The 1,153,433-nt window shown below is 37.7% G+C and overlaps 62 protein-coding genes and 1 long non-coding RNA gene across 83 annotated transcripts; 36 read left to right on the top strand and 27 right to left on the bottom strand.

The window, feature by feature from the left end:
• The first annotated feature begins 21,109 nt into the window (after nt 1-21,109).
• LOC134667264 (uncharacterized) lies at nt 21,110-50,919 on the top strand. Its single transcript, XM_063524601.1, has 7 exons — nt 21,110-21,296; nt 28,526-28,640; nt 37,973-38,148; nt 46,938-47,111; nt 48,878-48,975; nt 50,048-50,149; nt 50,514-50,919. The coding sequence occupies exons 1-7, from the start codon at nt 21,282-21,284 to the stop codon at nt 50,878-50,880; spliced, it is 1,047 nt and encodes a 348-aa protein (XP_063380671.1). The 5' UTR covers nt 21,110-21,281; the 3' UTR covers nt 50,881-50,919.
• Nucleotides 23,155-25,071, top strand: LOC134667239 (dynein intermediate chain 3, ciliary-like). The gene has a single exon (XM_063524566.1). It carries the CDS (start codon nt 23,296-23,298, stop codon nt 25,033-25,035), a length of 1,740 nt encoding a protein of 579 aa, XP_063380636.1. The 5' UTR covers nt 23,155-23,295; the 3' UTR covers nt 25,036-25,071.
• Nucleotides 45,845-105,225, top strand: LOC134667257 (phosphatidylinositol N-acetylglucosaminyltransferase subunit Q). The gene is made up of 8 exons (XM_063524594.1): nt 45,845-45,850; nt 101,236-101,804; nt 102,008-102,133; nt 102,664-102,799; nt 103,125-103,269; nt 103,744-103,936; nt 104,165-104,279; nt 104,926-105,225. Exons 2-8 carry the CDS (start codon nt 101,253-101,255, stop codon nt 105,105-105,107), a joined length of 1,449 nt encoding a protein of 482 aa, XP_063380664.1. The 5' UTR covers nt 45,845-45,850; nt 101,236-101,252; the 3' UTR covers nt 105,108-105,225.
• On the top strand, nt 53,594-77,187 carry LOC134667240 (protein PHTF2). The gene is made up of 16 exons (XM_063524567.1): nt 53,594-53,731; nt 54,035-54,105; nt 55,011-55,091; nt 55,479-55,624; nt 57,304-57,509; nt 58,040-58,179; nt 63,477-63,617; nt 66,684-67,263; nt 68,734-68,849; nt 69,695-69,822; nt 72,967-73,145; nt 73,997-74,136; nt 74,807-75,035; nt 75,555-75,650; nt 76,041-76,283; nt 76,948-77,187. Exons 3-16 carry the CDS (start codon nt 55,072-55,074, stop codon nt 77,095-77,097), a joined length of 2,514 nt encoding a protein of 837 aa, XP_063380637.1. The 5' UTR covers nt 53,594-53,731; nt 54,035-54,105; nt 55,011-55,071; the 3' UTR covers nt 77,098-77,187.
• Nucleotides 92,218-100,873, bottom strand: LOC134667262 (putative RNA-binding protein Luc7-like 2). Its single transcript, XM_063524599.1, has 7 exons — nt 100,625-100,873; nt 100,181-100,275; nt 96,854-96,952; nt 96,334-96,552; nt 95,252-95,464; nt 94,623-94,900; nt 92,218-94,095 (listed from the first exon to the last, which is right to left on the bottom strand). The coding sequence occupies exons 1-7, from the start codon at nt 100,683-100,685 to the stop codon at nt 93,954-93,956; spliced, it is 1,107 nt and encodes a 368-aa protein (XP_063380669.1). The 5' UTR covers nt 100,686-100,873; the 3' UTR covers nt 92,218-93,953.
• An 86-nt stretch (nt 105,226-105,311) lies between the features above and the next one.
• On the bottom strand, nt 105,312-113,521 carry LOC134667261 (nuclear distribution protein nudE-like 1). The gene is made up of 7 exons (XM_063524598.1): nt 113,223-113,521; nt 112,850-113,003; nt 112,448-112,584; nt 111,858-111,994; nt 111,288-111,440; nt 110,039-110,121; nt 105,312-109,048 (listed from the first exon to the last, which is right to left on the bottom strand). The coding sequence occupies exons 1-7, from the start codon at nt 113,294-113,296 to the stop codon at nt 108,665-108,667; spliced, it is 1,122 nt and encodes a 373-aa protein (XP_063380668.1). The 5' UTR covers nt 113,297-113,521; the 3' UTR covers nt 105,312-108,664.
• Nucleotides 113,522-113,907: 386 nt separating this feature from the next.
• On the top strand, nt 113,908-127,859 carry LOC134667241 (uncharacterized). The gene is made up of 12 exons (XM_063524568.1): nt 113,908-114,367; nt 114,443-114,653; nt 114,977-115,100; nt 115,962-116,068; nt 118,297-118,494; nt 119,285-119,491; nt 120,114-120,577; nt 121,432-121,729; nt 124,396-124,635; nt 125,649-125,839; nt 126,570-126,699; nt 127,452-127,859. The coding sequence occupies exons 1-12, from the start codon at nt 114,162-114,164 to the stop codon at nt 127,752-127,754; spliced, it is 2,679 nt and encodes an 892-aa protein (XP_063380638.1). The 5' UTR covers nt 113,908-114,161; the 3' UTR covers nt 127,755-127,859.
• Nucleotides 127,860-128,519: 660 nt separating this feature from the next.
• LOC134667625 (carboxypeptidase B-like) lies at nt 128,520-133,264 on the bottom strand. The gene is made up of 8 exons (XM_063525049.1): nt 133,098-133,264; nt 132,384-132,613; nt 131,918-132,023; nt 131,567-131,778; nt 130,578-130,735; nt 130,169-130,288; nt 129,522-129,660; nt 128,520-128,744 (listed from the first exon to the last, which is right to left on the bottom strand). The coding sequence occupies exons 1-8, from the start codon at nt 133,187-133,189 to the stop codon at nt 128,635-128,637; spliced, it is 1,167 nt and encodes a 388-aa protein (XP_063381119.1). The 5' UTR covers nt 133,190-133,264; the 3' UTR covers nt 128,520-128,634.
• Nucleotides 133,265-133,549: 285 nt separating this feature from the next.
• On the top strand, nt 133,550-142,228 carry LOC134667754 (uncharacterized). The gene is made up of 12 exons (XM_063525172.1): nt 133,550-133,722; nt 133,801-134,124; nt 135,095-135,270; nt 135,580-136,224; nt 136,421-136,589; nt 137,052-137,215; nt 137,458-137,611; nt 138,083-138,234; nt 138,794-138,850; nt 139,464-139,548; nt 141,139-141,254; nt 141,718-142,228. The coding sequence occupies exons 1-12, from the start codon at nt 133,614-133,616 to the stop codon at nt 141,886-141,888; spliced, it is 2,322 nt and encodes a 773-aa protein (XP_063381242.1). The 5' UTR covers nt 133,550-133,613; the 3' UTR covers nt 141,889-142,228.
• Nucleotides 142,229-147,608: 5,380 nt separating this feature from the next.
• On the top strand, nt 147,609-150,124 carry LOC134667755 (uncharacterized). The gene is made up of 3 exons (XM_063525173.1): nt 147,609-147,865; nt 148,646-149,765; nt 150,057-150,124. Exons 2-3 carry the CDS (start codon nt 148,664-148,666, stop codon nt 150,122-150,124), a joined length of 1,170 nt encoding a protein of 389 aa, XP_063381243.1. The 5' UTR covers nt 147,609-147,865; nt 148,646-148,663.
• An 8,438-nt stretch (nt 150,125-158,562) lies between these two features.
• LOC134667250 (sodium-dependent nutrient amino acid transporter 1-like) lies at nt 158,563-176,292 on the top strand. Of its 2 annotated transcripts, none has more exons than XM_063524582.1 (14): nt 158,563-158,690; nt 166,511-166,666; nt 169,286-169,553; nt 169,951-170,170; nt 170,509-170,552; nt 171,106-171,253; nt 171,569-171,647; nt 172,327-172,430; nt 172,880-173,066; nt 173,407-173,583; nt 173,915-174,014; nt 174,933-175,100; nt 175,453-175,547; nt 176,028-176,292. In XM_063524582.1, exons 1-14 carry the CDS (start codon nt 158,688-158,690, stop codon nt 176,199-176,201), a joined length of 1,923 nt encoding a protein of 640 aa, XP_063380652.1. In that variant the 5' UTR covers nt 158,563-158,687; the 3' UTR covers nt 176,202-176,292. The 2 variants fall into 2 exon arrangements, with proteins under 2 accessions (XP_063380652.1, XP_063380651.1); XM_063524581.1 differs by having other exon boundaries at nt 158,610-158,702.
• Nucleotides 176,293-179,944: 3,652 nt separating this feature from the next.
• On the top strand, nt 179,945-190,487 carry LOC134667242 (sodium-dependent nutrient amino acid transporter 1-like). The gene is made up of 13 exons (XM_063524569.1): nt 179,945-180,040; nt 181,264-181,525; nt 181,717-181,933; nt 184,075-184,118; nt 184,230-184,377; nt 186,078-186,156; nt 186,580-186,683; nt 187,594-187,786; nt 188,385-188,561; nt 189,084-189,183; nt 189,262-189,441; nt 189,994-190,088; nt 190,314-190,487. The coding sequence occupies exons 2-13, from the start codon at nt 181,318-181,320 to the stop codon at nt 190,485-190,487; spliced, it is 1,719 nt and encodes a 572-aa protein (XP_063380639.1). The 5' UTR covers nt 179,945-180,040; nt 181,264-181,317.
• Nucleotides 190,488-191,005: 518 nt separating this feature from the next.
• Nucleotides 191,006-241,732, bottom strand: LOC134667280 (E3 ubiquitin-protein ligase RBBP6-like). The gene is made up of 17 exons (XM_063524619.1): nt 241,284-241,732; nt 240,711-240,942; nt 239,918-240,029; nt 239,452-239,579; nt 238,369-238,535; nt 237,648-237,738; nt 229,511-229,614; nt 228,974-229,039; nt 226,125-226,180; nt 225,676-225,747; nt 225,243-225,313; nt 224,641-224,769; nt 223,481-223,759; nt 221,795-221,884; nt 221,124-221,381; nt 215,942-216,010; nt 191,006-194,063 (listed from the first exon to the last, which is right to left on the bottom strand). The coding sequence occupies exons 1-17, from the start codon at nt 241,447-241,449 to the stop codon at nt 191,219-191,221; spliced, it is 4,935 nt and encodes a 1,644-aa protein (XP_063380689.1). The 5' UTR covers nt 241,450-241,732; the 3' UTR covers nt 191,006-191,218.
• Nucleotides 241,733-242,112: 380 nt separating this feature from the next.
• On the top strand, nt 242,113-256,543 carry LOC134667243 (eukaryotic peptide chain release factor GTP-binding subunit ERF3A). Of its 3 annotated transcripts, none has more exons than XM_063524570.1 (12): nt 242,113-242,488; nt 245,592-245,818; nt 246,846-246,960; nt 247,618-247,764; nt 248,118-248,263; nt 249,532-249,686; nt 250,454-250,571; nt 251,558-251,761; nt 252,904-253,062; nt 253,366-253,470; nt 254,087-254,255; nt 254,848-256,543. In XM_063524570.1, exons 1-12 carry the CDS (start codon nt 242,251-242,253, stop codon nt 254,889-254,891), a joined length of 1,827 nt encoding a protein of 608 aa, XP_063380640.1. In that variant the 5' UTR covers nt 242,113-242,250; the 3' UTR covers nt 254,892-256,543. The 3 variants fall into 3 exon arrangements, with proteins under 3 accessions (XP_063380640.1, XP_063380641.1, XP_063380642.1); XM_063524571.1 differs by having other exon boundaries at nt 242,114-242,488; nt 245,592-245,806; XM_063524572.1 differs by lacking the exon at nt 242,113-242,488 and adding an exon at nt 242,659-242,872.
• A 3,570-nt stretch (nt 256,544-260,113) lies between these two features.
• Nucleotides 260,114-262,031, bottom strand: LOC134667266 (DCN1-like protein 3). The gene is made up of 3 exons (XM_063524603.1): nt 261,791-262,031; nt 261,463-261,699; nt 260,114-261,245 (listed from the first exon to the last, which is right to left on the bottom strand). The coding sequence occupies exons 2-3, from the start codon at nt 261,533-261,535 to the stop codon at nt 260,335-260,337; spliced, it is 984 nt and encodes a 327-aa protein (XP_063380673.1). The 5' UTR covers nt 261,536-261,699; nt 261,791-262,031; the 3' UTR covers nt 260,114-260,334.
• A 764-nt stretch (nt 262,032-262,795) lies between these two features.
• Nucleotides 262,796-265,457, top strand: LOC134667271 (uncharacterized). Its single transcript, XM_063524610.1, has 3 exons — nt 262,796-263,143; nt 263,636-263,851; nt 264,268-265,457. Exons 1-3 carry the CDS (start codon nt 262,858-262,860, stop codon nt 264,405-264,407), a joined length of 642 nt encoding a protein of 213 aa, XP_063380680.1. The 5' UTR covers nt 262,796-262,857; the 3' UTR covers nt 264,408-265,457.
• On the bottom strand, nt 265,131-285,887 carry LOC134667255 (lysophospholipid acyltransferase 6). 3 transcript variants are annotated; one of them, XM_063524590.1, is made up of 12 exons: nt 285,706-285,885; nt 285,445-285,572; nt 284,112-284,251; nt 282,171-282,248; nt 279,170-279,261; nt 275,801-276,045; nt 271,563-271,689; nt 270,845-271,001; nt 270,202-270,265; nt 268,577-268,777; nt 268,010-268,161; nt 265,131-267,661 (listed from the first exon to the last, which is right to left on the bottom strand). In XM_063524590.1, the coding sequence occupies exons 2-12, from the start codon at nt 285,526-285,528 to the stop codon at nt 267,496-267,498; spliced, it is 1,506 nt and encodes a 501-aa protein (XP_063380660.1). In that variant the 5' UTR covers nt 285,529-285,572; nt 285,706-285,885; the 3' UTR covers nt 265,131-267,495. The 3 variants fall into 3 exon arrangements, with proteins under 3 accessions (XP_063380660.1, XP_063380659.1, XP_063380661.1); XM_063524589.1 differs by lacking the exon at nt 270,202-270,265 and having other exon boundaries at nt 270,781-271,001; XM_063524591.1 differs by lacking the exons at nt 270,202-270,265; nt 284,112-284,251 and having other exon boundaries at nt 270,781-271,001; nt 285,706-285,887.
• A 166-nt stretch (nt 285,888-286,053) lies between these two features.
• On the top strand, nt 286,054-288,331 carry LOC134667626 (26S proteasome non-ATPase regulatory subunit 10-like). Its single transcript, XM_063525051.1, has 5 exons — nt 286,054-286,149; nt 286,993-287,165; nt 287,258-287,503; nt 287,870-288,039; nt 288,165-288,331. The coding sequence occupies exons 2-5, from the start codon at nt 287,064-287,066 to the stop codon at nt 288,313-288,315; spliced, it is 669 nt and encodes a 222-aa protein (XP_063381121.1). The 5' UTR covers nt 286,054-286,149; nt 286,993-287,063; the 3' UTR covers nt 288,316-288,331.
• Nucleotides 288,332-288,916: 585 nt separating this feature from the next.
• LOC134667245 (diacylglycerol kinase epsilon) lies at nt 288,917-297,889 on the top strand. The gene is made up of 12 exons (XM_063524573.1): nt 288,917-289,233; nt 289,328-289,490; nt 289,894-290,009; nt 290,234-290,357; nt 290,662-290,735; nt 291,523-291,657; nt 293,190-293,329; nt 294,067-294,238; nt 295,285-295,453; nt 297,279-297,334; nt 297,439-297,528; nt 297,725-297,889. The coding sequence occupies exons 1-12, from the start codon at nt 289,036-289,038 to the stop codon at nt 297,845-297,847; spliced, it is 1,560 nt and encodes a 519-aa protein (XP_063380643.1). The 5' UTR covers nt 288,917-289,035; the 3' UTR covers nt 297,848-297,889.
• Nucleotides 297,890-302,007: 4,118 nt separating this feature from the next.
• On the bottom strand, nt 302,008-325,130 carry LOC134667267 (mitochondrial dicarboxylate carrier). Of its 2 annotated transcripts, none has more exons than XM_063524605.1 (6): nt 325,060-325,130; nt 307,260-307,432; nt 306,699-306,811; nt 305,943-306,082; nt 305,595-305,802; nt 302,008-305,093 (listed from the first exon to the last, which is right to left on the bottom strand). In XM_063524605.1, the coding sequence occupies exons 1-6, from the start codon at nt 325,113-325,115 to the stop codon at nt 304,854-304,856; spliced, it is 930 nt and encodes a 309-aa protein (XP_063380675.1). In that variant the 5' UTR covers nt 325,116-325,130; the 3' UTR covers nt 302,008-304,853. The 2 variants fall into 2 exon arrangements, with proteins under 2 accessions (XP_063380675.1, XP_063380676.1); XM_063524606.1 differs by lacking the exon at nt 325,060-325,130 and adding an exon at nt 307,695-307,843.
• LOC134667270 (uncharacterized) lies at nt 308,853-310,472 on the top strand. The gene is made up of 2 exons (XM_063524609.1): nt 308,853-309,017; nt 309,551-310,472. The coding sequence occupies exon 2, from the start codon at nt 309,556-309,558 to the stop codon at nt 310,297-310,299; it is 744 nt and encodes a 247-aa protein (XP_063380679.1). The 5' UTR covers nt 308,853-309,017; nt 309,551-309,555; the 3' UTR covers nt 310,300-310,472.
• LOC134667249 (kinesin-like protein KIF19) lies at nt 311,520-345,251 on the top strand. 3 transcript variants are annotated; one of them, XM_063524578.1, is made up of 14 exons: nt 311,520-311,954; nt 315,873-315,941; nt 322,569-322,679; nt 323,651-323,836; nt 332,697-332,938; nt 333,465-333,638; nt 334,018-334,183; nt 335,805-335,920; nt 336,804-337,091; nt 337,640-337,826; nt 339,382-339,595; nt 340,220-340,349; nt 341,569-341,691; nt 342,089-345,251. In XM_063524578.1, the coding sequence occupies exons 1-14, from the start codon at nt 311,883-311,885 to the stop codon at nt 342,174-342,176; spliced, it is 2,166 nt and encodes a 721-aa protein (XP_063380648.1). In that variant the 5' UTR covers nt 311,520-311,882; the 3' UTR covers nt 342,177-345,251. The 3 variants fall into 3 exon arrangements, with proteins under 3 accessions (XP_063380648.1, XP_063380650.1, XP_063380649.1); XM_063524580.1 differs by lacking the exons at nt 311,520-311,954; nt 315,873-315,941; nt 322,569-322,679; nt 323,651-323,836 and adding an exon at nt 324,296-324,408; XM_063524579.1 differs by lacking the exons at nt 311,520-311,954; nt 315,873-315,941; nt 322,569-322,679; nt 323,651-323,836 and adding an exon at nt 324,730-324,846.
• Nucleotides 345,252-345,706: 455 nt separating this feature from the next.
• On the bottom strand, nt 345,707-370,994 carry LOC134667256 (pH-sensitive chloride channel 2-like). 2 transcript variants are annotated; one of them, XM_063524593.1, is made up of 8 exons: nt 370,841-370,994; nt 354,294-354,492; nt 353,315-353,627; nt 352,751-352,906; nt 352,022-352,177; nt 351,273-351,438; nt 350,646-350,847; nt 345,707-347,469 (listed from the first exon to the last, which is right to left on the bottom strand). In XM_063524593.1, the coding sequence occupies exons 1-8, from the start codon at nt 370,918-370,920 to the stop codon at nt 347,245-347,247; spliced, it is 1,497 nt and encodes a 498-aa protein (XP_063380663.1). In that variant the 5' UTR covers nt 370,921-370,994; the 3' UTR covers nt 345,707-347,244. The 2 variants fall into 2 exon arrangements, with proteins under 2 accessions (XP_063380663.1, XP_063380662.1); XM_063524592.1 differs by having other exon boundaries at nt 352,745-352,906.
• Nucleotides 370,995-371,271: 277 nt separating this feature from the next.
• Nucleotides 371,272-373,917, bottom strand: LOC134667285 (transducin beta-like protein 3). Its single transcript, XM_063524624.1, has 2 exons — nt 373,795-373,917; nt 371,272-373,645 (listed from the first exon to the last, which is right to left on the bottom strand). Exons 1-2 carry the CDS (start codon nt 373,815-373,817, stop codon nt 371,287-371,289), a joined length of 2,382 nt encoding a protein of 793 aa, XP_063380694.1. The 5' UTR covers nt 373,818-373,917; the 3' UTR covers nt 371,272-371,286.
• A 957-nt stretch (nt 373,918-374,874) lies between these two features.
• Nucleotides 374,875-375,652, top strand: LOC134667287 (transmembrane protein 186). The gene is made up of 2 exons (XM_063524626.1): nt 374,875-375,227; nt 375,307-375,652. The coding sequence occupies exons 1-2, from the start codon at nt 374,936-374,938 to the stop codon at nt 375,600-375,602; spliced, it is 588 nt and encodes a 195-aa protein (XP_063380696.1). The 5' UTR covers nt 374,875-374,935; the 3' UTR covers nt 375,603-375,652.
• On the bottom strand, nt 375,638-385,420 carry LOC134667286 (dual specificity mitogen-activated protein kinase kinase 4-like). Its single transcript, XM_063524625.1, has 8 exons — nt 385,170-385,420; nt 384,867-385,059; nt 382,850-383,002; nt 382,093-382,237; nt 381,227-381,396; nt 379,003-379,132; nt 377,771-377,991; nt 375,638-377,023 (listed from the first exon to the last, which is right to left on the bottom strand). Exons 1-8 carry the CDS (start codon nt 385,201-385,203, stop codon nt 376,840-376,842), a joined length of 1,230 nt encoding a protein of 409 aa, XP_063380695.1. The 5' UTR covers nt 385,204-385,420; the 3' UTR covers nt 375,638-376,839.
• Nucleotides 385,421-386,203: 783 nt separating this feature from the next.
• LOC134667288 (DNA-directed RNA polymerase I subunit RPA43) lies at nt 386,204-387,967 on the bottom strand. The gene is made up of 4 exons (XM_063524627.1): nt 387,657-387,967; nt 387,370-387,561; nt 386,690-386,842; nt 386,204-386,610 (listed from the first exon to the last, which is right to left on the bottom strand). Exons 1-4 carry the CDS (start codon nt 387,833-387,835, stop codon nt 386,271-386,273), a joined length of 864 nt encoding a protein of 287 aa, XP_063380697.1. The 5' UTR covers nt 387,836-387,967; the 3' UTR covers nt 386,204-386,270.
• A 207-nt stretch (nt 387,968-388,174) lies between these two features.
• On the top strand, nt 388,175-389,975 carry LOC134667627 (small ribosomal subunit protein uS7m). Its single transcript, XM_063525052.1, has 4 exons — nt 388,175-388,349; nt 388,467-388,661; nt 389,072-389,306; nt 389,707-389,975. Exons 1-4 carry the CDS (start codon nt 388,282-388,284, stop codon nt 389,923-389,925), a joined length of 717 nt encoding a protein of 238 aa, XP_063381122.1. The 5' UTR covers nt 388,175-388,281; the 3' UTR covers nt 389,926-389,975.
• A 5,540-nt stretch (nt 389,976-395,515) lies between these two features.
• On the top strand, nt 395,516-432,556 carry LOC134667289 (phospholipid-transporting ATPase ABCA3-like). Of its 3 annotated transcripts, none has more exons than XM_063524631.1 (32): nt 395,516-395,892; nt 396,242-396,594; nt 396,739-396,912; nt 397,397-397,644; nt 398,301-398,411; nt 398,951-399,095; nt 400,300-400,473; nt 401,652-401,867; nt 407,347-407,432; nt 407,920-408,049; nt 408,787-409,016; nt 410,586-410,751; nt 411,054-411,287; nt 413,181-413,322; nt 414,074-414,180; nt 418,794-418,909; nt 419,371-419,474; nt 420,048-420,213; nt 420,955-421,170; nt 421,434-421,538; nt 422,101-422,272; nt 423,048-423,173; nt 424,567-424,690; nt 425,997-426,124; nt 427,298-427,422; nt 427,645-427,825; nt 428,535-428,696; nt 429,183-429,340; nt 430,148-430,270; nt 431,336-431,501; nt 431,846-431,966; nt 432,338-432,556. In XM_063524631.1, the coding sequence occupies exons 1-32, from the start codon at nt 395,654-395,656 to the stop codon at nt 432,525-432,527; spliced, it is 5,238 nt and encodes a 1,745-aa protein (XP_063380701.1). In that variant the 5' UTR covers nt 395,516-395,653; the 3' UTR covers nt 432,528-432,556. The 3 variants fall into 3 exon arrangements, with proteins under 3 accessions (XP_063380701.1, XP_063380699.1, XP_063380698.1); XM_063524629.1 differs by lacking the exon at nt 424,567-424,690 and adding an exon at nt 424,867-424,990; XM_063524628.1 differs by lacking the exon at nt 424,567-424,690 and adding an exon at nt 424,717-424,840 and having other exon boundaries at nt 432,338-432,555.
• A 4,497-nt stretch (nt 432,557-437,053) lies between these two features.
• Nucleotides 437,054-472,687, bottom strand: LOC134667307 (phospholipid-transporting ATPase ABCA1-like). Of its 3 annotated transcripts, XM_063524652.1 has the most exons (32): nt 472,458-472,687; nt 471,924-472,153; nt 470,920-471,179; nt 469,092-469,265; nt 466,932-467,176; nt 466,218-466,328; nt 465,198-465,339; nt 464,213-464,392; nt 460,387-460,599; nt 459,077-459,171; nt 458,327-458,459; nt 457,341-457,570; nt 456,991-457,156; nt 456,245-456,478; nt 455,515-455,656; nt 452,640-452,737; nt 452,038-452,429; nt 451,223-451,432; nt 450,781-450,885; nt 450,464-450,639; nt 449,673-449,794; nt 448,951-449,074; nt 446,607-446,728; nt 445,972-446,096; nt 445,223-445,363; nt 444,939-444,969; nt 444,522-444,683; nt 443,890-444,047; nt 443,158-443,254; nt 442,631-442,822; nt 442,362-442,464; nt 437,054-440,792 (listed from the first exon to the last, which is right to left on the bottom strand). In XM_063524652.1, exons 2-32 carry the CDS (start codon nt 472,133-472,135, stop codon nt 440,600-440,602), a joined length of 5,088 nt encoding a protein of 1,695 aa, XP_063380722.1. In that variant the 5' UTR covers nt 472,136-472,153; nt 472,458-472,687; the 3' UTR covers nt 437,054-440,599. The 3 variants fall into 3 exon arrangements, with proteins under 3 accessions (XP_063380722.1, XP_063380721.1, XP_063380720.1); XM_063524651.1 differs by lacking the exon at nt 444,939-444,969 and having other exon boundaries at nt 445,192-445,363; nt 449,673-449,798; nt 450,468-450,639; XM_063524650.1 differs by lacking the exon at nt 444,939-444,969 and having other exon boundaries at nt 445,192-445,363.
• Nucleotides 472,688-473,204: 517 nt separating this feature from the next.
• On the top strand, nt 473,205-831,291 carry LOC134667309 (ubiquitin carboxyl-terminal hydrolase 4). Of its 2 annotated transcripts, XR_010098622.1 has the most exons (15): nt 473,205-473,654; nt 473,748-473,939; nt 475,158-475,292; nt 479,400-479,534; nt 480,012-480,115; nt 481,328-481,448; nt 483,559-483,706; nt 484,244-484,390; nt 485,185-485,369; nt 485,806-485,912; nt 486,405-486,536; nt 486,813-486,908; nt 487,098-488,134; nt 488,871-489,026; nt 831,282-831,291. XR_010098622.1 is itself a non-coding variant. In XM_063524655.1 (14 exons), exons 1-14 carry the CDS (start codon nt 473,319-473,321, stop codon nt 488,909-488,911), a joined length of 2,916 nt encoding a protein of 971 aa, XP_063380725.1. In that variant the 5' UTR covers nt 473,205-473,318; the 3' UTR covers nt 488,912-490,532. The 2 variants fall into 2 exon arrangements, 1 of the variants encoding a protein (XP_063380725.1); XM_063524655.1 differs by lacking the exon at nt 831,282-831,291 and having other exon boundaries at nt 488,871-490,532.
• LOC134667323 (uncharacterized) lies at nt 481,886-483,466 on the bottom strand. Its single transcript, XR_010098625.1, has 2 exons — nt 482,965-483,466; nt 481,886-482,096 (listed from the first exon to the last, which is right to left on the bottom strand). It is a non-coding gene; the product is annotated as an uncharacterized LOC134667323 (long non-coding RNA).
• On the bottom strand, nt 491,860-503,526 carry LOC134667628 (uncharacterized). The gene is made up of 5 exons (XM_063525053.1): nt 503,315-503,526; nt 498,131-498,278; nt 496,437-496,630; nt 492,741-492,964; nt 491,860-492,143 (listed from the first exon to the last, which is right to left on the bottom strand). Exons 1-5 carry the CDS (start codon nt 503,515-503,517, stop codon nt 491,860-491,862), a joined length of 1,053 nt encoding a protein of 350 aa, XP_063381123.1. The 5' UTR covers nt 503,518-503,526.
• On the top strand, nt 507,248-553,403 carry LOC134667311 (protein yellow). Its single transcript, XM_063524657.1, has 8 exons — nt 507,248-507,382; nt 521,206-521,478; nt 531,008-531,205; nt 536,373-536,517; nt 548,742-548,928; nt 549,472-549,666; nt 552,188-552,320; nt 553,255-553,403. Exons 2-8 carry the CDS (start codon nt 521,209-521,211, stop codon nt 553,363-553,365), a joined length of 1,239 nt encoding a protein of 412 aa, XP_063380727.1. The 5' UTR covers nt 507,248-507,382; nt 521,206-521,208; the 3' UTR covers nt 553,366-553,403.
• LOC134667310 (protein yellow-like) lies at nt 575,372-582,336 on the top strand. The gene is made up of 7 exons (XM_063524656.1): nt 575,372-575,478; nt 576,723-576,980; nt 578,609-578,778; nt 579,955-580,119; nt 580,497-580,668; nt 581,128-581,309; nt 581,772-582,336. Exons 1-7 carry the CDS (start codon nt 575,415-575,417, stop codon nt 582,207-582,209), a joined length of 1,449 nt encoding a protein of 482 aa, XP_063380726.1. The 5' UTR covers nt 575,372-575,414; the 3' UTR covers nt 582,210-582,336.
• On the bottom strand, nt 582,482-583,912 carry LOC134667629 (ATP synthase subunit O, mitochondrial-like). Its single transcript, XM_063525054.1, has 3 exons — nt 583,746-583,912; nt 583,240-583,431; nt 582,482-582,927 (listed from the first exon to the last, which is right to left on the bottom strand). The coding sequence occupies exons 1-3, from the start codon at nt 583,813-583,815 to the stop codon at nt 582,584-582,586; spliced, it is 606 nt and encodes a 201-aa protein (XP_063381124.1). The 5' UTR covers nt 583,816-583,912; the 3' UTR covers nt 582,482-582,583.
• On the bottom strand, nt 584,580-591,801 carry LOC134667313 (UPF0764 protein C16orf89 homolog). Its single transcript, XM_063524659.1, has 6 exons — nt 591,451-591,801; nt 589,273-589,422; nt 587,040-587,192; nt 586,232-586,525; nt 585,020-585,186; nt 584,580-584,728 (listed from the first exon to the last, which is right to left on the bottom strand). The coding sequence occupies exons 1-6, from the start codon at nt 591,647-591,649 to the stop codon at nt 584,582-584,584; spliced, it is 1,110 nt and encodes a 369-aa protein (XP_063380729.1). The 5' UTR covers nt 591,650-591,801; the 3' UTR covers nt 584,580-584,581.
• Nucleotides 595,420-606,844, top strand: LOC134667290 (protein yellow-like). Its single transcript, XM_063524632.1, has 4 exons — nt 595,420-595,786; nt 603,619-603,790; nt 604,639-604,823; nt 604,975-606,844. The coding sequence occupies exons 1-4, from the start codon at nt 595,564-595,566 to the stop codon at nt 605,913-605,915; spliced, it is 1,521 nt and encodes a 506-aa protein (XP_063380702.1). The 5' UTR covers nt 595,420-595,563; the 3' UTR covers nt 605,916-606,844.
• On the top strand, nt 611,147-613,693 carry LOC134667291 (protein yellow-like). Its single transcript, XM_063524633.1, has 3 exons — nt 611,147-611,329; nt 611,969-612,147; nt 612,743-613,693. Exons 1-3 carry the CDS (start codon nt 611,148-611,150, stop codon nt 613,630-613,632), a joined length of 1,251 nt encoding a protein of 416 aa, XP_063380703.1. The 5' UTR covers nt 611,147; the 3' UTR covers nt 613,633-613,693.
• LOC134667630 (uncharacterized) lies at nt 615,174-620,671 on the bottom strand. Of its 2 annotated transcripts, none has more exons than XM_063525055.1 (5): nt 620,417-620,671; nt 619,364-619,510; nt 616,345-616,541; nt 615,672-615,830; nt 615,174-615,341 (listed from the first exon to the last, which is right to left on the bottom strand). In XM_063525055.1, exons 1-5 carry the CDS (start codon nt 620,540-620,542, stop codon nt 615,317-615,319), a joined length of 654 nt encoding a protein of 217 aa, XP_063381125.1. In that variant the 5' UTR covers nt 620,543-620,671; the 3' UTR covers nt 615,174-615,316. The 2 variants fall into 2 exon arrangements, with proteins under 2 accessions (XP_063381125.1, XP_063381126.1); XM_063525056.1 differs by lacking the exon at nt 615,174-615,341 and adding an exon at nt 615,348-615,485.
• LOC134667320 (uncharacterized) lies at nt 643,779-658,011 on the top strand. 2 transcript variants are annotated; one of them, XR_010098624.1, is made up of 5 exons: nt 643,779-643,994; nt 644,220-644,296; nt 649,833-649,995; nt 650,207-652,937; nt 657,929-658,011. XR_010098624.1 is itself a non-coding variant. In XM_063524666.1 (4 exons), exons 1-4 carry the CDS (start codon nt 643,820-643,822, stop codon nt 650,305-650,307), a joined length of 516 nt encoding a protein of 171 aa, XP_063380736.1. In that variant the 5' UTR covers nt 643,779-643,819; the 3' UTR covers nt 650,308-654,234. The 2 variants fall into 2 exon arrangements, 1 of the variants encoding a protein (XP_063380736.1); XM_063524666.1 differs by lacking the exon at nt 657,929-658,011 and having other exon boundaries at nt 650,207-654,234.
• LOC134667317 (L-xylulose reductase-like) lies at nt 659,028-664,670 on the top strand. The gene is made up of 5 exons (XM_063524662.1): nt 659,028-659,173; nt 660,061-660,313; nt 663,404-663,518; nt 663,978-664,180; nt 664,523-664,670. The coding sequence occupies exons 1-5, from the start codon at nt 659,122-659,124 to the stop codon at nt 664,632-664,634; spliced, it is 735 nt and encodes a 244-aa protein (XP_063380732.1). The 5' UTR covers nt 659,028-659,121; the 3' UTR covers nt 664,635-664,670.
• Nucleotides 670,470-673,244, top strand: LOC134667318 (D-erythrulose reductase-like). The gene is made up of 6 exons (XM_063524664.1): nt 670,470-670,660; nt 670,756-671,008; nt 671,417-671,531; nt 672,129-672,331; nt 672,752-672,936; nt 673,085-673,244. The coding sequence occupies exons 1-5, from the start codon at nt 670,609-670,611 to the stop codon at nt 672,861-672,863; spliced, it is 735 nt and encodes a 244-aa protein (XP_063380734.1). The 5' UTR covers nt 670,470-670,608; the 3' UTR covers nt 672,864-672,936; nt 673,085-673,244.
• On the top strand, nt 674,578-677,061 carry LOC134667631 (L-xylulose reductase-like). The gene is made up of 5 exons (XM_063525057.1): nt 674,578-674,667; nt 674,951-675,203; nt 675,512-675,626; nt 676,014-676,216; nt 676,912-677,061. The coding sequence occupies exons 1-5, from the start codon at nt 674,619-674,621 to the stop codon at nt 677,021-677,023; spliced, it is 732 nt and encodes a 243-aa protein (XP_063381127.1). The 5' UTR covers nt 674,578-674,618; the 3' UTR covers nt 677,024-677,061.
• LOC134667314 (casein kinase I) lies at nt 677,892-686,982 on the bottom strand. The gene is made up of 8 exons (XM_063524660.1): nt 686,620-686,982; nt 686,190-686,300; nt 685,527-685,719; nt 684,485-684,627; nt 683,867-684,069; nt 683,050-683,209; nt 681,923-682,003; nt 677,892-681,462 (listed from the first exon to the last, which is right to left on the bottom strand). Exons 1-8 carry the CDS (start codon nt 686,693-686,695, stop codon nt 681,404-681,406), a joined length of 1,026 nt encoding a protein of 341 aa, XP_063380730.1. The 5' UTR covers nt 686,696-686,982; the 3' UTR covers nt 677,892-681,403.
• On the bottom strand, nt 692,115-716,677 carry LOC134667319 (protein dimmed). Its single transcript, XM_063524665.1, has 5 exons — nt 716,439-716,677; nt 698,832-698,981; nt 693,327-693,547; nt 692,819-692,958; nt 692,115-692,661 (listed from the first exon to the last, which is right to left on the bottom strand). Exons 2-5 carry the CDS (start codon nt 698,971-698,973, stop codon nt 692,544-692,546), a joined length of 621 nt encoding a protein of 206 aa, XP_063380735.1. The 5' UTR covers nt 698,974-698,981; nt 716,439-716,677; the 3' UTR covers nt 692,115-692,543.
• Nucleotides 735,148-737,338, bottom strand: LOC134667316 (uncharacterized). The gene is made up of 5 exons (XM_063524661.1): nt 737,121-737,338; nt 736,897-737,024; nt 736,550-736,641; nt 736,043-736,253; nt 735,148-735,766 (listed from the first exon to the last, which is right to left on the bottom strand). The coding sequence occupies exons 1-5, from the start codon at nt 737,216-737,218 to the stop codon at nt 735,387-735,389; spliced, it is 909 nt and encodes a 302-aa protein (XP_063380731.1). The 5' UTR covers nt 737,219-737,338; the 3' UTR covers nt 735,148-735,386.
• Nucleotides 740,172-742,008, top strand: LOC134667292 (uncharacterized). Its single transcript, XM_063524634.1, has 4 exons — nt 740,172-740,543; nt 740,664-740,755; nt 740,965-741,175; nt 741,473-742,008. Exons 1-4 carry the CDS (start codon nt 740,450-740,452, stop codon nt 741,841-741,843), a joined length of 768 nt encoding a protein of 255 aa, XP_063380704.1. The 5' UTR covers nt 740,172-740,449; the 3' UTR covers nt 741,844-742,008.
• Nucleotides 743,536-746,055, bottom strand: LOC134667293 (Golgi to ER traffic protein 4 homolog). The gene is made up of 4 exons (XM_063524635.1): nt 745,796-746,055; nt 745,439-745,721; nt 744,663-744,973; nt 743,536-744,201 (listed from the first exon to the last, which is right to left on the bottom strand). Exons 1-4 carry the CDS (start codon nt 745,906-745,908, stop codon nt 743,955-743,957), a joined length of 954 nt encoding a protein of 317 aa, XP_063380705.1. The 5' UTR covers nt 745,909-746,055; the 3' UTR covers nt 743,536-743,954.
• On the top strand, nt 796,698-850,159 carry LOC134667321 (uncharacterized). 2 transcript variants are annotated; one of them, XM_063524667.1, is made up of 5 exons: nt 796,698-797,173; nt 823,006-823,140; nt 833,590-833,704; nt 846,191-846,306; nt 846,984-850,159. In XM_063524667.1, exons 2-5 carry the CDS (start codon nt 823,089-823,091, stop codon nt 847,103-847,105), a joined length of 405 nt encoding a protein of 134 aa, XP_063380737.1. In that variant the 5' UTR covers nt 796,698-797,173; nt 823,006-823,088; the 3' UTR covers nt 847,106-850,159. The 2 variants fall into 2 exon arrangements, with proteins under 2 accessions (XP_063380737.1, XP_063380738.1); XM_063524668.1 differs by having other exon boundaries at nt 846,209-846,306.
• A 74,278-nt stretch (nt 850,160-924,437) lies between these two features.
• LOC134667294 (nibrin) lies at nt 924,438-926,521 on the top strand. Its single transcript, XM_063524636.1, has one exon. The coding sequence runs from the start codon at nt 924,501-924,503 to the stop codon at nt 926,370-926,372; it is 1,872 nt and encodes a 623-aa protein (XP_063380706.1). The 5' UTR covers nt 924,438-924,500; the 3' UTR covers nt 926,373-926,521.
• On the bottom strand, nt 926,510-930,371 carry LOC134667295 (ribosomal L1 domain-containing protein CG13096-like). The gene is made up of 5 exons (XM_063524637.1): nt 929,913-930,371; nt 929,449-929,587; nt 928,451-928,877; nt 927,726-927,888; nt 926,510-926,635 (listed from the first exon to the last, which is right to left on the bottom strand). The coding sequence occupies exons 1-5, from the start codon at nt 930,284-930,286 to the stop codon at nt 926,545-926,547; spliced, it is 1,194 nt and encodes a 397-aa protein (XP_063380707.1). The 5' UTR covers nt 930,287-930,371; the 3' UTR covers nt 926,510-926,544.
• Nucleotides 930,372-930,748: 377 nt separating this feature from the next.
• LOC134667297 (intraflagellar transport protein 140 homolog) lies at nt 930,749-939,213 on the top strand. Of its 2 annotated transcripts, XM_063524638.1 has the most exons (11): nt 930,749-931,028; nt 931,102-932,322; nt 932,485-934,041; nt 935,353-935,527; nt 935,858-936,036; nt 936,617-936,802; nt 937,240-937,482; nt 938,015-938,087; nt 938,169-938,261; nt 938,444-938,560; nt 938,854-939,213. In XM_063524638.1, the coding sequence occupies exons 1-11, from the start codon at nt 930,882-930,884 to the stop codon at nt 938,946-938,948; spliced, it is 4,086 nt and encodes a 1,361-aa protein (XP_063380708.1). In that variant the 5' UTR covers nt 930,749-930,881; the 3' UTR covers nt 938,949-939,213. The 2 variants fall into 2 exon arrangements, with proteins under 2 accessions (XP_063380708.1, XP_063380709.1); XM_063524639.1 differs by lacking the exon at nt 932,485-934,041.
• Nucleotides 939,214-939,688: 475 nt separating this feature from the next.
• Nucleotides 939,689-949,115, top strand: LOC134667298 (translation factor GUF1 homolog, mitochondrial). 2 transcript variants are annotated; one of them, XM_063524640.1, is made up of 11 exons: nt 939,689-939,826; nt 939,921-940,107; nt 940,572-940,694; nt 941,078-941,591; nt 941,948-942,158; nt 944,261-944,392; nt 945,047-945,162; nt 945,530-945,762; nt 946,306-946,434; nt 946,524-946,607; nt 947,117-949,115. In XM_063524640.1, the coding sequence occupies exons 1-11, from the start codon at nt 939,756-939,758 to the stop codon at nt 947,240-947,242; spliced, it is 1,926 nt and encodes a 641-aa protein (XP_063380710.1). In that variant the 5' UTR covers nt 939,689-939,755; the 3' UTR covers nt 947,243-949,115. The 2 variants fall into 2 exon arrangements, with proteins under 2 accessions (XP_063380710.1, XP_063380711.1); XM_063524641.1 differs by lacking the exon at nt 945,530-945,762.
• A 132-nt stretch (nt 949,116-949,247) lies between these two features.
• On the bottom strand, nt 949,248-952,383 carry LOC134667299 (WD repeat domain phosphoinositide-interacting protein 3). The gene is made up of 6 exons (XM_063524643.1): nt 952,204-952,383; nt 951,836-952,117; nt 951,602-951,753; nt 951,228-951,431; nt 950,327-950,564; nt 949,248-949,813 (listed from the first exon to the last, which is right to left on the bottom strand). The coding sequence occupies exons 1-6, from the start codon at nt 952,268-952,270 to the stop codon at nt 949,710-949,712; spliced, it is 1,047 nt and encodes a 348-aa protein (XP_063380713.1). The 5' UTR covers nt 952,271-952,383; the 3' UTR covers nt 949,248-949,709.
• Nucleotides 952,384-952,844: 461 nt separating this feature from the next.
• Nucleotides 952,845-973,767, top strand: LOC134667312 (oocyte zinc finger protein XlCOF7.1-like). Of its 2 annotated transcripts, XR_010098623.1 has the most exons (9): nt 952,845-953,074; nt 953,152-953,278; nt 953,353-953,527; nt 953,610-953,827; nt 970,555-970,733; nt 971,214-971,409; nt 971,679-971,794; nt 972,179-972,359; nt 973,699-973,767. XR_010098623.1 is itself a non-coding variant. In XM_063524658.1 (8 exons), the coding sequence occupies exons 1-8, from the start codon at nt 952,974-952,976 to the stop codon at nt 972,276-972,278; spliced, it is 1,212 nt and encodes a 403-aa protein (XP_063380728.1). In that variant the 5' UTR covers nt 952,845-952,973; the 3' UTR covers nt 972,279-973,767. The 2 variants fall into 2 exon arrangements, 1 of the variants encoding a protein (XP_063380728.1); XM_063524658.1 differs by having other exon boundaries at nt 972,179-973,767.
• On the bottom strand, nt 973,762-974,489 carry LOC134667322 (ragulator complex protein LAMTOR2 homolog). The gene is made up of 2 exons (XM_063524669.1): nt 974,240-974,489; nt 973,762-974,159 (listed from the first exon to the last, which is right to left on the bottom strand). The coding sequence occupies exons 1-2, from the start codon at nt 974,305-974,307 to the stop codon at nt 973,850-973,852; spliced, it is 378 nt and encodes a 125-aa protein (XP_063380739.1). The 5' UTR covers nt 974,308-974,489; the 3' UTR covers nt 973,762-973,849.
• A 964-nt stretch (nt 974,490-975,453) lies between these two features.
• On the bottom strand, nt 975,454-977,818 carry LOC134667300 (protein SDA1 homolog). Its single transcript, XM_063524644.1, has one exon. It carries the CDS (start codon nt 977,703-977,705, stop codon nt 975,519-975,521), a length of 2,187 nt encoding a protein of 728 aa, XP_063380714.1. The 5' UTR covers nt 977,706-977,818; the 3' UTR covers nt 975,454-975,518.
• Nucleotides 977,819-978,087: 269 nt separating this feature from the next.
• On the top strand, nt 978,088-987,478 carry LOC134667301 (ER lumen protein-retaining receptor). Its single transcript, XM_063524645.1, has 5 exons — nt 978,088-978,258; nt 978,384-978,643; nt 980,994-981,140; nt 983,037-983,142; nt 985,684-987,478. Exons 1-5 carry the CDS (start codon nt 978,168-978,170, stop codon nt 985,716-985,718), a joined length of 639 nt encoding a protein of 212 aa, XP_063380715.1. The 5' UTR covers nt 978,088-978,167; the 3' UTR covers nt 985,719-987,478.
• A 191-nt stretch (nt 987,479-987,669) lies between these two features.
• Nucleotides 987,670-991,250, bottom strand: LOC134667302 (DNA polymerase subunit gamma-2, mitochondrial). Its single transcript, XM_063524646.1, has 6 exons — nt 990,855-991,250; nt 990,214-990,348; nt 989,284-989,440; nt 988,976-989,088; nt 988,057-988,161; nt 987,670-987,799 (listed from the first exon to the last, which is right to left on the bottom strand). The coding sequence occupies exons 1-6, from the start codon at nt 991,248-991,250 to the stop codon at nt 987,743-987,745; spliced, it is 963 nt and encodes a 320-aa protein (XP_063380716.1). The 3' UTR covers nt 987,670-987,742.
• On the bottom strand, nt 991,240-992,026 carry LOC134667303 (glutamyl-tRNA(Gln) amidotransferase subunit C, mitochondrial). Its single transcript, XM_063524647.1, has 2 exons — nt 991,616-992,026; nt 991,240-991,411 (listed from the first exon to the last, which is right to left on the bottom strand). Exons 1-2 carry the CDS (start codon nt 991,912-991,914, stop codon nt 991,240-991,242), a joined length of 471 nt encoding a protein of 156 aa, XP_063380717.1. The 5' UTR covers nt 991,915-992,026.
• Nucleotides 992,027-1,022,407: 30,381 nt separating this feature from the next.
• LOC134667304 (uncharacterized) lies at nt 1,022,408-1,025,389 on the top strand. Its single transcript, XM_063524648.1, has 2 exons — nt 1,022,408-1,022,536; nt 1,024,330-1,025,389. Exon 2 carries the CDS (start codon nt 1,024,429-1,024,431, stop codon nt 1,025,338-1,025,340), a length of 912 nt encoding a protein of 303 aa, XP_063380718.1. The 5' UTR covers nt 1,022,408-1,022,536; nt 1,024,330-1,024,428; the 3' UTR covers nt 1,025,341-1,025,389.
• An 83,342-nt stretch (nt 1,025,390-1,108,731) lies between these two features.
• On the top strand, nt 1,108,732-1,134,409 carry LOC134667308 (chaoptin). The gene is made up of 6 exons (XM_063524654.1): nt 1,108,732-1,109,010; nt 1,127,405-1,127,575; nt 1,128,515-1,128,659; nt 1,128,755-1,128,865; nt 1,128,948-1,131,940; nt 1,133,677-1,134,409. Exons 2-6 carry the CDS (start codon nt 1,127,407-1,127,409, stop codon nt 1,133,958-1,133,960), a joined length of 3,702 nt encoding a protein of 1,233 aa, XP_063380724.1. The 5' UTR covers nt 1,108,732-1,109,010; nt 1,127,405-1,127,406; the 3' UTR covers nt 1,133,961-1,134,409.
• The last annotated feature ends 19,024 nt before the right edge of the window (nt 1,134,410-1,153,433 follow it).

Genomic DNA, 1,153,433 nt, shown 5'->3' on the forward strand with positions numbered 1-1,153,433 from the left:
CTTTCCTTATGCGCACTGCCAAGGAATGGAATTCCTTGCCGGCGTCTATATTTCCGTGCTCTTATAACCCGGCAACCTTCAAATCAAGAGTGAACAGGCACCTTCTGGGCGAGCTCGCTCCATCGTAGGCCACGTCTACGGCTCGGCTAGTCTGTGGCCATGAGTAAACCCATGAATAATAAAAAAATAAAAAAAATAAAAAAAAAATATTAGTCTCACTCACATGCATTTGGCATCTGTAGTTGCCAGCTGTCACCCTTATTTTATAATAATAATAGAGGTTACTGAAAAATATCAATCATGTGACTGGTTAATACTTACCGTTTGAGAAGTGGGCCCCTGGAGGCTGATTCGGATTGTAATAAAAGTTATTAGTAACCGGTTATGAAACTTATGAATTTGATCTGCACGGATATGATGGTCGTGTTTGTTTACGTTGACATGATAATGAAAGTGTCCGTCTCATTCAATGATGTGATATTAAAAATGACATTTATTTCGTTACGCGATTTCGGGGTTTGTCCCATGGTAAAAGTTGCTCAGTATAATCCCAAAACATCCCTGGTAACGGGAACGCAGTTATTCTTTAGCCACCATGTATATCTTATTACAGAATAGACCCACTGGAATAAAACGTTCAGACGATGCTTATTGAATTGATTCAGGCTACAAAGGCCCAATTACGGGCACGATCTACAAGGTCAATTGGCAGGACGTTCTCTTGAATGGATGTAGCACTTAACACATAGGACTGCCTTTTCGAAAATTATGCACGGGTGACTATAAAGTTAGGTTAGATTGATTGGGTCAGTGGCTTTGTGATAAGAGTTGCGCGTATTAAAGTAACTAAACAAAAAACCGGGCAAGTGCGAGTCGGACTCGCGCACGAAGGGTTCCGCACCACAATGCAAAAAAAAAAAGCAAAAAAAACGGTCACCCATCCAAGTACTGACCCCGCCCGACGTTGCTTAACTTTGGTCAAAAATCACGTTTGTTGTATGGGAGCCCCATTTAAATCTTTATTTTATTCTGTTTTTAGTATTTGTTGTTATAGCGGCAACAGAAATACATAATCTGTGAAAATTTCAACTGTCTAGCTATCACGGTTCGTGAGATACAGCCTGGTGACAGACGGACGGACGGACGGACGGACGGACGGACGGACGGACGGACAGCGAAGTCTTAATAATAGGGTCCCGTTTTACCCTTTGGGTACGGAACCCTAAAAATAACATCAACCACTCTTCCGCTCTTCACTAATTGACATCGACACATCTAACAGTGTTTACATTGTGCAACATGGGGCGCAGGTTGAATATTGCAAACGAGAGTAAGTTAAATCGCGACGGCTTGCCGGAGCGATTTATAGAGTCGAGTTTGCAATATTATTACGCCCCGAGTTACACACAATGTTTTTCATCACACTTGCGATACAAACATTAAGTATAAAGACAAAAAACGGTTAATCATGGCACTAGAAACTTCATAACTCCCTAGAAAGAACGCTTTTTCTATAACTCCCGCTAAAAACCTGCGTGCAATTCCACATTTACTGAGCGAGTGTGATGAAAAACACATTCATCAGACATTGAGGTTTAGGGGGCAAAATTTACAAGTTCAAGAGTTCCTATATCGATTAACTGAACATTTCGATACCTACTTTTCCCATGTAAGTATAGGTACTAACCGAGTGATAGACTCCGATATCTACACAGTACATATAACTGAGAGCTTGTAACATAGCGGGGAAGGCAGGTAATATCCATAGAAACGTGACCACAAGTTAATATTTGATTTGTGAAAACTTTCATATACATATACTCTCCATGAAAATTACGTAGGTATACTTACATGGTACCTACAAAGCTACACCACAAAGTACGGCTTTAAGGATATTTCGTTGTTACGGTCTAATATGATAACAGTTTTTACACTTGCTTAGTGTTAAATTTAATTTAAAATATACTGAGGTTTTATCATATTTTTGCATCGCTGACTTTTAGCGAAAAGAAAATGCATAAGTATTTTTTACTTTTTAAAGGTGATGTAAAACCTTATGAGAAGAAAGGTGGTTGAACCACAATGTTTACGACTAAACAATTTTTCATTACGTTGTCTGGGTAGCTCAGAAATGCTCATGAAAATGTTTTACTTTGTTTACTTTAACCTCAACTAACCTTTTCGGTATTTCTGGCGATGATCGCCAGGAAAGCACTGAGGTAAGGAGCAGAAATGGTTTTTCTCGTAACTTTATTTGGCTTCGTTCGTTGAACTGAAGGTAGCTTACTTACTCGTACCGTATCGTACATACTGTGTATCGTGTTTCATAATAGGAAAGGATATGCGCCACGTTGACATATTATCATACAGGGTAATCCGAAAATACATTGGCAAAGAATGTTTACTGCTGCATTTGTAGTATTGTTAAAAATATTACAGACGTTTGTGTATCAGAGCTAAAGGAGGACATTTGGAGAATAATTTTATTGTTTTATATATAAGTAGATATTTAAAATTTAAAGCCCGAAAAAATCCTAAAAATTCTTGTAACTTATTTTTTGGTCATCCTGATAGTTGAGTGTGCTCAGAGCATAAAAAGGTCAACCACGGCGTTGCATGAACAAGAGATTTCCTTTGGCAGGATTGGTCCTTAGGACCCAAGGATGGATTAAAGTAACCCAACATGCGCCTAAAGTGATTAAATGAGCAATATTGTCGGATTCAATTTATGCTGCAAATTCACTTCGTGTCTTGTTGATGTAGTATATACGATGCTGATGTGCGAATATATGAATATACTTATTGGGATTTGCCCATACGGCCCAAAGTTCATGTTCCACTTTGTATGACAAACGAAATATGTAATGCAAATGCACCGCACTAGGTAGGTACTCAAACCACGAAATTAATCGCTTTTAATCCACATTAGCTACCTATGGTGGTTAAAAGCGAAACATTAATCTAGCTCTTTAATTAATTATGTTTTTGAAAATTTTATGTTTAGTTTAGTATATAATATTGTTATTATTAGCGTAAAGTCCTCCCTATTAAAATTATCTATTCCCTAAAGTCTGTTATTGTTTGTAGCTGTGTTTATAAATATTTTCCAAGTGGCTAATTGTCTATATCATAATAATAATAAAACCCAAACAACTCCGATTCAACAATTCTCGCAATCAATATCAACAAAGAAAACGCAATAACCAAGACTTCTGTAAATACCTAAACCTGTAAAATTTGTGCTTCACAATCGAAGGTGAAAATACAATAACTTGGCTTATTTCGTTTCATGTTGGCTTCAGATCGGTATATTATAAATAACTTTAGCTAGGTATTTAGTTACTGTAACGTAGGTACGTAGTTTGTGAACGTCAAACTAGTATGTAGTTACTTAGTTAGTCGGTATTTAATGCTGAATGGGTAAATCTAATATGTGTTAATTTTGTACACTGTTAAATGATACAATCAAAATAACAGTCCAATCGCCTCTTTTAATGACGTACTAATCCAATTGCATTTAATTAATCTAGTGATTGGATTCGCAATGATTTCGGATCGGATCGGATCGTGTCATCGTTTGCAAAATTAGACAACAATAATTTGTAATGATTATTCGTTAATCCAGCTTTGGTATTTACCATTTTATCCATTTGGATGTATGAAACTCTAGTAATCAGTTGAGTACTGGGACCTTAGTTCTACGGGGTTAAAAGGTGTATCTCCGACCTCCGTTGATCTTAAATGTGATGAAAATTAAAACTAGAGGATGTCGGCAAGAATCCATCTGGCTCATATTTGGAGGAACACAAGTAACACAAAAAATACCAGGCGATAGATAATGAAATTATTTATTACCACGCATTCCCTTATTAGGTTCCACAGAGAACAGAGTAGAGCGTGCAGGTCAACAGAACTGACTTTTCCGCGCCTCAGATAAGTGATATTCATAACAAATAGCATAATTCTCTGCAAGTAGACACGGCCGCAGCCACAAGGCCAGCCAGGTCAATTGGTAATCAACTCAAGGAACGATCTTTCCGACCGTTTTACGATAATGACCAATTAAGCCGGTTGATTCTTAACCACAATTAAACGCTTGCCTGCGTTTGGTCAACCCTTTAATGTTTGCTAATTGTTCTTAATTTAAAATATTGCACGCGATTTAGACACACTTGTTCTGAGTATAAATTGCAACAGAGTGTTAGGTGCTTTTTTTAAAAGTTTATTGTAGAAAAACTGGGTTCTGCCAAATGAAAACCGTCAGCCCGTTCAACTTTGTAAACGCCGGTCTGTATTTTATGAAACAAGTTAAGTAAAATACCTAAATGTAAATTATAAAGTGTTTATTTTCTTGTTGTTATAAATGAAATACTAATTATGTAAGTGTTAACTACAATCACAGGAAATAATGTTTTTGCAAACATTTGCACACGTCACGTTACAACTTCAAACTGGATAAGGAAAAGAAGAGGATTATCTCTTCTGGAGTTGAATATTTTTGCACTTATTAAAACAGTTATATGTAGGTATATGTGACGTTCCACGTGAAAAGGTACCTTATGAGGGTTTCTAGTTTCGGAGATATGAAATGTTTTGTAAAGAGGTGAAAAAATGCTCAATTTTTTTTTATTGTGTGATCTGAAACCTTAATGCGTAACGTTTGTTTACCTGTTTTTATTTTTGTTATAAGTTAGTTATAAGCCTAGTAATGTCGTCTCAGAGTTTAGTCGAAAAGGTACCTTATGGAAAAAAGATTGAAAATTCCCAAAAAAACTAGTCAATACGGGAAAAGAAGTTTGGTAGAGAACTGTATTAGCATTCTGCAAAACTAATTTGATAATTTCAGTTCTGGTTGGGGCGCCTAGCAAATATTATAACCGTACCTACATCGACCGACATTACAAATCCAAGTAGCCTGCTATTATACCAAAGTTACTCTCGTCAAGTCTTTCTTAACTAGAATAATCTTCATTTGGTTTGGTCGCATGCAATAAATCAGCCATTGGTTTGCTGAAAAATGCCAATACCCGACGCATTACCTTATGGAATATCTGAGGTCATTGAACCTCAATGCCGCTTGTCTTCAATGGCAACCAAAATATATTATTGATAAGAAATAGACTATTTATACCATCTTTACCCCAAAATATTATTAGTTTATCCTAACTGTTCCATCATCATCATGCCTCATCATGTAACTTAACCACAAGGTACCTTTTCATTACATACAAATTATTGGTCTTTTTTAAGATTATTATGACGAAGAACTAATTAAATTTGTGGCAGTTTAATGTAAATTAATATTTTCTATTCATAAAAGATAAACTTCAATGTGATTGATGTTTTGTAGTGATGTATTATTAGATTTATTTCCATAAGGTACCTTTTCGTAAATGTATGGAGCAAATACTGTAATTGTTATGTAAGTTTAAAGTGGCATAAGGGGTTAAATATAGTATTTAGTTGGGGTTTTAGGATTTATTTCATTTGAATGATAGAATTTCTTTCATATGTGCTCAGAAAAATTGGTTGTTTGTTACATTAAAAGTAAAAATATTCAATTTTCTGATTTTATATGAAAAAGTCAGAAAATACATTTTCACCTCTAAATCGGTATTGCTTTTTGCTTAAACTGTCTCTCAGTGTCGTTTTCTAATAGATACAATTTAAATCTTGAGAGCTCATTGCAATCAATCGTGAAAATGAAATAAAACTTTATTTTCAAGAGATTGGTTAGTATGCCCGCTGGGCTTGGATCAAAGCACACGTATCGCGAATTTAATTAAAATGACAGTTGATTTTGGCATTTATTTCGACATTAAGTCATATACATATACGAAAAAGTATACCAGTAGACAAATAGTATTTAAAAAATCAGGGTAAATAATTATCATCACATGGAGCTCGAGTCTCATCTTAGATTTGATTTGTTGGGGCATAATGGTTGAAAAACGCAGTAAACTATCTTAAAACAATACGATTCCAATATCATTTAAGTAATTTGCTCCTTGAAACCCGGCTTAGAATGAAAAAAGTTTGAAGACTCATACTTATTGATTGGAATTAATTTTCATTATGCTGGTATTAATATTGCATACCTATTTGACGTACTTTTGTACGTCAACGTCAATGAACTGTGATGACAATGTTGTGATCTTGTATTTATGTTAGAGAACTTTTGATCTTCAAATATTACCTATTAATACGGAACATTATGTAAATATTTCGTGTACTACTTGAAAATCGTGCAGTGGTACACCTATTTTGTTGCTGTGAGGTCCGTCTAAGATAGATGTATAATGCGGTTACGTGCTGTTCTGCAAACCTTCATGAAATCAAGAATAAATAAACGGCTATGGTCTAGCCTCAGCGAGTTTTTGCGGCTTGTGAGGCCGAGATATACATTATACATACTGGCCTACGAGGCTTACAGCCCAAAACCACTGCGGTGCCTGGTTTGTGATTGCCTATGTATCGAGTGTTATACTAATTTACTATAAAATAAAACAAAGTTTTTCGTTCAATGATATTCTGTGCATATTTAATTTTATACCTCGTCGATGACAAACAAGCATACGGCCCGTCTGATGATAAGCAATCTTCGTAGCCTTTGGATGCCTGCAACTCCATGCGCGTTGCCGAGTCTAACACTCCGCACCCCTCGTTGATAACTGGCAACCATACTCACCGGCAGGAAGGACACTATGAGTAGGGTCTAGTGCTAGTGTTATTTGGCTGCAGATTTCTGTAAGGTTGAGCTCTGCTCTAGATCTGGAATGACATCCGCTGTGCTGTGCCCTACCACACAAAGCGAGATGTCATTCTCAGTTCCCATTCCCATACCTCTCTTTGGACGTAGTTCAAGGACCATATATCTTAAATATGCCGATACCGATATGTCCATATATCTTAAATATTAACTATAGAGATTCAGAGTCTGAACATATAACCGTAAGTTTACCAAAAAAATGCCGTAATAGCTGTAGGTACAGTCAGATGCAGAGAGAAGGAATCCGCCAAAATGAAATTTCCACCCTGCCAGGACTTTATTTACTGATAAAGATAACGATATATTTATTTGCAAAAAATATAGTGATGAACATAGGTGGACAGAAATTTTGGATGCGTAGGGTAGAGCGGGGAGAAACGTAACACTATGTACTTTGACCTTAGTTTCTGGTTAACCATTATTATTTTGATGAGTTTAATGTAGTCATACTCGTATATAACGTCAGTGCATTTTCTGTACATTAACGTCTTGACTAACATTATAATTGTGTATTTTGTTTTAAAAAAATCGTCTTTTGTTACTAATGACCCCGTTGGCGTGCAGAAAGTAACACGTTGTGGGTCAAAAGTAACAAGACACAGTGGGCTGTAATTTAATATAATATGACATATCAAATCAAAATAAAAACCGGTCAAGTGTGAGTCGAACTCGCGTCCCAAGGGTTCAGTACTGCACACATTTTTGAACGAGCGAGCAAAGCGAAGTTCTTAAGTACATTCAACTATTTATTCAATTCGTCCACACACGGCTGGCTATCTTAGGATAGTTAGTTACCCATTTTTTTTTGTTCAAGTATTATGTTAAGCATAGTGCCTACATTTTTTTTCATTGTTAGGCGTATCTCTGTTAATTCAAGATAACAGGGCTATAACCGCGGCAATCGAAGTTCGCAAATTGCTGGCATTTCTCTCTGTCACTCTAATTACCTACGGTTTCATTGGTGTAAAAGAAAAATCCCCGCAATTTGCGAAATTCGATGGTCGCGATATACGGCAGTTCAGCCTTCTCACTTAGCTACTCGTACTTAAACCAATTATTTGTTCTGTTTGAGCACTAACCTCCTAAAGCTCATGCTTCGACCTTGCGTGGAGGTGCACCTCTCTCGGATGCTTCAGGCCTTCGGCCCAACGCAGAGCTTGGCCATCGACCTTCGCACTAGCTGTCCGCACCACGTTTCAGTTTCACGTAAACAATTGCGGCTGTGTCCCTAAAACAGCCCAACCGCGTTTTTTTTCTTAAGTCCGACTCACGCTGGACTCTAGATTTCTAATAGGTTTTCCTGTCATCTAGAGGTAGAAGATTGTGTATTTTTTTTCAAAATTTTAGACCCAATTTTATCGGAGATAAGAGGGAGGGGGGGACGGTCATTTTTTGCCTATTTTCTTAAATAACTTTTAAACTGTTTCATATAAAATTATAAAAAAAATATATAGATCCTCAAAATAAGCCCTTTTATTATGTAACACGATATGGTTTGCAAAACTTGGTTTTCTGATTTACTCATATTCCCCTTAAAATAGCCGCCTATACTTAAAATTCATTTGTTTATATATTACATGTCCGTCTTTGGGTAGCAGACTTCCATATGTATACCAAATTTCAACTTAATTGGTCCAGTAGTTTTGGAGCAAATTGGCTGTGACAAACGGATAGACAGACGCACGAGTGATCCTATAAGGGTTCCGTTTTTTCTTTTTGAGTTACGGAACCCGACTCTCGAGCCGCGAACATTTAGAAACCAGAAATTTATTTGCTAAAAACATTGTCCTTACAGAGGTATACAAATGGAATACGCAGTGATAAAAAGTGAAATAAACTGTGTGAATCGTGTTAAATGTAATGTTTTGTCATAAAGGCTGCTTTTTCTACAATCAATTGTTTTATTTCCTAATTATACGTATTTTTATACATGAAAGAAAAAAAAATTGGTATTATGAGATTTGATCAAGTCCAGCATAATTCACATAAATATAATGAAATTCATTGGTATACAATCAAATAAGCCATTTTATGCTGAATGCAATGATACATAATTAATAACATTCATACATATTTTTAAAGAAATGGTCATATTTCTAACACACGCCAAATTCGCGATGACCACCCATGGAGGCCACGCCACTAGACGTATATTTTTCTAAATTGGCCGCGCCACTCAACCTCAAGCCACCGTTAAATCTGAGGCGCCGCCATTCAACGGCTTGTTATGACTGTCCGTCCCCGGCTCCCCGCCACCATAGAGACTGGGAGCCAGACAATGCCACTCTAGGGGATATGCAAATATTCAGAAAATGTATGAATTTTAATACAACATAAACATCAAATAACTAAAAGTCAAAAAACGTACTTTAGATTCGAAAAATCACGTTGCGTCCTCTCACACAACCTAATAGCACGTGGCGACCGTTTCGACTGAATGCGCTATCACTTAATAGCAGCGGAGTGGTATTTTGTCTATTAGATAAACCTACAGAGCAATAGTTACTTTCCACCCGCAGTTACTTTTGTCCCCGCTCTCCCCTACATTTCACTTGAAGAAGCATGCAATTTTTTCTTAGTAGCTAGGTAGTATAACTAAATATATACAAACTGAAGCTAAGCTAAGGTAAGTTATATAATAATAACATCATCGGAATACACATATGATTTTAATGAAATTGTCATTGAATTGATTTGTGCCTTATCGAAAGCCCTATTGATTAGAGTAGTACCTAAATAACGTTTTTCATTTGACGACTTCTGTATTTATTCGGTTTATTTAGTTCGAGTATCTAATGAATTCGATTATTTAGTTAATTTACATTTAAGTACGTCACATGTGACATGAACAGACAAGGAGAGCAAGATAAAATATATTGTTTTGTCTTCCTTCTTTCAATGGAACTTTTTTAGAGTTTCTCTTCCTCAAAGGAGGCTAGTGGTTAAGACGAAACTCAAAATACTCTCATTTGCATCTTAAAAAAAACAGGATGGGTCACTGACCTGTCCCGGTAAAGTGAGGTAGTGTGCGTGACGCGTGCTTGTGTGTGAAATGGGGTAATTTGACAGAATCTGAAAATTTTCCCCGGGCATACCTCACCTTAAGTAACTACCTACGTCTCAGGTAGACGGGATGGCGGTGCATAGAATGTTAGTCAAGCGGCATGTCTTTGAAAAATTAAGGATTGACTACAAAAGGTTAGATAAAGATAAATAGGTACCTGTGACATTACTGATAGGAATTTAATAATAATAGTCAATTTAATTTGGCCTTTACTTTACGGGTTACTTAAAAACATCCAATGCCATTAACATTTTTTCATGCCCAGAATGAAACTGTATCTACTTATTTAGGAGCCACATACGAACTTTGAAAAGATCCCTTGGTTTGATATTGCATTGAGATTAATTATAATACCAATATTAAAGTCGGCGTACAATAAGAATTAAAGGTAATACATATAAATAAATTAAGGGTACCTTAAAAAACCCGTGGGTTGTACTGTACAGTACCTTAATACAACCTGCTGCATTCCATTCATAAGAATAGCGGATTAAAAGAAGGTACATTTATCCTAGTGCACTATGTTGTGAAATTAACTAGGTATTTAATAATTAGCCTCACGTCACGTCCTGCGGCCTCGGTTTATGTGGAATGGAAGTAAGTCACCCAGGAACTTCATTCCCGTTGCTAGCCAAGTTTATGTGTTATTGAAACTAAGATAGAGTTAGCCAAGAAAAGTCTGCAGCTATTTTGATAGCTCACGCAGTAAACGTCAAACTTCTATGAAATTATGAAGTATAAATAACACCTGCACTGCGTGGGCTATCAAGATCGCTGCAGACTTTTCTTGGTCTAACTTTAACCGTGTTTCCAGTGACGCAAAGTTTTGCCGTATTCCGAGATCTTAATTATTTTACTGTATCTTAGCTAGGGAATGCAAATCGGTTATTTTCGGTTATTTTTTGTATGGAAATAATCGGTTATTAACCGAAACCGCGGTTATTTCCATACAAAAAATAACCGATTTGCATTCCCTAATCTTAGCCAATACACTTAATGGTTGCCACTCGGTAATGCCTCCAAAAGTCCATAGTGACATAATCGCAAATCTTTATTCCATGATCGCAAACCCTTTCGTCCGTTCGTCTATTTGTCTCTCTATCGCTAGAATATGCAAGAGCGGCGGAGAGGCAGAAAATAAAATATCAATTTGCCATTTTAATGCCCTCGGATCACCTCGCTTCGTAAAAGTAAACCTCATAAGTAAAAGTAAATCGGTAGCATCTCTTGTGATTGTTAACCGAAAGTTAAGGCGAAGGGAATAACAGCATATCTGATTCCGCCTCGTCGTGACTGCGACATTACTACTGTCCCACATAGTAAGTAGAGACAGGTAATGATGAAGACTGTTGATCGTCTCACAAAGGCGCATTCCTAAGCGTGACAGTCCATATCCAACAACAGCTGCACTACTGTTACGTCGTTACTGTCATTCAATGTCTTGTCATTCATTTTACTATGGAAATTGACAATAACATCGACGTGTCGGAGTAGTAGTGCAGCTGCAGTCAGAAATGGAATGTTACCTTTATCATTGTGGAGAATGTCACGCACGCGTGACCACTTTTCAGAACCTTAAATTACGAGTATATTACATTGGATAACCAGGTCGAAATTTCACTTATATTTTCCGAATAGGTCAATACCGAGAATACGTTAAACAACGAGTTTTCGAATACTGTAACGTCATTTATAAGGGGGTGTAAAATCTCCTTTTTGTCATCTATCTGCTGAAAGAAACAGCGAAAAAACATACTTTTCTGTGTTTGTCACTCTCAGCAGAATGTGGCCAACAATATATTAATTATGGTTTGTGAACTGTCTGTAAGTAGGTATAGTTTAGTATAGGTTAAGTCATGACGCATTTAAATTCAGGGTGTTTCAACCGATCATCAAGAACTTACAGATAAGGAATGCAACTACCAGTCTTTATTATTTTCTTGTCTCTATTACTGCCCCACATAGTAAGCTTTTCCCTCTGCAAAACATTCACAATTGCACTTAAACGCTTAGTTTTACCGGCTTTAATGATACAGCCACATTTGTTCACTCGTTAAGGTGGTAAAAATAAAGTAAATGTTAACTTAATGGTAATGGTGACACCGTTTTAGTTTTATAGGTGTCTAACTTAGTTTCTCATTCCGCTATAAGGGGTGATTGAAATAAATAAATTATAGTTAATAAGTTTGTATACACCTAACTTCATGAAAAACGCCTAAGTTAAGACACGTTCATAATAAAATTCTTAGTAATGTTTTACAACATTGGTTTTACGTATCTTACAGATATGAACAAGTTTTTACAGGGTCTCAATTAGGGCAATGTTATAGGATAAAAAACAAAACACTTGATCAATACCTAAGTACATATTTTTTATCTGCAGAGGTGGACTGAACTAGTCACGAAGCGGGTGCAATAGGTATTAAGTGGAGCATCAGAGGCGTAGTCGACATAAGAAGGTTGGCGGGACAAGTTCTGATGAAGTCTCTGGACGTACCTGGCCTATATAACCGCGAACATCAAAGTTCGCAAATTGCGGGCATTTTTCTCTGTCACTCTAATTACGCCTTCATTGGAGTAAAAGAGAAAGATCCCCGCAATTTGCGAATTTCAGTTTTCGCGGTAGCCGCTCTGTACCTCAACAGCTGGCCAAAAGTTGTAAATCGGGAAGATATCTAATGTAGGAAGAGCTTCCCCCTATTTTGGTAAGAAATAGTAAGTTTAAAATAAAATTTATACTTATCGTAATTTATTTTATTGGGATTATGGCAAGGGTAAAACAGAAAAGTAAATGAACAGTAAACTATCTAGTGATGAAAAAAAAAAAAATTGGCGCAGCTAGTACATCTTGTCTTGCTTCTTTCGCATACCTAACTAATTGTTATTTTGGTGGTAATGACAGTTTTAATTAAATCTAATCAAATACCTACTTGTATTGTAAATAGATACGAATGTTAATTCAAAGTTATCAAGTATGGAGCTAGAATTAATTGTTCTTAACGCAAAAAACAACAGCCTGTAGTTTCAGATTTCTTCTACGTTAAAGACGTTAAAGTCCAATTTCGTTAAAAATTAAAACTTTCGTGAATTGCAAGACATCTTCTATATCTATACATATAATAAAGCTGTAGAGGGTCGAAAGTCTGTACATGGAAGATATTTGAAAAAAAGTTGGCTGGGGATACTTAGAATCGATAACAGAACACGTTCCAACAGTTTTTAGAATTTTTGTCTGTTTGTCTGTTTATCTGTTTATCTGTTTGTCTGTTTATTTGAACGCGCATCACGTGAAAACGGCTGAACGGATTTTGATGCAAACTTTAATAATCTGTCGAGAAATTCTCCGGCCAGGTTATAGGCTATAAAAATTCAACCCTTAAAAGAGGGGGTAGCCACAACCCTCGCTTGATTTAAGTTTGCCCCTGAATCTTATGGCGCTACTTAGGAAGGAGGGGCAAACTTTATTCAAATATGTGCTACCACTATTGAGTACCCCGGTAAACTAACAGATGGCGCTGAATTTAATACGTTGTGACAAGTTTAGATGAGGGGGTACGGACATCAACAAATTTAATTGAATAATTATGTCGAATTAATAATATACAACAAAATTAAACGACAGTAAATTAATTACCCCTCATTGCACAGTGTCATCTTTTTCACGACTACCCATAAAAAAGAGAGAGATATATTTATTTATCTGAGTTTCTTTATTACACCTTAACTTCTGAATGCCTTAACCTTAGCCCGAGTCGGATTACATGCATAGATTCGATTTCAACCCACTCTTTTGCGGTTCGGCGTTAGGTCTTAAGACTCCTCTTCACGTTGGGCCAACGCCAACGCCAACAAGGGACGCAGCCATGCGGTAGAATGAGATAGTAATATCACTTGCTCCTTTTAACGCATAAATGCGTCCTTCGTTGGCGTTGGCGTTGGCCCAACGTGAAGAGGAGCCTCTACGCGAGGCCTTCTGCCTTACGGCAAAGTTGATCTTCTGCCTTAATTACTGGGCGTGGATCCAAATCCAAGCTTCCTCTTTCGTAGCTGGGCCTACTGCCTTGCTCACACTTAAGTAAGTAAGTAAGTAAGTAAGTAAATATTCTTTATTCCACCAATAGTTAATCATACATCTTACATACATGTAAAATTACAAAGAAATTTTACACACTTAGCCAATTCAATTCACTTGGTCAATTCCAAGCTCTGCTTTCTTGCATTTTTTAGGCATGAAAACAACCTGGCTGAGACCCTTAAATATCGAGCCCTATGCGAAGCTAGGCTGATAGAAAACTGTCCCATCCCTTCTTTGTATGAAATCCTGGATTCGCGCCTGGTTGGGACTAAAAGTAAAATTGCGTTTTTTACATCGAATAACTTTCTAAGGTATGATAAAGGTGACATTCGGGTGGCGACTGCAGCAGCATTACTCTGTTGCAACGTTACTGCTGCGGTACTGTCAATTTTCGTCATAAAATGATGTGACTGATTTCCAATTTTTCCATACTAAAAGTTAAATAGTACAACTGTCTATCAAATTGCGTTTCTATATCGAAAAATTTTCGCGCTCGCTTCGCTCGCGTTTTGAATTACATTCTGACCTAACATATGATAAAGGTGACATTCAGGTGGCGACTGCAGCAGCATTAGGTACTCTGTTGCAACATTACTGCTGCGGCACTGTAAATTTTCGTGATAAAATGATGTGACTGATTTTCATTCTCAGCTGTAATGCGGCAATGAACTTCTCTCAATTTACCAAAAAAAAAATGTAATCTCAATGACCCTAGGGAGAGGGGGCACCATGGTCTAGAAATGCACGGCACTGCTTCGGACTTAACCCGACGTACGTGTCGCGCTGTACGCGTTCCAAAGCCGGGCGCCTTCGGCGCCCTCATACTAAAAGAATCTGGCATAGCCCGACAACTTGGCGCGCTGCACGCGGTTCAAAGCCAGACGACTTCGACTTTCTCATACTAAAAGAGACGTACGTGACACGCTGTATGGTTACCAAAGCCGGGCGCCCTCGGCGCCCTCATACTCAAAGAGTCGGGCGTAACGTACGCGTTTCAAAGCTGGGCGTCTTCTGCGCCCTCATACTAAAAGTTTCGGGCGTAGACAGACGTACGTAGCACGCTGTACGCGTTCCAAAGCTGGGCGCCTTCGGCGCCCTCATACTAAAAGTGTCGGGCGTAGACCGACGTACGTGATACGCTGTACGCATTCCAAAGCCGGGCGCCTCCCTCATACTCAAAGCGTCAGGCATAACGTACGCGTTTCAAAGCTGGGCATCTTCGGCGCCCTCATACTAAAAGAGTCGGGCGTAGACCGACGTACGTGACACGCTGTACGCTTGCCAAAGTTGGGCGCCGAAGGCACCCTCATACTCAAAGCGTCGGGCGTAACGTACGCGTTTCAAAGCTGGGCGTCTTCTGCGCCCTCATACTAAAAGTGTCGGGCGTAGACCGACGTACGTGACACGCTGTACGCTTGCCAAAGTTGGGAGCCGAAGGCACCCTCATACTCAAAGCGTGGCACGCTGTAAAGCGTACACGTGGCACGCTGTACGCGTTTCAAAGTCGGGCGCCTTCGGCGCCCTCATACTAAAAGTGTCGGGCGTAGACCGACGCACGTGGCGCGCTGAATGCGTTCCAAAGCCGGGCTCCTTCGGCGCCCTCATACTAAAAGAGTCGGGAATTGCCCAACGTATGTGGCGCACTGCACGCGGTCCAAAGCTAGGCGACTTCGAATTTCTCATACTAAAAGAGTCGGGCGTAGTCGGACTATTACAAATCGCACTCTAAAAAGTATGAAACAATAAAATAGAATTATTTTTAGAAATTATCATGCAGGAAATTATAAATGTTATAATTTTTAGGGTTCCGTACCTCAAAAGGAAAAAACGGAACCCTTATAGGATCACTCGTGCGTCTGTCTGTCCGTCCGTCTGTCACAGCCCATTTGCTCCGAAACTACTGGACCAATTAAGTTGAAATTTGGTACACATATGTAAGTCTGTGACCCAAAGACGAATATGTAACGTCAACAAATGAGTTTTAAACATAAGGGCTACTTTTGGGGGGTAAAAGATAGAATTTAAAAACAAAGTTTTGCAAACTATGTCGTGTTACATATCAAACGAAAGAGCTCATTGTGAGAATCTCAAATATATTTTTTTTATAAATTTACAATAAAAAATTTTGAAGTTAACCAAGAAATAAGACAAAAAATGACCATTCCCCCCCCCCCTCTATCTCCGAAACTACAGGGTCTAAAATTCTGAAAAAATTACTCATAATAGTCCTTTACCTAACGATGACAGGAAAACCTGTTAGAAATCTACAGTCAAGCGTGAGTCGGATTTAAGAATAAAAATGTGGTTTAGGTTTTTTAGGGACACAGCCGCAATGGTTTAAGTGAAACGTGATGTAGACAGCTATTTGCGAAGGCCCTAGGCCGATATCCGCATAAGGCCGAAGGCCCGAAGCGTCCCGAAGAGGCGTGCCATTCCGACTCACGCTTGAAGCTAACTTCAAGCATGAGTCGGAATGACGACAAAAAATGCGACTATAGTTAGACCGTAAAAAGTCTGCAGCGATTTTGATAGCCCACGCAGTGCAAGTGTCATATTAAACGTCAAACTTCTATGAAATTATGACGTATTAATAACACTTAGGTACACTGCGTGGGCTATCATATCCGCTGCAGACTTTTATTGGTGTGACTATAGGCTGTATCTGGCACACAGCCGCATTGGTACAAGTGTAGTACTGATTGATTAGGTTACTATTGTTACGTGTTTTAAAAAGCACTAAACAGGGTGGCCAAAAATTAACTAAGTGTATTCCCGTTGCCAACGTGCAACCCCGAAATTGCGAGAAAAAATTTGCCTGTTTCATACATTTTGGCTGGTCCGTTTTCTACGGGAGGATACATTTTTTTTCGCGATTTCGGGGTTGGGGTCCCATAGTAAAAGTTGTAAAGCTCAGTATAATCCGAAAACCTCCCCGGCTACGGGAATGCACTTATTTTTTGGCCACCCTGTAGGTATTATCTCTCTTCGGCCTTTTAAAACACTTGCGGAAGTTGTAGGAAGCGTGACTCGTCGGACGCTCCGAGCTATTAGCCCTAGGCGGAGCTCGGTCTTCAGTCTTCGCATTTGGACACCTTGTACTACTGTTCGGCATTTAACCTTCCTATCTAAGCTACTTTGCATAGTTGCAGAGATAATATAAGCCACCACGCCAGAAAACTTCATGTTACATCTGGTTTTTGATTGACCCATTCGGGTTTTTCAAGACGTTTCACTCACGTCACGTTTGATGTACAAAAAAAAATTGTTGAAAATTGTGTGATGTACGGAACCCTTGAAACGCGAGTCCGAACTCGCACTTGACCAGTTTTTTGAATAAAAAAATACAGCGTAACGTTATTTATTATTTTTTATATATTTAGCAGCTTACTGACACAAACCGAACTCCACGCGGGCGGAGCCGCGGGCACAGCTAGTTTGTAATATTACCTAAATAGACAATGATAGCATGCATACTTGGATCGCAGTGATTGCGCGACGCCATAAAAGAAAAATTAGGAAAATTAAGTATTATCCGTTTGCTTAATGATATTTTGTAACAATACTTGAGAGAGAGTTTATCGCGACAATCTAACGCTACGTCTTACGTAGGCGAACAACGCGCGAACGCGGCGCGGCGCGGCGCAGCGAAATCAATCCTTTGATGCCCATAGAAGTGTCCTACGTAAGCGATCTCGTTGCGTTCGCGCGTTGTTCGCCTACGTAAGACGTAGCGTAAACGGCATTATGTGGTGGGTAACATGCATTTTTATACTTGTTATGATTCGAAAGCAGTTAGATGCCCACTTTTTTTTATCATAGTAGGTAGGTTCCTACACATTTATTATAAGTAACACTTTTAAGTACTTAACTTTACTAAATATTCTGTTCTACTCTTGTTCATTTTATTTATTTATTTGTGGATAATATCTATATTATGTATCTACTCTCCTATTTTATCACTAGTGGCTCTATGAGCAGTACACCTTGCCAACCCCCATGGTTCTCCCACTTTGAAATATTTTCTAAACCAGTCTAAAAAAGATTTGACAAAAAAAATACTATAAAATTTAATTATCGAATCTGCTCTCCAATTTTCACGACAATCGGTTGAAAAAGGCGACCTGTACCATATGAGAATAATTATTGCCCATGGATGAAACGGAGACCTTCGCTTTCGCTCGCTAGATAGGGTAGAATTAAGCATAGGTAGATAGGTACTTACCTATTTATATATAAAGTTATGAACATGATTTTTCAAAATTATTGCGTCGACTAGTTTTCAAACATTCATCAAGTTATCGATTTGTTGATGTTTATGGTTTCGCGCAAACCTAACGAGTCAGAGACACAGTTCGCGGTACTACAACCTGGTACCTAGTTTGCTGTTCACAAACAAAAGCATGTCAAACAGTTTATGTTTGATCTCCACTTAACCATACTCGATACCAGACTCGAGTTCAAGTTAAATCCAGTACCCAAGCTACTTGCCCTTTAAAGGGGATCTAGAACGATTGGCGTTTACGCTATTGTCAACAAATCCCCAATACAAATGCGACGCTGCGTAGCGCAAGCGCCAAACATTCTAAGGCCCCTTTTTGTTCAGAACGACATAAATCGCCGTGTGCCTGCTACACTGCCACATCTCGAAAAACCGTTTTTTCGAGAAATCGCGTCTCAAAGTTTTGAGAGTATAGTTCAGGGTGTTTAATAGGATCTTACTCCTTTAGTTTTAGGTCTATGAATTTAAAATTTAGCTTTTTTTACTCGGAATGATATAACCTTCCTTATGACCACGCCACTTTTTAAAAGAAATGTATATTTTTTAAGACACAAGGCCCGAAAGACAGGTATTTAGAGTTGTGGCCGTATTGCAGAAACGTTTTTTAAAGATTTTGAGATGCGGCCAAATTTAAACACAAAATTATTGGATAAAGGTTACCATGCAAATATAAATAAAAACACCAAAATAGTTAAAATCCCTTTATTTTTACCCGACTACGGCAACGCAAAAGGAGGGTTATGATTTTGACCGGTATGTATGTGGGTATGTATGTATGTATGTATGTATGTATGTTCATTTGTTCCCTCATAACTTCTAAAGTACACATTATAATTTGACAAACGATATGTCATTCGAATTATCTTAATCGTCCGCTGGTTATAGGCTATATGAAGTCACAAAAAAATGAACAAGGCGTCCTCTAGAGGTCATAAAGTCACGAACGAAAAAAATAAAAATAAGTAATGATTACGTGATGTATAAAGAGCTCAGTTAGCACATTTCAAATATATAAATATTGTTAGCTTTTGCGACCGGCTTTGCTTGCATGCACCCGATGAAACAATTTATCGGGTAGGTAATTCGAACTACGAATCTACAAGCGCTCTGGATTCTATCCGCGTATTACCCGACTACGGCGATACAAGAAGGTATTTGCAAAATAAATTTGTTTGGCCGCTATAAACATAGTGTTTTTTTTAATAACCTGCAATATTTTATAACGTGAATAGGTATAGAAGTCCAGATCAGCCAAAATGTATGAAACAGCCGTACAAGAGACGTAGGAAGCTCGCTGTACGCGTTCCAAAGCCGGGCGCCTTCGGCGCCCTCATACTAGAGGAGTCGGGCGTAGCCTGACGTACGTGGCGCGCTGCAAGCAGTCCAAAGCCAGGCGACTTCGACTTTCTCATACTAAAAGTGTCGACATACGTGACACGCTGGACGCTTACCAAATCCGGGCAAATGCATGAAACAGCCGTACAAAAGACGTGCGGGCACGCTGTACGTGTTCCAAAGCCGGGCGCCTTCGGCGCCCTCATACTCAACGCGTCGGGTGTAGCCCGTCGTCGTACGAGGCGCACTGTATGCGTTCAAAGCCGGGCGCCTTGGGCGCTCTTATACTAAAAGAGTCGGGCGTAGCCCGACGTACGAAGCTCGCTGTACGCGTTCCAAAGCCGGGCGCCGAAGGCGCCCTCATACTAAAAGAGTCGGGCGTAGCCCGACGTACGAAGCTCGCTCTACGCGTTCCAAAGCCGGGCGCCTTTGGCGCCCTTATACTAAAAGAGTCAGGCGTAGCCCGACGTACAAGACACGCTCTACGCGTTCCAAAGCCGGGCGCCTTCGGCGCCCTCATAGTAATAGAGTCGGGCGTAGCCCGACGTAGGAGGCGCGCTGTACACGTTCCAAAGCTGGGCGCCGAAAGCGCCTCCATGCCAAAGGATAGCGCAGCCCGATATATGTGGTGCTCTGCGTGTATTTCTGTACCGGGGATGCCCTCGAAAAAGTAATATAAAGTGACTTCGAATAGGTAGTTAGTAACGAAGTCATGACCCCAAAATTAATTAAATAAAAAATAAGTTCAAAAACTAAAACCAGACTACTGCAAATCGCGCTCTAAAAGTATGAAACAAGATAGAATTCTTATCTGAAGTTATCAAACAGGAAATATTATAAATGTTATAATTTTTTTAATAAAAAAATACAACGTAATATGTATAATTTACTACATTATTTATATTTTTACAGAGATTCAGAGGATAGCTGTGGTCGTATGCCACTTTACCTTAAAGTTTATAATCGTGGCATACGACCATGCACGGCGATCCTTTGAATATCTCTGTAAATATATCAAAAATGTAATAGATTTTATTACGTTGTATTTTTTTATTAAAAAAATTATAACATTTATAATATTTCCTGTTTGATAACTTCAGATAAGAATTCTATCTTGTTTCATACTTTTTAGAGCGCGATTTGCAGTAGTCGGGTTTTAGTTTTTGAACTTATATCAACTTTGATAGGAACAAGATCACTGTACGCGATAATAATAATATGTGTAACTCAGCTAATTATTATTTTCTAGGACGCAACTCAAAAAATTCATTTAAAACGTGTGCTTTATAGCCACAACTCAAAAGTGGCTGTATTGCAGGGAATTGTCTGACAATTTATGGTCAAATGCATAAGGCCACTTGTGAGAAAAAGGCTCTTAAAGACCTTTTTTGCTATGGCTCTCGAAATAAGGTCGTAAATTGAACAATTTTGAATACGAATCTGCAATAATCCAGAAAATCAAAAATTTTGAATTGTGGCAGTATAGCAGGCACACGGCGAAATGTTTGTGAATTAAGTTAACTTCTCTTTCTACCGCACGGGCCGTGCAGTCCAGTCACCAACCAGTCGCTTGCGCCGGCGCGCGCGACACATGCCCGTTTGCCCGTGCGCGCGCAACTTTCCCGATTTCTAAACCTAAAACAATAGTGCCGTGTTGTTTACGATTATGACAGTTTTTGTGACATGTTGCTAATCGTGTAATGAGTGTGTCATGTGAGCGTGGATTGCGGATTCGCGAATTGCCACTGTTTACCTTTTTATGGTTAGGAACAAAGTAAGTTTTCGCTATTTTATGGGTTCGATGGCATTGCAATAGTGCAATATGCAGCACTGTGTATTTCATTGTTCGTAAGGTTACTATATTGTTGTCAAGTTATATAAGGAAAGTGTTTGGTTTAATTAAAATAACAATTTACCGGTTTGAATACTCATTATTCGCAAATTAGGAAAGACCTTATCAAGTTAATTAGTAGGTAGATATTTTAGGTACCTACCTACCTACTTTTACTCGGCCACGGCTTAAGTTATTCTATAGTCTGTATCTTTAGGTATTTAAAAGAAAGTAAACAAACAATTTGTAAATTTTCGGGTAGTTTTAAGATTTATTGGTTAACCAACCAAATACAAAACCGCTTGGATCAGTCACTGAACGACCTGACTTTAACCTACATTATTTGATCATGTAATGTTTTCATCTACCCTCAACTGGCTTGAGGAGCCATTTGAGGGTAGATTTTGTTTACTTTTATTTAAATACCTAAAGATACAGAGTATAGATGTCTATCTGTAAGCTCTTCACGCTTAAACCGATGAAATTTAAAGGTAGGTAGTTTCAAGACTTTCCAGCTCTAGGAAAGAAACAGAATAGCGTCGGCCTAAGTCGCAAACCTCGTAACTCAATTTCAAGGAAATTAGTAATTGATGCTACCTTGGACAACAATACTTATAGTCGCAAATCTCGTAACTCCCCCGGAGGAGTTACGAGGTTTGCGACTTAGTCGACGATAGGTATATCAATCATCATCATTAATCCCTTTCCACGCACACGAAGTCGCGGGCAGAAGCTAGTACTTAATACTTTATGTTAATATTAAAATATTCTATTCTAATTTTATTTATCTGGATCAATGATATCTTAATGTGCTAAATTAGGTTTATTTTATCTACTTAATAATATTTAAATAAGCATTTATCTAATTCGATTGATTAATAAATTAATTGAATAACTTAATCATATATCCAATAAAGCCTTTTCAGACCTTATCAACCAGTCAGCCATTTGAGCTAAATATCTTGGAGACCGAGCTTTGCTCGGAAAACATAGGTATGAAAAAACCAAAATGCGCGTTTACCCAGAGATAAAACTTACCTAGATCTATCTCCTTACCAAATTATATGAGTCGGTTCAGCAGGAATTAACATACTGACAGACAAAGAAACTTTCGCATTTTTAATACTTATCTTCTCTTATTATCTTCTTCCTTGTCGTAACCTCATGGCTGAGGGACGTGAGGATAGTGGACACTCTTCACCAGTAATCTTTAAGCCGCTCTGTTATGGGCCCAGTGCACGCTATTCTGCAATGTGGTGGCTACTCATTAATATGGATATACAATACCTATATCTGTAGATGCACAGACGAAGTGTAACCTACAGCGAATGTCAGTCCTCGCATATGTATGTGTTCTCAATGCATAATTAAATGTAGTGCGTAACAACATAATATAGGAGTATTGTTGCAAAGTTTCCTGGTGTTCTACAATACCGCAACAATTATAAACATACGTCACTAATTATGGTCTACGTTGCAATATAATATTAGTAGGTAAACCGTGGGACTCTGAATAATTTATCGGTGTGCAATACCTGTTACTTAAATTATTTTAAAGGCATAATCATGTTCATAAACATGGCTAAAAAATAATGTCTTTGCGTTAGATTAGTTAAAAATGTTAGGTACCTACCTACCACCTTCGCATAGACAATAGGAACAGGAACCTGGTATAGTACTGGCTTACGCATTATTAATTCCGATGTTTAATTGTACCTGTTGTTGAAGTTATTGTCATTGCCGCCATTATCAACCGAGGACACATATGGCAACTATGACGTGATGTGACGTCACTGCATTCAGTGTAAGAAAACTATTTCATGGCCTTGCTGAATTTATTATTAATCAATTCGTTTGACTTATGTAAGATCCGATTAAATGATTACAATTAAAATATTCAGGATTTAGTTCAGAATTATAAACTCCTGCGTAAGATTTCAATATGCCTTTCCGTTATTTCAAATCAAGTTATGAATACACGAAGAAAAGGAAGGATTTTGGACGGCAACCACTGTTCACGTCAGTTCCAGGACACTTGCTAGACTCGATTAACCCTGACAGAGTCCAGCAAAAGTTATACTGCCTTCGCAATCCCGTCCATGCATCCGTTCAGGCGACGCTCCCTCAATCCCACCATGATGCAAACACCCCGCAAGTTCTTTTTGAAGATCAAGGCATGAATCACACTGAAGGAGGCTGGCCACGTGAGGTGCATCCAGAACACGAGGAACTAGTATTACGACATTGCCGTCGCGTAACACACGAGGAAAACTATATCCATGCAGTTAACTCCCTGTCTAAACAGATGGTGCATTGCATTAACCAAAATAACGCTGTTAATTTATACGAATCATACTTTTCTGATATGCAGGCTCAAGAACCTGTGGAGACGTATCATATACGAGAGCAAAACGTTTTCAGAGACTCCTGGAAACGTCCAGTCTCTTGCATCTGCTGGACACACGAGCAAGAACCAAAACTAGCTGTCGCCTACGCTTATAAGCAATGGGCCTCAGATACAAAACCAGATGTTAAAACTGTTTGCTATATATGGAATATTTCAAACCAAACCACTCCCGAGCACGAAATAATACCAGATGTGCCCTGTTGTCAATTACTGTGCTCACCCGTTGATCCGCAAGTATTAGTAGGGGGGCTAAACAATGGAACTGTGAATGTCTTTGATATCCGCAGCGGCAAAATATCAGTTTCTAGCAGTTCCGTTTTCAATTCTCACTTTGCTCCGATTTCAGCCATGCGTTACACGACTTCAAGAACAAACACTGAATTCTTTACTGGCTCGCCAGATGGATGTTGCTATTGGTGGGACTTGCGAGATCTGTCAAAACCATTAGACAAGCTGATTATGACTATTAATTTGGCACCGGGGGCGCAACCGCAATCAACTACAGCAGAAGCCGTTAGTTCTTTAGACTTTAACGCCGGGCTCCCTACTAAGTTTCTCTGTGGAACCGACTCCGGTCTTGTCATAAGCGTGAATCGCATGGGTAGGTCACATGGAGAAATTATGGCAGCACTTTTTAAAGCTCATCTAGGAGCAGTTCGCACCGTCCAGCGAAGTCCTTGCACGGCGAGGATGTTTGTCACATGCGGGGACTACTCTGTCCAAGTGTGGAGTGAGGAGGTCCGATCAGCTCCCATAATAATAACCAAACCTTATCGCTACCAAGTTTCCGATGTTGCTTGGGCTCCTTTCAGATATTCCAGTTATACGTCCGTCTGCCAAGGAGGTTACATGTATTACTGGGACTTTCTACGAAAATATAAAGAGCCCGTAGCTTCATTAAAATTGTCGAAATATGGACTTACAAAGGTATCTCCACATGAAGGTGGCCACCTCATAGCAGCTGGGGACACCAATGGTTCTACTTATTTAACTACAATCCCCGAAAACATGGTTGTGCCGGGTAAAGATGACAAACATCTTATGGGTATATTGTATGAGAGAGAGACTAGGCGTGAACATAATTTAGAAGCTCGTCAAAGGGAAATCAATTTGAAACTAAAAATGCAAGAACAGCATGATCAGGCTACATCGTCACCGAAACCAGAAGATCAAGAGGATGAAGAGGCGGAGACGGTTGCTGAAGAAGAATACTTCAGAATTGTTAATGCAGAGTTAAGCAAGATGGAAGACGCGGCTACTGGCAGTTTACTGTAATATTGTACCTAATATTGCATTATATCAATATAAATATCATGCATTTCAATTAAAGTAGCCAATTTAACTTTAAAATAATATAATTATTATTAACTACTATACCTACTCAGAAATGCAAATCAAATTAAACAAGAGGTCCTGATGTAATAGTGCCGACCATTGAGTTTATTGAATTGTATGTATGTTGAACAATTTCACATCAGTAGATTTTAAAGTACTCAAAAATTAGGAACACAGTGGGGGTATTTTTTGTGGAGTTGCAGAAAGATATTCTATTCCTGGAATAATTAAAACTCGCCAGGAGTTACCTACCGTGATACATATGGGCCGCGTGGTAAAAAAAAAGATAAACAGACCATATGGGCTAAAAATATATACCTAGGTACTTAGCTGTTTTTAGGTGTTCAATATGTATGTTTAGAATTTTTTGTTGATACCAGTGCAGTATTAGCTTCGAATATTTTTGAAAGGATATCAAATATTAAGCCATTCTGTTGGTAATATTAGTGGTCAGGCAGGTCAGGTCTGTTAGCTATATCGCCTTAAAATAAATGTCTTGAAGCATTGAGTCACCTCTAAAGGGACTCGAAAACGTACAGTTAAGTAAACAAGTAAAATTATGATACGTTTGTATAAAGTTACCAGTCATCGACTCCCTTCCAAATAGTCTACAAGCAACATTCGACTGGGCTTAATTGTAGTTCGTGACATATCGGCAACATTATCATGGTGTGAAAAATAGCGATGTCACCGGAGAAATGTCAAGTTTGAAATTCAAAATGTATTGGTCATAGTCACATAAAGTTGGAGTGGAGATGCAAATTTCGTGATGTCATGTGACTTGTGATTAATAAATATATGAAATAGCATCCCTGGATCAAGGTTAAACTTACATTGGTCCCGGATATTTTGAGTGTCGAGAAGCCCGCATATATGTTTCCCGGCAGATCCGGCGAGCCGAGGCCCTTGACCGCCGATTTATACGACCACTCTCACCTGACCCGTCAAACTCCATATGACGCACCATTCATAACCTAAGTATAAAAGACGCGGAAGGGACGTGGGGGGTCCGCATTGAATGGTAGCGTAAATTGCTCGTGCCCACGGGTTGCGTGAATAGTACGTCACAAACGCGTTGCGGGCAACTTTCACCGGGCGTTACCTACTCCGTCGCATCGCGCGAGCGACCGTGTTTGCAGTAGCCCCGTTTCCATATTGCTTGTTCCTGGTTCGACGTGCGACACTTTATACTAGGCCATTATGAGTGTTAACAAAGGTTTAGCTTACCTATACAGTATAAGTACTTCAACTGGGTACCTACTTAAATATAAACGTATTAATGTTGTATTTTATTTTCGTTGATCGAAACAAACCGCGGACAGAACTTATTTATAGGTAGTGTAAGAAAACCGGAGATACGATAAGACTCTTGAAGTGATTCGCATCATATTTTATTTAGTAAAATTACTCATGGAAAAATACTCTTTCAAAACAGCTGTCGATTCAGTTAAACTACTTTCCTATAGATTATCTCTGGTTACAAGGTTAAGACGCGTGCCTATTGTATTTAAACACTTTGCCGACATCCGACTAAGAGCAAATTCCATTGTTATTATTTGAAATGTCAGAAGACTTATCTGAACATTTAGATGCCTGGGATTTTATGTCTTCTATAACCATCATTATTTTTATATTTGGCTTTTCCAGAATGCTTTTAACAGAGTACTGTTTTTTTAATTGGATTCTTTAATACCTTAAGGCGCTAAGATTTAGCTGACTACTTCAACTTAAGTTATTTAACTGCAAGCTGGGGTGACTAAGAAATCGTTTATGCTGTAGGTATGTATAGGTACTTAGTTTTATTACAATTACGGTTTCATTGAGTACGCTATGCCTTTCAAGTCACATCATAAATCAGTAATTTGTAACGAATATTGCATAAGTAGTGCATACTGCATTAGATTACCTAATATGTCATTAGAATGACTAACCGCAATGTCGTATGAGGACGAAAGCAAATTATCGCCTCGATAAAAATACAAAGCACACATTTATGTCGACCTCCGGTAAACGTACCACTTTAACTTCATGTGATGTCAATACAGTAGGCAATAAGATCCAATTAAAGATCGTCCTTATTGATACCCTCCTGAGTGGTTATTTTTGACTGATTATGTCATTTACTTGTATATCAACACACGAGCGATAGGTACGCTCGATAGCGGTCACATGAGACGTTTATCGAATGCCAATGTCAACTAATTTGCAAACCCGTCCGTACTGTTATAGACAGACCGTCTGACCCACATCAATAGGTACTATAATTGGCTAAAATCTCACTAAACTAGATGTCTTCATCATAAATTCCAATTTAATTGTGTCGCCAAACCTCTGTAAAAGTTGTAGTCGTTGTTGTGTAGAAGGCGTGGGTTAATTAATTATGATGATGATACATTGGATATATTTTAGTTTGCAACTTTGCACTGAGCGGAGAATTCTGCTACCAAAACCACAATTATTTTATTTATTTATTATTTAACCATGTGTTACAGCTTTATGAGTGTATTAAAAGGCATTAAAAGCTCTACTAAAACTGTCATAAGTAAATAATTAGTAGGCGCTTTTACGAGTACCAAGGTACAAACATTTAGACATTCAATTGCTTACCTGTACCTAGTATCTAGAAGTATTGGGATTTTGAACAAAAAGTTAAGTACCTACTATATACTAGTAACATTTTTACGTTAAACACCTGCCTATTTGAAAATGACATTAGCTTCCGCTTTTAACGAGTATATAATTAATTACCTACTCATTGTCATAAACTACCTAATCGGTACATAAATAACTGGCCTTCAAACAATTGAAACAAAAGCACAACGGACCTTTTAAAACAATAGAATACCTGTACAGAGAGTAAAACACTCTTATATCTTGTGAATTCCCACATGTGTCAAAATGCGAAATTCATTTGCTATGCATGTGCTACTTTTACGACCAACCCGTCGTAAACACGGCGTGTGAATATACCTCCTATCTCCTATCTATAGGTACAAGATCATTGGCATTTTGTGTGACGTGTAGCGTGTAATAACTTAATAACACTATCACGGGTGCTATACATGTTTAATGATTGTTCTTCAAAGTTATTCTCTTAATTAGACTTCATTTTTGAGTATACTTTGCTAGATACAAAGTACCTAGACTAATTATAATTAAGTAAATACTATACTAGATATAAAGGTAGCATGAATTTTATTGAATTTGTAACCCGACATAATTTGAAAATTCTTGCTGTAATATTTTTAAATAAACAGCATAATTAATTATACTGATTTTAATGCATGATTAATTACAATTATTCCAATATAAATGGTATTGAACACGTGGTTTAATATTCTCTGACACGGTCATCCTGACATTGTGCGTGTCCCTGTATAGATTTAATTTTTAAAAAATTATCTAATTTGTTTCGTGTATATTGTTCTAGTGTCGCAATGGACAGGTCGGTGCGATGAGATCGGCGCTGGCGCTGGCTCTGCTGGTGATGGCGACCGCGGCCGCTGCGCAACTGCCTCCTGCCGACGCACCCCTCAACGACACACGTGCGTGAGTTATATACACACAGAAAATAAAGTTCTTAAATTAGCAGTTAAAGCCCTCATACACAGAAAGCTCTATTAAACTCTAAGCTAAACCTAAGACGCATAACTTACACGCTTGTATCAAAAGAGATGTGTACAGCGTGTTTTTTAGGGTTCCGTACCCAAAGGGTAAAACGGGACCCTATTACTAAGTCTTCGCTGTCCGTCCGTCCGTCCGTCCATCCGTCCGTCCATCCGTCCGTCCGTCCGTCCGTCCGTCTGTCTGTCACCGGGCTGTATCTCACGAACCGTGATAGCTAGACAGTTGAAATTTTCACAGATGATGTATTTCTGTTGCCGCTATAACAACAAATACTAAAAACAGAATAAAATAAAGATTTAAATGGGGCTCCCATACAACAAACGTGATTTTTGACCAAAGTTAAGCAACGTCGCCACTCCCGACTCGGGAGTGGTCAGTACTTGGATGGGTGACCATTTTTTTTTTGCTTTTTTTTCGTTTTTTTTGCATTATGGTACGGAACCCTTCGTGCGCGAGTCCGACTCGCACTTGTTTTTTATAGGCGTAATTCACACGTAAACCTCGCTCGGTCGCGCTTCCGTTTTATGCTTTATATCGTTGTTTGATCTTTGCGTCAAAATCAATTATTCAGATAAAATAATTATTTTATCATAATTTTCTTTCGTGACGTCACTAACCGACTTCCAAATCTGAAAGAAGGAGGTTATCAATTCGGTTGTATGTTTTTTTTTTATTTTATTTTTTTATTTTTTTTTATGTTTGTTACTCCATAACTCCGTCATTACTGGACCGATTTTGAAAATTCTTTTTTTGATTGAATGTATATGCATACAGATTGGTCCCGTTTTTGTCAAAATCCAGTTCTGATGATGGAATCCATGAGGAATCGAGGGAACTCCTCAAATCTTAAAGGCATACACATAGTGATTTTTGGTTTTTTATCAACGAATCAAGCATATACATCCAAAAAAGTGACATTTGATGAAGTGGAACTGCTGATGATGATCAGAACGGAACTCTTCAACGACGCATAGTTCACGGTTGGCGATTTGTCCTCTTCGTTATGTTTGTTAAGCAAGTTAAGTTTTTAAGCCACATTTTTGTCAAGCTCGAGTTCTGATGATGGGATCCATGAAGAATCAAGGGAACTCCTCAAATCTTAAAGGCATGCGTATAGAGATTTTTGTATTTACATCAGAAAATCAAGCATTTTCATTAAAAACTGTTGCATTTGATGAAGTGGAACTGCTGATGATGATCAGAACAGAACTCTTCAACGACGCATAGTTCACGGTTGGCGATTTGTCCTCGTCGTTATGTTTGTTAAGCAAGTTAAGTTTTTAAGCCACATTTTTGTCAAGCTCGAGTTCTGATGATGGGATCCATGAGGAATCAAGGGAACTCCTCAAATCTTAAAGGCATGCGTATAGAGATTTTTGTATTTACATCAGAAAATCAAGCATTTTCATTAAAAACTGTTGCATTTGATGAAGTGGAACTGCTGATGATGATCAGAACAGAACTCTTAAACGACGCATAGTTCACGTTTGGTGATTTTTCCTTTTCGTTATGTTCGTTAAGCAAGTTAAGTTTTTAAGCCACATTTTTGTCAAGCTCGAGTTCTGATGATGGGATCCATAATAAACAACTATGATTACCTACCATAAAATTAATGTAGGTATAAAGTACGATGATGCCAATCTTACTAGCCCCTCCCGCTTAAACCCCCGTACACCGCACGGCATGCGCCATTAAGTGGGTTAGGTTAGGTTTGAACTGCGATCCTCACAGAACCGAACACGGATTAGGTTAGGTTAGAACTGCGAGCCTTACAGAAACGAAATGCTACTTGAAAAGTGGGTTTGATTAGGTTCGAACTGCGATCCGCACAGAACCGAACTGCTATCTGAGGAGTGGGTTAGTTTAGGCTAGAACTACGACCCTCATGGCTCCTCTTCACGATGGGCCAACGCCGGCCACTCCAAGGGACGCATTTATGCGTTAGAGGGAGCAAGTGATAGTGCATGGCTGCGTCCCGTGGAGTGGCCGGCGTTGCTAGTAAAAAAGTGGGTGGTTTTACCTCCTTTTCTACATAGTGTACCATCTACAATAATCTTTCATCGGCCCCCATGGAAGTCGGTTTTTTTTTCTTAAAAATTATTGTATGTAAAAATACCATGCGTCAAGGCGTAAAAACACTATTGTATCGCAATTAAATATGTACAATATGTACATATTAGCAAGCGTATCGTGGGCTCGTGGCATTGCATGTTTGTAATGTGCATGACGTTATCGGCTGACATGTTTTAATCGTGTGTTTCCTGCTTAAATCCAGAAATTTAGTCTAAAACAAAAAATGTGACATGTGACAATAACTTGTATTAAAGTGCATTGGGGTAATTTCGAAGGCCGGGTAATTTAGAAAATGGCAAATATGTATCTATAAAAATAGAAGCACTTCGTAATTTAGCAAGACTTACGCTACTGCAACGCTTACCACGTCATCTTGCGTACTGTTACTACAGTAGCACCTAGTTCCTACATTGATTATTACGAGTACCTTAAATAATTGCAGTTGAATGTCTCTCTGACGATTGACGACATAGGGTCGCGTAACAAGGAAATGCCCCTGTGGTTCTGCACGGCCGCGGCCCCTCTTTTTGGCACAAGCCCACACGCTGAACAATAGGGTATTTTCCTACTAGTCAAATCAGTTACTTTTCTAGAACTGTCAAAACGATTTGCTAATATGGAATTTATATGAAACATTACATCTTGACGTCACGGTCAACTCACCTACTTTTTATATTTCTATCAGATTTATTAAATAGAACTCGTGTTTAAAAATAACTTCTATCTGATGTGTTTTTCTAATAATTATCTGGTGCTGTATTTCATGCATGGTATAAAATAATAACTGTATACCTACTAATACTATATACCCTATTACCAATCCAATAAATCGAGCGTAAAGATAAAAACTCCACCATTGACGAATTACAATCGTGATATTCAAAAAGTCCTATCAACTTTATACCGTATCCTTGTGCATTCAATTTCAGATTAATCAACCAATCGCTATTCCACGACTAAAATACGTATATGTAGGTGTAAAGCTTAATTTTCTCCGATTATTAATACAGGTTTAATTAACATTAATGCAGTCCATCGAAATGTAATTCAAATTTGGGAGTTTCGTGGGCCGGCATAATGCGCTTACAATGAACACAATAGAATTACAATCTGATATCCGATCGAACCGGCTAATTACCCGGCGGCACCAATGCGTGAGCGCTTTCCTTTGGAAAGTAACTGAAACTGAGCACAGGAGATAGGTATTGTAATTTCAACATTAATTTTATTATTTTACATTCGATTAAAAAAAAGTTTTTGTGAAATCGAATGTGGTGGATCATTCAATGAAGTATTTTTCTCGTTGCCAAACACTTTTTTGTAAGGTTTGACTTTGTTCTGCTCAGTTTTATTCAATTATAATATTTTTAACCGACTTCAAAAAAGGAGGAGGTTATCAATTCGACCGTATGTTTATTTGTTTGTATAAAAGATCAATGAGCAATTTTTTGGCTCTTTTTACATTTACGCCATTGAGCACTTCCCTACCTACTTTTTTCAAAGGATAGGGAAGTCGTAAAGGTCTTAAAATTCGCTAGGATGTACGAAAAAACGTAGTCTGAAATTTAAGTTTTTTTCTAATAGTGCCATCAATAAATTGGTTAAATAAACTTAAACTTAACAAAGGAAAGGGTTATTAAGGGTTACATTTTACATATTCTTTTGTCATAATGTTTAATGGTTCTATAAAGGTTAAGTTTAAAAAAAAACTTGCAATCTAATTGACCACACTCTGATTATGCACTACACACAAATGCGTGCGCTTTCCCTTTGGAAAGTGATTGAACGACCGCACTGTTCTGCGATTTTAACACTAATTGATTAGTCAATCAGCTACTCAGTCTACAGTCCGTCAGTATGACTAGTCAGTCATCATGCAGTTGCAAACTGACGAGTCATTGGGTTAATTTGCAGTTATACTTCCCCTTATTATTGGTCAGTTCGCAAAAATAACTATGCTACAAGACCAAAAATAAGTAGGTATGTACGTATTTAGTAGTTAAATATAACAGTGCATGCATCGCTGTCAATCATTATTGGTGACGAGGGACGCATGACGTTACTATTACCAGGCGTGGTTCACTCCGCGATTTCGTCGCTTTGCTACAGGTAGCTAAAACTACATCCGTTCGACCCCAATTTTGGGGTTTGCCATAAGCCGCGCGTGGCGCTGTCGCCACCTAGCGGCCATATCTGTGCTGATCGTGACAGACGCGTTTTGTTAGAGAGTGAGTCTTCTGTACCTAGTACTATTATTTATTCTGTGCTATTACCTTGGTCCTGACACTGATACTTTTGCACTTACAGCACTCGCGTCTATAATACAGGGTGGCCAAAAAATTAGTGCATTCCCGTTGCCAGATGGAATTGGAGTTATAGTGAGCAACTTTTACTATGGGACCAACCCCGAAATCGCCAAAACAACTGTTTCATACATTTTGGCTTACCTGGTTCATTTTCTACGGGAGGGTTAATTTTTTCTTCACGATTCCGGGGTTGATCCCATAGTAAAAGTTGCTCAGTATAATAACAAAACCTCCCTGGCAACGGAAATGCACTTATTTTTTGGCCACCCTGCATAGGCCGAAGCCGTAATGCAGCATGCAGCTGCAGTTGCCATCCAAATGTCACCTTAGCTTTATGGATATATTAATGGCAACTGAAACTAGGAATAGATTTAATAAAATATCGATTCGGGAAATGAATTAGAGATTCACTAGATATGAAAAAGTAAAGATAGTGACGTTCCACGGCAAAAGGTACCTTAAGGCGGCTGGCGCTTACGTCGCATAGGGCCGCAATAATATTGGAGCGGCGTTAATACTAGCGTAAGCGCCAACCGCCATCAGGTACCTTTTTCCGTGGGACGTCATATATTTTTACCATATCGTATCTAGTTAATCTCTAATTCATTTCCTGAATCGCGCGGTATGTATTTACCTATCTAATCCACCAATATCGTGTTTCGTTATAAAACTATCTTCCCACGGGCCATTTTCTCCAAAATCACAGCAGCGGCTAGAAAAATTTAAATAACTGTCAATTTTGTTATATGGCAAAGTGTAGGTGTAGTGGAACTATGAAATTCAGAGTCGCCATTTCACCAAACACGATTGTCCATATTGCTGGCTTGGTCTAAACACGAAGCGAAAGCTCAAAATATGCTTGAGTTAACAAGAAATACAATTGTGTCTAAAAGTTAACAAGTAGGTAAATAGGTAGGTACATATTAAAAATAATCGCAAAGAAAGTAAACAAAATCATTTTAAAGATGTTGAATATTATCTTTTAAAGCAACGGAGTCAAGTTTCAAGTTATATAATAATCACGCATCGCATTCGCGTCTCGGACTACATACAGCAGGAAGAAAACAATGCTATATTAACATACGGACTGATACAATCGAACCTATTCATCTCCATAGTTTGTAAAAGAAAATGCACACTTTTCGACTCTGTCCTTTATTAAATAAGGGTCTAATTGTAAGTCAGTCATTACAGTACCTATTTACCACAAAATCCGTAACATAGGCGCTAATGCCTCTTGCAAAAAGTGAATAAATAATCGGCCAAGACTTAACGGCCTATGCTCATTCCAGAGTTCATTCGTCCACTACTATTTCAGAAAATTTTAAAGGCTTATACCCTTTTAGGATTTCACATTATTCTTTAATTTTACCTTATTTTGAAACCATGATTATGTACCTACTTATTTATATTTAAGTATACATTTTTTAACCGTTTGACTGGTGGGGCAGTCACTTATTATAGTTAGAGAAGAATTTGTGACTTTAAATTTGTTTTGCACAATGATTCCTGAATCGAAAAAGCCATTATATACTATATTTGAAACTCTATCGATCGTGGGATGAGAACTAGAAAATTCATGCCCATTTATATGTGTAAAAAGGTTTTTTTTGATAAGCGAATACCTATACCAAATCACAAGCTTATTTCTACTACTAATGGTCATTTAGCATGAGCTGCGGACCAATAGAAGAACAATACGAAACTGTAAAGAGTGTAAAGGTTCACTAAAACTCCCATTGACGCTATGCGCTGCATACCTACATTGTCACATGTATCCTAAACCTACCTAACATAGAACGTGAGGGCATCCATCCACGGTAAACCCAGGACTTATTTAGGTAGGTTCAGCTAATGCATAGGTATATAATTCGGCCAAAACATTCTTTGAATTCGTAATATGTAAGTATCTTTTCAACAAAAAAAATATTCACAACGCTACTGTCTCCCACTTACACCTACAAGAACCGAATGAGCGTCGACCGTGCATCGCCATGCATTCCATTACGCCCAAACATGCCACATTAGCATAGAAATATCGGCGCCGTACGAATGACAAATTGAAGAAATCAAATTAGGATTGAGTCCGATTCGGTTTAACCCAATATTTATTTAAGTATTGCTGGAATCCGGAGCATTGCAGACTTATGAGCATGACATTTGTAAAGCAATATGAGTGCATATATAACGAGACTAACGAACAAGTAACTTGGCATGACGGTTTTGAATTTTGCATGGTCAATCAATTTGTGATTTCGTGGAATGGAATTACTGACATGAGAATGCAGTTGCCTGTCTTGCGTACATATACAAGTATTTGTATAGATTAGGACTTACCTAAATAATTTTTTTTTATCTTTTTTAGAAATCGTTTATTTAAAAATGTTGAAGAAACAACGAAGACATCTAGAAAGTAATTTGTTATAAAAAATATAATGAATAACTGACCAAAAGAGGACTTGTATTTTTAATGTTCATAGAGGGTTGTTAACTTGTAAAAGCCTGCCTTTTGTTAGAATATCCACCCTATTTAAGTATTTACGATAGCACTCGAATATTCTTTAGGGACGTTATTAATGAGTTTCGAAATTTGGCACAAATATTTTTAACCTTCCTTTTTAAAACAAGATTAATGATTAAGGAAGTACGCAAGAGGATATTAAGGATAATTTCACAAAAATATCTGGTTTCGAATCTGTTTTATTGTGGTCGTAGCGATAAAATAACCTAGAATTATTGGGCTTATCTTTATCACTTATTTGATACTCTTACTTGATTATTAGAGTACCGTAGGGGGGTGAGTAGGGTCAAAACTGAAATTCAAACCTCGATAACATTTTATTTTTACATATGAAAACTATAAACGGTTACGGTTTATATAATAAGTGTTCCGGACGTATGTATTTTATTTAGTTTTTATTTTATTTTGGGTAGTTCCATTTCATAACTTTGACGATAAAGAGGAAAACCCACCTCACCCCGTAGTGCCTCGTATTTGGGGTGAGAGGGGTTTTCATACAAAGGTGATTTTGGAAGATTGTTGGATCGGTTTTTTTTTTTTATAATGCGTATTACTATAGCTCCATTTTAAATTGGAATACATTATTTTTGTAGCAGTAGCCTTAAAATCCGTTCTCACCCCCCTCTTAAACCTTCTTTCCCCATTCATAACCCACCTCTCCCCGCGAAACCTACTCACCCCGTTTTACGGTAGCTAAAGTAAGTAGGAGGACTTACTTAATAAAGGTCACAAACATTAACAAATCACAGCTGGCAAGATTAATTAACATAATTTACATTACAACCTTCGATTATAATATCGTTATCATATCAACCCACTGGGATACACTTATCAAAACATCGTAGTAGGAACGTAATAAAATATTAACTTGATTATGACATGTGGGCTAAAAATAGGGGAAATAATAATGATAATGGGGGGAGTAGCGGCAAATTAGTATAAGGTTAAGACTTCGACCACGCTAAGTTTGCACTTGGGGGTAACAATGTATCGCTGCTTGAGAAACATAGTGTCACTATACAAAATTATTTGTGCCTGCTGAAAATTCAACTTTTCAAATCCGGAACAACGTCACTATTTGAATGGTTCTTAATTTTGGACACTATGTTTCTCAAGGAGCGGTATGTACCTATCCTGTAGGAGTCCCATAGTAAACGTAACATTTGGCGTAGTGGGAGTCTATGAATTAGACAGCCGTGTTCCAGACGTTGCCCGTGGCATGTACTGTAGGTATATACTAGTGATGTACCGACTATTGATTTGGCCGACTAGCCGACTAGCCGACTAATCGGCGCTCGAATGGCCGATTAGTCGGCCGACTAGTCGGCTAGTCGGCCAGATCATTAGTTTCGTATAAGTTTAGGTGAAAAACAATAGTTTCGCTCCTTTTGTTGCGCTATTCATCATATTAGCTTGGCTAAAAGGTGTTCTCTACAGGTTCAAAGACCTATCACAAGAATCCTCGTTCAATTTCTGTCTATTGGTTGTTATCAAAATAAATAACATATAGTGGCGACATCTATATTGGTGATACACTTTACTGTGTCTATAATATCTATATATTGTATCTGTGGTTTTAAAAATAAATTAAGTCTGTCTGTTCTAAATCTCTTCAACGGTCGTTTCATTTAATAGGTTATGGGCCCAGCACGCTTCCACTGCGCTTAGCTTAGTTTAGTTGTTGCACTGTGTTTAGTTCTTTTATTTTACGATCCTGAGCAGACCGTCAGTACAGCTTGTAGGAGGCATTTCCATGGCTCTATTTCCCGTATGAAGTCGCCAGTTAAGAACCTATCCCCTGTGGTCAGCGTCTTCACGAGCAACGTCTAGCCCTCATGAGCCCTGTCTAAGTCTCTAAATTTTGCAATAACATTAATAGTTCCTCATGGCCCTACCATTTAAAAAAAAACAAAAACTGAATAACAATAAAAATAATTAACTGTCGAACTTGCACATGAAATTACACGAGAATCAGTTGAGATCGACCTGTAAAGGAAAACACCAGCCCACCAACATACGATAACGATCAAATGGTCAATTATTTATATGAACAAAAGTTTTCGTATGCATCCTGAATAGGTATTTTAGTAAAATAAACATAAAACATATGGTATTCTTTCACTAATAAAGTGCCGACTAATCGGCCATTTTTGCCGACTAGTCGCCGACTAATCGCCGACTACAAATGTGGCCGGATAGTCGGCTTTCCCGACTAGTCGGCGACTAGTCGGTACATCCCTAGTATATACCTACCTGTTAGTATAATGTCCGTCCGATTTTGAAGGAGCCCATAATCTTATTTCCCACGGTTACCGACTACTTATGCCTAACTTTAAAATCTTTGTTGCAGGCTGCGGCACAGAGTGTGTGAGGTGCGCAGCGGACGGTTGCATCAAATGCGCCCGGCTGCTGGTCTGGCCGGGCGCCACTTGTGCGCATACCTGTCCCGCCGGCTCACGCGAGGCCTGGGCGCATGATGACCACCTCATGGGCCGCGTCTGCTACCCCGCCAATACTTATAACGAGGTATGTATCAAATACGCCCGGCTGCTGGTCTGGCCGGGCGGCACTTGTGCGCATACCTGCCCCGCTGACTCACGCGAGGTCTGGGCGCATGATGACCACCTCATGGGCCGCGTCTGAGCCAATACTTATAATGAGGTATGTATCAAATGCGCCCGGCTGCAGAAATTAGACTCTTGCCGTGAACTACGCGCGACATTACATTGAAACCAACTCTACTCAAGTCACAATCTCACTAGTATAAGTGGTCTGAAGAACATCTAGGTCGTTGTCAAAGCCTGTTCGCACTAGGTCGTGACGCCGACATGTCCCGGTAAAAGCGTCGTGGCTTGTAACCATACTTTAATGACACTGTTAACACTACGCGCTGTGCAATGTAAGCATCGCGATTTAATTATACAAGGCACGAACCTTTCTGGTACAATGTGTTGTCACGAGCTAAGAGCTGGCTTAAGCTCAACTTTATAAAAGACACTTAAGTAATAAGACTGCCAACCTCAATATAAAGTCGCGTTCTTCACGTTACGGTGTATAAGGAATCTTCCGGTTAGGGACGTCTTGCCTTATTAGGACGTAGCTCGTAGGAGCCACGCTGCCGCCTTAAGAAAAAAAACCATAACTAACAAAAAGTAAGTTTCGAGAAAAAGCCAAAAAACTTTGCACTCCTGTTCAAATAGGTTAAATTCAAAGTACAAAGTTGAAACTTTTGTTAATGAACAAAGTAATTGTGTAGAATTTTTATGCGTTGTAAATTATTCGATTATCTATTTATTTAAATAAGTTATTTAGAAAAAATAGTTACTGCCTCGTGATATAAATAAAATAAAATATCTTTACTAACATTAAATGACATAAGTGTGTACTTATGGTTTTTGTGTTAGTTTTGCACTACGATGTCTAAGAAATAAAAACACAAGTACACAGTTGTGCTTATGTTACTGACCGATCTCGAAGCTGAAAAAGCACAATTAGGTACTTTATGTTTTTTTTGCTTAGTTAACGTTATCAAATTATGATTTATCTCGTTAAAGGAGTTTTTAAAAATACGATGAAGATTCAGAATTATTTATTTAAAAAAACAAATGAAATATTTTTAGAGATATTTGATTAGTAATGTAATATAAAACTAAAAAAATGCATAATTAGATTGCACTACCTAAGTACAAATGCTATTAGAAAACTGAAATAAGGTACAATTAAGTAGATTGTACTAAGTACTAGTCCTTAATTTATTGAGATGGTGCTGATGTTTGTGGCTAGACATGATTTTCTTGAATGTCACATCTGGCCATAAGAAGCAACCGTCTGCTCCTAGACGACTGCCGCATCGTTAGTAATCTGATAACCAAAACAAAAAAAAAACGCACCCACAGCCAAGAAGCAAGCACAAACAGCCTTTGCATTTAGAATAAAATATGGTTAGAATGAGAATGTTAGATACAGCTCAAACACTCAGAAAATTATCAATTTTATTCCATTATAACAAAACTTGCAATCATAAAAATAACAACAAAGCGATACTCATGAAACAAAGAATGAAAAATAAATAGTCGGGAAATGCCTGTTTCATGAACAAGCATGACATTGGGCGGTGTATCCCATACTAAAATTAAGCCATGTGCCAATGTAAAACTGTAAGTGTTATTTTGCAACATACATAAAGCTCGGTGGTGCCGGAGTGATCACACATAGGACCGAAACTTTAAGCCACGTTATTTTAAGCCATTGTACCTTAAATTCGTGGTTAGGGTTATAATATTATGTTTTAGTCTCAATAGACAAGTTACTTAACACCAATATACGAGTAAATAAAGAGATAATGTTAATTCCAGATACGCATAGATATACATGTGAATACGCGCGCCATGCCTTAACGTAGGTACCTACTAGAATGACCGCGACAAATATACCTAAATTTATTCAAAAATATAGGCAAAATCTGTAATACACGACGAGATGAGAAACGTAACATGGATATAAGTAAACTTACAAATATGTTTTGACACTTATTACAATCACGTATACACATTAACACTTCTAATATTTTTTGAAGTAGGCACACACAGGAGTAATTAATACGTGCGTCGTACGCGCCACCTCTTCCGAAGGAAAGTAACCAGGAGTGAACCGGCCAAAATCTGTCCTTATAGGGGACCGGAGGGGGACTACCTACTAGCCTGATAAAGCATAACTGACCACAACGTTTAATAAATAAAGCACAAGTTTACTTTTTTGCAACCGACACTAAGCAGAAAAAGCATAAGGAAGAGTCATACGAGATAGAAAAAACATAACGTGCAACTTATGTTTTTTCAGATTCCCAGAGTTATGATTAATAATTATTTTATGCTAACAAGACTGAACACTTCTGTCAACTTATGGGTTTTTTACATAGAAATTTTATAGAAAACCAATATTATGGTTTTTCTTCTTGTGAAATAATTGTTGGGCTCAAATTCAAGACAAAGGAAAAAAACACAAGTCGTCAATTTAGTACTTTTCTGTCTATGAATATATACTTATGCTTTTTCTTTCTCAAAAAGGCAGTAACTTTACCAAAATGGTGTGTAGTTATGCTTGTCTAAATCGTGACCTGTTAGGGATAAAGAAATAACTGCTAGATAGAAAAATCACATTTTTAGTGTTCCGTACAAAACTTTGTTTACGGAACACTTATGGGATCACTTCGGTCTTGCAAATCAGTTAAATACGTTTTTCTCAGAGACCGTTTGACATAGATACCTAAAATTTGGAACAGTTATAGCAATTACCACCACTCATATTGTGAATAAGTCAAAACTGCTTATTTCTTATTAAAGGGGGAAATTTAGGGGGTTGAGAGGGGTAGGCTGAAACTTTTTTCATTTGTAAGAATCGTGTGGGGTACCATTAGAAAGCTTGCAAAAAATTGAGTCGATGGACTGATTTTGACTTCATTTTAGACTGCAATAGTTTCGTCAAAAAATGCATTTAAAGTTGCAAGTTTTCATACAAAAATTTTCACCTCTGTCCTGGCGATTTTCGCGAAAACTATAGCTAACAGGCAGCTGACCAGTCAATACCCAACTTAAAGAAGCATGGAGACGGCGGGAAAATTATCAGCTTAACTTTATCTTTATTAGTTTTTCAACTGCAGCTTGACCTTTGGTTGCTTAGGGCTAGCTAACTGATGCTTACACTGGTCAATTCATATTAGGCGAGAAACATCCTTAGTTAAAACTTTGGCATTGAAATTTATGACTTATGTCTTTGACATAAAGTTTAATTCTGCTTGCTTATTTTTGTGGGATATTTAATTTTATCTTAATAGCCTACTATAAGTATGAGAGAGATCTACAAAATACGACCTTATTATATTGCAAATAAGTTTCAATTTCGAACGGGCTTTCCAAGCAATGGACTAGCATCTCAAAAATCTGAAAAATTCAAATTAAGAATTCCGTTCTTGACTGTCGTTGTGTCTTTTTTTCCACAATAGGACACATAGAGTTAGTAAGGCGTATAGAGATAATAAAGTCATTTAATATTTATGAACAGCTTTGGCCTTTTTATTGAGAGTATCTGATTCGTCGAAACAATATACACAATAAGTATTCCTTTTCATTAAGTACCATTACATTTCTGTATTAATTGTATAATTATAATATCTATTAATTATATTCAGTACTTATGTATATTTTTGAACGGATCGGTGAGCAACAAGATTCAGGGCTATAACCGCGAAAATAGAAGTTCGCAAATTGCGAGCATTTTTCTCTGTCACTCTAATTACGCCTTCATTGGAGTAAAAGAGAAAGATCCCCGCAAATTGCGAATTTCGGTTTACGCGGTAGCCCCTCAGTCCTGTTACGAGAAAATAATTTTGGAAGACATTAATAAATAGTACCTATATGACAGTTAAATATCACGGTTTTTTAGAAACAAAGGTAAAATTGACGAAATATTTAAAGTAAGCCGATCTTGTTTTTTAGCAGTTCTAAATAATATTAAAGTCTATATATATGGCATAGAACTAGAAACAAAATCAAATAAAAAATAATAATGAGTTCTAAATTCAAATTGAAGGAGTTATGTTACATTTTAAGGTATTATAGGCCAAGCGCGCACCACGATATAAATTTTTGCGACACGATTTTAGAATCGCGCTGTAATATATCGCAGAAAATTCACTGCGCGCACTGCGATGAAAATGAAAAAGTCGACCAGTCGCTTGTCATGAAACGTGTCTTTAATATGCGATTGCTGTATGACTGGTGATCCCCGTCTATTTCCATAATTAAATGGTCAACATCTAGCGTCTCATTTTGAGACTCCATTGGAGGTGCAGGTGCCGAGATGTTGGGGGAGAGCGAAATGCCGACTGAGGTCCGGCCGGGGTGCGATTTTATTATCATAGTGCGCGCGGGGCCATACAACTCCGCATGCTGCAATTCACTTTGCGACAATCGCGTCGCGAACAATTGCGGAAAAATGTGACAAATCACAATTTAAAAATCGCTGCGATTTTTTTGTCGCATATGCGCGCACTAACATATAAACACATACGTTGCATTTCTGCGACATAATTATCGCAGGACAAAAAGTCGTGGTGCGCGCTTGGCCTTACTCTAAATTATTATAATACATCAAGCATTCGCGAGATGCTCGACTTCGGTATTCAAACACAAAGCAATAGTACAAGAATCTAACTAAATGCAAAGGCCGAAGGAGCGATTCGAAGATCCGAAGCGTCCGACAGACGCGCGCCTCCCGTAACTTTTCCAAGTATTTTTAAGTACAAGTGTCTAAGTCGCAAAATCCAAAGGCTGAAGTCGCATTGGGCCGAAAGTCCGAAGCATCCAGGAGGTCAGTTCTAAACACAGGTAATTAATACAAGTGTCTAAATGCGAAGGCCGGAGGCCGAGCTCCGCGTAGGGCCGAAAGCCCGACGCCTGCAAGATGTCAGTGGTTAAACACAGAACTGACAGCCTGGACGCTTCGGGCCTTCGGCCCTACGCGGAGCTCGGCCTTCGGCCTTCGCATTTAGATACTTATACTATTGTTCTGTGTTTAAGTACTAACATCCTGGACGCTTCGGGCCTTCGGCCCTACGCGGAGCTCGGCCTTCGGCTTTCGCATTTAGACACTTGTACTATTGTTCTGTGTTAAAGCACTGACATCCTGGACGCTTCGGGCCTTCGGGCTACGCGGAGGTCGGCCTTTGGCCTTCATATTTAGACACTTGTACTATTGCTCTGTGCTAAAGCGATGACATTTATTTTGCTAAAGCTCGGCCTTCGGCCTTCGCACTTAGACACTTTGTACTATTGTTCTGTGTGTGTAGTTGATTCCGGTACCCTAAAAACAGGCAAACAACCTCTGTAAAATGTAACGATGCGAGCGGTACGGCTACCATCAGTTTGGCATTGACATAAACGCTACCGTGGGCGTGAACGTAATTTACTTTCTATGCATCTCGCTCGTACTGACATATTAGTGCGAAAGAGATATACCTATAGGAAGTAAATTACGTTCACGATATCGTTTATGTCAATGCCAAACTGATGGTAGCCGTACGGAACACTAAATGCCTCGAGCTATCTCGGACTTGGCCAAATTATTTTTCCTGATTTCGAGGGTGTCAATAACTCAATTTCGCAAAAATTGACACTTATGGTTTTTTTTCTTAAGGCGGCAGCACGCTGGACTTATCAAAGCCAAAATACGTTGTGATCATTTAACTGTATCACTGTGTTTTAACTCTCAAAAAGAACTTACTATGTACCCATATATGGGTACCATATGTGGTCAAAAAGTGGGAAAATATAAATGCGTAAGACTTACTCGTGGCACGGGAAATAAAATTACGAGTATTTATTTTGCCCGAGACATTAAGACATTAGGTCGTGTTATAAAGTTTTACACATGGTAAAAAAGCGTGGAAGCGGCCTCTATACTTTCTATAGTTAATAGTATAATAATTATAACAGAAATATGACTTTATAAGATTGAGTGTTTTAATGATTTACTGCTCTATGCCTATATGCATGACTCTCGAGAACGTGCTAGTAGAAAGGTATTACCTATGTGTTAAAGTATACAGAGCTCCTCTATGTTCAGTGTCGCTTTACATTTTTACCGAAAAAAGCCTTTAAGTATGATGGAATTTTCAGAATTACAGTATAGGACAAAATATAAATCACTATCAAACTTAGGACTGCTGACGCGATTCTATATATCGCTATGGTTGAAATCATGTCTTGCAAAAACAATTTGGCTAGCAAATATTCCTTACTGCTTCTCGCGTACTATGCATTTAGGCTGCTCTAAGTTCGAGTTAGATGACATTCTGCACTCTATCTGAGTAATAAGCAAACTTACTTCAAAAAAATTATAATTATAAAGATGATCTATGGAATTAAATCGAGCGCAAGTGATAATGATAAGCAACAGCAGGATCTTTATACCATAATGAGGTCAAATATAGAGCACAATCGCATGCAGTGTGAAGCAACATGATGAGCGACACAGATGAAGTAACTAAAGTAATCCAAGCGTGCGTTTCCGTGTTTACATTACACTTGTAATGTAACATCAATGAAGATTCACTCACTGTTTCGGGTAATACGACTTTCGAGTTACTTGAAGCAGCTCTCAGCGCGCTTGAATGGCACTTCTTTTCAATGGTGATTTAAATTGGTGTGACAACGAAGAGCTAGCGTCACTTTTTAGCACCAGTCGAAAGACAAAAACAGATGTTCTTTATCCTGTCTTTATCATCCGTCTCCATTATACGTCCGCTGGATGACACGAATGACGCGCAAACTTGACAACCGTAGCTAAAGTCTGTATCTTTAGGTATTTAAATAAAAGAAACAAACAATTTGTACATTTTCGGCTAGTTATAACATTTATTGGTTAGGTAACCGATCAATTACAAAACCGCCTGTATCAGTCGCTGAACGACCTGACTTTAACCTACCTACAATATTTGATCGTGTAATGTTTTTATCTACCCTCATCTGACTTAACGACCCATTTGAGGGTTGATTTTGTTTTTCTTTTATTTAAATACCTAAATAAAGATACAGAGTATAGTCTAAGAACACGCATTACTTAACACGACAGAGAGTGAACACTATCTTTGTCATTATCACGTCGATAACCTCATCCACCATAACCCCGCTAAATAACACATACGATACGATTTGACAACCGCATCAGTTAAGAGGATACGCTTCTGCGCCAGAGAGTGAAAGCAAAAAGCAACATTAGTTTTTTTAAACCTTCTGCAAGTTATCTACATAGCTAAGTGTCTATTCATGTGAGGCAAGTTGATGAGCGACACCGATGAAGTAACGAAAGTAATTCAAGCGTGTGCGTGCGGGTACTATAACATGTGTTTATAGACACACGCGAGCCACTTTCCACGTTTAACGCTTCCGTCTTGTTCGTGACACGGAACTGTATCATGGAAATTAGCAAATATGTACTTACTTACCTTGCCTACTTGCGTGTGCTAAGTGCGTACTGAACTATGACGGCGCCCTTCGTTTCATAAGATGTGAACTTTCGTGAATCTAAACTTTCAAACTATGTGCGACTGTTGTGTAATGGCCATTTCACTCGGACGATACTTGAAGAACTTATCTACCTAAGAGATTTTTGAGCTTGATCAATAAATTTCACAATAGGTCACTCGATTGCACACATTGTTACAGATATTGTATGTACCTATTGTGTCATTTATTTTATTCAATTGCATTTAAGTCATCTAGCAATCGTGGGTCGTGACAGCTGTGCTCAGGTTTGAAGATATTCTTTTATGCATCACTTAGCATTCTATGAATAAAATTAAATTTACGCATTCACATTGTGATCTCATATGATGACTCAAATTCCCTTCTGAGGTTGGTTAATTAAATACGGTGCGGGGTGCGGCGGTGCCGGGTTGTTTTTATAATAAATGTGCCCTCTTAGTATGTTACTTATATTTAGTATGTAAATTGTATCTTCTGTTGGTGATCCTAATAAATAAACAAATAAATAAACAAATAAACAAATAAACAAATTAGCAAAGATATTAAACACCGTGCTATCTTACAGCTATAATAACTTACATTTAATACCTTAGTTAGATAATCAAACATTAGTACGGTCTTGACAATGCTAGTCTACTTTTTACATATAAAAACATAGTCCTATCTCACCTATTGCAACATAACAGGCGCGTTAAACACTATAGATAAGACTTCGTCTTTAAAACTTTCTCATAGATAAGCGCGAGACGAGAGTAAGGGCTGATTTAGACGGCGCGCGAGCTCGCATGCGATTTTAGCTACATTGCGGACTGTTGGTTACGTCCAATTCAACTCGCCAATCAAAAACCGCAATGTAATGAAACTCGCATGCGAGTTCGCACTCCGTCTAAATCAGCCATTATGGATGTAATGTGCAGCGAGCGATAAATACAAATATTTAGACTTCGCAACATACGAATAATTCATGTGGTACCTATGAAAGGCGATAATGATTTTGGTTCAAAATAAACGTCTGGTTTGGGTAATCCCCTTATCCGCAACAATATTTTAAATTTAAGTATATAGGTACATAATTCAATTTCAGACATTTCAGTTACCGTATGGGTCCAAGACGATAAGACTTGTGACGGCTAGCTTGAAGTTAGTATGTATTAGGTAGATGGATAAATAGGTAGGTACTAGCGCCCTGCAAAGTTTAATTCTACTAAAAAAATCACACGTTTTTTATTTTTTTTAAAGGTTTTGTTGACACTTAATACGTTTTTTTTGCAGGTGTTAGTTGGCGGCGCGTGTGGTGTAGTTGTCTGCGTGCTGCTAGTCGTCGCCGGCGCGACGTACGCGCGTTGCCGGAGCGGCGCACGGGCGCGCTCGCAACCGCTGCCTCAACCTGGGCTAGACGACGACACGCGGCTTAGAGAGTTCCACAAACAGCTGGACTGCTTGCGAGTAAGTACCCTCATGAAGGCACGAGTGATTATAGTTGAGTGTTGCTAGTAATGCTAGTCGTCGCCGGCGCGACGTACGCGCGTTGCCGGAGCGGCGCACGGGTGCGCTCGCAACCGCTACCACAACCTGGGCTGGACGACGACACGCGGCTTAGAGAGTTCCACAAACTGCTGGACTGCTTGCGAGTAAGTACCCTCATGAGGCACGAGTAGTTGTAGTAGTTGTAGTAGTTGCGTATTGCTAGTAATGCTAGTCGTCGCGATGTATGCGCGCGCTCGTAAACCCTGAGGGAGTTCCACAAACAGATGAACCGCTTGAAAGTAGGTAACCTTCATTCTGCTGACCGGATAACTAGTGGCAGTGGAGCGAAAAATGTTAGTTCTTCCTTTTTTTTTAATTCGGTAGATACTACTTGCCACTAATAACTCCACAAGGACAGCTACGGAGCTCGTAGGCTTTAAAACTGCAGTTCTTTTTATCTAGGCATTAATTCGTAAACATTAAATTAATTTGTTTTTGTATCCTACTTACCTGCTTCACACCTGACTGTTGGTTTCGTTAGCAGTAAATATGATAATCTGATGTTTTCCGGTAGTTCCAAATTTTCACGGTGCCTTGTCATGGTTTACGTGTCCGTTACTTTTCTCGCCAGTCTCAAAGTTAACGACCGATTAGATTACTGGATACATAAAACCTCTTACTTTACAAGTTTAATCGTTAAATCTCGCATTTACAGTACTCGCAGTCTACTCAACAGGAACTGTATATATGCATTAGCTAAGGTAGAGTAACTGTTCGATGTTACTTCACTAAGTGACATTGATAAAGTATCTAACAAGTATCTAACAAAGAAAGGTGCGGATGTGTCTGGTTAGCATTGGATTTGACACGTCGTCTGTTCAAGCAGTTCCTATTGACAAAGATAATACTAAAAGGCACCGGGAAATGAGTACTAGTCTAACATTACCTGCAATAGAACGTTTATGTCATTGCGTAGATCTATGTGTGTGATTAGCGTACCTATTAGTACCAGGTACTTAGTATAATCATAGTACATATATAATATACATACATACATACTTACATGATATCCATGTTGTAAGTAACTAGGGACTTAGAATAAATTCTCAGTAAATTGGTTAGGAAACCTAAACAAACCATTCCTCCATGCATCTTCTAAAGAATACTATACGGGTATCAGACTGTTTTTCTAATGTAGATACTCAAAGTACTCAAAGTTTATTTAAATCAATGTTTGTTTTCGATTCGGGTGAAACGGTAGGGAGACTTCTGTGTAATTTATCTATGCCTAATTGTTAACAAGGTATAGGTAAATATTCCTTAACGTTTTAGTAAATGTAAATTCCATAAGATTCCATAGCATAATGTACTTGCAATCTCGGCGTTGTTAGAAACGATTACGATGCCAGATACGGTAAAAGAATGTCGGTAAAGCGTGCATAACATTGAGCTTGTGCCTTACTTGTAGGTAATTCATTATGCAACGTTATATTATGTCTATGTTTTTTATCTGCGCTACTGAATCAGTAGGAAACATTTTTTAAACATTTCTTATACTTGCTTTAACTTCTCATTAGTCACGATTCATAACTTTAAAATATACCTATTATTGTATAAGATGAAAGCAATTAAGTAGTAAGTACCCGCATCATCAAGCTTCAATGACAAACTTGTACAAAATGTACAAATTCCAATAATATTAATTACTCTGTTTTATTTATTAATGTTTTTCTTTTGTTTTGCAGCCACACGCCTACACGTTGCTAGCAATATTAAATCACACGCGGCACCAGGTCCGAGAACTGTACCAGCTAGGCAACAACGATGCCGCAATGGCTTACAGGTAATTACCTCATTAATTGCTTTGATTATTACGTCTAAATATCACATTAAAATAGTTTCCGATGCCACTCTCGAACACACGTTACAGAAATAAATTACCTATTATAAAATCGCGATCTTTCACGACCAAAGCAAAGTTCTATGGGTACTGCCCGTCACGCATAACAGCCAATGGAAGTTTGAATTTGAATCTTATTGCACGGGAATACGGTTGACAATTATGAGTTTGAAATGGCTGAGGGCTGCTATGTTAGGTGGAGCGAAGACTCTACGGCGAATAACGAAAGTCGAATTGTCTATATTTGCCTCTCTATCGCTCAAATATCCGTCGAGCATCCACCATACAACAAATTGATTCAAAGCAAGTAGTTCACTCCTTTGAAGTCTATCTATAGTAAAGGCATAATGTCAGTAAGGGTTAGCGTTACGACTTTTACTGGAGCTTTGTATCCAAGATTTGGACTTTTCCTTACTTCTTATCTTTTTATTTAACTTTAAGCTTTATTACCACACAGTAAGGTTGCTTTTTAATTCGTGTTTGAGAAGATTACCGGGTTTAAGTTATAAAAAGTTCTAAAGTAAACAATAAAATTCTTTTAACGCAGTGAATTTACGCCCTAATGGGTTTTTATATGTTTACACTAGGAAGTTAACAGTTTATTACACCGGTTATATTTTGGTAGGTTAAAACATGGTTAAAACAATACCTATATTACCTATGTACATCACATAATATTGGCAGAGTTGGCCCCGACGGTTTCTACAAGCGCCATGGTAAGCGAACACTGAAGCTTATGAGCGACTATATAGGTGACACATGCCTGATGGTGTGCAAAGTGCGGGTAAAGGTGGGGGTAATTTGCACGGCGAGGGGTAAAATCACAACTTTCATAAGTACCCAGTATTTGACAGATTTCAATTGTCAGATAATGAATGTGTCCTATTACTCGCCACGCTAGGTTAGCTAACAATGATTAGGAAACAAAACGAAGTGGTTTACGACTATGAGGATGCACTGAAATCTAGATTAAAGCTTGTTTTTTTGTTGTGTCTAAAATAAGGACTTGTTACAGTTGCGTGATGAGCGACCTGGCGAAGCTGCTTATTTTGTTGAACAAGCAGCAAGTGCCCGTGGTGCCGGAGGAGTGGCCACGGCTCGCCAGCTGGGCTGAAAGGTACTCCTTATTTCTTATAAAATTAAGCACAATAACCTAATAAGGTATATTAGTTTTTTTTTAATTCTTTCAATATGTTATTTCAAGTCGGGAAGAACAGCCTACATTTAGGTCTTCTTTCAGAAATTGTAAATCGGGTATGATCAACTTCAAACAAATGTTAAAACTCGCAATTTGTAAGTTCTTTGTTTTCTTTTTGTAGTTAACTGGTTAAGTTTATCAATAGATTTGAGAAGGAAACTATTAGATACTCCAATGATTAGCGGCTTCAACATTTTAGGCTTATAATTAAAGACCAGATCATTAAATAGTTTACCCTACGTATAACCATCCAGATATTAGTTTGATGTGTTTGAATTTTCAGAATACTAAAACGCTACAGCCGCAACCCGCTGCCTCCGCAGTCGCAAGAGCATCAACTAGTGAATTTCCTCTCGCCCCCACCGAGCCAAAGCTCCGACTCCGAGATCACTCAGCAATCCTTCTCTACTTTTAAGCCCCCCTCATACTCTCCAACGTCATACGACAGCACTTTGGATAAAGAGTTAGAGAGCCAATGGACGGACGTCCGGCCGCCTAGCTACTCCCAAATAGAGAAAGAGAAAGAAACAATAGTCCTCTCCGATCCTTGGGAGAGGAGACCGATTGTTAGAAGAGAGAGTGTGTGGCTTGAAGACGAGCTGTTTGAAATGACAAGAAGACCACAGGACGAACTGACCACAGAACTATAACAAAGAATAGAATAGGAATAAGTAGCATTTCTTCCAACATTCCAATGTTTTCAATAACCTACATGACTATTTTAGGTATAAGTGAAACATACATGTATACAACGTGTAACAAAAATAACTGACAGTTAACACTAAGATCTCTTTTGTTATAACCGAATTCCGAAATGTATATAATTATCATACCTGTGCTAACTCGGGGCACGTATACACTTATGTGACGGTAAGTATAAAGCCCCCTCCTGACTATGTGCGTGAATCGCGGGCGAAGCCGCGAACGCGAGTGTGGAGTCGATTTCGCTGTCTGCGAAAATCGACGCCACACTTGCGTTCGCGGTTTCGCGCCGCGATTCGCGCACGTGTGTGGAGGGGGCTTAATATTAAAGATTTTTTACCTTAACAGGCTCGATATTAGACATGATATTGAACCTGTTTACAGTATTACAGGGTTTCCTATAAGCAAATGCATAAATATACGTCAATAAACTTTAACAGGTAATTAAACATCAATTTAGTATTCGTGCCCCGAGTTAGCACAGGTGTGATGATTACCTAAACCTATTTGTCTACGATATTCATTTTATGAGTAGGTACATTCAATAGAGTTTATTCCAATGGTTTCATAATTAGGTGTCGGATTTGTTTTTATACATTTTAGATGTAACGCCTAGTTATATTGTTTTTACTTTGGTTTATATATATTCGTATGTTTTTCTATCTTAATAATTCTAGTCAATACGTAACTTTACACTAATTACCTATGTAGCATTTCTTACTTCACATTGGGAAAAAAAAACTACATTGTCAGTTGTTACCGTTACACGCATGTTACACGGACCGTTAAAAAAATGTGTTTCGAGATCCAATTTTGGATCGCAACACAAATATTGAACTTACGAATTAGATAATCTAGGTCAAAAAAAATCCAACAACGAATTAGGTAATCAAAGTAACACTAAAGCAGACACGAAAAATTTATTTCAGACAATTTTTGGTTTTATACCTGTTATGAACTAACCAAGTTTATCGTCGATCGAATTTCTATTATATCCGCTTAGTTAGAATCTTTTGAAGATGAAGATGGCCCAGTCGCTATGAAAGAGTTTTTGACATAAGATTATCTTCAGTAGGTACGTTACAAGTGTGCTAGTGAAAACAGAACGGCTACCTTCAAAGTTTGAAATCTAACAAGGAAGGGTACCCAACTGTCCGACTCCGATTTGATTTATTTTGATATATGTTATAGAGTAGTCTAAAATAACGGACACGTATTTTTTTTAGCTGCCCAAACTCAACCTGTTAGGAGAATATGGCCTTCAAAGTACTGAAAATTTACCAAACATAATTTCTATGAAAAACTTTTTTCAAAAAAATTTATAATTAATTACTGGTTTCGTTATATGTTGGAGAACATGAATAAAGAATGGGGACGTGTTTTGTCATTTCACCACAAACTCATTTTTTATATTATACGTGTCCGTTATTTTAGACTACTCTATAACATATATCAAAATAAATCAAATCGGAGTCGGACAGTTGGGTACCCTTCCTTGTAAGAAAGTCTGTGTTCCTCTCTATCGATCTAACAAATTGCAATAATCGATTAAGAGGAAAGCAGATATTTAGCAAATATTTTAATTTCGATATTCACGGTAGCCCAAAAAAAAGTTGTAACTTTCACCCAAAACCATTTTCTAAGCTTGACCCAAGTCTTTGAAGTACAAAAAAATCCAACTTTTTGCAACGTTAATTTAGAAAATTTGTGTATAGTTATCATATTGTAGTAACTAAATATTATTTTTATAAGTAATTAGTGCTTATTGATGTATAGTTTATTAGTTTTATTACTTTAATACAATATACCGTGTCGTACCTGTAACTTATCGAAATGAATAAAAGAATAAAGTTGACGGAATAACCTTTTATTTGTATTTTATTTAAACTCGACCAATTAACATGTAGATTAGTACCTACCTACATTTTGTACGGCACTCGTTGCGCGAATAGCTTAGTTTTCACACTTAATAATTATATAATTAATTTCATATGTACTTTGAATGAGTGGGGACACTACTATGCCACCGACTTACAAATAAAACAAAGTTGTTCTTGTTCTTGCTTAAGTCTACAACTACAAATAGTACACTATACAATGCTGCGGAAACTTGAAATCTGAGGTCCTATCGCAAAATACGAAAATCTAAATTTCTGTGTCTGCTCGATAAAGAGATTCGTTTTTCGCGGTAGAACCTCTGACGCCTACTGCCCACAGTGGCGCACGCCCACGTCACGTGTTTAAGAACAAACGCCGATCTTCGATTTTGTGAATATCGAGGTAAATACTAAAATCTACTACTACAGCGCAGTTTGTGCTAAAATTGCTAGAATGGACAACATTTCGATTATCGCGGTAGACCCTCGCCCTCAGTAATTAAGAAAATAAAATGAAATTTATAGTTTGGCAAGCCATTTCCGTCGGCGAAACAACACGGCAAATTTAATGTAGGCGAGAAGGGTCGTCCACTCATAATAATAGCACACCCATAGAAACTTTGAATTTCGCGCCTTTTTTCAACTGTGGGTTTGCCAGAGTAAAAAAGTCTCGTCAACAATGTATTCGAGACACATCAAAAGCCGTCAAATGAATGGATAACAAAGAGAACTAACAACACGCCATTGACAGTTTCCTGATCTGTCAGTGTAGTGTCAGTGTCAGATTCATTCAACTCAGTTTGTGTAGGTGTATTGTATTGTCAAGTTTATTGCAAGTGCAGTGTTTTATTTTCTGCGAAATTGCTGATAAAACTGCAATAACAATGCGGCAAAACATAACATAATGATACGGGCAGTGCAGGTGAATAACTCTTACAATAACATATCGCTATGAAAGTGTATTAGTGATAAAAAATGTTTTTCGTAAGCCTTTGATCTACACAAGCACAATGACCGAACATAACGGTTATTTTATTATACACATTGTAGAGCAGGCTATATATAAAACAAATTTATTTTTATGTGACCTTAAGCGATATTTTGCGTATAACCTTGAACTTTTTGTAATGCCATATAAATTTCAATGGACTACTTATACGAAACCACTTACCGCTGGCTAGGGCCAGTGAAATCATGTTATAAATTTTAAATCTTCCGGTTTCAGTTATCGCATTGAACCGGCTGCTGAGTGTGGGAAAGTTTCTCAGATAAACTGCCATCACAATAAGCCAAATGGTGAGCAATGTTCCTGTAATCATAACTATGGTTTTATTATGTTTTATTTGCCGAATATGATTCGATCTCTTCATGCGCATTGGAAGTACATGAGTGCCTAAGCTTCTTACTATGTCCCTGTGTGAATGTCCTGTGTTAAAATATTTAATTTAGTTCTTATGTTGGAGCCTATTTCATGAAAGCTTGATAAAAGAGGGATTCATACTAATAAAGGGCTATAGTTCGTTTTTTTTAGCATTACAAATAAGGTAAACTATCTTGATGTGTCTTTTAATTGAAAAACACATTTTAAAAATAAGTTACGGCAAATATGTAACAATTATGAATCTAATACAATCATTTATATTCTTCTGATTTCATAAGCAATAGTTACTGATTTATAAAAAGCCTTTTTCAATTAATAGACATGTCAAAATCGCTTACCTTCTTGCAAGTTCTTTCTAATGCTAAAAAAATGAACTATAGTAAGTTACACACAATGGGCTCCTGAATCTATCTGTAAGTAAGGTGTATTCGGGTAATACCGAATCTTGGATAATTCCGAAATTCTGATGAAAATCACCCTTAATTCCATCATAATAAAAGTCTCTTTTCGGAATTATCCGACAGTTTTCGCCATTCGGTATTACCCGAGTAAACCTTAATGAAATTTTACAAGTGAATTGGTGAATATGTTATAGTGTTTTAGTCATCTAAAAGTAACTAGAAACTATATTTTTACTGTACATAGTAAAAGAACCAAGCTTAAAATTTGTTGAATTCAATTAAGATCATTGCGGCCAAATCCATTTGCAGAAAATTTCATACACATGGTTATTTTCAAATTTTTGTACAACCATCAGTCACAAATGACGGTGTATTATTGGTATTGGATATAATGGTATATTATATTATTTTTATTTCAGCTTTCAAACTTAACTGAAGTTAAATTATTGGCTACAACAAACTTCATACATTCTGATAATCATGATGCAACTGGCGGCTTGGTAAGTATCAGGACAATTTGTAGAACACTTTAATACATAAGCTATTCTGTTACCACTTTAATACATAAGCTATTGTAGTTAATATTTGCCTAGTTGTGTACAAGAACTTGCACTTCACTATTCTTCCGAAATAAAAAAACTAAAACACCTTAGTTTGAACAAAAAAAAATTATGCTTTGTATATACTTCTAGCCACAAATAATAAAATAAATCATTTATTTTTTCGTGATAAAATTACATATTCTTTAACTTGAAATGGGCTTGCCTCAGCATGAAAATTAAAAATTAAGTTCAAAATTAACTATCTTCATACCCAGCGATGCATAAAAACAAAAGCACAACAGTGCAATTGCCTATCCATGACTTCTTAGACATAATATTGTACAGGTATCAGAAGAAGATCAGCTCGTACGACAAGGAAGAATGGGAGACGATGGTGGAACAGCTGCTGATGCGCGGCACGTACCGCCGCCGCATCGTCGACTTCTCCTCGCACTCGCGCTCGTACCTCATTGACGTGGACCTGGTCAGAGGTAACACCCGCATAGATCAGACAAGGAATGGGAGACGATGGTGGAACAGCTGCTGATGCGCGGCACATACAGCCGCCGCATCGTCGACTTCTCCTCGCACTCGCGCTCGTACCTCATTGATGTGGACCTGGTCAGAGGTAACACCAGCACAGATCAGACAAGCAATGGGAGACGATGGTGGAACAGCTGCTGATGCGCGGCACGTACCGCCGCCGCATCGTCGACTTCTCCTCGCACTCGCGCTCGTACCTCATTGACGTGAACCTGGTCAAAGGTAACACCCGCATAGATCAGACAAGGCATGGGAGACGATGGTGGAACAGCTGCTGATGTGCGGCACGTACCGCCGCCGCATCGTCGACTTCTCCTCGCACTCGCGCTCATACCTCATTGATGTGGACCTGGTCAGAGGTAACACCAGCACAGATCAGACAAGCAATGGGAGACGATGGTGGAACAGCTGCTGATGCGCGGCACGCACCGCCGCCGCATCGTCGACTTCTCCTCGCACTCGCGCTCATACCTCATTGATGTGGACCTGGTCAGAGGTAACACCAGCACAGATCAGACAAGCAATGGGAGATGATGGTGGAACAGCTGTTGATGCTCGGCACGTACCGCCGCCGCATCGTCGACTTCTCCTCGCACTCGCGCTCATATCTCATTGATGTGGACCTGGTCAGAGGTAACACCAGCACAGATCAGACAAGCAATGGGAGACGATGGTGGAACAGCTGCTGATGCGCGGCACGTACCGCCGCCGCATCGTCGACTTCTCCTCGCACTCGCGCTCATACCTCATTGATGTGGACCTGGTCAGAGGTAACATGAGCACAGATCAGACAAGCAATGGGAGATGATGGTGGAACAGCTGTTGATGCGCGGCACGTACCGCCGCCGCATCGTCGACTTCTCCTCGCACTCGCGCTCATATCTCATTGATGTGGACCTGGTCAGAGGTAACACCAGCACAGATCAGACAAGCAATGGGAGACGATGGTGGAACAGCTGCTGATGCGCGGCACGTACCGCCGCCGCATCGTCGACTTCTCCTCGCACTCGCGCTCGTACCTCATTGATGTGGACCTGGTCAGAGGTAACACCAGCACAGATCAGACAAGCAATGGGAGACGATGGTGGAACAGCTGCTGATGCGCGGCACGTACCGCCGCCGCATCGTCGACTTCTCGCACTCGCGCTCGTACCTCATTGACGTGGACCTGGTCAGAGGTAACACCAGCACAGATCAGACAAGCAATGGGAGACGATGGTGGAACAACTGCTGATGCGCGGCACGTACCGCCGCCGCATCGTCGTCTTCTCCTCGCACTCGCGCTTGTACCTCATTGATGTGGTCAGAGGTAACATCAGATTAGCTCGACAAGGAAATAAAAAAAATACAATGTTTGTAAGAGTTTCTTGAGGACTTGAATCTGCTTCAATACGTAATATTAATACGTATAAACGGGGCAGGGTGCAGGAATAGGATCTATTATTGTTTCATATCGATGTTTCTTGTAGAAAACCGAACCCACTTTAAAACGCATAACTTATCATGATAATCATGTTAGTAAAGCATTTGCGCTTTGAAAGTCATAACTTTTAAATATTCATGAATATTAGAAATATGTATTTCCATATTTTGCATATAATATTGTCATTGGTTGTGTTTACCGCAGGGTCATCATTCCCCAAAGCAAAGCCGACTCTATCCATGCGCCGGGTAGTATGGTTCGCACTCGCCCGCCTTCTCTTCCTACCGGCGTTATACGCGTGGTGGGCGCAGCAGACGTCGCCGAGCTGTGCTCGCGTGCTGCTCGCGCTGTGGACCGTGCAGCTTGCCAACATTGTGCTGTACTTCATGGCGCCCACGGACACTGTCGACGTAAGACTCTCTTCCTGCTCTGTACCTACGCGTAACGCAGCAGAAGTTACTTTATTACTCATTTATGATAAACAATAAAAAGAACTATCCATCCACGAATACTACATGACTTGAGCTATAATTTATGAATCAATATTAATGATATGATAGCCAGCGTGGCTATCATACAATTATATGTCATTGTTTTTTACGTGAAGCCATGTTAACGCGTGAATTATGATAGCCATAATTAAAGATAGCATGTTTATTGATTCATTTACAACACCGTATTCCATATAAAGTAACCAAGTAGTAAGGGTATGGGCCAAGTATGGGCTGATATACGATAAGCACACTTACACCAACTCTTGTTTTGTTTCCTTTTAATTAATTATATATTAATACATGAATATAATTTTTACTACTACGCGTACATGAGCCAATTTCGGTAAAATCATTATGTAAAACTTATGTACCTAACTATTAATTATGAAAATCTCAAAAAATCTGGAATATCTGTAAAATGTATTTATATGTAAAGTTTTTTACAGCCCAACTGCTGGATGGTGCCGGCTGGCCTCATGGTGGTCCTGAGCATCGTGCACTCGCAGATCGTGAGCACCACCGAGATGGAGCTCGCGCGCGTCCACCCGCGCGCCACGTACCGCCGCAAGCTGCCGCGATACTTCCGGTACTAATCTGAGTATACCGTTCGGTCTCATGGTCTAGAGCTTCACTCGCAGATCGTGAGCACCACCTAGATGGAGCTGAAGCTAAAGCAAGTTGCCGCGATACTTCCGGTATGTACTAATCTAACTGAGTATACCGTTCGGTCTCATGGTCTAGAGCTTCACTCGCAGATCGTGAGCACCACCTAGATCAGTGGTTCTTAACCTTTTCAGGCCGGTCACCCCTATGACTAACTAGGGAACCTGATTTTACCCCTCCTCCCAATGGTAATAAAAAATAAAACGTGTACGTTTGTTGTATTGTTATATTAGGTTAGCTTATTACCCCCGTAAAATACCAGTTTTACCCCCACGGGGGTAATTACCCCTAGGTTAAGAACCACTGACCTAGATGGAGCTGGAGCTAAAGCAAGTTGCCGCGATACTTCCGGTAGGTACTAATCTAACTGAGTATACCGTTCGGTCTCATGGTCTAGAGCTTCACTCGCAGATCGTGAGCACCACCTAGATGGAGCTGGAGCTATAGCGAGCTGCCGCGATACTACAGGTACTAACCTAACTGCTGGTGCCATACGGCGTCATGGTCCTGAGCTACACTCGCTGATCGTGAGCACCACCGAAACAGGATATGCGCGCGTCCGCCCGCGCGCCACGTACCGTCACGCTGCCTCGATACTTTCGCTAGACCAATATAAGTATACACCCTAGATACGAACCCCATAAATGGGCACCAAAACTGAAAAAGACTCCCAAATATTCGAAAGTTTATTCCGACGTCCGAATGTGCTTGAATATTTTTATTCGAGACCTAAATTGTTCGGAAGATCCATACTAACTGACCAACAGTGGATGGATATACGAATTACGTTAATCGTGTGGCCGATGATACTCAATACCCACTTAAATCGTATGATAAACGATGCTGAACATAATTGTATCTTTTTTTGTTTATGCTCTTATTTCTCTGGTGACACTCGTAAAATGGCGGCCTATAGTTCGTTTTTTATTATTATTATTAAACGGTTTTATTTAGCTTGACCCCGTATCTTCTTTGTATATATCTACATATATATATATATGTGCTTCAAATCTTGCAATCGATTTTTCGACCACTTCTACTCAACCGATTTCGATGAAATTTGGCATCCGTATCAAGTCCCGGTGACAATGACTTTTTATAATATTTTCAACCCTGGACCTTAAACCCTGATGCTGCAGAAACACTGCTTACCATAACCGAGAGTATTACAGACTTGCTAGTTTTTTAACTATATTATTGTTGCTATGAAACAAATCCTTAGTGACTTATTACTGACTTCCAACTCTTCAGTTCTGATGCTGCACGGTTACTGCCTGCCTTAACCACCAGGATTGATACAGTTCTGATACTAGAATAGGATTTTAAGTATTAGGCAGGGGCACTTGCATTTAATAATGGCCTCCAACTCCTCGATCGTGATGATGCAACATTACTGCCTGCCATAACCGACAGGTTGGAGAATGTGTCAATTTTAAAGTAGTGCTCTATGTTTTAGGAAGAGGCATTTACGTTTAATATTGTCCTCCCAAGTCATCAGTTCTGATGCTGCAGGGTTACTGCCTGCCTTAACCACCAAGATTAATAAAGTTCTGATTTCATAGTAGGATTTAAAGTATTGGACAGGGGCACTTGCATTTAATAATGACCTCCAACTCCTCGATCCTGGTGATGCAAGGTTACTGCCTGCCATAACCGACAGGTTGGCGAATGTGTCACTTTTAAAGTAGTGTGCTCATTGTTTTGGGTAGAGGCATTTGTGCTTCATATTGTCCTCCCAACTCATCAGTTCTGTCTGATGCTGCAGGGTTACTGCCTGCCTGCCTTAGCATTTAAAAATGACCTCCAACTCCTCAGTCCTGATGATGCAAGGTGTGGCCAGCCCACACTATAGGTATAGCTTGGAAAATATGCGAAGTCCCAAGTAGGTAATCATTTTAGTATGAGGGCGCTTCGAGCCTTCGACCTTACGCGGTGCTCGGCTTTTGGCCTTCGCATTTAGACATGAGCACTAACCTGCCGGACGCTTCGGGCCTTCGGCCCTACGCGGTGCTCGGCCTTCGGCCTTCGCAATTAAGACACTTAACCATTGTTCTCTGTTCGAACCTGCCGGACGTTTCGGGCCTACGGCCCTACGCGGAGCTCGGCCTTCGGCCTTCGCAATTAAAACACTTAGCCATTGTTCTCTGTTCGAGCACTAACCTGCCGGGAGCTTCGGGCCTACGGCCCTACGCGGAGCTCGGCCTTCGGCCTTCGCACTCAAGACACTTGAATCATTGTTCTCCGTTCGAGCACTAACCTGCCGGGCGCTTCGGGCCTACGGCCCTACGCGGAGCTCGGCCTTCGGCCTTCGCAATTAAGACACTTGAACCAATGTTCTCTGTTCGAGCACTAACCTGCCGGACGCTTCGGGCCTACGGCCCTACGCGGAGCTCGGCCTTCTGCCTTCGCAATTGCGACACTTGAACCATTGTTCTCTGTTCGAGCACTAACCTGCCGGACGCTTCGGGCCTTCGGCCCTACGCGGAGCTCGGCCTTCGGCCTTCGCACTCAAGACACTTGAACCATTGTTCTCCGTTCGAGCACTAACCTGCCGGGCGCTTCGGGCCTACGGCCCTACGCGGAGCTCGGCCTTCGGCCTTCGCAATTAAGACACTTGAACCATTGTTCTCTATTTGAGCACTAACACTAACCTGCCGGAGGCTTCGGGCCTTCGGCCCTACGCGGAGTTCGGCCTTCGGGCTTCGCAATCAAGACACTCGAAACATTGTTCTCTGTTCGAGCACTAACCTGCTGGGCGCTTCGGCCTTCGCAATTAAGACACTTGAACCATTGTTCTCTGTTCGAGCACTAACCTGCCGGGCGCTACGGGCCTACGGCCCTACGCGTAGCTCGGCCTTCGGCCTTCGCAATTAAGACACTTGAACCATTGTTCTCTGTTCGAGCACTAACGTGCCGGACGCTACGGGCCTACGGCCCTACGCGGAGCTCGGCCTTCGGCCTTCGCAATTAAGACACTTGAACCATTGTTCTCTGTTCGAGCACTAACCTGCTGGACGCTTCGGGCCTTCGGCCCTACGCGGAGCTCGGCCTTCGGCCTCCGCAATTAAGACACTTGAACCATTGTTCTCTGTTCGAGCATTAACCTGCCGGAAGCTTCGGGCCTTCGGCCCTACGTGGAGCTGGCCTTCGGCCTTCGCAATTAAGACACTTAACCATTGTTCTCTGTTCGAACCTGCCGGACGCTTCGGGCCTTCGGCTCTACGCGGAGCGTGGCCTTCGGCCTTCGCAATTAAGACACTTGAACCATTGTTCTCTGTTCGAGCACTAACCTGCCGGACGCTTCGGGCCTACGGCCCTACGCGGAGCTCGGTCTTCGGCCTTCGCAATTAAGATACTTGAACCATTGTTCTCTGTTCGAGCATTAACCTGCTGGACGCTTCGGGCCTTCGGCCCTACGCGGAGCTCGGCCTTCGGCCTTCGCAATTAAGACACTTGAACCATTGTTCTCTGTTCGAGCATTAACCTGCCGGACGCTTCGGGCCTTCGGCCCTACGTGGAGCTCGGCCTACGGCCTTCGCAATTAAGACACTTAACCATTGTTCTCTGTTCGAACCTGCCGGACGCTTCGGGCCTTCGGCTCTACGCGGAGCTTGGCCTTCTGCCTTCGCAATTAAGACACTTGAACCATTGTTCTCTGTTCGAGCATTAACCTGCTGGACGCTTCGGGCCTTCGGCCCTACGCGGAGCTCGGCCTTCGGCCTTCGCAATTAAGACACTTGAACCATTGTTCTCTGTTCGAGCATTAACCTGCCGGACGCTTCGGGCCTTCGGCCCTACGTGGAGCTCGGCCTACGGCCTTCGCAATTAAGACACTTAACCATTGTTCTCTGTTCGAACCTGCCGGACGCTTCGGGCCTTCGGCTCTACGCGGAGCTTGGCCTTCTGCCTTCGCAATTAAGACACTTGAACTATTGTTCTCTGTTCGAGCACTAACCTGCCGGACGCTTCGGGCCTACGGCCCTACGCGGAGCTCGGCCTTCGACCTTCGCAATTAAGACACTTGAACCATTGTTCTCTGTTCGAGCACTAACCTGCCGGACGCTTCGGGCTCTCAACTAAAAACTTAAAAATAAAATTAAGGTAAAAAAGTTTTAAGTTAAACGGTTTTATTTTAATCAAATGTGTACCAAAAACTAGAAAATAAAAATTATTATACTAATCGGAGTTCTATATATGTACTACCTATGTTTCTTTTCTGGGCAGTATTCATGCCAGACGTGTAGCAAAATGTAGTTTTCTCGAGTCTGATTCTAAACGCCACTTTTCGACACTATGTCAGTGGATTAAGTATTAATCGGATTTTTTTCTCAGACTAAAATAAAAACGTGGGGCGTTAGTATTTAAAAATGTTGAGTAAGATCTATAAAAGTAAAAATATACAATGAAATGTGGACCTTTCTGAGCTAGGTATGACGTAGAAAAAGGTAAAATTGTGTTATAATGATTTCTAGTTATGTTTACTAATATTTATTTTCCAAATATATGAATGTATTATATTTCCCAACGTATTTTGTTGAGTAAGATCTATAAAAGTAAAAATATACAATGAAATGTGGACCTTTCTGAGCTAGGTATGACGTAGAAAAAGGTAAAATTGTGTTATAATGATTTCTAGTTATGTTTACTAATATTTATTTTCCAAATATATGAATGTATTATATTTCCCAACGTATTTTATTCCAACGCCCCACGTTTTTATTTTAGTCTGAGAAAAAAATCCGATTAATACTTAATCCACTGACATAGTGTCGAAAAGTGGCGTTTAGAATCAGACTCGAGAAAACTACATTTTGCTACACGTCTGGCATGAATACTGCCCAGAAAAGAAACATAGGTAGTACATATATAGAACTCCGATTAGTATAATAATTTTTATTTTCTAGTTTTTGGTACACATTTGATTAAAATAAAACCGTTTAACTTAAAACTTTTTTACCTTAATTTTATTTTTAAGTTTTTTTAGCATTAGAAATAAATCCACAGAAGCAAGCGTGCAGTTATTATCAGGCTCTTTAATTGTTCATAATTATTGAATTATCTAATGTAACATGGCCAATACATATAATTACCGCTAAAAGTGCTGGATTTGGAACCACACGCTTACTTCTGCGAAGTTCTTTCTAATGCTAAAAAAACGGACTATAAATGCTTGTTTGACATTGAAGTATATTTACAAGTGTATATTACATTACATTGTAGGAGAGCGCGTTCGGAGTGCGACGGCGGCAGCGCGGGCGGGTCAGGGGAGAGCGGCGCCACGTCCACGCAGAGCAAGCCGGCCAAGCCGCCCAAGTACCGGCGCCGCCAGTCCCGCGCCGACCTCTCCAGCACGGTACTGAGGTATGTAGCTGGACGCAGTACCGTTAGCGCGGGCGGGTCAGGGGAGAGCGGCGCCACGTCCACGCAGAGCAAGCTGGCCAAGCCGCCCAAGTACCGGCGCCGCCAGTCCCGCGCCGACCTCTCCAGCACGGTACTGAGGTATGTAGCTGGACGCAGTACCGTTAGCGCGGGCGGGTCAGGGGAGAGCGGCGCCACGTCCACGCAGAGCAAGCCGGCCAAGCCGCCCAAGTACCGGCGCCGCCAGTCCCGCGCCGACCTCTCCAGCACGGTACTGAGGTATGTAGCTGGACGCAGTACCGTTAGCGCGGGCGGGTCAGGGGAGAGCGGCGCCACGTCCACGCAGAGCAAGCCGGCCAAGCCGCCCAAGTACCGGCGCCGCCAGTCCCGCGCCGACCTCTCCAGCACGGTACTGAGGTATGTAGCTGGACGCAGTACCGTTAGCGCGGGCGGGTCAGGGGAGAGCGGCGCCACGTCCACGCAGAGCAAGCCGGCCAAGCCGCCCAAGTACCGGCGCCGCCAGTCCCGCGCCGACCTCTCCAGCGCGGTACTGAGGTATGTAGCTGGACGCAGTACCGTTAGCGCGGGCGGGTCAGGGGAGAGCGGCGCCACGTCCACGCAGAGCAAGCCGGCCAAGCCGCCCAAGTACCGGCGCCGCCAGTCCCGCGCCGACCTCTCCAGCACGGTACTGAGGTATGTAGCTGGACGCAGTACCGTTAGCGCGGGCGGGTCAGGGGAGAGCGGCGCCACGTCCACGCAGAGCAAGCCGGCCAAGCCGCCCAAGTACCGGCGCCGCCAGTCCCGCGCCGACCTCTCCAGCACGGTACTGAGGTATGTAGCTGGACGCAGTACCGTTAGCGCGGGCGGGTCAGGGGAGAGCGGCGCCACGTCCACGCAGAGCAAGCCGGCCAAGCCGCCCAAGTACCGGCGCCGCCAGTCCCGCGCCGACCTCTCCAGCACGGTACTGAGGTATGTAGCTGGACGCAGTACCGTTAGCGCGGGCGGGTCAGGGGAGAGCGGCGCCACGTCCACGCAGAGCAAGCCGGCCAAGCCGCCCAAGTACCGGCGCCGCCAGTCCCGCGCCGACCTCTCCAGCACGGTACTGAGGTATGTAGCTGGACGCAGTACCGTTAGCGCGGGCGGGTCAGGGGAGAGCGGCGCCACGTCCACGCAGAGCAAGCTGGCCAAGCCGCCCAAGTACCGGCGCCGCCAGTCCCGCGCCGACCTCTCCAGCACGGTACTGAGGTATGTAGCTGGACGCAGTACCGTTAGCGCGGGCGGGTCAGGGGAGAGCGGCGCCACGTCCACGCAGAGCAAGCCGGCCAAGCCGCCCAAGTACCGGCGCCGCCAGTCCCGCGCCGACCTCTCCAGCACGGTACTGAGGTATGTAGCTGGACGCAGTACCGTTAGCGCGGGCGGGTCAGGGGAGAGCGGCGCCACGTCCACGCAGAGCAAGCCGGCCAAGCCGCCCAAGTACCGGCGCCGCCAGTCCCGCGCCGACCTCTCCAGCACGGTACTGAGGTATGTAGCTGGACGCAGTACCGTTAGCGCGGGCGGGTCAGGGGAGAGCGGCGCCACGTCCACGCAGAGCAAGCCGGCCAAGCCGCCCAAGTACCGGCGCCGCCAGTCCCGCGCCGACCTCTCCAGCACGGTACTGAGGTATGTAGCTGGACGCAGTACCGTTAGCGCGGGCGGGTCAGGGGAGAGCGGCGCCACGTCCACGCAGAGCAAGCCGGCCAAGCCGCCCAAGTACCGGCGCCGCCAGTCCCGCGCCGACCTCTCCAGCACGGTACTGAGGTATGTAGCTGGACGCAGTACCGTTAGCGCGGGCGGGTCAGGGGAGAGCGGCGCCACGTCCACGCAGAGCAAGCCGGCCAAGCCGCCCAAGTACCGGCGCCGCCAGTCCCGCGCCGACCTCTCCAGCACGGTACTGAGGTATGTAGCTGGACGCAGTACCGTCTTTACCAGGGATGTTGCGAATATTCGCATTCGCATCCGCATTATTTTCAACATCCGCATCCGCATAAAAACGATGTGGAGCATCCGCATCGATTTTACGTTTTTTAAATACCAAATCTTGACATCCGCATCCGCGCAGCATGTGCATCCGCAACATACCTGATCTTTACCATAAAGGATAAGGGCACACGGGGCCCGTGCCCAGGGCCCCCATCCTCAGGGGGCCTCAGGGACAGACAGTAACAGTATATTTGATTACTCATAATAAATAGATCATATCCATTTGACCGTCCGACGATATCATAGTATCCGAAAAAATATGCTCTTAACCGTCCGCGGGAACCTTACTATCCAAAGGGGTGGAAGAAAGATTTGATTTCATAGCCATCTAACGGAATATTTCGGCATTATTTACTCATTCTCTTGATGCGACAACGTAGCCTAACTCTAAAAAAATTTAGATGGCAGTGTAGTTCTAATTTTTGTAGAAAGTTGTGAATGCGCTGCGCGGGGCGTGCGTCGCTAAAAAACCCCGGACGGTTGACAGGAAAACAGTCTCGCGAGCCGGACGGTTAAGTGGATAGTAGAAAAATGTTAGTTGAATTTGCTTTCTTCACTTTTTGTGCCCAAGGGCCCCAGCATAGTTTAAGACGGCCCTGGCTGGATGACACTGAATTGTTGTAAGGAATAATTTAAACATTTACTGGATGTTCTCTTACTAGTCCCAAGCTGCAACTTAGGTAAATTTTGTCTCTAGTCAAAAACATCTTGCACAACACCAGTGGCGGCGCGTCCATAAAAGCCGATTCCCACCGGCTTGCCTGTTTTTAGACGTTTGAGCAGAGTTGTAAAGGAAATATGTTAGACAAATTAGCCCCGGCTTGCCTATGGATATGTTTGACGCGCCGCCACTGCACAACACACATCTTAACCTTTTACCAGGCTAAGGGATATATATTTCCCACATAGGCACTTCAAACATGTGTTCTATTTTCGATGAGTAAGATTGACATTCGATTGTCATTTTTGAACTGTCAGCCTGGTAAAGGGTTAACGTTATACATAGGTAGGTACTCGTAAACTCGCTTAAAACTTATTTCTATATTGCAGACAACGTAAAAACAAAGAACTGACGAAGGAAAACCTCATCAAAAACATGGAACCTATAGTCAAAAAAGCCATGAAAGCCAAAGATTCCGACGACGAAGATTACATGGCGTGGTCAAAACCTGACGTCTCCACACCCATAGTCACATTCACCCCACCGCCGGACGAAGTGGCCCAACCCTCGTTCTCTTACAAGAATGTATTAACTAAGAAAAGGCTCGAAAGTTTCAATGTGCAGGGCCACATGAACCTAGCAAGAGCCATGTTTGCCGAAGGTGACGACGGCTTCGAAAGCCTGAACGGATATTACTCCAACGGCAGCGACGACCGACCAAAGGAAAAACTAGTCAACGAACAAAAACCAGTGATCGAACCAAGTATTAAACCAGTTCCTAATCTACTTAGAAATCTTGAAAGGCTGAAGAAGGAAGACGATGAGAAATCGGAGAAGAGTCTAGAGTCTGATGGGTCCGCGCCGGCTCCGGAGGGCAAGAGGGTCGGGGTGCGGTTCAAGAAGTGGGCCGCGGACACTATACCGAGGGAGACTAGCGACGAGGAGTATCCTATTAAGAAGAAAAATAAGGTAGGAATCGATACTGTTGTGATGATCATTTGTACTCGCAGCCAACAGATGCCTAAAGCAGCGGTCGGCAACCTGCGCGGGCCGCATGCGGCTCGTGAACCTGTCACTTACGGCCCGAGTGCCGCCTTGGCTATTTTGTATGTAATAGTCACAAACGACAATGTCTCATAAAGTCATATTAACAAAGTACTGCCCGCGTCACCTCCGTTAACTACTATGTGGCCATTGGCTGCTAAAAGGTTGCCGACCGCTGGTCTAAAGTAATCATAATCATTTATTTGTCGTAATCATAATCATGGTTACATGGTTTACGACAAATAAATTATTATGGTTATTTGAGTTTACGAAATTTTTACATCTATTGATTCTGGGAGTCTGTAATACAAGTTTGTGGATAAATTATCTAATTACGTTTTTTATTTGTGATTTTATAAAGTTTGCTTTATATTATCCAAAAGTATTAACATCCTTATTTTTATCATAATAGGCGATAGATGGCATCAATTTTCAGCCTAAGAATCCAGGTAGCTATATAGTATATATACAGGTAAATTCACGGAAAGTGGCGCGAATGGAATGAACAAATAAAACAAATATCATCTAACATCGTGTGCCCTGTCATATCAACCTGTAATTATGTCACACACATTTTCATTATCCCACATTCATTTTTATTAAGTAATTTATTTGATTAATTCTTGCCTGTTTTTGTGAATCTACCTGTATTTTATTGACAGCATGATTCATTCACCACATTGGTGTATATTATATAACAGTCATTTTTCCATTATTTACATTCTGACAAGATTAAAAAAAGGGCTTATCTTTGTTGCACAAATACTAATAAAATCCCAGGTACACTACATTACTTAGCAAGAGTTTTTTTTAAACAATAATATCACCCACATCCTTCTTTATACGTTTATATAAAAAATACTACCTGCAATCAGTGTAACAACAACAGTGTAACTTATTAATGCAATCAGTGTAACAATAATTTAGAACAATTGTAAATAAACTACGATATTTAAAAAAATATTATATAGTTTTCTACATTACTCTACAGTAATCTACATTAATTTGTGTCACTACTGTCACTAGGTACATCTAAGGTACCTGCGCCAAAGACGGCATATCATAATTTTTATTTTTCTGGTGTTTAATATTAACATGCAGTTTTGTCTATTGTACTATGGAACATGGCCGCAAAATTTGAACCCAACACTTATAAAAGTATGAAATTTTGGAAGTAGGCAAGGTTAAGAATCGGGCTTTCTTTGGTGCAGGCCGCGTAGCCAAGATGCCAATCGCTTACGCTCCGTAGCGATCGAAACGCAACTGTCACTGTCGCGCTAATACGGATGAGTGATAGAGATACATAATCCTTTTCGTTGTTGAAGCGATAGCGATTGTAACCTTGGCTAGGCCGGCTGGTACCTTATTGGTAATGCAATCATTCGTTTTGTGTAGAAATTAGAGAATTACCAGTCATCGTCGTCCGACGGCGAATGCTCGGCGTCGGCGCCCTCCATCGCACTGCCGTCGCACCATACCATGTCGGACTGGGTTGGCCAAACTACTAACAGTAAGCATTTACCACTACATTAACATACTGCAGTCTGTTTTGTGTAGAAGTTAGAGAATTACCAGTCATCGTCGTCCGACGGCGAGTGCTCGGCGTCGACGCCCTCCATCGCACTGCCGTCGCACCATACCATGTCGGACTGGGTTGGCCAAACTACTAACAGTAAGCATTTACCACTACATTAACACTGCAGTCTGTTTTGTGTAGAAATTAGAGAATTACCAGTCATCGTCGTCCGACGGCGAATGCTCGGCGTCGGCGCCCTCCATCGCACTGCCGTCGCACCATACCATGTCGGACTGGGTTGGCCAAACTACTAACAGTAAGCATTTACCACTACATTCACATACTGCAGTCTGTTTTGTGTGGCCTGTCAGTTATACGCAAAATTCGACAGCACCGAACAACTGACAGGCTGATATCGTCCGGCGAACTGGTAATCAGTGGGCCCCTATAACTTTGATTTGGCGACCGCCCCGACAACGGCGACCAACGACCCAGTGTGATTGCACCCTAACTCACTTAGAACCATTTACCATACTACTCGTAGTATTACGTATTACTACTTAGTCTAAAATTGTGTTAAAGCCAATAAATTACATAAACTAAAAATCCCATGCTAATTATTATAAAAGTGTACCTAGTCGGTATAGATATCGCACTGTATAAAGAGCACACACACAAAAACTCATAATGTATCAAAAAGACAAAACTGTCAAGTCCATTTAATAAAATTTAGAATTCGTCTCTCCATTATGTTTTTACTTGTAATTCCATTGATGAATTATACACAACATTATAAATAACATTACAACAGCATAATTCGGCGACTATCAAACTCGAGCTATATCTTTTGTCAGGTGAGGAAAGCAGCTATGGATCTCAATCGGAGGGCGCCCATTCGGACGTGGGGTTCCACTGTGCCGATAGCTCGTGGGACCCCTTTGCTCTACTTGACCCTACTAGTGATACAGGTATGACTTATAAAACCAGAGATAGGGTTCCTAACTTCTACAGGCACAATGGAGGATTCGATTTGTGTATCACTTAGTACCTTGTCACACTTAAAGCTGCTAGGGATCTTATAATATTGTCACTGTGACAGGCTACAAATCCTGACCGTACTTTTTTCTATAGTTTTTAGTTCATTTCCAAGATATTTACCGATTTCCAAAATCGGTAAATATCTCTTTCTATAAAAGTCCACAACTACCTACAGAGATTATTACAATTCGGCAAATACGGATGGAACATTTTTAGAGACTGAGCTGAAAGGATAGTGTTATCTAAGTGATCTACAATCGAGTTTTTAAAAAAGTAAAGCTGGATTAAAAAGTAAAACAAAATCATTAAAATGAAACAGGGATGTTGCGGATGCAGATTTTTTGACATCCGCGGATGCGGATGCGGATATTTAAAGCCTCACATCCGCATGCGGATGTCAAGATTTGGCACTTAAAAAATATCAAATATTACAATTTATGGCATTTTTTTTAAAGAAACGTTTCGTATTTGAGCAAGAATATAGGTGCGTTTTATTTAATAAACAGTAACTTGGCCGACTTTTCGGGATCTAGACGATTTTGTTATATATAATGACGAAATTACCTAGCACTTACGCCGCCGGCGCCGCCGCCGCTAATACGTTCCTATTACCGATTTGGTCGACATCCGCATCACGCGGATGCTCCGCATCGATTTTATGCGGATGCAGATGCGGATGTTGAAAATAATGCAGATGTTCCGCGGATGCGGATGCGAATATTCGCAACATCCCTGAAATGAAATATTTTATATCAGTGACAAAACTACCACTTTAAAGTTATTTACATTTTAAATTGACACATGTCACTTTATATTCGATGCTCGGATCTACTTGGTACAGCGAAGGCATATACAAGGAAACCGCCTTTGGGAACATTGCCATTCAAATTCTCGGCACAAATTAGCACACATACACAATTACGCCTACATTTAAATAAGACGATACGTTTACAGAGCCTGTAATCGAAGCTGGTAAACGGAATAATAGTCATCTCTATTACACAAATGTACATAGCTAAGTGTAGATGAAATGCATATAACGTCAATAACTACCAATCAGCGACATTAATCCGCTAATAACCTTCTTGCTGTACGTACTGGCCGTTGAGAGTCCGCGGTTCATATTTGATGAGAATATGACTTGGACAGGGATAGGTTTATGCAATACATTGAAGAACCAATAATTCACGTATAATAATTTAATGCAATTAAAAGATAACTAGTTAAAATTTAAAAAAATAACAGACTAACTCAACATAAGTAAAATATTCATTGTTGTATAAATGTATTCCGCTATTATAAGTATTTTTTACAGCTTGGTATATTTTATTATCAATCTGTATGGCAGAGCGAAGTCACGTTCAGGTATAGTCTGTCAGTTTTTCTAAGATCAAGATCAAGTATAGTAAATCTATGGCGAGCTTGATCTTAGAAATCGGACAGGCTATTCAGCCTGCAAAATTTACATTGGTACACGAATCGGGTCAAAAATTTTTGAACAGGCGGAGACACGATAAAGGCTCATCCCCACTTTCAGTTCCAATGGAAATATTTTATATATATATAACCGGTCAAGCAAGATTGTCAGTAGAAAAAGGCGCAAAATTAAAATTTTGTATGGGACCATAACCGTCGCGCGCTTACATTTTCTAAATTTGGCGCTCTTTTCTGCTGACGAAAATGGCTTGAGAGAGTACCTGGTCGTAGCATATAGTCGTGACAGCAGAGGGTGGCTTCAAATGATCAACATATTCATAATGTGTGTATTTGATAAACTAATTCATTGAAAGAGTGACAGAAAAAACATATTTACATATAGGAGACCGGGTATATTTATCTCATGGGTACAAATCGGTAAAGCAGTTTTATTAAGCTGCGTAAAGTCGTGAACCCTTTTTCTGACAAGTGCAAATCTTCATCTTTGAAATGAATAGATCATATTCTAGATCGTGTCAGGCATCCAATCAATTTCATGTCTTTCTAATTGGACAGCTTTTGTCCATAGTTCTCTGCGAATAGGATCTTAAGGGAATCTAAATGGAACGTAACATAACAAATACTAGAATAACAATACGAAATTTACTATGAAGTATTTGAACAAATTAAATTATTTTCCAGGAAATATTTTAATTTGTTTTTATCAAGTAGAAACACTACTATATATTATTTCAGTTTATAATACGAAATTTGATAATTAGGTAATTTGAAATAACTAGGTAGTTTTTATACCTCCATCCCATGAAAGAAAAAATAATGATATAAGTAAATATGTAAGAAGGAATTTATTACAATATGTAGGATACCTAAATCAAACTAAGTTAATAAAATTGTCTACTTCATTTAGCATAACATCATCCCTATTATCCTCGTAATTTAAAAAGTCGTATGTTATTATGAAAGTAGTATGCAGGTGTTACGTTTTAGCTTAGCACGGTAATATTGAAAAAATGTCGTCATATTTATTCCAAATTTTAGTGAATTTATCTGTTTACTTACATGTGAAAAGTGATTCCAATGGCTTTGGTATGAGCAGAGTAACTTCTGCACCACTTCCAGACACATGAAGCCATTTTTAGTTATAAAAAAACGTTGTTTTTATAAACCAATTTAGCCATTTGTCACTGACTGTCAACTCGGTCGAACTGAGGTTGCCAATCGAGCAGTTTGTAAGTACCGCCTATCGCGGGGTAGTTTACGTTGGGTCATAATTGAGCGGACAGAATGTTTCCTTGTATATTCGTTCACTGACTTGGTAGGGTTGAAGGAGAATAAGAATACAATTATACAATTACAATCTGCTACATGCAGATTTTTGCACTGATGTTTAACAAACTGTATCTCACAAACAGTTTGAAATATTAACCTGATTAATAATTGAATAATTAAGTATGTAACCTAAACAATTCCCCGTTTGCATAAAAGTCCTTCGATCTGTTCTACCCTATATGAAACTTACTGATCACAAATTTCGGATTCCTCTTTTCCAGTTTCCCAATCCAAAACTTTAAACTTGAAAATAAATTATCTAAAAATGTATACCTTTATGTTTATGTGTACCTTTATGTTTTGTGCAGTGAAATGCACTATGTGGGAGCGCGGCTCAACATTGCGCGCAGAGCTGTCCGCTGTGGACATCAGCTGGTACGTGGTGGCGCGGGCCGAGCGCGCCATGGCGGCCGACGGCGGCCTGTGGGCCGGCCTGCTCATGGCCGCCAGCGTGGCGCTCGTGGCGCCCGCCGCCAGGCTCATACAGGTATCCGTCACTTTTCTTTTGTATTAACCTATGTGTGTGTCCCACTGCTGGACAAAGCCCTCTCCTCTCCCTTTCCAGTCCTCCCTGTGCTGAGCAAGATCCCGCCAATCCCGCTGAAATGCATCCAGGTCGTCCCACCATCTCTTTCTCGGTCATCTATCACATCGCCTGAAAATTTCTAAGTCTGACTTTATTGCGACGCGATATCGGACCTGCAAAGGGAATCAAAATGCGATACTAAATTTATAACTTTAAAGTGTTTTATGGCTGGAAAATTGGGAATGTTAGACCCCTGAAGTTGAATTCTTATGATTGGCAGCCAAGCGAACTTCACCTTTAACCTAAACACTTTGAACTTTAAGCGTTCACTGAGTTACGCGACTGTATAGTTAGTTAACCTTTTGACCGCCACAAACGACTGTCGATGTCATCGGAAAGTCTTGCCAAAAGCGCCAACGACTAGCACAGCCGTCAGTTTTGCCAATACAGACTTACGCGGGACTCTGTAAAGTTTCCATTTCACTTAAATAATCGCAATAGCCTGGCGTCCGGAGCATGGCATATTAATTCGCCGTCTGGAGTTCAAAGGGTTGATTGTCAGTATAGCAGCACAGGTATTAATCGACAAAGCGTTAAGTTGAAAACATCAGTCACATATATGTTACTGTAAAAGCCCGAAGTACGGCAAAACCTAGGATTTACTGGTAAAATCTAGGGTTTACTGATGCCGATCGGTAAAAGCCCGAAATGTTAAATCTTACTAGTTTATTTCGGGCGTTTACCTACACCGATATGGTAAATCCTAGTATATTTAAATACAGGCAAAGCCATCAAATTTATTTTGTATGCAGGTTGCCATAGAACAAGACACCAGAAGTGAGGAGGAGCTGCAATCGCTGTCGCTACTGACTTACATTCCCTCGTTGATCTGCAACTACAGTCAGGGGTCCCTGATCTCAACGTTAAATGGTGCTTTTGGTGATAATATATGGTAAGTGTGTCTTCCACTAAATTGTATGTTGGATTGAAAATGCACTTAAATTCAAATGTTTGACGTTTTACATGTAGATTAAAACAAGTCGGTTCGATAAAAAAAAACCGGACAAGTGCGAGTCGGACTCCCCCACCGATGGTTCCGGACTTTTTAGTACCTATTTGTTGTTATAGCGGCAACAGAAAAATACATCATCTGTGAAAATTTCAAATGTCTATCACGGTTCATGTGATACAGCCTGATGACAGACAGGCGGACAGACGGACAGTGGAATCTTAGTAATAGGGTCCCATTTTTACCCTTTGGGCACGGAACCCTAAAAACTAAGCATAAAATTTTAAGCTCTTAATCAACACAAAATAAGGGAGCGTTTACATTAACGTCTTGAAATTCTCGAGTATTCAAAATAACTATGAAGGCAACTTTTTAATTTTATGCACTCAAAAGATTGTTTAAATTTCTTAATAGCGTGCAGTTTTAAGTAATATTAACATGCTTTTATTTTAATGGAATATAACTTTTATGCACATTATTTAGTACAGGTGCTGTAGACCTACAGCAAATAATGAACTGTTCTTTATTTAACCTTCAAAACGGTGGCATATTTCTCACTGTTACGTGGAATTATTTAACAATATGGTTCCTTAAAATTAGACCTTATTTCTAGGGAAATAACGACGAATATAATATCATGCGCACTCCGCTTTTCGCTCAGCGGTCTCGTATTTTTCCTACTGGCCGTGGCAGAGAGGGCCTTCAAGCAGCGGTTTCTCTATGCGAAACTATTCTCGCATTTGACTTCGGCGAGACGGGCGAGGAAGAGCGAGTTGCCACATTTTAGACTGAATACCGTGAGGAATATCAAGACTTGGCTCTCCACTCGGTCATATTTACGGGTATGTTCAAACTTATATAATATATAGAGGTACCCATTTGAACCTTACTAACCTTAACCCTCGAGTTAGACTAACCTAAGTTGGCAGAGATTTTGATAGTCTAGACTGTGCAAGTGTTATTTAAACGTCATAGAAGTTTGGTTTAACTCTAGCCAACGCTTGACTCTGATAGCTCTGCTGGCCTAGCCAAGGTTACAATCGCTTTCGCTTCGACAACGAAAAGCATCATGTCTCTCTATCACTCTTCCATATTAGTGCGACAGTGACAGTTGAGTTTCGATCGCTAGGGAGCGTAAGCGATCGGCATCTTGGCTACGCGGCCTGAGCCTTCGCTCGCTCCTGTGCTACAAGCGCCGCGACAGAATCTCGCCCGCGAAATAGACTGCACGTCCTTTTCTAGCTGTATTAATTAGAGAGAGACGGGTAGTCTACCCCGCGGGGCTCCTGTGCTAAGCCTGCTGAATGGGTCGTTTTATACTTTCTTTGTGTAATCTTGAATCTATTATTCCTTGTTCGCAGCGCCGCGGGCCGCAGCGTTCGGTGGACGTGATCGTGTCGGCTGCCTTCATGCTCACAATAATATTGCTTGCCTGCGTCAGCGCTCATCTGCTCAGGGTAAGGATCAGAATAAGCGCCACTTCGTGTGTGTACACCTAGTTACAGAACAGATTTAGGGTGGCTTTAAAATATGTATTAGCACCTTTTTATGAATAGCCGGCCTGTCCTGTCCAAGATGTTCCATCCATTTATAATTGACAAAAAAACGAGTTAGAGGGATCAAATTGTATGTTCATAGAGGTCACTATTTTAGGCGAACTACTATGGTTATAAGTGGTCAAGCAAATCTTGTCAGTAGAAAAAGGCGCGAAATTCAGATTTTCTATGAGAAGATATCCTTTCGCGCCTACATTTTTCAAATATGCCGCCTTTTTCTACTGACAAGATCTGCTTGACCCATAAAATACGCATAATAATTTTATGGGTGCTTGATATTTTCATTTTCAGGACTCCATAACTCTCGAATCGAGCTGGCTCCTCGAAGCTCTCGTGTGGAGCAGCTGCCTCGGCATCTACCTCCTCCGCCTCCTAACCCTGGGCAGCAACGTGAACCGCAAGTACCGCGGCTGCCTGTCCGCCATACTGACGGAACAGATCAACCTGCACCTGGCCATCGAGCAGCGCCCGGAGAGCAAGGAGCAGCTCACGGTCGCCAACAACGTGCTCAAACTGGCCGCCGACTTGCTCAAGGTATTGTACTAGTCTGTAGCTCGGCAGCAACCTGCTGACGCTGGGCAGCAACGTGAACCTAAAGTACCACACCCTTACCCCCTTATTCATAAACGTTTACTAAAGTTGACAAGCCGATAATAATCGTTTGTCCCTTTCCGACGGATTGGTATGATGGAAAGGGACAAACGATTATTATCAGCTTGTCAACTTTAGTAAGTAACGTTTATGAATAAGGGAGTTAATGTTTATCAACATAGAAAAGGAAGGTATAATCGTTCCCCGAGTCCGAAGAATATGACGCTGTACAACGCCACAGCAACTGAATTGTCAAAGGTCAACTTTTGGCAACCAGAGTTACCGCATAATTTACGGAGCAGTACAGCGCCATTTACATTAGCAAATCGAAATGCATATTTTACCAAACTGCCAAACTTTCCTGCAGTTTGGCAGAAGAAAAAACTGTACAAATAGGGTTTATTTCGCCTGAATAAATGTTTTTTTTACAATCAATGGATCTTTGTTAAGCCTATAAAGGCTTATATTCCCTCTGCCTTATAAAAGGCAGAGGGAATATATTTCCCATCTGATTTTGAACTTTATTGCAAAGTAATAGGGTTCAATTTTGCAATTTCTGACACCCTTATGCCTTATAAAAGGGCTAATAGTAATGTCTTTGTTCCAGGAACTGGATTCGCCATTCAAGATATCCGGAATATGTGCCAATCATTACTTATACACTATAACAAAGGTAGTCATACTGTCTGCCCTCTCTGGGGTGTTATCGGAAATGCTGGGCTTCAAGTTAAAACTACACAAAATCAAAATCAAATAATATAATTGAAATATTTTACTGTTGTGAAATGCACGTTGTTCAAAGTAGGTCACAAGAAAAATATATTAACTAAGCTAGTAATTTTCTTATCAGGGTTATTTACAATTCTAGTTGATGTGTGTAGTTACAATATCAAACCGCTGCCTGCTTTTTAGAAGGTTTATAGCGAATTACAAACAACTTTCGAATACATATTATCTAGCGAGAACTTAAGGCTTCTACAAACGTTACAAATGGCATGCGCTTTTAGGTTGCTGGTTAAGTGGGAGCAACGAATTCAATCGGTCGACCAAATTCAGCAATGTATTGCAAAAATGCGATTAACGTGATGTTTTGTCAAACCAAGCCATAGATGGAGCATTTATAACGACTCGCGCCACCGATCAGTTAAGAAGTTCTACCGCGAAACCCGAAAATCGAATTTTTGCCACCGATCAGTTGAGAAGGTCTACCGCGAAACTCGAAAATCGAATTTTTGTTATCTGTCTCGCTATCCAGCGATAGAGAGGCAGATAAAGAAATTTCGATTTTAGCAGTAGGCACTCAGACACGTATAAATTCTAGGTAGAAACTATGCGCGTGAAAAAGAGTATTGATACATAAATTCAATTTCATGCCTTAACCCTTCGTATGCTTAGAGACCTTGGAGGATATAACCAACGGAGACGCCATGTCTAAAATTTTCGGTACAAAATAGTCTGCCGTTTATTGCCGGGGAGGGGCACATCAAATGTATAGGTACGTCATGTCAGATAAACGTCAGTCCATACATATGGTTGACATGTGGTTGACATGTGGTTGACCATTGGCCGCCTATTTTCGACAGAGGGGAACGCCTGTTAATGGCGGCTCCATTGTTAATTACTCCGAGTTAGAGACGGATCCGTGAGTGAGAATTTAATCTATTGTTTTAAATATCAAGGTCACTTTTTCAACGATCAAATTTGACAGGCCGCTTACGAGGGGTCAAATGTCACTCAAAAATGTAGAAAGAATCTGTGGAAGATTCACTGTGCTTTATTATCTTGTGTCTAATATAATTACTATTCAACTAGGGAATGCAAATCGGTTATTTTTTGTATGGAAATAACCGCGGTTTCGGTTAAAAACCGATTATTTCCATACACAAAATAACCGATTTGCATTCCCTATATTCAACGTGTATGTATTGTAGCAAAAATAGTTAGTGCACAAAATTGTTGCATACAGTTCAGTGTTCCTCCCTTTTTGCTGTTCAATGTTCATCAATGTGCAGTCTATAGCAAATGTCTAGATAACAAGAAATAGTTTTAAGTGACCCATTAGCTTTAAGTTAAAAATCAATATTTCACATTATAAAAATTAACCTTTTGAACGCCAAACATCAATCATCCATTTGCCGTGCCACTGACGCCACGGGGGTAAAATTTAGTTGTTTACTAGTATCAGCTAGTATTGTATGATCTGCGGTTTTGTGAATAAATAATGCTAACCTACAAAGTGGGGTGTTTTTCAGTAGATTTTTATAAAAAAAACGATCGACGTCTAATGCCGTCTTTGGCGTCGTTGTCACGATTTTGCGCTGACGTCAATTGCTGTCTGTGGCGTTCGAAAGGTTAATCTACAGCAGAAGCAGTCATGAAAGGAAAAATCTTATAGAAGCATAATAGCTGAAAAATAACTTGATATTTCACTATAGTTTTGACACAAAATAGATAAGTACAGAAGTCAATCACATGTATGTACTTTACTTTTCATACCTACGCTCGGCGGTCGCTCTAGGGTTGCGATTGTTGCGAACTATGACTTATGCACAAAAAACTATCGTGGTAGTGGCACTCGTATCTATCGTATCGTATCTCGTATTTAGTTGTTTGATTTATTGTTGAGGATGAAACGGGAAGAATGGAAATATAAATTAATAATAACATTAATAACTCAAATAGGTATTTTAATTTTAATGTCATTTTTATATTACAAATTTGCCACAGAAAATATCTTGCGATGATTCCGAGATTGGCGAAATACACGATTATTATATTTTTAAGTGTAATAAATTCGCATTATCATGTACAATGTAATAAATTCGCATACGCATTCTCTCTGAAACCACTGGTAGCTTAAAAAAACGACAATTCACCGTTTAATGTTGAATTTAAACAACCGTCCACTGTACAGTTATAATAACTTTTTGTTTTGTTTCTCCATTATTGCACAAAAAAGTTCACAGACGCGTGTCTCAAGCGGATGGCACTCGCGCTCGCACTGGTCCCAACTGGTCCGAGATATCGTGTCCGTGAGCAGTGTCTATGTGTGCGTTGCTCGAGCGCGCTTTGTATGTAGGTTGATTTCTGTACCTATCTGTTTTGTGGTTTTGATCTCAATTTACCACTATGATTATGTCGACTTGAGTTAATATTGATATCGAAAACCTGTGTAACCTCTGCCTTATTATAATAATAAATTTTGGGTTTATCTAGGTTTTTGAACTAAATATCATTGTAATTCCGACTTTTCCGCCATTAGTTATCTGGGTACTACAATTAACAAAAGACGTTATTAATAAATGAAAGCTATACTAGTTTGTCGGTTGTCATATGTCGCTACGAAAGATTTTGGAAGTCACCCTTATTGCCAACTGACAATTTTTTTTATTATGAATGGGCTTACTCATGGCCACAGACTAGCCGAGGCGTAGACGTGGCCTATGGATCTTTTGCCTGATAACCTCCCAAATATTATCTTGGGAGCACCGTTAGGTTTTCTCGGTAACACGTGGCGAAAATGTCCATTTTCTTAATTAGTAGATGTAGGATTGTAGGTGTGTTACTCGTAGTAGTTTCTTGTTACAATGTGAAAATTGTGATATTTCTATGGACTGGGTTAAGATGGGGCAGATGTGGGATGAAAAAAAATCCGTGAAAATCCCATTTGTAGCAACAAGTTGGTAGTGAGAGGTGATAAATATCAGGGATAAGAATGTATCTTTCATGAAATCTATGTTTACTATTATGCTTGATGTAAAGTTTAATAAAGTAGTCTTGTCTTTTTTGGTTATACGTAGTAGGTGTTCAATGTTCAAGTCAAAAGACAGTTTTATTGGAGAATAAATAAAAATAATGCAACATCATGTGTTTTAGAAGTGGGCTAGGTACTCTTTTCTATCAGGTAACCTGTTTTGTTGACAACCGTTGTCATGCCAACAAAATCACAGCAACCATTTAAATGCAGTAGGTTGTTCGTTTTGAATTGTTCCTAGTTTATGTATAGTTAAATAATTAGTTAATTACACTTAAATATTGCTATTCTATTTTCATACGGATCAAATTTTGTAAACAAATCAAATCAAGCGAAGTCGCATGGAATAGCTATTCGCTTGGCATTTTGTAAGATTCTCACGTTCATTTCAATTTGCAAGGATAGTAAGTACCTAAGTAAATTAATGGTTTTCCAAGCATAGCACGATTCGCCGTATCAATTTAATTTTAACCTAAGCAATCATATTTATGGTTCAAAATAGATTGGTCTTTCGTGAAATGTGACTTGTCTTCAAATTAATCACCATAAAACTATCAACGGATTTTTCATGGTGGAGAATCTGCGCCTCGTTAAATAACTAGGCGCAGATTCTCCTTCCATGAAAAATCCGTTGATAATTTCAAATATTGCATTGATATGAGCACACTAAAATTGCAACGTACGCAGTCATAAAAAAAATTGAAATGTCAGTAGATTTTTGAGTCTGATCCGATTGGCCTCGGTTTACTAGGTATATTTGGATTTGTTGAGGAAACCTTCTAGATACTACCTGGAAAAGGGTTAACAAACTCTTGCCAAACTCCCTGAGTTCACCTTTTAAAGACTTTTCGTGTAGTGGCAGTTTTCTGGCACGACGGTAATTTCTTATGAAGATGAGTTCTACTTAACTCGACTAATTTAGGTACCTAATAGTACCTACGTATCAAAACATATATAGGTATGTGTCCAGTCTAGCTAGATCAATCACGGTTATGTCGGACACAACACGAGCGTAGTAGGTGAGGGTCCTACGACCCTTGCCGTAGGTAGGTAGTGGGTACTACTACTAGATATTTGCTCGTCAGGGATGAATGCTTAGTCCTGTATCTCACGTATCTGTATACAACGAGCAAAATATGTTAATTCCCTAACGACAATCGGTCAACCATATATTGTCTAATATGTCTGGCATAAACGTGATGTTGCAAATGTAAACATTTCTCAGTGATCTTTCACAATCATTGTACTTATAGCTGCATAGGTGCTTATTATTTTGTCTGTAGCAGCACATGAATGTGTAAAAAAAAGAACTTTTTAAATGTAGTATGACGATAATCTAGCTAGAGTAAGTTGCATGAAATGCGAAAATAAATAAATTTTATCCCCCTACTCACAATTTTTTTATTTATCATCAAGTTGTGCAATTAAACATTTAAGAAACAAATTAGACTGAAATTTAAAACCTACAGTGTCTTCTTCTTCTTCTTCTTCGGGCGCGCGCGAGACGGCCACATTACAGCTATCTCTTACATTACACAGCGCATACAGCACTTTAGTGTAGGGTTGCCATAAGTGTGGGGGCTCAGACCGGGATATTTAAAGAAAACCGGCCAAGTGCGAGTCGGACTCGCCTTCCAAGGGTTCCGTACATTACACAATTTTCAACAATGTATATTTTGATGTGAAACGTGAGTGAAATGTTTAAAAAAGACCCGTATGGGACGATAAAAAACTAAGTAATAAGTCCGAAGCACGCTTGACTGCATATTTCTAATAGGTTTTTCTGTCATGTATAGGTAAGGAACTATTTAGTTTTTTTTTTTAATTTTAGTAGTTTTGGAGATAAAGAGGGAAGTGGTAATTTTTTGTCTATTTAATTAAACTACTTCTAAACTATTAATCTTAAAATTATTAATAAAATATATTTGAAATTCCCACAGCTCTATCACTTGATATATAACACCATATAGTTTGCAAAACTTTGTTTATTAACTGTCTCATTTAGTCCCAATAAGTGCCCCCTATGTTTAAAATTCATTTTATTTACGTTACATGTCCGTCTTCGGGTTATAGATTGACATAATATATGTGTACCAAATGTCAACTTAACTGTCACAAACAATGTAAGTACCTAAATGAAAACGCGAGCGAAGCGAGCGCGAAATTTTTTCGAGATAATAGTAGGTAAATTTTTAGGATTTCGTACTTCAAAAGGAAAAAAACAGAGCCCATATAGGATCACTTTGTTGACCGTCCGGCCGTCTGTCTGTCTCAATGTCCCCTACTAAATAACTATGATTTATAAACCGGGACAATTAGCTTATGGGCCGGGACACCGGGACATCATGCTTCAAACCAGGACATGTCCCGGCGTACCGGGACGTATGGCAACCCTACTCTAGTGATTCTAGGGCGTCTCGGATCCGTATCGGCGATCGATCTATTTATTACGCGTTGCGTTTTGTCACCTTTATGTGAAAGATTTTTTGTTAGTTCTTATAAATTATAAAATAATGTAATTATGTAATATGTATGTAAGTTTCGCAGGTAGATAATTGCCTATGGAGCTTCCCGATATGGCGAGTATTCTATAACAATGCGTACATTTTGCTCGCTTTGGTTTTGTCTCCGTAAAGTAGTTCGTTTATAGCCATTTTTTTTAAATAGGTCAATCAAGTTAAAGTCACCAATAGTCCGTAAAAAAGCGATTACTCACCAGCACTAATACATTATCAGAATATTGCCATAACGAAACTATTATTTACACTTTTCACAATTTAATTTAACTAGTAGTTCGCCCCGAACTGTGAACTCGCGGTTCGCCAAAAAGATCAATTGAATGCAGTGCTACTTAGTCCGAGATGGGCATTTCTTAATGTATTCCTGATTCCACGATTACTTGAAATTACTTTGTAAACTTTTATGACATAGTGCATGGCAGCCATTTTGGAATTCAAAAAGGTCATCATTTTCGAAATCGAGGCCCCCTAAAACCTATAAAACGACATCCATGACGACTTTTATGACATAGTGCATGGTCGCCATGTTGGATTCCAAAATGGTCATCATTTTCGAAATTTGCGCCCCCTAAAACCTATAAAACGACATATATGACGACTTTTATAACATAGTGCATAACCGCCATTCTGGAATCGAAAATGGTCATCATTTCCGAAATCTGCGCCCCCCAAAACCTATAAAACGCCATCCATGACGACTTTTATGACATAGTGCATGGCCGCCATTTTGGAATCCAAAATGGTCATCATTTTCGAAATCGGGGCCCCCTGAAACCTATATAACGACATCCATGACGATTTTTATGACATAGTGCATGGCCGCCATGTTGGATTTCAAAATAATCATCATTTTCGAAATCTGCGCCCCCAAAACCTAAAAAACGACATCCATAAGGATTTTTATGACATAGTGCATGGCCGCCATCTCGGATTCCAAAATGGTCATCGTTTTCGAAATCTGCGCCTCCCAAAACCTATAAAACGACATCCATGACGACTTTTATGACATAGTGCATGGCCGCCATGTTGGATTCCAAAATGGTCATAATTTTCGAAATCTGCGACCCCTAAAACCTATAAAACGACATCCATGACGACTTTTATGACATAGTGCATGGCCGCCATTTTGGAATCCAAAATGGTCATCATTTTCGATATCTGCGCCCCCCAATTAAAACCTAAAAAACGACATCCATGACGATTTTTATGACATAGTGCATGGCCGCCATCTTGGATTCCAAAATGGTCATCGTTTTCGAAATCTGCGCCTCCCAAAACCTATAAAACGACATCCATGACGACTTTTATGACATAGTGCATGGCCGCCATCTCGGATTCCAAAATGGTCATAATTTTCGAAATCTGCGACCCCTAAAACCTATAAAACGACATCCATGACGACTTTTATGACATAGTGCATGGCCGCCATTTTGGAATCCAAAATGGTCATCATTTTCGATATCTGCGCCCCCCAATGAAAACCTAAAAAACGACATCCATGACGATTTTTATGACATAGTGCATGGCCGCCATCTTGGATTCCAAAATGGTCATCGTTTTCGAAATCTGCGCCCCCAAAACCTATAAAACGACACCCATGACGACTTTTACGACATAGTGCATGGCCGCCATCTTGGATTCCAAAATGGTCATCATTTTCGAAATCTGCGCCCCCTAAAGCCTATAAAACGACATCCATGACGACTTTTATGACATAGTGCATGGCCGCCATCTTGAATTCCAAAATAGTCATCATTTTTGAAAAAAATCTAAAATTAAAAAGACAATATTATAAATGTGTAACAAACCGAGCACTTTCATTTGATACCTAACTCGACCATACTTTCGTTGAATAAAAGTGACCAGAATAGCTTTTACCTCTCACAAATGGCTTTTTAGCATTTTAAGCTCTTCTAGCTCAATAACCTCTTGTTCGAGCCTGCTCAAAATTTAATGACTAAAATATAATGCCCTCAACTACACGTTTACCCAATTTAATTTAAATTAGAACGAATTTACTTAAGTTCTTGAGTATCAAACTATCTTCTGACAGTTCAGCTTAAAAACATCGAAATGCCGGGACGTGCCGCTAGCCAGCCGCGTGATCCAAGTCGAATGTAAGAACTTCGCTTCGCTTCGCTCGCTCGTTCGACTATACTCGTATTTGCAATTTAGTTCAATCAATCTTTATTAGGGATGTACCGACTACCGACTAGTCGCCGACTAGTCGGGAAAGCCGACTATCCGGCCACATTTGTAGTCGGCGATTAGTCGGCGACTAGTCGGCAAAAATGGCCGATTAGTCGGCACTTTATTAGTGAAAGAAAAACGGAAAGAAAGAAACCAACAGTCAATATTTACCATATGTTTTATGTCTATTTTACCAAAATACCTATTCAAGATGTGAAAACTTTTTTCATATAAGTAATTGACCGTTTAATCGTTATCGTATGGTGGTGGGCTGGTGTTTTCCTCTACAGGTCGATCTCAACTGATTCTCGTGTAATTTCATGGCCAAGTTCTATACTTAAAGGATTTTATTATAATTCAGTTTTTTTTTTGTAATTGTGGAGCCATAACCATGGGGAACTATTAATTTTATTGTAAAATTTAGAGACATATAAACAGGCCATGTTGCTCGTAAAGACGCTGACCACAGGGAATAGGTTCTTAACTGGCGACTACGTACGAGAAATAGAGCCTTGGAAATACCTCCTACAAGTTGTACCTGCTCAGGATCGCAAAATAAAAAAAAGACAGAAATTGAACGAGGATTCTTGTGATAGGTCTTTGAACCTGTAGAGAACACCTTTTAGCCAAGCTAATATATGAATAGCGCAACCAAAAGAGCAAAACTATTGTTTTTCACCTGAACTTATACGAAAGTAATGATCTGGCCGACTAGCCGACTAGTCGGCCGACTAATCGGCCATTCGAGCGCCGATTAGTCGGCTAGTCGGCCAAATCAATAGTCGGCACATCACTAATCTTTATAAACAACTCGAATTTCTACAGTCAGTCTCGATATGCACTAATTCACAATTAAATTAAAGGATAAACAAGTATTAACTCGTACTTAGTTTGCCGCGAACCGCGAAAGTCAAGCAAACTATCAAACATTTCACAACAATAATAATAAACGGTTTTCTTTTCGTCAAATTCAAAATCGCAAATAAATTACTCCATTTGACCGCGTCCTTCTTGTATTATAAGAAAACATTTTAAGCTCTACGCGGACGCATTAGAGTTTTAAATCTATTGCAGAAAATCATATTCGTAAAAATATTAGTGAGTGACAACTTAAACCGCGGCGATCGGCCGAGCGGACCTATTAGTAGAAGAGCCGGCCGCAAATTTTCTAACCGACTTGATACCACGATGAAATGCACAATGGTTTCCCATAAAAATGATGCTAAGTCCGAATTCGATAGTCTGCCACGGCGGAACTTGCCGAAAGTACGAAAAAGAAGGCCACTTCCGGTGCCAAAAAAGGGGGTTGATTTAACCCATCTGATACCGAAATAATAATTATGGCAGCAGTTAGAAATTTACATGTAGACCCATAAAAGCGAAGTCTGCCAGTATTTTTTTTGCCGGAAGTGCTTGGCAGACGCTCTCAAAGGTGGCCACCGGGACCCCTAATTTAACCCATCTGATACCACCATGAAACCAATTCCAGTCGGTAGGTATGAACCCTCATGTCAGGAATATATAAGTCTGCCAAGGCTTTTCCTGCCGAAACACCTTGACAGACGGGATTATGTGAGCTAGGTAACCATCGGTTACCGTACACTAACCCATCTGATACCACCATGAAACCAATTCCAGTCGGTAGGTATGAACCCCCATTTTAGGAATATATAAGTCTGCCAAGGTTTTTCCTGCCGAAACACCTTGGCAGACGAGATTATAAGCAAGATGACCATAGGTTGCCGTACACTAACCCATCTGATACCACGATGAAACCAGTTCCAGTCGGTAGGTATGGACTATCATTTCAGGAATATATAAGTCTGCCAGGGCTTTTCCTGCCGAAACACCTTGGCAAACAAGATTATGTTAGCAAGGTGTACATCAGTTACCCTACATCAACCCATCTGATACCACCATGAAACCAATTCCAGTCGGTAGGTATGAACCCCCATTTCAGGAATATATAAGTCTGCCAAGGCTTTTCCTGCCGAAACACCTTGGCAGACGAGATTATAAGCAAGATGACCATCGGTTACCGTACACTAACCCATCTGATACCACGATGAAATCAAGTCCAGTCGGTAGGTATGAACCCTCATTTCAGGAATATGTAAGTCTGCCAGGGAATTTCCTGCCGAAACACCTTGGCAGACGAGATTATGTTAGCAAGGTGTACATCAGTTACCCTACATTTACCTATCTGATACCTTGTTTAACAAGTCCAGTCTGCCAAGTCAAGTCTTCTAACGCCTTGGCAGACTTATATATTCTTGAAATGCGAGTTCATACCTATCGACTGGAATTGGTTTCATGTAACTGATGTACATCTTGCTAACACAATCTCGTCTGCCAAGGTGTTTCGGCAGGAAAGGCCTTGGCAGACTTATATATTCCTGAAATGAGGGTTTATACCTACCGACTGGAATTGGTTTCATGGCGGTATCAGATGGGTTAGTGTACGGTAACCGATGGCCATCTTGCTTATAATCTCGTCTGCTAAGGTGTTTCGGCAGGAAAAACCTTGGCAGACTTATATATTCCTCAAATGGCGGTTCATAACTACCGACTGGAATTGGTTTCATGGTGGTATCAGATGGGTTAGTGTACGGTAACCGATGGTCATCTTGCTTATAATCTCGTCTGCTAAGGTGTTTCGGCAAGAAAAGCCTTGGCAGACTTATATATTCCTGAAATGGGGGTTCATACCTACCGACTGGAATTGGTTTCATGGTGGTATCAGATGGGTTGATGTAGGGTAACTGATGTACACCTTGCTAACATAATCTCGTCTGCCAAGGTGTTTCGGCAGGAAAAGCCCTGGCAGACTTATATATTCCTGAAATGAGGGTGCATACCTACCGACACCGACTGGAATTGGTTTCATGGTGGTATCAGATGGGTTAGTGTACGGTAACCGATGATCATCTTGCTTATAATCTCGTCTGCCAAGGTGTTTCGGCAGGAAAAGCCTTGGCAGACTTATATATTCCTGACATGAGGGTTCATACCTACCGACTGGAATTGGTTTCATGGTGGTATCAGATGGGTTAAATTAGGGGTCCCGGTGGCCACCTTTGAGAGCGTCTGCCAAGCACTTCCGGCAAAAAAAATACTGGCAGACTTCGCTTTTATGTGTCTACATATAAATTTCTAACTGCTGCCATAACTATTATTTCGGTATCAGATGGGTTAAATCAACCCCCTTTTTTGGCACCGGAAGTGGCCTTCTTTTTCGTACTTTCGGCAAGTTCCGCCGTGGCAGACTATCGAATTCGGACTTAGCATCACTTTTATGGGAAACCATTGTGCATTTCATCGTGGTATCAAGTCGGTTAGAAAATTTGCGGCCCGCTCTTCTACTATATCCGAATGGTTCCGAAGATAGCCGAAAGCATCGCAGAGCGAGAGCGAGCGAGCACTGAGTGCGAGTGCGAGCGAGATAACAAAGCAATGATGGCATGGCGAACAAACATGACACTATCACAAGTGACATTACACATTGCGCGCTCCGTGCGTAGACTTGAACTGACCGTTCATATCGGCGAGTCAATGTATTTGGAATTGAATCCATTTCGCGCGCTTCGGCCGGTCGTTGACGCTCGCGCGCTCGGTGCAGCTCGCGTGATGTTTGAAGTACTGGTTGATTTCGCAGAGAGATACGTAATGCCATATTACGTGTTCGAGATATTATCTCATTTGTGATATTACGAGCATTACTTACACATGTCTACCGCGTAGCCTACCGTTTTCCCGCTTTGTAGACAAAAGCACCTACGAAGAGACAACGTGTTAAGTTTGCAGCAGTACCGTAAAATGGTCCTACTTTACTCCAAAATTGGCTTCACTTTCAGGAAATTTTGAATATTTTTTAAACTGTTCATTATTTAAATATTTACACAAATTGAATATGAAGAAGAACATTTCATGTGACATATTTTATCGGTAAATCGACTTTATGAAATGTTGTTTTATATAAAACGAATCTCTGAATAAAGGGCACAAGATACCCATTGTTGGGGGTATTTTTGCTCCTACCTATAGTTCACTCAGGGGTGTTAAGTTACCCCATTGTGCGCCAAATTAATAGGTCCCGCCAAGAAAAGTTGATTATTTTTATGATTAAAGTAGCAATTCAAAAAATATATACAATTTCGTTTATCTGAGTATATAAAAAATAATATAGAAAAAAAGCGCTGGCGGCCTAGTTTTTCGGAACTTGAATGTACGAAATATCATTTGATATTTGCCAGTCGCTTTTCGGTGAAGGAAAACATCGTGAGGAAACCGGGCTAATCCCGATAAGGCCTAGTTTCCCCTCTGGGTTGGAAGGTCAGATGGCAATCGCTTTCGTAAAAACTAGTGCCTACGTCAAATCATGGGATTAGTTGTCAAGCGGACCCCAGGCCAGGCTCCCATGAGCCGTGGCAAAATGCCGGGATAACGCCAGGAAGAAGATAAAAAATAATATAGATATGTTTGGATATATTGAACGTTAAGTTTTTTTTTTAATAGGAGCAAAGTAGGACCATTTTACGGTCGTAATCGAAATTTGACCACAACTTTATTGTTAGGGCTATTGTCGATAATTTGCAGAGCACATAGCTATGTATTTCTGAGATACGTAACAGATGTCTGCGACAAAATGATTTTTTTTTCTTAAGGCGCTCTTATACTTGAGTTTTACGTTTCCGAGGGGGTGAAGCAGACGAGTGGTAGAACAGGCGGGCGGGCGCCCCAAGCGCCCCGCCGCACCATTCCCGCGCAGCACGCCTACATCCTTATTCTGGCGCCATCGGTATTCTGAATATTCTGATTTGTCAGTTCCGGGATTTTTTCCGGCAATTAATATCGAATAAGGTTTATTGGCAAATTCGTATTTTAATGAGTACTTAATGAAATTATATACAATATGAGAGTATACCCCGACAAACTAAGAACCTAATCAAATTATACCACAATTAAATTGCAATTATAGGTTGCACTTCGGGGAGTGTGCCCAAGAGCTACACGAGCTCATTCCACCGTCCCCATTCTACCATCGGACTTTTAGACGCACGGCCGGTTTCCATCCTTACTTGGTAGATATTCCACCAATTCGCACGAAGCGCTTTGCTTCTACTTTCCTTATGCGCACTGCCAAGGAATGGAATTCCTTGCCGGCGTCTATATTTCCGTGTTCTTATAATCCGGCAACCTTCAAATCAAGAGTGAACAGGCACCTTCTGGGCGAGCTCGCTCCATCGTAGGCCACGTCTACGTCTCGGCTAGTCTGTGGCCATGAGTAAGCCCATTCATAATAAAAAAAAAACCCTTATTATGAGACAGAAATTAGTACTTACCTTAAAAATATAATAGAGTTAGACCAAGAAAATTCTGCAACGATTTTGATTGCACACGCAGTGCAAGTGCTATTTTGAACGACAAACCTTTATGAAATTATGATTAACACTTGCACTGCGTGTGCAAACCAAATCGTCGCAGACTTGGTCTAATTCTAGAAGTCAATTTCGGGCAAGTAGGTATTGAAAATAAGGAAGAATACTGTAGTTCGTTTTTTTTAGCATTAGAAAGTACTTGAAAGAAGGTAAGCGATCTTGACATGTCTTTTAATTGAAAAGCGCTTTTTAAAAATCAGTAACTATTACTTATGAAAGCTTATTTTATATATTAGGACTTTTATTTTATATAAAATCAATCAACATTTGGCATGATGTGTCACATCCCCGTAGCTGCAGGCGTCCATAGGCTATGGTGAATGCGGGTCGTTTGCTAGCTTGCCACCAGTGTGGTATATAAAAACAGCATTTTTTGGAATAAATTTCCATATAGCACGGTACGGACTTGGCGGAAATAAGGTAGAAGTACTAGTGCTCAACGCTGCACTAGTATTCGACACGGGCACTTTATGTCAAAGTGACAAGAATTAAATTTGAATACAGAAAGATCGTCGCCGTTAAAATTTAATCTATATTACTTTGACATAAAGTATAGTGTGTAGCTTTCAAATAGAGCTCAACGGCTAATCCTATTGTCTATTGTCAAGTAAAACCGCACGTGCTACTTACCTGCAAAAATTATTTTGCCTTAATTATTTTATTTGGCACCTGAGCCCGGGCTAGGCCAACGTTCAAAAACCAGTGTAGGTGCGCTCTCCGATAACGCGTCTTTGTTACGCATCTCGATGACACATTTTAGACTGGTTCTGCAGTCTTAAGTACGTATTTTTTATCAGGTGGTTGTGGCACGTAGCACGAGCGGTTTTACTTATCAATAGACAATAGGATTAGCCGTCGAGCTCTATTTGAAAGCTACACACTATACCCATGTCGAATACTAGTGCAGCGTCGATCACTAGTACTTCTACCTTACCTAATATTAAACACAAAACCATTTTAGGCATTTTTCGACCACTTCCCTTAAAACGCATGTAGGTAACTCGGAAACTAAAAGCGGTGAAATGGTTACCACCATACACTAAACACTCCCACATAGGTATTTGAATCCCGTACACAGATGTTTAAAAATGATTCAATTTGATTAATTTAATAGCCTTTAATAAAATATGTTTACACAATTTATCAATCGTGACTGAATTCCGGATTGGTTAGATGGGTGTGTGCCTTTGCTTCCCAAGTTGTTATAAAATGACAATATGACGGGCGAATGTCTGAAATGTCACAGTAATTAAGAATTATTTTGCTTTTCTTGCTGCTTTTGTTGAAAAACATTGTGTGTATAACATATTTGCATATTTATACAGTGGTTATCCATTTTATCAAATGTCCACTAAACTAGCATAGGTCCGACGCTGGCAGTGGCCACGGGCGTACTGGCGCGGGGAATGGGCGCAAGGTATTGCCGCGTAGGGTGTAATTTAGTAGGCAAAAGTTGAATTCATAAAATTATGAATGAAAGGATTAACGTATCGATAAAAAGACCAGCAATAACGAAGATTTACTTAAAAGCTATCGAATGAGGTAAGTTTCATATCCATTTTCGTCGTAGTACTTCTAAAATATGGATCAAAAGACAGCTTTAAGCATGTTTTCAACGTAAGATTATATCGAGAAAATAATGAGCCGTTGTGTTTCTGACAAGCAATAACGTAGTTCAAGGACTAAAGTTATACATACTAGAAAATAATGCATGAAATCCTTGTAAAAGTCTGTAAATATGGTTACAAAACAGCGCATTTTACTACACACCGCGCCTTAACTGTCCACCTTAGGTATGTATTAACACTTTCAGTGCCACGCCTCATTTGTCATTTACAATACAAAATTAAGACAGAAATCGTGTTCTTCGTAGTGAAGTGGCGATTTTATATCATGTCCAATAATTAGAACTGACCGTACGATTCAGTTCTCACCATAAAAGCAAACATGGGTGTAATCAACTAAATTAAACTCAATTTAATAGGTAAAAATTTATTAAATCAACGAGTGCAGAGCAGAAATCTTTGTACAAATTGCTACCTACTCCCGATCCGATTTTAACACAAACATGTGAGCTGATTCATAAAACCTTTTACACTTACTTATTGGTAAACCTATTACAAATAAAAGTTTTGTATGAAATACTAACAAAACATTAAACAAAAATAGTGCGTGTCCTTATTGCTTTATTTCATTTTTGCTATATTTTCTATTTTTAAAACAAAACAACTAACCTAAACATTAATTACACTAAAGTCCCTAGTCTTTAAGCAGTCGCGCAAGAACCGGCTTCGAATGTTTTACATCAAATTAAATTAACCTTTTAAACACCGTAGTCTGATATTTAAGACATACCATATCGAGCTCATTTTGCCGCAGTCTGATAAACTCTAATTTTAAGCGGTTAAAGGGTTAACAAAGACGGAAATAGTTTGATGTGACGAAACTGAACCTGCTAAAACCTAAGAGTTATCCAACATTTTTTCGCACTAGACGGCAATACTGAAGGTCAAGAGGCTACCCACGGATAATTTTAGACCCGGAGTGTTACATTTTGCTGATTGATCCTTATCACCGAGCAGCGAGACAGGTGATCTCAGGAGACTAGAGAACACTATCCGAAAGAGAGTATTAAACCAGAGGACTGTCACACACAAGCCAGTTATTTTCGCAAATGTGACGTTCCACGGAAAAGGTACATTATGGCGGTCGGCGTTTACGTCACGTAGCACCGCATTAGTCTTGGAGCGTCGTTAATAATAGAGTAAACGCTAACCGCCATGAGGTACCTTTATCCGTGGAACGTCACATATTGTTGTTCGTCACGTCATTATTGTCAAAATCAAAACGAGATGCAATCCTTTAGTTTGACTTCTCTTTCGGTCACACTTTTTAGCCATAGTATTTACTCCGGAATAAATATACCTACGTGCCTACCGCGTACATATAAAAATCAGGTTTCGATGTTCGCGGTAGGCGCCTAGGCACTGGCTACAGCGTAAATTTTTCAAAAAACCCTAATTTGTTAATTGGAAATAAAAAAAGTCCTTTAAGTTTTGTCGCGTAGTTATTCGAAAAAAAACTGTTAATTAATTCATTCTAATCACCATGACAGCACTTGAGAAAACTACTTTTACACATCTCAGACAAATGAGTGAATCTTACTCCTGTAAACCATAAAAAATGGAATAATTTCTTTAAAAATCATTTACAATCCTTTTCGTCATCCAACCCACTATTTATTAAATCTACTCTACTTTTTTCTTCCCAATGTGATTTTGACGCATTCATTACATTCATCATTATTTTCATTATTCAACAAAAGTAATGAAGCAAATAAAACAAGCTTGAACAATCATAGACAGCTGAGCAACCAACTAGCTAATGCAACTAAATAAGATAAAGGCATGTTGCTAGGTGCGCTCATCTGATATTTTTTCTGTGATTTCTATAATACTCCAGTTGCCCCTAGTATATGTTGTTTTCAAGTAAAAGGTACCACATTGTCGCTTGCCATATGGACGCCCTGACAAGTTATTCGTATATACAAGCAAATTTCGTCTTTATGATACCTTTCTCTTGAAAACTTCACAAATAATCACTAGTATTCTTTCAATTCATAGGTTAAAATCAAACAGGTCACCTTCAGGTTAAAGATTCGTATGGCGCGTCAATAATATTCTCCCGTATTGAATATCCTAGGAACGTGGTGCTAGTCCCGCCGGTGGTCGCGCGACGACGACAGATGCGAGCGGCTGCGGCGCGAGTCGCGCTCGCGGTTGCGGTCGCGATCGCGGTCGCGCGACCGCTCCCGGGAACCTTCCCGCTTGCTTTTGCTGCGTGATCGACTCCTCCTGTTAATAAAGTGTCACTTAGTAGTCTCAGAAGTAATACGAGAACTTAAGATACTTTCCTCAATGTACGACATTGTGACTTGACAGTCAGAAATTTTTAGGTTCCAGAACGTTTATATTGAAAACAAAATCATAGTACTCTTTTTATTTTTATGCAGGTAGGGAAAAATCAAGAAAATGTACGCGTTCGTTTTATTTAAAAGGCATTCCGCGACGGTCTGCCCTCTCGCAATGCCACTGAGACCCACCCACAGCCTAGTATATCTACTAGTATTGATGAAACGAAACTTCGAAAGCAAGTCGATTAGGTTTGTTCAAACTTTTGCTTCCGTTACATCGACTGCGAAACTTTGTCTCACTCTGGATTATCTGTCTACCGCTCTTAGTAATGCTGATAAACCACAAAGGTCTGTGGAGTCCTTTACCGTTGCAATCCATGATTGATTAGATAGCATCATAATGCTGCATTTCAGCACGGTAGCAGCCTGTATGACCTTGATTATCACGAAACGATAGTGTTGACTTACTTGCGCTCTCGGTCCCGCTCGCCTCGCTCCCGCTCGCCTCGCTCCCGCTCGGCCCGCTCGCGCTCGCGCTCGCGGTCGCGGTCGCGGTCGCCGCGCTCGCGCTTGTCGTCCTTGCGGTCGCGGTCGCGGTCGTCGCGGCGCTCGCGCGCGGTCTCGCGGTGGCGGCGCGCGCGGCGGTCGAGCTCGCGGCCGCCGACGTAGTGGCGCCGCCCGCCCCCGCCCCCGCCGCGCTCGCGCTCCGACGCGCCGCGCTCTTCCCGCCGCGTATCTACGTTTTTCTAAAAAAAAACACGATTTACAGGATGTTTTCTCATATTCACAAAAAAAATTAAGCCGCCGGAAATTTAAAAATTTGTCGTACTCGTAAATCGAGGAATTTATTTCGGCGCCTATGATTCCAGTTAGTTCAAATAGAGTGTGCGTTGAAGGCCGTTTGGAAGGTATTCCTCCTTGTGGCTTAATATAGAAAATTAAACTTAACATTCACACTCCACGCAATAGACAGGGAACTTCTACTCGCTCTGTTTCATTTTAACGATCCCTATTTTGTCCTCTAGTTAGAAAGACAAACTTAAAAACACATGCATTTATATACCTACGAATGACTGACATGCTGTCTTTTTACTTACCTTCAAATCAGCAAGCTTCTCACGAATAGTGATAAATCCGAGATGCAATTTTCCTCCAAAATGATCGGCGAGCCGTCTGTCGTTGTCGTGTATGCCGAGATAGGCGGAGCACACCTCGCAGACGCGCAACTTCTGTTGCTGGTAGGACGACGCCGGCATCGAGTTGCGGTATTCCTGTTCCGCGACTGCTTTCTTTTTACGCAATTCGTCTATCTGTAATTTCACGAAATTATTAGTATAGATAGACCCACTACTTCTAATGATTCTTCTTTTCTATGCCGCATGTAGGTTACTACTGGTATTTCTGTTTTCTTTTGTATTGTCTTCTTTTATTGAGGTGTGCAATAAAGAGTATTTGTATTGTATTGTATTGTATGGTTTTATGGTTTACCGAAAAATCAAAACATATTCTAAATACTTAATCAAGTTGTACATTACATTTGAAGAAGACTAAAGTCCAATCAAATTTGAAAATTCAATCAGAATGCCCATTTGAACCCCAGGCGGCGAAGGAATTTGCCGGACCTCGGACGCCAGGCGATCGCCATTATTCAAGCGACATTGAACTTTATGGAATCCCGCGTAAATCCCTATTGCATTGCATTCGCGAAGCTGACGGCTGTAGCCGTCGTTGGCGTTCTTGGCAAGATTTTCCGATGACGGCCACAGCCGTCTGCGGCTGTCGAAAGGTTGAAATTCTATTGACACATAATTGGCCAATAAATCTTACTATGGAAGAGGGTTAGGTTAGATCAATGTAAGAGTATTATTTTTATAAATTACGGTTACCAGCGTTTCAATGTCAGGCAGAGAAATCACGTCATAGTAGTTACGATTACTCGATTAGTGACTATGAATTAATGAGGTCAGTCTATAGTAATACCTTCTCATTTACGCCCATATGGGCGACATAGAAGATATGAATTATGATATCATTATTCATAAATTATCGCATGCAAAAATAATTGTACACAGATAATAAAACGATTTCTCTCAAAATTAAACTGTTAATTTTAAAGTTAGTATTTTGATTAGTTTAAAAACCATACAAATATTTACGATAACAGCACAGTAAGCCACACCTCTCCCATCAGTTTGACGCTCTCTTCCACCATACCCTCCTCTCCCAGCGCCTCGGCCCTCGCCAGTTTCTGACCGATCTGCTCAGCGAGCTCATGGACAGAGTTAGCTTTCTCGGTCACTTCCGCGGACAGTTCCTCTTGGGTTTCGGCCAGGCGCTGCTTGGCGGCGTTAGTCCGACGGTCACAGTCCGCTATGAATGCCTCTAAGTGCTCCGTTGCCTTTATGAGTACGGAAAACGGATTAGAAAATCATGGAAAAACATTTTTGAGTAGATATCCGTTTTTATGTCATATATATAAATGTCAATGTAGGTACGTACTTTTTATATTTGTACTCACATAACTGTACCGCGATCTTTTAACTTGCGAGTGTAGAATGTGGTATAATTGACTATATTCTTCTAAAAGTATATGGAAATGATTTTGACACAACCATTTTATCAATTTGGTTAGTTATTTCAGAAATGATAATTAAAATATAAGACTAAGTTTATTTTCTGTAAATTAAGCTAGTACTTACGTCAATGTCGTAGAAATAATCTTTGGTCTTTGACGCTAACTCATAATCCGCCCGCAGCGCCAGATCATGTATTTTTGGACACTCACCTAGATCCATTCGCTGCAAACGAAACAAGTCAACCCACGTAAATAAATTAATTCAATAATATGATCATCCCGGTTATAGAGGGCACATTGAATATTTCAAATAATTACCTATAATCACATACAATAATCAATATAGAGATCTAAAGTTTAGCCCCCTTATTCATAAAACTTTACGAGCCTGAATAAAATTAGTCAAACTATGTTTCATCCCTTTCTTAGAAATACATTAAGTCAAAATGACAGATAAAGACAAACGATTCACAGCTCACAGGTAATTCAGACTTGTAATGCGTTCATGAATAACGTCATAGATCCTGTACTCAAATGTTTACAAAAACAATATATTTCACTACACTGGTTGACACCTAGTGTCCTACAGTTGTAATAGTACATTACGATACAAGTGCGGAAAATTTCTTTTTCGCACGTGTATTGTACAACGTTTTACAGTACATAAGGACCTTTGAATATTTGACATAGGCACGTATTGTCCTTAATCCGGTGGTAAAGTAACACCATATGTACTGTAAAAATATTTTTCTGTATAGTGTCAAACAATGTAGTCATATAAGTGGCCATGTATTTAGGTACATCTTTTTCCAAAAGCGACAAATTCTATGGCAGTATTCAATCACCATAACAGTATAAAAAAAAACAAATACCGAAACTTCGCAACGTGCGAGGAAGTAATATGAGTGTGATGCACACCCTCCCAATGGCGCCCCACAATCAATGGAATTGAAGTATTAATTAAGATGAAGTTGTCAGTCAGATATAATTTTAATCAATTTTTTTTTATACAAAGGGTTAATGGTATACAAAAAATAATTGGAAAAAGATGCCCACTGCAATTACATATTCACCGAGAAACAATTGACTTAAGTCAGATAGACCAAGTAGAATACTGTCAATCTCAAATGAGCTTGATAGTTCTTAAGAGTTTGATGCAGCTTAAATATTGAAAATATTAATTAGTATTTATTATGATTTTATTTCAACAAAAGTGTAGGACTTATTCTCAGTGAATACATATTTTATGGTCAAAATCATAAACAACATATCAAGATTGTCACTGGATATTAAAAAAAAAAGAAAAATACAAACACCCACTGCCAGTCAGAGGGATTCCGTCAAATCATTATTTTATTATAAACCATAGACAAAATAGTATCAATATGCACTAAAGAAAAATACAAAATATGTAAGCCAAGATTTTTAAAGCTAAAGATAATTGCATATGATGCAATTAACAATTACTCCAGTCATTCCAGACTATGGCACCCAAGAGCACCATCTACTTTAGCTATAGTCTGTCAAGCAAAGTATGTCAGTAGCAATCTTCAGCAAAGTGAAGGGCAACACTCAAAGAGCAGTATCACGCTAAGAAAAGCAGCAATGTACATCAAACCAAAACATATAATTATCATAACCTTGAGTTTTGCATTATTTACGATTAACGAGCATGATTGTACATTGTAGGCACATTGACTTTACTTAAGTTCATGCACAATCTTATTAATAGGGTTAGACCAAGAAAAGTCTGCAGCGATTTTGATAGCCCACGCAGTGCAAGTGTTATTTTAAACGTCAAACTTCTATGAAATTATGACGCATAAATAATTCTTGCACTGCATTGGCGATCAAAATCGCTGCAGACATTTCTTGGTCTAACTCTATATTGCTATTAAATGGTGACAACACAAATTTCTTTTGAAATAGCATTGATCCAGAATGTAAACAATGTAAACAAATGATGATGGCTGTCATTCACGATTCACATTCCACTAGTATAGTGGTAAAACACAGATGACACGCGATTTTGGAATTAATCGAAAACAGTGTTGCTAGCCCGTGATTTTTCAAATTTGCCGCCTTTTGCTACTGACAAGATTTGCTTGACCAAGTATATTGTCCGTTTTAGGTTTGATACAAAAACCACTGGCAGTGAATGTAAAATTTTTACATGACATAGAAAACCCCTCCAGCACATTTTATAAACCATTTGATAAGTTATTGTTGGAATAAAATACATACAATCCACACCATCAGCTCGCGCCTGGCACACCCGACGGAAAATGACAAATATTATGTACTTACAAATCATAGTGGAAACACCCAGCCATTACAACTTAGATCCTAATTTGATGACTAAACTGATTGAATATATAAATATTATATTTTAACACTGCTGATATCAAGATATATTAGATTCATTACATTGTTATTGTAAAAGTATAAAAAAGGAAAATTTACATAAAATAGAACAATGTAGGAAAATTACGTGATTAATTTAATTCTTTTTTTGTAGGGTAACCTAGCTGTCCATTTTACATTTAAAATATTTTAATGACAATTTTAGAGGTTTTTTCATGCAACCATATGTTTTCTTTTTCTAGCCATGTATATAGCTCAGTACGTACCCAATGTAGTTAGAATATCACCAAATTGCTCTCACCCGGCTTTACAATTTGTTCCTAAAATTTTACATGTACTCACCAAAGCAGCATATGAACCGTTGAATTTTAATCAATTTTATATAAAGCCCGGGAGACTTATTAAATTAAACCTTCTTAGCAGTAAGTGTACAATCAGCTAACTATAAATGTTTATACGTACATCTTGGTACTTACAGAACAGCCTAACTCATACAATCTATCCCTCATCTGTTAAGTATTGTGATGAGCAATAAAGACTAGTGTTGGGCATTTTCTGAAAAGCATATTTCACCACAGTTAATGCCACTCCAATAGATGTTTCCAGAGGTACTACAGAATCATGGCAACAGACGAAATAGGAAGGGATGAAACTTGGCAGTATACACATTGGGATGATTGAAACAAATACTACATAATAGTAAATAATACAAGCTGGCCAGTCAACGGAGTCAATAAAAAAGCAGCTAAAATATATACTCATCCCTTTCTTTGGACTGATAATGGTAAGGAATGCGACCAGATAAGTCTCATAGCTGTTTTCTAGTGACTAAGTTGGTTAACTCAACTATAATAACACCACAAAATTGTGTCTACATCGCATAAATAATCCCATTGCATATTAAAATAGAACACTTCAATCCCATACAGCTATTACATCCTGAATTCCTGAATTATCTTTAGCTTGGGAAACAAAATAATAAAACATGTAATAATGAAATTAATTAACATAATCTTGTGACAATATCAGAGATTCAGTATGTGCAGCTTTCCCTTGGAACACAAAAATAGCATATTATAAAACTTACCGTTGAAGATAGAATTTCATGTGGGCAACATTGTAGTAAAAATGATTTGCACACAGAATCATCAAAAAACTTGACCCCATGCCTGTCAGCTTCACCTGGAAGTAATGAAAATTCAGTGGAGTTAACATAGTCAATTACAAATAAATGGAGATACATAATATCAGCAGTCTGCAAACTACGGCTGAAGCCTGCTGATCTGGCCCTCGAAGAGAAAGCAAACGCTTGAGCATGGTGCATAAATATACAACTTACTGCTCCACGGTATACAGTACGACAAACCATCCGAATGCAAATGCTCAACGCGGCTTCAGCATTCCGCCGAGGCCGGCTGGATGAGGCCGACATACTAGTACTACGAACTCCCGAAATAACAAATAAATTAAATTGCTGTGCTAGTCAGACTAAGTATAACTATTACTTAACAATTAAAACGAATATAATTACCATTGCGAGCTGTGCCCATCAATTGATCCAACATCGCCCTCATTTGCTCGTGTGCAGACATTCTGAATGCTTGTTGCGGTATGAGCTATTCAAAAGTGTGAACTAGACTATAAAGTCTAGTGAGTTACGAGGCGCTCCTCTAAATGAAATCGTCAGGCTTTTCACGATTATAACTTATTATTTATAATTTTAAAAACATCCTCGCAATACAGCCAAATTAATATTGAATAGTTAAACAAGATGGCGAAACGCGACGTCACATCAACACAGATAAAACTAAAATAGGGATGTAACCCAGCAACAGAACATGGCAGTGTCGAGTTTAGCAGCGTATAGCTTGGCGAAAAAGTATTCTAAATAACGCTACGTATGTAATTTCTGTGTTTTCTGTAGAGTCCATTAGGTTTTTTTTTTCAATGGCAATATTAGTTTTCTGTCACTGTCATATTCATATATACGTCAAGTCCACTGTCAAGTCGAGTCGACAAACATTTGTAAACAACCATGAAACAACCAAAGAATTATAATTAAAAATATCTAAAATAAAGTAGAATAATTAATTATAATTTAAATATAGTGAACGACGAGTCTTACTTGCTGGTTAGTTACAGATAACTATGTGACAACAATGTTACAAAGAACTGTACGAATATTTCTTCCAGCATTTCTGTCGAATCTGAAAGATACCATTTATCTTAAAGGTTATTATAGTGTTTCGGAGAATACCGTTGTAGTTTATTTTGTGGAATATTCTAACATAGAGTGGAAGTATAGTGGAAATCAGGAAGATGTTATTTACGGATTCTGGAACCTAACAAAAAAAGAGAAGAATCTAGACATTTTAAAAAACATTATTGTTTTTACTTATCAAAGTCATGCTCCGATAAAACACATTACAATACATGGGCGCCCAATGGACTTTACAAATAACTGTATATTGATGCTGTATGAATACGATAAAATTAAACACACAGAAATTAAGTTTCAATCAAATGAAGAGTTAATGCATCTACAAAGTTTGATACAAAAACATAGGAATCAAATTGAAATCTATGAGGAATTATATGAGCCACTTTTTGTTCCTCCCTTTTGGTTGTCATACTCCATGGTTGGCCAGCATGTTTGTAATTATTTCAATTTGGCTCACTGGTTCCTGATTAGTGTATGTAGAAACAAAAAGGTAAACAACGTTCTGAAATCTAAATATAATTATAAAAAGCAGTAACCCCTATCCCACATCACAGAAAAAATACATAGATTTCAAAGTTATTTGAACTTTATCTTAAAATAATATTCTAAGGTTAAATTATAAAGTATGGGATAGGAAGAGTTAACATCATCATTTTTTAAATGTTGGTATGTTTTTTCATTATGTTGTTTCAGATATCAATAAAACAAGGCAATCTCGTATTAGCAGTCCTTGTTGATATTCTTCTAGGGTATCTTGCCCTCCAATTTGTTATGATAAATGAAAAAGAACTTAGTGACATGTTGATGAACATGCTTGAGGTATGTACAAACAGCGACACTCCTAACTGTACATCGATGGACCTTATTACAAAAGGCATAAGGCCCACCAATGTACAGTTAACAATGTGGGTGATGGTACCCATATAAATATTTTAGGTTTACTTACACTATGTATGTTAGACATTATAACTGCAGATATGTCCTATGTGACAAAATATCAATATAATTTGACAAAGGAACCTGCAATCTAAATGTTCGGGTCATTCCCACTGGCCACCACCAAGTTGTTACCAGTGGTAACAAATGAGATTTTTTCCTGACCTATCCCCAGTAGTAACTTGAGATTTTTTTCCAGTAGTTACCACAACTCAATTTGATGGTAAAGAAGATAATTCTCTAAGATGAAAAAAATAATTCTCATATATTAAATACCACTAGTAACAATTTGGTGGTAACTAGTGGGAATAGCACAATTTTTCAAAACTTGGACCCACTCCTATTCTGGCTAACAGAGAAGTCTGTGTATTGTTTAATAACAAAATTTACTTATGTGAGAAATTGTGTTTCAGAACTTAGTCAACTCCTTGTACACATTATTAAAATGGTTGATGGGTGCTCCTGCAGGTCTAAAATTAAACACTGCATTCAATAAAATGCTTGGAAAGTATTTCTCGTACCATATACAACTTTGGTGGCTATTTCTAGGTAAGCTAATCAATTCATTCTACTAGTAAGGCAAGTGTGCCGTTTATGGTTACAGGCAACACCATTGGCGACATCCATATAGTTGCGAGTATGATTTTTGACTGTTATGAGTTGACCATGATATATATGAAGGTAAGATTATCAGTTCAATGGAAGGTCTTTTCTTCATATATTATTATATGGGCCAATTTATTTTACTCTGACTACATTCTGGTAGGGAATGTCAAATGTTATTTTTTCGTTTGTAGAACTCCTAAATGACCTTACTCTGCATTCTGCATGTGAATTATTGAAAAGTATAACAAAGATTTCTCTTTTTTTTCAGAGGTGACAGGTGAAAAACTGGAAGTCATATTACAGTTATTTCACTATATTGGATATGCTGGGATTACGTTTCAAGCTGCTATAATTTCAGATATGCTATGCATAGCAACATTTCATTCATACTGTATCTATGTATATGCTGCAAGGTAATAAAAAATAACAATTTACAGATGTAGTGTACCTATAATTGTTTTCCATCGTATATTCTCGGAAACGTTCGTAATTGTCATGCTACTTCAGTCAACCTCAGTACTTTTTGGGCTAATGACTGAAATAGCAAGACACGTTCGTACGTTCCCGTGAAAATACGCAGGAAAATAATTATGCACTACATCTGTACCATTTTGTACGTAGGTGTAGGTACTATGTGTATTTTGAACTAAAATTATATTTGGATGGGTTTTATTAAAAACTTATATCATCGCCCACACTGTTAACTGTAGGTTACATTGGTGAACCTTATGTCTTTTGTAATAAGGTCCAGTGATGTACAGTTTGGAGTGTTGCTTGCATGGCTTTAAGATGGACAAAGTTAGCTAGTTCACTGTAGGGAACAAACAAATTACTACTTTATGTCTTTTGGAAAAGGTTGAAAATCTATTGTTACCATTTTTCCACAGGCTTTTCAACATACAAGTATCTGGACTCATTGCTTTATTGAGGTTATTTGTTGGCCGCAAATATAACCCTCTCCGAGGTGGCATAGATTCCTGTGAATACACTAATCAAGAGCTATTTGTTGGAACAGTTGCGTTTACCATACTGTTGCTTTTGTTGCCAACTACTGCTATGTATTATGCTGTGTTTACACTGGTATGTATAACAGCTGTGAAATTATAAATAAATCATTTAAGTATTATGAAATATGACCATATTGTTCGGTCTTCTTCCCCCTTTCTCTATAATATTGTTCTCCTGCGTTTTCTCTGGTTAGAATCATAATTACTTCTCACAGCAACACAATTGGTGAACCTTATTCCATTGCAATACGGTTCATGAGCAGTTATTTGTCCTGTATAATGGTACTTACTATTATTCCAGTTCCGGCTGCTGTCATTGGTGCTGCAACATGCCCTTGCCAAATTAATTTACTTGATGCATACACTGTCAATTTACGTAGTCGCACTGTGGCTTACTAACTCATCTAAAGTAGCGGGTGAGTGTAATATGGTCAAATTATTATTAAGCGGGTTCACACATCGAGGAAAATGCCTCGCAAGGCACTTTGGCCTGTGTAGACGTGCCTGGGCCGCATTGCCTCGGGCGAGGCACGTCTCCACCGACCGAGCTGCTTCGCGCGGTAATTTCCTCGCGAGGCAGCTCGTTCTGTGGGGACCCGCCAATTTACGCATTATCGAACAGGTTTTTTCAGAAATGCTGTAATTTTTAGTCAACCAATCGTGTGGTTAGCTGCCAAGCGGCCCTAGGCTCCTATGATCCGTGGCGAAAAAGCCAGGATAACGCGAGGAAGACGCTGAATCGTGGCAGTAACAGCCGACAGGAAGGATCTCTGGTACTTTGCTACAAGCACAGGCCGCGTAGCCAACCTGCCAATCGCTAACGCTCCGTAGCGATCGAAACGCAACTGTCACTGTCGCACTTATAAGGAAGAGTGATAGAGAGAAACAAAGCGTTTCGTTGTAGAAGCGATAGCGATTGTCACCTTGGCTAAGCCGGCAGTTCGCTCGCAAGCCGTACCTTACTTTAAACCCGTCCTGTTTAAAAACAGCAAAATTTCCTCTTCCTACGATACCTACACCTCGCCAGGGTTGATAATGTAAAATATTTATATTTTTTTACAGGTAATATTCTGTTGGAGGTGGTTAGGAATGAAGACTCTTCACCAATGATACTCAAACTTAAGCTGTTTAAGAAATCGATACACGATTTAGTGAAAAGTTTTACACCTCCTGTTGAAGTTCCCAAGCAAATAGAATGGACCAATTTATTTTCGAATTTGTTGATGGGAAACCAAATCATTTGATTGTTATTATTAATTATTAAACTAGTTGTACTGTACTTATTGAAGATGTAAATTTGTAACATAACAAACCGTTCAAATATCGCTCTTACGATTTTATATAGTAAGAAGATACAATGCTGTAAAGGTGTAAAAAAAAGTTTCAAATAATTTCAACTGTATGTACATATAAGAAAGGAAGAATAAATACAAATTAAAAACAATCTCAAGTTTTGACTTATGGTTTAATATTGTTCAATATTAAATTGCGCACAAAATAACTGTTTCACCTCCATCACATGGAATAAATGCTTGAAAATTTAACAAAACATCAGAACTAAGTATCTGGTTGTAAGAATAATTCTCTCTTCACGCCTAGAGCATTAGGGCCACCCCACATCTGGCGTTTTTCGAGCGTCGGCGTCCACAATTCTATGGCCGACGTCGACGCAACGTCGACGCAGCGTCGACGCAACTGCGCAGCGACGTCATTTTCCATAGCGCTGGACCGACGCCGACGCTCGAAAGACGCCAGATGTGGGGGGGGCCTTAGCAACAACGTGTTACAGAGTCTGTAATACAGACAGCTACGATGTAAGTCAAAGATAAGTGAATAATTAAGACTGCTAAACATTTCAAAAAGTTATGCCTTCTTAATATGTCGTCAACATCACTTTAGGAAGTCTCTTTCCCATTAATTTTGTACAACGTTTTGGCCTTCGCTTGTAAATTGTATTATTACGACATCTAAAACTTAAAGCTTAAATAGATGAAGTTATAATTTTATAACAGGAGCGACGGTCAAACACCATAATTACGCAATTATATAGGACTGAGAGCTTGTTAAAGTAAAGCCTATAATGAACAATTCATTTTAGAAAATCTTTACGATTTAGAAGTCTTCATTATTTACTTTCCCTTTTTAACTCAATAGAATCTACTTAACACTTGTGACAACAGGCGTGGCAATAAGAAAGCGTGGAAACTAATACATTTACAGTAAATTCATATCATTAGATATCATTACCACACAAATTTAAAAAAAAACTAGTTGTTTCTATTAGAGCTAAAGAGAGAGGCTAAATCTCTTGTCATATAAATGAAATCTATACTGAAGTAGTACAATAAGGCAAGACTATGTGTAACAAGAGTATATGCTTTATTTTATCTATCATTTAATATAAACTTGATCATTTCATCAGTTAATAGTGTGAGCACAAATGACGATGTCTTACAACAGTAATTATATCTATTAGAAATTATTTTATTGCTATAATCGAAACTGAGGAACATTGTTGTTTGTTAGAAAGGCTGCTTATAGATTACTGAACGACAGACATACCATGCTTACAAAATGGAGTATGGGGGTCGAAATGGATTAACAATGAAGATGACCAATAATTATAGAAATTAAATATTAAAAATATGTATAATATATATTATTTTAGATGACAATGGTTAATTACGATGTTAAATAAAATACGTCTTGTCGACATTGAATGCCCATTCGTTATTTTATAATAAGAGTCAGGAAATTAATGATTGAAGATTTTGTTAAAAACAAACACGTAAGTATATGGGTATATTAAGTTAACATTTTCTGTAAACTGCCAATATTGTCTACTTATTTTTGTTATATCTGCATCTATTAGTTCTTTTATTTATTTTATCCATTTACGAAAACAACTAAGATATCAAAATCAGTCCGGTGAGTATTCAGTACAGATGTAGTGCATAATTGCTTTCCTTCGTATTTTCACGGAAACGTACAACGTACGTACTCTTTCAGTCAGTCTCGGTTTAAAAAGTACTGAGGTTGACTGAAAGCAAGCCAAATACGAACGTTTCCTAGAAACTACGAAGGAAAACAATTATGTACTACATCTGTATTAGATTCTACAGATTTGTTTGTATATTCCAGAAATTAATTTAATTAATATTATATTTTTTTTAACAATTTCATATGAATTCTAATTATTTACATAAATTATCACTTCAAAATATTTTGTCCACCAATTTAAGCTAGCGATAGCTTACACGCGCGCAGGCAGATAACCATATCAAGATTTGATTCGGGCGCCAATGCAATATACTTCATTAATAAAGAATACATATATCTGATAGAATTAACGATTTTATTATATTACAGTAAATTAAATTATATTTTTATTTATATCGTTCAGATCTTAGACGGACGGCACACTTTTTTACAAGTACTTAAATGATGGTCCATTATAGACACTATGTGGTCGTGAAGTCCTCAAACTCATAATCCAAAGGTATCTACAGATCTACAGAAGCCTTTGTGTGCCGCAAATAACGTGTTTTTTACGCCGGTGGGTAGGCCAAAATTAGATAATTAGTACTACATTTACCATTCCTTACAATATCTTCATTTTTCATCACAGTTTATAGCAAATTATAGGAAAAGTGATGTTAATTCTAGTACACAAGTTAGTTTATATTTAAGTATGAAGCAGATTTAAAGCTTCTTTGATATTACTTTTCTTAAGTGCTTAACTCAGACAATTTTACGAAAATATACATCCAATCTACATTATTTTACTTGTGTACCAATATCACACTAAGTGCTAAGTCTGCAACTAAGTTTTGCAGTGCAGTGGCGATGAGTTGCCGATGACAAACAGCGTATTAGTTCTTGAGTACACACCTGTAGTCCTTATTCACATCTGAGCTTGAATTTGGTGAATGCTCTTTAGGTCTAACCGTACCACGACACGATGCTAACTTTGATTCCAAAGCCTACAATGAAGAAAAGTACAATATATGAATGATACTAATATTAGTAGGTGATGGGAAATAATGTGCTGTTAAAGCCTTCACCGTGTCTAATTACGCACACAAAAAAATATTACTGGGGAAATATAACTCAATACATAGTATAATAAATTCACGTGTAAATCATGCATCTAAAAATATCATTTTCAATAATGAAAAACAGTACATTATTATACATCATGTTATGTACACTGCAATTAAGTAAACACCGTAATCTAAGTAAGTTATATCCAACAGATTTTAATCATTTATTCCCGACCATGTTGAGATGCTAAAATATCACATTGGATACAGGATTTAGATGTAGAAAATATCTGAACCTATTTAATAATTGTTGTGCTAAACTCGATAACTACAATCATTTTTTATCGAATTAAAACTTGACTAGTTCAATCTAAAGGATCGCTTTTCGTATCACAGAAAAGTATGATTGCCAGTTATGGTCCTATTTTTTTGCTTTATGGTCAAAGGAATACGTGGTTACATTCTGTCTAGTCAAGTTTACAAGATTACGGCTACAAACTCCTACTAACAACAACTATGAACTGAAAGATTAAAGCATAAAATTACCAAACACAATGTTGGTATATTTGTGTGCTACTGCCCTGTAAACCACCTTAGCTTTGAGGAATATAAATATATAGGAAAAAACTATAATCAGAACTATATCAACAATTTTTCCATCTATTTAATATTCTTAGAAGCGGAGGTGACCCTTGTGGGTGGTATTAAACAGGTATTTGTGTACGAGCCACTAGACAATTCACTACTACAGGTATATGTTATCGTGCTAAAGTCTGCTTTGGATTCGCTCTTGGTTGTCCTTTCCGAATAGAACCGAAGCTCAACAGATTTTCAAGCCCCTCCCTGGACCTCACAGCGAAAGATCGTCTTAATTTCCCATTCTCCCCCACGCCGGGCCTAGAAAATCCTTCCTCTGAGGATCTGTGCTTTAACTGGTGTTTTTGTGTTATTGGATCAGGTCCAGAAGATTGACGTATGAACACTTTAGGGTTTCTATATTCTATGGAAGCGTCTATGCTGTTATCGGTGTTATCACAGGCATGGGAGAACTCGGTTGACTTGGCGGCTTCACTCAAGTCTGGAGGTTGAGCGTCACACGAGCATTTGATCTTACCACATTCACGGCAAAGAAACCTTTCAAGCTGGAAGCAATAAATATCATGCACACTACATACAATTTAAGCACAACTAAAATTAACATGCAAATGCAAATATTGTTTCATAATGTGTACATACATTTCTACTTGGTGCTTTGTGAACCTAACATTAACTATATAACACTATTTATTGGTTTTTGTTCTAATGCACAGATAATATTTGTAAAATTATTGTGTATAAAACAATGTGATATATACATTTTTATTTAAAAGTATCAGTATATATTATGTAACTAGTCTATTCCATTGGAATCTTAAATAATATGAGAAAACACCTGACTTATTTGTTCAACCAATTATATATAAACACGTGTTTTGTATTTACTTTTAGAATGAAATAGACTTGAGATACAATGAAATGAATTAGCCCTCATGTAACTTTATTTAGTTGTCTGCTGTGTGATGACACAAAATAAATAAGTAAATAAAATATCAACAATAAATAACAACAATAATAATATAATAGTAGTTTCTGGGCGAGCTCGCTCCATCGTAGGCCACGTCTACGCCTCGGCTAATCTGTGGCCATGAGGCCCATGAGTAAGCCCATTCATAATAAAAAAAAAAAAATAGTAATTAGTCGACCTTAAAGATTGTGTTGTAGACAGTTGAAATACTTACTAATGCAGTTGAATTTAAATAAATAAGCAAAATAAAGTGCAATTATAACAATGTTTTTATTTGGTGTTATACAATATATACATATAACAATATCAAAATATAATGTGACAATAACTCCATTAAAAGATAAAATATATAACATATATATACATAAAATAATGATTTACATATATTAATATAATATCACATATTTTCATAAGTTACATCATTTATGTTATTCTTCGCAAAGATTACTTTACTTAAAAACTTAAAGTAATTTCAAAATGTTTCACTGAAGTATTGAAAAGTAACTAGCACCACAACAACAGCTAAGAAAGCTTTAACTAATGTTTGGATAATTTGGTTATTACTTACCCCAACTTTACGGAGCAAATCACCCACAATGTTGATAGCGGATACTCTGGCTGACGGTGTCATGGCATTACCATTGATTTCGCCTGTAAAATACATGTCCTTAGAGTTTAGAACTATAAAACAATAACTATGATAAAAATAAATGATGGGTTTTCGAAAGAACGAAAATAATAATAATAGTGCTCATGATTAGCTCCCATTTAGTGAAATGAATGTATGGAATTGTGAATGTAAATTACTAATTGTTATGTCTAAATAACACAATAATAAAATTAATAACAGCTTGTGGCGAGCTGTTGGGGAGTAACGACCCCACGGACCCGAGTGCTCCCGAGAGTCAGTCAGGGTCTCCGTCTCCGGCGTGTCTTCGTCGGTCGGAGTGGACCCCAAGGGGACCCGCAGGACTCTCAGCTCTGGCTTGCCTTCATTGGCCGTCCAGAGAGGAGTCGCTAGAGCTATATGCTCCAGGGGTGGAAGTGAAAGATGCATAAGACGCGAGTTGGCACAGTGGCTGTTAACAGTCACTGGGTAGAAAGCGGCGCACACCTCTCGACACCCCTGAACCGCTCACACCGATGTTGCTCCTGGTCGTCTTCGCGACGGCAGTTTCAGGGGCCCATCTAGTCAGCGGCGAGTCACCGCCTGCCTCGATAACGTGTGTTAGCATTGTTATGGCAGGTGTCCGAACTCTTTACAATAGCCCAGTCTCATTGTCCACCCAAACTTCAATCCATAGACCGGTATACTATTCACTTTTGCTACAATAGTCCCAATGCCTGCTGAGACCGGTTCATGGGTGTCTATTGTTGCACCTGTGAACGGGTTCCAGCAGGCGTTCTACATGACATTAAAGCTCTCCAAGGGGCCTCTACGTGTTGGATCTGTGTCCCCACGCAAGCCTATAAAAAAACCGGGATTATAGGCCCGTGATATCGAAGGAAATTAATAAATTATATTCATATTATAAAAACCCTAGCCTAAGAAAAATGATGAATAAAAAAGAAAAAATAAGTACATTTGGCAGTTACAATCCTATTTTTGGTGCTAAGTAACTTTTGTTATTATGATCTTTTAATTGAATGGTCAAATAAAAAAATAGGACCACCTAAACTAAATAATGGAATATAGTTCATGTCATTCACAATGACGCGCAGATTTCTCAAATCTAACCTTTAATAACATGATAATACGAGTCGAGGCACGCGTCCTTGTGAATGACACGATCTATCAGTAAAATTTCACAAATTACGTTTTTGTGGTGAAGGTAAAACTGTTTGGGTTTCTGTTTCCACTGCTCTGGAGGAAGTGTGGTGCCCATTGACCATTGCATTTTCATTTGTACTATCATCTTCCTTTCTGTGCATTGGGAGTTTTTCTACTACTTTCAGTTCCTGCTTCAGATCTGAAAATGCACAATAATAAGTATTTCAGTATATTTGTTTTCAAAATGAAGATATAATTCAATATTAGAAATTATAAAACTATTCTCAAAAACCGATTTGGACCATTGGCCTCTTGGAGTAACTTTATTTAAATGAAAATCAACCTTATTTCAGTCTTAGTATGGTTCACTAGGGTTATGAACTTGTGGTAGTATTTAGTATAATTAGAACCTTTCATAAACTAAATAAAATGGCATTTTTTTTATTTCATTGCTTTTTCAAACATGAGGATAAATCTTTAGAAATAGCTTTTAGAGAAACTTAAGTTGAGATAAATACATAAATATTCTGATGTATACAAATACAGAACCTGATTATTTTTATATAAATAGTGACAATAATTCAGATGGTAAGTTAAAATAAATATAGTTACATACCTCTAGCTTCATCTGTAGCTCGTTGTAATCTCACTTTTAGTGTTTCTATTTCATCAACTTCACTTTCTAAAACAGCATTTCTTTCATATGCCTGATTTAACAATGCCTCTATGCAAGACACTGATTCAGAGACAACCCTGTAATCATTGTGAAATAAATTACTATGTGTATGTGTAATATGAATAAAATAAATGAGTGAATAAACTTTTAAGTGTCACTCATTGCCATGTTCAGGCTTAGAGAATATAACCAACAGAGTGGTCATTAACAGGTGTTCCCCTCTGTCGTAAATAGGCAGCCAATGGTCAACGACATGTCAACCACATGTATGGACTGATGTTTATCTGACATGGCTATGTTTACGTTACATATACATTTGATGTGCCCTGCTGAGAACTGCTGTACTATACACTCACAGAATTATGAAGGGGATACTATGATTTTCTGTATTTTTTTACCAGTTGTAATTTAGTATATTTATAGTATTATCTTTAAATTAGTCAACAGGACACTTTATGTGATATAGGTATCAAGACTAGTTCCAAAGCACTGCAAATACCTACTGTTATTTTGAAAAATCTAGGTCATACCTTTGCCCTCTTTCCAAATCATCATTTTTTTGCTCCAACTCTCTGATGTATTCAGCTTTTTTGTCCTGTTCTATTTTGAGTGATTGCACTTCATTTTCCAATGCATTTGTTTCATGTTGACTTCTTTCTAATTTATTCTAAAATGTCAATGCACATATGAAAAACAATGAAACCATAACAAAACACCTTTAGATTGAAAAATACACTAATTGAAACTATATGAAACCAGTGGTTTACTTTTGTAAACAATAGATGCAAAAAAAAATATTTTACCTTATTTGTTTACTGTACTTATTGTGCTATTGTGTCAATGATAGACCCCGCAAAGTATGACTTAAGTATAATAACAATGTGGGTGTGAGTCATCGTCATCATTATACACTATGACAGGTTATGACCTACCTTAAGTGATTCTATTTCATTTTTTAGCCGCTGATTTTGATGTTCTAGATCTCTGTTCTGTTTCTCAACTTGTAAAAGTGAAGCTTCAAGTTCTTTTTCCAACTGTGCTGAATTTTCCGTGTACTCATCCAATTCTTGTTGCATATCAATTGCCCTTGAAATAGAACAAAGTTAAGACACCAATGAAATTATACAGGCATGGAGTTTATATTATTGCGTTAAAGGTTAGTTACAATATACCTAAACAAATACGGAAGTTAATGCAAGGGTAAAAAGATATGGGGGTTTGTGATGTTCTTGTCCTAGTTCATTTATTATTTACAAGTGGCGAAAGTACTATGTCGAAGTTGATTACAATCATAAGCAAACTTACTTTTGCTCATAGTGTTTAGCTTGTTTCTTCCAGTATTCCACAGTATCTGATTCTGAATGTCGCGGAGGTTCCATGTTTTCTACGTTCCAAAAAATACTCAAGGATAAACCTTTATCATAACAAAAGTATGTTATGGGATTTACACCACACTCATGTAGCCAATATTTACCGAAATATGTACTATTTTAAAATGAGTATCTAAATAAAATACTAAATTGTTTCTAAGACTGTTAGAAGCCGTTAAAACGCAAAATGTGACACAGTTTTTGCTCATCCAAAAACAAGTAAAATGCCAATTGCAACAAGATGGCGCTTGGCAAAATATTGCCAGTATTAAAAAAAATACATAGGTACAGTGCGTTCAAAAAATATTTCACCACGAGATTACAAATAAATAAAATACAATACTCACTTTGCATTGAATAGTATGCTTTATATTTTCGTTCCAATTCACGCTAAAGAGTATTATTTTAGCGATACTCAAGTTTCTCTTGGAATAAACAGGTACTAGCAATGTAATTTACTGATAAATTGTCAACTTAAATTGATTTAGTGGTAATGATAACGATTTTAATTAGTTTTACCAATTTATTCACCAATAATAATATTATGGATCTATGTTAATTATTAACGTAGATCCGACCGTATCTTAAGAGGTTGACGTGTACTTGTCATTGTCAAATGATTGGCTGACTTGACCTGTTATCAAAATAATATGAAATTGTTCTCTTTTTATAATGAAATAAATTAGGTTGGAAAACAATATATGAAGAAGTATATGATCAACGGAATCTGTGAATGCTTATTATGATTTCCCAGTTCAATCGTATTTCCTTTTGCTTTGAACGGTTACCTTTTAACAAGGAGCAATTGCAATGCAAATATTATACTGCTTTTCAAGTTTAGGTTCTTACTTATTTGTTTTTGAATGACGTGTAAATGTTTCCGACGGTAGACACTGAAGAAAACATTGTCCAAGTAGCACCGCAGAGTAACACATCTAGTCCATCCAAACATGCCCAAAGAGCAGATAGTTCTGAAGGGTCCAAACGGCATAATAATAAAGAATCAGTCACAATGTTGATTAAAGAAATGGTATTTTTCGCCGCTTTAGCGTTAACGACATATGGTGCTCTTCATAATTCGTAAGTGTTATTCTTTGTTTATATATATTTTATGTTTATTCATTGGACATTGTTTTAATATCACCGTATTTACAGGCCTTCTAAGATATCAAAGCATCCCAAAGCTACAAAGTTCTTCAGTTCGGATTCACTAGTAACAGATTGGCATAAAGGGCAGCTAACTAATGCCCATGCCACAATTAACAATGTGGACTTGTCCTTTGTCATGTACTATGCTCCTTGGGATGCGGAGTCTCAGTATGTTAGGGGGCAGTTTGAAGAGGCTGCAATGGTATTAAGTGATCGCGTAAGTATTCATTTATATGTGTATTTTAAGGACTGTAATTTGGTGACATTATTTTACATGCTTTATCAAAATTGGACTTAGTTGTGTACAGTCACCGGCAATGTTACTGTTCAAAGGCCGCAAAAATATGTACCACACTCCTCTACAAATATATTTGATATTTTTGTGGCCTTCATTGTGTAACATATTATTGCAGGTGACTGTACACAACTAAGTCCAATTTTGATAAACTTTCTTAGGAAGATATGTATTTTTTTAGATTCATGTACTTATATAGTTTAGCTGGTTTGGTATTATTATAATGAATCAATCATAATTTACAGGTGCACTTCTCAGCCATCAACTGCTGGAATCCGGGGAGTGAATGTAGGCTGCAGCACAACAAAATTCCATCATGGCCAATTTTGATTGCCTACACTAGTACTTCGAGAGGTGTTCTTTATAAAGGTTTAATATTAACTATTTTTTTTTAATATGTCTATAACTATAGATGGTCAAGTAAATCTTGTCAGTAGACAAAGGCGGCAAATTTAAAAAATGTAGGCGCGAAGGGTTATCGTTCCATAGAAAATTTGAAATTCGCACCTTTTTCTACTGACAAGATTTGCTTGACCAAGTATAATAATGTTTTACATACAATGATAAATAAAAAACGTCTCTCCTGCTCCTTTAAATTAAAATCATGAGAGTCACATTTTTTGAGTATACCTAAAGGTCCGTAGGTTGACAAACTTTGATGTAATGTTGCCATTGTAAGTCTATATTATTAAGACATTTTGTAAGCCATTCATTTTGATTTCATCTGTAAGTGTAATTGTAAACTAAATAATACACAATGGGTTATGCAGGCTAGCATAAAAAAAAATATTTTCAATATTTGTAAATCACTGGCTGTTTTATTAGAAGGAAAGACAGCATAACATTGCATATAACTTACTCATTGTATTATTTAATTATAGTACGTGGGACGGATGTTTGTTATATATTTGGATGTTTGGCAATTATGAATAAATACTTACTACTTACTCATTATTCTAACTTGACTAATTAAAGTATTAATTATTAAATATATGTCCAATGAGCATCCTGTAAAATAGCCAGATCCGCACAGAGCGATCATACGCGCGAGGCATTTTCTTCGCGCACAAAACGGCCAGTAGACGTGCCTCGCACGCGCCGCGCCACCTCGGCCGAGGCACATCTACACTGGCCGCTTTGAGCGCGAGGAAATTGCTTCGCGCGTATACTCCCTCTGTGTGGACCCGGCTAAATGAAATACAGTAGCTAGTATAAACATTATTGTTGCAGGTCCAAGAGATGCTCAGAGTATGGTTAGGTTCCTGGAATTAGTAATGAAACCTTTAGAGAGGATCTCAACAACTGAGGATCTTGTTCAACTGTTGTCTATCTGTGATGTAAGTGATCATTCATTCAGATTATAAATTGAAAGAGTATTGAAAAAAAACAATTGATGTGTCATACTCATACTGTATGATAAACTGATACTGATACATATACTAATTATTATTGAGTTAAGATGATAAGAGATAAAGTCTTGACAAAATAATCTGTTACTATATAGACCTTACTGTTAAGGCAATAAAACTCAAATTTAAATGACAGTTTTCCTAATAAGAAATTTACGAAAATTCTATTTTACATTTTGGTACAGACAACGCTATCAGAGGACCTACCGCGAACTTCGATATTTCTTTGTCTGCCTGTCTCTATTACTCTTACATATTCAAGCGATAGAGTGGCAAATATTCAAACATCCGTAAGGCAAATCCGCTACTGACAATGTCAGAGGGCATACCGGGTATGCCCTCTGACATTGTCAGTAGCGGATTTGCCCTAAGACCCTGTAGTCCAGGGCTTAGGGTGGCAAAAAATTAGGGGCGGCAAATTGTGACAAAAAATTCGCTGATAACACGAAATAACTTAAAATGTCGTCAATATGATGGGTGCTACGTTAACCTCCTGCCTACCAGAGGTACTTTTTTTGGAATATCTTTTTGAAATATTCAGAAAACATTTCTTAGGGTTAGAGATGTCTAGGAAAAATGCAGAAAAAAATCTCCCGTTTTTCCTACTAGTTTTTCCTTACGTCCTTTACAAAGGACATCAGTGCCCAATTAAGTTGTCCTGTGCAAAGGACATAACACTTTGATGACCATTAAAAGTAAAAAAACTGAGGTATTATAAAGAATAATAATACGAAAAATTTAGAAACAAATAAAAGTTATATTAAAAATGTAAAATTTTAAAAAAAGAGGCACATTTCTTCGAAATCCTCCTCCTGCCTACATTCTTCCTTTGCAAGGGACATAAGAAATAAAAAAATGCTGTGGAGTATTTCTCAATGGTAACCCTAATGCATTCCTTGTAACTCATTATACAACTGTCAAAGTTTATAGAACAAAATAGAAATGTCAATGTCAAGCTGTCATTTTTCAAAAATGGCGACGGCAAGTGGACGCGCCGGCCTGCGCCCGCGCAAAGGTAAGTCTGATCGTGATTAATCTCGTTTTTTAATAACAATTATCTCGTAAGACGTGTAATTTATCGATAATTAAATTATATATTTACGTATTAGACAGTTATTTTCTTTAACTATTCAAAATATTTTGTGATACCATGTTGAAATGTATGTATGTCCTTTGCAGAGTACAAATGTAGGCAATTGAGTTTAAGAAATTGAGACTATATATGTACTTTGCACAGGACATTAACAAAGGAGGGTATATTTTTTATTTATTGACCGTTGTTTTCAGCGTTAGCAGACATAGATATCGAGGACGATCCTATGTTTCTCCCATCAGAAATGGTAAGAACGGCCAGTACAGACTGAGTTACTCAGTATTCAGACTGAGTCTGGATACTGGCCGTTCTTACCATTTCTGATGGGAGAAACATAGGGTCGTCGTCTGAATCATCTCCCGAGAAGTCAAATTGTGAGTCATTTTAGGACGTCCTCGATATCTATGTCTGCTAACGCTGAAAACAACGGTTAATAAATAAAAAATATACCCTCCTTTGTTAATGTCCTGTGCAAAGTACATATATAGTCTCAATTTCTTAAACTCAATTGCCTACATTTGTACTCTGCAAAGGACATACATACATTTCAACATGGTATCACAAAATATTTTGAATAGTTAAAGAAAATAACTGTCTAATACGTAAATATATCATTTAATTATCGATAAATTATACGTCTTACGAGATAATTGTTATTAAAAAACGAGATTAATCACGATTAGACTTACCTTTGCGCGGGCGCAGGCCGGCGCGTCCACTTGCAGTCGCCATTTTTGAAAAATGACAGCTTGACATTGACATTTCTATTTTTTTCTATAAACTTTGACAGTAGTATAATGAGTTACAAGGAATGCATTAGGGTTACCATTGAGAAATACTCCACAGCATTTTTTTATTTCTTATGTCCTTTCCAAAGGAAGGATGTAGGCAGGAGGTTAAGGGCGGCTACAGGGCCTAGGGCGGAAAAGACTGCAAATCCGCCACAGGACATTGTCCTGTTCATTTTATGCTTAGTTCTGAAAATCAAGCACCTGCATCGCGGTGTCGATAAACGCAATGACACTCCATATGATAAAAAAATGTTATTTCCAAATGTTTTCAGGCTGTAGCTGTAGGATATACGCCAATAACCGATACCTCGCGCCACTACAACACTTGGTACCACGCCGCCGTTAAAATACGGGAGTTTGACTTTATCGGCGAGGTCTGCTTTGGGGTTGTGACATCCGAGGATCTGGCGGTTGATCTCGGAGTTAACAGTGTGCCAAGTGCTAGGCTGATGTTATGGAACGATACAAAGGTATGGCACTAACATTTGATATATGGAGTAGTTTATTTATATATTTATTTGTATGTGATCGATGCGACAAGAAGTGCCGATCGGCCATTGGTCTATACAGTTATCGCAGTCGATGTGGGCTGTAGACTACCTCCTCAAAATACTTTCTTCAGTCGCTGCAACTATCATCTGCAAAGATGCTGTGGCCAATGATGATGATGAATAAATAAATAAATCAGCAATATCTACAATATTCATAATATTCGGTTTCCTCCCAAACACACTTATGTGCAGGAAAACTGTATTGTTTACATTACAATGGCTTATTTGAGTACCTAATTAATGAAGTTAACGAAGTTTACTGGATCGCGTTTTAAAACTTCAATTTAAGCTATAAAAATCAGATCCTCTAATGAGATCTTGCATTAATGACATTAGATTGTCAACTCTGTTTAGTGGCAATTCGTGAGCCTTATTACAGAGACTTAAGGTCCACACATGATCAGTTAAGTGTTCCTGTTTAAACATACGATAAACTTTAATTCAAACTTTGTTCAGTTACTAGGCGGAACCACACAGAACGAGCGGTCTCGCAAGGAAAATGCCTCGCGAAGCAGCTCGGTCTGTGTAGACGTGCCTCAAGCACTCAAGGCCGCATTACCGCGGGCGAACCACGTCTCAACCGACTGAGCTGCTTCGCGCGGCAATTTCCTCGCGAGGTATCTCGTTCTGTGTGAATGTGAACGCTATTGGGTTAGCTCCCCTCTATACAAATGTTAGTATTTTTAATGTTTATACGTTTTAAAAACAGGAATATGTACTGGACGAGAGTGAAAACACCTGGAACGAATCTTCCCTAATCAACTGGGTGTTAGAGAATTTCTCGCAGCCCGTGGGGAGAATCGTGCCTATGTGGAGAAAAGCCTTCACCTTCGAGAGATACGTGGACGGCAGCCCGCTGCTCATACTCTTTACTCCACTTAACCCGTTGTATGAACAACTGCCATCTTATTCATTGGTAAGAACATGTTTTTACGCAATTAGAAATAAATTAATATTTTTGGTTTATATCAGCAGTAACTTATGTATGAAAAAATAGCTTAAGCATAGGTAATAAAGGTGGAAAATAATTTGTTTCGATTTAATATAGTTGCAGGTGAAAATGTAACATGTGTAAAAACCTTAGGTACGACGTTCCTCAACTAATGGCTCCTCTACACGATGGGCCAGCGCCAGCCACTCCAAGGGACGCAGCCATACGGTAGAATGAGATAGCAATATCACTTGCTCCCTCTAACGCATAAATGTGTCCCTTGGAGTAGCCGGCGCTGGGCCATCGTGTAGAGGAGCCATAAACTATATTTACAGTAGGTACATATGGTGCTACTTTACCGCCCTAGTGCAGTTATTAGTACCTACTATACGTGCCTATGATGAATTTAAAAAGCCATATGCATGCCATATGTAGTGTAAAAACACAGTACACGTGCGAATTTCTTACTTTTCGCACAAGTATCGTAATTACAGCTCGAGAGATCCACAATCCTCTCGATATCTTTTACACAACCGTTAAATAAAACACAAATTATAACTCAAAAGGAACAAGTGTGTAACCTAATACAAAAACTGTATGTTTTTAGCTAAGGGAAGTAGCGATGGAATATTATAACTGCAAACACAACGACACTCTAAACTGGACCTCCGAGCTCGTAAAACTTCAACAAGTCCAACGCCTCATGTACCAACAAAAGGATTTCCTCAAATACTGCGAAAACCACAAATTCAAAACACCCTCAAGGAAAACTAATCCCTTATACAGGAAAGAAGTGGTATCCCACAACAATAAGTATCCTTGGAACAACAATACCCAACAACAGAAAAACCAGAAAGGGGGAATGTTCAACCACTTGTTTAAAGGAGGTTTTGATATATCTAAAGTTGTGGGCAGTGATGAGAAGTCTTACCTTATGTCTACGCTAGGCTTGGTGGAGGAATGTTCGGCGCCTGTAATGCCGGCGGAGAAGAGCTCCTATGATAGTTACGAGCAGTGCCAGTTTACGGAAAAAGAGAAACTCGAAAATGAACCCGTATTGGAAGAGGAAGAGTAAGTTTCTAACACCACACTTTCATGTAACTAATGAATACTATAACGATTTTAAAACTTAAAAGTTATGTGTTACATTTATGTACTTTAAAAAGCATATCGCTTACACCCCACACTAGCGCCTCATGAGTGTGAGCGTCTGGTTGCGCAACGTTGGCGTAATTGCGCAGAGACGACTTTTTCCATAGCGCTGACTAGACGCCGACGCTCAATAGTTGCTAGTGTGGGGTGGCCCTTAAATCTAGTTAAAAGTTCGCAGACAAAAGGTTATCAGTAAGGTCGATTTCCCCGACCCCGGCTCGTACCAATGAGTTTTTAGGAACTTATGTACGAAATATCAGTTGATATTTACCAGTCGCTTTTCGGTGAAGGAAAACATCGTGAGGAAACCTGCATACATCTGCGAAGAAATTCAAAGTTGTATGTGAAGTCCCCAATCCGCATTGGGCTAGCGTGGGGACTATAGCCCAAGCCCTCTCGCGCTCGAGAGGAGGCCTGTGCACAGCAGTGGGACGTATATTGGCTGAGATGATGATGATGAAGGTCGATTTCTAATTGAATATTTATGCTCGTAAAACCCACCATAGAAAGTTTTCCTATTTTTAATTTGAACCTTGTTCCATAAGTAAATTGGAACGAATTTCGTTTGTTTTAAAAAGCAATGAAACAAAAAAAAATGCTACTTTATTTGGTCCATGAAAGGTTCAAATTAGGTTGCACGAATATGTACATTGTAATGTACATTTAGTCTCAGGAGGTTAAGGCAATACTATTTTATCGTCTTCTGATATTTGGCTATGAAGATCACATTTTAATAACAGCACACTTGAAAAATATGTATAAAATAATTACAGATTGAGAACCACAATGCTACCGTTCGAAGACGACCCGCTGTCCCCCGAAAACCTCATCCAAGATAACGTCCAACATTTCTGCAAACTCATGAGATTCGCCAACACGTGGGGCCCACCGGTGCACCCACAGCGGGTGACCACCAATGTTTCGCACATACACGGTCTCGCGTGTGCTCAGAACTCTAGTCTGAACATGTTAGCGGTTGATAGCGTGAGGAATCATCACTTTGCGGAGTTCCTTGGGATAGACATAACTAGCAAGAAGGATAAAACGGCGGTTGTCATATTAGACAGCAAGGTAGGTTCTAATTTTAAAACTAACACGGACTTAATCGCGTAAATCTTAGGTTTATTTATGGCCTGATGTTTCGAACGTGACGTTACGTTCGTGGTCACAGGCAGACTGGCTAGGAATTGTGTCAACATCTTCTTGCTGCGCGGGTTTTGCGAACTACCCACACTTGATCTTGTACGCTAGGGTTATCACTTTGCCTACACACAACACTCACGACGTCCGATGGTATGTGATGGGATGTTTAAATCAGTATAAGGCAGGTTCTATTTATGTAAAGGCGATTAATGTTTATTGTGATGCGTTACTACTTACTACTTAACTACTTTATTTATAAGCGTTCAGTTCGCAATTTTATTTTAAATGAAACCTTAATATCTGGGGGACCGAGCTTTGCTCAAACAGAAGTACATATTTGAAAAAATTAAAGTATTTTTCAGAAAAATATTTTAATTTGTTTTTATCAAGTAGAAACACTACTATATAAATTATTAACTGAAATCAATGTCATATAAGTACTAAGAAAAAAACTCACTTGCTCACTTTTTCACTTGGTCACTTTTTCTTAGTATATGATATTTATTTCAGTTCAAAAAAGCGTGTTTTCTCAGAGATAAGACCTAGCTGGATCAATTTATCGCCCCCGAAAACTCCCATATAGCAAATTTCATCGAAATCGTTAAAGCCGTTTCTGAGATCCATAATATATATAAAATTATAAATAAACAGGAATTGCTCGTTTAAAGAAGATAGATATTCGAAGCAGTACCTAAAAATATGCAATTTTCATACTTACAGGTAAATTCGTAATTGCTTTTGTTCAGGCATGCAATAGAAATAATTGACTCATAGTCTGAACAATTGGATTCGTGTTATTGTTTTACAAACCTGCGCATAGCTTCGTTTTATGACGCTTGTGGTTAGGGAGGCGAGGTAGCTAAATGGCGTAATTCAACGGCGCCGTCGAGACCTATCAAAATCGAAAGATAAAATAATTTCGAAAAGAAAAGCTCGTATGGCAAAAACCATTTTAGCGGTGGGTTTGGCGTGTACGGTTTTTCAAAAATGTTAAAAAAAACAGTTACTTGGGCATTCTCGAGCGCGTCAGATATTCATACTACGTATGCCCCGAGTGCCTCTGATAACAACGGTATACTAATCTGCCGGTTTGCGTGGTGGGGGTAGGCATATAAAGTAGTCAAAAATGCAAAAAAAAAAAATTTACTCGGGCGCGTCTGATTTTCGGAAGGGGTGTTAAGTAGGCCCCAAGGAAGCTTCCTTTAAAAAAACTGACGATTTCGGCGTGACGATAAGTTACGATGAATTTTTGAAAATGCAAAAAAAAAAAGTTTTTTTGAAATACTCGAGCGCGTCAGATTTTCATAGGGGAGGTTTATCTCGGTATCCTGAAAGCATATTTTTTTAATCTGACAAAAATGTTGGTGGGTTCTCTTAATCTGACCGATTTTATGATGCTTCAAGTCAAAAAGTTTTAACTTTGGACAAAAATGTAAAGAGACCTTTTTTGTGTAAAATAAAATTACCTTTTTTGTTTATTTAAACTTTTTTTTTGTAAAATGTATCGTTCGCGACTTAATATGCCGCAACGCGTTCTTAGGAAGACGAAATGGCTCCTCCACACTTCCGGTCATGCGGAAACCGGCAGATTTTGTATTTTTAGTAAGTTTTAGATTATATTCTTCAAAATAAAAAATAAAAAAATCGCGCTCGAGAATACCGGATTAACGTTTTTTTTTTACAAGTTCGCGACCCTATAACTCGGCGGCGTCAAGGACTTATCGTCAGATTAGTTAAATTTAGTCTTTAAACACTAAAATCAACCCCCAATATCTTAATCTGACGCGCTCGAGTATTTCAGACTATCCATTTTTTTTTACTAATCTGATCGTCTATCCTAGGCGCGCGTCACTACATATAGAGCTAAATACTTTACAAGGTTGTTCTATTAGGTCTAAGGTATCTCTCATATCTTAAACTGCCACGCTCGAGTATTGCAAAAAATTCCCCTATTCGCCTCCCTAACTTATCGACATATGTTTATAGATTTTCCTTATATTGGCGCACTAAGGTCATTCCGCGCTTTTGTTTTATTTTTTAATAAATAGTGAAAAACATTGATAAAAATGTATGCCAATGTTGATAAAACAGCACGATATTCAACCGTATACCTACCGTATGGTTTGCCGCCAGATACTTAATGCAAAATTACAAAGTTTTCAATTAAAAAAAAAAACTTGCAATGATTTTACGAAATAGATTTATCTAAGGCTTACGGCACTTACGGCTGCAAGACCCTTACACTTAAGCGCATTGAAAACGGATCACTTTTTAAGTACCTAATAATATATATTCATATTCGATGGCAAGTTGGTCTGAGGGTGGACTCTAAAGCCAATTGAATATGAACACTCATAGAGTTTGAGGTCCTTTTGATAAATAATTGGCAATGGAAGAAGAAAAAGTAGGCACCATAAAATCTTGTCCAGTCAACTGCTTCTGCACCTTATTCACTGTACCTAAAATTATTTTTTGACAGAAACTTATTGAACACTCAACACTCCTTCGTATTTACTACTTTTAAATTCTATCAATATTTTAGCTTCCACTTCATTAGGGGACATATACTAAAAAATCCTAATAACATTTTGCAGCACGAAAGCCAGTACCTGTTGTCAGAAGAATACTCAGCCAAATCCCTAAGAGATTTCATCCACAACTTCACCCACAAGAGATTGAAGCGTTCCCTCCGTACATTGGTGGACGATGCGGACCGCACTCACTATTTCGGGTCGGATGGCGAAGTGGAACAGATGGGCATAGATGAGCATACTGTACATGTGGTGGAGCTTACTACGCATAGTTTCAGGCGGCTTGTGAGGAAACCGGAGATGGTGAGTTTATGCCTCGTTCAGATATCAAATACCTAAGAGATTTTATTGATTTTGGTAGTTTACTGTGTGACGAGTCAAAGGAAAACAACCTATATGTGCTGTGCTTATTGACTAACGAGAATTATTAATAACATGCTAGTCATATATCTCGATAGTGCTAGTTCTTGTGCGAAGAATTATCAACCTTATTACCAAGAGTATTGCACTTTTCAATACGCAAAAACTTTATTTCATTTCAAAAGACAGTAACCTTTTCTTATTGTCTTTTACAATGAAATAAAGTTTTTGCGTATTGAAAAGTGCAATACTCTGTTATATAGACCTTATAAAATAAAGTCCCCCGCCGCGTCTGTCTGTTCGCGACTGAACGGATTTTCATGCGGTTTTCACCTATCAATTCTTGAAGAAGGTTTAGGTGTATAATTTGCTAACCCGTGCGAAGTCGGGGCGGGTCGCTAGTTCCTCTATACAGTATGTAACTGAACGAAAAGCAATTACTCAAACCCGTTAATGTTTAGGTCATACTAAGCAACTTTTACTATGGGACCAACCAGGTGGGGCGGCGCGGGTGGTCCGCCTCGGGTGTCACTCATTTTGGGGTGACACCCACAATTTCCGCACCGGGTGCCACCCATGCTAGCTACGCCACTGGGACCAACCCCGAAATCGCGAACAAAAAATTGGCTCTCCCATTGGAAATTTCAACAGCAGACCAGCAAAATGTATGAAACATCCATTTTATTCCGCGTTTTCGGGGTTGGTCCCATAGTAAAAGTTGCTCAGTATGACTTAAACATTAACGGGTTTTTTTATTATTATGAATGGGCTTACTCATGGCCACAGACTAGCCGAGGCGTAGACGTGGCCTACGATAGCGAGCTCGCCCAGAAGGTGCTTGTCCACTCTTGATTTGAAGGTTGCGGGGGAGGGGGGGAAGGTTTAGTAATTGCTTTTCGTTCGGTTACATACTGTACTTGTTGATTACAGGTCACAATGTAATGTTAATGTTACAGTTAACGATAGTGGCGGTATGCGGCGGGCTCTGCAGCGCGTCAACGACACGCGCGGCGCTGGAGGCGGCGCGGCTGCTGGCGGCGTGCGGCGTGCCGGCGCGGGCCGCGCGGCTCGACGCGCTACGCCACGACCTGGCCTGGCACTACACCGCCGTCACATACCCCTCCATCTTCGTCTTCTCCCCGCACAGGTAATAATGAGGTTAATGAGCCGCATAAACACCACCTATCTTATTAGCTGAGGCCACAGAATAAATAATAGTACTAGGTACAGAAGACTCACTCTCTAACAAAACGCGTCTGTTACGATCAGCACAGATATGGCCGCTAGGTGGCGACAGCGCCACGCGCGGCTTATGGCTTGCCACCAAAATTGGTGTGTAACGGGTGTACTTGTAGCTACCTGTTGCAAAGCGACGAAATCGCGGAACTGTATCTCCGTGACCGCCATCCAGAAAATATAATCCCCCTGAAAATATGTAAATCTTCCCTCTTCTAGTACTCGAAAACCCTGTCCATCTGTTGCATTACTTGCATTGTAACATAACTGACATCTGGATTTCCAAAACTTCATTTGCAAAAAAGATAAAGATAGTAATATGAGCCCGGTTAACCGTTTGGTTTGCGGAGGCAGCGTGTATGGTTTATTCGCGCGAAGTATTATGCCATGTTTAACTTTTAAAACAGCATGCGTGAACTGTAAGAGCCGCACCTATAGGCTTAGCAAATAATTGACGCGATAGTATCTCGCCGCGAGACCCCCCCAACCCGTCCCCCCTACCGTACCCGTCCTTTTCCAACTATATAAATTAAAGAGGGACGGGTAGTTTATCTCGCGGCGAGATACCTAGCTCGGCTGCTTATAGGCGTTAATTTGTTCGAGTCACAATGTGTGTGTAACAGTGGACTGTTTTCCTACAGCGAGGAGGGTGAGATGAGGTACCCGCCGACGGCGCGCGTGTCCGGTAGCGGACTGTTGGCACTGGCTCTGCGCGGGTTGCGTGCGCCGCAGCGCATGCGCGTGCGGCTTGCACTCTGCGCAAGACACCAGGTACTAAACATTTGAACATTACTGTCGATTAAAATTGTAATATGTTCAATTTCATCCTTATTCTATTCATAAACTAATTTACGACGAAACAGGAGCTGAGTTTTAAATATTTTAGGTAAATATACCCGTCTCGCTAACGGAAGCGGCTCCTAAAACTAGTGCGATAAGGACAAGGCGAAAAATCCTGCGTAAAAATCTCAAACATCGAGGTTTCGTAGTTTCGTACTCGACTGTTTCCTCCTCCAAAACTTAACCAAATTTGGAAACCTAAATGATTATGAAATTATTTGTGTCGGACCGTTTTGCTTTTTTGGCTAATTGATATCAGTTTTGAATACTACGCCTCTCATTGCGGCATAGTCAATGAGGCCAATTTGGCCATTTTTGAAGGGCTCTGGCGCCTTAAAAAACTAAAATATCAAAAAAAAGTAAAACGGTCCGACACAGATATTGACAATATTAATCTGTATTGAAAAAATCATTGCTCTAGCATCAAAACCCACGGAGGAAACAGTCGAGTACGTTTGTATGGAGAAATGACCACTCCTGTTAAGTCACGTATTTTTGTCACTCGCGCCGCAGTTAACGTTGCGCCAGTTAGTTGGGTGAGTATAACTCACGGCAGTTTAAATTAGACTAATTATATCCCTCTAGTCCTTTTTCATTATTATACATTGACCCGTGGCTCTCCGTAACATCTACATTACGAATAGGGAGCTACCTATGTATCTTCAATGATTTTTTGTTTTCAGTCCACGAAAGAAAAGAAGACTTGCCTGAGAGATATAAGAGAACACATCACAACAGTTATCGGCAGAAACCTAAAATATTGGCGCAGGACGGAAAACCGAGAGCTAAGAGACGCACTCTTGAAAAGACTACAATACCTTCACAGAGTGTCTTTAGAACTAAGCCTACTCCACACGACTGACCTGGGAAATGACCAAAAGGAACAGTCATTACTGGACTCACTTAGTAACTTGTCTAAACACTGGGACAATGACGTATCGATGTTAAGAAAAAATGTTGCATCGTCGCAGAAATTAACTAGTTGATATTAGATTTATTTTGTATATATATTATTGTACAGTTAACGATTTGTATCTATGTTGTTTATTTATAGTGACTGAAAGAGCTGAATAATAATGTTACGATAAAAAGTTGTATTTTTTTATATGGTGAATAGTTTTTTATATGGTCAATATTGAATCTTGCCTGATTGTTCTTGTTACTCAAAAATTATTAACTTCTGTGGGAACTTAGAATATTTCAGGCGCTAATGAGTTAATGTTGCTTTATGATTCGCGCCTAAAAGTTTCTACTAAAACTGCAATTTTAACACACTTAACAATAGTGGCAACTAATATCGTACTATTAATACTAATATACTATAGTGTTTCTTGAGCTGTAGACCTCTCAAACCCTCTTGGCTACGCCATTTTTATAAGATTCCAAAAACTGAATGGAAAGAATAATCCATATAGGTAATTATAGAACCTTCTCTTGCTCTGTTTTGTTCAAGCTGAATAGGAGACATTCGATCCGCTCGATCTATTGTATAGCGGGGAATAACTTTCTACAGGTTTAAATTGATTATCATAATCATGAAAAAAACCGGACAAGTGCGAGTCGGACTCGGCCACCGAGAGTTCCGTACTTTTTAGTATTTGTTATACCTGTGAAAATCATCTAAAAATTTCTAATCTAGCCATGGTTCCATGAGATACAGCCTGGTGACAGACAGGACGGACCGTGGAGTCTTAGTAATAGGGTCCCGTTTTTACCCTTTGTGTACGGAACCCTAAATAAGAACACATAAAGAAACGACAGTATGATTTATTATATTTACGTTGTATATTTAATTACGTTTGAAAGCTCAGTTCTAGCCTCTTGTTGTCTTGTTTCAAAAACTCTTTATAATACCAGGATTTTAGTCTAGAACTCTACATCAACGCCGAAGAAGGTGAGCGTGTTTAGTTTAGTGCTCCTGCGCCAGCCGCGGACCAGGCTCAGGATTGCCGACGTCGACTTGTCCACGTAGGCTTCTGTGGAAACAGCAATGACAACGCATGTTATAATGTTACGCAGCGTACTATGTAGGCGAACAACACGCGAACGCGAAGCGATGCGGCGCGGGGTAAATCAATCCTTTGATGCCTATAGATGTGTCCTAGGTGGGCGATCTCGTTGCGAACGCGAACGCCTTGGGCCCGCCGCGCCGCGCTTTGCGCGCGTTCGCTTACGTAAGACGCAGCGTTAAGGGGCCCACTGATTGCCAGTTCGCCGGCAATCACACTTTAAACTCTCGCGTTTTGTACACATTTGTTGGGACGTCAGTCTTTCCGTGACAACAGCTGGTGCAACTCAGCTGAAACGTCGGAATTAAAGGTAAAAACAATGAAATCATATCGCGATATCAGCCTGTCAGTTCTGTAAATAAAAGGAGGACCTTTTTACGTGGGTTAAGGGTTAAATAAGAAAATTAACCTTTATAGCCCTTAACTCTTGTGTATGTCTACAGGAAAGAACGTAACACAGTGATCTGTTTGACCCTTAAACGCAAAATTTGACAGCTCCGAACAACTGACAGGCTGATATCGTCCGGCGAACTAATCTGTGGGCCCCTTTAGCGCTTGTAATGAGCAATGCCTATTGTAGCAAAACGAGTGCGTTATTGAAATGAAACTTTTCAGTGTTTTACGATATGCCTAGGAATTTTGACGACATGTCAGATTTAACGATCAGCCGCCGCATATCTTGAATTGTGAATTATATGGCGCCCAACGTGGGGCCATAGAGAAAACTGAACACAATAAACTTACTGAGGTCGTTTATATCTTCATAGTCTGGAAACTTCTTGTGATAAGGCTTGAGTAAGTACACTAGATCGGTCCCCACCACGCCACACAGGTAATCTATCACTGAACCCGCCACACGTCCGTCGTTGCTACTTTGGTGCACCTGGTTACAACATCGCAAAGTTGGTTAGAAATATTTCGTCGCATCTGAGTAAGAGCATTATAGAATAGGAATAAACTTAGCAATAGAGCACGCAGCTACGCAGTTTCCAATAAACAATGTTTTGAAGTTAGTCGTTGCCATAACCGGCACTGACATTTTATTATACTATAGGTAAGTACATAAAATACGCTTTAAGCTGCTTTTGATCTTGTCCGGTTTTTACCTACGATTTTATTTTTGTTTTTCTTGCAATTGAAATGTACCTAAGTAGAGCAGATTTTTATATATTGAATCATAAAAATACCTAAGTATTTATCCACGACTTGCCTCAGAGAAAATGGGTTATCTACTGCTTTGTTGTACAATCTACAATTTCGGTATTAAATTGTATCCTTTGATATAGCTTTATAATATGGCGCCCAACGTGGGGCCATCGAGAAAACTGGCATTAAAATACATAGAACAATTACTTAACGATTGAAATTAAAACATTATCCCAATATACGACCTCATATACTCTTCCATCAGGCTGACGCGATAACCTGGCTGCATATTCTCCGATATCTTGCAAAGTGTAATGGTTGCTTGGCATCCGTAGCGAATACCGCCAAGGATATACCATGAACTCCTAGAAATGAAAAGGCATTCTCTGAATTTTGAATATCTAAGTACCTGAAGATACTTCTGCTTCTTCTAGCTATACGCTAAGCGGACAAAATTATCAAGTAGCTTTTGAGGGCTTTCAAATATTTTTGTCCATTAACATCTTGTTCTCAGACACCATTTTTGTGTCTACGAGTAAATAGAATTTCCACATTCTTTTTCAAATTTCGAATTTCAAACCGCGTGTAGGAACCGGGTTGTCCATTAAGCATTGAAATGAAATATAAATGAAATATTTCGAAATATGTACCAACCTTCTTTGGGGCAAAACTTGCGTGTAAATGTACAGCAAGCTGAATGTTTTCACCAAGTTTATCTACATATTTCCGTATAGCGCGTGCTTCGTTTGTAGAGAATGGCCGAACGCCTGGAAACCATTGCGAGCAACGACCGGGAGGTTTGCTGACATCATCTGAATGTTTAAAAATGCACATATATAAGTATACTATTTATACATTTGCAAGAAGTTATATCTATGTCGGCGGCCGATTGTAATATCCGCCAGATCATGAGATTTCTAGGCATATCGTAAATGTAAAAATTAACATCTCGTTCCCTGAGTCGACGAAGCCCCGGCCCCGTCCTATTTCTGGACAGTTGTGCATCTGAAGCGACCTAACGAACCTATCCTACCTATTGCTTTAATTTGACTACCGTCAAAACATTACGGAACATTACGATCTGGCGGATATTACGAACGACCGCCGACATCTATTCTATATCAACTCACAACACAACACAACACAAGCTTTCTTGAGCTTACCGTGGAGCTCAGTCAATTTGTGTAAAAATGTCCTGTAATATTTATTTATTTATTTATTTATCAACTTTAAATTTAACCATGACAATCGTGCGCTGTATGAGACGAGGTCGGGCAAGAAGAACGCCGAAGAATGAGGAACACTTGTTTGGAATACTCATACCTCTTGTTATCCAGGTAACACGAAATACGAAAGTTGATGTGTGATACAGAAGATCAGATTCAAATTAGGATGTTTATTATCTAATCAATTTAAAAATGATAATATTGATATTATGATATGATATTATTTAATTATGATAAGATTGAAAATAGGATCCTCTGACTACATTGAATCCGCCTACCGCAAAAACCAAAACTCCTGATAAAATCAAAATTTCGTTATCTGCCGCCGAGAGAGGTTAATAACGAAATTTCAATTTTCATTTTTGCGGCAAACCCTCAGCACAAGCACCTACAAGCAATGTTGCAATGCTATCTCACCTTGCCAATGAAATGCGAAATTTCGATTGATATTAGTGCCAAAACATGTGTCCGATCCCTCTCCGGTGTCCACATTCTTGTGCCATTCGTCTGCGCGGCTCTTGGCTCTGGCTGTTAGATTAACAGCCCATTCGGTAGCGTTTAGAGGCGGCAGATGGCGTTGGCTTTGCGTGAAATGTATACCATCGGGATTTGCCATTGGGATTAAATACCTAGAGAGAAACGACAAGTGACTTGGTTAATACTTATGTAACATTGTTCGATAATTTAGCGAATCAATTAATTGCGTACATCTGCATTAGGAGGCTACAGATACCTACTTAGATATAGGTATGTAGGGGTAAATCTTACCAATCGTAGTCATTGAAGAAGGGTGTCTGATAATTAGTATCGTACAGAAGCTTTTCCGCTAGCTCAAGAACTGCATTTGGTGCTCCCCATGCCATTCCATTTAGTGCTAGAATTTACATAATCGAATATATTGGTAAGCAATTATATATGCTTACCTATATATTCGATAAAACAACAAACAAATTTTTTACAAATTGTTTTAAGTTATTGTGAACTATGATTCCCGCCATACCCCGCGGATACTTTATTAAGTATCTATATACATAAAAAAGATATATTACAAAATAAAAATTTGTAATCATAGTTCACAATAACTTAAAACAATTTGTGTATAGTATGTGATAGTATGAATAAATAATCTGTTGTAAAGTTAAGATAATTATGCTTGCAGTAATCCAAAACGCCAATTTTACGGCGCCCTTCGGCGTTTAACACAGGAGAGTATGTTCTAGGTGTGATTACGTACCAGCTATAACAAGAATTCCAGGTTTACTGCTCTGTCTATCACTTTGCAACTCCAAAGCGACCAGGCTGCGATTCTGAGTTGTTTTTGGTTGAAGGTGCAGCAGGCGAGACACGTCCGGCGCCTCACGGACCATGCGCTCGGCCGCTAACACTACATCGCTGCTATCGAGGTATTTCTTGTATTTGAGCTCTGGTCCAATGCGCCTTATCATGCGCATTTTTGCTCCTGATCTATATTCATTGGCAATAATTTATTGCTTTATCCTACATAAGTAAGACCTTGAGCAGCTAATTTCAAACCCCATTTTAGAATTTGACATTATAAAATCACAATTTCCTTTTTTAGAGACTTGACTGTACTTAGGTGTAAAAGAACGGTAGGTACAATCAACTGTAAAAATATGGGTACAGTCAGCAGTAGAAGTTGCTAAGCGGCCCAGGTGTTCAAAATTACCTTGACACGCTCTTACTCTTAATAATAAAGTCGCGTCAAGATCATTTTGAACACCTGAACTGCTTAGCAACTTCTGATGCTGACTGTACCTATAGCCAACTTATTCACCAATATGTCCCATAGTTCTTAATTCGCTGACATAAGAGCTATAGGACATATTTTTGAGATTATTTGTGCACCCATATTTTTTCACTGTACTTTAAACTTTTAAGTATATAAGTATTACTAAAAATGAACCATTATCAATACTAAATCGATCACCTTTTGAAATTACGTGGCGGAAACAATAACATATACATAGCACCAAGGAAATACAGTATTGTAATTTGGTAAAGTTTGAACTGCAAACGCATGGCTATAAAAGTAAAGAGGAAACTAAAAATATAACTTATTTTCGTAAGAACACAAACTTCACAACGAAAGTCAAAAAATAACTTCAAACATGCTTCAAACAGATTTCGCTCAGATTTCCTGTCAAGTGCAAAAAATAGGTAGAAAATAAACTTCTTTGGTACGTCATTTTTTTAAACCAAGGTAAAAGTCAGTAAAATAATTATTTTATGAGAAGAGAACGAAAGTCCTCCTCTGCTCTGTAACTAAATATTGTAACACATATTCTTGCAGAATATGTTGAACGTATCCAAAGAGTAATATTAAATATAATAGGTAAATGTATCACTGGCGGCATCAGAAAAAGTGATTACCTATAAAAGAAGAAAACGTAATTGTCTAAACTTGTATTGATAGATGTCAAGGGATGATGGATAGAATTTTATCATGAAATTACACATATTTTTGATAGTTTTAGATTTTACACAGATATGTGTCAGCATACAAACCAATATCAGCATTCAAGACCAATATGATCCAATGGATCATGTAACGTGTAAGTACTCGTACATTTATCTAGATAATTTTCAATGAAAAATGCAGGATACCTAATGTTTACCTTATTGTTTTGTAGTACTACGCGGTAAAAGACAATTGCCAGAGTACACGAGGTGGCAGTCGAATTTAGTGACGTCGAAGCGAGAGTTCATCGTAAAAGTAGATGACGAAGTCTTCAGTCCAACTTATTCCACTCCGGTCGTCGGTATTAATATACAGCCGGGGACCAAGGCAGGGGAACGGATAATAATCGGTGGAGCCATTGTACCGCCAGTGCCGACGTCAGGAGCGTCAGACTTTGATACGACACCCGTTGAATACACCCGGTTTGTTCCCCCGACCACTGTCAGGACAACGGGAGACAACGATATCATATATCCCCCAATAAAAGAAGTTCAAGGTAATTACTTTAATTAACAATTACAAAAATGTTAACCTACCTTACCTTTAATTAATTAATTAACTAAAACATTAAATTAAGTATAATTAAATAAAGCTCTTTGTGGTCGTGGCGCTTTTGGATGATAATTCGTTAAGGTTTTTTGTCGGGCTTTGTTTGGGTGCTAATATAGTTGTATTAGTTGTTCTTTGTGGTTGGGGGATTCTCAGTGTAGCAACTGTCTCTCCTGTCGGGGAGCGCTGATCGTATGTCACACCGGCCTGAATGATGTACCTAATTCCACGTACCGGCGGCATCACAGTTACCTAAATATGTACCTACTGATGTGCTGTCAGAAAGTTTCCAACCTCGCAAAATCTGCACATCGGAAACTTCTCATATTTTTGTAAGGGAATAGAATATTTTTATTTCCAAATTGAAAGTTTGGAAATAAAAATATTTTCTACTTATATTCGAATTCATAATTTGTCCACCTGCTTCCTACAGAACCTAACGTAACAATTGTAAACTTATACTAACTTAAACTACAGATAGTATCAATCTCACTAGAGCTTAGTAAAGCTTATTTTCTGTATTTTACTGCGTAATTTCAGCATCACGTTGATTTATATTTTGTACTTAGGATAAAAAAAACATATGTAAGCAACACCTGTTACATGCATGCCGTGTTTGCCTGTAATTGGGTGAATACTTAAACAATCTTATTTTAAAACTTTTCATTTATAAGTATTTTTTTAAAGCAACTGTTCGCAAACCTTTAAATAACAATTTCACCCAGACGAAGTCGCCGGCACAAGCTAGTGCCTGATACAAGTATGTTACAAAATATATTGGTATCACGATAATTTTATAATATTTTAAACTTTCGCGTTTTGAATACATATTAACTCAATAATTATAGGTAATTGAATATAATTCGCGTTAGACCCGTCTATAATGTGAGTTAACACGATAATTTTGTTGATTACAGGACACGTACGCCCACCATTTCCTTTGCAAAAACATTCTAACAGGGATGAAAGTCCTCCAGCTGGTCCACATTTCATAACTAGAACTCCAGCTCTTGCTCAACAGTTCGCACCAATCACTCCTGTTGCTTTCTATCCAAGACTGACATCACTGGCACCACCGGTTACTCCACCTAGTGTAAATACCACAATTACTTAGAACCAACCTTCATTTACGGTCATATTTTGCAGCGATACTCTCATGGATATCCTTCAATGCAATTATTTTGCAACACACACAATAATAGTTATTATTATATTACAAACAATATTACTTACTAATTTACTTACTAATACTATAGGCATCGAATCAGCAGATTCAGACTGTAGTGCTTCTTGTATCCTATTGCTGTGTCGCTGCAAAATGATGTCGTGTGCATTTTTCTCGTCATAAAATTTTATATCAGTTGAAATTTTACATGACTGACTAGTTATAATGATGTAATAGGTAACGAAAAGGATTCTTCAATTTACTCCTTCACGAGCTCTGCCTTCGACGGATATTGATCATACGCGAACAAGCTTGGATGTGCAAGATTTTAATATGTTACAGTCTGATGATGCAAGAGAATTAAAAGCTTTTCTATCACCTTTAGCAAGGTATGAAATACAAACTGATACAAAGGCGACTCCAACAAATTCACCAGAATTTGTTACCAATGTTCTCGCTTTAACTGACGAAACAGAAAATATTCCCACGCGGCAGACGACGGATCTCGATATGGATAATTATCATATTACGTTGTATAACGATGATGATAGTGAAGTTGATGACGGTAAAAATAAAACAGAAGATTTACCAGAAGATGACGCACAAATAGATAAACAAGCAAATAGAGTTGTGGATACGGAGTCGGATGAAGAAATTGACAGTCTTGATATTGATTTGAAGTATAATAATAGAAGAACTGAGGTTACAGAGTCTACAACAGTCTGTCAGTCTACTGACAGTATTTCTAGTGTCACTCAGATATCGCCTACCATCCCACTAAAATTGAAAACAATAAAGGCTCGAGCGGCCAAAACGCAATCCACGTGCAGTTTGCTAAATTATAGGCCATTGAGATTTAATTCGCCTCAAACACTTCCAGAGGTATGTGCACTTTTAAAATGGTAGATTACCTATTAGTGTTTGGGCCGATATGGGACATAGCTGGCACAATCTTGAATTGAATAAACATTGTTTTACATTGAGGCAGCATCAAGGTACTCCTTAAAAAATACTGAGGATACCGTTCAAAACTAAACTATTAGGTATCCAAGGTAAACTGAATCGATTTTTGTTACAGATAGTACGGCAGTTAAAGCAATGGGAAGCGAAAAGCCCCATAGTAAAGTTGATTGATATAACTGCAAATAATTTAACCACCATGGATAATCCGATATACATGATGATAGTAGACGACCCAAGCAGCGGTCAGGTCGCATCAGCCAAGGAAATCGTAATGATAGTTGCAGGTACAGCCCAACTGCTTAATTAGGTTTAAACTTTAATTCGATGTGATAACCTTATGGTAATTCTCTTCACATGTCAGTCTAAGAGGATGTCTAACATAAGTTCATCTCTTCTTATCCACTTGTCTTTGTAACAATCAATCTGCCAATTCACTGTAGGTAACATTTAAGAGTGTAAGGTATGAAGAAAAATAGCAGTTTTATCAAAAAATTGGAAAGAGCATGTTTGAGGGCCTCCTCCCGTCTCGTCCTGAGGGTTCCTCACAACTAAAAAGTATAAGAATTAACCATTTTTAAGGTCAGGTCTTCTGGTCCTCGCATATTGACTGACTTTGACAGAATATCAGAAAACATCAGAAAGTGTGACTTTCACGCTTTCATAAATGCGAGTAGGTATAACGCCTCCAAAATATAAACCGATGAGGAGATTGGCATTCGGATTAGATTGTTGAATTTTTTTGGCAGGTATTCAAGGTCGGGACCACCATGCTGTGTCAGCAGCCATGTACCTCCTGTATCAGCTGATTGATCATACTGACACTCAAATCGACTTGCTCAAAAAATTCAGACTTTGGATCATCCCTGTGTTCAACCCGGATGGATATGACTACTCCATGACGTTTACGCAAGTATGTATTTCAGATGAATCCTGAATTAAGCACACATTTGTTCCCCTCCTCCAGTTCCTGATTTTTTAATCCACATTTTTATTTTGAAAATTTAAATAAAATTGAATAAGGTTTTCCTATCCGTATAAGTAAGTATATCGATTACGTTATCAATTACATATGTACATAGTTATCTCAGTTAGTAACACAATCTAATCACTAATTAACATTGAAACACTAATTAACATGATTAAATTACTCAGCGTCGTGAATGGAAGAAGAATCTTCAACAATCTTGGGAGGTGTGCGGTGGGCGCAGATCGTGCAAGGCCTGCGAGTCGCATGGTTTTCGATGCATCGTGCAGCCTTGTTATGGCGTGAATCTTGACCGCAACTTTGAATACCAATGGATATCAGGTTTATGCCTGCTGTTAATTTGCCTGTACATTCCATACATTAAAATCTACATATCTTAGCAGCGTATCTTTCATCTTTACCGCACCAAAGAACCATATTATATATTACATACCTATATTTTACGTACTAATCTAATAGACACCTTCAAAAGGCGTGTAAAAGACGTATTTGTATTATCATCAATAATCATTATCTTTATGATTTACATATATGTATATCTTATATCTAATTTATAAAGAACGGCCTCACGTGTATTAAGAAGATAGTGTAGTTTTTCTTCTTTAAAGGAACTGATAATAATTGTTATCTATTTAATCCTGATACTTTTATCGTATTTTATATCTACCTGCCTACTTATACCTACTGTCTAAAGAAGTGTATTATTTTAGGGTCCATGTTTGTGTATTTTTAAGCTCGTATTTTATAAACGAGCTTCCCTATTTATGTTTTGATTATGAATTTTGTGCATAGCGGAGGAGCTTCGCGCAGAGCACCCGTGCGGAGACCTGTATGCGGGGCCGCGACAACTCAGCGAGCGAGAGACACGTGCCCTCACCACCTTCCTTCACGAGCAGAAGATGCCTATATCCATGTTCATTGCCTTCAAGGAGGGCGACGTACTAGTTAGCACATCTATATCTTATACCATTATTTATAGTTTGACTGCGGAACTGAAGTTGAAAACAGCGATATAGTTTAAATCCCGGGGAAGGACATATGAGTCGCTTAACTTCAAACTCGGGTAAATCCATCTGTCAGATTATGCGTTTTTGGTATTAAGAAAACGTAATAGGGTAGATATTTGCTGAGAGGGTCCAATGGATTTACCCGAGTTTGAAGTTAAGCGACACATATATAGAATAGTTTATATGTTGGGGAGGCCTTACTACATTTTGTAAAATTTATGCAAGAAATAAAAGGTTTTTTTTATTTTATATTTTTATAATTTCGGATCATCCCTAAAGAGGGTGAGAAAGGGGGTTGAAATGTGAAAATTAATGAATTACCTATTAATTGGTGTAAGCAATAAAGCATATATTATGCTTAAAATTTTTGCCATTACATTTTATCCAGGCGCTATACTTACTCTAAGTAAGCTCGCAGTAAGCTGAGCGCGGCTTGTATAAAAACCCAATAAATGTGTAAGGCTGTAATGATTTAAGAACCCATCTTTCATTTCAGGGAGTCATGTATCCTTATTCGCACACGAGAAAGAAGCGTGCCTTCGATGCTAATTATGTAAGAATGCTTGTCACATACATTATTTAGAGTTAAAAGCCTAGGTAGGTAAACTATCAAGTAATCCTCCCTTTTTTAAATGCCTCTAGGCTTCCAAAGAAATTAACCTTCTGAAGATGAACGACATGTTGTCTTAACGGTGGGGTAAGGTCCATTTATCCAACTTGTTTGTGTTGTATCAGGTGCCCCAAAATATTGCCTCTTTTGATCTCAATCTTCATTAGAAATTAATCTACGCACTAACACAAACGAAAATGGAACGCACGAACAGAATTCGCACGCTGCCGTGCGTATATTGCGTGTGTATTTCAAGCCTTCAGTAGAACGCGGAACTCTTGTGGTGGACTTGTGACCACCAAATCGAATTGGTGCTAACTACTGGGATTTTTTTCCCAGTAGTTACCAGTGGTAAAAGATAGGAAAAAAATCCCAGTAATTACCACTGGTAACAACTCGGTGGTAACTAGTGAGAATAACCCCTAGTCGCTATTCGGCTCTAACCGTTTTAAAAATTGCTCCTCTGCATAAGTTCACAGTTTTATTCCCGTTCTTTAGTTACGTTAACCGGTTTTTTTAAAGTTTTTATTATATTTACTGTCTGTGTGCACAACAGAGAAAGAGGGCGTCTCGGGCGGCTGCGGCTGCCTTCGGTATCAGCGGCCGTCCGTACGTCGCCGGACAAACTTCAGAATTCCTACGTAAGGATGCATGTATATTATATTATTTCCATAATATTATATTACAGTACTCGTAGTCTGTATTTCCATTTTCATCAGTTCATTATTACAATGTACGTATGTGTACTCATAGATCTGAAAAGTGAATAAATGCATTTAACGAAAATTAAGATAGAGAAGTAAGAAATATAATTATTTACCTACACGAGCTGAAAAAGTTCATCAGTTTCATCATAGCATCTATGATTCTGTCATATATTTACACTAGTTAGAGGTAAGTAGGTAAGTCATACTATTTAGGTAGGGCAAACCTTGGCCATTCGGGGATACGTAGTTATTCGGTGATAGTCAGTTTTATTGTCTTTTAGCCGAGTTACCCGGTAATTTTATTGCTTAAAACAATGTTTAAGAGATACCATGGATGTGACTAATGTGGTGTAATATGGTTTTAAGTAATATAATTACCAGGTAACGCGGATAAAACACATTAAAACTGACTATCACCGGATAACCAAGTATCACCGAATAGCCAAGGTTTGCCCTACTTAGAGTACAATACAATGCAATGTTACTCTTCAAAGACCGCAAAAATGTGTGACACACTCTTATGGCTCTACAAATAAGATCGTATCAGATATTTTTGCGGCCTTAAGTTGCATGTTATTGCAAGTGACTGTACCTACTACGTTGTTGCGACTATTTGCTTTAGTGATTCACGAAGTCAAAACTACCCACATCATCTGTTGTAGCCAGATCGTATAATTGGCCATTTTATGATCTGTCCGGAATTGTTATGCTACGATAATAGGCGCATAATTAGACGGATAGGATTAGGTTTGATCAGATGATTTAGGTTGTTTGGAACTGTTCCATGCGTGGTTTTCCAGTAGTAACAATACGTGATTGACACTCAAAAATCTTTCAAGTCAATTAAGCGGTGCAGCTCTCGAACAATGCGTCTCCCGTCCGTCAAGTCTGAAAACTTTCTGAGTTCCTATATTAGAGGAGGCCCTTCCTTCGCCCGCAAACATATCTGTTTCAGAGGAGAGTCACAAGAACATAACCGCTGCAGCTATGCTCTTATTTTAAAACGACATGCTGAACGGGGGCGGGCACTTCGATTGTATGAGGGTGACTTTTTGACGGCGGGTTCTTATAACTGTGGTATGTGGTGGCAAGAAAGAATTTCTATCGTCCTTGGTGGTGGTTAAAATCGTGGGTTAAAATCTCGGTTGTGCTGCATAGAAGGGCTGCCATCTCTAAATTCGCCGAACCCGGACATAGACTAAAAAAACCCGGACATTTGGCGTAAATCGCATTTTTCCGGACGTGTATTTATGCGGTTTTTACCTACTTTGTATACAATAATGCCGGTAAATAATTAAATTCAATAAGGTGTTTCCTCAAAGGGTTTTCCCCGTACACTTTTTGATAACCCCCCCGGACGGCTCGCGGACGGTCTCCAAATTAGGACAAATCTGGAGAAACCCAGACGAACGGCAGCCCTATATAGAGCAGAAAAACCATTTCTCGAAATACAAAAGGATGACTAAGATTCCTTATCATACACAGACAAGAGGTTAATCTACGTACTTAAATCTTTTATTACAGCGCTGTACGCTGGCGGGATTGAAGACTGGATCGACGGCCACTTAGGCATTGACAATACCTACACCATCATGATGTTCCGAGCCACTGACTCCCACAACTCGAAACTAATGTCGGAAGTGAGTTATTATGCGCACATTTTGTGTAATCATAATGACGATACGAGTAAATGGTTGCTTATGCGTAGGTATTGCTTATTATGCATTTAACACATTCACTGTCCCAATCTGAATTGTCAACCTTACGGCTCTGTAATAGAGGCTTCTCATGACCTATACACGAGGCACGGACAGTGAACGTGTTAAGTCAAATATCGCTTTAAAACTACTAAATTGTATTGTAAAAAGTGGGTACGGAACGTAGTGAACTTACTCGTACATACGTACATCTATGTTAGTTGTTATAAGCAGGTGTAGTCATAGTTGTGTTCTTTGTCAAAACAAACTCTAAAAACCTAGTCTAAAAGTACTTAGATCGTTCAAGTATAGGTACTGTAAGTACTATACAGTTATCGAAACCCAATATTGTCAATAACTCAAATATAAAACGATTGCTCTTTATAATTTTTCCCTCGTTTAACAGCACGTCGTTCACGAAGCGTATGCAGCGATGGACACTCTACTATTGGAGAACAACATGGGACCAATGGAAATTAAAGCACTTAACCCGGCCTCCCCTACCCTGTCAGGCGCCGAGAACATTTTCCCAAACCTTTTCATTCTTTCTGCTGCAATACTCATCTTTAACAGTTGAACCAAAGGTAGACTGATAGAAGACATGCCTCAAGTTACAGAGGAGTTTAGGGGATCAGAAATATAAGGGACTGCAAGGTTAACTCCAAGTGAAAGTTTCATATCCCTGTTTCATTTAGCTAGAATGTAAAAGGATAAATGTTTTCTCGGTAAGTAAACATCCAATTACCACAATGACAAACTTATAAGGGTATGTGCCCACAGTGCCCACATGATGAACGACTTAACCAATGATGCAGTGGCATTCGTGCAGGCTTGATTGGCATTTCGGAAATGACGAAATATGGCATAAAAATAATGATTTGTTATTAAAACAACTCGTTTTTTTATTTATTTATATGGACGATATATGTTATACCTTTTTATACATGAAATCTACAAAGATTAATCTTATTTCTAATCTAAACTATCGCACGCGCATCGCTGTTTCTTTGGAGTATAAACTGGTTTATGAGATTTGTTATAATTTTATAGCTAAAACTATTATTTGTACTTAATTTGTCTAATAAAACTTTTTGTCTTATGACTTTTTGTATTATGTACAGTCAGCAGCAGATATACCTGAGCGGGCAAGGTGTCCAAGAAAACATATACAGTTCAATCGTCACAAAAATAAGGACATCTAAGATGTCATTTTCACGTAGGCTTTCAGTTCGTCACAAATATCTTAACTTCTGAGTTTTTCTTTAACACATACACCCTTATTTAATCACAATGACAATAACGGTTAAAAAGTCAGTGGTAACTAAGCAATCAAATTCAAGCTGCTGTCATTAATACCTACACGCACTGCCAATCACGTACGTCAGCAGCCAGGGTGCCACCAGTTGCTAAGCAGTTGTTATTTCAATGGTAACTAAGCATCAACATTTTATCTGTTTAACTTTAAAATAAATACTGTAGCACTACGAATTGACACCTCCTTTCTTAAAGAAGTATTTTATCGTTAAGTGTCAAACTTATACAATAAATAAGTAGGTTCTACTAGAATGATCGGTTTTTTTATTTTAACTGTCATATGCAGCTGTTCTTCCAAACCGTTGATCATATTATATACCTATGTTAATATATTTATTTAGCCCACTTATTGTAGTAAAATATACTATACAGGGTGGCCCATTTAGATCGGCCAGTATGGGAAAATCTGATACTATACGATATACACCGATCTCTTCTTAGGAATCATGTCATCGATTTTAGTAACACGAAAAACTGCATTCATACATTAAAAAAAATGTGTACTCAGCTCGGGAATCGAACCCCGAACGTTTTGAAAAATAAAACTAAGACTATTTCTATTTAGATATCGATTGTGCAGGTCTTAAGCAATAAATGTTACTATGAAACATGATGTCTGAAATTAATAAAATGCATTGTTTTCATATCCTTTAATTTAATTTAGTCAGTTTTCGAAGAGACCAGCATTTTTAGGGTTCCGTACCCAAAGGGTAAAACGGGACCCTATTACTAAGACTCTGCTGTCCGTCCGTCTGTCCATCGACATCCGTCCGTCCGTCCGTCTGTCACCAGGCTGTATCTCAGGAACCGCGATAGCTAGACAGTTCAAATTTTCACAAATGATGTATTTCTGTTGACGCTATTATAAGTAACAAGAAATACTAAAAACAGAATAAAATAAAGATTTAAGTGGGGCTCCCATACAACAAACGTGATTTTTGAGTAGTAAATATCAAATGGCATTCCGCACAGGAGTAATCTAAGTAACGCCCACTGCGGGTTCAAACCTACAACGTCCTGATAGAAAGTCGTACATACGCTACGTGTGACATTATCTTCAAAAATTATATAAACTAATGCGAAATTAACATAAAACCAGAAGACACAAATTAATAATAGAAATGAGATCCAAAAAAAAAATGCTGTAATCTCTAGGTGCGTACGACTGAGATTTGAACCCGCGGTCTCTGCTTTGAAAAGCAAACGCCTGTTACTGAGACCACGACGTGCCTTGACAATTGGCTCTAAATTCGGCTTCAGTTAGCTTTTGCTATGTGTCATTCGTCTTGACGATTCTGTTAAAAGAAATAGTTTGCAGTAAGTTGACCGAGAGGCTCCTGTCAAATGGTTGAAGGGCAAAACGTGAGATAGATGTATGTGATGACAAGACTGTACTGCTTTCGATGATTGTCAAAACGCTTTACCTGAAATTAGCATGGCTATCTTTTATTCAATATTCGACCATACCTGTATGCTTTAAAGTCTATTTTTCCATATTGTTCAGATATATTTGACACGTTGACCGCTTAGATACCATTGGTTTTTTGACAGCTAAGGTATCAATGACTTGTTGTAAGTGTAGAAATTAATGAATAGCGACTGTTAACATATTTGTGACACGTTGAGCGCTCACAAGTAAATACTACCATGACAGTCAACAACTTTTTGACAGTTTAAACGTTTACCTGTCTTTGAGCACCTGGAGTGTATAGCGACTTCTGCTGCTGACTGTATATCAGTGTTATTTTATTGTCTCCATTGTCTTTGTCTAGGTACTATAATTACGAAGTGTTGTAATTTATATACGTGCCTTATGATTGAAATAACACAGACAAACATAAGTAATCAATAAAACGAAATAAATGTCATATATATAAGTACCAGTGGCGGCGCGTCCATAAAAGCCGATTCCCACCGGCTTGCCTGGTTTTGGACGTTTGAGCAGAGTTGTAAAGAAAATATGTAAGCCAAATTAGTCCCGGCTTGCCTATGGATATGTTTGACGCGCCGCCACTGATAAGTACGAAGAAAAAAAATTACCGCAGCCCGATTCGAACTTTAAGATACGTCAGTTAATAGATCTGAAGAAACGACACATTTGACACTGACATTTATCTAATCCATATCGTTTCTAGATCTATTAATTGAATCTTAACGTTCGAATCGGGCTGTAGGCCTCCAGTGTCCAGCTGAATGAGTTTGAATGAGCAGTGAAAGAGTCTAAATTTCTGATAAATCAGCTCGTGTGAGGCTCGATCGCCAGCATTGTGCATTGGCAATGAAGGTGGTGTCACATGCGAACGAACGTTTTTCTGTTAACATATTGTACGTAACGTATCTCGCCACCAGGAAAACTACAGGTAGGTACAAACTTACTTAAGTATGTATAAAAAGGTAGGTAGTTTTTTATGTTATTAGGGTTTTTTGATTATCTATTTATAGGTATATATGTAGGAGGTATTGGTATTACCACAGGGGGCCTGTGTCGCGGACTTCCGCGATGCATATATTACAAACGGCAACACATAACAACAACTTCTATATTGTCTATGGTAAGCAAACCACACTTCCTTTTTTCGCTCGTATGAAACTTGCGAGTTAGTTTGTGAACTTATGATTGATTCATTAAATAAAAGTCCTTAATATAAAGTGGTTTGTATAAAGTGGTACGTGTGCTGGACGCCAGCTTCGTACAGCGAGACCATCGTCTTTCAAAGCTAAGTATATGTATTTAAAAGAGGACTGGTTAGTCCCATGCACATATTTTCATATATTTATTTATATAGCTGTGTTACTGGCAGAGGGTGTGCTTGCATATGTTCAGGACAGGTCGGAGATGCGTCTGCCGGCTTGTGCCTAGCCTCATATAGAAAATGGTCTAGAAGCACCAATAGGCTTGGGGTGTGCTTGCATATGTTCAGGACAGGTCGGAGATGCGTCTGCCGGCTTGTGCCTAGCCTCATATAGAAAATGGTCTAGAAGCACCAATAGGCGTGGGGTGCTTAGTTGCGACTAAGCACCAATATCCCTTCACGAGGGACAAGTACACCCCCAACTAATGCCAATATATAGATGTATCTGGTTGAGGCCAGGATACATATACGTTGTGGATCTGAATGGTTTGCGACTAGCGCGGCTAGGCATGCGAACACTTCTTAAGTGTGCCAAGGGATCGATATAGATGTATCTGGTTGCGACTGGGATACATATATATACCTTTAGGGCTGTGGATCCGACTGGTTGCGGCTGGCGCGGCTAGGTTGCGACACAGATAGAACTGTGTGCCTTCAGATCCGTATATAGATGTGACTGGTTGCGACCAGGTCACAGCACCCCTTATCTGGTGCAAAGGTTTAACTTATGAGACTTTCTGAGACATATAGAATTGTGACTATCTTATGCAGACTTGCATACCTATATATATGTATATTTGAGTCCTGCGGGACAATGTGGTATCTTACTATGAATATGAATTTCTGGCTATCTATCCCTACATATACCTACATGTTACAATGTTCTGCATTTGCCTTGAGATATTATATATGTGTTATAATGTGATATAGGCTAGGGATAATTTAGTGACCCATGGTCATAAATATATTTTCAACACAGGTGGTGGCATATGAGCAAGTTAGAGCTGGCAGCTACGCTTGGAGCTCATGAACGGGGAGAAATACTCCATACTCAGCATTATAATAAGGTATGAACCACATTATCCATAGATTAACTGACCTCTCTCCTAATAATATAAGCGAAGTAGAAATGAGTTCTTTAAGATGCAAGTATACATGTTAAGTTGATAGTAGACTCATATTTCATTTAATAAGGTCTTAGAACCTTAAGTAACTTGAATTCAGGCAATCAATTTATCTTAGCATTTTGTATCAACGTCGGTACAAAAATTGGTGGAAGAGTGTCTTGGATTTTGATTCAAACCCACATAAATTCTGAAGAGGTCAAAGGTCACCCTGTGGATAGTGTTGTTCATACAGTGCTGCCACTGCCACCTATAATTGACATATCGTACATTTAGATGTTTGTATATTGCTAAACGATTTTGAACTTTACAGGATGAATATTGCGTTTGAAAGTTATACCGAATTATTTCGCGAAAGTCATATTTACGATATCACGACTTTGAATATTATGTGATAAATAAATTACGAATTTATGACCCAAAATTAAATACGACTTGATGATTCAATTTCTCGCGCCATTTTTTCATATGTGTGGCGCCGGCTTGGCGCCAGCGTATTTCCGTCATAGAAGTAGCATCCTATAGAAATGGTGTGCGCGTGCCTCCGTGAGGGACGAAACATACGCAATGCGACAATATTAAAAACACGTTTTAACATTCCTGACAATATACCAAAAACAATCTACGTAATTCGGTCATTTGGCCACTCCCGTGTCTTCTCTATGTTATTATACCTCTATGATTCCCGTAGTTCGTTCATTTTCGCAAGATGGCGGAACAAGTTCAAGAACTGTAGAAAGTTTTAACGAGTGTTTTGTTATTTGATTGTTGTGCAGTGTTTTGTTAATAAAAGTGAAAATAACAAAGGTGAGTACATTGTGATTGTGTGAAATTTTGAGGAAGTGAATTAATCGAGAACGTGACAGGTAAAAACCTATGCGGTATAGGATCCACTTTGAATCATCGATTTTAATTATCGATCTATATAATTTCGTTTTATGTGAATTAAACAAAGCCTGTACAAGGATTATTAGGCATCCTGTGTGATTGTGAGCGAATACACTATTATAACAAAGAAATAGTCACGCAATTACTTCGTTACAAGAAGTAACGCCATTACGACGCGTAAATAAATAAAAACGTGAGTGCTTACCCACGGGATCATAGATACAGTGATAATTTACGTAATAATTAGATATTTAAGTGATCTTACTTGAAAGAAATATGACTTATTTCTATGCGACTTGACATGTTGCTATTAATACTATTTAAAAAATGCGTAAGCACTAATTCGTATACTTGAGAGGAATTAGGTACTTATATCGTTGGGTCAGAGGCTATATATACTCAGAATAATTGTTTGTTGCACTTGAGTACGAAACCCAACTAATATATTGTTATGAAATAGGAATTTCAAGAAATACAGCGTAGTCGGCGTACGAACTGACAATTTTCGAGTCGAGCGTGAAACCAAGGCGTCTCTACGCCAAGCTACTTCTCTGCATGAGGAGGAGGATAAATATTCTTAGACCAAAGTCACAAGGTACGTAAACTCGATTAATATAACGTTAACTTGGTATACAGCCTCATAATATTGTGTATTATTACTGTCAAATTGCATTCTTCAGAAGTTGAATAATTTACTCAAAAGGTTAACCTTATACAGTGTTTACATCTCTAAGAAATAGATGGCGCTTGCAACATATGCAACATATGACAATAAGTACTAAATATTGTTCTACAGTGATGATGAAATAATAGAGTGATATTCAAATAATAATTACATATTATTATGATAAATACTTGGTGATATGAAGTCTGTGTTTTAAACATATGGAATATGTCAGATAAATTGCACATTTGGTGGGGTAAATACTGAATGTTAGTATGCATGTACAGATACCCATACAAACAGTACAGACATGTACTGTAAGTAGGAACTACACTTAGTTGATAATGAGAACAAGTTGTATACTTGAATAATGCCATAGTGTGTGGTGTGTATGAAACTCTAATATAATTATAAATGATTTTGGGGTATTCCATGAGTAATTTGAGAATGTTTAATACACATGATGCTATGTTCATCATCATCATCATCATCATGTTAGTCCTGTTGTACTATTTGTACTTATTAGAAAGTTGAATTCATTTTGAATAATATTCATATATCAACTACTTGCATATACATTTTATCTGTCATATGATGACATTCCTGTTGGTACAGTGATTCACACTCGGTGGAAATATGAAAATTTGTATAAAGTACTTGACAACATTATTGAGTTCTGTTGTTATAACTTGTTTAAAAATACATTTCCAGAGTGAGAGTGAGAACACTATGGAAGTTATCCTGCTGAATCGCCTGTCCACATTTGCCACAAACATCAAAGAGCATCAAGTAAAAGCATCAGAGCTATGTGCGTGTCGTCCATGGGGAAAAGATCAGCTAGAGCAAGCTGCTATTATCGCCTCCAAACTACAATCTATACTGGGAAGATTCCAAAGTGATCTCTATCAGTACTTCAACCTGTCCAAGGATCCTAACGCCGATGAGATTTCAAATGTAACTGCGATACAGCTAGACGGTGATGAAGTCTTAGCTGAACTTAATGCAAGAATTCAAGCCGATAAGGATACAAGACAAGTCAAATCCGATCCTACAAAAAATAGGAGCAAGTTACCAGAGTTAGATTTAATATCTTTTCATGGTGACGTTCTAGAATGGACTCAATTCTGGGACCAATTCAGTTCCAACATTGATCAAAGGAATATACAAGATGTTGATAAGCTACTCTACCTTAAAGCATCGTTAAAGGGTGAAGCCAAAACCATAATCGATGGTTTAGAAACCACGAATGACAATTATAAGATTGCCATAGATACTCTGAGAGAGAGATATGGCAACAGAGTGCAGATTGTTGATGCCCACTATTCTTCCTTATATAAGATTAAGAAGGCCACAAAGCCAGAAGATTGCAGAAAGACATTAGATGAACTCGAGAGACATCTAAGAGTCTTACAGTCCCTAGGAGAGGATACAAATCAAAACCATTTAAGATTTCTTTTCATGGAAAAGTTTCCTGAAGACATCATTTATGAAATGAAACTAAAATTGAAGATTGAATCCATTGAGGAAATAAGAAAACAACTAAACGCTATCATATCAGCAAAAGAAGATGCCAAGAGGATAAGCGTTGAGACTAAAGGTATGGAAACAACCTTTACCACTAAGACTTTACACATAAGGGATAAACATCCGAAGAAACCCACCGGTGATAAGAGAATCAAACATAGAGTTACAAAAATGAGAGGAAAACCAAATAAATTTAGACAAAATACATCAACCTTTTCAAATACATTCCCGCCTAAGAAAAGGAAATATGAGGCTAATAGTGTATCGAACAACGCACAAGCATCTGCTAAACGGAAGAAATTGGAATGTAGGTTTTGTCAAGGGGATCATTACGATGACGTTTGCCCGAAATTTAAGACCTTGGCTGAAAGGAAGGGTAAAATACCTAACCGTTGCTACATTTGTCTGAAACCCGGCCATAGACAAAATGAATGTAGAATAACACACATCTGTTATCACTGTGGTGAAAGGAATCAGCATAATAGAGCATTGTGCCCTAAGAAATTGCTCCAAGCAACAGAGACATCATCGTCACAAGATTCCTGTGCCTGAAAGATATGTCTAAACTAGCTATAGAAGAGAATCTTATACATTACAGATTTATACGTGTACCCTTTGCAATCATATCTGAACATCACTTATTCAGTACCAATGATGAATGTTTAAAGAGTCTAGCCAGCGACATCTATGTACATAATATCTGACAGGATCGAATGGAGTCAAAAAAGCGATGAGTCTATACAAAGACAGTAAAATAATATAGATTCCAACTCTAAAGAGCTTAAATATGTAGATGAACATTACAGATGCTAGTACAGATAAAACTGTAATACTCTTGATTTAAAATGGGACTTAGAAAAGGACATGATTTGCCTAAGGATAAAAACACTTGTATGCTTATACAAAGAGAGGTGTTCTGAAGACTTTAAGCAAGTTCATCGCATATGCCTACCTAAGAACATAGCGAATAGCCAAGACGGCCAACTTCACTGTTTCATAGATTCGTCTATGTCAGCGTATGCAGCCGTAGTATATTTACTTCAAGGAGACAAGATGAACTTCGTTATTGGCAAGTCAAGATTAATACCCATAAAAGATCAAGATAATCTGAAGATTCCTAAATTGGTACCATTAGGACTTAGGTATCAGACTAATCCAATATGTCATGAAACATCTACAGATATAGAAGGAACCAAGAAAATAAGAACTTGACTGTAAGATATGTTTTGTCTGAATACAACTCAGCTGATGTAGCAACCAGGCAGACTAATTCGACAGAAGATTTCCAATGATACCTCAGCGGCCCAGAATTTCTGACAGGAGATTCTCACAATTGGCCATGCCAACTTGCCAACCCGCAAGAGATGTTACTCTTCGAGCGGGGGAGGGTCTGTCGAACAACATCATACAGAAAGTTGGATTGAACTGAGACGGAAAAATCAGCTTAATAAGAATATTGGCTTGAGCAAGACGCATAAGTATCAGAAGGAAACCGGACAAGTCTGTTCAGAAACATAGGCAAGTGAGGATAACAGAATAAGCTCAGAAGTACAAAAAATAAGAAGTATATAGAGACACTTTACCCGGATGAAGTTGAGGGTAAGGAGACACATCTTACTCGCTATCTAAGATTGTTCAAAGATGTCGACAGAATCCTTAGATGTAGCGGTCGTTTGAACGAAACTTACAGAAACATCTGCTTGACGATAATCAATTACTGACTATCATCAAAGAAGTGGAAAGTGTCATGAACACAAGACCCTTGACTTGTATGAGTACTGGTTTGGAACATGTATTGAAACCAGCCGATTTCTTAACACCAGGAAGATGTCTCGAACTCCAGATGTCAGTGAGTAAGGCACCAGTTACAGCCACTGCAACTAAACAACAGCTCATAGAAAGATGAAGACGAGGTGAGACTATCATGAAGGAATACAGAGACATATTCATGGATCAGTACTCGTGGAAGTCTAAGGAAATGTTACAAGCATTCAAATAAACTACTAAGAATCAGATCTCACGATGAACCATGTGTTGATGACAGTACATTTACAAGGTCTATAATGCAGTTGTACCCTTTAGGTCACCGATCTGAAGTCGAGTCGTTCAACAAGTGAGAGAATGGTAGTTGAGGAAGATTCGGACTTACCAGTGGTACAAAAGGAAGATTATTCCAATATTCAACCGGAGGGGAACATAGTTGAGACTAATAATATGGACAGTATGGACACAGACGCAGCACATAGCATAAACACAAGAAAAGAAAACGAGGACGTTATTAACGAAATCATAGATACGGCAGATGATCTTGTTAACGAGAATAATGAAAGGCAAAAAAGGACGGCGGCGATCCAGGCAATGAAGAGAATTCAGGAATGGACTCGCCATTTAATGTCGACACTTACTACGTCACAATAGCTCGCGTCGGCGGGTATGTCGCGGACTTCCGCGATGCATATATTACAAACGGCAACACATAACAACAACTTCTATATTGTCTATGGTAAGCAAACCACACTTCCTTTTTTCGCTCGTATGAAACTTGCGAGTTAGTTTGTGAACTTATGATTGATTCATTAAATAAAAGTCCTTAATATAAAGTGGTTTGTATAAAGTGGTACGTGTGCTGGACGCCAGCTTCGTACAGCGAGACCATCGTCTTTCAAAGCTAAGTATATGTATTTAAAAGAGGACTGGTTAGTCCCATGCACATATTTTCATATATTTATTTATATAGCTGTGTTACTGGCAGAGGGTGTGCTTGCATATGTTCAGGACAGGTCGGAGATGCGTCTGCCGGCTTGTGCCTAGCCTCATATAGAAAATGGTCTAGAAGCACCAATAGGCTTGGGGTGTGCTTGCATATGTTCAGGACAGGTCGGAGATGCGTCTGCCGGCTTGTGCCTAGCCTCATATAGAAAATGGTCTAGAAGCACCAATAGGCGTGGGGTGCTTAGTTGCGACTAAGCACCAATATCCCTTCACGAGGGACAAGTACACCCCCAACTAATGCCAATATATAGATGTATCTGGTTGAGGCCAGGATACATATACGTTGTGGATCTGAATGGTTTGCGACTAGCGCGGCTAGGCATGCGAACACTTCTTAAGTGTGCCAAGGGATCGATATAGATGTATCTGGTTGCGACTGGGATACATATATATACCTTTAGGGCTGTGGATCCGACTGGTTGCGGCTGGCGCGGCTAGGTTGCGACACAGATAGAACTGTGTGCCTTCAGATCCGTATATAGATGTGACTGGTTGCGACCAGGTCACAGCACCCCTTATCTGGTGCAAAGGTTTAACTTATGAGACTTTCTGAGACATATAGAATTGTGACTATCTTATGCAGACTTGCATACCTATATATATGTATATTTGAGTCCTGCGGGACAATGTGGTATCTTACTATGAATATGAATTTCTGGCTATCTATCCCTACATATACCTACATGTTACAATGTTCTGCATTTGCCTTGAGATATTATATATGTGTTATAATGTGATATAGGCTAGGGATAATTTAGTGACCCATGGTCATAAATATATTTTCAACACAGGTGGTGGCATATGAGCAAGTTAGAGCTGGCAGCTACGCTTGGAGCTCATGAACGGGGAGAAATACTCCATACTCAGCATTATAATAAGGTATGAACCACATTATCCATAGATTAACTGACCTCTCTCCTAATAATATAAGCGAAGTAGAAATGAGTTCTTTAAGATGCAAGTATACATGTTAAGTTGATAGTAGACTCATATTTCATTTAATAAGGTCTTAGAACCTTAAGTAACTTGAATTCAGGCAATCAATTTATCTTAGCATTTTGTATCAACGTCGGTACAGCCTGCTATAATTAGGACATAGATGACTTAACGCTTTGCGCTGTACCACAGAATAAGTAATAGTATTATCATACAGAACGGACACGCACCGCCCCGCCCCGACTCGGATTACCTCGCCCCGCGACTGAGTTCTGACGGACTCCTGACATACTCTCAGTTCGGCTAGCAACGCCGCGGCGCGATGACGCAACGTTCATAATGCCGGTGTATTGTGCGATGTATGGTTGTTTTTCAAATTCACGAAATAAAGAACATTTATTTTTATTATACATATATTAAAAAGTAGCGTTTTGTAATTATTTATATTTAGTCCACGCTAATCGTGTATCGACATGACATTTTTGGTAATTTATTGCCGCACCATACTTCACGTAATATTTTACGGCCTTTACGGGTTACGGGTGAGTTCGCATATACGTTCAAATAATATTAGCCGTCACAGATCACAGCTAATATTATTTTCTAATAGAACAGTTTATTATAGCAAGGATCTAGGAGAAAATACCATCTTGTAAATTATGTTTGTTTCTTTAATTTTAGGAATAAAAATGTTTGATATTTACGTTTAGAGTACAACGATAACGCTCCGTGAATTCAAAAACATGTAAATAGTAGCCCTAACGCTACGTCTTACGTAGGCGAACAACGCGCGAACGCGGCGCGGCGCGGCGCGGCGAAAGCGGCCGCCGCCGCGCCGCGCCGCGCCGCGCCGCCTGACATTCGCGTGCAAATCGCGCCGCACCGCGTTCGCAACGAGATCGCTTACGTAGGACACTTCTATGGGCATCAAAGGATTGATTTCGCCGCGCCGCGCCGCGCCGCGTTCGCGCGTTGTTCGCCTATGTAAGACGTAGCGTAACGCTACGTCTTACGTAGGCGAACAACGCGCGAACGCGGCGCGGCGCGGCGAAAGCGGCCGCCGCCGCGCCGCGCCGCGCCGCGCCGCCTGACATTCGCGTGCAAATCGCGCCGCACCGCGTTCGCAACGAGATCGCTTACGTAGGACACTTCTATGGGCATCAAAGGATTGATTTCGCCGCGCCGCGCCGCGCCGCGTTCGCGCGTTGTTCGCCTACGTAAGACGTAGCGTAAGCCACTTACTCACACAATGACGCGCGTACAGACGTGCCGTTCACACATATACACGCAAACGAGTTTTGATGTATGGCGTGTCCGCCCTGTGGCTGTACCCCGACACTTGCAAGAATGATCAAAAGTGTAATCGATAAAGTTATTTATTTAAGCAGTCGTACATTTACCTATTTCTATTAAAATTAAGATGAGGTACAGTCAAGGAATTTAAATTCCAGGGTTGCCAGTACATAAATCTTGATTATACGATCCTGTGCCCGCAATTATACGAAATTCGATTGCATTATACGAGTACAAAAAAAAAACTATTATTTTAAATCGATTTTTTAACAACTGGTGAATTTCGGTTTTCACGGTAAGCCCCCAAATTGCGGGGATCTTTCTCTTTTACTCCAATGACAGCGTAATAAGAGTGACAGAGAAAGATGCCCGCAATTTCCGAACTTGGATTTTCGCGGTTATAGTCCACGTTAGTCTACTGCGAACCACGTTCAACGTGTTGCCTCCCTGTCACACTTACGTACGTATTTACAAGTGCGACAGAGAGGCAAGACGTCGAACGTGGTTCGCGGTAGGCCCTCTGATTGGCACACTGTTTTTTGAAGCATTGACAGTAGTTTGACATCGGTGTTTTTTTTGTATCCAATTATACCGATTGACCAACTATACGACATGTATACGAAAATAATTTAATTATACGAATTTCGTAGCCTATTATACGATCTGGCAGCCCTGTTAAATTCCGACCCATTTCGTACTTTGTCACAGTGACAATCAATATGAAAGCCGCTAGAGACCTCATACGGTTGTCACTGTGACAAAGTACGAAATGGGTCGGAATTTAAATTCCTTGACTGTACATAGAAAGTAGGTACAATATGCTTAAAATATTTCGCTGAAATTATTGAAGGCACCATCCTGTCGGGCAGGGAAATTACCTACTTACTCGTTTCTAAGTAGGTTCAACGCTTATTATTTGTTAATAGTACCTGCCTACACCTATCTACCACGCACACTTGCAATACTTGCATAGCGCAGTTAGGTAAATAATAAGTTGGTGGACAAAACAAATTAGTAAAATAGGTGTATTTGAAATGATAAGAACATTATATTAAGTATAGGCATACAACGGAGAGTATTAGTGTTGAGATCCTATAGGAAATTTTGGACGATTTTGGGGAAAATATCTTTATCCTCCACTATAGGTATCCAATATATCAACGGGTGTAGGTGTTATTGCCATTTTTTGCTAACTTAAAAATAACAGGAAAACACACAAACAACCTTTTCATCGCATGATATTATTTTATAAGGTATATTTGGGTACCTAATTATTCAAAAATATATAACGCGCTTGAGAGCGAGCCATTATGATGTGTGATTATTATCGCGAACATTACATTTAATTACAGTGAATACGCCGCGAGTGCACACGTATGTTTGCTTCAGATTGCACGTCTAATTAGCGAAACTGAAGCAAGGCTTGTGTAAAGCGCGCAATCTAAATTTACTACAATACAGCAAACAAGTATGCGCACTCGCGGTCCGCATTTAAAATCACATATTGAGACAAAAAAATTAATGGTCCAGTGTGACATACTTACTCGTATTATTGAAGATATTTGCTGGCCACACGAAGCTGACCAACTTGGTCTTTTGATCTGAATGTAAAAAAACCGGGCAAGTGCGAGTCGGACTCGCGTACGAAGGGGGAACCCATACCATAATGCAAAAAAAGGCAAAAAAAAAACGGTCACCCATCCAAGTTCTGACCCCGCCCGAAGGTGCTTCGGTCAAAAATCACGTTTGTTGTATGGGAGCCCCACTTAAATCTTTATTTTATTCTGTTTTTAGTATTTGTTGTTATAGCGGCAACAGAAATACATCATCTGTGAAAATTTCAACTGTCTATAGTCCGTTTTTTTAGCATTAGAAATAAGGTAAACAATCTTGATGTGTCTTTTAATTGAAAAACACATTTTAAAAATAAGTTACGGCAAATATGTAACAATTATGAATCTAATACGATTATTTATATTCTTCTGCTTTCATAAGTAATCGTTTTTGATTTTTAAAAAGCGTTTTTCAATTAAAAGACATGTTAAGATCGCTTACCTTCTTGCAAGTTCTTTCTAATGCTAAAAAAACGAACTATAGCTATCATGGTTCGTGAGATACAGCCAGGGCTACCGCCAATACCGAAAATCGTCAATTGCGGGGATTTTTCTCTGTCACTCTAATTACGCCTTCATTGGAGTAAAAGAGAAAGATCCCCGCAATTTGCGAATTTCGGTTTTCGCGGTAGCCGCTCTGGTGAAAGACGGACGGACGGACGGACGGACGGACAGCAGAGTCTTAGTAATAGGGTCCCGTTTTACCCTTTGGGTACGGAACCCTAAGGGCCCCCCAACATCTGGCGTCTTTCGAGCGTCGGCGTCGGTCCAGCGCTATGGAAAATGACGTCGCTGCGCAGTTGCGTCGACGCTGCGTTGACGTTGCGTAGACGTCGGCCATAGAATTGTAGACGCCGACGCTCGAAAGACGCCAGATGTGGGGGGGGGGGGGGGGGGGCTAAAAAGTGTTAAAGATGGTCATACTAAAAAATGCAATGGTCACTTTAAGGCCCCAAAGTATTTCACGATTTTCACATCTATTATGATTTTTTTTAATCCCCGAGAGAAAACAAACTTGTCTCGGGGCCCTCTATGATATTTGGTCGAGCACCCTCCACCTATCACACATCGTTTAAAAGTTGCCATACAAACAAATACTACACGCGATTACATAAAGAATATTGACCAGGTTCGAATCCCGGTTATGTGTGATAGATATATAAAAAAAATTAATGCCATTATTATTAAATCTAAAATCGAAGCCATGGTTCCCAAGAACAGATATCGCTATCTCTTATAGTTTCTGACTTCTCCATACTGACCCATTTAGATTGATCACCCTGTATAATATATAATGTGATTCGCTAGATCCTCCTGAGTCACTGACGCCTTTCAGAGGCATTTTGTGGAAATCGTATTTTGAATTAAAATGGAATACAAGAATAAATTAAACAATGAAGAATTAAAAAAGAAAGTTCGTCTCGATGACTCCGGAAAGTCGGGAACTTAGGAGGACACAGGTTGTTTTTAGGGTTCCGTACCCAAAGGGTAAAACGGGACCCTATTACTAAGACTTCGCTTTCCGTCCGTCCGTCCGTCCGTCTGTCACCAGGCTGTATCTCACGAACCGTGACAGCTAGACAGTTGAAATTTTCACAGATGATGTATTTCTGTTGCCGCTATAACAACAAATACTAAAAACAGAATAAAATAAAGATTTAAATGGGGCTCCCATACAACAAACGTGATTTTTGACCAAAGTTAAGCAACGTCGGGAGTGGTCAGTACTTGGATGGGTAACCGTTTTTTTTTTGCTTCTTTTTGTTTTTTTTTTTGCATTATGGTACGGAACCTTTCGTGCGCGGTCCGACTCGCACTTGCCCGGTTTTTTTTCACCCGTCAAACTCATAAAGAACAACTTTCACCACGATCCTCGGTTGGTCTTAACCAACCCCGAAATCGTAAAACAAATGGCCCCATAGTAAACATGCCGCGAACCCGACACAAGTGCAGACGATTCAACGCAGCCAAGCCGTTCTTTTGTCAAACTACTTAAATTAGTTTTAAATAAAGTTGTATGAAATATATTATAGTATTTGTAACATAAATAACATGGGCCTTGTAGCCTGATTCAAATAAAAGAAGTTAAATTTATAACGGAGCATCGCTAATGCCCGCCTTCCACTGCGCAGTAGGTAAATATTTTTTCTCAATGTATTTTTGGGTGAAACTGTAGAGTTAAAATAACACTCTGTAGGTATATGTTGTTGTTTAAAATCTTCAAGACACTGAAAACCGCTCCTTGCCCTTATTTTTCAGATTAGATTACCTCAAGTCAATACACATTACACTTTATGTGTGTACTTAACTAATACATACAAAATGTGTCATCCCCATCAGTTACCTTGGTGAGACAAGGGTGTTCTTCAATTATTCACTTTATAAACAAATCAAAGGCACCTTGTTGCAACTTGAATGCGTCAACGCGGGTGATTAGTCCGAGCGGTATTCGGATAGATTATAGAAGCCATCCTTCAATGCTTGCCGCTCGATATATTTATATAAAACTGAGAAGGACCTCGCGCACGAATTCATTTGCGTCCGACAGGCGCGCGTTGCATTTGCTCGCAAAAAAATAAAAAATAAATTGCTAAAAAAAGTGACAGTGAATCACAATGGTGAGAAGTTGTGTATGTTAAACGTGTTGTGTCTCCATGTTTGTGCTTTGGAACCAGTTGCAGGCGTGTTATGGTGTGGTGGTGGCCATTGTTTACAAACAATTTTTGTTATACTTAAGCATTATTAGGTCATCATTAAGTTTACCATATTTCTAGTTAAACTGATACTGGATGTGAGTAAGATAAAGTAGGTGCATATGTAATAGAAATCTTGCCATTTCGGGGAAAAATTAGGGTATTTTTTAGAAAGTTTTGTAGTTTACTTGACTGAGCATAAGATTCTGAAAGATCGAAGTCTTTAACTCAGAACCTATAGGTACTTGATTAGTTTTAAGGCTATCGTTAAAAATTTAGATAAATTACCTACAAATATCTTTAAATAGGTAACTGATAAGTTTTGTATCCGACTAGCAGTAGTCAAAAATGTCCTTCCCATTGGTTCTGTTCTGTCATCTCTGAAAATAGGAAATCCTTGAAAAAATTATTCGTAAAAAAATTATTTGCTCCATAAAAACCAGTAAATACCCATTTCAAATATGAAATCAGGTATTTTACCATATAATTAATTTCGTGCTGGTTTATCACTTATAGGTACGACACCGGGTGTAATAATCGATAGATAATCATTATTATTTTGATTAGATTCCGTATTATCTCGTGCATTCCACGTGATGTGGTGCGCCACGATTTAATTTGGTAGACGTACTTACCTACTGTGGCAATAATAATAAGAACGTGACTGTATTTTTCCTTCCGTAACGTTAAACCTGGCATTAGTCGTTTTATATCTATCGATTAACTGGATTAACTACCTATATGTAAGCATTTTGTTACTTATTATTTTTGTAGCTGTAGTCAGTTTATATTAAATTAATTAAATTTATTGCATGTTATGGTCCTCATTCATCAGTTCCACTTTACCAAATGGAGCATTCCACGGGCTGTCCCGTACAAACGCATTTTATTTCCTGTGTTGCGACTTTTTTCTCGGCATTTAAAGCAGGCGATTATTTTTCTGTGCATATTTTTGACCATTTGTCATAGAAAAGGAAACTCCTTTACTTTTAAATCTTCAGAAACTTCGCGTTTGTACGGGACAACGGTAGACAATTTGATGGAATGCTCCAAATGATGCTTTCTGACAGTAAATTCACGAGTTACTAAAAACACCTTGTTCATTAAGAATAGGTATTCCTTCAATTTCTCGAGGATCTAATAATCAGATCTTGAGGTGATGACAACGAAAAATAACTTTCTTAAACGGTCCCGTCTTCGGGAAATCAAGGACATACCTATACCTATAGGTACATAAAAAAGAAACAAAAGATGTCGACGAATGGATGTTATTGGACGACTTCCTCCTTGAAAATAATTAATAACTATACTTTGTCTTACAAATTACCAGTGTACCTGCATAATATTTAACCTCTACCTCTTGGGGTTCAATGTCCTAATACTAGTACAAATTACCTCCAATGAAATATAAATCTTAATGAAATGGAATAGAGTTTTACTTTTATTTCGTTTCGTTCGATTTTAAAACAAAACAAATTCAACTCTATTTTCTAATACCGTTGATTCAAATTCGATTGCCAATTTTCCTTGTATGGTGGGCCGCTAGAGGCTATAGATTGGTACATATAATAATTATATACCTCCTTCAGATATACAGATGTAGTTCATAATTGTTTTCCTTCGTATGTTCACGGAAACGTGCGAACGTGTCTTGCTATTTCAGTCAGTCTCGGTACAAAAAGCACAGGTTGACTGAAGTAGCATGACAAATACGAACGTTTCCGAGATACTACGATGGAAAACAATTATGCACTGCACCTGTAACGCTATACAATACTAAATGACCATATGATAACGTAGGCCGGTAAATACTAACCATAACTTCTTCAACGCGAAGTAATTAGGTTCCTACTGAACTTCCTCTATCGTAGTTCACACGCTGTTTGAATGGAGGTTTATAATAATTACTAAGGCATAAGCAAGTATGTAGATATCTTTATCTCCCACCCATATTCCTAGTTGTTGTTTTTCAGCCGAATTGTTTATGAAGTGTTTGACTCTTGTTACTTACTTTGCCTAATTATTAAGGCGTTTACCTATTACTTACAAGTTTGTTTGTTGAGCTGTGTTAATTCCGTATTAAGAATCGACTTCCTTACGTAGCTACATGTATAGTCCGTGTTTTTTAGCATTAGAAAGAACTTGGCAGAAGTAAGCTTGTGGTTCCAAATCCGGCACTTTTAGCGGTAATAATTTGAAGTAAATTATGTCTATTGACCATGCTACATTAGATAATTCAATAATTATTAATAATTAAAGAGCCTGATAAAAACTACACGCTTGCTTCTGTGGAGTTCTTTCTACTGCTAAAAAAAACGAACTATAGGTATTGTCTTCTTGTTTAGCTAGACATGTTTTTCAAGTCAATTAAGTTAGCAAAACTAAACGATAGATTCATGAAAACTTGCAGCATTGCTGCGTTATGCTAATGAACACGATTTTACGTTTTTAGTAGGATTATCTTATCAGATTCTTGTATCAAATATTCAGGCATAATCCTAATTATCTTTTGATATATGATTAGGTAATTAGAACGTTAATAATTAGTAATCAATCAATGACACAGTGAGCCGATCTGATGACGGAGACAGGAGGTGGTCATGGGAACTCTGTGATAAAACACGTAAATTAATTGTGTTTGGGTTAGTTGGAATTTTCTTGATGTAAACAGTAAAACCCCTAACTGTACATCGGTGGACCTTATTACAAAAGGCATAAGGTCCACCGATGTACAGTTAATATGTGGGCGATGGTACTAGTTGCCTGTTGAGTTGAAAGAAAAGTATAGTCAGCGATAAAAGCTTGTACCTAAACCCAAATTATTGACAAAAACTTATTGTATTGATAGGTACTACTGAGCTGCGGCAAACTTGAAACTATTACCAAAATAAATTATCTCTTGTTAGCGTCGCAAATAGCGATGCAAATGCATTTTGTACGCATTCAGAGAATCTAGGAATATTATTTTCTACGACTTACTAAATATATAGTTTGTCAAAGGACGACTATCTCATTTCAATCATAGACAGAGAGAATCATTATATCTTTGTCTTACACTAGTACTAGCACCCAAAAGATAAGGATGAATAGTTATAGTTTTCCTGGTTCTTACTGACTGACAAATTGGTTTGACCAACTATACCTATATATTTACTCCTACTCGTTGCTTTACACCTTTACACTAACACTTTTTTTATTGTCCGGTGTGTTTTGTTTCACGTACCTACTAACCAATCCAATATTTGTCATGTTGATGATATCTTTGTTTGCGATGTTTCCCAAGAAAAAATATTGCAGTGCTCTCGACAAACCTTTATTTTACAGTTTAGTAATGTTATTAACACACCAATTTGATAAAGAAGGAAAGAAAACCAAACAGCATTCACATACAAAGCACACACAGCAGTTTCGATGACCCTACAGTTCGTTTTTTAGGTTCCGTACCCAAAAGGTAAAACGGGACCCTATTACTAATCCTTCGCTGTCCGTCCGTCCGTCTGTCTGTCACCAGGCTGTATCTCACGAACCGTGATAGCTAGACAGTTGAAATTTTCACAGATGATGCATTTCTGTTGCCGCTATAACAACAAATACTAAAAACAGAATAAAATAAAGATTTAAATGGGGCTCCCATACAACAAACGTGATTTTTGACCAAAGTTAAGCAACGTCGGGCGTGGTCAGTACTTGGATGGGTGACCGTTTTTTTTTTTCCTTTTTTTTCATTATGGTACGGAACCCTTCGTGCGCGAGTCCGACTCGTACTTGCCCGGTTTTTTTTAGCATTAGAAAGAACTTGCAAGAAGGTAAGCGATCTTGACATGTCTATTAATTGAAAAACGCTTTTTAAAATTCAAAAACTATTACTTATGAAAGCAGAAGAATATAAATGATCGTGTTAGATTCATAATTGTTACACATTTGCCGTAACTTATTTTTAAAATGTGTTTTTCAATTAAAAGACACATCAAGATTGTTTACCTAATTTCTAATGCTAAAAAAACGAACTGTAGGACAAAAACCGCATATTAAGGACACAAACATTCTTCACAAGATTCTCAAGCCTCGCTCCGCTTGGCTATTATGACTTTCCGTATACTGCTTCAGACGCGTATTCCGTATACTGCAATTTCATGTAATGTAAAATGTAATGATGCGTTTGGAGAGCTCGTGACGTGAGGTTGCCAAATTGTTTTTTTTTAACTTACTGCCTCATGTCATGTCACACGCCGTCATCAAAACAAGTTGAAATTGCCTGTAGGAAGCAGTAAATATTATTCAATTTATTCATCAATAGCGTTCTTTATTATCACCTTTGTAATCCTCATATCTTATTTAAACAATTCTAGTTGAGTGATAAGTTTGCCTCGGATATTGGGTGCAATAAAATAAGTCGGAACAGTAATCCTAGAGGGAAAAAAACGAAACGATTTAAGGAACCAGAAAGGACTTAATGATTAGTAAAAAAAAAGATATTTTAAACGCAATACAGGGGTACCTATACCACTCCTACGAGTACCAGTGACGGCCATCCATAAAACTCTATTCCCAACGGGTTTTCTAATTGACAGACAGTTGATAATTTTTTCTACTGTTCACGAATAATAGGAGAACCAAATTAGATTTGTTTTGGCTAAAAATATTTTTGACGCGCCCCGCTTCTGGTCCTATCAGCCACCATGACACCACCACACATTTCTCCCGCACCTTTTGCGAAGCGATCTTCCCTATGAAATTCCTAAGTAGCCCTTTGGGGGTTACGGATTACAAGTTGCATAGCTTATGTATAGGTATATAAACTGCGGACATAGATATAATTTATCTATACATATAATAAACATCGGAGCGATAACCTGCATAGTACTTTTGCAATTTCCTTGTCTCATGCAACTTACTGAATACATCGCGAGCGTTAAACCATCGGCCTTTGTTTAAACGACCTTCTGCTACCCAGCAAACATTTTAAGTATTTTTTCCTAGGCTCGAAGAAGATTTTTCCAATTTAAGTGAAAATGACGTCCTAAGTCACCAATTATTTTACGTATTGTACACTTTTACTTCCAAGTCAAAATATAGGGATAATAAAACGTAAATTTCACTTCATAAATACACCATGAAGTCAGGGACTTAGGGGTTGAAAATAAGGCAAAATATTAGGTAAAATTAACCTTAAACCCTGACCAATAGGTCAAATCTACTAATAAGGTATTTTAGGTGTATTTGCGACGTAATTATTACTTATACGGGGACTATGAAGTCACGGACTTAATGGTTGAAAATAAGTCCTATTACTAGGTAAAATTAACTTCGTACCCTGACCAATAGGTCAAATATACTAATAAGGCCTTTTAGGTGTATATGCGACGTAATTATTTCTTATACGGAGACCATGAAGTCAGGGACTTTATGGTTGAAAATCTGTCGAAATATTAGGTAATATTAACTTCGAACCCTGACCAATAGGTCAAATGTACTAATAAGGCATTTTAGGTGTATATGCGACGTAATTATTTCTTATACGGGGACCATGAAGTCAGGGACTTAATGGTTGAAAATAAGTCGAAATATTAGGTAAAATTAACTGCAAAGTCTGACCAATAGGTCAAATGTACTAATAAGACATTTTAGGTGTATTTGCGACGTAATTATTTCTTATACGGAGACCTTTAGGTCGTCGATTTTATGTCGATTTAGCTACTAATTTTAGGTAAATGTTACTTAAAATAGATACCAAATTGCGACCATATAGTTAAAATCACTTGTAAAGTACTATCAATACCATAAGGTTGTGCCGCCATTTTCTTTCATTATAACGAGATGCTAAATATGAAATTGCATAACTTAAGTTGTTATATCTTGAATGGTGCCATCGCACGGTACTTCATTGTGCTAATATTCAAAATAAAACAATATTTTTGATCAAGTCAATACACTCACACACACAAATATTCAATTACAACACTCAATTACAAGCAAATATATGCATTTTGATTTTATAAAATGTTGAAAACTTAAATATTTCAAAAGCCCATCGATAGTTTTGTATGTAAACCTAACATACTGCACGAAAAAATTTTCTGTGCACTAGATTTCATCGTTCTTCATCAGCGTAATCGGCCTAAATTATTTTAAATGACTTAGTGGCCGCCATTATCATTGCACAACTTAAAGTTGTTTTCTTGTTAGACATTTTGTTTCTGAGTGAAAAGAATATATAAGCGTAAAATGTTTGTGTCTCTTTTTCTCTTCATCGCGTCTCATCTAAATATTGCCTCGCAGAGTAATTATATGGATAAAAATATGTCGCCATCACGTCTAAAGGTGGTAAAGAATACCAAATTAGTACATTTTCACTACGCGGCACGTCGTGGCGACGTCGAATCCACATCGGAAACATGACCTAGTGTTGACCTAATGGTTGTAATCACTAATTTACCGTCAATAAATACGTCGCCGGCACGTGCGTTTTTTCCCCATTTATGTCGCCGGCACGTGCCCACGACGTCGATTCGACGTGCCTCATTTTGGTCTCCTAAATTGTGCGACCTAAAATAGGTGCCTTTTTCGGAATATCGACCAAAAATGTTTGCTGGGTATACTTTGCGTACAAGGTTCCAATTATAAAGATACAAGATCACGGTTATCGACGCACTAATAATATATTTAAGAACTATATTAGACTTGTTTTAATGTGGTAACGTGACATTGAATTGGTACCTTTCATAGTTTTATGAGAAATATCGACAAAGTGTCAAATTTTGCTGCCTTTCAGGATAATTAGGTAGTGTACCTACATAACTCAATAACAAAAAGTACCTAATAGGAAATATAATATTGCCAGAGTAAATAGCATCAAGACAATAGCAACAAGTTTACTCGTACTTATTTATGAGCAAGACTTGGGTATGCAAATTTAAGTCATAAATAGTAAATAATAACAATAATAGCAGTAGTAGTAAAAATCTTGAAAAAAAATATTGATTCACATTTGAAGAGCCTTCTAAATTAAATCGACCTGATAATTAACTTATTTGTTTTGCCGAAATGCCCAATTAGCCAAACTAGAGATTAAATGCAAAATAAATGTGTATTTTGGTAAAGTGGTCTTGCAATAATGTATATTGAACGAGTTGACATCATAATGACCCTTTATTGAATACCTAAATACTTACACCCACATGTTGCATTGAATTAATTCGAATTGCCAAATTCTCACATGACCGCACAAGTATTTCGCAATAGATCTTCTCATAGATGGAGTGCGCAAAAAAAATCTAGTCGCCTTTCTATTATGGCCATGAATAACGTGGAATCAAACTTTATTAGTCTACCTATAATTAAAATAATTTTATGTAATAAATACGTATGGAACCGGTACATTGCGAATACATTAATACATTTAATTACAAATACTTACCTACCTACATAAAACAATATGTAATTTGGAATCTACTCACTGTGAAAGCTACGCTATGCAATGAAAATATAGTAAGGCCAATATTAAAGCTTATTAATTTGGACACAAAAAAGTAGGTACGTTCATGTACATATCTTTTTGGAAAAATAATCCTCCAAAAAAAACATTTGACCAAGCGATATTTTCTTTCGCCATTTTTCTGCTTTCAGTTATTTTACCAAATAAAAATCAAAATGCCGGCCGTGAGAGGTCACCGTAAATGATACCAAAATGTTTACTTATTCTGCTGCTTAAGTTATTTAACGGATTTCAATGGTTTTTTTTTCAGAGCAAAGAGCAAGACAATGCCGCCTTCGACGCATTTCCAGAGGGTCCCCCTCGTGGCCTCCCGCCCCCTGGGCCCCCTCCTCCGGGGGGGCCTCCTGGGCCTCCGCCGTCATTCAAACCACCACCCCCACCTCTAGAAGTTAACGATGAAAAGAAAGTACGTGTGTGTTTGTTTTTTACAAGGATGTCTCTGAATGTGCTTTTATTTTGAGATATTACCGAGTTAAAATGCAAAGAAGTAAGCTCAAGAAAGCTTGTGTTGTGAAGTACCTAGGTACTCAAATAACCCAGGGCCATCGGTTTCATAGGGACGGTCGCTACCGACTAGGCTAAGAGGCCGTTAAATAATTGCCCTTTACGCGGATTCGAACCCAGGGCCATCGGCCTGCAGCCCTCCGCGACTGATTGCTCGGCGTGGACCAATTCAATGGCAACCTGGCATCCCTTCGGATAGTTTCAATTGTTAATTTACTACTATGTTACAATTAAAAACAAAAAAAAACACAACAATAGAAAATAGATACTTATGATTTTTTTTTTATATGTGTTTCCTGTTATCGGAAAAGATATAGGTACTATTATCTAGTGTAAATAGTAGTTAGTAAACATAAAGTAGGTACTTAGTTAATACAAGATTATATTCAATTTTAATGACGTAGGTATATCTATTATATGGTGTCATTGTACGTTATCTATACAGGGTGATTCAGGAGACATGAGCAGGACTAACACTGCGCATTTCGTAAATTATAAGCAATTGTTTCGTATCAGTATTAGTGAGTTTAACGTTAATTTTGTAGTCGTGTTAAAAAAAAAGTTATTAATTTATTTACGACATGCATGGTCACCCTAAAATTAGAATACCAAACTGTGTCAAATTGAATGCCATCACTGTCATCACGGTCTGGTTACTTTAGAAAACTCGTATCTCACCAAGTTTGACAGTTCATTTTCTTTGTAATCAAAATGCTGTCATTACGGTAAAAGAGGTTTTATGTTTATTAATTAGGTTTTGTAGGGTGACCAAGATTGTAGAAAATTAAATTTGCCCTCAACAAAAAGTTAAAAAATAGCAAAAAGTGTGGTTGTTTCACCTAAATACTACGGTGATCGATCAATTATCAGTTACTGAGTGTGTAGGATTAGTCCTGCTCACGTCTCATGAATCACCCTGTATACACGATATCATCCTTAAATTATTTAGATACGAGTAAAACTATAGATACCTAAGTACAAGTATGATTATTTAATTAAAGTCCGATACCTATTATTTCAAGATCGCTAAACGCGTATTTCATAGAATCTCGGATACCTACTCTTTAGAAACCACCCTTGCAAACTAGCGTACGTATGATTCGGTCAAGTTGTGTTCTATGTACGGGGAAGATAAATAAATTATAGCCAGCATTCACATTTTTTTCCTATATTGTATACTTTCGCCAAAAAATTAAAAAAAACTGTCAACCGGGACATATTTCAAGCTAAAAGGGGGGGTTGTGTCAGGGGGAGGGGATGGGACACTAGTGTGCGTAAAGCACCATACCCAAAGGTATCAATCATACTACATTCATTGAATGCTGGCTATAATTTGTTTTAAAAAACAAACAATTTGACCGAATTCTGATGAGCTTCCTCAATTACTACTACTTAATCATCTCGAATTTAAACTTGGCAGAAATACCCCATTCAAACAACAACAAAAATAGATCCCGTCGAAAAAAGGCTGTACTCTACTCCTCATTTATTTCTACCAATGAATAAAAAAATATATGAGTGACTTAATTTAACAAACGATTATCTATTAAAAACGATAACAAAAATTGAATGTACTTTTAAAACAAAATACGTACTAAGTAAGTACCTAAACCAGACTACGCGCAAGAGATCGTTTTTAATTTTCATTAAATACTTAAGTCTTGTTAATTTTTCGATCCATTTCAAATACAAATAAAATGGTATAATATTGGATATTAAGTTGACCCGTGTTCTTTAAAATCAGATTTCTAATAGTTCTACACAATTTAGTAAATATTGACCACCGCTATAATATGCCCTTTCGTTTGCCATTTTTAGATTTTTTATTATCACTCTTATCAGATATATACAAGTTAGGAGCGAAAACCAAATTATGTTGGTCAAGCAGATCTTGTCAGTAAAAAAAGGCGGCAAATTTGAAAAATGTAGGCGCGAAGGGATATCGTCTCATAGAAAATTTGAATTTCGCGCCTTTTTCTACTGACAAGATTTGCTTGACCATCTATAAATACAATCTTTTAAAAGCTTCGTAACTCTTAATAGTTCGTCGCCCGAAAGTCGGTGGAAAACAGCGAAATGCTAATTTTTGAAATACGAGCGATCGAAATTTGGAATCTAGTGCTACATATTAACCACTAGATTTAAATTCTATTAGTAGAATTTAAGTCCCTAGTATTGCAGATATTATTTAACGAAATACACGAAACCGAGTGGTAGAAATTCAAAAATTGGCCCCATGGTTAATATAAAAATATTTTCTATAGGCGGTCGTCCCGTTTTGTCTTAATAAATTGGCTATTTTTTTCGATTATTAAAACGTAGGTAATTTTGTTTAATGGGGCTTTGATTTTTTGAGCTGAAAACGCCTTTTGAATGTCTATTTTCTGTCTACCCATAATTTTTTATTTAAAATTTAAACCTATTACAAAGGTTCTACTTCTAACGCTCCTGATAAGTGCTAAATATTTAGTCGCTTTGCGGCCTCTTATTCCTATAAGTATCTGGATATATATCATTTCAGGAGGACCCAGAAGCAAATGCGCCCCAGCGAGCAACATGGGGAAACCAGATCGAATTCCTCATGTCCTGTATAGCCACATCAGTGGGCCTTGGCAACGTATGGCGGTTCCCCTTCGTGGCGTACAATAACGGCGGTGGTGCCTTCCTCATACCTTACATTGTAGTACTTTTCATAATTGGTAAACCCATGTACTACCTTGAATGTGCTATGGGCCAGTTTAGTACAAGAAATTCTGTGAAGATTTGGGCACTGTCGCCTGCAATGAAAGGTTTGTAATTCTAATAGTATCTATGCTTGAGTATTTAAAGAAGTACTTATAATATAAACTATATATATACTACTATATACTAACTATGTAATTTGAAAACGTTGAATCGTAATAAGGATAAACAAATGAAGAAAACAAGACCGAAGTGATCCCATAAGTGTTCCGTAAACAAAGTTTTGTACGGAACACTAAAAAATGTTAAGAAAAGCATATGGTTTTGTGGCAATGTGAACCTGATGGAGTCAAAAAGTTGAAAAGAATGATTCTTTCTTATATATATGAAAATTAAAAATGTAGCAACAGCATCATATTATACTTAGTCAATTATTGGTCATTATCATATCATAGACTTTCCTGACAGATTCAGTTAACTGAGGTAACTAATTTTATATTCCAGGAACGGGCTACGCACAGGCCCTGGGCACGAGCCTCATCTTGTCGTACTACGTGTCGATCATCGCCCTGTGCCTGTACTACCTGGTGTTCAGCTTCCAAGCCACCCTGCCGTGGGCGGTCTGCGACGAGACCTGGACAGACGTGCTGTGCGTGCCATCCGGACACACCGGTGATGGCGTCCATGTTGAAAACGGCACGAGCAGTGCCGAGCTATTCTTTTTGTAAGTTTTTTCTAGATGTTTTAACTTAAGTTTTTTTTTTATAATTACTTATCAAATACTAATAAAAAAATATTGAATGAGTTCTGTATCTCTTTTGTGTTTTGTAGTAGAAAAATACTAAATAAATAACTCTTATAAGCTTGCTTTTAATATAGTTTATATGTATTTAAAGGGGCCCACTGATTAACAGTCCGCCGGACGGTATCGGCCTCTCAGTTAGAACAAAATTTTGGAGGTCCGTACAACTGACAGACCGATACCGGCCGGCGGACTGTTAATCAGTGGGCCCCTTTAAGGACATTCTGTATATTAAATTAGCTGTTAATTTCCTTTTACAGGAGGACAGTGATTCAGCAGAAGGACACCCTTGCTGGTGGTCTTGGTTAGTATATGAATTGGCAACAAAATAAGTACTTATTTTATTTAACAAAGTTATTGTTAGGTGTTATGTCCTTAATCCATCTATTATTATTAAAAGAGCTTACTAAAATTACGTTTTAATTACCAATTATGGAGAGAATGGGATTAAAGACTCTTATCTCCGCGAGGACTGATTAGATTTTTGTAATTCCTATTTACCTATCTAGGTACCTAAAAAACCTATCTGGTATATCTATACCAGAATAAGATAGATTTCTTTATATTGATATTTTTAGAAATAGTAATATTCTAAATTATTTTATTATATTCTAAATTAAAGACAAACACAGACGAGTAAATTATTGGTCTGATGTACACAATATTAATTACTGTGGGATCAAACGTTAAGCCTAGCTAACGCGCTCGTATACTTTGTATCGGGTCTTTCGGTCCAGTGCCACAGTGAATTAGTTAACCATAAGTCCTTGCAACAGAATTTAATTTGAAAATAACCAAGACGGGATCAGGCTGTGATGGGATTCTTTAAACTAATTTGAAGTTGAATGTGGTTGCAGGCCTCCCGATCTGGTACCTAGTGCTGTTCCTGCTGCTGTCCTGGGTGATCATCTTCCTGATCGTCGCACGAGGAGTCAAGAGCTCCGGCAAGGCCGCTTACTTCCTCGCCATCTTCCCCTACATCGTCATGGTGATTCTGTTGATTAGGTACCAACTACTTTTTACGTGAAAGTTATACTGGATATTTTATGGGTGGATTTTCAGTGCGATATTTAGTTGTCATATGCGTGTTATTACTAAACCGGGGCGGTTACAAAGGTAATGCGCACAAGTATTTTTATTAATTTTGCATATAGTTAAAAATACAGCGAGGCATATTACTAGAGGTACAATTAACGCTGTGTACACAATACAAGATGCTAAGAAAATATGTTGGTGGTGGTGTTTGATAAAGGTATTTTTTATTTAGCATTTTACGATAGCATTTATTATTAAATTAAAAGCAATTTATATAATTTTCAGTACCTGCACCTTGGATGGAGCCGGAACGGGAATTTTGTTCTTCTTGACTCCCCAGTGGGATAAACTCATCGAGCTTAATGTAAGTTACAACCCCTACTATTTATCTAAAGTTTACTGTGTCAGCTATCCATTATATCCAAACAAAACAGTAGGAAGAAATCTGAAACTATTCAATAAAATGCAGTATTAAAAGGAAAATTGGTTAGGTACCTATCTCCACCATACAAACATATCCCCATTTTCCTGTATGGGTAAATTCGCCTGCTAACCTAAACTATGAAAAAAGTTGAAAGTGCCTAATACAGGCAACCGAAGATAAGTCATTGTAATTATATTACAGTAAGATTATTCTATAGGAGTGTCCCACTGCTGGGCAAAAACCTCCTCCTTTCCCGCCAATAGGCTAATAAAAAAAAAAAGATTATTCTAAGTTAGCACGCAACATTTTGCCAATGACTACTGCGGCCTATAAGGTACAAAACCATAAGTGTCCAATTTTGGCAACAGGTTTTCATTACCAGTGCTGTCCACTACACCTCATACCTAGCGCCTATTTCACCAACTTGACAATTGACACCTGACACCGACAATACCCTGTACATTTCTTAGTCGGTTTTAAGTAGGTACCTAACAATGGCACATAGCGTCAAGTCAATGTTTGCTTGTCGGACGTTTCTGGTACGATTTTTAAGTGTTAGTGTCAGGTGTCAATTGGCAGCGTGGTGCAATAGGCGCCTGATAGTGTGTTTGATTTCTAGGTCTGGTACGCAGCCGTAACGCAGGTGTTCTTCTCTCTCTCTGTGTGCACAGGATGTATGATTATGTTCTCTTCATACAACGGCTTCAGACAAAACGTTTACAGGTAAGTGCAATTGCACGACTAGTTTAAGACAGTTCAACATTGCTTACTGTGTTATACTGTCCAAAATTGGTGACAACTCCAAGAGAATTATCATTGTTATTGTCTTCTTCTAATGCTATTTACCTATAATATGATGTTACTGTAAATTTTGTATTGACTTGCAAAAGAGCCCTTAAGAAATTGATTTTTTTATTGTGATTTTTTGTCAATCTTAAAAATGAGTCAACTTAACTTCAAACTCGGGTAAATCCATCTATCAGATTATACGATTTTGGTATTAAGAATAGGTAAAAGAGCCATTAGGGTACAATATTTGCTGAGAGGGTCGAATGGATTTACCTTAGTTCGAAGTTAAGCGACATTTTAATATCATCATCATGATGAGCACAAAATTAATAGCAATAATTACGACCATAAGACAAAGTTTTAAGCTTCATCATCTTCAACAGAGACGCCATGATCGTTACAACCCTGGACACCTTCACGAGTCTGCTGTCGGGTATCACGATCTTCGGCATCCTGGGGAACCTGGCGTATGTGCTGGGCCGCGAAGTGAACGATGTGGTTGGTGATGGCGGCACTGGCCTGGCGTTCATATCCTACCCCGACGCTATCGCGAAAACACCCCTGCCTCAGGTACAATAGAAAAAATGTTTGACGTGAATGGTGAATACGTATTTTTGCGTGCAGGGAAGCGATCCAGAAAAACTAATGAAGCGCCGCCGCCATTTTGAATTAGTTTTCAAATTTTCTCCTCAACGGTTGTACAGTCACGTGCAATAGAATGTTACTCTTCTGACTAATGGCTCTACAAAATAAGTTCCTGTCAGATATTTTTGCGGCCTTCGTTGTGTGATATATTATTGCAAGTGACTGTACTCGTTCAAATAAAATATATACCTACCTACTGCTAATAATAGCGTACCTTCTCGTAAATATCCAGAATAAATACAAACTAATGTTATGTAATTTGCAGTTGTTCTCCGTACTGTTCTTCCTGATGATGGCGGTACTTGGCGTGGGCTCGGCCGTGGCCATGCTGTCGGCCGTCAACACGGTGCTGCTGGACACCTTCCCGCGCGTGCCCACCATCATCATCTCCGCATGCTGCTGCACGGCCGGCTTCGCCGTCGGCCTCATCTACGTCACCCCTGTAAGTTGCGTTTGCGTTGCGTAATTGGCGTAGGCACTGGTTTTTACGAAAGTGACTGCCAAGTGCCATCTGACCTTCCAACCCAGAGGGGAAACTAAGCCTTATTGGGATTAGTCCGATTTCCTCACGATGTTTACCTTCACCGAAAAGCAACTGGTAAATATCAAATGATATTTCGTACATAAGTTTTCCGAAAACTCATTGGTACGAAACGGGGTTTGAACCTCCCACGACCTCCGGATTGAAAGTCACATGCTCTTACCGCTAGGCCACCAGCGCTTATTTTGTTGTTTCAAGACTTGCAAGAGTTTCATAAGATAATTATTTTCAGGGCGGTCAATGGGTGTTGGAGCTTATAGATCACTTTGGCGGAACGTTCTTGATATTGTTCACTGGTATTGTTGAAGTCGTCGGAATTATCTGGCTGTACGGTAAGTACCTACTGTTTCAACGTTATCGTTTAACTCCTAATTACTAATTAATTAAGTTTACTACTAATTACTTATTAGGCACCTACTTTTATGGCAGCTTTACGACGACGCAGTGAATTAAATAAGTACGTGTGCACCAATCAGCGCGCAGGGTCGTATCAAATCCATATCAAATGTATTACAGATTTTAAAATCAGAATAATGCTTTGGGTCATTGGGTCATGCGCAATGGGCAATGCGGTGTAGCAGAGAGTACCTAATCGTTGTCAGGTTTTTATCATATTTTATCATTATACGTGTCGGATGTGCGGTGCGTGTAAAGTAAAGTGATGATAATGACGTAAACATAGGTACTAGCGACTCACCCCGGGCGCCTCAGCTTCGCACGGGTTTCACAAAACTTTAAAAAAAATATACTTAGGTACACTACACTTATACACCTTCCTAAAAAATCACTCTATTGATAGGTGAAAACCTCGGTAGCTTTTGAGTTTATCGCGAACATACATACAAACACACAGACAGACGCGGTGGGGGACTTTTTTTATACAAGGTGACGGGGAAGGTAAGGTAGGAGGAAACGGATTTTGCGTATATTGAATTCTTCCCAACGGTTCGAAATTTCGGGATGAACTCAATATACGCGATATGATCCGTTTGAATAGTTTTATTTTATGGTAGATTGCTCATTTTCTATCAATTTATCAAAAATGTTATAATATTCAAAATCAAAATCAAATCAAATATCATTTACTATCAGACAACTAAGGCCCATAGATACATACCTTACAAACTAACATACATACAATAGTAAAATCTTACAAGCTAAAAATTATTTCGGCAACACAGCGGTTTTCAGTCAAAACGACATGTTACGTTTGAGTTTCACCTGACACTAACCCAATTTGTATTCCACAGGTCTAGAGAACGTGTGCCTGGACATCGAGTTCATGTTGGGACTCAAGACCGGCTTCTACTGGCGGTGGTGTTGGGGCATCCTTACTCCTGCCATGATGATCGTGGTCTTTATATACGCCTTAGTTAATAATACTTTTGGCGGCGCGGCCTTCCCGGATGTTGCGATTAGTAAGTTCACTGTTGTTAATTTCCGTAATAAGTTTATTAATTCTCTATGTATGGCCTATACAGTGACGTATAGATATCTATGGACTGGCCTTACGGGCAATAAGAATGGAGCAGGAATGCAGTACAGCGGTGTGACACCGCTGCAACGCGATTGGTTGATGAGTTAGCATCACGCGCGCGATCGGTTCGTGAATTCGTGAATGACACCGCTGTACTACTTAGTACCATTTTTCGTTAAGGGTTAAGGCCCGTCCTTAGATATTATACGTCAATGGGCCTATAGTAATCGCACACGTGTTAATATTTACGAGGCAATACAATAAATAACAATTTTTACTGTCATTTTTTTCAGCAATGGGATATGTCATTCTTTTCATCGGCATTGCACTGGTACCCCTCTTCATCGGTACAACAATGTACAAGTACAGAACTGGAAACTTTATTAAGGTACGTAGAGTTAGACACACACACTTATTAAGGAGATTTAAAAAGGCAACAATATATATTTCCTTAAATATGCATAATTGGTCTACAATCGGCTGCAAGTAGGTACATATAATAGATTAGAATGACTAGCAACCTACTCAATATATTAGAATTATTTAGGTATATCAAACAGATTATGAAAAACTGACAGACAAAATTATGGCATTGTAAATGATCCCTTTACGTTACGGTAAAACCGCTTATCTTTTTACATATTTCGGATCCTCTCTAGATACGCTGCTTTACCATAACAGGGCAGCCTTGAGGCCCATGTCTACTTACAGAATAAATTGCGTTCCTCTCTATCGTTCTTGCTCAATTAGAACGATAGAGGGACATGTAACGAATGTTCTATGTTCGCAATTAGTTAAAAGAAAATAACAGTCGGCAACAAAATATTATATAGAAAATGAAATTGACAAAAACATTTTCCATTTACAGACGGTCAAAGTAGCCTTTACCAAAAAGCCATCATGGGGCCCCAGCGACAAGGCCACGAGGCAGGAGTGGGCCCTCTTCAGGGCAGAGGCCAAAGAAGCGAGGAAGAAACGCACCACGAGCAAGGTCAAACACATAGGCCTCAGCTTAATAGGCGCCTACAGAAGAGGAGTTTAACTTTAAAATTAATGTACTTATAGTTCATAATTTATTTATTGTACATATTTTCAAAGACAATGACAAATTAAATATACGAGTTTTGATATTATTACGTTATGATTACCTACCTGTCCTTTAGCGTCTAATCTTAGATGTGAATTTTTAGACTAGTAGTAAATTAATTTTGTGCCAAACAGAAACGTCTGCAAACGATGCTTTAGCTTAGAAACAAATTGTGACGTCCCACGGGTAAAAGTACCTTATGGCGATTGGCGCTTACGCTATTATTAACGCCAATATTATTGCGGCGCAATGTGACGTAAGCGCCAGCCGCCATAAGGTACCTTTTACCGTGGAACGTCACAATTAAAAGTGGATAAATTCACTTCATATATTTTTATATCATTTTGACCCATTAAATATGAAACGGTGTCGTCATGCCATCTAGCCGAGAATAGGCCAAAGGTGTGTGCGCCATCTATGCGAGAATGACTTTTTCTTGATTTCTGAGGCATTTTTTCTTAGACTTTATTCATCTTAAAATACGAAGTTACATATGTCTTTGCTAATAGTTAATAATAAAATATCTGGGATACCGATTCCTAACAATTAAAAATCCTCGATTTCCAGAGATAATACCTAGAGCAGCTACAATTTTTAACCCCCTAAAACCCCGATATAGCTGATATAGCACATCGAAATCGTTACAGCCGTTTCCGAGATCCCCGAAATATACACCTACACCCTACACATCCTGTACAAGAATTGCTCGTTTAAAATTATAAGATTTATAAGACTATCCAGTTGATAGAAACCATTTTTGGAAAATCGAATTGAGTTTGGAATTCGACTCTGAGGTTTGAACGATATGGCTGGTGGTCGCTAGTCAGATCATGAAATGGCAGTTTTAAATGTTACGCCTAATAGGAATTTAATGATCTGACGGATTTTACGATCGAACCCCGACATCTACACTGATGTGATTGTTTATCTGCAGACACCCAATCAATTATTATCATAATTATATTAATTACGTTAATAATCCCTAGAATAATCTGCGATATTTAGGACCTGAATTGTAATAATAATTGCGCTGTCATCGTTAATGAGGTCATGTGCACCTTCATAGTTAATGAAAACATAACGATCACTTGAACAAAACGTGATAGAGATACTCGTACCTACCTATGCCAATGACTACTGAGACCGAAAGCAATAAAAGTGTCTCGCATTGCCTACCTAAGTTGTGGAGCAAGAGAGCCAGACATCATACAGAATCCAAAGATGAGCCTAATGATGTTGTTAATTATTGTTTATCACCAATAATGATGATTATTTTCCAGATGACAATTAAGTAGGAAAAAACATTTTTGCATACAATGGACCCTACTCAATGTGACGTCTTGTCGCTTTCCATACAGCGTATGTCAAAAGTCATAGGGTAGCCATAATTACTTAGTATAACATTAATTTTACTTGAAAAATAAGAATAATTAAAGTAATTATCTTTTAATCAAATACTACCATATGATAATGTGGAGCAAATAAACATTTCTATTTCATTTACAGAGTCGGAAAAAGTGGTTCTGGATCACGACCCAGAAATCACCCTGTATATGTACAGTCATCAGCAATAGTATCTTACACAACTAGGGCCGCAAAAATATATGACGCGCTCTTATTGATAATAAACGGACTTATGGATACTATCCATACCTCTTTCCATCCCGCTTTGTCCTGGGAATGGTGGGCCTCGATACTTTGGAGCTCAGACGAAAACTAATGTTAATGGTGCATTACCATTCTCTGGTCCATGGCGGGATCGACAATCCCACTGTTTTGGGCCGGGTGGGTCTAGCAGTTCCCCCGCCGAGCTTCCGTTTGGAAGGTGCGAGTACTGGCGGCGCGCGCCCCGCGCGGCGTTGCCGGCGCCTCCTGGCGACCCCTGAGACACGCACTGTGCATGCCGCAAACGCGCCCACCGCCCGAGCCATCTCTCTAATAAATAATATACTCACCCAGGTCCCGGATGCCGACTTATTCTCTGACAGGTTGGGGAAATTTATCATTGCCACCATGTCTGCTCTAAACCTTACCGAACTTGGTAGTTAATATAAAAATATTTACCTTTGTTTAAGGCTATGCCACTATTTGTATTTGTTTTCCTATCTGCTTCCTAATTCTATTTGTTTTGTTTTCACTGTATTTGAGTTTTTACTTCTTTGAATTTATAATTTGTTAATGTGTCTTATCTTCTATTTTACCGTGTAAGCGAATTGGTAAACTACTGTAAGCTTATATGAGAGAAATAAATGGTATTGTATTGTATTGTATTGTATTGTATTGTATTGCGCTCCAAACAAGAACGTGTCACATATTTTTGCGGCCCTAGTTGTGTAAGATACTATTGCTGATGACTGTACGTATGTATGTTATATGTTACAGATTTTATATTAATTTCAAGGAAAATCATCAACTCTAATAAATTAATGTGAAATATGTCGCATGGACTTTTAAGACATTTATTGAAAAACAGTGCCTAAAAGTTAAAGTGGAGGCCGCTATTCGAAAGCCGCTAAATTATCTATATCGAATGAGGCTTATTTATTACTTATTACTTTTTGATCCGACTACGGGTTTTTAAAGACATTTCATTCACGTTCCACATAAAAAATATACATTGTTAAAAATTGAGTAATGTACGGAACCCTTGGAACGCGAGTCCGGCTCGCACTTGACCGGTTTTACATATCAGATAAGGCAAGTTGGTTGACGTAGTTAGATTAATTTATAAGTTAATATCAATACTGATTGCTTTAGATACCTATATATATCCAGTATCTAAAATACCTGTATTTTCACATAACTGAATGTTGAACATGTTTCGCACGCGACTGTTCTCAAAACTTTAGCTATCTAAATATATCTCTTGATATCTAAAAATCGTAAGATAACGACAGCCATAAATATGTTGAAAATTTCTTGAAAAGTTCTCACTCAAACGACGCGCGTGCGTTGCGTGCAGCGTCGCTCAATATTTATTTATAATAATGGTGATTATACATTAATTAATATAAGAGGAGTGGCTTATAATAAGAGCGAATGATATAAAAATTCAACTGTTTTTAAGACAACTCATTTAAGTGGAGTTTATGGATCAATAAAGGAATAAAGGAATTGTAAAATAACCGTGACACCGTAATAAACAAAGTACATGTTGTGACATAGTTCCCAGTGATACCCCAAGCCCAATAGCTGAAACTGTGTATGTTTCGACATCGTGATATCATGATAAACTTGATAAAATTTCACTGGATTAAAGCATTTTCCATCATTTTTAGCTTTACAGGGTAACTGCGGATATTCATCTTGATAGTAATTATTTAAATTCGCTCACGTTACCGACCACATCCTTTATAATTACTTATTTAATTGTTTTTATTTTTACTATTCATTCATATTAATGTTATTGTGACTGATATTTAGGACCCTAGCACAGGAAATGCGCCCGAGGGGGGTCAATCCAATGCTGCTTTTGATGGTTCGCTTGAAAATACAAATAACGAAGAATCATCGGTGGACGTATCGAATGGAGTCAATGTTGTAAGTACACTTTTATTGTGCGTGTTCGTTCATTGATCTAAATAATAAAAAAATAGCTACAAGGCAGTGTTGAGCAAAAATTTAAATTCAAAATCAACTTTAGTGTAGCTTTTGGTAAAAATCTTCTAATTAATTCCTTTCGTTTATTTCAGATACCGACAATTAATGTCGTTGAAGATGTGCCATATTCCGAGAATGGTAAACGACCATCAGCACCAGAAAAAGTAAACATTGTATCCCTTGAATCAGATACGGTCAGTACCTGCGTCTTAAGACCAACATAGACAGACAAAGCACCACCTAAACTTTGAAACATCTTCAAATGTAGAGCTCCACTTCAAAACTTTTTCATATTATGAAAAAAGGGTTGATAATTTCGTAGTTAACTAGGAACCCTTACCTATAATTTCGCCATGTCCGTCTATTAGTCCGCGGCTTTGCTCGGTGGTCGTTAGAGCTAGAGGCTGTAATTAGAGATGCACCGGTTATTCGGTTACTATCCGGCCATGATTTTAATATCCGGCCGGATACCGGATAGTGACCTACTATCCAGCCGGATACCGGATAGTAAAGTTGCTTGATTTCGGAGTAAACTAATTGGATTTAAAAATCAGTCTTGATCAAAATCATAATTGTTTATTATTTTAAAACAATTTAAACATTCCACTGACTTGCACGCGCGCTCATTTCGAACCTAGAAATGTGTCCGCGCGAACGTTCACTAGGAAACAAGTCAAACCTGCAGAATGCGCAATTGCGCACCTGTAAAACCAAAATGTAGGTATAGTTCCGCTGGCCGAATATTCGGCGGCCGGATACCGGATATTCGGCCGATGGTCAGGTCGTATATCCGGTATCCGGCCAACAACCATCCGTTGCATCTCTAGAATTTGCTGCTTCGACGGGGCTGAGATATTGGATCAATTATTTCATCAGTCACGTCAAATAATGGGATTTTGTTTTAGTAGACAATTATTTACCTACATTTTGCCATTACTCGAAATTATATGTTAGGTTCGAAATTATATGTTAGGTCCAGGTCATCGACTTACTTATTTTACTTAGTTATAGCTATGTTATTTGTTAAGTATTGATTTACGATCAAGCATAAAAAAGCTTGCTTGCGAAATCATTCGTTTACTTATCTTTCCTGTTACTTCATTATTGAGTGTTTTTGTTATCAAATTGCGGTCACTAGACATTATTTTATATCTAATTTGAACAATGCTCCCGAAAAGGTTACCACAGTTGGTATTTTTATATAGACAGGTACAAGGTACCTATTTGTGCATACTTGACCACATAAGACGGCTTATACAAAAAAAAAATTAAACCATTTGTAACCCACCCCACTTTTAACATTTTTCTATAATTAATACTTAACGTAAAACGATCGACGTCGACGAACGACGAAACGATCAACAACTACTTGGTTAAATTATTGAATATCCCATTTAAGTAATTCATTTATTTACAGAAAGAAGACCGAAAACAAAATCGACCAAAATGGGACAACGCCATAGAGTTCCTGATGTCCTGCATAGCCACGTCCGTGGGCCTCGGCAACGTCTGGCGGTTTCCCTTCGTCGCGTACCAAAACGGCGGGGGAGCCTTCCTCATCCCCTATATCATAGTGCTTTTAGTTATAGGAAAACCTATGTACTATCTGGAAACAGTACTTGGACAATTCAGCAGCAGTAACTGTGTAAAAATATGGGCTCTTTCGCCGGCCATGAAAGGTAAAGTGTTACAGATAACCACCGATAACAATATAATTTTTACAAGCATTAATAGGGGGCAATTTATGCCATAAAAATAAGACACGAAATTGATATCAGATCTCGTGCTCGTGCGACCTTTTAACTGCCGTCATTTATTTGCCAAAAATGTTTTTTTTTTTAACTAAGTATGTATTCGTCTATAATTTTAGGTACCGGCTACGCGCAAGCCTTAGGAGCCGGTTATGTACTTTCCTACTACGTGTCCATCATCGCGCTATGTCTTTATTATTTGGTGATGAGTTTCCAATCAACGCTACCCTGGGCCGTGTGCCGGGAGGAGTGGGATAACTGCGTGCCTTCGGGAGAGTCCGTCAATGCAAGCCAATTAGAAGGAAATGCAGTCAGCAGCGCTGAATTATACTTCACGTGAGTTTAATACTAAGTACCTAAGGTGGTGGAACTGGTGCTCGACCCAGTCCCAGTACATGTCGTCTTGAAAGTCATTTTCAATAGAGGTGACAGCAGAGTGTCATCTATTGGGCATTAGCATGTCCAGTGGCGGATTTCCCATAAGGCACAGTAGGCCCGGGCCTAGGGCGGCGAGATATTAGGGGCGGCAAATTGTGACAAAAATTTCGCTGATGACAACAAAAAATAACTCAAAATTAGGCCAGCCAACGAATTCCCAAAAAATGTACCTATAGTGGGAAATGTTTGAAACACAATTTTTGACTTTGTACCTAACTTTATTTGGACTATCTAATATAGGAGGTGAACATATCAAAAGTCCCCGACCGTAGGCCTTGAGGCGGGGGAAGAGAGAGGTTTGAAGGTCACATTTTTCAGTTTTTCGCTTGTATCTCGGAAACTATGCGTTCTAACGACATTATCTTTATACAAAATGAAAGTTGGTTAAATTTGCTACAAGCTACAATTTATTATTAACTAACAGAGGCATCTCTTCTCTCCTGCCATGCTCAGGACCTCTTCGTTCGTCTTCCTTTCTGTCCAGCTAATCCTTATAGCATCCTCCGCCAACACCATATTTCAAAGGCTTCCAATCGCTCTCTGTCCCATTGTGTTAGCGTCCACGTCTCACATGCATACTCGTATAAAGCGATGCTCCAGATATACACCTTATCTAAGCGTTTTTTAACATTCTTCGAGATGTGTGCTTTGAGCAGGTGTTTTTTGCTATTGAATGCTTTTTTAGCCATTGCAATCCTCTGCTTGTTGTCCGCCGTGCATCTGCAGTCATTGGTAATAATACTTCCCAGGTATTTATATTGTTAAACTATATCGTGTTACATATAAAATTAAAGAGCTCATTGTAGGAATCTCAAATATTTTTTTTATGATTTTAGGATAAATAGTTATTCAAGAAAATAGGCAAAAAAATGTTTTTCTTATGTTTCTTTTTTACATTTTTTGAATGTTTTTGTAGGTACATAAAAAGTCAATGTTATTGGTAAAACTGTTACTTAAAATGAATAAGTATTTGCTTATTTTTTTTCGTAAAACCTATGTTCCTATGATCATGTCACAAAGACGTACAGTTTCTGAGATATAATAAGCGAAAAACCGAAAAATTGGACCTTCAAACCAAACCCCCCTACTTTTGATATGTTTACCTCCTAACGAGTCCAAAAAAGTTACTAAGTAAAAAATGTGTCCCAAGCATTTCCCTCTATAATATATCTTTTCGTTGCCTGGTCTAAATGTAGTCAATATGATGGGTGCTGACGCTGAGAAAGGGGCGGCTACAAGGCTTGGGGCCTAGGGCGGCAAAGACTGCAAATCCGCCACTGAGCATGTCGAGCACTAGTACCACCAGTGGTGGTCCACCACCTTACCTACTACAAGACTTTGAGATGACTTTTCTATGATGTTTGGTATCTGGTCATACATACTCGTAATTACATCAGTATATATTATACACAATAAATAAGTGTATTAAGGGTTTTCTTTTTACGCAGATCGCGATTATGTTGCTGATAGTTGTCCACAAAGAAATAAAAATACTTACGTTAAATATCGCATTAATCTATAGATTTTTACGACCAAGCATTAGTAAATCGATAAATATTAACATATCCTGATAATAGCAAGGTTAATCTATAGTATATCTAATTTGATTGCGCTCTTCATAACAAACGTGAATCGTAAATCTATGGTAATAAATAACTACAACAAACTCAACAAAACAAGCAATTTTCAATACTAATCCTGGTGATTAACATTAATTTACAAAAACATGAAAGTTTCTTGAAACAACCTATGAGCCTCGTTTGAACTTTAACCGAAGGGCAGTTCTACTGATCCTGTTCTTCTGCGCGAAAATGGTTTTAGGAAACCTCGCCTGACTTTTTAATTAAGGACTATTTTACAGATTTAGGAAATAAATTACAGTCAGCGACAATATCGTCTATATTATTATAATTTTTGCCAATAGATTCCATTTCTATTCAATATCAATTTTACCTACTCTAAGTATCCAACGGTTGAAAATGTCTTAATAGTTATTATGTTGTTAATTCTACATTTGAGAATCTCCCATTTTCTTACAGACACACGGTACTCCGTCAATCAGATGGCATCCACGACGGAATTGGTTAGTACTAATATCCTATTTGGGATTAAAATGAATTTTTACAATTAAATATATACCTATCATAATTTTGATATTCTATGGTTTAGTAACATAATATGCAATTACCTACAGGGTTGCCGATTTGGGATTTAACGATATGCCTGCTGGTGTCATGGATTATCATCTTCTTTATTGTGGCTCGAGGAGTCAAGAGTTCGGGCAAGGCTGCTTATTTCCTGGCTCTCTTCCCCTATGTCGTGCTCTTTATTCTGCTTATCAGGTATGAAACCCATAACTAAGCATTTTATCCAAATCCACAAACCCAAATATTTAGGCACTTAATTATTGCATCCACTATTAAATTTAGTTAACACTATTTATTTTAGAATATTATGTTTTTTGTGTTTTAATCTTGGATCTAGTCATTCTTTATTTTTTGTATTTTATGCATCCTACTGCATTTATTTGTATTTTATACATTCTACTGCATTTTCTGCAATTTTGAAACATGCCGATTTTTCCCCGAAATTACTCGTAGTCTGTTAGAGATTCTGAAAGCGGTGAAAAATAAAGATACTACTCCTACCATGTGATACCCTCATTATATTCGTCATGATGTCTAGAAAAATGTATTCGAAGCGTGTATTAGCACACAAAAAATATCAAAAGTTATAAACAAAAAAAGGGAGGAAAAAGTAGTTATTTTTTATTTCCTCAATATCTATTAATATTTAAGAAACCAAAATGAATATTATAAAAGAGGAGGATATTTCCAATCAAACATTCCATACTTGCAGAACTATATCTCCATAATTTATGCTTTTTATCCAACGCTGAACACAGCCCTCCGCGCCTCATTTTCGAGAAACGCGCGCGGCGTGAAAAAACGATTACGTAACATTAAATATAATTTTAAAGGTATTAAATATTCAGTTGAAAAATTAAAAAAAAATGGTGCATTTAAAACGTGTCAACACATGTAATACTTGAGTAGAAATTTATCTTAAAGTTATTTTTTCAACAAGTTAGGCAATTGTTAATGAACAAAATTTTCTCGCTTTTCCTTCTTTATTGAAAACGAAAAAAAATTTATTAATAATTATTGTAAAATTTTCTCACTCTCTAGAACTCTTCTCGTATACATGCTTAATCAGATCACATTATAAAAGTTTTCCTAAAGCTAATACTTTGATTAAAATAAGTTTTAGAATAACATAGAAAATTGACGAAAAACGAAAAATCAAGGTAAAATTGTAAAATATAAAACAATATTATAACCAAACTATTATTTTTTTCAAAACTTTTATAACGCGATCTTATTGAACATGTATATGAGAAGGGCTCTAGAAAGCGACATAATTTTACGATAGTTATTTATAATTTTTTTGTCGTTTTCAATAAAAAAGGAAGTTTAAGAAAATTTTGCTAATTAACAATTGCCTAACTTGTTGAAAAAATAACTTTAAGATAAATTTCTACAAGTATTACATGTGTTGACATGTTTTAAATACACCATATTTTTATTAAATTTAAAAAAAAATATTTAATAACTTTAAAATTATATTAAATGCTACGTAACCGCTTTTTCACGCCGCGCGCGTTTCTCGAAAATGAGGCGCAGAGGGCTGTGTTCAGCGTTGAATAAAAAGTATAAATAATGGAGATACAGTTCTGTAAGTATGGAATATTTGATTGGAAATATCCTCCTCTTTTATAATATTCATTTTGGTTTCTTAAATATTAATACTTTTTGAGATATTCGGGAAATAAAAAATAACTACTTTTTCCTCCCTTTTTTGTTTATAACTTTTGATATTTTTTGTGTGCTAATACACGCTTCGAATACATTTTTCTAGACATCATGACCAATCTAATGAGGTATCACACGTATTTTTAGGAGTAGTATCTTTATTTTTTACCGTTTTCAGGATCTCAAACAGACTATCGATGGCATGATAATAATTAATCCCCGTTTTACAGGGCTGTAACTCTTCCTGGTGCTGGAAAAGGCATTATGTTCTTTATAACACCCGAGTGGGGGAAAATTCTAAGATTAGAGGTTAGTAAAATAAATCCAAACATCTGGGTTTTTATGGATGCAATGAATAAATGATTATGATTATGGCAAAAAAAAATTCAAGGGTTTATTGCATTAAACGGCAATAGAAAATTTTCTAAACTTTAAACGGCTTAAACCATTTGAGATTGACATTCGTTTCTAGTCATTCGAACCCTAATTCTCATTGTAAAGATGTGTTTTTGTTTTAAGTAAGATGGCAAGTATGACATAGGGATTTTTTTATAAAGAAGAAATATTAAAACGAATATAATAAGTAAATAGATAAATATATTTGGACTCGTCAGGGGAAAGAGTTGTTAGTTAAGTAGGTATATATTTTGGAAGAAATCTTTTCTCACTATTTTCATGTTGTGTATGATGCTACACGTACAATTCTTTTTCTGAATTAAATTCTATATACAGGTGTGGTATGCTGCCGTGACCCAAGTATTCTTCTCGCTCTCTGTGTGTTCTGGTGCTCTCATCATGTTTGCTTCTTACAACGGGTTCAGATCAAACGTTTACAGGTAAATTAATACAAGAAAAATTTGATGTTCTTGGACTTATCATTATCAACGATGTTATCGAGATAACACCAAATCGGTATGGGTACGGGTGGTAATCCAGATAGGGGGCCCCCTCTTTCTCTATGGATTACAATATATACATTCTGGATCTTGTAATCGCCGCAGACGAGAAAGTCTCGGTAGCTCAGTTGGAAGGTAGCAGGATAGTATCATGAAGTCGGATAACGTGTGACGCCCGTAACTTTTTTCTTCATTTCAAAAATGTTGACCATATCCTTAACACATTCATTGCCACTAAGTGCTACGGGTTACGCTCGTAGCGCGTAGCCACGGTTTCGCCGTATGTAACGCGTAGTCGCTACGAATAGTGTACCCGACAGTCGGTTTTTTGGCGCTGAATGTGTTAAGAGGCAAGGGGACGGCCGCTTCTCCATACAAACGTAACCCCATTTCCCTCTCTGATTGAAATTATGAAAAATATAATTTGATGTTTATAGTTACTAACCATAGCCTCTACGTTTGACTTTATCGATTTTTTTAGTATAGTTGAAGCGAAAAACACATTTCATACATGCTCCAATACTTAATTAAAATATCGAAAAAAAAAACAATCGAAGGGCATAGGTTTGTTTGATATAAGTACAACAAATTGTGTCAAAATATTTTTAATAATATTTAAAAAGATACTAAAGGGAGAAATTTAATAAAATTATTCAATTTTACATAGGCAATTTTTAATAATGTTAATATTATGAGAGGAAAATAAGGACGACGTTCGCGTTTGTACGAATAATCGCTTTCAGAATCAGAATCAGATCATTTATTTGCTTATCACATATAAATTTCGCGTGGGTCCTCCATTTTCGTCTTAAAGGTAACCTTTATTTCATAACATCGTTTTGTCTTTCAGAGATTCCATGATCGTAACTACGTTGGATACGTTCACAAGTTTAATATCGGGTATAACAATCTTCGGTGTCCTCGGCAACTTGGCTTACGAATTGGGTTACGATAATGTGGAAGACGTTGTCGGTAGCGGCGGAACCAGCCTTGCCTTCATTTCGTACCCTGATGCCATCGCCAAGTCACCGTTTGTACCACAGGTAATTTTTAATAGAGTTAGACCAAGAAAAGCCTGCAGCGATTTTGATAGCCGACGCGGTGCAAGTGTTATTAATAAGTCATAATTTCATAGAAGTTTTGACGTTTAAAACGCCTTTAAATTTACTTTTATATTGCATGTAGTTTAGTTTGATAGATTCAAAGAGCATAAACGCCAAAGCTTCCCTTGACGATGCAAAGTTTCCTATTCTCGTAGCGCTACGGCGTAGCCAATTTTCCCGGTTCGTAGCGAAAACGCCTCGATGTACCTACACGAAATCACTCGCGTAGTTTTATATAGTTAAAATAGGCTGTTGTTGTTAATATGAAGGTACAATTTGTCAATTTGATATAACATCGAAGATATAATTTTAGCTTTTATGGGGTCTCCAAAACCCTTACTGAAGCTACTCCCTTTTTACCTTTCTTATTATTATGTTTTATGATTGCACGTTTTTTTTGTGCTACTTCTGTCAATAAAGATACTTTGCGAGTAACTCTATCATCTAGAGCCAGCAAACTCCTGTATTATACCTATAACATGTTTTAATCTAGTTTATAATTATTTGATAAAGTACTTAATTATAAATTGCTTGGCAGCTGTTCGCGGTTCTGTTCTTCCTGATGATGGCCGTGCTCGGCATCGGGTCTGGCGTCGCTCTGCTTTCCACGCTGAACACCGTGCTGCTGGACGCCTTCCCGAGAGTGCCCACTATTTACATGGCCTGCGGCGCGTGCACCGCCGGGTTCCTCGTTGGACTCGTATATGTGACGCCGGTAAGATTATTGATCCACTCATCATATCAGCCTTTTATCGCCCATGAGCATTGGCCTGTCCTCGAGTACGCCACTTATCCCGGTCCCGAGCCAATCTCATCCAGAAGTGACCTCTTGATCCACTATACTAGCACTACCAGAACTTAAGGCAGAGGGAATATATGATGCTTTCCATCGCAAAAGGGTCCTTATGCTCCAAGTGCAATAAGGACTTTTTTATCTGAAATTCCAACAGAAATTGATTTTGAAAAGTTAAGTTTTTTAAATTGATTTTGAAAAGTTAAGTGTTAGGTTCTATTTTGTAAAATTTCTGACACCCTTGCCCGGGTCAAAGTCGTCGTAAAGTTGGCTTCATAATAGTCATAAAATATATATAGAGTTAGACCAAGAAAAGCGATTTTGATAGCCCTCGCAGTGTACTTATGCGTCTCGATGATACTCAAATTGAAACAAACGAGAAATGTCTAAAATGAGTAAGTAGTCTCGAATTTCCAGATTTACAAATTAGTTTCTTGATTTCAGGGTGGACAATACGTTCTTGAGATTGTCGATTATTACGGAGGAACGTTTATGCGACTCTTCGCTGCCATTGCGGAAACCATTGCTGTCTTTTGGATTTATGGTAATTTCGTTTATTACCTATTTAATTTTTTTGTTGCTTTAATCAATTAGCCCGAAATCATCAAAATTGTGTTTTCAGGTCTGGAGAACCTTTGCATCGACATTGAATTCATGTTGGGTATTAAGACTGGCTGGTATTGGCGCATATGCTGGTCTATCGTAACCCCGGTTGTGATGATCACTGTCTTCATGTACGCGATGGTGACCACTGAGGCTCTTGTCTTTGGAGGCACATACGTATACCCGAGGGCTGCTTATAGTACGTATGAGTATCTTAATAATTGTAATTTTGTTCGTAACATTTGCAGTTATATGCCTATGTTACATTTGCTGTTACAAATATAGGATGACTACCGCGAAAATTGAAATTCAAACGACGTCTAAATATTTGTATATTTATCGCTATAGCAATATTAGTGATAGAGACGCAGAAAGACGAATTTCGACGGACAACGTTTGCCCCAGGGAATTAAGTTCATTTATTAACCCATTCAGCGCTACTCGCGACACATTCTCGTTTTGCTTCTACGAAGCATTTTCGCTGCATACCAGGATCCCATGTTATCGGCTATGACCGTAGCTAAGCGCCGGTGAATGTGTTAATATTAATACACAGTATACCTGTATTTACAGTTTGCCTGCAGGTATGAGTCTGTAATAGGGAATACAAAACCCGGGCCGGGCAGGTTGGAAAGCCGGGTAACGAGTTACCGCTGGCAGAGCTATACCTTAGTATAGTAGGGGCAGATGTAGATAATATTGATACTAACTTAAAAGGCGAATAGTGACTAAACTTTTGTTTCATTTACAGTTGCTGGTAACATGCTGCAATACGTAGGAATGGCGCTGATCCCTATCTTTATTGTAGCCTCTTTATGGAAGTACACATCTCGTACATTTACTGAGGTTGGTATTAATAAGAACATAAATTATGATTAAAGCATAGGTAAACACAACAGCCGATGGACAGGCCGAATATCCGGTAGGTATCCGGTATCCGGCCAAACAACTATTCGTTGCATCTCTATATACATATATACAATACATACTTTTTATAGGCCTTTCGAGTGCTAGATTAGATTTTTTTTCCATTTTCTTGGGGATTCTAATACCAGTTTTTTTTTTATACAGACTGCGAAGCGCGCGTTCAAGAAGAAGCCCAATTATGGTCCATCGGAACCGGATCTGCGTGAAGACTGGCGGCAGTTCAGCCTGCAGGCCAAGCGCGATCGCGAGTCCGTCAACAACAACTGGTTACAGCGTATCGGGCGAAGCCTCGTAGGAGGACACAGGAAGAATAAATAAAGCCTAAACTAGGGGTCGGCAAACTTGAGAAGAAGTATGCATATAGCCAGTTTTAGGAACCGAAAAGTTAAAGAGGATAGACAAACGATGATTTTAGTAGTCTAAGAACTCTGAAGTGATAATATTTTTCTTGAAACCGCGGTTTGCCGACCCCAGACCTAATTTAAACGTTTATAATGATATCTCATTGTATTAAATTTAATAAATTATATAACTTATTTGTAAACCGTTGTTTAATTTAAGGCCAAGGGGCCTAGCCAAATCGAAACGCTTATGTCTATCACTCGTCCATATTAGTGCAACAGAAAGACATTAGCGTTTCGGCTATGCAAGTGTACACGCTGGTAGAGCCTTATCAAATAAAATTAAACTGTTGATTCACTCCAAAATGGAGTTAATTAGAATACCGGTGTGAGGTATTGAGAAAATTACTTAATTTAAACCCAAGAATGCACACTTGAAATTAAAGTATTTATGAAAAAAAAACTCGGTGTACCTATAGGAAATAAAACAACACATTTGATACCACCAGAATATGTTTATTTTTAAATAATTAGTTTATTACATTTTATAACTATGAAGTGCATTTATGCAGTACCTACTGTAGAAATTGTAAAGGTAATGTTCCGATAAAAATCCTAATTATTGGGAACGAAATAAAAGGAACATAATATTAAAATTACGCTTTACCGATACGTAAGTAAATATGACTAATTCCGTCAAATGAGGACTTACTTATGTTTAGATTTTTTCTTCTTCTTACTAGACTTCTTCTTATGCTTACGTTTCTTTTTCTTCTTCTTGTGGTCATCAGAATCGGAGTCAGAATCGCTATCGCTGTCGCTAGCGGCTCGTTTCTTCTTTTTCTTGCTACTACGCTTCTTTTTCTTCTTACGTTTACGAGTATCCGAAGAGGATGACGACGATGTATCAGAGTCACTTGAGGATTCACTTTCGGTATCAGGTTTCTTTTTAACGTTAGCTAAATCTAATTTGATTGTTTCTTCTTCTAGTTTAGGTTTCTTAACTTCGCTGGTTACCGTTTGTGACATCGACCGCTCGCGCTTTTTACCGACAGCATCGTCTTTTCCTTCATGATCAGATTCTACTGTCTCGTCGTAATCAGGTTCAAAGTGTGCTTCGTCCAAGGTGGACTTCTTTCTCTCTCGTTCAGCAGTCGCTTTTACGGCACTTGACATACCTTTATCTAGACTGCGAGAATCGACACCTGGTTCAGACTTTATCTTTTTAGACTCCCTTCCACCTTTATCTATGTCTTTTCGTTTTTTATCGCGATTTGGACTACGGCTTGAAAATTTCTCTTGCAACCCCCTGGCGTCCGCTATCAAACGAGGCTTCTCCCCTTTTGATTCTATTCTGCTGACTGAATCTGGTTTTTTACTTCTATCTCTATCAACAGTTACTCTACGATACGGTTGTTCCTTCTTAGGTGTTTTAGACCGAGATTTTACTCGCTCTACTGTACTATGCACAACACGCGGTTCTCTCGATCTACGAACGTCATCCACTTTACCACCTAATCGTTCTTTTACGGACAATCTAGGAGGAGGAGTTTTAGATGTTCTCTTCTTGGTTTTATCATTTATTTCAATAGATCTATGTTCGGGATCTGCTACCGGAACCGTAATTTGAATATTATTCAAGGAACCTTTCGCCTGTGCGGCATCGTCATACAGTTTGGCTCTATCGCTGCTTATTTTTTTTATTTCGATTGGTCTGAGGGAATGAATTGCCTTAGCAAATATGGCATTTTCAGCACGCTTCAGTACTTCTGAAGTTACTTTACCCGAATCCTCCTCATCAGGTGAGGTTATTTCACCCGGTTCTTTCTTTTCAGTATTGTCATCATCAACTTCCCATTTTGATAGCTCGGGTAGAGGCGCCAACATTTCCTTTTCGGTTGTGCCTTCTATATCTGCTTTCAAATCTAATTCATCTGCAGTAATTTGTAATTCAATTCCATCAAAAGGCTCTTCTTTGGGTCCGGGAACAACGTTACTCTCAATTATTTCCTCTTTGACGCCTTCATTATCTTCAGTTTTAACGTAATTTTGTATTATTTCTTTATCTATTGCTTCTGCAGGTTCATCGCCATATAAATCATTTTGAGGTTCGTCTTTTAGCACTCCCTTTGGAGATTCAGGTTTTTCATTTATATTGTTTTCACCAAGTTCATTGTTTATCATGGTTTCATCAGGAACATTATCACTTTCCACTTTATTCTGCTCGCCTACGGTGTCATCTTTATTTTTAGATTTTTCAACTTCGTCTTCCTCTTTTTCTTCCTTGTCGTCTTTTTTAACGATATCCTTGTCCTTTTTATCCTTTTTCTCTCGTTTTTTCTTTTTGTCTGTATCTTTTTCTTTCTCTTTTTCTCTCTTCTTTTTCTTTCTTTCCTTATCCCTCAATTTCTTTTCCTTCTCTTTATGCTCTTTGGCTCTTTCGGAAGACGTTTTATCCCGAAGTCTATCTTCTTTCTTATCTCGCTTTCCATCACGGTCTCGATCACGAGAGCGACCTCTGGATTCGCTTCGCCGCTTATCGCGTGTGTCACGATTACGTTTGGGTGACCCACGAACTTTTTTCTCAGGTGTAGCTCTTTCATGCTCACGTTCTCTCTCTTTTTCATATTCTCGGTTCCTTTCGTGATCACGGGGTCTATCACTACGAGGCCGTTCTTCACGAGGTCGGTCTTCACGGAGCCTGTCTCTTTTCTCCATATCACGCGATCTTTCGGCAGGATCCCTAACATCCCCAAAGCGTTCCCTATCGCGACCTTCAGGGTCCCTGTGTCTATCCTGCTCAAAGTTTGGATTACGTCTTGAAGGGCCTCTGTTACGAACCCCAGGTCTACAACCAGGACGCATTTCTCTTCCCGGATTGTTTTCATCTCTAAAGCCGTCGCGGAAAGCTGGATCGTGGTAATTTGCAGGAGGTGGTTCTCTTGGGTCAACACTCGGCGGCCTGAACGGTACAGGACCTTCACGAAAACCATGAGGTGGGTTGTCTCGAAAACCACCATCCCTAAATGGAGCATTCCTAAAGTTTTCTCTAAAGGGCGCTGGCGGTCCTCCTCTAAAACCGGGATCACGATATGGTGGGCCCGGGCCCACTTCACGGAAGGGCTGTCCGTCTCTATACGGCATCGGGCCTTGGTCACGGTACGGCCCGGGGCCTCTATAGTTATCACGGAATCGAGGTGGGTCGCCTACGTGAACAGGAATTTCGTTTTGCGCAGGCGGCATCGGCATATCCCTGTACCCTGGGGGACCTTCTACAAAAGGTGCTCTATAAGGATCCCGATAATTAGATGGCGGCATCCTCTCACGATCAATTGGTCCAGGTGGGGCATAAGGTGGTTTTTCGAATGGTGAAGGCTCAAATCCAGGCACTGGAGGTTCAAGTCCAGGAGGAATGTCTTCAAAGGGCGGTCCGTCATATCGACCGCGATACCCGGGAGGCGGCTCCTGAATAGGAATACTCGATAATGGTGGAATAGGTTTTGGCCCCATGTTAGGGTACATCGGCGGTGGGCCATTGTTTCTTGGTCCATATCTGAGAAAAAATAAGACATATATTAGATGAAAACCATAAAATGCAGTGTTTTTTTAAAACTCCATTAACTTCGAGGTATGGCTAAGTACATTTAAAGAATCTAAATTGCAAAGTGCTCAAAAAAACATAAAATGTAGTTAAATATAGCACATAGCGTTGTTATAACGGGCATTATATTTAACTCAACTAAACAATTGAAAACTTTGACATATCTATATCATTTCCAACATCGATCGTCTGAGATAGTACTTCCGTTTAGTAGAAATGTACACATACTAAACACCAATCAATATGTAAACAGGCCCTAAGGCACGTGTACACGCTTGTAGGGGCCTTTATGAGGAAATAATTACCTATTGATTATCTCCAAAATGGAGCTAATTAGAATACCGGTGTCTTTGAGAAAGTTATTTCATTTAAGCTCAGTAATGCACCCTTGATATTAATGGAGTTTTGAAATAAACACGGTGTACCTATATAAAATACGACGACCTCTCATCAATGATTTTCAAATAGCTTTGTTCGTCACTAATCAACGAATGAAAATTGCCTCACGAATCAAACCTAGTTATCTAAATGATATACTGCTAATGTGTGTGTGTTAATGTTATATTTATATCTTGACTGAAATTCGCGAGACTTCGTAGAATTCTCACCACAGAATACCTCGTAGCAATGCGTTCCATACCATGCCTTGAAAGGGTTGACGCCAGCCTTTATTCTTGATAAAAAATGGTCAGTTGAAATTTAGCTACAAGCTTACAGTGAGTTGCACCACGCACAATTAACGACCTGATCAACTTTATAATAAAGACATAGAGACACTTCTCTACATATTTTAAATTACACACAAACATTACATATTTGCAAATTTTAACTCACTACGATGACACAGACCGACGGATTGGTGCAACTGGCCTATGGGGTAGAAATGCAACTAATCGTAGACGGCAACCCGCTATAAAATAACCAGAGATCCCTATTAAAAATGACGAGATGCCGCGTGTTGCCAGTTATAACCATAACAGTTAGCATCAAGTGTAGGTACCTAGCGGATGAGACTATGCGTGACCAATAACTCCACAAAAAAAGATACCTAGTAAAATACCTAATTGGAAGTAATTTAGCGAAAATGATCCATCCTTAAAAATTCATCTTTTTTTTACATAAAGTTAAAATTCTATTGACAGGTTTTTGTGGATTCTTTCCCCTGAATGACGTCCAATTAGCGGGCAGCAGACACTTTTGGCGCGTTGTTCTATCCGCTACTTTATATGCTGACTATTGCTGACTCGTACAGCGAGCGGCGAGACACTTACCAGTTCTGCAAAAGCCTGAAAAATCGTATTAAACACCTGCTTTGCGACTATCGTATGATATATTAATCGTAAGCTAGTTTTTACCTGACTCCGGCAAATCAAAGGGGTATATAGTATAATGTTCATCTGATCCCTCATAACTTCTAATTATTCATCGCATGAATAAGTGAAGAGTTCTGTGCAATAATCGCACGATGATTTTACCGGATACGATGTCATGCGGTTTTTCATCGGCAACCACACGAGAAATGTGTCACATGTCATTATGGTTTTTAATATTTTTTTCCCTTACGCGAAACACTGAAATTAAAATGAAAAAGCTTTTATTGGTTAAAATATTGTGTACATCAAATTATGGTAGGAATCTCCAACTAAGTAAAATTATACTTGTGGCAGGAGACAACACTGTACTTAAACAATAAGTTTTTTTTCAAGTAGATACTTTATATTTTACCTTTTATCCCTTTGTCGACGTGATTGATACGTAGTACGTAACTACGTACCTACCTAGACCCAGTTTTGATTTCTAGCATTGATATACACTGAGCTAGGCCGCGGAAGGACGAACAGACACTCGCAGTATTGAAGTAAAAACATGCATACCTAATTTGGTTGAGAGCCTCGGTAGCGTTGATATAAACGGACACGTGGGTGATGGACTTCGCAAGACGGAAGGTTCTGCTTCATTAGCTATAGCCATCTGACTGACAGACAAACGACGAAGCCACTCTCCTTGATTCGCAGCTAAAGAGGGCCTTTTAATTTAATTTGTATTGCTGTCCTTCTTGGCGCATTCCCAGTTGAAAAAGAGAAGCCAGGGATACATCGGTAAATTCCAAGAATTAGCGCTGGTACTAGTTTTTATTATGAGAGCGAATCCCATCTCATATTCCCACCTACCTAATAGAGGAGAAACTAGGCATTATTGGGATTAGTCTGGTTTCCTTGCAATTTAAAAGAAATTAGAGAATTATAATTAAGCAATAAATTCAATTCTACCATAGTTATAAAATTAACCTACCGGAAAAAGAAATGAGATCTATATGGGTGCAAGTAGTGGGTTCGCTTGGGATGTTGGGATGTACTTAAAGTTCAGGATTTGACTTGGCTAGTTTTTACGTACAGTCACGTATATTGGACCAGGTATATTAACCATTTTTCCTTCGGTGTAATCCTATCTGGAAAGGGGATATGTTTATTTTCACCACACCAGCTTGGAAAGGCTTACTTTGCACTTGCATTTTATTCACATGTGAGGCAAAGTAATCAAATGCAAATTTTGAGTTGTTTTCTTATGTTTGCTGGTAGAATTGACTTTTAAATGATGACTTTGGATGATAAATATTTAATAACATTCATTTGGATTTGATTTTGTTTGATATTTTACATTTAATATTTGCTTCGGGTTGGTGGGGTGAAAAATTGTGTGTTTCACTCGGGGGCAAATTTTGTTTACCTAACCCTCGTGCTTTAAAACCCTCGCTACGCTCAAGATTAAATTTTTCGAACCACTCGGGTATCAATGTTAGCACGAGCGATTCCGTACATTAAGTCCGACTCACGCTTGACTGGACATTTCTAATAGGTTTTCCTGTCATTTATAACTTTTATAAGTAGAGAACTAGTTTGTATATTTTATTCAAACAACTTCTAACCTATTTACTATAAAATTATTTAAAAAAAATATTTGAAATTTTCAAAATAATTCTTTCATTTGATATACATATGACATACACTATGTATGACACTTAATTCGTCCAGTAGTTTCCCAGAAAATAGTCTGTGACAGACAGACAGACAGACGCAAGAGTGATCCTATAAGGGTACAATTTTTTCCTTTTGAGGTACGGAACCTAAAAAAATATGTTGTATTACTTGTGTTTTATTAAAATACTAGCTGTGCCCGCGGCTCCGCCCGCGTGGAATTCGGTCTGTGTCAGTAAGCGGCTTATTTCTAAGCCTAATTTCTCTCCCTCTCCCCTGAAGGCGGAACTTGAAGTAAAGTTGACAGATGGATATGCTAGAGGACTGTAGTCCAGATAAAACATTTTACAATTAGGTACCACTAAATAAAACTACACTCCAAAATCAATAGTTTTTTTCGCCCTTATTCAAATTTTACACGTGATTTAAACGACAGAGTAGTAGATGTACCTATATCGGACGATACAGTAAGGAATAGGCGCGCGAGCGAAAGCGAAGCGGCCTGCCTGGCTGGAGCGCCACTCACCGTGGTCTTCTTCAGACTCCTGAGGAAGACCGCGTGCCCCTTGTAACCCCAATGCGTTGCGAGACTTTCGCGAATGATTCTATTTTTTTCGGGAAGGCATGGTAATGCGTATAAAATGCGAGTCCCAAATCGTTTCACTCCGCAAACGACCAGTGCCGGATTAAGATATTTTGATGCCCTAAGCATTTCTAGACCATGGTGCCCCCTCTCCCTCGGGTCATCGAGATTACATTGAATTTTTTTGGTAAATTGAGTGACGTTAATTGCTGCATTACAGCTGAGAATGGAAATCAGTCACATAATTTGATCACGAAAATTGACAGTGCTGCAGCAGTAACGTTGCAACAGAGTAATGCTGTTGCAGTCGGTATATCTTAGAAAGTGATTGAAATCGCGAGCGAAGCGAGCGCGAAAATTTTTCGATAAAAAAAAAACGCAATTTGACTTAGAAAGTTATTGAAAACGCGAGCGAAGCGAGCGCGAAAAATGTTCGATTTAAAAACGCAATTTGATAGACAGTTCCTTTTTAATTTTTTAGTATGGAAATCAGTCACAAAATATTATCACAAAAATTGACAGTGCTGCAGCAGTAACGTTGCATCAGAGTAATGCTGCTGCAGTTGTCATATCTGAGAAAGTTATTAATAACGCGAGCGAAGCGAGCGCGAAAATTTTTCGATATAAAAACGCAATTTGATAGACAGTTGTACATTTCTACTTTTAGTATGGAAATCAGTCACATAATTTTATCACGAAAATTGACAGTGCTGCAGCAGTAACGTTGCATCAGATTAATGCTGCTGCAGTTGTCATATCTGAGAAAGTTATTAATAACGCGAGCGAAGCGAGCGCGAAAATTTTTCGATATAAAAACGCAATTTGATAGACAGTTGTACATTTCCACTTTTAGTATGGAAATCAGTCACATAATTTTATCACGAAAATTGACAGTGCTGCAACAGTAACGTTGCATCAGAGTAATGCTGCTGTTGTCGCCATATCTTAGAAAGTGATTATAAACGCGAGCGAAGCGAGCGCGAAAATTTTTCGATATAAAAACGCAATTTGATAGATAGTAGTACATTTTTACTTTTAGTATGGGAATCAGTCACAGCATTTTATCACGAAAATCGACAGTGCTGCAGCAGTAACGTTGCAACAGAGTAGTACTGCTGTATTCGCCATATCTTAGAAAGTGATGTTAAACGCGAGCGAAGCGAGCGCGAAAATTTTTCGATATAAAAACGCAATTTGATAGATAGTTGTACATTTTTACTTTTAGTATGGAAATCAGTCACATCATTATATCACGAAAATCGACAGTGCTACAGCAGTAACGTTTAACAGAGTAATGCTGCTGCAGTCGCCACCCGAATGTCACTTTTATCATATCTTATAATGTTATTATAAACGCGAGCGAAGCGAGCGCAAAAATGTATCGATATAAAAAACGCAATTTGATAGGCAGTTGTACATTAGTTTTTACTTTTAGTCCCAACCAGGCGCGTATCCAGGATTTATTACAGAGAAGGGACGGGACAGTTTTCTATCAGCCTAGCTTCGCATAGGGCTCGACATTTAAGGGTGTCAGCGAGGTTGTTTTCATACAGAAAAGATGCAAGAAAGCAGAGCTTGGACTTGGAATTGACCAAGTGAATGGAATTGGTGAAGTGTGAGCAAGGCAGAAGGCCCAGCTTCGAAAGAGGAAAGCATGGATTTGGATCCACGCCCAAGTGTAATTAAGGCAGAAGATTAACTTTGCCATAAGGCAGAAGACCTCGCATAAGACCGAACTGCAAAAGAGTGGCTTGAAATCGAATCTATGCATGTAATCACGACTCTTCTACTGCTCGCTCTGTGGCTTCACTTGAAAGCGCTTCTTTATAGGATGCTTTTAGTTTTCGGCTTTCACGGGGCCCCTTATAACACTTTGACAGTTAGGTCTCAGGATCGCGGCTAAGGAGCAACTCGGGTTGGCCGACAAATCTGGCGTGCAAGAGAGCAAATTTCACTATAATATCGGTAACCTTTGTCGAAAAAATCCGCTGGCCGCAAGCCCGAAAGCAAGATTTTTTTCCATGACTTTAAGGGCCTCCGCGTAAGGTCAAATCGAAAGCCTACGTTGGAGATGTTCTTACGTACCCTCACTCTCTTACTTGATCCCTACGGCCCTTCGCTATTAGATGGGTACACACGTATAAAAGTTTCATGTAGGTACCTACTCCACGACGACTGCAATGCTGATGCAGCCTTCTCTTTTTTGTCTACAGTTTTGGTGCCCTAAGCAAGTGCTTATTTTGCTTAAAAGGGTTAATCCGGCACTGCAAATGACGGAGGTCAATGTTTTTTTTCTCAAAGTACCCACCTTCGTGGTCATTACTATTAAGTGCTTAAAGTAGGCGATACGTATGAATATAGATTTGATATGGGTGCGATATAATTACGATTAGGTATAATTCATGACGGAGAAAATTAATAATTTTAAATAACTATGCAATTACACGCGTGTTGATATGTGTGTTTATTTTACCACTACTTACGTAACTATGTAAACTCATTTTTAGTTTTCTTGTTTACTTAATGTTTACTCACTTCCCCAAAAGATGGCACTGTGCAATGAGGGGCAATTAATTTACTGTCGTTTAATTTTGTTGTATTATTAATTTATTAAATCAACATAATTATTCAATTATTTTTGCTGATATATCCGTACCCCCTTTCTAAACTTAGACTTAATTTGGCAAGATCTTTCCGCGGTGGCTTCAAGTTCAGCGCCATCTGTTTGTTCAGTTAGGGTACTCAATAGTGGCAGCACATATCTGAAAAGAGTTTGCCCCTCCTTCCTAAGTAGCGCCATAAGATTCAGGGGCAAACTTAAGTCAATCGAATGTTGTGGCTACCCCCCCTTTTAGGGGTTAAATTTTTATAGCCTATAACCTGGCCGGGGATTTTCTCGACAGATTAATGAAGTTTTCATAAAAATCCGTTCAGCCGTTTTCACGTGATGCGCGTTCAAATAAACAGACAAACAGATAAACAGATAAACAGATAAACAGACAAAAATTCTAAAAACTGTTGGAACGTGTTCTGTTATCGATTCTAAGTATCCCCAGCCAACTTTTTTTCAAATATCTTCCATGTACAGACTTTCGACCGTCTTCAGCTTTATTATATGTATAGATACCTATGTTTTGTTTTCTTGCATGATCTCTACGTGGCTCAACCCAGAAACTTCCAGTATTAGCCTCGTATTCATTGTGGAAAAGGGACACAAAGAAATGTAATATCTTAAATTCAATATTCTCGAATGGTAAGTACATAAAGCTTCTGTAAATAATGGATTACTCATTATTATCTGATGAAACTATCGACTAACAGCCGTATTCGAACAATGAGATACGTCAAATGCTAGATATTGAAACGATATTAATTAGATATGTCAGTGTCAAACATTGACGTTTCTTCAAACAAAAACGTCACTTTTGACACTTGTTTGACACTGACATATCTAATCCATATCGTTTCAATATCTTGTATTTGACGTATCTCATTGTTCGAATATGGCTGTATATCATGCCTAACCGGCAATTATATTACATATATAACAATATAACTATAGATAGGTCATACTCGTACATAAGGAGCACAAAAAATAATTCCATATTCATTTCTATACCCACGAAGAAATGTGTTAGTTTTGATTACTTTTCGAATTCCGTTTATCTTTGTCATACCGTAAAATGGGGTGAGTAGGGACAGAACTGACATTCACACCTCGATAACAGTTTATTTTTACATGTGGCAAACTGATTTTTAAACATAATAAATGTTCCAGTCGTTTGAATTTTAGTATTTTATTTTTAGTCTTATGATTTTAGTCTTATGATTTTGTGCAGTTCGATTTCATAACTTCAAAGATAAACACGAAATAGTAGGAAATCCCAGCTCACCCCGTAGTTGGGGTGAGGAGGGATTTCCTAAGGTGAGTTTTGAAAATTGTTGGATCGACACTTTGGGATTATGAACATTATAATCACACATCGGTAACTCGCGGCATTTAGGTAGCACTTAAAAGATTAGTGATGAGACACATTTTCTAAAAGAGTCTATGGAGATCGTATTTAAAATTGAAAAGGCACTTTCATTACTGAGACTGCACCACAAAGGTAAATTTGTTTATCAAAAGCTGAAAATAGTGTTATCAAATAATCCAGGATATCTTACAACAAAAAATATCAATAACTTATTACAAAATAAAGAAGTTGAAATCAAAGAGAATTATCAATAAAAATATGCTACAACTTTACAAAAAAAATGCTTTTTTTTACCCATTACGTCAGTGGAGGTTGAAAGATCGTTTTCTTACACAAAGTGGATTTTTTCAAGTAGAAGACGTAGGCTGACTTGTGAAAATTTAGAACAAATATTAATTGTTTATCACGAATGTCATATATTAAACGATTAATATTCCTTTTTTTAGTGGTTTCTTTTTCTCGACTCGTATAGGAAGAACATTGTCACATCACTAGTCTGTCAGAAACTGTCAAGTGCTACCTAAGTGCTACGAGTTACCGATGTGTAATTATAATAGCTTAATTATAATAGCTAGCCTGTAAAAACCAACTCACCCCTCTGTCATCCCTCCTCACCCCATTCATAACCCAACTGCCCTCATAATCCCTACTCACCCCATTTTACGGTACTCGTTGTTAAACATGAAGCTTATCTCTTCCCTTTTGGTGAGCGGGAGCTCGTTACCATGTGCAGATTTCTCGCTTGCCCAGGCGCGACTAAAGGCAACTTGTACAATTCGTCACAAAGTAGCTTCAATTTTGGAACGCCTATAACATATCTTGAGTTATAATAAATCATTGCTAGCCGGACGATGACGTCGTATGGTGTCGTTTCTTCGAGAGCAATAATGTTACAATCACAAAGCTACATCAATCACAATAAGTAGTCTATAGGCAAATTAAACAAAAGTCCTCTCCTTCACGATTTTCGTCGACATCTCTTCTAAATACCTAAAACTGGTATGGATGTGTTCCTCGTGGTCTCTAGAATACGAATTGACCGGTTTTAGTTTATGGAGGGGGGGACGTGTCGAAAAAAAGGGGGGGAAAGTGGGCGGCCGACCAGCATTGATATTTGTTCACATCTTGAGTCCTATTACTGGAATCAGTTATGTAACGCTGCCATACATGACCCAAAAATTTTTTATTAAGCTATGAGCTTCATCACATCTGATATTTGAGTAATTCTAAGCATTTCTAGCCTTGGGGTACAAAGACGGCCGCCACCCGTCATCTTTAAAAAAAATCTATTCTGATCCTGGTGGGTACTTGGGCAAGTTTGGTATCATTTTCGTATAAACCAAAGACGTAGAATTCATTGCTGATATTTGTTTTTTTCAGTTTCATAGTAATTTTACAAGAAAAACGTAAAAAGGTGAAAAATTTGGTTGGAGATTTTTGCTACGCGGAGCCGAAACTACGAAAGATAGAAAGTTGAAATTTGCACACTAGATTACATTTATAAAGTGTACAAGAGATAAGAAGCGATTTTGGGAAATTCAACCCCTAAGGGGGTTAAAAAGGGGATGAAAGTTTGTATGGGGTTCAAGTTTTATTTTAAGCTAGGAATTTGAAACTTCGTAAAACGATATATTATAAACATACAAGAAAACTAATTTCAGCGTTTTTGAAAATTCATCCCCTAAGGTGGTGAAAAAGGGGTTGAAAGTTTGTATGGATATCAAAAAATTTTTCGAACGCGGGACTTGAATCTTTGTATTTGGGGATATTATTAAAAGACAGGAAAAGTAATTTCAGCGTTTTGTAAAATTCATCCCCTAACAGGGTTAAAAAGAGGTTGAAAGTTTGAATCCATTACAAATCCGAGTAGACACACATTTCTTATTGCCTCCCAGGCTTGAAATGTTTAGAATTACTCAAGGAACATATATGATTAAGCTCATAGCTTAATAAAAAATTTTTGGGTCAACTTTATAACTGCCTCCGCTATATGGGACCGATCGGTTCATGTAAGGTGTCGTCTGAAAGAGTATTAAACGTGCTATTATTGTTTCATAATAACCGTAGTCATAACTGTAGTCGTTTACAAAATATTTTAAAATATTTCATTTTTTACCGTGCATGGATGGCATAACTACTGACAAAACATGCGTCTAACTCAATAAATTATAACTTTACCGCAATTAATGTTATTACAAAATATACGAGAAATTTCATTAGCTTTCCAAAAACATATGTTTTATTGGTGTATGATATTATATAACCAAGTAATGATGTATTTTGTTCAGCATGGGTCACTACGCACCATCACGTAAATGGCGAGCGACCGACCTCAACTGTTCATTATTTCTCGGGTTCTATTTTACTGATCAATTGGTGATGGATAAGGACTGTATCGTTTATTATAAATACAACTTTACTTAGCCGTTTTTTCTGGTATTATGTTTTTATTAAAAAATTACACATATAGTTTAATTAGTGCTTTAATAATAAGTAACATTTCGTCCTGGGAGATCACGTAAAGCATATGGTTTGGACAATATTTACCCAATCCTCCCGAGTAACTACAACGATTTCGGACAAATACTACAAGAAAATTTACGGTTTGCGAACAAGATAAGTATTACACAAAAAAAATCGTACTATGTAAACAGCAATTACATATGATTCGTAAAGCGAAACATCTGGGCATAGTCTAATCATTTCTTTTAGTTGGAAAAAAAGTTTTGGATCTGTGCTTGGTGGCCTTTTTGAAAATATGGCATGTTACTTACGACAACCCCGACTTTGGTATACAATATAACAATCATGGAGCGTTTCTATCGACCTGTTCTAGCCATGGTTCAACGCCATGAATGTCCGTTAGGCTTTGGATTTCGGTAGATTCTTTTAGCTGTTTCCGTCATTTCCCTGGCGTCAGAAATTGACGGGAATCCAAAATGTTGCATAAAAAGTCGTTTTCATGTAAAGATAAAATACACCACATTTATTCTGTGGATGTTCAATTGAGCAATCATGAAAAGGACACTTAGATGGCATATTTTGGCAGCATATTAACCTTTTGTTTCTTTAAATCGTACTAAGGAATCGGTGAAATAGTCTCAAATTAAGCTCGATAGGCTTGTCCGAATTACATTTGCTAGAAGGTATTAAAATCATCATAAAGTCCCTAAAATAAAATAAATGTAAAACATTCTTATATCAGATATGTCTTAAAAATACCCCCAGATTATACCTTAAGAACATAGTAATACAAAATAATACACACGTCAACAGTTAGACCAGGTTTTATCTGTATTTATAATAAACGATACAGTCCTTACCATTAGAAAGAATCTTAAACGTACTATAATTGGTTTTCAATAACCGTAGTTATAATTATAGTCATTAACAAAATAATTGAAGATATATGATTTTTACCGTGTATGGACATAAGTACTGGTAAAACATGCTTCTAACTCAATAGACTATAACATTACCGCAATAAATGTTTTCAAAATATACGGGAAATTTTATGAGCTATCCAAAAATATAAGTTTTATTGCTGTATAATTTTGTATAACTAAGTAATCATGAATTTTGTTCAGCATGGGTACTGTGCACCGTCACGTAAATGGAGCCCGGCCATCGTTGAGTTTTCATTATATTACCGGTGCTATTTCTGTGAATACTCGATTGTTTGAAATCTGAGGCCCAAAATTAACTAACCTATATTGCCTAAGAGGTTTGTTTAGTGACTGAAATAATTTGAGAAAGAGATAATGTAGTAAATATAGCGTGAATTTTTTAGAATATAATCAACAATTTTTTTATTAACATTTCAAAAATATTGTTTAGTTACCGTACAACTATAAACATATATGTATGCCAGGACCAATTTCGCCAAGCAAGCAAGCAACACACACGGCGCGACGAGCGCCTGATAGACCAGCAGCGTTCTATTATTGTTTGACAGTACATTTTGTAATGTAGGTATCCAAAATGTGAGGTTCTGTTATAAAATATCGATATAAATTATGGTTTGTTTGTTTTGTCTTTTATCACAGGAAATTTAAGTAGGTATGTTTTGACAAAAGCCCAGTTCTAGGTTCATAACTTCGTTAAGTTCGTAGCTTTCGTGAGTGCAAGACCACTGCATATATTTAAAGTACTTAATATCTGTGTTGTTATTGGACTCACGTCTACACGTATTTAAAACGTTTTCAAACCCACTCCGTAGTTAATAATTTAAAATCACCTTGAGATCTGAGGCTTATGGCGTTTTAAAGGGATATTAGTCGCCTCACGCTCCAAGATGCAAAATAAGTGACTACTATTTGAGTAGCAGCGTAGGTCCACATAGGTGATAGTTTCAGCTTTAGATGTTAAATTAGCATTTATGGTCAACATTTGTAATAGCCACTCAAGAAGGTAATTGTACATTATTTTCCTTTGCTACTTTCGTTGCATTTTTGTAAGCTAACAATCTGATAACTTGAAGTAAAATCTAATGGCGAGGAAATAAAAACAAGTAATTATTTTAGTGCATTGATGCCGCCGTTATCTGCGGATTTATTATGGCGAAATTAATTATACTGTCAACAACTAGGTACAAATATATTATTAAAACAAAATTTTAAAGGGCCTCAAATTCTTTGCAAATTTATCTTAGCGCAATATATTTTTATTTGTGGTCTACCACATTTAATTTTAGAAACAGTGAACAATCACTATCTGTGAAGTCCGGTTTTAAGTACTTATAGTAATAGTAAATTAGGTCAATATTGAGTAAAATATCTATATTTATTTACTATTTTATTTTACGGTCTAATTTATAGTTTTTGCTTACCTATTGATTCATTGGCGTTTGGCATTAGCTAGCTTATAAGTATAGCTTATAAGTATGACTCTATTGACAGTTATGAGATTAGAGAGTACTACGGTATTTAAATAACGCTCGTCTGTAACTACATGATCTTCGATCTATAAATAGCGACTCATTACTTCTCTGTTCGACTGTAAGTCAGACAAGAGAGTTAAGTAGCGATTGCGATATAAAAAGCTATAAGTAGAAGACTATCACACGTTTAGAACCTTCAGTGCAAAATGCAGATTATTACTCATATAGATGTTAAGGTTGTTCAATTCACTTTGAGCTATAAGCTATAACACTAGCAGCTTAACATGCATTATAGCGCCCAAAACAGAATCTTTAGATGAACCTTTTAAACACTTTTATGTCACCAGAGCCTGTAAAGTGTAAACTAAGACTAAATATATAGCTTTTCTAGAGCCAGGCTATGTCTTTTAGTAAGAAACTAGGTGCTAAGTGTCGCCTAATTGTTTGTTGGGATTTATATGATGGTGCGCAGTGACCCATGCTGAACAAAATTCATTATTACTTGGTTATAAAATACCATACACCAATATAACTTATGTTTTTGGAAAACTTATGAAATGTCTCGTATATTTTGTAATTACATTAATTGCGGTAAAGTTATAATTTATTGAGTTAGAAGCATGTTTTAGCAGTACTCATGTGCATGCACGGTCAAAAATCATGTTTTCAATTATTTTGAAAATGACTAAAGTTATGACTACAGTTATTGAAAATAGTACGTTTAATATTTTTTCAAATGGTATCTATCACCAACTGATCAATAAAATAGAACCCGAGAAACAATGATAAGTTGACGCCGGCCGCCCGCCATTTACGTGACAGCGCTTAGTGACCCATGCTGAACAAAATTCGTAATTACTTGGTTATATAATATCATCATCATCATATATGTAAGAGTATGACTCTTGTCGGTGGAGCAATTTCCATGTTTGGCGGTCCTCCGCCTTCTCTTTGACAGCCCGATACGACACGACGTTGATCTTTTCCTTTATTTGATCCATGTACGCTCTCCTTGGCCTTCCCCTCTTCCTGTTTGCTTCAACTTTCCCTTCTATGACATTTTTGATGAATTCGTCGTGTCGTATCAGGTGCCCAAGCATCCTTCCTCTTCTATTGTCTATAGTTCTTAACAAACTCCTCCTCTCTCCTACTATGCGTAAAACCTCTTCGTTAGTTTTCTTTTCAGTCCAACTGATCTTTGCCATTCGACGCCAGCACCACATCTCGAAAGCCTCCAGCCTCTTCCTATCACGTTGCGTCATTGTCCACGTTATATAATATCATACACCAATAAAACTTATATTATTGGAAAGCTAATTAAATTTCACGTCTATTTTGCAAGAATATTATTGGAGTAAAGAAATAATTTATTGAGTTAGACGCATATTTTATCATCCATGCACGGTAAAAAAATCATATATCTTCAAATATTTTGTAAATTACTATAGTTATGACTACAGCTATGAGAAACCAATTATAGTACGTTTAATAACCTTTTAAATGGTGTCTATCACCAATTGATCAATAAAGAATAGGAGAAATAATTAAAAGTTGTCGTCGGTCGCCCGCCATTTACGTGACGCTGCGTAGTGACCCATGCTGAATAAAATTCGTTATTACTTGGTTATATAATATCATACACCAATAAAACTTATGTTTTTGGTAAGCTAATGAAATGCCTCGTATATTTTGTAATAAAAAAATTGCGATATAGTTGTAATTTATTAAGTTAGACGCATGTTTTGTCAGTACTTATGCCATCCATGCACGGTACAAAATCAAATATTTTCAAATATTTTGTAAACGAATACAGTTATGACTACAGTTATTATGAAACAATAATAGCACGTTTAATAGTCTTTCAAACGCCATCTCACACGAGCCAATCGGTCCCATAGAACTCAAGATGTGAACAAAATTCAATGATGGTCGGCCGCCATCTTTGCCCCCCTTTTTTTCAACCCATCCCCCCCTCCATTAACTAAAACCGGTCAATTCGTATTCTAGAGATCACGAGGAACACATCCATACCAGTTTTAGGTATTTAGAAGAGATGTCGACGACTTTTTTTCAAACAGGCCGATTTCCTATAGACTAAAGCTTGGAATCCCAGGGTTTGACATCCACCATGCGCGTTGTCGACCATTTTAAAGCCTTATTTAATAAAAAGTAATGAGTTTCGTTGGAAAATTCTAACAATAATTAACGATCTATAAATATAACAATAATACTATATACAAATAAACCTTATATTCTAACTTAACAATAAGCAATACAAATGAAACTCAAGCTTCGAAATGTAAATAGTTTATTATGTTTTCATCACAGTGAATAATATCACAATCATGTAAGCAGTTCATACTATCGTGTATTTACAAAAATATTTATCACACAAGATATAACATGCAAGCTACCATAACGCGCTTACAACAGGCAAAAGGACTCGGCAAGATTTTAAAGCCTCCCGAGATCTAAACTATAAGGTCTGGATATTCGATAATTAAATGACTACCTAACGCAAGCTTTTCAAAATCCATACTACTTCTTCACGTTTAAACCGCTGAACCGATTTAGTTAAATTTGGCATAGAGATAGTTTGAGTCCCGGGGAAGGACACAGGATAGTTTTTTGTTGGGAATCATCCCTATAGTGAATAGGGGGGTAGAATTCAGAGCGAGTTAATGAATTGCTTGATAATAGGGAACAGGGAATATTAGGCAAAGCTCTGCGTAGGTGGCACTAGTTGTACACATACAATAAACAAACATAAATGACACATCATGCGTCACTACGCTCACTACGTCAATCACATGGCCTACCGTGAAACACGACAATCGAGGGTTCGATTTCTGCCTCTTTATCACTCTCGCATATTAGAGCTATAAAGAGACGGATAGCTAAATTTCGATTTTCACGTTTACCGGTAGGCCCTTGTTGACAAACCGCCTTGATGTATCAATGTCATATTTTATTGTCTGTGAAAACTTGTCAAAAAACAGTTTAAGGCACAGTATGTATAAGTTAGTCTATGAATTTACTGAGTCGGTAGTGCTGCACTCTGGCGGCAGAACACTGCAGTAATATCCCCTATTGATGTAAGCATTTAAGCTTATGCTCAAATTGATTGATTGCTATTACACTTTATTCAGGCGTTATACTTACTCTAGTTGCCGTTACTGATTCCAGGCAGACGGAGTCGCGGCCAAACCTAGTATTTAATAAGCAGAGAAAGTAATCTTGCATAACGCATGTCGATATTTAATTTAAGCGTCGGCGACGTCTGATGTTAATAAATCTTTAACTTTAGGTAGTAAGTCAAGTTTGGTATCATTCTACGGTTATTGTTTCCCATACAAACTTCCACCTCCCTTTTCACATTTTTAAGGGATGATTTATGAGATAAAAACAATCCTATGTTCTTCCCCGGGACTGCTCGCAATATTGTATTGAGATGACAGCGGTCACAGTTCCCAAGCTATTTGAAAAGTACTAATAAATCAATAATATACATAGTATATTACAAAGATAATAGTCATTTGAAACCTGACACTGCAATGAGGCCAGGTGTAATACAATAAACAGAATGCGGGCGTAAAGCACATAATTATAGGTACACACATTTCCGTCCGTCATATTACACTCTGCCTCACGGAAATCACACACCTTCGTATGCTGCGAGCGATTTTGAGCGAATATAGCTCTTAGTGAAATAGTTTTGCCTTATTCAATTTGACACCATTTAAAAGCTTATTGAATAACCTTTAATCTGATGTCTCTTTTGTTTACGTGTTTCAGTAATTGTGAAGATTGCCGGCCTATGAAAGAATCGCTTGCGCCCGAAGGTTTGCGATTTCCGTGAGGCTGAGTGTATTATTGAAAGCCTAATTATTTTACAGTTCCAGAATTTAATTTAATTATTAATACATCAATAAAATGTAGTGCTTAGATTAAAATATCACAACAGTATAATACACTAACGCCCTTATTCATAAATAAACGCGCCACAAACCTCTCAATTAGCTAATAATCGTTTGTCTTTACCTGTCATTTTGACTTATGTATTTATAAGAAAGGGATAAAACATAGGCCCGTAAAGTTTTATGAATAAGAGAAATATTCAATAACGCAAATATAGCCAGAAAGAAAACAAATACACATAGGTATAACCTCGAGCCGCACACACGTCAAATAAACTTGCCATGATAAAGGCAATTTTGATTAGTCAAAATAAAAATTCAAGATCGAATGGAATATGAGACCTTTTTATAAGTCTCTTGGCGGCAAGAAGATATCAGGTTAGGGTGGTATCCCACCTGTCCAATGTCAGCGCGTGTCACTATCTCATTAAAGCGAAATGTGAGACGCAACACACATTGGACAAAAAAAAACAACGGGTTGCACTCCGGGAATGCCGACAGAAGTGAAAACTCAATGTCTGCAGCACTATGTATAATTGACCCATCCTCCTTTCTATTGAAAAACTTTAGTTCCGAAATTGCTGGCCAGTGAGCTTAGTAAATTTGTAGCGTTGTTTAAAATTCGAATAGAAATTGTAAAGTTACCTTGCAGACCTCGCATCTAAATATTTTTGGTCATGATATTTTGAGTTTTATTCACCAGTACTAGAGTTCACTTTTATTAGCGATTTCATCAAGATGTAACTTTATTGAATTATATTTGAGTGGTATAAAGTTAGAATGTAACTGTGAGATCCTCGTATTTCAGCCCGTTCAAGATTAGAACATTGACCTTTATTGCTTAATATAAAAGTCCAGTTTTAAATAATTGACCTGATTATACGTTATGACACTTATGACTAAAGTTCTTTGGTGAATAACATTGTCCGTGACACATGACGTCAGCGTTACGTTACGCGTTACGCTGAATCGAGTTTATTATTTTTCCCTACCTCAAAAAGTGCTCAGCGCCGCTAAAGAAGTTTTCACTTCAAAATTTTTTGTAGGTGGAATACCACCCTTACCGCAATATTTTAGGTAACTCTACGGTTACTCGTACCACCAGTTTGACACTTACATATTTGCTAGCGTGTGCGTAACTTACTTTCTATGCATCTCGCTCATACTCGCATATTAGTGCAAGGGAGATACATAGAAATGTCAGTTTGACACTGCTAAGGCAGTCGTGGTAAGGCTACTGAATTATTGACTGATATTTTCGATCGTGTAAAATAGTATAACATCATGCTCGCTACAGCTTACTCGCTATTTTACAGTTTTTTTGACATATCATTGTAATTTCGAGTGAGCTGGGATATAAGCTGGTTTCTAAATGTCTATCTAAACTATTACATATTTTTATATAGATGAAAGGGGACGACCGCTTCTCCATAGAAACGTAGTCCCTTATTTTCCTCTCTGGATATTAAGATTATGGAAAATATTTTTACACAATTTGAAGTATATTTTTTAAATTTTTTGATTACCTATTGTAAAAATTAGGAGATATAACAGTATTCATATATTTTTTAAATGTTCCTAACTCTTATAATAATAAATAATAAAAAACAAATGTAGAGGTATAGAGTTAGACTTAGATAAGTCTGCAATAATTTTGATAGCATACGCAGTAGAAGTGTTATTTATAAGTCATAACTTAATAAAAGTTTGACGTTTAAAATAACACTTGCACTGCGTGTTTTATCAAAATCGTTGCAGACATTTCTTGGTTTAAACTTTAGTGTAGTCGGCAACAAATTGTGTCAGAATATTTTAACACATATTTAAGTCGATATACATGAAAACACTCAGTGGGACGTAGATAAGTAGTAATAACAAAACAAAAAAGGTAGGTACTCAAATTAAAATAAATTTAAATATTAAAATGGTACATGTCCAGGGATGGAGGTTGTAAAGTGTAGTTCAATTGGAATGGCAAATAATGTAAACAAACCATTTTACCTTCATTTCTTAGTAATCTTGCACTTTTTGTGGGCAACAATGATGTAATCAACAGTTAATATAAATAAATCTGTTATTTATATCAATTACTAGTTAAAAATATGGGGCATTATCTATGAAAAGGGACCTCATTGTCGATAGCGCTTACTTCGCACAGCGTCGCGTCGCGGGGCATTGTATTTATATTGGAGCATTACACTGATTTAAACTTTCACGATTATTTAATATTATGAAACTACACAACGGGACTTAATCGCGTATTTAAGTTTTAAGATTTACCTCCGACGTTTCGAGGACGGCGTTGTCCCCGTGGTCTCGGAGAAGACTGGCTCAAGTTGACATCAACATCTTCTAGCCGCGCGAGTTTTTCGAACTACCCACACTTGGTCTTGTTTATCAGTTTGAACGTTTTGCGCACTAGGGATGTCACTCTGTCGACACACAACACTAACCAGATTCGATTTATCGATTGTCGATATTCGTTTCCGCTTACATTTACTAATGACTGGATTCCATGTGGATGAGATCTTAAAATCCTCGTCCCGATTAAAATTGCAATGTTTTTTTATTTCAATCGCTTCCCGCACTTTTCTAATGTAGAAATTAAAAACGCGATTAAGTCCCGTTGTGTAGTTTCACATGGACAATAACGTCCCTTTTTATAGATAACGTCACATATATGTTAATTATTAATATTTCAATGAAAACAACCATCGTGAAACTTTTAGGTTATACGTCAAATGCTAACAAAATCTGACATATTTGTTAATTAGACATTTCTATTGAACTCAACTTTAAAAGTTCCATTGAGACAGAAATAACCGATACCTGTATGGGTCATTCCTATCGCAACTATTAATTAACTTACATTAAACCAAATTAAAATAATAACGAGTATAAAATAATAATTCTAAGAATTAACAACAGGTACAACGTCTTATTAAATCCATTTCATACAATGAATAAGTACCCGTTTCATGATCAGTTTGTAAGTTTTAATACGTGGGCCATACGCCATACTGAAAGTTTCTAGTTTCTGATATATGAGAAGACTTATTTTTTCTAAGGACTGTATCGTTTATTATAAATACAGATAAAACCTGGTCTAACTGTTGACGTGTGTATTATTTTGTATTACTATGTTCTTAAGGTATAATCTGGGGGTATTTTTAAGACATATCTGATATAAGAATGTTTTACATTTATTTTATTTTAGGGACTTTATGATGATTTTAATACCTTCTAGCAAATGTAATTCGGACAAGCCTATCGAGCTTAATTTGAGACTATTTCACCGATTCCTTAGTACGATTTAAAGAAACAAAAGGTTAATATGCTGCCAAAATATGCCATCTAAGTGTCCTTTTCATGATTGCTCAATTGAACATCCACAGAATAAATGTGGTGTATTTTATCTTTACATGAAAACGACTTTTTATGCAACATTTTGGATTCCCGTCAATTTCTGACGCCAGGGAAATGACGGAAACAGCTAAAAGAATCTACCGAAATCCAAAGCCTAACGGACATTCATGGCGTTGAACCATGGCTAGAACAGGTCGATAGAAACGCTCCATGATGGTTATATTGTATACCAAAGTCGGGGTTGTCGTAAGTAACATGCCATATTTTCAAAAAGGCCACCAAGCACAGATCCAAAACTTTTTTTCCAACTAAAAGAAATGATTAGACTATGCCCAGATGTTTCGCTTTACGAATCATATGTAATTGCTGTTTACATAGTACGATTTTTTTTGTGTAATACTTATCTTGTTCGCAAACCGTAAATTTTCTTGTAGTATTTGTCCGAAATCGTTGTAGTTACTCGGGAGGATTGGGTAAATATTGTCCAAACCATATGCTTTACGTGATCTCCCAGGACGAAATGTTACTTATTATTAAAGCACTAATTAAACTATATGTGTAATTTTTTAATAAAAACATAATACCAGAAAAAACGGCTAAGTAAAGTTGTATTTATAATAAACGATACAGTCCTTAAGTGGCCAGTCTAGGAATTTTCAGGATGCCCTAAGTAGTAGGGTTTAGTCTCGATCTAATAACCCTTTTCCAGGCCGCATCAATCTACAAGGTTTTCCCGAAAAATCCAAATATATTCCAATTAATCCAGCTTTGATGATTCATTTGAAGACAAGACAAATTTCCCAAAAGTGCAATCTAATTTGAATCTTAAATCGGAATGCTAAAATTGAAATTCTAGTGGCGCGTATGTGGTCGATAAATCGTACTATATAATATTTTAAACTTTCGCGTTTTGAATACATATTAACTCACATTAATACATTGACATTGATTGATTGACATTTTGCTGGGACAATCAGTCAGCCGCGACCACGACCAGTGAAACCTGTGTCGAAACGTCGGTAAATAAAGGTAATTGAATATAATTCGCGTTAGACCCGTCTATAATGTGAGTTAAATCGTAGTATGCCTGGAGCAGGTTTAAGAGGCCCACCCCTTCACAATTTACAAACTTTCAATGAAACTGTTTCCTGGTACAGTAAATGGTATCGTCTTGGGTCGTCCCATTCGTTTTTCGTCAAGTTCTTAAATTAGTCCTATTCTGCTTTCGTCACTCATTCTACATTGAAAGCCACCGACGATTGTGACGAATATAGAATGAGTGACGAAAGCAGAATAGGACTAATTTAGGAACTTGACGAAAAACGAATGGGACGACCCAAGACGATACCCAGTAAATCCCCCTAAATTCACAACGTAACTTACTTACTGTCACTTAGCGATTATATAAAATTTAATTGTGTCGATGAAAAAGTAGCAATTATCAATTAACTCCTTAAATCTCACTAACATGATATAAACTATATATATGGAGCCACAATTAGCTTCAAAATTTAACACAAATATGTTTTTTATATTATTCAAGCTAAAACAAGCGCCAACTCGGTATGGTTCCTTTATTCAATTCATTTATGCGCTTTATGACATCACACAACTTTTTTCTTATTTTATTTTATATTAAGATTAGAAAATTACAAACTTTTGTAACATGCATCACAGCAGAAAATATCACAGATTGAAACAAGGATACATATTCTTATACGATAATGTACAATGTAATGTTATAGTAAAACTTAGCATTAACAGTCTTATGTCTTATATCAAAACGTTTTAATAAAACAAGTCGCTCGCCTTCCGTAGACACCCGTAGATAGTGTTGATCGCTGAAATACGTCGCGCTGCAAATCTGCATCTCCGCTCATACATGCTCGTCGTGATGCTCGCCTTTTAAATCAATAGTGGTATACGGGATTCGCTGTTTGTAGTAGATTTGTGAAGAAAATCAACGCTTAAATTAGCTTGACGTCAGTTGTCCGAAACAAAACGCAAGCCTACGCACTTCGCGAACACAGGTTCAATCCGCAGGGCAATTTCATTACGTTATATAGTATACACAGTTTGATATAGGACGGTAAAGGGCGCATGTCGAGACTATCTAGACTTTTACAATCGTACCTGGGTCCGTACGGCGGCTCAACGTTTCGGCGCGGCGGCGACAGCAGCTCGTCGTATAATCCGGGATACCTAGAAAAAATAACTAAAATTAATATGTGAAATTCAATGGTACTAAGCTAGCAAAGCGTGCGGCGTCCAAGCCAGTGGCCGTGGATTCCGGTCCTGGCTTACCGGAGTTTTTCGGAATCGGAACTTAAATACTAAACCGTATTATTTCAAGTTTGCCATTTAGCTTTACTATAGATAAAGAAAACATAGTGCAGAAACGGGAAGCATCGTAACAAGTACTAGTTTTCCCACTGGATAGGGACAGTTCGAATCTAACGAATAATTAAAGTGATTTCATAGAAAAACCCAGATCATAGTGTTTGCAAATTTTTCAGATAATATTGCCAAGCAGATCCGGGCCTTAGGATGTAACCTAAACGCGCATTAGCCCGGGTATTAACCCGACCTGTCAGTAGAAAAAGGCGCGAAATTCAAATTTTATATGGGTTAACTTTGCACGCCTACATTTTTAGGGTTCCGTACCGCAAAAACGGAACCCTTATAGGATCACTCGTGCATCTGTCTGTCTGTCCGTCTGTCACAGCCTATTTTCTCGAAAACCACTGGACCAATTAAGTTGAAATTTGGTACACATATGTAAATTAGTGACCCAAAGATGGACTTTTTTATAATTTTAAAATACATAGGATCGAAGTTATTTAACCCTTTGACCGCCGTTGGCATGTATACAAGACAACGATAGAACGATACACTGGCGCCGCTGTCTTGTATACAAGACACAAATTCAACCGCTCGGTAAATGTGAAAAAACATCAATTGTAGTATTTTTTTACACTCGTGTTAATGTTTTAGGTCTTTGATTTTTTAAATAATTGCATTTAAAGCAGATAAATAAATCCATTCTTTTATAATAAGGCAATCAAAAAAATTGCTCCAGTTTTCAACGTTTTTCATGTTCCTCGTCGCCGTTGTCTTGTATACAAGACAGCTAGGGATGGGAATGTTAACTCGATATGAGAATATTAGAGATGCAACGGATAGTTTGGCCGGATACTGGATATTCGGCCTGACCATCGGCCGAATATCCGGTATCCGGCCGCCGAATATCGGCCAGCAGAGCTGCACCTACATTTCGGTTTTTCAGGTGCGCATTCGGCAGTTTTGACCTGTTTCTAAGTGAACGTTCGCGCGGACACATTTCTAGGTTCGAAATGAGTGCGCGTGCAAGTCAGTTGAATCTCTAAATTGTTTTAAAATAATAAACAAGTACGATTATGACCGTGACTGTTTCTTAAATCCAATTTGTTTGCTCCGAAATCAAGCAATGGTACTATCCGGTATTCGGCCGGATAGTATGGCACTATCCTGTATCCGGCCGGATATTAAAATACTGGCCGGATAGGGCGGATACCGGATAGTAACCGAATATCCGGTGCATCTCTAGAGAATATTCAAAATAAATATCAAGTGGCCAATCTGGTTTTATTTAAGCATTTGAACACCTGTTAAATGCCAATTGGTGATAACTAGTAACTAGAATACGTTAAACGAGAGAGAGACAGGCATAACTATAGCTGGAGTTCAGGGAACTTGTTCAGCTGTCCATAGTAGAGTCAGACAAATAAATCTGTCCTTGTGGTCTATTTGCAGAACAAATGATTCATTTTGAGATGATAGTGTAGTGGGGAGTGATACCTTGCAGTGACCGCTTCGCACAAGAATGGTACCTACAGGCGGACGCTCGGACTAGTCAGTGTCGCCTAACTATGAGAATGTTATGTATTTGAAAATTTTGAAATTGACGAAAAATTATTATGGTAATACGGACGGACGGTACGTACGGGTGTAATACGGGAACTGACAAGCTCTTCTAAGGAACATGTCGAATGTGAAACATGCATTCCCGAACATTTCTGATCCCCACCCTTTTCCAATATTATTGTTCTTCACTCATTGACAATTCAACCCACGTGTCATTTTCCCCAATGCAGTTCCGGTACATTTATATTATCGACACACGATGCGCGGCTCTAACCATACGCTTATAAAGTTTACGTACCGACAAGCGCTTACGCCGTTGACCTAGAGACTATTATTACTTAATCCGCGCGGAAACGGTCCTTGTCGGTCTGCACTGCGGGCAGTCCATGCGCGCCGTTGTCATGTATACAAGACTTCTCGTAGAGCCTAGTGCGGTGATATTAAGTCATGAATCGATATTGTTTAGCGGTTGTTTTTAATGATAAAGACCTTTATTTTTAACATTGTCGTGTGTAAAAAATAGGTTAATTTTTGGCATTCTCGAAATAAATTAAAGTTGGTTAAGAACAAAGCCAAATTGAGAAGATTTTTACCATAAATTGTAAATATCGATATCACATTTTGCAATCCCTAAACTTTTTATTAGTTGTTTACTTAGAATTTACTCTGGCGTGTGAGTGAGCGTCTTTGCGGACTAGGTCCGGCGGCCAAAAGGTTAAGAAAATAGCCGAAAAATGACCACCCCCCCCCCCCCCCTTTATCTCCGAAACTACTGGGTCTAAAATTTTGAAAAAAAAACACAAACGTAGTTTTTTACCTATAGATGACAGGAAAACCTGTTAGAAATGTGCAGTCAAGCGTGAGTCCGGACTTATGTACGGAACCCTAGAAACGCTGGTCCGACTCGCACTTGACCGGTTTTTTATTCAATTTCTACTGACCAGCACCTCTAGCACATCTTGCATCCGCGACTTAGACCGCGACTCGAGTCGCCATTTCCGCGGCTGTCAAATCTGTCGATTTCCATAGCATAACTTGTACCCGCGACTGCAACAGCCGCGTAGAGAACTCAAAGTCGCGGCGCGACTCGTCAGTGTTACCCGGCGAAATCAAAGTCTAAACAAATCGATATTTGCAAGTGGCAACACTGAATCGGAAACCAGGGATGCGCTAAATCATTCGTTCTTTGGTGGTAAAAAATCTAGTTTTTTGTCGATGGTTAAGTTTTTTCTGTCAAAGTCAAGGAACTTTCAAATTTTGTCAACATTTAATTACGGGAAAAAATATGAAAAAATGTAAGTAATAGAGCCTTATATACTTAATATTGATAATATTCCTTAAAATATATATTGTTTAAAAATTTCTGTTTAATAAACCTTTAAAATAAAATATTTTTGTTCTCATATTCCTGTTGTAAATAGTGTTTTTTTTTTCAGAATAAGTTCAGCATTATCCTAGACACGATTGATATCCCGGCACCCAAAGGAAAATATTATTAACAGGAACGTGCCAACAGGACCCGAAGTGGAGATTCAGGAAAAGAAACACACTAGGCAAGCTTGTAGGTTTCAAACGCCGAGCTGTCCCCTTTTCTAAATTAACTAAGATGTGAGAAGCGCTTTAGCTTTAAGAACACCACCGAGGAAGTGAACTATTAATAATGACTCTAATGGTTATAGCGTACCTATCTAAGCTGCCACAGTAACTCTCAAATAAGTTTCATATAGTTTTTCTTGTGCCAATAATGGATGGCATGTGTGTGTACTGTGTACCTAACTGTTTATGATTTGACAAATTGATATGAAAAGCTTATTTCATAGTCCTTGATGAAGTCATGACCATATTTTATTGTCTTGTTTACAAACCAATTTTCTTTCCAGGGTGATATTTAATTGTCCTACGCCGCATGTCGAAGAAAAAGGAAGAGAGAAAATACTTTTCAAGGGTAATAAAGAAGATTCTTACAATTTCTCTATAGCGGTTCTAGATGTTAATATACATATATTAGGTTTAATAATAAGAAGTCGAATATTGCAAGAATATATAAGGCAAAGCAATATACTATTAATTTAAATATTGTTTTTTTTCTCTCCTGTATATTTACCTGAAAAGAAACAAAAATAAAGTAGGTAGGTAAGTACCTAGAACTCCTAGAAGCCATTATTAATTAGCTCCCCAAGGCCCACTTCATACCTAATGTTGACAGCAACATATCATAGCATGATCGTATCAGGCCCTGTCAAACATGAAGTGAAACATCTAGAACACGGGTATGTTTTAGAGGAGTTTCAATATGGTAGACCATATGATAACCGTACCTATGCTACCTACGCAGACTATGACATGAACGTAATGACTCCTTCAAAATATTGTTGGTCGGCTCGGTCCAGTCACGTCACGGTATGGTGTTGGCAGGGGACGGAATGGTTTAGTGGGAGTTGACTGATATTTCATACAAAGCATGATTTTGAGCCGGACATGATCCTGTTATAGCCACGTATTACATCATTCTGTTACAGTACGATGCAGCGGGCACAGGCCACATGTAGGTATGTTTTGTTGAAGTCGAGGAAGGTTGCAACCGGTACCTAAATAGTAAGAGATTGTTGAAATTAGACATCTAACCGTGATCCTAAATATTACTACTAAGACTATGGCTTACTTACTAAGTCGGATTGTTTGTTTTGAACATTTGTACCTACCCACCTCATCGGCTTCATTTATGTACAAGCAAAGCGGCCTCCGTTGTTAGGTTGATGAAAGTTTGGTGTAAGGAAGTCATAGGATTACTTTTACAAACTTACAAACCTGAATTGAAATTTAAAAATCCTCCATATGTACCTAATTACTTAATTGAGTACCTACAAGCTAGCTGTTTGAAATTAAAGTTGTAAACATGATGGGTGTGTTGTGGTACTTGTAGGTATCACCGTGCATAATCGATATAAGAGTGCGTAAAGCGCATTTAGTGATTGTTCCATACTTCCTTATTCCTTAGGGCAATAAGTAATTATACAAATTATATTATTGCATAATATATCAAACTTGTTTTTAAGTTATAATTATCATGAGTTTAGTTAAAAAAGTACAAGCAAACCACCCGCGAGAGCGAGTCGCGTTATAAAGTCGCGTAGACTTCGACTCGCGGATTGACATAAAGACGAGAGAATATTTTGTCTCTAAATAGGCAGTTGTGCTACGGATTTTAGTTCAAAGTCGCGATCGTTGTCATTTTCTGACAGTGACACCTGATCGCGAGTTTGTCGCGGCTCTCGCGCGTGAGTTGTGCTGCCAACACGCGACAAGCCGCCAAGGCGCGCCGATCTGTCACTTCTCACGCCTGTCGCGGCCAGTTGTGCTAGAGGTGCAGGTCGCTGTATCAGAGTATAACTTAAAATAACGCAGTATTTACCGATGAGGCGACATCGCTCTAGGCGGCGGCGATCGCATCGCCGACCTACGAGGCGAGCGCATCGGAGAACGCAGGGGTGAGCGGTGCGGCGAACGGTGCGGCGAGCGGAGCGGGGTGCGGTGCGGCGATCGAGGCGGCGAACGGAGCGGCGACCGCGGCGGGGAGCGCAGCGGCGAGCGGGGCGGCGACCGCAGCGGCGAGCGCAGTGGTGAGCGGTACCGGAGTGGAGAGCGGTGTCGGCGACGAGGGGAGGGCGACCTGGGCCACAAAAGCGAGTTTTGATAAACGCTCCAACAGTGACAAATGTTACGGTACGTACTCACCTTGTTCTAAATGTTTCTGTATTAAATATTTCTCATCATGATCACAACTACTAAATGGAACTTACTCAAACAAGGGGGTCATAAATAATGGGCGGACGACGGATGCAATATACGTCAAAATCATGTCAAACGATATACGTAATTAAAATTGGTTTAAATAAGACAACATGATTTTGACGTATATTGCATCCGTCGTCCGCCCATTAGTCATAAATAATTCTTTGGTAAACTCAGCTTATAGTGATTTATCGTTCATATCATTGTGACAACCGCGCAAACCTGCTCTAGACTTGTTCATCTCTTGGCAATCAATAGACAAGTGGCGCCAGATAGCAGGTGTAAGCTTACCTCGTCAGGGACAGAGACCGGTCGCGGGTGCGGCGCCGGCGCGGCGACCACGGCGAGCGGCGCAGGCGGCCGCGCGAGATGGAGCGCGACCTGGACGATACAAATTCATATACTTCACACTCACATCTAATGACCTTACTGATAGGGTATAGCGTTTTAGTTACATTAATTTATCCCCTCGAGTATAGTTGGAATTTTCGAGGATTTCTTGAGGTAGACCCTTAATCTGTTAAACAAAAAGTAGTGGTTACTACTGCTACTGCTAATTACCAATTTTACCATTCTATTTTTATATAGGTATGTAGTTGAAATTTATGAGCAGCCCATTCGGAGCTAACACGTTTTGTTATCTATCTCCAAAAAAAACGATCTGAATGCGGGTGAGTGTTTGATCTCCGAATGAGCTGTTAAATGAATTCGAACCTTAATATTATCACGATAGTTGCTTTTTATACGAGATTGTTTTGTTGGCACGTGCCGAAGACGGCTCTACATAAAAGAAACAAAGGCTTTTGTTTAACAGATTAGGGCCTGAATCGAAAAAAATCATCTCAGAAAATTCCTACTATACCGTGGACGCGATATCGAGTCGGTAGAAAAGTTACCTGGGATTTAAGGCCTTTATACATCTTACTTAATTCAGTCGTGCCAACTAGCATCCTCAAAGTAGTGCAGTCAGATTACATATACTTTTAAGAATGCTTATTTGCTAAAACACGGTTAGGCATCACATAATACAAAGTAGGTAATTTAGGATTCTGAATTAAGTAAGGTGTATCAAGGCGCTTTAGAAGTTTTTGACATTTCAAAGTGCTGATGGGTCTCGAGGGATTAATATTCGCAAAATAATCCGACTAGTTCCACTACGAAGATGCAAGCGAGCATTAAAAATATAATGCGGATAAAAGGAACATAACGTAAACATGAATGCGACAAAAATGAAATTTTTTATTCATGCGATTAAGTTTTAGAAAATAAGTAGTGTTACATTGTGAGAGAGATATTAACCTTCAAAAAACTGTAAAAATATATAACAGATTGCTAAATTTTTAGCTTTACTAATGATACATTTTGAACCCATAAGACCTCAGGTACCTTCTTCAACTAACCATTTTGAAAATAACCCGTTTTTTACCAAAGTGAAAACAGACAAAGTATGCTCTTGATTGAGATCTTTCAAATACTTATTAGAAAACAAAATAAATAAACTCAAACACAGATATTCGCGTTACGTGCAACCTATTAGATAAGTATATTTGTCTACTACAAAAAAAGTACCGCCCTCATATCTACCTATAACACAAATGGGAATTAGAGGAATGACTTAACATATGGGATAGAGCAGGCAAAAAAGATACTAGCTAGCGGAACCACCACAATTTACATTATAAACGTGTATGTACATGTACAACATGCAAGAATATGCTGCCGGAATAAAGGCCTCGACATATTAGTGAATTTATCTGGAGAGGTTAAAGAACTAACGATGATACACAAGCAGACTACAGGATGATAGGACCACGGGGACACGAACGACCGAGGCTGAAGCGCAAAGCATGCGGTCGCGAACAACCCGCCACCACCCGCGGCTGTTCCTTCACGGGCTCCGACGGCGAAGTATCCGCGACAAGCATACGGCCACGTCGGGTCTACGATCATGCAGAGGCGGCGGCACACGGCACGCACCTAGAGTACCGATGGCGGCTGGGCGGGCGCACCCGGGGGCTGCGCGGGCTGCGCGGGCTGCGCGGGCTGCGGGGGCTGCGCGGGCTGCGCTCGCGCGGCGGCGGCGAGGCGCTGGGCGGGCGGCGGCGCGGCGGCGGCGGGGAGGCGCTGGGGGGGCGGCGGCGCGGCGGCGGCGGGGAGCCGCTGGGCGGACGCCGCCGCGAGTTCTCGCGCCGCGCCGCCCGCATCTCCTTCTCGCGGATCATCCGGTTGAACGCCTCGAGCGGGTCCTCGCCGTGCCTACAGAACAAAACGACGTCAGCGCCTTCGCTCTCCTCGCGGGTCGACGGCCCTCGGGTCGCCCTGATTTTTACGGGTGGCCTTTGATTCTTTATTTTTTTAATAGAAACGCGTGGCAATCTTTTGTTCTGTGGGCTCGCGGTCGAGTCGATGACCCGCGGGGAAAACTCGATTAAAAAGGGTGGGGAGGGAAGAGAAAATCGACGTGTCGTACTTGCGAATCAAATATTCGGGAAGTCAAATATAATTTCGATGCTCAAAAAATATTGATGGGTTTGAAATAATGAACGGTATCGCTAATTAAACTGTCAATATAATTTATCACGAACGTAACATAAATTATCTAAGGAATCTTTCATCTAATTTTAAAAGCAGAAAAGTTATGCTTATAATGGCATAAAGTTCATCGGCAATTCGATCGATAGTACGTATTATCGGATTAATACTTACTGTCAAAATAAACACCATTATTAAATGAAATACAGCATAATTCACACCTAACGAGTTAACTGGTGATGGTGAGTATCAAGCTTTTAAAAAGAGATTACCGACTATGCTGATATATCGAGGTTTCGGATTACCTTCAACCGGGGAGCATAGGAATGGCGGGGCGAATAGGGATATAAACCGGGAACAACATTTACTTGATAATTTCTTAAAAACTACACACATAAATTGTATCATGCATAATTTAGTACTATTCTTAATCGCATAATACATTTGTGTGGGTCGTTTTTCAGAAATTATCAGATAAAGGTCATTCCCGATTCGTAACCCTATTCACTCCGTCATCCCTATTTCCCCGGCGGGCGGGGCACGGTCGTTCAGATTGAGCTCGCAGGTGTGAATCAGACTGTGATACGTCGGCTTGTGATAGTTACCCGTTAGGCTCGTCCTTGATGCCGGGCGGCGGCGGCTGGTAGGGCTCGGGCGGGAAGCGCTCGTAGGGCGGCCCCGCCCCCGGCCCGCGGCGCCCCGCCCCGCGCCCGCCGCCGCGCAAGTACCCCGGGCTACACAATATCACACTCATTAGTTAACGAATACGTCAACTGACGCGCGCCGCTCCAGCCCGATATTCATTTTAACTATCTAAACTACTACAATCCAATACTGACACGTGGTTATATTAACTTCACTAGTAATAAACGATGTAGGTACCGCCAACCGGGGTGAATGTATCCTTAAGACTCTTAGATTGAAAATAATATTAGATTCTGTATGATATAATTTGGTGGGTTATGATACAGTTATTAAGAAATTGACAGGTAAATCACATTTTAAGTTTTGCCCCTATTCACCCCGGCCATCCCTATTCACCCCGGTTGACGATACTTCATAAAATATAACAAGTGGATTTTAACCCACCTGCTACTAATAGCCGCACCGTTTTAAAACTTTGCAAGTATATCAAACAGCACTTTGCAAAAAATATATACTTTCCCTAGTTGTATAGATAACACTTTGGAACCAAAACAACACTCACTCGTTAAATCTGTGACCCGGTGGCGGCACCCCTGGAACGAACGGTGGTGGCGCACCGCGATTAAAAGATCCCTGCAACAACATAAACGTTTAACCATGGTGTTATTAACCTTTAATATTATCCTACTTTTAATTTGAACCTTGTAGTATAGAAAATTAGGATGAATTTTATTTGTTTGGAAAGAAATGCTACTTTATTGTGTGGTTTATGAAAGGTTCCAATAAGATTGAAAGAATGTATAAATTGTAATGCATACATTTGGGCCTTATGAGATGAGGTTAAAGTAAAATAGAAAATAAATCCGAAGAAACCTAAATACCTATTATTTTTAGAGACGCATTTTGACGCAAAATCAGAATCCATCATTGTCTTTAAAATGTGTTCTCTTGTAAATACTTGATTTCACGAAATATTAAGTTATTCATAGATTTACCTGAGATGCCATGGGATCCCTTCCTTCATCAATAGTGGGCGTGCTAGCACGCTGCTCGTCAACTCGGGGTACCTAGTCAAAGCAATACTAATTTAGCACACATTAGAATCTGTGAATCACTGGTACAATACAAAACATTACTAAACCAACAATGAGGACCGCCCTAAATGGCGTTATTCATAAACGCGTTACTGTCCTGAGTTTGCTATGAATCGGTTGTCTTTATCTGTCATTTTGACTTATGTATATGTAAGAAAGAGATAAAACAATTTAAATCAGGCCCGTAAAGGGGGTTAGTGTGGAAATCAGCCCTTTAAATAAATATTTTTAGTATATAACACACAACAATTTCACAAAAGAATCATGAGGTAAACGACTATAGTGATTTAGGAGCTGATATTGCAAATGCAACAAAAAGAAAATTAACCTGTCAAATCAGTGATACTTACATTCATTGGCATGTTGGGAGGTTCATCCATGCCAGGAGGTTTCAATCCTGGCGGTCCTGAAGCAACAGAGATATTGAGTTAAATAAAATCGCCTGTTTTAGATTATGGATTGAAAACAGCGTTGATTTTTCATTAGTTTTTATAGACAACACTAAAGGTTTGTTAAGAGATTGATTTATGATTACTGTTTGCCTGTTTAGTTTTTTTATTTTTATTTTGTCCTCATAGCTAACTATTACAATACTGGAAACGGGAAAGACCAACCCTTAGTTATTATACTTATTATAATTGCATTGAAAAACTTCCCAGTTTTATTTGTTCGGAAGATATGAGGATATTTCTTCCCATCTGCATCGCAATATACTCATAAAGCAATGTTTTTGGCTATATAATTGTGAGAAAAAGGTCATAAAAACTGCTTTAAGCAGAGAAATATCTAAAATTTTACTAAAAAAAGAGTTTTCAATATTCTATGTCAGCTGGCCGGTTCATATTTATTATAAATTATAAGAAACTGGATCATTCCAAAAAATCTCAATTTAAAACAAGGACACACAAGCACACAATAGTCATATGCCTAGCTGTTTTCCACCTGTCCAATTTCTTGGTTCAATGCCATTGCGTCTCACTTTCTCATTAAGCAAAATGGGAGACGCAAATACACATTGGACTAAAAAATTGGACAGGTGGAATTACACACTAAGATAAAAAACGTATTTAAACAAGATCAAGACAAATGAAACATTCGACGTAATATGCTATAAAACAAATGATATTCAGTGTAACTCGAGAGCTCCCGCCGAGTGGACACTTGACACTTTGAACAGACAGGGCGGTCGGTCGGCAGTACCGTGTCTTTTGCGCGGCCTTGGGGCGTCGTCGGGGCGGCGCGTGCGGCGGTGCGTGTAGCGCGGCGGCACCAGCACGGTGATGTTGTCCGAGGAGCCGTCCGACGAGTGCCCGCACACATCTACCACATGTTACAGCTAGTCAGGCGCGTGTGCACCGTGCTTAACGGCGTGCGTTGAAGACGCACCAAATTCCATTTTGAAAATATGTGTATAGTTGAAATTTTTTAGGAGGACCAAAGTACCGAATGGAACTGGTGTGTTAATGGAGCATATTTGCAAATATAGCTCCGTTTGTATAGAGATAGGTACAAGTAAGAATATATGAAGTTGATAGGCACCATAAAACTCAATTGCATAACATAAGGATTTCGACCTCTTGCTTAAATTCCGAAATCATATAAATAAACATGTCAGTGCAAATAAAATCGCCTCACACGGGACTATTTTAACGCAATATTGCGGCCATTATCCAAACAGAGCCCACGAACGCCCATCACTCATAAATTCACATGCTAATTGCGTTAATATATAAGTATACCTATGTAACATGATTTTATCTATTGCAATTTATCAATTTTGCGCCTGTTTACATCATTATTTATCGACTTTTAACGGTAAGATCAAATAAAAATTATCAACTATATCAATAATTTGCGTTCCAATTTAAACCTGTAAATGACTGGTAGAATGTCATTACAGCTCTGGTTTCGTGCGTATCATTAATTATTAAAATTTACGTGCAAATTTATACATGTATTTTAACGTGCACCGATAACCCTCCTGCCGTAACATGCGACAAACCATTCTAACTAACTAAAACTAACTAAAAAGAGATTGTAATGAGTTAGAAACCTGCCCAAATTTAAGTTCAAACGGGATACTTACAACAGTTACAACGGAGCAATATTTCCAATAATCCAAAAATTTGATTATTTCTAAAAAATATTTAAGTGACCGGCAATAGTGACGATTAACTGCCGCCACATTGTGATTCCGTTTTTAAACTCCGTATATTAGCGATGTTGTTAAAATATTAATTCGTCGGCGTAGTTTGCAACCGGGCATTAAGTATTTATTAAATTAATTATATTTTAATCGTCATCGTCGACGACGCCCCGCCTGATGAAACCTACGTTGCGGGTTGCGGATTTGATTATATTTCAGGTATATGACTTAGATTATCAACCTAATAAATAGCAAGTGGCCAGTACTTACGATATTGCTTGCATAATCAATAAGTTACTAACAATAACAGACAGTTTTACATATGCCTGAAAGTGAGTTTATTTAGTAGCACGTGTATCACTACAATGTGTCTGCTAATTCTACAGTGTAAGTCCCAGCCAAATATCTAATACCTATTCATAGAAAAATAACACTAATTAAAATTATTTCATCCGTTAGCGAACTACGATGTCACAGACCAGCGGTCGGCAACCTGCGGCCCGCGGGCCGCATGCGGCTCGTGAACCTGTCACTTGCGGCCCGAGAGCCGCCTTGGCTATTTTGTAATAGTGACAAACGACAATGTCTCATAAAGTCATAGATATTAACAAAGTACGGCCCGCGTCACCTCCGTTAACTACTATGTGGCCCTTGGCTGCTAAAAGGTTGCCGACTGCAGTCATAGACAAATATACAACATACATTAAACTATGTAATTACATTTTATGTTTGTAAAAATGCTCACACGATTCAAATTGAATAAACCCATAAACCATTGCCTTGCATCATTAGGTAATAAAACTACCCAAACAAAAGATACTTTGTCGATTGTGGATAGTGAAAAATTTGTATTTATAACCGGTCAAACAAATTTGTCAGTAGAAAAGGCGCGAAATTCACCATTCAACCCTTCGCGCCTACATTTTTTTTATATTTGTCGCTCTTTTCTACTGACGGAAATGGGTTGACAGAGTATAGATCTTAATGCAAGTCCATACAAGAATGGCTGACAAGTATCTTTTGGCAGGGTACTCGTTAAATGTGCATGCTTACCGTTGTTGGCCAGCGGCGGCGGGCCGTTCAGGGGTTGCTGCATTGGCACCACCGGTGGTGGTTGTTCTGTGGACATTTCGTATTTTTATAAAAGTTTGATACTAGAATATAATCTTTCTCTAATAATTTCTTAGGGGTTATTTTACTTAAATAATTGGGTGTATAAAATATTTATATAGTACAGTCACCTGCAATAATATCATACTCTTTAAAGGCTGCAAAATTGTGTAACACACTCTAATGGCTCTACAAATAGGATGGTGTCAGATATTTTTGCGGCCTTCGTAATGTAACATATTATTGAAGGTGACTGTACAACGAATCAGTATTATAGGAAAAACAAATTTTATCAAGCAGAGACGTCTGCGAGCGATACTACAATTTGTTATATATATTAAAGGAAAAATAGAAAAAATCGAGTCCTGCCGCACTTGTACATTTTTCATATTCCTTTAATAGAAAAATGTATTGCATTACCTGGCCTAAGGGAACTTCAGAAAGTGAGGAGTGAGTGAGGTTAGGGAGTGAGGTAAATACCTAAATTGGGTAGGACGGGCGGCGGTGCCTGGGCCGGGCGGTGCGGCGCGCGCCGGCTGTAGCCCGTCTGGTTCCGGAACGCCGACACCGAGTTGCGCAAAAACCTAAAACATATGACGCAATTTATAACGATTTTCTATGTAGGATCATAGCGCTAAATCGCTAATTTTCCCACAGACCTAACCTACCTTGCGCATAAATTTGAACTTATTTCAATCCTTAACAGATTCAATGCCGAAAACCCGACTATCGGATATTTTATGATTTCGTTCCCAGGCCGAATGACCGGGTAGTCGGGATCGTGGTAATACTGCTTTGTATGACGAAATTGTTGTGGCCTGGCGCAGACGTCTTGTTTGGCTGGGTGGCAATGAATGTGTTAAGCAATATAAATTATGAAATGTTGTGTCTTAGGTAAATATTACAGTTTCTGTCTGTGGCGTAAAGCCAGTGGACTGTAGTTTTTTAAGTTAGTTTATTCGACACTATACTGCTTTATCTGATGGTAGAAGGGCTTACCGGTATTTGTGGTCAAAGCTGGCAGAGGCCTCTGCGGGTGGATTGCTCGCTGGTGGCTTCCTCGTTATTTCAAGGCACTGCACACTGTTTTCTGGTATATTTCGCGAATTCAGATATTCTTTCTGTTACGATGTTTTGATGACACTGACACCGTTAGTTGTTACTTTTTAGACCATTGCGAATGTGTCGCCGGCCAGTAGCCTCGCTACCTCAAATAAATCAGTATAGCAGTAGGTTGAATACTAAACACCCCCCACCGAAAGCACTATGTGGCTTTCTCATAATATGAAAAAAGAGAGAACAGAACTTGCGCATGTATAGGCGCGAAAATAAAATAAAATATATGCAATTAATGCGATAAAACGAAGGGGATTTAGTGAGTATAAGGCAGAGGACACAGTTTATTAACAGGTCTCAAAAAGGAATTGTTAGCTCTTGTGCGCAGAGTAACCTTGCGCACAATGCCGTCTAAACCGGGATGTTTTTGTTGGACAATTGCAAGTGGCCAACTGCAAGGAGAAACTCGGTCGTCCTTGACCAACACTAAGTCTCCTACATTAATATTGGGAGGCGAGGTGAACCATTTTGACCTTTGCTGTAAGGTATGTAAATAATCTTGGCTCCATTTCTTCCAAAACAGTTGAGAGCAATTTTGCAAATATTGCCAACGTGATAGATGATTTACAGGTACAGACTGCAAATCATACTCTGGTACAGCTGTCAGACTCTTGCCTATCAAGAAGTGTCCAGGAGTTAGGACATTAAACTCATGAGGATTATCACTAGCTGGCAGAGCGCATAATGGCCGTGAATTCATTATGGCTTCAATTTTACAGAAAATTGTTGTCAGCTCCTCAAAAGTCAAGGCTTTGTCACCGACAGCACGCACAAGATGGTATTTCGCAATGCGAACGCAACTCTCCCATAAACCACCCATGTGAGGGGCGCTAGGAGGATTGAACTGCCAGTTAATCAAGCGCTGAGCGCAGCCGTTAAAAATATCCTGTTGAGTGCTCTTGTCAGACATGAATTTCTGAACATCAGCAAGATAAACTGAAATAAATGTCATATACTAAGAAAAAAAAAAAATAAACATAAAAATAAATAAAATAAATATATAATAAATTTAATTTTCCTGGAAAATAATTTAATTTGTTCAAATACTTCATTGTATTCATGGCAGCGCCATCTCTCTCGCTAGCTTGGTATCATCATGGGAATGATCCAGCTAGAAAGGTTCGAACCATACTGTTCTACCTTAGAGATGGCTAGGGGGCGCCACAAGCCTTCAGTATAAAGTGCATATACTTGGAAAATTTGACTAATGTCTCTGTGACCCGGTGGCCGAGTGGCTCAGGCACCTGCCGCGATAGCAGAGGACGCTGGTTCGATTCCAGCCTGGGGCACTGGAGGCCTTGGTCACTTTTTCTTAGTATATGACATTTATTTCAGTTTATAATTTATATAGTAGTGTTTCTACTTGATAAAAAACAAATTAAAATATTTCCTGGAAAATAATTTAATTTGTTCAAATACTTCATTGTATTCATGGCAGCGCCATCTCTCTCGCTAGCTTGGTATCATCATGGGAATGATCCAGCTAGAAAGGTTCGAACCATACTGTTCTACCTTAGAGATGGCTAGGGGGCGCCACAAGCCTTCAGTATAAAGTGCATATACTTGGAAAATTTGACTAATGTCTCTGTGACCCGGTGGCCGAGTGGCTCAGGCACCTGCCGCGATAGCAGAGGACGCTGGTTCGATTCCAGCCTGGGGCACTGGAGGCCTTGGTCACTTTTTCTTAGTATATGACATTTATTTCAGTTTATAATTTATATAGTAGTGTTTCTACTTGATAAAAAACAAATTAAAATATTTCCTGGAAAATAATTTAATTTGTTCAAATACTTCATTGTATTCATGGCAGCGCCATCTCTCTCGCTAGCTTGGTATCATCATGGGAATGATCCAGCTAGAAAGGTTCGAACCATACTGTTCTACCTTAGAGATGGCTAGGGGGCGCCACAAGCCTTCAGTATAAAGTGCATATACTTGGAAAATTTGACTAATGTCTCTGTGACCCGGTGGCCGAGTGGCTCAGGCACCTGCCGCGATAGCAGAGGACGCTGGTTCGATTCCAGCCTGGGGCACTGGAGGCCTTGGTCACTTTTTCTTAGTATATGACATTTATTTCAGTTTATAATTTATATAGTAGTGTTTCTACTTGATAAAAAACAAATTAAAATATTTCCTGGAAAATAATTTAATTTGTTCAAATACTTCATTGTATCAGCAAGATGTTTACTGGCTGCTGTGAAATTCGTCCCGCAATCGGAATAAAAGCATGCCGAAAGACCGCGACGGGATACGAATCTGTCTAGAGTAGCCAAAAAGCAATCGGCAGATAGAGAGGAGAGCGTTTCCAAATGCACGGCTTTAGTTGAAAAGCAAACGAAGACCGCTAAATAAGCCTTCTCTATCTTCGCATTGCGCCGTAAGCTTTCCTTTATATAAAAGGGTCCGGCCAGGTCCACACCTACATGCTCAAACACCTTATTAGGTAACAGACGAGTTGATGGAAGGTCACCCATTTTAGGCTGCAGCAGAGTGGGTCTACATTTGTAGCAGCTCTTGCACTTTGAATGAATGGAACGAATTAGGCTACGAGCCGACAAGATCCAATATCTCTGGTTGAGAATATTCTGCAAGGTCTGCGGACCTGTGTGTAAATATTTCTTATGAAAATATTCCACCAAGAGCTTTGTAAACCTACTTTGCTTCGGCAACAATATAGGATGCTTCGCATTGTAAGGCAAGTCAGAGTGCGGGATACGACCCCCCACCCTGAGGAAGCCTCGATCGTCAAGAAAGGGTGCAAGCTTCCTTAACGAAGGGATGTACGTTACGCCCTTTTTCAAAGTTTCAATTTGCTCTTTGAAATAAGCTGCTTGTACTAATTTGATCAAGCAATCATGGGCTTGATTCAAGTCTTTAGTCGTTAAAACTTGGTCGCAAATCGAAACGTCACCACGGAATCGTCGCAGTAAACGTAAGATCCAGGCGATGCTTCTTTGCATTCTAGAATAAGAAGAGAACTGGTTGCAAACACGATCAACGAATTCCAGTTTACCTTCTTCTCCCGTTTGTTGAGATAGTAAATTAAATGTATTTGTATTTAATTTCATCTCTGGGATTTGTGTTTCACATTTGTTTATGAAAGTGGAAACAGGCCAATTCTCACAATCGTCATACATCCAGGCAGGCCCTTCAAACCACTGAGAGCTACCAGCCATGAACTGCGACGGAGAAACACCTCGCGAGGCGACGTCTGCCATGTTGTTTTCGCTGTTCACATGACGCCACGCATGAGGAGGTATTGATTCTGTTATTTGTGTAACACGGTTACAAACAAATGTTTTTAATTTATAAGCATCAGTTTGTAGCCACGCCAAGACAATAGACGAATCTGTCAAAGCTGTGATTTTTGTCACATTAACCCGAATTAAGCATTCACAGGCGTACTTCATTAGTTTTGCAAGAAGTGCTGCGGCCATAAGTTCCATTTTCGGGATAGTCTGAACTTTGACAGGTGCTACCTTTGACCTTGCCATCAACAATCTGCACTTAACGTTAGACTGATGTCGTGAGATGACGTAGATGCAGGCGGCGTACCCACGAGAAGACGCGTCGCTAAATCCAACAAGTTCGCATTCAGTTACATTTGGAAGCAAGATATGCCGTTGAATCTGCAACTCGGATAGTCGGGGTAGTTCGTCAATGAACGTCAACCACTGCTCGCATACATCTTGAGGAAGCGGATCATCCCAACCGAGACCCACCTTCCAAAGGTCCTGAAGAATGCACTTTGCAACAAATGTGCATGGAGCAATGTATCCAACAGGATCATAAATTGACGCAAGAGTCTTCAGTACAGATCGCTTAGTATTGACGGTATCTTGTTTGTTCAATGAGAAGCTGAACGCGTCAAACATCGGAGACCATTTCAAGCCTAAAAGCTTAATTGAAACGTCATCCCTGTCCTTCTGAAAAGTGACAGTAGTTTCACGATGTTCGGCCGGGACGCGCTCAAACAACTGTTCAGAGTTGCTCGACCATTTCTTAAGCACAAGTCCTCCGCACTGTAGCATATTAATCAACTCGTCCTGTAATGCACATGCCTGAGAGAAGGTGGCGCATGACCACAGGATATCATCCATATAGATGCCTTGACGTACAACTTCAGCAGCAGAAGGGAAACGTTCGCCTTCATCACTGGCTAATTGTAGTAAAGTGCGTATGGCCAGAAATGGACTCGAACTCACGCCATATGTGATTGTTTTCAACTCATAGACTTTTATCGGCTCGTCAACTGACGACCGATATAAAATATGTTGATATTTTCGGTCAGATTCGCGCACAAGGATTGCACGATACATTTTGCAAATATCACTTGCGAAACAGTATTCGAATAATCGAAAATTTGTTATAATGGCTCCTATATCACGGTATAGGTTTGGTCCCGTCAACTGGGTGTCGTTAAGAGAGACGTTTGTAGACGTTTTCGCACTAGCATCAAAGACTACGCGCAACGGCGTAGATGTGCTGCTTGGCCTTAAAATACTGTGATGTGGTACAAGATATTTGCTCGGCTCGCTACCAGTATACAATTCCATGTGGTCTAGTTTCTCATACTCCAACATGAAGTCATTGTAAGCTTGCTGCAGCACTGGTGAGCGCGCGAGTTTACGCTCTGTTGCCAGCAGTCGTCGCTCGGCAGCAGCGCGAGAGTCTCCGAGTATCGGCGCATCAGGAACAAAAGGCAGCGGCACGATATACCTCCCCCCCTCATCACGGGAGTGATCACGCACGTAAATATTTTCAGCCAACTGATCTTGTGGGCTGAGTACAGGTTTGCACGGCAATTCCTCTACTTCCCAGAAGTCACGCAGCGTTTTGTCCAAAGTCTTCTCTAAAGAAATCGTCAAATGGAAACTCTGTGTTGGTGTTTCGGTGTCGTTACTGTCGTTGTATAATCTTCCGCTAACGACGTACCCAAAAATGGTTTCAATAACCTTTGGAATGTTCGGCTTGACAGTAGTAGGCTTGTCCATAATCAATTCGGACACGACGCCATTGTCCAGTAGAATATCCACCGATGACTTCTCGAAAAACAACGGGTCAGCCAATTCAAAATTCTTGTATTCTTCCACAACTTCTGGCGGAAACGAAACATTTGGCATTTCAGATGACACTTTCTCCACGACGACCATCTCCACCTGGAAACTCGGAACGTCCGATTTACACGGCTTCAAGTCGCACGTCACCATGCCAAAGTTTTTGACAAGTTCACCTCCAAGTCCTGATACTGTGTAAGGACATTTGTTGCGAGGTAAGCCCAAACGTTGAGCACAATTCAAAGTAATAAATGAGCTTTGCGCTCCAGAATCAAGAACAGCACGGCAGTTCTGATGTTGTCCGGTGATGTCAACCACTAGAGTCCTCGTAGTCCCCAACACTACACCGTAAGAACCTGAATTTTCACTCACGGAGTGAAGATTCTCAGTTCCAGTTGGAGCGAGCGTCACACTCACGGAGCGCGGCGGCGAAGGCCCCGCTGCATGCACGGCAGCGCGGGGCGTCTGCAGGGTCGGCACGGCCGGAGCCTGCAGAACACTTGCATCCCGATGTAGCAAATAATGATGAGGCTGAGAGCAAACTCCACAAGTCATATTGCTCTTACAACTTGACGCTTCGTGACCACTTTTCAAACAGTTGCTGCATATCTTCAAGGCGTTGACACGGTCAATCCTATCTTGAATCAACAGTTTACGAAACTGTTCGCAACGATAAATCAGATGATTTGAGTTGCAATGCACGCAAGTCAGTTTGTTTTGGTACGAATTATTTTGAGTATCATTATTACGCGAAACAGTTAATCCAACCTTTTGCGAAGACGAGGTCGCGTTCGAATATTTGAAACTGGCAGGTTTATGACTCGGTTGTGTGAAGTTGACAGGTGACTTCACTTTGACTTGTGGATTGTTTATAGTCCGGGAGCTAGTACTAGGAAAAGTATGTTCCAACACTTTTATTTGTTTGTTCACAAAATTTATTAATTCCGCGAAAGTCGGTAATTCATTTTGATCGCGGCTTTCTTCAAACAATTTCCGAGAATGACTGTCTAGCCCGCGAAGTGCCAGATGGCAGAATAGATAGTCGTCCAAGTTCTCAATCTGCAAGGCGTGAATAGCTTTCAAGGAATGGTCAAAAGTCTCCACGAATGAGGTTAAATTCGCTGCACTGTCTTTTGTCAAAGGTGAAAAATTCAGCATTTTATCCAGATACCTGCCGGTCAACGCTCTGACATCTTGGTACTTATCAAGTAAGCTTTTCCAAACTACAGGATAGTTGTAAGACGTGATCGGAAGACTTGATAATATTCAGTGCTGGGCCTTTGACACAAGACAGCAGATAATGAAATTTATCTATGTTCTCGAACTTGCGATTGTGAACCAAAGACACAAATGTATCATGAAATGTGGCCCAATTCTCCACCTGACCATCAAATTCAAACAAAGTCAGCTTCGGTAAATGTGGCCTAGCGAAACAATCATCCTTGGTTTCAGTGAAATTATTTTTGGTTGGCTCCTGGACTATACGGTTGCAGTTCAAAGCTACCTTTTTACAAGCAAAATATAAATCGTCGAAACTTTCTAACGAGCTTGTTGAAGGTTTAGCTTTGGGGTTTGCCTGCATCTCCAGCATGATAATCTCCATGACAATTTTTTCGAAGTCGCAACGTGCGTCATCGAGTTCCGAAAACTGTACCATGTAATCTTGCACCGAGTCTAGACTATCCAATTTAACAGTTTTGGATACATCATAAGCCTTTTGTAATTTGTTAAACAAATATTCTTTTTTGAGTGTCAACGTATTTATTTGCAATAACAATTGCACCTCGCCTTCCGCCATTGTTTGTCACGGACAAAAATGTATGACGAATTGGATATTTTATTGAAATAGATATCAGTAAAACCGTAGAAATAAATAGGAAACAGCGAGATAATATGCGGATACGATCCGCAAGGGAAAATTCAACGGTTAGCCTATAGAAGTATAGAAGATAGGATTTGGGGAAAAAATAAATCTGGGAGGGTTCAAAATATGGGAAATTTTTAGAATCGGCTCGGAGGCCAGAAAATGTGGCGTAAAGCCAGTGGACTGTAGTTTTTTAAGTTAGTTTATTCGACACTATACTGCTTTATCTGATGGTAGAAGGGCTTACCGGTATTTGTGGTCAAAGCTGGCAGAGGCCTCTGCGGGTGGATTGCTCGCTGGTGGCTTCCTCGTTATTTCAAGGCACTGCACACTGTTTTCTGGTATATTTCGCGAATTCAGATATTCTTTCTGTTACGATGTTTTGATGACACTGACACCGTTAGTTGTTACTTTTTAGACCATTGCGAATGTGTCGCCGGCCAGTAGCCTCGCTACCTCAAATAAATCAGTATAGCAGTAGGTTGAATACTAAACACTGTCACTCCTAAAACTAAGAAAAATCTATAAAATAATTTTCCTAAAACAGTAAAATATAATGTCGAGTTAAATATCTTGTTACCTATTCGGAATTAATGTTGTGGGTGCGATCTCCTTTTCGCGACAATCTGGGCACTCATGGTCCTCAGACTCCAATAATGCTCCTCGTATGCCTGTGATCAAAAGTTATAGGATCAGAATATATTAGTGATAATGTCACCCATCATCTTTACAATGTCGGACTGACTTAAAACGAAATTTTCTAAGCCCCGTAAGGATGACCCTTATTTGACGTATTTCAGAAATTAATAACCCTAAATCGATTTCTTTTATCCCAAAACAACCTGAAAATTAATTTCATGTCATTGTAACTGTAGCCAGTGCAGACTTTCATGCGATTCTCCCATACAATGTATGAAAATGACCAAAATAATTTGACCGTCTCTAAGCTCTTTCGTTGCTTTTAGCTCTTGCGTTTCTACACATAGTTCACTTGTCGAACAGAAGTGAAACTCTTCCTTTCTGTGTCTAAGTGACGTACGCATACAAAAATCTGATTTCATGCCCTAAGACGGTCTTCCCTACAATAAATTATATATGTCGGTCTTCGCCATATTGACGTTTATAGTTAAAGTAGGTTGGCCGTCAATCAAGTTTTAATTTTACAAATCAGTTGCCCTTAGCTTTCTAAGCCAACACTTGTCCCCAAACAACAGAGTTAAGCAGTAGACTAGTGTGAGTATACTCTATGTTAGTATACTCGCACTCGTCACAGAAGGAGTATAGTCTATGTTAGTACTCACACTCGTCACAGAAGGAGTTCCCGCAGCAGGGGATCATGACGGCGTCGGTGAGCAGGTCGCGGCACAGGCTGCAGATGAGCTCGTCGGGGATGGCGGGCTCGGGTGCGGCGGCCGCGTTGGCCGCCACCTCCGCGCCGCCCGCGCTCTCCGACGCCAGGTACGCCTCACTGCAAGTTAAATAACAACTTACTTCTAGTTATAAGTACTAGATTGTATCACTAGAATAGAATCCTGAGCATAGGGAATATGCACAATCCAATACCTTTAAATGAGCAATTCTTTTTTTTTTCATTTTTTTTAATAAGGGGTTTTGTCACACAGTGACGATGTCACCCCCGTAATGAGATCTATTACTTATTTATATATATTGGGGATCTCGCAAACGGCTCTAACCATTTCGATGAAATTTGTATATGGGTATTTTCGGGGCCGAAAAATAGATCTCGCTAGGTTTCATCTCTGGGAAAACGCGAATTTTTGTTGCGAGTAAAATTCATTGTAGTGCACAATCGCCCTAATTATACTAAGGCGTAAAAGTCATAAAACTGAGTTGGCTTAGGTCCATCAACCTACGTCGCAATACACAATGAGAAACGCGAATTTATGGACAACTGGAAGGCCGTATTCATAAAGCGTTATGGTGCTTGCCTCTAGCCAGTAATAAAAATATAAAATAGAATGCAGTACAATATACTAACACATGCTTTGTATAGAATTAGTAGCATTATCAGTATCTTTCTTGAACATGGTTATAACTTCAGTTACAACTAACTAGATAATTAATAAACCATAAAATCTTGCAATTTGTATCAATATGAACTATTATGAGTAAAGGTATTTAATCCCGGAATACATTGGGGTCATAAAGAACAGTCATTAATTTTTTTTTTTTCATTAATGTAAATTTTGATAGAAATTTGAAACTTATCAGACATGACATTATCTAATATTAATGTACAAATATGTAATAAGGAAATTGGTATCTAAACACTGATCACATGAATTGAGACATGCTCTATCAATCTTGGTAGATCAAGCCAATCTATACATTACGCAATCTAACAATGTTGAAGCAATACTTACTGGTCCACGGCAGGTACAGCAAAGGTTCCACTTGGGGTCATCATGGCTCCTGGTGCTTTAGGTCCGTCAACTGGGACCATAAAACTACGAGGAATTCCTGTACTTCTTCTTATCTCTATTGGGTCAGTCTGAAAAAAGGTTATAATATTAAATGATTTCCTTGTCCTATATACCAGATGATCCTGGTCCCATACCATAAGTTTCTAGTTCCTATTCTGAATATTCTTACCTGCGAATTTTGTTAGAAAATATTTACCTACCTAATGCTAACTTGTATAGTAAGTAAATGGCACATGATGTAATGGGCTGATAACTACCATGAAACCCAAGGAAACATTACCATGACAAGAAATTGGCAAAAATTAATTAACACAGAGTGAGCATATGCGCGAGGTAATTGCCAATGCCTTAGATATTGTCAATGTGACTTTAAATTACTATCAGTCTTGATTAAATTTTAACTTACTGAATTAGCTATAGGGCAATCCTTGATCCAATGTCCATGTTTCTGACACTTGTAACAAACATAATTTGATGGCACTACACCTCTTTGATTTTGTCCTCTAATTTTTTGATAACTGAAAATTTTAAAAAGGTTAATGATAATGACACATTCAATTGGTAATTGAAAAAGCTTGATTTTTTAAGAAATAAAAAGAACTACATTCTGATCAGGGTTGATGCTGGTGAAATTGGTTGTTTAATACCAGTAAAAAGCCTAGCCCTATGTCCTTAACTTGATACTAGCATAACTAGCAAGATAGTTGACAATTATAATTACCCTACATTGCTTTAACTCATTCTTCTTTTCTTGTTTACCCATGATACCCATGACATAAAACAGAAAACCCATGCATAATGCAATAAAACAAACATACTAATATACTGTGCAATATGATTCATAAGAGCTGGTGTGAGATTTGTACTGAAATATCAAATCCCCATTATTGAGGTATCAACCAAACCTCACTAAATAATTACTACCACAGAGCCATAGCGAACCATACTAGTACCAAAACAAGGTTGATTTTTATTGAATTATTTTTTTGCAATTAGTGAGCTTTTGTCGTCACCTAACAATATACAAACCACATCAGCTTTCAGCAATCCAACCTGTTACATATTATGAGAGTACCCTACTAACTACTCAAGAGAACATGCAAATGCTTTCAAGCTACACCTGTACATGATGAGAATTATACTGAGGAACTGGAGCTCACAACCAGAGAATATTGAAAGAAAATCCTTTTTAGCCTTACTTGCTAGGGTCGTAGTCAAAAGTGGACTGAGAAATCATAGCATTTATCTTATCCTGTTCGCTACCTTCCATGCGAGACAGATCAGCCAGCCCTTTGTTAACAGAGACATCTTTGTGCAATGCCGCATTGTTGTTAGAGCCTTCCCACTGTTTCTTAGGTTGCTGGGACAGTGGTACTCGGGCCACTAGGAGTGATGTGTTTTTAGGAATTAAAGTACCGTCATCACTGTACACTGTGAATAAAAAAAAAGGAGTCTAGTAATATAAGCATACTCAATGGCTGCCCAACATGTTTACTACCATTACTTGCATCAAATTTTACATCATGAGATAAAATTATTAAGAATAGAATGTACAATGAGACATACAGTAAAATTTTGTTTTCTAAAACTAGCCATTTCTGTAATAGAAAATAGTGTAAAAAACTTACAAATAGAGAAATTTAGGGGAAAAGGATCACAAACATGGTAGACAGTTTTAAGAACACTTAAGCCATAATAAGCCAAATCATGCACTGCTACTACCAATAGGTTTCTACCAAGGAGACTAAAATATATGTTTTTTAATTACTCACCTTCCTTAGTCTGAGCATTAGTTATCTGCAGATCAAAGTCAGATGTCTTTCCAATCCTTTTCTGCTGGGAAATAGCAGCTTTCAAATCTCCTACTGATATATGCAGACCATCGAATGTGACCGTGTCATAATCTAGGGCACTTTTAAACTTATAGTGCACAGACATATCCGAAGATGGACGTAAGCCAATTTGTTACTATCATGTCAAATAGTTTGAATTTGCTTATATTCTATATAAAACTGCTTGCTGATTACTAACCTAAACTAAACCTACGTTAGAGACAAAAGTTTATAAATCTGTCACGTATTTACTAAATTAAATATAAACTTCAAGATTAGCTTAATTATGTCATGGAATTATATTTAGTTTCCTGAACAAACCATCACAATCACATTGAACAAACGCTATCGACGCTTGCAAACGCAAACTGTGATCGGCAATATCTCCGCCATTTTAACTTTTAATTTTTTTTTCTACCAATGTTGAGGTCCGTTTCGTACTAATGTAATAACTTACCTACTTAACTGTAATTGGGAAAGTATAAACCGCCCAAGTGTCATGGTTCGGACCGATATGCAGAACATTCTATGATCGTGTGTAAACGGTTTTACTGTCTACTTCACCTTATTTATTGTACTTGGCAATTTTAGCACCGGATGTAATATATCAAATAAAGTTCATTTTATATTTTATAAGTATCCTAATATACTTTGTATATCAATAATTTAAATACAGGCTTGAAAAAGATTTAATAATACAACTATTTGTAATATTTGGATATAATTCTATACGAAATTTATTTGTTTTGTGTATATATGTAATATAACATTTTTGGCAAATTGCCATGAACTTCCGGTCTGAGATAAAGACACACGCGGATCTATCGAGAAAAGAACGCGAATAATTATAAAAATAACTAGAAAAGAAAGACTTATTTAATAACTTTACACTGTCTGATTAATAAAAATGTCCAATATCGGTGCTCCGGACTCTTGGGAAAATCAAGCCGATGTCATAGGTGAACAAGGTGCAAAAGATTCCAATGATGTGTCTACAAAATTTTCCACGTTGAATGTAAATGCCGTGGAGTTCGTGCCTTCTTTTTGTATGCCTTCTCAGGCAAACGAAACCTCCGAATCCCCCTCATCACCACAAAAATCTGAAAGCGGTTCTACGAATTCTGCAGATAGTCCCGTCCTGAACGGTAAGTCGGTTGTCTTGTCATTTTAGCTATCTGCATTGAAGCATTAGAACTAATTATAACATAGTTTGCTGAGTATAATGATCTAATTTTCTAAAAAACGCACGTAATTAATTCATGACACTACATTTCCAAAACGTAAACTCTGAATGCAGTATATATTTTTTTTACAAATCCAGTTTTAACGGGTTATGTCGAGACACGCGGCGCCTATCCTATACCTACTTTTGAGTTCGCAACTTTCACCTAAGATTTAATTCTTCTACATTGAAATTAGCGTGAATTATCAGTTCTGCCCACTAGTGCGAGCCAATAAACACTATGCTGACGTAGATAACGACCATTCTTTGATAAGAACTCTTGAAATGCAAGATTCACGCAACATACGTAAGTAAAAGCTTTCTTTTTGACGAATAAATTTGCTTCAATGTGCTTATGTATCAGTATTAATGTGTAAATAAACTCAGTATATGCAATATAAATCACTAATCAGACAAAGGTAACCTTTCTTTACCTTTGCATATGTCATTTGGCCTACCTAATAAGGTTATGATTCACAATTTGTGAATAGTAATAGTATATCAAGTTTTACTTATATTAATCATCATTAAAATATTTTATAACTAGTTCACTATATGAAAATCATTATGTGGAGGCACCGATAACCTTGATGTTTTTTGATGGATAGATCTGTAAATGTTTGTTCAGTGTGATGTCAACTCTCGACTGCTTGAAATTTTCTTTTTCGTTTCAACCGCTTACAATCCAATTCCCTCTAAACGAAGGCACGAACCCAATCTTCGGATATTTAATCATGTTTATTTACTCAACTGGAACATTTTTACATATTCAGTTTATCATGTCTGGTTTTCTATTTGCTGTGATCATTAGTTTATAATGTGCATGTAAGTTTGTAATTGTGTTATTCTAAGTGAGTCCATTGATTAGTTAGAGGTTTGTCCTGTTACAATAGTGTGAGGAAATACATCTTGCATGTTTTTAAAAGTGCTAAATACTTTCGGTACCGGGTGCCCTGTTTCCAATACAAAATGAACACACATACATGTTCTTGGCGGTGGATGTGTTAAAGGCTATCCTTAGATTTGTCACTTGGGCACACTTAGAAGGCATTTGTATGTATAGTTTTTTTATCTTACTAAAGTTTGGAATGAGTGGTTTAATTAGAATTAAACTCAATTTTTTTTTTAAGTATGAATTTTTAAGAATTTTATTGAATGCAAAAAGATTTATATTTGTGTGTACCTGGAATACTCAATCCAATAGGAATTGACTCATACTTAATCAATATTCCTATGAATCACTCATGTTAATGTATGTAGGTACCTACCTACTTCATCAATTTATTCTCTCTTATGCTATACAGACAATGTTTTTTATTTTTTGAAAAACCTATGGGACTAACGTCTAACCCAAAATGATAAGTACTTAAGTGGTTTTTAAAACAAGGATAGCATACATGATTCATAGATTTCTCATTTCCATGAACTATAATCTCAGAAATCAGGCATCATCTTGCATCCCTTAATATGAAAACTACTAATAGTTTAGAGATGGTCTCCATAGATTTGATTCTTAAATAAATTGATCCTGCATCTTTAGTCTTTATTATCTGTTATAAGGGTTACAAATATCGGAAAATCCTGAAACAGCACTATTGTATTCTCTACTGGAAATGCCATTATTTTCAGTGTGCAATATAGAAATGTGCAAAATCCAACTTAAATCTAGAGTTGTATAGATTTACGTCCACCTTGTCATATACATTATGTACAGTCAAGGAATTTATATTCCGACCCATTTCGTACTTTGTCACAGTGACAATCAATATGAAAGCCGCTAGAGACCTCATACAGTTGTCACTGTGACAAAGTACGAAATGGGTCGGAATTTAAATTCCTTGACTGTACTATCTACTATACCAGTGATCATTGCTCAGTTATTGTTTTCCTGGCAACAATTTTAGCAAATAACTTCCCAGTATTTTTAATAGTATAATTTGTATATGTATACTTATGTTTGTACGGAAGTAAGAAATTAGAAGTACACATATGTACTGCTAATTTATATGTAGTTTTTATATGTATTTATTTATATGTATATTTATTTATATATTTCGGGGATCTCGGAAACGGCTCTAACGATTTCAATGAAATTTGCTATGTGGGGGTTTTCTTGGACAATAAATCGATCTAGCTAGGTGTTATCTCTGGGAAAACGCGCATTTTTTAGTTTTTACGAGCCCCGATGCACATGTTTTCGTCTAGTGAGACCATTTTTTGCGGTTCTCGCGTTTGTTCAAAAATAATGTTTTTGTTTAAAAATTACTAATATTTAATGCTTATACTAATGTAATTTAATTTTATATGGTAATACTCTACAATAACTAATCCAAATACAAGAAATACCGTTTGTACTGAATGGAAAAAAATAATGGTTCTTTATTTTTTTATTGACGGGTAGGATTACAACATATGTGAAAAGGGCTATACTAGGGAAAGCAATAGGGCTCTGCCAATGTACTGACAATTTTGTTTCAAGCCCATGCATGCAGCAGTGCTGTAGGAGAGGACAATATGATTTGGACAACGTTTTTGAAAAGTCTTTTTTTTCAGCAATAAAAGGCTCATGCAATTTTATTATACGATCAAAATAAACTACATTAAACATTGCTATTATGGTTCCCATTACTGGGTCATTTATGTTCATGTGTAAAATTTATTAAAATAAACAAAATTGTTGCGTGAAACTAGACGAAATAATTTGCATCGGGGCTCGTATATGTTTTCCGAGCAAAGCTCGGTCTCTCAGATATTATAGAGTGAATTGACTATCTAGTCACAATTCCTTAGGACTGTCATACTTAAGAAAGTAATTCAAAATTGAGCTGTATTTCTTCAGAATCAGAAGCACTTAAAATGCTGTTAGAATCAGTAGTGTTTGTGATTTTGAATGCAACGCTCAATTGTGCTCTATCGCCAGTATCGGCTGAATAACGAATGTATTGACAAGTGCAAGATGTGAAGAAAGTTAGTTTCAGTTAATACATTAGATCCCTCCGGGGCGCTCAAGCTTGTTGTCGCCGCAGGTTGCGGAGACGGCGGCGGCGACAGCGGCGACGGCGCGTCGGCCTCGCCGCGCGTGGAGGAGCCGCCGCCCGTGCCGCCCGCCGCCGCGGCCGCCGCGCCGCCCGTGCCGCCCGACGTGTCGCCCACCGTCGACAGCTGGGAGGCCGAGGCCGACGACGCGCTGCTCACGCCAGAAGACAACAACGAACCCGATGAAGAAGAGATCGAGCAACAGGTTCAAAACACTGTAATTGGCATGATTCTTTTTTTGCGTTATCTGATCTAGCATGAGATTAGAATGGGTTAATTAACTTTTTTCTTATGCTTCTTAGCTTATAATATGTCTTACCACTAAACTTTTTTAGTAAATTTATTGGGTATAATAACATGTAAGGCATAAGTTTAAAGTCAAGAAGGCAATAAATAAATCAGTCACCTAGGCAATAAAGAAGTCTGCCTCCTGACTGACAAGTAAACACAGGAAAACGTTGGTTAACCATGACACAGTCTGACCAGCCAGCATTGGAGATTAACCAAAAATTAATCGCATTTAGCTTAAAGTACTATTATAAAAAAAGTTGTAGTAGGCTAGTTGGCCTGATATTTTTTTAAATAATAGTTGATTCGTTTTAATTTTGCTTTGTGCATGAAAAGTATTTAATTGTTGATTAGAATCTACTAAAACATGTGAAATTAGAATTGGTTCATATTAAACTCAAGAATATTAATCATAACAATCAGAAAGAGCATGGATTGATATGGTTATTGTGGTTTGTATGTGAATATGTATAATTGTAGTTACTTGATCTAGCATGTAGTCACATTAGCACAATAACTCAAATGAATTACTTGTTTTGAGAGAATTCAATTGCTTATATGATTATGAGTTATGACTAGTTACTAATAATATTTATAGCTTATCAACATGTTTATTGTGAACATTATATCTATTTGTTTTAGTTAAATCTGCTTGTGGGTGATTTGTTACTGGTTGTTTGTATATTTTTTTATATTCCCTGCTTTAAAGTTTTATCGCATAAAAATTAGAGCATTCACACATGTACATAAAGTAAAAAACTAATTTCATTTGGTACATATTAAACTGTTTGGGCTACAGAGTGTGACAAAAAAAGTAGACACTCCTACAAACACTCAAAGAATATGTTTGTATAGGTATTGATCGGTTAAAAATCAGATACATTATCTTGCAATTAGTAATACAATTTTAATGCAAATCATAATACTTTATTGAAATTTTATTCTTGTTACCTCAGGAAAATGATGAATTAGGCGAGTTGGCAAAGAAAGTACCCAAGAAGAAACCCCCCAGAGTGGAAGACACCCGGAGCAAGAAGGAACATGTCAATGTTGTGTTCATCGGCCATGTCGGTAAGACCACTTCACATTAAATACTTTAATTGTGTAACTCAAAGCTCGTAAGAGCCAAGCCAATTTTTACACTTTTGTATTTGGAGCTTTCTTTTATTTCTATAAGAGTTCATAACTCGAATTATATTGTACTTGTACAAGTACGCGGGGACTTACGAGGATAACATAAGGATGTAACTCAAAACGTCATCGACATCAGTCTTGGGCAAAGTGCTTAGTGGACAAGCATGGTGACAACGCACGACAAAAAATATGAACTTGTGGGGGCCCAAATTTTTATATTGACTTGTTTGTATCAGACTTTGATACAAGGTTATCAAACAAATAATGAGGCCACAGCCGCACACTTTGGCAACATTAGAGGCCTAGTTTGCACATATACTCCATGTAATTAAGAATTTAGAAACCTGGAAACTACACTGAAACTGTGTCTGTAAAAAGTGAAGCCAGTATGTAACTATCTGTATCCACATTGTAATTATCTTTCTTATTAGCCGGGTCCACACAGAGCGAGCATACGTGCGGGGGAATTTCCTAGAAACTACCAACAACCATGATGCATTTTTAAAATACAACTATTTGCTCCACTGGCGTTATGATGGTATGTTTGATTTACATATGTAAGCTTTATATAATGTATTTAACTTGTGTTTCTAGATGCTGGTAAATCGACAATCGGCGGTCAAATTATGTCCTTAACGGGCATGGTGGATAAAAGAACTCTGGACAAATACGAAAGAGAAGCGCGAGAGAAGTCCCGAGAGTCGTGGTACCTTTCGTGGGCGCTCGACACCAACCAAGAAGGTATGCTGCAACTATTATTTTTATACTGTTATCCATTGCAAATCCTTTCATTTACCTTCCGACAAAGAAGTGATCGTAATAACATTTATCAAATTAATTACATAAAAGTCACGATCGTAAAAGTTTAAATCGATCTTTTACAAATTATATCTTCTTTTACTTTTAGGCCAATAAGTTACTGATGGGGTATTCCCACTAGTTACCACAAAGTTGTTACAAGTGCAGTGGTAACTACTGGGAATTTTCTCCCACCTTTTAGCACTGGTAACAACTTGGTGGTAACTAGTAGGAATAACCCTTTTAGCTATTTTATTAAATTGAGAATACATTACTTACAAATTTGTTTTGTGCAGAACGCGACAAGGGCAAAACCGTGGAGGTGGGGAGAGCATACTTCGAGACTGAGAAGAAGCATTTCACGATCCTTGACGCCCCGGGGCACAAGAGCTTTGTGCCCAACATGATCGGTGGCGCGGCGCAGGCCGATTTAGCCGTGCTGGTACGTATTTTACATATCATAGTAAGGTGAAATCCGTCTGCAAGGAATTCCGTTTACGAGCGCATTTTTCAAACTGTAGTACGCCTGTTCACTTCGTCAATAAAGAAGCGCTGGCTTTTATAGTTCGTTTTTTTTAGCATTAGAAAGAACTTGCAAGAAGGTAAGCTTAAGGAAAGATCTTGACATGGTTTTTAATTGAAAAATGCTTTTTAAAAACCAAAAACTATTACTTATGCAAGCAGAAGAACATAAAGATCGTATTAAATTCATAATAGTTACATATTTGCCGTAACTTATTTTTAAAATGTGTTTTTCAATTAAAAGACACATCAAGATTGTTTACCTTTTTTCTAATGCTAAATAAACGAGGTATAGTACTAGCAGTAATTAGAGATGTCAGTAAAAAAAGGAATATCCCGCAAACGAACTTGGCCACATTGAGTAATAGATTACTCAATGTTAAATTACTATTAGATTACTATAATAATTATAGGGAAAGTTTGTGGAGTCATGAGCTGCTGTCACTTTTTATTGGCGCGAAGTAGTGTTAAGTTTAAGTTACCAATTGTGACCAAACAATACTAGTCTCCTTAACGCCCTGTGGTGTATACTTCCTGATACCCATGAAAGTTCCTGTGTGAATCAAATAAAACCATTAGTATCTTATTAAATTAGGCCATTATCATGCATTATAAATGCGAATGGCTTCAATCGGTCAATTTCAATTTCGAATCAACCGCTGGCCACAATGAATCCTTCCATGCCCTAACTAATTATATTCGCGTAGCTGAAACAATAAAAAAACACACGCAGGTGGAGCCGCGGGCACAGTTTTTACCCGCTCTATTTTAGATACTAAACCTTAATTAAAATGTATGCAATTATAAAATTTACTTCAGTTTATGCCGTTATGGTGGTTAAATGTTATGATATCTCATAATTATAATGAGCTTTTAATAGTACTTGTCGATAAGCGCACGCGACATGTCCATGAGTGTGGTGAATACAGTGCATTATTAAAAAGTTACCGTTTTAATACGTACCATTGTATTTATGTGCAACTTATAATAGAAATTACGGTTTTTTTCATTTGAATGTTTATTTCAATATATAGCGGCTTTCCCTTAATATATTCTGGTAAAATAATAGCCGCGACATCGTCGGTACTCTGTATTTCGCTAAGACCCCCACGTCACAGGCTCAGCCTACTGCCTCTCCTGTAATATTAATTGTAGAAATAAATATATTTTGTTTTTTTTTTTTTTCAGGTAATTTCAGCGCGTAAAGGTGAATTTGAGACTGGTTTCGACAGAGGAGGGCAAACTCGTGAGCACGCTATGTTGGCCAAGACTGCCGGTGTGAAGCATTTAGTAGCTCTTGTTAACAAAATGGATGATCCTACTGTCAACTGGGATGAGAAGAGGTATGTATTGATAGCATTTACCTCATAAGGCTCAATGTACATTATAATGTACAGTCAGCCAAGGAAGTGGTCTACCACTTTTCGACTCTATTATCTGATTGATAGAGTCGAAAAGTGGTAGACCACTTTCTTGACTGACCGTACATATTCATTGCAATCTAATCAGAACCTTTCCTGAACCAAATAAAGTAGCATTTCTTTTGTTTCATTGCTTTTTCAAAGGAACGAAATTCATCCTAATTTACTTGTACAACAAGGTTCAAATTAAAAATGTTCTATGGTGGGCCTTACGAGTTGCGAGGTTGATTACAAACAGAGCCCCATTTCATAAAATAGAGAACAATAATAATCGTATAATGAGTGTGTTGACATGGCAACATACATGGGTGTTTAGCAAAACTTTCCTTGCGTCACGCTGTCCTTCTCGCGAATCGAGCCAAGATGTGCAAGCCGTGCTGGTCTCATAATTGATCGCTAAGTCTCCACACAGTTCCTTGTCTTCTGTCAAGACTAAGATTTACTGGTATCATTGCCAATGAGGACTATTAAGGTTCCGTCACACAGGCGCATTACCCGGCCGGGGCGTGAGCGTGTTAGCGGTGCGCCCCGCTCACGCCCTGCCCGGAAAACGCGCCTGTGTGACGAAGCATTTAGACAATATACTCTTGTAGATTTCACAATAAAATTAAAACTTGAGTTAACACGTATCTCCCAAATTTCAACTAATTACTTTCTTATTATTCACCAACTCCTATCTTTTATTACAGATACAATGAATGTCGAGACAAAATCATGCCTTACCTCAAAAAGCTGGGATTCAACCCAGCTAAGGACCTCTCCTTCCTACCTGTGTCCGGCCAAACTGGACAAGGCTTATTGGAAAGAGTAAGTGCCTAAGATTTGCAGTAAATACTCATACTTCTTCCCCAAGTATGAAATTCAGAAGATATGGCATTTTAAGTTTTTATAATTATGGTGCAATCAAATTATATACAGGGTGTTTGGTACATCGTTTGCCAAATTAAAACGGCAAATAGGTTGACTACTGGTTGAGTCATTTGCTATCTTCCCAGGCCTAGAAATTTTTAATTTTGCGCACATTATTTTTTTCAGTTATATGGCAGTTTTTCGTAAATTTAAAATTTTTACTTTAGCAGTAGTAAAAAAAACATGGCCAATTATTTTTTTCTAGACATGAGCAGATAGCAGAGGACTCAACCTATCTGCCGTTTTAATTTGGCAAACGATGTGCCAAACACCCTGTATAAGAGGGTCCACACATCTGTAGAGAGGTGGTTCGTTTTGTGTGAACCAACCTTATCGTGTGACAAAGCGCCACTAGCACCATCCCACTAACCCGGGATTAACCCGTTAAACCGTTAACCCAGTATCAAATTGTACTGGTAACCATGGTAACCACAGGTTAGTGGGGTGATGCAAGGGGTGCTAAGAGTCTTATCCTCTTCCGCCCATACGTCAAACCTTGCCAAGCAAAATGAAATTTTATTTTGTCAACACAAAGTTCAAATTAGAATGGAACAGGAGACCTTTTTATAGGTCTCTGGGCGGCTAGAGGTTAAATGAAAGAGTAAGATTATGTAATTATTCTAAAAATGTTGTAAGGGTCGGCAACGCGCATGTAACACCTCTGGAGTTGTGGGCGTAGGCTACGGAATCTGCTCACTATTAGGCGGACCGTATGCTTGTTTACCTTTGCGACCGATGTAGTATTAAAAAAATGTATTTTAATTATTAATATTAATATAAGGATGTGGGTTTGAGTCCCATGTTGGTGAGAGTTGATCATCGCTGATTTTTTCATTGTGATGACATCTGTATTTACAATTTATAAACTGTAATTTGTTATCCAGGTATCGGAAGACATCTGCCCCTGGTACCGCGGGCCGTCGTTCATCCAGCTGATCGACGAGCTGCCGTCGCTCAACCGCAAGATGGACGGGCCCTTCATCATGCCCGTCGTCGACAAGTACAAGGACATGGGCACCGTGCTCATGGGCAAGGTGGAGGCGGGGACCACGAGAAAGGGCAGCATCCTTTTCCTCATGCCCAATAGGGTGAGTTCTCTCATTCGAATTTAAACTGTTGTGAGACATACTAGAGTCTGTGCGGAAAGAGAAGAGTCGTGGAATATATGGGGCCCCATACATTCCACGACTCTTCTCTTTCCGAACAAACTCTAACATTGAATAAGTTTACGGTTTAGACTCACTTGTTTTTAGTCACTCGCGCGACATGTTTCGGAGAACCTAGGTCTCCTTTCTCAAGCACTAACAGTGCGAGCAGCGTTCACGACGGCCGTGTATCGCGCACAAACAAGTGAGTCTAAACCGTAAAATTATTCAAAGTTCTCTCATTATTATGTCGGCTGTACACACTCGTCGAGACACAGACAAGACATCCTCTAGACGGACCTTAAAGCAATTATTTCATGAAACCGATGCTGCCAAAAAAAAGCGGAGGACGAGGTGACCGAGTCGCGTGCCGTGATTGGTCCGTTCAAAGACACTTGATCGAAAATGGAGTAAAACTACCGTATATTTGTGGTACCGCGACTATACTTAGTCTGGAGGATGTCTTGTCTGTGTGTTGAGAGCTTCTGCACCGCTCCGATCCAATCGGAGAAGCGCGAGTCGAGACACTTGACGAGATAAAATAAATAAGTTTCTTAATCGAAAAAACATATTTTGCAGTTATATATGAAAATAGAGAGTTCAGCGTTTAGTACGCGCAGAGCATAATAGAAATAATAATGCTTGTTTAACCTCTAGCCGCCCAGAGACCTATAAAAAAGGTCTCTTGTTCCATTCTAATTTCAACTTTGTGTTGACAAAATAGAATTTCATTTTGCTTGGCAAGGTTTCACGTATGGGCGGCTAGAGGTTATAAAATTTAAGCCAACACAATCGACCTTAATTTACTATTTAACGTCAATTAGTATTTGTCCAAATTTGTCTTTACATGGAAACACTAACAATCTATTGTTTTCCACCCATGACATCATCACGGAAACCGACCGGTTTTTGTTTTACCTAGCAATAGATTGTACAAATGTGCCATTTTCAACCAAAAAGGGTACTTATTGCCAGTTGTCAATAAGGCGCTATTTCCATAAAGCTTCAATTTGAAATCTAGCTTATCGACACCCGACAATGCGGTACCTTTGTTGAAAACGTGACAACTAAGCATTTTTTGACAGGTGCAAGTGAATGTTGATCAGCTGTGGTCTGACGACATTGAGGTTACATCCATTGGGCCTGGCGAGAACGTGAAAGTCAAGCTAAAAGGCATTGAAGAAGAAGATGTGTCTCCTGGTTTCGTGCTCTGCGACATCGCGGAACCCATTACTACTGGAAGAGTAAGTTATTATTACTAGAAACATAAATGGAACCTGACTAATGTAAGTCAAGTTCCATGAAAATGACAGTTCACACACACTGAGGTATGTTTACCTCGGACCGCCAAGAGTTACAGTCCAATAACAACCTACAAAGCTCACGATTATGCATAGCGCTCAAAGTGTTTAGTAATTTTTATTTCAAATTTAATCCTATTTCAGACTGTTGTGCATTCAGTATAATTTTATGGAACTATTTAACTACATTCTGTTACCTTGAGTAATAAACTGAATAAATAAATATTAAAATGTGTTTATTTGCAGGTGTTTGATGCTCAAGTTGTGATTTTGGAGCATAAGTCGATCATTTGCGCGGGATATTCGGCTGTCATGCACATACATTGCGCCGCCGAAGAGGTTACTGTGAAGGTAAGAGAAGGAGAACAGAATATGCTCTATGGGTTATTCTCTCTAATTATCACCAAGTTGTGGTAACACCTGAGAATTTTAATTCTCACCTGTTCCCAGTGTAGTTCAAAATAATGTATCAGAGTATGCATCAAAATTATCTACCATTCTCTAATAGTTTAACTCAAAGAGTTATGCCTCTTATGTAGGACAATTATAGTGTAATAGGTACTTTTGAACGCGAACTATAAAGATATATCCTTATTAAGAAAAGTATTCAAGGAAGGCCGATACTTGTAGCCCTTTGTTTCATCTCATCACCCACTTGTAACTGAGAATAAAAATCCCACCATTTACCACTAAAGGGAGTGGTAAAGTACTGGGTTATTTTTCTCAGAGAAATGAAAATAATAATACTGAGGTTGGCTGAAGTAGCATGACAAATATGAACGTTTCCGAGAAAATACGAAGGAAAACAATTACGCACTACATCTGTACTGTAAAGTGTAAACATTATAAAGGCCAAGCTGCTCAAAAATATCTAAACACTTTCTAAAGCCGTGTTCAGACATCTCTGACCAACTTGCCTGCTAAATGTGATGGCAACAGTAGTAAATGGATTTGTGTGTGTGTGCAGGCACTAATCTGTCTGGTGGATAAGAAGACAGGGGAGAAGTCGAAGACGCGGCCGCGCTTCGTGAAGCAGGACCAAGTGGCCATCATGAGGATAGAGTGCGCCGGCATCATATGCTTAGAACCATTCAAGAAGTTTGCTCAAATGGGCAGGTTCACATTAAGAGACGAGAGTAAGTTTTAATCTCCTTTTCCACTATTTTACTACTTTTTATGGTACCCGTACCCGTAAAAACGGGATCCTATTACTAAGACAATCCGTCTGGCTGTCAGCAGGCTGTGTCTCATGAACGGTGATAGCTGGACAGTTGAAATTTTCACAGATTATGTATTTCTGTTGCCGCTATATCAACAAATACTAAAAAGTACGAAATCCTTGGTGGACGAGTCTGACTCGCACTTGTCCGTCCGGCTTTATATTTTTTTTGGTTTCATGCTGAAGAATCCTCTTCCGAATAGGCTAGTTTCCTGTGGGAAAGTTAAATTTTTATTGTAATGTAATGAATAAAAGACTAAAATACACATATATTGCCATGTGCAGGCGGTCAATGCCACTGTGTGAGCGGGAAAGCAGTATAATTACGCGCGTGCAATAGAGATAGGAAATGCGCGTCATGTACGAAACTCTTCGTGCTTAGCGTCCATACTTTAGCTTGATAGTAATTGCAAAACTATACCGCTATAATTGCTGGCTTGTGAGTCGTTACAAAACTAGCCTAGAATTGTTAATATTATTCCTTGTCTAATTATGATTTTTCTTTTCAGATAAAACTATTGCTATCGGTAAAGTCCTAAAAGTGATTGAGTAAACTGGCACTATGATTTGTAATTTAGCTAGGATAGGCCTTTCCAAAACCTATATTATCAGAGAAAACATGTAATATGTAATCCTGAATTTTGGGATCTGTATCATGTGAGAGCTCGAGTGGTATATTGCTTCAATACGTTGTAATGTTCACGTCTAACTTTTATTTTCTTAATATTGATAGAACAGCTAGTCCTCAGAAAAGAAAATATTTTAACAGCCACTGCCATCAAGTGAAAATTCGTATCTCCACATGACAGCACCATGTTATATATTCAACGTGCTAATTTTATTTTCACATGGCTCTAAAGGTATTGACGCTTTGTAAATCGTTTGATGCCTCCAAAATATGCCTAGCCGTTTGAATTTTACTACTTTTAAAATGTAATGTCTTATTTTATGAGACACCGCGTAGTATTATGTATTCGCGGATAGTCAAGATAGCATTAACGAAGCATTACGTAGATCGTTTTGCCCTCTGTATCGTCATGTGAACGTAAATAAACGGATACCTTTTATTATGATGGTAACAATAAGTTATGGAATTTATCTTGAGACAGTGATTATTTATTTTATTTAGGCAAGCCGTGAATTAATACTCTTAATATACAAGAATTAATATAACTAAATTATATTCTGCTTAGTTTGAAACAAATTTGGTTAATACTAATTGACATCGCTTCGGATTGCCTTAATTATCGTAAGAGGAGTCAAACTTCTATAGTGAACCGGTGAGCGAAATGTCAAACAATGAAATGCTTATTTATCACATTCTCATCATAAACTGCTGTTCCCAAGTGAACCTGCGAGACTATGAACCCGGTGAAACCATTCATAAAGTAAGGGTTCTATGGGAAGGATCATCGACTTAGTTCTAGTAAAAGGTAGCCGGCTGTAAGCATTTCCTCTCTATAAATATTTAATTTGAAATGGTGTTACTTTTTACTGTTTTAAGAGTTCGTGTCTGATGATCACCATAACTTTTTGTTTATTAGGTACGCTCACATGTTCATTTTATACACATAATATTTATACTATTGTAGTGTAACGTATCACTTTGAAAGTAAATAATTTTAATTGGTTTGCCGTAGGACACGCACATAAAGTTATTCAGTTTCGCTTGTACTGGGGTGTCAGTTTTACTTTTTTTATAAGTCCAGACTTACTCCGCGTTTCCTGGATCACGTGTTAATTATAATATCCGCAATACTTTATCATATTATGGTAATAGATAATAATTTATTGCTCTAAGTGACCAATATCCGGGCGGAGCCCCGCTGCCTCCGAGGCGGCGCGGGGTCGCCGACTCGCCGCTCCTCCAGTAGGAACGCAGAGAGTACTTACTCGTATATGCGGTCGTGCAAACAGAGGTGGTTCGTTTTATTTTCAAGAAAATATACATGTAAAGGCTCAGCGCCCGAGTTGTTAAAGTAATGTATATTATGGATTTATAAAGTTTTCAGCTTTTTTAATATAATCAGGTTAATGATTAATATCTAGGGGCGTTTGTATATTATTATCAATATTTTGTGTATATCAGTGGACAACACTCGGCGCGCGCCGCCCCCGCCGGCGCCGGGGCGGCGCGCGCCGACACCGAGCGACACTGGCAGGCTGCGACTATATTATTTTGTTTAAATAAAATTTTATTAAGAATTACGTGTTTTATTATGAACTGTCATTTGTTATCGACGACGATAAAGAATATAAATCCTTTTCACATCACCTATTCAGAAAAGGCTTTTCTTCCTGCTAGGAGGGATCTAAGTAGCACTTTTCTGTTCTAAGTAGGGCATGCAGTACCGGTCCCGGTACCAAGAATTTCATTTCCCGGTTCTGGGCAGGGCCGGAACCGGGATTCCCGGTTCTTCCCGGTTCTCAAGGCATCTTTTGATTACTTTTAAGAAATTGTTTCTGTTAGCGTACAATCTTTATGAATGACTTATTTTCATATAAATAATTGCATAAGAATTAATAAGTGACTTATTTTACTATAAACAAAGACTTAATTGGCGTTCCTATTTTACGAAATTAACCGGCACACATTGCCTCCGCCTGGGCCGAGCCACACGGCCGTAGCGTAGTCGATGCACTATTCATATAGCCGTCATCGGCACGGCCTGCCTGCACGAATGCCTACTTTACTAGGTTAGTTTGTCGGGTTATTTGGGTCCCCCGTTTCATAGCACCGTAACCTTTTGGCCGCCGGACCTAGTCCGCAAAGACGCTCACTCACACGCCAGAGCAAATTTTAAGTAAACAACTAATAAAAAGTTTAGGGATTGCAAATAGTGATATCGATATTTACAATATTATGGTAAAAATCTTTTTAATTTAGCTTTGTTCTTATCCTGTTTTAATTTCATTCCAAATTGCCAAAATTAAACATATGTTGTACACCCGAAAATGTTTAAAATATAGGGATTTAACATAAAAAACAACCACTAAACAATGTCGATTCAAGACGTGATATCGCCGCACTAGGCTGTACGAGAAGTCTTTTATACAAGACAACGGCGCCCATGGACTGCCCGCAATGCAGACCGACAAGGACTGTTTCCGCGCGGATCAAGTAGTAATAGTCTCTAGGTCAACGGCGTAAGCGCTTGTCGGTACGTAAACTTTATTGGCGTAACGTTAAAGCTGCGCATCATGTGTCGATAAAGTCAATATACCGGAACTGTTTTAGTGAAAATTACACGTGGGTTGAATTTTTAATGAGTGAAGATATTATTCCGGAATTAGAATCTATCATTATAATTTCAGTTTGGTTTACATTAATCTATAGGTAAACTCTTATCAAAAAAACGTTCAACGACTTGTTACAAAAAAATTACACATTAACTTCAATGTTATAACAATAAAAGTAAAGTCTGATAAACAGGTATGTCCCTGTACCACACTTGTGCGAAGCGGTCGCTGCGGTGTATCCCTTCCCACTAAGCTATAAAATAACATCAATTATTTTTTTTATTTATCTCTTCTGCAATTAAATAGTCCACAATCTACAATGGCAAATTTACTTGTCTGACTCTACTTTATAGAGCTAAAGAAGCTACCTGAACTTTAAATATAGTTATGCCTATCTGACTCTCGTTCTACGTATTCTAGTAAGTAGTTACCTACTATTCGTTGAAAAAAATTGGCGATTAACAAGTGTTCAAATACTTAGATAAAAACATATTTCTGACTTTATATTTACGTTAAAAATTCCCATATCGAGTTAACATTCCCATCCCTAGCTGTCTTTTATACAAGACAACGGCGACGAGGAACATGAAAAATGTTGAAAATTGGAGCAATTTTTTTAAATGCCTTATTATAAAATAAGGGATTTATGTAGCGGCTTAAAAAGCAAATAAATGAAAAAACAAAGACCTTAAATATGAACACGAGTGTAAATGAAATTGCAATTGTTATTATTTTCACATTAACTCAGTGGTTGAATTTGTGTCTTGTATACAAGACGACGGCGCCAGCGTATCGTTCTATCGTTGTCTTCTATACCGGACAACGGCGGTCATGTTATACAATGTCCCGAGCTAAAGTACTAAAACATTACTACTATTGAAATGGGAATAAATGGTCATATGATGAGAACCGGGAAGTACCGGTACCGGTTCTTCTGACACCATAAAATTCCCGGGAATATGAGAACCGGGAATTCCCGGGAGCATGCCCTAGTTCTAAGACACTATACTTTTATCTTAAGTAATATTTTTAAACAATAATTTCCTCATAGTTGCTTTAAAAAGTGTGTGACAAGCTTTAAAAATGTGTCACATGGTAGCAATATTATTTTCACCTTCAGCGTTACTCCTCGAATCCCTCACTACGCTCACGATCCTATTTAGGATTGACATTGACTGACACTGGCATTGGACAGGTGGTATACCACCCTAACATAAATGTCCCATTTTATCCTCGGACCAACAAATTGCCTCGAATTTGGCGGTCAAAAACTTAAATTAGCAGTGTCGCGGCAGACGGCAGACTTGCCATTGCATTGCTCGCTGGGCAGTTATACCGACTTATGCCAGAGCAAAAAGCAGAGAGTCCACAGCGGCGGAAATCTCGTTATCTGCCAATATCACTCTTGCATACATCTACAACTTATACGAGCGATAGGGACATACATCTTGGACAGGGTCTCCAAACTTTTTTACCTGAGGGCCATATTGCGCCTCAGAATTTTCGCGCGGGCCACCGTCGGCGCCGAGAGGAGGGGGGGAGGGGGGCTGAACACCTGGAGCCTGGCTGACTGGTCGGATTGGAACGCTTCCCGGGCCGGGGTTTGGAGAGCCCTGATCTAGGACTTAGGGGGGCAGATAACAAAATTTCGTTTATCGCCGTTAGCCCTCAGATATTCTTAATAACGCGTCAAACAATTGGGTATGACTACCTGATAATCTAAAAAGGAAAAACTTAATTTGTATTTAAATATTTTTTACTTCATACACTAACTAAAATATTAAAGATGGAATTTCTGCAGCAAGTCAATAATTACTTACAGGGACCTTTTTGCTACCTCATGCCAGGAAATTTGTTTGTGCAACGATTTATCTGGTAACATTCAATGGCGTCAGAACTGAATAAAATGCAAGTAATAAAGACTCTGCAAGCAATGTGGAGCTACATCTGAAGCTACAATGAGTTAGGGCCCCCCCCACATCTAGCGTCTTCGAGCGTCGGCGTCTACAACTCTTATGGCCGCTGCTCGACGCAACTGCGCAGCGACGTCATTTTCCATACCGCTGACCAGAGGGCCTACCGCGAACCACGTTCGACGTGTTGCCTCTTCGTCGCACTTGTAAATTCGTACGCAAGTGTGACAGGAAGGCAAGACGCCGAACGTGGTTCGCGGTAGGCCCTCAGACGCCGACGCTCGAAAGACGCTAGATGTGGGGGGGGGGGCTTAGGGACTAAGGTCAGAATATTTACAGTTTTTGGCTATTTCCATCAAATAATAAAATTCCAAGCTGGAATGTCGTATCTTTACAAAACTTTTACACTATGTAATTGGAAATCAACCAAAACTATTATTTAAAAATATAGCAATATATTTACAAATAATGTATTTTTTTTATAGCCAGGTACCGAAATAAAAGAGATGCATAATATTTGATACAAAAACTTTGCAGTTGACTGATCACTAGATACCTTATAATTTCCAGGAATTGGTTCTAATTAAATTTATAATAAATTAATGCATATAGAGCCATAATAACCTCATATGTTTATAACTCTCGAATAAAAAATTATCTCTTTTTAATATAAAAACAAAAGACATTCTGAAAATACATCAGTGATTTACTACAGATCCAAACCGCATGATAATAATCCATTCACAAAAATTTATGTATTAACCAATACAGGATATATCAGTCTCTTCAATATCAATAATCTTTTATTAAGTACTTATACTATATTTTGGCAAATGTAGGAATTCAATCCTGTATTTTGATGTCATTCTTTGTGACATTTTGATTAACTTGATCATTTTCATGTTCTACAAAGTCATCAAAGAGACTTGGCCAAGCCTCTGTGTCATCATAGCTGCTGAGATCATCACCCACAAATTCACAAAAGTTCAAGAACATGTACCATGTATCCTTGGGGATTCCTCTGATGTGAGCGTTCTTTTCTAAATAACTTAGCCAACGATCAAGTATGGGAGGCTCGTTGTTCGTGAAAACTAACCTCCAGAGCAAAATAGCTATATCTGATGGTAATATTCTTTGACCAGTGCTCACATCCAACCCAAATTTAAATGTAAATCTATACAAGTCTTTGAACTGCTCAGATTCTCTATTCAGCTCGCTTATTACCTCATTCAATTTATGTTGTATGCCTTTAATGGAGTCCGTCTTCATATTCTTTAAGCCTTGTATGAATTCTGTTTTTGTGAACCTACACATTTGACTAGCATTTAATTTCCAAGCAAGTACAAGGACCTTAAAATCATCTGGATTCAATTGTAAGTCATTACAAAGATTTTCAATGCCTTCTGCAAGGATGGCTTCTTCCAATGAGTCCTTGTATTGATCAAACAACTGATTTATCTTACATTCTGAGACACGAGGTTCACTTGACGCCAGTGAGGACATGGTTCTCGGAATGGATGGTAACTTTTGGTAGAAAGGTTTAGGAACCTTGTCAGTATATGACTTCTGTGAGTTTACCATTTCTGTTGCACATGTTTCTCCAAAGGTATTTAATATGTTATCATTATTCATGTTACTAGCATAGCGGCAATTGTTCACAGTGTTGTCATTGTCAGGCAGTAGTGGCACTTCTTGTAGATAATCTGTAATAGTAACAGCAGGCACCTGGCGGGAAGCTACAATCTCTGTCATATCTGCAATGTAAAACACAAAAGTTTTTAGAAAAGGATCTAATGTTGTAATGTACGAGCAAAATAGATTAAAAGTGTACATACAAAAATGTATGCCGATTGATAGCTTGGCTGACTCTACATGGATAAAATTTGTTACGCAATTTGATTTCATATTACATTCTATTTCCAGGGATAATCATATCAATTTAAACTAGTAAGCAAGAGAAAGAGTATTTACCATCTTTATTTCTATGGGAGGCTGTGACATCAGCATTAGCTTGATTTTCGAAACAGCTGAGACAATGGCCCATTGGACAATTTGTGGAATAGTTTCTTTACAGACATAAAACACTCATTGAAGTCACGAACGGTCCAAGTACACTTACGAAATTTTGTATCAAGAATACTATAAAACATAATGACAATCCGACTCGTGAAGTGTTTTCGACAAAAACCTGAAGTTATGTTAATATACCTAAAAGAAACAAAAAAAGAAGAATTAGAACTTGGACTAGGCCAAACATGTAAAATGTAAATCAAATGTAATGTAAGATTAAAATACTTACCCGTATTATAACACGGATTCATTCCTTTAGTATGTCGAATGACATGACATACACCAAAACATTGTCATCGGATTGGAAATAATAGTCCAATCCACTCTAATAAACTTGAGCCTTTAGAACACAAATTAGTAATGGTTGTAGCCCAAACTAGCGATTATTCTCCTCATTATTGGGCTAACATTCATGAAAATAGTTATATATATTTTCACAAAGTTATCAATGCAGGTGGCAACAACTAGACTTCTAGTGGCAGTGGCGCCCTCCCTCGCTTTTCGTAAAGTAAAAACCTATTTGAGATTAGTTTTTAAACGTCAAAACATAAGGCCGAAAAATAAAAGAATTATAGACGGTCAAGCAAATCTTGTCAGTAGAAAAAGGCGCGAAATTCAAATTTTCTATGAGATGATATCCCTTCGCGCCTACAATTTTCAAATTTGCCGCCTTTTTCTACTGACAAGATCTGGTTGACCAAGTATATCTATTGCCCGGTTTACACTTTATTAGTCGTTGAGGTAAGTAGAGGCTCTTAATGGCCTCTCCAGACGTCACGATAATCGCATGCGATTTAGGATACCTTCTTAAGGCGCATGGCACACTACATCCGATTTTTGAGCGAGACAATGCTATGTGCGTATTTTATCAACATTCAATTGTATAGTTAGAGAAAAGACTTCAATTCATCTCATCAAATGCCGTAGTAATGTAAAAATACTTGGTCAAGCAGATCTTGTCAGTAGAAAAAGGCGGCAAATTTGAAAAATGTAGGCGCGAAGGCGATATCGTCCCATAGAAAATTTGAATTTCGCGCCTTTTTTTACTGACAAGATTTGCTTGACCAGCTATATGTTGCAAATCGCATGCGATAGTTATTAGGTGACAGATGCCATTTGTTGCAAGGTCTATAGAAGTCTTAAGTTAATGCGCAAAAATACATCTCCGATTTGTCAAGAAGGAAAAAAAAAAACTTTTGAAATTTTGAACCAAATAGTCGGTTAGTAAGTCTATCATAAATTATTGTTTGTTGTCCCATTTCTTATTTGTAAAAGAGCAGCTTAGAATTTGTAAACATGAGTGTAATCGACGAAACATGGGACTTCAAAATAGATACGAAACAATTAGATAAAAAGTTATTCTGTGAATTCCAATCTGATGTGAGAAATTTATCTAAACAAATTGAGAACCAGTTAGATGGTTTCCAAACACAGAACCTAAATTACTCTGGAAGTTCATCGAAGAACAGTGACGACGAATTAAGGATGATAATTGAAAAAAACAAACAACTGGTACACGATATTAAATCTAAAGTTGAAGAATACGAGCAACAACAGGTGAAATACAGCAAATTTAAGTCAGGTTTGTATTTTAGTTACAAATATGAAATATGTATCTTGAGAGATCTTCGGTATAATTTTCTTTGCTTGCTGTGACCCATATACGGGGCACGGACAGTGAACCTATTAAAAAATCACACACATACAGTAAAGCTTGCCCTAACTAATCTATAAGTTGTATGTAACCAGCTAACTCCATTGCAATATCGCTCACGTGATTTCATAGAAAATATATGAAAATGAAAGACTCCTGAGCAAACACCGAAGTTTGCAAATTGCAGGGATCTTTCTCTGGCATTCTTTACACCTTATTTGGGGTAAAAGAGAGAGATGCCAGCAATTTGTGAATTTCGGTGTTCACGGTGGCCCCTCTGGGAGTAAAGGCTTTTGACAGGTTGTTTTATAGAGGTCTAACTCTTAAGTTTGCCAGTAAACAAATGTTCTTGAAGGTTTTTATTTTAATTCTACCTTTTGCTGACCTGATATCAATTTGATGATTTACTTTATATTTCAGAGCAAAAATTACTTGCAAAAGAAATCAAGGATACCCATGAAGCATTTTTAATGGCAAAAAAGTATTACAAGAAGTTTTTAAAAATTTACTTCACCATTGAATCAAGGAATGATGGGAAAGATGGGATATTTCTACAGTTCTTCACTGAAGCAAAGAAAGAATCCAAAGGAAATTCAGTTTATTTGTTGAGGGACTCAAAAACAAAACATTATGAAGGTGAGGTCACTTTTCTATGGCAATAAAATTCATCTTTCAATTCAAACTTGGATCTTAGACCCATGAAGGGTTAACTCTTTGTTGCTTTCACAGTACACCAATCTTATGTAAAGAAGTGTACATACAACCAATTGACGCTTGTCACCACTCGTCACCCTAGGGAGTACAATTGAGCACACCAGTTTGTTTGGCTGGAGTAGAAATTTTACATAATTATCGTCAGTCTAACCTCGTAACTCCCCCCTCGTAACTCCTCCGGGGGAGTTACGAGGTTTGCGACTATAAGTATTGTTGTCCAAGGTAGCAATTACAAATTTCCTTGAAATGGAGTTACGAGGTTTGCGACTTAGGCCCCGACGATATGATATCACTAACCCAAAGCTATTTCCGATTATTTACTTGAAACAACATTTCAGTGTTGGAGATAACACCAGGGCAAGAGATTTGTAAAGAAGTTCAACAGAAACTTCAAGCTACGAATGATGTGCCCGGTGCTCTTTGCTACATCAGACGACATTTCATGAAAATAAAGAAAGGAAAAAAGGTAGACTCATAGAAATCACTACATTAATATATTTTTATACACACTGAGTACCCAAATGTTACTTTGTAATCTTTTCTCACGCTATTTTGACTCGTATTAGACTATTAGCAACAAATATTCACTCCTTCAGAATATTCAAATATTCAGTCCTTGGATCCAAGAAGTAAAAGTATTATATCTATCTTTTGCCTAGATGACAACAGGTAGAACTCGAAAATAATGCAAATACGTTTATATATTGAAAAATATTCGTTTATTTATTAGGTATCAACAAACATGAACTACATGAAGAGATAAAATAAATATTGATTCATATTTTTAACTCAATTAGCTGCAGCTTGCTTTGTAACATTGTATAATATATTAAAATTCACCACTGATTCCTTAGGGTGGTATTCCACCAGTCCAATGTTATTGCGTATCACTGTGTCATTAAGCAAAATGTGAGACAAAATACACATTGGAGAAAGATATTGAACAAATGGAATACCACCCTTAGATATAAGGAGAGGTTGGACACTAGAACCCCTCAAGAAAGACAGATATAACATCTTTGTTTTGCAACATGACATGGACTATTCTGTGTGTTCAGTTTCAGCTATGGCACAGATTGTAATTCTTTACGGCTATATTTTGTAAATAAATGAATACTTGCATATTAATATATATTTTACTTTTTTAACATGAGATTTTCCCAACTGAAGTAGTATAAACATTAGAAAACATATCAAGTCAAAGTATATAAAATATTATTTAATATGGGTAACAATATTTGGCTCACATTTTAATTGCTAATTTGTGTCATCGTATATTATTATGTGCCTTGTTTATCATTCAATAGATAATTTGTTAAAATTAAGCCTTAGATCTATGTAAGCTATGAAAGAACTCGAAAATTTATTTAAACTGATAAAAAAAATACTGAAAGTGAAACCAGTTATACCGACATTTACGTAAATCATGTTTAAAAGCAATATAAATAATTATGTTTAATGGAATTATAATAATAGTTGGCCCCGATACAATACTGGTATAACAAAGTATTTATAAGAAATTCACACTGATATAACGGTCAAATCAAAAGCAAAATAATTACTTGATACCTTCGAGCCTTCTACCTAAATATGTTACCAGAGCTTGCAAAACTTACGCTCGAAAAATTACCATCTCTGTTAGTCGAATAAAAAACATATATATCTACGCAGTTTCAAATTACACAACCCTCTGTACGTATTGATATTGACAAAACTAATAAACTTTCTTCACGTATTCATGACAACATTCACACATTACAATTCACATAGTTTTTTTATATAAAAAGCTTTTTAAACAGTGATTAGTAAACTATTCTAGAATTTAGTCAACTTAACTAAGAGCTTACTAGTAACACCATGGTTAACTTTATGAAAAATCTAACCTGTCAGGCGGTATGATGTGATGTGATGAGTTAAATGAATCACTTCATTTATAATGTATTCTTATTTCTACTAGATACAAAAGAAGTTATCATTGTCACAGGCACTCAAGTCAATGAATTGGATTTGTCTTAAACTTTAGTATTTTGAATTCAGAAACTTAAATTAATGAATGTGTAACCAATATTTCCATTTCCTTCGGAATTGTATATTAAATTAACCCTGACAGGTATGAGTCATAAATATGAATAAAATATAGTAGTAGTAGTAGTCCTAAACGTACATTACTTGTTAAATTAAAACTTACAATAAATGTTGTATAAAATATCAACACGCATAACTTTAACAATGTAGATACCCTTTGTTCGTTTATATTATACTAGGAATACAGTCTAAAGAATAATATTTACGTGAATAAATGAACATAATACTGTTTAACCGGTTGAATGTTAATAATATGTAAACTTGTAAAGCATAGCCAACAAGATGAGACTTAAAGACAATCAAAAATAAAATTAAGGACAGTAGTTTATCTCAGTAAACAGTAACAGTAATAACAAATTCACGCTCAAGTTCAAATATAGGATGCCTAGTACTACTGTGAAATGTAAATTGTGCAAGTAACAAGAAGACGTGTGGCGGACTCAATAAAAACGGTTTTAAGAAAAACAATATTAACAGGAATTAAGTATACTTGTTTAATATTAATGAATAAACAGAGTGATGGGAAAAATACTTCGACAGAAACAAAAGGACACGTCGTTAGGGTAAAACAAGGAGGTGTAAATTCTAACCCCCTTATTCATAAACGCGCTATAAACCTTAGCTAATAATCGTGTCTTTATCTGTCATTTTGACTTTATGTACTCGTAAAGCCTCGTCTTCATATCGCGCGGCAAACCATACACTGCCAAAGCCAATGTTCGATGGTTTGCCGCGCGATATGGAGACGGGGCTTAAGAAAGGAATAAAACATAAATTAACTTTTTGAAGCTTGTATAGTTTTGTACATAAGGGGTACAGTGTACAGTACAAGTCTTTTGGCGCGGTCTGTGTCCTCCAAGCTAAACTCACCAAGGAGTATAAGCCAACAACAAACCGTGCCGAAAGGAGTCAAAACAAAATATATTATCTCAACTTGCTGGCTGTACTACTAGTAAAACAATATATAAGTAAATGCAATATTTGAGTCTGGACGAACGTATTATTAGTTAATACTTCAAATAAATACATAACTTAATGAATTTAATGATACAAAAATAGGCAATAAAATATGTCCCACATCATAAAGTTATAACAAACAAAAACTTTAATCCAGCCAGTGTTTATAATAAGCCCAAAATGTCTACATATTATCAAAAATATATTTAACAACAGAATATTACTGACTATAAATTTCGGAGCTGTCACCTCATAGAAATTTTGTAACTAATATGTTCTGGTTAGGTAAGTGAAACAACTGCCACTTGGTTATAAAAATTATATGTAATACTGTTTCATCAACTTCAGGCAATGGAAGTGGATGTTTCGCTTATCTGACCGTAAAAATAAATAAAAATTAAATATGTCATTAATAAGATCAACTTTCATAAACTGGAAGCTATATTGTCAGTCAAAATATTGGGAGACTCTTTACAATTTTTAATTTAACTTTAAATATAAAAATAGACACCATTATTGTACGTTTAATTTATTTTTAGTTTACCATTAGTATCTCCATTAGGCTCGTGCGTTTCTTTACTGGAGTTGGAAGGTTTTTGTGAAATCTCGGAGTTTACTGGAGAGGTGCGTGATCGTTCAGGAATAAGCAGTGCGCCGAGGGCAATAAAATGCAGGGAATAATACAGTTTCCTGAAAAAAACAATATAATAAGTGTAAGTACCTACGTACAAATGTGTCTGTGACAATCCATATACCTACTCGTAAATCAATTTTTCTCAAATATGCAAGGAAATCATTAAATTATGCGTCTAGTCTATGTTTTATACTTTAAGGCATTTTAGGAAAAGTCGTATTGAATAAGACTTTATAAGGCAGAGGGAATATATTTCCCACCTGGCTTTGAACTTTAAGGGGCCCACTGGCCTGTCAGTTGTTCGGAACTGTCAAAATTTTGATCTAACTAACAGGCCGATACCGCCGGCGGACTGTTAATCAGTGGGCCCCTTAAGTCGTAGAATAGTATGTACTTGTACATACCCATAAAAAGCCAAACTCGGCGCCAGGTGGAGCAGCACGAACGGCACGGTGGCGTACGTCATCGCTACACGCGTCGTCACGAACGTCAGCAAGTCATAGAATAGTTTCTTCGGCCGGCTATCCATGAACAACGGGCGCGCCACTGATCGAATCTGAAAGCACAAAAATATATGTTTACCCTTATCAGGACGAGGCAAGTTTGTTTCGTATCTATATCTTAAGTACGATTGGCGCCACGGCGTTAAAAGGTGGCCCTTATTAAAATTGGAAAAACAGGATTCTTAAGGGATAACTTGGGCGTTGTGTTTATTTTTCTGTTTGTTAAGAGTTTTTTAGAAGTATATTTAAATTGGCAAGTTTATGTATAAAATGGTGTAGAATATAACTCAGTAGCGCTGCTCGAATCGTAGCATTTCATAAGTAAAATTGCTCTTATGTGTGGTGACCTCATGCTCTTTGCAAACACTTCATAATGCGTAGTCTGTGGCCTCAACGCATTCCCTGCCAGGGGGCGTGGCCTAGCAACAAACTCGTATGACGGTGAACGCACACGTGCGTGGGGGTTACCTTCCTAGCGGCCACGGTGAAGAGTCCGCCGGCGAGGAAGGTGAGGTAGTAGCCGGGGTGGAAGCCGTGCCACACGGCCGACAGCGCGTACACGCGCGCCGTGCGCCACGCCGCGCCGCCGCGCGAGTACGCCACGCAGCGCAGCCACGCGTTCGTGTTCTTGTTCCAGCTTGCGATGGCGGTGCGGAAGTTTTGGGCGAACTGAAATCATTAAATGTCTATTAACCTTTTCGACGCCGTGTCAAACACAAAAGCTATCACTCGGACGCCACGTCACCGAAGTGTCAAAACTGAACTTTATGCATATGAACGTAGGTCTATGTTGCTCTGTGGTCTGTGACCGATTAATCGGTCTTTGGCGTTGGACCTGCGGTGCGGATATATAGGTCATTGGCGTCCAAAAGGTTAATAATGCCATTATCCCATTTTCAACTCATAGATAATCGATACTCCAGCGCCCTGCCATCTGAGCCAACAAGACCTCATCCCTCATATTTGGCCAGCAAATCTTTCCACCATATTATGGGTCAAGGAGTATGGAGTATCGATGCAGAAACCGTGAGTTCAAGTCTTACCCAAGACAATTTTTTCTACTTTTAAATTTATTCTAAGCTTAATGGTATCGTTCGCAGACGTTTCTGCATGTTAAAAATTAAAAATTCATAGATAATAATATTGAATTTAATAAAAGATTATGACAAAGGCTCCTACGACATGGAAAATTCAAAATAGATGCAAAGAATTCTACGTAATTCGCAACGAGTCCGCACAAGTAGGTAAGTCATCATCATTCTAGCGATGTCCGCCAACACTAAGGTGTATCAAAACCTTACACCACCACAACGACCAACAACATATATATGTACTTAATTTCCCTTGGACAACGGATAAGTAGGTACCCAAGTAAATCTATAAATACGGTTTTTTTTTCTGATGTAAACCGGTGGGTTTTGTTCACATACAATAGATACCTGTATCTATTGTTTAAGTAACACTAACTACCTAACATAAATACTACATTACATTAAGGTTAATAAACTTCAGCATTCTAATGAAATTCGCTGACCTTGGCAAAAAAATGTCTGAAGTCTGTTATTGACTTATTGCAGATTGTCTGTATTATGTTATTTATTTATGCTTCAGTGTAAATGTAAACCTTTGACACCGTTGGTTTATGTACAAAATGATTTGCATTCATAAATACCAACACATTAAACATTTAAAGATATAAGTACCTATATAAATAGCAACTGACATGGTTTTTTTAGCATTGTGTCATTACACCATTGAAATTTCCAAAGTATAAGCTAGTAGGTACTTAGGTAGCCATTGCTGCCAATAATGACTGAAAGACTATTATTATGTATATTGTTTTCTTAAACAATACAAATAGACACATGCCTAATTTGTGAAGCGTATAACAAACTAAATAGTCTTGAAACACTGAACTACACAACTATTGTTGGATAATGAAACCCATTTGGGCGTGCCGTCACTCGTAAGTACCTATTGAAGTCCATCCCACAATTATCACAGATGGAATTGGAGATACATTTTAAATACAATATAATTGTAAACCTTACTCCACTATAATAAGGTCCATTATAAACCAGCCCAATGCTTACCTCAAATCCAAACACGTCTATGTTAGACATCTTGTCCCACTTAGGCGTGCCGTCGCTCTCGTAGCTATTGGAGCCCATCCCACAATTTTACAGATGGCATCGAAGATGGGAGATGGACAGATGGTGATACATTTTAGATACAATATAATTGTACACCTTACCCTACTGTAAAAAAGTATATTATAAAGCAGCCCAAAGCTTACCTCAAATCCAAAAATGTCTATGTTAGACATCTTGTCCCACTTAGGCGTGCCGTCGCTCTCGTAGCCATTGAAGCCCATCCCACAATTTTACAGATGGGATCGAAGATGGGAGATGGTGATACATTTTAGATACAATATAATTGTATACCTTACCCTACTGTAATAGTCTATTATAAAGCAGCACAAAGCTTACCTCAAATCCAAACACGTCTATGTTAGACATCTTGTCCCACTTAGGCGTGCAGTCGCTCTCGTAGCCATTGAAGCCCATCCCACAATTTTACAGATGGGAGATGGTGATACATTTTAGATACAATATAATTGTATACCTTACCCTACTGTAATAAAGTCTATAATAAAGCAGCACAAAGCTTACCTCAAATCCAAACACGTCTATGTTAGACATCTTGTCCCACTTAGGCGTGCCGTCGCTCTCGTACCCATTGAAGCCCATCCCGCAGTTATTACAGATGGCCTCGGAGAGCAGCCACGCGTGGTAGTACTTGCAGCGGACCACGAGGGTCGAGAGGTACGCGTACCAGAGGAGGTACACCGCCGACCAGGAGCGGGACACCTCGGATGTGGGGTCGGTTAGCTCTGAAATAAAGATGAGTTAAGCCTTTATAAGGCAGAGGGAATATATTTACCACCTGATTTTGAACTTTATTACAAAATGATAGGGTTCATTTTGCATAATTTCTGGCACCCTTATGCCTTATAAAGGGCCAATGAGGTTGTCAAGTGAGCGAAATGTGTCCGAAAGTGAACGTTGTATTTGATACGACGGTCCTGGTATTAGAAAATATGCAAATAGAAGCACCAATAGGAACGTATGCACGAATGGTATCTTGTTCTAGCATAGCACAACAGAACTGTGGGCTAACTCTCTGAGCTTTACACATTCAGTGACGAAAACCCGACTATCGGGTATTTTATGATTTCGTTCCCAGGCCGGATGACCCGATAGTCGGGATTAACTGGCTGGCTGATATCGTCCAGCGAACTGGTAATCAGTGGGCCCCTTAAGGTTAAATAGTAGAGTGGTGATCTGTGAGTAGAGTCCTAGAAGGCCCTCTATTTTATTCAATTTAGAATCTTTCAGACAAATCAAAACTGTATTTACTACTAGTTATTTTTATAATTTATCGAGGAATTAACCTTCGAGCACCGCTAATGGATATTTCTTCGCCAAAGTCAAGTACAACAGCGCAGCCGCAATGGAGCCCATCAGTTTGTACATCACCGCTCTCCTAGGTGACGGTTCGTTAGCAGACGTGCTTTGTTTCTGAAAATTAATAAACACATTAAGGTTAAGTTCAATTTAGTGGCCAAATATATAATAATATGGACGTATATATAATAATAAGTAAATATATAATAATAAGTAAATAATATGGACGTACAACATAAAACGGTATCTTTCGTATCATTTAATTGTAAGTCGATTAAACGATCGGTCCAACATGTACGAGACATCTGCAAAACTGTTGATCTCATAGCGCTACAGGAAACTTGGCTATTACAACATGATTTAAATTTCATACATGAAATTCATGACGACTTCGGTTGCTATGCCATTTCGTCTGTGGACTCAACAGCCGGTGTACTTCATGGGAGGCCATACGGCGGGCTCGCGCTAATGTGGAGGAAATCGGTTTTCAAAAACGTGTGCGTAGTGGACTGTGGTAGTGACAGAATCATTGCGGTGCGTGTTCAAATCGAGGATAACGCGTTTCTGGCCTTTAGTGTTTATATGCCGTATGACAGTAACAAAAGTGAGGACCTAATGAATTTCACGAACTGTCTGGGAATAATTAGTGCTGTTATTAATGACAGTGAAGTGGAGAACGCGTTTATCTTAGGTGATTATAATGCACACCCGAATTCACGGTTTGGTCAAGAACTCGATAATTTTTGTAGGGATGAACAATGGGAATGCGCTGATGTTAAATTCTTAGGTGGTCAACCCGATACATACACGTACTTGTGCGAGGCGAGTGGCGCGCGCCGGTGGCTCGACCACTGCGTGACTACCTCTGCGGCGTGCCAACTGATTAAGTGTGTGCGTGTGGACAACGACGTGTGCTGGTCGGATCACTTTCCGCTATATATTGTACTTGACATGACTGTTATGATCACAAAACTTAACCAATACCCTTCTAATGATCTAAGTAAAGTACTTTGGAACAACAAAAGTAAAGAGCAGTCGTATAAGTATACAGAAACGTGTTATTATCAATTTAAAAATGTAATTTCTCCTGGTCATTGTATTGCCTGTGATATTAGCATAAGTAATAATTTAAATAATTATAAGTTAATATTAGATGGTAGATATAATGAGATAGTGAGGACTTTACAGAATGCAGCCGTTCGTACCTGCCACCGCCGTTCTCAACCCGGTTCAACAAGGAGGAGTCAGGTCGCCGGGTGGAATCATCATGTCAGGGAATCTCATGAGATAGCTAAAATGCATTATAAATGTTGGGCGGTAGCTGGCAACCCTAGTTCCGGCGTTTATTACGAAAATATGCGAAGCAGCCGTAAAGTGTTTAAAAATAAATTAAAATGGTGCCAGAAGAATGAGGAACAAATAAAAATGAATATTTTAACTTTAAATCGCGCGAATAATAATTTCTCAAAATTTTGGAAAGCGACAAAGGCTCTTAATAGTAAACAAGGGCTGCCAGCGTCAGTCAACAATGTGAGTGAACCCAAGCAGATAGCGGATATGTTCGCCTCTCATTTCAAGGTTACGCCCTTGACCGTGGAAGGTGTGCCCCCGTCGGAGCTTTCGGTCCCGGTGATCCCTCACGACAATAAGCTCGTTTTTACAATAAGAGATATCGCCAATGTAGTAAAAAATATGAAGCGTGGGAAGTCCCCGGGGCACGATGGACTTAGCGTGGAGCACATCTTCTACGGTAGTGACGAGCTATATCGTGTCCTAGCAGATTTTTTCAATGCATGCCTAGCCCATTGTTACCTTCCTCCTGACATGATGAAAACAATAGTTGTCCCTATTGTTAAGAATAAAACCGGCGACCTGTCTAGTCTTAACAACTACAGGCCTATCTCTCTGGCTACGATAATCGGCAAAGTGCTCGAGAGGCTGTTACAGCCCGAATTGACCAGGAATCTTAAAATTGATCAGGCACAGTTTGGTTTTCGCCCAGGACTTTCAACAGATTCTGCAATATTAGGTCTGAAGTACACAGTGAATCACTATGTCAAAAGGGAGACGTCAGTGTACGCGTGCTTTTTAGATCTCAGCCGCGCTTTTGACTTAGTCAACTATGATTTGCTGTGGAAAAAGCTTTTTACGTCTGGAACACCTCCCGAGGTTGTAGGTCTGTTGAGGTTCTGGTACGAGAACCAAACTAACAATGTAAAATGGGGTGACACACAGTCTAACGACTACAGGCTAGACTGTGGAGTACGCCAAGGTGGGTTGACATCTCCGGACCTATTCAATCTATATGTCAACGACCTTATCGGGGAGCTGAGAGGCTCTAACGTCGGTTGCCATATTGGTAACGTATGTGTTAACAATCTGAGCTACGCAGACGATATGGTGCTTCTCAGCCCCTCGATAAACGGTCTTGTAAAGCTACTTAAGATCTGCGAACAGTATGCCGGTACGCATGGCCTGAAATATAACGTGCTTAAGACGGAAATGCTCGTTTTTAGGTCAGGGAAGGGTCCGGAGGTGATACCTACGGTGTGTATGAGTGGTGCGCCAATTCGGGTTGTAACGAGATTCAAGTACTTGGGACATATCCTGAACGAGTACTTGAAAGATGACGCCGATATGGAGAGGGAGCGCAGGGCTCTCGCGGTTCGGTGCAACATGTTGGCTCGACGCTTTGCGCGTTGCTCGAGTGAGGTAAAGGTGACCCTGTTCAAAGCCTTTTGCCAATGTTTTTATACTTGTCAGCTTTGGAATAGGTACACCAGGCACTCCTTCAACGCGCTAAGGGTTCAGTACAACAACGCCTTTCGTATTTTGTTGAAATTACCGCGTTTCTGCAGTGCGAAGGGTATGTTTGCGGACGCGAGAGTCCCTGACTTCTTCGCCATTCTGAGAGCCAGGTCGGCTGCCTTCCGGGCGAGACTGCTAGCCTCTGACAATGAAATTCTGTCACTAGTAGCTAAAGACTACAGTGACGAATTTAACAAACATTGGCGAAAACTGCACCGGTCTGAGAACGGACACCTTTAGTGCAAAAGTTTGTAAATGTTTTATTTCATTGTTTTAGGTTGTAAGTTTTACCATTATTTTATTTTTTACTGTATTTTATATTTACTTTTACACCTTTTATTATATTGTATTGTATTAATTTTTTTGGGTTTCTTGCCTGCCAAATAAAGAATTTATTATTATTATTATTTGTGTCTCCTTTTGGATTTCACGGGCCTATAAATCCCGGTCTTTTGATAGGCTTGCGTGGGGATATAGATCCAACACGTAGAGGCCCCTTGGAGAGCTTTAATGTCATGTAGAACGCCTGCTGGAACCCGTTCACAGGTGCAACAATAGACACCCATGAACCGGTCTCAGCAGGCATTGGGACTATTGTAGAAAAAGAGAACAGTATACCGGTCTATGGATTGAAGTTTGGGTGGACTATGAGACTGGGTTATTACAAAGACGTACGGACACCTGCCATAACAATGTTTACACAAGTTATCGAGGCAGGCGGTGACTTGCCGCTAACTAGATGGGCCCCTGAAACTGCCGTCGCGAAGACGACCAGGAGCAACATCGGTGTGAGCGGCTCAGGGGTGTCGAGAGGTGTGCGCCGCTTTCTACCCAGTGGCTGTTAACAGCCACTGTGCCAACTCGCGTCTTATGCATCTTTCACTTCCACCCCTGGAGCATATAGCTCTAACGACTCCTCTCTGGACGGCCAATGAAGGCAAGCCAGAGCTGAGAGTCCTGCGGGTCCCCTTGGGGTCCACTCCGACCGACGAAGACACGCCGGAGACGGAGACCCTGACCGACTCTCGGGAGCACTCGGGTCCGTGGGGTCGTTACTCCCCAACAGCTCGCCACAAGCTGCCCTGCGGGCTTATTATTATTATTATTATAAATATCGAAAAAGACAAAACGGTTTATCTTAATCAAGTTATTTTTGTGCAAAGTAAAAGGTGCAACTTGCAAGCATAATGCATTTAAATATTATTTTCAATATAGTGGGGCCCAAGTCAATGTGCAGGTAAAGTCGTATAGTTATCAAATTTTTTTCGCTCTACCTGCATGTTGATTTTGGTCCTTAATTTATTCTATAGATGACTCAAAGTCAGAAAGTGACCTTTTTGATAGCTCCCAATTTGACTCCTAAGGGGCGGGCAACATTAATTAAAAGTAATATACTAATAAAAAATAATGTAGATACCTCGTCAATTCGAGCGCCTTCTATGAAGTTGATGTAATCAGTATAGAACACTACTGGCCCACACATCAACGTTTGGAAGGCGAGTGTAAAGGCGAAGTACTCGAGGGGAGACGGAATCTTGTCAATTTTCGGTGCGAGTGAAGACTCGGGACTCTTCGTGTTAGAGTTGATTTCATTCTGGGTTAGATTGTCTTGTATCGAGTAGGCCAGGGAAGTAACTCTCTGTGTGATCACCATCAAAGGCCCTGTAAAAAATGATTGCTTTAAAATCTAGTCTTTGGAGATAATCAGCATAAAATAAGTTGTGACAGCAGTAAAAGTGATCAAATATATTGCAAGACACCTATATTACCATAGGAATAATAAAGTGCTGCGATAACTAGATACGTTTTTAACGTAAACCCTGAAAGCTAATATCTGACACCTACTCGACTACCTATATAGCAAAACCAAATAACGACTTGGTTGAATTATTTAGTTATGCTAAGGTTTTATTTCCTAAGTACTAATAATATAATCATGCGAAGTTATATAAATAACTTAAATAAGTAAAAAATTTTTGTGATGAATTGTAGAGAACCGGAAAAAAACCGGCGGATGGGATAGTCAATCATAAAGGCATTTTTTTAAATCGTTCCATATTTCTAATAAACGGAGGACAGTTTATAAACTCTCGTCATTAATGACATCTTGCATTCTTCGCCGGCTTATCGTGCATTAATAGGTCTTTGTGTTTTGTTTAACGGCGACGGCCATAAGCGAGTTCAATGTCATTACAAGTCGTTGACAGGATACTCCGTACTATAGGTAGACATGTACTACCGTATTCATCACGTTGAATATTAGTGGAGATTTGTGATTAATGTCCAAGTATGGTGTGGCTCACTCCGCGATTTCGTCGCTTTGCAACAGGTAGCTAAAAGGACATCCGTTCCACACCAATTTTGGTTAGCTATAGCCGCGCGTGGCGCTGTCGCCACCTAGCGGCCATATCTGTCCTGATCGTGACAGACGCGTTTTGTTAGAGAGTGAGTCTTCTGTACCTAGTACTATTATTTATTCTGTGCTCGCGGCGACGACGAGTTGCAGTCGCCGCGAGCACTCGAGCCTGAGGAAGGACCCCCGACGAGACCGAAACATGTCGCCGATAGCGACTAAAAAATTCAAGTAAGTGAAACCGTTGTCGTATAAACATTTTAAATTATGTCTCACGAAAGTTTAATATCGAGGTGTATAATTTGTTAATTTGTTAACCAGGGCGGGTCGCTATTTATTAATATAAATTGTAATGAGATAACAATTAGAGACGAGGTCAAGACCATTTAAGGTCATGTAAACATGTTTTTGAAACTGTTCTTAACTATGTATACAAGTATTACAAGAGCATGCGAATCAAACAAGTTTATGTTAATAAAAAAACATTAATATACCTATTACCTAATGCATATAAAAGAACAATGAAATGAATTATCTTCTTAACTTCAGTAGGTACGTAAAGTACGTTAGGTATTTAATAAAACAGATTTTCCTTTAACTAAAAGTACATAACTTTATTCATCTAGATATTCTTTTTCAATCGATTGACAATGAACTAGATTAGAAATAAAATAATTATTATAAGTAAAAAGCCTCGATCTGATTGTTTGCTACTAGAAGTAGGTAGGTACGGAAAGACTAGCAGAAACATTTGTTTATGCCATTCATGTTCGTTATAAGTACATTTATTAATTGTATACGGGAAAACGACCGATCATTCCACGTGCGTCCGCATTTACAAACCTGTTCTTATGGAAATTAAAAATATTCCAAAAATGTAGTTTTAAAGCCTGCGCAAACCGGCGGAACGCAGCGCAGATCACTTTAAAAATCCCAATGTATTTTCTTCCCTATTTCAATTTCCTTCAGGTATAAAAATGCTTCGAGACCGACCTCGGAGCATCACGGAGGATGTTACTCCGCGGCATCGAGGAGCACGCCAGAGGATACCGCGGCGGTAGGCGGCGGCATGCCGCGTCATCGCGCGGTATGCGCCGAGGCCTCCCGAGTGAGCCGGAGTAGCGCCGGGACGACGGGGGAGAACTCGTGCAAACTAGTCACTAATCCCTTGTGATAGAGTACACGCGGCGGCCGAAGTGCTCCCTGGAGCGCCGACCGCCAGCGCCGGGCTGTGCGGGCGCTCGCGGTATGTGGGGGGATTTTACCTCGCCGGTGTGCGCTGCGCGGCGTAAATGCTCCTCGGTGATCTGCGCTGCGCTCCGCCGGTTTGCGCTGGCCTTTAGAGACGGCCGTGGGCTCTTATAGAGTGAAATGGTGTAGAATTCAACTCAATAGTTTACGGTGGAGTAATTTACAAGTGAAATTGCACCTGCCTAGGTATGTGTGTGATGTGATACGCTCTTCGTAAGCGCTTCATAATGTTTAGTCTGTCTATTAGATAGCACATTGAAGAACCTACAGAGTGACATTGTTTAAGTTTTAAATTTTAAACATGACCTACATGACAACTACAATTATGATTCGTTTCAATAATATTAAAAGAAACGAAACCACTAACATTAAAAATGTGGAAGATCGCTTGTGACTTTATCGCTCGAATAATGTTGCAAATAAATATGGAGATTCACGATCTAAGATTTTCAAATATAACGACGTATTGTGGTGACAAAACCGGACCAATCCCAACAAGGCTTCTGGGTTGGAAGGTCAGATTGCAGTCGCTTTCGTAAAAACTAGTGCCTACGTCAATTCTCGGGATTAGTTACCAAGCGCACCCCAGGCTCCCATGAGCCGTGGCAAAAAGCCGGGATAACGCGAAGATGATGACATTAATGACCTACTTAGGTACATTAAATTTGTGATCAATCCCTGGGCCTTCAATTGGTCTAATTCCCTCATAGAAAGAACGATGTCCGAATTAGAACCGCAATATACCAGTTTCATGCAACTGAGAATGGCACCCGTGATAGTAGCAAAACGAAATCGGAGAGGAAATATTAGCGTTCCGTCGCTGTGTCATGCACTTTTGTCTGTATTGAGCAAAGCAAAAAAATTCAAATAGCGCAACTCGATAAGAAAATATGAAGTGAATTTCGGCATTTATTTACACTGTCCCTTGTAAGCAATTAAAGGTACGTTACGAGTACTTTTACACATGAACACAGACCCAGGGACAAAACGAATACATGTGTGGCTTTTTCAAGCATCGTAGTCAAGTGTCAGTTGTCAATAAGGCGAGGCGGTTTTTTGTCTGTCATATATAATGACTCTTAACGAAAACCGGCATGTAGTAAAAACGTAATTCGAAAACGTGTGTTATTCAAAGGTGGCATATCTGCTTTAGTATTATTTTATGTGTGACGTATTAGATACCTGTTATGTCCAGTGTGTAGTCAGCCGAATGGTAAATCTGTCGATGTAAGTGTATACAAGACAGATAAAATATCGACGCCGCCAGAATAACACTGAAACAAAATCATTCTATGAAATATATGGAAGTACATATTTTAATCATCAATGTGCTTAAAACTTTGTGAATAGTAAAGCCGAAAAAGAAAAAGATCCTAAATCTCTGCCTATTATTTTATAGAAAGACGTGCATTTCTGGAGCGGCAGACAAAGTGATCTTATCTAGACATCACTTGCAGTGCAAGTTTATATATCGCGCTGGTACAGTCAGCAACAAACAGATAGCGACGGTCACAGTGGTGAAACATATCGGGACACATCCTTATTTTATATTAAAACCTGACCAGTAATATACATGGTGGAAAAAAAATATGGGCCTTAGAGGAAAAGTGCCTCAAAACCTTAAGTTTTTTTACTTAACGGACCATTCTTTTATTTTTAAAAAGAAACAAAATTGCATTCGAAGTATTTTTTTAATCGCATGGCTAGTGGCTACTGTACATACATACATTGGTGCGATCGAGAAGTGTTAATTTGAAAAGTTGGAGTGCCGCTGCTAGACAGTAGGATAACTACTAATTGCGAAGTTGCATCGATGAGTCGGTTGAATGACGTAGGTACTCTTACCTAATGTAAGTAATGAACCTATGTATTAGTCACCGCTAGCCTCATCTTGTTTGTGGCTGGCGCGAGTACATTATTGCCTGAGCCAGGAGTGTCTCACTCCGCGATTTCGTCGCTTTGCTACAGGTAGCTAAAAGTACATCCGTTCGGCCCCAATTTTGGGGTTTGCCATAAGCCGCGCGTGGCGCTGTCGCCACCTAGCGGCCATATCTGTGCTGATCGTAACAGACGTCGTTTTGTTAGACAGTGAGTCTTCTGTACTTAGTACTATTATTTATTCTGTGCCTGAGCTGATTTCAGACGGCCTAGCATGAGTTGCGTTCTCGCCCAACGAAACATCAAGCACGACTTCGCGCGCGAGAACTCAACTTATGCTAGACTGCAGAACGGTTTAGTAGTTCAAATTGCGCAAACAGTTTAAAAGTCGACGGCATGCGATAATTTATGGAAAGGGAAACTAATTCTGTTATTGATAATTTGATTTCGTAGCGCTGGTTAACGTTAACGCCCATCTTAATTATAAAATTGACGTTCGGGCGGTATTTTCTATTCTGAATATTATTTTAGCATAATACAATAGAAAGATTGACACAACATAACTCGTAAATGGCGACGAATAATACATGTTATGTTTTTGTTGGGGAGCCCAAGAGATTTTCGTAGTTACTCGAGCGCCTCAGATTAAGATATGAGTGATATCTTGCTAATACCAGTAATAGCCCGTAGTTTAACCACTTTTAGCCGTCTATGTTGATCCGTTGGTTGGTGGAGGGTTCAAAAAATCGGTTAGCAGATTGTGGGTTTGGTCATTAGTCCAAATTAATGCTAAATGGACTAAAACGACCAAATCCACAATCTGGGCCCAGTTTTATAAAGTTACAAGTTACAGGTTACAAGAGTACAGGCTACAGGCACCTGTAATGCACTGTGTACGGCTACAGGTGTTTTATAAATACACATAGATAATTACAGTTGTAAAGCACCACGGTCAATCTCGATTACATGTGAAATTTACAGGTGCGAAGAACATCACTATTTAAAAAAAATGTCTGTCATAGAATTCATAGATACTCTGTGCTCTACTAAATGCTGTGTTATTGTTTGCTGTTAAGTATTGGAAAAATGGCCAGAAATGAAGGAGAAATCGAGTGGTTGAGAGCGGTGTTTGATGCCAAGGATATACTATTCGGGCCATTTTCAGATTCAGATTAAGTTAGATTTAATGAAATATTTACCTAATAAGTAAATAAGTACTGTTTCACATTACAATGTATCGTTTCGGTAGTGGCTCAAAGATAAGTACGCTGTGTATCGAAAATTATGAATAGTACACTTTACCATAATGTGAATGCACTATACTTAAATAAAGAGACGAATGCTAATAAATCAACGACAAATATCGGCACCAATCCCTTTCCGTTTCCTAGTAGATAAAATAAAACGAATCATCAATAAAATCAATATCAAACATATTGTCACTTCATTTCCTATTTACTATATATTTCAGATACATTAACAAAAACTGATAATAAGAAAACGAATAACTTTAATTAAACTTAAGAATTACGAGCAAAAGAGCGAATCAGACACACTACAAGTAGCTGCTGTTGTGCTGTTACAGGACTCAAGACGTATGTCAGTTTTTGTTACAAGTTTACCAATCTACACTTGTAATTTACAATATTTTTATAAAACGCTTGTTCGATTATGAGTTTAAAACTATTAATCTCCCATATTTTCGTCTATGGTTGAGCTACAGGCACTTGTACCTGTAACCTGTAAAATTGTAACACGGTACTTTTATAAAACGCAAATTGTAAAAAACGGAGGAAGTGTTGCCAGTAAACGCCTGTAAACTTGTAACTTGTAACTTTATAAAACTGGGCCCTGGTTAACGATTTTTTTAACCCTCCTCGAGTCTAGGTCTCTGTCCCTACGAGTCTAGGACGCTTGAGTTACTAAACTTTTAGCATCGTCGGCTCTCTAAGCTATTAGTATCTAAATCGTATTTCTTTTTTTCTACAGGGTGTGTCTGACCATGGGGCTTTAAATCCAGGGCTCGATTCTGCTCGCTAAACTGAGCTACTTTTATTATGGCACCAACCCCGAAATTCCGATTTTTTTTTTTACTTTTTTTATACATTTTGGCTGATTCTATGTCGAGGTTTTCTATGGAAAAGCCTAAAATTTTTCCCCGATTTTAGGGGTGGTCCCATAGTAAAAGTAGCTCAGTTTAGCGAGTAAAATCAAGCCCTGGATTTAAATCCCCATGGTCAGACACACCATGTATACAATAGAAATTTAGGTATACATATGTATTAGGCAGGCAGTAGGTACTTACTTTCCAACGAGATGATGTGGCATTGTCTTCAACAATGAGTAACTTAGCATAGCCAGAACCGATAAATGTATTGATTGCCTGAAAACATGTTCACATATTATTTCCTGAAAATATACCAGCAACCCTGATTCATATGACTTTTACAAATTACGGGAATAATTTGAAGCGTTATCTATAGCTTTACTAGTTGATCTACTATAGTGATATTAAGCATACTTACAAGGAAGGGTACCCAACTGTCCGACTCCGATTTGATTTATTTTGATATATGTTATAGTCTAAAATAACGGACACGTATTTTTTTTTAGCTGCCCAAACTCAACCTGTTAGGAGAAAATGGCCTTCAAAGTACTGAAAATTGACCAAACCTTCTAATTTCTATGAAAAACTTTTTTCAAAAAAATTGATAATTAATTACTGGTTTCGTTATATGTTGGAGAACATGAATAAAGAATGGGGACGTGTTTTGTCATTTCACCACAAAATCATTTTTTATATAAAATATATATATTTTTATATAAAAAATGAGTTTACCAGTAATTAATTATCAATTTATTTGAAAAAAGTTTTTCATAGAAATTAGGTTTGGTCAATTTTCAGTACTTTGAAGGCCATTTTCTCCTAACAGGTTGAGTTTGGGCAGCTAAAAAAAATACGTGTCCGTTATTTTAAACTACTCTATAACATATATCAAAATAAATCAAATCGGAGTCGGACAGTTGGGTACCCTTCCTTGTTAGATAAGGGGCTCTTACGGAAGATAATAGACGCACAGACTCTTAATTACGAAGAAGCTAAACTCTCATTTTTCCAGATAAAAAAAAAACTTAGACCCTGACCTATCAGTAAACATCTTTAATGCAATGAAGGTGAAAAACGGTTGGCAAAATATCGGAACCTAAATCGCATAAAACAAGTAGAGCGGAAATAATTTACACCGGCTGAAACTAATGTAGCAGACAAAGAATACACTCTCTCCTCGTCAACATCAGGCAAACTAGGTACCTAAAAACTGGCCAAACCATGTGTGGAAACTGCTTTAACTGTCCCTAATACTACATTGTTTGTTGACAGCAGCGCTAAACACCCGCTTGGCCCGTCATTATACAACCAGTTACAAGCAAGCAACACGAGCCAGATATGAAGTTTCGCTTCTTTGTAATTAAGTCTCGCGATTATGCAAGGACTTTTCAGTCATGACAATAGTTTATGTTATGGCTAATGGTAGCTATAATAGTATGTAGTCTTTCAGGTATTATACTAACAAACTGACTATAAATAAAATAATTGTCTGTGTTTTTCTAAAAGAAGACCGATTAAGGTAAACCCTGAAAATCACGACATGAGTGTAGTTTTCCCATAATTTTCTGAAAACAAAATACATATTTTTAAGTATTGTGTGACCATTTTTCAGAATTTACCTTAATAGCCGGGTCCACACAGAGACCAGAGGGCCTACCGCGAACCACGTTCGACGTGTTGCGTCTCTGTCGCCCTTGTAAATTCGTACGTAAGTGTGACAGGGAGACAACACATCGAACGTGGTTCGCGGTATGCTCTCAGAGTAGACGTACCTCGGCCGAGTCGGCGTGCGCGAGGCACGTCTACACTGGCCGTTTTGTGCGCGAGGAAATTGCTTGGCGCGTATGCTCGCTCTGTGTGGACCCGGCTATGTTAAGTCAGGCAATAAAGATTAAAAAGCAAATAAGATGACTATATAATAACGTTACATTATTAGGGCCCCCCCACATCTGGCGTCTTTCGAGCGTCGGCGTCTACAATTCTATGGCCGACGTCGACGCAACGTCGACGCAGCGTCGATCCAACTGCGCAGCGACGTCATTTTCCATAGCGCTGGACCGACGCCGACAGACGCCGACGCTCGAAAGACGCCAGATGTGGGGGGGGCCCTTAACGTAGATCAAAAAATATGAAACTTACTTCCCAAAGCAAAAATATCCCATTATCAGACCTATAGTAAGGCACACAGAATGACGAAATTCTGGCGAAGCAAGCTTCAATGGTTTCCGAAACAGTCTGGCCAGGCATAGTGCAGCTATTTGTGCGATCAAAAAATTAACCTAATGGAAGGAAAATATGATGTTACTGAAAATATGATGGAACTAATAAAGTGCTATTGTGAAATAATAAATAAAAGCTAAATTTAATATGGCTATCTTGTTACCTAAGGAGATGCGGAAAAACTCAACTCAATAGACCTATTCAAGCACTGTAATATGATAAATTAAGTGTAGGTATAAGCTGGCGTCTTGGCCGTACCATAGTGTGAAACGTATTGTACACCAATTAGAGTTAATATAACCTTTGGCAGCAGCAAGAATGAAGTAGGATACAATAGCTCAACGCGGCATAGATACAAAACATGTAGGTACCTATGCTTTAGTCAAATTTATTGCCAAAAATAAAGTGCATTCCATAACACCAGTCACACGATGCCTTAAAATACCGTCAACCGGGGTGAATAGGGATGGCTGGGGTGAAACTTAAGATTTCATTTAAGTGACAATTTCTTAAAAAATACTTACACAACTTGTGAGAAATTGTCAGGTAATTTTAATAAGAAGACTTCTGAGACATGGGATAGGTACATAATATATTAAAAATATTGTACTTTCTGTATTTTTAGTCTGCGTCTGTCCGTCACCGTCAACGCGAGCTCCTTGATACGGAGTGAAAGATGTCGAGCATTTTTCGACTTAATAACGTGAGTGACCCATTCGAAATATATTTAATAAACTAAACCAAATTATACACTTTAACCATCCTCAAGAATCACTCTATTGATTGAAAATCTGTTGAGTAGTATTTGTGTTTATCAGGAACATACAAACAAACAAACAGACAGATACGGCGGGGGCCTCTTCAATAAGGGATGGAAATTTGTAAGTGGTACAAGTTTTATTTTATTTTATGTTCAAATAACTTGCGGTTTGTGGGTAATATTGTAGGTTGTTAATAATTATTAAGGCCCCAGTACACAATGGGCCATTCCAAGGGACGCATTTATGCGTTAGAGGGAGCAAGTGATATTGCTATCTCATTCTACCGCATGGCTGCGTCCCTTGGAGTGGCCGGCAATGGCCCATTGTGTACTGGGGCCTTTACAATTATTGGTGTATGGTTTTTCCATGAATGTAGGCAATTATGCGAACAAAACACGGGTCAATGAATGAAACCTACACTATTCTACATTTAAAAAATCAAGACTAATATCACTACATAACCGAACTATTTACTATAACTTTATACTTACAAGATCCAATGGCAAGCCAATTTTACTAGCAAATCCCGTAAATAGTTTACTGCCGTCATAATAATCGAGATACAGACCAGTCATCTTTGTAAACAGCTAAAATAAAACTATTACTTTCACTGTTGTACCTGAAACCAAACAAAACAATGATTCATTCATAGTGAAAACTGTGTCATCTGCACTAAAATAATTCATTAATCTAGACATATCTAACACAATATTTCTAAAGCAATTGTTTTCAAACATAAAAATTATTCGTACCAGATTAACTTAAACGATAATAAATATATGAAGTATTCTTCAGTATCCACTTTTCACATTTCACAATAATCGTCGATCGACTTCGACGACTATTACTAAACTAGGCCAAACATAAATTTAATGAAATACAACTTGATTTACGTCTATCTCGTCTTGCTGGATGCTATACCTATACAATGTAGTAGACAGCTTGTGTTGAACTGTTGACCGTCAAAATGGTTTTTTTTTTTAGAATTTTGAGCCACTAAACACGGTCTTCAGCCAAGTACAGAAAATTCTAGACGTAATTGTCAGCTTCTAAATGAATAACTCAAACAGTTTCATATAATTTTGTCAACTCAACTATGACAACCATATGACATGACAACGCATGACTATCAAAAATTGAATTGAATAAACAAATAGATTAGATTGATGATACGAATAAGCTATAAACCCTAGTAATACAGTGAAACCTGGTTAAGTGGGACCTGGATAAGTGAGAAACCTCTATAGCTGGGACTCATGGTGCGGTCCCGACACTTTAGCACTGAATTACCTCTGTTACTGAGAAAAAACGAACCTCTATAACTGAGATTCGTTGTTGTGATTTTATAGTCACATTTACCTCTATAATTGAGACAGAGAGTGTATTTTACCTCTTTTACTGAGACTATATTTATAAGATTACATTTTCCTAATTGTTTTTTAGAATTTTATTCTGTATTGACTTCTGTATCTGAGATAACGTCAATCTATGACCTCTCTAACTTGGTCTTCATTGAACAATTTCCGTATTCTTACTAACTCTTAGTTTATCCACAAATTACGCATTTGCCTAATTGTGTCTAAACAACTTCAAGTTTGATTTAGTTAATTTATGTAAGTAGTTAAAACTATCGAAACGAAAGCTGAAATTTTGTTAAGTAACACGAAAAAATAAATTTTCATTTATTAAATTTCTAATACGCAATGAAGTCCGTATCAAATTTAATTTAATTTTGAAATATCTATCCTATGGAGAATCATTCAAAATAAATTCAAAGAAATATTTAAACAGACTTAAAAAATATTTAGGGACAAGGATTATTTTACCTTACTTATTTTTAAAGATAATTACGAAATACCTTATTAACCACCTCTATAACTGAAATATACTCTATTCTCACCTCTATTAATTGAACCCTCTGTAAATGAGACAGAAATTAATTTGTACCTGGCTAACTGGGAGCCTGTGTAAGTGGAAAACCTCTTTAAGTGAGACAAATTTGCTAGTCCCTTGAGATCCCACTTATCCAGGTTTCACTGTATCTATGCGAATAAGTAGTTAATACTCAAAACCACCACCAAAAATACTTGGTAATTCTAATATTCATACAATGTCGATTGGATCAGTGTACGAAACCGCTTACAAAGGTGATTTCAATCAAGTTAAAGTTAAAATTGATCAAGATGGAACCTTAATAACAACTTCGGATTCGGTAATTATTAAATAGCTTTCAAATGAGTTACGTAAATACAGATTTTGGGTTTTGGCTTAACTAAATGAAATGGCTGATAATTTGTTTTACAGAATAATCGCCTCCTCATTCATTGGGCAGCTCTTGGTGGAAATGAGAATTTGGTTGATTTTATAATACGCTCAGGAAGCCCTATTGATCCAGTGGATGACACTAGCTCTACTCCTCTGATACTAGCGGCGTCAGCGGGAAAGTTTGAGGTTGTTCAACTACTTATTGGTCAAAAAGCCAATGTCAATCATAAGACAAGCCGGGGTCAGACTTCATTACACTATGCTTGTTCTAAGGGCCATAAAGATGTAAGTATATGATCAAGATCATAAGTAGCTTTAGAATAGAAACAACATCAACATTGGACACTCAAGGATTTTTTTTTAAAACCGGACTAATAATATGATGAGTATGATGACAAATACAGATAATGCGTAGAAATTGATAAAAACTATAAGCTAGACTAATAGTACTTACTGTTCATCTACAATTTAAATGCTTAGATATGGGAGGTAATCCACTTATTCAATTTCTTTGTCCAATATGAATTTGCATCTCACATTTTGCTTAGTGATAGAGTGAGATGTGAGACGCAATGCACATTGGACCAAGATATCGGATAGATAGGTGGAACCCCAACCTAAGTGCTAAAAATTAAAGCATTATTTTTCCAGATAGCAAAGTTGCTGTTAGAAGCGGGAGCCAATGTAAATGAGGCAGATGTGTTGCATGCTACTCCCCTTCATAGAGCAGCATCTCTGGGCAGGAACAACATAGTTGAGCTGCTGTTAAGTCAACCAGGAATAAAAGTAGATCTTGAAGATTCTACTGGCTGCACACCTTTGTAAGTAATTTAGTCAAAACAGTACTGTCAAATCAAAACATTTGCTTTTACAAAGTCAGTAAAAATAGATACCTAATCACTTATCTTACTTTGAATGTAACCAATATTTATGATTTTTTTTTCAGACATTTAGCATGTGAAGAAGACAGAGAATCAGCTGCAATAATGTTGGTTAAGGCAGGAGCTGCTTTAGATATTATGAATAAGGAAAAGAAAACCCCACTCGACCTTTGTTCAGTTAAGCTGAGACATTCTTTAATGTCTCTTGTGGAATAAAACTTTTTTTTAAGAATCTTGTTTTTTTCTGGACTTTTGTAGCATAACAGGAGTAACACCTGCAGTCAATACCCAGGTTGTAAATAAAATGTGCAATGACATAGCCATTTTTAATATGTTTGAGTCTCATTGGAGATACTTTATGTAAAACAACAACACTTCTTAATAATAAACCCCTTACCTCGTTAATTGATGAGCTTAAAATGACTACCATCTAAAACTTGATGATGCTCAACTGTAAGACGTGAGACATCTATATGGTCACGTTTTTTAAATAACTATGAAAGTTATCAATTATTTTGGTTTGATTCATATTAGTTTAATCGTTTTTGTTAGATAGAAAATTGACATGACACGTTCAACTTTCAAATTACGCGCCAGCCAAAACTCTAGGACGGGAGTTTAAAACCATATTTGGAACAGCGTTTGAGCTGTCAAATTGAGAATGAATTGAGATATGTTCAGTAGCATCTAGTAACGTTCTAATTGTTAAAATTATGACATATGAATCAATGAACACTGTGACATAACTCAACGGTGTAAGGTTTATATTCTAATAGTTGAAATTTGTTACTAACTAGCTAAATGCGCAACGCGCAGCGACAAGAAAACAATATTTTCATGTCGTTACTTTTGTGATTGATTGATTTTCGGGCTTTCTCTCCCAAAATTTAATTATAAATATTATTTATGTTCGTGTAGAAGTTAAAAATCGTTGTTATGGAAACGTTACACATTTTAAATGACGTTATATTCAATTATTATTTTTTAATTGGTGGTTTATTCTTGAGTTATTTGGTTTACCGAATACTTCACGCACTTTTTGGTGATAATAATTACTTACAAACCAAATATAGGTCTCGGGGTCATACGTGGAGAAGCATACAATGTAACAAGTCCATTCCTTATAACATTTATGTAAGAGATATCTATTTCATACAATATTTTATATTTTCTACATGTTTTTTTTTGTTAAAGTTTCATGTCTTTACTTTTTGTTTCGATGTTGTAGTGTACCGTATGTGGTAAGTTGATGCTGCCTCTAATAGGTCTCTTCTGTGAGTGCTGCGGTGTGAGCGCGTGCAAGAGATGTCGCCGCGTTGTTGATAAAAAGTTTAGGTGTAAACAATTTACTTGGCCAGTTGACAAACAGTTCCACCATCATTGGGTTCACAGTAAGTAAATCCAAATAGTTTTATAGCATAAGCTTGTGTTTAGTTTGCTATTTTTGTGGTAAATAATAAGAATAAGAATAAGAAATGTTTATTAGCACAAAAAAATAACAACTTAAAACATAGGTACCTAAATAACAAAATAAAAGAATGAAACATATCCTTAAAACTTTATTTTATTCAATTTGGCATTGATTCCTTAATTTAAACATAATATTACAGTAGAGTCCGGTTATAACGACGCCCAAGGGACCGCTGATATTACATCATACTAACCGGACGTCGTACTAAATAAACTATCAATTTTAATTTTTTTTTTTAAATATTTACATCATTTTGTATTTATTAATACATATATCAAAAGTTCAATACTCATTGATCTTCATATAACCTAAAGTTTTTGCAGTTGGTAATAGCAGAGCAGAGCATTCCGACAACAATGAAGACACAATCCGGAAATATTATTGCTGCTGGTGCCAAAGGACAAAGCTATGCCATGATAGTGTTTTCAATGACTCCGAGGTTTGATTTATTTTTTGCAATATATGAATAAATATTTCATGTTAGATAATCAAGGAGTATTTTTACTTCTGGGCATGTCTATTGATAGCTATTCATTCTTGATGTCTGTATAGAGCTTTAATTTAGGTATTGCTTGAGCAAGGTTTCTCTGTGTACTTTCAGTATATCATTGTATCAATTTGTATTGATGTATATACAAATTAACATGATTTTATTTGTTCTAGCAATGTGATTTCCAGAAGTATCGTAACATAATGATTCCACCAACTTGTGTGCTAGTTGAGAATGGAGTAGTAACTAGCGTAAAGCCACCTTCATTTCCAGATTGGGAGCCACTCTTCATTTTTGGTACTTTTCATTATCTTGTTATGCATCCTACTTGCCTGATTTTCTTCTCCCTAAAATATTTTTCATATTTTAACTTAGGTGCAGAATTTTCTTTTCATTACATTTATTATGTGCTGACCTCTCATATTAAAATATTTTTTGTTATTATATGTAAAGAAAACCAATTCTATAGAAAGAGGTTGTTACTCTATCTAAAACTGTTTGACTATCCCTTTATTTCAGGCAGTTTATTGACTACATAATTATGTTCAGTGTTCATATTTTTAATTGTATGATTAGAACTGACACTGAATTATAATTACAGCTAATCGTAAATCCGGAAGCAATAGAAGTGATGAAGTGCTATCACTTTTTAGAGGGCTATTGAATCCCATTCAGGTAATTATAAATTGAAATCAAAACAATTAATAGTGTCCAAGTCATTTCGCAACATTGTGATTGAAAAGTATTTTGATTTCAAATTAAAATGCATGAAAGCATTTGTGTAATGTGGATAAAAGAAATGCTAATCATCTATTGTTCAAGCAGGTGAACTGATAGGTATTGTACAGACCAAATAAACTGAGTTTGGCTTCTACATGTCAGTCTTTATGGCATTAACACTAGGTTTAATTTTGCGTGGCCTATATCAGCAGTTTGTTTATTATATTATACCTACAGTATTTATTACACCTATCATAACTGAATGAGGCTATACTATCAACTTTATTAAATTACTACCATTAAAGTACACTAAGTACAGCATTAAATCTAATTAGGTGTCGACTATGGTGGTAGGGTACCATCATAGTCAACACCTAATTAGACTTAGTGCTGGTACCTACATTGTACACATGCACTCTTGTGGCGCTTGGTTGTAGGTACTGATGCAGCTATGACCCTTCACCTCTTGATCGCCACCGCCTGCTTTACCTGCTTGAGTTATAGTAATGGTACAGTTTAAATTTTAAAATGTACCCTTCTGATAAAGTGTAGGTACTGTTCCTAGTTTTACAGAGTGTTTCGTCCAAATAGATTGGTGAGGGAATATCAAAAAACTGTAATAACATATACGGAAATTTCTTCTTAGGAGTTACGAGGCCGGTTTAGTAATATTCTGCTAGATCTAGGCCATGGGTCGGCAAACGGGTTTATTTTGTATGGTTTGCTCTTTTTCTTAAATCAGGTGGTGGACATGGCCGAGACAGCGCCGGAGAGCGTGGTGCGGTGGATGCCGCCACGAGCGCGAGTCCTCGTGGCCGGCGGCGACGGCACCGTCGCCTGGGCGCTCAACGTGCTGAACGAGGCGCCACATGTCAAGGTGAGGAACATCAATGTAGTGGAACTGGTAGAAAGATCAGACATGGCCGAGACAGCGCCGGAGAGCGTGGTGCGGTGGATGCCGCCACGAACGCGAGTCCTCGTGGCCGGCGGCGACGGCACCGTCGCCTGGGCGCTCAACGTGCTGAACGAGGCGCCACATGTCAAGGTGAGGGACATCAATGTAGTGGAACTAGTAGAAAGATCAGACATGGCCGAGACAGCGCCGGAGAGCGTGGTGCGGTGGATGCCGCCACGAGCGCGAGTCCTCGTGGCCGGCGGCGACGGCACCGTCGCCTGGGCGCTCAACGTGCTGAACGAGGCGCCACATGTCAAGGTGAGGAACATCAATGTAGTGGAACTAGTAGAAAGATCAGACATGGCCGAGACAGCGCCGGAGAGCGTGGTGCGGTGGATGCCGCCACGAACGCGAGTCCTCGTGGCCGGTGGCGACGGCACCGTCGCCTGGGCGCTCAACGTGCTGAACGAGGCGCCACATGTCAAGGTGAGGAACATCAATGTAGTGGAACTAGTAGAAAGATCAGACATGGCCGAGACAGCGCCGGAGAGCGTGGTGCGGTGGATGCCGCCACGAGCGCGAGTCTTCGTGGCAGGCGGCGACGGCACCGTCGCCTGGGCGCTCAACGTGCTGAACGAGGCGCCACATGTCAAGGTGAGGAACATCAATGTAGTGGAACTGGTAGAAAGATCAGACATGGTCGAGACAGCGCCGGGGAGCGTGGTGCGGTGGATGCCGCCACGAGCGCGAGTCCTCGTGGCCGGCGGCGACGGCACCGTCGCCTGGGCGCTCAACGTGCTGAACGAGGCGCCACATGTCAAGGTGAGGAACATCAATGTAGTGGAACTAGTAGAAAGATCAGACATGGCCGAGACAGCGCCGGAGAGCGTGGTGCGGTGGATGCCGCCACGAGCGCGAGTCCTCGTGGCCGGCGGCGACGGCACCGTCGCCTGGGCGCTCAACGTGCTGAACGAGGCGCCACATGTCAAGGTGAGGAACATCAATGTAGTGGAACTGGTAGAAAGATCAGACATGGCTGAGATGGCGCTGGAGGACTAGGTGTAGAAGAGACTGTAATATGGCAATGAGCCACTTCATCTGTGACATAAACGCATATGGCTTGTGTCAGCGCAACCTAACGTGTAATATATAGGCAGATTTTTAGAGAATACTTATACGTTCTAGTATAAGAACACAAGGTGTTTAACTACATACCCCCTAACCCTCCTCGAAACAATATAACAAGATCACTCTTGTTTTTTAAGAGGTCGCCATTCTCTCGAATCTGGCGTAAGTAGTTAATTATTTATGTGTTCGGGACGAGACCCATCTTACTAGAGTCATAGGAATGTGAAACTTCCAAACTCTAATTTAATTCAAGAGCGTCCACGGTCGCGAGCACAGACAGCACGGTGGTTGCTGGTTTGCTCTGGCTCGCGTATTTTCGTGATTCTATAAACTTTATGTTGTTCCTTCTCCAATGTGTATGTTTTTATATAGTAATCTTCTTTCAGGCATCAGTGGCAATATTGCCAATGGGCACCGGCAACGACCTCTCCCGGGTGCTGGGTTGGGGCGCCGGTCTCGCCTCGCATTTAGACGCGCAGGCGATCATCGAAGACATGCAACAAGCTGAAGAACAGCTCCTAGACAGGTAACATCAGAAATCATTATAGGTATCATATTAGGTGCATAATTACTGTGACATAAATAAAAGTAGAATTTGCACCCATTGCTGTAGGTACTTTTATCATCATCATTGGCCACATCACCTGTTTATGGGGTCCGGCATCGCCGTTAGTGGCTATAAAGTCCTATAGGGGCTGGCCATAAGTTACGTCATCGATTTTTGACCCCCCCCCCTAAAATCATCCAAAAATCATGCTTCGAATGATCCCGTTTCCTCCTACGTAATGCTACCATCATCCGATGTCCAGACCCCCCCCCCCACCCTATTTGAAATGACGTAATTTATGAATAGCCCCATAGCAGCGCGGCATTTCTTGCCACAACGAAATTACGGCCACACTAGAACGCTTAGATCCCAATTTTATAGTCGTCAGTAATCGAAAAAAAAATCAATGCGGTGTAGATTTTTTTATTTGGCTACGAATTTGTATTTGGAGGTCTCTCGACCTGTTATAAATGTGGTATAGCTCTTAAACTGTTGAGGATTGGAGCGTTTATGTGACTATTGCCGTAATAAAAATAATAATAAGTTAGGTTTTTTATAATGTGTTTATATGTATTTTTTATTGTTTTGTAAGTGTTTTTATATTTTACTTTTATATTCATATTATAAAAACCTAGCCTAAGAAGAATGATGAATAAAAAAAAAACTAGCGCCGTTAAAAATAAAGGAAAGCCAAACAAGATCTTTTTCCTACCCAGGTGGAAGATCACAATAAAACCAACACGCGGACGCTTACGCAGCCGTGGCCGCGAGCGCGTCATGTACGCATACAACTACGCGAGCATCGGTGTGGACGCGCAGGTCGCGCTGGACTTCCATCGCGCGCGCTCGCAGTTCCTCTACAGATACGGCAGCCGGATGCTCAACTACGTGAGTATGTCACACGGTACCTGCGAACATCAGTGTGGACGCTATGTTCGTGTTCGATTTTTACCGCGCGTTCTCTTTAGATACGGTAGCCGTCGTCGGTCACACGATACCTGCAAACATCGGTGTGGATGCTAAGATGCTTGTTCGTGTTCGATTTTCACGGCGCGTTCTCTTTAGATACGGTAGCCGCCGGTCACTCGATAAAACCGTTACATTACTGATAAAATGTTACATTCATATGCATGACTTTTTGTTTTGACATACATACAGTTTAAAATTCAAGCTATTGAAGGTAAAGTTTAGTTCTTATCCTAAACTAACAATAAGCTAAGACATTTAAAAAATGATTAAATATGAGCCTTGTGGATTGAAATAAATAAATGGTATTTTTATAAACTACGTCCAAATAAACGTAGAAACTCCTTTATCTTCAAATATTAGCTCGTACAGCCGACTCCTTATGACAGGGTCGCCATGTGATGTGGGAGTGTTTGTAAAATAAGGCAGCTAAATAGCTAATAGTAGGTTACTTAAACAGGTCTATTCACAAAAGCTGACATGAATGGAACGAATGAGTGAATGAAATTATTTATGTGATCACAATTAAAGTTTCGTTCATTCCATTCGTGACAGCTGTAGTGAATCAACCTGCACCTATAGGCACGATACAAGGATGCCACACATATGTATCGCCATAGAAGTAGCATCCTATAGAAATGGTATACGCGTGCCTCCTTGAGGGACAAAACATACGCAAAGCGACAATATTAAAAACACGTTTTAACATTCCTGACAATATACCAAAAACAATCTACGTAATTCGGTCGGGTTAATTGTTGCCCACCATAAACCATACAACATTTTTGGTGGGGAACAAACAAAAAGTGAGACTGTGACAAGGACATGCAATAATATCGAATAATACCGCTTTCTCTGCTACTCCTACTGAAAGTTCCATAAGTGCATCTCGTTCGGTCATTTGGTCCCTCCCCCATGTCCTCTCTATATTATTGTACTTCTATGTGTATCGCACTGTTGTTTGACAGATGGCGTACGTGTTAATGGGCGCCGGGCGCGCGATAGACAGCAGGTGCGAGGGGCTGGAGCGGCGCCTGCGTGTGTGCGTGGACGCGCGCGACCCCATCCCTCTGCCGCCCATACAGGCGCTCGTGGTGCTCAACATCCCCTCCTGGGGCGCCGGCGTGCAGCTCTGGAGTGAGACTAACATTATCAGCTTTACTATAACTTTATAAAAACTCTTTCGAGAACTACGAATAATCAGATACTTGTCTAAATTAATTTGAATATGCCTATTTTCAATCCAATTACAGTAGGTACTTAAACACAAATGAAAATGAGTTTTGAAAAACACAAATGATACAATTGGCTGCTTACGGCGATTTCCGAACACGGGTGACCGTCTATGAACTATTTTTTTTATTATTATTATTTGTTTGTCCTTTCCATATCTCGGGACCATGGGATCCCGGACCTTTGGGAGGCGTGCGTGGGGCCGAAGCCAACAGCGCAGAGGCCCTTTAAGACAGTTTACTCTAAAAGCAAGGGATACACATGGCGGATACCATCCCCGAGCGCAAAATATGATACATCCGGAGATGGTCTCCGCCAGGTGCAAAGACTATTGCAGTGCAGCACTTTTGTGCTGCGATGGGAACTAAGGTCATGGGCTATTGATATGCAAGTTGGATGGACTGGATAATGGGTTATGGGAGGAGACTAGCGGACACCTGCCGTGACAATCAGTCTCAAAATTGTGTAAGACAGGTGGTGACTCGCCTACTCATTTAGTGGGCCCTACAACGGCCGCACGCACAGTGCGACAATAGGGCAACACTTCGGAGCGGCTGTAAGGTTGTCGAGAGGTGAGTCTGCGGTAGCCAGATCCCGGTGATCCGTTCAGCAGGCCGCCGGCGTTATGACATTTTACACTTCCAACCTGGAGCATAGGTCCCGCTCTTGCGACTCCACTCTGGCCGGCCAATCAAGGGAAGCACAGAGGCGAGGGCCAGATGACAGGGCCCTCTGAAATAGGGGTCCGCGGTGTCGCCACTCACCGTCAGCTCGCCACAAGATGCCCCCGCGGGGTTATTATTATTATTATTAAGTGTCGTTTGAAAGAAACTGCACCTTAGCTAATAGTTTACGTCAAATCGATGACATGTAAACTTGAACACATTCACTACCAGCGTGAGCTACGCGCTACGAGTGTAGCCGATAATACGATTTTTCCTGTTTATAGCGAAAAGTGCCTACGAACCGAGAACCAGCCTGGCGGGTCGCTGGCAGTGAATATGTTAATGATCTATTGCCCATGTACAGTCAGCAGCAGAAGTTGCTAAGCGGGGGAGGTGTTCAAAATGATCTTGACGCGGCTATAGTGTTTAGAGAATAAGAGCGTTTCAAGGTAATTCTGAACACCGCCTTAGCAACTTCTGCTGCTGACTGTACAACGATTGACAAACGTCACATACACGGTGTAACATGAGGAAACCGAATAATTTTAACCACGCATATCTGAGGTCAAAAGAAGTAAAAAATGTAATATGAGTTTAGGTCAATTTCGCCAAAAAAAAATATTTTTTTTTTGTTTTCTTTTTTCAATGTATTTGTACATAAAAAAAAAATTTTTTGGTAAACTTGTCACTTAAAATTGCTTTTTACATTTTTTTTTCGTAGAACCTACTTTTTGCAAAGTGTTACTTGTCACTTTTTGACATCTATCAATAAGGATATTTAGACTACGTCCCATAGCAGCAACATCACCATCAAAAAGGCCTTTTACACTATGTAACAATAAAAACTTGTTTTATTTTTTATTAATAATATCTCTGAAACTAGGCGAATTTCAAAAAAATTTATAGGACATTTTTGTCTCTAAATATGATCAGGAATACGCTGTTAAAATTATTCGGTTTACTCATGTTACACCGTGTATAATAGGTAGTGTGCATATATGCATTCAGCTGTTTTTCTTTTATATTCTGCTTCTGAATGTAATATTTTGTAATTTTGTTTGCAGATATGGGGAATGAAGGAGATGTGGAAGAACAAAGTATTAGCGATGGAAAACTTGAGGTAAGTTTTTGGATTATATTTACACACAGCAATTTTCTTATTTTTTATTTATTTATAATCTGGAATTCAAACTGCAAATAAAATTGAATCAAATATTTTTACAGGTTGTTGGCATATCGTCGTCATTCCACATAGCGAGGCTGCAATGCGGGTTGGCGGAGCCCTATCGCTTTGCGCAAGCTTCGCAAATAAAGGTAAGAAGACATTAGACAATTTGTAAAAAATGCCAAGAGCACCTACTACTCAATAATTTTATAGGGAGCGTGCTTGGTCTGTAAATGTCAAGATTAAGTTTTCGATTTAGGCCACAAGATGGCAGACCTTATACCTATATTTCTTTGGCAGCTCCTATATGTATGCCCCTGGCAATATAATGAGGAATTGTTGCAGATCGAGCTGGAGGGATGTTGCGCGATGCAGGTGGACGGCGAGCCGTGGGTGCAGCGCTCCGCCACCGTGCTGGTGGAGCCGGCCGGGCAGTGCCGCGTGCTGCGCAAGCCGCAAACCGAGTAGACTGCGCGCAAAGGCTCCTCTACACGATGAGCCAGCGCCGGCCACTCCAAGTGACGCAGCCATGCGGTAGAATGAGATAGCAATATCACTTGCTCCCTCTAACGCATAAATGCGTCCCTTGGAGTGGCCGGCGTTGGCCCATCGTGTGGAGGAGCCACAACATGTATAGCTCGGCCAACTGCGGCGAGAGGAAGAAGCGACTAACCTAGTAAGACCCAAGCCGATTTTGAATTTGGAACTTTCTATTATTTATATAAGGCCCACTTACACCATTCCACTAACCCGGGGTTAATCGGTTAAACCGTTAATCAAGTGTCAAATTGTACTGGTAACCATGGTAACTCCATGATTTAACCAGTTAACCCTGGGTTAGTGAATGGTGCAAGTGGCCCTAAGAGTTCATAACTCGAATTTAATTTGTATTTGTACGTATAGCGGAAGCAGTTATAAAGTTGACCCAAATTTTTTTTATTAAGCTATGAGCTTCATCACATATGTTCCTTGAGTAATTCTAAGCATTTCAAGCCTGGGAGGCAATAAGAAATGTGTGTCTACTCGGATTTGTAATGGATTCAAACTTTCAACCCCTTTTTATCCCTGTTAGGGGATGAATTTTACAAAACGCTGAAATTACTTTTCCTGTCTTTTAATAATATCCCCAAATACAAAGATTCAAGTACCGCGTTCGAAATTTTTTTTGATATCCATACAAACTTTCAACCCCTTTTTCACCACCTTAGGGGATGAATTTTCAAAAACGCTGAAATTAGTTTTCTTGTATTTTAATAATATATTGTTTTACGAAGTTTCAAATTCCTAGCTTAAAATAAAATATGAACCCCATACAAACTTTCATCCCCTTTTTAACCCCCTTAGGGGTTGAATTTCTCAAAATCGCTTCTTATCTCTTGTACACTTTATAAATGTAATCTAATGTGCAAATTTCAACTTTCTATCTTTTGTAGTTTCGGCTCCGCGTAGCAAAAATCTCCAACCAAATTTTTCACCTTTTTACGTTTTTCTTGTAAAATTACTATGAAACTGAAAAAAACAAATATCAGCAATGAATTCTACGTCTTTGGTTTATACGAAAATGATACCAAACTTGCCCTAGTACCCACCAGGATCAGAATAGATCTTTTTAAAAGATGACGGGTGGCGGCCGTCTTTGTACCCCACCCTTCCCCCCACCCCAGGGTAGAAATGCTTAGAATTACTCATATATCAGATGTGATGAAAATATCTCATAGCTTAATAAAAATTTTTTGGGTCATGTATGGCAGCGTTACATAACTGATTCCAGTACTTAGTACAAGTACGCGGGGTCTTACGAGGATAACATAAGGATGTAACTCAAAACGTTATCGACATCAACCTTGGGCAAAGTTCTTAGTGGAGTGGAGTGGAGTGGTTAGTGGTGGTTTGTATTTGTACGTACAAGTACGCGGGTTCTTACGAGGATAACATAAGGATGTAACTCAAAACGTTATCGACATCAACCTTGGGCAAAGTTCTTAGTGGAGTGGAGTGGAGTGGTTAGTGGTGGTTTGTATTTGTACGTACAAGTACGCGGGTTCTTACGAGGATAACATAAGGATGTAACTCAAAACGTTATCGACATCAACCTTGGGCAAAGTTCTTAGTGGAGTGGAGTGGAGTGGTTAGTGGTGGTTTGTATTTGTACGTACAAGTACGCGGGTTCTTACGAGGATAACATAAGGATGTAACTCAAAACGTTATCGACATCAACCTTGGGCAAAGTTCTTAGTGGAGTGGAGTGGAGTGGTTAGTGGTGGTTTGTATTTGTACGTACAAGTACGCGGGTTCTTACGAGGATAACATAAGGATGTAACTCAAAACGTTATCGACATCAACCTTGGGCAAAGTTCTTAGTGGAGTGGAGTGGAGTGGTTAGTGGTGGTTTGTATTTGTACGTACAAGTACGCGGGTTCTTACGAGGATAACATAAGGATGTAACTCAAAACGTTATCGACATCAACCTTGGGCAAAGTTCTTAGTGGAGTGGAGTGGAGTGGTTAGTGGTGGTTTGTATTTGTACGTACAAGTACGCGGGGTCTTACGAGGATAACATAAGGATGTAACTCAAAACGTTATCGACATCAACCTTGGGCAAAGTGCTTAGTGGAGTGGAGTGGAGTGGTTAGTGGTGGTTTGTATTTGTACGTACAAGTACGCGGGGTCTTACGAGGCTAGAATAGAAGGCTAGTTTCTGAAAAGTTGACATGTAAACTATTTTGGACAGGTCAAATTTTATGGCTATTTGCTATTCCTGAAACGGTGATTTATAGCGGCTGGCACTTTTGCCGGTTGAGATGGCGAGTCATGGTCTGACACTTTTGAAAACTTAATGTCAAACAGTACCTAACTAATTATACTTTCGATGTGTAAATTTAACTTATGATAAACGTAACGAGTGATATGTCTTGGCAGCCAAATTATTTAGGGTTCCATAGCAAACATGATAAAAACTGAACCCTTTAAATGTCGTAATGTGCTCTCTGTCTATATGCCATAGGCATTTAATAACATTTATATTTTGTTATTAGATAACTATTTAAAGGTAATTTTAAAACACTAGGTCGTTAATGTTAATTAGGTAAGGTGCCTTCGGAAAAGAATTGAGTGATCTTATTTTCGGGCATCTTAGGTGCCAATGTAGATGCACTCATGATACAAATATACACATACCGTCGTGTGAGGCTACCTGGGACACAGATTATATAAAAACCGGGCAAGTGCGAGTCGGACTCGCGCACGAAGGGTTCCGTACCATAAAGCAAAAAAAAAAACGGAAAAAATGCAAAAAGAAAACGGTCACCCATCCAAGTACTGACCACGCCCGACGTTGCTTAACTTTGGTCAAAAATCACGTTTGCTGTATGGGAGCCCCACTTAAATCTTTATTTTATTGTTTTTAATATTTGTTGTTATAGCGGCAACAGAAATACATCATCTGTGAAAATTTCAACTGTCTAGCTATCACGGTTCGTGAGATACAGCCTGGTGACAGACAGACGGACGGATGGACGGACGGACGGACAGCGAAGTCTTAGTAATAGGGTCCCGTTTTACCCTTTGGGTACGGAACCCTAATAGTTCTTACACTGGGACCTTAGGTAATATAAAAACTGTTCCCAATATTTCAATACCTTTGAAATCGAATCTTTTCACTCCCATAATTCCAAATAGACCCAGAGATCCCCATGTGCCCCACTCGCGGTATAACTACATTACATAATTATAATGTAAATGCACAACATATTTTATAGATAACTTTAAAGTTGGGTACATTAATGGTATTAAAATAAGCAGCGCCTTGTAGTTAACATTTTGTTTTCATGGGATATATTTGCAAGTGATTTTAACTTTTGTATGAATTTTATGAGGTATGGTTCACTCGCAAAGTGACGAAAAATGACTTAAAGACTATTACGGGTAGTTGATTAGTGACCAACAGGTTACCAATGGGTATTGACTTTTTTACTCTGTAATATTAATGTCTGCTATATAATTTTCTAGTTACAGTTACAATCATATGTTGAGGAATGATTGTTGTTAAAATAATATTTCTAGAATATGAATATCGTTTTGAATATAATGTGATGTGTCTTATAATGATGTTTTATTGACTTAAGCATTTCTACTGGTAATATCTGAATTTTTTAATTTTTTTTTTTAAATTATGAATGGGCTTACTCATGGCCACAGACTACAGGCGTAGACGTGGCCTACGATGGAGCGAGCTCGCCCAGAAGGTGCCTGTTCACTCTTGATTTACCAAAGCTTTTGTATGTTGACTTAGTAGGGTAGGTGTGAAGGGCGCCATATCATCACGATGTTAAACGAAATTCATCGTTGTGCCATCGCAGGCAGATTGTAATTATACTAAACTGATCCTTGAATAATTTTACGCTTTAGACTCACTTGTTTGCTTGTGCTTGAGAAAGGAGAACTAGGCTCTCCGAAACATGTCGCGCGAGTGACTAAAAACAAGTGAGTCTAAACCGTAAAATTATTCAATGTTAGTATGTCTCACAAAGCTGTTGTGAGACATAAATTCGATTAAACTGATCCTGATGACATAGCTGGAATTCTTCAGAACTCGGAAGCGATTAAATTACAGTTTAGAAATGAAATACTTTTATGATCATTACACATATATTTCAACATATATCAGCTAAACTTTTTAAGTTTTCAGTAACAACAGACAATGGAATCAAAATATTCTTACGACTTAATAATATTATTCTTAGATGTGTTTTTATAAAACAACTTCAAAATAAATGTATACCAACATGATAACAAAAATAAGTTACAAACATTCGACATAAACATGATTAACTAACATAAAAATATTTAGGCACTTACAAGTATGAAATGACCTGCAGGAATGAACTTGAATCCCTATTACTTTTAATGTATCACCATAACCCATTTGTTTTGCGTCAATGTTTTTATTATCTGATAAGATTGTAGGCCTGGGTCATTCGGCACATTTTGTACCTATGTACCTTATTGCGTCTCGTGGTTTTCAGTTTACCTACACTATTATAAGATAATAAAAAATATAACGCAAAAATTTGTTACAGTCTGTGCGGAAGAGAAGAATCGTGAAATGTGTGTGTTCTGATACATTCTGACTTTTCTCTGTCCACACAGACTATGTGGTAACATGAGTAACTCAAAACTAACGTCAAACTAATAAAATGCCTAAGTCATGTGCACGAAAACTAATCAAAATGTGTCACTGTGCAAATAATTACAGACCGTGACGATTGATTCTATAGATTATTTCCTTTTGCGACTGCACACATTTTAGTGAACTAAATAAAACACACATACAACTTTTATAATAGTGGTTAGCACTAGTCTCTCACGCAAAATAGCCAATCGTAGAGTTGCAGAAGCCTGTCCGTGTTTGTTAACAATAGTCGTTAGCAACTCTTAATTTAAATTTTGGAAATTAGCCAAAAAATAAACCCATACCCTAACCCTAATCTAGGAACCTTATATTGGTAACGGAATTTAAGAAGCGATTCTGTATGTACCTACCTAATATAGAGTTAGACCAAGCTAAGTTAGCAGCGATTTTGATAGCACAGACTGTACAAGTGTTATTTTAAAAGTCAAACTTGTATCTCACATCTATACTATTATAGGTTATAGGTAACCCTACAAAATACGGTAAAACTGGCAACAAGTTGTTGTGCAACACAAACACAGTGTAGACTAAACAATAGAAAATCAATTTTCGTTATCACGAGGGCCATTTTTAGAAAAGTAAATATCGCAAATGAACGGGTTTATACTGCAGTTTTCCCCCGTTTGACAGAGCTGTAGGTAACTTCGTGCGTTTGGTATAGTTCGAACTAAGTACCCTAGCAAAGTGACGTTCTTTAAGTAATACATTACATGGGTATATAGTATAACATACATTATTGTTGTGATTAGAGATGCAACGGATAGTTGATTGGCCGGATACCGGATATTCGGCCCGCGGAACTATAGGTACCTACATTTCGGTTTTCCAGGTGCGCATTTTGCATGTTTGACCTGTTTCCTAGTAAACGTTCGCGCGGACTCATTTCTAGGTACGAAATGTGTGCGCGTGCAAGTCAGTGGAATGATTAAATTTTAATTGTTTCAAAATAATAAACAGGTACGACTATGACCGTGTCTGTTTCTTAAATCCAATAGGTTTAGTCCGAAATCAAGCAATGTTGCTATCCGGTATCCGGCCATAGTAGGTCACTATCCGGTATCCGACCGGATAGTAAAATAATGGCCGGATAGTAACCGGATATCCGGTGCATCTCTAGTTGTGATATATATTATATAGCATCTTATAGAGTTATTATTCACAAGGGCTACCATAAGTAAAATTATACAATTTCCTTATAAATAAATATCTCTTTTTATAACTGCTAACTTTGACTAAAACATAAAGGCAGGATATTTGCGACATAGATTGGCAGGTACCGCCGTCCACATTGTTAACTGACAGTCAGCCTTATTCCAAAGACATAAGGTCTACTTATGGTCAGTTAACAGTGTTATTTGTATAAAGTATAGATAGTTTATGTACGGCTACCGGCAGGATATATTAGAGATATATTAAACACTTGTGATGGATGACACTTGTATGGAAGTAACTAAACGGGCATAACTCGTCCGTGTTTATTTATCTTGTATATATGTAAGGTAAAGGTATATAAAAATAATATAGGCGATTTATAAGTGAATAGTATGTTTTAGTGTAGGTACTTATGCTGAAATAAATAAAATAGAAACATTTGAATTATCCTTAAAATACTTACCTAATTGTACATTCGATTTATAGGTACATATGTTGTTACATGGTAAGCATTATCATAAAAATAAAGTATTTGGTTCGATTTTGAGCAAATATGGGTACGTCGGGAAGACTAGCTAAAAAAGTAAGAAAAAGAACTAGGTAAGTACGGAATAAATAAATAGGTATGAATAAATAGATTAACTGGAAACAATCTGGCTACTTACTTTAGTTTGAACTTTAAAATAGGTACTTTTTTCTCGATTCGTTCGTTCATAAGTTACGGTTTCTATTTTCTATTGAAACTCGGATACAATAGTTTACCCTTACCCATCATTAAAAATAGTCTGTTTTATTTTTATTTTTCATGTCTCTAAATGCTTCTAAAATGTATCTACAAGATCTAGGAATAACAGCCTGTAGTCTTGGAAGTTTCAACTGTAAATATTTAGAAATGCAGTTTATCTTTGCCGTAATATTTCAGAGGAGTTCTAATGTTCACTTTTTATTGTGAAATCGTACCCATGTGGCACTATCGCAGCCATCACATATGCAATGTTTTATTGAAAAATTCAGGAACCTATATCAAAACACCAATGCATTTCAACATATTCGTCCACAGTTGACTCTATCAAAAGGATCTCCCGGACCAGACTGTAAAATTGTCTACGTCTCAACATTTACTAATTAAACCTAATTCCCTTTGACAAAACCAAAGTTTATTCTAAGCTGTTCTAAGAACACGAATGTCAGAATGGTGTGAGGCGCGAGTCGCGCAAACGCTGGAATGTACCCTTTATAGAACGCTATGGGTCCCTCCTTGGCCGTGTTAGCTATGAGGCTTAACAGACCTTTCACTTCTCCGTGTTTCGCGTTCATTGCCCTTGTTTTGAGCACGTCGACCGGCTGTGTTAGCGTTGTTGCTATACCACCCTGAAATGTAAACATAACACATGTAACAAGTTTATTTCAGACTGCGAGATTACGTTATCGTTTCTTATCTAAAATGTATGCAAATGTAGTAGTAGAATATTGAAGAATGTTACTAATTTGATGATGTTTTAGAATTTATAAAGACTAAAGTTTTTATTCAAGCTGTTTAGTATATTAAAAAAATATCTTTTACAAGGATACACAACAAAATAAAGAGGTAGATATCGGCGTTATTCGAAAAATAGACTAAGTTGATGATTCGTCCTCTAGATTACAATCAGTAATAAAAACCTCAGGTTCAAATTTTTCCTCACTCCTCAGGACCAGAAATTAGTGCAAAAAAGTGTAACCGCTAATTAACAATAAATATTAGTAATTAATAAATATTAGTTATTAGTATTAGTTAATTATTAGTAGATCGCGTTGTTGGCCTCATAGATTATGTAACTAGGTACGTATTATATAACGTAATTACGACAGAATACGCGCGAATATACTTACAGCGCAAAGACTGGATGTGACATGCGTGACGACATTGTCCCCGAAGTACGGAGTGGAGAGAAGCAATTGTTTGATCTGGTCGTAGAAGGAGAGCTGGCCGATGGTCATCAGCACTGCTCGGCTGCAGTTCATGCTGGCGCCGGCCCACAGCTGCATCACTCCCTCTTTCCGGACCACGGAATACATCCCGTGGAACACATTTTTGTAACTGTAAAAAAGTAGGATGTTTCATAGTTTCAGTCTGTATCGTTAATGGATTATAAAGGCCATACTACTGTTACAAACAGCAACTAATTAAGACGAGAAGACAAACATATTACTTACGTAAAATTTAGATGAATTACTTACTTTCGTCTATTATCCTTAGGCAGTTTGACGTCATTTTGCATGCGAACGTTGACTAAATCGGCGGGATTTCCTACAAGACCTCCCGCCAATCCTCCCAGCCCAGCTAGGAATGCAGACATGTAGAAAGGTAACGCACTGCCCTGAAACATAAGCGTCATTCAATATTTGTCAATTATGTAAACTTAGTCTGACGATTTGGGAGTGGCCCCGAACTGCTAATCCCTGCAAAAAACGGTCTTAATTATTCTAATTGGCGCGGGCTAGTCCAACGCTCAAAAAACCAGCGTAGGTGCGCTCTCCGATAACGCGCCTTTGTTACGCATCTGGATGACACGGTTTTACTTAACAATAAACAAACAGATCGTAAGACTATACCTACTACTTGCATGCAATGACACAGGAGGTGAACCTAGAAGACTATTATAGCAAAATAAGATTTACAAATGGTTTATTAATAGTATTATGGACAGTAGATATAGGCACCTGCAATTATGTATTTCGTTGAGGCGCGCATAAATATATGACATGCTCTTATAGCTCTACAAAAAAGTAGGTGTCATGGTTCAAGATGCTTATTCAGCATAATCTTAGCTTATAGCACAATTTCATAATTTGTCCCGGCTTTTTGCTATGGCTCATAGGAGCAACTAATTTAAATTATAATATATTAATTGGCTTAGGCACTAGTTATTACGATTTTTATATAGCTTTATAATTAAAATGAATAATCATTCATCAGACAATAAAATAACTTACATCTTTTGATGCAAAGTACTGTTTAGAAACTTCATATATTCCAAAACGGGCCGAGGAGTAACTAAGCTGGCGTGTGATTGAGGCTGATATGCCGGAGTATAGGCCCATAATACCTGTAAACAAATGAAATAGATTTGTAGTACATTTAATTAATTGTGGACTTCAGTGATCAATGGGTTTGGTTCGTTTGGTGGTAACTACTGGGAATATGTTTTACCAGTTTACCACTGGTAATGGCTCCTTTACACGATGGGCCAACGCCGGTCACTCCAAGGGATGCAGCCATGCGGTAGAATGAGATAGCAATATCACTTGCTCCCTCTAACGAGTCTAACGCATAAAGGCGTTACTGACATTAAGTCAATAGCCAAATTCACATATCTGAGTTTTTCTAGGGCTTAAAAATTTATCTAATACCTACTCATTTCTATATATTTTTCTAATTTTATCTTTGCTTTTATTAAAAATTGTTATTTAATGAGTTGTACAAAAGGTCATGTATTGGCTGACCTGATATCAAACCATGAGATTAGAGTGGTTAAATAGACTAAAGGAACTTACCTTGTTTCTTTAAAACATTTCCAGTGAGTTTGAGTAAGGAATCTGATTTCCCTTTTTGTGTTTGCATTTGTACTTTGAGCAAGTCCAGCGGGTGAGTGATGCTGGCTGCCCCCGCTGAAGCCAAACCTCCGAAATACCATCGTGAAACTTTGACTGGGTCTGGAGACATTATTCTAAAAAAATATTTAAAGGTATCATGTTTCATATTCTTCGAGGTCATTATTAAGACAATAACTTAAAAAAATGTGCAAATTTTAATTACTATCTAAGGAATTCAATATTTGTGCCAATTGCTGGAGATAGAGTGGCTTATGCTTCCTGGGCCATGTCGGTGCTCATTCATTTCGGTGTATATTCAATGAAACCAAATTAATTGCCAACATAATTATTTAATTCAGGGCAAAACTGAAAGCGGCAAACGCGTGCTACACTTACATTTGAATTTCTTATCAGGCAAACAAGCGCGCGAGTATCATACGGATTTATGGCTAATGTTCCGATTCAGGGCAGTCTTGATGATGAGTTGTGTAATGTTTTATTTTTCACTTCCATATCTTTAGCCACATAATTAATTCGATAAATACTATAACTAAAATGCAGGAAAGCGTGCAGAGCCGAGTGGATTATCACATTATCAACTGACCTGACATTGAGTTGACATTGACAGTGACAGTTTGACAGTCACATGTCATGCGCACAGCTGTTCAAGGGTAGTAGGATGTCTACTGTCGCTGTTCACGCTTTCCTGATTATCAGTAAGTGCGAAAGAGAAGTCAAAGATCATGTGACCTTCCTCCTTGACCTAGGCCTTTGACCTAGGCTATGGCACGGTTAAAGGGCTCCATACACATTACAACAATGATCGCATGTTATATTAATTCGATACAACCACCACAGCCCTGATTAGATCAGACAATTTAATCAGATTAGCGTAAAATTGTTCCCGTCTGGGTAGGGTTGCCAGATGGTCGGGATTTGGCGTGATTCTCCCAATTTTTAGCATGTGTTCCCGATTCCCGACAAAATGTAAACTGTCCCGAAAAACAGCTTCACGTTTTAAAACAATAATTTCATGCTCCGAACTGTCTTCGAGCGAGCGAGCTGACGTAGTGCCAATAATGTAAAATATCGTTGTTTTTAATACAATTACTTTAATTTGAATGTTTTTTTCCCGACTTAAGTCACAAAATCCCGAAAAATTTCTCTTGTTTCCCGATAATAGCGTCTTTCGATCTGGCAACCGTACGTCTGGGCCAGGCTTAGTCAACAATGTTTCCTAAATCGCGCCGTTTGTAAAGCCCAAAGCACGAGTGAATTGGGCCGGCCGCGGCCCATAGGCCGGCCTTGCACATGACAGTGACGTGACAGACTGACAGCTCCATCTTGTTCTAGTTATTTTGTTCAGAAACCATAATATTAACATGTAAAAACGTATTTGAAAATAACCATCTCGGCGTTTTAATTTACAATAGTCTGCACCAAGTTTGATTAAACTCTTTTTAATGAAAATTGAATTAGTAATTATAACTATCAATTCATTTCACACTGTTTTGTAATATTTTCAATTACTATCATATTACCTACATTCTCAGTTTCAACTTTTGAACATACCTAACCTGAAATATATTGACCAAAATCAAAATAAGAGATTTAATTAATTATTTTAGATTGTAGCTGAAAAGTAGAGTTTTATAAGTTCTTTTATACTTTCCTAAGATTGCGACAGGCTTTTATTACTTATTTCCTGATTTAATCATAGTAAGTACTCACAAGTTAAACATCCAAATTACGATTTCAAAATCGAACACGATTCACATTCTATAGATATATATATATAATAATCCAGTATCACAATTAATTATAAGTCACACTATTCACCTTATTTATCAATGTACCGTTTATATATTTCCCGCAAGAAATCCCAGAATTTCGTTCTGTACTCGATATCCAATTGGGAATTATTGAAATCTAATTAGAAGTTCAACCGCATATCAACACGTTTCCATGGCTATTTAAAGAATGAAATTGTGCTTTAAATATTCAAATCGTCCGATATACATTTATCACAAATAGCAAAACACTTAGCTAACAAAACTTCAATTTCGCGACATTATGTTCCAGTACAAATTTAGAGACTGCTGTACGACGAGGTCGCGAGCGCGAGTTACGAATGAATAACATCCGCAGGCGCGTACCTTATCGTTGACAGTAATAATTACGTTAAATAGTGTTACATATATCTTTAAGGGTTATATCTGTTTATGTAATATTTGTTTATATAATTGTTGCAGAAAGAATGGCATCAGATATTATATCAAGTCTCCAGCTGGATAAGAATACGACCAACAGAGTGCTTGTTGCTAAGGAAATCAATGGGTGTGATAGTTCATTTATTACTAGCTGCATACTTGGTCACTGCATTAAAAATAAACAGGCCGTCCTGTTCATAGCTACTCATAATTCTCTTCTCCATTATCAAAATGTAGGACTAAAAATGAATTATAACTTACAAAGGCACATAGATGCTGGCCTTGTACATTTTTTAAAACTAGACGAGGAACTTGTTAACCTTTTGATGGCCAATGAAGAAAAATCACTAGAAAATATATTTTCTTCTATAAATCAAATTGTACAAAATTTGAAGCTGAATAACAATGTAGTCCATATTATTTTGGATGGCGTTTCTCATTTGTTTGACATGCAGTACAGTCTTAGAGATGTCAACAAGTTTTGCAATCAATTAATACATTTAAACAGAGGTAGCATAGCTTCATTTGTTTTATTTCACTGTAATGTAGCACATGAAGATGACGTGACTCATGTAATGGCGAATCTCCTTTGCCACACAGCCCATACAATTCTGGAAGTCAGGAACCTCGTATCAGGCTTGAGTGCTGATGTGTCTGGACACTTAACCATTAAGTATCCAGGACACAAGTTTGAAGATGAACACATGAACACAATTGACATGAAGCCTTCTCGGTATTTATTCAAACTGTTTGACAGAGGTGTTAAACTGTTTGCTCCGGGCACTGTATAACAAGTTAGTTAACCTCGAGTCTACTGCCCAAGGGAAAACATGACAGAAGGTAATTGCTATTATTATGTTTATTAGCAGTAGATTGCAGGTTTATTGAAGCTCAGACCATTCCAAAATCAATGTGTGGAAAATTATTAATGTCATGTTTATAAATAAATTTTGTATAATGTTGATATATGCGTTTAATTCTCACATGTAAATATTATTAGGTAACCTATCCATAAAATCTTATTAATACAGATCATTAATATTTGAAATTATAAAGATATGTTGGTTGGTAAGAAAAGTAGCATAGTCTTAAATAATAATTACACTTAATTTATCTGGTTTTAGCACACAATAAAATAATAGTGTTTTAGTTCAGTAAATGCAATCTTTATCTGGTTTCCACTGCGTATGACGCATGCTGAGCGCACGTAGCGTTACATACGGCATTCACTTGCTACGGGTTACGGCGTAGCATTTCGTAGCACAGCTCTCAGTATTGTGGTGGTTTCCTGGTTTCTAGCAATGGAGTGCATGGTAAAGCCATTCATGGCTCCTCTACACGATGGGCCAGCGCCGGTTACTCCAAGGAACGCAGCCATGCGGTAGAATGAGATAGCAATATCGCTTGGCCTATCGTGTAGAGGAGCCATCAGCGCTAATCACGATACATTGTCGTTACGCCTCTACGAAACATTTAAATACCAGATAAACTGTTCCAGGGTACGACTTGGCGTGTGACTTGGTTAAAATTAAAGTAGAAGAGGAAGACCTTTTACGATACGCTAAATCCTATTTTAGTTCTAGAATTAAACTAAACTATAGAATAAAACTTAGTAATTTGGTCCGTATTTTTTACTATTTTTAAAACACGCCTACGAGTTGTATTATAACAGCTACTATATTTTGTTCCGCAAGATAAAATAACAAGGCATATGGTATTGAAACCATCTGTAAATATGTATGAATAAATGTTGGCTTATCTGATATTCCTAGCGTAAGTCAGGTTTTGTATCAAAAGAACCAGTACAAGTGTGCCTTCGATTATGCATAGTTGTTTCGAATATAGAGTTCAATCGTATACTCGTTAAACGTAATACAAGCGTTTGCTGCTGACGGAACTAACCGCCCAAATTAGGGGTTGAGAGACGAAATCTTCCGAAGCTGACAGTCAAGTCAGTAGTTGTAGTGGTTTTATCGTTACCTACTTGAAATGACAGAAGAAACAACGGAGATGACTAGAAGCTGACTGTAGGATCAAAATCGGGAGGCAATTAGAGAGGGCCACCGTGCGCATGAAATTTTTATTTGTGGTGTTAGCTGTTACCCAGCAACCGCCCTAAACGAAGGCTATATTTTGAAGCACCGCCAGTCCACGTGAGGTCGCGGGGCGCAGACCGCGCGCCACAATTATCATGTCAAATTGGTTCCAATTTAATTCGTTACGTGTCAACGTAATACGTTACATTTGAAAGATGATTGATGATGTCTTAATAAAATATTTTGAAAGGATCGTTAAGTGTGTAAACTGTTAGTAGGCGAGTGCGAGTGTAGTGCGGTGGCCGGGAGTGACCAGGAGTGGAACAACAGGTGATGCCATGACGCAGACCAACGTGACGACGCCGGAGAGCCGCGGCGGGGTGCCCACCGCCACTGAGGAGAAGCTGATGGTGAGAGCAGTTTTAATCACTTCTTCCTCGCGTTATCCCGGGATTTTGCCACGGCTCATGGGAGTCTGGGGTCCGCTTAGCAGCTAATCCCAAGACTTGAAGTAGGCACTTGTTTTTACGAAAGCGACTGCAATCTTACCTTCCAACCCCGAGGGGAAACTAGGTATTATTGGGATTAGTCCGGTTTCCTCACGACGTTATTCTTCACCGAAAAGCGACTAGTATAGCCTGAACACCTATAATGGATGGCAAATGGAATAGCCTAAATACTTATAATAGCGGTTATCGTGCCTTAAAATAAGGTTTAAGGCAACTAACTATTAACACTGACACTGTACTAAGTATATCTAGTAGATATTATCTACATTATAATATATAATATGCAAACACATTCTAAACAAACAGCTGTCATCATTCCACGGTGTGACCGATCAACTCAATTGCATTGTCAGTAAAGACCACGACAAAGTCATATACATTCTCCATCTGTGGTGGCCTGGTTACCCTAATAGGAAAAAATCGGGCAAGTGCGAGTCGGACTCGCGCACGAAGGGTTCCGTACCATGATGCAAAAAAAAAAACAAAAAAAAACGGTCACCCATCCAAGTACTGACCACTCCCGACGTTGCTTAACTTTGGTCAAAAATCACGTTTGTTGTATGGGAGCCCCATTTTAATCTTTATTTTATTTTGTTTTTAGTATTTGTTGTTATAGCGGCAACAGAAATACATCATCTGTGAAAATTTCAACTGTCTAGCTATCACGGTTCGTGAGATACAGCCTGGTGACAGACAGCTGGACGGACGGACGGACGGACGGACGGAGAGACGGACGGACGGACGGACAGCGAAGTCTTAGTAATAGGGTCCCGTTTTACCCTTTGGGTACGGAACCCTAAAAATTGAAGCTGCTGTGCTATTGGTACTTGGTACCTATCCGTCCGTATACCAGTTTTTCACCTAATAATGTACATAGGTATTAACAACTGTAGAATATATAAGAACCTACATTCATATATGTAGAGGGATGTTCTACTTATTAGAGAAAGAGTCGAATAGAAGGATACAGCTGGGCTGGGCAGCATATGGGAAGCTGCGTCGAGTCTTCACGTCATCAATCTCACAGAGTCTGAAGACAAAAGTCTTCAATCAGTGCGTCCTACCCGTGATGATGACATACGGAGCCGTAACGTGGACACTCTCGGTAGGACTGGTCCATAAATTCAAAGTCGCTCAGCGAGCTATGGAAAGGGCTATATGCTCGGAGTCTCTCTGAGGGTTCGTATTCGAAATGAAGTCATCCGTCAGAGAACTAAAGTCGTCGACATAGCCCACCGGATTAGCAAGCTGAAGTGGCAGTGGGCCGGTCATATTAGCCGTAGAACCGATAATCGTTGTGGTAGACGAGTTCTCGAGTGGAGACCGCGCATCGGCAAACGTAGCGTAGGACGCCCTCAGACTAGATGGAGCGATGACCTTCGCAAGGCGGCTGGCAAGAGCTGGATCAGAGTTGCCGCAAATCGTGCTCAATGGCGTGCAATAGGAGAGGCCTATGTCCAGCAGTGGACGAGAGTAGGCTGATGATGATGATGATGATGAATGCTGATGATGATGATGCTCTACTTATAATCGAGTAAGACAGAATGTTCGGTTAGTTAAAACGTCCGACTTAGATAACTCTGCACAAACTTTAATGTGACAAAGTGTGGGCCTCTATGAACGTCATATTTTCAAAGGATCCCTTTAAATATGACGTGTATGGTGACACTGCCACACTCTGTCACTGCAGATCCTGTGAAGAATTAGATTGGTTAAACTCTAAGTAATAGCAGTAGAGTCAGGTTCTTTAATTTGTTTGCCTTCATGTTACATACACCCACTGAAGCCTCAAAAACCCTTGGATGTTCTGGTAAACATTCTATATTGGGAATATGTTTGATAAAAGCGACAAAAGAGGTGATAAGTAAGTGATAACTGATAAAAATCAAGTGAGCCAAATGACCTCATCCATTAGCAACCGTTGCAAAAGCAAGAGGACTTTTTCTACGAATTAGTATAAAGAGTATTATTAGTAGGGTTGCCAACTTTTTTTTTGGTGGAATATAGTATTTTCCAGAATAAGGCATCAAAAATATAGTACATTTAAAAAAAATAGAAAAATATTTAACTTTTAGATAAAAAACTAAACATGAGTGTACTAATATAGGTACGTTTAATCGGAAATATAGTATTTTAGCGTACTATATATTTTTCCAAAAGTATATAGTACAGAGAGCCAAAATATAGTACAATACTATATAATATAGTACGGTTGGCAACCCTAATTATTAGGTACTTTACCTATTTCAAATAATCTACTGTAAATCACGTCTACGCTGTAAGACGATGTGGATTAATACCTATTCTGTAGGCACACACCCATTCTTTATTTTCTGAACTAATTAATTGCCTACATATATAAATAGGTACTCGTATACACATACAATACAACATACGTATGACTTCACTGTCAAGTCAAGAGATCACGATAAGTAAATGGTCATGTTGTTTGATGTTACATAATAACATGACCATACATATAATAATTATTATCAAGAATGAATACCTACATAGATGTCATATCAATATTATGTGTATTTTTATGGTATTATATTTATGGAATACTATCATGTCCATGCCATCCATGGAATACCAGTTGTAGCTGGCTATTTCTTGATCTCAAATGGCCGAACAGATATAATATCTGAGTGGTTTTGATGTAAGTACCGTCAACCAGGGTGAATAGAGGTAGCGGGGTGAGTAGAGATAAAATCTAGAAATAATATTTATCCAATAATTTCTTGAAAACTATATACTTACCCTAGCGCTAGACCTGACACCACGGTTTTCCTGGTTTGTAGCGAAAATGCTTATAGTAGGTATAGGCAATAATGCCAATTATAGTTGCAATAGAGGTGCCTACTTAAGTGCATTGGTTCTAACTATAGGACGGTATCAACAACTGTTTGTTTTCACCTACAATTTATAATTAGCTTTGACCTCCCGTTGTTGCAATAAAACTTTGAGTGCCGCTACGTAAACTGTACCTACACATTTTGCTGCTATAAGGTCAATGTCGCTAATTCCGTCATAGGGACTATTCCGTCCACGAGCGTATATTCGTTTGATTTTCAATCGTAAGAAAAAACCATTTGCTTTTGATTGCTGAAACTAAGAGCAATCGCTGCTTTATCGATGAAATTATCAATGTTTTTCGTTGTTCGAGAATAACTTTAGTGGAGTAACGGTGGTGGAATAACGTCTCTGGAGGAGAGAAGCAGCAAATAGGGCTGCTTGGAGGAGATTTGGAGAGGCGTATGCCCAACAGTGGGCGCATACTCGCTGAGGAAGAAGAAGAAGAACGTTAGTGGACGGAATAGACTCTAACTATGAAGAAATTACCCATATTGACCTTGTGTAGTTCTTGACAAAGTTCAGTACCTAACCCCGGATACACACATTAACTATAAATCGTAGCGATTAAACTGTGTAGTCCGATTTTCGCAGTTTTATCTACCGTGTGTATGATAAATCGTTACGATAATCGACAACGATTTGTCATAAACACAGTAGATAAAACTGCCCAAATCGGACTGCACAGATTAATCGCTACGATTTACAGTTACGTGTGTAGCCGGCATAAGTACATTCAATAAAACCTTCACAAACGGCAGGCAAAAAGATGATCACATACTGAAGAGTGTCAACTTACAATCACTCCTTCATCATCCATCATTGACGATACTGTTAACTGATCTATATCCTTATTACAACGACATAAGGTCTACCAGTGGTCATATTTATGTGTCGCTGTCACTGCATTCTTGTAAGATAAAGTTCCGCCCTAGTTATCAGATAACTAACGACCTTGACCTGCAGGTGGCGGTACGCGTGCGACCGCTGCGCCCAGATGAAGGTCCCCGCATCGTTCACGTGGTCAGCGATAAGGTAAACTTAGTTCCTTTTATATTTGACTTTAAACCTTATTATTTCGGAGTTAAGACGCTTTTAGCAAGTAATCGGTGGGCCATGACAGTGTATGATCCAAGTTTGAACTGTTCGAAATGCATTCATTTCACACCATGACGAATTGAAAGATTTTTTTACTTTTCCCGACCATGTGTGCAATGTTGATTTTGTCAGCTGTTAGTAAATAATACGCATTAAATCCTATTAATACAAACAAAAAAACAATGCATTCTGAAACATGCATCTATGTTTGTCTGTTTGACCGATAGCCGATAGTTAACCTTAGGTATCTGCTCACGTAACGGCTTAAAGTTATGTAAGAGAAGTTTCTAAGTCAAAACTATTATCAGGGGTGCGAATCTCCTGACTTCGGCCAAACTCGGCTCCGCTCGGCTCAGCATTGCTCCGAGCAATTTTTAGGGTTGGCACCACTTGACTCTTCCTTTTGCGTGCACGACCACAGATAAGATAATCACTTGAATTTTGACAACCCAAATAGCCGAAAGGGATAGTGTCATGTATTAAAAAGGGATAGCATGATTCGATCCTGAACCGCTGTCAAACTTCGGTTTTGTAGGAAGCTTCCTTTCTGTACGGTAGTACTATTATTTATTCTGTGCTATTATATACCATTTACTGACTTGACTACATACTCGTATTTGAGCATGCTAAGTCTGAAGTATGTACATAGCTATACCTATACTAATGAAAATGCACGCCAGAGGCACTGCATGTGTTGGCAGCTTGCGTCACGCCATTGATTGTAGGTATATCTATACCTCTAGCTACAGGTTTGGCCACAAATAGTAGAATTAATGACAATTACTTATAAGTTATAAAGCTAAGAGTAAGTAATTAGTGGAATAATGGGTACTTTATCATCTTATTTCTACTTGAGTAAATAAAGAGCACAATATAGGTGTAGGTAAACCTTTATTTTCGCGTGCTAATTAAGTATAATTATTTAGATGTTATTGTTATACAATTATGATAAGTGACGTGTACCTAATTGGCACAGTCGAAATTATAAAAAAAACCTATACTAAAAAAAATGGAAATCTTTAGAAATAAGACTGTAAGTAATAATACGTTAATAGTAGTGTAATTAGGTACCTACTTAAACATTAATTTATGGCTATGTCTTAAAATTGGTAAGTAGTAGATTCAGATTTAAATTATCTCCAGAACGGTTTCCTGTGGTTTTCAGTTTACTGAAAAGGATCTGTGATACATCAGCGATGCGCCTTAGATAGATTTTATTTACCTACCGGATGGCGCTCTTATAATTTTTAGTCGGTGGAATTTAAAATGGAGAATTACTTAAATTAGTAGGTAGGTATACCACCGCGGGCACCGCGTTAAATAGTCGCTAACAATTATAATTTGACCCAGTCACGTAATAATCGTTGATGGCCAGAGACCAAGGTCGCATGTTTTAAAGCAATAAGATAAATGTAATTTCGTTGTTTGTCTCGCTTTCTAACAAATATGGTTGTGAGTGTGAGGTTAGGACGAGTTAAAAGGATTCCAGCAAACATTTTAAGTATTTTTTCCTAGGCTCGGAGAAGATTTTACCAATTTAAGTAAAAATTACGTCCTAAGTCACCAATTATTTTACGTATTGTACACTTTTACTTCCAAGTCAAAATATAGGGACAATAAAACGTAAATTTCACTTCATAAATACACCTTGAAGTCAGGGACTTAGGGGTTGAAAATAAGGCGAAATATTAGGTAAAATTAACCTTAAACCCTGACCAATAGGTCAAATCTACTAATAAGGTATTTTAGGTGTATTTGCGACGTAATTATTACTTATACGGGGACTATGAAGTCACGGACTTAATGGTTGAAAATAAGTCGAATTACTAGGTAAAATTAACTTCGTACCCTGACCAATAGGTCAATTTTACTAATAAGGCATTTTAGGTGTATATGCGACGTAATTATTTCTTATACGGAGACCATGAAGTCAGGGACTTAATGGTTGAAAATCAGTCGAAATATTAGGTAAAATTAACTTCGAACCCTGACCAATAGGTCAAATGTACTAATAAGGCATGTTAGGTGTATATGCGACGTAATTATTTCTTATACGGGGACCATGAAGTCAGGGACTTAATGGTTGAAAAAAAGTCGAAATATTAGGTAAAATTAACTGCAAAGTTTGACCAATAGGTCAAATGTACTAATAAGATATTATAGGTGTATTTGCGACGTCATTATTTCTTTTACGGAGACCTTTAGGTCGTCGATTTTATGTCGATTTAGCTACTAATTTTAGGTAAATGTTACTTAAAATAGATACCAAATTGCGACCATATAGTTAAAATCACTTGTAAAGTACTATCAATACCATGAGGTTGTGCCGCCATTTTCTTTCATTATAACGAGATGCTTAATATTAAATTGCATAATTTAAGTTGTTATATCTTGAATGGTGCCATCGCACGGTACTTCATTGTGCTAATATTCAAAATAAAACAATATTTTTGATCGAGTCAATATACTCACACACATAAATATTCAATTACAACACTCAATTACAAGCAAATATATGCATTTTGATTTTATAAAATGTTGAAAACTTAAATATTTCAAAAGCCCATCGATAGTTTTGTATGTAAACCTAACATACTGCACGAAAAAATTTTCTGTGCACTACATTTCATCGTTCTTCATCTGCGTAATCGGCCTAAATTATTATTTTACATAACTTAGTGGCCGCCATTATCATTGCACAACTTAAAGTTGTTTTCTTGTTAGACATTTTGTTTCTGAGTGAAAAGAATATATAAGCGTAATGTTTGTGTCTCTTTTTCTCTTCATCGCGTCTCATCTAAATATTGCCTCGCAGAGTAATCATATGGATAAAAATATGTCACCATCACGTCTAAAGGTGGTAAAGATTACCAAATTAGTACATTTCAACTACGCGGCACGTCGTGGCGACGTCGAATCGACGTCGGAAACATGACCTAATGTTGACCTAATGGTTGTAATCACTAATTTACCGTCAATAAATACGTCGCCGGCACGTGCGTTTTTTCCCCATTTATGTCGACTCGACGTGCCCACGACGTCGATTCGACGTGCCTCATCTTGGTCCCCTAAATTGTGCAACCTAAAATAGGTGCCTTTTTCGGAATATTGACCAAAAATGTTTGCTGGGATAGTATATGATTGATAGTAGTCGTTGCAACTACTGTAATATAAAATATACCTACGTAAATAATGAACCAAACTTAATTTATTTATGTATATTTACATGCACATTTACATACAAAAGGCCCCTTGTTTGGAATTTCACGCTGATGACACTTGTAGGTATACGAATATGGGTTTAAGTATTATAATTCAGTCCAATGTCTTTATTGAACAGTATCTTTTGTCCACTGTCTCTTTTAAAATAAAGTATTGCTATTAATAAAGTCTAGGGGCATATCGTATAGTTATTTACCTTTAAACAAGCAATTCTTTTATATACCTATATATACTCGTATATATATATTCGGGGGATCCTGGGAACGGCTCTAACGATTACGATGAAATTTGCGGTTCCGATGGGGGTTTTCGGAGGCGATAAATCGATCTGGCTAGGTCTTATCTCTGTATCTCTGGGAAAACGCGCATTTTTGAGTTTTAATATGTTTTCCGAGCAAAGCTCGGTCTCCCTGATATTTCATAATATAATGAAAACAAAGAAAGCTCGGAGATTGATACGAACTTATGTTTTAAAATAATCACACATCTTTTGCTCCAGCGAAATGTTAATCAAGTTTGAAATATGTATGTATACCTATGTATTTAGTAGGTATTACCTGCCTATAAAAGGTACCTAGCGTTTAACATCATAAAACCTCTAGTTATTCAGACCAACCGCCCGATACAGCAGAACTCCAATCAAACCTAAAATGGCATTGACTATTCTAGGACCGTATTCGATTTTTACAACATTGTAACATGGTACACCGGCGTTCAAAAGTGCATAGAGATGTTTCAACCGTAAGGCATTACGGTCGACATCTATCCATGCACTTTTGAACGCCACTGTACAGGACAGGCAATGTCATGGGTCATGGGGCCTATTACGATTAGTTGTGGTGACAGTGATGTTATCCATCCCCTCTATGCTCACATCTCATAAATTTATAAAGTTGTACTGTACCTACTTATTTATATCACTATATAGGGCATAGTGTTCTGACAACATGACTAGTCGAATTACCCTCTAGTCCGATGTCACCGGAGAAATTATTATTAGTGTTAGTAATGTTATATCACAGCCATGTCACTAGCTGTCAAAATCGAAGTCGAATACCTTGACACGTGTGAATGCAGCACGGTACGTGTGACTTAAAATTGATGAAACGTTTACGAACACAAGCCAAGGGATGTTCAGAAACGAAAATTCGAGATAAATATAATATCAATTCGATATCTGTGACTTGCTTATGCTTGTACGAGAGTTATGTCTGTTCGAATCAATGCGTTTTAAATATAATTTTATCACACGGGATTCCAGAATAAGGCCGCTGTAATTACTGCGGAGTGCAATAGGTAGAACATTAAAATTCCATTTGATTTAATCGTACTGCACTGCGTGATTCAATTTTACTTGAATGATGCTCAGGCAAAATGTTTATCTAGGTTCCGACCGAGGTGAATGTTAGAATATCAAAGGGCATAACTAACAAATATCTAGTTTAACGAATCAATACTTATTATTTCATATACCATAAAAATTCCTAAGTATTTCCGTTTTTGCGTATACCTACATCAAGGGACACCAAGCTTAAAACGGGGATATGTCCCGGTCATGAATCTAGTATTAAACTGGATTGGGCATGAGTGGTGGGGATAACTGACAGAACGGGATAGTCTTATGTATCTTTCAGTAGGAGTAGCAGCGAAAGCGCTATTATTGTTTGTCCTTGTCACAGTCTCACATTTTATTTGTTCCCCACCTTTTTTTTAGTATTGATACTGGTGGGCAACAAATGAATTCGACCAATCACAGTGTCGCATTTGCGTATGTTTTGTCCCTCACGGAGGCACGCGTATACCACTTCTATAGGATGCTACTTCTATGGTCCCGGTGTACGGGGACGTATATGGCCTATGGTTCGTTTTTTTTAGCATTAGAAAGAACTTGCAAGAAGGTAAGGGATCTTAACATGTCTTTTAATTGAAAAACGCTTTTTAAAAATCAAAAACGATTACTTATGAAAGCAGAAGAATAAAATGATCGTATTAGATTCATAATTGTTACATATTTGCCGTAACTTATTTTTAAAATGTGTTTTTCAATTAAAAGACACATCACGATTGTTTACCTTATTTCTAATGCTAACAAAAACGAACTATAGTGACTAGGTCAATCACAGTTTTGTTTTAGTGACGTTAAGTCCATGTCTCTTAAGGGCTGATTTCCATGGCGCGCGAACTCGCATGCAATTTTAGTTACATTGTGGACTACGAGGGTTGCACTGAAAATGTCGGGAATAGAGAATACTGTCGCATCTAGACAGTCAATCTTTATTTTAATGCATACTTAATCTCAAACTGACCACGCATATAAATTTTCTTTTGAAAGTAATCATTCTGTAATGCACACGGCTCATAATCCCAAAGTCCTTTTTGTATGGCGATTTTGGAGCCTTAGTGGTTTTGTATGAAATTCGTGGAGTAGCCAACGGAATTGAAGTTTTTTTTACATATATATATATATATAATATTTTTTTACTGTTGTCATATGAATATTTAGGAATGTCGAAATCTGCCGATATGCAACTTTTTTGGCAGTCTTTTTAATTAACAGCACAAATGCGATTTTAATTTTTGACGTCGCTTTGGAATGACATGCTTCTTTAAGATCATCTATGGGATAAAATGAAAGTGACTTTCATATTTAATTTTAACCGCAAACGAGCGTACGATGAACTCTAGTTCATAAAAAAATAACAGAAGCCCATTGTAACTTTTATTTGTTCGCTGAGGGCATATTGAAAACCGTTTAAAAATTTGATCGGAAAAATCACTTTGCCAAAAATTCAAATAATGTTCGACATACAATTTTCAAATTGCCAGTAATTCTTAAATACAAATGACAACCAAATGAAATATACCTTAAAAGTTTTATAAAGAGTTACATTTTTATAAATTATATGCCTCTTTCTATTATGTTATTTCTAAGTGTCCCATTCCCGAATATTTCAGTGCGACCCTCGTATTTTACGGTTACGTCCAATTCAACCGACCAATCAAAACCCGCAATGTAATGAAACTCGCATGCGAGTTCTCGCATCGTCTAAAGGGCCCTTAGGTCAATTAATATACGTATAACCTTAGAGGATATAACCAACGGAGACGCCATGTCTAAAATTTTCGGTACAAAATAGTCTGCCGTTTTTTGCGGGGAAGGGGCACATCAAATGTACCTATAGGTACGTTATGTCAGATAAACGTCAGTCCATACATATGGTTGACATGTGGTTGACCATTGGCCGCCTATTTTCGACAGAGGGGAACGCCTGTTAATGGCGGCTCCATTTTTAATTACTCCGAGCGTATAACATAAGTTAATCTTGGTCGTACTGTGAACAGATGTTGGTGTTGGAAGAGGAGTCGGACAGCCGGCGAGATGTGCTCCGCCAACGACGAGTCAACGACAAGCATTACGTCTACGACAGGGTTTTCAATGAAGATAGCACACAAGTAAGTCATAACTAACATTCATGGGCCCACTTGAACCATTCCACTAACCCGGGGTTAACCGGTTAAACCTGGAGTTACCATGGTTACCAGTACAATTTGACACTGGGTCAACGGTTTAACCGGTTAAACCCGAGTTAGTGGAATGCTGAAAGGGGGCCATGGTAGTTTAGTAGTAGCAAAGATGTCTTGATTGTGGAAGAGGTGTAAAGTCTAAGAAAAATCGTGCCATTGAGTTCAAAGCCGACGTAGATAGCACAATACGGATCCACATGTTTTGTGGTAACTGAATTGTCAAACGTCAGTTTTTGTCACTCAGAGATACCGCACAATAATGTACTGAATCATACAGCGACATCTACTTGAGCTGTCAAATTCGAGGCATGATCTTTTCTTAGTTATTCTAGTCAAGAGTTAGTCTTCACAACGTATTATTATTAAGCACTACTTTGGTAGCAGGAACTTCAGTACAAAATAACTTTATAAATACACGTTTACCTTCCACGGTTTGTACCTACAATAAAGCACATAGCACATACTTTTTTGAACCTCTTACTAATAGTTGTAGTACATGCAGTGTCGGACACTATTAGTAGGAGTAGGAGTAATCACTTTATTGTACACAACACCTACTCGTACCTCATATTGATTTGTAGGTACCTCATATTGATTTCGAAACAACAAAATATGGGCGGGTACTATATTTGAATCCTTTTATTATATTATTAGCCATCATCAATCACAATAATCGTTTTAGATTGGCTAACGTGGCTACGTTATCGAGGAATTGTTAAAGATCAGTTCATATATAGAATGTTATAAATTATAGATGTTAAGGTGGTAGGTACCTATTACTATTTTATTTAGCCTGAATCTCAAAAACTGAAATATTTGAATACAATAGGATTCCTTTGTCAGATTATTCATGTAACTTTAAGTATTTACATAGATTCTTACACATGGTTCGTTTTCAGGAGGAAGTGTACGAGGCAGTATGCGCGCCACTAGTAGGCGGCGCGTTGCAAGGGTTCGCGGGTGCAGTGTTCGCGTACGGCGCGACTGGCGCAGGCAAGACACACACCATGACGGGGCTCATGTCGCGCGCACTGGCGCACCTCTTCACCAGCATTGCTGAGAGCGACCAGCCCTCGGCCTACGAGGTTCGTACACTAGTTCACGAGCAGTGTTCGCGTACGGCGCGACTGGCGCGTGCAACACGCACACCATGACGGGGCTCATGTCGCGCGCCCTGGCGCACCTCTTCACCAGCATTGCTGAGAGCGACCAGCCCTCGGCCTACGAGATTCGTACACTAGTTCACGAGCAGTGTTCGCGTACGGCGCGACCGGCGCGGGCAAGACGCACACTATGACCGGGCTCATGTCGCGCGCACTGGCGCACCTCTTCACCAGCATTGCTGAGAGCGACCAGCCCTCGGCCTACGAGGTTCGTACACTAGTTCACGAGCAGTGTCCGCGTACGGCGCGACCGGCGCGGGCAAGACACACACCATGACGGGGCTCAAGTCGCGCGCACTGGCGCACCTCTTCACCAGCATTGCTGAGAGCGACCAGCCCTCGGCCTACGAGGTTCGTACACTAGTTCACGAGCAGTGTTCGCGTACGGCGCGACCGGCGCGGGCAAGACACACACCATGACGGGGCTCAAGTCGCGCGCACCGGTGCACCTCTTCACCAGCATTGCTGAGAGCGACCAGCCCTCGGCCTACGAGGTTCGTACATTAGTTCACGAGCAGTGTTCGCGTACGGCGGGACCGGCGCGGGCAAGACACACACAATGACCGTTATGACCGGGCTCATGTCGCGCGCACTGGCGCACCTCTTCACCAGCATAGCGGAGAGCGACCAGCCCTCGGCCTACGAGGTTCGTACACTAGTTCACGAGCAGTGTTCGCGTACGGCACGACCAGCGCGGGCAAGACGCACACCATGACCGTGCTCATGTCGCGCGCCCTGGCGCACCTCTTCACCAGCATAGCGGAGAGCGACCAGCCCGTGGCCTAAGAGGTTCGTACACTAGTTCACGAGCAGTGTTCGCGTACGGCACGACCAGCGCGGGCAAGACGCACACCATGACCGTGCTCATGTCGCGCGCCCTGGCGCACCTCTTCACCAGCATAGCGGAGAGCGACCAGCCCTCGGCCTACGAGGTTCGTACACTAGTTCACGAGCAGAGTTCGCGTACGGCACGACCGGCCGTTTAAGGTTATCACTCACCAGTTAAAACTAATGATCAGTTGATCACAAATTGCCGATTTCCGATCATCTACAAACAAATATTCTGGCAGTACCTAATTAAGTGCTTTTTAGTAGAGTTATGTCGAGTTGAATTAATAATAACATGCAAAATTGCAAGCACTTACCGGTCTTTCACATTGGCTGCATTAACCGACTTTGTTACACGATTTACCCAGTACATGCTCGCATGTGACAATAGATTACGCGACCGAACAATTTGCATTACTCATTTAGTCAGACCATAATTACTAAAACACACCACTGAAATACAGGGGCAGTATTCCCATTGATAACCGAGGTATAAATTCTATCAATATGTCATAGCATAGTTGTTACGGATCTCGAGGTCATAGTTATATTGGTTCATTCTATAGGCCGCGTTGTGACGGCAATGGAAATATCATAAATCCGCTGTGCCAAATAAAAAAGCACGTAAAAGCTTAGGAAAGCGTGAATACATGTGCCTTTTCAACATAACGGCTTGCCATAGTATCTTATACCAAACGCAACATTTGCCTCAAGCGTGCCATTATAAGTGTGAACTCTGATAACGGATTGTTGTTATATAAATAAAAGGTACTCTTATACTGGTTTCATCCGACGAACAGGGGCAGTATAACCATCCAAGGTCTGCGTGACGGTGTCCTAATAATAGCGAGTTACCGCGTGCCGTGTCGTGCATAATGTATGATGATTTAGTGCGGTGTATACCTATGATGCATCATTTTTACGATGCGAGCGAATGCAGTTGCAGTCACGATACTTTGTTGTGATGGATATTTCGGGATTGAAAATTAATTTTAGCTTACTGTCGAGGAAAGGGAATGCCCCTTTTTTGCCTTTTTTAAGGAAGTTTGGTTACACGTGTCGACATGCTGTATGTTTTATGTGAGTAGTATTTTATGTAGTATTTGGCACGCTCTGTAGCCAAAATGGCATGACGGATGAGCTTCCGGCATTTGAATGAGAACATATACCTATCTAACAAAATTTTACAAAAACCGCATAACTACTATACTATTACTTTTTTTTTCAAAAATAAGGGGTTTTAAAATATGCAATATTTATTCCTGAACTATTATTGGCCTTGATATATTAAAATTATCTATAGAATACCTTTCGTTCCCACCTATAGTTGTCGCTGCCGCCGTCGCAAGTCGCTCAATGTCGTGGCAGAGCCGTAACCGATGTTAAATCAATATTAATTTAGTGCAAGGTGAAAATTAACCGTTAATGATGCGCCTCAAACACAATCATAGTGGAACGACCTTGTATTAAAACGCCTTTTCGCTTAAGAAACTCCCATTGTACTGGTTTAATCTAACAATATGTTCTTTAACAGGATATTAGGTGAATAGAAAAGGTTTTCTGCCGCCTTTCATTAGTGCGAACGGGATACTTCGCCGAGGTCGTTCACTGACAAGTGAAAAGCGAGGTTCTTTTATTCGGCTCGCACCTAACGCTATTTCAATGGAATAAGTGACCCAAGTGTCAAGTCAACGTGGACTGTACTGTTTGCAAGCAAATTGTTGCTTTACCATTCATACCGAAATTGTATGTTTATTCATTTTAGCAATTCGCCACTTGTCAAAGTTGTAATGCTATAATAATAAATACAATTCAATTACAATTTTTATTGTTTTGTAAGTGTTTTTATATTTTACTTTTATATTCATATTATAAAAATACCTAACCTAAGACGATAAATAAATAAAGAGAAAATACAATTCATAGCTTGGCGAGTGTATGGCCTATGTGCAAGAAGCGTAATTATAGCGGATAAATATTGTTTTAGTGAGTATGAAACAATAAGAGGTGTAAACAAGTAAATCTTAATTCGTTCAGTTTTTTGTTTGATACTTCAGACAAAAAAGTTAACAGCAATTCAAGAAACGTGTTTTTATTTAACTAATGCAATGAATATTATTTAATATGTGATACTTGTGTCATTATATTTCCTATTAGGCACCGGTCCCACCGCGAGCTAGTAAGCTATGAGCTATCGGCTATAAACACGAAAAAAAGATAAGCACTCCCGTGTAAATAAAAGAGACACGGCGATATTTATAGCTCACCGCTGGGCGACTAACTATAAATATCGTCGTGTCTCTTTTATTTACACGGGAGTGCTTATCTTTTGTTCGTGTTTATAGCCGATAGCTCATAGCTTACTAGCTCGCGGTGGGACCAGTGCCTTAAGTAGGTAACTATAAAAGGCAGAGTTTCTATACAGTGGTCTCGTAAAAGTTTTAATTGATTTAAAAAACGTTTTATGTAAGAATGTACTTGTACAGAAACAGGTCGGTTTACTTACACTACACCTTGGAATCGTTGCCGTAAATTTTAATGGTAATAAACACTGTGATATAATAAATTATTCGAAAAGTAAGCGTGGCTTATGCTAATGTAACGATGAACCTTGACCGACCGGATGTTATGCTAATACACAATTTCTAGCATAAACGGGCCCAATACAGGCCGGTAATGAAAAATGCAGGCCAAACAAGGTGTTGCGATTATTTTATACATGAACGTATAATTTCCTTGCTTTTACTCCTGTTAACGTTTAAGTGTGCTCATTATAACTACTTTCACGTCAATTTAGATCCACTTATGCAGTAATAAATTCTTTACAAAATAATATTCTTGTGAGAATGTAAAGAAAAAACAGTTTTTATTTATGGGTTGTGCATGTCTTTGTATTATATGTATAGGTACCTCCTTATATATACTTCCTCCTTATATATCAAACGGTACGTATAACTGCCTTTTTACTCTACCTACTTATTAGTAAAAATCCCCTTAGCTGCTTCGCCAAGATGCCAATCGTTTGCGCTACTTGGCACTACGAACAATGAAACGTTATCTTTCTCTCTGTGTGGTAATCCACCTGTCCAATTTTTTGACCCAAAGTGTATATGCGTCTCAACTCTCACATTTTTCCTAATAAGAAAGTGATATGCAATGGACATGGGACAAAGAAATTAAATAGGTGGAATACCATCTTTAGGCACTAATAGGTATGTAAAATTGACAGACACAGAAAGCGTTTCGCTGTCGTAGCGCAAACGAATAGCATCTTGGCTAGGCCTCCATAGCTTCAACAGTATCGATATATCGCTTATCTAAAACTACATAGGAAGTGAGCTTTTTAAATGGTGTCGTTAAACTCAAACTATACCTACAGCAACGCGTTTAATTGTAAACGTGTCGTCGAGTCCTTATAATTTGGTGAGAGTGGCGTTAGCACGTATATGTAGATGGTTATTATTGAAGGGTGTCTGTGGTTTCGTGGGGGTGGTGCTACCATTAGTGGCGGCATGCCATGCCCCCCGCAAGGTCATTGCCGACGGCCCGACTGATTGACATCGGGATAGCCATTAAACCCATCTGAGGATTGCCGACGGTTTATAAACAAATTTCGATCGGTGGAAATATTATTTCAGTGGGGTTTCGTTTTGGTTGTTATTTTATTGAAATTTGTATGTAAGGAAAGGCAAACATTGTGGAGTGTGGCGTTTACCTAAGGCAAAATAAGCAATGTTGGAGCAGTAGGTACTCATTATGAGTATGACAAACAAAAATGCTGGATTTTATTTTGTAATATTTTCATAGAGATGTTTTACGTGGGCGAGGGGCGAGCAACTGTCTTGTTCGGTCGACAACCCAGGTCAAAAACTTGTCGTCCGTGGGACCTCATCTACTTAGATAATTGGATTCTATATTCAGGGCACTTAGAATTAGAAAGATAGTATTTGGAAAGCCACTGTTGCGTAATTACCACCATCGAGGATCAAATTCTATAAAAAGTAAACATAATGGTTTTCATTTGTGATTTTCTTATCGTCTAGAAAACCTATGTCGGACACTGTCAGAAATAATATCTTATGTCTAATAACCACAAACTTTTCCAACGTTTTACAAGGAGTTCTTTTGTAATTAGACTTTCAATGCGTAGGTATGGTATGTATGACCCACTAGCGGAGTCATGCGTCTACGCACAATATGCGGTCGCCGCGGTCGGTCGGAAAACAATGCTACGGCCTACGCCGTAGCACTACGCACACGGACAAATATTTAGTTGCGTATCAACTTGATCTCATAATTTGTATTCTCAAAAACAGTAAGATAAAATACAATTTATTTTAAATTAATTTACCTATAGGGTTTTTCGTATGTAGGCGCAAAGCTTTGCGGGAGTGGTAGCTAAGGTATTTTTTAACATTTTTAGCCATATACAGCTTAGACAAAATTTATCAAAAAACCTAGAAATTCGTGTGACGTAATTAATGGATGATCCCTAAATTGAGTTATAATTAATTGTTACCTACGTTTATTCACTTTGAATATTGTACTGTTTTTGTGTAAAGTTGCTTCGACAGCAGTTTATTCGCTGACGTCACACCGTTGAAAGCTGAAAGCATGTTCTATAAAATATTCAACGCTATCGCTGTAAGACGACGGCATTTATTAACCTTTAGGCCTGGCACGCCAACGGCGTGAAGACATAATCACTGACGCAGCTCAATTGGTTTTAAATTGGTAACATAGCATAACTGTTGGATTCGATCGGTGTACCTAATCTGCCTTAACCCTCCGTTAGTTCCTCGGCCATTACTGGGGAGTACTCTCTCTTCAATCGGTCCCTCATAGCTGAGGATCGTGACTCCGTTTGATTCCGTCAACTAGTTGTATTTTTAGTTCCTCCGCTATTTGGTCCGACCATCGTTTGGGACTTCTACCCCTAGGCCTTTTCCCCTCTATTTTACCGGTCACGATAAGGCGTTCCAAATTGCTGGTATCCCTGCGTGCAACATGGCCAAAGTACCGCAATATTCGTTGCAAGCAGGTTGTGGATAGACGTTGAGTCTTTTACTGGGGAGTACAATATCATGATTTTATAAAAACACTGGGCACTATAGATAGGAGATAGCCGAATCAGTATGTTGTTGACGTGGGTATTATAGGCTTGTTATTGCCGTGTGCAAGCATTCGAGTTTAATTTAAACTCCAAAACCCTGTGGCCATGTGTGCCCTAGTAAGGCCTCACTTATATTGGTTCTCTAAGGCGAAAACGATCAAATATGTTATTGTTATTAGCCATTAAATCTTCAGCCATGTTACTGGAGTCAGTTATGTAACGCTGCCATACATGACCCAAACATTTTTTATTAAGCTATGAGCTTCATCACATCTGATATTTGAGTAATTCTAAGCATTTCTAGCCTAGGGTGGGGGGGAGGGTGGGGTACAAAGACGGCCGCCACCCGTCATCTTTAAAAAAAATCTATTCTGATCTTGGTGGATACTAGGGCAAGTTTGGTATCATTTTCGTATAAACCAAAGACGTAGAATTCATTGCTGATATTTGTTTTTTTTCAGTTTCATAGTAATTTTACAAGAAAAACGTAAAAAGGTGAAAAATTTGGTTGGAGATTTTTGCTACCCGGAGCCGAAACTACAAATGATAGAAAGTTGAAATTTGCACACTAGATTACATTTATAAAGTGTACAAGAGATAAGAAGCGATTTTGAGAAATTCAACCCCTAAGGGGGTTAAAAAGGGGATGAAAGTTTGTATGGGGTTCAAGTTTTATTTTAAGCTAGGAATTAGAAACTTCGTAAAACGATATATTATTAAAATAAAAGAAAACTAATTTCAGCGTTTTTGAAAATTCATCCCCTAAGGTGGTGAAAAAGGGGTTGAAAGTTTGTATGGATATCAAAAAATTTTTCGAACGCGGGACTTGAATCTTTGTATTTGGGGATATTATTAAAAGACAGGAAAAGTAATTTCAGCGTTTTGTAAAATTCATCCCCTAACAGGGTTAAAAAGGGGTTGAAAGTTTGAATCCATTACAAATCCGAGTAGACACACATTTCTTATTGCCTCCCAGGCTTGAAATGCTTAGAATTACTCAAGGAACATATGTGATGAAGCTCATAGCTTAATAAAAAAAATTTGGGTCAACTTTATAACTGCTTCCGCTATGTCTATAATTTTCGGTACAAAATAGTCTGCCGTTTTTTGCGGGGGAGGGGCACATCAAATGTATACGTAACGTCAACATATTAGCCATGTCAGATAAACGTCAGTCAATACATCTGTTTGACATGTGGTTGACCATTGGTCGCCTTTTTTCTTTTAACTGAATAATGAATGTGTCAACCTATGTAATTTATTAACGTAAGAAAAGGTCACAGGGTTATTAACTTCTGCGCTTAAAACCGGAAGTAGTTGTAGGATTACCGATTTAATATTTAAAAGAAAATACCTACTCATGAAAACAAGGTCAATCCAGTGTTGTTTCAACAACTACCAAATTATGTACGTGATAACGAGGAATTTTCTGCTCACATTGACATGTAGGTATTACATTAAAATTCATGTTAGGATTATTTAACACTGGAAATGCTTACTAGTTAAATAAAACGATTTAAACCGCCTTTTACCCAGTTATCGGAGTGCCGCTTTCAGCTCTCTTGACGTACATACTTAGATATCTTTTTAATTAATGGCTGATTGGGCACTATAGATAGGAGATAACGTAGGCAGTATGTTGTTTACGTGGATAGACTTGTTATTGCCGTTTGCATGCATTCCAGTTTAATTTGAACTCCAAACCCTGTGGCCAACTGTGCCCTAGTGAGGCCTCACTTATATTGGTTCTCTAAGGCGAAAGCTCGATAAAAAATGTTATTACTCGTAGCAGCACAGGCATTTGTGATGCGATAAGGTGACCTCACGGACATCTGATAACAAATCGCTTCGCTGCACCATCGCCCTCTTTTGGTACCTATTTAAAATCATGCCCAGCTAAACTACCTACTTACAATTGTAAATTTTCTACGCTAACAGGCTAAACACACGATAGCTTTAGACGTCTAGAAACATTAAAACTACGCATAATAAATAAGAGAGAGGTGGGTACGCTTGTCTGTGATTAGAATGACACCCCATAATAACAATAACCTACGTCACAATCCCGTCAATTGTAGTCTAGGTATTCAGAATTTAGATATCGCCTAACTACTTTTATGACCTATGACAAAGAACGAATGACTCACGAATCTTGAATGCTATGTCAACACCTACGAGCCCCTATGAGACTTCGAAGTATTAAACAAAACAAACGTAGAAAGTTCTTTCGCGAATGCGAGGACGGTGAGTCATAGTAATGGCTGTTTTTCGTTACCGATGGAACTCATTGAATATTCATAGATTCTGGTAACGTGTTTCAAATGGATGTTTACTTTGAGCTGAAGCGGAATCAATATAGGGTGGCTGCTATGTACCTACATATGTACAAAATTGCCGAGTAATGAATAATGGCTAGTTAATGACTTACCTATCGTTTTCAAATTAATCTTCCCGCCTTAACGAGTGTTTGCGGCAGTTCTTTAGCTTTTCATTGTTTGAAGTTCTTTTGAACCGCTTTGAATTTAGAATTATTCAGTCGTCTGTACTTCTTATAACATCTTTCCCTTGATATGTATAGCTACTATGATTGCGTTTTTAGCCGGAAGCAATATACAGTACGTTTATACGTTTAAAAGGTACGTAGAGTCGGACCAAGAAAAGTCTGCAGAGAGTTTGACAGCACACGCAGTGCAAGTGTTAATTATACGTCATAATTTCATAGAAGTTTGACGTTTAAAATAACACCTTGATCTAATTCTAGTGATTAAAGAAAAAAAAGTAATGTGTCCATGCAATTTAGCAGCTCGCTATGCCAGTCCCAACAGTACGAATCAATTACAGGTAAAGATGTCATACATCGAGATTTACAACGAGAACATTCGTGACCTGCTGAACCCCGGGGCGGGGCCGCTGGAACTGCGCGACGAGGGCGGCAGCGGCGCGCCCGTGGTGGCGGGCCTGAGCGAGGTCCGCGCCACTAGCGCCGGACACGTCGCCGAACTCCTAGCGCGCGGCGATCGCGCACGCACGGCTGAGGCCACGCACGCCAATGACCATTCTTCCCGAGGACATGCGCTTCTTAGGTAACTTTACATGTTTTCTCATTATCCTCTCTATCCGCTCCTCTACACGATGGGCCAACGCCAGCCACTCCAAGGGACGCAGCCATGCGGTAGAATGAGATAGCAATATTACTTGCTCCTTCTAACGCATAAATGCCTCCCTTGGAGTGGCCGGCGTTGGCCCATCGTGTAGAGGAGCTTTTAGATATCGTGACGAAGGCAGCGGCGCGCCCGTATATAGTGGCGGTGCTGGGTGAGGTGCGCGCTACCAGCGTCAGATTGGTCGCCGAACTGCTAGCGCAGGACAGACCGTCGAGCCCTCTTTCCTGCTTCATTGGTTACTGTTTCAGAGCCCTTCCTAATACGTAGCGCACATGATAGACGCGGTAATTGTAGAATTTTGGTGACTAGATTTTACGGCGATACAGATACCCTACAACACGTTTTCATTCAAGGGTCTACATGGTTTTAGAATTTTTAGCAAAACGTTACATTACTATAAAGCCAAGTGTTAAGATAATTATTTATTTTATTTTTAATATTCCAGTGTTACAGTGAGTAGTGCCGTGTCAAACGGCGTGCAGCGCGGCCGCCTGTTCCTGATCGACCTGGCGGGCTCCGAGCGCGCCGGGCTGCGAGCGCGGCGTCTTGAAGGCGCGCATATCAACCGGTCGCTGCTGGCGCTTGGCAACTGCATCATGGCGTTATCGGGCGGAGCCAGGTAAGATTGAGCCTTGATGGTCTACCGATAGCCATCGCGAACCTTGCCAGGGTCCTATATCTTGCATATGTGGTATGCAAATAGGTAGAGATCTCTATCTATAGGTAGACGTTTCGGACAGATGGGCGAAGAAAAATAAAAGGTTCTCTCTCCGTGGACATGGAGCTAAATATTCCGCCCGAAAAGTCGGAGGCAGATAAAAATACATATAACGGCTCGGCCACGACATTACGCGACTGGCGACGGTGGCAGCGACAACCATAGGAGAGAACGAACCAATGGTTATCGCTGCCGTCGTCGCAAGTCGCTCAATGTCGTGGGCGAGCTGTCATTGTCTAAAGATATCACGTCGTTATGACCTTCACCGTTTTGTTTACAGATATGTGAACTACCGTGACTCGAAGCTGACGCGGCTGTTACGCGAGGTGCTAGGCGGGCGCTGCCGCACCGCCATGGTGGCGCATGTTGCCCCCGGCGGCGCGCACCGCGAGACCACGCGCTCGACGCTACATTACGCGCAGCGCGCCTCCTCCATCACAAACAGGGTACGTGAAGTACTGCCAGGTCACGCCACGTGGCGCATGTTGCCCCCGACTACACGTATCGCGAGACCACGCGTTCAAAAGTGTAATGGCTCCTCTACACGATGGGCCAACGCCGGCCACTCCAAGGGACGCATTTATGCGTTAGAGGGAGAAAGTGATATTTCTATCTCATTCTACTACATGGCTGCGTCCCTTGGAGTGGCCGGCGTTGGCCCATCGTGTAGAGGTGTCATAATACGCGCGGCGCGCTTCCTCTAAAAGTAGGGTATTAATTAGTGAAAACGCTCTCAACTCTGCACTATGCGCAACGTAGAATAAACAAAAAGATGAGATTGACCTTATAGGTATCGTTGTGACGATACGGATGAAACATTCAAACACAGGGAGTTCGGACTTGTTTTTCAGGAGGCTTTAAAAAAAAAACTGAATTACGCTCTCCAGTCGCAGTCAATATTTATAATTTTAAAGCATTTTCTATTCTTCGCCTATTCCTTACTTTAGTATGACACGTCTTGACACGAATCCTACACGTACCTAAGTAAGACTTTTAAATTGGACGCCCTCAATTTTTCCTTGACGTACTGTAAGTTGGTCTTGAAAATAAAACCAAGGGCCCTTTGGCCCCTTTCTGTTTTATACTTTGCCCCATTTTTGTGTCAACTTAAGTAGGTAGGTCATCTATAGTTGTTTCAAGGTTTGTTAACCTTGCAAAATCCATCTACGAGTATACCTATTCTATTGTGGCTGTACCACGTACTACACAGTGAAGTGACTAAGTAAAAGCGCTAAGTCATCAATTCTGAGCGAATTCGTGATAGTTATGCTATAGGTACCTAGTTATATCTACATGTAATTGAATAAGGCTATTGACCGCTCAGTTTGTGGTAGGAAACCTATTTGGGCACGATAATTTAGTCGGAAGGAAGTCTTGAAGTTATTTAGTCTTGTGGTTAGCAGTATGTAGGATGCATCGCGGTCGTTAAATAGATAGAGAATTTAACGGTACCTTTGAACAGGTTCAAATACTTTAAATGTAGTGTTAAATTATCAAGGACAAAAAATACCTATAAAAAATCAATTATCGCGTTCGTGCGTGTTCAAATTATTTTGTTCATTAGTAAGTACAGCTTATCGGCAGATTGATTTCTTTAAATAATTTCCTTATGGAAAGGAATCATCCATGCATGTCAAATGTATACGAGTGATACGACTCTATTTTCAAGGCGTTACAAAAGCGTGGCCAAAATTGTTGAGCCACGTAACGTACATGTATTTAATTCGTTCGTTCGTTACTTCTGAATATTTTTTTGTTCATTTATTTATTATTTTGATATTTATCTATCAAAACTACAGTAGGTACCTACTAACAGCAACACACTATTTTCTTTGGAATAAGATTCTAGAATTATCATTTAATGTTGTAGACACTTTTGCGCAATAAGTAACAAAACTAAGAAATCTACAGAGGTTAAATTATTAAACCTATGTGGTCGTACGAACACTTTCTGCTGAAACGGACAGAGAATAGAAAGAAGAAGACGAGGAGAAGATGGCAGAAAGTGTCTGGCGAATAGGTATTTTGGAGCTTTCATGTGTTTTTGAAGTTTAGTTTTTTTTGCAGATTGAAAGAGAGTTGGTAGCGACGCCGATGCACCTGTCCCAGTACCGGACCGTCATCAACGACCTGCGCGATGAGATCGCCAGGCTGAAGCTCAAGATGAGAGATGACCGCTCAAGGTAAGTGCCACGGAATGAAAAAGAACTTAAAAATTATCTTATTCGCTACCTGGAAAGAGGCTCACTTTTCCTGCCTAGATTGGAATAGGCAGGCTAGACAGGCAAAACATTGTGTCGGTTTATACTGAGTTACAGCAATCAGTACAGTGTTCCTGTGTTATACCTATTGCATTTTTATTCATTTTTACTCCTTTAACAAATGACGTAGAAAAGAGTCTTCCGCGTGTAGACGTTACAGGCGTTCAAAAAATCGACCCCTTGGAGTCGATAGGGATTGTCGATGATTAGGTGGATCGACCTTACGTTAACCCTTATAGGCTTATCTAAATACGTATCATAAAAAAGTGGTAAGGAAAGCGAAAGACTGTTTAGAAATTACTCAAAAGAAGCCTGTAAATAGAAAGAAATTCTAGTTGACGCGGTTTCAATTAAGCGGGTCATTATATAAATATGACAGTACCTAATCCTCTCTTAATTCTTATTTTAATTGGTCGTAATTGTTCAGAATATACGCACGAAAGCGGCCTGTCAAATTTGATAATTGAAAAAGTGGCCTTGACATTTAAAACAATAGATTTAAATTCACACCCACGGATCCGTGGTCGCGCGGACGGATACGAGGGGTTGTACAAGTACACTTATTACGCTACACTTCATACAAGTACACTACACGTATAATACCTGTCCAAATAGCTAGAGTCAGACAAAGAAGAAGACGTAGAAACTAACTCTGCATGGCATTGCAAAGCCGAAGTGTGGTCATGTCATAATTATTGTCAAATTTCTAATGTCATTATAAACACTCCCTCATTTTGTTCTGTTCAAGTCCATGCAATGTTGGCTTACACGAACTCTATATGTAATTGAATTTTCATTTAACCAGCACAAGAACAATAGAAGAACAGCAGCAGATGGCCGCAGAAGTGTCCCAACAGGAGACTGAAGAAAGCGCCGCCCACCTGAAGTCCCTCCGCGAAGCCATCGTCTCCACGTTCAAGCAGCAGATGCGGCTGCGGCGGCGCCTCATGGAGCTGGACAGCCATCTTCTGGGGCTAGCGCTGGACGCGGAGAGACAGCATGCCGCGATATCGCACTGGGAGGCGCGGTTCAACCGCCTTTACAAGCCCATTAACATGCCCAGCTCAAGGCTCAGCACACATCAGAGTTACAGGTACATATCTCTATTGACTAGGCCATAGTGTTCATATTCCAGCGGCAGATGTGACTTTAGTGGCGATTCAGTTGGACAGCCATCTACGAAGGCTGGCGTTAGACGAAGTCCAACCGTCTTTACAAGCTCATTAGCATATATCGGGGTTTTCGGTGCGGGAATGGTTACGTGTATTTATAACTTTGTTTATTGTAAAATACACGAAACCATTGTATATTGTTGTGTTTGTTTGTTTATTCCAAACTATAAATTAAACGTAGGTAGTAAGGTCCAAATGTGCTTAGAAATGTTAAATTAATATCGTTTTTTAGTTTTTACCTATTATTTGGCTAGAGTAAAACATTACCGCATCGAAAACCCCGATGTATACTCATTAGGTTTTACAGAATGTACAGAGCAACATAGACCTACATGCATATGCATAAAGTTCAATTTCAGTTTTGACACTTCGGTGACATGGCATCCGCGTGACAGCTTTTGTGTTTGACACGGCGTCGAAAAGGTTAATGTGAAACAAATCTGAGCAATGATTTCCACGTGTATTCCAGAGGCGGCACGGGCTCTAGTGCCAGCAGCACGGCGGGCAACGAGCGCGCGGAGGCCGAGGTGGCGGTGGAGCAGGCGTGGGCGGAGCTGGCGGCCGTGGAGCGCGAGCAGGAGACGGCGCGCAACGAGCGCGCGCGCGTCGAGCGCCAGCTCGAGCAAGTGCGGCTACGAGGAGCACAACTCGAACAGGTACCGACTCTATATTAGGTATTCGACTCCTCTTATGAAACGCGCAGAAGGCGACCGACTACTGTGCAGTAGCAGGCCGTATGAACTCTTCCAACAGAGTCACAGTCACGTCACAGACTAATGGAGCGCGCACGAGACGTGCGTATCGTCAGTTCGTCTAAGTCGGGCATTATCGTCAACTGGAACAAAATTGCAGCTATGTGGCGGGTGGCGGGCAACTTAGATACAGAGTGCAAACGCGCATGTGAGCTGTTGCCTCTGACGTGGTATTTAAAAACGTGCAACTGTAGGTACAGGTGTTAAGGACTGTATCGTTTATTATAAATACAACTTTACTTAGCCGTTTTTTCTGGTATTATGTTTTTATTAAAAAATTACACATATAGTTTAATTAGTGCTTTAATAATAAGTAACATTTCGTCCTGGGAGATCACGTAAAGCATATGGTTTGGACAATATTTACCCAATCCTCCCGAGTAACTACAACGATTTCGGACAAATACTACAAGAAAATTTACGGTTTGCGAACAAGATAAGTATTACACAAAAAAAATCGTACTATGTAAACAGCAATTACATATGATTCGTAAAGCGAAACATCTGGGCATAGTCTAATCATTTCTTTTAGTTGGAAAAAAAGTTTTGGATCTGTGCTTGGTGGCCTTTTTGAAAATATGGCATGTTACTTACGACAACCCCGACTTTGGTATACAATATAACCATCATGGAGCGTTTCTATCGACCTGTTCTAGCCATGGTTCAACGCCATGAATGTCCGTTAGGCTTTGGATTTCGGTAGATTCTTTTAGCTGTTTCCGTCATTTCCCTGGCGTCAGAAATTGACGGGAATCCAAAATGTTGCATAAAAAGTCGTTTTCATGTAAAGATAAAATACACCACATTTATTCTGTGGATGTTCAATTGAGCAATCATGAAAAGGACACTTAGATGGCATATTTTGGCAGCATATTAAGCTTTTGTTTCTTTAAATCGTACTAAGGAATCGGTGAAATAGTCTCAAATTAAGCTCGATAGGCTTGTCCGAATTACATTTGCTAGAAGGTATTAAAATCATCATAAAGTCCCTAAAATAAAATAAATGTAAAACATTCTTATATCAGATATGTCTTAAAAATACCCCCAGATTATACCTTAAGAACATAGTAATACAAAATAATACACACGTCAACAGTTAGACCAGGTTTTATCTGTATTTATAATAAACGATACAGTCCTTAATATAGGGCCACTGGCACCATCCCACTAACCCGGGGTTAAGCGGTTAAGCACCACTTGCACCATCCCATTAAACCGAGGTTAACCAGTTAAACCGTTAACCCAGTGTCAAATTGTACTGGTAACCATGGAAACTCCAGATTTAACCGGTTAACCCCGGGTTAGTGGAATGGTGTAAGTGACCCTAAACCGTTAACTCAGTGTCAAACTTTACTGGTAACCATGGTAACTCCAGGTTTAACGGATTATAACCACGGGTTATTGGAATGGTGCAAGTGACGTTTAGTGTCGTTGAATAACATAAACCTTTGTTTGTCAGGAGCTGCCCGCGCGCATCAGCAGCGGTCCGGAGCGCGAAGTGCTAGCGCTCGTGTGCCGCGTGCACGAGCTGGAGGCCGACAAGCTCGCGCTGCAGGGCGAGCGCGCCGCGCGGGCCCACGAGCTGAGGAGGAGGGACCTCGCGCTGCAGAGGAGGGACGCGCAGCGGAGACTCTCCGACGAGATCATCACGCGCCAGCGGCGGGCGCTTGAAGGTATCGTGCGATAGACAACCTCATGTTACAATTAGGCCGCGCGGGCCCATGAACGGAGGAGAAGTGACCTAACGTTGCAGAGAAGAGATGCACAGCGGACTGTCCGATGCTTAGAGAATATAACCAAACGGAGTGGTCATTAACAGGCGTTCCCCTCTTTCGAAAATAGGCGGCCAATGGTCAACCTCATGTCATGATGTCAACCAATGTATGGACTGACGTTTATCTGACATGACGTACCTATACATTTGATGGGCCCCTCCCCCGCAGAAAACGGTAGACTATTTTATACCAAAAATTATAGACATAGCGTCTCCGTTGGTTATATCCTCTAAGGTCCGATGAGATCAACAGGGTCACCAATTGGCGGACCGCGGTCCGCATCCGGACCGCCGACCTATTTTATTTTTTGCTTATTTAATAAACTCAAGGACGGAGAAACGGACCGCGATGGTCATTTTATTTTAAGAACCGAGCCCCTGAAGAAACTAATTGGTGACTCGTGTACTAGTACAACATTGTAGTTTTTGTAAATCCTTAATATGTAAGAGATGATTGATGAGAAATGACAACTTTTATTTTGTCCAACTATGTACCTACACTTACTCTTCATATTATTTACAGAGATGGGTATAGCGGTCGCACCAGAGTTGGCGCAATTGTACGAGCTGTACCAGCAAGAAATCCACGCCTCCACCTACACGGAAAGCAATGATGTCTACGCGCAGCACCGGTTGCCGCCTATCTCTACTAGGTGAGCCACTAGTACCTACCTAGTAGCCTAGTAGTCACTTATTTGTTCTACAGTGGTTCAAACTGTACAGAGATGGGTAAAGCAAAGCTCATAGAGCTGTGACCCGTAGAATGGTATACCATATAAAAGTTATACGTGCACCAGCTTCAACTACACAAAGGCCTGTACGCGTAGCACCGTGTCCGGGGTGCCAACACCTCCATTTTATGAATATGCTGTAGCGAGTCAACTGTTTTAACTATTCACTAAAAAAAGGCCTGTACGCGTAGCACCGTGTCCGGAGTGCCAACACCTCCATTATGTGAATATGGTGTAGCGAGTCAACTGTTTTAACTATTCACTAAAAAAACCCTATTTTACAACAGTTTTTCTTCTGTCAAACTGCAGGGCAGTTTGTTGGCAGAGGGAACTCCCGGCCTTAAACATAGATGGGTAGACTGCCATACTACTACTTACTAGGACTCCCTGAAAAGCCCATATGGTGGAGATATATGCTGTGTTGGGTGGCGTGTTGGTAGCTTCGATAGAAGAGCACTGGGTGAGAGATCCAGTGGTCGTGAGTTCAAGTCCCATCCAAGACAGTACATTTTTCCACTTTTAATTTACTTCTAAGTTTTACTCGCTTACGACCGTTACGACTTTTGAACTAGCTGAGTACTGAGTAATAATAGTTATAGGCCGCCCGTATTGAAAGCGAGGACCTACAACTATAATAATAGTTTAAAAAAAAAGGTGAGTACTCAGTGACTTTTAATTTTTTGTCATTATAAAATAGCAGTGATACACAACGAATATGTTCAATAGTCGACGTTGAGTAACGTTGTAATAATATGAGTACAGGCACCCAATATTGTAGGTGACCCCTTCCAGTCTGAAGCAGGAACCAAACGCCAAAGCTAGGATCTAATTACAGCTTTGAACCACTGTCAGGCTAAACAATTTATGAACCGAACGCAGCGTGCTTTTGGAGGTTTTCGTATTTGTGTGTACAAAACAGGTAGGTATTATGTAATACAATATATAACATTAACAGTTTTTGAACCCAATAACATTGATTCTAAAATATCCACATATTTAGATTAGCACGTGCCTACTTGTACGTATTTTTTTATTTGTCAGGTGGAGGTAATCTTCGCTGGATACTGCCGGCCCGGTATCCGGCAGCATGCCCGTATTTATCCGTCCGTGGTTTCGCTTGTAACTTGGTGTTTGTTGCCAGCATGTCCGAGCTGGCGTGGTCGGAGAGCTCGTCGGGCTCGAGCTCGGGCTCGGGCGCGCTGCCGGCGCCCGACCACCGCCTGCCGCGCCTCGTGCCCACGCCCAGACCCAGGACCAGGTACAGGTACGTTGTCTAATGTGTTGGCCCATAACCTGATGTTTTTTCGAATCTGGAAATTATACGCCTTGTCGTTCTCCTTTAAGCCACTCAAAGATTAATTGCAAGAGATGCCTCTAAAGGCATTAGTTCGCCTTTGTACTAGCTATCTCCTCAAAAAAGTGTTCTGTTACTACTTATATCGTGTACAGCCACCTGCAATATTATGTTACATAACCAAAGCCGCAAAAATATCTGACACGATCTTATTTGTAGAGCCATAAGAGCGTGTCACATATTTTTGCGGCCTTCGAAGAGTAAACATATTATTGCAGGTGACTGTACCTACAGACACTACTTCTTTTTTACTTTTGACTAACTAATGCCACCACATGGCCTAATGATTATGACTGTGTGTCCCCAGTCAAGCGAGTGCGGTGACCATGAAGCGGTACTCCAGCGACGATAGTCTAGTGATGGTGGCTCCCCGCGCCGCGGACGCTGCGCCCTGACTCTTCCAGCAATTTCTACGGATTTCAGTGTTCAAGTTCCGAGACAACATACATGTGGTATGGCAAATAATTCGATTATATCGATCCATTAATCGATTTTATCGATACCAATGTTAAAAATCATCACGCCTCAACACAAATATTAGGCGATTTTTGAGATGCTCGATATTTTTTTTGAGATATGAACAAGCGAGCGAGCATGAATATTGTATTTATTGGGCGTTATCTGCCAATTGCAGTGAGGGTTTTCCGACAGGGTTTCTCGCACTAGGTGGCAAATGTTCGGTTATGAACCGACGGAGATAGTAGTAATAATTTATGCAGGCGGTTAAAAGAGGCGGTAAAATAAAGTCCAGGGTTAAAGTAACTGTAAAATCCGAAGTTTAAAATTAGGTTACTTAATATGTCTAGGTACCTGTTAATAAACTCGTGTGCTTTATTAAAAAAGCTGGAAATGTTCGAAATAAATAAATTTCATACTTTGGATTTTGCAGAAGTGCTTCTGCAATCCTGGATCAAAGCTCCTGAAACCCTCTTTATTTTCGATGTGTAGATCGAATTGTATTTTATTTCCGTCCATGTGTATCGTGATTATCGTGAATGTGTATGTGATATATGTATAAGATCGGAAGTTATTAGTAAATGTTCTGTACAGAATTAGCTGCGTGACAGCGTGATAATGATAGTGTCTGTGTCTTTTAATCACATGGGGTTAAAACCTCACGTTTATTTTATCACGTGGACAACGTCATTTATCATGCGCCTGTTTGGTTTATTATACTGTTAATTTAAAATATTTAATTACTATTTAACTTTGCAAACAGTCGTGCTCCTGTTGGCAAATATTTAATTGCGTCAGCCGAAATGTGTCAGTTGCCTACTCAAATATTTTATATTCTTAATCTGTATTAATTTCGGGGGAATTAATTTCTATTTGTATAGTAATGCTGTGACTCACTACTGTCTTCTTAAAAACATTTACCTACTTAATACCCTCGTTACACGTAATGAGTATAGCCTCCTAATGCCCACCCATACAAATGAAAAATTCAGAATTTGCCATTGAGATTTGAACCTTTAGTCCAGGGAATAGAGTTGATTTTGGATTTGTTTGAAAATTGAACGAAACAAAACAAATGCGACTCTGTTCCAATTGAATATGATTTAAGTTCATCGAACTGAATAAGTATCTACTATAGGTAGGACCTTGGGCCTTAGGAGACTCACACACACAGAGTCTCACTCTGAGACTCGAGGGACACCCACTGGCAATACTTGAGGGCCCACCGCGGAAACTGAAACACATTTGTGCGATAGAGAGGCAGACAACGAATTTTCGTTTTTCGCAATAGTTTGGAATTTAGTAATGAAAAGGAACTACTGGAGCGACCAAACGCTCTAAATGCGTTTTCGGATATTGAACTATTCCAATATAATATTGCCAAAATCTTAGATGGGTTTACGTTTATACCTAACTCTTAGGGCTCATTATCCACATTGCTTACTAATGATAATAAGTCCAATAGAATATATATCATTCGAGAAATGGGCCTCAGGCACTGTGACTAAACCCTATATCACACTTCAATCCAACGTCGCACGTAATAAAGCGGAAAGTCCTTTTTTAATCCCAGAATTTAGGGAAATTAACGACGTAACGGGTAATCGTATTTTGTAGTTCGTAGGTTTCAAATAAGAGCCCTAGCTAATCCTATTGTCTATTGTTAAGCAAAACCGCTCGTGCCACGTGCCACCACCACCTGCATAAAAACCTGCGTACTTCGGTTACTGAGTGCCGGCGAGTCGAACGCTACAGAAACAGTCTAAAATGTGTCATCGAGATGCGTAACAAAGGCGCGTTATCGGAGAGCGCAACTACACTGGTTTTTTGAGCGTTGGACTAGCCTGCGCTCAGGTGCCAAATAGAATAAGTATGACCCTTTTTTGCAGGTAAGTAGCACGTGCGGTTTTACTTAACAATAGACAATAGGATTAGCCGTCGGGCTCAGTTACGAAGCTACGAACTATACTTAGGGTGACCCGCCAGTATCTAGCCACCTATTAGTAACTGGCTAGCTAGCTAGTATACGGTGGCTAGTTATTGAAGGCATAGCCAGTTATGGAAACCTTATACTAAAATGAATTCTGTAAAGGTATAGGTTAATAGAATTCAATTTAAAGTTTAGGGTGAACAGTTATTGGCCGGGGGCCAGTTACTGGCGAATTACCCTTTTTGATCTGTGCCACCTGGTTGTACTCGTTATATGTAACAATCAAGGAATTATACATATTATAATAGTTTATTAACTAATACCTTGATGTACATACGAATATGTATATGTTAAATACTTAACTAAACCCCCCCTATTATGTGTGTCTGAGGTATAGACTAGGAATCCTCTAGACCGAGTTTAGAGCAATTATTTCATGCAACCGATGATGCCAAAAATGCGGGGGTGCGCGGGACGAGGTGAGCGAAGTCTCGTGCCGTGATTGGTCCGTTCAAAGACACGGACGTCACACAAAGGTGGCAGAGGGGGTAGCGCGACTATGCTCAGTCTGGAGGATGTTTTGTCTGTGGTCTTAGGTGAATATTACCTGTTTGTAAAATATTGTAAGATTTGCAGAATGAGTATTTCTTTTGGTAATTGGCACTTGAATTTGTAGTCTATAACGAAGGAAATATGGTTGAATTTCTTTTGTTTTGAGTTCGAAAGAAATAAAAGACGTGCGTTCCTGTTAAAATTAAAAAAAAAATGGAATTACATCGATGTCACCTGTAAATAATATATTACTCTTTAAAAGGCCGCAAAAATATGTGACACGCTCTTATAGCTCTACAAATAAGATCATGTTAGATATTTTTGCGGCCTTCGTTGTGTAATATGTACCGCAGGTGGCCGTACCATGGGTAGGACACGCCTCAGGAGGATAATGCGTTTTTTTGGGAACTGTACATATCTACAAGTAAGAACTGTAAGGGGGGGGGGGGTTACTTAAGGGGCTCTACCTCTACATTTCTTCCATGCATTACACATTATAAGCTGTAGTAGGTATTTGCGTTACCAAGTTATTTCTATTTATTTGTCGAGTACGTAGGTACGTCCGTGTTTTGCCGGATTTATTTTAATAAATGTGGTTTAAATGTATGTTGTAGTATTTATTTTCATGTACTGATTAAAAAACGACACATCCCGCCAGGACTAGGCCCTGTAGGCCTAGCACATGATTGGTGCGACAGTATCTCGCAGGATATTAGACTACCCTTCTTTTTCTATGTTAATTAAAGAGGGACGCGTAGTCTATCTCGCCGTGAGATACTGTTGTGCCAATCATATGCTAGTCGCACTGTTATCGCCTGTAACAATTATCAACCATGATACGAAAGACGGACAGCTATACCATCATATCCCTTTTTTACCCAACTGCGCGACGCAAAGGAGGGTAATGTGTTTATCATTTGGTTTGTAATAAGTCATAGGCCATGCAGAATCTAATCTGTAGCAGTTCAAATAGAGTGAATAGTGTAGTATATTAATAATTAATTTTATTAAAATAGCTTACGTTAACTATATTACAAATGACAAAATATAATTGCTATAAATGACTATCTAAAGATCACAATATTACCAACTACTTACGCCTATGTCATTGACTGGGTAAACAATAATCTCAATCATAATACGTATAAATCGGACTTAGAATATAAACATATATTAATAATAAATAACCGTAGTAAAATATTTAATGTCAGGGGAAAAAGAAACGCTCCAAATATAATCGTGTAGGTAAATAGACACTGACAGTTACAAATACAGACAGGTAAATGGTCTAAACTAGTCATTTCTGTTAAAATGCGTTTTTATTTTTATCGTCTGCTTTACTTGTCGTATATAACGATATTGGAATGAATTCTATGAAGATTGATTAAAATTAAAATATTAACTCAGTGACAATTATTTAGAATCCTTCTGCTAGTGCAGAAGTGTGTTTCTCTTACCCCATACATAAACTATGCTTCTCTTGTACTTTAATACATCTAACATTTTTATAAATACTTACTTAATTCTTTTAAATATAATAAAAAAAATGGTTTAGTAAGATATACACGGGGTAACTTTTTAACAACTTCACAAATTTTGATAATAACATTATAATGACATCTTTTATTGGTCTGTGTAAAATCGTCCTATATTTTTCAATAGTAGGTAGGTTAAAGCGAGAACGTTTAAAATGTTACCGTTTCCGCGATATAATATAACCACAACTACCACAAGTACGTGTTAGGTATGTTTTTTAAATATAACTAAATTAATTAACCTAATCTACTGGGCAAGGGTTCTAAATTTGTGAAACATAAGGAACAACAAATCTTTGGGTATAAATTATATGGCCATAACATTATCATTTAAGTCCTTCGATACAATTTTTCTTGTAGTATCTTATTTTTTTATAGTTTTATAGTAAACAATCTAACAGCAGAGAATATAAAAAGTTGCAACTTTAATAACAGAGTCCTAAGCCCATACAACCGTTACAAGTAGGTAAGACTTTTATCTCACGACTTTCTTTATTTTATAGACTTCACAACTTAGGAACCAGTAGGCACATATATAAAACTCTGCGTGTTGGGTAAAATGTTCTTGTCTACATTTTAGGCTTATTGATTCGGATTTACGCTTACTGATGCCTTCATTAATACAAATGACGTTCATTCATATCACGATATCATTACACAAAATGTTCTTCCCGAAAACACTGATTTCGATTTACGTTAATTACCTATTAAACGATAAACGGTACCCGTGCTATTCCTGCATTCAGAAATCGGATGTATTGGGGTACTTTTCATTTTTCTGCCCTGTGTCAAGACTAGATGTAGAACTATCGCGAGATAGCTCGGTTGATATTTTGTCGTGTCCATATTCGAGTTGCAACCCGTTTCTTATCTATTAAAAACAGTTTGTCACCATCGTGTGACACTCACAAGCAAGTATTAAATCAGTAAACGCGAAAATCGGTTGTGCCGATAACAGGGCAGTTCCTCCAACCTCCAGCTTTTCCTAATTTAAAGGCAATACACGAACGTCCAATAAAGAATATTGAAGGCCAAGAAGAGCAAGGGGAAGAGGACCCGCGACCGCTTGTCGATCCACGTGGCGATCTCCTGCGGGGTCATGGTGGTCCAGGTGTGTTTGGGCTCGTCGGAGCCGTCGCTGGGCGGCGCGCCGCCCGTCAGCTCGTCGTAGCTCTGCGTTGTGATCGTTGGCAAGTTCAGGGCGGAGGGGAAACTCTGCAGAGGGGGGAAATGTTGAGTTAGTTGGGCACACAGTAGGTGTAGTTGGATATTTAAGGTGCCCGAATTGTAGGCCACCTTTAAACATTCCGACGTACATAATTACGAAATAGGTAGCTGTTTTACAAATTTACTTGTCTACTAACTGTGTAATAACCAGACATCGTAAATCTTATAGCATTTTTTGTGCAGCGGAGTGGTGTTAACGGAATTGGTATGGATAATTCCAACTGAAATGATAAATTAAGGTTAATATTAACGCAATTAACGCTAATTAATCATTAGGGTTAAACTTGTTTATACCAATCCGTTAACACCACTCCGCTGCACCGAAAATGCTATAAAATTTACGATATCCGGTAATAACCTCTACTTAGCAGTACACCATATAAGGAAAATTAGCAGTCGAATTTGAATCATTGGTATTAGATATTAGAAAATAGAGGAATTTGTTTTGCTTTTAAATCGAACGAAACTAAATTGACAATGATGGGATCCTTATTCCAGGGGTCGGACCCAGTGGCGTAGCTAGCATGGGTGGCACCCGGTGCGGTAATTGTGGGTGTCACCCCAAAATTCAATCAAAATTCTAAAATAAATTTAAAAAGAGTAATTGTAATTTATGTTAAATAGCTCAGGATTTACTCCATCGCTTTAATTTTACATGATTTTACGAATTTTTATAGATGGCACTACTGATGTTCACGCTCGGGTGTCACCCCTAAATGGGTGACACCCGGGGCGGACCGCCCCCGCCCCCCCCCCCCCACTAGCTACGCCACTGGTCGGATCAGATATAGATATTATATGTTAGCTTAATCGTTTGTGAACAACTATCGGTACTTTGTGTACTGATTTATTAGATCTAAACGGCTTAAGGCCGAGCCACACCGGCTGCGTGTGTAGCACGTTGCGTGGCGTGCGCTGCGTGACGTGCGCAGCACCCCTGTCACACCGGGTGACGCGCACGTCACGCAGCGCACGCCACGCAATTAACGTGCTGCACACGCCACGCAGGCGCACGCTGCAGCTCAGTCATGCGTGCAGTAAAATAAAATACTCCTGCGACAGTACCTACATCATGTTATTATAACTCCCGTTGCAAATGGAAGCTGCTCACCTAATGCCGCCATTGCAATTAGAAGAAAAAAATGTCTCATATTTGAATCGAGATAGTTGAGAGTACATAATCCAACAAAAATTTATTACATTAAAACAATTATAAGTACATAGGCAAAGGGGTTAGGTAATACATATGTGGGTAGGGTAGAAAAGTGGTTTCAATCGATGTGTGGAAGGGCGGCACCGTCATCGAACCCAAGCCACCTGGCGGTCAATATTGTTCACCGACGCAAACTAGTTCACAATACAACAACCTTGTTTTCCAATAGTATCGTTAATACCTAAAATCGATTCTTTCCCACAGGCCAAATTTTTTTTTTTTAAGACGTATTTGTGGTAATCTTTGTGCTATATTGTAAATATACATTCATATTAAGGAAAGATTTTAATTAGTTTTTCTTTTATCACTGAATCCGTATTAAAAACCAGCACGCGCACCGGCCGAGTTGTAAATAAATACAAGTGAGCTGCGCGTGTACACGCACAGCACCTATGCAGCACCGAGCTGTGCGTGTCCGAACCTGCTCGGTTCGCCCTCTCATAGGGAACGCAGTTAAACACAACGTCATCACTGCACGCAACGAAGCGACGTTGCCGCTCCGCTGCGTGGACGCGTGCACACAGCACGCAGCCGGTTTGTCTCGTCGGAGCTGCGTTGCGTGCAAGTCACGCGTACGCGCACGTCACGCACACGTCACGCAAGCGGTGTGTCCTCTCTTATGAGTTTTCATATTCTACAACGCAGCGGGACGCGTACGTGCACGCGCACGTCACGCACACGCATCCGGTGTGGCCTGGCCTTAGCTATGCAGAGAAACATTGCATAATGTCCCCATTAACCCCACCTGACCTTATGTTATTAAAATGTAGCTATCAGAACTTTCCTGTTCGGTTTTACCTATTACAAAAAACACCAACGGTGCAAACCTTGAACCACAACAACATTTACAATCAAGTAATTAGCTAAACTAATTAACGAGACTGAATCCATTTCTTCAAAAACTATTGCGTTTTTTGTCTATCGTACCTATTTGTTTTGTATGTATGGAATTGAACGGAATTCTTTATGCACGCGACAAAATCATCCATCGTATAAAGTAGGTACTTAAGTACTTACTTTAAGAGCTATTACTGGGTCAAACTAAATCTACAGGTCTGAATGAAATGTACTTCACCTTGCTTAATCTTAACTCCAGTGACGCGTGAAAATGGACAAAAAATATGATTAGACTCAATCGATTCCGTACCATCAGTCAGCATTTGTATTCGCATTGACTATAGTTTAAAACAAATTTAAAAAATTTCTATTTAATCAATTTTTAGGGTTCCGTACCTCAAAGGGAAAAACGGAACCCTTATAGGACCACTCGTGTTTCTGTCTGTCTGTCCGTCGTCACAGCCTATTTTCTCGGAAAATACTGGACCAATTAAGTTGAAATTTGGTACACGTATGTAAATTAGTGACCCAAAGACGGACATGTAACGTAAATAAATGAATTTTAAACTCGGGTGCCTTTTTTGGGGGGTAAATGAGAAAGAAGGGCAAACTATATCATGTTATACGTCAAATGAAAGAGCTCATTTTGAGAATTGCAAATATTTTTAATATATAGATTAGAAGTTATTTAAGAAAATAGCCAAAAAAATTACCATCTTCCCTCCCTTTATCTCCGAGGGTCAAAAATTTTGAAAAAAAGACACAAAATAGTTCTTTACCTATAGAGAGTATATAGATGACAGGAAAACCAAATTTGTAGTCAAGCGTGAGTCGGACTTAATGTACGGAACCCTTGGAACGCGAGTCCGACTCGCACTTGTTTTTGTCAGTCGGGGCAACTGCTGCCACCCGAGACGCAGCCGTAAATAAAGGGTTTGAGACTTATTACACCGCGACCAAACTTCGTCCTTCATGCACAGTGATGTAGTTATTGTCTGGGCTCGCCGGGTCGAAGATAGTCTGCCGTTGGAGTGACAAGGAAGAGCGCAACCTGATAATTTGGCCATAACTGACTACAGCATGGTAAAGAATTAAAGATCTTAGTTGTACTTACATGTACAGTGAGGTAGTTATTGAAGCCAGGGCCCGCGGGGTCGGCGCTGGTCTCCCGCTGCAGCGAGGAGCAGGAGCGCGACTTGGTGAGCTGCGGCGAGGACTCCTGCAGCTCTTTCTGCAGCTCTTTCCGAGCCAGCCGGGGCGTTAGCGTGCTCTTCAGAATGTATTTACTGTTCACTTTCTTCAAGTTAACTACTTTCCTGTTAAACGAATATGATATTAAATACACGTAGGTTAGGTTTACATAATTACAGCCTGACAAGATTCTTTTTGGCCCTGGGATATTGACGCTACAAACGGCTAGTCTAATAAAATCCCATCAAAACTTAACTGATGTAAAAAAAATGCAAGTATTGCAACGCAATTTTTTTACTACAAAAAGGTTTTGAGGTGTAATGTTAAACCAAGTCGCTTTTGGCAGCATCGGGGAGCGTCCATAAAACGATCGATTTGCACCGAATTTTAAAACTGTATCAATATTAAACATCTTTATTTTTATTATAGTTTAAAAAGTTGAAAAAGTAACATCTCCGTAAAAGCTCAAAATATAGGAATGTTAACTGTCCAAAACAATAAGAAAATTGAAAAATTATTTAAAACTGGGATACATTTTAAGGATACTTACTTTCTTCGCCAAATAGTGTTGACAAATGCAAACTCCACTAGAGCCGAGAAGATGAAACCGATGCAGCCGAGGAACCAAATTTCACTAGCCTTGATGTAGGACACCTTTGGCAGCGTTTTGGCCTGGGACGAGGCCAGCGTAATGAACGACAACATCGTGCTTGTGCCTGGAAATTATAACAATACCATTTATAGATATATAGAACTAAACCCATAAAAGTTACAGATTATAAGGCCTACTTGCTACATTCCACTACCCCGGGATTAACTGGTTAAACCTGGAGTTACCATGGTAGTAAAATTTGACACTGTGTTATCGGTTAAACTGTTTAATCTCGGGTTAGTGCCGTTAGTGGGATGGTGCAAGTGGGCCTAAGATATAAGACGTGTAAACAACGAAATAAATTCATAACCGTTGGGAATATAACTAAACTTTGGTTTAAAAATATAAAATTTGCATAAGTACCTAGGTACATAAGTTTTGGAGATGGAGGAAAGTCAAACTGTGTGACTCATCACAGGTGGAAGATGAATAAAATAATAAAACAATGCTTATGTAGCTTAAAGTAAAATATTAAACAATACTAGGCATAATTATTAAGCATTTTTCATCGGATCCTAATGACCCTACCCTATACTTTTCCATTTTTTGTCCTTTAAAATTAAATTATAAGACCCTACATATATTGTTTTTCATACAAACTTTGTTATTCTAGTATTGTCTCGTAATAGTTATTTATGATGCTTTACCTAATGTTATCCTAGGAGCCGATGCGTCAGCCTGCAACCAGAAGGTGACCCAAGACATGGCGACGATCATCATGGAGGGGATGAAGTAATCCATGAGGTAGTAGCCCACTTCTCGACCCAGTTTAAACGTGAACTTCAGGGCACTGTAGTTCCCGGCTAAAAATTCAAGAGACTGTTAGGAACAAATTTAAGTATCTGGAGTATTTATCATAAAAGCTGAAGGTGTCGTTCATAACCTGTACGATTGATGATTATTCTGCCTACTTGTAAACACATATGGTATTTATATGGTATGGATTATCACTATTATCACTCGGATTCGACTTCACGGTGTCAGTAGTATCATAGATACTCGATGGAAGAGGGCAAGGAAAATTATAGCCTTAGTACTTAGGTAGGACATAGTTGCTTTAAGGATGACCCAAGTTTAAGGTATCTAATTAATTAACCCTTTTGCTGGTTAAAATTTACACTAAATGTAACAAGTGACAGTATCGTATTAAGTATCGGTAAACTCGGTCTTGGTTTTCCATTCGATATTGAGTCCCAGGTTTTGTGTAATGAAAACGGAAAACTATATTCTTGAGTATATCAAACACATACTTCTGTGAAGGTACTCGACTACTCTTCATAGCATGTGTAGGCAGGTATCATCAGCTAGGCGTAACAACACCCCGTATAGTAAATAGTAAAGACGCCACAAACATAAATAAAGGACATTACATCTACCTCCCCCCAGCCGCATATTTACAATATCGCCTCGAACGACCGATTCATTGGTCCAGTAGTCAATGAGCGAGTACTCCGTGAGATGCAGTTCAGACGAGAGGTGCACGGGGTTGTCTCTTTCCCACATGATGCGCAAACTAGATGCGTTGTATTTCCCTGAAAATATAATAGCAAGCAATAATGCGAGTCACTACGTCCCTAGACAATCAATCAAATGTGTCATTAAATACAACATTAATATTCCTAAGTAGGTACCTAGTGACCACATGTCTGGGTAAGTTTTCCTTATTATGTAACAGGTATTTAGGTATCTACTTGGTAGTTAGGTACCTAGATACTTATAATAATTATAAGTAAATACCTCGTAGTTTTATTAAATTCAACTTTCATAGATAGTGTACTTTTTTAGTAGGTGTGCCATCATACAAAAGCTGTAGGTAAATTGTTTTTAAGCTCTTACTTCTTACTATAGTACCTCCTGTATGGGCCATACTAAAATGTTAGGTAAGATTTATATTTTTTTTGTCTATAGTAAATATATACTACTGGATACTCGATACTCACAGCTTTCGAGATTCATCGAACAAGTTTGGTCGTCAAACGGGAACTTCTGCAGGTTCATCCAGCAATAGAGTACGGCTTGCATGCGTCTGCTGAACAGGACCTCCCCATCAGGTGCTATGGAGATGAGCACATCCTTGCTGTCCGTCCCCATGAGGCTGGAGGACTGCTCGTTGGACATGTACAGGTGGGGGACCCATATACGCTGCCGTAGATCGTTTTCGCCGATGATTCTGGTGCGCTCAGGTGAGTAAAGGGCGTAGGCAAGCCGAGCATCGGTCCATCTTAGTTGCAGGAGGAAATGCAATTTGAAGTTCTGAAAAAGATTTTTCGCTATTATACCTATAAATGTTTATAGGTAGGTATAGGTATGCGTATGTAGGTAGGTATGTGTCATACTCGTAGTCACTAATACCTAGAATTAGGTATGTAGGTAGGTAGGTAGGGTAGGACGCACATGTCGCACAGTATGCCTGGCTCGTTCTCGACACGTCTTATGTGCTTAATTATTATGTCTCTGCCAGAATGGTACCAAATATCTGGTGGAATAGCTATTTTCGAGTATTTTATGGACCTTGAATTTCTTTAAGTGCAGGGGCTAACTAGATGCGGTACCTATGTACATTTAATTCGGTCGTTACCTAATAAGTACCAACCAAAGTCATCTGGGCTAAGTGAGGCAGACACAGGAACTACGACTGCAAGTATGAATAACTCGTACATAGATAGACAGACAATTGCAGTAATGATTTTTGGACTCTGGTGCTACATACCACATCATGCGCCTCCATGGGCTGGATAGACAGTAGCTGCCGTGCATGTAAACCACATCGCGCGGTAGGCGTCACGTAGATGAGCAGTAGCAGACGGTCGTAGCAGCATTCGTGCGCTTGTCGCGGCAGGAACCAAGACTGCGACTAGCTTGTAGGTAGACAGGACGAAACAATCTTATGAACGGTTTAGTGACTCTGGCGCTACATACCAAATCATGCGCCTCAGCGGGCTGGATGAAGTAGACGTAGGCGCTGGCGTGCACGTACACGACGTCGGTAGGCGTCTGGTATGTGGGCAGCAGCAGGCGGTCGTAGCGGCACTCGTGTGCCAGCCGCGACAGGAACTCTGACTGTGTGTAACTGTCGCCGTTTTCCAGCGATGGGCATTCCACCGGCGCCGGCGCCGGGCTGCAATACAAAATATCACGACCTTAGTTAGTAGTCTGGGCTGATAAAGTAAAATAGAGGCGTGTATGCTTTTGAGTTTTGATTGTCCAAAAATACAATGAGTAATGGTACGAACATATCGGCTGCTTAAAAACACTAGGTATTTACTTTCATTTTGTCAATCCCTCGTTTTTGCTAAAAAAAATCTAGGTTTAGTTATAAGACTTATACCTAAGGTAAATGCCCAAATTCTCGACATGTTAATCCATACCAACATATGTCATAGGCTTTAAAGGATATGTGCTGGGACAGTGACAAGCACTCGGACGTCTAAAGTTATAGTTTAGTTCACATTAACGCCATAAGTTCACTGCAAAATGCATCATCTTTATCGCTTAGGCTTGTGACTATGACTAAGGAAACTCCAGACGGCCCAGACCGCACATTAAATGAGTAGGTACGGAAAAGCACTGTCTGTGAGACACTAAAAGGTCCTTAAGTCTATCTTTCCAGTTACCCATCGTAAGTCATTAATAAATTAAAACAAGCACTTTAAGTAAGTCATACATTTAATTGTCTGGCGGGGTTATTTTTCCACTGGAAAATTATGAGGAAATACTCATTGCAGGTTCGTTGGTATAGGTAGGTATAACTATAATATATTTATAAAATATAATCACTTTTCCTTTAAGTAAACTTGAATGTAATAAATAATCTGTAGCTACATGTGTGTTCCTTTGGCTTTCCATCTCTTATTAATTTGGAATACTCTGTATAGATAGCTGTTGGATCTCCAAAATATAAATAAAATAAAATAAATAAAATAATAGAAGTTGTCCCTACATATCCTCGCAATATTAATCTCGCAAAATAGTGCAGGTACCTAATTAAATAAACATCCTGCATGTAAAAACCGGTCTACGCACATTATTTTAGCATTGTTACGAGTATTCCTTAACAACGTACCTAAATGCCCCACTGTCCCAATAGTTGTCACCTTCAATCTTATTTTCAAGCCCTGGATGTGACAAACTATGCACTGGAATATATTCGGCTGTCAAATACGATAAGACGTTTACCTTATACCGTTACCTTACAGGTAAAAAATAACATTGTGTTTATGAATTCGTTGGTTGAGCAATTCGGATTACACAGAAATCCCTGCGTGCATATTATACTTGGTGTTACTCATATTTACCTATTTATCTAAGTACGAAGCATACGCTTTATCACGAATGTACACGGTTGCAGAGATTTGACTAACAAATAGATACTTAGCATTTATAATGTTACAGTAAGGTTTGCATGAACACGTTTTTCACGCTATTATGATCATTTTAGTGTATCGCAATATTGCATTTAAAAGATGGTTTAGGTTTATGGCCCATAATTTTTCTTAACAACCATTAAGTTCTCAAATCGTGGGTATTCCAGTGCTGGATTCTGTCCCAATAGTTGCTAACTTTAAAGCCTGAGGTGACAACGGCCTGTCAACTATTAGAACTAGGTTGTCAAACGCTAGGATAGTCAACGACCGCTTCTCGATACAAACGTAGTCATTTTTCTCCCTGGATGTTGACATTATGGGAAATATTTTTAAGTCGTTTGACTTTTTTCGATTCTTTATTTTTACAAGAGCTAAGAGCGAAAACGAAAAGCAAATTCTATAAGTACAAATATTTCAAAGCTCCTAACTCTTATTATAATTAACGAAAAAAAAAACGAGCGAGCAACGAGATAACTGATTTTCTACAATGAGAGAAATAATTTTTCACCACACCAGCTCGGAAAGAATTGCTTTGCACTTCAAAAACGAATAGCAAAGTTGCATTTTATCCACATGTGAGGCAAAGTAATCAAATGCAAATTTTGAGTTGTTTTCTTATGTTTGCTGGTAGAATTGACTTTTAAATGATGATTTTGGATGATAAATATTTAATAACATTCATTTGGATTTGATTTTGTTTGATATTTTACATTTAATATTTGCTTCGGGTTGGTGTGGTGAAAAATCATGTGTTTCACTCGGGGGCAAATTTTGTTTAACCCTCGTGCTTTGAAACCTCGCAACGCTCAAGATTCCATTTTTCGAACCACTCGCTACGCTCGTGGTTCAATTTTGGAATCTTTCGCTTGCTCGGGTATCAATATTAGCACGAGCGGTTAAACAACAACTTTGCCCCCTTGTAAAACAAATAACTATTCTACAATGTTATATGGGTTCAGATTATGGGCCCATAACCTGGAGAGGAAACTGTTTGTATGGAGAAACGGTCGACCCCTTTCAGGCTTTCAGGCCTTTCAGGTAGGGCGTGAGCGTTTTACATATAAAACACTCACGCACCGCCCGGAAAACGCGCCTGTGTGACGGAACCTTTAATCTGAAAGTGAGGCCCTCTGAGCTATGTTATTTGCTGATAGGTAGGTAATATCGGTGCCTGGCTAATATGGATTCGTGGTGCACAAGGTCGCGGTGGGAGCCGCTGACGACAAAAATGCTAATATTTACTTTGGCTGATAACATTATGAACCAATTCGCTAAGATTTGCTTTAAGATTAAGCCTAAGCCGCCCGCTACGTACACATTAGAGAGGTAGTGTGCTGTACTTACACCATTGTACAAACTTACTTTCTGCTTTTACAAGCTCATATTTAATTTGTATTGCAATTAAGTAGGTCGCATGCGGGATATTTTTTACCAACTTTAGTGGTTGAATTAGCTGTTGGGGGCTATTCATAAATTACGTCATTTCAAATTAGGGGGGGGGGGGGGTCTGGGCATCGGATGATGGTAGCATGACGTAGGAGGAAACGGGGTCATTCGAAGCATGATTTTCGGATGATTTTAGGGGGGGGGGGGGGGGGTCCAAAATCGTCAAAAAACGATGACTTAATTTATGGACAGCCCCTTGGTTAAAATCTTATAATTTAATCGCATTTAGTATAGCGAAGACAATATAAAGGATGTCATTATACAGCACATAATTCTTTCAAATATCCCATTCAATTGATATACTTAGGGCATACTGATAATTCCTGGACTAGCCACTTAGAAAAAATAAGTCTTCTCATATATCAGAATCGAAAAACTTTCAGTATGGCCCACGTAACAATAAATTCTTAAGGCGACCCAAATACTTTACCTACTGAATACTTATTTTTCTTCATATGGTCAGAACTTACATTTTAGGGATATCTTACTACCGTTCAAAGTAGGTAGGTAACAATTCACATCACATGACGTGTACATATCATTATAGCAAAAGCCATTTCAAATAAATAATCTGATTAAGTTTTTCGCTAAGAGAGATTCAGAGCAAATATAATTGTGGTACACGGTATACTTAGTTGCGTCATTATAATAACTCTATCCTTTATTATTTAATGTCTACGTTGTATTATTTATTCAAGACAACTGACGCATAATTTTATTTGCATTATGAACCACTAATATGACTAATGAATGTTATGTAAGCAGCAACATTAAGCTACTTTCTTGATCTCTTAACATACCTCAGACCAGAGATCCTAAAATTAATAAAACCCAGATGTATTCAATTCGGATTAATAAACGCAAAGCAAAGAATAGATAAGACTCGCGCTGAAAGTTTTAAGTTCAGTTTAAAGAACACCATTGTTTGCGGTCGCGCCGGCAAATACCACCACAAAGAGGTTTTATCATATCTAGGTAGACGATTAAACTCATACATAATATATTAGAAATAGTGTTTGGATTGGGATTGCTAAACCAGGGTTTATGTGAGTTTATCTAGTTTGTTTAGCCGCAGCTACTCGCTGCGGAGGTAGATGGACTAACCGACAAAGGCCATTATATAGGTAGGTAAAAGTAAAGTGAGTGTCACGAAGAAACAACCAAATTAACTGGGAACTTTTTGTTACCTTGGTAAAAATAATTCCGTAAGTACCTACGTAAAAGCTGTCCGTACCTAGATATTATGTATTGAATACTACTTACTGATAAAGGTTTTAGGGTTTAGGCTTGTTAAAAAAAATTAAAACTTCTGCAGCCGCGGTAATGGGGGTTTAAATGGTAATCATAACAAGCTGTAAATGACAAATGGTTTCAAATCAACAAGTTCGTTAAAAAAAGTACCACGTTATTACAGATTATTGCCAAAATAATTACATGTTTGTGTAAACAATTCAGAAAACTTAATGTGTCACGCTATGTCACGTGTTTTTGTTGGTCAGAGGTAGGTAAGTAGTTAAGTTTCAGTACCTACCACTAAATTACCTTCTCGCTAAGACCTCCAATACATAATTATACGAGGAACATAACTCCAATACATAACAATACATAATTATACGGGAGCATTCCGGAAAACAATTTATATTTTTATTAAATTATTATCAAATCAATGCTAAATTAAAAACCTTGGAATTTGTTTGGTAAGTGGGGAATGGACGTTAGCTATGGGTAATATTCACGTGATAGCTTTTTCTTCATGCATTCCCTTGATATTGACGTGAAATTTAATCTCGCACTTAGATTATTAATATTAGACATTAACTAATTAAAAAATAAAGATTCGAAAATGGAGCAGAAATACTTTGGCAAAAGTTCCAACAGAAAAGGAACGGTGGACTCAAATTATACACACCGGGACACTCTGTATATGTTGTTGTAATGTTAATAAATCATTTAAACTATTCTCTGATTATATTCATGGTTTGTACACTTTAAGTAACACGTACCTATCTTACAATCCTATTAGATGCTGAATGACATGTTCTCTAGGACGCTCCGGATTTACATAGGTAAAGTTTATTTTTTAATTCGGTAAAAAAATTAACTTTAAACGACAGAAAATTCGGCGTGCCCTTCCTTCAATAAATCAACCACGGATAACGTTGGTGTTTGGCAGAGATAGCTAGGTTATCTTTCCGCTCCTATAAACCATGGTTATCATAAATATTGGTACTGTCGCCACGATTAATTACCTACGCAGCCTCCGCTCTTCGGAGCACCTTGACACTATTCAATATCATAGAGCCACACATTGAACATGCGTTTAGTCCTAAAGATTTTGCATATCGATTCTGAGCTCGGTTTATTATATGCAATGACAAAGCCTGTCACGCCAAAACTGTCCTACAAAATCTTGTATACTTTGGTACATTTTCTAGTGAGTTGTGCGCACCGAATATTCGAGTACCTAGATAGGCAAGTATTATTAGCTTTTTGTAACTCAGTGGCAAAAGGTCATACTCGATATTCTCAATTGGTCGTGTACAGTTAGAGTTAAATTTAGCAAAGAATATCACAACTCAAGTTTATCGCTAATAAGCGATAATATGGATGATCCACAACACAACCAACACCGCAACGGCAGTCACGCACGACTACACGCAGACAAACTAATTAAGAGTTGCTATTATAAATAAGTTTCAGGACATGTCTATTGAGTAATTATCGGTAACTAAACAGAGTTCTAATTCAGTATCCACGATAATCGTGAGAATCTTACAAGAACTCTGGTCCGATATACATAGAATTAAGTATCCGGCTGAAATAAATAGGGATATAAATCGACGAGTCCTCATAGATCCCATCAAATATTCACCAAATTGACCACGGCCAAGCCAAGGCTTAGGCATAAGTAATGTACAATACATAAGACAAGGCAGATCAAGGCAGGAATATTTTAGTCGGTTGCGTCTCGTAATTATTATACAACCCTTTAAAATCGCTTAAATAAGCTTTGAATATTGGTCTTGCAATACGTCAACAGTTACCTAACATTAAAACAAAAGTTGCAGATCGGTGTGCAGCGACAATTTAGCATATTTTATTTATTTACCTCCTCTGCAAGGTCTTAAGGATGTATGGTGAGGAAATCAGTTTGGAAATGAAGTGTTAAGTTAAACATTCATGTAAATCATGTACATATATGATGTATATCCAGGGAAACGACTGTGATAATTGAACGTTGACGAATATAAATGGACTTTATTAAAATGACATAAAGTGCGAGATAGATTGAAATTTGATCTACGTTGTTTAAAGGTCGATAAGACTCTCTCTTCATTTATATTGTCCATCGTATGAGCTAATAGCTAGTACAATGAGGTCCAGCTACATATGTAACATGCACTTAACTATTCTATGCGACATATAATGAGGTTACATTCAGATTGCGACTGGAGCAGGTACCTTGGGCGATGACGAGGCAGCTTTTGTTATTTATTGCCTATTGGAGTGAGAAATGTGTTTAATTTCAACTAAAGCATTATCTCTAGGGCTTGTGATAAATTGTTAGATGTAGAACGCTTTAGAACGCTTGGTCTAAGATTTGGGTCACCACGTGAAAGTAAGTAGGGCACAACGGAATACCTTATTAACTTTCCTATATTTGGTGCAGTTCTACGGGATACAAACTTAGGATGCTATAATAGCACTACTATTGCCGGAAGAATATATACCTATCTCATATCTCACAACCATTTTAATGCTGGAGTTGCTAGAGCAGATAGGGTACTGTGTACGCTCAACTTAAGATCAGCAGAAGCTTAGAAAGGTGCCAGTAAAAATGGTCAAATCTTAAATGGCCATTACCTATTATAATTTCTAAAAATTCTGGGCAAAAATAAATACTTGAATCATGCATCATTTAAGGGTTTAAAGTAAAAACTAACGGATCTTAAGGTTAAGTTATACTGGTAGTAGGTATGATAAGCGTATATGTTAAGACAGGAGAACGTTTTGTGAATTACATAGCTTGGCATAGTGCGCGCATGTATCTGCATCAGAATGGCCGCCACGACGGCCTGTCAATATTGCCACAATATTGTCTTCCGATCGACAAGCCTAATGATGCAGTTACTTCATAGTCATCACAACAATATCTAATAACCGTCGGCCACTATCATTGAAATTAGTCAAGTTTAGTGTTGAATATTCATACTTACTAATATCTACATAGTTATTTTTCCGTCCTCGTGGTAATTGCGAATTTTTGTTTCTAGGATTTAGCTTTTAATGGGCTTCTAAATGATTTCGCGAAACATTTATAGCATTTTTATTTTGGTGTCACGACCAAAAAGTAAACTGCAAGGCAAACTAGCTGTAAAGACAGGGGTGGCTTCAATAGATAATAAGTAGGTACATACATTAAATATTTAAAACAATTAAGTACCTTGGTATAATGATTATGTCCCAAGAAATCATTTTCTCAAAACACAATGGCGTATGTTCTGGTAGGCGATGATGTAGTTAGGATTATTGCAATAGTTTTGCGTCTAATTAATTAACTGAGCAAGATTAATGTCATTGTGGCACTATGCCTTAAGTGGCATTGAACAAATAACACACTCGCTGAGCATTTACCCTGCCGATTTTATGGGAAACTTTCGAAACAAACATGTAGTTTTAACCGACTTCATTTTTATTGTCAATCTCAATGTCAATTAATCCATTAATTTCATAAACTAGTAATTGATTCGAGCGTTACATTTTAAATCTGCCTTAAAACCAGAGGCATAAAGTGTCATTTGTATAAGAAGTTAAAATAGCGACGCGAGATTATAAAATTAGTTAGTAAAAGTAGCATGAAAAACTTCTGCACATAGAACGTTCTGTCGCTACATATTGCTACCTTTATAAAGCTCTTTATTTATTTAAACTTTATTGCACAAAAGAAAACTTATCGTACAAAAGGCGGACTTATTGCCAAAAAGCATTCTCTATGTCCGGTTCGGTCCATGGGGCCTAATTCCCCGAATGTCTAGTCGAGTTACGTCAATTCCCCGGCCGAATGTCTATACGGAGGACATACCTAAGGAGCAATTTTAGTCTCAATTTTTCACAGGTACAATCACCAGCAATAATATGTTACACAACGAAGGCCGCAAACATATCTGACACGATGTTATTCGCAGTACCTACAATAAGAGCGCGTCACATATTTTTGCGGCCTTAATTGTGTAACATATTATTGCTGGTAGGTACCTAGATGTGGTTAGGGAAGTAATGAATAGATTTGGTGGCATTAATTGCGATGCTGCAGCCTTCGGCGCGGTCGGTGTGATGTCATGTGACTTTGGCGCATGCGCCCGAGGGCTCGCGAGTGTTGCAAGTGATAGCACGATTCGCGCGGTTTACGTTTCGTCAACCAAAGGCAGGACTATGCATCGTTGATACTTCCAACCCACGAGGAGAATTTTTATATAAAAAAAATACACCTCTTGCACTTGCAACCATTGGAACACCATTTTTTCTTTAATATCAAAAATTGTCATATAGCTTGGAGCCGTTTCTGCTTCATATAAAATTAATAGAGAGAATGTTCGAAAATAGATTTTGTTTTCATGCTGTATAAATTAGCACCTTTAGTGGGGGCGTCATTTCATTTCGAAGAGTCGAATAGTTATCGGTACCATCAAATGTAAAAATAATCCCGCGAACTCGTTCAGCGTCATAAATCTCCCTAAATAGATACATAAAATGTACAAATGGTGGACTTAATACCAAATAAGATTCTCTACCAAACAACCAAATTAATAAGGGCTAACTAAACATAGTCGGTAAATATGGTGCTAAGTAATAATGGGAAAATATCCATTTAGAACATTAATTACCATATTATAAATGATATCAAATATCAATTTGAAAGCACGACACAAAAGCGTTTGACGTTAGCGAGTCACATGCACCTTACGTGACCGTGCTCCGACCTACCACCTGTGTGATTTGGTTAAGGCTAGGTGGTATAATAGCCCATAATTACTGGTATTATAAAACGTATCGGCATCGGCATTGCGTTAATGGGTAAGCTTACTTGGTAGGGGAGTTACAACAATGTGTGCATACACTGCTTTAAATGTAGAGAAAACAGGTGGTTTTGTACGGATATTTCAATATAAAGTGTTCCATTTTCATTACCCGTGTATGTACTACTTACATAGGCATAAACCATTTACCTAATCTGATTACCATTTACATATTTCATGCTTGCTAATAATGTGGTGGTAAAATTACACGTATATAAACTACCACAATAACGCTGTAGAGCTATTACCTATTAAAAGCTAGTCTGATAACCAAGTCGTTCGTCAAGGGTTGGCCGAAGAAACTTCAACTTAGTAATGAAATACTGCTGCCATATCTACTTATAGTTTGAGTTACTACTCACTGAAACTTTCAATCAATCCTAAAGGGACAGTCGGCAACAATAACGTATATCAAAATATATTTTACTTACAATGGAGAATACAATAGTCAAATTATTTGATTATTTGTCTAATTATACCTACATGGACTCTTCATCATTGTAGAATTCCCTAAATAATAATGATACATTGTCGAGAGCGCCGGCTACAATACGCTTTTACGGGACTCCCCCATTATTACGTTTAGTTTGTTGGATCAAGTAATTCACCGCTTCACTTACTTATAAATAAATAATAAATAAATAAATAAATATTATAGGACATTCTTACACAGACTGACTAAGTCCCACAGTAAGCTCAAGAAGGCTTGTGTTGTGGGTACTCAGACAACGATATATATATATAATATACAAATACATAGAAAACACCCATGACTCAGGAACAAATATCTGTATCATCATACAAATAAATGCCCTTACTGGGATTCGAACCCAGGACCATCGGCTTCGCAGGCAGGGTCACTACCCACTAGGCCAGACCGGTCTCAGACTTATGTTTCTAAAATCTCCTCTAGTCGAGCAAAGGCCTAAATATAGGACCTTCCATTCCATTGTATTTTAAATCTTTCTCAGACAAGTCTAAATTGTATTTGTGGTAGATAGGAAGTAAGTACTTAAACAGAGTTAATAATATAGGTGTTGTAGTAGTCAGTGAGCGGTCTTCTTATCGCCGCATTAGTTAGTTCCGATAAGGAAATACAGGGAAGTTCCTAGCACTAATCACTCCGTTAGGTAGATCATAAAACTCATGCACAGTATAACTTGATCACGCGATCCGTAACAACTGTGTGTAACCAGAGATCACGTTTAAACCCACAGACTGAGTAGGTAACTGAATTCAGCGTTTGGAACAGCCCAAGCATTTATCTTGAAGCATTGAAGAGCATGTCCGGATCTTGCGGCGGTCGCTAATATGCGGTCACGGCGAATTAGCAGACCGTGTCGTACCACACAAGCGGGGGGTTTTATCAGGACGGATAATTGCTGAAAAATCGGATTATGGCTTTACTTACGTAAAAATGATGTAAGCTGCAGCTAGACTAGCTCTTGCGCGCTTTACTACTTGTAAATCATATTTTGCTACGAATAGGTACTCGTACATAGTACAATTCGATACGACTATAACTATATCGTGGTAGACCCGTCCTAAATGTGTACAAAACGCGAGATTTGAACGTTATTGATTTCGTATTTTTTTTTTGATATTTTTTAATTTCATAAGGGGGACAATTTTGGATCGTTTAAGTTCAACAATTTATAAACTTATTTGAAACTTCAATGATATATGTCATCAGCAGAAGGAAAGCGGTTTTATGTGGTAGTGTAAAGAACCATGTCCAGCAGCCGACGTCACGGCATTGATATATCATCATTATGATATGAAAGTTCACGGCGATAACGACCACATTTTTCGCAGCGCCCATAGACACCACGACGCTTAAAAACGTAATTAAGAGATTAGCTGACCTGACAAAAGATAATCTGTTGAGTCGAGTACGAGTGTACAAATTAATCCTAGGATAAGATGCCTCAAATTGTACGTATATACACATGTAAGTACTAGTGCTTGTGTTACAATCTCTTCGTAAGAGAGATGAGATGTTAACGTAGTAACGTACCTAAGCAATGGTACCTATTTTGGGACAAAAAAGTGGAGGTTTTTAATAAACGGAAATAAACGTTACAAATGGAGTTATTTTAAATGAGTGAGTAAATTAATTAGTTTGGATGGGGACGTTAAGTGGCGGTTGCAACGAACGATCTCGTAGGGTATTTGGTATTGGTATGATAACCATTCTATTTTAGCGAAAGACAAATTATAAGCAGTGATCGTACATTTTCCAGCATTTTTGGATTATTTGGTGCAGCAGATTTGTGTTAAAGGAATTGGTAAAGATAATTTCAACTGAAATGGTTAATTAAGGTTAATATTAACGTAATTAATCATTAGGGTTGAAATTATTTATACCAATTCCGTTAACACCACTCCGCTGCACCAAAAATGCTGGAAAATGTACGATCATTGATTATAAGTACTTACATATCTGACGGCGGTTGTTGCGAGTGGCTATCTAAAGGATGTCGCGTTCAGTACCGATCAAACGAATACCAGTGATAGAGGACCTTAGAGCTGCCGGTGCCAATTTGAATTTCGGAGAAATCATCATCAAAGTTTGGCTCATAGGTACATTGATAACCATGAATAATGTTCAGTCAAATCTGGTTAATTAGCAGACATCGTAACTTTTATGGCATTTTTGGTGCAGCGGAGTGGTGTTAACGGAATTGGTATAGATAATTCCAACTAAAGGTACGTAATTAACGTAATAAATCATTAGGGCCCCCCCACATCTGGCGTCTTTCGAGCGTCGGCGTCTGTCGGCGTCGGTCCAGCGCTATGGAAAATGACGTCGCTGCGCAGTTGCGTCGACGCTGCGTTGACGTTGCGTCGACGTCGGCCATAGAATTGTAGACGCCGACGCTCGAAAGACGCCAGATGTGGGGGGGGCCTTATACCAACTCCGTTAACATCACTCCGCTGCATCGAAAATGCCATAAAATTTACGATATCTGGTAATTAACCAGATTTGACTGAACATTATTCTGATGGTTATCAATGTACCTATGGTTAATTAGGTACATATAGATTTTAGTCTTCTGACCATTATTTTATAAAGGCATAGGTATTCGACACGCTCATACTTTCTAATCATGTTACAAAATTATCGTTAGCACGTTTTCAGTAAGAACATATGATCGATGATTTCTCTGAAACCATAAATTTTTACTGATTACACATTAGAGTCAAATCTGTAGCTCTACAGGTCCTCTATCATTTCATTGGCTTTCATTTGTTTCAAACTGAAAGCAACACCGTGTCTAATTTAAGTCGATGATATTGTAAACAGTGGATAATAAAGTGACGTTATGTTATCAATGATAATGAAAAGGCGGTATCACACCTACATTGTACTTTATTACACAATCTGGTGGTTTGATGGCCAAAATACCTTTAAAAATAGGAAAAAAATCAAATTGCTTTATTAAATATTTTGATTTGTATTTGCTGTTGATTATTTTTCTCCATTGGCCTCGAACTGTCGTTTCCCACGCCGCTTCATAGAATTCGGTAGAAAGGTAGCTTTAGTCAGAGCATCTGATTAGCGGAGGTTCTCTTGCTTTCCACTTTTCATTGCAAACTACGACCAATATTTTAAAAGCCAAGGAAATTAATTAACCGATATCTACAGATTGTGGGCATATTGGAGGTTGCGTATGTGTATGCTGACTATGCTGGCAGATCAGTAGGTAAGTACCTACCTAATCCTTACGACGAGACATATGCGACATATGTAATAGTTTTGTATAAATTGTATAATATAAAGTAGGGTTTATATTTTTGCGATGCCGTCTGTTGTTTTGTTACTTTCAACATTTCATTCACCACGTAAACTAGAGTTTTGACTATCAGATTTCAGTCTCTGGTCAACTCTTAAGTTCTTCTACTAGGGCAGACATGTATTTAATGCCAAGCTGTGAAAGTATCGGCACGCCACGTCGGCAAGGGTTAGCTTATTATCTAAGGGCAAGTACGGTAATACCATCAGTTACACTTTCTACCTAATACTTATATACCCTTCCAGTATCCCATTTCACCCATTTGTCTGTACTGTTGTCTCTCTCTGGCAAATATTGTCTACATTAAAACTACGTAATAATAATTATCTTGTTGATTATGACCATTTCTCGTGACCACTCGATCACGCTCATGTAATGGCAAGTACAATAGGACAGTAGAATGCGATCGGTACGGCGCGCGTCACGAATGGCTACTTTTCTTTAGTGCAGCGCAAAAAGCGCGACGCCCCGAAGGCTGTTGCTTACTTCATACAATTATTGGAATGCTGATTTATTCGAAACAAATGTGTTTCGTTTAATAACGATGTCCTTAATTAATTATAATAAAAAAATCCGCCTTACTTTTATTAGTGCTTAACTAGACAAAATGCGCGAAGGTCCTACTTACAACTTTGTGATTTTCCTGAGCATCCCATTACCATAACTACTTAGATACCTAGCTGCTTACTTAGGTGCTATATAATCATGTCTCTTCATAATCTGCTAAAACCTATTTATAGGTGCAGAGTAACCTATATACCTACGTAAAATTTGGACAACGTTTAGAAATAGATACTTACCTAATAAATAAATATTAGGGGACAATCTTTCACAAAACGTAAAAAAATATCGAACCTGAATACCTATCATATTGTTAGTTTAAGCCTCTGTACCGAGTACTTATATATTATATTTCAATCAATCTGTTAAGTTTATAAAAGTTTCAAGAGTATTGAATTATTTCTTTAAATGATATTATGGTGTTGAGAAGATTAACGCCGCAAAACTGTACGAGTATGTAGTTTCTGCAGTACATATTTCCTATCCCTATCCCTACGGCGAAAACCTATGGTAGCGCAACGCTTTGAGTTATGAGTCGAAGCTCTGTTTATAATATCTGTACGTCCTCTTCTCACTTAATTTTTAATTAAATTTATAATATCTCCGTAATTAATCGAGATTGTCATTTTATTATTTTTTAACGTATTGCATTAAAAGATACAATGACTTAAAAGGAATCGCAAGGAGAGCAAGATTAAATGGGCAGACACCGCCCGACGGTTAAGTGTAAGCATAGGTCACATGTGTATAAAATGCTTCTTCTACTACAAATACTGTCTATACACCGTGTTTTTATTGAATTCCGTTAACTTCGGGGTATGGTTAAGTACGTTTAAGAGAACTAAATGGCATAGTCAATTATCAAAAAAAAATTTTTTTTTTTTGCTTTTTTTGACAAAAAAATTAAGTTTAAAAAGTAATTAAATGTAGCATAAATCGTTGTTGTAACACGGGCATTACATTTAACTCAACCAAACAATTGAAATCTGTGACATATCAATGTCATTTCGAACATCGATCGACTGAGATTGTACTTAAGTTTAGTAGCAAATGCATGAACTCATTCTAAACACTAATCAATATGTAAACCGGCCCCAAGGCAAGTGTACACGCTTGTAGAGGCCTTATAGGAAAAAAAAATTATTGATTATCTCCAAAATGGAGTTAATTAGAATATCGGTGTCTTTGAGAAAGTTACTTGATTTAAGCTCAGAAATGCACCCCTGAAATTAACGGAAATGAAAAAAAACACGTTGTATATATGTTTCAAATGAGGTTCTGTGAAAACTTTTTTGTTTGTGCACAATCATCAACCATTTATTAGGCACTCATCTACTCTATACATATAGGATTCTAATTAGCCCAAGGTGGGTGAGATCGCGTTGATATTACCTACCTATAGATACGAGTATGGTCCAGTGACCAACGGGATAGGAGACTATGTGAGGATATTGCACCAATCTTTTTTTTGCAGCTAAATAACTGCGAACGGGTTACTAATCAGCCTTATCTTTAATGAATAGGTACAGTCAGCTGCTGAAGAGAGGCCTTATGAAATGATGGATAGTAGAAAAACCGAAAAATCTGGGGACGCTAATATTAGATAGACATTTCTATCCATACAGTTGCCTCACCAGAGTTACGTGCAGATCAGATCATCAAATGATCGGAGTACCCAGGTAGATATCGTCGAGTAGCTACTTCTACTACTGATTATACGGTAAACCATTGATTTTATTGTCGCTACATGTAACAGAGTTTATTCTTGGTACCGCTCTGCATCACAAAGGCTAAATGTTATCTGCCGGCGCATGTAGTCTCCTGAGACAGTGATTAATTTTGATAAATAAGGATATTAGTCACGCTCGTAAATGTATTGAAGTTACGTTATTCTAATTGAGATAGATAGGTTTCTTCAACGAGCATTTACCTCATGTGGGCTCAAGGAATAAGATACTGATACTTCCTGGTAGGTGCGATATAGAGGAAAATAAAAGCGCGAAGTAATTTAAATAAATTGAAATTTAAAAAAGCCTTCGTCCAAAAAATGTGTAATAAATCAAAACCCATTTATCCGTTTGGGAAAACCTCGATGCTACATTTGTACATACCTACCACTTATTTTTTAACAGTCGTTTTCATACAAAACTGATCCGGGATTACCTACTCAAGTTTAAATAGTGTAGCCCATTGCCGGGTATCAAACTGAAGGTGTCAAGACAACGAAATAAAATAATTGCTTTAGTTACCTATTATTAATATTGCATTGCATCTGCCTAAGTTTATTACGAGAGACAAATCCAACTTTTGAGAGCCGAATCGATTTTTTCTTCCTACTTAATTTGACATTAACCGGAGTCTCTTCACAAATCGTTTTGTAATCATCTGTACCTATGCTGGTTCCTAACCTAGCATAATGTGGTCCACAGGTTGCCACCACTACTTATTCAAGAAGACTGACTTATATACTGGTTAGCCTACAGCACAGATTCGGTTAGGTCTGTCAAATGCGCCCAGGTAAGGGCGCCTATACTGCCCATTGTTATACCGTCAATGATTGACTTCGGTATCAATTAAATTTCGTGTCATGTTCCGCGGACGTGTATATTACTCTTTAAGTTTTATTACCGATACAGATGTTATTTTTATCTGCAGAATTTCTAAATTTCCCATTATCTTTGTGTAATTTGTACGTGATTTTAGAGCATGAGATAAAATAAGCCTTCCACTAGAATTGACTACAATATTGCCATTAAAATGCGACAATATTTATTTGAATTTTCTATTTAATCACAATAATTTTCGGTTGAAAACCTTATGCATAAATTCTTAAATTAGTAGAACAAGTAGGTAATAGGTTGTTACATACATATATAAATACTTATTATATAACTTATTTCATTTTTCATGTAATTGCGCCTGCGTTTATAACTAATTGTAATGTTAATACGAGTATATTATCAAAATATAGAATTTCGATTTTAAACTGTATCAATTTATCATTTATTTAATTGCACGGGATGCATTTCCTATGATTATGCGACGCTGAAGAATTACAGAATGTGTTTAGATTTTGAGAAATAATACATACCGTATATTACAATAAAATTGTTAAGTAGTATTGAATAAAATAAAATAATGCTGTACTTACCCTATAAGCACTTACGAAAAGCAAAGTTAAAAATTGAAGTCGGTTAAAAATACACGAAAAAGAAACTTACATTGCCGGTTTCTGGGCATCAGCATGTTTACATATAGTAAATAACAATATTAAAATAGTTCTTGCATTCATGTTGGACATGAGAGTGGAACGCGTCGCGCTTGCGCGAGCCGACCGCTGCGCGAGATTGTCTTGCCACTACTGTTTGAATCTTAATCAATCGAACCTCCGCCGGCAAAGGCTGCATTGCGCTCGCGCACATTTTGCCGCATACGAGCTTTTACCGCTCGGTTTGAACGATCATTTCTACAGCGCGATGAGCATGTGATCACGTGTTTTTGATAACTCGTTGTGTTCTTTTTGAAACGAAATTAGCCGCTTCCTTTGCCCACAACGCATTGTATTTATATATTTTTTTAATGTTTCGTACTTGGACCAGGAATTTAGTATGGTTTGGAGGTTAATATTCGGAATTCGAAAAAAAGCTTCAAGTTAAGTATGTTCAATTTAATTATCTTTAATAGCATGTGGTTGCATACAATTGACAGTGTAGGTGATAAAGTTGAGGTCTTGTAATAAATTTGTTAACCGTTCAAAATGTCTTTCACTGTATGGTAATGCTCCTTCAATAAAGCTAGCCAGGGCAGGCATTTTCAAATTTCCTGATATTATCTCTGGGGCTAAAATATTAAAGACCAACTGGGCTGCATGGCAGGTCTTGTTGTTAGTGTTCCACTCAGATGCAAATCTCAGCAAAGTCTCTTTCTGTGTGTGGTTGATTTCCTTCAGTGTCTCATAAAGTTTGTCATTTCCGGTCTTCAAAACCTCATTTACAATTTTTAAGACTTGGAAAGGTCTTTCCATTCTTAATGCCAATTTCAAAGCCTTAATGAGCTTTTTGTCATGAAGTAGATTTGCCAACTCCTGTTCTTGCAAAATCATTTCTTCTCTCTCTTTAGCCATCTTTTCTCTTCTTTCTGAAGTAACATCAAGGAATTTAATTAATTTAGAATCTGAGCCACCAGTTACTATTGTTGACTCATCCTTACTGAGAGCCATGGCCCAAATTTTCCCATCATGTATATCAGAGGACATCTTACATTCTGAAGATTTAATATTCCACAATTTCAAGAGACCATCTGCTCCACTAGATATTATCTGTTGACCTTTAGACAAAAATTCTATTTTAAGGACAGAGCTTTCATGGCCTTCAAATGTTTTCAAGCAACTCAAATCTGCTATAGACCACAGTTTTACAGTAGCATCAGCTGATGATGTGAGCACTACCTGGTCGACAGGAGAGAATCTAGTGCACCACACTCCTCTCCTGTGACCCTTCAACACTCCTAATAAACTTAAATCATTGGTCCAAAGTTTAGCAGTTTTGTCCTGTGAACCTGTGGCAATCATTTTATCATTTGGTGAAACTGTGACACAGTTGATATCCATTTGATGAGCCAGCTCAGTGTGGCTTGACTTAAGTTTATGTCCTGCAGATTCTATGTCTTTAGGCACTGTCCAAACCTTCAGGCAATTATCTTGACCAACTGAGGTGAAAAAATCATTTGAAATTTGAGATGTGAACACAGATCCTACAGATGCTGTATGCCTTGCTCCAACTCCTAGACATATGATTTCATAGTTTTCAGTTTGGAGCCAAATTCTAACAGCATTGTCTTTACCTGATGATACAAACATTTCAGGTGTAGTTGGAAATTTGGCTAAAGCTAAAACTATGTCTGTGTGCCCTTTTATAATGTGGCAGTTCATTGATTCTAAATCATAGTATTTTAGATCAGGACTGTTTGTAGCGACAACTAGGTGCCCTTCATTTTTTCCAACCAAAATTACATCCAATATTTCATCAGTGAATCCAACCAACTGCTTCATGCAGTCAAATGTTTCCAGTTCATGGAGAATGATATTATGGTCCACTGTGACCACAGATAACATGTTTCTTGCCTGATTGAACAACAGATGAGTAACGGCCAAGCCACCCTCCTCTTGTGCAGGTGACACTAGGCTGTTGGTTTGTTCATATATGATGCGGCTTGTTTGCACATTCCATACTTTTACAATGCCTTTTTCACCGGCGCAAGCAATAAAAATACCTTCAGTTTCCAGTTTCTTGTTAAAATTTGGCACCTTAAAGGTAGGGGGAAGCAGCACCATGGCTTCAATGCTCTCATAAACTGGCACAGTCCTCAATGCCTTACTCTCATCTAAGTTCCAGAGGATTAAAACCCTGTCTCTACCAGCACTGATCATATGCTGACCATCTGGTGTGAATTGTAAGGAAGTGATCTTACTGAAATGTCCGGAATAAACAACATGTTCCTTACCTGTGTTAGAGTTCCAAGATCTGATCTTAGTGTCATCAGCAGCACCAATAATAAGTTGTTTGGATGTGTCTGGGTGATATTCTAAAACACTAAAGACGCCCATGGCTCCTCTGAGGCTGCTTGTACATGTGTGGTGATCTAGGTCCCATACCCTAATGTTACCATCAGAGCCGCCTGAGGCAATGCTGGAATCAGTGGAATCAAAGGCGAGCCTGGCAACAGGACCTTTATGCCCTGATCTCCACATCTTCATTTGTTTACCAGTGTGCCTATCCCACAATTTCATCAACCCACTTTTATGTGCAGTAACAACCGCATCATTGTTATGTGATAGTTTAAATGTGTATATGGGGTCACCTTCTGTTTCCTCATCTGACTCTCCAATGACCAGGACTTGTGAACATGTATTGACATCAATCACTTGAATCACGTCGCTGCATAAACAGAGTAGATGCGACCCATCAATGGTCCAGGAAATGTCTCCTCCAGTGTAGAAAGCTGTATATTCTGCTTTTTTCTCATACCTGCAATAGAGGAGAAATAATACATAGTACTCACATGAAGTTACACATATTAAAGTTAGAAGTAAAACATTTTATTATGTCCAGCTAAGGTTATGTTGATTCAACACAATGTGAATGTTGGTAGAAAGAACAAAGCCTGTAATACTTACACTTCTTTGAGTATCAGCGACATTTTGTGTTAAGACGTATTACTCTGTTAATAGATTACCACGGTTTTTATTTAATTAAATCTTCAAAAGAACACTGAATCCGAAATCCGACCCATGTGTGTGTTGACAAATGAAATGTCATTGCCAAGTTGACGTTTTACGATTCCACAGATAACTAAATACATATACAGTAAAAAGCTCTTTACTTGTTAAAGCCGCCGGAAGACGCTGGATGCGGGTGGCTTCCAACCGGTACGAATGGAGGTCCAAGGGGGAGGCCTATGTTCAGCAGTGGACGTCTTATGGCTGAGATGATGATGATGATGATGAAAAAGCTCTTTACACTACACAACTTTCTAGATACAGCTTTTTTTCTAGTAGGTTGAAACACTCTTAAGCACCCTCCAGACTATGCGAAAATCAAAATTGCAGGCTCTGATTGATATAAATCTGTAATAAACTGATAAGTCTCTTCATTGCTCCACAATAATGACATTTTGGGCTATTAACACTTAATCAAGCGGTCAAAAATTCAAGAAACTAAACAAACAATGGCGACTGTGTGAACACCACGGTACGCCACGATTCCTTTACTTTGAAGTGTGCCAAAAAACCGACAACTCCCCGATTGCTCACCACGGCTGACAACTGACGGCAGTCGTTTGCCATTGCATACCATAGCCCCCTGTACACAATGGCTAGGGTGTGGCATGGCCCATCCTTCACCACTGTGTACTGGGGCCTTTACTCGCTCTCACTTATGGGTACGGCGGTGCGGCACACCAAGCAAGATTGCGGTGCGGTAGTCTGTTATGGCTTTTAGGGACGCAGCTATACGGTGGAATGAGATATCTCATTCTGGCAATATCGCTTGCTCTCTCTAACCTAACGCATAACTGCGTCCCTGACTTGCCATATTATACTGCAAACAGATATCTCTTTCTCGCTCTCATTGCTCTTACTTATGGGTGCGACGCGGTCCGGTCCGCAAGGTCGCGGGTCGCGATGCGGTGCGATAGTGACTTTTATGATGGCAAAAAGCAGCATTGTTTTGGACCGTACCTCTCAATAGATTGACAGCCGACATTATTTTTAGGTTAAGTTGAGAATCTTATGTAAACACAACTAAAACAACTTTAAAATGCGTATTGGTACTTCTTTTGTAAAAAATATTTTATCACATAACTCCACATGGATCGCGATCCGTAATCCATGGCTAATCAGATCTTGTTCCGCAAAAGTCAGCCACGACCATGACCGCACAGAAAAATTTGAAACCGTATTTTCATTTCCATTTGTTCGACATATAGCTACATTAAACAGGATGAAATTCTATCATATAATTGGCACTTCTTTAGCCATACCAGGCTGTGGCTTATTGGAGACTCTTAGTGTTTTACCTGAATATTCTTTCCTTGCAGCTGCATACATAGGCAAGCAAATTTAATTAAAAATACTGAGGCAAGTCTAGTAGCTACATTCCAAATGTTATAAACAATTCTCTGCTTATAGGTGTTACTGGCGCAATCCTATTTTCTATGGCAAGTTTACCACTGAATAATACAATTGGATTTCTGTACATCAGTGAAGATAATAAACTGATTAAAATATCATCAGTGGATTTCTGGGGCCGAAGAAGAGATAGAATAGTGTCTGCAGATGAATGGATACCACTTCTTGACATGAAACAAAAAACAATGGATGCAATTTATCTTTCACCTCAACTTACTGATGGTACCAAGTATAAGCTGTTTATAAAATTCGGGAAAGTCCTTAATTCTACAAAAATGGGACAGGTTATAGAATAAGCTTGAATTAAAGTATATTAGAATTAAAGACAAACTTTGTAAAATACTAATTTATTTCATTAATTATCTATTCAATTCAATCTATACCATACATAATACAATAGTAATGAGACCCAAAACAAATACATTTGAGATATTGTTTAATAAGTAGATTAGTGAAGTATTATTGCAGTTAATAATTGAAGTGTTTTGCTGCCATAAATGAATGCACTGAAATGAATTACATGCCATCACTCACTTTCATTATTATTATCGGTCTGTATATACAAATTTATAAAATTACCTACATATTGTATGCCCTAAGTCTAAAACCAGTATTTCATTTCATTAGCCAAAGAAACTAATTTCAAGCAATTCACACACACAGATACAACTTTTTACATCCATATTAAGGTATTAAACCAGGTTCTCAATGAAGCCAAGTCGGCACTGTGTCTAGACACTGTAAATTCATGAAGCTGACTGATAACAACTGATGATGATCTAAAACTTTAATTATTATAAAATGATTTACTATATAAAAGTACATACACAAGACAGCATAGAATAGATAATAAATATTTACATGCCATTTGATAAAATATATAATAAAAGTGGAGAACCTGGATTGGTTACAGAACCATACTAAATGTTCTTCAAAATATTTCTGTGAACTTCGTGGTAAAGATTACATATTTAAGTTAAGAATTTTGACTACTTGAACTAACATAATGAGAACTATCCCATTCTCAGGAACATTATCCATTTTGTACGATAAACATTCATGACTAATGTTTTCCATGTAAAATGGGGAATGTTCCAAAGAACAGCACAACTCTAAACATAATTATTAATATACTATAGATCTTTCCTTTCACATGGAAAGATAATCAATGAAATGCAAATGTGCCCTAAGTAAGGACAACTCAAATATGGCCATGAAAGGTAAGCCAGTCACTGAGAATCAATGACATTTAATATTAATTGGTGATAAAATGTGATCCACTCCGACTGCATAATTGTTACAAACGTGTAAGGCTACTAACAGACGTGAAGGAGTAAGTTTGCAAGTGAGATATTGTGAACAATTGAATGGGTTGTAAGCCTGGATCAACCAATTTTTTTTGGCTGTTTTCTTGCAGCATTCACTGTCAGCACTGGTTCATGATCTGATCGACGCCAACTAGAGCCAGATTTAGACAGACATAGACATCATGTTTGACCATCAGCCCTGACCATAGACACTGATGTGAACACTTTAGTCTAGCCAGGCCTGTGCAGGCTGGTCGGTGGTAAAGGGGCTGACTCCGTTCCGCTCCATGGCGTCCAGCACTTCACAGACATGCGCTGCTACATCTGCCCGGCTCTGGTCTATGCCTTTGATGAAGGGGTGTTCCAACAGCCTGTTGTATTTTGGACGCTGATTTTCTTCTTTGATGAGGCTGCAATTAAAAATAATGTTCAAATTACTAATAGATAAAATTTTAAATAAATCATCTGAAATTTTAAAGTTGGATACTTGTAAATTTTGTTGACATGAAACGAAATCTTGAAGTCAAAATCTGAAGAAGTCACCTTAATATTTTTTTCTGAAACTTGAACAGGTTTCTTAGGATTCATTGCGTTAACGAAGTATGTAAGTTAATGTTACTTAGGGGTCATCCATTAATTACGTCACACAAATTTCTAGGTTTTTTACCCCTCCCCCCCTCCTTGTCACATTTGGTCACATTTGGAAACCCCTCCCCCCTAGTGTGACGTCACATTTTTTCTATGAAATGCCAAATCGAATTAAGTAAGTAGTACCTAAGTATTATTAATATTTTATCAAAATATTTTTGACGATATAAATATTAGTAATTTTATAACCCAAAACTGCTTAGGACAGAAAATTAAACGAATAAAAACGATTATCGTTTTAAAAACTTGTTATTTAAATGTACAGCGAATAAAATAATTTACTTAAAAAAAATTTCGGTTACTGATGAAGTTAAAATGACGTCACAAAGTTTGTGCCTCCCCCCTCCCCCATGTCACAATATGTCACATTTTCTTGACCCCCTCCCACCCCCTAAACGTGTGATGTAATTAATGGATGAGCCCTTAAATGGAATATGAGACTAGATGTAAGTTAATCAATTATGGTCGTCACTGTAGTCAGAGCGTTTTACCGCAAGCAGAGAACTCACCAAGTGTTGACGAAATTGACGAAGTTGTTGGAGAAGGCGTTGTTGGCGTTGGTGAGGCGCGGCGGGTCGCCCTGCACCACCTGCTGCAGCTGCTCGAAAACGGAGCCCCAGCGCGGGTAGGGGAAGGCGCCGGTGGCTACCTCCATGAGCGTGATGCCGAGAGACCACACGTCTGAGCGCACGTCGTAGCCGCGCGCGCGCCCCGGGTCGATACGCTCCGGCTGCAATCACAGAATAAATAATGGTACTAGGTACAGAAGACTCACTCTCTAACAAAACGCGTCTGTTATAGCCGGTTTAGATTGGCGGCTCGTGGCTCGTCTCGCGGCGTTTCTCGTGGCTCGCCTCGAGCGCGTAAGCTCGTCGAGCTAATGACTACACTCTCGCCTCGTGGCTCGTAAGATCATCGAGCTAATATATTTTAAACAATAACGTCACGGCATAAGGTTTATAACCGAATGACAAGCCGAACGCGAGTGTGAACGCAAGCGCGCGTCCCGCGCGAGCCCCGTTCACGAGCTAAATTCCCAATAAACCGCTCCTCCACGCGAGCCCGGCGAGGAAAGGGAAAAGAAGACCTAGGCTCTCCGAAACATGTCGCGCGAGTGACTAAAAACAAGTGAGTCTTTCAGGTAGGTTACTACTCATTAGTTACCAGTCTCAAGGTGTTCATAGAACTCAATTCCCACTGGGTTGTCTAACATGACATTTGAGAACCTTATTGGCCCTTTGCCTTATTGACCGGTTGACTTTTTGACGTGCCCCATGAGTATATTTGACGACATCAAGTCATCTCTCATTCAAAAAGCCTAAAAACTAGATCGAAATCGTTTTATAACTTGGGACGCTAAATTTATATAACATACTAGCTTTTGCCCGCGACTTCGTCTGCGTGGAATTAGTGACAGCAGCTAAAGTAGGTATAGCACCTGGATGATGTTAATAGCAATCATTCAACTCGCGCATTGCTTACTTCAATTATTAGGCAATTCAATAACTCTCAATTCCACCCTCCTTTGCACTCTCTTCTAACTATCCAAAAAACTATCCTTTGTCCTTCCCCGAGACTCAAACTATCTCTATGCCAATTTTCAACTAAATCGGTTCCGCGGCTTAAGCGTGAAGAGGTAACTGACAGACACACTTTCGCCCTTATAATATTACTAATATAATATAGTATGGATTAGTATGGATGTTTTTGTCAAATAAAAATACAATAGAACAGTACTCACCGCCATGTACGGCCGGCACCCGGCGTCCCGAGTCCGTGCTATGGAGTCCACCAGCTTGCCCGAAATACCGAAGTCACATAACTTAATATTGCCCCTTCTGTCCAGCAGGATGTTTGATGGCTTCACATCCCTGTCACAAGTACACAATATAAAATAAACATCACACAACATCATCATCATACGATTTTATTAATATGTGTTTAAAAACACTAATGGATTAACGAACTTTTTAACCAGCTACAGCAATTTTAATTTTATATTTAGCAGTTTATGTAGAAGTGTGGGTGGGTGGATATGTTCGTGGTATATGAAATGGCCTTCAATATTCAAAAAGGAGTCAAACAAGGAGATCCGTTGTCGCCGAAACTGTTTACCAGCACACTAGAACAAGTCTTTCGGAAGCTCGTCCCGAGTTGGGGTGATAGGGGCCTTGTCGTCGGAAATAGAAGACTAACTAATCTTCGATTTGCCGACGACATCGTTCTATTCTCCTCGACTGCTTCCGAGCTACGATCGATGCTTCAAGACCTCAGCAATGCAAGCCTCGAGGTTGGACTTCGGATGAACATGTCGAAGACCAAGCTAATGACAAATAGCACCCCACGTAGGATTGAGATAAACGGAGAATCGGTTGCATATGTCCAGGAGTACATTTACTTGGGCCAACTAGTTTCCTTCCAGGCGCGACAAGAGAAGGAAGTCGAAAGACGGACTGAAAACGCCTGGAGGAGCTATTGGTCCATGAAACATCTAATGAAGGGCGATCTCCCCTTGTCACTTAAGCGGAGACTCATGGACATGTGCATACTTCCAATTCTCACCTACGGTGCACAAACTTGGTCTTTGACGGCGTGTCAGAGGTCCAAACTAGGGGTTTGCCAGCGAGCTATGGAGCGCAGCATATTAGGTGTTAAATTAATGGATCGTATCCGCAACACCACGCTGCGCTCCAGAACACAAATAGTCGACGTAGCTCGGAAAGCGGCCAAGCTAAAGTGGGACTGGGCTGGTCATGTCTGCCGAATGCCGAGTGAGCTGTGGGCCAAGATCGCCACAGAGTGGCAGCCCAGATCAAAACGAGGATTTGGCAGACCACGTCGGCGATGGCGAGACGAGTTAGACTCCTTTTTAAAGGAATGGCCAGAGACTGCACAGGATCGGGAAGACTGGAAAAAGTGGGGGGAGGCCTTTGCCCAGCAGTGGGACATTATAGGCTCCCAATAATAATAATAATAACCCCGCGGGGGCAGCTTGTGGCGAGCTGACGGTGAGTGGCGACACCGCGGACCCCTATTCCAGAGGGCTCTGTCATCTGGCCCTCGCCTCTGTGCTTGCCTAGATTGGCCGGCCAGAGTGGAGTCGCAAGAGCGGGACCTATGCTCCAGGTTGGAAGTGTAAAATGTCATAACGCCGGCGGCCCTTGAACGGATTACCGGGATCTGGCTACCGCAGACTCACCTCTCGACAACCTCACAGCCGCTCCAAAGTGTTGCCCTGTTGTCGCACTGTGCGTGCGGCCATTGCGGGGCCCACTCAATGAGTTGGCGAGTCACCACCTGTCTTATACAATTTTGAGACTGATTGTCACGGCAGGTGTCCGCTAGCCTCTCCCATAGCCCATTATCCAGTCCATCCAACTTTCAAATCTATAGCCCATGACCTTAGTTCCCATCGCAGCACAAAAGTGCTGCACTGCAATAGTCTTTGCACCTGGCGGGGACCATCTCCGGATGTATCACATTGTGCGTTCGGGGATGGTATCCGCCACGTGTATCCCTTGCTTTTAGATTAAAGTGTCTTAAAGGGCCTCTGCGCTGTTGGCTTCGGCCCCACGTACGCCTCCCAAAGGTCCGGGACCCCATGGTCCCGAGATATGGAAAAGACATACAAATAATAATAATATGAAATGGCGCCATCTATGCAAACTTTGGACAATTGCCAACCCCATTGCTTCGTGGTTCAGATGATATAGGCGAAATATTTGAACTGAATTACAGTAAGAAATAGGTTCTATATGAGAAAAAAAAACTCGTTCTAGATTCTATTTATTGTCTCCTGGCTAATGAGCTAAGAGACAATAGTGAGGTTCTCAGAAAAAATACCTTTATAAAATTCATTCCTTTCACGTACTTAAGCTAATTATGGCAGTACCTACAGTTAATCCCTACTTACGCGAGAATATCACAAAAAAAAAATGTATATACAAAATATTCGGTTTACTTACCTATGAATAATTTTTAGCTTCTCTTTTAAATAATTTAAAGCTTTCACGGTAGCCAGGGTTATCTTAGCTATAATGGTTTCTGGTATTCGAGTCTGCATCCGCTCACATATAAACTTATAATATTTATCTAAAGAGGTGTCCATCAGCTCCATACAAATCCAACAGTCACCCTGAAATATTTGTAAAACGGTAAATAAAAAACTTATGGTGTATTTCGGAATTCCGAAAATGGTCCATAATATTAGGAAACACCCAAATACGCCTTATCATAAATCTCTCAGGATCATACATAGGGTTGTAATCTTGACAAAATATACGTAAAAAACAAAGAAACGAGCGTTCGACAAATAATCGTTCGTATTTATTTACTTCAGTCAACTTTTGTAACGAAAGGAAACTGACTGAAATAGCAAGACACGTTCATACGTTTCCGTGAAATTACGATGGAAAATATTTATGCACTACATCTGTACCTCGTTTTTCATCATTAGAAAAGACTACACGATCATGAAGTGTTTTTTATTGAAATACGCTTTAAAAAAATTGCAACTATTACTTATGAAACCAAAAGAATGTAAATGAACATACTAATAGATGCTATATAATTGTTAGGTACATATTTGCTGTGAATTATATTTCTAAAGTTAGTTTTAATTACACGTTGTCAATTTGTGACGTTATCTATGAAAAGGCTTACGCCATTATTAACGATGCGTCGATGTAAATACAATGCCACGCGACGCTGTGCGGCGTAAGCGCCATCGACAATAAGGTCCCTTTTTATAGATAAAGCCCCATTTTGCTAATACCAAATAAAACGAGGAGTATAAGTAATGAGTAATGAATTAGATAATGAGTATAATAACCTCTTTGAACAGCGCTCCATAGAACTGCACGATATATACACAGTCATTGCTCTTCATGACCACCTCCAGGTCCATCAGCAGCTGCTTCTGTTCCTTCTCGTCCACGGTGGAGCGGATGCGTTTCACAGCCATCACACGGTTAGTTCTGTTTACAATAATTCATTCATTAAGTGGCAGGAACCCCTCAATTATACCATTTAAATATGAAATTTGATTAATTAAAATAAAATCTCTCAACAACTTAAAAAACCCGACCAAGTGCGAGCCGGACTCAAAAACGGCAAAAAAAACACGTTTGTTGTACGGGAGCCCCACTTAAATATATATTATATTCTGTTTTTAGTATTTGTTGTTACAGCAGCAACAGAAATACATCATCTGTGAAAAATTAAACTGTCTTTCACGGTTCATGAGATACAGTCTGGTGACAGACAGATGGACAGTGTAGTCTTAGTAATAGGGTCCCATTTTTACACTTTGGGTACGGAATCCTAATAATGACGTATGCCACTCGAAGGATTAAGCAGTTGAAGTTTTACAAGACGAAGCAGTTTAGTTTAACTGCCATTTTGCCTAGTTGGTACTGACACTGCCATAAAACTGGTGATCTTGAGAATCTTGGGATTGAATCCCAGTAAGGGCAGTTATTCATAGAATATGTTCTTTAGTTATGACTTTTGTAATATTTTGTTCTTTAGTGCAATTCTAATCGTAAATTTAAACAGACATTTATTAACATGAATCTAGTTATACTCACTTCCTATGAACCATCTTATTTACAGCTCCAAAGGCACCTCGTCCAATTTCTCCCAGATCAATCAGATCATCAGCGGTAAAATCATAAATTTCTGTTGCGGACAGTTGCAGCTTACCCGACGATTGCATGGACGGATAAATCCTGCATCTATCCCTGCACATAAAATCTCACATGATATATTATAAACATATGTGTGCTGACTCGCTAACTTGGGGCATGAACATGAAAGTGATATTTATTATTAAAGTTTATTTGAGATATGAATATAAATGATATCAAATAGTATATTGAATTTAAGATATGAAGAACAAAGTAGCCAGGTTCACACAGAGCGAGAATACGCGCGAGGCAATTTCCTCGCGCATCAACGGTGTAGACTTGCCTCGGCCGAGATGGCGCGCGCGAGGCAAGTCTACACTGGCCGTTTTGTGCCTGAGGAAATAGACACCCGCGTATGCTCGCTCTGCTAATCTAAGGCTAATCATGAATTCTAAAACTGTGCCAAACCTGGGGGTGAGGTAAGTTTTATACCTCCAGAGACTCAATTACCTCCTGAGTCTTACTCATATTTGCTTGTATTAACTGTTTGCTTGAAAATATTTAAAAATATGGGTAAAATCAGTTTCCAGAATAAGTGAGAGGAGTAACAACATTGACAAGTTAAGAATCTCTGACCTAACCGTAAACAGACTTGGCACACCTTTTTAAATAACTTGGTACACTAGAAAATACGAATATTTACATCACCTTAAAAACTGTATATCTTTTGATATCTTTAAAACAAGCAGACCATGTTTCCTAACAATATGGTAGCTACCCTGTCTGTGAGTTTGAATTCTGGCAAGGACTATTTATTTATGTGATGTAATTGCATGTTAAAGTTTTCTTTTGTGATTTGTAAAGTTTTCTTTATTTATTTAACCATGTTAGGTGTAACTATTCAAAATACAAACAAAACCAGAACCTGGTTATTTGGCACCTGGATAAATGGAAAACCTTTACATGGTGTGTCTGACCATGGGGCTTTAAATCCAGGGCTTGATTTTACTCGCTAAACTGAGCTACTTTTACTATGGGATCAACCCTAAAATCGGGGATTTTTTTTTTGGCTTTTCCATAGAAAACTTCGACATCTGATCAGCCAAAATGAATGAAATTGTAAAAGAAACTTTCGGGATTTTGGGGTTGGTGCCATAAGTAGCTCAGTTTAGCGAGTAGAATCGAGCCCTGGATTTAAAGCCCCATGGTCAGACACACCCTGTATAATTGCAACCAAACGTCCGGTCCCGGTCCCTTGAGACCAAACCTCCGTAAACCAGTTATTTTCACCTCCATAAAAGAAATTTGTCAGAACGCAACCTCTATTATTGAAAACCTCTGTAATTGAAACAACGATTTTTTGAACCTCATTAATTGGCATGACCTGCTTAAATGAAAAACCTGGTTAGTTGACAAAAAATGGCCGGTCCCTTGAGATTGCAACTATCCAGGCTTCACTGTAATGTTGGTGTCTCTGGAATGGAACATTACAGGAGCCAAATGGATTTAGGAGAATTTTCCACAAGTTAAACTAATAAGAACTGGGTTTTATAATTATTTTTTTATCAGGGTTCTATTAGCATTACTAACAACTACCCTTGTAGCTTTATAAACTTTCAAGTAGTTGATATAAAATGGTGAAACCAAAGATTTAATGCCAATCATTTTCAAATGTAATAGGGATAACATTCATACTAAAACTAGGAAACATTACAAGTACAGTATTTATGAGTATAATGAATTGCTATAGTCCGTTTTTTTAGCATTAGAAAGAACTTGGCAGAAGTAAGCTTGTGGTTCCAAATCCGGCACTTTTAGTGGTAATAATTTAAAGTAAATTATATGTATTGACCATGCTACATTAGATAATTCAATAATTATTAACAATTAAAGAGCCTGATAAAAACTGCACGCTTGCTTCTGTGGAGTTCTTTCTAATGCTAAAAAAACGAACTATAGTTGAGTGGGGCACAGTTACCTTGTGTTTTCAGGCAACACATCTCTGATGGTGCGCGCCGGTATGCGAGGTCTCGGTGCCGCGGCGGAGTTCGCGAAACGCACGAAAGCTGCATCATCTCCCGAGGGCCCGCCGATTTGAAGATCCAAAATTTTGCGTTTTTCAGTACTGAATAGATTCAAATCAGGTTTCGGCATACTAGGTCTGCTGGGTCCTGAAATATTAACAACGTGCACTTTCTTACACAATTTAATAACAATATCGCGATTTTGTAAACAATTGATCTAGAACATATGGGATTTGCCGGAATATCTTATTTTATACCTTGGTTTGATGACACTTCACCATTCTTCGACATTTTAATGGATGTGATTGTAACGTTTTCACTATTCTTTGGTGTATGTAACGAATCCCCAACTCTCCATTTGAAGATATGAATATTGAAACGGGTCAAGTTTTCATAATGAACAACATGAATCTGTTTTGTTCAATTTATGCATCGTATTTATCGACAACAGCAAAGTGACACGGAGAAACGTACTTTTGCCGTCGTTTGACAGGTATATATCTGTGTTACCAGCATGATAAGTATGCTGCGCGACTATTCAGTGTTGCTATGCTTAAGCGCTTCACACACCTCGTGTTCGTATAGTCTGTCATCCATTTCCGTGAGTAGTAAAAAAGTGGCATATAGCTGGTCAAGCAAATCTTGTCAGTAAAAAAAGGCGCGAAATCCAAATTTTCTATAGGACGATATCCTTTCGCGCCTACATTTTTCAAATTTGCCGCCTTTTTCTACTGACAAGATCTGCTTGACCAAGTATATTTAAAAAGTGTATTCTAGCGCGAATTACGTGCCTTTTTCTACTGACAAAGTTGTTTCTTAAGCCATAGCAAAGAATACATAATGCGTTCATAGTAGAATGTTTATGTTATGTTCTAAAATAATGTGATGAACTGATGAGCGCTATTGCAGCCCTCGAAATCAAACATAACAGAATATTATTATTGGAGTGGATTCAAGCCACTCCAATAATAATCACACACATTTAACACCCTCCATCATAGCATGGTACGTCTTCTAACACATTCACCTAATTATATCAAGGAAAGAGAAGCAATTAGTGGAATTCTGCGTTCTGCAATACGATATCTAAGGTCCTCCTCTCCTCTGATCTCTGATTCTGAAGCGAAATTCATAGCTGGTAGTGTAGGTACCTATACCTATATGGAACCTGGGCTAAAAAAAGAAACGTCCTTCTGGTAAATAAGTATTTTATTAAATTTACATTCAGTATTCCAATATACTTAAAATCAGCTATAGGCTAGCTTGAATTCTTCTGTTAAAAAAAACAGTATTGTTCTAGTAAATAATATACTTAAAATGTTGTACAATAAGTCAAAGTCTATAAATTATTATTGAATTCAAGATTCTCGCTTTTGTTTTTTTGATGGTCTTGGCACCGAACTGGTTGCATCGGAGTCTGATGTTTTGCTCAGTTTCTTTATGTTCTTTTTTGATGTACTGCCATTTACACCACTTTTTTCTTTAGATACTTGAGCTGTACTTTTAGACTGGTTTTTGCCAACAGGACTTGGTTTGTCAAGCTTTGGCAGGCTCACTGTTGGTGACTGTCTGCCATCTCCACTTCGTTTCTGATAGAATGGTTTAATTTTATCAAAGTTTACATAATCCACAGTTACTGGTTCCACTTGATTTGTTTCAAACATCTCATCATCTTCATCTGGACCAAGTTTGACCCACCTGCGGGAAAAAATACATTAGTTTAAAACATCACTTTGTCAGTGTGTGTATATAAAAATTGACCAAAAGCTCTTATTACCTTGCATCTAGCTCACCCCTAATGTAAGGCAAAGCTCCATAGAGATCCAATACAACCACCCGGAATAACACTACTTGTCCCTCTTGGACCACTGATCCGATCCATTCATTGCCAGGCTCCTCAGTTGGCCGGGGAATCACCACATTGAATACACTAAAAATCATAAATTTGTTAAGACTTTCAATTTCAATAATTAACTCCAGAAATCTGTTGTTGTCCAAATTTTAAGTGCCAAATATTAATTTATTTTTACTAGTGACACTTATTTTAAGTGACAGACCACTGATGCTAAGCAAATGGTTCTAATTTGTGGTTGCCTTTATTTTGGGGCATGTGCGTGTAAATTAATAGTTCTGACAGGGGTGTGAAATTCCTGAATTCAGCCGAACTTGGCTCAGCATTGCTCTGAGCAATTATTAGGGTTGGCACCACTTGACTTCCTTTTGCGTGAACAACCACAGATAAGATAATCACTGAATTTTGACAACCCTAAATAGCCGAAAGGGATAGTGCCATATATTAGAAGGGGCTAGCATGATTCGACCCTGAACCGCTGTCAAACTTCAGTTTTATAGGAAGTTTCCTTTCTGTACGGTAGTACACAAGAGAATCTTCTGCAATGATTTTTACTTCTAGCTGATTTAGTGACACAATAGAATTAGTACATTGTTAGAACTTACCGATGTACAAGAATGCCCAGATGGGTATGGCTCTTTTTGTTTACCAGTCCTTTTAAGGTGGCACCCACATATGGTTGAAATATGAAGTAGTCTGCTTGTACTTGGAACATAATGTCTGAGCCATCGTTGCGTATTGCGCCCACATTGGTTAATACTCTTAAATTTTTGTAGCTAAGTAAAATGCCGTTTAACCTGCAACAATAACAATATTCTACGTATAGTGATTGGCTCAAGCCTAAAATAAAAATAGTATTTCAAAATATTCAAATCTTATGTGAAATACATACTCTTTGTCAAATTTCCCGATTTTGTAATCCAACAGGTTTTTTATTGATTCCTGGAGATTACTGAGACACCAAGGCTGCAGTGCAAGGTTTTGTGTAACTTTTTTTTCCACAACACAGGAGTTCTTATCATTGGCTAATTTTCTTAATTCCTTGAGGTTGAATTTTATAATAGTTGACATGTTGAAAACGCATAAGTGTTTTTTTTTGTGAATTAGTGGTTTATTACCTAAATGTATATCAAACAATTGTATGAAATGTGAAATTTACAATTTTCGACATTGCACGCGATCACATTTTGTTTTCATGTCAAATAGTCTTTTTAAAAGGCGTATTTGCACTAGACGTAGGAGCGATGGTAAACAGCCAAATAAAAAGCGCTCTTCATATACTTGGCACTTGGCATCTACCTGAATATGGACAACACTACACTAGACGTATATAAAAAAATCACATTTTAGTTTATGGCATATTATGGCAGAAAGACAAAGAAGACAACAGTCAATGTCACTTGGGTTTTTTAGGTTATGTTGTTTTATTGAAAAGCATAAGTAACCATAAAAATATCAATATATTATGCAAATAATCAAAGCTTAAATAATTAAACTAGAAATATTTTTTTGCAACTATGAATAACGTAACCAACAAGTTATTATTGATAAATAAATTTGTTATACATTCACCCTGTTTGCTGCGGTAAGATAGCTGAAAATAACCAGATATAATTTTATCCCATTTTCTTGGGGTCGGCACCAGATATAATTATTTTAATAAAACGTTAGTAATATATTGTCAATGTTTTTCGGGTTACAGAGCGAGCTCCGTGCTTCAAAACCGAAGTTATTCCCGGCCAACAAGTTTCCCAGACTACTTCCAAAATCCCATATTTAGGAAGGAAGATCAGGCAAGGCTTATAGAGAGTGGGGAGTTTGCCAAAATCACTGCAGCGCCTGTGAAACCACCAGGATCGCATGAAACCTCATCTGTTTACCATGATCCACTAGTTAAGTATGTAATTCTTTGTACACAGGGTTTATCATTTTCTCAATCACAGTACATCAAACATTATAATTTCGTGCTCATTTTATAAGTCATGTTTGAAAACATGATAGTATCACCATATTAATTATCAACCACTTTGTTCCACAGGTTAAGGTAACTTATGGAGGTTGGTGCTTACACAATTATTAACAACACTCCAATGCTAATGCGGTCAAGTTGTAAGCGCCGACCATCATAAAGTACCTTTTCCTGTAGAACATCACATTTATCTACTGTTCGTATATGAGTGTCGTGCCATGGAATGCCAAAGTCAAAAGAGAGAGGCAGATAACGATATTTCGTGTTTCGCCATAGGCCCTCAGTATTTGCTAGATACTGAGGGTATTATTATATCCCTTGTTATTTTAAAATTCCAGCAAAGTTATTAATCATGTAATGGAAATGGGCAAGAAGAAGCTGGCTCGCAGTCTAGTTGAACAGGCCTTTGAAAATATAAAGAGGATGCAAATTGAAAGATACCACCTGGCTACCACACCTGAAGCAAAAGCCAAAATTGAGTTGAGTCCAAAAGCAATCTTATATAAAGCCATTGAAAATGCAAAGCCATTGTTGTTACTGTCACCAATCAAGAGAGGAGGCATTACTTATCAGGTAAACATTTGTAACATTATTTTATTAATAATTGAACCAGATTGATTTAGAAGCTAGATAAGTGCTATGCTTGTATACATTTCTAATTATGCCTCTGCCGACTGGCAAGCGGGCACCCAAAACATTTAATAGAGAAAAAGGGAAGAGCAAACAAACAGCATTAATAAGGGTGCCACAACAAAAAGGCTATAATAAATAAACTAGATAAGTTGTGATATTGTATTTCAGAGATCACTGTGACCAATGGATGTGGTCTCAGGTGATCTCTGTGTGGATCAGCCTAAGTAGACTTGCCCTAATTCTTATTTCAAAACATTTAATATACTTCCTTTTTTGTTAAAATAAAAATGCGTAAAAAATATTGAAAAAAGGCCCAAATTAACTTCTATTGGTGTTCCAGGTTCCCGGTCCCATAACAGAGAAGAGATCCCTGTTCCTAGCAATAAAATGGCTGCTCGAAGCCACCAATGAGAAAGAGAGAACAGTTCACTTCCCCCAGGCATTTGCTTGGGAATTGCTGGACGCTGCGAACAACACAGGCAAGGTTGTGAAGAGAAAACAAGACTTGCACCGGCAGTGCGAGGCCAACCGCGCGTACGCTCACTACAGGTGGCAGTGAACCTTTTATGTTGTAGTTTAAACTTGGTATCAATAATATATATGTAGATATTAATAATTGCTTTAATTCAGCCTGGCACATCAAAACCTTACATAATTTTTTTTTCTCGTCTTTTATCATTCTCTCTCTTTTAAAGAGATATTTTAAGGATTCCATTCTAAATACCCAAAGAATGCCAGTGGATCAAAAAGTAGGTAGCCATACATAATGTATACATTCAGACTAATACAACACCTACACAACACCTACGAAAATTCATTATAGTATTTTTCAGACACGAAGGGTGTAGTGTCATGAGTCATCTCCATACAATTTATACCATGTTATAAGTATTATATAACAGCGTGAAATGTCGCAAAATTGTACTAAGATGACATTTGTCAGCGTGCCCTTCCGGAAAAAAGGCTGTAGATTTAAATCAAATGGACGCCAATAGTGCCCAATAGGTGCAATAGCACCTATGCTATTGTCGCGGGTGCATACATTATGTGGTAACTCCGGGACGTTTATCAATCTAGTGACCGCAAAACTTATGTGGACCCACGCCATCTATTTTTTTTTACGCCATCTATATCAGCTGTCAAACTATGAGTCACAATGTTTTCTTAAACTTAACTTCGCGTCTCATCGTGAGGAAACCTGCATACATCTGCGAAGAAATTCAAAGGTGTATGTGAAGTCCCCAATCCGCATTGGGCTAGCGTGGGGACTATAGCCCAAGCCCTCTCGCGCTCGAGAGGAGGCCTGTGCCCAGCAGTGGGACGTATATAGGCTGAGATGATGATGATGAACTTCGCGTCTACTAAGTATCAATAACTCTTTGTATAACATATATGAAGAGTGGAAATAATCGGCCAAGTGTGAGTCGGACTCTCGCCCCGGTTCGGAACACCACACAATTTTACACAATAAGAAGTTTTAATTTAAATTTTTATATTCATACAATGTCAATCACAATGAAAGAAATAACGATGATCCCTTGGCCAACGTGGGCTTCGAACCCATATCTTTGGATGGAACGCGTTGGACCGGCTATCCAAAGATGTGGGTTCGAATCCCACGTCGGCCAGAGTTGATCATCAACAGTTTTCAATGAGTCACGGTTAGTTTCACTACACTTATATCGGCCGGGATATGGACTGTGATCACCTTTTGTATTGTTTTCGAGATCCCGATATTTCGTTTCGACGCAGTTACACGCATTTTGTTCACAGGTTACCCGTCCGGTCCATATCCCGGTCGACAAAAAGTAAACTATATAATAAAGTATTTCCGACACTAAAATAAAAACCCATATACAGGGTGGCTTAAAAATAACAGCATTCCCGTTGCCAACGAGGTTTAGGGATAATACTGAGTAACTTTTAGTATGGGATCAACCCCTAAATCGTAAAACCTCCTTGGCAACGGGTATTTTTTAGTCACCGTGCATAGTAACAGTAACAACATTACAACTAAATCATGTCACTTTAATATAAATTTCAAATATCATTTCAATTACAATTAAAATAAATAACAACTAGTAGTAGTAGTAGTAAACTCTTTATTGTACAAAAAGACATTATAAATAACATACAATTAGTAAGAAGTACAAAGGCGAACTTATCCCTTTGAGGGATCTCTTCCAGTTAACCTTTGAGTAGATGAGAGAGAGTGAAAAGAGGGTCAACTAATAATAATACTGGCCGCGTAGCCAAGATGCCAATCGCTTACGCTCCGTAGCGATCGAAACGCAACTGTCACTGTCGCGCTAATATGGAAGAGTGATAGAGAGACATAATGCTTTTCGTTGTCGAAGCGATAGCGATTGTAACCTTGGCTAGGGCGGCTGATGAGATGACTCAACGTTATCGTCTGTATATCCTACCTATATTCTTAGACTTAGACTAAGAGATCTAACGTTTGCTGATTCATTCGAAAGAAAGATAAATTATCGGTGACTCACATAAGTCACATACATAATACATATGTGTCCTTCCTTACTTTGAGATAAATGCATATCTGAAAATTTGAATGATTTGGTAAAAGTAGCTATCTCTAGTATCTGTACTCACACTTAATATAGGTTACGATTGACAGGTAGTTTTAGTACAATACAGTTTCAACCTTATGTCAAACGCAATAAAGTCGTTATTTCCAACACCTTCTATAATATGATAATTGATGTAAGTACGAATCGGTAGGTCAAATCTATAAAAAACATCAGTCACTACTAAACTATTAATCCTTTTCCAGGGCAGACCTAGCGACCACATACTCGTCAATAGAATTTTAACCTTAGGAATTCGATATAAAGTTCATATTCGATTCGAAAGATCGGGAAAAGTTACTTATCATTAAATGAATCATCAAAGCTGCATACATTTTAATATACATATTTGTATTTTTTGGAAAAGCCTTGTAGTTTGGTGCGGGCTGGAAAAGGGTTAAGCAAAGGTTGTAATGTTGATTGACTTAGACAAAGTAGCACTATGACTCTCGCGTCAAATGGGACCCTATGACTTCCTTCAAGTCTCTTTTGGTTGGGCGTAATAAATAAATCCCCACTTGTAGGTGAGATACACTAAGGCCCACTTGCACCATCCTACAAAACCGGGGTTAAGCGATTAAACTGTTAACCCAGTGTCAAATTGTATTGGTAATCAATAATCATGGTAATTCCAGGTTTAACCTGTTAACCCCGGGTTAGTGGGATGGTGCAAGTGGCCCTAAAACATATTTTTAGAATTATACATATCCATGCCAAATTGCAGCTTTCTAACGATCATGAAGCAAAGCCTTGGACAGACAGGAGAGACAGACATGGCTCAACTATAAGGGTTCCTAACTTCCTATTTGACTACGGAACCCTAAAAATGTATTTCCGCCTTAAGGGCAACGTAATCAGATAAAATGCAATGATTATCAACGCGAACACTTTATTTAAACAATATCGTTATATTACTCGTTGTATACGTTTACCTATACTAGAGAACAGGCTAATTCCAACTCACAATGTGACATCAAAATGATATCTGAATTGTGTCAGTCGCACGTCCGTTTCGCTCGCGCCAACATATGTACGGACTAGTAGAAACAGCAAGACTCCTAACTGTACATCGGTGGACCTTATTGAGAGTTTCTTTTTTTTTGTGACCTTTTTTGCTACTTTTGTGTTTTTTCTACTTTCATGAGCTTTTTCGATCCTAATGGGATAAAAAAATGGCCCAGATTTTTTTTATCGTGCTACCATTTCCCCATATACTTTGTATGGCGGTAACAAAGAAAAATTTTAAAAATGTATGGATATTTTAGGACACCTTTTTTCTCCTATAAGGATGAAAAGGGCTCGCGATCCTGACTAGAAATAACACAAAAGTGGCAAAAAAGGTCACAATATATAAAAATGGCAAAAATTAAAAGAAACGCTATATTACAAAAGGAATAAAGTCCATCGATGTACAGTGTGGGCGATGATACGCGCGAAATGCACGCGCAACTGACATAATTCAGATATCGTTTTGATGTCACAATGTAAGTTTGAATTCGCCTTAAGTAATGGTTATACACAATTGCTCGTAAAGGTAAATAGTTCTGCTTACTTTAGAATTTGCAATGGAGTTGTTACCTACTTTATTTGTATTCAGTCCACTAAGGTGTCTTCTAGTATTTAGATATTTCAGTTTGATTATACCGAAGGGCATTTATTTGCGACGATGTTTAATCACACCTAAAGGTAGATAACGGGTGAATATTTGAAATAATCGTCATCGACACTAATCAGTGGCTTATCACTGCGGGTATCAACGAAGCTACGAATAGTCGTATCCTAGCCATTGTTCACTTCGTGTTTACTGGCGGACCATCTTGTTATTTATTTATTTTAGGTACTAAAATTCCTGAAGACGAATCAATTTGTTTCAAGTGTTGAATTTTATAGTGTAATCCAAAAGTGCAACCGAACCAAAAATAGTGATTTATTGTTAGTGTGTTCCCTTTACCAGGTAAGAGCTTTTTGTATACGCTTTATGATCTACAGGACAATTATTCGATTTGTTTACATACTTATATAAAAGTATATATGTAATGCTATATTAGTATGTACTTGGTGATATTGTCTATTTACTACTATCTAGTATCTACTTAGATTGAGTACTTCAACTTCTAAAATTGTGATTCATTCTAATATTTAGGCACAATGTCGAATAGAGCCCCTAATATTATAATACTTAAAACATACTTAATAATACTTTAATAGTTATTTCTATTACAAGGGGGCAAAATTTTTAGTTAACCCCTGTGCTTAATTGATAGGTACCCGTGCAACCGAAAAATTCCCAATATGGACCACGAGACTAGTGAGTGGTTCGAAAAGTGGAATCTTGAGCGTTGCGAGGATTTCATTTACTACAATCCGACCAGCGATTGAACCTAGTCTCATCTGAGGAAAACTGAAAAGCTAAGTTGGACCTTAATGGTTCACTGAAGCGTAATAGGTATTATGCATCCCAGCTGATCGTAGGTATTTTTCAAGAAATACCTACAAACATACCTTTGTACATAAAATTTTTATTTTTGTTTTGTTTTTGTCCATTTTATGTAAACCTGTTTATGTGCAATAAAGTGACATACATACCTACATAATACATACATCGAGAGTGAATTTTACTCCTTAGCTGTTGAACGATCATATTTTTAGATACAGTCGCCATCAGATACAGCGGAGCTGCCTAAAACAGTCGACGTCAAACACACACACTTTACACTTTTCGCCTTAGTTATTACATGGGAGTTGCATAGGAGTAAGTTGCATAAGTGTAAACATATCTTTGACGTCGGCTGTATCCACATCAAAGGCATAAGATAAAAGAGATAAGAGTGTATTGATTTTTGATAATAAAACAATAGTTATAGTAGCGGACAAAATCTAACATAATGCTAATTGTAACTGCAGGCAATTATAAGAAGATTCTTAAAATTAGACTGCATCATGCAAACGAATATTCTATCATCATGACCACCCTATAATTATTATTATGTATGTATTATGTATATATTTCTGTATGCCTTATTGTAGTCTAATCTACTCTCAAATCGGGTTAGGGACTCAAAATATGCCTGCATACAATGAATTGAATGAATGCATATATGTATTATAATAAGTCGCAATAGAATACCTTTCCTTTTTTCGTAAAATAATCTGTTTAAAAAAAATCGAAGTCGGGTCAAAGTTTTACGAATCGTTGAAGAACTGCCATATGCCTGGATTCAGTTATAAGGATAGTGTAGCAAACTCTTAGCAAACTAGTTGTCTAGTTCGTTGTTCTAATTTTCATATAATATACCATTTTCCGGGGCTAGCACTCCGTCTAATACTTCTTATGCCTAAATTCACTTCGTGGTTCGTGAGTGACTGTGTGTTCAGTTCAATTTAGCTGTGTGGTGATGGCATTAAACGTGAAACCTATTTGCCACCTCAAATTATGACAGTTAATTTTTAAAATAATCAAGTGTCTAAATTTCGTAGTAGTAGTCAAAGAGCATAATTATAATGTAGTAGTCGGTGCCTAATAAGTACCTAGGTATAAAAAAAAAACCGAATAATAACAAATGGGGAGAAAAAAATTACCTCATCTCTTTATTTGGGCGAAAATCACTTCACATAAAGAGGGCTCCTGAAGCGGCGCGGCTGCGCCTTGATTCGTTCATAATCCGACTGTTATCGTTTGCTGATGTTACCTAGTGAGCAATGAAGGGACGGGACAAACCGCGCGTCACCGGCGCCGGTACAAAGTTCCGACTGCTGATGTGGAAGAACTTCCTGCAGCAGTGGCGGCACCGCGTCCAGACCTGCGTGGAGGTCCTACTGCCCGTGTTGACACTGGCGCTGGTACTCATCCTGCGCGCGGAGATCGAACCCACGGTAGAAAACGTTATGACCTACCCGGCGTTACCTGCGCACACATTGAATTATTCGTTTAACGTTCTGTAAGTATTCGTTGAAATATTTAATTATACTTAGAGTAAAATCAATCTTAAAATAAACGCAATCTTTCTTTAAAGGTAGAAAAAAAAATTAGATCAGGGATTCTATACTAGTTGGCTCTGGATTACAAATCCTACTTTTCACTAAATAGTCAACACATTGTATTACCTAAGCGTAACCGATTATCTGAGGGGCGTTGGTTTTAGAATTAATCAAAATTATACATATAATATTGTTAATTAGCGTTCAGTCTATAAATGCAATAATTTTATATTAAGTACGTTTCATATTATTACGGATACTATTTAACTTCTCTAAACAAAACATCACAACTACAACTTTTATTTTCAGCGCAGGCATGAATTTCAGTCAGTTGTCCATCGCATACTCGCCTGAGAGCCCTGTACTCGAAAGAGTAATGAGAAGGGCGACTGGTAAATTAATAACTCGAAACCTACAAGGCCTGATACAGATGATACTAGATCAATACCCGGACTATGCTGACATGATACCTCCCGATCTAGAATTACCGGATTTATCAGAAATTCCTATAAATGGAACACTTATTACTGAGATTATTGATAGAATCGTCGGTTTAAGAGTGCATGCTTATAATAGCAGCGAGAGTTTGAGAAGCCTGTATTCTTCAGAAGAAGTAACAAGGCATGTTATAGCAGGGGTCGAGTTCGATGATGAGCTTACTGGTTCGTAAACTTGTTCAAAAGATAGTTCTGATATTAAGATATTATATACATTACTTTTGGCAATGAAACTAAACATCTCTACAAAATTATTATAAATATTCATCATCTAACCTACGTACTCGTAAACCTAACAATTTTTCGCAGGCGCCACCCAGCTCAGCAGTAACTTGCGATATTCCCTGAGATTCCCGGAAAGACCGAGGCAGTTTGCATTTTACTCGCGAGGGTCACAATCGTGGCAGACCGACTTGACGTTTCCAGCTTTTCAAATTCCCGGCCCGAGGAACCCGTATTCTTGGGAAGGTGGCAATGCTCCAGGTAATGTACAGTATTTCATTTATCTCCGGTCGATAAAAGACAGACGGGAAAAATAAAAACTTAAAAAAAAAACAGAATTCAAGAAATGCATTAGGAACTTACGTTTAAGTATGCGCTAGATACTGAGATGTCTAGACAGCTAGTAGCCCCTATCTAAAATAATTAATAATAATGATAAATTATAAACAGCCTTTATTTACGACTACTATTAAGAACTTACATTTACTTAGATTTTTTTTGTTATTATTGTTGCATTAAGTAAACATTAGGTGAAGCCTATGCCCCAGAGGCGGCTAAGTAAGTCTTTATAAAAATAACTACATATTTGACCGCAAATAACTAATTCCCCGGCTTCGGCAGTGGTTGTAATGTTACAGTTCTTAATAAAATTGGTAGGTAGGAAGACTAGGAAGTGAAGTCGATGCCATTGAACTATTTACGTATCTTATCAGATAAGTCTAACCATATTTTTATTATCTTTCAGGATACGTAAACGAAATGTTCATAGCGATTCAGCATTTAATATCGATGGAGCTTGTAGCTGAAGTAACTGAACAAGACTATTCCAACTTCAGCGTGGCTATCCAGAGATATCCCCACCCTCCTTACGTGCTGGATCTGGCCGTGGAAGCCTTGCAGTTCCTGATGCCGATGTTCATAATGATCAGCTTTAGCTACACCGCTGTAAACATCGTTCGGGCCGTTACAGTTGAAAAAGAACTGCAACTTAAGGTAAAGCTTTAATGAAACCTGTAAACTGACTAAGTTCCGTAAGGCCGTGAAATATGTATATGTCGGCGGCCGATCGTAAGATCAGGCATATCGTGAAATGTGAAAATCTTTGATTCGTTCCCTGAGCCGACGGAGACCCGCTACGCGGGCTCCTATTTCTGGGCAGTTTGCCCTTCGGACATCTGAAGCAATCTAACGAACCTATCCTACCTATATCTTGAATTAATGTGACTATCATCAAAACATTACACAGGAACATTACGATCTGCCTGATCTTACGATCGGCCGCCGACATATATAAGTAACTTACAACGTAAGTATTCACATAAACGAAAAATCATCTCGTCTTGTTTTTGTAGATGTAAATTTTCAATCCATTACCTACAAACATAAATTCGTTTTTAGGAAACCTAATTCATAGAATACTAAACTAAATAGATATTTACCTACTAATACGATACCTATATATATACTTATATAGTGTAGGTATTAATCTAGCAACCTGTATAAAATATTATTGTCGAAAACAGCTCGGAGGATTTCATTATGACGAGGACGTTTGATTAATTATTTTTGCAATTTTTGTCGCTCACTGAGATACTTATATTTTTATAGTAGGTATATAAAGTTCAATTGCGGCATTTTATATATTTTAGGAAACGATGAAGATTATGGGGCTTCCTACTTGGTTACACTGGACAGCGTGGTTTTTTAAACAATTTATTTTTCTCCTGATCATAGCGATTCTAGTTGTGATTCTAGTTAAGGTGAGAAAATGTAAAAAGGTTAAAATGTGTCATAAAAAGAAATATAATATATAAAGTGTAGCTTAATAGGAGGCATATTCTGATTGTAATAACAGGTTATGTATTTGATCTGGATATGATTATATCTGTAAAACATCCAATAATTACAATCAGAATACGCCTCCTGTACGGTACGTGCTTAAATGGCTTTTGGGATAATAATTAACCCTTTAAAGACGTAGCTTTGCTACGAAGTGCTACGGCGTAGCCCGTAGCAGGTCAAACCCGTATGAACCGGAAAATTGTGCTTTATGCTTGAGTACCTATCAGCATGCTTATGTGCCATAATAAGGGTGGTATTCCACCTATCCAATTTCTTTGTCCAATGTGTATTGCGTCTCGCATTTTGCTTTAATGAGAGAGTGAGACGCATTGACATTGGACAAAGACATTGGACAGGTGGAATACCACCCTAAGTGTAATTGTCATAATGATTTTCAATATTATGATATGGGTTAAGCCTGGCATTATGTCTAATATTAATATCCTAAAATTTTTAGATAAACTGGTTTACGAACGAAGAGGGTTTTAGCGATTATGCTGTGTTTACCAACACGCCATGGTCAGTGCTTCTCTTCTTCTTACTAATGTACTTTGCCTGCACGATATTCTTTTGTTTTATGGTCAGCGGTTTCTTCTCTAAAGGTAAGTTTATTTGGATAGAACTACTTAGATTTGCTATACTATTGCGAAAGTGTAGTGAAGCTTTCTTGTATTGTTTCGGCACTAATATGTTTTTTTTGTTCGAAAAGACATGGAGTGTGTAAAGTTTAACATACTTGTTTTATTTTATCGTTATAATCGCATCTACCTACATATAAATATTATATTAAGACGCAATTTCGCGTAATACCCGGATATAATAGGTTTAAACACAATCATGATGTTAATCTTACTGCAATATAATACTAATTCAATTGATATTACTCTACTTACAACGTGTCTGCTGAAATATTAGATACCTACTATTTTATTTATATGTTAACGTTGTATCAGGTATTAGTTATTTACGATAGAAGATACGATATATTACATAAAATACGAATTACCTATTCGCACGTGTATCGTACAACGTTTTACAGTACATATGGCTCTTTACATTTTGGACCTAGTTACGTAATATGCTTATTATAGCACAAGCGTCGTAATGGAGCACTATATGTATTGTACTGTAATAGTACGTTACGATACAATTGCGAAAAGTAGGAATTCGCAACGAGTGGCGATAAATTGAAACACGACCGAAGGGGGTGTTATAAATCGACACGAGTTGCGAATTACCTTTTTGCACGTGTATTGGACAACGTTTTACAGTACATATCGTCGGGTGACAAGCAAAAGTCACTAACACCATTGAAATTATTGGACAATAAACCGTGTTACAAGTGTAATAAAGTTGCATTGTTACTTTAATTTTTTGATAGTATTTAGTGATTTTTGCTTGTCACCCGACGATATGGCCCTTTAAATTTTCGACATATGCACGTATTGTGCCAATTACCACACTAGGGCAGTATTTAGGACAGTACATACAAGCCTAAGTCGAAAATTTGAAGGGTCATATGTACCTACTTTAAACGTGGTACAATTACACGTGCGAAAAGGTAATTCGCAACTAACACTCCCTTCGGTCGTGTTTCAATTTATCGCCACTCGTTGCGAACTTCCTACTTTTCGCACCTGTATCGTAACTAATTACTATTACGATACCTATTTTAAACTTTCGCGTTTTGAACACATTAACTCACATTATAGACGGGTCTAACACGGGCCGGGACGGGTCGGGTATAATTCGCGTTAGACCCGTCTATAATGTGAGTTAATATTACGATACCTGTTGTAATTTTAGGTAGCACAGCAGCCTTATTCACTGGAGTGATCTGGTTCCTGACGTACATACCGGCTTTTGTGCTGCTGATGGATGTCCAGGTCTCGTCGGCCGTGCAAGCGCTCTTCTGCCTCAGCATCAACACCGCCATGGCGTTTGGATTCCAGCTTATACTTGCTAAAGAGAATGCTGGAGGTGTGTATCTTTATACCTTTTAAGGCCTGTGCACACCGGCTGCGTGTGCGTGACGTGCACGTGCGCGTGCGGCGTTGCAGTATACAGATCCTTGTGAGATGGCACACCGCCTGCGTGACGTGTGCGTGTGCGGCTCCAACATTTTAGCGCACGCACACGCGCACGTCACGCACACGCAAGCCGGTGTGGCTCGGCCTTTAAACGAGCAACTCTTGTATATGTTTATGTATATACATTTATTTATATGTATATTTCGGCGATCAGCGGAAACGGCTCTAACGATTTTGATGAAATTTGCTATATGGAGGTTTTCGGGGGCGGAAAATCGATCTAGCTAGGTTTTATCTCTGGGAAACGTTCAATATAGGGGGTGGCGCTTTACAATAAATAAGGGGCGGCTGGTTTTTTATGCTAATACCTAGAGGAAAAATGCTCTTGTTAAATTAAAGTTTCTGAGTTTGAAAGCCCACCAGTTCATTGTCATATGCTTACTTACTTGAAAAAACCACGAAGTTTTCGGATTTATTCCATAAGCGTCCGTAGAAGAAACTGTGTATTATTGTCTAACAGCTCTTGAAGATTATACGGATAAGTATTACATTTGACGCTCCACTATTGCCTCTCAGATCCAGTAGGTATATACCTATCTATTTTTTCTCTCTTATATGTATTTTTAGTATGAATTTGTAATAGGAAACCATTAGTGAAGTAAATATCTACAGTAACTACATGGTATCGATACGATCTATTACAATATTAAATTATAAAACAAAGGTATCTTTGGCGCTGTTTTTGTAATAGCGCCTTTAAGACCTGATTACCTATCATTCGACCGATAACCCAGAAAAAAACGGGATGTCAACAAATAACAATTTACCTATCAATAATTGCTAAAAATTAGTTATAAATATTAACTGACTACTATTTCTAACTTTCTATTGCTCAATAACAATTTAAAACCTACCTACCTATACCTAGTTTAGTACTTAGGATAAAAAAACATATGTCAGCAATATCTTTTACAAGCATGCCGTGTTTGCCTGTAATTGGGTGAATACTCTAGCAATATTATTTTACAACTTGTTATTTATAAGTATTTTTTGTATTGCACCTGTTGGCGAACCTAATAAATAAATAAATTATTAAAACATTACGGCCCTCCAAATTTGTTTTTCTAGGTATGCAATGGGGCCAATTCTGGGAAGTGACCGATCTGGATTCAAATCGTTTCATGTTCGGAACCGTGGTGGTAATGCTGGCCATCGACTGCGTGCTGTACATGCTGATTGCCCTCTACTTGGAGCAGGTGCTGCCCGGGCCACACTCGGCTCCTAAGCCCTGGTATTTTCTGTTCCAGAAAAACTTTTGGATGCCAAATAGAAAAATTACGGCAGGTGGGTTTTAGGTTTTAAGAAAACCTGGACAACAGAGGGTTTCAGTACCTAGTTACTACATTAATCAGGGCTGATTTAGACGGCGCGCGAACTCGCATGCGATTTTAGTTACATTGCGGACTGTTGATTACGTCCAATTCAACCGACCAATCAAAACCCGCGCCAAAAAAATTGCGCGCGGACAGCGAAGCGAACGGACGTGTTGATCGCCTAGCCGACGCGAGTTGCTTAATTAGATAGTGCGTTATCGTTTTGTTTATTTTACGTTGCGGTGCAATATTACATTAAACTTCGCTGTTTCGATGAACTTGGACCTACTCGGGGGGCTTGTAAGCCCCCCAGGACATAATAATTACGAACAGTCGTGATCATAGTGGAACAAAAACAATGATAACAGTAGTTGAAAAAAATATAAGTGAATCAAGTGAAATGGACACGGACAGTGCGATGGAATCGTCTCGCGAATTAGTGCAGAAAAATATAAAAATAAATATAATAGACATTCAAAAATTCAACGCTGGCGAACTAATTTGTTGGCACTGCGATGTCATAATCAAATTAGAACATAAACTCAGGTGGGAAAAAGGTAACCAGACCGTCACGGGTCGTATACGGTGCACCGCTTGTAAGAATTCTACCTGCTACAAATGTGTTATCGAATTCGATTGCCAAACAACACCCGAAGGCGAGTACAAACAGACCTTAACCACAGCCAAAATAATCACTTACGATTATTATATGTGCATCACTAAAGATATGAAATGCAAGGAGTGTAAAAAGGTAAACAAGCGCCGTATTATACCTCTTGTCGGCCTAAAAAATATAGAATGGTTCCTATGCGAATGCGGGATAAATCAAGTACAGGAAGTGACGAGTATTGCCCTAAATACCGGTACTCAAAATACTCGTAAAAATAAGAAAAGCGGTCGCAAAACAGACTCCGATAATACAAATGTACCCTCAGTGCATTATCATTCACGCACTAGCCAAGACGGCAACGAAGGTAGATCGCAAAACATCACATACCAAGCGGGTGGAAGCAGGTTAGATGTTATTCCTAAAACTGAACGGCCCGTGGTAGCAAACGCGGCAACCAGCCAAGCAGACATGAACCAGCCAAACAAAGTTACCAGGAGCGCATACGTCGTAGGCGATAGCAGCCGCGCGCGCAGCGTCACGCGTAGCAACGCTACGCCGGGTGCGACCCACGTCACTCGTAGCAGCGCTACGCCGACCACGGCCCGTAGTAGGTCGCCCGCTATCTCGAACGCATCGACTACGCGGCCACTCGGCGGCATATCAATAACAACTAGCAATAGATTTGAGTCACTGCCCGCTCAATCTAGTGATCAGATGAATAACAGAGGGTCGCGCTCGCCTCCACAGAAAAAGCAGCGCATTAATAAAAGAAGCAGAGAAGAGAGTGAACTTTCGATGTTCACAAATACTCCTAAAGAAAGCCCTCATATTCCCAAAATCAGAATCACGAATCCTCAAGGCCTATACGAGGGTGAGAAATTAAAGAAGTTACGAGAATGTGCGAAAATAAATGACACCCCGTACAATTTCTCAAAAAATAGAAAGGAATTAAGATTTTACCCTAAGTCAAACAAATCCCGGCAAAATTTAATAGAAACTCTGGATAGTTTTGAAGGAATTACCTACATCGCTCCGAGACCACCTGCAGATAGAGAGGGCAACGTGTTAATAGTAATTAGAAATGAAACATATGGAGAAACAGAACAAGAACAGATCGAAGAAATGGAAAGATGCATCGATATTAAGCCATCTAAAATAACAAAGATGAATAAGGACGGCAACCTCCATCTCGTGGTCTTTCGTTCTAAGCAGGGTGGCAAAACATTTACGACCACTGAAATAATTGACAGAATGAAATCAACCTCAGAAAGATTCTTTGGAGCCCCGAAAATTTATGCAGAACCATTTCGAAAAAATACGAATAGAATAGCACAGTGCAAAAAGTGTTATAAATTCGATCACACAAAACAATCATGTCACGGACCGCAACTGTCACCGAGAATGCAAATTACAATTGAAGGGCGAGAAGTGACAGTATGTCGGGCGTGTCGACAAGAGAGTGACCACGGAGCTAATAACGTTATTTGCCCCGTCTTCAAAAACGAGTTAGATAAAAATGCGGCGAGATTACAAAAACAGGCAGAAAATGAAGCAAGGAAGATTGAACGAGTTGCTAATAGTTACACCCGTCCTGGAATTTCGTTCGCTGATAGGGCCAATGCATCCGCACCACTACCTAGACAGGAATCAATAAGGGAGACTGTATCGGCAGAAATTACTCCACCAGTTCAGCAGAGCCAGCCAGTTCAACAACTCAACTTACCCAACGGAGGAACAGGCAGACTAATCATGACACAAGAAGACGCAATGAAACTAGCGCAATGTATATACGCTTTCTTCAATGGCCGTTAAGTCACAATTAAAAAAACTTAGAATTTTACATGTAAACGCTCAAGGTTTACGAAATAAGTTCACAGAATTAAAAACGTTAGTGGACAAACACTTGCCTCACATCATCATCATTAATGAGTGCAAAGTGGACTTTGACAAAGTAAAATTTGACATCCGAAACTACGATAAACTGACGCACAGCAGAGCGACACATCTGGGCACAGTGATGTATATCGCCAGAGGACTTAGATGGACTCAAACAGCGCTCACACCGGGATGGGAAGAAGAAGAAGGAATGATCGAGGGTATAGCGATCAAGTTAGTCTACAATCATCGATCCGGAGAGTACTTAAAAATAAAAGGGGTCTACTTTCCAATCCCAGACCAACACCTAGCTAGAGAGGAACTCGAAGATACAATCATGGACGAACCTGCACTCATAATAGGAGACCTAAACTTACGAATGAGACAGCTTGGGCACTCTAGGGACGCTGGCCTGGGCACCCTTTTGAAAAGACTACAACAAGAAGGAGTCTGTGAACTAAAACACACAGGCCTACCATCACGTCCAGCAAACCAAGGTACTAATATTCTTGACGCTGCTATTGTCACGCACGAACTCCAACAAGTAGATGACTTCAAAATGACACAAATAGCGTCAATCGGTTCAGACCATCTTCCTTGGATACTGGATACCAAACTTAACGTTGACCGTGAGGTAAAACTTACAAGAAATATGAAAAGGTTACTGGAAAGCGTAGAGATGAGGAATGCTTATAAGTCTACATTGTGTGAAAAAACGTCCGACCTGTTTCTAATAACTGACGACGCATCATGTGACAAATATATAGAAAGTCTAGAAAAGGCCATTACTGAAACCTTGGATATACATGCACCTCTCAAAGAACACAAAAGAAGAGACTTCCTCCCAGACGAAATAAACAAGTTGATCGACCTACGTAACCGAGCAAAGATACGAGCCTGGAAGAAAAGAAACCACGCCAACCCAGAAATATCTCGAATCGCGCGTTCAGAGTATAACAGACTTAAAAATCAAACAAAAGAGGCCCTCACGAACCTCATCGAAAACAGTTGGTTGAAAGCTCTCGAAGATCCAACGGATAGTAGGGCAAAGATGTGGAAAATCCAGAAAAGTATGAAAGCTCCAAACATGAAACTTCCTAACATTGAAGGATGCACATCTGAAGGGGAAATAATAAATGCGCTAGTGGACGCGGCAATAGTGAAAGAAGCTTATATTAATCCAACTGACGAGGGCTCAGAGAAGTTCACCCCTTTTGAACCGCTAGACAGGACGTCTAATAGAGAAATACGTCTTGAATTAAGAAAATTTAAGAACAAGAAAGCCCCGGGACCAGACCAAATCCGTGCGGATGCGCTAAAAATTGGAGGAGATGTCTTTCTTGAAGCATTTAGACCGATAGCAGATTACGTCCTGACGACGGGTTACTTCCCAAGACGATGGAAGGTCGGTGAATGTATCTTCTTGCATAAACCAGGCAAAAATCACAAAGAAGCTAGCTCCTATAGACCAATCACGTTACTTAATATAATGGGTAAATTATGTGAAAGACTAATTCTCTCAAGGCTGCAAGCCACAGTTGACAAATTGCAACCGCCATTCCAACATGGCTTTACTAGATTTAGAGGAACCGCTACTCAGATTCTCCGCACTGGTAGAATAATAACGGATGCTTTGGCAGATGGGGAGAGCGTATCGATGATAAGCACGGACCTAAGTAAGGCGTTCGATTCTATTAACCATAAAGGCCTAATCAAGAAACTTCAAAATGCCGATGTACCTATCAACATCATTAAAATAATAGAAAATTACCTGGAAGACCGATCGCTCATAGGGAAATTTAGGACTATCCATGGAGAAGTGAAGAGGATACCTCACGGGGTGCCCCAAGGATCGATCCTCGGTCCCGTCATTTTCAACCTGTTTGTTCACGACATATGGGATACTCACGACAGAATACGAGGTCTCAAGCTATCCCAATACGCCGATGACCTATGTATTTTAAATAGAGCAAATAACCCCGACCACGCTACCATGAGAGCGGAATGGGCAGCCGAAACTATTGTGAATTATTACGAAAGATGGGGCCTTAAATGCAATGTAGAAAAAACAGAATGCATCCTGTTTACAAAAAAGAAGAAATTTAAGCCGACAGTTAAAATAAAAAAACAGACATTCACATACAAAAAAGAAATAAAATATCTAGGAGTCATCTTCGATAAGAGCCTCAAAATGAGTCCACACACAGACAAAGTAGTCAAGAAATTAAAACAGGTAAGAGGTGCCCTGGGATCCATCATCGGCTTCCACGCCAAGACAGATCTTGAGGTCAAACTAGCCGTAATTCAAGCCTGCATCCTTCCCATCATGGACTATGGAGTGGTACAGTTATTATCCAGATACAGTAACTCGAACCTCCAAAAAATCGAGAGGCAATATAGAATGGCGCTGAAGAGTGCAGGTCAATTCCCTAGACGTCTACCCACAGAGACGCTCTGGGAAATGACAGATCTAGAAGCATGGCACCTCCGAGCCGCCGACCTGAATTACAAAATGCTGGCCAAAATCGCATCGCTGGGAATAGAAGACCTGGACACACCTGGAGACGCTTACCTGGCGCACGGAGAATTTAACCCACTGCTAAAAAACAAAAGAATCGGTGAAATAGAGTATACTATTAATAAAGACATGAGACGTTGGCCTCCCGGGGCGGCGGCTCCTCGTCCTCTTAGAATAAAATAAAATATAAAATTGTAACATATGACGCACAAAATATTAACATCTTCAACTCATCACTTGTGACATGACACCTTCAGCTTACACAGATCTTTTTAGACATAAGTTAGCTGACACAATCCTGCGGGAACTGAAAGATGTAAACACTAACAGGCAATAAACGATTTCTGATTCTGATTCTGATTCAATCAAAACCCGCAATGGTATGAAACTCGCATGCGAGTTCTCGCATCGTCTAAATCGGCCCTAAACTTTGATACTTCATTTCAGTTGACGGTTCAGTCGATTATAACGATAGTCCAAACATTATAATGGAAAAGGTTTGCGACGAGCACACCATCGGAGTCAAAATGACGGTAAGTATGCTATTTCCATGAACACGATAATACAGTCGGCAGCAGAAGTTGCTAAGCGGGCCCGGTGTTCAAAATTACCTTGACACACTCTTATTTTCTTAACAATTTTTTTTTTTTTTTTTTTTATTATGAATGGGCTTACTCATGGCCACAGACTAGCCGAGGCGTAGACGTGGCCTACGATGAAGCGAGCTCGCCCAGAAGGTGCCTGTTCACTCTTGATTTGAAGGTTGCCGGGTTATAAGAACACGGAAATATAGACGCCGGCAGGGAATTCCATTCCTTGGCAGTTCGCATAAGGAAAGTAGAAGCAAAGCGCTTCGTGCGAATTGGTGGAATATTTACCATGTAAGGAATATTTACCAGGTAAAGTCGAGTCAACATCATTTTGAACACCTCGCTCGCTTAGCAACTTCTGCTGCTGACTGTACCTACAGATTCTTCTTTCTGTGTACTAATACAGATAATATTATTTGTTATTTTACAGAATTTAACGAAAGTTTACGGGAAGAACGTGGCTGTAAATAATTTGTGTCTGGACATATATGATGGACAAATCACAGTTTTACTTGGACACAATGGCGCCGGAAAATCCACTACTATTTCTATGCTAACGGGTTTGTGTACTATTTTGAATACCTTGCCATTATTTTCATAACAGATAGGTTAAGTACGAGTGCATCGCGACGGTATCATGCGCGCGAGATAGACTACCTGACCTACTCGTTTTTTTTTCAAACTTTTAATTAGAAAAGAATGGGTAATTCATATCGCACTAGATACCATATATATAACATCATACTCACTACCTATTGTCGTGGCCCACTCGTGCTACACACAGGATTAGAATTTTAATCAGACGCTGTAATTACTCTTATCTTTACTAATAAAATATTATTTCTTGAATATAAATAAGCTCGATGACTTTCATTTCATCGTTCCTATAATTGATAATCATGATTAAACGCTAAAAAAGGTAGGTACGTCATATAGTTGGTGTCATTCACGATGTCGCGCAGATTTGTGAAATATAACCTTTAATTACATGACAATACGAGTCAAGGCTTGGATCTATACTCGTCTACGTTTAATTTCGGAGATATAAGTTTAATTATTAGTCGAACATTCAAGATCACCGGATAAACCAATAAGGGTCGGTTGCACCAAACCGTCTTGACACCTTTAAAGGTTTCGCAAAATTTTATTGTATGGGAATTTTCATAGTCTGTTGAGGTGTGGTTGGTGCAACTGGCCCTAAGTGATGTACCTATTCACAATCGTAATACAAATCTGAGATCCTTTTATTTAATCAATTTATTTGAGACCGTAAACTGACGACTTTACCAATTTTCAGGCAACACAGAAGTAACAAGCGGATCAGTGTGGGTGGCGGGCTACGACATCTCCCAGCAAACAGAGGCAGCCCGCGCCAACCTCGGCTTCTGTCCCCAGCATAACGTACTGTTCAACGAACTGACGGTCAGGGAACACCTAGAATTCTTCGGCAGATTGAAGGGTTTCACGGGCCAAGACCTCCTGGAGGATATCGATACGTTGATTTCAAAGTTAGAGTTGGATGAGAAGGTTGGTAATCTTACCCCTAAATGGAGCATTCCATGAAATTGTCTACCGTTGTCCCGTACAAACGCGAAGTTTCTGAAGATTTAAAGGTATAAGAGATTCCTTTTCTATGACAAATGGTCAAAAATATGCACAGAAAAATAATCGCCTGCTTTAAATGCCAAGAAAAAAGTCGCAACACAGGAAATAAAATGCGTTTGTACGGGACAGCCCGTGGAATGCTCCAAATGCGATATTAAATTTAGGCCACCCTAAACGTTTTATTGTTATTTTAAATGAAATAACGCGCCAAAAGTATCTGCCAGACTGCCACCGTGGATAACTTATCCAAGTAAACCTAAATCTCTACAGTTCGCGTTCCCAAGTATTTTCTACATGTAGAGACAATATATATTTTTGTAGAGTTTCGTAATATCTGACGGTGACGCGTAGTCTGATCCGCTACTTTTGATGCCAACTGTACGCGAATGTGGCGCTTGTAAAAAGGTTACTCTAAAGATCAATCAATTAATCAAGCTTCTCATCAATGTATTATTAATGTATCATAACCAGAGCTCGGCGGGGGTGAGCTGTTTTTAGAGTTTGCACAATATGGACATGCCTTGTCATTCGATGGTATATGTGGTGTAATTTAATAACTAAATAAATTGTTTTATTTAGGCTACCTTTCCGCTACGATCTTTACGTCGCCATTAAAACAAATGAATTTTATAGCAAGCTTTTTTAGTAAACCTCTTCAAATAATATGTATATCCATCCATATGCTACTATTAAAGTTGATTTGTACATAAGGCATTGTCATTTTAGTTTAATTATAATTAATAAAGTTTTACTTTAATATTTCTTTCTAAGGTGTATCTATATTAATATCTACACTTGACATAAGTGACGTCAAAATGGCTCACCCCTGCCGAGCTCTGATCATAACAAGGTTTCCTAGTCATCATTATCGTCGATTCGCAAATAATTGATAACAGTGCAAGACGTACAATTAAAATTAGCTTATCTCTTAAATCAGCTTAATAGCTTCCGTGTGTGGAGTGTGTTGTTGAAAAACAGCGACACGTTCTTTGTCATTTCATGTCACAAATAGCCGGTAAAATAATATAATGCAGAGTGTTTGATTGAGATGCCCTGGGACCGAAACCGAAACCGAACCGAACCGGGACTTTGGGATTGAAACCGAATGCAATTTGGGAAATTCTGATAGGAAATTTTTAACTGCCCTAAATTTACGGTTAAATAAATAAATAAATATTGGGGACATCTTACACAGATCAACCTAGCCCCAAACTAAGCAAAGCTTGTATTATGGGTGCTAGGCGACGATATACATACTTATATAGATAAATACATACTTATACATAGAAAACACCCATGACTCAGGAACAAATATTAGTGTTCATCACACAAATAAATGCCCTTACTGGGATTCGAACCCGGGACCATCGGCTTCGCATGCAGTGTCACTACCCACTAGGCCAGACCGGTCGTCAAACTTACCAAACCACCAAAGATTTGTTATAACTCTAATAACTGGCCATTAGTATACCTTGTATGATTTTGTTACAGCGTGATTACCAGTCGGCTGGACTCTCCGGAGGACAGAAGCGGAGACTATCGGTTGGTATAGCCCTCAGTGGAGCCCCACGGGTGGTGCTGCTCGATGAACCCACCTCCGGCATGGACCCAGCGTCTCGGCGTGCCCTCTGGGATCTACTACAAAAGGAGAAAATGGGTCAGTCGCCAGAGTTAGCCTCGACATAGTGTTCTATTCTACCCCCCTTATTCATTAACGCGCTACAAACCTCAGTTAGCTAATAATCGTTGGTTCTTATCTGTTATTTTGACTTATGTACATATTTGTAAGAAAGGGATCAAACATAATGTAACGAAATCAGGCCCGTAAAGTTATAAATACGGGGATACATGTTTAATCATAACTCTACATGTTTATTATCATATTTACGTCTAACTGCTGAGTAATGACAAAGAATCGATTATATGATTATTAAATTAATTAAATGTTTCTTTCAAAAGGGCGGTCCATGATCCTCACGACTCATTTTATGGACGAAGCCGACATACTTGGAGATAGAGTCGCTATAATGTCGAGCGGGCGTCTACAATGCGTTGGCTCGCCATACTTCCTCAAAAGTCACTATGGAGTGGGCTACACGCTGGTGGTTGTCAAAAGAGAAGGCTTCCAACTTGAATCTTGTACGGAGATCATCGGGCGACATATACCGGGAATAACCATTAAGGAAGATAGAGGTAGATTTTCAACGTTGATAGTTCTTGTGCACTTATGGATAAGATAAAATGTAGATAATCAAGTTTTGTTTGGGTGCAAAAGAGTTGCGGCCTTGAGGCTGATATATTCATTTGACAGCATAATAGCTTCTGTTCAATACTTCGTCTGCTAGAAAGATGATTTTTCGTGACAAAACCTATTCTATGGGTTTTCCTGGGATTTAACATGACGCTTAAATCAGTAAAGCGGTAATATTTAACATACTTTCTGATAAAATTATCTAATGTGAATGGCCCGAGCTCATTAACAACTGTTTGGTGCCAATGGACTTGTCTATAAAATGTATGGTTGTACTTTATATCAAATGATAAATCTATTTTATCTGATGTACAACTAACTATATATGTACTTATTACTTATAAGCGTTATCGATAACAAGTTTGTAAATAGGCCTGCTGTATCAATCAAACAACAGCGTAATCTCTTAAAGGCTTGCTACACGGTCGCCGACAAGCCTACTAACCGTCTGACCCTGGTCTGTCCTTGGTATGTGGGTCCGTCTGAGTTGGCTGGCTAGACGGTGGCAGACCACAGTGTGTTCAGAACTCGCGGACGGACAACACGTATTGCAAGCGCACAAAATGGCCCCTAACCTTGCGGATTGCATTTTGTTTTTCTTCCTTGACTTCTGGGGCGGCAAAACTTATTGGCGGGGCGCCAAATTTCATAATCTACTCATACTAGTGCAATGACAAAAAAATAAGTTTTTGGCAAAAATGTCATTTTTGGTACAAGCTTTTATCGCTGAATGTACTTTTCTTTCCACAGGCAACTAATTAAATACTCGTCGAGACAATTCTAAAAACCCCAAACACAATTAGGTCGCGTTGTTCTATCACAGGGTTCCTATGGCCACCTCCTGTCTCCATCATCAGATCAGCTATATGGTACCATAATAATGCATTGTCACCCGATTTATATATGTATGCAAATGTTCAGCTCCATCGGAAACTAGAAAGTAGGTCTAATTTAACTTGCAAGATTTGACCCGTACAAACATATTTACATACTTACATTAGGTATATTGCAAGTTAATAAAAAGCTTGTAAAAAAAGAAAAGGGTATACGAATGAAACGCTGGCTCAAAAAACGACATTTGTTGAGTCATTTCAACTTGATGAATTTGCTGGACTACGCTACGGGGCCATACATAACTTTCTGAGAATGAAGAGAAAAGTATTTGATGAATTTTTAGAAATGCTACTGAGTACCCATGGCATGGCTATAACCACACGAGCGCACACGGCGCGTCCTCCAAGCGAAATGGCCTAGTGCGGTCGGCGACGGGCGGCTACACGGTTCCGGACCGACCGCTCAGACCGCGGTCGCTGGCGCGCGCTCGCATGCCAAGGGCGTCCGGAGGTCAAACGAAATTTTGTTGGTAACAACTGTCTACACGGTCCGGGACAGACCAAGGCCACGCGGTTTGGGGGCTTGTCGGCGACCGTGTAGCAGGCCTTTTACACCTGTGGGTAGATCAATAAGTACTTAAAGTACTAGGTAAATATGTTTATAACATGCCTAAAAAAACGAGGTATGCGTCCAAAGTTAAAACGGCCGTTTTCGTTTTGAGTTCCTAGATCGACGAAACCAGCAACATAAAAACTGGTTTGATGTATTCAAAAGGTACTTAAATACACAATACAGTACGTAGCGGCCTCCTTTTTTCGATATCTTTCGTTAAATTTAAATAATTACGATTATTTAGCTGTGGCGCTAGTGTGCACGTTGAAGGGCTCTTAACGTGGGTAAAACAGTTCTAACCTATTAAGTAAGTACATACCTACCCACTAAATACCCAAGATTGGCAACTTTTGGGTAAATATATACCTTATAAACTACTCTTGTTTCAGGGACCGAAGTGACATACGCTTTAACTAACGACCAGTCGCATTTCTTTGAAGCAATGCTCAACGATTTGGAAGCGAACGTCGATACGGTTAAATTTAAAAACTATGGTCTCACAGCTACTACCCTCGAAGATGTTTTTATGTCGTAAGTATAATTACGTACCTACTTGTACTTGGTAACTTGCAATTAAGGTAGTAAGGATGCATTCTTTTACTTAAGAGCCAACAGGAGTGGTCATTTCTCCATACAAACGTACTCCTCGTTTTCCTCCGTAGGTTTTGAAGCTAGAGCAATGATTTTTCAACACAGATTAATATTGTCAATATCTGTGTCGGACCGTTTTGCTTTTTTTGATATTTTTGTTTTTTAAGGCGCTAGAGCCCTTCAAAAACGGCCAAAATGGCCTAATTGACTATGCCGCAATGAGAGGCGTGGCATTCAAAACTGATATCAATTAGCCAAAAATGCAAAACGGTCCGACACAGATAATTTCATAATCATTTAGATTTCCAAATTTGGTTACGATTTTTTAAGTTTTGGAGGAGGAAACAGAGGAGTACGAAACCTCGATTTTTGAGATTTTTACGCAGGATTTTTCGCCTTGTCCTTATCGCACTACTTTTAGGTGCCGCTTCCGTTAGCGAGACGGGTATATTTACCTAAAATATTTAAAACTCAGCTCCTGTTTCGTCTTAATAACAATGACACTGCACAATTAAGCACACAAAAACTTCCCTTTCCAGTTTGCCTTGATCAATTTCTGGGTAAGTCCCGACCTGCCTAATTTATTGAATAGTATTCTTGTTTATTATTAGAAAATACCTGAGAATTTCCGGAGAAGGAAGATAGGATTGTTCCTTACATCTTGAAAATAATATTTGCTTTCTTTATACAGAGTCGGCTCGGATGTGGCTCCCACCGCTTTTGACGATGTGGAAACTAATACGTCTGGATTAACTGACGATCTTATAGCGGACATGGATATATTATCAATGGATCAAAGTAAGAAACAGAACAAAATGATACCTTAATAATTAGGCTTGTGAAACATATAAGTAGACTTCACTTCTTTCCACAATTTTTTTTACCCCCGTAACCTCTTGAGTATAATCCCTCCCGCGTATAATTTCTGCTTATTCCACAATCCATATACCGCACTTTTGAATTCAGTAACTAGATATAAAGAATTATAATTCAAATCAATACAAATGCATCTGGGTCTCAGGAGAGATGATTTCCGTGATGATAACTACCTATTCTATGTACTGTGTATCTCCTTACCAATCATAGGGCCAGTTGCACCAACCACATTTGACAGACTGATCAACGTCAGCCGGGGCGCCCCGGAGCTTTACTATGAAACTTATGGAAAGTTTCATTCGCTTTACTATGAAACTTTCCATACATAAAAATTTTGCGAACTCTTTAAGAGGGCGTCGAGGAGGGTAAATTTTCAGATTCTGTCAAATTACCCCATTTCACACACAAACGCAGCTCACACACACTACCTCAATTTACTGGGACAGGTCAGTGACCCCTAATGTTTTTTTAAAGGTGCTGTTTCGAGTTTAGTGTTAACTACGGACCTTCTTTGAGGAATTTAAACTGTCAAAGCTTTCCTTTGTGAGAAGACAGAGAAAAATCACTTTTTATATATAGCTTTCCTTGTTTGTTCATGTCATGTCATAGGTATGTGACCATAGATATAAACTATGGATGAGCGCATGCATATGAATTGCCCGTTGCGATCTTCATGTCAGCAAAAAAGCGCCATCTGTTACACACTGCGTACAACTACGTGAGCTCGACTCTCGCGATAACTTTGTACGGGCGTACAAGGCTTGTTAAGTTTATTCGCGGTTTATATCAGAAGAGCGTCGATTAAGTTTATGGTTAATCAAAATTATTTGTTGTATTTGTTGGCGTTGTTTGATATCCGTATTATCCGTGTCGTCGACACTGACGCTCCTTCTTACCTCTCAAGACCCGTGACATCTGTACTAAAATCAGCTGAAGACGAAAAACAGAGAAAATATTCCACGGCCTGTGAAATGCGACATGCAACTTTCACACCACTTGTAACATCTGTTGACAGCGTCTATGCACCCCAAATGTCCTCCGTTATAAAACATATGGCAGAAACCATATCTCAACGTTGGAACCGATCTCTAAGTACTGTACTGGGCTGGCTGAGATGCAGGATCAGTAACGCCGTTATACGTGCCACCACCATGTGCATCCGAGGCACACGCCACCGGTTTAAGTCCCCCGCCTGGTGGCTTGGGTTCGACGACGGTGCCGCCCTTCCACACATCGACTGAAACCCCTTTTCTACCCTACCTACATATGTCTTAACCTAACCCTTTGCCTATGTATTACTTATGATTCTCGTAATAAATGCTTTAGTTAACATATTTATTGTATTAAAATGGGCGAACTTATCCTTATAAGTTTCCGTTCTTCTACGTTATTTCGTGATGTCATTATCGTCTCAGGTGGCAATGCAATATTTTAAACATTCGCGCAGTGCGGTGTGCCGCCCTGTGTAAGCCGGCTCTGTCAAGGTCGACAAGTTGGCCGAGCTACTAGCTACAGCAGTACAGTTCGATAAGTACCTCCCGAGCTTTCGCGAGTAAAATGCGGCGAACAACTATTTCTGTTAGTTTCTTGCTTGCAAAACAGGTAGAGTAAAAAAGAAGGAAACAGCAATACAAACTAACTATTTTGGCTCAGTGATCCAAAGAGAATCTTGGCCTCCGAAACGAGAGCGTGCCACCTGTCCACAAATATGATGCAAAAATATAAGTAGGTAATGGAAAGTATTAAATACAGCGATGTGAATTAATCGGTGTTTGAAAATGCGCGCTTTGTTTCTAGCGCTCACCTGTTAATTTTTTTTGAGTTTTACCTACAGTTAATTAAAAACTTTAACCTGACAAGAATTAATATACTAGGTACCTAAGTCAACGAATAAAACAATAACAAATACTTGATCTTGTTATTTCGAATGTTTTTAATTATTATGTAAAAGAAACGGGAACAAACTCTGTAAGACAGACAATAGGTACTTTAATTTCGGTAATTATATCCGGTAGGTAATCAACTAATCATATTTAAGTAAATTTACCTATACAAATCACGCAGTATGCATTTCTACTTCATAATAACTTCCAAAGAGAAATGACGTCCTTACAAGGTTAATGCATTAGCGCTATGACGTACGAGCGAACATTAGTTGCTCGTGAGAATGAAATAAAATTATCGTTTAAAATTGGTTTTAAGCAATAAATAAACCTAATTGGAAATTACTTACCGATGATATGAGATCCCATTTTTTTTCTTATACTTCCTATAATGGTTTTTGCACCCTTTTACAACGCAATAAGGCATTTTTGTGTTATGCTGCGTGACAACTTTCTACTGCGCAATTCGCCACACGACTGAGCGCCGGGGTGTGATAAATGCAAATATCACACCCATGTAGCGGCCCCCTTTTTAGTGCTCGTTAGCCGCGTCCTTACGAAGTAATATATATGTCCATGTATGTGACGTATTAGGTAATTAATTATTTTCGTTGTTGACTTTTATTTGTATTAAGATAGGTACAAACGGCGATGCTCTTAACTGTCCATCGGTGGACCTTATGCCTTTTGTAATAAGGTTTACGAACTGTCAGTTAACAGTGTGGTCATGGGCGATGGTATGCGGTTTGTTAACATAGTCCGAATTTACCTACTCGAAAAAAGTGGACTATATCTAAAATGATCCCCTCATTAGTTATAGGGCTTGTAATATTTTTTTACAACTAAAGACGCGTATTATATTTCACTTATAACTTAATTGATAATAAGGCTTTAAAAACCTCTAATAAAATTCAGGTACTACATATGTACTACATTTATACTTTTGTAAGTCAGTAAGTGATGCTTATCGGGAAATCAAAGAACTCATAATTACCTATATAAAAATAATTAAATTTACCATTTCGTCTCACGTTCAATAAGGCCCGGGGCCGGGCCTTGTCACCCGCACAGACAGAGGGCCTTTTTAGCCCAAGTACAAGTTCAAGAATAACAGAGAATATAGTAAGTATAATTTAGTTTATTTATCTCAATTATACAATTTTCACACAGGTAAAATGTACATACATTTCAGCTTGTAGGTACTTATCATATAACGATATCATATAAGACCTCATAAATACCTATAAATAAACGTTCACTGAAAAAACTTTAAGGCATTTCTGATAAGTAATTATTTTTCGTTACTGAGTTATCGTTTTGCACCGAATATCAATGAAATAAAAGCACGTTGTTATTTGATAGATACATTTATATAAACATCGTCACATGAAACCAATATAGGTACTCGTAAACCATACCACTGCGATGGAAATATCGTTCTTTCAACTGATAATATAGCCACAAAAACTCGCTGAGACTGCAGGTCGAGTCTTGGTTTCAATTTCTTGATGATATATCATTGAATTAACTTTCAAAGCACGTGATAGCTCTCAGAATAGCAACAAAACTGGTTGAAACTAAAAATTTTATTGCTGATATTATGTGAACAACATTGCTTCGTCTTCATAAATAAAATTTTAATAATTTATATTGTTTACGTTAAAATGTGAAGAAATTTGTTGATAAATTGTCTATCTAGTATATTGACATTATGTCATATATGTTTTTAAAATGACGTAATATGAATGCCAGCACAATGAAAATTTATTCCAATAAGATAAAACAAATCTTCAAACTTTTTTAATTTTTAGTGAATTAGGAAGAAACTAATTACACTGATTTGGTTGTGTTCGTATATATTTTAAATAATTTGTTATATTTTTAAAGTATTATGACTTATGAATAAAAACAAATCAAAATTTTAATGACTCTGGATCTCCGTGTGACATTATTCATTTACCCTATTTATTTTGAACACAGTTTTTCACTGGTATCATCATTCGTATACGGACATGAATTTCTGTCAATATATATGACAAATTGAAATGTCAATTTGGAAAAAGCATGTACGCGTCCGCTTCCAACGGCCCACAGCGGGCATCTGAGGAGAAGGAGAATTTGACAGATATGGCGGATGTATGGAAATTTTACGAAAGTTTACGTTTAAGATTGAATTTCTCTGTAGCCTTTAAGAGGAAAAATAGGAAAAGCCTGATTCGTTGTAGTCTAGTTATCTGGCTTTCGAAATCACTCAATTTTGTAGCATGAGCATCGATTTTTTTATACAAATTTTACTAAACGCTGACACTCGTTCATCACGTTTTAGGTACAACTTTGCATGAGTGTATTTATTATATTGTAAAAGATTTCAAATTTTCAAGGGTGATTCGTTGTAAACACACTCTTTGGGATAATAATGATATTTATTATAATTTTTTTTATCAAGCGATGTGGACGCTAGCGACTAAACGGTGACTGCCTTTTTCGCTGATTTTGCACGACGCAGTCTTAACGATACGAACAGTTTGGTGCAACCGAACCTAAATCGATTCAGGAGAATGGATTCACGCTTCTCCGCGCGTGTGTACGCGCGGAGAAGCGCGAAGAACAGACAGAGTTAGGATGTATAATGAAATCAACAATGTTTTTCAGTGGACAAACAACAGGACATGCTAAGTGGGTGTCGGCTCTGGGTGCAGCACGTCTGGGCCGTCTGGTATAAGCTGTGGCTGGTGTGGTCGCGTTCGTGGATGCTGCTACTGATGCAGGTACGGAAACAACTAGATTTTGTTAACCTTACACGACTAAATTAAGCAAATATATTCTCAACGGTGCCTACACATGATGCCAGTCGTTATCGCTCCGTAGCGGACGAAACGCAACTATCTCTGTCGTACTAATATGGCCTTTCATAGATAACTATCTCTGTCGCACTAATATAAGAGAGAGATAACTACGCAACAGAGCCAGAGGGCGTACCGCGACCCGCGTTCGACGTGTTTCCTCTCTGTCGCACTTGTAAATTCGTACGTAAGAGTGACAGGGAAACAACACGTCGAGCGTGGTTCACGGTAGGCCCCCTGTAGTCCAGGCTTTCTTCATGAACCACAGGAATTGTGCATTGTTGCTAGTCTTCGGTATTTTTTTTACTAATTCTCCCGTGTTGTTCCCTTTTGCGCCCCATTAATTTTAAAGCACGTTAAGAAACGCATTACCTATTAATTTGCAGGTGCTAGTGCCATTGCTCATGATCAACATGACGCTTGGGATTCTCCAGTGGGTCATGTCGGTGCAGCCAACGGTAATACAAAGGGCGCTGACGCTTGCACAAGGGTAAGACACGATTATTATAACCTTACTAGAATTAACTCTTTGTGGTAATTAAATGTAATCAACTCAAACCACATTAATAAAGTCGATGCATGCTTAGGTAAAGTTGATAAATCTTCTATATTATAAGTAAACGGGCGCTTTTATGCTTTACCGTGGTCGTCTACGACACTAGACACGTTTATTATAACTTATACAGGGTCATTTTTGAACCGTTAACTATATTGTGCGAGGTGATTAGGTAGGTCATACTGAACAACTTTTACTATGGGCCAGTATGGGCCCAACTCGACTGACAATCGACATCCACTCGACCAAAATGTATGAAACGGTCAAAAAATTTTTTGTGATTTGGGAGTTGGGCCCATAGAAAAAGTTGTCCAGTATGGCCTACCTAATCAGCTAATCACCTCGCACAATACGGCTAACGGTCCAAAAATGACTCTAAGGTATACTTTACTTCTCGCTAACCTATTCCTTTTTTTTACATTTTTTTTCGCTTTTTTTTATTTCAGTCTCTTCCTTTTACTCAATGTGATTATTAATTTTTGTTTACTGATTTGTTATCATTTACAGCTTCGTAGAAACTGAAACGGTACTCTCTTACAATGGCACTTCGCAAAACTCGATTGGTGCACTCGCCAAGGCCGCGTACGAGTACATGTTCAGTTCGAGTGATATTGAAACTATGAAGATTACAGTCGTGGAGAATGAGGCCGTCGATGACTACTACTTGTATAGGGTAAATTTGATGAACCATTTAACTAATATTTATCGTCGCCATGGCTGCTGGGCTAGCATAAGAAAACTACCAAGTACCGCTGATAACAAACTTTGGTAGGTACTTAAGGTTCCGTCACACAGGCGCGTTTTCCGGGCGGGGCGTGAGCGTTTTATATGTAAAGGCGGCGCGCCACGCTCACGCGCCCGCTAAACGCGCCTGTGTGACGGAGCCTTTAGTATAAAACCTCCATAAGACGTCAGTTGCGGATACCAATATTAACAGTGTGCAAACTTAAGTGCAATCCTATGGCCCAACCTACTTCGGTTCGGGTGTTGTTGTTAATTATATGCGGAATTCCTAAACTACGCCAACTTTTAGTTGTTAGCTTGCTATACTGCAAAACGTAATTCAAGACCAAAAAAAGTAAGACAATGTTGGCATTGCAATAACTTGTTTGTAAAATAGTAAATTACTTTTGAAAATTAATCACGCTAAGATAATTTATTTATTAGTAACTTTACTCCTACGATTTAAAAAAGTACTTTTATTTACTTATTTTTACATAAATACAAGACGTGCTAGTAAAAAAATGGCAACATTATTACTTTTTTTGGTTTTGAATTGCGTTTTGCAGTTTAGTCAACATATCCTCCATCGACATCCACCCCTATGCTGATGCGTGCTATTGCTATGTCAATACGTATATTAATCCTCTCCTTTCAAAGTATTAAGATAAATAATTTATAGACCATTTTGTAGACTAATGAGCCCTCGCAAATGGCGTTTCTCCGAAGCCGAATGCTGATAGGAGCGACGTTCGACGAAGACTCAGCCACGGCTTGGTTCAGTAATTTCGGGTACCACGATGTGGCAATCTCGCTGAGTGCCGTGCACCAGGCTCTGCTCAAGGCCTGGGACCCCAACGCCACTCTCAGTGTGTTCAACTACCCGCTTGAAGTTAATTATGTGGATCAGGTAAACTCTTTATCTTTTCAGCTTTATCCATGATGCTTTTTACAGCTTGGCAAAAAAGAGTAGAAATTAAAAAGTGGCAACACTGTAGTGTCGTCCCTTTCAAACCAATATATATAAGAAAACGGGACGACACTACAGTGTTGCCACTTTTAATTCCTACTCTTTTTTGCCAAGCTGTAGTTGCCCCCTTTCATGTATGTATATGGGCAATTTGGGTGCCACAGTTGAAAATTGTGGGCAACTTAAAATTGATTTTTTTTCAGAGCAACATGCAATCCTACGTTGCATATCTTTCCATGCAACTTTCATCGGGCATAGCAAGCAGTCTTGCCATCGTGAGCGCAGTTTTCGTTATGTTCTATATCAAGGTAAGTGTCGACATTTAGCAACAATAATATTAAAGCTATTTACATTTATTTCAAAAGAAATCTGATGATTTGATGGTCTAATATCACTCAATTATGTACCTACCTAATGCAGCGTACGCGAATGGATATACCTAAGTATCATATCAAAGATTTCAGTACGTTATTAACCCGTGGAGCGCCCTACTGTCACATGTGTGCTGGTAACTAGTATAGAAGTTCCATACTACGGTAATTTTGGGGCGCTCCATGGATTAACGTTATGTATTGGTATGTATTATTATTTATTAGATACCCAAAATACTAATCGGATATTAACTGTATATTTTAATCACCTACCTATTACCATTTATACAGTGACAGATTTGCAGTCTAGGCCCAAGGCCCTGTAGCCGCCCGTTTCTCAGCACCCATCATATTGACTACATTTTGAGTTATTTCTTGTTATCATCGGCGAATGTTTTGTCGCCCCTAATATCTTGCCGCTCTAGGCCCGGGCCTGCTTGGCCTTAGGGCAAATACGCCACTGCATTTATGTTATTTATCATAGTTTTTTTACTAATAGGAACGCATTCTTCGAGCTAAGCTCCTTCAAAAGGCCGCTGGCATCCAGCCGGTCGTCATGTGGGGCAGCGCCGCGGTGTTCGACTGGGCCTGGTTCTGCATCATCTCTGTGACAATCGTCGTTTCGTGTGTAGCCTTCCAGGTTATTGGTCTCAGCACGGTTTCAGAATTAGGTAGGTTAATGGTTGATTGCAATAAAAAATAAACCAAGTATCATGGTGACAGGTCACAATCGGAACAAATTAATTTAACATAAGATAAAAACATAGGCGACATAAGTATACCCCCACTGGCTTTTAATTGTAAAAGAGCTGAAATTCCAATGTCTTTGTAAAATAAACATTCAACCTTTGTATCCTTCGTAAATATGTTACGTCTATAGACCAGCCGCTTAAATGAGTCCTCGCCTGCGCGGTACGCGGGCGACGGGGTAGGACGACAGTAACTACAATCGCATGCGAGTTCGCGCGCCGTTTAAATCAGCCCTACGACTGGCGGGGATTCGGGGAAGGTGCGGGCGCCGTACGCCTGCCGCTCGCACCTTCCCCGCCACCCGTAGTCGTCCTACCCCGTCGCCCCCGTACCGCGCGGGCGAGGACTCTTTTAAACGGTCGCTCTATAGCACTCAATTGATGATAATCGAATTTAAACTGTTGTGAGACATACTAACATTGAACAATTTTACTGTTTAGACTCACTTGCTTTTAGTCACTCTCGCACATGTTTCGGAGAGCATGCACTAACAGTGCGAGCAGCGTTCACGACGGCCGTGTATCGCGTACTGCGGCTCGCCTCGTCGCAAGCTGCGCACTGTTAGTGCTTGAGAAAGGAGCTAGAGCTAGGCTCTCCGAAACATGTGCGCGAGTGACTAAAAACAAGTGAGTCTAAACAGTAAAATTATTCAAAATTGATGATAAATATGTAATATAATTTATTTAAAATTGCCAGGTCGGATGTACCTAGTTCTCATGGTGTACGGCGCCGCCATGCTACCGCTGCACTATCTAATGTCGTTCCTGTTCAGCGGGCCGGCGATGGGTTTCGTCGCCGTGTTCTTCATTAACGTTCTATTGGGTAAGTTACTTACTTACTTACTTACTCTTCTGGCGCAGCGACCCAAAGTGTGTCTTGGCCTCCAACACGACTGCTCGCCGCTGATCCCGGTCCTGTGCCGTTTCTCGCCAGTTCTCAACCCGGAGCTCGCGCAGATCAGCGTCCACCACATCCGCCCATCGATACCTAGGTCTATTGGGTAAGTGCAATGTGCTATTGTCACAGAATAAATAATAGTACTAGGTACAGAAGACTCATTCTCTAACAAAACGCGTGTTATCAGCACAGGCCGCGTAGCCAAGATGCCAATCGCTTACGCTCCGTAGCGATCGAAACGCAACTGTCACTGTCGCACTTATATGGAAGAGTGATAGAGAGATGTAAAGCTTTTCGTTGTCGAAGCGATAGCGATTGCAACCTTGCCTAGGCCGGCTGTGCCGTTTCTCGCCAGTTCTCAACCCGGAGCTCGCGCAGATCAGCTTCCACTACATCCGCCCATCGATACCTAGGTCTATAGGGTAAGTGCAATGTGCTATTGTCACAGAATAAATAATAGTACTAGGGACAGAAGACTCATTCTCTAACAAAACGCGTGTTACGATCAGGACAGATATGGCCGCTAGGTGGCGACAGCGCCACGCGCGGCTTATGGCTATAGCCACCAAAACTGGTGTGGAACGGATGTACTTGACCTGTTGCAAAGCCACGGAATCGCGGAGTGAGCCACGCCTGCTATTGTTTGGTCGGACGCATTGGGCAATGGCCCGAATGGGTCTGGCTATGCCAGATTTGACAACGGAACGAAACATCGTAATCGTAAAATTCAATATATTAAATTCATGAGTAGGTAATTTATGTACAACATGGCTCCCAGCTTCACCTGCCACAAATGCGGTCGCAAATGCCGGTCCCGCATTGGCTTATACAGCCACGAGAGACGTTGTTCCTCGCTTACAGACGCTGCATAAATCATCTGTCAAGATGCTAAACGCCTGAATGATGGTAGAAAAACCAAATGCACAAATACCAATTGACAAGGACAAACTAAATATATGGCTGAGTTTTTGTTGCTTGACAATAAATTAGGTACCTATTTCAATTGGTATGCTTTACTCGGTCAAGCAAATCATGTCAGTAGGAAAAACCGCGAATCAAATTTCTATGGGACGATAAACCTACGCGCCTACATTTTTTAAATTTGCCGCCTTTTTCTACTGACAAGATTTGCTTGACCAACTATATATCTGCATCTGTAGGCCTTGCACATGATTGGCGCGACAGTATCTCGCGGCGAGATAGACTACCCGTCTTTTTCTAACTATGTTAAGGGGGACGGGTAGTCTATATCGCGCTGGCTCGGCAGGCTGCATTGCCTTTTCCTCGATATGTAATACAGTTTGGGGTGTAATTTCAGGTCAAATGGGTCCGCAGATCGTGGAAGCACTGCTCTCTCCGCAGCTGGACACGGAGCACGTGGCGGTGATCCTCGACTACGTACTGCAGATATTCCCGCTCTACAGTCTCGTCAGATCCGTCTCGTGAGTATGACAGGAGCCTGTTTCAGGTCAGATGGGTCCACAGATTGTGGAAGCACTGCTCTCTCCGCAGCTGGACACGGAGCACGTGGCGCAGATCCTCGACTACGTACTGCAGATATTCCCGCTCTACAGTCTCGTCAGATCCGTCACGTGAGTATGTCAGGAGCCTGTTTTAGGTCAGATGGGTCCACAGATCGTGGAAGCACTGCTCTCTCCGCAGCTGGACACGGAGCACGTGGCGCAGATCCTCGACTACGTACTGCAGATATTCCCGCTCTACAGTCTCGTCAGATCCGTCTCGTGAGTATGACAGGAGCCTGTTTTCTGGTCAGATGGGTCCGCAGATCCTGGAGACGCTGCTATTCTTCAGTTACACAAAGAGCACGTGGCGGTGATCCTCGACTACGTATTGGAGATATTCCCGCTCTACAGTCTCGTCAGATCCGTCTCGTGAGTATGACAGGAGCCTGTTTCAGGTCAGATGGGTCCGCAGATCCTGGAGACGCTGCTACTCTTCAGTTAGACAAAGAGCACGTGGTGATCCTCGACTACGTACTGCAGATCTTCTTGCTTTAGTCTCGTCAGATCCATCACGTGAGTATGACAAGCCTGTTCCAGGTCAGACGGATCTACAGATCCTAGAGACGTTGCTCTCTCCGCAGTTACAAATTCGCGGAGAATACATACTACTGATGTTCCCGCTCTTCGTTACGTAACATTCATCATGTGTGAGTTTTGTTGAATCAGTTAGATGGGTCACATCTTCGTGGTGGGTCGAAATTTATCCGTAAATGCCCTCTAAACATAAGATACATGTAGCGAAGAATCTCGGCTACTCAATAGTCTAATGTCTCATGAGTATGAGGGGTCTTAGTGACCCAGTAAAAAAAGCGAGACCTCTTGATTCTTTAGCTCGAAAATACACGGAGTTTGTGCGTATCATGCTCTGCCTGTAAAAGGCGCGAGCCAACCGCAGTAAATTTAGACCCATGAAGCGTGTAATTGGGTACTTTCCTATACTTCAAATAAATTATTTCACACCATGCAGGAAATAAAGCACCAGATAATTATTAAAAAAACATAGATAGCAGTTATTTTTAAACATAATTTATATTTAATAAATCGGATGGAAGTATAAAAAGTAGGCGAGTTGACTGTGACGTCACTACACAAGTTTTCATATAAATTCCTTAGTAGCAAATCGTTTTGACAGTTCTAAAAAAGGAGCTGATTTGACTAGTAGGAAAGTAGCCAATTCCTTGTAGGGGATTGTAAACTATAGTCTAAACAGTAAACATTGTTTCAGATTTCTAAGCCACGTAGGCTTGACGGAATGGTCGTGCTTGCAAGCGTGTGATTACCTATCGGCCGTCTTGCCTATCGGCGAGTGCTCCATGCAGACCATGTGCGATTATAACTACACTGCTTGCTGCGGTAAGTACTTATACTCGCATAGTACAGTCACCTGCAATATTATGTTACAAATCAAATGCCATAAAAATATCTGACACAAGTATTTGTAGAGCCATAAGAGCGTGTTTGTTTCGGCGGCCTTCGAAGAGTAACATATTACGAGTATTGCAGGTGACTGTACTTATATATTTATTATATTTATTTTTTATATATACATATTTTTTATATAAAAAATGAATTTGTGGTGAAATGACAAAACACGTCCCCATTCTTTATTCATGTTCTCCAACATATAACGAAACCAGTAATAAATTATAAATTTTTTTGAAAAAAGTTTTTCATAGAAATTAGAAGGTTTGGTCAATTTTCAGTACTTTGAAGGCCATTTACTCCTAACAGGTTGAGTTTGGGCAGCTAAAAAAAAAATACGTGTCCGTTATTTTAGACTACTCTATAACATATATCAAAATAAATCAAATCGGAGTCGGACAGTTGGGTACCCTTCCTTGTTAGTAGCTATTACGCTTTGCAAGAAAGAAGCGATAGCCACTGACGGACACGAACTATATTAAGGTCAAGTCGATTTGTAATAAAATTTGTTCTCTCGTCGACGTCGAAAAATCGACATCTCTCGCATTCACTCCCATTTGCGCACCTATTTTAGATTTTCGTACATTAGTACCTTGTGGTTTATTGATTTCACTCGGGCGCTGTTGTCAGTCATCACTTCATCAGTGCGGAATCGGCGTTAATGAATAGCGTCGGTCAGTGTGTGTGACATCACTCACCTCCATTTCTTCTTCTTCCTCGCGTTGTCCCGGCATCGGCATTTTGCCACAGCTCATGGGAGCCTGATGGGGTCCGCTTGACAACTAATCCCGAGAATTGGCATAGGCACTAGTTTTTACGAAAGCAACTGCCATCTGACCTTCCAACCCAGAGGGTCTACTAGGCCTTACGAGTATTGGGATTAGTCCGGTTTCCTCACAATGTTTTCCTTCACTGAAAAGCGGCTGGTAAATATCAAAGTTCCGAATAACGCATTGGTACGAGCCGGGGTTTGAACCCGCGACCTCCGGATTGCAAGTCGCACGCTCTTACCTCTAGGGCAACAGCGCGTCACTCACCTCCATTTATTAACCTGTTAGTTTTGCCAGCTACACGTACAAGTTCCTATGTATAAAATTATTGCAGTACGCGACGACCCGTTTTTCGAGTGGGAAGAGCCCGGCATTCTGCGCTACCTGACTTGCATGTTGGTCTCCGGCGTGGTCTTCTGGACCGTGCTCATGTTTATTGAGTACGATGTATACCACAAGGTAATAATGTCTGAGGGCCTACCGCGAACCACGTTCGACGTGTTGCCTCCCAATCACACTTACGTATGAATTCACAAGTGCGACAGAGAGACAATACGTCGAACGTGGTTCGCGGTAGGCCCTCAGAATATGTTTATCGCACAATAAATAAGAAATTTGTCATTGATGCCGAAAATTATGTTTTAAATTATGAAACCTTAATACCTAAATAATTTCCTGCAGATCTTTAACTGGACGAAAACCCCACCGCCTCTCGACGAAAGCTCCATAGACCCCGACGTTGTTGCCGAGATGAAACACGTCGAGCAAATCAGCAAGTGTAACTTAGCACAGCAGAGCCTCGTGGCGAAGGGCCTATCGAAATACTACGGGAAGCATCTGGCTGTCAATCAGGTTTCGTTCAGTAAGTGAGACCACTACTTTTTGTTGATGTGCACTATACCGCCGCATATTCAGTTGTAATTCTCTCTCTTTTGACGACCGGTCTGGCCTAGTGGGTAGTGACCCTGCCTGCGAAGCCGATGGTCCTGGGTTCGAATCCCAGTAAGGGCATTTATTTGTATGATGATACAGATATTTGTTCCTGAGTCATGGGTGTTTTCTATGTATTTAAGTATTTGTATATTATATATATCGTTGTCTGAGTACCCACAATACAAGCCTTCTTGAGCTTACTGTGGGACTTAGTCAATCTGTGTAAGAATGTCCTATAATATTTATTTATTTATTTATTTAATATTTATTTATCTCTCTCTCTCTCTTTAGCCTTTTTCTACCCTTCGGGTGCAGGCCTCCTTCATTTTACGCCATTCATCACGGTTCTGTGCAACCTGGAGTCACTTCTTCCTCGCAGTCCTTTTGATGTCGTCGCGTCGTCCCAACGCATCTTGGGTCTACTTTGAGGACGCTCTTCCCCCCATGGTCGCCACTCGAGTAGTCGTTTTCTCCACGAATCGGTCTTTCGTGCTATGACCAGCCCATTTCCACTTCAAATTGGCTACGCGTTTTACAACATCCGTGATCTTGGTCTCTTGCTCAGTTGTATTATGTACCTAAAAAGATAGCTATTTAATTTCATATATATAATCCTCCAAAGTACAATTTGTTTGCAGCGGTGGCAGATGGGGAAGTATTTGGTCTCCTGGGGGTGAACGGCGCTGGCAAGACCACTACCTTCAAAATGCTGATGGGCGACGAAACTATTTCCAGTGGAGACGCCTTCGTCAGTGGCTACTCTGTAAAAACAGATATCAATTCTGTACATGAGAATATTGGTGAGTTCTGGATTGTATCTATGCCTAAATAAGCAATCTCTTGCGTTTACTTATTTTTCGAGAGATGGCGCCATACCTTTAGCCTACTCTCGACTAGATGGCGCTACTTTTAAACATTTTATAAATTTAACACATATCAGTGAAAAAATATGGATCAAAGTCAAATGGAGTTCTAAGTGTTACGAGTAATCATTTGTGTCGAAAGATGGCAGTAAATGTAAAAGTACTGACTACATAATTTACTTTGACAATATCCCTCTAGTCTAAATTCTCTTAGGTAAGTATAGTATTTCGGTCAACTCATCAAACTGGACAAGCTTACATTGAAAAGGTCTAGGAATGCTTCTGTTAATCGGAATGGAATAGACATTTAGTTTAGCAAATTCAATCATCAAGTTTTTTTTTACTAAAAAAAAATATTTTTAATACAATGCGGCGATCCGAGTACCTACTGTTGTGGCACTAATTGGTTAACGTTTGGTTTAGGGTACTGCCCGCAGTTCGACGCCGTTTTCGGCGAGCTGACGGGCCGGGAGACCCTGCGACTGTTCACCATGCTCCGCGGGCTGCCGACCCAGTACGCCTCGATGCGCGCAGACCTGCTCGCGGACTCGCTTGGCTTCACCAAACACCTGGATAAGAGGGTAAGGAACCTTTACTCAATGTTACTGTTGCTGTTACTGATTGTTGTGGTTGTTGTTGTTGTGGTTGTTGTTGTGTGTGTTGTTGTTATGTGTTAATGTGTGTGTTTGTTGTTTACTCAATGCGACGTGGTGTCCAGCAGGCCGCCAGACACTACGACTGTTCACTACCACAGAATAAATAATGGTATTGCCGTACAGAAAGGAAACTTCCTACAAAATTGAAGTTTGACAGCGGTTCAGGGTCGAATAATGCTGTTCCTCTCTAATACATGGCACTATCTCTTTCGGCTATTTAGGGTTGTCAAAATTCAAGCCATTATTTGTGGTCGTGCACACAAAGGGACGTTCAGTCGTCAACCCTAATAATTGCTCGGAGCAATGCTGAGCCGAGCGGAGCCGAGTTTGGCCGAAGTCAGGAGTTTCGCATCCCTGTCACTACTCTGCGGGGGCTGTAGATCCGAGGAAGTACACCTACAAGTGAGTATGAAATCATAGTTACGTTGGAGCCGAGTTCACTGCTACCTACTCTTAAGTGCGGTTCTGTGATGGGACGTGAAATGCTGCGGGCGATATCTCTCTTTTTGCGAATATGTCATAAAAATCATATTTAGGGAAAATGAGGAGTCGCAGTCACCGTGTGGCTCAGTCGTTCGACATCCGATACGTACTTAGGTGGTGGGATCGCTTTCAGACTCGCATCTAGAGCCCGATTCCTCGAAGAGGAAGCTTGAGCCCAGCAGTGGGAAGTATGTATGCTTCGTACGTACGATTTCGGATTAATGTTAATCATAACGTACTTAATTGCAGGTGGAGCAATACTCGGGAGGCAATAAGCGGAAGCTTAGCACGGCTATAGCGTTGCTTGGATTCACACGGCTTGTATTCGTCGACGAGCCTACGACGGGAGTGGACCCTGCAGCTAAGCGACAGGTTAGTTATAGTTATTTGTTTTACAAAGGGGCAAAGTTGTTGTATTGTGAAAAATTCCGAAATCAGACCACGCGGGAGATGGGTTCGAAAAGTGGAATCTAATTAATTTAGCTACCGAGGGAAGCTGAAAACCAACGAGGAAAATACTCACTGTAAAACATACAAGTCAAATATTTATCATTCAAAATCATCACAAAGTCACTTCTGCTAGCCAATACGAGGTCAATCAAAATTTGCAACTAATTGCTAACCACTAGGGATGTAACGATACCGATACCGATACGATATATCGGCCGATATAATCGGCAGACCGATATATCGGCATCACCGATTTAAATTCAGCCGATAGTACAGTTTGAAAAGCGTGCGAAACGAATGACGCTGCTAATAATTTGAATACACTTTGTTTCCATAACAAATAACCCTCCTTTTGCGTTGCCGTAGTCGGGTAAAAACTACATAAAGTAAACTATAATTACTGATTTGGATTTACTTTTGCATTGATTGCTTGGTGGTTACCTAAATAAATGTTTTCTTTGATTTTTATTTGGCATTTATCTTTATTAGTTTTACAGTTTTTCACACTTCACAAAATCGAGTGTCTAATTAATATATTGTATGCTTTATGCATAATAAGTATATAATTCATTATTTGTTATGTCTATTAGCTAACTAATGTGCCATTGATATCGGTATCTGTATCGGTATCGCCGATTATTTACTTCAATAATCGGTATCGGTATCGTATCGGCAAAGTCATGTATCGTATCGTTACATCCCTACTAACCACTATTGTGGATAAAGTGCAACATTCTCATCAGATTTTTAAAATAAAGAAATTAGCGAGCTAGTGTAGGGAAAACATATTATATTTTGGGTTAACTTTGTAAGGCCCACTTGCACCATTCCACTAACCCTTACAATTTGACACTAGATTAACGATTTAACCGCTTAAGCCCGGGTTAGTGGGGCGGTGCAAGTGGACCTTAGAGATACTTTTAAATAAGTTCTAAATTTACTCGTACCTACTTACGTTTTTCACCTGTGGTTTCTCTGGTCGGGCAGGTATGGCGCGCCATTCGCGGCGCGCGGCGCGCGGGGCGCGGCGTGGTGCTGACGTCACACAGCATGGAGGAGTGCGAGGCGCTCTGCTCGCGGCTCACCATCATGGTCAACGGCAACTTCCAGTGTCTCGGCACGCCGCAGCATTTGAAGAACAAGTTCTCTGAAGGTAAATGTGATTGGCTGGATCGACATTCCATAACAGCGCCATCTATCAGTTAGAGCTGAACGTTGTATATTGCGTTATAGTTTCTTGTAACCCAATAGGGAGCGTGCATGAACTGTAGGCGGTAGCACAGGAGCCCCTTGTTACAAAGCGTGGCTACAAGATTGCAGAACCTACAATGCACAAGAAAACGTACGTGAACTGTAGAGGGCACCATTTGCTTTAGCGTGAAGTGTTAATGTACAGTTTATGTTTTCTATTCAGGCCACAAGATGGCAGTGGCAGGCCCTCCAACGTGCATGAGTCCAAATATTGTATTTTCTTCTTTATTTTTGTCACTTTTACAGGATTCACATTAACGATAAAAATGAAATTGGACGAGGAAAGTACGGATTCGATAGCTGGCGCGCGCGGTATTGCTGCCGTAAAACGTTACGTAGAGACCAATTTCACCACTCCCAAGCTAATGTAAGTATTACAATTATTCCGCCATGCACCTGGAATTTTATTTTTGACTACAGTCTTTTATTCAAAAATCAATGTTTTTTTTATTTAAACTAAACTGAATGATCTGGGACAAGACCAAAAAAAGTAAGACAATGTTGCCACTTTTTACTAGCCCGCCTTTTATTTATGTAAAAATAAGTAAATAAAACTACTTTTTTTTAAATCGTAGGAGTAAAATTACCAATAAATAAATTATCTTAGCGTGTTTATTTATAAAAAAGGAATTTACTATTTAACAAACAATTTATTGCAGTGGCAACATTGTCATACATTTTTCTGTTTTGAACTACGATTTTCAGGCTGAACTAAACTTTAATTTACCTGTTTTATAGGGAAGAGTACCAGGGCCTACTAACTTACTACCTGCCAGACAGAAGCGTTGCCTGGTCCAAAATGTTCGGCACAATGGAACGTTGCCGGCGAGACCACGACGTGGAGGACTACACCATCTCACAAACCACGTTGGAACAAATATTCCTGCAGTTCACAAAGTACCAGAGAGAAATGTCAGATAGGTTATAGTATTAAGTTGGCAACACAGACAAAACATCCTCCAGATTGATCATAGTCGCACTACCCCCCTCTGCCACGCATACGGTAATTTTACTCCATGTTCGAGTCGAAAGTGTCTTTGTGTGACGTCCGTGTCTTTGAACGGACCAATCACGGCACGGGACTTCGCTCACCTCGTCTCGCGCATCCCCGCATTTTTGCCGCATCATCGGTTGCATGAAATAGTTGCTCTAAACTAAACTCGGTCTAGAGGATTCCTAGTCTATGGTTGGCAATGTCTTCGTATCTCCAATGCCGTAATAGAATATTTTCTCTTTTTTAACGTACAGTCACCTGCAATAGTATGTTACTCTTCGAAGGCCGCAAAAATATGTGACACGCTCTTATGGCTCTACAAATAAGATCGTGTCAGATATTTATGCGGCCTTTGTTATGTAACATTAATGCAGGTGACTGTACCTAGAGTCAGAGTCAGGCTACGCTAAGTTTTATGCTGAGATATGTAATTATGCATTTGAACATTTTTAACTACCAAGTCGGTGGAAACTTCGCGTGGTCGGAGTCTACTACTTATTTGGGAAAATCTGATATGACTTCCCCCTGTATATCAAAGAGAGAAGATTCCTGCATTTAGTATATAAAGTAGTTAATCGATTGTGTTCATAGATTACAATTTTAGAAGTAAGGTAGAGAAGATACGCTTTCCATATAGATTTGCCTGTATCTATAACAGGTGGGTCAATGTACGAAAATCTATTGCGCATAATTATATTTCTGTCAAGCTCGCGTGTAAAAGAGATAGCAACGGGCGGGTCTAGCGGGCCTGTCTAGGCTAGGGGAAAGCGTCTCTTCTTTAATGCTAACATCAACAGTCTATTCGTTTTTCGTCATGTTCTTAAATTAGTCCTATTCTGCTTTCGTCACTCATACTACATTCGTCACAAACGTCGGTGACTTTCAATGTAGAATGAGTGACGAAAGCAGAATAGGACTAATTTAAGAACTTGACGAAAAACGAATGGGACGACCCAAGACGATACCAAACTGACCACCAGCAGGCGTGGCTCACTCCGCGATTTCGTCGCTTTGCTACAGGTACCTAAAAGTACATCCATTCCACCCCAATTTTGAGGAAAGCCATAGCCGCGCGTGGCGCTGTCGCCACCTAGGGGTAGATATGAGCGCCGCGTCGGCGCGCCGCCGCCGCCGACGAATTTTTCGCGCCGCCGCCGCCGACGCTGCGCTATCGGCGTGGCATCGGCGTGACCTTGTTAGATACTACTACTTTCAGAATCAGATTTTATCTAGTTTAGATCTTTGACGGCGCCACTCTGAATAGCTTATAGACATTGAAAAGGTAGTTTAGGTCCATATAATTCAAAAATATCGAACGATACGATAGGTAAATTCAAACTTTTCTGTCTGGTAACCGCGCTACTAGTCTTAGGACAACGAAATTTCAAATTTTGCCAGCTGGTTAGGTAATCCGTCATTCACCGCGAAATTAACCATTGCAAGCATGGTTGAATGTGTAAAAAGGGGTTAACTTTAGATATTAAGCGTTTTCACGTCCAAAGGAAGGGCGTCGGAAACGGAAACGGCTCTCATTTAAACTTGGCCATTGTTCAAATTTCAAACTTTGCTCTCTCGAAGCTCAATCTTTGGCCTCGCATCGCTCGCATGGAAGTATGCCGCTATCTGAACAGGCAAGTTTTCGGCTCTGTTTGGAGCTCAACTTTCAGCATTGCTTTTAAAATGTTTGGTCATTGGTTTTTGTCCGATCTTGGCCCCACTGCAGCACGGCCTTTGGCCTCGCACGAATGCGCCCGCATCTCCAAGTTTTTAACATTATGGCCTCGGTCTTTATTGACCTTCGAACTTGCTTACACTGGACCCCTAGTTCAATTCTAAGCTCTGCTCTCTTACAGCTTGGTCTTCGGCCTTGCACAGAAGCGCACGGCGCTCCAGGCATTCGGGCCAAGCTCACAATTGGCGTTCGATTCTAAGCAGCAGCTCAGCCTCTGGCCTCGCATGCTCGCATGGGAAGGCGTCGGAATCAGGTCTTCGGTGTTAGGTGGAGCTCGGCCTCGAGCCTCACCTTTAGATATAAGTCGGTTTTGTTGGGTTGATTTAGGTTAACGACAAAGCTTGATTTTCCTCACTACGGCTCTTTAGAATATCGACAAGACGTTTTCCTGATGATACAGTCAATCCGCTACTGTTTAGTTAGCACAAAAGATAAGGGCCTCGCAAAGATCTTCCGGCCAGGGCCTCACCAAGATTAAGACCGGCTCTGATGCAGCGCGATACCGTTTATGCGAGTTTTTATACTAAATAAAACTATTTTAGTACGTTTATTCAATAAATTACCCTTGAAATTGAAAAACGCATCTATTTTATAACTTTCTTACAGCAAAAACATGTTTTTTCGGTAAAATTTCTGTTTGAATTATTTTTTCATTAATCAAAGGTGTGTCAAGGCCACGCCGCCGATTCGCCGCCGCCGCCGACCGATTTTGACCGGCGCGCCGCCGCCGGCTAAATGCCTATCGGCGCTCATATCTACCTAGGGGCCATATCTGTGCTGATCGTAACAGACGCGTTTTGTTAGAGTGAGTCTTCTGTACCTAGTAATATTATTATTCTGTGCCACCAGTGAACCTTATCGCTTTGCAATACGGTTTACGAATCGTCCTTATGTGAACGATGGTTGTTGCTTAGATAGAGTCCGTCTAAGGTCGTAAGCTAACTCTGCACCGGCTGAAGTGCCACTGTATAGGGTCATTGCGCTTGTTTTCGTCCACTTGACGAAATTTTAATATAAACCTTCATTGCTGCACACATTTGGACTTATTCCAATCCTTAATATCTAAACAATTTATCTACCTACAGTAGCAAATTAAAAATAAAATTTATTATTTTCTTATCCGTCAACTGGACGGAACGGCACTGGACGGTAAACTGACGCAATAAACCTATAGGGAAAAGCAATGTCGATCTTGAAATCGGAAATCGAACGATAAATCTGATTTGAGATAGTATGTTTCGAGATCTCGAGCGTCAGACGTTGGAGATCGAGATTAATCTCGACGAAATCGAGATTTGTCAAAGTAGGTTAGGTAGGTTAAAAATGAAATATTTGATAAATTCTTTAGAATACGCGCTAATCTTGGTTCGATTTTGCTTTCCTAACTGTAATCGACATATTTTCATAGGAATATGACATTAATTGTTGCACTTCCACACTCTAGTCCGCGCAGAGTTAGCTTAGTCCGCTCTAGACTTTTAGCCAAATGTAATGTAAATATTTTATAGCGCTAATTTTAGAAAATTGAATTGCTAGATGACAGTCATGTATTTTTTTTGTCGTCAATGCTGCTAACAGGCCGTGGCAAGTTGACATGTGGCAAACAACATTTGTTGTCTATACTAGTCTGTTGGCCAAAATATATTGGATTAAGTAGGTATTATTTATAATGTTAGGTAGATTTTATATGTTGTATCATGATTCATGACATTTATACATCCATAAGATTTAGATTTCTATTTATGCAATAAAAGAATATTGTATTAAAATATAAATATGTATTTTATTTTACATCTATCACTACACACAAAGATAATACAAAATACATTCACGACGGTGTACATAAAACTACCACTGAGAGTACTAGGTTATAGACTAACAGACGGCGGGACGTTTCGACGATCCGACGTGTGCAAACTTATATGTTATGGATGCTTATTACATATTATCTCTGTCTAACATATAGCTGCTTTCCTGTCGGTCCGTCGGAACGTCTGATCGTTGTTAGTACTAGTAGAACACGTTAAAGCCACGTCAAAAGATCGATTAAATAATGAATACTGTAATGTAATGTCTTTAACACACTGTATTGCCTATCGTTATAGACTTACGTCTACTATACTATATAAAAAAAGATGAAAGTGCAAATATATGTGCAATTTTTAGGCTAAAGGTAAGTTGTCTGTTATAGAAATGTTATAACCGATATAATAAATAATAATCGTATAGTCGGTTAATAATAGCCGACAATACCTTTCTGATTGTTAAATTTATATAACACGTACCTTTTTTAGCCGGAAAAGCGAAGGGTGTGATAAAAAAAAATACTGTACATACATATGGTGCTACTTTACAGCCCTAGGGCGGGATTAAGGACAATACGTCCCTTCGGTCGTGTCGCCACTCGTTGCGAATTTACTACTTTTTGCACTTCTAATGTAAACTAATGTACTATTTTTTTTTCATCTGGTCGTAAGATCAATTATTTCATCATAATATGACAAATTTATCTAATTAACAAATGTAAATTGATACTACTAGCGATGCTGTTCCGCCAAATAAAAATATACCTAAGTATAGGTATGGTTAAATAAATAAATATTAAAGTAACCAATTATAAAATTAAGGAACATTGATTAATTATGGCTAAAACATGGCAGTATCTAAAACAAAATTTCTTAATTCATTTTCACAGATCACATTGTACTTAAGTAAATCACATTATGAATTATTTATTTTGTTTAAAGAAATAGAAACTGGATATTAGATTTCAAATAAGAGAAGTGGCCTCATAACTTAAATAATTAAGAAAATACACGGCGACATATGTCTATTTCATAGACCTTAATGTTTCTGCATAATTACTATAAATTAAAATTTGGTCATCAAATCAGGTCGTTTACATCAAAAAAGTTGGTAATCAAAAGTAAGTACTAATTTTAAATATAAATTAATTCACATTTATTATAATTTATATCTAAAACTATTATCTACATTTTAAGTACTGTAACAGGCATATTTTAGGTAAACGCCCAAAGTAGAATATCACATGTATTACAAAATGTTCTGCTAGAAAGGTCAGACTTAAAATTTGGTTACATACCCTAATGATTTTTAATATTGTAGAAAAACCTATGCGCCATTTTTTTCTCGGGCTCTTCCGAGGTCATAAAATAAATATCAAACTATAACTAAGTAGTAAAAACCGAGCCCAAACTCCAATATAGTTAAGTTACATTAAGTCTATTGTTGTGAAGAAAGGATGCGTCCACTTTTAGCAAATACATCACTCTCTCAATATTTGGTGTATATTGAAGTTTGTGCTCAGGCCATATGTGTCGCTTAACTTCAAACTCGGGTAAATCCATTGGACCCTCTCAGCAAATATCTACCCTATTACGTTTTCTTAATACCAAAATCGCATAATCTGACAGATGGATTTACCCGAGTTTGAAGTTAAGCGACTCATATAGTATATTCGTAGGACATAATTATATTACGTATTTGGACATCAAAAATATTTCTTAATGTAATTGTAAAATATAACAATCATAATTTTCATCACAATAAATCACACGTGTACTCGTAGCGTAGTTTAAGTGAATCTTATAATTTAAAAAGTAAGATCATCACGAGAGATTCTAAAATTAAGTTCTAAACAAAGAGAGGGATTAAATAATAAAGTCTGCTAATCAATATAAAAACTTTGCTTCCCGTTGTACATAAAGTTTATTTAGAAGCATTTTGCTTTCCACTTTTATTATGACGACATGTAACAAGAGTTTAGGGATTCGCTCTGTGCATAACTGTGGCGCCGCCCTCAGGGTAAAGGAAACTTAAGCTATCTTACATTTTGCAGCTGACAAACATGCAGTATCAGTATATTATGTCATCTCAAAAAACGTTTTTTTTTTTATACCGGGCGTTGTTGTTATTTGTATTTCCCCCACCACGTAACTCGACCGTAGCAATAAAAATATACATATAATATATTTCTTTTCGAAAAATTTACTCTTCGAGGTTTTGTTTTACTAACTAAGTATATAATTTTTTAAGCGTTATATTTTGTTGATCATTGTATATGAATTTTATCTAACCATTTTCCAGGCCGCACCAATCTACTAGGTTTTCCCAATATATATATATATATATATTCCAATTAATCCAGCTTTGATGATTCATCTGAAGACAAGTCACATTTCCCGAAAGCGCAATCTAATCGGAATGCTAAAGCTGAAATTCTATTGAAAGAAAGAAAGAAAGTAAATACATTTATTTACGTCAACCAACCAACCTATTGAGGCGTATGTGGTTGATAAATCGTACATGGACAAGGGTTAACAAAATTAAAGTGGCGCCATCTACATTGAAGAGGAACGCATTTTTGACTAGATTGGCAGTGTTTATTATCTATCGTCTCTGGTATGTTTTAAGAACACTGGTAAGGCATTATAAAACACAGCAACGATAACGGTATGATCGTCTAAACACTCACAAACATTTATACAAGTACACATATAAATTACCTACCTATAGATGTTACCTTAAAAATCCGTTTTTAGTGAAAACACGTTTTCCCTAGTTAAAACTAGTTTTCCGTAAACTCGTCAGTGAAAACGAAACTAATATTTACCAAGGCATTTTGCAAAAGCTAGTTTTGACTGAAAAAACCCCAGTTAAAATTAGTATTCACCGATCCCTTACAGAAAACTAGACTTTTAACTAGTTTACGGAAAACATGTTTCAACGAGGGAAAACGTGTTTTTACTAAAAACGGGTTATTACGGTAACATGAATACTGAATAAATACCCATTGTAAAGTTTTAACCCTAGCTTGTACCTATAAGGCGAGATGAGATTCACTCAGGTCGTATTGTGGTATTTTCGACCGATTGTTTACTGAGCGATACCTATTTATGAGTAGGTATGTTTTCATATACCTAACCAGTTAGGCAACTACTCGTAGTAAAGTCTACATTATTATAAAAGGTATGCTCGATTCGATAAACTCATCAACGTCATCTTAAGCAGCCATTTCAAATTTAAGTACATTTAATAGGTAACTCGAAACGAAGCAATCAATACATATCGTTTCCTTTGTATAACATCTTAATTCTTAACCTATGTTTGTAAGGGCCACTTGCACCATCCCACTAACCCGGGGTTAACCGGTTAAATCTGGAGTTACCATGGTTACCAGTACAATTTGACATTGGGTTAACTTCTTAACGAGTTAACCCCGGGTTAGCGGGATGGTGCAAGTGGCCCTAAGTATGTTATGTTTAAATCACTTTATATAACCAACTTTGTTTTCAACTTTGCATGCAAAAGTTGGTCATATACATTAGTATTATCGAGGTAAGTATACAGTTTTCGGCAAGATTTGAGGTTTTACCCGTAACATACATGAACCAGTATAGTAAGTAATTAAGTATCGCACGTCAAACTTCGTAGGTAAGTATAGTTCGTTTTTTTTAGCATTAGAAAGAACTTGCAAGAAGGTAAGCGATCTTGACATGTCTTTTAATTGAAAAACGCTTTTTAAAAATCAATAACTATTACTCATGAAAGCAGATGAATATAAATGATCGTATTAGATTCATAATTGTTACATATTTGCCGTAACTTATTTTTAAAATGTGTTATTCAGTTAAAAGACACATCAAGATTGTTTACCTTATTTCTAATGCTAAAAAAACGAACTAGAATAAAGTACAATAATTGTACGCGAACAGCTAGATTCATTCACCAAGTTTGGACGCTTATATAAGAAATAAGTAGGTTAACAATTAGAGCAAAATAACGTTAGACAGGTTAGATACCAGGTACTGTTCGACGCTATATATCAAGTGAGACCTAATGTTACATGTTAATGCTTGACAACTATAACCACGTAATGTACGATGGTGCAAATTCAGATATAGTAATAATTAATAGCGTAGGCCTCGCTATTCATTATTACGCTTCACTTTATGCATTTTTTATTTCCGTACGGTCGAACGGTACGGTAACAGAATTTCTTAACCCTTAAACCATTTGACATTCCTTTCTAGTCCGTCGATTTCGAACCGTAAGTAATTATTATTTTATTTTATTAAACTAACGGGTCTTGTGTACAAAACGCTTGCTTAAGTTTAAAACGTAAATTTTATTTTAGAGATGCATTTTTGTTGTAAGTATGATGGCAAGTACCTTGCCATTATGAACTTAAGGGTTAATCATTTGCCTGTTGTACTCAAAAAAAGACTTTTAACTTCAAATACATAAGCTGTCCTTACCCGCCCTTGTATTTGGGATTGGACTCTGCCCTAGTGAACCTGAGGAACACCTGTTCTAGCGAGGTCTGCGTGACGGAGTAGTCCTCGATGGGGAGCTGCGAGCGAAGCCCCTCCATCACGTGGAACACCTGCCACCACGGCAGCCCCGGCTCTTTGATGTAGTACGTGTTGATGCCTAGGTACGATTCTCTGTAAACACGAAAGATTAAAATGTAATTTATTGTCTGGCCAACAACTTTTGTAGTAATACTGCCCTGCTTAAGCCTATGAGGGTTTCCGTGATCGAGTTTTTCACTAGATGACAGCACCGTGGCTAGAGGTCTAGCTGTCACAATCATAGACATAGGATTCGCTCACGCTTGACAGACAGCTTAAGTGTGCGAAAAGGAAGCCATCACTTATATGAACATCCCATGAGTGCGAAAGAGTCAGACTGCCAATGAGAAAACGTAACCACTTTTGAGTTTGACGACGGCCGCGGACGGCCAAGAGCGTATCACGGTAATTTTCAAATTGAAAAATATACACGGATTAGGACGAAAAGTATTAAATAAAGTAATTCAGTGAAGATGGTGTCTTGTAGTGTGCCGGATTGCAGTGTCACAGGTCCAAATAATCCAAGCAAATACTCATTTCAGAGGATTTATGATATTCCGAGCGAAATTTTCATAGCGATATTTTGTCAAATTAACAGCGTAAAAAGTGTAAGAAGCCGGTTTATACAGTTCATTATAAGTTTTTCTTCCGTTCCGTGCTAATATTTTATCATATTAGTCAATAATTTAGAATATTTTGTGTAAAAACATAAACTGTTAGTTTACGCTAGGGCTTGACAAAATGTTCATATGACAGTATCGATAACTTGTCGGTATATTAATAGCTATACTATGTAATTATTTCTTCACAAGACATCATTAAGATATTATCTTTTATAACCGACTTCAAATAATAACGATTGTTATACTTTTTTGAAAGTGTTCATGTTTGGCGTGTCATGATAACTTCACTTTCCAACACAGTAAGAGTTACATTAAGATAAGTCTGCAACGATTTTTATGGCAAACGCAGTGCAAGTGTTATTTACACGTCATAATGTCATAGAATTTTAGTGTTTAAAATAACACATTTGAAAAAGTAGTCGATAAAGCAATCAAACATCGACAGATTATTAATATGTTTTAACATGACATCACTATTTTTGATCTCACATAGACAATTTACGCACACACTTGCATTTCATTTTTGGTCGCACTTTTGAAGATTGACAGTTGTTCTTTGTCATCTAAATTCTATGGTCACAATCCACCAATCTCAATATTGGTGGATTTTGACAGTAGCTGTCAAAAAGACCTCTCGTCACGGTGCTGCCATCTAGTGAAAATGTCAATCGCGGAAACCCATATTAGCGGCATCTCAAGTGAATATGGAATACAAAATGTTCCGAAAATTCTTTATCAAAAAAATGTTTTTTCTTTGAGTGACCGCCATGTGGCTTAGAGAGGGCAGAATAGTAGAATAAAAAAAGCTGTACCCTACTCGTTTCTTTTGGGTTATAATACTAGCTGTTTAGGGTAGAAAAATGCGTTATGATTCTCTGACAAGCGAGTCTTGCCAAACTATAAGTGAAAATTGAACTAGTATGGCGCAGTATGAATATGAATCATATCAAAAGTTAACAGTCGGCGAGCAAGAAATTGGGACTTAAATTTACTTTACTAGCATTGTTATCGTTTCATAAGACTAGGATATAATACTCACACAAGAGTTATATCGTTGAAACGTTCTAATATTACGAAATTGATGTTTTCCAAGTCGGCGTTCCTTTGTTGCCCAGCTTGACACTTCACCACGAGTGTGTACCCTGGTAAAAAAACCTAAGTTATAATATAATACTTATAAGAGACTCGCTTTTTTATTGTGATATCTGGACTAATCTGCTCTTGCCATCCACCATTTCTCTTATAGACAAATCGTTAGAGACACACCAAATGTAAACCTTAACAACAACTCAATAAAGTCTATTTTACCTTGCGAAAACTTGCTCTTAAGATGCTGCAGTGATCCCAAGCAGTGCAGACCGCCGTTGACCATGACAGTGAGCCGCGAACAGAGCGCCTCGCACTCCTCCATGCTGTGCGACGTCAGCACCACGCTGCGCCCGGACCCCACCGCTGCGCTGATGGACGACCATACTAGGCGTTTGGAGGCTGGGTCCATGCCTAGAAATAATAGTTAATCTCAATAAATTCTAAAGCCAGTGAAAAAACGATCTTAAGGTTTTAAATTTAGAATCCAATTTTGATTTTCATTACTGACCAGATATCAAGACCGTAGGAACTCGGCAAGCAAGGGCTTAAAGCAAAAGCGGCTACTACATGTCTAGTCATTGAACGAATTGATAAATTCAAAATGCATTTTACGTCTCACAGTGTCATATTACTAATAATAACTTGGGAATAAAACGCATGTAACTCACATTTTTGGATTGCATTTTAAAGAAAGAAACGAATATTTTTTTACTAATGTTGAGATAAAATAATACTATCGAGCTTACCTGTTGTTGGTTCGTCTAAGAAGAGAAGCTGTGAATCGCCCATAAGTGCAACTGCAGTGCTGATCTTTCTTTTTGTGCCTCCACTGCACTGGTATACCTGACAAGGTGTAATTCTGGATTATTATAATGGCGCAGAAAATTAGAGATTTAAGACAAGCACATAAATACAATTATTAAAACTGGTTGCACTACCATGTGGGATAAAATAGGTAGTTATTTTCACCACACCAACTGGTAAAGGCTCTTTTGATTGTTCAAAAAATCATAAGAAAGTTGCATTTTATTCACATGTGAGGCAAAGTAATCAAATGCAAATTTTGTGTTGTTTCCTTATGTTGGCTAGTAGAATTGACTTTTAAATGATGATTTTGAATTATAGATATTGGATAACGTTCATTTGGATCTTATTTTAATAGTTTCTCATAAGCATCTGTCACTCATAAGCATGTGTGTGCAGCCGTTTGCCCCTATCCGCCAATCTGTCATTTTGACATTTCTGTTTGTTAGAAACATACAAAATTTAAAAGAGGTTTGTAAGAGGTTGCTACGTTTTATGTATAAGGGGGTACGTCTTTAACCCCCTTATTCATAAACGTTTACTCAAGTTGACAAACCTATAATAATTGTTTGTCCCTTTCCATCATACCAATACGTCGGAAAGGCACAAACGATTATTATCTGCTTGTTAAGTTTAGTAAACGTTTATGAATAAGGGGGTAAGTATATACAAACCTGTTTATCGTAATGTTTGGCGAACCCCAGCGCGTTGGCGAGCTGCCACGCGCGGTCGGAGCCGAGCCTCGTGGGGATCCCGCGGAGGAGACAGAATATTTGCAAGTTTTCGCGCGCGGTCAGGTTGTCGAGCAGCGCGTCGAACTGAGGGCAGTATGCTAGGAAATAAAACATTGTGTTATTAAGGCCTTCTTGTACCATTCCACTAACCCGGGGTTAACCGGTTAAACCTGGAGTTACCATGGATACCAGTACAGTTTGTCCACTGGGTTAACGGTTTAACCGGTTAACCCCAGCTAGGTTAGTGGAATAGTGCAAATGGCCCTAAGGGAGTCAACTGAAAACCTCGAAAATGACTCCTATGACGATCAATAGAAAAAACAAAATAAAAATTAAATAATTAAAGGAGATAATAATTAATATTCATTTTATAATACCTACACTGCAATAAAGACCATAAAAATTTTGAAAAATGCTATGTTACCCCAGAGAAAATTACTCGGACATCGCGGGTGATCATTGTTTTCACAGTGTGAAGACAGTGGCTAATGACTCAAACAATCAAACAATTCTTCGGAGTACTATTCAATGTCTACCTTACTGCACAGCCGTATAGTAACATCGAGAAGTACCTATCTGTCTGTAGACTTGTTGCAACTGCGTCTTGATGGATAGCCCGAGCACGAAGGCGTCTCCGCTGGATATTCTGACGTCGCCGGTGAGCATTCGGAACGTGGTGGTTTTGCCAGCGCCGTTGTTCCCGAGTAGCCCGAAGCATTCTGCTTTGTGTACGGCTGAATTACAAAAACAGAATAAGTGATACTATTAAATACAGATATACATAGAATATACATATTTTATGCGACGCGGATGTATATTATATCAATCATTGATTTATTTTTTGTAATGGATTGAACCGGTTGATTTTGAAATTACATCTTAAATTGTCAATCGTATCTGACAGATATCTGTGAGCGTAATCAAGAACCAGAGCCAATGCTATCTATATTTCAAGTATTTTTGCGATGGATCTTTGCTCAGTCACCCACAAAGGCAGAGCCTATTGACGGCGAGGATGTCGCCGTAATATTTATCGAGATCTCTGCAGATGAGACTGTCCCGACCCGAGATAGGAAAGTGAATGTACGCCCGCTCTTACTACACGTTCTGTCTATAATACGTACTTTGTCCGTAATATTTAGTGAGCTATCTGCAGATAAGATTGTCGCGGCTCGACATGGGAGACTGAACGTACACCCGTTCGAACTTGACGTCATACTTAAGTTCGTGGCATATACTCACAAAGGCAAAGCCTATTGACGGCGAGGAAATGGCCGTAATATTTAGTGAGGTCTCTGCAGATGAGACTATCCCGGCCGGAGATGGGAGAGTGAACGTACGACCGCTCGCGCTTGACGTCTTCGTCCTCATTTTCGTCGGGCGGCGGCGGTGGCGGGCTCGTCTTGTAGAATACCTACAATCAATGGAATAAATTATAGATTAACGCCCTTATTCATAAAACTTTACGGGCCTGATTTAGTTAATTTATCCCTTTCTTACAAATACATAATTCAATATGACAGATAGAGACCAACGATTATTAGCTAATTGAGGTTTGTAGCGCGTTTATGAATAAGGGGGTTTTTAGTTGGTCCCATACACCAGACACCGCATTATGAAGAGTCTACGAATACTCACGTTCAACTAAAATAGGGACTTTCATTTAGTCAAGTATTTCGCGTTACCGTTATTTTATACTACAATAATCGTTGTTTAAATCTTGAAAACTTATATCTATTAAAAACATCTTGGAAATTGAGCATGCGACATTTCTTAATGTGGACAAGAAAACATCTAGATAATAAGAATAGCTATTTTTCCATTCATAGTAATAAGTGGTAAGCGGTGTGAGCCACACATATTGTAGACATTATAGTAATTAATTTAATAAGAATTATTTGTAGAGGCTGTTTGTTTACCTAAATAAATTCAAACAAAAAATTATCGGCTTCGGTTTGATTAACCATGACATCGTTGACAAACTCCAGCTTCGCTGTTTGCGAAAATAATGTACCTACTGACCTTGTTCATAACTTCGTATTCCTTGAGAAGCATAATGGTGAAGACGAGCACCCCCACGAAGGCCATCATGAACAGATATCGACCGATTCCGGGCTCCGCCCAGTCCAAAAATGGATCGTCTTCAACTGAAAACAACCGATATAATATTATACCTTTATAGGGTTCCGTACTCGAAGGGTAAAAACGGAACCCTATTACGAAGACTCCTCTGTCCATCTGTCACCAGGCTGTATCTCATGAACCGTGATAGCTAGACAGTTGAAATTTTCACAGATGATGTATTTATTTTGCCGCTATAACAACAAATACTAAAAATATAATAAAATAAATATGTAAGTGGGGCTCCCATACAATAAACGTGATTTTTTGGGGTCTTTTGCCCTTCGTGCGCGAGTCCGACGCGCACTTGGCGGGTTTTCATTTTTATTTCTTCTCGCCACATAATTAGACAGATAAAGACAGTACTCTACTGCGTCCAGGAATAGTTGTAGCTGAGTTAAACCTCATTCGAGTCTCAAAGACTTGACGCTTCTGTAGCAGTAAAAAAATTCAGAATCTGCTGACGCCCTATTGGTACTATTTTAAGGAGCTCAAAGGGTAAAGGTATAGGCCAGGGCTTCTTCAAAAGAACTTACTACAACACACGGTGATATTCAACTTGCTGCATAAGGTGTGTCTCGTGCAGTTGTCTATGTTCACGAATTGGTCGCAGAGCGCGTCGCACGCCGTCTGCGCGAACCCTGACATGCTCATGTCCCTGGAAATCAAACAAACTTTACAGCTTGGCAAAAAAGAGTACAAATTAAAAAGTGGCAACACTGTAGTGTCGTCCCGTTTTTAACTGACTTCCAAATCTCAAAGAAGGAGGTTATCAATTCGGTTGTATGTTTTTTTTTATTTTTTTATTTTTTTTTATGTTTGTTACTCCATAACTCCGTCATTACTGGACCGATTTTGAAAATTCTTTTTTTGATTGAATGTATATGCATACAGATTGGTCCCGTTTTTGTCAATACCCAGTTCTGATGATGGGATCCATGAGGAATCGAGGGAACTCCTCAAATCTTAAAGGCATACACATAGTGATTTTTGGTTTTTTATCAACGAATCAAGCATATACATCCAAAAAAGTGACATTTGATGAAGTGGAACTGCTGATGATGATCAGAACGGAACTCTTCAACGACGCATAGTTCACGGTTGGCGATTTGTCCTCTTCGTTATGTTTGTTAAGCAAGTTAAGTTTTTAAGCCACATTTTTGTCAAGCTCGAGTTCTGATGATGGGATCCATGAGGAATCAAGGGAACTCCTCAAATCTTAAAGGCATGCGTATAGAGATTTTTGTATTCACATCAGAAAATCAAGCATTTTCATTAAAAACTGTCGCATTTGATGAAGTGGAACTGCTGATGATGATCAGAACAGAACTCTTCAACGACGCATAGTTCACGTTTGGCGATTTTTCCTCTTCGTTATGTTCGTTAAGCAAGTTAAGTTTTTAAGCCACACTTTTGTCAAGCTCGAGTTCTGATGATGGGATCCATAAGGAATCGAGGGAACTCCTCAAATCTTTAAGGCATACGTATAGAATTTTCTGTATTTTCATCATAAAATCAAGCATTTACATTAAAAACTGTCGCATTTGATGAAGTGGAACTGCTGATGGTGACCAGAACAGAACTCTTCAACGACGCATGGTACACGTCTGGTGATAACGAATTTCGATTTTGACTTGGACTGGGACCCGGACTCGGACTCATACCCGGACCCGGACCTGGACTCGGATCCAGATTCGGACCCGGACTCGGACCCGGAGTCGGATCCTGACTCGGAACCGGACCCGGATCCGGTCTGGGATCCGGACACGGACACGGACCCGGCCTCGGACCCGGACTCGGACCCAGACTCGGACCCGGACTCGGACCCGGACTCGGACCTGGACTCGGACCCGGGCTCGGACCCGGACTCGGACTCGGACCCGGACTCGGACCCGGACCTTGGCCCGGAAAACCACTATGATACCTTAACTAAATAAACCACTATGATTACCTACCATAAAATGTAGGTATAAAGTATGATGATGCCAATCTTACTACCCCTCCCGCTTAAACCCCCGTACACCGCACCGCATGCGCCATTAAGTGGGTTAGGTTAGGTTTGAACTGCGATCCTCACAGAACCGAACAAGGGTTAGGTTAGGTTGAAACTGCGAGCCTTACAGAAACGGAATGCTACTTGAAAAGTGGGTTTGATTAGGTTCGAACTGCGATCCTCACAGAACCGAACTGCTATCTGAGAAGTGGGTTAGGTTAGGCTAGAACTACGACCCTTATGGCTCCTCTACACGATGGGCCAACGCCGGCCACTCCAAGGGACGCATTTATGCGTTAGAGGGAGCAAGTAATATTGCTATCTCATTCTACCGCAAGGCTGCGTCCCTTGGAGTGGCCGGCGTTGGCCCATCCTGTAGAGGAGCCATTACAGAAGCGAAATGCTAGTAGAAAAGTGGGTGGTTTTACCTTCGTTTCTACATATCTATTTTCTATATATCTATAATAAGCTTTCACCGGCCCCCAAAGAAGTCGGTTTTTTTTTCTTAAAAATTATCTTATATAAATTGGTTTGAAAGGGACGACACTCCAGTGTTGCCGCTTTTTAATTTCTACTCTTTTTTGCCAAGCTGTAATGCAAGCAACACAAAAAAAATGTAGCCATACGAGATACCTAACGCACCATGTAGTGAATTGTTTGATTAAAATAATACCATTGAAGTTAATTGTTATGCAAAAGATTACACAAGATTAAGCTAGTGACCACCATTTCGAATATTGTGATTTATGGTCGGATTGCGTGCGATCTCTAAATACGAAGTCCTGATCGGAACTAAAAAAACTCTAATTTATTGGATAACCTAAAGCCCTTCTTTTCAGCTTAAAAAAAAACAAACACCAGAAACGCTGAAGATAAAAAACGCTTACCTCAAGCTTCTACATAAGCAGTAAATTGGCAACACGGAGAATATCCAATCAAACAAGTTTGCATAGAACGGGCTCCCCACTTCTGGCAGTCTCAGCACCTCCGTTATGAGGAAAGGCATACATCCTGAAATAAGCGTTTTGATTAAGCATAAAGTAATTTAAGGTAAAAGCAACGAAATTATATCGCGGCAGACCCGTTTGTGTAATTAAATATAAGCATAAAGGTTTGACTGGGGTTGGAGAGGGCGGTCATAGTTAGATAAGGCGATGAAGTATGGCTAATTTTAATGTAATTTGCTAATTTGACTCTGCTATGTAGTCGGTCGCCTCGCCACTGCTTTGATATGCCATACACTAAGTGCCAGTTGCACCAACCACATTTAACAGACAGATCAACGTGAGCCGGCGCGCCCCGGCGCTTTACTATGAAACTTTCCATACATAAAAATGTATCGAACTCTTTAACGATACAAACAGTTTGGTGCAACCGGCCCTAAGTGCCGCCAGTTGCACCATCCGCACTTGACAGACTGATCAACATCACCCGGCGCGTCGCGGCAGTTTATTATGAAATTTTCCATACAATAAAATTTTAACAATGAGAAACAGTTTAGTGCAACCTAAGGCGAATATCATTTAGAGGAAACAAACTAATGGATGCTGTCAAAAACTTATTTATATTTAAAATAAAGTACGGGGTTTAAAAAATATGAAATATTTACCCGTGAATACATTAAAGAAGCACATTTTTGAAAACCCCGTAGCGGCCGCGTCGAAGCAGAAAGACGCTGCAAAGTGTACAGGTATAATTCCCAGCGAAAATACCACGAGAACTAACAGCACTCTTCCTGCAATTAGAGAATAAATAAAACAATAAAAAAATGCCAATATCAAACATTTATAACATAGGTTTTTATAGAAACATTTCTAATTATAATAGCAAACTTACATTGTCGAAACTTGACTATGCCATTGATCGCAACTATCGGAGGAAGTAATATGTATTGATGTTGAAGTATTCTGTGTAACTATAACCAACAACACCAATAGGTATATTGGTAGTAGGGTCGGAGTGGTATGCAAATAAAATATCCACATAAAGATATATTTTCCACACCGCAGCTTAGCGAAGTGCGATTTAGAAACAGAAGTACTAAACAAAGAAGAAATACGTACGAGGAATGTGTGATGCGCTGGAAAAGGCAAGATTACTTATCACTTGCCTATTTAGTTCAACTGGCGCAAAAAGAATAACCTCCTGGTAGGACGCCAGAGTGATGATGATTGAAGATGGATGGTACAGTCATCAGCAATAGTATCTTACACAACTAGGGCCGCAAAAATATGTGACACGTTCTTATTTGGAGCGCAATAAGAGCGCGTCATATATTTTTGCGGCCCTAGTTGTGTAAGATACTATTGCTGATGACTGTACGAGTAAGTAGCCATATTCATACATATCAGACGATGTTTAGATCCTCTTCATATTTCAAAAGACTACCAATCATATCACTTGCCTAATTCCTGTGGCGTGGATAGCGTAACCTCCTGGAAGCACGCCAGAGTGATGATGATGGTGAGATGGATGGTCAGTAGCCATATCCACTCCCATGCCAAAGCGCAGAACCACAGCACGGCCGGCCGCACGCCCGAGACGCGCTGGAGGAGCTTCGCACCGCTTATGCGCTCCTGGTATTTCAGAATATTTAATAAGTATTTCTATCAGCATAGACTGGCTAATATTTAATGTGCTCGCATATATTACGTGATAAAAACTAGATAAAACACATAAGTTTACTTATTTTGCTAGATTTAGGAGGTGTGTATTACCTTAATCACAAAGAGCACCAGAAACGATGCAACGAACGCCATACAAAATCCCATATTGAATGCAAATTGAAAACCCATAGTCCCACCAGTGGCCATCACTCTCAGCTGCAACAATAACAATAGGAAACTTTAATACACAGCCGGAACCCGAACTCTGTGTTTACGAAGACCGTGTCGGTCGTTGGGATGGAAAGTTTCATAGTTCTCTTCTGAGTGATGAATTGATAATGAGTCAGTCAATTGTAGTTTGTGCAACAGGCCTATATTTGATTTTATAGCTGGTGAAGCAAATCTTGTCAGTAGAAAAAGGCGGCAAATTTAAAAAATGTAGGCGCGAAGGGTCATTGTCCCATAGAAAATTTGAATTTCGCGCCTTTTTCTACTAACAAGATTTGCTTGACCAACTATATTTCCTCAAATTGCGAGTGGCATCTAAACTTACAAGATTCTCAATGCTATACGGTAACGGATGGTTGACGATTTTCAAAGAGCTCCCGGGTAGAGCAGCACGCATCATGGCATCATCCACGTGTGCGAGCGAGATGGCCGAGTCGTGGTACCCGTAGTTGCTGAACCAGCAAGTGATGGAATCGGGCTCGAACGTTGCGCCTATGACGTTCTCGTAGTGAACGCGCTCGGGGTCCTCTCTACTCTGAAAAACGGTAACCCTTAAACTTTTACAATTTTATTACGCGCAAAAAATACAACTTTTCTCTTATGGCACGCGGCCAAGATTCCAATCGCTTACGCTCCGTAACGATCGAAACGCAACTGTCACTGTCGCGCTAATATGGAAGAGTGATAGAGAGACATAGTGCTTTTCGTTGTCGAAGCGATAGCGATTGTAGCCTTGGCTAGGCCGGCTGTTCTCTAAAGTGTCATTCTATGGAACTTGTTAACTATGTAAACAAACCGCCATATTGAAATTGTCTCTGAATGATGAATTTACTAGTGACTTTTGTTTACATAGTTAGCAAGTTCCATAGAATGACACTTTAGATAGAGTTGATATACCTATTACATATAGGTATGTAAGTAGAGTTAAACTAATCTTAAAATGCACATCGATCCATATATCAATGTTTTTACGCTGACATATAGGTAAGTGTATCAATTAGTGGAGTGTAGGATACGCGATGAGGTCACATTTGTATTATTTCATTCGAATCTTCCTTACAATTTGGATCTAGATTGAATAGGATTGTAATGGCGCGTGCATTTTAAGAATAGTTTAACTGTAACAATAAGAAGACGTACCAGCTTTAGATAGTAACGTCCCATATCCATCGTTGCGATGTCATTATACGACATGCCAGGGTACTTCGATCGCTTGAAGTAATCTTTGTACGCGTTCAGAATTTTTTGGCCCATACTATCAGCTTCCATTTTAGAACTGTACGATATCAGAGTCTGCGTTTTCTTAAACCCACTCTCCAAACTAAGCGTCAAAGGAGGCAAAGAACGAATAAAGTTCCAGGACCTCGCAATAACTACTGATAGACATATGTTGATGATTGGTGATATAATTTGTATGAACATTACAAGTTTATTCCTGGTCGAATTGTATGCTAGCTTAAGAAACATGGCCTTTATGTGGTTTTTGAGCAATTTGAATCCTCTTTCTTTCTGTATCGGTTCTGTATCTAAATCTGAAATAATGAGTCACAGTTCAAGTTATTTCACCCACTAAAGCCCCATTTAGACAATTCAATTTGCATGCAAATTTTCGTTACATTGCGGTATTTGGTCAATCGCATTGCAGGCAAGTTCTTGAGCCGTCTGAATGGGGCTTAGTAATAATTAAAAGTACATGCCAATAAGTAAGAGCACTGAGAATACGAGTGACTTTGCAAACTTACTGTTTTGATAATGTTTGTCCATAGGTACTATAGCGTGGTCATTATGCACGTTCTTGAGATCAATAGATGAATTTCCATCCGTTTTTTCCGCTCCCACTCTGGAGTTATTTAAATAAATTAGTATTAGAACTCAAGGAAAATTGGAAAAACTCAATGTCTCGCAAGTGAGAGTGAGTTTTTCCACTTCTCCTTTATTCTAAGAATTATGATATCAAGCAGAAATGTCTCCATACGAATGCATACATTTCTGCTTAACTTAATGAGTAGGTATTCTTTTAATAAGTGATACAAGGTTGCACATTGTAACTAAGTACATATATACGGGTTTAATTTTTAATAATTTTTTCATCACGCTTTATCGAAAAAAATCTTATTTCATGCAGGTGTACTAAAGGACAAAGGCCTATATTGTTCCCACGGGAGTTATGGATTGAGAATATAAAAGCGATAACTCCCTAGGGAGTTAGGTATAGCTTTTTTAATTATGTCACTATTTCATATGAAACAAGTAGTGTATAATATAATATTAAAAGTAAATAATTAGAGCAATTTAATAGCCGTTTATGTATAATATTTTTTAAACATTTTTCAATCGTGGCTTAATAATAATGCCGGTTGGATTTGTGCCTTCACTGCCTTTGATGTCTAACCTGTCAAAGACTGACAATATGGCGGACGAATGATGGTAATGTCACCGTATTTAAGAATTATGTATTTCGCTTAAAATTTAGTTTTTTCTACGCAAGTGTTATAAAAAATATTGTGTGAACTCCGGGGGTAAGAATATTGCAAACTCGGTTCTTTAACCTTTTGGCCGCCGGACCTAGTCCGCAAAGACGCTCACTCACACGCCAGAGTAAATTTTAAGTAAACAACTAATAAAAAGTTTAGGGATTGCAAATTGTGATATCGATATTTACAATTTATGGTAAAAATCTTCTCAATTTGGCTTTGTTCTTAACCAACTTTAATTTATTTCGAGAATGCCAAAAATTAACATATTTTTTACACACGACAATGTTAAAAATAAAGGTCTTTATCATTAAAAACAACCACTAAACAATATCGATTCATGACGTAATATCACCGCACTAGGCTCTACGAGAAGTCTTGTATACATGACAACGGCGCGCATGGACTGCCCGCAGTGCAGACCGACAAGGACCGTTTCCGCGCGGATTAAGTAATAATAGTCTCTAGATCAACGGCGTAAGCGCTTGTCGGTACATAAACTTTATAAGCGTTAGGTTAGAGCCGCGCATCGTGTGTCGATAATATAAATGTATCGGAGCTGCATTGGGGAAAATGACACGTGGGTTGAATTGTCAATGAGTGAAGAACAATAATATTGGAAAGGGTGGGGATCAGAAATGTTCGGGAATGCATGTTTCACATTCGACATGTTCCTTAGAAGAGATTGTCAGTTCCCGTATTACACTCTCCCTACCATAATAATTTTTCGTCATATTCAAATACATAGGTAACATTCTCATAGTTAGGCGACACTGACTAGTCCGAGCGTCCGCCTGTAGGTACCATTCTTGTGCGAAGCGGTCACTGCAGGGTATCACTCCCCACTATACTGCAAAACGTAATTCAAGACCAAAAAAAGTACGACAATGTTGCCATTGCAATAATTTGTTTGTAAAATAGTAAATTCCTTTTGATAAATAATCACGCTCAGATAATTTATTCCTTAGTAATTTTACTCCTACTATTTAATATAGTACTTTTATTTATTTATTTGTACATAAATACAAGACGCGCTAGTAAAAAGTGGCAACATTTCTTACTTTTTTTGGTCTTGAATTACGTTTTGTAGTATACACTATCATCTTAAAATGAATCATTTGTTCTGCAAATAGACCACAAGGACAGATTTACTTGTCTGACTCTACTATGGACAGCTGAACAAGTTCCCTGAACTCCAGCTACAGTTATGCCTGTCTCTCTCTCGTTTAACGTATTCTAGTTACTAGTTATCACCAATTGGCATTTAACAGGTGTTCAAATGCTTAAATAAAACCAGATTGGCCACTTGATATTTAATTTGAATATTCTCTAGAGAAGCAGCGGATATTCGGTTACTATCCGGTATCCGGCCTATCCGGCCAGTATTTTAATATCCGGCCGGATACCGGATAGTGCCCTATTATCCGGTCGGATATCGGATAGTGCCCTATTATCCGGCCGGATACCGGATAGTACCATTGCTTGATTTCGGAGTAAACAAATTGGATTTAAGAAACAGTCACGGTCATAATCGTACTTGTTTATTATTTTAAAACAATTTAGAGATTCCACTGACTTCGAACTCATTTCGAACCTAGAAATGTGTCCGCGCGAACGTTCACTTAGAAACAGGTCAAAACTGCAGAATGCGCACCTGAATAACCGAAATGTAGGTGCAGCTCCGCTGACCGAATATTCGGCGGCCGGATACCAGATATTCGGCCGATGGTCAGGCCGAATATCCGGTATCCGGCCAAACAACTATCCGTTGCACCTCTAATATTCTCATATCGAGTTAACATTCCCATCCCTAGCTGTCTTGTATACAAGACAACGGCGACGAGGAACATGAAAAACGTTGAAAACTGGGGCAATTTTTTTGATTGCCTTATTATAAAAGAATGGATTTATTTATCTGCTTTGAATGCAATTATTTTAAAAATCAAAGACCTAAAACATTAACACGAGTGTAAAAAATACTACAATTGATGTTTTTTCACATTTACCGAGCGGTTGAATTTGTGTCTTGTATACAAGACAGCGGCGCCAGTGTATCGTTCTATCGTTGTCTTGTATACATGCCAACGGCGGTCAAAGGGTTAATTTCCGGAATAAAAACCCTCGTCTCCAAAATTTCACTTACTTCATAAAAACTTCTTCAAGGCTGGTGACCGAAAGACCGTAGCTCGAAACTTGCAAAGCCTCTCTTCTCTCCTCAAATTGTTTCAGCATTTCAGGGAACTTGCTAACATTTTCGTTTGGTAGGATATACGTTAATTCGGAACCTGAAATGTTTACATGATACCTATAATTAAAAATATTACAAGAAATCGACCGAATCATTGTAAATTTAAGATTATAATCGGTCTTTATTAGAGGCCTGCAAATTTCTGTGCATATTTATATGTCTAATTTTGATAACAGTACCTGAACGTAAAATGAAGCTTAGGTACCTAAATTAAATAACATGATTACGCATTCTACAGAAAAAATGTATAGTCACTTTGATTAGCTGAGTCTATACTGACTCGGCACTAGATCTCAAGGCCACGTGTGTTAGAGAGGAGTTAGGGTTCATTTAGACGATGCGAGAACTCGCATGCGAGTTTCATTCATTACATTGCGGGTTTAGATCGGCCGGTTGAATTGGTCGTAACTAACTGTCCGCAATGTAACTAAAATCGCACGCAAGCTCGTCCGCCGTCAAAAATAGCCCACTCTATTGTATAGAACGACTGTATTTCACATGTTACAAAGTAAAGCAAAGAAATAGATAAATCTGTTACCAGATAATAATTATTATAGAATAATCATAATAATACAATATTAAAACTAGAAATTAAATAAAAATACAAACTATAAAATATACTTACCTATGTTAGAGTTTTCCTTAATATCCGGTATATACTGTTTGAAGAAACTCGTCACATTGTCGACGTTGCAGTTCTCGGCCTTCACAATGGTGAGTTTGTAGCCGATGCCGTAATGTTTCTTCAGGAAGTATGGCGTGCCGTTGCACTGTAGTTTACCACCGGCCATGATGGCGATACGGTCGCCGAGGACGTCCGCCTCGTCCATGAAATGCGTTGTGAGGATTATGGTGCGACCTTTTAGAAGAAAAAAAAATATAATTGAGTTGATTAGAACGCATACAGTAGCTGTGTACCGGAGTTTTGTACAAACAGCAACACTCCTAACTGTATTTATATCGGTGGACTTTATTACAAAAGGCATAAGGTCTACCGATAGACAGTGTTTACTAAGTGTGGGCGATGGTATGTATAAGAAAGGTTATTTGGAACAAGTCTAAAAATAGAAATCGGGACAAATCCTCTAGTAGATGTTTGTTTAAAAGTACGCTTTATGTAGCTAGGACTTACTATTGACTAGTTTCTAGTCACCAGGATATAGGTATTTCAGGGTGAAAATGCCTTTCTGACTATAGAGAACAATCGAAAATGACTATCCCATGTGTAAACGAAGCCATACATGGTACTTAAAATGTCCAACTCTATTGACTCCCATTAAAGTTCAAATTTAAACAAATCATTGTAATTTCAGTAAAGGGTAACTATAGTAAGTTTTACATTTCCCAAATGACCTATAGGATAATACTGACCTTTCTTTTCTTTGAGCAAGAGGTCCCATAATCCCCGCCTGGCGGCCGGGTCGAGGCCCGAAGTGGGCTCGTCTAATAGGACAACCCGAGACTTCCCGCACATGGCGGCCCCGACTGAGAGTCGACGTTTCTGTCCGCCTGATAGATTACTTGATAATGTGTCTTTCTGTTGAAAAACAATTTATTTAGTTTGAATTTACAGTTCATGACGCAAAATCATCGAGTAACCGTCATTCACTTGCGCAATATTCTTAAACTTTATTTTAATTTAGTATGTATGTATTTAGTATGTAGTTTCGAGAACGCAACTTGTCCACATATTTAAGTACAAATCTTATGTTAAAACCTACCTTGTCTTCTAACTCCAACAGCTTAACAAAATGATCAACTTCGCTATTTAACTGTCTAGCCGACACTCCTTTTAACCGGGAGTAGAATATGAGGTGTTCTTTGACCGTGAGGTCCGGAAAGAGCACGTTGTGTTGTGGACAGATGCCGAGCGACTTGCGCGCCTGCTCTGTCTCTGTGACGATGTTGAAGCCGCTTACTGTGGCCGTCCCTGACGTTGGTGGCACGGTACCTGTTCGTACATTTAGAGATTAATATCTGGGAGACCGAGCTTTGCTCGGAAAACATAATATAGACACTCAAAAATACGCGTTTCCCAGAGATAAGACATAGCTAGATCGATTTTGTGCCCCCGGAAACGATATGGGCATAAAGGATTTTATGCCCATATACTAAATATCATCGAAATCGTTAGAGCCGTTTCCGAGATCCCCGAAATATATATATAAAGAAATAAATATACAAGAATTTTTGTTTAAAGGTATAAGATTAAAATGCGTCTGAAATGTCTGGATCTGGCGAATGCGCCGTACAAACGCCAACAGTTTTTGAGGATTAGGAGACCTTTACTCGTTGCAATAAAGATTACGAAAGATCATTTAATTTGTCGACGATTATAAATAATGGTAGGCGACTAAAAACACGTTATTTGACTTGTCTTCAAATGAATCATTAAAGCTGGATTAATTGGAATATATTTGGATTTTTCGGGAAAACCTGTAGATTGGTGCGGCCTGGAAAGGGGTTAAATAAATAATAAGTCCATCTTAAGGCCACTTGTACCATTCACTAACCCGGGTATAACCGGTTAAACCTAGAGTTACCATACCATAGTATAATTTGACACTGGGTTAACGGTGTAACCGGTTAACCCCGGGTTAGTCGGATGGTGCAAGTGGCGCTTATACTCGTACTTTGTTCCTTGGTGTTTGTTGTTAGTATACTTGAATTGTTTGTATAGTGTGAAGAGATTTTATTATTTACCTACCTGTCAGCATAGATATGGTTGTTGTTTTCCCAGCTCCATTATGTCCTAATAATACAGTGATTTCATTTTCGTATATTCGCAAATTTAAATTGTCTACTGCTTTTTTTCGTCCTCTAAAAATTTTTGTAAGGTTCTGAAAGTAAAAATAAAATCACTTGAATAAATTGACTCTTTGATTCTGTGAAGGTTAATTTGAATTGCATAAATGCATAGAAGTTATTTATTTTTTGTTAAGAAGATTCCTCGTAAAATATATTAGCATTTCTTTCATTTACATTTCTAAGTGTTTATTATTCAAAATAATTTTAACTCTCATGATATATTTCGATTATAATACAATCCGCAATAAAACAGTGAATCATATCGTATCATGGTTTTCTACTATAATACTGTAAATCAGTGTCTCTTGAAGTCTTGGTATATTAAAAAAAACAGCCAAGTGCGAGTCGGACTCGCCCATCGAGGGTGCCGTGCTTTTTAGTATTGGTTGTTATAGTGGCAACAGAAATACATCTGTGAAAATTTCTTGCTATCACGGTTCATGCGATACAGCCTGGTGACAGACACACGGACGGACAGCGGAGTATTAGTAATAGGGTCCCGTTTTTACCCTTTGGGTCCAACTGAACCCTAAAAATGCTTAATATTTAGATGTTCTCTATATAATGCTAATGTGCCAAACGTATCTTTGCAGTGATATATGTTTATTCAGATTAAAAAAAATGGAAAATCAACATTCGGATCACTCACCTTAATATTAACTGTGGGTACTGCATCAGGTTCTTCGTCGTGAACCACTTTCAACAACGCGTTCTTATATTCCGCATCTGAATTATTAGCAAGATCTGAAAAAAATAATATTTTCATGACATATTTGTTATAGATAGACGATAATTAATACTACAAACGTATTATTAAATCATTTTCATTGTCAATGCTGAGCGATTTTTCCATAAAGCAAGATGGACTTGATGTGATGTATTTACAAGCTACACTAGCGACCCGCCCCGGCTGCGCACGGGCGCAATTTGTTACAACAACAAACAGACAGACGCGGCGGGGGACTTTGTTAAGGTGTAGTAATGTGACAAAATAAAGAAAAAATTACTACGGCTTATTACATGTAATTCTTAACTTTATAGATAGCCACACACACACACACGCACATCATTCGGCGTTGCCCTCTACACTCTTTCTCTGGCTCTCCGGAAGATCTGTTCAAGTTAACATCCGACGCAATCTCGTGGATCGGGTCCCTGAATGTGGACTTATAATTATAGTTATGTAGCTATCTATTGTAAAAATGTTTATGTATATGCGCCATACGATTAAATAAATTAAATAAATAGATAGCCATTACCGCTAAATTTCGAAACTGAACATATAAAAGTTTTTCGTACATTCATTAGATACTGTTTAGTAATGAATATCTAACGCAATTTATGAACAAACGGTTTGACACACGCTTCGGTATTCAATGTCACACCACGACATTGATATTTGATTTATTATTGAAACAATAAATCATGAACTTGAAGAGGGTCACTTTTGTGTAAAATAGTCTGTCTTTTACAATAGCCAGGTACAAATAAATCTCGTAGGTGGATTCCTCTCACACAGATAAAAATAGTGGATATAAGAAATTCAAATTTAAAATGATGCTGGAAGTTTCATATACAGTCAGCTGCAGTGAAAAGGTACCCCCCTCACCCCTGCATAGAAGTTTGTTGCAAAGGTGCTAAGCGAATAGTATTGCAGACTGTACGCGACTGTTGATGTATATGGCTTTCTATGCTTCAATACCTATAACTGAGGCGGGGGCAGATGTAAGTTCTTCCTTTCTAGCCATATTTCTATGTAAAACAGTAAAACTTTTACACACTATAAATAATAGTACCAGGTACAGAAGACTCGCTCTCTAACAAAACGCGTCTGTTACGATCAGGACAGATATGGCCGCTAGGTGGCGACAGCGCCTCGCGCGGCTTATTGCTAGCCACCAAAATTGGTGCGGAACGGATGTACTTTTAGCTACCTACACACTACAAAAATGGACTTACCTGCAACTTTGATTTTATTTGGCACCCAAAAACTTTTCGTAAAAGGAAAATACCACGGCATGGGCACTCCATATCTCCCCGGTATTATTTTCTCCATGTACATAGCAATCAGCATGTACAATATTGTGTCCAGGACTAACATTATGGCCACATGGCCAGGCATGAAATCGTCGTGGTAAGATACGGGTTTGAAGAATTCGTGCCACTGTAAACCTGGATAAATAAATAAGAATATGTTAATATTATGTACACAGTAAAACAGACGGAAAGAGGTATTAACTATAACAAAAAAAAATCGTCAATATAACTCTTTGCTAAAGGGAAAAACTGAAATAAGTTATGAAAATCTATACTTATCACACAACATGATAACAACAACATGTGTCGCTATTGGCGAAACATGTCGCCAAAAAATTCAAGTGAGTGAAACCGTTGTCGTATAAACAATTTAAAATATGTCTCACGAAAGTTTAATATCGACTTATCACACAAATAGAGAAAAATATGTAGGTAGTTGAAATTTCGCGTAAATTCCATTAGCTCCGTACACAGACAGACAGAGGGGTACATTCATATATAAGTAGAACTATAGGTAGGTACGTAATAGTAGGTAACGCATATATGTATGCAAACGCGTCATAATTAATTACCTTCATCCTTAGTTACAGTCGGGGTCAATTAAATACCTGTTAAGTATAATAACAGCCTATTCGTAGAAGTTATGTAATATGTATATCCTATGATCACATTTTATCGACTCGCGATGCGATAGGTAATTATTTTTAAAACCTATCGTATGATGTGTCACACGATAAAGTTTGTCTAAAATAAGTTTCTGACAACATATACATTTTTAAATAATTAAAAAGCAGCTACCTACACTTTAAAGGTGCTTTCTCAGAAAATAAAGTGCTTGAGACAAGCCGACAGACATGACAAAACTACAAAGGTTCCGTGTTTGCCATTTTTACAAACCAAACGATAACAACCAAAGGTTTGGTCATATGTTGTTAGTATGAATTTTTGAAATTTGCGTCTTCATACGACGATTCTTAGTAAATAATCGTAAAGTAACGTTATTCTAAACACAGCAATTTACTAAGTTGCCAAGTAACAAGGCAACAACAAAAACGCGAAGCAAGGCCGTACAGTATTTAGACATAAATCGTTGACTTGAAGATGATCCGACTGTCAGGCCAATTCCAACGTACACTGACGTCACTGACATATATACACCGTGTTGATTTCAATTATTTGGTTGAGTTAAATGTAATGCCCGTGTTACAACAACGCTATATTATGCTACATTTAATTACTTTTTAAACGTAATTTTTTTTTTCCAAAAACGCAAAAAAAATTTTTTTTTTTAATCAACTATGCCATTTAGTTCTCTTAAACGTAGGTACTTAACCATACGCCGAAGTTAGCGGAATTCAATAAAAACACGGTGTATAATGTCATTAAGTTATTGTGCATTTATCCCGTAGGTACTTGTCCGTAAATGTATTGGCGCGAATGAGACGTACGAACAGTAAATAACATCATGAAGATATCATTCTGATGTCACTATCCGTTCGCCGTTCGGTGTATTTTTGTCTATATGTTACGCGTGTCACAATTAATAGGCTCACTCGATTGAATGTCATAAACCTAAAGAAAACGTGACAAAGCACTCCATTGAGCCTATTATGTCCATAGCATATGTTTAGTGATTAACTCCTGCCTAATTAATTATCTTACTCAAAGTCAATTCATAAAAAAAAAAATTGACATTTTATTGTTTTACTGATTTTTTAAACTAACAATGACTTGCATTTTTCCATTTATTATATTATCAAATAATTGTCTCACTTAATTTGCAGTGAAATAAACCTTTAAAAAGAGCAAACTAACATAAACAATTCCCCATACTTGGCCCCTGAATTGAAATAGCTATTAGATGTTCAGCATTCACAATAAAATAACTAATTAATTCCATTTGTGATCCATCGAATGTGGGCGTATCAAAGAATGACATACAACATCAGATAGTGGTATCAACTCATCGTTATTGAGCGGTTCGCAAGCCAAACAGTTTATGATTGTAGAAGAGATTGTCTATGATCAAACAATGCCGCCTACTTTGACAGCTGAAGTAGATGGCGGCTGTTAACCAGGGTTATTACTAGCGATCGTCGAGCAAGTCGCCGAATCTACTTAAAAACTGCGCATATTTGATGAAGGGATGTTGCAAATATTCGCATCCGCATCCGCGGAACTTATGCATTATTTTGAAAATCCGCATCCGCATAAAATCGATGCCGAGCTTAATGCGGATGCAGATGTCGAACCTGTCGGTACAGGGACGTCTTAGGGGCGGCGTAAGTGCTAGGTAATATCGTCATTACCTATAACGAAATCATCTAGATCCAGAAAAGTCGGCCACGTTACTGTTTATTCAAATATAACGCACCTAAATTCTTGCTCAAATAGGTACTATATGTTTCGTTTTTTTAAAATAAAAATTTTAAAATGTAATTTTTAACGTTTTTTTAAGTAGCTAATCTTGACATCCACATCCGCATCCACATCCGCGGATGTGAGCCTTTAAATATCCGCATCCGCGGATGTCAAAAAATCTGCATCCGCAACATCCCTGATTTGATGTCCTGCTCGAGTCTATCAGCTAGCTATCAGCACCTTAAGTAAAGCCCCAGTTATAAGTTACGACTATACTTGGAGGGTCGAGTGGAACGCTCGCCCGTGCTTAGTATTTAACCATGAGAATTCAGGCCAGATGGACTTCGGTCATGGAGTAATTATGCCTATTAAGCGGCAACGACTATAAGTGTAAATCAGACCTTATTGCAATGAAATAAGGTTGATTGTGGCGAAGTTTGTACATACGCATCACATGTTGTTGGGGCGGTGGGAAAATGCAAATAGCTGCGTATTTATTATGAAACATACCTACAATTATTAATATCAGCCCTTCGGGCTATCACCTATTTGGCTTATTTATGTGAGCGAATTTTATCTAATATTCGATATTACCATATAGGTACTTAAATTTTATGTAGACAGTCTAAGCCTACAGCGTCATAAATAGACGTCTACGATGACGTGTAGCTTTGTAGTATAGACAAGTAATAATCAGTATATGTATGCATGTATGAGGCCAAGGGAGTTCAAGAATAATTCACAAATGTCATGGACAATAATCAAATGTTAACTTGTAACCAACGAAAATTCAATAATATGTAAGTCCTACTAAGGTACAGTCATCAGCAGAAGCAACTAAGAGCAAATATGCACACGCTCTTGCTTCTGTTGCTGCAACAGTAAAGTATTTTTATGCCGTTTTGAATGTTCTGCTGCTGACTGTACCTACCTACTAGATATACTCAGACAAAAAAAGAGTAGAAATTCAAAGGGGCAATACTATATTATCTTTCAAATCAATCTATATAAGAAAAGGGACGACACTACAGTGTTGCGACTTTATTAATTTCTACTCTTTTTGTCAGAATAGGTATACACGGTGGCTAAAAAAAACTGCATTCCCGTAGCCGTAGCCAGGGAGGTTTTGGGATTATACTGAGCAAATTTTTCCATGGGACCAACTTCGAAATCGCGAAAAAAATTTACCATCCTATAGAAAATGGATCAGCCAAATTGAATGAAGCAGCCAAATTGAATGAAACAGCCAAATTATTTTTCGCGATTTCGGGGTTGGTGTCATAGTAAAAGTTGCTCAGTATCCCAAAACATTCCTGGCAACGGGAATGCGGTTATTATTTTTAGCCACCTTGTATATAAAGGTCGGTTTTACATAGCGATACATTACCTCTTGAAGTGCCCTCACAAGTAACGAGCATCTGAAAGGCGAACCCCATCGCCGCATTCGAAATTAAACTTAGCATCATCTTTTTAGACCAGTGTACATCCTCGTAAATGATTTGCGTCAGCATATACACCGAGTATGTGGTAAACCAAGCCAGTCCCATGAATGACGCGGCGGTATTCGCTGCAACAGAATGACTTGTATAATGATTGATTGGACTAATGAGCGGCCATAAAGAAAAGTACAAGGTCCATCGATTTAGTAATTAATCTACGAACATCTGTGGGAGTTGAGGTATTTCTAGGTGTCTGTGTTTTAAGTTCGCAGGTTGGTAGGTATGGGTAATAACACTAATAACGACAACAATATGACCGACAATATGACGAACCAAATGAATTTTAAAAATTTGCTTAGATATTTTTATGCTTTTGTGTATCATATGTATGTATGATACTATCATATGTATTTAGTTAAATTGGGTTTCAAAATTAAAGCGAATGTAGGTTATTTTAGTCTACTTTATTAACTGCTTCATTTGCTATATGCCAGCATAACAATTTGGAATCAATCAATAAAAATACAATTCCTGTGTCTCGGTAGGTACAGTCACCTGCAATAATATGTTACTCTTCGAAGGCCGCAAAAATATGTGACACGCTCTTATGGCTCTACAAATAAGATCGTGTAAGATATTTTTGCGGTCTACGTTGTGTATTATAGTATTGCCGGTGACTGTACACCGCAACTATGTATTTGCAAAATAAGTACTATCCAAGTAAACACATACGACACGAAAGTTAGCTGATTTCTAACTGTCCCCGTCCCATCCCGTATACTTTTTAGGGTTCCGTATTTATTTTAAAAAGAATGACTTGTTTGCGTTAAGAGGTCGACTGGCAATGTAACTTCAGTCATTCTTACATGTATCTTTTGCTCTGGGTGTTTTGTTTTACTTATGTGTGAATAAGTAAATTAAAGTGCATTTTACCTCTAGTGAAGAACACGCTGATCATAAAAGAAAATGCTAATGAAGCGATGACGAATAGCACCATGAAAAAGAAAAGCACCGACCAAGGCGTGAACGTGAGCACCGAGTATCTGACTCCAGTTTCGGTGGAGTTAAATGGTATCTAGAAACACAACATAATTGTAATATTACAAATTATTTAAATAAATTGATTGTGCATCATGTAGGCATCCGTGCGACGCGGATATTTTGACGAACGTAAAAAAAAACATTAAAAAAGCACGCAATTGTGAAGCAGAAAAACGCGCAGGTTGCGTGAGCGAGCCATATGCTCAAATATCCATACACGGTGGGAAGAAGTTGATAACTCGAGATATTCTATTGAAGAAATTTGAACTTAAAATTACGTAAGGTTCCAATTTCTTCAATTTTTTTCGCCACTTATCATCTTCTTCCCACCTTGTACCTACGTATTTAATGCATAGTTAGTTAACCTAACCATAGCAACTCCAAGGTTAACCGGTTAACCCCGGGTTAGTGGAATGGTGCAAGTGGGCCTAAGCCTGCAAGTAACTGGAGCAAATAAAGGAGCGTGCTAGATAATACACCTGCCACGAGAATCGTATTTCGCAAATTGCGGGCATCTTTCTCTGCCACTCTTATTACACCTTCATTGGAGTAAAAGAGAAAGATGCCCGTAATTTGCGAATTTCTGTTTTCGCGGTAGGCCCCCTGATGCCTTGTAAGCGGCAATCCGCGGTAGAAAGCTCACAATTTTTTAACACATTCACCGCTTAGCTACGGTCGTAGCCGTTAACGGTTTCCCGTTATGTAGCGAAAATGCTTCGTAGAGGCGAAACGACAACGTGTATTAGCGCTGAACAGGTTAACAAATTTAGTTTTAACGGCTTTTTGGCTTGCTCCTCATTTTTCAGTGTATTATTAAAAGCTTAAACTAGCTTGGCCACCATATACATGTATTTATTTTTTAAATATTATAACGCAATATCCGAGTCGCACTGAACTAACTCTAGAATTTACCTTTAATAAAATCACCATAAGAATAACGGAAATGAGAACGAATGAGAATTGCTTGATGAACCATGCCAGCCAATGCAGCCAGGACGGCAAGCCCATTATTGTCATTGTTTCCTGAATCAAAAACATATTCAAAGTTTAAAATTTATAACTAAAGTGCAGGGGGTAATTTAAACTAATCGAAATATCTTCCATGTTTTACAATTTTTACATTATTAACTAGAGTGCCATATAATTGTCCAGAAAGCGAAAAAGATGTGTTGTGTGTGATTCTGGTTAATAGTGTAAAACATGGAAGATATTTCGATTTGTTTCAATTATCCACTGGACCTTACCTTGTTTAGCTACTTTAATGTTAACCTAAGTTAACTTAGTTTATAAAAAGCATAACAATCCTTTGCTAAAAATATCACAGCAGTAAAGTAGTAGGCTTTACATTGAAGTGGTTATATCAATACTTGCCAAGTTCGCGTTTTAAATCGCGTGCAAGAAAAATCCCAGCTTTCTAATTATCAGAAAATTGCAAGATGAGATAACATGTTGAATAAATAAAGGCCAACGCACACTAGCTGCGTGCGCGCAGACAGGCACTTACGCTAAAATGGTGCAAGCCGTGCACGCAAGCGGTGTGCCGTCTCTCATAAGGATCTGTATATTACAACGCACATGTCTACGCACACGCAACCGGTGTGCACAGGCCTTAACCTTGCGACTTACCTTTAATTGCAGCTCCTTTTCCGAAGTCACAACTCTAACAGTATTTACAAATGTATACGCGAAGCACAGCATTATTATCATGGAGATAAACTTCTCGAGCGCGATCAACAGCTGGTCATCTCTGTAGGCTAACTGAGGGAATCGCTGCAGTAATACTTTAGTGTTCAAGGACTTTCCCAACTTTTCTTTTATAACGGCCTGTGACACTGCGTGTTGGACTGCTAGGAACATCTCTAGGGAATAGCCTGTTGAAAAGTTTATATGGTTTAGTTGTTGACATAACGAAACACGCGAGTGTAGGGCTTGGTATTCAAATGTAAACTTTATGGCTCCTCTACACGATGGGACAACGCCGGCCACTCCAAGGGACGCAGCCATGCGGTAGAATGAGATAGCAATGTCACTTGCTCCCTCTAACACATAAATGCGTCCCTTGGTGTGGCCGGCGTTGGCCCATCGTGTAGAGGAGTCATTATAGTTATACCTACATATGATGATGATGATGATGATCATCATCATCATCATCATCATCATCATCATCATCATCATCATCATCATCATCACCTACATATAGTGTGGACTAATATATCAATTAGGTTCACATTATTATTAAGTACGTATATGTACTACGGATTATAAATTCATACAACGCTATGTTTTCCTGCCTAGTGTTACGTCAAGTATGGGGTTCCTATGGGATATGTATGCATTGACACCAAGTCAGTGCAAACTTATGTTGCTTAAACTTACGTTGTAATCGTAATCTATGATATTTTTTTCCAAATTGTCGAACGACAAGACGACATTACATAACGTAGTTGTAGGTATAATTATAACAGTAAACAACCTTGAAACTAGTAAGGGAGAGTGGGGTATTTCGGAACACCAAAGGTATACCTAATGTATTTTTACAACTTTATTAAACAAAGGACAGTAAAAGAAGTAGAAGCATAATATTTTCGTTATCTTCTATCATCATATCTTCTATATACAATATACCTTTCATACAATCAGTTTAGGCCCTATGTGATCTCAAGTTAAAAACAGAATAGGAAAAGTGATAGGTACTCATTTTTAGTATTATATGGTTTGCTTAGTTTGGGGCTAGGTTGATCTGTGTAACATGTCCCCAATATTTATTTACTACCTACTTCAGGTAATTACGAGCAAAGAATATTATATTACCTATTACATTCTTAAGTATTCTTTGCTTCCTAATTGTGTCCCTTGTATCACTAATTGAACCATGAAAAAAACAGACAGTGAAAAGTAAAAATAAATGATTGATTTTTCGTTTTCAACAAATCTTATGTGATTTTAAAGTTTTTTTGTTTGTATGTATATGTATATTTATTAACAAAACTTATACAAACTATTATTAAAATTACGTATAAGTTTTTTTACATAATATACTAAATACGCAGATAACCACAGAAATGGCGGCAAAATGCTTCAATTTGTGACATCTACGTTTATGATAGTAATTACCCCACTTTCCCCTAAGCGTAACTTGATCGCTTTAATAAGATACAGGTATTTAGGACAGCGCTAGACGGGAAGGTTATATGTTAAAGGTATTTTAATATCCAGTAGATGCGTGAATAATCCCAACCTTATTTAATTCATAACTTTAGCATAAAAAAGAGACAGAAAAATTGCTCCGAGACCTTAGTCTTGAGCGACCGATTTGAGTTTCCATCCCGGAATATCTTAAGAAAAGTTAAAAGTTAATAAATTCATAACTCCAAAACTACGAAAAATCGGCTAACATACATGTATAGCCCACGATGTGAGAAATCCAAAAATTTTTTTGGATGTCAAGATTGGACTACCCTGTACGAATCGAAAAAGCCCGACTCAGCCCGAGATTATCTAGATCAGGGGTCTCCAAACTTTTTTACCTGAGGGCCATATTGCGCCTCAGAATTTTCGCGCGGGCCACCGTCGGCGCCGAGAGGCGAGGGGGGTGTATCTGGTTGCTGCTGTTAGGGCTGAACACCTGGAGCCTGGCTTCGCGGGTCGAGTTTTGGAGAGCCCTGATCTAGATAAAACTAACTAATTCATCGCGGATCTAGTTTCGATAGTTGTAACGGACTTCGCATAGAGAAGACCTGATTGAGTCACGCCTGAGAGAAAAACCTATGATTTAAAACAAAATACCTGGTGTTTTTCCGCCATATTTGTCGTCAGGGTCTCGCGGGCCAGGTTTTGTGATCAAAGGGAACAAGAGATTCGTCCTCCAACTGAGCCTTATAGGGTTGTCGACCATCGGCGTCCTCATCGTGGCGGGGAATCGAATCGTGATCACGACATTCTCGGGCCATTTAGTGGCGTCTGAAAGATACAGTTTCATTTAATGTATTTATATTTTTATAAATTTAAATGAGGCAGTAAGGCCCATATTACAAATACCTTACAGACTAACGTACATATATTATACCTTACAGACGTACGTACATATATATTTTATGAACTTATAACTAAACTCTATTTAAGGGGCTCCCCCTTGCTAATGACCTTCGATCTGAATCCCTTAGTTTTCTAATGTTTTTTGTAGCTTATCATATTAACAGCAACGGCTTTAAGCAATATAGTATCCCATATTTACTTTAAAGTTCATTGTCTTCGAGATATTTCGCATCAAATTTGAACAATTTTAGGCTAAAAAACTGGTTTTCTGGCCATAACTTTTGTGTTAATTAGTTTAAAATTAAAACCTTGGACACTATTTTCGAGACTTCAAAGACGAACCCAAATATGTAGATTTCGTACACGTAAGATCCTTCACTGCAAACTAGATACGAAAAAAGTGTTTTTTTAGACAATGTTTAAAAAAATCATAAAAAATAAGTATTAATTTTTTTCAAAATCTGGTGGACAAAACCGGAGATAAAAGATTGAAGAACCGATAACCGTTGGTCTTATAATTATATCTGTAGGTAGTGCAAAAAAAGGAGATACGATTCAAAACTTGTCAAAAATCGATGAAAACTTCGGGTAGCCCCTTGCGACAAAACGGCGTGGCTCCGTTACATCGGCTGCTCTTGTGTCGGAATTATATTAATGCTGATTTGAGTCTGTTATAGCTGGTTGCATGCTAGGGTCCCTTGTTGCATTACTGCGTCCCATTAAAATCATTGTGAACCAATTTTAATGGGACGCAGTAATGCAGCAGTGGAATATTTACACAATAAAATGTAATTGAAATGAATGACTATTGTTTTTGACTTAAGGTCTATAATTTAGTGACAAACGCTTGTGGGTTGGAACGTTTGTGCATAACTCCGTCCAATTTCTTTATCAGGTCGTATTGTTTGAGGCTAATGACCGTTTTGATGCTTTATTCTATGCTAGAACAAAAAGTTGAAAATGGTTGTCTTTATGACAATTCCGGTTTGTATTACGTGTAGAGTGACCGAGTGGAGCGTAGCGTTTCTTGCATGTGTGTTAAGTATATACTTATGTCAATTCGCAAGTCACGTAAAGCTGTGTCCACATTTACACCATTTTGCCTTATCGGTCGTGTATCGTGATCGTTACTGGAGACGCAACAACGCTTAGGATGATCACGATTTTTTTGCGTCCACATTAACAATTACGAATCGAATCGTAATTTACGATACTCGTCGGTGCTACGCGACGGAGATACGGTACGGCAAAATGACATAAATGTGGATTTTAGATAGCAAATTCCTACTAATTCTCATAGTACCTACATACTATATGTGGGTAGTTTTTCTCGTCAGTGTTTCCAGGCGTGTTGCCAGATCTGTATAACAGGTTTTATCATACATCGTAAAGCATCAAAAAGTTTTTGTACCAAAAATTAAAAGTGGAAAACTTTAGTCTCGGTATTTACACCATTTTGATTTTGAGAAATGGATTAAGTTCTACCAATTTAGGAAAACTGTGTTGTATAATAAAAGTAGATAGAACTAAACATAAAAGTGAATAAAAAAAATACAAAAGCAAATGTGTGTAAACTTACTGGCCATGCTATCCTCAAATTGTACTCCAGTGAGAATAGATTTCATTGCATTTGGCTGCGTTAAGGCTATCTCCATACTTTTAGCATCCTTAAATCCCTTGGGTTCTGGCAGCATTTTAGGGTCAAACAGGAGGGCAAGTATACCACTAAGGTTCTCCATCGCTACAAATTCCAGGGCATCTTTTAGTGCTTTCCTTGGTAATGCGCCTTCAGGTGAGAATGCTAGGGTCCCTTGTTGTTTTACTGTTGTGATATTACCACTGGGGAAAGATAATTTAACTGTAACTTTAAAAAAAGGGATGTACAGTGGCATTCAAAAGTGCATGGATAGATGCCAACCGTAATGTCTTAATATTATGGTTGAAACATCTCCATGCACTCTTGAATGCCAGTGTACATATATCTTGTTTTTACTACTTGCAAACTACATGTGAAAAGGTAAGAGATTGTTCAGAGTAACATTGATTTTATATTAAGAGTTCAGAGATTGTACAGATTAATATGTATGAATGATTAAATTCAACATTATCTTGACTTTATACAGGGTGTGTTAAGATAAAGAGTAACGCTCTCAGTTAATAATAAACAAATTCCAGATAATTTCTATAAATTTTATTTTAAATCTAATAATGTTATTGGAAATACTCCAATAACATTAAAATACTAGTTATTGCTTTTAAAGTAGGAGAGCATTGAAACCATCTGCCAATTCTCAACTACTTACTAATAATTAACCTAGATTGCTATTTAAATGGTTTGTTTATTATTTAGTTAAAAATGTATTAAATGTGGCTTTCCATATTAAAAAGTACCTTATGCAGTTACCATAAGGTTTATTTTATAATGGAAAGCCACAAAATAAGGACCTCTCAAACTATAGCAAAATAATCAGTCACTAAGATAGTATACAAAATATAAATACTCTTTTGTTATTATCATTGAGTACAACATTAATTAGTATCTACTAGTATTAATATAATATATTATTTTCTCAGAATACTTACATTTCTCTTCCACTAGCATTATAATACATTGGTTGAAATGGTGGATAAGAAATTTCCGGTTTTTCTTTAGGATCCACGAGACATCTTATTAAAATTAAAAATAGTGAAAATATCACAGGTGAAGCAATTTCAAACAATGTTTGAAATTTATGTCTCTTCTGTAGGAGAAAGTTCTTCCATACCAAAAGTTTTAATTTTTGAAATGACCCCATCACATCCAATTTCTGTGCCTTAAAAAAAGTGGAATATATTATAAAAATTAATTCAAATAATTTTGGTGTAACATCTTGTTTCAATATGGTTTACAAGAACATTGCTATGTTCACTCACGTAAAAATATAAATAATCTAGTCTGGTCTATAGAGCTAGTAAAAAGTAGCACAACAAATATACCTATTATTATACATCCTTGAAAAATATAGGAGTTAATTATCAGATAAAAAATTGTAATTTGCCAAGTTACTGAATAAATTTAGTAGTTGTGGCGGTAGTAATTATAGACTACAACAATACCCCAATACTGTATTCACTTACCTCTCAAATTAATAAATATAAATTCATATTGAGATTTACCTACACTACGGATTCTGTACGAAAATGTTTTCTTTGCTGAATATTCATTTTAATAACACACATGCACGCACTTGATCATCGCAACCTCACAATTAAACCGCACTACGCGTGTACCTCACTGCACTTACGTACTAACTAATCTAGCAATTTTCCGCAGTTTAATTTTCCTTCTCATGTTCCACTTCCGCCACTCCCATGACATCACACAACTAGCTCGACATTGACAGTGACAGTGACACTGTCATTTGCAGATGACAGCCGAGGGTGTTTACTGCAAAAATCGAAAAATGAATTTTGCTGTCTCGCTCAAAATTTGCAAGAGTGATAGAGAGACAGATAAAAAAATAGATTTCGATTTTTGCGGTAGATCCTCTGTTTTAACTATCTAAAGCCCCCCATTAACACTCCTACATTGCAGTCCTGCTCGCATAGAGGACAAACATTATAGAGGACTTACCGGGGAAATAACAAATAACAAATTTTCGAGTTTTGCAGTAAACCCTCGATATTAAAGCAATAACACAATACGGCACCCCACCGACCTTGCTGCGACGCACCTATAAGTGAGAGCGAGAAAGAGATATCTTTCTATCTTATAGGGACGCGCCAAGGCGATGCGGTGCGGTAGTCTGTTAGAGCTTAATTTAATCTGTGGATAATATACTCAACCATTCACTCATCCGTTCCTTTCCATTCGTATCATTCGATCTAATCAAAATGGCGCTTATGTCAGTGACATATCTATTGCAATGCAATGTTTTATAATCAGATTTCTTTTTATTATAGCCTTTTCAAGTATAATTATAGAATAAAACAGTGATTATGTCGACTAATAATTTGTCATCAGTTCTAAAATCATGTTCGGAGAGTGAATTAATTAACGAAGTGGCGGATAATAACATGACACCAAAACAGGTGGAAGGATCCCGACTGAAGAGGACCTTTACGTTGCCTCGCAATCCTTTTGGTACCACTAAACCAGGTTCCAGCAAAAGTAAGAGCAACGATAGCGACAATAAGCAAGTGAGTGCCAGCTCCACAATCGCAGAACCCACGAAGGACGACGGTGTAATTGAGAGGAAGTTGTTTAGAAGGCCATCATGGAAACGATTTCTGAACAAAATAGCGCAACATATGAGCACCGTTAATGTGTCCGGGGTAAGAAGTTTTAATGAGTTATTGAGCGTTATTGCGAAAATATTGATTTCATTATTTATTGACTTAAAATATTGATATGATGATTGCTAACAGGTAAAATCAGCTCCAGCAGTCTTGAATGGTGAGAGAGTTCCGTGCAGCGGTGACCCTCCATGGCCCCCAGGCTCCACTCCAGCTGCTACAGGCATCAAAAACCATGGCAACACTTGTTATATGAACGCTGTATTGCAGTGCCTTTCACATACTGATGTTATTGCAGAATATTTTGTGCTAGATCATTACAAGGTAACTAAAGATTGTGCCTATTGATCTCTACGAGAAACAATGCAGATTATTAGATTAGCTCAGCAATTTTTTTTTCAATTCATAACATTTGGACCTCATATTCTTATTAGAATATTATTAGACCATCTATTGTACCCACATACATATGTTGTACATATGTTCATATGTTGTAGGGTTTGCTGAAGCATTAAATGTTCTTGTTGCCAATGCTAGTGTACTTTTTACTACTGTGTAATGCTGGCTTAAGCTTTGGTGGGATATAAGTGTTCAACCAGTGCTCAACCCAACCGGATTTTACTATGTTAAATATGTGTGGCCCCTATTTGTCCCTCAACATGTTAATACTTGGGAATGCTCCTGGTACTGAGTTTGTATATCGAGAACCGGGGATTCCCGGTTCCAGTGCTGGGTTTGTATAGAAAACCAGTACCGGGAGCACTCCCTAGTTAATACGATATACAGTGAATAAGCAAGAGAATAAATAAGCAAGGCTTGGCAATGCATGTGTAATTCCACTGGATTTGCAAGAGCCCATAGGTGGTGGTCGCCTAACAAAGCTGTGAATGTATTTAAAAAAAAACCATGATAAATTATTTTTCCAGTTTTAAATTTGGTTATATACAATTCAGGTGAATTTACATTGTAGCTTTGTCTTGTATGACAGATTTTAAAAGCTATAACAGAATACTATCCGTTTTTGTGGCAATTTTGACGACCGGTCTGGCCTAGTGGGTAGTGACCCTGCCTGCGAAGCCGATGGTCCTGGGTTCGAATCCCAGTAAGGGCATTCATTTTTGTGATGAACACTAAAATTTGTTCCGGAGTCATGGGTGTTTTCTATGTATATAAGTATGTATTTATCTATATAAGTATGTATATCGTCGCCTAGCACCCATAGTACAAGCTTTGCTTAGTTTGGGGCTGGGTTGATCTGTGTAAGATGTCCACCAATATTTATTTTTATTTATTTATTTATATTCCTACAGTATTTGTTACCTAGAACTCTAAAATGATCTATGCCACCCGAAGGACTAATCAACATAAATAACAAAGGCTGATTTGCATCTCATAATGGATGTGGTCTATCTATAATGTAAATTCATATAGATTAGTCTAGAATAATTTATAAATGTTATTTACTATTTTGAAATAAATTAATCTAAATCTTCTCTTGACTATTTTTAATACTTAATACTGATTTTTTTAATTTGCTTTCAGGTAGACTTACAAAAGAGGAATAAAATTAACTCAAAAAAATATGGCACAAGAGGGGAAGTAACGGAACAACTAGCAACTCTCCTCAAAGCTCTCTGGGCTTGCAGATACACACCTGACATGAGTACTGCATTCAAGGTGAGTTGTCAGTCATTTATTGTCATTAAAACACATTTTATTAATTAACACTTTGAAGGACACTATGCCTATAGTAAGCTTAACGCATTCACTGCCAGGGGGCGTGGCCTAGGAACAAACTTGTATGACGGTGAATGCACATGTGCATCGGGGGCAGTGAATGTGTTAACAACTCTTAATTGAAAATACATCAATATTACTGTGTATATTAGCAAATGGCTTGCTTGTTTGGCTCCCTATTGACTCATAATACTATGTCAACCTTCAAGGCAGGGAGAAACTGAGCCCATGTACGCAACATATGCATTGTATTCTGACAATTTGAATGATGAAATTTCTATCTGGAACAGTGGAGTTTATGCTGATAAAAGATATAAATGAATGCTAATGGTGATCTAGTTAAATCAAATAAAGGCATTTAAATTCCTGTTAATTACCTTAACGGTAATATACAGTTTGTCAAACAATGAGTCATTGTGGTAAATGACACTATCAGAGATAGTGGTCATGTTATCATGGCGAATGGACATAAAATAATAATGTTTTAAATTGTGTTTGGCCATGGATATTCACATTATTATTAACAACTTCAATTGCAAATGATGTCAACGATCATTAAAATCCAGCCTCCAGGCCAATAAAACGTTATTACTTACGTTAGGGCTTGTGCACAAATCACGCGAGGTTCGATAGGGGGTAGGGGTCACGAAAAACTCGCGACAGATCACGTTGGGGGGGGGGGGGGGTATAAGGAGACCTCGCATGTATTTTTCTTCAGTTATGGGGAGGGAGGGGTCAAAAAGTAGCCAAAAACACCTCGCGTGATTTGTGCACAACCCCTTATGTAACAAAATCTCTATATGATTTAAATTCAATATGCAGCGGATTTGAATATGATTGTGGAAGCTCTTCATTAAGGTTTTGTGTAAATTGGATGAAATATGACAATGATTATTTACACTTGTCGGAAGCTGGGTGGGGTGGATTGCTAGTGTAGGTATATAATTAAAAACCGACCAAGTGAGAGTCGGACTCGCTCACGAAGGGTTCCGTACCATTACGCAAAAAAAACACATTTGTTGTATGGGAGCCCCACTTAAATATTTATTTTATTCTGTTTTTAGTATTTATTGTTTTACATCAACTGTGAAAATTTCAACTGTCTAGCATCGCGGTTGATGAGATAAAGTCTGGTGACAGACAGATGGACAGTGGAATCTTAGTAATAACCACGGAAGAAAGAATGAGCGCGCCGCGCTCGGACGGGAAACGGCATGTGCCTGGATTAGTATGAGAACCTATGTCGCCAAAACGCTGTCACAAAAATTGGCCATATTTTCTTATTTCGAAAGGAATTATGAGCCCTTGCCCATCACAGTAATTTGAACTTTACAGTCAAAAAAATTATGTCAAAATTGCACTACGATTTTTATTTTTTGTAATAATACACAAATCATTGACAAATTGTCATTTATGCTCTATCCCTTTTACACTTGCATGGTTTTTCCAAGAATGAATGCGATAGGATAAAATATTCGACTGTGAGGTTGACACATGCGATAAAGTCCATTCCAATAGAACTTGCAAACTTTGTCAACAAAGCACGTAACTTTGTTTTGTCACTGTTTCTCCTTGAATTTTCACATAATCTCATCAAACACCATTGAAACACATACACTATACACTATTAAAGCGGTCGTTACCGTAAAATACAACAATATATAACTGTATCTTGGATATTTCATTAAAAGTTTAAAATGGTTTCATAAGTTAGGTTAGTAGGCCCTGATGTAATGACGTTTTTGTTTCTTTTACATTCTACAATTGTCTATGATGGGTAGTGTTGTGACTAAAGTTGGTGATATACTCGTAAAGCCGCTACACACTACGCGACTCACGGTCTGTACCTGCCAACGCGGTTATATACACTACGCGGTAGTTTGACAATTTTAAATTTCAATAAATATGTAAACTCAGATTAATCGTTTTAATTCCTTTTTTTTAAATAACCTTTTCCATTCTTTCGCACCATTTTTAAACATTATTATTAAACTACGGAAAATTATAACTGGTAGTTTTGGACTGTTCATAAATAAAAATCTACCCTACATTTGACAAAATAATGACTGTTGAATGATTGACGGTTTCAATATTATTTTACTCGTTCACTGTTTTTCTTGGCATGTACGCGTATCTTACTTCTTTGTTATTGAATTTAAGAGATATCTGTTTCTCGCTCTCACTTATGGATGCGACGCACCAAGTTCGTGATGCAGTGCGATAGTGTGTTACGGCCTTAAGTAAAGGATTAAGTAAGACTCTTGCCCATCACTAGCAAATTCATCATTCAGAGACAATTTCAATATGGCGGTTTGTTTACATACATTGCAAGTTCTATTGGAATGGACTTTAGGGATGTGCATGATTCGGTGTGATATCGATAAACGCTTATTAATTATCAATGTACACGTAAACTATTCAGTTTTTTTATACATATGTATTACTTTATTTTCGACGATTAGGTACTTACCTACTTACTTTTTAATAAAAAAAATCTCGTATTGAAAGTAATCACGCCACCAACCACGCATATAACTGTAAGCGAGTAGGTATATAATAAAAACTGTTAGAGTCTGTGCGGAAAGAGAAGAGTCGTGGAATGTATGGGGCCCAATACATTCCACGACTCTTCTCTTTCCGCACAGACTCTACTCTTTAGCACACCCCAGAACAATATTGCTTTGTAATGACGCGAAATAATAACCTGCTAGCCAATTAGTGCTAACCCGTTGTGTACTTATAGTTTTTTTTTAATTAAATCAAATTTCTTACCTTCTCACCGCGATGCGTGTGTGCGTGCGTGAAAAATACGCGAGATGCGTATTTTTTACCTGCAATTAATATTCTCACTAGATGCGTGCGTAATAAATACGCAAGTAAGTGTAAGTGTAGTTAATAAGTGTTCACAATATTTATTAACTGGCACGTTATTATTTTAAGGCAAAATAAAGCAATAATGTTGTGTCATACATCAATATGAATCTCCGATATAAGCTCGTATGCAAGATTATTAAAAAATGGTAATTATAAATAATGGAAATACTAACAATATTTTTTGCACTTAGACGGTTATCAACTTATCGCAATAATGCGGATAGAAATGCCGCTCTGATATACGAGCGAGATAGCACTATGCACGTTTTTACTGGAGCATGGTGTGTACTCGCATCCAATGTGAAGAACGCTTCAATATTTGTGCAAGCTTGTGGAGCGGGCTTTAGACTGGCCAGCAAATACCCGGCAGTAAGATTATGAGACAGCTTAAAACTGACACCTTACCTACTCGTATTTAATAGAGAAAATTGACAAATATGTATGGATACTAGATACTATACTATAAGAAAAACTTAAAATCAAATAATCCATTGAATTGGAATAAATAAGTAAGAACATATTTTGTACCTACATAATATAAAATGTGCATAAGCGACGACTTTTTTGATATGATCATCCAGAGGCAAAACAAAAATAAATTATTAAGAACATGTATGAACATAAACAAACCGAACTGTGTATATTTATACGAACATCGACATCGATAACTTTTTTGATATGGTCCTCGCACTGTGGTCGAATAGCGCACCCGTACATGACTTTTACGCTAAGTAGATATCAACCTTATCTCATTTACATAAATCTGATTTTTGTACTAAACAATCCAAAAATCCTTGCGGAAACCGAAAATGTAAAAAACATGTAAAAAAAATATTGAAATATTACATAAAATAATACTTACCGATGATATGAAATGCCTCCATATCTAATATTTTTTGTCCCGCTAGTGTTTTTACACTCCAAAATGGAGCAGCACGGCATATTCGTAATTATTTCTAATTTTTACTGGAATCGTTTTCACATCTGACATGTCTAAAGCGCCATGCTGAACTGTCACACGACTGACAATAGTCTGTGCTGAAAGTGTATGCAGCTAACCATAATCTTGCCACACGCTATAGACATACGTTTCACTTCTATTACTTCTTTGTTTTGTGGTAATAACCCTAATTTAGTTATAATATATGAAAAAAGTTTTTTGTTTTTTGACAGGGTGCAGTGGAGAGGCATGGCATGCAGTACAGAGGGAACAGCCAGCATGACGCGCAAGAGTTTCTTTTTTGGTTGCTTGATAAGGTCCATGAAGATTTAAACACTGCCACTAAAAAGAAATATAAAACCATTAAGGTAACACCAACCATAATGTATTACTTTTGTATGATTTTATTAACATTGTCAGTAACATACATAATGAAAAAAAAACTAGCCAGTTTTTTACACAGAAGAGTACAGTCAGCATCAATAGTAGTGTATGAAACATCAAGCCAAAAGTATCTGGCATCCTTGATTACTTTTCCACTTTTCCATACAATTAACTAACAAATAGTAAACCTTAGTAAATTAACTAACAAAGTGTCAACGTTTTCGTAGCGCTACGCTCGTAGCCGATCCCAGTGTTTTCCCGCTTTGTAGATTAAACCGACCACGAACAGAAATCGCCGAGCGGTTCCCGGCATTCAATATGTTCAGAGTGTTGCTGTTAAGTGTTAAGTAGTTCACCTTATAAAACCAAAAACTCGGACAAGAATTGAAGTAGAAAATTGAAAGTAACTGTATCCATCACCTGCTTAGCTGATGTTTTAATGTTTTTGTTGTATGTTCCAGAACACATGCGGTAAACCTGACGAGGTGGTTGCCGCGGAAACCTTAGCTAATCACGCTAGAAGAAATAGTTCATTTGTCCAGGCAGTATTTCAAGCTCAATACCGGTAATATTCCTATTATACAATATGGTAAAATGGTACTTTTAATTACGGGACTATTTATGTAATAAAACCGACCAAGTGCGAGTTGGACTCGCGCACGAAGGGTTCCGTACTATTACGCAAAAAAATCACGCTTGTTGTATGGGATTTGTACTTTATTTTATTTTGTTTATAGTATTTGTTGTTATAGCGGCAACCGAACCGAACCGAACTGTCTAGGTATCACTATCACGGTTTATGAGTTACTGCCTGGTGACAGACAGACGGACAGCGGAGTCTTAGTAATGGGGTCCCATTTTTACCCATTGGGTACGGAACCTTAAAAATGAACGTAGAATTATGCTGTTTTTGCATGAATAAAGTTGAATGTAGTTTATGAGAGATCGCCATTTTCAATAATAACCAGTAAAAATAAAGTTTATGTATGCCCCGCCACTAATGTGTTAAAAAGCTAAATAAAAGCCATCCATATGATGCCCGCGTATAATAGTACTATAAATAGCATTAGTGAGATAAAGATCAAGGCCACTACAATCTGACACAGATGAGTCATAGCAATAATTTATAAACATGGTTTTAACCCACAAAATGGATACGGTATAATAGGGTGAATGACTTTTTGTAAGTTTTTGTTATTTTACTTTTGCAAATATCTCCGAAACGGTCGGCAGTTTAGAATACGGATTTTATAACCCCATCATTTGGATGCGATGTCGTGTCTAACGCACTAGATGGCATTGTAATCAATCAATCCTTTTTCCTTGGTTATTAGTGCTCTGACAATAAGGCTGTTTGACCAATTAATTGCTCTTTTGTACAGGGTGGCTAAAAAATAAGTGCATTCCCATTTCCAGGGAAGTTTTGGGATTATACTAGGCAACTTTTACTATGGGACCAACCTCGAAATCGTGAAAAAAATTATATAGTATAATCCCAAAACCTCCCTGGCAACGGGAATGCACCTATTTTTTAGTCACCCTGTATATTTCGTGTTTCTACGATGATAAATAATGATACGATGATAAGAAGATTTTAAGATTCGATATATCTAACGAAACCCGAAACGTAATGATATCTTACTTCTGCAGCATTTTAATCCTGTGAAATCGCCATACAGCGGGGTAACGCTGCTAGTGTGATGAGGACCTGTAAAAAGGATATATGTATACATAAAGTAAAACAGTGAAGTCATATTTGTGTGAAATGTGTTGACAGGTCGGCATTGACGTGCGCGAAGTGTGAGCGGACATCGTGTACATTCGACCCTTTCCATTGCGTGAGCGTACAGCTACCGCCCAGGCCGGCCGCTGCACAAATCTCTCCCTTACCTGTTAATGTGAGTATATGACAACATTCAGTATCTAATATTTTCCAATGTTTGTGTGGCAAACTGGCGACTACAAAAAAGAAATGATGGTCCAGTTGTTAGTTTATTTTTATATGGAGTAGTCGTGTAAATTGCTTGAATGCATTTTTCAGAGGTTAAGCGCATTATTATTTTTTAATTATAACATTTAAACAATCGTACTTTTACGATAAAAAATATTTATTCAATTGGTTTAAACTAAGTTGAATTGTTTTTTTTTATTAACAATACATAAGCGGTGGGTACTTTCTTATAGCGGGATTACTCACCACAGGGTACTACAATATTTATTATTAACGCTTTGACTATTTCATGACTTAACCCTTTACCAGGCCCCGAAGAACCAGCGTGTCTTAATACGTACTTTATATGCTGTTGCAACCGTATTGAACGCCTTGTAAAAAATGTATTTATGAAAGTCGGAGATCTTCCTCTAAACCAGAAATAAAAATGTGGGTTACGGTTATCCCATCGCCTGTCTAAGTAATGAACTGTCATACTAGATTTTGTCTTATTATATTCTTGATCAGGCCAAGGGATATATTCCACCCACATCTTATATCGGTTATAATAGTCAAGGTTTAACTCCAAATCTCCTACGAACCATTATATCAATCACTGAAAACATTATTTTATGATCTTCATTCATGGCACGCTTCAAAATCCAATAATATATCTTTAGCAGCCATTTAAATCCACTTGACCAGTGATGTTAGTGGTTTGTTTACAAATTCGAACACTTTACTGAATTTAAGAAAAACACAAGCAGATATATAGAACCATTTTTTGTTATTTTCATGATTTTAATGATTGTAAGGTAATATAATCATATATTTTGCTAAATACTCCTGCGTCCTTGTGATATGACTAGAATTAGGATGTGGGATGACTCTATCCCATTGCCTGGCTAGAATTTGCCTGTGTGGGAACTATTCTTCCCATGACCCGATTAGATTTTGGGGCTCTTTGGTTTTTGTTATTTATTTTTAAGTATACAGGCTGTATCAAAAATACGAGTAGGTACCTAATTCGTTTAAGGGCATTCTCGGTACGTATTTATTTTTTGTAAGTATAATAAAATAACTACCGATAATATATCCTGAGGGACGGTACGGTCGACATTTGTCGGGTATGTCGCCGTCTTATATATTATTACTAGCGACCCGCCCCCGCTTCGCACGGGTGCAATGCTGATACTAAATACTTATACATATACATATAAACCTTCCTCTTGAATCACTCTATCTATTAAAGAAAACCGCATCAAAATCCGTTGCGTAGTTTCAAAGATTTAAGCATACAAAGGGACATAGGGACAGAGAAAGCGACTTTGTTTTATACTATGTAGTGATGTATCTACATTATCTACTTAAATAACTATTCAATTATTCAATTTTATGATACTATCTACAAGAAGAAATTCTTCAGGGAAAGCCTTTAAAAGGAGATTTTATAGCTAGGTACATGAATTCGCTCTAGGTTGAACACAAAAACTGTTTTATTACTTACGTGAGTTTTTATGACATGACAAGACAATTTACCGGGCCATGGGAAAAATAGCTCCCACACAGTTAAACTCTAATAAGGCCATGGGATAATGTCAACCCACATCCTAATTCTGGTCATACACAATAATGCATGAATATTTAGCAATGTTTACGATTACATTTGCTTTCAACACTCAAAATCTACAAAATATCAAAAAATTGTTCGATCTATGTACTTCTGTTTCATAGAAATTATGGAAAGTGTTCGAATTTCTCCGTAGTTTGCTGAAATTAGCGTTCAAGTGAATTGAAATGGCTGCCAAAGATATATTACGCAATTTAGAAGCGTGTTGTGAATGAAGATCATAAAATAATATTTTCAGGGATTGACAAAATATTTTGTAGGTGGTTTGGAGTTAAAACCTGACTACGGTAACCGATATAAGATGTGGGTGGAATATTTCCCTTGGCCTGGTAAAGGGTTAAAAAATATTTGAAATCTAGTAATACACTTGGTACGTATATTTATTATGTTATATACATACCTACATGTTATGTATATACGAGTTTAAATGTTTATTGTTTATTGCCAGGTTGTATATGTGAACCAACAACCCCGCCAAGTCCGCATCGGCGTTGAGCTGAAACCCAACTCCACAATGGAAGACCTGCGAACAACCCTACATACGGACACTGGCATCGAACGTGACAACATCATTTTGGCCGAAATTAATGAAACTGGTATGATAATTCTTTTTTTTTTCAAGTCTTTGCGTTTATTCTCAATGTTTCAATACATAAATATAGTTCTCCTTGTCGTATCCGACTACGGCGACCTCTACAAATTTCTCTGATGAGCTAAAATACATGTAGGTAGTCATTAGATATGTCAAATCCATAGAACGAAGCCACATACCCCAGACTATTTGTGTTTCTGGCCATTGGGTTGCGTTTTTAAAACTTAGGTATTAGAGGCAACATTCTTAAACTACTGTAGGTACTGGTCGCGGTCACACGACTTGATCTCGAGTAAAATGCTTAGAATGAATTCGTTTCACGCCGATTCTGGCGACGGAGCTTGGAGGGGTATTTCGTGGTTTTCAAGTTACATATTGAAAGACCACATATTGGCCTATGCCCAGCAGTGGGACGTATATAGGCTAAAATTATTATTATTATATTGACAGAAGCCGCATCGCAGCGTGGTTTTTTTTAAGATGTGGAAATCTGCCGTTCTGTATAAGTCTCTTGTATTACGTCCATTGTTTGTTCCCGCAGGCTGGTGCGTGGCCCGCGCCGGGTGGGAGCCGGCGGGGCTGGACTTCGGCGCGCTGTACTGCATGGAGGCGCCGCCGCTGCTGCAGACGCCCACCACGCCCTATCTGCTCATCCTCTGGGTCAACCTACTAGACGGGGAGCGTTTTGGTAACGAATCACATTTGTATAGTCAGATGTTGCTTTGTAAATACCGTCAATCGAAGTGAATAGGGAAAAAACAGGGAACATTTACCTGATAATTTCTTAAAAACTACCCATACTAATTGTATCATCTACGATTTAATATTAGATGTCTCATTTAGACGGCACGCGAACTTACATGCGATTTTAATTACATTGCAGACCATTGAGGTTATATCGACTCAGTCGACCGATCAACATAAGGCTTAATAAATGTAATGAAACTCGCATGCGATTTCTCGCACCGTCTAAATGAGCCTTTATTTTGAATCGCATGCCTGTTCATGCTCGCAGTTGTAAGATACGAGTATAGCTCATGTTTCTGGTTGTAAGTTTGCTATTAAATTCTCGATGTATTTTGGATGGCGCGGCGAGAAATCTATATTTGTGACTGTTGGGCTAGCTACTGGAGAGAAATGATGTGGACTGTATCACTTATGTAAAAATATATTAAAAACTATAAACGACCGTTACTATAAAAGAGAGCGCGGCGCGTACGGTGTATCGCGAACGAGACGGGACGGGCGCGAGCCGTCGTGTGCCGCGGTTGCGGAGAGAATGCATGCGCGGTGCGAGGCGCGCGGGCGCGGCCGCGGATGGATGACCGGTTCTGCTCCGAGCGTCCAGGACTCATGATGATGCGCTGATGATATCGGCACCAGTGACTACTAAACCGCTCAGTTAGCGACTAATAAATGTAAATTTCTGTTGCATATTCAGTATCGCTCGCTTCGTATAATATAGTGTCGTATCGCTCTTAGGATCGCCGTACGCGATGCAAGTGCCGCGCGAGACGTCGTACGTGGACCTGCAGAAGCTGCTGCTGAAGGAGATGAGCGCGGTGGTGGCGGAGCTGGTGCTGGAGGGCGCGCAGGCCGCCGACATCTTCCGCGCGCGCATCGCCGAGCCGCACCGGCCCCGCGACCCCGCCTACCTGCAGCCCGAGGTATACCAGTGTTGCTCTCACAGTATGCTCGGTCGAACGCGTCTCGGCTGAGAAACACTCCGAATAGCTTGTGGCTCGACGTTTTCTTGCGCAGCAATCAAGACTCGGAACTGGTTTTTTCTTCTACGTTTGTTTTCGTTCTTTGGTTTATTATTATTTTATTTTTAAATGAAAGGACTTACTAAATGATTCAGTCCTACGTATAGAGCATAAAATAATTAAAAATATTGGGTTAAAAAAACCGGTTATAGCGAGACAATGATGCGCGACTTAACAACCAGTCTGGAGCCAGCTAGTTCATCTTCGAAAATGCGTCTAATTGCCACCACGGTCATTGGACATGTTATACATATAGATTGGAAGCAAAAAGACACGCAAACATTCTTAAAAAAACTATTATCTAAATATAGAGTCTAAAGCGAATGTTTCATTTCAGCTTCCCCATCCTTTGTTCGCTCTGGATGTAGAGCAGGCGCTATGCGCGCACGACAAGCACCCGCACCTCCGACTCGAGCTGCTATGGGACCCAGCGCACAGAGACAGGTTCGCGGCTTGTTTATACTTCAATTAAGACTCCATTTCCATTAATACAAGGTAGAGATTGCAACATGCGAAAAACAACGGGAAATGAGACACGGAATGTCCTTTAAGCGCCACTTGCACCATCCCCACTAACCCGGGGTTAACCAGTTAAACCGTTAACCCAGTTGCATATTGTACTGGTACCCATGGTAACTCCAGGTTTAACCGGTTAACCCCGGGTTAGTGAATTGGTGCAAGTGGCCCTAAGAAAAACAATGGTGCCTTTAGGGGTGAATTTATTTGCGATAGCTCAGATTCGTGTTTTACAAATTGTTACGCAACGACTGAGGAAAAACGCATTCACCCAATGCCGACGAGCAGGCGACGATAAATCATACTGCAATGTGCAGTAAAGTTTTTCACTATCATATACCCCGAGATTTATTGTTGATGATGATTAAATTCTCCGAAAATAAATCTTCCTCCATTGTCTTAAAGTTGTTTTTCTCACAGCATAATCCGGGACCCACTGGAGGCGTGCGAGGTGCACGTGTCGGCGCACGGCTCGGCGGCGCCGCTCACGCTGCACGCCTGCCTCGCGCACTACACGCGCGCAGAGCAGCTGGCCCAGGAGGACGCTTGGCGGTGAGTTACAAAAAAAACTATAGTAAAGCAAAGAAAGTGCCCGGCCACACTGGTGATATGCGAGCGAGTTAAAAGCGAGGCGAGCGCGCAGCGAGTATTGGGATGGGAGAGAAACCGTTTCGTGTTCGCGGCGATATCGTTGCACGCTTGCGGTGAACACGCTGCACGCTCGCCTCGCTTTCTACTCGTTCGCAAATCGCTAGTGTGCCCGCGCCCTTAACACTACGTTATCAGCGACCTTACAGTAAACTCATTATGATTCCTTTTTTGTTGCAGATGCCCCCAGTGCCAGAGGTATATGCCGGTCGTTAAAACGCTCGGCCTGTGGTCGCTGCCGGATATCTTGGTCATTCATCTCAAACGGTTTCGGCAGTAAGTAACCACTTAACCAGTGTAGAACATTATTTGATAAGAATCTGTTTGCCGCGAATGTTGTTTTAAGCGGCTTTACTATACTATGATAATTATTCGAGATAAAACCTCAAAACTATGAAATAATACCAGTTCAAATTCTGTTCTCATTTCCTGAACCGGCAATGAATGTTGAATCGTTTGTCCCAGGCAAGCCAAGTGTCGAACGAGTACAAAGTTGACGACAATGGTGGAGTTTCCCCTGAGCGACCTGGACATGACGCCGCACCTGGCGCCGCGCGGCGACGGCGCGCACGCGCACGCGCACGCGCACTCGCACTCGGCCGGCCACTCGCGCTCCCCGCGCCGGCGCGCCTCGCGGCCCGGCCCCACCCACAACACCTACGACCTGTACGCCGTCTGCTACCACCACGGCGACGACCTCGAGACCGGCCACTACACCGCCGCCTGCCGCAACCCCTACGACGGCCGCTGGTACAAGTTCGACGACTCGCGCGTCACGCCCGTCGACGACGACAACGCCCCCGGCGAGCTCGTCAACAACACCGCCTACATGCTCTTCTACAGGCGGAAGAGGCCCGCCGTCGCTCCCGCGCACGCCGCGGACGACGCGGGCCACTGGGCGCTCCGGATGCCGAAATACGTGAAACGACCGAGCGAAACTCTCAACGAGATCGCCGAGGTGAAGGACGAAGTCGCCGAGGACGCTAAGATCGAAGCTCCCGGCGACGAGCCCGAGTCCGAGTCGGAGATCACCCCGCCGACGCGCAGCCCCTCGGCGCGGAGCGTCGCCAGCCTGCCCGACGACGGCGTCGCGGAGACCCGCCCGGCCGACCCCGCGCCCGTCGTACATAACACCGCTATTATCCAATCCCCGACTCTGCAGCGGCCGCTAATAGTCGAGGTGAACGGCAACCGACCGACCGGCGGCCCGAGCGAGTGCGACAACGAATCTAGCGCGTCCCTCGAACCGTACATCCATAAAGACGTGCACATAAATCCGAAGATGACCCCCGTGGACACTCGGCGGCCGCGCTCCGTGGACTACCCGCCGCGCGGGGCGACCCGCGACGCCAACCGCAACTACGACAGCTCGCCGCTGGTGGCCAGCATCAACGGCGTGGAGTACCACCCCACCACCGAGGACCTAGTGCTCACCATGTTCCAGGACTCCAAGTACATCGTTCCGCGCCACGCCAACATCGCGGGGGAATCTCATAGAACAGGTTAGTATTTAGAAATTAAAGCTGATATGTTCCTTTCTAAAATTTTAGATCTCGTGAAACGGTATATGATACGTCGCATAGCCCCTTTGTGACCAAAGCTGAAAGTGATAATTGTGATAAAGAAGAATTTCGTAGAACTGTAAAATCATAGAATTGTAAACCATGTAGTATGACGATGATGTCTAATATTTGTGTCATATTGACACCATATGAATGATTGAATATTTTGTTTACTTCAGATTTTTTGAATCCATATTCTTGTTAGTAAACTTCTGAAAACAATAGTAAACAGTTAAATTCACTATTGTGTTGAAAAACAATTCAAGACAGTCAATTGTTTTGAAAAGTTGGGCAAAGTTGTTGTTTAACCTCTCGTACTAATTGATACCCGAGCAAGCGAAAGATTCCAAAATTGAACCACGAGAGTAGCAAGTGGTTCGATAAGTGGAATCTTGAGAGTCGCGAGGATTTCAAGGCACAGGATACACAAATTTTGCGCCCTTTACCAGCTGGTGTGGTGAAAATACAATTGATTATATAAAATACGTGTAGTCTGCAGAGTAGAAAACTTAATTTTGATTGCACATGACCTACTGATTTATATACTGATTTATTATAATATGTAATATCATTCATATATGTGTACACATCAATATTTTTACCCGAATATTTCAATACCCGTAGTGTATTAAATTTCATTACTCGATTTTGAACTGTAATTTTGGCATTCTTCCAGGTGAAAAGTCTTCCGTTTGGAAAACTCGAATATCCACATGAGAGCAACAGGTACCATTGAAGGGTCAAATGCGGTCCTACCCATTATTTATTTCCTATTTAACCATAGATCTGATTGTTTTTTGTAGTTGACAGTTAATTTATTACGTTTTATAGAGTTTGCAGTGAGAATATGTAACGCGACTATCAGAATTTTGATTATTTACGAACTACTCTGCAGCAAAGTTTGTACATTAAATCTCGTCATAAATGGTATACTCTATTAGTAGATTCCGGACTACTTTACAACAGTTCACTAAATCAAGTTAAGCTCATATTTTGCCAAATAACACATTTTGCTGCGGAGTGCTTTGTGGTCCATTTAACGAAACTACAATTAGACCAGAAAGACCTGTCTAAAACCCTGGTGTTGGTCAAACGACCACTTGTTTTTTTCTAAGTGCGTGATAAACGCTTTAATGTTGCCAATTGAGGCTAGAAAGATCATGTAGATTCGTGAAACGGACCAATGAACTTTTATATTTAATTTTTGAACATGGATTTTTACTATTTGGAAACTTTAATTCGTTAATTGATTCATGCCAAAGATTGGTTACTAAGAGCCGCATAATATTGGACCAGTTTCGTAAATTAAATAACGTAAAGCATTGTTGTGGTGTAGTGTCGTGTATGGACTGTAGTTAACAGTATAATACCGTAGTTAGCGGCCGATATTATCAAATTTTCATAACAAATACCACACTAGTGCCTTGGCCCTTGGGATGTTGTGATTTTAAAAATATAAAACACCATATTTGCTGATTTACAATAGGTATGTACGTAGTAAGAGTTATATTTGTAAAACGGTCGTTGTTGCACAAGACGCGTACTATCCAAGTGATATAATACTGGAATTGCAGCTGATTTCGGTTGGGTAATGGGAATATTATTTGGCTAGCAGCCTCCACCGGGAACGACTTGCAAGGTATCATGTGATTTTATGAATAATTATAATTTATTTACGAAATATTGTATATATTGGCTTTTATACTTTGTTTCTACAGATCACAAATTTCTTACTGAGTAAAAAAATGTAAATACTGAAAATAATATTTTCATATTTGCACATAGATTAGATTATGTAAGCTGCACTTGATTGTGAAGGTTTTGTTTATAATTTATGTTGAAATTGATTTATTTAAAAGACATTGTTATAAGCGTAAAAGTATCAGACTAAATGGCCTAAACGGTACCTGTGATCATTTTGTCAGGGATGCATCGTGATTCATTAAAAAAAAAGAAACATTAATGTATTTTGTCCCAATACTCTGGAAAGTTACTCTTGCTGTGTAAGGCTGGCTCTCATTATTAAATATTATAGTTTTATTTTAAATAATTCGAAGATAGACGACCAGTGTCATAAACATATGCATATTTAAGGTTGGTTATACAATAGCAGCTATTGACATTAGGAATTGTTTGATCAGATCTGCATTATAATAAATTACAAGGTAAATATATAAACATCACATACATACATAAAACTTGAAGATGCTTTAATTCTCAATCCATGCGATGGTCGTACAATCTCCGAATGTGTATTGTGTTATTTGTTTTAATTTGAAAATGTTTATTTTACTTTCACAACGTTATTTAAAATATAAGTGTTATGTACCTACACGAATATCTGGTTTCGTTATTTCCAAATCCTCTCCATATAAATAAAAACCAAAACTTAGTTACCATAGGTTAGTAAAATAGTTTAATCGATATCTGTTAGACCATTAACCTTACGGTCTACTATAATAAATTTATCAACCTTACGTAATCTACTCACTAAAGATACAACATATGTAATGCATATATTATGTACCCGAGGTAGGTTCATACCGGTCATCCTCAATCCGGGTCACGCACGCATCTTTAATGGTAGGTCAATTTTGAGTATTTTTCCGAACTGGCCGCGTAGCCAAGTGTCCAATCGCTTACGCTCCGTAGCGATCGAAACGCAACTGTCACTGTCGCGCTAATATGGAAGAGTGATAGAGAGACATAATGCTTTTCGTTGTCGAAGCGATAGCGATTGTAACCTTGGCTAGGCCGGCTGACTTCGTATAGAAATGGCGATAACTGTAACAATAAATATACATGCTCTGCGTAATAGAATACTAGTGCAGAGCTTAATTAGTTACATGTACAGAAGATGGCTAAAACCACGGCTTATAAAAAACCGGGCAAGTTGCGGGCGAGTCGGACTCGCGCACGAAGGGTTCCGTACCATAATGCAAAAAAAGGCAAAAAAAAACGGTCTCCCATTCAAAAATCACGTTTGTTGTATGGGAGCGCCACTTAAATCTTTATTTTATTCTGTTTTTAATGTTTGTTGTTATAGCGGCAACAGAAATACATCATCTGTGAAAATTTCAACTGTCTAGCTATCTCGGTTCGTGAGATACAGCCTGGTGACAGACGGACGGACGGACGGACAGACGGACAGACGAACGGACAGACGGACAGACGAACGGACGGACAGCAGAGTCTTAGTAATAGGGTCCCGTTTTACCCTTCGGGTACGGAACCCTAAAAATATATTTTAGTATGCCAATGCCATCCGCTCACATAGCCGCATTTATCCAAACATTTGTATTGGATCTAATATAAAAATCCTACATACTTCTTCGGTGTCTAAATTTGCCAACCGAAATGGCTAAGAAGTGTGTTGGACTCGGAGGTAACTTTTGTTGACGTGAAATCACGTCCGCAGGATTGAAACTGCGAACGTGAAAATAATGGAATCATAAAAAATCGATAACAGATATATTGTTGGCATGAAATAGTAATCTTTGAAATGATTTTCCTGAACCGAGGTAGGTATGAGTCGGAGCTTCCGAGAGTGGATAAGCTGGGATCTAGCTAACCTTGCCGAACTTACCAAGAAATAAAACTAGCTATGTGCAGCGACTATAATTTATTTACGATCAATGTCGTAAACAAGTCGTCAAGTAATATCGTCACAATTGACCTATAAAAGAGATTCTTTGATATGCCGGCGAATTACTATTAATTACATCACCGTAGTTAGAGTCTAGTATTAGGAGCGAATGTTTCAAAGGGTCCGCAAAGACCGAGGTAGGTACGAGCCTGGGCCCAGGAGAATGAATGCTGATGAGTCGGGACATGTTGTAGCCATCGCGAACGTCCCACGAGAGCACGTCGGCGCCGTCGGCGTAGCGGAGGTAGATGTGGTGTGTGTCGGAACCGAGAAGGAATACTGGTCGGGTGTGCTCGCCGAATGCTGGAAATAAAAAGAAGTACAGGTATGGTTCTTTTAGTTTCGACATGGACGAATAAAACAAGTAGGTATACAAAATCGCGTTTGTCCAATATTGGTCTCAGTTCTATCCATTTTGTGTAGACATTGTCAGCCCTGCCCTCTTTTATTCGTCCATGGGTTCGTTAAGTCGTCAGGCAGGTAAGATCTGAAGGGATTCGCACATCAATTTATTGTTGGCAAGATATAGGTACCTAATAATTATTTAATTAAAATGATAGCTATGAGTACATACAACATAGTTATAATGAGGCAATCATTCAAGTCACATAGCTGCTTCGAGTGCGTCAATGGAAGTTTATCCAATGCAAGGTAAAGTTAGTGGTAACTGAGTTGCCTCTGTTTGTACATACCTATAAGTATTGGTGTTGCCTGTTTGTATCATAAATCATAATTCGATACCGGAGGTCAGGTATGTAATTGGTGTGCTAACCGCACAACATTATCAGAATTAATGTTACGATTATGACGGAAATCCAGTGTGTTTACAAGAATGAGCTGAACCACGTAATAAAAATGTTTTAAATAACCGTGCTTTGGGTAACTTTTGACCCTACTTACCTCGAAGTGGTAAAGCAGAATTCCGTCTCCTTAACGCAGCACATTCGATTTCTATTAACCCCGGCTGGTGTGCCCTCACTGCCATGAGCACATTGTGGGCGGGGCCGCGTTTCCCGAGCGTGATCTGTAAGCCCGAGCTCGGGGCACTAAACAAGACGGTCCACTCGGTACTGGATGTGGCGTCGCGAACGAGAATCGCTCCTCGAGCTGCGTCAGAAATGTATCTGTAAGCAAAGAAATTAAGCCTCACATCTTTAGCAATTCTAATAATTATAAGACACCTTCTTATGGCATAATTTTACATTCGAATCCAACTTCGTTAGAGCAAATTATCTAAGTAAGTATAAGTAGTTAATCTGGCATTGAATCGCTTTGGACAACCTACATATTTAAATATCTTCCTGACACATAGAAAAGTCGATCCAATAATGCTTATAATTACAAGGGTTTGCAGACCTGTTTAGGTTCTTAGATCGCGCAAGAATTATCATATATTTTATGGGTGTAAAGGACTGGCCGTATTAAATCGTTCTTAATTTATGGACCAATTTATTTATTCTGTCTCTAGCTAAAAAAACGTTTGATGTTTGATACAATCGTTAGAAATGAGACTGATCGATGTCGTTTTCAATTTTGAAATTACGCTGTCAACTTGAGTAGGTGCTTGCGTAGAAGTAAGTACATAGATTGATTCCCAAGAAGAACTTAAGTAAAACTTCCCGTACCAAGGTGACTTACCTAGTTTTAACTAGCCTTCAACTATATTAAGTGTACCTACTTGTCGAGCTAAAGATTTATTACTTTTAATTGATAGTATTGATACACAAATTTAAACATTTTGCAATATTATAGTGTAAGACTAATTTGTCTTGCGACCTTAGCAAGTTTATCCGTATGTAAATTGCATAAAACCAGTTAATGGTCATGTCTATATTTAACTGTACTGAGCGATATCGATCTGCAGTGAACAGATATTGACTTTGTGAAGGCTTGCAGTTTGAAATGTGTATTATGCGCCTTTTATGACAAAATTTTTTTGGTAATAATTTATATTTTATTTTTTAAGCATGTGCTCTTGCGCAGTTATGTAAAACTAGTAAGTAAAATAGGAGAGCTACCTATTTTACTTATGACGTGACAGTAGCAGATGGGATGCGGCCGCCAAGCGGCATTGATACGCACGTACCTATTAATTTCCATATGCTTACAAGTTTCATAAGAGTGACATTCCATTTCCAACTGCAGCTGCAATACTGTTCATTTTACTATGGAAATTGACAATGACAGCGACGCGTTTCCATAGTAAAATGAACAGTATTGCAGCTGCAGTTAGAAATGGAATGTCACTCTAACACGGCAGTTTCCAGGAAGGACGTTAATGTGTAAATATTTAAGTCAGGTGATTTTATTCGGCAAGTATTAAATGTATCACAATTCACATGGTGTAGGTACACAACCAGTCTCGATTACGCAAGTAATCGTTATCGGCGCCTCCGTCCGCACTTCTTTGGTAATGTTTCCTTCGCATAATTGATGCGCTCAATGTGTAGTTTTTACAGTAAGTATTCAAATTCTTGCATATATTACAATGAAACTAAATAACTAGTAATATTTACTTGTAGATAGTTGTTAGTTCGGTGCTCTTTTAGTAGTTTGTGTAGGTGCGTAGGTAGGTTTGTGTAGGACGGAACCCTTCGTGCGCGAGTCCGACTCGCTCTTGGACGGTTTTTTTAAACTACTATAGTAGTATACCCTATAATGGACGTGGAACCAGTAATGGGACAAGAAAACATAATTCCTCTAAAATAAGTATCTAAAAGTAGTTTATAAACACTGGCTGTATACACCGTGTTTTTTTGATTTCCGTTAATTTCAAGGGTGCATTCCTGAGCTTAAATCAAGTAACTTTCTCAAAGACACCGATATTCTAATTAACTCCATTTCGGAGATAATCAATAATTTATTTTTTTCCTATAAGGCCTCTACAAGCGTGTACACTTGCCTTAGGGCTGGTTTACATATTGATTAGTGTTTAGAATGAGTTCATACATTTGCTACTAAACTTAAGTACAATCTCGGTCGATCGATGTTCGAAATGACATTGATATATCAAAGATTTCAATTGTTTGGTTGAGTTAAATGTAATGCCCGTGTTATAACAACGCTATATGCTACATTTAATTACTTTTTAAACTTAATTTTTTTGAAAAAAAAAAAAAATTTTTTTTTAAATTAACTATGCCATTTAGTTATCTTAAATGTACTTAACCATACCCCGAAGTTAACGGAATTCAATAAAAACACGGTGTTTTATCATAAATAAGAGTACTAGAGCTGTTTCCGTTTGAAGTTTCATTAAATTTGGTTGTTTTTTAAGAAATTGGCGTCGACCCAAAAGTTGTCGTGCCACTGAAAAAAATACCACTACGAATTCTTAACAACTTCGCTAAGAGAAGTGAGTTAATTTATTAAATTTTAATTAATTAATACTTGATGAAAACTAAATTGTGTTTTGTTAATTGCATTTACCATGAGATAAGGTATACAACACACTATGTTGTGACTCCACAGATGTAAAAAAAATAGTGGTATTTGGCCCAATCCCATTATAGGAGCTGTAAAACTGCGTGTCTCCTATGATGGGACAATTGACAGAATGATGTTTGCCATGCCATAATTTCATGTTTAAACAATACAGAAGTAAAATGTAGTTACGAAATATGTCGTTTTTCCAAACTTTTATTTAACTTGCCCTGTTAGTTAGTGTGGGTCCAATCTTGGTAGCTGAATTTGAGCCACTTTTCGATTTCCGATTCAGTTGAAATTTTGTGTAAGTACGTAATTAAGTATGCAAATCGGATGATAATGCAATATTATGATAACATGGACCTGATCTGATGATGGAGACAGGAGGTGGCCATGGGAACTTTATCGCAATAAACCCTAACTAATTGTGTTTGGGTATATTAGAATTGTCTCGATGGATCTAATACAATAATAATTGGCTGTGGAAAGAGAAATACATTCAGCGATAAAAGCTTTTACCAAAAATTGATTTTTTTTGCCGTAACTTATTCCCCATTTCAATATTTTATACTGATAGAGCTATGTCCATTATAGGGGGCCCATTACTGGACCACGTACATTACCGGGGGCCCATTACTGGAGCTTTGGTGTCCATGACTGGAGAAAAAAAGCATAGTTTTAATTTGTTAAATATGTGGAAACTAATTGCAGTATCTTTGATACAATACGCCTAAAACATGAAAGACAGATAGGACTTTCATCTTTTAACACGCTAAGCGGTAGACCATTTACATGTATAAGGGAAATATCATAAATACTCCAAATTTCCTCTTAAATGTCCCATGACTGGTGCTGTTACTATAAATCCTTTTTCTGGCAATTCCATAATTATAGTGCAACAATATAACCTGGACCGAGTAAATCTCAATGGCCAAAGTTACCCTCCAAGGCTAAAGACCGACTTTACGGTAGGTTATTATCATCTATATTCCTTGAGAATAGTAAGATCTTTGTTTTCTTCATACCAAGACTGAATAGCTTAAATATTATAACTGAACCATTTAACCATATATTTTTCCCTTTTTGCCATCGTTTCTTCCCATAAGGTGAGACTTGGTTCAAACGCTCGTCAGTGTTAAAAATAATAGGTAGATGATTTTTAATACTCACACAAAAGGTTTCCCACCTAACCCATAATCGACGGCCACGTTCTGTAGCAGCGAGGAGGGTTCCGCTGTCGTCAGGTCGAGGAGTTTGGTCACCGTACGGAGCAGCGTGCTTATTACCACCACCTTGGGCTTGCACGTGCAGCGCGGCGCTTCGAGCGTGTCAATTATGCCACTGTCCAGTATCCAGAGATTACCCTGCAATATTAACACATATAATTATGTACATGTACATTCTGGTTTAACGATGCTTTTGAATCAAAATATTATGTAATTGTGATTTATCTCTAATAAAAAAATATTAATTTTAAAGAAATTCAATATTATATTAGGCTACAAAAAGTTTGCAAGGTGTGTAAATCCAAATTCGAGAGAGAGATTAGGTACCTCTAACTGTTTCTCAGTGGCGTGCAGTGGAGATAAGACTTAAATCGGGCTCTAGAAGAGTCATTCTTGAAGGAATGTAACGCAAACTATAAAAATCGGCAACTTTTTTTTTGGTCATTTTGTATGGACTGCCTACCCTAGTGCCTACCTTTTTTTGTATGCACTGCACGCCACTGCTGTTTCTAGTCTAACTAATTTGTCTCACAATATCACTCGTCGAATTCAACTCTGATTGGCAATGTTAGGGAAGCTCTACTTACGTAATACCTACGAGTACATATCCGCCGCGATTCGGGAAATGAATTAGAGATTCACTAGATATGAAATAGTAAAGATATTATTATCTTTACTACGAGTATATCGTATTTAGTTAATCTCTAATTCATTTCCCGAATCGCGTCGATAATCTCGTGCAAGATACCGCAGTTTCAAGTTTAAGGAACTGTGTGTGGCGTAGCATAGGTTAGATATCTATTAAGTTATTTGATAGCGACTAGGTGTTATCACAAGTTGTCGAAGGTTTATTTATAATAAAATTCTTAGGTAACGCTAAATCTTACAGCGATTGACTAACTCCAGTTTTATGTTTGTACCATTTATTTAACGATTCAATTAATATTCTATGCCTGATTAAACGAGTATATAAAAAGGCTATATTTTGTTTTTGTATGCAACGGATTCAGACAGGGCAATCATAACAAATTTATCGTCTGTAACGTAACATACTTACCGTCGGTAAGTAATTGTCTTAAAATAAACTATTATTATTTATAACAAACCTCTCCAACAAATCATGCAACCAACAAACCCAACAAACTGGGTGATTAAACTGATTAAATAAGAGCCTTTCAAAAAATATTTATTGTACTTACCTATTACACCTAAATCAAATATGATTCGTAAAGCATCAAGCCAATACCTGAGCGATAAAAAAACAGCATGCATAATAGCGTTTTTTCGTTTATTGCGGGTTAAGTTGCTTTCGGTTAAGTCCTTAATAGTGTTTTTTTTCGGTTAAGTCCTTACTATGGGTCCTATCCGAGGAGTAAAAAGGATAAGATTTTACTCATATAAGTAAAATAATACAGTAAGTATACCTACAGGTGTTAGATGATAAGGTTAAAAAAACAACGTATAAGGGCCAGTTGCACCAATCACATTTGACAGATTGATCAACGTCAGCCGGCGCGCCCCGGCGCTTTACTATGAAACTTTCCATACATAAAAATTTAGCGAACTCTTTAACGATACGAACAGTTTGGTGCAACCGACCCTAAGTAGTATGATGGTAATATAATGTTTTAGTCTTACAATATAGTCCAGATGGTAGTCGACGGCGTTCTGTATGCTGCTGCAGTCAGCTATGGTGTGCGCTGGTAGGCTCGGGAAAGGCTCCAATGCTGGACCCTGGCGCCCAGACACCAACAACCATACCGTGGCTAGCACACCGCGCTTCATTCTGTGAAAAAAATAAGTAAGTTAATTTCTTACCCCCTTATTCATAAACGTCTACTAAAGATGACAAGCCGATAATAATCGTTTGTCCCTTTCCATTATACCAATACGTCGGAAAGACCTTAATATTGCGGGTTCGAACCCCGTTTCTTGGAGCTTATGCCCGATATACCTATCGTTTAATATTTATCCATTGCTTTAAGGTCCCAAAGCGTCCTGGGTTGGAAGATCGCATGGCATGTCGCCACAACCAAAACTAATACCTTGCGTCAATTCTTGAGATTAGAATGCCAAGTGGATACGCCGCCTTTTGGATGCAACTCTTTATATTTGTACGACTCAGGAATCAAACTCACGAACTCCTTATTTGCGAGTTGTACCTACTGTAGGTACTTGAATAATACGCCCATGCACCTACTGCTAAAAACTAAGTAGGTATTACAAGTTACAAGCGATTGTACTGAAATACTTAAGATTTTTTTCCTTAAATTGTACCTACTATTTTTTTAAATATGAACCATCAAAAATAATCATTGGATTTTCGGTCTACAGTCTAGTCATAGCAATTCATACGATGCCTATGCAACAAAATCGGTAATTAATCACACTGCCTGTAGCCTTGTCTGCACTTGAATTTATAACTTGTTTCAGCCACAACTGGTCTTTTGCATTATTGTGTAAGACTTGTTTTTTAGATCCTTTCAATATTGTATATTTAACTTCTAGTCCTTAATTGTATCACAAGAAATAAAGGAGGTTTAGGAAAGGAACTGCGAGGTGAATGGGCATTGGGCATACTAAACTAGTTTATATTGGTCCAACCGATCCTGAAATCGCGACCTAAAAATTACTGACCCATAGGACTTATTCAATCAATATGGACATATGAAACAACCCCCTTTTTGTGCTGTGATGTTCTAGTGGCAATTTTTTAAAAACTTTAATGTCTCCTTTTTTGGTGTTTCAGCCCAACGTGCGTCAGCGTCATCGCGACGGAGATATTTAACTAAAATTCTCAGAAGGGGCTGAGCTGGTACTTCTCTTAACAGTAAATAATTATGAAATGTTTTTGCCCGACCGCTATTCGTACTGCCCCATCGGACTATTTGTTATTATAATTGATTAATACATCAAACCATTTTGATTTATTGACGTACCGGTATCACGTGTAAGGGTCAATTTCTGAACACGTTTTTTTTTCTGTCCGTGATGAAAATCGCGGGTTAGCATCAGATAATACTTACCATTTTTTTTTTACATAAAGAAGCCACACTTTCACACCGGGTTCCATATGAATTCACTGATTAATTGGTTTTTAGAGTACACTTAAAAATACCTAAAGGCTCAAATTACTACTCCCGTGCCCTGTCCGGAATCTACTTTTGAGCATAATGAAAAATCCTACGAAAAATTCTACGTTAGTATCACTAATTTAGTGTCAAATACTTAAACTAGATGATATTTACTATCACTGAGCACATACACTATTAACTTCATTGTGGTAAATAACTCGTGATCGAAGTTTAAATTTTGTCCGAGCGCGCGAGTAAAATTTCGTCGGCAAAACTCAAAGGGCTCTGACAGCCGACGTCTGTATCTGAACCGCCTCGTGTCCCGCCTCACCTGTACTGGCAGTATTCGGCTGTTTCTCAAAGCAAGCGGATGTACGTCAAGCTGCGGCGTGTTCGAGCAAATCGCATAAGTATTTCGGAATCCGGGTGGGCGACAATTTTTTTCTAATTTCGATGCCCCTTATAAATTTTATTTCCCACATAGCTTTTCAATAACAATTGTCATATTTAGGAGCCCTTTATGTATCTTTATGTAAGCGATAACATAACAGTTTGGTTAAACACGATTTAAATTTTTGACGAATTTTTTTATTACAAATTCTAATTTCTGTGCCCTAATTCCCATGGAATATTTACTAAAACAGCTGATTAAGTGGCACGGGAATTAGAAAGTATTACATTTATTGTCAACAAATTTTTAATTGGGGGCACTGTAAGTTAATTGGCAATGTTTACGTCATATTATTATTACATATATATATATTGGCATTGAATATATATTATATGTAATAATAATATGACGTATGTCTTTCTATTTTACATTTAAGGAAATCTCAAAGAATGCACAAAAATTTATGAACGGTTTTTTAGTATAAGTACTATAGTACATACTTACAGGGTGGACCCGAATAACCCAGGCAATTTTAATACGTAAGGTAAGGTGGGGTAAGACGACACTGGGGTAAGACTTGTATGGAACCCTCGTACTGTTAGTCTTGCGCCACCTTATCTCATTCATTGATCATATTATAACATTAAAATATTATATAAACATAAAACAATTTTTGAATTATTATATATTATAATACCCGTACCTACGGTTACATGAAACAAAATGAATCAAATTTACAATGTTTTTTTTGTAAATTTGACAGCTGACAGCGTAAGCCGTATAAAGTTTAAATATCTGGGAGACTGAGCTTTGCTCGGAAAACATATACCTACCTAAAAACTCAAAATTGCGCCTTTTTCCAGAGACACCTAGCTAGATCGATTTTTCATCCCAGAAAACGCCCATATATGATCAAATTTCATCGAAATCGTTAGAGCTGTTTCCGAGATCCCCGAAATATATACAAGAATTGCTCGTTTAATAGATTAGTTGTTATAAATTAGCATAATAAATAACATTTAATTTGAGCATGTAGTCTAAAAATTAATACACTTTAAAATCCCTTAGTTTTGTCACTGGCACAATCACTCTCAATCAATATTATTTTAAGGTACTTCTAGCATACCCAAAAGTTCCAAATTTGAAACGTAATTAGGTTTTAGCTTTTTAAGCCAATAAAAATCTAATAATACTGCAATATTAGTCACGTTCTAAACATAACTGCATAATTAAGTTTGTAATCCTATAGAAATATATGCGATAACAACGTTACCTTTTAGTTCTTACAACCCTTTACCTACGGGTGTCAACCAGAGTTGCCAGTAAGGCAACACCGCTGCAGTACGGGTGTCAACTATAGTTGATCGAAGTAATGGTCGTGTTCAACATTTTTTTTAAACAAAACGAGACCTTGTGGCTTGGTAATAGCGGTCACATTATGCACTGTGATTAGTATAGATACAAAGAAAAAAATACCATAATATTTCGGTAGATGGCTCTGACATAAACATAATTTTAAAATTACCGCTTTTTTGTTGGCAACTGGAGTTGACACCCGTACTGCAGATGTGCTAATAATTGAATTCAATATGGCGGACAATAGTGTTGTTTTCACATTTCATCGACTTGTTGTCGATATGAGAGTACGGCGTGGGAGTGTTTGGAGTGTTATTTTTAGTGTTTTTTTACCGTTTTTGGTTAAAATATTGGAATTTAACATGTTATGAAATCATTATTAGGTATTATTGTTCCTAATAATAATTTCACCACAATCATAACGTGTTAAATTTCAGTTTTACATTTACTAGGTTATCGATATATCGACAAATGTGTCGATAGATGCACATCACTATTTTCCATTAGTGGCAAATTGTTTTCGTGCAACGTTTTTTGTGATTGATATTTATGCATTATTTTCATAATTATCGTTATTTAAGTGTTTATTTGTGTTTAGTATATTATAAACTAATGTTCTTAAACGTAAACTTGTGAAATCCACGAGTAGTAACTTAAAAATCTTCAATTTTTTAGTGACTGGTATATTGCTAGATAGCAGAAAAAATAGTGAATATTATTACTCCAAGTGATTATTTATTGATAAAACACATTATACTTATTGTGTGTGTGAAGTTTCAAGTGTGTAGCTGTAATACTTCAAAAGTTACAAGTAAGTGAAATTATGCCTAACCGCTGACTCTCGCCAAAACATGCCCGTATTGGGCGGTGACGGAGCGATTTAATAGCCCGTAGGTAAAGGGTTAGTAGGGAAAGTAAAGGTACACTACGATGGACAATGTGAGTATGAATAAAGATGTATATGATATGTATATACATAGTATCAGTATGGTTTGGGTATGATTACCCGAAAAGAAGGACAGCCTACAAAAAAAGATGGGATCCTATCAAAAAGAATTCATGTAAAAAGATGCAAATCTCGCAACGCAGTTCTTCTACTCTACTACAAAAAAGTATTGGGATGTAATGTGAAACCAAGTCGGTTATTTTAGTCAATGCCAGGGGGTATTTTGTTAGCAAGTTTTTTTCAGGAAGATTATGATATTTTTGACAAAATACTTAACCAACCTACACTTTGAAGATTTTCCCGCAGGGCAGGGACACCCGGTATACCTATGTGTAAAGTAAGGCGGGATAAGACTAACTTAGTTTATTTTGATCGGGGCAAGACTAACAGTATGAGGATTCCATACAAGTGATAGTCTTACCCCGGTGATAGTCTTACCCCACCTTACCTCATATGTGTTCAAACAATTTTTTGGGTTATTAATTTATGAAGGCAGCATATTCGATTTCTTCAGATTAACTTACACAATAACTTCTTCTCACTGTGCCCCTATTTATTTTACTAAGAAAGAGAGATTAGTTGCCATTAAAATAAAGGAAAGGATTAGTCAAATACGTTTTTAGTGTAACATACTTTCGTAGATTTGTCGATTGAAACTAAAATTACAGAAGGTAAATATGTCCGATGCCACTTCAGTATGGTTGCAGTATATTATTGTAGATTAAAATATACATAAATAATAGTTTTAAGTACCAAAATAAGTTAAGAAAGCAATTCCCGTGCCGTGTTCTAATTTCCGTCCTAGTAAAATCTAATTTCCATGGACACACTAATTCCCGTGCTCTGACCAAAATTTTAAATTTAAATAACTTTTATAGTTTTATGAATATTTTTATCCCATAAGAAAATTAATATTTATTATATTTTTTATCAAATTCTCAGCATATTTTATTTTGTGTAATGTTGGTATTTCAAAATTCCATGGGAATTAGACAAAAATGCTCGTTTGGTGAAATTGACCCGTAAATACTTATTGAAAAAACTAGATCACTTACCTAGGAGTCATTACGTATACGTCGTCGTTAAACGACACAGCTTTTGTTGCAATCACATTTTCTTTTACATACTGCCCACTTCCGGTGAAAAGGTTCAAGGCGTGTTCACATTCGACGTGCATAGGCCCTCCGTACCATGCCACATTATTAGGATGCGCAAGAGCATAACAGAAAAATGGTATATTTATCAGTAAATAATACATTGTGTTCGATTTTAACACAATGATGGTAATGTAATTGGAAGTAAAATTTGGTATAACACTTAATTCTAAAAATTAACACTAAGCTCGGTCGTACTTAGAAATATTGCACTGCATAAACCTTGTTATACAAGGTGTTATAATTATAATGCTTGTTTAGTAAAAACCGGAGTTCAATAGAAATGTTAAATAATGTAAACACTTAATACTTATGACAGATTTTGTTAGCATTTGACTTGTAAGGTGTATTTGGGTAATTCCGAAAGAAAAAAAACACTAAAAATGTGGCGGAAAATTCGGAAAATGGACTCTTATTACAACGGAACATTTACACCTTAACCTAATTTTTTACAATGGTTGTTTTCACTGAAATAGGTATTAAAGAAAGATATTCATATATGTAAATAAAATATTTACTTGCCTAAATTACCTGTTCATAAGATCATGGGCTTTGACGAAAAGTGCGAAATGTCCTGGCTGAATGTTATTTTTTTAAACAGTCGATATATACATTTTTTAAATACATATGTATAGCCTTTGGTACAGGGATATAAATATAACGGATGTGGTTTTATCGGAACCGAATGCGGAACCAGATGTTTTCAATTTAGTTTTTCTAAACCAGAAACAGAATTGGAATCGAAAACGGAACCGGAACCAGAATCGGAGCCTGAGTCAGTACTGTCAGTAGGTACATACATATACATTACACCACACAATACATACGAATAGATATGTTTAATTTAATAACACGAATAAAATAAAACAACTAATTAGTTGCTGTACTATACTGTACGTGGCAAGCTTAGTATACCTTGTGCACAATTCTGTTCATCACAATTCAAAATCAATGAAATTCATTTGAAAAACGTTTTAGAAATCCTGACGAAATAATATACAGTCGGCAAGCAGAAGGGCCTACCGCAACCACCGAAGTTCGCAAATTGCGGGCCTTTTCTCTGTTACTCTAATTACGCCTTAATGGGAGTAATAGAGAAAGATGCCCACAATTTGAGAACTTCGGTGTTCGCGGTGGGCAATCTGGGCATAAGTATTTTTCATTGTATTACTTTACTAATCGGGGTACCTAGAAGTACCTACTTTGGTTTAATTGATCCATTCATCTTCCTTGCGCATTCTGCCACAGCTCATGAGAGCCTGGGGTTCCCTTGGAAACTTATCCCGAGAATTGGCGTAGGCACTAGTTTTTACGAAAGCAATTGCCGTCTTACCTTCCAACCCAGAGGGTAAACTAGACCTTATTGAGATTAGTCCGGTTTCCTCACGATGTTTTCCTTCACGGAAAAGCGACTGGTAAATGTCAAATGATATTTCGTACATAAGTTCCAAAAAACACATTGGTAAGAGCCGGGGTTTGAACTAGCAATGCACGCACGAGAACTTTCCAAAGTTGCGAAACTTTCCACATGAGAATTTCTCGGTAACTTCTGAGAATGTTCTCGAGAACGAGAATTTATTTATTTATCGTTGTTTATACCATGAATATTCACGATAGTTTAGGTGTAGTCCTTACCCCCAGAAAATTCCGACTTTTGGTCGTCCGCTTCCGGTCAGAAAAATGTATGACGGCCCGGCCAAACGGTCAGACTTAGGTGGGGGGTGCTCGACCAAATGTCATAGAGGGACCCTGGCAGTTTTTGACGCCGCCATTTTTTTTCAATATGGCCGACTTTTTATTTAACTTTTTTAATTTTGTCCTAGCGCGCTGAAATTTTGGTCACGGCATCTCGGGGTCTCCTAGATACCTATGAAAAATTTTTTTTTGGAAAAATGCTATAATTGAGGGAAAACTGGCCATTTTTATTTTGTATGACAACTTTTAAACGGTGCGTGATAGGTGGGGGGTGCTTGACCAAATGTCATAGAGGGCCCCGAGACAAAAACAAACTGCATTAAAAAAAATCAAATTGGCCGACTTTTTTTTTAAAATTTTTCAAGTTGGTCCGAGCGCGCTGAGATTTGGCATGGCGGGAGATAGAGGCCTCTAGATTCTAATGAAACAAAAAAATTTTTTTTGGAAAAAATTGTCGAAAGTCGAAATGTTCTCTGAAATACAGTGAGAATTTAAGCAATTTATTGGTAAAGTTATCACATCAACAAAATAGCTAACTGTAATATATGCATAATAACATTTAGTTTTAAGTTATGCCTATTTAAACTTTATTTCAAGTATATTCTCTTGTTTAAACAATAATTTCCATGTTGCAGGAATGTTCTGAGAACATTCTCGAGAACGTTTTCCGCTTTTTGGGAATGTTCTGCAATTTGTACATTGCTAGTTTGAACCCGTGACCTCCGAATTGTAAAATAATTATTGCTTTTACCAATAAATGTAAAAAATAAAATGAATGTCGCACGCTCTTACGCTAGGCCACCAGCACTTCTTTGGTTTAATTGATATTGTGTTTTAATGAGTATGCAAACTTGCACAGGCAATTTTGTAATCGGAGTAACATAATAGGTATCATTGCAAGTTGCCCAAGTAAATGGATCAGTGGACGAAATAAAGGATCAGAATACCGTTTCGGTCTGGTTGTTTCAGGAACACGAGCTCTTCCGACATCGGGGCTCGGCTCACATTTCCTCTCGGCGGGTCCCACCATTCAATATAACATTGAGAACAAAAACCGATCATTGTGAATGGCTGGGAATGGCATCTGACTATTTACAACGCTCAAGTGCCGTTTCACAGGTAAACCAGTATAAGTGTGATTTTTCACTGAGAGTTGATGCTGGTTTTGAGGTAGAGTTGGATATACTAGGGGCAATCTCATTAATGGAATCAAAATAGTTTGTGAATTATACCTATAGCTGATCGAGTGGCCTAGCGCCTGGGTAAATTATGGTATCGCTGCGAACTAGGTAGGTATACCTAATGCAAAAAGCTGTGTTTACGCGTAGATCGTTACTTAATAAGTAAAGCTACTCTCAATATGCCAGCTACCGTGGGATTGCTTGATGTACTGATTAATTGCGTTATTTATTATTCAATGACATTCTTATTGATAGTCAATTAAGCATTAGATATAGTTAATTATGGGTACAGGCATCGTAATAGGTATATTCTGTTAAGGATTGCAGTGCATGTCTTGAATTTACCCATGTTTGGAAGAATACCTATAATATGTGTTTAAATATTTTCGAAATAACCAAAGACGAATTAATTACCTTACTTAAATGGAAACATCCTGTTATGTAGGTACCTAAGAAAATAATTATCGATCTCCGAATTCGCAATTTATAGTATACATTCATTAGATTTCAGAGCCCCTTTGTGGAATTTAACCGTTTTGGATGGATTTATAACTGACCCTCGTATGTATGTGTGTTCGTCTAATAACATAATCAATGTAAAGAAATAATTGTCACAAAGTCGCCCTCAAGGTATCAAATCAAAAGCCCTGGTGGAATGCGGGCCATTACTGACGTACGTAGTAACTGACCTACGCGCCGAATATGTACCTAGTTATGCTTGTCTAATTAACTTTTTAAGAAGCATGTCGAAAAGGCGCCCTTGTCAAAATCAAAAGGCGACCTTGAGACCGAAGTTCCGCACCGACTCGTGAGGTATCTATGTATTGGGGCCACGCACCTTGATAATAAGGCGTCGTTTGGCGTAATAATCGAGTCACGGTTGTTGTTGGTGCCACGCCTCCGGGATCGACATCGACCACTTTTACTTTTAAGAGGGGCGAGTGTTCTGTAGCGTAGTGTTTTGTTCTTCCAGTAGAGTTTGTCTGCGCCGTGGTACGTAACGTACGTCGGCTGCTGAGTGCTCGGTTTCGCGCGATATTCGATATTGGATCAATCTGACCGGTGACCGTTGCCGCGTGCTCGTCGATTACAGGTAGGCAATTTATCTGATTAGTTGATAACAGGTTAATTTACTGTGAACTTAGGTCAGAATTAGGATCTCCTCGTAATTAATTATTATTACAATCTGGATTTATTTGCAGATTTTTAACAATGGAATGAGTTAACATTTTAAGTTAACAACTTAAGAAAGATTAAAAGAAAAATTAAAAGCTAAGAATTATGTAATTAATTTTTTGTGGCTTTTGCAATAAAGTTTAAATAAATAAATTAATGAGTGTATCTACTGATATCGAATATAAATTAATCGATGTTAAGCATATACCAGACAGGTAGGGGAGTTTTAATAGAAAAGGAAAAGGCGTCAGTTCATCAACTTATTTCACATTTTCAGAGAATATAATTATATTTTCACCACACCAGCTCCGAAAGGCTTATTTTGCGCTTCAAAAACTGATAGCAAAGTTGCATTTTATTCACATGTGAGGCAAAGTAATCAAATGCAAATTTTGAGTTGTTATCTTATGTTTTATGTTTCCTGGTTGAATTGACTTTTAAATGATGATTTGGGATGATACATACATTAATAACATTCATTTGGATTTGATTTGGTTTGATTGTGTTTGATATTTTACATTTAATATTTGCTTCGGGTTGGTGTGGTGAAAAATTTGTGTTTCACTCGGGGGCAAATTTTGTTTAACCCTCGAGCTTTGAAACCCTCGCAGCGCTCAAGATTCCATTTCTCGATCCCCTCGCTACGCTCGTGGTTCAATTATGGAATCTTTCGCCTGCTCGGGTATCAATACGAGCGGGTACGAGCGGTAAAACAACAACTAAATAATATAATTGGTTTATTTTTGGATTTCATACGTTGAAAATTTTCAAAGTGGTTGAGCACCCCCTTGTAGTTGAGATAAAGTTACAAAACTTGGTGTACCTTATCAGCATAATAAGATTAATAAATGTAACCAAATAAGGGGGTGCCGCTTCTTCTAGCTAGAGTTTGAATTTTTCCCATACAAAAGTGAACCACCCTAAAGTACGTAAGAAGGACGGCCTGTATGCATTAATAAGAGATTTTTACCTTGTTGCCACAAATGGATTTTTTTACAAAAAATATATTTTATGCAATAGTATATTTTTCATTAAATAACAAAAAAATGAGGTTGACGCTATTTCACAAGTATTAAAAAAAAAATTAAAAAATTAAAAAAATATTTTTAAGCCTTTATAAACAAGTTACAATCTTGTTTTTTTTTTTGAAAATGAACTACCATTAGGTGCTTGTAACATCCAAATTTCAAAACAATAGAACCACTAGTTTAGCTACAAAAAAATAAAAACGATTTAAAAAAAAATATTTTTTTTGCCAAACCAAGGGGATTCTAGGGTTGAAATTTGGTAAAACGATATCTTATAATATGACAAATAAACGCGCCTAAGAAAGGTATACATTTCAGCCAGGGGCAGTTTCACTATGGGATTGCGGCTAGATCCTTTAAAACAAATAATCACCATATTAATTCTAATAGGTATTCTATAGGATGTAGGTAATGTGGAGGCCCAACGGAGCCGACATGTCCCGTTTGATAAAGGTTCCTTTTAAAATATGTACGTAGATTAAAGAAAATAAGGTATTCTTTAGGAAGTTACTACGATAACGCTAAGATTAAGATTAAGACTTATGAAAGCCGTTTTGAAATAATAGGTGCTGTTTATCATTTTATTACAAACATTTCTTATCGGCAGTTATCAAACACCCGAAAATTATAGAAACCTAATTCCATAAAGCCGCAATGCTAAAATAAGCCAAAACGTCTTGATCTTATCTAATGAAAGAGCGATACTGCAAAGTGGTACTGTTGGCACTGCACCATACTTAGGTATGGCACAGGATACTTTGTTTAAAAGGCTTCACTACGGCTAGGTAGTACATACTTGCTAGGACTTACTTTCTAGGCTTGATTACTATAAACCTGAAAACGGCAAATTGTTCTTTTAATAGTTGGCCACTGTATACGAGTACAACCTAATAATGATTAAGAAGTTTTTTTCTATTTTAACTAAGAATGCCTAATTACTTTCATTTATATGACATGTTTTTTTCTATCAAGAAAATTAACCTTAACATAAGTTATCAGTGCATAAACATATCGACGAAAAGGTCTTAGATTTGGTTTACCTCTATAAATTCATTGTTTTTGTTCTAGCTCAAACACGAGTTGCCTTCAATTCTGACAGGTTTTGTTAGTAAACATTAAATTACTGTTAATTGGAGAATTCTGATCGCGCCGTCGTAAACAATAGTGCATTGTCTGATGGCTTTACTTGTTATTAGTTTACTAATATGCGGCCGCAACCACAATTGGCCTGATGACAAATTCTGAAATCCCTTTTATTATTGTCGGTACACTTGTACTGGTTCCGAAAAACACAATATTTCAGCTATACTCATAAGATTTAACATAAATAATTGATTTTTTTTGTATTTACTTAGTTTAAACCTCGCGCGAAAACGCCTCGCAAGCCATTTGTGACGTCATTAATTAGTTGGTGGAAGGGTGATTAGACATTGTTTACATAGGTACTTACAGATACGAATTTTCCCTTGAATCCGAATGATATTGTAAATTCAGCACCATATATTATGATTAGGAATGATAAATACATTACAAACATTAATCACAATAACTCATTTTATACAAAAACTCTCACTAAAATTTAAGATGAATTATTTAGATACGTGCAAATTCTGAGTGAAAATCACCAAGCGCCGGTTTTACTTTTTAATTTTTTCTGGTTACGACAGACAACATGGCAATGATAGTTCCATTTAGCCAAATAATTAAAAAAGGTTTTTGGTTAAATATTTATTTAATAACAAATAAATATTTACTTTACATCGTGTAATAATATTTTCTGGACGTAATAAATGTTTAGTGGCGAAATAACATTTTTTTTGAACCTCCAAACCCTTTGGTGAGGATGTATGAATTACGGTCAATGAGGTTGTCTATGCTGCTCTAAGAAATACGTCATGGATTGATGACGTACCTCCTTATGTCGCTTCTGATTGGCGTTTCAGTCAAAATGGCTGATTGGAGAATTTTGCACTTTTATTTTATTGAATAAATTAATAATCCTAATGTTTATACTGAGATTGGGCCATTTTTTAGAACCATATTAACATATAGTGCGTCAAGCAAATCTTGTCAGTAGCAATGTAAAGCAAACTAAAGTAGGGCAACACTCAAAGAGTAGTATTGCGCTAAGAAAAGCAGCAATGTAATTGTACAATGTACATCGAACCAAAACTTTTTTTTCCGCTGAGCGCGCCCTGTTACGTACGTCAATTCAAATTGTCACTCGTGGATTCTCTATTGAAAATGTTTGAAATTGTTATTAAATGGTATGGACGGACAATTTAAAAGCGGTGTGTGGTGAATTTGAAGATCTCAAAATAAAATTAGATGTGGAATATGCTGTTAAACAAGAATGTAATGAATAAAATCATTGCTTCAGCAGATAGATGTCCTATTGGATTTTAATATTTTATTAGATTTATCAGTTGGAACTGTAGGCAATGTAGGCACCTTATCTTTGATTAAGCACAATTTAATTTAATATATTGGTATTAAATTTAATGGTGACACAGCAGAAATATCTCTTGAAATAGAATCGATTCAGAATGTAAACAAAGATGATGGCTGTCATTCGCGATCCACATTCCACAGATAAAACGTAGATGACACGCGATTTTCGAATTATTCGAACACAGTGTTGCTAACCCGCGATTTTTCAAATTTGCCGCCGTTTGCTACTGACAAGATTTGCTTGACCCAGTATACAGGGTGATTCATGAGACGTGAGCAGGACTAATCCTGCACACTCAGTAACTGGTAATTGATCGATCACCGTCGTATTTAGGTGAAACAACCACACTTTTTCCTATTTTTCATCTTTTTGGTGAGGGCAAATTTAATTCTCTACAATCATGGTCACCCTACAAGACCTAATTAATAAACATAAAACCTTTTTTACGAAGAAAATAAAATGTCAAACCTGAGTGAGATACGAGTTTTCAAAAGTAACCAGACCGTTATGACAGTGATGACATTCAATTTGACACAGAATATCGGTAGTTTAGTATTCTAATGTTAGGGTGACCATCCATGTCGTAAATAAATTAATAACTTTTTATTTCAACACGACTAGAAAATTAACGTTAACCTCACTAATACTGATAGGAAACAGTTGCTTATAATTTACGAAATGCGCAGTGTTACTCCTGCTCACGTCTCCTGAATCACCCTGTATATGTTTCTTTTAAACTATTATTTCCATGATTCTTTGTTACTGTCATCAGGCCAATACTCGAACACCACAGAGAGGAAGCTACTGAAGATAATACTTACAGAGGAGTTGCATTAAAACCTTCAAAAAATCTTGATGAGATACATCATATTGCAAGTGATGTCAAATCAATAAATAATATTATTCAGTATGAGACTTGATGAAGGAGAACATAAATCTGTGAAGAATTAAAAAAGCAAAAATTATAAAGGTTTCTATTTAGCCCTTTGAAAGCCAAGGAACTTTAAATGTGCCATGAGTCGTAGAGCATAACATCATGAAACTCAAGAAAGCTTAGTAAGTGTTATGTTATGGCGTTTGGCCACTGTGAGTAACCTTCATGCTTTCAAGTAACCATATAAAGATAGCTAATTCGGATTCAGACAACGCTGGTGCGTTATAGCACTTACAGCTGAAGTATTGTCGCACGACATTACTGTCAACTGTATTGCTGCAAAGCAGCCTGAATCCAAATGGCTTGTATATGTGCTGGCTTATACGAATACTGTTTTCGTTCGTTTGTACTTGTTTTCATTTCATTTGTTCATTCAGTTTTATAGCAGAGATATTTTTATTGTATACATATAATTCGATTGAAGGGGAGTAATCGGTGGACGTGAAAATAGCGACTGTTTTAAATTGACTGTCTTTTGAATCAGCCAGGTAGTATAGTGTCTTTATTGTACACACTATACGTAAAAGAAGGAAATAACCGTAATTGAGTCAAAGATGGAGAATTTGAAATAATTCAACCTAGCAACTATAATTTAAACGCACCGTAACAGTGAGAGTTCAACAGTGCAAATCCGTAGGATATTATCGTGTTCCTATTATAAATACAAATGATTTTATTAACATGAATAACATGAATGATTAAACTGATTAACAATCATTATAGGAACTGGTTACATAAAACAATAGAAGGTAGGCACTGTATAGTGCCACTAGGTACTAGGCTACATATAAAGAAAAATGGGCTGATTTTAAAAGTAATGAGTTGGTAGACTAAAAAATGTAGTTAAGGGCCCATAACTTTGTTTTAAGTTATTGGGTTCGATAGTGTTACAAAAATAAGGCATGTAATGCTTTACAGGCTACCTAAGGCAGTTGTTCATGTATTATGCATCAAAAAATCGGCCTCTAGTGCAACACTCATGAATCTCAATGTACGTCAAGTCTGCAAAGTTGACTGCATGTTTGAAACAAAATTTTAGCTGGACGTGTCTGTATCGTATCGTGCCCGGTCGTGATGCCTCATTAGCGATCCTACATCAGGTTACTAGTGGTAATGTACTTAATTAAGTTTTGAATCGATAAATCAATGCCAGGCTATCAACCAGAATATCTGTATCAAATATCAGTTATGCATTAAGCAGCTTTTTCTTACACCAGCGTGACGCTCTACCTACTTCAAACAATAATAATTAGGTATTGTTTTTGAGTCATCAACTCATCACTCATCAACTAATAATAAGTATAACTTGGTATAACTAACCAAAGACTTAACTAAAGTGTCATTCTATGGAACTTGCTAACTATGTAAACAAACCGCAATGTTGAAATTGTCACTGAATGACGAATTCAATATGGCGGTTTGTTTACATACCTAGTTAGCAAGTTCTATAGAATTACACTTTATGAAAATGTTGGATACGCCAAGACAAATTTACATAGATTCACAAAGTTAATGTATTAACTAATTTTAACTCAAATAAAAAAACAAAATCACGCTCTTTCAGTGAACCTTTGGCATTCATCATGTATGTTAAAGTTAGAAGACTTACAAGTGTTCAAATAGGTAATTAATTGCATATAATACCTTATAGAGATAGGTACTAAAAGACACATACTTAATCAGTTTGTCATTAACAATTCTCATGCATAGAATCGCCTATTGTTATTCACCCGTTGTTTCCAAAACTTACCTATTTCTTACTACATCGCATTCCAAGATAATGTCTATTGCATAGGGCTATTGAATTTAACAAGGGATAATTATGAGTTAGGTCATGATAGTGTCAGTAGGAGACTTGCGGAGTGTGAGAAGCTAATTATAGGGTCACATAGTTGAACCGAGAACTGTATCCAATTCGGTCGAAATTAGAACTTTTAAAATAATTTATTGATACCTTTATTTCATATGTTGGTCGTCATGTATCCACACCACTTATTATCAGCTTATTGTGGGACTAGGTAGATCTGTGTAGGATAAAGCCGTATATATCATATTTATTTATTTATACTCGCTCGTTTCAATAGATTAGTATATATAATTTATACATCTACTCTATTTAATGAGAACTTGCGTTTTGGCGAGTATTCTGTTGTTAACCTCATTGAATTTACCATAGGTATCGATAGCGGTGTCACTGAGTGCCGAGAAAATATTTTTTTTATACCGCGTAACGTCGCCGTGATATCGCAAAATTTTGCATCCGCTTATGCCATTTCAAACCTATTAAAATTATATTGATAAACCAAAAAAACTTATAACACTTGAACTATCATCTCACTTTCGAAAACAAATGAGACGATAAAAATACCGTAAATTATGAATTTATGATTATGACAGAGTTGAAAATTGCTCGCTTTAGCACATGGTGAGGTCAATAGTAGGTAGGTGAGTCAAAATTAATTTAATTAAATCGATATGTCTACCATTCGATAATTCCACATGGACAAGCTGTTAAATAATATGGAGATCAATCAACTATCTAACAATCTTGTCTGCACGCAAAACAAACAATTAACCTCAATAAGGCTGTGTGTGAAGTTATGTGAAGCTACTTAAGATACTAAACCTACTTAGGTGTATTGTGTAGACATGTTTTATACAATATACATAACTACATATAAATATTACTTTACATACCTATGTATAAATATCCCTACATCATATCATCATATATTCTTCAACCCAAAACCGGTACAACCCAAAACTACTACTACAGATACTACTACTACATACTATAACTACGAACTACAACTAGACAACTCGAGCAAGATCTTACAAATGATTGTAGAACATGTCGCTAAAACTCGATAGACATCAAGATAAAAATATATATCGTAAAGTTAGATCGTTTCTCGTTACCGCTTAAAGTAAGGCGTGCGTACTTTACCACATCAACAATTGAGTAGTAAGATCAAATCTAAAGTACCTCTTAGGACGTTATTACCGAGCCGTGCCGCGACTAATGACGGGTGTGTTTACAAATTATATACCTATGTAACTGCACGTATACTAAGTGGTGACTATTTTTGCATTTCCACTTGTTGCGCGTTGAAGTCTTTTATGTGACGAGTGTGTTACGGCGAATTATAAGCTAAACTCAAACTTATTCTGATATGTTTAATTTACGGAATTATTTGTTAGAAATCCATTTTTATGTATGGGTATGCCCATTATTCACGTAGCGTTACGAGTATCAAAAGTTTGCGTGACTGACTGATGTGATATGATAATGTAGTACCTACGGGAAAATTAAAGGTTTCTGTAAAATGGGTAGTGGCGTTTTAACACATTCACTGCCCCCGACGCACATGTGCGTTCACCGCCATACAAGTTTGTTCCTAGGCCACGCCCCCTGGCAGTGAATGCGTTAATAATTGCTAATGCCAAAATATAATATAGCCAAACGACTATAATATGGACTGACGTCAATTAAAACAATTTAAAAATCGCGTGCAAACTCACAAAAAATATTATTGGTTTGTTCTTTAATATTCGTTTTTTTTTTCAATATTGTAACTGTAATGTATTTTTTTATTAAATTACAATTAATATATAAGATTGTTGTAATGCTATATCATATATTACTGTATCAATTAATTGAGGTTATCAGTTACGCATGTATTGTCTGAATGATAAGAAGTAGATTACCTTCGCCGTGCGTTGTTTTGTTTTTATGCAACCGAATATCTGGACAAAACAACTTTTAAAAATGTAAAGGTCAGGTTATCTGTGATAAATGCCCTTTCACGAACTGCTATTATAATCGAAAAAGTGCAAGATAATATACAGACTAAAGTCCTACAGGGCTGCCTAAAATCACGGAACTAGTATTAACACAGAAATAAATATTCTAAATATTATTAAGAACAGGAATTATGCATTTTTTGGTCCTACACGTAGACACCTAAGTGGTTTAAAGAGGAGTAGAAATAAACTGTATTTTTTTCCAAAAAAGGAGATTGGCTTTATATATACATCCTTGTATTTTGCCACTATTATAAAGTTTACGTATGCCGCAACGATCCGCATCACATCATGGCATCGTGGTAAACAATAAACATCTTGCAGTCGTGCGACTCGCATTTTTCCAGTACTCGTAAATGCGGTTAACTTTCGGTTTAATTGACAAGCTAATGCCAGCTTGTGTTGATTTGATGAGGTTACCGTTACCGTAACGTGTTTCCGTTGTTGTTACCATACGGAAGCTATAAATCCACCAAAGGATGTCTGCATGCTCTTACGTTACCTTACAACTCGTCCTTAGTATCTATTACGCGGTTTTATTTTTTTGTTGTAATGACAGTGAATCTAATGTACTCTAAGTAAACATACATACGTATTCATTTCCGCTACCTAACTCCTGTTGACAAAAGTTAACAGCTTGTGTGGATAACTAATCATTTCAACACATATGTTAATAGAAAAAAACATACAACCGAATTGATAACCTCCTTCTTTGAGATTTGGAAGTCGGTTAAAAATGAGAAAGTATATACCCTTATTACCCTTTTATGCGGATAAACGGGATAAAGATTTATGACTAAGAGTAAGTATATGTAATGATGTTTAAAGCGTGGTAGAAACCATTAGAGTCAACGTTCGTTATTTTAGTAAATAATAATATAAGTAGACATCAAACATATGTAACGACAGCCAATGAGCCTGTAAACAAATGTTCCCTGTCTATTATGATGAAGTACATTAGATAAGTATATGGCACAAATTATGATCGATAGCGCTGAAGGTGTTAGCTTGTCAATTGTCATTGTCACTAAGCACAACTTATTCTTAAGCAATCAGTGTCAAACATAACTAGCAGAGTCGTCTATGGTAATATATATTATATTGTGCTATTGTTTCATATCCGCGACAAGGCCAATTTGGGTAGATATAAATTTAACCTTCTTTGTGATTGTTACAGTTATTTTCGCAATATGATAGGTACAAATTGTTCTTAAAATACCTAAGATATATTTTGTTCTCAAAAGATATAATTACTTATGTATTAAGTATATCCAGTAAAGCTTTATAGAAATAAATTTGCATATGTACCTATTGGTCGAAAGTACAAAGTTTTTTAATATGTGATTGCTGTTCGTTTTTACTTAATTTTCAACTTTAATAGAGATGATAAGTTTGTTCACTTCTAAAAAATGAGCACTTGGTTCTACAAACCTGTAAAACAGGTAATGTGTGTCAACGGTGTTTACTATTTCGTCATTACGCAACGGACAATTAAATCAATCTTATTACCATAAATGAAGATTATTATGATTTGCAAGGAAGATGTTTCTTTAGTCTCATCATGTGCGCACGCACGTTACATAAAGGTCCGAGTACGCGACCAGTTTCTCTCTTTACGACCTTGCTTGCGTGTGATCCCACAAGACGTTATTATGGAAATATGTACATAGTTGTAAACAATAATGAATTGAAATGCGTGCCCTAATTCTGCGTACGTGGTATGCTGGGATTCTGCAAAACGCGACGTTATCTGATATGAGTTGACATTACCCACGGTTTATTAAGTGGGTTGCAGTTGTGAAAGGACATTTTATATTTCAAAGGACAAGCACTAGTGGATTCACATACACTACACGTGAATATTATTCTCCATCAAGCATCCTATATTATAATTGAATGCATGAATTGAATCCTATATTAGTTCATTCTTCTTTTAGATTTCATCAAATAAATTGATATTATTGAACTAGTGATCTTATAATTTACTAGATTATTTATCTAATTTTAGTGCCTGTCATTTAATCTGTTATGCTTCAATTGAGGCATATTGGTAGTTGTTTATAAATAGTTATCGTGGATTTGCAAGTTTATGGAATGTAGTAAGCGAAAGGCAAAATGCGGAAATGATATTTACGAGTAGGTATAATACCTGGGCAGTTTTAGTAGTTACGAAGGCTGATATAGCGCATGTCAACAGTATTCGTTCTTGTAACTAACTAGGTATAATTTGAAACATCTTTGTTCAAAAACTTTTAAAAAAAATGTTAAATTGCATTCTCAGCATAAAATTATTGGTAATTTGGTAAGACAGGTAGCAAACAAATGTTAACGCTATAAAAGTTTTCTTTGCGATCGCGGATGTGTTGAAACACATCAATCAATATTATGAGACATTAACATTATACATATAATCATGCGATCTCAAATCCCAAAACGTAACGAGAGCACGTGGGAAAATCTTCCTTTAAAGTGTTTAAAGTTGAAGTTGAAGAAGAATTCTTATTAGGTACATTTGCAGTTTTGAATGCTTCAGGTTTAGTTTCACTAGACGTATATCGACCTGCGGCGCGATTCGGGAAGTAAATAAGAGAGTAACTAGATACGATATAGTAAAGATATGTGACGTCCTACGAGTAAAGGTACCTTATTGGGGGTTGGCGCTTACGCTATGATTAACGCCGCTCCAATATTATTGCGGCGCTTTGCGACGTAAGCACCGGCCGCCATAGGGTACCTTTTTCCATGGAACGTCACATATCTTCACTATTTCATATCTAGTCAGTAGTTTATTTCTCGAATTGCGGCGCCAGCCGCCATAATGTACCTTTTGCAGTGGAACGTCACATATCTTTACTATTTCTTATCTGTGAATCACTAATTCATTTCCCGAATCGAGCCGCTGGATAACGGATCGGACGGGATCATGGGTAACAAGCGTGAACAAGATGCATAATGTAACTGCGTCGAATTACGGGTGCTCGAAAACATAAAGGTAACCACGGTTCATATCCCGATCGATATAAGTCTAGGTACATTTGTTCATTAATCTTGTTTATAAAATGGGAAAAGTAGACATTTCATCTGTATAAATATTTACCTACACGTGTGTTTAATGTATATTACAGTGCAAACTTCGCTAAGCTTCATACCATACTTTAATTGGGTAATTTGTTTCCAAATATATAGGTATTAGTTGTTAACGAGGGCTGTATAGTAAAATAAACAACATAGTTATTCATAAACTATAATTCAGTCATATTTTTTGATATTAATAGTTAATCATACAATACAACTCAACCTCTTTACCTCTGTATTTCGAGAGGCGATAAAATAATATAGGTAATATTACTGAATATAACAGTCGTAGGTACTGGTCCTGTGCTCTTTGAATAAAGGTATGTACAGGCTTGCTTAACCTGACGTCAACGACGTCAACCTAGTTGGAGTTGTCACTGTCGACAGACAAATTGCCCATTCTTCTTGTACTTAGATACTTAATGCTCTCTGTTCAGCACAATAACGGCTTTAAAAAGATTCTATGAATGAGCAAGAACATGTCGTGTTGAGTTCAATCTAATTCATTTCTGCTTAGGTTGTCACACAGGGAAATATCATAAAGTTTAGGTAGCTTATTTTTTTAAGACGTTATAGTGCTATAAAGTTTAAATATGATAACATACAAATAAAACCCTGTTTGCTAACTAGATATGAGGCCGCAATTTGCTACTACATAATTGTGCAAAAAATTATAGCAGTATTATTAATAATTTTCTCTCTTGTTGTATATAGTTGTTAGAGTTTAGTTTTAATTTTAATGTTTAAATTAAATTGTCTTGTTAAAATATAATCTTAACCCCTCTATGAATAGATGAAAATCGCGAACATACATACTTAAATAAACACAAACAGAAGAAGAGACGCGGCGGGGGCCTTTGTTTTATTTATAAGATGCAGTGATGTAATAATAGTAAAAGCCGAGACCAGGAAATCACAGTTGGTCAAAACACTCAAAACGTAATACCTACATATACCTACATATACCTAGATATTTCCATACTTATTAAAGTGCGTGCGTGGTTTGGAGATTAAGTTTACAAGAATGACAAAAAGTCAGATAACCTGTTTAAAAGTAGGCACATTTTTATTGTAACTAAAAATAAGTTGGTTAAATTGGTTCAACTCAATATTTTTTTTACTGATTACAAATGAGGTTGAGTAACTTCCTTTTTTGTAGTGTTACATAGATTAGTATAATTATAATTATGTGACGTTTTTAAGCAAAATACTACTTTGTTGCTTACGATAAGGACGAAATTTGCTTGTTTACATTGCTTGATACGACTAACCTGTCAGATTGTCCTAATAGCAAGCGACAATGTGGTACCTTTTTCTTGAAAACGACACATATGTAGTTTTTGTATACCATTCCAGTCGTTGAAGTTACAATACTGGCAAACTATATAACATCAGCAACATCTAGAGCCTTTTAGATTAGTTTGCGATCTATTACCATAATAAGAGGAATCTAATGACTTATTGAGATCTGTGTCATCTGTGTCTTCGTCGCGCTCATTATGATATTAATTTTTAACGCACTTCCGGTTTCTAACTTTTGTGGCCTGTGATATATGAATAACAGGTTTGTTTTACTTATGTAACCACCAACCACGTTGGTGCGTACGACACATTTTGGGAGCACTGCCATGTGATTGATCGTTAGAAAACGAAAATGAATATATAATCGAGTTGTAGGATTGTTAGTTACGCCTATCTACACAATAGTTTTACGTAAGATATAAAGATATACAGTGCGATATGTTGAATTATAAAAGTTTATAATTAAATATTGATAAATAAAAATGTCTTCACTGCTAACAACGCCTGAATTTTTATTAGACTTATTCCAAGATTCGTAGCTCGTAGCCTCCATGGTGACATATTAATTTAAAAAATAATTGTAATAAATATTAATCATTTGCACATTCATAAGTTACATGTTGTTGGTCTGACAGCTTAAAGTTTTTACGCCTTTAATTTCAAATTGATTTGATAGTAGGTACATAATTTTGTTTTATTTGAAACATTAGGATTATTAGTTGCTTAATCAATAAAATGTACAAAATAAATGACATACAATTTTTTCATAATTATTATCTAATATTTAAGCGGCATTCGTCTTTTCACATTTGGAATCTGAATTCTGATATTTGAGAAATATTAGTACAGATGTAGTGCATACTTATTTTACATCATATTTTCATGGAAACGTACGAACGTAGCTTGCTATTTTTGTCAGTCTCGGTACAAAAAGTACTGATGTTGTCTGGCATGACAAATACGAACGTTCCGAGAAAGTACGATGGAAAACAATCCGATTCAAAAATAACTACAACACATACTTGCTTACTATGCATTATAGCATCTCGTGGTCGGTCGGAAGTGTTCTTGAACTATGAGTAAAAGTCGGTCGTGAGGCGCGGCTGGGTCAATGCCGAAAAACTTATATAATCTTTTGTTTTCAGAATATGGGGTACCACGTGCTGCTGCTATGCGCGTGGCTGGGCTCAGCCAGCGCTATACTGGAAGTCGTGAACCAGTGGAACGTGATGCAGTTTGATTTCCCGCCGGATCCGGTGCTGCTAGAGAAGTTCCAGCCGGAGAACACAGTGGCCACGGGATTGGAGATCGGATGGGACAGAATCTACTTGGGTATACCGCGATTGCGCGCCGGCGTACCTGCCACGCTTGCCTGGATTCCGCGGAGCTTGCCGTCTGGTGTCAGTCCCGTCCTTCAGGTAAATAAAAGTTTTTGTTTTAAATTGGGCCTAAATAAAAAGAGAATTATTGTAACTACTTTACATTGCTAATCGGTGATCGCGTTTGTGATAAATTTTATAGTATTGGCCATTTTATTAGCCAGTTCGTTTGTTAGAATAATTGATTCTAAACCTTGAAGTAGGAATGGATACGGAATAAAAAAGTTATCATTTATCTGGAATAAACTATGCTAATAGGGAAACAAAATCTTTTTTTTAGATTATTTCTGTATTTTAAATTTTTAATACGTTTCTGACTTTGAAGTTTAAGGTGACAGTCCATTTCCAACGACAGCTGCATTACTGTTCATTTTACTATGGAAATTGACAATAACAGCGACGCGTTCAGTACTAGTAGTGCAGCTGCAGTCAGAAATGGAATGTTACCATTATGCTATGTGAGTGAATATACTCCTAACAAGGAAAAGTCTACAGCTACCTAAGATATTTAAAATTTAAATGCTATGTTGAAACATTAGAAACTCAACACGGAGCTACATTTAGCAGCGAAATGCTTAGATTAAATTAAAGGTTGTGATTTTTTTTTGTATAATTTCACAATTTACGTAAAATTAGGAAGTTCATATAAGTACTCGCGTACATTTATCAGATAAACATAGGAGAGAGATAAATATAGTAGATAATATTATATCAAATGTATTAGGGCAAGTTAATGAGAGTCATTTCAATTCCAGTGCTATAGTTCGTTTTTTTTAGCATTAGAAAGAACTCCGCAGAAGAAACCGTGCAGTTTTTATCAGGCTCGTTTATTGTTAATAATGATTGAATTATCTAATGTAGCATGGTCAATACATATAATTTACTTCAAATTGTTACCGCTAAAAGTGCCAGATTTAGAACCACTAGCGAACTTCTGCGAAGTTCTTTCTAATGCTAAAATAAACGGACTATAGTAGCGAAAAATACACGTTCAAGTCTTATTTAGTAGCTAAATGTCTGACTTTAAGGAAATTGACTAAAATTAACATATTAAATATGCTAATTTTGTTATTGTTTTTTTAAAGAACAGTAGAGATATACAATAACGCACAGACCATATGTACTGCAATATGTACATATTGCCGTACTCCTATAGTTATTTGAAAACTTTGTCAGGTAAGGTATACCTAATATTGTATATACACTTAGTTGTTTTTAAGGTTAATATAGATTAGATACCACAGGCGCTTGTTCGTTAACTTCGTTCGTTAGCTATGACAATATAATGTTTAATGTTGACTATGTATATTGAGGCATATCAATTTGTCGTAGCATAAAACCAATGGCGAGGCGTGCACACAGCGCTATCGCGAAAACGGTCGAATTACAACAGCTCCAGATTGCTCAACTTACCTACAAGCCTGACGCACGCTTAAGGTCCGTTTGTGTTCAACTGGTTGGCACTGAACTGCGGGGACCCTATTACACATTTAAACACCAGTTACATCGCAAGTTTTAAACTAAGTCTATATGAGACTTGTCATATTGTCCATTTGAATATAAATAAATTTCGAACGCCCAGTTAACCAAAAGTTATTTTATAAAAGCCATGTTACGAGTTATATGTAAGTAAAGTCGAATTTACCTTACTTCCAGAATTCGTTTGGATACCTCACTGATAAGAAGTTCGCTGGCTAAACTGGCACCTCGAGCGGCTTGAATTGAAGTGTGCTCAAGAACTCAACTTTAGAATTCCATTGCCGTTTGTGTTCAACTGGTTTGCACTGAACTGCGGGGACCCTATTACACATTGTTTTTAAACACCAGTTACATCGCAAGTTTTAAACTAAGTCTATATGAGACTTGTCATATTGTCCATTTGAATATAAATAAATTTCGAACGCCCAGTTAACCAAAAGTTATTTCATAAAAGCCATGTTACAAGTTATAAGTAAGTAAAGTCGAATTTACCTTACCTCCAGAATTCGTTTGGATACCTCACTGATAAGAAGTTCGCTGGCTAAACTGGCACCTCGAGCGGCTTGAATTGAAGTGTGCTTAAGAACTCAACTTTAGAATTCCATTGCCATGTTAGGACAAAGTTAGCGTAAATGATTGACTATTTGAAGTACCTATAAGTGCCAATTTAGTAATTTCCTGTTACAGTTGGACAGGATTACTTATAAAATGCCAACCTAGTATTAAATGCCATTTGTGAAGTGTTTAATTCTAATCGTGCTCTTAAAGGTCGGGAGTTTAAATGTCGTCTATCTAATGGCGCATAATGCCCCGTAGGAAATCTTAGTACTACCTATCATATTTAGTTTTCAAACGATTGTAGCAATTGTAAGTATAGTCGACCTCAAAGATATGTTTAAATATTTCGCCTTATTACTCACAAAGGAGTAATGCGCAAAAGTATACCTAGATATTTTTATTGTTTGGTACTTCTCACTTAACTATATATATTTATATAAATTTTGCTCGACCTGGCAGGGGCATTCCGTTCCCCCAGATTTTCAAACTGTTGGCGTCGCAAATATTTGCATTCTATCAAAACTAAAGTAAATACCTAATGTAATGTGACACTAAGTACGTTGCTGCAAGGAAGTAAATGTTAAAGGACACTTTTTACAACACCTTTATGAACGCCAGTGATTGTTTTCCTCGCAATTGCACTGATGCCCTCTTTTCGAATGCGGTCTACCTTCGTTTACTTACAAATTGGATGGACCAAGCAATCTTACATGTTTAAAGTTGTAACATCCACAATGTGCTCGTGTATTGCTCGCGTTTCTTGTGAAAGCTCTAACAAACGGCGATTTCACTGTTACGCAATTTATTTACAGTCGAGCCTGCATGTACAAGTTGCTATAGTTTACCTACTCAGGAAAAGCTATTTAAAGGATCCGATACGGCAGAGTCGTGATACGGCCTTGGCAGAACGGTCTCGCGAGTCAGGCCATGGCATTCTCAATTGAAATATGTATCGAGTTACTGTCAAGTGCCCGCTCCACTCTCTTATTTTGACACAGTCAATGTTCGTACATTCATTGTTAATTTTTTGCACGGTCATTTTATTGGCTTATATTTAGCGGTGTGAATACAACAGGTTGAGTATCCATTTGAGATCGAAATTTAGTAGCACTTTCGTGCCTGCTCATTCATTAACATTGTACTTATATCGTATGGCTAGTACTAGGTATGTTTACTAATTTAGAAATTTCTGCATAAAAATCGATCAATAATATAGCACTACTACGGCAGTTTAAAGTTTTAAAGCGTTACAAAAAAAACTCTGCTGATATGTTACTTATGACCGCGATCATTAATTAGTTATTCGGTAACACAGCTGATCGTGACCCATTGTGTTACGCTAACACGATCGTGTGCAGTTAATTGGAATTTAATTAGTCTAATCTGATATTCATATTTTTACTAGTAGGTACTTAATATCTACCGCTTTCATGGGTGAAAACGATTAATCATGCTCGTTGAACTAATGACCATGAAGCATTTACATGAAACTTGAATCCTAACATAGGGTTACAGCCAAATGTTGAATCTTATAACACATTTTTTTTGGTTATTAGATTTGTTCAAACAATTTGTTATAAGTAAGTGGACACAAAAAATGGACATCATATTAATTAATTACATATTTCTAAGTTAAGAACTTTTTAAAGCAATTTTCCGATCAAAAGTAGTTTCGTAAGAAATTTGTATCTGTAGGTGCCTACCTAGTTCTTGTTAATTCCTAATATTATCTAGTTATCCAAATAGCATCTTCCTTCATATCATAACAAATAATATTCTTATAAAATGTGATTCGCATTAACTTAAAAGTACGGGAAAACCCACTCATTGTTTTATTTTGCCTTTCTGCTGCTTTGTATGCAGACTTCGAACGATGCACTACGGGCGATATTTTCTAATGCGTTCACATCGTAAGGTTTTCAAGGACATCCACTATCAAAATAAATAAATACGTACCTTACCTACCTTTGTTATTTTTTGATGATTGATTTCTAAATGTTTGCGGTACCTAATTGTAAAGGACCCAATAAAATTGTTATTTACGAAAATGGGACTAATCGGGTACTTATAATTCAGTTTTAAAATTACCTCCGACGTTTCTAGGACGGCTTTGTATTCCGTGGTTGATATCCACATCTATTTATCGAGTGCTTCGAATTACCCGCACTTGTCTTTTTTATCAACTTGAACGTTTTGCACACTAAGGGATGTCACTCGGTCGACATTCGGTCGGTATTCATTTTCTCATTAATTGCATTCCATGTGAATGAGATCTTCAAGAGAGGAAAATGGAGACTATTAGGTACGATTGGGTGGAGAGGCGGCGTCCTATTTCCTCTTAAAATGTTGCCTATCTTGAGGGTTTTGCTGTAAAGGCTCATTTTAAATACACCCGCACTCGTCATCATCATTACCCAGCTACTATAATTGTCACGCTCTAGTAACACACGAAGTGCTAATTACGTCGCGGATACACCTTAATCAGTTTTGACATCAAAAATAGACCCATTTGCAAACCTATATTTTAAATAGTCTATCACGTAAAGTAGGTTAATGAATTGGTTCAGAGCACGAAAATAAGGTTATTTTTAATAGGTAGATAGGTACAGTCGCGATCAGATATATCGGAGCGGCCAGGGTGCTCACAAATATCTGAACACGCCTCTATTGTCAAGGCGTTAGAGTGCGTGCGTGAACACCTTGGCCGCTCCGATATATTTGATGGCGACTGTACGTTCGGGTTATCGGGGATTAACCATAAACATTCAGTAGGTACCTAAATAATTAAACTATACTGGTCCGCACTAGAAATAATGAAAGTAACGTTCTTTTTTAGCGTTGTATACAAAAAGTTTTAAATTATTTACAACATGCATGGTTATTGGTTACCCTTTTTTACGTTAGGGAAATGCGTTTACGTATACCACCTGGCCCGGGGGAACCAGGCGGCGTAGCACGGTCGCGTTTTTATCCCTTGTCACCATGCCTGTCACGTTCTAACAAGTATGTGAGTGCGAAGGGGACGCGCATAGTGATAGTCGATAAAAATGGCACCGTGCTGCGCCCGCAGGAGCGATGACGGACTAACCAGTAATAGGACTACCGTCTAAAACCACCAACGAATGCCAACTCCGCCTTGTAGAGAGCGCTGCAGGATCACTATCAGCATACGACTGCGTACATGCATGGTTACCCTACAATTAGAGAGTACTTCCAACAAATATAATTATTAGAAAAATGGTAGCTTCTTGGGCCTTTGCCAAAGTCAGTTAGAGGTAGAGAATACAAATAATACACCATTAGGTACTTACTGTTTAATCGACTAATCGTCCACGATTACCTTGATAATCCATCGTCCAAAATTATCAAAAAATACCTCGCTTCTTTATTGCTCACTGCGATTGAAAAGAAAATCGACCGCGTGAAATTAGGGGGTAATTAAGCTGGTCAAGTGCGCGGATTATCCCTCCTCATGTCCGTACGTTACAAGATACATTGTAATGTTCTTCACTGCCTATATGTCGGCACAGAACATTACGTAGCACGATAAACGGGGGCAATGGAGCGAAAAATACGCCTTAACTGTCGAAACGATCATGGTAACTAATATAGGTAAACATCACTCAAATGTTCGAGTAAAACAGTCGTGAGTCATACTAACATTAAATTGATTTTACGGTTTAACTCGCGTATTTTTTAGTCACTCGCGCGACATGTTCCGGTGACCACAACGGCCTGATTCGAACTTTAAGATACGTCAATTACCTAATAGATTTAGAAAAGATATATATTGGGTATATCAGTGTCAAATGTGACCTTTCTTTAAACAAAAACGTCACTTTTGTCACTGACACATCTAATCCATATCGATTCTAGATCTATTCCTTGACGTATCTTTAAGTTCGAATCGGGCAGCCTATGGCTCCATTTTCAAGCATTAATCGTGCTGAACACCTGTTCGTATCTATAGTTCGTTTTTTTAGCATTAGGAAAAAGCTAAACAATCTCGACGTGTCTTTTTATTGAAAAACACTTTTGTAAAATAAGTCACAGCAAATATGCAACAATTTTGGATCATATATGATTATTTACATTCTTTTGGTTTCATAAGTATGTAATAGTAATTGAATTTTAAAAAGCGTTTTTCAATTAAAAGACCCCTCAAAATTGGGTCTATAATGCCACGCGCTGCGTACTGTCGTACCTCAAATAAGTTATAGCTGACAGGAACTATCACAAGTTGAAAGAGTTAAATAGAGTCAAGATTTATAGTATACTAATTAAGACTTTATATCTACTAGATTAGTATATAAATAGCTTATTATAGTATTTTTCACATAGCTCGGGGACGGTAACAGCTAACCTAACCTAACCTATACATATCATCTCAATATATGTTTTGCGTTTCAGGTTGGCTAGGTTTCTTCAAGAGGTTCTTAGTTGCTTATGTAAAACATTATGTGTTCATTGTTTATTAGGGTTTTATAATTACCAACAAAAATACTTTTTGCAACGTCTAAATCAGTTCAATAACTAGACCGTTCGTTGATTATCATCTATTAGGTTCACGGCATCACAGGAAGGATGTGAACCGTTACATTTACCTATTTAGGTATTTACAAAGCAAACTTGAGATTACAATACATAAGTATATGTAAGTAGCATAATTATACAGGATGATTCAGGAGACGTGAGCAAGAGCAATCCTGCGTATTGACTTGATAATAAGCTACTGTTTGGTACCTACCGCAAAAAAAAAAACCGTTAAAACCGATATTTCGTTATCTAATTGCCTCTTTATCGCTCGTGCATCTTTTCGAAGAAATAATAATTTATTGGCTTAGAATTTTAGACCACCGTACTGTATACGAGTATTTACTTGAGGTTCCAGCAGCTTGTTTCTGAATCTAACTAATTTGTTTTTTAACATTGGCCTGGATGCGAGTCCTTTAAGCCAAACCTACGAAAAAAGTAATTGTTTTTCTCAGACATCATCGTTTCAATGTTGCAGGTGCGCAATAATGTTTTGATCGTTGTATTGCTTTTTACATTCATGTGAACCTTTTTCTTGAACGGCGGTGGGGAAAGGAATGGCAATCTCGTATCCTTATCCATATCTAATTAATTACCTACTAGTCCGGAAATCCTTTAAATTTCGTATTTTTTGCAGTTAACAGGATATTATAGCATTGATCAATACAAATCGAGATATTGCATTTATTACTATTTACATATTTCATTTGTTAGCCGGCCGGTTGGAAGCGGTGGTGGCCGAGTGGATATGACGTTTGACTTTCAATCCGGAGGTCGCGGGTTCAAATCCTGGCTCATACCAAAGAATTTTTAGATAATGTACGAAATATCATTTGATATTTACTAATAGCTTTTCGGTGAAGGAAAACATCGTGAGGAAAGAAAATGTGAACTCCCCATCTGCATTGAACTGGCGTGGGGACTATAGCCCAAGCTCTCTCGCGCATGAGAGGTGACCTGTGCCCAGCAGTGGGACGTATATAATCGAAACGGGACGAAATCGGGGCGAATATAGGCTATTATTTGTTTGTTCATATCTTAAGTAAGTAGGTACCTATGTAATTATGCCGGACAGCTGAGTAGGTATAAATAAATAAATAAATATTATAGGACATACACGAATTGACTAAGCCCCACGGTAAGCTCAAGAAGGCTTGTGTTGTGGATACTCAGACAACGATATATATAATATATATACATTATGAACAGAGTTCGGACTATTAAAAAAACGAGGAATTAGCATTTATATATAAATACTTAAATACATAGAAAACAACCATGACTCAGGAACAAATATCTGTATCATAATACAAATAAATGCCCTTACCAGGATTCGAACCCGGGACCATCGGTTTCATAGGCAGGGTCACTGCCCACTAGGCCAGACCGGTCGTCAAGTCAAGTATTGTTTCATGCATGCATTAACTAATGCTGCACTTAATTAAATATAATAAAACCAACGCAGAAATTATTTACTATTGTACAAAGATCCGCAGCTGCTCAACTGAAAAGTCAACCGACATGGAGGTCACATGCGAAGAGATAGCCAAAGGCAACTAATAACATATTAACGACGCACTTGGAAATTATGTTACAACATACTATGTAGGTAATCTATTTTTCTCAAACATGCAATGAAATATTGATGTTATATGTTCCTTATAATAGGCTGCGAAGTATGACGTTTCAGGTGCGGCTAGGACAAAAGGTCTTTAATGGAATTTCATACACATCTTGCAGGCCTAGGCCGGCAAAGTCCTCTTTTTTAATTTTCATTTCACATATATTTGTGACACAGCATCGTGGCATTCATCCATTAAAAAAAACTAGAGGCAGTATTTGCTTTATGGTTCGTAATGACACTCAGCCACTACGCCTATAAAAAAAAAAACAAAAAACAATGTTTGCTATAATTTGCAGTTTTATTTGTATAAAATCAACATAAACTTAATAATACATTCTATAATTTTATAATTTTAAATTATAAATTTAACTACACAAATAAAAACATTTAAAATATTTCATCTAAATGTTAGCGGTAAAAAGGTCTACTCAAACACGCGTAGTTATTTTTTTTAAATTGATATGGAGGTAAAGTTGAAAAATATTCATTCTGTTTTATTGGATTTATGGTGCGTTGTTGATTTTTTGACTTTAATATGAGTTCCAACGAAATAATGAAATTAATATTAATTGTAATCGTAGGTGTTGGAACTGGCAGCGTAAGCAGAATTGATTTTAAATAAGTTGCTGCCTCTGCCGCCAAGTCAAAGACGAAGTATGTATATGGTTGCTTATGGCAATTTTATTATTTGAGAAACTAAGAAAAATGGCTTACAGTTTATTAGAAACAGTTTTGTGACATATTTTAAATGAATGTAACTACAAATTCGTCAACACTGTGGAAATTATACTTATTTACTCCATACATAAATCAACGATGTATGTGAAACATGATATCAACATGAAAGACTATGTAAACCTTTGTGACGAAAACGACAGTGAGACGGATACAAGGCGAAAAAATCAAAGATACATGAAAATATACGGGTAGTAAAAATACACGACTCGTGTAAAACATACGCGTGATAATGATATAGGTACGTGTTGGTTATATTTTGGGTGTAGTTTACTTTTAGTTTTTTCTATAAATAAAACTTGGGTTTCGTGGATTTTTTATTTTATTTATTTCATTGCATGTTTGAGAAAAGCACTATACATACCTCGGCGGGAAATGGGGTTGCCCGCGCTCAGACCTATCCGGCCTCGCTTCGCTCGGCCGTCTATATGTCTTCGGCCGGCAACCCCTTTCGTCCCGGCCTCTGTAGTAATGTACTATTTTACGCACTACCGTACCGTGCAAATAATGCGCCGATATCTTGTGAATGTTGATTTAATTATCATTTATAGGCACTATAAAAAGGTGACATCTTAAGTTATTTTTATACCGTATAATTTCATATTATTTTAAACCTTTAACAGACTTTTCCATCCTCAGGCCTACCCTGACTGGTCATGGCACACGGCCGGCCGCGGCGACATCAACTGCACCGGGCTGGTGTCCGTATACCGCATCAGGGCCGACCGCTGCAACCGTCTCTGGGTCCTGGACGCCGGCGTCGTCACCAGCCTCGACGACTTCCGCCGCGTCTGCCCCCCCAAGATACTCATCTTCGACATGGCTACCGACCGCCTGGTGAGTTTACATCTATAGGCCTACCCTGACTGGTCATGGCACACGGCCGGCCGCGGCGACATCAACTGCACCGGACTGGTGTCCGTATACCGCATCAGGGCCGACCGCTGCAACCGTCTCTGGGTCCTGGACGCCGGCGTCGTCACCAGCCTCGATGACTTCCGCCGCGTCTGCCCCCCCAAGATACTCATCTTCGACATGGCTACCGACCGCCTGGTGAGTTTACGCAATGCGTTTGATAACAATGAACCAGTTATTTTGGAGGGCGTTTTTAGAAAGCTGCGAAATTACTGTGGTTTCCTTGTGGTGAACCTACACGGTGTTTTGCTGGTTTCCGATAAGTTCGACATGTCTTAGCCATGTTAATACATTTTAATGGTTTTATCTTAAAAGTCTTTAAAAATACCTACCTACTAGAACTGATCTGTCACACTTGCCTAATTAGAAGGTAGGTAGTCCAATAAAGGTAATAAACATTTCCGTGGCTTAACTATCTGTCGCTACAAATTATGTAAGAAAGGCTACTAACTATTTTCTGACACGACGCGATGTTATCAAAAAAAACACGCCAGCCAACATGTTGCACCTCTGTCTATCTCGATCAAGATCAAATGCGATTTTAGTACTGCCAAGGTCGGCGCACTCGTTTCAATCGTTCGCACTGTTAAAGGCCTGCTACACGGTCGCCGACAAGCCCCCAAACCGCGTGGCCTTGGTCTGTCCCGGACCGTGTAGACGGTTGTTACCAACAAAATTTGACCAAAACTGTCCAAGGACAGACCAAGGTCAGACGGTTAGAAGGCTTGTCGGCGACCGTGTAGCAAGCCTTTTACGCATCACGCACAGTAGCGTCATAGCTCTACTTTAATGGTCATTAAGTTTTAGTATTGCTTTATTATACTATCTATTGTATAGGCCAACATACTTACATATTTAATTAAATTGTACGCTAAAATTTGTTTGTTCGGGTCAGAGATGAGTAAAAAATAGTTCAGACTGTTAATAGCTTAAATTGCACTTAGCCTCCACATAAGATGTGACATTGTCGGGCCAATTAAAACATATTGTAGGTTGTGGATAAGATTTTTTTCTAATTGATGATGATTGATTATGTTGAAACGAAAATTGCAGTACTATCTTTCATTAAACATGTCAAGAACATAAAACGCGCAGAACGGTAAATAAAACGTATCAAAAATACTTCACACTTTCTCTTAAATGTTTCATGATTGGTGCCGTTACCACGAGTACACTCTATTCGTTCTTAACGATATAATAATATGTATATGTAACTAGATATATCACGACGAAATCTTCAACAAATTTCCTACAATATGCATTAGGTATCCATGTAAGTAACGTGCAGTTTCTTCTTCAAAATATTTCAATTAAGTTCTAAAATTCATTATATCTTACACACAAATCTTATACATAGATATGTATAAAATAAAATCAATAAAATAATATATAATAAAGTAGTTTTTATTATTTGCTCCTCTCTGGCTCCGGTGGATACCTTATAAACTATAGGTTTTTTATGAATTATATTATGTGTGTTTCCATTTAATTGGGTAGGCTATTTAGCGTAATATACAATGCGATATCACTTACGTTGTAATTTGGCAAAAAGGAATGGTTAGTTCGTGACTAGACAATTCCGTCTTGTGGCGAGATTAATTTTGACCGTGATTCATATAATTGCATAAACAGTTTATCATTAATTTGATCTGTAAAGGAGTGTTATGAGGTTCTGAAAGTGCTCTATATTTAAAACAATGCAATGTCTTTGGTCCTTTGTAACATGTCACCAATGTAACATTTGTAACCACGAAATTGCGGTTTTGTACACGATTTAGATGTCAGTAATTAGGTAAGTAGGAAATTATTATTAGTAAAACGTAATAAATATGCCATCATCAAAAAAATAAAATAAAAATCGCGACCGATTACTTACCTATGTTACAGTTTATGTCTGTCCAGCCAGACTAAAATAACCAGGCAATTTTTATTATATTATTTATTAGTTAATGTATATAAATTCTAGATTGTAAAGACATAATACGATACAAGGAGTGGAATACTTAAAAGGGATTGCTGTAAATTTATAATAAAGCCCAGGTGAAAGGCACCACTTGCGACGTAGAAATCCTGTTACTATGTATCTATGTATTATCTATTAATCATTCATTGTCTAACGACTTCTGGTAAGAGTGAACCTAAAAACAGGAAAAGGAAACATCGTGACTCCAACTGTTGCAATGGACACGGTAAAAGATAATATCGTGTTTGAATATCTTAGGTAGTACCACTGTATATATATTGTATGTAAATAAATTATAATATATACCTCTTTGGTCAAATAACTATTATTTATTTGTACCTACCTACAATAAAACAATTTTTCTATTTTGCACTGCTCTTGCCTTGAAATGTCAGGTGTAAAATATTGCCTGGCTCATTAATACTAATTAAATTATTCAAACGACTTTATTATAGTACTTAAACATGGAATTTCTTATGCATATCTTTAAGCTGATATTTAATGTTAACTAACGTCCTAGTGTTGTTGTCTGAAAATACACATGTGGTCGTTATTGTTAATAGAATTACCTACACAATTTTGGGAACAAATTAACTAAGTATTTTTGATTTATATTTTTTAGTGGCCTCTCTACTATAATTATATAAACTGTAAACTCAAATACCAAATACTCAAATAAATAAGTATCATTTATTATTTATTATCAGACAACTAAGGCCCATTGATACATACCTTACAAACTTACATAAATACATACATACAACATCAACAACAAAAATCTTAAAAGCTAAAAACTATTTGGGCGACACGATTATCTTATAAGTACGTTAGTTATTTTGCTACTGAATTGTTTATTGCGCAATTTCTTCAATGCTTATAAGTAGATCATAATCATTCGTGACTTCGCCATTGAATCGCGTGGACTCCTCAACTTCAAACAATTGAATGGTACCAAAACCTAAGGTCAGTTGATGGCAGATTGTTTCAATGGCACTGACATTGCTCCGTAATAATTTGGCACGAGTACATATTTTTAGTCGATTCACACTATTTAACTTGTGGGTATCATGACCTGGAACAGCGGTACAGAAAGATAACGACATAAAAAAGCATAAGAAGTATGTCTTCTCTAAAATTGTGTACCTACAACTACTCTAAAAAATTGCTCTTTTCTTGTGGATGAATTAGCCCCATAATGGAACCATGTGAAATTAATACATATAGTGTAGGTAAATAAATATTTATTATTCAATTAACGTTATAAATAGATACCATAATTTGATCTATTCACAAAATGTTACCATTTCACAACCAATTGTGTAATTGTGACAATGTTCAATAAATCCTGTGTTTTAATTTCCTTGGCCGTATCAACATGGATAGAATCTGATGAAGGTGATTTTTGAACTATTTGAAGGTGATCCTGATCGCAATGCCTATCACGCGTGGCGCCGCCGCCGGCGCTCATTCCTAATCATTATTTATTGTGAGTGAGTAATATAAAGAGCAGGACTGGAAATTCATAATTAAGTATGTTTAAGTTGTCAGAAAGTATACGCGCAATCTATTAATTGCCTATCCTTAAATATCCCAAAGCTTTCCAATTATTTATGATATTATGATCAAAAATGCTTTAAAAGTAATTTTGTTCAGCTAAACGTGTTAAATTCCTGCTCTACAATCACTTTATTTTCGATATGTATCGTTCATTTGATTAAAAAAATCACTTAACTTAATACTGACACAGTTTTGAATCTTTTCGTTTGTTTGTAAGTACTTATATAATTCTGCAGTGAAAACTAATTACCTGAGTATCTATTAACGTTAGTAAAATAAGAGAAGTCTGTGTTTAAAAAGCTACTTATGTACACCTTACCGCACTAATTGAATTAATTTACAATCATATGTATGTATAATATACGCAGCAAGAACAAAGCCATTCGCTACTTATTCATTGGCTAAAATAAAAACTAGTATCTTTAATTAAAATACGGATGTAAAAATGAGTTGACTGAAAGTGCTGGTCACTCGTACGTCCCACGATCGACAGCTCACGGTCGTCGAGGTCGTTTTCTCATTATGTGCAGGGCGTGGCGCTGGACCGTATTGCAACGACCGATACCCGTGATTACACGTTCGGCCTATTGTGCCTGCATTGATTGAGCCCTGTGCCCAACAGACGATTAGTGGCTTTGGAGTTACAACAGGTGCAGGTATTGGAAAATAATTGTGGTTTATACCAACACCAATGACAACAACAATATTTGACTATTCAAGCTATATTACAAGATACCCCTACGGGCCCGAAACATGTCGCCAATAGCGACTAAAAATTCAAGTGAGTGAAACCGATGTCGTATAAACAATTACAAGATATGTACAAGTATAAAAAATACCATATCAGTGTTATCTATTACAGCTGCCATATACTTATCTGTCTACTGTGTCTACTTCTATTTACTACTGAGTAAAGGCCTGGTCACTGCAGCCTGGTGGTATTCCATCTGTCAAATATATTTGTCCATTGTGTATTGCGTCTCACGTTTTGCTGCTTTAATGACAGGGTCAGACGCAATGACTTTGGATAAAGAGATTGGACAGGTGGAATACCACCCTTATGGTCTGGTTAATGTTATTTATTTGCCCAGTAAACGTGGTGATCTGCTTTACTGACCTTTAAAATCATAATTCCATGGAAAAACATTAATTGGTGTAAATATAGATTTACACCAATTAATGTCTATGATTATACCAACCTCGCATGTTTATTATTTCATTGTTCGTACATAATCTAGGTATCTTAATAAATACAATAATTCCAGTCTTAGAAGCACGTTCATTCCTTTATGTTCATTTAGGAATAAAATAATATGAGAGGAAATAGTAGCACATCATCATCATCACATCATATCAGCCCTTTATCGCCCACTGCTGAGCATAGGCCTATCTTATAGTACGCCACTTGTCTCGGTCCTGAGCTAATCTCATCCAGAAGTGACCCACAATTTTCCGGATGTCGTCGGGAATAAAATAGTAGCACATCCACGTTTTGTAAATGTGAATATACCGGGCAATATTTTCCTTTATTTACGATTAGTTTCTAAATTGCTGATTTATCGGTTCCAGGTGCGAAGTGTGTACTTCCCCCGTGAGCTGCTGCGGCCAAGCTCCTTGCTGACCAACCTCGTGCTCGACGAGACCCGCTCCAGCGCTCGCCTTGCCTCCAACTGCGATAACATCTTCGCCTACATCAGTGACACTGTCGCGCCAGGTATGTTGTCCTTGTCGTAATGTATATCTTCGTCCTTTTCATAAGGTATTGACCAAGCTCCATGACCCGCTGACAAACCCACCCCAGCGCTCGCCAAGGCACCAACTGCTATAAAAGCTTCACCTATCATAGTGACACTGTCGCGCCAGGTATTTTGTCCTTTTCCTAATGTATAGTTTAGTCCTCTTCGTAAGGTGACCAAGCTCCATGACCCGCTGACAAACCCGCTCCAGCGTTCGCCTAGGCACCAAATGCTATAAGTAAAAGCTCCACCTATCATAGTCATACAGTTGCGCAAGGTATGTTATCCTAGTCGAATGTAGATTGTAGAGCTTCATCGCTCCTTGCTGCCTAACCTGGTGCCTCGTTGCCCAACTGCGTTATCTTTGAAAACAGATGAGCTATAGTACTAGATATCATGTAAACAAATATACTGGGTGTTACAGACTATCGGGCTTTAAATCCAGGGCTCGATTCTACTCGCTAAACTGAGCTACTTTTATTATGGCACCAACCCCGAAATCCCGAAAATTTTTTTTACTTTTTCATACATTTTGGGCTGATCAGATGTCGACGTTTTCTATGGAAAAGCAAAAAAAAAAATCCCCGAATTTAGGGTTGGTCCCATAGTAAAAGTAGCTCAGTTTAGCAAGTAAAATCAAGCCCTGGAATTAAAGCCCCATGGTCAGACACATACTGTAGATTGACAAACAACTTTTTGGCATTTTCGTGATTTGATAGAATTAAACTAGGTACACATCAAAGATACTCTATCATCATCATCGGTACCTAATAATTGAACCTTCTCTTAGTCCGTGGCCGGCAATCTAGTCAATGCTTGAAACCTTAATTGTCCCTGCTTGTAACTTTGTTTTATCACGATAGTTAATAGTCGAAAATCCTTAAGCGCCTGTCATTTAACAGAGTATTAAAAATCGTCATTGTGCTTTTGCGTATTTGATTTTAAGTTCTGACCAAACTAGAAAACCTTTAGAACTGCAACAAAAAAGCAACGGATCTGTATTAACCACTGTAGGTATAGTAAAATAGACCATAAAACTTTATTTACTTACTGAAAATCATCATGACATGTACCATGATCACAAGTGATTAATAACAAACGATAAACCAATTCATGTTAAGGTTAACGTTTATATGCGTGCCATAAGCAATAATCTCGATAATTTAAAGTTAATTATAGATTAAAGTTTCAATAATAATTTATTTCTCAAATATCGATTACTTAAAGTTCAATTTATGATCGTTAAGTCGTCGTTCATAATTAATCCGTAATTGGACTATTATTATTTATATAGTATGACTTCTATGTCACGCTTGTCTCTGATGTAACTTTACTGATATTTCTCTATGGATCTAACAACGTATAATGAGTTCTCACAGTAATAATGGGGGTACCTAGTACCTATTCGTGTCACCTGAGGTGTTGCAACTATTGTACAGGTATCAAGCAAACGATATCATTAAAGATTAGAGTTGCTGCATGCTCAGAATCTAAAGTTGCACTTTATGTCAGGCGTGGCTCACTCCGCGATTTCGTCGCTTTGCTACAGGTAGCTAAAAGTACATCCGTTCCACACCAATTTTGGTGGCTAGCCATAAGCCGCGCGTGGCGCTGTCGCCACCTAGCGGCCATATCTGTCCTGATCGTAACTGACGCGCTTTGTTAGAGAGTGAGTCTTCTGTACTTAGTACTATTATTTATTCTGTGCTTATGTAAACTAGCGTACTATAATTAGCATAGGAAAATGATCTCTCTAAATATAGTCTGGCAAACCCAATTTGTCAGAAAATAAGAAAAAAAACTATGTGTATTCATCATCTATGTTTAAAAATGTTGAAATGAGCCTATGGCCAAACTATATGTTCATAGTAGGTTAGGTTAGTCAGATGATTTAGTCGGTCTTTCATAATTGTACTTCATTAATTGACATAAATCATAAAAAGTCGTGATGATGATAAAATTTTTTTTTTCGGAATTAAAAAAACAGACACTGATGAGATCTGTGTGATATGATGTGTATGGAGTCAGCATGCGTTTGTTGCATACCACAAAACCTTAACTAGTAATTTAGAGTAATTAGTTAATTACCTACCTACCTACGAGTCCACATGTTTGAAATTCGTAAATAAGTAAATACTAATCCAGATAACAACGTGTCAGTTTAGACACTTATTAAGTCTTATTGTCTCATAAGATATCACTAAAATAGATCGAATTTGTCCATTGGTGCGGCTATATCTACGGTAGTCACGAAATTGTTCGCCACAGTATGAGTATGATAATCAGAACGTCGACTTTCTATAAAGGTAAGGTGTAGCGGGGTACATTTATAAGTAGGGCTAGGGTTCTGTTTCTGTTACACATTTGAAAACTATACGTACAGTCGCTATCAGATATATCGGAGCGGCCGAAGTGCTCAAAAATATCTGAACACGCACTCTAGCGCCCTGACAACAGAGGCGTGTTCAGATATTCGTGAGCGCCTTGGCCGCTCCGATAAATCTGATGGCGACTATACCTCTCGCGTCGAATGATGGTCCCTATAATGTCCCTATTAAGTACAGTTAATTTTTATATAGAGTCGGTAGCTGGTTAGTAAAATGTTTGTAACTAGAACTACACAATTATTGGAAGTTAAGCAATAAATTTAGCAATGTAACATTTAAGTAATAAAAAAAGTTAAGTAATATTTTATTTTTCAATTTTTCAAGCCCAACCAAGAGATACACATACTTGAAGAACTATCATATAGGGACCATCATTCGACACAAAAGTATGTACAAGGCTTTCCCACATTGATTGTATGTGTTTTTTTAAGGAAGGAACTCTAAAAACAACGGTAAGACGCCAATGATTTAGTTCGTGTCACAAATTGTTTGTTTCCATACATTTAAACTGGTTTATTTGACAACAAAATACTAGTACTGTCTGTTTATACGAGTACTGTGTAACTCGGGAAGCAATAAGAGGTTCACGAGGCCACGGCTCGCGATCAAATCATTTTGATTTCTATCGACACCGATTGAAAAACGTATCGGTATTATGGAGACAGGCGTAAGTAGATAGCAAAATAAGAATGATCGAGGATTTATTATTTTATTTGCATGACACTGGTGTTGATCTTAATTGCAACAAAGATTCACTAATAATATTATCTTCGATTTATCCACCGCTGCCGCTGTTTCAATTATTGGTACATAAATACATTAGGTACCTATAGGAGAAGATGAAAGATTTTTTGTAAGTCGATTCGATTAATTACATAAGTAGGTACAAGGTTTTGAAGCACTTCGGGCTTTTACAGTAACATATGTATACATTTAAATTGGTAAACCTCATATTGTGATAGGTCTGGTGGAGTATGTTTTTACAATTATACTGACATATTAAATACATCATTAGCGCTAGCTAATGAAGTTACAACTCGACACCTACAAGCTACCTACTACGTATTACTAGATCTTAGTAATAGCTCAATAGTGGGACCGGATTTTTGCACTAAAAGTTTTGATAATTCTAAAGTTGAAAAAGTGATACTTATCTGATATAGTACATATTTTTAAGCATATATGCTATATATGATGAAAAGTTAGAACGAGCGTTAGATATAAATTAGGTATTTATATATTTTTAGTAATGATTTTTTAATATTGAATTAAAGTGCAATGTTTAAGTTCCATTGTTTATAATATGTATGACGCTTTATAATGTAAAATTATTAGAAATTTTTTTAACGTGCTTCTTTGTCAAACTACAATTAGCTTATTATTTTGTCGATATTGAATTAAAGTTTAATATCCACAACAACATATCTAAATTTATAAGTTAATAGGCAAGCTAGAAGAATAAGATATATGCTTTAGAATTAATATACGTTTTTTGTCCTATAAGATCTAATATTGAATTAGAGTCTGTAAAAATAAGTCTATTACTATAAAATAATATACGCAGCCATATTATGGAAAGTAAGAAATTTCTGTGTGTAGCTTGCATTGTAATAGTAAAATCTAGTTAAAAAGGCGCGAAATTCATACATACGCCGCGCTGGTCCGTCAGTCGCCGGCGCGGCGCTCGAGAGCCTATCATAGCCTACCTATACCTCGCCCCTCGCCCCACCTCCCGCTCAGTAACACTGTCTGTCTTTTCTTATCATTCATTTGTTTGTTTACCGTGCACATATATAAATTAGATGCGGACATTACGTGAAATTAAAATATCTTATTAAGTAAAAATACCTACAGCTGGTCAATCAGATCATGTCAGTAGAAAGAGGCGGCAAATTTGAAAAATGTAGGTGCGAAGGGATATCGTTCCATAGAAAATTTGAATTTCGCGCCTTTTTTTAGTGACAAGATTTGCTTGACCAGCTAGCTATATTTCATTATCTTGACTAATATTGTAATAAAAATGTACAAGATATTCACAACTATTTTTTACTATACATAGTTTGTCAAAGGACTGTCTCATTTCAAACATAGACAGGGAGAATCATCATACTATCTTTGACTTACACTAGTACTAGCACCCAAAAGAAAAGGATGAATATAGTTTTTTGTTTTTATTTACTGACAAATTGGTTTGACCAACTATACCTATTTCTGGTTCCTATTGTCATGTCCTGTCCTATTCAACGTCAATATCATAATATGTATATTATAAACCAACTGATCAATATTACACGGTATACATCCTGAATATACAATAAGGTAAGTGGCCTCACTTACCTTATTGTATATTCCGTGTGGGCCGTATATGCCTATATACAGCCCACCTTAAATTAAAATGGTTTTTTTTTAATAAACAGGATATGAAGTATGAATAACTCACTCAAATAGGTTTCTCATTTATTTAAGTTTCTTCATTATACCAAAATAGTTATAAAAATATTACGATACTCTTGGAAAATATACCTTTTATAAAAGTCCTATTATGGGCCTTATTGGACACTACCAGTGTATTACTTAATCCCGCAAAAAATAATCATTTTGACAGTAGGTAATAACAGATTTTATTGTTTTTAACTTAAGACTTATACATATACAAATAACAATATTTGATACTTCATAACAGGAGGATTTATTTATAATAAGTGAAAATAATTATTTTGGGTCTTAATAACTAAAGATATAAAAATTGTCTAGTTTACGCGAAAATAGTAGGTATAATATGTAACTAAACATAAATCTTTATTAGTTACAGTAGTCTCATCTTTTAACATCTGGGGGCACGGCAGTGCCCCCGTCAAGACGAGAAAAGCGCAAGGGCACTATCTACCTTTTCTCGAAGCGCTTCGTCGTTTTTTGGAACCCTCATAACTTGGGGTTGGATTATACCAGATAAACAAAGTTCTCGGACTTATTAAGCATATCAATTGCATAGCTCTTATACTTTAGATTTTATTCATATCTAAAAACTTCGATTTCGTCACTGACTCACTCACTTGATGATCATCAATACCGGGTACTTCCTGAAGTCCTCTAAGAAGCTGAAATTTGGTATGTAAGATAGTTTTAGTACACAAACAACAAATAAATTAAAAAAAAAATTATCCCTAAGGGGATGAAGATGGGGTTTAATTTTGTATGGGAAATCAATAATCGCTGAACCGATTTAGTTGAAATTTGGTATGTAGATAGGTATTGTCATGGGGAAGGATATAGAATAGATTTCAACCTCAAAGTTTACCCTTACGGGGTGAAGGCAGATTTCAACCCCAAAGTTTACCCTTACGGGGTGAAGGGTTATATGGGGAATCAGTAAGAAGTACATTGTGTAACAGATGCCCCCAGATACTTATTTCAGGATTTTTAATAGTAAATCACCCCCAACCCTTTAAATTAGGGGATGGAAGATTGTCATAAACAACTTACAAAAAGAAGTGAAATCCCATCAAAAACATTTTGATGTACAATGTTGCCCAAACGAAACCATAAGGCTCGCACTGTCAAAAAGTTATCAGATCTCTTGCCAAGCTTCTAACTCTACAAGCCCTCTAACTTTACTAGCTCTACACCAAAAGTGTGTGGCTTGGCCGTTTCGTTTCTACAAGAACTATTGTATGTAAGTATAATACAAAAACCGCCCAAATGCGAGTCGCACTGGCGTTCCAAGGGTTCTGTACATTACACAATTTTTAACAATATATTTTTTTAAGAGAAAAGTGAGTAGTCTTTAAAAAACCCGTAGGTATCGGAAAACTAGGTACTTAAGTCCGACTCACGCTTGACTGCACATTTCTAATAGGTTTTCCTGTCATCTATAGGAAGAGAGCTAATATGTGTATTTTTTTCATAATTTTAGACCCAGTAGTTTCGGAGATAAGGGGGGAGGGGGGAATGGTCATTTTTTGCGTATTTTCTTAAATAACTTCTAAACTATTTATTTTAAAATTATGAAAAAATATATCTGAGATTCTTACAATGAGCCCCTTCGTTTGATATATATATATATATATATATATTTAATTTATTGAACAATAAGCTAAATAAAGTACATTATTATTACAAGACCCATCGTGGGCAAAACCTTGAGGAGGTTTGTATGCCGATGGGGAGTTCGAGAAAATAACATGACAATATACATATCTATCTTATACTAATTAAAATTCTAACAAAATTCTCTTATATTAATTCATATTCTAATTCTCTTATATTAATTATAACAAGATATAGTTTTTTTTTCTTCTATTTATCATTCATCTCAAAAGTGACCCCTTTATTTGAATTTCTATTATTTACTTTACGTGTATGTCCTTGGGCTAGAGACTTACATGTGTATACCAAATTTCAACTTATTGGTGCAGTAGTTGCGGAGCAAATAGGCTGTGACAGACGGACAGCCAGACACACGAGTGATCCTATAAGGGTTCAGTATTTTTCCTTTTGAGGTACGGAACCCTAAAAATAATGAATTTAATAAATTTTTCACCTTATGCCCATGTGGCGGTAGCGAAACAGCCAAGCCACATATTTTGACTAAGGTGTAGAGTTAGTGAAGTTAGGGCTTGTAGAGTTTGAAGCTTGGCTCGACAAGAGATCTGACAACTTTTTGACAGTGCGAGTCTTATGGTTTCGTCTTAGCAACAAAATTTACATGAAAATGTGTTTGGTGGGATATTTTTTTACAGTAAAAATATTTATTCGTAACAGTAAGTATTATCTCTTAACATAATTTTTACAGTACATCTGGTGCTACATTACGACCGGTGCTATAATAAGCACGTTAAAACACTCCCTTTGACCGTGTTTTAAAATTCGTCACTCGTTGCAAAATATCTATTTTTCGCAATTCTATCGTAAAAGAAAAGAAAACTAACGAAGAGGTTTTACGCATACGAGGGCCGCACTGAAAGTTTTGCGTAACTTTTGAATAAAATCATTTATAACCATAATAATACATTTATTGCTTCTCAAAATGTTTCCCTTTACATTCTATGCACATATTCACTCGCTCAGACCATTTTTGGAAGCATGAGGCCCAATCACTTGACTGCATGTTTTCGACGTGGTGATGAAACGTAGTAACTGCCTTATCCGGGGTCTTAAATGTCAAACCCCAAATTAAATCCTTAATTTTGGGAAATAGATAGAAGTCACAGGGTGCAATGTCTGGATTATAATCCGTATAAGAGACATTTTCCACGTTTTCGTAATTAAAAAATGTTTTTGCCTTTATTGCGGTATCGGTGGACGCATTATTATGACGCAGGAGGATGCGGCTTCTCGGTCGTCTCTCGCGGTCTTTTTCAATGACTGCGGGCACACAAATGGTAGTGTACTAGTGTAGTATTTAACGTTCTTTTATTATTTAAAAGTACGGTACAAAAAAGTCGCGTTTAAAAAAAACAGACGATCAAAATGTTTGGCAACGCTTTTGGCTTGTTGAACTTCTATGGGCCTCCTGTCACCTTCGAAAGACCCATTGACTGGACTAATGCCTTTTTTCCGGATCGTAGCAGTAAATCCAGATTTCATCTCCTCTAACGATGTTATATACAGCATTTGAACTTTCTTGCTTGTACTTACGCAGCATTTCTCGGCACCAGTCAAAAAGTACCTGTTTTTGGACTGAAGTTAATTCGTGAGGAATCCAAAGACAACAAGGCTTCCCGACTTTTAAATATTCTTGTAAAATCTTTTGTATTTGTCTCATACCTATCCCTAATTGTCCTCAAATTTCGTCATAGGTGATTCGTGGGTTTTCTTCAATGAGTCGTCTCACAGTAGCCACGTTTCCTTGAATGATCGCCGTGGACGGTCGACCTTCACGAAAATCATTATCTAGAATAATACTGTCTCTACTAAATTCACCATACCAACGCCTCACGATGCTCAGATGTGGTGCTTCAATCCCAAAAGCATTTTGAAGGCAAGCACTACACTCTTGCGGAGTAAGCGAACTTTTAAAATCATAACAAAATCATAGCTCTAAAAATATTTTCGCGTTAAAGCCACGTTCAACGCACTGACTTACTTTGACAAGCCATTAAAAACAAAAGACGATCGATTTGTCGCCAACATTTGTCACATTCCATAATCAAAAGCCTGTATTTTTTTTAAATATACAATTCAATTCAATTTAATTCATAATTCATAATAATTCATAATTCAGTGGCCAGTAGTGCAAAACATTCAGTGTGGCCTATGTAGTAGGAGAGAGGAGGAGTTTGTTAAGAACTATAGACAATAGAAGAGGAAGGATGCTTGGGCACCTGATACGACACGACGAATTTATCAAAAATATCATAGAAGGGAAAGTTGAAGCAAACAGGAAGAGGGGAAGACCAAGGAGAGCGTACATGGATCAAATAAAGGAAAAGATCAAAGTCGTGTCGTATCGGGCTGTCAAAGAGAAGGCGGAGGACCGCCAAACATGGAATTTGCTCCACCGACAAGAGTCATACTCTTAAATATATGATGATGATCGTAAATACCTACCTATGTATTAACAAAAAAAAGTCACTTGTAATTAGTTACTGCCTTTAAAAAGTATAAGTGCCTCAATGTTATTAGACTTTTTGATTCTTTAAAACGTCTTTAGGTCAATAAAGCAAGTGAAAAATTATTAGAGTTAGACCAAGAAAAGTCTGCAGCAATTTTGACAGCCCACGCAGTGCAAGTGTTATTTATAAGTCATAATTTCATAGAAGTTTCTTCAAATCGACCTTATTATTAAGAAAATTATCTTAAAATATTTTAATCTAATATTTCATCTCATACGTTCAATAAGGCCCGGGACTAGACCTTTTTACCTGCACTGACAGTGGGCCTTCTTAGCAACAAGTACAAATTCAGAATAATTGGGAATAATAGGGAGCAACTGCTATTTTTGAATGCTGGGCCTTGTTACCCGCCGGGCCTTATATGCCTGCACCTCATCTACCTTATCCTCTAGCGGCCCACCATAGAAGGAAAATTGGCAATCGAATTTGAATCAACGGTATTAGAAAATAGAGTTGAATTTGTTTTGTTTTAAAATCGAACGAAACAAAAAAAAAGAAACTCTATTCCATTTCATTAAGATTTAAATTTCATTGGAGGTAATTTGTACTAGTATTAGGACATTGAACCTCAAGAGGTTATTTATTTGTTTTACAAGGGGAAAAGTTGTTGATTAACCGCTCGTGCTAATATTGATACCCAAACAAGCGAAACATTTTTTTTTATTAAATAGGAGGCAAACGAGCAGACGGATCATCTGGTGGTTAGCGATTACCGCCGCCCATGGACACCCGCAACACCAGAAGGGTTGCAAGCGCGTTGCCGACCTTTAAGATGGGGGTCTTTGAAGGTTTGAAGGTCGTATCGGACAGTTCATTCCACAGTTTGGCTGTTCGAGGCATTCACAAATTCAAACATTCTAAAATTGAACCACGAGCGTAGTTAGTGGTTCGTAAAGTTGAACCTTGAGCGTAGTGAAGGTTTCAAGGGACGAAGGTTAAATAAAATTTTCACCACATCAGCTCGTAAAGGCCCTCTTGATTGTTCGTAACGGATAAGAAAAGTGGCATTTAATTTGATGCAAATTTTGAGTTGTTACCGTAGGTAAATTGGATCAGTTGGTTGATAATATTGACTTTAAAATGATAAATATTGAATAACGTCAGTTTTAAATTGATTTTATGATAAAGTAAATATTATCGGAGATGATCGCTCTTAAAAAATATATGTCGCTAGTCATTTATAACCTAAAAGCGCCAAATTACGCAAAATTATATTGAAATGACACCTGTGTATTGAATTTGAAGAATACTTTAACAAGGGTAGTTATCTGTATGACAATGCACCTAAAATAATTTTCAAATGTATCTATTATTTCTGTACTTAACACGATAACGAATTCTACGTAAACGAAACCGCGGGCAATCCCTAGTACATATAGAAATAAATAAGGGAAGGTAAGTTTCCATTAGTGTACTGTGTAAAATAACTATTTACCATTGATAATAATTTTATAAACGCTTTGCGTATTTTTAAGGGCACCGCGCTAACCGCTAGCCCGCGACCGTCGATCGCTGCCTCCTGCCACGGCGCACAGCGCGGCGCGCGCAAACGCCGCGCGTTTGAAATGTTACTTAATATAAGCTCGGAATGCATACTTACGTATCAGTATTTAGTGTCGCCGTGATTTTATATTTCTAATCTTTTGTGTGAGAAGTAAGATCTTTATTATGACCGTGTAATATTAACTCTACAAACTTTAATTCAATATTGGCTATACTGCTTAACGAGAAATCAATATCTAGACAAGCACATTGTCTACATTTCTAACTTTTTACATGTATACTAAGTTGATAGATAATATCGTAATTTTGCAATATCAGCTACTCTAATTCTGTATTTTCATAATAATTCCTGTTTTTACGTTCACCAGAAAGCAGCTGTTCCAGATTTCTAAAAACCGAATAGTGTGAATAAATTAAAGTGTTATTGAATATGTTAAAGTTTTTTGTAACTTTAATTTTATATTTACATAGTTATTTAGCAAAAATTAAAAATTTAAATATGGCCGAACGCTCCACCTAAAATTTTCTAACTTTTTACATGAATGTTATTTAACATGCTTACAATAACATATCAAAAAAGAAAAAACTTTAATGTTATCAAAACCCATTTTTGTTCCACCGCTGGTCTATAAGTAAATCAATGATATATCTGTCAATATGCACCATTATATAGACACATAATATATGTCATGAGTCAACTGCGCAAATTCCGTTGTGTTTTTTATTGATCATGAATTCAAGTTCAATAAAAAACATATACACATACATTCACCGTTCATTCATTTGTGTACATTCGTCAGTGGTTTCATGTGAAATTTGCCAATTTGCATAGGTACCTTAATTTGCTAACGGCAAATAAAATTAATACGTGTTTTCAAGAAATGCTGTGCGGGAAATTCGTCACGGTATCGTATTGAAATTCTGGAAAAAACAAACTGTTTAGATCACCGAAATTAATAAATGGGGCAAGTGTTGAAAGGTTTAGAGAGCTGAATCAATATTAACTTCGTTCCATGGTAGATATGAATGAATGTCTCGCCCAAGGGTAAACGTGCTTTGTATTAGGTATCTACTCGTTACTTGCCTACGTGACTGGCGTACCTATACGAGTAGGTACCTCCTGAGGTGCTTTTCTTGCTTTGTATAGCCTCGCTTCTACCGGCATATACAGTTTAAAAGCACTGATAGTGTGCCATTAAAAAAATCAGGTGTGAAGCAGATAGGAACTGTTGTCATTTAACTGCACCGGTATAATTGCGCTCACTCACAATAAACGACATTGTCCCGTAAGGTGAAATCTAATTTACCTATTTGGTGCTGGGTATTCGTTTCAAAGTTAGCGAAGTAAAGTAAAAATGTTAGGTATCTTTTAATATTAAAGAATCCAAATTCATTATGCTGTATGTATGTATGCATAAGGACTAGGAATACCTACCCAAATGAGGATTAGTAAAGTGAGATTTATTCAGCTTATGTAGTAATAAGTACAGTCACCTGCAATAATATGTTACTCTTCGAAGGCCGCAAAAAAATGTGACACGCTCTTATGGCTCAACAAATAAGATCGTGTCAGATATTTTTGCGGCCTTCGTCGTGTAACATATTATTGCAGGTGACTGTACCTATCCAACGCCTAACGCGATAATACCTAATTTCAATTTTGTGCCAGACTGTCATATTTATTATTCCTATTTCTAGGTATTATCGTGTACGACGGACACCGAGACAACGCATGGCGCGTGACCCACGCCTCCATGTACCCCGACCCTGACATGGGGGAGTACGACATCAACGGGGAGCGGTTTACGTTGATGGACGGGATTGTCGGCCTGGCGCACTCGCCGGCTCAGGGCCTGCTCTATTATCAGCCGTTGGCCACTGACAGGTGAATATGCATTTTTGCTCTGGGCTAAGACGTAGTGACACTTGCCTTCATGTACCCTGACCTTACCATGATGTCCTTATTGCGATTCAGTTTAGGTCCTACACAAGATCATGGTAAGGCCCCTGAACAAGACGTCGATTTTGACTTCAACGACGTCACATTCAAGGGCACGATGTTTAACGGCGAGCATATTACTATTATCTTTACATACTCTTACCAGCCATTGGCTGTCGTCAATCTGGTTTTAATCTCGTAAAGTATCCTATCTATGGCAAATAGCATCACAGTTCACTATGAGCATCACGGATTAGGATAAATGGAAACTACCTAACACTGCCAGTCTATCCTACAAAACAACACAAACAGCAAGTAGGTACAAAATAACAAACAAAACACACGCACAAACTATAGAAGTTCATGCACGTTTAAAAATAGCAATAATCGCATAGAAACAACTTACTCTTATACCAGTTAAACTATTAGACCAAAGAGAATTGTGTGATTATATTTGCCAATATCAAATTTTGAACTATTACGTTCCAGACTATTCAGCGTGTCGACCGCAGTTCTGGCGGCAGGCCCCCCCGCCGAGGGCACCGACCTGCCCGTGAACCTCGTCGGCCGCAAGTCCTCGCAAGGGCTCGGCATCGCCGTCGACCCTCGCGACGACACGATCATATTCAGCCCCATCGTCGAGACGGCCATCGCTGCTTGGAATCCCATCAGCAACTCGCATAGGTTAGTACAGATACATACTTATCGACACTACTTTCAAGAAAACTCGTATCTTGTTCTGTCAATCTGCCTATGGGATGTATACAGAGTTACTCCCTTTAAATTTGAGTAGTACCTAGTGAGATACGAGATTTTGTCAAAGCAGTGCCGATATTTCTATAGGATTTCTATTGGTATCCCTTGTTTCAAAAACACTACATAGATATATACCTATATTTCGAAAATGTCAAATAACAGAAACAGAATTTTCCGTGATACCCGAATTCTCACACCTTGCCGAATTATTAGTACACCAACTTGAAGCTAGATAAAATGAGAATAATTAAGTATTTTGAGAACGAGAGACTCATGTGGCCCATGTGGGTTACTTGCAAATATGGTTCTAAGTACCTTACCTTAACACAATTAGGTAATTAACATTGAAGCCAATATCTCAAGTAGAACACTAACCGAGAATTTATAGGTATTGCCTTCATACTGTGAGCCCTGTACTTAAGTCATTAGAATGCACGAATGTGGTCAACCGGTTTTATTACCATTATTAAGATTTTAGTACTATTTCATGATCAGACTTGCTTGAATAATTATATTGAAGATATTGTACTTGCTGTAAAGTCAATCAATGAACGTAATTAATTCCAATCTTTATCTTATATAGCGTTAGTTCCAAGTATATTAGGCACTGGTCCCACCGCGACCTAGTAAGCTATGAGTTATCGGCTATAGACACGAACATAATTTTTAAGAAAAAAAAACCGACTTCCATGGGGGCCGATGAAAGATTATTATAGATGGTACACTATGTAGAAAAGGAGGTAAAACCACCCACTTTTCTACTAGCATTTCGCTTCTGTATAATGGCTCCTCTACAGGATGGGCCAACGCCGCCCACTCCAAGGGACGCAGCCATGCGGTAAAATGAGATAGCAATATCCCTCTAACGCATGTCCGGGTCCGTGTCCGGGTCCGAGACCGGGTCCGAGTCCGGATCCGAGTCCGGGTCCGAGTCTGATTCCGAGTCCGGGTCCGAATCCGGATCCGAGTCCAGGTCCGGGTCCGAACCGGATCCGGGTCCGAACCGGATCCGGGTATGAGTCCGAGTCCGGGTCCCAGTCCAAGTCAAAATCGAAATTCGTTATCACCAAACGTGTACCATGCGTCATTGAAGAGTTCTGTTCTGGTCATCATCAGCAGTTCCACTTCATCAAATGCGACAGTTTTTAATGTAAATGCTTGATTTTATGATGAAAATACAAAAAAATCTATACGTATGCCTTTAATATTTGAGGAGTTCCCTCGATTCCTTATGGATCCCATCATCAGAACTCGAGCTTGACAAAAATGTGGCTTAAAAACTTAACTTGCTTAACGAACATAACGAAAAGGAAAAATCGCCAAACGTGAACTATGCGTCGTTTAAGAGTTCTGTTCTGATCATCATCAGCAGTTCCACTTCATCAAATGCAACAGTTTTTAATGAAAATGCTTGATTTTCTGATGTAAATACAAAAATCTCTATACGCATGCCTTTAAGATTTGAGGAGTTCCCTTGATTCCTCATGGATCCCATCATCAGAACTCGAGCTTGACAAAAATGTGGCTTAAAAACTTAACTTGCTTAACAAACATAACGACGAGGACAAATCGCTAACCGTGAACTATGCGTCGTTGAAGAGTTCTGTTCTGATCATCATCAGCAGTTCCACTTCATCAAATGCAACAGTTTTTAATGAAAATGCTTGATTTTCTGATGTAAATACAAAAATCTCTATACGCATGCCTTTAAGATTTGAGGAGTTCCCTTGATTCCTCATGGATCCCATCATCAGAACTCGAGCTTGACAAAAATGTGGCTTAAAAACTTAACTTGCTTAACAAACATAACGACGAGGACAAATCGCCAACCGTGAACTATGCGTCATTAAAGAGTTCCGTTCTGATCATCATCAGCAGTTCCACTTCATCAATTGTCACTTTTTTGGGTGTATATGCTTGATTTGTTGGTAAAAACCCAAAAATCACTATATGTATGCCTTTAAGATTTGAGGAGTTCCCTCGATTCCTCATGGATCCCATCATCAGAACTGGGTTTTGACAAAAACGGGACCAATCTGTATGCATATACATTCAATCAAAAAAAGAATTTTCAAAATCGATCTAGTAATGACGGAGATATGGAGTAACAAACATAAAAAAAAATAAAAAAAAAAATAAAAAAAAACATACAACCGAATTGATAACCTCCTTCTTTGAGATTTGGAAGTCGGTTAAAAAGATAAGCACTCCCGTGTAAATAAAAGAGACACGGCGATATTTATAGTTACTCGCCCAGCGGTGAGCTATAAATATTGCCGTGTCTCTTTTATTTACACGGGAGTGCTTATCTTTTGTTCGTGTCTATAGCCGATAACTCATAGCTTACTAGCTCGCGGTGGGACCAGTGCCTTACATTAAGACTTACAGTGGTTTCTAGTTTTAAAGGTTATTGTTAGATTATTTAATTAATAAGTAAATAATATTATAGAGTGCTCGCTCAAGACCCGGAGAAGCTGCAATTCTGCGCGGAAGTGCGATGGGCTGAGCGCGACAACGGCGCCGTGTGGGCCCTCTCCACGCGCTTCCACAAGTACTTCAAGAGACAAGTCAACAAACACGAGGTACCATCCGCTATATTCTCTATTATTCTATTATCTAAGTTTGTAAAGAGAAGCGGTCTTCTCCTTTCCTCTTAACAATGTTCTGATATGTAAAACGGAAAACTCAACCCGGCCATCGGGAAACCATCGGCTCTAGCGGTCGGCCCGGCAACCTTATAGATCTAATGAACGCTTAAGGGCCACTCCACACTGGCATCTTTCGAGCGTCAGCATCTAGTCAGCGCTATGGATAAAGGCGTCGCTGCGCAGTATCGCCAACGTTGCGTCAAGCAGCAGCTATAGAGTTGGTTAGACGCCGACGCTTGAAAGACGCTAGAGTGGGGTAGCACTTAAATTTTATTTTCGTTCATCAACGTCAGTTACGAGAATCAATGTAGAAACTGACTTATCACATTAATAATTACAGTAACTTGAACTTAACATCATTAGCTAAAGCTAACTAAATAAATTTAGTTTACTGTGGGTTTAGGTCGAATTGTGTAAAATAGATATTAGCATATTATCATATATTGATATTACGCATATTAAACTGAACTAATTTATTTGCTGTAGGTCACTGGTCAAAGTTATAATAACATGTCAAGGCGTAACTGTCATTAACAAATGAGCTAAAATTATCTTTATCAATGAGACAAATATGTTATTTTAGAATAATCATTCTATAACCACATCACATAGGTACTAACTAAAACTAACATTTTAAGAAATGGTTCAGTAGATTGAATAAGTTACCTGATGCAACTCAAAGTTTTCGTGAGAAAGGTTTCGTAATTGAAATATATAAGTATAGTAGTTAGTATGCAACACAAAGCTCGACGCTGTCGCGAATCACTGTTATCTAATTAACTTTATTTTTGCCTTACGACTACTTAATTTATAGGTAAATGCCCGGCACAGGAGATTCCCAGTTTTATCTGCATTCCTTCTCTTTCAGATACACATACGTATCGTTCGCATCGTGGAAGGGGTTTACCCTTCATTGCAGCCGCACGTCCTGCGCCGCTCCGCTCGGCGTCACAGAAACTCGAACGTTACGCTGCACTAATAACGATCCCAACTAAATATGTACTAAATTATTTCGTTACTGCACACAGCAGGATAGTCATTGGCAACATAAAGTACCTAGTGGTACATTTCGAGCCCATATACCTACATAGCAAGGGATGAATGTTTAACTACAACAGCGGTATCATGATATACTTTGCTGTATGATATTTATAGGCGGAAAGAAAACAACAAATCTACACCGAAATTAACAAATTTACGTTTAATTTAATTAATGTACCGTCGGCCTAAGTCGCAAACCTCGTAACTCCATTTTAAGGAAATTAGTAATTGATACCTTGGACAACAATACTTAAAGTCGCAAACCTCGTAACTTCCCCGGAGGAGTTACGAGGTTTGCGACTTAGGCCGACGACGTCCTATTGCAGATACCTAAATAAGGAAGCGTTATAATTTCATCGCGAAAAATTGGCCGTCAAAAGTCAAAACAAATGAAAATATTGAGAAAGAGCTCAACCCAAAGTATTTTAGATAACATAGCGATGAATGACATAACCTTTTTAGGGCTTAGTACAAGAGTGAAAATTGGGTACTTTCCTATACTTAAAATAAATTATTTCACACCGTGCACGAAATAAAGCACCAGATAACTTTTAGAAAAACATAGATAGCAGTTATTTTTAAACATAATTTATATTTATTAAATCAAATGGAAGTATAAAAAGTAGGTACGTTGACTGTGACGTCACTACACTAGTTTTCATATGAATTCCATATTAGCAAATAGTTTTGACAGTTCTAAAAAAGAAGCTGATTTGACTAGTAGGAAAGTAGCCAATTGAATTGTATGTATGTGTATGACAGGTGGAGGAATTTAAGAATATTACTGATATTAATTTGTCCACTTGTCATATTATTAAAAAAAAGAAACGGTTCCATTCCATACCATGATTACTTTATTGGTCAAAGATAAGCAATACCACCAGTACGTAGTTAATTTTTTCCCACAGAGGCTTTTTGACATAGGTAGCAGGCCATTGAAATATTTTGACTGGACTGGAACATTTCACCTTGGATTATATACGGCCCGCCTGTTTTTTTAAATATGGACAATACGATTTTTAAATATGGACAACCGATTCTCCCAAACAAATTACGAAGTCCCATTTTCCTCGCTGCATGGGTATATTATTATAGAAAATATTTTAAAATGTATATTTAACTCTATGGCCTTTGCTTGTTTTTTTCGGTTTTTTTTAATTATAAAAACGGTTACGAGCTCTTAAAAACTGTACGAAATGTTGTGTTCTGCTTCTCTTAAAAAATCGAAAAAGAAAATCAAACCCTTTCGTTTGATACACACGTTCATAAATAGGTACAAAGTAAAGTTAGTAAACATAATTTTTTTTAAGTACCTAATATTTGTATGTAAATATAGAGGAAAATGGGGACTACGTTTTTATTGAGAACTGGTCGTCTTCTTTCCTCTTAATAGTAACAAAATTCTCTATGTGAAAGCCCCTCGAACATTGGATCTTTTTTGGATTTGTGAGTGAGTGCTAATCGAAAATACTCAAAATTAAAAAAAAGTTTCAAATAAAATCATGATTTTACAAGCATTTCACAATGACTTTCAAGGTCATTGGAAACAGCCGACCCTTATTTAATGCAAGCAGGAACGTAACAAATAAATGGGCCAGTTTATTCGACATAAATACTAGCCCAACAAATAAGCAAATAAGGGCTACCATTGACATAGATATCTAGGGACTGGCTTTACGGGCAATAATAATGAGGCATGATAGGAGCCAGTAAGGCGGTGTGAAACCGCTACAACGCGATTGGTTGATGACTTCGCATCACGCGCGCGATTGGTTGACGAGTTCGCATTACGCGCGCTACTGGTTACAACTAGTTGCGTTAGACTGCACGATTGGCTATAATTCGTGAGTAACACTGCTGAACTAGTACCATTTTTAGTGCCCCATTAGCCCGTCCTTAGATATTATACGTCAATGAGGGCTACTTATTTGGAACGATTTCAATGGTCTATTAAGGAATTCATTCGTTTGATAATATCTGATTAGACTTAATCCTGATTTGATTTGTTTCAGAATATTGTGAGACATATGTAAAATATGGCATTTTTTTTACTTAAGTATGTTTTTGTATGGCAGCTTACATCACAGTGTCGCGATTGACAGTAAAATGTTAATTATATTATGTTAAATATACATACAATGTATTTATATCGAATCATATCGAAAACGAAAAGTGATCATCTTAAATTTAAATAGGTTCGATGAATGATTAATGAAAATCAGTATTTATTGTCACAGACTCACAGTTATAAGTGTTACCTTATATAATGATACCTACAACATCGAATTTAAAATAGAGCTCCCGATACACGTGTTACACGCTGACACGGGTACCCGTGTTCTTAAGCCCGCCGGGCTTAAGAACCTGAACTACACGAACCCGCCCGGATTCGGAAACGTTTACACGGGTACCCGTGTACACGGGTACACGGGTACACGGATACACGAAATAACGGATCTTATTTACCCGCCGGTTCGACCCTTCACACTCGTGTAGCGGAGATTCGTGCTATGAAGACATACGATTGAATATGTGGGAGGTTAGGAAGATTCATTACCTACTTTGCAGTTTTACTGGATTGATTGGTGATGTCAATAATAGGTAGGTAAGTGCACTTTGTTTTAATAATCATAAGATTAAAATTAACATATCTTAGTAACCGTTGACCTCATTGATATGTATTTAATTTTCTTCATTGATGTAGTTTTTTAATAATTAAAGTAAACTTAAATGATTATCTAATAAAAAAAGTAGATAGTTATGCTTACTGAAACTACAACGAACGGAATATGTTATATTTTCCTTTAGCAAAATCGAATTTTGCTCGCTGTTTTTAGGGTTCCATACCCAAAGGATAAAACGGGACTCTATTATTAAGACTCTGCTGTCCGTCCGTCCGTCCGTCCGTCCGTCTGTCACCAGGCTGTATCTCACGAACCGTGATAGCTAGACAGTTGAAATTTTCCCAGATGATGTATTTCTGTTGCCGCTATAACAAATACTAAACACAGAGTAAAATAGAGATTTAAGTGGGGCTCCCATACAACAAACGTGAGTTTTGACCGAAGTTAAGCAACGTCGGGCGAAGTCAGTACTTGGATGGGTGACCGTTTTTTTTGCCTTTTTTTTGCATTATGGTACGGAACCCTTCGTGCGCGAGTCCGACTCGCACTTGCCCGGTTTTATTAAGTAGCATAGTACCCTTGTTCGAGCTGCTGAGGTGAAAATCAATTAAATTGGTACAACACATATCAATCACATTGAACATCCGATGAAATAAAACTGCTAAACAATCGGAGCTCCTGAACCTGAACCTTTGTTTTATTTAAAACTTTATACATTACTTCAATCTCCGCTACACGCCAAGGACAGGTTAGGCCCGCGTGTATTTAAGGTCCGTTTCGACGTGTACACGGGTACACGGGTACCCGGATACACGGATCTTAATTACACGTGTACCCGACTACACGTGCAGAACGGGTCAGAAAACCGTGTACGTGTAGTTCGGAAACGGGTACCGAACACGTGTACACGAAACCCGGACACGACCGCGAGCCCTAATTTAAAACTCATGCCTCATCACCATTTCAAACTAGTTACCTACGGTTACTAGTTAGTTAGTTATTTAACTTTATTTATAGTCGATAAGAGTGACATTCCATTTCCAACTGCAGCTGCAATACTGTTCATTTTACTATGGAAACGCGTCGCTGTCATTGTCAATTTCCATAGTAAAATGAACAGTATAGCAGCTGCAGTTGGAAATGGAATGTCGCTTTAAGTCTTAGAACTAAGTTTTCCAGTGTCATTTTTTACTCTATTAGGTACCTTATTATATAATCGACATTCACATTTTTCATAATATATTGTTTAAATATGTGTTTTGTAATAATATCCTTAGTTTTTGAACTTACTTCTTGAATGTTTAGTGATAAATTCAACTTGTAGGGTTTGGAACTTTTGGAAGGATATCACGTGATGGTGCAAGGTAAACGAATGCCGGGTACACACGTAACTATAAATCGTAGCGATTAATCTGTGCAGTCCGATTTGCGCAGTTTTATCTACCGTGTGTATAACAAATCGTTGTCGATTATCGTAACGATTTGTCATACACACGGTAGATAAAACTGCGCAAATCGGACTGCACAGATTAATCGCTACGATTTATAGTTACGTGTGTAGCCGGGGGAAGTTAACCTTAGCCACCAGTAGCGCCTAGTCTATCTTATTTATATCTTATATGTTTTCGCTTTCATCATACTTTAGTCAATAAGAAATAATGAAGTAACTACTCATACGATATTGTTTAAAAATACAAATCCTTGTATAGGCAATAAAACGTGCAGACAGTGAAGATGGGCAGAGAATTTTGTGCCATTCATAATCTATTAAATTGGAATAAATGTAGTGCAACTTACTTACATTAAATCAATTATTTTTTATTAAATAACATTCACTTACATTTTAAAGTTATATAAAAAAAAAACTTCTTTTTCTTTTCATAGTACCTAACTATTATTTAAATATTTTAAACCATGTATCTAATTGTTGTAAATATCCATTCCCAATTTCTGGTAGGGTAAACTATACTAATAAAATAAAATAAACCTACCCTCCAATAATTGGCTTTTTCAATGCAAACTAAAGGTACCTAACTTCCGTTGAAAAAAACATTCACTGAAAAGGTTAGCGGGTAATTTACCCCATCTTTATCGTAAGTATAACTTTACCACCGATATCTGGGCCATAACCGCGAAAATCGAAGTTCGCAAATTGCGGGCATTTTTCTCTGTCACTCTAATTACGCCTTCATTGGAGTAAAAGAGAAAGATCCCCGCAATTTGCGGTTTTCGCGGTAACCCCTCTGCACTGTTTGCAAGCTGCGATGTGATTGATATTAACAATCAATCTATTACCTACGAAAAGCGGGGTGCCTTTTGAGAAAAAATAAGTCTATTTTCAAATAAATAAATGAAAACAATATTTAAAATTGTCTTAAGCCTGATTTTTTTCTTAGCTACTCCAGCTATTAAGGAAATCGAATAGAATCTATTCGAATTAATTTTTGGTATGGTCCACTAAAATTAATCGGTAATATGACATGTTTTAAACCCTGGGTTACGGTATATGATGCATCATAATGTATTTCCTTACAGCTTCTGCTTAATATTACCATTTTTGTAAATAAAATAGTGATTGAAATCATACAAATTGTTTCTTTTAGAAATTGTATATCCTACTTTGTATCCCTGAAACACAGAGTAGGTTGGTTAAGCAATACCAACATACTATTACTATAAATAAATTAAAAAAAACCGGGCAAGTGCGAGTCGGACTCGCGCACGAAGGGTTCCGTACCATAAAGCAAAAAAAAAAAACGGAAAAAAATGCAAAAAGAAAACGGTCACCCATCCAAGTACTGACCACGCCCGACGTTGCTTAACTTTGGTCAAAAATCACGTTTGCTGTATGGGAGCCCCACTTAAATCTTTATTTTATTCTGTTTTTAGTATTTGTTGTTATAGCGGCAACAGAAATACATCATCTGTGAAAATTTCAACTGTCTAGCTATAACGGTTCGTGAGATACAGCCTGGTGACAGACAGACGGACAGACGGACGGACAGCGAAGTCTTAGTAATAGGGTCCCGTTTTACCCTTTGGGTACGGAACCCTAAAAATGGTGTGTACGGTATTCGCGGAGCGCAATCCGACACGCACTTGGCTGTTTTTTATAGTTGTCAGCTTTGTTGACTTTAAAAACTACCTTCGTCATGCCGATTTTGACAAATGACTAGTATAAATCAGTCACTGGAACAGCTGACAATACCCGATGTTGCTGCCAATTCGTACTGCCATTACCTACGTGAGAAAATGGCACTCAATAATAAAATCATGAATGTATTTCAGACGCTCAGAATCTTTTTCAGGGACTAAAAAAAGACTATTTGAAACCACAGGGGGCCTAGGCTGGCTTATTCCTAGGCCAAAGAATAGGCATATTCATTCATCGTGGGAATGTAGCCAGCCTCATGGGCACCCTTCCGTAGGGGACAGATCTGGGTCTGGGGGACCTAAGATAGGTGGGTAAGTTTAATAGATTTGTTAGTTTTAATTTATTTAATTTATACTTAATTTTAATAATAGTTTATAAGTTTTGTTATTGTATAAATCTTAATTTTCCAGACAATTTTGTTATTTTAAACGTATTCACTTTCACTTCAGGTCCGTTCCACAGTGAGCTCGTCTGTAGTTACAGTAGTCCTTTTAATTGAACTCGTTTGTACAGATGGCAAGACGAAGTTACATTTAAGCCAGTTTGGATAAGACAGCCACTCGGCAAGCGCTGGGAATCATTTCTAGCTCAGGGTCTCGCTTCCTGTGTGATTGATGCACGACTTACCTACCCGCATTTTTTGCTGACGTGCCGTATGGGTCGGGAAAATACGTTTCCCAATTGTGGAAGGCTAAGTAAACCATTAATAATTAGACAATTTAGACATGGCTGGTAACGTAAGTATTAAGGCGTAATCGTAGGGCTTTCCAAAAGCCTATTTAAACGGCGTACCGACCACAAGGTAGTAAGAGTCACTTACTTAAAAGAAAAAAAGGTGTGAAAAATCGAAATTTACGTAAGTAAATTGAAATAGGCTCGATGTTTATGTTACGACTTACCCAAAGCGTTAAGTAAAAGGAACCTTAAGTTAAGTTCATTTAGATACATATTTACTAATTCAACCAGCCGCAGCCCTGTCAACGTTTATTTTGCAGGGTGCATTGACACGAATGAGTTTTAAGTCTTATCTAAGCTTCATTTACATTGATGTACCGGACGATTAATTTATATCACAAAAACAGCACCAAACAAATGTTGCGGTTTGGTGGTTACGATTAGGTACCTAACGATTAGGTAACATTACCGATTTTAATTACAGTAAACTCCCGTCTGCTTGTGACAAAAGGGTCAATTTTCAAATAGGCATTTTTTGCTGTCCCACGGATAAAACTCGGAGTCCATAGGACTAAAAGACTGGGTATGTATATATTTTCATTCAGTGTATTATAAGCTTTAAAAATCATGCACAACTGTACCTAAAATATTCTTTGTTCCTGACAAAATCGCATTTGAAGTTCCAAAAACGGCGAAATTTGCCGTTTTTCGCGTGTCCCAGTGGCGGCATCGCGCAATAAAAAATATCATAACTTTGGATGTAGGCAACGTACTATAAACAACTTTGTATTTCTATAAAGAGCATTTTCTAGAGAATCATATTGATAAATTTATGCGTTATTTAATAAAACAAGGGAAGCCTTTTTATCGCTGTCCCGCGCGGCACCTATTTTGTTATGACTTAAATATACCCCCTATAATCTTCTTTGTCTATTGAATAACGGTTAGATTAAATTTACAACGCAATAGTGCGGTTAGTTGGGCATCGATTGACATCAAATGTAGACCCGGAAACAGTTTAATTTATTTAAAAACATAAAAATCTCTTTCGATATATTTTGGTACGACTACAATGACATTTGTATGGACGCTTAATACGTTGGTACATAGTTGGAATAAAAATGTTTATTTTATAATAATAGTTGCAAATATTGTGTTAAAATATATAGTAAAATAAATAAGTGAATCGGTTGTATTGTGTAGGAAATATCGCTAAAAAATATTATTGGCGACATGTCGCGACATTTGTATGGCGACATTTATACGGCTATTTTGACCGTATAAATGTCGATTGTGGCATACAAATGTCGACATAGTGCCATACAGATGTCGAGAAGGTGTTATACAAATGTCGTCAGGGTCTTATAAATGCAACAAAAATAATAAATAGTGGCATATACATGTTGATACTGCCATATAATGTCGAAAAAATGCCTTATACATGTCAAATGCGCCTTACAAATGGCTAAATAGTGTCATACAAATGTCGATCTTTAAACGTCCATATCTAGCTAACTATAAAAAGTACAGAGGTGCCTCCTACAGTATATTTTTTGTTGTTAAGAACCCTTCCTAAAACGATGATTATAAATCAGATTTTTCAAAAATAAAAAATTGCCATACAAATGTCGAGAAAACACCCTCTTCAAAAATTGACCCAATACATATTGTTTATCTAGGTTATTCGCACAACCTTGCTTTTGCCAAGGTTCGATAAAGGGAATAGGGCATTGGGGAATTTCTACATGACGAATAGCAGTTAGATGACGCACGCACTGCAAGTGTATGAACAAATGAGTATCTTCGCGGCAAATTAATCCTTAGTGAAACGAGGAAAATTGCGTCATGTCATGTCATTAGAAACGAGTTTGATGAGCAAAGTACATAGCTATGTACTCATAATAAACCAGGTAACTTGACTTTGAACACCTTGTGGCTGATATAATAATATTAAAACATAATTTTATCGGGTTTATCGCGAATTCATTTTACCTTTATTTTCGGCGTTTCGACGCAAGTTACACTGTGGTCGCGGATAACTGATATCCAGTACCAGCAAAATATCAAAATAGAGATTTGTGTAGCTACCCTACCCGACAAAAAGTTAGTGAAAAGGTTGAGGTTAGACATCACAAATCTCTCTAATTAAATCTTTGTTTTGATATTTTGCTGGGGCATCATTTATCCACGTCCGTGACCAGTGTAGCGTCGAAACTTTGGAAATATAATAAAGGAAACAAAATTAACTCGCGATAGACCCGGTAAAATTACCTACATATAAGTAATATAGGTAAGGTAAACGTACACGTAAACGTACGCTCGACGCGGTCCCGTACATGTCATCTTGAAACTTAGAGACGTACCAAAAAATGTCTGCTGCGGATTTGATAGCCCACGCAGTGCAAGTGTCATTTATACGTCATAATTTCATATAAGTCTGACGTTTAAAATAACACTTTCACTGGACTGCGTGGACTATCAAATCCGCTGCAGACTATTCTTGGTCAGACCAAGAATCTAGTCATTTTCAATAAAGGTGACAGCAAGGTGTCATCTATTGGGCATTAGCATGTCGAGCACTACTACCGTTTACCCTTAATGATCATGCACGAGGAACCAATACCATTTCAAACTGAATCCAAATAAGTACGTCAAAAAGGCAGTGTTGACCCCATAGGTTGACCCCTTATAAAATTGCCAGTCGGATTAAATGCTAATGGGAATTTGTGGTTTCATAAGGCCCACATCCGGTCATTGTCGACGCACTTGATCGACTCGGCGGAGACCCAGCCGATCAGTTAGTGGACACCCGTGGCACATAACATTGCTATTGCATGCCAATATTGAGTTATCTGTTTTGAAACGTGTGAAAAACTTTAGTGTTGTGGCCAAGTTTTGGAATTAGGCTATCGTGAGTGGAGCGTATCCTTTAGGACCGATCGAGAGAGCGCTACAACCAAGCTACAACTGTGAATTTCCTGACCGCCTTGATTCTAATACTGAGCAAAAATTTAAATAATTTATGGAGTGGTCCCTAATCACATAAAAAGGTCATGAACCTAGCTGCTTTAGCAGATATATACTTTTTACTCTTGCAACTCTACAAATAGGACCAAGATTATTAGATCCTAAGTATAGGACAAGACATGACCTAATTGGAATTGTGATTATGGTACTGACTCTAAATAATGACAAAATAAAGTGTTTGAACCAAGTTTGAATAAAATTACAATTGTAAACTTCAGTAGGTACACACGTTCAGTTCGGTATCGGTACACATGGATATATGATAAAAAACGTGTTTTACAAATTGTCGATTAAAATGCAAATTTTGATAAGAAACTCAAGTCTATTTTATAAATGCAAAGGTTAAATATTATTTTTAGGAGCCACTTAACGTTGCAGTTGCAGTAACGTTGCAACAGAGTAATGTTGCTGCAGTCGCCACCCGAATGTCACCTTTATCATACCTTAGAAAGTTATTGAAAACGCGAGCGAAGCGAGCGCGAAAAATTTTCGATATAAAAACGCAATTTTACTTTTAGTCCCAACCAGGCGCGAATCTAGGATTTCATACAGAGAAGGGATGGGACAGTTTTCTATCAGGCTAGCTTCGCATAGGGCTCGATATTTAAGGGTCTTAGCGAGGTTGTTTTCATGCATAAAATATGCAAGAAAGCAGAGCTTGGAATTGAATTGGCGAAGTGTGAGCAAGGCAGTAGGCCCAGCTGCGAAAGAGAAAAGCTTGGATTTGGATCCACGCCCAAGTGTAATGAAAGCAGAAGATCAACTTTGCCGTAGGGCAGAAGGCCTCGCATAAGACCTAACGCCGAACCGCAAAAGAGTGGGTTGAAATCGAATCTATGCATGTAATCACGACTCTTCTACTGCTACCGATTGTTTCCCAAAGAATTACGCGCCATTATTTTTGCAAATTAGCTTTTGGACAGCTAAAAAAAAATCGTGTGGTAAAAACGATGTCTGTCCCTAATTTTAAAATTTGTTCACCTTTTTCAACCTGGCATTTTGGTGCCCCCCCCCTGAACGTGATGCCCTAAGCACGTGCTTGTTTTGCTTATTGGTTACAAAGTCTTTATTAATTCAACCACTAAAGTCGACGAGTACAAAAAACTTTAAGCTAACTCTCAATTTAACATTTTTTTAAACATTATTTTTAATTTGACCTTACAATTACTCGTAAGTAGGTAAGACCGTTAAATATTTAAAATGATTATCTTATCAGAAAATTATCACCAATTACTCTAAGTAATCCGGCACTGAGGGCCTACCGCGAACCACGTTCGACGTGTTGCCTCTGTATGACACTTACGTATGAAATCACTAGTGCGACAGAGAGGCAGCAAGTGGAACGTGGTTCGCGGTAGGCCCTCTGTTAACAATGTATTTTTTATGTGAAACGTGAGTGAAATCTCTTTAAAAAATCCGTAGGGGTCGGATCAAAAACTGTAATTAAGTCCGACTCACGCTTGACTGTACATTTCTAATAGGTTTTCATGTCATCTATAGGTATAGACCTATTTTATGTATTTTTTTCAAAATTTTAGACCTAATAGTTTCGGAGATAAAGGGGGGGGAATTGTAATTTTTTGCCTATTTTCTTGAATAACTTCTAAACTTTATTAGAAAATTATAAAAAAATATATTTGAGATCCTTACAATAAGCTCTTTCATTTGATATGTAACATGAATCATGATATAGTTTTAAAAAAAAAATATTTTTTTATTTTTTCATTTACCCCCCAAAAGTGGCTCCCATGTTTAAAATTCATTTGTTTACGTTACATGTCCGTATTTGGGTCACAAACTTACATATGTGTACCAAGTTTCAACTTGATTGGTCCAGTAGTTCCGGAGAAAATCGGCTGTGACAGACGGACAGACAGACAGACAGACAGACGCAAGAGTGATCCTATAAGGGTTCCGTTTTTTCCTTTTGAGGTACGGAACCCTAAAAATGAATAATATTCGTTACGAGTACTAAACGCTCCACCTGCATAATATAAATATAGTATTTTATGCAACCGTTGTTTAAGAGAGGTCAAAAAAGGCGAGTGGCGTTAATAATAAAGACGCCACGAGTATTTTTTGACTCAGTTAAACAACGTTGCATACAATACTTTTTCTACGACCAAGCACTTACTTTGAAATAGAATTGAAAATTTAACAAATCTTTTTAATTCAAGAAGTAGCAAAAATAGAGGGTACGGGCGGGAAAAGAATGAATGAATGAAATAAAAAAAAGACATGTCTATGGTTCACTTATTTGTCAGAGATGACATTTAAAATAAGGTTGGCAACACTGTATTTCATTCAATATTTTTTAAGTGGTCATTGCACGAAGTATCGTAAAATCGCCAAAAAGATACTGCGTGTATGCACAAATTCTTTTTTGGGGAATAGACTAAAGACTTGTCTTGACAACTATAAGGTAGGGTTTTAAAGGTGTGTGCACGACCCTTTAAGTGACAAATAAAAGTACGGGAGTAGAAAAAATGTATTGTTGTTGATCCGTCCGTTACGCTAAATAAATCGAGAATGATAAGAGGATGGTGCCGGGTTTCACAAGCAGTGTGACCGCGAGGCTCCGAGCGGCCACGCGCAGTACCAACGCTGCCAAAAATATTACTCCCTCGGACTTGTGTCAGCAAAAATTTGCCACGATTCGAATAGAATTCTAAGGAATCTTCTTTGTTAAAGGTATGTTTTTTTTGTATTAAACAACATCTTAAATGTGACATGTTGCCTATATGTAGGTACATTTACGATGTAGAAACGAATTAGTTACTTAATTTAATGTTTGATCAAAACCGGTAATACAGTTGTGAGAATGATTACGTTTTTAAAATAGATTGCTAAATGTAGCCGCCTAGTAGAAAAACTTATTTACAATTTACCGCTCGTTCAACTAAAAATGACCAAATTGTTTCACACTCTGCATTTTATTCAGGTAGTCTGATATATGTCATAGCGTTATCCGCTTTGCCAAAAAAAATTATTGAGATTCTCACGGCGACCCCTTCCATTTGATGACAAAAATTATAGTTTGCAATTTTTTTTTCTAATTTACCTCCCAAAAGGGCCCTAAGTTTAAAATTGTATGTTAATTTTTATTTAAATATTTACGTTAGACGTCCATCTTTTGAGCAAACTTCAACTCAATAGCTTCAGTAATTTCGGAGCAAATAAGTATCTGAGATTGACGGACGGACAAATAGATAGACAGACAGATACACTAGTGAGCCTATAAGCTATTGGTAAATTTTAGTCCAAAAGCCTGAAACTTCTGTTAGGTATCGTAAGAAGGTACTTATAGACACAGATATTGTAATATCTTAATAATATAGCGTTCCTACGTCGTCTTGTACAAGTCGTTAATAAAACACTAAAACAAAACAGGAAGTAGGTAATCATTTGCAGATATTAACTAACGACTTAACTATTTCGGTTGCCATTAGTTTAAGATTAACCAGAATGGGATCGTGAAGCATTCAAAGGCAATATTTATAATTAAAAGTAATAAAAAAATTTGGGCTGTATTCAAATACAAATTTATTTAGGCTGGAGAAACAAAAATGTAGTTTAAACGAGTACTTACCTGCTCAGAGCGTGTTCATATTGTCTGATCCAATATCAGTTATAAAGGATAGCATTATAGGTATAATGTATAAAGGTTGACGCTAGACCGGGCCGGGGCTAGGGCCGGAGCTTCTGGCGCTTCGTTTTCTATGGAAAGCACCACGTTATCATCGATCAGCCGTCATAGAAAATGTCGTGTCGGACGCCTCGGCCCGGGCACGGCCCGGCCTAGCGTGAGTCTTGCGTGAGTCATTTTAACTATTATATCTATAGGTCTTTTTGTCTAATTAAGAAATATTTATTTCTAATAACAACATTAACGCAGAAATATTCATATCCAAGAGCATTCTTTAACAGCCGTTAGACCCATTGAGGACATCCGATATCGGATTGTCACCTCGTCAGCTGTTGGACAGATAATATTTGTTTGTGTGCGTATGTGTACATAGGCATACTAATGTTTGTTGACACACACACACACAGTACGTGACACACAGTCACACACGCACAGTAGTGCGTGACTGCTGAAGCTGGCGGCAACAGCAACACTCCTAGCTGTACATCGGTGGACCTTATTACAAAAGGCATAAGGCCAGTTAACACTGTGGGCGATGGCACACCCCGCGACGGATCGCGGGGTGTGTGTACTACAGTAACTAAAACTCGAATTGGCCTGATAGTCATTAGTCGGAACTAATGATACTGTAGTATTTTTATGCGTCAGAATAGTCATGCAGAACGATATCGTTGCCGGAAATCCCTATCCAAGCCTATCCATGAGATAATTGTTTATTTTGTTTATATCACTCTCTGAACAAATCGCTCCTTGAGAAACATAATAGTGTCACTATACAAAATGATTTGTGCCTGAAAATTCATCTTTTCAAAAATGGAACAACGTCACTATATATTTGAATGGTTCTTAATTTTGTATAGTGACACTATGCTTCTCAAGGAGCAAAATGTTGGTCAGTTTGAGTTGAGGATCACAGCCCACAGTAAAAATTTTTGCTCGTATTACAGGACACACCCGGTAGGTATATATATTTATGTTACATTTGCTCTTATTTTTTATGCAGTAGATACTAATTATTTAACTTACTAAGAATTTTCAGCAATGAAAGTAAAGTCGCTTTTATAAATGTACTGCAATATACTCGTAAAGGGACCGCAAAGTTACCTAGTGCGTTACGCAGAACACTGATAAAACGAAGGTTTTTTTCTAGTAGGTAGCATGAGTGTCCTAAACTACACGAGTGTTAATAGTAATACTAATGTATGAGTAAACTTGAGTCAATTTTGCGTCATTTTTAGTACGAAATTTTGCTTTTAAAATTGTGTCTTATAAGCTTTAAGTCTTAAAATTTTATAGCATCTTTGGTCAAGATAATTCCAACTTAAATGCTAAATTAAGGTTAATATTAACGTAATTAACACTACGGTTGAGTCATTACTGTCATTAGGGTTGAAATTGTTTATACCAGGGGTGGGCAAAGTACGGCCCGCGGACCAGGTCCGGTCCGTGAAAGGGTTTTATCTGGCCCGCCGCCGGTCATTTGAAAAAAAGGTATTATATGGCCAGCAATATAATAGAAATACATTTTTGCTGTTAATCTGGCCCTCCTCTGAAATTCCTCCAAGTTTTGGCCCCTCATGAAGAAAGTTTGCCCACCACTGGTTTATACCATTCCATTAACGCCACTCCGCTGCACCGAAAATGCTTTAAAATTTACTACATAATCAATTAAACAGATATCCTTCCGAAGCACGCCATAAATTTCAGTTACTTTTACTAATTACATTCTATTAGGGATTAATAATAGGTGAAAGTCTAATTATAGTCGGCCTTGCAATTTTTTGTAAGAAGTGACTGAACGCGGATCTCGCGGATTTCCATACCTTCGTTCTCTTTTTAGAAAGCCCTATAACAGATCGACTTTTTACCACTAAATGCTCCGATAAGCATAATTGATTAGTTGCAAAGTAATCTTCTTTTTATGGATTTCGATTTGCATAGGCCAGTAACTTTCTTGTGTCTTTCTTTTTTTAACGTTGTGGAAAACTTTCTAGATCTTAGAGACAGATCAAAAAGGGGTAAAAACAAACTGCTACTTGAATAGTTGTCTCCTAATAATTTTATTTTTAATTTACCGTCAGTGGCCCCTGTTTTTGTAGGAAACTCACGGCATTTAAATAAGGTTGAAGATATACGAGTAAGTATATGGCTTTGTTAATGCATGTTTAGGAATAGTTTTGCAACGCATAAAGTGCAAATATGATAGAAGTAATAGGGACGTAATAAGAGATATTTGTTTTTACATAAGTACCTATTAAATATGTATTACAAACACATTATTTCAGTGCTACGTTTTAGTAAAGCCGAAAGGAGGCTTATTAGTCTGATTTTTTTATCGATATAAATGAGGTAGGTGTGAATGTGGGATATATCTCACGATAATACAGTAAGTATTTAAACGATTGAATAAATTGAATAGCTGATGCGGCTGTTATGCGTTGTTATGTTATGTTATAACATAATATGCGTTATGGGCAGTATTCAGGTAACTCGCAAAATAAACTATGCTAAGAGAGGAGAATCCGGAATAAAAGATAAACAACCTGCATCTGACTGACCTTTTATGTTTCCTATTATTACATACCTAAGTACAACTTCAAATTATATTTTTGCTAATACCTAAATATATAAAAAATGGAAATGTTGACAAGTATGATAATGGATGTATGTATTTAAATTGTATTATGACGTGATGTTACGGGGATGCGGTTTTAAATATAATTGCCAGTCACGATTGGTCTGTTCACGATGTAAACCACGGGTTGTAAATATAATTGATTTGTAATTATTGTTAGGATCACAGGCGAACGGACTATAAACAAGTACCTACCTATACATACATACAACACAATACATATAGTATAGTACCTAGATTATGCATACATAGTCTTATTGTAAAGTCTGTTCGGAAAGAGAATAGTCGTGGAATGTATGGGGCCCAATACAACAACAACAAGATTATAATAATAGCAGACTAAATAATATATACCTACTATTCCATTAAGTACCTATTATTTTTTTATATTTTTAAGTTAAGTTCCTACTCTTTCTGCTCTCTGATAATAAGCAAGAGTTAATAAATTGCTGAAGCAGGAGGTCGCAGGTTCGAAGCCCGATAAGGGCATTCATTAGGGCGTTTAGTCGTATATAAAGTGTTACTAAAGTTCACGTTTATAAGATACCTACATAATGTAGTTAGTTTGTTAGCCTAGCTAGGTCGATCTGTGTTAAAAAAACTCGTTTCCGCAAATTCACTTCAATTGGACAGTTTAAAATTCAAATATGTCTTATGAAAGCGCGTGGGAAAGTTCCATTCTTACTGGAATTCCAATATTTTCTAACCCGTGTCGTTGCTCAGTTGAGATTCGTGTGTGTGATGCTGTTATGTCAAACAGAGATCAATTTGTATAAACAATATTCAGTTCGAATAAAGCCCCAAGTTCAATGGCAATGAAATCATAGCGCAATGAGTGCATATGTGCCCATTTAACTGCCTTTTAAAAACAGGGTCATCAAACTTGCATGGTCATGATCAGCGCCGAACACGGCGAAGGTCAATGTCAGCTTATCTCGAGTAATCATTGGTCGTTTGCAGTTTATTAAATTATTAGACTTGATTCATGTTATTGTTCATCTGTCATTGTTTGCCAGCTCAAGTCACGCACAGCTAAAGTCACAAAAAGCAGCGAGATGGTGGATTTGAAAATCAGGTATTTTTTGAAGTGGCTGAGGAAAGGCGTAGTAAGTACAAGTACTTATAGTTAGTGGCCAAAAAAATGGTAGTCCTTAATTTGAATCCTGAGACTAGCCCAGGACCGGGATAAGTAGCGTACAGTCAGCAGCAGATATACCTGAGCGGGCAAGGTGTCCAAGAAAACATATACACTTCAATCGTCACAAAAATAAAGACATCTAAGATGTCATTTTCACATAGGCTTTCAGTTCGTCACAAATACCTTAACTTCTGAGTTTTCTTTAACACATACACCCTTATTTAATCACAATGACAATAACGGTTAAAAAGTCAGTGGTAACTAAGCAATCATATTCAAGCTGCTGTCATTAATACCTACACGCACTGCCAATCACGTACGTCAGCAGCCAGGGTGCCACCAGTTGCTAAGCAGTTGTTATTTCGATGGTAACTAAGCATCAACATTTTATCTGTTTAACTTTAAAATAAATACTGTAGCACTACGAATTGACACCTCCTTTCTTAAAGAAGTATTTTATCGTTAAGTGTCAAACTTATACAATAAATAAGTAGGTTCTACTAGAATGATCGGTTTTTTTTATTTTAACTGTCATATGCAGCTGTTCTTCCAAACCGTTGATCATATTATATACCTATGTTAATATATATATTTTACTACAATAAGTAGGCTACCACTTATTGTAGTAAAATATACTATACAGGGTGGCCCATTTAGATCGGCCAGTATGGGAAAATCTGATACTATACGATATACACCGATCCCTTCTTAGGAATCATGTCATCGATTTTAGTAACACGAAAAACTGCATTCATACATTTATAAAAATGTGTACTCAGCTCGGGAATCGAACCCCGAACGTTTTGAAAAATAAAACTAAGATTATTTCTATTTAGATATCGATTGTGTAGGTCTTAAGCAATAAATGTTACTATGAAACATGATGTCTGAAATTAATAAAATGCATTGTTTTCATATCCTTTAATTTAATTTAGTCAGTTTTCGAAGAGACCAGCATTTTTAGGGTTCCGTACCCAAAGGGTAAAACGGAACCCTATTACTAAGACTCTGCTGTCCGTCCGTCTGTCCATCCATCCGTCCGTCTGTCACCAGGCTGTATCTCAGGAACCGTGATAGCTAGACAGTTCAAATTTTCACAAATGATGTATTTCTGTTGACGCTATTATAAGTAACAAGAAATACTAAAAACAGAATAAAATAAAGATTTAAGTGGGGCTCCCATACAACAAACGTGATTTTTGAGTAGTAAATATCAAATGGCATTCCGCACAGGAGTAATCTAAGTAACGCCCACTGCGGGTTCAAATCTACAACGTCCTGATAGAAAGTCGTACATACGCTACATGTGACATTATCTTCAAAAATTATATAAACTAATGCGAAATTAACATAAAACCAGAAGACACAAATTAATAATAGAAATGAAACCCAAAAAAAAACAAAAAGCTGTAATCTCTAGGTGCGTACGACTGAGATTTGAACCCGCGGTCTCTGCTTTGAAAAGCAAACGCCTGTTACTGAGACCACGACGTGCCTTGACAATTGGCTCTAAATTCGGCTTCAGTTAGCTTTTGCTAGCATTCGTCTTGACGATTCTGTTAAAAGAAATAGTTTGCAGTAAGTTGACCGAGAGGCTCCTGTCAAATGGTTGAAGGGCAAAACGTGAGATAGATGTATGTGATGACAAGACTGTACTGCTTTCGATGATTGTCAAAGCGCTTTACCTGAAATTAGCATGGCTATCTTTTATTCAATATTCGACCATACTTGTATGCTTTAAAGTCTATTTTTCCATATTGTTCAGATATATTTGACACGTTGACCGCTTAGATACCATTGGTTTTTTGACAGCTAAAGTATCAATGACTTGTTGTAAGTGTAGAAATTAATGAATAGCGACTGTTAACATATTTGTGACACGTTGAGCGCTCACAAGTAAATACTACCATGACAGTCAACAACTTTTTGACAGTTTAAACGTTTACCTCTCTTTGAGCACCTGGAGTGTATAGCGACTTCTGCTGCTGACTGTACACGAAGAGAGGCTTATGCTCAGCAGTGGGCGACAAAAGGCTAGAATGATGATGATGAATGATTTTTACTTAACTAATCCGGAGGGAAACAAAGATAGTAAATTAACGTAAAGATGATAATACTAATAATTTAATAATCAAATATTTAAAATCAGGTATTTCAAACAGACATTAACAGACAAAATAAGTTATTATTTGAAATACGCCGCCTTTATTGACTTTGTGTTTATTTAAATAAGGTAAATAACCCATGTGTAACCATATGTCAATAACAAAAAGTTAAACAATAAAGTAATGAGTTACTTATGTTTAAATAGAGAAGGAAACTCTTCTTTACTGGTTTTGCTGTAACATAGGAAGTTGTAATCCTCGGATTGTTTCACAATATCTTTGACAACATTTTCCTCCCATTGAAAATGCGTAGCCCTAAAGGACAATAGTTTCAGTCTTTCGTTGCCTCTGCTAGTGCTTATCTGTTTTTTCTTGGTGATTTTTGCTTTAAGTGTGTTTTACGACTATGTCGTGCCGAAAGACATTTGTTAACTTGGTCGCTTCTTTATTTGGTCGTTCATTATCCTATTTATCCTGTGAAGAGTGTTAATGATAAAATAATCGGCACCTCACGCCATGTACCTATTGTTTTTGTGCTTCAATTAGAGCTCGGAGACTATAAATACTTAAGCGTATAATACCTGTAGTCAAGTTTATTTACGGATCATTATAATAGGCATATCAATAAAAAATACCAAGTTGCGTAGTGTTTCAAGTGGAGTTCAGACGGGATGACCAAATCGACTGATTTAACAGAATGAAAATGGCGTCAATCTCCAATTTAATCCATAGATTTATGATGGTGACATTTGAGCCCTCTTCATAAAAAATGCCCCCAAACGAAAATACTAGGCGTCACAAATTGGTATTCGTGCGTCCACCGGTCCACACCTCCATTTTATCGGTAATATTTGTCATAATCGGCGGTCGAAATCGGTCAGCCAAATTTTATTGGCGTTTTCGTCCGCACGGCCAATTTAATCAGATTTGATCGGATAATTTAATCAGATTGGCGAAAAATTGTTCCGTCTAGTCATTTTACAATAGTAGCAGATACACGACCAAATTTTTTTCGTATTTACCGGTAACTCAGGTTTTTTATCGTACAGTAATTAAATACACGTTTAAGTAGGTGTAGTTCTTATTGCTGCTCTTAACAACCGTATATTAGGTATCGGCAACAACAGTTACGGCAGTTAATAATATATACTATACTAATCTATGAGTTACAGGATCCAATAAGGGGCCTTATTCGACAGGCGAAAACTGTCATGTAACTCATGTACGTGTACGTGCACGTCCCTAGTGCCAATTATCTCAACACTTCACCACACGTCAACAGGGATACCCTCAAGCTGGTTTATTATACAACTATAGTTCGTTTTTTTAGCATTAGAAAGAAGTTGAAAGAAGGTAAGCGATCTTGACATGTCTTTCAATTGAAAAACGCTTTTTAAAAATCAATATATATCTATTACTTATGAAAGCAGAAGAATATAAATGATCGTATTAGATTAATAATTGTTCCTTATTTGTAACTAACCTATTTTATAAATGTGTTTTTCAATTAAAAGACACATCAAAATTGTTTACCTTCTTTCTATAGGTAATGCTAAAAAAAAGAACTATAGTAGGATGTAGTTTTCACTCAGGGATTAATTTGACTTGACAAAATTATAAAAGATGACCTTGCTCGAGGGAATGTACAGAAAAAATAAACAGATCACCATGAAAAATCAGTTTTTAATGGAGATAATCTCCATCGCGCGTCCGCTGCGTCAAAATATGACCAGTTAATGTTACCGATTTGTGCATTATATTTTGATGACCATTCATTGTAGATAACTTACCTAAGTACAGAAAATACGTAATTTATTCAGAATATCGTCAAACAATTGGCCAATGATTTTATTTATTTTAGTTTAGACTTCTCTGTGATAGATAGGTTATTTAGTAAACTGTAGCCGGTAAGATGTCAGTAGGTACTTAACAAGTTTATATTGATATAGATCTAACTTATTTTACTTCCACAACTGATTTTGACAATTTGATATTGACTTTCCGGCCCACATACAAACACCCTATACCTATATCATTCGAGAAATACCTACTTAAACCCTCTCTTTTTCGTCTATCGGGTTAAAATGATGTCATTATCGAACACACGCTATCCCTTTACGTCGCGACCCACGATCTCAACCCAGAATATTTTTGTCTTTAACATGTACCTGTAGGTAATTTACATACTAAAGCGATAAATATGGTCAGGTACCGCTAGTAAATATTGGGCCAGAGTAAAACACACATGTATAAGTGCAGAAAGGAACTCGATTGGTTTAGTCTTTCATTGGTGTCCGTACCGATCAATGTTCTCCATGTTTTTTTAACAAGTTTTAGTTATTTTTCTAAGTTTGTCCTCATATCTAACAGTTATCAATTATTATATCATCTGGTTTAATATGTAATTTAATATTCGTTTCTCATAATAAGTTACGTGGCTTATATTACAGTTTATTACTTTACATAAGGCGTGGAAAAATTATTAATTCAAATATAATCTCACTCAAGGCATATTAAAACGAGAAAATTTACTATTTAATATGGTAAAGCCATCTCAATTTAAAACATGGTAAACATATATGGTATCCACGAACGTTGTACCCGATTGCTTACTGGCTTTAGATTCTAAGAAGTGTTTACCTTCGGCACTTATGTGATCTAATTCCCAGCAAATTTTTGATTGTTATTTTTTTTTTTATATGCGGCGTATTAAATTTAATTTGTAATGCTTATGCGACCTAAATATTTACACTTGGACGTATGCAAGGTATGTGTTTGACATATGGGTATAAAGCTGTTGCTCAGGAGATTTCCGTTACTTCTGATATGCTGCCAACTGCCACAGGCGCGCGACTAAACATAATTATACTTTAGTTAGGAATCACGGCGAACAAAAACCCATAGTGCTAAAAAAAATTTGAAAAAAATTAAGGACTACCTCTAGTGACGTTAAAAACTTTTAAAACTTGTGTGTTAACGATAAATGATGGTGTTGGCGGTGGAGGATCAACAAGCCCGGTTTTGTGGAACGCTGCTCAGCCAATATGGTAATAGATTATTTATTGTTAATTGTTAGCAATTAGCATCGCAAACGCGTAGTTTTATTTTTAAGAAATTTACTGTATTATCAGTCGTTATGTATGGTAACTTGATGGATTTTAAACTCTTGCACTGACATTGCACTTTATGTAAATTACTAGGTATAATTACCTACTGAAAAATTTTCCTCAATCATGGTATTTATCAAGAACTAATCATCGTATAACAATTGGTTATCAGGTACTAATTGTTTCTATGACACTGAGAAAGTACATTTAAGACAATAATATCTTTGATTCTATTGTTAACCCTTTTTCAGGCCGCATCAATCTAGAAGGTTTTCCGAAAATAAAATTGTTTATGTTTATAGTAAATAAATATTAAATGAGTCACATTTTGCGAAAGTTCAGGGGCCAAATTCGACATGTACAACTGTCAGATTTCGCATCCACATCAAATCAACAGTTGATTTTATTGCATACCGAGTGTTGATTCCATCAACGGTGGATAATATCATTTGGTACAACCAAAACTCAACTCTAAACTAAGGGTGGTTCGGTTTGGTTTGCTTGTCACCCTAACTGTGGATTGTTAATGTCAAATTTTGACATTGTACGTATTCGAGAACTTATGATTGTTCCCACATCAACGGGAGATCAACACGATACGTCAAACGTCGCTTGTCGAATAGAGGTCCAGTTTATTTTGAACCTTACATCGAAGTCTGAGGTTGAAATTCTATTGACACGCGTATGGTCGATAAATCCTACTATGCCTGAAAAAGGGTTATCAGCTCTGTATTTAAAAAAATAATTAGAATTAGTAATTCCTATTATTTTTCTATTTTGCGAATTTTTACTTTTAGTCTTATAATAATTATAAGAGTAATTGTTAAATTTAATTTGGATATTAAAAATAAAATTTATAGAATAACCAAAACCAAATGTCCGCAATGCAGGCTACGTCATGTGAATTGTCTCTAATTACTTGACTTAATTTTAAATTCCTACTGTTTGAATCTTTTCGTTATACTCGTACGTTTCCAGGAATTCAAATTTATTGTATTTATTACTGAATATTAATAAAACTTTCATTAACGATCTAACGTTTAAATCACGTCTGAAAATATCGATACGGACAAAGTGCCAAAAATATGTATACACGACCTTATTACCCATATATATATTAAGGTTTTTTCAGACGTGACTTCAGTCGTGGTTTTAGACATAAACAAATTATTTCCTCTCCCCAGACCCAGCCCTACTAGACGTGTTCAAATTAGAAATGGCGTACGGCATCGAGCGGTTCTTCTTCCTGTCGTACTGCCTGGCGTGCTGCTGGCCGCAGCTGCAGGTGGCGGGGCAGGCGCGTGGGCTCCGCACGGTGCGCCAGTGGGCCGAGCTGGACTTCCAGTTCCCCTCCGAGGCCGTGCGCTCGGCCGCGCTGAACGACCGGTATTATGTACCTGGAAACTCGGTGCCTATTGATGTCGACGTGCAGCATAGACGAGGTGGGTAGTTTAGGAAGTATTTACGAGTAGTAGGTACCTACTTAGTAGTTCATTTCATGGGTGCTTTATATTCATAGGTGCATATTGTATTTGCAATGTGTAGGTAGAGCACATTATTACAGTAACGAGAATCATGAGGAAAGAATGAGATGAAGATCTAACATTACGCAGAAAAACGTATTTATTTATGGGCGCTTAAAAACATTTTTTACCGCATGTGTAATTGTTCAAATAGTTACGTTATTTATTAGGTAGTAGATATTACAATCCAACTATACAATATAGGTACCTACTTTCTAATGCAACTTGCAAACCTCACTAAATTATGGGTATCCTTTTTTTTTCTTTTTTTGCGAAAATAATGAATATTCTGGCCATTTCTTTGCAATATTCAATTTATAGGGTACATTAATTAAAATATATATTAATTAGGTATATACGGTATATTGCGTGCCTATGCAGGTTGCCGATTGCGCTTACATATACCGGGTGTGGCCTGTAATATGAGCAAAAAATTAAAGTATACGCTGTACTCCTCATACTGACCAACATTTGTACAGCAACTTAATAACTTGTCATTTGATTTTTAATACACTTTAAAGTTTATTCTAAGACGCAATGTATTGCGAATTTTGTTGTTTAACGCATGACAAGTAACGTCAATCACAATGATATGGCATGGCGATGGCGTCCATTGAAAATAATATTTATTTTGTATGAAAAATGGGGAGTCTAAATACTTCATAATTTTTAAAAGTTGTTGAACAAAAGTGTTACCGTTTGAGGAGTACATTCTATGTTTTAATTTTTTGCTCCTGTTACAGGCCACACCCGGTATATATATGTTACCTAAGTTATAATTACTGTACGCAAGCGGACAAATTAATGAGTAATATAGAAATCTTTGTAAAAACATTGAATATTCTTTATTTTTGTACAGAACTTTCACCACACCATCGCGAGGAAAATACTAAGTGTAAAGTTGTAAACATTACAAATGAATACAATATTACTTAAATATATAGGTACCATCCAAAGTCGAAATAAGGAAACAACTCAAAATTTCCATCTACATAAATAACCACTCATGTCGATAAAATGCAACTTTTGCATCGGGTTTTAATCAAGAGAGCCCTTACAAGCTGGAGTGGTGAAAAATAAATGAAACAAACAATATTATGCTTCGAATTTCATTAACGTGGCTGTATTGCTGGTTAAATTGATTATAAATATTAACTTTTAGTAATACCTTTGTATATATCTTGTTTGTAAAAAAATGATTCGACCACTATTTAATATTAACTCTTAATAACTTTGGGATCAACTATGTAAATTTCTATCCTCTGTTCATATGTTAATATTAATTTATTTACATAGATGACATCACAGATATGTTGAGTTTTTCTGAGATATCACTTTAATCTCATTGAAAATGCGTACGAACAGGTTAAAATACCAAGGATTTTTTTCTTGTGTTGTTGTATTCGCCTCTTTCTAAATTGCGGGTCCCATTGGTTTACCTAATGTGATAAACATTATCATATAATATAAATAGATAATTATTATAATTACTCATAAAGACTACAATCCCCTGGAAATTTTTCATTTATAACATATTTTGTTGACAGGGAATTTGCAATCGCGCATTTTCGTGACCGTTCCACGTTTCGACGAAGGACGGCCGATGACACTGGGCACAGTGGACGAGAACGCGCGCATTTACCCGTACCCTGACTACACCTGGCATGACAACCAGGGGCACAACTGCGATGGCATGACCTCCGTCTTCAGAGTAGCTGTGAGTACCTAGTACCTTGATCCTTGTATAGTTTGTGCAATCATTCACATACTTTCGTTTTGATAGGTACCGCGTTTCGAATTGAGCTTTTCGAGTTGATGGTGGTCTCGCGATTCACGATTGGCGGAATGTTTTAATTGTAGCCGTCCCATGTGTCTTAAGTTAATAATTAATTGTAATTAATAATTTCAAATATATATGCAATGAAATAGATATCGTAAAGGTACAACTATAAAAATTGTGTAACCATGAGTCATAATTTTATAGATAGGTAATACTTTTATTTGAATACTACATTATTCAAATAGGTACTTAGAAATACTAATTCGGTGTGTTTGCGGTTGACACTTGTTATGTGCAATTCAAAGTCGAGGTATTTATACCTATAACTATTACCAGTTATTAATCCATTAACATAAGTCATAATATTGTACACTTTATCATTAAGCGTACTTTGCATGCCCCGAATAACACTTGATAATAGTTCGTTGTTCAATTACTTAAGTCAATACTTAGTAAACGGAACTACGTGTGAGCCTTTTAAGGCAGGATTATTTGAGCCATTAAGGTAGGTTTAAACAACATTGCGTTCGGTTGCGTATGCGCAATAGCATAGCGCGGACAACTGGGCATGGATGATGTGTAACAAATCACATTCGTTCCTGACACAGACTATTTTGCAATTGGCAAATATATTTTTTTACGTTTTGGCCTTTATTTCCTCAATTTGAAAGTAGGTAGTAAGTAAGCGAACACTTTCTTAGTTGTAAATTTTGCTCGTTTTATGACATAACATTTTGTATGCTGACTTTACGATACAGTCAGCAAATAGATAGTGACGGCCAAATATATCGTAACACACCTTTGCTAGGCACTAGGTATAGAAATAAAGGGTGTGTACCGATATATTTGGCCATGCACTTTCGCCGTCACTATCCATTTAATGCTGACTGCACTTTTTTTAAATTTCATAATAATATTAGGTTATTATTTAAAAATATATATAACTATAGATATGTATATGGCCTAGCGCCTGAGACCTAAAGGCAAAAATTATACAGATAGGTCTTAAGACTAGCTCATCACTTATTTATCCTTCTGTTTCACTTGTACGCATTTTTTTTAAATTGTAAACAGTTCATTTACAAAATGTTACTAGTAGCATATTTGTTACAGATCGATGAGTGCAACCGGCTTTGGGTGATGGACACAGGCAAGATCAAGGAAACCCAGGTCTGCCCGCCACAACTGCTGGCCTTCGACCTGAGCAACGACAATCTGATCTACCGGCACAGAGTCAATGCCTCAAACTATGTGGCGTCTTCACTGTTTATTACACCAGTAAGTACTTTCAGGCTGTGGTCATGAATGTCGGTAAGCTGTCAGCTAATGACCTTTATTATGTAGTGACTTTTATTTTATATTCTCGGCCTACGTAGTTTAAGAATCGTAAGGTGATCAGTTTTTCGTTTACCTACTTATCATTTAGTAAAAACACAACACGTTGTGAAAACAAATCGATGGCGCTTACGCCATTATTAACGATGCTCCGATATAAATACAATGCTGCGCACCGCTGTGCGTCGAAAGCGCCATTGACATTAAGATCCCTTTTCATAGATAATGCCCCAAATATTTTATGCAAATATCCTTAAATGACTTTTGAAATATAGGCCGATACTTAGTATGTTACTTTAACAATTGCTCTCCTTTTCCAGGTGGTAGACATCCGCAAGTCCAGTCCCGAGGACTGCGCGGACACGTTCGTGTATGTGGCCGACGTGACCGGCTTCGGCATACTGGTCGTAGATGTGGCGCGTGACAACTCCTGGCGCGTCACGCATCGGCTCATGTTCCCCTTCCCCTCGCGCGGCAGCTTCACTATCGATGGTACTGTTCTCTGGTTACTCCAGGTGACTGGACAGTCCTTTGGACCTTGGACATGCTTGTGGACATCACATATTAGGCGTCAGCGCGTCATGCACCGGCTCATGCCTCATGCCTCACGCTCATCTCATGCCTTATGGAAAGGGGGGCCACACATTTTAATTAGATATCACGGTCGAAGCCTTGACTCTCTTTTATTCTCTCCACGATATGCGTGCCGGTGATGATAGTGGAAACTATCCACGGCAGCATCTGCCGCATCTTACCAGTTTTCCTGCTTCAATATTATATTTATTACACGACAAAATTCACTGACGAGCCTAGGCGGTTTCCTCTGGAGGCCACATAATACTTACGCAGGGCAATAAAGAAAGCAAAAAAAACAACTACTAATTGTTTGATCATTAACCTCGACCCGTTTGCACAAATACTTAACTTATATTTTCCTACCATTGTTTCCAGGTGAGAGTTTCGAACTGATGGATGGCGTGCTGGGGATGGCGTTGTCGCCGTGGCGACGCGGGCGCGATCGCTACCTGTACTTCCATGCGCTCGCCTCCACTACTGAGAATGTAGTCAGGACCGGCGTGCTGCGCAATGAGTCCTTCATAGGAAACCACAACGCCGACCCCCGCTCCATTAATGTGAGTTCTGGAATGAATAACTAGAATTATGCTGAAAGGTTGATGTTTTGTACAAGGCGATTATTATATTGTTAAGGTACAGTCAGCACCAATAGTGGAAGATAGATAGAACAACGCTTCAAATGTACCTGCCATCCTATACCTCTATATGACAATTGAATTCAATTGTATACTCTGTTAACCACGAATGTTAAAACAAACAGGCACACCGCTTTATTGTGTCCCGTCAAGTTCGGAGAAAAAGCCGTGCGACATTACAGTTCGCATATTTACATACCTATTATTGTTAACAGTTAAACGTGTCGGTGCCGAGTTGTTTTGGGTAAATGAGTCATTGACCTATTCAACAGAGTACGACAGTACCTACTGCTAATTACTTGTTGATTAGAATCCATACCGGTTTTTAAACTATTTTGGAATGTGAATGTATATACCTACCTAAAGGAATTGATAAATTTGCAGGTTTTCCCGGAGGAACGCACGTCACAGTCAGCAGCCGAGGCTATGGACCGTGACGGCATCCTCTTCTTCGGGCTCATGGAGCCTCCAAGCATATGGTGCTGGAACTCCGCCACCGAATATACTCCACGAAACTTCCACCAAATCGCCATTGACAGAGAAACGCTACAGTTCGCCAGTGGCATGAAAATTGTTAACAATCTAAAAGGCGATCAAGAACTCTGGATCTTGACTTCCAGCTTCCAAAGAGTAATGACAGGATCTCTCAACTCTAGAAGAGTAAACTTTAGAATTCATGCCCAAAGTGTTTCTCGGCTTCTAGAAGGTTCCGCATGCAGGAATCCCCCAAAGGATCAGCACCATGGTTACCATGCGAATCTTATTACGCCGACGGGTTACAGACGTATTACTCCCAGATATGGCGTTGTATCACATCTTTAGAAATTAGTGCATTTTATGAACATTTGCTCAATACTATAATGTGGTACAACTGGCCATATAGGGGCGATCATTTTTAAACTTGTTTTATAACTATTTAAATAAATTATTAATGACAATAACAAAATAAGGCATTTTGTTTAAATAAACACATAATTCGCACACAAATGTAGATTAACACCACATTGCAACATAGATCTAGGAAGGATCACATAATTTAGGCACCTAACTACTTACCAATAACACACTTTGACCCCCAGTGGAAAAAAGCATTATAACAAATTTCAGTTTGTACGTAATATTAATAATATCATGATGAATAGTATATGCAAAGAATTATTTACGTACAGTTTTTTTCACAGGTGTAGAAATAAAAATTAGACAGATTGCTTCAGTATATCGGTATACATCTGAATTTTCCTAGAAATGCTCATATCTATATGCTTGTCCTCCACACCCACTATCATCCCTCCTATTATCGAGGGATCCACCTTCTCCGTGAGCTCGATCTTCTTGTCTCCCTTGACGAATTTCTTAAGGGCATCCATGAGGGACTGTCGGGATCCATCATCGAGGGGCGTGGCGGTGATAACCTCACAGAGGGCCTTGTTGTTGTGCGCGACCATTACCATCAGAAACATTGTTATCATGCGCTTTAGTTTTCTGAGTCGTCCGTTTTCGGCGACCAATCCTAGGAAGTTAGCTGCGGTGTCAGGCATACCTAATAAAACGTTGACACGCATTATACATATACTTCATTATTATTTTGTGGTATGAAATGAAAATTTCCTAGTCATATTCTGTTCCTGTTAATAGTGTACAGTAAGCTGCAGGGTTAAGACCCCCTGCAAACAAATTTCTATGCTATCATAAACTTAAGGTGCTTATTGCCTTAATGGATTAGCAAATTTGTTGGGTTAAACCATTTAACTTATTTTTTAGTTTGATCTGTCTATTTTTACCAATCAGTTTTTTAACCCTAACATCTAACATTTACAAGCGCCTGAGTAAGAGTTATAGCAATACGACGTACCAACTTGTTTAGCTGCCTCTTGCAGGAACTTAGCTTTTTGAACGCGCGATACCACACTAGTTTCAAGAAAATCAACCATCTTAGGGTTGGAGAGCTCCTTTTCCAGGATCCTCAAATGCTTATCCACTTCCTCTAGTTGACCCTTTTGGCTGGCTGCGCTGTACAACGCAGTGACATATCGCCCTTCTACCCCTGCATAGTTAAATCATCGTGAGGAAGGTACTTAATTTTCTACCTACTTAATTTTCTAGAGATACAAGTTGATTTTTCAATGACTGGTCATTATTGGCCTGTGGAATAATGTGGATGTCGCTCTTACTAGATGTCTTTTGCAATGGGGTCAACCCGGCATACAGTGTCGCGAATACTTTCGAAACTGTCTATTCGAACCAATTTAGATGATATTTGGTATGGACATAGTTTGAATCCATAGGATAGATTTATCAATCAGTTTTTTAATCATATACAATAATACATAATATATAAATAAGCATGAGAGCACGTACCAAAAACTTGAATTGGCGGTCTTTTTACTTGGCCTACTGAGCACATATTCCTTACAAATAATCGCAGCATTGTAGGTAAGTATTCAATTTAAAGTCTTATTAAATTACTTAGAGTTAGAAATCACTTGGTATTTTAATTATATATGAGCTTTGCATCATTAAATGAAAAGTGAGTGACGTCCAACATGACGTTGTCCACATGAGCAAATAGTTCAAATTTTTTTCATGTAGGTTTATTATGAATGACAAAAAACGCGAATTGACCAAGAAAAGTGTGCAGCGATTTTTATAGCCCACGCAGTACATTTGTTATTTTAAAGTAAAACATTCTATGAAATTATGACGCATAAATAACACTTGCACTGGGTTGGCAAGGAGTTGGCTATCAAAATCGCTGCAGACTTTTCTTGGTCTAACTCTAAAAAAATCGTAAATAAACAAATTAATTAAATTATCTAATAAAAAATACAAACTTATTTAAATATGTTTAAGCACAAATTTTCACAAATATCGGTTGAGAATTGCGACCTGTAGAGGAGAACATCCGCACATAACGAAAGCATTTTCGTCCAAGCTGTAATTTTGCTGTTGTATTTTTTTGTTATAAAAGCGTTTCCGGTGATGCCATCGATTAACTTTTAATTGTGATAAACAATTCAACGCACTAAATATATTTTTTTTATTATAATTTTAACAAGAGACGTTCTTAAAAATAAACATAATTTATTTGTTTCCAAACTATGCAGAACACATTACACAATGACAATATTGATCTTTTAGATATTGTGATGTTCGCTCGAGATGTGAATGAGAGTCATATATCTAATTAGTGAGTGTTATTCCAATACATCGTACTGGAAAGCCTGATCCGTTTCAAGTAAGGCTCGTATGTAAACCACCAAGGAGCCAAGCGCCATGGCGGATGTTAGCGAGTTGCAGGGACCACCTTCCGATACTGCCGCCTTCTTCACACGGTACTCCTCCTGCGAAAATTTTAAAGAGTTGTAAACTAAACTAATGCCTTGTTTAAACAATTACTAGATTCACGAATGCATAGATGTCTTAAGTGTGATCTTAGATCATTTAGTAACTGGAGACGCCTTGGCTGTCATTTTCTGTACAAAACAGTCTGCCGATTTTTGCGGGGGAGGGGCACGTCAAATGTATGGCTATTTGATGATTCGTACGTAACGTACAAATAGCCATGTTAGATAAAGAGTGGTAAGCTCTTAAAGGCGACTCCTGTTATTAAATGTTCTAAGGCTAAGACCTACCTCACGCTCTTTTTGGGCTGGCGGAGCCGCGGTCACGAAGCCCGTAAGTCTCATGAAGGGCCGGCGATCGTCCGAGTAGCAGCCTTTCGGCTCTTGCCAGGATATGATCTTGTTCATCCAGCGGGGCTTGATAAACTCCCCGTAACCATGGTGTGCGCAGTACATTACTGGAACCGGTATTTACGTTTACTCACATAGGTAATATATTTACCCCCTTATTCATAAAACTTTACGGGCCTGATTGTGTTAAATTATCTTTTATCCTTTTCTTACAAATACATAAGTCAAAATGACTGATAAGGACAAACGATTATTATCTAATTGAGGTTTGTAGTGCGTTTATGAATAAGGGTGTTAGACTATAGAAGTCCTATAGACTCGTATAAGAGCTTTATATTATAACATAATTCAGCCAGAGCTGAAACAGTACTTAATATGAGTAAACAGGTAGGTAAAATAGTTAAATAAAATTTTCAGGAAGGAAATTTTTGAATAATGATACTTTGGTGGACCTCACATAACAGTTTCAGTCTCGTTAGATAAAATTGAAATTGTCAACATAATACTCATATTGCATCCATCGACTCTCGTTTTCCAATATTTTAAGCAATAGGAGTTTAAAATGTCATAGTCCTAAACCTTTTTCTTAGGCCCTCTTGTTTTGATGATAACGCTTGTTTATGTGATCGTATTATATATTCTTTGTACAGTCGACGTCAAAGATATGTTTACACTTTTACACCTTATTCCTTTGTAAGAAGGCGAAAAGTGTAAACATATCTTTGACGTCGACTGTACTGTTCGTGTTCAGTGACGGTTAATAATTAAATATTCTGCACGTTCTACATTTGAGCCACTTTTCGGAGTATTTGGTAATGGTAAGTCAGCTGAAATTACTTGTAACATTATAGTAGTGGTTTTATGCAATGATACACATCGGTCTTCATCGAGTGCGTATCATCAAATTACACTATTTACTGAGTGAATGTTTGTTGCAATCTGCCATTCAAGAAGACTCATAAAACGCGATTACAATCAACTGTACTGTAAGTAATTAATTATTTCGTCTAAATACTTACCTTACTTCAATCATAGTATCAAGGATGAAATAAGTAGGTAGGTACTATTACTATTTTTTCCCTAATAAAGGCCTTATTATTTAGACGATGTTTGGAAACCATCATTGTTAAATAATGAGGCGCAGAAACTTACCTTGCTGCATGAAAATAGTCCTAGTCCCCGCTGGATGGTCCCAAGCCTCTAGCGACTTCGTCTCCTTGTAAATCTGTATGCACAGTTTGTATATCTGTGCGTTAAGATCCACTCCGTCCATACAGTCGAAGAGGCGGGCGAGCGTGGCCGCGCGGAGGCGGCTGGTCTGCTGGAAGGCCAGGCCGGCTCCCTTCATGATTTGCTGGCTGCATTCGGGGGACAGTTCACAGGATCCGTCGGACTGCGTCGTTTGTGTCTCCATGGCTGATACTAGAAGCTGCATTGTGCACGCATCTGAAATTTAAGGGAGAATAAGGCATCTTCATGTACCTAGCTAACGTCGTCGATAAAGATGAAGTTGAGAATCTAAATACGCATGTTAATCGAATTATCCGTTACATTTCAAATCACACACAGTGTGGTCTTACACGTCACGTTATTGCAGCGCATTTACTCGAAAGGATAGGAGACATCCGTCACTTATGTTAAAACAATATGCACACACTGCAAGTTGCAGCTAGAGCAGCGGTTCTCATAATTTTTTGGTGACGGAACCCTTTCGGCAAGCGAAATATTTGACGGAACCCCAAATTAAAAATTTTCGTTCATCACTGTGGACCAGATGTACCTATAGAAGAGCTGGTTTTTTTCTTATTATTACAAGTATATTTTCGCGGAACCCCAACAGAGGATTTGCGGAACCCTAGGGTTCCGCGGAACATACTTTGAGAATGACTGAGCTAGAGTGTAGTCTGTCTTTAAAACCCTAAAATTTCCATATCAACTTCATCCCAAAAAAACACCTCACCTGCGGCTTTTCTTCCTGGCATTTTAGTCCTGGCTTCCTGCACGTACTGCTCGAAGTCGAACCGATAAGGCTTCTGGGTGCCCATCGTGCCGAGGGTTATCGGCTCCATGATGCTCGATAGTACGTCCAAGTTCTCGAATATGGCCTTGGCCACTAAAACATTAATTAATCCAAAATATTTTTATCTCGAAAAGAAACACTATTACTATTCTTCTATTCTACTATTCTTACTCTACTACTACTACTACCTACTACTCTTACTCTTCTTACTATTTTTATTTTAGCAGTAGTCAACATTGAGCCCTTATAACACGTCTATCTGTCTGTTTGAACTCAGACAACCTTACTACCCTTAGTACTAGAAAGCGACAAAAAGCTAAATATTTCGTTTATCTGACTACTCTCTGAAAATCTCCTGAATCTCTCAATGCCCAATACTAAATTAACATAATAGTAGTACTGTCTGAAAATTCTACAAGTAAAAACTGAGAGCACTATAAAAATGTTGGTAAAATATCGAAGATATAAGTGTCTTATTTACTGAAGGACTTTCCTTCAAAGGCCTTGCCACATTTTTTGCTTGACATGTACTTACTTTGCGAAATTTTACCTACAACATTGCAACTTTCATTATTTGAAGGTTACCTTATTAATTATTGAAATAGGTCTATAAGTCAATACTTATAGACCTATTTCAATATCAGATACAATTATCTATTATGTTCTGCATGTATGATTCTATATTGCAACATTTACAACAGTGAGTTCTCATGCCCTATTCAAGTCATCTACTTATAGAGTCACGACTCTACCAATTGTACCAAATAAGGCTCGTTTACCTCCTTAGTGCGAAATCTTTGTCTTAATAAGATTAAGTATTATTTCTTTCAAGTGCTTTGAAGAGAAGTTTAATTGCACATTGCATTGAATGCGTGATATTACGCAAATCGATTTCATAAGTATCTACCTATGCATTTTTGATTGATGATCAAAATTTGCAGACCGGTGAATGTATCATTTTGGTTTCAAGTACTCACTACCTTGAGGCCTAAATTGGATATAAATACTTAAGTCAATGGATAACTTACTTAACTTTAAATTTGGACGTGATGATATTCTTATCAATGCCTAAAATATATTTAAATCTTATTAAATCTCTGGTGCGCGGGTGCAGTTTAGGTGATGGTAGAAAATTGAAATAAATTAAACTATTTCAACATTTTTGTCATGCTTACGTGACAAGACTGAGATAGGCAAACAACGGAAGGTCTGACAAAAAAATACTTAAAGAGAAATTCGCCAATTCGTAAGTATATGCTTTTATATTCACGCTAAACCAAAGAAATAACAAAAATACTAGCTGTGACCAAAACCAGAAATCGAGAGTAGTTTCAGTAGTTTTCGCTTAACATCATGCTTGAAAATATCCTAGTTAACCTAACCGCAACATTATATGCATTTATCCACGATAGCAAGAGTATCCTAGCCGGATACTTTTACGTGTTCTGCTTACAAATGAGACCAAAAACAACTAAGAATACTTTCATTGTAAACGCATGGAGAAATTAAGTCTATTTGTGATGTCGGTTGCCGGAATTTTTAATATCATATTACGTACTTCGATTGTTGGGCAAACGAACGTGCGTTAAGTTTTTAATCTCGACACGAGTTTCGCAACCCAGTTGCAAAAAAAACTAAGTCTGTATAATGATATTAGCACTAACTAATTTAATATGCGTCGTTACATCTTCACAGCGACGGAAGATATAAATTATTTAGAATCAATGTTGCAACACGTTCGAATAACATTCATTCAGGTTGATTCAGGCCTCCAAAAGGCGTCTTTATCGCTATATAAGTAAATACAATTTCAGTGCAGTCACAGATTTTAGTCATTTAGGTTTTACTTTACATTGGAAATTTCATACCGTTAGTAACAACCAAATTAGCTTGAATTCGATAAGTAGATGGATTAACAATTAAAGTCTGAGACCGAACCTATGATTTGATTTCTCCAAGTGACACGAATTATTCTTAAATCCGGTGTATTCCCATTTGTACCGGCCTGGCACAGTTGGGAATAGATGCATTCATAAGTATGATTCCCATCTGTCTCCGCCTCATGTATGGCGGCAGTCACGTGGGGCGGAGACAAATGTGAAATATATACCTTCAAATCATACTTAAATGAACAAATAAGCTTAATAAAACTGATAACGATTAGATAACTCACCATATTCATAATCCTTACTGCGATAGGCCAGTTTCGTGATATCAGTATTGTTACGTATGCGATCCATCTTCCTCGTTAGATTCTGCAGATTCTCCTTCAATTTTGGAGGCACGGACTTATCCAGTTCATTAATTGTGTACTCCAATTGACCTACGTTAATACTTAAATTATATTACTTTCGATAAAAATTTACTTACTTGGTAACAATAACCAGTTGGGGCGGGTCTGGCATTACATAATTAAAATCTCAGGGATATTTATTTTTATCGCAAAATCATTATTGATATGAAAGTAAATTAACAAGTGAACTACCTTCAAGTGCTTGATTACTTACTTGTTGAAAAATCGTGCTTCATTTATGTGACCAACAGGAGAAAACTTGTTACAAAGAAATCATAAAAACTACGAAGAGAAAAATAAACAGTTACAAAGACGAGTGAATTTGCATCGCTTTGTCGTTGTCGGGCCGTTATAATAAGTCATACATTTCACGCTTGACTGTGCTAGCATTGGCATTTGGCATCAACGTCACGCTAATTCGTTAGGAGCGTGCAAGGCCTGTTCACTTCCTAAGAAAGTTATGTCCCCAAATAATTGCGCATGTGTGCGCCTGAACCTTCTATGTGTGCGTTGGCCTCCGAGAAAAAGTTGCGAGTAATAAAAATAAAAACATTTTTCTACAGCAACATTGCTCCCAACTCTGATTTAAATTATCACGAATTTTATACATAATTAATCATAAAACGGGACTTAAAACGCTTTAAACTTAATTACACGCGATTAAGTTTTATAATGAATATTTGCTTCCAACTGTCTTTATCAATGTTCATAAAATATATGGAGGGTAGGTACGTCTCCCCACCATAATAAAAAAATATATTTGTCAATGACTCTGTCCAACTGCTGTGGTTAAAGTTCATAACGAAAATTGTATTTATTAAATCTTTAAATAATAAATACAACGTAGCGGTACAACCACTTAAGACGTACCTACATAGATTACAGCAATGCACATAGAAAATGTGCTAAATGCGGAGCAACGGCTGTTGAAGCAGCCAGAGTGGAATTTATACAGCTTTAGTGGGTTCAGAAGGAACCGAGTCATAACGCATCTGGAAAGCGTATTAATTAACCGTGAAGAAATGTATGAATACAAGTTGGAAATCTGTGTAAAATGCCGTGTGTAAAGTGTAGTGTATCTGTGTGTAAAGTGTAATAGGTAGGCATGCCTAATGTTATTTGTATAATACTGAAAACTTTGTGAATGCGCTTTATTAATGTCTATTTTTTATTAAGTTGCCAGTTTTCAGTGTATATTTCTATAAGTAAAACATTTTTTTAATAAATAATACAATATTGTAAATATAAACATGCCTTTTATTTAAATCAATTGATAATACCACAAACAAGGGTTTATTTGCATCTTTTATATATTTCGTGATATGAAGATAACAAATATGTTTATTAACAGAATTACTTATTCTACCCGCCAGGCTAAACCGGTTGTCAACTTTAGTGTTTGGTACACAACGAAGGCGCTACTAGTATAAACGTATAAACGTTTGGGGACATTTTTTTGTATGGAGTTATCGTTCTTCTCCTAGTGAATATTATATTCTTTGGGAGCGTGTTTTGGTGACCGATGCAAAATAATAATTTGGTTTTGGTTTGGTCTGGTTTTAGTCGGGGAACCCAAGAGAGGATTCTGCGGAGTAACTAAAGCATCTTATTTTAAGATATGAGTGATATCTTTGCGACCTCTGGAGATCTACCTTAACCACTTTTATGTTGGCCGTTTATGTGGTGGGTCGATTGGTGGGGAGTTCGAAAACAGATTTTCACATTGTAACCGCCAGGTTAACAAAATGAGTACCTACAAATAATTGTCAGAGAGTAATAACACAAGTAATAGCGCATTTACTTAAATTGGACCAAAAGGACCAAATCCACAACGACATTTTAACGGACGACTTTTATAACTGCCATGAAGGGCACCCACCAACATAGACGGCTATAAGTGGTGGTAGCAACTAGCAAGATATCACTCATAACTTAATCTGACTCGCTGGAGTAGCTACAAAAAATCCCTCCTTGGGCTCTCCTACTATAATGAACGTAATAGAGCTACATACCTATTTATCAATCTTCTTATTTTATATTTCAAACGAAATAGCTTACCTCTTGCCAAGCCCAGAGATATATACCACTCCGGATCCTTCGAGGGCTTCTTCTCATAATACTCCAATAATTTATCCAGCGTTATAGAAATTCTATACACTTTAGGCACATTGTAGATGAAATCTTGCGTATCGAAGTATGGGTAAATACCCAAAGCTGTTTTCAAAGATACGAAGAGGGCGATGTATTTAACTAGCATATTGGTAGGGTACTGACGTTTGGTGCGGAATAATCTGCATTGTTAACACATAGAGCCACACGGAGACCATTGATTGGGTGGACCCGATACGTCAGCCCTATAAATTGGAAACTAGGTCGTTAGCGTTGAATAAATTGTAGCGTAGAAGTATAGGTACTACATATAGGTAACTGCATATAATCTATCTTTAGGTTTTTGTTAATTGTGGGTCTGTAAGCTGAAGACCTCGCTTAGAACATGTCAAAGTGAAAAATACTTAATTAATTGAGATTATCACAGTTGGTATTAAGTGTGTTGGTGTTAAGTGATGTTGGTGTTAAGTGATGTTGGTGCCACTTTCGGCATTTTGAAAAATTTTCAAAAACTGGATCAACAATAAAAATATTTAATCATAGTACTGTCACAACATTTTACGAGATTCGGTTGAGAATTGAGACCTATAGAGGAGAACATCCGTCCAGACATACGAAAGCAGTTTGCCCCAGTCAAACAAAACGGAGACCATCGCTAACGCTTCGGTCAAGTACTTGCATTATTCTTATCCAAAGTAGTAGGTACAGTCAGCAGCAGATATACCTGAGCGGGCAAGGTGTCCAAGAAAACATATACACTTCAATCGTCACAAAAATAAAGACATCTAAGATGTCATTTTCACATAGGCTTTCAGTTCGTCACAAATACCTTAACTTCTGAGTTTTCTTTAACACATACACCCTTATTTAATCACAATGACAATAACGGTTAAAAAGTCAGTGGTAACTAAGCAATCATATTCAAGCTGCTGTCATTAATACCTACACGCACTGCCAATCACGTACGTCAGCAGCCAGGGTGCCACCAGTTGCTAAGCAGTTGTTATTTCGATGGTAACTAAGCATCAACATTTTATCTGTTTAACTTTAAAATAAATACTGTAGCACTACGAATTGACACCTCCTTTCTTAAAGAAGTATTTTATCGTTAAGTGTCAAACTTATACAATAAATAAGTAGGTTCTACTAGAATGATCGGTTTTTTTTATTTTAACTGTCATATGCAGCTGTTCTTCCAAACCGTTGATCATATTATATACCTATGTTAATATATATATTTTACTACAATAAGTAGGCTACCACTTATTGTAGTAAAATATACTATACAGGGTGGCCCATTTAGATCGGCCAGTATGGGAAAATCTGATACTATACGATATACACCGATCCCTTCTTAGGAATCATGTCATCGATTTTAGTAACACGAAAAACTGCATTCATACATTTATAAAAATGTGTACTCAGCTCGGGAATCGAACCCCGAACGTTTTGAAAAATAAAACTAAGATTATTTCTATTTAGATATCGATTGTGTAGGTCTTAAGCAATAAATGTTACTATGAAACATGATGTCTGAAATTAATAAAATGCATTGTTTTCATATCCTTTAATTTAATTTAGTCAGTTTTCGAAGAGACCAGCATTTTTAGGGTTCCGTACCCAAAGGGTAAAACGGGACCCTATTACTAAGACTCTGCTGTCCGTCCGTCTGTCCATCCATCCGTCCGTCTGTCACCAGGCTGTATCTCAGGAACCGTGATAGCTAGACAGTTCAAATTTTCACAAATGATGTATTTCTGTTGACGCTGTTATAAGTAACAAGAAATACTAAAAACAGAATAAAATAAAGATTTAAGTGGGGCTCCCATACAACAAACGTGATTTTTGAGTAGTAAATATCAAATGGCATTCCGCACAGGAGTAATCTAAGTAACGCCCACTGCGGGTTCAAATCTACAACGTCCTGATAGAAAGTCGTACATACGCTACATGTGACATTATCTTCAAAAATTATATAAACTAATGCGAAATTAACATAAAACCAGAAGACACAAATTAATAATAGAAATGAAACCCAAAAAAAAACAAAAAGCTGTAATCTCTAGGTGCGTACGACTGAGATTTGAACCCGCGGTCTCTGCTTTGAAAAGCAAACGCCTGTTACTGAGACCACGACGTGCCTTGACAATTGGCTCTAAATTCGGCTTCAGTTAGCTTTTGCTAGCATTCGTCTTGACGATTCTGTTAAAAGAAATAGTTTGCAGTAAGTTGACCGAGAGGCTCCTGTCAAATGGTTGAAGGGCAAAACGTGAGATAGATGTATGTGATGACAAGACTGTACTGCTTTCGATGATTGTCAAAGCGCTTTACCTGAAATTAGCATGGCTATCTTTTATTCAATATTCGACCATACTTGTATGCTTTAAAGTCTATTTTTCCATATTGTTCAGATATATTTGACACGTTGACCGCTTAGATACCATTGGTTTTTTGACAGCTAAAGTATCAATGACTTGTTGTAAGTGTAGAAATTAATGAATAGCGACTGTTAACATATTTGTGACACGTTGAGCGCTCACAAGTAAATACTACCATGACAGTCAACAACTTTTTGACAGTTTAAACGTTTACCTCTCTTTGAGCACCTGGAGTGTATAGCGACTTCTGCTGCTGACTGTACCTTTAGATAAGAATAATGCAGCAACCTATAGAATTAGAACATAACTATGAATTGTCTATGCCTATACATAAATGGTGAAAGTTTGTTTATGAATTACGTTAGTAACCATACTTCAATAAAATGTATTGTTATGGAATGTTATGGCCAGAACTATTAGGTAGAACGTGGTCAATTGGTGTAAGTTTACGCAATAATCTTTGGGCCTATAATGATAATAACGGTACCATTAACCTGAATGAGGTGACGTGATTTCCTATATTTTCCTCGCATCATTACCGCCTGTACTCATTTAACTAATAAAGGGCGAGGAAAGATAAATAACAAATAAAATAAACAAATGTAACTAACAAAACAACTCGAAATGAATAATAAGTAAATAATATATACATTACTACCTGTTACTACTTAACAATTACAATCAACATGATAGTAAAAACTCAGCAACTCAACATTAAATCTAAATAACAGAGACAAAAGATAATTAGAAGATCAAATATATAAAAACGTCAGTTAATAAAATCAAAAAGCAAAACATACTTAGGTATATGCAAACAAAGTCTCGGATCATGTTTAAGGATTAGCGAAGGCAAGTAAAATACTGTTCATCACACTTGCTTGAAAAAGACCTTATTTCATGCAGGTGTACTAAAGGGAAAAGGCCCATAATTGTTCCCGCGGGAAATATGGATTGGGAAAAATAAGCTATAAATCCCTATAGAGCCCTGTTAGTACAAAAACTAAGTACCTAATAGGTTTTATAATCGTAAATCCAAATAAATTACTAAGATGCGTACCTAATTATTTTTAACGTACCTACCTATTTCGGGACGCATTAAAATACCTAGCTGAGTTTTTAAGCCCGTGTCTGTTGTAATATAAATAAATAAATAATAAATAAATAAATATTATAGGACATTCTTACACAGATTGACTAAGTCCCACGGTAAGCTCAAGAAGGCTTGTGTTGTGGGTACCCAGACAACGATATATATATAATATACAAATACTTAAATACATAGAAAACACCCATGACTCAGGAACAAATATCTGTATCACCATACAAATAAATGCCCTTACTGGGATTCGAACCCAGGACCATCGGCTTCGCAGGCAGGGTCACTACCCACTAGGCCAGACCGGTCGTCAAAAATATAACATTGTAACATTAGGTAACCAAATGATTTCAATTAATTTAAACTCGTCCTTCAAAATTAATGCGATGCTCTGTCAATATCATGTGTGATGAAAGTTTAAGATGCGCTTACAAGAGGGGCTGGGGTTTTGCAGCGGTGCCCGCAAGTTTCACCCGCACACAACCCGCGCGCAGCCACTCGCGCTGACGCGCTCAGAAACCGCACTCTGCTGGCAATGAAAAACCAACCGAAGACAGCCACTAATGTTCTCAATATGTGTTTGTAACTATGGCAGTTTCACAACAGTGGTTTATACAATGGTCACCCCCGTCCATGATACTTGCGGACATCACTAGTCAGTATAACAATGTGAACGAACGATTTAACACTTTTAACCATGATAGAACCAAGTGGGAAGTGAACAGTGTTGATGATGATAGTCAAACTAAACCCGTGTATGAACCTGAAGAAAGTGACTATGGATATGATATCGAGGATAAAGTTAGAAATGGTAAGCAAACCCTGTTAACAAACATTTTAAATTAAGAAATAATATCATATATATGAAATATGAAGTAACCGACTGCTACCAGGCTACCACACATAATATTTTATTATTTTTATGTACCTTTTCTTCTTTAATAAGATTTTTAAATACCTAATTTACCTGCTATGTTAAATCATCATAATTCTATTAGGTAATACTTGTAGATTCCAGAGTCAATTGTAGACTTGAACACAGGGCAACAAGATAATAATCTTAAGTTTTTTTTTAAATAATTACTCGAATTACATAAGTTGAAGGATTTAAATGAAATGAATTGAGTAACACGAGAAGAAAAATAGATTGAACCTCGTGGATGAAGGCACAGCAAACTAATGACGACCGGTCTGGCTTAGTGGGTAGTGACCCTGCCTGCGAAGCCGATGGTCCTGGGTTCGAATCCCAGTAAGGGCATTTATTTGTGTGATGAACACTAATATTTGTTCCTGAGTCATGGGTGTTATCTATGTATATAAGTGTGTATTTATCTATATAAGTATGTATATCGTCGCCTAGCACCCATAGTACAAGCTTTGCCTAGTTTGGGGCTAGGTTAGGGTTGCCATAAGTGTGGGGGCTCAGACTGGGACATTTAACGAAAACCGGCCAAGTGCGAGTTGGACTCGCCTTCCAAGGGTTCCGTACATTACACAATTTTCAACAATGTATATTTTGATGTGAAATGTTTAAAAAAGACCCGTAAGGGACGATCAAAAACTAAGTAATAAGTCCGACGCACGCTTGACTGCATATTTCTAATAGGTTTTTCTGTCATCTATAGGTAAGGAACTATTTAGTTTTTTTTTTAATTTTAGTAGTTTCAGAGATAAAGAGGGGAAGTGGTAATTTTTTGTCTATTTACTTAAATTACTTCTAAACTATTAATCTTAAAATTATTAATAAAATATATTTGAGTTTCCCACAGCTCTATCACTTGATATACACCAACACCATATAACACCATATAGTTTGCAAAACTTTGTTTATTAAGTGTCTCATTAGTCATTTACCCCCCAATAAGTGCCCCCTATGTTTAAAATTCATTTTATTTACGTTACATGTCCGTCTTCGGGTTATAGATTGACATAATATATGTGTACCAAATTTCAACTTGACTGTCACAAATAATGTAGGTACCGAAATGAAAACGCGAGCGAAGCGAGCGCGAAATTTTTTCGAGATAATAGTAGGTAGATTTTTAGGATTTCGTACTTCAAAAGGAAAAAAAACGGAGCCCAAATAGGATCACTTTGTTGACCGTCCGGCCGTCTGTCTGTCTCAATGCCCCCTACTAAATAAGTATGATTTATAAACCGGGACAATTTGCTTATGGGCCGGGACACCGGGACATCATGCTTCAAACCAGGACATGTCCCGGCGTACCGGGACGTATGGCAACCCTAGGCTAGGTTGATCTGTGTAAGATGTCCCCAGATATTTATTTATTTATTTAATGGCTCCTCTACACGATGGGCCAGCGCCGGCCACTCCAAGGGATGCAGCCATGCGGTAGAATGAGACAGCAATATCACTTGCTCCTTCTAACGCATAAATGCGTCCCTTGGAGTGGCCGGCGTTGGCCCATCGTGTAGAAGAGCCATAAAACTCAGTTACGGCTCGGCCACGACATTGAGCGACTTGCGACGGCGGCAGCAATAATCATAGGTTAGAGCGAGACACAGCGATCGGACCTTTCTTTCCCCTGTGGTTGTCGCTGCCGCCGTCGCAAGTCGCTCAATGTCGTGGCGGAGCCGTCATGGCTACTAATTTGGGTATTGCATCTCCGATAGTACTATTATTTATTCTGTCTCCGAGCTTTTTGAAGGTGCTTATTTTATAGTCTTGGCCAAACTTAAAGCATTCATTAAAGTTCTATGAAATCTTCACGCTTTCGCACTTGTAACTAAAAATTACACAAATAATAAAGTTACTACAAATCAATTTAAAACAGTTAAAAGTACTTAAATCGAAATAGTAATCTGTGTGGTTTATTATAGGTATTTGAGTTACAATTTCCAATGACAAAAAGTCGAATGGTTTAATGATAAGGCAGTTAGCACGTATAAAATATATTAATGAAGGCAAGGCGAGCAATACCTAACTGGCTCTTGTGCAATTTCAGTATGGGCCATGTGAGTGCCGGTGAAAGTAGCCGATAAAACGTTCAACAGCACTGCCATACTCGATATCAGAAATAACCATTTAATACCATTACAACAATGACACTTAGCAGTTGTTACTTTTGCTCAAATTTAATCAACGATCAACGTCATTGGGGTTCCGTAGCATAATGATCTTAAGCTTGTTTTTTTTTACAAACTGGTTTGGTTCGTTCAGGCTCAAGTAAACTCCTGAACAATAAAAGCGGTTCACTTTGAAAATATAATGTAGGCATAAATTACCCCTTATTCAAAGTTACCCCAGTGCACCTTAGTAAAAACAGATTGATTGTAAAACAGCCGATTTCTCCTCTTGCAGAACGTGTACACGGTTTTTACTAAGACGGGAAGATTTTGCGACAAAACTCAAAAACGTCTTAGAGGGTCTAAGTTCTCTTATAAGTTTTCATTGAAAGTCTTTATAAATAAGCTTACCATGCTTAATGATTAATTTTTTATATTTTTGGGACACACGGTATTCAATTTTTTGTTCCTTTCGGATCAATTATTTCCGAAAATATTTAAATGTGGTTTTAAAATATGGTTTTTGAAGACACCGAATATTAATTTAAAAAGACTTATCAACGATACGCCAGACCGTATGGTTTAATTAAAAAGAAATCCCAATTATTTTTCTACTTTTTATTTCACCACTTTCCCGGCGTGATTGATTTATAAATATACCCATACAAAATTGCAGCATTCTAGCACTAACGGTCAGTGAGCTAAGCGGCGAATGGACAGACAGACCGACAGATGGACATGGAGAAACTATAAGCTTTCCTAGTAGACTACGGAACCCTATAAAAAAGGTCAAGTTTCCCATTGACATATTTCCATTTAAGTTACCATAAAACAAATGAACATTTTAAAACTATTCATAACATTTATACTTCTTTTTTTGGATTAAATTATACAATTAGTTTACTAATGTTATAATAAGAATAATATTTGTTATGTTATGGAACATTGAAGTACCTACCTATTAGATTATACGGAAACGATAAATGTTTATTATAATTATAATATTCCCGCGACAGCACCTTCTAAATCAATCCGATCTGCGTTACGTGAAAAGCTGAATACTAATACCGGGTTAAATCAGAATGACGTATGAGCGAATAAACTTGTAGCAATTTTAGCTCTTTTATTTCTAGCACGGTAGTGTCGACTAACAAACTTGTTTGCGATATGTTGAAGTTTTTATCTTCCCACCCATAAGGTCTATTCTAGCATGATTCACTACAGCGATAGTTGGTCCGTCATGGTGTGCTTGGCGCGTGCACAACCGATCTCCTCTGGCAAGGGCCATTATCACTAAGCTATAAGTGCCATGAAGCACCACGCTATTTACATAAACAAAAACTGTGTAAAACTAAAGCAGGTCAAGATCGAGTCGTATTTTACAGGGGAGGGTCCAAACAAATTTAGAAACAGGTTAATTTGAGATAACACAATGGATTAACCTTTTGAATTGTCATATATGTGTCGTTTAGTTGTTTCTGTTGTTGTTATTCAATGAACCTATAAATTATTCGAATAAGTAAATACCTATCAACTACTTACTCTTTATTATGTATGTATATCACATAACTAGTCAGATGTAGTCTAGTTGTAAGTACGTAGCGTTACATAATTTATTATTGTGTTAGGACACTAACAGTGAACGCTGGTACACTAAACATTAAACGTAAACGTAAATGTAAACGTTGTAATATTTGTTTTGATATATTTATAGCGGTAATGGTTTTTCAAATTAACTCTCAAAGAGTGGAGTATAGTATATAGAAGTTACATTTTAAAAGTTTTATTGATCGCTCGACTAACCGTAAAACATAACCCTGAATTTATTTTTCCCTTGTCAAAGTCTACTTTAACCTAGAATATTTAAGTACTTACCAACTTACTAAATTACTTACTAAATTTGCAGATGACATTTAATAATAGGATGCACTAGTTAACGCCACTTGCACCGTCCCACTAACCCGGGGTTTAGCGATTATAATGGTAAACCAGTGTCGAATCTTATAGGTAACCATGGTATCCCCAGGTTTAACCGGCTAACCATGGGTTAGTGGGATAGTTGAAGTGGCCCGAGTCTTAAAACACCTAACCTTTCCCGAAACTTGTAAAACTTAATTAAAAACCGCATTACTAGTCTCGTGAAACTAATAATTTATTATTATTATCTATACGTTGTTTTTGTCGTTTTTTAATATTAATACAAACAGTTTGTTACCTACGGTACTTAGTAGATGACAGTAAAAAGTAAAATCTTTCAACATTCATTTACTACTAATTGGGACGATTCTAACAAACCCAAACTCAACTCCAGGTTGCCTTGTTTCATCGCCTGGTTCATAAGTAAGTACGGTATCTTCAGTCCCTATTATCAAATTCTTTTGTTTTATAATCTAGGTACCTGAGATGGTTCATGACACGATCACGAAGGATGCCAGAGGATTGCCAAATAAATATTTAAAACGTGTTTTATTTAACATTTACCGTCCATTGGATTTATAGAAATTAGTTATTCCTATACAGAACGTTCCCAAGAAATATCTCGAAAATTTCTCGAGAACAAAGAGAAGTTGGCCTTTAGAATCGTCTGATTGGTTCGAATACCTTACGCATATGTATTAATCACTTACTGTAATAAACTGAAAAAATATGAAATTTGATATTGTTTTGTTTATATGTACCTACTTTCTCAGAAATTTCCGATCAAGTGAACTTTCTCGAGAATCGTTGAGAATTTTCAGGGCAAGAAATTCTCGAACGAGAAATTTCTCTCCGGCACATCACTATACATAACTAACTAACAGTTCAAATAGAATAAAACAGCTTCTAATAAATTGCTACAGCTGTATAAACATTAAATAAAACCGGGCAAGTGCGAGTCGGACTCGCGCACGAAGGGTTCCGTACCATAAAGCAAAAAAAAAAAAGCAAAAAAAAACGGTCACCCATCCAAGTACTGACCACTTCCGACGTTGCTTAACTTTGGTCAAAAATCACGTTTGTTGTATGGGAGCCTCATTTAAATCTCTATTTTATTCTCTTTTTTTTGTATTTGTTGTTATAGCGGCAACAGAAATACATCATCTGTGAAAATTTCAACTGTCTAGCTATCACGGTTCGTGAGATACAGCCTGGTGACAGACGGACGGACGGACGGACGGACGGACGGACGGACAGCGAAGTCTTAGTAATAGGGTCCCGTTTTACCCTTTGGGTACGGAACCCTAAAAAAAGAACACACAGCAACATTACATACACGTTCTGAAACGCTGAGGCATAATTGATGAGGTTGTTAATTACAGTCAAATTACACAATTTAAACAGTTATTATGCGGTAGTATAAGGATCTCTAGAAAGTGTTGATCATCGATTGTAATTAGCGAAGCCAGCCTACCGTCAAGCAAGACAGCGTAGTGTCCGCTCTCCATTCACCTGTAAAAGTAAACTTGATAAATTAATCATTCACTTATCATCAAATACAATGATATACCTATTATTCTAATTAATCTATTTTAAAGCGTAAACATGACAAAATTTCAAAAATAGAAAAATTACCAGAATACAAAATGTCGGATAATCTCATAAATTCTTAAGGGAAGCTATTTCCTGTTTCGAAAGTAGAAAATTTATTTATTTTTCCCTTACTCTATGCAATTCAATGATTATAATATTGTTGACTAAAAGTTATTGTTAGGTATTTTACTAACTAACGTTTTATACACAGTTATTTAACTAGCAATAAAAAGTATAGTGTAGGAAAACATTTTATATATTTATCAGTTATCTCTTACGTACTAAATCCGGGCCACTGCACAATTCGAATAGAATATACAGACTACGGGCCTCTATTCGACATGTTTCACAAATCCACATCTAATCCATTAGGTATACTGAGTAACATGCTATTCACATGACAGTTTTTACATAATGTACATTTGGCTTAAATTTTCCAGATAAAGTACATTTAAGTAAAGAACTGTCTAAAAAGATGAACGAGTCCACCATAACACGAGCCCTATGAACAAATACCTAATCAAGAGACCTAGTGCAATGTTATTATTCACGCAATGATTCACATTGCGCTATTGTTTTTTAACTACATTGATTGTACGATCGATACTACATACAATATTCGAACTAATACAGGGTGACCTTAGGCATTGGACAAACCCTGAAATCCCACGTAGGGTTACTTCTCAGAAATGCTCTAACGGTAATATTTTTTTAATTAGAACAAAAGAGACAATAATAAATTACCAAATAAAGTTATTTCCAATAATCGACAACAAACATACTGTGTACCTACATGGGCAGTGCTTTTGACAATTTGTTTGATAATGTGCGGCAATGATGGTATTTGTCAAAAGTCAGAATCTTTTAATAAAAAAGATACTTAATTAAAACGGTCGAAGAAGGTTTCATACTATTTATTACCTCAGGAGCTACTAACACATAGATAGAGGTTGCTCCAAAGTAAAAAATCGTAATTTGTCTTCGTAACCGCTACACTGATTGTTATGATACTTTGTATACCTACTGATTCTAAATACCCTAATGCATATGTACATTTCGGCGCTGTCCAGTGGCTAGGAGGGACACCCTGTATATATAAAACATGGCACTATTAATGTTAAGTTTATAATCACCTTGTGGCGGTGGGCATTGCGACTGGATATCTAGTCTGCTCTGGAGTCACATAATATATGGTTTATCAATGTCGTACGGGTAAGCTTAACCCGATCCTGATATTGATCCTTTATTGGTCGTAAATAAATTTAATTTATTTTAATTTTTCATATTAACTGCAGGTTTTTAACTTTTTATTTAATAAAAAGAGAATATTTATGAGATATTTGTATATTATGTTACAAGGTTCGAAGTCTCTTTTAGATGGCTACATTAAATGAAATAATAACACTTATCAAAGATAATTTAATATTGTTAAGTAAGTACATGCGGCAGAGACAAATTTCCTATACATCTTCTGCCACAGAATATATAATAGTACTACCGTACAGAAAGGAAACTTCCTACAAACCCGAAGTTTGACAGCGATTCAGGGTCGAATCATGCTATTTCCTTTATAATATATGACACTATCCCTTACTGACTATTTAGCCCCCATTCGCACGACAGCTTTTTCAACGCGCGTTAAAAAAGCATTTGAATCTGTCCGCACTCTAAATTCGATTTAACGACCAAGGCTTAAAGTCGAAAATCCAAAAACGCTCTCGTGTGAATACATACATGGTTATCCATTTGTGCCATTCAAACGCGTTTTTAACGCGCGTTGAAAAAGCTGCCGTGCGAACGGGGCCTTAGGGTTGTCAAAATTCAAGTGATTATTTTATCTGTGGTCGCGCACGCAAAAGGAAGTCAAGTGGTGCCAACCCTAATAAATTATAATATGCCTTTCAGTTTAAAGACTTTCCCCCTTATTTTTAAACGTTTACTAAAGTTGACAAGCCGATAATATACGTTTGTCCCTTTCCAACGTATTGGTATAATGGAAAGGGATAAAAAAATATTATCGGCTTGATAACTTTAGTAAACGTTTATGAATAAGGGGGCTAGAAGAATAAATAGCACGGAAACCTAAAGTTAATTGATAAGTTTCAGGAGCGACACATGCCGCCGGGCTGACGTTGTGGCTCACGATGCTGGGCCTTGCGCGCGCGCAGAGCATCCCGGCAGACTTCGACACACCGCCCTTTAGCACTCTCTACAAGTGGAAGCGTGTCGACTTCGAATTCCCGTCTGAGATGCACCGGCAACATGCAATCGCTACTGGGTAATCTTCATTTTATTCACGCCAGTAAATAGCTACTCCGTCCAAGAGTGAAACTAGAAATAATACCTGTACAAATAAAAAAAAATAGTACGTGAAGGTATTAGAGTACCGTTCCAGCAAAAAACTTCATAAATTCATAAGAAACAATTTGTAATTTAATGTTCATGTTGTATGTACCTACAGAAATCGCAGATGCAAAACAAGTGTTACATGGTTACATGCAAAATTAGTTTTATGGATAATTTAAATTTAATGTTTACTTTCATGGTATGATAAAACCTTCTCTTGTGTGGTAACTCTAATAAAGCCATAACTTAAGTGCAATTTATATTCATATGCGAAGATGTTTGTCTGTATAATTGAAACTAAATTATCCATCTCAGCCATTCTGGAAAATCAGAGACCCATTATTCTAATTCATGTTATAAACACCATCATGAGTCTTTATTGTACCTTAAATCTGCTCTAACTAGTAATTAAATATTGCAACTTAAATTTGTATGACCCACTTACCCACTGGGGGGTATTAAATAGATGGATTGACGGTGTATTTATTAATCATCATGTTTTGACATTTCTCCGAAACCTCATTCGCAAAAAAATAGAAAAGGAAAACTATTACAATGCATTACTTGGATTGTCAGTATCTATAAATATTATACCTTACTATCAATCATCACGTCTTGGTACTTTTATTACAGTCTAGTGACTAACATAACAATTAACTACCCCTCCATATGATTTACAGTGTGTCCTTTTTTTTCAGCGGCAAATCTGCGTACACACACTTTCCTATATTTCTTAGTATTAAAGATTACAATATTAAAATTTAAACTTTTTTATCCTAGCAAATACATCCCCGCGAATGTACTACCCCTGGGCCTCGAGGTGTACGGGTCTCGGGTGTGGGTGACGCTACCGTCCTGGCGGCGCGGCGTGCCGGCCACGCTGGCGACCGTTCCGCGCCTTGGCGGCGTCACCTCCCCGCTCCTCAGGCCTTATCCAGACTGGTCTTTCCACAGAGCATTTGCCAGTAAGTGAATCAGAGATATTATATAAAGAACTATTCACCACACCCGTTCGTAAAGACTCCGTTTAATCTTATATCGCATTTTAGCCACTTTCTTAGCTTCGTTTCGGTATTATACTTATTGACATTTAACCATGGTCTTTTTTTGTTACAGATGAATCTAAAAGCTGTAGAGGGTTGACATCAGTATTTCGAATGAACGTGGATGCCTGCGGGCGACTCTGGGTTCTAGATTCCGGTCAAATTGACTCTCAAGACAGCCCGAAGCAGTTATGTCCTCCGAGTATAGTCGTCTTTGACTTGAGAACAGACACACTCATCGCTAGATACAAAATTCCAAAAAAATATGTGCTACAAGACTCACTCTTCTCTAACATTATCGTGGACACTCGCACTAAAGACTGCTCGGATCTACACGTCTACATAGCAGATACTTGGCGGTTCGGACTCCTAGTGTTCAGACAAAGTGATGCTGCTTTTTGGAGATTCTCTAATCCTATTTTTTATCCCGACCCACTCGCCTCCAACTACACACTTCACGGCCTCAATTTTCATTGGGCAGATGGCATTTTTGGGCTAGCGCTGTCACCTTTGGATTCTTCTGGTAACCGACTGTTATTTTTCCATGCCATGTCGAGCTATAGAGAATTCATCGTATCCACAGCGGTTTTACGGCAGAGCGTGCGGGTTAATGATAGTTGGTCGGATTTTTATCTATTCGGCGAGAGCAGAGGTCTATCTGGACAGTCATCGGCTTCTGCTATAGACAGGCGTGGCGTCATGTTCTACGGTTTGGTCTCCCGAGATACTATAGGCTGTTGGGATACTAATAAGCCTTATAACAAAATGTCGATGGGGGTGGTGGCTGAGAACACAGAGACACTTATATTTCCTAATGATATAAAAGTTGACCAAGAGGAGCAGCAAAGAGTTTGGGTGATATCGAATCGGCTGCCAATGTTTCAAGCGGGTCCTTTGAATCCTTACGACTACAATTATCGTATTCTGTATGCCGACACAATAGAAGCGACAAAGCGAACTGTCTGCAATCCCGACGTGCAGTTTCCTGCGCTCAGCTATAGAGCGTTAAATTAAATTCCCATATAGCCAATAAAATAGCATTGATTTGTCGGTAGTATCTTGATAGATTAAAATTGTATTAAAGAAAACACTACAATGACAATGTTTTTAAACAATATTAAGGAATGCAATATTTTTTGGATTTTGCTATATAGGTATTTATTCTTATTTCATTCTTAAAGTAGATTCTGTAATAGCTTAATAATTATGTGATTGTGATTTACGTATTTTCAGCTTAGATATTTGATACGTTGGTCAAACCTTTACCTTTATATTTTTTTGGTTGAATTTGTTGTATCACGCACACTTTCTTATTATATATCGCAATTATACAGCTCGACCGAGATCCACAATTTAATAGCTCGTACACGTGCGAAATATTAAATTATATAAATGGATCTCTACTTATCCAGGTTCTCTTTATCCAGATTTAACTGTATAAGTATTATTAATAATAAATGTGAACACTATAGACAATACGTTACAAAAACAATTTAAATGATCTTTTTAATAAGAACATGACAAATGAACAACGCCTATCTTACGCATTTCTTGCTTTTGCTTGTAGAAATAAACAGGCGTTATAAATTTTCTATTGGCTGTAGATTGTTTTGATCGCAATAGTTAATTAAATTAATAACAACAATCGTAGCAATAAAAATACTAGTGGCTCTGTGAGCTGTAGACCTCGCGAGCATATCTTATTGGGCACGATGACAATATAGTAAATAAAAAAAAAACAATACGAAAAGTATAAAAAAATACAAAAAGTTATATCCCAGCATATAATTATTAATTACTATACAGGGATACTTATACTGGGGATCGAACCCAGACCTTCTGTGCAAACAAAAAAAGCGAACGTTTGCAAAATACGCCATGATGGTTCTTACTTAAAGTGACGAAATTTAGCTACTCATTCTCAAGTAAAAACTATAAGTATATCTTAATACCTCCAAAACCAGCGAAATAAATTTTCTGAATTTTTGGCCATTTAATCTGTAAACGTGATAGGGAAAGGCTGGAGGCTTTTGAGATGTGGTGCTGGCGTCGATTGGCAAAGGTCAGCTGGACGGAGAAGAAAACAAACGAAGAGGTTTTACGCATGGTAGGAGAGAAGAGGAGTTTGTTGAGAACCATAGAAAACAGAAGAGGGAAGATGCTTGGTCACCTGCTACGACACGACGAATTTATCAAAAATATCATTGAAGGGAAAGTTGAGGCAACAAGACGGAGGGGGAGACCAAGGAGAACGTACATAGATCAAGTAAAGGAAAAGCTCAACGTCGTGTCGTATCAGGCTGTCAAGGAGAAGGCAGAGGACCGACATACATGGAAATCGCTCCACCGACAAGAGTCTAACTCTTAAATGAATGATGAATCTGTAAACATGTCTCAAAAAGAATACACTCTTATGATACCGATACAACTATTTGTTTAAGAGCAAGCTGTCACAACTTTTCCATTTTAAAAAAATTCCAAAAACCGGCTCGACAAAAAAAAATATCGAATCATAGAATTCGATTACAAAATTTCACGAGAATCGGTTAAGAATTGCGACCTGTAGAGGAGAACATCCGGACATACAAAAGCAAAATGCCGGAGTCAAAACGTAGACCTACGCTACGCTTCGGTCAATAAATTTAACAAAAACCTAATTGTATAAACCTATTTTTGAATAACATATCAGGGTTTTTACCTCGCACCACTAAAATCTATTTGATGTTGCATTTTTTATCCGTAGGTTTTTAAGTTTTAATATGTTTGTATATTTCTTTCTTTGTTTTTATCAATAAAGTATTTAAGCTTAAAAAAATTTGCTCATGTATTATTATGCTACAAATAATTAAAATAAAATGACAACATTAATAAATTAATAAACTAGTCTACTTTGTATTATTGTTGAAAATAAAAATTACTCTCTCCGTAGCACCTACATATTAACTAACGGCGCGATTCGGGAAATGAATTAGAGATTCACTAGATATGAAATAGTAAAGAAATGTGACGTTCCATGGCAAAAGGTACCTTATGGCCGTAATAATATTAGAGCGACGTTAATATTAGCGTAAGCGCCAACCGCCATAGGGTACCTTTTGCCGTGGAACGTCACATATCGTTACTATTTCATATCTAGTGAATGTCTAATTCATTTCCCGAATCGCGCCGTTAGGCCTAGTTTACCAAACTAGTTATTTATGAGGTACACTTGTGCAATATTAGTGATTAGTATAGTGTTTCAGCATGAATTGGTTTATTATTATTTGAATCAGATTCCACCATTGGCCTTTGGGTCTATTGCAGACGATTTATAGTGTAACACCGGAGTGACAAATGACCTCTCCACGGACATTACACCGCCTGGGACGCATTTACGAGTAAGGAAACGCAGGGGTGCCCAGCACCTGCATTAATTAAGTACTCTCCCGGCTTCACTGTCTTAAACCACAGGAAAGACGAGCCAATACGTGTGGAGGCAGGTCGGCTGCAGTAATCTGCCGCTTATTTCAGGTTGGACCCTACTCGCGCCTTACGGTAACTCCATCAGTTTTAATTTTGAAGTATCCTTCTCCTAAATCGATTGCAAGCCAATGATGTGGGTATTTAAGTTATCATTGGCATTTTGTAACGATTTTCATCTTGGCTAGGCCCCCAGGCCAAGTGGCTTATTGGATTGAATTTGCTGGGGGCTAAAAATGAGAACTCTAAGATTCAACTCTTCCAAGATATGAAAAAACAGCCAAATGAAACAAGTCATACACAACTAGTTCATCCAAAATATTAACTCTGTACCGTAATGTTTCAGGTGGCACTTTCACTCTGTCACTGCAAAGTAACTTGCTACAACTGTAATACTTTTTTTCTTTATTTTTTTTAATAAAATATTTTGAAGGATAGACTATTCTTCGTTATCATCATTAACGTGTTAAATAGGCAAGTATCGTAACTTTTTTTTACACACCGGCACCTTATTAGGCAGGCCTTAGAAGTGGCTGATCTACGTGTGTTAAATATCCACCCGCCGGCTATACATTCGGGTGGCCGTGGCTGTAGCATTCATAAAGGAGCCGCACCACCTGATGGATAGACGTGTGCTACCAATTCCCTTGAGGATATAAATAACAAGGTAAGAATCATACACGCAAAGTGAAAACTAGTACAGTACCTACCTAATATGAACTAAGTATGTTTACTTAAACATATTATTACTTTAAATGACAGAAACACGAAATAATGATAAATTAACATACATACTAACATATTTACTAAAGTACTGTGCTTATTAATTAAAATTATGGTAGCAGATCAATAAAATTAATATTTTTTCAGCAATAATAGGGTAAATTATGTTGAGTGTGTATAATAATATGCAAATTTGTTGTTATAATTCTTGTTTACGTAATGAATGTGTTACGAAGAGAATAAAGAAAAGTCTTTGGGTATGATATTAATGTTATTATAAAGTTTTTTAGTGGTTTAACTCAAAATATTTTCAAAAAGCACACAATGTTTTTTATTTTTATTTGCCTACAATAGAGCCGATACGTACCATAGTAACTACAAACACCTACAACATGTTAGCTATTGAATTAAGTTATTAATTTAAAAAAAAGGAAATCTTTAAATATGTAGGTAATTATACATAACATAAGTTATAGGTACGTAGAACATAGTGACATGTTTTTGAAATATTTATATGTTTGGTTTCAATTTGTATATTTGTAACTTGTAACCTTGCTACTGACACTTTTTGTTGCGGTAAGTTTATGACGTTTAAATCACAACTCGAAATGACCACAAAATTCAGATCAGTATTTAATTAAGTCAATGGTCAATGTTGCGATATCAACAAGAAATACGATCGACTTATTGGGCGAAGTTCTCGCACTTTAGCCAATATTAATACTTTAGTACAAGATGATTATTTTTTCTGTCATAACATATGCTTAAGTGCATCGTTCGTGCTACCTGAGCTACTACGATTGACCTGCCAGTGTCCACCAGTCGTCCTTTTGCTGAAGGACATTCTTATTATGTATAATGTACCTACGGAATTTGTTATTTATGTATTTAGATGTGGAAGGTTAATCACATGAAAGGTGATTCATAATTAGTTTAAATCTGAGGAAACCTGAAGCTAACTTAAGGCCTTCATTAGCTGTGCCTATAGAGGTCATAAAACTTCCCATCTATAATCTGTATGGGGGAATTAAACACTGTGTATGCCTGTTTGTTAAATAGTAATTTAACATTATGGTATACCTTTTAGCCACTTATGGTATACCTTAAGTTTCTATTAGTTGAAATAATCATCTTGGCGCACGTAGCTAATTATCTTTCGCTTGCGGCTATAAGAAATTAGGTAGGTAGAGATTACGGTAAGTAGTGTAACTACTTGTAGCACTGTATGAAGTTTTACAAATAGGTACAAACATTATATAGAATAACTTAAAGATAACGTAAGAAATATATCGTCGGGTGACAAGCAAAAGTCACTAACTAACGCCATTGAAATTATTGGACAATAAACCGTGTTACAAGTGTAATAAAGTGCATTGTTACTTTAATTTTTTGATAGTTCTTAGTGACTTTTGCTTATCACCCGACGTAGGGAAAAATTTAGTTATTAATTTTCTCAACTCAAAGAATGTGTATCCTCAGACTATATACTCAGGATATGAAAAAAATACATTTAACTATTTTGTTGTTCGAAAGAAAGCGACTTAATGCTATAGGGCAGCGGTCGGCAACCTTTTAGCAGCCAAGGGCCACATAGTAGTTAACGGAGTTGACGCGGGCCGTACTTTGTTAATATTTATGACTGTATGAGACATTGTCGTTTGTCACTATTACATACAAAATAGCCAAGGCGGCTCTCGGGCCCCAAGTGACAGGTTCACGAGCCGCATGCGGCCCGCGGGCCGCAGGTTGCCGACCGCTGCAGTGCTATAGGGCATTATCTAGCAGCTGCTGTACTCCAAAGGTCATCCGACATCTGACATTGGGTCGTCCACAAACGGTGACATACAGATACCTATCTTACGACTTAAATTTATACTTGGGACTTTTGGTGTCACAGACAGAGTACCTAAAACAAATAGGTGTATTATAATAGGTACCTAATAAACGCGTGCAAGAGCCAAACAAGTTTTAATTTGTTTTTGTTTTTTTTTATCGCCAAATGAGATTAGAAGACAAATAGTACCGATATCTAAAAAATTAAAAGGTTACTAATTGTGATTTCAGATGCAAAAAGGCACGCTACTGCTGGTCGGAGTACTAGCAGGTGTGGCGGGCAGTGGCTATGCCAGTGACGACAGTTACTCTGCCCACCGGAAGGCCAAGGGTATAGGCACCCTTTTCCGCTGGAAGCAAATCGACTTCGAATATGAAAATTTACAGACAAGACAAGCTGCTATCGATAGTGGGTGAGTACAGTCAGAAGCATAAACTAAATAAGAAAAAAAATGGCAATTACAAATGTGTACAGGCAACAAAAAGCGAATACAGTGTTCAGTGTTCAGTGTGCATCACAAAATGTCCAACTCAGCAAACTGCTAGCTGTGAAACCAGCGCTAGTATATTCTGTGTAGGGCCCATTCAGAGATCCCACGTATGATAACACTGTGGATAACACTTAAAGATGCATATCGTTGGCTCATTGGATGGGTGACATTTGGAAAATCGCGAGGCACTGCTGTATGAGACAGGCTCAGGACCGCGATAAGTGGAGAACACGAAGAGCGGCATATATTTAGCAGTGGGTGACAGGAGGCTAAAATGATGATGATGATATTGATGATCGTATGAAGGTACGAGACCCTTCATTATGCGTAGCCCGACACGCACTTGGCTGGTTCGCACATTAATATACTTTACTTTTACCCACTGTATTGTAACCGCTTACCTAACCGCTGCAATGGCACCTAATTTACTTCTTGATCAACGAATTTGATTTCCATACATTCCGCAGCGATATGTATCCGCTCGAACAAAGACTAAGCCGATTACTTACGCAATATACACATAACCAAACTAGTTCTTGACGTATGACATACATTTTCTAGGCGGTTCAATCAAACGAACGTAATAACCCTGGGCGTGGAACGGTGGAAGGACCGCGTGTTCGTCAGCACGCCAGCGTGGAAGAAGGGCGTGCCAGTGACGCTCTCAGCCGTCCCCATCGCGGGCTCTAATGAGTCGCCGCTTTTGAAACCTTACCCCAGCTGGGACTGGCATAATGCGGGTATGTAATCTAGCCTAGGTAATATTTATTGGCCATTGATTGTCTTAAGTATTGGGTTGCACCGCACCGAAGGCCTTATGGAATATCACAATTGCCGACTCTACAATTAAATAAAACAGGTATATTACACATTAAAAACAATTAGATTAATTAGTAATTTATAGTAATTAATTAGGTATGAATGTATGCATACCGCTATGAAAGAAAATGATCGGATCGCATTTTCTGAATAATTTTATGTTAAAATAGAGGGCAGTTAAAGACAAGTATATTCATTGTAAATGTATTTTTTTAGCTTAAATAAAATACAGATTTCAATTAAAAACCACATGCACGTATTTTACATTGAGCGTATTTAAATCACCTAAATATATTTTAATATGTAAATATTGGCCAAGAAGTTGCAAACAACCTAAACCTGTATTTCCGTTTTTTAGTGTTCCGTACAAAACTTTGTTTACGGAACACTTATGGGATCACTTCGGTCTTGCAAATCAGTTAATTTTTTATCGAGGAGTGTAATTGTAATAAAACAATATACATGCTCGGTGATAGAATTACAGCATTTAACAATTTATTTTACTTTTTGTTTTAGAAAACTGTACTGGATTCACGTCCGTATTCCGAATGGCCGTCGATCATTGCGGCATCATGTGGGTGCTAGACGCCGGACAAGTTGAAGGTTTTGAAACTCCTCGCCAGATCTGCCCCCCGACAATATTCGCCATTGATCTTGAAACCGATACCGTGCTAGCGCGTTACCCAATTCCAGAAGAATATGTACTCCAGGACTCCTTGATCACTAATATAGTGGTTGACTCCAGGGACCCTCTCTGTAGAGATCTCCACTTGTACATCGCTGATGCACGGCGGTATGGGCTTATCGTATTCAGAAGCTCTGATGAATCATTCTGGAGATTTAGCCACTACACTTTTTATCCGGAACCATTATTGTCCAATTACACTTTACATGGAGTAAATTTCCAATGGTCCGATGGCCTTTTTGGGATGTCCTTAGGCAAACTACATCAAGGAGATAGACCTCTATATTACCATGCAATGTCTAGTTCTTTGGAGTTCGTTGTGATGACATCGGTAATACGTGATCCCTCGCGTGTTAGTAACTCAGTGGATGAATTTAAACTTTTAGGTGAAAGCCGAGGCCCAATAGGGCAAGTCTCGGCATCTGTCATCGATCGCAATGGCGTCATGATCTTTAACCTTGTTTCTCAGGACAGTATAGGTTGTTGGGATACTCGTAAACCATACGAAGACGCCAACCTTGGAGTTGTGGCCCAAAGCAGTAGCACGTTAGTGTTTCCTAATGACTTGCGTATAGATCATGAAGTGCCGCAAATGGCCTGGATAATAACAAACAAACTGCCAATGTATCAATTTAATTTGATAAACCCGAACGAATATAACTTTAGAGTCTTGTATTTAGATCCGGTCAAAGCTGTAGAACATACTATTTGTCAGCCGTAGACAGAATTTGGCATTACTGTTAGGAAAACATTGTTAATAATAAAAAGTGTGAATTTTCTTGGGTTCATAGTTTTACTGTTTACCTAGCTAACTATTTTCCTTTATTAAGTACTACAGTGAAACCTGGATAAGTGAGACTTCAAGGGACGAGCAGATTTGTCTCACTTAAAGAGGTATTTCACTTACCCAGGTTCTCAGTTAGCCAGGTACAAATAAATTTCTGTCTCATTTATAGAGGGTCCCATTAATAGAGGTGAGAATAGAGGATATATCTCAGTTATAGAGGTGGTAAGATAAGGTATTTTGTAATTATGTTTAAATGTTGAGGTAAAATAATCCTTGTCCCTAAATATTTTTTAAGTCTGTTTAAATATTTATTTCAATTTATTTTGAATGATTTTCCAAAGGATAGATTTTTGCAATTAAATTTGATACTGACTTCATTGTGTCTTAGAAATTTATTAAATGAAAATTTGTTTATTCTTGTTACTTATAAAGATTTCAGCTTTCGTTTCGATAGTTTTGAAAACTATATAAAGTAACTAAATGAAACTTGAAGTCGTTAAGACACTATTAAGCAAATGCGGATTTGTGGATAGACTAAGAGTTAGTAAGAATACGGAAATAGATCAATAAAGTCCAAGTTAGAGAGGTCATAGATTGACGTTATCTCCGATACAGAGGTAATTCGTATAAAATTATAAAAAAAAAAACAATTAGGAAAATATAGTCTTATAAATATAGTCTCAGTAAAAGAGGTAAAATACACTCTCTGTCTCAATTATAGAGGTAAATGTGACCATAAAATCACAACAACTAATCCCAGTTATAGAGGTTCGTTTTTTCTCACTAACAGAGGTAATTCAGTGCTAAAGTGTAGGGACCGCGCCATGAGTCCCAGCTATAGAGGTTTCTCACTTATCCAGGTCCCACTTAACCAGGTTTCACTGTATTACCTTTTTCGGCCTCACTATTTTTATGTGAGGAACTTGGATACTGCACTGAATCCTCATTTATTAGACTGTTTTGTCTAGAAGACATATATTCTGCTGATTGTGACTGCATTTTAGTAATAAGGGCACTCAAATCGTTCTTCGATTCAACTGATAAATCATTTTTAGGTCTGATACTGTCGTGTGATTTTATTTTCACTACTTTTTCGCCAAGATTTAATCTAGATTCCTGTTTTAATTTTTGTTCTTGATAACTTATGGCATGCTTTTCTTTCTCCATATTTTCAAGACTAGACATTCGTACACTATTTATTGCCTTTTCTTTCATTAATATGGTATTTTTTTTACTAACAACAGCAATTGGAAGCTGCTCGGAAGTGTCAGTCAATTTACTATTAATGGAACTTTGAACCGTTCTGATCGAATCAAAATTTCGGAGTGTTTGATAATCAGACGAGCCCTTCATAAATATTTGTGGATACAGTCTTAAATAGGAAGCCGTATTTTCTTTACTACTTCCAACTAATGGTGGATTGTCATCAGTTTCATTAGTCAGAGCGGGGCAAGTTTCAAAATGGAGGTTGGCGTTTGACGATGAAACAAGAAGTTGGTGTGACTCAAATAGATCTATTCCTTCGTACTTTGTTTTCCTTAAATACGCGCTTATTCTCAATAACATCAGTACCAATTGCTCTGTAATGCGATCCGCGTTGCGAGGCACCGTTATTTCGTTACCAAAGTAATCTTCGTAAGTTCCTGTAATTGATGAACAGTTGATATTGTCAATACTGCTAGCAATATCTGTACTAGCAGCATCAGTCTTTTTATCTGGATCATCAATTGTTTCCGACGAAGTGTTTGGCACATCAATAGTTACACGAGAAGGAAGCGCCGGTGGATCTGGAAGTTGTGGCCTTTCTAAGTACCTGTATTGCAAAAATGAAAGAACAAATAAAAAATTCGCGGATCGCGTAGGTATCAGTAATCCGTATAATTATAAAATACATTCTGTCTCGTAAATTGCAGTCGATTTATTGTTTACCTAAACTTCACAATTGAGTAGTATTCATTTATGATTTTACTCACCAGTTAGATAATAATCGTCTCCGTAGCTGCGCTTCGCCTAGTAAAGATTTAGTACGCCGTCGTCGTATAGCGAGCTCGAGGCCGTAGTCAAAATCATTCGCTGGCACAGCTTTAGGGAACTTTTGAAACACTGATGCCACTTTCAAAGTCTTATAGTAACTAAAACAATGGAGTTTTATGAGATTTTGCTACTAAGTATTTAGGTACTATTTTTCCCGGTAAGGGAATTATTTGTTTGATGATACAAATATTTTATAATTATTTGTTCCTGAGCCAATGATTATCATCGGTTTTCATGCATGTTTTTTGAATCCATACCATTTTTAGTAGCACACAGAGATTTAAGTCGATATTCGAGTTAAGTCGATATCGTGATATCGAGCCTTGAACCTCTACATCAGCGGTCGGCAACCTTTTAGCAGCCAAGGGCCACATACCTAGCAGCTAACGAAGTGGACGCGGGCCGCACTTTGTTAGTATTTATGACTTTATCAGACATTGTCGTTTGTCAATATTACATACAAAATAGCCAGGGAGGCTCGCGGGCCACGAGTGAGAGGTTCGCGGGCCGCATGCGGCCCGCGGGGTAGCTGGTTGCCGACCGCTGCTCTACATCTTAACGTTGATCAGTTGATAATAATAAAAATTGAAGTGGTTTTACTCAGCAACTTACTTCAGAACAAGCATCCACATATAGACTGAAGGCATGATGGAGGCAATCTTGACGATGACGAACTTGACGCAGGGCGGGCGGGCGGCGCCCACCAGCACGCACGTGCCCAGCCCCAGAGCGAGGCTCAGCAGTTCGCACAGCAGTTTCCTGATCGCCGCCATCAGTAACCATGGCAATACTAAAGTAGGGCGCTCCTCCTGCAGCAAACGGGGTTATTAGAGCTATCCTTTCGCCATTATGAAATTAGATACCTACCTAAAAAAAGCTGACAGAATTACTAATTCGAAAATGTTAGATATTAGTCAATCAACGATGTCCCAAACTACATATTACATACTAATTATGTATATTAAAACCGCATTTCTTCAAACAATTTTTTACATTTTCACTGTAATGTCATTTTAAAGTTATAGACGTAAAGTAAGTAAAAGTAAAAAATCTATATATATAAATGCAAGTGTCCTGACTGACTGACTGACTGATTCATCAACGCAGAGCCGAAACTACAAAAGCCAGAAAGTTGAAATTTGCACACCAGATTGCATTTATAAAGTGTACAAGAGATAAGAAGCGATTTTGAGAAATTCAACCCCTAAGGGGGTTAAAAAGGGGATGAAAGTTTGTATGGGGTTAAAGTTTTCTTTTAAGCTAGGAATTTGAAACTTCGTAAATAGATATATTATTAAAATACAAGAAACTAATTTCAGCGTTTTTGAAAATTCATCCCCTAAGGTGGTGAAAAAGGGGTTGAAAGTTTGTATGGATATCAAAAAATTTTTCAAGTGGTGGACTTGAATCTTTGTATTTAGGGATATTATTAGAAGACAGGAAAAGTAATTTCAGCGTTTTGTAAAATTCATTCCCTACCAGGGTTAAAAAGGGGTTGAAAATATTAATCCATTACAAATGCTTTGAAACTTCGTAGAAAGGCATAATAGCCGATTACAAAAAAAAGTGATTGCAACGTTTTTGGAAATTCAACCCCTAAGGGGGTTAAAAAGGGGATGAAAGTTCGTCTTCGGGTGCAAATTTTATTTTAAGTTAGGAACTTGAAACTTCGTAATAAAGTATCAGATTCAAATACAAGAAAACCAATTTCAGCGTTTTAGAAAATTCATCCCCCAAGGTGGTGAAAAAGGGGTTGAAAGTTTGTATGGATATCAAAAAATTTTTCGAGCGCGGGACTTGAATCTTTGTATTTGGGGATACTATTAAAAGACAATAATAGTAAATTCTGCGTTTTGTAAAATTCATCCCCTAACAGGGTTAAAAAAGGGGATGAAAGTTTGTATGGGGTTAAAGTTTTCTTTTGAGCTACGAATTTGAAACTTCGTTAAAAGATATATTATTAAAATACAAGAAAACTAATTCCAGAGTTTTTGAAAATTCAACCCCTAAGGTGGTGAAAAAGGGGTTGAAAGTTTGAATCCATTACAAATGGTTTTGAAACTTCTTAGAAAGGCATAATAGCCGATTACAAAAAAAAGTGATTGCAACGTTTTTGGAAATTCAACCCCTAAGGGGGTTATAAAGGGGATGAAAGTTCGTCTTCAGGTGCAAATTTTATTTGAAGCTAGGAACTTGAAACTTTGTAAAAAGGTATTATATTGAAATACAAGAAAACTAATTTCAGCGTCTTTGAAAATTCATCCCTATGGTGGTGAAAACGGGGTTGAAAGTTTGTATGGATATCATGCATTTTTTCGAGCGCGGGATTTGAATCTTTGTATTTGGGGATATTATTAGAAGACAATAAAAGTGATTTCAGCGATTTGTAAAATTCATCCCCTAACAGGGTTAAAATGGGGTTCAAAGTTTGAATCCATTACAAATGCTTTGAAACTTCTTAGAAAGACATAATAGCCGATTACAAAAAAAAGTAATTGCAACGTTTTTTGGAAATTCAATCCCTAAGGGGGCTAAAAAGGGGATGAAAATTCGTCTTGGGGTGTAAATTTAATTTTAAGCTAGGAACTTTAACTTTTTGGAAAAAAAGGTAATAAAATAAATTAAAAAACATGAAAACTAATTCAAGCATTTTTGAAAATCATCCCCCAAGGTGGTGAGAAAGGGGTTGAAAGTTTGTATGGAGATCAGATATTTTGTGAGTGCGGAATGCGGAACTTGAATCTTTGTATAAGGGTAGGTATTACCTATTATGAGAATACAATAAAAGTAATTTCAGCAACCAACATCAAAATCCACGTGACTTAAAACTTCATACAACTTGCTAAAAAAGTAAAGTACTTAATTTCAACATTGCTTGGATATGAAAATTATAGGTACTAAAGATGTAAAATGTTGAAGATAAGATTCCACGCGGACGAAGACGCGGGCAGCAGCTATAATAAATATAATACAACCAATACGAAATACCTACTGTCAAAGCATCTGGGTAGGTACTCGTATATAGATGGTCAAGCAAATCTTGTCAGTAGAATAAGGAGCGAAATTAAAATTTTCTATGAGAAGATATCCCTTCGCGCCTACATTTTTCAAATTTGCCGCCTTTTTGTACTAACAAGAACTGCTTGACCAGCTATACCTAATTAATAAAGTTGTCAAAGCGGGTATCACAATTATTTTACATGAAGCAGGATGTATAATTAATTAGCCAGCAGGCAAAGTTCTTACTTGTAATTGTAACATATCTTATGGTACCTACTCATTATTTTATAGTTTTTTTTTGTTATTTGTTGTTGCTCTTATCATATAGGTTTTTTCTAAAAAAAATGTTCCTAAAACGATATCAGTACGAAAACGTATTTAAAAATATAAACGTGTATTTTTAAAGACTTCTAACTACATCTATACTCTACATGTAGAGATAAAATGGGGCATTATCTATGAAAAGGGACCTTATTGTCGATGGCGCTTACGCCGCACAGCGTTGCGCGGCATTGAAATTATATCGGAGCATTGCTAATAATGGCGTAAGCACCATCGACAATAAGGTCCCTTTTCATAGATAACGTCACAAATAGGCAAACCTACAACGTTTAATATTTAGATTACGTACCAGAAAAGCAGGGTATAGCAAGACGATATACGTGGCAAGGTAAATGTAGACGGTGAAGCACTGCACCAACATGATGCCGGATATCATGGTGCGCAGCACTCTTTGCACCGGCATAGATATTTCTGCTGGCATGTTCATCTGCCATACCTAAAACAAACATTTTAGTTAGCTTTTATTTATGATCTCGCAGCTTTGAAAACTAGCGCCAGTATGAAGCATGAGACACATACACACACACACACATACACATACACACACACACACATATATACACACACACACATATATATATATACACACACACACACACACACACATATATACACACACACACATATATATATATATACACACACACACACACACACACACACGCACGCACGCACGCACGCACGCACGCACGCACGCACGCGCACGCGCACGCGCACGTGCACGTACACGCACATGGACACGCACACGCACAAGCGCACGCATACGCACACACACGCACGCACGCACGCACACGATATCGAGATAATTAGATTAATTAGATAAGTAGGTATCTCGCTCTATAGCAGTGTTTTTCAAACTCGTACCTACGAACAAAATGTTTCGATTATGTATTGTTTCAAGGCTGGCAGAGGCTTTGCGCCCCCCAGGGGGTCGGAACCCACGCTTTGTAAAACACTACTCTATAGGTATTGCTGATGTAGTCTGCCGCGTCTCTACTTTAACACTTTCATTGTTAAGCGCCCCATTTCCAATACAAAATTAAAACACCTAGCATAATCTTGGTAGTGAATATGTTAAAGCGTCTTAGTTTTTTTTTAAATCTTTATTTAACGAGCTTAGTCTAAAAGACGATACCGCTCAATAGTACACATCAAAAAATGTTCTTACAATACAATTAAAAGCTAAACAATTAATTCTTTTCGTCTTCGGGTGTTGCCATCACCATACTGTACAAAGCTCTCGCTTCCCTTGATTGAGGGAAAGCAAGCGTCTTAGTTGAACTCCCAACTCTCCACGTGTTATTATATGAACCTTATTCCTTTCTTTAAGTGATACACTTACCTGTTTCAAATTAGCGTTAACCTTAAACAAAGTTGCATCGAAAATGGTTCGCAGGAGACCAAGGATTGTCCACAGACACACCTCGGACTGCACGTTCATGCCCACGTAGGATAGAATATTTACCATGGTACTAAATCAAGAATATATGTAGTACTTGTTAGTACATCTGAGAAAGATGGTAAATTAGGTGCAAGTGGAATTATTTGACCATTTCTATTTTAATACAACAGTGACAACAAATTAGACATACATGGTTTGACTTTTGACTGACGTTGATACAGATAAGATATGCTAAAACTGTCCTAAGGTTTTGTTTAAAGAGAAAAGTAAGTATAAGGTTTTGTTTTTTAATCTCAGAGGTCTCATATATATACCTATTATACTACTCTTTGCTCAGAGGGCCTAGGGCAAAGAGTAGTATAATATGCCTAGGGCAAGCCTAGAGCAAAGAGTAGTATAATATATAGATAGGACAGCCTAGGGCGAGGCAGATGCCGAATTTCGATTTTCGTGAACAACAATTCGGGCAGCACCACAGAATAAATAATAGTACTAGGTACAGAAAACTCACTCTCTAAAAAACGCGTCTGTTACGATCAGCACAGATATGGCCGCTAGGTGGCGACAGCGCCACGCGCGGCTTATGGCAAACCCCAAAATTGGGGCCGAACGGATGAACTTTTAGCTAGCTAAGCGACGAAATCGCGGAGTGAGCCACGCCTGGCAGCACACGCAGTACAGTTCCGCATAAATAATCTCTCTCTCTCTCTCTCTCTCTCTATAGTTTCAGTTTTTTTGGAAATTCATCCCAACCACATGAAAAATATCTGCGGTTTCGAAACGGTTTCGAGAATTCAATTGAAAATAAATACTTTTTGACTTGATACTATGCAGAAAGACAAAGTGACACACAAATGTCACAGTTATCAAATTATTAACCGAACTGTTAGGCTACAAATATAATGACCACCAAAAAATACTTTGGTACCCTAAATAAAAAAATCAAGCTTACCAAAAAAAATTACTGAACACCAAAAAAATAAGGCCTAAAAATACAAAAGTACCACCGTTTTAATTACGACTGCCCTTCAATTTGTATTCAAATACCAAATATATTGAATGACCACCAAAAATCATTAATGATCACCAAATCTTGAAGACCAAATTAATGCAATATTTTCACCTAATTAAACCACTATGATTACCAAAAAATGTATACATATTACCAAATAAAGTAAACTGATGCCAAAATTACTAGACCCTCCCGCTCAACCCCCCGTACCCCGCAACGCATACCTACCTAGCATTTCGTTATGCTACTAGAAAAGTAAGTTAAACTGCTATCAGTTAAGTGGGTTAGATTAGGTTAGCACTGCGACCCTTACAGAAACGAAATGGTACTATAAAAGTAGGTTAGGTTAGGTTTGAACTGCGACCTTAAAGAAACGAAATGCTACTATAAAAGTGGGTTAGGTTAGGTTAGAACTGCGATCCTCACAGAACCGAAATGCTACTAGAAAAGTGGGTTAGGTTAGGTTTGAACTGCGACCCTTACAGAAAAGAAATGCTACTGGAAAAGTGGGTTAGGTTAGGTTTGAACTGCGACTCATACAGAAAATAAATGCTACTAGAAAAGTAGGTTAGGTTAGGTTTGAACTGCGACCCTTACAGAAAAGGAATGCTATCAGAAAAGTGGGTTAGGTTAGGTTTGAATTGCGACCCTTACAGAAACCAAGTGCTACTAGAAAAATGGGTTAGGATAGGTTTGAACTGCGACCCTTACAGAAAAGAAATGCTACTGGCAAAAGGCGACGAGGTGGATTAATTAATTTTATAGTATTATATTAAATATTTTCATTTTAATAAAAATGTGGTTAATTACTATTTGGTGGTCATTTACTGCAGGACACCATCGCAAGCGCAGACTTCTGGCCGAAGGGTGTGGTGTTTCGGCGGTACCGGGGCAACCTGCCGAATCCTACACCAAGTCAGACAACGCAACGGAGCCACGCTGTTACGTAGTCGCCCAAATCTAATGTTTAATTTGTCTTTGGTTTTTATTTGTTTCTTTGTACTTATTGTATTTTATTTTGTAGTTTCACAGTGCCTTGGTTTTACTGTAATGCTGTGTTACTTATTTGACTAATAATAAATAATAAATAAATAAATAAATTTACTATTTTTGGGTTTACAATGATTATTTTGGAGTAATTTGCTTTAATAGGATAGCAAGATTTAAAAATTTGGTTATAATTTTACATTAAAATGGTGTTCTAATTTTGGTGGTCATTTACTATTTTTGGGTTTACAATGAATATTTTTGTGTCATTTTCTTTAATAGGATAGCAAGATATAATAATTTGGATATCGTTTCACATTATAATGGGGTTTGAAATTTGGTAATCATTTACTATTTTTGGGTTAATAATGATTAGTTTGGTGTTATTTTCTTTAAAAGGATAGTAAAATGTAATAAAATTGGTAATCATTTCACATTAAAATGGTGTTATAATTTTGGTGATCATTCATTATTTTAGGGTGGTAAAATATATTTTTTTGGTATTAAATTTTACTAAATCTGGTGATCAGTTAAATAGCAGCCGAACTGTTATTCCCTTCAGCACAATTTTTAAGCAGAATTACAAGGATCAATGTATAAAAATCCTCGCGGCAAAAACTAGTGAGGCAAAAAAATTCTTAATGACAAAAGAAAATGCATTTTGCATTCCATAATACACTCCTGGATCCCGGTTAAATAGAGAGTTATGTTATGGTGCGATTTACTTAACTTATTTGTAATGGTTTCACGGTTACCTCTAAAGGTTTTGATTAGCTTATTAACGGCTTTGACATTGAGGATGTGGCATTATGTATTACACGATCATAAAGACAACTACAACATTTAACCCACAACTGTTGCAGTAGCGTAACTCACATATTCAGAGAATGAATAGCATGAGGGTTATGTCAGCATAATCGTCATCGCATGCGTCAGTGAACAGCAGGCCCGCGAGCAGATTGCCGCATGTACCTAGTGAGTTGTTGACGGTTCTCGCCTCGCCTCAAACAGTCGACACACGATCTTTGGCGGGACTACACTGCGCGTTTCCTTCCAACTTTTCCCGGGTCTTTTATTCAGTGTTGCGAACTATTTTCTCGTTAGCTTATTCAATGTTAATGTATCAGGAAGTGATAAAACAAGTGTCGTAAAGTGTCACCATCGTGGTCACCATACATCAAGAAGTGTATAAGTTTTTAACAACTCGGAAGTATCGGTAAGCTATTAATTATGCATACCTAGTTTAGATAAGCATGATCTTATTTACATTCATCTTGTTGTTACAGCGAGGCCTTGATTTAGTTAGAGAATACATTTGTGTTGCGTCCTTACCTTGGAAGGCATGAGCAGTAGATTATTTATATTTTAATTATTTTAAAGACGCGGCTTCTTGGCGCGCGCAGGTACGCGTATCCGAGAATAACACCGTAAATTATCTAAAGAATATAAAAAGGGTAATAAAGAAACAAAGTTATGACCATCATAAGGAAATTTATGCAATAACTATCCAAACCATATCGAGCGTCTGCTTTTAAATCCCAAGCTTCTGGTTCGTTGCGTTTGTAAATAAATCAAGGCACGTGGCTTGGTTATCAGTTTTTAAGGCAAAAGTTACTTCTTTGAGTGAATAAACCTGCAAATATTTTTTTCTTTATTAACAACCGATAAAGTAATTAATGGCTTTTTCGACTGGCAACTTCACGAAGTTTACAGGAGCAAAAAATCACCTTTCGCGCCGAGGTACACAAACGCGAGACGCTGAGCGCTAGAATCTATTTTTGCGACATCCGCCTCGTTATTAACCGTAGCATTGACACAAATGCGAGGGGAAATATTTTTAAACGGTATTGGACAGAAAACATGAGTTGTGCCGTTGTGTGGGCAACTGGGCAGTGGGCAGCGTCGGCGTCCCGAACTTGGTAAACAACGGCCTACACTGCTTTGCACCTTAATCTCACTTGCCGTACAAGGTCTTATAGTGTCTTAATAGGTACTTCCTTACTAAAGTTATGAATTCCATTTCTGTAAGTTACACTACCTACTTGGATAACATCTTATTAAAAAAAACTGAACACTCCATTTTTAGCATGGTGTAAGTACCTAAAACAACTCAAGTTTTTTTATGAGGTGTTTTACCTAAAACGTCGCAGTCGTGAAAAGCATTATATGGTCCTATTATAAAACGTTCAGATAACCTATAACGGTTCACCGGAAACACTTGTGCCAACACAAGCGAAAGAAATCCCCGAAAAAGTATCGCGACTATCGCGAGAGAAGGAATGCTAACATCCGTGAAGCCGGTGTTTCGACAGGCGGCAAAAAACAATAAAGCAAAAACTAAGACAACTTAAAACAATCATTTAGCTTATGAAGTCGTTTTTTGCTACTAACCTTTTTGCTGTGTTGTGAACTAAAAACAAAGAAAAGGATAAAAGGAATTAAGATTTGAAAGTACATACTTAGGTATACCTAGGTACGCAATTTTCTTCACCGTAAATTTAATATTTGCCCTTATAAATACGGTAGAATCTCTTATATAAATATGTATGAAGTAGAGTCAAAATTAGACGTTATTGTCCGCTTAATTATTTGTACAAATTGATGACGAAGTGTTTCGATATTTTGATGATATTTTTGGTTATTTGGTAAAAGGAGTAGCCACTCCCATACCACCCTTTAAAATGTAGAAACACGTCGTTAAAAATGAGTCCAAAGAAATGAGGTGTTTGAAATGCCCAACATTATATTGAGCCAATATTAAAGGAAATCCGTGGAACACGGTTTTTGATCAAATACAGCAAAGTAAATGCCAGCATAGTAGCACCATCTAAAACTCGCGATAGAAAACATTTCAAGTTCTAAACAAGTGCTTTACGGTACTAATTGGTCATATCAACAGCGGTACAGTAGCAGGCGCGCCTGACATTCTTGATGCCTGTGAGAATATGTGGCCTTGCCTGGGTTCCCGACTCTCCTTACTTGGAGTCTCTTCATAAGGCAATGTAAACACTTAGAACACAGTTCATCTACGCTTTCTAAGTATCGACCCAGAAATATGTGTACATTAAATAGTTTCCCTTAGGTAAGTAAGTATATGGTTTCGTTTATACCTTATGGTGCTCCTACATTAACTGTTATAAAATGTTATATCACACGATGTTATACATTTTATAACAGTCAATGTGGCAGCACCATAACAGTACACAGCTATTGAAACTAGCGATCAGGTTCGTACTTTTTATATATAACTGCTGTATTTGTCAAATGTATATTTGACAGAAGAAAATAGTTCTGGAGGAATATTTGTTTTATAAGGTTATGGGCCTAGCAGAACAATTAATCAACATTTTTTGTTGAGCACACAAGTCATTGGCCCACTGTTTAATTAGCGGTGTATTTGGTGCAAAGGTGAAACGACTGCGCTTCTGTTAGGTTGCTCCATCTTTGTGGCCCCTGTTTAGACTCTCATTAACGCAGTTATTAACGGCCTAAAAGAAGAAAAAAGGAGGTTGGGAAATACGGTCGGCTATTATTACATAGTCGCTGAACACTACAAGGAACGAATATATTGTCTAATTTTGTTAACACGAAACACTACAAAAAGTATTTAGTTCCAGAACTGAAAAAAACTGCAAATGCTGCACACAGAAATACGTTTTAAAATCTTTACCTAACAAAATGGTGCTAATGTAAAATGCAATAGCTGTGACATTAGTATTAGGTAACAAAATCTAAGCAAGAATTTCGGACCGAATTCCAGAAAATTATGTTTCCATCTTTTCTTTAAACTATGGGTATTTTATCTATAACATAACCGACCGTTATTTTATACCATAGGTATGGATACCAGAATTACTGCTTAACAAAGCTTGTTCTGTGCGTGGCCTGTGAGCACGGTCCTGTGACCGACCGCAGCTCTGAGTCACGTGGGTATTGGGTTGCACTCCGCAGTCGCTCAAGATGATGTCATCGACTTATTCAATCGATCTTAAGTCTAGCCGCAATCTGGATCATTTTGACCCTATGATCCGACTGATAAATATAAATTCTGGTTACCTACACTTTACAAAACTTGAAAAATATAAAACTGGAAACCTTACTTATTATACCTATAATATTCGAGCGGTAAAAATATAGTTCAACATTTATACAAATTTAAGTGCCAATGTTCTTGGTTGTTTTTCGTTGTTTATCAAGTTATCAGAGGCAATATGTAGGACTGTAGGTATACGACGATTCAGAATATACGTGTAAGTCTGTAAGATGTGATTTTAAATATTTGAAATTCCACATAGCGCAATATTAATTATGTTTAGTTTATCTATACTTACCGTAATAAAGTTTATACCTACCTAGAAGTGAAGGTTAAAGATGACTTAAAAGGCTGGTTCACCTCGATTGCTTTCCGCAGGTTAACATTGAAGTTCATGACCATAAATAGGTATGTAGTTGTGGGAAAACATGTTTTTCGCAGAACTGACATGTCATCTCCGTTGTCAATGCAGCGACTTAAATCATTCACAACCACAACACAAGGGTTTAATGAGTCAAAATATCAATTGCCTCTCTCCACGAGTATGACCGTAGGTAAATGTACCTATATAATTATTTTTTATTTGTGATAATTTAGTTTTTCCATATTTAATACTTAATAAATAAATGTAGGTACAAAGTATTTGAACCCTTGCATATCAAGTCACGTCTCGCTTCAAAGTAGACCGTGAAACAATACAAAGAGCGCTCTGGACATATTGACATAAAACCAGTTTTATATCTGTTGGCTTAGCCTCAACGTGTATTGTTTACTAATTCAGATACATCTACACACATGTACCTTAATTCTTATGGACTGTTGCATGATTGTACCGAAAGACACGATGTAACGGTGACGTCATTCTACCGATTTAGCAAGTTCTCTTAGTAGCGCGTAACCTTGTAGAAATGTACAAGAACTGAACATTACATGTTTATTCGGACGGAGTGTGTCACCGATCAAAACAATCAAGGGCAAATGAGTTCACAGAATGTCTAGAAATAAAGAATAAGAATTTGTTACGCCGGCCGGTAAATACAACTAGAGCAGAGATAAACGCGGGCGAAGCGAACAAGGTTGCTAGAGGTAATTAGTTAATGGCAATGACTCTCATCTGTCCTCGTCTACAGATGTGTGATGTAATGTCATCCATAAACATTAAGAATTCCGAATGTACCTAATTCGAAATATACATCCCCATATGTAGGTATAGGTATATCATGGGTGACATTACATCACATTATGTATATGTATGCTAATATGGTAATATGTTTAATACACACTTGCTGCGCTAACATATTGCTTGGTAGGCTAGCCACGAAAGATAACTTGACATTCCCAATATAAATATGTAATTATAAAGAAGATAGAAGAGTTACAATACCTACAAACGTTTTTGATGTAGGTGCCTATTTTCAAAATAAGTGATTGTTTTTATTCGTTTGTTTTGGCAATCATCACCTTACGCTAAGATGATTTTAAAACAAGAGAATGTTACGTAGAAAATATCAATATCAAGATTCATGTTTTTGTATTTGGGTAGAAAAATACCGTGACTAAACCAATTAAAACAATGACAACATTGACAACATGAATAAAACAACTCCCTATTAAGGTAATTAATATTTTGATGCAATAATTATTCTGTTTGAGTCATAAAATTATTGCTACATGTATAACATAAACATCACTAATTCGAAGTCGAAATTACTCATAATCAAAACTTACAGGTTTATAAATATGTATCATTAGTAACTTATTGTAAAATAAATTTAGTGTATTATAAATACATATAATGTTATTGTAAAATAATAGCATTCGATTATAGTAGTTAGAGCCGAAAAGAGCACGTTATCGAATCATCTAAGTCTGGCTGGTGTGAACTGAGAAATATCAGAGCGGTGTGGGCGTGGTGAACGAGTGCACCGCATCTGGTAGCACGTTTATGTGGGCATCCTAGTCCACTCAACAAAGTGTTTGACCTTGAAAAAAACTAACTTTTGTGATTTATAATTTATGTGTAATATTTATGCCATTAACATCAGAAATGTTAAATATGGAATCTGCACATTTGGCAAATGGCAATTATATTGCTTTATATTTATGTCTTAAATCCTATACACTCTTACACAGAGGTCATTATAAACGCATATGAATTCTACCAGACGTTCAATAAAAATTAATTCCCTTTCAAAGACAAACAAAATTAAAAAGGAGTCATTTTAAAACAGTTGAATATATATATTACGAGTATTTAACGCAGTTATCTATCACATAGATGCGGATGCGCGTCCAATTTAAAGATCAGCTTTCTAACTTTAAATCTCAGATAATAGGCTTGAAAACTTACCCTGCCCTTTTCTTCTATTTGTTGAACAAGAAAGCATCCGTTGACTGGAGTAAACCCCTTTGATGTGGGTTCTCTGTGAGCGGAATGCGCTCAATTGCATACAGATGGTCCCGAACCCCGCGATACCCTGCGCTTGCGCTTACGCCATCAATTTAGTCAATTGCAGCATTAACTGATTGGACGCGATTGTTTGATTACGCCCAAACATATTAGATAAATCACGATTGAAGTTCATAAACAATGCAGGAGCATTGATATAAGGTACTTTTAATAATGAATGAAGACTAAAGAATGATAAAGTTAGACCAAGAAAAAGTTATGATTATGACGTATCAATAACACTTGCACTGCGTGGGCTATCGAAATCGCTGCAGTATTTTCTTGGTCTATCTCCACTCGGTATACTAAATTAGTTATTCTAGCAGCTCTACAGAAGTAAGTAAAAACAAGAACATTTAAATTTACGCAGTTGACTCTATTTCAATAAAATTATCAGTTAACCTAATTTACCGGACCGAAATACAGTTGACCTTCGTTTTGACGGTGGCGACCGTATTATATAGTTGTTATAGTAGGTACGCGGGGCTTTCTGCGTGCCAACTGCTAGCACTGTCACTGGCACTGTCGAGGTTACTACCGTTGTTGCTCTCGCAATTTACCAAGACCAACAGGCGAATGGAACAAACGATGAATGAGTGGAACTGGTCGAGTTAAAAAATGTTTTAAAATGCTGTTAACCTTTAGACTTCTAGAAAAGCGATGGTTAAAAAAAAACGTTTTTATCCAATTTAGATAACGATTAGTGATATCCACGAAGTTCTACTGAGTATATTTGTGGTGTGCAGCTGTTTTTTAGAGATCGCTTTGAGATTTTAATTTATGATAATTTACAGTAGGATAGAATCAGTTAAGTATCACATACACTCACCATTATGACATGGTTGCCATTCGAAGGTCAGTAAAATTAAATTACCAGAATGAGAATATTATATCAGAATGTCAATGACTCCTAAAACTACCGATATTTTTGTATCTCTGCAGAGTGGGTTTTAAGTTTAGAAGGCAACAGGTGATGCCATATAATAAAAAAACCTTAATGACGAAGTGAGATAGGAGTTCAATTGGTCTTATTAGGAGCAGCTTTATATATTTAAACATTGAGCGAAGGGTGAAAATACTATTTATTAGATTGGAATTATATTTTCAGCGGGGAACACAGGCTTTATTTTAAATTACTATAATTAGCATATAATATTTGTCAAAGCAAGATTTAACAATATGTGCATGTGCAAGAATTCTCCGTCGGTTAAGAGCCTCGTTAAAGAAGGTTATAAAGATATGGAGTTTTATGTTTACAGTACGATAAGTTTAATCGAAATGCAGTCTAACTTAGAGGTCTTGGAAGGAAAATATTTTTAATACGTTGTGATTTTTTTAGTCTAAACGACTGCAACTGAAATTTAACTGTATTTAGACATTCAGATATTTTAGTGCGTTAGCAAAAAGGATTACAAATGATTGTATTTACATAAATACAATCCCACTACACAAGCTTTATTGAGCTTACCTTGGGACTTAGTCAATTTCTGTAGTTCATAAGTTATTTATTTGTCTTTCTACTGAAATAAACTTTTTTATTTCTGTAATAATGTCTTATAATATTTATTTATTTAAATCATTATTATACTATATATCTGGAACATGATGGCAAATCATATAGGTAGGTATCTATAATTCATCTTATGTTTATATTATAATATCCACATCAAATATTTAAGATTTAAAATTTCAGTCAAATACTCTCTACATCTACAAACCGGAGATAGGCACGTCTTCAACATAACAGTTAAAATAACAGAATGAAAACAAAGACTGCTCTTGCTCTCTGCGCAGTGACATCTGCTTCGGCCATCACATGTGACGCAACTTTGCGGTGGCACACACAAGTTACAAGCACACAGTGCGCCCTAAGTAGTCCCTTGACAAGTTAACAATTATTTTAGTACTAAGATACATATATCAGTAGAAAATTCTAATGATCAAAAATGGGTTATTCGTGGATGGTCTAGAACGCAAAATGACTAGTGTAATATTTCGTCTATATCGCAATTCGTCTACATCGCAAACGGTTTAAAACGCAAAATGCCCACATTATTTTTTCCGTTTTATCTTAACTACTTTATTTTCACATATTTCCTCATTTAAAAGGCAATAAAGCTTAATTCAATGCCAAGGAAAAGGAAGAGACAATACATATCGAGAATAATATTTTCATTTAATTTAAATTAAAAAAAGCGCATTTAGGACACTGTAATTTGTGAATCACTTATTCAACATACCCTATGTTTTTTTTTTGCCCTGATAGAGGTAGGTACTTTACTATGTTACTATGCTGGTTACTAGAACTTTTGAGGGTGACTTGTTGACATCGAGGTATAATGCATATCTAACACCGGCCAATTAAAGGAAGGAAATGAACTGTCAATTAACATGAAATTAAATTAAAATTAACTAAAACTTAATTTATTGACTGGTAACTAAGACCCTTACCTCTAGATACCTTACAAAATAACATACATGAAATAATAAAATTGTTAAAATCTCTTACTAAACGAGTCTCTTATTAAATTGCTCGCCTACTGGTTTTTCTCGTCTACAGTCGTGTGCGGCGACGGCTTATCCGACTGCTCGATATGGTAGCTTGCTCTGTGATTTATTATCTTTGTCATTATGGGATATGACCGCCGGTAATAAAATATGAATTATTACACACAATCTTATTATGTTTTACTTACCTAGTAATATAATAAACTAGAAAGCTAAGTTATTAAAGATCAAGCGATATAATTTCACTATGTACCTACAGCCGCATACGGGTGGAAACAAGAGGAAAATATTTTCCTAGATTCTGGGCACTTAAACTTAGTTATTTATTAGACTTTGTGATTGGTCATAAAAATTTAATAACTCAATAATCCCTTAAATTTTTTGAAGTAGGTACATAATTGTATTCAAATGTGGAGTATACAAAGAATTGTGTTTTTTAATAAAGAGTTGTATACAATTTTATCAATGTGTATATAATCGTGTATTCGTTTATAAAGGTCACAAGTACAAATTAATTATATTGAAATCATACGAGTAAGTAGATTTAATATTAAATGAATATCTCTGAAACAATTCCTCATTTCGGACACCATTGTCATTACTAATAATTAACATTGGCTATCTCAAACATAATCAAAGCCTGAAAGGTTAAGGCCATGCCATACAAAAGGCGAGAAATTTGCAAGACAAAGTAAAAGCTTCACCAAATTGGCTAGGTCGGGAAATGTCTAGGTGTGTCCTTTACTGGCCGTGGGGCTGTAATTCCCAGAACTTGCAGAAATCGAGTCTACTGTATTGTGAAGACATAAATAGACATATATATTATATAGTCATTCCTCAAGCACCACATTAGTGTAGACGACGAAATTAGACATTAAACTTTTTACACCAAGAGGCTTATTCGACCATTAAAAGTCTCAACTTGATTTGCAACTGTAAGTAGGTATTGTAAGTGTATTGCGTGCACATCTGTATGTAAGTACTAAGTACCTACAAGAGAGATGCCCTGCAAAGATAAATAAGCGGGGCTCCAGTAAGTTTCACAGGTGAATCGATACCTATTGATATGTGACAGGTACTCAGTTGATATTTTAGTGACATTTTCGAAGTGGTTAAGTATATTGGTTTAGTTAAAACTACACCTACATGTAACTGATGAGAATAATAGGCTGTAAAAGCAGGTAGCCGAGCTAATGGGGCCATACCGAACTGGGTCAGGCCAATGCCAAACGGAGCAAACTGTAAAGGGTGGAACAACACTGGTTCGCTAATGGTGATCAGTGTTTACCTATTTCTATCTTAATGGCTGGGCGTGGGTACGGGCGATATCAATTAGTATTTTCATACAGGCAGTACCAAGTAGATAGATAATATATAGGTACATAAACTATGTACAAATCGTAGATGCGTACTCTGAAATTTCAGAAGTTAGGTACTTGATTTAAGCTTAGGAATGCACCCTTGAAATTAACGGAAATAAAAAAAAACACGGTGTATAACCATATTTTAAGTGGATAGAGTAATGTAACAAAGTTCTTCAAAAGAGGTCGTGGTTAAGTTAAAGAACATATGTTGTTATACTGTAGGTATAGTCTTCTAGTTTATCTCATCGAATTTTAATTTCAGTCGTTACTAACATTGCTATTATTTTCATCATAAAATTTTAGATTAAAATTAATTTGCTGCTAATCATAAATCACAGTGAATGCAAATAAGGATATATATATATATAATGTATTTTTTTTCTAAGTTTCGATTTGTATTGCCTAACTATGGCAAGCGTTATTTCATATAATTTCCCAGATCCGTTTTAGTATAACCTAATTATTATAGCTTCGCGTTCCTTCTCGCGCTTATTTCGCAACAAATCAATGCGCAATTTATTGGCTTTCCTTGCTCCAGAATTAGACCACGTTAGCCAATATGTACCGCCCCAATTAGAAGCCGACCCGCTTTTTGAAACGTTGGGAAACGTTACATTACGGCAAGTTTGATGGATCTCATTAGATAGACATCTAAAGAGGAAGCGGTATTACCTCTCATTAGTTGCTAGTCAGGTTAAAATACCTAATGAATAACGATCAAGTAAATGTTCTGCTGTTTTCCAATACCTAAACAAGCAGTCGGTTTTAAGTTATTTTTTACACGATATTTATTTTTAAATTAATGGAAACATCAATTTGCTGTGAAAAACATTCATACGTATCTTTCATGTAACCATAAGTACATAACATAATATAGTCTTTGACCTGTGTGACTGTGCTTTTTTTATTATAATAAATATATTACCACAGAATAAATAATAGTACTAGGTACAGAAGACTCACTCTCTAACAAAACGCGTCTGTCACGATCAGCACAGATATGGCCGCTAGGTGGCGACAGCGCCACGCGAGGCTTATGGCAAACCCCAAAATTGGGGTCGAACGGATGAGCTTTTAGCTACCTGTAGCAAAGCGACGAAATCGCGGAGTGAGCCGCGCCTGATATTACACTGAATGATTAGTGATTACCTAGATGCAAATACCTACTATATAAGTAGGTACCTATCTACAATATTCCAGTTATTATCGGTACCTCATGTTCGCACAATTCATTTTTTCTTGCATGATATTTATTTCACACTAGCTGTGCCCGCGGCTCCGCCCGCGTGGAGTTCGGTTTGTGTCAGTAAGCTGCTAAATATATAAAAAATAATAAATAACGTTACGCTGTATTTTTTTATTCAAAAAACTGGTCAAGTGCGAGTTCGGACTCGCGTTTCAAGGGTTCCGTACATCACACAATTTTCAACAATTTTTTTTTTTTACATCAAACGTGACGTGAGTGAAACGTCTTGAAAAACCCGAATGGGTCAATCAAAAACCAGATGTAACATGAAGTTTTCTGGCGTGGTGGCTTATATTATCTCTGCAACTATGCAAAGTAGCTTAGATAGGAAGGTTAAATGCCGAACAGTAGTACAAGGTGTCCAAATGCGAAGACTGAAGACCGAGCTCCGCCTAGGGCTAATAGCTCGGAGCGTCCGACGAGTCACGCTTCCTACAACTTCCGCAAGTGTTTTAAAAGGCCGAAGAGAGATAATACCTACAGGGTGGCCAAAAAATAAGTGCATTCCCGTAGCCGGGGAGGTTTTCGGATTATACTGAGCTTTACAACTTTTACTATGGGACCCCAACCCCGAAATCGCGAAAAAAAATGTATCCTCCCGTAGAAAACGGACCAGCCAAAATGTATGAAACAGGCAAATTTTTTCTCGCAATTTCGGGGTTGCACGTTGGCAACGGGAATACACTTAGTTAATTTTTGGCCACCCTGTTTAGTGCTTTTTAAAACACGTAACAATAGTAACCTAATCAATCAGTACTACACTTGTACCAATGCGGCTGTGTGCCAGATACAGCCTATAGTCACACCAATAAAAGTCTGCAGCGGATATGATAGCCCACGCAGTGTACCTAAGTGTTATTAATACGTCATAATTTCATAGAAGTTTGACGTTTAATATGACACTTGCACTGCGTGGGCTATCAAAATCGCTGCAGACTTTTTACGGTCTAACTATAGTCGCATTTTTTGTCGTCATTCCGACTCATGCTTGAAGTTAGCTTCAAGCGTGAGTCGGAATGGCACGCCTCTTCGGGACGCTTCGGGCCTTCGGCCTTATGCGGATATCGGCCTAGGGCCTTCGCAAATAGCTGTCTACATCACGTTTCACTTAAACCATTGCGGCTGTGTCCCTAAAAAACCTAAACCACATTTTTATTCTTAAATCCGACTCACGCTTGACTGTAGATTTCTAACAGGTTTTCCTGTCATCGTTAGGTAAAGGACTATTATGAGTAATTTTTTCAGAATTTTAGACCCTGTAATTTCGGAGATAGAGGGGGGGGAATGGTCATTTTTTTGTCTTATTTCTTGGTTAACTTCAAAATTTTTTATTGTAAATTTATAAAAAAAATATATTTGAGATTCTCACAATGAGCTCTTTCGTTTGATATGTAACACGACATAGTTTGCAAAACTTTGTTTTTAAATTCTATCTTTTACCCCCCAAAAGTAGCCCTTATGTTTAAAACTCATTTGTTGACGTTACATATTCGTCTTTGGGTCACAGACTTACATATGTGTACCAAATTTCAACTTAATTGGTCCAGTAGTTTCGGAGCAAATGGGCTGTGACAGACGGACGGACAGACAGACGCACGAGTGATCCTATAAGGGTTCCGTTTTTTCCTTTTGAGGTACGGAACCCTAAAAATTATAACATTTATAATTTCCTGCATGATAATTTCTAAAAATAATTCTATTTTATTGTTTCATACTTTTTAGAGTGCGATTTGTAATAGTCCGACTACGCCCGACTCTTTTAGTATGAGAAATTCGAAGTCGCCTAGCTTTGGACCGCGTGCAGTGCGCCACATACGTTGGGCAATTCCCGACTCTTTTAGTATGAGGGCGCCGAAGGAGCCCGGCTTTGGAACGCATTCAGCGCGCCACGTGCGTCGGTCTACGCCCGACACTTTTAGTATGAGGGCGCCGGAGGCGCCCGACTTTGAAACGCGTACAGCGTGCCACGTGTACGCTTTACAGCGTGCCACGCTTTGAGTATGAGGGTGCCTTCGGCTCCCAACTTTGGCAAGCGTACAGCGTGTCACGTACGTCGGTCTACGCCCGACACTTTTAGTATGAGGGCGCAGAAGACGCCCAGCTTTGAAACGCGTACGTTACGCCCGACGCTTTGAGTATGAGGGTGCCTTCGGCGCCCAACTTTGGCAAGCGTACAGCGTGTCACGTACGTCGGTCTACGCCCGACTCTTTTAGTATGAGGGCGCCGAAGATGCCCAGCTTTGAAACGCGTACGTTATGCCTGACGCTTTGAGTATGAGGGAGGCGCCCGGCTTTGGAATGCGTACAGCGTATCACGTACGTCGGTCTACGCCCGACACTTTTAGTATGAGGGCGCCGAAGGCGCCCAGCTTTGGAACGCGTACAGCGTGCTACGTACGTCTGTCTACGCCCGAAACTTTTAGTATGAGGGCGCAGAAGACGCCCAGCTTTGAAACGCGTACGTTACGCCCGACTCTTTGAGTATGAGGGCGCCGAGGGCGCCCGGCTTTGGTAACCATACAGCGTGTCACGTACGTCTCTTTTAGTATGAGAAAGTCGAAGTCGTCTGGCTTTGAACCGCGTGCAGCGCGCCAAGTTGTCGGGCTATGCCAGATTCTTTTAGTATGAGGGCGCCGAAGGCGCCCGGCTTTGGAACGCGTACAGCGCGACACGTACGTCGGGTTAAGTCCGAAGCAGTGCCGTGCATTTCTAGACCATGGTGCCCCCTCTCCCTAGGGTCATTGAGATTACATTTTTTTTTTGGTAAATTGAGAGAAGTTCATTGCCGCATTACAGCTGAGAATGAAAATCAGTCACATCATTTTATCACGAAAATTTACAGTGCCGCAGCAGTAATGTTGCAACAGAGTACCTAATGCTGCTGCAGTCGCCACCTGAATGTCACCTTTATCATATGTTAGGTCAGAATGTAATTCAAAACGCGAGCGAAGCGAGCGCGAAAATTTTTCGATATAGAAACGCAATTTGATAGACAGTTGTACTATTTAACTTTTAGTATGGAAAAATTGGAAATCAGTCACATCATTTTATGACGAAAATTGACAGTACCGCAGCAGTAACGTTGCAACAGAGTAATGCTGCTGCAGTCGCCACCCGAATGTCACCTTTATCATACCTTAGAAAGTTATTCGATGTAAAAAACGCAATTTTACTTTTAGTCCCAACCAGGCGCGAATCCAGGATTTCATACAAAGAAGGGATGGGACAGTTTTCTATCAGCCTAGCTTCGCATAGGGCTCGATATTTAAGGGTCTCAGCCAGGTTGTTTTCATGCCTAAAAAATGCAAGAAAGCAGAGCTTGGAATTGACCAAGTGAATTGAATTGGCTAAGTGTGTAAAATTTCTTTGTAATTTTACATGTATGTAAGATGTATGATTAACTATTGGTGGAATAAAGAATATTTACTTACTTACTTACTTACTTACTTAAGTGTGAGCAAGGCAGTAGGCCCAGCTACGAAAGAGGAAGCTTGGATTTGGATCCACGCCCAGTAATTAAGGCAGAAGATCAACTTTGCCGTAAGGCAGAAGGCCTCGCGTAGAGGCTCCTCTTCACGTTGGGCCAACGCCAACGCCAACGAAGGACGCATTTATGCGTTAAAAGGAGCAAATGATATTACTATCTCATTCTACCGCATGGCTGCGTCCCTTGTTGGCGTTGGCGTTGGCCCAACGTGAAGAGGAGTCTTAAGACCTAACGCCGAACCGCAAAAGAGTGGGTTGAAATCGAATCTATGCATGTAATCCGACTCGGGCTAAGGTTAAGGCATTCAGAAGTTAAGGTGTAATAAAGAAACTCAGATAAATAAATATATCTCTCTCTTTTTTATGGGTAGTCGTGAAAAAGATGACACTGTGCAATGAGGGGTAATTAATTTACTGTCGTTTAATTTTGTTGTATATTATTAATTCGACATAATTATTCAATTAAATTTGTTGATGTCCGTACCCCCTCATCTAAACTTGTCACAACGTATTAAATTCAGCGCCATCTGTTAGTTTACCGGGGTACTCAATAGTGGTAGCACATATTTGAATAAAGTTTGCCCCTCCTTCCTAAGTAGCGCCATAAGATTCAGGGGCAAACTTAAATCAAGCGAGGGTTGTGGCTACCCCCTCTTTTAAGGGTTGAATTTTTATAGCCTATAACCTGGCCGGAGAATTTCTCGACAGATTATTAAAGTTTGCATCAAAATCCGTTCAGCCGTTTTCACGTGATGCGCGTTCAAATAAACAGACAAACAGATAAACAGATAAACAGACAAACAGACAAAAATTCTAAAAACTGTTGGAACGTGTTCTGTTATCGATTCTAAGTATCCCCAGCCAACTTTTTTTCAAATATCTTCCATGTACAGACTTTCGACCCTCTACAGCTTTATTATATGTATAGACTAGCTGTGCCCGCGGCTCCGCCCGCGTGGAGTTCGGTTTGTGTCAGTAAGCTGCTAAATATATAAAAAATAATAAATAACGTTACGCTGTATTTTTTTATTCAAAAAACTGGTCAAGTGCGAGTTCGGACTCGCGTTTCAAGGGTTCCGTACATCACACAATTTTCAACAATTTTTTTTTTTTACATCAAACGTGACGTGAGTGAAACGTCTTGAAAAACCCGAATGGGTCAATCAAAAACCAGATGTAACATGAAGTTTTCTGGCGTGGTGGCTTATATTATCTCTGCAACTATGCAAAGTAGCTTAGATAGGAAGGTTAAATGCCGAACAGTAGTACAAGGTGTCCAAATGCGAAGACTGAAGACCGAGCTCCGCCTAGGGCTAATAGCTCGGAGCGTCCGACGAGTCACGCTTCCTACAACTTCCGCAAGTGTTTTAAAAGGCCGAAGAGAGATAATACCTACAGGGTGGCCAAAAAATAAGTGCATTCCCGTAGCCGGGGAGGTTTTCGGATTATACTGAGCTTTACAACTTTTACTATGGGACCCCAACCCCGAAATCGCGAAAAAAAATGTATCCTCCCGTAGAAAACGGACCAGCCAAAATGTATGAAACAGGCAAATTTTTTCTCGCAATTTCGGGGTTGCACGTTGGCAACGGGAATACACTTAGTTAATTTTTGGCCACCCTGTTTAGTGCTTTTTAAAACACGTAACAATAGTAACCTAATCAATCAGTACTACACTTGTACCAATGCGGCTGTGTGCCAGATACAGCCTATAGTCACACCAATAAAAGTCTGCAGCGGATATGATAGCCCACGCAGTGTACCTAAGTGTTATTAATACGTCATAATTTCATAGAAGTTTGACGTTTAATATGACACTTGCACTGCGTGGGCTATCAAAATCGCTGCAGACTTTTTACGGTCTAACTATAGTCGCATTTTTTGTCGTCATTCCGACTCATGCTTGAAGTTAGCTTCAAGCGTGAGTCGGAATGGCACGCCTCTTCGGGACGCTTCGGGCCTTCGGCCTTATGCGGATATCGGCCTAGGGCCTTCGCAAATAGCTGTCTACATCACGTTTCACTTAAACCATTGCGGCTGTGTCCCTAAAAAACCTAAACCACATTTTTATTCTTAAATCCGACTCACGCTTGACTGTAGATTTCTAACAGGTTTTCCTGTCATCGTTAGGTAAAGGACTATTATGAGTAATTTTTTCAGAATTTTAGACCCTGTAATTTCGGAGATAGAGGGGGGGGAATGGTCATTTTTTTGTCTTATTTCTTGGTTAACTTCAAAATTTTTTATTGTAAATTTATAAAAAAAATATATTTGAGATTCTCACAATGAGCTCTTTCGTTTGATATGTAACACGACATAGTTTGCAAAACTTTGTTTTTAAATTCTATCTTTTACCCCCCAAAAGTAGCCCTTATGTTTAAAACTCATTTGTTGACGTTACATATTCGTCTTTGGGTCACAGACTTACATATGTGTACCAAATTTCAACTTAATTGGTCCAGTAGTTTCGGAGCAAATGGGCTGTGACAGACGGACGGACAGACAGACGCACGAGTGATCCTATAAGGGTTCCGTTTTTTCCTTTTGAGGTACGGAACCCTAAAAATTATAACATTTATAATTTCCTGCATGATAATTTCTAAAAATAATTCTATTTTATTGTTTCATACTTTTTAGAGTGCGATTTGTAATAGTCCGACTACGCCCGACTCTTTTAGTATGAGAAATTCGAAGTCGCCTAGCTTTGGACCGCGTGCAGTGCGCCACATACGTTGGGCAATTCCCGACTCTTTTAGTATGAGGGCGCCGAAGGAGCCCGGCTTTGGAACGCATTCAGCGCGCCACGTGCGTCGGTCTACGCCCGACACTTTTAGTATGAGGGCGCCGAAGGCGCCCGACTTTGAAACGCGTACAGCGTGCCACGTGTACGCTTTACAGCGTGCCACGCTTTGAGTATGAGGGTGCCTTCGGCTCCCAACTTTGGCAAGCGTACAGCGTGTCACGTACGTCGGTCTACGCCCGACACTTTTAGTATGAGGGCGCAGAAGACGCCCAGCTTTGAAACGCGTACGTTACGCCCGACGCTTTGAGTATGAGGGTGCCTTCGGCGCCCAACTTTGGCAAGCGTACAGCGTGTCACGTACGTCGGTCTACGCCCGACTCTTTTAGTATGAGGGCGCCGAAGATGCCCAGCTTTGAAACGCGTACGTTATGCCTGACGCTTTGAGTATGAGGGAGGCGCCCGGCTTTGGAATGCGTACAGCGTATCACGTACGTCGGTCTACGCCCGACACTTTTAGTATGAGGGCGCCGAAGGCGCCCAGCTTTGGAACGCGTACAGCGTGCTACGTACGTCTGTCTACGCCCGAAACTTTTAGTATGAGGGCGCAGAAGACGCCCAGCTTTGAAACGCGTACGTTACGCCCGACTCTTTGAGTATGAGGGCGCCGAGGGCGCCCGGCTTTGGTAACCATACAGCGTGTCACGTACGTCTCTTTTAGTATGAGAAAGTCGAAGTCGTCTGGCTTTGAACCGCGTGCAGCGCGCCAAGTTGTCGGGCTATGCCAGATTCTTTTAGTATGAGGGCGCCGAAGGCGCCCGGCTTTGGAACGCGTACAGCGCGACACGTACGTCGGGTTAAGTCCGAAGCAGTGCCGTGCATTTCTAGACCATGGTGCCCCCTCTCCCTAGGGTCATTGAGATTACATTTTTTTTTTGGTAAATTGAGAGAAGTTCATTGCCGCATTACAGCTGAGAATGAAAATCAGTCACATCATTTTATCACGAAAATTTACAGTGCCGCAGCAGTAATGTTGCAACAGAGTACCTAATGCTGCTGCAGTCGCCACCTGAATGTCACCTTTATCATATGTTAGGTCAGAATGTAATTCAAAACGCGAGCGAAGCGAGCGCGAAAATTTTTCGATATAGAAACGCAATTTGATAGACAGTTGTACTATTTAACTTTTAGTATGGAAAAATTGGAAATCAGTCACATCATTTTATGACGAAAATTGACAGTACCGCAGCAGTAACGTTGCAACAGAGTAATGCTGCTGCAGTCGCCACCCGAATGTCACCTTTATCATACCTTAGAAAGTTATTCGATGTAAAAAACGCAATTTTACTTTTAGTCCCAACCAGGCGCGAATCCAGGATTTCATACAAAGAAGGGATGGGACAGTTTTCTATCAGCCTAGCTTCGCATAGGGCTCGATATTTAAGGGTCTCAGCCAGGTTGTTTTCATGCCTAAAAAATGCAAGAAAGCAGAGCTTGGAATTGACCAAGTGAATTGAATTGGCTAAGTGTGTAAAATTTCTTTGTAATTTTACATGTATGTAAGATGTATGATTAACTATTGGTGGAATAAAGAATATTTACTTACTTACTTACTTACTTACTTAAGTGTGAGCAAGGCAGTAGGCCCAGCTACGAAAGAGGAAGCTTGGATTTGGATCCACGCCCAGTAATTAAGGCAGAAGATCAACTTTGCCGTAAGGCAGAAGGCCTCGCGTAGAGGCTCCTCTTCACGTTGGGCCAACGCCAACGCCAACGAAGGACGCATTTATGCGTTAAAAGGAGCAAATGATATTACTATCTCATTCTACCGCATGGCTGCGTCCCTTGTTGGCGTTGGCGTTGGCCCAACGTGAAGAGGAGTCTTAAGACCTAACGCCGAACCGCAAAAGAGTGGGTTGAAATCGAATCTATGCATGTAATCCGACTCGGGCTAAGGTTAAGGCATTCAGAAGTTAAGGTGTAATAAAGAAACTCAGATAAATAAATATATCTCTCTCTTTTTTATGGGTAGTCGTGAAAAAGATGACACTGTGCAATGAGGGGTAATTAATTTACTGTCGTTTAATTTTGTTGTATATTATTAATTCGACATAATTATTCAATTAAATTTGTTGATGTCCGTACCCCCTCATCTAAACTTGTCACAACGTATTAAATTCAGCGCCATCTGTTAGTTTACCGGGGTACTCAATAGTGGTAGCACATATTTGAATAAAGTTTGCCCCTCCTTCCTAAGTAGCGCCATAAGATTCAGGGGCAAACTTAAATCAAGCGAGGGTTGTGGCTACCCCCTCTTTTAAGGGTTGAATTTTTATAGCCTATAACCTGGCCGGAGAATTTCTCGACAGATTATTAAAGTTTGCATCAAAATCCGTTCAGCCGTTTTCACGTGATGCGCGTTCAAATAAACAGACAAACAGATAAACAGATAAACAGATAAACAGACAAACAGACAAAAATTCTAAAAACTGTTGGAACGTGTTCTGTTATCGATTCTAAGTATCCCCAGCCAACTTTTTTTCAAATATCTTCCATGTACAGACTTTCGACCCTCTACAGCTTTATTATATGTATAGATAGATAATATGATAGTTTTACTCGTATTATGTACCGTCAGATAGATAAATTTACACCATTAGCAAACGAGTCAGACAAGGTGACGTACCCGTTTTAGATGCTATCAAAATATTTGGAGCCCACATGATCGCATGTTTTTTTTAGTGCGGAAGACGAATCGTGCCGCCCACTCCTCGTGATCGTTTAATACTAATATTATAACTCCGAAGGCATAGATTTACATTATACATCAATAGAAAATTGTTATCTTGTCTCATTGTGTAAGTATTTCTTAAAAATCTGGAACTATTAAAGTCAAATGATAAAGCTTATTATCTTCATCGTTTCTTCGTTGTAAAAATCATCATACTTGGATCAGCAGAAGAGCGTCCACTGCTAGACAAAAACCTTGACCAGATCATTGTTCGATGCTTTTTCACTCTACGTTTAATGGGACTTTGTTGCCTTGCCAATCATATTTTTAACCCCTGACGCAAAAGGGGGGTGTTATATTATATGTTTGACGCCAATGTATCTAAGTCTGTCTGTTTGTGGCATCGTAGCTCTCCAACGGAAACCAATTTTGATGCAGTTTTTTATAGATCAATTAATAGAAATCGTTCCAGCAGTTTAAAAAGTACCTACCCATCAGTCCTTTTCCTAAATGATGTAAGGCAGTATTGGCATAAAATGTATTTATTTGCCGCAATAGCGTATGGGGTTTTTATATTTTTTTTTTACAATTATTAAACATAATTTTTTTTTCTGTTGCTCTACAGATGCCAATTTCAATAAATATAATGTGAACTCCATTGTCGAAATAGCACATTAAGGTTAGTAAAAAAGAATCGCTAAATTATTTATTAACCATATATTTTCTTTTTCCAGCGGTATTGCGGCACTAAACGTTTGCTGGCAGAACACGTTGAAACAAAAGAAAGATGAAACGGTTATCGAGATGCTGTTGCTGCTGCAACGTGCGCGACGGGTCCATCACGGTGGGCGTGCTGGGCATCCTGCTCTCCATTGCAACCATCATCTTCATCTGGCTGGCCCCGAGCCACCTTGTCTCCTTCAAATCCTACTTCTTTGAGGAACAGGATAAACAGTACAGTAGTAAGTCGTCTGTAGTCATCTCAATTCAAATTAACCTTGGAACCTTTAACTGGCATATATTGACTTAGGTAGGCCGTCCACTCCGTGTCTTGGCTAGTTTAGCCTACCTCTGTGGGTGCGTCGTAGGTACATGGCCTACCCAGCCCAACTTATTTTTTATTTTGACACCAATGTCTACGACGTTAAAATAACACTTAACACTCATTATGTTATTTTCTTTTACAGTTTCAAAAATCATTATGACCATCAGTTTATGCTTCACGATACTGATATGCAGTGCCCTCATCATAGCAATCAAAAAGGTTGGTAATTCGAAATTTTTTAACCATAAGAGCAAACACGCCGCTATTTATTACACTAATTTCTTCGAGGTCGTTTCTCAAAAAGTTGGCACCGCCACCTGTAAATAGGTTTATGTTAGAACTTTTTTTTCGTTATGTACTATTTTTATATATATAAAAAATTAATACATATTTAGAGAGACTTTTTACACAGAGCCCTAATACTTTGAAAAAGATTTAATAAATATTGATTACAAAAAAAAAATATTGTAACTACGTTTATCCGTTAACCTGCCGTGTCCCAACGCGAGGTACTGATGTTCCGAGCTATGAAAACCACACAAAATATTAACTTAATTTAACGGCATTACCGTATTTTATTAACATATATCCTTAACTTTTAAAGTATTACTATCGCATAACAATATTATACTTATATTTTAAGTTATTCGGCTTCAAAGTTTGTCCAAGGCAATTCTTAACAGTCACCTGGCGCGTCACGTTCACGACGATTGTATAACCCCCACCGCACCTTTCCCGTCTCACTCCGCACGAGCTGAAGCCGTCACTCATCAGCTATCACCTGGTAGGACGAAGACGTGGTTATTGTGCTTCGCAAATAAAACACAAACGACAAAGTATCGGAAATTGGAGTTTGTAATGGGTAAGTACTCTTTATCCTGGAGTCGATATCTTGCTAATTAAGTAACCTATCGCATTACTATCAAGATATGTAACGTAAACTATAGTTTAGTTTTATATGCCTAAGTATGGAGTTCATCAAGCTAATACATTTTGTGTATTCGCGATATAACTGCCATTTTCCCCATCACCTGCATATCGTCCACCTGGCTAAAACTGCCAGGTGGATGAGATTTTGCGGCAGGTTAATGTCACTGATACCACAACTAATACTCGTAACTATATAATTATATAGCGGTTATATCGCTTTTGTGTGTTAATTTAGGAATAAAAACTATCCTGTCTGTTAAAGCTGCATATTATTGAAATTTTTGTACTTTTGTCTTAAGTCTCGTTAACCTGTCCAAAAAAGTCAGGTGAATGATGCAATGGCAGGTGAACGAAGCGTCATTCACCTGCCATATGACAGGTGATCGATAATTATTTAAAATCCACGTTACATATACTCAAACTAGATTTGTGACGTCCCACGGGAAAAGGTACCTTATGAGGGTTTTTAGTTTTAGACATATATTAAAATGTTTTGTAAAAAGTATAAGTATATGCAGATTAGTCCCGTTCTTGTCAAAACCCCGTTCTGATGATGGGATCTAAGAAGAATCGAGGGAACTCCTCAAATCTTTAAAGGCATACATATTGTGATTTTTGTGTTTTTATTTACAAATCAAGCATATACTTTCACAAAAGTGACATTGGATGAAGTGGAACTGCTGATGAAGATCAGAACGGAACTCTTCAACGACGCATAGTTCACGTTTGGCGATTTGTCCTCTTCGTTATGTTTGTTAAGCAAGATAAGTTTATAAGCTGCATTTTTGTCAATCTCGAGTTCTGATGATGGGACCCATGAGGAATCGAGGGAACTCCTCAAATCTTAAAGGCATGCGTATAGTGACTTTTGGATTTTCATCAGAAAATCAAGCATTTTCATTAAAAACTGTCGCATTTGATGAAGTGGAACTGCTGATGATGATTAGAACAGAACTCTTCAACGATGCATAGTACACGTTTGGCGATTTAGATTTTGACTTGGATTGGGACTGGGGCTGGGACTCGGACCCAGACTCGGGCCCGGACTCGGACCCGGATTGTGACTCGGACCCGGACCTAGACTCAAACCCGGAGTCGGACCTGGACCTGGATCCCGGCTCTTATCTGAACCTGAACCCGGACCTAACCTGACCTGACCTTGCACCAAACCTGAGTTCCACTAGGTACTGCGAGGGTTCAACATCAGCTCTATCTTGGGTACTGCGCTCCCAAGTGCTCATCAAGACGTGTCGAATGACCAAAACAGCATGTGTCTATGTTGCATCAAACCTGAGTTCCAGTAGGTACTGCGAGGGTTCAGCATCAGCTCTATCTTGGGTACTGCTTTCCCAAGTGCTCATCAAGACGTGTCGAATGACCAAAACAGCGTGTGTCTATGTTGCACCAAACCTGAGTTCCACCAGGTACTGCAAGGGTTCAGCATCAGCTCTATCTTAGTAACCACTTTTCCAAGTGTTCATCAAGACGTGTTGGATGACCAAAACAGCGTGTGTCTATGTTGCACCAAACCTGAGTTCCACTAGGTACTGCGAGGGTTCAGCATCAGCTCTATCTTGGGTACTGCTTTCCCAAGTGCTCATCAAGACGTGTCGAATGACCAAAACAGCGTGTGTCTATGTTGCACCAAACCTGAGTTCCACTAGGTACTGCGAGGGTTCAGCATCAGCTCTATCTTAGTAACCACTTTTCCAAGTGTTCATCAAGACGTGTTGGATGACCAAAACAGCGTGTGTCTATGTTGCACCAAACCTGAGTTCCACTAGGTGCTGCGAGGGTTCAGCATCAGCTCTATCTTGGGTACTGCTCTCCCAAGTCCTCATCAAGACGTGTCGAATGACCAAAACAGCGTGTGTCTATGTTGCACCAAACCTGAGTTCCACTAGGTACTGCGAGGGTTCAGCATCAGCTCTATCTTGGGTACTGCTCTCCCAAGTCCTCATCAAGACGTGTCGAATGACCAAAACAGCGTGTGTCTATGTTGCACCAAACCTGAGTTCCACTAGGTACTGCGAGGGTTCAGCATCAGCTCTATCTTGGGTACTGCCCTCCCAAGTCCTTATCAAGACGTGTCGACTGACCAAAACAGCGTGTGTCTATGTTGCATCAAACCTGAGTTCCAGTAGGTACTGCGAGGGCTCAGCATCAGCTCTATCTTGGGTACTGCTTTCCCAAGTCCTCATCAAGACGTGTCGAATGACCAAAACAGCGTGTGTCTATGTTGCACCAAACCTGAGTTCCACTAGGTACTGCGAGGGTTCAGCATCAGCTCTATCTTAGTAACCACTTTTCCAAGTGTTCATCAAGACGTGTTGGATGACCAAAACAGCGTGTGTCTATGTTGCACCAAACCTGAGTTCCACTAGGTGCTGCGAGGGTTCAGCATCAGCTCTATCTTGGGTACTGCTCTCCCAAGTCCTCATCAAGACGTGTCGAATGACCAAAACAGCGTGTGTCTATGTTGCACCAAACCTGAGTTCCACTAGGTACTGCGAGGGTTCAGCATCAGCTCTATCTTGGGTACTGCTCTCCCAAGTCCTCATCAAGACGTGTCGAATGACCAAAACAGCGTGTGTCTATGTTGCACCAAACCTGAGTTCCACTAGGTACTGCGAGGGTTCAGCATCAGCTCTATCTTGGGTACTGCCCTCCCAAGTCCTTATCAAGACGTGTCGACTGACCAAAACAGCGTGTGTCTATGTTGCATCAAACCTGAGTTCCAGTAGGTACTGCGAGGGCTCAGCATCAGCTCTATCTTGGGTACTGCACTTCCAAGTGCTCATCAAGACGTGTTGGATGACCAAAACAGCGTGTGTCTATGTTGCACCAAACCTGAGTTCCACTAGGTACTGCCAGGGTGAATAGACAGCAAGATTGAATGTTTACTTATTCACAGAAACTTGTTGTTAAATTGGGAATCGAATCGAAGGTGAGTCAGAATCCAAAATTTTAATCATCGTGGTGGACAATAAGTTCCCTTTTTATCGAAGATGACACATTTTTCGATTATTTTTAGAAGGCATTGAAATGATGTGGTGGACAGGTGGATGACACTCATTACAGGTGAATGATGACAAGAAACCAGGTTAACGGCAACGTACACAGGTTAATGACGCCTCTCGATAACCTGTCAATATTTTCATTGGAATTTGTACTTATTTCTCGATAACCTGGAGACAAAATATCTTTCACCTGCCCTTGATATCATTCACCTGAATTGCAAACGCCTATATCTTCTAAACTAATTGAAGGAATTGCTTCCCTTCCACATTTTCTAATAGTTTAAGTTGCCTTTTAACGAACCCAATAAAAAAAAATGCGAAAATGCAAAATTTTTGAAAAACATAAATTTTAACCTGGCGGTGCCAACTTTTTGAGAAACGACCTCGAGCGGTTATGTCATTATCACATAGTGTGATAGTGACTAATGGAATTCCGTTAGTATTATTTTTAGTGTAACATTAATGAAAATGAACACTGATTACACACACCTTAAAATATAGACAATTGGTCGACGAACGTAATAAATGAACAAAATTTCGTGTTTATGCTGTTACGGTATGTGTGTAGTATGTTATGGTGGGCGTATATATTATAAGTAATTAGATTTAATTATTAAATGTATCTGGTGACTATACGAATAGTTGTTTTAATCCTTTTAGATTTTTTAGTCAGTCTTTAGTCTAAACTGTAATAATGCATAAACATATTTGATTCTTTATTAATCTTGTAATTTTTCTTACCAACACAACACGCTACCTACTCTTAAAGAGATCTAATTCGGTGAGTAAGCAATAAAGAACCTACAAGCGGCTCAAACTGAAGGTCTCTGTACGGAATCATCTGCATGATTTAGTTTGTTGTTATCCTAAATTCCGACAAGTAGTATAATTAGGTACTCATGTTAAGCCCCCTCCAGACTATGCGCGTGAAACGCGGGCGAAGCCGCGAACGCGAGTGTGGAGTCGATTTCGCTGTCTGCGAAAATCGACGCCACACTTACGTTCGCGGCTTCGCGCCGCGATTCGCGCACGAGTGTGGAGGAGGCTTTAGAGTGACACAGTGAGTGGAACAATACGGAGGAGCCAAAAAGGTTATATTATTACTGTAAACAGTGAAAATAGCAGCCGCTGTGCTTGATTGATATTAAGTACAGTATATAATATACGTATAATAAATCTTCCGTAATATTCCACTATAAAGATCTTCGTTAGCGCATTCACAAATTTATAAGCAATTGCTGACCACTAGAAGATAATACCATTTTCAACGCATACATTTCTAATTGAATGCAGAATTTGTTTTTGTATTTAAAGTCATTTATGAAAGTAGTCGTCATTCAACTAAATCCACAGATTATTAAAAGTGATACTCTGGAAACCAACTTTTGTGAGTAAAAATGCAATATTAAAAATTAACTGTGAAAGATCGATTATTCGTGCCTATATTTTTCAAATTTACCACCTAAAGCTGGCCAGAGTATAATAAGCATGGCAACTCGCATCTTAGCAGTCTAGCTAGAGCTACATATACATTGTAAGTGGATCAAATCGTTACAGTTTTGATGAAGTATTTAAAAATCTGTGCGCCATCGCATGTTTCTCTCCTTTTTTACGAGACAACCGGTCTTAATAATTTACCTCTAGATATTTTTTTTTTCATTGTCATCACATCATTGATGTACCCACCTCCATAATATTATTTTATTAAAAAAAACATCAATATTGATTTTTTGCCTGCGTCTGAATATCTAGAATTTACATTTGTTTCTTGTACTATAAAATTAATATAACTTTTTACTTTCCAGCGGCGTTCATGGCTGATGCTCCCGTTTGTGGTACTGGGTCTGGTGCTGGCCATTGGGCTGCTCATCAGCATTCTACACACATCCATAGTGCTTTACACGGACGATAAAGAGGATTACACCATCTTAGCCACCTGCATACTAGTGGGCGGCCTGATCTATCTAAGTAAGGCTCTATTTTTCTCTCCCCCTCTCTTGCTACCTGCATGGTTAAAAGTCTACCCCAACTTAATAAGAAAAATGCACCGGAGTTCCTTAATTACCTACCTTAACAACCTTCCCACATTAGGTATTACATAACTGATTACATATGATAAACTCTATTCTGTCGATTTTTATTAGGTACTCATAACATAAATGTTTTTTTTTCTTTACAGTTCTTTATTTGTACCTGTGGGTTGTGGTATTCAGCCATTACCTGGACACACGTGACGAGGAAGAACGAGGACGGTACAGCAAGAGCCCATACAGACGATAGAAACGAACAACGACCCCTTGATGTTACAAGACTAAAATAATTTAAGGCGCCTAACACCTCCAGTGACCTAGTCACATTGAACGGGCTGCTGAGCAGTAATAGAGCTCTGTTAAAGTGCTCACACTATATAATACATACAGCCGAGAGAACATAGTTATACAGCAATCAGAGACTGGAGGGCCTAACGTGAACCCCGAAATTCGAAAATTGCGAGCATATTTCTCTGTCACTCTAAGTAATTAAGCCTTAACTGGAGGAAAGGAGAAAATTATAGTTACAGTTATAGCCCAGACTTCAGATAGGCACATCTGCGAAACGCTGTGAAATGTATAAAGTATATTTCAAGACTAATTACCTCTAGTCGCGGCGCTGCCGCGTACCTTTTTTTACTTTTTAATCTGCCAGAATCTAGCCCCGTTCGCACCTATATGGAGACTGCATTTGAACGTGTTTTAAAAACAAAATATACGTACGTACATTCAAAAAGGTTGGACTTGGAAGTCTCATACGTTTGGTCAACCAACGAACCACCAACTTTTTCAGATGTTCTGATTCATAAGACAAGATTAATCTGATTGATACAGCTTCATGTACTATATATTGGGTATATAAAATGTATGTTTGAATGTGTCATATTAGGTATATGCTTATATGACTGAATAACTATAGCCCTTAAGTACTTACTTAATTATGGTCCAGTTTTTAACGTTAATTCTTAATGAGCCTTTATGATCTGTAAGGTCATGAAAACATTTTTCGAATAAAATAAAATAAAATAAAAATGATTTGTACTCGATACATATAATTTGGAGCTTAGATAGGTACACTAATCCTCTTTCTATATTATATAGGTACTCAACATAATTATCTCAACAATATTAAAATACACATAAATATTTTACTGGAACTTGAATTTGGACTGTACCTGTAAGCGGTGGACTAAAGTTACCTGATTTTCCGGTAAACATTTGTAATAATTATAACTATCAAATAAGATTACTTACCGAAAAACTTTTAACTCCTCCACTCGAATGGCTCTTTAGGATACAACTTTGGAAACGCTAAAATACTAAAAAATTATATTAGTGCAAAAAACCACGAAATATAAACATATATACAAATACGTGTAAGATTTTTAGACTAGAATAAGACTGTTAGTTCTATTCATGCCTAAAAAACTAAATAAATGTAACTTGACTTTAAAATTTAGACGCACCAGAACTGTAAGTTTTTTTATATAGGTAAGATGTGTCAGTAACATAACAGTAAGTATATATGTGACGTCCCACAGGTAAAGGTACCAACGCCGTTCCAATATTATTGCGGCGCTATGTGACGTAAGCGCCAGCCGCCATAAGGTACCTTTTTCCGTGGAACGTCACATATATGGTAAAGAGTTGGATGAGTTTACCGATCGATGGCTGTTATGCGTGGGCAAAGACAAAATATACTTACTTATTTCTGTATGGGGGGCGTTGGGCTGTAAGGTAACACAGTTATCAAAAAGTGCCTTATTGTAGCATAAGAGCAAAGTTGAATATTTAACAGATTTACTCAACTAAGTCAGTACTTGTACGAGATGTACCTATATATATTGGGTATGTCAGGCATACCATGTGTAAAATATGAATAAATATGTGGTGGGGACATTAAAAGCAACGACATGTTTAGATGTTGACATAGACATAGTTACGCTCGGGCACATGTACTGAAACATGTCCAGTAGGACATGTACGTATGAATCGTAAATCAGTCCTCGCAGTATAAATATCGTCATCCTTGAATTTCTACGAAAAAAAAATTACATCCTTTGTGGAGTAGATATAATTAATTGATTATATTTAGTTGTTGCAAAAACTTTACCTTTTAAAAACAGTATCGTCTTAGGTCATCCCATTCGTTTTTCGTCGAATTATTAAATTAGTCATATTCTGCTTTCGTCACCCATTCTACATTCGTCACAATCGTCGGTGGCTTTCACTGTAAAATGCGTGACGAAAGCAGAATAGGCCTAATTTAAGAACTTGGCGAAAAACGAATGGGACGACCCAAGACGATACCTTAAAAACGCAAATAAAAATACTCATCACTCATCATAGATCTGTTATTTGATGTAACTAAGGTACATATATTATAAGAATTGAATGCTACATTCAATAGAAGTTACAATACAATCACACATAGTTTGCATTTCGTTTGACTTCTTATTGTAGTCAATTATTTTAACGGATGATGGAATATACCTACTGAAGCGAATTACTGTTTTGCGAGTAAGTGAAAATAATGTTAAATGACTGACAGTCCATACTCTAGTTAGTATTTGTAAAATGATATTAAACTGACGTGTTTGTTTTTTTTTTATATTATTTAAAGAGTAAGAGAGAGTCTACTACGAGTATCATGATCATAATGTGCAACACATACGTATGTTTAACGCACAAATAGTCGTCGTTTTATACTTATATAGTATGTAGGTATAAATAAACTGGAAATATTTAAAAAAGTTCTATGAACTTTGATTTACGATGTTTTAATTATGATCTGGGTATATATATAACATCGTTCATTTTTACAGAATATTATAAATACCTAAGTAGGATCTACATAACACCTAATTTTTATTTCTAAATGTTCGGAATATAAGGAGCACACGGGAAGCAGACGAGGGACTAGCCGAGATTACGAATGAGCAACACCAAGTTATGATATGAGTCTGTATTAATCGTAGTAAATTAACACACAACTATATCTAGTTTTATATGATTGAAAACATTACATTAAAAGAGGTTTGTAAAAGTTATAAAGGCTGAGTAAAACATAAAATAATTAAAATAAATGGGACGACACAATCTTACAACCGCATTGGGCTGAGGGCAGCGACAAAGAGGAAACCACAGATACAAAATCTTTTTACACCTAATGTACGGCATAGATTACACAATCTTTAACACGCCTCCTTATGCTGTACATTGGATAATCTTACAACATGATAGAATATTGAATAAGTATACTGAACAACATGAAATCTAACTAGTACTGTGACTCTAAAACATAACAAGTAACAACAGCTATGGATGCGAGTTTTCAGTTATGCATTTTAGTTTCAAACCTTTTACAAATTTTAGATGCTTTTGCACACACAATGGTTTTGTAAGCACATCGGCTATCATTTCATCAGTACACAAGTATTTAACACTAATATTCCCTTCATGTATCAAATCTTTAACAAAATGGTACCGCAAGTCTATATGTTTAGTTTTTCTATGGGAATACTCCTTGACTAACAACAATTTCTGTGCACTTTGATTGTCATTGAATACATTGACATTAAATTGTTTATCAATAATTTCCGACAAGAAATTCTTAATAAAACATATGTCCTTGCAAACATCAGAAATACAAAGAAACTCACTTTCTGTACTAGAAAGAGCGACACATCGCTGTTTTCTGGCTTCCCAGTTGATGACACAATTACCAAGTTTAACTACAAAACCAGTATACGACTTGCGGTCAGTTATGTCATTAGCCCAATCAGCGTCCGCAAAAGCGTTTATTTCAAAGTTCTTATCTTTTTCGAAATAAAGGCCATAATTGATAGTACCGGCTAAGTACCTTAATACCCGCTTTGCAGTCCGCCAATGGCTTTCATCAAAACATGTACTGAATTGACTTAACTGGCTACACGCGTATGAAATGTCTGGGCGAGTACAAACGGACAAAAACATAAGCGAGCCTAGTAGTTGCCTATACTGATAAACATTGTCATCTAAATGCTTGTTGGACTTTTCTAATTTATAATTTACAGGTAATGGAGTTGACACTGGTTTACACTCAGACATGTTGTAGCGCTCAAGCAGCCTCTTAATATAATCATGCTGATCTAGAACAGTTACATTATTGTACTTAGTAACATTCATGCCTAAACAATTTTTTAAAGTACCAAGATGGCGTATTTCAAAGTGCTGTTTTAGCAATGATGTAACTGTCTCGATACAATTATTGTGAAAAACATAAAAATCATCTACAAATAAGGCTATAATTATGTACTCCGTCTCATTTTTCTTAACATACACACATGGTTCGCATTTACTTTGCAAGAATCCGTTTTTAGCAAGCAATGTGTGTATTTTAATGTTCCACATCCGGCTTGCTTGTTTCAAGCCATATATACATTTTTTAAGCAAACATACCTTATTATTATTCGATTGGAAACCAGTTGGCTGCTCCATGTAGATTTTTTCAGTTAACTCACCATTTAGAAAAGCTGTGGTGACGTCAATATGGTCCATGCACAGATCCAACTGATTTGCAATTGCAAATAAAATTCTTAGGGTGGAATGCCTAACCACAGGCGAATAAGTATCCGAGTAATCTATTCCTTCTTTTTGACTATACCCACATGCAACAAGTCTTGCTTTATACCTATTTAAATTACCTGTGGAGTCGTATTTTTTCTTAAAAACCCATTTGTTTTTCACAATATTAACATTCTTTGGACGATCTACCAACTCCCACACATTATTTTTGACCATCGAGCCCAACTCAACCTCCATGGCACCATACCACTCGTCTTTTTCAGGTGAATTCATGGCGTCGCGGAAAGTAAGTGGCTCTTGCGATGAACTTGCTGTAGCCATCAGAGAATCAATATGGAAATCATTATACCTTTCAGGAAATATACCTCGCGTACTCCGCACTGGCCTAGAGTTGGTTGGAACAGCAGACTCTTCTACTTCCGCCAACATTGGCTCGTAATCTGAAGATGCAGAGGGTTGCAGTGGTGAGGTGACAGGGCTAGACAGCACCACAGCCTCGCCGCTATCCTCAGTGGCGTCTTCAGTTGTGCGATACAGCTCAGACAGGGGTGATTGCACTGGTGTGCTTGCCGCCTTCTCTGAAACAGTTATAGAGTCCCGATTAGGTGAATTATAATTTACATGATCCTCATGGCTGTTTAGAGGGTTAAGATTATTATCACAATCATTATTACCTACACTAATATCACAGTTATTGTTTAAAATATTATTGCAGCAAGTATTATTCCCTCTATTATCATTTTTTAAATTATCATTAATTAAATTATCAAAAATAATAAAATTTGCTCTTTTCGCCTCAGCATTTGCATGTAATAGATTGCTTCCTATAAATTTGTCCTCAAGGAACACAACACTTCTAGAATAAATAACCCTTTTAGGGTTAACTGGATCTATTAAGCGATATCCCTTGCACGTTTCACCATATCCTACAAAAATATGCTGTTTTGCCTTAGCATCCAGCTTGCGTCTCTTTTGATTAGGCACATGAGAGTATGCTACACAGCCAAAAACACGTAAATGACTAAGATCTAACTTATCAGATCCGGTCCATTCGCATTCAGGAATTCCACCCGATAATGCACTGGTAGGCGACCTATTTTTTAAATAAATGGCCGTCATAACAGCCTCGCCCCAGTAGCGATCAGGTAACTGAGAATCCTGTAACATAGCTCGAGCTTTTTCAAAAATCGTACGATTTGCTCTCTCACTGACACCATTTTGAGAAGGAGAATAAGGACAAGTAGTTTGGTGAATTATTCCTGCCTTTTTAAGGTAATCGGACAAAGTTTTATTGCAATATTCAGTACCCTGGTCAGTACGTAATACTTTAATACGCAATCCAGTTTGATTTTCTACTAAGGTTTTAAAATTAACAAAATGAGAACTCACCTCAGACTTGTTCTTCAGTAGATAGCCAAAGGTGCGTCTTGACTTGTCGTCGGTGAATGTCAGCAAATACCGAGCTCCGCCCCAGCTGGGTACATGAACCGGTCCGGCGATGTCACTATGCACCAGGTCCAGAAGGTTAGCAGCACGCCCCGCACTTGACCGCGGAAACGATGTTTCACACATCTTCCCGGTAAGGCAGGCGATGCACTGTGCAGGAATGCCGTCTTCAGCCTGAAATACGACACTACACTTATTCCCTCCACCTAATACCGACATACCTTGCTTGTTCAAATGACCAAGACGCTTATGCATAATAGAGTAAGGCACAGCGTCAGCAGCATTGGCACTCATGGATCCTTGCCCATGCAGGGACATAGAGTTGCCTAATTGGGGGTCAGGTCGAGTTTGCTCATCCACTTTCAACTTATAAAGCCCATCTTGCTTATTAATAGTTAAAACCTTATTGCCTGTGATTTGACAAGAGCTATAGATATTGCAATAATTATTAGAAAACACTACAACATAACCATTTTTTGTAATTTCACTGACAGACATTAAATTTTTCGCTAAATTAGGCACATATAGCACATTATTTAGAGTCAATTCAGGTGATATAAAAGTCTTACCAATAACTTCACTATTAAGTTGCTGTCCATTGGCTACTGTGATCACACATTTCTTGCTTTTAGTTTCATGAAGAAGAGACAAGTCACCAGCCATGTGACTGGACGCTCCACTGTCGAGCACATATTCATTAGAATGTGTTGCCGAGTATGCAGAAGCAAACATGGTGTGTTCCTGTCCAGTTTTCCTTGCTTCTTCTCGTTTCTTCTTAAAACAGCGGTTTGCGGAGTGGCCCTTTTTCTGACAGTAAGTACATAAGTTATTGTTGCTTTTCTTCTTCCTATTAGCCATGAAGGCTAGGTTGTCTGTAGTGTTACTTTGGCTTCGTCTGTGATCTTCTTGAAGTAGTCTAGTCCGGACCACCTCACTTGATAAGGTGCCGCTGAGGTTAGCCGCTTCAAGGCTGGACACTAGTATGTTGAATTCTTCTGGCAAGCCCGACAGCAGGATTTCAGCTGTCTCTGCATCGTCGATAACCTTCCCGATATCGGCTAGCTGCGTGACGAGCTTAAGGACACCTTCGATGTAATCCGACATGCCCGCAAAGTGACCGTATTCTACTCTATGTAATTTGCGTAATAAAAGTACTCGCCTGTACAGTCCTTTGTCTTCGAAAGTATCGGATAATGACTTCCACGCATCCTTAGCGGTCGTCGCATTCCGCACGATTTGGTAAAGGTGTGGCTCACATGACAGGCAAATTTTTGCTAAAGCCCGTCCATCTTTGGTAGTGTCCGTGTCTGTGCCATCGACGCAGCCCCATAAACCATCAAGAGTAAGCACCATCTTCACAGCGAATTTCCAATTGATCCAATTGTCCAAGCCTTTCAGTTTCTCTAAGGTGGACATTGAGGTTATGTTACATGTGCTCGTCCCTGGTTGCGCCATTGTCGTAACTCGGGTAATCTGGGAATATCTCAACGCCTTTTAGCTTTTCTGCAGCTTTTGTGCCTAGGCCCTGAACCTGTTCGGAATATAAGGAGCACACGGGAAGCAGACGAGGGACTAGCCGAGATTACGAATGAGCAACACCAAGTTATGATATGAGTCTGTATTAATCGTAGTAAATTAACACACAACTATATCTAGTTTTATATGATTGAAAACATTACATTAAAAGAGGTTTGTAAAAGTTATAAAGGCTGAGTAAAACATAAAATAATTAAAATAAATGGGACGACACAATCTTACAACCGCATTGGGCTGAGGGCAGCGACAAAGAGGAAACCACAGATACAAAATCTTTTTACACCTAATGTACGGCATAGATTACACAATCTTTAACACTAAAGATACATAATAACTTATTTCGTTGTTTATTAAGTGTTTAACATAATAAAGTACAATTTTAATAAACGTTGTAATAAATGCTTAACTTATTTTGTTTTATTTAGGTATCTCTATTGTTTCATATCAGAGACGTTACGCGCATAATAAATAACTACCTACCTAACTCCTGAAACCTGTGCCTGAAACCTAACGAACTCATATTCAAAATGATACAAAGTAGGCAGGCAGTATTGAAACCTTATTTACAAAAAATATTTGATGCAAACATACAAATTATGTACCTATGTAAGTACCTTGAATGAAATAAAAGCTCTTTATTTTCAACTCGCACTTAAATTGGCTCATCGGTTTGGGAGTTACGGCGCCTCAGAAACACAGATACACATTATATATATTAAACAAAAAATTGCACCTCTACAAAAAACCTTGGGTACCTATACACAAATCCGGCTTGAAGGACCACTTCATTTGCAACAGTCAAAAATACGCATGGGTTCATACCTACAAACGAAACCAGATTCCATTATGATTTCCATTTATGATCACACAGAAAGTCTTGAAAAAACATTTCAAGATGGTACAAATCGTTTAGCAATTAAAAAAAATTAACTCCCTTGCGGCGGTATGGCGGCCATTTGGAACCATCCGAAAAGTATGGCATGGTGATGTCCATGAATGGCTGCTCGACGATGATCACCTGTGCAAAAATTAGCTTGGCACAAATTATTGAATTGTTTTTTTTATATTAATGTGTTCGCCTCAGTATGGCGGGCTGTAAGTCACACCGAAGAAGTATGGCATTACGCTACCGCCTACTTCTTTTTTATGGACTATCGGAAAATACGAGGATTTTTGTGGAACAAATCGTTCGACACTCGTATTTTATCCGACACGTTCGACTAACGCCCACGCTATTGGGCCGCCGGTACCAGCGCTATGACCATCATTTTTATTTCGTTCATTACGTACTTAGACCCCTGACGAACCGCCATACTGGTACAAATGACCCAGTAAAATGTGTCACTATCTCCCGGTCTACCAATACATTCACCACTTTTAACTTGTTTATGCGAATCAGAATTATCTCGTATTTACATTATTTTATCGTAGAGGTATATTTAACTCCCGGCTCAGTACGGAAAGTGGCGTCCACGACCGTGGTAGTGTCGATTTGGCTATTGATTCCATTAACGAAATGGAGATTTCTTTCAAAAATAAGCGAGTTCTAGTCACAGGCGCCGGTCAAGGTAATAATAATGTATTAAATATGTTTTATCCGTGATTTATTTTACAATCGGTATTGTTTACTAGACTTGAAACGTTTAAAATAAGCGATTGATAAAACATGAAATACCTACGCGGTTAACGTACGATACGATATACGTACGTAATTGAGTATATGCTAACGGGACAACTAGATAATATGTGATATATAGTTGGTCAAGCAGATCTTGTCAGTAGAAAAAGGCGGAAAATTTGAAAAATGTAGGCGCGAAGGGATATCGTCTCATACAAAATTTGAATTTCGCGCCTTTTTCTACTGACAAGATTTTCTTGACCATCTATAACTAGTTGCAGTGCCCTGCAGTAAATTTTTTAGGTAATCTGTATTTTATAATGCATTTTTAGTTTGGCTTATATATAGTTCGTTTTTTTTAGCATTAGAAATAAGGTAAACAATCTTGATGTGTCTTTTAATTGAAAAACACATTTTAAAAATAAGTTACGGCAAATATATAACAATTATGAATCTAATACGATCATTTATATTCTTCTGCTTTCATAAGTAATATTTTTAGGTATTTAAAAAGCTTTTTTCAATTAAAAGACATGTCAAGATCGCTTACCTTCTTGCAACTTTTTTCTAATGCTAAAAAAACGAACTATAGGTAGCCATGACCATTTAAAATTAAAATATTTAAAATAATGTGAATAAAAGATAGCATGGTAAAATTTATCGAAATTATTTCAAAAACGCTTAATAATTAGCTTTCTCAACAAATTGAAAGAGTTCTACTTTAAGTGTGTTAGTGTACTACAGGTGTACGTTTAAGGTGACACCGCTACACTTCGTCACTACAAAGTCTGTGCAGAGTTAGCTTGATCAATCATTTATTTAATTTTAAATCTTTAGGTATCGGTAGAGGAATAGCCATTGAGTTATGGCGCGCCGGTGCCGAAGTGGTAGCCATCTCCCGCACCAAGTCCTACCTGGACTCTCTTCAGAAGGAGTACCCCTCCATCACGACGGTGGCCTTGGATTTAGCCGACTGGGAGCAGGCTCGCAAGGTCCTGGAGACTCTGGGCCACTTCGACTGTCTGGTAAACAACGCGGCGCTCGGACTCACAGAGGACTTCCTTACCACCACTCCTGAGAATTTCGACCTGTTAGTAAACCTTGTATAAACTTATTTACTCGTAATTTTAGCAGCCATAATACGTGTAAACAGGTATCTACTTACCTAGATCTTGAGTTTTATGAACAGCCAATACAGTGTTATGAATCGCTTGTAGTTAGATATCACCTTTATGTGTAGTATATGCAGGAAAGTTATTAGCTCAGTATCTCTGCACACAAATTTAATATGTAGGTATGCAATGCACACCTGCGTGGTGTGCTAAGCTAATAGTATTATTGACTGTAGGTATGTTAAGATACTTACCAGACTAATTAAGTAGGTACTTACGGTCTTACGTACTAGACATTACGATTGCAACATTAACAACTTAGTAACCTAGGATATTTAAGGCACGGACTTAATGTACTCAACTGTAAAAATATGGGTGTACAAATCATCTCAAAAATTTATTTATATGTATATATTATTTTATTTACTCAAATTTTACATATATTAAAAATTAAATTGTCAAATCACAAAATACCTACACAAACAAATACATTTCAACACATCTAAATCTAACCTTATAAAATAACCTACAATTAATTAAAAACTGAATTAAAACTAAAAGATCCAGATCCGATCCCTGCGGAAGGGTACCCATAATGCTGGCTACATTCCCCCGCTGGGTGGCAACTCCAATTCTTTGGCCAAGGAATGAGCCAGCCCTAGGATCCCTGGATCTCAAAAATAAGTCCCATATATGTGATATATGGCTCATATATCAGCGAATTAAGAACTCTGGGACATATTTTTGAATAAGTTGGCTACACCCATATTTTTACAGTTGACTGTACCTATAACTCCTATAAGTACGCAGATACAATCGTCCTTGAAGCATTAACTTACTTAACACGTTTTAAGTTAAAATACTCGTAGGTACACCTAGAGAATTCCATCAAAAGTTGTTCTGACCGGTTTATCTAGGTGGAGTATTTTTAACCGCATAGGTATCTTGTCGTATCAAAACATTACTTATTAATCTTATCATTGTTTTAGTATTTTTGCTAGTATCAATACCACAGTAGGTATGAACATATATACTTACTGAAGGCCTCTCGGATTTATTTGTGTCTACAGAGACGACCGCACCGGACCGCGATCTTTGTGCGGTGGTCCGCAGAACGGCCGTTTAAGGATGCAGCCTATGTAAGCGCGAGAAAGATATATTCTGATCGCAGATAGACACTAATGGAAAACCTAAACAACTCAGCTCAATGCTTCCATAGACCTTGCATCAAATGGCATGCAATTTTAAATAATTTCCGGCTTAGTAAGATCAACGAATTCAATCTATCGATCAAATGCCGCAAAGTATTGGAAATCGCATGCGATTATCGGTGACGTTATGAGGCCATCAGTCTAACTTAAGATAAGCGAGGGGCGAATGTCGCTCTCACACGCGGCATGCGACTTTACATACGGATAGTTTTGCTAGCCCAGCCGGTGTATAACTTCTTTACATGCTGTAGATATAGGTTTTTGCCCGTATTCTACTAAACCGCCTGATGCCGCTATCGGAAAGCATTCTTCCTGAGACCCAATTTGGCTTCCGGCCAGATAGAGGCACCGGCGAGGCTATTTTCTCTATACGGCAACTGCAAGAGAAATGTAGAGAGCAAGGTCAACCAATGTATCTGTGTTTTGTTGACCTAGAAAAAGCCTTCGACAGTGTGCCTCGCGAAGCTTTATGGGTGGTTTTGGCGAAACTGGGATGTACAGAAAAGTTTGTTAGGATGGTCCGGCTATTGCATGACAACATGCAATGCTGCGTAAGTGTCAAGGGCGAACAATCGGAGTTTTTCTCTGTTAGCTGTGGCGTGAAGCAGGGCTGTGTGCTTGCGCCCACTCTATTCGCCTTGTACTTCGCCGTAGTAGTTCGGGAGGCACTGCAACTTCTTCTGATGGCATTCGTATTCGCTATCGCACCGATGGTGGCATATTTAACCTAGCCCGGCTAAGAGCGCACACCAAGGTGTCTCACGCAGTCATAACGGAGATGATGTATGCAGATGACTTGTGTTTTGTGGCCGAATCTCCTGGTGCTCTACAACAGCTTATGTCGAGTCTAGATGAGTCATGTCAAAGATTTGGCCTAAAAATAAATGTCAAAAAGACTGAAGTTCTGGCACTTGACATAATTGCCAATTCCCAGATTGACATTAAACTCGGCCGGGACTCGCTTAAGCATGTAGAGCAATTTAAATACCTGGGTAGCATTATTACAGCCAAGTGCCACCTTGACAACGAAATAAACTGCAGAATAGGAGCCGCTGCAGCAGCGTTCGGGAAACTTCGTTCCAAGGTGTTTAGGTCCCACGACATAAAGCTCTCTACAAAAGTTGCTGTATATATGGCTATTGTCCTGCCAAATCTCCTTTATGCCTCAGAAACGTGGTGCGTATATCGGAAGCATATTCGCTCATTGGACAGCTTCCACCTAAGATGCCTCCGCGACATTATGGGCGTCCACTGGTCCGACCGTGTTCGGAACACGGAGATCCTTAGACGTGCTGATGTCGCCGGAGTAGAGGCCTACCTAATGAGGCGACAACTACGATGGAGCGGTCACGTCTCCCGCATGTCCCAAGATCGAGTCGCGAAACGCATCTTCTACAGCGAACTGCAAACTGGTAAGCGAAAGCAAGGCGGACAGTTTCTGCGGTTCAAAGATGTGTTGAAGCGGCATATGAAGAGAGCTCATATAGACCCATCAACATGGGAGACACTAGCTGGTGACCGTCCACAGTGGAGGCATATTGTGCAGACGCAGGTGCGTGAGTTTGAAGCCAGGCGACGCACAGAGCTCGACGTTAAGCGTGACGAGCTAAAGAGACCACCTGTGGCCATCACGTACAATTACGTCGGAGGGGTGCTGACATGCAGCGAATGTGGCCGCACATTTGCTGCAAGGATTGGCTACGTCAGTCACCTGAGAGCGCACCAGCGACGCTCTCAGCTGTAGCATAGCAGTCGCTGTAGCCGAAAACGGCTAGGAGGAGATGATGATGCTTCTTCCCCGCATTGTTTCGGTCGTTTACAGACTGTATAATTAAACCTATTTTAATGTATTTCCAGCCTAATGAACGTGAACGTAAAATCCGTCTTAAACGTGAGCCAAGTGGTCGCGAAGAAAATGATAGATGCTAAAACTGGTGGATCCATCGTTAACATTTCCTCACAAGCGTCCAAAGTAAGTATAAATAAATAAATAAATATTATAGGACATTCTTATACAGATTGACTAAGTCCCACAGTAAGCTCAAGAAGGCTTGTATTGTGGGTACTCAAACAACGATACATATAATAGATAAATATGTACTTAAATACATAGAAAACAACCATGACTCAGGAACAAATATCTGTGTCATCACACAAATAAATGCCCTTACTGGGATTCGAACCCAGGACCATCGGCTTCACAGGCAGGGTCACTACCCACTAGGCCAGACTGGTCGTCAAAAAGTATTCATTTAATTATTGAATAGTCCCCATTTTCCTCTTTGGTTACTACCGTCCGGTAGAACCACCTCTAAGCCATCTTAACGATGTTATTCCCGCGTTAATTAATAATGGCCATAAATCCTGATGTAAGTACAATTTATCTCTCTCGGATTATCCACTTAGCAGTAACATTATCTTATCTTAACAGGCAGCTCTTTGGGGGCACGTTACATACAGCGCGACCAAGGGGGCCATCGACGCGATGACTCGAGTCATGGCTCTCGAGCTGGGCCCTCACAACATCCGCGTCAACGCAGTCAACCCTACGGTCATTATGACGGAGATGGGACGTCTTGGATGGTCCGACCCGCAGAAGGCTGAGGGCATGCTATCGAAGATTCCACTTGGAAGGTTCTTAATCAAAATTAATTAGTTAGACAAATCCTATTTACTTACCTACATATAAATAAAAGCCTATGTGGTGGTAGGGTTACACCAAGCTAACTCTGCAGCGAATTTAATGGGTTCTTCGTCTTACCTCTGTGGTTTAAAAAAAAGTACTCTATCATAGGTATGGTCCTAGAAGGTCCGAGTAAAAAGCTATAATTATATTCTTAGGAACTGGCTAATTTAAAATGTTAAAATATCGGACGGAAGCCGGTGTTGCTCGAAGGGCTAAATAAAATATCCCAGTTTACTTTCAGGAATAGTTTAATTAATTAAGTAGTTTCTAATGATGACGTACCTTTTTAGATTCGGCGAGGTGTCAGAGGTAGTCAACGCTGTATGCTTCCTCTTGAGCGACAAGGCCAGCATGATAAACGGCGTCGAGCTGCCCATCGATGGAGGATTCTTAGCATGCTAGCACCTACCTAAACCTATTGTATTTATTTAATCTGATTAAATTATATAATATTATGTAAATATCATAAGTGCTATAACATTATTTAATATTCCCATAATATTCCATACATGTTCTTCTTCCTCGCGTTATCCCGGCATTTTGCCACAGGTCATAGGACCGCTAGACAACTAATCGCAAGAATTGACGTAGGCACTAGTTTTTACAAAAGCGGCTGCCTTGTGACTTTCCAACCCAGAGGGGAGACTGATGGCCTTATTGGGATTACCTATTTTATTATACTTATTATTGGGATTACCTATTTTAGGAGGTATTTATGTATTTTAATTAAATATCTGAACTTTCCCTTGGTTTCCTGCTGGGGCGTGACTATAAAATTGTGATCTGATAACCACAATAAAGAATAAAAGCGTTTTTGGTCATTTTAGGTATCGTTAAGCCTTTGAAGTAAAATTAAAATTGCAAGAAATGTCGATAGTTTATCGATATGACTTTATCGACATGGCTACAGCAACGTGGGCCTCATTGTTAATCGTACACTAAACAAAAGTGGCAACAGTGACAGCTCGCTGAGACACCGTCTTTATATATTAATAAGTCTATGTCGCTATCTGCGAAAATCGACGCCACACTCGCGTTCGCGGCTTCGCTTTACGCAATAATTGAATTATTTAAATTATTTTATTACATTATAATATATTCATTATCCATTAGCATTTCAATTATGTTTATGTTTAACGAAGATATTGAAGCTTCAATTAATCGCTATTTCGTTCCGCTGTGTAGCGTTTATCGATATATAACATGATTAAAATCGACTTTTCACATCCCTAAAAGAGCACACATATACGTTTTTACGCAAACATGCACAACCTGGGTCAAAAGGGGACACTTGGATTTGAAGTCCATCTTGTCAACAGTATGGTTGTCCTTTTTTGACAAACTGCATTTTTAAAAGAGCAAGGAGAGAGAAATGATACTAGTTGCTGCGCCGTCAAAGAGAACAGACAGAGCTACAACCGCGAAAATCGAAGTTCGCAAATTGCGGGGATCTTTCTCTGTCACTCTTATCAGGCCTTCATTGGAGTAAAAGAGAAAGATCCCCGCAATTTGCGAATTTCAGTTTTCGCGGTAGCCCCTCAGAGTAGGGGGCTTGGAGCGAACCGAGCCGCGAGACGAGCTACGAGCCCACCGCTAAGCCCGCTCCACACTAGTGGCGCGGGCTTTACACTCGCGTCTCGTGGCTCGGCCCGCGGCTCGTTTCGTGGCTCGCACGCGAATGTAAGCCGCGGGTTATAAAGCCCTATCTACCGCACCGCACACCGCACCGCGTCCTTGGTACGCCCATAGACTTATAATATATAAAGACGTAGTCTCAGCGAGCTGTCACTGTTGCAAAGAATATAATACTCACTAGGAGAAGAACGATAACTCCATACAAAAAAATGTCCCCTTCAAAAGTTCGTTTATACTACTAGCGCTCGGTAGGATACCATTGTAATTAGAATTGACATCCCGTTTAGCCTAGCGCCCCTAGCGGGTATTGGCAGTAATCTAGTTCAGGAAGCTAATGGTCCTGGGTTCGAATCCCGGAGAGGGAATTTCTTTTTGTATTATTTTATTTTTTGTTGGGATCAGGTTTTTAAGAGCCCATCAACGTGCACACTAGCGCCACTGCTGAATACATTAAACTAATTTTTATGTTACTGGATTCGTCAACCTACCCGTTCAAAACTAAAGCGCCGTTTTTGTTTTGAGCTCATAGATTGATGAAGCCAGCAACATAAAAACTAGTTTGATGTATTCAAAAGGTACTTAAATACACAATACAGTCAGTAGCGGCCACTTTTTTAAATACCTGTAAAATTTAAATTTAACTTAAATAATCACGATTATTTATTTTAGCAGTGGTGCTAGTGTGCACGTTGTTGGGCTCTTAAATTAGCATATCACAAATAAATAAAGAAATACGTTATAAGATAATGATTAGGTACTATATTTAAAAATTCGTCAAATATAAAAGGTTACAAAAAGTTACGTATTATTAAGATATAAATATTTTCATTCCTATTAGGATTAGTGTATATATGTTAGGAGCAATACATATGAATACATACATTGATATGGCAAATGGTTACAAGTTGTTATTACATCTATCCGGTTATCGGACATTTCTGCTCCACAGTTCCACGCAGCGTTCTTGGTCACCGGAAAACTAGTCTGTATATGCAGCAGATACGTGCCCTTTGAGCTTTTTCCAAGAAATTATATGACGGGCCAGGATTATATTATTATCTCACGCTCAAGCCATGATTCACTTTCTAAAACAAAATAGTCACAAATTAAACAATATAATCTAACTTCCTAATTACTAACGTCGCTAATTCCTAAGGTCTAAATTTATCAGCTTACTCGTAAACAATGAGAGGTTTTACATCTATAGCCCCCTCTAGGCTTATGATGAATTTAGATTATAATTTCGGACGCAATATAGCGTCCGCGGGACTTACGGGGATAGTAAGATTAAATTATTATATTTGAATTTGGTAATTAGTACGCTCATTTTTATTTAAAGATTGATATATTTCTTACCTTGAAATTATCGCTGTTTCTGGTTTACTACAACGGTTTCCACACACACATTAGGGCTTTTCATAATCCGGATAAGAATTGTTGATGAAGTCGCCATTGCCGGATACATAATACAGCAAGGAAGGAAGAGCGACAACGGTTTAAATGTAACTAAGTCTGTGCGAAGACGCATTTAGATATGTTGCTCGTACATATGAATAGTTTTTATTTTTAAATTAATAGGTAAATAAATATATTTCAAGTGAATAAAACGTTTTATATGAAAATTTTTATTTTTGGCGTTAAATGACTTAAATGACAGCATTGACATTACGGACTTTTGTCTTGTCTATGTTCTTACCGGCCAGACTCAAATCAAGGCCGATCAAAGAGGCCTAATGACAAATTTTTTTTTTTTAATTTTATCAAGGAGGGTAGAGGCACGTCTACCCTTCATAGATTTTATGAACATAGACAAAGACAAACTGAAATAGATAATAATTTACATTTTTCATAAAATAAATAATAATTTACATATGACTTTCACTACTTCATAAAATACAAATCAAAATATATTTGATAAAATAATTGGATTTGTTCCTAGAAATCGTATAGACAAAGCCAGTTCTAGCAATGTTGCTGTAGTAAAATATTTTTATGGTAATTACTGGCAATACAGCTCTAGAAACGGAGCACACATGTACAATTAAGGCCGTAACACACTATCGCACCGCACCAAGGTCTTTGTGCGACGCACCGATAAGTAAGAGCGAGAAGGAGATATCGCTTTCTCGCTCTTACTTATGGGTCCGTCGCACAATGACCTTGGTGCGGTGCGATAGTCTGTTACCACTATTATGAATGAAAATGAATGAAATGAAAATCTTTATTTCAGGCAACTAGTGGCCCATACATAAATACCTTAAAACTAGCATACATATTATAAAAATATATTTTAAAACTAAACACTACAAATCACATTATGGCTGCGATGCATTACGCAACCCCGCAGTGTCAGGGAGCCGGCCGCGGAACCGCCGAAACTTGACACCCTTCGGCCAAAACTCCTCCTTGGTGAAGGTCGCTAGATGATCAGTCGGAACGCTCACCACAAACGAATTAAAATTCGCACTGTGTCGAGATTCCAACTTCGCGACCCTCAGGATGAATCCGGTCTTCGTTTTCACATACTTTACGATGTCGTCGACCTTCGTAAGGTAATGTAGACGGGACACATACAGCAGCGTCGACGGTGTTGCAGGACGCAGCAGATGGTTGGGTCCAGTCGGTGCGGTACCGCACTGATTCTGACGAGCCGGTTTTCTTCTCTTCTCCACCTTCTTGAAACCGTCCGCGTCGCATCGCGACTCCCTTAGAGTCGGCTGTGATTGGTCCTTGTGAACAGGTTCACGAAGGCTCTGCACCCCTTTCTTCGGCCGCTGCTTAGGCTTGGTCACAGCAGGCGGCTTAGCAGCAGTAGCAGCGTAAGAACGTTTCGGGGTTAACGTACTCTCGCGTTCCGTGCGCGTCTCCGGTGACGTAGACGGGCGGGCGGCGGGGCGCGGGTCGGCGGTCGCCTGCTCAGCAATCGCCGACGCATCCAAATTCGCGGGTTCAATACCGCCGATGGACACATTCCGCGCAACGTGACACACGGCTATGTTAGAGGTATCTGACCTACATTCCGAACGTGCGCTACGTAATAACGCCAATTCTGAACGTAGCTCACTGATGGTATTATTAGATACCTCTAACTTAGCCTGCACTTCTGCCAGACTCATCTTCAGGAATGTTATGTCCTTCAGCAGCCTGGTGACATCGACGTGATCAAAGGTAACCGGCGGTAACCGGTCTAGCCGCTTCGCAACGAAGGCAGGCACGTCGTCTGGATCGATCTCCTTGAACAGTTGTATTATGTCCTGGAGACTCTTCACGCCCCCATCCCTCCGACGGGGTGGCATCTGGTCAGTTTTGCCGAGCGTCTGGAAGAGCAGCGCCTTGCCACTGCAAATGTCGTCTTCACTGAAACTTGATTTGCAGATCTGCCTGATGCTGACTTCATCCATGGTGTCTATGGCATTCTGTACAAACGCCAGTAATTCATTCGCTATGAGTTGTTGCGAACCCATCGCGAAAAATACGGGGCAGCGACCTAAGTCACGCCGATCGCGAATAAATATGTTATTCGATATTATGCAGTGAAACGCGTCCGATTCCAAGCGCGCATTACACTGCACTGTGAATTATGAAGGGTCACGTCATTCCAAGGAAGTCAATAGGCCTTGCACTGTTGCCACTTTTGTTTAGTGTACGATTAACAATGAGGCCCACGTTGCTGTAGCCATGTCGATAAACTATCGACATTTCTTGCAATTTTAATTTTACTTCAAAGGCTTAACGATACCTAAAATGACCAAAAACGCTTTTATTCTTTATTGTGGTTATCAGATCACAATTTTATAGTCACGCCCAAGTCACGCCCCAGCAGGGAACCAAGGGAAAGTTCAGATATTTAATTAAAATACATAAATACCTCATAAAATAGGTGTTCCGCAATAATTGAATTATATTATTATATTATAATATATTCATTATCCATTAGCATTTCAATTATGTTTATGTTTAACGAAGATATTGAAGCTTCAATTAATCGCTATTTCGTTCCGCTGTGTAGCGTTTATCGATATATAACATGATTAAAATCGACTTTTCACATCCCTAAAAGAGCACACATATACGCTTTTACGCACACATACACAGCCTGGGCGCATCAAGATAGGCAACACTTGATTTGAAGTCCACCTTGTCAACTGTTATGGTTGTCCTTTTTTGACAAACGGCATTTTTAAAAGAGCGAGGAGAGAGAAATGATACTAGTTGCTGCGCCTTGAAAGAGAACAGAAAAGGTTGGGCCCTTGGGTACGCCGACCCATGTGACAGCGTGAAATAGATATACTTGGTCAAGCAGATCTTTTCAGTAGAAAAAGGCGGCAAATTTTAAAACGTAGGCGCGAAGGGATATCGTCCCATAGAAAATTTGAATTTCGCGTCTTTTTATACTGATAAGCTTGGAAGCCGGTGTTGCTCGAAGCTAACAAGATTTGCTTCACCAGCTATCATGACCTTGGTGCGGTGTGGTAGTGTGTTACGTCTTATCTGTCAACTAATGTGCACTGCGCTTTATATTTTAGGTTAGCCAATGTGATGTGAGCGAGTCTCATTCAATTCGATGTCATTCAATATTTGATTTGACTGATAGACTGACGTATGTTGTGTAGTGAGGCAGTCGTCGTATTATATTATCAAAACACTGCATTTTGTGAAACATTCTAGACCTGCGCTTATTAAGAGCGCTCCTTATTTGTGCGTGCTGTGATTTGCTTGTACATAAAAACTAAATATCAAAATGGAATTAACGTTTAAGGGAAAGAGAATTTTAGTAACCGGCGCTGGACAAGGTTAGTTCGTACCATACGGGAATTATTTAATTAAACGTGTACAACTATATAGCATGTGTAACATAATACCTATGCCATAATGAACATGTTTTCAGGTATTGGAAAGGGTATAGCGATAGAATTATGGCGTGCGGGAGCTAACATAGTTGCAGTATCGCGAACTAGAGCTCACTTGGAGAAGCTGCAAGGAGAATATCCGTCCATTGATATCGTGGAGTTGGACGTCGCAGATTGGGAAAAAACTAGAACTGTTATAGATTCTCTCGGTCCTTTTGATGCTCTGGTTAACAATGCCGCTATTGCTATATGCGAGCCGTTCTTAGAATGCTCCCCAAAGGATTTCGACAAGTAAGTATACGATATTACCATCAACACGGACGTGTTATCGCTCGTCACGGAAGGAAGAACTGTATGTTTTGTTAACTACAAGCTATAATGTAAGTGTTTTGAATTAAACATTAATAATGTTTTATTTGGGGTACCTATTAGTTGCCTTAATATTACAAGATAAATATTAAATTCACCACTAAGTATTCCTATGCACAGTAACCTGCCTTAACTTCAGTCTATACAGAAACTATGAAAAGTGTCCAATATTAGGGGACTAAACATCTTAAGGCAATTTACCCTCAGCCATATATTATGTTTTTATTTTATTTATTTTGCCCCACATGCCAGTAATAGTAATGCATGTTAATTTGAGTGTTTATTACTGTCTGCTTTCTAAAAATTCTATATAATTCACGATTGTTACAGGACATTTGATGTAAATGTGAAAGCTGCGCTCAATGTAAGCCAAATAGTTGCAAAGAAAATGATTGAAAATAATATCCAAGGGAGCATTGTTAATATTTCTTCCCAGGCCTCTAAGGTTAGTATTACTTCCTATAAGAGTAAGGAAATATCAACAGAAGACTTTTATATGTGGTTTGCCACTAGAATCCTTCAAAGCTAACTTAGCATCAACTTGAATCACTTTGTCATTGCAAATGCAAGGTTTACAGCTTGGTTCGTCTCTACTATTTTTTTCCTAGAAGGCAGTTCTTCTTTGCTAATGGTGCACCTCTTACAAGTACAACAATGACTATTGACTGCCTACACTTATTTCATTTCCATGTATTTTTCTTCTTTTTCCTATTACTGTACTTGAATACAGCACCATGTTTCAAATTAAGAGATTTATCTACATTATTATTATCATCATCAATCTTGCCATCTAATGTTAAATTTACTTTACTTCTGAATTACATAATGTTGTGAAAGATAAGATTATGTGTATTGATTGTAATATATGCATTACATATGTTATTCTTAGCTATTGCTCAAAATAATAAATTTGACTTGATATCGAAATCAAACTATGATATAATTTTGTATTAGGATGGATAATATATGTTCCCTGACAGTAATCTTTTTCTTTAAATATCTTTATCCTTATGAATCTTATAATTCATTAATCTTTTTTTAGGCTGCCCTAAAAGATCATACAATCTACAGTGCCTCAAAAGCTGCTCTAGATGCTCTTACCAGAGCCATGGCCTTGGAACTGGGTCCCAAGGGAATCCGAGTGAACGCAGTCAACCCAACGGTCATCATGACTGACATGGCTAAAGTGGGTTGGTCTGACCCTGCTAAAGCAGCTGAGATGAAATCCAAAATTCCTTTGGGAAGGTACTTACTATTCTTATATGTATTTGTATATAAAATAATTGTAAAACGATTATTTTATGTAATAAATCAATCATAAATATTACATCTTGAAATTAACACAGAACAAAAACGACTATCATGTAAGTAATCATAAATAATTTTAATGGTAACATGTAATGTAAGGTAACATCAAATTCGGGAATCTACTTCCTAATCTGTGATATTAGGTATAATAAGATAAATTATTAATGAAAACCTTTTGTTAATCCTCAAAATCAAATTGCCCATGTTCACTATAAACATTTTTGTTTAGAAACCAGGTTTATATTGATATTTATATGTAATGTTTCGTAATGAGTACTATACATTTCCTATGTTCACAAAATTGTTTATGGTAAATATCTACCCTTACTTTAACTAAGTATGTGTTTATTTTTTCAGATTTGGCGAGGTTGGAGAAGTAGTGAATGCAGTAGTGTTTCTCCTAAGCGACAGGTCCAGTATGATAAACGGTGTTGAATTGCCTATTGATGGTGGATTCTTGGCCACATAAGCCCTGATACGTTTACCAGTCTCCAGCCAGATAATTACATATATTAGGTACCAAAGATATACCTATTAAGCAAATATGGGGCATTATCTATGAAAAGGGACCCTATTGTCGATGGCGCTTACGCCACACAGCGTCGCGCGGCATTGTATTTATATCGGAGCATCGTTAATAATGGCGTAAGCGCCGTCGACAATAAGGTCCCTTTTCATAGATAACGTCACATATTTTATAATTGTTGCCATAATATTGCATCGTTTCCTAAAGGCTTGTGATAATCAACTAAAGAAGAAATCATACATTATGTTAGGCAAATAAGTTTTGGACTAGCAGTTATGTAGGCAAATACCAAACTTATTTCATAACCAAAACTGCTTATCTTATGAATCTTATGATGTTATGAATACAGGTCAATCATATCATTTGACATAAGAATTAAGTGTGAATTATTTTTCTTCAGTCTGACAAACTTGATAACTTTTGTATTGTATAAATAAAAAAGTACCTAATTTATGTTTTAATTATATAAATATATCTATGTCATATATAATGTTTTGTGCTAAATCTAACTTCCCAGTTTCCTACTTTTACATTGTTTTTTTAAATAACTAAGTGCCTGTCTCAATTTAAAGATCTTACGAGTATATAGACTTACCAATAGCTAAAACAATATGATATAACTATAATATACAAGTAGGCATAATACATATAGGATACCTAAGCAATAAATGTGTGAATCAACAGACTGACTGGGACAACACTACAGAGCAAAATAGTTGATCCACTCATAATATAATTTTATTAGGTAGTCTTAAATGTGCAAACAACGGGACTATTTAGCAATTGATAAAGCGCAATCTGAGTTATTGTATAGCTTCTTAGAACAGTTTTTTAACTCTTGTTTTTTATCTTTATACTTTTTAAATAACCAAATAACAAGCTATAATTAACTATGTGCGAGTAAAACGGTTACAATAACCAGTTTGAATTAACATCTTTGTATTCAAAATTATAATTTTAAGACCTATTGTATTTTGTGTTCATTTACTTAACTTAAGTAACCAATATTTTTAAAGACAGGTATTCTACACCGATTGTTCAATTATAACATTGTTTATAATTTTGTTAATAAATCCTAAAATCAAATTCGTAAAAGTGAGTTTTATTATACCAACTTCTTTAGAAGGTAAGATTGAACATCCTTAGAACGAAATTATAACATACTAATATAATCATATCAAAATTGTATAGACAGGCCTACTACATGCTAAATATTGTGTGTTTATTATTATTACTCAATTGCTTAAGCGGCTGGACATAAAATATTGGGGTAACAATTTAAGTAATATAACCGAATATATTATTATATACCTAACATAGGATATTATTTATTTTGGGAATCATCCCCTATGGGGGTAAATAGAGATTAAATGCTACTATGGTTTTAGTAGTGCGGGGGGCAATTAATTTAATGAGATCTAAGAGGATAATAGTATCGTGATTCTCGGGCAGAGACATGAACATTGAAAAAAGCAAATAGGTACCCGTTCAGCTGCAGGTCATCTTTCTTTGACACTATACTTGATTTATGTGAAAGGTTACACAATGTTATCGCACATAGTTATAAATGGTCCAGCAAGATAAACAGCTTATGTAACTACATTTATGATGATACTTATATATCATTCTACTGAACTTATGAAGTAGATACCTACCTACTGTGCCTTGTCCGAACAGTCGGTTATTTATTCTCGAGTGATGGATACATTCAAGGGAAAGAGGATTCTTGTGACTGGAGGTTCTCAAGGTAGAGTTGTGTGGTTTAGAATAAGTTTGCTATTAGAACTAAGTATATTCCTGATGTTCATTTCTACCATGTTTGTTTCAACACGTAACTTCATTTGTTTTTACATCATATACGAGTAGGTTCCTGTAATAATTACATTTTATTCAGTACTTGATTAGGCCTTGACCTACATCCTATCGTAGGGTGGAAATCCTATCCCGGTAAGACGGCGAGAAGCAACTACATGGTTTTATTTACGCAATGTAATGAAACTCGCATGCTAAATCAGCTCCATATTTTGCAGGAATCGGAAAAGGCATTGTCATTGAACTATGGAGACTTGGCGCCAACGTAGTGACAATTTCAAACCAGCCCGACGAACAACAAAAGCTGAAGTCAGAATACCCCACAATTGAAACGGCATGCGTCGATCTATGCGACTGGGCCGCGACAAGGAAAGCCGTGGAGTCGCTCGGCGTGTTCGACGGCTTGGTCAATAATGCTGGTGTCGCTATTATAGAACCGTTTTTAGAATGCACACCAACTAGCTTTGATAGGTAAAACGTACCTCTTTTATTTTTTTATGATTTATGAATGCAATGTAAAAATACTTTCTACTAAGGACAAAACACGGGCGGAGCAATTTCCCCGCCAGTGGCGTAGCTAGAGGATATGGCGCCCGGGGCAGGCATACATTTTTTATGGTAAGCGATCACCGCATCATATGAACGTCTACACTCCAAAAGTGAAGTGTGTGAAGGGAACTTATTGTGGAATGAGCTCCCTTTTTTCGACGAATTTCCTCCCAGCCTTTCCCTTTGTGCCAAAGTTAATTATAAACAATCACTTCTTTCATAATTTTCAGGACGATGTCAATAAATGTTCGGGCCATTCTAAACGTTAGTCAAGTTGTAGCGCAGAAAATGATACAACACAAAATAAAGGGCTCAATAGTTAACATATCGTCGAAGGCTTCAAAGGTGTGTACCTAAGTAACTAATTCAGGTTTATTGTTTGTTAAAAGAATTCTCTTTGACAGTCATTTGTAGATTAGATATTAGTTGTATTAGAAAAGATTAGTTAACCTACTTACTAGTACAGTAGCCTAGAAGGCAAAAGGTTGAAAGGACCCCCGAAATAATAAGATAAGATACCTATTACCTACTAAGGGCCAGTTGCACCAACCACATTTGACAGACTGATCATTTGATCAACGTTAGCCGGCGCGCTCCTATACTATGAAACTTTCCATACATAAAAATTTAGCGAACTCTTTAACTCGGAGCTCTTTAACGATACGAACAGTTTGGTGCAACCGACACCTTTTATTGTTGTTTCGTTATAGTTAATTTATGTGTAAAACACAGGCAGCCCTACAAAATCACGTCGCCTACTGCGCTTCAAAGAGCGCCGTGGACTCAATGACGCGTGTGATGTCCCTGGAGCTGGGTCCGCACGGGATCCGCGTCAACACCGTCAACCCTACCGCGGTGATGTCCGAGCTGGGGCGCCGCGTGTGGGCCGACCCCGACAAGTCGCGCAACTTGCTCGCTAAGATACCTTTGGGAAGGTAATTCTTCTTCTTGTTATTCATGTTACCTCGTGATTGTTTCACTTGATTGGATGGTCTTATCGGAAGATCAGCGCTGGAAGTCGCCAGCAACATGCTGAGGTGAGACCGTTTCGTGGCACTTTCTCTTTTTTATGCTTCTCTGTTTAGTATAAGTTTTTATTTTGTGTTTGTGCTCACGAATAAAATTATTTCTATTCTATTCTATTCTAATTTATAGTGTAAAACTGCTGTCATAAGTTATATTTTGGCTTATTTATAACAAGATTTCGTATCGTACTAACTTTTTTGACGAGAATAAGTAACTAATGCCATTAAAAAAAAGTTGTGCAAAATATTGTAGATGCAAATTAAACAGCTAAACTAGATGGTGTTATACCGCGACATGTGGTAAATAGATAATAAAACGCGCTTGATCAGCTTTGTTACTGCATAATTAACGGGACCTTACCTACCGTGTCACTTACTTCAGCGGTTATTTGTGCGACTACAATATCGACCCAATGACAGTGTGTGGGACAAGAACGTAATTTTTATGAAAACGACGTCTTTTCTTTCTTATGCTTTACTTATGGCGGTCTACACTTAATTTTATAACCTACGGTGCAGAGTGAGCTTGGTCCGGCTCTAGTATTCTATATTGTCTTTTTAGAATGGTTTTATGGATATATTTAGTGTTTTTGTTTTCTCCATAGGTTTGGCGAGGTGGAGGACGTCGTGAATACAGTGTTATTCTTGCTCAGCAGCCGAGCTTCTATGATCACCGGCGTTCAGCTGCCGGTGGATGGAGGATTCTTAGCGACGTAAACTAATAAACAATGAGACCAAATAATTTGCATTTGAAATCTGATCCAATTGTAGGCGCCTATATCTACTTTGTTCTCGTAACGTAGTGGCTCCAATGATCGACAGGGAACCAGTAAAGATAGGTTTTCCTAAGATAGCGGTGCCGTCATATAGCGGTCGTCTCCATACTAAATAATACGGCTAAATGTCGTAGATGTCGTAGTATTTGTATGGTGACGGCCGACGGCCGCTATATGACGGCACCGCTATCCTAGGAAACCAGAGCATAACTAACACTTCAACTTATTATCGAAGAAAATATGGGTAGAAAACCCATTCGCCATACGGTAACACTGTGCAGCTACTGCAGGGTTGCCACATTAAAAAAGCGCTTGAATCTGTCCGCACTCTAAATTCGACTTAACGACCAAGGCTTAAAGTCGAAAATCCAACAACGCTTTATAAAAAGCGCCACCGCTGTCGTGCGACTACATCTACATACGTGTCGCTTAACTTCAAACTCGGGTAAATCCATTCGACCCTCTCAGCAAATATCTACCCTATTACCTTTTCTTAATATCAATAATCTGACAGATGGATTTACCCGAGTTTGAAGTTAACCGACTCATACATGGGTATCCATTTGTGTCATTCAAACGCTTTTTTAACGCGCGTTGAAAAAGCTCCCGTGCGAATGGGGGCTTTTCTTGGAAAAAAATAATAGTGTCGGTTACTGGTTCCCTGTCAGTCACTGGTGCTACTATTCTATGGTTTTGGTTTACAATATGGCTAATGTTGCATGTTTTCCTACCATTTGGACATCAGAATATTTCTAATTGTGCCTACTATAAATAAAGGGATACGTCTATGCTGTTGCTAAATGAAAGAGTTTATTATTATTTACTGTTTATTGTGCCAAAGGAATTAAATACATACTGGACATTGGAAACAATGCAAGCATAACAATTTATATAGGTATATGTAATGCATATGCTAAGCTATACAGGCTAGCATAATTTATGTATTTATAAAGAACAAAATACACGACATCATACATATCATATATAAATTAAAGAAACACTCTGGTATACTCGAAGAAATATAATTGTTGTTACTAGTTTTAGATAGTGAATATATTCAGTTCAAATAATTTGTTAAGAAGTTTGTGTTTATATTTTGTTATCTAAATGCGTCAGTACTAGATAAATCGCGTCGTATCAAGTCGTCGTTACATAATGTAGGTAATATGATTGCACAGTACAAGTCGTTAAATCGGCACCCATGTGAAGTTTCACATGAGTGACACATATAAACAGTTAAGTCATTTTGCCCGTCGGATTGCTTGTACGATGCAAGACGACTTATTTTCTCAGTTATAATTATATTGATTTAACGGCGGTCGATTTTGTCTGAGCGCTGCAATTCGCGGGCATAAGCGATCGACAGATCATTACAATAACGAATATAAATCAATAATATTTACACGCAGCACGTAACAGGCTACTACACAGAATTAGACGCAATCAAAGGTATGTGTACAATAACAGCAAAATAATTTGGAAGGCATTAATTATCGCTACAACAGTTATGTATTTACCACTATTACCTAAGATATTGTAAAAAACAGTGTGTCAGCTTATCTAAGTTTCTTATATTATTATATACAAAATTAAGTCCAAATCTTTCGTCTGTTGGAACGCACTCTTACATAATGCGGGTGCGGCGGCGCCGTCATGTCACTGGAAATATTATTACTTCTCGTATTTCACCAAAGACGTCACGCTTTAACAAAATTAGACTTTAGCGTCATAATAATAAGAGTTAGGGTCAACGTCTTGGTGAAATACAGGAACTATACAAGTTTTTCTATCAACTCTCCATACGCAGTACATTCGGCATCGCCCTTGTTAATAAAATGGACAACAGATATCATGAACTAGTATATTAACATAAGAATTAGTAACACAATATCATAAAACTTATTTGGATAATTTATTCACGCACTTCTCGACTACAAAATATCTACGAAAAACATTGAGTTATGTTAAACTTTGGTACCGTTCGAAAACAGTGAGATGGGTACCAAAGAATTAGCGTCAGGAATACATTCAATGAATCAGTACACAACGGCTGACAAAAATATTTCATCAGCCCCCCACAATTACGAGTACTGGAGTTTTTATTTGGCAGTGACAGATAGGTACCTCGTCAACGTGTCTCCCATTCACCGACTGTTTACCTAAATCAAAAATGCCAATACATACCCTGTCGTGTCAACTAAAATATATATGCAGCCAAAACGTGCAAAATACTACTGTTCAAAGTAAAACCATTGGAGGGGTTAGGACTCGAAGTGCTCGTCATTAGGATATCCACTATACATAATGATTTAAAAACTAAACGCTTAATATCTTGAAACTTTTTTAACCCAACACAAGTCTAAATATAATATTTACACAAAATTGAACCTAATTCTCAGTCACATAAAAAAGTGTGGTCCATTCCGGTTCACTCGTCTTTTCAGTATGATTAAAATGATACATCCATCGCATGAACATACTGAGAGCGCACAACATCGTTTATACACGCGGTTCTTATGATATATTTACAAATTTCGTTCCATATATTGGCGGTGAGCGGAATCTCTTGCTTGATGAAAATTTAACAAAACCCATATTAATATTGCACAACATACTTTATATTAAGATTCTGCATATAAATTCTGATCAAATTGCCTTCCAGTAGTTAATTGAAGAAGATTATAGTAAACAAAGGAGGTTTAGGATTTTGAAAGTAAGATGGAGTGAGATGAATGTTGACACAGTTAACTATTTGTTCGCCAGCGACGTCAAGAGACCAGGTCAGTTGTATCCAATAAGAACGATGACATTGCGTTAAAAGATGTACAAGTTCAAAGCTATCATTCTAATTGATCTTGTCTATGCATTTACGATTTTGGAGAGTGTCATTAAATATCAGAGATAAAAATCTGCGCAAGATTGTAAGGGAATTAGAATAGAATTAAGTGATTAGGAACGAAAAAAATAAGTGTAACCACTTTTAAGGAGCAATTATTTATACTTAAACACAACGCGTTTAAGCATATTGTACGTTCATTAATTGTCTAGTTTAAAGATAGATTTGGTAACCAGTTCACGAGTCAGAACAACCGAAGAACAAATCGTCAATTTGGTAATCAAGATGAGATCATGAAGTGTTTGTTCTGCAATTGAAACACTGTGGTTTCTTAAATTCGTCATGTTGTTGTTGTAGGTAATTTAGACATGCTACCAAACATAAAACATGAATCCAACGCAAGTAAAATTCACTACGGCAATGAATAGTCACATTGAATTTAGAAAAACATGTAGTTTGAAGGAAAATAGATTTGCACTTTATTAGCTGTATTTTTTTTTTCAAGAACCTCTAATAATTTTTTGTAGCTGGCCAGAAAAACAGTACAATAGTATGTTAGAAGTTCATGCGAAGATTAAAAGTAAAGGACATGAATAAATAAACATGGAAGACTGCTTAACAGCAAAATAAATTTCAACCGCTTCAAATCATTCTAGAGTCAACCACATAACTCGCCAGGGGCCCGTTTATCAAAAGCTTGTAACATGTAATACAAGTGGAAATCCCTTTTTAACAAAAAGCTGTCAAAAAGTGACAAGCTTTTGATAAACAGGGCACAGTTCTCAGGCGTGCTACAAGTAATTTAAATCGAAGCTTTCGGTTCACGTTTGCCCTCGGATCATTAAATAAAATAAAATGAAAATTGTCATTTGGGGGCGCGACAGACCTATCATATTGCACTATAATACTTTCGGGATTCGGTCCTTCTGTCGGGGATGTTAAATTTGGCGGGAGATCATCCACATCCTGACGGCGCAGGAGCAGATGTCGCAACACAATCGCACACTCGCGCTTCGAGGCCCGGCACCCCGCGGAGCGATCCGACCGCCTCTACTACATTACAACTGAGCATAAAATAACACGTCTAAAAGTATGAAATTGTCGTTTCAGAACACTGTGTCTCCGTACAAAGAAAAGTTAATCACGCACAATTTAAGATTGTGAAATAAGGAAAAAACGTAAAACAATACATTCCCCTTCATCTTTACTATAATTTGATAGAGCGTCAAAAGACCCGATATATAACCAAATTGAGATATTCTATACTCTTCATTATATACATAAAGCAAATTCACTCCACTTATCAAACAATAAGCATTTTCGAACGCAACGTAATCCGCGCGCGGAAAAAGTCGTCAATTTCATACTAAAAGACTCGGGGGGTCCCGCGAGTTAAATAATTTACATTACAACGTGAACGCATACAAAATGTTAGTCTAACACGTGATCCACGGCGCGCACCGGGTGCGGGGCGCTCGGGACCCCTCACCGCCACTCGGAGATGGCGGCCACCGTCGTGCTCGGCTGCCCCGCCGCGCCCGCCGCTGCAACAACACACGACACGTTAAAGCGCGACATCATTTTTTGCGATAAACGCAATACATTTGCCGCACACTCATTTTACATCAGATAATTTAATGAGTCATTAATAATGACAGTACATTGTTAAGCGCGGTAAACGCGGCTGTAAGCGCATGTTCATTTTTATAAAATTTCAGCTTCGGAGGAATCCGCAGAGAGATGTAAACAAATCTTTCTTCGTCTCCGTTATTGTTTTTTCCATTCATTATTGTATTGTTCAGATCTAACAACCTACACTGACTTTCAAGATGTTTACCGAGTGCTGTTGTTAAGGCATCTATTTAGGCTTCATTAGTATTTAATAGAAAATTCATATTTCGTAGGTAACAACCTACGAAATATGAATTTTCTATTAAATACTAATGAAGCCTAAATTCTATATCAATTTGAATTAAATATCTATTTGAGCTAAAATTGACTTACTTGTTTCTTGTTCTTGATTTGGTTCATGACGACGAAGCGTGCGATCATTGGCTGCAGCCTGATAGTTGCCGCGTTGGCCTCCTATAGTTAAAATAAGTTAAATACAAGTTCATTTTGGTAATCAAACAGCTATACAGATAAATATGGTTGCGGTTTATCGTCTATCGTATCCTACGTCACTTATGTACTTGTTAGTAACTTAGCCACGAGGAGGATAAAAGCGCGACCATGTTCGGTCATCTGGAAAGTATTGTAAAAGAATGTAAATATGTGGATAGAAAATCCTGTAGCCGTTCCGTTCCCGCAATAACGCGGACCACCCTAATGTATACACAATTTAAAACAAGGCAAGATTCCTTTAAAAGTGATTTATTTATGATTGCTTTGTTTCGTACAAAATTAATATAATCAAGAAACCGTTTTTTGGCATCTGATTTTTGAGTCAGTAAATCTCTCATGGGGCGATTGTGCACTACAATTCACATATTGTGCACATTACTGTCCGGCAGTCCGAGTTTTCATGGTCCGATATGGCATGAAAAAAAACGGATGATTTGGCTCGTGCACTTGTCCGTCTTTTTACTCGCAGGTGCGGCGCAGTGGCATGAAACACACCCCCCCAACCCCGCCCGCCCGGCCAAGTCATGAATAATACTAATTCCAGACGAAGTGCACAAGCATAAACACGTTTTTCATAGCTGTCATCTCGGACCGGAAAAAACTGTCCGGAATGGGGAAAATTAAAATGGCGGACGGTAAAATTACGTCTAGTGCACAAGCTACTATATACATTTAATGGCGAGCCATATCGGACCGTAAAAACTCGGACTGCCGGACAGTAAAATTCATTGTAGTGCACAATCTCCCGTAAAGCAATGACTGCTGACGAATTGATGATTAATTACAGTTGTGATGGTTTAGGCATGTTTTGCTGCCTTAGTAAACAATAGCTATCAACTAACTGTTCGTTCAGCTTACATTAGGCTTACCGAACTTAAGCATATTCCAGTCAAACACATAGTCGCAGGTGAAGCCCTGCCGGTGGAACAGCTGCCGCAGGTGGCTGTAGTCAGGCCGCTCCTCGAAGCGCAGCCATCGCCAGTACTTCATGTATAGCTGGTACTTACCGAACTTGAGCATATTCCAGTCGAACACATAGTCGTAGGTGAAGCCCTGCCGGTGGAACAGCGTGCGGAACAGCTGCCGCAGGTGGCTGTAGTCAGGCCGCTCCTCGAAGCGCAGCCGTCGGCAGTACTTCAGATATAGCTGGAACTCGATCGGGTGGTTCTGAAAATTGATGTTATAAGGTCAAATTGGATAAGTGGCGAAATTGTCTTGTCTCAGTACAGTACTTACTTTTAAGAGAAGAGAAATGTCTTATCTGCCGAGGATTCTTAACTTTTTATTTCTATAGTTAACGTTTTTACTCGCAAAGAAAAGAAAAAGAAAGGTCAGCAGTTAGTGACCCTTGATTTAAACTGAACATCGCTCGATTTGGAATCGGCGTAAGAACAAATATTTTCATGTGTGAACCTCTAGCTCAGAAGAAAAACAAGACTCATATCATATAACACTACTTCCTTCTTCCTCGCGTTATCCCGGCATTGTGCCACGGCTCATGGGAGCCTGGGGTCCGGTTGACAACTAAACCCAAGAATTGAGGTAGGCACCAGTTTTTATGAAAGCGACTGCCATTTGACCTTCCAACCCAGAGGGGAAACTAGGCCTTATTGGGATTAGTCCGGTTTCCTCACGACGTTTTCCTTCACCGAAAAGCGACTGGTAAATTTCGTACATAAGTTCCGAGAAACTCATTGGTACGAGCCGGGGTTTGAACCTGCGACCTCCGGATTGAAAGTCGAACACTCTTACCGCTAGGCCACCAGCGCTTATCATATAATACTACTACACTAATTAAATATAACGTTTGGAGTGTACACTTACTTTACATAGTTCGTCAAAGGGCGTGGACAGTTTCTTCTCGGATATTCTCTCATACTTCTGACGCTTGGTGGCGGCCTTGAGCCCCTGCCAGGGCAGACTGCCGCGGTTGAAGTACATGAGCACGTAGCCCAGCGACTCCAGGTCGTCGCGGCGCGACTGCTCGATGCCCAGGTGAGTGTTGATGGATGCATACCTTGCGGTACCTGGCAGGTGATAAAATAACATATTAGCAGAGATCAGTCAAAGATCAAGTAAATGTGTTACCCTTCAGTAGTTTAAATATGTATATTTATCTAATACACGTGTTCTCAACAATTCAAGATGATCCTAATGCACCTAAACTGAATTAGGTTGCATTATTTCATTACAGTTTTTATGTTAATCTTTGGTCTGCATCATCAGATAGCTTAATGATTACAGTACCATCAACGGCAAAAGTGCGTGGCTATCAATGAATACATTCATAATTTCTCCATGTAATTTCATATCTCACTGTACATTGAACTGTCAGTAAAGTATGTAAGTAGCAGCTCAATCAGGAACCAGGATAGGCCAAATTAAACTTGCAAGAATTAGTTAGACATGAGACAAGTGAAAAGAAATAAGGGTATGACATACCTGTTAAGTTCTTGTTTTCTCTGTATGGAATATGCTGCAAAGTGCGCGGGTCTTTGTACTTCTTTGCTAAGCCGAAATCTATTATATACACTAAATTCCCTTTTTTACCTAAACCCATCAAAAAGTTATCTGGTTTGATATCTCTGTAAAGAAAAAATTAATATATTACTGTTTTCAATCAACATACAAAGCACATTCAAAAACCTTTTTTGATGAATGATTACTATGGTAGGTTCATCATTTTAGCAAAAGGAATGCAACATTCCATTAAGTTTATTACCCAAAATGTCCATTAGCCATTATTGCTGCATAGGTATGTCAAGTCAATATCATATGAAATGCAACCTGTTTGATGTCTATATATTTATTACCTATCTATACATACAAGAAATGCAGTGATACCAGTTATGTGTTATGATTTATGACTGTGCGTAAGAAAACCAAGTTATCAATAACCCTAGTTGACCTGCAATGCGCACAAATGTATTGCCATTACCAGAGATAACATGTCTATTGCCTACCTATAGGTACTCTAGTTTTTGTGTTTTACCAGCAATAAACAATATATTTTTTACTAATTACTATTGAAGTAATCTAAACCATTTTCAATGAGAACAGTTTCATATCTTTGTTCTATTTCTAAATTAAAGAATATCAATCTTATTTTCTTTTTTTTTATACCACATCAATGGCAAACAAGCATATGGCCCGCCTGATGGTAAGCAGTCACCATACCCTTTGGACGCCTGCAACTCCAGAGGTGCTACATGCGCGTTGCCAACCTTTTAAAAACCTGTCCACTTCTTTTTTTAAGAACCCCATACTGTAGACCCTCGGGAAAACCTCGGAAGGGAGCTCATTCCACAGCCGGAACGTCCGCAGGAGGAAATTCCTCTTAAATCGCACTGTTGTATTCAAATTCACTGCCAGTTTTCTTGTATGTTGGACCTTATTAATCTAATTATACACCAAGGTATTTTCCAATAACCACATTAACCAATGTGGCATATTATAAAAAAGAAAATATTATTATAATACAAACCTATGGATGAAATTCCTGTAATGTATGTCTTCAATACGGGTAATCAGCTGATCAGCTAGGAGTAGAACAGTCTTGAGGGAGAAGCGGCGAGAGCAGAAGTTAAACAAGTCTTCTAAAGATGGGCCCAACAGCTCCATTACCATAACATTGTAATCGCCTTCTGATCCACACCATTTGATAGCAGGAATACCAACTGAATGAAAAAATAGTGGTTAAAAGGTAAATCATATGTATTATATTGTTAAATGTGTATATACTTGTGTTAAAAACACATACATATTTAGGGATTTGTATCATACATTAATATGTGTACATTATTTTCCTCTTTGTAAGACTAGTTAAATGATTTGCCAACTAACAATAATAACTTAGATGACCACATTAAATTAAACTTGCTCACTGTGGCACCGGGCCAAATGACCCGATACAAAGTATGGTTGAATACAAGTTAAACCACTTAGTTTTTAAAGCACGGTCAAAGCAATAGGTACTAAAATAAAGGCTATTACTACTACAATACTATTAAGACTAGTCATATTGTAGGGTCTGATGGAATAAATAAAACATGGTGAGTAATTACATTATATAAAATTAAGTATTTATGGATATAAATGGTATCTAAGTTAGCACATAATAATGTACACCATTCAGAGTTTTACTCACTTCCTCCTTGCATTAGTTTGTAAAATTTGCTTTCTATGTGTAGTTGTGGATGCCTTGTCTTGATGCATTCTAATTTGATAGCTACCTCTTCTCTAGTTACAATATTGGTGCCTGTAAGTAGAAATTCGTATGCTTAGTAACAGTAAACCTGCATTGTAGTTTAAGTTTCATCTCAAAGTCAATGTAAATTTGAAGCTGAATAAGTAGATTAGATTCACCTGGGAAAAGATTTGCATTATCAAGTTCATCATGGTCAAACAGATACCCATTTGAATTCTAATATTCTCAAGCAAGGAATTAAGATGACCTCAAGATTACACAGTATCCAACACAAAATGAAACAACTAGTTATTTCGAAACAAAAAAAAATCGCAGCTGGCCCACTATCATCAGTTTTTCTTTGTTTACAATAATCTCAACTCATACTTACCAAGGTATATATCTCCAAAAGACCCCGAACCGATCTTACGACCCAGTCGGTATTTGTTACCGACTCGCAGTTCCATGCTGATTGTTCGTAGGAGATGAAATCACAATAATATCACTGACCACCGAATCATTACAGGACGGCCATATTGCGATAGACGCAGATCTGTATTCAGGTGAACTCAGTAATCTTGGGTGGAATTTGTTGCAGACTGTATTTCTTCGCAATCCGTTGATGTCACAAAATATATAGAATAACGTATCAACAAAGTTAAATCTTTCTTTATTATACAAATTACTTATAAAATTTAGATTGAACCTATTCTACCTACACACGCACATGAGGAATTTAATTTTTATCTACGCTCTCTCTCTCAGATGGCCAGCTGTGGCAACATTGAAAGTAAAAAAATATTCCAAGATAACGTTTGCGTAAAATAAATTATAATTATTTTAGTAATTATATTTTACTAATTCAAATTTAAAATAGCAAATAATATAAAATAATAAAATATTGATATAAATATGAAATAAAAGTCTATGGTTTATGGCTGTTTGGGCTAATTCCATTGTTAAAACCATTCATGAACTAAACCAAATATGTCTATGGCTTAACTAGGCGCGAAATTTGAAATTTGGAATACATATTTTTGATTTGCGAGCACCTATTTATCTTCAAACTCCCGATTTGTTTCTGCTTACCCGAGTTTGAGTTCCGACACACTTTTTAGCGAGTTTTAGTGCTGTATGTTGTGTTAATTTGAAATATAAATAAATTAAATTAGTAATAGTATATTAATATAAATTTCACGTGGTACACCCGGCGAGTCTGTTATTCTAATTGCTTGGTATCCTACAACTTCGTGTTATCATAAGACAATTTTATCGAAATTTCGCGTCTGCGAACCCAATTTTATTGCACTCCGCATTCGCATTTCACATACATCTGATCTGAAGGCCCTCCGCCTGATCTGAAGGCCATCGAAAACCGTTATCGACCTTTCAATCGCTCTTGCGTATTCAAGCGATAGAAGCAGATAACGATTGTCGTTTTTCCATGTTGGCGGTAGGCCCTCATTGAGTTATTCTATGTAATCAATGTATGGGAAAATGAAACAAATTAATATAGTTTTCAAACCTGTGTGACGTGATACATCTAGGTGTACTGTTTAAAATTCACCACTCTCCCCCCCCTCCACCTGACGCTCGACCCCCCCCCACCTTGAAATGTGTCCCCGTTGGTAGTTTTTTGGCATTCTCACGAAAACTATAATAGATATCAAAAAAGTGTCAAGGACAGAATTAATCCTCATTAAATTTAGAACAAAAATGGTCTTATGTGTTTTATTATAAGTTGGACGGTATTCAAGCTATAAGTACTTGTATAACCTTAAAATAACAAAATAACCATACTAGTATGACGAAATGCAGAATATCTTCAAAACGGCTAGACCGATTTTAATAAAATATACCTAAAAAATCACCGCAGTGAAGCCAGCTATCAAACAAAATAAACTACATCAAAATCGGTTCATCCGTTTCGGCGTTACGAAGTCACAGGTAAACACAGAAATACAAATTTTTTTCAACTGCACCCAATAATTTTGTAAACCGATTAATTTTGATCAATTATTTTAATGGGATCATGTCCCTTGAAGTTTTAGCTTTACGAAAAGTTAAAAAACATGGAAAACGGCCCAGTATTTTTCAAATTATCGGCATTTTCCCGATTTGTGAGTGGTTTCGTGTTATCACGCGCACGAGTTGCCCTTGACCCCTATAAAACGGGGGGTAGGGGAGGGGTTGTTATCTGTCACTTATCAGAAGTTGACCGGTACACATATCCGCATATTTTCCCGTAAAGAAGACCTGTGAAAAATGGAAACCACTGAAGCTGAAGTCCGCCAAGTCGTCCAGCTCAGCTCCTGCAAGAGGGGCGTAGCCAACGTTCAGTAGCTGCCACGCTGAATTTAAGTCAATCTACAGTTTGCAGAGTTTACCAGAGGTTCCAACGGACTGGATCCTTTACTTCAAGACCAAGAAGCGGCCGCAAAAAGTGTACATCAGAGAGGGACGACCGCTTCATTGTCACAACATCTCTCCGAGATCGACACCTGACAAGCGTTGCCATCCAGCAGCGTCTGCGTGAGATACGAGGAGTGGCTGCCAGTGAGTGGACAGTAAGAAGAAGACTTAAGAAAGCGAACTTGACACCCAGGAGGCCTGCAACGGGTCGCGCAACGGCCCCCACCAGGCACGAAAACCAGCTCTGTTCGCGCGTCATAGGAAACGTCGTCCCAGAACATCACGGATCCACCGCTTTCGGAGAAGCAACATTGGGCGAACCGTTCTTCTGGCCTTCTGTAGACTCTTCCTCTTCGGTCACATCCATTCAAGCATATTCTGCACACGTCCGAGAAGAGAACTGGGGTCCATTGCTCAATGGTCCAGTCCATATGATTTTCTGCAAACTCTCTTCGGGCTGTACGGTGTCGCGCCAGCAATCTGGGCCCCGTTGCAGGCCTCCTGGGTGTCAAGTTCGCTTTCTTAAGTCTTCTTCTTATTGTCCACTCACTGGCAGCCACTCCTCGTATCTCACGCAGACGCTGCTGGATGGCAACGCTTGTCAGGTGTCGATCTCGGAGAGATGTTGTGACAATGAAGCGGTCGTCCCTCTCTGATGTACACTTTTTGCGGCCGCTTCTTGGTCTTGAAGTAAAGGATCCAGTCCGTTGGAACCTCTGGTAAACTCTGCAAACTGTAGATTGACTTAAATTCAGCGTGGCAGCTACTGAACGTTGGCTACGCCCCTCTTGCAGGAGCTGAGCTGGACGACTTGGCGGACTTCAGCTTCAGTGGTTTCCATTTTTCACAGGTCTTCTTTACGGGAAAATATGCGGATATGTGTACCGGTCAACTTCTGATAAGTGACTGATAACAACCCCTCCCCTACCCCCCGTTTTATAGGGGTCAAGGGCAACTCGTGCGCGTGATAACACGAAACCACTCACAAATCGGGAAAATGCCGATAATTTGAAAAATACTGGGCCGTTTTCCATGTTTTTTAACTTTTCGTAAAGCTAAAACTTCAAGGGACATGATCCCATTAAAATAATTGATCAAAATTAATCGGTTTACAAAATTATTGGGTGCAGTTGAAAAAAATTTGTATTTCTGTGTTTACCTGTGACTTCGTAACGCCGAAACGGATGAACCGATTTTGATGTAGTTTATTTTGTTTGATAGCTGGCTTCACTGCGGTGATTTTTTAGGTATATTTTATTAAAATCGGTCTAGCCGTTTTGAAGATATTCTGCATTTCGTCATACTAGTATGGTTATTTTGTTATTTTAAGATTATACAAGTACTTATAGCTTGAATACCGTCCAACGTATAATAAAACACATAAGACCATTTTTGTTCTAAATTTAATGAGGATTAATTCTGTCCTTGACACTTTTTTGATATCTATTATAGTTTTCGTGAGAATGCCAAAAAACTACCAACGGGGACACATTTCAAGGTGGGGGGGGTCGAGCGTCAGGTGGAGGGGGGGGGGGGAGAGTGGTGCATTTTAAACAGTACACCTAGACGTATCACGTCACACAGGTTTGAAAACTATATTAATTTGTTTGTCTGAAAACATATAATGACTGTATTGCACATGTGTGGTACATGTATAGGTATACAACTTTTATGATATTTGTAAATATTCATCACCGACTCCTACGGCCTGGGAACCCAAAGATATGCAATATCTAGCTACAACCAGACAAATTGGTTTCACTTTCATGGAAGGAGAAAATAAATCAAACAAGGGTAAGTGCACGTTTGCATTTCATCTGAAATATGTATAATTTTCTTTATATATTTTTTCAAAACTTTTCCTTATTCTAATTACATAGGTAATAAATATAAAATGTACCTAATACATAGCATTCTCAGTAAGTAGGTATCATTTATGTTATTAAAATTATAAGTAAATATAGTAGGTGTGTAGATTCCGAAACTAACATCATTATTTTTTAGGACTATTAAGATGGATTTGGTTTTTTTATAACTTTATAAATATAAACGTTAATAATAATAATTATTAGAAAATATTTAGTCCTCTATCTTTTTAATTAGGTTTGATAGAGGTATCGTAGTTTCTTCTAGAACTCGATAATTAACAATTTTGTGTAGGTATACGTAGGTATATACTTACAGTAACACCATTAATTGTCATAAAAATATACCTACTCACAATAAAACTTAAAAATAAAATTTAATTATTAAACATCACTACAAATGCAATAACTCTTATCTTAAATCAATTAAATAATTTAGGTACCTACTAAAGTTATTACAAATTGGTAACTATAAAATGAGATTTGACGTTACGAATTTAATAATCACAAAATTTACATTACCTTGATTCGTGAGACTAAAATTGTTGCCATTAGGTACATGTAAGAAATATAGTAATTAATATTTCTTAAACCAATCTATACTCGTCTTCTAAAATACGGATGAAATTAAATATTTTGCAATTGAGTGTTTTTTCTTTTTCACTTTGACTATTATAATATAATATATAGTTAATAGTTGTTCTACTATAACTTGAGAAAAGTTCCGTAAAGGCTCTCTATACACCACCAATAATGTTCAATACATTGCGGCATTTGGTCCAACGATTGAATTCTTTGATCCTACATTAGTCGTAAAATCGCATGGCATGCCAGTTGTTGCAACGTCTGTAGATGCCTAAGTTAGGCGTAGAAAGATACATTTGTTGGCACCTTCAGGGAGAATTATATGTATACTTATAGGTATCCAGTAAATGCTTAACTAAGTCTAGATTCTGAATGTATTTTGAGAGTAGTTTAGATATTAGACAATAGAGATCTGATTACATCCCTAGGTACATATTTTATACTCTGAACAGAAATTACAGACTTTTAAAATTTGTTTTTTAAATTTTATGTGGTATCTTAATTATACCTTTAAACGAGCAATTCTTGTATATATATTTCGGGGATCTCGGACACGGCTCTAACGATTTCGATGAGATTTGCAAGGGGGTTTTCGGGGGCGAAAAATCTTATTTCTGGGAAAACGCGCATTTTTTATTTTATTAGTTTTCCGAGCAAAGCTCGGTCTCCCAGATATTCATTATAATACTCGAAACGAGAAAGAACCGATTATCTGGAATAATATATATATATATAAATTCTAATAAATTTTATTATATGCACATAGGTATATATCACTTTGTTCCGAATAGTTGTAGAACTTCGCGTTTTTTCCTTTGCGTGTTTACGCTACTTGCTACCTTGAATAAGCATACAGGTAAGTACCGAGTTAATTTGTTCAAATGCGCTTTTCCGTTTAGTCTAAGCATTGTTCGTAAATTTTATTGAATTTTGAAATTACGGCCGAGCACTACTTACCGAGGATCAGAACTATCAGAAGTCAAGAATAATTCCGGTAGTACGATACGTTTACAGACGATATAAAACATTAGTCTCTCTCGTACATACCTACATCACATATTTCTATATGGGCTACCGGGGCGTGTCCCAATCAAATTGAAACGCAGGTTTGAATGAGGCGATGCAGTAAAGTAGGTAAGGGTCATATTTCTCACTCCACGGCATCGGTTTAAGCTCCCACCTGGGAGTTGAAATGTTTTTTTTTTTCATCCATTGCATATTTCTACATACTTACATTACACGGGTTAGGAGATTTTAGAGATTACCTAAGTAAAAATTATCCCCTACGATATCCATATATCAATTCTGCTCTGTTTATTTTTGTCTATTAAGTAGCTATACAAGTATTTTTGGCAACGAATATAGATAGATTAATTTACTAAAATTAAATCGAGAGCATAGTGGCAACGTTTGACTGAGCGGTGAGGATGAGTGGGTTGGTCGGGCCGCGGGGTCAGAGAGGCCGGACGCTTGACTCCGTCTCTTGGGGTTCGTCCGTTGGGTCGTTGTTGTTCTGCTCGTCGCGGCTCAACACGAAAACTGGCTCTACGTTTTCATCTGCACTGTCGAAACTGGAATATTAAAAAGTTCAAATTAATCCTGTATTCAATGATCAAGTTGGAGCTGGAAAGTGGCCATATAATCAGTAAATAACAAGTAACAGCACAATCTCTCAGTTCCAGTCAAAATCATATCTTCGATTTTATTATAAAAAATATTATAACTTACTTGTAACGAGGCACCTCGCCTCTCATAGAGCAAATGGCGTTTGTGAGAGCCTTAACGTAATTTTTGGCAAGAGTTAAGGTTTCTATTTTGGATAGGCTTCTGTTGTCTTTCTTCACGTGCGGAATTACCCGCCGCAGGTCCTGAAAATAAATACTCAGTTGATTATGACGTTCATTTTTATTATCACGCAAATACAAAACTTATTAGTTGAACTAGCTTGCTGTGACATTATTCATCATCATCATATCAACATTTTATCCCACACCGCTGTGCATTGGTCCAATTATGACACTACGAAGTAGGTATTAAGCGGTTTTTGACGCTTTAGCTAATACGTAATTATAATGAATGCCCATACCTACGCACAAAATTTATGCAAGATACTTAGAAAAGTACAAATAAATATTACATTAGTCTCGGCTCGAAAATCTTATGTTTTACTACATACCGATCTAAACAAAATAACCATCCGCACTCTTCTAATCACATAATGCCTTTGTCTACTTGCCTCGAAAGCTCGGTTGAGTGAATGCATGCGCATGCGTTCCCGTTCATTGCTCTCCAACCGGCGTAGATTCCGTTCCCGGGCGGAGATGCCGCATCGCCGGCGGCGGCCGGTGCCGGAGCCAGCTGAAGTGCCGGATGAGGAGGAGCCGGCCGCCGCCCGCCGCGTGCGGCAGCCCCGACGGACCACCACCTCATCGCTGCCGCTTCCGCTGTCGTAAAATTCTGAAATTAAAAAAAGTACTTGTCACCTAAGACACCATAATTTCTAAGTTTTCGCATTTGGGCAAAGCCTAAAAGTCAGCAACAGCTTCTTCCCAAAAAAACCACAACGCCGCTGGACTTGGGTGTCACCAAATGGGCAAACCAAAAACGAGATCGATTTCGTACTTACTACAAACAATGACATAATAAGTAATACAGGAATTTTAAATAAAATTCAATTTAACTCAGACCACAGACCTATTCGAACCACCTTAAAATTTAATTTCAAAATAAACCGCAAAAGCATATTCTCAAGACGACACAAAAAACTAGACAGAGCCACACTAACAGCCAACTATGATCAGTATAATTTGGAACTGCAAAACAAATTTAGCACATTGAACTTAGACGTCGACGATACAGAAACTCAATATGACAACATTTTGAAAGCAGTTCAATCCGCGAATAGTAAAATCAAGACCATCCAAAAGAAACGCACTGTATTGTCGACTGCCACAAAGAATTTAATAAAAGAGCGGACTAGTTTCGAAATAGGCTCTGCTGAGTACCGTGCAATAGACAGGAAGACTAAACGAAGCATCCGGACCGACCTTCGCAACCACAACACTAATCTAGTCGCAACAGCACTTATCAATAACAGATCACTTAGAACCGCAAAAAATGGAATAACGAAAGGCAAATCATGGATCACCAGCCTAGAGGATGAAAACGGTCAAAAGCATAGTGACAGGAGCAAAATTATGGACATCTGCACACAATTCTATTCATCCCTATATTCGGATCCATCCAACGCAAATAGCACACCAGAGTATTACTGCGCTGAAACTATCTCTCCCATCACAAGCGAGGAAGTGGGTAAAGCCATGTCCACGATGAAGTTCGACAAAAGCCCTGGAGTGGACGGGATTAGCACGGAAGAACTAGTTTTCGGAAAGACCAACCTTTCACTTCCCCTCACCAAATTATTCAACAACATCTTAAAAACAGGAAAATTCCCCCAAAAACTGCTTCATTCTAATATGATACTCTTGTACAAGAAAGGCGATAAGTTCGACATAGGCAACTATCGACCTATCAGTCTGGTGTCTCATATTTATAAAATATTTATTAAAGTCATCGAGTGTCGCATTGCTGGGCAACTCGATCGACATCAACCCCCCGAACAGGCTGGCTTTCGTCCCGGATTTTCCACCACCGACCACCTCCACACACTCAACCAAATCATTGAAAAGCATAATGAATTTAAGATCCCCCTGTATTTAGCATTTGTTGATTACAGAAAAGCATTTGATAGCATAACCCATTCTGCCATAGTAACCGCACTAATAAATCAAAATATTCATCCCACCTATATAAACTTAATCAAAAATATATACAGCAATAGCACCGCCGATATAAAACTTCAGTACTCCGGTCCGTCGTTCCCTATACAACGAGGTGTTAAACAGGGTGATCCGCTGTCTCCTAAACTATTCACAAGCACCCTCGAAGAAGTTTTCAAGAGCCTGGCGGTTTCCTGGGAGGCTAAGGGAATAGTCGTCGGTGACAGAAGGCTATCAAATCTTCGTTTCGCCGACGACATTGTTCTCTTTGCCCCTTCTGCAGCAGAACTACAGCAAATGCTCCAAGATCTGAGCAACGCAAGCCTTCAGGTTGGACTTCAAATGAATCGCGCAAAGACTCAAGTGATGACCAATAGCAAGGAACGTAGTAGTGTCGAGGTGGACGGGCAGATCATACACTATGTTGACGAGTACATCTACTTGGGCCAGCTAGTCTCTTTCAGTAACAGGCAAGACAAGGAAGTTGAGCGCCGTGTTCAAAATGCCTGGAAGAGCTACTGGTCCATGAAGGAGCTGATGAAGGGCGACCTTCCTATGTCACTGAAGCGCAAACTCGTTGACATATGTATTCTGCCTGTTCTAACCTACGGCGCTCAAACTTGGTCACTCACAGAGATTCAGAAGTCCAAACTGAAGGTTTGCCAACGCGCCATGGAGCGCAGTATTCTAGGTGTTAAACTAACTGATCACATAAGAAACACCACGCTGCGCTTCAAAACCCGCATTGCTGACGTAGGCGAGAAAACCGCTAGGCTCAAATGGGACTGGGCCGGTCACGTCTACCGCATGCATCCGGAGAGGTGGGCTAGCTTAGCCACCAAGTGGATGCCGGTAGAGGGACGTGGCCGCGGCAGGCCCAAACGGAGATGGCGAGATGACCTGGACAGCTTCCTGAACAACTGGCCGGAGGAAGCACCAAATCGGGACTCGTGGAAATTAAGGGGAGAGGCCTTTGCCCAGCAGTGGGACACTGAAATAGGCTAGGATTTTATGCTGCATACAAATTTCTCTGTTCACCAAACAACTTTACGAGTAGGTACCTACTATGTATGTACATAGTTACATAGGTACCTATAGGAATTTTAGGGGTGTTTTAAGGCACTATATTTTTCATTTGAATCTCGAAAGGTCTTATTTTAACCTACCGAATATGCGAGAGTTAATCAGGCACATTTATAACCCTCCTTCTATTCAGTGACAAAAATGCGGGTGATTGAAAATACAATACATAATTATGTATGTACCTACTCAGTGTAGGAGTTTTACTGTTTAGTCTTTACCTTTACCTACCTACCAACTAACTTGAAGAGATAAGTTCGCTTTTGTCCACATATATCTCCCGTTAAACCTTCGTTATATACCCATGGAGATAAAAGATTATTCTCCGGTCCGTGGTACTTAGGTCTGTGTAAATATATACCACGCTTTATGAGAAGTGTGACGAAGTTGATATAATTTTCGTCGTAACGAATCGATAAAATATCTGCTACTTACATAGTTTATCAGTGTTTAATTGTTCGAGCGCACGCCACCGTACAAAAACGGAACGTACTTAATCGTTGCATACGAATATGTAATGACTTAATTAGCAACAAACTTGATAATGCATTTGACCTACTCGTAAAATATTTTTTTCGGTTGTTTTGGTTTCACTTTTACAGTTCAGATTATGATACTAGCTACTTATCTAATACCTACTTAGGTGCAATGTGACTGTAAGTATCTATTTTTTAATCGGCTTCTACCTGCCACTACTGGAGCGTATTGTTACTAAAGGTCGGTATTACGATGACAATATATAGGTAGCATTACTACATTTTATTTAAAAACATCATTAGTGTGTTTACCTACTACACAACATTCAACATATAATAAGTATATCTTATCTATCAGCATATCTACCTATTCCCTTTTTTATAATTCTGCAATCTCAGAGCAAGTATATCATAGCCATAGCCCCGGGATATTTAACAATTATATATAACCGGAGACCAGAATTATACTGGTCCTACTCTGACCAAATAGCAGGTAAGTAATGCGTAAACTAATCTGGCTGTCGTCATAAAACCTTTTTCTACGTCACGACGTCCTCACTAGGTACAAAAATGACGTCCGTATATTGATGATAAGAAGTAGATTAATTGGTAGGATAGTGTTTATTAGTACCTAGCTAGACCAATCAAGTCATTACTTACCTAGACCCATTGGTCTAGGTCCTTTATTCCGACACCATAGCGAAAATACTATCTATACATTATTACTACTAGTAAATAAAGGTAATTGAATATAATTCGCGTTAGACCCGTCTATAATGTGAGTTAATAAGTATTACTACTAGAGTTTTGGATATTAAATAGAGTAGAAAGTAGATGTAGGTAATAATATTGTGCTTTATTGTTGCTCAACGGTGTAAAGTCTACACCTTATAAATATTATATTCAGTTTATTAGCTTGAATACATTTTAATAATTTCCTCTAACTTTAGAAAAACTATCGCGTTTGGCATAGGTATCGGTGACGTCAGGGTCAATTATTTTCGCTCTACATTAAGATTTCAGCGGACTAAGCACGCCAAGAAATGTTCCTCCGTGTTCAAGCAAGCACGAAACAGTCTGGCAATCATGGCATTCAGCAGATCACTTTCTTAAGCAAATCGTGCAACGAGCAAGATGTTCTACAAAACTTTGCATTACGTGACACGACTGCACGCTTGATAAACCTTTTGCGTAAGAGCACGAGTGCAGACTAATCGATTTAGTACGCACTGCTATGGGTGGTTTTCGTAATATCCTTATCTACTTCGTGCCGTTCGACTCCTATAGAGATATTAAAATGTTGATTTTAAACATTTATTAGCTTTACATGCAACGATTTATATTGGAATTGCTCAAGTGCTAGAAACTGAGTCTGATGTAAGTATCTATATGTGATTTATATAGAGCTATGAAAAATATCGTGCGCGAGGAAAAGCACCCACGAGATGGTCTGATGCTGTGAATACTTAGGGTGGTTGTGGCGGCGTCATGCATTGCGTGACCAAAATAGCTTATGACCGCACACAAGGGGAGGAGCAAACATGGCGATCCTTAGCAATGAGGGACCGAGGAAGGAGATGATAAAAACCGGGCAAGTGCGAGTCGGACTCGCGCACGAAGGGTTCCGTACCATAATGCAAAAAAAGGCAAAAAAAACGGTCACCCATCAAATACTGACCCCGCCCGACGTTGCTTAACTTCGGTCAAAAATCACGTTTGTTGTATGGGAGCCCCACTTAAATCTTTATTTTATTCTGTTTTTAGTATTTGCTGTTATACCGGCAACAGAAATACATCATCTGTGAAAATTTCAACTGTCTAGCTATCACGGTTCGTGAGATACAGCCTGGTGACAGACGGACGGACGGACGGACAGCAGAGCGGCTACCGCGAAAACCGAAATTCGTAAATTGCGGGGATCTTTCTCTTTTACTCCAATGAAGGCGTAATTAGAGTGACAGAGAAAAATCCCCGCAATTTGCGTACTTCGATTTTCGCGGTTATATTATAGCCCTGAGTCTTAGTAATAGGGTCCCGTTTTACCCTTTGGGTACGGAACCCTAAAAAATCACAAAACGGATGTAAAATATCCACTGACTTTGCCAGTTTACAAATTTTGGTATCTACCTTAATACCTATCCAGACATTGTGTTTGAAAAAAAAGCATAGAAGCAAAACTTATGACGAATTGGTGATTAAACTTCTGAAAAACAAGCATGATAATACCCGTTAAAAATTAAGCTCAAAATGTAACAATTACCTAGAAAAAGTACTTACTTACATACAATATTTTTATTACCGTGTTGCTGAGATTCAATTGACGAGTAGCATATTACTCATATTAGGTACCCTAGGTACAAAGGTCCACACAGTTATTTAAAGGATTTATACTGAATACGTACTCACCACCAGCTTGTTCGATCTTCATGTCAGCTAAGTCGGGTTTGTTCTCATAATACTCGGAGGTTTCGTCTTCATAACACGTCATCTGCACCGGCGACTCGGCCTCGGAACCGCCGCCCTCCGCTGCGCTGGCCCATTGGGGCATTTTGAGATCTGGAAAGACAATTTCAAACTAATTAGTGGATTCGTACCTAATGTAAATACGACACTACCGGCCACTCCGATAACATATAGAATTTACAAAATCTTACACTTTTGTGTTTTCATTTGCCTTATGCTAAAAGTAATAAATAAACGTATTAAGGGCTTTAAGGGGATGCAGAAAAATTTTACACACACGAAAACTTATGTAGGTAAGCTAACCTTGCTTAACCAGAAGTAAGGTTTCAATATCCGTAACCGTCGGGCATAAATAGAAGAATCAATTATTATGTTTATGCTTGTATAATAGTGCATGTCCTATTTAAAAAGAGTAGGTACTTCAGAGATTATTAACCTTAAAGTAAAAATGGTATTCAATTCAATGTGAGTTGAGTTAATAAAGCTACTTAAATCAAATATGTAATATAAATATAGTGCAATGAAATTCACATCTAACATATATACTTATACCTAATTGAAAAACTTTGTTTCACCATTATTGTTTCAAGATTATATTATACCTACAAACACTTAAATGAACAATTCGATAACCATTAGCGTGACCAATACTTACTCGTAAATAAATAAGTAGCGCATTTAATCAACTTTAGTTTTATGATTTATTCCATAGCAACTAAAATGCAGGTATTACTTTTATTACGATATAATATAATTTTATTTGATCTTATGTTACTAAGGTGCATATTCATTGATTATCGTTTCGCGCGTTCACATGCAACTTTCAAGACAATTGGTTCGCTAGACTAGGGGATAGAGACATTCTTACACTATAGTTATTTGTTTTACAAGGGGGTAAAGTTGTTTAACACCTCGTGCTAATAACGTTAAACTAGAGTTAAACAAACTTTGCTCCCAATTGAAACAAATAATGTTATTATGTAAATACTAGCTTCATGATGACGATGATTGATAAAAACTACCTTTATGTCCATTCTCGGGGCCTAAACTGTCACCATATAAAAAATTTGTCCATTTTCAGCGGTTTTAAGCGTGAAGAGAACGGAACAGACATATAATATTAGTATGGATTTATAAAAAAAAACATCACTTTAAAAGTCAATTCTATCAGATAATATGAGCACGCGTGTTCAACTCAAAATTTGCAACAAATTCCTTTGCCACACATGTTGATTAAATGCAACTTTATTGTCAGTTTCTGAAGTAGGTACAAAAAGAGCCTTTACGAGCTGGTGTGGTGAAAAATATAATAGGTAATATTACTACTTATACTTGGGTACTAATGCCGTAAGTACCTACATAGAAGCTAACTTGGATCCACCTAAAAACCTGGGGATCTACTTTTGTAAGAAATGCCCTTGAAGTATTTAAAGTATGGTTTTTGTTCAAAATTGACATGATTTACCTGTAATAAAGCTGCTCAATATGGCAATAACATAAAATTGGCACGCGCCAAAAAGGTATGTTACATTCCTTTACTTGGATATAAAAACGCATACAGTCAGAATTCATAGTTCTACAAAAAATAGTGTTTTTTACAACCTACTCGTATAGGTAGGTACAGTCAAGGAATTTAAATTCCGACCCATTTCGTACTTTGTCACAGTGACAATCAATATGAAAGCCGCTAGAGACCTCATACGGTTGTCACTGTGACAAAGTACGAAATGGGTCGGAATTTAAATTCCTTGACTGTACCTAGGTAGACCTAAGTATATTATACAGTGGTACATACTGTATAGACTGATTTATAATTCAAGGAGGAAGTACTACTAAAGGCGACTGCTAATATACTAACATCCTATAAACCGATGATAAAAATATGGTTTTAAAGTACTTATTTTCAGTTTTTCAGAGCTTTCAGGTCTTTTTTCTATCTTCGACTCTAACGAACTTTTCGTAGTAAATTTTCTATCACCCTGTAAGAGAAATATTTTGTATAACTAAAATCGACGGAGATTTACAAATCCTAAAAAAACAACACATTGCCTTTGCATTCAGTCTAAATATAAAATTTCAATGAATATAGCAGATATATCAGTCGGTAAGGTACTGGTACTGATAGTTAACAGAGGCTGCGCGGGGAGGGTGTCTGGCGCCAGGCGAATTGACGGCGCCTCGGCGGCGGTGTCCGCCGTGCCGCTAATGACACGCTTCGGGACTCTCATACCTACCATGTATCAAACGACTGCGTATATTTTATTGGATTAAAATTTAGAAAAACATATTTACATTTTCGAAGCTAACCGCTACTGGTGAGTAGTGTGACTTTCTTGTGGCAGGGATACTACCCAAGCCTATAAATATATGATTAGGTAATATTAGGTATATTGATTAAATGATTATAGTTGCTAGTCTGGTAATGCACCGTCTCGTCTCTTCCAAATAATAGTGATGCGTCTGTAGGTAGATACGTGAACCTACTATTCACTCCAATAATCTAACAAAATAAATGCTTACTTTGCTGTGCCAGTGCAACCGAAATCACTGTAGAACATTATGTCGGCGCGAGTGCCACGTCACGCGTGCTACGCAACACGCTACGGTGCTACGAAAATGCTACGATTCCAGGTTCCAATTCCAGGAGGCCGATTCTGATTTTATTAATTTGTTACGGGATTCATCTTGTTTTGACACTACATGAATCGCCAAGACGATCGTCGATCGTTAAAGTCGTACCAAAACAGGTCACTTCCGAAACGTATTTACTAATATAAGTATGAAATTAAAAAAAAAGATACAAAAAAACAACAGATTATATTATAAAAATATAATGTAAATAATGCTACGAGTACATAATTATTTAAGTTAAAGTTAAAATATTTGAATTACAAACAATTTAAAAGTTTACCTTTAGTACCATATTTAGTCTTTTTGTTTTTACTCATTTATTGTATAATAGGTAGGTGTTATAAAATGAATATTAAACTGAAATTAACTATAGCTAACAAAAGCAGACAGGCAGCGTTCCCGCGCTGGATTGGTATGGCCAATCTTTGGGCGAGAAAGCTGCCTGCGCGAGGGTCAACTGTTGCCTACCTTATAGCTCCTCTGCACAATGGGCCAACGCCGGCCACTCCAAGGGACGCAGCCATGCGGTAGAATGAGATTGAAATATCACTTGCTCCCTCTAACGCATAAATGCGTCCCTTGGAGTGGCCGGCGTTGGCCCATCGTGTAGAGGAGCTTTTAGGCGTTTGCTGAGGGTCTTGTGGAGCCCCTGAGCCGCCTACCCCACGGACCTAGTCTTTTATAAAGTGAAAATTAGGTATTTGTTATTCTATGTAAGTAGGTCACTCGATAAGTTTGAGATGCTCGAAATTCAAAAATGTAACGCACCTGAATTATATGTTTTTAAAAAGCAAATTTATTTAAAAATAGAACACAAGTTGCCGATTCGCTCCAATTTAAATAATTAGTCCAAGCCCGAGATAGCTCGAGGCATTTAGTGTTCCGTACGGCTACCATCAGTTTGGCATTGACATAAACGATATCGTGAACGTAATTAACGTACTTCCTATAGGTATATATCTTTCGCACTAATATGTCAATGTCAGTACGAGCGAGATGCATAGAAAGTAAATTACGTTCACGCCCACGGTAGCGTTTATGTCAATGCCAAACTGATGGTAGCCGTACCGCTCGCATCGTTACATTTTACAGAGGTTGTTTGCCTGTTTTTAGGATACCGTATTCAACTACACACACAGAACAATAGTACAAAGTGTCTAAGTGCGAAGGCCGAAGGCCGAGCTTTAGCAAAATGTCATCGCTTTAGCATAGAGCAATAGTACAAGTGTCTAAATGTGAAGGCCAAAGGCCGACCTCCGTGTAGCCCGAAGGCCCGAAGCGTCCAGGATGTCAGTGCTTTAACACAGAACAATAGTACAAGTGTCTAAATGCGAAAGCCGAAGGCCGAGCTCCGCGTAGGGCCGAAGGCCCGAAGCGTCCAGGCTGTCAGTTCTGTGTTTAACCACAGACATCTTGCAGGCTTCGGGCCTTCGGCCCTACGCGGAGCTCGGCCTCCGGCCGTCGCATTTAGACACTTGTATTAATTACCTGTGTTTAGAACTGACCTCCTGGATGCTTCGGTCTTTCGGCCCAATGCGACTTCAGCCTTTGGATCTTGCGACTTAGACACTTGTACTTAAAAATACTTGGAAAAGTTACGGGAGGCGCGCGTCTGTCGGACGCTTCGGATCTTCGAATCGCTCCTTCGGCCTTTGCATTTAGTTAGATTCTTGTACTGTTGCTTTGTGTTTGAATACCGAAGTCGAGCATCTCGCGAATGCTTGATGTAGTATAATAATTTGTTAGAGTAAGGCCAAGCGCGCACCACGATTTTTTGTCCTGCGATAATTTTGTCGCAGAAATGCAACGTATGTGTTTATATGTTAGTGCGCGCATATGCGACAAAAAAATCGCAGAGATTTTAAAATTGTGATTTGTCACATTTTTCCGCGATTGTCGCAAAGTGAATTGCAGCATGCGGAGTTGTATGGCCCCGCGCGCACTATGATAATAAAATCGCACCCCGGCCGGACCTCAGTCGGCATTTCGCTCTCCAAACCCCAACATCCCAGCACCTGCATCTCCAATGGAGTCTCAAAATGAGACGCTAGATGTTGACCATTTAAGTAATTATGGAAATAGACGGGGATCACCTTTGTGTTATAAATGCTCAAAGTCATACAGCAATCGCATATTAAAGACACGTTACATGACAAGCGACTGGTACGAAATCCATGTTGAGAATGAACAAATCGTCGACTTTTTCATCGCAGTGCGCGCAGTTAATTTTCTGCGATATATTACAGCGCGATTCTAAAATCGTGTCGCAAAAATTAAAATCGTGGTGCGTGCTTGGCCTATAATACCTTAAATGTATACTCCTTCAATTTGAATTTAGAACTCATTATTTTTTTTAATTTGATTTTATTTCTAGTTCTATGCCATATATACAATAGACTTTAATATTATTTAGAACTGCTAAAAAACAAGATCGGCTTACTTTAAATATTTCGTCAATTTTACCTTTGTTTCTAAAAACTGTGATATTTAACTGTCATATACTATTAATGTCTTCCAAAATTATTTACTCGTAACAGGACGGAGGGGCTACCGCGAAAACCGATATTCGCAATTTGCGGGGATCTTTCTCTTTTACTCCAATGAAGGCGTAATTAGAGTGACAGAGAAAAATGCTCGCAATTTGCGAACTTCTATTTTCGCGGTTATAGCCCTGAATCTTGTTGCTCACCGATCCGTTCAAAAATATACATAAGTACCTACTGAATATAATTAATAGATATTATAATTATAGAATTAATACAGAAATGTAATGGTACTTAATGAAAAGGAATATTGTGTATATTGTTTCGACGAATCAGATACTCTCAATAAAATCTATACATGAGGCCAAAGCTGTTCATAAATATTAAATGACTTTATTATCTCTATACGCCTTACTAACTCTATGTGTCCTATTGTGAAAAAAAAACACAACGACAGTCAAGAACGGAATTCTTAATTTGAATTTTTCAGATTTGTGAGATGCCTATAGTCCATTGGTTGGAAAGCCCGTTCGAAATTTAAACTTATTTGTAATATAATAAGGTCGTATTTTGTAGATCTCTCTCATACTTATAGTAGGTTATTGAGATAAAATTAAATATCCCACAAAAATAAGCAAGCAGAATTAAACTTTGTGTCAAAGACATAAGTCATAAATTTCAATGCCAAAGTTTTAACTAAGGATGTTTCTCGCTAATGCCTAATATGAATTGACCAGTGTAAGCATCAGTTAGCTAGCCCTAAGCAACCAAAGGTCAAGCTGCAGTTGAAAAACTAATAAAGATAAAGTTAAGCTGATAATTTTCCCGCCGTCTCCATGCTTCTTTAAGTTGGGTATTGACTGGTCAGCTGCCTGTTAGCTATAGTTTTCGCGAAAATCGCCAGGACAGAGATGAAAATTTTTGTATGAAAACTTGCAACTTTAAATGCATTTTTTGACCAAACTATTGCAGTCTAAAATGAAGTCAAAATCAGTCCATCGACTCAATTTTTTGCAAGCTTTCTAATGGTACCCCACACGATTCTTACAAATGAAAAAAGTTTCAGCCTACCCCTCTCAACCCCCTAAATTTCCCCCTTTAATACGAAATAAGCAGTTTTGACTTATTTACAATATGAGTGGTGGTAATTGCTATAACTGTTCCAAATTTTAGGTATCTATGTCAAACGGTCTCTGAGAAAAACGTATTTAACTGATTTGCAAGACCGAAGTGATCCCATAAGTGTTCCGTAAACAAAGTTTTGTACGGAACACTAAAAATGAATATGTTACAGTCATTTTTCCAAAACGGTTCCCGTGTTTTTTCTTTGAAACGATGGAGCTTAACCGCGAACATTTGCGTGCTATGATATTTTATGATTTTAAATTTGGTTTATCTGAACAATTGTGTTTGCAACGATTGCGTTAAGCGTTAGGAGATCCTGCTCCTTCACGGGCAACAGTTTTTAGATGGTTCAACGAATTTAAAAGGGGTAAACCAGCCTCGAAGATGACCACCGAAGTGGTCGCCCGCAAACAGCAGTAACTGCAGAAAACGTGTGGACTACTGAAATGTTGGTGCGAGAATCTTCTATTCGAGGATTATATTAACGCTCCCCGAATTGACCGCTAGGATCTTCTCTATGTCCTTGTATATGTTATTCGTGGAGATCCACGAATAACATACAAGGACATAGAGAAGATCCTAGCGGTCAATTCGGGGAGCGTTAATATAATCCTACATCAATATCTTGGAGTGAGGAAGCTCTGTTGTCGTTAGATCCCGCGTTTGCTCTAACAAACTGATGAAATTGCGATTTCTGCCCTATCGGATCAAGACTGGCAAAAATGTTTTTAAGTTGGTTTAGAAGATGAATGGAACTTTGAATATAGAATGATAGAGTATTTTGAATAATTTTTAAGAAAAAAAAACCGACTTCTATGGGGGCCGGTGAAAGATTATTGTAGATGGTACACTATGTAGAAAAGGAGGTAAAACCACCCACTTTTCTACTAGCATTTCGCTTCTGTAAGGGTCGTAGTTCTAGCCTAACCTAACCCACTTTTCTGATAGCAGTTCAGTTCGGTGAGGATCGCAGTTCAAACCTAACCTAACCCACTTAACGGCCCATGCGGTGCGGTGTACGGGGGTTTAAGCGGGAGGGGCTAGTAAGATTGGCATCATCATACTTATATACTTACACATTTTATGGTAGGTAATCATAGTGGTTTATTTAGTTAAGGTATCCTAGTGGTTTTCCGGGTCAAGGTCCGGGTCCGAGTCTGGGTCTGAGTCCGGGTCCGAGTCCGGGTCCGAGTCCGGGTCCGAGCCCGGGTTCGAGTCCAGGTCCGGGTCCGAGTCCGAACCGGATCCGGGTATGAGTCCGGTTCTGGGTCCGAGTCCGGGACCCAGTCCAAGTCAAAATCGAAATTCGTAATCACCAAATGTGTACTATGCGTTATTGAAGAGTTCTATTCTGGTCATCATCAGCAGTTCCATTTCATCAAATGCGACAGTTTTTAATGTAAATGCTTGATTTTATGATGAAAATACAAAAAAATCTATGCGTATGCCTTTAATATTTGAGGAGTTCCCTCGATTCCTTATGCATCCCATCATCAGAACTCGAGCTTGACAAAAATGTGGCTTAAAAACTTAACTTGCTTAACAAACATAACGAAGAGGAAAAATCGCCAAACGTGAACTATGCGTCGTTGAAGAGTTCTGTTCTGATCATCATCAGCAGTTCCACTTCATCAAATGCGACAGTTTTTAATGAAAATGCTTAATTTTCTGATGTAAATACAAAAATCTCTATACGCATGCCTTTAATATTTGAGGAGTTCCCTCGATTCCTTATGGATCCCATCATCAGAACTCGAGCTTGACAAAAATGTGCATTAAAAACTTAACTTGCTTAACAAACATAACGAAGAGGAAAAATCTCGAAACGTGAACTATGCGTCGTTGAAGAGTTCTGTTCTGATCATCATCAGCAGTTCCACTTCATTAAATGCGACAGTTTTTAATGAAAATGCTTAATTTTCTGATGTAAATACAAAAATCTCTATACGCATGCCTTTAAGATTTGAGGAGTTCTCTCGATACCTCATGGATCCCATCATCAGAACTCGTGCTTGACAAAAATGTGCATTAAAAACTGAACTTGCTTAACAAACATAACGAAGAGGACAAATCGCCAACCGTGAACTATGCGTCGTTGAGGAGTTCCGTTCTGATCATCATCAGCAGTTCCACTTCATCAAATGTCACTCTTTTGGATGTATATGCTTGATTTGATGATAAAAACCCAAAAATCACTATATGTGTGCCTTTAAGATTTGAGGAGTTCCCTCGATTCCTCATGGAACCCATCATCAGAACTGGGTTTTGACAGAAACGGGACCAATCTGTATGCATATACATTCAATCAAAAAAATAATTTTCAAAATCGGTCCAGTAATGACGGAGATATGGAGTAACAAACATAAAAAATAAAAAAAATAAAAATAATAAAAATAAAAAACATACAACCGAATTGATAACCTCCTCCTTTGGGATTTGGAAGTCGGTTAAAAAATGAAATATAAATAGTGCTAATATCTTGAATAGTTATTCTGTATCTTAAATTTATCGAGTGACCTACGTATGATTCGGTTAAATTGTGTTCTAATGTATGGGAAAGACAAACTAATTATAGCCAGCCTTTTATGAATGTAGTATGATACCTTAGGGTATGGAGCTTTACGCACACTAGCGTCCCTCCCCGTCCCCCTGACGCAACCCCCCCTTTTAGCACGAAATATGTCCCAGATTACGGTTTTTTTTTTGTTTTTGAGAAAAGTATTAGAGTTAGGAAAAAAGTGTCAAGGTAAGAAATAATCCTTAATAAATTTTAAACAAAAAAGGTTATATACAACTTTTTGGTAAGACTCACCATATTCATGCATTAACTTGTTGAAGTTCAATATAAGTTAGTACGTGATAGTACTGAAATAAAACTAATATGGAGAATAAGCTTGCAAGCTTATTCTCAGTGAAGATTTCTTTCTGTACTGTCACGTACTATGTTATACTGAACTTCAACAAGTTTATCAACGGTTAAATTTTGTCGAAGTTCATCTAGCTATAACATCAATATGGTGCGTCGTATCAAAAAAATGAATATAACCTTTTTCGTTTCGAATTTAATAGGGAACATTTCTTTCATTGACACTTTTTTCCTATATTGTATACTTTCCCCAAAAAACAAAAAAAACTCTCAACCGGGACATATTTATGCTGAAAGGGGGGGTTGCGTCAGGGGGAGGGGACGGGACGCTAGTGTGCGTAAAGCACCATATCCAAAGGTATCATACTACATTCATAGAATGCTGGCTATAATTAGTTTTTCAAAAAACACAATTTGACCGAATCAGTAGTTGTGTTTAAAACTTCATTGATATGAAGAACAGAACCAAACTTTACACTTGAATATAATAGAAGTTACATAAGCGCCAATCTCAGTGGCATTAATTAATTCGCAATTAAAAGTTGAATATGTAAATGTAATGTACCTAATATGCAGATTGTATCCGGAATATCCGGATTACCTACACCGCTGTCTGGTTGTTAATCAAAATACCTACCGAGCGCACCACCTTGTAGGCCAATTCGAACGTAAACTGACATTAGAATGATATCGAATGATGTCATTTAGTTATCGTGCGTCTTAGATGCGTGCGAACAATTACGAGCGAAATGCACGATAACTAGATAAATGCGGGGTAAATGATATAATTTGGAGGACATTCTGATGTTACGTACCTAATGTTCGTTCGAATTGCGCAAACTATGTTACTAATGGCTGCGGGAACTTGCGAATCCGAACCCGCCATTTTGAAACATTTCCGAATAAAACTAAGTCGACAACAATTCCATAAGTGTATAGTTACATTACTCATTAGATATCAACCCCGCTCGCTCTTATAGTTTTCAAATTAAAGAAGAGGACAACCGGATAACCAGGATAACGAAAGCATTTTGCCTAAGCGGAGGCGCTTCGCTGGCCGTTAAATAGCCGACCAGAAAATACAATTGTTGTTATACTACGACTCTATGTGTGTATTATTATACAATAGATACGAGTATATGTTATACATATAGATACTATGTAATCTATAGAAATGCCAGGCATCGATATTGACATAGTATTGAAAACTGTTTTTCTGTACCTATAGATAATAATGGAATTTATTAACTTGAAGCCCGCGCGGGAAAAATGCGCCCGTCTTTTCAAATCATTATATACTTATTTTGTAAATTTAACAAAAACAGACAGCCAGACCAGACTAATCATCACTAAGTACACCTTATGAAATAAAGTCCCTCGCCGCGACTGTCTGTTTGTTACGCGAACATACGCGATAAACTCAAAAACTACTGAATGGATTTTTATGCGGTTATCAATACAGTATCCTTAGGAAGGTTTAGGTGACGTATAGCTTGTTAACCCGTGCGTGCCGGGGCGGGTCGCTAGTATATCATAAACTGCAAAAGTCATAAACTTGGGTAACCTAATCCTATATCCCATTCGCGCATGTATTCAACAATTGCCAGTATTTAAACCACATTGAGCCTGAATATTTGTTGGATACCTATCGTGATTGATCTTGTTATGAACCTTGAAGTTATTCCTATTTGATAGGTTATAAATGTTTCTTGAGCTGTACCATTATAAGTTGAGAAGACAGACTGTTCATTACAACTATTGTTAAAACGCAACTATTTACACGCGTCTTCGGCCATCATTGTTTAAAATCAAATAAAATGCTTGCGTCACTCGATTCGATCGAACACCTGATTTAAAGTTTTAAAAAAGTTAATCATTTTTTGATGATTCTAAATAATTTTTTGTTAAAGAAACCTTTAAGTGAGCGTTATTAATGCAAACAAGTCGTCACTTTAAACTTACTATCTTAATAAAATGCAAGGATCATACGCTTGGCATTTGGTTGACATTTAACGGTAACGATGACGTTTGGTAGGTATAGGCAAGCACGTCATCAAGGCAGCGCAGGCGCGGTCCGCGACGGACGCTGGGTATGCTTCCAAGCGCCACGAGCATTGGACTCAAAGCAACCAGTATAAAATATGACTTCGGGATTTATAACAACTATATCGGATCATTCTTTCCTACGCTGCTTTGATGGTAAAGGCTCGCCAGCGGTCGGTAAGCCAAGGAAATAACAGTACTGGTCTCTCGATGTCGACCTTCAAGAACTGGCCCAGACACTTTCACCTTGCTTACCATTCTTAGCCCACTTACGGTAATCACTTCCATTGTTGCACTAACTCCGCTAGAGCATTGCATAAGAAATAAAACAGAATTATAATTTGCCACAATGCATATCTAGAGTTTCTTATCAGAAGCCTCGTATGTGATGACCCGATACCTGTTCGCTGAATGAACTTCAACCGACAATGACCTACTAAGTTGAATTTATTTATAGTTTGCACCCATCATAATCAATATGTTTGTTAGTGTAATAGTGCTCATAAAGTTTGATGCATAAACTACTAAATAGCATGTAAGTAGATTTTTGTTTTTCATAATAACCATCGTGTTATCGCATGTCTATTTACAGCATGTTTAAGTCTTTCATCAACATTGTCTTTTCAAAACAAACACTTTTATTTTACCTATACCGTTAAATGATTTACACATTTAGACTTACATAGGTACTTAGCATTAAGGAAGTTTGAAACAAATTACCCTTTATTAGGTGTTCAAAGATTGTATAGGAGTGTAATCAAAAGTAGTCTTACAACGTAAGCAAATAATGCGATAATTTAAAAAAGAAATCAAGTAGCCACCCGTTACTAAGTTAGGTAATGTACGTAACGTAGGTACGCGTCGATATGCAAGAACGTGTATGAATTTGTGTTTAAATTTAAGTCCACGCAAGCTGTTTTGAATGTAGCATTTATTAAACGAAACGTATCAGCTGGCTAAACATTAAACAATTCAAGTAATGCTAGTGATACGAGTATATATTGTTTTGCTGTCATTTGTTTCAAGGTTGCTACGCTTTTATAAAATGAAACAATAAATAAATAGTAATTAGAAAGGTTTTCTGTCATATTAGCGAAAAGACGTTGCGACTGCGTTAAATTTCCCCAATTAGGCGATCCTCGGCCACCCTCATCAAGCGCACTCTTTTTTAACCCTTATTCGAAGACACGTAGGTCTACCTTGTACTTCCAAGGCCGAGTCCTCAGGAACCACTCTGCGTTTACCGATGCTATTGTTTATAGGTAGCTAACGAAGGTTACGAAGGGAAATGTCACTTCTGTGATTTATGTTACTGTGATATTGCGATCATTATTTCATAATCGCTTCGTTGGTTTACGGTAATAATCGACGCCGATGCCGTAACAAAATGATGACGTCGACGAAAATGCAAGTCGTCTCATTCGAAAATAAATGCAATTAAAATTAGTGTGCATTAAGTCTTTGAGTAAGAAAACGTAACGAAAAGTGAGCACAAACATATATATAATATGAATTAACACATGCGACGTGAAAGTCAATGTATATATATATGTATATATATATATATAACAATCTAAGTAAAGGATGTCGTTTGGAAGGATCATGTAAGACGTAATGATAATAAAACGTAAGTGTGGGAAACGAACGTCGATAAAGAGGCCCGGCCGCCAGAGGCAGTTATGGCAGTTGATCTGAGGCTACAACAACGCCGAAAGTGAAGGTACTTTCGCTATTAGAGGCAGAGCTATTAGCTACCATTTCCGTAGCTCCGCGGAGCGTCTATTTGCTACTGTTTTTTTTTTTATAACGCCCCAGAACAGACCGAAACTTTCTTTGAATATTAAAGATTAAGAAGCACCTAATCAAATTGTAGTTACGAGTATGAGTACCCTTTACTAAGCTTATTGCGCAGTTCAAAATAGTTTATTAAACCTTTCTTTGGGTTCCTCTTTAAATAGTTAAGTTATTAAAAAATACCACGTAGTAATGTACTTCGTAGGTACCTTCGTGGTAGGAACTTTGTCCTCAACTCATAAATTAAAAGCATATAGGGTAGGTTACACATACTGTAGGATGCAATTTATAACAAAATTATAATATTTACCTCAATATTGGATAAAAACTAATTGTTTTTACGGTGTGATCGACGGTATTACCTTGGTAAGAAAATTAATCAATATTCATATTTGTTATTGATATACTTATTTGGTCAATGTTGTTTCATAAATATTATTATAATTATTTTCAGTAACAAAATTAAAGGCACTGAGATGACAATGTATTTAAACAACAACAAATATTGCAATCCTGTTTTCCATTGTTCCAATGATAAAGGAAAAGAGTACGTAATATACTTTTGATAGCAATTTTATTGGTTCGATGATATGAATGATTAAGTAAGTAAATTAAAATAAATTTATGACTAGATATGCCCATATCCAGATTAAGATATATATTTTCTAGGTTTTTTAGTCGCAACTACTGGTTTGAAAGAAGTTTTTGGCAATAATACAATTTTTGGTACAAACTTTTCTCGCTGACTGTACTTTTCGTACCACAGGGAACTAATACTCATCGAGACAATTATAAAAACCCCAAACACAATTAGGTTGCGTTGTTTCATCACAGAGTTACTATGGCCGTCTCCTATCTCCACCAGAGATCAGCTCGATGGTACCACAATATTTCATTGTCACACGACTTACATAAATAGGTAGGTAGGTATGCAAATTTTCAGCTCAATCGGAAATTAAGAAGTGGGTCAAATTTAGCTTCCAAGATTTGACTCTCAATAACTAATAGTTTATTAGTAGGTAATAAACTTACATACTAACAGGGCAAGTTAAATAAAAGCTTGTAAAAAGATGTATTCTGAATGGCTGGTATATTCAAGATCACCCTTAATCTCATCTTTAGCACTTTATTTTCGAAACTACCGAACGTTCCGGAAGTAATTCCCGAAATAAGTAGGTACTTCACATTATCTATTACGTTACACTTAAGTGTTATATGGACTAATGTTTTGATAGAGTGGATATATCGTGGTCAGATCATAGATTTTTAACTTTTCATTGAATGCTATTTTAGAATTGTGAGCTGCTATTTTAGAACTGTTGGAGTTTACGCTCTTATTAACGCCGCTCCAATATTATTGCGGCGCTATGCGACGTAAGCGCCAGCCGTCATAAGGTACCTTCTTCCATGGAATGTCACGATTGATCACTTCATGGTATGGTTAGCGTAGGTTTGATTATTTTCACGATGAGGCCAACTGATCATTTCATGAAAATCAATTCAATTCTTAGATCTCGCGGCGCCACTCCAAATATGTATACCTATATGAGTATTTACTTATTTTATGCCCGACAAGATAAATGTTTAGGTTAGGTGAATTAAAACCTACAGAAAAATACGATCTGTTACGTGATTGCCAACTTTTTAATTTTGCCTACATTTCGAAGAGTTAGTATAACTGTGTTCATTTTGACTACTTTTCAACTCCTCTATACTGACATAAGTAAGTAGTTACATTACGCCATCTTTACCATTTGGCCAACTTTTAACCTTCCTCATATGATTTGATTATTTTTGCCGAATAATAAACTTGTCCATATATTTTTTTCTCACATTGCAATATTATTGTACAGGCCATAACAAACGTGTTATACATATAGGTAATTAATAAATTAGGTAACATTGATTTAAAAACATGCTTACAAAGGCTGTCTAAAGTTCGATTATTCAATAAGTTTTAAAGTTTATTAACTTTTTAAGACACAAATATAACATACAGATAAATATGTTATTTTATTTAGCAGAAGAAATATAATATGTATTTTATGTTTTATTGGTAAATAAATAAACGTCAATAAATATAATTTTGTCATTTCACTTTTATCTACGACTGTCCATAGATTTACAAACAGAGACTGTTAATGGGTCAATTTAATAACATTGGCAAATAAGGAAAAATAAAGTTAAATGATTTAAAGTTGGCGAAATGTAACTATCAGTATAGATGAGTTGAAAAGTAGCCAAAATGAACATACTTAAGTATACTAACGCTTCGAAATGTAGGCAAAATTAAAAAGTTGGCAATCACGTAACAGATCAAAATACCTTACGAGAAATTTTCTAATAAATAAAAAGTTTTAGCTATTTTTATATTATTATATTTCGTGTAGTGTTTTTACTGAAAGTTTAAATCTCTTTGCAGGTAGGTGTGTATTAGAATCAAGCTATGCAAGTATGCAAGCAATAATGATGCTGGATGGTTAAATAGTAGTATTTAAGTATCTACTCGAAAACTCGGCAATTAATAGAAAAAAGGCATAAATGTGTTCATATACAATTACCTACTTACATTTGTAGGTAAATTTATAACTGATGATAGAAATTCTTTCTGTTAGGGAAATTTTATAGTTAAATTATCGGCGGGAAGCCTATAGTAATTAATTTAATTATATTTTTAGTACTGAAACTTCAGCTATGCCTACAATGGCCGCATGTATAAAAGAATAGAGTGAGGCATTTCCACAAGTCGTAAAATATTGATCATCATATTAGCCCTTTATCGCCCACTGCTGAGCATAGGCCTCTCTTCTAGTACGCCACTTGTCAAAATATTGATAGCAAAAAGTAACGTAAAAGTTAATTATTAGTTTACAATATATTTGTTTATTAAAATATACTACAGATTCAAGAATAAACTTTTCAGAGATAACTACATATAATATATTGATTATATTTATTTTGGTACAGTTAGGACAAATTATAGTAAATAAGATTAAAGCCGACCACTGACTAACAGCTCGCCGGACGATATCGGCCTGTCAGTTATAGAACAAAAATTTGACAGTTAAGAAGAAGAAGAAGTTCCGAACAATTGCGGGGATTTTTCTCTGTCCCTCTAATTACGCCTTCATTGGAGTAAACGAGAAAGATCCCCGCAATTTGCGAATTTCGGTTTTCGCGGTAGCCGCTCTGACCGACCGATATCGTCCGGCGGACTGTTAGTCAGTGGTCGGCTTAAAATACCTGCTTTTAATTTCATTCTCTATCACGAGTTTGATAAGTGGTACACGACTTTTTCATATAAATCGTATTGTTGTATTTAACGTTGTTGTGGCATTAGCACCTATAGGTATCCGATTGAAAAAAGGGTTCAGTTTTAAGTTAGTTTGCCCTTTTGTGCTGAATGTTTACAAAAACTCAAATGTAATACCTTAATCCGGACAACCCTAAAACTAATAAATCTCACCCCTGAATATTCTATGATTTTTCGATAGGTAAGTATCTAAAATGTTAATTAGCTAATTAAATAGGTACAGTGCCGTGTGGTGCCGGCATCAGAAAAGAATAGCACCACCCCATCTCGTCCCGTGGGTGTCGTATACGGCGACTAAGGGAAAACTGGCGACAGATATGCATATGAGCAAGGCTCGCCCGTATCCTTAGCGGGGTCCTTGCTCACAAGAGCTGTGCGCGCTGCACATCGAAAAAAAAAAGCTACTAGGTACAAAAAACCAAAAAAACAATGCGGCATTATGAAGGTCGGTACGGTAGTAACAAGTCGGTTAATAACTTAATATCTGGAGTGTTTTAAGAAAACTGAGAGCTTGTTATCCAAGGTTCTTTATTAACCCCTTACCACCGCATACAGACAGAGCCATATATGGCGGATATGATATTCGACTCTATTGACAGCTATTAAAGTTCAAATTTAAATAAATATTTTTTATATGGCAGTAAGGGGTTAAGTTAATTTTATTAGCAAGTAGGTATTACGCTTGTATTTCCTACAAGTAATCTACATGAACCGGGTACCTAATATTTTCATATCATCCTAAGCCGTCGACGTTGTCCCCAATAACTGCTAAATTTCCCTATTTTAAGTAAAATAATATTTTCTGTTCTGACCAAATAAGAACTTACTATAGTAGTAAGTAGTACAGTCACCTGCAATAATATGTTACTTTTCGAAGGCCGCAAAAATGTGACACGCTCTTATGGCTCTAGAAATAAGATCGTGTCATATATCTTTGCAGCCTTCGTTGTGTAACATATTATTGCAAGTGGCTGTACTACTACTACTAATACTAAACCTAATTAACAACGAAAGTGGTTTTATAATAAACGGTTGTTAAGGAAAAAACAACTTTAGAAAATATAAACAATTATGAATCATTAAGTTGCTTTTGTTTGGTACGAATCGGGTAAATCTAATATTTACGGCAAGGATGAAATAATAATTTAGATATTGGAAACTTTTTGAGTGCCCTAAATGCAACTCGAAGTTATCCGACGGGTAGTCACGTAATTTAACAACAAAGAGTGAACCTTTCACTTAGTGCTCCAAACTGACACGTATTAATTTTGAGTCTGATTACCAGTAAAACTTACCTCGGGACGTAGCTGAAATCAGCTTAAGGGCGCACTTCACTGGTTAGAATCACAATGTTATCATAATTGGGACCGGTCGGGGATCTGGAGCGAAAGTGACAGTTCCGCGCGGGCACGGTTTGCGAATTTAAATCAAGTAAAAGTGTTGATATGGAGCCAGCGGCTGAGGCGTTGCGCGACCGCCACGCGCCTCTGAGTGGAGTGGAGTGGAGACTGGCGAGCGGCGCGAGGCTCGGGCGCCGGCGGCCGCGGCCGCGGGCGCGCGCACTGCAGCGGTAGAGGCAGAGGCGTTTGCGCTCCTCACGGGCACTCTTAAAAGCTAAGCTAAGACCGGGGCAGCAAAGGCTCGCCCCTGTAAAGTCCGTTCTTCTCATGCTCTTTAAGGACATCAAGAGTCTTAAAGCCTATTGAAGGGAACCGGAAGCCCTACTTCCCCAAGGTAGGAAGAGTCCTAGACCTCCTACGGCGCGATTCGGGAAATGAATATGATATTAACTTGATACAATACAGTAAAACATGTGACGTCTTACGGTAAAAGGAACCTTATGGCGGTTGGCGCTTACGCTATTATTAACGCCGCTCCAATATTATTGCGGCGCTCTGCTACGTAAGCGCCAACCGCCATGAGGTACCTTTTGCCGGGGAACGTCACATATCTTTACTATTTCATATCTAGTGAATCTCTAATTCATTTCCCAAATCGGGCCGCTATATTTACATTATTTAGCCTCCCCAGATAAACTGATCTAGAAAATCTTGAAATACAAATCAACTACGTACTTATGCGAACAAACATTATCTTTATTTTAAATGATAGTTTTTATTTTAGTCAAAACCTTAGCATACTTATATCAAAATGTTCTTAAACAAGATAATTCTCGTAGACAATCAATGTTGTAAAGTTTTAATTACAAAACACAACACACGTTACTCACATTGTAGTGTGGTTAGCGCGCGATGTTGTCCTAATAACTGTAATCAGGTATTGCTTTAATTACGTAATTGCAACATTAATTAGTTAGTATATGTTATATGTATAATAAGTACATAAAAACACGTGAGTCTAAACAGGTCAGGAAATGAATGCTCAAAAAACGTTGTAGAGGGAAATGCTAGGAACACAATTTTTGACTCCGTAACTTTGTTTAGACTAGTTAGGAGGTGAACATATCAAAAGTCCCCGGCTGTAGCCCCGGTGCTGCGGGGTAGGGGGGGGGGGGGTAAGAAGGTCGAATTTTTCGGTTTTCCATTTGACGCTCTTGAAAGTTTATTTAGGGATTTTAATGTTATCTTGATATCTACATCAGTGATGATGTTAGGCCATGTTTGGCATCATTTTCGTATAAATCGGGGGTGCTGAATTCATTTATGGTATCACATTGACACTATTCCGAAGTAAAAACAAAATTAAAAAAATATATATTTTTTAAAATCCCTTTTCACGCTTAAACCGCTGAACCAATTTCGTTGAAATTTGGTACAGAAATAGTTTCAGTCTCGACACAGGACATAGGATAGTTTTTATAACCAAAATCATCTTTTGAGGATGTGAAAAGTGGGGTGGAAGTTTGTATGGGGAGTCAGTAACCGCTGAACCGGTTTAGGTGAAATTTAGGATGGTATACATCTGTGATTTAGATGAAAATGATACCTAACATGACTTCAAACCTTGTCTTAAGCAGTATGAACCTCAGGAATTCAGTTTCGTCGATGAAGTTGAATTCCCCCCATACTCCATTTCACAACTTTAAAGGATGATTATTGAGATAAAAAGTATCTTATGTCCTATCTTGGGACTCGAAATATCTGTATACCAAATTACAATTAAATCGGTTGAGCGGTTTAAGCGTGAAGAGGAATTAAAAAAAAAAGTTATTTGTATAAAGTTTATATGTTTTTTCTTAGGAATGGTGTCAATGTGATACCAAAAATGAATTCGGCATCCCCGATTTATACGAAAATGATACCAAACACGGCCTACCAGCTTCACTAATGGAGATATCAAGATAAAATTTAAAGCCCTAAATAAACTTTCAAGAGCGGATATCTCAAAAACTATTCAAGATATCGAAAAACTTGACTGAATAAAACTTGTAACAATTTTTATCAGCTTTTGGTTTGTCTCAGTAGTCATGTCGCTAAGACGCATAGTTTTCAAGATATTAGTGAAAAACCGAAAAATGAGACCTTCTTTCCCCCCTCTCCCCCCCAGCACCGAGGCTACGGCCGGGGACTTTTGATATGTTCACCTCCTAACTAGTCCAAACAAAGTTACGGAGTCAAAAATTGTGTTCCTAGCATTTCCCTCTATAACTTCTTATTTCTTGGCCTAAAACCGTAAAGTTATTTTAATGTTAGTTTGTCTCACAAGTTTAAATTCGATTGTATGAGATATTTATTCAAGTCCCTTATCTTGCAGCATATGAACCTGTTGCACGAGTGCCGATAGTATTAGTGCGACGAGCAACAAGTGAAGCTTCGCCCGCGACTCCCCCGCCCTACCCGTAGGGCGGCCGCCCACTGCGCGACCCACGCGATAAATTAACTTATCGCCTATAAAACGGGAGAGGTGAGTGAACCGAGCCCTTTTTTTTTTTTACGTTGGGAAAATGCATTTACGCATCCCGTCCCGAGGGGAGCAAGACGGGTATGACGGACTAAAGGACGAGGAACCTACTACCGTCTAAAAACCCAAAGAGTGCCACCTCCGCCTATAACGGAGCGGCGCAGGATCTTTCGTATGCCTTTGTCAAAAATTAGCTACTGAATTAACAACCTTGAAATTGTATATTACAGTCCAAATTGTCTGGTACGTATATGGGACAAGGCATACGAAAGGTTTCGTTAAATCTATAAGTATATAGCGCAAAAAGTTATAAATATGACTAAATTGAAAAGAATGTTAATACCTATTAAATTGATTTAGACCCAGTTAAATAAACAGTAGGTAAAGTAAAAAAGACGAGCTTCTCCCTTTAAAGAAAACTATACATAGTTCCCAGTACCTAGTTTAGTAGGGGTGCCTATTCGAACAAAAGTTTATTTTTGAGAAAATTTTATCTTCTGATGTTTTTTTGCTTTAACCCTATGTATGGTGAGGGGGGGGGGGTGTCGTTAGAAAGGTATTTTAAAACGAATCTTCAACAAAGCACTGTCGTAGAAGACAATTTTAACAATAAGAAAATTAATTCTCCAATTTGATTAAGGCAGGTAGGCAAGGAGATGAATATTAGGAAAATTTCAGGTTTTAATTAGGATTAATACATATTAATAATGTAAGTATTTATTTAAGTTTGACAACGAAGTAATAAGTGCTAGCTCAAATTATTATGATTATATTAGCACCTAGGACCTGACAGGTGGGTAAACAAGTTACTTACATCCTCAGTCGTCCATAGCTTCCCGGGTTACAAGGAATTCCTGGATTTAAAGGAAATCCGGGATATCTTAATTTCCTGTCACCGTGCAGCATCATAACTCCATTGTTACAAGCTTATACAGGGTGTTTGGTACATCGTTTGCCAAATTAAAACGGCAGATAGTTTGAGTCATTTGCTATCTTCTCAGGAGTAGAACTTTTAATTTGTTGCAAAAAAAAAATTTCACTTCTATGACAGTTTTTCGTAAATTTCAAATTATTACTTCCGTAGTAATAATAAAAAACATGGCCAATTTTGTTTTTCTAGGCATGAGAAGATAGCAAATGACTCAAGCTATCTGCCGTTTTAATTTGGCAAACGATGTACCAAACACCCTGTATAAGCATCCTGTATTTACTAACATACATATCTATCTGTATATGGGTAGTCTGGAAATATACATTTAGCCCTATTTCAGTGCTTGACTTAGTTGAGATGTTGTTCATGTTGTATTAAAAAAAATCCGAGGGTTGTCAGTGTTGTCACTATAATCAACACAACAACAATGAAAATGCGGAAATCATAATTTATCCTTTTTGGTCAGGATTATTTTTTTCACAAGTGTGACTTACCAGCTACAGGCACCAAAAAACAAGAAAACAATATGAGGCAGTTATAACACTTATAACAAATCATGGTATGTACTATTAAACATATTTCCAGTGGCAGATTTGTCCGAAGGCCCAGTAGGCCCGGGCCTAGGGCGGCAAATTGTGACAAATTATTTACTGATGATAACAAAAAATAACTCAAAATGTAGTCAACATGATGGGTGCTGAGAAAGGGGCGGCTACAGGGCCTGGGCCTTGGGCGGCAAGGACTGCAAATCCGCCACTGCATATGTAATTTTGTGGGCCGACATTAGTAGAGACCAAGCTTGAACTAAATTTGACACAGAGTCTACTTACTAGCATGTATTATGGGCTTGGTGGATTCTATTATTCGAACTCTGGCCGCGTAGCCAAGATGCCAATCGCTTACGCTCCGTAGCGATCGAAACGCAACTGTCACTGTCACACTAATATGGAAGAGTGATAGAGAGACATAATGCTTTTCGTTGTCGAAGCGATAGCGATTGTAACCTTGGCTAGGCCGGCTGGACTATCTAGCGCCTAAAGGGGCCCACTGATTAACAGTCCGCCGGACGGTATCGGCCTGTCAGTTGTTCGGAACTGTCAAAATTTTGTTCTAACTGACAGGCCGATACCGTCCGGCGAACTGTTAATCAGTGGGCTCCTTTTCGGACATATTTCAACTTACCTATAATGATTGTCATTAACTGAGCTTTTTGGATTCACCCTGTGTAGCCTATAAAAACCCTGTGTTTTCTACAGTGTCTGCACAAATTGTTTCCGATTTACTTGCGCCAATGTGTCGTTCGTTGTTTACGAGTATTTGTTACCCGAGCAGACGGCGGCGCCGCCGAGCCCAACGCCTGATGTTTTGTTAATAGCAACCATTTTACACACATCGATACTCTACTTTTATTGTTTCAGCACTGTATTTCAGTAGCTATACTATTAGTATAAGGAAAAATGTGTAGGAGGAGCCTGTAATCTTCCTTTAATCCACATTCAACATAAACAAAATCGCTAATCTGGTAACAAAAGGAAGATACATAGTGTAAGTACATTGTATTTTTTTTAATATGTAAGTACGTTTAATCATTAATTAAACATTTATACTTTTAATCAAATTATACAGAGAACAGATAGAGCCAAGCCAATTGGCAATATTTTCTCTTTGTTCCAGATGCGTTTATGTATGTACCTATGTACCAACAGAGTCTCGACGTGGTATCTACGTTTATTTATTCCTTCAATCTCATTTAAACAAGGTGATGTGAAACATAATATTAGGACGTTATCGTAATTGTAATCAAACGATAACAAGAGTTAAGCGTGAGTTGGTTGTAGTTGCAGAGTGTTCAACGAAGTGAAATGAAAACCCGGAATTTTGGGTAAGTACCGGTGACCGGTCTGCTGAGGTAAGACTGGACTATGCTAAGTTTAATTATTTGGTTGCCTGCAAGGTTTGTTTTAGATTGCAAGCTCATTGAATTACGTAAAGTGTAATTTTATGCAAAATATGTATGCACATTTTGTGAAGTTCTCAAATTTAATGAGGATTACTCACGCTTAGAACAAGAAAGCTGAAGCATTTTTAATTATTATTTATTTAATACGTCTTAGTACAACTAATATGTTATTTGAAGTATATTCAAATCTTTGACACGAATGTTATTTTTCATGAGGATGTTGCTACCATGGCAACGAGGTTAGTCTTCTGAAAGAAGGTATGTTTGCATAGAGTATACTTCACACCCTCGGAAGCTTTAAGAATTTTAGGTTAAATTCTTAAGTCCCATTCTGGAACTCAAATCCTGTAGTCTGGGCCCGAATAGCGGCTTGGTAAATATGTCAGCGAGTTGGACTTCCCCAGGAACTTGTTGGACATTGAACTCTTCATTGCTTACACATTCTCTAACAAAAAAGTGTTTTAGTTTGATATGTTTGGTGCGCTTGTGATATTCGTATTTGGGGTTGTGCGCTAAATAGACTGCTGACTTGTTGTCTAAGTTTAAGACTGGCTTTTCCGTTTTTGTTAGATCATTAAACAATCTATTCAGCCATAGTATTTCTTGAGCCGCTTCGCTCGCCGCTATGACTTCAGCCTCCGTTGAAGAAATGGAAACTGTGGTTTGCTTTTGGCTTCTCCAGCTTACAGCAGCGCCGGAGAATAGGCATACCATACCGGAAGTCGATCGTCCAGTTGACTGGTCTCCTCCATGATCTGCGTCGCTGTAGCAGACCAAGTGCGGCGTTGACTTTTTCGTAAATATTAAGCCCTTTTATTGAGTCCCTTTCAGATATCTGAAGATGCGCTTAACTAGCATCACATCTTCCTTTTTAGGTGCTTCTAGATGTCTTGAGGCGACTCCAACAGCGTAGGAGATATCAGGCCTTGTACCTACGGTCAGATATGCCAAGGCGCCTAACGGCTTGCCTATAAGGGAAGTTCGACTTCATGTTTTCATCCGCTCCCGCATCATTATCTTTGATCAAGGGTGACGGTGCTGACTTGCAATGTGACATTCCATATTTTTCTAGGATTTTCTTGATATATGACTTTTGGAATAGAGATATGGAGTCTTTTTGCACGTTTATTTCCATTCCGAGGAAGTAAGACGCAGGTTTTGTCGTGATTTTGAATCTAGCTTTTAGTTCCTTCAAAAACTCGTCACCTGCTGTCGTTGAGTTGTGCGCTACAAGTCCGTCGTCCACGTAAAGAGCTATAGCGACTTTGGATTGGCCTTTGGTTCGCGTGAATAGGCATGGATCCGCTTCACTCTGCTTGAATCCAGTTTTCAGTAAAAACTCTGCTATGCAGGTATTCCAGCAGCGTGGCGCTTGCTTCAATCCGTAAAGGCTGCGTTTTAATTTACAGACTCTTTTAGTTCCATCACGATAACCTTCGGGCTGTTTCATATATAACTTCACACATTTATTTTCAATATCATAATTATTATATATAATACTGAAGTGGTATTCTGGCCCTGTAGAATAACAGCCGTATTCGAACAATGAGATACGTCAAATACTAGATATTGAAACGATATGGATTAGATATGTCAGTGTCAAACAAGTGTCAAAAGTGACGTATTTGCTTGAAGAAACGTCAATTTTGACACTTGTTTGACACTGACATATCTAATCCATATCTTTTCTAGATCTATTAACTGACGTATCTTAAAGTTGGAGTCGGGCCGTAAGGCTTGGACAAACAATAACCTTGACAACACCTCAGAGCCACTTCCTCACGGACAGAGCCTGAACCACTATAATACGTGTTCGTCTGGGACGAAAGTAATTAATTCTCGACCGGTATCGCGTCCGACGCCGGTGGAGGCGCGGAACAGTTCTTCCTGAGCGTAAGTGAAAAGTACTAAGCACGGCAGTCTCTGAGATACCATTAACTTACAACACCTATAATATGGCATGCATGACGGGATGCTGTGAGCACCCAGAAAATAGTTATTTGTACAACAAGAGATCAAAGTTTGATATTTCTTCGAGTGTTTATTTTGAGTAGAACCCAAGTATTTCGAACTTGTATTCGACCCCGCATGTTAAAATGACATTTGACTATAAAGGTCACTTGAATGTCATTTGTCTCACTCAGTGAGCAAAATCGCATTTTGCTCACTGTTTTTAAGAAGCAAAGTACCCTTGTTCGAGCTGCTGAGGTGAAAAGTATAAAGTGTAGGTAGGTACTTAAAATAATTTAAGAACATAATTTCCAAATGGATTATTAAGATCGAAATAACATTATAGTTGGCATTTCCTACGCAACTCCAATTAGAAATCCATGGTATCAGAACGAGTAACGCCCACTTACGTGAGGAAGCGACGTTTTCATTCGACTGATGAAGCAAATTATTTATAATGTGTTTTCTTTTCATATCATACTTTGAATATAACTCAATTGTGGGCAATTAAGCATGTATCAAGCGGTGTTTATATCAGTGGTCAGCGTAATTTTTGTAATTAAACTTGTGTTCATGACTGCGTCGATATTGTTTACATTGTGGAATAAAAATCAGGTAGGTACAGGATCATTTTATAATTGCTTCATTACTTAAGGGGCCCACAGATTCCGAGTTCGCCGGACGATATCGTCGGCTGTCATTTGTTCGGAACTGTCACCTTTTGCGATAAACTGACAAGCGGATATCGTCCGGCGAACTGGCAATCTGTGGGCCCCTTTAGGATAAGTATGGGAAGGGTTTGTGATATTCTCAAGCAATGGTATCGCTGCCGAATGTCAATAAAAGAGTAAACGAAACGACAAAGCGGTACGTTTGACTGAGAATGATCCATACCTAGTCTGTATCATACTGGCACCATGACTGCTATGTCGTTATGTCGCACTCGAAGTGTCGAAGGTAATTTTCAAGTTTATATACAATAAACCGTGTACGATTACTATATTAAAAGATGTTTGAAAGAACTCACAGCTTAAAAACCTGCAAACTGGCAAAGTGTAAACAAAACTTAGTGCTTTTATTTTAGAATTTAAAGATTACTTAGGTATTTAGGTAAGTAGCTACTTAGCTACTTACCTATCAATGTAGTACCTAAGTATCTATAAAAAAATACTTAGGTATGCATACTCGTATACATATAGATACTTAGGTTAGGTACCTATGGATATATTTAGGTAGATAGATAGGAAGGTACTACCATTACCTACCATTACATACCTACTGGCATTGACAGTTAATAATTGGAGGTTTAAATGGAAGGATCGATTTAAATAAAAGATAAATGATGAAGGTTTTTGCGTTTGTCCGTTTAATGTGGTTGAGAGGAGGATTTGATAATTTTATTAGGTGCCTTATAAAAACTTTATAGCAATATATCGTACCTATGACATCTATAACCAACGTATGCAAAGAAACATAAAGTCGAATCAAGCATGGCATTCGCATTGACAAAGTGTAGCAATGTCAGTGTCAAGCTGGTGGTAAGGCTCTAGGGCCCCCGCACATCTAGCGTCTTTCGAGCGTCGGCGTCTGGTCAGCGCTATGGAAAATGACGTCGCTGCGCTGTTGCGTCGACGTTACGTCGAGCAGCGGCCATAGAGTTGTACCTAGACGCCGACGCTCGAAAGACGCAACGTCCACGCAACTGCGCAGCGACGTCATTTTCCATAGCGCTGAGTGGCGCTGACCAGACGCCGACGCTCGAGGGACGCTAGATGTGGGGTGGCCCTTAGCTCCGTAGGCATTGTCGCCGACTAAGGTGTCAAGTAAATTGCTATTAATTTTCCACAGGAGAGCAGAAGAACCTCGATAGACTCCGAGACAACCACTACCGTTTCAGTCGACGACTTCGACCAGCAAAATGATGCAAACACCGAAGATCGTAATATAAGGTTCGGAGAACCTATTAGCCGTGACAGTATCGGAGACGCAAATCATCTAGGACACATTCACATGTCGCATGTTTACATTGAAGAATAAAATATGAGGTAGGTAGAGGTACTTAGGTACAGTCACCTGCAATAATATGTTACTCTCCCAACGCCGCAAAAATATGTGACACTCTTATGGCTCTACAAATAAGATCGAACCAGATATTTTTGCGACCTTCGTTGTGTAACATATTATTGCAGGTGACTGTACATATGTAGCTTATGTAATATTTATAGGTATTTACCTACTATATTCTGTCTGTAATAGACCAGGTAATTTAAAATAATCGTACGATGCGAGCGTGATGAACTAAATACTTAGGTAATGCTAATTAAATCCTTGCAAAAATTAAATTGGATTTAAATTTGGGTGAAAACAAAAAGGTAGATTAATTCAAATTTAATTGCATACCTTGCAGCCGTTTGCACAGTCCCAAAATTAATAGCTTAAAACTTAAAGGTAAAAAAGGGTCAAAAACTGAACAGGATCCTAATACATCATACTACAAGGCACTTTGTTGAAAGAAAAACTTCCTGACGAAACCGAAAGAATCCCATAAAGGCTTAGTTTCCCCTCAGGGTTGAAAGGCCAAATAGCAGTCACTTTTGTAAAAACTAGTGCCTACTCCAAGACACTAGGAAGTATATGGGGGCCCTGGGCACAGTGGGCACGGGTCCCGTGTGCCCTTATAGTAAAGACGGTACTGCCTAGGTGCCTACCATGAATACAGTTTGATCTTCCTTATCGTTACAAAATATAAACAAATACTCTACATTCCTACAATAGACCTTCGAGACAACGTGAACGTGCATGGCGCATACTAAAAATTACCGGCGAGGACGCTCAATGCTTGCATTCATTATCGCGGGTCGATATATCGAACAGACTAAATATAATGTTATTAATGTTTATCAAACTCTGTCTTATCCTAGTAAGGCCCCGCGTAATTGTACCAGTACAAATTAAATTCGAGCTTTGAACTCTTAGGCCCACTTGCATCATCCAACTAACCTAGGGTTAACCAACCGGTTAACCCTAGGTTAGTTGAATGGTGCAAACCTGGAGTTACCATGGTTACCAGTACAATTTGACACTGGGTTAACGGTTTAACCGCTTAACCCCGGGTTATTGGGATGGTGCAAGTGGGCCTTATAGAAATAAAAGAAAGTTCCAAATTCAAAAGCGCAAAAATTGACTTGGGTCGTACGAAGTTAAGCTTGATTGAAGAAACCCGAATTGATATTTATTTGGGTTGTTGAATGTTTATTAAAACATCCTTGTACAAGTTACAATTCTCGTAAAATAGGTAACCAAATTCACTAAATAGTTCTACTTCACGAACTTTTTGGGGGCAAATAAAAGAGTAACCTACAGTAAAAATATCTATATAACTGTAGGCGCAGGCAGGTCTGCCTATAATATTTGAAGAGATCCTTCGACTTTTCCAGGTTTCCATATTCAAGTCCTGACATGATGACAATGAGACCAACTGTGAAGTTCATCCATTTCAATCTTGTAAAGAAATACTAAGTAGGTAATTGATTGATTCCCAATTTCCCATTTATATCTTTATCTCACGTGATGCTTTAGTATCTATATTTCGTATATGTATGGGTAGGTATAAAAGTAATTATGTATTAGCTATTGTGTTCATTGTTTACAAAATATTATGACTCTATAATATAGACAAAGTGGACACTAAAGTTGCAATTGCTTTCCAGTAAATACGACAAATACTTATTTTGTTATTTATGATCAATGGTTGAAACTATCTGCCATATGCGATTGCGAATTGTGGCCGTAAATCGTTCAAATAGGTAGGTATCAACTTTACTAGTCTGGTAAGAAGATTCAAAAGTCGATGACAGTTTTGGTAGAAATGTTCGTTTCAAATAAATTAAACGATAGTTTCAAATAAATTATGCTTCTGCGGTAAACCGTTACGAATTTCGTTAACCGATTCGAATTGCAGTCAACAGCTGCGTACATTTTATAGACATTGGTATAATATGCATCACGTCAACTGCCACGATTGACTTAGCTTTTGATATTTTTTATTATATTCAACCTTGAAAATTTTAAAACAACTTACAGTGGTTTCATTGCGTTTGCCGAAATTTGGGCTGCATAAGTAATAAACGTACCTACCAATAGCGGACAATGTAATTACGGGGGCCTCGTATGGCGTGGCGGCTTCGTATGTCCGTTTAACAACAACCGACAGTCAGTATAGACTTAATGATCTAGTAAAAGAGCCAAGTGTATATAAACTCCTAAAGTGTCATTCACAAGTTTTATTTTAAAATTTTATAAACACGACTAGAACCATTTAGATCATTTGGAATACTTTTTTTATAATTTTATTTTTCTTAACAACCCTACTTGTTGGACAACTTACAAGTTAGGTTATTATTTAGCCTTTAGTCGGACAATACATTATTCATGTTCATATATTTCACTTTTTTCCATCGTGTGTCCGTTTGCCAGGTGCCAAAGGCCTCCTCCAATCTACAAGTTAGGTACATACATATATATCGAGGAGAAGTGAGCATTATATCTACTTAATCTTCAACACCTGAGAATACCTTTTGTTGAAGTAACTATTAAGTAGTGCCCATCTTTTTATTTAATGTGTAAGAACAATAAAAAGCGTTAAGCCCTATTAACTTACCCATAACTATTTGATATGTTTGTTGTAACATAAGTTAATATTACTCTCGGGTAGGTACCGATATCTATTCTCTACCTAATATATATTTCATATAAAATACGATAAAATATAAAAACTGAGAATTGACAAAGTTTAAAAACTCTTAGAGTGGCATTCGACTTTGTTACTCACAAGAAATCGCAAATCCTTAGACATGATTATTACTTGTAACGTAATATCAAGTTTAGTAGATAATGGATCTAAATTATGTAGGTATGAGATACTTACTGATAATGAATCTATAATAGGAAACTTCACTTATCTATTAAATATCAAACAAACAACTATCAAGTGCAAGTGTGTCGCTTAACTTCAAACTCGGGTAAATCCATTCGACCCTTACAGAAAATTATTTATCTATTACCTTTTCCTAATACCAAAATCACATAATCTGACAGATGGATTTACCCGAGTTCGAAGTTAAGCGACTCAAGTATATCTTATGATAACAATAAACTACAGGAGTAAATTGACGAGTTGCCATAATATTTCTAACATGACGCCTTGAAATATAAATTGAAAGCATTCGAGGAAGAACGAGACTATGAATACCTAAACCCCATAACGTAAAGCATAAAAAAGTAGCTACATTGAGCCAAACCTTTCTTATAGTCTGAATCTTTGTTATTCCCTCTGTTTATCCTAGGCTCCATACCAAATTTCAGTTTTGTAGGTCATCGGGAAGTAGTGGAAGTATGTACCTTAGAGGTTTGTGTCAGTGAGTGAGCGGCCAAAACTTCGTATTTAGGAATTGATAAAATCTAAAGTACCTAAGTATTAAAGATAGATTGATGAAAATTTATGTATTTCATATATTCCCTAACGACCGCAACCCTAAGTAGATCTTACTCTGTGAATTTCAGCTCTCTGATGTTAGTTTCAGCTCTCTTGTGGCTCTAGCACGAAGCTATGAGGGTTTGAAAATGAGACGAAATGGTTAGAGAAAAGGCAGGTAGAGCCTGCCTCGCTCTTTTTTGATCGTCTAGGCGGGGGCACTGCCGTGTCCCCAGATATTTATCTACATCTATAACTATCTATCTCTATTTAAAAAAAACCGGGCAAGTGCGAGTCGGACTCGCGCACGAAGGGTTCCGTACCATAATGCAAAAAACAAAAAAAAACAAAAAAAAGCAAAAAAAAACGGTCACCCATCCAAGTACTGACCCCTCCCGACGTTGCTTAACTTTGGTCAAAAATCACGTTTGTTGTATGGGAGCCCCATTTAAATCTTTATCTTATTCTGTTTTTAGTATTTGTTGTTATAGCGGCAACAGAAATACATCATCTGTGAAAATTTCAACTGTCTAGCTATCACGGTTCGTGAGATACAGCCTGGTGACAGACGGACGGACGGACGGACGGACGGACGGACGGACGGACAGCGAAGTCTTAGTAATAGGGTCCCGTTTTACCCTTTGGGTACGGAACCCTAATTATAGAGATAGTTGTAGATGTAGAGAAATATTTGCGTTAGCCATCAGAATTTCCCCGAATTAGAATAGCGCGTGTCTACATTCCCAGGAGATGTTTGAAACGTTCTGCATGATATTCCCCAATTTCCCCATAACTGTCTTCCGTAAGAAAATATTGTTAAGGAACACCTATCTGCAAAAGTGCATGACCACTTTATGAACGAATTCTATTCATAATAAATCCATGATGCGTCTCACGATAATAAGTAGGTATTACTCACCAAAATTTCATTTCAGATAACACCATCAACAAATCATTATGATGATACCTATCTCTCATAATCATGATAACAAATCACTACATTACAAATGAATAATAATATAAATTAAATCATGAAGCCAGTTCTAATACTTCTTAGGGAGCAGCAATAGTCGCCATTGAAGTCAACTTCGATAAAAAATCAACATTGCGACTTTCGGGCGATGCTGTGTTGTAACAACTGGCAGTGTTATTCGCGCAACAGACCAGCCACGTCCTATGGTGTGTTGAACCGATATCTAACGAAATAATAACAATGACTTACGCGTTTATAATAGTGGCGGCCGTGGCGTTGACGTTGAAAGTGTGTTTCATGAGTTTCTCACTTTATTTCACCTTGAAAAATGGAGAAAAACAGCAGACACAGGTGAGGTTTTCATTTCATCAAACATAGTTTTTCGATACGTAAGTAGACATATTCTAGGGTTGTTTTAAAAAGGAGCTGATGAGATGTTTATGAAAATGTTGACGTTAGAAATACACTTAAGTATACGCGATTCAGTGCCGGCATATAATATATGTATATGTAATTATATTATAATTATAGAGGACTATTAGGTCTATCTATATTGCAATATTTTACTATTGCCATACTTAATTAGGTAGGTTACATACCTACTTTTATACTTTCCGTGAAAGTCTACGGAAACGGCACGATAAAGCAGAAGAAATACAAGGTAAAGTAAAAACAAGCCAAGAGGATGTCGGGTCAGGCTCGGCGTAGGGTTCCGTATATATCCATACGTCAGCATCACGATAGGCAGACTCGGGTCTGCCCTCTCTCTCTCGACTCTTTAAATAATAGCCCCCGTTCGAACGGGGAGAATAGAGATAACAAGGGAGAATGTGACATGTTCGCTTAAATAGGTAGAAATTAGATATAGGTTACCATTGGCACTTTTGGCCAGGCCTCAGCCGGTAGGATGGTAAAAGGCCTGACGGCCGCCTGACACTGGTGCCATGGGAAAAAGGCAAGTGTTTACTATGGGACGCTGCGTGTGTACCTAAGCACTTTTGCCCCCTCACACCTTTGTCGTACCATCCGGACGGCGGGCGCAGCCGCTGAGGTGGCGGCCCTACATAAACACCAAAAATACTCAGCACTCACCAATTACCTGTTCGTCCCAGTAGCCGTAAAGACGTCCGATGTTGGTATGCTGAGGCAAAAACCTTCCTTAGGGAAGTAGGTCGCCGCATGCAAGAAAGGGGCCTTGACCCGCGCTCCGGGTTTTTCCTGGTACAAAGGCTGTCCATCGCAATTCAACGCGGTAACGCAGCGAGTGTGATGGGCACCTTTGCGCCGGGTGTAGCGCGGGAAGGCCTCTTTGAGTAGTTTTTATATTCCTTGTTTTATTTAAGATATATTTACGGTTGTTAGTTTTAATTTGGTATTATTTATAGATATTATTTAGTTCATAAGTTATTTATTTGTCTTTCTACTGTCTTTTTCATATGAAATAAATTAATAATTGTAATATTAGACATATTGGCACTTTTTGGGTTTCCGTTAAACCGTTTGAAACTATGTATTTTTGCGCAATTTTGGTGAAAATTTTGTTATTTTTTTTGCCAAGTATGTACCTAGCTAGGTACATATTAGACAGCATATAAGCTTAATTTGCAAGTAGTTGTAGGGGTGTTCCTGTTGTGCGATAATTTTTTCATCGGTACGATAATGTTGACAGTGTTGACACTCAAATTCGATAATTCACTTTTCACAGCTTATGTACTTACCTACCTGGCACCCTTATGTGAAGTTATGTGGGACAGGAATAACCAAACAGCTTAATCGACCCTTATCGACCCACACTTGACTCATATAGGTACTTAGTTGAGATAACAATATTGAAGAACATTAGGATTAGATTAGATAAGATTTTTTGTAAAATCTATTGATTTATGAAAACGAGCGAACGACGCGATAGCGTAGGGTCAAGGCGGCGATAGTAGCTCAGCTTGAACAGTTGAAAGTGGAAATTAGGTTCAGTGAGCCACTGTACCCGGCTTTATTTTTACAGAGTCACTTTCCAACCCTACTTAACAAGGCATGTGAATTTTTATTATTTATTTATTTAAGTGCAGCAGTGGTAGTAACGTTATATTAAGCTTTTTTAAAACAAGCCCATGGTATCATTTAGATACAGCTAAAACATGGTTATAAATTTATCTCGTCACGTTATAAATAGGTAACTTAACACGCCTCTTATAGGAGTTATAGGTCTACAATTACGAGTAAGATTGTATCAGACGTTTTTGCTCGCGTTGTTGTGCAAGGTAGGTATTGGATACCAATTGCAGGTCACTGTCGAATTGCCGAATTTGGTTTCTGGCAGCTAGTTACGTATCTGTTTAGTAGGTTAAGTTGGACGGTATGGCCACTTTTTGGAACTTTTTTATGCACATACTTACATATTTATATTTTCATTAAACTATTCCTATGCTTAAAATGGCATTTATGCTATAGAAAGTACATATAAGGGGTCTTAATACCCGACACCTTTTTAACCATGTCGCGATGTAATACTAATGACATAATATATCGACATGGTTAAAAGTTCAATGCTGTTTCCTGTGCAAATCATTTAAAGCTGCTGACTGTACCTATTTCGTGTAATCACTGCATTATTACCAACAATGACACCACGCACGAACATCCAGAATTCCAATCTTCTACCGAGCATCGGAGAGTCAAAAGCCCATAACCCATGTGAAGCAGTAGGTTCTTATGAATGGATTAGTTGTATGAATCACGAGGTCAGATTACACTGGTTACCCGAGAACATACCCAACCGATCATGGACACGAACTAATGTGTATTCAACGTAAGTTTTTAGGGTTCCGTACCCAAAGGGTAAAACGGGACCCTATTACTGAGACTCTGCTGTCCGTCCGCCCGTCCGTCCGTCTGACACCAGGCTGTATCTCACGAACCGTGACAGCTAGACAGTGGAAATTTTCACAGATGATGTATTTCTGTTGCCGCTATAACAACAAATACTAAAAACAGAATAAAATAAAGATTTAAGTGGGGCTCCCATACAACAAACGTGAATTTTGACCGAAGTTAAGCAACGTCGGGCGGGGTCGTCAGTACCTACTTGGATGGGTGACCGTTTTTTTGCCTTTTTTTGCATTATGGCACGGAACCCTTCGTGCGCGAGTCCGACTCGCACTTGCCCGGTTTTTAATCGTGCAGGAAGCATTGCCATGCCGTGACAACTTTAGCTGACAATAATAATTATGATGCGTTTTTTGTGGTTAATAATGAGATAATAATCGCGTTGACATGGCCGTTTTTAGGAAAATAAGATTCGAGTCTCGTTGAGGGTTGACAACTGTTTGAATTATATCAATCTGAATCCATAGTTCATTCAGGTAGTTTCAAGTCAGGGTTCCGTACCATTACGCATAAAAAGTTTGTGGCCGTTTTTTGCGTAATGGTGCGGAACCCTTCGTAAGCGAGTCCGACTCGTACTTGGCCGGTTTTTAGGGTTCCGTACCCAAAGGGTAAAACGGGACCCTATTACTAAGACTTCGCTGTCCGTCCGTCCGTCCGTCTGTCACCAGGCTGTATCTCACGAACCGTGATAGCTAGACAGTTGAAATTTTCACAGATGATGTAATTCTGTTGCCGCTATAACAACAAATACTAAAAACAGAATAAAATAAAGATTTAAGTGGGGCTCCCATACAGCAAACGTGATTTTTGACCAAAGTTAAGCAACGTCGGGCGTGGTCAGTACTTGGATGGGTGACCGTTTTATTTTTGCATTTTTTCCGTTTTTTTTTTGCTTTATGGTACGGAACCCTTCGTGCACGAGTCCGACTCGCACTTGCCCGGTTTTTTTTCGATTACTTTGATTCATGTACTCATGTTATGTGCTAGTGTGTCATTTCGGCTCTATTTATAATATCATCTGTTATAAAAGGCCCAAAATAATGATAGTTATTAATTGTTTCAGACGAACCTCCCAGCTAACAAATCGATGGTGATATCTTGGAAGCGGGTTACCCAGAAGTTCCTGCCCCGTTCGCTCTACTGCGTCGAGGAAAACAATAAAAACTTTGTCAATAAATTGTAGGCTTTAAGTTATATATTTTAGGTTTTTATTTATGGATTACTGGATAACAATGCCTATACTCAATAGTTCCCAGTGGTAAACGATGAGAAAAAATCTCGGTTGTTACCTGTAGTATATATATATAGTCCTCATCGTTTTCGATGACGGCGACCCCAGATAAATATCATGGACGCTGTCTAGCGTGAGCCCTACCTCTAGTAACAACTTGGTGGTAACTAACGGCAGGCGTGGCTCACTCCGCGATTTCGTCGCTTTGCTACAGGTAGCTAAAAGCCGTTCGACCCCAATTTTGGAGTTTGCCATAAGCCGCGTGTGGCGCTGTCGCCACCTAGCGGCCATATCTGTGCTGATCGTGACAGACGCGTTTTGTTAGAGAGTGAGTCTTCTGTACCTAGTACTATTATTTATTCTGTGCTAACGGGAATGACCCACATAGGATACCTAAAGTTAATAACAATGATCTATGTATGCAGGTATGACATGTAACATTAAGTGCCTCCTCTATTATATTTTTCTTCTAAGTATATTTTTTTTAACAGACATAATTGCAAATAAAGGTATCTACTTAATTGAAAGCTTGTTTAAATTATTTTGGGTTTATGGAATGTTTGGTGTAATTTATAATTTAATAAAATGACGGTACCACGATACCAACTTTAGTCAATAGTAAATTAGGTACCTACTTTTTAAAAGAAAATTTTGTGATCACTGATCACAGTCACTGATCAGTCTAGATCTCCAGTAAAAATGCTTTCATAAGAAATGGGCAAGGGAAATACAGAAATGCATCCTGGTTGGCAATCTTTTATTTATTTAGTATTTACATATTAGTATATTCATATAATTATGTACACTTGTACAGTCAGCTAATTACAACCATTTTGAATTGATTATTTGATAATTATGTACTATGTCCTCTTTTTATATTACTGTACAAATACCTATAAAATACAATCATATTATGCAACTTTAATTTAATGAACACTCAACACAGTATGTGTTGTATAACGGTAAGGTTCTTTATTACACCTACTCATAATCAAACTCCTTAACCTCTAAAAATTCCATTTCTCTGACCATTGTTGCCCATTTTACAGTTTTCTTGTGTAGGTTCAGTTGCATTTTTTTATCTTTGTACTCCAGAGCCTTATTTACAACCATTCGGTTGAAAGCATGCACATGTTCATGGTTGGTATATTCCTCAATGTCCATCCACTGGCACCTTCTCACTTCCCTCTGTGATATAATAATCTGGTCCGTAAGAGCCTTCATCATTAATAGCATATATATGTCAGAATTGCCATACATCATGTTATGTGAGTGCCTCAATGTGATTAAAGACTGGAATGCTGCATCTACTCCTGTTTCTTCTTTGACCTCTCTTATAGCAGCATCTATTATGTCTTCCCCTACAAAAAAAAACACAAATAGGAGACATCTCTATGATAATTAGCTGTATGTGACAGTCAAGAATAATCAAAGTTTTTTAACATTATTTTCTGTGCAACTTTGTATTAGTAAATTTAGTACTTTTGTATTAGTAATTTGGTGGATTAACTCCACTCAGACCTAGGAAACTTTTGATTTATTAAGTAAATAAATAGGAAAAAAAAATGGATTAATTAATGTTGATCTTATGCAGACAATATGATAAATATTTAGGTACTTAAATTAGAATTGCTTACCCCTTTCAACATATCCTCCTGGTAACTTCCAATGTGGGTAATCATAATGTTGTTCAGATACGGCCAACAATTGGTTACGACTATTAAAGACTAGAGCGCCAACACCGAGGTTTGTATGTGAGGCTGGAGGCAGGTTAGGTTCCGAGTCCGTAGGCAACCATTTGTACATCATTACAAAACTATCTCTGGCATGGTGAAAATTAAAACCTTTCTAAGAATAAGGTGTCATTGAGTTATCAAAAAAGATGTATATACAGTATTACTACACCTATTCCCATTTGTGCCTTTTTTGCAGTCTATGGTGTAGAATCTATACCTACTCAATTTTATCTGAATGATAGAGTAGTGAGGGCTACTTTGGACCGCAACCGATGGAGACAGATTGTTTATTTGAGGGGTTCCAGTGACCACAATCCTCAGTAATGAGGGACCAACCAGAGAGAGAGTTCAAAAGACAAGTAAACAGTGACAAATGGGATTAGGTCTGTTGTTATGATGCAAACTTACTTGTGCTAGTACAGGTACTATTGTAGAATGTTTGATGTCCACTTTAAACCATGCACATCTGTTTCCATTGCTCCGCCACTGTGCAAGTGATTCTGAAAAATTTTAGTGCATCAATAAAGATGATAGTTACATGATAACACATGAACATAAAATTGCAAATCAAGGCTTAACTCTTTTCATATTTATATGTAGAAAGTTTTACTTTATATGGATTTTATTGGTTTAAGATGTTTAAAGCATACAGAACATTATGGGAGGTTCAGGTTAACCTTCTTTTCTGAGTCCTCCCTTTCTTTAAATGTAACATTGTGTTGTGTTATCTATATCTGATAGAATTTAAAACTAACCATCAAGTTTAGATTCAAGTGATGAAATATCCCATTTTTCTTTCGTAGTGTCTACTGTGATACCCTTGAACCTATCACTTTCACCTTGAAAAAGATCTTTAGACCTCATTGAGTACCAGCAAATGCCCCTAAAACAAGTAATAGTTAAAATAATTACATATAGCATTAAAGGTCAATGAAATCATGAGACATGATACTAAAAATAATTTAAACATAGGGCATACTTCATTAATCGCCCACTATTTTTATTGTTGGTAAATTTACTATGATAGTTAATTTGTATCGATATGTTAACTGAACAACGTTTAAGACAGTTGAACATGATGCTTAAAATAGTATTATATTTAAAATTGTTAAAATAAATATCAAATTATAATCACGTTAATAAATTAAACTTATTTTAAAGATTTCTTAAGATTACAATCGCGGATAGTATTTACTCTCGCGATACTCGCGATGCTAGTGACAGTGACACAAAGATGACACTGACAACTACTCTCGTATAAGTTCGAATACTCATAATACAAGCATAAACAAGCCCTGCACGCAGAGTATACTAAGGGCTAGCACGCACGAGCGCTTCTACAAGGCGCGTTTAAAAAGTGTTTGAATGACATAAATGGATATACTTGGTCAAGCAGACCTTGTCAGTAGAAAAAGGCGGCAAATTTGAAAAATGTAGGCGCGAAGGGATATCGTTTCATAGAAAATTTAATTTTCACGCCTTTTTCTACTGGCAAGATTTGCTTGACCATTTATACATGTGTATTTATTCACACGATGGCGGTGGCGCTTTTTATCAAGCATTCCACACAGTCTGGAGCGGACTTAAGCGTTGGTCGTGAGGCCAAGCGCGCACCACGATTTTAGTTTTTGCGACACGATTTTAGAATCGCGCTGTAATATATCGCAGAAAATTCATTGCGCGCACTGCGATGAAAAAGTCGACGATTAGTTCATTCTCAACATGGATTTCGTACCAGTCGTTTGTCATGAAACTCTTTAATATGCGATCGCTGTATGACTTTGAGTATTTATACCACAAAGGTGATCTCCTTCTATTTAATCTATTTCCATAATTAAATGGTCAACATCTAGCGTCTTCAGCAGCAGGTTCCGACATGTTGACGCTTGGAGAGCGAAATGCCGACCAAGGCCTGTTCACTTCCTAAGAAAGTTATGTCCCCAAATAATTGCGCATGTGTGCGCCTTAAGCTTCTATGTGTGTGCGTTGGCCTCCGGGAAAAAGTTGCGAGTAATAAAAATAAAAACATTTTTCTACAGCAACATTGCTCCCAACTCTGATTTAAATTATCACGAATTTTATACAATATTAATCATAAAACGGGACTTAAAACGCTTAAAACTTAATTACATGCGATTAAGTTTTACAATGAATATTTGCTTCCAAGTATCTTTATCAATATTCATAAAATATATGGAGGGTAGGTACGTCTACCCACCATAATAAAAAAATATATTTGTCAATGACTCTGTCCAACTGCTGTGGTTAAAGTTCATAACGAAAATTTTATTTATTAAATCTTTAAATAATAAATACAACGTAGCGGTACAACCACTTAAGACTGTAAGTCTGTACCTACATAGATTACAGCAATGCACATAGAAAATGTGCTAAATGCGGAGCAACGGCTGTTGAAGCAGCCAGAGTGAAATTTATACAGCTTTAGTGGGTTCAGAAGGAACCGAGTCATAACGCATCTGGAAAGCGTATTAATTAACCGTGAAGAAATGTATGAATGAATACAAGTTAGACATCTGTGTAAAATGCCGTGTGTAAAGTGTAGTGTATCTGTGTGTAAAGTGTAATAGGTAGGCATGCCTAATGTTATTTGTATAATACTGAAAACTTTGTGAATGCGCTTTATTAATGTTTATTTTTTTTAAGTTGTCAGGGTTTAATTTTCAGTGTATATTATGTATGTAAAACATAATACAATGTTATAAACATAAATATGCCTTTTATTTAAATCAATAGATAATACCAAAAACAAGGGGTAATATTTGCATCTTTCGTATATTTCGTGATATGAAGATAACAAATATGTTTATCAACATAATTACTATATACCTATAATACCAATACCCGCCAGGCTAAACCGGTTGTCAACTTTAGTTCCATTGGTACACATCGAGGGCGCCAGTAGTATAAACGTATAAACGGTTGGGGACATTTTTTTGTATGGAGTTACCGTTCTTCTCCTAGTGAGTATTATATTCTTTGATGCCGACTGAAGTCCGGGTGCGATTTTATTATCGCAGTGCGCGCGGGGCCATACAACTCCGTATGCTGCAATTCACTTTGCGACTATCGCGTCGCGAGCAGTCGCGGAAAAATGTGACAAATTACAATTTTAAAATCACTGCGATTTTTTTGTCGCATATGCGCGCACTGCCATTTAAACACAACATACGTTACATTTCTGCGACTAAATTATCGCGTGACAAAAAGTCGTGGTGCGCGCTTGGCCTTAAATCGGATTTATGCCCCATTCGCACGACAGCTTTTTTAACGCGCGTTAAAAAAGCGCTTGAATCATTTCGAACTCTAAATTCGATTTAACGACCAAGGCTTAAAGTCGAAAATCCAACAACGCTTGATAAAAAGCGTCACCGCTGTCGTGTGAATACATACATGGTTATCCATGTGTCATTCAAACGCTTTTTTAACGCGCGTTGAAAATGCTCCCGTGCACATGGGGGCTTAGAGTGAGGACGCATTCAAGCGCTTTATTAACGCGCGTTGAAAAAGCGCTCGTTGTAGGAGGCCATAATTATAGAGGAAGCCCCTAGAAATGTTTATATACAAGGAACAAATAATGTCAAAGTCAATAAATAAAAAATATGTATTTCAGCATATTCTGCAAGTCAAATTTGTATGGATTGTATTGATCCTTCGAGCCTAAATTTAACAAATTTGGTGCCTTTTTCGACGAACAAAGCTGGCTAATGAGACTATATTTTGCATGAAACTTAAAAATTATTATTTATTGATGTACTTTCACTAGCCTTTCCCATTTTAGACTACAGTAATTTTCGGGCTCTATTTATTGTGTACCCTCTTCCTGTACTCCCTAAATCTCCTATTACACCACGTTATCCAAGAAATATGACCCAAAAATAGTGTAGTCTAGAATGCTAAAATTTAGGATTGTGAGACAAGGCCTTTCGATCCCGTGTCGTGGTGAGTATCCGAACATAAAACGTCAAACTTCGACAGTTTCGTCTCTTGTCACTTTTATGTCAAGAGTCAGTCTGTCAAAACAAACTTTTGAGTCAGGTTGTGTGTAACAATTGTGTGATTCGTAGTTTGAAGAGCTAAAATATTTTTATCATTGAAACCATTAACATGCGCATAGTTTGTCGTCAAAGCTCAAGGCTACCGACGTCTTATCTATTCTAAACAACATCTTGTAAAATCACATAGTAGATACCATTATAAAAAAATGTTTGAACGCAATATTTAATTAAGAAATAATATTGTTTTATTTTACGCTTTACGAATATATGAAAGAAAAGATTTAGCTCCAAAATGTTTAACGGTGTAATAGATAGATATAACGGTGTGACAATAGATTCACAAAAAGAGCCGTGTGATCCCAGTTCATTTCCAGTCCACTTAATAGGTGAGTCATAAAGTTTAAATCATTCAGCTTTGTTCTGATGTACTTCCCGGAAATATCCTGGAAGAGGTTTTTGGTCAAGGACTTTTTTTTTTATAAAATATTTCTTTACTTATATTCCAGACTCTCTCAGACAATGGACTAAGGAAGAAAAGAGATGCATATGGTTCAAAGTCAATATAAAGGATGCTGCATGGGTGCCAATACTAGCTAATGTAAAGTTGAATAATTTTACGGTTTAGACTCACTTGTTTTTAGTCACTCGCGCGACATAAATTCGATTAAAGTTGTACATGAATTTTATTTTATAACTAAAACCTTTTAAATTCGCTTTACTTTACTAAACTTTACTCTGTGGCCATGAGTAAGCCCATTCATACAAAAAAAAAATTAAGAAAGCTTATAATTCATAACTTTTTTTTAGGAAGGCTTTAACTTTCATCATGCCAGAGATGATTTTGTGATGATGTACAAGTGGTTACCAACAGATTGCTCTCACAACTTGCCTCCAGCCTGTCACACAAACCTCGGAGTAGGTGGCATGGTGTTCAATGACAAAAATCAAATATTGGTTGTACAAGAAAAATCCATTGATTACCCTCACTGGAAACTACCTGGTGGTTATGTTGAGAGGAGTAAGTATAGAATATTTTTATTCATTTTATTTGTTAAAAAGTACATTATACCTTTGATATATTTGTCAGAATATAAATAAAAGTAAGTTAAAAATGCTAATTAATTTTAGTATATTATAAAAGCACCTAAGGGTAGGAAAACATTGTCATTTTAAGCAGCGGAGAATGTATTTCATCAGTAAAAATATTCATTGAATCAGCTATTCATGTCATAAATACTGATCAGTTGGAGCATTTTATTGTAATGCCTAGTGTATCTTATCAAAACCATATTTAAACAGTATATTAAACTTTCAGATGAAGATGTAAAAGATGGTGCCATGAGAGAAGTATTTGAAGAAACTGGAATAAAAACAACCTTCGACTCCATGATAACATTAAGACATTCACACAGATCCATGTTTGGTAACTCTGACATATATTTTGTAGTTAAGCTCCAAGCTAAAACTACAGAAATAACTAAATCTGATGTAGAAATACAAGCATGTCAGTGGATGGATGTGGAGGAATTCTTAAATCATCCTCATGTTCACGAATTCAATCGTTTTTTGGTAAAACAAGCCTTGGACTTAGAACAAAGGAAAATTAAATTAGGTCTACATCAGCAGACAATAACATTTGGAAAACTTTCACGAGATGTAACCAACCTTGTAATTGAAGATTTATAAATTATTATTATATTATTATATATTCAATGTATGTGTATATTTTGACTGTGAGGTATCATGTATAGATATATATCGGCATTAGAGGGTGTGCCGTTAATATATTTTTTTGTTCATTCGTCTATTTGCCATTGGTGACAGTGAGGCAGAGATTTAGATTTTCGCTGTAGGCAGGCACAGTTGAGGTCACGCACACAACTACTTAGTCAGTTAAAGACAATATAAATAGAAAGTTCAACAGCCTGCAGTTGGCTGTTGAACTTTGAACTGCAGGTTAACCAAGAAATTTTTTCAAGGTATTTTTTGCAATTAGTACTCCATCCATCTAGTTGTACATGTAAGTAGTTTTTGCAATAATTCACCTCAACTCAATCCTTCTGCCCTCCCCTATACCACAGATTCAATGATTGTATTAAATCTGTAGTTTAAAAAAATTCATGCTTTGAATATGACCGCTGATGTTAATGGCGCTGTAGGACTCCATAAATTATGTGGTAACTCTGGTTCAAAAGTTGATGTTAGACAATTCAATTACCTCAAAACGCCATCTTCTTCAGCCCCCAAACTCGCGGCCACGATTTTTCTGACTACACATCGAATATATGTATAACTGATGTATAATTGTATATGTGTAAAGTCTATAGTGTGTAATTAATGAACATTTGTCTATACAGCTATATTCTATCTAAATGTTACAATATTTGCATAATTTACATTATTCATACATTTAACGTACCTATACTAATTAATAAAGATTGACTACCTAACTGTTCTGTGAGTGAACAGTTACAGCTTACAATTCGCAATGCATTATTAATTTATTTTATTAATAATTTGCGTTTTTTTATTACACCTACCTATTCTATAGATAGCTGTACGTTATTGGATAAAATTTAAAGTTCTGCCTTATGTAATTTTGTACCTAAAATTAGACATTAATTATTAAGTAAGTATTGCAAAATGTTTACTAATAAGTATTAGTAAACATTTTGCAATAAATAGGTATATAATAAACAGAAAATGTAAGGAACTCGGGAATAACCTGATCACAGTGCGTTGTGGTGGGTTATCTTGCATGAAGTACATATAACAGTGTGTAATATAATTAGTCACCATAACAATACAAATAGTACTTTTATATTATGTACCTATTGTAGAGGTATTGACATACGCATGTGATAAATGTGATAGAGTCTGTGCGGAAAGAGAAGAGTCGTGGAATGTATTGGGCCCAATACATTCCACGACTCTTCTCTTTCCGCACAGACTCTAATAGTAGTACATACATTCAATCTCTGTAACTTACATTGAACCGCCTCTATCAACTAAATCTTGTAATCGGTAGAAAAAATATTAAGATAATTAAATGCACAATAAGGGTTCCCCTAGATATGTCGACGCGGAATCGGCAAAATACGATAGGAAAAAGCTTTATGTCGGCGCAATAAGAGCGAAAAAGTCGTCGTTTGGCTCGGCTCGCGACGGCCGACGACGCCGGACGCGTCGACCGGTTTTTCGCTCTTATTGCGCGGACATAAAGCTTTTTCCTATCGGCTTTTGCCGAATGCGCGTCGATATATTTGGGGAGACCCTAATGTAATGTTTCAAGGCCTGAGTGCCTGATTTTACCCGATAATTACCGTTTAATACCAATGTATTGGAGAATACGCGGGGAAGTGGCAATGAATAAAAATATTCAAATTAATACGTTTTATTATTCTGTCCACCCTATTTGCTAACAATAATTACAAATTTCCGAATGTAGTGACTATAACTTAGTAGTACCCACAATATTGTAAATAAAAATCAATTGGTTACTGGAAATATCAGTAATATAACATCGTAAAACATTGAATTACTTATAATGATGTTAATGGAAGAGTTATGAATTCATTAAAACAGTCTACATCAAATAATTCATTAAATTTTCTGCCAAAATGTAAATTGTCGAGTTAGACTGTTAAAGGTACTGATTTCCTTATATCAATGTAAGTACCTACTACTTATTACATGGTTGTAATATAAATAGATGTTCAATTGTTATGGACACAGCTTAAGCTGATATGTTATTTATACAAACATAATCCTAACCTGCTATTTGTCATACATTTTTTTCAATCTAGGTCCGGAGCTGAATCATTGTGGCCCATGTACTCTTCTTCATCAGAACTGTCTGCCGCTTCACCAATAATTGATTTCAGGAGCCCACCAAACATTGAGTTGGCATTTTTAGGGTCATGGGGAATCTCTATTCCAAACCAGATGCGTCCAATATTATCCAAATAAACTGAATAGTTTGGATCACGTTTTATACTAATTGCATACCAGTTCCTTAATATCTTAAATTGAATTGCATGTTTCCTGTGAACAAAAAGTTTTATTAAAACATCTGTTTAAATTAATTTGTACAGGTTTCTTTAATAATAGCTACATTGGAATAATTCAAATTTGACTGAACTAGTCCTTTTCTAAGATGACAAGATGACTCATATGACTGGACGTAGTTTAGGGTAAAAGATCCAATCCACAAAAATCTGTTAGTAAAATTTGAACTTTCTGTCAAATGGAAAAGTCATTCATTTAAATCACAAATTTTAGAGGATGGATCTTTTACGCTAAACTATTTCCTATGGCAGCTTGGGAATTACAAGCATCAAGCACTTTAGAATTGAAAGCTGGCAGGATACTGCTCTGGGCCAATCAAAGTGGCATGCTCTTGTGTTGGAGGCCAAGACTCATTTTGGTTCATTGTGCCAACCAAGTAAGTAAGCTCTTGCTTACATTCTTCATAAAATAATAAGTTCACATCATTTATTACTTACTGTTCAATTGCACGTAGAAGAAACCAAAGAAAATTGAGTAAAGGAAATAAATATGGTGGGCCTCTGTCATTCTTTATGGTTGGGTGTGATCCAGTGTATTTGTTGAACGTCTCAGTTGCCATTTGTATGTTCCGTAGACATAGGAACTGCAACACTGCTTGTGCTATAAACAAGTCTATTTCTGACTTAAGGCCTTTAGTAGTATGCAGCTCAATGAGCATGGTTGCATATGCCGATCCATCGCTGGAGTGTAGGAAATGCCTGTGTGCAGCAGTGTATTTCTTCTCTCTCCAATATACTTCAGCAATTTTCTGTAATTTTCAAATGATAAAGTAAATAAGACTCCAAAATGTCATCAAAGCAATACATTTGGGCCAGATATGTTTGGCTTAAAAAGTTACTGTAAAAAGTATTATTCAAATTGTCTGCTTACACTGTTTTCGAATGTACCTGTCCTATATTATGGGGATAACACAAAGAAATTTGAACTTAGTTGTCACTTGTCTGACTGTAGTAGATAAAGTAGATTAACAACAAAAAATAGACCTAAACCTGTGTTGTGTACAATAAAGTGATTACTACTACTAAAATAGTGATTACCCGTCTGCTATAGAAAAGGCAGACTGTTGCCAAAATTTGCCAAATGATCAAGTGTCTGAATACTCATACTAAGAGGGTAAACTGTTGTGACACACATCAGGCAAAGAGACCTTTCCCCATATTCAAGTTTCACTATCAGACCTTGGTAGTAAAAAAGAAAACTAAATAATAATCACCTTGTGTAGTAACGGATGGCCCTTTTTATTGCTGTCCATTGACCACTTCACTGCATTAGTCAAGAATGTTTCACGCTCCGGGATGGTTGGACTCATGATTTCAAATATATTAGCTACTTTCTCAATCCATTCCTCACATGGCTGTGTTTCTGATTTAGTCAAAACGTCCAAAAGCAATATAGCTAAGTCTGCACCGCTACCTTGCTGGTCACGTTGCAAGAGTAATGTCGCACCTTCGTGAAGCAAGTTTAATAGATCCGCGTATTTCTTCTGACTTAGGTACCTTGAACACAACACAATCACCATGAAATAACAGTCACAGGCAGCAAAATATGCAATAAAAATGATAATCACTACCTGAAATAAAGCGTCCTATACATTTGATGAGCTTCATAGTATTGACCAGAATTTACGGATGCTGCTAGTTTATCCAGCACTCTTCTAACACCTCTTTCCCCACGTGCCGCCATGGTTATTTATGAGATGATAGTATATCTTTAAAATTTTAATTTCGTGTTCACTTATTGTACGCCTTAAGAAAAGTCATTTTTGTTTCATTTCATTGGTATAGTGAAGGTGGCATTGATGGCAGATATGAAAACAATACTAACTAGTTTAAGTGGAATATGTACATCTCTCAACATAGTACTAATACCTAAATATAATTCAATAACAGACAGAGACAAAAGGTACGTTTTTATTTAGTAGTATAATACATATCAGTTACGTTCAGAAATCAAACAAATTTGGCAGTCGAATATTTGTAAAAGCCGTAACACACTACTATACCGCACCGAGGTCACGGTGCGCCGCACTCATAACTGAACGCGAGAAAGAGATATCTCTTTCTTTTTCTATCAATGACGCACCCATAGACTTATGACGCACCAAGTAAGCGGTACAGTGCGGTAGTGTGTTACGGCTTCAACAAATGATAAGGGGTCAACTAGGCTCACAATTTTATTGCGCGATAATTGGCTAAAACTGAGTTCCTCTCTTCAAAAGGTTTGTGGAGTTAGACCAAGAAAAGTCTGCAACGATTATGAGAGGCAGTGCAAGTGTTATTTTAAACGTCAAACTTCTAAACATTTGCGCTGCGTGTACTATCAAAATCGTTGCAGACATAACTTGGTCTAACTGTGACTCTGTGAGCTGTATACCTCGCAATAAGCATAAATAAATGTAAAAATTAAAAATAGGCACTCGTTGAGCGGCGGAGAACACTGGCGCTTAAAGCTTTTATGCCAATTTCCGCCATTTTGTACTATTCCAAAAAATTAAAGGACACAAAATTTCACGAGATTCGGTTCAGGAAATCGACCTGCAGAAGAGAACATCCGGACATACGAAAGCATTTTTGCACAAACTGAAACGGAGACCTTCACTGACGCTCGGTCAAAACAGACGCGACTTTTTTCCGGCCACAAAACTTTCACCTTCCAACAAATCGCTTGCGATTAAGTGGAGGGTAGCTACCTTCCATAAATTCTCAGAGGCCCTACCGCAAAAAACGAAAATCGAAATTTCGTTATATGCCTCTCTATCGCACTTGCATATTGACCCCCTATTTTTATATTTTAGGTAAGTACGATTATGATTTTAACGCTACAATCAAGCAGGGGATCTGTATGCAATCGCTTTTATACTGTAGGTACAGTTGTGGAAATGAAATGTCGAAATGAAAACAGTAATAATTTGGGTATGAGGAAATGTTGGACGCTTTTACACTTTAGCACATTCACGGCCAGCGAGAGCTACGCGCTAGGAACTTAAAACACGGCTTTTCCCGTTTGTAAGGGGTCATCCATTAATTACGTCACACGAGTTTCTAGGTTTTTTGACCCCTCCCCCCCTCCTTGTCACACTTGGTCACATTTGGCAAACCCCTCGCCCCTAGTGTGACGTCACATTTTTTCTACGAAATCGCCAAATCGAATTAAGTAAGTACCTAAGTATTATTAATATTTTATCAAAATATTTTTGACTATATAAATATTAGTTATTTAATAACCCAAAACTGCTTAGCAAAGAAAATTAAACGAATAAAAACGATTATCATATTAAAAACTTGTTATTTAAATGTACAGCGAATAAAATAATTTAAATAAATTTTCGGTCAATGATGAAGTTAAAGTGACGTCACAAAGTTTGTGTCTCCCCCCTCCCCGATGTCACATTTTCTTGACCCCCTCCCTCCCCCTAAACGTGTGATGTAATTAATGGATGACCCCTAAAGAAAAAGCGCCTACGAATAGAAAACCCCAAGAGGAAACAGATAAATATATCTACAGTTACTTTCACATTTATATACCTAGTTGGTCAAGCAGATCTTGTCAGTAAATAAAGGCGGCAAATTTGAAAAATGTAGGCGCGAGAGACTGGCGAGAGATATCGTCTCATAGAAAATTTGAATTTCGCGTCTTTTTCTACTGACAAGATTTACTTGACCATCTATAGGTAATAAACCGGGCAAGTGCGAGTCGGACTCGCGCATGAAGGGTTCCGTGCCATAATGCAAAAAAAAAAAAACAAAAAAAACGGTCATCCATCCAAGTACTGACCACTCCCGACGTTGCTTAACTTTGGTCAAAAATCACGTTTGTTGTATGGGAGCCCCATTCAAATCTTTATTTTATTCTGTTTTTAGTATTTGTTGTTATAGCGGCAACAGAAATACATCATCTGTGAAAATTTCAACTGTCTAGCTATTACGGTTCGTGAGATACAGCCTGGTGACAGACGGACGGACGGACGGACAGCGAAGTCTTAGTAATAGGGTCCCGTTTTACCCTTTGGGTACGGAACCCTAAAAACAGCATAAATATGTTACATTGTAGGGATACATAAGCACAGGCAGAAGTCTAGGAAGCCAACTGTAGCAATGCAATATATCGGGCAATAGTAAATGACCGTTAATAATTGATAGAATAAGGATTTACGAAGGTGCAAAGAAAAGACATTGTTCTGAGACAACGCCCCACGGGAGGATTTTATTTTATTCATGGATGTGAGTTGGTATCCCAACGTATACGTGAGGAGCTGCCTAAAGCTGGCTTTAGTAAATAGATAATGAAACACGTAGGTACTTTAACGGCGGCCGGGACCCAATCAACCTGCTACCTGTGTGTACCTACCTATGGCTGTGTCGAATGATGCAGCCTTGCACGAAAGTATGCAAATGGCTTCTTGTTTTGCTTGAACGTATACAAATTGAGGTTTCGAGGGATTATCGGGATACAATGCCGAAATTCAGTGTCCAACCGGTTCCCTTCAAAGCTAAGAGTAATAGGTGTTGTTCTCTATAAAAAGGGCATTTAGAGCGATTGGCGCGTATACCATTATTAACAATAGGTTCGTTCTAGAAAGGGCATGAAACCCATGAAGGTATGCCGCTGTACCAAGTGCGTAATAAAGTAAGGTAGAGTATACCGGTCAACTAAAGTTTATCAAAATTTTACTACGTATTTCTTTGAAGGATGCTGCACGTTTTAGTTTTAGCCCTCGATCTACCTTCCCTATTGCTTTGTTTAGTTGAATGGCTCCTCTACACGATGGGCCAGCGCCGGCCACTCCCAGGGACATAGCCATGGGGTAGAATGAGATAGCAATATTACTTGCTCCCTCCAACGCATAAATTTGTCTCTTGGAGTGACCGGCGCTGGCCCATCGTGTAGAGGAGCCAGAAGGAAATTTACTACAAAGGTGACTTGTCGGCTTTGAAAGCAGAACATGTGAAAATCGTGTCGTGGGACAATTCTTCCAAGTCTAGCCGTAACTTAAATTGCTAGTGCAATTAATTAAAACTCATGAAAATATGTTTTTGTATTTAAACAGAGTTAGTTATAGCGCCGTAGCCCAGAATTTCGGATGTGCAGTATTTTCCGGACGCGCATGTCTCGTTTATCCCCGACAGTGAGCTCTATCATTTCCGGAAAGTCGAGTGGCTAAATCAAATTCATCGCGCGACTACTGCATCGGTTTTGGAATGTGGCCAATAGATTTTAGCGAGCAATTAGGGTTCTTTTATTTGAATTTTCCTGGCAACTTGCGGTTGACCATAAAAGTGTTATTCATGGATTTGAAGCTTTGTTTCCTTCTATAATTCCGAATGAAATTGTACAATGTAAGTACATGAAGGGAATAGTAACTCTAATTCAAATGAAACTTGATTTTCCGTATAAAATAATATCAACGCCATCTGTTGAGTTGAAACCTGTTCATTGCTGGTTTATACTACAAATTTTTAGAGAAAACCACAACTAAATCGGTCGGTCTATTTGGAAGCTAGTTCGGAACATACATTTGTACACACAAACAGCCTCTTACCATAAATGTATATATATATATATATATATATATATATGTATAAGTAAGTTTGTGTCGTGTGTCCCAAACTATTAGTAGGTATTTATGATGTGGAGCACATAGTCTACATTTAACCGACTGTGAAAGAGTAGGAGGGGTTTTTGTAATAAATAAAACCTATTTCAAACGTTTCTAATACCTTCAAATAAGATTTTACAATTCGTGAACGTAACGAGTTGATGTGATTTTTTCAAACTCGTACACACACACTGCCGTATTCGAACTTCAAGATATTCACAAGAGATACACGTACTAGATCCATTCTAGACACGTTATAGTTTAGATATCAACTATAGATGGTCAAGCAAATCTTGTCAGTAGAAAAAGGCGCGAAATTAAAATTTTCTATGAGACGCTATCCCTTCGCGCCTATATTTTTCAAATTTGCCGCCTTTTTCTACTGACAAGATCTGCTTGACCAAGTATAGTTCTCTTTTGCAGCGCAATTCGGGCAACCAATGTCATTTTTACGTTAGATAGAGTAAGATATCTATTAGATGTGAATTAGATCTGTGTCATATCCTGTGGCATTCGTTCAAGAGTATCTCCAGAATCGCGCAAATGTCAAATTTGACAGGTTAGATCTTAAACATATCGTTATCGTATCTTGGTGATGTCTAAAAGATGTCTAATAATAGATGTCTATTTTTTATCCGAATCGGGCCCACAGCTGCACATTATAGTTACATAGGCTTGGGGCAATAGGTTATAGTCACCTGCTGTTATTAAATTTGTCGCTGTGTCGCAAAACTTGACCGGCGGTGATATTGGCGCAATATTGCGGGTGAGTTGTGCCGCCGAGTCGGACTCGAAACTTTTCAATTTAGCCACAGGCAAGGCGCCAGAATCGAGACTTTGACTGCACTGAACACTTGCCTATTGCGACGGACAACTATAGTTGCTAATGCCATTTGTTCAGTTTACTCGTACACAGAGTTTTTCCAACGTTTTTGTTGTTCTTTGTATATCGTACATACAAGCGTACTTACGTATTATAACATGAATCACGATACCTAACTACGTATTAACACATTCACAGCCCCCGACGCCCATGTGCGTTCGCCGGCATACAAGTTTGTTCCTAGGCCACGCCCTCTGGCAGTGAATGCGTTAAAATTTCAGTGTTTTCTTTTTTACTTCAATAGCTTCTCTCGAGGCAGTTTTCTATAATCGAACCAAGGATCGATCGATCAATAAGTTTTAAATCATAATATCCTTTCCTATTTCACTATCAGGTACGAAATTCTGTTCTAGCGGCGGCTGGGATAGTAACTGGACTCTTATAGTTTTATAAAAATCTCTTATTCTTTTATCTAAGTGTATCAACTATTGAAGAAATAGTTATGTTACTCTATATAAGTATATTTATAAAAAAAAGAATACCTACCTACACAAGTTTCAAGACTAAAACTTTACGTAGGTAGATCAACTTAGGTACGAAAAACAAAATCGACGGGATTCACGACTTAGGATCTCTAGACCCTCGTCATCAAACTACGTAATATAATTAATTACCTACAAAAGTTCTTGTGCCATCTAAATTGATTTATTTTACCCCTCATTAGGGAATATCGCCGACACCCTTGAAAGATTAACGAGACCATCACTTATTCTTAAATATGACGGAGACGACAATAAGCGGTTATTACTAAATTTAATACCTCTTTCAGACTTAAATTTATCCTTAATGTCTCGATTTATCGTGGTGAGTGGTAATAGATGGATATTTTTCATGTCGTAATGATTTAGGTACTGAACTTTTGGGACGTTTTAAGGAAGCTACGAAGATATAGGTTTAATTTGTACCTAAACTAATATCACCTTCCTCATCATGATATTAGTTTTAGGTAGGTACAAATTAAACCTCATAATATAACATATATTATTGTATAATTCTAAGGTATCTATATTTATTAAATATGACGAACCCATAGTAATTTTCACAAGTAGTTATCAGCCATGCAGGCTTCGTTGTCCGTTTCTAAGTTTGCCTTTGACTAAACTTATTAAATATATTATGTTTCTGGAGCAACGTAGCTACCGTCTGAAACAGGGTAATATTTCAGTAAGATTGCAGGTGCAAGGTGGGCACCTACACTTGATTAAGAGAAGTTTACCTACTAACTTGAGTCATTTAGTTTTGCGATGAATTAAAAGTGCTCAGCAAAACTTCTTGCAAAATTCATTTTCTTCTGCATGCGCAACATTTAAATTGTAATTTCAGTAGAGTTGTACAATATTTGCTTTTTAAATATGAGTATGAAGGCGAAATTCTGAATTCTTATACATAGTAAATAAATTTATTGGGTTGCTAGGCAGTGAACGCATATATTTAGTATGGAAACCGCCTTTAGGAACATTACCGTTCAAATTCTCGGGCCAAATTAGCACACATACAAAATTACGCCTACATTTAAATAAGACGACGCGTTTACAGAGTCTGTAATCAAAGCTGGTAAACAAAATAATAGTCATCTTTATTACACTAATGGTACATACCTAAGTGTAGATGAAATGCATATAATGTCAATAACTACCAATCAGCGACATTAATCCGCTAATAACCTTCTTGCTGTACGTACTGGCCGCTGAGAGTTTGCGGTTCACATTTGATTAGAATATGACTTGGACAGGGATAGGTTTATGCCATACATTGAAGAACCAGTCAAATAATTCACGTATTATAATTTAATGCAGATTAAAAGATAACTAGTTAAAATGTTGTTATGAAATGACAGACTAACTCAACATAAGTAAATATAGATGGTCAAGCAAATCTTGTCAGTAGAAAAAGGCGCGAAATTCAAATTTTGTATGAGACGCTATCCCTTCGCGCCTACATTTTTCAAATTTGCCGCCTTTTTCTACTGACAAGATCTGCTTGACCAAGTATATATATATATCATTGTTGTATAAATGTATTCCGCTATAATAAGTATTTTGTATATTTTATTATAAATTTGTATGGCAGTGCGAAGTCACGTTCAGGTATAGTCTGTCCGTTTTTCTAAGATCAAGTACGCCATTGTAAATGTATGGTAAACTTGATCTTAGAATTCGGACTACTGGCTATACAGCCTGCAAAATTTACATGGGTACACGAATCGGGTCAAAAATATTTGAATAGGCGGAGTCACAATAAATCCCCACTTTCAGTTCCAATGGAAATATTTTATATGTATATAGCCGGTCAAGCAAGTTTGTCAGTAGAAAAAGGTGCAAAATTAAAATTTTGTATGGGACCACACCCATTCGCGCGCTTACATTTTCTAAATTTGCCGCTCTTTTATACTGACGGAAATGGCTTGAGAGAGAACCTACATATATGTGACGGTAGAGGGTGGATTCGAATGATCAACATTTTCAGATAATGTGTGTATTTGTTAAATTAATTCAGTGGAAGTGTATCTACATATAGGAGACCGGGTATGATTATCCCACGAGTTATATCTCATGAATAGAACTGTTTATGGATCTACATGAACATCCTTACGCTAGATTATAGGATCTGTGGCAACACAGACTAGAACTAGACATGGCGTCGATTAAAGACTGTGTTAACTTTTACTCGGTGTTTTAATTAAATAAATAATTACCAAAATGAACATGGTGTCAGGCGTGGGGTCAGGCGTAGTGCCGCCCATGAACTATGAAGGAAATCTGGCTGAAAATTTCAAAATATGGAGCCAGAGGCTAAAAATTCATATGGAAGCTAACGAATTAGACAAGGCCAAGGAGAAAAGAAAAATTGCAATACTGCTAAATTTAATAGGAACAAAAGGAATCGAGATCTACAACACGTTTTCAATAGAAGAAAGTGATACGTTTGACCAAGTACTTGAGAAATTCAAAAACCATTTCTCTCCAAGAAAAAATTTGACAATTTTGCGTCATGAATTCTTTGCTATAAAACAAAATGGCGGGGAGAGGTTGGAAGACTATTTTACAAAAGTAATTAATCTTGGAAAACAATGTGAGCTGGGCGACTTGGAAGATAAACTGATTCCGAGTAAAATCATTTCCGGGCTTGACAGGCAATATGACATGCTAAAAACAAAATTAATTTCGGAAGAGGACACCAAACTGACATTGGAATACGTGACTAAGTACCTGAAAAATGCTGAAGCTTCGAGGTTACATGTACAACAACAAAATTTAAATAAGGAACCGGAGGCGGAGGTTCTGTTTGTTCGTAAGCCTACCAACAATCAAAATTCTTTAAAAACAATAAAAAATTGTAGAAACTGCGGTAAATCTCACGGTATCAACAAGTGTCCTGCTTATGGGAAGACATGCTATAATTGTAACAAAGTCAATCACTTCACAACTATGTGCATGAAAAAGAAAGTGCATATTGTACAAGAGGTGTCGGATCAAGTAGAAGAGGTTGAGGACATGAGCGACCACTTCTTCATCGGAGTGGCTGACATCGAAATAGATTTATCAGGAGATGAAATTACCCAAACGTTTTTTGTTAATGGACAACCAACTCTTATGAAGTTGGACACAGGTGCGGGATGCAACATTATGGGTACAGAGGTATGTAAAAAGTTATCAATTCCCAAAGAACTAATTAAAATGAGCAAAAAGAAAATAGTACAGTTGGACAAGAAACGTGTGAGTGTTCATGGTGAGTGTAAATTAATGATAAGGCATCCTAACAAAAACACTTACATGGTGGAATTTGTAATTCTTGATGGTGACGTCCCTACTTTGTTAGGCTGTAAAACATGCTCAAAATATGGTTTCATCATGGTTAATAAGCAACTAGTCAATGTTCATAGTATTGAAATTGATAATAAAATTCCTAATCTAATAAAAAACTTAAAAAATAATTTCAGTGAGCTGTTTGATGGTGGTCTTGGATGCCTTCCCGACACAGTAGAACTGAAACTTTGTGAGGATGCAGTGCCTGTGGTGCAGGCTGCACGACGAGTTCCATTCTCATTACTGTCTGAACTAAAAGAAGAACTGGGAAGAATGGAGCAGATGGGAGTAATACAGAAGGTAACCAAGCCAACTAAATGGGTCAATAGCTTAGTCGTAGTCAGAAAACCAAATAATAAATTGCGCATTTGCCTCGATCCAAGGGCATTAAATAAATTTATTATTCAGCCTAAATTTCAATTGCATACATTGGATGAAATTAAAAGCAAAATGCAAGGTGCTAAAGTATTTGCGGTGTTAGATGCATCAAATGGTTTTTGGATGCAAAAATTGGATGAGGCGAGTTCAGATTTATGCACATTCCAAACTCCATTTGGCCGGTACAAATATTTAAGAATGCCATTTGGAATTTCTGCTGCGCCTGAGGAGTTTGGTAGAACAATTGCCCAAATGTTTGAAAATATAGAGGGAGTTAGTACATACATAGATGATATTTGTGTATGGGCTTCTGATATTAAAGAATTAAATGAGAGATTAAATAAAGTTCTTAAAATAGCATCAGATAATGGTATCAAATTCAATGAAAGTAAATGCAAGTTTTTTGTTGAAGAACTGTTGTATATAGGGCATAAATTTACACCGCAAGGTGTGATCCCAGACCCATCTAAAGTGGAGGCAGTTATGAGAATGGAAACTCCAAAATGCAAGAAAGATCTTGAAAGGTTTCTCGGTATGTGTAATTACCTATCAAGATTCATACCCAGGTACTCTGACATTAATCAACCTCTAAGGGAACTAATCAAAGAGGGCAATGTGTTCCGTTGGGAAAGCAACCAAGAAGATTCTTTTAATAAGTTGAAACATGCTATATGTAACAGTCCATGTTTAACCTACTTTAATACAAACCAAAACATTACTTTGTCAGTTGACAGCTCGTCTACAGCCCTTGGAGCTGTCATTTTGCAAAATGAAAAACCTGTTGCATTTGGGTCTCGTAGTCTAACTTCAACAGAACAAAATTACTGTCAACTGGAAAAGGAGATGTTAGCTGTGGTCTATGGGTGTGTTAAAATGCATCAGTATGTATATGGCCGTAAAGTGTTTGTTGAAACTGACCACAAACCTCTTGAATCACTCTTTAAGAAACCTTTGTACAAAGTTCCTGCCAGGTTACAGCGTATGATGCTAGCAGTTCAAGGTTATAATTTGGATGTAAAATACAAACCAGGTCGTGAAATGTATATTGCTGACACACTTTCTCGAAGTTGTAATAAAAAAGAAACTGAGAGTAAATTCCAGGAACTTAATAACAATATTGTAATGCATGTAAAATTACTTCGAGAAAGTTTGCCAATCTCAAATGTCTGGCTAAAGAAAATACAAGAGGAAACAAAAAATGATAGTGTGTTATGTATTGTAAAATCGTTTATTGAGAATGGATGGCCAAAAAATTGTCATGATCTAAATGCAAATGTAAAACAGTACTGGACCTTTCGGGATGAACTAGCGATTTTAGATGGTATAATCTTAAAAAGCAATCTTGTAGTTATTCCGAGCACATTACAGCAATACATGATGCAAAAAATACATGAAGGACATGTAGGTTTAAGTACGTGTAAAACTAGGGCACGTTCTTGTGTTTTTTGGCCAGATATTAACAAAGACTTAGACTGTTATGTAACCAGCTGTATACCATGTGCAAAGTTTATGCCTAACAATCAGAAAGAACCCTTGATGAACCATAACATTGAGTTTTTACCATGGTATAAAATAGGTATGGACATTTGTCAATTTAATGAAAATAATTACTTAGTAATGATAGATTATTACTCTAAATTCATTGAGGTGTGTAAATTAGATAAATTGACTAGTGATTGTGTAATTAATCATTGTAAATCAATATTTGCAAGGCATGGTATCCCATCATACATTGTAACAGATTGTGGAACTCAATTTACATCTGATAAATTTAAGCAATTTGCTTTAGATTATAAATTTACGCACATTGAGACAAGTCCCAAGCACTCACAATCAAACGGAATGAGTGAAAGTGGAGTTAAAATATTTAAATCTATTTTAAAAAAATGTAAGGAAGATGGCTCAGACCCTTACCTTGGTTTGTTAAATTATAGAAATACAGAAAAGCCATATCAGCCCTCACCTGCTCAGTTAATGTACTCAAGAAATTTAAATTCACTTATACCTGTATCTCTGAACTGTCTTAAACCTAAAGTAGTAACAATTGATAAACAAAAATATGAGCAATATCATGACTCTGTAAAACAATATTATAATAAGAATACTAAGTCTCTGTCAAACCTTAACCCTAACCAAAATGTGATGTTTAAAAAAAGTATTGATTCTCCATGGGTCCCAGGCAGGGTCCTTAAGCGTTGTGATGAGCCCCGCTCATATTTGTTGGCAGATGATAGTGGCAGACTCTTTCGTAGAAATAGAAAATATGTTAATGATAAGCCTAAAATTAGAAATTACGGGAATATGGTTGATGATTTCGGTATTACAACAGGTACCCTTGCACCAGCTGTTAGTTGTAGTAGTGATAGGAATATACATAATAACAATGTAACAACAGGCACTTCCCCTAATGTCGAAACTCTGAGTGATACTCCTAATAATGATGAAGATTTGTTAAATAACGCTAATTTGGCTGGCTCTTTTGCTTCTGGTAATGTTCCTGTTATAAATGCTCCTCAAGCATTAAAAACCAGAAGTGGCAGGATAGTCAAGGTGCCTGAGAGATTAGATCTGTAAGTTAATTATAGGATTAAACTTTAAAATTGTTATTTGTTTTATATTAATAAAAGAGGGGGGATGTTTATGGATCTACATGAACATCCTTACGCTAGATTATAGGATCTGTGGCAACACAGACTAGAACTAGACATGGCGTCGATTAAAGACTGTGTTAACTTTTACTCGGTGTTTTAATTAAATAAATAATTACCAAAATGAACAGAACATATTCTAGATATCTTTCCAGGCATCCACTTAATTTCATGTCTCTATAATTGGACAGCTTTTTTCCATAGTTCTCTGCGAATAGCATCTTGTGGGAATCTGAATGGAAAGTAATGTAAAATGATCAAATATGATTATGAATTTGAAAGAATGAGGTAGTTTTTTTACAGCTCCGTCTCATGAAATAAAAAAGGAAAATTCAAATCTGTAAGAAAGAATTCATTACCTACTACATTTATAATTATATAGAAAATACCTAAACCAAGTACAAGTTAATAAAATAGTCTACTTCATTTGGCATAACACCATCCCTATTATCCTCGCAATTTAAAAAGTCGTATGTTGTTATGAAAGTCGTATGCAGTTGTTACGTTTTAGCTTAGCACGGTAGTATTGAAAACAAATCGTCATGTTTATTCCAAATTTTACTGAAGTTATCTGTTTACTACAAGTGAAAAGTGATTCCACTATCCTTGGTATGAACTAAAATAACTTCTGCACCACTTCACGACACATGAAGACATTTTTAATTACAAAAAAACGTTGTTTTTATAAATCAATTTGGCCATCCGTCACTGACTGTCATCTCGGACGAACTGAAGTTGCGAATCGAATAGTTTGTAAGCACCGCCTACAATCGAATAGTTTACGTTGGGTCATAACTGAGCGGACAGAATACTTCCATGTATATCAGTTCGCTGTTGCTAGGCAAGTTAACTGATCTTTAATTACCGTCAAAATTAGCCCATATTTGCCCATTGGGTCGTTTTCGACCCGTTGAATAAAACTTGCTCCTTATAAAATTGGTTGGAGGGTGAGTCTGTAACCTCAAGGAGTCTGCCGAAGACTAGTTCTGGGCATATTATAGGTTAGTTTATTTGTGTTGTGGGACCGTGTGTAGCGGTTCTCTAAAATCAATGACGTAATTTTCGTCGTTTTTGCCGAATGTCAGTTTTGGCTAAATTTATAAATTAGTTAATATAAAGTCGTCAATGAAATTACTTAGTCTATTGACCCATTAAATATTTAGTAGCATATGTTACAGGCCCACACAATGTATCGTTTTACATTAAAAAAAACTTAAAAATATTTCAATAAAACGCTTTATACATCTATGTATAGTACGTATATATAAGTAAATGGATACTTAGTTTATCATAATTATAAATCTTCTATTCGTATATGTTAATTAATAACTTTAATAGGGGTGGATTTGGTCACATGAAGGATGTAGGAGCCTGCAAATAGGTGGGATCTCGGCGCCCTTTCTTGCCTCCCGAGACCTTACCAACTGACACAGTTTTAGTAATAATTATGAATTATTAACACATCTATCTACGTAATAATGTTGTTGAAGGAGGTCTAAATAATTTAAGTGTTAACGTTTCATTTGTACTATTAATCACAAAAGTATATTCATGAGGTACCTACGATATTTCTAAAACGGCTTTTGCCCTTTTTTTATGACACTTTACGGTCCCTCTACGTGTCGTTGCTACCGACATATTGTAAAATTTTAATAATCCGATTTTTTTTAATTATATCGTATAGTTATCAGACAATACATTAATACTAACCGTACCCGGCTTCTTACACCCCACTCGGAGCAAATTACACTATCGATTGGGCTATTCTGTAAAACACTATCGTTCGCTAACTTTAGTAGGTATCCGATTTCAGACCGGACAGTGTAAAATGGCTCTATGAAAGTAGGTAATTCGGGACATTTGAAATCTACGGCGTCCACAAATACATGTCAAGCTTAAAAACATTGCAGTTTCCAATACGTGGTCTGAGCGAAAATTTGTCAAATGCACGGACAGCAGTAATTAGAACCCCCACAAATGTTTGCCGCGCTCTGTGCATTCTCCAGTCGTGCAGCCTGTCATAGGAATTTTCGTCGAAAGTGGGACAGAGAAATCCATAAATACGAGTATTGTGCGAGGTACGAAAAGCCTGATAGACATACAGCTAGGCAGCTTGGAAATTATAAGTACGTGCGTCGATACAAACATCGAAATGTGATTCGTCCCAATGTGTGATACAGCATGATCAATGTACTCGTACACATTTTCTGGCCTCCTTCTACGATTAGACATAACAAATTCACTAAATATACTTTTTATATCTATGGTTTTTCAGGAACAAAGATTAATTTGTTAAATTTGTTTACCTATACATCTCTTAAAGTTGGAGACTAATAATGTTTATTTATTATAATTAATAACGTTATTCGTCATTAGAATAACTCTTTTAAATTGGAATTAAAAAAATGGTCTGTGCGCGCGTTGTAACAAGCTTCATATTCAATGTTCTTAGGTGTTTTACAAAATGTTACCCTTAGAAGTGGTGAAATAAGTATGTATTACGAGTGGGTGCATAATATTCATGAGAGATTTCTTTTATAGCGGCCTAATAAAAAGTATCAATAAATCCATATCCTTGCGATTTTGCAAAGTCACTGCCCATCTATTGTATTGGCAAGGGTCCAACGGGTAAGCGGAATCAAATCTCACCATCTTGTAAATGTAGCGATTCCGATTTCACCCTCTACAAAAATAAATAAAAAGGGCTAACTTTAGTACTTATATCTAAGAAATAACATAACAAAATGAAGTTAATATTTGAAATATTTAAAATATAAATTTGGCTAATATTCTAAATGCATTTTTATAATTCAAAGCTGGCATAGAGAATTAGGTAGGTATCTCTACAACCTATTGTGAAATACAATAAGGCTCGCCCATTTACATATATGGCTTCTGGCCAATATTCTGAATTTGCACAGAGTATCGTTTTGGTTTGGAAATATTTTTTGGAATAAAACTACGGAGATAAGTCTTGCTGGCTGTATAATAGATACAGTTGTATATACATATCATACTTATAAGCAGAACCTATATGTCAAAAACAGTACGATCCTAAATGTCCTAATCTAATCTAATTCGTCAGTTAGCGCTTATTTGAATAGTTTTCCGAGCTCTAGGCGAGACGACGCTCGTAAATCCTACAAAAAAGATGTTAAAACTTTGAATTACGAGTCTCCTTTGTCAGATTAAGCTTGATTGATCCAATAAAATGCATATAAACGGATTTTATATAAGCAGAGAACCCCTTTGTGTTTGAATTGAAGTTTTGCGTTGTATTGCGAAAGCTAGGCGGCGGCGGCATGCAAAGAAAAAGCTATTTTCCACGAGTTCGGCACACAGTAATATTGGAGTTATGCATGAGGATTGAAAGAATATTTCGTTTGACTTTGATCTGCTGAAAATGACACCCGACTCGACTTTTGCTTATTCAGTAGTAAATATGGATTATGCCACAACCTCAGAATGTAATCATATTAGGAGATACATTCGGATGAATGGAACCCATGTCATATTAACCCATTTCAATATCCTTGTGACTTCGCTTTGTCAATCACGTATTTACATACTTATTGAGTTAGAATTAAAATTTGTATTTATACATTCATAAAACAAATGGAATAAAAAATGGTCCTACTTTAATAAAAAAAAACCGGACAAGTGCGAGTCGGACTCGCCCACCGAGGGTTCCATACTTTTTAGTATTTGTTGTAGCGGCAACAGAAATACATCATCTGTAAACAACTGTCTAGATATGACAGTTCGTGAGATACAGCCTGACAAACAGACGGACGGACAGCGAAGTCTTAGTAATAGGTAGGGTCCCGTTTTACCCTTTGGGTACGGAACTCCAAAAATGACTTAACGTCTAATGTTGGATACATTAGACATAATATTTCATAATATTATTATTTATTATCTATTAGATAAACGAAATTGTACGAGTATAATATTATATTTTTTGAATTGCTACCTACTTTAGTCATAAAATTAATCTCTCTTTTCTTGGCGGGGCCTATTAATTTGGCGCACAATGGGTAACTTTGCCCCCCTGAGTGAACTATAATAGCTAGCAGCAAAAATACCCCCCAACAATGAGTATCTTGTGCCCCTTATTCAGAACTTCGTTTTATACAAAACAACATTTAATTTAAGTTGATTTACCGATAAAATATGTCACAATGAGATGTTATTCTTCATAATCAATTTGTCTGAATATTTCAATAATGAAAAGTTTAAAAAGTATTCAAAATTTTCTTAAAGTGGAACCAATATTAGAGCAAAGTAGCAGTAAAATTTAAGGAACCTGGTTCATGTGAAATAAATACATTAAGGGCTGCATACACATCAGACGTGCACTGGTCTTAATACTTAAACACTTAGCCCCCATCCGCACGACAGCTTTTGCAACGCGCGTTATTAAAGCGCTTGAATCTGTCCGCACTCTAAATTCGATTAAATGACCAAGGCTTAAAGTCGAAAATCCAACAACGCTTGATAAAAAGCGACCGCTGTCGTGTGAATACATACATGGTTATCCATTTGTGTCATTCAAACGCTTTTTTAACGCGCGTCGAAAAAGCTGCCGTGCGAACGGGGCCTTAAGGTTCTTTCAAAATCCAGTACCTACCTACTTAATATCTATTATTTTCAGCCCTTTGAAATTGAAGAAGGCTTGAATCCAAAAACAGGAATTCACGACTTGACGAGAAGTATCAATCCACATTCCGGTGCATCCGTTTCATTGTTGGCGTTGTCGAGCGTTACTACTATACTAACAAATGTTGAACAACGCGTTGCTCGTTCCTAGTATAATTTGATCTCAACACTGGTAACCACTATGTAACATTTTAAGTTACATGATTTATTTTTCTTTATTGGAGAAAAAACAAATACAGGCCCATAATATTTACAGGCAAAATTAAGATATAGCCTACTTACATCCTGAGACAATTCCCACTAGGAGGTTTCAAGACATCGAAACGACAGAAAAATTATATCTAACTTCCAAACCTGCTCACAAAATTTCATGAGAAACGGTTGAGAATTGCGACCTGTAGAGGAGAATATCCGGACATACGAAAGCATTATTATTATTTTAAAATACCTATATTAAAAACGGGTCACTCACGTATTTCAAGTCGAAAACCGCTCAACGCTCAACTCGTTTCACTCCGTAACGAGAAGCTAGCGTTACCGGTGACGGACCGGCGCAATATTTAATATCTGTGTCTTACGGAAGTTCTGTTATTAAAATACGAAAGCATTGTCCAAGCTGAAACCTAGACCTTCGCTAACGCTCGGTCAATAAGCCTTGTCTCCCTATCTCTTCTTCTTCTTGTCTTTATGTCTTGGCTGCCTATGAAGCCGATGGTCCCGGGTTCGAATCCTGATAAGGGCATTTATTTGTATGATGATACAGATATTTGTTCCTGAGTCATGGTTGTTTTTCTACGTATTTAAGTATTTATATATTATATTTATCGTTGTCTGAGTACCCACAACACAAGCCTTCTTGAACTTACCGTGGGGCTTAGTCGATTTGTGTAAAAATGTCCCATTAATATTTATTTATTTATTTATTTGTCTCGGCCGTGCCTTGTGAATAGCTCGAGCTCACTCGGAGTTACCGTCTCGTTAGACCGGCCGTGACTTACGCTACGTCTTACGTAGGCGAACAACGCGCGAACGCGGCGCGGCGCGGCGCGGCGAAATCAATCCTTTAATGCCCATAGAAGTGTCCTACGTAAGCGATCTCGTTGCGAACGCGGTGCGGCGCGATTTGCACGCGAATGTCAGGCGGCGCGGCGCGGCGCGGCGCGGCGGCGGCCGCTTTCGCCGCGCCGCGCCGCGCCGCGTTCGCGCGTTGTTCGCCTACGTAAGACGTAGCGTTACTGTAGTTACGGTATTAAGTACAAGTAATTACCGTTGCACGAGCTGACTCGGCCAGTTTAAGAGGCTTCTTAGTTTTGCATCGTGGTTTAATGAATTATCTAGGAATGAGATACAAAGCCAGTCTACTAAGAATATAAATTATTTCCATATAAATATGTAAATAAGCAAGGCCAATGGAACTGGGTAGGGATTTTTTATTTATTTATATTTTCAGATCGGTCACGGTACGGTACTAGGGTCTGTGTGGAAAGAGAAGTGTCGTAGAATGTATAGGCTCCCCCACATCACGACTCTTCTCTTTCCGCTCTTTATTTATGATACACCATGAGCATCAAGGAGCCTAGCCAAGAAACCAATAGTTAGCGTCATAGCGAACGAAACGCTAATGTCTCTCTATCACTTTTCCATAATATTAGTGTGACAGAGAGACATTAGCGTTTCATTCACTACGGCGCAAACGATTGACATCTTGACTAGGCTTCTAAATTAGGGTATTAACTACGAATGTTGAAGTAGCTGGTTTGAATCCAGCTTCGAGCATAAGAGGGTTCGTATTTTAGGATTTCGTAGTCAACTAGGAATTAGTATATATTTATAAATATATAGAAACTAAGAAGATGAAAGTCTGCTCAAGAGAAGTGTTTTAATGAAACAGACTCTACTAAAACTTATTTATGAAATGTAAGTAGCCGAGGAGTTTTATAAATTACTTTTTCAAATTTTCACAAAACGTGCCTACCTTTACCTTTTAAAAATATGCAGGGAGGGTTTATTCTATTTATACCGAGGTCAGTGGTCGACAATCATAAAAGTGATAAAGCCTGGATTAAAGAGTCCATAATAAACGCGTAGTAAAATGCAACAATATTTTATACGCGAAGGCCGTTTTTTAATTTTTTTTTGGTTAACAGTAAAGCTTGTGGCTGGATGGATAAAATACCTACTTTAATCTTTTACATTTATTATGATTTCGTGGTCTTTATATATGTATTTAAATGAGCCTAGAGTGTCCCACTGTTGGGCAAAGGCCTCCTTCCTCCCTTTCCACGTATCCCGGTCTTGACCCGTCTCCCACCAGTTCCTGTGGTGGTCTTATTAATATTAACAACCTAAAACTTGATGACATTATTTAATATAATTAAATACCAAATAAAAGTAAGTAATAGTTTTGTTTCTGCAATACAAATGTTGTTCAATCAAATTATTAACATGATTCATACTGTATGTTATCTAACTAGGCATCTATTTTCGCATATTGACTTTTCATAGTTAAGTTGATAGTGGAAAATAAAAACCGGGCAAGTGCGAGTCGGACTCGCGCACGAAGGGTTCCGTACCATAATGCAAAAAATAAAAAAACAAAAAAAAAGCAAAAAAAAAACGGTCACCCATCCAAGTACTGACCACTTCCGACGTTGCTTAACTTTGGTCAAAAATCACGTTTGTTGTATGGGAGCCCCAATTAAATCATTATTTTATTCTGTTTTTAGTATTTGTTGTTATAGCGGCAACAGAAATACATCATCTGTGAAAATTTCAACTGTCTAGCTATCACGGTTCGTGAGATACAGCCTGGTGACAGACGGACGGACGGACGGACGGACGGACAGCGAAGTCTTAGTAATAGGGTCCCGTTTTACCCTTTGGGTACGGAACCCTAAAAACGAATTGTCAACCATAAATTAGAGGTGGTACCTACCTAAAACTAAAGGAAATAAATAAGTTAAGGAAATTGATTCTTTAAATTTTTAATACATTCCTTTGACAAAAATGGATGTATAAATGTAATTTACGTTACACAATGGACAGAATTGAGCTGTTGGTGAATTAAGGCCTTCATTATGTATATTAAAATTAATTACTTTAAGGTACCTTTATACCAGCCGACAGGTTCCATCGACCGTGGTCGCAGATAACTGAAATTCCAGCAGAACGGTATATAAAGAGATGATGGGACATATTTTTAGCTATGTATGTACATGACATGATGAAATCTTTAAAGGTCGAGCAAATCTAGACTCGCCACACTTTTTTTGCTAAAATCTCACTGTTCAACTCAACTCACAGGCAGGGGTGCGAAACTCCTGACTTCGGCCAAACTCGGCTCCGCTCGGCTCAGCATTGCTCCGAGCAATTATTAGGGTTAACACAACTTGACGTCCCTTTGCGTGCACGACCACAGATAAGATAATGGCTTGAATTTTGACAACCCAAAATAGCCGAAAGGGATAGTGCCATATATTAGAAAGGGACAGCATGGTTCGACCCTGAACCGCTGTCAAACTTCGGTTTTGCAGGAAGTTTCCTTTCTGTACGGCAGTAAGTACTATTATTTATTCTGTGTCACAGGTGAATACCTACTGTCAACGCCCCGGACCACAATAAATATAGGTCAATTAATTAGAATAGCGATTTACCTCGTTTTGTATGCCATTAATTATCGTACTAGTTGGCGCGTCTCGTTTGCAAACAAAACAAAATCCTCATAACTAACGTACCCACACCCACAGTGCAGGCACATTGAGCGATGAAAGCGTGCCACTTTTTTAACCAGAATTTCAATTGCTTTTGAATATATTTGATATTCTTACTACACACAAGGACATGGGTACCGTACGTTTGTGTAAACATTAAACCGAAATAACATACCTAATACTTTTTGTACGCTACTGTATGCAAAATGTAAAATAATACTTAACTTCGTAGTCGAGCCCATTCTTTTGTATCTACAAAACATGAGTACCTAAGGATTTAAAAATATAATGTTTATAACATGAATTTAAGCACTACAAAATGACTTCCGCTCTTTTCATTTTCACTAGGTTTTTGCACGGTTTTATCGTCCGAGCGAAGTTGTTTATGACGGCGAAGTAGTTGGGTATGTTTCTCGTGAGCTCGTGACCCTTATGATTTTATTGAGGTACAAAAATGACTTTGAATTTCATTTCATTTAAATACCTACATTTTCCGCTTTCACTCGTTTAGCCAGTTTGTGCCGTTTACAGTAAGATACTTGATAAATAGTAACGCTTGATAATTTTTTTGATGGAATAAATTGAAAGGTAATGTTAACAAAATACCTGGTTAGTTATTTGATGCATCTAGATATTTAACTAATTTGCAAACTTATATTTTACAGTGAATGAGAGAAATATGCGAGTAAAAGCAGCCGAGCAGATTATTAAGCTCGACGTTAGCGTAATCTGCGGCCATTATATAGAGGACCTACTAATATCTACAAATGTAATTTTCACTCATGTTCATGCTGCGAGTGATCAAATAAGCGCCGGTGATTATAATATTTAATCAAAATCCAAAGCAAACTAATTAATAGACCGTCCCGCACATATAATGAGGTTAATTGGAAGTAATTCCAATTAAAACTCAGTGCATCGCGCTCACAAACCAGTATCTTCTTAATATAACTTTTATTGAATCAAATGCGAACTCGAGAATAAGGTATAGAAATGTGTTCGAACTTTTCACGTGCAATAAACTACTGGCTTATTGTTAACGTTGAAAAATTTCCCACGGGGAAGTTGAACCTTCATTCCAACGATAACCGTCCGTGCATATTTACCCGTCTGATTATTGCTATTGGGCTGGATCGAATAAAAACCAATGCTCATGTCAAATTATATTTGTATTACGTAATGAAGTGGCTAATTTTAAACAGACAAGGTTAAGTTATTATTATGTAAAATTTCCTTGGTATTTAAGACTCTTGAAGAAGTAGAAATTATAAGCTTATTTACCGCACTAAGAAAAAGCTTCATTTAAGATTAACACATGAATTTAGCTTATCAGAATAACTATGGCACCCCAATAGCTCATTTTGGTAGGTCATCTTGCGATCTGACCGAGAAGTGAAGTGAAGATGACCTATACTTTGTTTGCCAAGAGGCGGCTTGTACTCTAAAAGAAGCTTCCTTCGACAATTTTCAGTTCTGCATTAGATGTTATCAATTCATAAGGTGGTGGTACTAGTGCTCAACATGCTAGCATGTCCAATAGACACCCTTCTGTCACCTCTATTGAAAATGACTTAAGTTTCAAGATGACATGTACTGGGACCGCGTCGAGCACCAGTACCACCACCTTACAGTCTGAAAACATTTACAGGAATAATGGCCACTTTGATGCTCTGACGTACGTATTACTTTAATATACAGTTCACTAAAAATAGCAAAACTTTCACCGAACATACTTGCTCTCATTTACAGAACAAGCGCCGCGCATAGAAGGCTCGCGTTTTAAATACATTTAGCTCTGAGCTCTACTTCTATACCTATTTATTTCCTGAAATAGTTAACGTGTTCACATTGTAGTGCAGTTCGCTGACATCGTGCTCGCTCAGTTGTTCGTTATTTGATTATAAAGTATGCAAATGGCCCGGCATCAGGAGTTCTTAGTATTATGTTAAACACCGAAATTCTGAATACATATTCAGTGACCACATTAACCAAGACGTAGATGCCTCGAGACATTTTATAGCAATGAATAGCAAATGCGATCATTTGAAAAATATGTTTTTTGAATCTTCATTGCGTGCCCATCTGGCGAAAAATATTTGTTTCTAGGCCAAAGTAACTAATGGACGACGTACTTTTTTATTTCACAAAAGTTTTTATTCGTTGGGTTTGTGTACACGGGTAAAGGTTTATCCACAATCACCATTCTTTTAACTTGGAATGTCTCGAGATTTACAATATAAAGCCTTCTTTAGTTCCTAATTGAAGTTTACGTTTTCCATGTAATATTTTACGATTACATGTCGTATCCGTAGCTTTCAGGCCCCAATTTCACCAGGGCGACAGGTGCGACAATTGTAAAACATCCCTGTTGCTGACGTCACAGGCATCCATGGGCTACGGTTACCGCTTCCCATCGAGCGGGCCGTATTCCTGTTTGCCACCATCATTGAATTAAAAAAAAAAGTTTATAATATAGGAAAAAAACAGATATTTCTCTTGCTAAGTTTATGATGACAATTGTCACAAGAAACACTACAATTGTAACGAAATTCCGACATATAACTCATTTCCTGTCAAGATTCACCGACAATTCTACAAGTATGTCGACTAGAAAAAATAATTCTTGTTTCACAACATAATTGTAATATACTATTGTAGCAAAATGCCTGTCATGTTTGTAAGTAAGTATTTCTATAGAAAATATTTTATAAAATTGTAATATGTCACCTGTCGCTTGACAAATGTCGCTCGACGTCACTGACAATTGTAGCCGTGGTGAAATTGGAGCCAGAAGTACCTTTAGAGTAAAGTGACATTTTGTATAGCCTTTTGTCACTGCACGACGGCCACTGACGAGACGACTGCCCTGCATTCCGGAGTAGATAGGTTGTTTGAGACGTTCTCGAGCATGGAATAGCCCGAATATGGTTTACAAAGGAAGTAGTGGTCAATAGCTAAGAAAATGCAAGCTGCACCGCTACTGAATATTAAATGTAACCACTCTCAAAGCCCCGGGCGAATCACTTCGTAATGTTCATATTAAAATTAACCAAAATTTTATGTTAAAAACCGGCCAAGAGCATGTTATACCATGATCAATGTAGGATTTCATAGTAACCGTTCTATCACATTAGGCTGTTCGGGGGATATTAGAGTAAGACGCAGTGCAAGTGTTATTTTAAACGTCAAACTTCTATGAAATTATAACGTATAAATAACACTTGAACTGCGTGTGCTATCAAAATCGTTGCAGAGTTATATCGGTCTAACTCTAATTGTAAAAGATAAACTGCATTATCGATGCCAGTGTGCAGGGTCTACAAGACCACGATCGCGCAGCTATTCTCTTTTATTTGTATTTACTTTAAACATTGCCAACAGCTACGGTTAAATAATATCGAGTTTGTATGTGTATAATATTGCAAGCATTTTGTCTATTGTTCGATCACCGCCGCCGGCATATGACACTGAATTGTTAAAAACGGAAAACGCCCCGGATTTTGTATCAGCATTTTTTCATGGAACTTTTATTCGCAGTCATCCGCAGCGATACCGCAAATACCTACGTGAACCGATGAGAATGGAATAATGTGGAATATAAATTTTACTAAATCCAGTGCCACTAGTGATCTAGTGGATCTGAACTATTCAGTACGGATATGATGGTCGTTATTCGTTCTTGTCTACAAGACAGCGTGATAAAACGGTGTCCGTCACTTTCTATCCCATGGTGTTAAAAAGTGACAGTTATTTTATCACGTGGATAAAGATGAATAAAGCCATCCATAATACGCCGGCAGGAACGTAAATTTCTAAATCAAATGTCTAAACCGTAGCTTATTACGACTTGAGTAGGTATGTAAGTAGGTATTTCGAAATGCTCTTCTTTACGATTACTTTGATATTTTAAACGCGGTTTTAAACATTTTTTGTGTAGGTACGGTCAAGAAATTTAATTTCAGTACTATTACGTACTTTGTCACAGTGACAATACGAGTAGTATAAGGTCCCTAGCGACTTTCATATGGATTGTCACTGTGACAAGATACGAAATAACATTCTTTGACTATTATAGTTTTATGTTGGACATTTTCTCACTGGTAGTTCACTGACTTCTTATCCAGAAATGGATATTACAGATGTAAATATAGGTAGATTAAGTTTTTGGAAACAATGTGTTCAATTGCAGCAACATTTTTGGCGGCAAATGCATAAGCAATACTTGGTTATGCTGCAGAGTAGGCCAAAGTGGAGAAATGAGTCTCCCAACTTAGAAATAGGCACTTTAGTTTTGTTGAGGGAAGATAATACCTCTCCGTTGTGTTGGCCAGTAGGTCGAATTGTTGATGTACAACCTGGTAAAGATGGTAAAGTTCGAGCCTTGCATGTAAAAACAGCAAAAGGTTACATTGTTAAAACGAGTGTTACCAAGGTGTGTCCCTTACCAATTGATTACAGTTAGGTAAACTGTTTTATTCATTTGTTATAATTTAGCGATAATAATGAAGTTAGTTAAGGTTTAATTTTTGTTGATTTTTAACATTGTAAGTGTTGTTTTTTGGCTAGGCCCCCAACATGTTCATAACCGAACACAGGTTGAGTATATTTAAGTGTATAAAAACTCTTTAGGTTCCTTTTTTACTCTATTATTATCTATGATAGAAAACAACTGAATAGAAACAATGGAGAAGAGATTGAGTTGTGATAATATAAAGATGTAAGTTTTGGTGGAGAAAAATATATTTTGTAGTTGCAGTGAGTTGTTTTATTGTGGAGACACGGTCAGGACCAGGGCCCCTTTAAATTGTCTCGCACATTAAATTTATTAACAAATAAATTTTATGATTAAACTGAGTCACTGCATAAAGTTGTGTTTAATCTGAGCTGTCATAACAAAGAAATCGTAAAAAAGCAATATATTGATATCAATAAGGTGTTTAGAGTGAACTTATTTAATACATTGCGATTTGTTAAAACTTGTGTAAGCACAAAAAATTAAAACGGGAACCTAAATTTTCCGATTTATTTCGGGAGCTAATCCTTAAAAAAAGAAAATAAATTCAAGAAGGTAAAAAGTTCAGAATCAACATTTCTTGCCAGTGTGACTTGGCCTTGTTACAAAACTGTTATTCTCGTCATTTGCCGGCGGATAGTGACGGTTAGCCGCAGGGTGAACCAGTAGACGTGCCCTAGAGAATCGTAACAAAAAGATCGCAGTGGTTCAATTGAAAATGTTCAGCAGGTAAGCGTAGGATATATAGGAATAGGAGTGCGGCGGCGGAGGCACTAATATAATAATGCTGACAGATGGCGGGGTAAATCGCGCGATCAACATATTTCGAGCCCTAATCTATCTGTGGAATTAAAGGCGCGTCACATGTTTTTTTTTTTATTTATTTATTAACATAATAATACATTATACAAGTACAGTATCCCACAAAACAGTTTACACGGTTTGACTGTGGGGTCATGCAGTCTCTACTCTGTTATATTACAAATACGCGATTTACGAGGTAACGACTTAGCTTTTTACCAATTTTACTTTATTGGCTTCCTGTCTGATGTCAGAGGGCAGGCTGTTGAGTATGTAGGGAAGGCGTTTATGAAGACATCTATCGCCGTAGCAATTAGTAACCCTCGGCACAACAAACTTGCCCGCAGACACCGACCTCCCATACAACCATTTCCAGTCGCCGTTACGACGCGGTGTAGACACATCTTGTGTCGACACCGTCTGTTTCGGTCACAATTCCAGTCGCAGAGTCGTCGCCGTGTCGACACAGTTACCAGAAATGGGGAAGGGTCGACACATGACACAAAGTGACATAAAGTGTGGTCGCCGTGTGCACACATTGTTTCGGGTTTGCGACTACTTTATGCCAAAATCATTCGTTCATTCGTTCATTTTGTTCCTGTCAAATGGAAACTGTCAGATGGAAAAATAGTTAAATAAAAATAAGTGACATTAATACGCCATCTCTAAAACGGATTACAAGACGTAATTATATATTAAACAACTGTACCGCTATTCGGAACCTAATAATAATATTGAGAATGGCAACCCTGTTGTCGGTCGTATTGTCCTTTTCTAGCATATACGTCCCTCTCTCTCCCACACTCCCACCACACAGCAGTTTGCTTTTTGGCGGTTGTCGCAAAAACAAATTTCCAACTCATTGGCTTGCTGTTTTTCCATCTGGAAGGTCGTGAAGCTAAACTGCTGGTGAGTTTTTGAATTGTACCCCAGTTTAGCTGACTATATTGAAAAACAGTTTCTAACGGCTTTTGCCGTTCGAAATAAATAATTAAATTTAGTGTCCGTTAAACTATCTAGCAAATAAAAACGATCCGGAATAGTAATGTGTAAGTTTTCAAAGGCTGCCTGCGCGCACCGTGGCTATGCTAATGAAAATACTAAAACACATAATGGTAGAAAACACATCGAGCTGGTAAAGCGTGCACTTGTCACCATTAGAATTTAATTAATATTATACCTACATTAAGTCTCTTCAGAGTCTTATTACTTATTACTTTAAATCTTTGTGTGTCTATAATAACTGTTGAAATTAGGTATAACACTTAAATGGTGATGTGTGGAGGCATACCCTTCAGTTTTCAAGTGATTTGTGTTTTCGAATACGAAAGGATCGGATAGTTAATACGTGTTACGTAGAACCTACGTATTAAGGTAGAAGCTTATAGACGTGTAGGGTTTATCTGTCCAAGTATCTATCAGCAACTTGTCGGTTTATCCCGTTCCGGGTTAAATATAATATTGCATTTTTGGTAATAAACTTGCTGATAAATAACGTGTACCCGCTTAGGAGTCGACGAAGCCCCGCTTCGCGGGGCTTCTATTTCCGCTCTGAGGGACACAAGGTAACGAACAAACCTACATCGCAAGAATTGCATTTATTTTTGTGGAAAGTGAGTACTTCGGCAGTACGTAAACTTAAGTCTGACTAGATAAAGAGATATATTAGCATGGCTCTGCGCAAGAATGACATGGAAATCCTTAAGTATTTCACTCCTTATCAATTTACATCTCTCCAACTAGATCTTAGATTTTGAAAAAAAAAAAAAAAATGGTTAAAATGTAGGTAGATAGGTATCTCTTTAAATAAATAACAGGTACTAACAGCTTAAAAGAACTCTTGCATGTAGTTGCTATATGTGCTTGTATTATTTTGGATTTGAATAACTTGATTATTCATTCTATATGTAACTATAGGTACATACAAGACGGTTCTTTAAGCCTACCTACCTACCTACATAAATAGTACCTACACTTGTAAACGTTTTAAATAAAATCGGAAGCCTGTGACTTGAAAGGGCATTAACAATATGGGAATGTTTAGATTGATTCATTGACGAAGACGCATGGTTTGCTTCATAATTTCAAATTATATTCGCTAACTGTAGAGTTAAAGTTTAGTCATGGCAAATCTCGTCACCGTGAATGACACTTTCTAAAAGTGCCTATTAAAGTAAATCCTTTCCCCTTGTCGAGCGAAGAACTCGCAACTAAGGGAATATTACCCATAAACATAAACTTCATTTGAATGATATTCTTAAGCTATGTCTGTTATGGACTATGGTTCCACCTGCGTAAGGTGTGCCTAAGAGAATCTTTTATTCAGTCACAAACTAACGTCAAGTTATTTGTGATGATACCAATATGTTGTGTACCTATTTAAGCCTGCGCAAGGCTGCCATGTTTCCACCTGCGTAAGGTGTGCCAAAGAATCTTTGATTCATTCACAAACTGATGTCAAGTTACTGATGATGATATTACAACCTATATAAGCCTGCGCAAGGCATGTCAGAAATGAAATGATATGGTCATAACACAGGCGAGCGAGTAGGCCACAATCATAAAAATATAACAAAGATGAATATGTAAATACCTCCTTCTGGACAAAGGACAAGTGAAAAGGGTTCTAACAAAATAATGTTCTGGGTAAAAATCAGTCGAAATAGGCTTCGTTATTCGAGGTTTCATTTTTGTTTACCAATCTATTTTAAGGGTCCCGGACACCCTATTGGCTAAACTCAAAATTGGAATAATTAACATTTCTAAAATTATAATATAATAGATATGAAATAACCTAAGATTCCAGGCCTATCTCGACTCATTTTTATTTTAAAGATGAAAAAATCTTTGCACCCTAATATAAAATTGTGGTCTAGAGACGCTAAGCCTCATAACGTTGGTGGCATAGATAATACTAAGAGATTTAGTCACCTAAATTCGACCATAAGCCCAGACAGAATATTGATATTTAGAATAAGGTGTGGTCAACCCTCCAAGGTCCAGATAATCTGTGGACTCTAATTAAATCAGGCTCACTTACGCTCACGACACAACATAGCTTACGGTTCAATTCTGAAATAAGCTATGTTTAATATCACTGATGGTGTGAAAATAAAATTACAAGAGCACAAACCGCCTGCTCAAGGTGTACAAAGGGTTCCGTTTAGCGGCCCTATGAATATCTAAAAACCTTTGAAGTCTATGCCTGCTATGACAGACTAGAAATTAATATAAATTATATTTGCCTCGAGAGCACTAATCTTTCAGTTAACATTTTTACGAGTACCTACCTATGTAGGTACACGACATAACCAAGGTTAGGTACCTATTTAATTATTATATCCCTGACTGGCATGGTATAGGAGAATTGTCATGTGCTGCACAAGCATGTTGGAAATAAAAATGTACAAAACTGACCTAACGGGGCGTTTATGAATGATTTATTTTACACCCTTATGTCTGCCTTGTGAACCTTGAGGATTCGAACCACCTTGATCGTAAGTGCTCCTATGCACAGATTAAGTTTATTTTAAACTACCCATGCACTAATCTCAAAGGCACGTGCTTCTATGCACGGACCAAATATTGTTATCACTTAATTCACTTAACATTATTCGTCATAGTTTGATACTATACGTTTAACAAATGTACCCACCGTGGAATGTAATGTACCCAGTCATAAGGTTTTTAATAAACAGTGACTTAATGGTTTGCACGAACGATTCTAGTATAACTTCTGGGCGGTCACGTCTAGGGCAGGACCCTCTAGTTCTCAATTTATACAAAATTATAGCATTGCGATACTGTTTGCTTTGCACAATGTGAAACAGCAGCAAGCCTTGCGAAAAGGCGAAGCTATTTTGAAAGGCGAGTACTTTTCAAAAATACATTGTAATATATATAAATATGTTTTTGTCGCGGAACAAGTACACCCAAACAAATGCAGTCATTTATTATAATATGTTGGCAAAACTCTGCAAAAGAGTTATATAGTCTGTCTGTACAGTGTAACTTGAAGGCATCAATGCACATGAATCTCTTGAAACATGGAGGATCAATTAATTTACACCCCGTCTGTGTCTTGCTCCTATTACCAAATCCACAAGTTAAGGACCTCAACCTATATATAGGTACCCTTCTTGCTCGAGACCTGTAAAAAATGTACATAATAATTTCATGCAGTCAAGTGTCGGAAAACTAGATCCACACACTTAGCGATATCGTGAATATATATCCAAGAACTCTGTATATTGCCTCCCAGGAGGCGGGATGTTATTAGACTAACCTATATAGTAGGTAGTAGGCCAGAGATATAGTATACAAAAGTACACTGGCCCAAATTAAGTAATATTATATTTCAGAATATAAAATAATTTACAATCTTGCTATTATTGAAATATAAACAAGTAACAATTATCCTTAGTTCATAAGGAGGATAAGTATACCTAAATATCTAATAGATTCGACAAAGTGTTGATTCTAGCATTGGATAAAATAGGTCCCTCTTAAAGGGCCTCTGCGCTGTTGGCTTTGGGGCCACAGGCGCCCGGCAAATGGTCGGGAACCCCCTGGTTTCCCACAGCAAATAATGTAAAATCACGAAATAAGCACATAAATTTGTATTTCGGTTAAAAGCACCTATGCGATGAGCTACGGTTTCGAATTAAGTATCTGATTCCTTATAATTTACACACTGAATAGAGAAAACTGAATATTCAGAATTAAGCAATGTCTATGAATAGTTTACAGAAATTAAGCCACTTTAGCGGTCAGAACCAATAAAGTTTTAAGGCTTATGTCTACCAGTAGGCACCAGATAAAGTAAACCACTAAGAAACTACTCTTACTACATATATACAAATTATTGAGTAAAATTAAGGTTATGATAGCTAAACATGAATTTAATTAGAATGACTCTGCAAATATTATTGATAAAGTTCTGTGGCAATTCTACACAAGAACACCACAAAGCGTCATAACTAGTGCCACAGCGCAGTGAACAATGAGTGTTGTGGCTTAAGCTCTCATAGTACCTAACCTTCACACTTTTAAGTAAGGTTTATTTATGTATGTACAGTGACTTGCGTTCTCGTTAGTAAAGCATATAAAAGGGTTAAATGCATTTTATAGCTATAACTATAACCTACATATAACCAAGTATATGGCTTACAGTCATTAAATAAATTTAGTGATTCCCTATGACATTTGAATAAGTACCTAATTTTATTAACTCTGTTTGTGGTGATAGTGATATAACGAATAATTAAAATATTCGTCTACCTAATCCCGAGGGATTCTGGAAATAAGAAAGGTCCTGTCCATGTTATATTCCTGCAACTGCTTACTTTACTATTATAGATAATTATTATCAAATTTGATAAGAATTGCGACTTATAAATAAAAACTACTCTAGTACGTTATTATTTTTATCTTTTCATACTTGAATTACATTACTCCTTATAACAGATGTTGTATGCTCTTTGAAGAGTAGACTGACTTATCACATCTTCTTTTACCTAGTTTTCACATACCTACATTTAAGTAATTAAGTATAGCACCCTTGTGGTGACTCACTTATTCTTTTTGAACATTTATAAGTACATTAAGTACGTATACAAAATGTTAAGTTAGTATCATAATCATAATATAATGGAATATCAAATTGTATGCTTTACTAAATACCTCTCTCCTCACAGGTGTTAAAATAAAGGGTGTACTGCATAATTAATTAAACACTCATAATATAATAATATTACATATACATAATAAGTACATGTATAATCACATTGGCTTGGCGTCTTCCCACCACCAGGCGATAACAAACACGTCTCAATATTATTATTAGGTTCCGAATAGCGGTACAGTTGTTTAATGACAGCGTTTTACACAAAAATAAAACGCTAATTAAATAACTTACCCTATTCGGAACCTAAAGTTTTAATCCTGCCTGGTGTAATTTTGAGACAATGAGTTGGAAATTTGTTTTTGCGACAACCGCCAAAAAGCAAACTGCTGTGTGGTGGGAGTGTGGGAGAGAGAGGGACGTATATGCTAGAAAAGGACAATACGACCGACAACAGGGTTGCCATTCTCAATATTATTATTAGGTTCCGAATAGGGTAAGTTATTTAATTAGCGTTTTATTTTTGTGTAAAACGCTGTCATTGTTTGCATTTATATTACAATAGGACTTAAATTATTATGGGGAATTAAACTGCTCGAGTGATTTGATAAACTAAGTGTAATATAATCAACGCGCCACCACATTGTTTTAGTTTAGCCGGAAATAAAATTGTTTACTTCTCAGTGCTTGTGATCGTAAATATATTATTTGATGCATTTTTAGTACTTCGATGCGTATACTATACTTAAATAACAGAAATAACGCTTTACATACTACGAAACTTGTTAATTATGATGTATAAATATGGTTTAAGGCTGAGAAATATTGCAGTCACAAAGTAGTCGCAAATGTTTCGACTCTGTGTAGACACATGACACGCGCTGTCAAAAGTAATAACAAAGTTACTGGATTTGCAAAATGGCTCCTTGTTGTTCATTTGTTTTCAGATATTCTCAAAGTGTAAAAATGACGTGGTCAGAGATGGGACTTAATAGATTAACTGTTTATTCGACTAATTAATGGAATAAAAAAAGGTAATCCTCAAATTTTAATCACGATTAGTTTAGTCGACCTAACATAGATTGAAATTGAATTAATCTGAACATTAATCGAATAAATTATCGATTAAATCTCGGTTGGAAGTTGACAGGGGGCCATTTTTGTACGTAAAAATAATAGAAATGTCTTGCATGCAGATGGTAGCCAAACACTTTGTCATAAAAGTCGAGATGGGTGTCGATTTATAGGTTTTAGGGAGTGTCGATTTCGAAAATGATGACCATTTTGGAATCCAAAATGGCGGCCATGCACTGTGTCATAAAAGTCGTCATGGATGTCGTTTTATACGTTTTAGGGGGCCCCAATTTTGAAAATGATGACCATTTTGAAATCCAAAATGGCGGCCATGCACTATGTAATAAAAGTCGTCATGGGTGTCGTTTTATAGGTTTTGGGGGGCGCAGATTTAGAAAATGATGACCATTTTGGATTCCAAAATGGTGGCCATGCACTATGTCATAAAAGTCGTCATGGGTGTCGTTTTATAGGTTTTAAGGGGCGCAGATTTCGAAAACGATGACCAATTTGGATTCCAAGATGGCGGCCATGCACTATGTCATAAAAGTCGTCATGGATGTCGTTTTATAGGTTTGAGGGGGCCCCGCTTTCGAAAATGAAGACCATTTTGGAATCCAGAATGGCGGCCATGCACTATGTCATAAAAGTCGTCATGGGTGTCGTTTTATAGGTTTTGGGGGGCGCAGATTAATAGAAATGTCTTGCATGCAGATGGTAGCCAAACACTTTGTCATAAAAGTCGAGATGGGTGTCGATTTATAGGTTTTAGGGAGTGCCGATTTCGAAAATGATGACCATTTTGGAATCCAAAATGGCGGCCATGCACTATGCCATAAAAGTCGTCAGGGGTGTCGTTTTATAGGTTTTAGGAGGCGCAGATTTCAAAAATGATGACCATTTTGGATTCCAAGATGGCGGCCATGCACTATGTCATAAAAGTCGTCATGGATGTCGTTTTATAGGTTTTAGGGGGCCCCGATTTAGAAAATGATGACCATTTTGAAATCCAAAATGGCGGCCATGCACTATGTAATAAAAGTCGTCATGGGTGTCGTTTTATAGGTTTTGGGGGGCGCAGATTTAGAAAATGATGACCATTTTGGAATCCAAAATGGCGGCCATGCAGTATGTCATTAAAGTCGTCATGGCTGTCGTTTTATAGGTTTTAGGGAGCGCAGATTTCGAAAATAATAACTATTTTGGAATCGAAGATGGCGGCCATGCACTATGTTAAAAGTCGACATGGATGTCGTTTTGTTGGTCATGGTCATCATTTTCGAAATCTGCTCTTCCTAACACCTATAAATCAACATCTATGACGGCTTATATGACAAAGTGCACGGCAGACATCTTGGAATCCAAAATGGTCATCATTTTCGAATTCCGCACTCCCTAAAACCTATAAAACGATATCCATGACGACTTTTATGACAAAGTGCACGGCACACATCTTGGATTCCAAACTGGTCATCATTTTCGAAATCGGCACTTCCTAAAACCTATAAAACGATATTCATGACGACTTTTATGACAAAATACGTAGCGGCCATCTTGGATTATAAAATGATCATCGTTTTCGAATTCTGCACTCCCTAAAACCTATAAATCGACATTCGTGACGACGCAAGTTATCTTTATTTTCAGAACTAACAAATTGCTCCAGAATACAAAGGACAAAAAAAGAAGCGAGGAGGTAATGAAACAAGCAAAAATACAGATGATTCCTCGACGCAATTGGATGCTTCTTAAATTGTGTCCAGATTTTTTTGTCATAAAAGTTTTTATTTTTCACGTATTACTCTCACAAGTTCCGTGACATTTCGACCTTGTAATTTTTTAAGTAAATGTTTTTGTTTATCTGTGAGGATCTCACTAGAATAATATAATCAAAATATGTTTATATTTGATAATTGAAATAGTATCGCAAAAAAAAAATTATATTTGTGTCTTATATTCCTGCCGAAGACTTTTATTTTTCCTTTTCCTTCTACACAAGTTTGGTCAAGTAATAAGAATTTAGGGCTCTCAATTTTATTTTGACTTCTATAACAGTAAAGCTACGAGGCCATGTTTGGTATCGTTTTCGTATAAATTCGCAGTACCAAATTTAGTTATGGTATCACATTGACACCATTCCAAAGTAAAAACATATAAACTTACTTTCTTTTAAACTCCTCTTCACGCTTAAACTGCTGAACAGTTTTAATTTAAATTTAGTACACATATATTTTGAGTCCCGAGACAGGACATAATAAGTTATCTCAAAAATCATCCTTCAAAGATGTGAAATGAGGTGTAGGGGGGAATTCAGAATTGACTTCTTGAAGTTAATGCTGTTTAAGTTTAGGTTTGAAGTCATGTTTTTTTTATCATTTTTAACTAAATCAAAGATGTAGACCATCCCAAATTTAATATAAATCGGTTCAGCGGTTATTGATTTCCCGTACAAATTTCCACGCCACTTTTCACACCTTCAAAAGATGATTTTGGTTATAAGATCTATCCTATGTCCTGTTCCGGGACGCAAACTATTTTTATACCAAATTTCAACGAAATCGGTTCAGCGGTTAAGCGTCAAGAGGAGTTTAAAAAAAACCGACCAAGTGCGAGTCGGACTCGCGTATTAAGGGTTCCGTACATTAAGTCCGACTCGCGCTTGACTGCACATTTCTAATAGGTTTTCCTGTCATCTATAGGTAAAGAACTATTTTGTGTATTCAGACAGACAGACATACAGACGCACGAGTGATCCTATAAAGATTCCGTTTTTTGCTTTTGAGGTACGGAACCCTAAAAAGATTTTTTTAATTTTGTGGAATGGTTTCAATGTGATACCTTAAATGGATTCAGCAACCCAGATTTATACGAAAACGATACCATACACGGCCTAGCACCTTCACTGATGTAGATATATCAAGATAAAATTGAGAGCCCTAAATAAACTTTCAAGAGCGGATATCTCAAAAACTATTCAACATATCGTAAAAATTGACTGAATAAACTTGTAACAAATTAAATTAACTTTCATTTTGTATAAGTGGCCATGTCGCTAAGATGCATAGTTTCCGAGATATAATCGAAAAACCGGAAAATGGGACATTCAAAGCCCCCTCTCTTCCCCCCGCTCAAGGGCTACGGCCGGGGACTTTTGATATGTTCACCTCCTAACTTGTCCAAACCAAGTTACAGAGTCAACAATTGTGTTCCGAGCATTTCCCTCTACAACTTTTTTGAGCATTCGTTGGCTGACCTAAGTAGCTTATTGCATTTCATTAAAAACTTTTCTGTAAAAGGTTGACGGGTGTTGGGTGTTTATATGGTTTTGGTCGATTATTATCATTTGCATCGCCCATGATGACTTACTAGTATTACTTACGAGCACACGAGACACTAATAGTAGTTTGACAAACCTTGGTTTTCAAGAGGTATTTTATATTGACATTTGCTGTCACAAATTTGCTGTCAGATTTAGTCGCAAACCGCACGCAAAGTGCACACAAATGTGTCGACACCTTGTTACGGAAAAATGTACACACGGCGACGACACTTTGTTCCGAAACAATTCTAGACACATTGTGTGGACTCTGTTACGACACATCTGACATTTAGTTACCACTTTGATGATTCTGCGACTGGAATGGTTATATGGGCTGGTTCCACAATTGTTATTTATTCGCAAAGAGCAGAAGTTAACGCACTTGTCATCGGGATTAGTATGTGTAATTAGTTTGTTGTGTTGGAAACGTGGAGTGGTTACAATTATAATTGTAGTGTTGTATTTAGTAGGTCATCAACATCAGTCAATATTGAGAGTTGTACAAATATGAATACCAAAAGCCAGTGAGCGCACGCAAACTTATGTATATATGCGTTTTCGGTACAATTTACTGCTTTCGTCAGTGAATATTTAAGCATACATACTGTTAGCAATTATAATGAAAAAAATACATTTTCCGTTCAAGTTACAATGATTACTTTGTTTTATGATAGTCAGTGGTATCTGAGGGCCTACCAACAAAAACAACAAAATCGTCATCTGCATCTCTAACGCTCTTGCCTATTCGAGCTACTTGCGCTGCGGCGGATTACCGCTCTTATGGGCGAGGTGTAAAATAAAACCCCTTGAAAAGTACTAATGTTAAAAAGATGCGCATAACAATTCGCGAGTGTGGTGCGCGTATTTGCACGAATAATTGACGAGTATTAGTTCAAGCAACCTTGACGCTCAATAGTCATAATGATCCTGATGGTTAGGAATAAAATGCAAAATTGGTGTCTTAAGTTATGTATATTTTGATCTGCATGTCCTACATCGACTAAAATATAGATTTAGTGTGGCTACTACTGTAACTGTACTTAATAAAAATAACTAATTATTATCAATTTGCATATACTCGTATTTGCATAGCAGGAAACTGATTAATTAGAAAAATATTTTATTACAAAAATATATTTAAGTATCAATAATATGGAAAACTTTTAAACTAGGTAGTATTTTTTACACTTAATCAAAATATACAGCAATATTTGCGTGTTCTCCGTAAAAAAAAAGGAAATCTGAAACACATCGTTTTTTTCGCGTTCGTTCTACGTCTGTTCGTGACACGGATACGTTGGCAACCATTTCATTGCATTCCCACGGGATTTCCCGGCAATGCGAACGTCTCACTAGACTCGTTCTCTAAATGACCTTATCACACGTCTTTCATTCTATCCATGTGCACTTGGACAATGTAAAAAATAATAATTATTATTATTTGGTTATTTTGGTGGTCGTGGTGATAAGATTTACTTAATTGCTCACGTATTATAAATAATCATTTAATCATTAAAATAGCTGGTTTTGATCAAGCAAAAAATTCAATTCATTATTGAATAAACGTACTATTCAGCGGTGGACATGGAGTGGGCTGGTTCTGTATGGGCTATGAAGTTAAAGCCGTCTTATAGTCACAATAATTATATTTGATCAAAAGCACTATTTTAGGTGGAAATGTGAAATCATCAAAAAATAGAACTAGAGGAATGTAAAAAGGAATGAATAGTGTTTCGTTCTGTTGGACTTGCCAACAGTTACCACATATTGAGATGGCAGAAGTGCTCTTTTAATGGTTTCCTGTAACAACCCGTAAGATACCGTGTACTTACACACTGAGGTTACACACTATGTAGAGTGCAGCCATTTCCATAATCCTTTAAGCACGTTCTTCACAACACACGTAAGGGGATGGAAATAGATTACGGGGCTTGCTTGTGACATTGTTATGAATTTGAAGTTATGACAATGTAACTTCACAAATGATATCGCTGAAATTCCTTTTTAATACACTCATGAACAAATTAAGAGGAACCCACAAAAATAAGTTTAATTACAATATTTGAAATTACTTTAGGTGCTGTAATCCAGTACTTAAACCTTTTTTTTTGTGTTCCACTAAATTTGTTCATGAGTATTCATGAGACCCGTTTTCATTGCTGCTGAGTGTATTTTGAGAACTAAATTAACCTAACCCGACAATGCCGGTGTTTGAGATAGAGCAAATTTAAATATCATTATATATTCTCCACGAACATGAAGTAAATATCAAACGAAGACATTTATTGCGGTATCAAGTATTTAGGTACCTACGGAATATTACGACATATTTTCATTTACACTTTTCATGCACACCACCTATGAATCAAATATCTAAATTTCTGTTTTTTTTATTGTTTCTTAAGGATACCTACTTATAGGTAGTGCTACAATCACTGAAGTACTAAAAACTGCTAAAAAACTGACTTTCTTTAGGTATACTTTCTTCAAAAACTACATAAAATGTAAACCTAAGTAAAAGCCGAGGCTAGTTAGTTAGTTAGAAGACTGATAACTTCTCTCTATATTGTATTGTTGAAGATGGCGCAATTTAAAAAGCATAATGTAATAAAACAGTAATTTTTTATTAGGTACTATTTATAACTTTGAATCGTAAAATTGGACTTACCTGACTACTGTCAGTGCCACAGACACAAAAGCATAGCTATGTATAGAATTCATTAAATAACCCTAATTGCGTTTTGACGTCACAGAATAAGTAATCCCATCAAAAACATAAATGTAAAAAAGGAGAGCCAAGTTCAATACAAAAATTATGCTTGGCTGTGGGGTTCGCCGCAAAAAGAATGGAGATTTAAATGAGTGCCAAGTTCTATGCAAAATCCAAATATGTATTTATAGGAACAAAATAACATTATAAACAAGTATTAAACTCTATTTCTTTGCTTTATTGGATACCTATAACAATTGCTGTTATTTGAAAAAAATGCGAGATCTTAAAGCAGGTTAGATTTGACTTGGCCAGTTTTTATTACATCAGTCATTTTATAAAGTTATTCAACATATATATTTTGTAATTCTGATAAAAACTGGCCAAGCCAAATCTAACCTACTTTAAGATCTCACATTTTTTTTAAATAACAGCAATTGTTATAGGTATCCAATAAAGCAAAGAAATAGAGTTTAATACTTGTTTATAATGTTATTTTGTTCCTATAAATACATATTTGGATTTTGCATAGAACTTGGCACTCATTTAAATCTCCATTCTTTTTGCGGCGAACCCCACAGCCAAGCATAATTTTTGTATTGAACTTGGCTCTCCTTTTTTACATTTATGTTTTTGATGGGATATCAATACTTTTTGTAAAGAAAACTAGGCAGGTATTGAGATTTAATGTTTTTTCTTGTGTTTCCGCTGCATGTTTTTTACTTCTGTTCTTTGTATTAATTATGTGGTGCCGCGCGCCGCCAACGACACACCGTGGGCCGGTTGTTTAGCGCGTATTACAGGTTTTTTGTATGGGGACCCCCCCTATTTTATAACTTTTTTTAATTTTTAGATTTTTTCCTACGCTTTCACACAATAACTAAGCTGGATTCCAAATTTCATCCTTCTAGGTCATCTGGAAGTAGGTTAGGTTTAGGTACTTATATGTCAGTCACAATAAAAAATGGTTTTTTTGTATGGGGACCCCCCCTATTTTATAACTTTTTTTAATTTTTAGATTTTTTCCTACGCTTTCACACAATAACTGAGCTGGATTCCAAATTTCATCCTTCTAGGTCATCTGGAAGTAGGTTAGGTTTAGGTACTATAGGTATGTCAGTCAGTCTTAAAATTTACGACTTTTTGACCTTCATATCTTTATAACCGTTTGAGCTAGCTTCATGAAATTTGGGCTTCTAGATGTCCTTATGGATATAATTAAACACACGTAGTTTTATGTGTTTACGTTAAAGATGTTTTGAGTTATAGAAGGGTCAAAAGTGGCACCAAGTGGTTCGTGTAATATTACACTTGGCGCTGGCTAGCCAGTTCCTTTGCTTGAACTTGGCTTGACACGCTGCCGCGTGTCTAGATAGTTGCTGACGTGGACGTGTAGTTTCAGCGGTACGTGATGTGACGGACTCGACCACAAGCTCATACGCAACGTTTTATCGCGGTCAATGTTGTTTTTTGTCCGCAATACCCGTTAGCACTTAGCAACCAACATATATTTCATAAACTCCATTGCCCGTCACTATAAAAACGAACATAGTATGTCACATCAAATTTGCGCAGCTTGCATCGAGGTTTTTAGAGCTCTGATATTCGTACCGGTACGTTTATCGTATTGGAATAGGGTAAAGGCACCAGTGCTCAGCCATGCACCACTAGTCAGCCTTTCTTGCCTATTTTTGGCTGTAAATAATAAAGTTTTTCTAATTTTCATGTGAAAACTAGGTAATATTATAGATTGATAAGCTATTCATTGAAAAATACCTTAATTTTTAAACGAATACTCTACTATGATCCACAAAAAAAATTCAAAGTGGTGGTGTCTTCTGACATGAAGGGTTAAGAGATATGCGCCATTTTTTTTGGAATGTCACATGGTATTTTGATAAGACGATAGCAGCCGAATTGTGATTTATTTTTAAAAGAATATGGACTACTTCTCCTAATTAATACCTAAACTATCTGAAAAACGTAAAAGATTAATATTAATCCATGTGGAAGTAACATTTTTATGGCGGCTGACTATTGGAAACTACTTTTTTGTACAAAATCCAATAGTCAGCCTCCCCTGGCTGACTACTGGGTTAGAAGCAGTAATTTTAACACGTTCGCGGACGCTCAGTCACACCAGTTGGACACCTAAATTTTGTATGGAAATATTGGGACTGTTATAGCATTCCTGTCACTACAAATATATCTTTTAGGTTTGTATATGACGCGTAATGCTATGCAAGGCGAATGCTATGCAATCCGCGTCAATATGAAGTATATTTTTTATACGCTATGTGACAACAAATGCTATACAATTCGGATGCATAAGCATGTCTGTCATATGACGTAGTCAAGATGGGATTTTATATGACATCGCATGTTATAGCATTCATACATCGTGCTCGATGGACTTGATGGCTGAGACTTCTGACTTCCTAAGGGCGTGATTTTTGCTCTAAAGACTCATTTGCTGACCTCTTCAAACAATTTTCTTCTTCTGTTTTGTTCCCTCTTTGCTTATCATTGTAATATTGAGTCCATCTCATACATGCCCCATGCCAAGCACGTTCGCTGTTCATTCGACCTCAAATTATGTGATACTACCTACAAATTATGCGTTGGAGACCGGCTCTAATCTAAAGGCCCAGTCATGGGTCTCATAGCATGTTGTAGAGAGCCGAGTTGCAATGTTGAGCTCTCTTAAAATGAGAGGTTTGTTCTTCTAGCTGTCCAAGGTATACGCAGCATTTTACGCCAACACTACTTCTCAAAAGTGTCAATATGTACCGCATTACACTTTTTCAGTTCCCTGTAACGCACCGCCGCGTTAAGTTCTGGACGTAAAGCGTCCACCACTTTTCCTGCCAAGCGATGATTCACCCAACTTTATATTCTTTTTCGGATGCATCTGCACCAAATACAAGGCATGAAATATACACAGAATGATACCACAAATGCGTGTCATAAGGTGCTTACCTTGTGGGAGGTGATCATCGAGCGCCAACAGGCTATAATTCACAATTATATGACCAAAACTATGACTAGTAACGTAATTATTTCAATAATAGGTATACACATTCATGCCTCACTTTTTCACATTAATCGTTATCAAAATTTTACTGTAGTATAATTAACAGCAAGTAAACACGTTTGTTTATTAAAACACAATGAAAAACTTAAAGAAATTGTAAGAAAAACATTAATTACGATTTTATAAAAATACGTCAAAATCGCTATCGCGCACGAAATTGACCCAAATTACATGTGTCCACTCCCAGACGCACCTGCCGGGCTACTAAGGGAGCTGCCATACAAAGACGAATGCTATAGCATCCGCGTCACAGAAAGGGGGGCCAATTTGGAGACGTCACAGGATAATTTTTAACTTCGATAAAACTATGTAATATGGCAGTACGCATTATTTGACTCTGGTGACTGGTAGAGGAAAAGTTGATGAATAATATTATACTGTGGTTAAGCGGATTGATAAGCATTTCAACGAAGAAATTTAAAAAGAATAACGGATGCAATAGCAGGCGCGTCACCAGGAGGAGTACAAAAACGGATGCTATGGAATCCGCGTCCGCGAACGTGTTAAAAAGGTCGTAAACCCAGAAATCAGCCGGGGGAGGCTGACCATAGGATTTAGGATTTGTTATTATTTTAAAATGAAGTGTAAGTCGTTAAATCAAGCCCCTTGAAAAAATTACGTTATTATGAATTTATTTGCTTGAAATACATTAAACACCCAGTAGTCAGCCTGTGGCTGACCACTGGGCAATAAGCTCACTGTATTCGAATTCGAACCCACTAATCAGCCATTAGAAGGGGATGGCTGGGCACTGGGTACCTGGGTCAATTTCTGAACACGATTTTTTTTCTGTCCGTGATGAAAATCGCGGGTTAGCATCAAATAATACTTACCATTTTTTTTTTACATAAAGAAGCCATACTTTCACACCGGGTTCCATATGAATTCACTGATTAATTGGTTTTTAGAGTACACTTAAAAATACCTAAAGGCTCAAATTACTACTCCCGTGCCCTGTCCGGAATCTACTTTTGAGCATAATGAAAAATCCTACGAAAAATTCTACATTAGTATCACTAATTTAGTGTCAAATACTTAAACTAGATGATATTTACTATCACTGAGCACATACACTATTAACTTCATTGTGGTAAATAACTCGTGATCGAAGTTTAAATTTTGTCCGAGCGCGCGAGTAAAATTTCGTCGGCAAAACTCAAAGGGCTCTCACAGCCGACGTCTGTATCTGAACCGCCTCGTGTCCCGCCTCACCTGTACTGGCACTGGCAGTATTCGGCTAATTCTCAAATCAAGCGGATGTACGTCAAGCCGCGGCGTGTTCGAGCAAATCGCATAAGTATTTCGGTATCCGGGTGGGCGACAATTTTTTTCTAATTTCGATGCCCCTTATAAATTTTATTTCCCACATAGCTTTTCAAAAACAATTGTCATATTTAGGAGCCCTTTATGTATCTTTATGTAAGCGATAACATAACAGTTTGGTTAAACATGATTTAAATTTTTGGCGAGTTTTTTTATTACGAATCCTAATTTCCGTGCCCTAATTCCCATAGAATATTTACCTAAAACAGCTGATTAAGTGGCACGGGAATTAGAAAGTATTACATTTATTGTCAACAAAATTTTAATTGGGGGCACTGTAAGTTAATTGGCAATAATTACGTCATATTATTATTACATATATATATATTGGCATTGAATATATATTATATGTAATAATAATATAACGTATATCTTTCTATTTTACATTTAAGGAAATCTCAGAGAATGCACAAAAATCTATGAACGGTTTTTTAGTATAAGTACTATAGTACATACTTACAGGGTGGACCCAAATAACCCGGGCAATTTTAATACGTAAGGTAAGATGGGGTAAGACGACACTGGGGTAAGACTATCACTTGTATGGAATCCTCGTACTGTTAGTCTTACGCCACCTTACCTTACTCATTTATCATATTATAATATTAAAATATTATATAAACATAAAACTATTTTTGGATTTATTACATATTATAATACCCGTATCTAAGGTTACATGAAACAAAATGAATCAAATTTACAATGGTTTTATTATGTAAATTTGACAGCTGACAGCGTAAGCCGTATAAAGTTTAAATATCTGGGAGACCGAGCTTTGCTCGGAAAACATATACCTACCTAAAAACTCAAAAATGCGCGTTTTCCCAGAGACACCTAGCTAGATCGATTTTTCATCCCAGAAAACGCCCATATATGATCAAATTTCATCGAAATCGTTAGAGCTGTTTCCGAGATCCCCGAAATATATACAAGAATTGCTCGTTTAATAGATTAGTTGTTATAAATTAGCTTTCCTAATAGGTACAAGAAAAATTTAATATATCCTATTCTTACTATATTATAAATGCGAAAGTATCTCTGTCTGTCTGTCTGTTATCTCGTCACGCTTAAGCCGCTGAAACAATATCATCTTGATAATACATATTTGGCATGGAGATAGTTTGAGGCCTGAAGAAGGACAAAGGATCTGGGGGTACGGCCGTGCCGCCGCCAAGTCGAGCAAAACAAAGTGGCACGGCCGTACCATCAAATCTCAATAACATTCTATCTAAATAACATTTAATTTGAGCATGTAGTCTAAGAATTAATACACTTTAAAATCCCTTAGTTTTGTCACTGGCACAATCACTCTCAATCAATATTATTTTAAGGTACTTCTAGCATACCCACAAGTTCCAAATTTGAAACGTAATTAGGTTTTAGCTTTTTAAGACGATAAAAATCTAATAATACTGCAATATTAGTCACGTTCTAAAGATAACTGCATAATTAAGTTTGTAATCCTATAGAAATATATGCGATAACAACGTTACCTTTTAGTTCTTACAATTAGTAGGGAAAGTAAAGGTACACTACGATGGACGATGTGAGTATGAATAAAAGATGTATTATGATATGTATATACATAGTATCAGTATGTTATGGGTATATTTACCCGAAAAGAAGGACAGCCTACAAAAAGAGATGGGATCATTTCAATTCATGTAAAAAGATGCAAATCTCGCAACGCAGTTCTTCTACTCTACTACAAAAAAGTTTTGGGATGTAATGTGAAACCAAGTCGGTTATTTTAGTCAGTGCCAGGGGGTATTTTGTAAGCAAGTTTTTTTTAGGAAGATTATGATATTTTTGAGAAATTACTTAACCAACCTACGTTTTGAAGATTTTCCCGCAGGGCAGGGACACCCCGTATACCTATGTGTAAAGTAAGGCGGGGTAAGACTAACTTAGTTTATTTTGATCGGGGCAAGACTAACAGTATGAGGATTCCATACAAGTGATAGTTTTACCCCGGTGATATTCTTACCCCACCTTACCTCATATGTGTTCAAACAATTTTTTGGGTTATTAATTTATGAAGGCAGCATATTCGATTTCTTCAGATTAACTTACACAATAACTTCTCCTCACTGTGCCCCTATTTATTTCTTAGTATCATTTCCTATAAGACCATATACCAGATCATACACCTTGTATCTATCTACATGCAGATACATAATGACACTTTTTGATGAATAGTTTTGTATGTAAAGGCGGACAAGTTTACGAAACTACTCAAAGTATTGTTTTGAAATATCTACATTTTACTAAGAAAGAGAGATTAGTTGCCATTAAAATAAAGGAAAGGATTAGTCAAATACGTAGTTTTTAATGTAACATACTTTCGTAGATTTGTCGTTCGAAACTAAAATTAAAGAAGGTAAATATGTCCGATGCCACTTCAGTATGGTTGCAGTATATTATTGTAGATTAAAATATACATAAATAATAGGTTTAAGTACCAAAATAAGTTAAGAAAACAATTCCCGTGCCGTGTTCTAATTTCCGTCCTAGTAAAATCTAATTTCCATGGACACACTAATTCCCGTGCCCTGACCAAAATTTTAAATTTAAATAACTTTTATAGTTTTATGAATATTTTTATCCCATAAGAAAATTAATATTTATTATATTTTTTATCAAATTCTCAGCATATTTTTTTTTGTGTAATGTTGGTATTTCAAAATTCCATGGAAATTAGACAAAAATGCTCGTTTGGTGAAATTGACCCACCTAAAGGCTGTGTATTGGTATACAGGGGGCTGATTACTGGCAAAAATGCCCTTTTATTATATTTAATTAAATATTTCCAAAAGTTGAATTCAATTAAGTTTTATTCTTTACAAAAATTTAACTTTATTAAATTATTGAACAGAAAGAACATTGATAATACCTATTGGTCCATAAGTGCACAAATTATACGATCTTGAACATAGAAATTTCGTTATAAGGCTGACTACTGGTGCTTTTACCCTATCCTTTAGTAGCCTTCACCACACCACGACTGTCTTAACAAACTGTGTCAAAATGACATATTAGATTCGCTAACGTCCTCCTAAACGCCGTCTGCGTAACTTACTTTCTATACATCTCGCTCGCACTAATATGCGAGTACGAGCGAGATACAAGTTAAGTTACGCACACGCTAGCGAATATATCAGTGTCGAAACTGGTGGTAGCTAAAGGTACCTAATACAAAATATTATAGCGATGTGAAAAGAATTATCGAGGGTTGTTTATCGTAAACCTCGAATGAAAATTACATTCTGATCACGCAATGTGCGAAATAGCTTCGTACCATCGGGTTGAATCAATTTATTAACAGATTTCCCGCGTTTTTGCATATTTCATAAAATATTCTCGTCGATCTTTGAAAACATTTCTTGTGGAACTGGAAAAAGTTTGAGAGTCGGACGCTGATAAGACATAAAACTTAAGCGAATGAAATATGGGTGTAGTTTGCATAGTTGCGCGAACGGGTCAGGCCGGGGTTGGCACATACATATACGTCCACTGGGACATGGCAGATTTACATTGGCCCGGTTCAGTTACCGGATAGTCAATCTAATTTTAGGTGGTAGGTACTAAATTTAGCATCACTTCTCACACTCCCCTGTTAGTTTTGAAAGTAGAGAATGCAATTGAACTATTGATGGTTCCGAGTTGTTGTATTGATGGTTGAGATTGGATGTTGAACTAATGCACAGGCACCTGCAGAGTTCTAATCGATGCCATAAATCGCTAAGTTGTTGGTAAGATCCGCAACTTAACGACGGGATGAATAATGGAACCAAACTAGACCCGCTTATTCAACTCTAGATTGCATAGCTGAGCACTAGAACGACAAAGAGCGTTAATCTTTAGGTAATTAACGAAGTTAACTTATTGAGAATGAAGTTGTACAACTTTGACGTTTATGGTGACTATACCGCCTGTACAAAGTTAGCTTGGACCGAACCTATACGCTTTCTAAGCATTTAATCTGTTATAGTTAATAAAAGCGTGTTAAATAAGTTTTTGGCAAAAATGACATTTTTGGTACAAGCTTTTATTGCCGATTTTACTTTTTTTCCATAGGCAACTAATACTCATCGAGACAATTCTAAAAACCCCAAAACACAAATAGGTTTCGTTGTTTTATCACAGAGTTCCTATAGCCACCTCCGGTCTCCATCATCAGATCAGCTCGATGACACCATAATATTGCAATGTCACCCGACTTACGTATGTATGCAAAATTACAGCTCAATCGGAAACCGGGAAGTGAATCAAATTTAACTTGCAAGATTTGATTACACACAGACAGACAGACAACGGTCAGGTGAAAGTAAATAAAAGCTTGTAAAAACATACTTTTTTATGACAAAAATGCTGTTGGGTTATGGAAACTATAGGACTGTTTCGAACAATACTTATAAGATGTCACAGCGATACGATACCGACATTTCTCCAACCAAAAACGTCCCTTATGCCACTGACAGATCGGTATCGTAACGCTGTGACACCTTACAAGCATTGTTCGAATACGACCGTATGTTTTGACAAAGTAGTTTGAATCGTGTACCGGCGTAATATTACAAACTGTATTCCCTTATAGTTACATTGTTGTTATTGTAACGCAATTGTATGGCTGATTGAATTACAAGATACAACCCGGACATCAATTTACAAGTTACAACCTATGCATACGACATTAGTTTACAAGGAGATACAATAATAACAAGATTTGGTACGTTATATAAATGTTGATGGGTTTCAATTACGGTGGAACTAAGGGAAATGAATTTACGATGAAATACTAGTTACATTTAATTGTCATTCCAACGATTAGAAGAGTCTGTTCACAATAAGCAGTAGGTGCTCGTACCATCACGCTCCGCAATTGTTGCGCCATTTAGGGTCCTAGCTATCTTCAAAAATGGGCCACAATATAATTGTATTTCAATTTTCAATAAAATTCCGGACAGTATCAAACTAGAACCGAGTGACATATTATTTAAAAATAAATTAAAAGATATGCTAATTCACAAATGCTACTACTCACTTTAGGAGTTCTTAAATGATGAAAGGCTGGCGGAGTAAAATAGCACTAATGCTTAATTATAAATTTTAACCTTATTTATTTATTGTGACATTGAATTTTAAATTATGGCATGAAATGTTTTTATTTTCTTTTAAAAACTTAATGTATGGAATGCTTTTTTTAATTGTTTTTATTTTAATTTAATATTTTAATATTTAATTTTATTTTATTTTTTAATTTTATTCTTTATTGACTTTTACAATGTTATAGGTTTTTTTTACACACTCTTAATTATACGATAGATTATGATGAAATGTTTTAATTATGTATTTAATTGTGTTTTATGTATTAGCTAGGAAGTGAAATATTGTGTGCCCTAACAGGGTGTCATGAATTGGCCAACTTAACTGTAAGATCCTATTATGTAATTTATGTTCATGACTGCAATAAATGAAATATGAAATAGCTAAATTGGTTGTTCAATACTTACGCTATAGAATTTTCAATTTAGCAAGAACCCTTAATGGCATAACAATCTCGTGTGGTGACTATACTTCACACGCCACACGTCTTAACCTGCAAAGTTACACCTGAAAACATTATAGGTTAATATAAAGGATTGTAAATAAAAAAGGCGATTCCACAAAATACAACGTATCAATGTATGTCAGCCATCAGTCAAACAGATTCAAGACTTCACAAAATTGAGTTGTGACCGATTGAAGACGAATTTTGCTGTCGTAGAAAAATGGTTACTATTATTTAAGACACTGAAAAATGACCACTTCATATAGTACAATATTTACTGGAAATAAAGTGCTTTAGCATAGCTTGTTCTTAAGGCCCCAGTACATAGTGGTCACGGATGGTCCATAACAATTAATCCATCGCCATTGTGTACAGGGGGCAAGGGTGTACAATGACGGACATAGCGGTCGACTGGCCATCAGTTGTCTATCCTGGCGCGCAATCGGGAAGTTGTCGTTTTTTTGACACTGAAAAGGAATCGTGGCCTAGCGCGGCCTGTGGTGTTCAAGTGGCGTGTGGTGGCTTAGCATGGCCCATCGTTAGCCATTGTGTACTTTTAGATACATTGACTGCATTCTCGGGTTCAAAGTTATCGGTTTTGTTACGTGATATGCTTCAATTAAGTTCTCTGGTGCATTGGATGATCGATCTACTGTAGGTACACAATCCCTCACATTAAAATAACAGTTTTATGTTTTTTTGCAACCAAATTTAGGTATGTATCTACAGCTACGTCGTCCAGAAGAAAAAAACAAAAATATAGTTATGTTATTTTCACGATAACTTTTTTAGTCAGTTTTACAAAAAGAGTAATCCACTAAGTTTGATAAAAAAAAGCTTTAGAAGCAATTTTTATTTAAGCATTTTTAATGGTGGTGGACTTTAGTGCTTTTTTTTCTATCGAGCAAGTTGTTTAGTTTGGTTTCGAATCAATTAAGTTACTACAGATGAAAGGCATCAAGAGCTATACATTTTTTTGGCAAGCGCATTATGATCTAAAAAGGCACTACGATTTTTAAAAAACTCTGCTAATTGCCCTCACTGTTTACAATGACTTTTGAATATAATCTAAGCTACCTTCATGTAAAGTAGGGAAGGCACGTTAGAAGCACTTTCGTTACTTTGCCGTAATGTTTATTGATAGCGCATTAACGCCGTGGTGAGTGTATGTAGTCGCTTGTTTTACTCTGCTGCTCTGCTGCTGGCCGCTGCCCTGGATATTACGGTGCAGTGTAAAGTTTCAAGCGTAATTTTGTTTTGAAACAACTGTCCCGAGTAGCTGTAAATTTTCATAAATAACGTCTATATATTGCATCAATGTACTGAACCATTGTAAATAAATATTTTAATCTTATAAAGTCATAATAATTATGATAGTTTGCCTGTGACATTCTCAATTGTACATACATATAGTTTTAAGTTGAATTAAGACCTAGATACAAAGTCATACGAAAAGCTCTTATGGCATTTTTGCAAACAGACTTAGAGTCAGACCGAGAAAAGTCCGCAGCGATTCCGACAGCCCACGCAGTGCGAGCGTCACTTCAAACGTCAAACTTCTATGAAATTATGACGTGTAAATAACACTTCCACTGCGCGGGCCACCAAAATCGCTGCAGACCTTTCCTGGTCTAACTCTACGCAGTTATACAAGCTAAAGGTGGCCACTGACGAGCCTTTCAACAGTCCAAATAGCGTGGCTGCAATCCAAAATCGGTCCGAGAATGTCAAAAACGTACAATGTTTAATATTAGGATGTCGTCCATTTGGATGAATCCATTGTAACGGCATCCATTTGAAAGGCTCGTCAGTGGCCTGCTTAAATGACAGTGACACCTAGCTCTCATACTGTAGTGCTGTAGCTCAAGTAGCTAACAAAGTGTACAGCCGTGTTGTATTTGTCGCATTTGTCGATTAGTTACGTTATGACAAAACCTCCTAACACATGTTACTGTGTAATAATAGGTAATAATATCTAATGATGGTTTTTGCTCTGTTTTAAATTAGGTACGTGGCTAGCCAGTCTAGCCACGCTCCAACGTTTGTGCATTTAATTGCGGCGTAACCAGAATAAACAAAAAACTAGACAAGACCGGCCTCAAAGGAGTGCTCACATACATACTAAATGAGATTGTGTAATGATTCCTTTAAACCATTGCGATGTTTTTTTTTTTCATATTAAATTTATACAATCAGAACTGCGCTTCGTCTTTTAACAAAGGAGAAAGCTAAAACGAGTTCGTAGCACCTGCTACGACCGCGTAGCACAATCTAGAACGAAGTTAATAAATAATTAGTAATACACAACCGCTGTCTACTTTGTGGAAACGTTTTTTGCTAATGTACGTTTAGTGGCGTACAAAGGATGCCTACAATAAAACCGTTAATTTCCAGGAAGTTTACTGTAGGCGGAACGAAATATGAATTCAATTCCCGCGCGACTAATGGAATAGAGTACCTATCACAAAAAAAGGAATTACGAAGCGCTTGTAATGGGGAATTCAACTTTGATTAAGGTCGTGTTATGAAAGAAATCCAATTAATGTGGTCTATTTCTCAAATTAATTAGTTTAACTAGTAGTTAACAATGAAAGCAATAATCATTTAAAGTGAAAGTATGTAACAAGTAACAATTATATGTAGTTACATTTGCCAAAGAGGCTGTAAGGGAAACCCTTTATAAAAGAATAACGCACGCGAATGACAAGTATCAGTTTATGATTAATGGCAGAACCACTTTGTATATTACGAAATAAAGTTACAGACGTTATGACGGGGCGGCTGTAGGCAGTATAACTTTTTACTGGGATAGGTAATTGTCTGGGGGTAAGGGCTGCATTTTAATAAGGTGACGTCGCGTGCAGTCTGGGTGCAGGGTGCAAGCGGGGGGCGGGTGTGCGTCGGCGGCGGGCGCGGGGCGAGGAGTGCACCTGGGCGGCGGCCCACGTGCCCGGGCCGGGCTCGCTCGCTCGCTGCTCAGTCGCCAGCGAGCCTTTCTCGAGCGAACAGCGCGCGCCGCCTCCACCCCCGCGCAGCGACAGGTGGCGCCGACGCCCGACGCCCGCAGGCCGCCGGCAACCCCCGCTGACTTCACCCCCCACCCCAACACCATGAAACTTTAATGAAACATTTGCTAAACAAATCACGGTGTGGTACTTCGGCGGACATAGATTGCAGTTTACTAGTGCTGATTGTTTTCCCAATCAAGGACCCTTTGAAAATGGGCTGTTAAAGAAAACGCCGGTACTGAAAACGATACTGTAAGTACCTATACAATTTAATCACTTTTAGGATTAATTGATACCTGAGACATAACTAAGATCATCGGCTTAAGTAGTAAATAAATACAAACATATGGCAAAAAGTTTTGCAAGACCGCAAAGTGACAGGAGCAGGATAAGCTTAGAAAGCAACACGTATTCAATATTTAAACCTTATCAGAATGTTAGTGCCTACGCTCAATAGCCAAATAACAAATACTACGCAACAAGAGATAGTGTTATACAGATTTCGCATTGTCTGGGATATTCGCCGGCCGTCGCAAAATGATTTTCGGTACTTTTTTAGAAGCTAGATCTGGATTTATTCTTATATTCTTGGCTTTGGATGGCTAGATTTCCACGTCGACTTGCGTCAACTAAATTAGTACTTAATTTTTATTAAGAACTAAAAATAGTATTATAATTCCTAGATTTCACGTAGAAAGACTCTGTTACGGAAAATATGGTTAACATGATATACTAGTCAAAGGATAACTTAAGTTTTGACAAGGGAAATGCTCTAATCATCAGTTTCAGTGTAACTTGATGATAGCTAGATTGTATTACGCAGCGATAATTGATCAATATCCACAGTAATTAATAGACAGTGACCCAATAAATCTACCATGATTGATGTCTACAATAATTATAAACGGGCTGTCTATTTCACGGACGGTTATAATTAACTGTTATCTTTAACAAACTCCGGTTATCATCTTTAATTAACATGTCATCTAACCGTAATTCGACTTCTTGTAGCTAAACTCTGGCATAGTGCGTGACAGACATGTTTAGCGAAGTTAGAAGTACATATGGGGGTGAAATGTTCCATCAAACATGAAGAAATTAGCGAGATGACGTATGTACCTACTGTTCCTAACAGGCCACGCTCGGCAGTACCAAGCAGTACTTATAATGCTCAAATTATAACTGTATTACTTACTAAGTTATCAATTATACCGAAGTATAATCAAAGCAAGTTTTGTGTTTTTATCTACAGATAGCTCTGTAGATAAAAACACAACAACATTTGATGAAATAAAACTGCCAATGAAGACCAGAATAGAATACCTCATTAAATCATTATTAAATGATCCACTATAACCGTATATAAATTTAATAGCAATTTTTTATTACCCAGAATCATTTTTGAGTTAACCACGTGACATCATTTTATTACGAACCATATTAGTCATATTACCGATTGATCGTTGTCGTATAATGTTGCCGACATCTTATTGTCCTTACCAGAGGTGTAATATAATACCATATTTGTATATGTTGCAGTCAAAAGTGTGAACTGGCCAAAAGAACTACTTTTGACAAACATGCTCAGTCAAAAGCAGTTTTGCCTGTTTTTGTCGGTTAAAAGTTCTTTTGACCAGTTCACACTTTTGACTGCGACATATTATATATATTGACAAAAGAGTGCGTATGTGCCAACAAAGCCTAGGAGGACATTTGCCTGACGTATTATTCCACAAATAACCCTATGTTACATATGTATTTCAAAATTTTATATAAGTACAAATATATTATAACGAAAAAAAAAATGTTTTTCATCAATTTCAAATCTTGCGTCCTTTTTGGGACACCCTTTATGTACTTATGTACGTCCGAGAGCTCGTCACTGTCCCAATACATGTAGGTACGAGTATCTTTAATCCTAAGTCACTATCCATATAGAGTCTACATCAGGATGTCATCTATTGGTCATGAACATGTCAAGAACTAGGACGTTTACATTACTTAAGTAATAAAAAAGAAACACAAGAAAAATTGTGTACATTTTACAAACACTGAATCACCTTACCTACTTATTTAACGTCGTCATTTAATACCCTTGACAACCTATTTTCCCTGCCAAATTCGTTAAATTATTCTCGGACAAAAAAGGTTCTTAATCAAAACACAGGGGTGTTTACCTACTTTAGTCGGTACAGCCGGCCTAGCCAAGGTTACAATCGCTATCGCTTCGACAACGAAAAGCATTATGTCTCTCTGTCACTCTTCCATATTAGTGTGACAGTGACAGTTGCGTTTCGATCGCTACGGAGCGTAAGCGATTGGCATCTTGGCTACGCGGCCAGGTTGTCTTTTAGATCTACTGAAATGTAATGTTAATCCCCTTGAGGTAGCCAAGGATTGCCATACTCTCCGGCGATGCATGATGATACAAAAACATGCTTAAAGTAACACTCGCGTTATACCGATCCTTGTCAGGCACGAGTGGAAGCCAGCATTCGTACAACTTATTCCCTTATTCATCATACGTTTACTATCCCACGTTCGAGCATACGTGTACATTGGCTATGTCGGTAGCCGCCAAAACCGCGTAGATAGTAGGAAGCCAAAATTGGTCTGCAAAATACATGAGTGTGACTACATACATACTAATGGTATTGACGTATCTTGGAATGGTGAAGTGTAGCTGTAGCTAGTTAGTAATAGGAAGATATACCTATTGTAATTTTTTAAATTGAAGCTTTAGCTTATATGTTACGTACTCAATGATACTTTCAGTCAATGTGGGAGCCAATTTAATTTGATTTCATGTTACATGTTGCACATATTGTAGTAGGAAAAGATAGAAGATAAAAAATAGTTTATTCTAGTAGGCATATTACAATGCGCTTATGAACGTCAAATAAACCTTTACCGGCTCCAACCGTACACCTCTGCCCCGAGAAGATTTAAATCCCCCCTCAATTGGAGGAGGGTATCCCAATATGGGACCGGCAACAAACTCGGCGGAACACATCTTTTCAAACATTATTACATCTTATAATTAACATGCATTACTAGTAATTAAGAAAAATACAATTTAAATTACTATAGAATTCATGCAATTATACTCACTGAGTACATAACTTTATAGAATTGGATATAAAAAAATAAACATATATGTACATGAAATCATACAAATACGTAGCTCTTTCAGAAAACATATCAAATTCTTACAAAAGGAAAAGAAAATAAAATCAATAAAAGAAATGAGAATACATATTATATGAATCTGACTGATTGTTATGAGATGCTTTCATACAATTTGATGTGCTTTCTTACCTGAGCTGAGTCACCTTTAACTCTACACATAATACAATGCTTTTAATTGCTACTTGTCGTTATTACAGTTTCTGGTTTGGACCATGCATGTTTGTCTGTCAAGTAGCCCTCGACTCTGTAATAAGCCTTCAACATCAATGACTTTTTTAAGTAATTCTTAAGAGCTGGAAAGGGTAATCTTAAAGCATCCTCAGGTAATTTCTTATAAAAATGTATGCATTGCCCATGCCCAACGAATGACTTCTGTACTTTACGAACACGAAACTTTCTAATAGCAAGCTTATTTTTATTTCTAGTATTATAGTTATGGACATCAGAATTCTTAGTGAAGGAGTCTAGATTCTTAACAACATAAATAATACTATCATAATGTATTGGGACGCTACAGTTAAAATATTAATTTCTTTAAAAAGTTCTCTTAATGATACCTTAGACATGCGTTGCTAAGAGTTTTAACCACATCCACAATTAAGTTGTAATGGAGGTTGAATTCCAGGCTCAACTCGGTATGCATTATGCATTTTATTTTTAATTTAAGGTTTTCTCATTATTGGCCAATAAAATGCGAACAAAAAATAGCATATTCGTTGAAAATAAAAATATACTTATTTTTTTGTAAATATATGAGATTGTTTGCACAATCGGCTCGCACACATGTGTAATTGTGTATTATTCATATCATATAGCAGAATTCTCCCAAACGTCGACCAACGAAAAAACTTTTCCTCCATTTCTCTCGCTTGGGAGAAATTAATGGGACCATTGCGAGAGTTGGAATGTGATTAGAGGGCCGTTGTTGGGTCAATCGCCACTCGCAACTTCATTTATTTACGAAATCAGTTTCACAATTCCTTTTCATGTTGTTACTTATCATAATTACAGAGCGTACAGAGCCAAAGTACATACATACAGTGGCGGATTTCCCATAAGGCACAGTAGGCCCGGGCCTAGGGCGGCGAGATATTAGGGGCGGCAAATTGAGACAAAAAATTCGCTGATGATAACAAAAAATAACTCAAAATTAGGCCAGACAACGAATTCTCAAAAAAAGGTAATATATCTTTTCGTTGCCTGATCTAAATGTAGTCAATATGACGGGTGCTGATGCTGAGAAAGGGGCGGCTACAAGGCTTGGGGCCTAGGGCGGCAAAGACTGCAAATCCGCCACTGCATACATAGTATGTACATGCCATACGGCGCGATTCGGGAAATGAATTAAAGATTCACTAGATATGAAATAGTAAAAATATTTATCTTTCATTGGGAATCACTCCTTTACAGTCTTTCTCTGCTAACAGGTAATGGGTACCCAACGGGCTCCGGCGTAGCATTTTGAACTGTTGTCGCTTGTCTGTCGTCTTAATTATTATAATTTGTAATTCCGCTTCTCTTATAATATTTAAACAATTAGCGATTACCATGATTAATATACCTACTTACATCAAATTGCAAAAATATATTTTACATAATGGCAATATCCAGCGAGGAAAATGGGAACTATGTTTGTATTGACAGTGGTTGTCCACTATTCTCTTAAGAGCCCTTCAACGTGCACACTAGCGCCACAGCTAAATAATCGTGATTATTTATATTTAACGAAATATATTGAAAAAAGGGGGCCGCTACGTACTGTATTGTGTATTTAAGTACCTTTTGAATACATCAAACTAGTTTTTATGTTGCTGGTTTCGTCGATCTAGGAACTCAAAACAAAAACGGCCGTTTTAACTTTGGACTCATAGAATGACGAATCCAGCAACATAAGAACTAGTCTGATGTATTTAAAAGGTACTTACTTACAAACACAATACAGTACGTAGCGGCCCCCTTTTTTCAATATCTTTCGTTAAATTTAATCACGATTTAGCTGTGGCGCTAGTGTGCACGTTGAAGGGCTCTTAACGCCGCTGCACGTACTGATATTAAATTCAAAATTACCTATACCCAATTATAAGACCGGGCCAGCATTTATTTGTCACAACGTAGTCCTAATTAATTCCAGAGCATACCTAATTCGTTTTAACTTAATGGCGACGTCTATCTTACATTGCGTTATAAAGGAAGATTAATAAATCCCGGAAATTAGGTGTCATACGCAGTATAGCTGAAGCTACAGCTACAAACCCATGAAGATACAGCACAAAACTAAAAAGAACGAAGCGTATGAGAGTACAGAATAGCAATTAACCCCCCTATGCGGGCAAGAATGTCGAGATTCTTTCGCTATGCATTATTACATCGTTAGAGTAAATTAGTTACAACTTAGACTCTGCCTGTTAGCTAAAGTTGGGTTAGGTCAATTCTGCAAATGCGTTTAGCAACCTAATATACATATTAAAATATATGTGATATTATTGTTCTAATTGAAATTTAGAAGCGACACAAAATTCATATATCAAATCATCAACAAAAGGATCTACTATTTTTTAACAAGCTTTTATTAGGTCGACCTGTATGTAACTAACTATGTAATGGAATCTAAGGTAACTAATTTAACCATCTTCCAAGGATCGTAGCGTCATGAAAATTGGCAGCTCTATGTAGTTCTGATGACAATACAATAATATGGTACTGTCGAACTGATCTGATGATGGAGACAGGAGGTGGCCATAGGAACTCGACCTGTATGTAACTATGTAATGGAATCTAAGGTAACTAATTTAACCATCTTCCAAGGATCGAAGCGTCATGAAAATTGGCAGCTGTATGTAGTTCTGATGACAATACAATAATATGGTACTGTCGAACTGATCTGATGATGGAGACAGGAGTTGGCCATAGGAACTCTGTGATGAAACAACGCAACCTAAGTGTGTTAGGGGTTTTTAGAATTGTCTCGATGAGTATTCGTTGTCTGTAATAAAAGTACAGTCAGCGATAAAAGCTTGTACCAAAAATGAAATTTTTGCCAAAAACTTATTACGTTTAATAATTTTTTACTGACTGAACTGAACTAAGATGTCATTGACAAAGAGTTTGTGGTTTGGTGCAACCGCCTTTTGTAATTACCTATACATTTTTATAAATTGTTTCATAGTAGTTATAAATATTCACATCAAAACACAATACACACATATGACAACCTAAGGGCGTACCACTTACATGATGTATTATTGACTTGGCACAAGACGGACGGACACAGATTGGAATGATATCGTAAAGATCTTATTTGAATGAGCCTGGTAATATAATTGTACTGGAAACAAAATTTGAATATAATTTCAAACTCTTGAAGCCACGAATAAAAATACAGCAGAAATCGCAACGGGCATGCACTTCGGCGGCGAGAATTTTCAAAAGACAACACTCTTTTCGCCTGACCGTCATCCGCCGCTAGGGAGGCGGAATATCTATTCTATAAGTATAGTTAGTTCGCATTTCATATTTAGTGAAGGTGAACAGTGAATTCAATGAATATTAATATTTGTTTAAATGTCCCCATAATATCCTATCGGCAATTTACTGAATTAAAAAAACAATCAGACACAAATAATAGCAGTAATATGTGTAATAGACGGCACGGCAAGCACTACAACTATCCGTGTATCTCGCGAGGCACTCGGCGAACCACAAAACAAAGAAGTAATAGAAGTGAAACGTATGTCTATAGCGTGTGGCAAGATTATGGTTAGCTGCATACACTTTCAGCACAGACTATTGTCAGTCGTGTGACAGTTCAGCATGGCGCTTTTGACATGTCAGATGTGAAAACGATTCCAGTAAAAATTAGAAATAATTGGAAATTAAACGAACTTACCTGTAAGTGAAGTTCTATTTCAATTATATTAGCTGCACAAACTTCGAAATGATAATTATTTACTTGTAGTAGGCGTAATATCATTCAGCCTCTGGCCATGTTAAGTATTCAGAGTACCTAAAATTTTAAAATTTCTCAACGAGAATTCAAAATTTTGTATCAGATTTCTGAACGCATAGTCGCGCCCCCGCGCGCGCGCCGCTTCTGTCGCCCTCATTTAGTTTAGAGTAACAAGCCAAGACATAATACTTTCACTGCCAGTGACCCGCTACCTAGGCAGGTTCTCTAGTCTTAGGCGCTTGTCGCTACAAAGCGGAAAACGCATATTATCAGCTTCGCTTGTAGCTCGCGCTGGCAGTGAATATGCCAACTGATATGACAGCTTGGCCCGCAACTCAGCAAAGCCAATATTATCTTAAACTTTGACAGGGATTTTTCACTATTAAAATCCCTGGTTGTCTCAGGACAACGCGGGTACTGGGCGGGAGGGATTATCATTTCGAAGTTTGTGCAGCTAATATAATTGAAATAGAACTTCACTTACAGGTAAGTTCGTTTAATTTCCAATTATTATTACGCTGCACAAACTTCTTCATGATAATTATTTACTTGTAGATGTTTAGAGATAAGTATTCAAAGTTTGTTTTGGCTTTGTATTACTTACAATAATGAAATCAATGATTTATGATTTCATTTTTAAAGTAGGTACCTTTTTAGTTATCATCAACTATTTTCAGTATATATGTATATTTAGTTAACAACATTATTTAGAGATCTAGTGATCATTATAGATATAGAGATCATTATTTCATCAAACTGCCTGTTATATGATAATTGAAACAAAATTAATTTGTTTCTTATTAATAGGTATTTCATTAATAGCACCAAGTACCACTTTAACTCAATTATTATAAGACTATCAAAGAAATCAAATGTTAGCATGAGATGCAATTTTTAACGAATTCAACAACTATAAGCAACTCTTGATAGTGTGTTGCTGCTTACAACCTTTGGTAACACTTATTTTCTCATTAACTAGATAGTAAGGATATATCTTTATATAATTATTAGAGTTAGATGGAACTATGATTATGAAATTGAGCAAAATTATTAGAAGTGTAATGTTTTTGTAACTCCTAAACGATTTTGCTGCTTGTCAGCCTGAGCAGCCTTGTCAGGCTGCGCATAATGGGTTAAATGAGTGGTGGGATTAAAAAATATCAACACCACTATTTTTTAAGAGTAGGACTTAGTCCATCTACAAATCGTTTAGGAAGAGATTTTTTCTTTGAAATAGACATAGAATTTTATTGCTTGAGATGTAGTAGGTACTTATAGAAATTAGGAGTTAACATGCAATTTTGCATGAGGTTTTTGAAGGCAATAATATATAATCACTAACAATTTTATAATCTACCATCACGAATATTATCATTCATTTATATATAGCTAACCAATGTTTAGCTTAAGCAACCTTACTCAATTTCAATTTAGTTTTATCTTGAAAAATTAATTTTGAAGGTAGCAAAGGTTACTGTAATTTATAAAGCCCATAAAGGTCTTTATCAAAAATCAGAATAAAGTTTCATATTTTATCAATTACAGGGTTTACACGTTGCGTATAATCATAATGGCTCATAAAAGAAATAAAGTAATTTTTTACTTTTTCTGTCTGTACCTAATGAAATATTTTCATTAGTTGGTGACATTGTTGATATTGAGGTGGGTGTAATCTAAAAAACGTTCTTCCTAAAATGTTCAATTGTATCATTTGAGGAGAGCCTATTCCCCAATAAAAACCCAAGAACAGATTTACAGAAAATTACACTTCTATACCTAGCATAAGTAATGCTATTAAAACGGCAAGCACTTCTGGAACAGATACCATAAAATAATGTAATTATTTTCACAAAATATACACCAGTATTTCAAGTGTTTAGGCATCATGTTGCTTGACGGTTTGGCCTCACCAATCAGAAGTTCCTCCTGTCTCCTCCTCCTCTTCCCTGCTCGTTCAGAGATGGCTGATGACACTCGCCGGATAACACTGGGATAACCATGTTGAAACTTGAAATCGGTTAATAGAATAAGTTTATTTAATTGAGAGCTGGGGCTCTACTCTTTACAATTATATGTAACATATACTCATAAATATTTTGTTAAACTGAGTAGTTTCAGTGACCGTGCCTTCTGGTTTTCCTATAACTTTAATACCTTAGATTTCATTTCAAATTAAAGAAAAGCATAGATAAAATAATTTTTATATGCATGAAAACGTGAAAGCATCTACTTATGTAGAAAAAACATCTGGGTTACTTCACCAGGATATATGTATAGCGTTCACATATTTCATCTGCACGGCTACCAATAACTCGATAGGTATATGAAGTTGCAAAATGTTGCAAGACATTTCAAATTTGTATTGAAACTTTGTATTAACTCTAAAATCCCCAGTTATCACTTAATAGCTTTATAGCACAAATATATCATTTAAGTAGAATATTGTAATGTCTTTTTTCGCACCACTGCAAAATGTTCCTAGACATAAAAATACAGGATTTAATTTCACCTATTCGGTTTATAAATAATTGCGATAGCTGTGTTGTCAAGCTGTGCTCTCAGAAGCATCTCACAATCTGTTAAACCGGAAAGAAAGTCTTTAAACATAAAAGACCACCATAAGCTGAACAAATTTAATGTAATATATATTCTTTTTGACTCCTTCCATAATCCAACAGCTAACTCATTCTAATCTGCCGCCCCAGCGTGTCAATAAACTATTACTGTAAGTAAGTAAATATCTGCAGAAAGTATATTTATAAATCTTTATTTTAATGAGCCACCAAAAAATGTCACACTAGGTTTCCTTAAAATATATTGAATTTAGTATACTTAAGTATGTATTTTTGTCTTTTCAGCTCTTTAACCCTTAAAGCGTTTGGGTAAACATACAGATAGCCAAACTTATCCTATAACTATACAAACAACCAATTTATATTAGCAATGTACCAATTTATAAAGGGCTTTATCTTTTGATTAACTTTGAATTTTTTCCCTAGTAGGTAAAGAAATAAATCTATATAGTAGCCAGCTTTCTGAGGTACTAAGAAGCTAGTTCCATTTGATTATAACTCCACATAGGTAATGGTACCAAGACTAAAATTAAGTGTGTCCTGTATAAGTACCTACATAGTATAACATTTGTTATAAGGAGTATCAACAATAGATATATCTATCATCTAAACAGTCTGTGTGTGTATGTGATCTTAAACACTTCATAAAAGATCTGGCACATATATCTAGCTAGAGAGATATCTAGTTTAATAGTCTAGGTATGTTAAGACTAAAAACTGAAATCTCATCTTTCCACATGAAACAGATATGTTTTCTACATTCAAGAAATCAAGTAAAACATCTTGGAGCTAGTGCTCATTTAACAATTTTGTGTTCTTAGTTTCTGGCAATTCTAATATCTTGTTAACTTAAAACCGCTCAGTTGCACTACCTAAATGTGCTTATATTAATATATGGATCTTGCCTATAGGTACCTATAAAGTGAACATGATTTTATAAGGTCATCATAGGCATATATTTGTACACACAGTATATACCTCAGTCACATATTTTTCTAGTATTCAACTATCAATTTCACAGAAGTGATCATATTTCGGAATACTTGTAGGTTGGCACAGATAAAAAAGGAACTTTGTATGAGATAGACCGGACAAAATCCTTATATGTGAAAAAAGGTAGGTTAGGTACATACAAATAAGTAAACCACAGCTTTTAAGAATTTGTTCTAAATGAACACAGGCTGTTGTGATGTCGCTGTGTGCGACCACTGTGGCGACCACATTGTGACTGCAGAGAGGAAAGTCTTGCTCTGCTTCCTCTTCCTTGCTTTTGACCAGGGGTTTTTGTATATTGTTATGTTTAATAAATACTTTATTGTATGAAACAAATACAACAGCAAATCATACGTTAGAAAGTATGATTGGTATTTGAGCCTTTGAAGTTTAAAGTGCCAGGCTTACGGGCTGGGCTGCCGGAGTTTAAAGTTCTTCTGCTAGATTTTCTTAAAACATCACTTGTCAACAGCATGTTTAAAAGATTTAATAAACCTCTTATGCCATTTATTATTGGAAATTAAACGAACTTACCTGTAAGTGAAGTTCTATTTCAATTATATTAGCTGCACAAACTTCGAAATGATAATTATTTACTTGTAGTAGGCGTAATATCATTCAGCCTCTGGCCATGTTAAGTATTCAGAGTACCTAAAATTTTAAAATTTCTCAACGAGAATTCAAAATTTTGTATCAGATTTCTGAACGCATAGTCGCGCCCCCGCGCGCGCGCCGCTTCTGTCGCCCTCATTTAGTTTAGAGTAACAAGCCAAGACATAATACTTTCACTGCCAGTGACCCGCTACCTAGGCAGGTTCTCTAGTCTTAGGCGCTTGTCGCTACAAAGCGGAAAACGCATATTATCAGCTTCGCTTGTAGCTCGCGCTGGCAGTGAATATGCCAACTGATATGACAGCTTGGCCCGCAACTCAGCAAAGCCAATATTATCTTAAACTTTGACAGGGATTTTTCACTATTAAAATCCCTGGTTGTCTCAGGACAACGCGGGTACTGGGCGGGAGGGATTATCATTTCGAAGTTTGTGCAGCTAATATAATTGAAATAGAACTTCACTTACAGGTAAGTTCGTTTAATTTCCAATTATTATTACGCTGCACAAACTTCTTCATGATAATTATTTACTTGTAGATGTTTAGAGATAAGTATTCAAAGTTTGTTTTGGCTTTGTATTACTTACAATAATGAAATCAATGATTTATGATTTCATTTTTAAAGTAGGTACCTTTTTAGTTATCATCAACTATTTTCAGTATATATGTATATTTAGTTAACAACATTATTTAGAGATCTAGTGATCATTATAGATATAGAGATCATTATTTCATCAAACTGCCTGTTATATGATAATTGAAACAAAATTAATTTGTTTCTTATTAATAGGTATTTCATTAATAGCACCAAGTACCACTTTAACTCAATTATTATAAGACTATCAAAGAAATCAAATGTTAGCATGAGATGCAATTTTTAACGAATTCAACAACTATAAGCAACTCTTGATAGTGTGTTGCTGCTTACAACCTTTGGTAACACTTATTTTCTCATTAACTAGATAGTAAGGATATATCTTTATATAATTATTAGAGTTAGATGGAACTATGATTATGAAATTGAGCAAAATTATTAGAAGTGTAATGTTTTTGTAACTCCTAAACGATTTTGCTGCTTGTCAGCCTGAGCAGCCTTGTCAGGCTGCGCATAATGGGTTAAATGAGTGGTGGGATTAAAAAATATCAACACCACTATTTTTTAAGAGTAGGACTTAGTCCATCTACAAATCGTTTAGGAAGAGATTTTTTCTTTGAAATAGACATAGAATTTTATTGCTTGAGATGTAGTAGGTACTTATAGAAATTAGGAGTTAACATGCAATTTTGCATGAGGTTTTTGAAGGCAATAATATATAATCACTAACAATTTTATAATCTACCATCACGAATATTATCATTCATTTATATATAGCTAACCAATGTTTAGCTTAAGCAACCTTACTCAATTTCAATTTAGTTTTATCTTGAAAAATTAATTTTGAAGGTAGCAAAGGTTACTGTAATTTATAAAGCCCATAAAGGTCTTTATCAAAAATCAGAATAAAGTTTCATATTTTATCAATTACAGGGTTTACACGTTGCGTATAATCATAATGGCTCATAAAAGAAATAAAGTAATTTTTTACTTTTTCTGTCTGTACCTAATGAAATATTTTCATTAGTTGGTGACATTGTTGATATTGAGGTGGGTGTAATCTAAAAAACGTTCTTCCTAAAATGTTCAATTGTATCATTTGAGGAGAGCCTATTCCCCAATAAAAACCCAAGAACAGATTTACAGAAAATTACACTTCTATACCTAGCATAAGTAATGCTATTAAAACGGCAAGCACTTCTGGAACAGATACCATAAAATAATGTAATTATTTTCACAAAATATACACCAGTATTTCAAGTGTTTAGGCATCATGTTGCTTGACGGTTTGGCCTCACCAATCAGAAGTTCCTCCTGTCTCCTCCTCCTCTTCCCTGCTCGTTCAGAGATGGCTGATGACACTCGCCGGATAACACTGGGATAACCATGTTGAAACTTGAAATCGGTTAATAGAATAAGTTTATTTAATTGAGAGCTGGGGCTCTACTCTTTACAATTATATGTAACATATACTCATAAATATTTTGTTAAACTGAGTAGTTTCAGTGACCGTGCCTTCTGGTTTTCCTATAACTTTAATACCTTAGATTTCATTTCAAATTAAAGAAAAGCATAGATAAAATAATTTTTATATGCATGAAAACGTGAAAGCATCTACTTATGTAGAAAAAACATCTGGGTTACTTCACCAGGATATATGTATAGCGTTCACATATTTCATCTGCACGGCTACCAATAACTCGATAGGTATATGAAGTTGCAAAATGTTGCAAGACATTTCAAATTTGTATTGAAACTTTGTATTAACTCTAAAATCCCCAGTTATCACTTAATAGCTTTATAGCACAAATATATCATTTAAGTAGAATATTGTAATGTCTTTTTTCGCACCACTGCAAAATGTTCCTAGACATAAAAATACAGGATTTAATTTCACCTATTCGGTTTATAAATAATTGCGATAGCTGTGTTGTCAAGCTGTGCTCTCAGAAGCATCTCACAATCTGTTAAACCGGAAAGAAAGTCTTTAAACATAAAAGACCACCATAAGCTGAACAAATTTAATGTAATATATATTCTTTTTGACTCCTTCCATAATCCAACAGCTAACTCATTCTAATCTGCCGCCCCAGCGTGTCAATAAACTATTACTGTAAGTAAGTAAATATCTGCAGAAAGTATATTTATAAATCTTTATTTTAATGAGCCACCAAAAAATGTCACACTAGGTTTCCTTAAAATATATTGAATTTAGTATACTTAAGTATGTATTTTTGTCTTTTCAGCTCTTTAACCCTTAAAGCGTTTGGGTAAACATACAGATAGCCAAACTTATCCTATAACTATACAAACAACCAATTTATATTAGCAATGTACCAATTTATAAAGGGCTTTATCTTTTGATTAACTTTGAATTTTTTTCCCTAGTAGGTAAAGAAATAAATCTATATAGTAGCCAGCTTTCTGAGGTACTAAGAAGCTAGTTCCATTTGATTATAACTCCACATAGGTAATGGTACCAAGACTAAAATTAAGTGTGTCCTGTATAAGTACCTACATAGTATAACATTTGTTATAAGGAGTATCAACAATAGATATATCTATCATCTAAACAGTCTGTGTGTGTATGTGATCTTAAACACTTCATAAAAGATCTGGCACATATATCTAGCTAGAGAGATATCTAGTTTAATAGTCTAGGTATGTTAAGACTAAAAACTGAAATCTCATCTTTCCACATGAAACAGATATGTTTTCTACATTCAAGAAATCAAGTAAAACATCTTGGAGCTAGTGCTCATTTAACAATTTTGTGTTCTTAGTTTCTGGCAATTCTAATATCTTGTTAACTTAAAACCGCTCAGTTGCACTACCTAAATGTGCTTATATTAATATATGGATCTTGCCTATAGGTACCTATAAAGTGAACATGATTTTATAAGGTCATCATAGGCATATATTTGTACACACAGTATATACCTCAGTCACATATTTTTCTAGTATTCAACTATCAATTTCACAGAAGTGATCATATTTCGGAATACTTGTAGGTTGGCACAGATAAAAAAGGAACTTTGTATGAGATAGACCGGACAAAATCCTTATATGTGAAAAAAGGTAGGTTAGGTACATACAAATAAGTAAACCACAGCTTTTAAGAATTTGTTCTAAATGAACACAGGCTGTTGTGATGTCGCTGTGTGCGACCACTGTGGCGACCACATTGTGACTGCAGAGAGGAAAGTCTTGCTCTGCTTCCTCTTCCTTGCTTTTGACCAGGGGTTTTTGTATATTGTTATGTTTAATAAATACTTTATTGTATGAAACAAATACAACAGCAAATCATACGTTAGAAAGTATGATTGGTATTTGAGCCTTTGAAGTTTAAAGTGCCAGGCTTACGGGCTGGGCTGCCGGAGTTTAAAGTTCTTCTGCTAGATTTTCTTAAAACATCACTTGTCAACAGCATGTTTAAAAGATTTAATAAACCTCTTATGCCATTTATTATGATTCAGTATTTAATATCAAAAAATGGACAGAATCACTTAGAAGTGACAATACCTTCTTATAGCTGGTACAGTACACAATTTTTGAGAGCTAAATCATCACAGTCAGAGAACAGGAAACTTTATTCTGTACCATTTCAATACTTAGCCTCGTTCCCCACTGGCAAGAATCTCGCCAGCTGCAGGTTAAGTCTGTGGGTTCATCTTCGGAGGACCAATAATTTCTTACAGCGCAGAGTAGTTTTTTGTAATCTTGTCCGGGTCATACTTCTTTTATAATGTTCTTAATTATTTATCTGTAATCAAACAACAACACTATCCTATAAGGATTTTTCCTATAATATCCAAAATTCTGGTGCGTCCCTCCGACAATGTCAAGGTTTGCTCGCTTAATTCTTCGCTTGCTGACATTAGAATAAGTAAGTACCTTCTTAATTTCACCTACTTGAAGATGAGTATATATCAAGAGACGGCCTAATCTGGCATACCACATGATTAACTCATTAGGTTAAGAGCGGTGTCTAGTCTAACACGCCACAAAACCCAGTAGGTAAGTTTATCTAGCAAGGCTTGTAGGTGGCTTATAATGCACCCTATTATCAGGTAGGAAATGAGCATTGTCTCAGTGTTGTTGGCAAGGAATATGTGACAATATCCCCTGGCTATTGGCAGTGAACGCACCTAGTGTAGTACGCCAAGGTTGCCAAGTGCGAATATCAAACAGAGATGTCTAGATTAACACTCCAAAATGATTAGCACAGCCATTTTATGCAGTTAGAAACAGAGAATAGCGCTACAGAATGCATATGCACATCATAACCAAGTACAGTCAGCAACCAGTTGGCTAGTTATAACACTCCAACGCACAGCACTAACACCAGATAAAAATAACTTAAACAAATCATATTTTTTACCTGATTATAATTAATGTTCCTTTTCGGAATATTATGTGTATTAAATAATTAACCGAATGCTGGCACTATTGAAGAGCGAGGCTTACATCTGGATACCGAGCGATATCTACTTCTCTACGCCGCTGGCGGAGATAGGGATCTAGATGATGCAGAATTGCAGACCTAGAATAGGTTGAAGACCATGATCCATCGATCGGTATGTAACGCGTCTGGGCCTTTTCCAACGAAAGGACGCCGTATTTAGATTTGAACGCGTATGCTCTTGAATCTTCTCCAATCTTCTTATTTTTTCTTCTATTCCGCAATATTGGTAAATAAGATATACTATTTTATTTTCTTCTTTACATATTTCGTCCTTTATTTGATTTAATTACTTTTTTATTTTAATAGGACGTAATGGCCGCGGCTGCATGAAAAACGACAATGAGGGCGACAGAAGCGGCGCGCGCGCGGGGGCGCGACTATGCGTTCAGAAATCTGATACAAAATTTTGAATTCTCGTTGAGAAATTTTAAAATTTTAGGTACTCTGAATACTTAACATGGCCAGAGGCTGAATGATATTACGCCTACTACAAGTAAATAATTATCATGAAGAAGTTTGTGCAGCGTAATAATAATGATTCAGTATTTAATATCAAAAAATGGACAGAATCACTTAGAAGTGACAATACCTTCTTATAGCTGGTACAGTACACAATTTTTGAGAGCTAAATCATCACAGTCAGAGAACAGGAAACTTTATTCTGTACCATTTCAATACTTAGCCTCGTTCCCCACTGGCAAGAATCTCGCCAGCTGCAGGTTAAGTCTGTGGGTTCATCTTCGGAGGACCAATAATTTCTTACAGCGCAGAGTAGTTTTTTGTAATCTTGTCCGGGTCATACTTCTTTTATAATGTTCTTAATTATTTATCTGTAATCAAACAACAACACTATCCTATAAGGATTTTTCCTATAATATCCAAAATTCTGGTGCGTCCCTCCGACAATGTCAAGGTTTGCTCGCTTAATTCTTCGCTTGCTGACATTAGAATAAGTAAGTACCTTCTTAATTTCACCTACTTGAAGATGAGTATATATCAAGAGACGGCCTAATCTGGCATACCACATGATTAACTCATTAGGTTAAGAGCGGTGTCTAGTCTAACACGCCACAAAACCCAGTAGGTAAGTTTATCTAGCAAGGCTTGTAGGTGGCTTATAATGCACCCTATTATCAGGTAGGAAATGAGCATTGTCTCAGTGTTGTTGGCAAGGAATATGTGACAATATCCCCTGGCTATTGGCAGTGAACGCACCTAGTGTAGTACGCCAAGGTTGCCAAGTGCGAATATCAAACAGAGATGTCTAGATTAACACTCCAAAATGATTAGCACAGCCATTTTATGCAGTTAGAAACAGAGAATAGCGCTACAGAATGCATATGCACATCATAACCAAGTACAGTCAGCAACCAGTTGGCTAGTTATAACACTCCAACGCACAGCACTAACACCAGATAAAAATAACTTAAACAAATCATATTTTTTACCTGATTATAATTAATGTTCCTTTTCGGAATATTATGTGTATTAAATAATTAACCGAATGCTGGCACTATTGAAGAGCGAGGCTTACATCTGGATACCGAGCGATATCTACTTCTCTACGCCGCTGGCGGAGATAGGGATCTAGATGATGCAGAATTGCAGACCTAGAATAGGTTGAAGACCATGATCCATCGATCGGTATGTAACGCGTCTGGGCCTTTTCCAACGAAAGGACGCCGTATTTAGATTTGAACGCGTATGCTCTTGAATCTTCTCCAATCTTCTTATTTTTTCTTCTATTCCGCAATATTGGTAAATAAGATATACTATTTTATTTTCTTCTTTACATATTTCGTCCTTTATTTGATTTAATTACTTTTTTATTTTAATAGGACGTAATGGCCGCGGCTGCATGAAAAACGACAATGAGGGCGACAGAAGCGGCGCGCGCGCGGGGGCGCGACTATGCGTTCAGAAATCTGATACAAAATTTTGAATTCTCGTTGAGAAATTTTAAAATTTTAGGTACTCTGAATACTTAACATGGCCAGAGGCTGAATGATATTACGCCTACTACAAGTAAATAATTATCATGAAGAAGTTTGTGCAGCGTAATAATAATTACAAATATGCCGTGCTGCTCCATTTTGGAGTGTAAAAACACTAGCGGGACAAAAAATATTAGATATGGAGGCATTTCATATCATCGGTAAGTATTATTTTATGTAATATTTCAATATTTTTTACATTTTCGGTTTCCGCAAGGATTTTTGGATTGTTTAGTACAAAAATCAGATTTATGTAAATGAGATAAGGTTGATATCTACTTAGCGTAAAAGTCATGTACGGGTGCGCTATTCGCCCACAGTGCGAGGACCATATCAAAAAAGTTATCGATGTCGATGTTCGTATAAATATACACAGTTCGGTTTGTTTATATTCATACATGTTCTTAATAATTTATTTTTGTTTTGCCTCTGGATGATCATATCAAAAAAGTCGTCGCTTATGCACATTTTATATTATGTAGGTACAAAATATGTTCTTACTTATTTATTCCAATTCAATGGATTATTTGATTTTAATTTTTTCTTATAGTATGCATAGTATCTAGTATCCATACATATTTGTAAATTTTCTCTATTAAATACGAGTAGGTAAGGTGTCAGTTTTAAGCTGTCACATAATTTTACTGCCGGGTATTTGCTGGCCAGTCTAAAGCCCGCTCCACAAGCTTGCACAAATCTTGAAGCGTTCTTCACATTGGATGCGAGTACACACCATGCTCCGGTAAAAACGTGCATAGTGCTATCTCGCTCGTACATCAGAGCGGCATTTCTATCCGCATTATTGCGATAAATTGATAAGTGCAAAAAATATTGTTAATATTTCCATTGTTTATAATTAGCATTTTTTTTATAATTTTGCATACGAGCTTATATCGGAGATTCATATTGATGTATGACACAACATTATTGCTTTGTTTTGCCTTAAAATAATAACGTGCTAGTTAATAAGTATTGTGAACACTTATTAGCTACACTTACACTTACTTGCGTATTTTTTACGCACGCATCTAGTAAGAATATTAATTGCAGGTAAAAAATACGCACCTCGCGTATTTTTCACGCACGCACACACGCATCGCGGTGGGAGGGTAAGAAATTTGATTTAATTAAAAAAAACTATAAGTACACAACGGGTTAGTACTAATTGGCTAGCAGGTTATTATTTCGCGTCATTACAAAGCAATATTGTTCTGGGGTGTGCTAAAGAGTAACAGTTTTTATTATATACCTACTCGCTTACAGTTATATGCGTGGTTGGTGGCGTGATTACTTTCAATACGAGATTTTTTTTATTAAAAAGTAAGTAGGTAAGTAACTAATCATCGAAAATAAAGTAATACATATGTATAAAAAAACTGAATATTTTACGTGTACATTGATAATTAATAAGCGTTTATCGATATCACACCGAATCATGCACATCCCTATCGCATGTGTCAACCTCATAGTCGAATATTTTATCCTATCGCATTCACTCTTGGAAAAACCATGCAAGTGTAAAAGGGATAGAGCATAAATGACAATTTGTCAATGATTTGTGTATTTTTACAAAAAATAAAAATCGTAGTGCAATTTTGACATAATTTTCTTGACTGTAAAGTTCAAATTACTGTGATGGGCAAGGGCTCATAATTCATTTCGAAATAAGAAAATATGGCCAATTTTTGTGACAGCGTTTTGGCGACATAGGTTCTCATACTAATCCAGGCACATGCCGTTTCCCGTCAGAGCGCGGCGCGCTCATTCTTTCTTCCGTGCGGCGAACCGAAAATGTCGTCCATAAATTGAAGTAGATGGTTATGAGGTCGCCAGTGCGTGCCGCCCATTGTAGTCCCTGTACTCCCGTCTATTCATCATAATGTCGCGAATTTTATTGCCCTAACTCATGTTTTTGTTTCTTTTGCGACAGTAGTTTCGGCGTTTTCCATTGCTTTTCTTAACGATGTAATTGACTGATGGTGTTCAAGACCCGCCCCGAAAATGAATAGACTATATTTAGCACAAAACAAACGTAAAAAATTATTGTAGAGACTACAGAGATTTAAGATCCTGCATTTCGTTTCCACTAAGGAGTTCACTGTTTTAGTTTATGGTTGTTGTTTTGCAACTCAATCAAGTTACAAGTTGCGCAAAATGTAAATATGCTTTTGTATTTCATTTTTTGTAGCATGCTAAAGATGACAAGATCCACGTATCTGTACTGCCTATTTATCTATCTACATATTGATAAAGCACGATCTTCAATCATTATTTAAACTAATAGTGTGAACAAATATTAAAAGTAGGTAAGTGTACGCGATAAAGCCAGTTTTAGTTTAAATTATCTAACTACCTTCCATTTATGAAAGTTTTTAGTCAGGTATCGTACCTAATCTCTGCGCTTTTATGTAGGTTTGAGATGGAAGTATGTACTAGGTTCCTTCATGAGTCTTCTGTTCTAAGGAAGAACAAACATTGTTAGGAAATAATTATCTACTCCCGGTCTATACTCGTAAACAAACTAAAAGAAAAGGTACATGATGTAATATATCCCTAGAATACCGAAATATTCCTAATCACTATTCCTTATACGCGGAGTATGTATATAGTAATATGAGTAAGGTGGAATGCGAATCTGCCAGCTTGAGAATTACATTACATCGCTAATAACAAATTCTCGGGATAACGTTAGAATCCCGCTTGTTGTTTGCGGATAAGAGACCCGTGTCGGGTCGCGACCCGCGTCCTTGCTTTTCATAACACTGCGCAGGTTATCTACAGAATACAGATACTGCACGTCCAACAAGGAGAATATTTACGTTCCCTTTTTCTAAATGCAGGTCGATTCATTAAAGCTGATGCGGTATTTAATGAAATGTCATTACTTTTAAATTATAACTGCGTGAACTTAGTTTTACAAGTTATACTTTATTTTACATCTTTATTGTTTGTCCAATCGGCCATTAACAAAACATTTCCTGATAAATAAGTGTTCCGTAAACAAAATTTTGTACGGAACACTAAAAATGAAGGTAGATAGTGTGTACCTATTGTACCTACACCGGGAATCCATAATTTACAAAGCCATTTTACATAACAAAGTTTTTTTAATGGCGTATCTGTTTCACCTTGTATAATATTGAATCTGTACCGCCGCGCTCCAACGGATCCGACAAATGAACTGCACCCTTCCAATAACCATTAAATATGAACCACCTGTTGTACTCTTATTTTTAGAACAGAATCGCACCCTCGACGCGTATAATCGAAATAGAATTTCTTACTTCGCGACAATGTGAATATTTTGAATGGTTTTGGACACATACTTTAATGCTTTGCTTTATAATACCTAATTACTTAAATATATCATTTGTATGTGGTTCGAGAGACAAATACCTAAAAAAGTTTAAAATACCAATTAAGGGTTTCTTAACACATAGCAAAAAACGTAAGGTGACTTTAGAAAATTACTGAAAATAGAAAGGGAAAGGAGTTGGGACGCCGTTTACTATTATGAAATTAAGATTGGGTAGGCACATAAAGATCATTATAGAAGGGAAAGTTAAGATAAGCCAAAAAAACTTGCATGGACCAATGTGATATCCATCCACGATGACCCGTTTTCGTAGTTCTAGAGCAAGAATGTTATTAGCTTTAAATATACCTCCACCAATTGACAACTGCCAGACTTCTGGATTGGATTCAGTAATAAGGATATTACAGCAAACTAACTGGGTATCAAATTTGGTTGCCTTCATTATCATGTACAATTTAATGAATACGTACCTACGTCCTACATCTATAGCTGCCATAAAGCTATTTGCAAGTCTTGTTTGACTAAGGAGCGCTATGTTGCAGGTTACAGTGCTTAGTAATTTTGCTATCCCGGATAAATTTAGCTGCCCTTTGCCGACTTGAAGTTAACAAAGCCTCGGGCGATAACTGAAAACTTCTCTGAGCGCCAGTTTAACCAAAACAACGTTCTCATTAAGATAATTAAATATTTCTGCTTGTTATTCATTCTATCTATTTATTTAACCTACAGGATGCAGGATTTAGAAGTTTACCTACTTCAGTTTCTTGGTGTTTTAACATAGCTTTGTTAATGCATATATGTGACCCACATGATAATTCAATAGTACTTGTATTACGCTGACGTGATGGTAGAGCCTGGAGATTATATTGGAACTCTTCAGTGGGTAGTATTAGTAAACATTTTAGCCAAATACTTTAAGCGCCACTTGCACCATTCCACTAACCCGGGGTTAACCGGTTAAACCTGGAGTTACCATGGTTACCAGTACAATTTGACACTGGGTTAACGGTTTAACCGCTTAACCCCGGGTTAGTGGGACGGTGCAAGTGGGCCTAAGGGACGTAAAGTACAGTTAGTACACTCGGTGATTGTAGTGTCACTTTTCCCTAATTTTTTCAGTAAAAATTTAAAAGCTGTACCTATATTTTTTGTCTGGACCATCAATCACTATGGAGTCGTAATATAGATTGTTGTGAAAGTAATGACTTCGGTATTTAACGCGCCACTCGAGTAATTATCAACAAAAATGTTTAAGCTCAACACAATTTAAGTACCATATTTATGTGAACTGTTAATTAAATTATACAGTCAGCAAAACCAATTGAGCAGGTCAGATGCCTAAAAATATGTATTTAAACACGCTCATGTTCTAAACGACAAAGCTGTCACCATTTCGAATTTCGAATCCCTCATCCTATTAGCCGCTAATCCGCTAGGTATAGGTATGTAGGTACTGTTTTGGTTTTATTGACTTAATCGAGGAGACATGGATATCACAGTTTTAAAACTACGACTATATTCGAAATCAATAATTGTAAAATTCAACATCGACATTGACGGGACAGACGAGGTCATAGGTACCTATACCGGGAGGAGCCTAATATAACAGGAGCACAAAAAGAATCCGTATAGGCTGTAGGTACCTACTCCTCGACCGTCGATAAATCTTTGAAAGCGTAATAGCCACCAAATAAATACTTAATTGTTGTATGTGTACAAAGATGTACATTTTCTGCAGCTATGCATGTGCACTTTGATCTGACCCAAAACAACATCTCCGTCCAAACGATGTATCTGTCGCAGTAAGATAGATATAGCCGTTATATAGTTATAACCCTAGGGATATAATTATATGACGTAACATAGTTATACGAAAGCGATGCATTACTATCTTACTAGGTATATAATTATATTACGGCTTTAGTTTAGTAATATAGTTATATTACTGGATTAAGTTTAGTGAAATAATTGTAAGTAGGAGTGCAGCGGTGCGGCGGAGGTATAGTTATATCCCTAGGGATATAGTTATATGCCGTATAGTACGTAACTACGTATTATAATCATATTCCTAGTAAGATAGTAATTGTAGGTATTAGGAGTGCGGCAGTGCGGCGGAGGTTTAGTTATATCCCTAGAGATATAGTTATATGCCGTATTATAATCATATGCCTAGTAAGATAACTATTATATATATTTTCATGCTGCTATTTTTAAGGGTTTACGAGGCATTGCGATCGATTCACGAAAGCTGGCGCGAGATTTGACAGAATTTCAATAAAAATAGTTGTCACTCAGTAGAAATCTCGCGCCAGCTTTCGTGAATCGACCTGTACTTTTACGTAATATTGCTAAAAAGTGTTATACGGCATATAACTATATCCCTAGGGATATAACTATACCTCCGCCGCACCGCTGCACTCCTACCTATAATTATTTCACTAAACTTAATCCAGTAATATAACTATATCACTAAACTTAATCCAGTAATATAACTATATCACTAAACTAAAGCCGTATTATAGTTATATACCTAGTAAGATAGTAATGAATCGCTTTCATATAACTATGTTACGTCATATAATTATATCCCTAGGGTTATAACTATATAACGGCTTTATCTATCTTACTGCGACATAACCAAAAAGTAGAGCGTCATCTTGCACACGCATCGCAATTCCCCACTCAACCTAGCTGTAATTATTAATAAGATCAACATTTGTAGTCATTGTAATTTATAACATCGCAGTAAACTCTCGTCTTATATTTGCTATCTTTTTGTTGGTGCTTCGGCACCACTCCTTGCATTTGCCATAATTTGACATTCCTTGACAATTCATTGGCATCCGCTATTGACATTCACTTTACAGTATGTATTCTCCCGGTCAGTGAGTCTAGTCGTCTAGTCACGATTTGATTTCGATACAAAATATTAGATAGTACACATAATACCTAGGTACTAAGCAGCTGGCTGGTATGTAATGCATGAAATTTAATTAAATTAGAAAGCTGTTTTTGTCGTCGAGTCTAGAATCGTCTGGAATCTGACCGTCACGTCCAACATGAGATTAAACCACATCGACTGGACAGGACCTAATCAAATAGATACCAATTAGATCGTGCCGCCCGCAATCCAAAGCGGTCACATCGCGCTATCGGAAAAGGATATTGCGGCGTTATTTTCAGTTGGTATAAATTCCGAAAGCTAGAAGCAAAAATGAAACATAGTAAGTTTTAAGTAAAAAATATATACCTAAATAAATAATAAGAGACAATAGATACGTTAAAAATACATAATTATTATTACCAAAAAATGTATACCGAAGTACATATTTGTAATACTAAAATATATTTTTAAGGAATGTATGATGTACAGTCAGTAGCAGAAGTTGCTAAGCGGCCGAGGTGTTCAATTCGAAACGGTCTTGAATATTGACGCGACTTTATTGTGAAGAGAATAAAAGCGCGTCAAGGTAATTTTGAACACCTCGCCCGGTTAATAACTTCTGCTGCTGACTGTACGATTATAAAATCCGGTACCTATTTAATGAAGTGAGGTCACTTTCACACTTTGAAGTAGATCAAGTCCGTATTGCAGTCAATTGCTCTAACATAAAAACTTACATTTAAATTTGATTAAATCTGTATTTGTGTACAAGTACTGAGTTAAGTACCTACAGAGAGTACTCACAAAACGAATTTAATCTGTCTCAACGGACAGCCGCTGCGGTCCGCTCGCCCGGCTGTCTCATCAAATAAAAGCATTCTTGCCAAAACTACAACAGCAGTGATATTGGGGCTGAAACGAAACTAACAATCCCACAATCCGGCTGCATTTCACAACTCGTACACAACATCCAGGCAGCGACTTATCTTCTGGTGTTTAAGTTTTTAGCGTTGTCTATTTGAACATGGCACGTGGCAGTGGTCTGTTGATTACTGCGGGAAGTTTCTCTAACATTCTTATCTAAATGAGTAAATTAACACATTTAATGAAGAGGACGCCCGGGACGCTGGATGCTGCCAAGTTTCATTTAGGATTCACTTACATGTAAACATGTTGTTCGACAATATTTACGACAACGTTTACTTGGCTTGCGCAGTTTAGAGAGAGCCCGGAAGACTTGCCCAGGTGGGAGACTTGAATAATTTTATTGAAAATGTGCCAAAATCAAATTATTCAATTTATCAGCACTCCAATATCACTTAACGATACCGACCCGGAAATGATACATGCGTGCTAAATAATCAATATAGTCATTTTGACATTTTACCTACTTATATAATCGTTCAAGTCTCCCACATGGGCAAGTCTCTCGAATTCATCATAATACATACGTAGGTAAATATAACAATTTAGATGTTTTATGAATATTGGCATGACGCTGTAATGTATGTTTTACAGGCAGGGGCAAGAAGTCGCGGCGTGCGCGTGCCATGGTCGCGCGGACGCGATGACGCGCACTGCCCGCGGCATGCCCCGCTGACATGGCATTCAGCCGCTTCGCGCTACTGACGTTGGCTACTCTTGCAGCTATCGGTAACCTTCTTTAGTCTCATTTACATATGTGTAGCTATTGACATAGATATCTAGGGTCTGGCTTTACGGGCAATAATAATGAGGCATGACAGGGGCCAGTACAGCGGTGTGAAACCGCTACAACGCGATTGAATGAGTTCGCATCATGCGCGCGATTGGTTGACGAGTTCGCATTACGAGCGCTATTGGCCGTAACTATTATGTTACACGATTGGCAGGAATTCGTGAGTAACATCGCTGAACAAGTGCCAGTTTTAGTGCTCCATTAGCCCGTCCTTAGATATTATACGTCAATGGTAGGTACTAACATATACGTTCCAAAATGATGATACGTTCCATAAGTTGGTACGACCTCTTCACTCTATTATGATTGCAGCGAAAGCTCACACAACACCCGGTCACCTTTTTGTAATAACTCTGCATTCTTTACAAGTCATCATCTCGGCATTGTACAGGGCGGCTATAATGGACTATGTGCGGCGGACATATTATAGAATGCATTTTGTCATTGTCCTGTAGTGCTTGTGACCTCTAGCGCTTTGGAATGCAATCACTCCGCTCAGCTATGAAGTAAATGGAAATAGGTATTTGGGTTTTCTTCTACTTTTAAAACTGATCTATAGTCTTGTCACCGTAGCTTGATGAGATCAGTTCTGGGGTGGTGTCGGCGTATGCAAGCATGATTAAATCGGTGCATGTGATGCAATGCATAATGTATGTTGATATCAATCAGTCGTTCTGCACTCATGCTATCATGTTCGATTCCATTGCTCTCGACCATCCCTAGTATAACTTGACCTCTATATAGACCACAACTAGGCGTAATCAGGGACGATACTTTAACTAGACTGTCTGAGGCTTTTTTAGAAAAGCGTTGGAAATGCAAGACCTGACTTTACCGCGTTAACGACTCTCATAGCTCTTTGTAACGCTCTTCAATCACTCACCGACACATACGAATGAAATGCGTTTCCGCGACTGCATTAAATCACATTCGCGGTACTAAATACGGTTCGGAACGGTTTTTACAGTTATGCCCATAACTTGGATATCGCGGTACTAAAGGTTCGGAACGGTTTTTACAGTTATGCCCATAACTTGGATATCGCGGTACTAAATACGGTTCGGAACGGTTTTTACAGTTATGCCCATAACTTGGATATCGCGGTACTAAATACGGTTCGGAACGGTTTTTACAGTTATGCCCATAACTTGGATATCGCGGTACTAAAGGTTCGGAACGGTTTTTACAGTTATGCCCATAACTTGGATATCGCGGTACTAAAGGTTCGGAACGGTTTTTACAGTTATGCCCATAACTAGGATATCGCGGTACTAAAGGTTCGGAACGGTTTTTACAGTTATGCCCATAACTTGGATATCGCGGTACTAAAGGTTCGGAACGGTTTTTACAGTTATGCCCATAACTTGGATATAGTTCGATATTTTTATAGACCTAAAAAATCCAAAAGCAAGATGCTTAACTTGCTAAGATGAAAATTAAATAAAATCGTGATTAATCCGATCCTACAACTATGTATTATCAATCGCTTTGAGTGTGACGTGATCAAGGTATCGAAGTTCTATATTGTTATCACATAGCTAGGTATCTAGTTTTTTATTTAGCGTTTTTATAAGGTATAAAACCAAACCAGTCCAGAAAAGAAACCTCCAATACCTGCAAATTTTTAAAAAACCGAGCAAGTGCGAGTCAGACTCACCCACCGAGGGTTCCGGACAAATATAACTTTTTTTTTAGATTTTTCCCTGTACAGGTACACTACAAAGTGTAAGGCGATATTACTTGCAAAGTTTCATAGTTCTAAGTCAACGGGAAGTAGTCTATAAATTTTGTTTCCCTTGAGGGTGTCGAAATATACGATTTTTGCGCCATAAACGTATCTTTTTGTACGTTAACTTAGAACTTAGTAGATTTTTTTACAGCTTCAAGAGACTCTAGACCTGAATATATGGTTTTAATTGAAACTCAAAACCTTCAGGCGTTCCCGAGATAAACGGTCTTGACAGACAAACGGATGGACGGACAGAAAAGTTATCATACAATAGTTCCGTCTTTTCCTTTTGTGGTACGGAACGGAACCCTAAAAATAACATTTGTACAAGGCAACGCTTCACTAATCACGTCGTATCCGATCAAAACGATCAATACATACCTACCTACTACGACCTATATTTACTAATCTTTCAGCTCTTACAGCGTCAAAAGTTTCATTTACATACCTATGTAAGATGGTATCAAAGAATATATACCCGTGTTAGGTACCCACCTAATGGAAATAAATAGATAATTTTAAAGCTCTCAGAGGGGTCATGGATACTGGATAGTCCCACTAATCAAACATTCCCATTGCATTTAATTAGTGGTTCGCTTCCTGTAGCATGGCATCGATTTAAATACTTCTCAATTGCAAATTAGTTCCAGTACCTATTAGTACTTGCCGATTAATTTAGCTCCGTATGTAGTTAATCTAATCCTTAAAATCAAGTGCATATTCAAACGAGATCCAAGATTGAGTTTAAACTGTCGTGAATCGTATTAACATTAAGCTAATTTTGCGGTTTAACTCTGATATCAATTAAATTCAATTAACTATGATATCAATTGAATCAATAAACTACCCAAATGCTTATTTAGTTACAGTTTAATTTGAGAAACTCAATAAGAAAACGTAAACACGGAAAGATAACATAGGTAATTCCTAATTATTGTAAGGCGATTAAATACATTCATTGCTAAAAACCTGATCAATAAAATACAAAACCTTACAAAATTCAACTGTTAACCATAATGAATTAACTTTTCGTTAACACAAACTTAATATCAACAAAATCATTGCTTAAGAACCTAAATGTCTCTATTTTCTAGCAATAAAAGCGTGTGTCGCGCGAGTGACTCACGTGAGTTAAACCGTAGATAAAATCCAATTGATAAATATTCATTACCGTCAAGAGAAGTTAGTTACTCCAGAGCTACTCTTCTAAACTAGTTTTCCGGTATTGTTCGGATTCAGACTACATCAGTACAATATTAGTGTTGCAGCATTGTACCTACCCTTATATTACTGCCACAAATATCATAATTAGGGCATCAACATCGATTTTGTCATTTGCTGCAGTAATGCAGCCGACTGCATTGCTAAAGGAAACATCAAAACAATACTTTTAACGAACAATTTATACAAGGCCCGACGGTGAAGCGTAAGCGTCGAGGCTTACGAAGGCCGAGCTCCGAAGGCCCAAAGCGTCACACGAGAGGGGAAGTTGGAGCTTAAACACGACCCATAGTAAAAGTGTCTTGACAAGCTCACGTCGGGCCTTTGTATAAAATTTTAGGTAGCCTTCAATAATGCAGTTGGCAGCATTACTACAGTAATGCTGGTTTAGTCTGAATCCGAACTGTACCTTAAACACAGTGTTCACTTACCGACAGTGTAATAAATTCCAATTATTTCGTGTAGATGAACATTAAGTGCTGAGTATATTTCCAAAAGAACTTTCAGAAAACTAGATTGTTATAAAGAAGTTTTAACGAAGAATTTATTATGAAGCAGTATTATAAGAATGTAATTTAAGGGAACAGCTTTGGGATGTAACTCCTCAGTAATTGCAAGAGTCTGTGGGTCTAGTTATTTGCATTTACTACACTAACTGCACAAATTTGTTTTTAAAATAATTGAGGAGCCCTATTTCCTCCTAGGATAGGTACCAAAATAACTTAACACGAACGAATCCTCGAGACTAGTGTTACTTGATCTCAACAACCATAACAACTATGCATTATCGATACACATCGGTAACTCGTGGCATTTAGGTAGCACTTAAAGATTTATTCTTAATTATTATTTCGGGTAATTAGTTAATAATATTAAACAAAGTTAAAATAGTTATTTGTTTTACAAAAGGGCAAAGTTGTTGTTTAACCGCTCGTGTTAATATTGATACCCGAGCAAGCGAAAGATTCCAAAATTGAACCACGAGCGTAGCGAGTGGTTCGAAAAATGGAATCTTGAGCGTTGCGAGGGTTTCAAAGCACGAGGGTTAAACAAAATTTACCCCCGAGTGAAACACAAATTTTTTCACCACACCTACCCGAAGCAAAATATTAAATGTAAAATATCAAACAAAATCAAACCAAATCAAATCCAAATGAATGTTATTAAATATTTAAAATCATCCAAAATCATCATTTAATAGTCAATTCTACCAGCAAACATAAGAAAACAATTCAAAATTTGCATTTGATTACTTTGCCTCACATGTGGATAAAATGCAACTTTGCTATTCGTTTCCGAAGTGCAAAGTAAGCCTTTCCGAGCTGGTGTGGTGAAAATTAATAAACAACACAAATTCCTATATGAGTCGAGAAAAAGAAACCACTAAAAAGCGGCCAAGTGCGAGTCGGACTCGCCCATGAAGGATTCCGTAACAGCAAGTAACATAATAAAATTGCGGTTTACGGTTTATGACGTATTAAAAAAAACTACTTACCAAATCTTGTTCAAACCAATTTTCGGTGGAAGTTTGAATGGTAATCTACATCATATATTTTTTTTAGTTTTATCATTATCTTATTTTAGAAGTTACAGGGGGGGGGACACACATTTTACCACTTTGGAAGTGCAAACTATTCAGTTTAGAAGAAAATGATAGTAGAAACCTCAATATCATTTTTGAAGACCTATCCATAGATACCCCACACGTATAGTATGTATGTATGGGGAACCCTAAAAATTTAATGTTTTTTTTCTATTTTTGTATGAATATCTTAATGCGGTTCACAGAATACATCTACTTACCAAGTTTCAACAGTATAGTGCTTATAGTTTCGGAAAAAAGTGGCTGTGACATACGGACGGACAGACAGACAGACATGACGAATCTATAAGGGTTCCGTTTTTTGCCATTTGGCTACGGAACCCTAAAAAGGAATTAATTAAACTAATCTTTTAATTGCTACCTAAATGCCACGAGTTACCGATGTGTAATTATCAAAAACTATTGCTATATTGGGTTGCTGACGACGGTGTGGTAAACCTAGTGAATACATAATCTTGAGGTTCACCCGATACTGCAACGTCATCGATATAATGTAGCTCAGTAGTTCAAGTTTCGCGCTTGCCTTACATATAGTATAATTATATCCAAGTGTTCACAAGTTAAGTTAGTAATACTTGCCCACACTTAAGCGCATATTATGCACTGTGCTCAGTTTCGGCCCCGCACTCAAATTTGATCTGACGTCCAATAATAAAACTTTTTTTAACTACAACTGGCATTGTCTTAAACGTGAAACATGTCAATCAATATTCATCAAAAATTTCCTTTTTGAATGGCTACAACATTTAGGCCAAGCAATAAGAAGGTAATAGGTATAGAGGGAAATGCTAGGAACACAATTTTTGACTCCGTAACTTTGTTTGGACTAGCTAGGAGATGAACATATCAAAAGTCCCCGACCGTAGCCCCGGTGCTGGGGGGTAGAGGGGGGAAAGAAGGTCTAATTTTTCGGTTTTTCACTTATATCTTGGAAACTTTGCGTCTTAGCGACATGACTACTAAGACAAACCAAAAGCTGATAAAATTTGTTACAACTTTTATTCAGTCAAGTTTTTCGATATCTTGAATAGTTTTTGAGATATCCGCTCTTGAAAGTTTATTTAGGGCTTTCAATTTTATCTTGATTATCTACATTAGTGAAGCTGCTAGGCCGTGTTTGGTATCATTTTCGTATAAATCGGGCGTGCTGAATTCATTTTTGGTATCACATTGACACCATTCCTAGTAAAAAACATATAAACTTTAAACAAGTACCTTTTTTTTAAATTCCTCTTCCCGCTTAAACCGCTCAACCGATTTAATTGAAATTTGGTATACAGATTAGAGATGCACCGGATATCCGGTTACTATCCGGTATCCGGCCTATCCGGCCATTATTTTACTATCCTGTCGGATACCGGATAGTGATCTTCTATCCGGCCGGATACCGGATAGTAACATTGCTCGATTTCGGAGTAAACAAATGTCAAATTGGATTTAAGAAACAGACACGGTCATAATCGTACTTGTTTATTATTTTAAAACATTTTAATCATTGACTTGCACGCGCACGCACACTCATTTCGAACCTAAATGAGTCCGCGCGAACGTTTACTAGGAAACAGGTCAAACCTGCAGAATGCGCACCTGAAAAACCGATGTGTTCAGTGTTCAGGCCGGATATCCGGTATCCGGTATCCGGCCAAACAACTATCCGTTGCATCTCTAATACAGATATTTCAAGTCCCAAGACAGGATATAAGATACTTTTTATCTCAATAATCATCCTTTAAAGTTGTGAAATGGAGTATGGGGGGAATCAACTTCGTCGACGAAACTGAATTCCTGAGGTTAATACTGCTTAAAGTAACGTTTGAAATAATGTTTGGTATCATTTTCATCTAAATCACAGATGTATACCATCCTAAATTTCATCTAAACCGGTTACCATGCCACAGGCGGACCTACTAGAGGGGGTATTCTTTATATAATTAGGTTTTTTATTTTATAGGTAAGTTTTAGTATTAATTTTATTTTGTTTGTAGTTTTAGTTTATTTTAATAAGTTATTTTATATTCGATATGTTCATATTATTATTGAAAATAAAATATCTAAACCGGTTCAGCGGTTATTGACTCCCCATACAAACTTCCACCCCACTTTTCACACCCTCAAAAAATGCTTTTGGATATAAAAACTATCCCATGTCCTGTGTCAAGACTGAAACTATTTTTATACCAAATTTCAACGAAATTGGTTCAGCGGTTTAAGCGTGAAGAGGGATTTAAAAAAATATATTTTTTTAAATTTTGGTTTTACTTCGGAATAGTGTCAATGTGATACCATAAATGAATTCAGCACCCCCGATTTATACGAAAATGATACCTACCAAACATGGCCTAACAGCTTCACTGATGTAGATATCAAAATAAAATTAAAATCGCTAAATAAACTTTCAAGAGCGGGTATCTCAAAAACTATTCAAGATATCGAAAAACTTGACTGGATAAAACTTGTAACTTATTTTATCAGCTTTCGGTTTGTCTTAGTAGTCATGTCGCTAAGACGCAAAGTTTCCAAGATATTAATGAAAAACCGAAAAATTCGACCTTCTTACCCCCCTCTACCCCCCAGCACCGGGGCTACAGCCGGGGACTTTTGATATGTTCACCTCCTAACTAGTCCAAATAAAGTTACGGAGTCAAAAATTGTGTTCCTAGCATTTCCCTCTACAACGTTTTTTGAGCATTCATTTCCTGACCTAGTTACCGAGACAGGACGTTTAATGTTAAATGTTCCCGATATCACGCAATAAAGATACGAATAATCAATCTTCACTATCTCACTATTTTCGAAAAGCATAGGATACGGGATACGGGAGATAAACGACGTGATGGGCATTTTAGGTAAAAAGTGTATTTACTTTATTTCGACATACGAATCATACTATCAACTTTTGGGTTATAACTATTCAGAATCACGAGGACTACTACGTCTACTACCGATTAAATAAGGAAATAAAGTGTCCAAAAAAATTTACCGTTTTCAAATAAGTACATTTTTTATGGACCCTCACTAAAGTGACGCCTAAATTTTGTATGAAAATTGGGGAAACTTTTATTTATATTTTTGCCAATGCCAATTTCGTGACATTACTCATCATTGATCTCTTCAACTTTCTGTCACGTAGTCAATAGACATGAAAGTCCGCGAGCGACATTAACGTTGTTAAGAAAATAACCATACGTACCGTCGCGAATATGCCTCGAGATAATAGATGAAATAGATAGATTCATCTGGAAGGTGAATAAAAATAAATTAGAAGCTTGAAATATTTTAAATTCAAAAGTATTAAACCGTTAGTGGTGGCAGTAATTTAGTGCGATACCGGCGCTGTCCGGTCCACAGAGAATGCCTTTACTGCCACGGCTGGCGAGCGTCCGGCTTTACGGCTTTAGCCGCCTTTTCTCTTGCTCTTTTCAACCGAACTAAGAACATGTTCAGATTTTGAAATATAATATTGGGTACAAAAAATTATTGCGTCCCTTTCGAATCTTAGAAGAGCCGCAAACCAAAGTTTAAAGTGCAGTGAGGGTCCCACGATCAGGCAAGTGTGAATTAATAGTTTTACGATGCCGGTCGTGAGTTCGGTTGGCGGATACTATTGTGGCTGATATCAAATTAATATCATAATTTTGAAATCTGGCTGTCTCCTTGAGAATTTTTTGGTAAATGGAAATTTTATAATGGTTTTCGGTTTTTAACATTGCGAGATAAATTTGTCATTAAATTTTCTTTGTGTATTACTATACTTATAACGTTTATATAACTAACCTAACCTAACCCAACGCCACAGATTTTGCAAATATAATTCAAATATTTTACTTTGAATGATAAAACCACCTAACATGTCTAAATATAGTTCACACAAAACTACAAAATTGCTCATTCAAATTTACTCATTTCGTAAAAACGAAGTGTTGATTCCTTTATAAAGGAGACAGACGTGCTCTATTGAGACTAAAATGAAAACAATGGATAGTAGTCCAGCCGCATTGTTCCGCAGAAGTATCAGGAGCAGCACACCTTACAAAGCCAGGCATTGTGCGGCGAGCCTTGTCCTAATTCCCCTTCATTTCTTCATACAACAATATAATAATAGACGGGAAAGCGAAACAAGGAAAATTGACGTCAGGCACCTGGAGGAAAAAATTGCTTACATATGAACCCCTTGCTTTTTCGACGACTATGACGCTAAAAATACTTTTTGAATAAATCAAATGAAACTAACGAAGTAAAATACTTAAACTTAGTCTTCGTCATCACCAACTTCTATGTGATAAATAGTTTTAAACGCGGATAACTCTTCAATAACATTTTTTTTCTTATTTGTTGTTTGCTATTTTTATTGAAAAAGTTTGGCACTACGTTCGGAAACTTACAGTTCTGAACATATCCCACAAATCGCACGAACGGAAATAGTTTTACACCGAGTGACATGAATGAGTGTGAGTTATTTTATGTTGCTAATTAAATCCAAGCTACGTTGGAAGGACTGGCGACTGTCCTTTATATGCAAAACAGCCCCAACGTTACCCTATTATTTTTATACGTAAAGGCGCATGATGGGACATTGATTGCCTGAAGATAAAAATAACCTCCTATTATGAACAGGGCTCTGCTATTTATGTTAGACCCTGCAAAGGAATGTTATTTTTAAATGTGTGGCGTGTAATTTTAACGTAGGTATATATTGTGATGTGGAGACAGAAAGTTGCGCTGTATTTTTATACACAAGTATTTTTTGCAGTGCTGTTAATACACGTAGGTATTTTTTTAGGTATGCATAAGGCCATGACTGTTTGGTTCATTAGATTTAATTTTAGTGACCACAATGAAATTAAGATAACCAGTAATTTTTATATTGCAAAGTTTTTTTTTTGTGCGCTCAATATACCTAAAGCAGCAGTAAGTAGGTATCCAAAAGTCAATAGACATGAAACTTTGTTGTGATTGCAGCATAGGTGCACGACTGTCATAAAAATCAAGCTGTCTAGGAGCTTTAATCGAAAACGCTGCTTAATCCGTTGGAGTTATAACAACACAATGTATGGTGGAATTGTCTTTCTTTTATCGGTCTACAAGTCCGCGACGGTGTATGTCTATGTTTATCTTTTAAAGATAACTTACTATACCCATTCTTATCATCTACAATAAGATTTCATAGTATGTGGTTTTTGCAAAGCTATTTACACGAATACAGTATTAATAATTATCAAATTAAATACGTTAGTTATATTAAGCATTTCATACAAATTATAATGGTCCCTTACAAGTTACACCATACAATTTAAATGAATATCTCAGGAGTCATATAACTTGTATGAAATGTTAAAGACGCCATCCGATGTTAGTGCCAATTTTCACCATCTCATGCGCTGCGATCGCTTTACCTTACCCCTCCACGTACTTCGCACATAGCCAATAAGGCGCTACAAAGTAGCAGTTGTACTAACACAAAAACTTTTATCTTATACGGCTGCCATGTACCATATAAATTGTCTGGATTTTTCCAGCAACGTGAAATAAGTAGTCTGTATAGATTTTAGTACCCGGACAGCCGAAAAGTCTATCACCGTTAGGTTTGCTAAATTTTATTGTAGGTATGGGAAGTTTCATATTTCACTGCGTATCGATGTTGATCAGTCCGCCAATTGTCGTTGATGGAACTAGAGCTAAGACGTTTTTACGAGCGTAGGGTGTTGTGTGTCTTGTAATTTAACGCTAAATTAAAAATACCATTATTTTGTGAGCATTGGGTGTTGTGTATGCTATACTTACTCCATAAGTCAGACTTTCAGTTGACCAAGTGTTAAATTTTTGTGAGCGCAGGGTGTTGTGTGTGCGCGCCGCAGGGCAGCGCGCAAGGCGGTGTGCAAGGCGGCGCGCAGGTACCGCCGGGCGTGCCGCACTCCACCGCGCCGCCCGGCCACGGCGGCGTCCGCAGGTACGGTCACCGACATTTCATTTACCAGACTTTATATTATTAAGGACCACCCCACACTAGCATGTTTTGAGCGTCGGCGTCCAGTCAGCGCTATGGAAAATGCCATCGCTGCGTAACTGCGCCAACGTTGCGTCCAGCAGCAACAGCCATAAACTGGACGCCGAAGCTCGGGAGACGCTAGTGCGGGGTGGCCCTTGAACTCGGATATCTCAAAGCGACCGGAGTAAATTAAAGTAATTTCTGCTGTTATTAAAACGGTGATCAATATAAATCTTGCGCAAAGCTCTATTGATTTTAAAATACATCCCCGAACCTTAACTGCTTCATTCCTTGGTTTTTTAAAGTTACAGTCTGCATCAAGTTTGTAACTGCCAAAGAGGCAAAATATGTACAAACCTCTATTACCAAAAGTGCAAGGATTATGTTACCATATACTTGGCCAAATTAGTAGCCACTAATTTCTAGTTTAATGCTGACTGTTCAAAATATATGTATGTATAGATTTCGATGTCCCTTTAATAAAATGTGTTTCAACAGTCGTTCATTCCATAAACTGCATTGAGATAACAGAGTGAAATAGTTTAATTATAATACAGAGCTGTAGATGTACGATGAACGTCGATCAAATATAGGTGGTAGGGGAGACCGAGGTGAGTTGTGACAGAGGACAGTTGTGACATTGTCGATTTTTTGGAATCTATTAACTAAAAACTAGGTCGCAATAGCACGCGTTTGTTAGTTCAAGTTGCGAGCTAACAAACGCACACTGTTGCGTGCTCACTAACAGTTAATAGATTCCAAAAAATCGACAATGTCCCAACTGTCCTTTGTCACAACTCACCTCGGTCTCCTATAGCTATATGCAGCCAGCACCTCTGCATACATATTTGTATGAAGGTGTGCTGAACTAATATTCTTTGATGTTATCCATTATTTAAACGCTTATCTAAGACAACAGAAAAACAAACATACCTACTTTGATCGGGACATTGACAGCTTTAGTTTAACGTAGGCCTAGGGGCCCATTTTATAAAAATACGTTTAATTTTAGCTCTAATTATATCTCGTAATTAATTGGAATTTTACTGAAACTCAATTTGGATATAATAACACTGCATAACAATGCAGTGCCCTGGCAGGATTTGTGGTGGACGAGTTGTTTCTAGTTATAATATAAGACCTATTGTAAAACCTACAAGAGCAAAAAATAAATTAATTATAAACCGTTCCTAACATTCTAATTAATATGTGTGTTTTCTACATAAGTTCCTTTACGCAATTGAGGAACATTATTTCGACTACGACTATGTAACGGATATTTTTTAAACGGATCTTAAATCTCTAAAATTAAGACTAGGTTCCTACTTATTTTGTAAGTCACAGGAAGCACTTTGTAGTAAAACTCGTAAATCCGATAATCAATTTGTCACGAAGCATCTGAAAACTTTCCCATGCCTAAGCTGGCGAAAAGTTTTTAGCTATAGATATTCGGTTTTTGAATACACGAGTTACACTGCCAGTGGAAAACAATGTTGCAAATCGGTATTGTATGGCTAAATTAATGCATTTAATGCATTTATTATATGGCTAAATTGCACTGGTCGTTCACCTAATGCAATGGTCGAATACAAACATTGTTTGCAGGCCACCCCAGTGTGATTGTCACATCAATATGTTTTCTGGGGACCAGGGGCAGCTTGCAAATATGTTTTTGATTTAATAATGATACCTTAATACTCGCAATTCATCTCGCTCGCTCTAATATATATCTAGTATTTAGTTAGAGATCTCTCGATAGCGAAAAAATTCATAAACTTTTAAAAATAAAAATACCTCGAAATGCCAGGATGTGCTGGAAAAGCCGGTATATTCAAAGTTGTAACCTTTTGGCCGCCGGACCTAGTCCGCAAAGACGCTCACTCACACGCCAGAGCAAATTTTAAGTAAACAACTAATAAAAAGTTTAGGGATTGCAAATAGTGATATCGATATTTAAAATATTATGGTAAAAATCTTTTTAATTTAGCTTTGTTCTTATCCTGTTTTAATTTCATTCCAAATTGCCAAAATTAAACATATGTTTTACACCCGAAAATGTTTAAAATATAGGGATTTAACATAAAAAACAACCACTAAACAATGTCGATTCAAGACGTGATATCGCCGCACTAGGCTGTACGAGAAGTCTTTTATACAAGACAACGGCGCCCATGGACTGCCCGCAATGCAGACCGACAAGGACTGTTTCCGCGCGGATCAAGTAATAATAGTCTCTAGGTCAACGGCGTAAGCGCTTGTCGGTACGTAAACTTTATTGGCGTAACGTTAAAGCTGCGCATCATGTGTCGATAAAGTCAATATACCGGAACTGTTTTAGTGAAAATTACACGTGGGTTGAATTTTTAATGAGTGAAGATATTATTCCGGAATTAGAATCTATCATTATAATTTCAGTTTGGTTTACATTAATCTGTAGGTAAACTCTTATCAAAAAAACGTTCAACGACTTGTTACAAAAAAATTACACATTAACTTCAATGTTATAACAATAAAAGTAAAGTCTGATAAACAGGTATGTCCCTGTACCACACTTGTGCGAAGCGGTCGCTGCGGTGTATCCCTTCCCACTAAGCTATAAAATAACATCAATTATTTTTTTTATTTATCTCTTCTGCAATTAAATAGTCCACAATCTACAATGGCAAATTTACTTGTCTGGCTCTACTTTATAGAGCTAAAGAAGCTACCTGAACTTTAAATATAGTTATGCCTATCTGACTCTCGTTCTACGTATTCTAGTAAGTAGTTACCTACTATTCGTTAAAAAAAATTGGCGATTAACAAGTGTTCAAATACTTAGATAAAAACATATTTCTGACTTTATATTTACTTTAAAAATTCCCATATCGAGTTAACATTCCCATCCCTAGCTGTCTTTTATACAAGACAACGGCGACGAGGAACATGAAAAATGTTGAAAAATGGAGCAATTTTTTTAAATGCCTTATTATAAAAGAAGGGATTTATATAGCGGCTTAAAAAGCAAATAAATGAAAAAACAAAGACCTTAAATATGAACACGAGTGTAAATGAAATTGCAATTGTTATTATTTTCACATTAACTCAGTGGTTGAATTTGTGTCTTGTATACAAGACGACGGCGCCAGCGTATCGTTCTATCGTTGTCTTCTATACCGGACAACGGCGGTCAAAGGGTTAAGTAAGTATGAGCAAAGAGATATTATTCCCTAATAGTCTCTGGTATGACCGAACTTATAATTCTCTTTGGCGATATGCACGGGTGAATGATAACAGATTGATATCAAATTAGCATGAATTTAAGTTGGAATCGGTCTCCTGTATTGGTATCAAGAATCCTAATGGCAATAAAATGAGTCGAGTAGAGTAGGTATAAAATTAATACAGGGTAGCTTTCTCACAAGACATGTGTGGCTGTCAGACAATGTTTGTAAATGCACACAATCCGGCAGTTCTGAATTACGGATTCGTGATGTAACCAAATAATCACTAACTGTCATGGCATACATACAAACTGATACGTACACATAAGCTGATCCGGATATATTTTGAGCTTAATGCAAATACATTTGCATTGCAGATTAATTATGTTTGTGGATTAATATGAATTACACATACACGCTTTATAAGTCTACGAATTGATGAGAGATTATTAATTCATGAGGTAGAAAGAAAGAGTAATTTATTGTATGTATCATATTTACATAAATCCTTGATGTCCTTATTTACATGAATCCTACTCTTATTTATTTTCATCATCTCAGCCATAAGACGTCCACTGCTGAACATAGACCTCCCCCTTGTTATGGGGGGTGAATGCCATAATCGCCACGCTTGGCAGGCGGGTTGGCGATCGCAGTCGAGTATACCGAATTTGAGGGACGCTGCTGCCCGTCCACCGGTGGTCTTGGACGTAGTTTAAGGACATACCCGGGCCCGGGTTATTTATTTTATCTACGTAATTTAGCATGAAATTATAGGTAAATCCCCAAAAGGATGTCTCGAACTCCCAAAGCCGGAAACATTACATACTACGTAGTCAGATTGAATAAGGTATTTGTTCTGAACAAGAAGTTTCTCGGGCGAGTCTCACCTAAACCAATAGAGAGTATAGAGACCGGTAGCGTGTCAATAAAGTTCACCCTGCCATTTAGTATTCAGCGTAAGCTCGGGTGCTCCAACTTGCAAATATACCTAGTATTTATTTTATAAACTTTATTGCTCTTTAAAAGGGTCCAGTAGACTTTCATTAACTATAACAATTTTGCAAAGTGGAATAACTTTAAAATACACCAGAAAAAATGGGTGTGAAAGATACTTATGTTGTTACGTTGCTGTCAAATAAAAGTCAATTCAGTTTCCCATCATCAGACAAACCAGCTCATCTACGATTGGCGTTTTACGAGCTCTGTATTATTGCACTATTGTATTTTACTCGAAGTATAAAATACTAATGATGTTATTCATAATCGACTGGCAAATTTAACAAACCGTTGATGGAGTCTGTGTGGAAAGAGAAGAATCGTGAAATGTATGGAATTCAATACATTTTACGACTCCTTCCGCACAGACTCTAATCGTTTGTCCCTATCCATTATTTAGACATTTCTGTTTGTTAGAAACAGACTAAATTTAACAAAGGTCTGTAAAAGGTTGCTATTGTAAGTTGTATGAATAAGGCGGAAAATTCTATCTAAGTATTTTATATTTTTCGAGAGCAACAGAAACCGAACTAACAAAGTAACGAAATAATAATGCTAGTGCACATATATAATAAAAGTTCCTTATTTTCAAAGGAAGAAAAATAATGGAAGTGAATTGAATAACTCCCTTATTTGTGTTTAATTAGGATTGTTCATTTTTTTTCAAATGTTCTATTTCGAAAACCATTTCGAGATATAAGGTTTTTAAACAGTTTCCGACATTTGCTGCGATATAATAATTGAGGATTGAAGATATTTCAAGAAATATCCTTATGACCTTAGTTTGACCTTCTCCTGGGCTGAATGTAAAGTCATTGCATAATAAAAGTTATCGAACCATAGTAAATAAATCCGTCACTCACGTATTGTCAAAGTTATCATTGTCATCAATTGTCATAACAAAATTTTTCAGTTAAACCGCTGCGCTTGTTTGTTACAATTTGATTTATAATTAATACCTAAACAGTAGATTTCATTGCTTAATAATATATCAAAAACCTTGTTCCTACGTGTGGGAATGATTCACAAAAATAATAGTTCGAATCCACGAAGACCTACGACGTGAAAGATGGTGCCGTGAATTAAACTTGGAATACCTACCTACTTCACGTGTTACACACAGTATTGCTGTGAGAATCACGTCGATGTAAGTATAAAATAAATATTAATTTACTACAATTAAGTATTTAAAAGCTCACTTTATTGGTAGGGTCGTGGTATCTATTTATTTTCTGTGGTAATGTAGCCAGAGTATCTAAAGGCAAATCGGTAAACAGAGATGGTGCCTACTAGAAAGAAGGAATATACAAGAATACATAGCCATACTCAAAATTCAGCCTGAAACTGCTTTAAAAAGATATAATTTCTAATTTCCAGGTACATGTTGCAGTTCAAGCTGCTGATATCATGGTGGACAAGACTTAATAAAGAGTTGTGAATAATAAAACATGTTTTTGTTTACCTACTTTTTTATTAATCTGGGAAATATGATATAATATATGTTTCCAAAAAAAATAGTAACTTTACATTAAATGTATGTTTATCATGTTCTGCACGAGCATCTGACAATGATGGCTTCTTGTTGACCATCCAGAAGAGAAGTGTTTGGTTTGTTATTTACTCTGTTCCCAGGCATTATTTACGGTCGTAAAGTATTACGACGATTAATAATTAATATGACGTTCGTTTTCAATACAAAATGCTCAACTTTGTTCTGGGCCCAAGTGCAGTTACATATCTCACAGCTGTATCTAAATAGGAATCACGATGACCTGAAATAATAGGATATAATTAGCAAAATTGGCATGTTCCTAATATAGTAGTATAAGTATGTAGTAGGTACAATATCCAAACAATGGTGACAAGCCGGTAGAAAGCACCCACTGGGTGCTAAGCTACCTTTAGCAATGGACGCTTGAAACGATTTTATGAATCCAATCTTCTTACAATATCGAATCAGTTAAAATATATATGATGCAGGTAACTTACATTTGTATTTTTGCTCCCTTGATTTCAGCCAAGTTATGGTTGGAGTTGGATGCTATATGGATACATACTCCAATAAAACTAAGTTATATTATATAACTTAGGCAGATTTCTGGAATCAGCTTCCTCAAATTTATAGCGTAGGTATTTTGAAATTAATGATTCAAAATAAACGAGTTTTCCATTCCAGACGATATTATTATTTATAGAAACACGTGACACTGACATTGTCGACAGGTGACATTACAATCAATTGACAATGACAACTATTTTTTTAATTCTTGTTGTTGCTTGTGCTTTATCAAACAGCCGACGACATGTAATTTACGAGAAGTCGTATCTCATATTTTCAATAAATTATAAATGTTCAACCGAGCCACGAATTACTAAATCATTCAAATTAGTATCTTAAATTAACCTATATTTTCCGAAAATAAAATAAAAATGGGGGTCTAAAAAAAATGAACAATCCTAATTGTGTCCCCGTATTATCCTCAAGCATATATTACAGAAGCCACAACCAACATCTTCTAAAACGTAAATAGGCATGCCGGCGTCAAGCCCCCTCCAGACTATGCGCGTGAATCGCGGGCGAAGCCGCGAACGCGAGTGTGGAGTCGATTTTCGCAGACAGCGAAATCGACTCCACACTTCGCGTTCGCGGCTTCGCCCGTGATTCACGCGCATAGTCTGGAGGGGGCTTCACAGAAAGCGTCTGACTTCTGCGAAGTTGTTAATTAATTTAATATACCTGCACATTATTTAATTATCTATATATATAAATGCAAGTGTCCTGACTGACTGATTCATCAACGCAGAGCCGAAACTACAAAAGCCAGAAAGTTGAAATTTGCACACCAGATTGCATTTATAAAGTGTACAAGAGATAAGAAGCGATTTTGAGAAATTCAACCCCTAAGGCCCACTTGCACCATCCCACTAAACCGGAGTTAACCGGTTAAACCGTTAAGCTAGTGTCAAATTGTACTGGTAACCATGGTGACATTCCAGGTTTAACCTGTTAACCCCGGGTTAGTGAATGGTGCAAGTGGCCCTAAGGGGGTTAAAAAGGGGATGAAAGTTTGTATGGGGTTAAAGTTTTCTTTTAAGCTAGGAATTTGAAACTTCGTAAAAAGATATATTATTAAAATACAAGAAAACTAATTTCAGCGTTTTTGAAAATTCATCCCCTAAGGTGGTGAAAAAGGGGTTGAAAGTTTGTATGGAAATCAAAAAAAATTTCGAGTGGTTGAGTTGAATCTTTGTATTTAGGGATCTTATTAGAAGACGAGAAAAGTAATTTCAGCGTTTTGTAAAATTCATCCCCTAACAGGGTTAAAAAGGGGTTGAAAATTTTAATCCATTACAAATGCTTTGAAACTTCTTAGAAAGGCATAATAGCCGATTACAAAAAAAAGTGATTGCAACGTTTTTGGAAATTCAACCCCTAAGGGGGTTAAAAAGGGGATGAAAGTTCGTCTTCGGGTGCAAATTTTATTTTAAGCTAGGATCTTGAAACTTTGTAAAAAAGTATCAAATTCAAATACAAGAAAACTAATTTCAGCGTTTTAGAAAATTCATCCCCCAAGGTGGTGAGAAAGGGGTTGAAAGTTTGTATGGATATCAAAAATTTTTTCGAGTGCGGGACTTGAATCTTTGTATTTGGGGATATTATTAGAAGACAATAAAAGTAATTTCAGCGTTTTGTAAAATTCATCCCCTAACAGGGTTAAAAAGGGGATGAAAGTTTGTATGGGGTTAAAGTTTTCTTTTGAGCTAGGAATTTGAAACTTCGTTAAAAGATATATTATTAAAATATAAGAAAACTGATTTCAGCGTTTTTGCAAATTCATCCCCTAAGGTGGTGAAAAAGGGGTTGAAAGTTTGTATGGATATCAAAAAATTTTTCGAGTGTGGGACTTGAATCTTTGTATTTAGGGATATTATTAGAAGACAGGAAAAGTAATTTCAGCGTTTTGTAAAATTCATCCCCTAACAGGGTCAAAAAGGGGTTGAAAGTTTGAATCCATTACAAAGGCTGAAAATTCTTAGAAAAACATAATAGCCGATTACAAAAAAAAGTAATTGCAACGTTCTTAAAAATTCAACCCCTTAGGGGGTTAAAAAGGGGATGAAAGTTCGTCTTGGGGTGTAAATTTAATTTTAAGCTAGGAACTTGAACTTTTTTGCAAAAAAAAAGGTATTCAATTAAAAAAAATTGAAAACTAATTCAAGCATTTTTGAAAATAATCCCCCAAGGTGATGAGAAAGGGGTTGTAAGTTTGTATGGAGATCAGATATTTTGTGAGTGCGGAACTTGAATATAAGGGCATAGGTACCTATTATGAGAATACAAGAAAAGTAATTTCAGCGACCAACATCAAAATCCACTAAACTTAAAACTTCATACAACTTGCTAAAAAAGAAAAGTACTTAATTTCAACATTGCTTGGATATGAAAATTATAGGTACCTACTTACCTACTAAAGATGTAAAATGTTGAAGATAAGATTCCACGCGGACGAAGTCGCGGGCAACAGCTAGTGTAGGATAATCATCTCTTCGCAACTACAAATGAGTCGCTTAACTTCAAACTCGGGTACCTAAATTCATCTGGCAGATTATGCGATTTTGGTATTAAGGTAATAGGGTAGATATTTGCTGATAAGTTTGAATGGATTAACCCGAGTTTGAAGTTAAGCGACACAAATGTTGGCAAATCACGACTCGGTATACAAAACCACGGCGTGAAAATTTCAATAGAATTTAAGCTACGATTAATATACAATTGTAATACGATTTAACGGCGTCCAAATTGAATGTAAATGAAATTGCTACCCTAAATGATATTCAATAAATTCAGTAATCAGCTATGAGTGTTTCCAATTAAAACAATTTACCTAATTCAATCGAGTATTTGTTCGTTTGTGATTAATCAATATAAATAAAGCGATTTCGTTGAACGCATTAAGTATCATTTTGAACAGAGCTGTCTAGTTTCACTATTCACTGAAGCATATTCAAAGATTAACGAAGGTAAATGACATGTCAAAATTAGAGATGCACCGGATATCCGGTTACTATCCGGTATCCGGCCTATCCGGCCATTATTTTACTATCCGGCCGGATACCGGATAGTGACCTACTATCCGGCCGGATACCGGATAGTAACATCGCTTGATTTCGGAGTAAACAAATTGGATTTAAGAAACAGACACGGTTATAATCGTACTTGTTTATTATTTTAAAACCATTTATTTATTCATTCCACTGACTTGCACGCGCACCCATTTCGAACCTAGAAATGAGTCCGCGCGAACGTTTACTACGAAACAGGTCAAACCTGCAGAATGCGCACCTGAAAAACCGAAATGTTGGTATAGTTTCGCTGGCCGAATATTCGGCGGCCGGATACCGGATATTCGGCCGATGGTCAGGCCGAATATCCGGTATCCGGTATCCGGCCAAACAACTATCCGTTGCATTGCATCTCTAGTCAAAATCCATAGTCTCTCACAAAAATTCAAATAAAGCTATTTTGGTTATCATATTTGTGGTTTCTGATCAAAAAAAATCTTCAAAGGATATAAGAGGCAAGACTTTTTTCGTTAAATGTTGATTTTATTTCGTCGATATCAAAGTTCTGCTTAAACCGCACGCAATGAAGTGGATGTAAGTAAATGTAAAGTACTGCAATCATTGCCGGAGGAGACCCAAGGGAACCGTTCACATCATGTTTCATTGGAACATGAATCTGCTATGCGGTCAACGGTGGGCAGCCACTACCTACGTGGTAATCATGAAACATAATTACACCTTACATCTACAAGAAAAACAATATATGCAAAATTGACAGTTTCATTACTGTATAATTAATAAAACGACGATCTGAGTTCTGATTGTATATTTAATTACAATTACACCGAATGTAGGTATGTAATGGTACAAAACCTAGGTATTCATTACAAAAGTAAAATTCTTGTTTAAGGATAATCTACATAACCCAAATAAGGGTTCCGCAAGCTGTGGCTTTATATGATAGCTGATTGCTCGAAAACCGTCGCATCTTCTTTGCTTTTTCACTCTTGGGGAATACACAGGAAAGTTTCATACATCGGTACAAGTGCAGAGTGCTACGCCGTAGACCACACGTCGTAGCACGTAGCATGCCGATGCTGTCTCGAAACTAGGAGAACTTTCAGCGCAAAATTTTATGTTACTTTTCTGTGGTTTTTACAGTTTAATTGACTACTTCTACTCTATATTTCCTATGAAAATCGAGTACGTTTCAAATGTATTAAATTATTATTTATTATAATATCTTCTATTTAATGTAACTTATTGATATTTTTGTAGGTACCTAAAATAGAAAGAAAATTGTATTAATAATTAAAATACTATCAAAACCTTAATCTAGGGTGCCGCCGTCAGCGGGACAGGGCACAAACTACCGGTGGTTAGGGCCACAGAATGAGACGCCACCTGAAAATAAGTAATTCTTTTTTACATTTTTTTTTTCATTAAAATATGCCACTAAAACAGTATGACATATAAAAAATATGGCGTACTGTTATATACAATACACTTTTTAATTATACAATATTTACAATTGATAAGCACCAATGCATTATACATTATAATAATTACGACAACGATTAAATAATACATGTAGGCAAAAATTTCTTTATACATAAGCGCACAATATTTATACATATAATTAGATAAATTCTAAAACATAGCATATTGAGTAGTAAGCGTTGAGTTCATTTTGATAATGCTTAGCTTATTTGATATTAATTAGGTATCCGTAGCGCTATTGATTACACCAATAATCGCCCACTCTGTGGAATTCTAATCACGGCGCACATGCACAATATTAAAATTGCATTCCTGGCGTTGCTCTGCGGTAGCCGTTAACGTAAATTATGTACCCGAGTTGCCCTGCATCGGAGGGTATTCTTAAATGCAGGAAGTTTAGTAAGCAATTGGAGTAGTGTTGTTAGGTGAGGCGGTGACCGACCGTGCTAGCGGTGTCCGGTGCATACAGTCGGCCACCAATACCCGTTATTTCGCCCCCCGCCGTCACTTTTGTGTGTACGCAACGTACAGATTCTACGGATCCCATAATTTTTCTTGTACTCCACTGTATCTTTCTGAACACAAATGTTTATTTTTTTCAATGTCACATTACCAAATTTAATGTCACGTAATGTAATATTTCATTATCTGCTACGAAATGGGTGCGACGAGACAATGTAAGTAGACCGTAGTACATCTACAATCTAATTACCTATGTACGCTCAGCAAGTTTCATTTGTACCAATTTGTATGGGAACCAAACGCAGAAATCGATAACGAGCGAACCATCGATTGTTGCCAATGGACGCAGATTGTTGTAGACTTCCGCTGCATGACAGTACAATATTTTTGGTATTTTATTTGCACGTTTGATTCACCAGTAGTATTCGTATTGGGAACATAATGTTAGTGTAATATTATAACGTATGGATGTCAAATGTTACTCTTTTATCCGGGACATTATTATTTATATACTGTCGTTATTTTAAAATGGAAACTCTCATTTACTTAAATTATGTAAATTATGTTCCATTGAAGTTCTAAATGAGTAAAATAAATCTATTATTTAGTCAAATAGAACGAGACGAAGTTGCGAAATTGAATTGTTTTGTAAAACATAATTCGACTAACGAGATAATGAAAAATACAGTAGACATTTTACGACAACGAGCGAACGAAATCGCGTCGTCGACCAACCGAGCTTTGATAGCATTTTATTTGTGTCTTATTGTTTAGCAGATAATAAATTCAATTTGCTTTAGAGTTTATAATATTACAATAATATTAATGTTTTACTATTTTGTCACGGTAGTTTATGATTGCATTCGCATGCACCTTTTTACTAGGCGAATCCCGCACGACCGCAGTAAATGTCCTATCGGAACATGGCAACAATTCAATTTCGCTTTTTTGCTGTAATTACGTAATATCCTCAAATTTGTATGAGCAGCTTGGCATTGAAAGTTTTGGCTTCACGCCAAATTTATGATCAACGGCACCTTTGGCAGTTTTGCTGTCTCATTACGAGGAGCACAGCGGGCGAACGAACGTCGGTCCCACACCTATAAGTCGCCACTCTTCGATCTGCCGCGAGGTGTTCGCGCGCTGTGCACGCTCGCCTGAGTACATGTCAAGCAGTCGAGTGTTGATGCATGCCAACGTGTTCGTATTTTGTACGCAGATTCAGTCAGTATTCCAGAGGGCGAGGATATCGCGATTGGCGCACTCGTGGAGATCCAACGCTCATCAACTCACTCTGGCGCAGTCGGCAACCACTCGGTATCCGGAAACAACTAGGTGAGATATACGTAATTACTATTGCAGTTTGCTGAGAGATTGCCAACTTGTATCCTCAAACTAATATTTTATTAATTTCAATCAAGGGCACGGGTTAACTTAGATAGGCTGCGTCCTTGTAATACTACCGAGAGTCGAAGTGTAGGTATCACATACGTCATTCCATTTTCTAAGCAATCTGCCGTCTGCGTACAATTCTGACCACAATTGAATGATTATATACATATAATTGAGTGAATTTATAATGATTATATATTTTTTTATTAGTTTACATTGTACATTCATTAAATATTCTTCCAGTGAGTATGTACAATTTACTTGACCCCTAGAAATATGATCACATAGGTCCATTTCAGAAAATATAATTGTACAACCCTGGAGGTGTATTCTGATTGTAATTGCAGGTTATGGATTTGATCTGGATTTGTTGTTATCATCGATCTTCAACCAGAAACGTCGCTTTTGTCACTGACAGATCTTACCCATCACAAATCCAGTTAAAAATTCATAACTTATTATATAATCAGAATACGCCTTCTGGTGAATCAGTTTGTGAAATAAATTTGAATCTATAGCAAGGCGTCACATTATATAAAAGTTATTGAGTGAAATTGTTATTGTTAGTATTTAATACTTATTTATAAAAAAGCTAATAATAATTATTTGATCGTATACAGGGAACGCGGAAGTGTACATAGTGCTGGCCCTGCTGATCGGGTTTGTGACAGTAGTGGTGGGGTGCTGGCTGTCGGACAACTGCTGGTCGCCGGAGCCGGAGGACATCCTGGCGGGCGGCTGACCCGTGGCGGCGGGCGCGTGCACGCACGTGTAGCGCCCGCCGTCGGCCGCGGGCGACCGCGACAGCCCGTCGGGCGCGGGCTCGCTGTCGCCCGTGCTGCCGCCGCCGCCCGCGCGGGCGCCCGCCTTGCTCCACGCCGCGCGCCACTTCTGCCGCGGCGCCTGCCTCCGACTCCCCTGCGACAGAAGGACCGAACCACCGGTTTTTTGACCCGAACCGTTGCGGCCCTCTTGCCGCATACATGAAAAAACTAACGGTAATCTCATCTCGACTATAGCTAATGGCGGAGTGTGCGATAACGAATAAGTGATTAGAAAAGACTAATTGTTGTAATAGACTTTTGTAAGCGCGTTGTAGGTAGGTACGATAATAAACCAGACGTGGAAAGTCTTTTCTGAACTTTAAACGGCGACAAGGTGTCATTTTAATGAACTGCAAGAGCTTGGGGTAAGAGATTTATTTAATTATTAATACAAGTATGAATGTACATCAATGTAAAGTATCTTATTGTAATAATACGAGACGATTTTCCTATGCGCAGGTGAGCGCTCGGAATTATGTAGCGAAGTAGAAGCTCACTGTATTATCAGATGTTTCCCAGTAGGCAACGCTTCTAGCGGTCCCTCTAATTTCCTGGACTTCACCTGACGCAACACTCAACTCACGTGGTGCGACTGCGTCTCCCTTTGTAATACTTTACTGTTGTTTCTAAAAGTATGTGCCTTGAAACGCTTTTCTCGACTTGACTTGTAGATTAGAACGAGTTTTGAACCATTTAGAAGAAATTTCTTCTCTCTGTCTGTTAGGACAAGTAATCCCATAAGTGCATACACATCATGACCGTGCCTTTACCGTTCTATAGACTTTGAGAGGGACGTAATTAACAATAGGATTTTAAATTACGCTTTCCTCCATTTGAGGTAACCTACCGATGATTGTTTTGGAGTCTGTAGTATCCGGCTTGGTTTGTTGAGTTTTTAATGCGCGGTGCTTCGTTAGCCGCTCGAGGACAAGAGTTAGGACCAAAGTCTTTTGCTACTTGTGCGTCAATTGGATACAGTTCTTAACTCTTCACAATAGGATAAGAAACAACAATGAGAGACAACGACGTGTACATCTAAATGTAGAATTTGGATACGTTTTATTGGCATTTTTACCTTAGTACCTAAAGGTTTTTGTAAAACCATTCATAATGGTTACCTGCAAGTAAATTGCTTGTTTAAAATAATATTTTTTAGCTTTCTGGATCCATCCAAATTAAAATAATGATTGTTACAAAATTAGCTTTGGGATAGCGCCTGCCAGTTAAATAGCTTAACGAATTAATTAAATACATATTCATAATAGAAGAATACTAAGTACCTGTAAGCATTTGTATTTGTGCTTAGGAATTCGTTTAAAACAGATGGTTCAAATAAAAAATATTCCTACCTACTTTGTACTAACTTTTTTAAAACTACTTATATTTTAAACGTGCGGAATGGGAACAAATTCACATCAAATTCAATTAAATCCTTCAATCGTAATCCATTCTGTGAACACTACCAGAAAAATGTTAATTCACAATTGAATAAAAAAAATGCAATTAAATTTATTCACTGTATAAATACTTACTTACTACAAATTTATATTTTGAAACACGTGAATTCCCTATCGCTAATATTGCTACGTATGAAGGTCTGACCTGATGACATATACAACAAAGATGAGCTCCTAAGAGGTTGTACAGTCACCTGCAATAATATGTTACACAACGAAGCAAAAATATCTTATTTGTAGAATCATAAGAGCGTGTCACATATTTTTGCCGCCTTCGAAGAGTAACATATTATTGCAGGTGACTGTACGTAAAGAGCTATAAGTTATATCTAAGCCGAAAAACGCTTCCGAAAGCAAGCCTATAATACCTATATCCTATAGGTATTTAATAATATTTATGCTTAAAATCAGCGAATGAAACTTATTTACTTCTGTATGAATTTATTGTTATATATTTGTGTATTTTTAGTTTATTGATGTTTCTGTGTATCTGAATTTTAAAAATCGTACCGTTATTCACATTCCTATATTTGTTTAATAAATTGAACGTAGAATATTATTGTCACTTACACTTGTCTTAACATTTATTTAAAAAAAGCGTTAGCTAATTTAAGTTTTATGACGAAAGGGGTAAGCTTAATAATATTTTAAGTACTTATCTATTTTATGCAAGTCACATAACAAGGATTTTTAAAATTCGAGGACAGAAGCAACAAAAAATCCAGGCATAGTCGAATTTTGAGACAACCGACCGACCCCAGTATTTTAAGACCTTATTTGTCGTTGCATATAAACTTTATCTATATACAACGCCAGAACAACTTATTATTAAAAAAACAGAATAAGGCCGTTTTCGACAAAAATATCACAGGGTTCTAATGTTCACGAGAATGCTGTTATCAGTATTCTTATAATAACATTAGAACACTGTCTATGTTTTCCTAAAACATATATTGTTTCAATAATGCTATCAGTTATTTATTTGAATAATTTTAGTTCATCGGGTACTTAGAAATGTTCCATTGAGAAGATTCCCCCATTCCGATACCCACAAGAATAATATCGTCTTATAAGGTACTCAAGTCGTAATATGTGAATATAGGCAGGTACATATGTATAGCACATTTATCTGAAAAGTTATCATTTAGAAAAATCATTGTACTTTGTGCCAAACCTATAGGTAATAGTAATTATTAGAATCCGGACAAAATCAATTTTCAACATTTTCATGCATAGACTATGGCTAAAATGAATAGAATGCTGTTTATAATAACACGAATCCATCAAAATTGTATAAAACGAAATTAAACACCTAGATTTTACTCGTATAGACATAAGAAACCCGACTGAATAGTCAACATTCATAAGAGTTAGACGATTGTAGATAAGCATTTTATTTCAGTGGATAAAGTAAATGAGTGTACAGAATTAGGCAGAACACTACTTGTGCTATTTGATAAAATCATAAGTTCGTCTTTGTTAATCGATCTTAACAATAAATGTATTGTGTCTTTTTGTCTCAATGTTTATAAATGTGATTTTTGTTGTAAAGGTATATTCTAGACCATAGTTCAACATACCTACTTAATACATTGCTTCATTTTAGATTTCCTAAAACCCTAAGACTTTTTACATCTAAATCTTGTATTGTTTCACTAATTTACCGATAGGAGATCACGCGGATCACAGAGCCAGGATCACTGCTAAATCACTGCAAGTATTTTCAATATCTGAAGTGATTAGCATTCCAACGTATATTTATTTATGCCGTTTAAACTAAAACGATACTTTATATTTCTTATTATTTCTTCTGGATAATGTGCAGGTACAAAAAATATTCTTGCTAAGTGTTCTCTTACTATTTAATTCCCTACAGCGTCCACAGCGGTAATTCTCTCCTGTTTGACATTAATATTAGTTGTTATTACATTCCTGTAACAGAAGTTTGTGATACCTATAGTATCGAAATAATAGCAACTTGGTTTTACGACTAGTGTGGTAAGTAGGTATACAGTTTCGAAAATGTAATCGTCAATTTACATTGTGGTGCATTGTATCTATGACATGCGTTTTGTGCACGCATTAATTCGATAATCTTCCGGAGGAGTGTTTTGTAAGTGGATTGGATTTCTGGTAAGCTTGGCTGATTTAGGAATTGAGAAAAAAGTAAGCTCAACATGATCATAGCGATTCATGATAATGTATGTACTAAAATAATTTATCGGAAATACTTAATATAAATGTATAACAAACAAATGGTTTTATTATTTTTGTATTTAGGACCTATTAGTTAAATTGTTATAATCGTAATATTTTTTCTCCATGTTAACAGTATTTAAATAGACATTTGGCAGTGTTATTACTTGCAGCTCATCTAGTTAATACCTAGGTATACATGTATAATACTGACTCATAGAAACGCAAAGATTGCCGAACGGTTACGGAACGGAACGGGAACAGTATTCTGGTTTCACCATTTTATTATTTTAACTTTGAATTTGTTACCACCCTACTTTTAATATTAAATGCTGGCTTGAACACTAGAAATCTTGATTAATTAACAAGCATGGGATAATTTAGAGCATAATTCAATGCAAACCGTTCCATTGAAAATATAGGACATGGCGCTCGCTCTCGGCGCAGCGACTGACACAGAAAGGCTTTCTCGCCTGACACCCTACACCGCACTATACCGTGTAGGTACTATACGTAGTCGTTATTCTCATCCAAGTTATTAAAGAAACAGCCACTCATCGCGAGAGCAATCGACTCGAGAGTCTTGAGTAAAATTAAAAACTCACATTTACGCGTGAATATTACACTTTTTGCTATAATTGTAACTAGGGAGCGTTCCCGGTACTGGTTTTCTAGACAAATACAGAACCGGAACCGGGAATTCTCGGTTGTCGCCATATAAACTCAGTACCGGGAGCATTCTCTACTTGTAACTCTAGCTACTTTTTCTAAAAGTAAACCGAAACGCTAAAAAGACTTGATGATATAAACTTATTAACTTAAATCCTCAATTCTGCCCTGTCACAACTTGTCATGATGCTGTTATAGAAAACTGCTGAAATAAGAACTTGGCAGTTACTGATTGTGAAGTACGAATGACGAATTCTTTCTGTTAGACAAAATACACTTACGAGGACTACCTACTCGTATCGTTGGATTTAGGTATATCTCTGGTTTTTAAGCTTCCGCAAAATTGCGAAACTAATAGCTTTTGCTATGCACAAAGTTAAAAAAGGATACAACGAGGAACTGAAAATCGGTGTAAAATTATTAATTAATACTCGTACTTATAAAATGCGATGAAGGTAAAGGCGAAGACAGAGGTTTTCTCCAAAACTAAAATCAAATATCAAGTTGCAGGTAATATTTCAGCCGCGACGGATTGAGACCAAGCTGAGACGTGGCTATTTACAGCAGCACAATCACGATCGTGGCAGGTGCTGCTTGGAAATTGAATGAAAAGAAAAAGCGGCCAAGTGCGAGTCGGACTCGCCCATTAAGGGTTCAGGGTAGCAGCAAGTAACATAATAAAATTGCGGTTTAAGATTTATGACGTATTAAAAAAAACTACTTACTATATCTCGTTCAAACGAATTTTCGGTGAAAGTTTGGCTGTGACATACACGGACAGACAGACAGACGGACAGACATGACGAATATAGGTTCCGTTTTTGGCCATTTGGCTACGGAACCCTAAAAAAAGACCCAGAACTCAGAGTACGAGTAAGAACGCATGACATTAAAACGCACGTTCAATATTCTCTTCGGCTCAGGACAATGCAATGATATTTATCGTTTTACGTACCTCCACCGTACTCACCATTGTTGATAGGGTTCCGTACCCAAAGGGTACCATTCGTACCAATACCAACGGGACCCTATTACTAAGACTCCACTGTCCGTCTGTCTGTCGCCAGGCTGTATCTCATGAACAGTTGAAATTTTCACAGATGATGTATTTCTGTTGCCGCTATAACAACAAATACTAAAAAGTACGGAACCCTCGGTGGGCAAGTCCAACTCGCCCTTGCCCGGTTTTATTTAATACATAAATATTTATGCCAAGAATGTTATGATATAGGTACTCGTACTTAACAATTTTCCGACCGTGTGATGCCTCTATTGACGCGGTTCTAATTCACTCAGCATCAATCAGCGTGAGCGATCGTTGTGTGCGTATCAAAACAACATCAAACCCGTAAAAAAATGTTGAATCTGAATCCGTCTCTATAAAAATAATCACCGTGAAATTCACGACACATTAGGGAGTTCTTGTGAAAAATCTCTAAAAACTAAATATTTTTTTTACCTTCTAGTTGTAACTTTACCTAACGCCTACAAGAAGGCTTCAATTGTATAATTTTCAAACATCATCTACATAAGTCGTAACTACATACGTGTTTACAGTTAACCAATACCTCTGTTCGTATAATTCCGTCTGCTAGCTACACGGCCGCTTACCCTAATTTGAGAGGATTTGCAGATCATTATGCAGTTCACCGCTTCATCGCGTCTACACCTGTACTGGTTGTGCAGGTAAGTGGCTAGGTACATAGACCCATTTGCATAGCATCAGGTGAGTGAATTTAATTACAGGACCATTAGAATTAATTACAGATAGGTAAATCAGTCTCATAATTGTAAAATAATGGCCAACCAGCTATTTCAGTACGAAATAGGCAAGGCAACTTCAATTTTATCTCTAAAGAAAATAAACTTTGACACAAAACGCGAACGCGCACGAATTGACGGGTGCGTTTCTCGCAAGTTTTAATATCTACAATCTTACAGTTATTTCTGTCTAAGCTTGTCTAAAACGTTGGCATCATAGGTACGAACAGATAGGTATAGCGGGATTTTCAATATCTTATTTCAACCTTTATCTTCTCCGAGAGTCAAGTTTAAATAATAGATGACAAGTATATCAAATTGGTTCAGAAAACCTATCTTCTCTTCATAAGTAATACTTTTTTGGACTTTTCCCAAAAGATTATTACTGCGTATAATTTACTATTTGTCTAAATATACCGGGTGTGGCCTGTAACACGAGCAAATAATTTAAACATAGATTGTACTCGTCAAACGGTGACACTTTTGTACAACAACTTAAAATAATTTTTAAGAAAAAAAAACCGACTTCCATGGGGGCCGATGAAAGATTATTGTAGATGGTACACTATGTAGAAAAGGAGGTAAAACCACCCACTTTTCTACTAGCATTTCGCTTCTGTATAATGGCTCCTCTACAGGATGGGCCAACGCCGCCCACTCCAACGGACGCAGCCATGCGGTAGAATGAGATAGCAATATCACTTGCTCCCTCTAACGCATAAATGCGTCCCTTGGAGTGGCCGGCGTTGGCCCATCGTGAAGAGGAGCCATGAGGGTCGTAGTTCTAGCCTAACCTAACCCACTCCTCAGACAGCAGTTCGGTTCTGTGCGGATCGCAGTTCGAACCTAATCAAACCCACTTTTCAAGTAGCATTTCGTTTCTGTAAGGCTCGCAGTTCTAATCTAACCTAATCCTTGTTCAGTTCTGTGAGGATCGTAGTTCAAACCTAACCTAACCCACTTAATGGCGCATGCCGTACGGTGTACGGGGGTTTAAGCGGGAGGAGCTAGTAAGATTGGCATCATCGTACTTTATACCTACATTAATTTTATGGTAGGTAATCATAGTTGTTTATTTAGTTAAGGTATCATAGTGGTTTTCTGGGTTAAGGTCCGGGTCCGAGACCGGGTCCGAGTCCGGGTCCGAGTCCGGGTCCGAGTCCGGGTCCGAGTCCGGGTCCGAGTTCGGGTCCGAGTCCGGGTCCGAGTCCGGGTCCGAGTCCGGGTCCATGTCCGGGTCCGAGACCGGATCTGAGTCCAGGTCCGAGTCCGGATCCGAATCCGGATCCGAGTCCAGGTCCGCGTCCGAACCGGATCCGGGTCCGAACCGGATCCGGGTATGAGTCCGAGTCCGGGTCCCAGTCCAAGTCAAAATCGAAATTCGTAATCACCAAACGTGTACCATGCGTCATTGAAGAATTCTGTTCTGGTCATCATCAGCAGTTCCACTTCATCAAATGCGACAGTTTTTAATGTAAATGCTTGATTTTATGCTGAAAATACAAAAAAATCTATACGTATGCCTTTAATATTTGAGGAGTTCCCTCGATTCCTTAAGGATCCCATCATCAGAACTCGAGCTTGACAAAAATGTGGCTTAAAAACTTAACTTGCTTAACGAACATAACGAAAAGGAAAAATCGCCAAACGTGAACTATGCATCATTGAAGAGTTCTGTTCTGGTCATCATCAGCAGTTCCACTTCATCAAATGCGACAGTTTTTAATGAAAATGCTTGATTTTCTGATGTAAATACAAAAATCTCTATACGCATGCCTTTAAGATTTGAGGAGTTCCCTTGATTCCTCATGGATCCCATCATCAGAACTCGAGCTTGACAAAAATGTGGCTTAAAAACTTAACTTGCTTAACAAACATAACGACGAGGACAAATCGCCAACCGTGAACTATGCGTCGTTGAAGAGTTCTGTTCTGATCAACATCAGCAGTTCCACTTCATCAAATGCAACAGTTTTTAATGAAAATGCTTGATTTTCTGATGTAAATACAAAAATCTCTATACGCATGCCTTTAAGATTTGAGGAGTTCCCTTGATTCCTCATGGATCCCATCATCAGAACTCGAGCTTGACAAAAATGTGGCTTAAAAACTTAACTTGCTTAACAAACATAACGAAGAGGACAAATCGCCAACCGTGAACTATGCGTCGTTAAAGAGTTCCGTTCTGATCATCATCAGCAGTTCTACTTCATCAAATGTCACTTTTTTGGGTGTATATGCTTGATTTGTTGATAAAAACCCAAAAATCACTATATGTATGCCTTTAAGATTTGAGGAGTTCCCTCGATTCCTCATGGATCCCATCATCAGAACTGGGTTTTGACAAAAACGGGACCAATCTGTATGCATATACATTCAAACAAAAAAAGAATTTTCAAAATCGATCTAGTAATGACGGAGATATGGAGTAACAAACATAAAAAAAAATAAAAAAAAACATACAACCGAATTGATAACCTCCTTCTTTGAGATTTGGAAGTCGGTTAAAAATTATGAAGTATTTAGACTTCCTTTTTAGTGTTCCGTACAAAACTTTGTTTACGGAACACTTATGGGATCACTTCGGTCTTGCAAATCAGTTAAATACGTTTTTCTCAGAGACCGTTTGACATAGATACCTAAAATTTGGAACAGTTATAGCAATTACCACCACTCATATTGTAAATAAGTCAAAACTGCTTATTTCTTATTAAAGGGGGAAATTTAGGGGGTTGAGACGGGTAGGCTGAAACTTTTTTCATTTGTAAGAATCGTGTGGGGTACCATTAGAAAGCTTGCAAAAAATTGAGTCGATGGACTGATTTTGACTTCATTTTAGACTGCAATAGTTTCGTCAAAAAATGCATTTAAAGTTGCAAGTTTTCATACAAAAAATTTCACCTCTGTCCTGGCGATTTTCGCGAAAACTATAGCTAACAGGCAGCTGACCAGTCAATACCCAACTTAAAGAAGCATGGAGACGGCGGGAAAATTATCAGCTTAACTTTATCTTTATTAGTTTTTCAACTGCAGCTTGACCTTTGGTTGCTTAGGGCTAGCTAACTGATGCTTACACTGGTCAATTCATATTAGGCGAGAAACATCCTTAGTTAAAACTTTGGCATTGAAATTTATGACTTATGTCTTTGACACAAAGTTTAATTCTGCTTGCTTATTTTTGTGGGATATTTAATTTTATCTCAATAGCCTACTATAAGTATGAGAGAGATCTACAAAATACGACCTTATTATATTGCAAATAAGTTTCAATTTCGAACGGGCTTTCCAAGCAATGGACTAGGCATCTCAAAAATCTGAAAAATTCAAATTAAGAATTCCGTTCTTGACTGTCGTTGTGTTTTTTTTCCACAATAGGACACATAGAGTTAGTAAGGCGTATAGAGATAATAAAGTCATTTAATATTTATGAACAGCTTTGGCCTCACGTATAGATTTTATTGAGAGTATCTGATTCGTCGAAACAATATACACAATATTCCTTTTCATTAAGTACCATTACATTTCTGTATTAATTGTATAATTATAATATCTATTAATTATATTCAGTACTTATGTATATTTTTGAACGGATCGGTGAGCAACAAGATTCAGGGCTATAACCGCGAAAATAGAAGTTCGCAAATTGCGAGCATTTTTCTCTGTCACTCTAATTACGCCTTCATTGGAGTAAAAGAGAAAGATCCCCGCAAATTGCGAATTTCGGTTTACGCGGTAGCCCCTCAGTCCTGTTACGAGAAAATAATTTTGGAAGACATTAATAGTATATGACAGTTAAATATCACAGTTTTTAGAAACAAAGGTAAAATTGACGAAATATTTAAAGTAAGCCGATCTTGTTTTTTAGCAATTCTAAATAATATTAAAGTCTATATATATGGCATAGAACTAGAAACAAAATTAAATAAAAAATAATAATGAGTTCTAAACTCAAATTGAAGGAGTATGTTACATTTTAAGGTATTATAGGCCAAGCGCGCACCACGATATTAATTTTTGCGACACGATTTTAGAATCGCGCTGTAATATATCGCAGAAAATTCACTGCGCGCACTGCGATGAAAATGAAAAAGTCGACCAGTCGCTTGTCATGAAACGTGTCTTTAATATGCGATTGCTGTATGACTTTGAGCATTTATAACACAAAGGTGATCCCCGTCTATTTCCATAATTAAATGGTCAACATCTAGCGTCTCATTTTGAGACTCCATTGGAGATGCAGGTGCCGAGATGTTGGGGTTTGGAGAGCGAAATGCCGACTGAGGTCCGGCCGGGGTGCGATTTTATTATCATAGTGCGCGCGGGGCCATACAACTCCGCATGCTGCAATTCACTTTGCGACAATCGCGTCGCGAACAATCGCGGAAAAATGTGATAAATCACAATTTAAAAATCGCTGCGATTTTTTTGTCGCATATGCGCGCACTAACATATAAACACATACGTTGCATTTCTGCGACAAAATTATCGCAGGACAAAAAATCGTGGTGCGCGCTTGGCCTTACTCTAAATTATTATAATACATCAAGCATTCGCGAGATGCTCGACTTCGGTATTCAAACACAAAGCAATAGTACAAGAATCTAACTAAATGCAAAGGCCGAAGGAGCGATTCGAAGATCCGAAGCGTCCGACAGACGCGCGCCTCCCGTAACTTTTCCAAGTATTTTTAAGTACAAGTGTCTAAGTCGCAAGATCCAAAGGCTGAAGTCGCATTGGGCCGAAAGCCCGAAGCATCCAGGAGGTCAGTTCTAAACACAGGTAATTAATACAAGTGTCTAAAGCCCGACGCCTGCAAGATGTCAGTGGTTAAACACAGAACTGTCAGCCTGGACGCTTCTGGCCTTCGGCCCTACGCGGAGCTCGGCCTTCGGCCTTCGCATTTAGATACTTATACTATTGTTCTGTGTTTAAGTACTAACATCCTGGACGCTTCGGGCCTTCGGCTTTCGCATTTAGACACTTGTACTATTGTTCTGTGTTAAAGCACTGACATCCTGGACGCTTCGGGCCTTCGGGCTACGCGGAGGTCGGCCTTTGGCCTTCACATTTAGACACTTGTACTATTGCTCTGTGCTAAAGCGATGACATTTTGCTAAAGCTCGGCCTTCGGCCTTCGCACTTAGACACTTTGTACTATTGTTCTGTGTGTGTAGTTGAATACGGTACCCTAAAAATAGGCAAACAACCTCTGTAAAATGTAACGATGCGAGCGTTACGGCTACCATCAGTTTGGGATTGACATAAACGCTACCGTGGGCGTGAACGTAATTTACTTTCTATGCATCTCGCTCGTACTGACATATTAGTGCGAAAGAGATATACTTATAGGAAGTAAATTACGTTCACGATATCGTTTATGTCAATGCCAAACTGATGGTAGCCGTACGGAACACTAAATGCCTCGAGCTATCTCGGACTTGGCCAAATTATTTTCATACAAAATAAATATTATCTTCAATGGACGCCATCCCTACGCCATATCATTGTGATTGACGTTGCTTGTCACACCTTAAACGTAACAAAATTCGCAATACATTGCGTCTTAGAATAAACTTTAAAGTGTATTAAAAATCAAACCACGAATTATTTTTAAAAGTCGCTGAACAAATGTTGATCAGTGTGAGGAGTACAGCCTACAGTTAACTTTTTTGCTCATATTACAGGCCACACCCGGTATAACTATAAATTCTACTTGATTACATGAGCATATAGTCGCACCAAGAAAAGTCTGCAGCGGATTTGATAGCCCACGCAGTGTAAGTGTTATTTATACGTCATAATTTCATAAAAGTTTGACGTTTAAAACGACACTTGCACTGCGTGGGCTATCAAAATCGCTGCAGACTTTTCACGGTCTGAGTCTAGCATAGTGGCAACATCAGCAAACTAAAAGTGACATTCCATTTCCAACTGCAGCTGCAATACTGTTCATTTTACTATGGAAACGCGTCGCTGTCATTGTCAATTTCCATAGAAAATGAACAGTATTGCAGCTGCAGTTGGAAATGGAATGTCACTCTAATTTATCAAAGAAATTGACATTAACCGGTTCCTGCTGTCGCTATGAAGTTAGCAACGCTGTACAATGTGTTTCTAAAAAGGCGCGGAAATTGTGATCCTTTAGTAAAAACGTGATTATCTCCTAGTGAGTATTATATTCTTTGGAGATTATGCTATTGTACGTTTTTTTTAGCATTAGAAAGAAGGTAAGCGACCTTGCCACGTATTTTATTTGAAAAACGCTTTTTTTAAATCAGTAACTATCACTTATGAAAGCAGAAGAATGTAGGTAAATGATCGTATTAGATTCATAATTGTTACATATTTGTCGTGACTCATTTTTAAAACATGTTTTTCAATTAAAAGACACGTCAAGATTGTTTACCTATGCTAAAAAAACGAACTATATAGAATATTTTGCCTGCTCAGGATTCAAATTTTGCGCTTTTGTTGCACAAATAAATATATACTTAATATCTTCAGCTGCCTGCACTAAGTATTAAAGTAACGCACAAATTTCTAAGAAAAAAAAATACAAACCGCGAAACGAAGAAGAATGAACAGAGTACAACAATGAACCTCATCCAACTTAAGGCGGAGTGGTCTATTGTATGTTAAGTATCATCATATTTAGTGTCTTTATGCCGCGGGAGCCCTACGTCCACTAAGAGTACCTAGTGCTTGATGTATGCAGCGGCCTGAAAATGTTTCCTTTTGTCCTGTTTTCGCCATGTCGCTCCAAGATATACTCTTGTTTTTCTAATTTAAACAATAGCATTCTATGTGACTGTTACTTAATTGCAAGTTTTACTGTGCGATTAATTGTTTGAAGTTATAAGAATAGGTGACAAAATTTTCCAACTTTCTTATCTGGAGTACTTAGGTATATTTGTAATTCTTATAAAAAAACAATAGACATAATGCCAATCGTTGGCGCCGTAGCGTAGTAGCGTACATTAGTATGGTATATGCTGTGGAGAGATTCACAATTTTACACACAACAGGAGAACTTGCTACGGTTTTAATACGACCTTGAAGATCCCGCACACTGATTGGTTTATGCGAAATTAAGTGAATGTCATGCGTGAAATGCGCGCCAATCACCAAGGTCGTATCAAAACCAAGGTCGTATCGGTTTTGCTTAGAGACTTTAGTCTTTATACCTTATCACAGCTTATACTGTCAATAACTCTTTGCTTACTACGAATAACGTAACCTATTGTTGTAATTTCTTTCCCGCACATCTACCATTACTTCTTATTCTTAAGCCGACCACTGACTAACAGTCCGCCGGACGATATCGGCCGGTCAGTTGTTCGAAACTGTCAAATTTTTGTTCTAACTGACAGGCCGATATCGTCAGGCGGCCTGTTAGTCAGTGGTCGGCTTTACGACAGACTTAACAAAATGTCAAGAACAATTTGCTGTCTCTCTATACAAAAGAGGGAAACCATTTGGCTCGTCTCCTTACATCCGGCAATCAATGCAAACATTGTTATTCAATCGGCGCTGCTGGCTTGTCCTGATAACGTGGGTAATCGAATCGGCGTCAGTTTATTTATTCGGCGTAAACAAAAGGTCCACGATGAGATTGATTGTGTAAACGTTACCTATTGCCATAAATTGATAACGGTTACTGCAGGTTAAACTGCAGACATTTCTAGCAATAATAAATGATAAGCATTGGCAAACTCAGTACTATGTAATTTATACCTTTAATTATCGTTCGTATAGTTTAGAGGCTGAATTTTCCAAAAAAAGGAAGTATTGATATCTATAGACCTAAACTCGTATGCCATTCGAGTTAGCTCCCGCCAGTGATGAGAAAAGCGCCTGGCGTGCGAAGAAAAAATCCACCAATAGCAGGGCAAGGGAAAAAGCATTAGTGTCCGACCGAAGGTTCGGTTTCGGTTTCGGCCAGTTTCGGTCAAAAAATCATGTTTCGGCCGTAGTTTCGGTTTCGGCCAAAAAACGGCCGAACCTTTCGGCCGGGCCGAAACTTACGAAATGGTACTTCGTACCGTGTGACAAAGACCAAAAGTTAGGGAACAAGTGGGACAAAAATATTGATATAGGTACTGATTTCTGTAGGTATACAGAAATTAATTGGTTTGTTATAATAAAACACAATTTCCCTAATGAGGGCGCCACTGGACGATCGACGCAGTCTTAAGCGGCTGTCAATACTTAAAACGCGCACACTGTCTAATTGTATCGAAGTAAACTTAGATACCACTGTTCGCATGTTACTGGGCCTGGGCAATGGAATAGTTAATAAGACAACTCATCATCTTTCTCGCGGTTTAGGTATAAATGTTTACACATCTACAGTCTACAAAAGTTTCGGTTTCGGTTTCGGCCGAAACTAGAGCCAAAGCCGAACATTCGGTTTCGGTTTCGGCAAAAAAACATGTTTCGGTCGGACACTAAAAAGCATGCATCAATGGGAGCGCAATCTCAAACCGCTATGGTACGGTAGTTATTACTAATCCAAAATAGTATTTTTTATCGATTGTCTATGAAACATGGAAAACACACTTCTTCTACACTTCATAGTTCATACACTTTCGCGGATTGTTTAGATTCCAAATATACGAGTAGGTATGCTAAAAATTCATGGAGCTAAGCTCAGATAACTCTGATAAATGTTATAAGCTCTCCGTTTTAATTTAGCGCTAGAAAATATTCAGTTAACAAAATACCATCGACCTCGCCTGGAACGGCAATTACAAGTGTTATTATATTTCAATTAAGAGATTTTCCTGTCACACAAGTTAATTGATCGTTAGTTACCGTTAGCGTTAACGATCATTGTGGAAAAGCTTTTAAATATGAACGGTGCTCCCGTTAAATGTACGAAGAGTAAGGGGTGAGTGGAGGCTTTATTCTCAAATGTTTACTTGTCTTATCAAAACGATATCAAAAACATATTGATTTCGCGATCTAGCTCACTCTAGAGCGCAAACACATGGGAGCGACCACGACACACAGATGCTTAAGTTGCACTGGAAAAATATTAGTAATGAATATTCGTTCGTCGTGTTCGCATACAGTTCCAGGTAATCTGGGCGTCGGGGGAGACGCGATGGCCCATATAGGGGCTATATCCGTCTCGCCGCATCCCGATTTTTTTCTAGAACGATCTAAGAATGTGATATCACTTTTTTGACATTTTTGTTGTCCCGGTTCAATTCCAGTGATTAGGGATGCTCTGATAATTGTTTTTACATTATTACCTTTCATAATATATACTCTGCCTCGCATCCTCCGACAAAAATCGAATCTCATCAACGAACTGCTATTTCCCGGTCTCTGCAACAATGACCAGTATAAAGTCGTGTTATCATGTAAGAGATAATGTTGGTAGATGGCAACTGATGACGGCATAGGTAGTACATGTAGGTAAAGTAATGTCGTAAATTTTTTTTTATTATTAGAGACTGTTTAATATAAGTGACACAATTTATATTTATTAAATAGTTTCATAAGATCTACCTATTCACCTGGACGTAGTCTTAGAGGCTGCTACTTTTGTCTTCGTATTCCGTTTATTTTTTTATATTTTTTAGCCTATAAGTATGTGACGATAACCCTGACAAAGTTGTTAATACGACGTATACAACGTATTTAATTTGTTCAAATACTTCTAATAGTAAATACAACGTAATTAATACTAGGTAGCTACTAATTTATTGTTAATTTTTAATTCTGAGTTAATTTATAGTATTTTTTTATTAATTTCTATTGTTATCGAATGTTAGTAAGTATTGTACCTACTTACTTAAAAAACTGTAAACCTTTTAAAAATGCTCGTGCACGTAATTAATAATTTGTATTTTTGTTCATTATTAATAATTAACGAGTCATTATCATTAACAAATTGGAGAGTAGTGTGCATCTCTTAAAATTGATATACAAGTATCTTTAGGCTCTGTATTCGTAAAATTTACTTAACAAACTTGTTTCCTACAGCTGCTGCGTAAAATATAGGTTTAAAATACCTAACAAAAGAAATGGCGCGACTTTGGTGTGCTTTAAAAAATGTTTCAACGAATGTGGTAAAAGCCAATAAATTTAACTGCACCTGCTACTAACAATGTTGATAATTTCACTGGCTTGTATTAATTACCTGCGGTATACGTGGGAAAGTCATCCATTTTCATTTAACTTTTGTATTCATTACAAACATAGTACGTTTTGTGAGCCCAAAAATAGGTAAAAATAATACTGCATGCAGCTAGGTTCACTGGTGGGTATTCTTTGTTTTCTATACCATACCATCCACTTTAAAATTAATATAACCGCGAGACTACGGAGCACGGGTAATTTTTTGTATGTTGTTTTTGTGAAATGATGCTTGTTTAGCAAGCAATATTTTGCTGTAGGTATACCAATCAGTTATATTGTGCAGTCGCCTTAGTGCACCTGAAATCAATGAAATTAATCAAAGTAAATGTAACGTCGTATAAAACTATGTAAAGAAAATGTTTGTAGAGAACAATCAGGGTGCCTTGCCTAGCAAAAATGCCAATCGTTTGCTCCGTTGCGAAACATACGCTAATGTATATCTGTCGCACTAATATTGGAGAGTGATACTGTGATAGAGAGAGATTACTGTTTCGTTCGCTACGGCGTAAACTATTGGCATCTTGGCTAGGCCCTCTGTTGTAGGATTCGGCACGACTTTCGGTCAGAAATCAGTGCACGCGGTGGTCTGTTGCAGGCATTCAGCTGAAGTGTACATAATGGTGCGATCGCAACTAGTAGAGCACTCTCAACTAGTATCGAATTTTCTTATCACTTCGTCTGCAGCGGGCAAGTAAAATGTATGTGTATCCTACAACTTCTAAATCGGTAGGGCGTGTAGTACGCTTGATCTTTGATGTATCACATGATCATTCTACACACGGATACTAAATATGGTCGTGTATGTCTACGCGACAGCGTGATAAAAACTGTTCCCATCTCTTTAAATAACGTGGTGTTAAAAAGTGACACTTATTTTATCACGTGGATAAAGCCATCCATAATAGGCTACCTGAATTCAGAAAGCGATGAGAATAACAACCATGACGCTTCATTATTCAGGTAAATGCGAGTGTAACTCATCGTTCTGTTGGTTCCATTACCTGGTCCGGCGTACATTACCGTAGTTGATCTGATTCATAGTGTGCCGGTAGCCTTTACCGCAGCGCTATCAATATTCAACGCACTATTCTTAACCCTTTGAGCGCCAAGCGTAGAACGCAGACGTGCTCCTACAACAATACGCGTAAAGCAATAATATTTCTATTTACTCGTTATTTCACTTTGAACTCCCTCTATACAAATGTATATTAGAATTTTATTTATTTATCTTAGTTTTATATAAAAACTTTTTACAAAAAAAAGAAAACCGACTTCAAAAAGGATGAAATAAAATATTATCCTTTTTAAGTCTATGCGTTACTAACTGATATGTTTGAAGTCGGTGCCAAGCCAACTTTTGAAGCATACCATGATTTTGGTGCGATTCGATGAGGATGTACGTTAGATTGCCTTACACGACGACAATGAACGTACTTTCTGTAGGTACAGTCGACGTTAAAAATATGTTTACACTTTTCGTCTTATTACAAAGGAGTAAGGTGCAAAAGTGTAAACATATATTTGACGTCAACTGTACCTAAGAACACACGATCAAACCTTCTTGGCACAGTCCGTACCATGTTTGTCGGCGCGGAAGCGTGGGATTGGGACTGAAGTTATTTCCCGTCCCTTATTCAGAGGACTACATTTCAAAATATAAAACAATTCAAGGAATTTACTTTCTTGCCAAATTTCACCTAAAGCGGTTCAGTTGTTTAGCCATGAAAAGGCGACAAAGAGGCAGACAGAATTACTTACACATTTATAATAGTTATTAGTACAGTTCTAATGGGATTTATAGTCATAAAGCTGATTATTTTTGACGGGTATTGTTACTACCTGGCTTGGCACCGACTTCAAACATATCAGTTAGTAACGCATAGACTTAAAAAGGATAATATTTTATTTCATCCTTTTTGAAGTCGGTTTTCTTTTTTTTGTAAAAAGTTTTTATTTTTCCATTTTTAGTTTTAAGGTGAGGTATGCCCGGGGAAAATTTTCAGATTCTGTCAAATTACCCCATTTCACACACAAGCACGCGTCACACACACTACCTCACTTTACCGGGATAGGTCAGTGACCCATCCTGTTTTTTTTAAGATGCAAATGAGAGTATTTTGAGTTTCGTCTTAACCACTAGCCTCCTTTGAGGAAGAGAAACTCTAAAAAAGTTCCATTGAAAGAAGGAAGACAAAACAATATATTTTATCTTGCTCTCCTTGTCTGTTCATGTCACATGTGACGTACTTAAATGTAAATTAACTAAATAATCGAATTCATTAGATACTCGAACTAAATAAACCGAATAAATACAGAAGTCGTCAAATGAAAAACGTTATTTAGGTACTACTCTAATCAATAGGGCTTTCGATAAGGCACAAATCAATTCAATGACAATTTCATTAAAATCATATGTGTATTCCGATGATGTTATTATTATATAACTTACCTTAGCTTAGCTTCAGTTTGTATATATTTAGTTATACTACCTAGCTACTAAGAAAAAATTGCATGCTTCTTCAAGTGAAATGTAGGGGAGAGCGGGGACAAAAGTAACTGCGGGTGGAAAGTAACTATTGCTCTGTAGGTTTATCTAATAGACAAAATACCACTCCGCTGCTATTAAGTGATAGACAGTGGTGCCCCCTTCACTCAGTCAGCGCATTCAGTCTAAACGGTCGCCACGTGCTATTAGGTTGTGTGAGAGGACGCAACGTGATTTTTCGAATCTAAAGTACGTTTTTTGACTTTTAGTTATTTGATGTTTATGTTGTATTAAAATACATACATTTTCTGAATATTTGCATATCCCCTAGAGTGGCATTGTCTGGCTCCCAGTCTCTATGGTGGCGGGGAGCCGGGAGACGGACAGTCATAACAAGCCGTTGAATGGCGGCGCCTCAGATTTAACGGTGGCTTGAGGTTGAGTGGCGCGGCCAATTTAGAAAAATATACGTCTAGTGGCGTGGCCTCCATGGGTGGTCATCGCGAATTTGGCGTGTGTTAGAAATATGACCATTTCTTTAAAAATATGTATGAATGATATTAATTATGTATCATTGAATTCAGCATAAAATGGCTTATTTGATTGTATACCAATGAATTTCATTATATTTATGTGAATTATGCTGGACTTGATCAAATCTCATAATACCAATTTTTTTTCTTTCATGTATAAAAATACGTATAATTAGGAAATAAAACAATTGATTGTAGAAAAAGCAGCCTTTATGACAAAACATTACATTTAACACGATTCACACAGTTTATTTCACTTTTTATCACTGCGTATTCCATTTGTATACCTTTGTAAGGACAATGTTTTTAGCAAATAAATTTCTGGTTTCTAAATGTTCGCGGCTCGACAGTCGGGTTCCGTAACTCAAAAAGAAAAAACGGAACCCTTATAGGATCACTCGTGCGTCTGTCTATCCGTTTGTCACAGCCAATTTGCTCCAAAACTACTGGACCAATTAAGTTGAAATTTGGTATACATATGGAAGTCTGCTACCCAAAGACGGACATGTAATATAAACAAATGAATTTTAAGTATAGGCGGCTATTTTAAGGGGAATATGAGTAAATTAGAAAACCAAGTTTTGCAAACCATGTCGTGTTACATAATAAAAGGGCTTATTTTGAGGATCTATATATTTTTTTTATAATTTTATATTAAACAGTTTAAAAGTTATTTAAGAAAATAGGCAAAAAATGACCGCCCCCCCCCCCCCCCCCCTCTTATCTCCGATAAAATTGGGTCTAAAATTTTGAAAAAAAATACACAACCTTCTACCTCTAGATGACAGGAAAACCTATTAGAAATCTAGAGTCCAGCGTGAGTCGGACTTAAGAAAAAAAACGCGGTTGGGCTGTTTTAGGGACACAGCCGCAATTGTTTACGTGAAACTGAAACGTGGTGCGGACAGCTAGTGCGAAGGTCGATGGCCAAGCTCTGCGTTGGGCCGAAGGCCTGAAGCATCCGAGAGAGGTGCACCTCCACGCAAGGTCGAAGCATGAGCTTTAGGAGGTTAGTGCTCAAACAGAACAAATAATTGGTTTAAGTACGAGTAGCTAAGTGAGAAGGCTGAACTGCCGTATATCGCGACCATCGAATTTCGCAAATTGCGGGGATTTTTCTTTTACACCAATGAAACCGTAGGTAATTAGAGTGACAGAGAGAAATGCCAGCAATTTGCGAACTTCGATTGCCGCGGTTATAGCCCTGTTATCTTGAATTAACAGAGATACGCCTAACAATGAAAAAAAATGTAGGCACTATGCTTAACATAATACTTGAACAAAAAAAAATGGGTAACTAACTATCCTAAGATAGCCAGCCGTGTGTGGACGAATTGAATAAATAGTTGAATGTACTTAAGAACTTCGCTTTGCTCGCTCGTTCAAAAATGTGTGCAGTACTGAACCCTTGGGACGCGAGTTCGACTCACACTTGACCGGTTTTTATTTTGATTTGATATGTCATATTATATTAAATTACAGCCCACTGTGTCTTGTTACTTTTGACCCACAACGTGTTACTTTCTGCACGCCAACGGGGTCATTAGTAACAAAAGACGATCTTTTTAAAACAAAATACACAATTATAATGTTAGTCAAGACGTTAATGTACAGAACATGCACTGACGTTATATACGAGTATGACTACATTAAACTCATCAAAATAATAATGGTTAACCAGAAACTAAGGTCAAAGTACATAGTGTTATGTTTCTCCCCGCTCTACCCTACGCATCCAAAATTACTGTCCACCTATGTTCATCACTATATTTTTTGCAAATAAATATATCGTTATCTTTATCAATAAATAAAGTCCTGGCAGGGTGGAAATTTCATTTTGGCGGATTCTTTCTCTCTGCATCTGACTGTACCTACAGCTATTACGGATTTTTTTTGGTAAACTTACGGTTATATGTTCAGACTCTGAATCTCTATAGTTAATATTTAAGATATATGGACATATCGGTATCGGCATATTTAAGATATATGGTCCTTGAACTACGTCCAAAGAGAGGTATGGGAATGGGAACTGAGAATGACATCTCGCTTTGTGTGGTAGGGCACAGCACAGCGGATGTCATTCCAGATCTAGAGCAGAGCTCAACCTTACAGAAATCTGCAGCCAAATAACACTAGCACTAGACCCTACTCATAGTGTCCTTCCTGCCGGTGAGTATGGTTGCCAGTTATCAACGAGGGGTGCGGAGTGTTAGACTCGGCAACGCGCATGGAGATGCAGGCATCCAAAGGCTACGAAGATTGCTTATCATCAGACGGGCCGTATACTTGTTTGTCATCGACGAGGTATAAAATTAAATATGCACAGAATATCATTGAACTAAAAACTTTGTTTTATTTTATAGTAAATTAGTATAACACTCGATACATAGGCAATCACAAACCAGGCACCGCAGTGGTTTTGGGCTGTAAGCCTCGTAGGCCAGTATGTATATCTCGGCCTCACAAGCCGCAAAAACTCGCTAGGACTGAGGCTAGACCATAGCCGTTTATTTATTCTTGATTTCATGAAGGTTTGCAGAACAGCACGTAACCGCATTATACATCTATCTTAGACGGACCTCACAGCAACAAAATAGGTGTACCACTGCACGATTTTCAAGTAGTACACGAAATATTTACATAATGTTCCGTATTAATAGGTAATATTTGAAAATCAAAAGTTCTCTAACATAAATACAAGATCACAACATTGTCATCACAGTTCATTGACGTTGACGTACAAAAGTACGTCAAATAGGTATGCAATATTAATACCAGCATAATGAAAATTAATTCCAATCAATAAGTATGAGTCTTCAAACTTTTTTCATTCTAAGCCGGGTTTCAAGGAGCAAATTACTTAAATGATATTGGAATCGTATTATTTTAAGATAGTTTACTGCGTTTTTCAACCATTATGCCCCAACAAATCAAATCTAAGATGAGACTCGAGCTCCATGTGATGATAATTATTTACCCTGTTTTTTTAAATACTATTTGTCTACTGGTATACTTTTTCGTATATGTATATGACTTAATGTCGAAATAAATGCCAAAACCAACTGTCATTTTAATTAAATTCGCAATACGTGTGCTTTGATCCGAGCCCAGCGGGCATCTGATCAAAGAAGTTGCGTGCACGGAACCGCTGATATCATATTTTCGAACTTATTTAGTGAATGTGAAATAAAAAAAAAAAAGTAATCCTGGTAGTCGTTCAAGCATACAATTGCGCGTACATAGAAGCAGTTTTCATATTTCTATCTTTTGTGCACAAATTGTTACGAATCTTTAAAGTCCGTTTTAGACCTATGTTCGTGATCGTTTTCTATCGAGCAAAAGTCAAAAACTTAGGATTCTAATCCTGGTAGTCACTAGAAAAAGCCCTCAAGTTTGCTAATTGAATGTATGGCAGCCGTATTGTGATCCAAAAAAGAGCTACGGCTTTTAAAAAACTCCGTTTTCTGAACTCACTGCACCTTAACGCATTGTTAAGAGCGCGACGCATGAATGAAAAACAACATCATGATTAACACTAAATTCGTGTACCTACTTTAATAAATATGTAATCAGGAATTTTCTCGAATCCGTCTGGGAAATTATAATTCCTGTCAGTTCACTAAATCCATCCTCCGCCCCGCCACTGACCCAATAGCTCAACCCCCCCGATCACTCTACCTCTCAGCGCATCAACCCCTGATTCATGTACCAGTCGGCCCTGAACCAGCAGCCCATCAACCACCATTACCCGACCCCTTAATCCCCGACCCCTTAACTCCTAACCCTAACCCCCGATCAGTAGCCTTACCAGCTTACCAAGAGTTTGACATTGATTTATTCGCTAGCGTGTGTGTACTTACTTTCTTTGCATCTCGCTCATACTGGCATATTAGTGCGAGCGAGATGCATAAAAAGTAAGTTACGAAGACGTTAGCGTCACTATATGTCAATGTCAAACTCGTGGTAAGGCTACACTTGCACTACATCAAATTGGCGGTGTTCGGAAGCAAATGCTCGAGTTACTTTAGAAAACACCGAAATCACTTTACACGTGCCTTTAAAAACTGAGGAGTTCCCTCAATTCCTCATGGATTCCATCATCAGACCAGAACCAAAAATAATACGGAAACACCTTGGAGGCAACTCCTTCCAAACAAAAAAAGAATTACTCAAATCGGATCACAGGTGCCGGAGTAATCGCTGAACATACTACATTTAAAAAATCATCATCATTATCATCAAAACAATCATCATCATCAGGTCTACTTCATCAAAGTGGTGGTTTTCGGAAGAAAATGCTCGAGTTTCTTAAGAAAACATCCAAATCGCCATGCATGTGCCTTTAAAAATTGAGGAGTTCCCTCAATTCCTCATGGATCCCATCATCAGAACAGAACCAAATTAAAATGGGACCAACTCGGAGGTAGCTCCTTTCAAACAAAAAAAGAATTACTTAAGTCGGACTACGGGTCTCGGAGTAATCGGTGAACGTACATAGAATAAAAACTTTTTACAAAAAAAAGAAAACCGACTTCAAAAAGGATGAAATAAAATATTATCCTTTTTAAGTCTATGCGTTACTAACTGATATGTTTGAAGTCGGTGCCAAGCCAACTTTTGAAGCATGCCATGATTTTGGTGCGATTCGATAAGGATGTACGTTAGATTGCCTTACACGACGACAATGAACGTACTTTCTGTAGGTACAGTCGACGTTAAAAATATGTTTACACTTTTCGTCTTATTACAAAGGAGTAAGGTGCAAAAGTGTAAACATATATTTGACGTCGACTGTACCTAAGAACACACCTCAGACCACACGATCAAACCTTCTTGGCACAGTCCGTACCATGTTTGTCGGCACGCGTGGAAGCGTGGAATTGGGACTGAAGTTATTTCCCGTCCCTTATTCAGAGGACTACTTACATTTCAAAATATAAAACAAATTTCACCTAAAGCGATTCAGTTGTTTAGTCATGAAAAGGCGACAAAGAGGCAGACAGAATTACTTACATATTTATAATAGTTATTAGTACAGTTCTAATGGGATTTATAGTCATAAAGCTGATTATTTTTGACGGGTATTGTTACTACTTGGCTTGGCACCGACTTCAAACATATCAGTTAGTAACGCATAGACTTAAAAAGGATAATATTTTATTTCATCCTTTTTGAAGTCGGTTTTCTTTTTTTTGTAAAAAGTTTTTATTTTTCCATTTTTAGTTTTAACGCATTGTTCCCTCGCATCAACCCCTGATTCATGTACCAGTCGGCCCTGAACTAGCAGCCCATCAACCACCATTACCCGACCCCTTAATCCCCGACCCCTTAACTCCTAACCCCCGATCAGTAGCCTTACCAGCTTACTAAGAGTTTGACATTGATTTATTCGCTAGCGTGTGTGTACTTACTTTCTTTGCATCTCGCCCGTACTGGCATATTAGTGCGAGCGAGATGCATAAAAAGTAAGTTACGAAGACGTTAGCGTCGCTAACTTAGCGAATATGTCAATGTCAAACTCGTGGTAAGGCTATACTTGCACTACATCAAATTGGCGGTGTTCGGAAGCAAATGCTCGAGTTACTTTAGAAAACACCGAAATCACTTTACACGTGCCTTTAAAAACTGAGGAGTTCCCTCAATTCCTCATGGATTCCATCATCAGACCAGAACCAAAAATAATACGGAACCACCTTGGAGGCAACTCCTTCCAAACAAAAAAAGAATAACTCAAATCGGATCACAGGTGCCGGAGTAATCGCTGAACATACTACATTTAAAAAATCATCATCATTATCATCAAAACAATCATCATCATCAGGTCTACTTCATAAAAGTGGTGGTTTTCGGAAGAAAATGCTCGAGTTGCTTAAGAAAACACACAAATCGCCATGCATGTGCCTTTAAAAATTGAGGAGTTCCCTCAATTCCTCATGGATCCCATCATCAGAACAGAACCAAATTAAAATGGGACCAACTCGGAGGTAGCTCCTTTCAAACAAAAAAAGAATTACTCAAATCGGACTACGGGTCTCGGAGTAATCGGTGAACGTACATAAAAAAAAAAAAAAAAAAAAGCCACAACCGAATACAGAACCTCCTCCTTCTATGAAATGGAAGTCGGTTAAAAAAAAAAAAATAGCCACAACCGAATACAGAACCTCCTCCTTCTATGAAATGGAAGTCGGTTAAAAAATTATACATAGTTTTCCTGGTTAATGTTGATGACAACTGCTCACCGATGTCAAAGTTTACGTACCTATTTACTTCTTATTTTGCCGATAGTCTCCATATTTATTTGTTCATAAATCCTTTATTTTTTCTTTGTAAAATAGGTGTGCGTTTTTTAGATCACAAATTTACCAATTTTCATATGAAAAACCGAAAACGAAGAGCCGTTGAAAAACCAGAGCAACCAACGATATTTCCGTGCACGCGGATCATTTTTAAGCAAATGCTGATTGCATCATTAAGTATTTATAGTCGCCCGCGCAGTATAAAGAAACTGAGTCCAAGTTCCGAGTGACACATAGAGCTCGTTTTAAAGGTCTCATTTACGTTTCTTTGACACACAAGCAAGCACTCATTCGTTAGAAAGGCTCGGCGGAGGAATATGTAAGATAGCAAACATTCACTCGAGAGGGACCGCCTTTTCAAGGGGAAAATTGTCTGAGAACATATTTCATTCATCAGCAAAACATTTGAAAGATCAGAGATTTTCTTCCAGTAGGTATCGTAAGTTAATTTGGTGGAAATATAACTTCTTATTTTGTTTGACAATTAACGTATACACGGTGTAACATGAGGAAACCGAATAATTTTAACCACGAAGTTCTGAGGTCAAAAGAAGGAAAAAATGTAATATGAGTTTAGGTCAATTTCGCAAAAAAAATATTTTTTTTGTTTTGTTTTTTCAATTTTTTGAATGTATTTGTACCTAAAAAAATAAATTTTATTGGTAAACTTATTACTTAAAATTAATTTTTACATTTTTTTTTCGTAAAACCTTCTTTTCGCAAAGTGTTACTTGTCACTTTTTGACATCTATCAATAAGGATATTTAGACTACGTCCCATAGCAGCAACATTACCATCAAAAAGGCCTTTTACATTATGTAACAACTAAAACTTGTTTATTTTTAAATTTATATTATCACTGAAACTAGGCGTTTTTAAAAAAAGTTTATATATAGGACATTTTTGTCTCTAAATATGATCAGGAATACGCTGTTAATATTATTCGGTTTACTCATGTTACACCGTGTATAGGAGTCTTGCAAACGTAATGAGAAAGACGGGGAGGTTACGCTTATTTAATCAAACAATGGAGATCGTACATAACACGCATTACTCCCGGCAATTTCAGTAAATTTACGTTTGTAAAGCTCGATGGGGCGTTCAATGAACGCTATATAATTATCTATCTTGATTTTCATACCTACCTACATAACATCAAGTTACAAAAGTAGGTACTTACTTATTTCAAATTATTATTTTTTTGTTTCGTCACTATTTATGTTACTCGTGTTTGTAATAAATTATATTACATATGCAAGCGTATAGACATGGCTTAAACATTAAATGATTATGATTCCAGGTTAGGTAATAATTTGACATAAAGGCTGGTTTTTATACAGGCCTTCTTCTAACCATCCTCTGGGCCACCACCCTCTGTGGCCGACGGAGCAATGCCCTCGCGCGTCCCGTCAGTCGTCCGGCCCAAATTGGCGCTCCGTAGAGCGCCATGCTCCGGACGATCCCCGCATGCCTCCTTGCCGGCACCCCGCCTTGGGAGCTGGAAGCGGGGGTGCTGGCGGACAGGTACCGGCTGAGGGCGGAAGCCAGGGGGCGTGGGGAGCTCCCAGACGCGGAGGAGGTTGAGAGGGTGATGCGGGGAGCCGCGGAGCGCCTACGGGAGAGGTGGCGGGAGGCCTTGGAGGATAGCCACTATGGAACCCGAACCATAGGGGCTATTCTCCCGGTAATGGACGAGTGGGTGGATCGGGGCAGGGGGGCCCTGACCTTTAGGGTGACGCAGGTGGTGTCCGGACACGGCTGTTTCGGACACTACCTGCACAAAATACAGAGGGAGCCGGGGCCTCAGTGCCACGAATGTGGCGCGGCGGATGATACGACTCAGCACACTCTGGAAGAGTGTAATCGCTGGGCCGTGGAAAGAGCTTCCCTCAGGGCAGCGACGGGGGTGGCGGATCTCTCGCTGCACAGCATAATAGCGGCGATGCTGGGTAGCGAGAGGAAATGGGAAGCGGTGGCCTCCTTCTGCGAAGAAGTAATGTCGCAGAAGGAGGAGGCGGAGAGGGAGCGAGAAGCGGCGGCTGACGCGCTTCCTCTCCGACGCAGGCGGCAGGGTCGAAGGCGAGGAGCGTATGCTCGCCTCGAGCCCTAGTGGGGCCAGTGGCTACCGAACCCGCATCGCATCGGCCCCACACACATCGTAGGGGTGGGGATCAAGCGTTTCTGGTCCCCCCCTGCATTGTGAGGGTGCCCTGGCGACAAGCCGGGGCTGCCGGAGGGCGCTGTGGTGGAATGACCTCGATCCCAGTGCGCCCTCACGAACGGCAAAGAGGGTGAAACGCCGGAGTGGGTTTAGTGGGTAGGGCCAAATTCTCCCTCCCTCTCGCTAAGAGAGGGATAAGGAGCGGCGAGTCCCACACACTGTGCGTAAATGCATTCCCACTCCGTCAAAAAAAAAAAAAGGCCTTCTTCTAACGCCAGCCACATGATTTGTATTTCTCTTACCAATGGTAAGATAATGTACCTATGTACTAATTTGTACACTTTATGTGTACTTATTGATTCAATTCTTGGTTGCTTTACAAATATACAAATAAATATTATTTAGATTTTTCACTCAATGGGCTGCGTTTTCTCTTAGGCTAAGTAATACTAGGAGGATCTCATGTGTACTTTTTTTGGGCACTCGCGGACAATGTGATAAATGGAGCGTACACGTAGGTACAGGTGCTCCGTGGCTGCTCCTCTTCTCTTTCAGTGCGAAGCCTGTAAGTACTACATAATACCTAATCATCTAATCAAATATCAGATCAATATTTCTATCACTTGCAAAAAGTTGATTGGCACTGCCGTTTCTGCTGTAAAAAGTATATTACTGGATTCATCAACGCCACTAGACGTGATGGACCGACGCGACGCCTCACGATAATGTTTTACGTCGAGTCCGGACCGCCGGGATTGATCGATGTTGTCATCAATTTAACATAGTAAATATATAGAGATTTCCTGTCACTGAAAGGAAAGTAGTATTGAGGTGTACGAGTAACTACCTATTCGACATTTCACTGTAGTCATAAGCTGAGGCCGTTCGTCAGATATTGTTGTGATAAGTTTATCACTTATTTTAACAGTGACATCACCCGAATCTAAGGGGCAGGTTATTACCTGCCCCTTGCCCAGATATTTCTGAGCATATTACCAGTTCGCTGAACGATATCAGCCTGTCAGTTAATCACAAAAGGTGACGGTTCCGAACAACTGGCTGATATCGTCTGGCGAACTGATTATCAATTATTTTCCCAAATGCTGCAGCAATAACGTTGCAACAGTAATGCTGCTGCAGTCATTGCCGTCATGCGAATGTCACTTTGATTTATATTTTATAAGCTATTTTCTACTAGGATAAAACCGCGCAACATTAACCGCTTGATTTAAGTGGTATACTTTATAGGTAAGTAAATATGCACTTCAATCGTTAGTCAGATCTTAACTCTTATAGGCACTTAACTCGTAATCCGCACTCTGCCATAATCCGCCACACGGTCGCCAGGCAATTGCTGTTGAGTATCATAGAAGATTCACGTACGATAGAACAAAGAATAAAACGGATCGTGTATAAAATTGGGACTTCTGTGCAGTCTAAGCTAATTTGCCCAAATAAATCTGTTCTTTATCGGGTTTCTGTTCACCTATTTTCAGCTGAGCTGTCTATATTGTGTATGTGTCAGGTGATTTGTATCTGATTGGTTTAGCGGGAAGTCTTCATCCGTCTCAGTCTGAATCACCTCTCCGAGTCCCAAGTTCATATAACGTGATAACAAGATCCTGTTATTACCTATACATAAAATTCCGGGAAATCTTTTTACGGTAGGAATTGATGAGATTCGCGTATAAAGAGGGGTATTGAAGCATACGTCTGGAAATCTATTCTTCGCAATTGAGTCATGTAAAAGGGATAAGTATGTTTTCATGGGACAATTGGAATTTAATGCTTCAAAAATTTATTTCATATATTTTTGCCCAAATACAAGGGCAAGGATAATATATGATTTTATATTAAAAATTTGATTTCCGGAACAGACATGGTATAGCCGCTAAGCTTAGACGCGTTTTGTTTTGTTTAAAAGTTTAAATATTCTCAATTATCTCCTCATCGAATCAACCGATTTAGTTCCAGTTTCTGTAAATAAAATGTGATACAATAGGGCCGGTATTTAGATAGGTTTCTTTGCTCACAAGATTGCGCTGATGTAATTTAATCGATGTTATATAAAGTGATAGCTATTATTAATGTCTATTATTTGTATATTTGTTTTACGTTAGCGTCATAACTACTAAGCCGATTTTCAATGGAACTTCTTAAATGGGGTTGCGTAGGCACTGAAAAGATCAACAAGAAGTTAAAGAATTTAGGCACTAAGTTGGTAGTTATTTGTTATACAAGGGGCAACGTTGTTGCTTAACCCCTCGTGCTATATTGATACCCGAACTAAGGAAAGATTCCAAAATAGAAACTTTCTTTTCAGTTTCGGAACAATAAAGAGAGTCTTTACGAGCTGGTGTGGTGAAATTATTTTACTATAGTTGGGCAAGAGTTGTTTGTCAGTGGAGCATAAGAACCATACTTTATTTTTCTTATGCTAATATAATATACCTATGTACCTATATCAAATTGATATAATATGTCTATGTAGTGTCTAACTGCTCTGATAGATTATATGTAATAAATAGAAGACTAGGGATATGTGGTTATATTTGTCTTAAGATTGGCCAACTGGTGCTATCAGTTTCATAATGCTTCTTCTCACCTAAAATCACGACGGCCGCCGACAGCAACACATAATTGACACTCAAGTATATTTATTTTAACAACGTGATCAGAGTAACTAATCTAACCACATACAACAAAGAGCATTTAAAGAGGGTTATTTCCTCGGACATTTTCGTACTAAAGTTACCATTTCCATTGCTCACGAGTTTATCAGTGAGCGGCTAAGCTAAAATGACGTCACGTAGAGCAGTCCGGTCACACTTAATGAAAAACTTGTTCGCTTTGAGAAGTTTTCTTCGCTGCAATTACCTACTGCTCAATAAAAAAAGAACCTTACACGAATTTTGAACTGACGCACTTCCAGAAACATTATATTATTTATAAAAAATAAATTGGTATATAACCGGATACAAAAATATATTTCAGTTTATTACCTGTGTTAAGAGATGTGTATCCATCCACATCCACACCATGTCGCGCGACATACATACAAAAATCGCTTTTCTTTGGTTTAGGGTTTCACACGGAAATGAAGTCCCTATTGATTTATTACTCCACCTGTATCAAACATTTTAGTCGTATAACAACCTCACTTAGTGCTGATTTGCTGAACAAACGGGTCTCTAAATACGATTATCTCCATACCAATTTCATCCATTTCATATAAATCGGTTCAGCTGTTTAAGTGTAAAGAAGTAACAGACATACAAAGTTACTTTCGAATTTATAATATTTGTAGGCGTTTATTTTTGACGACGTAATTATTATAATTTCAAATGTATCCGGCCTAAAATAATAAAACAATTCATCCAGCAGAGCCCGAAAGAAGTTTTTGTTATTACAGTATGATTAGTGTCCCCAAGTTTTGTTGACTCAGGCCCGGTAAGTAAACGTCGCTTTAGCATAGTATAACACATTTTGGAAAATTGTGTCATAAACAAAATAGAGGGACTATAGAGGGTAAATTATCTTTTATCTTTTATCTTATCTTATCTAAACATTCGATTATCACGTTAAAATGTAAGCCCAACCACTTAAAACAGGTCCATCGAGGCAATAGTGTTTTGTAGTGTTGTGTGGTTGTTTTATGGCGGTATTGCGGGAAAAAGAATTTAATTGATTTTTTCATCACGTACCTAATTTCGATTTGCAGCACATCATTTTCTACAGGTATTTAAAATAATCTTTATTAAGTTCATTCAGTTAACATTTATGTAGCTTTAGGAACAATTTTGGATATAGTTAATCGCTATAAATGCCAAAAAGTGGGACTTGATCTCGCCGATGTACTCATCGTAGAACTGTTGCATATTGTAGGTAATCGATTGCAAAAACAATCTATAACAGAATTCACATAAAACACATTACTTTTAGTCAAAAGACAAAGAAGAGAAGTTTTGCTTTTACAATTATTAAGTACCACCTGAACCTACAACATCTACAAATTAAATTAATTTAAATTCACCGAAACCGAAAACAAAGACATTAAAGTGAATGCAGATTGCCTGCCTCCGGCACGAACATTACCAATTTAATTTTCCAAATGTTTCGAGTAAGCACCTGAGTACATATTTCAAAAATACTTTGTTTTGGCTAATATTGCCTTTAGTATAATGCGAGCTCCAGGCTCGTAACGATTACGAGTAACGCAGATCACATTTATACTGGATTGCAAGAAGAGTTGCGATCCATGGCCGCTATAAATATTACTCACACGCAATATTGACATTTCCTTTTCGTGCGACTGAAGATAAAGGGTGCGGATATCTCATTAGCCCTTACTTCTTGTTCATATTTAGATCGACTGCAAAGAGCGCTGTCGCGCGAACGTAGCCATAAATAATGGAGCGTCCCAATTCAGTCCGGCGATATAAAAGAAGGTTCTGGCTGTAACCTTTTAAAAATTTAAAATAGGTAAAAGTAAAAAGCGTAGTAGGTCGTAGGTATGCGTTTGTTTAGAGAGTGGCGGCAGGCAACCGCAGTTTCGTGGCTCGGAGGCTATTCGGCCGACAGTCCGGGGCGCGGTGGCTCTCGTTTGCATTTTGCATGAGAACCAATTGTTTGGCTCTATACCGACAACGGTGCTCGGTAGCGGCCTCCTTCCAAGAGATTTACTGGACTCGCCGGTACCTGTTAGTAGATATGTACACTTATTATACACTTGGACAACTTGGACCCGTACATACCGTACCGCACATAGATGAATGAATGAATTTAACTCACTGTTTAAATTATGTTTAAAATTGTTTTTGATTGTGTGATGTTACCTATGTAGATTTGAAATTAATGTAAACGAATGGATGTAAACCCTAAAGTTCAATTAAAATTATGTACAAGGTACTTAATGGTTTTACAAACACCAGAATGGCAAACTGCAAAGCTGCGATAAAGTAATAAATAACCAACGAAACAACATTGGGACAGTACAATATACCAGCAGTTATTATTTTTATACGACCGACGTCCGGAATGGAAATCACCCCTTGGAAAACAGACATATTCACGTAATATACGTAGATCATTTCGAGTGCTTCGTTCACAAAGTAACTTCTGCTGTAAATATACGATAGCTAAAGTATCTACAGCATTGGAAAGCGCCAAGTTAAGGGCTCATTTATTATCCCTGAATGGTAGCGGGGCGCCGTGAACGAGGGCGGACACGTGAATAATCAGCGCTAACCAAAACAAATCACGCACCAAATCTATGGAATATTCGCTACGATTTATGTACTATTGGTCAATAAATTATGAGATCGTAAATTGTGCAGCAAATGACGAATATTATCTGGCTGTATTTGCTTCCCTGCGGCTTGTCGTTGGCAACAGCTAATACAATAGGTAATAATGTAAATCTTAAAATTTATAAGACAACTATCACACAAAATTTTATTGAAAATTTCGATTAATGTTGAGAACATTTGTTGGATATACTTATTTAGTAAACGTCAAAAAACAGTAAACTTGCACATTGTTGACTGGCAGTCGCTGCACCGACCATAAAGCGAACAACGATGCCTAGTTTAATGGAAAAGTTTCAGTAACCTCGGAACTTGGAGCACAGTTTATTAAATCAGAAGTCCGTTTAGTCAACCGTCCGAAAACTATAACCATAATAAGGAGATGAGACGTCGTGGCAGGTTGTAATTTATCTACTCGTAAAATAAAAACCTCTGGGTTATAGGTACCTATGCTACAAGCCTGTGTAACTAGTATTAGGTCAAGAAATGAATGCTCAAAAAACGTTGTAGAGGGAAATGCTAGGAACACAATTTTTGACTCCGTAACTTTGTTTGGACTAGTTAGGAGGTGAACATATCAAAAGTCCCAGGCTGTAGCCCCGCTGCTGGGGGGTAGAGGGGGGTAAGAAGGTCGAATTTCGGTTTTTCATTGATATCTTGGAAACTTTGCGTCTTAGAGACATGACTACTAAGACAAACCGAAAGCTGATAAAATTAGTTACAAGTTTTATCCTGTCAAGTTTTTCGATATCATGAATAGTTTTTGAGATACCCGCTCTTGAAAGTTTATTTAGGGATTTTAATTTTATCTTGATATCTACGTCAGTGAAGCTGTTAGGCCATGTTTGGTATCATTTTCGTATAAATCGGGGGTGCTGAATTCATTTATGGTATCACATTGACACCATTCCGAAGTAAAACCAAAATTTAAAAATAAATATTTTTTTAAATCCCTCTTCACGCTTAAACCGCTGAACCAATTTCGTTGAAATTTGGTATAGAAATAGTTTAAATCTCGACACACGACATAGGATAGTTTTTATAACCAAAAGCATCTTTTAAGGGTGTGAAAAGTGGGGTGGAAGTTTGTATGGGTAGTCAATAACCGCTGAACCGGTTTAGATGAAATTTAGGACGGAATACATCTGTGATTTAGATGAAAGTGATATAACATGACTTCAAACCTTACCTTGGGCAGTATTAACCTCAGGAATTCAGTTTCGTCGACGAAGTTGAATTCCCCCCATACTCCATTTTACAACTTTAAAGGATGATTATTGAGATAAAAAGTATCTTATGTCCTGTCTTGGGACTCGAAATATCTGTATACCAAATTTCAATTAAATCGGTTGAGCGGTTTAAGCGTGAAGAGGAATTTAAAAAAAAGGTATTTGTTTAAAGTTTATATGTTTTTTCTTAGGAATGGTGTCAATGTGATACCAAAACTGAATTCAGCACTCCCGATTTATACGAAAATGATACCAAACACGGCCTAGCAGCTTCACTAATGTAGATATCAAGATAAAATTGAAAGCCCTAAATAAACTTTCAAGAGCGGATATCTTAAAACTATTCAAGATATCGAAAAACTTGACTGAATAAAACTTGTAACAAATTTTATCAGCTTTTGATTTGTCTTAGTAGCAGTGTTGGCAAAAAATCAATTCGAATTGACGATTGACGATTGAGGATTGACCGATCAATCCGAATTGACGATTGACGAAACTAATTCTAAATCTACTGATTGAGGATTGACGGTTACTAATCATTAATTCGAATAGATCGGTCAATCCTCAATCCTCAATCGTCAATTCGGATTGACGATTACTTTGTATGTACCTACCTAATGTCCTTTTTATTTAGGCCATTTTTCGAAACTAGCCAAATACGTTCAAAAGCGGTGTCCGAGTTTACCAAAGGTTCCGAAACATGTTTCCGACGGCAATATGAAGTATGTCCTTCTTGGAACATTTTCGGGACTTTCCTTGAAATTAACCAATAGCGTTCAAAATCGATATCTGAGGTGCCCAAAGGTTTCGAAACTTGTTTCCGAGGGAAATATTGAGAGATGCCCTTTTTTGGGACATTTCTAGAAATTACCCGATTGCGTTTAAAATCGATGTCTGAGGTAACCAGAGGTTTCTAAACATCTTTTCAACTGCAATATTGAAAGGTGTCCTGTTTTGGGACATTTTAGAGACATTCTTTGAAAGTGACTGCTTGCATTCAAAATCGATATCTGAGGTGCAAAACATGGTTTCAACGGCAATATTTAGATTCTACACTTTAGCCGCGTACTTACTTTACTACCTGCATTACGCAACCCTGCTGATAACAAGATGCGTTCTTAAAACGTACGAGTGCGAAAGAGATAGCATGATTCTAATCTTTTTATTGTTCTAGTGGTGTCCAGTTTGAGTCCAGTAGAGATAAGACATTCGGTCTTCAACCCTTGTTATTTGTTGGTGTGTGTTTGTTTTAAATTGGACTGTGGATTTTCTTTTGGCGTTGGTTTGTATACGGACTTTTGGATTTACTTCTGGACTGTTTCATACGATTAACTTGGCGTGACTTTGAGGATTGGACATCGCAGTTGTTCTTACGGTAAGTAACATTTACCAACTATTATTTGTCGTAAAGGTTAACATTGAATATCTATAGGTACATTTTTTTATTCTAGAACAATGTTATGTGGGTTTAAAAATTTCACTTTGTTATTTTCGTGTGCAAGATTAATAAAAAATAATTATGAGAATACATCTGTAAGATAACTTCTATACGATATTATAATTATGTCTAAATCAATAAAAAAATATCATATTTCGGGCTCCCTTCGATTTCATTTGATGCTTGTTATGTTTTTATGACAGATTGTTATTGTGAGATAAATGAATAAATAATATCCATAATAACAAGTAAAGTTCAATATATAAAGCCTTGCCACTATTACAGTGAATACCGGGGGATATCCCGATACTTACTGTAAGACTCGGTAGGCATTCAATAAAAATAAATCATTGTTTTGGGCAACCTTTGGGCACCTCAGATATCTGAGGTGCCCAAAGGTGCCGTTGGTTGGTTATAAATTTTGAACGCAATCGGTTGGTTTCAAGAAATGTCCCAAAATGTCCCAAAACAGGGCATCTCGGAATATTACCGTCGGAAACATGATTCGGAACCTTAGCGTAGGTAAGAAGTCATTTCTCGGTATTGCCGTCAGAAACATGTTTCGAAACCTTTGGGCACCTCAGATATCGATTTTGAACGCAATCGGTTAATTTTAAGAAATGTCCCATAAATGTCAAGAAAAAAAGGAAACTACGTCTGTATTGCCGTCGGAAACTTGTTACCTACCATGTGAACCTTTGGAAATCTCAGATATCGTTTTAAAGTGCCAACGAATAATTTAAAAAAATGTCCCGAAATGGAAGGGACGTCTTTCGGGACCTATGGTCGACATCGATTACGAATATGAACGTAATCGGCCAATTTCGAAAAATGTCCCAAAAAGGGACATCTGTCAATACTGTCATCAGGAACATGTTTTCGAACCTCTGGGAACCTCAGATATCGACTTGAAGTCCAGTAAGTAAGTCCCAAAAAAGGACACCTTTGAAAAGTAATCTTAGGGACTATGGTTAATCTAGATTGAGAATTGATTTAATCCGAATTGAGGATTGATGCGTTAATTCCGATTGATTCAATCGGATTGACGCGTCAATCTGAATTTAATCAATTCGAATTGATCAATCCGGATTGATCAATTCGGATTGATGCGTCAATTCGATTGATCAATCCGGATTGATTTAGTTCAGATTGATGCCAACACTGCTTAGTAGTCATGTCGCTAAGACGCAAAAATTCCAAGATATAAGTGAAAAACCGAAAAATTAGACCTTCTTTCCCCCCTCTACCCCCCAGCACCGGGGCTACGGCCGGGGACTTTTGATATGTTCACCTCCTAACTAGTCCAAACAAAGTTACGTAGTCAAAAATTGTGTTCCTAGCATTTCCCTCTATAACTTCTTATTGCTTGGCCTATATTCTATAAATAGGTTATCATTATCACAAACAGATCATGCTATTTAGAACGTCCCAAGATGCATAGAGTTGACGTAGATAAAGATAAACCTGGCAATAAACTGTCAATACAGTGATTTATCATCTGCCTCTAGGGTTGCAATGCAACTTTCGGTTTGATTAAATTGAGCAAACCTTGTTTGAATAATTATAAATATTAAAATTGGAACGTATAGTTATAAATTTATTTGGAAGCCATTAAAATTTATCAGGGCTACCAAAATATCGCGGGATAACTTGTTGGTCAGTTGTGCACCGGCGCGACCGACACAGGGGCCGGGGCAGCGGCCGGACGTTCAGTTCTTAGTTAATAAAGAGGGCGCGGACGCCGCTGGAGCGCTGCCAGCTTACGAACTGTTTGCGATAACTTCGCACCGCAATTTCGCGACAATTATTTTACGCCTTCCTTAGATCAGGTTGCACGTAATATTCTCCCATCCATGTGTGCGTGTACGTGACAAAACTAAACTTGGCTTATGGAATTTGCAAAGCAATAGCTTGATTAAACAGGCCAATGTGTTTGCCACATGTTGTTGGCAATAAGGCAGCGGTAGTCTCGCTCGCAACTTGCTGCTTTGTTAACTACCTCTGTGTAATGAACTCTATCGTGTACGCTGAGTATTAGGGATTCCGGATTCGGGGGTGTTCCAATTGTTTCCCGTTCGTTTGACATTATCCTTTCATGAGTACAAACACCGGTCGTTAATAATAAACTAAACATTTATAAGGATACTAAAGGACGTACATTACGTATATTATTACTTATTAAGATTGGTAGTTTCTACATTGGATAAACCAAGGGCACTTTAGCAGAAAATCTCAAAAAATATCGCGTTGAAACTCGCTAGGGAAGCATCCGAACATTGGCGAAATAGTGCCTTGTATGGATCTAAAACAAGCTTCACAACCGCAAAATCCTCTCAACATATTATCGTCTCATCAGCACGTTATCAACGCCCTGCGTTCCAATTGATGTACTATAATGAATAATGATGACTTAGTTGACATGAATGGTTGGCGTTGGCGGCGCGGCGGCGATGGCATGGCTGGACAGCGGTTCTGGTTAATTACGAGTGTACGGACGCTGGAGCGTTGCCAGGCAACTTATCGCTTCCTTATCTAGTTCTCTTATTACGTCCTCTAGGAGTATTCAAACTTTTGAACCCGTGCCCCAGCTAGTGTCTTAATCGCTTTTAATGTTCGAGCATGTAATGTGAAAGAAAAAATTAATTAACGTAACAAAATACCATAATTTTATGGTCTAAATAGCAGTTATGGTCTAAATACCACTTTAAAAAGTATCGGTATTTCAGATGGGTTACTATTTAACATTGACGCATTGCATTGTATTGTTGCGTTAACATGTGCGTCAATATTTGAAGTTCTCTTGACCTCTGTACGATTTAATGATCAAATCCCGACCTGGCCGCGTAGCCAACATGCCAATCGCTTACGCTCCGTAGCGATCGAAATGCAACTGTCACTGTCGCACTAATATAGAAGAGTGAACTTTAATTTTACAACTTCGTCAGGCAACTAAACTGCCAATATTCTTACATACCACGATGTATTAAAATTTGCGAAAGTTAGGCGATCACCTAATTAATACTGAAATAGAGAAAGTTAGACTCAACCACCTAACAAGTCATAAAGTAAGTTTGAAGGCCATTAGTAATTTCCACCGAGTCTTAACCGTCTCGATAGATTTCGTAACGAATACTGACAACTTAAATTATACTCTCCGTTGAACGTTGAACCGAAGTTCAGGGTATTCGAAGTTGTTGGCAACTGGAAAGGCATCGGGGTTTGTGATAGAATTCTTTAAGACACCTCCATTTTACTATAGGTATATTGTTTCGCGGACGATATAAATAAACGCCACACGACGTGCCTTTTATGTCATAAGGCAACTTTAAAACAACTGATCCTTAAAAACACACAAACAGACAGACGCGGCGCGGCGGGAGACTTTGTTCTATAAGGTGTACAAGACTTAGTGAAGTGATATACGCCTCCAGACACCAAAACTTAGCGAGGAAAACATGCGATTTAAGAAGTTATACAAAGCCTATTCGTGAAATCGTGACCGACCGTATAAGTAAGAGAACGGATAAAGTAAGTTGAGCATCTAAAAGACTTCTATAACGTTATATAACTAAAAGTTACTTATCTGAGGAAGTCAGCCGAATCCATTCGAAGCCTGTGAACGGCTCGGATTTGCATGGCAACTGGCTACGGATTGTAAAATCTATTTCAAAGGAAGAAATACAAAAGACGTTGATTTAACACCGCTATAGGCGACAGTGAAGAAATTTTCAGCAGCAAACTTTGCATAGCGGTAACTTTAATCTTCAAAGAACGTTTCATCGCAGTTTCATAACTCGTTACGTCGCGTTCCCACCTCTATCATATCAGCAGTTTATAAATATTATTGTAGGTACTCAACAAATCAATCATTCCTCATTATTTATGAAAAGAAGTATCGAAACTAAACGAAAACGAAGCCATTCTTGTACCTACTAAAACGTAGGTGACAAATACCTAACATTTACAACGCTTGTTCAAACTAAGACACATGCTGTAAATACCCTGTAAATTTGGCTCCACCAGTTCGCACTGAATCTCCAAATACAGAGTTTGGAATGTTGAAAGTTTCGAGACAGCACTCACATAAGTATGTACATGTACTGGAACAGAAGGAGAAACTCAGCTCTGCTATCGATTACAAACTTTATGCTTTTAAACTTTTACAAATGAATTGTCTATTTTATGTACGTGTTCGATCATTCTTGTTTATTGAACAATATCATTAGAATTTTCAGGAAATAAGCTTGTAGAAATTATTCTACTAATTATAAAAATAGTATAGTAATTTTAAATACTTATGAAGTATATATTTAGGCAGGCGGAGTCCGGGAGACTTGCTCAGAAAGCTTGAACCATTTTTGGAAAAACAGAAAGACAAGTTTTAAATGATCATCAAAAGCAAGGCAGACAAGCATGAGTATGACGCAAGTGTCAATGTTAACGCTACCGGTAGTTCGAAATTTGAATTAAAATTCACAATGAGGTTATAGTTTTCCTCATGACTTAACCTCAAGCCGCTCACAGACCTATAAATAGGTCTCCTGTTCCATTCTAATTTGAACTTTGTGTTGACAAAATAAAATTTCATTCATTTCAATGACAGTCATGAGCAAGTGTGCTGGACTACTATCTACTGAAATACTGTAAAAATAATGCCACCTTTTACAGTACCTACTAAATGCAATCTAGAGGTAAGTTGATATACATTTCAGAAATTTAATGTGGGGAAAATCAATGAATTATGAGGATTTGTCTTCAAAGCTACGTAACGTAAAAGTACGTGTATTTAATCCACCGCCTGTTTTAAATCACGTGTAAACATTTCTTCACATGTTTGTGCTAAATCACTGAATGCAAAGATGGCAAATTTAAAAGTTACAAAACAAACATGCGCTAGCGAGTTCACCAGACCAAGTCAACTGTAATGAATATAATCGAATTAAGGTACTTAATCATAAAGGAAAAAATATTTTCGGCCTTTTTTTAATACACAAGTTTAAGGATAATATTCCATGATAAAATATGCGCGTAAGCGATCGTGTGCGAACCTATACGTTATTTTATGAACTTCAAAAAGTCAGATATACTTTCCAAAAGTTTAGCTCTGCGAGTAGATCTCAACATGAAAAAGAAGAAATTGAAAAAGTACTCAAGAACACAATGAAATAAGTTTGTTAAGTGTTTGTATAACAATCTTTTTTTTCGTTCATAAACAAATGCTTATAAAATTTAATATCTGTGATGCTAATCCATTTTACCATGTTTCAAGTTTTCCAGAAACTATTACCTATTTATCTAGTTATTTAATTTTATAAAGCGGGCACCAAATGTTAGTTCAGGTTAGGTAGATTAGGTTTAGTCTTGTGGTAGTTTACAAATAAATCTCTACATGCACAGGGGATGTTAATGTGTAGATAATTTGTTGAATTCCGGTTGCCGGCGGCTAAGGTTGCCTGGAAGAAATCGCTTTTTAACGATAAGACCGCCTGTTGTTCACCTCTCCTTGAGTTGCTGCCATTATATTGTTTTCTGTACTGAGGTGTGCAATAAAGAGTATTTGATTTGTATTGTATTGTATTATTTTTATTAGCGTGATGAAAATTACAAAACAAGCATGAGTTAATATTCTAAACGAGCCATGTTCACAATAATTAATTGTTAATCCAAAAAATGTTACAATCAAACCATGACGAATAGCAGCAAAAACATTCCTTTATATAAGTTAATTTTATAATTACTACAACACGAAGAAGCTAGTCATAAAAAATACTCCATTGCGCAAATGATGGTTTTAATAAACGTCGACGTTTTATGAGACAGTGATGAAGAGAGGTCAAAGTTGTAAAATGCTTAAATGCGTAGAATATAAATAGACGTCTCCGATGTTATATATTATTTAAAATTACGTTATTTTATTTGTCTTTTAAGCCACATTATAGGTGTATGTACATAGTTAAATCCTGGTAGTGCTAAAAGTGTTAGTGGGTAGTTTTTATCAATCTGCCGTTCGATTCAGAAACTTTCTGATAATAATTGTTGAATAGCCGTATGGTGAAAGCATGGGCACATTATATAATGCATGGGTTTTCACCCAGCAGTTCGATAAATTTAAAAACGGCGAATGCTCGATGGTCATTTTAGCATGGAAATTGACAGTAATACCGACAGCATTCAGGCCAGGCCGCTGTACCTGTAGTGATGACGGGACAGTAATGCAGCTGCTGTCGGAAATTGACTCTCACCTTAACTAAACAAATAAATATTCTTATTTACGTTTGAATTTATAGAATTCAACTTTTGTTTTCCGTTTCCAGTTACCAGTAGAGTATTCACTGAAAAAGTAAAATCTTTTTGGAGAGAAAGCAAAGAAGAACAAAATCTACTAAATCACTATACATATATTCTTGTTTACAGGGTGTTACCAGGTTACACGTTTTATCCTTGTTGTGTGGGTATTCATACAAATATGTACTGGCGGGCTATGTACTCTTGTATTTTCGACTGAATAACAAGCATTTTCATTAAAAAAGTCCCATTTGATGAAGTAAAAGTAGGAGTTAGATGAAGTAGGTAAATGTTAAATAAAACCGGCTTCAAAAATAATAAAATAAAATATAATCCTTTTTATATCTGCTAACGTTTATCGTTATCGGTAACGTTTGAAGTCGGTACCCAGCCAAATCTTAAAAGCATCAACCTCCTTTTTGAAGTTTTTTTAAAGGATTTTCCCAATTATTTACGACTATTAGTTTCAGTTTGTATAAGGATGGACATAATCGCGCAAAGGAGCAGAGTCAGGATTTATTATACGAAGGTGCAAAAATCATTCATCTTTTCTTATTTTTTCTCAATTGTATCTGGTAACCGTATACGTGAATGTGAGCGAGCTCTTTGTAGATAGCTTTCATTCGATGGCACTTTTACAAAGAGAACGGTGGACGCCTGTGGACGCGGAATAGAACGAAATGAAATTAATTTAAGTCAACATTTCTATTAGAGTGGAATTAACTAACGACGAAGGTAACGTATTGAAGAAAAATAATGAATATTATTACAAAATGAATGACGAATTCTTATATTCATTATTCCTAGTCAGTAGTAAATCAAAATAGTTTTTTTTGCATTAAACCGTCATGTACAATTAATGTCTTGAAAATACATGTCAACCTTACAATCTAAAACAAAACGTATATGCACATAATAGACATCGGGAAGTAAATTAAAAGTAGTAAATTCTCAAACGTTATTGCCAATTGGTTTTCCGTTTTATTCTTTTGCTTTATCTAAAATACTCGTAAATCTAGAAAAAATATCGCCTTGGAAATGTTCCCTAAAGAAAACTTTGCCGACCTATCGAATTGGCGCGTTAACTAAATAAACATTCACCTCAAAGGGTCAGGACGTGTGGGGATGTCGGGAATATAACAGAAATATTGTCAGGCGTCATGGCGGCAGATACACAAATAAAGGTGTCTAAATACAAGTTTGCAGTTTGTAAAGTTCAAACAACATTAGTCGGCTGCGGGTGCGGGTATGCGGTTCGTTTCTCTCTAGTTTTCGTTTGCGCAATCAGGAAATTAAATAAAGTTCAAGGCGCCGAGCTACAGAGCATTGAGTCAGACAACCCTTGCTACATTTTGCAAACTCTTTAAAACTAAGAGTTTTCTACGAGAAATTAAATATCAGGAATATCTTATCATAAAACAGCAAGGTTAGAAAAGTAACATTTAGATTCAAGGGTGACTTGAGTACCTAGTCAATTCATTTATTTTATATAGCTGTTCATTGTTTGGCAAAAAAAAAGAAACTGAGTCTAGTTCTCTCTTGCATACATTAAATCTCGGTTAGGTATCGCGGGTAAGACCATGCTGTAAATTAATAAATCGGTCCGCGTAATTAATGACAAAAAAAAAGAAAATATCATAAAAAAGCTTTAATATACTTTTCTCAAAAATGGACGGCAAAGTCGACTTTGCCGTCTAAAAAATAGGTCGCGAAGCGCGGAGTTTATGGTCAGTCAAAAATTAAAAAGTTAAAAACATTGCAGTCTCGATTTTGGGACTGCAATGTTGCATACAAATTCCATTATATGTCGAGTTCCAAACTTTTTAAAAGTTCAATTGGCCATATCAAATGAAGGCACAGGCCCATTAAACAGCCAAACAGATGATTAGTACCGCGACTATTTAGCTGTCTCAAATAGTTTGGCGTATTTTCGGCAGAAAAATACACTTCTATTTTTTTATTAAAAAAAATAAAAAGGCGGCAAGGGCTTTTTCTCTGTGAAGATATATACGTAAGAACGTTGCTTTTGTAAAATATTTCTATGATATTTATGTTTCTTGCACCATTTTTGAGAAAAGCACTATATATGACTCGGCTGGAAGGCTACTTGCTGGCTTCGGATTCAATTAAACGGACTCCCAAGGTCGTCCGTTTAAACCGAATCCTCAGCCTGCAAGTAGCTACTTCCGAGCCTCGACAATAATGTACTATAATTAGAGATATGACATTTGGTTGGAACGAAATGCATCCATGAAAGTCTAGAATATTGCGCTAACATGTATCGTTTAAATGGGTTGTAATTGTAAGAAAAGTTTGTTACGGTCCACGCATTTTATAAGTTAGCTATTGAAAATATTAGTCAAAGCCCCGTGATATAAAATGCTGGAGCCCTCGTATCTCGACAATGAATTAACAGCCTGAAGTGTCGAGGCATCGAGTGCAGAGTGGCGTGGGGTCGCGAGCGGCGACCCTCCAGGACCGTATACCCATCGCTTACTAGTGCAGAGGAGCGTTCACATCAGCTGAACCAGCATAATTTAAATGTCATTTTCTATTACGCATAGTTAAGGATCTTAACGTGAACGCTTGCTTGCACTCATACAGAACTCAGGCAAGACAATCGCTCAGGCGAACCAGTAAGGCCATACGGGAATGTGCTTAAGTAAAATATTGTGCCAATAGAAACGCATGCATTAATTGCAAACAGTACATCCTGGCTGCGACACGCAACCTCACAAAATTTTTAGGCATACTAAACCTAACCAACTGCTCGTTGTATCTGGTGTGAAGAAGTAGTACCTATGCGTATTAAATAATACTCTGGTTTACCAGCGTAGGACTTGACTATGCCGGGTAATAGAATAACACCACAACTCGCCGTCGTCGCCCGGTACGCTGCAGTTAAAATGTTCTATAAAGCTATCCGGAAAGTGTTAAATTTGTAACAGTCCCCGCTTCGCTGCAACGCTAAGCTGAACTCGACCGTTTGTAACGACCACACAACTCTCGACATTATGACGTTTTGCTTTGGCACAATACACTACGTATGTAAGTCTACACTTAGTCTCGTGTAAAGTCATAAATAATGCATTATACATTTCCCGTCGTTGACAGACGTTTTTTTCACATGGCAGATAGTCCTCTCTTGGCAAACGGAGTGATTACCTTGTCCTTAATAATTTATTTGAGCTTGTACCAAGTAACACAAAGGCCAGTGTTATTTCGTGAATAAAACATTACCCGCTGTAGAGCGAAGAGTGAATCAAAAATATAGATTTTCTTTATATTTTCAGTAAACTCAACCGGTTTTTAATACATAATGGCTTGCGGCGGACAGGGTACCTTCTATTAAAAGCTTCAATAAATTAAAATACCAAAATAACTTATAATTAAACGCTTTCATAATGATTTCGCTACTCGATTGCTGTTTTTCTACTCTGGTCGACGTGGTAAAAAATCAAGGTTTAATAAAAATGTATTGATTTATCAACAAGGAAAGGCGCGTGGCAGATGATAGTTTCATATATATATGGCATAATGACTAAACAACATTCTCCTAGCTAGGTTACGTTTCAAAATCCTTGCTAATACAGAACAGACTAATTTAACCCGGGGCGCTGCCATGTGACTAGGGTTTTGCTAATGCAGGTCAATTTAAAACAGTTTCATGCGCTCCATTACCATGGAAAAGCAGATCGAAACCAACACAAACAGTGTTGAGAAGATTAGTAAAAGACTATAAAGCTCGGGAAGTAAACATCACCTCTACGGGATAGTAATTGTATTACAGGTGAAAAGCTCGTCGACTGAAAAGTCGGACTCGTTGGCTTCGCATATTAAAACTGGTAAGTAGGTTCTTCTAGTGTTATGCACATCGCTATGGAAAATGTCTTGTTGATCGTGCTTTGTTGGCCGGACTGTATTGAGGGTACTCAATAAATAATCCGTGAACTAGCTGGATAAAAGGGCAGTTTTTAAATTCACACCTCATTTATTACAAGCAATTATCTCAGTTCTTTAAACAATAGCATGTATTTATATTACATCTGAAAAGAAAAAAAATATCAAAAATGTTACATGGCCGGTATTAAGTACCTACCTAACATTGTGTGCCGGTACACTCGAACCCAACTTGAAAATTACCTAAAATCTAAACTGAATGCTCACAATATGTCACGAGAATCGGTCAAAAAGCGACCTGTGGAGGAAAATTGCCGATATTAAAGCATTTTAACTACTTCTACTACTTGAATAAATTGATTTTTATCTTTATCTTTATCCAAGCTGCACCATCATAAGGCACTTAGATTTTGAATTTTTTTCGATGGTAATTTATGACTCGTTACTGAATCAATGAACTAAAACAATCCGTACTGTGCTCTATTTAGTATTCCACAGCCGTTAGTCTAATGATGGGCCGTCATCCCGTCAAAACAGAAACACGCCTGTCCCGCCTAAAAGGCTCGTTTGACGGAAATGCATTTGTAACACCGACCCTTCATTAGCACTCTGAAATATTTCCCCAGGCGGGCAACGTTTCTACCTGCATATTTAATCCAACGGAAACTATTTTAGTTTCTTAGAATTTAGAATTTCAGAAGGCGTTGGTCTGACAGCGAGCTTTATGTTTACTTTTGGAACGTATCTTTAACTTGACAATTCAAGATAATATCTTTACTATTCATATCTATCATATCTAGTAATTCATTTCCCGAATCGCACCGTTTGTCCATGTGTGTATATTTTTTTTAAATCACTACTATCTCTCGGGATCTTTTCACGGCCGCGCTTGTATTGTAACCAACCGAATAGACATTTCTACAAGCTTTTATTTAACTTGCAATGTTTGTATGTATGGTCGAGTCAATTCTAGCAAGCTAAATAAAATTATCCCACTTTTTCCCATTATTCGATTCAGCCGAGACTCATAGGCATTCATAGGTTTATGCTGGATGACAAAGCAATATTATGTTACCATACCATACCTAATTGTATTTGGGTTTGTTAGAATGTCGTGTTTCTATCAGTATTAGTTACCCTCTGAAAGAAAAGTACTTACCTAAAAGTCAGTGATAAATATCAGTTTTTATTTTTATGTACTACGTTATCGATTGACTTGTTATTCGGATATGTTATAAGTACGTGTATTTAAGATAAGTACATTAGGTATGTATAAAATAAGGAGAGTAGAGTCCTAACGTTTTTTGAATTTTGTCTCTTCATGTTTTTATATATTTTTTATTATTTACTTGAAGCGAGTCATAAGATGATTCCATTTTAATTTGATTTCCAGCCAGGGGCGATTTTATTATGGCATTCCGGCCAGGCCCTTTATGACAAAAATTTTGAAATATACATATAATACAAGCTACACAGTACACAAGTACAGACGAACACAGCTCTATTTAAGTATAGCAAATCGACTTGAAATGCGCTCACCACATTTAGAATTCTCGGCACAGGCTGGACCAAGGAAATAACATAACTTTCGAAGCAAACATCTGTTCACTTCAACTGGAAAGGATTTGAAATAAATTTGAGGTTTCAAAGACAATTTAATTACAGTTAAATCATAATTATTTAGTTATTAACTATCTCCTACAGAACAGCCAAAACCATTAAGAAATTAGAAAGTCATCTTTTTAAATATAACTACCAGGCCATTTGAGTTGAATTGGCCATTGAATAGGTGCATGCATGAACTAAACAAGAATACCTGCACGTCCATAATGCAACAAGCTAATTAATCACAACACACTAGATGACATTAACTATTAATAGCACGTTACACTGGCATGGCTTTGCTGTGGTGAATATACGTTATAGATAGTCGCAGTCACGGGTCACGACGCCCCGGGTGCATCGCACGGAGCCGCAAAGCCCTTATAGCATGTAGATACTACCTTCAACGACTTATTAAAACACTTCTTAAAATAAAACACAGTTATATTGACATATTGATTGCGTTTCTAATGTCTTTATATTTTCCAATTGGCTTCAATTGGTCAATAACATTAATTAATTTGTGCGTCATAATTTAAAATTGATAATAATTTTGTCAACTTGAAACGAAAAAATCGATATTAATTAAACTTAAAAATCAATATTTCAAATGTTCGCGAGTGCATTCTTATAATAAATATAAAAATTTACCTGCGCATATCCACCTTAAATAAATATAAATCAATGCCAATGTAGGTATACAAATATTTTTATACAAGATTGATAATTGTACATAATAATATTTTGTCTTCTTAAAAACAATAAGTCCGATCTCGAATTAAAATATACCTACCTATATTGAAATTACCGTTCCATTGTTAAATTAAATAAATGTAAGCAGATGCTATAATATACCTACACATAATGCATACGAAGTGTGTATGAATGGTAGTTATACATACTTCGTATAACTACCGTTCATAGAAACAGTTCGAACTGCGCTAGGCATCGCTTGAATTGAAAACGTGGGCTGTTTATACATATTTAATGTACTCTATGGGGGATAGCACGTGTAGATTTTACACGATCTCTTATGGTATCTACGGGCGTATTAGATGTGTGCGTTCCTTAGATAACTGCTAGATATTAAGCTATACCAGAAGGCCTACCGTGAAAAACGAAAATTGAAGTTTAGCTTTTCGCTATAGAGCCTCTACAGGGATATTAACCGAGAAACACTTTGATCGTTTATTTGCCTCTCTACTGCTCGAATGTGCGAGAGCGATATCTGAAGAGTCTAATAAGATACAGAAACACAATTTCGAAACAACCTAACATGCTCTAATTTAAAATTTTACACTTAGATGAATCCTGACGGTGTGTTTCCGTATTTCCCATTGGTTGTCCGAGTACGGGCGACTCGCGTATTCAGAAAATCCAGTGTAAAGTGACCTTAACGACCACAATAACAACGCGTCAGTGAGGGATCTTATATAGTCGTCAGGGATCAGCTCGCACAGTCGCACGCCCTTGTCTAGGGAGTTGAATAACATGTTGCTTTGGCGGTCTGACCAATAACAACGGCGGGCGAGCAGAGTTGCACTCTCTTTGTTTTCTGTGCAAATGTTTTTACTGAATGCACACTTGTTATGCAGTTCAGAAGTAAGGTACCAAGTGCGGTGCGCTCAATGTTCCGCTGTACAAGTTTAGCTAGAACCAATTTTTGTACAACGTATTAAATTATCTGGATTCAAAATGCAGGTAGAATGAGACAATCGCGAAATGTGTTTTAAGTGGGGCGCTTCATAAAAAGTGGAAAAACACAAAAAACACTATTCTAACATTTGCTCCCACAACCCGTTTTATTCATATCATGTAAAGAACCGGATCTCTCCATTATGCATGATCCGACATGGATTTGGCCGGGGTATTTAGGTACTCCGTCCCAAATACTGTTCTTACTTAGCTTTTAATCAAATTCGACATGCACCTGATATACTTAAATACAAAATGTGTTGCATCTCTTAATGCATGCTTATAGTACATAATAACATTAAATATGTTTCATATCCTCACTTTACACGGACCAGTAGGTGTATTTCATGAATCAAAATTATATTGAAAATTTACTGGCCAAGTGCGTTCGTTCGCTCTAGAACGCATAATATGTGTGTATAAGCGCGACGCAATGATTCTTATTAAGTTTGTATTACATTGGTATCAAATTTTGAGTTCTCAATGAAGTCCCTATCTGGGAATAGGAAATGCACTTTGAAGGCCTTAGAGCAGCTCGTGTGTAAAGTAGCATTTCAGCTGCTTGGGATACCTAGAGCTCGTACACATGGTTAATTCGACCCTATTATCTACACGGTAAAGTTTATTTCACATTGGATATCATAACAACAGTGGAAACGACAGGTAAGTTTTAGATACTACCAACTCTTGACAAGCATTTTTGGTTTTCAATACAGTTGAGTTCTGTGGAAGGCTAATTGGTAAAAGATGTTACGAGTAACTACATCTTTAGCAGAATAGAAACTGCTCAACATTGCCTAAAATGGTTGCAATCCTCCCATTATTAGGAATTATACAATATACACTAGTCTAACATACCTCTCAATTCTCATACAACTTATTTTTTTTAAAGTTACCTATATATCGTAGCCAATTAGACACAATCATGTGGGCGGGGACACGGGTGGACGGTTTAAGCTGTTCGAAGTATTTTAAAAAAGCAAAAAATAGACCATTGGCCCGGTCGACGTCCCTAGACTTATGGTAATCCTAATCTGATTATATTTTTAATGTAAATAGGTATGCCTGTATAATCTATGCATGCCAAATCAATATTAAACACAGTTAAGATTTTTAAAGTTTGAATGCTGCTCTAGGGCTCGCAACGGGACCTGGAATTATTGATTTTCCTTCCTGGGATTTCCCAGTTTTTATTTCGCCTGAATACACCTACATATATTTTTAATTGTTAGTGGAATGCAAAATATAAGTAGAGTGCATTTGCAATGGTGTTTTTCATACTGGTATTCCCCTAGGATAGGAAAAGAGAGCTCCATTGCGGGTCAGTAAATACTTCAAAATAATTGAGTTCGTGTTTTAATAAGCTTTTCACAGAAAAACCCTTTGATGGCATGAATCAATGAACCGTAACAATAAGTAGGAAGATGATTCGAAAACTGAGGGGTGATAATTTTCAGTTGTAAGCTTAATGTATTGGTATTAGCTTGGGATCGGATTGGTGAGTAGAAATCCGCCTTCTCGAGTCAGCCTCAAGCGGAAACCAATAATAAATTTGATTCTGCATTATATTACAATAAACAATAAAAATACCGTCACAACGTAGCCGTCTTCACATAGTTAATACTGCGGGAATTTTCAATTTCGTTAATCATGATCAGAATAAATGAGAGAGCATCTACGTCAATTAATCAAAGTTAAACTGTAATTAGTAAACTGTCAATAATATGCTCATCAATCACCCATTTTTAGGGTTCTACCGTTGATAAGATTTTTCGAATATCCAGTTTGACTCGTATGAATTATTCAGTAGATAGGTACTTACCTACTGAAGACCATGTAAAAGTAAACAAAAATATATCTCTTATAATATTTCACTGGATCACTTGAGACCTCAGACACGGTCTAATATTCGTAAAAGGAACTTAACCCAATCCTTTTAATATGTCAACAATGTTTTATGGCAACATGATTAATTTTAAATGTAGGCGCGCATTATAAGTCATTTTAGTGACGTGTAATTTACTATCAGTTCGGTCCAAGTAGGTACCTACATTCAATCTCAGGTCTATTTGATCGGACCTGATTCCTCCATTCGTATGAGTAGTTTTTAATTGATGTAAGTATAATAGAAATTCTTAAGTCATTTTTTTTCCTAGCCTATTTCAGTGTCCCACTGCTGGGCAAAGGCCTCTCCCCTTAATTTCCACGACTCCCGATTTGGTGCTTCTTCCGGCCAGTTGTTCAGGAAGCTGTCCAGGTCATCTCGCCATCTCCGTTTGGGCCTGCCGCGGCCACGTCCCTCTACCGGCATCCACTTGGTGGCTAAGCTAGCCCACCTCTCCGGATGCATGCGGTAGACGTGACCGGCCCAGTCCCATTTGAGCCTAGCGGTTTTCTCGCCTACGTCAGCAATGCGGGTTTTGAAGCGCAGCGTGTTGTTTCTTATGTGATCAGTTAGTTTAACACCTAGAATACTGCGCTCCATGGCGCGTTGGCAAACCTTCAGTTTGGACTTCTGAATCTCTGTGAGTGACCAAGTTTGAGCGCCGTAGGTTAGAACAGGCAGAATACATATGTCAACGAGTTTGCGCTTCAGTAACATAGGAAGGTCGCCCTTAAGTCATTTATCATGTAACTATTTTCAGAATGCATGTACCAATAAGTATCACTAATACACCATCCGTGCAATGTTGCTGGACCCTATTAAGGTGGTATGGACGGGATTTCTTAAACCGATAGGAATGTTTGTTGCTACCTTTATTTACATTGTAAATCTGTTTCCCATTTTGTTTCCTTTTGTGGTCCAATAAAGAATATTGAAGTACTTGCAAATTTCTGCTACTTTTCTTACACATTAGAACTCGATTATCAACTATATTATAAATATTACAACAAAATTATCAAGCAAGAACCTATCAGCTCCCATTTTATATAACGTATTAATTGATATAGAGGTACACAGGATGGAAAGATAAGTCGGGCCCTGGAGGGAAACTAACTTAAATCCTTAAGCTGGCTCATTTTATTTAAAGGAGACATTCCTTTATTTTTAAAAATAAACAAAACTGCATTCAAAGTATTTTTCTGTTTTTCTTCAATTTGGCTTGTCTAAAAAATCTTAAGTACTAAATATTAGATTTTATGGATATGTTGTACGACAGACGAGTGTAAGACCTAATGATTCTTGGAGAAATGTTATCATTGACATTAACTGTATTGACTAGTAGAATAAAATTGCGGGTTTTTATTTTTTGGAATTTTTAGTTGGTTCGAGTCCCGGGCGAGGCATGCGAGTTTTAGAAAATCTTAGTATGCAGTTTTGTTTCTTTTTAAAAATAAAGGAATGTCTCCTTTAAGTAAAACGAGCCAGCTTAAGGATTTAAGGTACTTTCCCTCCAGGGCCCGACTTATCTTTCCACCCTGTATATAATCCTCAATTTCAATTAAGAGCGTGTTTGAAATGCTTTTCGTAAATATTTGAAAGCGTTATTTACCGTGGCTAAAAATAATTAATCAATCTGCTCTCAGCCGCTGGGTTGAAAATGGTTACCTATTACGACTACACATTATTCGGACAGGTACCCTTCTTTCAAATTCCAATAATTTTGATAATTTAATTTTTATATTTTAGTTCCGTTGCTGCGTATTGCTACCAAATGTGATAGGGAAAATCCATCTGCTGATTATGATGAAAATTAATATCTCCGAAAGAATCTGAATCCGCAGTGAAAATTACAAAAACGGTCGCCATCTTGAATATCATATTTTAGGTTTGATCATGACATGATTCATGACAAATATTGATATCTCATCATCATCATCATCTCAACCATAAGACGTCCAGTGCTGAACATAGGCCTCCCCCTTATTATATTGATATCTGGGGATCCGAATCGCTCTTTAACATAAAACCGTACCTAGTCAAAATTATAAAAAAGGCCCCATCTTGTATTTCTTAATTTTTGAATCTACTCTATTTTATGTGGTCTAAAGACTAGAGTCAGACCAAGAATAATCTGCAGCGGATTTGATAGCCCACGCAGTGAAAGTGTTATTTTAAACGTCAAACTTCTATAAAATTATGACGTATAAATGACACTTTTTTTGGTCCGACTCTAGCTTTTTCAATAGTATGTTTTAGGCTAATCGCGAGTTCATAGTTGGAAGCGAACTCCTAGTATAATTAAAACCGCAGCTTTTACGATATTGAAAATTTTATCTAGCTAAAAACACTATGCAGTAATAATAATACGCCAACAATTAGGGTATTTGACTGTATTTAAAATAAATTATTTTATGGTACACCATGCATGAAAATTAAGCACCAGAATATTAATAGAGAAACGTTGACAGCAGTTATTTATAGACAAAAAATATATTTTATAACCCGTATTCAAAGAGTAGGTGATATGATCGTGACGTTACTACAATAATCTCCAAATATAGAGATTGTAACTGAGATTGATTGTAAAACTAACCTATTAAGTGAAAATAAACAGATTAAACTTTAACTTTAACCTGCTAGTGTTTCATATAATAATAGTTTTGACAGTTTGAAAAAAGAAACTGATTTGACTAATAATCAAATACCGTAGTAAACCTCATAAGTCATAATCTGTCACTTTAACTTATGTATTTGTAAGAAAAGGATAAAACATAAATAAACTATCTAATTGGGGCTTGATTTTATAGATGGCATTTATGGTTGCTTAATCTAAACTAAAGCTTAGGCCAAATACAAAACAATACCTACAACGGACTACGGCGTAGATAATTGTCAGTGTAAGACCGCAGTTTGTGCAATACGCAAAACCATATGATATGATATGATATTATATAATAAAGCGAAATCATCCAACACGTGTAGCAGCAGAACATTTGTCCCCTATTGAATTGATGCTTTATGTTGACAAAGGCAACCTTTAACCCTACTCTTTCATCCCTCACAATTATCCTGTCCTGTATAACTTCAAAGAGACCTAAACAAACTAACAAGGAACGGACGCGACGGAGTCAACTCTGGAGATGTAATTTATTAGGCAGTCTATCTCCGTCGGCCGACTCAGATAACTCTTTATTTGCTATTCTTCTTGGCGGTAACATAACGAATAGAACTTTCAGACTTGCAATATGTATAGCGCGCTGAACTCACATTTTTATTCATGTTATTCATCGTGATCCCGAGGGACCCGACAGATTTTGTCTTGCGATGCTAAATCGAACTGCGGAACAAATCAAATTATTTTATTAAAATTTTGATTTGTGTTGTACTCAGGTAAGTCAGACTTATTGTAAATATATGTACTTACCAACAATAATTAACAGATAATTAATGTTGTTTTTAATGCAAATTTTGAACACAATATTCACGCTTAAGGACGACTTAACGATTAACAAGGACTTGTCACTTGTCAGAGATATATGAATATTCATACATCTCTTTCAAGCAGTTGATAATCGTTTGTCCTTAAGCGCAATTTTTGTCATTTGTGTTAGAAAGGGTCATAATTGAATAAAGGTCTGGCATCCAAAATTTCTATCCTGGGACGCCTACATTTTTTAAAGTTGCCTGTTCTTTCTACTGACGGAAATGGCTTGACAGACTGTAATTGTTATGTTTTACCATACGCTAAAGATTTAATATGTGGGTGATACTGAACAACTTTGAATATAGGACTAACCACGAAATAGCGAAAAAACATCAGCTGTTCCATAGAAAACATTGGCATGTAATTCACCAAAATGTGTGACATGAAAAGAAGGAAGAGTGTTCTATATAAGAGTTCTAAGGATGAGACTACTAGGTATTCGCATAATATACCTAATATCAAATTACGAAGCGATGAAATGCCGCCATAAAAGTTCTTGAACATAAAAGATCTTATGAATTTATGGATTAAGTAGTAGGAAGTAGTATCAACGTAAAAAACTTATAGCACGCTATGCCTATAGTCTAGTTATCTCATCATCATCTAGTTATGTAAGCACATTTTAATCAAATTTATATATCTCTAGGCTACCTACTTTAGTTGTGAGGCAGTAGTAACACTTTTACGTGCCACCTTTTTTCTGGTGACCAAAGATGCAATAAAATAAGTTTTATTGTCTGTTTCAATAAGAGGATAGCAATAAAGCAATACGTAACGGGTAAGGCTGTAAGGAAAGTAATATACTGAAGTAGTAAAACTTTTATAAGCGGCAGCGTAGATTGCAGGAACTGGACTATCAAAATTATACAACTAGGTTTTGCAGTGCTTAATGAAATTTTCTTCACTCGCGGAATAAGACCTGGAAGCTAATTCGACTCTTTTTAATAACATAAATAAAATAACATAAATAAAATAACATATACAAAGATACTAAATACGAGATTTGTATAACTTCTAAAATGGTTGTAGCCATTGCAACCCACAAATATCATCCCAATAAAACGCCTGAGCTCAGCTAATATATATGAGCTGGCTCAGTAATAACTACTTAATTCAAGTATTGAAGAAGTGGAATCACTAAGAAAGCGAAAATCCTGCAACGATTCTTACCGTGTTGTAAGCAGACTTAAGAATGGTTAGATGGCGACAAATTAGCATAATTTCCTGTCGTATACTGATTGTTTACAAGTTCATTGATCTGTCACCTGTTAGGGTTAGAACAAAGTAGTTTTTTGCATGGATGTTTAATAGGCCATAATTTAGAAACGGTTACCCATATTAACATAGTTTCTATGGAGAAAATATAGATCTTAGGCTAAACAATCCCCCTTTTGCGGAAAGGATCGTCGTGCCTTTCCACCCTGTATAAGTCATGTGAAAAGTGTCTTATGCCCCAAAGTTTCTAAAACAAATTTTAATTTATAAGTCACTCTCGTGTATACGCAAATCAAAATAGTACATATCTACGTATACTATAAAATGGTTTGCGAAATGGATCCTTGGTTTTATTTCTTAATAGCCATTCAACTCTGCTTGTGGGAACGGTAATCACACATTTCAATATTGTCAAATCACGCTTTCCAAAATTGGTATGTTATGTTATGTACGAAATTCTTGGTGCCAAGCGTCCATTCTTTAACTATACTTATGGATTATAAGTTTATAAGATTGATGGGTACCTACGATATCATAAGCTAACAAAAAAATAATTTAGCAAGATTTCGTTCCTACTGTAGTATGCTTGGTGCAGTGCTAATGAACGAGATTTTAATTTTAGCCTTCTCGCTTCATATTTTATATGGCTGAAGTTTCAGGCGGTCCGGCGCCTTGAAGATTTCTTCTTGTCAGCATAGATAATAGTTTATGAAAATTTCTTGCAGCAATTGCTTTTTTATTACTCCAAAATGCATGCACTTTAGTACAACATAAACTTTGCCGTAACTAAGGCGCTCAACAAGTCAAGTATGAACTCATGTAAGCACTTGGTTGTACAGTCGGCAGTAAAAGTCGCTGCGCAAGGCAATTGTTTATTTTTTATTTAAATCTTGAATACCTAAAATGTTTTTGTGTTTGGTCTAAATTCTGCTAAATAAATGTTTAATCACTTACTGGCCTATTGTCTCTTCGATTTATTTTTATTAATTTCATTGTATTACGTACAGTCGACGTCAAAGATATGTTTACTTTTTTCGCCATATTACAAAGGAGTAAGGTCACTAAGGTGCAAAAGTGTAAAGATATTTTAACGTCGACTGTAACTACACTAAACAGATATCGCACAATATCAAGAAAAACATACATAATTATATTATTATATAATATGGAACTAGCACAAGATCCAAACCAAGTGTAAATAGGTACACAGCATGTTTAAATCCCTCATATGGTACAATGATGGAGGCTATCTAGTGTGAACAGTAATCCCACAAACTTAGACAAACACTATTATAGTTCGTTTTTTTTAACATTAGAAATAAAGTAAACAATCTTGATGTGTCTTTTAATTAAAAAACACATTTTAAAAATAAGTTACGGCAAATATGTAACAATTATGAATCTAATATGATCATTTATATTATTCTGCTTTCATAAGTAATAGTTACTGATTTTTAAAAAGTGTTTTTCAATTAAAAGAGACACAAAGATCGCTTTCCTTCTTTCAAGTTCTGTCTAATAAACGAACTATTGTTACGGAACGTTATAGCTATTGGAACCTCTGGAGACATATGGAGAAAGAAAAGGACAAAAGACGCAACGTGGACCCGGAATCTCTGCGCCACTTTATTCGACTATTTTTATAGACAACTTATGACATGGTGCACTGAGAGAAAAGTACAACAAAAATACACTTAGAATTACAAAAATAAACTTAATCCGGGGACAAGGAGAGTTAACTAATAGGAACAAATTGACTTTTGCAATTTCTATTAGTTCTTGCAATTTCTATTATCTGTTTGTTGAAATTATATTTGGGATTACTGAGCTGTTTGTAGAAATAAATAAACTTTACAGAAATAGTGAAACGTCCATAATTATTACTAAAACTTCATTTTTTCCCCCAGTACAGAACTGTTTTTTAATTCCTGGTGATGATTTTTCTCTCAGTGAGGTTAGTTAAGAAGGAAGCGGCAATATCATCGGTAGCCTAATAATACAGTATTGATCAGTTATAAACACGTCAAGACGAATAGGGTTTTTTTTTTGTAATATCTTTGAAAAAGTCTTTCAATCAGCTATTTCATGACCAATCATAAAATAGCTCGAATCAAGCCCCAGATTGCCGGCGCTCGTTCTGTAAACAAGGGATAACAAAGCTCTATGAAATCCTGTAACGAATATCAGGGACATCAAGGTACGAGCACACTGGCAAAACTGTACTTTGACCTAAGAAATATGGAACATTGTTATTATAAATGTAATGTTATAAAAAATAAAACATTTTTGGCAAAAAATATCACTATACCAAAAAATTGGCGTTCCCCTTTTTTGTTTCTATTTAAAATAAATTTCAATATAATTTACCAACCTACTTAATTTATATAAATTTACTTAAATTGACTTATTTCAAGACACTTTATTTAGTCAAAACACTTTTCACCGACGTGTCGGAAGCCGGTGTTGCTCGAAGCTTTTCACCGATGGCAAAACTGTCTAACTTTATCAAATTTAGTACTTTATTGCATTTTAACTAGTGATGTACCGACTATTGATTTGGCCGACTAGCCGACTAGCCGACTAATCGGCACTCGAATGGCCGATTAGTCGGCCGACTAGTCGGCTAGTCGGCCAGATCATTAGTTTCGTATAAGTTCAGGTGAAAAACAATGGTTTTGCTCTTTTGGTTGCGCTATTCATATATTAGCTTGGCTAAAAGGTGTTCTCTATGTACAGGTTCAAAGACCTATCACAAGAATCCTCGTTCAATTTCTGTCTTTCTTTTATTTCGCGATCCTGAGCAGACCGTTAGTAGGTACAACTTGTAGGAGGTATTTCCAAGGCTCTATTTCTCGTACGTAGTCGCTAGTTAAGAACCTATCCCTTGTGGTCAGCGTCTTTACGAGCAACGTGCCATGTTTATAAGTCTCTAAATTTTGCAATAACATTAATATTCCCCATGGCTCCACCATTTAAAAAAAACACAAACTGAATTATAATAAAATCCTTTAAGTATAGAACTTGGCCATGAAATTACACGAGAATCAGTTGAGAACGACCTGTAGAGAAAACACAAGCCCACCGCCATACGATAACGATCAAACGGTCAATTCTATGAACAAAAGTTTTCACACCCTGAATAATAGGCATTTTGGTAAAATAGACATAAAACATATGGTAAATATTGACTGTTGGTTTCTTTTTTCTGTTTTTCTTTCACTAATAAAGTGCCGACTAATCGGCCATTTTTGCCGACTAGTCGCCGACTAATCGCCGACTACAAATGTGGCCGGATAGTCGGCTTTCCCGACTAGTCGGCGACTAGTCGGTACATCCCTAATTTTAACCCATTCACTACAGATGCCTGGCATCACGTTGAAAAATGCGTATTTTTAAACGTGACGCCGATTGGTGGAAGCCTTATCTCGGCGGGGTTACTAACGCCGGTCCTGAACGAAAACATGTCACCACCGTAAGTTTTACCTGGGAAATCCGTGAAAACTATATTATTATTTGTTAATTTTTATTCTTAAATTCACAGCTTTTATAATGGTGTTAATTAGAAGCGGCAAAAGACAGCTTTTGCTACCTATTAAACAAAATGTAGAGTTGGATGTAGGTAAAGACTCCGATATATCACCTGTGCCAGTTTTTTATGACCGCGCAGAGTAAAATACATCCTTCTCTATAGGTATTTATGGTTGTTACGAGAGATGGAATAAACGGTCACGTAACACCATTTATCTTGTGTTACCACGAATAAATCTATAAACGTGCAGGTGGCTAGTTACGGAAAATAATAAAAGCTGGTGGTTTCTAAGGTTTCTTACCTTTGGATTAGAGTTTAGATACAATGCAAGATTTCATGTCTCAATCCCTTATAGGTGGGAATAACTGACCCTTATACGTACAATCAATAAGTCGCCATTGCTGTCTTAAGCAGGCCACTGACGAGCCTTCCAGATGGATGCCGTTACAATGGATTCATCTAAATGGACCGCATCCTAATATTAAAAATTGTACGTTTTTGACATTCACGGACCGATTTTGGATTGCAGCTTTAAAATAAAATTAAAGGGCCAATAACTGTGGAAGCGTTATTATCATTATCTATCTATATATATAAATGCAAGTGTCCTGACTGACTGACTGACTGATTCATCAACGCAGAGCCGAAACTACAAAAGCCAGAAAGTTGAAATTTGCACACCAGATTACATATATAAAGTGTACAAGAGATAAGAAGCGATTTTGAGAAATTTAACCCCTAAGGGGGTTAAAAAGGGGATGAAAGTTTGTATGGGGTTAAAGTTTTCTTTTAAGCTAGGAATTTGAAACTTCGTAAAAAGATATATTATTAAAATACAAGAAAACTAATTTCAGCGTTTTTGAAAATTCATCCCCTAAGGTGATGAAAAAGGGGTTGAAAGTTTGTATGGATATCAAACATTTTTTCGAGTGGTGGACTTGAATCTTTGTATTTAGGGATATTATTAGAAGGCAATAAAAGTAATTTCAGCGTTTTGTAAAATTCATCCCCTAACAGGGTTAAAAAGGGGATGAAAGTTTTATATGGGGTTAAAGTTTTCTTTTAAGCTAGGAATTTGAAACTTCGTAAAAAGATATATTATTAAAGTACAAGAAAACTAATTTCAGCGTTTTTGAAAATTCATCCCCTAAGGTGGTTAAAAAGGGGTTGAAAGTTTGTATGGATATTAAACATTTTTTCGAGTGTGGGGCTTGAATCTTTTTATTTAGGGATATTATTAGAAAACAGGAAAAGTAATTTCAGCGTTTTGTAAAATTCATCCCCTAACAGGGTAAAAAAGGGCTTGAAAGTTGGATCCATTACAAATGGTTTTGAAACTTCTTAGAAAGGCATAATAGCCGATTACAAAAAAGTAATTGCAACGTCTTTGGAATTTCAACCCCTAAGGGTTAGGTAAGGGGTCGCTCTTAAGCGATAAGACCGCCTGTTGTTACCTCTACTGTCTTTGTTTATGTTATTGTCCATTTATTGTAAACTACGTGTATGTGAGGTGTGCAATAAAGAGTATTGTATTGTATTGTATTGTATTGTAAGGTTACAAAGGGGATGAAAGTTCGTCTTCGGGTGTAAATTTTATTTTAAGCTAGAAACTTGAAACTGTAAAAACGAATTAAATTAAAATACAAGAAAACCATTTCAGCGTTTTTGAAAATTCATCCCCTAAGGGGTGAAAAAGGGGTTGAAAGTTTGTATGGATATCAAACATTTTTTCGAGCGCGGGACTTGAATCTTTGTATTTGGGGATATTATTAGAATACAATAAAAGTAATTTCAGTGTTTTGTAAAATTCATTCCCTAACAGGGTTATAATGGGGTTCAAAGTTTGAATCCATTACAAATGCTTTGAAACTTCTTAGAAAGACATAATAGCCGATTAGAAAAAAAAGTAATTGCAACGTTTTTGGAAATACAAGCCCTTATGGGGTTAAAAAGGGGATGAAAGTTCGTCTTGGGGTGTAAATTTAATTTTAAGCTAGGAACTTGATCTTTTTGCAAAAAAAAGGTTTTAAATTAAAAAACATGAAAACGAATTTAAACAATTTTGAAAATTCATCCCCCAAGGTGGTGAGAAAGGGGTTGAAAGTTTGTATGAAGATCAGATATTTTGTGAGTGCGGAACTTGAATTTTTGTATAAGGGCATAGGTACCTATTATTAGAATACAAGAAAAGTAATTTCAGCAACCAACATCAAAATCCACTTGACTTAAAACTTCATACAACTTGCTAAAAAATAAAAGTAATTTCAACATTGCTTGGATATGAAAATAATAGGTACTAAAGATGTAAAATGTTGAAGATAAGATTTCACGCGGACGAAGTCGCGGGCAACAGCTAGTCCTATATACATACACAAGAGGCAATTACGACGTATAATTTCGAACGCAAGCGTATAAGTATCAACGATAACGTAAATTAGCAATATACCTAGTCATATCATATCTTATATTTAAGCATTAAAGCGCACTGGTATGGTCTTAGCTTTATAAGACTAGAAAAAAGTTACGACCTCACGACGTGATATTGATAAGTCTACGTAATCCCATTGCCACGGTGCTTACACAAGAAAGCCGATAGGTGCAGATAAATCGAGAACGAAAGTACCTCTACTCTTATCAGTTTACTCGGGGCGGGCGTTAATGATCGATGCTTATCAATAATGAAAGGTTTATTTTCGGCTTCTTAGGATACTTTAGGTACGCGAAGAAAGGTATTAGTTATAGACTTTTAAGACTAGACTATATAGGTACATAAAATTTTATATAAATAAAGAAATATACTTTACCAATAATTAAGAACTTTTACAAACACAAATTGCAAAATACAGCCAAGTATATCTGTATGATCCAAGTATTCGATGATATCGATATCATAGGTACGTTATAATTAAATATGTGAATCGTACGGTGATTTTAATCGCTATCAGATATAGTTGGTATTATTTATAAGGGATTTTGGAACCAGCGAGATCGCAAGCGGGATTACTGCGTTTGTAATGTAATTGTTATCTTTTTCCTAATACTAATAACAAAAACTCCGTGCATGAGACACAGACATTACCTATTCTTTTTTTTCTCAGAGATTTTTGTACTCGTAATCTTAAACTAATAACGCATAGACAGATAGTCCCCATACGGTGAACCTGCCAAAAGTGAAGCCGAAACACGATGGATGTGTGCGTGCGACGCTCGTGTTTTACGCTCAGCAAACACACACATATATACAAAATATGTTGCCAGTATTCATTTACATCTCTCAAAGTAGGGGATTTTTAACAACATCCACACTTGGTTATTAATAATTAGGAAGTGTGTAGATTCGATTTTGTAGCAAAAGCTTTTTGTTTATTTTGGGATTTATTGCATTTCTGTACTTTGTGAAATAAGGTTTAAATAAATAGCTGATAAGTTTTTACTATTTTATTTTTATTCAACAAAATAAAAGTGCATAAAATAATAAGAATACATTTAAATATGACAGAGCATATTCGACTGTGTTTAGTCGGTTTCCAATGTTTCCATATTGCGTCATTCCGATTTAGTCTAATTTTTTTCCTTCCATCTCGCAGACAGCAGATCAGTCAGAAAACTGAAACGAACATTACACATAATAAAAATAAGAAAAAAACTAAGTACCTAAATAATTAACTTAATTATAATTTTCTACAATTATACAATGAAATTCATTTGAGCGTATTTATTTTAGAATGTAGACGTCATGTCCCATTTGGAGGAAAAAATATTCACTACACTGGCAACATTTAGAAGAAATGGCAGCTGACGAAAATTTGGATTTTTGTATTTACGATTATGTAAAAATATCACCTTAAACTCGGTACTTACGCGTGAAATGTAATATCGGGCGGTTTGTTTTTATTATATGATGTGTTGTGACACCCATTCACTGTACAAACAACCATCTTTCCTGTAGTTTTTGATTTTTAAACGGGAGGTGTACACACACCGATTTGACTTCGAGTACTGCGACGGCCGTTCGAATACGACGATACGAGTGTGACGAGACGTCGCACTTGAAATGGCTTCACTGAGGGTGTACGGACTAGGGATCTATGCCTTATAAATCTATGCTCGTAATACTTTTAAATGCTTAAGACGTCAAGCAATTGGAAGAAAAATTATACCGTTGGAGCGACCATTCTCACTAGTGCAGATTTCTTTTTAACTTACCTTCCGAGTGGGGTTAAAAAGTAATTTGGACCAGACACAGACAAATGGGGAACTGAGAGCGTGAATAAAATAACGCGGAGTGAGCGAGAACATTTTTAGCACCGGTTTGAACTGTTCTGTGGATCAGATAGCACGTGTCACATTGCTTCTGGTTGGCTGGAGGACAATTCTTGAATGAAAATTTGACACATCTGTATTAGATTTAAATATTGGCAAGTGCATTCAGTAGCAGAAGTAGCGGGGTTTAGCTATCGCTATTTTATAAGACGCCCGTTGTCTGCCCCTGTCTGAATGAATTATTTTTCCTTATTAACTGAGGTGTGACAATAAAGAGTTCTATCTAAACACAACTTTGTTGTTAAGAAAATAAGATCGTATACAGACAGACAGAGTTACTTTCGCAATTATAATATTAGCGAATAACTAAAATTGAAATGGAAGAAAGTAAGAAGAGCTTGACTACCGTCAGGTCGAGTTAAAATTTGATTAACACAAACAGAATGCACGCCGGATGGCAGAACGCAGACGTGTCAACCCTAAATCACTAAGGTACACTATTATATTATGTATCTTAACGAGAAGCTGACATCGTGAAGCGCACTTTATCTTCAGTACCTATATATACTTACGTCACTATCTTCAGTACCTATGCTGACAGTAGGTATAGACCTATTTATCTGGTAAATTTACTGTAGGTACCTACTACCTACCATGTTCCTTGTTATGTCTCTTCAACGTCTATTTCAAAGTTTCATGTTGTCGAATAAAGTATTTAACGAGTTCATTCGCAAGACGAGACTTAGAACTTAGAACTGAAGAAATAATGTTTCTTCAGCAGTAAGTACTTTAATTATTTCCTGCTGAAAATGGTGAATGTCAATAAATATCTTATGTCTTGGAAGTTAATGTAGAAAGCCAACAATCTAGATATTTACATTAATATATTTTTTTATATACAGTTGGTAATAACAATGCAATATTTTTTGGTCATGAAACTCATGAATCTAAGTACCTACCTATTAGGTAGTGGGGTAATCGTGTTAATTCTTGTTTATCCGTAAATAGAACAGATATTCCTAATATTCCTATCGATTCATAATATGAGAATTATGCAAAATTCAACCAATGTGTGATTTATGTAACCGCAGTCAGCCCGGTAACGGTAACGTAAAATTGATTGTACCAATAGGTATTTCGCTCATTTTCCAATACGTTCTAATACAAGGAAGTGTGAAATAAAAAAGGGCCTACCTACAGTATATTGATTATAATAAAGAACTATATACCTACAGGTGAGTTACTATAATAAAAGAGAGACATACGTCGACTGTAATTTTTGAGAGAATGAAAATACTCTGCTTTTATTTGATAATTATACTACATTTAAATGGTACCATAATAAAAAATTATGTAACATAATCACCTCATCGCTAAAGCTTTAGACTGGTAATATTTTTAAACCTTAGCGTGTCCTCCATCAAATTGATCTGTCAGCGAGCGCATTCGGAGCCTCGATCGGATGGATAGCATTTGTCACTAGAACCGACAGCTCCAATTATTATCGTATCAGCGACCCCGTTTGTGTTTACTACCAAGTTTCCTGACAAAGGATTCAAAAGGCGAGCCTTAATAAACAAAATCCTCGAATTTAAACTGTTGTGATACAAACCAATATTGAAAATTTTACTGTTTAGACTCACGTGTGTTAAGTCAATCGCGCGACATGTTTCGGAGAGCCTAGGTCTCCTTTCTCAAGCACTAACAGTGCGAGCAGCGTTCACGACGGCCAAACACACAACAACAATAACAAGAAACAATATAAACATGTCTCGCGAGTGACTTAATACAAGTGAGTTTAAACCGTAAAATTATTCAACATTATCCTTTTATCAATTCTAAAACCGGAATTCTTTAAAGCTCTCCAATAAACTTTAGGGTTACAGTACAGTGTTGCAGAATCGCAACTTCACAGTGGGGATCTACTACGAATAGATTTGAGCGAGATTACATTTCACAGTGCTTACAAGAAAAGTACGTTTTTAAAAACCTTACAAAGTCAATAAAACGGTTAGCAAGTTTTCTTTGTAATATTCAAAACGTTTACAAACAAGATGCCTCAAAATTTGAAATTGAAAGTCTCAGTGAGGAAGACAAAGAGCGTCCAGCCTCCGGCGGCGTCTCACAGAGATACCCCGGGGATACTTACAGTCGAGTAAACTTCTCACTATATCCAGTTGTTATTACGAGCACACGAGAGCATTCGTCTTCTACTTAGGTCATACTGAAAATTCCTGGACTGGCCACTTAGTAAAAATAAATCGTCTCATATATCAAAATCCAGAAACTTTCAGAATGGCCACGTATAACCCGTAGGTATAAGAGACACAGAACAAAAGTTTTCCCTAAAGTTAGAGACATGAATATCACATCAGTGGCAATGGCAAACAAGCGAACGGAGAGCCTGATGGTAAGCTATCACCGTAACGTCTGTAGCCTATGGACGCCTGTAACTCCAAGGGTGTTAGGTTAAGGATAGCATTCCGAAAACAAATAGAACATCAATACAAACATTTAGTGTGACCTCCGCGTAGTGAGCGAAAATCAATCAAAAAATAAAAGGGCACGAAGTTTTTCCAATAATGGAGACCTTTCTTACTTTTTATACCTACCAGTCAACTTAAGTATAGCAAGATTTTTGTCAGCATTGGGGGTCGAGGAAAAAGGTTGGCAACCCATGGCATAAATAAAGCAATCAAGCTGAAGAACATAAGGTAGGTACCTAGTCTACATATAACTGGTACGCGGTTTGCCAGAGGCGACAAGCTCAGCGTTGTGAACAACGTAGGTTTCCACTGTTTCCAGTAGGTTGTATTTACCGTCAAACTCACATGATAGGTATTATACTTACGTACCTACTTAACTACACAAATTGTTAAACTTAAACCGTGGCGTGACGCGAATCTGGCGGGGAAAAGTGTACAAAAAGCCTTATAACTTCAACTCTGTTGGTGCGGCATTAGAGTGCACAACAGGAAAATATCCCATCTTAACTTAACAATAACATATCACAAAATTATCCTGATATTCCGCGTGGTGTGACTAGACCAACTAATTCTTTCTTTTTTTGCGATTTTTAGTCCGATCTTACCTCCTCAGGCAAATTGGAGCTAAATTGAGATTCTCAATCAAACTTTAATAACTCAGCCTGGGAGCGTTCTAAGATAGTGAAATAAGACCGGATATACATTGGTTATTTGTAAAAAAGGGCTGAATTCACGTATACAGGGTGTAATCGTTAAGTGTGGCCAGGCCATAATTCCGTAAATATAACAGATATCAGAAAACTTCCAACTGATATCGAAAGTGCGTTACCCAATGAGTAAAATTACATTAATAACTTTTTTTAAATAAAAGCAGAAATATTAAAAATACTAAGTTAAAACACTCCCATACATTTAGTATGACGACTTACAGCCTCAAAGAATGTCGGGTGTCGTAAGAGATAAAACTGTTTGAGATTCGTTATTTGTACGAATACATTGTAATAAATAAATAGAACTACCATTTATGAAATAATTAATCTAACATTTATTTTTAAATGAAAAATAATTTTATTTACAACAGTTGCTCGATGTGACGTCCTTCTTGTGCGATAAATACACGGGCCCTCTTAACGCCAAGCGCGCACCACGATTTTAATTTTTGCGACACGATTTTAGAATCGCGCTGTAATTTATCGCAGAAATTTCAGTGCGCGCACTGCGATGAAAAAGTCGACGATTTGTTCATTCTCGACATGGATGTCGTACCAGTCGCTTGTCGTGAAACAATATGCAATCGCTGTATGACTGAGTATTTATACCACAAAGGTGATCTCCTTCTATTTCTATAATTAAACGGTCAACATCTAGCATCTCATCTTGTAACTCCATTGGAGAAGCAGGTTCCGATATGTTGACGCTTGGAGAGCGAAATGCCGACTGAGGTCCCGGCTGCGATTTTATTATCGCAGTGCGCGCGGGGCCATACAGCTTCGTATGCTGCAATTCACTTTGCGACAATCGCGTCGCGCGCTGTCGCGGAAAAATGTAACAAATCACAATTTTAAAATCGCTGCGATTTTTTTGTCGCATATGCGCGCACCGCCATATAAACCCATACGTTACATTTCTGCGACTAAATTATCGCGCGACAAAAAATCGTGGTGCGCGCTTGGCTTAACTGTTTCTAAATAAACTATTCTTAAAATTTGCGGAGTGGTAAAAAATAAATGTGAGATTTATTATTTCATAAACAGTTTTATTATTTTATTACAGTTTATTATCGTAAATAATGAATCTCAAGCAGTTTTATCTCTTACGAAACCGACGTTCTTTGAGGGGTGAGTCGTCGTACTAAATGTATGGGAGGGTTTGAAGTTAATATTTGGGATATTTCTGCTTTTATTTAAAAAAAGTTATTAATGTAATTTTACTCATTGGGTAACGCACTTTCGATATCAGTTGGAAGTTTTCTGATATCTGTTATATTTACGGAATTATGGCCTGGCCACACTTAACGATTACAACCTGTATAATATTGTTTTGTCATGTATCACGTTTTTTTTTTTTCATTATATATTCTTTTGTTACGATCCGAAATTTTGAGAACCGCTGAGTTTTTTAAGTGCCTCAGTGATTAGTCCGATCTTCGGCAGAGGAGGAAAGTCCGGATCTTTGCCTACAGACGTCCAAGGCGTAAACAAAGTATACAAATCTATAGAGAATTTGCTAGCTGTCACTGTTGCCACTTTTGTTTAGTGTACGATTAACAATGAGGCCCACGTTGCTGTAGTCATATCGATAAACTATCGACATTTCTTTCAATTTTAATTTTACTTCAAAGGCTTAACGATACCTAAAATGACCAAAAACGCTTTTATTCTTTATTGTGGTTATCAGATCACAATTTTATAGTCACGCCCCAGCAGGGAACCAAGGGAAAGTTCAGATATTTAATTAAAATACATAAATACCTCCTAAAATAGGTGTTCCGCAATAATTGAATTATATTATAATATATTCATTATCCATTAGCATTTCAATTATGTTTATGTTTAACGAAGATATTGAAGCTTCAATTAATCGCTATTTCGTTCCGCTGTGTAGCGTTTATCGATATATAACATGATTAAAATCGACTTTTCACATCCCTAAAAAAGCACACATATACGCTTTTACGCACACATACACAGCCTGGGCGCATCAAGAAAGGCAACACTTGATTTGAAGTCCACCTTGTCAACAGTATGGTTGTCCTTTTTTGACAAACGGCATTTTAAAAGAGCGAGGAGAGAGAAATGATACTAGTTGCTGCGTCGTGAAAGAGAACAGAAAAGGTTGGGCCCTTGCATTCGATCTTAGTTCACATCCGGTCTAAAGTAGCTAACACACTATCGCACCGCACCAAGGTCATTGAGGGACGTACCCATAAGTAAGAGGGAGAAAGAGATATCGCTTTCTTCCTCTTACTTATGGGTGCTAACCCTCAATGACCTTGGTGCGGTGCGATAGTGTGTTAGCTACTTTAGGCGACCCTACGTTACTTCTTCTTCGAGCAACACCGGCTTCCGACACAATTAGGGTTGCCAGATGGTCGGGATTTGGCGGGATTCTACCGATTTTTAGCATGTGTTCCCGATTCCCGACAATGTGTAAACTGTCCCGAAAAACAGCTTCACGTTATAAAACAATAATTTCAAGTTCCGAACTGTCGTCGAGCGAGCGAGCTGACGTATAGTTCGTTTTTTTTAGCATTAGAAAGAACTTCAAAGAAGGTAAGCGATCTTGACATGTCTTTTAATTGAAAAGCGCTTTTAAAAAAATCAGTAACTATTACTTATGAAAGCAGAAGAATATAAATGATCGTATTAGATTCATAATTGTTATATATTAGCCATAACTTATTTTTAAAATGTATTTATCAATTAAAAGACACATAAAGATTGTTTACCTTTTTTCTAATGCTAAAAAAAACGAACTATAGTGCCAATAATGTAAAATATCGTTGTTATAATACAATTACTTTAATTTTAATGTATTTTTTTCCCGACTTAAGTCCCAAAATCCCGAAAAATGTATATTGTTTCCCGATAATAGCGCCTTTCGATCTGGCAACCCTAGACACAATCATCGGAAGGGAGGGGCCCAAGCGATATCTTACCGTACAAATCTTTCTGCCATTTTTTGCGGGGGGAAAGGTGCACACAGTCGCACTTCTCACACACTTACATACAAAATCCAATCTGTAATGACGACACAAATACATAGAAAATGACACACATCAAAGACAAATCTTGCAAACCTCGATCTCTTTTTGTGTACGGACGAGTGACAAGTGTCACAACACGCACACTAACACATTTTCGTCGATGTATTCTGAGAGGTAAGAAGTCGGATTTGTCACTCGACCGATCCGCAATTTGTACTGGGCGAGCAAAATGAATAAATCCAACAATTACTTACATGAGACTAAAATATAATAATTGTGTTTAAATGTAATTAAATGTATGATATGTAAAATAAATATTACATGTGAAAAGTAACACCTTCTTTTTGTAAATTTGTTGCCCCAGACCTATTTTTACGACAAAAAACCGTTTTTCTGCTGCTGTGATCACGCGCGCGTCTGGACTCGGTCTAGTGAAAAATCCGAGCGCAACTAGTTTTATTACCCGCGCTAGATCAGTTGATCTTGTACCTTAGGCAGAGGGGAAATAGTGCAAATGCCGCCTCCCTTCCGTGTTGTTCGAAGGTAATGAATGTATAATTTTATATATACAATTTCCACTACCTATCTATGGTGCCTTATTACGACACCCTGTATAATAAGCACATTACGTAATTAGGCCGAAAATTTAAAGGGCCATATATGTAGGTACTGTAGAACGTTGTGTCGTGAATAAAAAATAATTAGATTCTAAAGTGTGTTGTAGTGAATAAAAAATATAAATTTAAAATAGCGGTGACGTTATAGTGTATAAAAAATAATAATGTTTTAAATGTTTAAATAATTAATGGGAAAAATGCCTCGGATAAGATCCGCAGTAAAACATTGGACTATTGGAGTACAAGGGTCCTCTTGTTATTCTAACCTGGTTAATGGGAACTTGGTAGGATATTGAAAAGATAAAACCAAATATATGACATGCAATTTAATATACTCCGCTAACTACTTACAAGGCACTCCGCTTTAGGGCGGGCGCTACTCAAAATACAATTTGTTTTTATAAACCGTTGGCGGTTATGGGGTGACACCATAGTAGACCTTAATCTACGATCGCGAGACGGGCGAAACGCGGAGTTTTGGCCAAAACCTAAAACGAAAGTCTAGTGCACTCACGGATACCGGGTGTAGCTTTCATCCTGGAACTTAGCGTAGCAGACAGATCGACGTAGATCAGCGGCGGGCGTTCATCGAGCCCCAGCTGGGACAAGCTAAGGCGAGAACAACCCGCGGCGCTCGGACTTTCACGGGAAGGACCCGCACGAAGACACCTTGGAGTCGTCGGACGGCAGCATAGCCACCCGACACACGGCCTGCAGGTCGAGGCCGCGTCCTACGGCGTAGAAGCAGCGTCAGCATGACGCTCAGCAAAATCGGGGACGCGCAACAGCGCGCCAGGGAACACGATCACCAACCGTGCTCATGTCCATCGGCGACACAGGACGCACTAAGTAAATCACGCGCACAATTCACGCACAGCGATATACGCACTTTATAAATCGGTCTCCCACCAGCCGGACCAGGCGGCGGAAGGAGACGAGGCAATTCCTCTTAATCTTTAATTAGAAACCATCTACATCCTAGCGTATTCCCATTCCAAGTTCAAGTCAAGTGACCGTGACAGTTCGAAATAAAATCCTCCCTGTCACGTTGCGTTTCGATTCACATCAACACATTGAACGTCAAACCAACTTAAATCTTTTCTAAATCAAATGATTCTCGAAAAATATCAATGCTCATTAATACTTGTAATATTTTAAGTGGTTAATAATAATTACTAATAATTATATTTTTATCGTACGTTTCTACTTTGTTTCCTTTGGAATATATCCTTGCTTATGCCTGAACAAAACGCCTATATTCTTAGCTGTCACCGGGCTGTCACGCTTATGACTACCCAACGAAAGTCTTTTTTATGTTTTTATATAATTTCATAAATGATTCTAAAATACAAATTAAATTAGGATGTGACCTACTTGAGCAGTTAGGGTAGACCAGGAGGATCATTTTGATATGCGTGAAGCCAGGTTTGGTTCAACAACCTTTGCACAATCTGGGTGACAAGTTCCGTTCGAGTGGCATACTCTTTGGACTTATTTCTTCGAAACCAGTTAACCAGGAGGCAGTATGTGCTAATCAACCTACAGCTGAGAAGGTACATTACAGTTTTACATAAGTGTCATACTCTGGTGTATGTTATTCTGTTGGAAATGCGACACTAATGTTGTATAGGTCACGTTGTATGAGGAAGTATATGTTTAGTATAGGAAATTATGTAGCATCGCTACAATATCCCCTCTCTCGGCAAAGAGGTTAAGCACCGGTTAACCGAGGCAGCCGGGGTAACCGGAGAAAAGTAAATTAACCGGGTACCTAATCAACAAATCCATTAGGATGTTAATTATACATACTCGTTTAACATTATGCTTAGAACCGTATTTACTGAGCATGCTAACCGTCATTAAAACTTAATTTGCCTATGTCCATCTCTGGGACTGTAAGTTTTATTTCTAAATGTTAACTCTATTAGAAATCACAGTGCGTGGCCACTACACTGTGGTTTCTGCAACCTAATTAAAAATGTTTTTTTAATTCAAGTAATCCTATATTGACTGGTCTAGCCACTATTCAACATAAATAATAATAAACTAACTCCCTATTCTAAGATTGACTACAGTATTTAAATCCAATTTAAATATTAAGTATTTTCAACTATATTTATAAATTCTTACTATTTAGTATATTACAAGTAGTTATATACATAATGCAATATTAAGAATTAAGTTTTAATATGGCATGCCCTACTATGTGCATGCCTATGACTACAAAATTAAATTACTAGTACCTTAATATAATGTGGTAACTAGTTGCTAATTTATATCTACAAATAATATCAATAATAGTGGAGGCTAACTTGTAGCTCACACTCAAGTCAAATCCCAATGTGTAGCCAGCGGGCTTACACTAAGTGAAAAAAAAAACTTGGTTTTCTTTTTCATGTCTAAGTCAGTGAATTATATCCAATATAATTACATCACCCTGGACCCTTAGGGTGTGTAGTCACAAAAAAATTTGGTTTCCCTGGAAACGCTTGAAAAAAAATCTTGACCAAATGAGTCAAGGAGGTACGCGTACTCAAAAAAATGGGTTGTTACCTGAGTTCACCCAAATAAAAAATAAGTTACTAACTTGAAAATACACCTTGTAAAATATAATATTGAGCATAATGTCACTGAACCAATGCTTTGAAATTAAATGGTAACTGATTTTTTTCAGATTACCTTAACTACAAAGCGGTTTGCTCTAGCAGTCGGAAATTCGGAGGTTGTGTGACGAATCAGGAATACTACTCCAAATGGAATGCAGCATGCCGTTCAACAACATGTCCCTACCTTTAGCGAATACAAATGGTGCATGTTTCAGCAGAACTTTAAAAAATGCTATGCTAAGATAGCCGAAATTGAGGTTGATTCTAAGACCAATTTCCTCAAATTTCAAAAAAATAAAAACAAATAATATGAACATTTAAGTTCTATAAAATAGTTCTATTTAGAACTGAATAAGTCAAAAACAAAGAAATTTAGAGTGTCTCGTCTATCATACTAAGTCACCAGAATGAAAAGTTTGAGTTGGTTTGAGAAATAAAAATGAATAAATATTTTAATACTTTTGAAATGGGTGGGTCGGGCGGGTGGTTGTCTAACGCGGCACCCCATGGTCGCGTATTAAACAATGAGGCATTAGGCATGGGTAGGGATGGGTAGATAAGGTATCCCCCCCCTCCTACTTCATGAAATTCCTCTCCTTCCCCGTCCGGCATGTCGGTAGAAAAAAATGGTTTGCTTGTGTCAGGGTATGTAATAAAGTATAATAAATTGGTAACACTTCACTTTATACAGGAAGTGTTAAAATAAATTACCTACCTCTCAAATGGAGCATGGTGAAAAAAAATAATATGTGGCTGAGCGCTATGCTAACTAGTCATAGTGTAGCCTAATAATAATTGTAATAATTGATGAATTTGCTACCCTGTCACAAGTAAACTTACAAATTAATTAATATTGTATTTTTAAAACAAACAATTTCACTCAATTTTTTAAATATTAAGTTTTTTTAAATGACAAAAATTTTATAAATTTATGTTATCACTCTCCCAAGCTCACAGTAACCAGGCTATATATTGAATTTAAGCTTTCTTCGGGCGCCATTGTCGTGAATAAAAAATAATTTAGATTTAAAGTAGTGCTGGCACTGTGGTGAATAAAAAATAATAAGGTTTTAAAATGTTTAAATAATTAATGGGAAAAATGCCTCGGATAAGATCCGCAGTAAAACATTGGACTATTGGAGTACAAGGGTCCTCTTGTTATTCTAACCTGGTTAATGGGAACTTGGTAGGATATTGAAAAGATAAAACCAAATATATGACATGCAATTTAATATACTCCGCTAACTACTTACAAGGCACTCCGCTTTAGGGCGGGCGCTACTCAAAATACAATTTGTTTTTATAAACCGTTGGCGGTTATGGGGTGACACCATAGTAGACCTTAATCTACGATCGCGAGACGGGCGAAACGCGGAGTTTTGGCCAAAACCTAAAACGAAAGTCTAGTGCACTCACGGATACCGGGTGTAGCTTTCATCCTGGAACTTAGCGTAGCAGACAGATCGACGTAGATCAGCGGCGGGCGTTCATCGAGCCCCAGCTGGGACAAGCTAAGGCGAGAACAACCCGCGGCGCTCGGACTTTCACGGGAAGGACCCGCACGAAGACACCTTGGAGTCGTCGGACGGCAGCATAGCCACCCGACACACGGCCTGCAGGTCGAGGCCGCGTCCTACGGCGTAGAAGCAGCGTCAGCATGACGCTCAGCAAAATCGGGGACGCGCAACAGCGCGCCAGGGAACACGATCACCAACCGTGCTCATGTCCATCGGCGACACAGGACGCACTAAGTAAATCACGCGCACAATTCACGCACAGCGATATACGCACTTTATAAATCGGTCTCCCACCAGCCGGACCAGGCGGCGGAAGGAGACGAGGCAATTCCTCTTAATCTTTAATTAGAAACCATCTACATCCTAGCGTATTCCCATTCCAAGTTCAAGTCAAGTGACCGTGACAGTTCGAAATAAAATCCTCCCTGTCACGTTGCGTTTCGATTCACATCAACACATTGAACGTCAAACCAACTTAAATCTTTTCTAAATCAAATGATTCTCGAAAAATATCAATGCTCATTAATACTTGTAATATTTTAAGTGGTTAATAATAATTACTAATAATTATATTTTTATCGTACGTTTCTACTTTGTTTCCTTTGGAATATATCCTTGCTTATGCCTGAACAAAACGCCTATATTCTTAGCTGTCACCGGGCTGTCACGCTTATGACTACCCAACGAAAGTCTTTTTTATGTTTTTATATAATTTCATAAATGATTCTAAAATACAAATTAAATTAGGATGTGACCTACTTGAGCAGTTAGGGTAGACCAGGAGGATCATTTTGATATGCGTGAAGCCAGGTTTGGTTCAACAACCTTTGCACAATCTGGGTGACAAGTTCCGTTCGAGTGGCATACTCTTTGGACTTATTTCTTCGAAACCAGTTAACCAGGAGGCAGTATGTGCTAATCAACCTACAGCTGAGAAGGTACATTACAGTTTTACATAAGTGTCATACTCTGGTGTATGTTATTCTGTTGGAAATGCGACACTAATGTTGTATAGGTCACGTTGTATGAGGAAGTATATGTTTAGTATAGGAAATTATGTAGCATCGCTACAGTTGTAAGCTACACGTGCGAATAGGTAATTCGCAATTTTCGCACTTGTATCGTAAATAACTATTGCTGAGTATGTTTTATGATGTCAATGGCTTCAAAAGTACCTAGGGTAATAGTGCGACTTGCAAATAAAAAAGTATAAAATCTTACCTCGCTCTGCTTCGCACTAGTTCGCACCAACTAACCACGATCCTTCGTGACCACTAAACGAAACATGAAGAACCCGATCATAATTCCCACTTTTTCAAAGTTCAGGTGCTCTCACAGTGACAGCAATAAATAATAAATAAATAAATAATAAATAAATATTATAGGAAATTTTTACACAGATTGACTAAGTCCCACAGTAAGCTCAAGAAGGCTTGTGTTGTGGGTACTCAGACAACGATATATATAATATACAAATACTTAAATACATAGAAAACACCCATGACTCAGGAACAAATATCTGTATCATCATACAAATAAATGCCCTTCCTGGGATTCGAACCCAGGACCATCGGCTTCGCAGGCAGGGTCACTACCCACTAGGCCAGACCGGTCGTCAATATGTATCTGCCACGGCACATAGATCAAACGCAAAGAATACGGGCACTTCGAAACTGTTCCTACCTATCTATTATTCGTATTTTGCTTAATATGACATAGGTATGTTTAAATGCATGAAATAAATTAGTAAACAGATTTTTGGTATGTAAAGGCTCCTCTTCACGTTGGGCCAACGCCAACGCCAACGAGGGACGCAGCCATGCGGTAGAATGAGATAGCAATATCACTTGTTCCCTCTAACGCATAAATGCGTCCCTCGTTGGCGTTGGGGTTGGCCCAACGTGAAGAGGAGCCTTAATGTATGACAGTCACAGATAGCATTGACGTTTAGAAGCGGTAAATTCAAATGCGTGCAATTTTTTCACTAAACAACGAGAACGCGGCGAACCAAAGTGCATATATATAATCCAAAGAATATAATACTCATATAATCCAAAGAATTTATAATACTCATATAATCCAAAGAATATAAAGGGGTATCCAGACGGGACTGATCAAATGAGTGGATTTGTTCAGGAAAATAATTGGCCAATCTCATCTAGCGTCCACACGTACAAAAATTAAATCACCAATTTGCATTCTACTATGAAAAATGGCATTTTTGTGTCCGTACCTACTGATGTGATCGGGGAATCAAATTGGTAATTGCGTCCGCACGGCCTGTTCGATCGGAGAATTTCATCAGATTGGCGAAAAATTGTCTCGTCTGGATACAGCTTAATACTCACTATATAATCACTACGTTGTGAAGCCGTAGCAGACGAGCGTACAGGACCGCGACTTTGGTCTAGTCAAAATAGCCCTTTCTCGCTCTTACAGGTCACGGTGCGGTGCGGTATTATATAAATCTATTTAGACTACCGTGGTCATTTTGCATCGCTCGAAATACCTAGTGTACCAAGAGATAGACAGAGACACAAACGAATTATAATATAATGAAATCTCGATTCTCGCGTATATCGCGTGCGACACGTTGTCTCATTCTAACTTATCGCTCTATTTCACTAATATTTGTTCATAAATCGCAAAGGTCTGTGAAGCCCGTTACATTGACGGTCTATAGGGGACTTAAAACTTTATCTTGCCTGTGGTTTGCACTTGGCAACTCATTATCTGTGGTCCGTACCCGCTTCCGCTTGCATTCCGCTTGTTTCCGAGTCGATTGAGTTCGTAATCGTACTGTTGTTGTTATGCTGGATTAAATTACAAGAAAACAAAACAAAATGTGGTGTTTAATATCTCAGATTGATGCTAGAGTTATATATGTTGTAGTTGAAGGCAACAATGTAACAATAGGCAGAACTTTGGATTCTCAATGTGGAAATTTTGTAGTTATTGAAGACGCCTCGATAAGTAGAAAACATGCATGTCTGTCAATAGTTCAGGACAATTTATACTTACAAGACTTGGGTTCTCGGTACGGCACCTTCTTGAATCAAATCAGTGAAAGATTAGGAGTGACTTCCAAGGTGCAGATTAAGCACAACGATGTAGTAAGATTTGGAAAACTAAATAGTGTTTGGACTGTTCAGGAAGTCAAACATGTAACGTGCACCTCAACTTTGAAGGGAGAGAATCTTCAGAATTTAAGAATAGTGCTTGCCAAAATAGGCGCTACATTGAAGAGTGATTGGGATGACACATGTACATATCTAACTATGCCCGCTATAACATTAACAATAAAAGTTGTTCTAGCATTGGCACAGGGCTCCTTTATAGTTACACCTCAATTTTGGAATGATGTCTTACATGCCGTTACAATCAGCGCAACATTGCCAAACCCAAGAAACTTCACCCCGCAAGTCATAGAGTCAACTATCAGCAAAGAAGATGTTATGTTTCTTCCTGATGAAAGCAGGAGCAAATTATTCACTGGCAAAAAATTCATTTTCTTTTCAAGAAGACAACTCGAAATGTATAAACAGGTTTTACTTAAGAGCTCTGCTACTCCCTTATTATTGAGTGAATCCAAGATGACCAAGTCTATGCTTGTCAGCCCTGATGTTGTTGTAATTCAATACAACATCGGTAACACCTCTCAAGAATCACAAGCACAAAGAAATATGTTAAATGATGTCATTAACTATCTCAACAGCAAAGGTAAAAGGGCTGTTGCTGATGCCGAAATTGGCCTGGCCATATTGTATTGTTCGATCGAGAAATATTGCAATCCAGAGTTTAGCTTCACTTCTGAAGTCTTTAGGCAGCCAACAACTTCTAACAATAAAAAGATGGAAATTCTTGCACAAGACACACAGGAAACGCAAAGATTGCAGTGCAAGAAAGAAAATGTCATGATAAATGAAAGTTTAACGCCAAAACACAGCAGTTTTAACACATCTACTGTGGTTAACACTGACAATGGTAGTGCCAAAAGAAAATTAACTGAAGATATCTCTGATAACATAATGAATTTAAATAAAAAGGTGGCAACTACCCCTGTGCACCAGTCAATGAATGCTGATGGTGCTAAAAGAAAGTTGACTGATGAGGAAGCACAAGGAAATCAGAATAAGAAAATGGCATTAGACACTAGTGAATCTAATGATGATGCCTTCAATTTTATCAATCCAAAAACTAGTTCGGAAAAGTCTACTAAGGAAACTGAGAAAAAACTTAATTTCTTCAAACCGGCCAGAAAAAATATAGCGACTGCTGAAAATGATGATGATTTATTCAACTTTGTTCAGGATACAACTAAAAGTTCTAATTCCAAGCAACTGTCTATAAAAAAAATGTTTGAAACAAGAACTCAAACCAGCAAAGAGACACCTCAAAAGAACTCTTCAACTGCTGTACAAACCATCAATGCTCAAAAGAAAGATGAATCTGATGAGGAGGACCTGCACAGCCGAATGAGTGACTTAGATCTAGGGTCCACTATAGTAAAGGTCAGACGGGACTTGATAGTCAAGAAAGAATTATTGAAAATTGAGGACCATACTGACCAAGGAAAGAATTTCAAAAAGTTCAAGAAAGTGTGGCCCATTAAAATGCAGGTTACAATCATACCTAAAACATCAATGAGCATAATTAAACCTGAAGGTTTTGATGTCAATGAAATAAGTAGTTTGACTATGAGTGATACTGAATGACATCTTACATTGTTCTGCAATAAATACTGAATGAACAAATTGAATATTGTGATTTAAAGAATTAAGTATCTTCCAAGAATTTAGCATTATGTTTGTTACTGTACTAGCTGTACTATTATGTTCAAAATTAAAAACGATTTAAAGATGAATGTTTTATTAATTTATATAAGAACTAGTCTGAATCTTCTGCCGGTTCCTCTTCTTTTTCTTTCTCCTCATCTTCCTCCATTTCTTCTACATCCTCTGCTTCTTCTTCTGTGTCACTGTAAACATAATCAGTTTGTCAGATAGGTACTAAAATAATTTAACCCAAATCACCCAATGGATAAGATTTTTAACCGCCTACATATTTAAGGTTTATTAATTATTAAGTGTAGGAAAGCGGACCCTGGCAAAGGCCGGGATAACGCTAGGTAGAAGAAGAAGAAGATTAATTATTAAGTATTATTTATCACACAACTGCTTATTTTCTTTTCTTTTGGCTGGATATGGTTTTCCATCACATTGTGATCTTACAAGTAAAATCATTTAAAAGTCGGAAGTATTCTAAACTGCAAAACTTAATTCAAGGCCAAAAAAAGTAAGACAATGTTGCCACTGCAATAATTTGTTTGTAAAATAGTAAATTCCTTTTGATAAATAATCACGCTAAGATAATTTATTTATTAGTAATTTTACTCCTACGATTAAAAAATACTTTTATTTACTTATTTTTGCATAAATACAAGACGCGTTAATCGATATTAAACTTTCGTGAGACATAATATTTTAAATTGTTTATACAATAACATGTCGCCAATAGCGACTAAAAATTCAAGTGAGTGAAACCGTTGTCGTATAAACAATTTACAAGACGCGTTAGTGAAAAGTGGCAACATTCTCTTACGTTTTGCAGTGTATAATCCAAAGAATATAATACTCACTAGTATAATCAAACTAAAATCACTACAAGGCTCTCTTACCTCAGTGTTTAGTTAACAGTATTTCGACCTACTACACTTTGTAATTAATTAATAACCTAGGTGCACTCGTGCCAAGCCTTAGAGTAAAATAGCCTTTAATTTTTAATACTTATATCAGACAGTAATATCTGACGTTCCACGGCAAAAAGTACCTTATGGCGGCTAAAACGTAGTGATTATATGCTCTTTGGGCTGGCCCTTACGTCGCATAGCACCGCAATAATATTGGAGCAACGTTAATAATAGCGTAAGCGCCAACCGCCATAAGGTACCTTTACCCACGGGTACCACGTCCCACGGGACGTCACATATACTATCTTTTTTAATCAGGTATTGAATTCACATAGATTTAAAAATAAATTATTATATTTTGTGTAAATATTAGGCAAACCTTGTATTTCTTTTGTTTATCTGTTCTCTTCTGACTTTAACTGTGCCATCTGGAGCCACTCTCACAACACCATCATGAAGTGTTGTCAACTCATCTTCCAATATGGAGAAGTTTTTAGGCTTCTTCTGTTTCAGCTTTGGAGTATTTACTGCATTTGATGGCCCTAGAAAAATAATCATTAATAATACAGGGTAATTTTTGGACCGTTAGCCATATTGGGTGAGGTGATTAGGTAGGCCATACTAAACAACTTTCTCTATGGGACCAACTCCGAAATCACAAAAATTTTTTTTGGCCGTTTCATACATTTTGGTGGAGTGGATGTCGGATGTGGACGTTTTCTATGGGAAGGCCAAATTTTTTTTTTGGGATTTCAGGGTTGGTCCCGTAGAAAAAGTTGTTCAGTATGACCTACCTAATCACCTCGTAGAATATGGCTAACGGTCCAAAAATGACCCTGTATAAATAAGATTTTTTCTTGTAACTAATTATTTATAATTTACTACAGAAAAGATAAATTCTTTACCAAATGAAAGACGAAAGTTTGTAACCTTAGTTCATAATTAAGAAAATCTCAAATTGCATGTCTGGAGCATACTACTGTGTTGGACCTTTTATTTACCTGCAAATCTTCAAAAAATTCGTAGACTATTGCCTTACTGGGATTAAACAAAGCTAACTGAAAAATTTCTAACTTTCTAGAACTAGAAGGTATTATTACTTACTCAGGGAAAGATAAAGTGGAAGAGACATTGATGTTGGCAATTTAATATTAATAGCCCTGATATTAGGTTCTCCTCCAGGATATCTAACTTTCAACTGATCCACCAAGGACAATATATTTTCCTTTAAAGCCTTTTGCGACATTCCTGTATGGCCTATATTAACTACTGAGGTAGTCCCTTCAGGCAGCCGCAGCATTACAGTGCGCAGACCAACATCAATTTGTTTCTTGAGATCTCCCTTCTCATTTATTCTCACAGGAATCAACATGTTGTGTTTCTTGAAAAACATTTTCCCGAGCATATGAGAGACGTGGCTTTGAACTCTTGTGTCCACCATAATGAAGTCATGCTGGGTCATCAGTCTTCTTTTGAGTTCAAACTGGTCATATTCCACTTTTAGTTGTCTCACAGGCAGCACTGTTTTAACCTGGAATTGATATTGTTTACGTGGGTGCATAGTCATATCTCTCATATTGGCTAGTTCTTGAAAAAAGCAGTCAGTGTGTGAAGAATTTCCAAGAAAGATGAGGTTTCTTTTATTTCATGAGGTGAAGAAGAAAATACTTTTTTTTTCAAAACTTGCGTCCTTGGGTATATTGGCTTGGCATTAGCAACACAAAATGATTATTTGAAAGAGACTACATCATAGTGGTCTTATCACTACTATTACATTACACATACACAATGGACTACAGTGTAAACTCTTTAACTTGGTAATTTTTCGTTATACAAAAACTAACTAAGACTAACAGGGACTCAGGTGGATTAAGTCTAATAATGAATATGCCATTTTGAGACAGCAATTTCAGTGCCGAAAACCCGACTATCGGGTATTTTATGCTTTGACCCCAAGCCTGACGACCCGATTGTCGGGATTGTGGTACTACTGACAGATGTCTTGTTAGGCTGGGTGGCAATGAATGTGTTAATTTAGAAGTGAAAAGTAAAAAAACTAATAAAAATGTACAATGAATTATCAAATTATTTTAGCCACATACTTGTGTAACTCCAGCTTGCCTTAGGATCTCTTCCCAGTGATCAACTGTAGGTTCATGGTCTATCTTCCTGCCTTTCTTGAGGTCTGGTGTGATCAAACAAACTTCTCCCGTTGAAGCTGCAGTACTGTGTGGGAGTACCCTAGAAAAGGAAGCTTATTAAAAACTTGCCTTAGAATATGTTAAGGAATCAAAGTGCAGTTTGCAGACAGAAAGTACCACTTGGTATGGACAACACAACTTGGTACCTGTATCTGTGTAGTATCTGTGGCCAGAAAATGTATTATTTGTAATTCACATCATCAATTAGAATTTACAGGTCAGAAACACACACCAAAGTCATAGACACTTTAAAAAATCTTAATATAGTCCACATATTAAGATTTTTTAAAGTGTCCATGACTTTCGTGAAGTGAATATCATTATCGTTCGAAAGTGAATATCAAATGCTGAAATTAATAACTTACAGTTTTATATTCGCAGAAGTGTTCTGGATCTTCATGCAATGTATTTCCGCAAATATTACAGTCTCATCTTCCAGCAGAGTATTTTTATTCTTGTGGTTCTCAGATAATTGCTGAAGAGCAGAGAGGCACTTGACCACAAGCTCTTCTGTAATATATTTTGAAGGCATGACATATTTGCGTTTCTTACTACTTTTTACTGCTTCTGATGCTTTGACTGGAGTTACTGCTTTTACGATTTCCTTCACATTTTCTTTCAATATTTTCTTGGCCGGTTTTTTAACTACTTCTGTGGCCTTTTTCTTTTCTATCTTGGTAGGTTTTTGTATCTTATCTCGCTTAGCTTTTTTTACAGAAGTTTGCTTTATTGACACCATTTTAATTAAATTTATAACACTTTAACTCTAAATAGGACACAATTAAAGGTTATTTGAACAACCGCGTGCAAATGTTTACTCGGTTCGATTCGGGAACACAGTGGGCCTACCGCGAAGTACGTTCGAGGTGAAGCCTCCTTGTCACATTTACGTACGAATTTATAAGTGCGACAGAGACACAACACGTCGAACGTGGTTCGCGGTAGGCCCCTACGTACAGTGAACACACATGACAATATTGACAATGACATATGTACAATGCTGCCAGCATAATAAACTATTAACTATTAAATGGCTTAGGGCTTTACACACTATATACTTCAATTACGTCGCGCCCCGCAATGTATCGCAAATCGCACGCGATTATCGGACATTTGTAGCAGCCATAAAAAATGACATCCACAGAAAAAAGCAACTGTCACCAGGTTGTCATGACAACCAAATAAAATAACAAAACAAACTTTTGTGTTAAGATATTAGCATCACTATTAGCATTGATAATCTTCTATTAGACATACTAAAAGTTTTCCTATTTCCTGTCCAAGTTTGCCGAAACTACAACTAAGTTATGTACCTAATTCGGAACTAGATCACAATGACTTTGTACATCGACAGCAAATTGAACTTTACAGACAGCAATGTTGTTTCAACTCTGGGTTCCTGGCATCCATCCTTACCTCTCTTGGCTTTAGGTTCATATAACCAAGAAAAAGGAGGCTTTGTGACAATATTTCAGGAAAATGTAAGTTTCATTCATTTCTTAACCTATTAGTATCAGTGGTAATGCAGTTATTTGAACGAACTTTAATTTACAGGGACTGGCATTAGAAGGCTGTGAATGGCCAATATTACTATCAAATCAAGTAACAGCAATGGCTTGGCATCCAACCAGAAAGCTACTAGTAGTGGGTTGGGATGGAGGAGAACTTTACATCTGGCTTGAGTACTCCTGGGCGCGCCTTGAAGCACCCCACAATGCTGCTTTAACCACAGTAGCCTTTAGTTTAGGTGGTGGTCGATTGCTAGCCGCAGATGCTGCTGGCTCTCTATCTGGTTGGCAATCAGCCTCAGGAGCGCCTCTAACTTCTTTCCACCATCAACTTGGTGATGTTATCACCCACGTTACCTTCTGTCCTGTCCGCCCAACTGGGGAGACTTCTATAAGAGGATTAGCCAGAGCTGCAGTAGCTGGTGATGAGAATGCACTAGATGCACTAGCTGCATGGAGACCTCGGACCACTGCCAGGATGAGAGAGGGCTCCCAGCCAGACAATCATGCTTGCTATGCAGCACAAGATAATGGAGCTATTTTATATATTGATCATACTGGTTCATGTTCAGAAGTTCTTAATGCTCCGGGAAATATAATATTCATGGGCATGATTAGTAATGTTTATCTATTAATGGCTTGGGAAAATGGTGGGGCTCTAAGCTTGACAAGATTCATCACTTCTGATGATGGGAATATCACTACAGATACACATGTTAGAATGGCAGCAAGGAATGGCCAAGCAATAGTTCTCACTGGTAATTACTGTGTAGCTGTTATAACTGGGGACAACTTGATAAGAGTTTGGGACAGTGAGAATGGAGACAATGATGTGTTGCCAAATGAAAATGATGAGGTTGTTGCAGGGGACATATTCACCAGTATTAGCTACTGCAACTTAAGTGATACTTTATGCTGTGGGACATCCCAAGGCAACTTATACTTTTGGAGGAGGGACCACAGAAACCGTTGGAAGTTAATAAGCAGTACTAGTATAAAAGGGACTGTTAAAGAAGTCAGTTGGGGATCCGAAGGTCTTATGAATCCTCTGCTGCATGTTAACTGTATAACCAGTGTATTTATCCTGAGAGAGCAGCCTGTGTGTTGGGGATACACACCAAATGTTTGGATGGTACAAAAGTCGGCCTATGAAATTGCTATTACCAATAAAATGGAGCTGACATCTAGTATTAAAACTCAGATCACTGTGAGAGCTTTTGCTTTTAAAGATCAATATGTAGCTCTTGGAGATGGAAAAGAAGTACAGGTAAATAATCACCTGACTTTTTTTCTTTTTTTATTATTATTAAGCTTTGTTTCCCATGTTTTCTCTTCTTTTCAGTTTTTTTTTAATTTAATTACACGGTCCCTTTTTGGATTTTTGTAGTCTGATTTATATAATATTTTAATGTTTGTTTTGCCTTTACAGGTGTGGATGTGCAGTAAAGACAATGACATCAAATTTTCCCTCGTGCGCACATTCCCGTGGAAAACAGATGCTCTCATATTAAACAATGATGTGTTGGTGGGAGTGGTTAATCCCCACATCGAATGCTATTCTGTCACTGGAAACAACTTAGGTATTCTTCCGAGCACTGAAGGAGAAGGCGAACCTATCGGAGTCACATACACGGGGAAATATATTGTAATAGCGACGATGGATGGCACTCTTAAACTCGCAGAGATAACAAAGAAAGGGCTAAGAATGCCTTATCCCCCTAAAAATTGCTATCAAATGATCGAGGACTTTGGCGAAGTTATGAGAGCGTCAGTTAATTGCAGTGGGAGATATATTTGCCTGAGCATTGCTAACGCTGGTCTAGCGCCTGATCCAAGACTATACTTGTGGGATGCGGCGAATGATGTCATAACGAACACGGTTCTTTCCGATAGTCAAGCGCCGCCTTACCAGAGTGTCCCGATAGCCATCGTGTGGGATGGTATTGACCAAAGAATTGTCGCTGTCCACATGCGATCGGCTGATATGGATCGAGTACACTTATTCTTCTGCCACGAGGGGAGCCTTTATGAGTACAAAAACTGGTGTCCGAATTCTGAGGAATACTTTATGTCTGACTTTATGCTGTGTTCTCTTTATACGCCTCACGTCATCATTCTGTCTCAGCAGAGTATCAAAAAAATATTAATGCATGAATTCGAAGAGTCTACTAGTGATGCTACGAATTTGAAACAAACTCTTGACTTTCTATATTGCATGACGGCCGGAAATTTGGAAAAAGCAGTTGTCGTGGGAACGAATATAACGGGGAGTAGGAGTTCTGTGATTTGGGACAGTTTAGCCAAAGAATGTGTGGCTCGTAGAAGACCAGACGTGGGGGCTGTATGCTTAAGCAAAATGGGAAACATAAAGGGAGCACTCATGATGCGTAAAGCCATGAATGGCAATGATATGGACGAGACTTGTCAGATCGGCGTACTGGCTATCAATCTAGGAATGCTAGAAGAAGCCGAAAAGTTCTTTAGAGAGGCCGAACGACCAGATCTAATCACGCGTCTTATATCGGCAAAAGAAGGCGGTCTCCAAGAGATAACAAATGGCAGTGATGAGGGAGAGAACATTTTGCTCATAAAAAGTGCACAGCATAAATTGGCGAAGATTATGTGGGCCAATGGGGAGACTGGGCCGGCGTTAAAATTATTTGAAAGCGCTGGGACGTTGGTGCCACATGTCCCTAGAATGCTGATAGCTCAAGGCCAAGCGTCCGTGCTAGCACAGTACGTAGCTAATTCTAGCGACACCAATCTCATAATGTGGTGGGGGCACTATCAGGAGAGTATAGGGGAGCTTGATGGCGCTCTGGATGCCTACGCTCGCGCCAACGACTTTGGGGAGCAAACGCGGCTGTTATGTCATATGCACAGGATTGAAGAGGCTGAAAAGTTATGCAATAAGCACCCCGCAGCCATGTATCAAATGGCGCGATATTTGGAGATGCAACCGGACCAGATTGAGACTGCAGTAAAGGTAATAAATTAAGCCTCATATGTATAAGTGGGTCACATGCTTTATGTACAGAACAGTTACGTATCGCACGAATCGTACGAATTGTATTGACGGATCCGTTTTAGTCTGAATGCTGAATGCTAATCTAATAACCGTCTACAGCTCTACAGCTCTGCTGCATCCTAAGATCGTAAACTCACAACATAGTGTTTGAAGTTAGAAATGCCAATGAATAAAAATATTATCCTTTAATATTTTAGTAGCATAAGCATATGCTTCTTTTTTTTTTTTTTTAATTTATTTTTCAGAAAAGTATGGTACATTTTAAACTTATATTAGGTTCGCCAAACTTACGTTTAACGGCGACATGATGCACTCATTTTCAACGTTAGTACCTTAATCTAACTTACATTACTAAGGTTAATACATAATGATAACATATGAGCACAGTATAAGCTGTCTTTATATAATATTTACCTAACCTATTTATTTAATCATGCGTTGTACCTATTAGCAACTTCTTAATTTTTGATTTAAATATGTTTTTACTACCGCATTCGTCTTCAATAATTGATAAACTGTTAAATATTCGCGGTGTAATATAGCTGCGCGTTCTTTTACCATAGTAGTTGCTAGCGGTAGGTTCCACGTATTTACGACGCTTTAATCCTCTCGGCGCTCGGGTATATACTCGCGGAGTTTTGAATTCGGGATTATTAAATTGATCGGTTGCTATTAAGTACTTAACTTTATCATGCACTGGCAGGATGTTCAATTTCTTAAATAAATTCTCATTTGGGGTCATCCATTAATTACGTCACACGAATTTCTAGGTTTTTTGACCCCTCCCCCCCTCCTTGTCACACTTGGTCACATTTGGCAAACCCCTCCCCCCTAGTGTGACGTCACATTTTTTCTACGAAATCGCCAAATCGAATTAAGTACGTAAGTATTATTAATATTTTATCAAAATATTTTTGACGATATAAATATTAGTAATTTTATAACCCAAAACTGCTTAGGAAAGAAAATTAAACGAATAAAAACGATTATCTTTTTAAAAACTTGTTATTTAAATGCTGTACATTTAAATAACAAGTTTTTAATAAAATAATTTAAATAAATTTTCGGTTACTGATGAAGTTAAAGTGACGTCACAAAGTTTGTGTCTCCCCCCTCCCTCATGTCACAATATGTCACATTTTCTTGACCCCCTCCCTCCCCCTAAACGTGTGATGTAATTAATGGATGACCCCTTTGTTAAAGTTCATACACAAAACGTTGCGTATGTAGATGTACCTACTTGTTTTATTATAATTTATAATCTTACAGCTATACATAAAAAGCGGGGCGGTAGCGTCCGCCATTCGCGTGGCGGCGGAGGCGAGCGCGTGGCACCTCGTGTGGCGCGCCGGCTCCGCCTCGACCACGCACGCGCTGCACGCCGCCACGATACTGGAGACTGCCGAACAGACTGAGCAAGCCATTGCCCTATATCAGAAGGCCGGTAAGAATGTCGTAACTACCCTCTAAGCTCCTGAATTTGGTTGTTTTATTTATCGAGCAATGCCGAAGCTCTCCGTTTCAACATAAATGCTTTCATATGTCTGTCTGTTCTCCCCTAAAGGTTTCTCGGGCGAGCAAATTCAATAATTAGGTACATAGAAATTTTGTGTTGATTCGGTGGAATTTCTTAAAATGGTGGACCCATGAAGGTTCGCGAGGCCTACAGTTCACAGAGCCATGACTTACTTTTGTAAATTACCGAAAACAGTACTAGTATTAAGCCCGTATCGAAAGACTTGTTATGGCTAACTGAACTTGCGAAATTGCTCAGGTAAGCCACACATGGCGTTGAAGTTGGCGCTGGGCTGCGGCGACACGAGCGCCATGCTCGCGGCGGTGGAGTCCCTCGGGGAGCGCGTGGAGCCAAGCCTGGCGCGCAAACTTGCCGCGCACCTGCGCCGCGCCGAGCACCACTCGCACGCTGCCGCGCTGCTTGCCACCGCCGGCGAGGTACCTATATACCTGTATTTAGGGTCGGTTGCACCAAACTGTTCGTATCGTTAAAGAATTCGCTAAATTTTTATGTATGGAAAGTTTCATAGTAAAGCGCCGGGGCGCGCCGGCTGACGTTGATCAGTCTGTCAAATGTGGTTGGTGCAACTGGCCCTAAATCTGTAGATGCTTATCGACCTTATCATCATGAAGTAGTACTTAGCCCCGTACTGAGAACTTCTATTTTATTTTCCACAAGATTGAATAGAAACTGTGGAAACCACAGACATCCTCAACTACCTACTGTTGCGTGTGGTGGAAACTCAAGATGGCTGCCGTTTTTACAGTTTTGAATTCGGATTCCTATTAACACTTTCGGTGCTGGGCGCCCCGTTTTCAGTACAACATACGCACACATACGTGATATCGATTTTAAGTTTCTGTCTAGGGAGGGTCTCTAAAGAACAATTTGGCGTACCTAGCAGCTTGTGATCTGGTTGTTGCCCTCAGTATCCCATTGTCCATTTAAAAAATCCAAAACATACTGTCACTTGACTTGACCTCAAACTACATCTTGTATATTTTTTTTCCGTTACAGTACGAGGAAGCGCTGGACATAGTGGAGCAATCCTCGGCACCGCTGACAGAGGAGCTGGCCGAGCGGCTAGCGGCGCCGGCGAGCACAGTGGGCCGGGATGCTCTGCTGCGGCGGCTGGCTGACGTGCTCGGCGCGCGCGGCCTGTACCACCACGCGGCCAAGCGACTCGCCAGCACCGGCGACAAGGTGAGGAGAAATATGGTCCAATCAGACTGGGTCTTCCGCGTCAAGAAAACAATATCGGTTACCTGGCAACCTCATACTTTAATTCGGCTAACGCATAAGGTGAAGGCCCCATGTATGATTGCATCCATAGTAGTATGTAAAATAAAAGGAAGTCTTTAATTTAGAAAAGTGCATGGGCGCCATTTTGAACTTCCCCTTTCATGGCACGATTGCTTTTGAAAATGATATCCTCCTAAGGCCTAAGTTCCTACCTATAGTAGCTCTTATCAGTTCGATGAAATTATATCCTATTCAATTCGAACAGAGTCGCTTTTGCTTTGTTTCGTCCAATTTTCCAACAACGAAAAGTCAACTCTATTTCCTACACTGTAGGTTCAAATTACAGTGGCAAATTTTGGGTCTTTCATTTGTATGGCTGGGCTATTTGCAATTTTCAGGCGGGAGCAATGCGATGGCTCATGCGGTCCGGCGACGCGGACCGCATCGCCACTTTCGCGGCGGCCACTCGCGACCGCGCCGCGCAGCTCATGGCCGCGGACTATCTGCGGCGGCACGCCGACTGGCGCACTAGAGCCGATCTGACGCGCCACATACTGCACTTTTACACCAGGGCCAAGGCGCACGGGAAACTGGCGGCGTTCTACGCGGAGTGCGCTAAGATGGAAGTGGACGAGTTTGGTGTGAGTATATATAGCAGAGCCAACTGAACAAGGTCGAAATGAGGAAAGCAAAAAGCCATTTCAATTCCGTCGAGTCCCAATATCTGATTGGTAGGTTTATATCTCTGAACGCGTTCATTTTCCGGACAACTTTTCTGTGTAATGCCGGATCGTCAAGAGTCTTTCGCTGAGTCTTGGCACCGCTCCGAACCAATCGAAGAAGGAGAGACGAGACGAATAAGATAGAATAAGAAGGTAGCGTATGTACACACTCGTTCTCAGCCTGTCTCGGTGTCTCTCGACGAGTATGTAGGCTGTACACACTGTTATTAAGTGACGTCAAGGCAAAAAGAACTAGTTAAATCGTTACCTTTTTTACAAATGATATATTTCGGATGTCGATTTAGTTACTAATAATCAGATCAGGATGTTTCATCAAAGAGAAAATATTCTCTGAACGAATAATCCAACTGGATGTTCAATCTGATGGATCTGAGGCCCCTATAAAAATATTGATTCGTATTTATTAACAATGTAACAATATTTGTTCCAGAATTTTGAGAAAGCGTTAGAAGCGCTCAAAGAAGCTACTAGGTGCTTATCAAAAACATCGGATCCTGAGACAGGTGCTAATTTATACATTTTACACTTCTTATTGATTTTTTCATACGTTAATTGGTTATTTATTATTTTGTGTTCTGTTTCAGGATCTCAAATAATGGCGCTTCAAGAGCAGAGTACACTTGTCAAGAAATATTTGGATTTGAAGAAACTTTTGGAATCCGGAGAAACGAATGCCGGTAGGTACTTGATAGTTTACTTCAGATAACTTCATAAATAAAATTTTACGCCAGCTGAGGTCCTCGTCCACACTGTGCGCCTACAAGGAGCATCTCGACCAATTTCGACCTATTCATATTCTTATTACGAGTCAGAGTTCACAGTGCTGTTCTTATATCGTATTAATTCAATGTTATTTCAGGAGTGGCGAGCGGTCAGCAGTTGCTAAGAGCGTTAAGCGGCCGCCCGGGACTAATCACTGAGGAGAAAGTGCTCAAACTGTTGGTGGAATTGGCTCCAAGCCACCCCGATAATCCAAGTAAGCTTAAATGGAGAGATACCTATTTTATGGCATGGCGGAAGTCTCTTTCCTGAACCCAATTTTCTGAAAAATACTCAGATTATCGTGGATACCATGATTGCAATTTTATGGTCTGTCGCGTCATGTAATGTATGACTCCGACACTTACAATTTCTTTAGAAAATAACAGCCTCAATGACAGATAACAAAAGCGTGACCATCTTAGCCCCCCCTAATTACTGGTATCTTTGTGCAAGATGTAGATAAACAGGATGTTAATAATGTTTATTAAAAACACCTTTTTGTTGCAGCTTTTGAGAAACAATTGCAAAAGTTGACCCAACAACCTCAAGAAGACGCCCAGTCGGTTGATTCGACGGACCATAGTATAGAAGAAGTAATTTAATTACAAAAAGGTGCAAAGGTGCAAAGTAATCATAAACATGTGCTCTCTACATATACTTATAATATAACATAACGATGCTGTTAGTGCCTTAGTAAATATGGGTTAGGTTTCGTGACTCTTGGAGTTCACGAAGGAACTATCCAAGAGTTATTTATTTGAAGTAATGGTAAGGTAGTTACATAAGTTTAAAATCCATCCAATGAAATTGTGAAAACAATCCGTCCATATTAAATACCTAACTAAATAAAATATTTTACATTACTAATTTTTCTATTATTAATTTATATCCTAGCACTTCTTCTGCCCGCGACTTTTTCTGAACGGAGTTGGAGTGATGATGTCGATCGATGAGGATTGATTAAAACTATAATTTGTTTTATTATACTATGTCCTTCCCCGGGCCTCAAACCATCTCCATACCAAATTTCATCTAAATCGATTCAGCGGTTTTAGCGTGAAGAAGTAACATAGGTACTATAATATTAGAGTTGGTCAAACCAATTTGTCAGTCAGTAAGAACCAGGAAAACTATACTCATCCTTTTCTTTTGGGTGCTAGTACTAGTGTAAGACAAAGACAGTATGATTCTCTCTGTCAATGATTGAAATGAGACAGTCCTTTGACGAACTATAATACCGTTCCGTAGATTTGGCAAAATACCACGAACCCGGTGCATACAACTTTATGACTTAAAAAAAACTTTTATTTTATCTGTCACTGTCAGACAGACGTCAACGTCAAACAAACAGCTGATTGCAGTTATGGAATTTCTAGAGTTTATCATAAAATAAAATTCAATAATTAATAATGGTCAGAATTATAAATAAAGTTATAGTTTTTAAGAACTTATTTCCTTTAAACCGTAGATTATACCCAAGGTGAGACTGTTTTACACAAGATACTACAACATAACCTCCTTGTTATAAATTACGCTTATTTTTGCATAATTATGGTGGATATTATTTATTACAGTATATTTTCGGTGCGTTATAAAAGTTCCGAAAAGGATGACCAGGGCGTAGAAGTGAAGAGGATTAGGAATTTTAGCATAGTAGCTCATGTTGACCATGGGAAGAGTACTTTGGCTGATCGACTGCTGGAGATAACTGGGGTGATCAAGCCAGGTGCAGAACACGCACAGGTGCTGGACCAACTACAGGTATGCAGTTACTCGTGTTGTTTTTGAGTACTAAAAGAACTATACTTGAAAGGAGCCGCATTGCTGTGTGGTCTTAATAGTTTAACCCTTTCAACGCCACGCCTATCGTGCCCAGCGCGGCATCGTGAACCTTGTCGGAATGCACGATTGTTATTGGGCTGAGCCGCGCGCGTCAGTTGACGTCTTCGGTGGTCAAAGGGTTAGAAATATCAGTTAATGATTTATTGTTGTTGTTGTCACACATTAGATATTGACGAACCTAAGTTTACTAGAAATGGCACATATGGGCACTGTTAATTGAATTGATTCCAAAAACAATGTAACCCTGATAAATTACTTTGCTATAAATTTAAAAAAATTGTCTTACATACATTAATTTAGTCAGAATATTAATTAGAAGCAGAAGCAAGCATTGTATGGTGCACATTCATTCAATCTTTCTTACTTTACTGTTTGTTCCACAGGTGGAGAGAGAAAGAGGCATTACTGTAAAAGCTGTGACAGCATCACTGGATTACACATACAAGAATGAAAAGTATCTCCTGAATCTGATAGATACTCCAGGACATGTTGACTTTTCCAATGAGGTATTGTTATGGCTAAACCACCCTTCATTCATAGCAACAGGTTATGAAATAGTAGATAAGCCACTTATGATTTTTTTTTTCTTAATCCTCTATCTATTATCTATCAAAACTTGCCACAGCAAATATAAAGCAACCGATGCAACAGAGCCACACCATTTTGTCGACTAAATAGTGTTTAGCTTTAGGTTTATAAAATACATGTAGTATGTTAGTCTGTAAGGTATTTGTAATATAGGCCTTGTTGCCTGATTTAAATTCCCAAATAAATGAGTTAAAAATACAGTGTAATGGAAAGCCTTTCTATAGGATAGGCCTCTCGGTGGCTAGCGGGTTCAGCATAGTTCAACAGCAGTTCATTTTCTTTTTTTACACTAATATTACAGGTTGTGAGAAGTGTGTCAGCATGTCAGGGAGTGATACTACTAGTTGATGCCAATGAGGGTGTTCAAGCACAGACAGTAGCTGTGCACAGTCTAGCCAAAAAGAACAACTTAGTCATGATACCCACACTTAACAAAGTAGATCTCCCTAGGGCAGACCCAGAAAAAGTCAAATCACAACTACAATCACTTTTTAAAATAGATCCAGAAACGGTTATGAGTATTTCTGCCAAAAAAGGGTGGGGAGTGAAAGAGCTCTTAGAAGCAGTCATAGAAAGAATACCTCCACCGTCTGTCAAATCTGAAGGCCACTTTACTGCACACATAATTGACACATGGCATGATAAATATAGAGGTGTACTTTGTTTGGCTTACATACATTCTGGGAAAGTGCAAGTTGGGCAAGCGGTGAGATGGAGATCTGATACGAAACAACACCAAGTGAAGTACTTGGCAATGTTGAGGCCAAGTGAGCAGCCGGTGGAGTCAGCTGTTGCAGGCCAAGTTGTAATGGTGGGTAAGTTACGAAAATCGATAATTTTGTAATGTAAATATATTTTCAATGTAATAATTTCAGACACCACATTACAAACTGTTGTCTAAAATTATAGATAAGACTCTGCTACGATTATGAATAAATCTGTACATTTTATCTGACAAATGGGATGGCCGGTTGAAGTATTTAGCAGATGGCGCCAGCGTAGCTTGCCCTGTCTAGTTGGAAATGTGTCATAGTTTTTTTAATGGAATGCCCTGGATGCCAGCCCTTTAAGCCAAATCTCATAGAAAAGGGCAAGCTATGATGGCGCCGTATATGCAAACCTTTGGCAGTTGCCCCATTAGTAAAAAGATCACATCTATGCAATATTTCAGGCTGCGGCCCCAAAGGCGGCGGGAGCGTAGGCGACCAGCTCCTCTCAGTCGACGTACAAAACACATCTGAGCTCGCTGAGATCCCACCAGTTAAGCACATGGTGTATGCAGGAATCTTCCCGGCCGACCAGTCGCAGCATCCTCTGCTCAGCGACGCCATCAAGAAACTGGCTCTTAACGACTCGGCCGTCAGCGTCAAAGCTGATTCCAGGTATATCTCTACTAGCTACTCTTGATGGACGTATGGTACAGAACATAATGTACACAGGTCGTGTAACTACCTATAGTGTTTTGTTTTTCGTTTTGACTAATCTACTAAAATAAAACAATGCCATTCAAAAGCTAATTAGATGTCAACAACGATGTGTGAAAAAGTCGTATCAACCATCTTGAAGGAATAACAAATATCTATATCTTTCTAATTACGATTCTCAGGTAGTCAGTACAAATCGGGTGTATTCAAATGGAACCACAACATTTTACAGCGTGGTCTTTACCATATTTTACGGTTATATCCATTCAATGGCGTTGTTTGCTTTAAGCGTGCTTTAAGTGGATTAGCCAAAACGCAAAAATAACGAACGAACACTAACATATTTCCGTCTGTGGCGCTCATGCAGCGACGCCGTGAAGTCATTAGCATTTCCTGCTAAAGTGTAAGTACCTATAGGTACATTCAATTCACTCACTATGAAATTAATGAAAACAAAAGCTATTAAGTCGAACTATTTATTATTGTTAAAGAAAACAGGCAACACTCGGAAATCTCGGAATGTTTTATTAGGTCTACTATTTATCCCAGGCAGTTAATAGTAACGAAGCTGCGCAGTAATTTTCAATGTATCCGGCAATGATAACTCCATGGACAGTTCTTAGTAGACACTGGGTTTTAGGACTAAGCCTAGCTTGCACATACTTACTCGTAATATTTTTACTTCAAATGAAAAAAAAAAAATCTACCACCTCAATTAAATGAACCCATAGAAGATACTACTAGGGAAGATTAGGTATGTTAATAATCTCGATAGCAGCTCATTCCTCCTATACAGTTAGCATAGAGCGCATAGCCCTGGACTCTGCAGCAATGGTCTCTCTCAGCCTGGCCTTTGCTACAGAAATCGTCGCATTTTGCGACGCGCTCCCCTGTATTGTCTGCATCCGTGCTTACCAATGCGCATACGACGAGGAAAATCAAGCTTGCTTTGATTATGATCATTTTGGTTTTAGTAATCTGAAAAATAAGTTTTTGTTTAACGTTTAACACTGAAGTTTAATACTGAGGGGCCGAATGGGGATGGCAACTGTCAAAGGTTTTTTGTAGATGGCACCAGCATAGGATTTACCTGTTTCTAGTTTTGTTCTATGGGATTTGGTTGTAAGAGCTAGCATCCAGAAAAAAACGATTGATTTTACTGACATCTATGCTGCCGCCATCTGTAAAAAAAACTTTGACCTTCTTAAACCCATAAAACCCAGTTTTAGTGATGACGTTATGAGTTACTAACTTTGGTTTAAATAGAGCAAAACACGCGTTAAAATAGAGTAAATATATAAATTAAATAATAAGTAAATATATTTTAATAAAAAGATAAATACATATTAAGTACCTGTACGAAAGAAAAGCAACGCAATATCATTGAGCTAATAAATCGTGCCCTATCGTACAAATACTTATCGTACTTTAAAATTTAATAGCAAATATAAATATGTTCAACAAATTATCACACTGTGATGGCCTCACCTGTTCTCTTTTCGGCGATACAAATTACCAAATGAAAAATTACCATTCGTCTCCATATTTATGTATGTACTCACCTATTATAAAAACAGTCTATGAGTCACTTTCATTCTTATAGTTTCTTCATGGTTTCTTCAATACATGAATTATTCATAAGTATTTGCGTCCAAAACAACATCCATGCCGGCCCATAATAAATACAAAACCTTATTGTTTGACATGAAACATTTAAAAAATAACCATTTACATAACACGCGTAAGAATATTTTACTTTTTCTTCGCAAGTGTGTTAAACAAACATTTTGTGTCTTAAAATTGTGTACTCGAAATAAAAAAATCGTTTCGATAGGGTTGTCCGGTCGAAGTATTTAGCAGATGGCGCCACCATAGCTTGCCCTGTCAATCCTAGAAATGTGCCAATTTTTTTTTCAATAGAATTTTATGTCCTGGATGCCAAACTGTGATGGCGCCATCTATGCAAACCTTTGACAGTTGCCAACCCCATTTGCTCCCGTTAACTTTGCCCATAACTCTTTTATTATATAACGTACTAATATTGTAATATTTTGTTTCAGTCCCGCGTTAGGTCAAGGCTGGCGCGTGGGTTTCCTGGGCCTGTTGCATCTAGACGTGTTCATCCAAAGACTGCTGCAAGAATACAAAGCAGAAGCCATCTTGACAGCGCCATCTGTCCCCTACAAGATAAAGTAGGTTCATTTGGGCTTCTATTTGACTCATCGTCAACAATTTGGCCTCTGCAATGAATGAATAATGTTATTTTGGTCATGTTACTCCAGTTACGTTTAACTTATTATTCCCACTGTGACGGGGTTCTAAATGACCAAAACATAAAGTGTACCGCTTATCAACCTTAAAACCATTGAAATAGAGTCGAGAATCAAAACCAATTCTTTCCGCGACTGTAGGACGTTTTGGTTGGTGGTCGATTCAGTTGTGCAGATTGTTAGCTTACTTGCATAGGCTAGCTTTGGCGCATGCTCAAACTGCCGAATCTGCATGCTTATACATATCTACCAATGTTCATAGCTTTCGCAAGTATCTCAACGTGCGAATATTATATGTGCCGTGTGCAAACGGAAACTCTACCTTGACCAAAGTGTCTGCATTGGTAGTCTGTCTAAGCTAATTTTACACCGATTTAAATAGAACAAAATGAGGGAGTGGCATTACAAACGTCATATTTTTATAGAAATTTGACAATCCTACACTTTGTCATTGCAAATGTCATGCTGTTAGCTTGTTTCGACTCTAGGTTAGTTTGAAGTAATGATCATTGACCTTACTTATTTATTACCCTATGGTTTGATGCCTATCCAAGATTAACTTGATTTATGTTTTAGAGTAAAAGGCGCTAAAATTATCAAGCATTATAAGAGCGATGAAGTTATTATCACTAATCCACTGATGTTGCCAGAACCTCATCATATAGAAGAATATTACGAGCCGTTAGTTATAGGTAAGCATTAGAACTATTATCGACTCAATCTGACTGTTTTAATTCTAAATGAATTCGCGCTAATAAGTCGCTCTATTTGTATCGAATAGAATATTGTGGTTGCGTGTACCTAACCTAAGTACATGGTCCATCCTTTAAACTTTTGGACGCCAATGACCGATATATCCGCACCGCAGGTTCAATGCCAAAGACTGATTAATCGGTCACAAACCACAGAGCAACATAGACCTACATGCATATGCATAAAGCTCAATTTCAGTTTTGACACTCCGGTGACGTGGCGTCCGGGTGGCAGCTTATGTGTTTGACACGGCGTCGAAAAGGCTAACAAATAAAACCATTTTTGTATGTGTTATATCTTATTCAGGTACTATAATAACCCCCGTGGAATACATTGGGTCCGTGACGACGCTCTGCATCGACCGCCGCGGCACGCCGCTGCCTTCCAACGCTGTCGACGACAGAATGACTATGCTGCAATTTATACTGCCTCTCTCCGAGGTGGTTATAGACTTCCACGACACGCTCAAAAGCATCACGTCCGGGTTCGCGAGCTTCGACTATCAGGACCATGGGTTTCATGAAAGCTCGCTTGCAAGGGTTAGTATCTGACTATGTATGTGTATGTGGCAGTTTCCATCAGGAAAATACAAATATCTACCGATTTACTACAGCTGGCTTGAATCTATCTATGGATCTATGAATACTCATAGATTCATAGATAGATTCAGCTATACAGCTGTTTGAGTTACGCAACTTTATTCGATTTATTTACGCCAGCTATGGTCAATAGACCTTGCTTTTACATTAAATTAAACGTTTTCGTTACTTTGATATTATAAGATTAGCTATAATCCTAAATTGATTACAATGAATATTTTTAGTTTGAGCTTTAGATTTTTATTTTATGCATTTGATTATCTGCTCTGTCGGCGTGTTTTCAATACCCGACTTTATTTTGTTTGTGTTAAGGTATAAAATAAACCTGGTGGTTAAATTATAGACGTTGACCTTTGTGATAGTAAATGGCGTACCCTTGCGAGATATCATAGGTAAGCAGGAATAAAGCCTGAGGAATAGTCCAACTAATAATTTCAAGTTGAGTTTATGTTCTTAGGTACTAAATATTTCTTATCTTCACAGATGGATATCCTTATCAATGGGGTCTTAGTCGACGAACTTTCAAGTATAGTGCACACCAGCCGTCTCGAATACACTGCCAGGAGACTCACGGAGAAACTGAAGGAGATGATTCCGCGGCAAATGGTGCAGGTATAGTGATCCAAGAGAGACTTTATTCTCAGGAGCATAAGACTCACTTTTTAATTAGCAGCTTGATATACATTAATTTCTGCTTCCAGGTTGCCATTCAAGCTGTTGTCGGAGGAAAAGTGTTCGCAAGAGAAACATTAAAAGCTTACAGAAAGGATGTCACAGCAAAATTAGTGAGTACCTCTACCTAACCTAAACTTTCGAATCTATTCCCTTATTCATAAAACTTTTGCTTCTTTCTAAAAAAACTGGTCGAAAATGAAAGCTATGGTCGAACTATCAATCATAGATGAGTACCGTAAACTTGGGTTACTTTGAATCGCGACATGGATCATCGATTTTTGAGTAATATGGAGATGTACTGGATGGACTTTGGATGGGATGGATTGATTTTTGGATGCAAGCTTATAAAATTTATGTTGGGGTTGGCAACCTTAACAGACCATTTTGTTGTAGTTTAAAACTCAATGTTTCCCCGCGATAAAGTTACCCCAGTTTAGAGGTAGGTATATGTTATTACAGTTTACCATTGCATTATCCAATGACTGGACTCTAAAAAAGGTAATTCTAAAACTACCGAGTCTGTCAAACAACTGCCTTAGGCCTTAGTCTAACTTTCGTAGGCAATATATATCTACTAGTTAACTCTATTGCAAATGCAAACCAATAATCCTTTTTCCAGTATGGTGGCGACGTAACTCGCAGAAAAAAATTGCTAAAGCAACAAGCTGAGGGAAAGAAGAAAATGAGAAGTGTCGCCAACATTAAAATACCAAGAAACACCTTCATTGACGTGCTCAAGAGATGATCGGTTTCCATTACTGAGATTGTGTAAATATTTCAGTTTTTAGTTATTCAGCCCAAATTCATCAAGGACACAAAACGAGCAGCCTCGCGAGGAAGTTGCCGCGCGAAGCAGCTTGGTCTATGTAGACGTGCCTCGGCCGTATTGCCGTAATCACAATTGTTTTTTTTATATTGCTATGACGACCTACACTATCGTAATACTCTTTTCCTATTTATTCAAATACAAAACGATTTGTGACGACGAAGTGAATGTTGTGTAATGCGAATAGAGATAAATAAATACAAAGATTTATAAAAATATAGGTATTTTATTAAAAATGCCGATGATATTATAGGGTCATTGCATGGTAAACATCACAAAATATCGACTTAAGGCAGTCTACTTTGCTACATGTATATTTGAAGCTTAAAATACACTGACAGGTATCAGAGACCCGAATATTCGTGGTAGTTTTTAATTTTCATAGTGACTTCACATTAAAGAACTTCAAATATAAAATTATCAATAACCACATTTATAGATACAATATAACTATCGTTGAAATAATTTTCGGCGTTGGTAATTAAATTACCTGCTAGGTACCCCTGGATTATGAATTTGAAATGAAACTATTACAAGTCTATTTGGCCATTTTTTTAAAGTTAGTTAAGTACCTACCTGTTACAATTTATAATATATTATATAGTAAAGCTGTAAATCGATGTTTAAAACAATGAATCGAGTAAAATATCGACATAATAAAATTATGAAGTCGATAGATTATTCACAAAGATCTTTAACAAATGCCACCAATATTCCGATCTCTGCTGATTATTATACACTTTACATATGGATAAACTGTAAAATAGGGCACTAAAACTAAGAAAATAATTATACACGTCAGTCGGACCAATACATAAGAATAATTATGAAAAAAGGCGTTCGTACATCGTAATAAATATACTTGATGATAATGACAATATTAAAAGGTACCTATTTCGAAATTTGTCATCAGGCCAATTATATAATTATATCATATTTGTTTATCAACTAACTAAATTACTCGAACGATGATATGATGAAAATATATTATCTCAATAGACGGGTCCACACAGAATGAGCTGCCTCGCGAGGAATTTGCCGCGCGAAGCAGCTCGATCCGTAGAGACGTGCCTCGTCCGAGGCAATGCGGGCCTGCGCTATAGACATATTGTACCGTGCGTTGTATAATATATAGGACCCTATTCACCAACGGACTGAGTCACCATACACTGAGAAATTTTATTTTAGAAGGAAAAGGAACTCATTTTTGGAATACTTGTTGTTAGTTGGACTAAACATATAGTTTGACTGTTTCATCAAAAAACCACTTTCGATGTTATTTTCAGATAAAGGTGGTTTTTACTGTTGCACATAAGATGTACATTAGACAGTCTTTTTGTTAATAACTTTGGTGTCATTTTAGTCAAGATATATTATGTCAATAAAATGTGGTCAATTAGTTTTTTTTTTTACTATAAAAAATGTTTTATAAATTTGGTTTTTGCAGAAGACGTAGACTTAATAAGTTATTAAAGACAAGATTTTGTTTGATGTATTTGGGAATTATCTAATATTGATTTACACTACCAAACATTGCAATATTTTATTTCAGTATAGTGGAATCTTGATATGACTAAACCCCATTTACTAATATACGTTCCAGCCTAGTAGGTAAGTATATAATTTATCAAGTTTCTTAGATAGAATAGCAGAACAAAATTAGTTTAAATTAGGTACTTTTAACAACACACATATTTGCTTTTGTCTAGATAGCAAGTCAATGATTTATCATATTCATTAAACAAGCAATTATTTAAGTAACCTTACCAGGGGGCCTAGCCAAGACGACGCCAATCGAGATTTTCAATAATACTTGGAAATAGTCAAGTGACTTTTAGAATCCAATAGATATTTTCTTTTCTCTTTTCGATGTACTATTATCATCTTGGCTAGGCTTCCTGACAGAAATAAAGAAGCAAGTCACTTTCAAGATAAGCAATATTTTATTTAGTTATAGATCATGAGATGATTTCAAGACCATTAAATCCGTTACAACATCGCGATAAAAAATTTAATAAAGTCAATACAAATCAGTCACACTGATAAAATTCTTTTTGAGATCTATAACATTCTTAGATGATGTACAAAATGATGACAATGATAGTGATTTCGCGTGACTAATATAAACAATTATTATTTTTCAAGTTATAAAATTCATTTGATCACGTTTCACCAATAACATATAAACATACAAAGTACTCTGGCATCAAGCGCACAAACTCTTTCAACTTACTTACTTAACATTCCAATGAAACCTTTGGCAAATCAAAAATTGTCAAGAGTTTGTGTTCTTGTTGGCAAATAAAATCGAAATTAACATTATATCAAAAGGAAAATAGCATATAATCACAATATAATTTCTTAAATAGTTTAATTCCTACTTTGTTTACCTGTCTTCTGAAGTCTCGAGGAACTGCGCGTACACATCTCGCGTGCACTCGCCCTTTTCGTTAAACTTGTATTTGTAATAGGAGCCATCAGCGCAGATAACTGTAATAAATGAAATAAGTTGAGTTAGTTCACAAAATCAATATATTGCATGTTATTGAGAAATTTTACTAATAAATAATTTATCATAACTGTCAAACAGCACCATACACGTAGCCTGGTCATAACCAATTTTGCATAAATTGCCGCGCGAAGGAGCTCGGTAGGTGAAGACGTGACTCGCCCAAGGCACGTCTACAGAGAGCAGAGCGAACTGCTTCACGCGGCAATTGCCTCGTGAGGCGGCTCGTTTTGTGTGGACCCGTAATGACATTGGAGGAAAACACTTTATGATAAGTATTATATAAAAATGATTTACTTTCTGAAGTATCTTTGGCTGAAGGCAACAATGTGAACATTGACGTATATCAGGGAATTGATAAGTTGATGAAGAAATTTCTTACGTTAAAAACGTGGCATTTCAGGTTGTGTGGGTAAATAAAATTGAATTGTTTTCTTTAAAAAAAGTTATTTTAAAATGACATACTATTCACCTCGCGAGTGAAGTAAACTTACCAACAATAGAGCTCTTGTCTACACCAAATGCACAAATACATGGTGGGCCATTTGGTATTGTAAACTTGCAGAAACTCCAGTTGCTTGAGAAGTATTTAGGCAGAAAGTTGACAGTTGCTAAGCTGGACTGCTTGTTTAACTTTTCGTCCTCTAGACTGAACACATGGACTGTGCCATGGTCTGAAGTCACACACAAATTGGTACTAGTGTGGTTGAAGTTAATGCAGTAAATAGTTGCCTGAAATTAATAGAAAACATTCTAAATTTATATATACAAATACACCAATGTTATGAGAATAAACCATTCATGCATTCTATGAAAATAATATTTTAAAACACAGAGTTTAATTTTATACTGTAAAAAGATCAATAACAAATAAATAATTCTTTAATAACTTTGTAATGAGTCATAACTCATGTGATACAAGTTATCATTATAGAAATAAACAGGAATAAAATTGTAATTATACTGTCCATACATAGTAGAACAGTGGTGGGCAAACTTTCTTCATGAGGGGCCAAAACTTGAAGGAATTTCAGAGGAGGGCCAGATTTACAGCAAAAATTTATTTTTATTATATTGCTGGCCATATTATACTCTTTTTTAAATGACCGGCGGTGGGCCAAAAAAATCCTATCACGGGCCAGACCTGGCCCGCGGGCCGTGCTTTGCCCACCACTGTAGTAGAAGTTAAATATAAAATTACAGCTTCCAAGTGTTTTGAATATCTATAAACTCATAACCAGAGACGGAAATTATTGTGGCATATTTGAACTGTCATAGGGAGTTCTCATTTATCAACTTACAATACACATATCAATACAATGTGGAACACAACATATGTTTCAAAAAACATTTATTAAACACTTTTGCTTTTAGTAAATAAGATATGTTTCTCACCTGATGAGCACCTCTTCTTAATTCCGCTAATTTCTGTCCAGTGGCTGTATCAAAAACTCTAATAAGTGTGCCTTTTGTGGAAGCAGTGGCCAGACGGGTTCCACCTACGTTCAGCGAGAGACAACTGAGAGGGGCTTCATGGGCAGCAATTAGATGTCCATCAGGAGAGCTGCTTGTGCTGGCATGACTGCTCAGTTCTACTAACTAACCAAAAAATAAGACATGTTAGCATCATTCTGTAATATATCTACACTCTCACAGCTACAGAAGCATGAATCCCAATTGAATAAAAAAAGATAATTATATGAATTCTTAAAATGGGTACACCGAACTAAGAATAGCATACTAAGCATTTGTATATTGATGTCACTTACTTGCACATGACCTGTTTTGCGACTGGGATAAGCAAGAACAGCATTGTTGCTGTTTGGGCAGACAACACACAGACCTTTAGGATTCTGACAGGTCTCAAAAACATTCAGCATCTGGGGCTGTGCAGTGAACGTGTAAACCTTAATTAAATTCTCTGCAAAGACAGAAGATACATTTATCTCACGGAAACAATGCTATTTCAATCACTGATAAGAGGTTACTGATAAACTACTTACCCAAAACAACAACAATTCTATCTCTTCTCAATTTCACAGCTTTCACTGGACTGTTGAAGTCAAGGGATATAGCAGAGTCCTTCTTCAAGTCGTCCCATATAATGACTCGGTTCGGCGGATAGACGGGCGTCTTCCCTCCGCCGACTAACGCCATATAATTGCATCTAAACAGCATTTCGACGTAGGAAAGACCACCTTCGGCGAAATTTTGACGCTCTTTTTCCTTAAGGGGGTCGCTGTTAAACACTCGAAACCCATTCTCGGTTCCACAAGCAAAACAACCTAAATAAATAACGAAAAAAGCTATTACAATATAACAGTAAAAAACCGACAAGATAATGTAATTCCAACATGCAACTTTTACTTACCTTGGTCTTGATTAAATCCCACATATAAAAGGCCATTTCCGAAGTTGCTTTCTTCGGATAAATTCATCGTACAGGATTACAATAGGTCTTAAGATGCAAGTAGTTTTATCAATAAACAATAATAAGAAAAATCTGATTCAGCCAACATCTCCCATCAGTCACAAGCAGATGCGTTTTTATGTTACTTTTAAACCAGTGCACGCTTGCGGAGTGCTAGCATCTGTCAAAAAAATTAAACGTGTTTATTGTCGTTTGTTTATTGCAAAGGTAATCAAATTAGTTTCATTGTGAGTATATTGATGATGATGATGATAGCCTGTTATCCCTCATCAGGGACATAGGGCTCTCAGAAGGGATTTCCATTCTTCGCGGTCCTTGTGAGTATATTATACAGCTAAATCTTATTATTTATAAGTTTATTTTTATGTACCGTTAAAAATTTCGAGATTACAAATTTGTCAAATATGCGGGAAGTTTAATACAAATGAAAAAACAGCTTTGCAATTCGTAGTACTATTATTTATTCTGTGGCAATTCCACGTATGTTATTTAAGACACTGTTTTAGTCGCTGAAGGTATATATTTTTTTATTTGTTCCTACGTTGCAGAAGCATGACAGCTGTCATGGGGGATATGAATAGATTGTCAATAAAATTATTAAGATTTGTCCAGCTCAATGAGCTCAAGCATACTGGTGGCTTACTGTAAAAGTTTTGTTATTGATTATAATTGTAAATATTAAGAAAACGAGTAGATTTTTAACTATTGCAATGAGCTCAATTCTAGCAGAATATGTTTTATGGAAGTCCATTAGACAAAAACGCGAAGATGAATACGAAAATCAGGAATCACAGTTTTCATTAAGAAAATCGTATGTTTATACTTTAAATTAGTAATTTGGAAATAGTTTAATGAGCTTTGCATTTGTTACGGGTTTCTTTGTTTTAGTGACGAGATTGTATTTCCGAATGAGATGATTTGCAGAGTCTGCACTAGCCCTGCTGACATACCTATCACAAGTAAAATTGATGGAATTAATATTTCGTGTGCAATTAGAACTGTATCTTACATTTGGGTAAGTGGATTTATTATGTTTACGACAAAACTTTTTTTAAATGAATACCTATTTATTAACAAAATTATTTTTAGGTAAGTAGTACAGATTCTTACCCAAAATATATCTGTAAGAACTGCTTAGAAGAACTGAAAGTGGCCTTAGCCTTTAAGAAAAAATGTGAGGCTTCAGATTCATGGTTTCGCCAAACACAATCCAGAAAAGCTTCATCAGATTCATGGTTTCGCCAAACACAATCCAGAAAGACTTGTGAGTATATCTTTTGATGTAATTTGGTTGAGTCTCCCTATTGGTAATTTCCACAATTCTAACTTTGATTTTGTATGCTTAGACAATCATGCCGCCTCAATCGTGAAGCATGATTTCACCTTTCTCATTAATCAAATGATGGAAAGAAGATCCAGCCAGCTTGCTATTAAGAGAGAACATGGGAGTAGTGAAAGTAAGAAAGTCAATGTGTGGGGTCTTACAGAAAACAATGTAGGAAATAAGGACACATCTAAGAAAATAATAAAATGCCAAAGGTGTGACCTCACATTTGATTCAAAGGTTAGTTTCTTTGATTTGTAATATTTCATTAGCGCTAGTTATACTGCAAATCGTAATTAGATTCCAAAAAATGTTGCCACTGCAATAATTTGTTTGTAAAATAGTAAATTCCTAATTTCCTATTTATAAATAAACACGCTAAGATAATTTATTTATTGGTAATTTTACTCCTACGATTTAAAAAAGTACTTTTAAATAAATACAACACACGCTAGTATAAAGTGGCAACATTGTCCCACTTTTTTTGGAATCTAATTATGATTTTCAGTTGATAATAGCTCATTACTGTTAATAGTAGAAGAGCCGGCCGCAAATTTTCTAACCGACTTGATACCACGATGAAATGCACAATGGTTTCCCATAAAAGTGATGCTAAGTCCGAATTCGATAGTCTGCCACGGCGGAACTTGCCGAAAGTACGAAAAAGAAGGCCACTTCCGGTGCGAAAAAAGGGGGCTGATTTAACCCATCTGATACCGAAATAATAGTTATGGCAGCAGTTAGAAATTTACATGTAGACACATAAAAGCGAAGTCTGCCAGTATTTTTTTTGCCGGAAGTGCTTGGCAGACGCTCTCAAAGGTGGCCAACGGGACCCCTAATTTAACCCTTTGACCGCCGTTGTCCGGTATAGAAGACAACGATAGAACGATACGCTGGCGCCGTCGTCTTGTATACAAGACACAAATTCAACCACTGAGTTAATGTGAAAATAATAACAATTGCAATTTCATTTACACTCGTGTTCATATTTAAGGTCTTTGTTTTTTCATTTATTTGCTTTTTAAGCCGCTATACAGTACCGGTCAAAAGTTTAAGTTCACTCTGCGAAATAAGGTTATCATATGTAATTATGCTCAAATATAGAATATGTTTTGAATTTCAAACGTTTAATTGTTTCCACGACTACCAAATAACAATAAAAATACCTCTTGGAGGAATCGTTTTATGTTATTCGGAAAATTTGATCCATTTAATATTTTTGTTCCGTATTTCCTATGAGATTTCGTGAAGTTAGAAATCATTTAAAATGGGTCGCAAAGCCGATTTTAGTGTCGAAACTCGTGCTGTTATTGTAACTCTGTCAAATGAGGGCTACACGACGCGGAAAATCGCTGAAAAAATGAAGGTTTCTCAAACCGCTGTCGTGAGTACTTTGAAACGAAAACAAAAAACCGGTCTTAATTGCAGTCGATCTCGATCAGGTAGGCCAAAAGTCACGTCTAAAAGCGAAGACCAATTTATTTGCGTGCAGAGCAAACGCCAACGTACTCTAACTGCTCCAGAAATTTGCGAAGAACTCAACGCCACCCGAGAACAGCGAGTATCGGTTTCGACAGTGCAACGGCGTCTGCGAAACTATGGTCTAAAAGGTCGTATTGCTGCCAAAAAACCCTTGTTACGTAGTCAGAATAAAGTTAAGAGGTTGAAATGGGCCCAGAAACACAAAAACTGGACGTCTGAACAGTGGTCTAAAGTTTTATTTTCTGACGAATCGAAGTTTGAAATTTTTGGAGGGAGACGTCGTCAATATGTTCGACGACAAGTAGGCGAACGAATGATAAAGCAATGCGTGATGCCAACAGTGAAGCACGGTGGAGGATCAGTTATGGTCTGGGGATGCTTTGCGGGTGATAAAGTTGGTGATCTCGTGAGAGTCAATGGCATAATGGATAAGAAAATGTATCATAACATTTTGCAACGTCACGCTTTTCCATCTGGAAAACGGATTGTAGGCAGAGGTTTTGTTTTCCAACAAGACAACGATCCCAAGCATACGTCGAAGTTGTGCAAAAACTACATTTCATCCAAAGAGAACCAAAAAGAATTAAAATATATGGATTGGCCTCCTCAATCGCCCGACCTCAATCCGATTGAGTTGTTATGGGATGAATTGGACAGGCGTGTGAGAAAAATGCAGCCAACTAATAAAGAACAGCTTTGGGAATACCTATACATTTGTTGGAATAAAATTTCGACATCAACACTGCAAAAACTAATTACACGAATGCCGAAAGTGTGTATGGCAGCATTGAAAGCAAAAGGCGGATATTTTGAAGAGTCTAAAGTTGGCAAAAACTGATCTTTTTTATTTAATTGTGGTTTTAAATTAGAGAATTACCTTTAATTTATTATGTAATAAAAGATTATTAAATACTTTTATTAGTACATTGTGTTATAGCTTCATTTAACCGAATTTACAGAGTGAACTTAAACTTTTGACCGGTACTGTATAAATCCCTTCTTTTATAATAAGGCATTTAAAAAAATTGCTCCAATTTTCAACATTTTTCATGTTCCTCGTCGCCGTTGTCTTGTATAAAAGACAGCTAGGGATGGGAATGTTAACTCGATATGGGAATTTTTAAAGTAAATATAAAGTCAGAAATATGTTTTTATCTAAGTATTTGAACACTTGTTAATCGCCAATTTTTTTTAACGAATAGTAGGTAACTACTTACTAGAATACGTAGAACGAGAGTCAGATAGGCATAACTATATTTAAAGTTCAGGTAGCTTCTTTAGCTCTATAAAGTAGAGCCAGACAAGTAAATTTGCCATTGTAGATTGTGGACTATTTAATTGCAGAAGAGATAAATAAAAAAAAAAATTGATGTTATTTTATAGCTTAGTGGGAAGGGATACACCGCAGCGACCGCTTCGCACAAGTGTGGTACAGGGACATACCTGTTTATCAGACTTTACTTTTATTGTTATAACATTGAAGTTAATGTGTAATTTTTTTGTAACAAATCGTTGAACGTTTTTTTGATAAGAGTTTACCTACAGATTAATGTAAACCAAACTGAAATTATAATGATAGATTCTAATTCCGGAATAATATCTTCACTCATTAAAAATTCAACCCACGTGTAATTTTCACTAAAACAGTTCCGGTATATTGACTTTATCGACACATGATGCGCAGCTTTAACGTTACGCCAATAAAGTTTACGTACCGACAAGCGCTTACGCCGTTGACCTAGAGACTATTATTACTTGATCCGCGCGGAAACAGTCCTTGTCGGTCTGCATTGCGGGCAGTCCATGGGCGCCGTTGTCTTGTATAAAAGACTTCTCGTACAGCCTAGTGCGGCGATATCACGTCTTGAATCGACATTGTTTAGTGGTTGTTTTTTATGTTAAATCCCTATATTTTAAACATTTTCGGGTGTAAAACATATGTTTAATTTTGGCAATTTGGAATGAAATTAAAACAGGATAAGAACAAAACTAAATTAAAAAGATTTTTACCATAATATTTTAAATATCGATATCACTATTTGCAATCCCTAAACTTTTTATTAGTTGTTTACTTAAAATTTGCTCTGGCGTGTGAGTGAGCGTCTTTGCGGACTAGGTCCGGCGGCCAAAAGGTTAACCCATCTGATACCACCATGAAACCAATTCCAGTCGGTAGGTATGAACCCTCATGTCAGGAATATATAAGTCTGCCAAGGCTTTTCCTGCCGAAACACCTTGGCAGACGAGATTATGTAAGCAAGGTCGGCATCGGTTACCCTACACTAACCCATCTGATACCACCATGAAACCAATTCCAGTCGGTAGGTACGAACCCCCATTTTAGGAATATATAAGTCTGCCAAGGTTTTTCCTGCCGAAACACCTTGGCAGACGAGATTATAAACAAGATGACCATCGTTTACCGTACACTAACCCATCTGATACCGCCATGAAACCAATTCCAGTCGGTAGGTATGAACCCTCATTTCAGGAATATAGAAGTCTGCCAAGGCTTTTCCTGCCGTAACACCATGGCAGACGAGATTATGTAAGCAAGGTCGTCATCGGTTACCCTACACTAACCCATCTGATACCACCATGAAACCAATTCTAGTCGGTAGGTATGAACCCTCATTTCAGGAATTTATAAGTCTGCCAAGGCCTTTCCTGCAGAAACACCTTGACAGACGAGATTATGTAAGCAGCATCCACATATGAGGGATCCGTATTTTGGGATTATACAGATTACGGACATTATTAATAGCTGTAGGCTTATTTATTACTTTATGCTTATACATATTTGTATATAATTATGTTACTAATAGAATATATTTATAATTTATTAAACCTAAACTTAATACATTGGGAATTCATTACCTGCTTACGGCAGTAGTAGGGATAAGTGGGTGAGTTCTGGCTCACTGAGCCAGGCCAACAGTCCCTCCCCCTTTTTTCCCTTGTTGAGGCCCTGCAACCTTGCCTTGAACCCAAACTAATGTCATTGTAGCTCGAATCTAACCTAATCTATTTTTATTGCTTTTAGAATATTTCAATTATCTACTTTTGCAAAGTTAAAGGTTGAAATCTCTATTTCGCAAAATGGAATTTTAATGTGACTTTAATGTATGTGCACTCTACTTAGTAATTGGGTTTAAAGATATAAAAACACACATTTTATTTCCTATCCTAAGTATTCTATCCTAAGTTTATTCAAATAATATTCTGAATATATATAGTAATTAGACTGGTCATATTTTTCATAAAATCGATTTCGACTGGCAAAGCATATTACTTTTTGGCAACCGGGTTTTTTAACCTAATTAGACCCCGCTGAATCCGAATTTGCCGGTTGCTCGATCGAAATCTTGACCGGAAGTGAGATATTTGACATTAAAGGTCCCTTTTTTTCGTTTTTCGTAAATAACTCTTAAACGGTGGTGCATAGCAAAAAATGTTCTATTACATAAGTATTCTGCATAAAATTGCCTACAAGAAAGATTCAGTACAATTTTTCGCTAGGATCAATATTCAAAGAGATTTTAACGCGGGAAATTTAATTATAATCACTTCTAAGGTCCCGTTTTTTAGGTTTTCGTAAATAACTCATAAACAGTGCCCAATATCAAAAAATATTGTTAGACGTTAATAATCTACACAAAATTTTGAACAAAAAAAATTCAGTACACTTTTTGCAGGGATCAATTTTTAAAAAGATTATAAAGAGGGAAAGTTAATTATAATAAATTCTAAGGTTCCATGTTTTTATTTTTTCGTTAATAATTTGAAAAGTATGACTCATGGCAAAAAAAAATCTTATACATAAATAATAAACGTAAAATTTCCTACAAGAAACATGCAGAACACTTTTCGCTAGGATCAATATTTAAAAAGACAAAGCAGCGGGTAAGTTAATTATAATCAATTTTAAAGTCCCTTTTTAGTTTTTTGTAAATAACTCGTAAACGGTGTCCCATAGCGAAATAGGTTTTTAAGAATAAATTATCTACATAAAATTTCCTCCAAAAAACATCGAGAACACTTTTCTCTAGGATCAATATTTCAAGCGATATTAAAGGAAGAAAATTAATTACAATCAGTTCACAGGTCACTTTTTTTTAGTTTTTCGTAAATAACTCGTAAACGGTGGCCCGTTGCAAAACAATATTCTACATAAATATTAAACATAAAATTGTCCACAAAAAAGGTTCTGTACACTTTTTCGCTACGATCAATATTTAAAGAGATATTAAAGGGGGTAAGTTAATTATAATCAATTTCCAGGTCCCTATTTTTAGGATTTCGCAAATGACTCGTAAAATAAGGCTCATAGCAAAATAAGTTCTTAATGTTCTCTTTTTAGGGTTCCGTACCTCAAAATGAATAAAAACCGGCCAAGCGCGAGTCGGACTCGCGTTGTAAAGGTTCCGTACATTACCCAATTTTTAAGTGTATTTTATATATGTGAAACGCGAGTGAATTGCCTTTAAAAAACCTGTAGGGATCGGTTCAAAAACTATAAGTAATGTCCGACTCGCGCTTGACTGCATAATTCTAATAGGTTTTCCTGTCATCTATAGATTCTATTATGTGTATCTTTTCAAAATTTTAGACCCAGTAGTTTCGGAGATAAAGCCCCCTTCCCCAAAATAAAACATTAAAATACAAAAAAATACCCCCCCCCTTTATCTCCGAAACTACTGGGTCAAAATTTTGAAAATAAAATAAAATAAAATAGTTCTTTACCTATATAAACGTAAACCTAAAAATAGGGACCTGGAAATTGATTATAATTAACTTACCCCCTTTAATACCTCTTTAAATATTGATCGTAGCGAAAAAGTGTACAGAACCTTTTTTGTGGACAATTTTATGTTTAATATTTATGTAGAATATTGTTTTGCAACGGGCCACCGTTTACGAGTTATTTACGAAAAACTAAAAAAAAGTGACCTGTGAACTGATTGTAATTAATTTTCTTCCTTTAATATCGCTTGAAATATTGATCCTAGAGAAAAGTGTTCTAGATGTTTTTTGGAGGAAATTTTATGTAGATAATTTATTCTTAAAAACCTATTTCGCTATTGGACACCGTTTACGAGTTATTTACAAAAAACTAAAAAGGGACTTTAAAATTGATTATAATTAACTTACCCGCTGCTTTGTCTTTTTAAATATTGATCCTAGCGAAAAGTGTTCTGCATGTTTCTTGTAGGAAATTTTACGTTTATTATTTATGTATAAGATTTTTTTTGCTATGAGTCATACTTTTCAAATTATTAACGAAAAAATAAAAACAAGGAACCTTAGAATTTAATATAATTAACTTTCCCTCTTTATTATCTTTTTAAATATTGATCCCTGCAAAAAGTGTACTGAATCTTTTTTGTTCAAAATTTTGTGTAGATTATTAACGTCTAACTAACTAACTATTTTGGCTCAGCGATCCAAAGAGAATCTTGGCCTCCGAAACGAGAGCGTGCCACCTGTCCCGATCCTGCGCAACATCCTGCCAGTTACTGACGCGAGGGTGCATTACATTTGTTATAATTAGGATTGTTCATTTTTTTTCAAATGTTCTATTTCGAAAACCATTTCGAGATATAAGGTTTTTAAACAGTTTCCGACATTTGCTGCGATATAATAATTGAGGATTGAAGATATTTCAACAAATATCCTTATGACCTTAGTTTGACCTTCTCCTGGGCTGAATGTAAAGTCATTGCATAATAAAAGTTATCGAACCATAGTAAATAAATCCGTCACTCACGTATTGTCAAAGTTATCATTGTCATCGATTGTCATAACAAAATTTTTCAGTTAAACCGCTGCGCTTGTTTGTTACAATTTGATTTATAATTAATACCTAAACAGTAGATTTCATTGCTTAATAATATATCAAAAACCTTGTTCCTATGTGTGGGAATGATTCACAAAAATAATAGTTCGAATCCACGAAGACCTACGACGTGAAAGATGGTGCCGTGAATTAAACTTGGAATACCTACCTACTTCACGTGTTACACACAGTATTGCTGTGAGAATCACGTCGATGTAAGTATAAAATTAATATTAATTTACTACAATTAAGTATTTAAAAGCTCACTTTATTGGTAGGGTCGTGGTATCTATTTATTTTCTGTGGTAATGTAGCCAGAGTATCTAAAGGCAAACCGTTAAACAGAGATGGTGCCTACTAGAAAGAAGGAATATACAAGAATACATAGCCATACTCAAAATTCAGCCTGAAACTGCTTTAAAAAGATATAATTTCTAATTTCCAGGTACATGTTGCAGTTCAAGCTGCTGATATCATGGTGGACAAGACTTAATAAAGAGTTGTGAATAATAAAACATGTTTTTGTTAACCTACTTTTTTATTAATTTGGGAAATATGTTATATATGTTTCCAAAAAAAATAGTAACTTTACATTAAATGTATGTTTATCATGTTCTGCACGAGCATCTGACAATGATGGCTTCTTGTTGACCATCCAGAAGAGAAGTGTATGGTTTGTTATTTACTCTGTTACCAGGCGTTATTTACGGTCGTAAAGTATTACGACGATTAATAATTAATATGACGTTCGTTTCAATACAAAATGCTCAACTTTGTTCTGGGCCCAAGTGCAGTTACATATCTCACAGCTGTATCTAAATAGGAATCACGATGACCTGAAATAATAGGATATAATTAGCAAAATTGGCATGTTCCTAATATAGTAGTATAAGTATGTAGTACAATATCCAAACAATGGTGACAAGCCGGTAGAAAGCACCCACTGGGTGCTAAGCTACCTTTAGCAATGGACGCTTGTAACGATTTTATGAATCCAATCTTCTTACAAATCGAATCAGTTAAAATATATATGATGTAGGTAACTTACATTTGTATTTTTGCTCCCTTGATTTCAGCCAAGTTATGGTTGGAGTTGGATGCTATATGGATACATACTCCAATAAACTAAGTTATATTATAATCAGCTTTCTCAAATTTATAGCGTAGGTATTTTGAAATTAATGATTCAAAATAAACGAGTTTTCCATTCCAGACGATTGTTATTTATAGAAACACGTGACACTGACATTGTCGACAGGTGACATTACAATCAATTGACAATGACAACTATTTTTTTAATGCTTGTTGTTGCTTGTGCATTATCCTAATCAGCCGACGACATGTAATTTACGAGAAGTCGTATCTCATATTTTCAATAAATTATAAATATTCAACCGAGCCACGAATTACTAAATCATTCAAATTGGTATCTTAAATTAACCTATATTTTCAGAAAAAAAAAATGGGGGTCTAAAAAAAATGAACAATCCTAATTACTTTTCATATATTATAGTTTGATATATCGTTATTTGGAATAACGTAATAAATGGCATACTACCGTAATACCTAATTAACGGTATACATAATGTTATTATTGATATAATGATCATAAGGTATATTTACACTTCCCCTAATATACATTGTCATAATGATTAAATACTCTAAAGTGTATTATTTGTTATAACAAGTGACATCACATAATTATTTGTATGGCATAATAGTTGCATGACATAAATGGGTTAGGTTAGGTTGGAACTGCGACTATTTATGTATAAACGAATAACTACCTAACAAAAGGAGGGTTAGGTTAGGTTAGAACTTTGACCCTCTGTAGAATAAAATACTCTAACAAAAAAGTGGTTTAGGTTAGGTTTGAACTGCGGCCCCCGCAGAACGAAAAACGTGAAAAAATTGGTTAGGTTAGGTTAGAACTGTGACCTCCCTAGGTTAAAATAGCTAGCAAAAGCAGTAGGCTTGCGTACTAGTTATAAAAAGTATGTAAAACTTTACGTTATCAGTAAATGAAATATGACACAAAAGGTTATACAATATATGTATTTATACTTGATAAAATTGTATGAAGTATTACGTTATTCAATAATATAATATAACAAATGTTATTATAAAACATGTCTTTATAATATTTGAAAATTATATCACATTAGGCATTATATTATGACAATTTAGATGAAATCACAATATATTAAAGGAAACGTATGATAAAAATTACATTATAACATACAATAATATATCAAATGGCGTTATAACAAATGTATGATAGTTTTTTTATAATTATATTAAACATTACACACCCCTGACGCGAAGCTGAAGCAGATCCGCCGCCACACTGTCTTCCCAGCGATACCTGGGCCGACCCACTGGACGGCTACCAGTCGGTCGTCCCGAGAACGCCTTCTTGACAGCCCGATCCTCTCCCATTCTGAGTAGGTGACCGAGCCAGCGAAGTCTGTGCGCTTTCGTTTCGCCGATGATATTGGGTTCGGCCACTAACTCCTCGATCTCGGCATTTTTCCGGATCCTCCAGGTGCCGTCATTTCTCTGAATAGGTCCCAGGATCTTGCGAAAAACTTTTCTCTCTGCTACCAGGAGCTGACCTTCTTCTTTTAGTGTTAGGGACCAGGCCTCACAGCCATACATTAGGATAGGCCGTATAACGGTTTTATATATCCGTAACTTTGTATGTTTGCTGAGAAGCCTGGACACCAACACTTTGTGGAGGGCTGCACTGCACCGCAGGGCGTTTTGGATGCGTATGTTGATCTCCTCCTCTCTGGTGTTTGTGTCGGTAATAGTGCATCCCAGGTACCGAAACTTCTCAACTCCACGGTAGACAGTACCCCCAACATGAAGACTATCACGCTGGATGCGTGTATTCTTGTAACGTTTCATGTGGAGGTATTCAGTTTTTGCCTGGTTGATCCTGAGACCTAAACTAGAGGCCTCTCGTTCCAGGACACTAGCTGCCTCCGCTACCTGTTCACGGCTCTCCCCTAATAAAGCCAGGTCATCTGCGTACCCCACCACCTTGTGCCTGCCGTTAAGCTCTACCCCTATGTCCAACACTAAAACTTTCCGGACAACATATTCTAGGGCTAGATTGAAGAGCACAGGCGATAGGGCATCCCCTTGCTTTAGGCCGGTCATAACCGTGAATTCTTCAGACAGCTCACCCCCTACTCTGACTCGCATTCTGCTCTCTTTGGTTGCTGCAGTAATTATGGCAACTAGTTTTTTGGGGATGTTAAAATGAATAAGAATGGAGTATAGAGTACCTCTGTCTATGCTGTCAATTAACGTCTAATAACATTTTTTGATATTGGCCACCGTTTATGAGTTATTTACGAAAACCTAAAAAACGGGACCTTATAAGTGATTATAATTAAATTTCCCGCGTTAAAATCTCTTTTAATATTGATCCTAGCGAAAAATTGTACTGAATCTTTCTTGTAGGCAATTTTATGCATATTACTTATGTAATAGAATATTTTTTGCTATGCACCACCGTTTAAGAGTTATTTACGAAAAACGAAAAAAACGGACCTTTAATGTCAAATATCTCACTTCCGGTCAAGATTTCGATCGAGCAACCGACAAATTCGGATTCAGCGGGGTCTAATTAGGTTAAAAAACCCGGTTGCCAAAAAGAAATATCATTTGCCAGTCGCATCAAGAAGGAGAGCGATTTTGATTTTTTTTTGTCTAGTCTAAATATCATTACTTATTCTGTGTACAGTGGAGAAAACGAATGAAATCATGCAATTTGATTTTGCTATTTTTAAATAAAAATTTTGCTATTGTAAATGTATAAAACGTGATAGCATGTGTGAAATTGCGCGCAAAATTTGATATATTGTCTACTTCATTTCTATCTGTGAGTACCTGTAATTGGCTTTGTATTGTTACCTAAATCTATATAATGTTTTTGCAGCTGTTGGTACTCCTTACAAAATAAAATAAATAAAATAAAATAAATAAATAAAGAGTAACTAAACAGTATTTTCCACAGTTGTTCGTAATGATACCATCTCTTACAATTTCTCTTCATGAACATTTTATGATACCTAACCTTCCAGTTTTCGCCCGAATTAATCAAAAAATTCACCAACTCCATTTACACCAACCAAATAGAAAACGGGTCCGTGTCCAAATTCGCGATCTCGAGTCCGGGTCCGCGTCCGGGTCCAGGTTCAGGTAGAAGTCGAATTCAAAATCTTGCCTGTTTTGCCAGTGGGGTACTTAACTTGCTTAACAATCAATTAGAAAAAGACAAGTCGTCGAGGAGTTCCGTTCTGATCACCATCAGCAATACCACTTCATCAAATGCCACTGTTCTTAATGTCATTCTAGTCTTCATCTTCATCAAATGCCACTGTACGTCGTCGGCCCGTCAGTGTACAACAGACTGCCGGACGAAATAAAAAATACTGCGGCTTCTGCGGTGGCCTTTAAGTCAAGATTGCGAAAGTGGCTTCTTAGACATACATTTTATTCCATAGATGAGTTCTTTGAGCTCCCTAACATATAAATATAACTTATGATAGCATAAGTATACTGTATATTATAAATCAAATGTACCAATTATTATTATTATTTTTTATCGAATGTGTAAATATTAAAATGAATGTACCTACCTATTGACTGGATGTACCTACCAATTAAAATGTAAAACCATCATGACATGTAACTTGGCGTTATAAATAAAGTATTTGTATTTGTAAATCCTTGTTTGCCTGATGAAAATACAAGAGTCACTATACAATGCCATTAAGATTTGTAGAGTTCCCTCGATTCCTTATGGATCCCATCATCAGAACTTGAGCTTCACGATAATATGACTTAAAAATCTAACGTGCTTAACAAACATAACGAAGAGGACAAATCCCCAAACATGAGCTATGCGTCGTTGAAGAGTTCCATTCTGATCATCATCAGCAGTTTCACTTCATCAAATGTCACAATTCTGAATGTAAATGCTTGGTTTGTTTAAAATACACCAGTATCACTATATGTTAGGGTGGTTCAAAAAACTTTTTTTTTCCTAAGGGGCACTCCTCCAGCAAGGCTCCCTTCAGCTCCTCAACATTGGCCGGGGCAGGATTCCGCTTCCGAATCGTCCTTTTCAGGTAGTCCCACACGTGTTCAATGGGGTTAAGGTTCGCGCTCATCGCTGGCCAGTCCATGGTGTCGATGCCCACTTCGAGAAGGTAGGCTGCGGTGGCCCTAGCGGTATGACACGGGCATTATCCTGCATTAGGATGAACCCCTCATCAAAAATACCGGCATAAGGAACAACATGTTCCTCCAGGATGTCAGTGATGCATTTTGCAGCGGTCAATCCACCGCCACGGCCCCCGCCAGGCACGAAAACCAGCTCTGTTCCCGCGTCGTAGGAAACGCCGCCCCAGAACATCACGGATCCACCGCCATAGGCGACCCTTTCGGAGAAGCAACATTGGGCGAACCGTTCTTCTGGCCTTCTGTAGACTCTTCCTCTTCGGTCACATCCATTCAAACATATTCTGCACTCGTCCGAGAAGAGAACTGGGGTCCATTGCTCAATGGTCCAGTCCATATGATTTTCTGCAAACTATCTTCGGGCTGTACGGTGTCGCGCCAGCAATCTGGGCCCTGTTGCAGGCCTCCTGGGTGTCAAGTTCACTTTCTTGAGTCTTCTTCTTATTGTCCACTCACTGGCAGCCACTCCTCGTATCTCACGCAGACGCTGCTGGATGGCAACGCTTGGCAGGTGTCGATCTCGGAGAGATGTTGTGACAATGAAGCGGTCGTTCCTCTCTGATGTACACTTTTTGCGGCCGCTTCTTGGTCTTGTAGTAAAGGATTCAGTCCGTTGGAACCTCTGGTAAACTCAGCAAACTGTAGATTGACTTAAATTCAGCGTGGCAGCTACTGAACGTTGGCTACGCCCCTCTTGCAGGAGCTGGACGACTTGGCGGACTTCAGCTTCAGTGGTTTCCATTTTTCACAGGTCTTCTTCACGGGAAAATATGCGGAGATGTGTACCGGTCAACTTTTGATAAGTGACTGATAACAACCCCTCCCCTACCCCCCGTTTTATAGGGATCAAGGGTAGCGCAACAAGTGCGCGTGATAACGCGAAACCGCTCACAAATCGGGAAAATGCCGATAATTTGAAAAATACTGGGCCGTTTTCCATGTTTTTTAACTTTTCGTAAAGCTAAAAACTTCAAGGGACATGATCCCATTAAAATAATTAATGGAAAATAACCAGTTTACAAAATTATTGGGTGCAGTTGAAAAAATGCAAAGTGATGCAATACTTTTGCACGCGAGTGTATGTAACAATTATTAATCTAGTACGATCATTTATATTCGTCTGCTTTCATAAGTAATAGTTTTTGAATTTTGAAAAGCGTTTTTCAATTAAAAGACATGCTAAGATCGCTTACCTTCTTGCAAGTTCTTTCTAATGCTAAAAAAAACGAACTATACAAGGGGATGCTTAACCACGTTGAAATTTTGTATGTTGTTTGAAACCCAACAAAAAGAGTATTTATGATTCAGAATTTTATTTAAATATCTGGTTTCACACTATTTGCACATGTGATGTTTAAGTTTTGAAGTAGAAAAACATTTTCTTTCAAAATAATATCTTTTTAAATCACACTTTCAAATAATGTGAAAACTACTACTTACATAAAAATCAAAAAAATAGTAACTTATTTTTTTTTTATTTCATACAATTTTAAAAATTTCAAAGTGTTTTGAGCACCCCCTTGTAGTTAAGATTGTAAGATTACAAACTTGGCGTATTTTGTCAACCTAATAAGTGTAACAAAATGAGGGGGTGCCGCTTCTTCTAGCTAGAGTTTGAATTTTTCCCATACAAACGTGAACCACCCTTACAAGATTTGAAGAGTGCCCTCGGTTCCTCATAAATCTCACCATCAGAACTGGGTTTTGACAAAGACGGAACCAATCTGTATGTATATAGTTACAAGTTACAAATCAACTAAAAAAAAAATTTTCAAAATCGATCCCGAAATAACGGAGATATCAAACATTAAAAAACCGAATTAATACCTCCTTTTTAGGGTTCCGTAGCCAAATGGCAAAAAACGGAACCCTTATAGATTCGTCATGTCTGTCTGTCTGTCCGTCCGTATGTCACAGCCACTTTTTTCCGAAACTATAAGAACTGTTGAAACTTGGTAAGTAGATGTATTCTGTGAACCGCATTAAGATTTCAACACAAAAATAGAAAAAAAAAACAATAAATTTTGGGGGTCCCCCATACTTAGAACTGAAACTTAAAATGTCTTTTTCATTAAACCCATACGTGTGGGGTATCTATGGATAGGTCTTCAAAAATGATACAATACAATACAATACTCTTTATTGCACGCCTCACATACACTTAGTTTACAATAAATGGACAATAACATAAACAAAGACAATAGAGGTAACAACAGGCGGTCTTATCGCTTATGATATTGAGGTTTCTAATATCATTTATTTCTAAACTGAATAGTTTGCGCGAGAGACACTTCCAAGGTGGTAAAATGTGTGCACCCTCCCCTCCCCCTTTTAACTTCTAAAATAAATTTAACTTCGCACTGAATGATGGCATCGTATGGGGCTTAAAGCCCCCGTAACGCAGTGAACGTGTTAAAGTCACATTAAAATTCCATTTTTCGAAATAGAGATTTCAACATTTAACTTTGCAAAAGTAGATAATTGAAATATTCTAAAAGCAATAAAAATAAATTAGGTTAGATTCGAGCTACAATGACATTAGTTTGGGTTCAAGGCAAGGTTGCAGGGCCTCAACAAAGGAAAAAAGGGGGAGGGACTGTTGGCCTGGCTCAGTGAGCCAGAACTCACCCACTTATCCCTACTACTGCCGTAAGCAGGTAATGAATTCCCAATGTATTAAGTGTAGGTTTAATAAATTATAAATATATTTTATTAATAACATAATAATATACAAATATCTATTAACAGCCACTGGGTAGAAAGCGGCGCACACCTCTCGACACCCCTGAGCCGCTCACACCGATGTTGCTCCTGGTCGTCTTTACGACGGCAGTTTCAGGGGCCCATCTAGTCAGCGGCGAGTCACCGCCTGCCTCGATGACGGTGTTAACATTGTTATGGCAGGTGTCCGGACCTCTTTTACAATAGCCCAGTCTCATAGTCCACCCAAACTTCAATCCATAGACCGGTATACTGTTCTCTTTTTCTACAATAGTCCCAATGCCTGCTGAGACCGGTTCACGGGTGTCTATTGTTGCACCTGTGAACGGGTTCCAGCAGGCGTTCTACATGACATAAAAGCTCTCCAAGGGGCCTCTACGTGTTGGATCTGTGTCCCCACGCAAGCCTATCAAAAAACCGGGATTATAGGCCCGTGATATCCAAGGAGATACAAATATGTATAAGCATAAAGTAATAAATAAGCCTACAGCTATTAATAATGTCCGTAATCTGTATAATCCCAAAATACGGATCCCTCGTATGTGGATGCTGCTTACATAATCTCGTCTGTCAAGGTGTTTCGGCAGGAAAGGCCTTGGCAGACTTATAAATTCCTGAAATGAGGGTTCATACCTACCGACTAGAATTGGTTTCATGGTGGTATCAGATGGGTTAGTGTACGGTAACCGATGGTCATCTTGCTTATAATCTCGTCTGCCAAGGTGTTTCGGCAGGAAAAACCTTGGCAGACTTATATATTTCTAAAATGGGGGTTCATACCTACCGACTGGAATTGGTTTCATGGTGGTATCAGATGGGTTAGTGTAGGGTAACCGATGCCGACCTTGCTTACATAATCTCGTCTGCCGTGGTGTTACGGCAGGAAAAGCCTTGGCAGACTTATATATTCCTGAAATGAGGGTTCATACCTACCGACTGGAATTGGTTTCATGGCGGTATCAGATGGGTTAGTGTACGGTAACCGATGGTCATCTTGTTTATAATCTCGTCTGCCAAGGTGTTTCGGCAGGAAAAACCTTGGCAGACTTATATATTCCTAAAATGGGGGTTCGTACCTACCGACTGGAATTGGTTTCATGGTGGTATCAGATGGGTTAGTGTAGGGTAACCGATGCCGACCTTGCTTACATAATCTCGTCTGCCAAGGTGTTTCGGCAGGAAAAGCCTTGGCAGACTTATATATTCCTGACATGAGGGTTCATACCTACCGACTGGAATTGGTTTCATGGTGGTATCAGATGGGTTAAATTAGGGGTCCCGGTGGCCACCTTTGAGAGCGTCTGCCAAGCACTTCCGGCAAAAAAAATACTGGCAGACTTCGCTTTTATGTGTCTACATGTAAATTTCTAACTGCTGCCATAACTATTATTTCGGTATCAGATGGGTTAAATCAGCCCCCTTTTTTCGCACCGGAAGTGGCCTTCTTTTTCGTACTTTCGGCAAGTTCCGCCGTGGCAGACTATCGAATTCGGACTTAGCATCACTTTTATGGGAAACCATTGTGCATTTCATCGTGGTATCAAGTCGGTTAGAAAATTTGCGGCCGGCTCTTCTACTATAAATGAAAAGTAGAGTTACACATCATGTTGTAACATATTTAATGTCCTTCATTAAATCGAATATGAACTGTAAGTTTAAATGGTTTCAGGAATTGTTGAAAGAGCACCGTGTCAAGCAAATCTGCATTTGTCCTCCTTGTCCAATATGTGGGAAACTTGTCTCCAACCTGGGAAGACACAAGAAAACTGTACATTTGCGGACTGAGAAGTACACCTGTCACATTTGTGGCAAAATATGCTACACAGCAGGATCATTGAGGAATCACTTGTAAGCTTAACACTTTGACTACCGAGAACCCGCCTGGTAGGCACTCGTAATGTTTGCTCAGATGCCGGACAACCCGCCCAGCGGGTTCTTTTGTACGCAGATATAGACAACCGGTTTCTGGGGTAGTGCACCGTTTTTTGCCCGGTTGCAAAAGTGTTAAATGATTGTTATCTTCAATACAAAAATTACCTAGGTTTTGTAGAGAATTTAGTACTTATTTAAAAGTATTGGTAAAAAGTAATGCTAATGCTAAAAAGATACAAAACTCAAGTAAATCTCAAATATGGTACATAAACATGTGTAAAGTGCCAGAAGCCCACCAGATTGTCTATTTGAAGTCAACTAGTTTCAACGATATAAGTCAACCAATTTAATTTCCAGGCCTACATTCATACATTCTCTAATTAGTAATAGTAATTAAGTTAACTAATACAAATCAGTATTAGTTAACTAATTTAAGATGTAAATAAATGATTGCAGGTTATTACACTCAGACAAATGTAATTTCCCCTGCCCATTGTGTCCATACAAAGGCAAGCAGCAGGCTTACCTAACTCTTCACATGAGAATACACACAGGCGAGAGGCCCTACTTGTGTTCCGAGTGTCCTGCAAAGTTCGTCAACCCGAGCAACCTGAGGAAACATCAGCTGACGCATTCTAGTAAAAAGTTTGAGGTAAAATTGTTGAATATGATTATATGCAACACTCATATCTTTACATTGGAGTTGTATGTGCTTAAAAAGTCTGTCATTAATTTATTAATCCTTTAAATTTTTATTTTCATCAAGGAATACTAATGAGGAATATTGCCATAAGATAAAAATTAGGAATTATTTTGTAACTTTTGAATTATTCTCTTGACACATGTATTTTTGAATTTTCAGAGATTGAAAACATTGCTGTTGTTCTAAAGTTAATTTGACATTTATAAATTATGTTACAGTGTAGTAAATGCAAGAAACAATTCCGGTTAAAGAAATCACTACAGGAACATTATGATGCTGCCCATTTAAATGTTAGATACAGATGCACTGTTTGTGGTCGCGATTTATGGACAAGGTAAGGTTTTACTACCGTATTACTGTGAGAGTTAAGTCTGAATTTGTATTATCTGTTCCCAAATTTAAGAACATGTTTGAAATTAAGAAAAAATGTAAAATCTAGGCATCTAGACACCCTCTTAAATAACATTGCATATCCTTTTAGCGTTATTAAAGATTTCAATTCTTTCATGGAAATGTATGCTGTTTGCTAAGATGCTTAAGTTTGGCATCCCAGTTGGGAGTTTGTAGGCATTGGCAGTAAATATTTCCTTTGTTCAAATATAATCATTATTTAAGAAAATTGGTGTGAATTTTTTAAGTTTATAGAAAATCACAGCTACCGTCATTGTCCCATTTGAAATTCCACCTTGTATAAATATTACTGTTGTTGTTGTTTCAGGCGGAAACTGCTGAGTCATGAGTTAAGAGTCCATAACCGTGAAAAACATAAATTGTATAAAGAAGTGCATAAAGTTGTCCTTAATGATAAAAATGATTGAGTATAATACTGTAATTATATGTATATTATGATGCTTACACAGGGCATTATAATCAGACCTTAATTATTTTTTATTTATTCAGTTAACCCTTTGACCGCCGTTGTCCGGTATAGAAGACAACGATAGAACGATACGCTGGCGCCGTCGTCTTGTATACAAGACACAAATTCAACCACTGAGTTAATGGGAAAATAATAACAATTGCAATTTCATTTACACTCGTGTTCATATTTAAGGTCTTTGTTTTTTCATTTATTTGCTTTTTAAGCCGCTATATAAATCCCTTCTTTTATAATAAGGCATTTAAAAAAATTGCTCCAATTTTCAACATTTTTCATGTTCCTCGTCGCCGTTGTCTTGTATACAAGACAGCTAGGGATGGGAATGTTAACTCGATATGGGAATTTTTAAAGTAAATATAAAGTCAGAAATATGTTTTTATCTAAATATTTGAACACTTGTTAATCGCCAATTTTTTTCAACGAGTAGTAGGTATAACTACTTACGAGTACTAGAATACGTAGAACGAGAGTCAGATAGGCATAACTATATTTAAAGTTCAGGCAGCTTCTTTAGTTCTATAAACTAGAGTCAGACAAGTAAATTTGCCCTTGTAGATTGTGGACTATTTAATTGCAGAAGAGATAAATAAAAAAAAAAATTGATGTTCTTTTATAGCTTAGTGGGAAGGGATACACCGCAGCGACCGCTTCGCACAAGAGTGGTACAGGGACATACCTGTTTATCAGACTTTAGTTTTTTGTTATAACATTGAAGTTAATGTGTAATTTTTTTATAACAAGTCGTTGAACGTTTTTTTGATGAGTTTACCTATATTAATGTAAACTAAACTGAAATTTAATTATAGAGTCTAATTCCGGAATAATATCTTCACTCATTAAAAATTCAACCCACGTGTAATTTTCACTAAAACAGTTCCGGTATATTGACTTTATCGACACATGATGCGCAGCTTTAACGTTACGCCAATAAAGTTTACGTACCGACAAGCGCTTACGCCGTTGACCTAGAGACTATTATTACTTGATCCGCGCGGAAACAGTCCTTGTCGATCTGCACTGCGGGCAGTCCATGCGCGCCGTTGTCTTGTATAAAAGACTTCTCGTACAGCCTAGTGCGGCGATATCACGTCTTGAATCGACATTGTTTAGTGGTTGTTTTTTATGTTAAATCCCTATATTTTAAACATTTTCGGGTGTAAAACATATGTTTAATTTTGGCAATTTGGAATTAAATTAAAACAGGATAAGAACAAAGCTAAATTAAAAAGATTTTTACCATAAATTGTAAATATCGATATCACTATTTGCAATCCCTAAACTTTTTATTAGTTGTTTACTTAAAATTTGCTCTGGCGTGTGAGTGAGCGTCTTTGCGGACTAGGTCCGGCGGCCAAAAGGTTAAAATGTAATTCAATGTCTAGATATAATATTTATTAATATGTTCTATGAAATAAAATAAATGTCAAGATACTCGCATTTTTATTTTTGATATAGGTATATGTATAAAATTGTAATAGATAAACACTTAAGACTAAAGATGTCAAGATATTATGAGTTAGCAACTTGTTTCAAAGGCCCCTCTAAATACTGCGCTATAGCATTAATCTTCTCTTTCAATATTCCGAATCCCACAGATTCTTTGGCATATAAGCACAGCAGTAAATTAGCTACTTGAGTAATTGCAATTTTTCCATTATTACAATCTACCAATATTAAATGCAATTTGTCTTCTTTGAAAACATTTTTGCCGTTCTTTTCATACGCAGACCACACGTTACTCGCAATGGCAGCAGTAACTCTGGCATCTTTGTCATTGTACCCAGAATATGCCAAAAGAGCTCCTTGATGGTTTAGCAACCTGTTAATAAAAAAATATACTAAGTAATTGTCATGAGCAACCACCAACATACAATTTATTATTTACTTCGTGATACGTACAATGTGTTTTCTACTCCTCCCGTGTTTGCTTGGCTTAGGACCTGAGTCAACGCCTTTGGCTTTAACATTGCGATAATAGTACAAGACCAGAAACTTTTGATCACTGTTATGTACTTATTTTACGTCAGAGAACACTTCTCGAAGCGAAGTAACGTATTTGCATTAAGTTGTGTGTACCAAACCAATATTCTTTATGAATCAAAATGTTTCAAAACGATTAGTGCTGAAAATACATACTTGGTTTGACATTTACAAAATATGACGATGCTAATGACACTGACAGGTGGCTGAGGCTACCAACATAAGAAATAAAAGGTTGCGTTCATGGATGGTAGGATTAGGGTTACCAGATGACAGGAATTTTCCTGACATGTCAGGAATTTTGGCCTTTTGTCAGCACTGGGGACGGAACACGAAAATGTCAGGATTTTTTTGAAATGTTACAATTTTTAATTACAAGCTTTTATTTAGTTTCACCTGTCCCGTTGTCTGTCTATCTGTCGGTCTGTAATCAAATCTTGCAAGTTAAATTTGATCCACTTCTCGGTTTCCGATTGAGCTGAAATTTTGCATGCATGTATAAATCGGATGACTCTGTGATGAAACAACGCAACCTAATTGTGTTAGGCGTTTTTAGAATATCATAGTCTTGATGAGTATTAGTTATCTGTTGTAAGAAAAGTACGGTCAGCGATAAAAGCTTGTACCAAAAATGAAATCGGCTAAAAACTATCGGCTCAATCGGCCATCCCCCCTCCTCGTCGTCACAAATATGAATGTCAGGAAAAATATTCGAAAATCAGGAATTTTGTCAGGAAATTCTAAATTTGTATCTGGTAGGATCCCATAGGTGACCTGTACGCAATGCGACGAAATTAAAAAAACGTTTTATCATTCCTGACAACAAATCAAAAATAACTTACTTAATTTGGTCGGGTTATTTGTTACCCTTCATAAAGCGCACAAAAAGCTAGATAAGACTATACCGTTCGGTCATTTTCCCCCCACCACCCATGCCATCCAGTTATTCTAGAATCATACATAGATGCGTTCTAATTTTCGAATAAACAAGGGGCTTTATACATTATACAATTATAATACAATTTGGTTTGCTATTTTTCTATTCAATAAAACTGTACTGGTAAGTCTCTTCAGTCTCTTCACCCTTCACCTTCAATACAAAATAATGCGTGGAATTAAATAAAAAGCTCAGAAAGGCAATAACAAATATTTCAAAGAAAACAATACAGAATTGAGAAAAGGTACATTTTAATTTTAATTATTTCATTTTCTTCTGCTTAATCAAATAATTTCTGAAAGCAATCTGTTTGTCTTTAAATGATCGTTTGATTTTGCCCTTAGCTTTATGTTTGACCATTTGATAGTTCTTAGTTTTCCTTTTTTCTCGGTTAGTTTTAGAGCAATGTATATTCTTCCTTCTGTCTTTATAACCAAATTTGTCTCTCTCTTCCCTTCCCTTGAGAACTGATTCCAATCTAGCATTTTTGTCATGCTTCCTCTTTTTGTGAATATTCTCAATAGCAGAGAGCTGGACTAATTCTCCAGACTCCTCTTCATCTTCTACAACACTCTTGTTTCTCTTTACTCCACTCACATGTTTCTTAACCTGTGCAGCATCAATTCTCTTAAAATCTTCATCAGTGAAAATAGTTTCCATTGCTATATTTCTTGCAGTTTCAACTTTCTCTGCAATATCTTCTTTATTTAACTTTCTTTTGGCTTTTAATGTTTTCCTAGTGTTTACATTATCAATGTTTGCTTCATTACTTTCTGGTTGGTTACCTTTGTTTCCTGCATCTTCATCATTGTCTTCTTCTTCTTCCACAACCTCTTCTTCTTCTTCTTCTTCTCCATCATCACTATTTTCATCACTGTCAGATATATCAATTTCTGACTCATCTGAATTAACATCCACCCAGTCATCACTATCAGACTCATTACCCTTTTTCTTGTTTCCTTTCTTTTTCTTTTTCTCATCCTCAGTGATATCCTTCTTTTCTAGAAGAACTTCAGAGCCCGGCACATAGTCCTTAATGTCCATATCACCATATTTCTTTGTTTTAAGCTCTAAGGAAGCTTCAGTTGGCCTTCCCCTGTCTTTTTTGTGCAAAAGAGTGGGCATTGATTGTCTGTATAGCTGAATGAGTGATCTGGCAGCCATCATGACAGATTTTTCCTTGTAGTTTTTATACTGTACTAAGTCTCTCAATAGGTCCTCTGTGATAGCAAGAGGACAGCGGGCACAGATCTCTCTTACTGCATTTAATCCAACAGCCATAACATCTGTGGAGTTTCTTTCTGTGATAAAATTATTTGCAATAGCCCTCATGACTGGTTCTATAATTTCAGCTGGTACAAGTTCATGGGACGCCTGGGCCACAAACTGAAGTATTCTAGTGACTTCTCTCTGATGTGGCAGCAGGAGCCTTGCAATGAATGGATAGTAGTTAAACAAGAACAAATTGTGCAATCCAATAAGCCTTGAGATGACATCAAGGCACATGAGTTTTACTTCAAATCTTTCATTAGATGACTCCATTAATTTGAACAGTTTCTCAGCAAAACCTTGTGGGTTGTTAAGTAAGTGCAGTGCAGAGAAATTAAATACAGGAGCCTTTTCTTTCTTCTTTTTTAACTTCTTTGCTACTTTCTTCACTTTTTCAACCATCTTATCCCTTTTCCTTGTTTTTTTGTTAAATTTATTGGCAATCATGGTGTCCCTTGGATCCACTTCATCTTCACTATCTGAGTTCTCCTCCTTTTCAGCCTCGTCTCGGCCCAAAAAGAATTTTAATGAAGCAACCATAACCTTAGTTACTTTGGAAAAACATCCAATGTCAGCAATTATGTTCACTGTCTTCTGATCATTCCATATATTCTTATGATAAAGCTCTATTAAAATATCCAATGATAATTTTGCAGCTTTGGTATCAGAATTCCTCAGCATGGAAAACATAAAGTTCTGCAGTGTTGAATTAAATTTCATATCTTTATGCTTCATATTCATGTTCTTAATATCTGTTATGATATGAGTTTTTAAGAACTCTCTTAAGTGCTTATCTTGACATTTCAATAAGTTGAAAAACAGCTCCAACAAATCAAAAGGTGTGATGAAATTTTTGTTTCTCAGTAAAATTAAACATTTACACAATGCAAGACGCATATCATTGTGCAAAGTCGTGTTGTGACTTTTTAAGATATCAATTATTTTCTGAGGAAAAAATTTCATATCTTCCAAATAGCACTGGGCCACTTGAGCTAGGAACATAGATTGTTCATCTAATTTCTTGTTGTATTGCGTCGGATTAAGGTTAAATATCTCCAAAGTGGTTTCAAAATGAGCCAATTGTTGATTGAATTCTTCCTTATATGATTCTGGATCCCTCTTGATTAGATTTTGCAGTTGCGTGAGGTTGTTGGGCAGCTGATTATTATGGCGTACCATTTTGAGAGATAGTTAAATTCACAAGAAATCACTTATTCACACCATTTAAAATAAACTTCTGTATCTATTTGTTACGTTACGTCTTTACACGAATACACGTGAGGTCACGTTTGTATTAGATTTCAGAAAAATAACCTACAAATGAATATCTGTCAAGTTAACTGTCAAACACGGCACTGCGTTTCCACGTTTTAAATTGAGGCTTAAACAGCGTCAGTCTTTTGTTATAATATTTCGATTTTGAATAAATTGATAAAATTATTTAACAATTAATAATTTCACATATTAAAATCCATCAAGGGTCGAATCATGCTATATGTGATGAATAAAGACATGGGATACTTTTTGATTATCTGTCTTCTCAAGTAAGAAGGTTCTGTCATTCAGCCACGTCATTTTCGCTTGATAGATGATAGTATACGCGGCGTTAAAAAGATAAGGAGTGTACTAAAATATTAAACCATGAATATATTCCGTTTACTTGGTGATTTGTCCCACCTTCTAGCTATTATAATACTATTACTCAAAATATGGAAAACGAGATCATGTGCAGGTACAATAAGATTCCACTTTGGGTAGTAACATGACCGGCATGCTCGGCGTCTGTTATGTTATGTGGAGTGATTGTCGAAGAGTATTTGGTCATAATAAACGTATTGGTTTTCTATCTATTTACAGGTATATCGGGAAAATCGCAGATACTCTTTGCAATTGTGTATACGATGCGATATTTAGATCTGTTGACGACTTACGTGTCTGCTTATAACACTGTTATGAAACTGGTGTTCATCGTCGCCTCTTGCGCTACTGTGTATTTGATCTACGTCAAGTTCAGAGCCACCTATGACCACAACCATGACACGTTCAGAATTGAGTTTCTGTTGGTTCCATGCTTTGTGCTGGCGCTGCTGATTCACCATGACTTCACTGTGCTAGAGGTGAGTCTTGTCAAAAATACCAAGTAGCTACTTACACCGTTTTGTCATCCAAACTTAATATTTATATCTGGGAGACCGAGCTTTGCTCGGAAAACATATAAAAACTCAAAAATTTTCCCAGAGATAAGACCTGGCTAGATCAATTCATCGCCCCCGAAAACCCCCATATAGCAAATTTCATCGAAATTGTTACAGCCATTTCCGAGATCCCCAATATTTATATACATATATGTATAAATAAACAAGAATTGCTCGTTTAAAGGTATAAGATACACATGGTATGTGTATTTATGGCTTGACTTATCTTACAAGGAGTTTACATCTCATTTTTAGGGTTCCATACCCAAAAGGTAAAAACGGAACCCCATTATACTAAGACTCTGCTGTCAATCTGTCTGGATGTCACCAGGCTGTATCTCATGAACCATGACAGTTGAAATTTGCACAGATGTAGTTCTAAAAACAATAAAATAACAATTTAAGTGGGGCTCCTATACCACAAATGTGATTTTTTGTCGTTTTTTTTGCGTAATGGTGAGGAACCTTTTGTGGAATCTGACTTGCACCTGGCCAATTTTTTTTATGAATTGCATTGCATCATAAGGAGTGTCCAGTCCATTATTTAACATGGTTTCTGAGAAAAAATAAGCGCATCATAATATAATAATTTATTGATTTTTCATAAATTTTTCCTCAATTAGAGATTTTTAGTATGTATGTTAGACTGTTTGATCAAATTATAGGTTAACTGGAAGAGATCCTTAAAGAGATAAGTTCGTCTTTGTACTGCCTATCCAGGGTTGGGCAAAATACTGGCTTCCACGTATTTCAAATACAAATTACAAAATACATTTTTAAAAGTATTTGAAATACCAAATACAAACTACTTTGGTGACTGGTATTTGAAATACAAAATACAAATTACAGTGTTTAAAATAATGTATTTCAAATACAAAATACAAAATACTTTTAATTCTTTTTGTCTAATCGTTTAGTTTGTTTAACGAATATCCTTTCCTAAAAACGTATAGGGTCATTGCGCTTGTTTTCGTCCAGCTCTAGTTTTCATCCACTTGACGAAATTTGAATATAAACTAGGGATGTACCGACTAGTCGCCGACTAGTCGGGAAAGCCGACTATCCGGCCTCATTTGTAGTCGGCGATTAGTCGGCGACTAGTCGGCAAAAATGGCCGATTAGTCGGCACTTTATAAGTGACAGAAAAACAGGGCAAAAAGAAATAAACAGCAAATATTTTCTTAAGCTTTTCACCTATTTTACCCAAATTCCTATTTAGGGTGCTTACGAAAATTTTGTTTGAATTATTGACAGTGTGGTCGCTTTCTTATATCCGATTGTCCGGTTGTCGTATGAAAGCCTTAGCTTTTTTTATTTTTTAGCTTATTACGACCTTTTTTGCATTTAGGTAGGGTTGTCGACGATAGGGGTAAAACGATTGTTTGTAAGTGCATCTGAACCAAATTTAGACGAACCTAAATGATCTGGCCGACTAGCCGACTAGTCGGCCGACTAATCGGCCATCTGAGCGCCGATTAGTCGGCTAGTCGGCTAGTCGGCCAAATCAATAGTCGGTACATCACTAATATAAACCTACATTGCTGCAAATAGTAAATTAAAAATGAAATATATTATTTGCCTATCTGTCAAGTGGTCGAAAACTAGAGCATGGACGGAAACTACTGTAATGACTCTATCCCCTGGCTGTTGACGAAAAGTTCCGCGCAGAATAACTCGCGCATGGTACATATTTGCCCTCGTACAAGTTGTACATTATATTTAAAAAAAAACGTTCCATTTTAGGATCATAGAATTTAATAAAATGTATTTTGTAGAAATGTATTTTGAAGCTTGAAGTATTTGAAATACAAAATACAAAATACATGTGAGTGCAGTATTTGAAATACCAAATACAAAATACTTTTCCAGGTAGTATTTGAAATACAAATACAAAATACTACAATGTATTTCAAATACGTATTTCAAATACATGTAATTGAAATACTGCCCAACCCTGTGCCTATCCTGTGCCATATTTGCGTTTTGTTCAATAAAGAGTTTATACATACATTCATACAATCATACATGTAGTCATCATCACCACCATTGCCAATATCACAACCTAGGTATTTTGAATTCTGTAGTAACTTTTCTTCAGAAACTATGACTCCATAAAATTTGGTTGGAAGACTAAAAAAAAAAGTTCAATAAAAAAAATTATAAGCCAGAAACTATAATGTCTGTATAAAGTTACATAAAATTTTATATGTACCTTCAACTATTCCAGAAGGTGATTTCAAATTGATAGTAATAATATTTGTGTCATTTTCAGGTCATGTGGACCTTCTCCATTTACTTGGAATCAGTGGCCATCTTGCCGCAGCTGTTCTTAGTATCGAAGACGGGTGAAGCAGAGAGCATCACTTCTCATTACCTGTTTGCCCTTGGATCTTACCGAGCCCTCTATTTACTTAACTGGGTAATTATTATTATTTGTAATATACCATTATTAATACCGATAACAGCCCTTGTACTGGATACTAGGGACATTCTTGATTCCGAGTCGAAATAATCCAAGCATCATTAGTTTTTCTTATAAAAGTAAATGGTACACTTTTTCTGAAAACCTCCATCTTGGTCGAAATGAGACCATGTGAAATTTAAAGCTTGTTTAGCAAAATCATTATTGTTGTTTCTTCCCTAATGATTAGTTTATTGAATTGTATACTCATAATTATGGTTTGAAGGCCATCCTTCAATCAAATATAATTATAATAATAAATCCGTTCATTTAAGACAACATAGGTCCAACACAATTTATGATATTATATTTATGATACATATTATGAGTATACAATTTATAAGTAAGAAATTGAAAATATCTATAAGTAAGAAAGATAATTTCTACAGCATTTTTACAATTTTACTTGTAATAATGAATACTGACGTACTTTGACTGTAGTGTAACTTGTAATGTTCCTATTAATACATTATTACAATAGAGTTAGATAAGATTAAAGATAAAGTCATGAACTGTGTATACAGTAATGCTTTAGCTAGATTTTTAGGGTTCCGTATCAAAAGGGTAAAACGGGACCCTATTACTAAGACTTCGCTGTCCGTCCGTCCGTCTGTCTGTCACCAGGCTGTATCTCACGAACCGTGATAGCTAGACAGTTGAAATTTTCACAGATGATGTATTTCTGTTGCCGCTATAACAACAAATACTAAAAACAGAATAAAATAAAGATTTAAGTGGGGCTCCCATACAGAAAACGTGATTTTTGACCAAAGTTAAGCAACGTCGGGCGTGGTCAGTACTTGGATGGGTGACCGTTTTGTTTTTGCATTTTTTTTCCGGTTTTTTTTTGCTTTATGGTACGGAACCTTCGTGCGCGAGTCCGACTCGCACTTGCCCGGTTTTTTCTCCAGTTATAGTATCATCCAGTATTAGATGTAGTAAGTTGATAGCAGTACAAAAATTGGGCATTATAAACCGATTTATACTACAATTGTTAAAAAGAAACAGAAACAATCAAAACCATCATAATAAGTAATAACTTTAACCTTACCTCAGGAATTATGTCACATGCAAGAAAGTGTTACCGTAAAATCAGGTAACTTTAGTCCACAGATTACAACTTTGGTCAAAATTCAAGTTCCAGTAAAATATGTATAAGTATTTTCAAATTATGTTGAGTATATAATATAGAAAGAGCATTAGTGTATCTGAGCCCCAAAATAAATGTAACGAGTACAAATCATAAAGGCTCGTTAAAAACTTGTGCACAAATCACGCGAGGTTCGATAGGGGGAGGGGGAGTCACGAAAAAATCATGATCGAAACTAAGAAAAAAGAACCTACCACATGAGTAGATACTTTTTCTCGGTTTCGTTAAACATAAATCTTCACTCTGCACTTCAAAATAGCGAGTCTATTTAACAAAAATAGAAAAGTAAACAAGATTTTCTATATACAATACTATTTATCTTAAAATTAGGTCGAATGAAAAAAATTAAAAAAATACGTGAGGTTGTGTGGTGGGAGGGGGGCAAAACAAAAACCTCACCAAATGTCACCAAGGGGGAGGGGGGTCAAAAAGTAGCCGAAAACACCTCGCGTGATTAGTGCACAACCCCTAAGACTCAACATTAAAAACTGGACCATACTTGTACATAAAGACTATAGTTACCCGATTTTACGGTACAGTCGCCATCAGATATATCGGAGCGGCCAAAGTGCTCACAAATATCTGAGCACGCCTCTATTGTCAAGGAGTTAAAGTGCTTGTTCAGAAATTGTGAACTCCTTGGCCGCTCCGATATATCTACCTATTTAGTAGTTTAGATGCAATGATTGTAATTTGATTTTCAGGTGTACCGCTACGTCGTGGAGGATCATTACGAGTTAATCGCTATCGTTGCTGGCGTCGTGCAGACTGTACTCTACTGCGATTTCTTCTATCTTTACATCACGAAAGGTAAACATATTTCAATTGGTGATTTTCATAATGGTGATGGTCATAGCATGTTTTGTGGCTAAGGTTGGTATTCCATCTGTCCAATTTCTTGGTCGATTGCCATTGCGTCTCACTCTTACTAAGCAAAATGTGAGACAAAATACACATTGGACAGATGGAATACCACCCTAAAGTACCTAAGGCCACGAAGAATTTCGCACATTTACCCGCCTCTGCCTGTCTCTATCGCAGGCGCATAATTATATTGCTGTTACGTCGGCATCATGTCGGCCTCGGCGGGACAGCAATATAATTACGTGCTTGCGATAGAGATAGAAACAAGCGAGTCAATGTAATGAGTTCATGGTTCTTAGAATCCTAGAGCAGTGGTTCTTGATCTGTCATTGATAAGGAATTATTTTTTGCCCCTTACTATAGTTCGTTTTTTTAGCATTAGAAAGAACTTGTAAGAAGGTAAGCAATCTTGACATGTCTTTTAATTGAAAAACGCTTTTTAAAAATCAATAACTATTACTTATGAAAGCAGTAGAATATAAAATATGGTATTAGATTCATAATTGTTACATATTTGCCGTAACTTATTTTTAAAATGTGTTTTCAATTAAAAGACACATCAAGATTGTTTACCTTATTTCTAATGCTAAACAAAACGAACTATAAGTACACACTGTTTGGAAAGGCAAGAAATGTTCTGTTAACAAACTCGGGTCGGACCACTATAAGGGTGGCCTGGAAACGACGATCCATGGGCCCATCGGTGTAAAGAATAGCATTATTTCGAACAGAGGTAGCTACCCCTGAGGGGTGTTTTGTGAATTAAGTGCCTTAACCTTGTAAGGCCCACCATACAATCTTAATTTGAACCTTGCAGTATAATAAATGCGGATGATTTTCGTTCGAGAAAGCAATGAAACAAAATAAATGCTACTTATGAAAGGTTCTGTTTAGATTGAAACTGAGTGATCATTGTAAATTTGTACTTAATGCACATTGTGCCTTACGAGGTTAAAATCAAGTTTTAGTAGTAGTAGCAAATTTATAGTGTAATTTTCATCTTGGAATAAACAAATCTAATCTAATCACAATCAGTGACCCAGGAGACCGTAACTAACTCACTCCTTAATAGATCATATAATTCACGAAGCGTAGCATGGTTTTTGATTAAGAGTAGAAAGAGCATAGAGCACACACATATACATACGGTTATGTAGGTAGTTAAGTCACGCTTGTCAGTTGTAAGAACCAGTAGAATTAAACGCGTGGGTTCGTAGATGAGTTCTAAATTGAACAGAATTGGATATTATGAGTGTTACTTGTAGGACCATCAATATGCATACGTAAAAACGTTCTGTTTGTTATTTAAGAAAGTAAATTCAGAAATGTCCGTGCTCGTTATTCTAAATAAATAAATTTGGGAACAATCTTACGTAGACTAACCTCGTCGCAAGTTAAGCTTTTATTATGGGGCGATGATACATCCAAAATTTAGTTCATAGTGTAATAGAAGAGGTGTAAAGTCCGTAGCTGTAGTATAATATAGGTATGTGTTGTCGCTGGACGGCCCCATACATTATGCGGTAACTTAGGTTGTATTGTACAAGAAGATGGCTTCTTTAGTCGTGAAACTTGAGGGGCACGATTCTTTCTTAGATGTTAATAATATCAATAAACTAAATTAGGATATTCATGCTAGAAGTATAAATGTCATTACTGGGATTTGAGCTCACAATTTCTTGGTTCTCACAAAATTAACCAAATTAGAAGTTACCAAAGTTATTAAGGCCCACTTGCACCATTCCACTAATCCGGGGTTAACCGGTTAAACTTGGCGTTATCGTGGTTACCAGTACAATTTGACACTAGGTTAACGGTTTAACTGCTTAATCCCGGGTTAGTAGAATGGTGCAAGTGGGCCTAAGTATAGTTGCTAACCATCCTCTGATAGCTCAGTTAAAAACCATGGAAATGCCGGGTCGTGCCCCTAGCCAGCCGTGTGTGCCAAGTTGAATGTAAGAACTTTGTTTTGCTCTCTCGGTCGAAAATGTGTGAAGTACGGCACCCTTGGGACGCGAGTTCGACTCGCACTTGATCCAGGGGTCGGCAAACTTGAGAAGAGCCAACTGCAGTAGAAGTCACCGGTTTTAGGAATCTCAAAGAGCCGCTTATGTTGCGTTAAGTGTTCTAAAAACTAAGTGTTTATTTTTTGAGCGGGTTCAAGAGCAGTAGTAGTACCCGCATATCTAGGCTACGAAGCCGGTTCATTATTGCTCTTTACGTTAATACCACTTCAAGCAGTGTCTAGAATACCTTTGTAGCTCTTTAGTTATTCACTTACTCATTTACTCGTAATGCATGTTAATTATAAGATGTAATATTTTGAAAAGATTTGTCCCGCCGACTTTATTGCCGGTCCCATATGAGGCAGAGGTGTAGGGTTGGAGCCGTGTAGCTTTATTTGACGTTCATAAGCGCATTGTAATATGTATGCCTACTTGAATAATAAACTATCTTTATACTTATCATTTTTTTTTCTTTTTACAGTTCTCAAAGGAAAGAAGCTGCAACTGCCGGCTTAATGATGCAATAAAACTTTACACAGGTGTCGTGAAGGTGTTTTTATAAGCCAATAATTTACCTAAGATCTAGATATACAACCATTGTCAGTATAGTTATGGAAATGTTGATTACTGATACCAATTATGTGTGTGGAATTTTATACTTAATTATTATTACTGTTTATTATAATTTGCGTAATTTGATCAGTATAACGTTACGAGAGCGGTAAATTGAAACTTGGATTGGCTGAATACAATATTTATATGTTAATAAAATTATTAACACAGATCAAAATTGATTGCTTATTAGTTATTTGAACTGTTTCTTAAGCTTATTATAGATGAATTCTATCGTATGTATCGTATAATGTAATTGATAAATCCCTATCCTGTTTCCGTAGTTAATTTCAACAATTAACTAAGTTTCTTTATCTGTAAACATTGCCCTACTGCTACTGTATTGGACACCTGTTGTTACATAAACCCGTTAAGCGTTTACCACAAAACTTCAAGCATCTATTTTCGCTACAAAACTAAAAATACCTACATGATAGCAGTTACGGCGTAGCGCTACGAAATTAGCGTAGTGACTAACTTGTAAAAGTATTGGAAGTCTTCTCTTTTCAAAACAAAATATTTTTAAGACTTGAATCCATTATACCGGGTGCGGCCTGTAACATGAGCAAATAATTAAAACATAGATTGTACTTCTCAAACGGTGACACTTTAGTTCAACAACTTTTAAAAATTATGAAGTATTTAGACTCCCTATTTTTCATACAAAATAAATATTATCTTCAATGGACGCCATCGCCACGCCATATCATTGTGATTGACGTTGCTTGTCAAGTCTTAAACATAACAAAGTTCGCAATACATTGCGTCTTTGAATAACCTTTAAAGTGTATTAAAAATCAAACTACAAGTTATTTTCAAAAGTCGCTGAACAAATGTTGATCACTATGAGGATTACAGCCTACAGTTATTTGCTCATATTACAGGCCACACCCGGTATAATATTAAATGAAGCTTGACAATATCTATCACTGATAGATGGAGGGATATTGATCTTTATAGTTTCCGAATGTGAATACTATTAAGTTTGTTCATCGATGATTTTAACATTGTATTTTCTATGAAAGCATATTGAAATGATTTCTCTAGAATTCATGAAATAAAGGGCCATGTGCATTTTCAGTTTATAATAATTAGTACCTAGTTACTATATTTACGTATTATATACATATAACAATAGAATGAAACACTTGAACATAGTTTACGATCTTAAAGAGGCAAGCAATTAAATAAATTTAGGATAAAATTTCCTCTGACTAAAACTTAAAATAAACATGTAAGAGATTTCGGTTTTATATTGCGTAACGAGTTATGGCTTGTACTAATTTATAGATCAAATTATTGAGTTTTTATATTTTACGCTGAGCTGCATTAAAAAGAACGAAAAAGTATAGATTATGCTGTAGTTTTCATCAAGTAGCTTTGAGTCTATTTTGGTATATAAGTAACTATAAAACTGGATGTATGAAGGGAGTAATTGAGTATCCATTTGTCTCCCTAGATAGATCAATTGTATCCAATTTAACGGTATAATTGATGTAACTAACCGATTATTTATTTTATTCGAACGTGAGACAACCTTTGTTCCCAACGTGGGAGCAATGGACAATTGTATGTATTTTTTTGCACCTCAGTGTCATTCAATAAAACATTGTATGTATTGTCTTGCAATAAAATCGTATCTAAATAAATTTGAAAGTGACAGACTTGGGTGTTTTTTTAACTCATAAGGGCTCCTCAACACGATGGGCCAACGCCGGCCACTCCAAGGGACGCATTTATGCGTTAGAGGGAGCAAGACGTGATATTGCTATCTCATTCTACCGCATGGCTGCGTCCCTTGGAGTAGCCGGCGTTGGCCCATCGTGTAGAGGAGCCATAAGATAGACAACCCCAGTTTAGATTAATAATCTTTTATTAATTATTATTATTACTCACTCTATTGTCTACTCCAATCTATAATTAATTAATTACTTTTGAAACAAAAGTGCTGCGTAAGAACTTAAATCGGCGATGTGTATTTGTTCCTGAAATCAATCAGATAAGTTAGAATTTCATTGGTTTAATGTATCCATATGATGAAATAAAATTGGTATTTACGTGGGTCGTACAGTCCACGTCAAAAATATGTTTACAATTTTGCACCTTACTCCTTTGTAATAAGGCAAAAAGTGTAAACGTATATCTGACGTCGACTGTACCGTGACAGACCGTGTACTGTCTGCATAGGCCACTTGTGTAAATAGCTCCACCATTTTCAATTCAAGAATATTATTCTGTTTACCTTAAGTGTAGTGTTGCTGTTTAATAAATGCATGATTCCATTTGACAGTGTACCTTCACTGATCACGGCTGTGTAAGCTACTCCCATGAGCAGGTTTTCCTTTATCTAAAATTGGGAAAAGTAAAAACGTAAGTACATCACTAGTCTAACTCGTAAAGGCCCCTGTACATATTGGGCCAGCGTGGGCCAGTCTGGGGATGCATTTATGCGTTAGAGGGAGCAAGTGATATTGCTATCTTATTCTACCGCATGGCTGCGTCCCTTGGACTGGCCTGCGTTGGCCCAATATGTACAGGGGCCTTAAGAAATTTGTAGAACGAGTTCATCCATCTTCCTCGCGTCGCTGTCCCGTATTTCTGGGAGCCTGGAATCCGCTTGGCAACTAACCTCAAGAATTGCATAGGTAGTTTTTACGAAAGCGACTGCCATCCGACCTACCAATCCAGAGGGGAAAGAAGGCCTTAGGTAGGTATTGGGTTTAGTATGGTTTCCTCACAAAGTTATCCATAACCGAAAAGCTACTTGCAAACACCTATCAAATAATGGTAACTTAGCGCGCGTTTTATTACATAACGAATTAATATACCTACCTACCGTAACCATAATGGCCTCTCAAATCCTCACCGATAATCATATGCGATTTGCGATACATTCCGGCATTTGTTTAATCGATTGAATTCGTTGCTCCTATTCAGTTAGTAAGTATTTATGTAAAATCTCATGCCATTTGTCGCAAGATCTGTAGAAGCCTCAATTCTCGAGAGAATCGTGAGATTCGTGACTTTGAGAAACATTAACTTACTAAACTAGGGTAGTATTACCTTGGGGAGAATAAGTTAATAAAGTAATTATATTACAAAATACACAGACTGTATGGTCAATTCTATGATAAACATAATAACATATCTGTTTTGTTTACCTGTGATTCCATTGATAAGGCAAAGTCTGGAAGCCAGGTGGATATTTTTTCACCTTCCAATATGTTGTACAGCAAGATAGCTAATTCATTCAATGTTTCTTTATTGTCAATATCTGTAACAAACTGTTGGGCTTAAAAAAAAGATTAAATTGTGGCTTTTGATCACAGAAAGCTAATGCTTCAAGTGCAATAAGGACCTTTTTATCTGAAATTCCAAACGAAATTCTGATAGAATCGTCCTTATTGCACATGAAGTATAAAGACCGTTCTTCAATCATGTTATATTTACTAATAATTTTAAATTTTACCTTTATAGTCTAAGGCAAAAGATATTTTGTATGGTGCCATTTTCCTGTGAAGCCTCAAGTGGCTATCAGAGGGGTTATTCTGTCCGTCCAACAGGAGAATAAACAGGGCACCTTCTAGAGTTGTCGAACAGCTGATACATAGCGCGTTTTTCACATCCTATAAAAACCATTGACATGTAAGTATATTACTTCGTAAAGACGGGCCTTAGAATGCGGAGATATGAAAGTCATGTGACGAGAAAGGTATTACAAAATTTACAAATAAATGTGGAGGGAAGTACGAGGAAAGGAAAACTGAGGAAAAGGTGGATGGACTGTGTGAGAGATGATATGAAACGAACGCAAGTGAATGATGAAATGACGGGCGACAGAGAAGTGTAGAAGAGAAAGACATGCTGCGCCGACCCCAAGTGAATGGGACAAGGGCAAGAGAATGATGATGATGAAAGATGGGCCTTGTGTCAGTGACACTGCTGGGCACTAAATGAGAGCCAAGTGTGCAGTCTAACGCAACTAGTTGCGACACTTGCGACTTGCGTGCGCGTGATGCGAATTCATCAACTAATCGCGTTGTAGCATTCCACCGAGGCATACCAAATGAAAATGCTCGGTCAGAATTATATGAAGGGGCCTATCTTTACTCTTGAAATCTTTGATAAGAACAGTAACATCAAGTTTTCATGCAGGCACTTTTTGTGCTCATAGCTGTTTGTACAGTCAACAACATGGTACCCTGGGCGACAATGGGTATATTTGTATACTTCTATAATAACTGAAGTCAATTACCAACATCTTAGATTAATATCTAAAATAAATAATTGTAGACCTTGTTAGACCAAGCTAAGTTGGCACCGATTTTGATAGCCCAGACTGTGCAAGTGTTATTTTAAACTTCTATGAAATATTTATGATGAAAAAAAAACTACTTACTGGGACTTGACTATTCAATGTGACAGTTTCCACCACCTCTTGTCCCCAGGGAAATTGAGCCACTATGTCCACCTCAGTCATGTCATCCACATACTTCATTTCATTTACAGAGAATAAACTTGGTGTGGTGGTTATCTAAAAAAAAATGTTATATGTATACACTGTGTTTTTTTGTTTTCCGTTAATTTCAAGGGTGCATTCCTGAGCTTAAATAAAGTAACTTTCTCAAAGACACCTATATTCTAATTAACTCCATTTCGGGGATAATCAATATTTTATTTTTTTCCTATAAGGCCTCTACAAGCGTGTACACTTGCCTTAGGGCCGGTTTACATATTGATTAGTGTTTAGAATGAGTTCATATGTAACGCCCATATTACAACAACGCTACATGCTACATTTAATTACTTTTTAAACTTATTTTTTTTAAAACAAAAAGCAAAACAATATTTTTTTTAGAAAATGAACTATGCCATTTAGTTCTCTTAAATGTACTTAACCATACCCCAAAGTTAACGGAATTCAATAAAAACATGGTGTATAATTAAAATTGAATAATACTAAAAAGGCATGCGGAATGCAACATTGTATGGAAGTTGTTCCTCTTGAATATTTACTAGTCACTGGTAATGTTTACTTACTGAACTCCACCAATATTTTCTGAGACGTTGCCACTGAATGAAGTACTGCATTGCATCCTGTTTCGGTATGTAAAGTTTCAAATGCAGATTAGTTTTCTTTTCCGGAGCGAATTGAGAAAGACAATGTTGGACAGAAATGTCATGCTGATCAAGTATGCATGGGTTTATTACACCAAATGGAAGAGATTTTTTCTTTGAATCTTTCAAGTTCTTGTTTATCAATACAGGGAAATTTTTGTTGGTCTTGGTGGAAATTGCTTTTAGCCAATTTATGTAAATATTATTAGATAAAACTTTACTAGGTTTCTTAAAATTATAAGTAACATGGCTACTAGAAGATCCTATGATTTTGAAAAAGTTTTTTAAATTAATGACTCTTTGTAATTCAGTTCTCATTTTCTTTTGTTTCTGCTGTTCTTTCTTCAACTTCTATTTCATGCAGAGGTATGTTTCCTGGGGGTGACACAAAATAGTCATCCTCTACCACAGTAGCATTTTTCAAAATATCTTTTTGGCAATTTCCTTGTGTTATAACATCATCTCGTAAACTTAAGTTCCTGAAATAAAACAAGTTTTCCTTAAGTAAACTGCAATAAGATATGAAATTAAGCTAAATTGAGTCGCTTAATTTCCAACTCTAGTAAATCATGTGTCAGATTATACGATTTTGGTATTAAGACGAGGTAATATTTTCTGAGAGGGTTCAAATGGATTTACCCAAGTTTGAAGTTAGGCAACATAGTTATGTTCTCGAAACTTACTCCTTTTCTAGCACTGAGTATAGTGGTTCGACATTATCCGTATTGATGTGAAGAATTTTATCAGCAAATGCTATAGAGTCCTCTAATACGTTCACCCCTTCTGCTGTGTCACATTTAACTAGAGACAGTCTTTCTAAAAGCGCTAAGGTGTTCTTATCAACTTTCACTCTAGTACTCTCTTGTTTCTCTAAAGTATTCACCGGTGTTAAAGGCACTTTAGAAGAAAAGTGTCTTAATGAAAGTCTTGAATTAATCGACTTGAATATACTGTAGCTTGTCAAAATCAGCCTATATTTCATAGTTATGGCAATGGAAGAAATATGTATTGGGTAGGCAGTTTCTCTCTCTTCACTCTATCTAAATCTGAGAATTATTATTAAACTAATAAATTAACCTACAAAATACTACAATTACAATTATTTAAATCCCAATCCTGTGACATATAATGTCAGTGTCATTTCCATTTCAATCTGTTTAAGTTCACGTTAAAGACGTCCCATATGCAATTAAGGTTCTTTATATAAAAAAATGTATAGTCTGGAAAACACAATTTGTCAGTCAGGAAACCAGGAAAATTATACCCGTCCCTTTCTTTTGGGTGCTAGTACTAGTGTAAGACAAATACAGTATGACTCTCTTAGTCTATATTTGAAATGAGACAGTTCTGGGCAACAATCGCATGCCGTTTGTTGCAAGGTCTGTAGAAGCCTTAAGAAGTTGTATGTTTGTCCCAACATGTCTCAAATATCCCGAGATACCGCTTCCCTAGCATGTTGATATTCTATACGAAAACCGTTAATCTATCTCTGTCTAACAAACTATAGAAACAGAGATAAAATGACTTATCTATATCATGGTTATCATTATGCTAGGAAGTTTGTTTTGGTCGATGTCAAGTGACATAACATGTCAGTTTGATTAATGAGTAACCTTTAATATTTAGTGATTATTCCATCCTTTTAATATTTACTTAATGAAATAAACCATAAATACTAACCACTTTGTCCAGTTTGCTACAATCAAGGTAAATAATATATATAGGTCCCAAACAGTCGCATATTTGGTATTTCATAACGCTTTTCTGTTGTGTCGATAATTTGTTATTTCGGTCTAAAGTTAAAAGAACTACATTTGTTTTATTGATCGTTGCTATTACAGGAATCATGAAGAAGTATGCAAGGAATATGCTTTATGATAAGTTACACAGAGGGGGCGTAATAGTTTGCATTGGGCTAACTCTTTACGGAACATTGCTTTTAGGCGATCATGCCTACAAATACTTTAAGTATGTGAAGCCGAGAATAGCAGCATCCAAAGCAGCGGCAGAGCGGGAGCTACTGTCTGAAGGTGCCGCTGATAAGATATTATTAAAGGATTAATACAACTAGTCAACATCTTTATTTAGTTTTAAGTCATAGGTGTATTTGAAGTTAACAATTCTTGATTAATTGTACAATAAAGGAAATTAAAACATGGAGTGCCTTTAATCACTTTATGTTCCTGAGATCATCTTCTTACTTTCCTATTGAAGTTCACCTCAGAAATATTCTCTTCCGCTTTTTCAGAATTTTATTTCTTACATGATACATTGTTCCTGCTGAAATACTATTGATCATAACGAAACAATGAGTGTATGCAGTTTCTGATTCTGGTAGGTAAGTGGCTTTTTCATATTTAGGATCATACAATTATTATAATTAGACATTAGAATTCATTCAGGCTAGAGTCTGTTCGGAAAGAGAAGAGTCATCGAATGTATTCAGCCCTATACATTCCACGTCTCTTCTCTTTCCACACAGACTCTATGTAAAAAAATTATTCTGTTAAATGTTTTATCTCAATTACACTTTGGGGTGGTGTATGGAATTACCTATATAGGTATTTAAATAAAAGTAAACAATGTCTACCCTCAAATGGCTCCATTGTTTGTTTACTTTTATTTAAATACCTAAAGATAGTAAAGATACAGACTATAGCTACCAAATAGATAGAGGCCCTCTCTACCTGCCTAGACCTAGCTAGTAGCTACCTAGAACTAGATAGAGGTACCTGTATGTTCCGCAATGTTGAGATTGAATTATGGTCAACACATTTGTGGTTAGTTAATGATTAGACCAAGGGAACTCTTCATTGCATTTGTAATGTGTGGCAAATTCATAATTAACCTTTTGGCCGCCGGACCTAGTCCGCAAAGACGCTCACTCACACGCCAGAGTAAATTTTAAGTAAACAACTAATAAAAAGTTTAGGGATTGCAAATTGTGATATCGATATTTACAATTTATGGTAAAAATCTTCTCAATTTGGCTTTGTTCTTAACCTACTTTAATTTATTTCCAGAATGCCAAAAATTTACATATTTTTTACACACGACAATGTTAAAAATAAAGGTCTTTATCATTAAAAACAACCACTAAACAATATCGATTCATGACGTAATATCACCGCACTAGGCTCTACGAGAAGTCTTGTATACATGACAACGGCGCGCATGGACTGCCCGCAGTGCAGACCGACAAGGACCGTTTCCGCGCGGATTAAGTAATAATAGTCTCTAGGTCAACGGCGTAAGCGCTTGTCGGTACGTAAACTTTATAAGCGTTAGGTTAGAGCCGCGCATCATGTGTCGATAATATAAATGTACCGGAACTGCATTGGGGAAAATGATCCGTGGGTTGAATTGTCAATGAGTGAAGAACAATAATATTGGAAAAGGGTGGGGATCAGAAATGTTCGAGAATGCATGTTTCACATTCGACATGTTCCTTAGAAGACCTTGTCAGTTCCCGTATTACACCCTCCCTACCATAATAATTTTTCGTCAATTTCAAATAGATAGGTAACATTCTCATAGCTAGGCGACACTGACTAGTCTAGTGACTACCATTCTTGTGCGAAGCGGTCACTGCAGGGTATCACTCCCCACTATACTGCAAAACGTAATTCAAGACCAAAAAAAGTACGACAATGTTGCCATTGCAATAATTTGTTTGTAAAATAGTAAATTCCTTTTGATAAATAATCACGCTCAGATAATTTATTCCTTAGTAATTTTACTCCTACTAATTAATAAAGTACTTTTATTTATTTATTTGTACATAAATACATGACGCGCTAGTAAAAAGTGGCAACATTTCTTACTTTTTTTGGTCTTGAATTACGTTTTGCAGTATACACTATCATCTCAAAATGAATCACTTGTTCTGCAAATAGACCACAAGGACAGATTTACTTATAATTGACTGACTCTACTATTCCCTGAACTCCAGCTATAGTTATGCCTGTCTCTCTCTCGTTTAACGTATTCTAGTTACTAGTTATCACCAATTGGCATTTAACATCAGGTGTTCAAATGCTTAAATAAAACCAGATTGGCCACTTGATATTTAATTTGAATATTCTCTAGAGATGCACCGGATATTCGGTTATTATCCGGTATCCGGCCGGATATTAAAATACTGGCCGGATAGGCCGGATATTAAAATACTGGCCGGATAGGCCGGATACCGGATAGTGCCCTATTATGCGGCCGGATACCGGATAGTACCATTGCTTGATTTCGGAGTAAACAAATTGGATTTAAGAAACAGTCACGGTCATAATCGTACTTGTTTATTATTTTAAAACAATTTAGAGATTCCACTGACTTCGAACTCATTTCGAACCTAGAAATGTGTCCGCGCGAACGTTCACTTAGAAACAGGTCAAAACTGCAGAATGCTCACCTGAAAAACCGAAATGTAGGTGCAGCTCCGCTGGCCGAATATTCGGCGGCCGGATACCAGATATTCGGCCGATGGTCAGGCCGAATATCCGGTATCCGGCCAAACAACTATCCGTTGCACCTCTAATATTCTCATATCGAGTTAACATTCCCATCCCTAGCTGTCTTGTATACAAGACAACGGCGACGAGGAACATGAAAAACGTTGAAAACTGGAGCAATTTTTTTGATTGCCTTATTATAAAAGAACGGATTTGTTTATCTGCTTTGATTGCAATTATTTTAAAAATCAAAGACCTAAAACATTAACACGAGTGTAAAAAATACTACAATTGATGTTTTTTCACATTTACCGAGCGGTTGAATTTGTGTCTTGTATACAAGACAGCGGCGCCAGTGTATCGTTCTATCGTTGTCTTGTATACATGCCAACGGCGGTCAAAGGGTTAATATCTATGAAAATATGACTTATGATGACACTATCACTTTCTTCTATTCAAGTCTTGTGCAAAGTTAGCTTAGATTCTAAGCTAAGCTTTCTAAGCCTTAGAAGGACTACCAAGTAGCTTTCTTTCTTTTGGTTGGGGGTGGTTCCACCGAGACAGTAAAGACACCGGATGCAGCAGGAATGAGCAAATAATGAGACTGTTACTGTTTATATTAATAAAAGGGCTTTTTATTTATTTATTTAAATAAAATAAATAAATAAAAATATTCCATAAGTTCCATAACCAACTTAAGCTATAGGATAATTTTGAACTAATTAGCTAACATAAAAATAATTAATTGTATCTACATAACTTTAAAACTAAGTAGGTTTGGACCCCTCTCGCGTAAAGGCCTCCTCCAAATCATGCCATATATCTCTGTCTTGAGCTACTTCCTGCCAGTTGTTATATACAGGGTGGAAAGATAAGTCGGGCCCTGGAGGGAAACTACCTTAAATCCTTAAGCTAGGTCATTTTACTTAAAGGAGACATTTCTTTATTTTTAAAAAGAAACAAAACTGCATACAAAGTATTTCTCTATTTTTCTTCAATTTGGCTTGTCTAAAAAAATCTTAAGTAGGTACTAAATATTAAATTTTATGGATATTTTGTACGACAGACGTGTGTAAGACCTAATTTTTCTTGGAGAAATGTTGTCATTAACATTAACTGTATCGACTAGTAGAATAAAATTGCGAGTTTTTATTTTTTTTGAATTTTTAGTCGGTTCGAGTCCCAGGCGAGGCAAGCGAGTTTTAGAAAATCTATGAATGCAGTTTTGTTTCTTTTTAAAAATAAAGGAATGTCTCCTTTAAGTAAAATGAGCCAGCTTAAGGATTTAAGGTAGTTTTCCTCCAGGGCCCGACTTATCTTTCCACCCTGTATACAGTATAGTTTATACCCATACATACAAGTTATTAATCCGAAATAAAGATTCTTTGTGGCGTCACGTCATGTGGCGCGGACAGAATGAAACCTCGCTTCGCTTCTATTGTTGATATCAGTAAATTTGGCTAGATGGCGTTACGAAATCAGACCGAGCCCTCTCATAAAGTAAGGCCTTTCTCACGAGCAAACCAAAAACCGGGCAAGTGCGAGTCGGACTCGCGCACGAAGGGTTCCGTACCATAATGCAAAAAAAAACAAACAAAAAGAAAACGGTCACCCATCCAAGTACTGACCCCTCCCGTTGCTTAACTTTGGTCAAAAATCACGTTTGTTGTATAGGAGCCCCATTTAAATCTTTATTTTATTCTGTTTTTAGTATTTGTTGTTATAGCGGCAACAGAAATACATCATCTGTGAAAATTTCAACTGTCTAGCTATCACGGTTCGTGAGATACAGCCTGGTGACAGACGGACGGACGGACGGACGGACAGCGAAGTCTTAGTAATAGGGTCCCGTTTTACCCTTTGGGTACGGAACCCTAAAAATGAATCGTTGTCTTATAGTTTGGCGCGTGTATTGAAATGAAAGGTCTCTAACACTATTCTCGCATTATTCTACACGCGTGAGAAAGACCTAATATACCTATTATATATAAGCCCTATTCTGTTCTATATACATACCTAATATTTATTACAATATTTTTATATATCAGTCTCCAATATTTAATCGTCTTTGGTACCTATGGAGTATTTTATGTGTACATTAGGTATGTAATTATGTCAGCACCTGGTACTTTCAGCAGGTCCAACACCCATTACATACCTACTAATTATGCTGTCTACCTACCTGTCTAACACGTGTAAAGTATGAGACATGTTGCCATGATGCCATGAAGCAAGATTTTGTGAAAAAATAAAAACGAAGTAGGCTTAGTAAGTACTGAATATATAATTTAGCGCCGATCATGTTTGCCGAAAGCCCGTAACTTATAGAAGTTATAGATATCTACGCCAGCAAACTCATTACGTTCAAATAATATTTATCTACGCAGTTGTCTACCATCAATCTATCCTCCTCAAACATTCAGAGACGCGTGAAATAAGAAATAAAAGGAAAAAAAACACATCGGCTTACAAAATTTATACTCCGACACAGTCGGTCCGTTATCCCTAATATCAATTACCAAACGCAGACTAGCGTTCAACTTACGTCAGCCATCGTCAGCTAATGTAAGTGGTGTTCTAGATTATGTATAGTTCTTATATATGTCGAGATCAAATTATTCTGGTTTGTTAGAGACGAACACTTTGCAAGTTACGGGAGTAGGCTCAAGTTGCGTTATCGTGGCGTGGTATAGTCATGCTAAATCAAGTTATTTCATTCCCTGGAGATTGAAGTAAACCGTGAAATAAGGAGGACATCTTTTTGATATGCCCTCAATGGCTCAGTAATGGAAACATACGAATATGTAAAGTATGTATGATGCACGCGAAAAACAACGCGGTAGGCAAGTATTAATTCGGTATTTATTTATTTATTAAAGTACACCCACATCATACATATTATAACTTACGCTAAAAATGTTTACAAGGTAAATAAGGTAAGGTAAGGTTACTATTCTGAAAAAGAAATCGTTTTTGGTTACCCATTGGTTGGTAGATGTCATCGTCGTCGTAAATTTACGAGTTAGACTTGTCGGTGTAGCTCTCTCCATATGACTCTATCCAGAGCCACCTCCTTGATTTCCCTATACGACATAAAGGTAGCTGTAATGTCGTATAGGTAGATGTCATACATATGTAAAATTATTGTTTATTTCCTTGTCGTATAATGGATTTAGAGCGACAATTAAGTTTTTCTTTAAAAAAGGTACCTACTTATAAAAATGAAATGAAATGAAAACATTTATTTTCAGGCAACTATTGGCCCATAGATAAATACCTTAAAACTAGCATACATATTTTTACAAAATATATCTTAAAACTAAAAAACACAATTATGGTTGCAATGCAGTTCGCAACCCCGCAGTGTCAGGGAGCCGGCCGCGGAACCGCTGGAACTTGACACCCTTTGGCCAAAACTCCTCCTTGGTGAAGGTCGCTAGATGTTCACCCCTTACCCTTACCCTTATATACCCTTAAGGCGGACTTAATGTATATTAGTGATGTACCGACTATTGATTTGGCCGACTAGCCGACTAGCCGACTAATCGGCCCTCGAATGGCCGATTAGTCGGCCGACTAGTCGGCCAGACCATTAGTTTCGTATAAGTTCAGGTGAAAAACAATAGTTTTGCTCTTTTGGTTGCGCTATTCATATATTAGCTTGGCTAAAAGTTGTTCTCTACAGGTTCAAAGACCGATCACAAGAATCCTCGTTCAATTTCTGTCTTTCTTTTATTTTGCGATCCTGAGCAGACCGTCAGTATGTACAACTTGTAGGAGGTATTTCCAAGGCCCTATTTCTCGTACGTAGTCGCCAGTTAAGAACCTATCCCCTGTGGTCAGCGTCTTTACGAGCAACGTGCCCTGTTTATAAGTCTCTAAATTTTGCAATAACATTAATAGTTCCCTATGGCACCACCATTTAAAAAAAAACTGAATTATAATAAAATCCTTTAAGTATAGAAATTTGCAATGAAATTACACGAGAATCAGTTGAGATCGACCTATAGAGGAATACACCAGCCCACCACCATACGATAACGATCAAACAGTCAATTATATGAACAAAAGTTTCCACACCCTGAATATGTATTTTGGTAAAATAGACATAAAACATATGGTAAATATTGACTGTTGGTTTCTTTTTTTTCTGTTTTTCTTTCACTAATAAAGTGCCGACTAATCGGCCATTTTTGCCGACTAGTCGCCGACTAATCGCCGACTACAAATGTGGCCGGATAGTCGGCTTTCCCGACTAGTCGGCGACTAGTCGGTACACCCCTAATGTATATCATTACCAGGTAACCTTGAAACTATATACCTACAAAGCAGAAAATTTGTAGGCGGAAGGTAGGACAAACACATAACGGACTAAACAAGAAAGTAATGTAATTATCTCTATATTTATGAAATGTATTAACCGTTAATCTACATTCTAATTACACCTGTATGGTAGGTAAGTACCTATAGCTAATAAATAGCTATGCGAATGTGGAAATGAGATTCTGCGAAATTACTTGCGTAGGTCTGGAAAAGACGAAAAATCAATAAAAACTGGATAAAATGTCAGTTTTATCATCATTTATACAGCCATATCATTTATCCAGTCGACCATCATAGCCTTACTGGCCTATACAGTGTGGAAAGATAAGTCGGGCCTTGGAGGGAAACTACCTTAAATCCTTAAGCTGGCTCATTTTACTTAAAGGAGACATTCCTTTATTTTTAAAAAGAAATAAAACTGCATTCAAAGATTTTCTAAAAGTCGCTTGCCTCGCCCGGGACTCGAACCGACCAAAAATTCCAAAAAATTAAAACTCGCAATTTTATTGTACTAGTCGATACAGTTAATGTTTATGATAACATTTCTCCAAGAAACATTAGGTCTCACACTCGTCTGTCGTACAAAATATCCATAAAATCTAATATTTAGTACTTACGATTTTTTTAGACAAGCCAAATTGAAGAAAAATACTTTGAATGCAGTTTTGTTTCTTTTTAAAAATAAAGGAATGTCTCCTTTAAGTAAAATGAGCCAGCTTAAGGATTTAAAGTAGTTTCCCTCCAGGTCCCGACTTATCTTTCCAGCCTGTATATTTTGGAATCGGAATTCGTTATGACCAAGGACTCTTTACTCGAGCTAGTCGAGCTGGATGTCCCACGATAGTTATTTTGTAAAAGCGCGTATGTCCTTAAATTACTGATTATAGGCCCCTCCACATTTATCTTGGCAAAAGCCTTCACTCGTGAGTGTAGACCTGCTTCTCTCCTTTTTTAGGATTCCGTACCCAAAGGGTAAAACGGGACCCTATTACTAAGACTTCGCTGTCCGTCCGTCCGTCCGTCTGTCCGTCTGTCTGTCACCAGGCTGTATCTCACGAACCGTGATAGCTAGACAGTTGAAATTTTCACAGATGATGTATTTCTGTTGCCGCTATAACAACAAATACTAAAAACAGAATAAAATAAAGATTTAAGTGGGGCTCCCATACAGCAAACGTGATTTTTGACCAAAGTTAAGCAACGTGGTCAGTACTTGGATGGGTGACCGTTTTCTTTTTGCATTTTTTTCCGTTTTTTTTTTTGCTTTATGGTACGGAACCCTTCGTTCGCGAGTCCGACTCGCACTTGCCCGGTTTTTTCTGTACTGCGACAGAGAGAGCAAGAACTCTACTATTATCGCCTCCTCATTGTTCGCGGTTAGTGTCCCTTTCGCACGTGATTCACGCACTAACTTTGTAGCGGGATTTAGACGGGACATCCAGCTTGATTAAAAGGTCCTTGGTTATGACAATTTCCGTTTGCGAACTGACAGCGATTAAAACTGGAACGGATTCGAAAGTTACGTAATTATCTTGCCCTCCTAACTAAATATGGGTAGAATATTATACCTATGTACCTATATATAAACATAAGGAAACAACCCACGTTCGAATCATGTCGTGAAATTTGCTCGGGCCAATGAGTTTTGCGTGTACCTACATATCTTGTTGTTTCTTAATCAATTACTGGGAAGTATAGGTACCCACATATAAATTCATATGTACTATATATGTATTTCCGGTTTCCGCGATTAGTACCTTCAAGTATGTAAAGAAAATATTAAAAGGATCATACCTGTATTTCGACGTTTCGAGTCCTTAGTCAACTAGGAACCCTTACCTATAGGTTCGTTACAGGTATCCGCCTGTCTGTCTGTCTGCCTTTCGGTCCGTCCGCGGCTTTGCTTCGTGATCGTTAGTGCTAGAAAGTTGCAGTTTGCCATGGTTATTTAAATCAACCATGCCGACATAGTGGTAATTACTTAAAAACCAGTTTTTTTAGGGTACCCAGGGGGAGGGGAACTTAAAGTGGGGGTGAAGGTATTTCTTTTTGCTCGTTATTACGTGGTACTTACAAATAGCCGCCGTTCAAGGCAGCCATTGTGACGGACGAGTAACTATGGAACCTTACACTGACATGCCCCGACATGCTCTTGGCCGGTTTATAGTACCTATTCGTCGCGTAGACTGAGAAAAATATTTAGTATTTTGTGGTATTAAAGTGCAAATACTGGGTGCAAACTACCCACCTTCCTACAAATAATAACTTACGAATACGAGTTATTACCATTTTCCCCAATTTACAGAATTCTCTCTAAAGTGTAAACTTATGTATCTCCATGAAACAATTTAGACCATTTTAACACCGTGTCTAAAATTGGATTTTCATAATTTACAAACAAATAAATATTCCCAGTGAAGGTAATAAAATGCCTGTAAAATGTATTATCATGCTCTCAATTAGGGCTGTATATAAATTTTGCTCGTGTACGCAATACCTTTCGCTTTCGCTATTCGAAGACCTTTGATATTGATACTTCGTTCAAATATCTGCAAACAAATTTTCCGCCAGTGATTTCTGCTAGGTTTAACCTACATGATGGATGCCTAACTGCAAGGTAAGTTCACTTTAGCTAGGCTTTATTTTATGAATAACTTTTAGTGCGTATGTATACTATTAGTAGGTAATATTAAACTAGATTCAGCTTAGTTTATCGTGTGTTAATTTTTACTTTAAGTACCTACACTATGAGTAAGGAAACATAATATTTTTCTCTATGAGCTGCGGTTTACTGACGCATATTATTTTACCTACGCGGCAAAGTAAATCAAATGAAGCTCGCGGTGATTGCTAATCCTTGAATATAATGAGGGGTGAGTGGTCAAACCCAATAAATCGAGATATTTTTTCATTGAAATTAGAACTATATGTGAAGTGCGTGGAGTTCTTATTTAAATGAAAAAACCGGTCAAGTGCGAGCCGGAGTCGCGTTCCAAGGGTTCCGTACATAAGTCCGACTCACACTTAACTGCACATTTCTATTAGGTTTTCCTGTCATCTATATATAGGTAAAATACTATTATTTGTATTTTTTCAAAATCGGACAGACAGATAGACGCACGATTGATCCTATAAGGGTTCCGTTTTTTCCTTTTGATGTACGGAACCCTAAAAATATCTCGACTTATCGGGTTTGACCGCTCACCCCTCGATAATCAAAGGCAACTAATCCACATGATTGTATAAACCCGCGCCTTTGAAAACGGAATAGTATTTTTGAATAATCAAGATTTCAAAGATGGGAATCTCATTGCCTATAATATAAAGGTAATAAAAATACAAAGGAGATTATTTTCCTTGCTTCAGGCAGATCCATCTTCATAATAGTCCATCCTATTACACATTTTTGTCTGACGTTGAAACGAAGAAACTTGAAAAGAAATGTAATTTTGCAAATTGTATATCACTGCGATCCCTGAGGGCTCGTTTCATTTGGAACACATACCTATATACACCCCACACTTGTTATTTATTACTTTTATGTTGCTCTAACGCAAAAACTTGTTACATACCTTGTCTATTATTTGTTTTAAGGGTTCTTTGACGTTCTTTCTTCGGGAATTGCTAGTCCTTAAGACGAAAGTGGACGACCCGCGCGAAATCGCCTTTTCATACAAACGTAGTTCATTTTCCTCTCTGGATATTACTCGTAGCATTATTGTATAGCAGGATAAATATTTCGTCACGATTTGTTGTATATCAACCACAGCTATGCCCCTACGTTTGATTGATTTTAATTTTTTTATTTTTATATTATATGAGTTAGGAGCATTTAAAAATTTGTATGTTATCTGTTTTTCGCTCCTAATTTTTACGATAATTAAAAATCTTAAAAAGACAAACGTAGGCAACGTAAACGGGGCATAAAAGTAAATTATACATCAAATGATGTAAAAAATGTTCCATAATTTTAATATCCAGAGAGGAAAATGAGGACTACGTTTGTATGGAGCAATAGCTGTCCCCTTTCCTCTTAACATAGGTCATATGATATCAAAAATCCTGCAGAGATTTCTGCCCCGGGCGGTATAATTTATTATCAAGACGGATGAGTGTCTAAAGTTAGCTCTATAACATAAAATATATTTTCTAGTCGTACACTGTTGAACTAAGATTGTCATTTCACCCCCCGCCGACAGAGGGTGGTGTAATCCCTGATGTAAACAGAGAGGTTTAGAGAACAAATTGACAAATAGAGATTGCATATGCTACCTACTCGTACCATTCAACCACGCCAATTTAACTACTTACATAGTATAACACTTTAAACTCTCGCGTTTTGTACACATATTTAATCACACAAACGTTACTTACATAGTACATTAATTACTTAATAATAAATAAATAAATAAAATCGTTTATCGACCAACTTAGGATCATATTACGTTTAAATTAACTAATTTAATAATTAAGTTAAATGTAGGTATTCAGTATTAGTACCTATATGCGCTTCCACTAGGAGGTGTTTTTCATTATTTAGAAATAAATGTCAACATTATATTAATAATAAGTACCCAAATATTATTCAGAATAGGCCTCAAGTTCTTAAAGCGGATTTCGCTCGTATCTACTAACGGATACGAGACTGGCGTTATAATGTCAAGGGTCGTCCATATTTTCCGATTCCCGTAAAGATGTCATAAAGTTTCCCTTCGGAGGTAGATAAGAAAGTTATATGGACGACGCGACCCTTACGGGCGCATCTAACTCGCACTATCCATCACAAGTAATTGCAGCACTTCCTTCAGTGTTCACAAGAAGCATAAATGGGACGACCTGGACGTGACCGCCCCGTGGGCTCATTTATAACGCGTTCCGCGGGTACACGCTGCAGAGATACTTAGGTACGCACCGGTACCTATTATATAAGGTGCTACTTTATTTGTTGCAGATATTTATACAGCTGATAGTACTCGGTTCCTGGAGTATATTTAAGTACGAAACGTTATAGCTTTTACGATGTTTTTTTGGAGAAAACTGAAAAACTAATTTGCTACGTAAAACACCTTGTTAATGTGATTATGAAATGTGAACCCATTGAACAGATTCTAGTACCTATTATACCTAACACCTAACTGTCTGGCCACTTTATCCTAATAACCTTTTGCAGTTTTCCGTATAATTAATTATTTGTTCGGTAAATTAAAACAAAAAAAAATTTAAGATTCTTAATTATATACTATTTAAAGTTAATTGTTTTAAAGTAAAATATCTGTAACTAATAAGGTTGTTGTTGTCCTAAGGCACCCCAGAGGTACAAAGGGCCTTCACAAGCTCGCGCCACGCCTTCCTATCTTCAGCGACCGCTCTGGCCTCGCTCCAGCTCAACCCGACCGCTCGTAGTTCATTTGTGACGGACCGCTGCCAAGAGTGTACTAATGTGTAACGTGGAACTAATAAGGTAGCACCTTATATGTATATGCTAGTTTACTGATTTAAGTGGGTACGTGTTAGTGTGGTAAAGATCTGGGGGCCGATTTTTGAATTTCGATCGCTCGAATCGGTCGAAGACGGCGAAATGGTAATTTTTGAAACACGAGCGATAGAAATTGTGAATCGAGTGGTGTTGACCACTGGTTTTCAATTCTATTAGTAGAATTTAAATGCCTGGTATTGGAGATATTATTGAACGAAATACACGAAATCGAGCGGTCGGAATAATGGGCCCCTTGACGATCTTTACTCTATAGGGTAGTTCATGATAATAATTAGTGTATAAATAGGTATTTAAAAGGTCAATGCGCACGTGTTATTTTATAGAGTATGTTCGGAAAGATAAGAGTCGTGGAATGTATTGGGCCCCATCATACCACGTCTCTTCTCTTTCCGCACAGACTCTAGATGAAATCAATCAATTTTACAATACTTATAAATGGCGATATTGGTAAACGAGCTACAAGCCTCATTTCGATATTATTCATTTGTCTTAATATTACAGTTGCTTATTCTTATTCAGATTGTAAAACATGATGTCAACGTAAGCTATGCAGTAATATAGTGCTGTAAGAAGGACGGACACTTAGTGTGATTTACATAAGTATAGTTGGTATCATATTTTTTAAATCTGAATACGCCGGCAGTCCAGTGGCTACAAAAGCGGTGGCTGTGCTACGCGACGCGTAGCAATCTCTACAGCGGACGGACGCGTAGCATATTTGCTGAATGGAATGCTTGATAATTCATTTTAAACGGTAAATAGTGGCCGATTTTGTAACCGGTTTGAAATCAGTTTTAATTCAAAACGTACTTTAATTTGAGCCTTCTACCGTCTCGACATATCAAAACATTGATTTATGAACTGACATTCTTTCACTATATTTAGGTAAGTTAAGTTTAGTATACTTTTTGTTTCAAATTGTTGAGTTGAAAATTTGAGGAGGAGGTTGATAATAGTGAGACAAGGAGAGGCATTTGAACTTTCCAAATAGATTTATTATGATGTTGAGTTTGCAATTAGGCAAACTCCAGCGTCGAGCGAGAAGCGAACTTGGATTTCTGATTATTTTATCCTTTATGTTTTTTTTTTATAATTTTATTTAATACGTATAGTCCTCAAAATGAAAAAAGTGATATTCCATGACTCTTTGCTTTGAGCATAGGTACTTAAATAGTCTCCGCGTAGAAGCTTTTAAATGTTCGATTATTCGAAACTGGATTAAAAATATAGATCAAAAATGCAGAAAATTCTAGCATAGAATAAAGCTACTGTCGAGACTAAGAATTTGCTGAAAGTTATGCTCGGATAAATACTTGCTTGTCGGTCACGTTCTATGTGTTCGCGCATGCAGTTAAATCGGGACACTGTTAGAACTTTTACAGGAATGTGAATTATATTATATGCAATATTGGGATCTTGAACTTTTCGATAAGGCATATTAAGATACTAAGATTTAGTTATACTGTTTAGACGACAGCGGTTTCACTCACTTGAATTTTTAGTCGCTATTGGCGACATGTTTCGGGCCCTTCGGGGGTCCTTCCTCAGGCTCGAGTGCTCGCGGCGACTGCAACTTATGATTTAGTTATAGTTAGATTTAGTTCAGTTTATTTAGTTCTACAATAAAAATCGAAAATAAAGTAATCATAAATTTCGATGTATTGAGAATCTCCTGCAATTTTTATGAAGTCAGTTCAATTATTTTAAAACTTTGTTACATAATGGCACAATAATGGCTTGCGATGAACCCGGTCATGACATCAACAGTAACTTCTGAAGTAAAATACATACAATCGTTTAACAATCACGGCTCTGAAGGATTACTGCCAATAATTATACAAAGAGCCGAATAGTGAGGGCGAACCCTCGCTTATTATTTAACAGACTTTGTTGTCAATGCAAATTACATTGTAAATCCAGTTTAAACAATGGTGGTAATCTAGCGTGCTTTGGGATGTTATTACCGTTGCCCATGTACCTAGCGCTATAGGTTAATTAAACTATTGCACGGGTTAACAAATTATACGCTTAAACCTTTCTCAAGAATCACTCTATTGATAGGTAAAAACCCGCATGAAAATCCGTTCAGTATCAAACACACAAACAGACAGACACGGCGGGGTACTTTGTTTTTTAACCGATTCGTTGCGTGTTCCATTTTCGTAAACTGTTGGTTGTGGTGCGGAACAATCATTTCATGACACGGCAGCCATGCCATGCGCCATAGAATATGATAATACGCCTACCGTGTCATCAGCCATGTGTAAAAAACATTGATGACACGGCAGGCGTGTCATCATCACCGAATTGGTTAAGGTGTAGTGATGATAATTCCTACCTGTGATTATTAATGGGGCAGCTGCCACAGTTGAATTTTATAACACACTAGGCTTTGTTTTCGACAACGACGATGAAGACATCGTCGTTGTCAAAAGTGATATTAGGTAAGGTAGGATAAAATAATCATAAGTAGGTAGTTTATTTTGCTCGGGGCAAGAGAAACAGTAGACTTCTGACCACGCTAATGGTGCATAAACTTGACAGTAAGAATGCAAGAATGTCCCATAAGTAGGTACTATATATAATTAGCCTACAATCTTGTGTCCGTGTGGTCCGACTGACATTATCCAAAGTCTTCACAAACAGCAGGCACTATTGAAAAGCCATGAATAAAACTGACATACCTATTTGTGTCGCACCTGTACATTTACAGAGTCCCTCTGCTCGGTAAGCTAAAGGAATTAACAACTTTGTAGTGGGCATAGGGCTACAAAGGGTGTCCACTCGACCGATGTTTTCAATGGGAATTTAGCGCCCAGCCGAATTAGAATGGGAGGAAGGGGCATCCACAAACGTTTGACGTATTGATATTATATTGAAATTGTATTGGTCAGTACGGGATGCACTGTTCTTTATTCACTACTTACTACTTTGTTTTCTTATGCCCAAAATACGTCGCGCTTCTGATACAGGTCTCTCTATACCTATACGTATTTGTTTTTTGTTTTTAACTCACTTAGTGTGACTGTAGGTACTACCTTTTAAATCCCATTTCATATACATAATAATAAAACTTGGATACAAAAAAATTTCTCATTCTTTTACACAATAAACAAGGTACAATACAGATACTAAACTAAATTAATAACTAGCTTAAATCTAGAATAGGCCCTTGAGGCATGGGACAATTTAGGCCATGCAATGCACGCTAATGACAAAGGGTCATATTAATATTACCTATACATACATTGTAAGCAATTATAAGTAAATAAATAAATAAATGTGGTACTACTCGTATTACGAAACAATAAATACATTGGGCAAGCTGAAATGATTGGCATGTCGACACCAATTTCTAATTTAGGATGCCCGTGATAAAGGATGAATAGGTACCTATTGGAATGTAGATATTTCGAATGTCTTCCATTTTAAAAGGCCATAAGTCTATTGTTAGGCTTTTAGATATGGCTTTACAATTCAAGCGTAATTAATACGATGGTAGCACTGCAAGATTTTAGAATAGAAAAACAATAGTACCTAATTGGGATCGCAATTTTCAAAATACCGTTGCAATCCGAATGGAATGATTACAAGAAAATAGTTTATAATAGTTCTATTTTAATAATAATTTATTTATTTTATTAAATATCTTTTACAAGGTCATTCTAAAAACTTTCAGTTGTTTTTGTGTTCTCTGCGTAGGTGTTGCGTGGTAGTACCTAATGAAATAAAACGTATTAATTTTGTTTACACTGCATATTTATAGCTTTTAATTATTTTAAAATATAGTTGTAATCAACGTCAAGTTGGAATACGGTTAAAAACGTTGAATGAATTGCGATATTCAAATAAGCAAAGTTAAAAATATATATTTAAAATTAGTGTTAATTGGTTTCATAATTTTCGAAACTAATGTAGCAAAATGCCATAAATGATTTACATAGGTCGTTACAAAAGTTACCTACTCGTGTGTATGATTTTTGAGTGTAGACTATAATGAAAATCAATTAACAGTGGTCGTTCAAACACAAACAAATTCAGCTCTAGTGCGAGTGGTCTTGCACATGTTAAACAATATATTTATCGATCCATTACCAAGTTCCTAGGTACCACTGGTAAATATGGAAAAAATATCCCAGTAGTTACCACTATTTAACTCTTCTTATGTTATATATATATATACATATATAATAGATATTTGTTATACAAAGGGGCAAAGTTGTTGTTTAACTCCGTCCAAATATTTTTTTTATTATTATTCCTTTTCCACAAGGGTTTTTCTACTCGATTGTATCTTAAATGTCTCTATGCATATTTCAGCGCAATATAATTGTGTTTTTTATATAATGTGATATTTTTACACAATATGATGTATTATCATCACAGCTATGACTTTATTATAAGAGTTAGGAGCTTTTAATGTATGAAACCTGTTATTCGCTCGTAATTATATTAATAATTAAAAAATCGACAAAAACCAAACGGTCCGATAGCTATGATTAAAATACATCAAATTGTTTAAAAATGTTAATAATCAGACAGGATAATGGGGGCTACGTTTGAATGGAAAACCGGTTTCGAGCTTTCGAGGCGGTCGTCCCCTTTCGTCTTAAAAATTATCATGTAAAAGTAAATTCAACATGAGGACTCAAAATTTGCCACTATTTATATTTAGGGTAAAATGCAACTACCTCATCAATTTTCGAACGAGCTGGGGTGGTGAAAATAACTAATCTTATTTTTAGGGTTCCGTACCTCAAAAGGAAAAAAAGGAACTCTTATAGGATCACTCGTGCGTCTGTCTGTCCGTCTGTCACAGCCTATTTTCTCTGAAACTACTGGACCAATTAAGTTGAAATTTGGTACAGATATGTAAGTTTGTGACCCAAAGACGGACATCATTACATGACAGACGGACAGACAGACGCACGAGTGATCCTATAAGGGTTCCGTTTTTTCCTTTTGAGGTACGGAACTCTAAAAATAGGCCAATACACCCAATCGAATCTTATGCGACGCAGTGCGTTCCCTACAAAAACACCAAACGAACTTTCCAGGAGTCGCACCAATAAATAAATTTGATATCAATACTTGTTTCTGCATGCACCCTCAGGGGTTTGGCCTTGTTTAGTCCATCATACCCGCCAGTGAATTATTAAAACACCAAATAAAGGCGTTGAACCTACAATGATTCGTTCCCAGCATTCTTTTATCCACCTTGCCCGCTTTCAGGCGTTGGACAGCTACACTCGATACGAAGAGGACATGATTAATAATTCCCGGTCCATTATTCACAATTGGTTTCTATAGCGGGCTGACAGCGGGGCTGATAATTCGTTAAGTCCTAAACCGCGGCCGCTGCGTGCGCCCGATAACACTCCAATAGGATTCGGCAAATATTTAACTGGGTTATGCGGCGTCAGTGTGCGTGCGTCCAGCTCTGTTCGCTGCATAATAATGATTGCGTACATCTCATTACCACTAACTTGAATAACATAATCGAGTAGATGATATAAAGTTATATCATCTACAGTTATATCATCTGATGTAAGTACATCAGATGTCTTTGGGCCCGATTCGGATTTTGAAATAGACATCTATTAGACATATTTTAGACATCACCAAGATACGATAACGATATGTTTAAGATCTAACCTGTCAAATTCGACATTTGCGCGATTCTGGAGATACTCTTGAACGATTTCCACAGGATATGACTTAGAGATCCAATTCACATGTAATAGATATCTTACACTATCTAACGTAAAAGTGACATTGGTTGCCCGAATTGCGCTGCAAAAGAGAACTAGTTGATATCTAAACTATAACGTATCTAGAATGGATTTACTTAGTACGTGTCGTCTCTTGTGAATATCTTGAAGTTCGAATACGGCAGTTTGTTTAGGTATTATCAGAGAGCTGTAACATAATATATCCCCCTTACCCTTCTTTTAAAGCCTCATTATAATTATTTATGGTGCTATCTATTATGCTTGGCTTGTAAGTTTCTTCAATGGACTCTTCAAAATGGACTTGCTTACGACAATTAGTCAACGTTCGCTTCTCCAAGCAAACGGAGTCCCAATTTTCCTCTCTGGATATTGACATTACACGGTGGGCTGGCCTTAGGCCATAACTCATAAAAACGCATGTGGTATTTTTTGGTTTCCAATGACTGAATATTATTAGCTAATAAGTGTACTTTTATCAGGTGTAAATAGATCCGGCATAACTGATTACTTTCATTCTCTAACAATCCTTGAAAGTTAACGCAACTCCCGTTTGTACGCGCTCTTTTATCAAAGGCTCATTAAGTGAATGTCATTAGTAGTGAATTCCTGAGGCGATAGTGATTTTAGTGATTATTATTAATATGGAGCTTAAAGAATCAGGTATGTGGTTTCATTTTATATACAAAGTATAACTTTTTCATTAAAAGTATATTTATAATAATAGGTCTACGAGGTAACAGAAAGGCATACAAACAGGATTAGAATATTTTGTTTACTTAAACTTCTAGTTATGTTCCTAATGAATTCTAACATTGAAAGTAGTATGGTTTTGAAGCTTGATGTCTCTAGATTAACGGCCATAAAAGATTATATGCAGACGCCTGCGGGTTTGATAGTTAAAAGACTGCTACGCCTGCGTAGGCCAACGCGTAGCAGTACTACGAAAACATTACGAATGGAAATTTACCCATTTTCTGTCTTTTTTCAGGTGATGTGTAGGTCGGATCTTTTACAAAGGGATTTTTATTTAACTTAATAGTTCAGATACAGAAGGATGTTGTCAAGTGCTTAAAACAAATTAGTAGGAATGTTGCCAGATGTAGAAAACGTAGGTACAAGTGATTTGGATAACATAATAAAGTACTTACATTGGTAGTAGACTTGTAATTTATTGGAAACCATCTTTGCGAAATCAGTGTATAGTTCTTAAGAAACATTCGAATTGGTTAAATGAGAAGCAAAGTGATAATTTTCCAATAAAAATAAGGTGACTGAAAAGACGTTAAATATTGAATTGGGACAACCGTCATCATCGGGCAATTCGAAACCCTCTACTTAAGCCGGATGGCCAAAAAAAGGATTTTTCGGCTTGTAGTAAGCGATCAAAACGCAGAAGGTTACCAGCACTAGCAACCTTGGATGCATCAGCAGTCAACAACCTGACGAATATTAGCTAATTTAGAGACCAATCAAATCCTTACGATGCATGTGCTATCTCTTCTCACAGAAGCTATACTAACATAACTCCAATATTTGTTACTACGTACTTTTATAAATTTTCGAATTTATCCTGTTTTACCTTCGTTTGGTAAAGTAATTGTGTGCGCGCACATAGACAAATACGAATCTCTTAAATCATTTTCTAGTAAATTCGGACCCTATGATTACGGGTCGTAGGAAACTACCAAAAACCAAAAATCAATAGTTGTCACAATGAGTACTTATTTAACTAGATGTTTAAAATTCATTTTAGATGAATCTACAATATTAGTTGATCTATGTTAGTTTTTTAAGGTGACTGACACGTGACGTGAAATATTTTGCGTTGCATAATTTGTACGATATTAGCATCTCTGTAAATATATAATTATTAATTTTAAATATAGATTTTTACAATATAATTGATAAAAACTATTTGTTCTATTATATTATTCAAGAATACGTTGTAATTTATTTCTTAATTCCATTTTTATAAGGCTTTAAAATTGTACGTATTTTGCATATTTTTTTGTTATCAGTTAGATTTTTTTTATGCTAAAATATACAAAGAAGAACTATTTATTACTGTTTTTTTACTAGATATTTAAACAAAAAACACGAACATATTTTTATTTTGAGGGTATCTTTGATACTTTCGGAGAAATCGAGTTTTGACCCTTTCTCCATACAAGCTGAGCCACCGTGCATTATAGAAAATATTTTTACTCAGTTTAACCAAAGCTAATGCCTCTTTGTTTGGTATTTTTGCTTTTTTCAGTTTTATATTATACAAAATCAGTTTACTTTAAAAAGTAAGGATTCCAATAGGAGGATAGTCATAGGAGCTCTTTCACGACTAGAATAAAAAAAAATACTTGATTAAACACCACAATACTAACACGATCTCTGAAAGTGATAAAATAGATCACTTGAAGTACTTAAACTAACAAGACGAATTAATGTTGCAACCTGGCTTCGATGTTCTGTCTGAGACCTCGACTGTTGTTTCATCGCTTAACGAACGCCGGTGAGTTTTTAACTTAGGCCAGTATATGAGTGACCTCAATATTCGCAAGAACTAAAGGTAATCTGAAATCACACTTACATCACATATCTATCATATCATTATCTGAAATCACACAGTATTTCTTATTTAGCGCCCGGTAAGCAACGAGAATTCAAGGCCTATTCTCAGAGCAATCGAAATCTATTTCCATACCGATATAGTATACATATAAACAGGTAGGCAAGGTACGTTACAGATTCCAATATGAGCTCACGATAGACTAGGATGTTTGCATTACTAAAGATACATGAGATAGTATAAGTCGATCACTTGTGTTATGTGCACTAGCTATTCAAGGTTTACTTTACAGACAGACGCGTAACCAACTTTGCTTATTAAAAATGCTCTATAATAAATGTGCTCTCAAAGTAGATTCAATCAAAATTATTTATTGGAAAAGTAAAGGTGCATCATGGATAAAACTATAACTAAAATTAAAATAAGATAAATCTAAAATAAAACTATATTAAATCTAAAAATTATAATGTAGAAACATTAAATTTAAATTTATACATTATGTCGTGAAATATTATTTATTAAAAAAAAGGTGCGATGTTTCCATGCTACTTATTTAAAAATTTGCTACACTTAGAACAGAAATCATTTACGGTGTACGACTTACGAGTACTTGACACTCGCGTTTAAATGAAGCTCGACAAGCGAGAGTTACAAAAATAAAAAAGGAAGGTTCAAACAGTGTAAAAACAATTTCTGTCTCTTATTTGTGTCATTAAGGAAATAAAACATCAAACAGGAAATATGGGACAAATAGAGAAGCATAGCGGTGTGTACGAATGTACGGCGCGCCATCGCCGCGCCGCGCGAGCCGCGTGCCCTCACCCGTGCAACGACTCGTTAGAGAATCCGGTTACAGTTCCCGTTCAAAGTTTGTGTGCTTTTGCCTGACGGATGTCCAACATCCTGATTTTCTCTATGCCAAATTTGTGACTTTTCATGCCAAATTTTTGATAGGTATTTGCTTTTCTAACAACGGTAATACTTGAGTTTACCTTATAGCGAAATTTCTTTTGCGATTGAATATTTTCCTTTGCAATTGAATATTTTCTTTTGCGATTGAATATTTTAGAATACGAATCATGGAAAGAAATAAGTAATATTATTACTTGAATAACAGGCGAGATGGACACTTAGAGAACTGTGGCAATTACGCGTGATGGATTGTTGAACTTTTTCGAACTGGAATGACCCGACGTGATGCTTTAATAGCGTTTTGTTTTCTTCTACCCTGTTTTTTTATTGTTTCGTTATTTAATAGCATGTTTCATAGGTAGGTATCTAGAGAGTAAATGTTTCCAATTCAAAAATACTCACAACCAAAATGTATATCTATGACCCTGTTATACATGTTGTTCAGTAAATGTAAAACCATGAAATCGATACCTATTAAAATAGTTTCTGTTAAAATAATGGCTTTAGTTACAAAGCTTTATTGCCGACTGATATTTTATTCACACGGTCATTATTGGTTACGTTTAATATACCTAACTATTAACTCAAAGAAATTGCGTTATTTGTACCTAATTATGTCGCATTTTTAGTCAATTGGCTATCGTGAATCGGTAAAAAAACTGCTTTGAAAGATTTGACCTAATAAATTACCTACGTAAATAAATATGGTGTTTAATCCAAATGAGGTAACGAGGGAAAATCAGAGACTACTGTAAGATAAGATATAGCTCCTATACATAGCTTTAACATTCTGTATGGTATAACTAACAGACATTGTAAGTAAATAAAAGCTTATAAAAAGCTTTGAGGCCTTGACTAGTTAATTTTTTAATCCAACCAAAAGTTGTATTTTTTCCCCGGTGCGAAGTTTTCATTGACGAAGCGATATAAAACGTATTGGTAGTTTAAATTAGGAATCGCATTAATATTTTACATTCGCGCTTTCGCGAGGGGATTATTAAAGGGATAAGCCGGGAACGACGCGGCACAGACTCTGGTTTATTAACCTTATATTTTTTAATCCGGCGGGATGGATTTTGGGTATAAATTATGTAATTGGGTCTGGCGCTCGCGCCGCGATAAGTTTAGGCGGAGTTGTCGCGTGGCGCCATCCATCTTGCGCCGCCGGATTACCTGGGGCGTATCAACCGAACGTGATTAACGGGACCGCTCATGCTCTCATAAAACGCTTGCCCTCGACAGATGACCGGAAACTCGTCACAAAATGATGGCGACCCGATCACGCCTATAAATTGCGGTTGCGGAAATTACAAGGAACTGTTTAACGTACAATGTAGTGTATAATTGTTTTCCTTGGTATTTTCTCGGAAACGTTCGTATTTGTTATGATACTTCAATCAACCTCAATACTTTTTGTACCAAGACTGATTGAAATAACATGACACATTCGTACGATCCCGTCAAAATACGAGGGAAAATAATTATGCACTACATCAGTGTGCTATTTAAGCATGTAGATTATATCTAATGATTTATGATTATCGATTTTATTTATAGCTACCGGTACTAAGTGAATTTTGATGATAGAAATTATGGCTTAGCAGTAAATAAGGGATCAGCTGTGAGATTATGAGAACTTTATGACTTATATTGAGCAAACTGTTACGAGGCCATTTACTATATTATTTACTTCAAAATACGTAAAAGGGGAGCTTTATGTACGAAGCTTGAGAGAGCCTGTCGTACCGAAAAACTAATGGAATCAATTTAGTCGGAACTCTATAGGTATACCCCGGGAACATTTAACCCCGGTCTCCCCTACACGCCACGGCGTAGCGGTACGAAATATTATTGTGTCGCGCAATGAAAGATTGAGGTCCTATTTTAATCCATTTACATATACTAAAGAATATTAAAAAAAATAATTACGCTTGCCGGATGTCAAAATTTGTCTGAAATGAATTTCTAAAGCAATGGAAAAGTAGAAACAAGGAGGGATGTGACAAGTGCTCGTTAATTCTTCCTCTCGGCGAGCCTCTAAACTGTTAAAGGAGTAAGGTAATTAAGTATGATGGATACTCGGAGTTTATCGCGGGTGGCGGAGACGGCAGCCACTCGCAACTTCCTTATCGCGTCCTAGGGCGCCATTCTGATTGCTCACCCAGCACCAACATATCAAACGCTCAGGCGAACCACTATAATTACTCTTTTGACTAAACATTATGTGTCAACAATCTGGAGATCACTCTCACACTGGCCGGTCTGAAAGTTCGACTCTCCTGTACTCCGTAACGGGAATACGCGGTCTGGACCAACTTTATGACGGCTCCGCGTCGCGAAATATTGCGACTTCGCCCGTATCCGTGACTAGCACTCCGCACCCGTATGCTGCGATCACAAATCGTCCCCAAGGGTATGATCACATAAGGTTTACAGTCAGTGGTGTTCTATCATTCAGTTGCTGTAGTGCACTTTACTTTAATAGTGATACTTTCTACTTAAATAGACGTAAATAAATATAGGTACTTACCGGCAATTTTATCCGAACATTTTAAGAATAAATTGAGAAACAATTCAGTAACCGACTTCCATCGATCTAATTCCATTCAGTCATGGAACTCATGACGTTTTTGAAACGAAATAAAGGAAACACTTCTTACTGTGTGTGCTTATAAAGTTTGAAAACTTTCGTCGATTTCTCTCATCAATCTCATGATCAGTTCTGAAAAAGATAGCATCCATCAAGGAGTACGCTCTTTGAAGTATTGCATCTGATGTTGTTAAGCGGTTTTCTAAAACGATGTAAATACGGTTGAATGTCTCACAAAGGGTAGATTTCCTGATTGTTAAAAAAAACAGGAAATAAAGACAAGTTTTCCAATTTAGGGGTCATCCATTAATTACGTCACACGTTTAGGGGGAGGGAGGGGGTCAAGAAAATGTGACATATTGTGACATGGGGGAGGGGGGAGAAACAATTTTTGTGACGTCACTTTAACTTCATCAGTAACCGAAAATTTATTTAAATTATTTAGTTCGCTGTACATTTAAATAACAAGTTTTTAAAACGAAAATAGTTTTTAATCCTTTAATTTTCTTTCCTAAGCAGTTTTGGGTTGTAAAATTACTAATATTTATATCGTCAAAAATATTTTGATAAAATATTAATAATACTTAGGTATTTACTTAATTCGATTTGGCGATTTCGTAGAAAAAATGTGACGTCACACTAGGGGGGGAGGGGTTTGCCAAATGTGACCAAGTGTGACAAGGGGGGGGGAGGGGTAAAAAAACCTAGAAATTGGTGTGACGTAATTAATGTATGACCCCTTAACGCCCATTCGTAAAAACAGGTTAAATATAAAATAATTTTATTCATAACGTCGAGAACACGCATAATATAATCCACAATCCGTGCCTAATATAAAGCTTCGTCAAACCAACACAACATTCAGTCTAGTAACTAGTTTTAATGATGACGGCGCAGCAGGTACTAGCCCATTTCTCATTCTAAACATAAATTAATAATATGTAATTTCGTACATGTTTTTTCACTAGTTTTGTATCATCATTTGCATTAAAAAATCTCACGGCTAGGTACACAACACACAACATTATGGCTTACTCTACGAGGACACTTGCTAACCAGTGAAGGTATTTTAATGAGATTCTGTGGCAGAACGAAGATCGTGTGTACAAAAGATTCGGTTGTACGTCCATTTTTAGCTGGAACCACGAGGACCCTTGTCAAAGGAGATTTGTAAACAAAATACCCTCTAATTTGTTTTTGAATTTAGAAGTCACCAGGAGTTGGCCGTCTTATTAACTGTGCCGTAGAAGCCTTTAATTTAACGTTTACAATTAGGCTTTTAAGTATTCTACTCTGAAAGAAAACTGTTTTTCTTTCAGAGTAGAATATTTAAAAGTTATTGTGTTTTTATTTATTTTATATACTTGAGTCTTTTCTACTTTGTTCCAGTTTAGTTTGATTACTTATTTAAAAGCGCTAAAAAGGATTTATGTACACTACAAAAATATGTACGCTACAAAAAGTTTACAGTACTTAACCTCATAATGTAACTGCGTACCTTTTTGGATAAAATGTTATTATAATACGGGGGAGCGAAGGTTAAATCAAACAAGGTGTAACGCAGGTGTTGTTGGGGATGGCCTCTTTGACCACATACCTAATGGTGGGACACACATACAAGGACCTAATGATAATGTTTTTAGAAATAACGTTGTTTTTATAATATTAAAATGTAAAAAATACGACCTGTACCGCGTTGGTTCGCTCGTGTCACTCATGAGCATATTCAAATAAAGGGGTTACACTCTCTTTGAGGAGTTAATAGATGCCTCAGAAGATGTTCGCCATAAATATGAAAGGTATAATCGTCGAAGTTTATTCTTCATTAACATTATACAAGTATTAACAATCTTTAGTTATACATATATGTCATAATTATATATATGGCATATGATAATCGTAAGATCCCGCACACGAATCGTACCCACAAGACCGTAGCCGGGGTCGCGGCAAACCACGACTGCGATGGCGAGATGACCTTGACGCCTTTGATAATAGGAACTGGTGGGAGCTGGGTCAAGACCGGGAAATGTGGAAGAGGAGGAGGGAGGCCTTTGCCCAGCAGTGGGACACTCTAGGCTCATATAAATAAAAATAAATGATAATTGTATGGGATTACGTACCTATCTATAGTTTTCAATTTTTATAATTACAATGAATCATAGATTCAGCGTATGAGTGGCCAATAAAACTGTAAGTGAATGTCAATAGCGGGTGCCAATGAATTGTCAAGGAATGTCAAATTATGTCAAAATGCATAGTCTAATAAAACATGGCCTTCTCTTCCCAGAGTGACACAAGCCTACGTCACAATAACATGGCCGCTATATATAGCGCTATCGCATATTATCATATAGCGTTGTCGCATGATGACGTTGACGTAGGCTTGTGTCAGTCAGGTGACCTAGAAAAGACAGGAAGAGAGTACCAGGCGGAGTATATTATTATACCATGGTCAAAATGCAAGGAGTGGTGCCGAAGCACCAACAAAAGGATAGCAAATATAAGACGAGAGTTTACTGCAAAGTTATAACTTACTTGACTACAAATGTTGAATACAAATGTTGATTTTATCTTATTAATAATTACGGCTTTGCGATGCGAGTGCAAGATGACGCTCTACTTTTTGGACAAAGTACAGATGCATCGTTTGCACGGAGATATAGTTTAGGGGCAGATCAAAGTGCACATGCATATTTAGCTGCAGAAAATGTACATCTTTCTACATAAACTTTAATACCATTCGTTATAGAATCATCGGAAAAAGAGATCCTAAACGTGATTTACCAGGATTTGCAGTTATATCCTTCTTATTTCTACTTTTGCCGAAAAAACAGAGACCCTCGTCAAGACGGATTTGTTAACTGAAAAAAGATGTACAATTTGGCTTTTATGTTTTGTTACGTCACCTGATCAAGATAAAGGAGGAACGGGAATCGCGTTTACTTTATCTACAGCTGTAATCGGAGATGGTAAACGTAAATATATTACAAATAGAAGCTTCAAACCATGACCCGCTCTTCTTAGCCAGTTGGGTAAAATAAGTTAAAGTGCATTATTTTCTTACAATTAGAACGAAAGTACCTAAGTTATAGATGGTCAAGCAAATCTTGTCAGTAGAAAAAGGCGCGAAATTCAAATTTTCTATGAGACGCTATCCCTTCGAGGCTACATTTTTCAAATTTGCCGCCTTTTTCTTCTGACAAGATCTGCTTGACCAAGTATATACGAGTAAGCTGATGATTTTTAGATGAACGTAAGCGGTAGGTGGAAAAAACTTAATAATTTTATTCATGCACCCAATCTCTTTTTAAACGAAATAATAACATTTATCTCTCTCCCTGTTAATTAACTATTGTATAACCTTTATTGTATCCAACATTTATCACAATTTTCAAAGCTTTAAAAAAAGTAGCTCAAACACTCTCACAGTTATGCAGTCTGTGGTATCCGGTACGCAAGTCATTAACTTTTTTGTGTACCAACATTGTCACGTTACTCTCCAGTAAATATCGTTTTATTAAATGATTAGTCAATTAATTAGTGAAATAACAATGTTAATGTGGTGTAGAAATGTGATCAAAGTAAAAATAAATGTGATTGTACGGCGTAATCACGATTTTAGCGTTGATCCGGCTTATATAAACAACGCGCCGGCGTCCACTCCATGGCGATTTCTATACAATATACATCATAGTTTAAGCAAGTAAGGTAACAAGACCTCAGGTATGTTGTCTTATTGTTATTTCTCAACTAATTCACACGAATTTCATTCACTTTCATTCGGAAATAATCATTACATATAAATAGTTGAAGCACCGGTAATGGCGGAAGAATATATAATTTTGTTTTGTTTTTGTTGTCAAATCTTATCTATGGTTTGGCTTATCACGGCAGCACTGTCTCATCTCAAACATAGATAAAAAGAGTTTACTGTCCTTGTCTGACACTAGTACTAGCATACAAAAGAAAGGGAAGAGTATGTTTCTTCTGGTTGTTACTGACTGTTAGATTTGTTTGAATTAGTAATTCTTTTTTCTATTCTGGCATTTTCCGGTTGGGTCTGAAAGTCCGTTTTTTCTCTCATTTGAAAACTGACCTCGTAAATCGTATTTGAAGCGATCGCTACTTTTCTTAGTAACAAGTGCATAGTTAAGTGCTTGGTTTTTTTCGCGAGTGCTGTGAAAAGTGTAAATAATGGGGAAAAGGAAGAGAGATAAGGAAAAAGATGAAGATTACATCAGGAGAAAGATTAGAAAACTACAAGAAAAGCTTCGAGATACTTCGAGAAGACGTTCTGTTGAATCTAATCAAGACCCTACACCACAAAAACCGCAATCGAAGCCTGTACAACAGCCGCCGCAGTCACACTCTTCACCATCATCTGCGTCACCTTCACCACTTCATGCGATACCACACGATAATGACCTTGATCTTAATGCAGGTGCGTTGATGGTATACATAACTACATAAATCTAAGGCTATTTTTAATCTTTCTCAGTTTAGTAACATCTAACGTATAGAGAAATAATATCTTAACTGCTGCATGATGTAGCAACTTGTGGCTAAGCGCTATCACAGAGCGGATAGACATGCCCTTGATTCTAATTAACTTTATTTTTGGCAGGCGCTATCACAATGTGGATAGACAGTGCTAATATATAACATTCATAGTGCGCTATCACTTTGCGGATAGACAAACTTATTCTAATATACAACTATTTCATAATAATATAATTATTACAGAGCCGGCTGATGATGAACTCCCAGAGGAGTTTCTTCTTGCACTGGGGACCGAAGGTCAGGAGCAGACAGAAGTTGGCAATCCTATTAGATCTGAACTGGCTTCTCGTTGGATGAAGATTATGAATGATGGCTTGGGTAAAGAAGCTAGAGATGCAATTGTGAAGAAGTACCCGCCGCCAGCTAATTTTCCTGCTGCAATAGCCCCTGTGGTAAACCCAGAAATTCAGGCTACGCTTTCAGAACCTTCTAATAAAAGAGATAAAAGGATTGTCTTCAGACAAAACCTAACAGGTACATTAATGTCCTGTTTAGGCAAATGCCTAACAAATATTTTATTAGGCAATATTAACTCCAAAATGCTGATTGAGGAGATTAATGATGCGGCCAAGTTAGCTGCAGAAATGCACCACCAGGATTCAAGTTCTAGAAAATTCTTTTGCTTGGCTGGGGCCAACAAAACTATCCAAGATGCTGTTCGTCATCAAAAAACTGATAAGTTTTTATTTGGTGCAGATTGTGCAGAAAAAATCAAGGCTGCACAAACAATACAAAAAACTTGTAATACCATAAAGAATACTTCAGATAAAGAGAAAAAGCAATATAAACAGCCTGCAAATAACAAGCAGTTTAAGCAGTTAAACTGGAAGGGCCCACCACAGTACAATCAGCAGACTCATCGAGCCCGTGGTGGGCAACAGTACCATCAACCCCGGAAGCATTACAACCAGCCTCACCGGAAAGACAGACACAGCTCTCACAAGCAGCGATCCAGATATCACCGATAGAACCCGAGGTACATGCAGGTAGACTTAGACATTTTATGGATAACTGGTTAGAAATCACTGATGATCCTGTAATTTTAAAATGGCTGGAAGGGTACGACATTCCATTTCATACTACCCCTCCACCTTATGAGGCGATGCAAAAAGTGTGGCATGGGAAAGAAAAGGAAAATATGTATCGTGAAATAAGGAAATTACTAAAACTTGGTGCAGTTTCTAGATGTTCTCCAGATCCTAGCCAGTTTACATCTCCAATATTTTTAGTACCAAAACCCAATGGCTCTTTTAGATTTATATTAAATCTAAAAAAGTTGAATGAATATGTTGTTACACATCATTTTAAATTAGAAGATATTAGAACTGCTTGTAAACTGATTTCACAAGACTGCTTTATGGGTTCCATAGATTTGTCCGAGGCATATCTTTCTCTACCAATTGCGGAGTCACACAGAAAGTTTCTAAGGTTCAGCTTTGACGGACAACTTTTTCAGTTTAATGCATTACCATATGGGTTATGCTCTGCTCCCTATGTTTTCACTAAATTAATCAAACCGGTCTGTACCTATCTCAGAAAACAAAATATAGTCCTAACATGTTATCTGGATGACAGTATATATTTCAATCAATCATATAATGGATGTCTAAATGACATCAATATAGCATGTAAATTATTTCAGGATTTAGGTTTTGTAATTAATTTTGAAAAAAGTGTTATGACACCAAGCCAAACATGCAAATATCTCGGATTTATTCTGGATTCAACTAATCTGTCCTTATCAGTCCCACAGAAAAAACAACTGACTATTTTAGAAATGATTCAGCAATTTAAATTTAAAAGAAACTGTACAATAAGGGAATTTTCTCAATTACTAGGGAAACTTAACTCAATTTGCCCAGCTGTCCCATATGGTTGGGTTTTTACCAAACTACTAGAAAGAGAAAAATACCTTGCATTATTAAATTTCAATGATAACTATGAAGCTAAAATGATTCTTAGTAATATTGTTTATTCTGAACTACATTGGTGGAGTATGAATTTACACAAATTCAACCTGATTAAACATCACGATTTTTGTATGGAAATTCATACAGATTCATCCAAAACTGGCTGGGGAGCAGTTTGTGCATCAAATAGAACATCTGGATCATGGTCAAAATCTGAACAAGAAAATCACATTAACTATTTAGAGATTAAGGCAGCTTTTTTAGGGTTACAATGTTTTGCTAAAAACTTGCATGACTGTGAAATTTTGTTAAGAGTTGATAACACAACTGCAGTAGCTTATATAAACAAAATGGGTGGTATTCAATTTCCTCATCTTAACCAAATTACAAGAGAAATATGGGAATGGTGTAAAGATAGAAATATTTGGATATTTGCTTCCTATATAAACACCAAAGATAACTTTAAGGCCGATGAGGAATCTAGAAAAATTAATATTGAATGGGAAATTGCTCAAAAATATTTCCAAAAGATCACTAAAACATTTGGACACCCAGAAATAGACTTATTTGCCTCGAGGATTAATAACAAATGCTCGAAATTCATTTCCTGGAAACCTGATCCAGAAGCACTTACTGTAGACGCATTCACTGTCAGCTGGAGCGATATTTTCTTTTACGCTTTTCCTCCATTTTCCTTATTGTTAAAGTGCTTACACAAAATTAAAAGAGAAAAAGCTGAAGGTATACTTGTGTTCCCATATTGGCCTTCACAGTCATGGTTCCCTCTTTTAAACTCATTGTTAATTACAGATCCTCTAATATTCAAGCCTAACAAAAATTTACTGTCGTCTCCTTTCAGAGATGTCCATCCCCTACATCATCAACTTACCCTGGCTGCCGGGCTGCTATCAGCGAGGCGTACCGTAGACGTGGAACGCCAAAATCAGCAATTCAGATAATGCTTAATTCTCTCTCAAACAATACTCTTAAACAGTATGATACTTCTTTTAAACAATGGTGGCTTTTTTGTGAACACCATAAGATTGATGTTTATCAAGCTTCTGTACCATTTGTACTCCAATTTTTAACTGAGCGTTTTGATAGTGGGGCATCTTACGGCACAATTAATAGTAGTAGGTCAGCTCTATCTCTTCTTATTGGCCCTAGAATAGGATCTGATGATAGGATTAAACGGTTTGTCAAAGGAGTATTCCGATTAAAACCTCCAACGCCAAAATATAACATAACGTGGGATCCCGGTGTTGTTCTCAATTACATAAAAGGGTTGTACCCTAATGAAGCTATAAGCCTAGAACAGCTTACCCATAAAGTAGTGACGTTACTCGCCTTGACGACAGGCCACAGGGTCCAAACATTATCTTTGGTTAAGATTAATAATATCCAATTTAATCATGACAGCGTCCAAATTTTTATACCTGATTTAATAAAAACTTCAGGCAAAAATAGTAAACAACCATTACTATATTTAAAAAAATTCAACAATAAAATTGAAATTTGTCCCGTCACTACTTTACAGTCTTATATTAAAAGAACACAGCATGTTAGAAATACTAACAATCTTTTCATTACACATAAAAAACCTCATCATGCTGTCTCTACACAGACTATAAGTCGCTGGATAAAAAATGTCCTTAGGGAGGCGGGCATAGACGTTACCATCTTCACAGCTCATAGCACTAGACACGCCAGCACATCTGCTGCAAGCAGATCTGGTATATCTATAGATGTTATCCAAAAAACAGCTGGTTGGTCACAAAACTCTATTTGCTTTGCTAAACATTATAACAGACCTATTACCTTAGAACCTACTGAGTTTAGCAATACTATATGTAACTTGGTATCAGACTGATTGTTATACTGTTATGTTGATTATAATTACATGATTATCTTAAGTTACTTTTTTAATAAATAACTTTTAAAGTAATTTATATGCATTGTATAATTTGATTATGTACTCGCAACCCGATCTTTAAACATCTACAATAGTTAATTAACAGGGAGAGAGATAAATGTTATTATTAGATTAAACGAACTTACCTTAAGTGAAGTTCTATCATAATAACATGATTCTCTCTCCCTGTTAAGAGAGTCCCATCCCTTCCCGTGTATATATGTTAATATACTGTTCCCAAATTACAGGGTTGCTCCTACAAACAACAATCTACTTTAAACGAAATGACTTGCGTACCGGATACCACAGACTGCATAACTGTGAGAGTGTTTGAGCTACTTTTTTTAAAGCTTTGAAAATTGTGATAAATGTTGGATACAATAAAGGTTATACAATAGTTAATTAACAGGGAGAGAGAATCATGTTATTATGATAGAACTTCACTTAAGGTAAGTTCGTTTAATCTAATAATAATAAAACCGTTTAAAGTGCGTTCCATAATAAAGGTTTTAGGATTTTACATTAAACAAAATATCTTTTTTGTGTTGAATATAAGGTGGGCGTTAAACCGGTTATGCCTAAAAACCTCTATTCAGTAATGCTTTGTGAAAAATCTTCCAATTATTTTTAACAGACTCTGACATTAATAAATTATGTTGTAGGTACATTTATTACTTAAAAACTTACTTATTTTCCACCATTTTCATATCATCATTTCAATCATTAGGTACATAATTACACTGTTAATACTTAGTGCGAGTCAATATATTGTCATTACTCCAATACTGATGCAAAATAATAAACTAACTTCTCTATTTACATACCGTAATTCCTTCATTCCAATTACCACACTGTCACTGGTTAGCATTACATAAGTGACTGTAGTGACAATAATACTAGTGGTAGTATCTAGTCCGTATAAATTCTGTCATAGATGTACATAAACTTGATACTAATATGTTGTACTAATATGTACTTGTACTAATATGTTGATATACTTGATATACATTGATATACGAAATAGGAAGACGCTAATCTATTAATTTTACGAGTATATGTCGATCTATTTTATCGTGTCCCCAAGAATTTATTATGTTGATGTATACTTGTTAAGCAAATGCTTCTGAGAATTAAGCTTTATTAAACCAGGTTGTTGTTCGAGGCACAACAACACAAACATGTCTATTACTACATTAATAATATTAGTACCTATACTCGTATAAGGTACACAATTTAATTAAATTAATGCTTTAGTACATGTAGATGGTATGCTGAATAGGCTGTATGCTGAATAGGCTGAATGGCAATACAATGAAAAGTAGGTAACTTAAGTTAAATCAAAGCATATTAGGATTATTAGGTATATATAAAATCTAAAAATACAACAATTAAGTTTTGTTTTGATTTTTGTACAATAAAGTGTTTTACCACTACTACTAAATGGCGTCGGTCTAAAAATAAATACACGGTAGTAGTAGTAGTAGTAGTAATCACTTTATTGCACACAACACAGGTTTACATAATATTTACAGAAATAAAGGTACAAAGGCGAACATAATCTTGAAGGATCTCTTCCAGCTAACCTTCGACTAGATGAGAGGAGACTGCAAATTAGATAGACAAACTTACGGAATGCACGGTTATTGTTATATTTATAAAGGCAGCTCCAATTGAGATAACAACACCAATTTGCACAAGATCGAGTAGCAATTAAATAATTGTATTGCATATATCTAGACGACTGGAGTGGGTTACATAGTTCAGGTAAGAAAGCATAACTCGTAGTCGTAAAAGCATGTAATTCGTGGCAATCAGTCAGATTTATACACAAGTAGGTACGAGTATGTATTTTTCTTTCTTATATTAATTTACTTGTCTTAATTAGAGATGCAACGGATAGTTGTTTGGCCGCATACCGGATACCAGATATTCGGCCTGACTGTCGGCCGAATATCCGGTATCCGGCCGCCAAATATTCGGCCAGTGGAACTAACTATACCTATATTTCGGTTACTCAGGTGCGCATTCTGCAGGTTTGACCTGTTTCCTAGTGAACGTTCGCGCGGACACATTTCTAGGTTCGAAATGAGTGCGCGTGCAAGTCAGTGGAATGTTTAAATTGTTTTAAAATAATAAACAAGTACGATTATGATCAAGACTGTTTCTTAAATCCAATTAGTTTACTCCGAAATCAAGCAAAGTTACTCTCCGGTATCCGGCCGTATAGTAGGCCACTATCCGGTATCCGGCCGGATATTAAAATCATGGCCGGATAGGCCGGACACCAGATACTAACCGAATATCCGGTGCATCTCTAGTCTTAATACTTAAGAATATATATTATTCTATTACATCAAACTGATCTAATAAAATTTTTGTAACAGGAATGCTTACAAAATTACGAATAAGTAAGTATTTCTTGTTTGCATAAGGTGGGTACATTTGAGTTGTGTTTACAGAAGTTATTGATAAATGTCAATAGATAGGCGTGCAAGCTAGAAGTAAAGTAAAAGTAAGCTCCATATTGGTTTATTTATACTGTGCTAGGCACTACAGCATTATTAATTCACGGTGAAATAGGTTGGGCGTTCAATTTATTACGTGTATAGCTGCATGAGCAGGGTAGGTACATACACAGACAAAACATCCTCCATACTGAGCATAGTCGCGCTACCCCCTCTTCCACGCATACGGTAATGTTACTCCATGTTCGAGTCGAAAGTGTCTTTGTGGGACTAGACGTCCATGTCTTTGAACGGACCAATCACGGCACGGGACTTCGCTCACCTCGTCCCGCGCACCCCCGCATTTTTGGTATCATCGGTTGCATGAAATAATTGCTCTAAACTCGGTCTAGAGGATTCCTAGTCTATGGGTACATACAAGTCATAAACCGAAACCTCACATCTACTGGAGTATATGTGATTGAATGTGTAAATGTTCCTTTTTGACTGTTCTGAACTCATTAATTTTGTATAAGATAAATTTTATTAATGCGATACAGGACGGCGGTGATGGTTGATGTGGAGATTATTATTTTAATTAGAATATCATTAACAAGTATGGCAGTGCTGTCTTATTCCTAAACTTATTACATTTCTTATGTAGATTATAATTGTATGCTGTATAATAGGAGTCTTTGAATTATAAGACGTAATTTTTTTAGTAAAGTGAAAGTTTAATCTACTTGTTTAATAAAACTTTACTAATTAATTAAAATTAGTCAACCTAAATAAGTATCTATATATAAGACTTATTCCGTTCACTAACGGTACCGTTCCGCTTTTATTAATTGCCTTAAACACTATCTAAAATTTCACTCAAGATTTGGGGGATAATCTCTAAATGGTGGTCTTATCTTTATCTTATTTGCATAAATTCTACCTCAGAACGGGAAGTGACTAATAGCTACTGAACTATGTTCGCCTGCGAATTGACTTCGAAGGTAAGGTCACTTAATTGATAAATCGCTGCTTTGGTTTATTTGTGCGTTTCCGTGTTCAATCGATCTTGTGTTAAACGAATACACTTTTTACGGTAAAAAACAAACTAACGAGTGAGGATGTAGATGTTTACCATGTTTTTATAGAGTGTATCCGGAGTAAAGCTGTGAGAGCAGCAGCAAATTACTATGGCACCGTTGTTGGTTCTGAGGTATTTTATGCCCTGCCGATAAAATGAAATTTACTCCTCCGTTCCGGTTTTGGTATGACAAGACTTAGATTGATTTTTTGATTAAAGTTTTTATCATTACCTTCATATTGGAGTAAAATTTAATGTACATGAGTCTGATCAAAACTTCAGAGATAATTCTATATAATTATGAATGAATGTAGGTACCTATGGAAGAGATTGTGCAATGTTCCAAATGTAAAGCTAATATTATATAGGGTACATTGGGGTAAATGCGAAGGCGGGATAATTTCGAAACTGGTAAATATCTACTTTCTACTGTAGCAACAGTACGCAAGATGCCATGTAAGCGTTGCAGCGGCGTAAGTGTTGCTAAAGTATGAACTGTTTCTAGTTTAGTAAATATTTGACAGTTTCAGAATTATCCCGCCTTCGCATTTACCCCAAATATTTAAATAAACCTGATGGAATAATTTAGGTATATGTTTCAAAATAATTACATAATATTTTTAGCTTTATTGTATTCATTTCCCCAAATGCAAATAGCAGGTAGAACGGACCGCAGCCCATGTCACCACAAAGCTGCGGGCGGCTTCAGCCAAGTTTGCATTTGTTTCCATGAAGTCCGCACTATCTTCGATTGCTGAACGAACCCTTACTTTTTACATATTGAAGTTTTAAATAATACAAGTTAATTATTTACAGTTTATGAAAATGGTTAATAGTAACAGATCTCTTAGTGTTGTCACTGAAGTTACTAAGGTCCCGTTTTTACCCAATGTTACCCTATAAAAAGTACTCGTTTTTATTGCTTTTGACTACAGTCCGTTTTTTTTAGCATTAGAAAGAACTTCGCAGAAGTAAGCTTGTGGTTCCAAATTCGGCACTTTTAGCGGTAATAATTGGAAGTAAATTATATGTATTGACCATGCTACATTAGATAATTCAATAATTATTAACAATTAAAGAGCCTGATAAAAACTGCACGCTTGCTTCTGTGGAGTTCTTTCTAATGCTAAAAAAAACGAACTATACATCAGTATTATCTCTGATTTACTAAACACCTCATTTTAAGTTGTAAGCCGTTACGAAAATAATTTAAGAATCAATCATCCAACAATCAACTAAACCAACCGGCATCAGTGTAACCGGCGATGAGCGATGACAGCATAATGTGTAGAGACCGACAAAGGTCTCTAAATACAGTTAATGTGTGTTATGCGTGACTAAAGCTGCTACGCTACACGTCACGTAACGACTGATATTTGAAATTACGTCCTTTTATCACGTGAAACCAGTTATGTTTAATTGTAGATTTGAAAAATATTTATTATTTATAGTATCAAAACGGGTCAATGAAAAATAAAGGTACAGTCGACGTCTAAAATACCTTATGCCTTTGTAATAAGGCCAAAAATGTAAACATATCTTTGATGTCGACTATACTATATGACCATTGTAAAGTAACTATTGTTAGGTGGAATGTATTTATTATACATATTATTCAACTAAGATTTTTCACCGATACCTTATATAGAAATTTAAATAGGTATGCTTAAATTACAAGAGGGCCAACTAGTCAAAATCAAGGTCATTGATGATTACAGAAAGTAATATGTAAGAGTATAGTTGGTCAATCAAATCTTGTCAGTAGAAAAAGGCGGCAAATTTGAAAAAAGTAGGCGCGAAGGAATATCGTCTCATAGAATTTTCGCGCCTTTTTCTTCTGACAAGATTTGATTGACCATCTATACTTAACTTTATGTAAAACAAAAAGGTTATATATTATACTCTTGTGTAATTAACCTTTCCACACTTTTTCACGGTGCATCTTTGTTATGAATGAAGTGCTAGCTGTACCATGTTATTTTAATGCAGTGAAACGTTGTTGTGATAGGTATGCGAGCCCAGCATGTGAGTTATGAACAGAGTTTTCTTTTCAGGTTTTTGCCGAAACGTGTCTGAAAATAGATAAAAACTCACACTTAATATGGAATAGGCAGAAAGAGAAAAAAATTCCACGTACTCTCGTAGTTCATTTAATTTTATTATTAATTCACAAAACATTAACTTCACTTAAATGTATAATCTATATAAATATACGATGAAATGCACTGCCAGAATGCCATTATTGATCTTGAAAAAATTACGTGAAACTTTTAGACATAATTTGGTCCGCTGCCGCTAACCGCTGTAAAACTTCAATTGCTGATCTGAGACCTCAGCCATGTATTACGAGTATGAAGTTGGTTAGAATGGAAAATGAAACATTTTTTCTTGGTAGTCAGTCTTCTATATAGTCTGTGCGGAAAGAGAAGAGTCGTGAAATGTATGGGGCCCAATACATTCCACGACTCTTCTATTTCCGCACAGACTCTAGTCTATAGTTGGCGAAATATGAAAGCTGTGTCAACTATTACTTATGTTCCCTTGTGTTAATTAACCCCGCTTCCTTATTGTACAACGCACCTTGAATTTTACTATAGCTACTTGAAATAATTGAAAGGTATCATATCTTACCTATGAAATTTAATGCTACAGAATCCAATAATCCATCCAAAAGCAACTACAACAGGCTTCCTCATATAATTTTCATTGACGGTATTACAATATGTCCTGGTTACGGTATTCACAATGTTATTAACGAGGAGGATAATGTGTATCGGGTAGTGGAGACATTTTTATTAAGAGCAGGGCCTATGCCGCCACGCGCCATTATGCCCGCCGCCCCACCGAGTGCTTAATGCAGGATAATGGACTCTCTCACTATTAATAAAATTTTGCTGTTTTTGTTTTCGAAACCATAACGTACTGGGGTCATCTTGTTATGGCGATTTGATTATGTACGAGGAGACATCTTGTCTTTGTTGTTTTTATGTAATGATCGAGTAAGCTGTGGGCCATAAAATTTTGCTTTTGAGACACAGGGAAACCGAATTTGAGAGTCAGGGTCTATACAAATACTACTTCACGGTATTATGAGTTTAAATTTGTTATTTTGATATAGTTATTTTCTGTACTAAAGATCTTCTCAATATAAATAAATCACTTTTATTGTGCCTATATATGCCTTTGTACAAAGTTTCAAGTCGCGCACTCAAAAAAATGTTTCATCTCAATACGAACTTTCAAGCCCTTTTTCACGACTTTGGGGGATGAATTTTCAAAAATACTGTGATTAATATTCTTCCATTTCAAAAATAACTTTTTACAAAGTTTCTAGGTCCTAGGTCAAAATAAATCTTGAACCCATACACACTTTCATCCTCTTTTTTACCCTCCTTAGTTCCAAAAACGTGGAAATTACTTTATACAAGAAAGAAAGGTAGTACTAGTTGGTGTTGGCATTTAACCAATAATTGAAAATAACAAACTTGTGGGCGTAACTATTTATATCTGGAGATTTCATCATCATCATCATCTCGACCTATATATGTCCCACTGCTGAGCACAGGCCTCCTCTCGAGCGCGAGAGGGCTTGGGCTATAGTCCCCACGCTAGCCCAATGCGGATTGGGGACTTCACATACACCTTTTGAATTTCTTCGCAGATGTATGCAGGTTTCCTCACGATGTTTTCCTACGGAGATTTCATATCTAAAATAATACTTGGTAGGTTTGCGATCGACCTGAAGTTTGCCAAGTTCTAGTAATCATAATAAATAACGCTTGTTTGCCTTTGAAGTGGTATGAAATAAATAACGATAGTTCAAGTAGACAGGTACTTACTTTCAGTCAGGTACTTACACTGAGACTGATTTTTGACGTAAGTTTAGACTTTCGTTACCATTTCGTTTCGTTTCGTGGTTTATTGTATTTACCATTTGTTAACCTAAAACAAACATAACATTGTTACAAAGTTATTCATTTACTTTAATTGTAAAAGTAGCGCGATTTTTAACCGACTTCCAAATCCCAAAGGAGGAGGTTATCAATTCGGTTGTATGTTTTTTATTAACCGACTTCCAAATCTCAAAGAAGGAGGTTATCAATTCGGTTGTATGTTTTTTTTAATTTTTATTTTTTTTTATGTTTGTTACTCCATAACTCCGTCATTACTGGACCGATTTTGAAAATTCTTTTTTTGATTGAATGTATATGCATACAGATTGGTCCCGTTTTTGTCAAAATCCAGTTCTGATGATGGGATCCATGAGGAATCGAGGGAACTCCTCAAATCTTAAAGGCATACACATAGTGATTTTTGGTTTTTTATCAACGAATCAAGCATATACATCCAAAAAAGTGACATTTGATGAAGTGGAACTGCTGATGATGATCAGAACGGAACTCTTCAACGACGCATAGTTCACGGTTGGCGATTTGTCCTCTTCGTTATGTTTGTTAAGCAAGTTCAATTTTTAAGCCACATTTTTGTCAAGCTCGAGTTCTGATGATGGGATCCATGAGGAATCAAGGGAACTCCTCAAATCTTAAAGGCATGCGTATAGAGATTTTTGTATTTACATCAGAAAATCAAGCATTTTCATTAAAAACTGTTGCATTTGATGAAGTGGAACTGCTGATGATGATCAGAACAGAACTCTTCAACGACGCATAGTTCACGGTTGGCGATTTGTCCTCGTCGTTATGTTTGTTAAGCAAGTTAAGTTTTTAAGCCACATTTTTGTCAAGCTCGAGTTCTGATGATGGGATCCATGAGGAATCAAGGGAACTCCTCAAATCTTAAAGGCATGCGTATAGAGATTTTTGTATTTACATCAGAAAATCAAGCATTTTCATTAAAAACTGTCGCATTTGATGAAGTGGAACTGCTGATGATGATCAGAACGGAACTCTTCAACGACGCATAGTTCACGTTTGGCGATTTGTCCTCTTCGTTATGTTTGTTAAGCAAGTTTAGTTTTTAAGCCACATTTCTGTCAAGCTCGAGTTCTGATGATGGGATCCATAAGGAATCGAGGGAACTCCTCAAATCTTAAAGGCATACGTATATAATTTTTTGTATTTTCCTCATAAAATCAAGCATTTACATTAAAAACTGTCGCATTTGATGAAGTGGAACTGCTGATGATGATCAGAACAGAACTCTTCAACGACGCATAGTACATGTTTGGTGATTTCGAATTTCGATTTTGACTTGGACTGGGACCCGGACTCATACCTGGATCCGGTTCGGACCCGGACTCGGACTCGGACTCGGACCCGGACTCGGACCCGGACTCGGACCCGGACACGGACCCGGACTCGGACCCGGACTCGGACCCGGACCCGGACCCGGACCCGGACTTGGACCGGGACTCGGACCCGGACTCTGACTCAGAGACCCGGACCTTGACCCGGAAAACCACTATGATACCTAAACTAAATAAACCACTATGATTACCTACCATAAAATGTGGGTATGATGATGCCAAACCCCTCCCGCTCAAACTCCCGTACACCGCACCGCATGCGCCGTTAAGTGGGTTAGGTTAGGTTTGAACTGCGATCCTCACAGAACCGAACAAAAGTGGGTTAGGTTTGGTTAGAACTGCGAGTCTTACAGAAACGAAATGCTACTAGAAAAGTGGGTTTGATTAGGTTCGAACTGCGATCCTCACAGAACCGAACTGCTATCAGAGAAGTGGGTTAGGTTAGGCTAGATAACTACGACCCTTACGGAAACGAAATGCTACTAGAAAGTAGGTACTGGTTTTACCTCATTTTCTACATAGTGCACCATCTACCATAATCTTTCACCGGGCCCCATAGAAGTCGGTTTTTTTTTCTTAAAAATTATCATTAATACATGTCGTTTATTTTGAGGGGGTATACACCGTAAAAGACATAATAACGATAGTTTAAGTCGACAGGTACTTACTTTCAGTCATCAGACGTCAGTTTAGACTTTCGTTACCGTATTTTTGGTTTTTTAGGGTTCCGTACCTCAAAAGGAAAAAAACGGAACCCTTATAGGATCACTCGTGCGTCTGTCTGTCCGTCTGTCACAGCCTATTTTCTCCGAAACTAATAGACCAATTAAGTTGAAATTTGGTACGCATATGTAAGATTGTGACCCAAAGACGGACATGTAACGTAAACAAAAATTTTAAACACAGTGGCCACTTTTGGGGGGTAAATGAGAAAATTAGAAAATAAAGTTTTTTAAACTATATCGTGTTACATATCAAATGAAAGAGCTCATTATAAGAATCTCAAATATATTTTTTTTATAATTTTAGAATAAACAGTTTAGAAGTAATTCAAGAAAATAGGCAAAAAATTACCATTCCCCCCCTTTATCTCCGAATACTGAGTCTAAAATTTTGAAAAAAATAAATAAAATAGGTCTTTACTTATAGATGACAGGAAAACCTATTAGAAATATGCAGTCAAGCGTGAGTCGGACTAATTACTTTTTTGATCCGACCCCTACGGGTTTTTTTAAAAGGCAATTCACTCGCGTTTCACGTATAAAAAATACATTGTTAAAAATTGAGTAATGTAGGTACGGAACCCTTGGAACGCGAGTCCGACTCGCACTTGGCCTGTTTTTGTATTTACCGTTTCTTAATCTAAAACAAACAACATTATTACAAAGTCATTGATTTACTTAATTGTAAAAGTAGCGCGTTTTTCATTAATACATGCCGTTTATTTTGAGGGGGTATACAGCGAAAAAGACATAATAACGATAGTTTAAGTAGCTGTCTACTTAAACTATCTACTTACTTTCAGTCATCAGATGTCAGTTTACACTTTTGTTACCGTGTTTGTGTTTTTTTTTGTATTAGCGTTTGTTAATCTAAAACAAATATTACAACGTCGGCGTCGTCGGCTGTTACAAAGCTACGTATTGATTTAACTGTAAAAGTAGGACAATTTTCATTAAAATATAACGATTATTTTGAGGGAGTATACATACAGTGAGAAAGACAGACAATACACGGCTGTCATTATAAGTTTTATACTTTGACTACAGAAATCTCAAACAAAGGTAATCAAGTACAAACATCTTAGTTAAACTAATTATAATATAACCCAGAGAAACTATAACCACTCTTCGTTCGTTCGTTCACATTTAACTTAAACTAATAATAAAGCAGCCGAAACCAACACAGGCGAGTAAACAGTAAGTAAAATATTTTAGTCATAATATAATAGACGTATACATAGTAAGTTTAATATGAAATTCGAGTCGGGCTGGATATAGCGGTTGTCATAAACAAATAGCTTTACGAACATGGGCATACTCAAATATTGGTAGAACGTGGCTTCAGAGACACCAGCCAAGATTTATTTCGCAGTGTATCAGTGTTATTGATTTTTATAATATACATATATAGACTTTTGTATATGAAAGGGATTTAGATACAGGTCTTAATTTTCTTGATACCTATTTAAAGTTTATTTCATGTCAATCAGCTTTAATTTCTGTAAGTAATTGTATGTTCCTACTTGTAGTTAGTTATTTTAGAATTAGAAAAATACTACGCGATCTTGACATGTCATTTAATTGAAAATCATTTTTTTAAATCAGTAATTAGGTACCTACTCGTATTACTTATGAAAACAAAAGTATGTAAATAATCGTATATGATTTGTAATTGTCACATACCTATTTGCTGTGATTTATTTTTCAAAAGTGTTTTTCAATAAAAATACACATTAAGATTGTTTACCATTTTTCTAATGCTAAAAAAACGAACTACTTATAACGAAAATGTTAGTTACTCTTCAAAGTGACGTTAATTAATATTCGATATTTTATTTGACATAAATACAAATATTTTTAGCAGCAGCACCTATTTAGCTACATTCTTAGTAACGCAATAAAGTTCTCCACTACGCTTGTAATTACAGGAAAACGTAACTAGACTCGAGACTGTTCGCCCGTGTTAGCCTTGCTCCCATGGAACCCCAAGGACAAAAGTGACATTCCACGATGTCTATTCTGTTTTCATCATGCCGACTACGGCACCGTAATAAAGAATTACAGGAAGTGAAATTACTGAAGCGTAGAAATACGTTAGTTACGCCTACGGAAAGCTTCCTTGCTTACGAGATAAGTGAATTTCTGACTTCATTATTTGGTACAATATAATCCCACGCCAGGAATATAATTGGGTATTAATTAAATTGGAAGACATGAGATATATTTAATAATAAAAAACAGGACGAAATGACTGTTATTAATAAGCGCCTTAACGACGTCATCTGACAATCATACCTAAATAATTTACGCGAAAAATATCCATGAGATTAATTCTACGATAAATATAGGTTAAGCAATTTTTGCAACAATAGTTTATAACTAGTACTCAAAAGCACAAGGAATACCGCAGAAGTTGGCTCGTTTGAAACCCGTCCGGCCGAAGTTATCCCAATTTATACGACAATGACGGCGCAAATTTGTATTTCATCTTCCGATGGTGCAGTTACGATGATCGTTCATATTGTTCGCGATTAGAGCAGAGGGCTGAAGGAGATATATCGCCGGCAATACACGGACCGTGGCACGATGGACTAACAAATTATTGTCGTCCAGGGAGCACGAAATATCGGTCCGAGCCGGCACGTTCGCCCGCGACCTAGCAGAAATATATAACTGCACTCGCCATCGGCTGGAAAGTGGAAAACCGAGGGAATACTGAGCGAATCTCTCGCAAGCTAGGCAGGGCGCGGACGCGGTTCGGTTAGCTCGAGGGAAAACTATTCCAGCATCCTAGCTTGCATTAGTTGTATGTTATCACAAAAATCTGTTTGAGAGATTTATTAGAACGTAATTTTCAAATTTTTAAAACTGTTTTTACTCTCACTTGTTAAGGAAGGATAAAAGGAATATACGACCTATGATTCTCATAAGTTATAACTACACGATCAAAACACTTTTAGCCCCCTGTGTATATTTCTATCGTTATACCTAATATGTGTTCGTATACATTGTAACATTATTGATGTCATCATTATTATATTACGTAGTTAGTCGTCACTTTAAAAACCGAAGTGTACTTTTAGACATTCAAGTTGGAAGGACCTATGTATATTATCGCTAACAGAGACCTTTTATTTACAGATATTTATATTTTGAATATATCATTGCCGTAGGATTTATCTTTTATGAAAGTAAATAGCTTAACATTTTTAGCGTGCTGGTATATTTACATATGGTTTTGTTGAATATATTAATTCTAAAGACTCTCGGCCGCTATGGCAGGTTTGTCTTGTTTTCAAAATCAGTTGTAAATTTTAAAATGAAAAGTTAATATTAAATGTCTTTACCTAATTAACTGCGATGAACTTGTAATCCACTCCAAACGAGCTTGAGCTGAAGACAATAAAGTATTAACGATCTAATTTTATCCTGAAGACTGACGCCATTAATAATAAAAAAAACGATTCCAGTGTACCGCCGAGCGGACCGTTCATTTAGATGCCCGTTATAGGGCACTAAGACAGGATTAATTGTTAGAGCCACTATATCTATGGACTTAATGATGAAGTCCTTTCATTTTAAAACCTATTAATAGAGTTGCTTCACATTGCTTTCCATAATAAATGCAAAAGAAAGGGCAGAATTTTTTTGCCTGTAATAAAGCGTAGGGTATTTTATGAAAAACTTCGCTTAATTTCAAGAGCAGCTTACAAGTATAAGTAAAGTGGAGTTCAATAGAAATGTCAAATAATGAAAACAAATATGACAGATTTTGTTGGCATTTGACATATAACCTAACAATTTTACTAAGGTTTAACTGAAATTTTAATACTTTATATATTATAATTAAGTATAACACATACTGTAACTACTAAAATTATAAAATAAATAAAATATTTAAGTAGATAGACTGTTGGTAATAGGTATCATGATTTTCTTTTTATAGTACGAGATTAAAATGTAAATATTGTAGGTAATGTAAAAATGTAAATTGGTTTGTTTACATTACTCAGAATTTCTATTGAACTGCGAATATACCTGACTCTCATAAACTACTCGCGTCGAATGATGGACCGTTTGTCAGTTCTTTCATATCTCTTTTGCTTGGGTTTTATTCAAAATATAATTAGAAATATGGTTTACCGGTATTTTTTATTAATAAAATATTACATTTCTAACTAAATTAATGCTAATAAACTTCCAAGAGAATGTCTACAAACATTTTACGTGATAGATAAGTACTCTGTACTGAAATGATCATAATATTACGCGACAGGTATAGATAACTAATAAAAATTATTGAATCCACTTAAGTATTCATGGAATCACAATATTAATACTCGTTATTTTTTCCCCAAACGAGACGATTAGATCTTATAGGTATAATGTTGAAATGTCAACTCGTATCGTCTTTTGAGATGCAGTGGGTTAATCCAACAGAATTTTTGAAAAATCGTTGAGGGTTTTTTTTACATAATACGGCTTCTAAAAATTATGAATAAGAATTTTTCTCTAGTATCCTTTCTTTTGTAACTTCGATTCTCTTCGATTCGAAACCTGATTAAATTACTTTCTCTCTATAGAAAAAAATACACGCACATAGATCTAAACCGCACCAAAATCACTGCACCTTATGTGTTGTTTTTCACGATGAACCATTGAAAATACAAGGCCGTTCAACCCAATTATCGCTCAACGATGGGACCGACATACGACAAATCTAATCGGAAAACCTGTGCGCCATAACGTTAAGGTACTAGTAAATCCCACATCTGGCATATAGGGGCACATTCGCTGGTCCAATTCACAAACAAACATCAGTATAATTCGCTTTCCCCGTTTAATTAGTGTCGTTTCACGTCAAAAGGAATATTGGTGTATAAATGGCGAAGGCTGGCATTGTCACAGGCGCGGTATATCATCGGAGTGCGGAAATTCAAAGGGCGCCCGGAAGTACTTGATTTATGAGAGCGGGGCCCATGTACGAGCCAGTATTAAAAATTTCATAAAAATATTCTTTATGAATTGCTTGCATTGTGTGGTGGTAAAATGCGGATTCATTCGCACGGCGACCTTGCTCGATTATTGTACCTAGGGCGTCGCGTACCTATTACACTACCTAGTGCTTACCCTCACCTACGCTTACGCACTGTCTTATTATAGCGGCAAAAGTGCCAGGTGATACCAAGACCGCAACAGTATCAAAGAAAGGTATATCACTGTTACTTGACTACCTGTGTAAGTAGGCCCAGTTTTTCACTTCAGTTAGGGGGTTATGATTTTATTAAGGTTAAGTATAAGTATAGCTTTATAAAATAGAAGTTTTATTATTGTATATTACATTCAGATGATTGAACGTCAAACAATATTAAGTGTAGGTAAAATTTCCGTCAATACGAGTAAATTAGAGTTTTGAAGCTGCGCATTGACTCGTAACACTGCTTCACACTTCATTTAAACACGGTATTTCCTCGAGTTCAAGCAGTAGAAACATGTGGAGAAAAACTCTAGACGGGGAACCAAGGTCAATGTGGAGATTCGGAGCAAAAAATATCTTCTAGAGGATAAATAATCTTTCCGTGCATGTAGAATATGATCTCGCATCTAATGTAAAGGCAAAAATTATAACCATTATGACTCCAGGGGGCCGATTTTTAAATTTCGATCGCTTGATTTCGTCACCCGAAAATCGGTGGAAAACTGCGTAATGCTAATTTTTGAAATACGTGCGATCGAAATTTGGAATCTATAGGTATTGACCACTCGATTTCAATTCAATTAGTAGAATTTAAACGCCTAGTATAGTGGAGATATTATTTCATGAAATACACGAAATCGAGTGGTCGAAATTCAAAAATCGGCCCCCAGATGAAAGTTACAGGTAATTAGGTATATTACTTATTTTATCATGCAATATAACCTTACATTGACTTTTGAATTTCTGATACAATTTACCCTAACTTACTAAAAGTTACTTACTAAGTGACTCACTAAAGGCCAAGTAAAATGTAAGTAATACAATGAATTGGTATACTCGTAAAATGTTTTAAAGTTAAATAGATTTTAACTTGCCGTTTCCAAACTGGATTAATTACCTTCGATCTACCCTACCCATACCCTCCTGATTACCCTGTATAATTAAACATAGTTTATATATATATAATTGTCATAAATAATTAAACTTAATCTTTATTGAATAATACCAAAGAGAATACTTATAGTACTTATGGCAGACGGACGGACGGACGGACCTACAAATGGCGGACATGGGCATTATCAAATGTCAATTGCTTATCTGATCTCACCTTATCACGACATATCCCTAAAGGGACCATATGACCGCGAGTTCCTCTGCAAAATAAAAAATAATATTATTAAATGTAATACAGCTAAATAAACTGTAAATTTCTCTGAACAATCGTTCCTTAGATCCCTAATTTTATTGACTTTTGCCTGACGAAAGCTTCGGAATTCAAAACACATCGGCCGTTTTATACGGTGCGATAGAACTGTTTTCCGCATGGTCAGTGGCGGCGCTTACACGCGTAGTCGGTGAATAATTTGCATGAGAGGGGGCCGCCGGCCGGCCGCGGGCTGAGGCCCCCGCTAAAGGCCACGGGGAGCACCACCGCCGCAGTGCAGCTAAACGCAGAATAGGCACAACACCCACGCTTTAACCCTTTCAGGCAAAAGTTTTATTCGAAGTGTTGTAGTTAATGTTCGAAGAGTTAATCGTCTAGGAAAAAAGCTTTAATTCGTACGTAGCATGGTATGTATAACAAGAACAAGCACTCTGCAAATGCAAACTTTATTTTTATTTTTTATCGCTAAGCAAATCTAGTGATATGCATAGCTATAAGAATGTCAACTCACTACATATTTAGAGGAGTGAACTTAAAACTTTTAAGCCTCCGTTAGCTTACCCGCTTAGGGCCAGAATAGAAAAAAAAATACAGTTCATGCAAACACCTTTTAAGTTGCCATATTGTGGTGGCCATGGCCCAAAACTGTAAAGTTATATACGCAGTTTACTAGTAGGTTAGTAAGTAACACTACTGAAGCTTAGCTATCTGCGGGCAGGATTTAATGGCGGGCGGCGCTCTGCCTGCCCGCTGGAGATATTCTCATCTCACCGGGATAACCACCATTACTATTTACTGGCTTAACGAATTGCAGTATGATTTACTGCTCAATCCTCTACTTTTACTAAAGCACGATAATGAAGCGACTCATCGGCCCATGTAATTGCTTCGCTGGCATTCATTACGCATGAATTTGAAGGAATGATATTTTACACGCGGGATTGCACACGTAGCCGCCATTTATGTTAACGTGTTCGTTACCAGTCATTGACGGACTGTTTGGAGATTTAGCAGGTTGGCAACGAATGTGTTCTATGTAAGAAAAGTATCTACATTGTGCAATTAGGATGCACGCGCAGAGGAGGAAAATTATTTTTTAGACGTCGATAGCTTTTTAAAACTTAGGTACAAATTTAATTATACACACGGTGATAGCAATTCGCAAATAAATATGTCCTTTTGTAAGTACCACGACTGCTAAGATATCCTTGAATTGGCAGAAATCGGCTCCCGGACAATTTACGTCAAATTGAAATTTGATTAAATAGAATAAAATCGAAATTCTAACAACTCAAAAATGATGTAAGCCACTTGTGAAACGACGCCGCACTTTTGTTTGTATGTATTTAACAGAATGAAACATTAAAACGATGTTCAACAGTTCACATTATATTGACAATAAAGTATTCTTTACAATCGACCGTTAGGATTTCAACCCGTCATACGAATGAACTCGTTTCAAGTACGATGCCCGTCGATTCTTCAATCCACCCTCGATATCGAATAGTCAACTGTCAACTTATTAGGTCAGTCTACCTACAATTAAATGTGAGTGGGTGGTTACCTTCATTATAAATTAATATTAAACTTGAAAGGATATTTGTCCCTTAAAGTTAGGTGTACATAACGTACGCTTACTTTTTCATGACTCATAAAACACTTTATAAATAAAAAACAAAGGCTCGAAATTAATTGTGCTTGTTTAAGGACCTGAACAATTAAGATAAACTTAGTGTACGTAAAGGTTTACTCTTGCAAAGTTGCAACAATGTACAACTTTAACAAGGACATCACGTGTCCATTGTATGTTTAACAATTGAAAAACAAAATACATTACATACACCGTTCAACAGCTCCCGCTTTTTCCCGCTATTAGAGCAAAACGAGTGAACTTACATCTATCACTCTGCTGACATTACCGATCCTTTAAACTTTAACGGGGTAAATTTTGTACCTGTTGTTACTTACAATCCCAAACTATTCAGGTAGGAATGTAATATTGAAACGTACACGTAATACTGGAAAAAATGTAATAGGTAAAATAATTACAAGAAGGGTTTTAAGACACTGAAATTATTTTCTCATCGTATTTCTCACTACACTGAAGCAGAGAACAGAGCCGGCGTATTATGGATGGCTTTATCCATCTTTATCCACATTATAAAATAACTGTCACTTTTTAACACAGTGGGATAGAAAGTGACGGACATCGTTTTATCACGCTGTCACGTAGACAAGAACGACCATCATATCCGTACAAGGAAGCCTATTTAGAAAGGAGTTATTTCTTGTTATGAGTACAGTGACATTCCTGGAAATCTGGTTGATGAAATGTTTCTGGTTGAAAATCGGTTCATAACAAGATTACAAAGATCGAATCGCCCTACAGAGCTTAAATTCGACTTGTTCTAATGACAGCTCGTAAAATGACAATCAGTGTGATTTTTTGTAAAAACAGGCATATTATTTTAGTACCTGTAAAAGGTTCGTAAAATTGAAGGTGCAAGGCGACTGTCGCGTACCTACAGATAGAGGTTGGCCCTTTTGGTTTCCTATTCATGTTTGTGGCACTGGAAAGGAAACGTCATCAATATGCAACATTGAGTTAATGCGGAAATTTCCAAAGGTGACCGAGATGCCACAAGTGATCTCTGTTCCTAACTTGCAGTATATTAAGTAGGTGCCCAGACTTACTTAAATATGCAAAATCGTTTTGAAGCAAGTCTTCGTGGCGCGTTTAATGTAGACCAGGTACATCGCACCGCGGCTGCGTCATAAATATTCAGTTTACGGACACTCGACTGACTTATGGACGCGCTGATTTACACCATTCCTACCTTGTCGTGTATTCCAATTGCTTGCTTAGCGTAGGCCTCTTTAACGCACAGATAAACCACTGTACTGTAACCTCGAGATAGAGAGATGAAATAAAAATGGGTTAACCTGAGCGTTAAATTCGCTTGCGTTCGGGAATAATAACTCTGGTTCCCACCTATAGAATGCGCCTACCTTCGTTTAAACTCCTTTTTACGACCTCCTTTCAAACCCGAACATAGACATGTGACGCAAGTACTTTGTTTCATCTGACTGGAGCTTTACCTCAGTCTTACTCTTATTTAAGAACAAAAGTGTGCCTTGAAAGTGTTTCTCGAACTGGGTCGAGTGTTTCAGCTCACGAGTTGGTGATAATATCTGTAGTGTATGCGACCTCCGGCCGCCGAGCTGTTTGGAATGGTTACGTCGTTTGAATGATATGTCATGTCAGTCAATAAATGGTAATGTCCTGGATGCATCTCGTTTACATTTATATCCCTGCAATATCCTATACACTACAGTGGCGACGAGGAAATAGCGAAGATAAATTACCTACAAGTACGTACGCGTGAGATTTAGGCCATATAATGTCGGTCGGCAAAGTAAAGGAATTCGATGTAAGGAACGGTCAATGGGCATCGTTTGTGGACAGGTTAGAGATGTATTTTCTTGCCAACGTTATTCCGGTAGACAGGAAACTCCCTACCCTGGTTGCTACGATGGGAGACGAAGCGTACGAGCTGCTCGTAAATTTAGCCAGCCCGAAAAAACCGTCTGATCTTACTTACGCACAGGTAGTGGAGCTTATGCGACAACATCTCCAGCCTAAGCCGTCCGCATTAGCAGAGAGGTACCGTTTCCGCCAGAGACGTCAGAATGCCAATGAAAATGTCACTTCCTATGTGGCGGAATTAAAAAAGTTGTCACGACATTGCGAATTCGGTGCAAATTTAAGCGATAATTTACGGGACCAGTTTATATGCGGGATACGGAACGAGGTCATCAGGCAGCGTCTTTTTGCGGAGGATGACACTATCTCATTTGCAGAGGCGGTCAAATTAGCATCTTCACTAGAGGCAGCAGAGAAGGACGCAGCAGCAGTGGACACGACAGCAGCGGCGAGCGCGGTGAACGCGCTGGAGACAGCCGCGGGACGCGGACAGAGGGGGCGCGCGGGCGGGCAGGCTCGCGGCGCCGGCGCGGCGGCGGAGAAGGTGCAGGCGGACAACTGCGCGGCTTGTGGAGCGCGCAACCACGGCTACGGCACCTGTCGCTTTCGAGACTTCGTGTGCAGCAAGTGTCAGCGCACAGGTCATCTACGACGAGTGTGCCCGGGATACGGCGCGTCTGGCGCGGAGAGTTACAACTCGGGTTCTCAACGTAGGCGAGATCAAAAGAAGAAGGGGTTCAATTTCGGCGACTTCGATAGTGGGACCAGCACGGAGGAGGACGACGTCGAGGAGCGTTTGAACCACCTTGGTTTAGATAAATATCCACCGGTACGTTTGCCAATATCTATTGACAATAAGATTATTGAGATGGAAATCGACACGGGCACAGCTATTGCGTGCATTAACAGAGCCACTTATAACAAAAAGTTCTCGCATCTCCCAATAGAAGAGGATAGTATTTCTTTCCGATTTTACGATAATTCTAAAGTAAAGCCCATAGGGTTCGTTAGGCCCACAGTACGGTATTTGGATCGAGAGAAGAAGCTAGAACTTTTTATTTTCGAAGAGGGCACTACATCCTTAGTAGGCAGGCAGTGGTTAACTGAATTAAAGATAGGGTTGCCAGATTTTAGCGTAGACCAACGCATTCACAATTGTCAAATTAAAATTGATAAGGAAATTTGTAATATACTCGACAGGTACAGTGAAGTGTTTAGCGGCGGGCTGGGGCGGTACTTGGGCGGCAGGGCGACTCTGCGCGTACGCGAAGGCGCGACGCCGGTGTTCCGGCGTGCGCGGCCTATGCCCTACGCGCTGCGGGAGCGGGTCGACGCGGAGCTCGACGCCATGCTGCGGGAGAACATTATCGAGCCCGTCGACTGCTCCGAGTGGGCGTCGCCGCTGGTGCCGGTCAACAAGGCTGACGGTACGCTTAGAATCTGTGCGGATTATAAGGCAACATTAAATCCGGTACTGTTGGTAGACCGCTACCCCCTCCCTAGGATAGAGGATGTGCTTGTCGGGTTAAACGGTGCTCAGTATTTTTCCAAAATAGATCTTTCTCAGGCGTATAATCAGATCGAATTAGACGAAACGAAAATGTTCACTGTCATGAATACCCACAGGGGTCTGTTTAGATACAACCGACTAGTTTTTGGGTTGTCATCCAGCGTAGGTATTTTCCAGCGTATCATGACCAATTTATTTTGCGACATTCCTAATGTGCAGGTCTTTCTGGATGACGTAATTATAGGAGGGAAAAGCAAGTCGGAGCACTTACTTGCGCTTAACGCGGTTTTTAAACGTCTAGTGGAGAATGGTTTAAAACTAAAGAAAAGTAAATGTGTCTTTTTAGCGGATGAAGTTTCATATTTAGGTTATATCGTTTCTAAAAATGGAATTAAGGCGGATAAAACTAAAATAGAGGCTATTTTGAAAATTCAACGACCGGGAAATGTAAACGAGTTACGGTCCTTTTTGGGAATGGTCAATTTCTTTGCAAAGTTCGTAAGGAATTTTAGTTACCTGCTAGTTCCGTTAAATAATTTGCTACGCAAGGGGGTCGAGTGGATTTGGGATGCCGATTGTGAGCGTTCATTTTCAGAAGTCAAAACGGCTCTGACTAGCACAGATGTCCTAGCTCACTACGATCCTAAAAAGGTTCTGATTGTGACCTGTGACGCTAGCGCTCGCGGCGTGGGCGGCGTGCTAGCGCAGCCTGGCCCGATCGGGGAGCGCCCCGTGGCATTTGCGTCACGCTCACTCACACCTGCTGAAAAAAATTACTCGCAAATCCACCGGGAAGCTTTATCGATTATCTACTGCATGAAAAAATTCCATCAGTACCTATATGGCAGGAAATTTGTCTTACGCACTGACCACAAGCCGCTTGTTTCCATTTTTGGGCCTAACGCCGGGATCCCGACAATGACAGCAAGCAGGATGCAGCGCTGGGCAGTAATTTTGTCAGCATATGACTATGAGATTGAGTACATCAAAACGAACGAAAACTGTGCTGACGGGCTGTCAAGGTTACCACCCGGTGCAGACGCTCAAGCTAGCGCGGCTGAAGTAGTTCCAGAACAAACGTATCTACACTTTGTGCAAGATGCGCTCTTATTAGACTACAGTCAGCTAAAGCGGCTTACAGCAGAAGACAACATGTTGCAAAGGTTGCTGTCCTTTATCCGCGATGGTTGGCCAGAGACGTGTGAGGTCCTTGCGATGAAGCCATACTTTAACCGGCAATCTGAATTATATGAGGAGTTAGGTTGTGTAATGTGGGGCCATAGATTAGTCGTGCCTGAAGGCTGTCGTAAACAAATTTTAGATCTTATTCACGAGCCACATATGGGTGTAGTAAAGTCGAAAGCTCTAGCGCGGAGTTACGTATGGTGGCCTGGAATAGATGAAGCTTTAGAACGTACGTGCCTTGCTTGCACAGTGTGCGCTGTGCACGCGGATGACCCTCCCCGCGCTACACCATGCCCCTGGAGGTGCCCTGCGCAAGCTTGGTCTAGGCTTCATTTAGATTTCATGGGCCCTATAGCGGGGAAAACGTATTTAGTAGCCGTAGATGCGACGTCCAAGTGGTTAGAGATATTTCCGGTCCCCAGTACGGCAGCCAAGTTCACTGTTAATAAACTTAGCGAGCTTTTCAGTAGGTTCGGGAACCCTAGACAAGTCGTAACTGATAACGGCCCTCCGTTTACGAGCAACGAGTTTGATAATTTTATCAAAAACGAGCGTATTGAGCACGTATTTACACCACCTTACCATCCTGCGTCTAATGGGGCCGCGGAAAATGCAGTAAAGACCTTAAAGAGGGTAATTAAAAAGGCTTTGACGGAATCCAAGGATGTTGACATGGCTTTACATACCTTCCTAAAACATTATAGGAATACTAACCATGCTAGTACTGGTGAATCTCCTGCTGCAGTTTTGCAGAAAAGACACCTTCGTACGAAGCTGGATGCTCTTAAGCCCGACTTAAACTCGGGAGTCCTAAATAATTCGCCTAATAGTGAGAGGTCAGGAGGTAGGACCTTTTCGGTAGGTCAAGATATTTGGTTCCGCCAATACCTTAAGGGGGAGAAGTGGCTACCGGGTAAGATAAGTAGCTCTAATGGACCAAGCGACTATACGGTATCCGATATTACGACCGGCAAGCACATTCACAGGCACGTCGACCAGCTGAGGAGGCGTGTAGGGACTCAACCCGTAAACCGCCCAGATACCGAGTGTTTCGCGTCGACGAGTAGGTCGCTAGCTATGCCCTTGCCTGACAGTACTCGCACGGGGTCGGATCAGTCCGAAATTCCCTCTACGTCTACGCCAACTGATGGAACAGTCCCGCTTAGCCCGGCACCAGCCGCGTACGCCACACCGACGGCAATCACACCATCGCCCGCTGTGCCGTCGCCGTCAACTTCATCCGGTGTCGCCACATCGGCCAACGAGCCGCAGACCTATTCCGTGTCTGACACCCCCGTACCGCCCGAACCTCGCCCAGTTCGTAAATGTCGACTTGATAAGGTTGTTCGTTATAAGGAGTAGTTAGTTTACTTTATTGTTAGGTATCTATTTTGTTCTAGTATCTGTTAGCTTGGCTATATGGATCTATGTTGATCTATGATCTATGTTGGAGGAACTGTAGTGTATGCGACCTCCGGCCGCCGAGCTGTTTGGAATGGTTACGTCGTTTGAATGATATGTCATGTCAGTCAATAAATGGTAATGTCCTGGATGCATCTCGTTTACATTTATATCCCTGCAATATCCTATACACTACAATATCTTTGAAAGCCTAAGTCCGCCGATAACCGCATGAGAAACAACTACACAGTAGATATCGGGTAAGATATATTCAGCGATTTTCGCTTTTCTTAGGTGAAATGTTTGAATACAATGAAATTCAGCATTTGAACTTGCATTTATTTTGCCTATAGCAAGGTTTTGGTGAAAATAGCGGCAAATTCCCCATATCACTTGTGTCTTGTGTATTATGTGATAATATTTCATATTTTAATTTAACGTAAAACGTATGACGTCATCATCATCATCATGTAAAAATTGATACCCGGGTGTCGGTGGCATAATAAAAAACAGCAAGTTCACGTCACACTGTTACTTAAGGGAATTAAAAACTGAACACGGTTAGTAATTCCGGTTATCATAATATATGTAACAAAGTGAATTTTTATAGTTTTATAGAGTCATGTGTTTGTAATAGCCTACAAGGAGATATAAAGATAGGCAAAAACATATTGAAAATGAAGTGGGAAGTTAACTAGGATCTAGGCGTTCCTTGCCGGACTCAAAGGATTCATTTTTAGGGTACAATCACACACGGAAGTACAAAATAATTGAATTTTTCAAATATGTCCTAAAATATTAAAACTTAAGAGGGAAATTTTTCCATTTCTAAATATTTTGCAATATGAAAAACTAGGTTTATAGGTTTTCCTTTTCAAAACTCACCATACAATGTTTTGTTTTAAAAGCAAAACTTAAAAACCTGGAATATTATTATACTGAAGCGATCGACATCAACATCAAAGTGATATGTTAAGTTTTACATAGTAGAAAACGTTTTCTCCCGATAAGGAAATTGTATGAAAAGAGTTACTTTTGTCAGTAGCTATATAGCTATACTTCCCTCTTAAGAAAATAAAGCCTAAATATACCTACTAAATTAAATATACTAAATTTATATTTTCTAAAATAAATATCGAAAACCTGATTCTTTCAAATCTGGACATTCTTGGGCTCATTCTACTCAGAATCGACAGCATTCTCCATCCTTCCGTTAAAAACCCTAAAAAAGATGTCCCAAAATGTCCATTCCTTTACGTCACGTTTTATTATGAGAAAAATGTTGACTTGTATGGACGTGACGTAGTGGAATGTACAAGTTTTTTTATCATCAGGATTGAATATGCTAGTGACTCTGAGTTGAAAGAACCCAAAAACACCAGGATCTGTGAGAATCGGGTTTTCAATATTTATTTTAGAAAACGCCCATTTAACACAAATCTTTCGTGTTTGTTGCATTAGATAATTGAACTCACTCGAGTTAAACTAGCTCGCACTAAACCGGGTTTTTTACATGGATTGTCTAATTTTCTTGTAGTACCTACACAAGTTTCTGCGCTGAAAACAGTAACTACTTATTTATAAATTAGTAAGTATTAGTAGAGCGCTAAGTAAATATATAGTGGGAAGCAAGGCGGATGGGAACTTACTTGGTAGGTAACTACTTGTACTAATTTGAAGACGCTCCTTTACCTACCTTACTCTTGGGCGAGACAATGAAGTTCCCGACTGCCGGCTTGAAGTAAACTAGGTACATATTTATTAAAATTATTTTAAACGGGTCACTCACGTATTAAGTCGAATGCTCGATACTAATTCATAAAAACGTGGACAAAGTTGCTTTTAATTATTGCAAGGTACGTTAGGTTCGCAAGTCGGATATTTTTCTAAACAACTAAAACTAAAAACTATTAATGAATTACGTAATTTTGTAAACTACATATTATGAACAACATAACTACGAAGTATACCCAGGCAAGGGTTGGTAACTATTATACATATTAAAACTACGACCCGAACATGTTCAGTAAACGGTGTGCAGATTTGTATCGCAATTTGCATAGCTTAGGGCCTCAGATTACGCGACGCCAGTATAGCGAAACTTACGCCATAACTCTCATGGCCGATGTCAGCGAGCAAATAAGTAAACTCGCAAGTTTCTGGCAAACACTATTAACTGTTTAGTAGTTTAAGAAACAGTCTCAATTTACCCTTAGTGTAATCTAGTTAACGCTTAATCAAAATTCCGGGTCAGGCGCAGAAGTGTGTGGGGTAATCGCCCTTACCTAGGCCAGATGGCTGGTTCCGAATGCTGCCGTTGGACCGCTATTAAACTACTCATTAAATTAATAATTCTGTAGATATACTTCGTGTCACCCTCAATGACGCGCAGATTTGTCAAATATAACTTTTAATAACATGGCGTTATGACACTTTAAACTCTCGCGTTTTGTACAAATATTTAATGCCGCAATTTTATTTTGTGCTGGTGCAACTCAGCTGAAATGTCGGAATTAAAGTAAAAACAATGAAATTATATCGCGGTAGGCCCGTTTGTGTAATTAAATATGGCGTTATGAGTCAAGGGACGTGTCTTGATGAATGAGATCCCAATAATGAGAAAAATATAATTGAGTACACTTTGTGTTAACGTATTTTAAATTCAAACCTGCCGGATAAATGAAACTATTATTATTCTTCAAGAAGAAAAAATGTACTAACCATTAGGTTACCTATTGAGGTATCTTAATTTTTCACTCGCTATAATAGTTTTTTGGTATTTTAATTAGGTATATAAAAATATTGAACCATTTCATCCTTTATTACGCCTTCTAGAGGCAAATATGACTTAAGGATTTCTTGTTAAAAGTTAAGTTCCTAATGTAAAATTCTTAAGTGCTCATTAAATCGCTTCTTAGTGCGCACAGCGAGAGTTGAAGGCGTGTGTATTTTGTAATGAGACATTCTTTATCTTTTATCTATGAAACGGCTGAGGAAAAAATGTAAAAAAATACAATACCTATATACACAGTTTTGAAAACTTTACTAAACCAACTTCTGCATTTTGCAATTAATTGGCATTGACAACAATTTTTGCTTAAACTTCATGAAAATTAATTGGACAGGATTAATTACACGTCTTATCTGAGTATGTGAACAATGTGTCTGCAAACTATACCTACTTAGGTCATTTTACAAATTTTATAATATAATAATCAATTTTATAAATTTATAATATAATGAAGCGTCTATTCAATCACTTCACTGCTGCAATGAGAGAATTTTACTAAATATTTTTACCTGTAGCAATAGGATACTAGTGCGGGGATTTTAAAGCTCATTTGTTATTATCAAATGGTTCCAATACGAAGTATGTTTCTTATAATAAGGTAGAAGGATACATGTGTAAAAACCGTCTGTCGATCACAAACTAAAGGTCAAAGACAACTTTTGCCACTTGTCACCTGTCATATTTCATGATAAGTATTCGATTGATAACGCATCGCGAATCATTACCTCACCCTGGATAATGTCTTAATACCTAAAAATGTTTTGTGTACTTAAATAAGAAATATTTGTAAAGTATGCACCCACTAAGCGATGTACCAAGGAAGCGGTGGTGGCTTAGTGGATCTGACGTCCGACATTCAATCCCGAGGTCGTGCGTTCAAATTCTGGCTCGTATACCAATAAGTTTTCCGAAACTTATGTACGGAATAATATTTGATACTTACCACTAGCTTTTCGTTGAGGGAAAATATCGTGAACCGACATCGGAAACCTGCATACATCCGCGAAGAAATTCAAAGGTGTATGTGAAGTCCTCAATCCGCATTGGGCCAGCGTGGGGACAATAGCCTAAACCCTCTCGTGCTTAAGAGGAGGCCTGTGCCCAGCAGTGGGACGTATATAGGCTAAATTATAATTAGGGCGAGCGAAGCGAGCCCTATCACTATTCGACAATCTATGCATTCTTGTGGTACACTTTACGGAAAAACTACTGCACTGTTAGGCTTGAAATTTAACATAGTAATTTATATTCATGTCTAGATGTGTTATCAAACATAAAAATATCATTTTATAAACCTAAAAAATATAAATAAAGTAATAACACTTTGTATTACTACTAGCGCCATCTGTCGGCAAATAATGAATTAACATTGGTGCTAATGTTTCTGTTTCTTAACAGATGGCGTTAGTAGTAAATAAATAAATAAATATTGGACATTCTTAAACAAATTGACTACTGGTAACATTCCATTTCTAACCGCAGCTGCACTACCGGTACTGAACGCGTCGCTGTCATTGTCAATTTCCATAATCAAATGAACAGTAGTGCAGCTGTCGTTGGAAATGGACTGTCACCTTAAGCCTCACAGTAAGCTCAAGAAGGCTTGTGTTGTGGGTACTCAGACAACGATACCTATGTGGTGTTTTCAATTTCAATAATGTCGATGGCGCTTACGCTATTAACATCAATGAATACAAAAGTGGGTTAAATTTTTTGGATTCAGGCCCACCTCGCTTCGCTTGGTTTGATTCCCAATTTAGCAATTAAGGTTCTGTGAATACCTAGTAGAACAATCAATCTTGCTGTATATTCACTGTGGAGGTCAATTTACTCGTATTGTTTTGTGACGCTGATGAACTTATGTTGTGTTAGCAAACTTAAATCGGGTATTTTCAGTTTGAGAAACAGTTTTGGCGCCATTCATTTATTACGTAAGACGATTTTGGGGTGGAGGGGAATCGAACTTATCTTATTTTTTCTTACAAGGAGGAGGGAGGGGGTTTTTATAGTTCTTACGTAAGATCACAAAGATGCGATAATTTTTCATTTCTATGAAGTTATAACGTTTAAAATAATAATAATACTTCCACCTTCGAGCAACACCGGCTTCCGACACGTCGGAAGGGAGGGGCCCAAGCGATATCTCGCCGTACAAATCTTTCTGCCATTTTTCGCGGGGGGAAAGGTGCACACAGTCGCATTTCTCACACACTTACATACAAAATCCAATCTGTAATGACGACACAAATACATAGAAAATGACACACGTCAAAGACAAATCTTGCAAACCTGGATCTCTTTTACTTTTACTAACACATTTTCGTTGAAGTATGTCATTGTATTCTGAGAGATGAGAAGTCGGATTTGTCGCTCGACCGATCCGCAATTTGTACTGAGCGAGCAAAATCGATAAATCCAACAATTACTTGAGACTAAAATATAATAATTGTATTTAAATGTAATTTAACGTATGATATGTAAAAAAAAATATTACATGTGAAATGTAACACTTTCTTTTTGTAAATTTGATGTCCCCGACCTCTTTTTATAACAAAAAACCGAGCAAACAGGCATTTTTGTGCAGCAGTGTTCACGCGCGCGTCTGGACTCGGTCTAGTGAAAAAATCCAAGTGCAACTAGTTTTATTACCCGCGGTAGATTAAATTGACGCGCTAATCTTGTACCTCGGCAGAGGGGAAATAGTGCGAATGCCGTCTCCCTTCCGTGTTGCTCGAAGACTTCCACACTCAAGTCATGTCAGCCTAATCTTATTGTTTTTACATAGGGGCGGGAGGGGGTCAATAACTGGCAAAAATTGTCTTACGTAATTAATGAATGGTGCCTGTAGTGTTACTATTGCTTGGACCTGCTAAAATTAAAAATAGAGATAAGCGTATTAATACAAACTTCAGTGACTTAGGGCCGATACACGACTGCAACTTGTATGGGAACTGCACGCCGACTGCACGCCAATTGCAACGTCGGCGTGCAGTTCAACAAAATGACCTAGAACCCTGGCAGTTCCTAGTTGTATTCATCCGACTCATCTTGATGAGCACTTAGGAGAGTAGTACCCAAGATAGAGCTGATACTGAACCCTGACAGTACCTAGTGGAGTTCGGGTTTTATACAACCTAGGCACACGCTGTTGTTTTGGTCATGCAACTCGTTTTGATGAGTATAGTAGTATACCCTATAATGGACGTGGAACCAGTAATGGGACAAAAAAACATAATTCGTCTAAAATAACTATCTAAAAGTAGTTTATAAACACTGGCTGTATATTATCATAAATAAGAGTCCTAGAGCTGTTTCAGTTTGAAGTTTCATTAAATTTGGTTGTTTTTTAAGAAATTGGCGTCAACCCAAAAGTTGACGTGTCACTGAAAAAAAATACCACTACGAATTCTTAACAACTTCGCTAAGAGAGGCGAGTTAATTTATTAAATTTTAATTAATTAATACTTCATGAAAACTAGAATGTGTTTTGTTAATTGCATTTACCATGGTATACAACACACTATGTTGTGACTCCACAGATGTACATTTTTTTTATGTATTTGGCCCAATCCCATTATAGGAGCTGTAAAACTGCGTACCTCCTATGATGGGACAATTGAGAGAATGATGCTTGCCACGCACACAGGCGAAAAATCAATAAAAGTCGGACAAAACCAAAAAACTTCTAAGTAGCCCCAACAGGCAAAAACCAATCTTAGCGGGTAGTCCAATAAACAGTGCACGCTACTCGCATAATCATTTTCATGTTAGAGTCATCTACGCGACACGTTCTCATTCCAAAGTTCGACTTGTTCAAAGGCGAATATTTTACTGCTCTGCGAGTGTTATTTATGTGCTTACTTATTTATCGTTTGCTTTCAGAAAGTTGTGATTTAATGATCGATACCCTTCTAGGAGGTAATAACCTAATTACTAATAGTTACTTTTGATAGCTATGCTTGCTTGTTTATTATAAAAAAAAATAAGTGTAATGTCTTGTATTTTTTGCATATTGTTCAACTTCACCAAGGAGAAAAGTACAACTTCCTGATAGATCCGGTTTTGATATTATCAATTTTAGAAACTACAGAACTTGGGTTTTAACATACAACCATTATTTTATGCGACCTTACGCGACGTTTTAACAAAATTTTCATTTTAATCGATGACTAATGTAATCAAGGTTGAGCGCTTAGTCACATTTTTTTTAGGCAAATGGCTATGGAAAAGACTTTTAATGTCTTCCGATCCTTATATAACAGGACTAAGAAAATTGGGTAGTAAAAAGTCGCTTCCCATATGCCAAAATGTTTTAAATCTTTTAGAAGAACCAGATATTATGATCAAAATTTAATAAATGTCATAATATAATTGTAATTTTTTTTTTATTAGTTGGCAAACGTGCATTAATACGATTTCTATAATAATCCTGAATGTTTAGGTTTTGTCCGACTTTTATTGATTTTTCGCCTGTGTGCCACGCCATAATTTCATGTTTAAACTATACAGAAGTAAAATGTAGTTACGAAATATGTCAATCAGGAGGTATTCTCGGACTTCGGATAAACTAATATCGTTTTTCCAAACTTTTATTTAACTTGCCCTGTTAGTTAGTGTGGGTCCAATCTTGGTAGCTGAATTTGAGCCACTTTTCGATTTCCGATTCAGTTGAAATTTTGTGTAAGTACGTAATTAAGTATGCAAATCGGATGATAATGCAATATTATGATAACATGGACCTGATCTGATTATGGAGACAGGAGGTGGCCATAGGAAATTTATCGCAATAAACCCTAACCAATTGTGTTTGGGTATACTTGAATTGTCTCGATGGATCTAATACAATAATAATTGGCTCTGGAAAGAAAAATACATTCAGCGATAAAAGCTTATACCAAAAAATGATTTTATTGCCTTAACTTATTCCCAATTTCAATATTTTATACTGATAGAGCAATGTCCATTATGCACTGGATCCACGTCCATTACTGGGGGCCCATTACTGGAGCTTTGGTGTCCATGACTGGAGAAAAAAAGCTTAGTTTTAATTTGTTAAATATGTGGAAACTAATTGCAGTATCTTTGATACAACACGCCTAAAACATGAAAGACGGATAGGACTTTCATCTTTTAACACGCTAAGCGGTAGACCATTTACATGTATAAGGGAAATATCATAAATACTCCAAATTTCCTCTTAAATGTCCCATGACTGGTGCTGTTACTATACTTAGGAAAGTAGTACCCAAGATTAGAGCTGATGCTGAACCTTGGCTGTACATACCTAGTGGAAATCAGGTTTGGTGCAACACAGACACACGCTGTTTTAGTCAATCGACACGTCTTGATGATCACTTGGAAGAGCAGTACAGAAGATAGACCTAATGCTGAACCTTGGTTTTACCTAGTGGAACTCAGATTTGATGCAACATAGACAAACGCTGTTTTGGACATCCGACTTGTCATGATGAGCACTTAGAAGAGCAGTATCCAAGATAGAGCTGATGCTGAACCCTGGCTGTACCTAGTGGAACTGTGTGTGTGTTTTTATGTGCGGAGCAGCGTGATTACCGCCAGTAGGTGTCCAGACGGGATAGTTTTTCGGTCAATTGTGTGGTGTGGACGCAAAAATAAATTCAAGGACATTTGGCTCGCTGACCCAGCATTATGTAGGAAAGCCAGTTGGCTTCCTTACAAAAAGTACTGGGCGACCATGTAGGATGTTATAAGCGTCAATTGTATATTACGTGTGGATGATATTGGCAATTTGATTTTGTCGTCTGGACACGTTTTTAATGGACAAAGTATAAGCTGTAGCAGACAGGCGTACCGGACAGCAACCGGTGTCCGGTTAGTATATTTCTTTCTTGCTCTCACTTATAGCTGCGTTCTTAACAGATTTAATATGTACCCACTCGATCGAACATGAAACAAGCTTCGAATTGAATCAAAGTCGCGGTCCGGTACGTTTAGGTAGAAAAACTCCGCGAGCCCTTACAAAGCTCTGCTTTTGGCTAGTTAAATTATTATGTACCCATTAATATGTATAACTCTGTATTTACATATTATTACAAATGTATATAGCCATGTGGGATCGTAGGTATTGTTATCTAATTTCGGATTCTGTGTGTGATATGGAGTGAGGTCGCAGCACGGTCAACTTGTGTTTGCTCTACTAAACATGCACTATAGGCATTAGGCATGCATCTCATGTATGTTAGTTGTACTAAAGTATGTAAGTAATTATATAGTTATAGCAATGAAATGCGAGTAAGCATAAACAAATTGTGAGCGGGATTTCTTGTGTAAGTATAACTCTGTAGCAAGTTTAATATGACATCGAAGCATTCCAGTTAGCAAAGCAAAACTAAACAGCCAACTCGAATAGGGCAACTTAGTCGGCACTACGATTCATTGTAGTCCCAGGTGCGAAAACTGCGAATGTCATTGCAAAACTTTAAAAACTAAAAGTACCTATCGATTCAACCGAAACCCAAGATGTGTAGCGTTGTATTAAATATTCAACAGCTTCACAGCAGCGGTGGCGGTTAAAATTTCAAGAGCGAAGCGCAGGCATCTCTTGTGGAGTATCGCGAGTTCATAAATTAGTTACTTTACGGGAGAAAGGTCGCGCTCTCGCAGCGCGGGCCGTGTATAATTTTCATTTTAAACACGGCCAGCCACAGGTCCTTGTCGTAAATCAGCACCGACCGTCGACGGCCGCCCTTTGACTCCCGCGTGACGTGCGGCCTCCGCGCCACCCGCGCCAGCCCGCCGCTCCGCATCGCCCTCTATATGTAACAATGTAAAGACATTCGCATTGTACCCTAATAGGGCATTGTTTGTCACGTAAATTTCACTGCTGAATATGTAAATTCTGGCCCATGCAGACCTCCTGCGAGAAATATTGCAAAAGTTTCGAGAAATGTAAAATCACGGATCGGAAACAAGTTTAATAACGATCGTAATTGCTTCGAAAAAAGTGTCAGCGTGAAAGCGAAATAAAATTAGCAACAACAACGTCTTAACAAAAAGGCGATATTATTAATTCTGAGTGAAGTCCCCGCTGTTCAAAATTTAGTGATAAAAATGTTAACATTTTAGATAGTTCTAAAATAGTCAATCTCTTTCGTAAGCGTACAGTTGAAAAGCAAGCAGTTGTAATTAAGCAAGTTTTACTCTACATCTCGTTTTACATATAGAGACATGTCTTTTTAGAGAATGGTATACGCTTTTAGCGCAAAGTTTGAAGCTGACTATAGGTACAATGTAAAGAGAATATAATCAATACGTTGTACAGTCAACAACAGAGCTATGAATACAGGCAAAGTGCCAAAAATATGTATACACGACCTTAATGTACAGGCAATAAAGTACTGTATACATATTTTTGACACTTTGCCTGTATTCATGGCTCTGTTGTTGACTGTACAATGCCCGCACGTCAAATTAATTCAGGAGCTTGCCTAATACCTAATATGTCGGTATTGGTGAAATGTCCTCGCACATCGATTTGTAACTTGTAACCTACTAAATGGATCAGGAGCTTTACCATTGAAACAGGGTAATTAGTAATGTTAGCTGTTGCGAACGCAACCTTTTATTGGTATAAAATCTCAATTACCTATTTCTAAACCGCCAGGCTCGGCTAGTATTCGGAAGCTTTTTCAAAAGCACCAATTGCAGCGCTCTACATATTTTGTATCGCGGCCAACTACTCAATTTAAACCATTTTGTACTGATCAAATATTGCAAATCACTCTTTCATCAGCCTCCACTCAACACCACTTCTGCATTTAACCGTTTTGTGAAGAACCCTCTTTTAAACCAGTAGTACCTAGTTGGAAGAATATATCATTTCAATAACAAAAGTTCCGTGAGACACAGACATATTAAATATCTTAAAAACGGGTCACTCACGTATTTTAAGACGAAAAACACTCGACATGTTTCACTCCGTACCGAGGAGTGTCATCAGGAGCTTGCGTTTACGGTGACTTAAAATACGTGAGTGACCCGTTTTTAAGATATTTAATATATCATTTCACTACAAATTTACGTTTTATTTGAGTGGTCGTGATTCGTCAGATCAGATCTGACCTGCACGGCGGCTACATTACCAAAAACTTCAGAGGAATTCTATATCTAAGTTGAACATGCGTCAAATTAAACGTTCTAATGAGTGGCGCTCACATGTATTGAATCATAAATATGCATGGAGGTTGTCGCTCGGCGGTGCGAGGAGCATCACGCGAGTGTGTTACGAGTTACATTTGGAATGGTTTACCTTTTCGTATCGTTAATTTCATTGTTACTATGGGTTGGGTACCTATTATGTATACAAAGCTTTTTTATTTTTTTGTTGCTGGATTTTATTTGATGTTCCAGCCTTCTGTTATTAAAACGATTCAGTCCTAATTAAAGGGAATAATAATTAGAAAGATTGAACCACAAATTTAAATATGACAACCCATATATTAGTTGTTTACTTACATCTACAATATTCTCTACTCTGAGCATTTTATGATGAATCTACCGGCTCGTAACAGAGTGGCTTACGAGGAATATCCCCGGAGAGCCTTGGAACTCATAAATAGCCATAAAGCCCGACCTTTCAATACTCCGGCCACGCCTTTATTAGCTCTAAAAACATTAATAAATAACCGTATGAAACTCATAACAGAGATATAAGAAACCTCATTATACAGTAGGAGCGAGATCTCGTTATCCACAAATAAAAAGTCTTTTTAAGGGAGGCTGTGCGGTGGCCTGAGGCGTTAATATTTAAAGCTGCGCTGCCGAGATGGCTCTAATGTGCTATTAGCCGCAGCGTGTTCAGTCGACGAGCCTACTTCACAGATTAGTTACGTAATACACGGCCAGATACCACACTCTTCAACTTTTACTGCACCGTAAAACTTAAATTATTATCTCTTTACCATTTTTATGGCAAGATCTCTATGGTGGCTCATTATCACTCTAAAAAGAAACTGAAACCCTGAAAAACACCTTAAATTTTTTGAAAACGACTTTGAGATTGGTCCCAAAGAAAGACTGCCTAAAGTTGACAACACCATCTTCTACTATTACTTCGTTTCTCTTTTAACATTAGAAAAAGACTAAGTACACGATCATGACGTGGCTCTTTATTGAAAACACTTAAAAAATAATCACAGCATATATCTAATAATTAGGAGCATATCATGTTTGTTTGTTAGTGTTTTTTAAAGCCACGCCAAATAAAAAGACACATCAAGATCGTGTAATATTTTCTAGTGCTAAAAAAATATGCGTGGGTTTTTCGAACTACCCGCCCTTGATCTCCGATAAGCCCTGTTTTAGTGAATAATAATGTGCAAAGATTTTATCTACTTACTTTTTATATGTTCTACTGCTCTTTATCACACCCAAAGAATATTTGAGGTAATATGTTATTGAATTAACGTTTTCTGCATGCATAGTACGGGGTGGCCCCTCTGCGTTCATTTGTTTTCTTTCCACGCTCCCCTATAGCCGCTGGATTTGCCTTGTTAAAGCAGGGCAGTGTCAAGCACCTCTGGTGTGGTTTTTACAGTGCTGAAAACACTTAGAATCAAAATTGTTTAAGAAAACGAATGGTATATTTAAGCTTGTGAGTTTGGGACCCTTACTCGTACCTTTGAGTTCCTTGGAACTTATTCACGAAATATCATTTCATTTGACATTTAACAGTTGCTTTTAGGTAAAAGAAAGCATCCCGAGAAAATTAGAGTAACCTACTGGTTGGATTAGACGGCTCGATGGCAGACGCTTTTGTAACCAGTACCTGCTGAATGCTTGCAGTTTAGCTTTGGTTACTTCTCTAAGGTCAGGTGTCTTTAAAAAAGGTACCGGAAAGCGGTTGCTAGTTTTAATATGAGCAATATTATTGTTAATTGTTTGTTTCCTTTAACGCTTTACACTTTACATAATTATAATCTTAATTACAGTCATTTATACAGTTTCATTAGTGTAATTCATACAAAGTTGCCACTGTAACTGATACATATAAGAAATAAGCCATGTTTACATTATGTAACTTATTGGTAGGTATCTGTAAACGCCCAAGCTGTACATTCCTATAGTGTATATCTATATCTATAGAACTCTAAACATCGAGCAATATTCGATATACTTACCTAATTTACGTGACTCTCGTTTTTTTAAAACCTACTTAGATTTCGTAAAAGCGCCGTATTCATAAAATACCGGGCACAATAAAAATTAAATAATAAAATTACTCTACCTAGATTCCTCTCGCCATCTACTAGTTCAACGAGATTTCCGTTAAGCCATTAGCGGTTTACAAATAAAAACAGGTAGATCTACTGGATGCTTAGGATGCCAGTAGCCGTTTAAAAACCCCGGCTCACAATTGTAAATTTAAAACGTGCGGATGAAAGTTCCGAAAAGCGTTACAGTTTCGTTTTATTTTTTGATGACAGTCAAACGCCATCAGCTTTGTTGGGATTGCTCGCAGTGCGTCAGCCTTTGATCAATAAACATTGTTACAGAATTCAAACAGTGGTAGTTGGAGCCGCAAATACGTTTTAAAGGCAAGTTTTTAAAACTGCCAAATTTTAAGCCGATCGGGCAAATTGATGTCGGCTACTTTTTATTTCGCTTAAAATGTAACTACCGTAAAATTCAAAATATTCGTTTTGAATTTTAGGTACGAGTGGTGGGATTAAAAAATACTCGTAAGTTTGAAACAATTGGATTCCATTCACTTTTTCGCTAGAGATTACACTGAGCCAATTATTCTGCTCAGTTAAAACATTTTCAGATCATATGAATGATCGAGTCTAGGATATGCATATATCATACACCCAGTGCCTTTTTCAAATACAACTAAGTACTTCATGAATTATGCATGATATATTATTTAAAAAACTCGTAGGGATTTGTACTAAAGGGAATTTTAAAAATGTGTGACCATACTATAGTAGGTACCAGCATAGGCATTTGATAATTTTTAAACAGTTCAATCAAATCACGTATTCTTTATTGAGATCACGTTCCACTAATATTTGACCATTCTGTCGGAATTACGTAATACGTACGACCTGACACGATTCATTTAATCGAATTTCATCCAATAAATGGACGATGTCGCGAAAGTTTCCTACTTGGCTTCCACGTATCGAAGTCATAAAAGAAAATGTGTAATTGTATGTAACTTTCTCGTTCTGTTACTTAGTTTATTATAAAAATATCGTCTTTGGTACTAAAAGCAATTATGTATGTTTTTATCTGAAAAACTCCATTAATAATTTATTTTTAGTTATTGGCGTAACTGTAATATACTATTTGTATACTGTAAAGTACTAAAATAAATATATGCAGCAAACACCAACTCCTTTTTTTATAAAGCAGAAAGCGAATAAATTTACTAAGTAAGGGAGTAAATTTGATAAAATACTGAAGTTGCTCATTTTCTGCAGAACGACGGTCAAATAGTTAATTATCTTTGTATGGGATATATCAAGTGATGGTACTGACGATCGCATGCCCACGTTCGCATTCCTACCGACGATTAAAATAACCGTACTTTAATACCTAAGTACTGTGGCTAGGATTTATACATTTTCTCTCTCATTATTATTGAAAAAAAAAGGGTACTTGCGATCAAATGAGTACCTAACGCACCTATTGCATCTATTTACCTTTAAGGCAAAAATATAACTAGTTTGAGTGTAAATAAATTATTTCGCATTAAAATTAGTCTAATTACAAACTTATTTTTCGGTCATTCAAATAAATTAAAAACCCTACTTATTCGAAGCAACGATCGTGTCATCATCATTTGTATTGTTACAATAGAATTGCTAAGGCCTATTAGGGCCGCATAAAATTAAAGAGACCAGTATAGGGGGTGGCTGGTGGTATACCAATTAGGTCGGTATACGTTACCAGCGTTTCTATTTTTGATAACTCTTTCAAGCTTTTGTGGCGTTTGCTTGTGACGTGGTCCGCTCGATTTTCTTTCATGTGCGCATGCTGACAGGTTGCTGGTTGTCGCTGTGGGCGTGCTTTCATTTTGATTTGATTTTGTCGTATTGTACTAGTGCTACTACGTTTTTTCCAGCCAGCATTTTGCAATAACGTGGTTTCAGGTTCTTCTCTCACTCTCACTGAGAGTAAACATCAGTAAGATGCCTGTGCGTGCCTGGAATCGCGAATATCATATTTTATTTTTTTGTAAGTATTAACAAAAAAATAATCGATGACTTGGGTCAAAAATAAAATTGCCCATTTTTAGAACCAATTTTCATGTAAGTATTAAGCTATTGTGCACTTATACATTTTTAAGGTGTGCTTTAGATCTATGTTTTTGAGAAAATAAACATTTAACACATTTCACAAATGTAGTGTAGTTTGATTACGTAGAGGTTAAAAATAAATACCTATGTAAATAAATACAATCGCTGTAACATTAGTAGTTATAATAACTATCGATTGAAGTCGTATAATACCGCCCTAAAACAACTTCTCAACAAAGTTTTGAGCGCCAAGACAGTTAATCGATATCCTTATCTTTGTATAATCTTGAAACACACTCGAACAAACACTTTCTGAGTGAAGGATGTCGGATGCAAACAGATCATAGAGTGGGACTTACTTAAGTGAGGAATTACCGCGGACTTAAGCACATTTACCGCACTTAGCGACTATATAGGTATATAGTAACAGCACCAGTCATGGGACATTTAAGAGGGAATTTGGAGTATTTGTGATATTTCCCTAATACATGTGAATGGTCTACCGCTTAGCGTATTGAAAGATGAAAGTCCTACCCGTCTTTCATGTTTCAGGCGTGTTGTATCAAAGATACTGCAATGAGTTTCCACATACTTAACAAATTAAAACTATGCTATTTTTCTCCAGTCATGGACACCAAAGCTCCAGTAATGGGCACCCCAGTAATGGACACTGCTCTATCAGTATAAAATATTGAAATAGGTCATCAGATCTGGTCCATGTTATCATAATATTGCATTATCATCCGATTTGCATATTTAATTACGAATACAAAATTTCAACTCAATCGGAAAATGGGAAAGTGGCTCAAACTCGGCTACCAAGATTTGACCCACACTAAAAAACGATATTAATTTATCCGAAGTCCGAGCATACCTCCTGGTTGACATATTTCGTAACTACATTTTACTTCTGTATTGTTTAAACATGAAATGATGGCATGGCAAGCATCATTATGTAAATTGCCCATTATAGGAGGTATGCAGTTTTACAGCTCCTATAATGGGATTGGGCCAAATACCACTATTTTTTTACATCTGTGGAGTCACAACATAGTATGTTGTATACCTTATCTCATGGTAAATGCAATTAACAAAACACATTCTAGTTTTCATCAAGTATTAATTAATTAAAATTTAATAAATTAACTCACCTCTCTTAGCGAAGTTGTTAAGAATTAGTAGTGGTATTTTTTTTCAGTGACACGACAACTTTTGGGTTGACGCCAATTTCTTAAAAAACAACCAAATTTAATAAAAAATTCAAACTGAAACAGCTCTAGGACTCTTATTTATGATAATATACAGGCACTGTTTATAAACTACTTTTAGACACTTATTTTACAGGATTTGTGGTTTTTTGTCCCATTACTGGTTCCACGCCCATCATAGGGTACACTACTATATATGTACATAGCTCACCCTTCCTGATGGTACTTAACTTCACATTTAAGTACTTACCTATGCGTCATCCCGTATACCTGTAGCAAATACAATGTATATGCGACACAAGAAACGTATTTTTGTAATTATAAAGAAAACTGGACTGTATAAAATAAATGATAAAAACTGGTCAAGCGTGAGTTGATCTTCAGGAAAAAAATTAAAGATTTAAAAAATGTGATGGTACGAAACCCTAGGACGGCATCGCGGGAGTCTGAATCGGGTGCGTATCATAATGAATATGCACTTTTGGTAAAATTTCAGTTTATAAACGTTCAAAAAGTATAATTATCTTATGTATAATGCACTAAATATATATTTTCAATTAGTATAACATAAAAATAATATAACATTCAATATACATATCGTTGTTTGGTATACTATACATATAAACTAACTATATTTAATATAACATTTATTACGCATATAAGTAAGGGGAAGGCCTATGTTCAGCAGTGGAAGTCTTATGGCTGAGATGATACCGCATATAAATTAAAATATTTAATAAAATCTCATATAATTATCTGAACAAAACATTGGTAAAATTATTTGGATAGGATAGCTCAGAATTTCGAAGTTCATAGTACTTAACTAATAATAACTGTCAGAAAAGTAGGTTAGGTTAGGTTTGAACTGTAACCCCTCAGAGAAAAAAAACTGCTACAGGAAAAGTGGGTTAGGTTAGAACTGTGACCCCTCAGAGAAAAAAAACTGCTACCAGAAAAGTGGGTTAGGTTAGGTTTGAACTGTGACCCCTCAGAGAAAAAAAACTGCTACCAGAAAAGTGGGTTAGGTTAGGTTTGAACTGTGACCCCTCAGAGAAAAACACTACTACCAGAAAAGTGTGTTAGGTTAGGTTAGAACTGTGACCCCTGAGAAAAAAAACTGCTACCATAAAAGTGGGTTAGGTTAGGTTTGAACTGTGACCCCTCAGAGAAAAAAATCTGCGACCAGAAAAGTGCAGCAACTATCCATGCTATCGTCGTAATTGCATTTTAAAAGAGGTAGGCCCTTATATTTATTGTGTGATATTCGTTTTGTATATTATATTATTTCAATGTTATACATTTTCCTACTTATCATAAACGATATTATATGTAAAGTACATTATACAATATAAAATTATAGAATTCATTGTTATACGTATCGCACGTTATACTAATTGCACGTTATGCCATTCATAATTATACTAATTGAATTTATATATTCTGAGCAATATATTATAGGTTTGTATACGTTCTATTACTTACCCGTCTGAATCGTATTTGGCAATTTTTTCATAATAATTTTATTAGCATATAATATGTTTAATGAATCTGGAATGTAATCCCATTACTTATAAATTTTGCTTACAATTAGTTTCACTGAACAAACCAATTATTTAATTTGTAGCCATTGATATATAGAGATATATTATTTATTCAGCAAAAAAATCCTAATTTAGTGGTATATTCAGTAAATAGGCAATGAATAAGGGTGCCGCGCGGTCGCTTAGGAATATTGTTCGGCACTTCAGCTGAAATGTATAGCGTCTTATCTAATTTATAAAGTAAGGATTTATGAGGTCGTGAGAAGGGAAAATAGCCTCACGCAACATGTCTGCACCGGTTCTATTGGATACGTGCCTGTGATACATCGAACGGCTCTCCACAACACGTAGCCAGGCGATTTATCTAGACGACTCTCCGACAATACCCCGCTCCTGGCTTGTTTACACCCAATAAAATATATAATTTTAAAACGCTATTTCCGTATACTTACAATCATATATCTTTAGGTAGGTATTTACAGTGCGTTTGACAATAGCGTGCCCGGTGTACATGTATATTTTAAGGATGTGGCATAGAAAAAAAAGTACTGGCTGAATAGAATGTTCTTTTGCCTACAATGCTTCGTAAAAAATAATAAAAAACATCTGACAGTATCTCACCTATACTTCAATAAAAAAAGGAATGGCAATACCGGTCACGCTCTTATCGTACATAGTGTAGAGGCTCTAATAGGAAATGAGGTGTTATGTGTCAGTCTGACGTTAGAGGTAATGCGAAAAACCTACGAAACCGACGGTTTTCCAAAGAGCGAAGGTAACATTAATACTTTAGAGGCCGTACTACAGACTGGACGAAAATATCCCCGGCAAAGACATCACGGAGAAACGAAAATACGAAATATCCAATGCTTTTGTTTGCAGTTCGTTTGTGGATATTTCAAGCGCTGTGCGAATATAAATATCTGCCTAGTTTCATAAGTATGTTTAAGTTAGAAACTCTATTTAAATTCACAAAAAAATACCTACCACATCCCTAGCCCTACCCCACCACTACCAACCAACTCTGTTCATATATGTATTTTTGTTTCCTTGTTTCAGTTTAAATAAACTCCATTATGAGGCTTCCTCGCAGTTATGGACACGATTCCCTATAGGGTAGGTGATTTCTTTTTCAATTGACAGTTACTTCAGATCTACATTAATATTACGGTTTATCAAGTTATCCCTGTTCCCTCTTGGAAGCTTTTAAAAATACTTTTTAGATAAGTTAAATTGAATTAACAGGTCGAACTTTGTCCAAAAGGTATTTTGAGGAGTTCAGTTGTTTGGGACTTTGTTCCTACTCGTACTTATTCGTAATTGTCTCTAAAGAATTTGTAAATTCTACCTAAAATAATTTAATTCGATTATGAAATGATAATATTTTTTAAATATCTAAGCAACATAATAGAAAAAGTAATACATATTTAAGTTTACATATAAAATCAATCCACAGCGCATGCTTCGTCATAGTTGCTACACACAAAAATAGTATCTACAACACGCTTCGTCAAAAAAAAACTTAACTGCATATTGTACGCGGTGTATTTATATGTAAAAAAATCGTTATTGAAAGAATTAGGGACCATTATACATAAATTAATTATAAACTACTTAAATGAAATAAAAAATGAAATTACTATAAAAGTGATCGAATTTTAAATAATTGGTGTTAACGTAAAGTACTTACACATAATTAGGAGTTCGAAAATGGCAAGAGAAAGTCGATACGAGAAAAATTATGTAATAAGCTAACTGCGAAAGGATATTTCTATTTGCAGCGTCGGAAGCGAAGAGGAAAAAATATTAATTGACACAAATTTGAAGCACGAGCTACCGAGTCCGCTGCAAACTCGGGCCAAATGAAATGTTGATTTTACGTCGCGCGTTTTACGTGCTGCTGACGGCAGATGAAACAAAATACACGTTCATTAGCGCAGAACAGGAAATTATATTACGTCCGTACTTGATTACAACATCAGCGAGCCGTTCTCCATCAGGTGCGGATACTTGCACTTGTAGTACTCCATACTCGCGTTAGTCATCGACATAGCAATTACATTTTACGGCGTATGATTCCCAAATACATTATTCATTATATAAGTCCCTAGTGCATAATAAATTGCAGGTGCGCTGGTAATCCATTTGCAAATGATGTATAAATAAGAACCAACAAAAAGTAAGTGATAGAAAAGTAGACATTTTGATGTAGCAGAGTTAATTTGATGGTAATGGATTCTATGTGGCTGCGTTTAGCTTAGTTTATGAATTCACAAGGTCACAAGCTTAATGGACCTGGAATGCAATATGAACGCATTTTGGGGTAATAGGTGACCTGGACACATTTCTCAGCAACTGGACAGATGCTGCACTTAATCGGGAGGATTGGAGGTCTAGGTGGGAGGCCTTTGCCCAGCAGTGGGACACCTTATAGGCTTTAAAAAAACCGGACAAGTGCGAGTCGGACTCGCGCACGAAGGGTTCCGTAACATAATGCAAAAAAAAAACAAAAAAAAGCAAAAAAAAAACGGTCACCCATCCAAGTACTGACTACTCCCGACGTTGCTTAACTTTGGTCAAAAATCACGTTTGTTGTATGGGAGCCCCATTTAAATCTTTATTTTATTCTGTTTTTAGTATTTGTTGTTATAGCGGCAACAGAAATACATCATCTGTGAAAATTTCAACTGTCTAGCTATCACGGTTCGTGAGATACAGCCTGGTGACAGACGGACGGACGGGCGGACGGACTGACGGACGGACGGACAGCGAAGTCTTAGTAATAGGGTCCCGTTTTACCCTTTGGGTACGGAACCCTAAAAAAGGTGACGGAGAATTCGGCAACGGGCGACGCGTCGCGTCGGTGACACGGAACAGCATTCGTACGATGCATGCTGACTTAATCCCAGGTAATGGACGTAATAAAATGTAAGAGGCGAGGGTAACGACGAACGTGCGCGCGTGACCTGTTATCTCAAACTTTTAGATGACTTAAGTCAAATCTTTGTCTCAAATGGACGTTGGTAATTACGAACTTTGTAATTCTAATAAACTTAAACAAGAAATAAATGTCATATACTAAGAAAAAGTGACCAAGGCCTCCAGTGCCCCAGGCTGGAATCGAACCAGCGTCCTCTGCTATCGCGGCAGGTGCCTGAACCACTCGGCCACCTCACTCACTCTGGTTCAGGCACCTGCCGCGATAGCAGAGGACGCTGGTTCGATTCCAGCCTGGGGCACTGGAGGCCTTGGTCACTTTTTCTTAGTATATGACATTTATTTCAGTTTATAATTTATATAGTAGTGTTTCTACTTGATAAAAACAAATTAAAATATTTCCTGGAAAATAATTTAATTTGTTCAAATACTTCATTGAACTTAAACAAGCTTATATCATAAAATAATATTTTCCGACATCGAAAGCCATTTATGAAGGTATCAATAAAGATAACTACCAATAATACCTCAATCGAAAACGAGTCCTTTTTCTGATCCTACTCAAGTGGATGACAATTGTGAAATACCTCTTTGAAGAGGAAGTTTTTATCATCATAAGTAAAGATCACCTTCACTTTTTCTTTATGACGCTGGTTTTTGACAAATTAACACGTCAGCCAAGAGATACGGCGCGCGTCCCCGGGCTGCCCATCAATATTGACGCAGCGACCATTACTCAATATCACTCAAGTGGAACTGCCCAATTTACAGCTACATTTAACTGATTTGATTGAATCCATCGAAAGTTACCACCCTCGAGGATACGAGCGGCAGAGGGAGCCGAATGTGCTTTCGAGCTTGTATGCAGTATGAAACTGTTAGGTACCAACCGAAAAAAAACAAACCTAACGACACCTAATCATTCACGTAACACTATAGTGCACTGTGCAAGTGAGACAGTGCTATGCATTTGTTGAGCAACGTCCCGTTCCCATCTGTCATTTTGTACGGGATCCGAATGAAAATTGCGTGTGCGGCCAGGGTAACAAGGTTTTAATCGTTATTAAGTATGCATAAAGCAACAAATCATTATGTTGGTTAAACGTATTACTAATATCAAAGCGGCCAAATCTGTCTGCGTGAAATTCCGTACCGCGTATTTTTATGTTGTCGCACTAATATCGAGCTAGTCCCAATTCCACAGTAAACTCAATAAGACTTGTGTTATGGGTAGGTACTTACTAGACGCGATATTATACTACTAAAATATATAGAAAACATCCATAATTCAGGAACAAATTTAGTATTGGTGATGAACACCCAAATAAATACCCTTACCGGGATTCCAACCTGGGACCTCCTGCTTCGTACTAGGCTAGGCTAGGAGGCCATTCATATACGTATTATACTCTTAATTTCCAAAAGCTAATATTTAATTTAAGGTAAACATGAAAGTTTTAGCAGCGAGCTTTCGAGATGGATCGTCCTTCACTAGTAATAACAACTGGAGAACCAGATACCAATATACAGATTGTTATTCTAGGAAGCAGTTATTGAATATTCAATTACTCGGAATAAGTGAGTTGGCAAAATTTATAAATGTTGTATAAAAAACTTATAAACTAAAATTATACTAAATTAATAAAAATAAAACCTAAACTGTAATAAAAAAATCGCCCCACGGCAAGGTACCGTAGACGCTGGCAGCATTACCTCGCTGAATTGCAATGCTTATGCGTTGTGCGAGGAAGCTGCCAGCCCTACGGTCCCCAGTTACATTTACATCATTGTTTTCAATTTTATGCAATGTCAAGTTTATCATTGTTTGCCATTTCTCTATAGGTATGGTTATTTGTGGTACAAGAATGAAAAATAGTCCAACAACCGGAAAACCGTCACGTGTTAGGAGGACATGCGAACGAGACAGAACTATTAGACTACACTCCGGTTGAGCTATTGAATTCTGAAACAACAATAACTAATTACAGTTTGTTGATTTCTATTCATAAATCAGTTACAAATTGTTCTATAATATCGGTTCCTGGTAATAATGACATAATATAAACTTAAATATTCAGCCATTTTCAAGCGTTCTAATTAAATATGGAGTTCAAATTGCTTTAAATCGGAATATTATTATCAGATATTAACATAGCGTTACTATTTCCAGAATTATTTTCATCGATTTATGTCTCATTGAAATTAAATGATCAGGTCTCTGAAGAATAAGGAACTTAATGATTTGATGGCATTAGGTATATCATGGTTGAGTTAGAGTTGAGCGTGAAGAATAATCTGGGGAGCGATATTTGGATTTCGACCGCTCGATTTCGTGTATTTTGTTCAATAATACATATTTCCACTTATAGGCAATTAAATTCTACTAATAGAACTGAAAACGAGTGGTCAATACAACTAGATTCCCAATTTCACATATTTCAAAAATAGCATTTCACCGTTTTCCACAGATTAATGAGTTACGAAATCGAGCGTTCTACATTTCAAAATTGGCCAGGGAGGGGGGGTTCTAAAATAAAATAATTATAATACCACCGAAAATTAATAATTCAACTTCATATCCTAACAAAAGTGTATAATTATAGTTACTTGTAAACATTTGAACTATATACCTAGTTATCTACTTGCAAGATTTTAAAAATTTCCTCCTAAATAAACTACGTGTAGCGTAAAATTTCGCAACGTCCTTTAAATTCGGGAGGCGTGACACTTTAGAAAATGGTGGCTTGTGTATGGAAGTCGATGCGACTTTGATGTATCGCAGAGCGTCGTCGGTCGTCGGACCCTGAATATTTACGACGGTGAGCCTGCCCGCGTCTACCGTGGCTCACCTCTGGCACAGGACAATGGCTCTGTACAGAAGGACTTATGCGTTAATATATCAGACTATGGTGGTATAATGTGTGTAGAGATCCCATACAGGGATAAGTTCGACTTTGTAGTATTTAATTCACTCTGTAACTGTGTCTAAGTCTCGTGTTTTTATTTCTATGTACCTACAATAAAGTATATACATACTTTCATGCATGCTATGTACATACTGAGTTAAGGAAAATTAAAAACAATGTAAATAGTTATGCAGTTGTTGGGAATGGACGTTCTTATTTAAATCAGTTTAGGTTATGTAGGTACTGAAGATAGCAATAATAATATCTTTAATCTTACACGTTTAAATTAAATATAAAGTGTATTTTTTTACAAGTTTCGTCATTAAAACTGTTAGAAAAAACATTAAGAAATGTGGCTTTCATCAGAGAATTAGATGGGAAGGTTAATTATGCTCATGAAGCATAACGATCTTTCTCTGTGGAAAGCCACAAGTAGGTACTTTTTTGTAAATTTACTAATAGGTATGTAGGAACCAAAGAGGCTGTCTCAAAAGCGAGCTCAGATATAATTTGTCAAGCCATTTCCGTCAGTAGAAAAGAGCGGCAAATTTAAAAAATATAGGAACGAAGGGTTATCGTACCATAGAACAGCGGTCGGCAACAAGCGGCCCGCGAACCTCTCACTTGCGGCCCGCGAGCTTCCCTGGCTATTTTGTATGTAATATTGATAAACAGCAATGTCTGATAAAGTCATAAATATTAACAAAGTGCGGCCCGCGTCAACTTCGGTAACTACTATTTGGCCTTTGGCTGCTAAAAGGTTGCCGACCGCTGCGGCGTTTTTCTACTGACAAACTTGTTTAACCCACTATATCTAACGTATTCGTAATGTTTCATAATGTTTAACGTATTCGTATCCGAAATATTAAGCTTCCCATGCCTGTTCTCTCAATGTTCAATTATTAGCTTGTCAACTACTGCCATCATACATGTACATAAATATTAGGCAACATAGGCATAGGCAGCTGGTACTGGTAGATAGTTAGGTACATACTCGTATATTTAACCTAGTTACTGTCAATGCCTCTAATCACTGGTTATTTCAAACGGTCCTTCTGTATTTTACATTTTGCACCCCTAGCGTCTAGGGAAGCGCGTCACATTATTCATGAATAGGGATATTTTACAATAGCTGCCGGCCCATTTTGGGGGTCGATTTGTAGCAAAACGGAAGACCGGCTAGCGGTGCAAATTATAGTCCATGCCTATTAATTGTTACTCCATTTAGTTTCATGTAAATTCCTTTTTTAGGCTATTCATTTGTAAGATTCATTAAAATTACTAATTATTAGAAACAGATTTAATAAAATAAAGAGTTGAGTAATCGTTGGCAATCTATAATTTAATAAATTTAATAGTAACGTTATTGATAGTTGACCTTTGTAAATAGAAGGTAGTTGGAAGAAAGAATAAAAGACGACTGGCATAGCGGTTAACGGGCATTCGGTTACGGGCAGAGGTGAAGGGAGGACGATTGTGAAGTAAGGTGATTGGAGATTGAACTGTAACGGAATATTGTGATCAAGAAATATATTGTTGTTATGAAAGAAGGAATTTTTATTATACATCAGAAGTGGTAAGTACCTACAAGTCACTATGGTATTCCTGAATGTATTATATTATGTAGGTATTAATATTAGAACTGATCGAGTTAAATCTTAATTACCCAATTAATTTGTTACAATAGTAACAGTGGTGTAAAATTATTATAATTATATAGTTACCTATACATATATTAGTAACACTTATATTGGTTGTTGTTTTGTTGAAATTAATTATCATTTCATATTTCCTATGTTAGGAAGTTTATGTTTAACGGGCGCTTAGAAACAAAGACACCGTTAATTTTATCAAGAACAGAATAATTGGGTAAACCCATTTCGGCCTATTCGTTCACTCGAGAGCAATTATACTGCAAGTTTTCTCTTCAAGACCAACAGTTAGGTTTTTTTTTGTGTTTGCTGTAATGCCTATCCATAATATAATTAAAGCATTCATTACATCGCGGGTAGCGTGAAACCTTTGGAACACCGTTTTATTTTGAATAGTTCGGTTCCATATTAGCGCGACAGTGACAGTTGCATTCCTATCGCTACGGAGCGTAAGCGATTGGCATCTTGGCTACGCGGCCCGTTTCGTATTCCGGATCCCGTTTCTGGATTTGGGTCCGTGCCGGATACTGGAACCGTGCCGGGTGCATACCTGATTTGTGCCGGATGAGTTCCGGATCCATGCTGGATTCGTACCGGATCCGTCCCAGACTGGTGCCGGATCCGTGCCGGATTGGTACCGGATCTGTGCCGGATTGGTACCGGATCTGTGCCGGATTAATACCGCATGTATATCATTTGCCGGATTCGTGCCGGATCTGAACCGGATGCGTGCCGGATTGGTATCGGATCAGTGCCGGATCCCGAATTTGTTCTAGATTCCGTTTCTGTACCAGTTCTAGAATTTTCCCGTTTCGAAAAGCCTGTGTTCCGGATCCGTACCGGGATACGGATCTGTTTTGGATTTAAGATCTGTTTTAAACGTCCCGCATTCTACCCCGGAAGCAGTAACGTAAATTAAATAAATAAATAAAACAGTTGAATTTAGCTTAATAAGAACAATTTATATTTGTCTATTATTAACAATCCAAAGATTTAGAACTCTTCCATTGCTGGTGTTGTTTTCGAGTTCCAGACTATGGACCATGAGGAAAAAACATCCAGGCGGCGCTTGAACACTCCTGAGCGTGGCCGAAAATCGAAATCTGATGATGGACAAGAACGTCGAAGCCGAAGTCGCAACCGCCGCCAGTCCCCGGGGAACAACAGGCGGAGTCGCAACCGTCGAAGCCGCAGCAGCGGCAGACACGGCCGAGGCAATGAGAGATGGCTTCGAAGATCAACACGGAAGGACAACGGCCAGGATCGCTTTCACGTGGAAGCCGCACAGGACAGGAACGGATGGCTTGTATATCTTTGTCATCTTCAGTTGTAGATTTTAATAGATGTCGTTTATTGCTTAAACTGCGAATATTTTGGTACAGTACCTTAAAGTTATTTGTATTGACGAAAGTTGTCTCGAGGTACGGGTTCACAGATTATGGGGGTGGAATCGTTGTCCAGGCAATGCTGTGGTGTCCTGTAGTTCGCTCAAGTTAGTTGTATGGGGCTCGTTAGCCTAATTCATAAGTTTTGATCTTGGTTGTTTCCTCTTTTGGCAAAATGTGCCGTTAACGCTGGTAAAGGAAAGACTAAGTTACGTTTCTTCAGTATTTGTTCATAATTTAGTAGGTATATAAAAAGAAAAAAAAAACAACAATAACGATCGATGCGCTATACGCTATACACCGATATTAGTACCTACCTACGTAATAATGGGTTGAGCTAGGGCAATATAGGTTGATTTGCGCTGTGGTATATCCATGACATTTCGAAGATATTTAAATGAGTGTTAGGTTATTTCCTGACACTATTTAGCTGTGGTTTGAATGTACGCTGTAAAGTTGAGTTTCTCATCTTCCTCTGTCGGTTGTCAGTCTGCTCATCCAGAATAACACCTAAGTACTTTATAGACGAAGTTTTTCTATTGTTTTACAATTACATGACGTGTGGTAGGTACCAGTGGTACCTAACCTAATATTAAATATGAATAAACTTTTGACACGTTTAAGAGACCACGAGGCGGAAGCAGCTGTTTTATACACGCACACATATATCTCGTTTAGTCTGCTTTTAGAGTTACAAATTGTATTGAAGCCAGTTCGTCACCAAAGCTAGACCGCTTTCTGTGAAGGCGATTACTGCATCCCAGGAAGCACCGTGAAATAGTATTGCCGTGTCATCAGCGTAGCACAACGTCTGCATTGTTCAGATCCAAGAAAGTCAAGTCGTTAATGTAGATTAGAAACAAAGTTAATCCATTATATGTAAAGTTGTTTGTTTAAAATTACCGACTTGTTCTTTAACCCTAACACATGTGTGCGGCCCGACAGGACAGTTCCGCGTATCCGGGAAATCTACAATTTTCTAATTATTATTAGAATAATAAGAGAAACAAACTGACGGGAATTTTTTTCAATCTTATAAATCTTATAATGTTGGCGGGATCATTTTGGCTGGTGTTGATTGAATAACCAAGGTTGGGCCTACACTAGTAAAGTATTCGTTATAACCGTGTATTGATTCGCTTTCAGTATCCTTGGTTTTAAGAAGTTCGTTGCATTTTAAATATTTTAGCTTGGTTATTCTAGCAAGCAAAGCTCTGCTGATTGCTGTTGATCAATTCGTCAATTGTGGTTGGTGCAACTGACGCTTAAGTGGCAAGTAATATAACGATATGATGAAAATACCTACATATGCTGATAAGTATAATATTATCGAATTATGAAATTTCTGGATTATTTTAATTAATGAGTTATGGATTAATGAGTTACGGATTAATGAGTTACGGATTAATGAGTTACGGACTAATGAGTTACGGACTAATGAATTACGGACTAATGAATTACGGACTAATGAGTTACGGATTAATGAGTTACGGATTAATGAGTTACGGATTAATGAGTTACGGATGAATGAGTTACGGGATTAATGATTTACGGGATTAATGAGTTACGGGATAAATGAGTTACGGGATAAATGAGTTACGGGATAAATGAGTTATGGGATAAATGAGTTACGGGATTAATGAGTTACGGGATTAATGAGTTACGGGATTAATGAGTAACGGGATTAATGAGTTACGGGATTAATGAGTTACGGGATTAATGAGTTACGGGATTAATGAGTTACGGGATTAATGAGTTACGGGATTAATGAGTTACGGGATTAATGAGTTACGGGATTAATGAGTTACGGGATTAATGAGTTACGGGATTAATGAGTTACGGGATTAATGAGTTACGGGATTAATGAGTTACGGCATTAATGAGTTACTGGATTAGTGAGTTATTGGATTAATGAGTTACTGGATTGATCAGTTACTGGATTGATCAGGTACTGGATTACTGGATTAAGCAGTTATTGGATTAATGAGTTATTGGATTATCGAGTTATTGGATTATCGAGTTATTGGATTATCGAGTTATTCGATTATCGAGTTATTGGATTATCGAGTTATTGGATTATCGAGATATTGCATTATCGAGTTATTGGATTATTAAGTTGAGTTTATTGGATTATTGAGTTGAGTTTATTGGATTATTGAGTTGAGTTTATTGGATTATTGAGTTGTGTTTATTGGATTATTGAGTTGAGTTTATTGGATTATTGAGTTGAGTTTATTGGATTATTGAGTTGAGTTTATTGGATTATTGAGTTGAGTTTATTGGATTATTGAGTTGAGTTTATTGGATTATTGAGTTGAGTTTATTGGATTATTGAGTTGAGTTTATTGGATTATTGAGTTGAGTTTATTGGATTATTGAGTTGAGTTTATTGGATTATTGAGTTGAGTTTATTGGATTATTGAGTTGAGTTATTGGGTTATTGAGTTGAGTTATTGGATTGTTGAGTTATTGGATTATTGAGTTGAGTTATTGGATTATTGAGTTGAGTTATTGGATTATTGAGTTGAGTTATTGGATTATTGAGTTGAGTTATTGGATTATTGAGTTGAGTTATTGGATTATTGAGTTGAGTTATTGGATTATTGAGTTGAGTTATTGGATTATTGAGCTGAGTTATTGGATTATTGAGCTGAGTTATTGGATTATTTAGCTGAGTTATTGGATTATTGAGCTGAGTTATTGGATTATTGAGTTATTGGATTATTGAGTTATTGGATTATTGAGTTATTGGATTATTGAGTTATTGGATTATTGAGTTATTGGATTATTGAGTTATTGGATTATTGAGTTATTGGATTATTGAGTTATTGGATTATTGAGTTATTGGATTATTGAGTTGAGTTATTAGATTATTGAGTTGAGTTATTGGATTATTGAGTTGAGTTATTGGATTATTGAGTTGAGTTATTGGATTATTGAGTTGAGTTATTGGATTATTGAGTTGAGTTATTGGATTATTGAGTTGAGTTATTGGATTATTGGGTTGAGTTATTGGATTATTGAGTTGAGTTATTGGATTATTGACTTGAGTTATTGGATTATTGACTTGAGTTATTGGATTATTGACTTGAGTTATTGGATTATTGAGTTGAGTTATTGGATTATTGACTTGAGTTATTGGATTATTGAGTTGAGTTATTGGATTATTGAGTTGAGTTATTGAATTATGAGTTGAGTTATTGGGTTATTGAGTTGAGTTATTGGGTTATTGAGTTGAGTTATTGGGTTATTGAGTTGAGTTATTGGGTTATTGAGTTGAGTTATTGGATTGAGTTGAGTTATTGGATTATTGAGTTGAGTTATTGGATTATTGCGTTGAGTTATTGGATTATTGAGTTGAGTTATTGGATTATTCAGTTGAGTTATTGGGTTATTGAGTTGAGTTATTGGATTATTAAGTTGAGTTATTGGATTATTGAGTTGAGTTATTGGATTATTTAGTTGAGTTATTGGGTTATTGAGTTGAGTTATTGGATTATTAAGTTGAGTTATTGGATTATTGAGTTGAGTTATTGGATTATTTAGTTGAGTTATTGGATTATTTAGTTGAGTTATTGGATTATTGAGTTGAGTTATTGGATTATTGAGTTGAGTTATTGGATTATTGAGCTGAGTTATTGGATTATTGAGCTGAGTTATTGGATTATTGAGTTATTGGATGATTGAGTTATTGGATTATTGAGTTATTGGATTATTGAGTTATTGGATTATTGAGTTATTGGATTATTGAGTTATTGGATTATTGAGTTATTGGATTATTGAGTTATTGGATTATTGAGTTATTGGATTATTGAGTTATTGGATTATTGAGTTATTGGATTATTGAGTTATTGGATTATTGAGTTATTGGATTATTGAGTTATTGGATTATTGAGTTATTGGATTATTGAGTTATTGGATTATTGAGTTATTATTTTTGAGTTGAGTTATTGGATTATTGAGTTATTGGATTATTGAGTTATTGGATTGAGTTATTGGCTTATTGAGTTATTGGCTTATTGAGTTATTGGCTTATTGAGTTATTGGCTTATTGAGTTATTGGCTTATTGAGTTATTGGATTATTGAGTTGTTGGATTATTGAGTTGTTGGATTATTGAGTTGTTGGATAATTGAGTTATTGGATCATTGAATTATTGGATTATTGAGTTATTGGATTATTGGATTATTGGATTATTGGATTATTGGATTATTGGATTATTGGATTATTGGATTATTGGATTATTGGATTATTGGATTATTGGATTATTGGATTATTGGATTATTGGATTATTGGATTATTGGATTATTGGATTATTGAATTATTGGATTATTGGATTATTGGATTATTGGATTATTGGATTATCGGATTATCGGATTATTGGATTATTGGATTATTGGATTTTGGATTTTTGGATTATTGGATTTTTGGATTATTGGATTTTTGGATTATTGGATTATTGGATTATTGGATTATTGGATTATTGGATTATTCGATTATTGAATTGGTAATTTGCTATGGATGGACGAACGGATATATGGTAACGATGGAAAAAAAAAGACGGAAATAGAGGATGTTATGTTGTGAGACACGTTTGTGTCATGAGAGTGATTCAGTAAGTAGCACAAAAAAAATGGAATGAAAAATGGAATGGAATGGAGAAAATATGGAATCAAAAAACAAGAGGAATAATGTGCTACATATAAAATTTGATTAAAAAAATGGTATGTTGTGAGACACGTTGTGTCATGAGAGTGATAAAAAAAAAACAGAAAAAAACAAAAGAAATAATGAAAAAAAAGCAACCTAATATGTTAAGTAATGTACTTTATATGTAGTGATGATTTGTTTAAAAAAAAAAAGTAAGTACTTTATATTATGTAGTAGTATGAGTAACATTAATAAAAACTTATATATCTAGATGGATATATTTATTGGATTTGAAATAATAATGTGAAGATATACCTAGATGAATTCAATAAATAATAAAAAAAAATGTATATAGACAGACAAAGAAATTGTATTAAATGGGTATTAATAATTTTCTTACTGAATGCCCGATGATTTGACATGCCGAGTGTAAGATTAGATGACAGACGCGATTAGTATGACTGTGCATGAGGACATGCACAATGTCAGGATGGGCGAGTGTAAGATTCATTAAAATTACTAATTATTAGAAACAGATTTAATAAAATAAAGAGTTGAGTAATCGTTGGCAATCTATAATTTAATAAATTTAATAGTAACGTTATTGATAGTTGACCTTTGTAAATAGAAGGTAGTTGGAAGAAAGAATAAAAGACGACTGGCATAGCGGTTAACGGGCATTCGGTTACGGGCAGAGGTGAAGGGAGGACGATTGTGAAGTAAGGTGATTGGAGATTGAACTGTAACGGAATATTGTGATCAAGAAATATATTGTTGTTATGAAAGAAGGAATTTTTATTATACATTCATACAAGGTCTACATTTTATCGCAGCAAACGCGATGTGATATTTATTAAACAGGTTACCCTTTAGTTCGCGCTTTTAACTCTGCAATGGTTTGTATACTAGCAAAATCTCATATAAATTTAAATCAGAGCAGGCTTATGCATACTTGTACTATGGTAGTTATTATATTTACCTACCAACTTTATATTACCTATACCTACTTACTTGTTTTACATAAAAGTTTGCCGCTTTATAAAACTATCATAATTATTACCCTAGCACAAAGTTTCTAAAGCATGTGTACGTACCTACGTTATTTGACAAAATGAAAGTACCTACATAAACGAAGTAACTGTAGGTACGAATATTACGAAAAAAATCCTGATTACAGTCAATTTTGTTTGTAAACGCTGGTAATTAAGTCATGTATAAATCATCAAAAAGCATAATAAATGGTCACGTCACGAAACTGATATTATCTTTTTTTGTCGATTGTAGGTAACCAATCGATCGTCCGATACAAGTAAAATACATAGATATGGGATATAGGTGTGTTAATTGTATATGGTCTACAAAGCTATTTGTGGATAGATGTATCGAGTAAATGATGTCAAACGGACGGTGAATGTTGTGAAAAACAAACAAAGAGGTAAATTAGGGGAACCGCAATAATTTCTCTTGTGGACATTTTGTTTTCCTTTATTGGTTATATTTATCAATGAGCGCGCCCGCGGCGGCGAATAAATCGCGCGCTCGTTTCACGAAATATCTTATTTTTTCACGGCGTTCTTGAAACGAGACGTTGGCAAATATACATAAATCAAGCTGCGGAATATTAAAATAAGAGCGGCTACTGCATTCTAATATAGTAAATGTTGAGAATAGGAGCATATATGCGTGTGTTACATTACACATGTAAGGAACGGTCGGAAAAAAGTTTGCCTCATATTGGCAAATTGTTTTAATACTTGGTCAAACAAATCTTGTCAGTAGAAAAAGGCGCGAAATTCAAATTTTCTATGGGACGATAACCCTTCGCGCGGATTTTCGAATGATCCTTGAAACATGGCGGATCGTGCTCCAGACATTTTTTTTTATTTTTTGCATTTTGCTGTTTAATGTATAATTTAGATATTATGCAGTGAATAGCAAGTGTGACGGGTGCAGTTAATGAAGAATTCTTCTGGAAATACGAATAAGTAACCAATTCTTGGACATCATTCGGCGGTTCGTGGTCTCGGCCGCCATTACGCTTTGCACTGCTGCTACAGCTATCCTCCAGTGCATCGTGAAGGCATATCACCGTACATCATGTATTTTAATACTTTGTATTATGAAATATTTTACTTGTGATCTATTACTGTATTTTGGCAAGGGCCCATGAGGCTGCCACTTCTCCAATAAACAAACAAATCCTTCGCGCCTACAATTTTTAAATTATCCGCCTTTTTCTACTGACAAGATTTGCTTGACCAAGTATACCTAATCCTAAAACTCGACATTAATATTAGAAAATATCTTAAATGTTTTGAGCATCATAGAGGTAATATTTTACGCTAAAAATAATTTATGGCTGACGCAACTTTTATTTGCTAATAAAAGGTATCTGAGGATACACATAAGTATTGTACATACACTTATAGGTACTTATTAAAATTTGTAACGTTCCTGTTTAGGACGAGATGATTTTGTGTTAAGTCGCCGTGAGTGATTGGAAGAGGAAATGATAGCTACCTCCGATTATAGTAAAAAATCACTCCTGTCATCTATAAGGCCTCATGGATTGATAAAAATCAATCTCAGATTTTCTTTGGGTACTCTACCTCCCTACAAGTTAGTGTATATTTAATTTAATTGGTAATTTGCTGGTTGCTCTTATTAACTTATCTAGAAAATGTTACCTATCGGCGCGATTCGGGAAATGAATTAGAGATTCACTAGATATGAAATAGTAAAGATATCGAGCCGTATGTTAGTTAAAGAACCGTGCGAGTGTCACTTCGTAGTAGAAGTTAGTTAATGGTGTTAATAGACTATCCAACTTGGACTAGCGCTAGGGGGCTAACTTCGTGGTTCTAAGCGAACGCAGTGCGCCTGTTCATTAATACTCTACCAGATATTACATTCATCTGCACCAATAAGTAGTTGTTACACCTATATATACTAATTATAGGTGCTTATACATGTCTTGTGTTACATTTAGTGTAGTTTACGGGGTCTGATACCTACAAGTGAGATCTCTTCTTGTACATTTAATAATTCATAGGATTATTTTTAAGATTAATACCGCCAAGACACCATTATCGATTTCGTCCATCGCTCGCTTGCTAGCGTTTCTGTAGCTGCAATTTTATCATACACAGGTATGGCTAGAAACGATGGCAAGCATCCTGATGGATTTTTTATTGCATTGTGGTATCTGATCAAACTTTTGAATACAGTTTACTTTAACAGTCGGCAATATAACGTAAATTGCATGCAAGTTCTTGTTAGTCTACTCCTCGCTTATCTACAGGTAAATTAGAAAACTTGAAATAGGTAGATAATATAGATATGTATCGTAGTTTATAAAAGTATAAATGCCCTTTCTGTATTCGTTTGCACACATTTTTTATCAAATAAATTTAACATTTAAATATTGATTAATCCGTATACTATACGAGCAATACATGTTCGTGATAATAAAATTTCAATTTATATACACGGTGGTTTGGGATTATTTTGAGCAACTTTTACTATGGGACCAACCCCGAAATCTCGAAAAAGAATTTTACCTTCCCATAGAAAATAGACCAGCCAAAATGTATGAAACAGCCAAAAATTTTTTTTGCGATTTCGGGGTTGGTCCCATAGTGAAAGTTGTTATTTATGTAATTACAAAACCTCCCTGGTAACGAACGGTAATGGTGTTATTTTTTAGCCATTCAACTTGTTTAGTAGTTAGTTATGAAATTCGACGATTCAGTAATAATGGCCTCTAAGTAGGAATATGACTTGTAATGAATGATATTTATTTCAGGACTAAGTAGTCACATATTATGTTATGAACCAGTTAGTACTTAAAGTTACGAGTATAGGGGTGTGTTATGAATTTGAAAAGCAACATAAATAAAATTCAACAAAAACCTAACCTGGAACGCGAGACATGGAAATGATTGGAATTAAATTGTCTGAAAATTGTAATTAATACAATAAAACGTATTTTTTTACTGGAACGTATAAAAATATAAAAAAATAATAATTATATATAAGTTTAATGTCGTCTATGACGACTATAATACGACAGGTAGTGAGTACTTTGCCATTACCGTGGAATGTTGTGCGTGTAAGCGTGTGACACAAGTTTTGCTGGAGCCACTAGCACGTTCATAACGTGGATGAGACGAAAATCGAATTTTATTATGAGTTCAATCGAGTCGACGATAGGCGTTCACGGGTAGCTGAGCCGGTAAATAAGGAATATAAATTTCTCTTAAATTCTTCCTCCCTGATGATGGGAATACGCTGAAGGAGAAAATTGCGAATATCGTGTCGCGCAAACGCTTTAATGTAACGAGCTAGTAATTACTACTCCATGCGGGGAGGGCATACGATGTGTTATTATATGATGTAACATAATAAGCCACCCCTTACGTAGGTAGTAGGTATACTCGTTAGACGGCTGCGCACAAGTTTCCCTTCGAGAAGAGCATGATGACGAGAAGAAACGTAATACTGTACGTACACTTACTAGATAATGCATAAAACGTTACGTCCACTGATAATATTTAGCAAATAGTGTAAAAATACTCAATAGCAATTAAAAGGAAAATGTCTGGAGATTTTCATACTAAATTATATGTTTTCATTGATATCGAGTATAGAAGATACGTATTCTAAACTAGCTGTTGCCCGCGACTTCGTCCGCGTGGAATCTTATCTTCAACATTTTACATCTTTAGTACCTATAATTTTCATATCCAAGCTATGTTGAAATTAAGTACTTTTCTTTTTTAGCAAGTTGTATGAAGTTTTAAGTCAAGTGGATTTTGATGTTGGTTGCTGAAATTACTTTTCTTGTATTCTCATAATAGGTACCTATGCCCTTATACAAAGATTCAAGTTCCGCTCTCACAAAATATCTGATCTCCATACAAACTTTCAACCCCTTTCTCACCACCTTGGGGGATGATTTTCAAAAATGCTTGAATTAGTTTTCATGTTTTTTAATTTAATACATTTTTTTTGCAAGAAGTTCAAGTTCCTAGTTTAAAATTAAATTTACACCCCAAGACGAACTTTCATCCCCTTTTTAACCCCCTTAAGGGTTGAATTTCCAAAAACGTTGCAATTACTTTTTTTTCTAATCGGCTATTATGTCTTTCTAAGGCCCACTTGCACCATTCCACTAACCCGGGGTTAACCGGTTAAACCTGGAGTTACCATGGTTACCAGTACAATTTGACACGGTTAAACCGCTTAACCCCGGGTTAGTGGGATGGTGCAAGTGGGCCTAAGAAGTTTCAAAGCACCCATTTGTAATGGATTCAAACTTTGAACCCCATTTTAACCCTGTTAGGGGATGAATTTTACAAATCGCTGAAATCACTTTTATTGTCTTCTAATAATATCCCCAAATACAAAGATTCAAATCCCGCGCTCGAAAAAATTTATGATATCCATACAAACTTTCAACCCCGTTTTCACCACCATTGGGGATGAATTTTCAAAAACGCTGAAATTACTTTTCTTGTATTTTAATAATATATATTTTACCGAAGTTTAAAATTCCTAGCTTAAAAGAAAACTTAAACCCCATACAAATTTTCATCCCCTTTTTAACCCTGTTAGGGGATGAATTTTACAAAACGTTGAAATTACTTTTATTGTTTTCTAATAATATCCCCAAATACAAAGATTCAAGTCCTGCGCTCGAAAAAATTTTTGATATCCATACAAACTTTCAACCCCTTTTTCAACACCTTGGAGGATGAATTTTCTAAAACGCTGAAATTACTTTTCTTGTATTTTAATAATATATATTTTACCAAAGTTTCAAATTCCTAGCTTAAAAGAAAACTTAAACCCCATACAAATTTTCATCTCCTTTTTAACCCTGTCAGGGGATGAATTTTACAAAACGCTGAAATTACTTTTATTGTTTTCTAATAATATCTCCAAATACAAAGATTCAAGTCCCGCGCTCGAAAAAAATTTTGATATCCATATAAACTTTCAACCCCCTTTTCAGCACCTTGGGGGATGAATTTTCTAAAACGCTGAAATTAGTTTTCTTGTATTTGAATTTGATACATTTTTACAAAGTTTCAAGTTCCTAGCTTAAAATAAAATTTGCACCCGAAGACGAACTTTCATCCCCTTTTTAACCCCCTTAGGGGTTGAATTTCCAAAAACGTTTCAATCACTTTGTTTTGTAATCGGCTATTATGCCTTTCTAAGAAGTTTCAAAGAATTTGTAATGGATTAAAATTTTCAACCCCTTTTTAACCCTGTTAGGGGATGAATTTTACAAAACGCTGAAATTACTTTTCCTGTCTTCTAATAATATCCCTAAATACAAAGATTCAAGTCCACCACTCAAAAAAAAATTTGATATCCATACAAACTTTCAACCCCTTTTTCACCACCTTAGGGGATGAATTTTCATAAACGCTGAAATTACTTTTCTTGTATTTTAATAATATATGTTTATACGAAGTTTCAAATTCCTAGCTTAAAAGAAAACTTTAACCCCATACAAACTTTTATCCCCTTTTTAACCCCCTTAGGGGTTGAATTTCTCAAAATCGCTTCTTATCTCTTGTACACTTTATAAATGCAATCTGGTGTGCAAATTTCAACTTTCTATCTTTTGTAGTTTCGGCTCTGCGTTGATGAATCAGTCAGTCAGGACACTTGCATTTATATATATAGATAGATTGTCTATCTGTTCAGAGTTTAGTAGTAACACACCAGTTAACACATTAGTTTACTGTGGCATAAAGGCATCTATTGCTTGTGTCAGCGCAATCTAACGTGTATATTTTTACACGTTAGGTACCCACATAAGTACCCATTTTTATGAAATTCCTGAAAGATGTGTCTGAATAACAATAATTTACTTTATTAACATGTATATGTTATAGTGCTAAATTGTCCTCTGAGATTATTTCAATGACTTTTGTTACTTACTGAGCACGCATCTAAATGAATAGCTAAACTTTCACTTTAGAAAGCTCTCTGTTATAATAGAAAAGTTTCTGTTTAAGAGGAATGTTCTTAGACACGGGTAGAATTATTTATATTAATTTAACTCTAGTAAATATCATTGGTAAAACCGTGGAAAATATTACTAAAACTTGTACTGCAGATACGAATATAAAAGCAGTTGCCTTCGACTTCATTTGCGTGAATTTAGATGAACATTGTACATTGATATATTACTATAGAGATATATGGCATGGGCCAAATAATAGTACCACGCGAACAAAACGTCGTAAGCGTCGTAAAATCATGGTGCTTACGCGTCTTTATATTCTAAACGTTAGTAATAATAGTTCAGCGACATTGTGCTGCCAAAAGTGGCAGTTAAAAGCAAAGCCATAATACGGGCGGGTAGGTATGTAGGTGGATATTAAATAAATAAATAAAAATCATTTTATTTCGGATATAAATCCATAGTTGTTAGTAACAAACATTTAAAAATTAACTTATAAAATAGTGTTAATAATATTGATGATTCTTACATAGGTATGTACAGTGCTCAAATATATCTGAACACGCACTGTAGCGGCTCGGCAATAGAGGCGTGTTCAGATATTAGTGAGCGCCTCGGCCGCTCCGTTCCTCGATCGAATCCTACCGACTGCGCCATGTCAAGGTATGCGTCAATGATACTCGAATTGGACTTCAAGACTGTTTATTAATAATAATTATAATCTAGGGTGGGTGCACAATTCTTAACTACCGACAGCGACTGTATGTCTCGATTTGTCTTCATTGTTTGCGTGTCACTAAAGACATGACAGTAAAATCTAAAGCGTATAGCGACTTTGTCTGCGTTAAATTAGTACTTCCATGTGTGACTTCCTCAGTAAGTAAATTGTACTGCCCTTTTCACCCCCTTAATGGGATAATTTCCGTTTTAAATCTATCTCGTTCCGGGGCACAAACTATCTCCATACCAAATTTCATGAGATGAAGCATGAACAGAGCATTTACAGAATTAATAATATTAGTAGGGGATTTCCGGTAGACTGAAATCGGGATAGCTGTCGGTAGATCCAGCACAGCTGGCGATATGGATATTTTTAGGGTTCCGTACCCAAAGTGTAAAACGGGACCCTATTACTAAGACTTCGCTGTCCGTCCGTCCGTCCGTCCGTCCGTCCGTCTGTCTGTCACCAGGCTGTATCTCACGAACCGTGATAGCTAGACAGTTCAAATTTTCACAGATGATGTATTTCTGTTGCCGCTATAACAACAAATACTAAAAACAGAATAAAATAAAGATTTAAATGGGGCTCTCATACAACAAACGTGATTTTTGACCAAAGTCAACGTCGGGAGTGGTCAGTACTTGGATGGGTGACCGTTTTCTTTTTGCATTTTTTTCCGTTTTTTTTGCTTTATGGTACGGAATCCTTCGTGCGCGAGTCCGACTCGCACTTGCCCGGTTTTTGAAATAAATCTGCCATAACAATTTTAGAAGATATTTAGAAAAGGTGACCGAGTAAAGAATAGTTAAACGCTCCAGAAGCAACAAAACCATTCATTCAGTTTTAAAGAGAGCTGCGCAATAAAAGCAGTTGTGTCAGATGTAGGCGCCCCGCGACTTACAAGTAGCCGAGTCAAATTTTGTAACAAGAAAAAGTTTGTGTAACAACAGTGCCCGCGGTCTTCCCCCAGGACGAGCCCGCAACAAATTACTAACAAACAACTTTGAAATAAATTAACTCTCAACTTCAAGCGTTTTACTTTCTTTCTGTTACATAAAAACAATTTCCTTTATGTTTATTAACGTCACTGAGTGGTCGCCGAATGCCTGTTATAGTACGAACTCGCAGCCAAGCAAAGTCTTCTTGGCTAGTTTAGTAGATTATGTCGCTACAGGTTAAACGGGTTAAGTTTCCAAGAGAAGGATGGAAAACAACATTTACTCCCATTGTTGCAGCTAAAGATATTTATTCTACAACAATAGCCTCCTATTCTCAAAAAACTATTTAGGTGAGCCTTTTCAGAATATTATAGTCTATTTATTCAGAATATTATGGTACATATTTCTAGAATTATGCTACAGATGTTTCATATAAATGCCATATTATAATTTCGTTTCTTTGATAAAATAATTTCTTACAGCAATTATTTGTATTTGATTGTATGTAAAAACAATGTTTCTCGGTTCAGGATAATTTTCACCTGTGTATCTTAAATTATAAAAGACTAGATTCGACCAATCCAGTGTATAGCCTTCAGAGGGTTTTAACAAAAGCTGAAGTACTCGTAAACCTTTGCTCAATTTGCTTTTAATTCCCCACTCTGTCTATAATGTATGAATCTAACGTAGTCCAACGTCGTGTTAATATTCAGGATCCCATGCTCGCATGTAATCATTCCACTTTGTGTTGCCCCAACAACGGACCTCCTCTTTATTTATTTATGCCCTCGTCGAGTTGAAGGCAGTCATGCGGGTTGTGCGGCACGGATTTTTATATTTAAATACTTTATGATATGTTTTTGGTTAATTGGATCTTGTGAATGAGGAATGAAGGTCAAGCCACGCTTACAAAGGTTATCCTTAGGCTTAGGACAGGTATATAAATACTACACGTTTATTGGGGCATTATCAGGCACATGAGAGCATTCCCTGTCTCTCATATGAATTTGTCGCTCAATGGTGCAAAGCTTTTCAATCGCAGTCCAATGTTCCCCACCTTCCAGCACAGGGGACTTCAAGGAACTACGTTAAAGTATTCGTTCAGATACTTACCTGAAATGGATAGGTAGAGAAGTTGTTTGACTATGTAGGACTTACCTATTAACTTAGTCTAGGGCTTGCCGAAATATTATTAATTGGCAACTTTGTACTAAGTTATTAAGAGATTATGCTTGTTATTAAGAGTAGATCTCTCGAGAATAGTGTGTCGTGTGGGTTGAGAAAATTAATTTACAACTTTGAGCTTTGAGGTCATGAATGTTTTAATAATTCCAATATATCATGATTCATGATAGATTCCTCAATTTGTAATATTTTAACTGGCATAAAATTCAACGTGCCAATATTCGCTGTTGTATTTTTTTTCATGTAAGTACATAGTGAATCAACTGTATCTGGAAAGTCTCTGACTCTGCAATTTTGGGCCGATTCTGTCGAGGTACCCAATGTAAAATTAATCATTAGGCAAAACAGGTATGAAAGGATTAATTACCAGTTCCATCAACCAGTGCACGCAGTGATTAGGTCGAGTTTAATATAACATTGGATGACGTGAATACGAATTGAAGCAATATAATAGCTCGCCGTACATGTCGAGTAGAGAGAAACAGCATTTGTAATTACTGGGCAATCTGATTTTATCAACAGAAACCATTCCAACTATCTTATATAACTAGAACCATATTCCATGAAACGCGTGACTGGCTTTTACAAATCCTACTCTAAATTATAACGATATTTAAGAGGTATATTCTATTTCTATGTAGTAACTGTTTCGAATAACAGGCAGACACAAAATAAATAGTCCGTCATTAAAATATCCGACGTAGTATTGACAGCATTTAACGTTTACCAATTTACATAAATTCTACCCTCCTTATCCAAGTACTTATCTAGTACCCAAATTAAATAACGCTTTTCTAGTGCATGCTACGAGGATGAGCCCGAGCTTGGCTCGCCTACAAGTGTAGGTAAATTGTTCCACCAGGAGAGTTTTTCTCTTCCATCTTAGCATAAAAAGGTCGAAACAAAGGAATTAAACAATATTTAAATTATAGCGGGGATATGACTGGAAATTAGATACAAAAATAATTTAAAATTATAGTGATGGATTAGCTACTTCTTAGGACTTAGAAATATCTTGATTGGATTTAATTCTATTTTTACAATCAAGCTCTTACTATTTTCTGCTACATTTTTGTAATGGTATACTATACTGATTTAAAATAAGTCTATTATTTAATACGTAATAAAAACAAACAAATATTGTAGCTAACCATCAAAACATTGTCGTCAATAGCGCGACGTTTGCACGCAGTGTAGATGGTTTATATTGATTCATATAACAATACGTCGTGTGACTTCCAGATGATTTGCATGAAAGGGCACACCAACGACTGTTTTACAAACTCCAGAGCGCTAATAAAAGCCACGAGCTTCCTATTTCACGACAGTACAGATTGACACATAAATTGCGGTACAATACAATTTTCCTTTATTCTACAAAATTAGACATTCAAAACTCAATTCTCGGCCAAGAGTCCAATTTGGAATGCAATTTACGGCTAATTAGACTCTTAAGCACAGAGGCTGGGTGCGGGCGCCGGCGGGCCCGCGAGCAGCGCCGGCCGAGCCTGGAGGAAGTTGGAATGGCTGCGTTAATGCTATGGAGGCTCAGGCCTAAGCACCGCCCCTAATGTGCACTAACGAGCCCTGTTTTGTTCCTGCCGCGCTCCTCTGACTTCGATCCGACACGAACGTTAGCGCGCCCATAGCGCCGATATCCTCTAATTAAATCCGCGATAAACACGCCTAATTGTGTGAAAAGATACCGTGCGATAATGCTCAATACCGTAAGGGAATCGAAATGTTTGCGGCTTGTGAAACTCTCATTAGAAGCGAGAAGTTGCGATGCGAGAGGTGCCTTTTAAATATGCTTAACCACATGAGATGTCGTCGGCAGTTGTTATCTTTTGTCTTTGCACCCCTTCATGAGTGAAAAACCTTATTGCCTTATGAGTTACGTTGTTAGATCAGGTAACTTTTAATTCAATAAAGGTAGTTAATCCTTGCAGAATAGAGAGTCAGGTTGATAGTTTATGTTATGTGTTATGTTTAATGTTGCTAGCGATAAGGTTTCTATGAAAAGTAATGTACAATACCTAATCTCTGTAAATATTTCTAGAGCCCTTAGAACATGTTGTGACATAATGCAGTTGAAGATTTGAAGAGGGTAAGTTTTTGCCCCGGTGCTTGCCTTGTTAGCTTTATCTTGTTATTTTACAAAGAATATTTATATAACTATAAGTAAGCCTACGTTACTTACGTACTTACCTTTAATATTAAATAAGCATATCTTTTGAAACTCGCGACATCGTCGCATATGAAGCATGTTATGTTAATTTTATTAAGCAAATGTCACGCACAAATGATGGAGAGTTCATCCCGCCCCTTTAACTAAATTCTTTTGTGAGTGGTGGAGCAGAGTGCTCGAGCGGAGCGCGAGTCGCATCGTTACGAGCGCGCGAGTGCCCAGCAATCAACATAATAACGCAGCGGAGCCGCCCGATGCCTCTCCCAGATACCGCCGAGTACCTGCGAACTTTGCTTAAAACATTCTAATCGCAGTCACGTCAAGCTGTCTTGTCCAAAGCGTCGCAACGCGCCCAAGATTAGACGTTCGATTACGGCTTTGTAGCAGTTTGATAATTTCCCAACAACTGTCGTAATCCAAATATTCTCAATGAGCCAAACTGGAGCAGTATTTTCTAAAATATCGTAGAGAAATTATTTCATTAATAAAATTTGCCTTGGGAAGGATCCCACCTTAATGCTAAAAGCATTTCAGAGCTTCTTAATCAACGGTTTACGAATATTAATTTAATTAGTTAAAAGTTTTTATTACTCTTAAGTAAAAAGAAGAAGAGGAAAAAGCCTCCACGGCGGCCAGGAGCCATAAAAGAAACTTTAGACTTTTCAAATCACGAAAGCTACATTTCATTTATCTTGCCTATTTTTAAATCAATTAGCGGAAAAGGTAGCGTGAATAACATTTACATTGCAAAAGCTGGCTTAGGGAATTTAATTACTGAGAAAAACTGAGTTACAAAATTTAAATACGGTAGGGCAATTCGGTTAGCTTATCGTACAGTAATATCGCACGTGAGTTTCATGCGAGGCCTGTGAAAGCTGACGCCAAGCGCTGGGTTTTTACGATATTTAAAAACTGAAACAATTACCAGACCTGTTATCGAAAGACACATAACATGTTACAGGGGAGGAAGAGGAAAAACGGGTTACCTAATTAATGTTTTGGTACCGAATGAATTTACTAACATACAAGTCATTGTCATTATTTTATTGTTATCGTTGGTTGGTGGTTTTGCTCATATTGATCAATCTTTAAATGCAAAGGATTACTTTTGCGGCGTTACTGCTGTAGCAGTGACGCAGGCGCTGTGTAAATGCGGCTGCGAATGTCACTCATTGTGAACACGATTTTAACAACAATATTTTTTTTTTCATCCGACTATTTGTTTAAATATTGCTCGTCGTCATATCTGTCTTAAGTTTGTCAAATGATTAGGCCTTATTGTAAATATCAAAATATTAATAAATATTTATCCATTTGACTTATTTATTTGGCTTAGTATTAGTTGGCAAAACACCATTTGAACAACCCTCCCCCCCAAATTTCCCCATACAATTATAAATAAGCGGTTTGACTTATCTGATTGTTAATGGTGGTAATTGCTATCACGGTTCCAAATTTTAGGTAGGTATAATACGCCAAACGATCTCCGAGAAAAAGGCATTTAACCTGCAAGATCGAAGTGATCTCATAACTGCTCCATGAACAAAATTTTGTACGGAGCACTAAAATCTCATAGTCTCAGAAGCCTTAAAAAATATCTCATCTTTCGTTATCCCGTTCCGGCCATCTTCGATCAACTTAGAGGTATCTTCACGACTTTATTAAAAGCTCTAAGAAATTCTCTTAAAATAACTCACAATACATTGACCGATTGTAGTTTGCAGTTTTTCTGTCTAGTAGCAAACACAAATGAACGACATGGCGGAGATACAAGTAATACGTGATTGTAATAACTCATCTGGAGCCACACGGTGACAATAGGTAGGATGGAAGGATAATTCCCCGGGACGTGCATATTATCCCCCATCCCCCCATAATTCACGAGGCATGGAAATGCGATAATATTGTTCTATCGTTATAGAATGCGACTAATCCAAAGCGTGTTGCATGCCTTTGTCATTTTGTTACAAATACTGGAAAATACAATTTAAAAACTCGTACGATAGCGATAAAAAACTTCTTTCTGACTTTGAAATACGCCGTAAACAAGTTATAAAGTCGTCAATTTAAAAGTTTATTAAAATTTATCAGAACCTATAATTGGCTCTCTGTTACTTAAGTACATTATATAACTATTGCGCAATTGATAGCTGATGGTTCTCCGAATAATAAATAAATAAATAAAATTAACGTTTTCAATTATTTAACAAATAACTTTGTTTTAACAGAATGATGAATAGTTTTAGGGCAATATATTTATTTACTTAATAAACTTACGTGCTTATTTTCAATGTAGTTTTTAGATTGTCATACTTAAGTGAAAAATAGAATGAGCATAAATCCGGGTAGCTTAACCATTTTATGTCATATCGCTAATAGGTATATAAGGACTGTATCGTTTATTTTAAATACAGATAAAACCTGGTCTAACTGTTGACGTGTGTATTATTTTGTATTACTATGTTCTTAAGGTATAATCTGGGGGTATTTTTAAGCCATATCTGATATAAGAAGGTTTTACATTTATTTTATTTTAGGGACTTTATGATGATTTTAATACCGTCTAGCAAATGTAATTCGGACAAGCCTATCGAGCTTAATTTGAGACTATTTCACCGATTCCTTGGTCCGATTTAAAGAAACAAAAGGTTAATATGCTGCCAAAATATGCCATCTAAGTGTCCTTTTCATGATTGCTCAATTGAACATCCACAGAATAAATGTGGTGAATTTTTATCTTTACATGAAAACGACTTTTTATGCAACATTTTGGATTCCCGTCAATTTCTGACGCCAGCGAAATGAGGGAAACAGCTAAAAGAATCTACCGAAATCCAAAGCCTAACGGACATTCATGGCGTTGAACCATGGCTAGAACAGGTCGATAGAAACGCTCCATGATGGTTATATTGTATACCAAAGTCGGGGTTGTCGTAAGTAACATGCCATATTCTCTAAAAGGCCACCAAGCACAGATCCAAAACTTTTTTTCCAACTAAAAGAAATGATTAGACTATGCCCAGATGTTTCGCTTTACGAATCATATGTAATTGCTGTTTACATAGTACGATTTTTTTTGTGTAATATCTCGTCTTGTTCGCAAACCGTAAATTTTCTTGTAGTATTTGTCCAAAATCGTTGTAGTTATTCGGGAGGATTGGGTAAATATTGTCCAAACCATATGCTTTACGTGATCTCCCAGGACGAAATGTTACTTATTATTAAAGCACTAATTAAACTATATGTGTAATTTTTTAATAAAAATATAATACCAGAAAAAACGGCTAAGTAAAGTTGTATTCATAACAAACGATACAGTCCTTAAATACGACGTTAAAAAGCATTTTCAAAATAACAAAATCAGCGAAAAAGCTGAGACCGATAAAGCCATGTCAATTCGATTGCTCCGCACGTTTCTCAATGCATTATCAGCTTATGTTCAGAAGAAAATATATGTGTTAGAGACGTCACGCCTTCTTTAAAAGATCCGCCGTTACGGCGCGGTGGAATCTCTATGGGGAGGTCGCCTCTTTCGCTGAGGTGAGAACCCGAGAACACTACGGCCGCAGCTCTAATCTTTTCACTGGAGAGTGCTTCGTACGAGTACATATATCAGTCGCCATATTTAACCAGTAGTAGATTTTAGTAAAATTATGCTGCATCTTTTAAAATACTTTTACATACATGTGGCGCATCATCAATTAAATGAGCAAACTTCATTTTCCCTCTAACCTAACTGTTTTGAAATAATCTTATCGCAATTACTTTAAACAGCTTTTATTTATATTTCAGCGGAACAAACAGTACTTACCAACCTATTAAAAATACATATAATAAAAAAAAAAGTTTAACATGAACAGGATCGAAAAAGCTGTCAAAAAGGGACTTCCACTTGTAAACAGGGCAGTGGACGTAAAAATACTCTCTCTATTTGTTTCTCGTTTATAACCGGCGTTGGGATTTCTGCCTAGTTGGTATCTTATTATCACATTAGCTACCTATGCCAACGGCATTTTCATGTCTCATTAGTTTCAAATTAGTTTATGCTTCTTATATCAGAGGCGGAGAAAAAATATATTTCAGGAAAACTAGGTCGTTTTGAAAGTACCTGTGATATAATCGGGTGTAATATATCCAATATCATATAAGTAACCCATAATAATATAATATATCAAATATCATATGTAAATCTGATTTCGCTTCTAATAAAAGTTATACAGATCTCCTGGTCAAAGTTATTAGCTACGTACTAACCCCGTACCGGGGGTATAATAAGTGACTGCAGTGTGAGTAGGTAATGGCTGAACAGTAAAACGTTAAGTCGATAGGCTGATTGGTCAATGTCAAAATTGCTTTACTAACTCGTTAGCCTTGAGTTTTTACCAATGGTCTAAGTGAGGTCTAAGTGTTGTTAATTAAATATGTCAGAAAAAAATGTGTACATACAAAAATCTGCGTATTTTTTCTCCGAACAAATTACAAATGAATGTTAATTATTTATACGACAATTTATTCAATACTACTACGACGGTGGAGATTCCATAACTTTGTGTTTTTTGCCTTCGAGGGTTGAGATTGAAAACTAATTTATGATACCTAATATTTCAAAAGCGGTTTTGATAAAAGAACCGTTGTGTAGTTACGTACTAAATAAATTAGTTTAATTTAACTTTTAAATGTTTTTTTTTGGATTTTATGCCTTTCATTTTTGTAACATGTCGTTTGCTAATGTTACCTGACATAACAAAGTATGTAATTAAAATTTAATTACAACTAGGTACATTATTTTTTAAACAACAACAATAAATGATTTCCATAATAAGTGTCAACGCCACCAGGTATTGTACAACTAACATGCAGGATCCCATACCGACTGGTTCGTTCTGTGTTCAGCAAGCGGTGGAAGTGACCGCCCAGAGGGAACATTTCAAATTCCCAATTCAAATTCGTTTTGAAACCATTCGCAGCGCATCATGCTCGCAACGAGACATATGTATAAGCGAGATGCACTTCTAGTGATACCAATAAGAGATCAGATTGAGATCAAAGTAAGTGAGTTGAGATGAAAGTCGAATGCCGCTTCAGGTACCGCGGCGCATTATAATATAAATGACGCGCGGCTCAGTAAAATTTGACGGCACATCACGGCTGGATTAGCGGCATTGTACAACGGCATACGATCATGACGTTCATCCGTGTGGGTACCTTTATTCACCGAGAATTTGCTACTTTGTGTACTTATAGATGTACTCTTCTTATTTGAATGTAAGGTTCATTTTATCCGTATATTTTTTGTTACGGTTTAGACTTTGCTTCATATCGATATCGATAACACTCGACTCGATATTTAATTAATCACTGGCACCTGTGCATTTTTGCATGAATAGGCTTTAAACACTTGTGTGCTCTTATTATGAAACTTGATTCGCTCGTTTCATAAATCCACATTCATGTTTTAATGCATTCATTACCTATATAGCAGTCGCATAAACTACTTGTTTATTTGTGCATGTATGTTCTGTGGTATCCAGATATATTTAATATTTATGTAAACGAGTGATGTGTACTTACCGCCATATTTAAACCTATTTTAGCTTCTACATAACCATCTAAATTAAATAGTAGGGCCCAAAGAAAAGTGTCCCTAGTAGTAATCCCGCTTTTAAGCAAATAAAATGTTCCCAACCGTCAATTGGTTTATTTACTAACTACTTATCATCGTCAACGCCACCTCAAATTTTTTACTTTATTTAGTATGCAGCAAGGTCTCTTTTGCAAAAGCGTAGCGTGTAAGATAGGAGTTTTAATGGATTACTGTCGCCATACTTTAGAAAAGATCGTCAGCTTACTGGCCGCTTTGAATGCATAATGAGCAGCAGTTTGAATAATTAAAAATAATTATTTTAACGAAAATCTAAACTGGTTGAAAACGAGGGTTGCTGATTTAATAAGCATTTGACGCGTTTTTTGAGGAGTTAATAAACCCAATTAAAAAGAGACCGCATGATCTCGAAGGAACATAAAAGTTTAAAGCGTATTTTAATGTATTGTTCTTGACAAGTGCGTTAGTCAGAGTGATATGATATGAGTCACGAACAAAACTATCCTTGGCATGGTCACTCTATTAATGTCTCCTAGTCTAGGTTTTACCCAGTCGTAAGTGATGTATTGTAAAAATAGTGTGCATGTGGATGTTTGTGACGTTCCATGCCTAATAGGTCCTTATGCACATGGATTATATCAGGCGTTGATAAGTTGTCGTTCCTTGAAAATAAAGACTGGTGTAAACCGCGATACTAAGTCTTCTTTCGAATGAGCAATATATGTATTGAAATATGGCCGAAATAGCGCTGGCTTGTAGGAACGCAAACTAAATGATTGATATATAAACTGTAAAACAAACAATTTTTTTTTCTTAATTCTGCCCCAAAAAAAGGTTTACTCTTTAGCAAGTTTGTTTCAAACAACCGCCTAAAAAGGAACAATGTAAAGAGTTCATGAACTTTTTATTGTCTCGGTTTGCATGCGAGTACAAAGTTAATGCAAGGACGACGTCACCAAGCGTATTTTAGTGTAAGCTGCTAATACCGAGTTATTTATTTATGCTTCCCTTCGCTTAGCTGCGCCGGATTAAACAAAAAATAACGTCGCTACGCCGTAGGCGGTCTACACCGTAGCACTGCTACGGACATTATGTAATAAACGTTCTAAATGAAGTTGCTGATAACGTCATTAAAACCAAAGCAGACAATATATCCTCGGAATGAGTAATGTTAAACTCATTATGTAAAAGCTACACATTACACTGTTACGTCATTAGACATGATTGCACAATTACTGTAAACATGCGGTGTGTTCCCCGACATCGGTACCGAAGTGGTAATTGTCACTGTCACGCAAACGGCTAATTATCAGAGAAGCACGTGTGCCTTAGACGAGGACTACTCCCCACCGACTCCGTATCACCCATTCCATTTCTGACCGCAGCTGCACTACTACATAGTACGAACGAGTTGGTGTTATTGTCAATTTCCATAGTAAAATGGATGGTAGTACATCTGTCGTTGGGAATGGACTGTCACTTTCAGTTCTTCACCTTTACACTGAGAGAAAAATCATCACCAGGAAATAAAAAACAGTTCTGTACTGGGGAAAAAAAATAAGTTTTAGTAATAATTATGGACGATTCACTATTTCTGTAAAGTTTATTTATTTCTACAAACAGCTCAGTAATCCCAAATATAATTTCAACAAAAAGATAATAGAAATTGCAAGAACTAATAGAAATTGCAAATGTCAATTTGTTCCTATTAGTTGACTCTCCTTGTCCCCGGATTAAGTTTATTTTTGTAATTCTAAGTGTGTTTTTGTTGTACTTTTCTCTCAGTGTATGAAACGTACGGCCCAATTCGAACTTTAAGATACGTCAGTTTTATAGATCTAGAAAAGATATGGATTAGATATGTCAGTGGCAAAAGTGACGTTTTTGTTTGAAGGAATGTCAGTTTTGACAGTGACATATCTAATCCATATCTTTTCTAGATCTATTAACTGACGTATCTTAAAGTTCGAATAGGGCCGGTCACATAATACTTGTACAGTCAGCAGCAGAAGTTGCTAAGCGGGCCACGTGTTCAAAATGATCTTGACGCGACTTTATTGATAAGAGAATAAGAACGTGTCTAGGTAATTTTAAACACCTCGGCCGCTTAGCAACTTCTGCTGCTGACTGTACCTACATGACTGTAATGGCTTCATGTAATTCGTTGATTCGGCTTGCGGCTGCAGCACCGCGGCCGATGTCACTGTCAATCTCTTTGAAAAAAATATAAATTTTAATTGCGACAGTAATGCGAGTAGGGCAGTAAAGCAATTTGTCAAGGAAATTGATAGTGATATTTTCTTATCTGCTGCCGCAATCAGAACCTACAAATACTACGCGGCAAGCCTTTTAAGACTGATTAACGCAGTAGAACGTACTTTTATTGGTGTATTTTAATTCATGTTTATACATTCTCAGAACGTAAATTTGCACTCATATATACTTGTTAACACATTCATTCATTTAAACCCGATTGTCGGTCGGAGCGTATCACTTAGTAGCAATGAATGTGTTAAAGGAGACTTTTAATTTGCGAGTTCGAATCAGCCTCCAACTTAAAATGAACGACTGAACGGCTCTCATATAAAATTAGTACGAGTATATGGCGACCGCGAGTCATCTTGAAATATATGTAGGTACATATACTCCGTGAAGCAGATAAGTGATCTATGGACTTAGCAAAACCTATTAAACACTCCCGCGCGACACGAACACGGACTGTGACGTCACGTCTCTCTACCTACCCGCAGATAGAGAAAAGGAATCAAAATAGTTTTCATTTCAATGATGGTGTGGATGCAAGTACTTATTCTTAGTGTGTATTTAGTTCATGATAAATTTTGGTTAAAGACATATTGTAATAGTACATTACTACAGAGGCCGGGACGAAAGGGGTTGCCGGCCGAAGACATATAGACGGCCGAGCGAAGCGAGGCCGGATAGGTCTGAGCGCGGGCAACCCCATTTCCCGCCGAGGTATGTATAGTGCTTTTCTCAAACATGCAATGAAATAAATAAAATAAAAAATCCACGAAACCCAAGTTTTATTTATAGAAAAAACTAAAAGTAAACTACACCCAAAATATAACCAACACGTACCTATATCATTATCACGCGTATGTTTTACACGAGTCGTGTATTTTTACTACCCGTATATTTTCATGTATCTTTGATTTTTTCGCCTTGTATCCGTCTAACTGTCGTTTTCGTCACATAAGTTTACATAGTCTTTCATGTTGATATCATGTTTCACATACATCGTTGCTTTATGCATGGAGTAAATAAGTATAATTTCCAAAGTGTTGACGAATTTGTAGTTACATTCATTTAAAATATGCCACAAAACTGTTTCTAATAAACTGTAAGCCATTTTTCTTAGTTTCTCAAATAATAAAATTGCCATAAGCAACCATATATATACTTCGTCTTTGACTTGGCGGCAGACGTAGCAAGTTCTTTAAAATCAATTCTGCTTACGCTGCCAATTCCAACACCTACGATTACAATTAATATTAATTTCATTATTTCGTCGGAACTCATATTAAAGTCAAAAAATCAACAACGCACCATAAATCTAATAAAACAGAATGAATATTTTTCAACTTTACCTCCATAACAATTTTAAAAATATAACTACGCGTGTTTGAGTAGACCTTTTTACCGCTAACGTTTAGATGAAATATTTTAAATGTTTTTATTTGTGTAGTTAAATTTATAATTTAAAATTATAAAATTATATAATGTATTATTTATTAAGTTCATGTTGATGTTATACAAATAAAACTGCAAATTATAGCAAACATTGTTTTTTGTTTTTTTTAATAGGCGTAGTGGCAGAGTGTCATTACGAACCATAAAGCAAATACTGCCTCTAGTTTTTTTTTTATGGATGAATGCCACGATGCTGTGTCACAAATATTTGTGAAATGAAAATTAAAAAAGAGGACTTTGCCGGCCTAGGCCTGCAAGATTTGTATGAAATTCCATTAACTACCTTTTGTCCTAGCCGCACCTGAAACGTCATACTTCGCAGCCTATTATAAGGAACATAACATCAATATTTCATTGCATGTTTGAGAAAAATATATAGTATCGGCTTATAATAATAGGTAGCTTTACTACGCTATTCCAATAATTATACAGCATTGTTTTGGTATTTCGATTTCTGTGTTTTTTAGGGTTCCGTACCCAAAGGGTAAAACGGGACCATATTACTAAGACTTCGCTGTCCGTCCGTCCGTCCGTCCGTCCGTCCGTCCGTCCGTCCGTCCGTCCGTCCGTCCGTCTGTCACCAGGCTATATCTCACGAACCGTGATAGCTAGACAGTTGAAATTTTCACAGATGATGTATTTCTGTTGCCGCTATAACAACAAATACTAAAAACAGAATAAAATAAAGATTTAAATGGGGCTCCCATACATCAAACGTGATTTTTGACCAAAGTTAAGCAACGTCGGGAGTGGTCAGTACTTGGATGGGTGACCGTTTTTTTTATCTTTTTTTGTTTTGCATTATAGTACGGAACCCTTCGTGCGCGAGTCCGACTCGCACTTGCCCGGTTTTTTTATATTTATGGTGCACATTAAAGAATACATAACTCTATCTATCAAAACAATTCTGTCACTTTAAAGTAACATACGGCTCGATTCGGAAAATGAATTAGATTTTTACTAGACTTCAACAAGTTACGATATGGATAATTTAAAGATATTTGTAAGATAGATATGTCAAATTTGACGTTTCCGCGATTCTGGAGGTCCTCTTGAACGATTTCGACAAATTATGACTATCTTAGATATCCAAGTCACATCTAGTCGACATCTAATGTAGATCTAGTTGATCTCTAAATCGTCTCTATATCTTGTGATTATCTCGAAATCCGAATAGGCCTGATAGACTGTCAAGTTTTGTTATTAGACATTTATTTTATTTGCCATTAACGTGATTTAAATATATAAATATAACTAATTTGTTATACTTCCATAATTACACTACAAAAAAAAGAAACTACTTCACAAAAACTCTAACATTTTATGTTCTTCGTCAGTATTTCCACTTTTCCAATTGGCGCATTCCAAAAATAAAGGTTAAATATAAGAATCGCAAGGAATGTGTGCTAGGATCCAATGCCAAATTTAGAAAGCCAAGCGAGCAAATTGAAGCCGGCTAGCCATTGTACACCTAAGTAATGCTATCTGTTATATAATATCCACTATTCCACGTCGACATATTGCAGTTTAATAGTATCTTTGTGCCAGTTTTGGGCAAACCAATAAAATAAGTCACAAGTTGGCTCTTTATCTTGCAATACATAATTTAGAATACAGTTTGTATGTTTTGTGTAATAAGAATAAGTAAAATAACCCTCAGCAAATCAAATACATAATCAAATTTTAAGCTATATATGCGGTAGGTAGTGTGTACCACGGTACTGTACTTGTGTAGAGAGTTTTTATTTTATTTAGGGACCTATAATTTACTATACTAACCTCAACTTTCTTTAGCCAGACTATAAAGAGCATCCAATAAACAAAATGTGTACTACATTTACGGTACACAACTAAAAGCAGGGCCGTTAGTGTGACGAGGTGATCGCAACACTATGGCCGTCCCACCTGACACGATACCAGCTAATTGTGTTCATTCAGGCGCTGCCTGTGGCACCTCAGTGCCGCAATATATTGTATTTATCCCCGAGGAAAAATGCGACCCGAGAAAATTTTGTTTTCCTTAATGTGTAAAGCCCGTGAAACCTTTAGCTTTGCCTATGCCTTCACTTCCGTTGACTTTATTGTATTTATGTCACAGCCTAATCCTTATATTCTTACCATATTATAATATGTATAGGAATAGGTACGACAGAATGTATATACGTATAAGTCTATCTTCATATAAGACTAGTTTAAAGCTCTTAGGTGAGTATGTAATTGAAACTTAAATGTTTCTCTACGTTTAGCCAGGGATTAGCGTTGACTGAGCAGGATTTGAAATGTGCCGTCCGTATTTTAGTTAATTTTAGCGAGTGGTACTTTATTTGACATGGGCCGGAGTATGGTATGGCTTAGCTACGGAAATGTAGTGCACTCCGAGACGAGCGCGACTTATAAATTATTCAAGTAGCGACACACTTCAAATAGCGCAGTAGCCGCGCATTATTTTGAGAACAACGCGACGCCTTGTGTCGCGTCGCGTTCGTGGCGCTTGGCTTCGTTCCGTAGTCCTTTCAATTGCTCATGCTCTTATATTCGAACCCTATGCGCTGAAAACTCTATTCTATCCTAACATGTTCTACAAATTTCGTATTTGTGATGTTTGAACCACGTTTCCTGCAGCGGTTTATTATCTCACACCTTAGGTAATAGGTACTTATTTGGAACTATTTTAGAGTGAATATGGCGGTAGTGAAATTATAGCTTCCATTTTCATTACGCTCATTTCACACGTGTCTATAGCTACTTATCTGTCTGTAGCTACTATTAAGTATGTTTAATATTTCTACAGCTGTAGGTATTGGAACTGACATGGAAGTTAGGGACGGAGGGAGGGATCTCCAATCTTTAAATATTCCATAAATGTTTCCTATAATTTGCCGCCTACCATAATATCTACGTAAGCACGCCTCTTTTAACAAAGTACACCATTTGTTTAGAAGGTGTAGGGTTATTATTTTGAATATTTCTAAATCAATTTCATAGTTAATGGAGCTGCGCGCCGCCGCCGTCGCGAGCGTTGTCATAATAATGACACAAAGGCTTTATTTTAAGAACCGCTATTATCTTTCCGCAGCGGCTTTTACACCGCCGGCTAAATTAAAGCATCTTACTACCAGGAATGAACTTTGCTCTAGCTTCATAACCACCAACAATACCAACCAAATATGCACAAATAGGTATACGTTATAAATTGTTTTGATCCTACCTAAAATAAAGTACCTAATGAGGAACTTTTAGGATGTCGTACCTATCAACTCTTTTATTTGTAAAGCTGTATCTAAATATACCTGAGCAATAAAGATAAACACGTTGCATTTTATGTACCTAACGTCCAAGTTAAATGACTTCTCCTTAATCAGGTAACTTGGGCACGCGAATAAACCTTTTAAGAACAAATAATGGCCAACATATTCTATATTTTTTGGCAGTAGTTGGACAGAAGGTTGGCAGACACGGAATTTAACACGCAGTGTGTGTGCGCTGGCAATAAAGTCACGTGTTACGCAAGGTAGTAATTAAACCTGTACGAGGCGAGGCGTAAACTAGGAGCACCTTCGAATAAAGTGCACATAATTGTCAAGTTGGAGTAGTGAGCACAATTATTTCGCAATTATTTACCGGCGAGACATAGGGGAATGAAGGGGGCTTGAGCCGGAGCCAAGAGCGCTCTGAGCCGGTCGGCGGAGGCCGTGTTGAGAATCATATAAGAATTCATAAGCCTTTATACACCCGCCGCGAAACAGCCACGTATAAGCACTTTGAAGTGACACGGTTCGTCTCAGGTATGGAATATCTGAAATTCAAGGAAGGCTGTTCGTGGTTCGGGCGCTCACACTACATAGCGAATACCAGCAACGGCTTAGTTGACATAATTAGGTATTTTAAAGATATTTCGCACAACCGTCGTCATAGAATATTAAAATTTTAAACCCCGAAATTTTATCATTTAGGTAGGTACTTACACTGGATTCCTTATGGTATCACTACTAATTAATTGTCTAAATTGGTAAAAATGGTGACATTTTGGTACGAAATCTGATATAAAAATACATAAGTATTGAACATTTGTTACAACTCGATTTAGTATAACCGAGTACCTACCAAAAGCTGATGAATGGAGAACCACCCCTTTTTGGAAGTTGATTGCCAATAATAATAAACTAAAACTAATTATAACATGTCAATGACTACAGGAAGTTACCAATTTAGGCGTACCTACTTCATTTCCATTATTCAAATTCTAACGAGTGAAAATAGTTATTTCTAAGTGTAAAGTTTTTACGTTAATCCGCAGAGCGAGTGAATGCAATCTGAAGTAGTCTTCGGCACTCAGCTCGTATAAACCAAGGCCTGCTTCAGTTGCATAACACAATAACGTCTAGACGCATTCAGTACGCACCCTGCACTTGCATTTACGTCTTGCGTGCACATTTACTTGCATAGACTGCTGCGTGTGAATGATACACACACAATTATGTTACATACGATAGCTTTAACGTACCATCTCTTTTACTTGTGAAAAAGATATGTATTAATAATATGTAGTACCTATTTGGTGGATTTCTGGAGCATTCTACGGGCTACCCATTTTATGTCCTGTTTTGTGTTGTGTGTCCTGTTGACTTTTTGTGGCCTTTTAAAGGCGATTATTTTTCTGTGCATATTTTTGACCATTTCTCATAGAAAAGGAAACTCTTATACCTGCAAATCTTCAGAAAATTTGCGTAAGGATAAACGGTAAACAATTTCTTGGAATGCTCCTTCTATGACTCTGAATTGAAGCTTATGTACAGTGCTACAAGAAATTGTAGAAATTAAATACAATGGAAAGAAAAGCTAATAATAGATGCAACACCAATAACAACATCTGGTGGTGGTCTTGTCAATAACAATCCAATTAATGGGAGAGTTTTGTAAACATGTTTTTATTTTAAACCACTTCTGTGTTTCTTTCGAAGAAAAGAGATCGCGTTAAAATGAATATTAGTAAATCGTCGTTCAGCTAAGAAGGTTGAACAAAAAGTTGGCCAACATTTCAAATTGTAAGGTACTTATTTGTTTTAAAGATGATTATAAATAATCTGCTAAAATGTCTGGCAAGTATAACATAATTCATTAAATAACTTAATTGAGTTACAAACCAAAGGTATTGTGTTACAAGTATCGATTAAATTCTTATCCCCTAATTTCATGAAACTTTACAAGCGTCAATTAATTTTATACTTTATCCCTTTCTTTTAAATACATAAATCAAAATGACAGATCAAGGCAAATGATAATTAGCTAATTAAGGGTTGTAGCGCGTGTATAAATAACTACCTTAGAATTACGGTCTAGCGGGCGCAGCCCGGTTCCATTTTTATCGACTATCACTATGCGCGTCCCTTTCGCACTTACATACTTGTTAGAACGTGACAGGCATGGTGACAAGGGATAAAAACGCGACCGTGCTAGGCCGCTAGGTAATTGTATCGATTGTGAAGTTTTGAAGTTGCTTGAAAATATCCGTTATATATATTATGTCAAGGTATATACATATATTACGTAGGCAGGCAATTTTACTAGGCAACCTATGAGTATTTATTGCAATGTGTCGATGTGAATTCTTATCTATCATTTACTTCTTATCACAAATAAATAACAGAGATATTTGTTATAACGTATCTTAGACCATTACCTATTCGAATTGTTTATACTGATCTGTGAGTGTAAAAAGTGAAGTTGTTGGTTGAAGAAATGACATATCAGTATCATATTGGAAACAGATCGAATAACTAAAAAGCGAATTGGCCTGATAGGCACATAGGCTTCTTAACACATTCGCTGCCAGCGACCCGCTAGGCGGTAACGGCTACGCTCGTGGCGCGTAGCGCTGGCAGTGTATGTGTTAAATCATTTAGTGAATGTGTTAAGGCATATGTGATTTTGGATTTATATCTTATCTCTTGTATGGTTAATCTCCAGTTACATCAAATATATATATCACACAATACGTTAAAAATTTGTTAATAATTTGGTATTTTTATATCTTGACTGCGCAATATAGGCAAGTACATGTATAATTATATAATCAGTTCAGCCAATGAGTAGACGAGAGAACAAATGGGCAAACAGACATGATAAATAGCTACAGGTCGAACACATAACCCTCCTTAATTTTATATGGACTGGCCTTAAAAAAGGGCTAATATTATTTTTACCACAAATTAATGTTTACTTTTAATTTAACTAGCAGTCTGGCGAAATTACTGTTGCCTACCCTCATTCTCTAGGGAAAATCGAAAAAAAAAGTCTATGTTTGACTACTAAAAAATAAAAACTAGGTAGAGTTAGACCAAGAAAAGTCTACAGCAATGTTTTTTTTTCGAAATTGGCACTCATACATTTTTTTATGGATAATAAATATTTTGTAGAACGTGCGGTGATGAATTCCATATAAATTTCCTACCTAACCCTTATATTATAGCTAAGAACCGATGTAAAATTGTAAAATTTTGAAAGGATTTATCTCGGAAAATATTAGATGTACAGAGACAATTCTAGTGTCTTATTGTAGCAAATTTAGTCTACTTTAAAAACGCACTAGGAAGTTACTACCAAAAACTAGTACTTTAGGGTTATAATCGCCCAAATCTAAAAAAAATTGCGGTTTATTCGATTTTTGAAAAAGTTGCGTTCGGCGCTCGAGGTCACAAACTTGGATTATTCATTGGGCCAACATCATAAACAAGCCTCCAAAAAATCAGAACTACCGGATTTGACGCAAACGCAAAATGTATAATTTTACTGTATTAAATAGTTACTTATAGATTTCGATTAAAGGATGACTCACGTTAGACCGGGCCGTGTCCAGGGCGGAGCTTCCTCACCGTACTTATACTTTAAAACATTTTGCAGTTGTTTTACAACTACCAACCTGTCGAGGACTAATGAGGATTTATATGTATTAAGTATTTATATTTTTTATACCTTTTGTCTTTTTGTCATTTAATTTGTTTCTTCATCTAATTCTAATTGTTTTCCATCAGTTGTCGGTAAATGTTCTTGGTAAATGCCGGCTTGTTCGTTCGCTCCATTATAATTAGCTATCAAATTGGTTAAATGTCCTCGATTCCGGGACACAACCATTAATCCGACGTTGTAGAATGTATAGTGTAGCATGCGAGTACGTAAAATTAGGTGTTAGAAAAAAAAATAGCGGCACGACAAGCAGGCCTGGGTACCTGAAAGGTGAAGCTGAAAGCCCGCGCGGTCGGGCCGCCCACCGAGCGGCCTTCGCCAGTTCCACCGTAGCTGCCGAGGCGTCCCGTCGCGCCGCCATCTTGCCGCTTGTTCGTTCAACCGTACAGTGCGCAACTTTAACATGGTCAACAACTCGCCGAAATTATACGACAAAAGTGACTAATGAGTTCTACGGAACGCCGAACACAAAGCTTAGACTTCGGATCTGAAAATTGCAATGGTGTTTGTGAAATGTGATTAATTACTAACTATTCGTAAGTTTTCATTTATTACTAATTTTTCTCTCTAGAATTAACATAGATGTTAACTAGTTTTTGCAGGACTTATTTTATACGATTTAGGTATATAGTTTGGGAAATTCGCGTTTTAATTTTGAGTCGTTTTAATGAAATGTTTAAAAATGGAAGGTGGGTGATCCGAAGCCTGAATAGAAAATTGCTTTTCTGAAACCTTTGAGCTCACAGTTTAAAATACAATATAGATAAAGTTTCCATTATATTCTTTCAAATTCATGAGCCGAATACTGATGTATGATAATTTTCTTATTCATTGACAAAGTTACGTTGTTACCGTATGGAGATAAATTTATGCCATATTTAAATACGTATGGCAAAGGAGTCGGATAAAAAGTTTACTGGTGTATTTAAATAATGTATAAAACACAAATGTTTTATGAAATTACTGTAAAATTGTAAAAGTAAATTTTGTTAACATAAAAGATGTCCGAAGAAAATTTAATAATATTTTCCTCATTTATTTTTAACAATATCAATAAACATAATTTACAAAAAAAAACAGTTAATTATATAGCAGGTACAGTAGATTTTCTAGAAAATATATGAATCTTCTTACCTACAGCTCTAAGGATTTAAGGTAGGCGTAGGTAGTCTCGACTCCCCGCCAAGTTCTTAGAAATATAAATAAATTCATAACATTACTTACCTTTTGATAAAAGGGTTGATATTTCCGAGTACCTGATACTCACAGGGGCTTAGCACGTGCAAATCCGGCGTTTACTAAGTAGCTCTATTTTATGGGAAGGTGCAAAGTCGGGAGGCTCTTAAGAGTCAATACACGCAGCGGTTTTACGTAGGGTTGACAGCCATGCGTTGCTAGCGAAAAAATGAACGGGATTGTTTCGCTAAAGAAACCGGCATCGAGACGTGTATGAACATGACAGGTGATCAATTTATAGATGTAGGCATTATCTTTTGAGTTTACGTTGACTGAGAACAGGCGTACCTATTCTAATTTTAATAAGAGAATGTGAAATTCACATGATTCGATCTGATTCACATCATCTTAAATAAGAATAAGCCTATTAGTATTCATTTAGCAATGTGCCTTTGTTACACTATTATTTAATACAATTAAATACCTCTAAGCTTTTTACTTACATTATCACGACACCGGAGGCGCACGCGCTACTGCAAATCAATTCAAATTACCAAAATTTATTCGAAATTTATTTCAGCCAGATTTCAGCCCGTCATAGAGCCAGGCCGTGCAAGTGTCATTTTAAACGGCTAACTTCTATGAAATTATGACGTATGAATAACACTTGCACTGCGTGGGCTATCAAAATCGCGGCTGACTTTTCTTGGTCCAACTCTATATTCGCACTTATCGAACCTGTCAAAATTAGCAGTTACCTACCTACATCACATCACTGACTGACTGCCATATACAAGAAATCGAATCTACTTCCTCGACTGCATTTTTTGACTGTCATCGGTACGATTTAGCCGACGAGTTGTTTAAATCGTGCCACCCATATTGAAATTGAATTCATTAAGTACATAACCATTTTGAAAGTTTATTGCTTATTTCAGCAGGCTAATTCGAGTTTTAATGATCTTTCAGTGTGATATTTCTTCAACCAAAAACGTCACACACGACCACACAAGTATATTTGCATCTCTAAGGGCCACTTGCACCATTCTCTAACCCGGGGGTTAACCGGTTAAACCTGGAGTTATCATGGTTACCAGTACAATTTGACACTGGATTACCGGTTTAACCGGTTAATCCCGGGTTAGTGGGATGGTGCAAGTGGCGCTAACATTGATATCTGATTTGTTTTTCTTTTTTTTTATTATTTGGTTAAGAACGATTGCTGTTGATTTTTCTTAAGAAGTGAATACCTATATGATTGGCAATCGGAGAAATATTAAAGGAAAAGTCACTATAAAGTAACATGAATATAAGATATTTTTAAGAAAAAGGAATGATTTTGAAGGAATTTAAACATAAATGGCTTTAACTGAAATCTTGGATGTGGGGATGACCAGAATTTATGATCATGACAGTTTTTGTTCAGTGACGAGCCTCAGATGGCCTATTGAAAAAATATCAAATAAAAATTTAGTTATTTGCCTCTCTATAACAGAAATATGCAAGAGCGACAGAGGCAGAAAAAGAAATTTCGATTTTGGATGTTCGTGATAGATAGTTGTGACGAAGTTGAGTAATCCAATAACTGATTTTTGATGTTATTCATAAACGTACGTCACATCTAACACACACCGTTGATAATCGTTAGTTATCTTAATATTTCCACTTGTTAGAAAGAGACAAACTGCCGTATTCGAACTTCAAGATATTCACAAGAGACGACACGTACTAGATCCATTCTAGATACGTTATAGTTTAGATATCAACTAGTTATCTTTTGCAGCGCAATTCGGGCAACCAATGTCACTTTCACGTTAGATAAAGTAAGATATCTATTAGATATGAATTGGATCTCTAAGTCATATCCTGTGGAAATCGTTCAAGAGTATCCCCAGAATCGCGCAAATGTCAAATTTGACAGGTTAGATCTTTTTTTTTTTTTTTTTTAATTTATTATTTAATTGGACCTTTATACATTTGTACATATCGGCCCTATAAAGCCGCTTCTTATATCTTCAGAAATAAGTGTACATAAGTGGACATTTAAAATAAAAATAATTAGAATTTATTTGTTAAGCATAACTTCAGCCAATCTATATACCAATTGTGCCGTGAGGTTAGATCTTAAACATATCGTTATCGTATCTTGGTGATGTCTAAAAGATGTCTAACAGATGTCTATTTTTTTAAATCCGAATCGGGCCCAATAATTTACATAGGTTTGTAAAAGGTTGCTAAGTTTTATGAAGGGGCTTTATGTTTGTCTACTTTTTATTCGTAGCGTAGCTTAGATACCTACTCATCAAGATAAATAAAGATAAATTCAGAGGTAACTAGTCATGGGATGGGAGGATGTATTGTGAAAAATAGGTAGAAGAATATACGTAACTACTCTTATACCTATATTCCTAATAATTTCATTCTTCGTTTGCTTACTCTGAATCATAAAACAAAACTGAAATAGGTATTCCTGCGGCTTACCAGAGGAGCATGGAGCATTTTACAACAACGTTGCTGCTATAACTTTTCAGTTGAAGTGCTTAGAAAGTTTGGTGGCATTAAAATGATTTTCAAGTTAACAATGTAATATCGAATGTAATGACATGAAATTGCACTTTACGGAAAGCTGACGAGCTATTTAACACTTCTATTAAGTAATTATATTCGTACAAAGTTTGATGATAAAGTTGCGAGTTTGAGCAACGATATCCCTAATACAAGACGGTTTATAAAAAAACCTTAATCTGAAAATCTCCGCGGAAGTTTTGCAACTCTTATTAGGCGCCGCTTCAGTTGCTTTAAAATAATTTCTCACTTTCCTCGTCGTGAGCACTTCGTTACGGTTTCATTCATTTTTTAATTTCTTTCTCCAGATCGTTTATTTTTAAGTCTCTTTAGCATTCCGCTCCTAATGCGTCAATTACCACAAATAAAATCCAGTAATTATCACTCTTTACAATTAAGAGGAAATAGAATAGTCAGTGCGCGCGGCGATAATCAGATTTCTTTTATGCACGAAAAACGGATTTTGCTTTATGCATACAAAACGCTTTTATTTAGAGTTTCCGAATGCTCGGCTCGTTTGGCACCATTCGTAGATATTATTAATTCCATCCAGCGATAATCGATAAATGCAGATGAGTTTTTCGGAACATGAATCAATTAATAATAATAAAAAAACAGAACTTAAGTATCAATTCGACTCGCGCACTACGGATTTCGTATAAACTTAACTATGTAACAACACTTCGATTCCCAATCCTCTAACGAATAGATAAACCAGTACTGAGAGATATACTTAACTTTGCCGTTGGAAATTTGTTGGCCCAATACATTGACGTAGGTAGCGGTTAATAAGTTAATTTACCAACTGCACATACATTTATAATAGCAAAAAGTAACTATTTCGTGATGTAACTACAAATTTACGGTTTTCGTAATTTTTCTTTACTTGTGCTATATGTATGTAGCACAATGTCATGGCAGTGCTCCTTGCCAAATTTCAGTCACTTAAGAGTCCTAAGAGGCCTATAGATTTTGATTCCCTTGTTGGGACATACACGGACTTATCTTTAGACTGCGTTGACTTAAAAGTTTCTTTTTTTCACTGCTCTAAGGGATAGCAGATCTGAAATGATGTTTATTTGTATCAATTCCAGCTTGAACCTCCACGAGTTCCCGAGAGAAAGGGACTAATGGACAATAAAGTGATCCTATAAGGGTTCCATTTGCCGACCGACGTATCTATAGGTAATTTAAAATTATGTAAAAAATTTAATAGGTACACCACATCTTTTAATGATTACCAATACTGTATAGTGGTAACAAGCAGTAGGTAAGTCCGATTCAAAATGAATACCAAATACTTAAACTCCATCAAAAGTCTACAGTAAAAGTTATATTTAAAAGTCTGCGGTATTTTGAATACATTGTTATGCACCTTCACAAGACTTTTATAATTAGCGCAAATTTTTGAAAAAATATAAGGTTACCTATTCTACGATCCCATTTGATATTTGAATCCAAATTGTCTTAATTACGTTTGATCGAATGGAAGTTTTGCTTATGATCTTTAAAATCCTTAAATCGTTTGGACTAAAATCTGGCCTACTTACGTCTCAAAGTCAACGGCCTGCAGAACCTTGCGGCCGGAGAATCTTCCGAGTGCATTATACGCTATCCCAAAGGATCCTCCGTTTGTACACAAGTGTGCTTCAGCCGGCGATGTTTGAGCTCCTCCGTTGCCGTGCAAGATTTAGTGGAGCCCAGTAGGTAAAACAGTTGGAGCGGCTAGAGAGTATCGCTTTGTTTGTGCTACCAAGACTGCATATCATACGTGTAACTTATGTGATTTGCTTTAAACGGTTTAGTGTTTGCTGGAACACTGTTTAAATTGCATGGTTGAATCTTAGTCAAAATACATAAACGATACTAAAACAGTCAATTTTTGTTTATATCTAGATTATCGACGTACGCAGGAAGTTGTCAGTCTATTTATGAGATCTTTATAGATCGAACCATATTTATGTATGGTAAGTAAAGCTAACGTTACGCATTTTTGAAAGATTTTAATTTAGGTGTAAGATACAGCCTCATATTTTACATTTTATTTACAGCAAATCTAAACTCTAGAATAAATTAAAGAATGGAAAAATTACTCTCTTGGATGAGACTTGAACTCAAGGCCTACCGAACCGTACCTACCGTAAGGTACACGATCTACCGTACGTCGTAGATGTCGCTAGGGTCCCCTTGACCCAATGGTGGAAAGATTTGCTGGCTATGGATGACGTCTTGGTGGCTCAGATGGCAGCGCGCTGGAGTATCGATCCAGAGGCCGTAAGTTCAAGTCTCACCCAAGACAGTAATTTTTCCACTTTTAAATTTATTCTAAGCATAATTGTATCGTTCGCAGACGTTTCTGCTTGTTAAAATTAAAATTAAGCAAATCTAACTTAAAGAAATTTGCCTTCATAAAATATAAATTGGTCTAGACGTTCTTTTAACATGGGAAAATTCTTTAATGTTGAAATGATTAATCTTTCTTTCCATAAGTTAGTAATCTCAATATAATATTATTATTTTGGAACTACCCAGATGTTGCATTTTCATTTTTCCATTATTGGTAAAGGCACCAAGGCACTTTGTCTAACCTAGTCTTACATAACTAGAAAACGTGGTTTCACCAAGGCGATAAGGAAAACTATAGTTTTCGCTGATTTAAACTTTCATGATTTTAAGCATTATTAAATTGCACAACGGGACTTAGTCGCGTATTAAAATTTTAAGATTTAAGTACCTCCGACGTTTCAAGACCAAGTGCACCCGCACGTTCGAAACATTCGCGCGGCTAGAAGATGTTGATGTCAACTTTAGCCAGTCTCCGAGACCACGGGGACAACGCCGTCCTCGAAACGTTGGAGGTAAATCTTAAAACTTTGATATGTGATTAAGTCCCGTTGTGAAATGTAATACACTATACTCGTAGTTTTAACTAGGAAAAAATGCGTTTTCACTTAAAACGGGTTTATATATGTTACATTATATAAATAAAAGCGCCCGATAGAGGGACTTTAAGTTATAACGATGGTGAAGATGGAGCGTGAGGTTCTGCTAAAGAAGCCAGCTAGATCGATCGTTAGTAAAGTTAAGATTTTAACGTAGGTACCTATATAGTGTAGGGCGTCACAATAGATAGTAACTTCGTGCCCGCTTTTGATAGAAGTTCGCTCCAGAGACGTGTTTAATTAGGTTAGGTGAAAGCGGAACCTTGTCCCAGCTTCGTCAGCACGACAAAATGTGTCACAAATCATTATTGAAGTACCTACCATTGGCCTAGGTTAGCTACAACACTTTCAACACGGCCACATATTGTGATGGGACTTACCTAACTATTTTTAACATACCTACCTACTTCAAACAAAAGGTTCTCAATTCAATGAAACGGGCGTGCGAGTTCTCGCACTGTCGAGATGAGTCTCAATGAGTACCTATTTATAAAAAATTAAGTACCTACCTACCTATTATGAATTGTTTATCCGTTAGTTTACGCAATAGTAAAGATAATATGTATAAGGTATCTCCTTTTATGTCGAAGTTTTTTGGTTGTGGTTATGGAAAACAATATGCTCCGATACGAATGTGACGATTTTCTCACTAAATAAGTAGGTAGGTAAATAAAATAAGAAGTACGGCAGTAGGTGAGTACATTCACAGTGAACAAGAACAGGATGGAGTTTAAATAAAGTTCCAGAATTTCTAAACAGAGTCGTGCGAAATTTAATGACCTGTCAAATTTTACGATCACATTTTATCTTAAAGGGTTTGAAGGGAATGTTCTTGTCAGAGCATAAACGAGTTTTGTTTATCACGGGTCTGTGTAATAAATTTGGGATCTTCATAGTTAGACACATTAGACACAAATTAATTGTTAACTTATAATGGTCTATACATACTTGCAACACCAACATATGAATATATTAACCTATCCTCATAACATAACGCAACTCAGAATTGCTTTTTGACCGCTCGTGACGTGAAATCACAAAAATCGTTATACCTAATAATATGAAACTTATGGAGGCTTAACTTGCTTTTGCAAATTCATTTTCGTATACGTTTAACGTGTTTTTTTTTCTTCAAAACCCATAAAGAAAATGACAATGAATGATAAAGAAAACTCATAAAGAAAGCTTCTTAGTTTGAATAGGTACCTATCGCACATTAGGATTAGGTACTTCCAAGTAACTGAAACCGTCACCGAGAGCATGCGGACATGCTCAAGTAGGTGAATAGTTTGGGTCTATGTGACTCTTATGGGCACGTTAGGAGTAGATTCCGTTCTCATCTCCATCCGTATAATAAGAAGGCGCGCCGCAATAGCCGCTACCGTAACGTAATTCAAAGCGCGACTCGGGTGCAGCCGCATTTTTCCGCCGCCAACCTCTGGCTCCACTCCAATCTTTATTTTCTCGACTACCTACTATAAAGCACCTTCACAAAGCGTAAATAACGCAACAACTTTTGCTGTCAAATGAATTCTCTTTGAATTTTCGCGCGTGAAAATGAAATTTTGTAATTTTTTATGCGTTCATTGGAAGCGTGTCATGTAATTTAGTACATGCGGGATGCTGTCTGAGCAATTAGGAGATGATTTCGTACGTGTTCGAGTTTGCCGGCTCCTAGTTAATAGGTATGCATGCAACGTTCTAATTTCGTGACTGGGGTTAAATCAGTCGCTTTCATTTTACAAAAAGGTATACGTATAGGTGGTACCAGTGGCGAAGCATCAAACATACTCGTATCCTCCATAATCATATATAGAACAACATTATCAAACTTTACTACTACTCGTAAGTACTCGTAATTGTTTTAGTATACACGCCTCTAATACACTCCTAGCGCAATATCAATAACATGTTTAATTTTTCGTTAGATTTATTTAATTTGTATTTTAAATGCTTCTAATTGTGTAAGTTGGTGACGGATTAAAATTCACATTTATTCATATTAATAATGTTATGATTAGCAAATGAGCATAAGCGATTGTGAAACTGTTCTAACAATTTCATGTCATTATTTTAGACCTATTTACCTAGCTGGTATAATAATATTGCTTTAGAAACGCACTCTAAGAACAAAATATGTACTTGAAAATGAGGTGACGGTTATACCCGAGATGACAAATATTTTTTAATATTGGATTTTCTGTAGTAGGTTATTGTCTCTATATGCGAGACATGTCTAGATACGCGTGCGCCGCCTCAAAACATACGCAATGCGTCGGGTTCATTGTTAGCCACCATTGGGTAACAACAATTACATCTAGGTACCGTTTAGACGTGGCACTTAGGCCTTTTTAAAAGCAGGCAGAAATGAGTCATAGACATTAAAAACAAGAACAAACAATAATAACACCTCTGCTATATCATATCCTCCCTTGTCATATCCATCAAGGTTTAAAAAATCACAATGTATATCTACTCTCATACACATCACTACACTTTATAACACGAATGGCCCGATTCGGATTTTGAAAAAGACATCTATTAGATATCTTTATACATCACCAAGATACGATAACGATAATTATGTTTAAGATCTAACCTGTCAAATTTGACATTTGCGCGATTCTGGAGATACTTTTGAACGATTTCCACAGGATATGACTTAGAGATCCAATTCACATCTAATACATATCTTACTCTATCTAACGTAAAAGTGACATTGGTTGCCCGAATTGCGCTGCAAAAGAGAACTAGTTGATATCTAAACTATAACGTATCTAGAATGAATCTAGTACGTGTCGTCTCTTGTGAATATCTTGAAGTTCGAATACGGCAGTAAGTCCCCCGCCGGGTCTGTCTGTTGGCAGACCCGGCGTGTGTGTATGTATGTTGGCAATAAACTCAAACGACAAAGTTCAAATATATTATTATTGTTATTTTATGTTCTAATCATAGCGAAAGGTTCGTCAATGTGAATCCTTAGTCAAAATTGTATATAAACGGCCGCCATCTTGATTTCATTCAATTTTGGTCCGATCATAATAACAATAGATATCTGAGGATGTGAAAGGCCTTTCAATGTACCTAAATCCGTAGTCGAAATTATAAAAAAACGCAGCCATAATGAATTTATAATTTTTTTATTCAATCGTGTCGAATATTAAATTATAACTTATGAATCCACTTTATATAGTTTTTGGACTTTTTAGTCTAGTCTCAGTTCGAGCCGAACTTAAATTATAATCATTCATTCCATAATGACATGTATATTTTAGCTTCGAAAAACACTACCACAGTGCTGATTAAAGACTATAGTTCGTTTTTTTAGCATTAGAAATAAGGTAAACAATCATGATGTGTCTTTTAATTGAAAAACACATTTTAAAAATAAGTTACGGCAAGTATGTAACAATTATGAATCTAATACAATCATTTAAATTCTTCTGCTTTCATAAGTAATCGTTTTTGATTTTTAAAAAGCGTTTTTCAATTAAAAGACATGTTTTTTTTTTTTTTTTTGATTCCATTCCAATCCTGCAAGCTGTCTATCTTTGACATTTAGCTGGACATTAAGTATTTTTAATAGTCGTGCGTGGTGCGATATCCTTTGATACGCCCATCAATTTCATAAAATCTTATATTTATTTTATAAGATCTTGGGGTGCTCTTCTTTTCAGCCTTGTAAAAGTAGTGTTGGGTGGTTCCTTCATCAGGTTTCTCGCTAGTAAGTTTGGGTGTTTCTCCATTCGTTTGCGATATTTGTCTAAGGTGTCGGACACTTCTTGGTTTATTGTTTTGATTTTGAGATCTCGATGCAAATTCTCGTTTTTGATGTACCACGGGGCTTTAGTGATAATACGTAGTATTTTTGATTGGAAGCGCTGTAGAATTCCTAGATTGGATTTTGAGGCTGTTCCCCACAGCTGGATCCCATAAGTCCATATTGGTTTTAGTATGCACTTGTAAAGTAGTAGTTTGTTGTTTAGGCTGAGTTGAGATTTGCGTTCTAAAAGCCAGTACATCTTTCGCAGCTGCTGTCCGAGGGCTTTTCGTTTTGTAAAGATGTGTTTCTTCCAAGTTAGTCTCCTGTCCAAGTAGATTCCTAGGTATCGAACGTGGTCGGATTGGGGTATACATATGTTATTAAATTTTACTTCCGGGCACGTTTCACGTCTTAGCGCAAATGTTACTTGCACCGATTTTGTCTCATTCGCTTTAATTTTCCAGTCTTTGAGCCATTTTGATATATCGTCGAGACTGTTTTGAAGCTTTCCTGATGCACCGGCGGGAGTGTCGGCTACTGCTAGTATAGCAGTGTCATCGGCGAAAGTTCCTGTTAGAACATTTTCGGCGCTTGGGAGATCCGAGGTATATATGAGGTAGAGTAATGGGCCCATGACACTTCCTTGCGGCACACCGGCTTCTATCCCATGAAGGTTTGTAGTGCTACTGCCATAGCTTACATAGAAGTGTCGTTCGTTGAGGTACGAAGTGATAAATTTATAATAATTGATAGGAAGGTTTTTTAATATTTTAAATAAGAGTCCTTCATGCCAAACCCGGTCGAAAGCCTGGGATATGTCCAAGAACGCTGATGACACATAAAGTTTTTGTTCAAACGCAAGGTTTATTTGCTCCACTAGCCTGTGAACCTGTTCCACAGTACCATGTCCTTGCCGGAATCCGAATTGGTGTAACGGGATCAAATCAGTCTTCGTAACCTCTGCTTTTATTCTTTTCATGAACAATATTTCTAAAACTTTTGAAGGTATTGGTAGCAGGCTAATCGGACGGTACCATTTTACTTCTGTGGGTTCTTTGCCAGGTTTTGGGATTAGAATTATTTCAGCAACTTTCCATTGCGGAGGGACAAAATTTCTCCAGAGCGCGGCATTGTAGATGTGACTTAGGAATTTGATTCCAATGTGCGGTAGTTCTCTGAGGATTTTTGCAGTAATGAGATCATATCCTGGAGCTTTATGTATGTTGAGGCTTTTGATCGCACCGATGACTTCTGTGTAAGTAAATTTTTTAATGGGTAAGTCTAATTGGTGAGGCTGGCTTAGTGTTTTTGTTATTTCTTCCAATTTTGTTGAATCAAGATCGTCATTTGGCGTGAAAACTGTGGATAGGTGTCTCGCAAATGCCTCTGCTTTGTCAGAATCTCTTTTTGCCCAGCTCCCATCTTCATTTCTGATCGGGGGTTGATGGGCAATGGGCCTTTTCAGATTTTTTGTTGCCTTCCAGAGTGAATAATCAGTGGCTTTTGTCGCATCAAGGTTTTGTAGGTATATTTCTGTGTCTTGCAAGGGCTTCCTTGAGTTTAGATGCGAGGTAGTTAAATTTCTTTTTATGGCCTGGGAACTTGGTTGATTGCCACAATTTCCTGGCCTGGCGTTTTTGTTTTAGTAGCTCGAAAATATGTTTAGGGTATAGAAACAGTTCTTTGTTTATATCCTTTGGGATAGGAGTTGCAGCCCAAGCAGCTTGTTGTACGGTAGTATTAAATAATTCGACAGCTTGGGTGATATCCTCGTCTGATTTTAGAGGGATTTGGCAGTCCAGTGATTGCTGGATTAGTTCCCGAAAGTATGGCCAGTTCGTACCTTTCGTGTGCAATTTACACTTTTTCGTAATAGGTGAGATTGGGCAATTTACTAGTAATATAATTGGAGAGTGGTCTGAGGACAAGTCCAAGCTTGATTTGCATTTCAGAGAAGAGTTATGAAATCCCTTAGTAACTATGAAGTCTATTAAGTCCGGTTTCTTGTTTAAATCCGAAGGCCAGTAACTGGGTTCACCGGTTGACGCTATACCGAGTTGGAGGGACTCGATTGACTTTAAGAGCTCTCGGCCTTTTGGTGTAATTAGCCTTGAGCCCCATCTGGTGTGTTTGGCGTTATAGTCTCCTCCAGCTAAAAATCGATGCCCAAGTGTCGAGAAGAATGATGAGTAGTCTTCCTTTTTCAAGTTGTGCTTTGGTGGTATATACAGGGCTGTTATGTTAATCTCCCCTTTGTGATCTTCGGTTATTATGCTTGTGGCTTGAATTTTTTCCGTGCAGTATGGATCGACTGCATAGTGTTTTAGTTTTTCTTTTATTATTATTGCAGAGCCACCATGGGCTTTTCCATCCGGGTGCATAGTGTGGTACAGTTTGTATTTGGGGATTTTAAAATAACTCTTACTCGTAAAGTGAGTTTCTGACACTAACATAATGTCAATGTCATTGTCTTCTAGAAAATGTTTCACTTCTAATAAGTGTTTTGGCAGCCCGTTGGCGTTCCATTGTGCAATTTTTATTTCGCTGAATTTTTACACATAATGGTCATTAGATTTGTTAATACATTTGTCATTGTACTTAATTGGTTCAGTATTTGTTTAAACATCTCTGTTAATTGTTTCATGTCATTATTAACGTTTCCACCGGAATCTGTGTGGTTATTATTATTATTGGGTTTTGTATTCCAGCTTGTTTTGGTTGTGCCTTCAAAAGAATTTCCATTTTGACTGGACATGCCCATATCCGTGTGTGTTGGGTTACTTTTAGTTGTGTGAATTTTATCGTCATCTTCATCTTGTATTTTTTTTGGCCTCAGTTTGGGCGTTGTTCGTTTTTGGAGATCTTTATAGACCTTGCAGCCTTTATAGTTCGCCGGATGCCGTCCTTCGCATAGAGTGCATTTTACTTTATTTCCTAGAAATTTGTTTGAGCATTTTGCCGATGGGTGGTCTCCAGCGCATTTTATGCATTTTGGTTTTCGGTGACAATATTTTTTGGTGTGCCCATAGCGTTGACAATTTCCGCATTGAGGTATCTCGTGTACTGGTCTCGGAGCCTCTACTACAACTCGACAATTAAGGATGCTTTTAAGTTTGTATACATCTTGATTGTTTTCTTGCGGTGCAAGTTCTACAATAAACATGTCTAATGGCTTTTTCGTAAATCTTTGTTTTATATTCCATACATTTACTGTTTCATGGCCAACTTCGTTCAAGGCTTCTTTTATGTCATTTACATCGGTTGATGGGTGGATGTTTTTTATTACGGCTTTAAAGGATCTTTCGTGTTTAGGTTTATAGCTGTTAAATTGAGTTCCTCTCAAATCCAGTTGTTTTTCAACTTCCTTGTATATTTCCATTGTTTTAATATGGATTTTAACTCTGTTGTTACGTAAGACTTTCAGCTCGTAATTTTTCGAGGCATATGTTTCGAGTAATGTTTTTAGTGGATTGATGTTCTCGACATCATCTATGAGCATTGGGGGAGGTTTTGGGTTATTTTCAGTAGTTTGGGTTTCTTCTTCATCTTTGAGCAAATCTAGTGTTTCGAATGAGTTTGAAGTTGGTATCGGTGCCGGCGTCACCGTTTGGCTTAGCCAGTATGTACTTAATTTTGTTTGCTTTTGAGGATTCTCATTCTTCTTGTCGGGGCTATTTCTAGGACGTTTTTGTCTGGTGTTGGCTTCTTGCCAAATTTCTGAGTTACTAGGATGTTGTTTACTAACTTCCTTACTACTTAAAAAAAAAGACATGTTAAGATCGCTTACCTTCTTGCAAGTTCTTTCTAATTTATTTATTTATTTATTTAGAAATTTAATTCAGGCAACAAGGCCCATATTACAAATACCTTACAGACAAAATCAATCAATCAATCAATCAATCTTTCTAATGCAAAAAAAAACGAACTATAATTAGTGACCGTTAGACCGCGCTAGATACTCACGAATAATTTTGGATTTTCTGCCTAACAATTTAATTCATGCATAAGTTGAGACGAGCAAACTACAGTTTTAAGTTGAAGCGGTCACTTGGTTAATATTAAATGCTGACCTTTGTGCCCTTGTGTTCTCTTCGGTTTGTGTCCTTAATGAATAAGGCTGAGAACATGGCCACGTGTGCCCGACACTAAACAGCCTGCATTAGGTACTTGAATAATTTATTGAGCACTTTAATATTCCACTAGTTGTATGTATGTAATGGTACGTATTTACCCCAAATAATGTTTACAACATATTTATTACGTTAATTATTAGGTGTCAACTTTCTAAAAGTTTTGAAGAAAATTGTGTTTCTAGTTGACAAGTATGAACTTTGTGTAACTCAGTTTGTAGGTACATTAATATATGTAGTTAGTAGCTTTTATAAGTTGTTCGGAGTTTATGAAATAAATGATATAAAATAAGTAAGTTTTTATTGTCAAACCATGTTTACATGAATGGCTCTTTGGCTTTAGATTTATAGAAAGTACCTATTTAATATAAATAGTAATATACAATAAAGAAAGTATTTTATATTTTACCGAACCCACGCCAAATCTTCAACAAAAGTTTATTTTTCGAAAATAAATAAAATCCATTTTTAAGCATCAAAACTATACCTTAGGATCCTCAGGGCAAATCACAAAATATAAAATAACTTTATGAAATTATGACCTAAACCCTGCTAGTCGGTTCGTTATAAAAAAAACAAATTTCCTTGTGAACGCTTAAATATAATCTTGTTGAAATGAATTTCAAATTATTTCCTTGATGTCTCTTCGCACATTACCTCAACTGCAAGATGGAGCGTATTAAGGTAATTCGAGGTCTCCAAACATAGGCGACTGCTCATTACAGATGAGTCCTCGATTACGACCGGGGCCTATTTTTGAGATTCAAGCGCTCAAAATCGTAGGCGAATAAAAAATTGTAAATAATCGCATACGACAAAATACGTATTTTTCAACTTAATTCGAAAGGCCCGAACTATCAGTAGTATAGAATAGAATTGCGGGCGCTTGTCACTGAGCAGGAGTACCTAGTCAGTAATCACTATGATCAATTGATCACCCCTATGACAACTACGATGATAAAATTGATAGCCCCCATTGTCTCCGCAATGACCATAGGGTCTTTTATTGTGATCATAGGACCACCACCATGACCGCCCTGATCACACTCTGAGTACACCTGAAAGGCAGCCTATTTAATTGTCCAAGTCTATAACTATAGGAAACCATAAAGAAGTAAGGTAACCATAACTACAAGAATAGAAATAAAAATAACTTTGATCAACATAAAGTTTTTTGTCCGTAAATAAGGTAGGTATAAAAATTATTCTTAGCACGATTTATACATTTTATCACTACACTTTATTTTAAACACCCCCCTCCCCCCGCCCCGCGTCTGCCTGTTTGTGTGTTCGCGATAAGTTCATATCAATAAAGTGATTTTTGAGGTTGTTAACCCGTGAGAAGCCGGGGTGGGTCGCTAGTATTTAATATGACGGTTACGTTGTTAGCACCGCTGATTTCTGGGCATCTGTGGTTGTTTAAGGGAACCTCGACCTTTTCCCGCTTTTAGGAATGAAAATAAATAATTTAATTGAAACTACTTAATAATTTACTCGGGGTTGTGTCGGTTAGAAGCAGTGATAGTTTTTGGCCTTGATGCATTAAAGTGCATTGTAATGTGCCTGAATTGAAGAATAAATATGCCCCATGACCCTTCATGGCCTACACCTACACCATTTCATCCTGGAAAATAACTGTTTAATAATTCCACCACATGAAAGGAATGTGTTTTGATGTCTTACGGTGCGTAATATTGGCCGGCACAAATTGTAGGACAACTAAATATATCCATGATGTTTTACGACAAAATAAGTTTACCCACACTAAGAATAATATCCAGAAATAAATGTATCATTAGGCGCCACTTGCACCATTTCCACTAACCAAGGTTAACCGGTTAAACCTGGAGTTACTATGGTTACCAGTACAATTTGACACTGGGTTAACGATTTAATCACTTAATCCTGTGTAAGTGGGACGGTGCAAGTGAGCCTAAGTATAATAACTTCCATCGAGGTACCTATAGAAATTGTCGTTGGCTCGTGAAGTAAATAACTTCAAAGAAATGCGCAACAAAGGAAGTGTTGTACCAACGAACGTTGTCGTAATACTCGTAACACAAGAATATCAGAGTACAATATATTAATGTTGTTTTATCTCGTATCCAGGGGTTCTCGACACAATCTAAAATAACGAGACGCTATGTCAGCCGTAATAGACCACAAACGCAGGTTCTGTTTCTGCTGAAAATGTGCTGAGAATATAACCCTGTAATTTTACAATATTTTAGTTTATATTTGCGGCTCTTTTGTGTGTTTTGTTGTACAAATAAAGAATTACATCTTTTTTATATCGGGGTCATGCTGATTGTACTTGGGTGAGAGACTGAAAATTCATATATTGTAACATATATATAATTCCTTTTCTTAAGTAAGCCTGCTGACATTGCAAAATATATACATTTTCTTTACGATAGATCGATACGATCACGAATCCTGAAAAGTACATGACCCATTTTTCCTCAAGCACTTCTTGTATAAAAAATTGGGCTTTGTATGGTTGTGGGGTATCTATTTATATTGCATACATATATTTGTTATACAAAACAAATCTTACATTTGTTTTTACTTGACTTATTTGAATATCTAAAGTTGTCTGAATCTGTTGGTATGCGACTGTTTTGTAACTTATTATTAAGATTTTAGATTGTAGAAAAATAATAATAATAATAATAGTCCAAATGCCTGCTGAGACCGGTTCATGGGTATCTATTGTTGCACCTGTGAACGGGTTCCAGCAGGCGTTCTACATGACATTAAAGCTCTCCAAGGGGCCTCTACGTGTTGGATCTGTGTCCCCACGCAAGCCTATCAAAAAACCGGGATTATAGGCCCGTGATATCCAAGGAGATACAAATAATAATAATAGTAATATTTCCTTCTCAATTATCATTCGTAAGGCTAATATGAAAGAAACTAAATTGATAAAACCTATCTCAAAAAAATCGCACGATAACTGGGCTACATTATAAAATAATATTCGATACCTGGCACCTATATTGATACTTGTTGTCTACTGGATATTTAGGTGTAATTAAAAAAAAGATCTTCACCAAATACCTAAACAGTTTACGTAAGCCTCAAAAAAAATAAAAAAAGGGATAGGCACTATTGTTTTCCTAGCACTTATTCACCTGGCACTTCGACTATGCGAAGGTACGGCGCATGCCCTTATTTCAATTTGTTTAACCCTTGAGGGAGAAGGCGTGAGCGGTATCCTTTGCTTAAAAATACGATAACGCTAGATCCCTTTCAGATATTGAGATCAAATTTACTCTGTCGTGCATTAAGGATTTCCATCAACCGAGACGTGCACTCTGTTTGCTACTTAGTTACATGCAGCTTAGGTATGTAAAAGTTTGAAATTTCCTTTATAGGTAATATAAATCTCATTACCTATTTATTTCCTCGAAATTATATAGAACAACTGAAACCTCAATTGTACTCTGTATCTTTGGGTATTTAAATAAAAGTAAACAAAATCTACCCAATGGCTCCTTAAGGTTAATTGAGGGTAGATGAAAACATTATTTATGATCAAAATGTAGGTCAAAGCCGGTCGTTCAGTGACTGATCCAGGCGGTTTTGTATTTGGTTGATTAACCAATAAATGTTATAAGGTTATAACCTGAAAGTGTACAAATTGTTTGTTTACTTTTATTTAAAAACTTATATATACAGACTTATTTATATAAGTAGGTAGTAAAAGTGTTTAGTAGCAAAAAACTCGTTCTGTTAGCGATCATTATCGCCGCGAGTAAAATATATACAATTGTACATTTACATGTAGGCTGTCCAGAATACGCTATTTTAAAAAGACGAGCCAAATAAGCTGCCTACCTACTTTTTGCGAAAAGTCAAAATGTAATCTTTACGGTATCGGTTTCAGTACGGACCCAACGAAGGCTAACAATAGAAGATTTAATATAAGATGTGCTATAACTCGTTTGTTTTAGCTATAGCAGCGCGTCCACTGTGATTGGATGCGACCTAAGAATTGTAGAAGATAAAAACAATAAATAATTTAAAAACTGCAATTATAAATAATTATACGCTAATAGGAAGACAATATTTTCATCGACAAAAATACCGCCATTTTTCATGCATTGAACAACGAATTTTGTATCCAGTCAAGCTGGAATTATTTATAAATTTTATTACATTCTGTACTGACTGGTCAAAATCACCTTACGTAACTGGTGACTCGTTCGAAGAGTCAGGATATTGTCTAGAATATCATGGATGGTAGCCAGTGGAAATCCATGGTCTCTGCCTACCCCTCCGGAAAATATGCGTGATTATATGTATGCTTGTATGTGTCATGGATGGTGTAGTGATGAGCATGTGTTTGCAGTGATGGTGTTGGGCGATGCGTGCGTGCGCGCGCTACACGGGGCCACGCTGCTGGCGCTGCTGGTGGGCCCGCTGGCGGCGCCGCGCCCGGAGCCGTGCGCCGGCAGCCCGCTATGCTCCTGCCGGGACAAGCACATGTCCTGCATCGCGGTGCCGCTACACCGCTTTCCAGGTACGGACTTAAATAGGCATATATGCTAAGAAATCGATGTCATAAAATTTGACACTACCCTATGGGTTATCTGGAAGAGACCGCAGATTGTGTTACCTCTATGATTATTTTTTGTATAGTTTATTTTATTGTGGTGTGTAATAAAAATAAAGAATATTGTAACTATGGTCTTGTTATAAAATAACTTATGAAACCTTACTTTGAAAAGGATCATTTACTCTTTTTGATTGAATTACTTTGGCTACGAAATAGGGTTCCAAATTACTTATATAAAGTTGAGCTCGTGGGCCGTAACCAATAACCGGACGTTGTGAAATTGAAATGAATGTATTTATGCACGCGGTCATGATACTATACAAGATAATTAAAGTGGCGCATAATGTGTAATTTGAGGGTGTCATTCATTTCTCTCCATATTATAATCAAAGCATTGTTTCGAACTAGTATCTATTTACTAATTTAATCATGTACAATTGTAGATACATAATTCGTATTCACGTTATATGTACTTTTAGGCAATACTATAGAAGAAATATGTATGCTTAGAGTGCTCACTCGATACATAGATAAAATGCATTTATAATAAGTTTAAAACAAGTTTTAAACTTATTAATAATACGTTTTACCATACCTCCCATACTAACTATTATTTATTCGGTAAGTCAGGAAACTGATGTGTGAAGTGAGCGCTTATTTCAATATGGCAATAGGTTCTTATTAATAGTGTTATACATAAACGCGCTATAAGCTTCAATTAGCTATTAAACCTTTATCTTATTCCGTCATTTTGACTTTGGTATGTACCGTACGAACAGGATAACATATATTAATATTAACTAATTGTAAGGTCCATACTGCTGTTACCTATCCTTCGTTCGTACAAGAAAGAAGGTGTTTATCACTTACCTACTTATATATATATATATAATTCCTTTTCAGAATGGCCTCACATAGAGTTACAACATTTGGATATAAGCATGTCTAATCTGGAAGTCCTATCAGAAAGCGCACTGGATGGCCTAAAACTTCAAACCCTAGTATTAGTAGCAAACAAATTACATAACATCGAACCACATGCATATAGGTATGGATATGGATTTCTCATTGGATTGGCTACTTTAAAAAGTATTCCAAAGGAATACCAAAGATATTTTAACAACTGAACTTGCTTCTTTCCAGTTCCATGGCTGTTACACTTGCCTCTTTAGATCTCGGATACAACGATTTCACAGAAATACCGCAACAAGGCTTGAAAGATTTAAAAGTTTTAAATTGGTTGAATCTGCAGAAGTAAGTCCGAACATTTAAATAGACATTCCATTAAATCTTTCCTCGTAGCGGATAGTATATTGAAATTTAAAATTTGTTTTAGCAACAACATAGCGCATGTTGATCCTGAAATTCGATGGCATCATTTAGAAGACACATTGACGAGTTTATCTTTGAGTAACAACCAAGTGCGCGCACTGCGGCCGCGCGCGCTGAGCGCGCTGCGCCGGCTGCTGCAGCTGGATCTCGAGGGCAATCTGCTGCGCTCCATCAGTCCGGACTCCTTACCTCCCTCCCTAACCCTCATCAAGCTCTCCAATAACTTTTTACACAAATTCTCCTGTGATTTAGTTTATAATCTCCCTAGGCTACAAGGTGTACAATTACGACATAATTTTATTAACTTTGACCACAATTCCACTTGTACGAACAACAAAACCAAAAGAATAGAGAAACTAGACTTGAGTAATAATAGATTAAATGACTCTACCGAAATACTTATACTCCAAGAAATCCAAATTAGGCAAATTATTTTAGATCTCAACGAACTAACAATAGTTCCTAAGTTAGTTTATGCTAAGAATCGTGTAGAGAGATTGTCTATCTCGTACAATAACCTTAAATATATTTACAATGACGTATTTTTATCATTGAAAAACTCATTGGAGCACTTGGAAGTGGAGCACAACAAATTGTCCCACTTGCCGGACAGCCTGGCGCAGGTCGCGCGGCTCCGCCATTTATCTCTGGCGTACAACCAGTTGGAGGAGTCGCCGCCCCTCCCCGGCCGCCTCCAGACGCTTTCTCTGGCCGGCAACTTTTTAACTGCCATGCCCTCTTCGCTTCAAACACTCGAACCGGGTTCCATTCGTTACCTCGATTTAAGCTATAACAGGATATCTAATTTGATGCCCGACGAATTTCGAGACTGGGCTATTGCTCTAGCGACTATCAATTTGAGAGGAAACAGGATTGCACAGATTTATAAGAACGTTTTCCCGGCTAGTATGCCAGTAAAAGAAATTAATTTGAGTTTCAACGACTTATACTACGTTCATCCGCAATCTTTTTCGAATGTTACTAGCTCCTTGCATGTTTTAGAGTCATCTTCGACACTATTTAGTGGTTATTTTCCGTTCGAAATAGACGAGGGTCTAGTAAACCTTAGTTGGCTTTCTTTTGACAATAATGATTTTCACATACTAAGATTAACAGACATAGCGTTACTGCCGTATTTAAAGTATTTAAATCTAGACTATAACAGGATCGTAGACATAGTTATCGACGAAAGTCATCATAATATTACCTTAGCTCTAAACAGTATAAGAATTTCCTATAATTTCATAAGTTCAATACGAGGCCGAACATTTACGAATATGCCTGACTTGAGAAACTTAGATTTATCTTATAACCGAATCAATAACTTAACTAAGCACAGTTTCACCAACTTACCGAACTTGAGATATTTATCTCTGGCTGGGAACATAATCGATTCGATGGAGCCGGAAACCTTTGCTAATTTGCCGAAACTAGAAATATTAGAGCTCCAAGGTAATAACTTCACGTACTTTCAGCTTGATTCGTTTCTCAACGTTTCTCATGCCGATATTACGTTTACGTTAAATGTCAGTAGAAATAATATTAGAAGCATAGATGGCGATTCCACAGTTTCGGTAAATATATTCGACTGTTCACACAATGATTTGCAAGAAGTGCCAAATAATATCTTCCTTGTATTTGAGTCCACAATACGACAAATTATTCTTTCGCATAATAAAATTATGCATATTTCGAGTGAAGCGTTTGGCCAAGCTGCTCATTTGGAGATACTAGATTTGCATAAGAACAATATAAACTCAATTAAAAGAAAGTCTTTTAGTGATTTGTTTTCGTTACAAATTTTAGACCTTTCTCATAATGTCATTTCCCAGCTGGCAGTGGAGCAATTTAGCAATTTAAATAGATTAAGATACCTGAAAATGGACCATAATAACCTAAGACTCCTTCCTAGAGATGTATTTAAGAATACTATGATCGAACATCTAGATCTCAGTGTTAACGAGATCTCAATATTCCCAAGCACTGCTCTCTCTCAGATTGGCTTCACTCTCAGGTATCTAGATTTATCTTACAACCGTATAGAATATTTAGATAGCAACATATTTCGTAACACACAGTTTCTATTAAGTTTGAACTTAGGTCACAATTTACTTACAGTTTTATCCGATAACACTTTTTCCTGTCTCGGAGGTTTGAGTCAGCTCGACTTAAGCTTTAATTCTATAAAAGCAAACTTTAAAGAGTTGTTCCACAACCTTCCCAACTTGCGGCATTTGAATCTTGCAAATATAAGTTTAAAATCAGTGCCTTATTTACCATTGACTAACTTAACGAGTCTCAATTTAACTTCAAATTTAATTAACAGCTTTAAGGAGACTGACGTTAAACGGCTAGGGAATCTTCGCCACTTAGACATTAGCCATAATCGTCTTACCTCTCTGGTGCCAAAAATGTGGTCGCACTTAAATAATTTAAATATTCTTGATATTTCATTTAACCCTATCATAAAAATCTCGCCAAGTAGTTTTAAATGGTTGAGCAACTTATCTCATTTAAATTTGAACGGTCTCAAGCATTTAGATATAGTTGACCAAGATTCCTTCCGCCCCTTAATGTCTCTGCGGTCCCTGAGCATACAGACGTGGTCCACCATAAACCATTCCACTTTTCGAATCTCCAATATTACTTCGTCCCTTCCTTCCCTTTACAAGTTGATTATTCACTGGACTGATGATGTAATGGACGATCAGCTGCAAGGAATTGACGCAAGGAATATTCGTTTCTTGGAAATTCGAGGATCGAGGCTGCGTAAAATATCGGACGAAGCCTTCGAGCCATTTTCGAGTAGTCAAGAGATGTTTATTCGGATAACAGCCACCTCCCTGGCGAAGTTGCCGACGGCGCTGATGCGGCACCTCGGACAGGTGCCTCAGCTGGGCCTCGACTTGAGCTATAACCAGCTCACCACACTAAATCCGGCCATTTTCTACCCAAACTTTACAAGCTGGAGTCATGTAGCGACTAAGCTGTTATCAGGTAAGAGGTGGTAGAAGATTTAAGGTGACATTTGGACGGCAACTGTAGTTTATTGCGGCATTCCTGCTGCGGCGGAGAAACGGGCGCTATCATTGTAAATTTCCTTGATAAAATTAATGACGTTCATAGCCGCATTACTGTCGCGGACTTACGCACGAAAAGGAAATTGACAGTAACGGCAGTAGCAGTAATGTCGCAACAGCAGGTGCAGTTATCATCTGAATTTCACCTTAATGCTTGTAAGTTTCCTAAGCATATTTACTTAGTATAGAACAACACTCGCTTCGCTTTAAAGCGTTTAGAAAAACTAATAAATCAATTAGGTATGCTTAAATATCAATTACATTTTCGAGCACAAGTATGATTTAAGTTTTTGGCTATTTACTTATTGCTTCGAAATGTGTAATTTAAGTTTAACTTTCACAAACGAACCTGCTATTGAATTTGAAGTTTGATCTACTTTGACTGTGAATAAATTAATTTTGTTAGGTACCTACAATTCCGACTAAATTCTGCTCGATATTACTTGGTCGAGACTTGCCTAAAATATTATTATACAAATGTTACCGGATTTTTTGTCGCAAATCTATTTCCGACTTTAATGCCAAGCTTATTTTGCTTGAAGAGATATAGATTATTCACAAAATTTTAATATTCGTTTCCTACAAAATGGATTCATGGAAGCGTATCTGAAAAAGAAATTGTAAACAAGGAGAGGGGAAAAAGTGTCTCAAGTAAAAGTCGAAAATATTGACTGATATCTTTGAAACAAAAACAAAAGTATCCTTTTAGAGTTGCGTGCTCTAAAAGGAAAAACACGGGAATCTTTCTAAGATCACTCATGTGTCCGACCTTCTCCATTTACCGTCCTATTTTACAGGATACGTATTGCTTTAAGTATACGTATCAACATTCTTCGAATTTAAAAGCATGTTGTGAATCAAACGCCTTTAGAAACGCTTTTGGTACAATTTTTACTATTCCATCGTACACATCAAGAAGTGCCAAAACATAGGCATGCGCAAACATTTCGAATCGAAGCCTAATTTTTGGGAGCCAAAAATATCAAAAAATTTCTTATCGGGTAGCAATATGTAACTCATACCATTAATAAGTAGGTAGTTATTTATCAGATTAATAAAAAACCGGCCAAGAGCGAGTCGGACTCACGTTTTTAGGGTTCCGTACATAAGTCCGACTCACGCTTGACTGCACATTTGTAATAGGTTTTCCTGTCATCTATAGGTAAAGAACTATTTATTGTTTTTGTTTTCAATATTTTGTGACCCGTATTAGTTTCGGAGATAATGGGGGGAATGGTAATTTTTTGGCTATATATTTTAAAGTTATTAAAAAAAACATGTCCATCTTTGGGTCACTAATTTACATATGTGTACCAAATTTCAGCTCAATTGGTCCAGTAGTTTCCGAGAAAATAGGCTGTGACAGACGGACAGACAGACAGACGCACGAGTGATCCTATAAGGGTTCCGTTTTTTCTTTTTGAGGTACGGAACCCTAAAAGTATTTTACTCATATAATACGACGTGCAATACATAGGTATAGGCCGAGTATTATATTCCGATGAGGTAGAACATATGGCTAACTCATCATAGTCTAATAGGATATTTTTGTTCAGCTAATCTCGCCCCACAGATATTGAATATTGATTACCTGCCGCGGATGGTCCTAATATATTTATAATATATAAAGCGGCAACAATTGTTTGTTGGCAGGCGGCTTGATTCTGACGGGTAACCCACTGCGTTGCGAGTGCGAGCTGGCGTGGCTGGGGGCGTGGCTGCGGCGATGGCTACAGGAAAACGAGGCAGGCGCGGAGCTGCGGCGAGCCGTGCGCGGCGCCACCTGCAAGGATCAGCTCGGCCGCCGCGTGCCGTTGCTGCAGCTGCGCGCAGACGAGGCCGACTGCCACGCCAGTGCTCTGTCCAGTGACGCGCAGCCTAAATACACACACGCATCCTTCATCCTCGCTTTACTCTGGACTCTCATCTTCAGATGATGCTGTCCTAGTCCTAACTAGTCATTATTGTACATAATGTACATAGAGTTTTATCACGATTTTAATGATAAAGTTTGCATTTTGACAGACTGTAGTTCAATTAAAGTTTTGTAAGTACCACTATACGAATTAGCAGTAATTCTAGGTCAAGATGTAGATATTACAGTTTTATCTAAATGTAGAATTCACTAGTTATCGTCAACGTTTATATAATAAGAGAATAGTGATATAGTTCCCAAAGGGTACTAGAATTGTTTTGTTACAGATTTGCAAAGAAGAGTTTTCTATTCCACTACCTACGTATGTACGTAAACTTAGCAACTTGATTTTGTATATTGAATGATTTGCAAGTTATTTAGAATCATATTTGCTACGATTATGTTTTTATTATATATCTTTGCCATGTTAGGAATTGTATATATGTACAGAGTAAATATTTTTCCAAAATACACCGGTTTTTCCTTGTCGCGCCGATGGAAGCCAATCGGGGTGATTTGACAAAGGCGTCAGTTAGGCCTGACGCAAAATTCAAGAAATGTTTTATCACTCCCTTAATAAATTCACAAAACTCCGTTTGGCTAAAGTGGGGCTTTGTGCTTTCAACTGTATATTATGATTCTCATTGTGATTTTAGCCCCAGACGTTTCCCGGGCATCGTGCTTAATCCCCGTACCAGAGCTCAAAGCAAATTGCTTCGCTTTATTCTATTCCTGTCGATTTTGCTGTCGACTTTATTCGATACTAATATAGTTAGGTACGAGGGACCTGTTCCTGAAAAGTAAATACCATCAAAATGGGCTTCAGCCAAGTAAATCAATTTTGTTTTAACAACTAAGTAATTCAATAATGGAACGATTCTGCAGCAATTACTTGTTCAAACCATGCGCGTTGTAGTTTTTACGGTCATATTAATAATTAATAATACAAACTAACTTTCAGTTAGAGTTCAGCTACTGGTATGAAAAATTTATATCAACAATGCAGGACTTAAAAAATAAACGTTATTTTTATTTAGGTACCGAAACATACTTTAAACACGTTTTTAATAAATAATAGGTACTTAATAGGTATACGAGTATCAAAATATAACCTACCTGAATGACTGCGTCTGTCCCCGTAAAGCCACTTTTTACGAAAACATATTTTCTCTAGTTTTCCATAATACCTCGGTGAAAACTAGTTAGTTAAAACGTTTTTCTAAAGTCCTTTGGTGAAAACTATTTTTTACTTATTATTCAAAATTAATTTTAGATAAACTGGTTTTGATTAGTGAAAACGCTTTATATTCTGCCAGCGTCGAAATAGATCCGACGACGAGAGAGAGAGTAGCGAGACAAAAGCGCGACTACGGTTAAAAAGCGGGCGAAGCCAGTCAGTCTGTCTGCAATGATATAATTATATATATTTCATATACTGCGAGGAACTGACTTGCACAGTATAGTTAAGTAGTATTACTAAAAGAAATTAATAACTAGCTTAAATCTAAAATAGGCCCTTGAGGCAGTGTACCAGTAATGCTGGCGGTATTTCCTCGCTGTATCGCAATGCTGATAAATACGTTGTGCGAGGTAGCCGCCAGCTCTTCGGTCATCAGTTACGTCAATATATTTTATATTTAAACAAAAGAGTAAATATTTATGCCAACTTTAGACTTAAAGTTTTAATGAGGAACCTGAGACATCATTTTTTTACGTCTAATACCTACCTTGAAAAATCTTAACCCTAAAAGAGCTTTACATCAGTAAAAAAATAACTTAGACGCTAGCTAGACGGTGGTGACCATGTTAATTTCCAGATACTGGGCTGGAGACAGCAAACCTACTCTCAAGTGTATAGATGAGCTTTCAAAGCGCTTTCAGGCACTGCATAATTGCATATCGTACATACTGGAACTAGATTCGTGTAGTTGTGCTCGTAATCTATCTTTGAGTGGGCTGAATGTTGTATCGTAGTAGACGTCGATTCAATGGGTGGGTTTATGTAGTCGATATAATGGGCAGGGTCGAATGACTGAATGGAAGTATAGTATGTGTCTAATATCAAAATGCTAATATTTTAAAAGTCATTAGCATTGCAGAACTATTAAAGTTTTAAATACATTTTATGTATTTTTAAAGAGAGTACATAATTACACAAGTTGCAATATAATTATGTATGTACTGACATAAAATTCATAACTAATCGTCAAAAAACCTAAGTGCTGGTGGCTAGAAGGTACACCCCAGAATGCTGATGGCGTTACCTCTTTGCACCTTCAGACTCAACCTCTAAGCAAAGAAGGAGCCCGCTCTGCGGTCCCCGAGACACCTATAAGACGTTCCGACACCTTTTTAGGGTTCCGTACCTCAAAACGAAATTTCTTAAAATAACCCAGGTTACCCTGTGTAACTATTTTGGAAGCAAATTGACGTAACATAACCCTAAACTGCTGTTAAATGTGTTAAAATTATTATATATATACAATACAAACTGGCAAACTCCCGAGCTACGGTTTAATTACAGTAGTTGGAAGAACTGACTTCACAACAACAGCTGTCTTTCAATACTCCGCTACGTTCACTTCGTTACAGGAAACTGTCGAAATTTAATTAAATACTTTGTTCCGCTCTACACATCGCCAAGCAACTGTGTACACACTTGCCATTTGTTCCAGTATAACTACAAAAATCTTAAGAAACTGAGTTCAAATAGACCCTCCTAGATCACCTGATTTAGATTTAAGTATTTCAGCAAGAAGACATTAAAAATGTTATACATTTAGGGTCGGTTGCACCAAACTGTTCGTATCGTTAAAGAGTTCGCTAAATTTTTATGTATGGAAAGTTTCATAGTAAAGCGCCGGGGCGCGCCGGCTGACGTTGATCAGTCTGTCAAATGTGGTTGGTGCAACTGGCCCTTAGACCAAGATAGGTAATTTGCATTTCTTCAAATTATAACTTTATTAATAAGAGATTTTATAACCTCAAATGTAGTGGTAATTTTTTTCATCCAAAATTGTATGTGAGTAACTTTGCACTGAATTATAGTGTCGTTTACATATTATTTTACCGCAACATTAGATGTCATAGAAACCCTAGCGCTTCGGAGGGAAAAGTCTACCTAGTCTACTACTACTACAGTCGCCATCAGATATATCGGAGCGGCCAAGGTGCTCACAAATATCTGAACACGCCTCTATTGTCGAGGCGTTAGAGCGCGTGTTCAGATATTGTGAACACCTTGGCCGCTGCGATATATTTGATGGCGACTGTACTACTACTTTAGAGGTTATACAAATTATAATCTTAAAAAAAAACGAAGTATAGACATATAAATAAGGTAAGATTGTCCTCAAATATTCAATAATTTTATATCCACCATATAAAGTCACACTTAGGCCTACAAAAATTTAAGAAATTGCGATAGCCTTGAGCCGGGTAATTTATATAACCCAAATGAACGTAATGAAGGAAGGCTCAGATAGACAGGAAACGAATAAAATAGGGGTGGTTTGGTGTGGCTGGATAGGAATAAATCAAAATGTCTGCAATGAATACATTTAATTTCCTGAACCGGCTTTGACATCGTATCGATTCACCACCTATTTTGGTGCTACTAAATTCGTCGGAAGCTATTCAATTGGTCTAGATTTAACTAGCCGAATGCGAGCTGAGCAAGTAAATAAATAACAACAATTCGCCTATAGTGGCTGGACAATGCACAGTAGCACACTGCAGAGACAGCGATTAGTTTGTCAAAATATTACTAAATTATTAAAACCTCAGTTTTTTAAGCAAGCAAGACATTATCAAAACAAGCGAATGGTCCATATTATCAGCTAGTGTAGCCTATGTAAGCTTGTATAGACAACACATAGGTACGTGAACAAGTGAAACTGCCTTTGTATCGCACTGTCACGTTTGTCGCTTTGGATCATAATATCAGGAGATTGAGTGTATTTAAAATAAATTATTTTACATACGACTTATCTACTAAAAAACCAGCCCATATTGCTCGTACCCAAATTTCAACATAAGAGGTATGTTTACAAACACACACTCGTAACGCTATAAATCTCGCGAGTCTCTCGCCGAGATAATCGCGCATAGTGCGGGCTCAAGCAACCCAACTAGCGCCAACATGCAATATACAAACTCAGAGGATCCGGTTTGTATGAATAGATGAGGATTACGCTATCGCTATGTTACTTGTTATGAAAGAGATTTTTTGTGGTCCAGAAATGCCACTGTTGACAGCTGACAGGTCATAGCTATAACCATTTCATATCAAGAAATTAATAGTACATTATTGTCGAGGCTCGGAAGTAGCTACTTGCAGGCTGAGGATTCGTTTTAAACGGACGACCTTGGGAGTCCGTTTAATTGAATCCGAAGCCAGCAAGTAGCCTTCCAGCCGAGTCATATATAGTGCTTTTCTCAAAAATGGTGCAATAAATATAAATATCATAGAAATATTTTAGAAAAGCAACGTTCTTACGTATACATTTTCACAGAAACAAGCCCTTGCCGCCTTTTTATTTTTTTAATAAAAAAATAGAAGTGTATTTTTCTGCCGAAAATACGCCAACCTATTTGAGACAGCTAAATAGTCGCAGTACTAATCATCTATTTGGCTGTTTAATGGGCCTGTGCCTTCATTTGATATGGCTATTTCAAATTTTAAAAAGTTTGGAACTCGACAAATAATGGAATTTGTATGCAACATTGCAGTCCCAAAATCGAGACTGCAATTTTTTTAACTTTTTAATTTTAAACTGACCATAAACTACGCGCTTCGCGACCTATTTTTTAGACGGCAAAGTCGAGTTTGCCGTCCATTTTTGAGAAAAATATGTATCGGGCTCCTATTCTATTCAGCCATGTATTGTCATGAGCTCCCGTAAATTTACGCTTATCGTGCGTGAGTGTCAATATTTGCTGTTATATTTATTAGTCCATTGGCAGATAAAGACGCATAGTATGAAGCCGACCTTCTGTGCGCAACTATTGTGTGCAGCTAGCAAGCGACAAGATAGCATAAATCATTGTGGAGCTAGTCGCAATTAGCCGAAGCCGACGCCGTGAAGCCTGTCCCCTGTGTGCTGTAATCTAAGGCACTGCTAAATTTTGTTTACCCGCTTCATCTGCGCTATTAAAGCGATGCGGTGCAGTCAGTGGATACAGCAAGGGTTTCTATGCGTTTTACATATATATTTTATTTTATTCTACTTTATGGCAATTAGATATTGCCATAAAGTACTACTATGAATATATAGAGTCAGACCAAGAATAGTCTGCAGTAAAAGTGTTATTTTAAACGTCAAACTTCCATGAAATTATGACGTATAAATGACACTTGCACTACGTGGGCTATCAAATCCGCTGCAGACTTTTATTGGTCCGACTCTATTATCCCCCTTATTCATAACCGAGCTACAAACCTCAATTAGCTAATAATCGTTTGTCTTTATCTGTCATTTTGATTTATGTATTTTTAAAGACGGATCATTTTGGTGGGACTTTCTACCTGCCAGGCGATCTAGAAAGTTACGTACTTATGCATTACTAATTTGCACGCATAATAAGTAAGTTTGTAATCTTTTATAAATTTAAGCTTACAAAGATGATTATACATTTACTTTTGCAGTGCAGTAAAAAAGAGACATTAGGATGTACGAGGTCCGCAATCACGATCACCACGACTAGCGAAATCTGTGTCGAAATGTCATAAAGGTAAAAAAGTAAATTCGCGACAGATCTATTTTCAAATTATAATATGTGTTCAAAACGCAAGAGTTTTAAATGTTACAATATTGCCTCAAATACCTACTCTAAACTGTCTGCCAGCTGTCGAACCATTACGAAATTTTGTTTACCCGCTTCATCTCCGCTATTAAAGCGATGCGATGCAGTTAGATGGTACTGCAAAGGTTTCATAGCGTTTCCTAATTGATATTTTAAAATATTAATTAACACTAGGCACGAGGACAGTTAAAAGGTGGAATAATAATCGCGCTGAAGGAAGAGGAAAAGCTTCGATGTGTCATTTGTATCATTTTTGATGCAGACTATATAAAAATAAAATAGATAAAAAATTCTTCGGTAGAAGATATTTCAAAGATCAAACCACGTGCGAGTAGACACAAATGTAATAAATGATAAAGCATCAATTGTTAAAATGAGCGCCACACGAGGCAATCATTTAGGTAAGCATCTGCAATATCCGTAATTAGAACGCGTGATATATCTCGCCAGTGACAGCCGCTGGCTTAGCGGGGGTTAAATCACGGAGCATTCCTTCCTACAGAGATTCGGCAGCGATCTCTCCACTCGACTCGCACTCGCTCCCACATCGACGTGCCTACGCCGCTCACGCTCCTGACACAATTTATGACCCAACCCGACTTTAACTTAGAAGCCGGGACAACTTCAACGAACTGCAAAATAACTTCCATCTGAAATAACTATTATACATATATCTGAACCAAACTGTCTGCGACAACAGCGGCGCTTCAATTTATTTGGAGTAATGTTATCTATGCTTACGCAACAGACCTTTTTTTCCTTTAACCGGACACTTTTAAAAGCAATTTAAAAAGTAAATCGTTCGAAGTAAGCGAAAGTTATCCGGGTATAGTTTTCTCTAAGCGAAAAGCTTTCAACTATCATAATATAGAGTTGAGCGGGGCGACCCGTAAACTTGCTCCCTCTTCAAATAGATACTGTACTCTCAAATATCTGCAATATTATTTAGTTTTAAGGTCATCGAAGTACTTCGTTTTACACCCTTCACTACTTTTTTTTGCATTCGGGGACTATTTTTCTAATGACATTTATTTCTTTTTAACCCCCGATGCAAAAAGAGGGGTGTAATATGTTTGACGCCTGTCTATCTGTGGCTCTGTAGATCTCCGATGGATAGACCGATTCGGATGTGGGGTTTTTTTAATGTAAAAGCGAGTTTTCTTGCTTGGTTCTTAGCTATGTTTAATAGAAATCTACAATTGATTTTTTGGCATTATAGCGCGGGGGCAAGAATGGATTGTAGAGAACAGGAGGACGATTTAAACTGAAAAAAATTGTAATGAAATGCTTATGGATACGATCTGTCAGCTGATTGACAGCTGACACTTCTGTTGAAAAAATGTTACAGCTGACAGATCATTTAATTTCATGCTAAGATTGTAAAGTTCGAATCGGCCTCTAAGTTCATAAAGTAATTTATAACTAATTTTCTTCTACACTTTAAGGGACGATTGTATAGGTGTAGAAAATATATATTATTTACGATAACATCTACGAGTAAATCTAGAACTATGCAAACGTGTCAAAGTATGCTAACAATAATGCAGGCAGTTAAATTAATAAACAATAAATGTATAGGTATATTACACACATTTTGAGGTTGCGTGTTCAGGTGGGGTCCCAGCGGAGGCGGTGCCCGACTGGCACGCTTCAATTACCTTCCACATACGCCACTGGAATTGCCAACATAGGTACCACTGCCCTATAAACTGATTGTCATTTACTTCACTATATAAGTTGAACTATATTCGATAATTAGGTATAAAATACATGTTTATTATATAAAAAAACACCCTAACTTCTAAATCTACAAGGACTTAGATATTCCTAATCAACAAAGGCATAACAAAGCTTAAAAAAACAATAAATTTTACAAATAAAAATGGATGAAACCAATAGCCAGTTTTATGGTTTGTAAGAGAAAGCGCTTTATTTATAAGGAATCATAAAATTCGGGAAGCTATCCAATTTGGGATCGTACGAAGGTAACGTAGAATATTGAAGGCAGAAATCAGAGAGACTATTGTCGTTGGGGGTTATAGTAATAAAGGTTATGAATGAGGGCTTATATTTTTCACAATGACACTTACACGATGATATAGGTGTTAGGTCTGGTTAATTACATTGTCCAGCATTTAAATATTGTAGTGGTGTGGCTAGCACCTTTGTGGAGTAATGAAACAGCAGTGTTATTGCCGCGGGGCATTATACGTGTGGTCCATAAATTCATAACCGCTAACAAAACAATCTCCACTGATCCCGCATCGAACCGGCACTGAACACTAGTAATATTGAGCTGCTAGTTTAATCCACTGCAATCGTTTCGTTTCCAATAGAGAAATGTGAATTGAAAGAAAGATCGTCTCCGAGCCCGAAAGTAATTGTCCGTACTTACAGCAAACGATTTCTATTGCTTATTGCCTCCAAGGATTTCTTGCAATTTTCTTAATGTTATTCTCTGACAACTGGATTTTATTATACTTTGGGACAAGCAAATTGCCATAAAGAAAAAATCTTTTCGTGACGTGAAAAATGAATGTTGAGTATCCTATTCAGGATTTCATTTTTTCTGGCAATTAACTGAATACGTGACGAAAAAAGCGCAAATAGGAATGGAGACTATTAATATAAAGTGGCTGTTAGGAAACAAATGTAGTTACTTGGTTGATATACGCTAGGGGAAATAAGTTTGTAACAAGACACAAATAAAGATAATTATTTCAGGAGCTCATTAGCAGGCCCACCTAGTTAATGGCCTAACTTAGATAAACTTGGCGGCAACGAGTTTGCAGACTCCGCTATTATGAATCTTCACATAACATAAGTAATAATATTCACGTCATTTTATTGCTTATTAGACTTTCAACTTAAGATATATATTATCATGTGAACTCTTTTGTTTTGATCGCCGCCCTTTTGTCGGGTCGGTACTAAAAAATGGTCGAATAATAGTTACTTGTTGTACAAGGGGGCAAAGTTGTTGTTTAACTCCTCGTGCTAAAATGTATACCCGAGAAAATGAAATTTTACTCCAAATTTTAATCACGAGCGTAGTGAATGGATAGAGAAGTGGAATTTTGAGCGTTGTGGGGTTTTCACAACACAAGGTTCAACAAATTTTGCTACCGAGTTAAACAACATTTTTCGCCACAGCAATGCGTGGAAAATGTTATTTATAAAGAAAGATGAACCAATTAGAATTAAAATTGACTTTAAATTGGATTTAATTACTTATTAAGTTAATAAGTATCCCTAAAATAAAAAACAGACACGAGATACTACTCTACATCAAAGAGAGTAGTTAGCCGAAACTCAAATGTTTCCTCGTAACCCCTACTCACATTAGAAGGCTTGTGACGAGAAATGAATAAAAGATACAAAACCCGTGCCATACCAAACAATCTTTGGAGCATATTCCTTTTGTATTGTTGTCTGATATCGAACCTTGAATGCTACAGTAGGTACCGTTAATGAAGAACTTCAAGATACTGTATGTACCTCTATAATACATATATGTTTCTTCCTCCCTTAGTGATAAAATCTGTTAAGTATTGATTATTGGGTTAAACTTAAAATTAAAGAAAGACAAAGTGTGTCTAATTTCAGCATGCATTAGTCAGAAATAATCGGGTCAGAGAATTAGTTGTCCACCCTGTCAAGTCTGGCAGGAGTGGCTTCCTCGCAGTGAAAACTGATGGCGCGGAAACCGAATGAAATGAACGTCCGATGACTTTCGTTTTCTTCTGATTCTTTGTATTTCTGAGGAGGAAAACTGCCAACCACTCTTGACTAAAGCTACCTGTTTTTAAGACTATTTATTTATCTGCCGTATTTTTGCTTGTAATCAATTTTTAACATAGAAAATAAATCTGTCTTCTCAGAGTTTTTATTGGGATTTTCCTTTTTGCCACCGGTTCGCTACTTCAAACAACTTAAAAGTTAAGCAAGTATTGTAATTTTAAATTTGTCTTTGTTTGCCCATTTCTTGACTACTATTGGTCCGATTCGCTTTAAGTTTTATATTGTTTACCTTCAGCTTGCATTTGGAATGTACTTGTATCCTCTCCGATGGAGGCAAGTTACGTGAAGTAGTGTCTGCCCTCGTCTCTGGCTTATGAGAATACTTGGAAGTTCAACTCAACATTAATAAACCGATTAGTTCCACATACTTATACTGTATTAATCCTGTTATAAAAATGGTATGTAAGTACTATATTACAGCCTAAGTGAGATTTGGTGCATAAAATTGAAAACTATAAGTAATCATCAAAACCTATAAAAATTACGACACACGATGTATGAATACATTAGTAGCTTTATATAAACGGAGTTTCACCAACACATCTGACTTCAAAATAATACACTAAGCTAGTGAGCGCGTATTTGTTTAGAAGAGGGAAATAAATTCACTCGAAAAAACAATTAACTGTTCGATTTCGCAGGTGAAACAGCCAAAAGATAGTTCCGGTGGTGAGCGGTAAATGTCATTAGTGTGTTGATTCAGGGGCGGTGTGTCAGGCGTAAGCTCTACACAAACAGCCCAACCCAACCGATACAGCTATGTGCGCAACTGGCATACGATGTTCCGTAAAGTTTATGAGCTTAGGGAATCGTAATAATACAAGTCAGAGAATATCTCCATTTTATGTTTGTTTGAACGTACTTGAACAAATTAATTGCCGAGACAAATATGAGGTTAAAATATTCTGTTTTCAAATATAAAATACCAAGGCTGATGCCACACCATGCATGACTTTTTAGTTTTTATAGTATACACGAAAAACCTTTAAAGAAAAATGCATACCGTGGAAATAAATCCGCGGTATGCAAGTGATGTGCAATTTGGAGTTTAAATTTATCAGAGAAGGTCGTTTGAGAAGCCCATGTGTCATAAAGCATTATTACAACACCTCTGTAACATAATACGCTGCTTCATATGCTACAAAGGTATGGGATTCGGTTTCATGCGAGTTGTGCGTGTGAAGTGCAATCAATATCAATCAACCCATTGTTAGTGGAAAGAAATATATCTCTACTTTGGTTTCGTTTTCGTTCATCACAAAGATTTGATTCATCGGAATCACACTAATCCAATTAGGGGCTTGAGGAAAATGGCCGAATATTCCGTGTACAATTTATTTGTATCCCTCTTATCGCTTTAGACTGACGGCGCAACTCAGCTGTCTTAAAATTAAGTAAATATTGTAATTTGTTTTGATTATTTGCAGAAAATGTTATGGACTGCTCCGGCGTAGAATTTGAAGAAATACAATTAAGGTGAGGTATGCCCGGGGAAAATTTTCAGATTCTGTCAAATTACCCCATTTCACACACAAGCACGCGTCACGCACACTACCTCACTTTACCGGGACAGGTCAGTGACCCATCCTGTTTTTTTTAAGATGCAAATGAGAGTATTTTGAGTTTCGTCTTAACCACTAGCCTCCTTTGAGGAAGAGAAACTCTAAAAAAGTTCCATTGAAAGAAGGAAGACAAAACAATATATTTTATCTTGCTCTCCTTGTCTGTTCATGTCACATGTGACGTACTTAAATGTAAATTAACTAAATAATCGAATTCATTAGATACTCGAACTAAATAAACCGAATAAATACAGAAGTCGTCAAATGAAAAACGTTATTTAGGTACTACTCTAATCAATAGGGCTTTCGATAAGGCACAAATCAATTCAATGACAATTTCATTAAAATCATATGTGTATTCCGATGATGTTATTATTATATAACTTACCTTAGCTTAGCTTCAGTTTGTATATATTTAGTTATACTACCTAGCTACTAAGAAAAAATTGCATGCTTCTTCAAGTGAAATGTAGGGGAGAGCGGGGACAAAAGTAACTGCGGGTGGAAAGTAACTATTGCTCTGTAGGTTTATCTAATAGACAAAATACCACTCCGCTGCTATTAAGTGATAGACAGTGGTGCCCCCTTCACTCAGTCAGCGCATTCAGTCGAAACGGTCGCCACGTGCTATTAGGTTGTGTGAGAGGACGCAACGTGATTTTTCGAATCTAAAGTACGTTTTTTGACTTTTAGTTATTTGATGTTTATGTTGTATTAAAATTCATACATTTTCTGAATATTTGCATATCCCCTAGAGTCGCATTGTCTGGCTCCCAGTCTCTATGGTGGCGGGGAGCCGGGAGACGGACAGTCATAACAAGCCGTTGAATGGCGGCGCCTCAGATTTAACGGTGGCTTGAGGTTGAGTGGCGCGGCCAATTTAGAAAAATATACGTCTAGTGGCGTGGCCTCCATGGGTGGTCATCGCGAATTTGGCGTGTGTTAGAAATATGACCATTTCTTTAAAAATATGTATGAATGATATTAATTATGTATCATTGAATTCAGCATAAAATGGCTTATTTGATTGTATACCAATGATTTTTTTTTTAGGACACAATTTCAATTTATCAAGGTTCAATTTATTTTCAGAAATTACACAATTTAAAATTGACTTACTTAGTTGCTTATAGTAACTGTCAACGCTCGTAATGCGTTTGTATGCAGTAGGTTGCTGCTCGATAAATTTTTCTAAAGATAATTACGTGGCTAAGTGTAACTTAAAAAAAACTTCTAAATTAATGATTATATACGGATAATGTTTTTTTTTTTATGTTGACATTAGAATTTAAATTTATTTTTCTAAAATATTCACACATAAAATGACAAACTAACAAAAATCCTTACATTTTATACTACAAAATTAAAACTAATATTACTTAAAACTACCTAACCCAAAACCCGTTCTATGTTATGCCCGGTCCAAAAGTCCCCATCACACTTGCAGCATTGCCGCGCTGTATGGCGATGGAGATCTGTTGGACCAGCCAAGACCCAGAACGGGGGTCGTTACCCCTCTCCCTCAGCCGCCGACCCAGATCCCTGAACAATTCGCCCGCCTCGCTGCACCAGGGTCCGGCCGTTTCTACAGCAACCGGCACAAAATCGTACGCCCCCTGCAACTCGGAGTACTTGGCGCGCTTACTTTTGGCCGCTATTTCTGCCGCCAAACCTGCCGCCTTAACCGTGTGCCTTAGATGGGACGCAGCAAATGTACTAACACATGTCGCATCCCATAAAAGGCACCGCCCCCTTCGCCAGGGAACCAAGGTGAGCCCGTCGGGTCTCTTCCCGTCCGACCGAGACAAGCCTGGTGGTTCCAGTACGCACGGGATATTGGCCGACACCATTGCCCGCCGTACAATTTCGTTTAAAGAGTGGTGCCTAGGGAACCGACCGGCTCACCTCTGGCAACTTAACCCGTGATGGCCGTTCTCCTCAACCAACACCCCGCAAATACACCGGTGCGCGTCGCACACCTTGCATCCCAACCTCAGGGCCACTGCAATTCTCAGCGAGTCGTTATCCAGCAGTGTGCCCAGGTGCGGAGACGGCAAAGCATGCAACCACGCTCCCGATTCAGGCCTGGATACTGCCATGAGGCGCGTCAGGTCGGCTCCAGAGGCTCCACTCTGCAACTCCGAAAACGCGAGCTTACACAGGATGTCATCCCACGCTCTCTGCGCCACCAAGTTGTCAGGACGTTCATCGGTGGGGCATAAAGTAGCCCACTTTGCCAAGGCCTCAGAAACAAAAGGCACGCACACGTCCCCACTCTCGACACCCAGAATACGCGCAACAAGTCCCGCTGAGCCATGCGCCGACGCCAAAAAGGCCACCAAACCGATATCCCGCACCCGCCGAACACCAAGGCCCCCGTACCGAACCGGTAAGGACGCCTGACACCACTGAGCCTCGTTTAAATTGACATTTAGCAGCGACTCCAAAGCAGTCTTGAGAGTTTCGTCCAGGGAAAGCAGATCTTGCTCAAAAAGCCAAGTGGGCGATGTGCGCAAAGTGTACACCATGCGAGGCAACGCAAAACAATTCCGCAACAAAATGAGAGCGACGTGTCCAGCCAGTTGTGCCAAATGCTCGCGTACTCCCGAGAGTGCCTGCCTTTTAAGTTGTAGTACCGAGCTGACACCCTCGGAAAATACGGGAGCACCTAGCAAACTAAAAGAAGATTTGTCAATCAGCCTCATTCCGGGCAGAACTGCCTCTATCTCCGCAAGAGCTTCAGTGGGTATGCCCCCGCAGGTGAAACACTCGCACTTGGATGGATTAATCTCCAGGCCTATCTCTTTTAAAGCTGGTATTAAGGTATTTAAACCCTGAACGACCACATCTGGGCTACCTCCAATTATGCCGTCATCTAAATACCACACATTTAACGGCGTTTTAACCTCACAGATAATTTGATGAATGGCTAGGCAGAAAATGAGGGGTCCCAAGGGGTCTCCCTGTTGAGCACCAACTTGCGAACGAATGACATCACCAGCGTAGAACAGGTTGCTTGGAGAGGCATAGCATTGGTAAATGAAGGGATATAAAGAGGGAGTTTTTTCGAGGACCTCCTTAAGGATTGTGTCTCTTTCCACCGTGTTAAAAGCATTCTTTATATCAATCTTGATGATTACATCACCAGATGCATGGCGTTCGACGGCGTAGTGACGAGTGGCATGAATCGCTGCCTCACAGCCTAGCACAGTGCCAAAACCCATCTGCCTGGGGAGCAAATAACCAGACATTGGCTCCCTCACTGCTCGACAGCAAAGTTTAGCCGTGAGGCGACGGAAAATGTTGCCTACGGCAATTGGTCTGATGCCACCGTCCTTCTTGGATAAAGCACAAAGCGATGCCCCATAGAGAAACGGCCTAACCTCCATATTCAACATACCTCTTAATAAAAAATTGCAAAGTTTTGCAAGGGAGTCCAACAAACGGGGACCGTTATCCCCCGCGGAAGGTGAAGTCAGTTCCTTCAGGTGCTGGGGCCTCAAGCCATCGAAACCTGAAGCCGACCCGTTATAGAAGGAGGCAATTTCCGCAGCCACGTCCATTGGCGTTACGGACAAAAAAGGGTTCGTAATGCCCGGCTCGGGGGGCAAACCTAATAGCCTCGATGGCGGCGGATGTTTATCCTTCAAAACCTGTAGGGTATTATCATTATCAGGAGCTAAAGCAGAGTCCGAGAGAAGTAGGCGAACGGCTCCCCTTAGGTCACCATCATGCACTTTATTTTCAATCACCCGGTAGACCGAAGCCGGCCTGTTCGAGGGCTGGGTGGGTGTAAAGCATAGTTTGACGACATTGATGTTATTTTTGACCTTGGTTGTCAGCGATTGGGGTTCAGTAGCATCCGGCACCCTTAAAGCTGAGTAAGAAAAAGAGAGCAAACTACACCAATTCTCAACACTGTTAGTGCGCAGGCAATCATTTATGACCGAGCACAGCTTACCAGCAGCAAGGCATCTAGCTCCCTTAGGTATGTGTCTTAATACCCGAATCTTGGCCTTTAAACCTGGTATATCCGCAAGGCGAAGTCCCGTCTGAGGCACCTCCCGAGACCCATCGCTGGAAATTCCGGTTGGATTGGGATCAGCACATGACGTATTAGTGCCATGAATTCGGGTCAAATGAATGTTAAGCCCCCTTTGACCCTTGAAGAAACGTACTGGTGAGCAAAACGGACATGGCACAAGGTCAGAGTCGGAGTTCCCCCGAGGTGAAGGCTGGGGAGGGGTAACATGGGTGGCATTTGACATTGAAAATATAAGCAAGGAATGTCTATAAATTAACTATGTCACAATTTGAATAAAATAAATTAAATGTCACAATTTCCAAATCCTAAAAACTATAAAAAGTCACATGTACATCACAAATAAAAACAAGAACAAATTATAAGTCATGAAAAATTAATAATAATATAATAACATTCCATACTAAAATTGAAATCCCTTTCTACAAAAACTATTCATTACGCACAAAGATTAAAAAAAGAAAACAAAAAAAAAAATATGAAATCATTACACAAAACAAACACAAGTTAAATCCCATACAAAAGCCAAACAAAATTGTACTACTAATTGTAATGAATTTCTTCCCAAATTAAAACTTCAGATTCCCAAGACCAGTAGAAAGAAAAAGAAATTAATAATAAAACATTATATGCATACAAAAAAAACCAAACAAAACAAACAACAAATTTCAGAAAGTAAAAACAAAAAGTAAACACAACACTAGTGAGATTTGAACCCGGAACGCTAGGTGCACCTCCACGCAAGGTCGAAGCATGAGCTTTAGGAGGTTAGTGCTCAAACAGAACAAATAATTGGTTTAAGTACGAGTAGCTAAGTGAGAAGGCTGAACTGCCGTATATCGCGACCATCGAATTTCGCAAATTGCGGGGATTTTTCTTTTACACCAATGAAACCGTACGTAATTAGAGTGACAGAGAGAAATGCCAGCAATTTGCGAACTTCGATTGCCGCGGTTATAGCCCTGTTATCTTGAATTAACAGAGATACGCCTAACAATGAAAAAAAATTTAGGCACTATGCTTAACATAATACTTGAACAAAAAAAAATGGGTAACTAACTATCCTAAGATAGCCAGCCGTGTGTGGACGAATTGAATAAATAGTTGAATGTACTTAAGAACTTCGCTTTGCTCGCTCGTTCAAAAATGTGTGCAGTACTGAACCCTTGGGACGCGAGTTCGACTCACACTTGACCGGTTTTTATTTTGATTTGATATGTCATATTATATTAAATTACAGCCCACTGTGTCTTGTTACTTTTGACCCACAACGTGTTACTTTCTGCACGCCAACGGGGTCATTAGTAACAAAAGACGATTTTTTTAAAACAAAATACACAATTATAATGTTAGTCAAGACGTTAATGTACAGAACATGCACTGACGTTATATACGAGTATGACTACATTAAACTCATCAAAATAATAATGGTTAACCAGAAACTAAGGTCAAAGTACATAGTGTTACGTTTCTCCCCGCTCTACCCTACGCATCCAAAATTACTGTCCACCTATGTTCATCACTATATTTTTTGCAAATAAATATATCGTTATCTTTATCAATAAATAAAGTCCTGGCAGGGTGGAAATTTCATTTTGGCGGATTCTTTCTCTCTGCATCTGACTGTACCTACAGCTATTACGGCATTTTTTTGGTAAACTTACGGTTATATGTTCAGACTCTGAATCTCTATAGTTAATATTTAAGATATATGGACATATCGGTATCGGCATATTTAAGATATATGGTCCTTGAACTACGTCCAAAGAGAGGTATGGGAATGGGAACTGAGAATGACATCTCGCTTTGTGTGGTAGGGCACAGCACAGCGGATGTCATTCCAGATCTAGAGCAGAGCTCAACCTTACAGAAATCTGCAGCCAAATAACACTAGCACTAGACCCTACTCATAGTGTCCTTCCTGCCGGTGAGTATGGTTGCCAGTTATCAACGAGGGGTGCGGAGTGTTAGACTCGGCAACGCGCATGGAGTTGCAGGCATCCAAAGGCTACGAAGATTGCTTATCATCAGACGGGCCGTATGCTTGTTTGTCATCGACGAGGTATAAAATTAAATATGCATAGAATATCATTGAACGAAAAACTTTGTTTTATTTTATAGTAAATTAGTATAACACTCGATACATAGGCAATCACAAACCAGGCACCGCAGTGGTTTTGGGCTGTAAGCCTCGTAGGCCAGTATGTATAATGTATATCTCGGCCTCACAAGCCGCAAAAACTCGCTGAGGCTAGACCATAGCCGTTTATTTATTCTTGATTTCATGAAGGTTTGCAGAACAGCACGTAACCGCATTATACATCTATCTTAGACGGACCTCACAGCAACAAAATAGGTGTACCACTGCACGATTTTCAAGTAGTACACGAAATATTTACATAATGTTCCGTATTAATAGGTAATATTTGAAGATCAAAAGTTCTCTAGCATAAATACAAGATCACAACATTGTCATCACAGTTCATTGACGTTGACGTACAAAAGTACGTCAAATAGGTATGCAATATTAATACCAGCATAATGAAAATTAATTCCAATCAATAAGTATGAGTCTTCAAACTTTTTTCATTCTAAGCCGGGTTTCAAGGAGCAAATTACTTAAATGATATTGGAATCGTATTGTTTTAAGATAGTTTACTGCGTTTTTCAACCATTATGCCCCAACAAATCAAATCTAAGATGAGACTCGAGCTCCATGTGATGATAATTATTTACCCTGTTTTTTTAAATACTATTTGTCTACTGGTATACTTTTTCGTATATGTATATGACTTAATGTCGAAATAAATGCCAAAATCAACTGTCATTTTAATTAAATTCGCGATACGTGTGCTTTGATCCGAGCCCAGCGGGCATCTGATCAAAGAAGTTGCGTGCACGGAACCGCTGATATCATATTTTCGAACTTATTTAGTGAATGTGAAATTAAAAAAAAAAGTAATCCTGGTAGTCGTTCAAGCATTCAATTGCGCGTACATAGAAGCAGTTTTCATATTTCTATCTTTTGTGCACAAATTGTTACGAATCTTTAAAGTCCGTTTTAGACCTATGTTCGTGATCGTTTTCTATCGAGCAAAAGTCAAAAACTTAGGATTCTAATCACTCCACTCACTAGAAAAAGCCCTCAAGTTTGCTAATTGAATGTATGGCAGCCGTATTGTGATCCAAAAAAGAGCTACGGCTTTTAAAAAACTCCGTTTTCTGAACTCACTGCACCTAGATGTGTTACGAATAATTAGATTTAACTTCGGAATAATAATTGGAACAATCTTTAAATATTTTTTTTATAAATAAATAAGTTATTTAATATATTATTATACGACCATCTTATACTAATCGACCTAATCCCAGAGAAAGCTCAATTAAATAAGTGTTGTGAGTGCTAGGCGACGATATATAATGCCTAACTACTTCAATAAATAAAATATCCATAACTTGGGAAAAATATCTGTGATGAACACACTTATAAATGGCCTAACCAGGATTTGAAACCGCGACCTCCTGCATTACCTATGCATATTATAGGTATGCTACTATATTGCATTATGCTTACTATGCTTGCTATGCTGGTATATTGCATTATGTCGTAGAGTCACTACAACATGATAAGTATATTTTTTTCCTGCAATAATATAAAGGAAAGACCTGCAATGAGCGGTTGTCAACATCACAGTGTGTAACAACTGGGTTATTTCCATTTCTAAATTATTTCAGTCCTCACCTTTTTTCTAAATATCAAATGGCTATAATATTATTCAGTTAAGTAGGTAGGTAGGTATCAGTGAGGCATTGTTCGCGAAGTTCGTTATTGAATCGTGTGAATAAACACCTGCACCTGAGAGAATGGGATACGAGAGTATATTCACATAGTTTCCACCATATTATACCCGATGAAGGCACTTTGTGATCTCGACAAAGGGCAATTCTCGTTTATTTACCTGACGTTTATTACAAAAGATCATGATAGTCGTGTCACACATAGCATTAAGAATGCTTGGATTGACCTTGGCAATATTGGCAATATTGCCATCATTAAATATTCAGATTACGTAATCATACATGTAGTAGATATACCTACAGGTAGTATTTCTAAAAATAAATTAAAGAGAAAACAGCTTTTAATTTTGTTAACGCATTTGGTATTATACCGGGGTGCTCTAAGCTGATTGTAAGGAAGTCAAAATATTTTAAGGGGTCCCGGGAGTTTGCTTTACCTATTTCCTTAATTAAGATGGCTGGTGAAACTGTTTCTTTTTTACTCAAT

This window comes from Cydia fagiglandana, chromosome 9 (genome assembly GCF_963556715.1).
Source record: "Cydia fagiglandana chromosome 9, ilCydFagi1.1, whole genome shotgun sequence".
NCBI classification, from domain to species: domain Eukaryota; kingdom Metazoa; phylum Arthropoda; class Insecta; order Lepidoptera; family Tortricidae; genus Cydia; species Cydia fagiglandana.

What these genes read in the sequence shown, in the direction of transcription:
- LOC134667294 (XM_063524636.1), top strand. Translation starts at nt 924,501, where the DNA reads ATGTGGTGTTTAATATCTCAGATTGATGCTAGAGTTATATATGTTGTA.
- LOC134667317 (XM_063524662.1), top strand. Translation starts at nt 659,122, where the DNA reads ATGGAGATTTCTTTCAAAAATAAGCGAGTTCTAGTCACAGGCGCCGGT. An exon ending in TTTCCTCACAAGCGTCCAAA is followed by an intron (nt 663,519 to 663,977) that starts GTAAGTATAAAT and finishes TTATCTTAACAG; the next exon opens with GCAGCTCTTTGGGGGCACGT. An exon ending in TCGAAGATTCCACTTGGAAG is followed by an intron (nt 664,181 to 664,522) that starts GTTCTTAATCAA and finishes GTACCTTTTTAG; the next exon opens with ATTCGGCGAGGTGTCAGAGG.
- LOC134667303 (XM_063524647.1), bottom strand. Translation starts at nt 991,914, where the DNA reads ATGAAATATAGGCTGATTTTGACAAGCTACAGTATATTCAAGTCGATT. An exon ending in TACTCAGTGCTAGAAAAGGA is followed by an intron (nt 991,412 to 991,615) that starts GTAAGTTTCGAG and finishes GTTTTATTTCAG; the next exon opens with GAACTTAAGTTTACGAGATG.
- LOC134667289 (XM_063524631.1), top strand. Translation starts at nt 395,654, where the DNA reads ATGAAGGGACGGGACAAACCGCGCGTCACCGGCGCCGGTACAAAGTTC. An exon ending in TCGTTATGTTCTATATCAAG is followed by an intron (nt 421,539 to 422,100) that starts GTAAGTGTCGAC and finishes TTTTACTAATAG; the next exon opens with GAACGCATTCTTCGAGCTAA. An exon ending in CAGCACGGTTTCAGAATTAG is followed by an intron (nt 422,273 to 423,047) that starts GTAGGTTAATGG and finishes TAAAATTGCCAG; the next exon opens with GTCGGATGTACCTAGTTCTC.
- LOC134667320 (XM_063524666.1), top strand. Translation starts at nt 643,820, where the DNA reads ATGAAACGGTTATCGAGATGCTGTTGCTGCTGCAACGTGCGCGACGGG. An exon ending in ACAGGATAAACAGTACAGTA is followed by an intron (nt 643,995 to 644,219) that starts GTAAGTCGTCTG and finishes TTTCTTTTACAG; the next exon opens with TTTCAAAAATCATTATGACC. An exon ending in TCATCATAGCAATCAAAAAG is followed by an intron (nt 644,297 to 649,832) that starts GTTGGTAATTCG and finishes TTTACTTTCCAG; the next exon opens with CGGCGTTCATGGCTGATGCT.
- LOC134667242 (XM_063524569.1), top strand. Translation starts at nt 181,318, where the DNA reads ATGTCCTGCATAGCCACGTCCGTGGGCCTCGGCAACGTCTGGCGGTTT. An exon ending in GGAAAATTCTAAGATTAGAG is followed by an intron (nt 186,157 to 186,579) that starts GTTAGTAAAATA and finishes TTCTATATACAG; the next exon opens with GTGTGGTATGCTGCCGTGAC. An exon ending in AGTCACCGTTTGTACCACAG is followed by an intron (nt 187,787 to 188,384) that starts GTAATTTTTAAT and finishes ATTGCTTGGCAG; the next exon opens with CTGTTCGCGGTTCTGTTCTT.
- LOC134667630 (XM_063525055.1), bottom strand. Translation starts at nt 620,542, where the DNA reads ATGGTAAATATTCTATCCTACGTGGGCATGAACGTGCAGTCCGAGGTG. An exon ending in TGCTATACCCTGCTTTTCTG is followed by an intron (nt 616,542 to 619,363) that starts GTACGTAATCTA and finishes CGTTTGCTGCAG; the next exon opens with GAGGAGCGCCCTACTTTAGT. An exon ending in AGACGATTATTATCTAACTG is followed by an intron (nt 615,342 to 615,671) that starts GTGAGTAAAATC and finishes CATCAATTACAG; the next exon opens with GAACTTACGAAGATTACTTT.
- LOC134667754 (XM_063525172.1), top strand. Translation starts at nt 133,614, where the DNA reads ATGAAATTACACATATTTTTGATAGTTTTAGATTTTACACAGATATGT. An exon ending in CCCAATAAAAGAAGTTCAAG is followed by an intron (nt 134,125 to 135,094) that starts GTAATTACTTTA and finishes TGTTGATTACAG; the next exon opens with GACACGTACGCCCACCATTT. An exon ending in TGAATACCAATGGATATCAG is followed by an intron (nt 137,612 to 138,082) that starts GTTTATGCCTGC and finishes TTTTGTGCATAG; the next exon opens with CGGAGGAGCTTCGCGCAGAG.
- LOC134667266 (XM_063524603.1), bottom strand. Translation starts at nt 261,535, where the DNA reads ATGGGCCATTGTCTCAGCTGTTTCGAAAATCAAGCTAATGCTGATGTC. An exon ending in CTCCCATAGAAATAAAGATG is followed by an intron (nt 261,246 to 261,462) that starts GTAAATACTCTT and finishes TTTACATTGCAG; the next exon opens with ATATGACAGAGATTGTAGCT.
- LOC134667262 (XM_063524599.1), bottom strand. Translation starts at nt 100,685, where the DNA reads ATGTCTGCACACGAGCAAATGAGGGCGATGTTGGATCAATTGATGGGC. An exon ending in ATTATTTCTACGACATTGAC is followed by an intron (nt 96,553 to 96,853) that starts GTAAGTACTAGC and finishes GTACTCATAAAG; the next exon opens with GCAACGGAGCACTTAGAGGC. An exon ending in GCGTCAAACTGATGGGAGAG is followed by an intron (nt 95,465 to 96,333) that starts GTGTGGCTTACT and finishes GTGAAATTACAG; the next exon opens with ATAGACGAATTGCGTAAAAA.
- LOC134667270 (XM_063524609.1), top strand. Translation starts at nt 309,556, where the DNA reads ATGGCATCAGATATTATATCAAGTCTCCAGCTGGATAAGAATACGACC.
- LOC134667755 (XM_063525173.1), top strand. Translation starts at nt 148,664, where the DNA reads ATGGAAGTTATCCTGCTGAATCGCCTGTCCACATTTGCCACAAACATC. An exon ending in TAAACGGAAGAAATTGGAAT is followed by an intron (nt 149,766 to 150,056) that starts GTAGGTTTTGTC and finishes TATACATTACAG; the next exon opens with ATTTATACGTGTACCCTTTG.
- LOC134667313 (XM_063524659.1), bottom strand. Translation starts at nt 591,649, where the DNA reads ATGCTAGTTAAATACATCGCCCTCTTCGTATCTTTGAAAACAGCTTTG. An exon ending in ATCTCTGGGCTTGGCAAGAG is followed by an intron (nt 589,423 to 591,450) that starts GTAAGCTATTTC and finishes GTATTAACGTAG; the next exon opens with GTCAATTGGAGTACACAATT. An exon ending in GACTATTTTCATGCAGCAAG is followed by an intron (nt 585,187 to 586,231) that starts GTAAGTTTCTGC and finishes TACCGGTTCCAG; the next exon opens with TAATGTACTGCGCACACCAT.
- LOC134667319 (XM_063524665.1), bottom strand. Translation starts at nt 698,973, where the DNA reads ATGCCCCAATGGGCCAGCGCAGCGGAGGGCGGCGGTTCCGAGGCCGAG. An exon ending in CACTCAACCGAGCTTTCGAG is followed by an intron (nt 692,959 to 693,326) that starts GCAAGTAGACAA and finishes ATTTATTTTCAG; the next exon opens with GACCTGCGGCGGGTAATTCC. An exon ending in GGCGAGGTGCCTCGTTACAA is followed by an intron (nt 692,662 to 692,818) that starts GTAAGTTATAAT and finishes TTAATATTCCAG; the next exon opens with TTTCGACAGTGCAGATGAAA.
- LOC134667292 (XM_063524634.1), top strand. Translation starts at nt 740,450, where the DNA reads ATGTTTAACGGTGTAATAGATAGATATAACGGTGTGACAATAGATTCA. An exon ending in ATTTCCAGTCCACTTAATAG is followed by an intron (nt 740,544 to 740,663) that starts GTGAGTCATAAA and finishes CTTATATTCCAG; the next exon opens with ACTCTCTCAGACAATGGACT. An exon ending in TGGTGGTTATGTTGAGAGGA is followed by an intron (nt 741,176 to 741,472) that starts GTAAGTATAGAA and finishes TTAAACTTTCAG; the next exon opens with ATGAAGATGTAAAAGATGGT.
- LOC134667297 (XM_063524638.1), top strand. Translation starts at nt 930,882, where the DNA reads ATGACTTTGTACATCGACAGCAAATTGAACTTTACAGACAGCAATGTT. An exon ending in AGATTGAGACTGCAGTAAAG is followed by an intron (nt 934,042 to 935,352) that starts GTAATAAATTAA and finishes ATAATCTTACAG; the next exon opens with CTATACATAAAAAGCGGGGC. An exon ending in TGCCCTATATCAGAAGGCCG is followed by an intron (nt 935,528 to 935,857) that starts GTAAGAATGTCG and finishes GAAATTGCTCAG; the next exon opens with GTAAGCCACACATGGCGTTG.
- LOC134667628 (XM_063525053.1), bottom strand. Translation starts at nt 503,517, where the DNA reads ATGTATTATTTACTGATAAATATACCATTTTTCTGTTATGCTCTTGCG. An exon ending in ACTACCATCTGGACTATATT is followed by an intron (nt 496,631 to 498,130) that starts GTAAGACTAAAA and finishes TTAATATTGCAG; the next exon opens with GGTAATCTCTGGATACTGGA. An exon ending in TTAGGTGGGAAACCTTTTGT is followed by an intron (nt 492,965 to 496,436) that starts GTGAGTATTAAA and finishes CTTTGCTTACAG; the next exon opens with ATACATTTCTGACGCAGCTC.
- LOC134667631 (XM_063525057.1), top strand. Translation starts at nt 674,619, where the DNA reads ATGGATACATTCAAGGGAAAGAGGATTCTTGTGACTGGAGGTTCTCAA. An exon ending in TGTGACTGGAGGTTCTCAAG is followed by an intron (nt 674,668 to 674,950) that starts GTAGAGTTGTGT and finishes CATATTTTGCAG; the next exon opens with GAATCGGAAAAGGCATTGTC. An exon ending in ACACCAACTAGCTTTGATAG is followed by an intron (nt 675,204 to 675,511) that starts GTAAAACGTACC and finishes CATAATTTTCAG; the next exon opens with GACGATGTCAATAAATGTTC.
- LOC134667243 (XM_063524570.1), top strand. Translation starts at nt 242,251, where the DNA reads ATGTCCAATATCGGTGCTCCGGACTCTTGGGAAAATCAAGCCGATGTC. An exon ending in TGTGTTCATCGGCCATGTCG is followed by an intron (nt 246,961 to 247,617) that starts GTAAGACCACTT and finishes TTGTGTTTCTAG; the next exon opens with ATGCTGGTAAATCGACAATC. An exon ending in GTCAACTGGGATGAGAAGAG is followed by an intron (nt 249,687 to 250,453) that starts GTATGTATTGAT and finishes CTTTTATTACAG; the next exon opens with ATACAATGAATGTCGAGACA.
- LOC134667626 (XM_063525051.1), top strand. Translation starts at nt 287,064, where the DNA reads ATGTCGATTGGATCAGTGTACGAAACCGCTTACAAAGGTGATTTCAAT. An exon ending in TAATAACAACTTCGGATTCG is followed by an intron (nt 287,166 to 287,257) that starts GTAATTATTAAA and finishes TTTGTTTTACAG; the next exon opens with AATAATCGCCTCCTCATTCA. An exon ending in TCTACTGGCTGCACACCTTT is followed by an intron (nt 288,040 to 288,164) that starts GTAAGTAATTTA and finishes TTTTTTTTTCAG; the next exon opens with ACATTTAGCATGTGAAGAAG.
- LOC134667312 (XM_063524658.1), top strand. Translation starts at nt 952,974, where the DNA reads ATGAGCTCAATTCTAGCAGAATATGTTTTATGGAAGTCCATTAGACAA. An exon ending in CAGTTTTCATTAAGAAAATC is followed by an intron (nt 953,075 to 953,151) that starts GTATGTTTATAC and finishes TCTTTGTTTTAG; the next exon opens with TGACGAGATTGTATTTCCGA. An exon ending in GGATCATTGAGGAATCACTT is followed by an intron (nt 970,734 to 971,213) that starts GTAAGCTTAACA and finishes AAATGATTGCAG; the next exon opens with GTTATTACACTCAGACAAAT.
- LOC134667240 (XM_063524567.1), top strand. Translation starts at nt 55,072, where the DNA reads ATGATGCAACTGGCGGCTTG. An exon ending in CCACTCGGTCATATTTACGG is followed by an intron (nt 75,036 to 75,554) that starts GTATGTTCAAAC and finishes CCTTGTTCGCAG; the next exon opens with CGCCGCGGGCCGCAGCGTTC. An exon ending in TGGCCGCCGACTTGCTCAAG is followed by an intron (nt 76,284 to 76,947) that starts GTATTGTACTAG and finishes TCTTTGTTCCAG; the next exon opens with GAACTGGATTCGCCATTCAA.
- LOC134667295 (XM_063524637.1), bottom strand. Translation starts at nt 930,286, where the DNA reads ATGGTGTCAATAAAGCAAACTTCTGTAAAAAAAGCTAAGCGAGATAAG. An exon ending in ACTTCTGCGAATATAAAACT is followed by an intron (nt 929,588 to 929,912) that starts GTAAGTTATTAA and finishes TTCCTTTTCTAG; the next exon opens with GGTACTCCCACACAGTACTG. An exon ending in GGCAAGCTGGAGTTACACAA is followed by an intron (nt 928,878 to 929,448) that starts GTATGTGGCTAA and finishes TATCAATTCCAG; the next exon opens with GTTAAAACAGTGCTGCCTGT.
- LOC134667301 (XM_063524645.1), top strand. Translation starts at nt 978,168, where the DNA reads ATGAATATATTCCGTTTACTTGGTGATTTGTCCCACCTTCTAGCTATT. An exon ending in ATGACTTCACTGTGCTAGAG is followed by an intron (nt 978,644 to 980,993) that starts GTGAGTCTTGTC and finishes TGTCATTTTCAG; the next exon opens with GTCATGTGGACCTTCTCCAT. An exon ending in CTATCTTTACATCACGAAAG is followed by an intron (nt 983,143 to 985,683) that starts GTAAACATATTT and finishes TTCTTTTTACAG; the next exon opens with TTCTCAAAGGAAAGAAGCTG.
- LOC134667304 (XM_063524648.1), top strand. Translation starts at nt 1,024,429, where the DNA reads ATGCTTAATTCTCTCTCAAACAATACTCTTAAACAGTATGATACTTCT.
- LOC134667256 (XM_063524592.1), bottom strand. Translation starts at nt 370,920, where the DNA reads ATGTCCAACATGAATGCAAGAACTATTTTAATATTGTTATTTACTATA. An exon ending in TTCGATGAATCTCGAAAGCT is followed by an intron (nt 352,907 to 353,314) that starts GTGAGTATCGAG and finishes TTATATTTTCAG; the next exon opens with GGAAATACAACGCATCTAGT. An exon ending in AACACTATTTGGCGAAGAAA is followed by an intron (nt 350,848 to 351,272) that starts GTAAGTATCCTT and finishes TTCGTTTAACAG; the next exon opens with GAAAGTAGTTAACTTGAAGA.
- LOC134667627 (XM_063525052.1), top strand. Translation starts at nt 388,282, where the DNA reads ATGAATAACGTAACCAACAAGTTATTATTGATAAATAAATTTGTTATA. An exon ending in CATTCACCCTGTTTGCTGCG is followed by an intron (nt 388,350 to 388,466) that starts GTAAGATAGCTG and finishes TTCGGGTTACAG; the next exon opens with AGCGAGCTCCGTGCTTCAAA. An exon ending in TACCATGATCCACTAGTTAA is followed by an intron (nt 388,662 to 389,071) that starts GTATGTAATTCT and finishes TTAAAATTCCAG; the next exon opens with CAAAGTTATTAATCATGTAA.
- LOC134667241 (XM_063524568.1), top strand. Translation starts at nt 114,162, where the DNA reads ATGTTTCCGACGGTAGACACTGAAGAAAACATTGTCCAAGTAGCACCG. An exon ending in CCCGTATTGGAAGAGGAAGA is followed by an intron (nt 120,578 to 121,431) that starts GTAAGTTTCTAA and finishes AAATAATTACAG; the next exon opens with ATTGAGAACCACAATGCTAC. An exon ending in TTGTCATATTAGACAGCAAG is followed by an intron (nt 121,730 to 124,395) that starts GTAGGTTCTAAT and finishes AACATTTTGCAG; the next exon opens with CACGAAAGCCAGTACCTGTT.
- LOC134667629 (XM_063525054.1), bottom strand. Translation starts at nt 583,815, where the DNA reads ATGCTGCGATTATTTGTAAGGAATATGTGCTCAGTAGGCCAAGTAAAA. An exon ending in ACCGCCAATTCAAGTTTTTG is followed by an intron (nt 583,432 to 583,745) that starts GTACGTGCTCTC and finishes TTAACTATGCAG; the next exon opens with GGGTAGAAGGGCGATATGTC. An exon ending in AGAGGCAGCTAAACAAGTTG is followed by an intron (nt 582,928 to 583,239) that starts GTACGTCGTATT and finishes ACGTTTTATTAG; the next exon opens with GTATGCCTGACACCGCAGCT.
- LOC134667285 (XM_063524624.1), bottom strand. Translation starts at nt 373,817, where the DNA reads ATGTCGCTGATACTCAAAGAAGT. An exon ending in TCGCTGATACTCAAAGAAGT is followed by an intron (nt 373,646 to 373,794) that starts GTAAGTATTACA and finishes CCTCTATTGCAG; the next exon opens with GTATGAGAAAAAAGCAGAAT.
- LOC134667257 (XM_063524594.1), top strand. Translation starts at nt 101,253, where the DNA reads ATGTTACAAAGAACTGTACGAATATTTCTTCCAGCATTTCTGTCGAAT. An exon ending in GTGTATGTAGAAACAAAAAG is followed by an intron (nt 101,805 to 102,007) that starts GTAAACAACGTT and finishes ATGTTGTTTCAG; the next exon opens with ATATCAATAAAACAAGGCAA. An exon ending in ACTTTGGTGGCTATTTCTAG is followed by an intron (nt 102,800 to 103,124) that starts GTAAGCTAATCA and finishes CTTTTTTTTCAG; the next exon opens with AGGTGACAGGTGAAAAACTG.
- LOC134667308 (XM_063524654.1), top strand. Translation starts at nt 1,127,407, where the DNA reads ATGGTGTTGGGCGATGCGTGCGTGCGCGCGCTACACGGGGCCACGCTG. An exon ending in GCCGCTACACCGCTTTCCAG is followed by an intron (nt 1,127,576 to 1,128,514) that starts GTACGGACTTAA and finishes ATTCCTTTTCAG; the next exon opens with AATGGCCTCACATAGAGTTA. An exon ending in AGCGACTAAGCTGTTATCAG is followed by an intron (nt 1,131,941 to 1,133,676) that starts GTAAGAGGTGGT and finishes GTTTGTTGGCAG; the next exon opens with GCGGCTTGATTCTGACGGGT.
- LOC134667250 (XM_063524581.1), top strand. An exon ending in ATGGTGATTCTGTTGATTAG is followed by an intron (nt 171,254 to 171,568) that starts GTACCAACTACT and finishes TATAATTTTCAG; the next exon opens with TACCTGCACCTTGGATGGAG. An exon ending in ATAAACTCATCGAGCTTAAT is followed by an intron (nt 171,648 to 172,326) that starts GTAAGTTACAAC and finishes TTTGATTTCTAG; the next exon opens with GTCTGGTACGCAGCCGTAAC.
- LOC134667299 (XM_063524643.1), bottom strand. Translation starts at nt 952,270, where the DNA reads ATGAATTTATCCGAAGAAAGCAACTTCGGAAATGGCCTTTTATATGTG. An exon ending in GGGATTTAATCAAGACCAAG is followed by an intron (nt 952,118 to 952,203) that starts GTAAGTAAAAGT and finishes TTATTTATTTAG; the next exon opens with GTTGTTTTGCTTGTGGAACC. An exon ending in GCAAAACAGGTCATGTGCAA is followed by an intron (nt 951,432 to 951,601) that starts GTAAGTGACATC and finishes TTTTTTGGTTAG; the next exon opens with TTAGTAGAACTGAGCAGTCA.
- LOC134667261 (XM_063524598.1), bottom strand. Translation starts at nt 113,296, where the DNA reads ATGGAACCTCCGCGACATTCAGAATCAGATACTGTGGAATACTGGAAG. An exon ending in GCTAAACACTATGAGCAAAA is followed by an intron (nt 113,004 to 113,222) that starts GTAAGTTTGCTT and finishes TTCTATTTCAAG; the next exon opens with GGCAATTGATATGCAACAAG. An exon ending in ATTTGCTCCGTAAAGTTGGG is followed by an intron (nt 109,049 to 110,038) that starts GTAAGTAATAAC and finishes TATTGCTTCCAG; the next exon opens with CTTGAAAGGTTTCTTTGCCG.
- LOC134667311 (XM_063524657.1), top strand. Translation starts at nt 521,209, where the DNA reads ATGGGGTACCACGTGCTGCTGCTATGCGCGTGGCTGGGCTCAGCCAGC. An exon ending in GTGTCAGTCCCGTCCTTCAG is followed by an intron (nt 521,479 to 531,007) that starts GTAAATAAAAGT and finishes TTCCATCCTCAG; the next exon opens with GCCTACCCTGACTGGTCATG. An exon ending in CAGCCGTTGGCCACTGACAG is followed by an intron (nt 548,929 to 549,471) that starts GTGAATATGCAT and finishes ATTACGTTCCAG; the next exon opens with ACTATTCAGCGTGTCGACCG.
- LOC134667291 (XM_063524633.1), top strand. Translation starts at nt 611,148, where the DNA reads ATGCAAAAAGGCACGCTACTGCTGGTCGGAGTACTAGCAGGTGTGGCG. An exon ending in CAAGCTGCTATCGATAGTGG is followed by an intron (nt 611,330 to 611,968) that starts GTGAGTACAGTC and finishes TACATTTTCTAG; the next exon opens with GCGGTTCAATCAAACGAACG. An exon ending in CTGGGACTGGCATAATGCGG is followed by an intron (nt 612,148 to 612,742) that starts GTATGTAATCTA and finishes TTTTTGTTTTAG; the next exon opens with AAAACTGTACTGGATTCACG.
- LOC134667271 (XM_063524610.1), top strand. Translation starts at nt 262,858, where the DNA reads ATGAGTGTAATCGACGAAACATGGGACTTCAAAATAGATACGAAACAA. An exon ending in ATACAGCAAATTTAAGTCAG is followed by an intron (nt 263,144 to 263,635) that starts GTTTGTATTTTA and finishes TTTATATTTCAG; the next exon opens with AGCAAAAATTACTTGCAAAA. An exon ending in AAAAACAAAACATTATGAAG is followed by an intron (nt 263,852 to 264,267) that starts GTGAGGTCACTT and finishes ACAACATTTCAG; the next exon opens with TGTTGGAGATAACACCAGGG.
- LOC134667290 (XM_063524632.1), top strand. Translation starts at nt 595,564, where the DNA reads ATGGCAGTTTCACAACAGTGGTTTATACAATGGTCACCCCCGTCCATG. An exon ending in CAACATGCAATCGCTACTGG is followed by an intron (nt 603,791 to 604,638) that starts GTAATCTTCATT and finishes TTTTTATCCTAG; the next exon opens with CAAATACATCCCCGCGAATG. An exon ending in TTTCCACAGAGCATTTGCCA is followed by an intron (nt 604,824 to 604,974) that starts GTAAGTGAATCA and finishes TTTTTGTTACAG; the next exon opens with ATGAATCTAAAAGCTGTAGA.
- LOC134667307 (XM_063524651.1), bottom strand. Translation starts at nt 472,135, where the DNA reads ATGGGGTCATTTCAAAAATTAAAACTTTTGGTATGGAAGAACTTTCTC. An exon ending in CTTGCTCAAAGAAAAGAAAG is followed by an intron (nt 456,479 to 456,990) that starts GTCAGTATTATC and finishes TTCTTCTAAAAG; the next exon opens with GTCGCACCATAATCCTCACA. An exon ending in GGACAAACATTATCAAAACA is followed by an intron (nt 452,430 to 452,639) that starts GTAAGTTTGCAA and finishes TCATTATTTCAG; the next exon opens with ATTTAGATACAGAACCGATA.
- LOC134667318 (XM_063524664.1), top strand. Translation starts at nt 670,609, where the DNA reads ATGGAATTAACGTTTAAGGGAAAGAGAATTTTAGTAACCGGCGCTGGA. An exon ending in AGTAACCGGCGCTGGACAAG is followed by an intron (nt 670,661 to 670,755) that starts GTTAGTTCGTAC and finishes ACATGTTTTCAG; the next exon opens with GTATTGGAAAGGGTATAGCG. An exon ending in TTTCTTCCCAGGCCTCTAAG is followed by an intron (nt 671,532 to 672,128) that starts GTTAGTATTACT and finishes ATCTTTTTTTAG; the next exon opens with GCTGCCCTAAAAGATCATAC.
- LOC134667321 (XM_063524667.1), top strand. Translation starts at nt 823,089, where the DNA reads ATGGCATTCAGCCGCTTCGCGCTACTGACGTTGGCTACTCTTGCAGCT. An exon ending in GGCTACTCTTGCAGCTATCG is followed by an intron (nt 823,141 to 833,589) that starts GTAACCTTCTTT and finishes TTGTGAGCGCAG; the next exon opens with GGTGTTGTGTGTGCGCGCCG. An exon ending in GGCCACGGCGGCGTCCGCAG is followed by an intron (nt 833,705 to 846,190) that starts GTACGGTCACCG and finishes TTTTGTACGCAG; the next exon opens with ATTCAGTCAGTATTCCAGAG.
- LOC134667245 (XM_063524573.1), top strand. Translation starts at nt 289,036, where the DNA reads ATGGAAACGTTACACATTTTAAATGACGTTATATTCAATTATTATTTT. An exon ending in GGAGCCACTCTTCATTTTTG is followed by an intron (nt 290,358 to 290,661) that starts GTACTTTTCATT and finishes TTATAATTACAG; the next exon opens with CTAATCGTAAATCCGGAAGC. An exon ending in GAAGAACAGCTCCTAGACAG is followed by an intron (nt 293,330 to 294,066) that starts GTAACATCAGAA and finishes TTTCCTACCCAG; the next exon opens with GTGGAAGATCACAATAAAAC.
- LOC134667288 (XM_063524627.1), bottom strand. Translation starts at nt 387,835, where the DNA reads ATGTCAACTATTATAAAATTCAACCTCAAGGAATTAAGAAAATTAGCC. An exon ending in CTGGGCATTCTTGTACATCG is followed by an intron (nt 386,843 to 387,369) that starts GTAAGTTCTAAC and finishes TATGATTTTTAG; the next exon opens with TGTATTCAATGTGGTGATTC. An exon ending in AGGGGTGAGCTAGATGCAAG is followed by an intron (nt 386,611 to 386,689) that starts GTAATAAGAGCT and finishes TTTTTCCCGCAG; the next exon opens with GTGGGTCAAACTTGGTCCAG.
- LOC134667293 (XM_063524635.1), bottom strand. Translation starts at nt 745,908, where the DNA reads ATGGCGGCACGTGGGGAAAGAGGTGTTAGAAGAGTGCTGGATAAACTA. An exon ending in TATAGGACGCTTTATTTCAG is followed by an intron (nt 745,722 to 745,795) that starts GTAGTGATTATC and finishes GTTGTGTTCAAG; the next exon opens with GTACCTAAGTCAGAAGAAAT. An exon ending in GCCATCCGTTACTACACAAG is followed by an intron (nt 744,974 to 745,438) that starts GTGATTATTATT and finishes TGAAAATTACAG; the next exon opens with AAAATTGCTGAAGTATATTG.
- LOC134667314 (XM_063524660.1), bottom strand. Translation starts at nt 686,695, where the DNA reads ATGGAACTGCGAGTCGGTAACAAATACCGACTGGGTCGTAAGATCGGT. An exon ending in TTTTGGAGATATATACCTTG is followed by an intron (nt 686,301 to 686,619) that starts GTAAGTATGAGT and finishes TTCTACTTACAG; the next exon opens with GCACCAATATTGTAACTAGA. An exon ending in CCTTTGACGAACTATGTAAA is followed by an intron (nt 683,210 to 683,866) that starts GTAAGTGTACAC and finishes ATCAATTTTCAG; the next exon opens with AACCACCCGATCGAGTTCCA.
- LOC134667255 (XM_063524590.1), bottom strand. Translation starts at nt 285,528, where the DNA reads ATGACTGGTCTGTATCTCGATTATTATGACGGCAGTAAACTATTTACG. An exon ending in CTACACACTGGACATAACAG is followed by an intron (nt 276,046 to 279,169) that starts GTATCTAATACG and finishes CATTTTTTACAG; the next exon opens with GGCCTTTGATGGTGATCACA. An exon ending in TCCATTAGCGGTGCTCGAAG is followed by an intron (nt 271,002 to 271,562) that starts GTTAATTCCTCG and finishes TCTTTATTTCAG; the next exon opens with AGCTAACCGACCCCACATCC.
- LOC134667316 (XM_063524661.1), bottom strand. Translation starts at nt 737,218, where the DNA reads ATGTTCAACTGTCTTAAACGTTGTTCAGTTAACATATCGATACAAATT. An exon ending in AATAGTGGGCGATTAATGAA is followed by an intron (nt 737,025 to 737,120) that starts GTATGCCCTATG and finishes TACTTGTTTTAG; the next exon opens with GGGCATTTGCTGGTACTCAA. An exon ending in TAGTACCTGTACTAGCACAA is followed by an intron (nt 736,254 to 736,549) that starts GTAAGTTTGCAT and finishes CCTTATTCTTAG; the next exon opens with AAAGGTTTTAATTTTCACCA.
- LOC134667267 (XM_063524605.1), bottom strand. Translation starts at nt 325,115, where the DNA reads ATGTACTGGGTAAATCGTGTAACAAAGTCGGTTAATGCAGCCAATGTG. An exon ending in AAATGTTTTAAAGAAACAAG is followed by an intron (nt 306,812 to 307,259) that starts GTAAGTTCCTTT and finishes ATTTGTTTACAG; the next exon opens with GTATTATGGGCCTATACTCC. An exon ending in CCTAAGGATAATAGACGAAA is followed by an intron (nt 305,803 to 305,942) that starts GTAAGTAATTCA and finishes ACTTTTTTACAG; the next exon opens with TTACAAAAATGTGTTCCACG.
- LOC134667239 (XM_063524566.1), top strand. Translation starts at nt 23,296, where the DNA reads ATGCCTTTCCGTTATTTCAAATCAAGTTATGAATACACGAAGAAAAGG.
- LOC134667287 (XM_063524626.1), top strand. Translation starts at nt 374,936, where the DNA reads ATGCGTATTGGTACTTCTTTTGTAAAAAATATTTTATCACATAACTCC. An exon ending in CCTTGCAGCTGCATACATAG is followed by an intron (nt 375,228 to 375,306) that starts GCAAGCAAATTT and finishes CTCTGCTTATAG; the next exon opens with GTGTTACTGGCGCAATCCTA.
- LOC134667309 (XM_063524655.1), top strand. Translation starts at nt 473,319, where the DNA reads ATGTCGACTAATAATTTGTCATCAGTTCTAAAATCATGTTCGGAGAGT. An exon ending in GACCCAGCGCACAGAGACAG is followed by an intron (nt 485,913 to 486,404) that starts GTTCGCGGCTTG and finishes TTTTTCTCACAG; the next exon opens with CATAATCCGGGACCCACTGG. An exon ending in GCCCAGGAGGACGCTTGGCG is followed by an intron (nt 486,537 to 486,812) that starts GTGAGTTACAAA and finishes TTTTTGTTGCAG; the next exon opens with ATGCCCCCAGTGCCAGAGGT.
- LOC134667310 (XM_063524656.1), top strand. Translation starts at nt 575,415, where the DNA reads ATGATGGTGTTGGCGGTGGAGGATCAACAAGCCCGGTTTTGTGGAACG. An exon ending in CCTCCGTCTTCAGAGTAGCT is followed by an intron (nt 578,779 to 579,954) that starts GTGAGTACCTAG and finishes TATTTGTTACAG; the next exon opens with ATCGATGAGTGCAACCGGCT. An exon ending in CGGCAGCTTCACTATCGATG is followed by an intron (nt 580,669 to 581,127) that starts GTACTGTTCTCT and finishes CATTGTTTCCAG; the next exon opens with GTGAGAGTTTCGAACTGATG.
- LOC134667298 (XM_063524640.1), top strand. Translation starts at nt 939,756, where the DNA reads ATGGTCAGAATTATAAATAAAGTTATAGTTTTTAAGAACTTATTTCCT. An exon ending in AACCGTAGATTATACCCAAG is followed by an intron (nt 939,827 to 939,920) that starts GTGAGACTGTTT and finishes TATTTATTACAG; the next exon opens with TATATTTTCGGTGCGTTATA. An exon ending in TTCCGCGGCAAATGGTGCAG is followed by an intron (nt 946,435 to 946,523) that starts GTATAGTGATCC and finishes TTCTGCTTCCAG; the next exon opens with GTTGCCATTCAAGCTGTTGT.
- LOC134667302 (XM_063524646.1), bottom strand. Translation starts at nt 991,250, where the DNA reads ATGAGAACTGAATTACAAAGAGTCATTAATTTAAAAAACTTTTTCAAA. An exon ending in CCTTATCAATGGAATCACAG is followed by an intron (nt 988,162 to 988,975) that starts GTAAACAAAACA and finishes TCCCAATTTTAG; the next exon opens with ATAAAGGAAAACCTGCTCAT. An exon ending in ACAGCAACACTACACTTAAG is followed by an intron (nt 987,800 to 988,056) that starts GTAAACAGAATA and finishes GATTGATTTCAG; the next exon opens with GAACAAATACACATCGCCGA.
- LOC134667286 (XM_063524625.1), bottom strand. Translation starts at nt 385,203, where the DNA reads ATGTCGAAGAATGGTGAAGTGTCATCAAACCAAG. An exon ending in AAGCTAAAAATTATTCATAG is followed by an intron (nt 379,133 to 381,226) that starts GTAAGTAAACCG and finishes TACTTGTGACAG; the next exon opens with GGATGTGAAGCCATCAAACA. An exon ending in GGTGCCGGCCGTACATGGCG is followed by an intron (nt 377,992 to 379,002) that starts GTGAGTACTGTT and finishes CTGTGATTGCAG; the next exon opens with CCGGAGCGTATCGACCCGGG.
- LOC134667300 (XM_063524644.1), bottom strand. Translation starts at nt 977,705, where the DNA reads ATGGTACGCCATAATAATCAGCTGCCCAACAACCTCACGCAACTGCAA.
- LOC134667249 (XM_063524578.1), top strand. Translation starts at nt 311,883, where the DNA reads ATGACGCAGACCAACGTGACGACGCCGGAGAGCCGCGGCGGGGTGCCC. An exon ending in CGAGGACATGCGCTTCTTAG is followed by an intron (nt 332,939 to 333,464) that starts GTAACTTTACAT and finishes TTAATATTCCAG; the next exon opens with TGTTACAGTGAGTAGTGCCG. An exon ending in TTGCCGCCTATCTCTACTAG is followed by an intron (nt 340,350 to 341,568) that starts GTGAGCCACTAG and finishes GTTTGTTGCCAG; the next exon opens with CATGTCCGAGCTGGCGTGGT.
- LOC134667322 (XM_063524669.1), bottom strand. Translation starts at nt 974,307, where the DNA reads ATGTTAAAGCCAAAGGCGTTGACTCAGGTCCTAAGCCAAGCAAACACG. An exon ending in GGAGGAGTAGAAAACACATT is followed by an intron (nt 974,160 to 974,239) that starts GTACGTATCACG and finishes TTTTATTAACAG; the next exon opens with GTTGCTAAACCATCAAGGAG.
- LOC134667625 (XM_063525049.1), bottom strand. Translation starts at nt 133,189, where the DNA reads ATGCGTTTGCAGTTCAAACTTTACCAAATTACAATACTGTATTTCCTT. An exon ending in TTCTTCAATGACTACGATTG is followed by an intron (nt 131,779 to 131,917) that starts GTAAGATTTACC and finishes GTTTCTCTCTAG; the next exon opens with GTATTTAATCCCAATGGCAA. An exon ending in TTTCGCATTTCATTGGCAAG is followed by an intron (nt 130,736 to 131,566) that starts GTGAGATAGCAT and finishes TTAAACATTCAG; the next exon opens with ATGATGTCAGCAAACCTCCC.
- LOC134667280 (XM_063524619.1), bottom strand. Translation starts at nt 241,449, where the DNA reads ATGTCTGTGCACTATAAGTTTAAAAGTGCCCTAGATTATGACACGGTC. An exon ending in ATTGCCCTATAGCTAATTCA is followed by an intron (nt 239,580 to 239,917) that starts GTAAGTTAAAAT and finishes ACCTTTTTTCAG; the next exon opens with ACTGACCCAATAGAGATAAG. An exon ending in GGGATCCCATGGCATCTCAG is followed by an intron (nt 225,314 to 225,675) that starts GTAAATCTATGA and finishes ATGTTGTTGCAG; the next exon opens with GGATCTTTTAATCGCGGTGC.
- LOC134667264 (XM_063524601.1), top strand. An exon ending in CGCACCCCTCAACGACACAC is followed by an intron (nt 28,641 to 37,972) that starts GTGCGTGAGTTA and finishes TCTTTGTTGCAG; the next exon opens with GCTGCGGCACAGAGTGTGTG. An exon ending in CCGCCAATACTTATAACGAG is followed by an intron (nt 38,149 to 46,937) that starts GTATGTATCAAA and finishes TTTTTTTTGCAG; the next exon opens with GTGTTAGTTGGCGGCGCGTG.